The sequence below is a fragment of the Lissotriton vulgaris genome, chromosome 1_1, assembly GCF_964263255.1.
Source record: "Lissotriton vulgaris chromosome 1_1, aLisVul1.2, whole genome shotgun sequence".
NCBI classification, from domain to species: Eukaryota; Metazoa; Chordata; class Amphibia; order Caudata; family Salamandridae; genus Lissotriton; species Lissotriton vulgaris.
The window spans coordinates 889,418,999-890,572,431 of NC_141685.1; the positions used below are offsets into that span (position 1 = coordinate 889,418,999).

At 47.6% G+C, this 1,153,433-nt stretch overlaps 3 protein-coding genes and 1 pseudogene across 12 annotated transcripts; all 4 read right to left on the minus strand.

Moving 5' to 3' along the window:
- Positions 1–199,370: 199,370 nt before the first annotated feature.
- ATF7IP (activating transcription factor 7 interacting protein) lies at positions 199,371–873,261 on the minus strand. 10 transcript variants are annotated; one of them, XM_086958874.1, is made up of 18 exons: positions 873,069–873,261; positions 837,027–837,076; positions 674,697–676,633; positions 624,479–624,562; positions 570,580–570,725; positions 570,188–570,322; positions 569,788–569,853; positions 568,892–568,968; positions 568,464–568,549; positions 567,799–567,951; positions 491,170–491,796; positions 490,963–491,033; positions 434,475–435,086; positions 363,285–363,351; positions 321,194–321,349; positions 320,080–320,271; positions 293,702–293,814; positions 199,371–203,415 (listed from the first exon to the last, which is right to left on the minus strand). In XM_086958874.1, the coding sequence occupies exons 3-18, from the start codon at positions 676,624–676,626 to the stop codon at positions 202,999–203,001; spliced, it is 4,932 nt and encodes a 1,643-aa protein (XP_086815000.1). In that variant the 5' UTR covers positions 676,627–676,633; positions 837,027–837,076; positions 873,069–873,261; the 3' UTR covers positions 199,371–202,998. The 10 variants fall into 10 exon arrangements, with proteins under 10 accessions (XP_086815000.1, XP_086815030.1, XP_086815024.1 ...); XM_086958904.1 differs by lacking the exon at positions 434,475–435,086 and having other exon boundaries at positions 293,711–293,814; XM_086958898.1 differs by lacking the exon at positions 434,475–435,086.
- Positions 737,016–737,679, minus strand: LOC147748120 (MARVEL domain-containing protein 1-like). The gene has a single exon (XM_086936383.1). The coding sequence runs from the start codon at positions 737,677–737,679 to the stop codon at positions 737,134–737,136; it is 546 nt and encodes a 181-aa protein (XP_086792509.1). The 3' UTR covers positions 737,016–737,133.
- Positions 873,262–875,232: 1,971 nt separating the features above from the next.
- LOC147748121 (small ribosomal subunit protein uS13 pseudogene) lies at positions 875,233–875,758 on the minus strand (annotated as a pseudogene).
- A 617-nt stretch (positions 875,759–876,375) lies between these two features.
- Positions 876,376–945,344, minus strand: LOC147748122 (uncharacterized). Its single transcript, XM_086927173.1, has 8 exons — positions 945,077–945,344; positions 910,783–910,975; positions 910,231–910,372; positions 910,053–910,145; positions 908,169–908,415; positions 907,974–908,071; positions 898,848–898,924; positions 876,376–876,403 (listed from the first exon to the last, which is right to left on the minus strand). Exons 1-8 carry the CDS (start codon positions 945,342–945,344, stop codon positions 876,376–876,378), a joined length of 1,146 nt encoding a protein of 381 aa, XP_086783299.1.
- Between the last annotated feature and the right edge of the window lie 208,089 nt (positions 945,345–1,153,433).

A 1,153,433-nucleotide genomic window follows, 5' to 3' on the forward strand; every position in this document is an offset into this window, starting at 1 on the left:
ATTTACCATCATTCTGGATCACTTTGCACTAAATTATATCGCAAACCATCTGAGAGAAATTCTCTATTGGCTTACAACAGTCATCATCCCCGAGCTCTCCGCGATAACCTGCCCTTCGGGCAGTTTCTAAGGATACAAAGGAACTGTTCAAGTAAAGACCATTATTTCTCTGAATCAGAGGATCTTTCAAATCGCTTGTTAAGCCGGGGATTACCAAGACGCCTTAATAAAAAAAGCACGCAAGCGTGCTTGGTTCTATCCCCGCGAAGAACTACTATCACCACAAGATAGAACCAACCGTGAAGAGAGCCGTATTGTTTGCGTCACCACATTCAATACCAAAAGCAATAGCATCAAACGGATTATCAACCAGCACTGGCATTTGGTATCTGATGATATCAAACAACCTGAGACACCACTTCATGCGTTTAAGAAGGCTAAGAGCATTAAGGACTATGTGGTTTGCTCCTTCTTATCCACAGACAGTCAACCTACGATTACCTCCATGTGGAACTTACCACCAGTTATTGGTCATTTCAAATGTGGCCATTGTAAGGCATGCGATTCTGCTATTCAAACCAAAGAATTTCTGCATCTCCACCTTACAGTCAAACTCAAATCCTTCAGCAACTGCAACTCAAATAACATCATCTACGCCATTGTTTGCCCATGCCAAAAAATCTACATTGGCCAGACTCAACAAAAAGTAAAAGCCCGGATTTTACAACATATGAGCCGAATCCGATGTGATGTCCCTGGCACACCACTAGTGGAACATGTCAAGTTGAATTCCCATCCCCCTGAAAGTCTACGATGGCTGGTCATTGAAAAGGCAACACTGGGACCACGAGGTGGAAATATCTCTGACATTCTAAACACCCGAGAATTGAAATGGATCTACTATTTTAATTCAATTGAAACCGGCCTCAATGAACTTGATAGTTCATTTTCCCAATTGGCTACACTTCCATGATGGGGTTCTCTCTGCTCATTTATGCTTCAAGTTTCTCCTCATTGAATATACTTGAACCTCCCTCTTTTTGCCCATCCTGAGTAGGGTTCTATCTATAACATGTCCCTTTCCCAGTAAATCTCTTCCAACTATTTCTTAGTCTCAGCAAGGTGGCCCTACCCTCATGTTCGAGAGGTACGCTACTATTCCATTGGTGATTACCACACAGTTTGTGAATATATGTGTTGATTGACTGCGCTACGGGCCTTACCCTCATGTTCGAGAGGTACGCCCTATATATACTAATTGGTTGATTTGAGATGATACTTATATCACATTTGTTCTTCGTTTGACTTAATGCTCCGAATGCTGTCTCGCATTTGCTTATTCTCTGACGGCAATGTCTTGGACTCATGACATGTTAAGCGTGTTCTGTAACACTTCTCAACTGCCTGGCCCCTTCAGTTCCACTAACCACATTGACGGGACTGATAGTCTTTCTTCTCGTTCCATGGCTCTGCCGATCACCACGTGATACATTGCCATGACTATTTCACTAAACCAGGAAACGCAGCACACATCGGCTGCCCTCGTACGGAGCTCCCTGATTAAATCTAAACTAGTGAATATGACTCCCCTCCTGTTCCGCCTCCCGTCTTCAATCCTTTAATATTGATTTGCTCTCTCATGGTCCCATTGTTTTGACTCATCTGACGAACTTTGGATCAATTCTCCCACGATGCCTTAATGTATCTAGCACCGACTGAGTGCTTGACGCCGCTATCGGTAAGCATTACTAGTTTGTATCCAAATGGATAATGCTGTGACTTTCTTCGACTGTCCTCCTCTATACAGACCTGTAATCACTGTATGCTCATTATTTTAGGTGCAGCTCTACTACTGACGTTGCCCTAATTAATCATAGACCCCACGGAGGACACCTTACCCTGTGGTATGTCTTTCTCCTTAGTTTTTAACTCATTGTGTTGTCATTATGTATTAGAGTAACTTGTGATAGTCTCATTCACTATACTTCAGGCTCTCCTATGATCCTTTGGGACCGAACCTTAGTCTTTGTTCCTTTTTCAGGTAATTCGATTAATACATAGCTTAACCCTGTGAGTGGTTTGCTGCCTAGAATCGTGCCGGATTTCCAACCCGGGCGCTCGGGCCCTCGCCCTTAATTGTGTTTAGACCTTGTTCCATGCTTTGGACACGTTTATACCACGTTAATTTTTATCTTTGATGTGTACTGACTCACAATCCCCCTTTTTAATCATCCAGCTAAATACCTTTAACTAGGATGTTGACCAACGCTTAAACTACCGCTGTGATAATAATGAGAGGCTGGAATAGCACCCCTCTAACTTTAGTTTATTATACCCATCCCCCTGGTCCTGATGAAGACCCCGCAGCAAGGATAACTTTTCCTGCACTAATCAGAGGGTCGAAACGTCGACTGTTTTTCTAATTGCGGCAACCTCACGCCAATACTGTGTATATACATTGTAGCTTGTGTTGTATGCCTTTCTAAAATTATCGTCGCCATTTTTTATGGCAGTTGTTGCTATACCAATTATAGCATGAAAAGTTCATTTAAATGATTGATTTTACTGTCACACAATCCCACCACTACCCCTACCTCTCCACTATCACTTCCCTCCTCTTTCCTGGGGCACTGTATGACCTTCAACACAGTTGATTGTTTGCTACGTGTATTCATTACACTGGATCCCACAGTGAATAAAACTTTGCGGATCAAAATAATTGTTTTTGATTAATTCATTGAATTGTACTATATGTTCCTTGTTCACACTGGGACCCCTTCATTTTAGGTAGTTGGCGCCGACTGCGAAGGGGAGAGCAAGTGTTTCCCGGCGCTCCGGAATAAAGAAAAGTTAACTAGTATATCGATCTCCGTGTGGTGATTTTACATTTCTACAGCTAGCAGAAGTGAACCAGGCAAGGATTTCTAGTCTGAAATCAGTAAGAATAGACTGTACAGGGAGGATTAGGGGGGAGGGGGGTTCAGCCCATGTGCACACTATCCACAAGGACAATTAACTCACAAAATCAACCCCCTCAACAAAGCTGTAGTCGTCAGGCCAGTGGCCTATGCCAAATATGTCTGAGGAGCGTGTGCACACTCCAATGGCAGGTTTATGCAGCCAACAAGGCCATCAATAACTTTTTAGGAAGCCCAATTGCGCGCGAGTTGGGCGCGCACACCGGCCGCGAGCCACTCGGCAAGGACGGCGTTTGCGGGCTACGAGGGAGGCCCAGACGCCCGGGCTGAAGCTCTCGAGGGAACCAAGCAGAGGAATGAAGGCAGAAGGGTTGTGTACGCTACGGAGCATCCGGGGTCAGTGATGTTAAGATATCTTTCTGCTTGATGTTGTCTAATGACAATTCGGCGTTTGTTCTGTAAGGACTAACTCCCTGATTAATCTTTGAATAACAAAAGTTTGTCATGAATCAAACGCAGTCTTAAGAGTCAGAAGACGAAGAAGACAGTTATGCAGTGGCTCAAAGGGAGCGCACATCAGATACGTTAGAACAAAATTCAAGTCCCACTGAGGCATCACGAAAAGAACAGGAGGGAACATGTGCGTGATGCCTTTCAAGAATTTATTTACAACAGGGGACTTGAATAGAGAAGGCTGATCAGGAAGCCTTAAGAAGGATGAAAAAGGCCCGAGAGGTAGCTCTTGAGAGTGCCCAGAGCAGAGCCCTGCTGGTGTTGTAAATGAATCTAGGACCTTAGTGTAATTTTCCCGATTCACGCCCTTATATAGGTATAAAGAACAAGTTACTTACCTTCGGTAACAATAGATCTGTAAGAAACAGTAGTTCGCATTAGATTCCTTACCTTAGAATATCCCCAGGCATCAGACTGGATCTGGAAACTTTTGCGTAGCAATACCCCTGCGCGTCAGTAGGCGTCGTCCGCGGCTCCGCATCCGTCGTCGGCGTCGTTAGCGTCAGAATGACGTCGCCGTAGTACTTAGACGACGCCCTCGCGCACTGACGTCAGTTCTTATACACAGCTTTTCCACGCCAGATACGCAGAGCCATGATAGAACCAACACTGGTGCCATGAAACTAGGGCCCTGAAAGGGGATGACCTTAACCCTAGATATCGGTTCGCAGGATGGGTGGGTAGGTAAGGAATCTAATACTAACTACTGTTTCTTACTGATATATCGTTACCGAAGGTAAGTAACTTGTTCATCTGAAAGAAACAGGTTAGTATTAGATTCCTTACCTTAGAATAGATACCCCAACAATACCAACCCCGGTGGTGGGTCTTCGAACCAATAATCACACCAGAAAGTCCTGGAAGACGGAACGGTAACAGAAGCCATCCCTCTGGACTTAGCTGTCCAGGCAGTAGTGTCTTGCGAATGTGTGCAGCGAGGCCCACGTAGCCGCCTGACAGATGTCCTGCAAGGGGACTCCCTGGCCCAGGGCAGTAGTAGCCGCTGTGGCCCGAGTGGAATGGGCCCTCACCCCAACAGGAGGTTCCTTTTTAGCCAAGGAGTAGCATGCCTTGATGCACAAAACGACCCACCGAAAGATGGTCTGTTTCTGCAACGCCCGTCCCTTCTTAGCTCCCACGTAACCAACAAAGAGTTGGTCATCCACCCGGAACTGGCGTGTGCGATCCAGATAGAAGGAAAGCGCACGTTTTGGGTCCAGACGGTGGAGCCGCTCTTCCTCTTTAGAGGGATGCAGAGGCGGAAAGAAGGTGGACAAGGTGATGGACTGCCCGATATGGAAGGCTGTGACTACCTTGGGCAGGGAAGAGGGTCTTGTCCACAACACAACCTTGTCTGGATGGACAGAGAGGAAAGGAGGTTTGGAAGAAAGAGCCTGGAGCTCACTCACTCTCCTGGCAGAGGTAATGGCAACGAGGAAAGCAGTCTTAAGGGTAAGAAGACGGAGAGGACAGTTGTGGAGTGGCTGGAAGGGAGCGCACATCAGATAAGTTGGTACAAGGTTCAAGTCCCACTGAGGCATCACGAAAGGAACAGGGGGGGGGAACATATGTGTGATGCCCTTCAAGAACCTATTTACAGTTGGAGACTTGAACAACGATCGGCTTAAGAAGGCGGAAAGGGCAGAAAGGTAGCCCTTGATAGTGCCCAGAGCAGAGCCCTGCTGGGCAAGAGAAAGAAGGAAGAGGAGAACCTCAGAAAGACGGGAATTGAGAGGATCCACAGCCTTTGCTGTGCACCATGCCACAAATCTGTTCCACCTGCAGGCGTATACCGACTTTGCGGAGGGACGCCTGGCTGCCAGAATCACAGTACTGGCTTCAGCAGGCAAGTCAAATGGCCTCAACTGTCGCCGCTCAATCTCCAAGCATGGCGGTGGTGACTGGACTGGTTCGGGTGGAGGAACGTCCCCTGCTGCTGCGATAGAAGGTTCTCCTGAAGAGGCAGACGAATCGGAGGATCGACTGACATACTGAGTAGCTCGGGATACCAGTACCTTTGCGCCCATTCCGGAGCCACAAGGATGACTTGGGCCCGGTCGTGCTTGATTTTCTTCAGCCCTCTGGGCAGAAGTGGTATAGGCAGAAAGGCGCACAACAGACCGCAACTCCACTCGCGACGAAAAGCGTCCCCGAGCGAGTGCCGCCTTGGAAATTCCAACGCGCAGAACTGATGACATTGCGCGTTCTCTTCGGTGGCGAATAGATCTACCCAAGGCTCTCCCCACTGCAGGAAGAGGCCTTGCGCCACGTCCGAGTTCAGACGCCATTCGTGATCCATCATGCACCTTCAGCTGAGCTCGTCTGCCTTGGCGTTCAGAGAACCTGCCAGGTGTTGAACTACCAGGGTCACTCCCTGATGTTCCATCCACTGTCAGAGGCGCAGAGCCTCCTGGCAGAGGGTCCACGACCCCACCCCGCCCTGTTTGTTGCAGTACCACATGGCGGTGGTGTTGTCTGTGAACACCTGCACTACACTACCCAGGACAGAGGAGAGGAATGCCTTCAGTGCTAGACGAATCGCCCGCAGCTCCAGAAGGTTGATATGGAGCCAGGACTCCTCCGGAGACCAGAGGCCTCTGATCTAAGTGGCCTCCCCAGCCCTGGAGGACGCGTCCATCACAACTACGTGCTTGGGGAAGGGAGAGGGATCTGCCGATGACCCAATCGCGGTCCGTGAGCCACCACTGCAGCTGTCTCGCAGATCAGGACATGGTCGGGCAGGTTGCCCTGATGCTGGGCCCACTGAAACTTCAGGTCCCACTGCGTCTATCACAACTACGTGCTTGGGGAAGGGAGAGGGATCTGCCGCTGACCCAATCGCGGTCCGTGAGCCACCACTGCAGCTGTCTCGCAGATCAGGACATGGTCGGGCAGGTTGCCCTGATGCTGGGCCCACTGAAACTTCAGGTCCCACTGCAGAGCCCGCATCCGCCACCGGGCGTGATGCACCAGAAGGATGCAGGAGGCCATCAGCCCCAGAAGCCGCAGCGTCAACCTGACCGAGACCCGGGATAAAGGCCGAAAGATTGGGATCAGAGCCTGAATATCTCGGACCCGCTGTTCGGGAGGATAAACCCGAAACTATGCCGAGTCGAGGACCGCTCCGATGAAGAGGAGCTTCTAAGAGGGGCACAGGTGTGACTTCGGCACATTGATGGAAAACCCCAGCTGGTGCAGGAGGTCCGCTGCCGTCTGGAGGCGGCTGAAGACTGTCTGGGGTGAGCCCGCCTTCAACAACCAGTCGTCGAGGTAGGGGAAGACTGAAACCCCTAACCTGCGCAGATGAGCTGCGACAACCGCCATCACTTTCGTGAACACCCGTGGGGCGCTGGTAAGGCTGAAGGGGAGCACGGTAACTGAAAGTGCTTGTGGCCTACCGTGAACTGCAAGTAGCGCCGGTGGGCCGGCAGGACGGGGATGTGGAAATAAGCATCCTGCAAGTCCAACGCTACCATCCAGTCTCCTGGGTCTAGGGCAGCCAAGACCTGAGCCAATGTCGGCATTATGAACTTCTCCTTCCGGAGGAAGCCGTTGACGTTTCGTAGGTCCAAGATAGGGCGCAGGCCCCCTTTGCCCTTCTTGGGTACCAGAAAGTAGTGGGAGTAACAACCACACCCTACTTCCGAACCTGGAACGCACTCGATGGCCCCCTTGGCCAAGAGGGCCGTATCTTCCTCTTGCAAAAGTTGCAAGTGATCCCCCGACACATGGTGGTATAGCGGAGGCATGGCTGGAGGGGTCGCCTCAAAGGGGAGGGAGTAGCCCCTTCGGACGATTTGTAGCACCCACATGTCCGACGTGACAGTGCACCAGTGGAAATGGTGATGGCAAACCCTGCCCCCCACTGGCGTCATATGGGCTTGAAAGCACGGACTAGGAGGGTTTTGAGGGGGATGCTGCAGGGGAAGGTGTGGACTGGCCTCGCCGTTGTCCCCGACCGCCGCCACAGCGGTTTCCACGGCCGCCACCGCGCTGTGTGTTAGTCTGCGGTGCGTGGCTGGCAGCACGTGTGGGAGCGCCCCTTCCTTGGCCACGAAAGGAGCGAAAGGCACCCGTTTGCTGGCGTGGGGCAGACAGGCCCAAGGACTTGGCCGTAGCCCTGGAGTCCTTAAAACGCTCAAGCCCATGGTCTGTCTTGATGCCAAAGATGCGACAGCCATCAAACGGCATGTCTAGAAGGACATCAGCCGAAAAGTTGGCGGTCCTCAACCAGGCGTGGCGTTGAACCGCCACCATCGTTGCCATCCCTCTGCCCAGTGAGTCTGTGGTATCCAGCCCACATCGGATGGAATACCGTGCCGCATCTCGACCCTCCGCAAGGGCTTGGGCGAGTTTAGTCCGAACCCCATCTGGACATTGTGGCAGCACGTCCGCGACCGTGTCCCACAGAGTGTGGGTGTAGCGGCCCAAGAGGCATGCGGTGTTGACTGACCGGTATCCCAAACTTAGGGACGAGAACACCTTCTTACCGAAGATGCTCGTACCTCTTGGATTCCCGATCAGGCGGAGCCGTCGGGAATGCGGTCTGTGAAGTAGAGGCCTGGATAACCAGGCTCTCGGGGGTGGGGTGGGTGGACAGGAAGCAAGGGTCGCCTTGAGCCAGGCAGTAGCGTCTGGCCACGTTCCTATCTACAGGCGGACCTGTAGCGGGCTTGGACCAAGTGCCCAAAAGAACATCACACAAGGTCTCATCAAACGGCAACAGAGGCTCAGCCGAGCTTGCCTGCGGTTTAAGGACCTCAGTGAAGAGGTTAGTCCTCACGGCCGCGACAGGCGCTCTAGGCTCAATGCCTTGGCCGCCCGCATCAACACTATACTGTAGGTAGCCCCCTCCTCCGTAGCCACGGTTGGAGGAGAGACAAATCCAGTGTCTGGCGAAGTGTCCAGCCCACTGGCATCCCCAAGCTCACATGTCCAGTCCTGTTCAGACTGGCACTCCTGTGCCACAGGGTCCACAGACCCCTCCCAATCCCCTTCGCCACCCATCTCCTGAAATTCAGGTTCAAAGGACAGGGCCGGTTCATTGAAGTAAAAATCTCCAAATGGCATTGAGAGCGGCGCCCAGCGGGGCCGGAACCGAATCGAGGGTAGGATCGGGGACAGCGCCGCCCGGAGGCGGTGCCAGGGGTGACACCCTAGGGGCCGGCACCGGCGAGGTCGTGAGGTCGACTGGCGACAATCCGGATCCGGAACCGGATCCAGCGGGGGCCTGCGGCGCCGGGACCGAAGTCGCCGGCTGCGCCGGGGCTGAAGCGCCCGGCGGCATCGGGCCAAAGCACCCGACCCGCGAGGCCCCCCAGTCGGGCCGCTGTGCCCGAAGGCGCCGCGAAACCAGACGGAGGAGGGAGCGACCTCATGGCCATGAGGTAGTACTCGATCTCCTCCGGCGTCGCGTCATGCCCAGGGACCGGGAGGTATGGGGCATGCCGCGACGCCAGCGACTCCGGCGGAGCCACCCGAACCCCCGGCCGCATCACACGAGCATCGGAGGGGGAGGTCCAAAGAGTGATGACGCCTTCCCGACCTCTCATTCCTCTTACCTGAGGATCTTGAGCCCGAAGACCGATGCCGACTCTCGGAGCTACGACGACTCCGAACCCGCGACCGGTCCCTCGACCTCCTCCTGGACCGGGACCTTGAACGGCACGGGCCGACTGCCGGAGCACAAGTCGCTTGCGGGGCCGCTCCCATCTAGCCTTGGACGTCAGAGCCCGGCAATCAGAGCAGGCTAGGTCGTCGTGGTCGGGGCCCAGACAATGAAGACACCGGCGATGGGGGTCAGTAACCGCCATCAGTCGGCTGCAATCGACGCAGGGTTTGAACCCGTGCATCCCTACCGGCACCATAGGAGTCGAACGACTCGAGAAAAAAACAGATCAAAAGATCAAAAAAGTTTAGTCAAAAATTTACTACGGGGTAGAGCTTCTCCGAATCTGCGCTAGCTGGCGCGGAAAAAAGAAGAACTGACGTCAGTGCGCGAGGGCGGCGTCTGAGTACTCTGGCGACGTCATTCCGGTGCTAACGACGCGGACAACGGACGTGGAGCTGCGGACCACGCCTACCGACGTGCAGGGGTATACCTACGCAAAAGTTTCCGGACCCAGTCTGACGCCTGGGGATATTCTAAGGTAAGGAATCTAATACTAACCTGTTTCTTTCAGATTTACCCTATCCTTATATAGGCATAGAAATCATTACCATATTTAGACTGAGCCTATACAGCCCAAATACGGCATGGTTACTTCCACTAAGTTCCGAGAATCAACAACGATTTCTTAGAAAAACCCGCCTTTAGCAGCTAGGGACGTCCCCTCGCCTGAATACTAATTTATCTAAGAAATCATGGAGTTTTCACAGAACTGGGTCTTTGAGTGACGTTATTAAGTCCAATCATACGTAGAACTCGGCACCTTCAAAGTATAAATATGCCTACATTTGCCCAGACAAACACACGGTGGTTTGGAACAGATCAACTAACTACTTGCCCGACGCCCTGCAGCAGCAAGTGCCGGAGGAAGCCGACCCTCCAGCTGACGCACTGAGAGACACTGTATTTTCTCTTGTCGCGAAATCCAGCTCCAGTGTTTCCAGGCTACCCTTGCGGTTGCTGGGAAATCGAGTCCTGAGAGAGAGATACAAGACCTCCTTCATTCTAAAACCAAGATACGGAGCGGATTAGACCCTTAGAGAATTCTTGGATAGATCCTTGGCAGAGAACTACTAAACTTAAGCTACTCCTCACTTACTTCTTCCCTTGTATTAGACTTAGGTTAGGTACACCGGGGTAGGCATATTTTAGAAGCACCAGTTGAGTACTTTGTCATTATTTTATTACTGTATGCATTTTATACGTTTTAAGCAACTTATGGCTTAGAAACCATATCATGCTTTTACAGTACTACTTTATAATACTTTTTGTATTATATGCCCTGTACTTTATAACCAGTATTACGATTGTAGCAGTACATTCCTTATGCTTGAGAAAGAAGACTGTTCAATAAATACTTTTCATTGAAAATGCCCGTCTCTCTATTTTCTCAGCACCTCTAGTGAAACGAAGCATGCACGATTGACTGAGTAAAATAGTTATCTATTGTTTCCGCGACTCTAGAGATCGGTTTCTTATTCTTGGGAAACAAAGTTGTTATGTTTATGTGGTTGTCAGAAACTAATCCCTTCTTGTTTAGTCGAGAAAGTTTCAAGTGACCTCTGAGCTAGCTGGCACTCACAATTAAATTTAATATATACGATAGAGACCTAGTCGACCTCAGTCCTACGTCTAAACTATAGGATATGTTATTCCAATGCGCAGAGCCTATTGGGAATATAGGAACTACACTACATGGCGCCCAACGTTTGGTAAGGCGATAATTTAACGCTAGATACTAGAGTAACTCACTTGTGCTTTTGACACAGACCCCTTTTTCCCGTAAAATACTCCAATAGACGTCCGGAGTGGGTAAAAGGTTAATATCCGCCAGAACAGAGTAGGACGAAAATCCTATGTATTTGTTTATGGTTTGCTCAATGTTTTGTGGTTTTTTTTTAAAAACCTTTATTGCAACACTCTGAAAGTACAAGTATGGGCCTACAACCGCAGGGGCCGGCCGCTAGTCATAAGTGTAACCAATCATAGCACGGTGTAACACAGCTCATCAGCCGACAGCCCTGAGGTCCGGCAGCGATTCAGGATGAAGTTTGTCTTGGAACGCATGAATAGGTCACAGGATATAATAAAGGTTTCATTTTATATTATAGAAATAGACGGATCAGGTGCCATACAATCAAGCTAAAGGAGACGGGGGACAGGCCAGGAAACAGGATATACGTTAGAGACAACAATATGAGGAACCCTGGCGCCAATGCTTATGAATCGAAGTGAACAACAATACAGGATACAGTTTCGTAAGCGCCGGTTCCCAGATCCTGCCCACCCGGACTTTCGATTAACCTAGGAAGCGTGAGCACAAAATTCCAGAACACAGTGTAATCAGAATAGAACACAGACGATACTGACCCGAAAGGAAAGAAAGGGAAGGGAGAAAAAGGCCATAGAAAATAAGAAAGGCAAAATAAAAAAAAAAACCATCCAACCCCCCACCCTGCACCCCTGCCGATGGCTATAGCCTAACCCCACTAGCAGCGTGCCTGTCGCCCTAAAGAACTAAAACCCTAAAAGAAGGGAAAGAAAGAGGAAAAGTGGAGGAGGGCCTAGTAGTACATGCCCCCAGCCCCTTAGTCCCCCCGCCAGAAACAGGCACCCCCTATCGCAAAGAGACGGATGTGGAGCGACCCTTATGAGAGAAATTAGGGGGCACCGTGACACACCGCCCAGCCTCTTAAATCAAATCATCGCAAATCGAACAGTCATAATACCATTTCAAACCGCCCCGAGTTGAGTAATCTCACCCCTGACCCTTCCGGACCAGCACACGAGCCCTCCCCAGCGAGACCCAAAGGCTTACAAGCAAGTCATAGAGGAGAGGGAAGTTATCAAGAGTCAATCAGTTACCACTTGCAGCAAGTAAGTCCACGGGAGCTTCAGGTGTAGGAAGCCTCCATCTCCCAACAAGACAGTCCCGATGTTTCTTGCCCCGGGGTCGCAACAGTTCCAAAAAAGGGGAGAGACGATCACCAGATGAAAAAGAGTCTACAACACAAGTCTCCGGGGTAGGAAGCCAGTCAATACCTCAAAAGTCAATAACGGTGGAAGGTGCAGTGGCACTCTCACGACCTCTAGGACACCATCTTCCAGGGCTTCATCCGGTGGTCCCAATACTCGCATCCCCACGGGGTCCTCGCAGTGAGTCAAAATGGCCGCTGCTTGAATGGCTACAGATGGTAGTTTCAATAGTGGGGCAGGGTCCTGTACAATAAGTAGCATCCCAGATAGGCTTGCATCCATTTTATTCATGGAGACAGTCATTTGTGATTGAAGCGCCCAGAGTTCTGCCAGCAATGACCTCAGCGATGGCTCAGACACATTTCGGTCCATGGTCTCACGCCCGAGACCGATCACAATCCCCTCCCGAGTGAATTGGTGTCTCCGGGGGGGACAGATAGGGATCATAAGAGGGCAAGCGTGGACGGTAACCCGTCGTTCTCCACAGCCACGATCACCCAGCTTAACGCCGCAGGCCGGGGCCCCGATCCGCCGAACCCCGGAGGGAGCCGGCACCGGGTCCGCGGGACGGGGACCCCCACCTGCCGTCAGTAAATGTAAATGTAAATGTGTGTGTCTTGTAAAGCGCACTGCTACCCGGAGGCGTCCTGGTGCTATAGACCGCTGGGGAACCCGTCCTGGCTTTCCCTGTGAGATGTTCCCTCCTGGCTATCTCCAAGGTGAAACCAGGCATCCCCGGCGTTTGTGGGGGGCCGTTGTGGAGATGAGACAAAGCTAATGCCCAGAGTTGCCGAGTGTGATCCCTGGTTAGAGTAGGCACCGAGGCGAGAATTATCGAGTCCGCTGGCCCTGGTTCATCACCCTGCCGCGTCGGGGATTGAACCCTGGTCTCGGGCTGTCCTCTGCTTCCGTGTCTGCCACCTCTAACCAGTGAGCCACACCACTCCAGTAGCAAGCAAGGTCACCTCTCCATCAGTGCTGAGCAAAGAGAACAATCACTGCCAATTCCGGGCGCAAAAGAAGCCTCCACTACGATCCACCGGACCCTGCCTGGGTCTCTCAGCCGTTGTTGTTGCACTACCACCCGGCCATGCAGATACTCGAGGCCCCGGCTTCACCGCTGGAGTAGGCCACAATCTTCAACTCGGTGTAACTCCGTGAAACCGGCCGATAAAAATTCCCGGATTTCACCCTTCGAGTGAGGAACTGTTCATGTACGCAGGGGCTGGGCGTAAAATCAGGATATTGTGCAGGATCTTGCGGCGGGATACGGAGGCCGACGGAGCCGGGAGCCTAAGCAGCCATCTTGTTTGCCGTCGTAGCTCCTCCCTTGGTTTGCTCAATGTTGAAGGTTACAGTAATACAAAATATTGTGCACCTAATCTTTGTTTCCTTGAAACTATTCTGCAAAATCTTCAGTCGGTTAAATAATGCTTTCTGATGAAGAATTAACTGCAGCTGCGGCTCAAGCACTTTTAGATGACAGAAATAGGCCGGATAATGATCCGGTTGTTACAATCATCCCGGTAAATGTAGGAAAAACTATAACTTACAAACTCATAAATAATGGAGTATCATCGAGAGGTGGTAAAGTAATCTTTGTTATAGAGGCACATGAATATCGGCAAACAGAGGTATTCTATTCATGGATTCACTTTCCTCCAGCAGATGGAGGAACACACGAGTTCCACTACTACAAAGTAGAGGAACCTCCAGAGGAATATGTTCCTTACGAGGACATTGAAATTCTATTAACTTACCAAGAGCATCAGCTCTGGTTTAAAGGCGCCCTACAACATCAAAATCACATTACCAGGCTCGGTCCACTAGGTAGACCAGGAGCTACATGGCCAGTACTAGCCAGCTATACACCACATCCTGACATAGAAAATATGACAGGTCGAGAACTGTTAGCCCAGCTGAAACAGTTAATTAAAATGCATAGACAATTGGTTCAATATGTCATGCGGACCTTAACAGTCCAACCTACTGTAAGGGTTCCACAACACACCCCTCACCAGGGGAACACAAATAAAATCACACCACATACTATACAATCAGTCATTGGAAAATTGCCTGCCAAAAGGGAACAAATTCCGTTTTGGTTAGCACAAAAAATTACTCAAATTGAGGCAGTATTCCCTGATGGTACACCTCATGAGAAACACAGAATTCTGACAATCTGTTTACCAATGGGGATAGCACCACATGTGGAGGACTGTGACACTTGAAGCACAGTCTTTACTTCAATCTACACAAAAACACATGGTGTACCATCCATGGCGGTAATACCAGACGTTCTGAGACAGATTCAAAATGAATACGGTCCAGAACCGGCCTTAAATCTGGGTATGAAATTACTGAAAGCTATATTATTAGCTAACATTAAAGGTGAAGCAGCATCCGTGGCAATCCGCCAAAAGTTAAAAGAAACAGATATAACAGACCAACCATATGAGCTTGCAAGAATTATTGAAAAATCATATGAAGAACTAGGAAGATATAGTTTGGGTGGGAAACCAGTAAAACCCGAATTAACAGAAAATCCTGAAAAGGTGTTTATTAAAAATAATCTCACTACTCCTAAGAAGAAGTGGGGAAATACTTAACAAACACTTCCCAAAGAGAAACGTTCTCAATCCAGAGGAAGATCTCATCAACGTGGAGGTAGGTCTCCTCAACGGGAGCTCTCCGAAAAAAGGTATAATCTTAGAAATAGGGAAACTTTAAAAAAACCTGAAAGATATCAAGATACTGATACACGTTCCTCTCGTACCTTTCAGACTTCCTCGCAGAAATCCGAGAGGAGAGGCAGAAAGAGGAACGCGTGAAGTCCAAAGAAGAACAGCACATTCCAAAAAATAAGAAAACTCAATTCACCAAAAAGAAGGTAGCAAGCATAAAAATCAGACATGCCGAGGATCTTGAGGACACAACTCAAGAACGGGGAGTGGGCCCAGACAGTGCTAGACAGCGCAGCAGAAGTTACCATAGTTCGTAAGATCCTGAAGGATCATCTGGAGACAGTGGACTTGAATGAATGCATTCAAGTTAAAACTGCCGACACCAGGGTTAGTGTACCCCACAAATTATATGAAATAACACTCCGGATGGAGGGGGACATAACTAGAAAAATAAGAGCACTCTTTTGGGAGAAGCTCTCTAAGGGCTATGACATTCTTGTGGCTAAACAAGACTGGCCACCTGAATTTGTCAGGGAGTGCCCACATGGCGAAGAGAGAATTATGCCAGCCTTCTCAAATCGCATTCCAGTTCATAAAAAATACACATATGGCAGAAAATGGGCAGTAGCTCAGGCTCCAGCATTATATACAAATCATGCAGGATGGGATGAGGACTCTTCTCACCATAAAATACAGTTAAAAAATCAACCTACTGCACAAAGGCAGTATCCAGTTAAGCAAGAAGCTAAAAAACAAGTCAGGGAGATTTTAAACCAACTTGAATACCAAGGGGTGATTGAAACATGCACCTCGTCAATGAACAATCCTTTGTTTCCTGTCTCCAAACCAGACAATTCATATCGTCTAGTGTTGGATTACAGACATTTAAACTCCTGTTGCAAAACGTTCGCAGTACAAAATGCACATAGTGCAGCATTGATGAATAACATTGTGCGGAAAAAATATAAAACCACATTAGATATTTCTAATGGGTTTTTGTGTCAAAACATTGCACCTGAAAGTAGGCATTTGACTGCTTTCTCAATTATGGGGACACAGAGACAATTTTGCAGTCTCCCCCAAGGATTCAAGAATAATCCAGGGTTATTTTCAGCCAGAGTAACAGAGTTACTACAAATGTATGATGATGAGACATTATCTTATGTCGATGACATCTATCTTACAGACGATGATTTGGACGTACACTTGAAAAGAGTGAACACCTTAATACTTGGGTTCGCATCTGACGGGTATAAATTAAATTTTAAGAAATCATGAATTGCCTACCTCAACGTCCTATTTCTAGGCTATGAGTTATCAAGTGAAGGCAAAAGCCTGGCAGCTAACTTTCTAGAGAAGTGTGCGCTGTCCAACCTCCAAAGTCGCTGAAGAACTTACAGTCATTTCTAGGTTTCCTGAATTTTGGAAGAACTTATGTTGTGAAGTACGCAGAAAGGGTAAACCTCTCTACAAATTAATTAAACCTGATTTCAAACTAACTAATTGGACTCAAAAACACACAAAAATTTTGCGTTCAATGCAAACAGACATGTTAGCTAAAACAAAGTTAGAGACACGCGACAATATGCGCAACCTTGTGATACGAATCATCCCTGGAAGATGCAGATTCACATACTTGACCTTTAATGAAGGTGAAAAGGTACTAATAGCATACAAATCACACTTGTACACACAAGCTGAAATAAAATTCACTTCAACAGAAAAAATTCTGACAGCGGTTCAAACTGCCGTAGCAAAAGAGAGAGCTCTCGCACAGGGAAATCGAATAATGATCGTACACCTGTACCTGCCTTAGAGGCAGTGACGAAAGCAAGCATTCCAAATGCAAAAGCTTTACATCCGAGATGGATACAATGGGTTAACTCTCTTGCGGCAACAGACATTGAATAAGTCTTTGACCCCTATTTGAAAACTCAAGAATTTTTACAATACGAACACAAATGTCCTCTGCCGACCGAGATTCTGCCTCTAGAACATTACAGATGTATAATCTATACAGACGGATCAGCACAGCCCGCAATTGGGGGTAAACACGCCTATAGTGCTGCGTGCGCAAATGTAAAGGTCGCTGGCGCGAAGGTAAATTTAGGCCCATGGTCACAAAAACCCAATCACTCGGACACTGTACAGCTCAGCGAGCTGAACTACAAGCTTTACAGATGGAGCTTGAAAATACCGATCACGAATTCCCCACACTAATAGTGTGCGATTCGTATTTCTGCGTTGACTCTTACAACGAACACTTGCAGAGCTGGGTTAAAAACGGGTTCAAAAATTCAAAAGGTGGCACAATTAAGCATAAAATGCTTTTGGAACAAATAGTTCTTTTAAAGAAAGATCTACAAAAGACTCATGTGATTCATAAACTGAGTCATCAGCGTGATGGCGTTCACGTTGCAGGGAATTCATTGACTGATGAAGCTGCACAGGCAGCTGTGTAAACGGTTTCTGTAGCTACAATCGCTCGCTCAAAAAGAGTAATAGACGGTGAAACATTATTAGCAGTAAAAGCCTCAATGGAAGGCAATCATGCAGCGTTACCTCCAAACTATCCACTCACGTATACATACATAATTGATGCAAACTCCGTTCCTTTTTCTCGAATCTCTGGAGTGGGGGACAGAGTAATTCCAAACAGGAAGCGGAGAGCCTACTTGGTTCAAGAAGCACATATGGGAGAGGGTCTGACACATCGAGGGATCTTGACATCTCAATAAGAATTAGAAGAGATGTAATGGTGGCCAGGAATGAGCATCCAAGTTTACGAATTTGGAATCAACTGTGAAACCTGTTACATATATCATAGCTTTGACAACTACCAGATACCGGACTACAGTGTAGCCAGCCCAGTTTCAGATGCCTTTGTTAGACAGCATTAGACTATCTACACGCAGACGTCATCATGGACAGATGCGGTCCCACAACTACTAGGACAAGATTTATTTGGATGTGGCCCCAGCGCTCGGCTGACGCCAGAACTGTTATAAAGGATTTGTGAGTCTTTATCGGCACATACGCAATCGGCACGCTACATTCTGACCAGGGTCTTGCGTTTAGCTCTCGAGCTTACAAAGAGGCCATGGCTAGCTTGGGCGTTGCTTTGCGGTATTCTAGTCCCTTCCATCCTGAGGGTAATGCGGTAATGGAAAGAAAAAACCGTGACATAAAGCAATCCATAACAGCTAAGATATAAGGTTCGGGTGATGGGTGTGTCAAACATCTAATAAGTGTCCAACGTAGTCTTACCAATCTGCCAAGAAATTCTCTGGGTGGAATCACTCCATATGAATTACTATTTGTTACTAGAATGATAATTGAAGACCTCGATTGTCAAACTTCAGTGGTGGAACAAAAACCCTTTGATGTCAAAGATCGTTTGGCTGTTTTACAGGACTTAAATGAAACAAGAAGAAGTCTGAGTAACACAACACCGAAGCCAACAACCACTGAAGAAAAACCATCTGTCCCAGCAAGGCCTGTCTGGATTCCAAAGATTGGGGATCTAGTCAGGGAAAGAAATCGCAGTAAAGAAGGAATTTGGGCCTTCTTACAGAAATGCAGTACCTGTTTTGGCAATCCAAGGAACAAGATCAGTAGTGCTACCGCCCCTTGCTGGTAAAAGGGAGAACAGAGTTGTGTCCATCGACTTGGTCAAACCTCAATATGTGGCCAATATTAAGTAGTAGGCCCAGTGGACTCCCAAGATGTAGCAGAAGACCAAATCTCGCTACTATCCAAGAGGTTCAAACTGAAAGACTTATCACCTTTGATAAACCTGCAGTAAGAAAAGAAGGACTATGTAACAAAGCCATGGAACTTGTGCCTCTTGAGACCCAAATAACAGTTCGTCAAGAAACACCTGTCTACAATGATGTAGCCTCTGAATATACCAATATAACAAAGGGAGAAGCAACTCCAAAGATTAATAACAATCCTGATGCAATTCCAACAATTGACAGAACTGCCTCTGGATATTGTATCAACTTTGATACATTTTCTGAGGATCCCAGTAAACCTGAAGATAAGCCAGCAAATAAAGCTTTCAAAGAAAAAATAACTGAACTCTTTCATCAACTTGAAAAAACATATCTGGTTTCACCATGGATTGAATTTTGGATTGTGTTCGGTGTACTTTTCCTCCTGCTCTGGCTCATTCTGGTTTTAAGCTTGGGAAAAATGATAGATGGAAAATACAGTACAATGGACACCGCAAGTCAGAAAATCAACTTGGTCCTGAAACCTCATAAATCATCTCATCGTGAACGAAGAGACCTCTCATCAGTGAACATCACAGCCATTCCTATACCTGGTGGTATAGCATGGGACAGAACTGATTATGACATCTATGGCCCAGTGGAGCTGCTGAAGATTCCACACCAGTTCAAGGTTTATTTGAGTGACTTTGTATCACCCAGCACATTTTCTGATGATTTGGTCTTTGAGACTATTAATAATATGATGTCAGATTTAGAAATGTCTGCAAAATTTACAGAACATGATTACTTAGAAGGTTCATCAGATTATGAACAAATGTATTGTTTTAATCACTATGGTCACCATTATTTGCATAAATCTGCAAGCCCTAGGAATGTTTTTACTTATAATCATTGAGAACACAAGGGCAGCTCAAAAACATACAAACAAAGTTTCTGTACTTCTCAGGGTTTAATGTTACAAATCCAGAAACGTTTTATTTAAGAAATGTGAATAAGACCGGAATGAAAACAATGTTGACCAATACTAAACAAATTTATTCTGCAATACTTTTATGCTCAGATGTCTACATTAGGTTTTGACTTTTGGAAAGGCAACATTGAGACAAAAACTGTCTGGGGCACGAAAGACTGGCAGGTGCAAGGTTTAGAAGCCCTGTTCAGAACCTGCATTATACCAGAACAATTAATGTTTTTAAATGACACTGTTCAACAAACTTCTTGTTTGGCCTGGCTAAGATAAAAGATTTAAATAAACCGTCTATACCTAAACCAACATCTGAGAGTAATAATACTACAGAAAAGTAGGTAGACGTACAATATATTTTAAAACATAACATAACTAATCCTGATTGGAGAAAGTGGTTAATCTGGCCCACAGACACTAATAACTGTCATGATAGATTCCTGAACAAAACACAGGGGTTCAAAATGAACAGGCCAGATCAAAGATATTCCCAGAGACAACATCTAGGGATAGTAACAACATACAGTGTAGGAAAATCATGCCTTGAGTGGCTACAGACATCCATACTTCCAGAAATCAAACAACACTAATCTTTACTTAAAGAAGGCAATGATTTGTGAGATTTCTTAATGGGGCCTCGCAAACCACGTCAAAAACGTTTCATATACGCCGGTATATGCGCTGTGTACAACGAAATGGAAACTGCAGAAAGAATACGAGAAATTGATCGTATTAATTTGGAGAAAGCTCACTCTGTAGTGGACAATGGGTTAACCTCTCTGTCCTCCAGAATATATTCGTTGGACAGCATTGTATCCTCTGCAATTGACATTATGGAGCAGGACTTGCTAATGTTACAACATGGCCAGTCTCAACTACGTTCTATAATGCAGTTAGGCTGGACGTTGCAAAATCTTCGTTCAGGCTATATGCCATGGCGTCTAATCAACACAATGTCATTGTTTGCTGTATTTAACCTTACAGATAAACAAATCTCTTTGGCACTAAGAGGAGCAGACTATATTCGGTGCTGAGCATTGAAAAACTGGAAAGATTACCATTGACAGTTTCTGAGAAGCCTGTCATTGAATAGATAATACATGGCACCATTAAGATACCAGTGACGATTTTCCAATTTCAGTATTGTCTACAGCATATACCAGCTGGCCTGTATGAAAGGTTGGGTAAAGAATACATTAAGTCAACCTGGGCTTTACCATACACACACAAATGTTGGAGGGGAGGAAATGAGGTATTCCTTAGTGGTAAAAATTGTAAGAACTCACTAAGCGGTACACTTTTGTGCCAAGGTATTTATTTACACGGAGCCTGCAAAGGTTCTGCAAATAACCTCTCTTGTACACCCTCCACAGTGATAGAACCAATTTTCAGGCAGCTATCCAATGGCAGCTACGTTATGCTCAATGATCACAGCTGTTGTGGCATGTTGCCAGGAAAAACTTATCTCGTTAGTGTGTCATCCAGGGTCACTTGTTGTATGCAAGTATTGTATCCAAAGAGCAAGACAGACAGGAAGACGGAGTTATGGCCTTCACTGAATATCTCTTCTATACGAATTGATACTTTAAGCAGAATGAAAGTCATTCTTTTGCAAAAAACTGTGCCACTGACCTCGTCTAAAGAAACATATGATCTGCAAGTTGCAAGGACTTCTGCAGAGATACATGCATTATTATCAACAAACTGCCCAGTACATTTCGCAGAAATGTTAAGTCAAATCTTAAATATGTCTGATACCAGTGGCATCGCACATGTATTTAAGACAATTTTTTCGGAACTGTTAACACCATTTGAAGCAGTCCTCAGCATTTTTCCAAATTTTGTGCATTCTGTGTTCAGCGGTCTGCCTCTCATTTTGGGACTCGTAGCAGGAATCCTATTTTTATTCCTTCTGCTCCGATATGGCAAGTCCGGTCACCAGCGATACCTAGAATACCATGGAACAATGCCTCCTTGCCATGAGGTATCGTGAGAGAATTACACAGATTCTTGGTTTGGCTCGTTTAAGAGATCTGAACACAACTTGGTTTCTATCGTTCAGACCAATCTGGCAAGATTGCATCTTACCTGTTCTACGATGCCTGCTTTGCGGAGAGGAATGCATGTTGGACATTTATCTTACACTTTCATCAGTCCTGCCATTGGATGTCGACGCCTTGCTAGGTCCGGTAATGACTCATGCATTGTGTTGTCCCCAACGGCTACCAATCCTGATGACGGCATTCATTGAGGTCTCACCAGTAAGTCTAACTGAGGGTGAGATACGAGGATCAACAGGCACACAGGTACCATCTGATATGTACATTGCTAATGCGGCGCTTGGCGCTGACGGCAATACATCTCATCTGTGCACATTTGATCTATTTAATGAAATAGTTCCACTGTTACCTACTGTGGTAGACGATTTCTTTGGCATCCTAGACGGTCTGATGTTTTCTCCTGACAGCGAGAATAACTCTTGATTCATGCACACAGCGTTCCCTGAACTTTGAAATTCGGCCTTCCCGTTTTCAAAACAAAGACTTCTAACTTTGGAACTCTATTATTCTCAAATTATTGCATTTTTTTTCTCCCCCAAAACATTGAACTTTTGGCACAGACTAATCTGCTTAAAGTAGAACAATTCTTAGAGAACAAGAAATTATTTTTGAACACTTCCTAGAGGAAATATTTGGCTTTGTCCTCAATACTATAAATATTGATATGCTATGTTATGTTATGAAATGGTCTCGCCCTTTTTTCTGTATTTAAGAGCCATTTTCATAAATGTAATTACATGTTTCATTCAGTTTGCATTTCAGATATCATACTTTAAGCTTAGAATGACATCATTTTCCTTAAATGCGTACAGTAGAAATGCTCGTTTTTCTGTGTACAAACATTTCAAGTGCATTTCATGTATTTTGGGGAGGGATTGTAAACACATGCCTTAGATATGTTCAGTGCTTATACATTTAGTTTATTGAACTTAATATTGTGGAGTGGGTGTTGTAAATGAATCTAGGACCCTAGTGTAATTTTCCCTATTCATGCCCTAATATAGGTATAAATTACCCTATCCTTATCTAGGCATAGAAATCATTACCATATTTAGACTGAGCCTATGCATCCCAAATACGGCATGACTACTATCACTAAGTTCCGAGAATCAATAACGATTTCTTAGAAAAACCCGCCTTCAGCAGCTAGGGACTTCCCCTCGCCTGAATACTAATTTATCTAGGAAATCATGTAGTTTTCACAGAACTGGGTCTTTGAGTGACGTTATTAAGTCCAATCATAAGTCAAACTTGGCACCTTCAAAGTATAAATATGCCTACATTTGCCCAGACAAACACACAGTGGTTTGGAGCAGTTCGACTAACTACTTGCCCGACGCCCTGCAGCAGCAAGTGCCGAAGGAAGCCGACCCTCCAGATGACACACTGAGAGACGCTGTCTTTTCTCTTGCCGAGGAATCCAGCTCCAGTGTTTCCAGGCTACCCTTGCGGGTTGCTGGGAAATCGAGTCCTAAGAGAGAGATACAAGACCTCCTTCATTCTAAAACCAAGGTACGGAGCTGATTAGACCCTTAGAGAATTCTTGGATAGATCCTTGGCAGAGAACTACTAAACTTAAGCTACTCATCACTTGCTTCTTCCCTTGTACTAGACTTAGGTTAGGTACACCGGGGTAGGCATATTTTAGAAGCACCAGTTGAGTACTTTTAGTCATTATTTTACTACTGTATGTATTTTATACGTTTTAGGCAACTAATGGCTTAGAAACCATATCATGCTTTTACAGTACTACTTTATAATACTATTCATATTATATATCCTGTACTTTATAACCAGTATTACGATTGTAGCAGTACATTTCTTATGCTTGAGAAAGAAGACTGTTCAATAAATACTTTTTATTGAAAACGCCCGTCTCTCTATTTTCTCAGCACCTCTGGTGAAACGAAGCATGAACAATTGACTGAGTAAAATAGTTATCTATTGTTTCCGCGACTCTAGAGATTGATGTCTTATTCTTGGGAAACAAAGTTGTCATGTTTATGCGGTTGTCAGAAACTAATCCCTTCTTGTTTATTCGAGAAAGTTTCTAGTGACCTCTGAGCTAGCTGGCACTCACAATTAAGTTTAATATATACGATAGAGTCCCAGTCGACCTCAGTCCTACGTCTAAACTATAGTATATGTTATTCCAATGGGCAGAGCCTATTGGGAATATAGGAACTACACTACACTTTGCAAGAGAAAGAAGGAAGAGGAGAACCTCTGAAAGGGGGGGCAGAGAGTGGATCCACAGCCTTTGCTGTGCACCATGCCACAAACTTGTTCCACCTGTAGGCGTATACCGTTTTTGTGGAGGGACGCCTGGCTGCCAGAATCACATCGCAAACTTCAGGAGGCAAGTCAAATGGCCTCAACTGCTGCACCTCAATCTCCACGCATGGAGGTGGAGACTGGACAGGTTCTGGTGCAGGACCGCCCCCTGCTGCTCCGACAGAAGGTTCTCCTGAAGAGGCAGACGAATCGGAGGATCGACTGACATGCTGAGTAGCTCGGGATACCAGTATCTTCGTGCCCAGTCCGGAGCCACTAGGATGACTTGGGCCCGGTCTCGCCTGATCTTCTTCAGCACTCTGAGCAGAAGTGGTATAGGCGGAAAGGCGTACAACAGACCGCAGCTCCACTCGCGCCGAAAAGCGTCGCCTTGGAAATTCCAACCCGCAGAACTGATGACCATGCACGTTCTCTTCGGTGGCAAATAGATCTAACCAAGGCTCTCCCCACTGCCGAAAGAAACCTTGCGCCACGTCAGAGTTCAGACGCCATTCGTGATCCATCATGCACCGGCGACTGCGTTCGTCCGCCCTGGCTTTCAGGGAACCTGCCAGGTGTTGAACCACCAGGGTAATGCCTTGGTGTTCCAGCCATGTCTAGAGGCGCAGAGCGTCCTGAAAGAGGGTCCACGACCCCATCCTGCCCTGTTTGTTGAAGTACCACATGGCGGTGGTGTTGTCCGTGAACACCTGCACTACACTTCCCCGGCCAGAGGGAAGGAATGCCTTCAGTGCAAGTCGGATCGCCCTACGCTCCAGAAGGTTGATGTGGAGACGGGACTCCGCCGGAGACCAGAGGCATTTGTCACCACTACGTGCTCCGGTTGGGGACGGTAGAGAGATCTGCCGCTGACCCAATCGCGGTTCCTGAGCCACCACAGCAACTGACTCGCAGTGCCCTCCGAGATCAGCACGTGGTCGGACAGGTTGCCCTAATGCTGTACCCACTGAAACTTCAGGTCCCACTGCAGAGCCCGCATCTGCCACCTGGTGTGATGCACCAGAAGGATGCAGGAGGCCATCAGCCCTAGGAGCCGCAGCGTCAACCTGACCGAGACCCGGGATAACGGCCGAAAGATTGGATTCAGAGCCTGAATATCCCGAACCCGCTGTTCTGGGAGATAAACCCGAAACTGCGCTCCAGAACCGCTCCGATGAAAAGGAGCTTCTGAGAGGGGCACAGGTGTGACTTCAGCACGTTGATGGAGAACCCCAGCAGGTGCAGGAGGTCGGCCGTAGTCTGGAGGTGGGAGACGACTGTCTGGGGCAGGTCCGCCTTCAACAACTAATCGTCATGGTAGGGGAAGACTGAAACCCCTAATCTGCGCAGGTGAGCTGCGACCACCGCTATCACTTTCTTGAACACCCTTGGGGCGCTGGTAAGGCCAAAGGGGAGCACGGTAAACTGAAAGTGCATGTGGCCTACTGTGAACCGCAGGTAATGCCGGTGGGCCGGCAAGACGGGGATGTGGAAATACACGTCCTGCAAGTCCAATGCTACCATCCAGTCTTCTGGGTCCAGTGAAGCTAGGACCTAAGCCAAAGTCAGCATCTTGAACTTCGCCTTCCGGAGGAAGTCATTGATGTTCGGTAGGTCCAAGATAGGGCATAGGCCTTCTTTGCCCTTCTTGGGTACCAGAAAGTAGTAGGAATAGCAACCACGTCCTACTTCTGGCCCAGGAACGCGTCGATGCCCCCCTTGGCCAAGAGGGCCGTAACTCCCTCCTGCAGAAGTTGCAAGTGATCCCCCGACATGCGGTGGTACAGCGGTGGCATGGCTGGAGGGGTCGCCTCGAAGGGGAGGGAGTAGCTTCTTCGGATGATTTGCAGCACCCACCTGTCCGACGTGATGGTACACCAGTGGGGGAGGTGATGGTGGATCCTGCCTCCCACTGGCGATGAATGGGCCTGAAATGCAGGACGAGGAAGGCTTAGAGGCAGATGCTGCAGGGGCGGGTGTGGACTGACCCTGCCGGTGTCCCCAGGTACCACCATGGCAGTAACCACGTCCGCCTTGAGCCTGGGTCTGTGGCCTGTGGCTGGCTGGATGTGCGGGGCGCCCCTTCCTTGGCCACAAAAGGAGCGAAAAGCGGCAGTTTGCTGGCATTGGCCCAGGCCCAAGGACTTGGCTGTAGCCCTGGAGTGATATCAAAAGAAGGGGAAAAGGAGGTAGGACAATTTTTAAGGGGGTCCAATGTACTCGTCCTAACAACAATGAACAACAAAATGGTGTACAGAGTTCCCCCGGGAGAGCTCAAGCAGTCTGGCTCAACCTGTAATTCTCTCTCGTGATATCTAGACAAGGGGTGAAGAAAGGGTCTCAAGTGTGCAGTGTAGACCCATATTCCAGAATGAAAAGGTACCTCACACAGGCTATCAACAGGACCACAACTGTAGCCCCAGTCGATAGTTGTCCAGCCTCATCCTCGGTACCTTGCTCCTTCGGCAGGCTGGCGGTGCAATGCCCGTCGGGCAGCGATGAAAGCTGCACTTTTAGTGGAGATCTTTAATTCTGGGCCAGCGGGTGTGTGCGTGTGAGGGGCCAAAGGGAGTGTAATAGTGAGCGTGGTGGTGAAGTTAAAAGAAGTCAGGGAAGTCCTGTTGGTGAACAATTTATTGGTCAGGCTTCCTGCTTCAGTAAAAAAGAAAGGGGTACTAAGGGGTGGCAAGTAATGGAACCAACCCGTATTCAACCCTTTGTGTGCAAGAAGTGGTCAACATGTTTCACGCCCTAAGGGCGATTCATCAGGACCTGGGTGCTCATAAATTACTTGGTTCCTTAAAAATTAGTCAGGACACCAGTATACGACCTGAAGTAGTGTCGTATCGTAATGGTTCCACAGAGGGGACCTTCTGGAACTGAAAAAGAAAAGAGAAACAACAGTATAAACACAGATAATGGCTCCTTGACTGTCAATTACAAGTGACTTATTTTCTGTGTTTTTTATGTGCGTGCTATCCAAAGCATGCGTGCCCAGTGAGTGGCTTTGTCTAGATAATAGAAGCAGCAGGTTTTTTTGTGCGGTGGAGAGAGAGAAAATCAGAATTTACTTAATTCTGATCAGTGCGTGGAAGGTGCTCGCACTAAATAGTGGTTGCGTGCTACTTTTGCAGTGAACCATGTCTTAAAAATGAACGCTACCGCCTGTATCAGGTGACCAGGCGTATGTACAATCAAACCCCTCGAGGAGATGCGGTGGTGAGTAACAATGGTCAACCAACCGTGGGAGGTTCGAATCTTTATGCTCAAAATGAGCGAGCCACACAGTGAAGACCGAAGACGAACGCGGTTTGACACTCTGTAAAGAAAAGTTGATCTGTACGCCAATCAGCGCGCTCACCCCTAATGTTTCTTCCTAGAAACCTCACGGGCCATCCAAGTGGGGCCAGCAGCGAGATGAGGGAGCCCTATGGGGGAAGAAGACAACAAGGCAAGTGCCCAGTGCGAAAGGGTATGAAAGCCGATTGAGGTTGTTGCGGATATGCAAAGCGGTCGGCAAACCGTCAAGGCAACCAGCCGATAACAAGCCCGCCCAGCTCCTTACCTCTAGCGTCGCTGCAGGCAAGCTGCTCTGCACCTACCCCTCCCACAGGTAACCAAGGTCTGGACAGCCGGCGTGGTTGAACAGATCGTTTCCGGGTTTAAGAGAGGGAGGTAGCGCGCGAACATTAAGGGTATGTCCGTCTCGTTGCTAAGCAACGGAAAGCCTAGTTGACAAGGCAGACGGTAAAGAAGAAGGACTACACAACTCGGGCGCGTTAGTATGAGCGCCATCTTGGACTAGAGTTAAGTGTGTAACAATCAAGGGTGCACAGCTATGGAAATAACCGTGGACAATGTGTCCAGAATCATGACTATCTGGCGAGAGTCGTCCAGGGCACCCCGTCATTTAAACCCAGCGTGTCACACTGCAAGCGATGTATCCATCTTTGTTCATGCATGAAGAGTGCTTGTTGATTAAGGTGTGGTAGGGATTCAATAACAGCCCATCGGATGCTCTCAGGGAGGTGTTCCTTCTCCTTACAGTGGTCATATAGTTTGGTGTGAGATTTATGACAGCGAATGTTACTGTTATGTTCCATTATCCTTTGCTTGACAGGGCGCATGGTCATCCCTATATAGAGGCAGTTGCAAGGGCAAATCAGGACATATATGCACTTGGAGCTGTTGCAGTTCGTATGCTTGCTGTAAGTCCATGTAAAAGTGTTGTTCAGGGTAATGGATTTGCCCTGGATGGTCTGTGGACATACAACGCACGTACCACACCGATAGTGTCCAGTCACAGGCGGGAGATCCCACAAAGTCTTGGTAGTGTGAACAGTGGTCTTCTTGGGGCGAGTGTGTACAAGAGTATCTTTGAGGTTTGCCGTCCTCTTGAAGGCGAAACGTGGACGTGGTATCTCCAGTCCTACAGAGTTCAGGATACCCCAGTGGGCATTGACAGTTTTCTTGATAAATACTGAGTTCCTGGTGAATGAGGTCACACAAGTGATCTTATCGTCTGGTATCTTTTGGGTGCACCTCAAGAAGGGCCTCTCTATTGTTATTAAGAGCTCTTTTTGTGGAATCTTTCAGGAGGCGGGTGGGGTAACCGGGGTTACCCCACCCGCCTCCTGAAAGATTCCACAAAAAGAGCTCTTAATAACAATAGAGAGGCCCTTCTCGAGGTGCACCCAAAGATACCAGACGATAAGATCACTTGTGTGACCTCATTCACCAGGAACTCAGTATTTATCAAGAAAACTGTCAATGCCCACTGGGGTATCCTGAACTCTGTAGGACTGGAGATACCACGTCCACGTTTCGCCTTCAAGAGGACGGCAAACCTCAAAGATACTCTTGTACACACTCGCCCCAAGAAGACCACTGTTCACACTACCAAGACTTTGTGGGATCTCCCGCCTGTGACTGGACACTATCGGTGTGGTACGTGCGTTGTATGTCCACAGACCATCCAGGGCAAATCCATTACCCTGAACAACACTTTTACATGGACTTACAGCAAGCATACGAACTGCAACAGCTCCAAGTGCATATATGTCCTGATTTGCCCTTGCAACTGCCTCTATATAGGGATGACCATGCGCCCTGTCAAGCAAAGGATAATGGAACATAACAGTAACATTCGCTGTCATAAATCTCACACCAAACTATATGACCACTGTAAGGAGAAGGAACACCTCCCTGAGAGCATCCGATGGGCTGTTATTGAATCCCTACCACACCTTAATCAACAAGCACTCTTCATGCATGAACAAAGATGGATACATCGCTTGCAGTGTGACACGCTGGGTTTAAATGACGGGGTGCCCTGGACGACTCTCGCCAGATAGTCATGATTCTGGACACATTGTCCACGGTTATTTCCATAGCTGTGCACCCTTGATTGTTACACACTTAACTCTAGTCCAAGATGGCGCTCATACTAACGCGCCCGAGTTGTGTAGTCCTTCTTCTTTACCGTCTGCCTTGTCAACTAGGCTTTCCGTTGCTTAGCAACGAGACGGACATACCCTTAATGTTCGCGCGCTACCTCCCTCTCTTAAACCCGGAAACGATCTGTTCAACCACGCCGGCTGTCCAGACCTTGGTTACCTGTGGGAGGGGTAGGTGCAGAGCAGCTTGCCTGCAGCGACGCTAGAGGTAAGGAGCTGGGCGGGCTTGTTATCGGCTGGTTGCCTTGACGGTTTGCCGACCGCTTTGCATATCCGCAACAACCTCAATCGGCTTTCATACCCTTTCGCACTGGGCACTTGCCTTGTTGTCTTCTTCCCCCATAGGGCTCCCTCATCTCGCTGCTGGCCCCACTTGGATGGCCCGTGAGGTTTCTAGGAAGAAACATTAGGGGTGAGCGCGCTGATTGGCGTACAGATCAACTTTTCTTTACAGAGTGTCAAACCGCGTTCGTCTTCGGTCTTCACTGTGTGGCTCGCTCATTTTGAGCATAAAGATTCGAACCTCCCACGGTTGGTTGACCATTGTTACTCACCACCGCATCTCCTCGAGGGGTTTGATTGTACATACGCCTGGTCACCTGATACAGGCGGTAGCGTTCATTTTTAAGACATGGTTCACTGCAAAAGTAGCACGCAACCACTATTTAGTGCGAGCACCTTCCACGCACTGATCAGAATTAAGTAAATTCTGATTTTCTCTCTCTCCACCGCACAAAAAAACCTGCTGCTTCTATTATCTAGACAAAGCCACTCACTGGGCACGCATGCTTTGGATAGCACGCACATAAAAAACACAGAAAATAAGTCACTTGTAATTGACAGTCAAGGAGCCATTATCTGTGTTTATACTGTTGTTTCTCTTTTCTTTTTCAGTTCCAGAAGGTCCCCTCTGTGGAACCATTACGATACGACACTACTTCAGGTCGTATACTGGTGTCCTGACTAATTTTTAAGGAACCAAGTAATTTATGAGCACCCAGGTCCTGATGAATCGCCCTTAGGGCGTGAAACATGTTGACCACTTCTTGCACACAAAGGGTTGAATACGGGTTGGTTCCATTACTTGCCACCCCTTAGTACCCCTTTCTTTTTTACTGAAGCAGGAAGCCTGACCAATAAATTGTTCACCAACAGGACTTCCCTGACTTCTTTTAACCTCACCACCACGCTCACTATTACACTCCCTTTGGCCCCTCACACGCACACACCCGCTGGCCCAGAATTAAAGATCTCCACTAAAAGTGCAGCTTTCATCGCTGCCCGACGGGCATTGCACCGCCAGCCTGCCGAAGGAGCAAGGTACCGAGGATGAGGCTGGACAACTATCGACTGGGGCTACAGTTGTGGTCCTGTTGATAGCCTGTGTGAGGTACCTTTTCATTCTGGAATATGGGTCTACACTGCACACTTGAGACCCTTTCTTCACCCCTTGTCTAGATATCACGAGAGAGAATTACAGGTTGAGCCAGACTGCTTGAGCTCTCCCGGGGGAACTCTGTACACCATTTTGTTGTTCATTGTAGCCCTGGAGTCCTTGTAACGTTCCAGCGCACTGTCCGCCTTGTGTCCAAAGAGGCGACGGCCATCAAAGGGCATGTCCATGAGGGTGGCCTGGACATCCCCCGAAAAGTTGGCAGACCTCAGCCAGGTGTGTCGTTGCAATCGCCCTACCCAGCGAGTCCGTGGTGTTGAGTCCACACCGTATTGAGTAGCGTGCTGCATCCCGCCCTACCGCCAGGGCTTGGGTGAGCTTTGCCCAGGCCTCCTCGGGGCACTGTGGCAGCACCTCCACAACCGTATCCCACAAAGAGTGGGTGTAACGGCCCAAAAGGCAGGCGGTGTTGACAGACCGCAGCCCCAAACTCAAGGAGGAGAACAGTTTCTTCTTAAACTGATCGTACCTTTTGGATTCCCGATCGGGAAGAGCGGTCAGGAATGCGGTTTGGGACGTAGAGGCCTGGATCAGCAGGCTCTCGTGGTGGGGTGAAATGGACAGGAAGCTAGGGTCGCCTGGAGCCGGGCGGTGGTGTCGGGCCACGTTCCGATCCAAAGGAAGGCCTGTAGAGGGCTTGGACCAGATGCCCAGCAGAACGTCAGTGAGGGCCTCGTTAAACGGCAGTAGAGGCTCAGAGGAGCTTGCCTACGGTTTGAGCACCTCAGTGAGGAGGTTAGTCCTCACGGCCGCAGCAGGGAGCTCAAGAGCCAAGGTCTTGGCCGCCCTAGTCAATACCATGCTGTAAGCAGCCCCCTCCTCCGTAGCCACGGAGGGAGGGAAGAGGAATCCAGAGTCGGGCGAAGTGTCCAGACCACTGGCCTCCCCTAGCTCATCTGCCCAGTCCTGGCTCAACTGGCCCCTCCCAGTCGTCCTCGTCATCCATCTCCTGATAGTCAGGAAAAAATGATGGAGCCGGGTCGTAGGTGAATTGCCCACATATCGACGCCAGAGACGGTGGTCCGACGCTGGACCCGTAACGGGGCTGAGACTGGGGACGACATCGTCCAAAGACGGTGCCGGAAGCGACACCCTCGGGGTTGGCACCAGTGGAAGAGTCGTCAGGTCGAATGGCGACGACCCGGATCCAGGCCTGGATCATATAGGGCCCTGCGGTGTCTGGACCGGAGTCGACGACGGCGCAGGGGCCGAAGCACCCGACGGCGCCAGGGCCGAAGCAGCCGATGGCGCTGCGGCCGGAGCCGCCGGCCTGCTAGGGCTCCCAGACGGACCCGCGGGGCCTGAAGGCACCTTGACGGGGTCCGACGGAGGGAAGTGAGTCCTCATGGCCACGAGGAAGTCACGTATCTCCTCCGGCGTCGCGTGCAGCCCAGGTACAGTCAGGTGTGGAGCGGGACGCAGCGCCTGCGGCTCCAGCGGAGTCGCCCGAACCCCCGGCTGCGTTGCGCAAGCGTCAGGGGGAGTCAGAAGAGCGATGACACCTCTTCGACTTCTTTTTAAAATGCCTCGTCTTACCTGAGGACTTGGAGCCTGACGAGTGGTGTTGACTCGTCGTGCGGCGATGACCCCAGCTCCGCAACCCTCGACTTCCTCCTTGACTGGGACCCCGAACGGTGTGGAGCCGGCTGCCGGAGCTCGAGCAGCTTACGGGACCGCTCCCGTCTAGCCTTCGAGGTCAAGGCCCAGCAGTCGGGGCACAACTTGTCATCATGGTCGGCCCGAGACAGTTAAGGCACCGATGGTGGGGGTCGGTCACCGACATCAAGCGGTGACAGTCCTCGTAAGGTTTGAAACCAGGTATCCCTATCGGCACCGCGAGTCGAGGGTCAGCTCGAAAAGTGATCAAAAAAGTTAGCCAAAAAATGACTAAGGGTACTGCTCTTCCTGGATCTGCGCTTGCTGGCGTGGAAAACAGAAGAACTGACGTCAGCGGGAGAGGGGGGCGTCCAAGTACTCCGACGTTATCCCGGCGATCACGACGCCGACAACGGACGCGGAGCCGCAGACGATGCCTAGCGACTCGCATGGGTACTGCTGATGAAAACTTTCCGGATCCAGTATGACGCCTGGGGATATTCTAAGGTAAGGAATCTAACACTAACCTGTCTCTTTCAGATATAACGAATGCGGTGATTTGTATGCATACCGTGTTTTTTTTGGTTCCTTTCGCATACATTCATTTATTACAACTGCAAACTAGACTCGAAGGTAGAGGTTCCAAAATAAAAAAACACAACTCCCATGAGGCCTATGATGCTACTATTACACGTCATAGGCGCTGAAGAGGTCACGCGCATGCGTCGAGTACAACGCGCATCCCTCAACCTCTAATTTAAAAACATGGTGGCGCCCGCCTGCCGGTACCTCCCCAGATGGCTTGGATGACCGTCTGAGGTACCAACTGGAAGGGAAGCGCTGTAGCCTTTTTCTTGTATGGGGCTTGAGAGGAATGGATCTGTTGAGATCACTGTGCTGAAAGATATGCACGCGGTGGTTTGCATTTACACCGCATGTCTGTCTCTTGCTTACACTTACTACAAATGCAAGTTAGTTTGTTATGTAGAGGTCCCGCAATGATCGCAGAGTTTTTTTATTCACATCGGATGTTCCCCAGCGGTTTGTTGTTTACTAATGACAACTTCAAACAAGTTTTCAGTGTAGAGGTTCCACGATGGGGTTATGAGATAGGATATACTTTCCATTTGTACCGCTAAGGATATACTTTTAATTAGTAGCGCTAAGAACTTCCAGGCAGGAAGACTTTAATGAGAATTCTGATTGCATGTGAGAATTTAAACTTAGAAGACTAAGGTTTAGCATTGAGCACCTTTTGGCTTAAAATACAGTGGCATGCGTGGGGCTATTGAGTTGATTAATACAGTACCTGCACAGCATAGGTCCATTTGATCCTTGGGATTTTCTCTACTGTACAAATGTAAGAAGTTGGCCTGATATATGATGCTCACTAGTTCTAGTGATCACCTTGTATCAGTCCAAACAACCCTTATGGTGATTGGTTGTAAAGTCAACCTTATAGACCAGCTATCCTAATGGTAGCATGGACAAAGCAGTCATAGGCTAAACTCTTTTGGCATGTGAAGCCAGCTGTTTTACCACATATAACCCCTTGAATACCAGATGAAAGGACACCACACAGGTTGTTATGAAAATAAACAATATATTTATTACTAACAAACACCTCTGAACTCTTTATGAGGTCAGAGGGCTAAGCACATAACAATACTCTTCAGAAAAATACAATAAGTCGCACAAATTACAATGGTGCCCTAGGGGCACGGCAAACCATATACTAAGTAAATGGTATAAGTAGAATGATAGAGGAATAGAAGATGCCCAGAGGCTGTAGAATCGCTGGGGCTACACTACCCTAATCTTAGGTAAGGAGCAGGAGGCCAACGGGACGCGTGTGCAGTGTTAGAACACACACGCGGGTTCCAATGCAAAGTCAATGGGCACAAACAAATTACGAAATAGGTAAGTAAAGACAGTTCCGACTGGTTGAGACTGAAACTACAGGATACCTGGACACTAGGAGAGTCAATCTACCTATGAGCACCAAAATGCTCTTGTTACCTCACCCATGGGCTGCGGGTGCCTAGGGGTGAAAGTGTGTCGGGTTTCCGCGTTGAAGTCAATGGAGCATTGAAGAAAGATGCTGCAGGCGACCAGGAGGAAGATGTCCTGAGTGATCCAAGGGTGGATCAAGGAAGATGGAGACCTGAAAGCAGAGTGGACAATGTTCACAGTCACTAGCCAGTGACCGGAGTGGAACCAGGAAGGAACCAGAGGCCAGATGTAGGACGGCAAATACCGGTCGGTAATGGACGATTTCGGCCGTTACCGACCGGTATTTGGGTTTTGACATGTAGGTGGCCTTAATTTTACCAATTCGGTTAATATACCGATTCGGCAAAATACCGAATCGGTAAATTTACTGACTCTGTAAATCCAGATGTAGGTGGCACTTTAAACAGTGCCACAGGCCATTACCGATTTGTTATTTACCACCAAATACTATTTGGTGGTAAATAATGAATACCTGTGTACATGCACATCTGTGCATGTACACCTGTGCCATGTGACACACATACATGCCCTTAGGGCAGGTATGTGTGCCACATGGCACACAAGCCAAAATCAGGGGTGCAACAGGGTGTCAAAGTGACACCCTGTTCCCCTTGACAATTCTGTATTTTTACCGAATCGGTATTTACCGATTCGATAATTGCCATTGATTCCTATGGGCCCAAGGCCCATAGGAATCAATGGCAATTACCGAATCTGTAAATACCGATTCGGTAATTACCAAATCCTACCGATTCGGTAAAAAATACAGAATTTTTAGCTACATCTCATTTACCGAATCTAGAATACCGAATCGGTAAAATTCGGTATTTTAGAGTCGGTAAATGAGGATTACCTACATCGGGCCCCAGATGATGTCGTCGCCATCAGGTGAAGAGTGGACACTTGACTCTGCAGCCACATGAACCAGGAGGTGTTTTCGACGACCAGGATGGAGGCACGAGCTGTCCCACGCAGGCTCTCGCTGTCGGCGGTGTCGGTTCCAGGATCGAATTAGAAAAGGGGGTGGTGATGAACAGAGTGTCTGAGTTAAACAGACCACTCTTACCCAGTCCAAAGATCAGGGCTTGATCCATCACCGTTATTTATCTCACTGCCCCATCTCAGCTCAGAACCTTTCCAGGATCGAAGTCAACAGGCCTTGGCAAAGGCAACCCACACGGTGAGTGAAGATGGCGTCTGGTGCGGACCAGGAGGGTCCGGGGGTGCTTCTCTTTTGGAAGGAAGCAAGGGCCAGTCTGGAGCAACCAGACCAGCAATGTAGATTTCAAGGATCGTCGTCTAGGAGGCCACTAGCCAGCCGGCAAGTGACCAGACAACGCGTCGAGCAGCAATCAAGCAAAAGGGCCCCACGCAGATCTCGTGGATGCTGGAGGGCTGGTCTTTGGTGCAGGAGCTGCCCAGGGCTGAGGCTTCTCAATCCCCAAAGCACTTTCTCGAGGGTGCCTCAGAAGTCGTGCTGGAAGCGAAGTGCAGTTTCTTCAAGATGGCCGGTCCCACGTGTCTCGTCACACCCACGGATCTCAGCTGTGCTGCAGATGTGAGTTGAGGTCGGAGAGGTCTGAAAGTCTCAGTCTCGTTGGGCTCTGAAGTCTGGTTCCACCAGGAAGGACGACAAAGTGAACCGCTAGGACGCTTGATGGTGCCTGCAGATGCAGGGTGGTCACTCTTGGCCACAAGGGAGATTTCTTCAGTCTTCTGTGGAGTAGAACGTCGAAGTCCAGAATTTCTTCTTTGTAGTTTCAATTCAGGATAATTTAATTTGGAATGGGACCAGCACCTACCTTTATTCTGCTAAAGGGGGCTGTACTGTGACAAGGTCCCTCCCATGGGTGGAACCAGGAAGGGGGTGGTTACACCCCCTATCCTTTGTCCGGTTTCGCACCAGAGCTGGGGCTGGAGTGCCCCAGCAACTGGTTTGAACCGGGGTATGCACAGAGACACCTTGTGTGCCCCAGGCATGTCTCATTCCTTTCAGCCCTGCCTATCTGGATACACAAAGTCCTGTCTGGGGTGGTGCTAGCACCTCCCCAGGCAGGAAATCCTTTGTCCAGGCCTCCGTTGCTGGAAGGACTCCCAGCAGCAGCAGGTCAGACTTGTGTCTGTGGCAGCAGCATCCATTTTGTGACGCTGAGGCTCGGGTTAACTTTAACCGGGGTTCGAGTTACATACATGTCGTGTCCCTCTAAAAGGGTGGAATGCTACCCCCGTCGCCAGAGCTGGCGAGGGGTAGTATTCCAATTCGTATGACACCTTACTCAACATGTTTTGATAATGCTATGCCAAAGTTACCAATAACCGCGAGGATTATAATGCACTTAAGAGTATATGGTATAGCGTTATCATGGAAACAGCTATAAGGACATGGTTCCGAAAGCTGCAGACAGGCTCAGCTCATGCTAGAGCACCATCTCACATAATTCCAAGCACTCTGCCTTCAGGATTGATAAGGCCGCCATAGGAGTGGCTTATAGGAGATTCAGTGACTACTACTCCTCTGAGGATGAAGCCGGAGGACGAGACAGCCATTATTTTAATTTGTAAAAATTGTTGTTTGCACTTTTAATCTTGTGAATTGTGCTTTTTGAAATACTTCACTCACCCTGACCGCCGCACTCTCCGCTCGCTCCTCGCGCAGAGGATTAAGGATCTGACACTTTGGAGGCAGGGCTTGCCGCCATTGGGGGTTGAATCATTCAGCGCACCTGTGCTGGGATGAGCCCCGCCCTCTCTCAACCCTATATATGTCATACCACTTCCCGCCCGCGCCTAAGGCGCGCCAAAGGCAAGCCCGTCTGCGCCCATCCGCGCCGGGACCGGGCCCAGGGCCACGCCCCCTGGTCCACCCGTCCCTCAGACCCCCATAGCCCCTGCCCTGATCAAATATACCTCCTCTCAACTTCAACAACTTAATCCTTCACCCAACCTACCACATTCTATACCTCAATTTTTACATACTGACCCTTCGGTAGGTCCTTTCAAATGCTTTGCTTGCATTAACCATACTTCCTCTGCTACCACCCCTAAACAGGTTCTAGCAGCACTCGTTAATGTACGCTCCCTCCCAAAACACAAACTCGACATCCTAGAGTTCATTGTGTCACACAATCTCGATTTATTGTTTATCACCGAGACTTGGAGTGACAACTCCTCTGGCCCTGACTTCAAAGCAGCCCTCCCTGAAAACTACTGCGTCCACAGATTGGATAGAACTATAAAAAAGGGTGGCGGTATAGCTATCATATATAGAAACCGCTACAAACTCAAAACCACAGCTCTTAACTACAGAGATTGCGAAGCTTTTTCCTTCTCTATTAACCTCTCCGGCAACCAATCATTCACAGGCACTTTGCTCTACCGCCCTCCTGGCCCTAGATCTAATTTTCTTGTTAGTCTTAACAACTTAGTCGAAATAACAGCTGGAGCTCCTCAATACACCATATTAGGGGACTTCAATTTTCATTTAGAATCCCTTACCGACAACGATACCATTGCCCTCATCAGTGATCTTTCAGCTGTAGGACTTCATCAAATTGTCACCCAGCCTAGTCATAAAGCAGGACACACCCTCGATGGGATATTCACTAATAACCCTGACATTCTGATCTCCCCTCCAACTCCCCTTATTTGGACAGATCACTCGGCAGTCTGCTTTTCTATTAAAACTATGTCCCCTCCATCTCAAATCGGACCATCTTCTCCTATTTCAACACGAGACTAGAAAAACATCGATGTCTCTCACCTTGCCTCTATGCTGACCGCTGGCATCAATGCGATGGAACCGGATCCGTCACTAGCTTCTAGCAACTATCTTAACATCCTGGACATGGCATGTTCCAAACTGGCACCTCCCAAAACCTCTCATCGCAATAGAAAATCACCCTCAGCCCCGTGGTTCTCTGAATCCCTACGTCTACAAAGACAACACTGCAGAAATCTGGAAAGACACTGGCGCAGGCACTACAACCATATTGACAAAATTATGTATAAAAGCGCCTAGTCTAAATACAAAGACCTCATTGCCTCAGAAAAAACGATTTACTATACTTCCCAAATCAATCAGGCTCATAACTCCGCAAGAAAGTTGTTTCAGGTGGTTAATCATCTCTCAGACCCCCCCCCCACTCCCCCTTCCGACATGTCCCAACCCCTCTGCAACTCCCTTGCAGATTTCTTCATGGACAAAGTCACTTCTATTTTTTCAGCTTTTCTTCCCGAACCTTCTTCAACCATCACAGTTAACCAATCTCCAGCCACCACCGCTCCCTCTTTCTGTAAGTTCAATTCAGTCTCTGAGGAACAAGTCTCTAGTCTAATCTCCAGCACCAAATCAGGATCACCCCTGGATCCATGTCCTCCTTCCATCCTCAACTTCAACCCTGATGCCATCTCCCCTGCTTTGACCAATATCTGCAATACCATGTTCACTACTGGCTCATATCCCTCAGTTTGGAAAAAGGCCATCATCAAGCCACTTTTGAAAAAACCCACCCTTGATCCCTTTTCCCCATCCAGCTACAGACCCATTGCCTGTCTTCCTTTCCCTGCAAAATTATTTGAAAAATTAATGAATATACAGCTTTCCAAATTCATTGATGAAAATAACTTGCTAGACGACACTCAATTTGGATTTAGGCAGGGACACGGAACCGAGACAGCCTTAATAAAAGCAGCTGACGAAATAAGAATGATGTTAGACAAAGGCGGTGCGGCAGTATTAATACTGCTTAATCTATCCGCGGCCTTCGACACGGTCGATCATGCCACTCTGATCGACCGTGTCTCATCAATCGGCATCCATAACAAAGCCAAAGAACTTCTCGCTTCCTTTCTGACCAACCGCTCACAAGCTGTAAAACTAGGCCCTTTCTTCTCCCACACGTTCTCCCTTCCTTGTGGAGTACCGCAGGGCTCCTCGCTAAGTCCGACCCTGTTTAATATCTATGTTTCGGACTTAGCGAGGGTGATCAAGTCCTACGGCATTAGTCTTACAACCTATGCTGACGACACCCAGCTGGTTCTATCTGTACATCATGATGGACTTGCAGTTGCAGCAAACTTTCAAGAGGGAATGCTTGCCATCAGCTCCTGGATGTCGTCAAACCGTCTAAAACTAAACTCTGAAAAGACAGAGGTAATGACATTTGGGAAACTGGAACCTGCCTGGTCCCCCCTCTGGTGGCCCAAGGAGATGGGACCTCCACCAGAACCCGTCACTAAGGTTCGCAACTTCGGAGTCATGTTCGACGACAGACTGCTGTTCCACCACCACGTCAACTCAGTAGTCTCCACCTCCTTCTTCACTCTAAAGAAGATCAAGAAGCGTCTCCCCTACCTTCCCACTTCAGCTGGTAAAACTCTGATCAGCACCCTAGTTTTTGCCAGAACGGACTACTGTAATGCCCTCCTTCTCTATGCACAGGAAAAAGTTCTCAATAGGCTTCAACTAGTGCAAAACGCCTCAGCCAGAGTCTTACTGGGCATACCCAAGTTCACCTCCATCACTCCTTACATTCGACAGATTCATTGGCTTCCTGTCAGGAGCCGTACAAAATTTAAGGTACTGTGCATTGCCTACAAAGCCATCAACAACTCTGGCCCGCAGTTTCTCAAAGAGGCCCTTCGTCCTCATGAAAACCCCAGGACCCTTCGCTCATCTTCAGCTCACCTGCTCAATGTCCAACGCACACGGAAAGCTAACTGGGGTGACAGATGCTTTGTGATCTCCACAGCCAGACTATGGAATTCACTTCCTCTTACCATCAAAACTGCCCCCACTCTCCTTAGCTTTAGGAAGAAATTAAAAACCTGGCTGTTCCCACATTAAGATCTGTTATAGTTTTCATCTGATCAGTTAAGCACCGAGACACCCCCGGGTATTTGTGCGCTATAAAAAATCACCAAAACATAAACATAAACATGTGTGTCCATTTTAGGGTTAGATATAGGTATACTATATCTACAGCAAAGGGTGATTACACCATCTTGCCCCAGCTGTGTTACCAGCCAGTTGTGTCTGTTTAGATGGCCAGCCAGGGGTGGCACAATACATGCTGCAGCCCCTGGTAGGCCTTGGATACACTTATGCCCTGGGTACCTATGGTACACTGTACAAGGACTTACAAGAGTAACCCAATACCAATTGGTAAATGCACCTAAAGTACATGTATGTCAATTTAGAGAGAGAACAGCTAGGCTGTGGGTCTGATTAGCAGGCCCACAGCCAGGGAAAGTCGTAAACCAGTGAAGCAAAAAGCAAACATTTGGGGTGACCATAGGATTGCAGACCCTACTCTCCTACATAACCCCCCCCCCCAACTTAGGGACATTAAACTAACCTTGACCAGGTGAGTCTTCCTGTTCTAAGTGGAAATACCTGGAGAGCCCATCTGCATTGCCATGGTCAGTACCAGGTCTGTGTTCCACTGTAAAGTCCATCCCCTGTAGGGAACTGGACCACCTAAGAGGTTTGGGGTTTTCACCCTTCATTTGATTTAGCCACAAGAGGGGCTTATGGTCTGTCTGAATCTTGAAGTGAGTTCCAAACAAGTATGTCCTCAACTTCTTCAGGGCCCAAACCACAGGGATGTATGATGTTACAACGCGTACTTTTAGCACGCATACCATTACCACGGATTTTTTACAACGCAGGTCATTTTACAACGGATCCCTTTACAACCCAATACACTACAACGCAGATACTATTACAACGCATACCATTACATCGTAAGTATAATTATAAGTAAGTATATAATATTAATATATAATGTAAATAATTATTTTTGAATTATTAAATTTAAATATTTATTATTTCATTAATAAAAAAATATTAATACAATTAATTAAAAAAAAATTATTTGTAAATATATATTAAAAATAACCCTGTACCCCAAAACCCAAACACAGCCCTAAAACCTAAAAATACCCCTGTACCCCAAAACCCAAACCCAGACCTAAAACCTAAAAATACCCCTGTACCCCAAAACCCAAACCCAGCCCTAAAACCTAAAAATACCCCTGTACCTCAAAACCCAAACCCAGCCCTAAAACCTAAAAATACCCCTGTACCCCAAAACCCAAACCCAGCCCTAAAACCTAAAAATACCCCTGTACCCCAAAACCCAACCCCAGCCCTAAAACCTAAAAATACCCCTGTACCCCAAAACCCAAACCCAGCCCTAAAACCTAAAAATACCCCTGTACCTCAAAACCCAAACCCAGCCCTAAAACCTAAAAATACCCCTGTACCCCAAAACACAAACCCAGCCCTAAAACCTAAAAATACCCCTGTACCCCAAAACCCAAACCCAGCCCTAAAACCTAAAAATACCCCTGTACCCCAAAACACAAACCCAGCCCTAAAACCTAAAAATACCCCTGTACCCCAAAACACAAACCCAGCCCTAAAACCTAAAAATACCCCTGTACCTCAAAACCCAAACCCAGCCCTAAAACATAAAAATACCCCTGCACCCCAAAACCCAAACCCAGCCCTAAAACCTAAAAATACCCCTGCACCCCAAAACCCAAACCCAGCCCTAAAACCTAAAAATACCCCTGTACCCCAAAACCCAAACCCAGCCCTAAAACCTAAAAATACCCCTGTACCCCAAAACCCAAACCCAGCCCTAAAACCTAAAAATACCCCTGTATCCCAAAACCCAAACCCAGCCCTAAAAAGATAAACTTACCTATAAATATACTTACGATGTAATGGTATGCGTTGTAATAGTATCTGCGTTGTAGTGTATTGCGTTGTAAAGGGATCCGTAGTAAAATGACCTGCATTGTAAAAAATCCTTGGTAATGGAATCCGTTGTAAAAAATCTGTGGTAACAGTTACATACCAAACCACAGCAAAGGCCTCCCTCTCAATAGCTGACCAACGTTTCTCTCTAGTGGTCAGCCTTCTACTTATAAAAGCAATGGGCTGGTCATGACCATCATTATTCAGCTGAGATAGAACAGCTCCCACACCCAACTCAGAAGCATCTGTTTGGACAATGAAGGTTTTGGAGTAGTCTGAACTCTTGAGAATAGGTGCAGTACACATGGCTTGCTTCAGGTCATCAAATGCCTTTTGACAGCTAACTGTCCACTGAACTTTCTTTGGCATTTTCTTGCTTGTCAGGTAATTCAGTGGGGTCACAATGGTCCCATAATTTCTGACAAATTTCCTATAGTAACCAGACAGGCCCAAGAAAACTCTGACCTGTGTCTGGGTGGTTGGAGGAGCCCAGTCCTTTATGTCCTGTATCTTGCTCTCCTATGGTTGAACCTGGCCTCCACCCACAAGGTGGCCCAGGTACAAAACCTTACTCTGCCCTATCTGGCACTTGGTGGCCTTGATAGTGAGGCCTGCCTTCTGCAGGGCCTCCAAAACTTTCCTCAGGTGGATCATGTGATCTTCCCAGGTGGAGCTGAAGACAGCAATATCATCTAGATATGCTGCACAAAAGTCATCCAACCCAGTGAGAACTTGGTTCACCAACCTTTGAAAAGTGGCAGGTGCATTTTTCAAACCAAAGGGCATCACAACAAATTGGTAATGACCTCCTGCGGTAGAAAATGCTGTTTTGGCCTTGGCATCCTCAGCTAACCTGATTTGCCAATAACCAGCTGTCAGGTCAAATGTACTCAAGAATTTGGCAGAAGCCAATTTATCTATGAGCTCATCAGCATTGAGACCCCTGTAGTCTACGCAAAACCTCATCTCTCTCTTATCATCCTGGGTGTGAGGCTTTGGCACTAGAAGTACAGGACTAGCCCAAAGGCTTTCTGAGGGTTCAATGACTCCCAATTCCAACATCTTCTGTACTTCTTTCTTTATGCAGTCCCTGACATGGTCAGGTTGCCTGTAGATTTTACTCTTTATAGGCAGACTGTCACCAGTGTCCACCTCATGGGTGCACCAGTTTGTCTGACTGGGGGTCAGAGAAAACATATGTCTGAAGGATTGAAGAACCTGTTTGCAATCCTTCTGTTGATATTCAGAGAGGCTGTCAGAAAAGACCACACCATCTACTGACCCATCATCAGGGTTCTGAGTGAGCAGGTCTGGGAGAGGGTCACTCTCTTCCTCCTTGTCCCTCATCTGTGGCCAGGAGCAAGCCCATGTCCTCCCTGTCAACATATTCCTTGAGCCTGTTAACATGGAACACCCTGTAGGGGCTCCCGGGAGTTCCAAGGTCCAGCAGGTAGGTGACCTCTCCCTTTTGCTCAATGATGGTGTGGGGTCCAGACCATTTGTCTTGGAGAGCAGCTGGGGCCACTGGCTTCAACACCCACACCTTCTGTCCTAGCTGGTAAACAGGTTGGGCAGCCTTTTGGTCATTCCAAGCTTTTTGAAGTTCTTGGCTGGCCTCAAGGTTTTTGGTTGCCTTCTCCATGTACTCTGCCATCCTGGAGCATAGTCCACTATGTCAAGCTTAGGCTTTTTGAGAGGTAACTCCCATCCTTCCTTCACAAGATATAGGGGTCCTCATACAGGATGCCCAAACAGAAGCTCAAAAGGGCTGTAGCCAACCCCCTTCTGTGGGACCTCTCTGTAAGCAAACAGAAGGCAGGGTAAAAGGATGTCCCATCTTCGCCTAAGCTTTTCAGGTAACCCTTTTATCATCCCTTTTAGGGTCTTGTTGAATCTCTCCACAAGCCCATTGCACTGTGGGTGATAGGGTGTGGTAAATTTGTAATTTACACCACACTCCTTCCACATTGCAGTCAAGAATCCTGACAAAGTTTGCACCTCTGTCAGAGACAACCTCCTTAGGAAACCTCACTCTGGAGAAAACTGCAAGTAGGGCCCCGGCCACAACAGGAGCTGTAGTGGTCCTAAGGGGAATAGCTTCTGGATACCTGGTGGCATGACCCACTACCACCAGTATAAATCTGTGCCCAGATGCTGTTGGGGGGTCCATTGGTCCAACAATGTCAATCCCCACTATTTCAAAGTGTACCCCCATCACAGGTAGTGGTATAAGGGGGGCCTTTGTTGTGCCACCTGATTTGCCACTGGCTTGACAGGTGACACATGAGCGACAAAACTCTTTTGTGTCCTCAGACATGTGTGGCCAGTGAAAGTGAGGGACAAGCCTGTCCCAAGTCTTGTTCTGGCCTAAGTGTCCTGCAAAGGGAATCTCATGGGCTAAGGTAAGAAGGAAACCTCTAAGAGACAAGGGCATGACCAGCCTCCTGGTAGCACCAGGCTTGGGGTCTCTTGCCTCAGAGTATAGGAGTCCTTTGTGAGAAGTTGGCCTGATATATGATGCTCACTAGTTCTAGTGATCACCTTGTATCAGTCCAAACAACCCTTATGGTGATTGGTTGCAAGTCAACCTTATAGACCAGCTATCCTAATGGTTGCATGGACAAAGCAGTATTAGGCTAAACTCTTTTGGCATGTGAAGCCAGCTGTTTTACCACATATAACCCCTTGAATACCAAATGAGAAGACACCACACAGGTTGTTATGAAAATAAACAAGATATTTATTACTAACAAAACACCTCTGAACTCTTTATGAGATCAGAGGGCTAAGCACATGACAAGACTCTTAACCCCTTCCATGCTCATGACGAGCTCAGCTCGTCATGAGGCACAGTTGAGCTGTGCTGATGACGAGCTGAGCTCGTCATGAATAAAGGGAAATACCAGTTTCCAGCACAGGGTAAAAATAACCACAGCAGCGATGTGGTTAAGAAAAATACGTTAAGTTGCACAAATTACAATGGTGCCCTAGGGGCACGACAAACCATATACTAAGTAAATGGTATAAGGAAATCGATAGAAGGAATGGAGCTGTCCAGAGGCTGTAGGATCGCTGGGACTACACTACCCTAACTTTAGGTAAGTAGCAGGAGGCCCACGGGACGCGTGCGCAGAGTATGAACTCACACGCGAGATGCCGGACAAAGTTAATGGACAGTACAAATTACGAAAAGGTAAGTAAAAGACGGTTCCGACTAGCTAGGACTAAAACGACTGGATACCTGGACACTAGGAGAGTCAATCTAACCTTGAGCACCAAAATGCTCTTGTTACCTCACCCACGGGCTGCGGGTGCATAGGTGTGAAAGTGTGTCGGGTTTCCGCGTCGAAGTCTATGGAGCCTTGAAGAAAGATGCTGCAGGCGACCAGGAGGAAGCTGTCCGGAGCGATCCAAGGGTGGATCGAGGAAGATGAAGACCTGAAAGCAGAGGGGACAATGTTCAAAGTCACTAGTCAGTGACCGGAGTGGAACCAGGAAGGAGCCAGATGCTGTCGTCGCGATCAGGTGAAGAGTGGACGCTTGACTCTGGAGCCACGTGGACCAGGTGGTGTCTTTGATGACCAGGATGGAGATACGAGCTGTCCCACGCAGGCTCTCGCTCTCGGCGGTGTCTGATCCAAGTTTGGAGTCAACAGGCCTTGGCAAAGGCAACCCACGCCGTGAGTGGAGATGGCGTCTGGTGCGGACCAGGAGGGTCCGGGGTGCTTCTCCTTTGCAGGGAAGCAAGGGCCAGTCTAGAGCAACCAGACCAGCGGTGTGGATTTTAAGGATCGTCATCTAGGAGGCCACTAGCCAGCCGGCAAGTGACCAGACAACGCATCGAGCAGCAATTAAGCAAAAGGGCCCCACGCAGATCTCGTGGATGCTGGAGGACTGGTCTTCTGTGCAGGAGCTGCTCGGGGCTGGGGCTTCTCGAATCCCCAAAGCACTTTCTCGAGGATGCCTCTGAAGTCATGCTGGAAGCCAAGTGCAGTTTCTTCAAGATGGCCGGTCCCACGTGTCTTGTCACACCCACGGATCTCAGCTGTGCTGCAGATGTAGGTAGAGGTCGGAGAGGTCTGGAAGTCCGGATCTCGTCGGGCTCTGAAGTCTGGTTCCACCAGGAAGGACGACAAAGTGAACCGCTAGAACGCTTGGTGGTGCCTGCTTGTGCAGGGTGGTCACTCCTTGGCCACAAGGGAGATTTCTTCAGTCTTCTGTGGAGCAGAACATCGAAGTCCAGAGTTTCTTCTTGTAAAGTTTCAAATCAGGATTAATCTAATATGGAATGGGACCAGCTCCTACCTTTATTTTCCTAAAGGGGGCTGTACTGTGACTAGGTCCCTCCTATGGGTCGGACCAGGAAGGGGGGTGGTTACACCCCCTAACCTTTGTCCGGATTCGCGCCAGAGCTGGGGCTGGAGTGCCCCAGAAACTGGTTTGAACCGGGGTATGCACAGGGACACCTTGTGTGCCCCAGGCATGTCTCATTCCTTTCAGCCTGTCCTACCTCAATACACAAAATCCTGTCTGGGGTGGTGCTAGCACCTCCCAAGGCAGGAAACCCTTTGTCCAAGCCTCCCTCGCTGAAAGGACTCCCAGCAGCAGGATGTCAGACTTGTGTCTGTGGTGGCAGCATCCATTTTGTGATGCTGAGACTCGAGTTAACTTTAACCGGGGTTCGTAGTTATATACATGTCGTGTCTCTCTAAAAGGGTGGAATGCTACCCCCGTTGCCAGAACTGGCGAGGGGGTAGTATTCCAATTTGTATGACACCTTACTCGACATGTTTTGATAATGCTATGACAAAGGTAGCAATAACCGCGAGGATTATAATGCACTTAAGAGTATACGGTATAGCGTTATCATGGAAACAGCTAAAGGACTTGGTTCCGAAAGCTGCAGACAGGCTCAGCTCTTGCTAGAGCACCATCTCACATAATTCCAAGCACTCTGCCTCCAGGATTGTTAAGGCCGGCCATAGGAGTGACTTATAGGAGTATATGTGTCCATTTTAGGGTTAGATATAGGTATACTATATCTAAAGCAAAAGGTGAATACACCACCTTGCCCCAGCTGTGTTACCAGCCAGTTGTGTCTGTTTAGATGGCCAGCCAGGGGTGGCATAATACATGCTGCAGCCCCTGGTAGGCCTTGGGTGCACTTATGCCCTGAGTACCTATGGTACACTGTACAATGACTTACAAGAGTGACCCAATACCAATTGGTAAATGCACCTAAGGTACATGGATGTCAATTTAGAGAGAGAACAGCTAGGCTGTGGGTCAGATTAGCAGGCCCACAGCCAGGGAAAGTCGTAAACCAGTGAAGCAAAAAGCAAAAATCTGGGGTGACCATAGGATTGCAGACCCTACTCTCCTACATAACCCCCCCCCCCAAACTTAGGGACATTAAACTAACCTTGACCAGGTGAGTCTTCTTGTGCTAAGTGGAAATACCTGGAGAGACCATCTGCATTGCCATGGTCAGTCCCTGGTCTGTGGTCCATTGTAAAGTCCATCCCCTGTAGGGAAATGGACCGCCTAAGAAGTTTGGGGTTTTCACCCTTCATTTGATTTAGCCACAAGAGGGGCTTATGGTCTGTCTGAATCTTGAAGTGAGTTCCAAACAAGTATGGCCTCAACTTCTTCAGGGCCCAAACCACAGCAAAGGCCTCCCTCTCAATAGCTGACCAACGTTTCTCTCTAGGGGTCAGCCTTCTACTTATAAAAGCAATGGGCTGGTCATGACCATCAATATTCAGCTGAGATAAAACAGCTCCCACACCCAACTCAGAAGCATCTGTTTGGACAATGAAAGGTTTGGTTTGTAAATACCGATTCGGTAATTACCAAATCCTACCGATTCGGTAAAAAATACAGAATTTTTAGCTACATCTCATTTACCGAATCTAGAATACCGAATCGGTAAAATTCGGTATTTTAGAGTCGGTAAATGAGGATTACCTACATCGGGCCCCAGATGATGTCGTCGCCATCAGGTGAAGAGTGGACACTTGACTCTGCAGCCACATGAACCAGGAGGTGTTTTCGACGACCAGGATGGAGGCACGAGCTGTCCCACGCAGGCTCTCGCTGTCGGCGGTGTCGGTTCCAGGATCGAATTAGAAAAGGGGGTGGTGATGAACAGAGTGTCTGAGTTAAACAGACCACTCTTACCCAGTCCAAAGATCAGGGCTTGATCCATCACCGTTATTTATCTCACTGCCCCATCCCAGCTCAGAACCTTTCCAGGATCGAAGTCAACAGGCCTTGGCAAAGGCAACCCACACGGTGAGTGAAGATGGCGTCTGGTGCGGACCAGGAGGGTCCGGGGGTGCTTCTCTTTTGGAAGGAAGCAAGGGCCAGTCTGGAGCAACCAGACCAGCAATGTAGATTTCAAGGATCGTCGTCTAGGAGGCCACTAGCCAGCCGGCAAGTGACCAGACAACGCGTCGAGCAGCAATCAAGCAAAAGGGCCCCACGCAGATCTCGTGGATGCTGGAGGGCTGGTCTTTGGTGCAGGAGCTGCCCAGGGCTGAGGCTTCTCAATCCCCAAAGCACTTTCTCGAGGGTGCCTCAGAAGTCGTGCTGGAAGCGAAGTGCAGTTTCTTCAAGATGGCCGGTCCCACGTGTCTCGTCACACCCACGGATCTCAGCTGTGCTGCAGATGTGAGTTGAGGTCGGAGAGGTCTGAAAGTCTCAGTCTCGTTGGGCTCTGAAGTCTGGTTCCACCAGGAAGGACGACAAAGTGAACCGCTAGGACGCTTGATGGTGCCTGCAGATGCAGGGTGGTCACTCTTGGCCACAAGGGAGATTTCTTCAGTCTTCTGTGGAGTAGAACGTCGAAGTCCAGAATTTCTTCTTTGTAGTTTCAATTCAGGATAATTTAATTTGGAATGGGACCAGCACCTACCTTTATTCTGCTAAAGGGGGCTGTACTGTGACAAGGTCCCTCCCATGGGTGGAACCAGGAAGGGGGTGGTTACACCCCCTATCCTTTGTCCGGTTTCGCACCAGAGCTGGGGCTGGAGTGCCCCAGCAACTGGTTTGAACCGGGGTATGCACAGAGACACCTTGTGTGTCCCAGGCATGTCTCATTCCTTTCAGCCCTGCCTATCTGGATACACAGCACCTCCCCAGGCAGGAAATCCTTTGTCCAGGCCTCCGTTGCTGGAAGGACTCCCAGCAGCAGCAGGTCAGACTTGTGTCTGTGGCAGCAGCATCCATTTTGTGACGCTGAGGCTCGGGTTAACTTTAACCGGGGTTCGAGTTACATACATGTCGTGTCCCTCTAAAAGGGTGGAATGGTACCCCCGTCGCCAGAGCTGGCGAGGGGTAGTATTTCAATTCGTATGACACCTTACTCGACATGTTTTGATAATGCTATGCCAAAGTTACCAATAACCGCGAGGATTATAATGCACTTAAGAGTATATGGTATAGCGTTATCATGGAAACAGCTATAAGGACATGGTTCCGAAAGCTGCAGACAGGCTCAGCTCATGCTAGAGCACCATCTCACATAATTCCAAGCACTCTGCCTTCAGGATTGATAAGGCCGCCATAGGAGTGGCTTATAGGAGATTCAGTGACTACTACTCCTCTGAGGATGAAGCCGGAGGACGAGACAGCCATTATTTTAATTTGTAAAAATTGTTGTTTGCACTTTTAATCTTGTGAATTGTGCTTTTTGAAATACTTCACTCACCCTGACCGCCGCACTCTCCGCTCGCTCCTCGCGCAGACGATTAAGGATCTGACACGTTGGAGGCAGGGCTTGCCGCCATTGGGGGTTGAATCATTCAGCGCACCTGTGCTGGGATGAGCCCCGCCCTCTCTCAACCCTATATATGTCATACCACTTCCCGCCCGCGCCGAAGGCGCGCCAAAGGCAAGCCCGTCTGTGCCCATCCGCGCCGGGACCGGGCCCAGGGCCACGCCCCCTGGTCCACCCGTCCCTCAGACCCCCATAGCCCCTGCCCTGATCAAATATACCTCCTCTCAACTTCAACAACTTAATCCTTCACCCAACCTACCACATTCTATACCTCAATTTTTACATACTGACCCTTCGGTAGGTCCTTTCAAATGCTTTGCTTGCATTAACCATACTTCCTCTGCTACCACCCCTAAACAGGTTCTAGCAGCACTCGTTAATGTACGCTCCCTCCCAAAACACAAACTCGACATCCTAGAGTTCATTGTGTCACACAATCTCGATTTATTGTTTATCACCGAGACTTGGAGTGACAACTCCTCTGGCCCTGACTTCAAAGCAGCCCTCCCTGAAAACTACTGCGTCCACAGATTGGATAGAAGTATAAAAAAGGGTGGCGGTATAGCTATCATATATAGAAACCGCTACAAACTCAAAACCACAGCTCTTAACTACAGAGATTGCGAAGCTTTTTCCTTCTCTATTAACCTCTCCGGCAACCAATCATTCACAGGCACTTTGCTCTACCGCCCTCCTGGCCCTAGATCTAATTTTCTTGTTAGTCTTAACAACTTAGTCGAAATAACAGCTGGAGCTCCTCAATACACCATATTAGGGGACTTCAATTTTCATTTAGAATCCCTTACCGACAACGATACCATTGCCCTCATCAGTGATCTTTCAGCTGTAGGACTTCATCAAATTGTCACCCAGCCTAGTCATAAAGCAGGACACACCCTCGATGGGATATTCACTAATAACCCTGACATTCTGATCTCCCCTCCAACTCCCCTTATTTGGACAGATCACTCGGCAGTCTGCTTTTCTATTAAAACTATGTCCCCTCCATCTCAAATCGGACCATCTTCTCCTATTTCAACACGAGACTAGAAAAACATCGATGTCTCTCACCTTGCCTCTATGCTGACCGCTGGCATCAATGCGATGGAACCGGATCCGTCACTAGCTTCTAGCAACTATCTTAACATCCTGGACATGGCATGTTCCAAACTGGCACCTCCCAAAACCTCTCATCGCAATAGAAAATCACCCTCAGCCCCATGGTTCTCTGAATCCCTACGTCTACAAAGACAACACTGCAGAAATCTGGAAAGACACTGGCGCAGGCACTACAACCATATTGACAAAATTATGTATAAAAGCGCCTAGTCTAAATACAAAGACCTCATTGCCTCAGAAAAAACGATTTACTATACTTCCCAAATCAATCAGGCTCATAACTCCGCAAGAAAGTTGTTTCAGGTGGTTAATCATCTCTCAGACCCCCCCCCACTCCCCCTTCCGACATGTCCCAACCCCTCTGCAACTCCCTTGCAGATTTCTTCATGGACAAAGTCACTTCTATTTTTTCAGCTTTTCTTCCCGAACCTTCTTCAACCATCACAGTTAACCAATCTCCAGCCACCACCGCTCCCTCTTTCTGTAAATTCAATTCAGTCTCTGAGGAACAAGTCTCTAGTCTAATCTCCAGCACCAAATCAGGATCACCCCTGGATCCATGTCCTCCTTCCATCCTCAACTTCAACCCTGATGCCATCTCCCCTGCTTTGACCAATATCTGCAATACCATGTTCACTACTGGCTCATATCCCTCAGTTTGGAAAAAGGCCATCATCAAGCCACTTTTGAAAAAACCCACCCTTGATCCCTTTTCCCCATCCAGCTACAGACCCATTGCCTGTCTTCCTTTCCCTGCAAAATTATTTGAAAAATTAATGAATATACAGCTTTCCAAATTCATTGATGAAAATAACTTGCTAGACGACACTCAATTTGGATTTAGGCAGGGACACGGAACCGAGACAGCCTTAATAAAAGCAGCTGACGAAATAAGAATGATGTTAGACAAAGGCGGTGCGGCAGTATTAATACTGCTTAATCTATCCGCGGCCTTCGACACGGTCGATCATGCCACTCTGATCGACCGTGTCTCATCAATCGGCATCCATAACAAAGCCAAAGAACTTCTCGCTTCCTTTCTGACCAACCGCTCACAAGCTGTAAAACTAGGCCCTTTCTTCTCCCACACGTTCTCCCTTCCTTGTGGAGTACCGCAGGGCTCCTCGCTAAGTCCGACCCTGTTTAATATCTATGTTTCGGACTTAGCGAGGGTGATCAAGTCCTACGGCATTAGTCTTACAACCTATGCTGACGACACCCAGCTGGTTCTATCTGTACATCATGATGGACTTGCAGTTGCAGCAAACTTTCAAGAGGGAATGCTTGCCATCAGCTCCTGGATGTCGTCAAACCGTCTAAAACTAAACTCTAAAAAAACAGAGGTAATGACATTTGGGAAACTGGAACCTGCCTGGTCCCCCCTCTGGTGGCCCAAGGAGATGGGACCTCCACCAGAACCCGTCACTAAGGTTCGCAACTTCGGAGTCATGTTCGACGACAGACTGCTGTTCCACCACCACGTCAACTCAGTAGTCTCCACCTCCTTCTTCACTCTAAAGAAGATCAAGAAGCGTCTCCCCTACCTTCCCACTTCAGCTGGTAAAACTCTGATCAGCACCCTAGTTTTTGCCAGAACGGACTACTGTAATGCCCTCCTTCTCTATGCACAGGAAAAAGTTCTCAATAGGCTTCAACTAGTGCAAAACGCCTCAGCCAGAGTCTTACTGGGCATACCCAAGTTCACCTCCATCACTCCTTACATTCGACAGATTCATTGGCTTCCTGTCAGGAGCCGTACAAAATTTAAGGTACTGTGCATTGCCTACAAAGCCATCAACAACTCTGGCCCGCAGTTTCTCAAAGAGGCCCTTCGTCCTCATGAAAACCCCAGGACCCTTCGCTCATCTTCAGCTCACCTGCTCAATGTCCAACGCACACGGAAATCTAACTGGGGTGACAGATGCTTTGTGATCTCCACAGCCAGACTATGGAATTCACTTCCTCTTACCATCAAAACTGCCCCCACTCTCCTTAGCTTTAGGAAGAAATTAAAAACCTGGCTGTTCCCACATTAAGATCTGTTATAGTTTTCATCTGATCAGTTAAGCACCGAGACACCCCCGGGTATTTGTGCGCTATAAAAAATCACCAAAACATAAACATAAACATGTGTGTCCATTTTAGGGTTAGATATAGGTATACTATATCTACAGCAAAGGGTGATTACACCATCTTGCCCCAGCTGTGTTACCAGCCAGTTGTGTCTGTTTAGATGGCCAGCCAGGGGTGGCACAATACATGCTGCAGCCCCTGGTAGGCCTTGGATACACTTATGCCCTGGGTACCTATGGTACACTGTACAAGGACTTACAAGAGTAACCCAATACCAATTGGTAAATGCACCTAAAGTACATGTATGTCAATTTAGAGAGAGAACAGCTAGGCTGTGGGTCTGATTAGCAGGCCCACAGCCAGGGAAAGTCGTAAACCAGTGAAGCAAAAAGCAAACATTTGGGGTGACCATAGGATTGCAGACCCTACTCTCCTACATAACCCCCCCCCCCCAACTTAGGGACATTAAACTAACCTTGACCAGGTGAGTCTTCCTGTTCTAAGTGGAAATACCTGGAGAGCCCATCTGCATTGCCATGGTCAGTACCAGGTCTGTGTTCCACTGTAAAGTCCATCCCCTGTAGGGAACTGGACCACCTAAGAGGTTTGGGGTTTTCACCCTTCATTTGATTTAGCCACAAGAGGGGCTTATGGTCTGTCTGAATCTTGAAGTGAGTTCCAAACAAGTATGTCCTCAACTTCTTCAGGGCCCAAACCACAGGGATGTATGATGTTACAACGCGTACTTTTAGCACGCATACCATTACCACGGATTTTTTACAACGCAGGTCATTTTACAACGGATCCCTTTACAACCCAATACACTACAACGCAGATACTATTACAACGCATACCATTACATCGTAAGTATAATTATAAGTAAGTATATAATATTAATATATAATGTAAATAATTATTTTTGAATTATTAAATTTAAATATTTATTATTTCATTAATAAAAAAATATTAATACAATTAATTAAAAAAAAATTATTTGTAAATATATATTAAAAATAACCCTGTACCCCAAAACCCAAACCCAGCCCTAAAACCTAAAAATACCCCTGTACCCCAAAACCCAAACCCAGACCTAAAACCTAAAAATACCCCTGTACCCCAAAACCCAAACCCAGCCCTAAAACCTAAAAATACCCCTGTACCTCAAAACCCAAACCCAGCCCTAAAACCTAAAAATACCCCTGTACCCCAAAACCCAAACCCAGCCCTAAAACCTAAAAATACCCCTGTACCCCAAAACCCAAACCCAGCCCTAAAACCTAAAAATACCCCTGTACCCCAAAACCCAAACCCAGCCCTAAAACCTAAAAATACCCCTGTACCTCAAAACCCAAACCCAGCCCTAAAACCTAAAAATACCCCTGTACCCCAAAACACAAACCCAGCCCTAAAACCTAAAAATACCCCTGTACCCCAAAACCCAAACCCAGCCCTAAAACCTAAAAATACCCCTGTACCCCAAAACACAAACCCAGCCCTAAAACCTAAAAATACCCCTGTACCCCAAAACACAAACCCAGCCCTAAAACCTAAAAATACCCCTGTACCTCAAAACCCAAACCCAGCCCTAAAACATAAAAATACCCCTGCACCCCAAAACCCAAACCCAGCCCTAAAACCTAAAAATACCCCTGCACCCCAAAACCCAAACCCAGCCCTAAAACCTAAAAATACCCCTGTACCCCAAAACCCAAACCCAGCCCTAAAACCTAAAAATACCCCTGTACCCCAAAACCCAAACCCAGCCCTAAAACCTAAAAATACCCCTGTATCCCAAAACCCAAACCCAGCCCTAAAAAGATAAACTTACCTATAAATATACTTACGATGTAATGGTATGCGTTGTAATAGTATCTGCGTTGTAGTGTATTGCGTTGTAAAGGGATCCGTAGTAAAATGACCTGCGTTGTAAAAAATCCTTGGTAATGGAATCCGTTGTAAAAAATCTGTGGTAACAGTTACATACCAAACCACAGCAAAGGCCTCCCTCTCAATAGCTGACCAACGTTTCTCTCTAGTGGTCAGCCTTCTACTTATAAAAGCAATGGGCTGGTCATGACCATCATTATTCAGCTGAGATAGAACAGCTCCCACACCCAACTCAGAAGCATCTGTTTGGACAATGAAGGTTTTGGAGTAGTCTGGACTCCTGATAATAGGTGCAGTGCACATGGCCTGCTTTAGGTCATCGAATGCCTTTTGACAGCTAACTGTCCACTGAACTTTCTTTGGCATTTTCATACTTGGCAGGTCATTAAGTGGGGTCACAATGGTCCAATAATTTCTGACAAATTTCCTATAGTAACCAGACAGGCCCAAGAAAGCTCTGACCTGTGTCTGGGTGGTTGGAGGAGCCCAGTCCTTTATGTCCTGTATCTTGCTCTCCTATGGTTGAACCTGGCCTCCACCCACAAGGTGGCCCAGGTACAAAACCTTACTCTGCCCTATCTGGCACTTGGTGGCCTTGATAGTGAGGCCTGCCTTCTGCAGGGCCTCCAAAACTTTCCTCAGGTGGATCATGTGATCTTCCCAGGTGGAGCTGAAGACAGCAATATCATCTAGATATGCTGCACAAAAGTCATCCAACCCAGTGAGAACTTGGTTCACCAACCTTTGAAAAGTGGCAGGTGCATTTTTCAAACCAAAGGGCATCACTACAAACTGGTAATGACCTCCTGGGGTAGAAAATGCTGTTTTGGCCTTGGGATCCTCCGCTAACCTGATTTGCCAATAACCAGCTGTCAGGTCAAATGTACTCAAGAATTTGGCAGAAGCCAATTTATCTATGAGTTCATCAGCATTGAGACCCCTGTAGTCTACGCAAAACCTCATCTCTCTCTTATCATCCTGGGTGTGAGGCTTTGGCACTAGAACTACAGGACTAGCCCAAAGGCTTTCTGAGGGTTCAATGACTCCCAATTCCAACATCTTCTGTACTTCTTTCTTTATGCAGTCCCTGACATGGTCAGGTTGCCTGTAGATTTTACTCTTTATAGGCAGACTGTCACCAGTGTCCACCTCATGGGTGCACCAGTTTGTCTGACTGGGGGTCAGAGAAAACATATGTCTGAAGGATTGAAGAACCTGTTTGCAATCCTTCTGTTGATATTCAGAGAGGCTGTCAGAAAAGACCACACCATCTACTGACCCATCATCAGGGTTCTGAGTGAGCAGGTCTGGGAGAGGGTCACTCTCTTCCTCCTTGTCCCTCATCTGTGGCCAGGAGCAAGCCCATGTCCGCCCTGTCAACATATTCCTTGAGCCTGTTAACATGGAACACCCTGTAGGGGCTCCCGGGAGTTCCAAGGTCCAGCAGGTAGGTGACCTCTCCCTTTTGCTCAATGATGGTGTGGGGTCCAGACCATTTGTCTTGGAGAGCAGCTGGGGCCACTGGCTTCAACACCCACACCTTCTGTCCTAGCTGGTAAACAGGTTGGGCAGCCTTTTGGTCATGCCAAGCTTTTTGAAGTTCTTGGCTGGCCTCAAGGTTTTTGGTTGCCTTCTCCATGTACTCTGCCATCCTGGAGCATAGTCCACTATGTCAAGCTTAGGCTTTTTGAGAGGTAACTCCCATCCTTCCTTCACAAGATATAGGGGTCCTCATACAGGATGCCCAAACAGAAGCTCAAAAGGGCTGTAGCCAACCCCCTTCTGTGGGACCTCTCTGTAAGCAAACAGAAGGCAGGGTAAAAGGATGTCCCATCTTCGCCTAAGCTTTTCAGGTAACCCTTTTATCATCCCTTTTAGGGTCTTGTTGAATCTCTCCACAAGCCCATTGCACTGTGGGTGATAGGGTGTGGTAAATTTGTAATTTACACCACACTCCTTCCACATTGCAGTCAAGAATCCTGACAAAGTTTGCACCTCTGTCAGAGACAACCTCCTTAGGAAACCTCACTCTGGAGAAAACTGCAAGTAGGGCCCCGGCCACAACAGGAGCTGTAGTGGTCCTAAGGGGAATAGCTTCTGGATACCTGGTGGCATGACCCACTACCACCAGTATAAATCTGTGCCCAGATGCTGTTGGGGGGTCCATTGGTCCAACAATGTCAATCCCCACTATTTCAAAGTGTACCCCCATCACAGGTAGTGGTATAAGGGGGGCCTTTGTTGTGCCACCTGATTTGCCACTGGCTTGACAGGTGACACATGAGCGACAAAACTCTTTTGTGTCCTCAGACATGTGTGGCCAGTGAAAGTGAGGGACAAGCCTGTCCCAAGTCTTGTTCTGGCCTAAGTGTCCTGCAAAGGGAATCTCATGGGCTAAGGTAAGAAGGAAACCTCTAAGAGACAAGGGCATGACCAGCCTCCTGGTAGCACCAGGCTTGGGGTCTCTTGCCTCAGAGTATAGGAGTCCTTTGTGAGAAGTTGGCCTGATATATGATGCTCACTAGTTCTAGTGATCACCTTGTATCAGTCCAAACAACCCTTATGGTGATTGGTTGCAAGTCAACCTTATAGACCAGCTATCCTAATGGTTGCATGGACAAAGCAGTATTAGGCTAAACTCTTTTGGCATGTGAAGCCAGCTGTTTTACCACATATAACCCCTTGAATACCAAATGAGAAGACACCACACAGGTTGTTATGAAAATAAACAAGATATTTATTACTAACAAAACACCTCTGAACTCTTTATGAGATCAGAGGGCTAAGCACATGACAAGACTCTTAACCCCTTCCATGCTCATGACGAGCTCAGCTCGTCATGAGGCACAGTTGAGCTGTGCTGATGACGAGCTGAGCTCGTCATGAATAAAGGGAAATACCAGTTTCCAGCACAGGGTAAAAATAACCACAGCAGCGATGTGGTTAAGAAAAATACGTTAAGTTGCACAAATTACAATGGTGCCCTAGGGGCACGACAAACCATATACTAAGTAAATGGTATAAGGAAATCGATAGAAGGAATGGAGCTGTCCAGAGGCTGTAGGATCGCTGGGACTACACTACCCTAACTTTAGGTAAGTAGCAGGAGGCCCACGGGACGCGTGCGCAGAGTATGAACTCACACGCGAGATGCCGGACAAAGTTAATGGACAGTACAAATTACGAAAAGGTAAGTAAAAGACGGTTCCGACTAGCTAGGACTAAAACGACTGGATACCTGGACACTAGGAGAGTCAATCTAACCTTGAGCACCAAAATGCTCTTGTTACCTCACCCACGGGCTGCGGGTGCATAGGTGTGAAAGTGTGTCGGGTTTCCGCGTCGAAGTCTATGGAGCCTTGAAGAAAGATGCTGCAGGCGACCAGGAGGAAGCTGTCCGGAGCGATCCAAGGGTGGATCGAGGAAGATGAAGACCTGAAAGCAGAGGGGACAATGTTCAAAGTCACTAGTCAGTGACCGGAGTGGAACCAGGAAGGAGCCAGATGCTGTCGTCGCGATCAGGTGAAGAGTGGACGCTTGACTCTGGAGCCACGTGGACCAGGTGGTGTCTTTGACGACCAGGATGGAGATACGAGCTGTCCCACGCAGGCTCTCGCTCTCGGCGGTGTCTGATCCAGATTCGGAGTCAACAGGCCTTGGCAAAGGCAACCCACGCCGTGAGTGGAGATGGCGTCTGGTGCGGACCAGGAGGGTCCGGGGTGCTTCTCCTTTGCAGGGAAGCAAGGGCCAGTCTGGAGCAACCAGACCAGCGGTGTGGATTTTAAGGATCGTCATCTAGGAGGCCACTAGCCAGCCGGCAAGTGACCAGACAACGCATCGAGCAGCAATTAAGCAAAAGGGCCCCACGCAGATCTCGTGGATGCTGGAGGACTGGTCTTCTGTGCAGGAGCTGCTCGGGGCTGGGGCTTCTCGAATCCCCAAAGCACTTTCTCGAGGATGCCTCTGAAGTCATGCTGGAAGCCAAGTGCAGTTTCTTCAAGATGGCCGGTCCCACGTGTCTTGTCACACCCACGGATCTCAGCTGTGCTGCAGATGTAGGTAGAGGTCGGAGAGGTCTGGAAGTCCGGATCTCGTCGGGCTCTGAAGTCTGGTTCCACCAGGAAGGACGACAAAGTGAACCGCTAGAACGCTTGGTGGTGCCTGCTTGTGCAGGGTGGTCACTCCTTGGCCACAAGGGAGATTTCTTCAGTCTTCTGTGGAGCAGAACATCGAAGTCCAGAGTTTCTTCTTGTAAAGTTTCAAATCAGGATTAATCTAATATGGAATGGGACCAGCTCCTACCTTTATTTTCCTAAAGGGGGCTGTACTGTGACTAGGTCCCTCCTATGGGTCGGACCAGGAAGGGGGGTGGTTACACCCCCTAACCTTTGTCCGGATTCGCGCCAGAGCTGGGGCTGGAGTGCCCCAGAAACTGGTTTGAACCGGGGTATGCACAGGGACACCTTGTGTGCCCCAGGCATGTCTCATTCCTTTCAGCCTGTCCTACCTCAATACACAAAATCCTGTCTGGGGTGGTGCTAGCACCTCCCAAGGCAGGAAACCCTTTGTCCAAGCCTCCCTCGCTGAAAGGACTCCCAGCAGCAGGATGTCAGACTTGTGTCTGTGGTGGCAGCATCCATTTTGTGATGCTGAGACTCGAGTTAACTTTAACCGGGGTTCGTAGTTATATACATGTCGTGTCTCTCTAAAAGGGTGGAATGCTACCCCCGTTGCCAGAACTGGCGAGGGGGTAGTATTCCAATTTGTATGACACCTTACTCGACATGTTTTGATAATGCTATGACAAAGGTAGCAATAACCGCGAGGATTATAATGCATTTAAGAGTATACGGTATAGCGTTATCATGGAAACAGCTAAAGGACTTGGTTCCGAAAGCTGCAGACAGGCTCAGCTCTTGCTAGAGCACCATCTCACATAATTCCAAGCACTCTGCCTCCAGGATTGTTAAGGCCGGCCATAGGAGTGACTTATAGGAGTATATGTGTCCATTTTAGGGTTAGATATAGGTATACTATATCTAAAGCAAAAGGTGAATACACCACCTTGCCCCAGCTGTGTTACCAGCCAGTTGTGTCTGTTTAGATGGCCAGCCAGGGGTGGCATAATACATGCTGCAGCCCCTGGTAGGCATTGGGTGCACTTATGCCCTGAGTACCTATGGTACACTGTACAATGACTTACAAGAGTGACCCAATACCAATTGGTAAATGCACCTAAGGTACATGGATGTCAATTTAGAGAGAGAACAGCTAGGCTGTGGGTCAGATTAGCAGGCCCACAGCCAGGGAAAGTCGTAAACCAGTGAAGCAAAAAGCAAAACTCTGGGGTGACCATAGGATTGCAGACCCTACTCTCCTACATAACCCCCCCCCCCAAACTTAGGGACATTAAACTAACCTTGACCAGGTGAGTCTTCTTGTGCTAAGTGGAAATACCTGGAGAGACCATCTGCATTGCCATGGTCAGTCCCTGGTCTGTGGTCCATTGTAAAGTCCATCCCCTGTAGGGAAATGGACCGCCTAAGAAGTTTGGGGTTTTCACCCTTCATTTGATTTAGCCACAAGAGGGGCTTATGGTCTGTCTGAATCTTGAAGTGAGTTCCAAACAAGTATGGCCTCAACTTCTTCAGGGCCCAAACCACAGCAAAGGCCTCCCTCTCAATAGCTGACCAACGTTTCTCTCTAGGGGTCAGCCTTCTACTTATAAAAGCAATGGGCTGGTCATGACCATCAATATTCAGCTGAGATAAAACAGCTCCCACACCCAACTCAGAAGCATCTGTTTGGACAATGAAAGGTTTGGAATAGTCTGGACTCCTGATAATAGGTGCAGTGCACATGGCCTGCTTTAGGTCATCGAATGCCTTTTGACAGCTAACTGTCCACTGAACTTTCTTTGGCATTTTCATACTTGGCAGGTCATTAAGTGGGGTCACAATGGTCCAATAATTTCTGACAAATTTCCTATAGTAACCAGACAGGCCCAAGAAAGCTCTGACCTGTGTCTGGGTGGTTGGAGGAGCCCAGTCATTTATGGCCTGCATCTTGCTCTCCAATGGTTGAACCTGGCCTCCACCTGCAAGGTGGCCCAGGTACACAACCTGACTCTGCCCTATCTGGCACTTGGTAGCCTTGATAGTGAGGTCTGCCTTTTGTAGGGCCTCCAAAACTTTCCTCAGGTGGATCAGGTGATCCTCCCAGTTGGAGCTGAAGACAGCAATTTCATCTAGATATGCTGCACAAAAGTCATCCAACCCAGAGAGAGCTTGGTTCACCAACCTTTGAAAAGTGGCAGGTGTATTTTCCAAACCAAAGGGCATCACTACAAACTGGTAATGACCTCCTGGGGTAGAAAATGCTGTTTTGGCCTTGGCATCCTCCGCTAACCTGATTTGCCAATAACCAGCTGTCAGGTCAAATGTACTCAAGAATTTGGCAGAAGCCAATTTATCTATGAGTTCATCTGCCCTAGGTATTGGATGGGCATCGGTCTTAGTTACAGCATTGAGACCCCTGTAGTCTACACAACACCTCATCTCTCTCTTACCATCCTGGGTGTGAGGTTTTGGCACTAGAACTACAGGACTAGCCCAAGGGCTCTCTGAGGGTTCAATGACTCCCAATTCCAACATCTTTTGTACTTCTTTCTTTATGCAGTCCCTGATGTGGTCAGGTTGCCTGTAGATTTTACTCTTTATAGGCAGACTGTCACCAGTGTATACCTCATGGGTGCAGAAATATAGAATGTCCCACATTCGTGGATCTATAGGTCCTATTAGTCCAATGGGACTAATTTGCGTGTGGGAGGGTTTTGGGCTGACTTGGTATGGATTTAACAATGATATACAATTGCTGTTTTAATGTGCTTGTATGTAAATAGGCTATCTTGAACCATTTATAAGCATATTCAAAACCTCAATTGAAAAGACATAGAAAACTTGTACTACAAGGTGATTCTAATCAAAATTAATATGAAAACAGATTGCATTCTGGTAGAAAACGTACAAATTTATTTCTTCAATACAAATTAAAACATGTCGTGGTATTAAAAACAATGATAAAAACATGAATATTAATGCACACAATGTTATACACATAAATAAAAATAGAAATAAAAACAAATTGGGTACATAACAACAAGAATCGAAGGTTTGGGTCGACGCGGCGTTTCGGTTTTCTTTATATAACACCTTCTTCAGGACCGATTCTTAGAATTTAATATTATCATCCACTCTTGTAAATGTAAGTGGGAGGTAGTGCCTCAGTCTTATACGATCTGATTGGCCAAGGATCAATGGAAAAAGTTTTATCTTTGTTCTTTAGGATGACAGGCCTTATACACTGTGCGAGGAAGCCACCGTTCTGTACTTAGGTGTGGAATTCACCAATAATTATGGTTGCAAACCGCTGCAGTAGGTTGCACCTATCACTGGACATTCACAGGAAGTTTTCTTGAAAATTTTCTCCTGTTCGAAATCTCTCTTGCCACCGTGTTCTCTGTTAGAGTTAATCCGGCCTCCCTGCTCCTCGTCACAGCGTCGCCTGGTTACCTTCGTCTTGCAAAACCGAAACGCCGCGTCGACCCAAACCTTCGATTCTTGTTGTTATGTACCCAATTTGTTTTTATTTCTATTTTTATTTATATGTATAACATTGTGTGCATTAATATTCATGTTTTTATCATTGTTTTTAATACCACGACATGTTTTAATTTGTATTGAAGAAATACATTTGTACGTTTTCTACCAGAATGCAATCTGTTTTCATATTAATTTTGATTAGAATCACCTTGTAGTACAAGTTTTCTATGTCTTTTCAATTGAGGTTTTGAATATGCTTATAAATGGTTCAAGATAGCCTATTTACATACAAGCACATTAAAACAGCAATTGTATATCATTGTTAAATCCATACCAAGTCCGCCCAAAACCCTCCCACACGCAAATTAGTCCCATTGGACTAATAGGACCTATAGATCCACGAATGTGGGACATTCTATATTTCTATACCTATTTCCCCTAGTCCCAGACAAACTACCTAAGGGGGCCTCCTCATTATTTTCTCTTACCTCATGGGTGCACCAGTTTGTCTGACTGGGTGTCAGAGAGAACATTTGTCTAAAGGATTGAAGAACCTGTTTGCAATCCTTTTGCTGATGCTCAGAGAGGCTGTCAGAAAAGACCACACCATCTACTGACCCATCATCAGGGTTCTGAGTGAGCAGGTCTGGGAGAGGGTCACTCTCTTCCTCCTGTCCCTCATCTGTGGCCATGAGCAAGCCCATGTCCTCCCTGTCAACAAATGCCTTGAGTCTGTTCACATGAAGTACTCTGTGAGGGCTCCTGGGAGTTCCAAGGTCCACCAGGTAGGTGACTTCTCCCTTCTGTTCAATGATGGTATGGGGTCCAGACCATTTGTCTTGGAGAGCTGCTGGGGCCACTGGCTCCAACACCCACACCTTCTGTCCTGGCTTGTAAACAGTAAGGACAGCCTTTTGGTCATGCCAAGCTTTTTGACGTTCTTGGCAGGCCTCAAGGTTTTTGGATGCCTTCTCCATGTACCCTGCCATCCTGGAGCAGAGACCAAGTACATAGTCCACTATGTCAAGCATCGGCTTTTTGAGAGGTAACTCCCATCCTTCCTTCACAAGATATAGGGGTCCTCGTACAGGATGCCCAAACAGAAGCTCAAAAGGGCTGTAGCCAACCCCCTTCTGTGGGACCTCTCTGTACGCAAACAGAAGGCAGGGTGAAAGGATGTCCCATCTTCGCCTAAGCTTTTCATGTAACCCTTTTATCATTCCTTTTAGGGTCTTCTCGAATCTCTCCACACGCCCATTGCACTGTGGATGGTAGGGGATGGTGAATTTGTAATTTAAACCACACTCCTTCCACATTGCAGTCAAGCATCCTGACATAAAGTTTGCCCCTCTGTCAGAGACAACCTCCTTAGGAAACCCCACTCTGGAGAAAACTGCAAGTAGGGCCCTGGCCACAGCAGGAGCTGTAGTGGTCCTAAGGGGAATAGCTTCTGGATACCTGGTGGCATGATCCACTACCACCAGTATAAATCTGTGCCCAGATGCTGTTGGGGGGTCCATTGGTCCAACAATGTCAATCCCCACTCTTTGACTGACTGACTGACTGACTGACTGAAATTCTTGTAGAGCGCACGAATGCCGCGGCGTCTTGGCGCTGAGAATCACTTAAAGCACAGTGGGAGAGGCCTAGGACTGAGTGAAGAGCCAGGTTTTTAAGGCCTTTCTAAAGCATATTTTGGACTTTTGCGCACGCAGCGGGGGGCAGGGAGTTCCACAACTTGGAGGCTTGGTGGGAAAAGGATTTGCCTCCCCACCGAGCTCTGTTTATTCTTGGCTGGCACACCAGATCCTGATTGGCTGACCTCAAAGTTCTGGAGGGTGCATAGCGAGGTAGTAATGTGATGAATTCGTCAGGTCCTCTTCCATACAGTGATCTGTGTACCAAACAGAGTGCCTTGAATTGAACACGGCGCCTAACCGGGAGCCAGTGAAGCTCCCGAATGGATTTGGATGTAGGGTGCCGCTTGGGAAGATTTAGCAGCACTCTTGCCGCAGCATTTTGGATGGCTTGCAGCTTTGTGAGTTGTTTCTCTCCTGCTCCCAGGTAGAGTGAGTTGCAATAATCTACCCGGGACAGGACCAGGGCTCCCATCACCACCTTTCTTAGTGTAATTGGGATGTAGGGCAGAATCTTTCTAAGCACCTTAAGTTTAAAGAAACAGGTCGAAGTCACTTGGTTGATCTGTGCCCTGCCTGAAAGGTCCTTGTCAAATACAAACCCAAGGTTCCTGACCTTGTCAACTGGGACCGGACAGGACCCTGCCTCTGGAGGCCACCATAGGTCACTCCAAACGGACGGTTTTTGACCAAACTCGATGATTTCCGTTTTGTCCGTATTTAGTCTTAGAAAATTGTGGCTCATCCACTCTCTCACTCCAGTGAGACAATTTCTAAAACGCTCCGCTATGGTTTCAATAGATTGTGAGATTGACACTACAATTTGAGTGTCATCAGCGTAGGACACCAACTGTAGGCCATAGGATCTGATCAGTGCTGCCAGAGGGGTAACATATAAATTAAAAAGTGTGGGCGATAGGGCCGAACCCTGTGGGACTCCGCCAGGAAGGGAAAATTCAGCTGACTGTAGCCCATTCCAGTGTACCTGCTGAATTTGTGAGTCCAAAAAGGAGGTAATCAGGGTTAGAGCATTGCCTGTAAAACCCAAGGTGGCTAATCTCTTTAGCAGGACGGAGTGGTTAACAGTGTCGAAGGCCGCCGTTAAGTCCAATAAAATCAGGGCTGTTCGGCCACCTTCGTCCATAGCCTTGCGAATGTTTTCTGTGGCCACAATGAGAGCAGATTCCGTGGAATGGTATGGTCTGAAGCCGTGTTGTGAGGGGTCTAACAGTTTCTTTTCGTCTATATATTTCATGATCTCTTGGTTCATAGCCTTTTCCAGTATTTTTGCGGGCAGGGGTAAGCAAGAGATAGGACGGTGGTTCTTGGGCACGGAAGGGTCTAGATTCTCCTTTTTAATAATGGGTCTGATACAGGCCTTTTTCCAACTGCACGGAAATTTGCCGGTGTCAATAATTTTGTTGAGTAAAGGTGTTAGCACCTTGATAATGCTTTCTGGGACCAGATGCAGAGCATAGGGGGGGGCAAGGGTCAAGGGGCGAGCCAGATTTCATCTGAATGAACAGATTATGTACTTGTTCTTCGTCAAGTACAGGAAAGTTGGGGAAGGTGGATGAGGTAATATTAGAAGGTTCAGTGTTATTATCAGCAGTGTCTATGGCCATAGTATTCAGTTCATCATACACTGTTTGTACCTTGGCTTGAAAGAACGTGGCAATACCATTGACGAAGTTTTGGTCCGGAGTGAAAATAACATCACGGGGAGTTTTTGCTAGACAGGCTACCGTCTTAAAAAGTTCTCTAGCGGAGTTAGAGGAGTTTTGGATTTTGTTCGTAAAGTGAACTGTTTTTGCCTGGGCGATTATAAGTTTGTACTCCTGGAGGCTTTTAACATAATTAAGCTTGCTTGCCTGACCATAATCCAAGCGCCAGGTGCGCTCCAGTCTGCGACACTTTATTTTGACTGCTTTTACCTCCGCGGTGTACCATAAAGCGGTAGCAGAACGGTTTCTGGATTTCTTGGTTTGAATTGGAACCAGCTCATCCATAGCCTCATTTATCCAATTATTGAAGTCGATGGCATCCTTGTCGTTATTACTGCCAATAAAATCCGGAGGATTCCTGGCCAGTATTTTAGCTAGGGGCTCAGACTCAAGTTTTTTCCAAGGACGAGTTTTTTCGGGGAGAGTGAAAGTTCCATGCCTCATTACGGGGTTTTTGAGTTGTAGATTAAAAGAGACGGCGCTGTGGTCGGACCAAGGTACAGGGAGAATAGAGATCAGCTTGATGTGGTCATTGTTGGTAAAAATCCCATCAAGGGTGTGCCCTGCTATATGAGTGGGCCTATCAACTATTTGCCTCATTCCGAAACTGAGGAAATTGTCCAATAGCGCAACTGAGTCCAGATCCTTATTGCTCTCTAAATGAAAATGAATGTCACCCAAGATGGTGTAGGTGACTGAGTCCGAGGTTGTTTCCAAAAAGGTGTGGAGTGCTTTTATAAAGCGACCTCTGGGACCAGGGGGGGCGATATACAAGCAGTCCTTCAAAGATCAGACAATTATTGTCTTTAACCTTAAAGGTCATGGCCTCCGCCTCCAGATCCTGTTGGGAGCATGCATAGAGTTTCAGATGTGATTTATAAATTATTGCAATTCCCCCGCCCACATTTTTTGTTCTGTTTACAAATTCCACAGAGTAGCCTTCTGGACTGACCATGTTCCAATCAGGTCCAAAGGCCTCGTGTGCCCATGTCTCTGTAAGGAACATGAGGTCGGCCTGATGGTCGATAATCAGGGCTGCGACCTCATGCTTATGTTTATGAATGGATCTGGCATTCAGCAGAATGCAGGTCAAATTTCTGTTCCTGCCGATCATACTCCTTAGACGGTTGCTCTGAGTAGCGGGTAGGTGACTGGAATTTTTTACAATATTTGCCTTTGTAACAGAAAGAGGCATCGGGGTGAGGGGCAGAGTGTTAAGGAGAAAAGTGGAGAAGCGAAAACCACAGGCGGGACAGGAGGGGGTAATATGATTACTCCCAAGATTAACTATTGCTGGCTGCTCACATTGATGAAGGTTGAGATTGGGCAGCTCGGAAATGGAGTAATGGGGCCCCTGAAAACGGCCAGTGTTTCCAGCGCTGAGCGCGGGTCCGGTGCGGACGGGCGCAGACGGGCTTGCCTTAGGCGCGCTTTGGCGCGCCCGCTGCGCTCGTCCGCTGTGCTTCCGGTAGAACATGGGGCTTTGTATCCTCATGTCCCTATCAGAACTAGAGCGCGTCCTGCACTTCTACCACACCTAAGATGAAGTCGAAATTCTAGGTGGTGGGGTGTCAAGTAGGAAACCGAGCAGATAGTATTTCTGAGGATGTAAAGTGCTATGTGCAAACAATTCGAAAATCAATTGTGAAATACACAGTTTAAAAAAGGGGGACTTCACGCTAGGAGAGCAATTCTAAAATCAGCTGTCTCCCACCCGTGACAAAGGGGGGCATAGCGTAATTAAAAGTACAATATTTAAATCAGTAAGGAAAGTGCAATTTTTAAATCAATTGAACACAGAGTTTAAAATAGCGCTAGCCGCTCCACTCGCTTTCAAAGGGTACCCCCACCACAGGTAGTGGTATAAGGGGGGCCTTTGTTGTGCCACCTGATTTGCAACTGGCTTGACAGGTGACACATGAGCGACAAAACTCTTTGGTGTCTTCAGACATATAAGGCCAGTGAAAGTGAGGGACAAGCCTGTCCCAAGTCTTGTTCTGGCCTAGGTGACCTGCAAGGGGAATCTCATGGGCTAAGGTAAGAAGGAAACCTCTCAGAGACAAGGGGATGACCAGCCTCCTGGTAGCACCAGGCTTGGGGTCTCTTGCCTCAGAGTATAGGAGTACATCATCCCAGTACACCTTGTGGGTACCTGTAGCATTCCCTGCAGCCTCAGCAGCAGCCAGCTGTCTGAGGGGTTCAAGAGAGGAACAGTCTAACTGTGCCTGCCTCAAGTCTGCTCTGGAAGGTCCCCCTGTCCCAAGAAACTCAACCTGTTCAGGTTCAAGCTCTTCTAGGACAGTTCCTTCTGGGGTCTTTGGGTCAGCCTCCTGAGAGGGCTGATCCTCACCTTGAGGTAGGGGGAAGGCACTGCCTTAACCCTACTGCTCTTTCTCTTGGGTAGTGTCTGGTCCATTGTTCCAGGATCCAGCACTTGTTCAGCTGGGCATTTCTTGGCCTGTGACCTGGTCACAGCAACGACATGTGCTGACAAACCTAACATTTCCACATGAGTCCTATACTCTACGTCTGACCACAAGGAGGATTCCAAATCATTGCCCAAAATACAGTCCACTGGGAGGTCTGAACTAACTACAACCCTTTTTAGGCCAGTTACCCCTCCCCAGGAGAAGTTAACAACTGCCATATTGTGATTGGTAGAGACATTGCTAGCATTGGTCACTAGGTAGCCTGAACCTAGTATTACCTGATCAGGGTCCACAAAGTTTGGTGTCACCATAGTGACACTGGCACAAGTGTCCCTGTAGGCCTGAGCGATTTTTCCATTGATTGAAGGCGTTTGCCTGTATTTGCCCAGAGTACTGGGACTTACAGTAGGGGTCATATCCATGTCCCCAGTACAAACAAGAACAGCCTGAGTAGGTATCCTGACTAAGTCGGAACCCACCTCAGTTCCCAGGGTTAACCCAACTATAGGCTTGGGGGGTGCACTACCACTACTAACTGTACTAGGGGGTTCAGGTGCCTTAGGGGCAGTAGTGGTAGGGGCTGTGCCTTTCTCGGTGCACTCCCTAAACCAGTGAGTCTTACCTTTACAGTATTGGCACCATGGTTTTCTTGGAACATCAGTCTTCTTCTTTTGGGAATTCTGGGACCCACCCTCCTTAGATTGTTGGGGCCCTGTTGAAGACTTCTGGTCATTTTGCTGATTCTTATTACCCTTTTGGTCTGCTTTCTTCTGGCCACCACCCTGGTTCTGGTTCTGCTGCTTGACCCTTGTCCTGACCCATCTGTCTGCCTTCTTTCCCAATTCTTGGGGAGAGGTCAGATCTGAGTCAATCAAGTGCTGATGCAACAACTGGTTCTGACAATTATTTAAGATTTGCTCTCTCATAATTAGATTATACAATCCTGTGCAATCAGTAACTTTACTTCCCGGTAACCAGCCTTCCAAAGCCTTAGTGGCACAATCAACAAAGTGAGTACAATCCCGAGACTGAGTTTTCTGGGTGTCTCTGAACATCAACCTGTACTGTTCAGTTGTTAAGCCAAACCCATCAATCAGTGCATTTTTCAGGACTTGGTAATCATTAGCATCCTCAGCTCTAACAGTGAGGAGCTTATCTCTACCTTTACCTTCAAAGGAGAGCCACAAGATATCTGCCCACTGACTCTGGGGTACCTGCTGTACTGTGCAGGCCCTCTCCAGAGCAGTCATCCGTTTGTGGATGTCATCTCCTACCTTATAGGAGGGCACTATTTTACTCAGGTGTCTAGTATCAAACCTCCTGTCTTTATCACTAGGGATAATGCTGCCACCAGTGGGTTCTAACTCACTCAATTTCTAAAGCAAAGGGTGATTACACCACCTTGCCCCAGCTGTGTTACCAGCAAGTTGTGTCTGTTTAGATGGCAAGCCAGGAGTGGCATAATACATGCTGCAGACCCTGGTAGGCCTTGGGTGCACTTATGCCCTGGGTACCTATGGTACACTGTACAAGGACTTACAAGAGTGACCCAATACCAATTGGTAAATGCACCTAAGGTACATGGATGTCAATTTAGAGAGAGAACAGCTAGGCTGTGGGTCTGATTAGCAGGCCCACAGCCAGGGAAAGTCGTAAACCAGTGAAGCAAAAAGCAAAACTCTGGGGTGAGCATAGGATTGCAGACCCTACTCTCCTACATCCTTCATCCCTGTACACCTTGTTGGTACCTGTAGCATTCCCTGCAGCCTCAGCAGCAGCTTGCTGTCTGAGGGGTTCAAGGGAGGAACAGTCTAACTGTGCCTGCCTAAAGTCTGCTCTGGAAGGTCCCCCTGTCCCAAGAAACTCAACCTGTTCAGGTTCAAGCTCTTCTAGGACTGTTCCCTCTGGGGTCTTTGGGTCAGCTTCCTGAGAGGGCTGATCCTCAACCTGAGGCAGGGGGGAAGGCACTGCCTTAACCCTACTGCTCTTCCTCTTGGGTAGTGTCTGGTTCATTGTTCTAGGATCCAGCACTTGTTCAGCTGGGCACAGCAAGGACATGTGCTGACAAACCTAACATTTCCACATGAGTCCTATACTCCACTTCTGACCATAAGGAGGATTCCAAATCATTGCCCAAAAGACATTCCACTGGGAGGTCTGAACAAACTACAACCTTTTTGAGGCCAGTTACCCCTCCCCAGGAGAAGTTAACAACTGCCATACTGTGATTGGTAGTGACATTGCTAGCATTGGTCACTAGGTAGTCTGAACCTAGTATGATCTGATCAGGGTCCACAAAGGCTGGTGTCACCATAGTGACACTGGCACATGTGTCCCTGTAGGCCTGAGCCATTTTTCCATTGATTAAAGGCGTTTGCCTGTACTTGCCCAGAGTACTGGTACTTACAGTAGGGGTCATATCCATGTCCCCACTACAAACAAGAAAAGAAAAGCCTGAGTAGGTATTCTGACTAAGTCAGAACCCACCTCAGTTCCCAGGGTTAACCCAACTATAGCCTTGGGGGGTACACTACCACTACTAACTGTACTAGGGGTGCAGGTGCCTTAGGGGCAGTTGTGGTAGGAGCTGAGCCTTTCTTGGTGCACTCACTAAACCAGTGAGTCTTACTTTTACAGTATTGGCACCATGGTTTCTTCTGACCATCATTCTTCTTCTTTTGGGAATTCTGGGACCCACCCTCCTTAGATTGTTGGGGCCCTGCTGAAGACTTCTGGTCATTTTGGTTACTACCCTTTTGGTCTGCTTTCTTCTGACCACCACCCTGGTTCTGGATCTGCTGCTTAACCCTGGTTCTGACCCATCTGTCTGCCTTCTTTCCTAATTCTTGGGGAGAGGTCAGATCTGAGTCAATCAGGTCTGATTCAACAACTGGTTCTGACAATTAGTTAAGATTTGTTCTCTCATAATACGATTGTACAATCCTGTGTAATCAGACACTTTACTTCCCAGTAACCAGCCTTCCAAAGCCTTAGTGGCACAATCAATAAAGTCAGTCCAATCCTGAGCCTGAGTTTTCTGGGTGTCTCTGAACATCAACCTGTACTGTTCAGTTGTTAGGCCAAACCCATCAATCAGTGCATTTTTCAGGACTTGGTAGTCAATAGCATCCTCATCTCTAACAGTGAGGAGCTTATCTCTGCCTTTACCTTCAAAGGAGAGCTACAATATAGTTGCCCACTGACCCTGGGGTACCTGCTGTACTTTGCAGGCCCTCTCCAGAGCAGTCATCCATTTGTGGACGTCATCCCCTGCTTTATAGGGGGGCACTATTTTACTCAGGTATCTATTATCAAACCTCCTGTCTTTATCCCTAGGGATACTGCTGCCACCAGTGGGTTCTATCCCACTCAATATCTGCTCTCTGGCAAAAGCAAGTTTCTCCTTGGCAAGGACAAGTTCTTCCCTTTGGATCCTCATATTAACTTCCTTCATTTTTGCCTCGTGTTCTCTCCTCTGAGGGGAAGTCATCCCCCTCTGAGAAGATGTATGAGAGGGAGTGAATAGATTTGTTAGAGTCTCTGGACTGAGACCTACCTCTTCTATTCCCAAGGTTAGGCCTGCTTGTGCCTGGGTACAAATATGAAAGATATTGTTTCGCAATTGTCTGTCATAGTTCACTAAACTGACAATTGGAATGAGGGTAGTCCCAGCCTTCATATTTACATTCATATATCAGACTATTTGAGAAGCATCAGATCTATTTGGATCATATAGTCGTGATGAGACAATAATAAATACCTAACAGTCTTAGTTCTGTGTTTTGTGTGTGTTTACATGTTACTTCTGCTACGTAAAGGTAGCTCAAAGGATGTTGGGATTAGTGGTAAACCATAATGAATGTGGTATTTTCCCACTTTGTCCCATAGAGCGGTGCCTCCTTTTTTCCTGAGCCGCAAGCCAGGTGCGGTGAGGTATCCTCCTCATGCATTTCGGGTAAGAACGAATTGGCAATGTACTCATATTTGGGTGTATGTAGATGATAATGAGAGTATCACTACATTCTATGATGTTTTGTTTTGAACGTGAGATCTCTGTGCATATCAAAATGGTTACTCCTATTCCCTTCACTGTGTTACAGAAACCGTCAGCTGTACGGAATTTGCAGAGGAAGGATTGTACATTCCTGATAGCAGGTGATTCGGTTGTATCTGCTCCAACGGTTTCTAGTGTACTTGTATTGACAAATATCCTTTTATATTCTTTGTATATAATTTTTCTTCACACTTGTAGTAGCAACAGAGTTGTGGTCCCGAAGAAGGCATTGGATAAAAAGTTTTCCATATGTGCTGAAACATTTTGACCCCTTTTTTGAACAACAGACAATTATTTGCTACAGACTGTCGTTGGCGCTGTATTTAGTTTGATCTGTGAGAGACATTAATAAAGGCAGGGTTTCTCATAGATCAATTTTAAATTCACACATTGCCGTATCATTGTGCACTGCATTCTTTTCCCACATAACTCAATCGCTCTTATCTGGTAGTTTAGACAGGAGTTCAGTTTCTCTCTGGCTACTCTCATAAAACATCCTCATGATGACGAATCCTGCCACCCACTGGCCTCAGGTTGCCCTGAAAATTCCGACTAGGAAGGTTTGGAGGCTGCTGCAGGGGGGTATGGGTGAACTGGCATGCCCACTGGCACCCAGACCCGCATCCCTGGGTCCCATGTCCGCGTAGAGTAGACTCGATAGCTTGCGTGGTCCTGTAGCTCGGTTGGGTGGAACATGGTAGGGCAACCCTTCAGTAGCCACAAAAGGAGTGAAAGGCAGACAGAGTGGGGCTAAAAGTCGCTGCAAGGCCCAAGGATCTGGCCGTAGCTCTAGAATCCTCGAAACGCTGAGTCTGCCTTGTCACTAAATAGGTGACAGTCATCAAAGGGCATGTCCAAAATGGTGGATTGGACATCCCCCCAAAAAATCAGACGTCCTCAACCAGGCGTAGAGCCTCAGAGCTACCGACGTGGAAACCGTTCTGCCCAGAGAGTCGGCGGTATCCAGCCCACACCTAATGGTGAATTTAGCAGCGTCATGACCCTCAGCAACTGCACGGTGTGCACAGCCTGGACCTCCTCCGGGCACTGTGGCAGCACTTGTGGAACCGTATCCCACACTGTATGGGTATAACGGCCCAAGAGACATGCAGTGTCCACCAACCACAGCCCTAAGCTGGCGGCAGAAAACCGCTTAACAAGGTGGTCCAGCTTCTTTGATTCCCTATCTGGTGGGGCAGTAGGGAATGCGCCTTTAGAGCACGAGGCTTAGACCACCAAGCTCTCAGTGGTTGGGTGTTGGGAGAGGAAAAGTAGGTTGGCCGGGCGGTGGCATCAGGCAATCATCCTGTCCAGAGGAGCCCCTGTGCTGGGCTTGGACCAAGTACCCAGAAGGATGTGTGTGAGGGCTTCAATAAAATGCAGCAAGGGCTCCGAAGAGGCCGCTGCCGGCTTAGGTACCTCTGTCAGGAGGATAGTCCCGACTGCCAACGTAGGAAGCTAGAGGCCCAAGGCCTCAGTCGTGCTACGCAACACCACTGCATAGGAATCTCCCTCCTCCGTAGCTATAGTGGGGGGGGGGGAGCATGCCAAGGTCTGGGGAGGTATCCAAACTACTGGCATCACCGAACACCTCTCGCCACCCTTCCAGCTGGTCAGCTAAAGTCAAGTTAAGTCAAGTCAAAAGGCTTTATTTTGATAAAAACATATCATAAAAGCTTCACATTAAAAACACAATTTTAAAATAAAAACATGAGAATCCTTTAGGTCAGCTAAAGGGTCACTAGACTCCTCCCAGACTTCCTCAACCTTATCTGACTGCCATTCAGGACGATATGGAATGCCAGGGTTGAACAGGGGTACAAAAGCACCGTCTGGGTTGGTACCGAGGTCGGATGACGTCAGTGCGGCACCGGGTCCAAGTCGGGGGGAGGCAAGGGGGGGACGCCAGATGGGGGCACTACTGGCGTCAGTAGTTCCCCCATCAAGCTTAAGTGGTCATTACGGGGAGGATTGATTGTTTCTCAATCCATTTATTTATCCACTGGTGTGTGTATGTATAAAAATCATTTTTTCACCTGCAGTACATATTTGTTGATATTAAAGGAGGACGATTACTTGCTACTGGTGAGTTACAATACTTAGAGACCTCCAGGTGTTGCTGATTAAGTATGTTGGAACTCAAATAGAAGAAATGTGACGTGTGCAAAATTGGCTGCAAGAATGAAATTTGAATGTAGTGTGTAACTTGGTGCTCTAAGTCCTGAGTGTAGGGAGATACAAATTATTTATATTTAACATATAAATATTGCAATAAAAAAAGAATTTCCATTTGTGTGGTGGTAATATTTATGATCCTTGCATATCAAACGTCGAAATCAGACTCCTGATTGATGTTTTACAATGTTTTTTTTTGTATTTATATATTTATTTGTTTTTATGTAGGACTGTTACATAATTGACATTCGTATGAAGGAAATATCTTTTTTGTCTTGAAGAAGGTCATCACAAATTGCACGATCCACTAAACTCATCGACGCACACATTGTGCTAAGTTTGTGGAACAGATGAGCACATTAAAAAAGAAGTTGTTTGCCATCATGATTAATTCCTACACACTAGCTCAAATTAACAGATGTAATTGTCTTGTATGCTTTCTCACTTTTTGAAAATGTTGATTCAATGTATTTGCAACGTGCTTTTAAACAAAATAATGATGCTCCTATGGCTTCTACCAATGAGTCAGGGGTATCTTGGCCAAAAGGAGAAAACGTTTACAGCAGCTTGACAATCTCCAATCAGCTGTGCAAAATGGGGCTAGAGGTCATCCTAGAGTGAGAATGACTGCTTGTGAGTCCAGTAAGGCATGAACATATCTACCACGAAGGAAAGAGGTGCTTGAAAGCTCCGTTCCCTTTTGAGAACATCTTTTTGGAGTACTAATGGTCCTTCATGCTTGTGGAAAGGATACCCATCCACCAACGTATCGAGAGTGTTGGGGTAAGGTTGAACTACTGCTGCTTCCCTGTAAGTGGCAGGGGAAGAGGAGGAGGAGGTAAGAGTAGGGTACACTTTTCTCCTTTGTCATGTCCTCTGTAGCTCTTGTAGAAGGGGTTTGATTGCTGTTGCTGAGTATATTGCTGTAGTCCTTGAAAGGAAAAGCCTCTGTTAAATTCCAGAATATGTTTTAATTGTCTGTAATCTCTGGATTGCGTTTGCAGACCAAAATACTTTGTTGATGCTTTGGTATCTTTACATCTTTTTAAAGCTGAATCTGCTTTACCATCAAAGACTTAGTCCATGAGTGTTGTTTGAACACCCTGTTAACACCCTGAGTTTCTTAACCAGGCATGTCTATGAAAGGAAACCAAAGTGGTCATGGCTTTTGCTACAGAATCTGCAGTATTAAGGCCTGATTGGATAATTTGCTTTACAGCGACCTACCCATTGCCTATCTACTTAGTAAAATGTGACCGGAGGTCTGAAGGTAAGTTGAGGGATGTTTGCATGAGCAGAGTCTAGAACGGCATACATGTATCTGCCCAATAGGCAAGTGGCATTTTTGGATTTAAGAGCCTTAGTCCCAGTTGAAAAGCTCTTTTATTGCTTATTGTTACATTTTATTTGACTCCTGGTCTGATGGGGTGAAAGGGAAGGATCCAGAGTTCAATTTTAACGAACATGATGCTTGCATATGTTGATAAACAGCTCAGGTCTCCAGCAGCTGGTTTGTAGCGACAGTACTTTTTTGAAAAGACATGCCTGTCTTTGCTAAAGACAGTCCCAAAAAGAGCTGATCGTCCACCCAATGGTCTTTAGTGTGATTGAAGTAAAAGCGAAAGGCTATGTTGTGGTCCAGCTGATAACCTCTTCTCTTTCGAGGGGTGAGGCAAAGCAAAGAACGTTGGGAGTGTGATGGACTGCCTAAAGTGGAAAGCAGTCATAACTTTTGGTAAAAAGGCCGCCCTGGTCCCCTACGTAACTTTGCCTGAAAAAAGGCTGGTGTAAGGCGGCTGCACCAAGAGAGTTTGGAGTTCACTCACACTAGGAGCCGATTTAACTGTAGCCAAAAACACTGTCTTCAGAGTCAGGAGATGTATAGGACAGATTTGCACTGGTTCGAAAGAGCACGCACATGGGGAAAGGGGGGAACAAATTACGATCTACTGTGATATCACAAAGGGTTTTGGAGGAAACTAAGCCTTTTAGAGACCTTATCACAATAGGTAATTTGAACAAGGAATGTTGCTCTGGCACACATCCAAAGGCAAAAAGGGCTAACAGATAACTTACCTGTAGCCAATGCAAGCCTTTGCTGGGCCAGAGATAAAATGAATAGCATATCCAACAGTTTCACCTGCAACAAATCAGTATTGCAGGTGCCACACCAGGCTACCTACTTGCCCCAGTGTTCAGAATAGACAGACGCAGTAGAAAGATGCTTGCTATACAGGATAACATCAACAACTTAATATTGAATGCAATCAGCTGCCACCACTCTATCTCCAAATACAGAGAAGCAGATTGTGCAGGTTCGGGGACAGGACCTGCCCCAATGCTCCGCCAGGAAGTACTCCTGAAGACAGATGATTATTGTGAGAAGTTGGCCTGATATGTGATGCTCACTAGTTCTAGTGATCACCTTGTATCAGTCCAAACAACTCTTATGGTGATTGGTTGTAAGTCAACCTTATAGACCAGCTATCCTAGTAGCGTGGACAAAAGCAGTATTTAGGCTAAACTCTGAATGGCATGTGAAGCCGGCTGTTTTACCACATATAACCCCTTGAATACCACATGAAAGGACACCACACAGGTTGTTATGAAAATAAACAGATATTTATTAACTAACATACACCTCTGAACTCTTTATGAGGTCAGAGGGCTAAGCACATGACAATACTCAAAAGGAAATACGAGTTCGCACAATATTTACAAGTGCGCCCTAGGGGCACGGCAAACCATATACTCAAAACAATGAATTGCGAGGAAGGAAAGTACTGTAAGGAGATCCAGAGGCTGGAGGATCGCTGGGACTACGCTACAAACTAGGTAAGTAAGGAGTAGGAGGCCCACGGGACTCGCGTGCAGAGTGGAAACTCTCACGCGGGATGCGTACCATCGTCTATGGATCGTACGGTTTAGAAAGTTACGGATTCCGGACAAACCCGGCTGGATGGAGGGAAAACAACAGTGGACCTGAACACTAGGATAGTGTACACAGACTTCAGCACCTAGAAGCTTTAGTTACCTAACCCACAGGCTGCGGGTGCATAGGGCTGAAGTTGCGTCGGGTTTGCTGCGTTGATCCCGGTGATGCCTGAAACAAGGAGTTGCTGGCAGGCAGCCAGATGGAGGAGTCCGGTGGTTCCAAGGATGGAACTTAGAAGAAGGAGTCCTGAAAGGGAAGGGGGCAGAGTCTCGGTCACTAGCCAGTGACGGTGCTGGAACCAGGAGGGAACCAGATGCTGTCGCCGCAGTCAGGTGAAGGAAGGGTCGCTTCTCTATGTAGCTGCGCGGACCAGGAGCTGCTCTTCATGACCAGGCTGGAGGCACAAGCTGTCCCACGTAGTCTGCTGCTGTTGGCTGTGTCGGATCGTCGATCTGGACAACAGGCCTTGGCTAATGCAAGCCACGCGGTGGAACAAAGATGGCGTCTGGTGCGGACCAGGAGGGTCCGGGGTGCTTCTCGTTCACAGGAAAGCAAGGGCTAGTCTGGGGGACCAGACCAGCAGTGTTAGATTCTTCGGGTCGTCGTCTCAGGGGTCACGAGCCAGCCGGGAAGTGACCAGACAACAGGACCAGCAGCAACCAGGCAAAAGGGCCCCACACAGATCTCGTGGATGCTGGGGGGCTGGTCTTTGGTGCAGGAGCTGCGTCGGTGTGGGGCTTCTCAGTCCCCAATGCACTCACTCGAGGATCCCTAGGCGGTCGTGCTGGAAGCGCTGTGCAGGTTTTCACAAGATGGCCGTCTCCACGTTGCTCGTCGCACCCACAGGTCCCAGCTGTGCTGTGGATGTGGGTAGAGGTCAAAGAGGTCTGGAGGTCCCGGTCTTGTCGAGCTGGGTCGTCGGATTCCGGGATGGAAGGACTCTGCAGCAAACCGCACAGGAGCTTGATGGTGCCTGCGAAGCAGGATAGGCACTCCCAGACCATAGGGGAGATTCTTCAGTCTTCTGGAATCAGGAGGTCGAAGGTCAAGAGTTCTTCGTGGAAGTTGTCAAGATTAATCTGATTTGGAATGGGTTCATCTCCTACCTTTATTCAGCTAAAGGGGGCTGCACTACGACTAGGTCCCTCCTATGGGTGGGACCGGGAAAGGGGGGTGGTTACACCCCCTTTCCTTTGTCCGGCCCTGCACCAGCTCTGGGGCTGGGGTGCCCCAGGAACTGGTTTGGACCGGCATATGCACAGGGACACCTTGTGTGCCCCAGGCATGTCTCATTCCTTTCAGCCCTGTCCTACCTAATACACAAAATCATGTCTGGGGTGGTGCTAGCACCTCCCAAGGCAGGAAACCCTTTGTCCCAGCCTCCCTCACTGGAAGGACTCCCAGCAGCAGGAGGTCAGACTTGTGTCTGTGGTGGCAGCATCCATTTTGTGATGCTGAGGCTCGAGTTAACTTTAACCGGGGTTCACAGTTACATACATGTCGTGTCCCTCTAGAAGGGCGGAATGCTAACCCCGTCGCCAGAATTGGCGAGGGGGTAGTATTCCAATTCGTATGACACCTTACTCGACATGTTTTGATAATGCGATACCAAAGTTAGCAAATACCCGCGAGGATTATAATGCCCTTAAGAGTATATGGTACGCGTTATCATGGAACAGCTATTAGGACTTGGTTCCGCAAGCTGCAAACGGGCTCAGCTCATGCCAGAGCACCATCTCACATAATTCCAAGCACTCTGCCTTCAGGATTGATAAGGCCTGCCATAGGAGTGACTGATAGAAATATATGTGTCCATTTTAGGGTTAGATATAGAAATACTATATCTAAAGCAAAGGGTGATTACACCACCTTGCCCCAGCTGTCGTGCAGCCAGTTGTGTCAGATTTGGATGGCCAGCCAGGGGTGGCATAATACATGCTGCAGCCCCTGGTAGGCCCTGGGTGCACCTATGCCCTGGGTACCTAAGGTACACTGTACAGGGACTGATAAGGTGACTCAGTATCCAATTAGATATGCACCTAAGGTACATGGAATCCATTTTACAGAGAGAGCAGTAGGCCTGGGGCCCTGAATAGCAGGGTCCCAGGTCAACTAAGTCGAAAAACCAGCAAAACGCCAGGCAAAAAGTTGGGGGCAACCATAGTCAGATATCCACCTTCCTACAATTATAATGAGAAGCTCAGATATCACACTACTGGCCCAATCCAGAGCCACCAGGATAACTTGGGTCTAGTGGTTTCTGACCTTCAGAATTTGGAAAAGGAGAGGCAGCAGGGCAAACGACATACAGGAGTCCTGTGCTCCACTATTATAAATGATTATCCTAGAGAGACTCTTCTTTGGAACTCCAGCATGCAAAGGTTTTAACATTGTGCGGTCTCAGCATTGGAGAGGTGGTCTAGCCAGGGTTCTCCTAATTGCTGGAAGATGCCCTGGCCACCTCAGGGTGTAATCAACATTTGTGATCTGCCAGGCACTGCTAGCTAAGATCGCGCAGCCTGCTGTTTAGAGATCCAACCAGGTGGTTCACAACCACAGAAATGCCCTAGTGACCAGAGACAAAGGGGCATATGTATCAAAAAAGACTTTTGCGATTCTCAAATTGCGATTTTTAGAGAATCACAATTAGAGAATCACAAAATGCAGTGTATGTAGGATTTGCTAAATATTTTGCGAATCCTACATATTCCTTATTTGCGAATCGCAAATAAGGAATACCTTCCCATTCAATCTTATGGGCTAGGAGGCACATAGGAATGAATGGGAAAACATTCTCAATTTGCGATTGCATTCTCAATTTGCGATTCTCTAATTGGTAATTTCAAGGTTGCAAGGGTGCCAAAAGGACACCCCGTTGCTCCCCTGAAATATGTATGTGTGCACAGCACAGATGTGGAGAAGCGTGGCTCAATGGTTAGAGCGGCAGACCCTGATGCAGAGGTCTGGCCCGGGACCAGGGTTCAATCCCCGCCTCGGCGGCTCTTGGACTCAAACTCCCCAGACCTGATAATGCTCACCTCGGTGCCTAGTCTAATCATGGGTCCCACTCTGTGACTCTTGGCAATAGCTTGCTTAATCTCCACAACGGCCCCAGCAGCGCTTGGATGCCTGGCTTCACCTTGGGGGTGCCCAGGAGTGGACATTTCACAGGAAAAAATGAGACCCTGTGGTTTGTATTTGCAAGAGAGGTCAGAGATACTGACTGTACAAAGACGTGTGGGGAGATTAATGTCTGAGGAGAGTCCATAGTTTCAATTGAAGTATAGTTGCAAAGGCATATAGAACACTTATCATACTGTATACCAAAACATTAAACAATAAGCAAATCCACCAAAGACATAAAAACAATTAGCACAATTTATTATGGTACCTCCCTATTAGGGTTACAATCTAAGTTATTAAAAAAACATTATTCAAATGATTATCATCATAACATTTTTTTTGTTAAAAAACAGTCAAAAGACAGAGTCGACGCGGCGTTTCGGTGTCTGTTTACAATAGTCACACCTTCATCAGGACATTTGACAATTGACTTGTTATCTAAAAATTAAAAAACAATATTTTAGATGTCTTTTTTTATGTACAAAAATATATATATACAGTAGTACACAATCATAAAATAGAGGATTTAAAATGGTGCGGAATAGAAGTAATGCAACAGAGCATAAGAGGAGGGAACATCCAAATTAAGAGAAAAAAGAGAGAGCAATTTTTTATGTCCCTCTTTAATACCTTTAGGATTGGCCTAAACAACAAAGAGGAATGGGAAAGACTGATTCTGTAATATGGGTAACAATTTTTGCAACCAACAACATATGATTATCATAATGAGGTCTAGTATGATGAAGCTTTAGATCCTACAAGAATGTATCAAACAATATATGTTTACACAGTATTCATTGCAACAGATGTATTGTGTTAATTTACTTTTATAAGTGTTAAACAATCAACAATACGCCATGTCACTTGTTTACATTTGTCTACAGTGGAAAGCTGAGACTGATTACACAATAGAATCGAGTGTAAGTCTGGGAAGTGATGTTATTTACTAATAATCTTGCAATGTGATCATTGTTCTCCATGTAATTGTATTAAGTGAACCACTGTTTATAGTTGTTCAATATAGATAAACTGAACCATTTATAAATGTAAAGTATTCTCTCTTACGGTATTAAGAACTATTAACCAATATTACCTAACCGGATATGGCTGCCAAAAAGTCGGGAGTGAATGTATATAAGAAATCGTGTAATGTCATCACTGATTTGTTTATAACTGAAATAATGTGAAGCCCCGGTTATGATTGTTTAATGTTAGATCAAATTATCAGTTTATAAAGGTTAAACATCCCTTACCCCGGTACCAAGAACCATCGACTAAATTTTCCCAATCCAATATGGCTGCTAAAGTCGGGTTAATAGCCGTAAACAAATGCATAACCTACTTTTGGGTCTACGTAAAGAATTGTTAATTAGTTTTGATGAGCAATAGACAAATAGAAAGATAAATCGCCTTTATTTTATTTATTTATTTTTTGGCCATAAATTAGGAGTAGACAAGAACGGCGACATCCGGGTCACGCCAAGAACTACATACACGAGGCTTGAGCCCACTTGACTCTTGTTGTTAATACCCTCACAAAAAAACAGGTTTTAATATAAGTGAAGATAGTGATAAAATACTAAATGTTTGTCAATCGAGTTTTATTCAAAAACAATAATAATGATAATTGTTTACTTCCGGGTAACGAACGCATAAAAACTAGTACTAAATCCGGGTTAATATTTTCCCGGATGACCTGAACACAGAGGAGCAGGGAGGCCGAATCCATTGATTGAGGTATGTGATATATCGCCCGACTCGAGCCCTTTTTCCGCTGTCGAACAGTGATGTATATATCTCTTGCATTAAATTAGAGATATCTCGTTTTGCCCGCAATATGGACTATCAATTATACTTTATAGAATATCTGTCCGCCTGCAGTTACCCAATAATGATATTTTCGTGCTAGATACGTCCCGCTCGTAGTTACCTAATAATGATGTTTTCGTGCTAGATACGTCCCGCTCGCATTGAACTCCATACATAGTGAGAGATATCATTTGATATTGATTTTCAAGGACCTTAGATGCTCCGATTACTAAAGCACATGAAAAGAGACTTATAAGTAAGATTAATGTCTCTGGGCTTATATTGAAGCGGGCCCCCCTAAATGAACCCCATAGATCTTTGAAAATATAAGTGAAGAGCCAATAGGATCAGTAGATTTATTGTATATATTATTTGCTTCTACAGACTAATGAAAGACAGGAAGCGAATCAAGCCGTCTTGCATCGGATAAGCCAAGTTTTTAAATCTCAGTTGCCGAGTAAAAACGAGCATTCAACTCGGTGAGTAAGCTGGTAGAAATACGAAATACAGCTTAAAATGATGATAAACTCGCCAAATCAGGGAGAAGACCTCTATATAATGTGTCTTGTTTTATATCCAGTGATTCCGAATTGAAGAAGGGATCAGAGACTTTTATTGAAAATGTCAACATAGCAAATTACGGTGGCTCCTCCGTGCTGAATTATAGGCACAGATGCTTTAAAGCACGTAATAATATTAGAAAATCTACAACACAAGCCTAGGAATTTTTCTTGCAAAAAAAAGATAGGTAACTGTGAATATTCTGTTCTTCTCCTTATACAAAAGGTCCCACACTACTAGAAGAAACAGATTGATACAAATCTCCGGTCGATCTAGAAGTCTTTTAATTGATAAAAACTTCTACGAAAGGTATTTGTTTATAAATTCTGGGCAACTTGGAAGGCACTATCAATTACTCAGTTAACCCCCCCCCTTTTTTTCATTAAAAAAGAGTGTGCATGGGAGGGATTAAAAGGTTTTCCCTACATAGTAAGAGGTCAAGGAGGTTACTGGCCATTAAGAAAACAAGAAACCAAATTCTATGTATGTACTACTGTATATATATATTTTTTACATAAAAAAAGACATCTAAAATATTGTTTTTTAATTTTTAGATAACAAGTCAATTGTCAAATGTCCTGATGAAGGTGTGACTATTGTAAACAGACACCGAAACGCCGCGTCGACTCTGTCTTTTGACTGTTTTTTAACAAAAAAAATGTTATGATGATAATCATTTGAATAATGTTTTTTTAATAACTTAGATTGTAACCCTAATAGGGAGGTACCATAATAAATTGTGCTAATTGTTTTTATATCTTTGGTGGATTTGCTTATTGTTCAATGTTTTGGTATACAGTATGATAAGTGTTCTATATGCCTTTGCAACTATACTTCAATTGAAACTAGGGACTCTCCTCAGACCATAATCTCCCCACACGTCTTTGTACAGTCAGTATCTCTGACCTCTCTTGCAAATACAAACCACAGGGTCTCATTTTTTGCACTGTTCACTCCCCTCCCTGTGTATATTACTGGGGGAACCTTCCAATATATTTGTTGCATTTCACGGGAAAGCCAGGAAGGGTTCCACAGCAGTATGAATACAGCGCAACGAGACCTCAGGGTAGAAGTGCACTATATAAACACAAACACATTTACATTTACATGTGGCGCACATACATACCCTAAGGGCATGTATGCGCGCCTCATGGCACTTTCAAAAATGCACAAAAGTGCATTTTTCAAAGAAATCGCTAATTACCACTAACTTGAAGTTGGTGGTAATTTGCGATTCCTTAAGGCCAAATCGCAATTTTTCTGTGCTTCCTACATTGCATTTAAGGAATCGCAATTCGGCCCGTTCGCAAACGGGCCGATTATAAGAATCGGCCCATTTGCGAACGGGAAAAGGGCTTGCTACATATGCCCCAAAGTGCCTACTGGCAGAGGACCTAGGACCACACTTTCATAATTTCTGCAGTACCCCATGTCAGTGGTATTGTCTGAGCACCTCAACTTGCCTCCCTTTGATGAATGGGAGGAAGGTTTTCAGCGCCTGATGAATGGTCCGCAACTACAACACGTTGATGTGGAGGTTGTCTCCCCCGCATACCAGAGTTCTCTAATCTGTCCTCTCCCAGAAGACTTCTGGGTTAGGAATTTCGGTTTGTCAGCAGTCCAACTGCAGTTGAGCTTTCACTGCACGTCTTTTGCAGGGTCTTCCGAAATCTGGATGTAATTCAAGAGGCTCCCCTGAAACTTCAGGTTCAACTGCATAGCCCGCATAAACGACCTGACAGTCAATGACCAGCATGCAGGATGTCAAAAGACCCAGTAGTCTCAAAGCTACCCTCATCAAGACCCAGGACTGGGGCTGAAACATCGGTACAATAGTCTGAATGACATCGACTCGTGGTGGTGAGAAGGCCCGAACCTGTCCCATATCCAAGATGGCTCCAATGTCTTTGTGATCGAGGCAGGTGTGACTCTGGTATGTTGATAGAGAACCCCAATGATGTTAGTAGGTTTGCTGTTGTCTGGAGGTGATCCCTGAATGACTGTGGCGAGCCTGCCTCAAAAAGCAACTTGCAGAGGTATGGGAAAACTAGAATACCCAAACTCCGAAGCTGTGCATTGACCACTGCCATAACTTTTGTGAACACCCAAGAAGCACTGGTGGGGCCGAAAAGGTGCACGCAAATTGAAAATGCCCCTGGCCCATCTTAAACAGCAAGTAGCATCTGTGGACTGAAGGGCAGGTACATGAAAGTAGGTGTCCTAATAATCAAAAGACACCATTCAGCCACCTTGTTCCTGGGCAGACAGAATCTGAGCCAGTGTGAACAGCCACACTGTGGTCATCCACAAGAAGGGGTTTAAGAGCAGAGATTTAAAAATCAGACAAAGAACTCTGTTTTTCCTCTGCACGAAGAAATAACTAGAGTAACAACCAGTCCCCATTTCTCTGGCACGGACCCTCTTTCTGGTTCCTTTCACCAAAAAAGCCTTTATTTCATGGAGCGTTATAAAGAGGTATGCCTCTGAAAGATGCTCTGATGTGGGCGGGAGTTGTTGTGACTCTCAAAGGAATGATAGGGTCTAGCCCTACTGAACGATCTGCAGGACCTACCTGTCGGGATGTTATCGGTTATCACCCATGGAGGAAAGGTCTGACTGGCCTCTCACAGGATGGTCGAGTGCTGCTAAGACAGACTAATGTGGCCTGGAAGGTTGTTGCCTGAGGGGTAAAGGACTAGGAATTGTATTGCCCTAGATGGCCTGGGAGTTCTCCCCTTGCCCCCTGCATGGACTGGGATTCCCGCCTGTTGCAGAAGCGGTCGGCCTTGCCGTTGCCAATACGCCAACCTTTTGGAGTAGCCGTAAAAGGGGCAAAACAACTTGTATGGTAGAGAGGCCTAGGGAAAATGTGCTGTGTTCTGGGCTGTCTTCAAAGCATTCTAATGCTGAGTTGGCAAAACCCATCAAATCACATTAAAGAGGCGTGCACGTCACCCACACAGCCTGTGAATCTCATCCAAGCGTGCAGCTGTAGCACGATACTCGTACCAACAGCCCTGCCGAAGCAGAAGGTGGTGTCCAACCCAGACCGTATAATATACTTAGTGGAATCCTGCATGGTTTTGGCTAGATTGGCGAGATCTTATCAGCAGTCCCTGAAGAATTTTGGACCAATCATATCCCATAGATAATGGGAATATTTTCCCAGCAAACTGCTGCCATCTACTGAATGGTAGGCAGACCAGAATGTGTGTGTCCCGAATGCTTTGATACATTTTGACTCCTTACCTAGGGGAGTCAGAGGGAAAGAGTTGGGGTTCACTCTATTGGTGGAAGCCTGAACCACCAAACTTTCTAGTGTAGGGTGTTGTGTGAAAATATCACAGTCGCCCAATGTCAATTTATGATGCCTAGCCGTTCTGTTCACAGGAAGATAGGAACAAGGCTTAACCCATGTGCCCATAAAAGCGTCAGTCAGGCTTCATTAAATGGAAGAAATTAAGAGGATGTTTGCCTAGGCTACAAGCATCAGTCAATGCGCTAATTTTGATTTCCACTGTTGTTTGTAAATCTAATACCACCGCAGCTGCTCGTCTCATTACAATAGAAAAATAGGCACTCTTTTGCGTTGATGGTCCATAACCCTATGTAAACAACTGTGAACCACTCTGCCTGCGCACTGGGGATCCGGAGGTCTGGCAACCGGTGAGAGGCCCCGGAATAGAGTGGGGATCAGACAGCGCTGACGCACATTGGAGAGCCCCGGAATTGTGCAAGTAGGACGCCCTGACACCCGTGAGGAAGCGGTGGCTTCTTTTGCAGCACGGCTGACTATTAAATCGGCCGAGTAAGCCTCAGATGTGTGAGAGATGTGGCGGTAAAGGAAATCCGGACTGACATTGAGGCCTGGAACACGGAATGCAGAGGGAGCAGGTGAGGTGCACCACCCGGCGCTGAGTGGAGAGTACTGGGGCAGCGCAGGGAGGCTTTGACATTGCAGGCAGGGAGGCAGGGGCCTCACTAAAGCACTGCCTATACTAGGAGCAGGCCCTGAGTAGCTCCTACAAAAAAAACTGCAGTGGTAAAAGCATATGGGCAGGCATTGGGGCCTGCGGTAGTGATAGTGAAGGGCTAACATCGGGGTCTGGAGTGCGGAACACAGGAGGGCATGGAGAGCACGCCCCCGTGCTGACTAGAGCGAGCCCGGACTCACTGGAAAGAGAAGGGCAATACTAGTATGAGGACCTGGTCCCTGCCCCAAGGTGCTGCCTACCTGCACCCAATCTAGGGAGGCCTGAGCCTAGCTGCCTGGAGGAATACAAGGAGGAGAGCAGCAGAGCCTGAGGTCAGTTAAAGGAACAACGCTGACCCAGCACCCTACTGCTAAGGGCAGAGCCCACAGATAGCAGCAAGGTTGGAAGGGGTGCTGAGAGAGCACAACACGCCTGGGTGAGGATTAAAACCATGGAGATGCCGGTGCTGTGAGGCCCTGCCGAAAGAGATCTGAAGTCAGAGGGGGAGTGCAGAGGCCTATGGCCCAGGGGAACACTGGAGTAGAAGGACTGTGACATAGGGCCCTGTCACTAAGCCATGGGCGTTCATGTGAGGTGGTAGTAATGAACCTCGGACTCAGGCGGCGGACTACTAGTGTGAATCCCAAACTAGCATGCAGAGGAACACCGATTTGGACCTCGCCGAATTGCGCAGAAGCAGGGCTGAATGACCACAAGTATTCTGTAACAGAGTGGACCCCGAGCGGGTTTAAATTAGGAGCTACATGGCTGGGATCTTCCGGGTGGGACCCGGACCAGACCCGCTGACCCGGCAACGAATGGGAAGACAATAGGTGCAGTCCAGGGGTGGGGCCTGGAGGGACGAGCACCCTGCAGAGCAGCAGTCACCGGCTGGGGAGCTGGGGGCGAATACTGGGGCCACCACTCCTGGTGTACAGTAAGAAGGTGGGACACATTACTAACTACAGAATAGGTGTTATCCTAAATTAAGAGGAGGTTGACATAGGGCTGAAGTTAATTGCGCCAGACCTATCTGGTAAGTGGTGTCTAAGTGGAGACTGAGGCCGCCATGGGAAAACTGAAAGCTAAACAAGGGGCCATGCAGACAGAGGCAGGAGAACCTCACTGGTCGCTGGGTCCAGGACAGAGGAGAATGGAATAGCTGACCTTTCGATACATACCCACCTGGATTAGGAGCTGGCTGCCATCATGGACACAAAGGCCAGCCTACAACACGATATAGAAGCGGTGTCTGTCAGGCTGGGCCTGCTCCAAGCATAACACCACAAACTGGTGGACAGGGTGAAGGATGTGGAACTTGCTATTGAGGATTTGCAATCGGAACAGGCTACCACTTCCCGTAAAATCGATGAACCGATGACCAGCGTGGCAACACTTCAACAGAGAGCTGAGGACGCAGAGGGACAGAACCGCTGCAACAATATCAGAGTGGTGGGGTAGCCGGAACGAATCAAAGGTACAGACATGGTGGCCTACCTTGAGGAATCGATTCGTACCACAGTGGCTCTGGAGTTCCTTACACAGTTCTTAGCTCTAGACAGGGCACACAGAGTGCCAGCACACACCTGGACTCCGGGGCGACCTTCAAGCCTGGTGGTGGCGAGGCTCCTACATTATAGGGACTGATGCACAAGTTACTTACCTTCGGTAACAATATATCTGCAAGAAACAGTAGTTAGTATTAGATTCCTTACCTTAGAATATCCCCAGGCGTCAGGCTGGATCCGGAAACTTTTGCGTAGCAGTACTCTTGCGTGTCGGTAGGCGTCGTCTGCGGCTCCGCGTCGGGATGACGTCGCCGGAGTACTTAAACGCCGCCCTCGCGCGCTGACGTCAGTTCTTATACACAGCTTTTCCGCGCCAGAAACGCAGAGCCATGACAAAAACCAACACTGGTGCCATAAAAGTAGGGCCCTGAAAGGGTATGACCTTAACCCTAGATATCGGTTCGCAGACGGGGAGGATGGACGGGACGGTAAGGAATCTAATAGTAACTACTGTTTCTTACAGATATATCGTTACCGAAGGTAAGTAACTTGTGCCTCTGAAAGAAACAGGTTAGTATTAGATTCCTTACCTTAGAATAGATACCCCAGCAATACCAACCCCGGTTGTGGGTCTGCGAACCAATAATCACACCAGAAAGTCCTGGAGGACGGAACGGCCAAAAAAGCCATCCCTCCGGACTTGGCTGTCCAGGCAGTAGTGTCTTGCGAATGTGTGCAGCGAGGCCCACGTAGCTGCCTGACAGATGTCCTGCAAGGGGACTCCCCAGCCCAGGGCAGTAGTAGCCGCCATGGCCCGAGTGGAATGGGCCAAAGAGTAGCATGCCTTGATGCACAGCACGACCCACCGAGAGATGGTCCGTTTGTGCACCGCCCGTCCCTTCTTAGCGCCCACGTAACCAACAAAGAGTTGGTCATCCACTGCGATCCAAATAGCATGAGAGCGCACATTTTGGGTCCAGACGGTGGAGCCGCTCTTCCTCTTTAGAAGGATGTGGAGGCGGAAAGAAGGTGGGCAAGGTGATGGACTGCCCGATGTGGAAGGCTGTGACTACCTTGGGCAGGAAAGAGGGTCTTGTCCGCACCCCAACTTTGTCCGGTTGGACAGAAAGGAAAGGAGGCTTGGAGGAAAGAGCCTGGAGCTCACTCACTCTCCAGGCAGAGGTAATGGCAACCAGGAAAGCAGTCTTAAGTGTAAGAAGACGGAGAGGACAGTTATGAAGGGGCTCAAAAGGAGCGCACATCAGGTAAGTCGGAACCAGGTTCAAATCCCACTGGGGCATCACGAAAGGAACAGGGGGGAACATATGAGTGATGCCCTTCAAGAATCTATTAGCAATCGGGAACTTGAACAAAGAAGGCTGTTCAGGTAGCCTTAAGAAGGCAGAGAGGGCAGAAAGGTAGCCCTTGATAGTGCCCAGAGCAGAGCCCTGCTGGGCAAGAGAAAGAAGGAAGAGGAGAACCTCAGAAAGGGGGGCAGAGAGTGGATCCACAGCCTTTGCTGTGCACCATGCCACAAATCTGTTCCACCTGCAGGCGTATAGCGACTTTGTGAAGGGACGCCTGGCTGCCAGAATCACATTACAAACTTCAGGAGGCAAGTCAAATGGCCTCAACTGTTGCCACTCAATCTCCAAGCATGGAGGTGGAGACTGGACAGGTTCGGGTGGAGGACCGTCCCCTGCTGCTGCGACAGAAGGTCCTCCTGAAGAGGCAGACGAATCGGGGGATCAACAGACATGCTGAGTAGCTTGGGATACCAATATCTTCGTGCCCAGTCCAGAGCCACAAGGATAACTTGGGCCCGGTCGCGTTTGATCTTCTTCAGCACTCTGGGCAGAACTGATATAGGCGGAAAGGCGTACAACCCGCAGCTCCACTCGCGATGAAAAAGCGTATCCGAGCGAGTGCGGCCTTGGAAATTCCAACGCGCAGAACTGATGACATTGCGCGTTCTCTTCTGTGGCGAATAGATCTAACTAAGGCTCTCCAAACTGCTGAAAGAGGCCTTGAGCCACGTCCGTGTTCAGACGCCATTCGTGATCCATCATGCACCGACGGCTGAGTTTGTCCGCCCTGGCGTTCAGGGAACCTGCCAGGTGTTGAACCACCAGAGTCACGCCCCGATGTTCCAGCCACTGCCAGAGGCGCAGAGCCTCCTGGCATAGGGTCCATGACCCCACCCCGCCCTGTTTGTTGCAGTACCACATGGCGGTGGTGTTGTCCGTGAACACCTGCACTACACTCCCCCGGACAGAGGGGAGGGATGCCTTCAGTGCAAGCCGGATCGCCCGCAGCTCCAGAAGGTTGATGTATAGCCGGGACTCCGCCGGAGACCAGAGGCCTCTGATCTCTGCCTTTCCCATGTGGCTCCCCAGCCCTGGAGGGACGCGTCCGTCACAACTACGTGCTCCGGTTGGGGTAGGGAGAGGTATCTGCCGCTGACCCAATCGTGGTCCATGAGCCACCACTGCAACTGTCTTGCAGTGCCCTCCGAGATGAAGACATGGTCGGAGAAGTTGCTCTGATGCTGGGCCCACTGAAACTTCAGGTCCCACTGCAGAGCTCCCATCCGCCACCTGGCGTGATGCACCAGAAGGATGCAGGAGGCCATCAGACCCAGAAGCCGCAGCGCCAACCTGACCAAGACTCGGGATAACGGCTGAAAGATCGGAATCAGAGCCTGAATATCCTGAACCCGCTGTTCGAGAGGATAAACCCGAAACTGCGCTGAGTCTAGAACCACTCCGATGAAGAGGAGCTTCTGAGAGGGACACAGGTGTGACTTCGACACATTGATGGAGAACCCCAGCAGGTGCAGGAGGTCGGCCGTACTCTGGAGGTGGCTGACGACTGTTTGGGGCAAGCCCGCCTTCAACAACCAGTCGTCGAGGTAGGGGAAGACTGAAACCCCTAACCTGCACAGATGAGCTGCGATCACCGCCATCACTTTCGTGAACATCCGTGGGGCGCTGGTAAGGCCAAAGGGGAGCACAGTAAACTGAAAATTCTCGTGGCCTAATGTGAACCGCAGGTAACGCCGGTGGGCCGGCAGGACGGGGATATGAAAATAAGCGTCCTGCAAGTCCAACGCTGCCATCCAGTCTCCGGGGTCCAGGGCAGCTAGGACCTGAGCCAGTGTCAGCATCTTGAACTTCTCCTTTCGGAGGAAGCCGTTGACGTTCCGCAGGTCCAAGATAGGGCGTAGGCCCCCTTTGCCCTTCTTGGGTACCAGAAAGTAGTGGGAGTAACAACCACACCCTACTTCTGGCCCAGAAACGCGCTCGATGGCCCCCTTGGCCAAGAGGGCCGTAACCTCCTCTTGTAGAAGTTTCAAGTGATCCCCCGACACGCGGTGGTACTACGGTGGCATGGCTGGAGGGGATGCCTCGAAGGGGAGGGAGTAGCCCCTTCGGACGATTTGCAGCACCCACCTGTCCGATGCGACAGTGCGCCAGTGGAGGTGGTGATGGCGAACCCTGCCCCCCACTGGCGTCACATGTACCTGAAAGCTCGAACTAGGAGGGTTTGAGGCGGATGCTGCAGGGGTAGGTGTGGACTGGCCTCGCCGTTGTCCCTGACTGCCGCCACTGCAGTTTCCATGTCTGCCACCGCGCTGGATGGTAGTCTGCGGCCCGTGGCTGGCAGGACGTGTGGGGCGCCCCTTCCTTGGCCCCGAAAAGAGCGAAAGGCAGCAGTTTGCTGGCACGGGGCCGAGAGGCCCAAGGACTTGGCTGGAGCCCTGGAGTCCTTAAAGCGCTCAAGTGCATGGTCTGCCTTGTTGCCAAAGAGGCGACGGCCATCAAACGGCATGTCCATAAGGGTGTTTTGGACATCAGCTGAAAAGTTGGCTGACCTCAACCAGGCGTGGCGAGGAATCGCCACCGTCGTTGCCATCGCTCTGCCCAGTGAGTCCGTGGTATCCAGCCCACACCGGATGGAATACTGTGCCGTATGTCGACCCTCTGCAAGGGCTTGGGCGAGTTTAGTCCGGGCCTCCTCCGGACATTGTGGCAGCACGTCCACGACCATGTCCCACAGAGAGTGGGTGTAACGGCCTAAGAGGCACGCAGTATTGACAGACCGCAACCCCAAAGTCAGGGAGGAGAATACCTTTTTCTCGTACTGCTCATACCTCTTGGATTCCCGATCGGGGGGAGCTGTCAGGAATGCTGTCTGGGAGTTAGAGGCCTGGATGACCAGGTTCTCGGGGATGGGGTGAGTGGACAGGAAGCAAGGGTCGCCCGGAGCCGGGCGTTTGCGCCTGGCCACGTTCCTATCTACAGGCGGACCTGTAGCGGGCTTGGACCAAATGCCCAGAAGAACGTCTGATGAGGCCTCATTAAAAGGCAGCAGAGGCTCGGCCGAGCTCGCCTGCGGTTTAAGGACCTCAGTGAGGAGGTTAGGCCACACGGCCGCGACGGGGAGCTCAAGGGCCCAAGGCCTTGACAGCCCACGTCAGCACCACACTATAGGCAACACCCTCCTCCGTAGCCACGGTAGGAGGGGAGACAAAACCAGTGTCGGGCGAAGTGTCCAGACGACTGGCTTCCCCAAGCTCACCTGTCCAGTCCTGAGAAGACTGGCACTCACGTGCCAGAGGGTCCTCGGACCCCTCCCAATCCTCCTCGCCACCCATCACCTGGTAATCCGGTTCAAAGGATGGTCTTAGAAGTAGAAATCTCCAAACGGCGTCGAATACGGTGCCGAGCGGCGCTGCTCAGACACCAGACCCGAACCGAGGGTAGGACCCGGGACGGCGTCGTCCTGGGACGGCGTTGGGGGCAGATCCCTGGGGGCCGGCACCGGCGAGGTCGTGAGGTCGACCGGCGAAGACCCGGATCCGGCAGGGCCCTGCGGTGTCAGGACATAAGTCGCCGACGGCGCCAGGGTCGAAGCACCCGGCCCGCGTGGGGATCCAGTCAGGGCCGCTTGGCCCGAAGGCGCCGCGGAACCCGACGGAGGAGTGAGCGACCTCATGGCCATGAGGAATGCCTCGATCTCCTCAGGCGTCGCGTTCTGCTCAGAAACTGACGGGTATGGAGCAGGCCGCAACGCCAGCAGCTCCGGCTGAGCCGTGGCCGCCTGAACCCCCGGCCGCGTCGCACGGAGTCAGAAGAGCGATGTCGCCTCTTCGACTTCTTGTGCCTCTTACCTGAGGACTTCGAGCACGAAGACTGATGACGACTCCCGGAACTGTGGTGACTCCGGCTCCGCAACCGGTCCCTCGACCTCCTTCCGGACCGGGCCCTCGAGTGACGCGGGGCTGACTGTCGGAGCTCGAGTCGCTTGCGGGACCGCTCCCGTCTAGCTTTGGACGTCAGGGCCCGGCAGTCGGAGCAGGACTTGTCATCGTGGTCGGGCCCAGACAGTGAAGGCACCGGCGATGGGGGTCGGTTACCGACATCAGTCGGCAACAATCGGCGCAGGGTTTCAACCCGGGCATTTCTGCCGGCGCCGTCGGAGTCGAGAGACTTCGAAAGACGATCAAAAAGGATCGAAAAAGTTAGTAAAAAATTGACTAGGGTCCAACTTTTTCCGGAAGAATTGACGTCAGCGCGCGAGGGCGGCGTCTAAGTACTTAGGCGACGTCATCCCGGCGCCAACGACGCCGACGACGGACGCGGAGATGCAGACGACGCCTACCGACGCGCAAGGGTACTGCTACGCGAAAGTTTCCAGATCCAGTCTGACACCTGGGGATATTCTAAGGTAAGGACTCTAATAATAACCTGTTTCTTTCAGATATATAATTCTTCAAATTGCCCCAACCTATGGCCCTTATGTGCTTGTGAAAAAAAAAAGTATACATTTTCACAGACTTCACGACTAAGGTCCAAGCACACAGAGCATCACTCCTGGAAGGGAAGAAATCCCTGCGGAATGAGGGCATCCAGTACTCCCTAATGTTATGGCCAAACTTAGAATAATTCTGGACAGTAACACTCGTTTCTACTACACCATGGAATTTGTGTGAGCCTGTTTGGAAGTGTATGAGGCTGGAACACCATCCCAGAGGCCGCTGACTTGTACGGGGCACTGAACCAACTGGCCCAGAAAAAGGTACAGGCGATTGAGCAGGAGGGCATTGCTGAAAAAACCCACCTCTTCTCAGACGGAACGTTAGAGAATGGCAGCGCTACAGGCTGTGGCAGAGATCATGTCAACACAGACAGCAGAAAGGGGCACGGATGGGACCATAATCAGGACAATCAGACTATAGGGATTCAGACCTGAGCAACGCAGCACTGCTTGTCATAACCCCAAAATTAGTGAATGAATTTAGTAAAGGAATCGTGATAATACTGCAAGACTTTGCCTGCTTGTGGAGAAGGGGACTGGCGGGTACAAGAGGGGTTATATTGAGAACATATTGGCAAATGCGGAGACTAGACACTGGGGAGGGGGACAAGCAATAGACTGGGGTTGGGGTACACACAACGGCAGGCGACACAAATGCATAACGGGCTGGAGAACATATGCCTAACCGCTCCATAGCCTACCTCGACCAGATTGTCCCTACTAGGAGACCAGATGTGGCTGTCTACTCAATGCTTTCCTTTAAGAGGTTTGGGCAGTCAGCAGTTGCGAAGCTGCCCTTGGGAAGGGGAGTAATGTATTTGGGGATTTTTTGCGGTTGTTCGGAGGCCACGAAGGGTCTTGTTACAGGCAGGTATTGGGATGGGAGGAGGGTTGGGGGCTGCGGGGACCGGTACCTGCCCTTACGACACATGCAAGACATTTACACTAGGAGGTGACATTTTTGTACTGGAATGTGAGAGGGATGGGACAGCAGCCAAACACCACAAAATACTTTTTTATTTTTTAACACACTTTATTGATGACCGCCAAGGAGCATGTGTTTCCAAAATATAAGCATTCAAGTACAGTCTTTTGTTTTTTCTCCCATCTTACCGCATTCGTACATAGTAGTTTGGTTTTTCATATCCTGCATTATACGAGAGGCTTACAAAGGGTATTTCCAGGCTGATCGTGTTTCCGAATCATTAATGAACATGCAGTGGCACATCCGCATTACAAAGTAGTGCATATTTTATGTTCAACTAGTGAAAAGAAATCCCCACCTATCCCACCTCCTGCCCTCCCATCCCACCCTATCCCCCTCCTGGTTAGTCGTACTGCAGCTTTAATAATAAGAACAGGAAGTCAGTGTATGAGTGTCTTCCATAACGGTACGGCGTACAGGGCAGGATCATAACGTCTCTGTTCTACGGGCCGAGCAAACAGGAAAGATCCTACACTCTGCGCTTTACTGAGGCATGGTATCTTGTGTAGGGGCCAGGTCCAGTGTTTCCAATTCAAGCAACATTGCCTCCCAGTCCAGAGAGATGCGTTCCTTCCTTAGCCCCCTCTCCTCCTCCCTCCGGAAAACCGCCCCCTCCGCCCTTCCCCACTGAAGCACGTCAGCCTGCCAAACCGTAACCACCGGGCACCTGGGGGACTTCCATCTCTTAGTGAGCACCCAGATCGCCAAAATTAGGGCAAGATCCACAAACTTCAGCCGCACGTTCTGAACCTTGGAGCGCCTGCGAAGGCCCACTAGCAGGTAAGGACTTCGTCCGCGACCGGTAGTTGTGTCACTGTGGCTAGGGAGTGGCGCACCCCATCCCAGTAACCCTGCAGTCAAGGACAAGACCACAGCATGTGGATAAAGTCCACCTCATCTCCCTTACATCTGGGGCAGCAATGGGGGGAGTCCGGGAACATACGGTGTAGCCGTTTCGGCGTAAGGTACGATCTATGCAGCACCATCGCCTGTATGAATTTGAGCCGTGCATTACGTGATACTTTTTTGGGATGCTCCAGTATGCATTTCCACGCATGGTCCGTAATCTCCACACCGGAGTCAGTCGCCCAGTGTTCCCTGAGGCCGGCAAGCGAGTTCGCTGCATGCTCTCGTACTCCGGTATATAACCGGCGCACTAGATGTCCTCTAGGTCCCATGTAGTATAGGAGGTGTATTAGAGTGTGCTGTGGGGGTTCAGTTCTCTGCGGAGCCCAAGTGGCTCTAATGTAGTGTGTGATAGTGGCATCTAATAGATAGAGATGTGGCGGTGCCCAAGTAGCCTGCAAAAAGGAATCATGATCCATCAGAGTGCCATCTCCGAAAAAAGCTCCCACCTCTTCTATCCCGCTGTCCGTCCAAGGCTGAAGTCTTTTCCGAGTGAGTCTCCCCTGTGGTGTAGGTATGCCCACTAAGGATATATTCCCAGCGTATGGAGTTGCCGCAGATGTGTAAGCCAAGGCCTTCCTCCAGCATATCAGGGTGGTCCGCAATAGGGGGGGGGGCGCAGTCGGGAGGGATCCAGGCCTTCAGCAACAGCAGGGTGTGTAGTTCCCCTCTATCCAGCCTCTGTGATGTGAACCCAATCTCGCACAAGTTCCTCCCCACAGTCCAGTATGACAACCATTGGAGTTGGCTAGCATAGTAGTAACTGGGGAAGTCTGGAACCCCAGGCCGCCACTCTGCGTCTCCAACTAAAGCTTCCGGAGACTTCTCCGTCTCCAACCCGCGCTCCTAATGAGGGTAGTTAGTATGGTGTTGAGTGTATTAAAAATGGGTTGTGGGAGAACCACAGGCAGATTGACGAAGTAATGTAGCAGACGTGGCAGCATTACCATCTTTGATATGGCAACCCGTCCCATTACTGATAGGGGCAGAATCCCACACTGGCACAGAGCCCCGTTATTGCCCGCTGGATATTGCCTTCTAGCTGGTCCTCTTGTGTTCTATATACATAGATACCGAGGTATTTAAAGGTGGTGGGGGCCACAGAGAAAGAGTAAGTGCCAAATTGTAAATGAGGAATGTGTGGTGTTTCTTGGACAAAGTAACCAGTCGATTTTTCGGGATTTATGGGCAGTCCCTGTAGGAGAGTAGGGTCTGCAATCCTATGGTCACCCCAGATTTTTGCTTTTTGCTTCACTGGTTTACGACTTTCCCTGGCTGTGGGCCTGCTAATCAGACCCACAGCCTAGCTGTTCTCTCTCTAAATTGACATCCATGTACCTTAGGTACATTTACCAATTGGTATTGGGTCACTCTTGTAAGTCCTTGTACAGTGTACCATAGGTACCCAGGGCATAGGTGCACTCAGGGCCTACCAGGGGCTGCAGCATGTATTATGCCACCCCTGGCTGGCCATCCAAATCTGACACAACTGGCTGATCAATCAGCTGGGGCAAGGTGGTGTAATCACCCTTTACTTTAGATATAGTATACCTATATCTAAACCTAAAATGGACACATATACTCCTATAAGTCACTCCCATGGCAGGCCTTAACAATCCTGGAGGCAGAGTGCTTGGAATTATGTGAGATAGTGCTCTGGCATGAGCTGAGCCTGTCTACAGCTTTCGGAACCAAGTCCTTTAGCTGTTTCCATGATAACGCTATACCATATACTCGCGGTTATTGCTAACTTTGGCATAGCATTATCAAAACATTTCGAGTAAGGTGTCATACGAATTGGAATACTACCCCCTTGCCAATTCTGGTGACGGGGGTAGCATTCCACCCTTCTAGAGGGACACGACATGTACCTAACTGTGAACCCCGGTTAAAGGTAACTCGAGCCTCAGCATCACAAAATGGATGCTGCCACCACAGACACAAGTCTGACCTCCTGCTGCTGGGAGTCCTTCCAGCGAGGGAGGCTTGGACAAAGGGTTTCCTGCCTTGGGAGGTGCTAGCACCACCCCAGACAGGATTTTGTGTATTAGGGAGGACATGGCTGAAAGGAATGAGACATGCCTGGGGCACACAAGGTACCCTGTACATACACCGGTTCAAACCAGTTGCTGGGGCACTCCAGCCCCAGCTCTGGCACGACACCGGACAAAGGATAGGGGGTGTAACCTCCCCCCTTCCTGGTCCCACCCATAGGAGGGACCTAGTGATAGTACGGCCCCCTTTAGGATAATAAAGGTAGGAGCTGGTCCCATTCCAAATTAGATTAATCCTGAACTGAAATTCTGCAAGAAGAAACTCTGGACTTCGACTTTCTACAAAGAAGACTAAAGAAATCTCCCTTGTGGGCAAGGAGTGTCCACCCTGCACAAGCAGGCACCATCAAGCGTCCAGCGGCTTCACTTTGTCGTCTTCCCCCGAGGATCCAGACTTCAGAGCCCGACGAGACCCGGATTTCCAGACCTCTTCGACCTCAACTCACATCTGCAGCACAGCTGAGATCCGTGGGTGCGACGAGACACGTGGGACCGGCCATCTTGGAGAAACTGCACTTCGCTTCCAGTACGACTTCTGAGGTAACCTCGACGAAGTGCTTTGGGGATTGAGAAGCCCCAGCCCCAGCCGCGAGCAGCTCCTGCACCGAGGACCAGCCCTCCAGCATCCACGAGATCTGCATGGGGCCCTTCTGCCTGTTTGCTGCTTGATGCGTTGTCTGGTCACTTGCCGGGTGGCTAGTGACCTCCTAGACTACGATCCACAACATCAACGCTGCTGGTCTGGTTGCTCCAGACTGGCCCTTGCTTCCCTGCAAAGGAGAAGCCACCCGGACCCTCCTGGTCCGCACCAGACGTCTTTTCCCCTCACCGCGTGGGTTGCCTTTGCCAAGGCCTGTTGACGCCGAATCCGAAACCAACACCGCCGACAGCGAGAGCCTGCGTGGGACAGCTCGTGCCTCCATCCTGGTCGTTAAAGACACCATCTGGTCCACATGGCTGCAGAGTCAAGCGTCCACTCTTCACCTGATCGCGACAACAGCATCTGGTTCCACTCCTGGTTCCACTCCAGTCACTAGCTAGTGACTTTGAACATTGTCCCCTCTGCTTTCAGGTCTTCAGCATCTCTGATCCACCCTTGGATCACACCGGACATCTTCCTCCTGGTCGCCTGCAGCATCTTTTCTTTCAGGCTCCATAGACTTCAACGCAGAAACCGACACGACTTCGCACCTATGCACCCGCAGCCCGTGGGTGAGGTAACGAGAGCATTTCGGTGCTCAAGGGTAGATTGAGTCTCCTAGTGTCCAGTTCCACAGTCGTTTTAGTCCTACCTAGTCAGGATTGTCCGTACTCACCTTTTTCTTGAACTGTACTGTCCATAGACGTTGTTACGCATCTCGCGTGTGAATTCACACTCTGCACACGCGTTCCGTGGGCCTCCTATTACTTACCTAAAGTTAGGGTAGTGTAGTCCCAGCGATCCTACAGCCTCTGGACAGCTCCATTCCTTCTATCGACTTCCTTATACCATTTACTTCGTATATGGTTTGTTGCGCCCCTAGGGCAATATTGTAACTTGTGCAACTTAACGTATTTTTCTTAAGAGTCTTGTCATGTGCTTAGCCCTCTGATCTCATAAAGAGTTCAGAGGTGTTTGTTAGTTAATAAATATCTTGTTTATTTTCATAACTACCTGTGTGGTGTCCTTTCATTTGGTATTCAAGGGGTTATATGTGGTAAAACAGCTGGCTTCACATAGACTGCTTTGTCCATGCTACCATTAGGATAGCTGGTCTATACGGTTGACTTACAACCAATCACCATAAGGGTTGTTTGGACTGATACAAGGTGATCACTAGAATTAGTGAGCATCATATATCAGGCCAACTTCTCACAGTCCCGATAAACATTCAAAGGTAATAAATATATCTGGCAGGGGTCCGTGTCAGCCGTTAGGTCTCGCAAGTATAATAGTATGTCATCTGCATAGATAGATAGTAAGTGATTCACACCATCGACGCAGATACCAAGCTGGTCCGCCGATCTTCGAAGAACCAGGGCCAGTGGTTCTAGTGCCAGCACGAACAGCAAAGGGGACAGAGTGCACCCCTGCCGTGTGCCACAATGAATGTTATATGTGTCAGAGATATAGCAGCTCGTACGGGCCATAGCCGTCGGGGACGTGTACAATAGACGGACCCATTTCAAGTATGTGTCCGGAAACCCAAATCGCCGCAATGTCGCAAACATAAGATCCCATGATAGGGAATCAAAGGCCTGTGTGAGGTCTAGCGCAATGCAGCAAGCATGGCGGTTGACTCTTGGGGTGGCCGCCATGACTGTGTGTAGCCGTCTGGTGTTAAGTGAAGTGCTGCGGTTTGAAAGGAAATTGCACTGGTCACTGTGGATGAGTGCGGAGAGGGGCGGTTGTATGCGGTTGGTGAGGGCCTTGCTGAGTATTTTGTATTCAGTGGCTAACAGAGAGTTCTATAATTTGACATTTCTAATCCGTACTGTCCCGGCTTGGGTATAGACCTGACCAACACCTGCATCGTGGAATCCGGTAATCGGCCCGTCTCCAGAGCCGCCTTGTAGACGGTGTCCAGGGTAGGCACCAAGGACTCCGCATATGTAAGATAGAACTCAACGGGGAGCCCGTCTATTCCCGGTGTCTTATTACGATTTAGTCCTTTAATCGCAGTATGGATCTTCTGTTGAGTAATAGGACCGTCTATGCGCAGGAATTCGACGGAGGTGGACGTCTCTCTTCCCTTTTCTCATCGAGCCACGGACGAACCAGGGGATGCGACAGCTTATTTGACTAAGATTTTCCTGAGAATAAAACTACTATTTACTCTTCGACTAAAAAGAGGAATCAGTAGAAAAAGTTCTAGAAGACGACAGACGGAGCTTCTCTTACTCGTCTACCCTGGTTCAATATTTTTGGGATAATTATCCTCATTTGGATGTGGCTTGAAAGTATTATATTGAAACTTATCATACTACCGGTGTAACGTTCAATTTTGAATAGACCTACACTGTTCAACAGAGATATTGATCCTCTGGAAAAGAATCAAAAATAAATAGATGCCCAACGTACTATAGTGCAACATCGCGGACAAAGATATATACCCCTGGATAACGGGAGAAGATCCAGTGATGTCACCATCAATTACAACTTTGCCCTGAAGAAGTCCCTTGAGGACGAAACGCGTCGGCTGTAGACCCTGTGTATAGTTTCTCAACTGAATTGAATAAAGAAAACTCAACAATATAAGAAATAGTTGCTGTGATCATTACTGTTTTACCTGAATAGAGATAACAGTTTTCAAAGAACGTTTAAGTGGTGCACCTTGACCTTTTCTCTAATAGGACCGTCTATGTTTTTCTGTACGTCCTCCAATAGGGTCGAGAAGGGAAGGTCTCGAAAGAAGTCTGCAATTAGAGTACTGTCTACTAAAGGAGGGGGTGCATAGAGCTGTTCTAGGTAATCATGGAAGGCAGTATTAATCTCAGCCTGTGTGTGGGCAACGTGTCCCGCCAAAAAGCGAATACTAGATATAATTGGCGGGTCGGGTCTGTCTCTATTCATGCGGGCAAGTAGTGTACCGGATCTGTCCGCCTCCGCACGTTTACGCTGAAGGAATGCTCTGTAGTCTATTGTCTGCAACGTCTCCAGAGTCTCAGCATGGTCTATGTGAGTGGATTGTAACATCTCTCTTTTGGCAGGGTCCACCACTGCCTCCCTCTCCAGCACGTGTAACCTGATCTCAATGTCCCGCAGCCGTTGGTGTATTTCTTGTCTAGCCCCCACCATCTGTCCTATCGTCGCCCCTCTGACCACTACCTTCAGTGTATCCCATTCGATCAAGGGAGATGTCGTAGTGTTCCAATTTTCGGCCAGGTAATTGCTAATAGTGTTGGAGAGTGTTGTGTGAAAGGGGGCGTCCTCGAGTAAGTGTGGGTGTAACTTCCAGGTAGGCACTGGAGTGGGTACCCTGCCCCATTGAAGCGTGAGCTCTAGGGGACTATGGTCGGAAAAGGTCTTGGCTAGGTATGTAGAGCTGTGGACCTTCGCAAGAAGTGAACTTGAACAGAGGAACCGATAGATTCTGGTATGAAGGCTATGCACCGGGGAGTAAAAGGAGTATTCCATATGTACCGGGTATAGACAGCGCCACGCGTCTGAGTGTCCACCCACTTGGCCATGCAGCGAATAGGTCTGCGATCTTACCGGCGGCTGTACCGTGTAGAGGGGGATGTGATCTGTTACAGGTCGATGTCCATCACTGCATTCCAATCCCCCACCAGCACACAGGGAATTCCGACCCAATCAGCCAAAACCCCACTCAGCGTACTCAAAAATCGGTCAAAGTTGGGTGCATAAATACTCCTGAGGACCACCAGGGAACCATCAAGTGTGCCCTTCACCACTATGTACCGTCCCTGATCATCTACTCGGCCTTCAAGTGCAGTAAAGGGAACCCCATGACGCACCCAGATAGTTGCCCCCCTAGCGAAGCAGGAATAATCAGTGGAGTATAGTACCTCTCCATTTTTCCTAATTTTCTGAGTCAGTCAGGTGAGACTCTTAAAGAAATGCCACTTGTGTCCTACGTCTGAGGAGGAATGCATGTATACAATGTCTTTTCTGTATTGCGCCCAGGCCCCTCACGTTCCATGTGAGCAAGTTGTATGACACTAGTGTGGTGGCAGTCCCCATCATGGTCCCATGCAGAAGCAGAGCTCAGCTCCGCGTAACACTAGCAATGCAGTACTGACCAGGAGTCCCTTTTTCCCAACAGCTTGAACTAAACTTGGCACAACGTCTAAACCGCGCTGGGCCCAACAATGGTGTACAAGTGGTACATAACAAATAACGGTGCATACGCCATAAGGGAGGTAGCCAAACTTGTGTCCACCCAATGGCTCAATGGTACCCTGTCTCCCAGGGGGAAAGGGTGTACTTCAGGGTGGAAGGAACGCCAGCAACAACCTAGCAAGTGTAACATTAAACATCACAGAGTCCCCCAGTAAGTAGCGTATTCTCCAGATGTCACATAATACTTTGAATATGGTGGCATAACTTACAGCTAGTATCTCTCCTAGCAAAAGCTGTACCTATTATTACACCAGTTCACACATGAATCTATCATAGTAAAAAGATACAATAGTCTTTCGGTTGCTAGGCTCATGCTCGCTGTGCTGCAAAGTCAGTAATAGGAGTCCCAAGTGCTGGTGTTCCAGCTGTCCTCCTCACTCATCAATCAGGTCATCTGCTGCTCTGGGTGTGATGGTAGGGAAAAGCACAACACTATGGTCAGAGTCCAAATGTACAGTACTGTCCTCTGAATCCATGGCAATCTTGTTCCGAGTCTTCGTAGAAGGAGCCGGCCACCGCCCCCTCCTGGTCCTTTCACTGCTGTTCTCGCAAGGGTCCCGCTCCGCCTTTTCCTCAGTTGGTGCCCTGTGATCTTCTAGAGGTCCGCTTCGGGAGCGCCGCCGAATCCTGCGAGGACATCTTCGGGCGACTAGCTTGGCTAGATCCGTGCACATGACCTCCATCCATTCCTCCACGTCCGCCGGGCTTTCGAAGAAGTGAGTCTTGTTGTGCATTACCTTCAATCGGGGGGGGGGGATATAGAAGGGCGTACTTGAGTTGCGCGGCCTGTAGCTTTTTCTTTACTGCCTGGTAGGAAGACGTCTGTCTCTGCACCATCACAGTGTAGTCCGGGTACGGAGAGACACTGTGATTTTCGTACTGAATTAGCGTTTTGTCTCTAGCCTTCTGCAATAGGAGGTCGCAGTTCCTATAGTTGAGGATTTTTACAATCAAGGGTCGGGGCGGCGGTCCGGGTTGTCCCGTCGGTATTCCGTGTGCCTTTTAAACGCAAAAGTAGGGAAAAAGTCCCTCCTGAGCCACATGTTCCCCGGAACCAGGTCTCCATAAAGTCAGCCACTCTGCTCCCCTCACAGCGTTCCGACAGTCCAATAACGTAGATGTTATTGCGTCGGTTTCTGCCTCTGCATCCTCCACCCGGTCCATGAGGGTGCTTACTTGTTGTTGTAGTTGCTGCAAGGAGGAGGAATTGTCCGTCACCGTAGGGGTGAGGTCCGCGAGGGATTGGCCCTGATCTTTAACCGTGTCTGCCAGTTTGGCGTGGTCCACCTTTAGCAGTCAGTCCCGTAGCGAACGTGCCCATCTGCAGCTCCATTGCGGCCCTGGAGTCCCGTATCTCCTTTAGGATGAGATCCAGTTTATCCGGCGTCCCTCCTGCGTGGTCAGTCAAGGTTGTCCTCGGCGAGGGGGGTCGGCTAGTCTGGCCTGACACGATGGGAGGGGTGTCGGTACCCTGTTGTCCCTCCGTTGTCTTAGCCCGAGTCCTACCCATTGCCCGATGTCTCCCGGCAGGGCATCCCCGCTGGTGGTCTTGTAAAGGAAACTATCCCACTCCCAGGATTACTGACGTGCAACTACGTCCTTCAGGTATGCTCTAATGGGGGGGCGGTTTCCTCCCTCCTGTGAATTTTGGGTCCCAGCGAGGCAGTGGGGTGCAGCGCCAGTGGAGTGCAACTCCCTTAGAGACGTGTCAAGGTGCAATGGCTCTTGGGGTTAGCTGAATCGCCCTCCGCACGCGTCTCTCTCTTCACAGGTCTCCTCCCGACACACCTGCACCTCCACCCATGATCACCAGTCGGGTCTCTGGGGCCTCTCAAGTATCCCACACTCCTCCTCACCACGTGAATGGGGCCACCGGTGTTTACGGCACTCGGGGGGTCCTCCTCCTCCTTGGGCACGGGAGGGGGGGGAGCCGATCAGTCAGTGCGGGGCCCTCAAGGCACAGATGGGTCCAGGGCAACTTTTGCAATGCCGGGCAGCCAGGTAGCCCTGCCCTCCACACCGCTCACCTCGTTTCCAGCCCGTCTCCATTGCAGAGCCAGTGACAATTGGAGGCCTCTGGGGCTTAAAGAGTTCCCGGTCGCCTCAGGCGCGGCCCTGGCAGCCTGCACAATGCACGTACCGGGGGGTTCACACATGGGACGGAGCACGGCCAGGCGGCCTTCCAGCTGCCGCGTCAGACCCCAGCGCGTTCGCCCAGCGCCTCACCTCTACTCACGCTCTGCCTGCAGGCCGCTCACCAGCAGGCCGCTCCTCCTCCACGGAGCCCGCCGTCGCCCAGCAGATCCACCGGGTCCTCAGCAGCAGCTCCGCGCCTCTTAGGGGGGTTCACAGTCGGAGCGAGGACCCAGCAAAGAGAGCAGACGCTCCCCTGGTCACAGAGAGGCCCGACCCAGCAGCACTCCTCACTGGCGCACTTCTCCAATGCAGCGCCCGGCCTCCGTCAGGGGACAGGTAGGCCCCAGATCACGTCGGCCCCCTGGGCACTCCTCAGCACCAATCGAGCCGCAACGCCACCACCGGAGTCTAAGGTTGTCTGTACCAGCAATCGCCCATTAAATGCGGCCGTGTGGATGGCGTATAAATGTAGTTTCCCCCGGGAGGAACCGTAGCTCTATTGAGCCACGACCGCCATCGCCGTCGGCTAGCCACACCCCCCCACAAAATACTTAACTACTTTAGACCCACCTCACAGCGGAGGAGAGTACCCACTCGTGACAAAGATGGAGAGGCCCGTTGTGTGCAAGCTCTTATTCCGCATTTTCGAGAGGCGCACTATTGTGGATCAGATCTGGAAAACCCTTTGAGGTAAAGCACTGCAGTATTGACCCAGAGATCCGCTATGTGATAGTGAACGGCAGGCTACTGGGAAGGAAGATTACACTGGGAAGCATTAATGCCCCGAACGAGGACCAAGTTCAATATCCACGGTGTCTGTTCACGCCCCTTTCGTCTATGGGTACAAACAACCTCCTCCAAGGGGGCGATTTTAACTGCATAGCAGATGTAGATCTGAATAGGTCGACTCCAGCTGCTGCATAGCACGTTGGCCTTGAAAACAACAATGGGGTAACAAGACTGGAGAGAACAATGAGACCTAAAAGATATTTGGAGGGTACAATATGGTCTATTGAGAGATTACTCCTATTACTCTTATCTTTATAGCCTGCACATTAGACTATATATGTTTGTGTTCTCTGCCTGAGCGCCTTTGTGACACACTGAATACCTAGGGTGCACTGTCAGACCACAACCTGCTCCTCCTATGCCTCCGCCCTGTTGTGGAGGAAACGGTGACCCCGCATAGCAACTTAATTCTGCTTTCCTGGAGGATCCATGCTTTAGGGATTCTCTACAGATGACCATCTAAGAATATTTCCAGCTTAACCAGGGCACAGCGAATTCCCCAATGATAAAGTAGGAAGCCTTTATGGTGATAAGGGGACACTGTATGGGGCAAACAGTAGGTGAGGAAAGAAATACTTGGGGAACTCAATACTCAAAGAAAAGCCTATACGACCAAGCCACCAAATTGAAGGCCAGGACGTTTTTTCACAAACAACTTGAAGACATGGCGGGCAAATATAATAGTGCCCTAGAACGATTGAGATGCATAGACCTGAGCAAACACCAAGCAAGAGTGCACAAAGAGGAAGGCATATCGGGTAGACTCCTTGCATGGTTGGTGCGCCCTTAGAGCAGGAGCTCCCCATCACCCAAATCACTACCAATGAGAGGACAGTGATGCATTCACCTAGGGCTATTAACATGGCCTTCAGTGAGTATTATGAGACCTTATACTGGGAACCGAAGCCACAACAGCCAGAAAAGCTGACTGAGTTCTTGACAACTCTGAGGCGAAAGACACTAGACCCCGCAGTGCAGGAGGAATTGGGGTGCGGTAACTGTGCATGAGGTGAGAGCGGCTATTAAAGAGATGGCGACAGGTAAGACACCGAGACTGGATGGCCTACCAACGGAATTTTACTCTGCCTTTGCGCAGATCATAGCCCCTAAGTTGGAGGCACTTTATGCTGAGGTGCTGAGTAGGGGATTGCAGCTGGATTCTACTAGAGATGCACTGGTTGTCCCCCTTCCGAAGACTAGGTCTTCAGCAGTGTGCACTTTGGAGTTCCACCCTCTCTCCATGATGAACATGGACTTTAAGGTTTTGAACAAAATATTGGCAATACTGCTCTTATCTCATATTCCACAACTCATACACGAGGACCAAAACTAGGTCCACATCCGGCATCCTTCACAGACTTTTCCATGTAATGCATCATCCTGATGCCGGCCTTTACCCAGAAGCCCTAATAATGTTGGTTAATTAAGAGATGGCATTCAACTCTGTGAGGTGGGACTTTTTATATGCAGTGATGAACCAGATGGGATTGGGGCACAGATGGATCAGATGGGTACTGGAGAACCGCAGCCTTAAGGCCCGGCGGCGCAGGGTACGCCGGAAATCCCCGGGATTCACCTGCCTTGTCAAAACAGAGACACTGACTCTTCGTCTGGCTTAGAAGATGGTATTTATTAGCTGCAGCTAGTACAGTGGTCTTAGAAGTCGTCGGTACAACGAGGTTCAAAAGAGACTGCCACTTAACTCCGTGGCGCACAGGTTTATATACGATACAATACAATGCAAAAATGCAATCACACAAGAGCATGAGCTATAGGCAAACATTATAGACAATGTTTTAAGACTAAGGGAACTCAAGTTCCCGGTTCAGTTTGTCACTCGACCCCTTAAGTAAATTACAAATGAATCCACACAATTCGATTTACAAGTAGAGAAAACACAGCTGCGTGTTGTAGAAGGAGAGTCATGAAATAGGAGAATGCATGAGACATGTAGCGAAGGACAGCAGATAAGATAACTTAAAGGAAACAATGCTGTGAACCAACATGTAGTCCGGACGGGGATTAATCAGCTCAGACAGGAATTAGTGTACTCGGCCAGACCCTGAAACTTGTTAGTAAACATAAGCAAAGAAGCCACCTGACACGCAAAGGCAGAAACGACAAAAACATTGCGTTCGCCGAGCTGCCTGAGTGAGGGCAACATAAAAATGGCGGCGATCACAAAATGGAGGCTGAGCACGAACGAATTCGTAATTTACAGAACCTCAGACCCTCCTTTTGCCATTACTCAGAACAAACCAACTCATGCTAATCTGAGTCAGAATCAACACTGTTCATAAAATCCTCAAGCTGTTGCTGCACCATCCTTCTAATATTCTCTGTCTTCTGAGTAGCAGATTGTGGAACACATAAAGTAGCCAACAGGCCACAAACTGCAGGACCACATTGGGCGCACAGGCAACAAGAGAATATGATGGCCCAACTTGCTCCAAGGAACGTTAAGATCTTCCATCCCCAAGCTGACAATATTCCCCAAAACCATCCCATAAAAAAACAATCTCCTTCGTCGTGATGAATCGACTCGGAGACCGTGTGCAATTTGGAAATGGCTTGGTATACTGCCGGGGCATCATCTGGAATATAAATGCAGAAACTAGATCCGATCAATCTACAGACACCTCCTCGGTCTGCTAAGATCACATCTAGCTCAATTCGATTTTGCAACGTCATAAGACGGTCAGCCTGAAGCTCTGCTGTAATGTTGCCTATCGCACCTGCAGTAACAATAATAGTGGTCTCAACCACTCGAACCAGTTGCCTGATGTGTCTGCTGTTGACCATCGGGCCCCAAAAGGGAAGGAATCCTTTAGGAAATCTCTTCCCTCTTGTTCTGCCCTGTCTTTGGCATCAAATACACCTCTGCTATGTCTAACTCTGTGGTGGTCTGACGGAGCCGTATATGTAGGGGGAGGAGAAAAAAGCTATGTAACAAGGTCTAGAAAAGTTGGAAGGGAGCCAAGTATAAGCTCGGTCGTTACAAACAAAATATGTTCCTTGAGACGGAACTAACGGAGGAAAATTAGGGGACGAAAAAATGTACATATATAAACATTTCTGCTTGAGGTCAGCTTTCTTGCTGTTGACTTGGAGACAAAAATTACCTTGATGGGGTACAGTCCATACTGGAGAAGACTCACCCTTCTTAGTTTTGTCACCAAGGATAGAAACATAGTGGGTAACATTCCATCTGTCATAAGCTCTCTTCTCATCTAATGGAATCTTATTCTTCTCTATAATATTAGCCATTACCACTATACCTTTAATCAAGGAGCTGTGACTGAAATCTAATCCATTCCCAGAAGTTCTTACAGGGCTTCTAAGTCTGTTGTGGTATGCGGCTGAAAACATTGTCAGATAGTCCCAAGCTGAACCTTCGTATGAGAAAGGAAGAACTAGATATGCCATTCCCTTTTGTGTATTGTGTGGCATAAGTCCGCACACCCAACAATCAGTCGTATTGATAGCCAACTGATGTTGGTGCAACAACTGAATAAAGGTATTATTCATATATTCGGCTCTCCTTATCTGTTCATGAGGGGGTAGAGTATGCATTTTGTGTGAAAAGACAGAAAGACGAGAAGGCAAAGAAGTTGTAGAATTAGCAACATTTCTTGATTGCAAGACATGTATGATCCAACCTGTGCAGGCTAATAAAATACACAAAAACATAAGAACACACAAAGTTACGCCAAATCGACTACGCAATAATTTACAATACTTTGATCTCATTTCCTGCTTCCTATTTTCCCTACCTACAAATGTTGTACCATCCATCTTTATCTAAAAATGTCGCTCACGGCAATCTTCCTTAATCACTCAGCTACTCACTTCTGTATATCCTGAGGCACTAGCCACTTACTAAAAGAACAAAAATCAGGTAACAGTCCGAGTCTCCTACCGTGACCCTGCGACGGAGACAGATGGCACATCTAATACTAATATCATACCAAAAAGGAAGCAAAAAGGACTTAAAAAGGAATGTCTCTAAGTAATATAAAAGTGTTCAAAATGTTAATTCCTCTTTATTAGCTCTCGGTCTTAAGTTGTAACGTGTTTTGCTCGGCACGGTCTGATCCTTGAATAAAATTTCTGGATTGGTAGTGTCTATTCGACGATGTACAGGCACAGCGGCTTGAAGAATATCATCATCTGCTTTTTCAGACTGATTCCCATAGATTTGAGCATCGCTGAAAGGAACAAAGCAAGGAACCGCTGCAGTGTCCGAATCTCTTACACCACTGCGAATCCACTGGTCGAAGGGTAATGGCAACCACTTTCACGGCCGTGCGGGTAACGAGCAAAACTTGCGTAGGCGCAGACCAGCGAGGCTCCAAGTTCTTAGTCCGTTGAAAGTTCTTTATACAGACCCAGTCACCAGGCAAGATGGTGTGACCTGGGTCTGTGGAGGCCTCTGGCAAAACACTTTGTACCTGTTGGCGAATAACACTTAATTTAGTAGTCAAATCATGCAAATAGTCAATTAACAAAGGATATGGTATGTCTGAATATCTTTTGGGGCGGGGGACGCTCCAAACATTAGCTGGGTGTCCAAATACCACTTCATATGGGCTAAGTCCCATACGAGAGTGCACAGTAGTTCTGGTTGACAACAGAGCTAGGGGCAAGGCATCAGGCCAAGCAAGACCCGTACTGGCTTGCATCTTGGCCAGCTTAAGCTTGAGTGTACCATTGTAACACTCAACCAAACCCGCTGACTGTGGATGGTTTGCTGCATGAAATTTCTGTCTAATACCAAGACCAAAACATACTTTCTGCATAATCTGGCCCACAAATTCACTTCCATTGTCACTCCAGACAATGCGCGGCAAACCGAATCTGGGGAAGAATTCTTTAATCAATACTTTAGCAGTTGACAGAGCAGTGTTATCCTTCAAGGGGTAGGCCTCTATCCAGCGGGAAAAGGCACATACCACCACCAGAACGTACTTGAGGTTGTTGCAGCGATCCATATGAATGGAATCGATCTGTAACACTTCAAAAGGGTATGACGGGGGAGCAAAATGACCTGCCGGAGTTGGGGTACCCTTTCCTGGGTTATGCATTAGACAAACAATACAATGCTCAACCACATTCTCTGCACATTTCGGGATTCCTTCAATCTGCCATACAGGAGCCAAGAGCTTACATATGCCTTTCACACTAATGTGAGCTGGACCATGAGCCATAGTCACAACCGGTAACACATAAGCGTCCGGTAACAGCCATCGCTGATGTTCCGACAACTCCGTCCAACAACCCATCAAATCTAACATTCCCGTACTTTCTTTCACGTACTCAATTCCTTCTCAGTAGCCTCTCCCTGAATCGTTTTCACACTCTCAACCGTGTCTTCCCACATTCCAATTTCCCTAACCCAGTTTGCAGGATCTGCCACATACATTCTACTAGTGGTGATTCTAGCTGTAGTTTTCGCTACCTCGTCTGCAAACGCATTTCCACGACCCACATCATCTGTAACTTTCTTATGTGCGCTGCACTTTATGATCGCTATCTGTGCAGGTAAGGTAAGTGACTCAAGAAGATCAGTCACTAACTGACCATGCTGAATCTTTGTCCCTTGGGAGGTAAAGAATCCTCTTTCCCTCCACAACTTACCAAAACTATGTGCAACACCGAAAGCGTACTGACTATCTGTATACACATTCACTCTCTTTCCCTTCGACAACATACACGCTCTAGTCAAGGCTATCAATTCAGCTGCTTGGGCTGAATTATGTCCAATACGTGCCGTCTCAACAATTGTGCATAAGGTTGTGACAGCATAGGTAGAAGTAGTTTCTCTATTTGGAAGCTTAAAACAAGAACCGTCCTTGAGTGGAGTGTCCTTTAGATCAATCCTACCCTTTGTTTCTCCTTCTGTTCGAAGAAAACAATCATGCTTTTCCTGATCGTCTTTCTCATCTGGGAGTGGCAACAGTGTAGCTGGATTTAACGTGTTACATCTTTTGATATGTGCATGGCTCGCTAGAAGTGTCAGCTCGTAACCAGACAAACAAGCACTCGCGAGATGCTGCGTCTTGGTTCTAATCAGCAAGGTATCCACTGCAGCATGTGGAACCATAACAATAAGTGTGTTATCCAACACTAATCCGGCAGACTGTCTAATAGAAATTGCGGCAGCTGCCGTAGCTCTGAGACAACTGGGTAAAGCTTTAGCTACTGGGTCTAATGTAGCGGAGAAATAGGCCATGGCCTCTGCTTATCTCCAAATTGCTGTGTCAAAACTGACAACGCACAACCTTCTCTCTCGTGAACGTACAATGTAAAAGACTTATTATAATCTGGGGTACCCAACACTGGAGCAGAACACAGGGCAGTACGTAAGTCAACAAAACTTTTCTGACATTCATCCATCCAAGGGAGCGGATGGGGCGTATCTTTCAAAGTTAGTGCCACCAATGGTTTCGCCAAAAGTGAAAAATTGGGAATCCATTGTCTACAGTAGGAAGTGATACACAAAAAGGCACGCACTTCTCTCTGTGTCGTAGGTACAGACATCTGTGAAATGGCATGAATACGTTCTGGAGTCAATCTCCTTCCTTTCTTCGACAAGAGATGACCTAAATAGGTCACTTCTTGGCGGGCATATTGCAGCTTTGAGGGTGACACCTTATGATTCAAAGCAGACAAATGATGCAACAACGCAACAGTCACACTCTTACACACATCTTCCGTATCAGCAGCCACCAGTAAATCCTCCACATACTGAAAAAAACGTAGCACCTGGAGGCAAAGAAAAAGCATCAAGTTGAGACTTAACTGCTTTACTATAGATGGAGGGACTCTCACAGTAGCCTTGAGGAGCTCTTTTAAATCGGAAACTTCGGCCACCTAGAGAGAAACCAAAAATGTCCCTACTTTCATCAGCAACAGGAATACTAAAGAAAGCTTTTTTCAAATCAATCACTGAAAACTAAACTGCCGAAGCAGAAATCATTGTTAACAAAGCTGTATTGTCCGGAATAACAGGGAACTGTGGTACTACTATTTTATTGACTTCTCTTAGGTCAATAACAAATCGATAGACAGGAGGCTGTGAAGGATCCGTTCTCTTAAGGATCGGAAGAACAGGACTGTTACAAACATTGCCTCTCGTTTCTTCGACCACACCTTTCTGAATAAAATCATCAACAATAGTCAATAGTGTTCATTCTCCATCACTAGAAATGCGATATTGAGGAATGCGTGGCATTCTAACATTATCTTTAACTGTGACAACATACGGTGGGATCGCAAGACGACCCTCGTCATTCGGGCCCGAGGCCCAAAGACTGTCAGGGAGAGAAAGCAACTCGGGTGGAAACTGGTCTCGGGACAAATGCATGGAAGACATCAATTTCTTCCCCAAACTGAGATGCACACCAGAAGGGGAACAATACAATGTTGCATGCAGTCTTTTCAACAAATCCAGACCCAGCAAATTCTCACCACAACCAGTTGTCAGGATAAGTGAAGCATCCAAATCATAAGGACCAATCGAGACAGTCAAGGGGCAAGAAACCGGATTACGGACTGGGGCGCCAGAAAATCCCACAGAGGTATTCATTAAGCCAGACAAAGGTGCCCCAGGGAGTTTAGAATGAATAATAGAACTTCTCATCGCACCAGCATCCAAAAGAAACTGTTCTGAAACACCCATAGTATTGACAGTGACATACGGCCCATTTTGATCTACTGGAATCAACACAACTCCCTTACTTCGTCCATGGCTGTCCTATTCAATCTGAAAATCGTCAGCCCTATCTTCAACATGATAATCATCATTGTAATATTGTGTGGACGGAACTGTCTGTTGGTGAAAGTAATTCGAGGTAGATGGAGGAAAAGAACGCTGCTCCTGGGAGGGCGCACCTCGTCCTCTACCTCTAGATCCTGTCTGAAAATTACCACGACCTCGGGGAGCAGACATCCCATTATTACGCTGTAATAAAACCGGGCAACTATTCTTGAAATGTCCTTCTTCCCTACAATATGCACATTGATTAGGAACTAACGAAGGTCGCAGCGTAAAATACTCGGGCTTCTGCAACAATCTCTGAAACTGTGGAGGCTGCTGAAACTGAGAAGGTTGCTGATTCGAGCGAGGCGGATACGCCTGCTGTAAAAGAACCTTTGTTTTTCTTCTCTTGTTTCTCCTTCTCCTCCTTATCCCTATTCTCGTAATACTGTGCAGTAGCCAATATTTTAGCAGGGGAAGAGACAGCCCATGCGCTTTCAGAACTCTTTAATTTATTCGATAACTCGGGAAGCAAGTTAGATACAAACTTGTCCACAAACAATCGCTGACCACCCTCTACACTCAAATCCTGACCACTGTGGTCAATAAACGTTTCTTCAAAGCGAGTGAAGAAATCCGAGACGCTTTCATCTTTCTTTTGCTTGCATGTGGCCAGCTTATCCCAATTTACTCGCACCGCAGGCATCATTGTCTTCATCAAGTCAATTATTCTACCTGGAAGAGCCGTAATCAAATACTCGGGTTTCGCATCACCCACCTGATTCGCATCCGCAGCTCTGATAGCAGCCCAATCACCACCTAATTCAGCCACATGATTTTCCTTACGAATCCGTGCCCATATGCTTTGCGGAACAACATTTCCAAATAACATATCAAATATCAACATTTCCAAATAACATACCAAATTCATAATACAGGCATCAATTGTTTGGGACAATTCTTTGTAATATCCAGCAGGATTTTTACGGGGGTCTGGAAGAGTTTGCTTAAGCGTCAATACTTCAGACCTTTTACAGGGTTCGTGGACCCATATACGCTGGAAATGAGCAGCGACAGGAGGTGGACCATTCACCGCTTCTCTCCATACGCATCGGATAATTCTTACTGCCTTGTTTATTGGCGGGATTAATCTCAGAAAAGGACAAGGACAAAAACATTTTTCGAAACACAATGAGTCTTTTCACTGCCTCTTCAACTTGATGTCCTACAATAAAACCTTTATCAAAATCAGCTTGTAATTTCAGTAGTTCCGAAGGAACTGTATCTGACTCCATCTTCCCAATCTCTAATAAGAGTTTGACACATAACGTTGAAAACATATCTCTGCGTGGGCTCTACCCATTGATAGAAGCAACTCAGGATATCTTCGGTACTATATTCTAGTCCATGCTCAATCCATTTACGAGCGAGAGAACCCAAAACTACTTTCTTGTCCGTAAGAGGAAGTTGACAACGAGATTGTCGTTTAGAGAAAGCTGGAGACAGATTTAAAGACCCAAGAAGAGGAGAAAATAAACTTGAAACAGCATCTGCTACCCTCCTCTGTGAAGTAGGAGAATCCCTCAAGAGGATAGGAGGCATTAAAGATGTAGAAGGAGACGGAAACGTAGCAGACTGAAGAGGAAGAGCAGGAGAAGGTGGGGGCTGAATTACAGACTGTAAGGACGGAGCAGAAGCAGGCAAAGGAGCATTAATAGGCTGAGCCGGTTGCTGGACAATCGGCAGCTGAGCAACCACTTGTTGAGCAACAGGATGGGGTAATGGAGGCGCGTTAGCATTTTGGACATAGGGCGGAGGTGAATTCAATAAACAAGACATTAGGGCATCTTCTTCTAATTCCTTATTTTTAACTGAAGAGGAAGTAGGCAGCATCGGATAGCATCTATCTATCGCCATACGATGTTGTCTCTCTAGTACCTCTTTCGCACCATCTACTTTGTTATCTTTAAATTGCTGGGCAGCCTGTAATATCGACATGTCTTGTGCTTTCTTATCCTTTTTTGCTTGTTTGATTTCTTTCTGTTTGGCTTCTTTACGCCAAAGGCGAAAGGAGTCAAACATGGCCGGTCCTGCTTTTCTTCTAAACAAAATCATTTCCTAATTATCTAGTATAGCGGGGTCAAAGCTACCATTCTGGGGCCATCTCAAAACTCCACTATTTTTCGTATATCGGTCCCATGTCTCGTTAAAGGTAATGGGACCAATACCGTGTTTCGAATAGAGCTCATAAGTGGGAGTTCCAACTGGAGGGATCGGACATGATTCCACCAACTGGGAATCCCTCGTGCAACCTAAACAACAAAATCTCTTAAACTTGCTCAGCCCAGGCATTGTCACTTCTCTAGGCTGATCACAAACAACAAGGGGTATGGATCAGTGACACAGTACAATCGTACTTACCCCTTGGCTTCAGCTATTGCAATACCTGAATAAAAACCCAAAAACAAAACAAAACAACGGTCTGTGGGAGCGACCCACCAAATACTTAACTAAGGATCGTTCTACACCAGCGAAGGTCCGTCTATCGTCTCGCTTCATCAAATATCATCAGAAGGGTCCAAGGCAGGGCGACAGTCAGGGCAGCCGTCGTCAGCAGCCATCAGAGAGGAGTTGCCGCGCTGTCAAAGACCTTCGGTCCGCTTCCGACATACAGGGGTCGATCATGTGGTGCGCTTCGTCTGGAATTTTCTTGCGGGGCTCCTCACGACCCTCGGGCTCAACCGCTGAAGTCGCCCCACGATGGGCGCCAGTTGGAGAACCGCAGCCTTAAGGCCGGCGGTGTAGGGTATGCCCGAAATCCCCGGGATTCACCTGCCTTGACAAAACAGAGACACGGACTCTTCGTCTGGCGTAGAAGATGGTATTTATTAACTGTAGCTAGTACAGTGGTCTTAGAAGTCGTCGGTGCAACGAGGTTCAAAAGAGACTGCCACTTAACTCCGTGGCGCACAGGTTTATATACGATACGATACAATGCAAAAATGCAATCACACAAGAGGATGAGCTATAGGCAAACGTTATAGACTATGTTTTAAGACTAAGGCAACTCAAGTTCCCGGTTCCGTTTGTCACTCGACCCCTTAAGTAAATTACAAATGAATCCACACAATTCGATTTACAAGTAGAGAAAACACAGCTGCGTGTTGTAGAAGGACAGTCAGGAGAATGCATGAGACATGTAGTGAAGGACAGCAGATAAGATAACTTAAAGGAAACAATGGTGTGAACCAACATGCAGTCCGGACGGGGATTAATCAGCTCAGACAGGAATTAGTGTACTCGGCCAGACCCTGACACGCAAAGGCAGAAACGACAAAAACATCGCGTTCGCCGAGCTGCCTGAGTGAGGGCAACATAAAAACGGCGGCGATCACAAAATGGAGGCTGAGCACGAACGAATTCGTAATTTACAGAACCTCAGAACCCTTATTGTACACACAACCTACAACACAAATCCGGGCAGGTGGAGTGATCTCAGACTCCTATAACATTCATAGCGGTGCCCTTTGTCTCTACTTCTGTTTGCTTTGGCCATCGAGCATCTGGCAGAACTCTTTAGACAACAGGGAAGACGCCATGGCTTGCGCTTAAAGGTGAAAGACCACATTATTTCTCTTTACGCCAATGACTGACTGCTGTATTTGGGTGACTGATGCCAAGGTGTGACCCAAGCCCTGGCATACTTGGAGGACTTGTCTGTTTTGGCAGGCCTTAAACTGAATAAATCAAAAACGAAGGTTACTTACCCAGTAAGTATCTGTTTTTGGCAAGTAAAGCTGTAGGTTCAGATGCTTTGCATATTCCGGCCATCTAGTGTTGGGTCCGGATGTTTGCAAGTTGTTTTTCTTTGAAGATGATTTTGCAGTCACGAGGTGAGGCGACTCCTCCTTTCGGAGATATGCATCGACTTAATTGTTTTGTTTTCCCGCAGAGGGTGAGAATGGAGTTAGTAAATGTAGAAGAGATGTCCATGCGTATGTATGTAAAGTAAGAACTGCAACAACTACACCGGGGAGGCACACCTGAATCTACAGCTCTACATGCCAAGAACAGATGCTTACTGGGTAAGTGACATTATCCGTTAGAGGCGTGTGAGCTGTAGATCACATGCTTTGCATAGACTATAAAGCAGCATACTTCCACAACTGTGGCTAGCCTGTAGTTTTTTGAAACAGTGTTTTAAGTACTGCCTGGCCTACATTAGCTTGTTGCCTCGCTACCACATCTACACAATAGTGTTTTGTGAATGTGTGCGGTGTAGACCATGTTGCTGCCTCACAGATGTCAGCTAGGGGAATATTCCCCAAGAAGGCCATAGCAGCCCCAATTTTGCGTGTGGAATGCACTCTAGGGGGTATTAGCAAAGTACTTTTTGTTTCACTTAACATGTCTGGATACATTTCACGATCCATCTTGCAATGCCTGATTTAGATATAGGATTGCCTATGTGTGGCGGAGAAAAAGCAACAAAGACTTCTTTGTTTTGCGATTTTTTTTGTTCTTTCCACGTCATATAGTAGAGCTCTTCTAACATCAAGTGTGTGTAGAGCTCATTCTGCTACAGAATCAAGTTGAGCAAAAAACACAGGTAGCTCAACCAATTGATATGAAATGCAGAAACTACTTTAGGAAGAAATTTAGGATTGGTTCGAAGAACCACTCTGTCTTTATGAAGCTGAAAGAAGGGATCTTGTATAATTAATGCCTGGAGTTGGCTACCTCTCCTTAGTGAAGTATTGCTATGAGTAAAGCAACCTTTCATGAGGAATTGTTACTGACATTTGTGCATTGGTTCCAATGGTGTACCTATTAGCCTTGTAAGGACTATGATTAAGTTCCACGCAGGGGAGGTGGGACTCTTGGCGGTATTACGAATTTTAATCCTTCCATACAGGCTTTAATTACTGGTACTCTTAATAGAGATAAGTGCGTTCTGTTTTGTAGGTATGCAGCTACTGCTGCTAGATGTAAGTAAATGGATGTGTAGGCTATGAGAAGTTGGCCTGGAATATGCTGACCACTAATTATAGAGAGGCACCTTGTACCAGTCCAAACAACCCTTATTGATGATTAGGTTAAAGACAACCTTTATTGAAAGCTATCCTAGTGGAAGCTATGGAGAGCAGCCTTCAGGCTAAGTCTCGAAGGAATGTAAAGCAACTTGTTTTACCAGATCAAAACCTCCTGAATGACCAAATGAAAGGAGAACCACACAAGGAATATATAACATATATGTATTTATTATTAATCACTCTCTACTAACCTCTTTATGAGATTAGAGAACAAAGCACACAATATTCAATCACTAGAACAGTAAATAGCACAATACATAGCGGGCTCCAGGGGGAGATCGAACCATATTCTAAGAAAGTGGTATAACAACCAGGACTTGACTAGACGCAGTGCCTACAGCACGTAGAATCACCCAAGGTAGTGACACAGGGGACCGATGGAGGACGGGTGCAGTGTGAGAACAAAGGCGCGAGCTCGGTACAACTCTAATGGAAAGTCGCAGTTGGAATTTTAAAGATTAAGGACCCTCCGTAGAGGACTTTGAGCGAACCCTTTCAAACCTAGATGGTTTAAGGACAGCACCCTTGTGAGTACCGGAGTCCCCGTTTTACCTAACCCAGGGAAGCCAGGTGTAAAGTGATGTCGGGAATCTTTGTCGTTTTCCATGGCGTGATGAAAAGTGCTGCTGCTGTGAAGAGGAAAAGTCTCCGGTGGAATTCAAGCTTGGATTCGAGGTGAGAAGAACCTGAAAGCAGAGGGGACAGAGTCTGGGTCACTTCAGGGTAATCAGGGGCTCGGTAGACGAATGCCCGCCGATGTTGGGTACTTCAGGTGAGTTGAGACAATGCTCGACTCTGCAGCCACGGGGACCAGGAGACGTCGACGACGACCAAAGCCAGGAGGTAAGCTGTCCCACGAAGGATGTTGAATGCTGGGGGTGGGGGGGTGTTTGGGTGGAGGAGACAGTGTACGGATGGAACACCAACAAGCCTTGGCAACTGCACCCCACACGGTCAGAGGAAACCAGCTTCGGTGAGGACCAGCAAGGTTCTGGGGACTCTCCAAGCAATGGAGAGACATGACACATCTGGAGAAACCAGAAAAGCTCACGGAAAGTTAAAGTTACCTTCACAGGGGCCCACAAGCCAACAGAATCACGAAATACCAGCCCATGGAACACTCGTGGAGTGTAGGAAATCTTCGGTGGAAACACTGGTCGGGGTCAGGACTACATGTAGCCCAAAGCACAGCCTCCGGGATTGCCGAAAAGCATATACTGCTGCAAAAGTACATGGTGCACAAGGGTTCGGGTTGCACGATCCCCAAGAGAGATATAGGCCTCAGAATTGCTGAGAGCGCAGATCAACCTCGGGAATCCACCTCCTGTGTTGCCGAAATCTTCAGAGTCTTTAGGCGCTCGGGAGATGTAAACGGGTCAGATGCGTTTAGGTGCCTGCCTTGCAGGGGAGTAACTCCTTTACTCCAAGGGACATTCTTCAGTCATCCAGCGTAGTGGAAATCTTCAAAGTACTTGGTTTCTGTAGCAGAGTTTAGTCCAGGTAAAATCTAAAGTCCTGTAGTCAGGGGTTCCTACTTTATACCCAAGGAAGGGGTGGGACAAACTCTGGAGACCCACCTATGGGAGGATCTGGACAGAGGGGTGGCTACACGCATGTCTTTTGTCCAGTTTCGCGCCTGAGCAAATGGCTCCTGCAACCGGTTTGAGCTGGACTATGCACAGGGACACCAAATGTGCCCCCAGTGCAGACATCAAAGCACTCTCGGAGTGCACCCACCCAGCCCCAATACACTAAACCCGGTCTGGGAGGTGGTTACACCTCCCTGTGACAGGAAACCTATTGTCAAGCCTTCCCCTGCTCGAGCTTGGCTTAGCAGCAGGAGGGCAGACTCGTGTCTGTGGCTGGCAGCATCCATTTTGTGATGCACAGGTCGAGAAAGCTGGTACCGGGTCTACCGGTGTGTGGCATGTGTCCCTTTAGGAGGGTCGAATCATACCTCCCCCACCAATTACTTGCAGGGAGGTAGGATTCCAAGGTGTTTGACACCAAACACAACATGTTTCTGAGCAGCCGTTTTAAAGTTAGCATTTACCGCAAGGTTATAATGCACTTAAAAGTATATGGTTGGCTGCATCACAAACAACCCCGGAAAATAGGTTCTGAAGGCTGCAGAGGGGCTCTGCTCATGCATGGGCACCCTCTCACATAAAACCCAGCACCCTGCCTTATTGAAAAGGCCTGCCATAAGGGTGAGTGATAGGTTTATATGTGCAGTGATATTAGGTGGATATATTGAACCTATATCTATGCAAGGGGTGCATGCACTACATTACACCGGCTGCAGTAGCAGACCTGTGGTGTCAGTTTGAGTGGTCTCTCAGGGATGGCAAAATACATGCTGCAGCCCCTGGGGTACCTATGCCCTGGGTACATAGTATACCATATACTAGGGACCTATAAGGGTGCCCCAGAATCCAATCTGGAGTGTACCTAAGGTACATGCAATCAATTTAGAGAAGAAAGCAGCTAGGCTGGGGTCCTGGATAGGAGGATCCCAGCCAATCTAAGTTGAAACAGTGGAACATCAGCAAAAAGTGGGGGTAACTATAAGAAGCAGATCCTACTCTCCTACACATCCCCCCAAACGTCAGGACATTAAGCTAACCTTGAACAGTTGATTCTTCATGTTCTAAGTGAAAATATCTGGAGAGTCCATCTGCATTGGCATGGTTACTCCCAGGTCTATGTTCCACTGAATAGTCCATCCCCTGTAGGGAAATGGACCACCTCAAAAGTTTGGGGGTTTAACCCTTCATCTGTTTTAGCCATAAGAGGGGCCTATGGTCTGTCTGAACAATGAAGTGAATGCCAAACAAGTTTGCTCAGACGTGAGTCCCTTGCTCGCTTTGCCACTGGATTCAAGCAAGCCGGGCTGAAGACGGCTGGAATGCCAGAAACCGGTCCTCAGAAGCTTGTTTCCGTTCCAGGGAAGACATGGCTTGGCAGTTCGGGCTGGACTGTTCCCATGAGGCACAGGGTCAGACTGATTTGCATATAGCCATGTCTGAACTGGGGCGGCAGAGTGGGCTAAAGAACGGTGATGGAATAAACCCAGATCTTTTGACTGGGTGTGAGTGTTTGATTGATTCAGATGCTCCGTCTATCACCACCCCCTTTTGTACCGCTTTTGGCCGCCATAAGTGTGGCAGGGTATGCTCAGACGTGAGTCCCTTGCTCACTTTGCCACTGGATTCAAGCAAGCCGGGCTGAAGACGGCTGGAATGCCAGAAACCGGTCTTCGGAAGCTTGTTTCCGGTCCAGGGAAGACATGGCTTGGCAGTTCGGGCTGGACTGTTCCCATGAGGCACAGGGTCAGACTGATTTGCATATAGCTATGACTGAACTGGCGTGGCAGAGTGGGCTACAGAACGGTGATGGATTAAACCCAGATCTTTTGACTGGGTGTGAGTGTTTGATTGATTCAGATGCTCCGTTCATCACCACCCCCTTTTGGCCGCCATAAGTGTGGCAGGGTATGCTCAGACGTGAGTCCCTTGCTCACTTTGCCACTGGATTCAAGCAAGCCGGGCTGAAGATGGCTGGAATGCCAGAAACCGGTCCTCAGAAGCTTGTTTCCGGTCCAGGGAAGACATGGCTTGGCAGTTCGGGCTGGACTGTTCCCATGAGGCACAGGGTCAGACTGATTTGCATACAGCCATGTCTGAACTGGGGTGGCAGAGTGGGCTAAAGAACGGTGATGGATTAAACCCAGATCTTTTGACTGGGTGTGAGTGTTTGATTGATTCAGATGCTCCGTCCATCACCACCCCCGTTTGTACTGCCAAACAAGTATGGCCTCAGCTTCTGCAGAGCCAAAACCACAGCAAAGGCTTCCCTCTCAATAGCTGACCAACGTTTCTCTTTGGGGGTCAGCCTTCTGCTAGTAAAAGCTAGTGGCTGATCCTGACCCTCATCATTCAGTTGCGATAACAAAGCCCCTGCCCCCAACTCAGATGCATCTGTTCGAACAATCAATTGTTTGGAATAGTCAGGACTTTGCAAAAAGGGAGCAATGCACATGGCCTGCTTCAGGTCATCAAATGCCTTTTGACAGCTAACTGTCCACTGAACTTTTTTTGGCATTTTCTTGGAGTTTAAGTCATTCAAAGGGGTCACTATGGATCCATATCCTTTGACAAACCTCCTATAGTACCCAGTCAGGTCCAAAAAAGCTCCAACCTGAGTCTGGGTGGTTGGAGCAACCCAGTCTATGATGGTCTGGATTTTGCTCTGCAATGGTTGAACCTGACCCCCATCAACAAGGTGGCCCAGGTATACAAATTGACTCTGCCTTATCTTGCACTTGGCGGCCTTGATAATGATGCCTGCTTTCTGAAGGGCCTCCAAAACATTTCTCAGGTGAACCAGTTGATCCTCCCAGCTGGAGCTAAATACAGCAATATCATCTAGATAAGCTGCACTATAGGCTTCCAGGCCTGTAAGGACTTTATTCACCAACCTTTGAAAAGTGGCAGGTGCATTCTTCACACCATAGGGCATCACCACAAATTGCCTTGATAATGAGGCCTGCTTTCTGAAGGGCCTCCAAAACATTTCTCAGGTGAACCAGTTGATCCTCCCAGCTGCAGCTAATTACAGCAATATGATCTAGATAAGCTGCACTATAGGCTTCCAGGCCTGTAAGGACTTTATTCACCAAAATTGCGCTGCATTGAATTTAATGGTGTATGGCATTTGCGCTGCATTTATTTAAGTTTATTTGCCCCCTTGAGTGTGTTTTGCCCAGTTTCAGTTTCCCTTCCTCCATTTGTTGTGCTCGTGGCCCGTGGCTCCTCCCCGCCTCCCAGCTGCCCCTCCCACCCACTAGCCGAGTTAGAGCACTCCTCCCCTGGCTCTCTGTGACCAGCTGGACTCGCTCCTCGACGGTCGCTCCCTGCCTCACTTCCCTACCTGCCAGCACCCCTCCTGCTGATTTCAGACAGTGCTTCTTCACGCTGCGCCAGACATCGCCTGCAGTTCCAGCGCATCGACGCTGTCTTTGCGCCCATTGCCTGTCCTGTGAGAGCGCCTGGTATCGTTAGTCGAATTTGTCACTTTATGTAAATTGCGCTGCATTGAATTTAATGGTGTATGGCATTTGCGCTGCATTTATTTAAGTTTATTTGCCCCCTTGAGTGTGTTTGTGCCCAGTTTCAGTTTCCCTTCCTCCATTTGTTGTGCTCGTGGCCCGTGGCTCCTCCCCGCCTCCCAGCTGCCCTCCCACGCTCCACCCCCCTCCACTCACCATTTAGGACAGATGAATCAACGTGCAGCGTCCACGCGCTGCGGCCGCGCCGAAGGTGCGCCAAAGGTAAGCCCGTCTACGCCCGTCCGCGCCTAGCGCAAGACCCCCTGGCCCCTGTACCACCCACCCCACCCGCACTACATACGACGCCTCCACCCTCTTAGCCCTAAATCCCAGCCGACTCCCCAACTGTGCCCAAGCCGCTCCTGGACACACCCATGGACCCTTCACTTGCAACTCCTGCAAGTATGACGGCACCAAGACCAACTCCTCATCCACGAACACCAAACAGAGCTCCAACACTAACCACCTTAAATGCATCCTGCTCAACACCTGCTCGGTCCACAGACACGCCATCGACCTTTGGAATCTACTAGACACCATCTCTCCGCACGTCGCCTTCCTAACAGAAACATGGATGAACGCCTCATCAGCCCCAGACATCACCATTGCCATCCCGGACGGCTACAAGATCATCCGTAAGGACCGCACCAAACAAACAGGAGGAGGCATCGCTATCGTCCACAAGAATTCCATCCGCATCTCAACCAGCTCAGACGTCAACCTCGCTAGCGCCGAACACCTTCACTTCCAGATCCACACCGACCCCAAGACCACACTCAGAGGCACCCTCCTCTACAGGCCTCCAGGACCCCATGCACAATTCAGTGAAGACATCACTGACTTTATCACCCCACACGCCCTCCCCTCCGAGGACTACATTCTATTTGGAGACCTCAACTTTCACCTGGAAAAGAGCAACGACAGCAAAGCCACCACCCTTCTGGACAATCTCGCCAACCTCGGACTCAAACAACTTGTTAATACCCCCACTCACTACGCAGGCCACACACTCGACCCCATCTTCACCTCTAGCAAACATATCTCCTTCATTCACACCACAGTTCTCCATTGGACGGACCACAGCTGCGTTCACTTTTCCTACAAAAAGACCACAACCCACAACCATCCTCAACCTACTCTGCGAAGAAACTGGAACAAAATCACCATTGACCAGATCTCCTCATCGCTTCTTCAAAACCCCCCTGCCTACTCTTCGAACCCCAACCAAGCAGCCATTAACCTCACTCAATGGCTAACCAACAGCGCCGACAACCTAGCACCTTTGAAAAAACGTCAAATCAAACTAGGCAGCAAAACTGCTCCCTGGTTCAACGACGATCTTAAGAAATCCAAGAAACTCTGTCGCTCCCTTGAAAAGGCCTGGAAAAAAGACCCAAACACCAGCACCAGGGATGCCTTCAAAAACGCCACCCGCATACACCACCAACTGATTCGGACTGCCAAGAAAGCCGCATTCAAAGACCGACTAGACAACAATGCCCACAACAGCAAGGAACTATTCAACATTGTCAAAGAATTTACCAACCCCTCAGCCAACTCCAACGACATCACTCCCTCTCAAACCCTTTGCGACTCCCTAGCTTCGTTCTTCCACAACAAAATCGCAGACATCCACAACAGCTTCAACAACCAACCCGGAGACCAACCCACCCAACCTTCTGCCGTACCTTCACCCCCCTTGAACATCCTTTATGACTGGAACCCAATCTCCACTGAGGACACCATCCGCCTGATGAACTCCATCCACTCAGGATCCCCCACAGACCCATGCCCTCACCACATCTTCAACAAAGCAGACTCCATCATTGCACCACACCTCTGAGACGTCATCAACTGCTCCCTCAACTCCGCCACCTTCCCGGAAAGCTGGAAACACGCCGAACTCAGCACCCTTCTGAAAAAACCCACAGCTGACCCCACCAAACTCAAAAACTACCGCCCCATCTCGCTCCTTCCTTTCCCTGCCAAAGTCATCGAGAAAGCTGTCAACAACCAGCTCGCCGCCTTTCTCGAAACTAACAAATCCCTCGACTCCTCACAGTCCGGATTCAGCGCAAAACACAGCACTGAGACCGCACTCATCGCAGCTACATACGACATTCGTACTCTACTGGACAATGGAGACACAGTCGCCCTCATCCTCCTTGACCTCTCCGCAGCCTTCGACACAGTCTGTCATAGCACCCTGCTACAACGCCTCAGAAACATCGGAATCCAAGGAAAAGCACTGGAATGGATCACCTCGTTCCTTACCGGAAGAACTCAGAGAGTCCGCCTTCCACCATTCAAATCAGAGGCCACAGAAGTCATTTGCGGCGTGCCACAAGGATCTTCACTCAGCCCCACCCTCTTCAACGTATACATGAGCCCCCTCGCGACCATCGCACGCCAACACAACCTCAACATCATCTCCTACGCTGATGATACTCAACTGATCCTCTCACTCACCAAAGACCCGGACACCGCCAAAACCAACCTACATGAAGGAATGAAAGAAGTAGCCGAGTGGATGAAGCACAGCCGTCTGAAACTGAACTCAGACAAAACAGAAGTTCTTATCTTAGGTACCTCCCCCTCCGCCTGGGATAACTCTTGGTGGCCAGAGGCCCTGGGAAAAGCACCCATCCCGACGGACCACGCAAGGAACCTGGGCGTCATCCTGGACTCCTCACTCTCGATGAACAGACAAGTCAACGCCGTCACATCATCTTGCTTCAACATTCTTTGCATGCTCAAAAAAACATTTCGCTGGATTCCCACCGAAACTAGAAAAACGATCACCCACGCACTGGTCACGAGCCGCCTGGACTACGGAAACACCCTTTACGCCGGTACCACCGCAAAACTTCAGAAAAAACTCCAACGCATCGAGAACGCATCAGCCAGACTCATACTAGACATCCCGCGTAAAGACCACATTTCTAGTCACCTGAAAAACCGCCACTGGCTCCCCGTTAATAAGAGGATAACATTCCGCCTCCTAACCCACGCTCACAAAGCACTCTACGAACTTGGACCCGAATGCCTCAACACACGACTTTCCTTCTACACCCCCTCCCGCCAGCTACGCTCCTCCAACCAAGCCCTTGCTGCTTTACCTCGCATCAACAGAACCACCATGGGAGGAAGATCCTTCTCCTACCTGGCGGCTAAAACCTGGAACTCACTTCCCACTCACCTTCGCCTCACTCAGAACCACCTAGCATTCAGAAAGCAACTTAAAACTTGGATATTCGACCAGTAATTCCCCACCCTTCTCCAAGCGCCTTGAGACCCTCTGGGTATGTAGCGCACTATATAAATTATCTGACTTGACTTGACTTGAAAAGTGGCAGGTGCATTCTTCACACCATAGGGCATCACCACAAATTGGTAGTTCCCACTAGGGGTTGAAAATGCTGTTTTTGGCTTTGCATCCTCATCTAATCTGATTTTCCAGTAGTCAGCTGTCGGGTCAAATGTGCTCAGCAACTTGGCTGAGGCCAAAGTATCTGTAAGCTCATCTGCCATTGGTATTGGATGGGATGGGCATCAGTCCTAGTGACTGCATTGAGACCCCTGTAGTCAACACAGAACCCCATCTCGGTCTTACCATTCTGGGTGCGAGGTTTTGGTACCAAGACTACTGGACTAGCCCAAGGGCTATCTGAGAGCTCAATCACTCCCAGGTCGAACATCTTCTGGACTGCAGTCCTGATACAGTCCCAGACATGGTCAGTTTGCCTGTAAATCTAATTTTTAACAGGCAGACTGTCCCCTGTGCCCACATCATGAGTGCTCCATGCAGTCTGACTTGGAGTCAATGAGAACATATGTGTAAACTGATTGAGAACCTTTCTGCAATCAGTTTGCTGCTGATCAGCGAGGCTGCCTGCCAAGGCTACACCATCTACTGAACCATCATCAGGGTTTTGTGAGATCAGGTCAGGAAGTGGATCACTCTCTTCCTTTTGTCCCTCGTCAGTAGCCATGAGCAAGCCCATGTCTGCCCTGTCAACATATGGTTTGAGCCTATTCACATGGAGCATCCTATGGGGGCTCCTGGGAGTTTCAAGGTCCACCAGGTAGGTAACATCTCCCTTCTGCTCAATTATGGTATGAGGGTCACTACTGCTGGGGCCACAGGCTCCAACGCCCATACTTTCTGTCCTGGCTGATAAACAGTCAACACAGCCTTTTGGTCATGCCAGGCCTTTTGCAATTCCTGGCTAGCCTCAAGGTTTTTAGTTGCCTTCTGCATGTACTCAGCCATCCTGGAGCGGATACCAAGTACATAGTCCAAGATATCCTGTTTAGGGGGTAACTCCCATCCCATCCCTCCTCCACTAGACATAATGGACCCCTAACTGGATGTTCAAACAGAAGTTCAAATGGGCTGTAACCAACCCCCTTCTGTGGAACCTCTCAATCAGCAAAGAGAAGGCAGGGCAAAAGTATGTCCCATCGGCGCCTGAGCTTTTCAGGGAGACCTTTAATCATGCCCTTTAGGGTTTTGTTGAACCTATCAATTAACCCATTGCAATGTGGGTGATAAGGGGTGGTAAAGCACAAGTTACTTACCTTCCGTAACGATATATCTGTAAGAAACAGTAGTTAGTATTACATTCTTTACCTTAGAATATCCCCAGGCGTCAGACTGGATCTGGAAAGTTTTGCGTAGCCGTATACCTGCGCGTCGGTAGGCGTCGTCTGCGGCTCCGCGTCTGTCGTCGTGATCGCCGGGATGACGTCGGAGTACTTAGACGCCGCCCTCGTGCACTGACGTCAGTTCTTGTACATAGCTTTCCGCGCCAGGAACGCAGAGCCATGACAGAAACCGAGACTGGTGCCATGAAACTAGGGCCCTGAAAGGGATGTCCTTAACCCTAGATATCGGTTCGCAGAACGGGGAGGATGGGTGGGGCGGTAAGGAATCTAATACTAACTACAGGTTAGTGTTAGATTCCTTACCTTAGAATAGATACCCCAGCAATACCAACCATGGTGGTGGGTCTTTGAACCAATATCACACCAGAAAGTCCTGGAGAATGGAACGGCCGAAAAAACCATCTCTCCGGACTTGGCTGTCTAGGCAGTAGTGTCTAGCAAATGTGTGCAGCGAAGCCCATGTAGCTGCCTGACAGATGTCCTGCAAGGGGACTCCCCAACCAAGGGCAGTAGTAGCCGCCGTGGCCCGAGTGGAATGGGTCCTCAGCCCAACAGGGGGCTCCTTTCTAGCCAAGGAGTAACAGACCTTTGATGCACAACACGACCCACCGAGAGATGCTCCGTTTGTGCACCGCCTGTCCCTTCATCGCGCCCACGTAACCAACAAAGAGCTGGTTGTACACCCGGAACTGGCGTGTGCAATCAAGGTAGAAGGAGAGCGCACGTTTTGGGTCCAGACGGTGGAGCCTCTCTTCCTCTTTTGAAGGACGCGGAGGCGGAAAGAATGTGGGCAAGGTGATGGACTGCCCGATGTGAAAGGCCGTAACCACCTTGGGCAGGAAAAGAGGACGCGTTTTTAAAACAACTTTGTCCGGATGGACAGAAAGGAGGCTTAGAAGATAGAGCCTGGAGCTCACCCACTCTCCTGGCAGAGGTGATGGCAACCAGGAATGCAGTCTTAACCCGTTAAGCGCGCCGCAAATTCCGCCCCAGTGCGGACGATCCATTGCGCGGGCGTTCAGCGGACGTGCGCAGCACTAGCGAGGTAGTGCACGCGACGTCCGCCGAACGTTCGCAGGACTTAAAGGATTAAGAGCCAGAAGACGAAGAGGGCAATTGTGAAGCGGCTCGAAGGGAGCGCACATCAGATAGGTTAGAACAAGATTTAAGTCCCACTGAGGCATCACGAAAGGAACAGGAGGAAACATGTGCGTGATGCCCTTCAAGAATCTATTTACAACAGGGGACTTGAAAAGAGAAGGCTGATCAGGAAGCCTCAAGAAGGCAGAAATGGCAGAGGTAGCCCTTAAGAGTGCCCAGAGCAGAGCCCTGCTGGGCAAGAGAGAGAAGGAAGAGGAGAACCTCTGCAAGGGGGGCAGAAAGAGGATCCACAGCCTTTGCTGTGCACCATGCCACAAATTTATTCCACCTGCAGGCATACCGATTTTGTGGCGGGATTCCTGGCTGCCAGTATCACATCACAGACTTCAGTATGCAAGTCAAATGGCCTCAACTGCCGCCGCTCAATCTCCAAGCATGGAGGTGGAGGCTGGACAGGTTCGGGTGGAGGACCGTCCCCTGCTGCTGCGACAGAAGGTCCTCCTGAAGAGGTAGACGAATCGGGGGATCGGCTGACATGCGGAGTAGCTTGGGATACCAAAACCTTCATGCCCAGTCCGGAGCCGCAAAAATTACTTGGGCCCGGTTACGCCTGATTTTCTTCTGCACTCTGGGCAGAAGTGGTATAGGCGGAAAGGCGTACAACAGACCGCAGCTCCACTCGAAAAGCTTCTCCGTGCGAGTGCCGCCTTGAAAATTCCAACGCGCAGAACTGATGACATTGCGCCTTCTCTTCGGTGGCGAACATATCTAACCAAGGCTCTCAGTTCAGACGCCATTCGTGATCCATCATGCACCGGTGGCTGAGTTTATCCCCCCTGGCATTCAGGGAACCTGCCAGGTGGTGAACCAACAGGGTGACGCCCTGCTGTTCCAGCCATGTCCAGAGGCGCAGAGCCTCCTGACAAAGGGTCCACGACCCCACCCGCCTTGTTTGTTGCAGTACCACATGGCGGTGGTGTTGTCCGTGAACACCTGCACTACACTTCCCCGGACAGAGGGAAGGAATGACTTCAGTGCAAGCCGGATCGCCAGCAGCTCCAGAAGGTTGAGGTGGAGCCGGGACTCCGCCGGGGAGACCAGAGGCCTCTGATTTCCCTCTCTCCCATGTGGCCCCCATCCCAGGACGGACGCATCCCTCACCACTACGTGCTCCGGTTCGGGTAGGGAGAGAGATCTGCCGATGACCCAATCGCTGTTCGTGAGCCACCACTGCAACTGCCTTGCAGTGCCCTCCGAGATCCGGACATGGTCGGACAGATTGCCCTGATGCTGTGCCCACTGAAACTTTAGGTCCCACTGCAGAGCTCGCATCTGCCACCTGGCGTGATGCACCAGAAGGATGCAGAAGGCCATCAGCCCCAGGAGCCGAAGTGTCAACCTGACCGAGACTCGGTATAAAGGCTGAAAGATTGGAATCAGAGCCTGAATATCCCAAACCCGCTGTTCGGGGGGGATAGACCCGAATCTGCGCTGAGTCCAGAACCGCTCCGATGAAAAGGATCGTCTGAGAGGGGCACAGGTGTGACTTCGGCATGGATGGATGGAGAACCCCAGCAAGTGCACAAGGTCGTGCGTAGTCTGGAGGTGGGAGACGACTGTCTGGGGCGAGCCCGCCTTCAACAACCAATATTCGAGATAGGGAAGACTGAAACCCCTAATCCGCACAGATGAGCTGCGACCACCGCCATCACTTTCGGGAACACCCTTGGGGCGCTGGTAAGGCCGAAGGGGAGCACGGTAAACTGAAAGTGGTCGTGGCCTACCGTGAACCGCAGGTAACGTCGGTGGGCCGGCAGGACGGGGATGTGGAAATATGGGTCCAACGCTACCATCCAATGGGTCCAGGGCAGCAAGGACCTGAGCCAAAGTCAGCATCTTGAACTTCGCCTTCCGGAGGAAGCCGTTGATGCTCCGTAGGTCCATGATAGGGTGTAGGCCTCCTTTGCCCTTCTTGGTTACCAGAAAGTAGTGGGAATAGCAGCCACGTCCGACTTCTGGCCCAGAAAAGCGCTCAACGCCCCCCTTGGCCAAGAGTGCCATAACTTCCTCCTGGAGAAGTCGCAAATGATCCCCGACATCCGGTGGTACTGCTGAGGCATGGCTGGAGGGGTCGCCTCGAAGGGGAGGGAGTAGCCCCTTCGGACGATTTGTAGCACCCACCTGCCCGATGTGATGGAGCGCCAGTGAAGGAGGTGATGGCAAACCCTGACCCCCACTGGCGTCGAATGGGCCTGAAAACTCGGACAAGGAGGATTTTGAGGCAGATGCTGCGGGGGCGGGTGTGGACTGACCTTGTCGGTGACCCCTGACACCGCCACGGCAGTTACCACATCCATGACTGCCCTGAGGTTGGTTCTGCGGCCAGCTGGACGTGAGGGGGTGCCCTTTCCTTGGCCACGGAAGGCGGAAGTTTGCTGGCGTTGGCCGAGGCCCAAGGACTTGGCCGTGGCACTGGAGTCCTTGAAATGCTCCAGCGCACTGTCCGCCTTGTCGCCAAAGAGGCAACGGCCATCAAAGGGAATGTCCATAAGGGAAGCTTGGACATCGCCCGAAAAGTTGGCGTACCTCAGCCAGGCGTGGCGGCGAACCGCCACCGTCGTTGCAATCGCCCTGCCTAGTGAGTCCGTGATATCCAGTCCACACCAAATGGAATAGCGTGCTGCATCCCTTCCCTCTGCAAGGGCTTGGGTAAGCTTTGCCTGGACCTCCGCCGGGCATTGCGGCAGCACTTCCACAACCGTGTCCCACAGAGAGTGGGAGTAAGGGCCCAAAAGGCAGGTGGTGTTGACAGATCGCAACGCCAAACTCAGTGAGGAGAAGAGTTTCATGCCGAACTGGTCGTACCTTTTGGATTCCTGATCTGGAGGGGCGGTCGGGAATGCGGTCTGGGAGGTTAAGGCCTGGATCACCAGGCTCTTCAGGGTGGGGTGAACGGACAGGAAACTGGGGTCGCCCGGAGCCGGCGTCGGGCCACGTTCCGATCTACAGGGAGACCTGTAGAGGGCTTGGACCAGGTGCCCAACAGAACATCAGAGAGGGCTTTGTTGAACGGCAGGAGAGGCTCCGATGAGCTTGCCTGCGGTTTGGCACCTCAGTGAGGTGGTTAGTCCTCACGGCCGCGACTGGGAGCTCAAGAGCCAAGGCCTTGGCCGCCCTAGTCAACACCACGCTGTAAGCACCCCCTCCTCCGTAGCCAGTGTCGGGCGAAGTGTCCAAACCACTTGCCTCCCCCAGTTCGTCTGCCCAGTCCTGGCTTAACTGGCACTGCAGTGCCAGAGGGTCCCCAGACCCCTCCCAATCCCTCTCCTCATCCATCTCCCGAAAGTCAGGATTAAATGATGGAGCTGGATCGTCGGTGATGGGTTCACCAATCGCCGAAGACGGCACCGCCCGTCGCCGGTCCAACTCCGGACCGGGAAGACACCCTTGGTGACGGCGCCGGCAGAGGGGTCGTACGGTTGACCAGCATCGTCACGGATCCAGGCCTGTATCTTGAGGGGCCCTGCGTTGTCGGCGAAGCACCTGATGGGGCCGGGGCCGAAGTACCTGACGGCGCCAGGGCTGGAGCCGCCGGCCTGCTTGGGCCCCCAGAACGGACCCGTGGGGCCCGAAGGCGCCTCTGCGGGACCAGACGGAGGGAAGGGCGACCTCATGGCTGTGAGGAAGGCACTGATCTCCTCCGGCGTCGCTTTCAGCCTAGGGACCGGCGGGTGTGAAGCTGGACGCGGCGCTTGCGGCTCCGTATGGGCGTGTCGCCCGAACCCCCGGCAGCGTCGGGGGGAGTCAGAAGAGCGATGTTGCTTCTTCGACTTCTTGTGCCTCGACTTACCTGAGGACTTGGAGCCTGACGAGTGGTGTCGACTCGCCGAGCTGTGATGACTGTGGCTGCGCGACCGGTCCCTTGACCTCCTCCTGGACCGGGACCTAGAGCGGCACGGGCCGACTGCCAGAGCTCGAGGCGCTTACGGGACCGCTCCCGCCTAGCCTTCGACGTGAAGGCCCGGCAGTCGGGGCACAACTTGTCATCGTGGTCGGCCCGAGGCAGTAAAGGCACCGACAGTGGGGGACGGTAACCGACATCAAGTGGTTATAGTCGTCGCAGGGTTTGAACCCGGGCATCCCTATCGGGACCGGAGTCGAGGATCGACTCGAGAAGATCCAAAAGAGATCTAAAAAGTTAGTCAAAGATTGACAAGGAGTACTGCTCTTCCCAGATCTGCGCTTGCTTGGGTGGAAAAAAGAACTGACGTCAGCGCGCGAGGGCGGCGTCTAAGTACTCCGACAACGTCATCCCGGTGGCGGCGATAGACGCGGAACCGCAGACGACGCCTACCCACGTGCAGGGGTACTGCTACGCAAAACTTTCTAAGGTAAGGAATCTAACACTAACTGGTTTCTGTCAAATTTTGTAATTTACTCCACACTCCTTCCACATAGCAGTCAAGTAACTCGACATGAAGTTGGCACCTCTGTCTGATACCACCTCCTTAGGAAAACCCACCATGGAAAAGATTCCCAGGAGGGCTCAAGCCACAACAGGAGGTGTGGTAGTTCTAAGGGGAATTGCCTCTGGATACCTAGTGACATAGTCCACCACCACAAGCATGAATCTGTGCCCAGATGCAGTTAGAGGATCCATGGGACCAACAATGTCAATCCCAACTCTCTCAGAGGGAACAACCACTACATGTAGTGGTATCAGGGGGCCTTTGTAGTACCACCTGCCTTACCACTTGCATGACAGGTGATACAGGAGTGACAAAACTCCTTGGTGTCTTCTGACATGTGAGCCCAATGAAAGTGAGGGACAATACTGTCCCAAGTCTTATTTTGGCCTAAGTGACCTGCTAATGGGATGTCATACGCCAGTGTCAATAGGAAGCTCCTAAACTTCAGAGGTATAACCAACCTCCTGGTAGCACCTGGCTTAGGGTCTCTACTCCCAGAGTATAGGAGTCCATCATCCCAGTAGATCCTATGGGACCCACTGGCACTCCCAGCAGCAGTCTGACGGATTCAAGAGAGGGGCAGCTCAGCTGCTCCTGGCTCAGATTAGGCCTGTGAGGACCCCTTGTACCGAAAAACTCAACCTGATCAGGTTCAAGCTCCTCTGGAGAAGTTCCTTTTTCAGGACTAAGATCATCTCCTTCAAGAGACTGATCTGTATTCTGAGGCAGGTGGGAAAGGCACTTGGTCCATTTTTCCAGGATCCAGGGCCTGTTCAGGGGAAGACATTTTTGCCTGTGACCTAGTCATAAAATACACATCTGCAGGGATACCCAACATTTCTGCATGAGCCCTGAGTTCCACTTCAGCCCAAGCTGAAGTTTCTAAATCATTGCCCAACAAGCATTCAACAGGGAGGTCTGCACTTACCACAACCTTCTTAGGGCCAGTTACCCCTCCCCAGGTGAAATTAACAACTGCCAAGGAATGGTCTGTCCTGATATTGCCTGCATTGGTCAATTGGTACATCTCTCAAAGTGTTATTTGCTCAGGGGCCACAAGATCTTTTGTCACCATTGTGACACTGGCACCTGTGTCCCTGAATGCCAAGGCCTCTTTTTAATTGATCAAAGGCTGCTGTCTGTATTTGCCCTGATTACTGGGACTGACAAATAAGGAGGCCATATGCATGCCTCCATCACAGACCAACACAGCCTGAGTTGTAACTCATGACGAGGCCAGAGTCCATCTCTGATCCCTACTACACCCTTATTCTGTGTACCACAACTTGGAGCTGAATTAGGGGGAACAGTTGCCTTAGGGACAGTGGTGGCTAGAGTCGAGTCCTTGGACTTGGTACAATCACTTGTCCAATGGGTCTTCTGTTTACAGATATGAAACCATGGCTTCTTATTGCCCTTTCCCTTGTTGGATTGTGACTCCTCACCAGATGAAGATTTTTAGGGCCCTTTAGAAGACTTTACCCTTCTCCCCACCTGTTACATTTGGGGGTCTCTAGCTGGCACAGGTAGATACCTGTGACAAATGGTGACCTTTGCCTCTAGTCAGGGTAAGGGGGTACACTAAAATAACCCCTGCTCACCCCTTTGGTAGCTTGGCACGAGCAGACAGGCTTATCTCAGAGGCAGTGTGTAAAGCATTTGTGAACACATACAGTAATCAAGTGACAACACTACAGATGGACACCACACAAGTTATATATTAAAAAATAAGTATCATATATAAACACAAGATCATAAACATCAAAAATCCACAATACTGTACTTAAAAAGGTAGAATTAGCTTAGTTCTCTTTAGATATTAAAATGCGACACTGAGTCAATGCACCTTAAAATGCACAACGAAATACAGCTAAAGTGTTGCAGGGAAGGAGTAGTTTCTGTCCTGTAACTCCAGTTCTGTAGTAGGGGTATCTCTGTTATAGTCATAATCTAGTGAATAGTCCCGCCCATGTGCGTGGACCCCGGCAATCAAAAATAATCTCTTAAGTTGTCAAAAATAATGCAGAAACTGCAAAGACACTTAAGAGAGAATTTAAAGACAAATAATGCAGCCTATATCCACAGGCTACACTGTCCAGTACTTCAACTAGAAATTCCACCAAAAAAACACCACACACAGCACAGCCTGCTAGTTTCTACCATAGAGAAACTTGCCTCCCCCAGTCAAAGACTCAGGAATGATAGAGAGGAAGGTAGGGACAGACAAGCCCCATAGGCTGCCATTATGTGGCTTAAATAGGATACTGTGCCTTTAAGAGAACTTTCCAGAACTTCTCCCAGTATCCCAGAATGCATAGCAGGTCCCTCTACTTTCAGTTCTTTTTGAAGGTGAAGCACGCCAGACCTGTCGCATTCTTTACATGAAGAAAAATCTCCACCGGGGAGGAGGGCGGGTGCTTATGACTATAACAGAGATACCGCTACTACAGAACTGGAGTTACAGGACAGAAACTACTCCTTCTGTAGTAGGGGATCTCTGTGTATAGTCATAATCTAGTGAATAGAATGGCAAGCCCATCCCCACACCAAAGCGGCGGTGGAGAATAAATACATAACGCCACAACTGTGCGAACAAATTCCGCAGCGAAGCCTGCCCAATCTGAGCGTCTGCCCTGGCGTCAGTGTCCAGGCATTAATGCTTAGCAAAGGTATGAACCGACTTCCAAGTGGCTGCCTTGCAGATTTCAGCAATCGGCACGTTACGGAGCAGAGCCGTCGTGGCAGCTTTGCCCCTGGTGGAATGAGCCTTAGGCTTACCTCCTAAGGTCTTATTAGCCTTTTGGTAACACAATTGTATGCAGGACACAATCCACCTAGAGATGGACTGCTTCGAGGTCGCAAGACCCGTCCTGACCGACCCATAATTGATGAACAACTGGTCAGACCTACGAATATCCTTGGTTTTATCCAGATAAAATTTCAACACCCTCCTAACATCCAGGGAATGGAGAGACCTCTCCGCTGGGGATGAAGGGTTCTGAAAAAACATAGGCAAAGTTATAGTCTGGTTGACATGAAAATCAGAAATAACCTTGGGAAGAAATTTAGGGTGAGTACGCATAACAACCTTAGCAGCATGAAATACAGTATAAGGTTCATTACAACACAACGCCTGAATTTCACTCACCCTGCGGGCCGATGTAATGGCCACGAGGAACGCCGCAATCCAGGACAGGTGCTGCAACGAAGCCTTATGAATAGGTTCAAAAGGCTCCTTCATCAATCTGGACAACACCACATTCAATTCCCATGAAGGCGAGGGAAGCCTGATAGGAGGGAATACTTTCTTCAAACCTACCAGAAAATCTTTGATCACAGGGATCTGGAAAAAGGAAGTCTGTGAAGGGCATTTCCTGTAGGCAGTCAACGCAGCAAGATGTACCTTAATGGAATGGACATTAAGGCCAGACTGCGCCAAATGTAAAAGGTAAGGAAGGATGACATCTTCCTTGCAGGTCGTAGGATCATGGTTCTTAGACTGGCACCAGATACAAAACCTCTTCCACTTGTAAGCATATGAAGTCCGAGTGGAAGGTCTCTTAGACTCCTTCAGTATGTCCATGCAATCATCGGGCAGATTCAGATGGCCATATTGCACTATCTCAGGAGCCATGCCGCCAAACTCAAAGACGAGAGGTTGGGGTGTAACATCCGTCCCCCGAACTTCGTGAGAAGGTCCGGCCTGCACGGCAACCGAATGTGAGGAAGGAGAGACCGGTGAAGTAGGTCCGTGAACCACCACTGCCTGGGCCACTCCGGGGCGATGAGTATCATCCGAGCTCTGGACCGGGCCAGCTTGATGAGCACCGCCGGAATCGGGGGAATGGGAGGAAAGGCGTACAGAAAGCTGTTCGTCCAGTTGATCCATAACGCATTCCCCAGCGTCCCTTGTTGGAAGTACCTGGAGGCGAAGTCTCTGCACTTGCTGTTTTCGGCGGTGGCGAACAAATCTACGTCTGGAGTTCCCCCCCTTGCGAAGACTTCTCCTAGTACTTCGTCGTTTATGACCCATTCGCAGTTTTCCTGAACCAGTCTGCTCAGTGCGTCTGCCTGAACATTCTGCACACCTGGTAGATGGGTGGCCGTTATCGTCAGTCCTCTGGCTAGGAGCCAGTGCCAGATCGTCTGCGCCTCCTGTGACAGAGTGCGCGATCTCGAGCCCCCCTGCTTGTTGAGGTAATACATCGTGGTGGTATTGTCCGTCTGTACAAGCAGAGAATTGGTCTGGAAGGACGGGAGAAAGGCCTTCAGCGCCAAGTGAACAGCCCTGAGTTCCAGGAAATTGATGTGATACGTGGCCTCCATCGGTGACCACGTGCCTTGAATCTGTAGAGTCCCGGAGTGCGCTCCCCATCCCAGAAGAGACGCATCCGTCACGACAGTCTGCGTGGGAATGTCCTTGTGAAAGGGAACCCCTCTGAGGAGATTCTCCGCCGAACACCACCACTTCAGAGACAGAAGAGCATGCAGCGACAGGCGAATCTTGTCGTCCCAAGATCCTTTCCTCTGATCCCACTGGTCCTCCAAGCACTCCTGCAGCGGTCTCATGTGCAGCCGTGCGTGTGGCGTCAGGAAGATACAAGAGGCCATCGATCCCAGTAGAGAAGACACCGTCCTCGCTGTTGTAGATGGAGTCGTCATAAGAGCCTGAGCCTTCCGAAGGAGTGATAATCGTCGCTCCTCCGAAGGAGACACGCTTGCTGACAGCGTATTGGAGGCTCCCAAGTACTGTATGCATTGGACCGGAGTCGGGACAGACTTGGCCATGTTGATGTGCAGCCCCAACTTGTTCAAGAGAACGCACGTCTTCTGGAAGTGTGCTCGCGCTTCCGAGAAGGAGGATGCCTTGATCAACCAATCGTCCAAGTACGGGTAGACGAACACCTTGTTCTTCCTCAGGTGCGCTGCTACCACCGCCATGCACTTCGAGAACGTTCTCGGCGCAGACTTCAGTCCGAATGGGAGTACTGTGTATTGATAGTGATTGGTGCCGACTTCGAACCGCAGGAACTTCCTGTGTTTGTGTGCAATGGGCACATGGAAGTAAGCATCCTGTAGGTCTATAGCGCATAGCCAGTCTCCCTGTTGCAACTGAGGGTAAATCTGATGCAACGACAGCATGCGAAACTTTTCTCTGCGAATCCATTTGTTTGCCTGTCGCAAATCCAGAATGGGCCTGAACTCGTTCTTGTCCTTCTTGCGAACCAGAAAGAACCGGGAGTACAGACCTCTTCCTCTCTGAGACAGAGGTACGTCTTCTATCGCCCTTTTCCTCAACAGGATATCCGCTTCCGCCTGAAGCTCGCGCAGCTGAAACTGCGAGCTGACCGGGGGAATAGCTGGAGGAGGGCTGGTGAACCGAAGACTGTATCCATTGCAAACAATATTCAGCACCCACTTGTCTTGAGTAATTTTTCTCCACTCTGCCAGAAAAAATTGAATGCTTCCCCCTACCGGAGTGGGTAACAGATCCGGGGGAAGTAGGTTCCTAGGGCCTAGACCCAGCCTGGCCCTTGGGCGCCGGGGCCGACTGCTGGCCTCCCCTGCCCTTCTGGCGCTTCTGGAACGGCTTACGGAACTGGTGTTGCTGTTGCGATTGCCCCGAAGCCTGTCCCCGTCCTCCGCCTTGTCCGCCGTTGGAAAGGGCGGTACTGCTTCTTGGTCTCTTTAGGCTTCTCCAGGCCCACAGCCGTCAGCGTCTCGGCCTCCGCCTTCATGCGGGCCATCTCATCGTCCGCATGCTTCCCGAAGAGGGTCTCACCGGAGAACGGCAGATTGGCTACCCTCTGCTGAGCATCCGGCTTCAGGGACGTAAGCCGGAGCCATGCGTGGCGCCGTTGGTTGACTCCGTGGCAGAATCCCTGAGCAGCCAACAGGGAAGAGTCCGCTGCCGCGCTGATAATCTGGTTGGCCACCAGCATCCCCTCACTCAGTACTTCCACGAAGTCTTCCCGCTGCTCCCGAGGTAAGTGCTCCGCAAAGCGCTCGAGGGAGTCCCAGAGGGCGCGGTCGTATCGGCCCAACAGTGCTGTGGCACTCGCCGCTTTCATGGAGGTAGCGGAAGTACCACAGACTTTCCTCCCCGCCGAATCCATCAACCTTGACTCCTTATCCGGGGGAACCGTGGAGGACGGAGTGGTGGCATGCTGCTTGCGGGCCGCCGTCACAATGACAGAGTCAGGAGGCGGTTCCGTTCTTAAGAAGGTCGGATCCGAATCGGGGGCCCGGTATTTCTTCAGTAATCTTGATGGGGCCGCCTTCGTCACCGCAGGGGTGAGAAACAGGGCCATAGCCGGTTCTTCCAGGCCCGGCACCAGAGGCAGGAGAGGACGAGACAGGTGTTTCTGATGTAAAGTCTCAAAAATGACTGACGTTTTCGGAGTGGGCACCGTCAGGGATATGCCCAACTTCGCCGCGCCCCGTAAAAGGACGTCATGGAACGCCACCAGGTCATCTATCGGGGACACTCCCGTGTCCGGTGACCCCGATAGGGTGGGAGAATAGTCCCTGGTCCGAGAGGACCTCGTTTGTGAGCGAGACTCGCGCCTCCTACGGCGGTGTCTCGACCTCGTGGATGATCTGCGTCGCGATCTCTCCTTCCTCCCAGAGCGAGAGCGAGACCTGCCTGCACGTGGCCGCTCCTTCGGTTTTCGTGGAGGGGTCTTCCTCGGTTCCTCACGGGGTTTCGTCGGTTCCTCACGGGGCTTCGGTTTCGGGGTCCCCTTAGGAGGAACAGGTAGGGACGGCAGGGAAGTGGACCTCAGAGGAGGAACCTTCGGCTGCGGGGTGGGCCCATGCGGAGGGACCGGAGGGTCTCCTGAAAGCAGTGGCGGTTTGGGTGGAGGATCCTCCTTAGGAACAGGAGGAGGAGTCAGAGTCCTGGGCCGAGATGGTGTGTACACCTCTGAGTACACCGAGCCCGGTGACCCTTTCGGCGAAGGGTGCGGAGAGCCAGTCCCATCAGCAGGTGACCGCTTCCTCTTGCGTCCTCCACTCGAAGCAGCGTGACTTCTGGGACTAGAATCCCTCTTGCGCCGTTTTGGAGAGGCTGACCGACTCCTAGACGCTGACCGCTGTCTGCTGGACGCAGAGCGACGCTTCTCCGGCGTCGAACGACGCTTCCTCGACTCCGGCGTCGATCGCCGTCTCCTCGGCGTCGACCCTCTTCTCCTCGGCGTCCACCGTCGACTCCTCGACGTCGATCTCCTCTTCCGCGACGTCGCACGCCGCCTTCTCGACGTCGAGCGTTCTGTCTTCGACGACGAACGTCGCCGTCGTCTTGATGCTCTCGACGTCGAGGAGCCCCTCGACGTCGACCGACGGTGTCGCCTCGACGGAGACCGACGGTGTCGCCTCGACGGCGAGCGTCGGTGCCGCTTCGACGGCGAGCGCCGATGCTTGTCACTTTGCCTTCGGCGTCGGTAGGAAGACCTCGACGTCGACGAAGACGATGACGTCGACGGCGGCTTCTCCTTCGACGTCGAGCCGTCTCGACCCGGAGCCCCGGGGAGAAGGGGAGCACACCGCCGTCATCCCTCTCGACGTCGTCGTCGATGCAATCGACGTCGACGGAGACCGGGACCGTTTGCTGGACTTCCTGCCCCTGGGGAGCCCCCCAGGGGCCTCAGCAGAGGCAGAGGGAACCTTCCCAGCCTGCCCAGACCCACCTGCAGCCTGCAGACGCCTCTCCTCCAGGCCAGCCAGCCTGATCTTCAATCTGTCCCTCAGAGTCCGAGCAGAAAGCTGCTGGCAGATGACACAATCCTCAGGGACATGATCTTCTGGGAGGCACACGATGCAGACATCATGGGGGTCACTCTTGGCCTTCTTCCTCTCACATGCTGGGCACTTAACAAAAAGGCCAGGCATTCTAGAGCCCTAAAACGCCTAAAACAGCACAAAAAGGAGAAGAGAACACCAAGAAGTAAACTGCAACACTTTTAGAATTCAAAAGTGCCAAAAAATTCCAATAAACCCTTGAAAAAGGGAGAGCTCAATGCCAGGGTCTTGTAAGCAGGAGCCGGAAAAAAGAACTGAAAGTAGAGGGACCTGCTATGCATTCTGGGATACTGGGAGAAGTTCTGGAAAGTTCTCTTAAAGGCACAGTATCCTATTTAAGCCACATAATGGCAGCCTATGGGGCTTGTCTGTCCCTACCTTCCTCTCTATCATTCCTGAGTCTTTGACTGGGGGAGGCAAGTTTCTCTATGGTACAAACTAGCAGGCTGTGCTGTGTGTGGTGTTTTTTTGGTGGAATTTCTAGTTGAAGTACTGGACAGTGTAGCCTGCGGATATAGGCTGCATTATTTGTCTTTAAATTCTCTCTTAAGTGTCTTTGCAGTTTCTGCATTATTTTTGACAACTTAAGAGATTATTTTTGATTGCCGGGGTCCACGCACATGGGCGGGACTATTCACTAGATTATGACTATACACAGAGATCCCCTACTACAGAAGGTGATGTATCCGTTTCCTACTGCTGCGTAGGGAACGATGATGTGTCGGTTTCTTACTGTGCTTCCATGGCGATGCGGCGAGCATCGCCGTGATGCGATGAAGTTTTGGTACAAAGAAATAAAGATGTGGTCTTCTTCTTGAGGCGGGCCGCGACAGGCCCTGCGACACGATTCCCGGTCATGTGGCGCCGTCTGCTGCGACATCGATCCTCTTTACCGGCATTGCGCGGTGCTTTAACAAAGATGCGAGCCGCGACAGGCCCTGCCACACGCTTCCCGGGGATGCAGTAGCGTCTGCTGCAACGTCGATCCTCTTCTCCGGCGAGGCGCTTCGGGGGCTCTGCAATGACTCAGCGGTTCTTTGGGGCCACGACAGGCCCTGCGACACGCTTCCCGGTGCTGCAACGTCGATCCACTTCTCTGGCGAATAGATCTAACCAAGGCTCTCAGTTCAGACGCCATTCTTGATCCATCATGCACCGGTGGCTGAGTTTGTCCGCCCTGGCATTCAGGGAACCTGCCAGGTGGTGAACCAACAGGGTGACGCCCTGGTGTTCCAGCCATGTCCAGAGGCGCAGAGCCTCCTGACAAAGGGTCCACGACCCCACCCGCCTTGTTTGTTGCAGTACCACATGGCGGTGGTGTTGTCCGTGAACACCTGCACTACACTTCCCCGGACAGAGGGAAGGAATGCCTTCAGTGCAAGCCGGATCGCCAGCAGCTCCAGAAGGTTGAGGTGGAGCCGGGACTCCGCCGGGGAGACCAGAGGCCTCTGATTTCCCTCTCTCCCATGTGGCCCCCCATCCCAGGAGGGACGCATCCGTCACCACTACCTGTTCCGGTTCGGGTAGGGAGAGAGATCTGCCGATGACCCAATCGCCGTTCGTGAGCCACCACTGCAACTGCCTTGCAGTGCCCTCCAAGATCCGGACATGGTCGGACAGATTGCCCTGATGCTGTGCCCACTGAAACTTTAGGTCCCACTGCAGAGCTCGCATCTGCCACCTGGCGTGATGCACCAGAAGGATGCAGAAGGCCATCAGGCCCAGGAGCCGCAGTGTCAACCTGACCGAGACTCGGTATAAAGGCTGAAAGATCGGAATCAGAGCCTGAATATCCCAAACCCGCTGTTCGGGGGGGTGGGGGGGGGATAGACCCGAATCTGCGCTGAGTCCAGAACCGCTCCGATGAAAAGGATCGTCTGAGAGGGGCACAGGTGAGACTTCGGCATGGATGGATGGAGAACCCCAGCAAGTGCACGAGGTCGGCCGTAGTCTGGAGGTGGGAGACGACTGTCTGGGGCGAGCCCGCCTTCAACAACCAATCTTCGAGATAGGGAAGACTGAAACCCCTAATCCGCACAGATGAGCTGCGACCACCGCCATCACTTTCGGGAACACCCGTGGGGCGCTGGGTAAGGCCGAAGGGGAGCACGGTACACTGAAAGTGGTCGTGGCCTACCGTGAACCGCAGGTAACGCCGGTGGGCCGGCAGGACGGGGATGTGGAAATATGGGTCCAACGCTACCATCCAATGGGTCCAGGGCAGCAAGGACCTGAGCCAAAGTCAGCATCTTGAACTTCTCCTTCCGGAGGAAGCCGTTGATGCTCCGTAGGTCCATGATAGGGTGTAGGCCTCCTTTGCCCTTCTTGGTTACCAGAAAGTAGTGGGAATAGCAACCACGTCCGACTTCTGGCCCAGAAAAGCGCTCAACGCCCCCCTTGGCCAAGAGTGCCATAACTTCCTCCTGGAGAAGTCGCAAATGATCCCCGACATCCGGTGGTACTGCTGAGGCATGGCTGGAGGGGTCGCCTCGAAGGGGAGGGAGTAGCCCCTTCGGACGATTTGTAGCACCCACCTGCCCGATGTGATGGAGCGCCAGTGAAGGAGGTGATGGCGAACCCTGACCCCCACTGGCGTCGAATGGGCCTGAAAACTCGGACAAGGAGGATTTTGAGGCAGATGCTGCGGGGGCGGGTGTGGACTGACCTTGTCGGTGACCCCTGGCACCGCCACGGCAGTTACCACATCCATGACTGCCCTGAGGTTGGTTCTGCGGCCAGCTGGACGTGAGGGGGTGCCCTTTCCTTGGCCACGAAAGGCGGAAGTTTGCTGGCGTTGGCCGAGTCCCAAGGACTTGGCCGTGGCACTGGAGTCCTTGAAATGCTCCAGCGCACTGTCCGCCTTGTCGCCAAAGAGGCAACGGCCATCAAAGGGAATGTCCATAAGGGAAGCTTGGACATCGCCCGAAAAGTTGGCGTACCTCAGCCAGGCGTGGCGGCGAACCGCCACTGTCGTTGCAATCGCCCTGCCTAGTGAGTCCGTGATATCCAGTCCACACCAAATGGAATAGCGTGCTGCATCCCTTCCCTCTGCAAGGGCTTGGGTAAGCTTTGCCTGGACCTCCGCCGGGCATTGCGGCAGCACTTCCACAACCGTGTCCCACAGAGAGTGGGAGTAAGGGCCCAAAAGGCAGGTGGTGTTGACAGATCGCAACGCCAAACTCAGTGAGGAGAAGAGTTTCATGCCGAACTGGTCGTACCTTTTGGATTCCTGATCTGGAGGGGCGGTCGGGAATGCGGTCTGGGAGGTTAAGGCCTGGATCACCAGGCTCTTCAGGGTGGGGTGAACGGACAGGAAACTGGGGTCGCCCGGAGCCGGCGTCGGGCCACGTTCCGATCTACAGGGAGACCTGTAGAGGGCTTGGACCAGGTGCCCAACAGAACATCAGAGAGGGCTTTGTTGAACGGCAGGAGAGGCTCCGAGGAGCTTGCCTGCGGTTTGGCACCTCAGTGAGGTGGTTAGTCCTCACAGCCGCGACTGGGAGCTCAAGAGCCAAGGCCTTGGCCGCCCTAGTCAACACCACGCTGTAAGCAGCCCCCTCCTCCGTAGCCAGTGTCGGGCGAAGTGTCCAAACCACTGGCCTCCCCCAGTTCGTCTGCCCAGTCCTGGCTTAACTGGCACTGCAGTGCCAGAGGGTCCCCAGACCCCTCCCAATCCCTCTCCTCATCCATCTCCCGAAAGTCAGGATTAAATGATGGAGCTGGATCGTCGGTGATGGGTTCACCAATCGCCGAAGACGGCACCGCCCGTCGCCGGTCCAACTCCGGACCGGGAAGACACCCTTGGTGACGGCGCCGGCAGAGGGGTCGTACGGTTGACCAGCATCGTCACGGATCCAGGCCTGTATCTTGAGGGGCCCTGCGTTGTCGGCGAAGCACCTGATGGGGCCGGGCCGAAGTACCTGACGGCGCCAGGGCTGGAGCCGCCGGCCTGCTTGGGCCCCCAGAACGGACCCGTGGGGCCCGAAGGCGCCTCAGCGGGACCAGACGGAGGGAAGGGCGACCTCATGGCTGTGAGGAAGGCGCTGATCTCCTCCGGCGTCGCTTTCAGCCTAGGGACCGGCGGGTGTGAAGCTGGACGCGGCGCTTGCGGCTCCGTATGGGCGTGTCGCCCGAACCCCCGGCAGCGTCGGGGGGAGTCAGAAGAGCGATGTTGCTTCTTCGACTTCTTGTGCCTCGACTTACCTGAGGACTTGGAGCCTGACGAGTGGTGTCGACTCGCCGAGCTGTGATGACTGTGGCTGCGCGACCGGTCCCTTGACCTCCTCCTGGACCGGGACCTAGAGCGGCACGGGCCGACTGCCAGAGCTCGAGGCGCTTACGGGACCGCTCCCGCCTAGCCTTCGACGTCAAGGCCCGGCAGTCGGGGCACAACTTGTCATCGTGGTCGGCCCGAGGCAGTAAAGGCACCGACAGTGGGGGACGGTAACCAACATCAAGTGGTTATAGTCGTCGCAGGATTTGAACCCGGGCATCCCTATCGGGACCGGAGTCGAGGATCGACTCGAGAAGATCCAAAAGAGATCTAAAACGTTAGTCAAAGATTGACTAGGAGTACTGCTCTTCCCAGATCTGCGCTTGCTTGGGTGGAAAAAAGAACTGACGTCAGCGCGCGAGGGCGGCGTCTAAGTACTTCGACAACGTCATCCCGGTGGCGGCGATGGACGCGGAACCGCAGACGACGCCTACCCACGTGCAGGGGTACTGCTACGCAAAACTTTCTAAGGTAAGGAATCTAACACTAACTTGTTTCTGTCAAATTTTGTAATTTACTCCACACTCCTTCCACATAGCAGTCAAGTAACTCGACATGAAGTTGGCACCTCTGTCTGATACCACCTCCTTAGGAAAACCCTCCATGGAAAAGATTCCCAGGAGGGCTCAAGCCACAACAGGAGGTGTGGTAGTTCTAAGGGGAATTGCCTCTGGATACCTAGTGACATAGTCCACCACCACAAGCATGAATCTGTGCCCAGATGCAGTTAGAGGATCCATGGGACCAACAATGTCAATCCCAACTCTCTCAGAGGGAACAACCACTACATGTAGTGGTATCAGGGGGGCCTTTGTAGTACCACCTGCCTTACCACTTGCATGACAGGTGATACAGGAGCGACAAAACTCCTTGGTGTCTTCTGACATGTGAGCCCAATGAAAGTGAGGGACAATACTGTCCCAAGTCTTGTTTTGGCCTAAGTGACCTGCTAATGGGATGTCATACGCCAGTGTCAATAGGAAGCTCCTAAACTTCAGAGGTATAACCAACCTCCTGGTAGCACCTGGCTTAGGGTCTCTACTCCCCGAGTATAGGAGTCCATCATCCCAGTAGATCCTATGGGACCCACTGGCACTCCCAGCAGCAGTCTGACGGATTCAAGAGAGGGGCAGCTCAGCTGCTCCTGGCTCAGATTAGGCCTGTGAGGACCCCTTGTACCGAAGAACTCAACCTGATCAGGTTCAAGCTCCTCTGGATAAGTTCCTTCTTCAGGACTAAGATCATCTCCTTCAAGAGACTGATCTGTATTCTGAGGCAGGTGGGAAAGGCACTGCCTTACCTACTGCTCCTCCTCTTGGAAGGCGCTTGGTCCATTTTTCCAGGATCCAGGGCCTGTTCAGGGGGAAGACATTTTTGCCTGTGACCTAGTCATAAAATACACATCTGCAGGGATACCCAACATTTCTGCATGAGCCCTGAGTTCCACTTCAGCCCAAGCTGAAGTTTCTAAATCATTGCCCAACAAGCATTCAACAGGGAGGTCTGCACTTACCACAACCTTCTTAGGGCCAGTTACCCCTCCCCAGGTGAAATTAACAACTGCCAAGGAATGGTCTGTCCTGATATTGCCTGCATTGGTCACTTGGTACATCTCACAAAGTATTATTTGCTCAGGGGCCACAAGATCTTTTGTCACCATTGTGACACTGGCACCTGTGTCCCTGAATGCCAAGGCCTCTTTTCAATTGATCAAAGGCTGCTGTCTGTATTGCCCTGATTACTGGGACTGACAAATAAGGAGGCCATATGCATGCCTCCATCACAGACCAACACAGCCTGAGTTGGAACTCGTGACGAGGCCAGAGTCCATCTCTGATCCCTACTACACCCTTATTCTGTGTACCACAACTTGGAGCTGAATTAGGGGGAACAGTTGCCTTAGGGACAGTGGTGGCTAGAGTCGAGTCCTTGGACTTGGTACAATCACTTGTCCAATGGGTCTTCTGTTTACAGATATGACACCATGGCTTCTTATTGCCCTTTCCCTTGTTGGATTGTGACTCCTCACGAGATGAAGATTTTTGGGGCCCTTTAGAAGACTTTACCCTTCTCCCCACCTGTTACATTTGGGGGTCTCTAGCTGGCACAGGTAGATACCTGTGACAAATGGTGACCTTTGCCTCTAGTCAGGGTAAGGGGTACACTAAAATAACCCCTGCTCACCCCTTTGGTAGCTTGGCACGAGCAGACAGGCTTATCTCAGAGGCAGTGTGTAAAGCATTTGTGAACACATACAGTAATCAAGTGACAACACTACAGATGGACACCACACAAGTTATATATTAAAAAATAAGTATCTTATATATAAACACAAGATCATAAACATCAAAAATCCACAATACTGTACTTAAAAAGGTAGAATTAGCTTAGTTCTCTTTAGATATTAAAATGCGACACTTTGAGTCAATGCACCTTAAAATGCACAACGAAATACAGCTAAAGTGTTGCAGGGAAGGTGATGTATCCGTTTCCTACTGCTGTGTAGGGAACGATGATGCGTCGGTTTCTTACTGTGCTTCCATGGCGATGCGGCGAGCATCGCCGTGATGCGATGAAGTTTTGGTACAAAGAAATAAAGATGTGGTCTTCTTCTTGAGGCGGGCCGCGACAGGCCCTGCGACACGATTCCTGGTCATTTGGCGCCGTCTGCTGCGACATCGATCCTCTTTACCGGCGTTGCGCGGTGCTTTAACAAAGATGCGAGCCGCGACAGGCCCTGCCACACGCTTCCCAGGGATGCAGTAGCGTCTGCTGCAACGTCGATCCTCTTCTCCAGCGAGGCGCTTCGGGGGCTCTGCAATGACTCAGCGGTTCTTTGGGGCCACGACAGGCCCTGCGACACGCTTCCCGGTGCTGCAACGTCGATCCTCTTCTCTGGCAAGGCACTCTCGTGTTGTGAAGCGCGGTTTCGGCGTTACGCTTCTTCCTCGTGAGTCGCGCTTCCAGCTCCTTGCTATGCGCAGTTCCTCAAAAAGTCCCGCACAACTGCAGGCACTCTCAAAGAACTCTTGGGGAGCTGGTCGGTGACGTCTGTTGTCCCTGAGACTTCAGCAGGAGGCAAGCTCTTTTCTCAAGCTTTTGGAGATCCTTACAAGTTGATGAAAATACACAAAGTTCCTCTCTCCGGCAGTCAGGCAACCACTGCAGGCCAATCCCCCAAGCAGCACTTTAGCTTAGGGATAGTCTCTCCTCAGCAAAGGTTTCTTGTTTTTGTCCATAGTGATTAAAAGTTCTGGGGTTTGGGTCCACTCTTTTATACACAGTTTATCTTTGTTCTCTGAAGGCAGAGAGGCCTTTGCCTAGTCCAAACTAGTTCTGGTCAGTCCTAGAGCCCTCTCTTTACATGACTCCTTCTTTCCTTTCACCGTGCAGGAAAGAGACATCAGGCGCACCACAGGAGGTCGAGCCAGCATTGCAGAGGGAAGGCACAGTCCTATTCAGGTCCCAGGTGCAACTCCTCTCTCTCATCTAGATGCAGATCTCTCTATTCACCACTGGTCTGACTCACCAGTCTCCTGGAATCCCCCAGCCCCTGTCACTCAAACTCCAGACAAGGAATACACAACCTAGCAGAGGCAGGCTTGGATAGTTAGACACGATAATACCTACTTTCTAAAAGTGGTATTTTCAAACACAGAATGTTAAAACCAACTTCACTATGGGCCAGATGTAGGTCGGCAAATACCGGTCGGTAACGGCCGTTACTGACCGGTATTTGCTAATGGAGATGTAGGGGCCTTAAAACATACAAAATCGGTATATTTACCGATTCGGTAAATTTACCGATTCTGTAAAATACCGAATCGGTAAATTTACCGTATCGGTAAATACAGATGTAGGTGGCACTGGAAACAGTGCCACAGGCCATTACCAATTCGTTATTTACCATGTAATACTATTACATGGTAAATAACGAATTCTAGTGTGCATGCACATCTGTGCATGTACACCTGTGCAATGTGGCACACAGACATGCCCTAAGGGCATGTATGTGTGTCACATGGCACACAAACCAGTAACCTGGGTGCAACATGGTGTCAAAGTGACACCCTGTCCCCCTTGTAAAATCAGTAATTTTACTGATTCGGTAATTACCGAATCAGTATTTGCTATTGAGTCCTATGGGCTTCAAGGCCCATAGGAATCAATGGCAAATACCGAATCGGTAATTACCGAATCTTACTGATTCGGTATTTTTACCGAATTTTTTACGTACATAGCAATTACCGAACAGTAAATACCGAATCGGTAAAATTCGGTATTTACCATTCAGTAATTTGCTATTACCTACATCTAGGCCTCAAAGATGTATTTTATCATTCGGAATTCAGGCATACTAAACTCTAATTTCTACCTAGATAGTCAGTTAGGATTATAAGATGTAATAATCAAACTGCCCATTCTGGCCTATGGGGAATAGGTAGCCTTGAAATAGTGAATTACAGCCGTTTTCGTTTTTCACTATTAGGACATGCCATACAGATCAGGGCGTGTCCTACCTTATCCTTACAATGCACCCTGCCCTTGGGCATACCATAGGGGTGACTGATATGAAGAAAAGGGAAGGTTTAGGGACTGGCAAGTGGGTGCACTTGCCCAGTCAGTCTGACAGTACCAGACTGCACACAGGCTCTGCAATGGCAGACCGTAGACACATTTTACTAGGCTGCTTCTGTGGGTGGCACAACCAGTGCTGCAAGCCCACCAGCAGCATTTGGATTTACACACCCTGGGCACACTCAGTGCACTAGACTAGGGTCTAATAAGTAAACCAAATAGCCAAACATGGAACCACTGATTAATACATCCATTTACAATAGGGAGCACTTGCACTGTGGCACTGGACAGGAGTGGCACAGTTCCCAAAGCATCTAACACCAGCAAAAACACATTAGGCAACAGCAAAAATGGAAGGGAGGCCTACGTCAAGGTGCCAGGTCTAACACATGTCCCCTCCAGCTGAAATATGGGGAAAACTACACTACATCCTGGGAGTTCTCATCACTAAGGCGGAAAAATCTGGACAGACCATCAGCATTGGCGTGTTCTGTACCAGAACAGTGTTCCACCGTGAAATACATCCCCTGTAGGGAAATGGACCACCTCGACAGCTTTGCATTCTCACCCCTCATCTGTATCAACCATCTGTGGGGCCTTTGGTCTGTCTGAACCCGGAAGTGAGTCCCAAATAGGTATGGTTTCAGCTTCTTCAGTGCCCAGACCACAGCAAATGCCTCACGTTCAATAGCACTCCACCTCTGTTCCTGTGGAAGTAACCTCCTACTGATGAAGGTCAGGAAGAGGCTCGGTCTCCTCCTCCATTCCAGCATCTGTTGCTAGGAGCTCTCCAAATGGGGCTTCAGGCGGTTAACATGCAGGACCATCAAAGAGTTCCTGGGAGACCGCAAGTCCACCAAGTAGGTAACAGGACTTTTGCGCACTACCTCAAATGGTCTGGTCCACTTATCCTGGAGCGCGTAGGGCTCCACTTGGGCCGTGACCCACACTTTCTGACCAGGCTGAAGCTCTACCAGAGGGGCATTCTGGTCATACCACCGCTTCATCTCCTCCTGGCTGGCTTCCAGATTTGCCTCAGCGGGTTGTCTGAAACGCCTAGTCTGGTTCCTGAAGGCCAGCATGTAGCTATATACATCCTGGGGAGGTTTCCTGGGAGATTGCTCCCAGCCTTCCTTGACCAGACTCATAGGTCCTCTCACTGTGTGACCATAGAGAAGCTCAAAGGGACTGAACCCTAGAGATTTCTGTGGTACCTCACAGTACGCAAACAACAGTTTTGGTAAGAGGACTTCCCACCGCTGCCACCAATGTTAGATTTGGGGGTCTCTAGTTGGCACAGGTAGGTACTTGTGACAAATAGGGACCCTTGCCTCTAGTCAGAGTAAGGGGGTACACTTCTAAAATAACCCCTGCTAACCCCTTGACAGGCTTATCTCAGAGGCAGTGTGCAAAGCATTTGTGAACACATACAGTAATCAAGTGACAACACTACAGATGGACACCATACAAGTTGTATATTAAAAAATAGGTATCTTTTATATAGATTTAACACAAGACCACAAATGACAGAAATCCACAATACTGTACGTGCCAGTTCTAAAACCACCCTTATCTGAGGGTTTAGAATCTTCCTTCTTGGAGTCACCACCTTGGTTTTGAACCTTCTGCCTCACCCTGGTTCTGACCCATTCTTGGGGAGAGGTCAGATCAGAGTCGACCAGGTACTGATGCAACAAGTGATTTTGACAATTATTAAGGATCTGCTCCCTCATAAATAAATTGTACAATCCATTAAAATCACATACGTTACTTCCAAGTAACCAACCTTCCAGAGCCTTAGTAGCACAATCTACAAAGTCAACCCAGTCTTAAGTCTGTGCCTTCTAGGTATTTCTTAACTTCATCCTGTATTGTTCAATGGTTAAGCCAAACCCATCAATAGAGCACTCTTCAAGACTTTGTAATTATCAGCATCCTCTTCTATTACAGTGAGGAGCTTCTCTCTACCTTTGTCTGCAAAGGAGAGCCACAAGATAGCTGCCCACTGCGCGAGGGACCCTCTGTACTTTACAGGCCCTCTCTAGTACAGTTATCCATTTGTGAATGTCATCCCCACTCTGATAGGGAGGGACTATCTTGTTCAGGTTCCTATGATCACGAGTACTTTCTCTACCTCTAGGGACACTGTTGCTATCACCATGGGGCTCTAGTCCCAACCTTCTGGAAGCTCTCTGGAGCTCAAGGGATTCCCTATCTAAGGCCAATTGCCCTCTTTTGATTCTGAGCTTAGCTCTCTTAAACACAAGCAGTTGGCACTTATCATAAGAGGATTCTCTTGTGAGAAGCTGAGGTCCCTACAGAAGTACAAAAACAACAGTTGATAGAAAGAATTCAGAACTATGTCATACATTCACCCCAGTAAAAGAAATCTGGGCTTAAATCCATCGTTTTTTTGTCCACCATGCCATTCCAGTTTGAACCCGGCCATATGCAAATCAGTCTTGACCCTGTGCCTCATGGGAACAGTCCAGTCATAACTGCCAAGCCAGGTCCTCCCTGGGCTAGAAACAAGCATGCTAGGACCGGTTTCTGGGTTTCACCCTTCTTCAGCCAGGATAGTTTGATTCCAGTAGCATGGAGAGCACGAGACCCACATCTGGGCATTCCCGTCCCACCTGGGCTGACCAATGCAAAAACAACAGTTGGACAGAATGCAGAACAATGTCATACATTCACCCCAGTACAGAAATACCAGAAAGATTAGATTCCTGAAAAGGACATCTTGATCTTCTTGGTAAACTGCCAACTCTTCCTGGTGGGGTAAAGAGGGCCACTGGGGCCTTCTCCATCTGAGAGAAGAATTGGAGTATTCAGGTTAGAATCGTCAGGATCCTTCTGGTCAGCAACGGAGTCTATGTCATAGAAGTGTACACTTCCTGGTTTTTCCTCCTCTGCTGTCCCATCCAACTTGCCTGCCTCATCAGACCCTGGGATCTTTCTGAGATCATCTAAAAGCAAAGTCTCTGCGACGTTGAGTGCTTGCATTTCTCCCTGTCTTCAGTTTACTGGATGTACACATATTTCTCAATTCTTGAAATGAGAGATTGTCATACTTAGTTGGCAAGGAGCCACTGGCTTCAGGCCTAGAAGACATACTAGAGTTATGTGGTGTATGCACCTACCTAACCTAGTGGGAACTGAAACTCTTGTGTTGGAGAAAGGGTGTGCTAGACCCTTGACTACCCAAATCCAAGTTCAGTAGAACTTAATTATTATAGTCTTGATTTATATGTACCTAATACCTTTAGTGGTTTCAGTTAATCACTCAATGAGATTTCTCTGGTAAAACAATAGCAAGCTTGAATCCCAACCGCTGCACACCAATGTGAGAAGTAGGCCTGGTGTATGCTGACCACCAATTATAGAGAGGCACCTTGTACCAGTCCAAATAACCCTTATTGATGATTAGGTGAAAGACAACCTTTATTGAAAGCTATCCTAGTGGTAGCTATGGAGAGCAGCCTTCAGGCTAAGTCTCGAAGGAATGTAAAGCAGCTTGTTTTACCAGATCAGAACCTCCTGAATGACCAAATGAAAGGAGAACCACACAAGGAATATATAACATATATGTATTTATTACCAAACACTCTCTACTAACCTCTTTATGAGATTAGAGAACAAAGCACACAATATTAAATCACTAGAAAACAGTAAATAACACAATACCACAATACCTAGCGGGCTCCAGGGGGAGACCGAACCATATACTAAGAAAGTGGTATAACAACCAGGACTTGACTAGACGCAGTGCCTACAGCTTGTAGAATCGCTGGGACCTCAAGGAACCACCCAAGGTAGTGACACAGGGGACCCACGGAGGACGGGTGCAGTGTGAGAACAGAGACGCGAGCTCCGTAAAACTCTATGGGAAAGTCGAAGTTGGAATTTTAAAGATTAAGGACACTTCGGAGAGGACTTTGAGCAAACCCTTTCAAACATAGAAGGTTCTTAGGCCAGCACCCTTGTGAGTACCGGAGTACGAGTGTTACCTAACCCAGGGAAACCAGGTGCATAGATGTCAGGAATTTTTGTCGTTTTCCATGGTGTGATGCGGAAAAGTGCTGATGCTGTGAAGAGGAAAAGTGTCGGGTGGAATCCAAGCCTGGATTCGAGGTGAGAAGAACCTGAAAGCAGAGGGGACAGAGTTTGGGTCACTTCAGGGTAATCAGGGGCACGGTAGACGAATGCCCGCCGATGTTGGGTGCAGGCGAGTTGACGCGATGCTCGACTCTGCAGTCACGGGGACCGGGAGACGACAACCGAAGTCCGGAGGTGAGCTGTCCCACGAAGGATATCGAGTGCTGGCTGGGGTCAGAGTCAGGGCATGTCTGGGGCAACGAGGAAATCCCACAGAAAGTTAAAGTTACCTTCACAGGGACCCACAGGCCAACGGACCAGGGATCGCAAAGGGACCTCAAGTTGAATCACGAAATACCAGCCCAAAGAACACTCGTGGAGTGTAGGCCGGAAATCTTTGGTGGAAACACTGCTCGGGGTCAGGACGACAAGTTGCCCAAAGCACAGCCTCCGGTATCGCCGAAAAGCATATGCTGCTGCAAAACTACACAGTGCACAGGGGTTCAGGTTGCACCATCCCCACGAGAGATACAGGCCTCAGAATTGCTGAGAACGCAGAACAACCTCGGAAACCTCAGGAACCCATCTCCTGTGTTGCAGAAATCTTCAGAGTCCTAAGGAGTTCGGAAGATGCAAACCAGTCAGAAGCATTTAGGTACCTGCCTTGCAGGGGAGTAACTCCTTTACTCCAAGGGAGATTCTTCAGTCATTCAGCGTAGTGTAGATCGTCAAAGTACTTGGTTTCCGTAGCAGAGTTTTGTCCAGGTAAAATCTAAAGTCCTGTAGTCAGGGGGTTCTACTTTATACACAAGGAATGGGTGGGACAAACTCTGGGGACCCACCTATGGGAGGGTCAGGACAGAGGGGTGGCTACACCCGTGCCCTTTGTCTAGTTTCACGCCAGAGAAGGAACAAATGGCTCCTGAAACCGGTTTGAGCTGGACTATGCACAGGGACAGCAAATGTGCCATCAGTGCAGACATCAAAGCACTCAGTGTGCACCCATACAGCCCCAATACACTAAGGCCCGTCTGGGAGGTGGTTACACCACCCTGTGACAGGAAGCCTATTGTCAAGCCTTCCCCTGCTCGGCTCAGCAGCAGGAGAGCAGACTAGAGTCTGTGGCTGGCAGCATCCATTTTGTGATGCCCAGGTCGAGAAAGCTGGTACCGAGTGTACCGGTGCGTCGCACAAGTCCCTTTAGGAGGGTGGAATCATACCTCCCCCGCCAGTTACTTGCGGGGAGGTATGATTCCAAGGTGTTTGACACCAAACACTACATGTTTCTAAGCAGCTGTTTTAAAGTTAGCATTTACCGCAAGGTTATAATGCACTTAAAAGTATATGGTTGGCTCCATCACAAACAACCCCGGAAAATAGGTTTCTGAAGGCTGCAGAGGGGCTCTGCTAATGCATGGGCACCCTCTCACATAAAACCCAGCACCCTGCCTTCAGGTTTGATAAGGCCTGCCATAAGGGTGACTGATAGGTTTATATGTGCAGTGATATAAGGTAGATATAGTGAACCTATATCTACATAAGGGGTACATGCACCACCTTACACAGGTTGCAGTAGCAGATCTATGGTGCCAGTTTGAGAGGTCTCTCAGGGGTGGCACAATACATGCTGCAGCCCCTGGGATGCCTCTGGGGTACCCATACCCCAATATATACAATATACTAGAGACTTAAAAGGGTACCCCAGAATCCAATCTGGAGTGTACCTAACGTACATGCAATCAATTTAGAGGAGAAGGCAGCTAGTCTGGGGTCCTGGCTAGCAGAATCCCAGCCAGTCTAAGTCGAAAACAGAGAAACATCAGCACAAAGTGGGAGTAACTATAAGAAGCAGATCCTACTCTCCTACATAGGCTAGTCCAGATTGCTGTAAATGTAACACATAATAGATGATGTTCTTTACGGAAGCATCAAGAGGATTGATATGGTTACAAAAGATATCAAACCGTTTCCATTTTGCAGCATAACATGCCCTAGTCGTAGGCTTTCCAGCCTCTTTTAGGATATTCAAACAACCTGGTGGTATTTGTAAATAACCAAACTCTATGACCTCAGGAGCCAGATCACCAGGTTGAGTTATTTGGGATTTGGATGCTCGATTTCTCCATGGCTCTGAGTGAGGAACTGGAGGCGAGATGCAGCTTTTGGTGTGGAACTACTGACAGCTTCAGCATGGTGGTGAACCAGGGTTGATGTGGCCATGTGGGAGCTATGAGAATCAGTGAGCAGGATGTTTGCCTGTGCTTCCGATCTAACAGCGGAATGAGTGGGAGAGGCGGAAAAGCGTAAGCAAATATTCCTGACCAGTTCATCCATAAGGCATTGCGTTTGGAGAGTGGGTGTGGGAACCTGGAGGCGAAGCTTGGGCATTTTGCTTTGTAGCGAACATGTCTATGTGAGGAAATCCCCATTCCTGAAAGTATGGGAGGAGAACCTGAGGATGAGGTTGCCACTCATGTATTTGCTGCTTCGGTCTGCTGAGAAGGTCTGCAATCTGACAGTTTATTACTGGAAGACAGTCTGCCAGGAGATAAATCTTGAGTATAGCCCATTTCCAAATATCTTGAGCTAGGTGTGACAGTCAATCAATCAATAAATCAGAGTAATTGTAGAGCGCGCTACTTACCCGTGAGGGTCTCAAGGCGCTGAGGGGAGGGGGGTGGGGTGTTGCTGCTACTGCTAGTCAGGTCTTGAGAAGTCTTCTGAAGGCGAGTAGGTCTTGGGTCTGCCGTATGTGGGTAGGGTGGGTGTTCCAGGTCTTGGCGGCGAGGTAGGAGAAGGATCTGCCGCCGGAGGTCGTTCGTTGGATGCGGGGGACAGCGGCGAGGGCGACGTTGGCGGAGCGGAGCTGGCAGGTGGGGGTGTAGAAGCGGAGTCTGCTGTTAAGGTAGGCTGGTCCGGCGTTGTGGAGTGCTTTGTGTGCATGGGTGAGGAGCTTGAAGGTGATCTTCTTGTCGACGTGGAGCCAGTAAAGGTCTCTCAGGTGGGGGGGTGATGTGGCTGCGGCAGGGAACGTTGACGATCAGTCGGGCGGATGCCTTGTAGTTGTCGTAGGTGTTTGGCTGGGATTTCTGCATAGAGTGCGTTCCCGTAGTCCAGTCTGCTGCTGACGAGGGCCTGTGTCACTGTTTTTCTTGTTTTGGTCGGGATCCACTTGTAGATCCTGAGGAGCATGCGGAGGGTGTTGTAGCAGGAGGAGGAGACGGCATTGACCTGTTTAGCTATGGAGAGGGAGGAGTCGAGGATGAATCCTAGGTTGCGTGCATGGTCGGTGGGTGTTGGTGCTGTTCCCAGTGTGGTCGGCCACCAGGAGTCGTCCCAGGCTGAGGGGGTGGGTCCGAGGAGAAGTACCTCCATCTTGTCCGAGTTCAGCTTCAGACGGTTGCTCCTCATCCAGTTGGCGACCGCCTTAATTACCTCATGGAGGTTGGTTTTGGCGCTGTATGGGTCCTTGGTGAGGGAGAGGATGAGCTGGGTGTCGTCGGCGTAGGAGATGATGTTGAAATCGTGCTGGCGGGCCACTTGTGCGAAGGGGGCCATGTAGATGTTGAATAGCGTCAGCCTGAGGGATGAGCCCTGGGGGAAGCTGCAGACGATGTCGGTTGCTTCGGATCAGAAGGGTGGGAGGCAGATGCTCTGGGTTCTGCCGGAGAGGAAGGACGTGGTCCTTCCAAGGGCCTTCTCTTGGGTTCCGGCTTCTAGGAGGCGTGTCTTTAGAGTGCGATGGCAGACCGTGTCGAAGGCGGCCGACAGGTCCAGGAGGATGAGGGCTGATGTTTCGCAGTTGTCTAGTTGGCGCCTGATGTCGTCTGTGGATGCGATTAGGGCTGTCTCGGTGCAGTGGTTTCGTCTGAATCCGGACTGGGACTGGTCCAAGATGTTGTTGTCTTCCAGGTGGCGGGCCAATTGCCTGTTGACGATCTTCTCGATGACCTTTGCCGGGAACGGGAGCAGGGAGATGTGCCAGAAGTTCTTGAGGTCCGCCATGGGCTTCTTGAGGAGGGCGTTGATTTTGGCGTGCTTCCAACTTTCTGGGAATGTTGCTGTTTCGAAGGAGATGTTGATGACCTTCCATAGTTGGGGTGCGATGGCTGCGTCTGCTTTGTTGAATAAGTGGTGTGAGCACAGGTCTGACTAAGATCCTGAGTGGATTGTTAATGACCTTGCGTGTCTCTTTGTTGGACCAGGAGGTCAGGCGGATGGCGGTGTCCACAGGTGAGGTGGAGTCTGGCGTAGTCGGGCGGTTGTGGTGTTGAAGCTGTTGTGGATGTCAGCAATCTTGCAGTGGAAGAAGATGGCTAGTGAGTCGCACAGTTCTTGTGAGGGCGGGAATTCGTTGGCGCTGGGGTTGGAGAGTTCCTTTATGATGCTAAAGAGCTCTTTGCTGTTGTGTGCGTTGTTGTTCAAGCGGTCTTTGAAGGAGGATCTCTTGGCTAATCAGATGAGGTGGCGAGGTCTGCGGGTGGCGTCCTTGTGGGCTACGTGGCTGTCCGGTGTGCGTTTGTGGAGCCATATTTTCTCCAGAGTACCGCAAACGCGTTTGGAGGTCTGGAGCTCGTTGGTGAACTAGGTGGCTCTCTTGCTGGTGTGGCTGTAGGAGGGTTTCTTGAGCGGGACGAGGGTGTTGGCGCAGTCATCAATCCACTGTCTAAGGTTGCGGGCTGCTGCGTCTGGGTTGGTGGGGTCGGTGGGTGGGTTCTGGGCGAGGGCAGTGATCAGCCGGTCTTTGTGACTTTGCTCCCGCAGCGGCGAGGCAGCGGTTGTGTGCGGTGGTGCGTGGTTGGTTTCTTGAAGGTGAAATTAATGCAGCGGTGGTCGGTCCAGTGGAGTTCAGTGGTGTGGTCGAAAGCGATGTGGGTGCCAGTGGAGAAGACGGGGTCCAGCGTGTGGCCGGCGGCAGGGGTGGGTGCGGTGACGGGTTGTTTGAGGCTGATGTTGTCGATCAGGGTGGCGGAGTTGGTGTCGTTGTTGTTCTCGAAGTGGAAGTTCGGGTCCCAAAGGAGGATGTAGACCGTGGAAGCGAGTGCATGGGTGCTGGCGAGGTCGGCGATTGAGTCGCTGAACTGAGCCCTGGGTCCGGGGGGTCTGTAGATGAGTGTTCCGCTGTGGGTGGTGTTGGGGTCGATGTGGATCCGTAAGTGCAGGTGTTCAGCGGTGTTGAGGGTGTCGTCTGGGTGGGTGGCGACCTAGAGGGTGGACTTGTGGACGATGGCGATTCCTCCTCCGGTTCCGTTGGCGCGATCCCTGCGGGTATTTTTGTAGCCGTCTGGGATGGCTATGGCAATGTCCGGAGCCGAGGAGTCGTTCCACCAGGTCTCGGTCAGGAAGGCAACGTCTGGGGAGGAGGTGTCGAGCAGATCCCAGAGCTCGACGGCATGTTTGCGTGCGGAGCGGGTGTTGAGGAGTATGCAGCGGAGGTGGTTGGGTCCAGTCCTTGTAGGTTTAGTGGTTCTGTCGCAGGGGAAGCTGCAGGTGCGGCAGGAGAAGGGTCCATTTCGGGGTGGCCTGGAAGCAGGTGTGGTTTCGGCCATTGAGTGCGTGGAGGCTGATGGCGTCGTAGTAGTCTGGTGTCATGGCGTTCGCGGGGTCCAGGGGTTCTGGCGCTGGGCATGGTCCAGGAGCGGACCAGCGCAGACGCACAAGTTGCTTACCTTTGGTAATGATATATCTGTAAGAAACAGTAGTTTGTGTTAGATACCTTACCTTAGAATATCCCCAGGCGTCAGACTGGATCCAGAAAGTTTTGCGTAGCAGTACCCCTGCGCGTCGGTAGGCGTCGTCTGCAGCTCGGCGTTAGTCGTCGTGATCGCCGGGATGACGGAGTACTTAAACGCCGCCCTCGTGCGCTGAAGTCAGTTTTTGTATATAGCTTTCCGCACCAGGAACGCAGAGCCATGCCAGAGACCGACACTGGTGCCATGAAACTAGGGTCCTGAAAGGGATGTCCTTAACCCTAGATATCGGTTCGCAGAATGGGGAGGATAGGTGGGGGAGGTAAGGAATCTAACACTAACTACTGTTTCTTACAGATATATCGTTACCGAAGGTAAGTAACTTGTGCATCTGAAAGAAACAGGTTAGTGTTCGATTCCTTACCTTAAAATAGATACCCCAGCAATACCAACCCCGGTGGTGGGTCTGTGAACCAAAATCACACCAGAAAGTCCTGGAGAACGGAACGGCAGAAAAAGCCATCTCTCCGGACTTGGCTGTCCAGGCAGTAGTGTTTAGCAAACGTTTGAAGCAAGGCCCACGTGGCTGCCTGACAGATGTCCTGCAAGGGGACTCCCCAACCCACGGCAGTAGTAGCTGTCGTGGCCCGAGTGAATGGGCACGCAGCCCAACAGGAGGCTCCTTTTTCGCCAAGGAATAACAGACCTTGATGCATAACACGACTCACCGAGAGATGGTCGGTTTGTGCACCGCCCGCCCCTTCTTAGCATCCCTGTAACCAAAAAAGAGCTGGTCATTTACCCGGAACTGGCGTGTGCAGTCCAGATAGAATGAGAGCACACGTTTTGGGTCCAGACGGTGGAGCTTCTCTTCCTCCTTGGAAGGATGCGGAAACGGAAAGAAGGTGGGCAAGGTGATGGACTGCCCGATGAGAAAGGCCGTAATCACCTTGGGCAGGAAAGAAGAGCAAGTTCCCAAGACAACTTTGTCCGGATGGACAGAGAGAGAAGGAGGCTTAGAAGATAGAGCCTGGAGCTCACTCACTCTCTTGGCAGAGGTGATGGCAACCAGGACTGCAGTCTTAGGAGTCAGATGACGAAGAGGGCTTGAAGCGGCTCGAAAGAACACACATCAAATAGGTTCGAACAAGGTTCAAGTCCCAATGCCGCATCACGAAAGGAACAGGAGGAAACATGTGCATGATGCCTTTAAGAAATCTATTTACAAACGGGGACTTGAAAAGAGAAGGCTGATCAGGAAGCCTCAAGAAGGCGGAAATGGCAAAGAGGTAGCCTTTATAAGAATAAGAATGAAAACCGCTGCACTCCAAGTTTAAACGTAATAAAGTAGTCAAATTTGAAAAGATTCAAAATCACTTAGGGTGCTGAGAACGGTCCCCTCCTGGTCCTCGAGGGGCTGGAAATAATGTCAGAAAGAGCCTTACACCGTGTAAGGCTAAATTCTACAGCACTCCTCTGGCGCGAAAGTCGCCAATGGGTCATTTAACAAATAGTAATCAACGTTTAGTCAAAATATTTCTCAAAATTTTTATTCTGAGTCATCTTTATTTGGTCTTATCATAGAGAGAGAGGCAGCCTTTGACAGTGCCCAGAGCAGAGCCCTGCTGGGCCAGAGAAAGAAGAAATAGGAGAACCTCTGAAAGAGGGGCAGAGAGTGGATCCACAGCCTTTGCTGTGCACCATGCGACAAACTTGTTCCACCAGCAGGCGTATACCGATTTTATGGAGGGCCGCCTGAATCACATCACAGCCTTCAGGAGGCAAGTCAAATGGCCTCAACTGTCGCCGCTCAATCTCCACGCATGTAGGTGGAGACTGCACAGGTTCTGGTGGAGGACCGTCCCCTGCTGCTGCGACAGAAGATCCTCCTGAAGAGGCAGACAAATCGGGGGATCGACTGACATGCTGAGTAGCTCGGGATACCAGTATCTTTGTGCCAAATCCGGAGCCACAAGGATGACTTGGGCCCGGTTGCGCCGGATCTTCTTCAGCACTCGGGGCAATAGTGGTATAGGCGGAAAGGCGTACAACAGACCGCAGCCCCACTCGCGACTAAAAGCGTCTCAGAGCGAGTGCCGCCTTGGAAATTCCAAAGCGCAGAACTGATGACATTGCGCGTTCTCTTCTGTGGCGATAAGATCTAACCAAGGCTCTTCACCGTGCTGAAAGAGGCCTTGCGCCACGTCGGAGTTCAGTCGCCATTCGAGATCCATCATGCACCGGCAGCTGCGTTTGTCCGCCCTGGCGTTCAGGGAACCTGCCAGGTGTTGAACCACCAGGGTGATGCCCTGGTGTTCCAGCCATTGCCAGAGGCGCAGAGCCACCTGACAAAGGGTTCACAACCCCACCCGCCCTGTTTGTTGCAGTACCACATGGCGCTGGTATTGTCTGAACACTTGCGCTACACTTTCCCGGACAGAGGGAAGGAATGCCTTTGGTGCAAGCCAGATCGCCCGTAGCTCCAGAAGGTTGATGTGGAGCCGGGACTCCGCCGGAGACCAGAGGCCTCTGATCTCCCTCTCTCCCATGTGGCCTCCCCATCCCAGGAGGAACGCATCTGTCACCACTACATGCTCCAGTTCGGGTAGGGAGAGGGATCTGCCGCTGACCCAATCGCGGTCCGTGAGCCACCACTGCAACTGCCTTGCAGTGCCGTCCGAGATCCGGACGTGGTCGGACAGGTTACCCTGATGCTGTGCCCACTGAAACTTCAGGTCCCATTGCAGAGCCCGCATCCTCCACCTGGCGTGATGCACCAGAAGGATGCAGGAGGCCATCAGCCTCAGGAGCCGCAGCCTCAACCTGACCGAAACTTGAGATAAAGGCTGAAAGATCGGAATCAGAGCCTGAATATCCTGAACCCGCTGTTCGGGGGGATAAACCCGAAACTGCGCTGAGTCCAGAACTGCTCCGATGAAAGTGAGCTTCTGAGAGGGGCACAGGTGTGACTTCGGGCACGTTGATGGAGAACCCCAGTGAGTGCAGGTGGTCGGCCGTAGTCTGGAGGTGACTATCTGGGGCGAGCCCACCTTTAACAACCAATCGTCGAGATAGGGGATGACTGAAACCCCTAATATGCGCAGATGAGCTGGCGACCAACGCCAACACCTTCGAGAACACCCGTGGGGCGCTGGTAAGGCCGAAGAGGAGCACGGTAAGCTGAAAGTGCTTGTGGCCTACCGTGAACCGCAGGTAACGCCGGTGGGCCGGCAGGACGGGGATGTGGAAATACACGTCCTGCAAGCCCAACGCTACTATCCAGTCTTCCAGGTCCAGGGCAGCTAGGACCTGAGCCAAAGTCAGCATCTTGAACTTCTCCTTCCGGAGGAAGCAGTTGACGCTCAGTAGGTCCAAGACAGAGCTTAGGCCTCCTTTGCCCTTCTTGGGTACCAGAAAGTAGTGGGAATAGCAACCACGTCCTACTTCTAGCCCAGGAACGTGCTCGATGGCCCCCTTGGCCAAGAGGGCGGTAAAGTCCTCCTGCAGAAGTTGCAAGTGATCCCCCGACATGCGGTGGTACTGCAGTGGCATAGCTGGAGGGGTCGCCTCGAAGGGGAGGGAGTAGCCTCTTCGGACAATTTGCAGAACCCACCTGTCCGATGTGATGGAGCGCCAGTGGAGGAGGTGATGGCGGACCCTGCCCCCCACTGACGTTGAATGGGCCTGAAAGCTCGGACTAGGAGGATTTTGAGGCAGATGCTGCGGGCGGATGTGGACTGACCTGGTCATTGTCCTCCGGCACCGCCATGGCGGTTACCACGTCCGCGTGGAGGTTGGTTCGGCGGCCTGTGGGGGCGCCCCTTTCTTGGCCACGAAAGGCGGAAGTTTGCTGGAGTTGGCCGAGGCCCAAGGACTTGGACGTAGCCCTGGAGTCCTTGAAACGCTCCAGCGCCTTGTTGCCAAAGAGGCGACGGCCATCAAAAGGCATGTCCATAAGGGTAGCTTGGGCATCCCCCCGAAAAGTTGGCGGACCACAGCCAGGCATGGCGGCGAACCGCCACCGTCGTTGCAATCGCCCTACCCAGCAAGTCCGTGGTATCCAGTCCACACCGAATCGAATCGCGTGCTGCATTCCGTCCCTCCGCTAGGACTTGGTAAGCTTTGCCTGGACCTCCACGGGGCACTGCGACAGCACTTCCGCAACCGTATCCCACGGAGTGGGTGTAACGGCCCAAAAGGCAGGCGGTGTTGACAGACCGCAACCCCAAATTCAGTGAGGAGAACAGTTTCTTCCCAAACCGATCGTACCTTTTGGATTCCCGATCCGGAGGAGCGGATGGGAATGCGGTCTGGGATGTAGAGGCCTGGATCACCAGGCTCTCGGGGTGGGGTGAACGGACAGGAGGCTGGGGTCGCCCAGAAACGGGCAGTGGCATTGGGCCATGTTCCGATCTACGGGAAGGAACGCAGAGGGCTTGGACCAGGTGCTCACCAGAACGTCAGTGAGGGCTTCGTTAATCGGCAGGAGAGGCTCAGAGGAGCTTGCCTGCGGTTTGAGCACCTCAGTGAGGAGGTTAGTCCTCACGGCCGCGACAGGGAGCTCAAGAGCCAAGGCCTTGACTGCCCTAGTCAATACCACGCTGATAGCAGCCCCCTCCTCCGTAACCACGGTAGGAGGGGAGACTAATCCAGTCTCAGGCGAAGTGTCCAGACCACTGGCCTCCTCCAGCTCGTCTGCCCAGTCCTGGCTCAACTGGCACTGTAGTGCCAGAGGGTCCTCAGACCCCTCCCAGTCCTCCTCATCATCCATCTCCTGATAGTCAGGAATAAATGATGGAGCCGGGTCGTCTGTGAAGGGCTCACCGACCGGCATCGAAGACGGCGCTGGGCGGTGCCAGTCTGACGCCTTACCCGGAGCGGGGCTGGGACCGGAGACGACGACGTCCGGGGACGGCGTCGGGGGCGACACGCTTGGTGACGGCGCCAGCGGAGTGGTCGAAAGGTCGAATGGCGACGCCTCGGATGAGGAGCACTGCGGCGTCGGGACCGGACTTGTCGACGGCGCCGAAGCACCCGACTGCGCCGGGGCCTGCTTGGGCTGCCAGACGGACCCGCGGGGACCGAAGGCGCCTTGGCGTGTTCCAACGGAGGGTATCGCGACCTCATGGCCGTGAGGAAAGCACTAATCTCCTCCGGTGTCACGTGCAGCTCAGGGACCAGCGGGTATGGAGCTGGACGCAGCGCTTGCGGCTCGGGGTGGGCGGTGTCGCCCGAACCCTCCCGGCCGCGTCGCGCGAGGGTCGGGGTGAGTCGGAAGAGCGATGTCGCTTCTTCGACTTCTTTTTAGAGTGCCTAGACTTACCTGAGGACTTGGAGCCCGACGGGTGGTGTTGACTCGTCGAGCGGCGATGACTGCGGCCCTACGACCTCCCCCTGGACCGGGACTTCGAGCGGCGCGGGTCCGACTCCGGTAGCTTGAGACGCTTACAGGACTTGTCATTGTGGTCGGCCCGAGACAGTAAAGGCACCGACGGTGGGGGTCGGTCACCGACAACAAGCGGTGACAATCGTCGCAGGGTTTGAACCCAGGCATCCCTACCGGCACCGTGAGTCGAGGTATGGACTCGATAAATGATGCAAAAGAGATCAAAAAGTTAGTCAAACATTGACTAGGAGTACTGCTCTTCCCGGATCTGCGCTTGTTGGTGCAGAAAAAAGAGAAACTGACGTCAGCGCGCGAGGGCAGCGTCTAAGTACTCAGACGACGTCATCCCGGCGATCACGACGCCGACGACGGACGCAGATCCGCAGACGACGCCTACCGACGAGCAGGGGTACTGCTGCGCAAAACTTTCCGGATCCAGTCCGACGCCTGGGGATATTCTAAGGTAAGGAATATAACACTAACCTGTTTCTTTCAGATATGCTTGCCTTAGCCGCGCCCACAGCTGCTGCCATTTAAAGGGGGAGCTGTGAGGGAGGAGCAACTGGGAGGCGGGAAGCAGGGGATCAAATAGGCGTGGGGGCGGGCCACAGGGGCAGCAGCGGCGGAAAGAGAGCAGTGGGCACGGGGGGATTGGGGGGAGGAAAAAACAGCGCCCAGGAATGGGCAGCAAAACCAGGATGCAGGGCACAGGAGGTGGTGGAGCTGCAGCAGGGGGAGCGACCTACCTGGCAAGGTCAAGGGTCGCACAGTTGAAGTGTGAGTTCCCCCTGTTTTTCAATGTAGTACATAGCTGTCATGTTGTCCATGTTTACTAGGACAGCTTTGCCTATGAGGTGAATTTGAAAGGCTGTGAGCGCTAGAAACACTTGTAGAAGTTCTAGGTGATTTATATGAAGATTTTTGTGTTTTAGACTGCACAATCTCTGTATTGTATGATTGAGTAAGAGAGCACCCAAACCAGTGAGCGATGCGTCTGCTGTTAGCACTGTCTGTGGAACAGGGTAGATGAAGGGCAGCCCTTTGGATACATTGTGTGGGTTCCACCACTGCAGAGAGCGAAGGGTGTGGCCATCTACCAACACTAGTTCGGTCAATTGACCATGTGATTGGTTCCACTAACTTGCTAAGCATTCTTGTAGGGACGCATGTGAAGTCTTGCAGGGGAACAATCAAGATGCAAGACACCAGCATTTCTAGCAGTTGCATGAAAATTATTGCTGGTAATGATTGGTTGGGCTGAAACTGATTGAGAAGAGACTGAATACTTAGAATCCTGACTGCATTGGGAGAGGCTAGAGCTCTTTCAGTGTCTATGGTGGCTCCCACGTAAGTCTGTGTGTTGGAAGGCTGCAAATGGGACTTCAACCAATTCACTGTAAACCCTAGTTGGTGTAGGAAGCGGATTGTGGCTTGAGTGTGTTGGAGACACTTCTGGTAAGTGTTGGTTTAGATGAGCCAGTCATCCAGGTATGGGAAGACATGGATGTGCTGTCTTCTCAGATGAAATGAGACTACTGCCAGGCATTTGGTAAATACTCTGGGAGCAGTGGTGACTTCAAACAATAGAACTTTGAATTGGTAATGTTGATCCGCTATCACAAATCTGATATATTTGCAATGGGCAGGGTGAATTGGAATGTGGAAATATGCGATTTTCAAGTCTAGAGTAGACATGAAGTCGTCCTGCTGTAGGAGTGGGAGCACTTGTTGAAGTGTCACCACGAGGAAATGTTCCGATAGTATGTAGAGGTTTAGTTCTCTGAGGCCTAGAATAGGTTTTAATGAGGAGTCCTTTTTGGGAATTAGAAAATACAAGTAGTATAGGCCTGGAATTAGAAAATACAAGTAGTATAGGCCTGATCCTGGATATTGTAACAGTACAGGCTCTATGGCTCCTTTTACCTAAAGAGACCGGGCTTCTTGCTTGAGCAGATATAAATGTTCTGGTGACATTCTGTGAGAACGATGTGGAATGTTCGGAGGATTAATGGTAAGATTCAGGCAATACCCATGTTGGATAATTCCTAAAACACATTTGTCTGTAGTTATGGACTGCTAAAAGGGGAGGAATTGTAGCAGTCTTCCCCCGACAGGTGTGGTATAGTAAGGGGGGGGAGTCACTGTTTACTAGGGGAAGGGGAATTACGGGACCTTTTCCTCTACCCCTAGAATTGTTTCCTCTGTAACCTCCTCGAAAGAAACCTATTGAAGGAGACAATTGGTTATAACCCTTATAGGTGGATGTATTTTTGTCTGAGGGTGTGGTCTTAGACCCTGCTCAGTAAAACGACTGACAAAAGGAACCTCTATTGGAAGGGAACTGGAGAGCTTCCATAGATTTGGCGACCTCTGTGCCCTTTTTCATTTTTTCCAAAGCCTGATCAAAATCAGGCCCAAAAAGAAAATGCTACTTACCAGTATGCATCTGTTCTTGGCATGTAGAGCTGCAGAGTAACACACTGTGCATAGATGGCCACCTAGTGTTGGGCCAGGATGTTTGCAGTTTGTTTTGTTGTAGAAAAGTCTTTAGAAGTCACAGGATAGGGGACTCCTCCTTTGGATGATACTGCGCATGGGCATCGGCTCCATCCCCAGATTGTTTTTCGCCATTCGGGAAGTGATGGAGCTGTACAAGAAGTAGTGATGTCCATGTGGTATGTATCTATTATTATGGTATGTGGTATTAAGATAATACTGGAACAGATAAAGGCAGCCAGGGAGGCGGGTGGGCGTGACTAACTCTGCAGCTCTACGTGCCAAGAAAAGATGCATACTGGTAAGTAGCATTTTCCATTCGAAGCATATGAGGTGCAGATTACACACTGTGCATAGATTGCATAGCAGTACCCACCTTAGCGGCAACCACCCGTATCTGTTGCAGTGGTTTGAAACAGAGTTTTTAGTACAGCCTGGCCCACAGTGGCTTGTTGCTTAGTTTACACATCTACACAATAGTGTTTTGTGAACGTGTGTGGTGTAGACCATGTACCTGCTTTACATATATCATCTAGGGGAATGTTCCCCAAGAATGCCATAGAAGCCCCTATTTTTCCTGTAGAATGGGCTCTTGGAGGAATTGTTAACATACGTTTGGCTTTATGGTAACAAATTTGTATGTATTTGACAATCCACCTAGCAATTCCAGATTTTGATATGGGGTTGCCTTTATGTGGTGGTGAAAAAGACACAAAAAGCTGTTTTGTTTGCGAAAACTTTGTGTTCTTTATATGTAATACAGTAGTGTTCTTTTGACATCTAAAGAGTGTAGAGCTCTTTCAGCGACTGTTTGTGGCTGCGAGAAGAATATGGGCAGCTCAACAGATTGATTTAGATGGAATGATGTAATGACTTTTGGAAGGAATTTAGGATTAGTACCAAGAACCACTTTGTTATGATGCATTTGGAGCAAAGGTTCTTGAATGGTAAATGCTTGCAGTTCGCTTACTCTTCTAAGAGGAGTAATGGCTACTAGGAAAGCTACTTTCCAAGTTAGGAATTGCAATTCACATTTATGTAAGGGTTCGAAGGGAGGCCCCATGAGACGTGTGAGAACAATGTTTAAGTTCCACACTAGTGAAGGTGGTGCTCTGGGAGGAATTATTCTTTTCAGCCCTTCCATGAAAGCTTTTATAGCTGATACTCTAAAAAGAGATAGATGTTATCTATTTTGTAAGTATGCTGCGATAGCAGCAAGGTGTAATCTTGTCGCGTTCTAATCTAGGACCCCGATCAATACTGTGACCTTATGCCCCTATACGGCTATAATCCATTTATTCCCCTATAATGGCATAAACGATCAAGAGTGATATTTCAGAAACTCGTCTCTGGCCTAACACGATCAGAGCCACATTTCAGAATCTCTTCCTCTGTAGCTTCCTCTGAAGCTCATTAGAGCAAATGACACAGCAGAAGCCACTATCTAAGATTCCTGGATTACACTCCGAGTTCTTCAACAAGATAAAAACTCAGCAACCTGGGAAAGCCCTGCTTGCTATGTTTTGATTAGTAATAGAACTCTAATGAGCACTGAGAGACGATCACTTCCTAGTGACATCTTTATTGACGTCTTATGTCCAAACACTTACGTCAAACAAGGCACCTTTCAGGTATAAATATTACCAACGTTGCCTTAAGCAAACGCTGCCTCAACGACATCGATGATAGCGATGGTGTGGTGAACATAGGAGCAGAACAGCTGTCCCCTGCAGAGCCCAGCAGATACAAGCTGCCCACGGACGCTGCCCCTCCCCCTCCTCCAACGCGCTGAGAGAGACTCTGTCTTTTCTCCTGCCGAGAAAATCCAGCTCCGGCGTTTCCAGCCTACTCTTGCGAGTGATTGGGATATCGAGTCCTGGAAGGAGATACAAGACCTCCAACATTCTATTCCAGAGGTATGGTGTTGACTAAACCCTTAGAGAGAATTCTTGAAGCAAACCTTGGCAAAACCAACTTAACTAAAACTGCTACTTACTTACTCCCTCCCAAGTATTAGGCTTAGGTCAGGTACACTGGGGTAGGCGTAGTTAGAAGCACCAGTTGAGTTAGTCAAATGTATATATGAATGTATATATTTTATTCATTTTAACTATTGTATGGCTAAGAAACCATATCAATGCTTTTACAGTACTATTTCGCAATCGTCATTTTACTGTACGCACTTTTTATAATAACTAGTCTTGCAATTGTGGCAATTCATTTCTCTTGCACGGGAAGAAAGACTGTTCAAAAAATGATACCTTTTTATTGAAAACGGCCGTCTCTCTATTCTCTGCATCTTGGTGAAAGTAATCTGCACAACTGACTGAGTAAAATAACTGTCTATTGTTTCACACGACTCTAGAGATTGACTCTTATTCTAAGGAGCAAAGTTGTCATGTTTATGCGGTTGTTGGAAAACTGAATCCCTACTTGTCTGTACCAGGGAAGCTGATCACTTCCTATTCAGTCAAGAAAGTTTCCAGTGACCTCTGAGCTAGTTGGTAACAAACCCAATTAAGTTTAGCATAGTCAGTGGAGACCTGGAAGATCCGCACTTCTACGTCCATACTACTGTTTATGTTATTCCAATGCGCGGGGCCTATTGGGAAAATAGGAACTACACTACAATCTGATAGACGTGTATGCTAAATTACACTTTTGAAGGTGTAAGAGTTATCCTATGATGTGTTGAATAGACACATCCAGGGGATTTATGTGGTTGTTTTGACAGAATATCACAAACCGTTTCCACTTAGCAGCATAACATGCTCTGGTGGTGGGACGTCTATCTTCTTTGATGACGTTCATACATTCTTGAGGGAGGTTAAGGTAACCAAACTCTGTGACTTCAGGAGCCAGATCGCTAGGTTGAGATGAGCTGGGTCCGGGTGTCTGATCTCTCCATGGTTCTGCGTTAATTGGCGTGGAGATAGGCTTAGTTTTTGGTTTGGTACCACAGATAGTTGCAGCAGTGTGGTGTACCACGGCTGTCTGGCCCAAGTTGGGGCAACTAGAATGAGTGTTAGGGAATGTTGCTGTAGTTTGCGTACCACTAATGGAAGTAGTGGGAGAGGAGAGGAAAAGCGTACGCAAAGTGTCCTGACCAGTTCATCCATTTCGCATTGCCTTCGGACAATGGGTGTGGGTATCTGGCGGCGAAGTTTGGGCATTTTGCATTTTATTGGGTGGCGAAGAGGTCTATCTGAGGTTGTCCCTACGTTTGAAAAAAACGGTTGAAGAACTTGCGGATGAAGTTCCCACTCGTGGATCTGCTGTGTCTGTCGACTAAGCAGATCTGCCATGGTGTTTTGTACTCCTGGGACATGTTGGGCTAAGAGGAAGATCTTTAGTGGTATAGACCATCTCCATATCTGATGTGCTAACAGAGAGCTGCAGAGTGTGTCCCTCCTTGTTTGTTTATGTAGTACATTGCTGTCATATTGTCTGTGCGGTCTAAGACAGCTTTGCCTGATATTTGTGTTTGGAATGCTTTTAGGGCTAGAAAAACGGCTAGCAGCTCTAGGTGGTTGATGTGGAGTAACTTTTGTTGCAGTGTCCACCTGCCTTGCATGTTGTGATGCAGTAGGTGAACTCCCCAGCCGGAGAGCGATGCGTCCAGTGTCATGATTATTTGGGGAACTGGCTCTTGAAACGGTCGGCCTTTTGAAAGGTTTTTTGTGCTCCACCATTGCAGAGAGCGATGAGTCCGACTGTCTACCAACACTAGGTCTGTTAATTGACCATGAGCCTGGTTCCACTGGCATGGTAGGCACTCTTGAAGGGGACGCATTTGCAGTCTTGCGTGAGGTACTATAAATATGCAAGATGCCATCATTCCTATGAGTTGCATGAACACTCGAGCTGGAAGCGAGTGTTGTGGTTTGAATTTTGTTAGGAGCGTTTGCACACTTGTTATCCTGGCTGGAGAGGGATAAGCTAGTTTTAATTGGGTGTTTATTGTAGCGCCGAGGTATTGTTGTGTGTGCGAGGGTAGCAGATGTGACTTGGTGTGATTTACTGTGAATCCCAAGTTGTGGAGTAGTAGAATTGTGGCGTGAATGTGTTGTACACACTGGTTGTATGAGCTTGCTTTTATGAGCCAATCGTTCAGATATGGGAAGATGTGAATATGCTGTCTTATTAAGTGTGCTGCTACGACTGCTAGGCATTTGGTAAACACTCTTGGTACTGTTGTGACTCCGAATGGGAGCACTTTGAACTGGTAGTGCTGCCAGTCTAGCACAAATCTGAGATATTTTCTGTGCACGGTGTGGATGGGAATGTGAAATTAGGCGTCTGAGATCTAGAGCGACAAGGAAGTCGTTTTGTAACAGGAGCGGAAGGACTTGTTGAAGTGTGACCATATGAAAATGATCCCACTATATGTAAATGTTTAGAGGTCTGAGGTCTAGAATAGGTCTCAGAGATCCGTCCTTCTTTGGAATTAAGAAATATAGGGAGTATACTCCCTTGTTCTGCGGATGCTTTGGAACTATTTCTATTGCATTTTTCTGCAGGAGAGATACCACTTCCTGTCTGAGCAGTGTCAAATGTTCTTGTGACATTGGGTGCTGTTTGGGTGTGTCAGAGTTCACGACGAGTGAAGGGGCAACAAGCGGTAGGAAGACAACAGTACCGCAACACAAGATGAACAGAACTACAAATCCCAGTACCGGACCCAAGAAGAACTACAAATCCCGTGAGGCCATGCGCGGCGCATGCGCAAACCCCAGAGGCGTATAAAACTATGGCAGCGCCAAGAACAACCGTCGGATATTTTCGAGCTGAGCAGAAGACTGGGGAGACACCGTGAGGTAAGGAACAGCGTTTCTTCTGCATTTCTGAAGTAGTGTGCCGAGATCGGGTCTCCGAGTGGTTCAAGCGGCAACTTCGCAGCGACCTGCCGAGTGCGTGAGCGCTGTGGCGTCCTTGTATGTGAGCCCTAGCCGGGGTCAATCATAGCCTTGCCGGAATCCCCGTGAAACAGGACGCGAGTCGAGCGGCAGCTCCTGCGCGTTTCATTGACACGCCAAACCTAAGGGTGTGCCTAACAGGAAAACAGTAAGGGGAACCATTGAGGATTACTGCTCACAGTGTGGGTCATTGACTAAATACCCGAACCAACCCTGTCCAAAGGACAAACTGCTCACAGTGTGGGTCATTGGTCATAAGGCCATCGTGGGTGTCATCATTGTTAGTTCTACACTAGGAGTTGGAACCAGTCTCCATTGGTGATTCTAACCAAGGCATCACTGTACCCCTCGTTGGCGAGTGCCGGGACCGGCATTCTAGCGGGGGACGGTAAAGACGGTGTACTAGTCGTTACACTGATTACAGGCTCGAGTGGCATTGTCGGCCACTACTTAGCACAGTGCCCTCCATTGGGGAGTGTCAGGAACGGCGCTCATGCGGAGGACGGTGTGAATGTACATGGGTGATCTCGGGTGGTGTTAACCCGTTTTCATTCCTGCTGGACGTTAAGCGTAGTACCTGGACCGTGGTTGGGGGTTCCATAAATCAGCATTTACATACATACGGTCTGTGGTTGCCTTATTCCTGTGTTATAGTTCTGAGGTCTTGGAGTTGCGATCATAACCCAATCCCGCATGCAGCCAGGGATTACAGGGTGGTATGTTTGGGGGGGGGGGGGGGTGGTGGATGTTAGTTCTAGACAGTAACCTGACTGGATTATTTGAAGCACCCACCTTTCTGATGTGATGTTTTCCCAGGCTGGTAGATATTGCTGTAGTCTTCCCCCGACAGGAGTGGAATGGGGCGGGGGAAGGGGAGGGGAGTAATTGGGTAGGGGTGGAGGCAGAGCGGGAATTGTTGTTCTTGCCTCTGCCCTTGTTGTTAACCCCTGTAACCACCCCTTTGGTAGCCCTTACTATATGAAGATTGTGTGGGGGCTTTATACGAGGTGGAAGGTGTGTCTGAAGCGTACCCTCTGTTGGTACCTCTATAGGATGAGCGTCGAAATGAACATCTGGGAGCCTGCGACTGCAAGACTCTCAAAGAGTTTGCTGTGTCTGTATCCTTCATTTTTTCGAGGGATACATCTACGTTGGGTCCGAATAAGTATTGCTCATCAAAGGGTTGATTGAGTATCGCACTCTGGACTTCAGGTTTACAACCTGATGTCTATGCAACAAAACACGTGTTAACTGCTCTGGACGCAGTGTCTGCTGCGTCAAGTGCACAACGAATTGAGGTGTTGGTAATATTTTTCCCTTCTTGGATAAGCTTATAAGCTCTATCTTTGAACTTATCAGGGAGGTGCTGCATCAGTGACTAATTCGTCATAGTGTGCTCTGTCGTAACGTGCCAATAATGCTTGTGTATTGTCGATACGCCACATGTTTGCTGCTTGGGAGGCAAATCTCTTTCCTGACGCATCAAGGAGTTTAGACTCTGTCTGGTGGGGGAGCCTCACCTGACGTTTGTGAGTTAGCCCTTTTGCGTGCGTTTGAAACTACAAGCGAGTCTAGTGGAACTGGGCCCTTAATATATGCTGGATCGGAAGGTGCAGCTTTATATTTCTTCTCTATTCGTGGGTTAATGACCCGAGTTCTAACTGGGTCTTTGAAAACCTCAGGAGCATGCTTAATCACTCCTTTGAGCATGGGTAAAATGGATGAGGATCTTTGTGCATTGTCAAATGTATCTAGTAGGAAGTCTTCATCTACTGTGTCTGTATGCATGTCCACCCCATGATACTGCGCAGGTCTGTGCACCAACTGATTAAAGCCCATAGTGTCTTCTGGCGGGGAAGGCCTAGGGGAGTATATGTCATCTTGAGGGATATTTGGGACGTCTGGCGTATTATAATTGTTCCATGGGTCAGGTGAGCATGGAGGAATAGATGGATCATATGCATTACCCCCTATGTCATCAGAGCTATAATCCCCATTATCATCATTTTGTATGATAGTGTGTGTAGGGGAATGTTGTGGAAGGGGAACAGGTGGTGGTGGCATAGGTGGAGGAGAAGGGGAGGGCACTCTTAGTGGGAAAAGTAGCCATGTCCTTCTTTGGGGAGGAGCTAGTGCCGGTGTTTCTAGTGGTCGTTTCTTTGAACTTAAAGTTAGTTGACCAGTGGTTGGATCTTTAACCTTTTGTGCAGGGTCTGGGTGAAATAAGTCCTCTGCAGAAGTCTGATCTTTCGGTGCGGAGGAAGGTTTTGGCACCAAAGTAGCTTATTTTGGTTTTTTGGTAAGGTCTTTTTCGGCGCGAATATTTCTTTGGCTCAGACAATTTTCTCGGTTCCGATGAAGGTTTCGGAACGGGTTGTTTTTTCGAATCCGAAGCTTTGCTTGGCTCCGACCTTGGTTTTGGTGCCGAGGGAGTAATGGAATGCTTCGGTGCCGATGGTTTTGATGTGGGCGGGGCAACCAATGGTGTCTTTTTTGGTGCCGGTAGGTGTGCGCCGGCACCGTGTGGAGGTCGACTCGAGCCAGAGTCGCCTGAAGGCTTAGTTAGCTTCTTAGCCGGGCCCGAACGCGGGGCAGTAGAAGCAGTGTCTCGGTGTGCACCCGAGCCCAAGGGCGAGGGTGTGGATCGGAGCCTTTTTTGGGTGTGTCGAGGAAGGGTCTGGGTCGACGTTCTTACTTACGACCCGCTGCACTGAAGTGACTTCCTCGACATCAGAATCTTCTGCCTCGGAGTTGCTGTCGATGCCATGCTGTTCTGGGACGTCGACGCCTTCCTCGAAGATGTTGTTTGGAATCGGAGCTGAAGATCGAGCCATTGTTCTCCGAGCTCTTCGGTCCTGGATCGTCTTCTTGGAGCGGAAGGAGGCACAAGCGGAACAGTCTCTGGCCTTGTGCTCCGGGGAGAGGCAAAGGTTACACACCTCATGAAGGTCGGTGTGGGGAAACTTCTACCCATATTGAGGACACTTTTTAAATGGCATCCTTTCCATGAGCTGGAGTCGAGGCCAAGTTGGGCCCGAAGGCCGTCTTCGACGACCAAAATCGAAGTACTCGATGTTGATAGAGTAGCGTCGACTGGAAACGTGTTCGAAACTGAATTCTGGAAGCTGGTGAGGATTGCACGCCAACGGAAATCCGTTCTAACACGGAGCACAGGAAACACATCCGAGCCCGGTGGCGGAAAAAACAATCTGGGGAAGGAGCTGATGCCCATGCGCAGTATCATCCAAAGGAGGAGTCACCTATCCCGTGACTTCCAAATACTTTTCTACAACAAAAACTGCAAACATCCGGGCCCAACACTAGGTGGCCATCTATGCACAGTGTGTAATCTGCAGCTCATATGCCTTGAACAGATGTTTTTTGTCAAAGAGTGTGTTCAGAATGAATTGTTGGACCTTGGGCTTAAATCCAGAGATCCTTAACCAAGCATGTCTTCCAAGAAGAATGCTGGTGTTGACTCAGACGACGTCATCCCAGCGATCATGGACGCGGACCCGCAGATGACGCCTACCGACGCGCAGGGGTACCTCTACGCAAAACATTCCAGATCCAGTCTGATGCCTGGGAATATTCTAAGGTAAGGAATCTAACACTAACCTGTTTCTTTCAGATGGGGTTGCCTTAGGCGCGCCTGCTGTGTGGCGGCACAGCTGGCGCCATTTAAAGGGGGAGCTGGGAGGAGGGAGGCAGAGGATCAAATAGGCATGGGGGGCCGCAGGGGTAGCAGCGGCGGGAAGAGAGCAGTGGGCAAGGGGGGCAAGGAAAAAAACAGCGCCCATTAATGGGCAGCAAAACCAGGATGCCGGGCACAGGCGGTGGTGGAGCTGCAGCGGGGGGAGCGACCTACCTGGCAAGGTCAAGGGTCGCTCTCCTCCCTGCGCAGCTGCCGCCATTTAAAGGGGGAGCTAAGAGGGAGGAGCAGCTGGGAGGGGGAGGCAGGGTATCGAAGGGCGCAGACAACAGGGGCAACAGCGGCGGGAAGAGAGCAGTGGGCCGGGGGGAGCGCCCAGGAATGGAACGGGCAGCATAACCAGGATGCAGGCGCTGGTGGAGCTGCAGCAGGGGGAGCGACCTACCTGGCAAGGTCAAGGGTCGCACAGTTGGAGTGTGTGTTTCCCCTGTTTTTGTATGTAGTACATAGCGGTCATGTTGTCCATGGGGACTAGGACAGCTTTGCCTAGGAGGTGAATTTGAAAGGCAGTGAGCGCTAGAAACACTTGTAGAAGTTCTAGGTGATTTATATGAAGATTTTTGTGTTTTAGACTCCACAATCCCTGGATCGTGTGATCGAGTAAGAGAGCACCCCAACCAGTGAGCGATAGGTCTGCTGTTAGCACTGTCTGTGGAACAGGGTAGATGAAGGGCAGCCCTTTGGATACATTTTATGGGTTCCACCACTGCAGAGAGCAATGGGTGCTGCCATCTACCAACACTAGACCGGTCAATTGACCCTGCGATTGGTTCCACTAACTTGCTAAGCATTCTTGTAGGGACGCATGTGAAGTCTTGCATGGGGAACAATCACGATGCAAGATGCCAGCATTTCTAGCAGTTGCATGAAAAGTATTGCTGGTAATTATTGGTTGGGCTGAAACTGATTGAGAAGAGACTGAATACTTGGAATCCTGGCTGCATTGGGAGAGGCTAGAGCTCTTTCAGTGTCTATGGTGGCTCACACATAAGTCTGTGTGTTGGAAGGCTGCAAATGGGACTTCAACCAATTCACTGTAAACCCTAGTTGGTGTAGGAAGCGGATTGTGGCTTGAGTGTGTTGGAGACACTTCTGGTAAGTGCTGGTTTAGATGAGCCAGTCGTCCAGGTATGGGAAGACATGGATGTGCTGTCTTCTCAGATGAAATGAGACTACTGCCAGGCATTTGGTAAATACTCTGGGAGCAGTGGTGACTTCAAACGATAGCGCATCAACATTACCAATTCAAAGTACTATCACAAATCTGATATATTTGCAATGGGCAGGGTGAATTGGAATGTGGAAATATGCGATTTTCAAGTCTAGAGTAGACATGAAGTCCTGCTGTAGGAGTGGGAGAACTTGTTGAAGTGTCACCATGAGGAAATGTTCCGATAGTATGTAGAGGTTTAGTCCTCGGAGGCCTAGAATAGGCATTCTGTGAGAACAACGTGGAATGTTCGGAGGATTGGTGGTAAGCTTCAGGCAATAACCATGTTGGATAATTCCTAAAACACATGTCTTTAGTTATGGACTGCTAAAAGGGGAGGAATTGTAGCAGTCTTCCCCCGACAGGTGTGGTATAGTAGGGGGGGGGGGGGGGAAGTCACTGTTTATTAGGGGAAGGGGAATTATGGGACCGTTTCCTCTACCCCTAGAATGGTTTCCTCTGTAACCTCCTCGAAAGAAACCTATTGAAGGAGACAATTGGTTATAACCCTTATAGGTGGATGTATTTTGATCTGAGGGTGTGGTCTTAGACCCTGCTCGGTAAAACGACTGACAAAAGGAACCTTTATTGGAAGGGCTTAAATCCAGAGATCCTTAACCAAGCATGTCTTCCAAGAAGAATGCTGGTGTTGACCTCTAGCTGCGGTATCAGCAGCATCCAACGCACACCTTATTGAAGAGTTAGAAATTAGTTTCCCTTACTTTACTAAGTCCTGGGCTCTAGTTTTATGCTCATCTGGAAGATCCTGAGCAACTGCTCCATTTCATCCCATTGAGTCCTGTTGTATCTGGCTAAAATGCCTTGCGTATTGGCAATGTGCCAGCGATTGGCAGCTGGAGCCGCTACACGCTTGCCAGAAGCATCAATTAACTAGGACTTTTTATCCGGTGAAGGAGCGTCCCCATATGTTTGGGAATTAGCCCTTTACGAGCATTAGATAAAACTAGTGACTAATGGTAATTGCTCATTGATAAACACAGGATGTCAGGGAGGACTCATTTTTTATTAACATTAGGAGTTAATATGTGAGCACGTTCAGGATCCTTAAAAATGTAATCAATGTATCTCATCATGCCCTTAAGCATGGGAAGTGTCTGCGACGACCTACGTGTAGACCCCAAGGTTTCAAACAAAAATGTTTCTCTAATGCCTCTTTGCACAGTGCCACCCCATGATATTGTGCTGCCCTGGCAATGAGTTCTTGGTAGGCTACATTGTCAAATGGGGACGATGGCTTGGCAGGGTAAAGGTCTGGGGCATTATCTGTTGGGGGAACAATAGTATAATCGGACCATGGTCTGCTGGTAAATGTGTACCCTCTTCGTCAATATCATTATCATGGTGAGATTGTGGAGAATCCGGAGGTGTCATTTGTAAAGGATCTGAAGCATGAGAGAGTGGTGGTGGAGTGGATGGCAGTGGTGTAGGAAAAGGACTGGTGGAAACAGATTTCTTCTTTAAAGGAATTTTGAAAGAAGTGTCCTCATCTGGAAGTTTGTGTTTTTAGTGTGTATAAGACCTTTGTCAGGGTAAATATAGAGTTCTTTGTGTTTCCAATCCTTTTTTGGTGAGACAATGTCTACATTCGGATCGAACGAGGCATGTTTTGTTTTCGGCGCCCGTGTATTCAATGCAGCCATGTGATGTTCTTTAGACGCAGAAGATTTCGGTTCCAACCGCTGTTTTACTTTCAGCGTTGATAGATTCAACTCCGAACTAGATTTCTGCTTGAATCCGGATGGTTTTGGCTCAAGAGAGGACTTTTGGTCAGTAGGTTCGGAGCCGGAAGGCTTGCCAGTGTGTTTCGGAGCCAATCCTGGAGGCGGGGCTTCGGCAAAGGAAGCCTGGTGCCGACCTAGGCCAGATGGTAGAGGTGGTGCTGAAGCATTGCCTTTTTTTCAGGGGAGGCTGGCAGGGCAAGAGATCTTCAGTCCTCACTTGACTCCGTCTATGTGTACAATTCCTCAACATCAAGGTATATATCAAGGTCCGAGCCGGAGTCGTGGTCTGAGAAAATTCCTTCTTACTCCGCCACTGATGCCCCCACATCTTCTTGATGGGAATTTTTACATTAGATGTCCGGTATGTCTTCGATGCTTTGATGCTGCATTTCTCAACGTCGAGCCCAACTATCGCAAAGTTTTCTTTGATCTAGACGATCTGCAAGCGTCACAGTCTTCCTACTTGTGCTCTGGAGAGAAGCACAAGTTACACACTTTGGGTGAATCAGTGCGTGGATACTTCGCGAGGCACCGAGGGCAAAATGTGAACGTGTTCATTCCATCGACAGAGAGCTGCCCAGCGCTGTTAGGCCCCAAGGCCATCTACAAAGATTTCCGTACGAAAGTAGTTTTCGGTGACCGAAACGATAAGAGGAGTAAATGGGAAACGCCTACGAGAATACCTTTGGGGTAGAGAGGGTTGTGCTTAGAGGGGATCGGAAGAATGGTTTCAAACCGGAGCGCAACACACGTCCGAATCCCTTGGCCGAAAAAAAATATCTAACAATGGAGTCAAGGTCCATGTGCACTCTTACCAAAAAAGGGAGTCACCTCACCTCTTGACTGCAAGGACTTCTTCGAAGTTAAACAATTAGCAAACATTGGGACCCAACACCAGATGGTAGGAGTATGCAAAGCATGTGATCTACAGCTCACAAGCTTCAAACCCATATATTCCTGTTCATATACATGGGCCAGCCGACCTACCTGGGGGCCTAGCCTGGTGCACCCACAGTAGTTTAAAGCTGGTGGTACGATCCCCTAAGGGCGAATGTTCAATTCTGGCACTCCCTTAAATTGCCCCTTATTGTCCGCATAGTGCTGTCCAAGATGAACATGCTCCCTAGACTGCTATACGTTTTTGTGAACCTCCCTGTGGTGGTTCCGCCCTCTTAGTTCGTGAATCTATACACACTGCTCCAAGAGTTCATATGAGACGGAGGATGGAACAGAGTATCCTTGGTGGTGTTGCTGAGGGCACCGAAGGAAGGGGGATTAGGTGTCCGTATTTCGTATTGTACTATCTGGCTGACTAACTCCAATGGTAAGAGGAGAGAAACCTGGTGTAAGAAGCTCGGTTTCTGTTGCAGTAACCCCCCCCACTTTTTGCCAGACTACTGATGCACTTGTTGTGCCCTGGGTCCCTGCCATTCAGGTTCCCAGGGCCTGTGTTCTTTCCCCAAAACTGTACTTTGTACCCCCAATTGAGACCTCTTGCCACATGTCAGTTCCTTGTAAAAGGTACCATGGGTATCAAGGGCACTGTGGCCAGGGAAGGCCCCTGAGAGCTACAGCACTTATTGAGCCACTCTTAGAGTCCCTGCACCTTTACATACACACACTGCCATTGCAGGCTGCATGTTTTGGTGCAGAATAAAGTAAAGAATCGACATGGCACACATCCCTGTGTGCCATGCCTACAACCCACTGCCCTGGCATAGGTCAGCCACCCCTCTAGATGGGTGCACTATACCAGTGGTGAGGGTACAGGTGCATGAACCCTGTGCGCCTACAGTTTCTAAGCCACTTCTTAGACATTGTAAGTGCAGTAATGCCATTAAGAGTATATGGTGCTGGGAGTTTGTCATTATGAACTCCACAGCACCATAATGGCTTTACTGAAAACTGGGAAGTTTGGTATAAAACGTCTCAGCACCTTAAACCCACACTTATGTCAGTGTGGGATTGATTGAAAAATTCATTCAGAGGGCATCTTAGAGATGCCCCCTGAAAGTGTCCAGCCTCCGTTGGGTTCCCTGACTGGTACACACAAGCCTGCCGCCACGAGACATGTTTTTGGACACCTATGGAGGGAGCCTTCGCTCCCTGAGCCCAGAAACAAAGCATTTCCTGGGCAGAGGTGTTGACACCTCCTTTGGGCCAGGAAGAGCCATCTGTGGCATGGGAGGTTTAAAGGCCTTGTAGTCATTGTAATGCGACCCCCAGCCCCTACTGCTATCAGGAGCAGGCCCCCTACCTGTCTCCCCTCATTTTCTGCAGGAAAAATTAGCCAAAGAAACCCGACGCCTGGAACCACCACTGCATCCGTCACCTCCGGTTCGAGTTCTAGAGGCCCACTGGTTCCAGCAAGGTCCCCCAGCACTCCAGAGTCTGAGACCACCGTGGGTTGACCCCTCCAGGGCTCCCTGACATCGCCTACAGTCTCTGCACAGAGACCACCCCAACCGCGAATGGCCGGTAAGGTGAAATCTGACCTCCAAAGACACCTCTGCATACAGCCGCCCTGTAGAAGAGAACCCAAGGCGCACCTACGTCCCCGAGCCCTCCAACTTACCTGCCCAGCTGTTGGTTCCTCCATGAAGTCTTCCTAGACCGAGCCTGCAGCTAAAAACCAAAACCGAAAATCCCCATTGAAAACAGGGCACCCAACGCCAAACCAGCAACCTGCACCCAGCCGACCCTGCGGGTGCTGTTTTTGTTCTAAACAGGAGCCGCTTTTCCCTGAGCTTAACACTAGGAGCTTTGCTCCCTATACCCAGTGGCCTGCTCGAATAAAATCCACCAACCGGAGGCCCCCTATCCCCCACTGGATAACATGGGGTCTGCCAGAAAGGTAGGAACCCGATTTGTGGACTTGGCCCTGTTCCTAGCACGGAGACGGATAGCCCTTACGTGGACGGTGGGGATGGCCCCACAATGGTGGAATGGAACAAAAGATGTTGATATATGGGCCAAAGCAAAAGAGAGGGCACTGGCGAGAGAGGACGCCTGAGGGGAATGTGTACGAAGATGCTGTGAGCCTTGGATAGTAGAAACGGCGTGAACTCAGATAGCAGTGTGGATGAGTGGGGCCTAACAGAGTGCTGCAGTCGCTCCCTGACGTGTTGCATCGGACATGGAGATGCAGGACGCAGGGCTGTGGACCTAGACGCAGACCCCTCCTTTCCCCCATTAGACTATAAAGATCTTAACTTAGTAATACGTAAGCTTCCACCTGAGAAGAGACCAGATCCAACAGAAGGTTATGACACATAGGCCCACTGGACAACATGCTGTTAATTTGTTTAATAAAGTCTGGGATGGAAAATGCTACTTACCAGTATGCATCTGTTCTTGGCATGTAGAGCTGCAGAATCCCACATTTAGCAATAGATCGCCACCCGGTGTTAGGCTCGGATGATTGCAGGTAGTTGTTGTCTTCTTGGAAGAAGTCTTTTGTAGTCACGAGATAGGTGACTCCGCCCTTGGACAATACTGCGCATGGTCATCGACTCCATCCTCAGATTGTTTTTCGCCACGATGGGAAATGATGGAGTTAGAAAGTAAAGAAAAAAGGATCTCCATGCGTGTGCATCTAAGTAAGATGAGTACTGGAACGGATACAAGTCCCGGGGAGGCATGTAGGATTCTGTAGCTCTACATGCCAAGTACAGATGCATACTGGTAAGTAGCATTTTCCGTTCGAGGCATATGAGCTGCAGATCCTACATTTAGCAACGATTGTGCAGCAGTGTCTCCCCTAGCGGTGGTCGCTTGTATCCATTGCAGCATACTGAAAAAGTGTTTTAAGGACAGCTTGGCCTACTGCAGCTTGTTGCTTGGCTTGCACATCAACACAATAGTGTTTAGTGAATGTGTGTATTGTAGACCATGTTGCTGCCTTGCATATATCCTCTAATGGTATGTTTCCTAAGAAAGCCATAGAGGCTCCTAGCTTGCGAGTGGAGTGTGCTCGAGGAACGGTTAGTGTACGTTTAGCCTTGTGATAGCATATTTGAATACACCTAACAATCCATCTAGCAATACCTACTTTAGAGATAGGATTGCCTTTGTGTGGGGGAGAGAAGGATACAAATAGTTGTTTCGTTTTTCTGAATGATTTAGTCCTGTCTGTGCAATATAGTAGAGCTCTTCTAACATCTAGGGTGTGTAAAGCTCTTTCTGCAACAGAGTCCGGTTTTTGAAAAAACACTGGTAACTCTACTGATTGGTTTAGGTGAAAAGGAGTAATCACTTTTGCTAGGAATTTTGGATTGGGTCTAAGAACCACTTTGTTAGGATGTATTTGAAAAAATGGTTCTTCTGTTGTGAATGCTTGGATTTCACTAACTCTTCTAAGAGAGGTAATGGCAACAAGGAAAGCAGTTTTCCATGTTAGAAATTGTAGTTCACATTTATGTAACGGTTCAAAAGGGCGTCCCATGAGTCTTGTAAGGACCACATTTAGGTTCCATACTGGAGCAGGTGGTAACCTGGGTGGGATTATTCTTTCTAATCCCTCCATGAATGCAGTTATTGCAGGTACTCTAAATAGAGATAGATGTTGTCTATTTTGTAAATACGCTGCAATAGCTGCTAGATGCAGGCGTATGAAAGAGTAAGCCAAATTGGATCTTTGTAAATGTAGAAGGTAACAATTGATATTTTGGATGGAAACGCCCAAAGGATCAATGTGATTGTTGTTACAGTATATTGCAATTCGTTTCCACTTAACAGGATAGCATGCTCTGGTAGTGGGTCTTCTAGCTTCTTTAATTATATCCATACAGTCTGGTGGTAGGTTTAAGTTACCAAACTCTAGGACTTCAGGAGCCAGATCGCCAAATTCAGTGGGCTTGGTTCTGGGTGTCTTATTTCTCCATGGTTCTGTGTTAACAGGGATGGCGTGAGCCGTAATTTCTGATGTGGAACCACTGAGAGATCTAGTAGCGTGGTGAACCACGGTTGACATGCCCATGTAGGGGCCACTAGTATCAGTTTGAGGGACTGTTGTCTGAGCTTGTGTACTACTAGTGGAATGAGTGGGAGAGGCGGAAAAGCGTACGCAAATCTGCCTGACCAATTCATCCATATTGCATCCCCCTCCGACCGTGGGTGTGGAAACCTGGCGGCGAAGGTTGGGCATTTTGAGTTCTCGTGGGTGGCAAACAGGTCTGTTTGTGAATGCCCCCACATTTGAAAGAATGGGTGCAACTCCCATTCGTGAATCTGTTGTGATTGACGACTTAACAGATCCGCTATCTGGTTGTGGATCCCTGGAAGGTGTTCTTCTGTCAGATGTATGTTTTGAGGAATGGCCAGACCCTCCAGTTTATCGCGATTCACGAAAAAAATCGCAAAATCGGCAATTACCGCGATAATTACCATATTGGCCTCGATATTTAGAAAAAAGTGTCTCTACCGGGAGACAGCAAAACAAACAATGCGTTTGATTGGCTGTGCGCCGCCACCCCTCCCCCCCACTCGTGTGTCAGCAGCTTCCCGGGACACACACAGTCAGTTTTTGAGCTCTGCCAGCCGCACCCAGTACTTCACAGGTCATTATGCCAAGCTCCCCTTGCGCCAAGGGACTGGAGTTACCATGGCAGCGCACTGTGAAAGCAGAGCGCTGTATTTATAGCAGACACCGATACAGCAGGACCCCCAGAGAGATGCAGAGCCCTCAACATTGCGAACTTTAGTCCAGGCGAGACTCGTTGAACAAAACTGCTGCTTGTACTCCAGCCGGACTCGGAGACCGGTTTATGTTAAAGGGAATTGTGTGTGTGTGGGGGGAGGAGGGAGGCAAGGAAGGATAAGTGAACTTCCTGGAGATTTATAACCAGATATCTTTACTCGCTCTTAGAAAACAAAATGTAAAGAAAGCTACAGGCGAGCTGGTAAAATATTGAACTGGTAGCATGTGAGAAAAAGAAGTGTTGCACACCTCAGCAATGGAAGTATCCCGCACACATTAACCACAAGAGCCGTCTCAATTCCAAAGACACCAGGGTGCATGGCCAGACCCCAAGAAGAGGCTCAAGCACCAGCGACCAGATTGCTTTTAGGAACGGGGGCAGGTGGTTTTGAAGCAAGGATATAATAGAGTCGATCAGTTATTTTACTTGTTCATCTTCTGTCGTCCCATCAACCCTCGCTTCACACTCATAAGACCACATAAGAACTCTTGGGAGGCAGGCAATGACATCCAGAAATGAAGTGTTTGAAAGAATTCTTTCCTCATGTACTGAAGGAAACAAAATGGCATGGGTAACGAAAAGGTGGGTGTACCTAACCCTGAGTGGGCGTGCGTTTGTAGCCTAAAGCCCAAAGATGGTGGTTCACTTTAAGGAAATACAACTTTAGTAGGCTGCAATTCCACACTATAAACGCTTGTACTCTCTTCGCCAGGGTTTGAATCAATGTTTGTGATAAACTATCTGTCTGGGGAATGCACACCACTAGTTAGCTCTGAGAAGCAGCGCACTCTCTACATCCAGGTTAAGGTCAGCCCTGCCAACTCCTGAGGAGGGCTTAGAAATATATCTAGGAAGACCAATCATATTCAGGTTCATGTCTGATAACAAGCGGCAATAAAACGTGAATTAAGCAGAAGAAGCACTTTATCTTATAAACAATATACATGGGTTAGGGGCATATTTTTCTTTTATGGCTGGAAGGGGGGGCCGCATTCTTTTTATCCTTTCCAGGCCGGGCCCCCTGGTTACGACCTGTGAAGCGCCTCGTTGTGGGTGTCGTGAGTTGCACGGGGGGCTCTGTCCGCAGTCTAGACTCGCAGCGGGGCTTCTAAGCCCTGGCACTGCCCTCCTAGGAACAGGACTCATTTCCGCATCATTTGTACTCTGCGCCTGCCCCTCGGATCCCAGGTAGGAGCCATGACTTCAGAGGCAGGAGAGCTTTGGGGGCAGAAACCAGACATGCAGGGGGGGTCAGGTGTGGGTGAGTGCCTGTCACTCAATCCCTGCATTGCATCCGCGCTGGGGTGGCCCTGATGGAGACAGGGATGTTCTCCCAGATTCTGGGTACACGGATGGAGGAGGCCTGTTGTCTTGTCTTTATTTCACTTCTTAGGAGGGCACAGGTCCTAAAAAACAGAAGTGGGGAGGGGGGGGGGGTCTAACCAAGTTAGGCAGCATAGCGCATGACATCACATTGAGTGACATCATTGAGCGCGACATGGCACATCGCATCACAGGAAGTGGCATCAAGACCAATGACCTCACAGGAATTGACATCACAAAATGTGACACAAAGTTTTAGACCTCACACTTCTGTTTAGCTCAACTGGCAGATGAAGAATTGCAATTCCAAGGGATAACAGCCTTCACCTGTGGTCTGCTTCCTCTATTCCATATTCCAGATTGCCTAATCAAAGTGGAATACTCTGCTAAAACAGTTTCCATTGATTTAAGGCTGAAAATGACTGCATATGAGTAAAATAAAGTGCCGCTAAAATGCCGCTAAATTTGCATATTTGTGCAGCTAAATTTCCATATTTGTGCCACTAAATTTGCGAATCCATGCCGCTATATCCTGGGGGGTCTGAATGGCCCATCTCCAAATGTTCTGTGCAAGTTGGGACAGTTGCAGAGAGTGTCCCCCCCCTGTTTTTGTATTTAGTACATGGCTGTCATATTGTCCGTTCGGACTAAGACAGCTTTGTTTTGGATTTGTACTTGAAAAGTTTTGAGTGCTAGAAAAATTGCTAGCAGCTCTAAGTGGTTGATGTGGAACTGTCTGTTGATTGTTCCACTGACCTTGTGTGGTATAATGCAGGAGATGGGCTCCCCTTCCTGTGAGGGATGCGTCTGTCGTAAGCACTACTTGTGGAACAGGTTCTAAGAACGGCCGTCCCCTTGTTAAATTTTTGGTGTTCCACCATTGTAGAGAGCGATATGTACGGCTGTCCACCAACACCAGGTCTGTGAGCTGACCTTAAGCCTGATTCCACTGTTGTGCTAGACATTCCTGTAGTGGACGCATTTGCAGTCTTGCGTGGGGAACTATGAAGATGCCATCATCCCTATTAGTTTCATGAACACTCTGGCTTGTAGAGAGTGCTGGCATTGAAAAAGGGAGACTAAGTTCTGAATACTTTGAATCCTGGCTTGACTGGGATAGACTTGAGCTACTGATGTGTTTATAGCAGCTCCTAGATATTGATGAACGTGCGAAGGCTCTAGGTGCGACTTGGTGTAGTTTATCGTAAACCCTAAGTTGTGCAGTGTTTGAATTGTTTGCTTTGTGTGTTGTGCACACTGGTTGTACGATCTTGCCTTTATGAGCCAGTCGTCTAGGTAGGGGAAGACATGTATTTGTTGTCTTCTGAGATGTGCTGCCACTACTGCTAAGCACTTTGTAAACACTTGTGGTGCTGTTGTAACCCCGAATGGAAGGACTTTGAACTGATAGTGTTGTCCTTGTATGACAAACCTTAAATACTTCCTGTGCGCAGGATGTATTTGAATGTGAAAATAGGCGTCCTTTAGGTCTAGTGTGGACAGAAAATGTCCCTGTTGTAGTAATGGGAGTACCTGTTGTAAAGTGATCATGTGAAAATGATCTGATTGAATGTAGTGATTGAGTGGCCTGAGATCGAGAATTGGTCTTAATGTCCCATCTTTCTTTGGAATTGGGGAGTACAGGGAGTAGACTCCTGTTCCTTGTTCTTCTAATGGAACTACTTGAATAGCATCTTTTTGTAGGAGTGCTAGAACTTCCTGTTGAAGCAGAGTTATGTGTTCTGCAGACATTGGACGCTGCCTGGGTGGTATGCTTGGGGGGGTTGCTCTGAGTTCTAGGCAGTAGCCATGTTGGATAATTTGTCTTACCCAGCTGTCTGTTGTGATGGAGTTCCAGACAGGTAGGAACTGTGAGAGTCTGCCCCCCACAGGAGTGGAGTGCTGTAGGGGAGGCAGATGGAAGTCATTGTTTAGGAGCGGAAGAGGAGCGGTTGGTGTTATTACCTCTACCTCTGCCCTTGTTGTTATTGCCTCTATATCCTCCTCTAAAGAAACCTCTATTAGAGGAGGTCTGCATGTGTGTTTTAAAAGATGATGTTGTGTCTGCGCCGGTCTGCTTGGAGCCTTCTCTATAAGAGGAGCGCCGAAAGCAACCTCTAGCTTGGGTGTATTGTAATGCCCCCATAGACTTAGCGGTGTCTGTCTTTCTTCATCTTTTCTAATGTATTATCTACTTCCGGCCCGAACAATTGGTTCTGATTAAAGGGCTGGTTTAGGATGGTAGTTTGTAACTCTGGTTGAAGATGCGTAACCATGCGTGACGCCTGAGAATAACACTAGTGTTCACTACTCTGGATGCTGTGTCAGCTACATCTAGTGCACATTTAATTGAGGCATTTGAAATTATTTGCCTTCTTGTAAAAGTTCTGCTGCCAGATCCTTGTGTTGATCTGGTAGATGTTCCATTAACTTTTGATCGTGATGAGCACTGTTGTAGCGTGAGTAAAGCCTGTGTATTTGCTATGCGCCCTATGTTTGTTGCTTGTGCAGCAATTCGTTTCCCTGACGCATCAATGATCTTGGACTCTTTGTCAGGCGGGGGTGTGTCCCCAGAAGTCTGAGAATTGGCTCTTTTGCGCGCATTAGACACTACCAAGGAGTCTAGTGGCAGATGACCCTTAATGTATACTGGATCAGCTGGTGCTGGCCTATACTTTTTCTCTATTCTAGGATTTAACACCCTACACCTTACTGGATCTTTAAAAATCTCTGGAGCATGTTTTATGACTCCCTTAATCATTGGTAATATTTGAGTAGACCTTTGTGACTGTTCGAAAGTGTCTAGCAAGAAGTCCTCCTCAATGGCATGGGAACCCTATGGTAAAGTGCAGCTCAGTTTAACAAGTGATTAAAACCAATACTATCCTCTGTAGGGGAAGGTTTTGTTGGGTAGTACTGAGGATCAGGGATGTCTGGTGCATTATTTGGTGAAAAAGTATATGCATCCTCATCATCCTCATCTAAAGGGTATGTATGTGTGTCTGGAACATCACCCCCACCCAAATCATACTCCTCATCAGTGTGGTGTGATGATGCAGGAGAGTGAATAGGAGAAGTTGTATGTTCTACATATGGAGTAACAGGAGAGGAAGAAGGTGAAAGAGAGGAACGGTGCATTGGAGAAGTTGCACAGTCCTTTTTGGCAGGGACCACAGGTGTAAGTGGTGTCTCTGCTGGTCTCTTCTTATAAGGGATTGCTTCCACATGTCCAGTTTTTGGATTAATATGGACTTTTTTCTGTCTAGGATCTGGTTTAAACAGTTCTTCCTCTTCTATAACCTTCTTCGGCGTCGATCTTTGCGGAGCCGATAGAGGTTGTTTAGTACTTTCTGCCTTATGAGGAGTAGTCGAGTCTTTTGGCAATGTTTTCGGTGCCGAATGTTGTTTAGCCTTATCTGGGGTCTTCGGTACCGTTATTAGAGTTTTTGGCGTGGAGACAGGTTTTGCTGGGCCTGTGGCGCCAGAAACAGGCTTCCCCTCCTTGTTTTTGGAACCGGAAGGTTTCGGACTCGAAGCTTTCGGTTTTGGTACAGTTTTTGCCTTTGGCGCCGATGGTACGGGTGCTGAAGTGTCTTTGGGCGACGAAGGGTTTTTTATGTTCGGTGCCGACGAATCCTTCAGTGAACGCTTTTAGAGCCATGAAGATTGCCATCAGCTCTAACAGATTGATATGCATCTTCTGCTGTTGTGTTGTCCATAGTCCCTGCACCGTGTAGTGGAGGACATGCGCTCCCCAACCCTGGAGAGATGCGTCCGTCGTTAGCACTATCTGTGGGACAGGCTCTTGGAATGGTTGTCCCCTGCAAAGGTTTTGTGGATTCCACCAGTGCAGAGAGTTGTATGCACGACCGGTCACCAACATTAGGTCTTTTAGATGCCCATGAGCCTGGTTCCACTGTCGTGCCAAGCATTCTTGAAGGGGACGCATGTGCAGCCTCGCGTGCGGGACTATGAATATGCAGGATGCCATCATACCGATGAGCTGCATGAACACCTGCGCTGGGAGCGATTGTTGAGGCCTGAACCTCCGAATGAGCAGCTGCATGCTGTTGACTCTAGCAGGATTTGGCTGCGCTGTTGCCGTCAGAGTGTTAAATGTCGCCCCTAGGTACTGTTGCACATGGGCGGGTTGCAGGTGCGATTTTGCGTAGCTGAGTGAGAACCCAAGACTGTGAAGGAGGTGAATTGTGCGTGACATGTGGCTGGCACACTGCTGGGCTGACTTGGCTTGAACAAGCCAGTTGTCTAGGGAGGGATAGACGTGAACGTGTTGTCTTCGAAGGTGCGCAGCCACCGTCGCTAAGCACTTGGTGAACACTCTGGGGGCAGCGGTGACCCCGAAAGGCAGGACCTTGAATTGGTAATGCTGATTGTTGATGGTGAACCTGAGATATTTCTTGTGACTTGGGTGAATGGGAATGTGGAAATATGCATCCTTGAGGTCCTGGGTCGCTAGGAAGTCGCCCTGACTGATCAACGGCAGGACCTGCTGTAAGGTTAACATATGAAAGTGTTCTGACAGTATGTATTGATTGAGGGGTCTGAGGTCTAGAATGGGCCGCAGGGAACCGTCCTTTTTTGGGATTAAGAAGTACAGAGAGTAAACTCCAGTACCTCGTTCTTCTGCAGGCACGAGCTCTATTGCCCCTTTTTGCAGCATGGAGAGTACTTCCTGCTGCAATAAGTGCATGTGCTCTGCGGACATAGGACGGTGCCTTGGGGGTATGTTGGGGGGGTTGGAGGTTAGTTCTAGATAAAAGCCGTATCGGATAAGTTGTCTCACCCACCTGTCTGTGGTAATGCCTTCCCAGACTGGCAGGAACTGCTGGAGTCTTCCCCCGACAGGTGTTAGATGGTCGGGGGGCAGTGACAAGGCGTCACTGTTTGTTGGGAGCGGAGGATCTGGCGTTGTTATTGCCACGTCCTCTGCCCTTGGCGCTATTCCCACGGTATCCACCCCTGGTATTCTTTGTATAGGTGGATTGCGTGTTCCCTTTGGTGTAGTGGGCTTGCTGTAAAGCCTGTCCTCTAGAGGCTCCCCTGTTACCGGAGCGAGGAAAGGAACTTCCCCGAAACTGCTGTGATTGCAGAGCCCCCATGGATTTTGCTGTCTCAGTGTCCTTTTTTATTTTTTTGAGGGTTGTGTCCACCTCGGGACCAAAAAGGAAGTCTGGGTTAACCGGCTGGTTGAGCAAAGTTGTTTGAATCTCGGGTTTGAGATGCGAAGCCATGCGTGACGTCTTAGCATTACACTAGTGTTGATGGCCCTAGCTGCCGTGTCTGCTGCATCTAGTGCGCATTTGATGGATGCATTAGAAATCAACTTCCCTTCCTGTATGATCATTTCTGCTAAACATCAGGCAGGTGTTGCAACAACTGTTCTAGTGTGTCGTAGTGGGCCCTATCGTATCTAGCCAATAGGGCCTGTGTATTTGAAATCCTCCAAATATTAGCAGCCACTCGCTTTCCTGACGCCTCCAAGATCTTTGATTCTTTGTCCGGAGGAGGAGCATCACCACTAGTTTGCGTGTTTGCCCTCTTGCGGGCATTGGCCACTACGAGGGAGTCCAATGGGAGTTGGCCTTTGATGTAGGTGGGGTCCACAGGAGCAGGCCTATATTTTTTTTCAATCCTTGGGTTGATAACCCTTGCCTTTTTGGGCTCTTTAAAGATGTCAGCAGCATGCTTGAGAACCCCTTTAAGCATAGGCATAGTCTTAGTGGATCTTTCAGAAGTGGAGAAAGTGTCAAATAAGAAATCTTCTTCCACAGGTTCTGCGTGCATTTCCACGTCATGGATGAGGGCTGCCCTTTCTATCAAAGAGTTAAACACCGCCGTGTCCTCAGTTGGCGAGGTTTTGATGTTGTAGGACTGATTAACCGGTGCAGCTTGTGGATCATCAGGATCTACAGCATCAGACCACTGTTGAGGTCCCTCCTGATCAGGGTCAGCGTGATAAGTGAAGGCCGCTTGACCATAATCATCACCCAAGTCCTCCTCGCTTTGTGCTGGAGAATATGTCATTTGTTGTGGATAGGTCTCAACGTGTTCAAAGAGAACTGGTGAGGTGGCCGAGTCTTTCTTCAGTTTAAGAGGAATTTTATAACCCGCCAAGGGATGTTCAGGTGCTATCTTCCTTTTAGGGATGGTATGCCTGCCAGATTCCGAGCCGATGAAGAGTTTCGACTGGTTGTCGTACGAGGGTTCGTGGAACACAACCCCTTCATGGGTGGGCTTCGAAGGCACAGACAGCGTTTTGGAAGGGTCGGTGCCTTTGAGGTGTTCGAGATGCTTGGCTCTAGCCGTTGGCGGAAGACCGAATTTAATCGGAGGGTGGCCGACCTTTTTGGAGCTCGACGTAGTGGTCGATCCGAGCTGCTTCGGCGACTCAGTAGGACGCATGCTTGATTGCGTCAACTCGAGCTCCCGGTGCGTAGCATGCACGGCCTTAGGCGTCGACGTCACTTACTGTTTCGGGTCGGCTTTGGTTTTCGACACTAGTTGTTTGCTCAGCAGCGGCTTGAGCGCTGAAATCTTCGGCTCGACGGCCTTCTTGGTCTGGAGTCCTTTGGCCTTGTCGCCATGTTTGTGCGTCGACGCCGACGGCGTCGAAATGACGTGTTTGACGGTCGAGCTCCGCTTCGACGCTCCAGTCTTCGAGGCAACGGCCCCTTTCGACGCCGAAGGGTCGTCGATAGTCTTTGATTTGACTGGCATCGACGTTGAACCGACGACCATCTTAAGTCGTTTCGGTTTCGATTTTGGCTCTGCTGGTTTCGATGAATCGACCGATGGCTCTTTCGAAGTATTCTTAGCCTGGCTTGGACGCGGGGCTATAGAATGTAAAGGAAGATCTTGGCTAAGGCCTTTCGGCGATGCCTCGACCTGAGCCGTAGGGAGTGTAATGTCAGTTGTAGGCCCCGCTACTGCGGTTGGGCCTGGCTCATCACTGGAGACGTCATCGACGGCTCCTTCGTCGTCCCCTACCTCGACGACGTCTTCTTCGTGGACGTACTATTCATTGTGCTCGTCCACCTCGAAGTTGGAGTCATGCTCCAACGCTGGTTCTGACTGCTCGTCAGGAGCTTCTTCTTCTTTTTGTTCGGCGCCTTCTTCGTCACCGGCCTCGAAGATGTTGACCGGCTCGGGCGCCGACTGTTGCGCTGACTGTCTTGCTGCGCGTCGAAGTTTAAGCGTCTTCTTGGAGCGGAACTTCGAGCAGGCCATACAGCTGGCCTCGTCGTGCTCGGGGGACAAACATTTATTGCACACTGGGTGCACATCAATCTGGGGGTATTTCGAATTACAGACGGGGCATCGTTTGAACGGGCTCCGATCCATCGTCGTCGTAGTCTGGGCCTTTGGTGTCGAAAGCAAGAAGCAGCCTCCGACGTCCGGTTCGAAGAACTGGAAAAGAAACAGGCACCGAACGAGACAATACCGACGCTTCGAAGGCCTTTTGGCCTTAGAAAAGAGTTAATACAAAGTTTCCGAACTAGAGTCGAGAAAGTACATCCGAACCCAATGGCGGAAAAAAACAATCTGAGGATGGAGAGGATGCCCATGCGCACTGTAGTCCAGGGGAGGAGCCACCTATCTCGTGATACTTCGAACACTCTTCCAGGACAACAATGTGCAATCATCCGGACCCAACACTAGGCAGCGATCTAAGCACAGATCTGAATTCAGCAGCCCACATGCCTCGAAAATGTAATTTACATGACTGTGTACGAACAATTAAAAGTGATCTATTATTGATTTACTACTGTTCCTGTAAATGCATATAAGTATGTGAATTAAAATGCTGATAAAAAAAGTCCAGAAGTGTTCGGACATCATTATTTTAGTGTGTGGGGAAATATTCCCCTTCATCTCCAAAGGTAGGTTGATTGATTAGAGTCCGAACCGAAAAGTTGTTGGAAAGCTGGGGTGCAGTTCTGAGGCAAAGGCAGGGTTGTGTCCGAGTCTGACTGAACTGGCACCTGGTGTGTCGTGAGGGTTTTGGGACACAACCTCATCGGGCAGAGATTCATTTGGCTCTGAGTCAGACAGAATATTGGGAATGGGGTCTTCTGGCGCAGCAGCGTTGGTGCCTGTTTTAAAGTCAACGGGACTGATGTGAATTTCAGTGCTGGGTTGGAAATGGGCTTTGGATTCGAAAGGGAACCCAAGGTGGTTTCAGGAAGCATTGACAGTGCAGAAGGCGGACCTGCCAGCCCTAACCCAACTGGAGGCCTAAGCAGAACCTTGGTGCTCGAAGGCGAAGCAGAGGGAGCCAGAAGAATGCCAAAAATTCACAATATGGTCTCACGAAATGTTTCAACCTGTTGCAACGCTCCCGATGGCCCCTTAAACTCTAGGTGTATCCGAATCAGCTGGGGGATGAGCTCCTCGGCGGGGAACAGGAGCAAGACCGCAAAGGGACTGGGAAAAATCTAGCTTGAGCTTCTTGTGTTTCCATTTCCACTTCCCAGAAGCCTTGAACAGAGACAAGGACCTGCTGTACGTGCAGATTCGCTTTGCATTCCTGGATCACCAGACGTCCAGACGTCGCCTTCCTAACGGAAACATGGATGAACGCTTCCTCCGCACCAGACATCACCATTGCCATCCCTGAAGACTATAAGATCACTCACAAAGACCGTACCAGCCACACAGGAGGAGGAATCGCCATCGTCCATAAGAAATCTATCCGCATCTCAACCAGCTCTGACACCAACCTCGCCAACTCCGAACACCTTCACTTCCAGATCCACATCGACCCCAAAACCACTCTCAGAGGCACTCTCCTCTACAGACCACCAGGACCCCGCGCAAAATTCAGTGAAGACATCACGGACTTCATCTCTCCACACGCGCTCCCCTCCAAAGACTATATTCTTCTAGGAGACTTCAACTTTCACCTTGAAAAGATAAACGACCACAACACCGCCACCCTCGTGGACAACCTCGCCAACCTTGGACTTAAACAACTAGTCACTTCCCCAACCCACATCGCAGGTCACACACTCGACCCCATCTTCACTTCCAGCAATCATGTCTCCTTCAGCCACACTACGGACCTCCTATGGACCGACCACAGCTGCGTTCACTTCACCTACAACAAGCCGAAACCCATCAACCACCCCCAACCTACCCTGCAAAGAAACTGGAAGAAAATCACCACGGACCAAATCTCCGCATCGCTCCTTCGAAACTCCCCAGCCCTCTCTTCTAACGCCAACGAAGCCGCAGCCAACCTCACCCTATGGCTATCCAACACCGCTGACACCTTAGCACCACTGAAAAAACGTCAAAGCAAACCTGGCAGCAAGAAGGCCTCATGGTTCAACGATGTTCTTAAGAAATCCAAGAAACTCTGCCGCTCCCTTGAAAAAGCCTGGAAAAAAGACCCATCCACCAGCACCAAGGACGCCTTCAAAAGCGCCACCCGCACTCACCACCAACTGATCCGAAAAGCCAAGAAAACAGCATTCAAGGATCGACTTGACAACAACGCCCACAACAGCAAGGAACTTTTCAACATCGTCAAGGAATTTTCCAACCCCTCGGCCAACTCCAACGACATCACCCCCTCTCAAACCCTCTGCGACTCCCTAGCCTCCTTCTTCCACAACAAGATTGCAGACATCCACAACAGCTTTGACAACCAACCCGGAAACCAACCCACCCCACCATCTGTTGACCATCTTCCCCCCGTAAACACCCTTAACGTCTGGAACCCAATCTCCACTGAGGAAACCATCCGCCTGATGAATTCCATCCACTCTGGATCCCCCACAGACCCATGCCCTCACCACATCTTCAACAAAGCAGACTCCGTCATAGCACCGCACCTCCGAGACGTCATCAACTGCTCCTTGATATCCGCGACCTTCCCAGAAGACTGGAAACACGCTGAACTCACCGCCCTTCTGAAAAAACCCACAGCGGACTCCACCGAACTCAAAAATTACCGCCCCATCTCGCTTCTCCCATTCCCGGCCAAAGTCATCGAGAAAGCCGTCAACAACCAGCTCGCCTCCTTCCTCGAAGCCAACAAATCACTCGACCCCTCACAATTAGGCTTCCGAGCTAAACACAGCACTGAAACCGCCCTCATCGCAGCAACAGACGACATTCGAACTCTACTGGACAATGGAGACACAGTCGCCCTCATCCTCCTCGACCTCTCTGCAGCATTCGACACAGTCTGCCACAGCACCCTTCTACAACGCCTCAATAACATCGGAATCCAAGGAAAAGCACTTGAATGGATCACCTCGTTCCTCACCGGAAGAACCCAGAGAGTCCGCCTTCCTCCATTCAAGTCCGAGGCCTCTGAAGTCATCTGCGGCGTGCCTCAAGGATCATCACTCAGCCCCACCCTCTTCAACGTATACATGAGCCCCCTCGCGGCCATCGCCCGCCAACACAACCTCAACATCATCTCTTACGCGGACGACACTCAACTGATCCTTTCTCTCACCAAGGACCCCAGCACCGCCAAAACTAACCTACACGAAGGAATGAAAGAAGTCGCTGAATGGATGAAACAAAGCCGTCTGAAACTGAACTCAGATAAAACAGAAGTCCTCATCTTAGGCACATCCCCCTCTGCTTGGGACGACTCCTGGTGGCCGGAAGCCCTCGGAAAAGCACCCATTCCGACAGACCACGCACGGAACCTTGGCGTCATCCTGGACTCTTCACTCTCAATGAACAGACAAGTCAACGCCGTATCCTCTTCCTGCTTCAACATTCTTCGCATGCTCAGAAAAACATTTCGCTGGATCCCCTCCGAAACAAGGAAAACAGTCACCCACGCTCTGGTCACGAGCCGACTGGACTACGGAAACACCCTCTACGCAGGTACCACCGCTAAACTCCAGAAGAAACTCCAACGAATCCAAAACGCCTCAGCCAGGCTCATATTAGACATCCCACGCAACGAACACATCTCCGGTCACCTTAAAGACCTCCACTGGCTACCCGTCAATAAGAGGATCACTTTCCGACTGCTTACCCACGCACACAAATCACTCTACGACATCGGACCAGATTGCCTCAACTCTCGACTGTCCTTCTACACCCCCTCCCGCCAACTACGCTCTTCCAGCCAAGCCTTCGCCACTGTACCTCGCATCAACAAGACCACCATGGGAGGCAGATCCTTTTCATACCTGGCTGCTAAAACATGGAACTCACTCCCCGCTTACCTTCGCCTCACCCAGAACCACCTAGCGTTCAGAAAGCAGCTTAAAACGTGGATATTTGACAAATAATCCTCCTCCCCTTCCTAAGCGCCTTGAAACCCTCTGGGTATGTAGTGCGCTATACAAATTTTATGACTTGACTTGACTTGACTTGTGTTCGTAGGGCACATTCCTCACAGGACTTGGTAGTTGTGCACTGAGCGTTGACACCAGAGGCACCTCGCAAAGGTCATTTGTTTGCAGCAGTCTCTATAAGATTTACATTTTGCAGGACAAAACTAATCAGGGACAAGGAAAAGATTGGGAGCAAGCTCTGGATGCACGTTCGAAGACCCACAAAGAAAGAAAATGATACTGATGGAAAGGAGTATACCTTATATGCTGCTCCATCGTCACTTCTGGGGTGGAATGAACTCAATGCGGAGCCCTGCAATGTCCCTTGCCAGTATGCAAGAACATTTTTATAAAAACCATCCTGCTTTATTCTGGGAATATTCTAAAAGTGAAGAATCTGCAGTTAGAAATATCCATCAGAAACACAATATAAATGATCATTTAATTGGCAAGAGGGCATTTTTTCCACAGTGTAGATAGTAATTAAGCATGGCATGCAGAGGAGATGTGGGTGTTTTGGACTGTTTTCTGTGACAACAGAGCACCTTAACAGTAAAACTGCAAAATCTCCCGTAACAGTGCAGGAACATGTTAGATTAAAATAAGATGAATCTTATTAATTCAACAGCAATTCTAACGGGAAATAATGTCTACAAAACAGCAGATGAGCAGAGTAGAGTGTAGAGTGACATGGATACAGGGAAGTGGAAAAAAGATGAAATGGCAGGACTCAAAGCTGTGGTCTCTGGGACAGCAGATCATACGAATGACTTCCATTTTATTTATTTCTGTAGAACAGTGCATCCAGAAGCACCATTAATGGAAAAAGCAATGAAAGGCATCTGGCAACCAATTGGGTGGCTCTAATCCTCTCAGTTTTACGTGCTAGCAAAAACCACTACCAAAGTGAGCACATGATATATTTAAAAAACCCAGTAGTTTATTTCAAAGTATAAATGTCAGGCTTATTTGACAAAATCCCACTACAGTTACACTTCTACAGATACTAATCTATGTAACGTACAAAAGAACAAGGAAAACTCACTCAACCAGTTCCAATCTGAGGCTGGGACATCACAACATTATCTCTATTTACAGAGTCAGCTTGAAAATTTGTGTTAGTCGTTTATCTCCCAAAAGGGATTGGACATAGGTTTATGTTCTGCTTTATTTGGGCTTTTATTACATGGGGATTTACAAGGGAGTTTGAAAGAAGGATAGGAAAATATAGAAAAGCAGAAGAGAACAGGACGCTAGAGCCATCGAGTTTCAGCTATTTACACTATTTAAAAGCCTGGCAGCACTTACATATAAACCTCAAAGCTTTGCAATGCAACAATCATATCTCTACATGACAATGATTCTGACAGACAAATGAAAACAATCATGTTCCTGAGGATACACAATGTTAATTTACTGACTTTCTCATCTTCCGCTTTGGGTCTTCAGGAAGATAAAAAAATACATAAATATAAGAAACCTTTAAATTTATGCAAGGGTAATTCTCGTTCCAGAAGAGGGACATTTAACCACAATATTTGCAGAGTGTTACTTCTTTTATGCTGTTAATTGCACCGTCCAAATACTGGAGCACCACTGTAATCATTCAAGAAGTTAAGAAGAGAGACTCAGCAAGCATGTATCAATGCTACGAAGCCTTTTAGCGAAGCAAACTGTCCTTTCACATCATAGTGGTAAATTATTGTAGAAAGTACAAGACTGGCAAACCCTGTATTCCTTCAGCTGAAGTAGCCTACACCGATGCAACTAGCAAGGTGACCTGGAGGTACTGATTATTCTAGTTGCACTGTAACTTTAGAGATGACTGTCCAGAATGCAATTGTGACTGAGAAATTCAGTCACATGTACCAGACCCAACACTTTCAAACTACAAACGTTTTTATATTTACTTTCGTTTTTATATTAACTTTCACACGAACCAGCATTTAGTCAGTTCTTAAACAAACTAACAAGTAGGCCATCAATAATAAATCAAAACAAAATATGAAATTATTGGAGCACATGTGTTGATTCCAGATCATTGATGAGAATGAAACCGGGCACAAAACAACTTATGGTGAATCTAGATTTAAACCATGGAACATTTCTTTTTAGGTTACATTATGAAACACAAGAACGTTACACAACAGACAATGTACCAACAGAGTTGGGTAAGGTCGGCACATACGCTGCTCAAGACCACGCCCTTACAAATATCACCTCTGCTTTCCATCACAAGGCACCAGCACCTTATCAGCCAAATAGATATGAAATATACATCAAAAGTTGCAGATATTGCAAGGAACAATATGACGACCTTGAAGGTAGGCATCAAGCCTTTGTGGAGAAACTGTGGGAACCATCTCCCCGGTTTCCTTCTAACCCCTTGCATTTTTTCGAATACAGACAAAACTTTTGCTTCAATGATAGTGAGGATTTAACCGTTTGCAAGATCAAAACAAAGCACAGGTTCAAGACTTCAAAATCAGGCAACCAACACGAGAATTACCAAAACTAGCTCTTTGAAAATCTTAGAAAAACAAAGTTGAAATATTGGGAAGAAGGAATCTGCACTGTGTATCATGCTCGCTCTACTTCTATAATGAACACTTTTGAAAATATAAAAGCTGACTTTTTAGTCAGCCCTAGCTTCCCACAGATATCTGGACGTTAAATGCAGTAACGGATTATCATTGTGCGTAATATCACTCAGCTGGATGAGTGCTCAAAGACTGATCTCATCTAATCTCACTCGGTGTGACTGGAAAGTCAGAGTAAATATGAAATGAGCATTCAGAGAAGGTATAGCAGTAAACAACTGCATGACTGTCTAGAGCAAAAAACTCACTGCAGATATCAAAGCACATCCCTTTGGTCATACAAGTCATTTTTACTGCAACTGGAAGTTGTTTAGGAATAGGGCAGCACTAAGTACATAAAACGTACAGGGAGACTGCTTTTTAATTCCACCACTCTGTGCTCTCAGTAGGATACTGGTGTTTAATAGCACAAGTGTAGTAAGGGCAACCGGCTTTCATATGAATTACTCAGACAGACATTTTTACTACTACATTTTAAAATAGATCAAACCACTGGCCTAGGCGCTGGAAATCGAGAGGTGAGCCTTTCCTCCTCAGGCTAACACGCACACAGTTGGAAGAGACTGTTACGAATTGACACAGTTTGACAATACAAAGTGTTCCTGACCGGACCCGCACCGCCATAGCTCTGATGCACTTTGTGTGTAAACTCGAACATTACAGCTCCAGGGAGATTATACATTTAAAACCTGAGGCTTTATTCGACACACAAGCCTTACGGTTAAGAGAACATTTGGAACTAATCCGATGATCACCACAGTTTAATATCCAACGGTCAGGTGTGCAAAACACTGTTACTTTCTGTTCAAAATGTACAATATATATACACACACACACACACCTTCTCGTGATAGCAAACCACTCTTTCATGTCAAACAGTACAGCAAGACTAGTGCAGAGAAAGTGTCTTTGAAATGCCTGACGCCAATAAAGCTCCTGGTCGCAAATTTGCTTCCACAAACAAAAAGTTGTTCTGCCTCAACTTGCCCCCAGGGCAAGCTAACTAGGTCCCACATATTTATAGCCAATCAGGTTTCCAGGTAGATTTACAGCATGTCAGCTTATAGAGTTGATACTTATACATGTGCTGCTTTTTCCACGAACAGATGGTAGGAAAATGATGGTGTTTAGCATTTGGATGTAATCCTGTGTTGGAACCAGCATCCTTCAGATTAGAACTTGTTGAAGCAGAAACAAATGAAAAAACGGGGCGGTGATAGGTGTAGTGAATTCAAAGTAACATGTACTCAATGTATTAAGGCACAAACAAATTTTAAACCAAAGTAAAGGTGGAAGGGGTTTAAGTCTTTGACCGAATACAGGCCTTCCACCCAAATAAAAACATGTAAATAAAAAACCCTACAACACAAGCAGCCAACTGCAAACTTGGAATGAAGAAGCAGCAATAGGCCACGTCAAGAGATGGGACTGGAAGGTGACAGCAGGTGTCACAGAACTTGCTATCTGCCCCAACAGCCCCAACACCAGACCAGTGCTGTCCACAATCCTAACTAGTCAATATAACAAAACTAGTGACCGTTTACGCATCCACTGTCCGAGGGCATACGGTTTGTGATCCATCATGAGCACAGTCGCACGCTCCTGCTAAATGTTATTTTGCCTTCTCGGAAGGTTCAACACTGCTCAAAAAGCAGCTGGTACAAATTCTTGGCAGGCGGAAAGGTGCTTCATAAGCTTGTGCCCCACCTAGCTCTGCAATGCCATCCAAGTCTGTGCAGAGATCTAGCTTGGGGACAGGAAGAAGTGGTTTTTAGAACTAAACACAACCACGCTTGAAATAGTCCAAGAAAATAGGTCTTCTCTATTCGATACTTTATTGACTTTTGGTTGGAGATGGATGTAGTGTTTACATACATCTATCATGCACAAGGTTTATTTATAGAAAAAAAGAGTCTGATACCAGGCCAATAAAAGGTGATGGAATTTTAGCTGTTCTGTGTGGCAATAACATCGGTAGACTGCGGATCGCAGAAAACTCCAAATCGACCATACACATCCTTGGCCCGAACTGCAAAGTAGTACTTGCTGCCAGAGACGAACTGGGTGAGAGTGCAGGCCATTGGGAGGGGGAGTGCCTTTACCTCACCAATCTTCTTCCACTGCGAAGGTGTTGAGGCTGTAGGGTCCTCGTGGTAGGCATACAGATGGTAGCTGTCCACGCTGGCACAACTACGGTCCACCTCCAAAACGCTCCAAGACAAAACAATGCCATTCTGGCTCTGTACACGAGCCAGTTTCAAGTGCGGTTTCTGAGGTGGGTTGGTGTTGGCTGCTTCTGGGGGAAGGCGCTGTGGCTGTGGTGCTTCAGGTAGAGGGGCAGGATGAATAGTGCGAACAGACTCCTGCATATGAAGAACAACAGAAGATTAACAATGGTATACGGTTTAAACTTGAAAAACAGTCTGTGGCATTACAGATTTGATATAACAGACCTTGCTAATACAACGCCCACCTCTAAACACTGGTGCTATTTTAATGCAGAATTCCCATTGCTGCTTTCCTATTGTATTTTTTTTATAACACATTTTATAGAATTTCCATGGTACAGTCGGGCCGCAGCCCAGCATATACATAATAAAAACTAAAATGATTCGGATGTACAAAGCATGTATATGTTATAAACGGCAAAACAAACAAGTTACTTAACTTCGGTAACAATATATCTGTAAGGAAAATAGGTTAGTTATAGATTACTTACCTTAGAATTATCCCCAGGCGTTAGACTGGATCCGGAAAGCGTTTTGTCAGCAGTACCCCTGCGCCTCAAAAGATGCCGTCGGTTGGCTCCGTGTTAGTCGTCGTGACTACTGAGATGACGTTGCGGTAGCTACATAGACTATGCCCTCGCGCGCTAACGTCAGTTCTGTACACGACAGAAGGGCAGAGCCATGCAAGACACGACCACTGGTGCACAAAATTAGGGCCCTGAAAGGAAGTCCTTAACCCTAGAAGTCAGTTCGCAGAACGGGGAGGATGGGTGGGGCGGTAAGGAATCTATAACCTATGTTTCTTACAGATATATCATTACCGAAGGTAAGTAACTTGTTCATCTGAAAGTTATAATTCCTTAACGTAGAATAGATACACCAGCAATACCAACCCCTGAGGTGGGTCTGCGAACTAAGTTCACACCAGGAAGTCCGGGAGAACAGAACAGCCAAAGAAGCCATCTCTCCGAACTTGCCGGTCTAGGCAGTAGTGTATTGTTTAAGTGTGCAGTGATGCCCACGTGGCAGCCTAACAGATGTCATTAAGGGGGACTCCACGTCCCAAAGAAGTGGTAGCTGCAATCGCCCTGGAGGGATGGGCGCGCAACCCCACTGGAGGCTCCTTCTTTGTCAAAGAACTAGCTTTGATGCACAAAACGAGCCATCTGGAAATGGACCGTTTGTGCACGGCCGGACCTTTCTTGGCGCCCACGTAGCCAACAAAGAGCTGGTCATCCCCCGGATTCGTTTTGTGCGATCCAAGTAAAAGGAAAGCGCATGTTTTGGATCCAGACTGTGGAGTCTCTCTTCTTCTTTGGAAGGATGCGGAGGCGGAAAGAACATAGGCAAAGCGATGGTCTGTCCAGCATGGAAAGGAGCAACCACTTTGGGAAGGAAGGACGGACGAGTTCGGAGGACAACCTTGTCCGGATGAACAGTCAGAAAAGGAGGCTTAGAAGAAAGTGCTTGGAGCTCACTCACCCTGCACGCAGAGGTGATGGCCACCAGAAAAGCAGTTTTTAAGGTCAGAAACCTGAGAGGACAGTTGTTGAAAGTAAATACCGCACTGGAGTCCAAGTAGTAGTTCCAAGTGAGAATGTTTATTGAGGTTGAAGTACAGAGGTGGTAAGTAGATAGGCCAATAAGTAAGATGGTAAGAAGGCCCCACCAGGAGCTGCTTCCTTCCGCTCAGCCAGGAGTCAACTGACTCACATGAGTCACATCACATTCTGTATTATCATTCAACATTCTAAATGTCCCCAGACTGAACAAAGAGGAAAGGCAGGGTGGAAAGGAGGAAGACAAGAAAAGACCTTGCAACATATCCTCTTTCTTTACAAAGGGAAAGAAAAGAAGAATAAGTAATATCAGAATAAAAGATAAAAAACAATGTAAAACGTAATAATAAGTATTACGTAGAATGCAGAAATGAAAAGATGCAATAACATTGAAATGCTAGAAAAAGCACAAGTATAGTAGCAAAACTAAGGCATGAACACCATCCCCCTTTTCACAAGGGAACAGCAAAATCAAGAGAACATGTGCCGAAAACTTGAAAGAACAGAACACATACCAAACTTGTACGCCTGACGTCAAGGCAAACACAACGTAAAGTGAAATGGAGAAAACAGCGAGCCAGCGCTGCAAACTAAAGGGACCATAACACAGAACGAGAAAGAATGTAAGTATGTGTAATGTAGAACGTAGGCAATCCGAAAAGAACAGTGTAAAAGCTGAAAATGTACGCCTACACATCGCAGAAAAATATCGAGAGAATGTAAAGAAGATAAAGAAGAAATAGAATCAAACATATCATGAATGTACACCTGACGTCTCAGGTAAAACAACAGAATACAATCAGAAAAAAAACAAAAAAACTAGGCCTAGAACAGAAGAGTGTAAACATTACACGAAGAAAGAACGTATATATGAATTCAAGTAAGTAAACCCCAAGAAAACAGAAGTCGAAGAATAATAGTGGGGTACATATATATGAAAAAGAAGTACAAGAAAAGAATAACAATGCAGGTAAAGGTGAGTAACCTCCAACTAAGAATATAAAGGAGAACAAACTCCCATAACAGATAGGGCATGCAATAATTACACCTGCAGAATGAATTTCTTACATGTAAAGAATATAATAACATTGACCGTAAGGAATGAAGATTCAAACATTAAAACTAAATAAATTATGAGAAAAGTAAAGAGTCACCAGAAAACAATAAGCCAAAATAAGACACCATGGGTCTGCATGACTTTGGTGAGGGATGTCTAATGCGAAAATAAATAATGTCCAATGAAAAAATAATAAAATAAAATAAGAAAAGTATTCACTCTAGTCAGTAGTAGCAAGAAGGCGTGCAAATGCTAGTAAGAAAAAAGTACAGTATCTTAGTTGTAGAAAAAGTTTATAATTAAGTGTCGAATAGCTACAAACACCAAAAGATAATTAAGAAGTTTGAAGGTATGACTGGAATGTCGTAATTGAAGAAAAATAACCAGGTACACAATGGCTATCGTGGCTCACAGTGAAAAAAATGAAGCTTTGAAGTATTGTGAAAAAAAAAAATGAAATAAAAGTGTACTGCTTGGCTTCCACCAGTAAAGCTGCTGATAGAGTCCGAAACACTGCAAAGACGCTGGCTGAACTTCGTAGAATCATGTTGCAATAGAAGCTTGCCGAAAATGACCAAAAACACATCAAAATAGAAAACGCGATTGGCAAAATGACAGCGTCGATAGTGCCAACCGCAAGATGGCGGCACGTATTTGACGCTATGCTGAATGGCTGTTGGCAAAAATATGCACCAAATGTTGCAGCGCAGCGTTACTGATGTGGAAGGAGAGAAGCACGTCACAGGAGAGATCGACAGAAGCACACAGAAGTCAAGATGCAGGTAGAACTGCACGCGCTCATCCCCGCACAGTATATTTGAATTGCACACTTAACTGCCAGTACGCAGCATTGTCCAAGGAACTGCGTAACTTTCAAAATGTTGAAGTGACGGTTGTTAAACTGTCACAAGGGCGAAAAAAAACGGAGTATATATTCTAGCGGTCTGAGTAAAAACAAAAAAATTGTCCTTTTCAAAGTGTTTTAATAAAATAACATGCTTGTAAAGTACTCAGACTGGCTGATATCAAAGTCACCAAGCATCACACCAGTGGTACCAGTGCTGCGTCAATAGTGACAGTTGATAAAGGAATATGAACGCTGAAAGCCTCCGATAAAAATAGCAAAATCATGTTGAGGAAATAAATATGAAGCGCCAAGGGCAGTGTGTCCAGAATGTGCAATTCAATATCCCAGAATGACAAATAGGATACCCAATATGACACAGGGCAGGGCAAACATGCAGTAAATTGTTAGAGCCATTGTAAAATAAGGCAGTTCAACTTGCGTGAATCAGGGAACAAAGTACATGTGCCTTCACTGCACTAGGAACACAGGAGCTAGAAGTAGCAAAGATGCTGGATAAATATAACACCATGAGGCACAAGTAGAGGGGAACTCACCAAGCTTGAAGTGAGGGAAAGACTGGCACGCTCAGGTTGAGGCGGACCGGTGTGATTTGGTCACTGGTGGGGCTGGGGCTGCCAGAAGGTAGTGCATAGATGATTCAAGCTTGGGTTCTTGGATGAAGTTGCAGTATAGTTGAACTCTTAGTTGCTGTATATCAGGTACTTCAAGAGTAAGTCCATAGGATAGGAGGCCACGCAGGTTTAGAAGACCAGATCGTCGCCAAAATGTTAAAGATGGTATGAAGGCCCCACCAGGAGCTGCTTCCTTCAGCTCAGCCAGGAGTCAACTCTCAGGTTGAAGTACAGAGGTGGTAAGTAGGTAGGCCAGCAAGTAAGATGGTATGAAGGCCCCACCAGGAGCTGCTTCTTTCAGCTCAGTCAGGAGTCAACTGACTCGCATGAGTCACATCACATTCTGTGACATCATTCAACACTGACTGAACAAAGAGGAAAGACAATGTGGAAAGGTGGAAGACAAGAAAAGCCCTTACAACAACAGTTATGTAGCGGCTCAAAGTGAGTGCACCTTAGATATGTAAGGACTAAGTTCAAGTCCCACTGGGGCATTATAAAGGGAACAGGAGGAAAAAGATGAGTAATGCCCTTAAGGAAGCGATTTACAACAGGGGATTTGAAAAGAGAAGACTGATCAGGAAGGCTGAAATGGCCGAGAGGTAGCCCTTTCGAGTGCCCAGAGCAGAGCCCTGCTGGGCCAATTAAAGGAGGAACAAGAGAATCTCAGAAAGAGGGTCGGAAAGGGGATCCACAGTCTTTGCTGTGCACCATGCTACAAATTTGTTCCATCTGTAGGCGTATACCGTCTTAGTGGAGGGACGTCTGGCTGCCAAGATAGCATCACAGACTTCGGGAGGCCGGTCAAACGACGTCAACTGCTGCCACTCAAAGAGGTGGAGGCTAGACAGGTTCGGGTGGAGGACCATCCCCTGCTGATGCAACAGAAGATCCTCCCGAGGAGGCGGACAGATTGAAGGATCGATTGCCATATGAAGCAGCTCTGGATACCAGACTCTTCGTGCTCAATCCGGAGCCACAAGATTGACTTGGACCCGGTTGCGCTTGATCTTCTTTAGCACTCTGAGCAGAAGTGGTATAGGCGGACAGACGTTTAGAAGACCACAACTACACTCGTGACGAAAAGCATAGCCTAGCGAGTGCCGCCTTGGAAATTCCAACATGCAGAATTGCTAACATTGTGCGTTCTCTTCTGTAGCAAATAGATCTAACCAAAGCTCTCCCCATTGCCGAAAGAGACCTTGCACCACCTCTGAGTGAAGACGCCATTCATGATCCATCATGCACCTGCGGCTGAGTTAGTCGGCCCTGGTGTTCAGGGAACCTGCCAGGTGTTTAACCACCAGGGATATGCCCTGATGTTCCAGCCATGTCCAGAAGGCGGAGGATCTCCCGACATAGGGTCCACGACCCCACCCCGCCTTCTTTGTTGCAGTACCACATGGTGGTGGTGTTGTCCATGAACACCAACACTCCTCTATCCCGGACAGAGGGAAGGAATGCTTTGAGTGCAAGACGAATCGTCCGAAGCTCCAGAAGGTTGATGTGGAGCCCGGACTCAGACGGAGACCAGAGGCATCTGATCTCTGCCTCCCCCAAGTGGCTGCCGCATCCCAGAAGTGATGCATCGGTCACCACTGTGAACTCCGGTTGGGGCAGGGAGAGGGATCTGCCGCCAACCCAATCGTGGTGCGATAGCCACCACTGCAATTGGTGTGCAGGGCCCTCCAAGATCTGGACGCAATCGGACAGGTTTCCCTGATGTTGTGCCCCCTGGAACTTCAGGTCCCACTGCAGAGCCTGCATATGCCATCTGGCATGGTCAACCCGCAGGAGGCCATAGGGCCCAGTAGCCTAAGGGTCATCCTGACCAAATCCCGGGATAGAGGCTGAAAGATCGGAATCATAGTCGGAATATCCCAGACTCACTGTTTGAGAGGATAGACCCAAAACTGTGTTGTGTCCAGAACCGCTCCGATGAAAAGGAGCTTCTGAGAGGGAGTCAGATGTGACTTCAGCACATTGATAGAGAACCTCAGCGAATGCAGGAGGCCGGCCATAGTCTGGAGGTGGGAGACGACAGCCTGGGACGAGCCCGCCTTCAACAGCCAGTCGTCAAGATAGGGGAAGACTGGAACCCCTGATCGGCGCAGATGAGCTGCGCCCACCGCCACCACTTTCACGAACACCCGAGGGGCGCTGGTAAGGACAAAGGGCAGGAGGGTAAACTGAAAAAGCTCTTGGCCTACCATGAACAGTTGGAAATGCCGGTAGGACGGGGATGTGAAAATAAGCGTACTGCAAGTCCAACACTACCATCCAGTCTTCGGGGTCGAGGGCAGACAAGACCTTAGCGAGCACCAACATTTTGAACTGCTCCTTCCGGAGGAAGCGGTTGACGTGCCTGAGATCCAAGATAGGACGCAAGCCTTTGTCCTTCTTGGGCACCAGAAAATAGTGGGAATAGCAACCACACCCTACTTCTGGGACAGGAAAGCGCTCAATGGCTCCCTTGACCAAGAGTGCCGAAACTTCTTGTTGGAGAAGGGCCAGATGATCCTCTGGCATGCGATGATACTGAGGTGGCATGGATGGAGGGGTAGTCTAGAAGGAGAGGGAGTAGCCCCTTTGACTATATGTAAAAAACGAAACTGTCCGACGTGATGGTGCGCCAGTGGGGGAGGTGATGGTGAATACTGCCACCCTCTGGCGTTTGGTGGTCTGAAAGGAGGGTTTGAAGGGTGCTGCTGGGGGTGCTGTGGTGGACTGGCCACCCTCTGGCCCCCAGAACTACAGCGGTGGTTCCCACGTCCCTGACCGTGCAGGGGCTGAACAGCTTGCACTAGCCTTTGGCTCTGGGCGGAACATGGCGGGACACCCCTTCCGTAACCACGAAAGGGGCAAAAGGCAGACTGCGCAGGGCGGGAGGTGGAGAGGCACAAGGACTTAGCCGTAGCCTGAGAGTCCTGAAAGCACTCCAGCACAATGTCTGTCTTGTCGCCGAATAGCCGACGAACATCAAAGTGCATGTCCATTAGAGTGGATTGGACATCTCCTGAAAAACCAGTCGACCTCAACCAGGAGTAGCGGTGAAGGGCTACCGGCGTGGAAATTGTCCTGCCTAGTGAGTCGGCGGTATCTAGCCCAGAGCGGATGGTAAACTTTGTTGCATCTCTCCCTTCGGCAACTGCACAGGAGAGTACGGCCTGGGCCGCCTCCGGGCACTGGGGGCAGCACCTGGGCCACTGTATCTCACACGGAGTGGGTGTAATAGCCTAACAGACATGCAGTGGTTACCGACCGCAGTCCCAGGCTGGAGGAAGAAAACATCTTCTTCCCAAGATGGTCCAGCTTTTTGGATTCCCTATCAGGTGGTGTGTTTGGGAATGAACCTTTGGAGGTGGAGGCTTGGACCACCAAGCTCTCAGGGGTGGGGCATTGGGAGAGGAAAGTGAGGTCACCCCGAGCCAGGCGGTGGCGTCGGTCAATCATCCTAGCCACAGGAGCCCCTGTGTTGGGCCTGGACCAGGTGCCCAAAAGGATGTCGGTGAGGGCTTCATTAAACAGTAGCAGGGGCTCAGAGGAGCTCGCTGCCGGTTGAAGCACCTTTGTCAGGAGGTTAGTCCTGACTGCTACTGTAGGTAGCTCGAGGTTGAGAGCCTCGGTCGCCCTACGCAACACCACGGCGTAAGACGCACCCTCCTCCTTAGCCACGGTAAGAGGAGACAACATGCCAGTCTGGTGATGTATCCCGACCACTGGCTTCCCCAAGTTCCTCTCTCCAGTCCGGTTCATAGCCCAACTGGTCATTAGAGGGTCTCCAGACCTTACCAGTGCTCCTAATCCTCCTCTGGCTGCTAATCTGGTCTCAAAGAGCAAGGGTAGAACAGGGGCACAAAAGTAACCGTCGGCACCGGATCCGGCATCGGTTGACACCATTCCAGCTCTGTATTTACCTTGAGGTGGAGGCCAGGGTCGATGCCGGCTGTGGACACAACCGGCGTCAGCTGCAGACGTGGTGCCAGTGGATTCGACCACGGGGGAGGTGTAGCGTGGTCGACCGGCGCCGGTCCGGATCCAGGCTTGTATCCAAGGGAACACTGCGGTGCCCGTGCCGTAGCAGCCGTCAAAGGCCTAGGACCCCAAGCCGAGTCTGCAGAGCCCGAAGGCGCGCCGGCGGAGTAGGGCTGCAAAAAGACAGCATGCATCGCTTCGTAAAATTTGCAAAGCTGGATAGGGGTCGCTCCGGGTCCTGGGAAGAGAGGGAAACCTTGAGTCGATCCTTTGAGCTCCACACACGAAGCCGTAGAGATGATGACTGCGCGACCGGTCCCTCAACCTCCTCCGCGACCGTGGCCGAAGCTTTCAGGACTACTCCCGCAAAGACCCTGTATCCATGGTCAGGCAGTCGGAGCATGATTTGGGGACATGGTCGCACTCCATGCAAAACAGGCACACGCGGTGCGGATCCGTCACCGACATCAGTCGGCTACAGGAACCGCAAGCCTTGAAGTCGGGCATCCCTGACGTGCACCAAGAGTCGAAGACTTGAAAACGGTGTCGAAAAAAAGTCAGTCAAAAAGTGACTGGAGGTACTGCTCTCTTCGGATCTGGGCTGGCTAGCGCGGAAAAAGAAAGAACTGACATCAGCGTGCGAGGGTGGTGTCTATTGTGAGGTCCCAGATTCTTCGCAGAGGCAGAACTGATGCTAGCTCCCAATGCCCTATCCCCGGTGACGCCGCATCACGAGCAACGGCACCAGAGACAGGGAAAGGGGAAGTGGACAGAAAAGAGAGACACTCCAACGACAACTGGCGCCCACTAGTCCTTCTATGTTCTACTGGTGGTCAGGACTACTCTTGGGTTCCTAATGCACAGAGGAAAGAGAGAAAGACAATGCAGCAACTCCAACTACACTTCCTGGGCATATAATACACAAATCCAGTTTATCCTACCAGTTGTCTTTAGAGTCTTGCCCCTCTCTGTATGTGGTTGCGAATGGTTACCATGAAGTAGTGGAGATTACTGAAAAAGGGAGAACACCCCGTTAGTGACGGAACTAGAGGAAAGGTTCCCTGACACCACCCCCCTGTACTCTCTCGCCTACCTTCTTCAATGATAACGTTGCTGTAAATGGGAGTCTGTTCACAAGGATGCTGAATCAGTCATACAGTTCATGGAGACAGTCTTGAGCTCTAGATGAAGCGCGCAAAAAGGAACTAGGAAGGAAAGAGAGGGAGGAAAGAGATAGGGTAGCGCAATGGGGTAGCTCTGGGGAACTGGATTTGTTTCCAGGCAATTGAAAAGTCTTACTTGGTCCTCCGGTGGATGCCAGCTTACTATCCTCTGATGTTTGCAGCCTTGTCCACACTGAAGAGATGGAACTGTGAGTCGAGGATAATTCTCCTCAGGAAAAGTTCTGAAAGTCTCTCTCACAAACTCCTTAGACTCTTGCTTGAACAGCTGTCAAGCGCAACCTGCTCTCGACGGACTTCTCTTCACTCAAACGTCGAATAAACGAGAACCGCTCACTGACTTGGTTCTCACCGCTTATAACCAGCTTCGACTCTGGACGAAGATATTCAGGAATGAAACTATGAATTGTTCTCTCAGGAAACACTAAAACTCGAAATTCCTGTGAGCGCCTTGAATTACGGCCACTCACGGTAAAGTCTATTTTGAAGTGCGCAGTTATCAGCGCGCTCGCTCTTAGAGATAGCAAGAGACTAGAACGTCGCCGGTTTGTCACCACGGCAATGGCGGCGACCATCTTGAATTCCCCAGCTAATTCACATTTACCCAGAAGTTCACCATCCTTGGTTTCACCACAACCCTGGATGTCTTCTTGGAGCGGGAATGTCCTGTGTTGTATAGAGAACTGACTGAATGGTTCCTGACATCTATATAGCTACTGCAACGTCATCCCGGCGACTACGAATGCGGAGCCGACCGACGCCACCTTTGACGCGCAGGGGTAATGCTGATGAAAAACGTTTCCGGATTGAGTCTGACGCCTGGGGGTAATTCTAAGGTAAGGGGTGTGAGAAGTTGGCCTGATATTCAGTGTTCACTATTCTAGTGAGTACTATGTATCAGTCCAAACAACCCTTATGGTGATTGGTTGTAAGTCAACCTTATAGACCAGCTATCCTAGTAGCATGGATACGAGCAGTCTTCGGGCTAAACTCTAGAGGGCGTGTTAAGCCAGCTGTTATACCATCACATATACTCCTTGAACACCAAGTGAAAGGACACCACACAAGTGTTATGAAAATAAACAGTGTATTTATTTAGATCACAACAGCCCTGTACTCTTTATGAGGACAGGGTACTAAGCACACAACAAAACTCTTACGAAAATACTTTAAGTTGCACAATTTACACAAATGCCATATACTATGAAAGTGGAATGCGAAATTACTAGCAGGTAAGTACTGTACTAATAGGCTTTGGAATCGCTAGGACTACGTTACTGAACCTTCAGATTACTAGTAGGAGGCCTAGGGGACTCGGGTGCAGAGTGTGCACTCTCACGCGGGATGCGGGACAAAGTCTATGGGAGCTAGTAAAAGCAAAGTTAGTGTTCTCAGGCGAACCCGATAAGGTAAGTCGAAAACGACAGTGGATCTGGACCCTTGGATAGTGAGGCTATGCTGGGACACCGAAATGCCGAAGTTACCTAGCCCAGGGGCTGCGGCTGCATAGGTCTGAAAAGACGTCGGGAATCCTCGTTGACGAACCAGGAGCCTGAAGAAAGAGTTGCTGGCAGGCGACCAGTGAAGATTGTTCGAAGTGATCCAAGCCTGGATCGAAGACGGATGACACCTGAAAGCAGAGGGGACCAAGTTCTTAATCACTAGCCAGTGATCAGATGGGCACCAGGATGGCACCGGATGGTAGTCACCTCGACCAGGTGAGTGGGCGACGCTGGGCTCTGCAGTCTCACGGACCAGGAGGCGTTGTCGGCGACCAGGATGGAGGTGCGAGCTGTCCCACGATGGTTGATGCCGTCGACGCCGCTGGACCCAGGATTGGGGCAACAAGTCTTGGCAAATTCAAGCCCACGCGGTGGACCTAAAATGGCGTCTGGAGTGGACCAGGAGGGTCCGGGGTGCTCCTCTTTTGGAAGGGAGCAAGGGCCAGTCTGGAGCAACCAGACTAGCAGTGGTGATGTCGTCGGGCGTCGTCGGGAAGGCCACAAGCCAGCGGGCTAGTAGCCAGACAACGCGGTGAGCAGCAAAAAGCAGAAGGGCCCCACGCAGATCTCGTGGATGCTGGGGGGCTGGACTTCGGTGCTGGAGCTGCTCAGGGTCGGGGCTTCTCGGACCCCAAAGCACTCACCAGAGGATCCCTCAGCGGTCGTGCTGGATAGAAGTCGTACAGTTCTGATGATGGCCAGTCCCTCGAGGTCTCGTCGCACCTACGGTTCTCAGCTTAGCTGTAGAGGTAGGTAGAGGTCAGAGGTGCCAGGGAAGCCGGGTCTCGTCGAGCTGGTCAGTCGGATTCCGGAGGAAGGACGTGCAGCAAACCGCAGAGTTCTTAGATGGTGCCTGCGGATGCAGGGTGACTACTCCTTAGCCACAAGGGAGAAATCTTGAGAAGAAGTCGAGAGTTCCTTTCATAGAAAGTAGTTTCTTGATTCAAAGATGATCTAATTTGGAAGGGTCCCGCTCCTGCCTTTATCCTAAAGAAAGGGGTGGGTACGCGACTAGGTCCTGCCCTAGGGGTGGGACCAGGAAGGGGGGTGGTTACACCCCTCTCCCATGCCGGACTTTCCCCAGGCCAGGGGCTGGTGTGCCCCTGGAACTGGTTCTAGCCGGCAGATGCGTAGTGAGCACCGGGGTGCCACTTTCAGTCACCTTCCTGTAAAGCCCTGCCTACCCAGGATACACAAAACCCTGTCTGGGATGGTGCTAGCACCGCCCCTGACAGGAAACCCTTTGTCCAAGCTCCCCTCGCTGGAAGGACTCCCAGCTGCAGGGGGTCAGACTCGGGTCTGTGGTGGCAGCATCCATTTTGTGATGCTGAGGCTCGAGTTAACTTTAACTGGGGTTCACAGTTACATACATGTCGTGTCCCTCTAGAAGGGTGGAATGCTAACCCCGTTTCCAGAATTGGCGAGGGGTTAGTATTCCAATTCGTATGACACCTTACTCGACATGTTTTGATAAAGCGATACCAAAGATAGCATTTAACCGCGAGGATTATAATGCACTTAAGAGTATATGGTATGCGTTATCATGGAACAGCTATTAGGACTTGGTTCCGCAAGCTGCAAACGGGCTCAGCTCATGCCAGAGCACCATCTCACACGATTCCAAGCACTCTGCCTTCAGGATTGTCAAGGCCTGCCATAGGAGTGACTGATTCAGGGGAGCGCGGCAAGAATCTCCCATCAGAGGGTCTAATAGGGAAGGGGAAGAAAGTCTATACCCCGATATGTTGCCCTTCGGGACCATATTTTCCTGTGTTTCTGGAGGCAGCCTCGTGCTGGGAACACCGCAATCTCTGCTCCCATGCATCTGTCTAGGTCTTTTCTCCAGCTCCCTAATGTCAGGGTAGATGCCCCCTTTCATAAATGGGCGATGTTGCACTTAACAATAGTGAGGGCCAGGCAGAGCAGGTGCGGTTTTGACTGGTTCGCCCATCCTGTCAGTGCTATGTAGTAGAAATAAATTTGGATTATAGGGGAGATCCTAGGACAATACCCTGCCCAATCAGACTGAGACTGTGCGCCGGACGGGCTGTAATGCTGTGCAGCTCCAGACCTTATGTATAAAGGTTCCCTCTTCCCTTTCACAACGTAAACACCGGGGGGATTGGATGACCCCCATCCTCCAGAGACGTGTCTAGTATACACGGTGTATGTATTAATATTGGATGAGGCAGTATTGTGAAGGCACAGCCGTTCCACAGGGGCTAGCTTTGGCTTCAACCAGTCGTCATCTGTGGAGTCTGGAATGTCGTCCTGCCACACCCTTCTAGTCTTATTTAGTGTTCTGTTGAGTGTCGTTAAGGTCTGATAGATCGGGCGGATCTTATCTGCAGCCAGGTCTACCATGAGAAGGTGGCCCCAAGCGGGTGGAACTCCGCCAGGGTGTCCAACGAGAAAATCATGGGGGTAAGTGCGTGGCACAATTGGAGGTATTTATAAAATTGCATCTTACGCAACTGAATTTCAACCTGTAACTGGTGGAAGAATTTTAGAGTAGTGCGCTGCATAACATCCCCAGTGTGGATATGCCCACCAGGTCCCATTTGCGGAATCCCGTTGGAGACCCCACCTGGCGTAGATGGGTACCATACCACAAGGTCGTGTTGCTTGGGTCAGGCGGCCACACCAACCCATCTACCCAACCGTGTACCACAAGAGCCGAACCACTGTTCTGCTGGCATGAGGTAGGAAGTCTAGGCTCTGTGCGCTGTATAATAGCCGGGTCTGTTGGGGAGCTATACCACCATTCATTTATGATTAATAAACGGGAGGCTGCATAATAGGAATATACATCCGCTGCTGCAATGCCACCGCAAAAGGTCGATTGGGCGCAGGTATGTAGTGCCACCCGAACCATCCCACCATTCCATAGGAATTTATTATGGATGGCATTTATTTGTGCAAACCAGGATCGCGGTGTGTGATATGGAAAGTTCTGCAGCCGGTATAATACTCTAGGTAAAGAGACCATTTTAAAAATCACTGAGCGCCCTTACAGTGAGGGCGGGAGAGGGGGCCATATTCTTGTCTCATCTCAGAGACTGGCAACAAGTGGATTTATATTATGCACCCATGAAATCCTTGAACAAGGTGACATGAAGATTCCAAGGTATTTAAAGCCCTCGGTCTCGTGGGTCAATTGAGCCGCTCAGGTACCTTGTCCCTGGTGTCCGCATACTGGGATCAGCACAGATTTAGAGGGGTTAGTATGGAGCCCGGTGATCTGACCAAAATACTCAAAGGATCTGCAGGATTCGTGGGCCCAAAATCCGTTGGTCGGTCATAAAGAAAAGGACATCATCCGCATATAGCGCTATGCTGTCGGGTTGCAACTGTGGCCTCTCAAAGCCTCGGAGCATAGGGTTGTTGCATACCCATGTCACCAGAGGTTCCACAGCCAGGGCGACTAGGAGTGGGGACAGGGGCAGCCCTGTCGCGTTCCTGTTGCATTTTTATTTTCAATTTATTCCCTGCCACTTTTGTAAACCGCTGATACTGAATAGCAGACTACTAACCTTGAGTTGTTCGTTGTGACACAAGAAACTAGTTATGTACCTGCAGAACAAGTTACTTACCTTCGGTAATGCCGTATCCGGTAGAGACTCTAACTAGCCCCAGATTCCTTACCTTGGAATATCCCCAGGCGTCAGATTGGATATGGAATATTTTGTAACAGTACCCCTGCTTGCCAGTAAGTGGCATTGCTTGGCTACGCGCCAGCCACACCAGATGTGACGTGCATGGTACCTATATAGACTCTAACACGGCGTGCTGATGTGAGTTACTTTAGCGACTTTCCATGCCAGAAAAGTGATGAAACAATGAACACTGATCACAAACTAAGGCCCACTAGCCACCAGGGATTATTTTTATTGTAATATGTAGGGGTGGGAGCTGTCTAAAATGGGCATGCCCCAACATCCCAAACACAAAAGGGACTGTCTTTCTGCCGGTTAGGGGGCAGTAAGCCCACTCGACACCAGAGATTCATTTTTTTTCTTAGTGTAGGGATGGGGGCTGCCCAGAATGGGCATGCCAATGCCCCCACCTTCCCCCAAAATGGACACAGTCTTTCCGCCCCCCAGAGGGGAAGATTTGGGCAATAGACTGCACAAATTTCCTACCACCCAGCATTCCACTTTGTCTCCAGAGTAAAATGATACCTCACTTGAGTGTGTGGAAAAAGTGCCTGTGACAGGGGGGTCTAGCAGCTAAGAGTTTAAAGCAGTGCACAATCCTGTGGGAGATAGTTCGTTTCTGCATGGCCTTTCCTTTCTTGGCTCCGACATGTTGATCCGCCACCCGGAATGGTCATGTGCGGTCAAGGTAGAACGACAACACTCTTTTTGGGGCCAGCCGGTGGAGTCTCTCCTCTTCCTTATCAGGATGAGGCGGAGCATAAAAGGTAGGCCAGGTGATGAACTGGCCTACGGGATACAGGCTAACTTCCTTTGGCAATAAGGATGCTCGAGTCCGAAGGACCAGTTTGTCTGGGTAAAAAGATGTATAGAAGCTGAGATGACAGCACCTGCAGTTCACTAACCCTCCAGGCAAATGTAATTGCCAGCAGAAAGGATGTCTTGATGGCGAGGAACCGCAGAGGGTAGTTATGAAGCGGCTCAAAGGAAGCACACATAAAAAAAGTAAGAACAAAATTGAAGTCCCATTGAGGCATAATGAAGGAAGCTGAAGGAACATGTGCTGTAGACCTTTAAGCAACATATTTTCAATAAGGGACTTGAAAAGGGAAGGCTATTCTGGCAGTCGCAGAAAAGCAGAGACAGCAAAGAAATAACCCTTCAACATGCCAAAGCAGAGCCCTGCTGGGGCAGGGTAAAGATAAACAAAAGAACCTGAGAAAGGGGTGCAGATAAGGGGTCAGTCAACCTGTTTGTCTGTACATCATGCCACTAAGTTGCTCCAACTGCCGGCTTATACTGTCATGGTGGAGGGACTCCAAGCTGTCAAGATAACATTACAGACTTAGGGCGCAAGGTCAAAAGCTGTCAACTGTCTCCGTTCAATCTTCATGGTGGGGAACCCTCCCCTGCGACAGAAGATCCTCCTAAAGAGGCAGCCTGATCGGAGGATATGGACATGTTCAACAGTTCAGGATACCAGGCTCTCTGAGCCTAGTCCAGAGCCACAAGGATGAATTGGGCTGGGTCGTTCATGATCTTTAATGAGAAATCTGGGTAGGAGTGGTATTGGCGGAAAGGCATAGAAGAGGTTGGAGCTTCACTTGGGACGAAAAGTGGCTTCGAGCGAGAGCCGCCATGAAAACTGCAGTGCGCAGAACAGATGACATTGCGCATTCTCTGCAGCGGCGAACAGATCTAACAAGGCTCTCCCCACTGCTGAAAGAGACCTTGCACAACCTCGGTTTGGAGACCCCACTCTCATGAACCATTAGGAGTCTTTGGCAGAGTTTCTCCGCTCTGGCTTTCAGAGCGTGCCACATGTTAAACCACCAGGGAAATGCCCTGACATTCCAGCCATGTCCAGTGACAGGGTCTCTTGACAGAGGGTCTACGACCCCACCTTATCCGGTTTGTTGCAGTACCAAATGGTCGTGGTGTTGTACGTGAAGACCTGCACTAGGCTTGCCTTGATAGATGGTAGAAAGGCTTTCAATGTGAATCGTATCACTCTGAGCTCCACTAGGTTGATGTGTAGTCAGGTTTCCGCCAGAGACCAGAGTCCTCTGATCTCCACCTCTGCTAGACCGTCACCCCAGGAGTGACGCATCTGTCAATACTGTCAGATCGGGTAGGGGAAGTGAGAGGGGACAGCCTCTAACCCAATCGTCGTTCACTGGCCATCACTGCAGGTTTTTTGCAGTGCCTTCCGAGATCTGGCCCATGTCGGAGATATTCCTCATATGCTGCGCCCAGTGGCACTTCAGATCCTACTGCAAAGCCCGCGTATGCCAGTCGGCATGCGTCACAAGCAAGATGCAGAAGGCAATGAGGTCCAGCAGCCTTAGAGTCAGTCTCACCGAAATCTAGGATAGATGCTGAAACATCAATATCATAGCCAGAATATCCTGGACTCGCCGGTCATGAGGTTAAGCCCAAAAATACACGGTGTCCAGAGCAACCCAGATGAAAGCAGATGTTTGAGAAGGGATCAGGTATCACTTTCGCACATTGATTGTGAACCCCAGTGAAGCAGGAGGTCCGCCGTGGTCAGGAGGTGGAAAATGACCGCCTGTCGTGAGCCCGACTTCAACAGCCAGCCATCGACAGACATCCCTGATCACCGCAGATTAGCAGCAACCACAGCCATCACCTTGGGGAATACCCGAGAGGCGCTGGTAAGGTCAAAGCGGAGCACGGTGAACAGAAAATGCTCATGGTCTACCATGAACCGTAAGCATGGTCTTCGGGCAGGTAGGACGGTAACGTGGAAGTATGCGTTCAGCAAGTCCAATGCTACCATCTAGTCTTCCGGGTCCAGGGCAGGCAGGACTTGAGAGCGAGCAATATGAATTTTTCTCTATCAAGAAGAAATTGGGAGGGATCAGGTCTAGGATAGGACAGCTGCCTTCGTCTTTCTTGGGAACCAGAAAGTAGCGGGAATAGCAACCATGACCTACTTCTGTCCTTGTGGGTGCCAACTAGCAAGGAAGTGGCATTTGCGGTTTTAGTTTGTTGCAAAGAGATCTAGAGCCGGTTTGCCCCAGAATGAGAAGATCATATTTAGTGCCGACTGATCAAACTCCCATTTGTGGAGGCTGTTTCCAGTTCTGCTTAGCATGTCTGCTAAGAGACTGCTAGTCCCGGGAACATTTTCGGCCCTAAGAGTTATTGTGGGTTGTAAGCACTGTTCCCTGTAAGGTGCGTGTGCATGCACCTCTGTCCCCCTGAGCGGGAAGGCCGTGTGTGAAGCGGGGCTGCGGGGGGTAATTGTGTGCATTTGTTAAAGTTTTCATGATTATTGCAGCTCAGGATGGGTGCTGCGATTAACATGAAAATGTTAAACAAAGGCACACAATCACCCCGCAGCCCAGCTCTATTAAGAAAATAAATATACCACCATAGCTGCCAAGGTTTCAAAGTGCTGTGTGAGATGTTTTCATAATATCAGGGTAATTATGAGCAGGTCTTTAAGTGGGATGACAAAACTGGGGGGGGGGTTCTCTAAAGGGGCGTGGCCAACAAAACGAAGGTTGTGTCCTAAACTCTGCTTTCTAGGCATTTTGTAGAGACTGGAAAATGCATGAAATAATAAGTCAGATTACCATTTTAGCGCTCCCCTGCTGTACACCACTGATTAAATTACAAAATTAGGGAGTTCTCTCTGTGTAGGTGCTCTTGGAGGTTCAGGGAGATGGGACAGTGATCAATCTGACTTTGCAATGAATGCCAACAGGGCAGTATAATCACAGACGGCACCAGCAGTTCCCAAGTGGTGCTACTAGCACCTTTTCAAAAGTAGGCCAGGGGTTTCTCTGCATAGACAGTATTTGTTCCTGGGCACCTGCACCCTAGGGTTTGAGGAGAAGTTAAAAACAAATTCAGATGATTTTGCCTAAAGTGCTATTCAGTATCATGTCTGACCTTTGCACCAAATTAAAATGCTACCAAGTGGTGCGTATTGGCCTCTCGTAAAGATGTGATAATTTTGGGATAATAAATAGGTTTGTTACAATTTGTGTAAAGCACTTTAAAACTAAGGAAGGAATATTGTGTGTTCTGTCATTGCAGCGACGGATACATATGACGATTAGGTTTTATCACAGGATTATTCCATCAATGACTGACTATACATTAATTTGGAATCATTTCTTGGCGAGCATTGTGTTACCACTTCATACCACTCATTCCACAAGCCTGGTCCACGGGCAGGTTGTGAAGCGTGAAATAAACAGAACCAACAGATCAGGAGTTTTACAAACCAGCTGCAAGCTTCAAGCGTTTGAATGTGTGTCTTTACCGAACCACAGCGCCACAAAGGGACTGGCAATTCATGTCATGACCTGTGTATCTAAATTGCAAACCTGCCTTAACACTCTTCACATGGCGCTGTATGTGCAAAAATGCAGCCTTTTCCCTTTATTAAGCACAAATTTGGAGTGATATTTGGCGCAGCACCCACACACGCTCCCTGGTTACTGGCAAACATAGCCTTGGCTGCAGTGCACATCGACCTTACACTGCCACACACACAGGAAAAACATTATATGAACCATTGGTTGTAAGCCAACTCCAGATTTCCTGATCTTCCTTGGACAGCGCCAGTGATTTTTTGCCGCTTTGTTTGTTAATATATTGCATGCTGGCGGTATTGTCCGTGCGAACTAACAACGAAGACCACTGCCAGGAAAGCTTGGAGACTGAGTTCGATGGCTTTAAGCTTCAGGCGACTGATATGCATGCTCTTCTGCAGCGGAGACTTTGCAGGTTCTGTAGATGATGGCACTAGCTCACCAGGAAGGCATCCGTAGTCATTTCAAAGTGAGGTATTTGAGGTAAGAACGTGAGGTCCCCTGACAGGTGGGAGGTCTGGGACTACCAGGCTAGATCTCATACCTGTGTGAAATTCACCAGGCCCTTGAACAATTCTTTTGTTTGAATCTATTGTTTTGGTAGCTGTTCCTTTAAGGCACTCACTTTCAGGTGTGCAAGAGAGATCATATTGATAGTTGATGACATGATGCCCAGAAACTAATTGTACAGATGCACTGAATATTTTTTTGTACGAGAGCAAGTTACAAGAGCCTTTGCTGCTTGTATTGGGATAGAAAATCTTTGTCTAGGATGGTATCTAGTGTTGCGGCCCAGGAACACAGTATCTTCTTGGATGGAGGATTTGATGATCTTTGATAGTTCACAAGGAGGCCTAGTTTGACAAACAACTTTAGGCAAGCCTCTGTGGCCTTGGACGCTTGAAATGTTGTTGGTGCTTTTATCAACCAGTTGTGGAGGTAGTGGAATACCTGATGACAGTCCTTCCGGAAAAAAAGCTGCCACAGGAGCACGAAGCTGACGTGAAGCCAAATGGGAGAACTTTGATGTGTGGGTGGAAAGTATGAAGTATGAATCCTATAAATTCAGAGCGGTCATGTGGTGTTGGAGAAGGATTGTTTCTGGAAATACTGGTTTAATTTCCCGAGGTCTATGATGGATCGCCAATCCTCTGTTTTCGTGTGTATGAAGATAAAACCAAGAATAGAAGCCTGTTCCTTGCTCAGAATGTAGACCTTTCTGTATGGAACCTTTGGTTAGCATAGCTAGCACTCCTTCCCAAAGCAGATGGAGATGAGGTGGGCGCCCTCGTTTTGGTAGAGTGGTGGGTGGAATCTGGGTGAACTGTACCATTTGACCATATGTTCTGAGCTCTAGGACTTATTTGTCCGATGCTATTTTACGCCATAGATAACACTTTTTTAAAAATTGTTTCTCCCACAGGATGGGGTAAGAAGCACCAGAACGTTGTTACTGTAGGTAAACTAGCCCAAGCGCTACTGAGTAGGTTGATAAGCCTGATACCTCTGGTATCATGTTTGATACAGATACGTGTCTTTTGTGGGTCCCTCAAAAGGGTGTTTCTTTCGAAATTATAATGTGCCAAAAGATCTTGCGGTGTCAGTCGGCTTTCACTGCTTGCAAGGCGCTGTCAACGTGCTAGCCAAACAGAACGCCGCCATGGTAAGGTGCGACTATTAGATACATTTTCACCTCAGGTTAAAAAGTTGTGGCCTTGAATCAACATTGTTGTCTAAGGCCCACTGTCTCTGCCAATTGTGGGAATCCTATTGAAGATATATCTATAGTGCAATCTATGTTTTCTGATGAGGATGTTTCATTCCCCCTGCAGAATCTTTTATTGTTTGCTTTTGTTTCTGCCCTTTCGGTCTTCTTGTAGAAATTCTATGTATGTGGCAATGTTAGACCACATCTGGTGGTTATACCTGTCCTGTATTGCCAGGGAATTGGCAGCCCATACAGTAGCACTGAACAAAGTTGGGAATGTCTTCTTGCTGGTTAGGTAAGGATATGAGTGACAAGGTTTTCCATACTTGCAATTCTTTCTTGACATAAAGACAATCTGTATAGGTTTCCCATCTTTTCTACTTAAAATTATAAGAAGAAAACAAACAGATTGCTTGTTTGCTGGATATGGAAACCATTAAGAATCATCTGGTGAGGAATCCACCGGTTGTGGGCCTTCTCTTTATCATCACCAGATGTGAATGTGTTGTTGCTGGGAAGCATGGCAATATTTGACACTTGGATCATTCTTTCAGTGCAGGAGCATCGGTGGAAGCGGACATATTGGACACAATGTGAGCTTGCAGGCTTGGGAAAGTGTTTGTAGTAATCCTGTAACATGCTCTGTAGGTCTAGAACTAGAGCTACATGGACCCGACCCATGCTCCGAAGTTCGAAGCAGAGTGAAGTGTTGAAATTGCTCCACATATTGCCTCTCCATATATTGTTAACCATAGTGGACATGCTCATATTAACTTGTGACATTAAGTTATTCTGGATTAAGTGTCTTTTCTTCTTGTTGACGGCTATGGTGCTTTTGTCGTCATTTATTTTGTCAGGGACAGTTGTTGACGAGGCAGAACCAGACAACTAGCCTGACATCGACAATGTTGGTCGTCGACGAGCCCTACGTCGAAGACGAGGCAGTCGTAGACTAGGCTGTTGTAGACGAGGCCATCATAGATGTGGTTATGGTAGATGAGGTTATTGTAGATGAGGCTGCTGTCATAGATGATGGTGTCGTAGACAAGGCAATTGTAGACAAGATTTTTGAAGATGACAGTCATAGACAAGGCTGTCGCAGAACACCATCGTAGATAGATGAGGCTGTCGTAGACGATCATCATAATTGAGGCGGTCGTAGACTACCATCGCCGAATAACCATCATAGATGTGGCCGCCGTAGTTGAGACTGTCGTAGATGATGCCATTTGTATACCGGGGCCATCGTAGAGGAGGTCATTGACCATTGTGGATGAGGCAGTCTGCCATTGGTGATGCTGTAATAGTAGACATGGTTGTAGTCGTCGATGTTGTAATTGTTAACAATTATTTTGCTAGCTGTTTTTCAGTGGATGCCGAATTTTCAGATTATAAGGATTTCCCTGCTATAGTGACGGGCTGACGAGGGAGTTGTAGGGTTTGCGTCTGAGGACGTTATTTACCAATTTTTGCTCTCTGTGAGAAGCGCCTTGTGAAGACTCATGGTAAGTCTTTTTATGGCTTTTCTGCCCTTGACACAGCTGCTACCGTTGACCTTTCCTGCGAGGTGAAAGAATCCTCACTGTCCTCATCAGACGTGACAGACTTCACTTTCTGTAGTCCCAATAATAGCCTCATCTTTCTGAACATGGGAGTTTTTGAGGAAAAGGTTAGACATATTTTGTAGTCTTTAACCTTGTTTTCTGCTACTCCGACATATTAGTGGCAGTGTCACAGAAATGAAACATGAAATATAATCTTGGATGATTCACAAAGAAGTATTATCTAGAGAAATTGAGCAGAGCTCAGGGAGGAGAGTCCCTTCACACGGCGTGCAGTAGAAATTCGGAGTGACTCCGCCTCTGTTGGGAATGTTTTGAGGGTGCTGTCACCTGATTGATTATAGTTCAAGTTTGGTCTTTTAGCAAAAAAAAACAAAAAAAGAACTAGGCTTTTAAACTGACTTTCTCATTGCTATTACAGCCTATGAAGTAATACTTACTGCATTATTATGGTACCGTGGGACTCAAATCTGACGGCAGGGAATGATTCAAGAGAATGTGAATCTATGAAATATCAATACTGGAGAACTGTAGGTACCCAAATACTAGCATTTCAGGAGCCAAACCGCAAGGTTAAGATGTCTGGGATTGGGATGACAGAGTTTCCTGGTGTTACTTGAGGAGGTCATATCTGATGGGGAGATTCTGGTAGGGAACTACCGAGAGTTTGAGGAGGGCAATGAACCAATATTGTCTGGCCCATGTGGGAGATACTCTAATTAATGTGTGGGAGGTTTGCCATAGATTCCTGAACACATGCAGAAGTAGCGGGAGTGGTGGAAAAGCATAGGCAAATATCCCTGACCAGTTCATCCATAGTAGCTTCTCCCTTGGGCTGTGGGAACCTGGCAGCGAAGCTTGGGCATTCTGCATTTTCGGTGGTTGTGAATAGGTCTATGTTTGGAAAAAACCCAACATTGGGAGTACAGGATTAAGACTTGATGGTGCAATTCACACTCGAAGCAGCGTTGCTGCATCCTACTGCACAAGACAGTAAGGTTGTTGTCCACTCCTGGTAGATACTCTGTTAAAAGATTAACTTTGTGGTGTATTGCCCACCGCCATATGCTTTGTGCTAATGTGGAGAGTTGGGGCGAGTGTGTGCCTGCCCTGTTTCTGAAGGAAGTACACGGTAGTCAAATTGTCTGTTTTGATCAGGACTGTTTTGCGATGAATTGCCAGCTGAATTGCTAACAGCTCGGGTCATTTATGTTAGATGTTTGCTGTAGGATTGTCCACAAATGTTGAACATGGATGTCTTGTAGGAACACTCCTCCGCCTGTGAGGGATGCATATGTAGATATGGTGCCCCGACAGGTGTTGTATGCTTGGAAGGGTAGGGAAAGGAAGTCACTGTTTGGCAGGGGTGGCACACTTAGCCGCTCCTCCTTTGCCTTTATTTCTTCTGTATGACCCTCTAAAGAACCCCCTGGCAGTTTGGTATGTAGTTGCTGTCTTTGATAAGAGGTGTCCACCTCCGTGGAGGTGATTTTGGAATCTCTACAAAACTCTGGGAGATTAAAAGTAGTGCGAGGGGTGGAGATTGTAAAGCTTCCATGGATTTGGCAGCGCCTGTAACCTTTTGTATTTTTTCAAGCATCTGATCAACTTGAGGGCCGAATAGATGCTCTCCATCAAGAAGGATACTTGAATTAACCCCGCTAGGACACAGGTAATGGATGTATTCAAGATTGTCTTCCCTTCTAATACTATTTATTGGGCCCTTTACTAGTATTGTTCTGGTAATTGCTGTATAAGCTCTTCCATCTGATCCCACTGGGCACAATCATACCTTGCTAAGAGCCCTACCGAATTGGCAATAAGCCATTGCATTGCTAATTGTGCAGCAACTCTTTCCTGCTGCATCATATTTATTGCTTTCTTTATCTGGGGGTGGGGCATCCCCAATGCCTGGGCATTAGCTCTTTTGCATGCAGCATGGAACACTAACGGGTCTGGAGGGAGCTGGTCAGTAACGTACAGGGGTCTTAAGGGTAAGGCTTGTACTTTTTGTCCACCCTTAGAGTAATAATTCTAGCTTTTACAGGGTCTTTTAAAACTTCCTGCGTGGGCTTGAGCATGCCCTATTGTGTGCGTGAGAAGGTTTCTACTAAGTCTGCATCCTCTTCCTGCTCCTGCACGAAGATGGACTTTGTGAAAGTTAGCTGCCCATTAAAATGCATGATATGAGGTATTGTTATCAGGGGAGAAGGCTTTGCCGGGTAGAAGTCTGGACCAATAGGTCCTGGAGGTACGACCTTATAATCCTCCCATGGATCATCTTGTGGATCCTGGGCGTACGGAATTTCATGCAAATGTGATGGTGGAAGGCTACTCTACTCAAAGTATGAGCTAGAAGACCCCTGTGGTGATGGGGGCTGTTGTGGAGGCTGAGGTGGTAGTGGTGGTGGTGAAGGAGGAAAATGTGGTAGAGGAGGTGGTGTGGGAGAGGGGGTAAGTAGTCATCTGAAGTAGAGGGTTTGTACCTTAATGTCTCTTTTTGTGCTCAGGATGCTGTGATGGCTCCATTGTTTTCTGTTTTCACAAAGGTAAGATACTCCTTTCTAGGAAGAGTCTGCCGGGCCAGAGTTGGAGGATTGATGATGATTCTGCCTGTGTGAGGATGAATACAGACGTTGTTGCCAAAAGTCAAGCTCTTCTGAAGGTGTTGAAGGAGGGCTGTTGCACCTCGGAGTACCCTGTTAAAGGGCACCTGGGTGGCGCCGAGTGTTTGGGCTTCAAAGTTGATTTTGAGCAAGATGCATGCCTTGGCTCCGATGCGGTCTTTCCCATTGGTGGCTGTGTCGACTCTGATGGAGGCTTATAGCGTACAGCTTACCCTAGAGCCCGAAGAGAGTTTCAACGTCGATGGCTGGTTCGGCTCCAAATCGCTTTTCGGGTAGTGAAAGCCAAAGATGCCGTTTATGTTGAGGAAGATTACTTTTGGGGTGCTGATTCAGTGCTAGAGCAGGCCCAGATGTCGACTCTGAAGCTTTTAGTCAGTGCCGGCCATGGCTGGAAAGCAGCGTCAGTTCGGTCAATTGGGAATTAGGGCTTGAAGCCCCCCCAGTGTGACAAAGAGTGCATTGTTGGTATTTACTGCGTAGATGATGTATTGTGTCAAAGCCAGCTATATAACCGGCTCCAGACTGAACGTGGCTACTTGGCAGGAGCCAAATTCCTCTACTTCCTCCTGCTAGACGTCTTCCCCGAATATGTCGGGAAGCTCCTTTCCCTTCGTGTTCCATTGCACAACGTGAGGCATTCATCACAATGATTCCTTATTTTTTTTATTTGAGCCTGAATGCAAGACAGGTGGAGCAGAAACCTCATTGTGGTCTGGGGAAAGGCACAGATTCCAGACTGCATGCTGGTCTGTCCACTAGTACTTGGAGTGGCACTGTGGACAGTATCGAAAAGGTGTTCTTTCTGTTACTCTGTTATCATTTTCGAAGGACAGCAATGTTGAAGAAGGCAGAATGCTAGACTGCGGTGTCGTTGACTTAGAACCTGATGTGGAGATTGTTCAATTAACTATCGGAAACGGAGAAAACTTGAGGCACCGATCAAGACTGGCACACTGGGTAAACTCAGAGACTTGCACAGCAAGTTCGAACCCGATGGCGGAGGAAAACAATCTAACTATGTAGTCCATGTTGATGCTCAATTTCGCCAAACGGATGGAACATATTTTTTCCCCTGGAGGAAGTTTGTTGTGGCAAATGGAAAAGATGACTTTTGTTAATTAGGAAGCAGGATGGACGGTTAGTATTAGGGCCAAAATAGGAAATATTAGCAGTGAATCAATGACATGTGTTCTGTATTTGGCAAACAAGTAGGACGATTGATATTGTGGTCACCTGGATTGAATAGCAGTATTGGTAGAGTATAAGTTAATAATATTATTGGACCAATGAGAAGGAAGATTTAACTGGTCCTATGAAAGGGACTATTATTAACTCAATCAGGAGCTTATCATTGACTTGGTGCCAACAAAGTTTGCTATTGGGCCAATTGAAAGTAAGGCTATTATTGAGTCCAGACCACTGGCATCCATCAGATCCTTAAATTAGTTGTCCTCAGTTACATCTAGGGACTGGTATTCATCAGGGTCCAGTGACCCCTCCTAATCATCCCCAAGCCCTAGTCCAATAGAATAGAGCACATGCTACTGTCTGGATGCAATGCCTCCAGTCAGCGCTGGAGTTAGATGACACCCATCTGGCTCTGTGGCGGGGAGGAGTATGAGGGCGGTGCCAGGGCCCACAACAATGGAGCCGGCTCTGGGGGAAGGGTGAGGAGGCTTGAACGGCGCAGTTCCATATCCATCCACAGATTCAAGGGGTCTGCCTGCCTGTTGCTGGAGGGGCGAGTTGGTGGAAGACCAGAAGGGAATATTCCTGAACCCACGAGGTCCAAGGGGACACCAGGTGGAATGGCCTACCCAAATATGAGGTGCATGGCCTCATAAAACTCACAGAGCTGGGTGGGGGCCAGCTCCAGGAAACTCAGGGAGGCACGGAGACAGTCCTGGTGCAGGCCCAATTCCGGATTCAAGCCTTGCATGCTGACATTTACTCGTCTCAGATGATTTTGAAGGAAGGGGCGAAGTCGAAGACCTATTTCACCTCTTGTTCTTTTAAAGTTGGTGGGACTTGCCCAAACGCCTTCCACTGCCACAACGAGCACTTGATCATAGGAACTTCTTTTATTTTATTTATTTAATGAGTTTTATATAGCGCTGGCTAGACCCGAGGGTATCAGAGCGCTTTACTTGAGATTCAACTATGTTACAGAGTTACTTCAGTTACAATTACATTAGTTACAGCAAAAACATTCAAGGAGAATAGAAGACTAGGAAATGGAGTAAAAGAAGGGTAAGGGGTAGGGTAAAAGGGGTAGGAGGGAGATACGACAGAGACTAAGGGAAAGTCTGCCCAAGGTCCGGCTGGGCAGGTGAGGGCAGAGGGGGAAGTCCACAGCGCATTTCCTCTAAAGCTATCCAGTAGCTCCACCGGGCATCGGCCAAATGGCTAGGTCTCCACTGAAAAACATTTAAAGAGCACTGAAGATGAGATGCAAGGAGCGTAGAGCGGAAGGGGGTTAGGGTAAAGAAGTGAGATGGCGGTACGACGGAGAGACGAAGTAAAGAGTGTCCAAGGTCCGGCTTGGTAGGTGAAGGTCGAGGGGGAAGTCCACAACCCATCTCCTCTATAGCTATCACGTAGGTCCACCGGGCATCGTACAGATAGCTAGGTCTCCGCGGTCGAAGGTAAGGTCAGCAACTTCTTCTCGACTGGGATCGAGACCATCACAGTGTCATTATCGGAGGGACTGCTCCCTCAAGGCCTTAGGGTGCATAGCGCAACAATTGACACAGGTCTTGTTGTCATGGTCTTGCTCGAGGCACCAGAGACAGACGCGGTGTTGGTCACTGACATATGCCAATGACAGGCGACACAGGGCTTGCAACCAGCCTTCCTTGTGGACATTCTCACCACACCAGCAGACAAAGTCTCACAAATCTTCGACGAAATGTCAGTCAAAAAGTAACTGGAGGTAGCTCTTCTCTGGATCTGCGCGGACAGGCTCGGAAAGAAAAGAACTGACATCAGTGTGCTTGGTGGCGCCTTTACAGGCAGAGCGGACAAAGCCATGTGGAGCCGAATGACGCCACCTACCATTGCACAGGGGTACTGCTCACCAAAGGTTTCCAGATGCAGTCTGATGCCTCAGGATAATTCTAAAGGTAAGGAATCCATGTCTAAAGTCTATCAGATAAGGCACTGGATCTGATCCGGGAAGCATGGATCCGATTGGCGTCGGAGTCTTGGTCTAACTACTCCCATCCAGCAGTGTCAGGAATAACCATGGGGGCAGCGGCATGACTGGAGTGGGCGCGAGGATGGTTGCAGTCCACTCTGTGGCTCCTGTTTGGATCCTGGTTATAGGGGTGGGTAACCCAATAGACCCTTGCGGGCTTGGGCAATCGTAATGTTTAGAGGGGAAATGCCAGCAAGGGATTTATTTAGAAGTTAAAGTTATGCAGTGTGACACAGTCTATATTATTAAGACTTGGCAACTGAGTGAATCAGATACTGCTTTTTTGTTTTATTGTCTGTTTCAAGACTCCATAGAAACTACCACACTAGCCCTATAGAAGTCGAACAGTTGAGACAATTGTCAACACTTAATGTGGTTTTGCTCACCAAATGAACTTTAAGGAAACGATGTAAAGCAACACGGACAAATATGTTTTTCAAAGAAAAATTATTATTTATATTTTTGCATTCAATTTGTCAAATTTGTAAGGGTACGTAGTCAAAACTAATTGCATATAAGTCTTAGGTACGTGGAAGTGACAAAACAATCCATTGGTACATAAGAAACAATCCAGTCTAAAACAAATATATATAAAATTGACTTCTTTTAGAAATAATAAATAGAAAGTCAAAAAGTAGAATGAAGACTTGGACTGGTATGTCGACGTTTCGGTCTCACAGGTAATATCCAAAGACCATCATCAGGACAGTGAATTTAATGCAATGTGGATGACCCCTATGAAAAAAGTGATAAAATTAACATACATTCTTAATAAGTGTTGCTAACATCTAATCAATTATGTACAAATATTAAAGCTATTTACATTCCAAAGGTGAAAGTAGCTTAACAAACTGGTCAGTGTGGTGACAAGGATGCTGGCTTACAAAGTTACATTTGTAGCTTTATCTAAAGAATGTTTCCAAGAAATGGGAAGAAAACACTTACTTATAGTGAAATTAAGGAAAGCTATGAATGATGGAGGCTGCAGTTCAACCTGATGGTGAATGTTCAATGCCAGAAATTCAGAGCCTATGGGAGAAAAATTTCAAAGATGACGAATTACTCTACTCTAGATTATTGACTGGGTTTTTTTCTGCAAGTACAGAGATCGCCTGTTGGGTAAAAACTAACCCAACAGGCGATCTCTCAGGTTGAACTGCAGCCTCCATCATTCATAGCTTTCCTTAATTTCACTATAAGTAAGTGTTTTCTTCCCATTTCTTGGAAACATTCTTTAGATAAAGCTACCAATGTAATTTTGTAAGCCAGCATCCTTGTCACCAAACTGACCAGTTTGTTAAGCTACTTTCACCTTTGGAATGTAAATAGCTTTAATATTTGTACATAATTGATTAGATGTTAGCAACACTTATTAAGAATGTATGTTAATTTTATCACTTTTTTTATAGGGGTCATCCACATTGCATTAAATTCACTGTCCTGATGATGGTCTTTGGATATTACCTGTGAGACCGAAACGTCGACATACCAGTCCAAGTCTTCATTCTACTTTTTGACTTTCTATTTATTATTTCTAAAAGAAGTCAATTTTATATATATTTGTTTTAGACTGGATTGTTTCTTATGTACCAATGGATTGTTTTGTCACTTCCACGTACCTAAGACTTATATGCAATTAGTTTTGACTATGTACCCTTACAAATTTGACAAATTGAATGCAAAAATATAAATAATAATTTTTCTTTGAAAAACATATTTGTCCGTGTTGCTTTACATCGTTTCCTTAAAGTTCATTTGGTGAGCAAAACCACATTAAGTGTTGACAATTGTCTCAACTGTTCGACTTCTATAGGGCTAGTGTGGTAGTTTCTATGGAGTCTTGAAACAGACAATAACACAAAAAAGCAGTATCTGATTCACTCAGTTGCCAAGTCTTAATAATATACACTGTGTCACACTGCATAACTTTAACTTCTAAATAAATCCCTTGCTGGCATTTCCCCTCTAAACATCCTGTTTGGATCCAGCAACGGATCCATGGGGCCTGAGTGGCCCAGAGGGCGAACCTGCTGGTGCCCCTTCTGTGAGAAGTTGGCCTGATATATAATGTTCACTATTCTAGTGAGCACTTTGTATCAGTCCAAACAACCCTTATGGTGATTGGTTGTAAGTCAACCTTATAGACCAGCTATCCTAGTAGCGTGGATACGAGCAGTCTTCGGGCTAAACTCTAGAGGGCGTGTTAAGCCAGCTGTTATACCATCACATATACCCCTTGAACACCAAGTGAAAGGACACCACACACGTGTTATGAAAATAAACAGTGTATTTATTTAGATCACAACAGCCCTGTACTCTTTATGAGGACAGGGTACTAAGCACACAACAAAACTCTTACGAAAATACTTTAAGTTGCACAATTTACACAAATGCCCGAGGGGCACGAAAAACCATATACTCTGAAAGTGGAATGCGAAATTACTAGCAGGTAAGTACTGTACTAATAGCCTTTGGAATCGGTAGGACTACGTTACTGAACCTTCAGATTACTGGTAGGAGGCCTAGGGGACTCGGGTGCAGAGTGTGCACTCTCACGCGGGATGCGGGACAAAGTCTATGGGAGCTAGTAAAGACAAAGTTAGTGTTCTCGGGCGAACCCGATAAGGTAGGTCGAAAACGACAGTGGATCTGGACCCTTGGATAGTGAGGCTATGCTGGGGCACCGAAATGCCGAAGTTACCTAGCCCAGGGGCTGCAGCTGCATAGGTCTGAAAAGACGTCGGGAATCCTCGTTGACGAACCAGGAGCCTGAAGAAAAAAGTTGCTGGCAGGCGACCAGTGAAGATTGTTCGAGTGATCCAAGCCTGGATCGAAGATGGATGACACCTGAAAGCAGAGGGGACCAAGTTCTTGACCACTAGCCAGTGATCAGATGGCACCAGGAGGGCACCGGATGGTAGTCACCTCGACCAGGTGAGTGGGCGACGCTGGGCTCTTCAGTCTCACGGACCAGGAGGCGTTGTCGGCGACCAGGATGGAGGTGCGAGCTGTCCCACGATGGTTGATGCTGTCGACGTCGCTGGACCCAGGATTGCGGCAACAAGTCTTGGCAAATTCAAGCCCACGCGGTGGACCTAAAATGGCGTCTGGAGTGGACCAGGAGGGTCCGGGGTGCTCCTCTTTTGGAAGGGAGCAAGGGCCAGTCTGGAGCAACCAGACCAGCAGTGTTGTCGTCGTTGATCGTCGTCGGGAAGGCCACAAGCCAGCGGGCTAGTAGCCAGACAACGCGGTGAGCAGCAAAAAGCAGAAGGGCCCCACGCAGATCGTGGAGATGCTGGGGGGCTGGACTTCGGTGCTGGAGCTGCTCAGGGTCGGGGCTTCACGGACCCCAAAGCACTCACCAGAGGATCCCTCGGCGGTCGTGCTGGATAGAAGTCGTGCAGTTCTGATGATGGCCGGTCCCTCGAGGTCTCGTCGCACCTACGGTTCTCAGCTTAGCTGTAGAGGTAGGTAGAGGTCAGAGGTGCCAGGGAAGCCGGGTCTCGTCATGCTGGTCGGTCAGATTCCTGAGGAAGGACGTGCAGCAAACCGCAGAGTTCTTAGATGGTGCCTGCGGATGCAGGGTGACTACTCCTTAGCCACAAGGGAGAAATCTTGAGAAGAAGTCGAGAGTTCCTTTCGTAGAAAGTAGTTTCTTGATTCAAAGATGATCTAATTTGGAAGGGTCCCCGCTCCTGCCTTTATCCTAAAGAAAGGGGTGGGTACGCAACTAGGTCCTGCCCTAGGGGTGGGACCAGGAAGGGGGGTGGTTACATCCCTCTCCCATGCCGGACTTTCCCCAGGCCAGGGGCTGGTGTGCCCCTGGAACTGGTTCTAGCCGGCAGATGCGTAGTGAGCACCGGGGTGCCACTTGCAGTCACCTTCCTGTAAAGCCCTGCCTACCCAGGATACACAAAACCCTGTCTGGAATGGTGCTAGCACTGCCCCTGACAGGAAACCCTTTGTCCAAGCTCTCCTCGCTGGAAGGACTCCCAGCAGCAGGAGGTCAGACTCGTGTCTGTGGTGGCAGCATCCATTTTGTGGAGCTGAGGCTTCAGTTAACTTTAACCGGGGTTCACAGTTACATACATGTCGTGTCCCTCTAGAAGGGTGGAATGCTAACCCCGTCGCCAGAATTGGCGAGGGGTTAGTATTCCAATTCGTACAATACCTTACTCAACATGTTTTGATAAAGCAATACCAAAGATAGCATTTAACCGCGAGGATTATAATGCACTTAAGAGTATATGGTATGCGTTATCATGGAACAGCTGTTAGGACTTGGTTCCGCAAGCTGCAAACGGGCTCAGCTCATGCCAGAGCACCATCTCACACGATTCCAAGCACTCTGCCTTCAGGATTGTCAAGGCCTGCCATAGGAGTGACTGATAGGAATCTGTGTGTCCATTTTTAGGGTTAGATATAGGTATACTATATCTAAAGCAAAGGGTGATTACACCACCTTGCCCCAGCTGTCGTGCAGCCAGTTGTGTCAGATTTAGATGGCCATCCAGGGGTGGCATAATACATGCTTCAGCCCCTGGTAGGCCCTGGGTACACCTATGCCCTGAGTTACAGGGTCTGATAAGGTGGCCCAGTACCAATTGGATAATGCACCTAAGGTACACATGTCAATTTAGTGACAGAACAGCTAGGCTGTGGGTCTGATTGGCAGGCCCACAGCCAGAGAAAGTCGTAAACCAGTGAAACAAAAGCAATAAAATCTGGGTGATCATAGGATTGCAGACCCTACTCTCCTACACCTTCCCACCCCTGTGTGCCCGAAGGTGCTCTAGAGGGGCCGGAAAGGACAAATACGAGGTGCATGGCTCATATAACTCATTCAGCTGTGCTGGTGTTGCTCTGGCATCTGGCAAAATTAGGAAAGTTCTGAGCTAACCAGGTTCAGGCTCGGCCGACATTTTGGGGCCTGGAGTGCAGACAGTCCTACGTCTTGTCGGAAAACTTCGACAGATGCAGCAAAGTCTAAGACCTCTTTAAATTCTGCGAGAGAGACCATTGGGAATGGCTCCTCAAACGCTACTGGGACCTTCTGCGCGATAGGGTCCTTAAATGTCATGGAGTCGACTGCGTTGGGCGGCAAGGAACTTGATGGGGCGCTCTCAGTGCATAGGGCTGCATGGCTAGGCAGTTCTCGAAGGCTTGGAGTTGTGGTCTCTCTCAAGCACCACAAACACACCAAGTGGGTGTCTGTCACCCACGAACAAGTTACTTACCTTCGGTAACGTTATGTCTGTAAGAAACATTAGTAGTAATAGATTCCTTACCTTAGAATTACTCCAGGCGTCAGACTGGATCCGTAAAGTTTTCGTCAGCAGTACCCCTGCGAGTCGGAAGGTGGCGTCATGCGGCTCCGCGTCCGTCGTTGGCGTTGTGGTTGCGAGGTGACGCAGCAGCTACTTAAGACGACGCCTTGCAGTGCTGACGTCAGTTCTTTCTTTTTATGCACCAGCAAGCGCAGGTCTGGAGAGAGTGGTACCCCCAGTCCTTCTTTACTGAGTTTTTTAAGGCTTTTTGTCTCTGCTTTTTCAATTCGATCGATTCCTGGTGTTGTGCGGATGCCCGGTTTCAAGTCTTGCGGGGACTGACATCGGATGAAGTCGGTGACGGACCCGCACCGCCTGTGTCTCTACTGCCTGGGGCGTGACCATGACTCCAAGTCGTGCCTTGACTGCCAGATCATGGCGCCGAAGACTTTGTGGGAGCGGTCCCGAAAGTCCGGCAGTCGGCTTCGCACCGCTCAAGGTCCGGGTCCCGTGGGAGGTCGAAGGACCGGTAGCGGAGCCATCATCGTTCCTCGGGATCGAAGTCTTCGCACTCGGGGTCAGGTAAGACGAAGCACAAGAAGCCGAAGAAGCGCCATCACTCAACGACTTCCCCTCGCGCGACGCGGGTGGTGCCTCACTGCAGTTCCGGCAGAGCCTACGGTGTCGCCGTCGGCCTACCTGCCCTTCCTGGGTTCGTCGGTGATTACCATCCAGCTGTAGGAATTTCCGTCAGCCATGGTCTGCCTGTTTGGGCCCTGCCGGCGTGCCTTCGGGTCCAGCGAGCCCGACTGGGGGTCCTCGCCCTTCACTGTTGGCGGCTTCGGCATCTCTGGCAGCTCCGTCCCTGGCGCCGCAGGGCCCCCAAGGATCCAGGCCTGGATCCCCATCTATGCCGGCTGACCTTGTTACACCACGGAGGAGGCGCGGACAGTGCTCTCTCAGGCTATTGCTGAGGGGAGAGATGCAGCAAAGTTCACAATACGATGTGGCCTTGACACATCCGACTCGCTGGGCAGAGCGATTTCCACGTCAGTGGCACTCCGCCTCCACGCCTGGCTGAGGACTACTGGCTTCTCGGGGGATGTCCAGAACACCCTGATGGACATGCCCTTTGATGGCATTCGCCTTTTTGGCAACAAGGCAGATAGTGTGTTGGAACGTTTTAAGGACTCGCAGGCTATAGCCAAGTTCTTGGGCGTTTCGGCCACTCGCCCTCCTCTGCCTTCTGCTTTGCGCTCTTTTCATGGCCACGGAAGGGGCGCCCCAGAACGTTCGCTTAAGAGCCACAGGTCGCAGCAGTCTCAGCGCGGCCGCAAAACGTGGGATCCACAGAGGCGGGTCAGAGGGCCAGCGGGCGGGTCAGTCCACTTACTACCCCGGCAACAACTGCCTCAAAACCTTCCTAGTCTGCTCTTTCAGGCCCACCAAACGCCAGTGGGCGACAGGATTCGCCATCACCTCGGACTGGTGGGTTTTACAAATAGTCCGAAGGAGCTACTCCCTCCTCTTCAAGACTACCCCTCCAGCCATGCAACCCCAGTACCACCGCATGTCAGGGATCATTTGGCACTTCATCAACAGGAAGTCACAGCCCTCTTGGCCAAAGGGGCCATGGACGCGTTTTTTCAACGCCAGAAGTAGGACGTAGGTATTATTCCCACTACTTCCTGGTGCCCAAAAAGGACAAGGGTCGGCGTCCTATCTTGGACCTCAGGGACGCCAATTGCTTCCTCCGGGAGAAGTTCAAGATGCTAACTCTGGCTCAGGTCTTGTCTGCTCTCGACCGAGGAAACTGGATGGTAGCGTTGAACTTGCAGGACACACATTTCCACATTCCCACCCTGTCAGCCCACCGGCGTTACCTGCGGTTCACGATAGGCCACAAGCAATTTCAGTTTACCATGCTCCCCTTTGGCCTTACCAGCGTCCCTCGGGTGTTCACGAAAGTGATGGCGGTGGTCGCAGCTCATCTGCGCAGATCAGGGGTTCCAGTCTTCCTCTATCTCGATGACTGGCTGTTGAAGGCGGGCTAGCCCCAGCTAGTCATCTCCCACCTCCAGAGTACGGCTGACCTCCTGCATTTGCTGGGGTTCTACATCAACGTTGCCGAAGTCACACCAGATTTCCTCTCAGTAGCTCCTCTTCATCGGAGCGGTTCTGGATAAAACAGTTTCTGGCCTATCCTCCCGAACGGTGAGTCCAGGATATTCAGGCTATGATTCCGATCTTTCAGCCTCTAGCCTGGGTTTCGGTCAGGATGACCCTGAGGCTGCTGGTCCTCATGGCCTGCTGCATCCTGCTGGTCACTCCTGCCAGATGGCATATGCGGGCTCTGCAGTGGGACCTAAAGTTCCAGTGGGCGCAGCATCAGGGGAACCTGTCCGATTACGTCCAGATCTTGGAGGGCACTGCACAGCAGCTGCAGTGGTGGCTCATGAACCGACATTGGGTCCAGGACATTGGGTCCTTCCCTCTGTCAAAGGGAAAGTGGTGCAGGTGTTCACAGACAATACCATCTCCATGTGGTACTGCAACAAACAGGGCGGGGTGGGGTCGTGGACCCTACGTCAGGAGGCTCTGCGCCTCTGGACGTGGCTGGCACAACGCCACCTTCCGGCGCACAGGGGTACTGCTGACAAAAACTTTCCGGATCAAGTTTGACGCATTGGGGGTAATTCTAAAGTAAGGAATCTATCACCATGTGTTTCTTTCAGATATTTTCCTTTGACATCCCCATATGGTTTGAAACCAGTCGGTTTCTTGGGTGACATGACCTCACATCAGGAGAAAAATCTCAAGGATGACAAAACGATGTACAAAGAGAGTCAAAAGAGATTGAGGGGTTGCTCTGACCAGATCAGCACTATCAGGTGCTGAAAAGAAATAATGGTTGTCATACCGAGGAGGTGCCTATATACGTACCAGGCACGTCACTTCAAGAGCAGACGCCGCCGCACTGAATTACACCACCTCCCGCTGCACAGGGGTACTAGTTGAAAATCTTCTGGATCCAGTCTAACGCCTAGGGATATTCTACGATAAGGACTCTGCGGCTAGAAGTCTATCAGATATGATAATTAGGAGCTTGAAACTCAATTAGATACACATGCTGTAGTTATTCTCACATATAGTGGTTAGGGTCTATAAGTATTGGTACAAAAAAACAAAATGTTTGCTTTGGTCGTAAATCATAGGCTCAATCAATATGACTCATGATGTCACCACTTAGCCCACAATGGCCCATGTGTCTTCCATATTAGATTTTAAAAATAATTCAATCCAATTACATTTTTCCTAAATTGCAAAAGCACAAACCCTGCTTCACTAGGGCAGTCACATCTGAATATAAGAATTTCAAGATGAAAAGGAAAACATATCTGTAAACAATCTGTTCGAAACTAGTAGTTTTGTAGGTTCACATGCTTTGCATACTCCTGCTATCTAGTATTGGGCTCAGATTGTTGCAAATTTCTTTTCACCTAAGAGGTTTTGAGGTGACTGACGATACCTTCCTCTAGGGTTAGAGCCTGAAGCTCCCTTATACAGCTGCAAGAGGTGATGGCCACTAGGTAGGCCACCTTCCAAGTAAGGAGCTGCAAAGGGCATTAGTCAAGTGGCTCAAAAGGAGCGCCCATGAGTCTTGTGAGAACAATGGTGAGGTTCCACAAGGGGGCAGGTGGTAGCCAGGGTGGAATGACCCTTTTAAGGCCGTCCATGAAGGCCTTAATGACTTTAACCCTGAAGAATGACGTGTGTTCCCTGTTCTGAAGGTAACAACTGCGACAAAATGATGTCTGATGGAAGTATAAGCAAGTCCTGAAGTGAAGCAGATAACAGACAATGTCTTGGACTGCTGCCTTGAAAAGGGGGGGAGGTGGGGTGGGGGTGGGGAGGGTTGATGTACCTGGGAAGACATGATGCATGAACCTCTTCCATTTGGCTGCATAGCAGGCTAGCATAGAGTTGGTCTACATGCCTCCTTAAGGATGGTCATGCACTTCGGAGGTAGACTGAAGCAGCCAAATTCTAGGACCTCATGAGCCAAATTGCAAAATTCAGCTGACTGGGGTGTATGATTTGCTGTGCCCTGGCTCTGCGTGAGAAGGTCTGGCCAGTAAAACAGCCTCTCGTGGGTCACTAGGGACAGGTCGAGGATGGTAATGAAGGATAAGTTACTTACCTGTAATACTAGTTCTCTTCCAGGGGTATCCTCATCAAAGCACTGAATATTCCCGCCCATGTGCGGGGACCCCGAAAATAATAAAAAATGATATATGAAAAACATATATATATATATATATACACATATATATACATATATATATCATTTTTTCTCATACCAATGCAGCCCCCATCTAGGAGGCTAAACAATGTACTTGCAAATAACCTGCTATTGCAAACACATAATATATGATAAAAACACATGAAGGCAAGTGGAACTTGAACTCTGTTTTTAATGAGTAAACCTCATGAAGAAAACTGCATAAAAGCAGACATTGTTAGCCTACATGCTGCACTGTAAACCAATAGCATAGAAAATGAAAGCACTTCCACATAAAACTGGCACCGTGCCTTTAAGGCAGCCATGACATCTAGCTTCCTACCATGCCTCAGGGGTGTCAGTTAAGTCAGTTGTACTTTGCGTAACCCTGAAGATCAGGGCACCAAGATATCTTTTAATAATGAAATAATCTCCTTTGCGTGGAGAGGCGAGTGGGTTGTTTATGACTTTGATGGGGATACACCTTGAAGAGAACTAGGATTACAGGTAAGTAACTTATCCTTCTCTTCCAGGGGATCCTCATCAATAGTCATTAGCACTGAATAGAATAGCATGCCCATCATCCACCTGCAGGCAAATGAGAAACAAAGTGACCAAATAAACAATAACCGAAAAAATAAGCGGAACAGATTCCTCAAGGAGGTTTGGCCTACTTGGGTGTCCGCTCTATTATCAGAGTCAAGACAAGCAGTCATAGCCGCTTTTCCTCTCGTGGAATGAGCTTTGGGAGCGGTACAAAAAGGCTTCTGCGCAAACTGGTAAGCCAATTTAATGCATGAGACTATCCAGCTGAAGATGGACCGCTTTGATGCTAGAAAACCGTTCCTGATCGATCGAACCATAATTAATAAATAGTCGATCAGACTTTCTCGATGACTTCTGCCTGTCAAGATAAAACTTTAAAACCCTTTTCAGGTCTAATGAGGGTAGAACCCTCTCAGCTGGAGTGGAGGGATTAGGGAAAAAGGTCAGAAAAAGGTCGGATGAGAAATGGTTTAATTCACATGAAAATCCAACACCACCTTCGGAAGGAAGGATGTTTTCTTACGACCACTCTATTGAGATGGAAGACCATGTAGGGTTCTTTTTAACAGAGAGCCTGAATCTCACTCACCCTACGAGATGAGGTGCTAGCCACCGGGAAAGCTACCTGCCACATAAGGTGTTGTAAGGTTGCTTTGTGGATAGGCTCAAAGGGTGGACCCATCAATTTTGAGAGTACCAAGTTCAGCTCATAAGGTGGTAAAGGGGGTCGGACCAGAGGGTAGACTTTCTTGAGACCCTGTAGGAACTCCTTCACTACCTGTAGCTGGAAAAATGAGGGTTGGGAAGGGGAACGCCTGTATGCAATAATGGCAGCTAGGTACACCTTAATAGAAGAGAATTCCAAACGTGCTCTGGCTAGATGAAGCAGATATGGCAAAATTACTTCCTCCTGCCCCTTGGTAGGATTACAAAGATTTTGTATGCACCATGCATAAAAACGCTTTCATTTACAAGCATATGAGTGTCTTGTGGAGGGTCTCCTAGCTTCTTTCAATATGGTCATGCAGACTTGTGGAAGGCCTAAATGACCATATTGGAGGACCTCAGGAGCCTTACTGCCAAGTTCAGTGAGGGAAGGCAGGGGTGATGAATCCTCCCGTTTATCTTGGACAGCAGATCCGGTCTGCACTGCAGCCTCTTGTGTGGGCATATTGACAGATGCAGAAGGTCCGGGTACCACCAGTGCCTCTGCCAGTCCGGAGCAATCAGGATCATCGTAGTGTCTGAGTGTGAGAGCTGGGTCACCACCTTTGGGATGAGAGGAGAGGGTGGAAAGGGGTACAAAAATGCCCCTGACCAGTCGAGCAAAAAAGCATTCCCTTTCGATCCTGGCCGGTAGTACCTTGAGGCGAAGTGTCTGCATTTTGTGTTTTCGTCGGCCGCGACCAGATCAATGCTTGCCAAGCTTGGAAAATGTCTTCGACCACCTCGTTATTGAGAACCCAGTCCTGCTGGTCCAGTGAAGTGTTTGTTGAGGGCATCCGCTTGAGTATTCTGCCCTACGGGCAGGTGAACCGCTGTGATGGATAGATTCCTCGCCAGGAGCCAGTGCCAAAGGGTCTGAGCTTCCAAAGAGTGTCCTCGAGCAAGTTCCCCCGGTTTGCTCAGGTAGTACATGATGGTGGTATTGTCAGTTTGTACTAGGATGGAACTTGTCTGATTTGAGGGAGGAAAGCCTTGAGAAAGAGATGAACGGCTCTTAACTCCAACATGTTTAAGTGGTACAAGTTCTCTTTTGAGGACCATAGGCCTTGCATCTGGAGAGACCCTATGTGAACCCCCATCCTTGTAGGGATGCCTCTATGATCAGAGTCTGAGAAGGAGGAGTTTGATGGATCGGAACCCCTAACCTCAGGTTGTCCTTCATTCCCCACGGATAGATGCTCTGGCTGCGTGTGACAGATCTATTCCGTCTTTCCAGCGAGATGTCCGCTGATCCCATTTGTTCTCCAGACCATGCTGTAGAGGACGCATTCTCAGTCTGACATTGGGGACCAGAAAAATGCAGGATGCCATCGACCCTAGCAGGGAGGCTATCTGACGCACTGAAGACAGATTGCTGTCTAAAATCGGTCTGCCTTTCTGTGTGATGGATAATTGTCTCTCCTCTGAAGGAAACACTTTTCCTAGTTTGGAGTCTATCATAGTCCCCAGGTAGTGGATTCTTTGTGTGGGCTACTGTGTCGACTTTTCGAAGTTCGCACGAAGACCCAGTTGTTGACAAAGATCTAGGCACTGTTGGAAATGGTTCCTCACAATCTGTGGAGATGGGCCTTTCAGCAGCCAATCGTCCAGATAAGGGTAGACAAAGATGCCTCTGCATCGCAGAGTGGCTGCCACTACGTCCATGTGCTTCGTGAACACCCAGGGAGCTGACTTCAGCCCGAAGGGCAGCACTTAGAATTGATAGTGGGACGATCAGACTAGGAATCGTAGGTATTGCCTGTGATGTTGACTTATCGGAAAGTGAAAGTAGGCATCTTACAGATCCAGCAAACACATCCAATCCCCTTGTCGCAGATGAGGATATATTTGATGGAGAGCCAACTTCTCCCGTTTGATGGACTTGTTGAGTTGCTCGCAGATCCAAAATGGGCCTGTATTCTGATTTTCGACCTTTCTTCTTTACCAAGAAGTATCTTGAATAGACTCCTCAACCTCTTCGTGATTTTGATACCTTCTCTATGGCTGACTTGCGTAGAAGGACTGCCACTTCCCTTTGCAGTATGTTGATCTGATGGCACGATGGTGACACCGTAGGCATCGAGGGTGGACGACGTTGAAAACCCATTCTGCAGCGTAGCTAACATTCACTGGTCCTTTGTGATAGCTCGCCTCTCTTGCAGATGATTTGCAATACTTCCCCCCCACTGGAGTGGTGGACTGTGTTGGAGGAAGCGGGCACTTATTGCCTGGCTTGAGTCTTCGTTGAGGTGGAGGCTGGCAATTTGCTCCTCTTCCTCAAGAGGATCGACAGCCCTGATACTGGGATTTTTGTTGACACTGTTGGTTTTGGTGTTTTGCCAATGAGTGGTTTGAATCCTCTGTTGGAAGGATCGATCATAAGGTCGGTAGCGGCGATGGAACTATGTTTTCTTCTCCAGACCCACCACCTTCAGGGTATCCAACTCAGACTTCATCCGGGCCATTTCCTCATCCGTTTGAGTACTGAATAAAGATGAGTCGGAGCAAGGGAGATTGAGGATCTGGGACTGCGCTTCTGGCTTCAGTGCTGTGAGGCGAAGTCAGGATGACCTTCTGGTGCAAATCCTGCTGGCGTTGGAATGGGCTGAGAGTGTAGCCCCATCCGCTGCAGCACTGACTACTTGGTTCGCCACCAAGCTGCCCTCCTGTAAGACCTCCTCCAAGTTCTTATGGTCTTCCTTGGGCAGTTTCTCTGTGAAGCGTTGGAGAGAGTCCCACAGAGATGTATCGTAGCGTCCCAAGAGCGCCGATGCACTGGAGACTTTAAGCACAGAGGCGGACGTGCCGCATACTTTTCTCCCCCATGAATCCTGCATCTTGCTCTCCTTGTCTGGTGGTACTGTAGAAGAGGAGGCTATTGTATGGGTCTTCCTAGCCGCAGCTATAATTACAGAGTCCAGTGGTGGATCGGACTTTAGAACAAAGGGTCCCCCTCTGGTGGGCGATATTTCTTTAGAATTCTAGCCGGTGCAGTTTTGAGTGTTGCCGGCATCAGGAAGATGTCCATTACCGGCTGGAGGAGCCCTGGTACCAATGGAAGTAAAGGTCTCGATGCAGCCCTATGGTGTAAAGTTTCAAAAATTACTGATGACAAGCTCTGTTGAGATGACATAGGAATGCTTAGCTTGTTAGCTTGTTAGGTCCCCTACGTCTTTGAACATGCTAACATCGTCCATTGGAGAGATCCTCGATAGTGGGCTGTCTGTAAGGGTGGGCGAATAGTCTCTTTTGAAGAGTGGGTTGAGGAGGTGGAAAGCGTTGCAGATCTTCGCCTTCTCCTTCTGCTGCGTGATCGTGATCTCCTCCTGGAGTAGGGTGCTGGAGTGTGAGAGCGAGCTCTATCTTTTGCTGGACAGAGATCCGTAGCCTGTACCAGGCGGGCCAGAGGAGACCTTTGAAGAGGATTCGAAGCACGCCGGGTGCCTGCAGACTGCGCAGGATCAGCCCAGTGGTGCAGAGGTCGCATCCATCGTGGTGAGAGATGAATAGATGGTGTCCTCTTTGCTCTTACAGGAGTGGGACATGTGGAAGGAGATTTACGTCCATTCAGATGAGACCTTTCAACTGAACGTTGATGTCCAGAGGGAGAGGCCTGATTACTTGATGACGAGAACACCACCTCTGAAGATCTAGACGTGGAGATGGAATGGCGGGAGCCTGCTCTCGACGTCTATGATGGAGACAGAGAAATGCTTATAGGAACTGACACCGAATGAGACGCCTGCCTTGACGTTGTCCGTGACGGAGATCTTTGTCTCGACGTGGACCTTCCCCTTCTCGGCGGAGACTTCTCTCTGCCTCGACTACGATCGTATTCTCTCCGACGGAGGGCTCTGCCTCGACGCCGATCGTCTTCTCTTCAACGGAGACTCCTGTCTCGACGTCAGCTGCGAAACCGGCGGAGACACATGCCTCGACGTTGAACTCCTTGCTGACGTCGACGGACCTGTGGTGGTAGGTCGTCGGAGTCTTCAGTCTCGTCGTAAGTGATAGTGTCTTACGCTTCGATGCCAAAGATCTCTCTCTCTCTACGTCGAATGTCGCTACTCTGAGGACCTGTGTCTTTATGCTGGTCGTCGCTGAAGGGCAGTCTGAAGAGGATCTTGTCTCAACGCCGGACGCTTACATCGTTGTAGACTTTGTCTCGTCTTTGACGACAACTGTTTTTCTGCCGCCGGTAACTTCAACGCTGATCCAGATGCAGATCGACATCTTGCTCCTAGACATCGATCGTGTTCTGGTCTTTCTCCCCACTGGAGACCTACCTCTTTCAGAGAGGCCATAAAGTCGGATTCTCTCCCGGTCTTTGATGGTTCTCCTAGATAACTCCCTGCAGTGTTGGCAAGAGGCAGGAGAGTGCGAATCAGAGAGGACGAGGATGCACACATCATGTGTGTCTGACCTGGCCTTCTTATTGCCAGGAGTCAAACAAAGAAGGCATTTTTGACAGAAAATCTTTCTTTCGGACAGAAAAAAATGGTTTAAACCCCACTCTAAGGTCAAAAGACGTCGAGCGAAGATAAAAAAAGAAAAAAATATTACAGTATTTTTAGCAGAAAAGCCAAAAAAGAGAGAGCTTTGTATCCAGGGTCCTGAGAGAGGAGCTGGAAAGAACAACAAACCTAACTGTTCCCCCTGAGGCATGATGGGAAGCTAGGGGTCATGGCTGCCTTAAAGGCACAGTGCTAGTTTTATGTGGAAATGCTTTCATTTTCTATGCTATTGGTTTACAATGCAACATGTAGGCTAGCAGGTTCTGTTTTTTTGTAGTTTTCTTCACGAGCTTTACTCATTAAAAACTACATAGAAGAGCCCCCGGCTCCCTTACGGTGTACAGAAAGGCTGAGGTCAACCCCAGTTGCCATCTTTCTGTGATTGGAAGTGGCGGCTAACTCCCCTTAACGATTTACCGGCTCCCTTATGGTGTGAAGATCAGTCTCCGTGGTAGGAGATGACTTCCACCTTTTTGGCTCGCCACACCCATAATGGGTGTGGGATGAGTGTGGTTATGGTATGCCCAAGTATCTCGTGGCGATCAGTCCCCTTAGTGAAGCTGATTCGCCTTTGTTATTGAAGCCAATATAATGTTGTGTTGCAAGTACATGTTGCATTGGTGTAAGAAATGCTGTGTAGCGTTTGAAGATATGAACTTGTCTTATGGGGTTTGTAGTCTTGTTGTGTGAGACTTAATTTCTTATTAGAAGCCTCCCGGTTGAGAGTAGAAATTGTGTATAGTGTTTATGTGCAGCCCAGTTTGTTATAGACATTATGCCGGTTGTAAAACAGGGATGTGCCGTCCAGTAGTGAATAGTGGAGGGAGTTGGTATGAGTTTCATGTCTAGCGTGACTGGGTTTTAAAAGACATTGTATGTGCTCCGTATAGAAACCCTGTTCCTATTTCTTGTTAACAGTTTGCACCATGTGTTGTGTGTTACTGGTAAAGGGAGCCTATATGTATGTATGTATATATATATATACACATATAAAAAAACATACATGAACCGTTTACATATCTACATATTTGTGCTGGTGACGAGGAGGCAGATGTGTAGCCGTATGTCTCAAATGGAGAGAACTCGGAGGAGTTGTGCCCAGTGAGTAAAACAGTGGTCACGGCGGTCAGCTCGAGAGGCAGGCACGCAGCTGATAGCATATTAACAGCAGGTGGGGAGGTGCGCACCCCAGGAGCCGGCCTCCACAAACAAGTTTTGAGAGGGTAAGGCGTCCTAACAGGGCATTTTATTTCAAACCCATTACAAGTGCGAGTGAAGCATGTCCGCTGCAGCGTTATGTAACAGAGAATCAGCTGCGGAGGAGATGTTTTCTGACTCTCCTTCGACAGCGCAGCCCATGAAAAGCAGAGGGGCCAGCAATGAGCCAAGTGGAGAACAAGGTTTAAAGGAAAAGTATTGCATCTTATAAAAATTAATAAGGCAAGAACAGGCAAAATGGTGGGAGAGTAAATCACTACAGGGGTATCTGGACGTGGGAAGTATACAGAGGGGGCTACGTATAATGAACCAAGCTATGACACCCCAAACCCCCAGATGATGGCAGAATGGGTGGAGACAAACCTTGATTCATCGATAAAATTAGTGCAAATCTTGGTTAAATACGCCAAAAGCGATCAGGGGAGCTGAGCTGCAAGTGAAAATAGATGCTTTGGAGGCAGAAATAAAAACAATGGGGGATTCCCAGCAAAAAGTAAAATGACATGAAGATATGGTAAGACTCAGTAAAGAGGAGGAAAAGATCAAACAACGGAAAGCGTTCACATTTCATAGGGATAAAGATGATTATGCAAGTGGTCAGATATTTACCTTCGCTCGAAAATTTGACGCATACAGATCAAATCAACAGGGACAAACATACAAAAATGCAACCGGACAACAGGCTCGTGATGAGACCCCTTCAGCATCCGATTTGAGTTCCGCTGTGGAAAGTGAGTTGGAGGCGGAAGGGAGAGCGGAACGCATGCAGAGCAATGCCATTAAACCAACTTTGGGTGAGGAGTTAGACTACATGAGAAGGAGCAGAAGAGAGACATTGCGTCCACGTAATCGACCGGCAAAAAAAAAAACGAACTGCAGCCAGAAGGGAACTGAGAAAAGCAGCAAGAGCCCGCTGGTAACAACAAATGTCCAGCCAGGGGAAAAGGTCATGGGGGTGGAGGAGCAGACAGTAAACACTATGCCAAACCCACCCACAGCATCGAGAGCCAAAACTATAATCAATTTGGCAGACATCAATCTAACACAGGCCGAAGAGCAATTATTGTCTTTAGGACTCTCTTACTGCCCCGAGTCTAACTTCGACTATCCCAAGACTCGGGCAAATGCACAAGTTACTTACCTTCGTTAACGATATATCTGTAAGAAACAGTAGTTAGTATTTGATTCCTTACCTTAGAATATCCCCAGGCGTCAGACTGGATCTGGAAATTTTTGCGTAGCAGTACCCCTGCGCGTCGGTAGGCATCGTCTCCGCGTCCGTCGTCGCGCCGGGTTGACGTCGCCGGAGTACTAAGAACGTCGCACTCGCGTGCTGACGTTGTGAGAAGTTGGCCTGATATAGCTCACTAGTTCTAGTGATCACCTTGTATCAGTCCAAACAATCCTTATGGTGATTGGTTGTAAGTCAACCTTATAGACCAGCTATCCTAATGGTAGCATGGACAAAGCAGCATGGACAAAGCAGTCTTAGGCTAAACTCTTTTGGCATGTGAAGCCAGCTGTTTTACCACATATAACCCCTTGAATACCAGTTGAACGGACACCACACAGGTTGTTATGATAATAAAAAATATATTTATTACTAACAAAACACCTCTGAACTCTTTATGAGATCAGAGGGCTAAGCACATGACAAGACTCTTAAGAAAAATACAATAAGTCGCACAAATTACAATGGTGCCCTAGGGGCACGACAAACCATATACTAAGTAAATGGTATAAGGAAATCGATAGAGGAAATGAAGATGTCCAGAGGCTGTAGGATCGCTGGGACTACCCTACCCTAACCTTCGGTAAGGAGCAGGAGGCCCACGGGACGCGTGTGCAGAGTGTGAACTCACACGCGAGATGCGGGACAAAGTCAATGGACACTACAAATTACGAAAAGGTAAGTAAAAGACAGTTCCGACTAGTTAGGACTAAAACGACTGGATACCTGGACACTAGGAGAGTCAATCTACCCTTGAGCACCGAAATGCTCTAGTTACCTCACCCACGGGCTGCGGGTGCATAGGTGTGAATGCGTGTCGGGTTTCCGCGTCGAAGTCTATGGAGCCTAGAAGAAAGATGCTGCAGGCGACCAGGAGTAAGATGTCCGGAGAGATCCAAGGGTGGTTCGAGGAAGATGGAGACCTGAAAGCAGAGGGGACAATGTTCACAGTCACTAGCCAGTGACCGGAGTGGAACCAGGAAGGAACCAGATGCTGTCGTCGCGATCAGGTGAAGAGTGGACGCTTGACTCTGCAGCCACGTGGACCAGGAGGTGTCTTCGACGACCAGGATGGAGGCACGAGCTGTCCCACACAGGCTCTTGCTGTCGGCGGTGTCGGATCCGGATTCGGAGTCAACAGGCTTTGGCAAAGGCAACCCACGCGGTGAGTGGAGATGGTGTCTGGTGCGGACCAGGAGGGTCCGGGGTGCTTCTCTTTTGGAAGGAAGCAAGGGCCAGTCTGGAAAAACCAGACCAGCGGTGTAGATTTCGTGAATCGTCTAGGAGGCCACTAGCCAGCCGGCAAGTGACCAGACAACGCGTCGAGCAGCAATCAAGCAAAAGGGCCCCACGCAGATCTCGTGGATGCTGGAGGGCTGATCTTCTGTGCTGAAGCTGCTCGGGGCAGGGGCTTCTCAATCCCCAAAGCACTTTCTCAAGGATGCCTCTGAAGTCGTGCTGGAAGCGAAGTGCAGTTTCTCCAAGATGGCCGGTCCCACGTGTCTCGTCGCACCCACGGATCTCAGCTGTGCTGCAGATGTAGTTAGAGGTCAGAGAGGTCTGGAAGTCCGGGTCTCGTCGGGCTCTGCAGTCTGGTTCCACCGGGAAGGAAGACAAAGTGAACCGCTAGGACGCTTTATGGTGCCTGCTTGTGCAGGGTGATCACTCCTTGGCCACAAGGGAGATTTCTTCCGTCTTCTGAGGAGCAGAACGTCGAAGTCCAGAGTTTCTTCTTTGTAGTTTCAAATCAGGATTAATCTAAATTTGGAATGGGACCAGCTCCTACCTTTATTCTCCTAAAGGGGGCTGTACTGTGACTAGGTCCCTCCTATGGGTGGGACCAGGAAGGGGGGGTGGTTACACCCCCTATCCTTTGTCCGGTTTCGCGCCAGAGCTGGGTTGGAGTGCCCCAGCAACTGGTTTGAACCGGGGTATGCACAGGGACACTTTGTGTGCCCCAGGGATGTCTCATTCCTTTCAGCCTGTCTTACCTCGATACACAAAATCCTGTCTGGGGTGGTGCTAGCACCTCCCAAGGCAGGAAACCCTTTGTCCAGGCCTCCCTCGCTGGAAGGACTCCCAGCAGCAGGAGGTCAGACTCGTGTCTGTGGTGGCAGCATCCATTTTGTGATGCTGAGGCTCTGTTTAACTTTAACCGGGGTTCACAGTTACATACATGTCGTGTCCCTCAAAGGGTGGAATTGCTACCCCCGTCGCCAGAACTGGCGAGGGGGGAGCAAAAATCTGGGGTGACCATAGGATTGCAGACCCTACTCTCCTACATAACACCCCCCCCCCAAACTTAGGGACATTAAACTAACCTTGACCAGGTGAGTCTTCTTGTTCTAAGTGGAAATACCTGGAGAGACCATCTGCATTGTCATGGTCAGTCCCTGGTCTGTGCTCCACTGTAAAGTCCATCCCCTGTAGGGTAATGGACCACCTAAGAAGTTTGGGGTTTTCACCCTTCATTTGATTTAGCCACAAGAGGGGCTTATGGTCAGTCTGAATCTTGAAGTGAGTTCCAAATAAGTATGGCCTCAACTTCTTCAGGGCCCAAACCACAGCAAAGGCCTCCCTCTCAATAGCTGACCACTTTTCTCTCAGGGGTCAGCCTTCTACTTATAAAAGCAATGGGCTGGTCATGACCATCATTATTCAGTTGAGATAGAACAGCTCCCACACCCAACTCAGAAGCATCTGTTTGGACAATGAAAGTTTTGGAGTAGCCTGGACTCTTGAGAATAGGTGCAGTACACATGGCCTGCTTCAGGTCATCGAATGCCTTTTGACAGCTAACTGTCCACTGAACTTTCTTTGGCATTTTCTGGCTTGTCAGGTCATTAAGTGGGGTCCCAATGGTCCCATAATTTCTGACAAATTTCTTATAGTAACCAGGCAGGCCGAAGAAAGCTCTGACCTGTGTCTGGGTGGTTGGAGGAGCCCAGTCCTTTATGGCCTGTATCCTGCTCTCCAATGGTTGAACCTGGCCTCCACCTACAAGGTGGCCCAGGTACACAACCTGACTCTGCCCTATCTGGCACTTGGTAGCCTTGATAGTGAGGCCTGCCTTTTGCAGGGCCTCCAAAACTTTCCTCAGGTGGATCAGGTGATCCTCCCAGGTGGAGCTGAAGACAGCAATATCATCTAGATATGCTGCACAAAAGTCATCAACCCAGTGAGAACTTGGTTCACCAACCTTTGAAAAGTGGCAGGTGCATTTTTCACACCAAAGGGCATCACCACAAATTGGTAATGACCTCCTGGGGTAGAAAGGAATATGCTACTTACCAGTATGCATCTGTTCTTGGCATGTAGGGCTGCTGACATTCATATCTGTGCATAGATCGCCGCCTAGTGTTGGGTCCGGATGATTGCACATTGTTGTCCTGGAAGAATCTTCGAAGTATCACGAGATAGGTGGCTCCTCCCCTGGACTATAGTGCGCATGGGCATCCTCTTCATCCTCAGATTGTTTTTCGCCATTGTGGCAGAGATGGAGTGTAATACAGTAAGAGATGACCATGCCTGAGAATTATGTTGAGTGCTACAGCTGCGACCGGCACCGGGGAGGAGGGTGGGCGATATGAATGTCAGCAGCCCTACATGCCAAGAACAGATGCATACTGGTAAGTAGCATATTCAGTTCGAGGCATGTGGGCTGCTGAATTCATATCTGTGCATAGAATAAATAGCAGTTACCTCCTTATCGGCGGTTGCCCGTGCCAGCTGCAGCAGTCTGAAAGAGTTCTGAGAACAGCCTGTCCTACAGCAGCATGCTGCTTGGAGTGCACATCTACGCAGTAGTGTTTGGTAAATGTGTGTATGGAGGTCCATGTGGCTGCTCTACATATATCCTCTAGAGGAATGTTACCTAGGAAAGCCATGGATGCCCCTAGCTTGCGTGTGGAATGCGCTCTTGGGGGAACTGTTAAAGTGCGTTTAGCCTTTTGATAACAGATTTGAATGCATTTAACTATCCACCTGGCTATACCTGATTTGGAAATAGGGTTGCCTTTATGTTGTGGAGAGAAGGCAACAAACAGTTGTTTAGTCTTTCGAAAGTCTTTTGTCCTGTCGATGTAATACAGGAGAGCTCTTTTGACATCTAAGGTGTGCAGTGCTCTGTCTGCCACTGAGTCAGGGTTTGGAAAGAAAACTGGCAGTTCTATGTTTTGATTAATGTGGAACTGCGAGATTACCTTTGGCATGAACTTGGGGTTGGTGCGCAGCACCACCCTATTAGCATGAATTTGTAGGTAGGGCTCTTGAATTGTGAGGGCTTGAAGCTCGCTGACTCTTCGCAGCGATGTGATGGCTATTAGAAAGGCCACTTTCCAAGTAAGAAACTGTATCTCACAAGAATGGAGAGGCTCAAAGGGGCCCCATGAGCCTGGTGAGAACGATATTTAGATTCCAGACAGGCGAAGGAGGGTGTCTGGGAGGGATCACTCTTTTAAGGCCCTCCAAAAAGGCTTTGATGGCAGGCACTCTGAAAAGTGAAAGGTGCTGCCGGTTCTGAAGATAAGCGGCTATAGCAGCCAAATGTATCCTGATGGAACTATACGCTAGGTTGCATTGGTACAGATGCAGTAGGTAACATATGATGTTTTGCGTGGATGCATCTAGCGGATTATTGGCATTGTTGGAACAGTAAATGACAAATCGTTTCCATTTGGCTGCATAGCACGTCCTGGTTGTAGGCCGCCTTGCCTCTTTGATGATGTTCATACACTCAGGGGGCAAGTTGAGGTAGCCAAACTCTATGACCTCAGGAGCCAAATCGCTAGGCTCAACTGTTGAGGATGTGGGTGCTGAATGTCTCCATGGCTCTGAGTGAGGAGGCTGGGAGTGAGGCACCACTGAAAGTTCCAGGAACGTGGTGTACCAAGCCTGCCGTGCCCACGTTGGAGCAACCAGGATGAGCGTCATGGAGTGCTGCCGCAGTTTGCGCGCCACCAGCGGTATGAGTGGGGCTGGGGGAAAAGCGTACGCAAATCTGCCTGACCAGTTAATCCATATCGCATTGCCCTGAGACTGCGGGTGTGGGAACCTGGCGGAGAAGCTTCGGCATTTTGCGTTCTCTTTTGTGGCGAAGAGGTCAATCTCTTGATGACCCCACTGCTGGAAGTATGGCTGGAGTACTGAGGGGTGGATTTCCCACTCGTGCATCTGATGACTGTGCCTGCTGAGCAGGTCCGCCATCTGGTTGTTTACTCCCGGGAGATGCTCCGCCATGAAGGAAGATGTTCCTCTGAATGGCCCACTTCCACATGCTCTGGGCTAGGTGAGATAGCTGCGGGGAGTGTGTGCCTCCCTGTTTCTGGATGTAATACATGGCAGTCATGTTGTCCGTCCGGATCAACACGACCTTGTTGCACAGGTGCAACTTGAACGCTTTTAGTGCCATGAAGATTGCCATCAGCTCTAGCAGGTTGATATGCATCTTCTGCTGTTGTGTTGTCCATAGTCCCTGCACCGTGTAATGGAGGACATGCGCTCCCCAACCCTGGAGAGATGCGTCCGTCGTTAGCACTATCTGTGGGACAGGCTCTTGGAACAGTCGTCCCCTGCAAAGGTTTAGTGGATTCCACCAATGCAGAGAGTTGTAAGCACTACCGGTCACCAACACTAGGTCTTTTAGCTGCCCATGAGCCTGGTTCCACTGTCGTGCCAAGCATTCTTGAAGGGGACGCATGTGCAGTCTCGCGTGCGGGACTATGAATATGCAGGATGCCATCATACCGATCAGTTGCATGAACACCTGCGCTGGGAGTGATTGTTGAGGCCTGAACCTACGAATGAGCAGCTGCATGCTGTTGACCCTGGCAGAGTTTGGTTGCGCTGTTGCCGTCAGAGTGTTCAATGTTGCCCCTAGGTACTGTTGCACATGGGCTGGCTGCAGGTGTGACTTTGTGTAGTTAAGTGAGAACCCCAGACTGTGAAGGAGGTGAATTGTGCGCGATTTGTGGCTGGCACACTGCTGGGCTGACTTGGCCTGAACGAGCCAGTCGTCCAGGTAGGGATAGACGTGAACATGTTGTCTGCGAAGGTGCGCAGCCACGGTCGCTAAGCACTTGGTGAAGACTCTGGGGGCAGTGGTGACCCCGAAAGGCAGAACCTTAAATTGGTAATGCTGATTGTTGATGGTGATCCTGAGATATTTTTTGTGACAGGTGAATGGGAATGTGGAAATATGCATCCTTGAGGTCCAGGGTCACTAGGAAGTCCCCCTGACTGAGCAACGGCAGGACCTGCTGTAAGGTTAACATATGAAAGTGTTCTGAAAGGATGTATTGGTTGAGGGGTCTGAGGTCTAGAATGGGCCGCAGGGATCCGTCCTTTTTTGGGATTAAGAAGTACAGAGAGTACACCCCTGTACCTCGTTCTTCCGCAGGCACGAGCTCTATTGCCCCTTTTTGCAGCATGGAGAGTACTTCTTGCTGCAATAAGTGCATGTGCTCTGCGGACATAGGACGGTGCCTTGGGGGTATGTGGTGGTGGGGTGGGGTGGGGGGGGGGGGGGGGGTGGAAGTTAGTTCTAGACAATAGCCGTATCGGATAAGTTGTCTCACCCACCTGTCCGTGGTAATGCCTTCCCAGACTAGCAGGAACTGCTGGAGTTTTCCCCGAACAGGTGCTAGATGGTCGGGGGGCAGTGACAAGGAGTCACTGTTTGTTGGGAGCGGAGGATCTGGTGTTGTTATTGCCACGTCCTCTGCCTTTGGCGCTGTTCCCACGGTATCCACCCCTGGTATTCTTTGTGTAGGTGGATTGCGTGTTCCCTTTGGTGTACTGGGCCTGCTGTAAAGCCTGTCCTCTAGAGGCTCCCCTATTACCGGAGCGACGAAAGGAACTGCCCCGAAACTGCTGAGATTGCAGAGCCCCCATGGATTTGGCTGTCTGTGTCCTTTTTTATTTTTTCGAGTGTTGTGTCTACCTCGGGACCAAAAAGGAAGTCCGGGTTAACCGGCTGGTTGAGCAGAGTTGTTTGAGATGTGGAGCCATGCGTGAGGAAAGAGTCAATACAAAGTTTCCGAACTAGAGTCGAGAAAGTACATCCGAACCCAATGGCGGAAAAAAACAATCTGAGGATGGAGAGGATGCCCATGCGCACTGTAGTCCAGGGGAGGAGCCACCTATCTCGTGATACTTCGAAGACTCTTCCAGGACAACAATGTGCAATCATCCGGACCCAACACTAGGCGGCGATCTATGCACAGATATGAATTCAGCAGCCCACATGCCTCGAACATGCTGTTTTGGCCTTGGCATCCTCAGCTAACCTGATTTGCCAATAACCAGCTGTCATGTCAAATGTACTCAAGAATTTTGCAGAAGACAATTGATCTATGAGTTCATCTGCCCTAGGTATTGGATGGGCATCTGTCTTAGTGACAGCATTGAGACCCCTGTAGTCTACACAAAACCTCATCCCTCTCTTACCATCCTGGGTGTGAGGTTTTGGCACTAGAACTACAGGACTAGCCCAAGGGCTCTCTGAGGGTTCAATGACTCCCAATTCCAACATCTTTTGTACTTCTTTCTTTATGCAGTCTCTGACGTGATCAGGTTGCCTGTAGATTTTACTATTTATAGGCAGACTGTCACCAATGTCCACCTCATGGGTGCACCAGTTTGTCTGACTGGGGGTCAGAGAGAACATTTGTCTAAAGTATTGAAGAACCTGTTTGCAATCCTTTTGCTGATGCTTAGAGAGGCTGTCAGAAAAGACCACACAATCTACTGACCCATCATCAGGGTTCTGAGTGAGCCGGTCTGGGAGAGGGTCACTCTCTTCCTCCTGTCCCTCATCTGTGGCCATCAGCAAGCCCATGTCCGCCCTTTTAACAAATGCCTTGAACCTGTTCACATGAAGTACTCTGATGGGGCTCCTGGGAGTTCCAAGGTCTACCAGGTAGGTGACCTCTCCCTTCTGCTCAATGATGGTGTGGGGTCCAGACCATTTGTCTTGGAGAGCTGTTAGGGCCACTGGCTCCAACACCCACACCTTCTGTCCTGGCTGGTAAACAGTTAGGACAGCCTTTTGGTCATGCCAAGCTTTTTGAAGTTCTTGGCTGGCCTCAAGGTTTTTGGATGCCTTCTCCATGTACTCTGCCATCCTGGAGCGGAGACCAAGTACATAGTCCACTGTCAAGCTTAGGCTTTTTGAGAGGTAACTCCCATCCTTCCTTCACAAGATATAGGGGTCCTCGTACAGGATGCCCAAACAGAAGCTCAAAAGGGCTGTAGCCAACCCCTTTCTGTGGGACCTCTCTGTAAGCAAACAGAAGGCAGGGTAAAAGGATGTCCCATCTTCGCCTAAGCTTTTCAGGTATCCCTTTTATCATCCCTTTTAGGGTCTTGTTGAATCTCTCCACAAGCCCATTGCACTGTGGGTGATAGGGGGAGGTGAATTTGTAATTTACACCACACTCCTTCCACATTGCAGTCAAGTATCCTGACAAAGTTGGCATCTCTGTCAGAGACAACCTCTTTAGGAAACCCCACTCTGGAGAAAACTGCAAGTAGGGCCCCGGCCACAACAGGAGCTGTAGTGGTCCTAAGGGGAATAGCTACTGGATACCTGGTGGCATGACCCACTACCACCAGTATAAATCTGTGCCCAGATGCTGTTGGTGGGAGGGGGTCATTGGTCCAACAATGTCAATCCCTACTATTTCAAAGTGTACCCCCACCACAGGTAGTGATATAAGGGGGCCCTTTGTTGTGCCACCTGATTTGCCACTGGCTTGACAGGTGACACATGAGCGACAAAACTCTTTAGTGTCTTCAGACATATGAGGGCAGTGAAATTGTGGGACTAGTCTTTCCCAAGTCTTGTTCTGGCCTAGGTGACCCGCAAGGGGAAAATCATGGGCTAAGGTAAGAAGGAAACCTCTCAGAGACAAGGGGATGACCAGCCTCCTGGTAGCACCAAGGTTGGGGTCACTTGCCTCAGAGTATAGGAGCCCATCATCCCAGTACACCTTGTGGGTACCTATAGCATTCCCTGCAGCCTCAGCAGCAGCCTTCTGTCTGAGGGGTTCAAGGGAGGAACAGTCTAACTGTGCCTGCCTCAAGTCTGCCCTGGAAGGCCCCCCTGTCCCAAGAAACTCAACCTGTTCAGGTTCAAGCTCTTCTAGGACAGTTCCTTCTGGGGTCTTTGGGTCAGCCTCCTGAAAGGGCTGATCCTCACCTTGAGGCAGGGGGGAAGGCACTGCCTTAACCCTGCTGATCTTCCTCTTGGGTAGTGTCTGGTCGGTTGTTCCAGGATCCAGCACTTGTTCAGCTGGGCATTTCTTGGCCTGTGACCTGGTCACAGCAAGGACATGTGCTGACAAACCTAACATTTCCACATGAGTCCTATACTCCACTTCGGACCATAAGGAGGATTCCAAATCATTGCCCAATAGACAGTCCACTGGGAGGTCTGAACTAACTACAGCCCTTTTGAGGCCAGTTACCCCTCCCCATGAGAAGTTAACAACTGCCATACTGTGATTGGTAGTGATGTTGCTAGCATTGGTCACTAGGTAGTCTGAACCTAGTATGATCTGATCAGGGTCCACAAAGTTTGGTGTCACCATAGTGATACTGGCACATGCGTCCCTGTAGGCCTGAGCCATTTTTCCATTGATTAAAGCCGTTTGCCTGTATTTGCCTAGAGTACTGGGACTTACAGTAGGGGTCATATCCATGCCCCCACTACAAACAAGAACAGCCTGAGTAGGTATTCTGACTAAGTCAGAACCCACCTCAGTTCCCAGGGTTAACCCAACTATAGCCTTGGGGGGTGCACTATCACTACTAACTGTACTAGGGGTTGCAGGTGCCTTAGGGGCAGTAGTGGTAGGAGCTGTGCCTTTCTTGGTGCACTCACTAAACCAGTGAGTCTTACTTTTACAGTATTGGCACCATGGTTTTCTTGGAACATAAGTCTTCTTCTTTTGGGAATTCTGGGACCCACCCTCCTTAGATTGTTGGGATCCTGTTGAAGACTTCTGGTCATTTTGCTGATTTTGATTACTACCCTTTTGGTCTGCGTTCTTCTGGCCACCACCCTGGTTCTGGTTCTGCTGCCTGACCCATCTGTCTACCTTCTTTCCCAATTCTTGGGGAGAGGTCAGATCTGAGTCAATCAGGTGCTGATGCAACAACTGGTTCTGACAATTATTTAAGATTTGTTCTCTCATAATTAGATTATACAATCCGTTGTAATCAGTAACTTTACTTCCCAGTATCCAGTCTTCCAAAGCCTTAGTGGCACAATCTGGGTGTCTCTGAACATCAACCTGTACTGTTCAGTTGTTAAGCCATACCCATCAATCAGTGCATTTTTCAGGACTTGGTAATCATTAGCATTCTCATCTCTAACAGTGAGGAGCTTATCTCTACCTTTACCTTCAAAGGAGAGCCACAAGATAGCTGCCCACTGACTCTGGGGTACCTGCTGTACTTTGCAGGCCCTCTCCAAAGCAGTCATCCATTTGTGGATGTCATCTCCTACCTTATAGGAGGGCACTATTTTACTCAGGTGTCTATTGTCAAAACTCCTGTCTTTATTTCTAGGGATAATGTTGCCACCAGTGGGTTCTAACCCACTCAATTTCTGCTCTCTGGCAAAGGCAAGTTTCTCCTTGGCAAGGGCAAGTTCTTCCCTTTGGATCCTTAGATTAACTTCCTTCATCTTTGCCTCATGTTCATTTCTCTGAGAAGATGTGTGAGAGACATGGGAGTGAATAGATTTGTTAGAGTCTCTGGAGTGAGATCTACCTCTTCTATTCCCAAGGTTAGGCTTGCTTGTGGATAGGTCTGGGGCTCGCCCAGCTCCATCCCCATGTAGGCTTAAGTTGGCCCTTGTACGTCTGTTGACTAAAACCTGGCCATTGTCTACCTCTTCCTCAGATGAGTTCCCATCTTCCCTACCATCTACATCTTCTGTTTCAGGGAGGTTAGACTCAGAGTCACCTTCTAAGGGGGGCATGCTTCCATTTGCTACATCTTAGGGGCCTGGATTAGAAGCCCTTCTAGAATCATATGTCTCTAAGAGACCTAACAGAAAAGGAAGGGTAGGGTTAGAACCCTGTTTCAGTTTCCTGGAGGTACACAATTGTCTCATCTCCTGGAAGCTGAGTGCTGCAATCTGGAAAGGACCTGTGGAGGGTCACTAATCACAGGGGGAGCCACTGCGTTCTCTCCTGTGATAGACATGCTTTCTAGTGAGGTGTAAGTGGTGCACTTACCTACACTATGGGTTTTCCTACTGATCCCTTGCTAAGAGTTGTAGTCAGGGTGTGCTACTCCCTTTCTACTACAACAGCTGGTTCAGTAGAACTCAGAGTATTTCTAAGCTTTGTTATATGTACCTATGGTACCTTATGTGATCTTTCAAATGATATCTCGAGATTATATTTGGTAAAAACAACAGCAAGCTCAAATCCTAACCGCTGCACACCAATGTGAGAAGTTGGCCTGATACAAGGTGATCACTAGAACTAGTGAGCATCATATATCAGTCCAAACAACCCTTATGGTGATTGGTTGTAAGTCAACCTTATAGACCAGCTATCCTAATGGTAGCATGGACAAAGCAGTCTTAGTCTAAACTCTTTTGGCATGTGAAGCCAGCTGTTTTACCACATATAACCCCTTGAATACCAGATGGAAGGACACCACACAGGTTGTTATGAAAATAAACAATATATTTATTACTAACAAAACACCTCTGAACTCTTTATGAGATCAGAGGGCTAAGCACATGACAAGACTCTTAATAAAAATACAATAAGTTGCACAAATTACAATGGTGCCCTAGGGGCACGACAAACCATATACTAAGTAAATGGTATAAGGAAATTGATAGAGGAAATGAAGAGGTCTAGAGGCTGTAGGATCGCAGGGACTACACTACCCTAACCTTAGGTAAGGAGCAGAAGGCCCACGGGACGCGTGTGCAGAGTGTGAACTCACACGCGAGATGCGGGACAAAGTCAATGGACACTACAAATTACGAAAAGGTAAGTAAAAGACAGTTCCAACTAGTTAGGACTAAAAGGATTGGATACCTGGACACTAGGAGAGTCAATCTACCCTTGAGCACCGAAATACTCTCGTTACCTCACCCACGGGCTGCGGGTGCATAGGTGTGAAAGTGTGTCGGGTTTTCGCATCGAGGTCTATGGAGCCTTGAAGACAAATGCTGGAGGCGACCAGGAGGAAGATGTCTGGAGCGATCCAAGCGTGGATCGAGGAAGATGGAGACCTGAAAGCAGAGGGGACAATGTTCACAGTCACTAGCCAGTGACCGGAGTGGAACCAGGAAGGGACCAGATGCTGTTGCGATCAGGTGAAGCTGGACGCTTGACTCTGCAGCCACGTGGACCAGGAGGTGTCTTCGATGACAAGGATGGAGGCACGAGCTGTCCCACGCAGGCTCTCGCTGTCGGCGGTGTCGGATCCGGATTCGGAGTCAACAGGCCTTGGCAAAGGCAACCCACGCGGTGAGTGGAGATTGCGTCTGGTGCGGACCAGGAGGGTCCGGGGAGCTTCTCTTTTGGAAGGAAGCAAGGGCCAGTCTGGAGCAACCAGACCAGCGGTGTAGATTTCGTGGATCGTCGTCTAGGAGGCCACTAGCCAGCCGGCAATTGACCAGACAACGCGTCGAGCAGCAATCAAGCAAAAGGGCCCCATGCAGATCTCGTGGATGCTGGAGGGCTGATCTTCTGTGCAGGAGCTGCTCAGGGCTGGGGCTTCTCAATCCCCAAAGCACTTTCTTGATGATGCCTCTGAATTCATGCTGGAAGCGAAGTGCAGTTTCTCCAAGATGGCCGGTCCTATGTGTCTCGTCGCACCTACGGATCTCAGCTGTGCTGCAGATGTAGGTAGAGGTCTGAGAGGTCTGGAAGTCCGGGTCTCGTCGGGCTCTGCAGTCTGGTTCCACCGGGAAGGACGACAAAGTGAACCGCTGGGACGCTTGATGGTGCCTGCTTGTGCAGGGTGGTTACTCCTTGGCCACAAGGGAGATTTCTTCAGTCTTCTGAGGAGCAGAACGTCGAAGTCCAGAGTTTCTTCTTTGTAGTTTCAAATCAGGATTAATCTAATTTGCAATGGGACCATCTCCTACCTTTATTCTCCTAAAGGGGGCTGTACTGTGACAAGTCCCTCCTATGGGTGGGACCAGGAAGGGGGGTGGTTACACCCCCTATCCTTTGTCCGGTTTCGCGCCAGAGCTGGGGCTGGAGTGCCCCAGCAAACGGTTTGAACCGGGGTATGTACAGGGACACCTTGTGTGCCCCAGGGATGTCTCATTCCTTTCAGCGTGTCCTACCTCAATACACAAAAGCCTGTCTGGGGTGGTGCTAGCAACTCCCAAGGCAGGAAACCCTTTGTCCAGGCATCCCTCGCTGGAAGGACTCCCAGCGGCAGAAGGTCAGACTCGTGTCTGTGGTGGCAGCATCCATTTTGTGATGCTGAGGCTCTGTTTAACTTTAACCGGGGTTCACAGTTACATACATGTCGTGTCCCTCTAAAAGGGTGGAATGCTACCCCAGTCACCAGAACTGGCGAGGGGGTAGTATTCCAATTCGTATGACACCTTACTCGACATGTTTTGATAATACTATGCAAAAAAGTTAGCAATATCCGAGAGGATTATAATGCACTTAAGAGTATATGGTATAGCGTTATCATGGAAACAGCTAAAGGACTTTGTTCCGAAAGCTGCAGACAGGCTCAGCTCATGCTAGAGCACCATCCCACATAATTCCAAGCACTCTGCCTCCAGGATTGTTAAGGCCTGCCATAGGAGTGACTTATAGGAGTATATGTGTCCATTTTAGGGTTAGATATAGGTATACTATATCTAAAGCAAAGGGTGATTACACCACCTTGCCCCAGCTGTGTTACCAGCCAGTTGTGTCAGTTTTGGATGGCCAGCCAGGGGTGGCATAATACATGCTGCAGCCCCTGGTAGGCTTGGGTGCACTTATGCCCTGGGTACCTATGGTACACTGTACAAGGACTTACAAGAGTGACCCAATACCAATTGGTAAATGCACCTAAAGTACATGGATGTCAATTTAGAGAGAGAACAGCTAGGCTGTGGGTCTGATTAGCAGGCCCACAGCCAGGGAAAGTCGTAAACCAATGAAGCAAAAAGCAAAAATCTGGGGTGACCATAGGATTGCAGACCCTACTCTCCTACAGACGTTAGTTCCTATACACAGCTTTTCCGAGCCAGAAACGCAGAGCCACGATAAAAACCAACACTGGTGCATTGAAACTAGGGCCCTCAAAGGGATGATCTTAACCCTAGATATCGGTTCGCAGAACGGGGAGGATGGGTGGGGCGGTAAGGAATCTAATACTAACTACTGTTTCTTACAGATATATCGTTACCAAAGTTAAGTAACTTGTGCATCTGAAATAAACAGGTTAGTATTAGATTCCTTACCTTAGAATAGATACCCCAGCAATACCAACCCCAGTGGTGGGTCTGCGAACCAATGATCACACCAGAAAGCCCTGGAGAACGGAACGGCCGAAAAAGCCATCTCTCAGGACTTTGCTGTCCAGGCAGTAGTGTCTTGCGAACGTGTACAGCGAGGCCCACGTAGATGCCTGACAGATGTCCTGCAAGGGGACTCCCCGACCCAGGGCAGTAGTGGCCGCCGTGGCCAGCGTGGAATGGGCACGTAGCCCCACAGGAGGCTCCTTTTTAGCCAGGGAATAACAAGCCTTGATGTACAAGACGACCCATCGGGAAATGGTCCGTTTGTGCACCGCCCTTCCCTTCTTAGCGCCCACGTAACCAACAAAGAGTTGGTCATCCACCCGGAACTGGCGTGTGCGATCCAGATGTATGAGAGCGCACGTTTTGGGTCCAGACGGTGGAGCCTCTCTTCCTCTTTCGAGGGATGCGGAGGCGGAAAGAAGGTGGGCAAGGTGATAGACTGCCTGATGTGGAAGGCTGTGACTACCTTGGGCAGGAAAGAGGGTCGCGTCCGCAACACAACTTTGTCCGGATGGACAGAAAGGAAAGGAGGTTGTGAAGAAAGGGCCTGGAGCTCACTCACTCTCCTGGCAGAGGTGATGGCAACCAGGAATGCAGTCTTAAGGGTAAGACGACGAAGAGGACAGTTATGAAGGGGCTCGAAGGGAGCGCACATTAGATAAGTCAGAACAAGGTTCAAGTCCCCCTGAGGCATCACGAAAGGAACAGGAGGGAACATATGAGTGATGCCCTTCAAGAACCTATTTACAACTGGGGACTTGAACAAAGAGGGCTGATCAGGGTGCCTTAAGAAGGCGGAAATGGCAGAGAGGTGGCCCTTGATAGTGCCCAGAGCAGAGCCCTGCTGGGCAAGAGAAAGAAGAAAGAGGAGAACCTCAGAAAGAGGGGCAGAGAGGGGATCCACAGCCTTTGCTGTGCACCATGCCACAAATTTGTTCCACCTGCAGGCGTATACCGATTTTGTGGAGGGATGCCTGGCTAACAGAATAACATCACAGACTTCAGGAGGCAAGTCAAATGGCCTCAACTGTCGCCGCACAACCTCCACGCATGGAGGTGGAGGCTGGACAGGTTCGGGTAGAGGACCGTCCCCTGCTGATGCGACAGAAGGTCCTCCTGAAGAGGCAGACGAATCGGGGGATGGACTGACATGCTGAGTAGCTCGGGATACCAGTATATTCGTGCCCAGTCCGGAGCCACAAGGATGACTTGGGCCCGGTCGCGCCTGATCTTCTTCAGCACTCTGGGCAGAAGTGGTATGGGCGGAAAGGCCTACAACAGACCTTAACTCCACTCACGACGAAAAGCGTCTCAGAGCGAGTGCCGCCTTGGAAATTCAAAGGCGCAGAACTGATGACATTGCGCGTTCACTTCTGTGGTGAATAGATCTAACCAAGGTTCTCCCCACTGCTGAAAGAGACCTTGCACCACGTCCGAGTTCAGACGCCATTCGTGATCCATCATGCTGCGACGGCGGAGTTCGTCCGTCCTGGCGTTCAGGGAACCTGCCAGGTGTTGAACCACCAGCGTCACGCCCTGATGTTCCAGCCACTGCCAGAGGCGCAGAGCCTCCTGGCATAGGGTCCACAACCCCACCCCGCCTTGTTTGTTGCAGTACCACATGGCGGTGGAGTGGTCCATGTACACATGCACTACGCTTCCTCGGACAGAGGGAAGGAAGGCCGTCAGTGCAAGCTGGATTGCCTGCAGCTCCAGAAGGTTGATGTGGAGCCAGGACTCCGCCGGAGACCAGAGGCCTCTGATCTCCCTCTCTCCCATGTGGCTCCCTATCTCAGGAGGGACGCATGTTATGTTATGTTGTTAAACATTTATATTGCGCACTGATACACCCGGCGCGGTTGGTGAACCATAACAGCGGGCAGCGTATTTAGATGGGCTGGTTAAAAAGGGAGGTCTTCAGCTGTTTCTTAAATAGCATGGTGTCCTGGATGTTGCGCAGCTCCAGAGGAAGAGAATTCCAAGCCTCCGCAGCCTTAACAGAGAGGGAGCTACCCCCTAGCCGAACCCTGCGGAAGCGGGGAACGGCAGTCAGGTGCTGGGTGTTAGAGTGGAGATTTCTGCGAGGAGCGTAGAAGGAAAAACGCCTCTGGTGATAAACCGGGCCTAGACCATGTAAGGCTCTATGAGCCAGCGTAAGGGCCTTAAACTGGATTCGGTGGACCACAGGCAGCCAATGCAAGTCTCGTAAAGGCTGTTTTACTAGCGCGCCCAGGGATTTGCAGCAGAACCCTTGCAGCCGCATTCTGAATTACTTGCAGTTTCTTTGACTGATACCCAGGGAGTCCAATATATAAACCATTGGCATAGTCAATACGGGACAAGATGAGTGCCCGAGTGACTATTTCCCTGGCAGATCTCGGTAGCAAGGGGAAGAACTTCCTGAGAGATTTTAGGATGCCGAAGCACACCCCTGCCAGTCGCTTTATCTGAGCAGTAATTTTAAGATCTTCCCCAAACCAGATCCCCAAATTTTTTGCAGGATTGCCAGATGACAGAGGCTGGGGGTACTCTGGGGGCCACAGAGTCTCTCTAAAGAGCAGAGGGAAGGAGCCATAGAGAAGAACCTCCGACTTACCCTCATTACACTTCAGCTCTGTCCGGGCCAGCCAACCAAAGACCGCCGCAAGGCAACGCTGGGCTGCTGTATGGGACAATTCACCTTCCTTCCAGGTAAAGAGGAGACGAGTGTCATCCGCATATGCTATGACTTTTGCACCCAGCTCCTCTGCAAGGAAGATCAGGGGTGTGACATAAATGTTAAAGAGTAGGGGGCTCAAAGTCGAGCCCTGCGGAACACCAGTAGCCATTTTCCGGGGGGTAGAGGAAAAAGGAGGCATCCAGACCTGCTGTGTGCGATCTTCTAGGAAGGATTCAAGCCACTTCCAGGCCTGCCCAGACACAGCAATGTGAGAAAGCTTAGAGAGAAGTTGTTGGTGAGGAACCGTATTGAAGGCGGCAGAGAGGTCCAATAAGATCAGGGCCGCTCTGCCGCCCCCATCCAAACACTCCGTTATAGCTTCTGATATTTCCACAAGGGCAGTCTCAGTGCTATAGGAGGCCCTAAATCCGGATTGAGCCGGATGGAGAACACCTGACGATTCAACAAAAGTGGATAGTGTGAGAAGTTGGCCTGATATATGATGCTCAGTAGTTCTAGTGATCACCTTGTATCAGTCCAAACAACCCTTATGGTGATTGGTTGTAAGTTAACCTTATAGACCAGCTATCCTAGTGGTAGCATGGACAAAGCAGTCTTAGGCTAAACTCTTTTGGCATGTGAAGCCAGCTGTTTTACCACATATAACCCCTTGAATATCAAGTGAAAGGACACCACACAGGTTGTTATGAAAATAAACAAGTATTTATTAACTAACATACACCTCTGAACTCTTTATGAGGTCAGAGGGCTAAGCACATGACAATCTCTTAGGAAAAATACGTTTAAGTTGCACGATTTATAATGGTGCCCTAGGGGCACGACAAAACACATACTAAGTAAGTGGAATGTGAAAGTCAATAATAGGAATGGAGCTGTCCAGAGGCTGTAGGTTCGCTGGGACCACGCTATACTAACTTGAGGTAGGTAATAGGAGGCCCACGGAGCGCATGTGCAGAGTGTGAACTCACACGCGAGATGCGTACAACCGTCTATGGACAGTACAGTTTTAAGAAAAAGGTGAGTACGGATGTCCCTGACTAGATAGGACTAAAACGACTGTGGAACTGGACACTAGGAGAGTCAAGCTACCCTTGAGCACCAAAATGCTCGTGTTACCTCACCCACAGGCTGCGGGTGCATAGGTGCCAAGTCGTGTCGGGTTCCAGCGTTGAAGTCTATGGAGCATGGAGGAAAAGATGCTGCAGGTGGTCAGGAGGAAGATGTCCAGTGTGATCCAAGGGTGGATCAGTGAAGAGAAGAACCTGAAAGCAGAGGGGACAATGTTCAAAGTCACTAGCCAGTGACTGGAGTGGAACCAGGAGTTGAACCAGATGTCGTCGTCGCGATCAGGTGAAGGTGGACGCTTGTCTCTACAGCCACGTGGACCAGGTGGTGTCTTCGACGACCAAGATGGAGACACGAGCTGTCCCACGCAGGCTCTCGCTGTCGGCGGTGTCGGCTTCAGATTCGGAGTCAACAGGCCTTGGCAAAGGCAACCCATGCGGTGAGTGGAAACGGCGTCTGGGGTGGAACAGGAGAGTCTGGGTTGCTCCTCTTTTGGAAGGGAGCAAGGGCCAGTCTGGAGCAACCAGACCAGCAGTGAAGATTTCGGGTTTTGTCGTCTAGGAGGTCACTAGCCAGCCGGCAAGTGACCAGACAACGCGTATAGCAGCAACAGGCAGAAGGGCCCCATGCAGATCTCGTGGATGCTGGAGGGCTGGTCTTCTGTGCAGGAGCTGCTCGGGGTCGGGGCTCCTCAGTCCCCAAAGCCCTTGGACGAGGATGCCTCTGAAGTCGTGCTGGAGCGAAGTGCTGCTTGTTTCAAGATGGCCGGTCCCACGTGTCTCGTCGCACCCACGGATCTCAGCTGTGCTGCAGATGTAGGTAGAGGTCGGAGAGGTCTGGGAATCCGGGTCTCGTCGGGCTCTGAAGTCTGGATCCGGGAAGGAAGACGACAAAGGGAAGCCGCTGGACGCTGATGGTGCCTGCTTGTGCAGGGTGGACACTCCTTGCCCACAAGGGAGATTTCTTCAGTCTTCTGTGGAGCAGAACGTCGAAGTCCAGAGTTTCTTCTTGTAAAGTTGTTCAGGATAATCTAATTTGGAATGGGACCAGCTCCTACCTTTATCCGGCTAAAGGGGGCTGTACTACGACTAGGTCCCTCCTCTGGGTGGGACCAGGAAGGGGGTGGTTACACCCCCTATCCGTTGTCCGGTCTTGCGCCAGCTCTGGGGCTGGAGTGCTCCAGGAACTGGTTTAGACCGGAGTATGCACAGGGACACCTTGTGTGCCCCCAGGCATGTCTCATTCCTTTCAGCCCTGTCCTACCTAATACACAAAATCCTGTCTAGGGTGGTGCTAGCACCTCCCAAGGCAGGAAACCCTTTGTCCAAGCCTCCCTCGCTGGAAGGACTCCCAGCAGCAGGAGGTCAGACTTGTGTCTGTGGTGGCGGCATCCATTTTGTGATGCTGAGGCTCGAGTTAACTTTAACCGGGGTTCACAGTTACATACATGTCGTGTCCCTCTAGAAGGGTGGAATGCTACCCCCGTCGCCAGAATTGGCGAGGGGGTAGTATTCCAATTCGTATGACACCTTACTCGACATGTTTTGATAATGTTATACCAAAGTTGGCAATAACCGCGAGGATTGTAATGCACTTAAGAATATATGGTATAGCGTTATCATGGAAACAGCTAAAGGACTTGGTTCCGAAAGCTGCAGACAGGCTCAGCTCATGCTAGAGCACCATCTCACATAATTCCAAGCACTCTGCCTTCAGGATTGATAAGGCCTGCCATAGGAGTGACTGATAGGAGGATATGTGTCCATTTTAGGGTTAGATATAGGGATACTATATCTAAAGCAAAGGGTGATTACACCACCTTGCCCCAGCTGATTGATCAGCCAGTTGCGTCAGATTTGGATGGCCAGCCAGGGGTGGCATAAAACATGCTGCAGCCCCTGGTAGGCCCTGGGTGCACCTATGCCCTGGGTACCTAAGGTACACTGTACAGGGGCTGATACGGTGACTCAGTATCCAATTTGTTATGCAACTGAGGTACATGGAATCCATTTTACAGAGAGAGCAGTGGGCCTGGGGTCCTGAATAGCAGGGCCCCAGGTCAACTAAGTCGAAAAACCAGCAAAATACCAGGCAAAAAGTTGGGGGCAACCATAGTCAGATATACACCTTCCTACATAACCCCCCCCAAACGAAAGGAGAGAAGGCTATCCTTGACCAGGTAAGCCTATATTGCCTGAGTGGCCATATGAGGTGGTATATGCACCGGCATGGTTAACCCCTATCTCATGGTCCACTAAGCAATCCCTGACCCTAAGGGTATCTGAGGGTCTCCACCATAGGGAATCTCTACCTGTGGTGTCTTTTGGCAAAGTAAAAGGCTGGTGCTGGGATGGAGTACTGAAGTGAGACTCCACAATTGTTGGGCTCAACTTCCTCCAATCACTATCCACCATATATGCCTTTCTTTCCAGGACTGAGTTGCTGTATGCTCTCAGGGTCAACCTCAGGCTACCTAAAGCTGGAGGCCGGGTCCCTCTGTTTGGCTTACTGGAGGGACAGGTCAGGTTTGGGGCACTCAGGTCCCAGGTTTGGCTGTGCCCAGCAGTGTCCATTTGTGGGAGGTCCCTAACTAAGTTTAAGGGGGATCCCTCAGGAGTCTGTTTTATTTTCACTTGGCTAGGATTACTAGCTTCAGTGCCCTTAATCTGCTGATTGGGGAGTTCTTTTGGAAAGGGGGCCCTTTGGGGTCCACCACTGGCCTCCCTGACCTCTACAGCCCTGGGCTGACTGAGGCAGGGTAGAGAGGGGCAGGTTACCTGCTCCAGACTGGGTCCCACCTTGGAAGGGTCCACTGACATCAGGGGCTCTGCCAGGCTAGGCCTGACTACCTCTGGGGCAGTTTCTTCACAAGGGGTCAGATCAGTTCCCTGAGGAGGCTGATCCTTTCCTAAAGTCTGGTGGGAGGGAGATTTATTTTCCTCCTCAGTGCTCTCTGTCTGAGTGGAGTGATCCATAGTTTCAGGCTTCACAACACTATTATCTGTCTGAGTTTGAGCTGTGGCCATCACAACTCCACCAACCTTTTCAGGAAGGGACTCAGTTTGGGTATGGGCTGTAACCATCACGGCCTTGCCAACCTATTCAGGGAAGGAATCGGTCTGAGATTGGGCTGTGACAGGCACAGCCCTCCTGACCTGTTCAGGGAGGACATCTTGGACTGGGGCTGTGGATATCACTGCCCCCCTAACCTTACCATGGAGGTTTACCATTTTAAGATGGGTTTCTTGCTCTACCTCAGCCCAGGCTGAGATCTCTAAATCATTCCCCAGTAGGCAATCTACAGGCAAGTTTGATGACACTGCCACTCTCTTGGGACCAGTGACACTTCCCCAGCTGAGATTTACCACTGCTATGGGATGATCTCTCTGTACTCCATCAATGTTGGTCACCTGGTATGTGGCTCCAGGTATAAGTTGCCTTGAGGGGACTAGGCTCTCAGTCACCATGGTGATGCTAGCCCCTGTATCTCTATAGGGCTCAACTTTTTGATCATTGATGAGGGGCTCCTGTCTGTACTTGTCCAAAGTGTTGGGACAAGCTGTGAAGTTGGCAAACCCCATGCCAGTCTCACAGACAAGAGTATCTAAGTCAGGGGACCTGGTTAGGCCAGAGTCCCCAGGAACTCCCAAAGTAAATCCACCCAAATTCTTGGGGGCACTCCCACCACCTGGGGGATTACTACTAGTAGTAACAGGAGGCTTGGAAGTGTTACTTGGGGGTATGTTCTCCTTATTGTTGTTGGCCCATGGGCAACTGCTGTCAGTTTTCAAATGGCCTATTTGCAGGTATGGCAATAAGGTTTCTTTTGGGTATTGGAAGGATTCTGGGACCCACCCTTTTCAGAGGATTTTTGGGGCCCTGATGTGGTTTGATCTGAAGATTTATTCCCACCCTTCTCTTGAGGCTTGGTTGATTCTTTCTTTTGGTCACCGCCCTGGTTCTTAGGCCTAATCCTGGTTCTGACCCATTTGTCTGCCCTCTTACCCAATTCTTGTGGAGAGGTCAGATCAGAGTCTACCAGGTGCTGGTGTAATAACTGGTTCTGACAATTATTTAAGACTTGCTCTCTCATAATTAGATTATAGAATCCTGTGTAATCAGTAACCTTACTTCCCAGTAGCAAGCCTTCCAAAGCCTTAGTGGTACAATCAACAAAGTCAGTCCAATCCTGAGACTGAGTTTTCTGGGTGTCCCTGAACAGCAACCTGTACTGCTCGGTTGTTAAGCCAAACCCATCAATCAGTGTATTCTTCAGGACTTGGTAATTGTTAGCATCCTCAGCTCTAGTAGTGAGGAGCTTATCTCTATCTTTACCTTCAAAGGAGAGCCACAATACAGCTGCCCACTGACTCTGGGGGATGCACTGGACAGTGCAGGCCCTCCCCAAAGCAGTCATCCATTTGTGGATGTCATCCCCTTGTTTAAAGGGGGGCAGTATTTTACTCAGGTGTCTAGTATCAAAACTCCTGTCTTTATCTCTAGGGATAATGCTGCCACCAGTGGGGTCTGCCCCACTCAATTTCTGCTCTCTGGCAAAGGCAAGTCTTTCTTTGGCAAGGGCAAGTTCTTCCCTTTCAATCCTCAGATTGACTTCCCTCATCTTAGCTTCATGCTCCCTTCTCTGAGGGGATGTCATCCCTCTCTGAGAAGATGCCTGAGAGACATGGGTGTGAATAGATCTGTTAGAGCCTCTGGAGAGAGACATAACTCGTCTATTCCCAAGGTTAAGCCTGCTTGAGGATAGGCCTGGGGCTCCCCCAGTTCCATTCTCATGTATGCTTAAGTTGGCCCGGGTAAGTCTGCTGACTCCTCCCTGACCATGGGTTACCTCACCATCAGATGAGTCTCCATCTTCCTCTACTTCATCAGTTTCAGGGAGATTGGAGTCCTCCTCTAGTGGGGGTATGTTTCCCTCTGTAGGGTCAGATGGGCCTAGATTAGAAGCCCTTCTGGCATCAAATGTCTCTAAGAGACCTATCAGACAGTTAGTTGTAGGGTTAGAACCCTGTTTTAGTTTCCTGGCGGTACACAATTGTCTCATCTCCTGGAAGCTAAGGGCTGCATATCTTGACATGACCTGTGGAGGGTCAACTACCACCAGGGGAGCCACTGTGGTCTCTCCTGTGGTAGACATGCTTTTCTAGAGAGGTGTAAGTGGTGCACTTACCTACACTATGGGTTTACCTACTGATCCCTTGCTAAGAGTTGTAGTCAGGGTGTGCTACTTCCTTTCTACTACAACAGCTGGTTCAGTAGAACTCAGAGTATTTCTAAGCTTGTTATATGTACCTATGGTACCTTATGTGATCTCTCAAATGAGATCTCAAGATTATATTTGGTAAAAACAACAGCAAGCTCAAATCCCAACCGCTGCACACCAATGTGAGAAGTTGGCCTGATATTTGATGCTCACTAGTTCTAGTGATCACCTTGTATCAGTCCAAACAACCCTTATGGTGATTGGTTGTAAGTCAACCTTATAGACCAGCTATCCTAGTGGTAGCATGGACAAAGCAGTCTTAGGCTAAACTCTTTTGGCATGTGAAGCCAGCTGTTTTACCACATATAACCCCTTGAATACCAAGTGAAAGGACACCACACAGGTTGTTATGAAAATAAACAAGTATTTATTAACTAACATACACCTCTGAACTCTTTATGAGGTCAGAGGGCTAAGCACATGACAATCTCTTAGGAAGAATATGTTTAAGTTGCACAATTTACAATGGTGCCCTAGGGGCACGACAAACCATATACTAAGTAAGTGGAATGTGAAAGCCAATAATAGTAATGGAGCTGTCCAGAGGCTAAAGGATCGCTGGGACCATGCTATACTAACTTGAGGTAGGTAATAGGAGGCCCACGGAGCTCGTGTACAGAGTGTGAACTTACACGCGAGATGCGTACAACCGTCTATGGACAGTACAGTTTTAAGAAAAAGGTGAGTACGGATGTCCCTGACTAGATAGGACTAAAACGACTGTGGAACTGGACACTAGGAGAGTCAAGCTTCCCTTGAGCACCGAAATGCTCGTGTTACCTCACCCACAGCCTGCGGGTGCATAGGTGCCAGGTCGTGTCGGGTTCCGGCGTTGAAGTCTATGGAGCCTGGAGGAAAAGATGCTGCAGGCGGTCAGGAGGAAGATGTCCGGTGTGATCCAAGGGTGGATCAGTGAAGAGAAGAACCTGAAAGCAGAGGGGACAGTGTTCAAAGTCACTAGCCAGTGACTGAAGTAGAACCAGGAGTGGAACCAGATGTCGTCGTCGCGATCAGGTGAAGGTGGACGCTTGTCTCTGCAGCCACGTGGACCAGGTGGTGTCTTCGACGACCAGGATGGAGGCACGAGCTGTCCCACCCAGGCTCTCGCTGTCGGCGGTGTCGGCTTCGGAGTCAACAGGCCTTGGCAAAGGCAAACCACGCGGTGAGTGGAAACGACGTCTGGAGTGGTCCAGGAGGGTCAGGGGTACTCCTCTTTTGGAAGGGAGCAAGGGCCAGTCTGGAGCAACCAGACCAGCAGTGAAGATTTCGGGTTTCATTGTCTAGGAGGTCACTAGCCAGCCGGCAAGTGACCAGACAACGCGTCGAGCAGCAACAGGCAGAAGGGCCCCACGCAGATCTCGTGGATGCTGGAGGGCTGGTCTTCGGTGCAGGAGCTGCTCGGGGCTTCTCAGTCCCCAAAGCACTTGGACGAGGATGCCTCTGAAGTCGTGCTGGAGCGAAGTGCTGCTTCTTTCAAGATGGCCGGTCCCACGTGTCTCGTCGCACCCACGGATCTCAGCTGTGCTGCAGACGTAGGTAGAGGTCGGAGAGGTCTGGGAATCCGGGTCTCGTTGGGCTCTGAAGTCTGGATCCTGGAAGGAAGACGACAAAGGGAAGCCGCTGGACGCTGATGGTGCCTGCTTGCGCAGGGTGGACACTCCTTGCCCACAAGGGAGATTTCTTCAGTCTTCTGTGGAGCAGAACGTCGAAGTCCAGAGTTTCTTCTTGTAAAGTTGTTCAGGATAATCTAATTTGGAATGGGACCAGCTCCTAACTTTATCCGGCTGAAGGGGGCTGTACTACGACTAGGTCCCTCCTCTGGGTGGGACCAGGAAGGGGGGTGGTTACACCCCCTATCCTTTGTCCGGTCTTGCACCAGCTCTGGGGCTGGAGTGCCCCAGGAACTGGTTTAGACCGGAGTATGCACAGGGACACCTTGTGTGCCCCAGGCAGGTCTCATTCCTTTCAGCCCTGTCCTACCTAATACACAAAATCCTGTCTGGGGTGTTGCTAGCACCTCCCAAGGCAGGAAACCCTTTGTCCAAGCCTCCCTCGCTAGAAGGACTCCCAGCAGCAGGAGGTCAGACTTGTGTCTGTGGTGGCAGCATCCATTTTGTGAGGCTGAGGCTCGAGTTAACTTTAACCGGGGTTCACAGTTACATACATGTCGTGTGTCTCTAGAAGGGTGGAATGGTACCCCCGTCGCCAGAATTGGCGAGGGGGTAGTATTCCAATTCGTATGACACCTTACTCGACATGTTTTGATAATGTTATACCAAAGTTGGCAATAACCGCGAGGATTATAATGCACTTAAGAGTATATGGTATAGTGTTATCATGGAAACAGCTAAAGGACTTGGTTCCGAAAGCTGCAGACAGGCTCAGCTCATGCTAGAGCACCATCTCACATAATTCCAAGCACTCTGCCTTCAGGATTGATAAGGCCTGCCATAGGAGTGACTGATAGGAGGATATGTGTCCATTTTAGGGTTAGATATAGGGATACTATATCTAAAGCAAAGGGTGATTACACCACCTTGCCCCAGCTGATTGATCAGCCAGTTGTGTCAGATTTGGATGGCCAGCCAGGGGTGGCATAATACATGCTGCAGCCCCTGGTAGGCCCTAGGTGCACCTATGCCCTGGGTACCTAAGGTACACTGTACAGGGGCTGATAAGGTGACTCAGTATCCAATTGGTTATGCACCTAAGGTACATGGAATCCATTTTGCAGAGAGAGCAGTGAGCCTCGGGTCCTGAATAGCAGGGCCCCAGGTCAACTAAGTCGAAAAACCAGCAAAACACCAGGCAAAAAGTTGGGGGCAACCATAGTCAGATATCCACCTTCCTACAGATAGCTGCCTAAAGACTGCTTTCTCACATATCTTGGCCACCGCTGGGAGAAGAGAAATAGGGCGATAGCTGGCAAGTGTGTCTGGATCTAAGGATGGCTTCTTCAGAAGAGGTATAAGTTTAGCCTCCTTCCATACCTTGGGTACAATGCCGGTCTGAAGTGATATATTTATAATCGCATTCACCACCGGATTAACTACCTCAGCAAACAGCCTAGCAGGACACGGATCAGAGGGAGATCCAGATTTGAGGGATAAAAGGATAGATAGAGAATCCTTCAAGGTGATCGGCAAAAAAGCAATCAGTGGAGAAGCGGGCAGAGAGCGAACTGGCGGGCTCGAGGTGTGGACATCGGCCGGCCCTGTGCATCCCGATCCTAAAGAATCCTGTATTGCCTGCATTTTATCAGCATCCGTCACCACTACGTGCTCCGGTTGGGGTAGGGAGAGAGATCTGCAGCTGACCCAATCGCGGTTCGTGAGCCACCACTGCAACTGCCTTGCAGTGCCCTCCGAGACCTGGACGTGTTCGGACAGATTGCCCTGATGTTGTGCCCACTGAAACTTCAGGTCCTACTGCAGAGCCTGCATCCGCCACCTGGCGTGATGCACCAGAAGGATGCAGGAGGCCATAAGCCCCAGGAGCCGCAGCGTCAACCTGACCGAGATATAAAGGCTGAAAGATCGGAATCAGAGCCTGAATATCCCGAACCCGGTGTTCGGGGGGATAAACCCAAAACTGCGCTGAGTCCAGAACCGCTCCGATGAAAAGAAGCTTCTGAGAGGGGCACAGGTGTGACTTCGGCACATTGATGGAAAACCCCAGCGAGTGCAGGAGGTCGGCCGTAGTCTGGAGGTGGGAGACGACTGTGTGGGGCGAGCCTGCCTTCAAAGACCAATCGTCGAGATAGAGGAGGAATGAACCCCCTAATCTGCGCAAATGAGCTGTGACCACCGCCATCACTTTCGTGAACACCCGTGGAGGGCTGGTAAGGCCGAAGGGGAGCATGGTAAACAAAGTGCTTGTGGCCTACCGTGAACCGCAGGTAACGCCGGTGGGCCGGCAGGACGGGGATGTGGAAATATGCGTCATGCAAGTCCAACAATACCATCCAGTCTTCTGGGTCCAGGGCAGCTAGGACCTGAGCCAAAGTCAGCATCTTGAACTTCTCTTTCCGGAGGAAGCTGTTGACGCTCCGTAAGTCCAAGATAGGGCGTAGGCCTCCTTTGCCTAACTTGGGTACCAAACAGTAGTGGGAATAGCAACCATGTCCTACTTCTGGCCCAGGAACGCGCTAGACGGCCACCTTGGCCAAGAGGGCCGTAACTTCCTCCTGGAGAAGTCGTAAATGATCCCCCGTTATGTGGTGGTACTGCGGTGGCATGGCTGGGGGGGGGGGGGGTGTCGCCTTGAAGGAGAGGGAGTAGCCCCTTCGGACGATTTGCAGCACCCACCTGTCCAATGTGATGGAGCACCAGTGAAGGAGGTGATGGCGAACCCTGCCCCCACTGGCGTCGAATGGGCCTGAAAACTCAGAGGATTTTGAGGCAGATGCTGCAGGGGTGGGTGTGGACTGACCTTGCCGGTGATCCCTGGCACCGCCATGGCGGTTACCACGTCCGCGTTGAGGTGAGTTCTGCGGCTTGTGGCTAGCTGGACGTGAGGGGGCGCCCATTCCTTGGCCTCGAAAGGGACGAAAGGCGGAAGTTAGCTGGCGTTGGCCGAGGCCCAAGGACTTGCCCGTAGCCCTGGAGTCCTTGAAATGCTCCAGCGCACTGTCCGCCTTGTCGCCAAAGAGGCGACGGCCATCAAAGGGCATGTCCATAAGGGAAGCTTGGACATCGCCCGAAAAGGTGGCGAACCTCAGCCAGGCTTGGCGGAGAACCGCCAACGTTATTGCAATCGCCCTGCCTAGCGAGTCAGTGGTATCCAGTCCACACCGAATGGAATAGCGTGCTGCATCCCGTCTCTCTGCAAGGGCTTGGGTAAGCTTTACCTGGACCTCCGCCGGGCATTGCGGCAGCACTTCCACAACCGTATCCCACAGAGAGTGGGAGTAACGGCCCAAAAGTCAGGCGATGTTGACAGACCGCAACCCCAAACTCAGTGAGGAGAACAGTTTCTTGCCGAACTGGTCGTGTCTTTTGGATTCCAGATCCGGAGGGGCGGTCGGGAATGCGGCCTGGGAGGTTGAGGCCTGGATCACAAGGCTCTCCGGGGTGGGGTGAACGGACAGGAAACTGGGGCCGCCAGGGCCCGGGCGATGGCTTTGGGCCATGATCCGATCTACAGGGAGGCCTGTAGAGGGCTTGGACCAGGTGCCCAACAGAACGTCAGAGAGGGCTTTGTTGAATGGCAGGAGAGGCTCTGAGGAGCTTGCCTGCTGTTTGAGCACCTCAGTGAGCAGGTTAGTCCTCACGGCCACTGGGAGATCAAGAGCCAAGGCCTTGGCCGCCCTAGTCAACACCATGCTGTAAGCAGCCCCCTCCTCCGTAACCACGGTAGAAGGGGAGACAAATCCAGTGTTGGGCAAAGTGTCCAAACTACTGGCCTCCCCCAGTTTGTCTGCCCAGTCCAGGCTTAACTGGCACTGCAGTGCCAGAGGGTCTTCAGACCCCTCCGAATCCCCCTCCTCATCCATCTCCTGAAAGTCAGGAATAAATGATGGAGCCGGATTGTCGGTGAAGGGTTCACCAATCGGCGGCAAAGATGGCACGGTCCGACTCCGGATCTGGACCCGGGTGGGGATCGGGGACGAAGCCGGCGGAATGGTCGTAAGGTCAACCGGCGCCATCACGGATCCAGGCCTGGATCCCAAGGAACCCTGCGGCGTCGGGACCGGATTAGTCGACTGCGCCGAAGCACCTGACAGCACCGGGGCCGGAGCCGCCAGTCCGCTTGGGCCCCCCAGACGGACCCGCGGGGCCCGAAGGCGCCTCGGCGGGACCCGACGGAGGGAAGCGCGACCTCATGGCCGTGAGGAAGGCACGGATATTCTCCGGCGTTGCGTTCAGCTCAGGGACCGGCAGGTATGGAGCTGGACGCGGCGCTTGCGGAGCCGCATTGGCCGTGTCGCCCGAACCACCGGCCACGTCGCGCGAGCGTTGGGGGGAGTCAGAAGAGCGATGCCGCTTCTTTGACTTCTTGTGCCTCGACTTACCTGAAGACATGGAGCCCAACGAGTGGTGTTGACTCGCCGAGCTGTGATGACTGTGGCCCGCGACCGGTCCCTCGACCTCCTCCTGGACTGGGACCTAGAGCGGCGCGGGGCCGACTGCCGGAGCTCGAGGCAGTTACAGGACCGCTCCCGCCTAGCCTTCGACGTCAAGGCCTGGCATTCGGGGCACGACTTTTCATCGTGGTCGGCACAGAGGCAGTAAAGGCACCGACAGTGGGGGTCGGTAACCGACATCAAGCGGTTACAGTCGTCGCAGGGTTTGAAATTCGGACATCCCTAACTGCACCGGAGTCGAGGATCGACTCGAGAAGATCCAAAAGAGATCGAAAAAGTTAGTAAAATATGGACTAGGAGTACTGCTCTTCCCGGATCTGCACTTGCTGCCGGTAAAAAGAAGAACTGACATCAGTGCGCGAGGGCGGCGTCTAAGTACTCCAACGACATCATCCCGGCGACCAGGACACCAAAGACGGACGCGGAGACGCAGACGAAGTATTGCTGGAAGTTTTCTACTTTCTGAGTCAATATGCAACTGTTTTTGCTTCGGATCAAAAGATTCTTGTGGAGGAAGGTCTTTGGATGGAGTCTGTTTATGTTTGGAAGGTTTAAGAGGGATTTCATGCTTTTTAGGTTCGGTGCGGGATGTTTTGGCTCCGAAGACTTGACTTTTCCCTGTTTCGGATCCAAAGGCTTTTCTTTAAGAGGTTTCGGTTCCGATGCTTTCCGTTTAGCCGGTGTCGGTTTTGCAGCTTTTGTTTTCTGTGGTATTGGCTCAGAAGTCTTCGGTTTATGGGAATCTTCCGGTACTGAAGGCAGAGCGTCAGGCTAAGCCTTGTGTTTCGGTGCCGAAGATGTGGGTTCGGCACCTGCATGGGGTGGGCACGATCCAGAAGACTTGTCTTTATGTTTCATAGCCGGGCTCGAAGGCGGGGTGTCTGAAATGGTATCACAGTGTCGACCTGAGCCCAAAGGCGAAGGTGTAACCGGAGTTTTGGGTGTTTTTGTGGGCAGTTGGGGCTCGTTACTCACAGTTCGTTGAGCCGGAGTGACATTCGAGCTCTCTTTAAAGTCGGAGTCGTTGGCTCCAGAAACAGAAATGTGTTCTTTTTCGGCGCAGGGATGAAATTCTGTCTCTTCTCCTAAGATATCTGGCACCGGACTAGTGCCGCGTCTCATCTTGTGACGTCGAGCAAAATGGTCAAAAATTAATTTCTTCGATCAGAATGATCGACAGGCCTCGCAGTTGGTTTTTTCATGCTCCAGGGAGGGGCAGAGGTTACAGATCTCATACAGGTCCGTGTGTGGGAACTTAGCACCACACCTGGGGCATTTCTTAAATGGAGACCGTCGATCGAAGTAGTTGGATTTTACAATGCATGTCGAAAGGGAGCCCGCGATCGAAATCAATACCGTTGAGAGGTAAGGATTGTGTGTCGAAAAGGTTAGAAGACGATCCCGAACCACAGCGGTGTAATACACATTCAAACCCTATGGCGGAAAAATACAATCTGGGGATGGAGATGATGCCCATGCGCACTATCATCGTAAGGAGGAGTCACCAATCTCGTGACTAAGAAGACTTCTTTGAAGAAAAGCAAAGTGCAAACATCCGAGCCCAACACCAGATGGCGATCTATGCTAACGCATATGATCTCAGCTCATATGCCTCACACGTCAAAGCATTGGATGTCAAAGGTGAGAATTGTGCTACTGTTGCGCTCTGCTTTGATGGACGCCTGAACGTCGATGGCAAATCAACGCTTTTCGATGTCCTCATCGACTGCAAGACCTCCCTCGATGTCTGAAACGGGTGCAGCACCACTGTCATGTTCCTTATCAGTGTCGGCATCTACGGCAAGACCTCAATCAAAGTCAAGAGCTCTATGATCGATGTCATTTTCTCTTCATTCGCTTTCACTGTCATTTCATTTGACGTCTATCACGCCACTCTTCGACATCGAATCACTACTTGGAAAAGACATGCCTGTCCTCCAAGATCTCCATTGCCATCTAAAAAAGCATTGTATGACATCGAACACTCCTCTCTCGACGTCGAAAATTATTCAGATAGAGATCTCTTCATCCTCTTCTTGCTGATCTTGTTCACTCCAGCATATGGACCCTTTATCACCAGAGCAGGATCTTTTCCCAATACGTCCTGTTATTCCTCCTTCTGATTCTCCCCAGGCTCCTTTAAAACCGCTTATTATTTCTCCTGTACAACGGCACTCAAGAGCTACGTCAGTGTCACCTATCTGCAAATGGAAAGCTCCTTCACCTATAAAATCTCTCACAAGACCTAGAGCTAAGTCGCCCACAATCACCATCAACCTCTTCTTCATATTCGCCAATGTCTCCACCATGCTCTCCTTCTGGATATTTTCCTATTGATGATATTGTCAGGATGCCCTAGCCAGAGGAGCTTCTAAGCTCAACATACAAATTGATACACTAACAATTAGTATTGGTTATACTAGAACCTCTGCACCCTAAAGCTACACCAAGGCCTCTTTTACCTCTTCTTCCAGTCCTCAGACATCCTGTAGGAAAAGTTTCTGACTATCTACAGTGAAATCTGCAACTTCGAGGCTACTAAGAAATACAAGTCCCCTCCTCAGGATTCAGACTTCCTCAAAGCTGATCCTAAACTGCATTCCGTGATTATCAAAGCAGTTCTCAGGAAACATGCCTCTGTTTCGGGGAAAGCGCAGCTCTACCTGATGGAGAAAGCAAACAAATTGATACAATTGGAAAGATGTGTGGTACAGCATCTATACATTCACGTAATGCCAATTCAGCAGCTCTATTGGGCAGATATGATCCGGAGATTTGGGAGGGAATTAAGTTGTTCATATCTGATCTACCAGATCATAGACAACAGGATAATATGCAGTGCTACCCTTCGGACTGAAAATCAGCACTACCATCTGTTTCCAAATGTATGGTAGTGGTTGCAGTCAACCAAGGAAACAAGGTATTTTCATAAATCTATACCTGGATGACTGGCTCAGAGCACTCTTTTTATAAAGCAAAAGAGGACTACGCTGCTACACCGTCTCTCCGAATCAATCCACAGAAGTCCATTGCAACACCGGTGCAGTGCTTCACATTTCTAGGAGCTACTCTGGACATTCCAAAAGAAAGCGTGTATCCTTCGGAGAGAGTGTTTTTAATTTGAACAAAATGCTAACAAATTCGACAACAGACCAGGCCCACAGTTCGCATGGTAGCTTTTCTACTAGGATCGATGGCGTCCTGCATAAATATTGTACCAAACGCACGCCTGTACATGAGACCTCTACAGGCATGTCTGGAAGATCAATGGTCACAAAGAACAGGCCTTTAGGAAGATTGGATTCTCCTGACATAAAATGCAGGCCAGTCACTTGTATGGTGGACCAACTCGAACAATCTGTTGACGGGAGTTCCATTTAAAAAAAACAACCCCATCTCAGACGATCATCACAGATCCATCTTTAACAGGATGGGGTGCTCAAATGAACGATCTGACCAGTCGGGGTATATGGTCTCAAAGAGAAATGAAATACCAAGTAAATCTTTTAGCACTGAAAGCTGTCTTACTGGCCCTCAAAGCATTTCTTCCATCCCTGTAATCGAAGGACCTCATGATTCAATCAGATAACACCATCACAATGTTTTACATCAACAAACAGGGTGAAACAAGATCCAGACAGACGATTCTCCCTTACACCCTTTCACATCCCAGGAGTCTTTTTCGGCTCTGAAGATTTTTTCGGCTCCGGTATATTTCTTGGATGGGATTGTTTTTTCGGTTCCGGTGGTCTTCTTGAATCCGAAGCGGGTTTGAATTCATATCTGTGCATAGATCGCCGCCTAGTGTTGGGCCCGGATGATTGCACATTGTTGTCCTGCAAGAGTCTTCGAAGTATCACGAGATAGGTGTCTCCTCCCCTGGACTACAGTGCGCATGGGCATCGACTCCATCCTCAGATTGTTTCTCGCCATTGTGGCAAAGATGGAGTGTGAGTAAGTGATGACCATGCTAAGAGTAATTCTAAGTGCTGCAGCCGCTACAGGCGCCGGGGAGGAGGGCGGGCGATATGAATGTCAGCAGCCCTACATGCCAAGAACAGATGCATACTGGTAAGTAGCATATTCGGTTCGAGGCATGTGGGCTGCTGAATTCGTATCTGTGCATATAATACATAGCAGTCCCTCCATTAGCGGCGGCCGCCTGTGCCAGCTGCAGCAGTTTGAAAAAGTGTTTTAAAACAGCCTGCCCTACAGCTGCTTGCTGTTTGGAGTGCACATCTACGCAGTAGTGTTTTGTAAATGTGTGTGTGGTAGACCATGTGGCTGCTCTACATATGTCTTCTAAAGGAATATTTCCAAGGAAAGCCATGGAGGCCCCCAACTTTCGCGTGGAGTGGGCCCTTGGGGGAACCGTTAATGTGCGCTTGGCCTTTTGATAGCAAATCTGAATGCACTTAACGATCCACCTGGCTATACCTGCCTTGGAAATGGGGTTGCCTTTGTGTTGTGGCGAAAAGGCAACAAACAGTTGTTTTGTTTTCCGAAAATCTTTGGTCCTATCTATGTAGTACATTAGAGCTCTTTTGACGTCTAGTGTGTGGAGCATTCCCTCCGCCACTGACTCAGGATTTTGGAAGAACACTGGCAGTTCTATAGTCTGATTGATATGGAACTGTGAAACCACTTTAGGCAGAAACTTAGGTTTAGTGCGGAGTACAACCCTGTTGGAGTGAATCTGTATAAATGGCTCCTGGATAGTTAGTGCCTGAAGTTCCCTAACTCGTCGTAGCGATGTGATTGCTATTAGGAAAGCCACTTTCCACGTCAAAAATTGAATCTCGCATGAGTGTAGAGGCTCAAAAGGTGGACCCATCAGTCTGGTGAGGACAACATTTAGGTTCTATTCAGGAGCTGGTGGGTGTCGGGATGAATAACGCGTTTGAGTCCCTCCAGAAAGGCTTTAATGGCTGGCACTCTGAAAAGCGAGAGATGCTGCCTGTTTTGGAGATAAGCTGCTATTGCGGACAAATGTATACGAATGGAAGCATAGGCCAAATTGCATTTGTATAGATGTAACAGATAACAAATGATGTTGTGAGTAGATGCATCTAGCGGGTTGATGTTGTGGTCGGCACAATAAATGACAAACCGCTTCCATTTCGCCGCATAACGTGCTCTGGTGGTGGGTTTTCTTGCCTCTCTTATGATATCCATACAGTCAGGAGGCAAGTTGAGGTAGCCAAATTGTAAGACCTCAGGAGCCAGATCGCCAGGTTGAGCTGTTGCGGATCTGGATGCTGAACGTCGCCATGGCTCTGCGTCAAAAGCCTGGGTGTGAGGTGCAGCCTTTGATGCGGTACCACGGATAGTTCTAGAAACCTGGTGTACCATGGTTGGCGTGCCCACGTCGGAGCAACCAGGATGAGTGTCATCGAGTGTTGCTTCAGCTTGCGTGCCACCAGCGGTATTAGAGGTGCCGGGGGAAAAGCGTACGCAAATATGCCTGACCAGTTCATCCATATCGAATTGCCCTGCAACTGTGGGTGTGGGAACCTGGCGGCAAAGCTTTGGCATTTGGCGTTTTCCTTTGTGGCGAACAGGTCTATCTCTGGACGACCCCACTGCTGGAAGTACGGCTGGAGTACTGATGGATGTATCTCCCACTGCATTTGGTGGCTGTACCTGCTGAGCAGGTCCGCCATCTGATTGTCCTTGCCCGGGAGGTGATCCGCCATGAGTAAGATATTCCTCTGAATGGCCCACTTCCACATGCTCTGAGCCAGATGAGACAACTGTGGAGAGTGTGTACCTCCCTGCATCTGTATGTAGTACATGGCCGTCATGTTGTCCGTCCGGATCAACACAACCTTGTTGCACAGATTTACTTTGAATGCTTTCATCGCCATGAAGATAGCCATCAGTTCTAGAAGGTTGATGTGCATCTTCCTTTGCTGCGCTGTCCATAGTCCCTGCACTGTGTAGTGGAGTCGAATATGCTACTTACCAGTATGCATCTGTTCTTGGCATGTAGGGCTGCTGACATTCATATCTGTGCATAGATCGCCGCCTAGTGTTGGGTCCGGATGATTGCACATTTTTTTCCTGGAAGAGTCTTCGAAGTATCACGAGATAGGTGGCTCCTCCCCTGGACTACAATGCGCATGGGCATCGACTCCATCCTCAGATTGTTTTTAGCCATTGTGGCCAAGATAGAGTGAAACTCAGTGAATGATGACCTTGCTAGAAGTATATGTGAATTCTGCAGCTGCTACAGGCGCTAGGGAGGAGGGCGGGCGATATGAATGTCAGCAGCCCTACTTGCCAAGAACAGATGCATACTGGTAAGTAGCATATTCGTTTCGAGGCATGTGGGCTGCTGAATTCATATCTGTGCATAGAATACATAGTAGTCCCTCCATTACCTCCGTGCCAGCTGCAGCAGTGTGGAAAAGTGTTTTGAGAACAGCCTGCCCTACAGCTGCTTGCTGTTTGGAGTGCACATGAACACAATAATGCTTTGTAAATGTGTGTGTGGTAGACCGAGTGGCTGCTCTACATATGTCTTCCAAAGGAATGTTTCCAAGGAATGCCATAGAGGCCCCCAACTTCCTAGTGGAGTGGGCCCTTGGTGGAATGGTGAGAGTACGTTTTGCTTTCAGATAGCAGATCTGGATACATTTAACGATCCACCTAGCAATACCAGCCTTGGAAATAGCGTTACCTTTGTGGTGCGGTGCAAAGGCGACAAAGAGTTGCTTAGTCTTCCTAAAATCCTCGGTCCTATCGATGTAATACATCAGGGCCCTTTTGACGTCAAGGGTGTGGAGCATTCTCTCCACCAATGATTTTGGAAGAAGACAGGCAATTCAATAGTCTGATTGATATGGAATTGAGACACAACTTTGGGTAGAAACTTAGGGTTAGTGCGAAGCACCACCCTGTTAGAATGAATTTGAATAAATGGCTCTTGGATAGTCAGGGCTTGTAATTCACTAACTCTCCGTAGCGATGTAATTGCTATGAGGAAAGCCACTTTCCATGTTAAGAACTGAATCTCACAGGAGTGCAGTGGCTCAAAGGGAGGACCCATCAGCCGGGTGAGGACCACATTGAGGTTCCACTCTGGAGCTGGTGGAGTCCGCGGAGGAATGACTCGTTTGAGCCCTTCCAGAAAAGCTTTAATGGCAGGCACCCTGAAGAGGGAGAGGTGCTGCCTATTCTGGAGATAAGCGGCCATCGCAGATAGATGTATGCGAATGGAAGCATATGCCAGATTACATTTGTACAGATGGAAAAGGTAACAGATGATTTTCTGAATAGACGCATCTAGCGGGTTAATGTTGTGGTCTGCACAATAAATGACAAACCGCTTCCATTTTGCCGCATAGCATGCTCTGGTGGTGGGCTTCCTCGCCTCCCGAATGATGTCCATACAGTCGGAAGGCAAGTGCAGGTAGCCAAATTCTAGGACTTCAGGAGCCAGATCGCCAGGTTGAGCTGTTGCGGATCTGGATGCTGAATGTCGCCATGGCTCTGCGTCAGAAGGCTGGGTGTGAGACGTAGCCTCTGATGCGGTACCACGGATAGTTCCAGAAACGTGGTGTACCATTGTTGGCGAGCCCACGTTGGAGCAACCAGGATGAGAGTCATCGAGAGCTGCCTGAGCTTGCGTGCCACCAGCGGTATCAAGGGTGCTGGGGGAAAAGCGTACGCAAATCTGCCTGACCAGTTTATCCATATCGCATTGCCCTGCGACTCTGGGTGTGGGAACCTGGCGGCGAAGCTTTGGCATTTTGCGTTCTCCCTTGTGGCGAAGAGGTCGATCTCTGGATGACCCCACCTTTGGTAGTACGGTTGGAGTACTGATGGATGTATCTCCCACTCGTGCATTTGGTGGCTGTGCCTGCTGAGCAGGTCCACCATCTGATTGTCCTTGCCCGGGAGGTGTTCTGCCATGAGGAAGATGTTCCTCTGAATGGCCCACTTCCACATGCTCTGAGCCAGATGAGACAGCTGCGGAGAGCGTGTTCCTCCCTGCTTCTGAATGTAGTACATTGCCGTCATGTTGTCCGTCCGGATCAACACGACCTTGTTGCACAGATGTACTTTGAAGGCTTTTAGTGCCATGAAGATCGCCATCAGTTCCAGAACATTGATGTGCATCTTCCTCTGCTGTTGCGTCCATAGTCTCTGCACAGTGTAATGGAGTACATGAGCTCCCCATCCCTGGAGAGAGGCGTCCGTCGTCAGGATGATCTGTGGCACAGGCTCTTGGAACGGTCGGCCCTTGCAAAGGTTTCGTGGATTCCACCAATGGAGAGAGTTGTATGCCCGACCGCTCACCAACACTAGGTCTTTCAACTGCCCGTGAGCCTGAGTCCACTGACGTGCTAAGCACTCCTGAAGCGGACGCATATGTAGTCTCGCGTGCGGGACAATGGAGATGCAGGAGGCCATCATGCCCATCAACTGCATGAACACTCTTGCTGGAAGCGAGTGTTGAGGTCCGAATTTTTGTATCAGCGATTGAATGCTGCTGACCCTCACTGAATTCGGCTGTGCTGTGGCCGCCAGAGTGTTTATGGTCGCACCCAGATACTGCCGTACGTGGGCGGGCTGGAGGTGGGATTTTGGGTAATTCAGTGAGAATCCCAGATCGTGCAGGAGGTGAATGGTGTGGGACATGTGGGCGGCACACTGCTGGGCTGACTTCGCTTGGATGAGCCAGTCGTCCAGATAGGGGTAGACGTGGATGTTCCGTCTCCTGAGATGCGCCGCCACTGTTGCCAGGCACTTTGTGAACACCCTGGGTGCCGTGGTGACACCTAAAGGCAAAACCTTGAACTGGTAGTGCTGGTTTTGGATGGTGAACCTGAGGTATTTCCTGTGTGAAGGGTGCCATGGAATGTGAAAGTACGCATCCTTGAGGTCTAAAGTTGCGAGAAAATCCCCCTGCCTGAGCAACGGGAGCACTTGCTGCAGGGTCAGCATATGGAAGTGCTCCGACAGGATGTAGTAGTTGAGTGGCCTGAGGTTCAGGATGGGCCTGAGAGACCCGTCCTTCTTTGGAATCAAGAAGTACAGGGAGTATACCCCTGTGCCTCTTTCTGGCATAGGCACAAGCTCTATTGCCCCTTTTTGCAGCATGACGGTGACCTCCTGCTGCAATAAGTGCAAGTGCTCGTCCGACATAGGACGGTGCCTTGGGGGCATGTTGGGTGGAGTGGATGTTCACTCCAGACAATAACCGTATTGGATAAGTTTTCTGACCCACCTGTCCGTGGTGATGGACTTCCAGACAGGCAGGAACTGCGGAGTCTCCCCCCGACCGGTGTTGTGTGGTCGGGGGGCAGTGACAAGGCGTCACTGTTTGCTGGTGGCAGAGGACCTGGAGCTGTTGTTGCCACGTCCTCTGCCCTTGGCGCTGTTGCCACGATATCCACCTCGACTCTTGTTGGCGTAAGTAGTCTGGGTGTTGCCTTTGTAGTATTGCGTGGACTGTGAAAGCTGACCCCTGGAGACGCCTCTAGTGGTGGAGCGACGAAAGGACCCACCCCGAAACTGCTGGGACTGTAAGGCACCCATGGATTTAGCAGTGTCAGTGTCCTTTCTCATTTTTTCTAGGGTGGTGTCAACCTCTGGGCCAAACAGGTGATCTGGGTTAACCGTTTGGTTCAGGATGGTGGTTTGGATGTCTGGCTTAAATCCAGAGATTCTCAGCCAGGCATGTCTCGAAGCATAACACTGGTGTTTGTAGCTCTGGCCGCGGTATCAGCTGCGTCCAGAGCGCACTTAATGGAAGCGTTAGAGATTAGCTTCCCTTCTTGAATCAGCATCTCAGCCCCTTCCTTGTATTGATCAGGCAGGTGTTGCAACAGGGTCTCTAGTGTATCATAGTGCGCCCTGTCATAGCGCGCTAGAAGCGCCTGTGTGTTAGAGATGCGCCATATGTTGGCTGCCTGTGCTGCTACCCTCTTCCCCGAAGCCTCAAAGACCTTGGATTCTTTGTCTGGGGGAGGAGCATCACCAGTAGTCTAAGAATTGGCCCTCTTCCGGGCATTCGAGACGACAAGGGAGTCCAGAGGCAACTGTCCTTTAATGTAGGTAGGATCAGTAGGCGCCGACTTGCATTTTTTGTCAATCCTAGGGTTTATCACCCTCGCCCTGGTTGGTTCTTTAAAGATCTCAGCAGCATGCTTTAAAACACCTTTTAGCATAGGCAGAGTTTTTACAGCCTTTTCTGACACTGAAAAAGTCTCAAAGAGGAAATCCACATCCACAGGGTCAGCATGCAGCTGGACATTGTGATTGTTTGCGGCCCGTTCAATGAGGGCATTGAAAGCAGCAGAGTCTTCTGTAGGTGAAGTCTTTGCAGAAAAGAGTTGAGGGTCTTGTCCTGAATGAGGATCCCCAGGGTCACCACCAGCTGCCCAGGGCTCATTTGTATCCTCGGGGTCTGTATAGACTGGATAACTGTATTCATCTCCTTCATCTCCCTCACCAGCGTCCACATCGGAGTAAGTGGGCGACACATCATGAGTCTGTGGTGAAAGGGGTTCCACCAAGACCGGAGAGCAAGCAGAGTCCTTCTTCTTGAGAGGGATCTTGTAAGGCTCCAGGTGGGGTTCTGGGGTGATTTTCCGCTTCAGGAGGGAAAGCCTGCCCGTTTCGGTGTCGAAGTGTTCCTGACGCTTATCCCCCGAAGGTCGTCAAGGTCGCGGGCCGTGGACCACTGACGACGCCGAGGAGACCTTTTCGGGCACGCCGGCCACCGCCTTAGGAGCGAAAGCCTTCGGCGCCGTCTTAGGTGGCAATGTAAAGAGGATCGGCGTGGACGCCTTAACTGGTTTCTCCACAGGCTACGCAGGCGGAGGGTTCTTCGGTTCGACCGCCGCGGTGCCGTCCTTGATGCGCTGCAGGGAGTCCATCACCTTTTTGGTGAACGCGGCGGATGGACGCGCTGGTTCAACGGAGTCCTTCGAGGCCACTTTCGGAGTAGGATCCTTCGAGGCCACTTTCGCAGTCGACTCACGAGGCGCAGCGCCCTTGGCCTTGGCCTTGTCGTCCGGACGCGGGGCAGAGAGGACCTTCGGGTCATCGAGTCGCTTCTTCGGGTCACCAAGAGTTTTCTTTGGTTCCGCGACAGCCTTCTTCGGGTCGACAAAGCCCTTGCCGGCGTCGACCGTCCTTGGCGCCGACGTGCCAGTATCGACCACCTTTACTTTAGTCTTCGGCGCGGCAGACTTCGTCTCGACGCCCTTGAGTTGGCCTTTCGGCTCGACAGCCATCTTCGGCTTCTTCGGCACCGAAGCCTCCTAAGTTATCGATCCGACCAAAGCGATGCGCACTTTTGGTTTCGATGCTTGCACCTGCGCAGTATCTGGCGTCGAGACCGTAGGTTTTACTTTCGCTTTCGTTTTGCCAGGGAGTGGCTCGGTAACAATGTCCATGGCCGGGCCCGAAGGCGGGGCCGTGGAACCCATATCGAGGTCTTGGGTAAGGCCCGAAGGCGATCCCTCGACCTGGGCCTTATGAATAGGCACGGCCCCAGAGTCAGTTTGAGGAAGCTCCTCGTCCGAGCTATCCTCCATGGCTCGAGGGCACCATCGTCGTCTCCTACCTCCTCGACGACTTCTTCGCTTTCGAACACCTCAGCATCAGCGTCGTAGTTTTCTTCGACGTCCGACGCGGGGTTTGATTCCGAAACGTCCTGGATATAGTCTTCCTCGACATCCCCAGCATCGAAAATGTCCGTAGGCGCCGAAGCAGATTGCTGGGCCTCCAGGCGCGCAGCTCGTCCAAGCTTAAGTGTCTTCTTGGACCTGAAGCGTGAACAGGCCATACACTTGGCCTCATCATGGTCCGGCTACAGACACTTGTTGCACACCGGATGGACGTCGATGTGGGGGTACTTCGAGTTACAGACCGGACATCTCTTGAATGGACTTCGGTCCATGATGTTTGGTCGATAAGTCAGGAGCGTCGACTAGGCCTTCCGCGCCGAGAGCACGCGGAAGTACAAAACCGGCTCGGAGCCGAGCTAGAAGAAGTAAAGCCGAACGCAAGACAATACCGACGTATAGCCTAAAGACCTTTTGGTCTCAAGAAAGTTTTTCTATCGATTCCGACAAGAGGGAATTAAAGACATCCGAACCGAATGGCGGAAAAAACCAATCTGAGGATGGAGTCGATGCCCATGCGCACTGTAGTCCAGGGGAGGAGCCACCTATCTCGTGATACTTCGAAGACTCTTCCAGGACAACAATGTGCAATCATCCGGACCCAACACTAGGCGGCAACCCAACCTAGTCATTTGAGGACTATAATGGTGGAGAGGAAAGTGATCTACAATAACGAAAAATAGCTGCTAAGTTAACTTTTATCTGACTATGCGCCAAGCCTAATTGCGCCAGCTGTAAAAGGTATGGTGGGACTTGCTCTAGGGAGGAAGAAAGCAGATCTATTACTGATTGATGGCATCAGATGCTGAAACGTTTTAGATTTTGTGATCTATCACCCACTCCCAGATCTTCTGTGCTTCCCTGGAAAGTGGACGAGATCTTGTGCCGCCCTGCTTCTTCATATAGTGCATCTTTGCAGTATTGTCCGTACGGACCAGCACTGTTGAATTTCGTATTAAGGGAAGAAAAGGTTGGAGGGCCAGATGCACAGCTTTCAGTTCCAGCAAATTTATGTGTGATAACACATGCCACTCACTTGGAGCTCTTGGAGGTAAGCTCCCTTTCCTTCCAGGGACTCAGCTGTAGTAATTTCCAATGGTACAGTTATTTGTTGTAGGAACAGCCCTGCTGACAGGTGACTTGTTTGTCCACCACTCCAAGGCTTTCAGCATGCGTGGAGTTACTTTGATGTGAAGGAGACAACAGAATGCACCTACTGCTTGTCCAGCTCCTCCTGAATGGGACGCATTTTGTACCAACACAGCAAGGTTTCATGGGTATGCATGATGATATCAGTCCCAAGAGAAATTTGCAAAGTCGGACTGAAAGAGATTTTTTGATAGAATTAGAGTGAGAAGCAGCAGTTGTCAGTCTGTTGCAGGATACACTTTTAAGCATACCAGGTCTAACTTGGCTCCTAGAAAGACAATTGTTTGCGATGGGTTCTGTCTGGATTTCTGTAGTTTGAGAGTAAGACCCAAAACACCGGAAGAGTTGTGCAGGCTTTCGTGGATGCTATCGCTGTCTTGGAAGGTGCTTGATCACGCATTGGTGTGGGGGTTACAAGTAGGGTAGTACCCATGGCAAGGATAGCCTGGACCTCTTTCTCTGACAGCAAAAGGTGATATAGGTAGAGGACATATGGCGGCAGGGTGGCATGTTATGTTGGTTGCTATGCAGCAGACCTCGAGACAGTACTTTTCATGTACAACAGAAAAAGCTTTTCGGGTGGACAAGGCAAAACCTTGCTTAGAGAAAGATTTCGACTCCAACGCTAACATTTTCGTCTTGTTAGAAGGACCCATAGGTTGACTTTGATGTCTTGCATTGTGGCTCTGAGAGTTGAGCTCTTTGAGGAACTGCAGGATCCACGAATCTTGACAGCTTCTTAATATTATTATTTAGTATAGACTCAGAAATATCAACTCTAAGAGATAATTTCTCCAATATCAGAGCCAACGTCTTGCTTCTGCTGAGCCTCTTCTGCAGTAGAAATTTCACGATGGCCGAACTCTTTTCGATCTTTAAGTACCAAAGCACTCAGCCATTTCCTTTGCCCAATATGCTAGGATTAAATTCTCTTTGAATATAAGAGACTTCCTTTGTACGAAGAATAAGCGATAAGAGACCTGTGATTGATGATCCTTATGAAAATATGGCATGCACAACGTGTGGCAATTAGGACAAACCTCAATTAAGCTGCTCTGCATTCTTTTTGTAGGTGTCTGAGAGACAAAAGGAAAATCTCCAAAACACTCTCGAACCTTGTCCAAGACCCATGAAAAAACATAGTACTACTCTTTGATGGCTGTCAAAAGTTGATAGCCTGTGACCCTCCCAGACTCCTGCATCAGGAAGCATAGTCCCTACGAAGTTGTGGGCCTGAAATTCTTCGCAGCGCTCCAATACATATCCGAACTCATCAGAATCTAAAATTTAGATTACGTTTTGGAGGGCTTACGGTCGATGTCATGCCGATTGACAATGACTCTGGCTACCATGCACAACCAGGAAAAAACCTTTTTGTACAAATATTACTGAATCCTTACCCCTAGATGGCAGAATATGCACAGTATGTTAATCTAGAATAAACAAGGTGCAAAATCGCATTATTCTCACTTTCTTTTCTCCAATTAAACATGTAATTTCTCTTGCTGAATACTTAATCTGACCTTGCCTCACAAGATCATCTACTGAATTTCATCTCCAACAAGGATATTCCTATGACTCTGCCTTGACTGTGCAAGTCTAGCAATCCTTCTGCAGCCTTGCAACAGTGTCACAGTCCCTTCATGTCCCCAGTTTTATACCAGCATTGTGGGTTAGGACAAATATGCTACTGTTGTTAAAAGAGGCTTACACTAGAATCTTGTTTGTGAAGCATTGAATATTTACACAGGCTTTCTGAAAGGATGTGCAAGAGCTGAAAACCATTTGTTTAGAGGTGCAGCATGCAAACCTCAAATTGGGCACGGTCAGCTTAGGCTTTCTTCATTTTGAGGTTGAGAAATGGAGCACAATTAAACGTAGCAATATTAAAATCTGTGATTGACAGCGTTAAGAAAAGACAACATCTGTAGTAGATATAAGAAAAACACTAGCTATTAAATACATTTAAAGGGCACTATGGCGGTTCATACACCGGATTAATAGCTTTAGAGGTAGATGCTACCAGTCACAGAATGTTCTTTGCAGTCCATTTTCCCATCATGCTGACTTTATGGGTGCAGGCTTGCAAAATTAGAAGTTGCTGCACTGGGGGTTAGTGCTGCAGCACTAACAGGTGCTTTAGCTCATGTGTGCCACACCAGTGCCTGGGATGCACCAAATTATACTGAGATTACGACTGGGTAATTTCAGGATGCTATGGAACCCTTTAGCCTCAACTTTAAAGCCATTACAATTTTTATTGATTGTGCCAGTGGAGAGAAAGTCCCACATATACACTGTGTGCTTCATAGATAAACATTGGGCTGCACCCCACAGCTACAATATCATGAGGTTTATTGGTGTATGATAGATAGCATTAAACTTACAGAGCGTACCTGTGGAGGCCGATGATGCACAGTCAGTTGTGGTCCTGATGCTCCAATAGTCATTCCATTATTCACCACATATGCAGTTGTCTGAGGCATTCGGACAGCCACTCCTAAAGCCCCAAAAGACAAACAAGGATTTAGTTCCAGAATATTTCTTCTTAGCATAAAACAAAAGCAAGGCACGGTCCTACTTGTGTCAAGCAGTTGGTATCCAGCGAGTTAAACTTCACTGCATAAATGTTCCTAAAAATAAGCGGACAGCTGCATGTGGTAAAGCCCACATAATGGCCCCTCATTTAAGGAACACCCAAAGGCTCAACCAGAACACACTTTCAGGCCTCTGCAACATTTCAAAACAAGCTAACACATTCCTTTGAATATGGATTTGTATAGGCCCCTGTTATGTGCACGGTTCATAAAAATAGCTAGAAATTGGCTACACCACCATTTTTCCAGTAGCCTGAATCACTCGGGTTCATTAAATATGGAATAATTCCAAAGGGACTCTTTATTAAAGTCTTAAGCACTTAACAGTACTGTCATCATGCGGGATCCAGAAGGAACACTTTACCCCCCCCCCCAAAAATATATAAATAAAAAATGCCTACAATAAAAACCATAAATACATCCGACAAACTATCTTCAAGCTAAATTAGCACATTTTAACCTTTTCTTAACAACAACAAAAAAAACAACTGCATTAAAAAGACAATTTTTTGGTGAACTGATCAGAATCAAGCCTTTAACAAAGAGAACATCGGGACAATGTAGCCGGATAAGCTGCAAACATAACCTCTACAAAGATGAAAGTGCTCTGTTGAGGAAGATCATCCCACCAGTAATCCACTACCCCATTAGTGTCAGTTTAAAAAAGTTACTGCCCTTTAGTAACAATCTTTGTGGTAGATACTCTATCTACCTGTAGATTCCTCTCCTGTTGAGCATCCCCAGGTGTCAAACCAGATCCAGAAACTTTCATAGCTCTCGAGCACTGGTATGGGGTGCTCAACTTCATCTCCACGCTGGAAGAGACGCCATGGTTATGTATCAGGAGCCATGAAGCACTATAATCAGTGTAGTAACGTCAGTTTCCCGTCGATTTCTTTGTACCATTTAAGGAAGAGGTGAGGAACAACATAAAATGAGGTAGTGCAGTGCAGCAATCTAATAGGAACCTTTTTATTGGGCCTTATGACCTTAAGGAACTCGGATGAGGGTAGAATTGTTGAGGAATCTGCATGTAAATAGAGTATCCACCTGAAAGATGGTTTCCAAAGTTCAGTAAATTTTCCTACTGATTGACACTTCTACCTGCAGATTCCACACCTTTAGAATAGATTCCACAGAAATACCTCCCAGGAGGTGGTTCTAAAGGATTGGTCACAAGAAGAAATCCTGGTGAACAGAGTATGTGATATGACCATCCCTGCTCACCTCCAAACCCAGACAGTAATGCTTGGAGAAGATATAAAGGGAAGTTCATGTTGCCCGACAGATCTTAGCCACAGGAACACGCCTAGCCAATGCTGAGGTGAAAGGCTTGGCCCTGGTGGAAATTATCTCTGGCAATTCCTTATTTGCAACACCGCAGCACACCATGATGCACAGGATCATACCAAGCGCTTCTGGACTCCCTTAATCTTATTGCTACCTATGTACCCCACAAAAAGCTGATCGGATCTCTTTGGTATGGGCAATGTAAAAAATGACCACCCTCTGGGGTCCAGACTGTATAGTCTCTCCTCCTCCTTTGTGAGCTGAGGTGGAGGGTAGAAAGAGGAAGGGTGATAGATTGACACAGATGGAAAGGGGTCACCACTTCCGGAAGTAAGGATTACATTACTTTCCCTGTAAGCATAAGTTCTTGGCATGTAGAGCTGTGGATTCACATGATTTGCATATTCCTGCCATCTGGTTTTGGGTCTGGATGTTTGCAATTGTTTTTCTTTGAAGAAGCATTTTCCAGTCACGAGGTAAGGGGACTCCTCCTTTCCGTGATACTGCGCATGGGCATTGACTCCATTGTTAGATTTTTTTTCCGCAAGAGGGTGAAAATGGAGTAAGTAAGTGTAGTTCACTGCACATGTAGTATGAATAATAAGAACTGCAACAACCACAGGTTTGCGGTGAGGAGGGAAAGCGCATGTGTATCTACAGCTCTACATGCCAAGAACAGCTGCTTACAGGGTAACATAATCCGTTCGAGTCATGTGTGCTGTAGATATACATGCTTTGCATGGATTTTATAGCAGTATCCTCCGAAAGCGGTGGCAAACCAGTGGGCGTTGCAATGGTTTGAAAAAGTGTTTTTAGCACTGCTTGGGCTACATTAGCTTGTTGACGTGCTAATACATCTACACAATAATGTTTGATAAATGTGTGAGGTGAGGACCATGTATATAGCTGCCTTACATATGTCAGCTAAGGGAATGTTACCTAAAAAAGGCCATAGATACTACTAATTTTGCATACAGAATGTGTTCTACGAGTTATAGATAAAGTTCTTTTAGCTTTAACCTCTTGGCTGCTAATGACAAGGGTAACTCGTCATGGATTTTCCATTGATTTCAATGGAAATGATATGAGAAGAATATTAATGCCTTAGCACTAAAGGGGTTAATATAACAAGTTTGAATACATTTATCAATCCATCTAGAAAAACCAGATTTAGAAATAGGTATTCCTTGAGGACGTTGAGCAAATGCAAAAAAACGTTGATTTGTTTTAAAGAAATGTTTTATTCTTTAAACACAGTACAATTATGCTTTTTCAACATCGATTGTGTAGAGTTCTCTTTGCTACTGAATCAGGTAGAAGGAAGAACACAGGTAACTCAACTGATTGGTTGATATGAAAAGCAGAACCTACTTTTGGAAGGAATTTTGGGTTTGTACGAAGAACCACTCTATCTTTGTGAATTTGAAAGAAAGGTTCTTCTAAGGTTAATGCCTGTAGCTCACAACACGTCTCAATGAAGTGATAGCAATTAATAAGGCAATTTTCCAATAAAGAAATTGTAATGCACAATTGTGGAAAGGCTCAAAAAGTGGACCCATAAGCCTTGTAAGAACAATATTAAGGTTCCAGACTGGTGCAGGTGGTTTTCTGGGTGGTAATATTCTTTTAAGTTCTTCCATAAAAGCTTTAATAACTAGAACTATGAATACAGCTAAATGTCTAGTTAGTAGGTATGCAGCTACTGCCGCAAGGTGTAGTCGAATGGATGTGTAAGCTAGGCCTACTCTCTGTAGATGCAAAAGATAACAATGTTTTGCATAGATGCCCCAATTGTAGATGTTAGAGTGACTAGATGCAAGAAATGCGTTACTTACCTGTAACAGCAGTTATCCAGTATTGGTATCTTTCATAGATTCACATGCCTGAATCATTCCCCGTCGTCGGGGTAGGAGTCCCCGGTAAATAACAATAGTAATGTCACATAGACATATACTTAGTACTAGGCCAGAGGCCTCACATTAGTAGCCTATCTAGGTCCTTATGTAAAAAGGACCAAACTTTGGCCAGGAGCCAATCAGCTACCATCACCCTTCTCACCTTCCTGGAAGGAGCCCTAGTCCCTCAGATTTTCGTAAGCACAGTGCTAAGTAGTACCTACTGAGAGGGAGAAGGTGAGCCCTTCCAGGGGAGGCGGGTGGGTTGCATGTGAATCTATGAAAGATACCAATACTGGATAACTGCTGTTACAGGTAAGTAACGCATTTCTTATCCAGTATTATGGGTATCTTTCATAGATTCACATGCCTGAATCAGAATAGCAAGCAATAATGAGCACATTTCGCATAATACATTCGTAAAGACATAGTAATCTTATCATAAGTTGTTACACAGTTTACATGATACTCACAACCTGATAAGAAATGTGCGATAAATTACCTGGAAGGTGGGATGATAGGAAGAAGGCTCACCACTAATGAAATAGATGACGTAGGACAGCCTGCCCCACTGCTGCATCCTTCATAAGTTCAGAGTCCAAGCAGTAGTGCTTCGTGAACGTATGTGGTGTCTTCCATGTCGCCGCCCTGCAAATGTCGACAATGGATACCCCAGCAAAGAGCGCCATGGAGGTGGAAACCGCTCTAGTGGAGTGTGCTCGTACTTTTGAAGGCAGAGGGTGGCCCGCCTGTTGGTGACAGAAGGCGATGGCCGCTGAAATCCATCTGGAAATGCTCTGTTTTGTTAAGGCTAAGCCTTTCCTGGGTCTGCTAAATGCAACAAACAATTGGTTGGACTTTCGAAATTGCTCCGTCCTGTGAAGGTAAAATTTGAGACATCGTTTGAGGTCCAATGAGTGAAGAGATCTTTCAGCCGCAGATGATGGATTCGGGAAGAAAGATCGTAGGACAATAGGTTCGTTGAGATGGAAAGAGGACGGAACCTTCGGTATAAACTTAGGGTTAGTCCGTAGAATGACCCTGTCGTTCTTGAACTGGATGAAGGGGTCTTGCACAGAAAAGGCCTGCAGTTCACTCACTCTCCTTGCTGACGTGAGCGCCAGCAAAAGAGCTGTTTTCCATGACAAAAATTTTAGATCTGCTCTGTGGATTGGCTCAAACGGGTGTTTCATTAGTTGAGCTAGTACCACATTTAGTTGCCATGTAGGTGGAGGCGCTCTAATTGGAGGGAAAGATCTGAATAATCCCTTCAGAAACTGTTTGATTAGTCTGTTGGTCCATAATGAAGCTCCACACGAAGATCGTCTGAACCTGGATATGGCCGCCAGGTGGACCTTTATTGAAGCGTGTGCCAGTCCAGAATTGGCTAAGTGGAGCAAGTAGGGCAGAATTTGTGCTGGAGTAGAAGTGAACGGATGCAAATTCTGAGCTCTACACCACAAACAGAACCTTTTCCACTTGAGGGAATACGCCTTATTAGTACTTTCAGCCCGAGCCCGGGCTAAGACGGCCCTGCATTCCTGTGGAATATCTAAATCCTGGAACTCTCTGAACTCAGGAGCCAAGCTGATAATTTTAGAGATGTTGGATCCGGATGCTGGACTTGTCCCTGGTTCATTGTGAGGAGATGAGGGCATGTCCTGAATAGAATTGGAGGTTCCAGCGATAGAAGGTGTAGCTCCGTATACCAGTGTTGGCGCGGCCACGCTGGGGCTATCAGGATCATGGTACAACTCTCTGCTTTCAGTTTCCGGAGAACCCTGGGGATCAGGGGAAACGGTGGAAAAGCGTAAGCAAAGACGTTGCACCATGTCATCGAAAAGGCATTCCCTAGGGACCTTTTCTGGGGAAGCCAGCTTGCGTAATATTGGCATTTCGCGTTCCGTCCTCACAAGCACTGGGGAGTTCCTGATTCGGGGCAGAAATGCTCGAAGTGCCAGGCGCACTGCTCTCAACTCTAGCAGATTGATGTGGAGTTGTTTTTCTGCCACTGACCATTGACCGTGCACTTGCAGTTCCTGCAGGAACGCCCCCCATCCTTCCAGTGAAGCGTCTGTGGTTATCACATGAGGAGAGACTGGGAGAAGAAAAGGGAGACCCTTGTTTAAGTTGTCGCCCAGAAGCCACCATCTCAAAGCTTTCTTCATGACCTGAGTGATCTTGATCCAGTCGTCGAAAGACCCTGTAGATTGGATCCACTGATTTGTTAAGGCTTCCTGTAGAGGCCGCATGTGTAGGCGACAGTGAGGAATGAGAAAAATGTTGGAAGACATCATTCCTAGCAATGATTTGAATAGTCGAACTTTGACTCTCTGTTTGGCCTGAATGTGGACAGCCAGGGTCTTCAGCTTGACCTGACGTTCTCTGGAAGGAAAGGCTTTCTCTTGTTGTGTATCCAACGTTGCTCCCAGGAAATTGAGACGTTGTGACGGTTGGAGAGTTGACTTTTCCTGGTTGAGCGTTAGGCCCAGATTTTTGAATAGATGAAGGCAGGCCGAAGAGGACTTGGCTACACCTGAGCGAGTCGGAGCTTTGATGAGCCAGTCGTCTAGGTAGGGAAAGACTTGGTGATGATGCTGGCGAAGGTATGCTGCTACTGGCGACAGACACTTCGTGAAGATGCGTGGAGCTGACTTCAGGCCGAATGGTAAAACTCTGAACTGGTAGTGCCTGCCTGCCACTGCAAACCTCAGAAATTGTCGATGACTCTTGTGAATGAGGACATGAAAATAGGCATCCTGGAGGTCTAAGGATACCATATAGTTTTTTGGATTGAGTAGATGTAGTACCTCCTGGAGGGTAACCATACGGAAGGACTGCTTCTTGAGGTATACATTTAGGTTTCTGAGATCCAGTATTGGTCTCCATTGCTTCTTCTCCTTTTTTCTGACCAGGAAGAATCGGGAATAGAATCCTCTCCCCTTCTGACCTCGAGGAACTCTCTCCACTGCTCTTTTCTGGAGCATTAGAGAGAGCTCATGTTGAAGTAGGCGTAGATTCTTGTGCTGCATAGGACATGGTGGGTTCGGAGGAGGATGTTCCACAAACTCCAAAGTGTGTCCGAAGCGAACTAACTGCAGCACCCAACGATCTGTTGTAATTTGCTTCCAATTGTGAAGGAAGTTGGTAATTTTTCCTCCAACTGCGAATTGTGGAGAAGAGGTGGAGGCATGCTGGAGAAAGCAGTCATTGGCGTCTGTAATTATCCTTCTTTCCTCCTTTCCCTCGAAAGGACGACTTGTTGTAGGAAGCTCGTCCTTGTTGCTGTCGCTGCTGATATTGAGGCTTGTACTGCTGAGAAGAGTTATAAGCGGACTTGTAACCTTGATAGCTGCCTCGATTCTGCTGCCCTCTACCTCTGGATCCTCGAAAGGAATTAGTTTTGTATTGTAGGGTGCCTAAGGCTTTCGCCGTGTCGGTATCCTTCTTAATACCTTGCAGCATATCATCGATATGTTCACCGAAGAGCAGTTCCCCATCAAATGGCATGTCTAGAACTTTGGCTTGCACATCAGGCCGGAATGCTGTGGCTTTTAGCCAGCCCTGGCGTCTCAAAACCGCTGCTCCTGCCAGTTGACGAAAACCTGTGGAAGCGATATCCAAGGCCACATCGATCATTTCTGAGGCAGAGCGTTCGCCCTCCAGCAAAATTTTCTTAACCTCTTCTTTCTGGTCTTCTGGGATTTCCTCTAGATATGGGGCTATATCTGCCCATATCTGTCGATTGTAGCGACCTAGTAATGCTAGAGAATTTGCAGCCCTGACTGATAGGGCGGACATAGAAGAAAATCTTTTGCCGATGGCATCAAGTTTTCTCCCCTCTTTATCAGGAGGCGCTGTTATTGCCGCTGACGGGTTGCTAGACTTCTGCTGAGCGGCCTGTGATATGACTGAGTCCGGTTTAGTCCGGCCAGTTAAACATGCGGGAGCAGTGTCTGGGGCTTTGTACTTCCTTTCAAGTCTAGCCGGCACTGGAATGAGAGAGGAAGGATTTTTCATAATTTTAAGTCCTTGCTCCCATATATAATCGATTACTGGGATGGATCGAACAGATCTTTTGAAGGATTCCTTAAAGTCATGGAGGAAACAGTCCTGCGTTTCCGAAGCTATTTGGATGTTGAATCTTGCAGCCGCTCTCCCTACTATATTATGGAATCCCCCTAAATCTTCAGGGGGTGAATCATCCTGTACTTGCTCTGGGGATGCCGGATCCTGGTTGGCGTTATCAGAATCCTCATCATGTATTTCACCTTCCTCATCATGTCTCATTTCTTCCTCATATTCATCCTCATCAGAAGAAATTTGAGGAGGCAATTTCTCTTGCTCCTGATGCACAACCAGCGGAGGTGGTCGCTGGCGACGTTGAGGGGTTGGAGCTTCCTGCTGTGCTGGCACTCCTGAAGCAGGAGCAGAAGACGGAAATCTTTGCTTATAGTCTGAAATCAGAAACTGTAGGTCAGAGACAATTGACGCCGGAAGGCATACCATAGGCTGAACAGTGGTATGCTGTCGAACTTCTTCTTGAATTGCCACCTCTTCAAGATCTTCACAGTCTGAACTCTCATGAACCTTGATGTTAAGATGAGAGGGACTGGATGCTATGGGAAACATGTTCTCCACGTCAGGGTCTTCTGCTTCTAGAAACTGCGTTGGCAGCAGTTGCTGGACTTTGCTAGGTGAAGTCATCTCTGGTGTCACCATGCATGATGACATCTTAAAATGGGTATAGGAATACTTCAGTGATGGAGAGCCCTTTGATTGTAGATCCATTGAAGCGTCTGATGGAGCGTCTACAATAGTTGACATTTTATCATACATTTTCATCGTCGACTGCATCGACGTCGATGATGTCCTCGTCGACGCCGACGACAATGCCCTCGTCGACGGCGGCGTCGACACTGCAGAAGTCGACGACGATGGTTTCGTCGACGGTGTCGTCGTCGACGGGCTCGTCGACGATGGGGTCGTCGTCGACGGTGCCCTCGTCGACGGTGCCGTCGTCGACGGTGTCCTCGTCGACGGTGCCGTCGTCGACGGTGTCCTCGTCGACGGTGCCGTCGTCGACGGTGTCCTCGTCGACGGTGCCGTCGTCGACGGTGTCCTCGTCGACGGTGCCGTCGTCGACGGTGTAGTCTTCGTCGACGAGGAAGTCTTCGTCGACGGTCTCGACGTCGACGGTGTCCTCGTCGACGGTGGCTTCGACGACGATGAAGTCTTCGCCGACGATGAACTCTACGTCGACGATGGGTTTTTCGTCGACGCTGGAAGCCTAGCCTTCGTCGACGATGAAGCAGACGTCGACGGGAGCGTCGTCGACGGTTTTGTGAGAGGAATAACAGAAGGTATTGACCTACCCATCGTCGACGACGTTGTGGCAGTGGAAGCCATGGAGAAAGTAGATGCCGTGGATGTCGAAATGGATACTGTCGACATCGTCACAGGCAGGCCAGAAGATACCACAGCAGGCTTTTTGAAGGCTGTCATCTGAAGAGAAGGCTTGACCTTAGGATGACCCTCCATAGATTTTGGCTTCTTGTGAGGAGGCACAGCAGACTGACCTGGAGATGTCTGTCGAGGCCTTTTAGGAGAGGAGTGGAAACTTCTGAAGGAACACTCACTCTCACCTGAGGAGACTTGGTCCTTGTCCTTCAGTCTCTGGAGCCACAGAAGCAGTCGCCCTTCCCTGTCTTTCAATGTCTTGACCGGGAGAGTGCGACAAATCTTACATTCCTTGGCAGAATGCTGAGGATAGAGGCAGTACAAACATTCTTCATGCTTGTCCTCTATGTGTAGCCTCATTTTACTACATGAGGCACATGGCCTAAAAAGTCCTTTTTTAGGAGTAGCAGACATAATAAATACTAATACTCCTTTTCCAACTGAACCTGAAGAAATAGTAGGCAAAAAACCAAAGATATAGGAAAAAACCTGAGCAGAGCTCAGTGGAGACTCCTCTGCACGACGTGCGGTAGAAACTCTGAGGGACTAGGGCTCCTTCCAGGAAGGTGAGAAGGGTGATGGTAGCTGATTGGCTCCTGGCCAAAGTTTGGTCCTTTTTACATAAGGACCTAGATAGGCTACTAATGTGAGGCCTCTGGCCTAGTACTAAGTATATGTCTATGTGACATTACTATTGTTATTTACCGGGGACTCCTACCCCGACGACGGGGAATGATTCAGGCATGTGAATCTATGAAAGATACCCATAATACTGGATAAAAGTTACTTATCTTTTGTAATGATAGATCTGCAAGAAACATTAGTAGTGACAGGTTCCTTACCTTAGAATTACCCCCAGGCGTCAGACTGGATCCGGAAAGTTTTCATCAGCAGTACCCCTGCGCGTCGGTAGTGGTCGTCGTGCAGCACCGCATGCGTCGCGATGACGTTGCTGGAGCAACTTAGACGCGTACTGACGTCAGTTCTGTACACGACTTTCCGCGCCAGGAACGCAGAGCCATGCAAGAAACTGACTACCGGTGCCATGAAATTAGGGCACTGAAAGGGATGACCTTAACCCTAGAAATCAGTTCACAGAACGGAGAGGAAGGGTGAAGCGGTAAGGAATCTATCACTACTAAGGTTTCTTTAAAAAGTAAGGTTGTATCTAACTTTACCCTCTGCCATACCTCTAGAGACTAGGGACTCTTTACACACTGTACCTTACTTTGGTCCAGTATATATAGAGACACTTTCTTACATCTGCACAATGTGAAACGTAGTAACAATCTTTGGCAGAAAAGATAGACGAGTCCTTAGAACAACTTTGTCCAGATGGACTGAAAGAAAAGGAGGTTTAGAAGAAAGAGCCTGGTGCTCAGTCACTCTTCTGGCAGAGGTGATGGCAACCAGGAAAGCAATCTTTAAAGTGAGAAGACGAAGAGGATAGTTGTGAAGTGGCTCAAAGGGAGCACACATCAGATAGGTCAGAACCAGGTTAAAGTCCCACTGAGGCATTATGAATGGGACAGGAGGGAAAAGAGGAGTAAAGTCTTAAAAATCTATTTACAACAGGGGACCTGAAAAAGGAAGGCTTATCTGGAAGCCTTAAACAGGCTGAAATGCCCGAGAGATAGCCCTTGGCAGTGCCCAGAGCATAGCCCTGCTGGGCCAAAGAAAGGAGAAAAAAAGGACCTCTGAAAGAGGGGCAGAAAGGGGATCCACAGCATTTGCTGTGCACCATGCCACAAATTTATTCCACCTGCAGGAGTATACCGTTTTAGTGGAGGGACGCCTGGCTACCAAGATAACATCAAAAACTTCGGAGGAAGGTCAAGAGAAGTCAGCTACCGCCGCTCAATCTCCACGCAAGGAGGTGGAGGCTGGACAGATTCGGGTGGTGTACCCTCCCCTGCTGCTACGACAGAAGATCCTCCCGAAGAGGCAGTAGGAGCGGGGGATCGATCGCCATGCTGAGTAGCTCGGGACACCATACTCTTCCAGCCCAGTCCGGAGCCACAATAATGACTTGGGCACGGCCGTGCTTGATCTTCTTCAGCACTCTCGGTAGTAGTGGGATAGGCAGAAAGTTGTACAGTAGACTGCAACTCCAATCGCGATGAAAAAAGCGTCGCCTAGAGGATGACACCGTGGAAATTCCAAAGCGCAGAAAGGACGACATTGCGCATTCTCTTCGGTGGAGAATAGATATATCCAAGGCTCTCCCCACTGCTGAAAGAGACCTTGTGCCACGTCAGAGTTCAGCCAGTTGTCCTCAGCCCGTTGCAGGTCTATCACCGGCATCATGCGGTGACAGTCCCCGCAGTTCTTGAAGCCGGTTATCCCTACGACACCAGGAGTCGATCGACTCAAAAGAACAGACAAAAAGGCCTCGAAAATCTCAGCTAAAAAGTGACTGGGGCTACTTGCTCTTCCCAGATCTGGGCTTGCTGGCGCGGAAAAAGAAAGAACTGACGTCAGCAAGCGTGAGCGCGTCTAAGTAGGTAGGTTGGCGAGTCCACGTTGGAGTCATCGAGTGCTGCTTCAGCTTGCATACCACCAGCGGTATTAGAGGTGCTGGAGGAAAAGCGTACGCAAATTTGCCTGACCAGTTCATCCATATCGCATTGCCTTGCGACTGTGGGTGTGGAAACCTGGCGGCAAAGCTTCGGCATTTTGCGTTCTCCTTTGTGGCGAACAGGCCTATCTCTGGATGACCCCACCTTTGAAAGTACAGGTGGAGTACTGATGGATGTATCTCCCGCTCGTGCATTTGGTGGCTGTACCTGCTGAGCAGGTCCGCCATCTGATTGTCCTGGCCTGGGAGGTGTTCTGCCATGAGGAAGATGTTTCTCTGAATGGCCCACTTCCACATGCTCGGAGCCAGATGAGACAGCTGTGGAGAGTGTGTTCCTCCCTGCTTCTGAATGTAGTACATGGCCGTCATGTTGTCCGTCCGGATCAACACGACCTTGTTGGACAGATGTACTTTGAAGGCTATTAGTGCCATGAAGATCGCCATCAGTTCTAGAACATTGATGTGCATCTTCCGTTGCTGCGGTGTCCATAGTCCCTGTAGGAAGGTACATCCTGACTATGGTTGCCCCCAACTTTTTGCCCTGTGTTTTAGCTGGTTTTTGACATAGTCGACCTGGGGCCCTGCCAATCAGGACCCCAGGCCTACTGCTCTCTCTGTAAAATGGATTCCATGTACCCTAGGTGCATTTCCAATTGGTACTGGGCCACCCTGTCAGACCCTGTAACTCAGGGCATAGGTGTACCCCGGGCTGCCAGGGGCTGCAGCATGTATTATGCCACCCCTGGCTGGCCTCCTAAATTTGACACAACTGGCTGCATGACAGCTGGGGCAAAGTCGTGTAATCACCCTTTGCTGTAGATATAGTATACCTATATCTAACCCTAAAATGGACACACAGATTCCTATCAGTCACTCCTATGGCAGGCCTTAACAATCCTGAAGGCAGAGTGCTTGGAATCGTGTGAGATGGTGCTCTGGCATGAGCTGAGCCTGTCCGCAGCTTGCGGAACCAAGTCCTAATAGCTGTTCCATGATATCGCATACCATATACTCTTAAATGCATTATAATCCTCGCGGTTAAATGCTATCTTTGGTATTGCTTTATCAAAACATGTCGAGTAAGGTGTCATACGAATTGGAATACTAACCCCTCGCCAATTCTGGCGACGGGGTTAGCATTCCACCCTTCTAGAGGGACACGACATGTATGTAACTGTGAACCCCGGTTAAAGGTAACTGAAGCCTCAGCTCCACAAAATGGATGCTGCCACCACAGACACGAGTCTGACCCCCTACAGCTGGGAGTCCTTCCAGCGAGGGGAGCCTGGACAAAGGGTTTCCTGTCAGGGGTGGTGCTAGCACCGTCCCAGACATGGTTTTGTGTATCCTGGGTAGGCAGGGCTTTTCAGGAAGGTGACTGCTGAGTGGCACCCCGGTGCTCACTACGCATAGGCCAGTCTGAACCAGTTCCAGGGGCACACCAGCCCCTGGCCTGGGGAAGTCCGGCATGGCAGAGGGGTGTAACCACCCCCCTCCTAGTCCCACCCATAGGCAGGACCTAGTCACCGGGTCAGCCCCCTTTTTTAGTATAAAGATAGGAGCGGCCCCCTGTTCAAATTAGATCATCTTTGGAATCAAGACACGACTTTCTTCGAAAGGACTTCACGATTTCTTCATCAAGATTCTCCCTTGTGGCTAAGGAGTAGTCACCCTGCATCAAGCGGGCACCATCTTAAGAAACACTGCGGTCTGCTGCAAGTCCTTCTTCACGAATCCGACGACCCAGCTCGACGAGACCCGGCTTCCCTGGCACCTCTGACCTCTACAGCAAAGCTGAGAACCGTGAGTGCGACGAGCCCTCGAGGGACCGACGATCGCCAAGACTGCACGACATCTTTACTGCAAGCCCACCGTGTCCTCCACTGGTGAGTGCTTTCGGGTCCGAGAAGCCCCGACCCTGCGCAGCTCCAGCACCCAAGATCAGCCTCCCTGCATCTCCACGATCTGTGTGGGGCCCTTCTGCTGTTTGCTGTGCACCGCCTTGTTTGGCTACTAGCCGGCTGGCTTGTGGCCTTCTGAACGACGCCCGACGACATCTCTGCTGCTGGTCTGGTTGCTCCAGGCTGGCCCTTGCTTCCTTCTTCAAGAGAGGCACCCCAGACCCTCCTGGTCCACTCCAGACGCCATTTTAGGTCCACCGCGTGGGCTTGAATTTGCCAAGGCTTTGTTGCCCAATCCTGGGTCCAGCGACGCCGACAGCTTCTATCTTCGTGGGACAGCTCGATCCTCCATCCTGGTCGCCGACAACGCCTCCTGGTCCGTGAGATCTCCGAGCACAGCGTCACCCACTCACCTTGTCGAGGTGGCTACCATCCGGTGCCCTCCTGGTGCCCACTGACTACTGGCTAGTAGTCTCGAACTTGGTCCCCTCTGCTTTCAGGTGTCATCTATCTTCAAGATCCAGGCTTGGATCCAACTGAACTTTCTTCACTGGTCACCGGCCAGCATCTTTTCTTCCGGCTCCTGGTCCGTCTACGAGGATTCCCGACGTCTTTTCAGACCTATGCAGCTGCAGCCCCTGGGCTAGGTAACTTCGGCATTTCGGTGCCCCAGCATAGCCTCACTATCTAAGGGTCAGGATCCACTGTCGTTTTCTCCCTACCAGGTCGGGTTCGCCCGAGAACACTAACTTTTCAATTTCTAGCTACCATAGACTTTTGTCCGCATCTCGCGTGAGAGTGCACACACTGCACCCGAGTCCCCTAGGCCTCCTAGAAGTAATCTAACGATTCCCTAGTCAAGTCCTAGCGATTCCAAAAGCTATTAGTACTGTACTTACCTGCTAGTAATTTCGCATTCCACTTTCAGAGTATATGGTTTTCCGTGCCCCTCGGGCATTTGTATATACTGTGCTAACTTAAGTATTTTTGTAAGAGTTTTGGTTTGTGCTTAGTACCCTGTCCTCATAAAGAGTACAGGGCTGTTGTGATCTTTAATAAATAACTGTTTATTTTCATAACACTTGTGTGGTGTCCTTTCACTTGGTGTTCAAGGGGTATATGTGGTATAACAGCTGGCTTAACACGCCCTCTCGAGTCTTTAGCCTTAGACTGCTCGTATCCACGCTACTAGGATAGCTGGTCTATAAGGTTGACTTACAACCAATCATCAATAAGGGTTGCTGGACTGATACATAGTGTTCACTAGAATAGTGACCACTGCATATCAGGCCACCTTCTCACAGTCCCTGCACAGTGTAGTGGAGTACATGAGCTCCACATCCCTGGAGAGAAGCGTCCGTCGTCAGGATGATCTGTGGCACAGGCTCTTGGAACGGTCGTCCCTTGCAAAGGTTTTGTGGATTCCACCAATGTAGAGAGTTGTACGCCCGACCGCTCACCAACACTAGGTCTTTCAACTGTCCGTGAGCCTGAGTCCACTGACGTGCTAAGCACTCCTGAAGTGGACGCATATGTAGTCTCGCGTGCGGGACTATGGAGATGCAGGAGGCCATCATGCCTATCAACTGCATGAACACTCGTGCTGGAAGCGAGTTTTGAGGTTTGAATTTTTCTATCAGCGATTGAATGCTGCTGACCCTGACTGAATTTGGCTGTGCTGTGGCTGCCAGAGTATTTATTGTCGCACCCAGATACTGCCTTATGTGGGCGGGTTGCAGGTGGGACTTTGGGTAATTCAGTGAGAATCCCAGATCGTGAAGAAGATGAATGGTGTGGGACATGTGGGCAGCACACTGCTGGGCCGACTTTGCCTGGATGAGCCAGTCGTCTAGGTAAGGTTAGACGTGAATGTTTTGTCTCCTTAGATGTGCTGCCACCGTCGCTAGGCACTTTGTAAACACCCTGGGTGCCGTGGTGATCCCAAAGGGCAGAACCATGAAATGGTAATGTTGGTTGTGGATGGTGAACCGTAGGTATTTTTTGTGTGACGGGTGTAGCGGAATATGAAAATACGCATCCTTCAGATCCAAGGTTGCGAGAAAATCCCCTTGATTGAGCAATGGTAGGACTTGCTGCAGGGTCAGCATGTGAAAGTGCTCCGACAGGATGTACTGATTGAGGGGTCTGAGGTCTAGGATGGGTCGTAGGGACCCGTCCTTCTTTGGTATTAAGAAGTACAGGGAGTAAACCCCTGTGCCTCTTTCGTGCACAGGCACGAGCTCGATTGCCCCTTTTTGTAGCATGACGAGGACGTCCTGCTGCAATAAGTGCAAGTGCTCGGCGGACATAGGACGGTGTCTTGGGGGTATGTTGGGTGGAGTGGATGTGAACTCCAGACAATAACCGTACTGTATAAGATGTGTGACCCATCGGTCTGTGGTGATGGATTTCCAGACTGGCAGGAACTGTTGAAGTCTCCCCCCGACCGGTGTTGCGTGGTCGGGGGGGGGCAGTGACAAGGCGTCACTGTTTGTTAGTGGCAGAGGATCTGGAGTTGTTGTTTCCACGACCTCTGCCTTTGGCGCTGTTTCCACGATATCCACCTCGACTTTGTTTGGTGTATGTGGTCTGCGTGTTGCCTTTATAGTACGGTGTGGTTTGGGAGAGCTGGCCTCTGGAAACCCCTCTAGTGCTTGAGCGACGAAAAGAACCACCCCTGAATTGCTGGGACTGCAGGGCCCCCATGGACTTAGCAGTTTCAGTGTCCCTTTTGATCTTCTCCAAGGTGGTGTCCACCTCTGGGCCAAATAGATGATCAGGGTTTACTGTCTGGTTAAGAATGGTGGTCTGTATCTCTGGCTTAAATCCTGAGATTCTGAGCCAGGCATGTCGTCTCAGCATGACACTAGTGTTGATAGGTCTGGCCGCGGTGTCAGCCGCGTCCAGTGCACATTTAATAGAAGCATTGGATATCAGCTTCCCCTCTTGGATGATCATCTCAGCTCTTTGTATTCATCTGGCAGGTGCTGCAACAGGGACTCCAGTGTGTCATAGTGTGCCCTGTCATACCTTGCTAGAAGTGCTTGTGCATTTGAAATGCGCCAGATATTGTCCGCTTGAGCTGCCACCCTTTTCCCCGATGCCTCAAACACCTTAGATTCCTTATCTGGGGGAGGAGCATCACCCGTTGTTTGTGAAGTAGCCCTCTTCCGGGCATTAGAAACAACAAGAGAGTCCAAAGGCAACTGTCCCTTGATGTAAGTAGGGTCAGTAGGTGCTGGTTTATACTTCTTCTCAATTCTAGGGTTTATCACACTGGCTCTGGTAGGCTCCTTAAAGATCTCCCCAGCATGTTTTAAGACACCCTTCAACATAGGCAGAGTCTTGACAGTTCTCTCCGAGACGGAAAAGGTGTCAAAAAGAAAGTCCACTTCAACCGGGTCAGCATGGAGCTGGACGTCATGATTTTTAGCCGCCCTTTCAACGAGGGCATTAAACGCTGCCGAATCCTCTGTAGGCGAAGTTTTTACAGCATACATTTGAGTGTCTGGGGTAGAGTGAGGATCACCTGGGTCAGCACCAGCTGCCCAGGGTTCATTGGTATCATCTGGGTCAGTGTAGACAGGATAGCTGTACTCATCATCATAATCATCTTCCCCAGCGTCCACGTCCGAATAAGTGGGTGAGACATCATGGCCATGTGGAGAAAGTGGTTCCACAAGAACAGGAGTTGAAGTGGAATCCTTCTTTTCCTTCAAAGGAATTTTATAAGACTCCATTGGCTGTTCCAGGGCAATTTTCGACTTATGAAGGGAAAGTCTGTCTGTTTCGGCATCAATAAAATGTTCTTGCTGTTCTTCCAGCGAAGATTGTCGATGCTTAAAGGCCGGGACCACCGTCGTCGACTTCGGCACCGAGGGCACCTTCTCGGGCACGCTGGCGACCATCCTAGGGGTGAAAGCCTTTGGCGCCACTTTCGGCAGCAACGTGAAGTGAATGGGCGTCGATGCTTTTTGAGGTTTATCGACAGGCTTTGAAGGTGGAGGATCTTTTGGCCCGACACTCGAGGCCTTCTTGATGCGCTTTAGGGAGTCCGCCACTTGCTTGGAGAAAGCGGAGGACGGCCGAGTCGACGGAATCCTTCGAGGAACCACTAGGCGTGGGTTGTGCCGCTCTTGGCCTTGTCTTGTTGACGCAGAGTCTCGAGAACCTTTAGATCACCTAGCCCTTTATTGGTGTCGACTGTCTTCGGCGCCGATTTACTCGGCTCGACTGCCTTGACCCTTGTCTTCGGCGTGGCAGACTTCGTCTCGACGCCCTTTACCTGTTTCTTGGGATCGACAACACCCTTTTGCTTCGTCGGTGCCGACAGGTCCGAGGCCTTCGATCCGACCAAAGCAATACACACTTTTGGTTTCGAGGGGGGCACCAGTGCTTTCACTTGCGTCGAGACCGTTGTCTTCACTTTCGGTTTCGATTTTGCAGGGTGCGGCTCAATAGCAATGTCCGTAGACGAGCCCGAAGGCGGGGCCGTAGAACCCATTGGAAGATCTTGGGTAAGGCCTAGTGGCGATCCCTCGACCTGAGCCTTTTGAAGCGTTTTGGCCCCAATGTCAGTCTGAGTTAGCTCTTCGCTCGAGCTATCTTCCATGGCCCCAAAGGCCCCATCGTCGTCTCCTACCTCGTCGACGACTTCTTCCGCTTCGAGCATTTCAACGTCCGCGTCGTAGTTGTAGTCGACCTCTGACGCGGGATTCGACAGGTTCTCACTAACTTCCCGGTCAGCTCCCTTATCATCCCCTGCATCGAATATGTTAACAGGCGCCGGTGCAGACTGCTGGGCCTCCTGGCGCGCAGCGCGACTATGCATAGTTTATATCGATTCCGACTAGAGTGAACCAATGTACATCCGAACCCAATGGCGGAAAAAAACAATCTGAGGATGGAGTCGATGCCCATGCGCACTGTAGTCCAGGGGAGGAGCCACCTATCTTGTGTTACTTCGAAGACTCTTCCAGGACAACAATGTGCGATCATCCGGACCCAACACTAGGTGGCGATCTATGCACAGATATGAATTCAGCAGCCCACATGCCTCGAACACATAGTTCCTCAGAGTCCGCACACCCCCACCTTCACGAGCACGTGTCGCACTGTCTCTGTAAAGCATAGACACCAGAGCACTCGGTTTCCTTCACTCCCGGCCCCTTTCGATACTTTAAAAACCAGGACCACCGTCCTAATACCTGTGTTTGTTCCCTTTTGTTTTTCTCTTCTCTGGGTCCTGATACCATCTGATGTGTGAGAGTCCTGCTTCCCCGGAGAACTTATATTTGGGGGCTTAAAGTGTCCAAAACGATTACAGACTGGATCCCTTAAAGAACGTCAAAACGGACCCAGCGGCATTCGCCAGAGAGAGACTTACCAGCCGACAGAGAAGAGTTTTTCTGAAAATAAAACTGTCACTTAAAAGCACCCTTAAAGGCTCGGTGTCAGTTCCTCTTGCCCCTCCCCGTACCCCGCCACAGTCTGCGAACAGGATTACACCAGAAAGTCGCTGAGCACAGAAGGGCCAAAGAAGCCGTCTCTCCGGACCCGACTGTCAAGGCAGTAGTGCTTGGTAAACTTGTGCAGCGAGGCCCACGTTGCTGCTTGACAAATATCCTGCAGGGGGACACTGCGTCCCAAGGCAGTAGTGGCTGCTGTTGCCCTGGTCGAATGGGCAAGCAGCTCCATAGGAGGCTCTTTCTTGGCCAAGGAGTAACATGCTTTGATGCACAGAACAACCCACCGGGAGATGGTCCGTTTGTGCACTGCCCAACTTTATTTGGCGCCCACATAGCCAACAAAGAGTTGATCATCCACCCTGGAACTGCTGTGTAAGCTGCAGATAGAACGGTGGAGCCTCTCCTCTTCGAATTGAAGGATGCAGAGGCGAAAAGAAGGTGAGCAAAGTGATGGTCTGCCTGATGTGGAAGGGCGTGACAACCGTTGGCAAGAAAGAAGGACGGGTCCTGAGAATCACCTGGTCCGGGTGAACAGAAAGGAAAGGAGGTTTGGAAGAAAGAGCCTGGGGCTCACTCACTCTCCTGGCAGAGGTGATAGCTACCAGCAAAGCCGTCTTGAGAGTAAGAAGACATAAGAGACATGAAGGGGCTCAAAGGGAGCGCACATCAGAAAAGCCAAGACAAGATTCAAATCCACTGAGGCATTATGAAGGACACTGGTGGAAACATATGCGTAATGTCTTCAAGAAAACGGTTAATAACCGGGGACTTAAAAAGAAAAGGCTGATCTGGAAGCCGTAGAAAGGCAGAGATGGCCGAAAGATAACTTTTGATAGCGCCCAGAGCAGAGCCCTGCTGGGCCAAAGAGAGAAGGAACAGAAGAACCTCAGAAAGCGGGGCAGAAAGGGGATACACAGTCTTAGGTGTGCACCATGCCACAAATCTGTTCCGCCTACATGCGTACTCTGTTTTGGTGCAGGGACGCTTGGCTGCCAGAATGACATCACAGACTTTCGGAGGCAGATCAAAAGGTGTCAACTGTCGCTGCTCAATCTCCCATGGAGGTGGAGGCTGGACAGGTTCGGGTGGAAGGCCGTCCCCTGCTGCTGTGACAGAAGAGGCAGACGGATCGGGGGGGGGGGGGGGGGGGGTGGTATTGTGGGGTGTCAATGCTCATACTGAGTAGCTCGGGATACCAGTATCTTCGTGCCCAGTCCGGAGCCACAAGGATGATTTGGACCCGGTCACGCCTGATCTTCAGCACTCTGGGCAGAAGTGGTATAGGTGGAAAGGCATACAACAGACCGCAGCTCCACTCGCAATGAAAAGCGTCTCCGAGCGAGTGTTGCCTTGGAAATTCCAACGTGCAGAACCGATGACATTGCGCTTTCTCTTCGGTAGCGAATAGATCCAACCAAGGCTCTCCCCACTGAAGTAAGAGACCTTGCACCAAGCCATTCGTGATCCACCATGCACCGGCGGCTGAGCTCATTCATCCTGGTGTTCAAAGAACCTGCCAGGTGTTAAACCACCAAGGTAATGCCTTGATGTTCCAGCCATGTCCATAGGCGCAGAGCCTCCTGACACAGGGTCCAGGGCCCCACCCCGCTTGTTGCAATACCACGTGGCGGTGGTGTTGTCTGTGAACATCTGCACTACACTTCCCCGGACAGAGGGGAGGAATGCCTTCAGTGCAAGCCGGATAGCCCGCAGCTCGAGAAGGTTGATATGGAGCTGGGACTTCGCCGGAGCCCAGAGGCCTCTGATCTCCACCTCTCCCATGTGGCCTCCTCATCCCAGGATGGACGCATCTGTCACCACTGTGTTCTCCGGTTGGGAAAGAAGAAGGATCTGCCACTGACCCAATTGCGATTCGTGAGCCACCACTGCAACTGTTGTGCAGCACCCTCCAAGATCTGGATGTGATCTGACAGGTTTCCCTGATGGTGTGCCCACTAGAACTTTAGGTCCCACTGCAGAGCCTGCATATGCCATTTGGCATGCGTCAACAGCAGGATGCAGGAGGCCATCAGGCCCAGAAGCTGGAGGGTCATCCTGACTGAAACCCGGGATAGAGGCCGAAAAAGCGGAATCATAGCCTGAATATCCCGGACTCGCTGCTTGAGAGGATAAACCTGAAACTGTTTTGAATCCAGAACCGCTCCGATGAAGGGGAGCTTCTGAGAGGGACTCAGGTGCGACTTCTGCACATTGATGGAGAACCCCAGCAAGTGCAGGAGGTCGGCCGTAGTCTGGAGGTGGGTGACCACTGCCTGGTGCGAGACCGCCTTCAACAGCCAGTCGTCAAGGTAGGGTAAGACGTAAGACTGACACCCCTGACCTGCGCAGATGAGCTGCGACCACCGCCATCAACTTTGTAAACACTGGAAAGGCCGAAGGGAAGTACAGCAAACTGAAATGCTCATGGCCTTCTGTGAACCGCCGGTGGGCCGGCAGGACGGGGATGTGAAAATAGGCGTCCTGCAAGTCGAACGCCACCATCCAGTCTCCAGGATCCAGGGCAGCCAGGACCTGAGCCAGAGTTCGCTTTTGAACATCTCCTTCTGGAGTAAGTGATTGACGTCCCGGAGGTCCAAGATTGGGCGTAGGAACCCCTTGTACTTCTTGGGGACCAGGAAGTAGTGGGAACAACAACCACTCCCTATTCCTGATCAGGAACGCACTCTATGGCCCCCTTGGCCAAGAGGGCCGTGACTCCCTGGCGGAGAAGAGCCAAATGATACCCCGACATGAGGTGGTATCGAGTGGCATGGCCGGAGGGGAGGACAAAAAGGGGAGCGAGTAACTGTGACAGATTATCTGCAGCACCCACTTGTCCGAGGTAATTTTGTGGGGTGCTCCCTGAAGCTCGGATTAGGAAGGTTTAGAGGTGGAAGCAGCGGGGTGGAGGTTGACTGACCCGCTCGCTGGTTACCAGACCCGCCCCTGCTGAAGCCACGGCCATGCTGGGGCTGGTTCTGCACAGGCTTAGTGGAGGAGCGTGCTTGGATGCTCTTACACTGGCCACGAAAGGAACGAAATGCAGGGGGCCTTTGTGTAAAGACCCAAAGACTTGGCCGTGGCGCACGAGTCTTTAAGGAGCTCCAGGGCATTGTCCGCCTTGTCGCCAAAGAGACGGGAGCCATCAAAGGGTATGTCCATGAGCGAGCTCTGGACATCGGGTGAAAACCCAGTTGAACACAACCAGGCACGGCGCCGCAACGCCACAGTCGTGGAAATCGCCCTGCCCAATGAATCAGCTGTGTCCAAACCACACCTGATGGCAAACTTCGCCACATCCTTGCCCTCGGCAATAGCTTGGGAAAGGACAGCCTGGACCTCCTCAAAACAATGAGGCAGAACCTCTTCCACCGAATCTCACACTGCGTGGGAGTAACGGCCCAATAAGCAGGCAGTATTAACCAACCTCAACGCCAAACTGGCTGAGGAGAACAACCTCTTGCCATATTGGTCCAGCCTCTTAGAGTCCTTATCCGGCAGAGCCGAGGGAAAGGCACTCTTCGTTGTCTAGGCCTGAATGACCAGGCTCTCAGGCGTGGGGTGAGTGGTCAAGAAGGCGAGATCGCCGGGCGATGACGCCTAGCGACGTTCTTATCCACCGGTGCCCCCGAGGCCAGCGCAACCAAGTACCCAAGAGGACTTCAGTAAGGCCTCATTAAAAGGGAGCAGCGGCTCTGACGACGTAGACGCCGTCTGGAGCACCTCCGTAAGGAAGTTGGTCTTAAGAGCCACAGTAGGGAGGTCGAGATGGAGACCATCCGCGGCTCGACGGAGCAACATAGTATACGAAGTGCCTTCCTCCATAGTAGGCGGAGGTGAGGCAAACCCCGGGTCAGAAGACACATCAAGTTCACCCGCATCCTGAAGGTCATCCACCCAATCCTACTCAGAGTCACAACGCTGCGCAAGGGGGTCCTCAGGACCGTCCCAGTCCTCATCTGGCTCAGGGGTAGAAGGAGCCGGCCGCGGCAGCAGGGCCGGAGAGGGGGTCAGCAGCGCTGGAAACGGCGCCAGCAGCAGCCGCATCCCAACTTGGATCCCAGGTCTGAACAAAATGGTCCGGGAACCGGGGCAGGATAAACGACACCCAGTGCGGCGCCTGTGGCGGAGCCAGGGGCGACGCTGGGGCCGGAGCCAGCGGTGCTGCACCTTGTGACGCTAGGGCCAGAGCCGAGGGCGATGGATCCAGTGGCTTCGGGGCTGGTGGCAGAAGCGGTGCCGCCGGGCCAACAGGATCTGGACACGAGACCATGGGGCCCGCAGGCGATGCGGCGGGAGCCCGAGGCCTAAACAGGAGGTCCATGGCAGCAAGAAACTCTTGCACCTGTTCAGGAGTCGCTGTTGGACCCGTGTATAGCGGGTAGGCCGCAGGACTCCCAGGCCCTGGAGGAGCCACAGGGGCAGAGCCCCTGCCCCCCACGTCAGCCTCCTTCAACTGCTTTTTTGGCGTCGCTTACCGGAATCTGAAGGCGAAGACTTAAGAGTCCGAGGACGACGGCGCCGGTCCTGCGAGCGGTCCCTAGACCCAGAGCGGCCGGAAGAGGAGTGCCGGACCTCCAGCAACTTCCAGCGCCGCTCCCGTAATGCCTTCAGGGCCATGGCACGGCAGTCCCGACAATCCCGGGGGTCATGTTCCAGGCAGTAGAGGCAGACATATTACGGTGGCACGACCCACTAGACTTAAAGCCGGGCATCCCTACGTACACCAGGAGACAAGAAAAGGAGACAAAAAAGTCTAAAAAAAGTGGCCAAAAAATGAGAGGTACGTACTCAATCCGGATCTGCGCGGAAAAAGAAAGAACTGACATCAGCGCGCATGGGTGGTGCCTAAGTACTCTCCTTGATGTCATCTTGGTGCTTACGATGCCAGTGACGGACGAGGAGCCGCAGGACGCCACCTACTAGCGTGCAGAGCCACTGCTAAGCAGAAAAACTTTCCAGATCCAGCATGATGCCTGGGGATATTTTAAGGTAAGGAATCTATCACTAACGTGTCTCTTTCAGATTAACTTGTTACCACTAACTTGTTAAACGGGCAATACAATGAAGGATAATGCAGAGACAACAGCAACCTCATTCAGAAAGATGCAATCCGATAAAAAAGACAAGCAGCCATTGAGAGCCAGAGTACTCTTTAGTCCTGAACACATTTCAAAGGTTCTCTTTGAACACCGGAGCTTGGGGTGAATGTTTTCGTGGGTAGCAGACCTCAGCAGTAACATCCGTCGTCTTAACAGACGAAGGGACGCGTTTGTGTCTGCGTGATTACAGGCTGGAATGTGGCGGCTTACAAATCCTGGAGTCAGGCTGGCCCTGCGCAGAGGCGTGCTGTCTGCTCGAAGCCACACTCCTGCTGTGTCTGGGGCGGTCTGTCACGTAGCGAACAGTCTCTCGTGCAGCACTGCGATTACCGGTACCATCACAATACAGGTCGTGAACACGCATCCGAGAACAAAAAATAAAGAAAGAAAGAAATGGCGCTACACTTATTTTATGTTGAGATTCACTCTGGTATTTTCTTAGAACAGACGCTACATTATGCATAACATGACTAAGACAAGCGCGGAAGCGCTGACCTGTGAACGCGACCGCCATCTGTTTCCAATTAACGCGACCGCGATAATTGAAAATAGATGGTGCAGCTGCTCGCTCCCGTAAGGTGTATGCCATACATGCACCAGCGCTCATTGGAAACAGTGCAGTACATGCACAAGTTTCCCAAAAAGTACAGACCGATTCAAAGAGGACACACCTAAGCAGCGTTTGTGTGCTGATTAGGCTCGACCTAAAAAGTGGGGGCAACCATACAGAGAGGGGACTTTCTCACACAATCTTTCCAATTGACTCCTGTCTTTTGTAAATGGTGACTTTTGATTAGTGAAAAGGCTTAATAGTCCCTCCTTCGTACCTCCCGCTCTTCTGTTACCTACCATGAGGACAGCTCCCCATACATTGGTCCTTACAGACTAGGTTTCATTAACAGTTACTGAGCACTATTTAGTTAATTAATGTCTTGCTGAAGCAGACACGATGTGCCACGTGCTTTCCGGCTTTTGCAACCTGTCCTGGTTTGTAGCTGCTGTATGAGACGTGGCTACTGCATTTCTTTTCCATTTACGTTTGTAGCAATTGCGGCATGCTTTAGGTTTAAATATCTGAAGCTAAAGCACAGAGTGACGCGATTGATGTAAAAGCAAATAAACAGAAAAAAAAGGCGGGCAGCCACAGCATTTCTTCGGTGTTCCGCAAATGCCAATAAAGCAAATAAATACATAAAAGTTGGGAGGCCGCCTCTAAATTCTTGTTACTTATACCTTTGAAAATGGTGGCCGCCAGTCCTTATTTTCTATTTATTTACTTTTCAGACATTGACAGCACAGCAGGCTTTCGCTTTAAACATATCAAATTAAAGCGCGCCACAATGCAAATGCTACAAAACACACACAAAAATGCTTCCAGTTAATGCTCACTTTAAATGTATTCACTTTGAACATGGCAGCCACACGCCATTCATGTCTATTGATTTTTTCCTTTAATAGCATTAGGGGTACGGCATGTAATTCAATTCCCTTATTAGGTCTCAAGAAAAGGGTGCAGTTCCACAGGCTGTTACTGGGTGTCCCTGTGGAGTTCAATAAAACCAAATGAAAACCTATACTCAGCAGCCATCTTTCTATTTATCGTTCCAATAAGATTGCAGTACCTTATGTGGCTAATAGAGGTCCATTTACAACTACACAGTGACACCTAGTAACAGCCTCCGGAAATGCAAACTTACCTTCATTCATGAATTTTCCTTTATTATTACTTATGCTACTGTTGGAATATATATATATTTGTTTTACAAAGGACAAAAATTAGCATTTGCAATGCCAATAGCTCAAAGTTTCAGTAATGCGAGACCTATTGCACTGCATATGCTTGTTCTTCAGAAGCCTTGGGAGACTGAGATCTTACTCTAGCACACAAACCGCATCAAGATATACGATTGTTGCTGTCATGAGCAAGAAACAGCTAGGCTGTGCACTTCTTGATGGCCTAAGGATTCAAAATGTGACAAAGGTCACTGGACCACCACTCCTGCTTCAAGCCTAAACACCACAAGCAAACTTCGTGCTCATCAGAACCTCTGACACGTTTTGAAGTCAGACTTTTCAGGCGGTGACATTCACAAGTACTACACTGAAATTAGTAAGTAATTCTGTGAGGACAATGTTGAAAGAGGAGCTCAGGATCCCCGAAGTGTGTGAAAAAAAGTGAACCAACATTGATGATTCAGGGTGGGCGCTTCATGGTTTCAGCAACATTAACAAGGCAGCGCTTCTGGCAAAGAGAGAGAGAGTCAGACGTCCTCTACTGGTGCAGATAAGCTATGAAAACATTTGGATCCAAACTTGTACATCAGGATATTCAAGCTGTGAGGAATCAACAGGTGTGGAATCTACAGGTAGAAGAGTCCACCAGAAGTGCACAGGACTTTTTCCACATGCAAGTTTACTGAAAGTAGGACTATTCTTATCTGGTTTAGAGACGTTTAAGAATAGAGAAGGCTTACCGCCGGTTTGCGGACTGATCTGCCTTAAGCCCTGAGCAGGGCCCTGCATGACTGCACTTCGCACAGGAGTTTGAATTGGGGTACTTGGAAGAGTAGTGTAGACCACTTGATGACTGGTTGGGGTCCGGGGTCCAGAGAGCCGTGGTATGGCTTGCGTCATTGGGCGATGGTTTACATTTACAGTAGTTTGAGCTGAAAAACAAGTAAATGCCATGAGATACATTCAGCAGTGGAGTTTAGGAAATTGCATATATTAAGAAGTGTAGGATACTGAGAAGAAAACAAACAGAATGTTTTTTACTTTATTGATTCAGTCAGCTACCAAAGACATGAGAGCCAAATTTTGATGACTATCCTTAACTGACAAGACACTACTCAAAAGTCGACCAAGCACAACAATCTACTCATTGGTGACTTTTCTATAAGTGGAAAACAAAGTCATAATAGCTTAATTTTTATTGTGGTCCACTAGTAAAAAAAATATTAAATGTATACTAAACATTTCATATACTTCCTGCATTTAAGGTTTGAATTCCAAGTTTTTAATGTTCTCTTCATCACATTCTTCCTTTGTATAATGAAGTGATGAGCGCTGTAGTAATGTAAAACCTCTGTAAGAACAGATTTAATCACACCTGACAATGTATGCACAACACAATTGCACAGAAAGAGGTATGAAAGCTGACAAATACATGTAAATATAAGCTATCCTCTGACCCCACCCCTTATTTTTTAAAATAGAGTCAACGATTCCTATGCCCTTGATAAATGAAGCCTGGGGCAATTGGAAGCTGATTTGCCAATTTAAACCAAACTGATCGACAATTTTAGGCTTCTTTTGCAGAGTTTATAACATCAATAATATATCAAAGTCACCAGAAGCAATACAGATGACACTCAGGAAACCGACAATGCACACAAATGAAGCAGGAATGCCCTCAATCTTAATCTGCTTTGAAAGCATTTCGATGATGGTACATTTGTTCACCTTTCCTGGACCACAGACTTGCTCCAATAAAGCCAAATAAGAACTTTAATATAATTCAATGTCAGCGAACACAGGAACATAGAAGTATCTCCTTTGGACACATACACCCACCCTACTGAACCTTACCTGTAGGGAGCACATGAATTGTGGTCTGTGTAGGCATGCCTGCTGCCATTGAATTCTGTTGCACAAGGTTTGTCTGCTGTGGCTGGGATGGACGTGGGAGGATCTGAGCAGGTTGATTAATTCCAGATGTGATGATTGGAATTTGTTTGCGGGTATCTGCAAGAATAGCTCAACGGTCATTCATAAGCACAATAGGAAACAAAATTTGAGAAGAAAAAATTACTATTTGAGATCTTGATTGTCCATCATAGGAATCTTTGCTAAATTCATGTACTGTGAACAGACCTGATTCCATGAGGGGAAACAGTCTTTACTCCGCGGCTCAAACCTTGCTGTGCCTTTACAATGTGGTTTGAACAACGAACAAGTCTTTATAACACGTTAATTTACCCTTCAATTTGTGACAGTGACTTGCCTTAAGGGAAGCTTTGTTGGGTTGATGTTGGACTTTAAGTCTGACACTTTCCCTACTACTGCACAGACTGGAGTTGGAATAGTAAACTGAACTGTTCAAACTCCAACGCCTCCCTAAGTCAAGTCAAGTCAAGGAATTTATATAGCTCGCTACATACCCAGATGGTCTCAAGGCGCTTGAAGAAGGGTGGGGAATTACTTGTCGAATATCCAGGTTTTAAGTTGCTTTCTGAATGCTAGGCGGTTCTGAGTGAGGCGAAGGTGAATGGGAAGTGTGTTCCAGGTTTTAGCCGCCAGGTAGGAGAAGGATCTTCCTCCCATGGTGGTTTTGTTGATGCGAGGTACAGCAGCAAGGGCTTGATTGGAAGAGTGTAGCTAGCTGGGGGGGGGGATGTAGAAGGAAAGTCGTGTGTTGAGGCATTCGGGTCCAAGTTCGTAAAGTGCTTTGTGTGCATGGGTTAGGAGGCGGAATGTAATCCTCTTATTGACGGGGAGCCAGTGGAGGTCTTTCAGGTGTCCAGAGATGTGGTCTTTACGTGGGATGTCTAGTATGAGTCTGGCTGATGCGTTCTGGATGCGTTGGGAGTTTTTTCTGAAGTTTTGCGGTTGTACCGGCATATAGGGTGTTTCCGTAGTCCAGACGGCTTGTAACCAGTGCGTGGGTGACCGTTTTTCTAGTTTCGGTGGGGATCCAGCAAAATGTTTTATTGAGCATGCAAAGAATGTTGAAGCAAGACGAAGAAACGGCGTTGACTTGTCTGGTCATCGAGAGTGAGGAGTCCAGGATGACGCCCAGGTTCCGTGCATGGTTCGTCGGGATGGGTGCCTTTCCAAGGGCCTCTGGCCACCAAGAGTCGTCCCAGGCGGAGGGGGAGGTACCTAAGATAAGGACTTCTGTTTTGTCTGAATCCAGCTTCAGACGGCTGTGCTTCATCCATTCGGCTACTTCTTTCATTCCTTCATGTAGGTTGGTTTTGGCGGTGTTAGGGTCTTTGGTGAGTGAGAGGATCAGTTGAGTGTCATCAGCGTAGGAGATGATGTTGAGGTTGTGTTGGCGTGCGATGGCCGCGAGGGGGCTCATGTATACGTTGAAGAGGGTGGGGCTGAGTGAGGATCCTTGTGGCACGCCGCAGATGACTTCAGTGGCTTCTGACTTGAATGGTGGGAGGCGGACTCTCTGAGTTCTTCCGGCAAGGAACGAGGTGATCCATTCCAGTGCTTTTCCTTGGATTCCGATGTTACTGAGGCGTTGTAACAGGGTGCTATGGCAGACTGTGTCGAAGGCTGCGGAGAGGTCGAGGAGGATGAGGGCGACTGTGTCTCCATTGTCCAGTAGAGTTCGAATGTCGTCTGTTGCAGTGATGAGTGCGGTCTCAGTGCTGTGTTTGGCTCGGAAGCCGGACTGTGAGGGGTCGAGGGATTTGTTGGTTTCGAGGAAGGCGGCGAGCTGGTTGTTGACAGCTTTCTCGATGACTTTGGCCGGGAATGGAAGGAGTGAGATAGGGCGGTAGTTTTTGAGTTCGGTGGGGTCAGCTGTAGGTTTTTTCAGAAGGGCGCTGAGTTCGGCGTGTTTCCAGCTTTCTGGGAAGGTGGCGGAGTTGAGGGAGCAGTTGATGACGTCTCGGAGGTGTGGTGCTATGATGAAGTCAGCTTTGTTGAAGATGTGGTGAGGGCATGGGTCTGTGGGGGATCCTGAGTGGATGGAGTTCATCAGGCGGATGGTGTCCTCAGTGGAGATTGTGTTCCAGTCATTAAGGATGTTCAAGGGGGGTGAAGGTACAGCAGAAGGTTGTGTGGGTTGGTCTCCGGGTTGGTTGTCAAAGCTGTTGTGGATGTCTGCGATTTTGTCGTGGAAGAACGAAGCTAGGGAGTCGCAAAGGGTTTGAGAGGGAGTGATGTCGTTGGAGTTGGCAGTGGGGTTGGTGAACTCTTTGACGATGTTGAATAACTCCTTGCTGTTGTGGGCGTTGTTGTCTAGTCGATCATTGAATGCGGCTTTCTTTGCAGTCCGGATCAGTTGGTGGTGTATGCGGGTGGCGTTTTTGAAGGCGTCCCTGGTGCAGGTGTTTGGGTCTTTTTTCCAGGCCTTCTCAAGGGAGCGACAGAGTTTCTTGGATTTCTTAAGATCATCGTTGAACCAGGAGGCGTTTTTGCTGCCTAGTTTGATTTGACGTTTTTTCAACAGTGCTAGGTTGTCGGCGCTGTTGGTTAGCCATTGAGTGAGGTTAATGGCTGCTTGGTTGGGGTTCGAGGAGTGGGCGGGGGGGTTTTGAAGAAGCGATGAGGAGATCTGGTCGATGGTGATTTTGTTCCAGTTTCTTCGCAGAGTAGGTTGAGGATGGTTGTGGGTTGTGGTCTTTTTGTAGACAAAGTGAACGCAGCTGTGGTCCGTCCAATGGAGAACTGTGGTGTGACTGAAGGAGATATGTTTGCTGGAGGTGAAGATGGGGTCGAGAGTGTGACCTGCGTAGTGAGTGGGGGTATTGACAAGTTGTTTGAGTCCGAGGTTGGAGAGATTGTCCAGAAGGGTGGTGGCGTTGCTGTCGTTGCTCTTTTCCAGGTGAAAATTGAGGTCTCCCAATAGAATGTAGTCCTTGGAGGGGAGGGCGTGTGGGGTGATAAAGTCAGTGATGTCTTCACTGAATTGTGCCCGGGGTCCTGGTGGCCTGTAGAGGAGGGTGCCTCCGAGTGTGGTATTGGGGTCGGTGTGGATCTGGAAGTGAAGGTGCTCGGCGCTAGCAAGGTTGACGTCTGAGCTGGTTGAGATGCGGATGGAATTCTTGTGGACAATAGCGATGCCTCCTCCTGTATGGTAGGTGCGGTCTTTACGGATGATCTTGTAGCCTTCCGGGATGGCAATGGTGATGTCTGGGGCTGAGGAGGCGTTCATCCATGTTTCTGTTAGGAAGGCGACGTCCGGGGAGATGGTGTCTAGAAGATTCAAAAGGTCGATGGCATGTCTGTGTAACCGAGCGGGTGTTGAGCAGGATGCATTTTAGGTAGTTGGTGTCAGAAATCTGCTTGGTGTTCGTAGATGAAGAGTTGGTCTTAGTGCCGTCATACTTGCAGGAGTTACATGTGAAGGGTCCATGGGTGTGTCCAGGGGCAGCTTGGATGCAGTTGGGGAGTCGGCCGGGGTTTAGGGCTAAGAGGGTGGAGGCGTTGTATGTAATGCGGGTGGGGTGGGTGGTGCGGGGGCCAGGGGGTCTGGCGCTGGGCGCGGTCCGGGCGCGGTCCAGGCGCGGACGGGCGTAGACGGGCTTACCTTTGCCGCACCTTCGGCGCGGCCGTAGCGCGTGGACGCTGCACGTTGGGACATCTGCCTTAAATGGAGAGTGGATGGGGGCGGAGCGTGGGAGGGTCAGCTGGGAGGCGGGATCTAGGTGCAGGGAGGGTCTGCAAGGGGTCACAACAAAATGGCTGAACAATAAGCAGTAAACAAATACTCAGACACCAAGAGCTTAATTTACGCACACAATGTAAATTTTAAAGCAATTGCAGTGGCACTAAAGCGCACAGGTCACGAGCGCTGCGCAAGGTCAGTTTCAATACTAGTGCCAGTAGTACGACACAAGCGCTGCCCACAAACAATTTCAATTCTAGCGCTGCACAGAAAGCTTTCCAGGAGAGAAGCAGTAACGCATACGATACCACCAGGAGGGGGAGGTGAGGGGAGCGACCGTTTCTGCGAGGAGCAGGACAGACACAGCTCTTCACGAGGGTGAGCACAGGCCCTAAGGCAAGTCATTGTAACTTCTTGTGGGGTAATGGAACGCATTGTAAAGACGCATTCAGGGTTTGGACCAATTTGTAAAGGAAAATGGAAAAAATGCCTGTGTGGTTCCAACATACATCACTCCATGAGGGATCCCTTTTTACAAGACAAATCTGTTTAAAACCTTGTTTTAAAGTAATTATGCTTACATTAACAAATACATTTTACCTTTTTATTTGAACTGAGGCTGTTTTCTTAAGCAATTTTTTTTATTTAATGACTTTACATGCATAAAAACCTAAAATATTTTAAATAATCAACTTTCCTTTTTTAAAGAATAAAGGTGGAAAACAATTAAAGCTAAAGAGCAGATAAGTACAACGCTCTTTGGTCCTGAAATTATAAAAAATGCACTGTGCCTGTAAGGCTGTGCAGGCAGACTGAGCTATCCGAGAAGGCCTACCTGGCAATTTGGAAATGGGGTGTGCGTGAGAGAATTGTTTCCGTGTAAAGGTATTATTTGTTGCTTTATACGTTTATAATATACAGTAACTGTCAATAAAACAATCCACTAAAATCTAGATTAAAAAAATTAAATATTTCAAACTAATAAGAGATACAGAGTTAGCGAGGCTCTATCTAAAAACCGAAATGCTCGTTAATCACAGCAACTCAAAATCTCAAATGATCATGTTTCCCTTATTGGTTCAAACGTTGGCCCACACTTAAGTCTTTTTCTGTTACTTTCAGTGTGCTTGCTAATGCTATTTTAGAAAAGTATTTTTAAACACTTAGCTACTTACTATTAACACTAAATAGATCATCTATTTTATATACCATGCCTTAAAAACATATAAACTTTTACCTGCGGGACATATAAGATTGGACCGATGCAGATTATGTGTTAAATATTTTCCATCCCACTGGAACAAAATCTACAACATCTGGAGGTTCCATTAAGTTTCAAAATGAGCAGCCTGGTAACATGGCAGGCAATATACGGTGTAACTAAATATTATTTATCAGTCATGACTGTTAGATTGGACTCCATGTACCATTGCCTACACGCAGAGAAGGAATGTATGGTACAAATTATATTTCAAGTGTTCCTGCCCATCTCCACATCATGTAATAGTAACATTTCCTTTTCTAATTTCTTCAGAAATTATTTACAAGAGGGCAGCAATGTATCTACCTCCAACGTTTAACCTTTGGAGTGTTCATTTCATCTTTATATATTGACAATTAGTTGTATATATATATCTGAACGTATTCTAATTTCACATTCCATACCTGCCTAGGGTCCCTAGTTCTGATTTGACATGCTGCATAAGATCATTCCACATTTGCCTAATTAAAGGTGTTACGTTATATCAAAATGTAAACAGCACATGGCTGCCCCCAACAGAGCTTTAAGACGCTCATGAGTTTGGCTACAGTACATACATGATTAAAAAAGCACCGTCTTGATATGCTTATGAAAGATCTTCATTTTTTCTTTGGGGTAGATACAGTGACAAAGTGTTTCATAGTTTAAGCACCGGTATTTGAAGGAGCAAAGCCCCCTGATTTACTTGATTGATTCTGGGGACTTGGGCTAACTTTAGACTGGCTGATCTTAAAGTCCTGGACGAAATGTAGGTAATAAGGTGCCTCAGATAATGGTGCCCTAAATTAGCAAAAGCACAATAAGGCAAAGCAAAAAGCCTTAAACGCTTGCCCAACAGCAGCCAATGTAGATTCGGAACATAGGGTGGTATAGAACGATGATGGGAAAGTGACAAAGCAAGGGTGAGGGTGCTTTTTGGATTATATAAAATCTCTTCGACGTTGCCTGTTTAAAACCCAGATATCAAACCTTTCCATAGTCCAGGTGCGATGTTATAAGGGCGTTGACTACAGTTTTCTGCAACTGAGCCAGGTGTGCCCAGGGTATCTTCTTTAGACATCTGTAGGAAGCTGACTCTGTATATACTATACCAACATAAGGCATAGTGTGCACAGATTCCTGCAGAACCCCAAAAGGTAGGCAGACATAAAAGTAGATAATACCTTACGCAATGTGAGCGAGCAGTAAGGATTTATCAGCGGCTAGTGTTAAGCATTTATTGTACACACTCAGGCAAGAAATTACTTCACACACTCAAAGACTGAACTCAGGCCAACTTGTTTGAATACAAATATTATTTAGTTGTATTTTATTTTCTAGAACTAAGCCAGGCCTGGTACAGGTAAGTATAATAACACTTTGCAAGAATTACGCAGTTTAAATACAGTTCAAATGCAGTTGGATGCAATTAGATTGGTTAAAGTCATTTGTTTGTAAAGCAGTTTGAATTTCTTTTCAAGTTACCTTCCAGATTACTTTTTAAGTAACTTTTTCTACTTAGTGTAATACGCTTAGATATCACACTGGGACATTTCCTATAGAAAAGGTAAGCAAATCAGTTTTTGTATATTTGCAGTTTCTTAGAGTCTCATACAAACCAACTCCAAACTTACAACAATTTTCAGAAGCAAGCAGTTAAATGTAGTCCTATGGGAGAAAACAATGTTATTGACTTAACGGCAAGTACTTACGTTTGGGAGTTGGTTTTCTGGGGTTAGAACCGGATTCTCCAAGGGTCGAGGATGCACTCTCAGCAGCATTAGGGAGGCCGGGTGCTAAGGCCCAAAGTATTCACAAGCAGGGCTCAAGGTTGTGGAAGCAAAGCTCCTGGATTTTGGCTCAGGGCACAGAGGGAATCTGAGTTAGCACACAAGGTGCACCCACAGCGGTGCAATGGGGGCCGGGTGCAGGGTGCTGTTATGGCATTTGGTGCCCTGTTGTTTTCAATGGAGATTGCCAGTTTTGTTTTTTAGCTGCAGACTCGATCCATGAGGTCTTCCAGGAGGAACCAACATCTGGGCAGGTAAGTTGTAGGTCTCGGGGACGTAGGTGTACCTCAGGTCCTCTTCTTCAGGGTGCAGGGCGGCTGGATACAGGGGTGTCTTTTGAGGTTGGATTTCCCCTTACTGGGCAACTCGTGGTTGGGGGTGCCCTGGGGTCTCTGTGCAGAGGCTGCAGGCGACGTTGGGAGTCCTGGAGGAGTCATCCCACGCTGGACTCTGAAGTGCTGGGGGACCTCGCTGGGACTGGTGGACCACTCGGACTCAGGCCGTAGGCGTCGGGTGCAGTGGTAGTACCAGGTGTCAGGTTTATTTGTCCTCAGCAGGCTCGGAGTCTTTCTTGGGAGTTTCTTTTGACCAGAGCTGCTGTTCAGAGGAGATTGGTCTTTGATGAAGGCAGTCAGTCCTCCCAGGGGTGCTGGAGGTCGCTGGCTGCAGGACAAGGCGACTTTTGGTGCAGGATCTCTAGAAACTACAGACAGCTGGTAGGGCTGGGGCCAAGTCAGTTCTTCTCTACAGTTTCCTTTGCTGGGCGTCTTCTTTCGTCCTTCTTTGAAAGTTGCGGGAATCTGTCTTCTTGATTCAGGGCTGCCCCCTAAATATTGTATTTAGGAGGCGTTTTAGGGGTCTTGAGGTCAGTAGCCAATGGGCTACTAACCCTAATGCGACTACACCCTTAGTGTGTTCACCTCATGTGGGGGAGTGGGCACAGTCCCTAATCATAACAGATACTGAAGAGTGGGCTTCACCTCACCTCCCCCACCTGAGGGGTGGGGTTAGCAGAGGTGGGCACACCTTCTAGGCTGTTTCTAATTTTTACCGCCTGTCTTCCCACAGAAAAGAAGGGGAGACAGGAAGGGAGCCTGCTCTTGATAGCAGGAGAGGCTGGGGGTTGCGTTACAAAGGCAGCTAGGCCATTGAAGCTTCCCTGCCAGAGGGCTCTTCCTGACCTGGGGCTGGGGGAGAGGTGTGAATACCTCTGCCCAGGAAAGGCTTTGTTTCTGGGCTCAGGGAGCGAAGGCACCCACCCTAGGAATCTAGAAACATGTCTTGTGGTGGCAATCTGGTGTTTACCAGTCAGGGAACCCACAAGCCTGGTCGTTTTTCAGGGGGCATCTCTAAGACTCCCTCTGAGTGCACGGTATAATAAATCTCACACTAGCATTAGTGTGGGATTATTATGCTAAGACGTTTGCTACTAAACTTCCCAGAATGTAAAGCCATTATGTTGCTGTGGAGCTCGTAATGACAAACTCCCAGACCATATACTCTTTATGGCTTTACTGCCCATACAATGTCTAATGCAACTGTACCCTCACCAGTGGTACAGTGCACACAGCTAGAGAGGTGTCTTACCTACACCATAGGCAGTGGGTTGCAGGTATGCACACAGAAATTTGTGCCATGTCTACTCTTCACTAGTATCACTAGCACCAAAACACACAGCTTGCAGTAGCAGTGAGTGAGTGTTCAGGTACAGGACCTCTAAGGGTGGCACAATATGTGCTGCAATCCTTAAAGGCCTTTCCTAGTCACAGTTCCCTTGGCACCCATGGTACCTTTTAAACGAGACTTACATGTGGCCAGAGATGCCAATTAGGGGTACAGAGGTACCGTTCTGGGAAAGAACACAGGCACTAGGAACCGGACTGGCAGGAACCCAGGGCACAAAGTCTAAGTGCATCAGAAATCTGGCAAAAAGTGTGAGTGTGTGTGTGGGGGGGGAACAGGTAGACATAGCTCTTATCTGACAATCCAAAGTTAGCTTACAATCATGATTTCATGAGGTGGCCAATAAAGCCTACTCATAATCCTATTTCACTTTGTGGTGGATCTACATGTAGCTGCAAACATTTCTGGGTCGACTGAACATCTATTCAGTCCACCCAAGTACTACTGGATCCAAAACATGCAGGTGCACCATACAGAAAAATGGGTTAAACCCAGTGCTTGTGCCTGGGCTCTGACCAGGAGGCCACTTCAGCTTGCACCACCTATCGCCCTCGTCATCGCTACCAAAACAACTACTAACCAGCTCTCTTGCATGTAAATGCGATAGTTCCGATTAATCCAGGTCCCGAAAGCTAAATGTAAGAAAGTGGCTCTAAATATACTGGACCAAAGTAAGGTACAGTGTGTATAGAGTCCCCAGTCTCCAAAGGTATGGCAGAGGTTAAAGTTAGATATAACCTTACTCTCTAAAGTGGTAGCTTGGTCAAGCAGTAAGGCTGTATCAGAGGACAGTGTAAAGCATTTGTTGTACACACTCAGTCAGCAAATTGATTCGCACTCAAGAACTGAACTGTAGGCCAATTGTTTTATATCAAAAGATATAGTTGCTTTATTTTAGAACCAACAAGGTATCAAAATGTACTTTTCTCAATTAGAGTGACTTTAGGTAATTACTTTGCAAATAGGCAATAGACTTTGTAAGTACAATAGCTACAGTGTTTGCAATAGGCAACACAATTTCAAACACAATTTAACATTGAGCTCAATGGGGTTTTCTAGGTAAAGGCAATTGATTACTTTATGGATTACTTTTCTAACCACAGGACTGTGGAGAAGTGTGGCTCAAGGGTTAGAGGCGGCAGACCCGGAAGCTGAGATCGGCCCTGGACCAGGGTTCAATTCCCCGCCCCGACGGGGGTTGGGCTCAATAATTCCACGGACTCGATAATTCTCGCTCCGGTGCCTACTCGACTCACGGGTTCACACTCTGCGACTCTGGGCAATAGCTTGCTTAATCTCCACAACGGCCCCTCGCGGCGGGATGCCTGGCTTTCACCTTGTGGATACCCTGCCGGGGTATCTCACAGGGGAATGAATACCAGGACGGGTTCCCTAAGCAAGCGCATAGATGCCTGCGATGTGGGCGATTTGCGCTATATAAATACATGTACATTTACATTTACTGGATCCTGGATTCAGTCCTGGGACATAAGCTGTAAACAGTTAAGTAAAAGCGTTTTGGTTACAGTTGTGATTTTTAAGAAATATAATTGTATTTTCAAAGTTGACACTTAGAAACTTTTCAGTGAAAACCAAGCAAGGTTATACTATGGGATGAAATTCAAGTTACTGGTAAGTACACTTATAATTATTTTTACGGTTCAGTGCTGGGCTAAAAGGTGCAGCACTGGCTTCTCTCCTGATCACAGGTGAGTAAATCGGAATTCATTATTCAGCGGATTTTAGATGAATATTTTAAAGTTTCAAAACTCCACACCTGGAAGAATTTCCAAGTGAAACCAGTCAATGTTAAACTATGGAAGGAAAATTAGTTATCAGCTTTTAGGTAAGTACTCGACTGGTAGAGTTAATGTTCTGGGCATAGACTCGGGGGTCTCCCAGGGTCGGAAAGGTACAGTTGTTGCAGCCTCTTTGGCACAGGGGCAACCGGGTTAAGAGAGTAGGTCCAATGCAATCCTATGGAGGGTAGGGGTCCTTCGGTTGGTGGCAGCAAGAAAGCAGGCCACACGGCTGTGGGAGCTGAGCTCCTGGTCACTTATTAAGGGCAAGTGGGGAAGTAGGGTAGGGTAGTAGTTGCACTTCCAGCAGCGCTCGGGCGGCTGGGTGCAGGGTGCTTTTGAGCCTTCAGGCGCTCAATGTTATGCAATGGGAAAGTTAAAAAGTGAACAAAGGCTGGAGGCTCGGGGACGGAGATTCTTCAGGTGTGACCACCACTTCGAGAGGTAAGTTGGGATCTTGGAGAAGAGGTAGGTACCCCAAATGAAGGCACAGGGGGCCGTGGGGCGCCGGGTGCAGGGGTGTCTTTTGGCGTCAGGAAATCTTACCCTCAGCTGGTTGCGGTTGGAGGGGTCCCTGGTTCTGAGGCTGCAGGCGTCGTCTGGGTCGTCGAGGAGGGTCTTTGGGCACTGAAGTCCGGGTCACAGTCGCCGGGGGGACGTCCTCGTGGTCTTGGGTCACTCAGGCACAGGCCGGGCTTGGCGGGTGCAGAGTGTGCTGGATTTGAGGTTCCTGGCTGGCACCAGGGGTATTGCTGTTTGAGCCAGGCAGGTTCTCCGGGGTTTTCGAGGTTGCTGTCCGCAGGAGACGCCGGAGATTCGCAGGAGCAGGTTCAAGGATCAACAGGCCTGTAGGGGTCTGGGGCCAAGTCAGTTGGTGTTGTCCTCTTGTTAGCAGCTGCACGGCAGGTCTTGTTCTTCTTGTTACAATCGGGATCTGAGGAATGAAGGTTCAGGGTGCCCCTAAATACTAAATTTAGGGGCGTTACAGGTAGGGCAAGGGCAGGGACAAATGGGTCCCTGTCCTGGGGTGAGTGCACCCCCTAGCCTGCTGCTCTCCTGTGGGTGGGGGGCAGGAGCCTAGCTGTGATTAGGCAGGGCTCCTCATCCTCGAGATTGCCTGAGCCCGGAGTTGTGCTTCACCTCGCCTCTCCCAGCTGAGGGGTGGAGTTGGCATAGGCTGGCACACCCCCTTTCCTTACTTAGGGGTTCCTGCCGTTCTTCCCGCCAGAGTGGGGGTCAGAACCGGTGAGTACAGCAAGTGGACTGGAGAAGCTCACAAAGGCGGCATGCCTTTGAAGCTTCCCCTGCCCATCCTGGGGGAGGAGGCTTGGCACCTCGTCCCAGGATGAGCATTGTTTCAGGCCCCCGAGAGCGGCAGGCTCTCGACCCAGGGGTCCAGAAACATGTCTGGTGGTGGCAGCCTTGGTAGCCACGCAGCCAGGACACTGGGAGTTGGGTTAGGTTTCAGGGGGCATCTCTAAGATATCCTCTGTCGTGCATTTTACATTAAAACCCACACTGGCATCAGAGCAGGCTTAAAGTCCTGAGAAGTTTGATATCAACCTTCTCATCTTCAGTGTATCCCTCGTGGTGCTGTGGAGTTCGGAATGACGGCCTCCCAGCACCATATACTCTTAATGGCAGCACTGCACTGACAGTGCCCAGGAATGGCCCTGGGCACTGTAGGGGCACAGGGCTCATGCACCTGTGCCCACACCACTGGCATAGGGCACCAAGCTAGAGGGGTGACTGACAGACGCAGGGCAGTGAGCTTGTGGGCATGGCACACAGGGATGTGTGCCATGTCGACTCTGTTTGGTTCTGTACTTAGACACTCAGCCTGAAAAGGCAGTGTGTGGGTGTCAGGGTACAGGGTCCCTAAGGGGGGCACAATAAGTGCTGCAGCCCTTAGGGGTCTTTTCTGGTCACCATGCCCTGGGTACCATTTACTAGGGGCTGACAGGTGGCCAGACATGCCAATTGGGTTTCAGTTTCAACACAGTTTTAGGGAAGGAACACAGGCCCTGGGCACCTGGTTGGCAGGAGACCAGGGCACACTCATTCAAAGCACATCAGCAAATCAGCAAAAAGTGGGGGCATACAATGCAGAAAAAGATGGCACTTTTTCACACTAAAGAAATTGCTGTGGAGGCAGGAATTAGCAATTTTAATGTATTCCTAAACTACTATTGTTCTGCTCATCTCTAAATTAGATGAGTAGCAATACCACGTGGTGGACTGTCCTAAGTATGGTGATGACAATTAGGTGCCAGTGCCAAGCACCGGAAAATAATTAAGTGCTGGTGCTTAGCACAGGAAAGCCCCGCTCAGATTAAGCACTGGTTAAACCTTACATTTAAAAGCGGTCAATCACTCACCATTAGAACCAACCCATACAGCAGGTTTAATTTCCACAGCTCTGTGACAACAGTTATATCGCTTAATTTAAAATATTTTAGATGGAATTTCCAGGTTTGAGAGCAATCCATGTGCACATCCGGACTTAATCCCCAATCCCCAATCCCCCCCCCCCCTCCTCCCGAGCCCCATGCAGCAGGAGGAGGGGAAATAATTTACAGTGCCGCTAAAAAAGCGGAGTGACCCCGTGGGGCTGGAAGCACCCAGGCACATACCCGGACCAAAACCTGGCCCCCTGCAGAAATTTTTTATTAAACATACCAGCATTGATACCATGCTTGAACATGTAGTAGCAGTGGTGTCTAATAAAATTGCCCTGTCTTTAGTTGAGGACTGCGTAGGTAGCATAATAAAAGGACCCGGAGTAGCACCCCTAATGCTACTAGCAGCTCTGTGGAGGAAGTCATTGTTAGTGACCGAGAATATTGTCTCTCAATTGCCCGTGGTCCCACATGGTGATAATACTGCCTAAAAAAATACTGACTCTCCTATAGTCGCCTCGAGGCAGAATAGTCCTATCTCTCCGTCTGAGCCTGCAACCAAACTGAAAAACCAAGCACATGGGCCCCACTGGTGAAAACCAAAAGGACGGAATTACCAGTAAAAGGGTAGCAAATTACTTTGATCCTGGACAATATTACTATTGAGGAGATTTACAAGAACATTCCCAAAATTTTGAAGATTCATTTGCAACCAGTAAGACAGCACCTTGAAACAACGGAGTCCCATCTAGCTCATATGCAGAGATAGTATGCTGAACAACATTGATCTATAATGACTGCTGGCGCTACCTGACTGCAAATCTACCTGAAACTACACCTAGTGTCAGGCTATTGGAGCATGCAAGTGGTGCAACCTCTCAGGGTGGCAATACTTAGCAGACCCACTTGTGGGACACCCCCGCGCCGCACGGCCACCAGCTGCTGCGTGTGCCCCTTGCCTGCCCTCTGCCTCGCTGCTGCCTCGTTTGCCGGTTGCCGGCTGCCTCCGCTGCGGTTGTTTTCGCCCTTGTTTTGTCGAGAATTTGTGCCTGTTTTGTATAACTTTCATTTTTCCCTTGTTTTGTCGAGAATTTGTGCCTGTTCTGTTCAATTTTTATTTTCCCCGTGTTGTGGTTTCCTTCCTTGTTGTCCGCCTACCTCGCCGCCCTCCGCCCTCCCTTCCCGCCACCGCCGCTTTTCCCCGCCCCTTTTTCTATTCTGTACCCTCCCCGCTCCCGCCTCCCAGCTGCTCCGCCCACCCGCGCACTTCGCCTTAAATGGCGACCGTGCGAACGCGCAGCGGTCACGCGCAGCGGGCGTGCCGATTGTGCGCCGAAGGCGCGCCAAAGGTAAGCCCGTCTACGCCCGTCCGCGCCCAGTGCCAGGACCCCTGGCCCACGAGGACCCCGACCGACCCGCCTGACGTACTCCGCCGCCACCCTCACCGCTCTCAACACCGGCCGACTCCCAGAATGCCATCAAGCCACTCCACGACGTACCCACGGACCGTTCAGCTGCCACGCCTGCAAGTTCACCTGCATCCGGACCAGCCTCGCACCAGCACCCACCAAGCCGAACACCAGCAGCACCCACCTCAAGTGCATCCTGCTCAACACCCGCTCCGTCCACAGACACGCCATCGAACTCTGGAACCTCCTCGACACCACAGCTCCAGACGTTGCCTTCCTCACGGAGACCTGGATGAACGCCTCTTCAGCTCCCGACATCGCCATCGCCATCCCAGAGGGCTACAAGATCGTCCGGAGGGACCGAAACGCCAACCAGATGGGAGGAGGCATAGCCATCATCCACAGGAGCACCATCCGTCTCACGACCAGCACCGACAACACCCTGACCACCGCCGAACACCTGCATCTCCAGATCCACACCAACCCGAACACCACCCTCAGAGGCACCCTGATCTACCGACCCCCTGGAACACGCACACAATTCAGCGAGGACATCGCCGACTTCGTCAGCCCGCATGCCCTCCCCTCCGCTGACTACATCCTCCTGGGAGACCTCAACTTCCATCTGGAGAACAACAACGACCGCAACACCAGCACCCTGCTCGACAACCTCGCCAACCTGGGACTCAAGCAACTGGTGTCCACCCCCACCCACCTCGCCGGACACACACTCGACGCGGTCTTCTCATCCAGCAAGGACATCGACTTCAGCCACGCCACAGAGCTTCAATGGACGGACCACAGCTGCGTCCACTTCACCTTCAAGAAAACGACCCACCAACACCAGCAGATCCCGCCCGCAGCAGAGAACGCCCGCAGAAGCTGGAACAAGATCACAGCAGACCAGTTCGCCACCTCCCTGAGCCAGCACCCTCCTGCCAGCTCAGCGAACCCCAGCCAGGCCGCCGACAACCTCACGAAGTGGATCAGCAACTGCGCGGACGAACTCGCCCCACTGAGGACCCCGCCCAGCAGACCCGGCAGCAAGAAAGCCCCATGGTTCACCGACGAACTCAAGAGCTCCAAGAAGAACTGCCGAGCCCTCGAGAAAGTCTGGAGAAGGGAACCGACACCGGACAACAGGACCTCCTTCAAACTTGCCACCCGGAAACACCACCAGCTGATCCGCGCCGCCAAGAAAACAGCATTCAAGGACCGGTTGGACAACAACGCACACAACTGCAAGGAACTCTTCAACATCGTGAAAGAGCTTTCCAACCCCAGCGCAGGAAACAACGACATCACCCCATCGCAAGACCTCTGCAACTCCCTCGCTTCATACTTCCACAACAAGATCGCGGACATACACAACAGCTTCAACAACCAACCAACGCACACCATGACCGAGCAACCACCCCCCACCACCACCCTCCACGCCTGGACCCCGATCAGCACCGAAGACACCATCCGCACGATGAACTCCATCCACTCCGGATCACCGACCGACCCCTGCCCTCACCACGTCTTCAACAAGGCCGACGCTGTCATCGCACCCCACCTGCGAGACATCATCAACACATCCTTCGACACCACCATCTTCCCTGAGAGCTGGAAACACGCCGAACTCAGCGCTCTACTCAAGAAACCAACAGCGGACCCCACCGACCTCAAGAATTACCGCCCCATCTCACTCCTCCCGTTTCCAGCCAAAGTCATCGAGAAGACCGTCAACAAGCAGATGGCCGCTTTCCTCGAGACGAACGGATCCCTCGACCCCTCACAGTCCGGCTTCCGAGCCAACCACAGCACCGAGACCGCCCTCATCTCCGCCACCGATGACATCCGAGCCCTGATGGACAATGGAGAAACAGCGGCCCTCATCCTCCTAGACCTCTCCGCGGCATTCGACACGGTCTGCCACCGCACCCTAGTACGGCGCCTCAGCAACATCGGAATCCAGGACAAGGCGCTGGAATGGATCATCTCCTTCCTCGACGGAAGAACACAGAGAGTCCGCCTACCACCGTACAAGTCAGAGGCCTCCGAAGTCATCTGCGGCGTCCCCCAAGGATCATCTCTGAGCCCCACCCTCTTCAACGTCTACATGAGCCCCCTCGCGGCCATCGTACGCAAACACAACCTCAGCATAATCTCCTACGCCGACGACACCCAGCTGATCCTCTCCCTGACCAACGACCCCGCAGCCGCCAGAGCCAACCTGCACGAAGGGATGAAAGAGGTAGCCGAGTGGATGACGACCAGCCGCCTGAAACTGAACTCGGACAAGACGGAGGTCCTCATCCTGGGCTCCTCTCCCTCCGCCTGGGACGACTCCTGGTGGCCTCCCGCCCTGGGCACCGCACCCAAACCGACAGACCATGCACGCAACCTGGGCTTCATCCTGGACTCCTCCCTCTCCATGACCAGGCAAGTCAACAACGTCTCCTCGGCATGCTTCAACATCCTACGCATGCTACGGAAGATCTTCTGGTGGATCCCCACCGAGACCAGGAAGACCGTCACCCAGGCCCTCGTCACCAGCCGACTGGACTACGGCAACGCCCTCTACGCCGGTACCACCGCCAAGCTCCAGAAGAGACTCCAGCGGATCCAGAACGCCTCAGCCAGACTCATCCTCGACATCCCACGAACCAGCCACATCTCCGGACATCTGAGAGACCTTCACTGGCTCCCCGTCAACAAAAGAATCACCTTCCGCCTCCTCACCCACGCACACAAAGCCCTACACGACCAAGGCCCGAGCTACCTCAACAGCCGAGTCAACTTCTACGCGCCCAAACGCCACCTCCGATCAGCCAACCACGCCCTCGCCGCCGTCCCCCGCATCCGAAGAGCGACTACAGGAGGAAGGTCCTTCTCCTACCTGGCCGCCAAGACCTGGAGCTCCCTCCCTCCCGACCTGCGCCTGACCCAAGACCACCTCTCCTTCAGGAAGAAGCTGAAGACCTGGCTGTTCGAGCAGTAGCGGCTCCCCCCCCCCCCAGCGCCTTGAGACCCTACGGGTATGTAGCGCGCTCTATAAGTGTCACTGATTGATTGATTGACCCATGTACATTTACCTCCTCCCCCCCCCCCCCCCACTTGCAGTATCAAGGACCAGGAATGGTGGTCCTCTGGTATTTCTCATGGGACAAGAGAAACTATTAGTAATATTGCACCTTTACAAGAACACCAGGTGGAGCCATGGGACAAGCTTTGAAACAAGACAAGACATATGCTCAGACACACAAGTACATCAATCCTGCAGAAAGTCGTGAAATTATAATGGAAAATACAGTTGGTTGGATCAGGCCATCCAGGAAAAATATAGTCTGGGATTGTAATGTAGTGAATTTTAGGGCCCCAGACAGTGAGAGGAAATTGTGCCGTCACTCATTGGAGGCAACCATAAGCTCTATGAATGTTACATTACCCCTGGGGTGTTTCTATAAACCGATAACACAAGTACTTCATCCTGTTGGTAGCTATACCCATCAGCCAGGGTGGAGCATGACATGTCAAAACAGATTTACAGCCATATCGGACTGCAATGAGGTGGATAGACTCGCCTGTAGGCTGACTGGAGAAGGCTTGTTTGCACCAGGAAAAAGAACTACTACTCATAGACCTTAGAACCTGGCCCCCACAGCTACAGTCGAGGCAATCTTACCCATTATTAGTGACTACTCCGATGGCACTGATATTAGTAATTAGTAGATTGTGTAAATTTGGGCGACATTTGCCCTTCTGTGCGAAATATTTGTAGTATTGGCGACACTCGCATATGCTCTGCAATTTCATGCAGACTCCTTAGTCAGTGGGTTATAGGCATGGCACACAGGGATGTGTGCCATGTCAACGCTTCACCTTTATCTGCACCAAAACACACTGGCAGTGTGTGTTAAGGTGCAGGACCTCTAAGTGTGGCACAATAAGTGCTGCAGCCCTTTGAGGGCCTTCTCTGTCACAGGGCTTCTGGTACCTAAGGTACCTTTTACAAGGGACTTACATATGGCCTGAGAAGTGCCAATTTGGGGGTACAGAGTACAGTTTTAGGGAATAAGCATAGGCCTTGGGTACCTGGTTGGCAGGAGCCCAGGGCACACTCAGTCAAAGAACAACAAAAAGTGGTGGGCAACCATGGAAAAAGGGTCACTTTCTTCAGTGGCACATTTAAAAAGGAAAATGCTACTTACCAGTATGCACCTGTTCTTGGCATGTAGAGCTGCAGATCACTACACTATGCATTAGATCGCCACCTGGTGTTGGGCTCGGGTGATTGCATGTTGTTGTCGTCTTGGAAGAAGTCTTTTGTAGTCACGAGATAGGTGACTCCTCCATTGGACGATAGTGCACATGGGCATCAGCTCCATCCTTAGATTGTTTTTCGCCATGATGGGAAATAATGGAGTTAGTAGAAGTAAAGAAAAAGATGTCCATGCATGTGCATCTAAGTAAGATAAAAGTGGAACAGATACAAGTCCCGGGGAGGCTGGAGGACGAGTAGTGATCTGCAGCTCTACATGCCAAGAACAGATGCATACTGGTAAGTAGCATTTTCCTTTTGAGGCATATGAGCTGCAGATACTACACTTTGCATTGATTGTGCAGCAGTGTCTCCCCTAGCGGTAGTCACCTGTATCTGTTGCAGTTGTTTGAAAGAGAGTTTTAAGGACAGCTTGGCCTACTGCAGCTTGCTGCTTGGCTTGCACATCAACACAGTAGTGTTTAGTGAAGGTGTGTGTCGTAGACCATATTGCTGCCTTGCATATGTCTTCTAGGGGGATGTTCCCTAAGAAAGCCATTGAGGCTCCTAACTTGCGTGTGGTGTGTGCTCTAGGAGGAACTGTTAACATACGTTTTGCTTTTTGATAGCATACTTGTATACATTTTACAATCCACCTTGCAATTTCACCCTTAGAGATGGGGTTGCCTTTATGAGGTGGAGTGAAAGATACAAAAAATTGTTTTGTTTTTCGAAAACATTTAATCCTATCTATATTGTAGAGAAGAGCTCTTTTAACATCTAGAGTGTGTAGAGCTCTTTCTGCTACAGAGTCAGGGTTTTGGAAAAACACTGGTAACTCTACAGATTGGTTTAAATGAAAAGGAGTAATGACTTTTGGAAGGAATTTAGGATTAGTTCTTAGAACCACTTTCTTACGATGTAGTTGTAAAAATGGTTTTTGTATTGTGAAAGCTTGTATCTCACTTACTCTTCTAAGAGAGGTAATAGCAATAAGGAATAGGTAGTAGTAGGTCTCCTGGCCTCTTTAATGATGTTCATACAGTATGGTAGTAGGTAAGATAAGAAAACAAGTTACTTACCTGTAACTACGGTTATCCAGTATTGGTATCTTTCATAGATTCACATGCCTGAATCATTCCCCGTCGTCGAGGCGGGAGTCCCACGGTATAAATATTTCTTGTAGTAGGCTGGAAAAGCCCAAAGGCCTAACTAGGCCTCAAAACTTAGCAGCCTATCTACATCATTATGTAAAAAGACCTGAAATAGTAGTCTCAGCCAATTAGCTGTCTTCACCCTCTAGAACCTTCCCAGCTCAGGCAGCTCTCCTCAGATTTTCCCAGCACAAGTGAGAATGAGTATCCATAAAACAGAACTGCCGTGCCGGGGAGGAGGATGGGTGCATGTGAATCTATGAAAGATACCAATACTGGATAACCGTAGTTACAGGTAAGTAACTTGTTTTCTTATCCAGTATTGAGGTATCTTTCATAGATTCACATGCCTGAATCAGAGTAGCAAGCAGTAACATCATGTCTGTCGTTAGAGGAAGGTGGGAGACAAATAAACCATATATACCCCCACACAACCAGGAAGGTAATAGAGCACAAACTTGTTAACATAACATATGCATCAAAACCTTCATAAATACATCATAGATAGGACAGCGTTATAAAATGCTCAAACCTTTTAATGAAAACATATGTTTAAACAGTCAAAGAAGAATAAAAGGCTATAGAAATCTAACCTTAGTGAAGAAGATTCTGCAGTACCGCATTCCCAACTGCTGTATCATCATGATCCGCCGACTGCAGACAGTAATGTTTGGTAAAAGTATGCACACTTTTCCAAGTAGCAGCTCGACAAATGTTCTCCAGAGTCACTCCAGCGAAAAGGGCTGTTGACGCTGACATTGTTAAAGGTTTGTTGGCCTTGTCATGACAGAAAGTAATCGTAGAAGACAACGACCTAACTATAGTTGCCTTCGTGACAGCTTGACCCAAGGTGGCTTTGCCATAAGCAACAATAAGTTGATTAGATTTGCGGATGTCCTTTGTTTTTTGAAGATAAAACTTCAGGCACCGTTCACATCCAGAGAATGTAACACATTCTCCGCTGGAGTTTTAGGATCCGGGAAAAAGGTTTTGAGCTTGACCGGTTGATTGATGTGGAATTGAGTTGGTACTTTAGGAATGAATCTTGGGATGGTTCTAAGCGTAACAAAGTCTTTAGAGAATTGCAAGAAAGGCTGTGCAAAAGTGAAGGCCTGTATTTCACTAACTCTGCGAGCTGAAGTGAGAGCCAGCAAGATAGCCACTTTCCAAGTTAGAAACTTTAGCTCCGCCTTATGAATAGGTTCAAAAGGCCTTTTTAGAAGTTGAGAGAACAATATGAAGATCCCACTCAGGAGGAGGACGACGAACTGGTGGGAAAGCTCGGAGTAGCCCCTTAAGGAATTGTTTGATCAAAGAGGATGAAAATAAGGATGGTTTGTTGGAACTCTTCCTGAACCTGGATATCGCTGCCAGATGCACCTTAATGGATGAAAAGGCTAGACCAGCCTTAGCCAAAGACAGCAGGTATGGAAGGATGGCTTCAGGAGGAGCCTGAAGTGGATGAACATTATTTTCTCCACACCATGAGCAGAATCATTTCCACTAAAAAAACGATATGTCTTGATGGTACTTTGCGCACGTGCCTGTGACAAGATCGCCCTGCAGTCCGAGGAGATGTTAAGATCCTTGAACTCTAGGAAGTCAGGAGCTAGGCGTGCAAGTGCAGCGATTGAGGATCCGGATGATGGATTTGGCCTCCCTCTCTTGTCAACATCGACACTGTCGGTTTGAGACGAAACGGAGGTTGTTGAGAGAGCAGAAGGAGCTCCAGAAACCAAAATTGCCTTGGCCAACGGGGGGCAATGAGGATGAGAGTGCAGTGTTCCCTCCTCATCTTTTGCAGTACCTTCGGAATGAGCGGAATCGGAGGATAGGCGTACGCAAATATTCCGGACCATCTCATCAAAAGGGCATTTCCCCTTGACCCCTGTTGTGGAAACCTGCTGGCATAAAACAGGCATTTGCTGTTCTGCTGCGTGGCAAACAAATCCAGCGTTGGTGTTCCCCAAGTTTGAAAGATCATCTCTACTTGATGTTGTTCGAGCTCCCATTCGTGACAGCCCGTGAACGTTCTGCTGAGGTTGTCTGATAGAGAGTTCCGAACGCCTTGCACATGCTCTGCTCTGAGGGATATGCCGTGGCGCAGGGCCCATTCCCACATCTCCTGAGCCTCCAGCGACAGAGTGAGAGATTTCGTTCTTCTCTGTTTGTTTATGTAGTACATGCTGGTGGTATTGTCCGTTCGCACCAGCACTGACGAATTCGCAATCCTTGGAAGGAAGGCTTGTAGGGACAGAAATATGGCCCTCAGCTCTAGGCTGTTGATGTGCTTCTGCCGGTACTGACGAGACCATCGTCCCTGGATCTGAAGGTCCTGAAGGTGACCTCCCCAACCTTCCATGGATGCGTCCGTAGTCAGGGTGAACTCTGGAATGTCTTGGAGAAAGGTGAGGCCTGGTGACAAATTGTGCGCCTTCGACCACCAAAGAAGAGCTTGTTTCATTTTGGTAGTCACTTTGATGCGGTCGTCGAATGATCAATCGACTTGCCTCCACTGGCGAAGTAATTCTTCCTGTAACGGTCTCATTCTGAGCCTCGCCATAGGAATGAGGCTGATTGCAGATGAGCACATCCCTAGAAGGGAAGCGAATATTCGAACTGAAAGTGACCTTCTTGCAAATATTTGTTTTACTAGTTTTAACAGCTTGTGCTGCCGCTCTTGTGTCAAGTACGCCTTGCACTGGCATGTGTTCAAGACTGCTCCCAGAAAGGTCAACTCTTGACGAGGTTGAAGCTGAGATTTTTTCGAATTGAGGGTCAGTCCTAGATTCGAGAAGAGAGAGAGAGCACTCCTGACCGCTTCCATTGTTGAGTTTCTGGATGGACCTTTTAACAGCCAGTCGTCGAGGTATGGGAAAACTTGTATTCTCTGGGACCTCAGCATTGCTGCCACCGGGGTCAGACATTTGGTGAAGATTCTGGGGGCCGATTTTAGGCCGAATGGGAGCACTTTGAACTGAAAATGGACGCCAGCCACTTGAAACCTTAGGTATTTGCGGTGTTTTGGGTGAATAGGGATGTGGAAGTAGGCGTCTTGCAGATCCAGAGAAGCCATAAAGTCCCCTTCGTTGAGACAATTCAGAATGTCCTTCAACGTTACCATGCGAAAACTCTGTTTCTTTAGATACTTGTTGAGTTTGCGCAAATCCAGTATTGGACACCACTCTTCTGAATTTTTCTCTACGAGGAAGAATCGAGAATAAAATCCTTTCCCTTTCTGAGAAGGAGGAACTCGTTCTATCGCATTCTTGTGTTTCATCTTGAAGGCTTCTTTGAAGAGTAAGTGAAGACGAGGGGGAGGGGGGACTCCTGGGCGGCGTTGTTGGTGGCTTCTGTAAAAACTCCAGAGTGTGTCCATTCCTGACAAGATCCAGGACCCACTGATCCGAAGTTATCGTCCGCCATTGGTGGTAAAAGGCGGAGATTTTGGCGCCCACGGGATGGGAAAGGTGAATGGCTGACATCCGGCAAAGCTCATTGGCGCTTGTTGGAATCACGCCCTTGATTGCTTGAGCGTCGTTTCCCTCCTTGCCGAGAGAAAGAACCAGAGGCAGGCTGTCTGTAAGAGGATTGATAGTAAGGTTGTTTGTAGTGAGATTGGTATTGACGATTCTGTTGGTTGGAATAGTTTCCCCTGGAGGAGTAACCACGGCCTCTTGCTCCTCTAAAGGATCCCCTCTTGTATTGCAGGGTACCAAGTGATTTAGCTGTGTCTGTATCTGTTTTTATAGCCAGCAAAGCGTCATCGATGTGCATCCCAAAAAGTGAATCCCCATCGTACGCCATGTCCAAGATTTTTGTTTGGACCTCAGGTCTGAAGGTGGTAGCCCTGAGTCAACCTTGACGCCTAAGTACAGCTGCTCCAGCCAATTGTCTGAAATTGGTGTTTGAAATATCCAGGGCGCAATCAATGATTTCTGAAGCTGCCCTTTCTCCCTCCTGTACAATCCTGGGCACCTCCTGCTGATGATCCTCAAGGATCAAGTCAAGATATTCCGTCAGATCGGACCACATCTGCCTATCATAACGGGCCAGGATAGCCAACGAATTAGCTGCTTTAATGGAGGCTGCTGCATTTGCAGAGAACTTTTTCCCAATGGCATCCAGTCTCCTGCCCTCCTTATCAGGTGGTGTTGAAATAGGAGCAGAAGGATTCTTGGATTTCTGCTGTGCAGCCTGGGATATGACAGTCTGGTCGAGGGTGACCTATTAAACAAGATGGAGTATCCGATGGTGCTCAATACTTTTTCTCTATTCTTGGAAGGACTGCAGGAATGGAAGCGGGCGTTTTCATGATGGTGAGGCCCTCCTTCCAAATATAGTCAATAATGGGGATAGTCCTGGTAACTCTGCGATATCCCTCTTTAAAGTCATGCAAAAAGCAGTCAGACTGCTCAACTGTGACGGTCAAATCAAATCTATTAGCAGCTCGCTGCATAATATTGTGAAAACCGCCAATATCCTCAGGTGGAGAATCTGAAGGACGGGGCGCAGGCGGTGAAGGCATAGGAATGACATAATCCTCCCAAGGATCTATAGGTGTATTATCCGGCAACTCGCCTTCTTCCCTGCTTTCTTCGTCATCATGAGAAGAAGTATCTGTGTCATCTTGAGGTGCTGGACCAGTATCCTGTGAGCGACAATGAAGCTTGCGGCGACGGAGGCCTTGGCACGTCAACTGGAATAGGCGACACAGCGGGTGCAACTGGAGTTGGTGGAAATCTCTGGCGATAATCCGCCAACATAGCCTGCAAATCCTGGATTAAGGTAGATGGCAAATGACCAGTGTCCTCAGACCGAGCAGGTCTGGCATGGGGCGATTGATATAGTGTCGAAAAAACGTCATGCGTATAATGACCATGGACATCATCCTCATCGTCCTCCTGATATTTAATATTCAATTGAGAAGGGTGACGGGCAATCCCAAAAGGACCGTCATCCTCTTCACCTTCATCCGAATCTTCCTCCACATATGTCTCCAAAATGTGTGATGGTAAGAGTGGAGAATAATCTTGTCTTTGATACGTTTTCATTTGAAAATGCTTATATTGAATCTTTGTCGGAGGTGAACTGTGCAACAGATGAGCAGATGCCACTGCTGAAGCCATTGTTATTGGGATCTCCGTCGACGGAACTGTCGATAGCTTGTCCGCTAATGGAACCGTCGTCAGTGACAAAGATTTTGCCATCGACGGGGTCGTCAATGGTGTCTTGGTCGACGAACCTGTCGTCAACTGGGCCGTCGATGGTGTCTTTGTCGACGAGTCCCTCGACGATGAAGCAGTCGATGATGTCTTCGTCGACGAGTCCTTCGTCGGCGAGCCCCTCGTCGACGAGGCCGTTGGTGGTGTCTTCGTCGACGAGTCCTTCGCCGACGAGGCCGTCGATGGTGTCTTCGTCGACGAGGCCGTCGATGGTGTCTTCGTCGACGAGGCCGTCACTGGTGTCCTGGTCGACGAGTCCTTCATCGACGATATCGTCATAAGTGTCTTCGTCGACAACGATGTCGGCTTCGTCGAGAGAATTGTCGTCGATGGACCGGAAGATTTAGTAGACGGGGCCGTCGTCGACGGAGACGTCGACGACGGGACAGCCGGCAACTTGTTTTTAGTCAGCGATGGCTTGACAGGCGATGGCAAAAGTTGAACAGACATCAGAGGTGAGGTAATAGCCGAAGTGGTAACCGTAGAAGCAGTTGAAGAAGCAGAAGTCAAGGTAGTAGTAGGAACAGACACCAGAGAAACAGTCTTAGCCTGGGCTGTACTCACAGTTGTCATTCGTGAAGAAGCCGATGCACTCTTTGAGGGTTCTGAAGCTCTCTGAGAGAGTTTACGTTTTTCTTTCTCTCAGGAGAAGAACTTTCCTTGGATCTGGCTCTCTTGCTGGAGGTAGAGGCCTTGTCCTCATCATCAGTGGAAGAAGATTTCAACCACAACAGAACCCTTGCCTCCCTATCCCTGATTGTTTTTTGAGGGAAGGTACGGCAAATCCTACAGTCCTTCATAACATGTGAAGGGTGTAGACAATAAATGCAGTCAGAGTGCTGGTCATCCACATAGACCCTCTTCTTATAGCAGGTTCCACAAGCTTTGAAAAGAGCCTTCTTTTCAGACATTTTTGAGGAAAAAGTAAAAAAACTGAGTAGGCACTCAGGGAGACTCCCTTACACACGAAGTGCGGTGAAAATCTGAGGAGAGCTGCCTGAGCTGGGAAGGTTCTAGAGGTTGAGGACAGCGGATTGGCTGAGGCTACTATTTCAGGTCTTTTTACATAATGATGTAGATAGGCTGCTAAGTTTTGAGGCCTAGTTAGGCCTTTGGGCTTTTCCAGCCTACTACAAGAAATTTTCTAGGCACTCCTTTTGTATATATTTATACTGTGGGACTCCCGCCTCGATGGCGGGGAATGATTCAGGCATGTGAATCTATGAAAGATACCCCAATACTGGATAACCAAACTCTAAGACTTCAGGAGCCAGATCGCCAGATTCAGTTGATTTAGGTCTGGATGTTTGTTGTCTCCATGGTTCTGCGTTAGCAGGGATGGAGCCACTCATAACTTTTGGTGTGGAACTAGAGAGAGTTCTAGCAGTGTTGTGAACCACAGTTGGCGTGCCCATGTGGGAGCTACCAGGATTAATTTGAGAGACTGCTGTTTGAGCTTGCGTACTGCTAATAGTATTAGTGGTATTGGCGGAAAAGCGTACGCAAATCTGCCTGACCAGTTCATCCATATCGCATTGTCCTTGGACAGCGGGTGTGGAAACCTGGCGGCGAAAGTTGGGCATTTTGCGTTTGTGTGTGGCGAACAGATCTATGTCTGGATGACCCCACTTGTGGAAAAATGGTTGAAGAACTTGCTGATGTAGTTTCCATTCGTGAATTAGTTGTGTCTGCCGACTCAACAGATCTGCTATCAGATTGTGTACTCCTAGAAGGTGCTCTGCAGCAGATATAGATTTTGTGGAATGGCCCATCTCCAAATGTTCTGTGCAAGCTGGGACAGTTGTAAAGAGTGTGACCCCCCTGTTTTTGTATATAATATATAGCTGTCATGTTGTCCGTCCGGATTAAGACAGCTTTGTTTTGTACTTGTAGTTGGAATGTTTTGAGTGCTAAGAATATTGCTAGCAGCTCTAGATTGTTGATATGGAACAATTTTTGTTGAGTGTTCCATTGTCCTTGAGTCTTATGATGTAGGAGATGGGCTCCCCATTCTGTGAGAGATGCGTCTGCTGTGAGCACTATTTGTGCAATAGGTTCGAGGAACGGCCGCCCCATTGTCAAGTTTTTGGTGTTCCACCACTGCAGAGAGCGATGTGTGTGGCTGTCTACCAACACCAGGTCTGTTAGTTGACCTTGAGCCTGGTTCCACTGTTGTGCTAGACATTCCTGTAAAGGACGCATCTGCAGTCTTGCATATGGTACTATGAAAATGCAAGATTCCATCATGCCTATTAGTCTCATGAACACTCTGTCTTGCAGAGATTGTTGGTGTTGAAAGACTGTGACTAAGGCTTGAATGCTCTGTATCCTTGCTGGACTGGGATACGCTAGAGCTGTAGACATGTTTATTGTAGCCCCTAGATACTGATGTATATGAGAGGGTTGCAGGTGCGACTTGGTGTCGTTAATTGTGAACCCTAAGTCATGCAATGTTTGAATTGTTTTGTGTGTGTGTTGGACACACTGATTGAATGACTTGGCTTTTATGAGCCAATCGCCTAGATAAGGGAAGACATGTATTTGTTGTCCCCTGAGATGTGCTGCTACTACTGCTAGGGACTTTGTGAATACTCTTGGTGCCGTTGTTACTCCGAATGGAAGGACTTTGAACTAATAATTTTGTCCTTCCAGTACAAACCTTAGATACTTTCTGTGAGCAAGATGTATAGGAATGTGAAAGTAGGCTTCCTTATAACACTAGATCTAAAGGATATCGCCTTGTTGCAGCAGAGGGAGCACTTGTTGTAGAGTGATCATATGAAAATGATCTGATTGTATGTAACGATTGAGGGGCCTGAGGTCGAGAATTGGTCTTAGTGTCCCGTCCTTCTTGGGAATTAGAAAATACAGCGAGTAAACCCATGTTCCTTGCTCTTGTAAAGGAACTATTTCTATTGCGTTCTTTTGTAGATGTGACAGAACTTCTTGATTGAGCAGAGTAAGGTGTTCTGCAGACATTGGATGCTGCCTGGGTGGTATGTGTGGAGGGGTTGCTGTAAGTTCCAGGCAGTAGCCTTACTGGATCATTTGTCTTACCCACTTGTCTGTTGTGACGGAATTCCAGACAGGAATTGTGTTATTCTGCCCCCCAAAGGAGTGGAATGCTGTCACTGTTTTGTGGTGGAAGAGGTTTGATTATTGTTGTTACCCCAACCTCTTCCTTTGTTGTTGTTGCCTCTATATCCTCCTCTAAAAGATCCCTTGTTAGAGGATGTTGGTGTGTTAGATTTGAAGGATGTTGTATTGTCTGCTCCAGTTTGTTTGGAGCCTCCTCTGTAGAAGGAGCGACAAAAGGAACTTTTAGCTTGCGTGGACTGTAGCACAAGTTACTACTTGTGTAACGATATATCTGTAAGAGACATTAGTTAGTGATAGATTCCTTACCTTAGAATAGATACCCTAGCAATACCAACCCCGGTGGTGGGTCTGCAAACCAATATTCACACCAGAAAGTCCTCGAGGACGGAACGGCCAAAGAAGCCATCCCTCCAGACTTGGCTGTCCAGGCAGTAGTGTCTTACAAACGTAGCTGCCTGACATATGTCCTGCAAGGGGGCTCCTCGACCCAGGGCAGTAGTAGTCGCGTGCCCGAGTGGAATGGGCCCTCAGCCCAGCTGGAGGTTCCTTTTTAGCCAAGGAGTAGCATGCTTGGATGCACAACACGATCCACCAAGAGATGGTCCGTTTGTGCACCGCCCGTCCCTTCTTAGCGCCCACGTAACCAACAAAGAGTTGGTCATCCACCCGGAACTGGCGTGTGCGATCCAAATAGAATGAAAGCGCACGTTTTGGGTCCAGACGGTGGAGCCGCTCTTCCTCCTTTGAGGGATGCAGAGGCGGAAAGAAGGTGGGCAAGGTGATGGACTGCCCGATGCGGAAGGCTTTGACTACCTTGGGCAGGTAAGAGGGTTTTGTTCGCAACACAACCTTGTCCAGATGGACAGAAAGGAAAGGAGGTTTAGAAGATAGAGCCTGGCGCTCACTCACTCTCCTGGCAGAGGTGATGGCAACCAGGAAAGCAGTCTTCAGAGTAAGAAGGCGGAAAGGACAGTTGTGAAGTGGCTCAAAGGGAGCGCACATCAGAAAAGTAAGAACTAGGTTCAAGTCCCACTGAGGCATCACGAAGGGAACAGGTGGAAAAGTATGTGTGATGCCCTTCAGGAATCGATTAACAACAGGGGACTTGAACAAAGATGGTTGGTCAGGCAGCCTCAGAAAGGCTGAAAGGGCATCTTTGAAGATACAGCAGGTAACATATAATGTTTTGTATGGAAGCATCTAATGGGTTGATTTGGTTATTGCTGCAGTAAATAACAAATCTTTTCCATTTAGCTGCATAGCATGCTCTAGTAGTTGGCCGTCTTGCCTCCTTGATAATGTTCATGCAATCAGGAGGCAAGTTAAGGTATCCGAATTCTAAGACTTCTGGAGCCAGATCGCTAGGTTCATCGGATTGGCATCTGGGTGCCTGATTTCTCCATGGTTCTGAGTTAGAAGATGGGGTGCGAGGCACAGCCTTTGATGAGGAACTACTGAAAGCTCCAGGAACGTTGTGTACCATGGTTGTCTCGCCCATGTGGAAGCTACCAGGATTAGCGTGAGTGACTGTTGCCGCAGTTTGCGTGCCACCAGCGGAATCAGCGGTGCTGGGGGAAAAGCGTACGCAAATCTGCCCGACCAGTTCATCCATATCGCATTGCCCTGTGACAATGGATGCGGGAACCTGGCGGCAAAGTTCTGGCATTTCGAGTTTACTTTTGTGCCAAACAGGTCTATTTGTGGGCGACCCCACTCTTTGAAGAATGGCTGGAGAACTTGGGGGTGAATCTCCCATTCGTGTAGTTGTTGGCTGTGCCTGCTGAGCAGGTCTGCTATCTGATTGTCTTTCCCTGGAAGGTGTTCTGCTAGGAGAAAGATGTCTTTTGGAATTGCCCACTTCCACATGCTCTGTGCCAAGTGGGACAGCTGTGGAGAGTGTGTTCCTCCCTGTTTCTGGATATAGTACATTGCGGTCATGTTGTCCGTCCGGATCAACACGGTCTTGCTGTACAAGTATTTCTGGAATGCTTTCAGGGCTAGGAATATCGCTAGCAACTCTAGTTGGTTGATATGCAGTTTCTTTTGTTTGGTTGTCCAGAGCCCTTGTACTGTGTAGTGAAGGAGGTGGGCTCCCCAGCCTGTCAGTGATGCGTCCGCTGTTAGTACTAGTTGTGGAACCGGCTCTTGGAACAGTCGCCCCTTGGAAAGGTTTTGTGGGTTCCACCACTGCAGAGAGTTGTGAGCGCCACTGTCTACCAACACTAGGTCTTTTAGTTGTCCTTGAGCCTGGTTCCATTGCCGTGCTAGGCATTCTTGCAATGGACGCATTTGAAGTCTGGTATGGGGGGACAATGAATATGCAGGAGGCCATCATGCCTATGAGCTGCACGAAGACTCGAGCTGGCAGAGAGTGTTGTGGTAGAAACTTGCAAATGAGCATCTGCATGCTGGCTATCCTCGCTGAGTTTGGGTATGCCTTTGCAACTGAGGTATCTATAGTGGCTCCCAGATATTGTTGTATGTGGGACGGTTGCAGATGCGATTTTGGGTAGTTTATTGAGAAGCCTAGGCTGTGTAGCAGCTGAAGTGTTTGGGACGTGTCTTCTGCACATTGTTGGTATGATTTTGCTTGTATTAGCCAATCGTCCAGATACGGGAACACATGAATGTGTTGCCTCCTGAGATGTGCCGCTACTGTCGCTAAGTATTTTGTAAACACTCTTGGAGCTGTGGTTACCCCGAAGGACAGGGCCTTGAATTGGTAGTGCTGACCTTCTATTATGAACCTGAGATATTTTCTGTGAGCTGGATGCACAAGTTACTACTTGTGTAACGATATATCTGTAAGAGACATTAGTTAGTGATAGATTCCTTACCTTAGAATATCCCCAGGCGTCAGACTGGATCCGGAAATTTTTGCGTAGCAATACCCCTGCGCGCTGGTAGGCGTCGTCTGCGGCTCCGCGTCCGTCGTCGGCGTCGTGAGCGCCGGGGATGACGTCGTCGGAGTATTTAGACGGCGCCCATGCGCGCTGACGTCAGTTCTGATAACACAGCTTTTCCGCGCCAGATACGCAGAGCCATGATAGAACTAACACTGGTGCCATGAAACTAGGGCCCTGAAAGGGGATGACCTTAACCCTAAATATCGGTTCGCAGAACGGGGAGGATGGGTGGGCGGTAAGGAATCTATCACTAACTAATGTCTCTTACAGATATATCGTTACACAAGTAGTAACTTGTGCATCTGAAAGAGACACGTTAGTGATAGATTCCTTACCTTAGAATAGATACCCCAGCAATACCAACCCCGGTGGTGGGTCTGCGAACCAATATCACACCAGAAAGTCCTGGAGGACGGAACGGCCAAAGAAGCCATCCCTCCGGACTTGACTGTCCAAGCAGTAGTGTCTTGCGAACGTGTGCAGCGAGGCCCACGTGGCTGCCTGACAGATGTCCTGCAGGGGGACACCGCGGCCCAGGGCAGTTGTCGTTGCCGTGGCCCGAGTGGAGTGAGCCCGCAATCCAGCCGGGGGCTCCTTCCTCGCCATGGAGTAACATGCTTGGATACACAAGATGATCCACCTGGAGATGGTCATCTTGTGTACAGCCTTCCCCTTCTTCGCGCCCACGTAACCAACGAAGAGTTGGTCATCCACCCGGAATTGGCGTGTGCGATCTAGGTAGTAGGAGAGCGCACGTTTTGGATCCAGACGGTGGAGCCTCTCCTCCTCTTTCGAGGGATGCGGAGGCGGAAAGAAGGTGGGCAAAGTGATGGACTGCCCGATGTGGAAGGCCGTGACCACCTTGGGCAGAAAGGAAGGTCGTGTACGCAACACCACCTTATCAGGATGAACAGACAGGAAAGGTGGAGAAGACGAAAGAGCCTGGAGCTCACTCACCCTCCTGGCAGAGGTGATGGCAACCAGGAAGGCCGTCTTCAGAGTAAGGAGACGAAGAGGGCAGTTATGAAGTGGCTCAAAGGGAGCACACATCAGATAGGTGAGAACCAGATTCAAGTCCCACTGGGGCATCACGAAGGGAACAGGAGGAAACATGTGCGTGATGCCCTTCAGAAATCTACTCACAATAGGGGACTTGAATAAAGAAGGCTGATCAGGTAGCCTCAAGAAGGCTGATAGAGCAGAAAGGTACCCTTTAAGAGTGCCCAGAGCAGAGCCCTGCTGGGCAAGGGAAAGAAGAAAGAGCAGCACTTCCGAAAGGGGTGCAGAGAGGGGATCCACAGCCTTTGCTGCGCACCATGCCACAAATCTGTTCCACCGGCAGGCGTATACCGACCTAGTGGAGGGACGCCTGGCTGCCAGAATGATGTCACAGACTTCGGGAGGCAAGTCAAATGGCCTCAACTGCCGCCGCTCAATCTCCAAGCTTGTAGGTGGAGACTGGACAGGTTCGGGTGCAGGACCGTCCCCTGCTGCTGCGACAGAAGGTCCTCCCGAAGAGGCAGACGAATCGGGGGATCGACTGACATGCTGAGTAGCTCGGGATACCAGTACCTTCGTGCCCAGTCCGGAGCCACAAGGACGACCTGGGCCCGGTCGCGCCTGATCTTCTTCAGCACTCTGGGCAGAAGTGGTATAGGCGGAAAGGCGTACAATAGACCGCAGCTCCACTCGCGACGAAAAGCGTCTCCGAGCGAGTGCCGCCTTGGAAACTCCAACGCGCAGAACTGCTGACATTGCGCGTTCTCTTCTGTGGCGAATAGATCTAACCAAGGCTCTCCCCACTGTCGAAAGAGACCTTGCGCCACGTCCGAGTTCAGACGCCATTCGTGATCCATCATGCACCGGCGGCTGAGTTCGTCCGCCCTGGCATTCAGAGAGCCTGCCAGGTGTTGAACCACCAGGGTCACGCCCTGATGTTCCATCCACTGCCAGAGGCGCAGAGCCTCCTGGCAAAGGGTCCACGACCCCACACCGCCCTGTTTGTTGCAGTACCACATGGCGGTGGTGTTGTCGGTGAACACTTGCACCACGCTCCCCCTGACAGAGGGGAGGAATGCCTTCAGCGCAAGACGAATCGCCCGCAGCTCCAGAAGGTTGATGTGGAGCCGGGACTCCGCCGGAGACCAGAGGCCTCTGATCTCCGCCTCTCCCATGTGGCCCCCCCAGCCCTGGAGGGACGCGTCCGTCACAACTACGTGCTCCGGCTGGGGTAGGGAGAGGGGTCTGCCACTGACCCATTCGCGGTCCGTGAGCCACCACTGCAGTTGTTTCGCAGTGCCCTCCGAGATCAGGACATGATCGGACAGGTTGCCCTGATGCTGGGCCCACTGAAACTTCAGGTCCCACTGCAGAGCCCGCATCCGCCACCTGGCGTGACGCACCAGAAGGATGCAGGAGGCCATCAGTCCCAGAAGCCGCAGCGTCAACCTGACCGAGACCCGGGATAACGGTCCGAAGACAGGAATCAGAGCCTGAATATCCCGGACCCGCTGCTCGGGTGGGTAAACCCGAAACTGCGCCGAGTCGAGAACCGCTCCGATGAAAAGGAGCTTCTGAGAGGGACACAGGTGTGACTTCGGCACATTGATGGAGAACCCCAGCAAGTGCAGGAGGTCGGCCGTAGTCTGGAGGTGGCTGACGACTGTTTGGGGCGAGCCCGCCTTCAACAACCAGTCGTCGAGGTAGGGGAAGACTGATACCCCCTGCCTGCGCAGATGGGCTGCGACCACCGCCATCACCTTCGTGAACACCCGTGGGGCGCTGGTAAGGCCGAAGGGGAGCACGGTAAACTGAAAGTGCTCTAGGCCTACCGTGAACCGTAGGTAACGCCGGTGGGCCGGCAGGACGGGGATGTGGAAATAGGCGTCCTGCAAGTCCAACGCTACCATCCAGTCTCCTGGGTCCAGGGCAGCCAGGACCTGAGCCAAAGTGAGCATCTTGAACTTCTCCGTCCGGAGGAAGCCGTTGACGTTCCGCAGATCCAAGATAGGGCGTAGGCCCCCTTTGCCCTTCTTGGGCACCAGAAAGTAGTGGGAGTAGCAACCACGTCCTACTTCTGGCCCAGGAACGCGCTCGATGGCCCTCTTGGCCAAGAGGGCCAAAACCTCCTCTTGCAGAAGTTGCAAGTGATCCCCCGACACACGGTGGTATTGAGGTGGCATGGATGGAGGGGAAGACTCGAAGGGGAGGGAGAAACCCCTTCGGACAATTTGCAGCACCCACCTGTCCGAAGTGACTGTATGCCAGTGGGAGAGGTGATGGCGAACCCTGCCTCCCACAGGCGTCACATGGGCCTGAAAACTCGGACTAGGAAGGTTTTGAGGCGGGGGCTGCTGAGGGTGGTGTGGACTGGCCTCGCCGTTGGCCCCTACCACCGCCACGGCGGTTCCCACGGCCGCCACCGCGTTGGGTATTCTGCGGTGCGTGGCTGACGGTCCGCGGTGGGGCGCCCCTTCCGTGGCCACGAAAGGAGCGAAAGGCACCCGATTGCTGGCGTGGGGCCGTAAGGCCCAAGGACTTGGCCGTGGCCCTGGAGTCCTTGAAACGTTCCAGCGCATGGTCTGCCTTGTCGCCGAAGAGGCGACGGCCATCAAACGGCATGTCCAGGAGGGTGGCCTGGACATCGGCCGAGAAGTTGGCGGACCTCAACCAGGCGTGGCGTCGAACCGCCACCGTCGTTGCCATCGCCCTGCCCAGTGAGTCCGTGGTATCCAGCCCACACCGGATAGAGAAACGTGCCGCATCTCGGCCGTCCGCAAGGGTTTGGCTGAGTTTAGCCCTGACCTCCTCAGGGCATTGTGGCAGCACCTCCGCAACCGTGTCCCACAGGGTGTGGGTGTAGCGGCCCAAGAGACAGTTGGTGTTCACAGACCGTAGCCCTAGGCTCACAGACGAGAAGACCTTCTTCCCGAACTGCTCATATCTCTTGGATTCCCTGTCGGGCGGGGCCGACGGGAATGCGGATTGGGAGTTAGAGGCCTGGATGACCAGGCTCTCGGGGGTGGGATGGGTGGACAAAAAGCATGGGTCGCCCGGTGCCGGGTGGTAGCGTCTGGCCACGTTCCTGTCCACAGGGGGGCCTGTGGCGGGCTTGGACCAAGTGCCCAGCAGAACGTCACACAAGGCCTCATTGAACGGCAGAAGGGGCTCCGTGGAACCGGACTGCTGTTTGAGGACCTCAGTGAGGAGATTAGTCCTCACGGCCGCGACGGGGAGCTGAAGGTTTAGGGCCTTAGCTGCCTTCGTCAACACTACGCTGTAAGCAGAACCCGCCTCCGAAGCCACAGTCGGAGGCGACGTAAATCCAGTGTCTGGCGAGGTGTCAATACCACTGGCCTCCCCAAGCTCATATGTCCAGTCCTGATACGACTGGCAATCACGTGCCAGAGGGTCCTCGGACCCCTCCCATTGCTCCTCGCCACCTGGCTCCTGGAGACCAGGATTAACAGCCAGGGCCTCCTCGTGGAGATAGAACTCTCCGAAGGCCGACGGAATCGGCGCCCAGCGGCGCCCCTCCGACACCTGAGTAGGACCGTAGGAAGCATTGGGGTCGGCAACCACATCGGCTGCCGGGGACGACACCTGAAGGGACGGCGCCGGTGAGGTCGTAAGGTCGACCGGCGAGGTCCCGGATCCGGAGCCGGATCCAGCGAGGTCGCGCGGCGCCGGGACCGAAGTCGCCAGCGGCGCCGGGCCCGAAGTACCCGACGTCGTCGGGGCCAAAGCGCCCGACCCGGAAGGACCTCCAGACGGAACCGATCGGCCCGAAGGCGCCACGGGAACCGACTGAGGAGGGAGGGCCCTCATGGCCATGAGGTACCTCTCGACCTCCTCCTGCGACGCGCCGTGCCCAGGGACCCGAAGGTGTGGGGCAGGCGGCGACGCTTGCGACTCCCGCGGAGCCGCGTGGGCGGTGTCGCCCGAGTCCCCGGCCGCATCGAGCGAGCGTCGGGGCGGGTCGGAGGATCGATGGTGTCGCTCCGACCTCTCATGCCTCTTACCTGAGGACTTGGAACCAGACGATCGGTGTCCACTCCCGGAACGTCGATGACTCCGACCTCGCGACCTGTCCCTCGACCTCCCGTGGGACCGGGACCGGGACCTGGAGCGGCGCAGGGCCGAGTGCCTCAACTCGAGACGCTTGCGGGACCGCTCCCGCCTAGCCTTCGACGTCAGAGCCCGGCAGTCGACGCAGGTCCGATCGTCGTGGTCGAGGCCTAAGCACTTCAGGCACCGGCGATGGGGGTCCGTGACCGACATGAGTCGGCCGCACTTCGAGCAAGGCTTGAACCCGGGCATCCCTGGCACCGATAGTCGAGAATCGACTAAAGAGAGGATCAAAAAGATCAAAAAGTGTTCAGTCAAAAAGTGACTGGGGGTAGAGCTTCTTCCGGATCTGCGCTAGCTGGCGCGGAAAAAAGAAGAACTGACGTCAGCGCGCATGGGCGCCGTCTAAATACTCCGACGACGTCATCCCGGCGCTCACGACGCCGACGACGGACGCGGAGCCGCAGACGACGCCTACCAGCGCGCAGGGGTATTGCTACGCAAAAATTTCCGGATCCAGTCTGACGCCTGGGGATATTCTAAGGTAAGGAATCTATCACTAACGTGTCTCTTTCAGATGGATGGGTATGTGAAAATACGCGTCCTTGAGGTCCAATGTTGCTAGGAAGTCTCCTTGCTGTAGTAGTGTGAGTGCTTGCTGTAGTGTGATCATATGGAAGTGCTCCGACAGAATGTATTGATTTAGGGGTTTGAGGTCCAATATTGGTCTGAGGGAACCGTCCTGGGAATAAGGAAGTATAGGGAGTATAATCCTGTCCCTTGATGTTGGAAAGGGACTGGCTCTATGGCCCCCTTTTCCAGCATGCTTTTCACCTCTTGTTGTAGCAGGGAGCAGGGTGATATGTTATTTGGACATAGGACGGTGTCTGGGTGGTATGTTGGGGGGTTTAGAAGTGAGTTCCAGGCAATAACCATACTGGATAATTTGTCTCACCCACCTGTCCGTGGTAATTGCGTTCCAGACAGGTAGGAATTGTAGGAGTCTGCCTCCGACCGTTGTTAGGTGGTCTGGAGGTAGCATGATGATGTCACTGTTTTGTGGCAGTGGAGGCTCTGGTGTTATTGCCTCCACGTCCTCTTCCCTTATTACTGTTACCCCTATAACCTCGTCTGTTGGAGTTTTTGGTAAAGGAACTTTGTGTTTTGCCTTTGTATGATGATGACGTTTGGGAAGTATTGCCTCGTGTAGCTGCCCTGTATGAGGAGCGTCGAAAGGAACTTCTGTGTTACTGAAACTGCAATGCTCCCATTGACTTTGCGGTTTCGGTGTCCTTCTTCATTTTATCTAAAATGGTGTCGACAGCAGGGCCAAAAAGGAAGTCTTGATTGACTAGCTGATTAAGAATGGCGGACTGCACCTCGTTCTTAAAGCCCGAAATACGCAGCTCTGCATGTCGCCTTAGTTAAACACTAGTGTTAATAGACCTGGCTGCGGTGTCTGCTGCATTAAGGGCACATTTGATGGAGGCGTTTGTAATGAACTTTCCCTCCTGTCTGAGGTCATCAGCTTGGGCTTTAAAAGGCTCAGGTAGGTGTTGCATTAAGCTTTCAAGCTGGTCATATTGTGCCCTGTCGTAACGAGCTAGCAGAGCTTGTGTGTTGGCAATTCTCCATGAATTGGAGGCCTGTGCTGCTACCCTTTTACCTGAGGCTTCTAGTATTTTTGATTCTTTATCGGGGGAGGGGCTTCCCCCGTTGTTTGTGAGTTAGCCCTTTTGCGTGCATTAGCCACCACTAGTGAGTCTAATGGTAACTGTCCTCTGATGTAGGTAGGGTCTGTAGGGGCTGCTCTATACTTTTTCTCAATCCTGGGATTGATTACCCGTGCCCTGGCTGTATATTTAAATATGTCAGGTGCGTGTTTTAACACTCCCTTTAGCATAGGGAGTGTGCTGACCCTTTTTTCTGAAGTAGGGAAGGTGTCAAATAAGAAGTCTTCCTCTACATGGTCATTATGCATATCTACATTGTGGTACTGCGCTGCCCTGTCTATTAATTGGTTGAAGTCAATGGTGTTGTCAGTAGGTGAAGGCTTACTTGGATAAAAGGAGACATCAGGGATAGGATGGGTGTTATAAGGGTCAGTTGGCTCCTCCCATGGTTCATTTTGTGGCTCAGGATCCTGTGGATAATCATAATCAGGCTGAGGATTTTCCCCTGTGTTCCCCTCATTGTCCCCATAGTGAGAAGGAGAGTAAGGGGCAAAAGGAGTAGTAGGCATAATGGGATAGAAGGGAGTGAAGGGTCTAGATGGAGAAGTCCCAAAGTCCTTCTTTTTTAGTGGAATAGGGGAATGAGAGTCAGTGTCCAGTGGCCTCTTCTTCCTGTGCAGGATTGTAACTTTACCAGTCTCAGGATTAATATATATTTTTGCCTGGTCGTCTGCTGGATCAGGATGGAAGAGTTCTTCCTCCACTGTTCTTGGTTGTGACTTTTTTGGGTTGATAACACCTTCTGCTTAGACTACTTTTGGTGCCTTAGTGCTTTTCTTCGGCTCTGGCCCTTTTTTCGGGCCGGCGAGTGTTTTTGGGTCGACCGGGTCTTTTGGTTAGACACGTTTCTTGTGCTCGACAGGCTTTTTTGGTTGACTGCCCTTTGCTGAGTTGGTCTTTTTAGGATCGACTAGTGATTTCGGAGCACTTGTTTTCGTGTCGATCGCCTTCTCTGGCCGGATTATAGGCTTCGATATGGCACCCTTCCCGTCGGCGACCTTCTTTGGTTCGGTGACTTTTGGCAGAGCCGGCTTTTTTGGCTCGACGTCCTTTGTGTCGGTGCACTTTTTGGGCTTAGCGGCCTGTTTGGGGTCGGTGCCCCGCGGCTCGACTGCCTTTTTCGGGTCGACCGTTTTCTTCGGGTCGACGCCTTTAGGCTGCACGGTTTTCTTTGGCTCGACGGCCTTCGGGTCGATGACCTTTTTAGTTTCGGAACCTTCTTTGGGATTGTGGTACTTGGCCCTGGGGTCTCTGAAGGTTTCGGAGCCGAGACGGATGGCGGGACTGGCGAATGTTTCTTTGGATCTTGGCTAAGGCCTTTTGGCGATGCCTCGACCAGAGCCTTCGGTAATGGGGTAATCGGTGTCAGGGGCAGTGTACTCACGATTTGCCCCGGTGGGATCTCATCATCGCAGTACGAGTAGTCCTTGACGGTGACGATCTCTAGGTCCGAATCTGGAGCTTCTGGAAGTTCTTGGTCCGTTGCCTGTCGCTGCATCTATTGCCTAGCGGCCCGTCGATTCTGTATGGTTTTCTTCGACCGAAACTGGGCGCAGGCTGGGCAGGTTTCTTCCTTATGGTCTGGAGATGCAACACTTGTTGCATACTGAATGCTTGTCAGTATGCGGGAACTTGGAGTGGCATTGTGGGCATCTTTTGAACGGGCTCCTTTCCATCGACAGCAGGTCCACGTGGCGCCGAAAAGGCCCAACGGCCCGCGTCGACGACCGGTTCGAGATGGAAAGCTTTATCAAGTCAAGAGGTACCGAGCGAGAACAATACCGTCGAAGGCCTTTTGGCCTTTATAAAAGTTTTGTTTCGGATCCGAAGTTGGAGTGTAGGAATAACATCCGAACCCAATGGCGGAAAAAAACAATCTGAGGATGGAGAAGATGCCCATGCGCACTGTAGTCCAGGGGAGGAGTCACCTATCTCGTGATACTTCAAAGACTCTTCCAAGACAACAAAGTGCAATCATCCGGACCCAACACTAGGCGGCGATCTATGCACAGATAAGAATTCAGTAGCCCACATGCCTCGAACATGATGTTTCTTAGCAACTGCAGACACAATGACAGTGTCTGGCTTCGGGTTAATTCGGAGGAACGTTGAACCTTACTGTGGAGGCTTTTGTCATACCAGTGGAAGAATTCTTTCTTCCACCATTTCAGCCAGACCTGGCATTAAAGGGAGACGAGATATGGGAGTTTCTCTGGGGTGAAGCATCTAACTGCTAATCAAGGGGCTTTTAACTGGATACTAAGCTTGGATGCTACTACTGCGAAGGCCTCCTGAAAACCGATAATGTTATCCACTTGACACTCTAGATGGAGCCAGTAATGGATGTGGGAGTGTAAGATAAACTAGAATCTCAACAATCTGAGGATCTATCAGGTGACAGAGAGATTTCTCTTATGGCAGCGTTTACAAAGTGGAAGATCTCATTCGGAAGCCTGCAGTGAATGTGGAGGAGATTGGAGTACCTCCACTGGTCTGTACTCTCTCATGGATGGAGGCATTTTTCTTATGAAAGACACTGACCTCTCCAGAAGCAAAACCATAACCTTTGGAATTGGTAGGAATATTCTGGTGCTATGACAAAGTTGAAGGGCCACAATGGAGAGGGAGAACCATTAGGAGAAAATAGGCTACATGATATTCCCTTGATATGCTTTCTACCATCATAAGTGTCCAGATGTTGAATGACTGACATCAAAGGCCTCGACACAAGATGTCTTGCGTCAGATCCCTTAACAGTGAAAAGTGCTTCAACAATAAGTGATAGGACAGCGAATGGCAAAGTCTGTCATCAAGAAAACTTCAACACCATTTACTTTCCCAAGTGGCAATGTTTAGCCAACAATTCTTCCTTGACAACGAGCCAGTCAGTGCAGCCCCCATGTCAAGAGTGCTGCGACTGGTAGGGCCTCTGCTTCTCCCCCTTTCTGGACTGCTCTGCTTTGATCTCCCTCGATGGGAGCCTTTGGAGGGACAGGCATTGTCAAAGTGGATGCAGATGTTACCCTGGAAACCCTGTGCTTTTTGTTCCTAGTAAGCAAGTCCTCTCATATCCCTCTCAGCCTAATGCCCTACCAATCTTTGAAAGACATTTTGGAACAAAGCTCCTATTTCTTAGTGTATTGGGAGGCTGGAAGGCAACTCTCAGAGACCTGATGAAGGACTTAAGTTGCTTTCTTTCTGCCACTAGAAGGGTACTCAACAAATAAGGACGGGATGCAGACTGGAAAATGTGGCTGAAAAGTCAAATGAAGCTAGAGTCTTCTTCACAAAAACAGAAGTTGAATAAAGAAATTGACAGAAAAACTGCCAAAAACAAGATGAAAAACGTCTAGTTTTTCAGGGTCCTACTCTTTACAACCAAAAAAAATAACTGAACCTGGGAGACAAAGGCCAGTACAAGGTATCATGGGATTAGAAGCATTGACTAAAAGGCAATTTGTTTTTGTATTTTTTTTTTTAGCTCTGCTAGCTTGAAGCCTAGCAGACCTTTTACCCCTTAATTGTTCATAACCTGGGCATCCATGTTTATGTTCAGATACTGCAGTATAGTTTTGTGAAGGGTTGAAATTTGAATGGTGTTAATGCTAAGGAAAATATGGCTGATGAAAGGCTTCAGAAGGTGCTTCATAGCATTAATTAGGCTGATTTTGCACCTCAATTGTAATTTACATAGGGGGTATGAGTATACTGGTGTCTCTACACACAGCTAGGAATGAATAGTTGTAATTTATAGGACTATCAGTGAAGGTTTTTTTTAATGCAGAACTAAACATTTTGCGACAGTTTATTGGATAACTGTGGCATTCTGAAAATCATGCAAGTACAAAGCATCTCATGCTGACAAAACTGCCCTGTTTTAACTAACTTAAGTTAATATTTTACTAAGAAATAGATAATAAATGAGATCTGGAGGTAGTACATAGAAACATTCTGAATAACAAGAAGGAAACATTGAGAAAAACAGAGTGACTATCTGCTGGTTTCTTCAAATCTTAAGACAAACATAAAAGGCATCTCAGTTCTGTAAACTGTGGGGCAGGAGAGTGGGTGAATGAGGGTTTTGTGGGGGTTGAGGGGGCATGGCATCAGTTCACTCCTTCCTTGTTCATCTTCATTTATGCAGCTAATCAGAGGCTCATCTTTGACACACACTTGACCATTCATGCAAACTAAATGTATAGCCTTTCAAACTACAGGTATCTAAATGGAAAAAGCAGAGTAGCACCAGTTAAGCACTTCATGAACATTAAAGGTCCTGACATCCTGGCCCCGACTAAGCCTCAATCAAAAATGAAAAAAATAAGTCTAAGGGCAACAGTCACCTATGTAAAACCTAAAAATGGGTTGTCCTGGCCAGAGAAGGGGCCCATAGATACTTTTCAACTATTGCTGCCGATTATGCATTGAAAGGAAACCGTAATATCATTTTTGAAGGGTTAAATGAAATATGCATGATTTATATATACACCCACTTGACTGTATAAAATACACACATTCAGGTAAGGGTACAGCCATGTGAGGGTGTAGATTCAGTAGATTACTCTTTACCAGAATCCCACATACCTTGGGAAGAGTTTGCTTCCTCGTCGTCCAATGTAAGGTCAATGACCCCACCTCCAGGTTTTCCACCCTGAAAGAGAAACTTAAATATTAGCAAATGTGTCCACACAGACCTAATTGCACAGGATGTATACTCTGAAAATTCAGTTACATATATTACATCAATGGGCTAGGAAAATAGCCTACAAATTTGGGTGGGTCACAAAAATTTAATTTTGAAGTGCCAACTGGAATCCTTTCAAGCGTAAAAAGATTCACCTGCATTCTTTAAGGGTTACTTCCTGTATTGGGTCTTAGACATGTATACTTGCAGATTTGATACTTTACTCACTAGTCTGAACTTCCTTCCATCGGTCTCCCAAGGGGTGGAGTGCAGCTTTGTTTCATTCGAAGAGCCAGGTCTTGAGGTTCTTGCTGAAGGTGTGCAGGGTTGGGCGGGGAGTGTCTGATGTTAACAGGGAGCTTGTTCCAGGCTTTGGCTGCGATATAGGAAACGGTTCTTCCGCCAGCTCTGTTTCTACAGATGTGGGGGGTCTCTGCTAGGGTGAGCCTATGTGAGTTCTAACCCTGCCCTAGGCTTTCAGCTTCAGATTTTTCAACTTGTAGCAGTGAAATGTGCATATCTTGGAGCCTCTTGAAAAAGGGAGTAAATCTATCAAATATATCAGTGCTGGAGAACTGTTGCTATAGGGAAGGAACTTTTGCTTCTCCAGCACTGGATAGTTTAGAGATTAACATGCTCGAATTAGGATTAACAAAGCAGTCCCAATATTTGGTGGTAGGTGGGAAAGTCACATTATGGGTAAAGGGTGAGGCGCACCTCTGGTTGCACGACCAATCCTTTTTGGTTCTCACATCAATGCAGTAATACTGTTGGAAAATGTGAGTCATTGTTCACGTTACACAAGTTACTTACCTTCGGCAATGCCTTGTCTGGTAGAGACTATATCTAGATGCAGATTCCTCATCTTTAAGTTTCCCTGACGTCACAATGGATCCGTAAGTCTTTTTGTGAGCCGTACTCCTGCACGCCAGTAGGTGGCGCCATTCGGCTCTACATTCATAACCTGCGCCAGAAGTGACTGCTGCGGCACCGATATAAGAGCTACCTAGGTGCACTGATGCCAGTTTCTTTTTTTGACTGTCCACGCCACTGATGTGGAAAATTAGGGACCTGAAAGAAGTCAGTCCTGTCCCTAGAAATCCGTTTGCAGAGCGTGGAAGATGGGTGGGTCAAGTAAGGAATCTACAGGTAGATATAGTCTCTACCAGACAAGGCGTTACAAAAGATAAGTAACTTGCTCATCCTTTAGAGACTTCTAACTGCAGATTCCTTAACTTTGAATAGATACCCAAGCAAAACCATCCCTGGTGGTGGGTGTGCAGACCAGTATCAAACAAGGAAGTCCTGCAGCACTGTAGATGCTAAGTGCCCATCCCTACAGACCTGACTGTCCAGACAGTAATGCCTGGTGAACATGTGCAGGGAAGCCCACGTTGCTGCTTGGCAGAAGTCCAGGACCGGGACTCCGCAAGCTAAGAAAGTGGTTGTAGCTTTAGTCAAATGAGCACGCAAACCATCTGGAGGTTGCTTCTTGGCCAATGCATAGCAGATTTTAAGGCAAAGCACGACCCATCTGGTGATGGCTCGCTTCTGCACAGCCCGGCTGTTCTGTGCATCAAAATAACCCCTGAAGAGTTGGTACTCAGCCTAGAACTCTCGGGTGCAATCAAGATAGAACGACAAACACTTTTTGGGGCCAGATGATGGAGTCACTCTTCTTTAGAGAGATGTGGAGGAGAGTGAAAGGTAGGCAGTGTAATGGATTGGGCGATGTAAAATGGGCTAACCATGTTCAGTATAAAGGAGGCCCTTGCGCAAAGCACCAGTTTGCCAGGATAGACTGATAACTACGGTGGTGTGGATGACAAGGCTTGCAGCTCACTTACTCTACGGGCAGATAAAGCCACAAGGAAAGCTGTTTTAATCCTCAGACACCTGACAGGAAAATTATGAAGAGGCTCGAAAGGCACACACATCAAGAAAGTCAACACCAGATTAAGATCCCACTGAGGCATGATAAATGGTGAAGGAGGGAAGAGATTAACCAGAACTTTTAGAAACCCATTTCCAATAGGGAATTTGAAAAGAGGATTAGTCAGCTGCAAAAAGGCTGAAAGAGCAGACACGAATCCCTCAAGAGTGCCCAGAAGAGATCCCTGCTGGGCAAGGGAAAGAATGAAGAGTACAACTACAGAAAGGGGATCAATAGCTTTTTCTGCACACCATGCCACAAATGGTTTCCAACGGCAGGAGTATACCATCTTGGTGGAGGGATGCCAGGCTGTCAAGATGATGTTACAGATTTCAGGAGGAAGGTCAAACCTTCTTAACTGGCACAGCTCAATCTCCAGGTAAGAAGACGGAAACTGGGCAGGTTTGGGTCAAGGTCCCTCCGCTGGTGCTGCAACAGAAGATTCTCCTGAAGGAACAGCCTGATCGGAGGATCGATAGCCATGCTCAATAGCTTGGGATACTAGACTCTCCGTGCCCACTTCAGAGCCAAAAGGATGACTTGGGCCTGTTGTTCTTGAGCACTCTGGGCAGGAGTGGTACGGGCAGAAAGGCGTACTGGAGGCCTGTGCTCCACTCAAGACAAAAAGTGTCACCAAGTGAAAGCTGGTTTGAAATCTCCAAAGGGTGAAACTGCTTCACTGTGCGTTCTTGGCAGATTGAAACAGATCTAGCCAAGGCTCTCCCCACTGTTGAAAGAGACCATGTGCCACCTCTGGTTGGAGACACTTGTGATCCGCTAGGCATCAACGGCTCAGTTAGTCCACTCTGGCATTCAAAGAGCCCGCCAGGTGTTGTAACCACCTGTGATATGCCCTGATGTTCCAGCCTGCCCAGAGATGCAGGGCCTCTTGACAAAAGGTCCAGGGTGGTGTTGTCCATGAAAACCTGGACTAGCCTTCCCTTGATGGAGGGTAGAAAGGCTGTCAATGCCAGTTGGATTGCACAGAGTTCCAGCAGCTTGATGAGGGATCAAGGTATCGCCGGGGACCAGAGACCTCTGATCTCCACCACTTCCAGATACCTGCCCCATCCCAGGAGTGGTATATCTGTCACTACTGTGAGATCTAGTTGCGGGAGAGAGAGGGGTCAGCCTCTGACCCAATCGCAGTTTGTGAGTCACTACTGTATCTCTTACACACTTCCCTCCGAGATCTGGACCATGTCGGAAAGGTTCCCCTAAAGTTGTGCCCATTGAAACTCAGGTCCCGCTACAGAGCCTGCATATGCCATCGTCATGAGTTAACAGCAGGATGCAGGAGGCCATGTGACCCACTGTCTCAGAGTCTGCGTCACCGAAATCCAGGATAGAGGCTGAAACATGGGAATCATACCCTGAATGTCCTGGACTTGCCACTCAGGAGAATAACCGAGAAACTCCACTGCGTCCAGAATAGCTCCAATGAAAGGGAGTGTCTGAGTGGGAGTCCGGTATGGCTTCGGCATGTTGATAGTGAACCCTAGTGAGTCCAAATGGCTCGCCAAAGTGTGGAGGTGGGAGGCGGCAGCCGGAGGCAGGCTGCCCTTCAACACTAGTAGTCGAGATAGGGAAAGACTGGCAACCCTTATCTCCGTAGGTTAGCTGCAACCACCAGCATCACCTTGGTGAACACCCGAGGGGCGCTGGCAAGGTCAAAAGGTAGCACATGAACTGCAAGTGTTTGTGGCACACTGTGAACCGCAGAGAACATTAATGGGCAGGCAGGACAGGAATGTGGAAATAAGCATCCTGCAAGTCCAACGCTACCATCCAGTCTCCTGGGCCCATTACAGACAGGACCTGAGCTAACATGAGCATTTTGAATTTTCTACTGCTTAAGGAAGTAGTTGGGGGCCTGCCGGTCTACGATAGGACTAAGGCCTAAGTCCTTTTTGGGGACCAGAAAGAAGTGAGAATATCAACCGCGTGACTTTCCTGTGGAAAAGGGATAGAAGATTCTCGGTCAGCCGGTCATGAGATTGTGGCATGTAGGGAGGAGTTGGCACAAAGTTATACAGTTGGAGACTTAAAGAGAGAGGGCTGTTATGACAGCCGCAAAAAAGACAGACAGAGCAGAAAGGTAACCCTTCCGAGTTCCCACAGCAGAGCCCTGTAGGTTAAGGGTCAGAATAAATAAAAAGAAAGTAGAAAGAGAAGCAGAAAAAGGGTCAATATACCTTTCTGTACAGTATAATACGAATTTCTGCCAACAGCAGGCGTATACTGACTTACTGGAGGGCCGCCTTACCGCCAAAATAATGTTGCATACTTTTGGAGGAAGGTCAAAAGCCATCAACTGCCACTGCTCAATCTCCACGAATGGAGGCGCAGAGTTGACATGTTCGGGTGGAGGACCCTTCACTGCTGCTGCGACAGAAGATGCTCCCGAAGGGGCAGCCTGATTGGGGGACCGTTGCTAATTTTCAGAAGCTCTGGATACCAGACTCTCCTCGCACAGTCCGGAGCCACAAGAATGACTTGGGACCGATCGCTCCTGATTTTCTTCGGAACCCTGGGCAGGAGTGGAATGGACGGAAAGGCATAAAGTAGGCCTGAGCTCCACTCACAACAAAAGGCATCGCCGAGTGATAGCTGACTTGGACACTTCAGCGCACAGTACTGCTGACACTGCGTGTTCTCTACGGAGGCGAACAAATCTAACTAAGGTTCTCCCCACTGCTGAAAGAGACCTTAGCGCCACCTCCGACTGGAGATGCCATTCGTGAACCACCAGACATCGACGGCTGAGTTCAGCTGCTCTGGCGTTCAAGAACCTGCCAGGTGTTGAATCGCCAGGGTTATACCCTGCTGTTCCAGCCATGTCCAGAGACGCAGGGCCTCTCAACAAAGGGTCCACGGCCCCACTCCGTCCTGCTTGTTGCAGTACTAAATGGTGGAGGTGTTATCTATGAACACCTGCACTAACTTTCCTTTGACAGAGAGAAGAAATGCCTTCAATTCCAACCGTATCGCTCGGAGGTCCAAGAAATGTATGCGGAGCCCAGACTCCACCGGAGACCAGTGTCCCATGATCTCCATCTCTCCCAGATGGATGCCCCATCCCAGAAGTGACGCATCTTTTACTACTGAGAGATCTGGTTGGGGAAGGGAGAGGGGTCCGTCATTGACACAATCGCAGTTCATCAACCACCACTGCAGATCTTTTGCAGTCCCTTCTGAGATCTGAACCACCTCAGTTAGATTTCCCGGATGCTGTGCCCACTGGAACTTCCGGTCCCACTGCAGAGTCCGCAAACGCCACCTGGCATGCCTTACTAACAGGATGCAGGAGGCCATGAGGCCCAACAGCCTCAGAGTCAGTCTCACCGAAATCCAGAACAGAGGCAGAAATATCGGTATTATAGCCTAATGCACAAGTTACTTCTTGTGTAACGATATATCTGTAAGAGACATTAGTTAGCGATAGATTCCTTACCTTAGAATATCCCCAGGCGTCAGACTGGATCTGGAACCTTTGCGTAGCAGTACCCTTGGCGTCGGTAGGCGTCGTCTGCGGCTCCGCGTCCGTCGTCGGCGCCGCCGTGATGACGTCGTCGGAGTACTTAGACGCCGCCTCCGCGTGCTGACGTCAGTTCTTAGCCACAGCTTTTCCGCGCCAGAAGCGCAGAGCCATGACAAAAACCAACACTGGTGCCATGAAACTAGGGCCCTGAAAGGGGATGACCTTAACCCTAGATATCGGTTCGCAGAACCGGGAGGATGGGTGGGTCGGTAAGGAATCTATCACTAACTAATGTCTCTTACAGATATATCGTTACACAAGTAGTAACTTGTGCATCTGAAAGAGACACGTTAGTGATAGATTCCTTACCTTAGAATAGATACCCCAGCAATATCATCCCCGTGGTGGTGGGTCTGCGAACCAATAATCTAACCAGAAAGTCCTGGAGGACGGAACGGCCAAAGTTGCCGTCCCTCCGGACTTGACTGTCCAGGCAATAGTGTCTGGCAAACGTGTGCAGCAATGCCCACGTAGCTGCCTGGCAAATGTCCTGCAAGGGCACACCTCGGCCCAAGGCAGTTGTAGTGGCCGTGGCTCGAGTGGAATGAGCCCTCAGCCCAACAGGGGGTTCCTTCTTAGCCAAGGAGTAACACGCCTGGATGCACAAGATAATCCACCAGGAGATGGTCCGCTTGTGCACCGCTTTCCCATTCTTAGCGCCCGCGTACCCAACAAAGAGTTGATCATCCACCCGGAACTGTCGTGTGCGATTCAGATAAAATGAGAGCGCACGTTTTGGGTCCAGACGGTGGAGCCTCTCCTCCTCTCTCGAGGGGTGCGGAGGGGGAAAGAAGGTGGGCAAGGTGATGGATTGCCCAATGTGGAAGGCCGTGACTACCTTGGGCAGGAAGGAGGGCCTTGTCCGTAACACAACCTTGTCCGGATGGACTGAAAGGAAAGGAGGTTTACAAGATAGAGCCTGGAGCTCACTCACTCTCCTGGCAGAGGTGATGGCTACCAGGAAGGCAGTCTTCAAAGAAAGAAGCCGAAGAGGACAGTTGTGAAGTGGCTCAAAGGTAGCGCACATCAGGAACGTAAGAACCAGGTTCAAGTCCCACTGAGGCATCACGAAGGGAACAGGAGAAAACCTATGAGTGATGCCCTTCAGGAATCGATTAACGATAGGGGACTTGAACAAAGAAGGTTGGTCAGGCAGCCTCAGAAAGGTTGAAAGAGCGGAAAGATAGCCCTTGACAGTGCCCAGAGCAGAGCCCTGCTGGGCAAGAGAGAGAAGAAAGAGGAGAACCTCAGAAAGAGGGGCATTGAGGGGATCCACAGCCTTTGCTGTGCACCATGCCACAAATCTCTTCCACCTGCAGGCGTATACTGACTTGTGTGGAGGGATGCCTGGCTGCCAGAATGATGTTGGAAACTTCAGGAGGCAAGTCAAAGGGCCTCAACTGTCGCCGCTCAATCTCCAAGCATGGAGGTGGAGACTGGACAGGTTCGGGTGGAGGACCGTCCCCTGCTGCCGCGACAGAAGGTCCTCCTGAAGAGGCAGACAAACCGGGGGATCGACTGACATACTGAGTAGCTCTGGATACCAGTACCTTCATGCCCAGTCCGGAGCCACAAGGATGACTTGTGCCCGGTCGCGCTTGATCTTCTTCAGCACTCTGGGCAGAAGTGGTATAGGTGGAAAGGCGTACAACAGACCGCAGCTCCACTTGCGACGAAAAGCGTCTCCGAGCGAGCGCCGCCTTGGAAATCCCAACGCGCAGAACTGATGACATTGCGTGTTCTCTTCGGTGGCGAATAGATCTAATCAAGGCTCTCCCCATCGCAGAAAGAGGCCTTGCGCCACGTCCGAGTTCAGACGCCATTCGTGATCCATCGAGCACCGACGGCTGAGTTCGTCCGCCCTGGCGTTCAGAGAACCTGCCAGGTGTTGAACCAACAGAGTCACGCCCTGATGTTCCAGCCATTGCCAGAGGCGCAGAGCCTCCTGGCAGAGGGTCCACGACCCCACTCCGCCCTGTTTGTTGCAGTACCACATGGCGGTGGTGTTGTCCGTGAACACTTGTACTACACTCCCTCGGACAGACGGGAGGAATGCCTTCAGTGCCAGACGAATCGCCCGCAGCTCCAACAGGTTGATATCGAGCCGGGACTCCGCCGGAGACCAGAGTCCTCTGATCTCCGCCTCTCCCAAGTGGCCTCCCCAGCCCTGGAGGGACGCGTCCGTCACAACTTCGTGCCCCGGTTGGGGAAGGGAGAGGGATCTGCCGTTGACCCAATCGCGGTCCGCGAGCCACCACTGCAGCTGTCTCGCAGTGCCCTCCGAGATCAGGACATGGTCGGACAGGTTGCCCTGATGCTGGGCCCACAAACTTCAGGTCCCACTGCAGAGCCCGCATCCGCCACCGTGCGTGATGCACCAGAAGGATGCAGGAGGCCATCAGCCCCAGAAACCATAGCGTCAACCTGACCGAAACTCGGGATAAAGGCCGGAAGATCGGAATCAGAGCCTGTATATCCCGAACCCGCTGTTCGGGTGGGTAAACCCGAAACTGCCCCGAGTTGAGAACCGCTCCGATGAAAAGGAGCTTCTGAGAGGGGCACAGGTGTGACTTCGGCACATTGATGGAAAATCCCAGCTGGTGCAGGAGATCCGCCGTAGTCTGGAGGTGGCTGATGACTGTTTGGGGCAAGCCCGCCTTCAACAACCAGTCGTCGAGGTAGGGGAAGACTGAGACCCCCCAACCTGTGCAGATGAGCTGCGACCACCGCCATCACCTTCGTGAACACCCGTGGGGCGCTGGTAAGGCCGAAGGGGAGCACGGTAAACAAAGTGCTTGTGGCCTACCGTGAACCGCAGGTAACGCCGGTGGGCCGGCAGGACGGGGATGTGGAAATACGCGTCCTGCAAGTCCAACGCTACCATCCAGTCTCCTGGGTCTAGGACAGCTAAGACCTGAGCCAGAGTCAGCATTTTGAACTTCTCCTTCCGGAGGAAGCCGTTGACGTTCCTCAGATCCAAGATAGGGCCGTAGGCCCCCTTTGCCCTTCTTGGGTACCAGGAAGTAGTGGGAGTAGCAACCACGTCCTACTTCTGGCCCAGGAACGCGCTTGATGGCCCCCTTGGCCAAGAGGGCCGAAACTTCCTCCTGCAGGAGCCGCAAGTGATCCACCGATACGCGGTGGTGTTGCAGTGGCATGGCTTGAGGAGTCGTCTCGATCTGCAGCACCCACCTGTCCGAAGTGACAGTGCGCCAGTGAGAGTGGTGATGGCGAACCCTGCCTCCCACTGGCGTCACATGGGCCGAAAAACACGGACTAGGAGGGTTTAAAGGTGGATGCCGCGGGGGTGTGGACTGACTTCACCTGTTTCCCCGACCGCCTCCGCGGCGGTTTCCACGGCCGCGACGCGCTGGACGATAGTTCGCGGCGAGTGGCTGGCGGCGCGTGTGGGGACGCCCCTTCCTTGGCCACGAAAGGCACCCGTTTGCTGGCGCGGGGCTGAGAGGCCCAAGGACTTGGCCATAGCCATAGCCCTGGAGTCCTTAAAGCGCTCAAGCGTGTGGTCTGCCTTGTCGCCAAAGAGGCGACGGCCATCGAACGGCATGCCCATCAGAGTGTTCTGAACGTCTGCCAAAAAATTATCGGATCTCAGCCAGGCGTGGCGTCTGACCGCCACAGTCGTAGCCATCGCTCTGCCCAGCGAGTCAGTAGTATCCAGTCCACACCCGATGGAATACTTGGCTGCGTCCCGGCCCTCCACAAGGGCTTGGCCGAGTTTGGCCCGTACCTCCAACGGACACTCTGGCAGCACTTCCGCCACCGTCTCCCACAGAGAGTGGGTGTAGCGGCCCAAGAGGCATGCAGTGTTGGAAGACCGCAGTCCCAAACTAAGGGACAAGAATATCTTCTTGCCATAATTCTCGTACCTCTTGTATTCCCTGTCCGGCGGGGCCGACGGGAATGCGGACTGGGAATTAGAGGCCTGGATGACCAGACTCTCGGGGGTGGGGTGGGAGGACAGGAAACATGGGTCGCCCGGAGCCGGGCAGTGGCGTCTGGCCACGTTCCTATCTACAGGTGCACCCGTAGCGGGCCTGGACCAGGTGCCCACAAGAACGTCGGTCAAGGCCTCATTAAACGGCAAGGACCTCTGTGAGGAGGTTAGTCCTCACGGCCGCAACGGGGAGCTTAAGGCCCAAGGCCTTGGCAGCCCCCGTCAACACCACACCATAGGTAACCCCCTCCTCCGAAGCCACGGTAGGAGGAGAGACAAACCCAGTGTCTGGAGAGGTGTCCAGGCCACTGGCCTCCCCAAGGTCTCCTGCCCAGTCCATATCAGACTGACACTCTTTGGTCAGAGGGTCCTCAGACCCCTCCCAATCCTCCTCATCACCCATCTCCTGAGACTCAGGGTCGTAATTGCATGAGGTCGGTTCATAGAAGTAAAAATCTCTAAACAAAGGAGGCATCGGGGACGGCGCCGCCAGAGGACGGCGCCGGAGGTGACACCACACGGACCGACGCCGAGGGGGTTGTAAGGTCCACCGGTGACGGTCCAGAGCCTGAGGAAGACCCATCAGCGTCCCATGGCGCCGGGCCCGAAGGCGCCGGCGGCACCGGAGCCGCTGAGCCCTGCGGCGCCGGGCCCGAGGGCACCGGCGGTGTCAAGATCGTGGGGCCCTGCGGCGCCGGGCCCGAAGGTGCTGGCGGCGTCGGGGCCGAAGCACCCAACGGCGTCGGGGTCGGAGCCCCCGACCCACTAGGGCCCCCAGACGGGTTCGCTGGGCCCGCAGGCGCCGCGGAACCCGTCGGAGGAGAAAGGGACCTCATGGCCATGAGGAAACGCTCAATCTCCTCTAGCGTCGCGTTCAGCCCAGGGACCGGAGGGTATGGGGCTGGACGCGACGCCCACGACTCCCGAGGAGCCGCGTGGGCAGTGTCACCCGAACCCCCGGCCGCGTCGCGCGAGCGTCGGGGGGGAGTCAGAAGAGCGATGATGCCTCTTCGACTTCTTGTGTTTCTTACCTGACGACTTGGACCCGGAGGAGTGGTGCCGACTCCCGGAGCTGTGACGGCTCCGTCCCCGCGACCGGTCCCTCGACCTCCTGTGGGACCGGGATCTCACGCGGCGCGTGGCCGACTGCCGGAGTTCAAGCCGCCTGCGGGACCGCTCCCGCCTGGCCTTCCTTGAAAGGGCCCGACCGTCGGGGCAGGCCTCGTCGCCGTGGTCGACGCCCAAACACGTCAGGCACTGGCGGTGAGGATCCGTAACCGACATGGTGCGGTCGCAATCCACACAATGCTTGAAGCCGGGCATCCCTACGGCACCGTCGGAGTCGATAAAGACTTCGAAATGGATCAAAAAGATCACCAAAACCTAGTCAAAAAGTGACTAGGGAACTGCTCTTTCCAGATCTGCGCTGGCTGGCGCGGAAAAAAGAAGAACTGACGTCAGCACGCGGAGGCGGCGTCTAAGTACTCCGACGACATCATCACGGCGCCCACAACGCCGACGACGGAGGCGGAGCTGCAGACGACGCCTACCGACGCGCAAGGGTACTGCTTTGCAAAAGTTTCCTGATCCAGTCTGACGCCTGGGGATATTCTAAGGTAAGGAATCTATCACTAACGTGTCTCTTTCAGATATCCTGGACTCGCTGCTTAGGAGGACATGGCGAAACTGCACTGTGTCCAGTACAGCTCGGATGAAAAAGTGTCTGAGAAGGAGTCAGGTGTAGCTTCGGCAGATTTATAGAGAAACACACCGAAAGCAGGAGGTTCGCCATAGTCAGAAGGTGGGCGACGACTGCCTGGTGCGAGGACGCCTTCAATAGCCCGTCTTCAAGGTAGGGGAAGACTGATACCACTAATCTGCACAGATGACTGCAACCACCGCCATCACCATGGTGAAAACCAGAGGGGCGCGCTGGTGAGGCTGAAGAGGAACCCGGTAAACTGAAAGTATTCACGGCCTACCTTGAACAGCAGGTAACGCCTGTGGCCCAGCAGAATGGGGATGTTAAAATATGCATCCTGCACGTCCAACGCTACCATCCAGTCTCCTTGGTCTAGGGCAGACTAGACCTGAGCCAGAGAGGATTTTGAAATTCTCCTTCTTGAGGAAGAGATTTACGGTCCAAAGATCTAAAATGGGCCACAGTCCTTTGTTCTTCCGAATCAAAAAGTAGGAGGAATAACAGCCACGGACTACTTCTAAAACGGGGACCCTTTCTATAGCTCCCTTGGCCAAGAGAACTGTACCTTCCTCCTGGAGCAATTTTAAATGATCCTCCGTAAACCGTTCCGGATTCGGCAGAATGGGAGAAGGAAAAGAAAAGAAAGGTAGAGCTTAGCCCTCCTGAATGATCTGCAAGACACACTTGTCCAATTTTATGGACCTTCAGTGTGGGAGGGGGAGTGAAGATGAATTCTCCCATCAACTGGAAAGGTGCGGTCTTGCAGTGGCAGTCTAGGAGTGCTTGTAGGCTACTGGGCCGAGGGCAGGGTAGCTGACGAATTTGGACTTCCATTCCTAGGTCGGAATGAACCGCAACCACGTCCCCGCACAGCTTGGGAAGCCTGTGCGGGAAGTTGGCTGGGATAGGGCTGATGTGGCTGGAATACTCTTCTGTTGCCACTAAAGGATTGAAAGTTAGACTGGCCATGAGGAGAAGTAGAGCGGCCCAAGGATCTGGCTGTAGCTCGATTCTCCTTGACCCTCACTAGGGACGAAACAGCATTTTCCCCAACAAGGCGGGTCCCATCAAAGGCATGCCCAGCAGATTTGCCTAGACACCCATTTGTCCTAAGCCTGGCGTGGCGCCTCAAGGCTACTGTTGTGAAAATGAATTTGCCCAGCGAATCCGTTGCATCAAGGCCACACCTATTGGTGAATTTTGTTGCATCTCTCCTGTCTTTAACAGCTTGAGAGAGCACAGGCGGGGACTCCTCCGGATCTTGTGGCAACACTTGCGCAACCGTCTCCCAAAGGGAGTGGGAGAAACAGCTGAATAAGCACACAGTATTCACTGACCGCAATGCCAGGATGGAAGAAGAAACTTTTTTCTTCCCAAATGAATCCAGCCTCTTGGATTCCCTATCCGTAGGGGCGGAAGGAAACGCGCCCTGGGACGTAGAGGCCTGCACCACCAAACTCTGGGGTGGGGTGTTCGCTACTACTGCCGTGCATTTCGAGAATGTGTGAGGCTCTGACTTCAGCCTGAAAGGCAGGACCGTGAACTGGAAGTGGTCTGATTGAATCTGGAACCTTAGAAACTTCCGATGCTTTGACGAGACTGAGACGTGGAAATGGGCATCTTGAAGATCTATAGAGCACATCCAGTCCCTCTGATGTAAGTGCGGGTTTATTTGATGTAACAACAGCATTCTGAACCTCTCCCTCAGAACGAACTTGTTGAGAAGCCTTAGATCTAGTATAGGCCTGAACTCCTTGTTTGGACCTTTCGTTGAGACCAAGAAGTATCGGGAGTAGATTCCTTGACAACGTTAATGCCTTGGGACCACTTCGATGGCCTCCTTTAGGAGCAGAGCAGAAATTTCTTCTCTTATAAAACTTATGTGATGGATGACAGTTTGTCGAGGAGGAATAGCAGGTGATGGGGACTTGAACCTGATGGAGTAACTATTCCTCAGAACATTGATCACACACTTGATGATTGTGATTTGCCACATAAAAACAGATTTTTTCCCCCACCGGAGTGGGTAACGGAGCAAGGGGAAGCAAGCCTACTGCTTCTGTTGTTGATTAGCAGCAGGTGTGGATTGTCTGGAGATTCCGCCTCATCCTCTACCAGGACAACGCTGGTCTGATTGGGATCTTCCTTGATGCTGTTGGGAAGACCACAGAGGGGTTTGAGCCCTCAGATGATAGCGATGTCTGAAGTCCTTCCTCTTCTCCAGACCAACCGCCTTCACATCGCCTTCTAGTTCGTTCTTCATTCTAGACATTTCGTCATCAGCATGAGAGCCGAAGAGCGATGTACCATTGAAGGGAAGATTTAGAATCCAATGTTGAGCCTCTGGCTTCAAACTCGTCAGCCTCAGCCAGGAAGAGCGGCAGGCACAGATCCCATGTGAATATCCATGCGCAGCAAGATCAGAGGCATCTGCTGCAGCACTTATGACCTGATGGGCCACCAGACCCCCCCACCTGGAGGATCTCCTGGAAGTCCTGTCTGTCTTCCTTTGGTAGCTTCTCTGTGAATCGTGCGAGAGAGTCCCACATAGTGCGGTCGTACGGACCCAGTAAGGCCGAGGCGCTGGCTACCTTAATATAGGATGCTAATGTGTTGCACACCCTCTTGCCGATGGAATCCATGGCCTTACTGTCTTTATCCGGGGTACCACAGATGATGCTTCCCCCGTTAGGTTCTTCCGTACCGCTGACACAATAACAGAGTCCGGAGGAGGGTCAGCTCTCAGAAAAAGTGGGTTCTGCTCAGGAGCCTTGTACTTCTTAGTGATCCGCAACGGGCCGCCCCACCGACGCTGGAGTCAGAAATTTCTGAAGAGCTGGCTCTATTAGGCCAGGCACCAGGGAAGCAAAGGTCTAGATGAAGACCTGTGATGAAGTGTTTCGAAGATGACTGACGTTGCAGGAGCAGAAACAGGCATCTCAATATGAAGCTACGCAGCCCCCCTGCACAAGACCTCATTGAAGGTTACAATACCATCAATGGGCGATACTCTACTCGGAGGAAAGGAAGAAAGAGTAGGAGAGTAGTCTGCCTTTGATGGTCTGGAGTCTGAGGACCACGAAGAAGATCTATGGCTTCGTCTTAAAGGAGAGCGGTGGTGACATCTGGACGCCCGACTCCTAGGAGAACATGATGTGCGCCTTCTCAAAGCTGGTGAGCTCTGTGGAGCGGTATGCCGCTCACGTCTCTCAGGGAAGTGAACTGGTTGTATTATAGGAGATCTCGATCTGCTCTGAGTATGTGAAAGTCTTGTTATTTTCGGATCTTCCATTCCCTTATGTTCCCCAGCCATCTCAGGGAGATGTTAGTTTTAGGGGCTGGAGCCGGAACTGGTGAGGTTTCAGGAGTGACTTGCACTATCCGGAGACCCGGGGAGGAAGAGACACTCCTGGAGGGCACGGCCTGGACATCCTTCGGCGTTGAGTGGTCTTTCAGCGTCACCCTAGGTCTCTTGGCAGTGTTCTCGACGTTGATGTGTTGACGTCGAGTGCCGGCTGGCTGCCTGCCGCCTATGCGGTGGTGTCGACTTCTGCCTGTGATGGGACTTCTCACCTGAAGTCGTTTGCTTCGACGGAGAAGGAGGCCTAGACTTCGACGCGAACTCTGAGCACAAAGGTATTTTGGATGTCGATCTGTCCCTCGACGGCGTGCGAGACCGGTGTTTTCTTTTCTCACCTTTTTCTTTGCGCTCCAGCCTTTTTTGAGAGGAAGGCTTCTTCGAGGAATGTTCTTCTCAGCCACTTGCTGAGTCCTTTCCCCTCTCCTGCATGGAATGCAGCTTAATCTTCTCCCTTTCTGTAAGGGTTCTTTTTGAAAACTTGCTGCAGTAGTAGCAGTGGTCTGGCTTATGAGATGAAGGTAGACAAGCAACACAGACCGAGTGCGGGTCTGATTTAGCGATCCTTTTTTCCACAGGCCGGGCACTTCTAAAAATAAGGCTGGCATTATGATATGAAAAAATAGACAAAAGTCAGAAAAACAACAGGATTTAGATCCCAAAGTACTAAAGACGTTGAGTGAAACAAAAATAATCCACTTTAGACCAACAATTAGTGATAAAAACCCACTAACTAGCGAGCTCAATGCTCCAGGATCCTCACAGAAGGAGCAGGAAAAAAGAACTGATCTAACGGTCACCTGTGGTGCATGATGGGTGCCAGGGGGTTCCGGGAGGTATTAACCCCTTCACTGCGGGGCTGTTCCCCCCCCCCCGCTGTGCTGGGGGGCGCGCACAGCCCCCCGATGCTCATGACGAGCTCAGCTCGTCATGAGCCACAGCGCTTCGGTGCTCATGACTAACTGAGCTCGTCATGACCGCGCCCGTTTAATGGAACGCTCAGCACAGCACGGAAATTAGCCCAGCGTGCGAGCGTTCCATTTAACGGGCGCGGTCATGGCGAGCTTAGCTCGTCATGAGCACCGGAGCGCAGTGGCTCATGACGAGCTGAGCTCATCATGAGCACTCAAGGTGGTAAAGGCACGGCGCCAGTTTTTTTCGAACTGTTCTATATGCAGCCTCTCTACGCTAATCTGCCTCTATGATCTTGACTTTGGCCTTTGAAAATAAAGGCTGTGTTTTCAAAGCCAACTGGAAACAGTTTTCTTTTTCTGTATCATGGAAATATCATGATTTATTCTTTCTTTATTATTTCAAAAGTAAAAGACTTACAATGCAAGTTGGACATATTGGAGCCTAGTATTATGTTTTTAGGCTGCATATGTATATATGTATATATATATACATACATATATATACATATACACACACTTTTGTTGGATGTCTTAAAATTTGGTAGATGGATTACTTTTGTACACTGATATGCATTGAATGGATTCCCACTGAATCTTTACCTCATAATAATCGATAGGGGGAGAGCAGGAGGTAGTTAACATTTTTCCACAATCAGCCCTGCAGGAAAATATTTATTCAGATTTTTATATGGATTTTATCATGTTTATATGGTTATCATATTTATCTGTTACTTATTTAAACTTATTTATCTATTTAAGATTGTAAAGTACATGTATTTATTTTTGCACAGGTTGATTGATTGTGGACTTAACACATGCCATCCAACAATTAATGTAAGACAGAGGAGCACCATAGCATCTATGCTTGGACGACCGCGGCCCCATGGATTATTATGTTTTTACTATGTTAAAGAATTACGCTTTTAAGACTGTTAAAGGAATATGCTACTTACCAGTATGCATCTGTTCTTGGCATGTAGGGCTGCTGACATTCATATCTGTGCATAGATCGCCACCTAGTGTTGGGTCCGGATGATTGCACATTGTTGTCCTGGAAGAGTCTTCGAAGTATCACGAGATAGGTGGCTCCTCCCTTGGACTACAGTGCGCATGGGCATCCTCTCCATCCTCAGATTGTTTTTTGCCATTGTGGCAGAGACGGAGTATAGTACAGTAAGAGATGTCCATGCAAAGAGTGAATGCTACAGCTGCGACAGGCACAGGGGAGGTGGGTGTGCGATATGAATGTCAGCAGCCCTACATGCCAAGAACAGATGCATACTGGTAAGTAGCATATTCCGTTCGAGGCATATGGGCTGCTGAATTCATATCTGTGGATAGAATGTATAGCAGTATCTCCCTTAGCGGTGGCTACCTGTGTCAGCTGCAGCAGTCTGAAAAAGAGTTTTGAGAACAGCCTGTCCTACAGCAGCTTGCTGTTTTGAATGTACATCTACACAATAGTGTTTTGTAAATGTATGTGTTGTTGTCCATGTGGCTGCTCTACAAATTTCGTGTAAAGGAATATTACCCAGGAAAGCCATGGATGCCCCTAGCTTGCGTGTGGAATGCGCCCTCGGGGGAACAGTTAAGGTGTGTTTTGCCTTTAAATAACGTATCTGGATGCACTTAACGATCCATCTGGCTATACCTGATTTTGAAATAGGGTTACCTTTGTGTTGCGGTGAGAAAGCAACAAACAACTGTTATGTCTTTCGAAAAGCCTTGGTTGTATCTATATAGTATAGCAGAGCTCTCTTGACATCTAGAGTATGCAAGGCCCTTTCAGATACTGTTTGTGGGTTTTGAAAGAACACTGGCAGTTCTATTGTTTGATTTATATGGAAATGGGATACCACCTTTGGCATTAATTTAGGGTTTGTTCTGAGAACTACTCTATTTGCATGTACTTGAATGAATGGTTCTTGAATAGTTGGGGCTTGCAGCTCGCTAACTCTTCGAAGTGAAGTGATGGCAATAAGGAAAGCCACCTTCCAAGTAAGAAATTGTAGTTCGCATGAGTGTAGTGGTTGAAAAGGTGGTCCCATAAGTCTGGTTAAAACAATGTTTAGATTCCAGACTGGTGAAGGTGGGTGACTTGGAGGAATTACACGTTTAAGTCCTTCCATGAACGCTTTAATTGCTGGCACCCTAAATAGTGAAAGGTGTTGCCTGTTTTGGAGATATGCTGCTAACGCTGCTAAATGTATTCTGATGGATGAGTAGGCTAAATTGCAACGTTGTAGGTGCAATAGATAGCAAATGATGTTTTGAGTAGAAGCATCAAGTGGGTTTATATCATTGTTACTGCAGTAAACAACGAAACGTTTCCACTTAGCTGCTTAACATGCTCTGGTAGTGGGTTTTCTTGCCTCTTTGATAATATTCATACAGTCTGGGGGCAAGTTCAGGTATCCAAACTCTAGGATTTCAGGAGCCAGATCGCCAGGTTCAGCTGTTGCGGATCTGGGTGTTGGATTTCTCCATGGCCCTGAGTTAGAAGATTGGGTGTGAGTCTCAGTCTTTGATGAGGCACCACTGACAGTTCAAGGAACGTTGTGTACCATGGTTGCCTCGCCCATGTCGGAGCAACTAGGATTAGCGTCAGTGAATGTTGGCGCATTTTGCATGCCACTAGCGGTATTAATGGAGCTGGGGGAAAAGCGTATGCAAATTTGCCTGACCAGTTCATCCATATCGCATTGCCTTGCGCCTTTGGATGTGGGAACCTGGCGGCAAAGTACTGGCATTTTGCGTTTTCGCTTGTGGCAAATAGATCTATCTCCGGGTGTCCCCACTTCCGGAAGAATGGTTGGAGCACTTTGGGGTGAATTTACCATTCGTGCATCTGTTGGCTGTGCCTGCTGAGCAGGTCGGCTACTTTATTGTCCTTGCCGGGGAGATGCTCTGCCATGAGAAACATGTTCCTCTGAATGGCCCATTTCCACATTGCTTGAGCTAGGTGCGACAGCTGTGGTGAATGTGTTCCTCCCTGTTTTTGAATATAATACATAGCTGTCATGTTGTCCGTCCGGATCAACACAGCTTTGTTGCATAAGTGTGTCTTGAACGCTTTTAGGGCTAGAAAGATTGCCATCAAATCCAAAAGGTTGATGTGCATTTTCTTTTGTTGTACAGTCCAGAGTCCTTGGACTGTGTAATTTAGGACATGGGCTACCCACCCTAATAGGGATGCATCCGCGGTTAACACTATATGTGGGACAGGCTCTTGGAACAGTCGCCCTTTGCAAAGGTTTTGTGGATTTCACCAATGCAGAGAGTTGTATGCCCGACTGGTCACCAACACTAGGTCCTGTAATCGCCCTTGAGCCTCATTCCACTGCCTTGCTAGGCACTCTTGGAGCGGACGCATATGTAGCCTGGCAAGAGGGACTATGAATATGCACGAGGCCATCATGCCTATTAGTTGCATAAACACTCGAGCTGGTAATGAGCGTTGTGGTCTGAACTTTTGGATCAATGTTTGCATTCCGTTGATCCATGCTGCGTTGGGATATGCTTTTGCTGCCAGTGTATCTATTGTTGCCCCCAGGTACTGTTGGACGTGGGAGGGTTGCAGATGCGATTTTGGGTAGTTTAGCGAGAAGCCTAAACTGCAGGAGATGGATGGTCTTTGACATGTGGTCGGCACATTGCTGGGCTGATGGCGCGTGTATTAGCCAATCGTCCAGATATGGGTACACATGTATGTGTTGCCTCCTCAGATGTGCTGCCCCTGTAGCTAGGCATTTGGTGAACACTCGTGGAGCTGTTGTGACACCAAATGGTAGGACTTTGAACTGGTAGTGCTGTCCTTGAATGGTGAACCTTAAATACTTTCTGTGAGCAGGGTGTATTGGTATAAAAGTATGCGTCCTTGAGGTCTAGAGTTGCCAGGAAGTCTCCCTGGCGAAGCAATGGTAAGACTTGTTGGAGAGTGAGCATATGGAAATGCTCTGACAAAATGTACAGGTTGAGGGGCCTGAGGTCCAATATTGGTCTTAGAGACGCGTCCTTCTTTGGAATAAGGAAGTATAGGGAGTATACTCCTGTTCCTTGATGTTGTAGTGGGACAGGTTCTATGACCCCCTTTTGCAGCATACTGATGACCTCTTGCTGTAGTAGTGTTATATGTTCCTGTGACATTGGACGGTTCACGGGTGGTATGTTGGGTGGTGTTGAGGTGAGTTTGAGGCAATAGCCATGTTGGATAATTTGCCTGACCCACTTGTCTGTAGTGATATTTAACCAGACTGGCAGAAATTGCTGTAGTCTTCCCCCGACCGGTGTTATATGGTCTGGGGGTAGTTCCAAGAAGTCACTGTTTGGTGTTAGTGGAGGATCTATTTGCATTGCCTCCACGACCTCTTCCCTTGGTATTGTTACCTCTGTATCCACCCCTGTTTGTGTTCTTGTTGTATGTGGATTGCGTGTTACTTTTGTAGGTGGAGGATTGCTGTGATGTATTACTTCGCGCTCCTCCTCTATAATTGGAGCGACGAAAGGAGCCTCGGTGTTGTTGGGACTGAAGGGCTTCCATGGATTTTGCTGTTTCAGCATCCTTTTTCATTTTGTTCAGAATTGAGTCAACTGCTGGACCAAACAAAAAATCTGTGTATATGGGCTGATTAAGAATAGTGGATTGGACTTCATTCTTAAAGCCTGATATGCGAAGCCATGCGTGTCTGCTAAGCAGCACGCTTGTGTTGATGGATATGGCAGCTGTGTCTGCCACGTCTAGGGCACATTTAATTGAGGCATTTGTGAGGAGCTTTCCCTCTTGTATGAGTTCATCTGCCTGATTTTTGTACGGTTCAGGTAAGTGTTGGAGAATTTCCTCTAAACTGTCGTAGTGCACCCTGCCATACCTGGCCAGCAAGGCCTGTGTATTGGCTATTCTCCATGAGTTTGCTGCCTGGGCTGCTACTCGTTTGCCTGATGCCTCTAAGATCTTTGACTCCTTGTCTGGAGGGCCAGCCTCTCCAGTAGTTTGTGAATTTGCACGTTTTCGTGCGTTAGATACCACTAGGGAGTCTAGAGGTAGTTGTCCCTTGATGTATGTAGGGTCTATAGGTGCAGCCCTATATTTTTTCTCAATTCTAGGGTTTATGACACGTGCCCTAGCAGTGTCCTTAAAAATGTCGTTTGCGTGCTTTAAGACGCCCTTCAACATGGGGAGTGTTTTTACATGTCTTTCCGATGTTGTTAATGTATCAAAGAGAAAGCGTTCTTCAAGAGTCCAATAGTGGAGTGGTGTGGCTCACTGGTTAGAGGCGGCAGACCCGGGAGCAGAGGACGTCCCGGGACCAGGGTTCAATTCCCGACGCGGCAGGGTCGTGTACCAGGGTCAGCAGACTCGATAATTCTCACCTCGGTGCCTTCTCTAAACAGGGATCACACTCGGCAACTCTGGGAATTAGCTTGCCTCATCTCCACAATGGCACAAACGCCGGGGATGCCTGGTTTCACCATGGAGATACCCAGTAGGGACCATCTCACAGGGAAAGCCAGGACGGGTTCCCCAGCGGTCTATGGCTCAGAGATACTCCTTCGGAGTCGATTCTAGGGCGTTAGAAACCCGCAAATAAATAAAAAGCATCAGAATGCATTTCTACATTATGGTAGGTTGCTGCTCTATCTAGTAGAGAGTTAAAAGCCACTGTATCTTCTGTGGGTGATGGCTTTGTTGGGTATACTGTAGGGTCTGTAATGGGCAGAGTCCCCATCAGTGTCTGGTTCACCTCCCCCGCCACATGGTTGTGAGTTGGGGTCTACATATGGGTTTTGTGGATAACCAAACCCCACATCTGCATCCTGATCTTCATCTGGGTTGTAGTCAGAGCGTGCAGGTGTGTTTGAGGCATATGGAGTAGGCATAGCTGGAGTGATAGGCTCAAAATGTATTGGAGAGGTAGCACAGTCTCGTTTTCTTTAGTGGAATTTTTGGAAAGTCTTCAGTTGGCAGAGGTCTTTTCTTTTTTGTATAAACAGCCACCTTCCCAGAATTTGGGTCAATATATAGTTTTGACTGGTCTTCTGTGGAAGGGTCTGGATGTATAATCTCTTCTTCCACAGTTTTTGGCCTTGGTGCCGTAGCTTTTGGTTTGACCTGTTTCGGCTCGATGCCTTTAATGGATTCGACCGATCTTGGTGTTTGGATCGGTTTTTGAGGTTTTTCGACCGGTTTTGTAGGTCGTACGTCTTTGGCAGGCTTCACCACTGTTTTCGGACCGAGCGGTTTTGTCGGTTCGGAAGTGTTTTTAGGTGTTAGAGGTGTCTTCGGAGCCTGCGGTTTTGGCTCGATGGCCATTTTCGGATCGACGGGCTTCGGCTCAACCGATTTACTGTGGTCCACTTTTGGTTTCACTTTCGGTTCGACGTTAGTTTTGGGCGTAGGCCTTTTGCTTTCGTCGACCTGTTTTTTCCCCTTGTCGATAGTTGAGCCTGATTTGCTTGATTCAACGTGCTTTTGTTTGGGGGTTGATTCGATGTGTTTTGGTCTTGAGGTGGACTCGACTGTTTTTGACTTCGGGGTCGACTCGACAGCTTTTGTTTTCGAGGTCGACTCGACGTTCCTTGGCCTCGAAGGTTGTATTGGAACTGTGGCCTTCGGGTCGAAGTCCCTTGGCTTAGTCACCTTCGGCACGACGGCGTTCGGTCCGAAGACAGTATTGCCGGCTAGTTTCGGTTTCGATTGAACCGGTGTCGTATGTTGTGTCTCAGAAGGCTCTTTTTGTATGTTCATAGCCGGGCGGTATGGCGGTGCTGTAGAACCAGAATTTTGTTCTTGGCTAAATCCTGTTGGCGATGCCTCGACCTGAGTCTCTGATATGGGTGTAGTGTCTATATGGGGCGGTGTACTCAAGGTTCGCCCGTCGTCGTCATCGGAGTCGTCTTCAACAGCTACGATGTCTTGATCGTATTCCTCGAGATCGACAATTTGTTCTTGCTCTTCGAAGTAATAATCGGAGTCGTGCTCCTAGTATTGTTCTTCGTCTTGATCAGAGTCTTCGAGTTAACTAGGTCTTCCTCATCGTCGAAGATATTATCGGGCTCTGGTGCCGACCTCTGCATTTTTTACCTCGCCGCCCGTCGATTCCGGATCGTGTTTTTTGACCAGAACTGGGCACAAGCTAGGCAACTATCTTCAATGTGATCTGGAGATAGGCATTTGTTGCACACTGGATGCTTATCTGTTTGCGGGAACTTGGAGTTGCCCTGCGGGCAGTATTTGAATGGACTTCGTTCCATCGATGGTCGGTCCATGTGGCGTCGAGAAGGCCTAACGGCCCGATTCGACGACCGGAGTGCAACTGATGTTCAAGAAGTGTATTGGTGCAGAACGCTTAACAATACCGATGGGCCGAAGTCCTTAGAAAAGTTTTTGCTGATTCCGAACTTGGAGTGCTGGAAAGTACATCCGAACCCAATGGCGGAAAAAAACAATCTGAGGTTGGAGAGGATACCCATGCGCACTGTAGTCCAAGGGAGGAGCCACCTGTCAGTGAAATTGCTCTCCCACCCTCGCAGCTCCACCATTAAGTGAGGTGCCCCTGCCCCTGCACTCTTCAGTGTTGGTGATCGAGGCCCTCCTCCACCCGCAGGTTTCCCTGCGCCTCATCCCTGGTGGTCCAGTGGACCTCTGTCTCCTTTCTTTCTGCTCCTTCACTCGTTTTTCGCCCCTTTCTATCTTTTACCTTTCTGCACCTCGGCTCTTTTGCGCCTTATTTCTGCCCATTCTCCCTTTCTCTCCCTCTGCTCCTTCACTCGTTTTCACTCGTTTTTTTTCACCCTTTCTATCTTTCACCTTTCTGCTCTTTTCTGCATCTCTGCTCTTTTGTGCCTTATTTCTGCTTATTTTCCCTTTTTTCTTTATCCCTTCTTTCCTCCCTTTACCTTTCCCCGCCGCTGCTGCCCCCGCGGCCCCTCCTCCCCCAGCACGACCGGTCCAATCCAGCTCCCCTCTCAGCCTCCCAGCTGTCCAGCCCTCCCCGACCCCTACTTAATGGCGGCGCGGCCGCGGGCTGCTGGCGCGCCGCTGGTGCACCGAAGGCGCGTCAAAGGCAAGCACGTCTGCGCCCGTCTGCGACCCGTCCGCAACCAGCACCAGGAACCCTGGACCTCCGCCCCGCCAACGCTACGACCCAGCAGCACTCCACGCACTCAACCCAGGCTGCAACAACAACTGCAAGCTAGCATCACCAGCCGACACCCATGGACCCTTCAGCTGTCACCGCTGCCGGCACACCTGCAGCACCGCCAAGAACACGGATCCAGCACAACCCGCCCACAAGAACACAACCGAACCGAAGACCCTGCAATGCATCCTCCTCAACGTCCGATCCCTCCACAAACACGCAACAGAAATCTGGGACCTCCTCGACAGCACCACCCCAGACGTAGCATTCTTCACCGAAACCTGGACCAACACCACCTCGGGACCGGACATCGCCATCGCCATCCCCCAAAGATACAAGATCTCCAGGAAGGACCGCCCCATCCACCCAGGAGGAGGAATCGCCATCGTCCACAAATCCAGCCTCCGCCTGAGCACACTCCCTGATGAGTCCACAGAACTGATGGAACACCTTCACTTCAAGATACTGGCCAGCCCCACCGCCGCCCTCCGAGGAACCCTCATCTACCAAACCTCTGGACCCCGCGGACCCTTCGCCAACTCCATCACGGACATTATCTCCCCGCAGGCCATCGCATCCACCAACTACACCCTGCTGGGAGACCTCAACTTCCACCTCGACAATCAACTGGACCCCAACACCACATCCCTCCTGGACAACCTCCACAACATTGGACTCCGCCAGATCGTGACCGAGCCCACGCACTCAGCAGGACACACCCTCGACCCCCTCTTCACTACAGGAAACTCCATCACCTTCAGCCACACCACCAAACTCCCATGGACCGACCATCGTTGCGTCCACTTCACCTTCAGAACACCCACCATCCACAGACACCAGCACCTGCTTCCACAAAGAAACTGGACCAAAATCACCGATGACCAGCTCACCTCCTCACTCAACAACTCCACCCCAACCATCGCGGAAAACGACGACCCCAACACCGCAGCCCGAACCCTGCATAGATGGATCTCGGACAGCACCAACAGCATAGCCCCCCTCAATAAAAACAATACCCGTGCCAAGAAAGCCAGATGGTTTACCACCGAACTTCGAGAGTCCAGGCGCACATGCTGCCGCCTTGAAAAGGCCTGGAGAAACACCAAATCCACAGAAGCCCACAACAACTTCAGAGCCGCCACCAACGCCCACCATCAACTCATCAGAGAAACGAGGAAAAAAGCGATTGAAGACAGAATCTCCACCCACGCACACAACAGCAAGGAACTCTTCAGCATCATCAAGGAGTTCGCCCAACCCAGCAGCGAGTCTACCGACATCCCTCCCTCACAAGACCTCTGTGACAAACTCAGCATCTTTTTCCACCACAAAATCAAGAGCATCTACGAAAACTTCGACGAAGACAACCAACACACTGAACCCTCACCAACCACCCCCGACACCCGGAAACCAGCGATTGATGACTGGACAGCCCTCACCACCGAAGACACACTGAAGACAATGAAGTCAATCCACTCAGGGGCCCCCAAGGACCTCTGCCCCCACCACATCTTCAACAGAGCCGCCAACACCATCGCACCCATGCTCTGCCAAACCATCAACCGCTCCCTGGCGACCGCCTCGTTCCCCGACGACTGGAAACACGCCGAGGTCAACCCCCTCCTAAAGAAACCCTCAGCGGACCCCACCGACCTCAAAAACTACAGACCCATCTCCCTGCTCCCGTTCCCAGCGAAAGTCATCGAGAAAGCCATCAACAGCCAACTCGCCACATTCATTGAAGAACACAACATCCTCGACTCCTCCCAATCCGGCTTCAGAAAAAACCACAGTAAGGAAACCGCCCTCCTCGCCGCAACAGACGACATCTGCACCTTACTGGACAAAGGAGAAACAGTAGCCCTCATCCTCCTCGACCTATCAGCGGCGTTCGACACAGTCTCCCACCGCACTCTAATACGCAGACTCTACGATGCAGGAATCCAGGACAAGGCCCTCGACTGGATCTGCTCCTTCCTCTCCGGCAGGACGCAGCGGGTCAGACTTCCCCCTTTCCTCTCGGACCCCACACCAAACACCTGCGGAGTCCCCCAGGGCTCCTCCCTCAGCCCGACGCTCTTCAACGTCTACATGGCTCCACTTGCCCCCATCGTCAGAACCTAGGGACTTAACATCGTGTCATATGCAGACGACACCCAGCTCATCCTCTCCCTATCCAACGAGCCCAACACCGCCAGACGCAACTTTCGAGAAGGCATGCAAGCCGTCGCCAAATGGATGAAAAACAGCTGCCTTCAACTAAACACCAACAAAACAGAAGTACTCATCATGGGCCCAAACCCCGATGCCTGGAGCGACACCTGGTGGCCCACCGCCCTCGGAAACCCGCCAACCCCCACAGACCACGCACGCAACCTGGGAATCATCCTGGACTCCGAGCTCAAAATGGACTGCCAGATCAACTCTGTCTCATCTCCCTGCTTCATCACTCTCCGCCTCCTTCGTAAGACCTTCAAATGGATCCCCCTCGAACACCGAAAGACAGTCACTCACGCCCTGGTCACCAGCAGACTCGACTACGGCAACGCACTCTACGCCGGAATAAACAAAAACCTCATCCGCAAGCTACAGAACATCCAGAACGCCGCCGCAAGACTGGTCCTCAACCTGCCAAAACACTGCCACATCTCCCAGCACCTGCGCACACTCCACTGGCTCCCCGTCGAGACGAGAATCACCTTTAAGATGCTCACCCACGCACACAAGGCCCTCCACGGCACCGGACCAGCATACCTGAACTGCCAACTCAAATTCCACGCACCCCAAAGGACCCTACGATCAGCCCAGCTTTCCTACGCCGTGGTCCCCCGCACCATAAAGACCAGATCAGGAGGCCGCTCCTTCTCCTTTCTCGCGGCCAAAGCATGGAACGCCCTTCCGCTCCACCTCAGACAGACAACATCGCTCCCCATCTTCGCAAGAAACCTCAAAACCTGGCTCTTCGACAGACCCCCTCCTTGATGGAATGGAACCTGTACCCTCCCCCCCCCCACCCCATGCGCCTTGAGACCCTTACGGGTGAGTAGTCGCGCTTTAACAAACTCCTGATTGACCGATCTCGTGATACTTCGAAGCCTCTTCCAGGACAACAATATGCAATCATCCGGACCCAACACTAGGTGGCGATCTATGCACAGACATGAATTCAGCAGCCCACATGCCTCGAACACATGTTTCAAAAAGGATGATTTTGATCCAACCAGTAGGGAATCCAATGCACTGTTGTTGTCACTTTAACCCTTTCGATGCTGATGACGAGCTCAGCTCGTCATCACCCACGGGTGTCGTGTGCTGATGACGAGCTGAGCTCGTCATGGTGCCACTAAAATGGCATTTTCCAGCACAGGGGGGGGGGGGAAACGCCCAGCAGCCATGTGGTTAAGAGGTATGGGTCTTAAACGCGAGGAAAAAAAAATGTAAAATACCAAAAAAAAGTGCTGTCAGTATTTAAGTGACTATGATTCGTGGTTGGCGTAATGTGATCAAGTCCCACGCTTGGGATGAAACGCGTTATGGCTGCCCCATCCAGTTGTACTATGGATTACATTTTAAACAAATAAAATTGAAGGAATTGCCCTTTCGTGGTCCGTGCTCTTCGTTTGTGCTATATATATATATATATATATATATTTTTTTTTTTTTTGCCACAATGTGATCCTGCAGTCCACGAGTGCGCTCAGCAGTGTGTGCTCAGCCCAGGGGTCGGTTCCTGACCCAAAACGTAATTTTGTAACACAAAAGAGGCGGCACAACCGGATTTTTACTGAAGCCTTTTAATCAGCGCTTCACCCCACCGACGCGTTTCAGCCACACAAGGCTTTGGTCACGGTCAGTAAGTCCTTCTACTATTTCGATTTAAATACTAGCCCATGTTAGCCCTAGGTGGCATTATGGGATACGTAGTTTGGAACATCTCAGAAGGAAAAAATGGAATCCACTCTGTTTAGCAAAAAAACATCTACTAACAGTGTGCTACATTGGACAAGTTTTCACCCTAAAGCCCTACTCAAAAGTATACAGTATGGAGAATTTATAAGACTCAAAAGAAACTGCTCAAAAGTTGAAGATGCAGAAATCAAAATAGAAGAAAGTAAGGCCAGATTCGCCTCAAGAGGATATGAAGACCGTGTTCTAAAAAAATGCAAAAAGAATGTAGATAAAAAGACAAGAGCAGAAATCCTAATGGAAAAACCTAAAACAACAACAAAAAATGATCCGCCAAGATTTGTTACTACATACAACAAAGAAAGTGGAATTATCTCCAACAAAATGAAAAAATACTGGCACCTCATATCAGGGGACCCTAATATAGGAGAACTTGTAGGCAAACAACCGTCTATAACATACAAAAAGAACATTTCTCTCCAAGATCTCCTTGTGAAAAGTCACTTTCAAATGAAATCACAAAAAAACTGGCAATCAGACCAACGAAAAGGATTCCAACCTTGCTCAACTTGTAAAGCGTGCAAGATTGGAACGAGCAAGAAAAATATTGTAGAACCGGATGGCAAAATAATGCAGATTGAACAACAAATCACCTGCGGTTCCAAGAATGTGGTATATGTCATCGAATGCAGATGCAGTGTCAAATACATAGGCAGCACCACATGTATGTTGAAAAAAAGAATCCTGGAGCATATCAGGGCAGTGAAAAACAAAAACATGCTGTATGCAACTGCAAAACACAAGTGCCTGTCAGAATGGAGACTGGAGAGCAATGACATTCTATGGTTTGAAAATGCTAACAAAAATGGAAAGAGGAGGTGACACTGTTCGCAAACTGAGACAAATTGAGTCCCGCCTCATCATCCGACTTCGCACAAAAATTCCGAACTTTGGGGAGGACCTCCATATACATCTAGAGTGACTGTAACAACACCAGTGAGAACTCCAATCACTAGGGTACTATACCTGAAACAACAATCCAAGGCAATATGGAACTATTCCAGTACAAACCAGTACTAAAAACCGTGCCCATGTGAATATAACATGTGTAATAATGTACAAAGACATTGTCAATGTTTGAATCACACCAGTTTTTCTTTTCTTTTTATTTTAATTGATAATTTGTTCCAAACTACGTATCCCATAATGCCACCTAGGGCTAACATGGGCTAGTATTTAAATGGAAATAGTAGAAGGATTTACTGACCGTGACCAAAGCCTTGTGTGGCTAAAACGCATCGGTGGGGTGAAGCGATGATTAAAAGGCTTCAGTAAAAATCCGGTTGTGCCGCCTCTTTTGTGTTACAATATATATATATCTATATATATCTATATATATATATTCACTGAAAAAACCATAGGTTATAGACCATATATAGTTAGGAATTAGCATTTACAAAACCTTGAAAATTCACTGAAAAAAACATTGAAATTTCATATATAGTTAGTTGCACTAACTATATATCGCGCACCCGCAATCCACTGCTGATCATGTCACATATTACATCATTCATGACATGATCAGTGACATCACTGATGACATCTCAAATGACATCACTGATGACATCACTGATGACATCTCATTTGCCATTACTGATCACATCACTGATGACATCATTCATGTGATAATACGGTGAACCTCTTCAGACTCTAATATAATCTTAGATATACTCAGAGTAAATAGACGCTCACAGACTGTCACTCATCCATGGAGTTACTCACACACCTAGTCAGTCATGCAAAGAATCAATCACACTTCCATTTCCTCAACTACACAGTTATACACACCTTACTTATTCAAACATATACTAACACATATTTACTCTGTTATACAATCCCTGATACAAGTTCACAATGATCCATACAGCCACTCACACATTCACTGGCTCTTATGCACAGTTATTTATATATGTCAACTCTCACATGTACTGTGTTTTACATATGTACTTACTTTGACATGTAGCACTGAGATATCCATTCACTCACCAATACACTAATGCAGACAGTCAACCGCCCATACAGCTGTTTCCACATGCACTTTTGAACCCATACATCTAGTGAATCAACTGCTCACACATCTATGCACATAGTCACACACCTCACAGCCACCCACACACACACTCACTCTCCCATACAAATACTTGGGCAACCAATCAATAACCCATATACTTAATCATAAAGCTACTGATCAACACATGCAGCAGTTTACAGAACAACAGACATAATGATGCACAAATTAAGACAGTTTAGTCACTAACCCATGCACTCAGTGAGACACATTTAATCACTCACTCATACAGTCAGTCATGCACCTACTAAATCCTTCATCCAGACACTTATACATCCACTCATTCTTCAATATGTAAGACATATTTTGACTTTTCAGAAACATACAGTCACTGGATGTTGTCATCAGTGATGTCATCAGTGATGTCATTTGAGATGTCATCAGTGATGTCATCAGTGATGTCACTGATCATGTCATGAATGATGTAATATGTGACATGATCAGCAGTGGATTGCGGGTGCGCGATATATAGTTAGTGCAACTAACTATATATGAAATTTCAATGGTTTTGTGTGAGTAAAATAAGGTTTTGTAAATGCTAATTCCTAACTATATATGGTCTATAACCTATGTTTTTTTAAGTGAATTTTCAAGGTTTTGTAAATGCTAATTCCTAACTATATATGGTCTATAACCTATGGTTTTTTCAGTGAATTTCATTGGTTTTTTAAAAGCTAATATCTGTAGCTGTAAAATGTATTTTTCTTTAAATCCAAAAATATATTTTATATGTTTATTAATAATTTTTTTAAAATATTTTTTTTGTTCGCTCCCGGTTCGCGAACCGGGAAGCTTACCGTTAGCTCAATTTGATGCCGCGACCCGGTCCGCTAACCGGTAAACGTTCCGTTTGCGCAACTGCCGTGTTAGAAATCAACATTGTGACGCGTCGCGGAAGCGCGACATATCACGTTGTCGCGTAATGCGTCTTATGACGCGCCGCGTTAGCGCTCCCGGATGTGCTCCGGTACACGAACAGAGGCGCGAAGCGCAGCTCCCCGGAAGCGATCCGGGGCGCGTCGCGAAAGCGCGACGTATCGCGTTGCCGCGTAATGCGTCTTCTGACGCGCCGCGTTAGCGCACCCGGAAGTGCTCCGGACCGCGAACAGAGGCGCGAAGCGCAGCTTCCCGGAAGAGATACGGGGCGCGGCGCGCAGCGCGTAATATAAGCGTAACAGGTCATGTGACTTGTTAATAAAACTTTTCATTGGTTCATTTCACTTTTGGTTTCCTAATGATGTAAGGCTAGGTCGGGTGACCTAAAAATAACACTTTTCATTGGTTTAGAACTATTTTTTTTCCCAAATGATGAAAGCCCCCACCTTTTTTCTCACTCTGACTTTCAACTTTGTGAAAGGAAGACCTATTTTGCTCAGTGGAAAATGGCTTCACTAGTAGCTTCAGCTGGTGGACCCCCACCACCACCTCCTCATAGGAAGAGAGGACCACCTCCCCAGTTCCTTGCCAACACAGAGGAGGAAGAGGATCAAGAAGAGGAAGAGGAAGAACAGGCACCACAGTTTTTACAAGAGGAGCCCCGGGTATCTCATCATAAAAATAGTTTCATTTGGCAGATTTTTTCATTTCCTGAAGGACAGAAAAAAGTTAATGCTCGTTATGTGACGTGCCTAATATGCAAAGAGGACTTATCTAGAGGCACAAATAAGAAGTATAGTTACGGCAACTATACTATGCACCGTCACATGCAGAGGTGGCATCCTCTAAATTACAGCCGGGCAGAGATGCGTGACCTGCAGGACAACCCACCAACTCCTGTGGCCAGGACATCAACACAGATATCTCTGTCGGGGCCAGAGGCACGGGAAACAGTGCCAAACATACAGGAAAACTTTGTCCACATGAAGATTGTCTGTATATATTGCGGTACCTTACTTTCATGTGCCAATATGAGCATTAACTTAGTAAACAGAGCATTTGAAAATCACAAGTGCTCTAAACGCCCCAAAAAATAATTTTTTTTTTGCTCCTGTTGAGCCCTTTCCAATGCCTGTTTTTTGTTCTTTCCCCTCCAAAAAAACAAAAAAAACCATAAAATTGTTCAAAAAATACAAAAAAACCCAAGAAATGTTCAGAAAATTAAAAAAAAAAAAAACAACAACAAAAACATAAAAAAAAGTTCTTTTCAGAACTACCTCCCCTTTATAAAAAAATTGCTAGAATGTTTAGCACTCTGGCAAGCTCTATTTCTTTTGGTTCGCTTTCCGGTTCGCTCGCCGGTACGCGAACCGGGAGCTAACCCCAAATTTTTTTTTTTTTAAAAAAGAAGAGTAAAGTTAAAATTGTTTGAGACATTATTCTTTTTTATTTGAAAATGCTGAAAAAGTACCCAAAAGATATAATATAAAATGAGACTTAAAATATACTGTGCAACTTTTTTGTGTTAGATAGTAAATAAAAAAAAATCAACAAAACAAACAATCAATTAACATACAATATTTCAAAAGTCTATCATTCTTTTTTCCCTCATAGTACGCTCCCCGGGCCGCTTCCCGGTTCGCGAACCGGGAGCTTCCCACGCAAAAAAACCTCCACATCAAACCTAGGGGGTCAGGGAGGATCTACTATGCCCCCTTATGGTCATTTCCCCCTTTGTTTTGGCCTCGTCTTGTCTCTCGATCCTACCGAGAGACAAGATGGCGGCCGCTCCGGACTGTTTAGAATGTTGACAGACACCGGAGAGCCAATCAGCTTCGCTTCGCGAAGTTCCGTTACGAGTCAAGTACGCGAACCGGAACGCTGCCCGGAGCGCTGTTACAGATATATATCTTTTTTTCAACGTTAATTTATCAAAATCCACTGGAGCACATATATTGAGACCTAGCAAAGGCACATCGGGCTAACAGTCCCTACAATTTTGCCAAGTTTCGTGCAAATCCATTCAGCCGTTAGGGCTAAAAGTGAGGCCAACCGCCCTATGGAAATTAACATGGGAAAAACGCGTTTTGGGACCCCCCTTTTTTCTCGGCCCCCCCCCCCCCTTGACGAACCCCCCCTCCCAAATTTTCAGGGGCTGCTCAGAAACAAAATGTTCCATTTTCCTGAAAATTTCAGCCAATTCCGTCCACAAACGCCAAAGTTATTAGACATAGAATTTTCAAAAATCCCATAGAGAAAAAATCCTAACTATATATACCTACTGGCGACCGCCAGTAGGTAATATATATAAAATTTGTTATTGCTCCAGGGTCCCTGTACGTGGACAGGACTTTACGGTGCTTATGACTATTGATGAGTATCCCCTGGAAGACAACAAATGACTTCTAGTACAGGAGGGTTAAGCGGGTCTATAGTTTTAGGACTGCAGTAGTGGACAAACCTTTTCCACTCAGAAGCACTGCAAGCCCAGGTAGTGGGTCTGTGTGCTTCTTTGAGAATGGACATGCACTCGAGAGAGGTTTAGGAAACCAAACTCTAGCATTTCAGGACCAGATCGCTAGATGGAGCTGCCTGGGATTGGGCGGTGTGATCTTGTCTTGGTCTTGCATGAGAAGGTCCGGCCTGTTCAGCTTTTTGTGAGGGAACCACTGATATTTCCAGGCAGGGCGAAGAACCACAATTGCCTTGCCCAAATGAGGGCAATCAGGACGAGAGTGAGAAGTTTGCCACAGCTTTCGAGCCATACATATATGCCTCAGCAACAAAGCTCAGCATCCTGTGATTCTGGGCAAATCACGTAATCTCCCCGTGCCTAACAAAAATAATTTTTGTGTCCTTCTGTAACGAAACTGGCTCTCATGTGATGCGCTCAGAAACCGAATATTCTCGGGTTTAGTTTATGCTATATAAAACTCTGTAAAAAATATATTTATTTGGAAGGAGTGGGAAAGGTGGATAAGTGTACGGAAATATCCCTGACCACTTCATCCACAGTGCACTGTCCATCAACTGTGGGTATGGGAATCTGGAGGTGGAGATTTGTGACTTGGTGGTGACTGATAGGCCCCCATTAGTGGAAGCACGGAAGTAGAACTTGTGGTTGTAATTCCCACTTGTGGACTGGTTTCCCCATTCTGCTGAGTAGGTTGTTGTCCACTACCGGAACATACTTTACCAGGAGATGTATTCGATGGTGACTGCCAAGTGGCAAATGCTCTACACTAATGCTGATAACTGGGGTGAGGGAGTGGTGCTTTTTTGGGAGGAGATACATGGGGGTCATGTTTGTTTTTACAAGGACTCAACACAATATAAATGTCACAATTGCCAATTCAATCTGCACCCCCACTGGACTTGCCCTCAGGCCTGCCAACCAGACATCCCTCTCCCATCAAAAACCACTCGATGGGATTGGTGAATTGCCGTTCCTTACCCGGTCACACCAGTGACATCTGGCTACTACTTTCTTCCACCTCCTGGGATGCTCTATTTCTAACGGAGACCTGGATTAAAGACTCCTCCAACCCTGATATATCTCTCGCCGTACCCCCCGACTACCACTTCACTGGCATATGCCGCGAAGGCCCCAAAACAGGTGGGGGAATAGCAGTAATCCTAAAGAACCATCTGAACATTACGTCCAGGAAAATCCTGAATATTAAGCCCATAGAGGCACTTTACTTCTCTATTACAGACTCTACAACAGCTATTATCTCTGGGATTTTGGTATACAATCCCCCGGATACCCCCCAAACAGCCATCTTTGACCTGCTGGCAATCACCGCTGATCTCTCTATCAAACACCCCCACTTTGTGGTACTGGGAGATTTCAACCTCCACGTTGATATAAGCAGCTGCAGCCGCGCCAGCCACTTCCTACAATCAATGGAAAACCTAAACCTGACACAAAAAGTTAAGGGCCCCACTCATACAGCAGGTCATACCCTTGACCTCATCTTTTCTAACCACGAAAAATTGACAATCCTTCAAAGTCTGCCTCTGACATGGTCAGACCATTTCTTAATCCCATTTGTGATTCACTCAACCCAAATTGCCAATAAAGAGGCTGCCATTAGAACTCAAGGAAGGAAATGGCACAAAATATCATGTTCTACCTTAGAACAACACTACCATAACATAAACCCGTGCCCTGACGACCTCAATGTAGCGGTTCACACATTTAACAAAGATCTTACTGCGGCCATTGAGATACTAGCCCCGCTACAAGCCCTCACCTCCCGCAGACAAAAACCGTCAGCTCCATGGTTTACTCAGGAACTTAGAGAACATAGAAGCAAATGTAAAAAAATGGAACGAATATGGCGACAGGCCTATGACTCAGAAGCCAAAGCGCTCTACAAATCAACTCAAAGAATTTTGGATACTTAAACGTAACTCAATGAGAACCCATTTCGCAGAATCTATTACAAAGGCAAAAAACTCTTCCAAATCCCTTTTTAACATTGTGAAAGATTTTTCCAAGCCCAATACCATGTCCACCTCTGTCCCCCCTTCCCAAGAACTGAGTGAAAACCTATCAGACTTCTTCGAAAAAATTTTTTCTAACATTGCAGAAAATATTCTTCAGAAAGCCACCACTATTACCGAGGAACCTAACATCTTCAGTAAGCATGCATTCTCTGCGTTCAATCCTCTCACGAAGGAACATGGCCTGAATCTGCTAGTGAAATGTAAATCTGGCTCTCCTTTAGACCCAGCCCCGGCATCTATCATGAACGAAATTGCCCCTCTTATTATTGACCCCCTTCTCGAAATTTGGAACTCTTCCCTCCGTTTAGGTATAGTCCCTTCCGCCTGGAAACATGCCATGCTCATACCAATTAAAAAAAAGCTGGCATTGACCCTGCCTGCCTTAGCAACTACAGGCCAATTTCACTCCTACCCAAGCCCGCTACGGTTCTTGAAAAAGTAGTCCAGGAGCAACTATCCCATTACCTCGAATCCATCCTCTTGTTTCATGATAGTCAATCTGGATTCAGACCTGACTTTAGCACAGAGTCAGCTCTTCTTGAGGTCTCGGAGTCAATTCGAGAATGCACGGACAGGGCAGAGGAGGCCATGCTGGTTCTCCTCGACCTATCCGCTGCATTCGATACCATCTCCCACGACACTCTCCTATCCCGCTTACAAGAGGTCGGAATAAGCGGAATTCCCCTCACCTGGATTAAATCCTTCCTTACCAACAGATTCCAACAGGTGATGCTGGGCTCCTTCCTCTCCGCCAAGAAACCTCTGATCTGGGGCGTGCCGCAAGGTTCTGCTCTCAGCCCACTCTTATTCAACGTCTACTTAAAACCCCTGGCCAAAGTAATCGAACTTTGGGGCGTCAAAGCAACCTTCTATGCAGACGACACCCAATTGGTGTTCTCCTTCAATGACCACTCCGAAAAATCTTTCCATAAATTTCGCCAATGCATGATGAACATTGCCTCCTGGATGTCAGCAAACAACTTAAAACTGAATACGGACAAGACCGAGGTCCTATTCTTTAATCAAAAATCATCAATCCCCTCCACCCTTTGGTGGCCAACTGAATTGGACCCTCCCCCTGAACCTGTTCATACAACCCGTAACCTTGGCATCCAATTCGACACTGCTCTCTCCAATAAGACGCAAATTAATAAAGTTACTTCAGCGTGCTTTGGCAAATTACGCATGATAAAAAAAATTATTCCTTACTTACCATCCGACTCCCGAAAAACAGTTGTCCACTCTCTCATCACATCTCACTTGGATTACGCAAATAGCCTATATGCAGGTGCCCCGGCTTATCTCATTAACCAACTTCAGAGAGTACTGAACGCAGCGGCCAGGTTGATTTGCAACATTCCATTTCGTCACTCTATCACCCCACATCTGATCAAGCTTCACTGGCTTCCAGTAAGACGCCGCATTCAATTCAAAGCCCTCATCCTGGCTTTCAGAGCGATGAATGATCGAGGTCCTCTTTACCTGCGCCACAGAATCAAACACTCACAAGCCTCCCGGAACCTCAGATCCAACCACCTCCGCCTTATGACCTGCCCCCGCTTTCGCCTGGCCCGTACGGGTGAAAGAGGCTTTGCAGTGACCACCTCCAAACTATGGAATCAACTGCCCATTGAATTAGGATTCTTAACATCGGAACCTCTATTCCGAAAAAAACTTAAGACTTGGCTCTTCTCCCTTATCTAAATTTATTTTTCCAATCGCAACATTCTCACTCTCCCCCTTGTAGAGGGTACATCTTCAGCGTCGGGACACCTCCGTTGGAGGTAGCTGTGCGCTCTACAAACTACTAAATAAATAAATAAATAAGGACTCCATTGGGCTGAATTTCCTGATTTCCTGGAAGAATGCTTTGAGGGCTAGCTGGATAGTTAGAAGCTAAGAGGTAATTGATGTGTAGGTCCCGCTGCTGCAACAACCACATGGCCTGGACTGTCAGGTGCTGAAGATGCGCTCCCCACCCCAAGAGAGATGCGTTCGTGGTGACAGTCACTTGTAGAATAGGGTGCTATTCCACACCACTACGAAGTGTTGTGAAGTGTTGGCCAGTATCAACAATTGATCTTGCCAATGACGTCCGCTTTTGACCATTGCGAAGGGAGGCAACTGAGTGGATGCATGTGCAAGCGGATGTGGGGAACAATGGCTGTGCATGAGACCCAAACTAAAAGGGAGGTCCCCAATCTAATCCAATCTGGGACAAGGGGGATACAATGCAAAACTAAGTGGCACTAGCATCTCTTTCTAATCTTTTCATGCATTTGTGTTGGGCTTGATTTAAGAGCCTCTTCCTTTTGGATTGGGACTCTTTCTATTCTTGTGCATGAGACCATCATATCTAAAATAAGCATGACTGTCCTGCCAGTTAGTTGATGATTTGGCTGAAAAAGAGGTAGTAGTTGCTGGAAGGCCTGCACACTTGCTTGATTGGGGTAAGCTTTGCCAGTAGCTCTGTTTAGTACGGATTCTAGGAAGAGTTGAACTGGCAGATGTTGCAGATATTTATTGTGAACCCCAGTTTGTGAAGGAGGGAAATCGTTGTTTCAGTTTCTGCAAGGCAACCCTACTTGCTTGTAATCTTGATAAGCCAACAGTCGGAGCATGGGAATATGTAAATGCCTTTTTGCCAGGTGTTTTAAAGGAACAGTGGTCCCTTTCAACACAGGGAAGTAGAACAAATCAATACAGCGATATAATAAAGACCGACATATGATACTCATGGGAGAATTATCATTTTAATTTTCATAAGGAACATGGAAAAAAAACAAAGAAAAGTGGCGTAGTGTCGAGAAAATAGGGTTAGAAGTACTCCGGTATAAACAAGCAAACTTGCCTAAAATGCATTCAATAACTAGGCCAATAAACATAGTAAAAGCACCATTGCACACATATACAGTTAATATATTGAACAATTTCCGTGTCCAGGTGATAGTGTCAATGGTATTTCGATTCCATAGAGAATGGTCGGATCATCGGTACAAAGGGAATGTTCAGTCTGAGGTGGGCAGCTACAACCGTGATGCACTGGTTGAAAACTTTGGGGGCAGTGGTGACCCCAAACCGTAGCACTTTGAACAGGCAATGCTGCCCACTTACCACAAATCATAAGCAGCGGCGAGGTGGATAGGTATATGAAAGTAGGCATCCTTTAGGTTGAGAGCAGTCAAAGTCGCCTTGCTGTAGAAGAGGAATGACATCCTGCAGGCAGACTATATGAAAGTGCTCTGAGAGGATGTACTTGCTGAGGGGCATGAGATAGAGCCTTAAAGAGACGTTCTTAATGGGAATGAGAAAGTTGATTGAGCAGACTTTTCCCTTCCTTGGTGTGGCAATGGCACTGGCTCTAATACACCCTTGAGGATGAGCGCCAAGACATTCTCTTACAGAGAGACTGGTGATCTGCAGGGATGACGTGTGTGCATGATGGAATATTTGGTGGCATTGCAGTGAGTTCCAGGCAATACCCCTGTTATATGATGGAAAGCACCTACTGGTCAGACATTATCTCTTTACAAAAGGGAAGAAACACCTGCAGCCTTCCTCCGACAAGTGTACTGTGATTGGTGGAAAGGAAAGGGAGTCACTGCTTGGTAGAGGCGGCCCCTTTGGCTGCATCCTTTGGTTCTGCTTCTAGTTTTATTGCCTCTGTAACTACCCCTTGAGTACCCGCTTGTGAAGTGTGGGTGGTATTGCTGCTGCCTTTGGTAGGATTCCTGATTAGCCTTCCTGAGCCTGCAACATTCATCCCGCTTATGCTCACCCGCATCCTTGCTGGACAAATTATTAGAAGAACATCTGACCTGAGCAGAGCGGTCACACCGCATTGCCCGCCTAGTGGTGCAATCTGCTTGATTTTCAAGCGTTTTTAAATCTTCCTCGTTTTATATTTGTTTTCTATTTTATTTACCTTTCCCCTGTTTTTAAGGGCTGCTCCTCACACTTACATTATAATCGTCAATTCACCGCGTTTTGCGGGTCCCGGGTCCTTTTGTCTCTGCCTCTCGGCACTTGTGCAGTTTGGCGGCCATATTAGGTGAGGAAAGGACGCCAGGCGTGTAGTGCACGCTCTAGCGCCCAAGGACGCTCGACCTCCTCTTAAGTAAGTCATGTTGACGCGCAGCGGTCACGCGCAGCAGGAACGCCGGATCACAGCCGGAGTCACGCCAGAGTCCAGCCCATCTGCGCCCGTCAGCGTCCCAGAGGCGAGCGGAGCAGCGGGCAGGGCTCTATCACCGGGATTACCTTTTCCTACTGCCACTAGGGTTTGCTACACGTTGCATGAGCTTTGGTCTCTGCAAAAGGTACCCTGTGGCTGTCAAAGTTTTTCGGGTCGATACAGGGGTAAGAGACAATGCCCTGGTTGTGGTTGGGTACCAGACAATGCCCCGGCCACTTTACCAAACAGGGAGCTGGACAGTGTGAAGCATCTTTGTCTGCTTTTAAATACTAGATCAGCACGCAGGCATGCGCAGGATATCTATGATCTCCTGGCCGCTGAAAAGCCGTTATGTCTGATGTTAACAGAGACATGGTTTGAGGATTCGTCTAATCCCAATACAGCTATAGCAATCCCCCCAGAATATAATATCTTCAGGCAAGATAGACTGGTCGGGAGGGGCGGGGGTGTGGCACTTCTGGTGAAGAACAAGTTACTTACCTTCGGTAACGATATATCTGTAAGAAACATTAGTTAGTGTTAGATTCCTTACCTTAGAATATCCCCAGGCGTCAGTCTGGATCCGGAAACTTTTGCGTAGCAGTACCCCTGCGCGTCGGTAGGCGTCGTCTGCAGGCGTCCCCTGCGGCTCCGCGTCCGTCGTCGGCGTCGTGCGCCGTGATGACGTCGCTGGAGTATATAGACGCTGCCTCCGCGCGCTGACGTCAGTTCTTTGCACACAGCATTTCCGCGCCAGGAGACGCAGAGCCATGAGAGAACCAACACTGGTGCCATGTAAAACTAGGGCCCTGAAAGGGATGTCCTTAACCCTAGGTATCAGTTCGCAGAACGGGGAGGATGGGTGGGATCGGTAAGGAATCTAACACTAACTAATGTTTCTTACAGATATATCGTTACCGAAGGTAAGTTATGTTATGTTATGTTATGTTATGTGGTTTTTATTAGGCGCGCAAATGCTCCAGCTAAGGAGCGTCTTGGCGCCAGACAAGGCAGCTACACAACACAACTAAATAAAACAACACAGAACACACAAACTAAGGAAATAAAAATGTTTTTAAGGCGCGACGAAAAGAGAGCACATCGCTCATGGCGCGAATTGCCGGGGGCAAGGAGTTCCACAGAGCAGCGGCCCGCACTCGGAATGAGCGACCACCGGCCCTGCTTCGCTTAAAGCGCGGGACCACAGCCAAATCGAGATCTGACGATCTTAAGGGTCGTGCCGGAATGTAATTGGCCATGAGTGTCGTGAGGATCATTGCAGGGGACCCCTTCAAGATCTTATGGGCGACGCAGAGGACCTTAAACTGAATCCGCTGCGCCACAGGGAGCCAGTGCAATGCTCGAATGGTGCTGGAGGTGGGACAGAATCTAGGAAGACCCACCACCGCTCTCGCAGCAGCATTCTGGATCCGCTGCAGGCGCCCTATCTCAGCTACATTCAGTCCGGCCAACAAAGAGCTAGCATAATCCAATCTAGATATGACGGTAGCTTGGATCATGAGTTGCCGGGTGGGGGCATCAAAGAACTTTAGCACCGGACGGAGCCCACGCAAGATGCCGAAGCAGCAAGCAGCCGTGCGTTTAGTGTGGCATGCAAACGTAAGGGAAGGGTCCAACCAGACCCCGAGGTTTTTAAGCTCGGCGACTGGGATGGGAGCGGAACCCAACTCCTCCGGCCACCATCTCTCTCCCCACAGTTCCGGTCGCCTACCAAATACCATCACCTCGGTCTTACTAGCGTTTAGCTGGAGACAATTAAGCGTCATCCACCTAGCGACCGCCCTCAGTCCTTGTTGAAACCTAGGAGCGTCGACCTCCGCATCCCCGCTGATCGTGACCGCTAGCTGGGTGTCATCGGCATATGATACCATGGTCATACCCCATAGTTTGACAACCTCAGCTAGCGGCCTTACGTACAGGTTGAACAGCGTAGGACTCAGCGAGGAGCCTTGGGGGACGCCCAGGTTCAACGGGTGGAATTTAGACTGAAAGGGTGGGACGGTCACGCTAAAGGCCCGGTTTGATAAGAACGACCGGAACCAGTCGAGTGCTATGCCGGAAACACCAGCATCCTCTAAACGCTGCAGAAGGATAGGGTGCGAGACGGTGTCAAAGGCAGCGCTTAGATCTAATAGCACCAGCGCTGCCGTTTGTCCCGCGTCAAGCACGGAGCGGAGGTGCTCCACCATATACAGCAGAGCCGTCTCCGTGCTGTGACCTGCCCTAAACCCATTCTGCGTAGCGTCGAGTATGTCAGCTCGACAGAGATGTTCTGAGAGCGCGGCATTTACGTGTGCCTCCATCACCTTGGCCGGCCACGGCAAGAGTGAAATAGGCCGATAGCTCTCCGGCTTGCTTCCATCCAGGCTAGGTTTCTTCAGGATCGGTCGAACCATGGCTCGCTTCCACTTAAGTGGAACGACGCCAGAAGTCAAAGACGCATTGACCAAGGAACAAAGCGGAGAGATGTCATGTACCGCCAGGTCCTTGAACACTTCGGGGCAAAGTGGATCCTCAGGGGACCCAGATTTCACTTTGCAAGCCAAAGTGCCTAGGCTATCAGGATTTACCAAAGGTAAAGAACACAGCCCCTCAGATGGTGGAGGCTTAGATGATGTCATCACCGAGGGAACGACCACAGGGAAGCCCCGGTAAATAGCATTCACCTTTTCTAGAAAAAACTCTGCCAACTTTTCACAGTGCTCCAGAGAGCTCTGATGTGATGCTACAACCTTTTTGGCAGTGAGGTCTTTCATTACCTTAAAGATAGCCTTTGCTGGGTTCGAACTGTTCCTGAATTGTGTCGCATAAAAAGCGGCACGGGTTCTACACACCGCCCGATGGTACACCTTCACTGTAGCCTGATATACGACTTTCTTAGAGCTGGAGTAGGCTTTGCGCCAAGCCCGCTCTGCGCGCCTGCAAGACACCTTCAGGGCTCGCAGAGAGTCATCGTACCAAGGGCTGGCCTTACCTAAACCAGTTCTGCGGGTCACCAAGGGGATGAGGGTGTCCAAGGCCCTGGAGACCCAGTCGGTGAACCTGTCGTACATCTGATCCGGAGGACCTGAGACGTCAAGCGGGTCAGCTGATAAGAGATGGAAGAACTCATCTAGCTTAAGTTTGTTCCAGCGTCTTTTTGGAACAGAACACACCATTGGCTTAGATGGACTAGCCACGATAGGGCAGTGGAACTGTATCAAATAATGATCAGTCCACGCCAGAGGTGTGTAGCTGGTGACACATACTTCCGTCAGATTGGTAAAAAACGGGTCAAGGGTGTGACCCCCTGAATGTGTGGGCTGCGTCACCAACTGAGTAAGCTGTAACGCTTCAAGGTCGGCCAGGAAGCTGGCAACTGAGGGACTGCTGGAGTTGTTAAAGTGCAGATTTAGGTCTCCAATGATGGTGAAATTGGAGCACCCCGTAGCCAGATTGCTAACAGCCTCGGGTAACGCTGCTCTGAATGTTACTTCACTCCCTGGGGGCCGATAAACTACCAGTCCCGACAGGGTGAAGTTAGATGAGATGGCAACCTTAAACAGAGCGCTTTCGCACCCCGAGATCTTTTGCCCATGCCATGTGGTAGGGTAACAGGACTTGACAGCAAGAGCAATACCCCCGCCTCTTGAGGTCCTGTTCAAGGTGAATACCGAGTATTCCGGCGGGAAGGCCAGATTGACAATGGCCGTATCAGCATCTTGCAGCCAGGTCTCTGTTACACAAAATAGGTCAGGCAACTCCCTGCCTAGCAGATCATTGATGTCGAGATGGTGCTTGACAAGCGACCTAGCATTAAGATTCCAGATGCTAATACCTGGCACCGGGCTTATAGGCACTCGAAGTGTTTCCCTGCAGCTCCTGCTTACAGGGGCAGACAGCGCAAAGCATCCGCAGCCACACGATAAGGGGCCGCTTAAGGGATCCACCCTAGGTGTAAGGCAGGGTGGTCGCGACCTCTCAATGGCAACCAGACTATCTCTGGTGTAGCACCGCATGGTGCAGAATAGACCGACCAGGAAGGGGGCCAGGGTCCAGCCACGTCCAGCGCGTCCTGTCGCGGACGGGCGCAGACGGGCAGGACTCTGGCACGACTCCGGCATGCGACGGCGTCCCAGCTGCGCGTTCCCGCTGCGCGGGAGAGAGCGACTTTAAGTAGGCGCCGAAAATGGAGGGAGGAGCACGTGGACGCTCCAAGATGGCGCCCGCCGAAAAACAGCCTAGTCCCAAACAAAGATGGCGCTGGTCGCCGATCAGGATCCAACCCACCCACAGGACCCGGACCCACCGAAAACGGTGGTGGAGATTCCAAAATTAAGTGCAAGTAAGAGGGGGGGGAGAGCCCAAGCAGCGCACAATTAAAAATGCCACCACAAACAAATTAAACAAAAACGAAGCAAAGACGCGCTAAATGCGTCTGCAAATAGCAGTTAAAATTTCAAGCGCTCACAAACCGCAGCGCGGTGAAGTGCCACCTTGTCAAGTAACTTGTTCATCTGAAAGAAACACGTTAGTGTTAGATTCCTTACCTTAGAATACATACCCCAGCAATACCAACCCCGGTGGTGGGTCTGCGAACCAATACAAACTACACCAGAAAGTCCTGGAGGACAGAACGGCCAAAGAAGCCATCCCTCCGGACTTGACTGTCCAGGCAGTAGTGCCTCGCAAAGGTGTGCAGCGAGGCCCACGTAGCCGCTTGGCAAATGTCCCGCAAGGGGACTCCCCGGCCCAGGGCAGTGGTAGCCGCCGTGGCCCGAGTGGAATGGGCCCTCAGCCCAACAGGAGGCTCCTTCCGAGCCAAAGAGTAGCACGCTTTGATGCAGAGGACGACCCATCGAGAGATGGTTCGCTTACAGACCGCCCGTCCCTTCTTCGCACCCACGTAGCCAACAAACAGTTGGTCATCCACCCGGAACTGGCGTGTGCGATCCATGTAAAATGAAAGCGCACGTTTTGGGTCCAGACGATGGAGCCGCTCTTCATCCTTTGAAGGATGCGGAGGCGGGAAGAAGGAAGGGAGGGTGATGGACTGCCCGATGTGAAAGGCCGAAACAACCTTGTGCAGGAAAGAAGGCCTAGTCCTCAGAACCACCTTGTCAGGATGAATGGACAGGAAAGGAGGTTGGACAGAAAGAGCCTGGAGCTCACTCACTCTCCTGGCAGAGGTGATGGCAACCAGGAAAGCCGTCTTTAAAGTCAGGAGACGGAGAGGGCAAGAATGAAGGGGCTCAAAGGGAGCACACATCAGAAAAGTTAGAACCAGGTTCAAATCCCACTGAGGCATCACAAACGGAACAGGTGGAAACATGTGAGTGATGCCTTTCAAGAATCGAGTTACAATCGGGGATTTGAACAAAGAAGGCTGATCAGGAAGCCTTAAAAAGGCTGAAAGGGCAGAAAGGTAGCCCTTGATAGTGCCCAGAGCAGAGCCCTGCTGGGCAAGAGAAAGAAGAAACAGAAGAACCTCCGAAAGAGGGGCAGAAAGAGGATCCACAGCCTTTGCTGTGCACCATGCCACAAATCTGTTCCACCGACAGGCGTATACCGACTTAGTGGAGGGACGCCTGGCTGCCAGAATAACATCACAGACTTCAGGAGGCAAGTCAAATGGCCTCAACTGCCGCCGCTCAATCTCCAAGCATGGAGGTGGAGACTGGACAGGTTCGGGTGGAGGACCGTCCCCTGCTGCTGCGACAGAAGGTCCTCCTGAAGGGGCAGGCGGATCGGGGGACCGACTGACATGCTGAGTAGCTCGGGATACCAGTATCTTCGAGCCCAGTCCGGAGCCACAAGGATAACTTGGGCCCGGTCGCGCCTGATCTTCTTCAGCACTCTGGGCAGAAGTGGTATAGGCGGAAAGGCGTATAACAGACCGCAACTCCACTCGCGCCGAAAGGCGTCGCCGTGCGAGTGCCGTCTTGGAAACTCCAAAGCGCAGAACTGATGACATTGCGCGTTCTCTTCGGTGGCGAATAGATCTAACCAAGGCTCTCCCCATTGCAGAAATATGCCTTGCGCCACGTCCGAGTTCAGACGCCATTCGTGATCCATCGAGCACCGACGGCTGAGTTCGTCCGCCCTGGCGTTCAGAGAACCTGCCAGGTGTTGAACCGTCAGAGTCACGCCCTGACGTTCCAGCCATTGCCAGAGGCGCAGAGCCTCCTGGCAAAGGGTCCACGACCCCACACCGCCCTGTTTGTTGCAGTACCACATGGCGGTGGTGTTGTCGGTGAACACTTGCACTACACTCCCGTTGACAAAGGGGAGGAATGCCTTCAGTGCCAGACGAATCGCCCGCAGCTCCAACAGATTGATATGGAGCCGGGACTCCGCCGGAGACCAGATGCCTCTGATCTCTGCCTCTCCCAAGTGGCCACCCCAGCCCTGGAGGGACGCGTCCGTCACGACAACGTGCTCCGGTTGGGGAAGGGAGAGGGACTTGCCCCTGACCCAATCGCGGTCCGTAAGCCACCACTGCAGTTGTCTCGCAGTGCCCTCCGAGATCAAGACGTGGTCGGACAAGTTGCCCTGATGCTGGGCCCACTGAAACTTCAGGTCCCACTGCAGAGCCCGCATCCGCCACCGAGCGTGATGCACCAGAAGGATGCAGGAAGCCATCAGTCCCAGCAGCCGCAGCGTCAACCTGACCGAAACCCGGGATAGCGGCTGAAAGATGGGAATCAAAGCCTGAATATCCCGAACCCGCCGTTCCGGAGGATAAACCCGAAACTGCGCCGAGTCCAGAACCGCTCCGATGAAAAGGAGCTTTTGAGAGGGACACAGGTGTGATTTCGGCACATTGATGGAGAACCCCAGGTCGTGCAAGAGGTCTGCCGTCATCTGAAGGTGGTGGACGACTGTCTGGGGCGAGCCCGCCTTCAACAACCAGTCGTCTAGGTAGGGGAAGACTGAAACCCCCAACCTGCGCAGATGGGCTGCGACCACCGCCATCACCTTTGTGAACACCCGTGGGGCGCTGGTAAGGCCGAAGGGAAGCACGATAAACTGAAAATGCTCCTGGCCTACCGTGAACCGCAGGTAACGCCGGTGGGCCGGCAGGACGGGGATGTGAAAATAGGCGTCCTGCAAGTCCAACGCTACCATCCAGTCTTGTGGGTCTAGAGCAGCCAAGACCTGAGCTAACGTCAACATCTTGAACTTCTCCTTCCGGAGGAAGCCGTTGACGTTCCTTAGATCCAAGATAGGACGTAGGTCCCCCTTGTCCTTCTTGGGCACCAGAAAGTAGTGGGAATAACAACCACGCCCTACTTCTGGCCCAGGAACGCGCTCGATGGCCCCCTTGGCCAAGAGGGCCGTAACTTCCTCCTGCAGAAGTGTCAAGTGGTCCCCCGACACACGGTGGCTCTGCGGTGGCATGGCTGGAGGAGAGGTCTCGAAGGGGAGGGAGTAGCCCCTTCGGACGATTTGCAGCACCCACCTGTCCGAAGTGATCGTGCGCCAGTGAGCGTGGTGATGGCGAACCCTGCCACCCACTGGCGTCACATGGGGCCGAAAGCACGGACTAGGAGGATTTTGGGGTAGATGCTGCGGGGGAAGGTGTGGTCTGACCCCGCCGTTGTCCCCGACCGCCGCCACGGCGGTTTCCACGGCCGCCACCGCGTTGAAAGGATTGTTGCGGCGCGTGGCTGGCAGCACGTGTGGGGGCGCCCCTTCCTTGGCCACGAAAGGGACGAAACGAACCCGTTTGCTGACGCTGGGTCGAGAGACCCAAGGACTTGGCCGTGACCCTGGAGTCCTTGAAGCGTGGTCCGCCTTGTCACCGAAGAGGTGACAGCCATCGAACGGCATGTCCATCAATGTATTTTGGACGTCTGCCGAAAAATTGGCGGATCTCAGCCAGGCGTGGCGACGAATCGCCACTGTCGTTGACATAGCTCTGCCCAGCGAGTCGGTCGTATCAAGACCACACCGTATCGAATATTTCGCTGCATCTCGGCCCTCAGCCACAGCCTGACCGAGTTTTGCCCGCACCTCCATGGGGCATTCTGGCAGCAGTTCCGCAACCGTATCCCACACAGAGTGGGTGTAGCGGCCCAAGAGGCAAGCGGTGTTGCAAGACCGCAGGCCCAAACTAATGGACGAGAAGACCTTCTTGCCAAATTGGTCATACCTCTTGGATTCCCGGTCGGGCGGGGCCGACGGGAATGCGGACTGGGAGGTCGAGGCCTGGATCACCAGACTCTCAGGAGTGGGGTGGGTAGACAGGAACTTGGGGTCGTCCGGACAAGGACGGTGGCGCCTGGCCACGTTCCGATCAACAGGCGGACCTGAAGCGGGCCTGGACCAAGTGCCCAACAGAACGTCTGACAAGGCTTCATTAAACGGCAGCAGTGGCTCCTGTGGGCATGACTGCGGTTTGAAGACCTCGGTGAGGATGTTAGGCCTCACGGCCGCGACGGGGAGCTCAAGGTGTAAGGCCTTGGCAGCCCTCATCAGCACCACAGAATATGCAGCCCCCTCCACCGATGCCACGGAAGGAGGAGAGATCAAACCAGGGTTAGGAGAGTCGTCCAGACCACTGGCATCCCCCAAGTCACCTGTGCAGTCCGGGTCATACTGGCACTCGTGTGACAGAGGGTCCTCGGACCCCTCCCAACCTTCACCGAACTCTTCATCTTCTCCGTATTCGGAGTCAACGATGTAGACCGGCTCCTCGGGGTTCATGGGCCCCATCGGCGCCGGGACCGGCGTCGAGCGACGCCCGTCCGGCGGCGCGTCCGGCGTCGGGGAAGGTAAGGGGACGGCGCCGCCCGGAGCCGCCGCCGGAACCCCGGCGCCGGCCGGAGCCGGCACCGGAGAACCGGCGCCGCGCGGGGGCGGCGTCGGGGGTAACCCCGATGGCAACGGCGCCGGGGAGGCCGGAAGACCAGCCGGCGCCGATCCCGAAGGCCCTTGCGGCGCCGGGGTCGGAGCCGTCGGCGGCGCCGGGGCCGGAGCACCCGACGGCGCCGAGGCAGGGACACCCGAACCGCCAGGGCCCCAGACGGTAGCACTGGGCCCGAAGGCACCGTAGGCCCCGTCGGAGAACCGAGCGCCCTCATGGCCATGAGGAACGCCTCGATCTCCTCAGGCGTCGCACCGTGCCCAGGGACCGGAGGGTATGAGGCAGGCCGCGCCGGCGACTCGCGCAGAGCCGCGGGGTTGGGGTCACCCGAGCCCCCGGCCGCATCGCGCGAGCGTCGGGGGGAGTCGGGGGTACGATGACGACGCCCCGACTTCTTGTGCTTCCTACCTGACGAGTGGTGTCGACTTCCGGAACGCTCGGCGCGGCTCCGCGATCGCTCCCTCGAACGCTCTCTCGACCTCCGGCAGGACCAGGACCGCTCCCAGTCCCGACGTGGGGCCGACACCCGGAGCTCCAGTAGCTTGCGGGACCGCTCCCGCCTAGCCTTGTTGGTAAGGGCCCGGCAGTCGACGCAGGAGTCCACGTCGTGGTCGGGGCCCAGACACCGGAGACAGAGGCGGTGATGGTCTGTGACCGACATCGTGCGCTCACAGTCATCACAGTGCTTGAACCCAGGCATCCTATCAGGCACAAAGTGAGAAATAACTTCGAAAAAACTTGGTCAAAGACCGGAGTACTGCTCTTCAGATCTGCGTCCACTGGCGCGGAAAAAAGAAGAACTGACGTCAGCGCGCGGAGGCGGCGTCTATATACTCCAGCGACGTCATCACGGCGCACGACGCCGACGACGGACGCGGAGCCGCAGGGGACGCCTGCAGACGACGCCTACCGACGCGCAGGGGTACTGCTACGCAAAAGTTTCCGGATCCAGACTGACGCCTGGGGATATTCTAAGGTAAGGAATCTAACACTAACGTGTTTCTTTCAGATTAAACTTGCCGCTTGCTCCATTATTCCCATGGATGCTATTACGGGATCTGAAGCCCTTGCTTTCTTTATAGCTTTGGCGCCGCATCAGTCTCTTAAAGGGCTTTTAGTTTATAGGCCCCCTGGACCGGCTGGTTCCTTCTTCGACGAGCTCCAGTCGGCAATTTCGGGGCTGGCTCTGAGAGCGGAGCACTGCATCCTGGCCGGGGATTTTAATTTCCATATGGATGAGGGATCGGACCCTGACACGATCAAACTGATTGAGATCACAGCTCCACTAGGCCTTGCTCCTTACCTTTCTGGACCAACGCATGAAAAGGGCCATACCTTGGATCAGGTTTTTTCCACGTCCCCCATTGAGGTCATGTCACTTCTGCCGGTGCTCTAGTCAGACCATAGGATGGCCAAATTTCATGTACTAGGCACAAAGAAACCATCTAGCACCGCTGCTAGGCAGCTGGGGCGAGCCCCTAGGGCGTTTCATCGGGTGACTCCAGAGATGCTAGCTCAGGCATCTCTCAATCATCCCTGCCCTTTCACGGGAGACCTGGAGAGGGATTTAGAGTCCCTGCAGGCGTGGCTAACGGATAGGCTGAATGATCTAGCCCCTGTGACGGCCCACCGATTAACATCGAAACGGGTTTCTGCCCCCTGGTTCACTGAAGCACTGTCGGCTTCTCGAAGGCAGTGCAAGGTGGCTGAAAGGGCTTGGCGCTCTCAGTACGATCCAGCAGCCAGGCTTGTCTATAGGACAGCGGTTAAGGCCTACCATCGGGACATCCTCCTAGAGAAAAAAGGTTATTTTGCGAGGAGGATAGAGGTTGCCTCTAATTCCTGTAAGGAGATTTTTACGATCGTCAGGGAATTCACGGCCCCTCAAACTAATTCGACCCAGGCAGGCTCCCTCTGACTCGTGGGTTTCCGCCCTCGCCAACTTTTTTACCACCAAGATCAATTTGATCCAGGATTCTTTTCCCTTGAGGGTAGTTGAAGTACCTCCGAGCCCCGAAGATGGGTCAGGTCCGTGGGCCCTTTCGGGTTCAGTCTTGGCAGATTTTCCGCCTTTTTCAGTTCCTTCGTTATTGGCATTTATGGCCAATCTTAAATCTGGGTCGCCTCTTGACCCATGTCAGGCCAAATTCCTGGCGAAAATGGCCGACGTTGTAAACCCGTTGGCGAATCCACTCTTGAATCTCTCCTTGAGTCGGGGGGTGGTCCCGCAGGCTTGGAAGCAGGCGATGGTCATTCCCCTTCTCAAGAAGCCTGGTCTAGACCCGTAGGCCTTGGTCAACTATAGGCCAATCTCTCTCCTCCCTGCGCTGGCTAAGATCTTGGAGAAGCATGTTCATATCGTGCTTTCCAATTTTCTGGAATCTCACAATCTGCTGCACTCCACTCAATCTGGCTTCCGCCCCAATCTAAGCACCGAGACGGCGCTTTTGGAGGTGTCTGAGGCCATTAAAGAGGCGCTGGGTTCGGGGGGCAAAGCTATGCTCGTAATGCTGGACTTGTCGGCGGCCTTTGATACCGTCCCCCACGAGGGCCTCCTCACCAGACTTCATGAGATCGGTCTGAGGGGGACGGTGCTTAGCTGGTTTAGATCATTCCTGGCCGGCCGTCGACAAACGGTCTGGGCCTCACCCAGCTCTGCCGTGATGCCGCCTTTGGGAGTCGGAGTTCCGCAGGGCTCTGTGTCGAGCCCGACTCTTTTTAACATCTTTATGACCCCTCTGGCGGCATTGGCGAAGTCTTATGGGGCCCAGATCGTATCCTATGCCGACGATACCCAGCTCCTCTTTACGTGCAGGAAAGGAGAAGATTTTGATGGGGAGAGTATCCGTGAGTGCCTTGAGGCTGTTTTTAAATGGTTCCAGCTCAACAGCCTCAAGTGCAACTCAGATAAGTCTGAGGTACTCTTCTTCGGCTGCCCTTATGACCCAGACTGGCAGGAATGGTGGCCTGTTAATATGTTTCCTCCAGCGCACTGGTCCCAGCTAGCTAAGAATCTGGGGATCAAGATGGACAATGGCCTGACGTTAAGATCTCAGATCCTTGGTCTTACGGGAACATGTTTTGGCCTCCTTAGGATGCTCCGTAAGTTTCTTCCTTTGCTCTCAGAAGATCATAGGAAGATGACGGTGCAGGCCTTAATTGGCTCAAGATTGGACTACTCCAACGTCCTGTATCTTGGCCTGCCGGAATATCTTCTGCAACGTCTGCAGGTGGTCCAGAACTCGCCCGCGAGGGCCATTTTTGGCCTGTATAGGCGAGCCAGAGTTTCAGGCCTTTTGCAATTGCTCCCCGCCGAGGGCCATTTTTGGCCTGTATAGGCGAGCCAGAGTCTCAGGCCTTTTGCAATCGCTCCACTGGCTGCCTATCCGGAAGCGGATAGTTTTTAACGCCTTGACCTTGGCCCACAAGGCTCTCCATGCCTCGGGAGCCAAACATCTCCAAAGGAGGCTTGCCTTCTACCATCCGACCCAATCTTTGAGATCTGAATCATTGTTCCTTGCGGTGGTCCCTCGAGTAAAAAGGGCCCGCATTGGGGGTCGCTCTTTCAGGCTGTTGGCGCCACAGCTTTGGAACACGTTGCCTTTGGCACTACGCAGCACCTCTAATTTGCTGACTTTTAGGAAGGGCCTCAAAACTTGGCTTTTCGCCCAGTAGTTCGCTCCTCTTGATTCTTGTTGGTCCACTTTGCTTTACTGTGTTGTGTTACTCTGCTACTGGCTTTCAATAAAAGCGCCGGGACACTATGGAGTAGCCGCGTGCTATAAAAGACAAAACTAACATAACATAAACTCTAGACTCACCAGACAATACACCCCAACCCCTCTCCAGCACAAGGGTCTCCCCTTACCCCCTTGCAGTAACCAAAGTAACCGATCCAGTAGCCAAAGTAACCGACCCACTGCCAACGGTCCTGAATGCCCTGCCCAGTCTAAACCCAGTAAGCCCACCGATACTAGTGATTACCCCCATAAACCACAATAAGATCACTGACAGAGAGAGGAACTCCCTCACTGATTTGCTTTCTCCACCTACCATAACAAATCTCCCTCCAACAACTAAGGATCGGACGCAGGACACACAAAGCCCCAACCCCCCCACCCCTCCTTCCTCGAGCATAACCCAAAGATTGGCTCGACTAGAACTCCAGCTAGGAATAGTGACCACAAATTTCAACAAAATCTTATCTAAACTTAACATCCCCTCTATTCAAGACCTACCCCCTCCACTCCCTGGCCCCCTCAACAAACTTAGACTCCACCACATAAATTCACGACTGAGTTGGAAGACAACCCCCCTCAGTAACCATCCACACAGACCCAAGAGAACGAGCGCTGTAATGTCCATGCAAGAGGCGAGGGACCTTGCAGAATCCTATAGAGCAAAGCCAACCCCCCTCACAAGTGCTATGATCCCAGTCACTATCGGTCTTGGGAGAGAAACCACAACCTCAAAATTAATGAGACTTCCAGCGTACCTCATTAACATTCCTAGGGCCCCCCAAGCTTAGAGCTAAACAACAAGAAAATGGCCAACTGCATGCTCGTCAACTGCAGATCTGCGAATAAACACGCAACTGAATTGGCAGAAACCATCTTAACACATGACTTAGACATCCTGTTCATCACTGAAACCTGGCTGAATGAAACCTCCCCACCTATCTTCGACATGCTTGTACCCCCAGGATTCTCTATCCTCAACAAGGACAGGAACAACCAAAGACGTGGAGGGACGGCAATCATATTTAAAAAGAACATCTCTATAAAAGAAATTGACTCCCTCAAATATCATAATCTGGATTACCTGTCAGTCAACATCAAAATGTCTGACAACAAGAGACTTCACGGTCACCTTATCTATAGTCCACCAGGAAACAATAGTATTTTTGGTGAACAGCTGGCCGACCTGATCTCGCACTGCTCACTCTCAAACGAGAACAACCTGATACTAGGAGACCTAAACCTTCACTGGAATGAGACAAAAAACCCTCTAATGCAAACTTTAAACGATCTCCTTCACAACAACTTGATTCAACACTGCACTGAACAAACCCACGACAAAGAATCAATCCTAGATGCCATCATTGCCCATGAGGATGCAATCACCATCATTCGCACCCTCCCAGTGGACTGGTCAGATCATCATCTCATCCTCTTCCACATCAATCAAAAACTGCATCAAACTCCTAAAAGTAATGACCACTTCAACTGGACAAGAAACCTGAGACAGATCCCCTTGGAAGAACTAGAAGAAAGTCTGAACCCACTCTTCCCCCCCGATGAAGATGAAAGGTCCACTGTAGAACTTACCACCCAATATAACGAGGCCCTAACCAACATGTTGGACAAATTAGCACCCTTGAAACAAAAAAAGAGCAAGACCCTCCCATCGAGATCGTGGTTCAACTCTGAACTAAACGTGGAAAGAAGACCGCTAAGAGCAACTGAAAGACTCTGGCACAATAACCCCTCGTCAACTCACCTCGAACTACTCAAAACAAAACGTAGGATGTATAACAAGCACATCGCGCACGAGAAATCCTCCTTCTTCTGCGACACACTGAACAATGCAAAAAAACGCCCCAAAGAACTCTTCAACATTATCAGACAACAAACATCTAAACCTACTCCGGCTGCTATTCCGGCCTCCAAAGAGCTATGCAACAAATTTGCTAACTTCTTCAGCGATAAAATTCTAAAGATTGAACTCTCACTGATGACCCATCCACCTCCATCAAAGACCGGCCCGCTACTCAGTAAAGATGATGCAAACCCACTCAGTCAACCTACCTACAATTGGCTAACCTTCACTCCCACCACTGTAACTGAAATTACTGAACTAACCACCGGATCCAAACCCTCATCGCACCTCGAAGACCCCATCCCTGCGCAACTGGCAAAACAACTCAAACACTCCTTAGCCCCCACCTGGACTAGGATCATCAACAGCTCCCTAGAAACAGGAAGCATACCTGACTGCCTCAAAATAGGCCAGGTAACTCCACTAATAAAAAAGACCGCTGCTGACCCCAACGATCTTAGCAACTACAGACCTGTATCCAATCTTCCTTTCCTAGCAAAATTACTAGAAAAATGTGTTCTCCGTCAACTCACCCACCACATGGACATCAACAACCTCCTCGACCCACACCAATCAGGCTTCAGGAAAGGATGTAGCACAGAGACTGCCATCCAAAATGTCATAGATGACATGCACAAATCACTAGACAAAAACCGCTGCTGCCTACTCATACTCCTGGACCTTTCGGCGGCCTTTGACACGGTTGACCACAAACTACTCATCAACACTCTCACAGATAGGGTAGGTGCCAATGGAGTGGTTGCACAGTGGTTCACCTCCTTCCTACAAAACCGATCTCAAAGAATAAAAATAGGAAACTTCACGTCCGACCTACACCCTATAACTAGAGGTGTCCCCAAGGGTCAGTGCTATCACCCGCACTATTCAACATCTACATGGAGCCACTCACCATCATCCTTAAACAAGCCAACATTCCCTTCCATCTCTATGCCGACGACACCAGATATACCTAGAAACCTCCTCCCTAGCAGACATGCAAAGACTAAACATCACCCTAAGAGAAGTACAAGAGTGGCTATCCCGCAACCATCTGAAACTAAATCAAAACATGGAAATTCCTCTCCTAGCCAGCAAGGAAAAGACCCCGCAGATCACGGAATGGTTAAAGGCTATTGATGCTCTAGACTGCACTCTCATCCAAGCAGACTCAGTGAAGTCATTGGGTATCACTCTGGACCCTAACTTGGATATGATTAAACACATCAAGAGCACCGCTAAAGGTGCATTCTTCAACCTAAAGCTACTAAGTAAAATCAAACCCTTCATCCGACCAACAGACCTCAAACAAGCCACGCAGTCCCTTGTCCTATCCAGATTAGACTACATAATCGCCACCCTCACAGGCACGGCTAAACTACACCTGGCTCCACTTAGAACAACACTAAATGCAGCAGCCAGAATGGTGTCGGGAGTGAAGAAATATGAACACATCACTCCCGCGCTAACCGAAATGCGAGCTAATTTCAGAACCGCCTGCCTCACACACAAAGCTCTACATACCGGCAAACCCACCTATCTAGCTGCCAAACTCAAGAAAGTGGGACAGACAAGAAACCTGAGAAGCACTAACTCTCTGCTTCTCATCCCTCCGAAAACCTGCAAACAAAAGGCTCTATCTAGGTCCTTCACAGGAAATGCGCCCAAAATCGGGAATGCCATTCCCATACACATTAGGACGAACTCTTCCTACAGAGCCTTCAAGAGCCAGCTCAAAACGCTCTTCCTCAATCAAATCCTCACGAAGTAAAAACGGATCCTCTTTAACTCCCGGCCACAGAACAAAAGACCAGAAACTACGTCAAAGCGGATTACCGAACCTCCTTAGACTCACTATTTACCTGAGCACTCCTGATGTAAAAATCTGTTTTTAACAATGTAATCTGTTCACATAAATGTTGTAAAGCGCTCCGATACCTCTGGGTCTGGCTAGCGCTATAGAAAACTAAAAAAAAAATAGGATGCAGGAGATTCGGGGGATGTAGTTTAGCTACCGCCCATACATTGGGACCTGCGAAAGAATCACTGTGGTGCTAGTCCCTGTAGAGCCCCCATCACCTTGTCTGTATCCGTGTCTTTCTTTAGATTCTACAACATCTAATCCACCTGTGGCCTGAACAGATGTTTGATGTCGATTTGCAGGTTCAGCAGATGTTGCCCGACTTATGGCTTGAAGCCAGAGACTTGGAGCCAAGGATGACAGCGAACAGGAGGCTGGTGTTTATACCCCTGGCTGCAGTGTCAGCTGCATCTAGATGCAGTAGACTGTGGTGTTAGACATTGTTTTCCATTCAGCCAGGAGTTCCTGGCCACATTGTTTATATTGGTCAGGAAGGTGTTGGGGGAATTCCTCCATTTCGTCCCAGTGTGCTCTATTGCACGTTGCTAGTAAGCCCACAGAGTTAGGAATTTGTCAGTGTGTGGCTGATTGCACCAACGCTCCACCGCTCTTTTGCTGGTCACGTTAATCATTTTGCTCAGCTTGTATGGGGATAGAGTCCCCTGTGCCTTTGGCATTAGAACTTGTTTGCTGTGTGGACTACTAGGGAGACAGTTGGAACATGCCAATGGATATAAGGGGGTTTGGCGAGACTTTATATTTTGTTATCTACTCTTAGCGTGAAAACCCAGACCTGATTGATTCCTGAAATGTCCTGTTCACAGTCCTAAGCATTTATTTGAGCATACAGAGAAACTGGAAGAAACGCTGTGTCTTTGAGAGGTGTTTGGACCAGGAAGTCACTGTCATCCTAGACCACATGGATAACTACTGTGTGGTTATTTGCTGCTCTGTGAATGACCTCGTAATGGGAGGTAGTTTCATCCAGCAAGAGGCCAGGATATGTCACTCAGACCATCCATGTTGTAGTCACCCCACGGGTTGTTCCTTGGTTTCTGGTCATAGGCAGCATTATAAGGCTCATCTATGTCTTGGCACTAAGGGCTAAGTTCTCCCTACTCATCGGGAGAGTTCTGTGATCTTTGTGGTGAGGCTAGCAGAGGTGGAACATGTGGTGGTGGCAATGAGGGTGGAGGAAGAAGAGCAAGGCAAGCAGGGACCGGGCTAGTGCCTCTATCATTGCGTTTCTTATGTTATGGGGATGATATAGGCTACAAGCCAATCTGCTCCTCGAAAGACTGCTTTTGCTTCTTTGGTAAAGTATCCTGAAGCTTTGCCGGGGTGTTGGTAATTTTCTTGACTGTGGGTGTATGAAGAGCCTCTTTTGGAGAGTGTCAAGCTCCTCTTGGAGATGCTTGAGAATGCATTGTTCGGATTCCTCTGAACTCATTACGTATAGGCGTCTCCAGCGTAGAGTGGATTTTTGGCACAGAGTGAGGCTTTGGCATCAAAGCTGTTTTCGGCTTCAACAATTTTGATGCTGTGGATAGCTTTGGCACCAGTGTTTTTTCTGGTGTTAGAGTGTAAGTGCACAAGGCCTCAGAAAAAGTCAGCTTTTTATGTGGGGTCTTTGTGACCAGAGAATAAAGTGGTGTCAGCTCAGAGGCATGCTCTCGCTGTCAGCAACCAGGGCCGGAGAAGTGAAGTGGCATGATGAAAGGCTATTAGGTGCTAAACACAACGTATGATCTATACAAACCAAACTAGATGGAGGAAAAAAAACTATTTAACTATACCTTGTGACTCGAAAGACTTCTTCAAACAAAAACAACTACCAATTGTTCGGTCCAAGTGGTTTAGATGGCAGGAAAATGTAGAGCATTGTATGTACAGCCAATAATATAGATCAATTGTCCATGTTTCGCTAGAACGCAATAGAAGAGTCCTATATGTGGTTTTTCGCGCATTTAGTACTCTTCTCATACATATTTGTTTTTGATTGTAGCCATAGCCAACGCATTTCGTCCCCCCGGGAATTCTTCAGGGCTCCTTTCTATCACATTCTGTGATGTCAACTGCTACATTAGGTCTTGCACTGGAGTAAGTTGTTAATCATGTGTGCACCCCCTAAATAAGCTATCTCAGTATGGCATCTTGTGCAGAATAGCGTACACCTTAACGTCACCTTAGTTGTCCTCAGCAATATATTTTATAAAGTCTAGTGAAAGAAATATTTTCCAAAGTCCGGCTGAGCAGGCGGTTTGTCTCTTAATCTTGCACTTCCTGCAGGCCTGTTAATCAACAGGTGTTGGATCTCATTTACAGTGATGAACAGACATTAGGTGGATGCCAGGCCAAATGACTAACAGTCAAGTATGTCAATTATGTCTTCAACTCCTATTAACATTCAGAGTTTTATCACAGCATATCTATATTTACATATGAGATTAATATTTTTCCCAAAATCACTATTCACACATGTTCTTTCGGTGGCGGTATGTGCTCGGGTGAGAGACCTAATACGATCAGCCAACACTCTTCTCTGCTATCTACACTATACAGTGGTACTAAACCAAAATCTAATTCCGATCACCACCGGAGCTACCATCACAACTGACAAAAATTAGGTAACAAAACAAGCTCAAAAAAGGCCAACTATCAAGATTGCTGGGCCTAAATGGAATTTCTCTTAATATATTGCATATTAACTCAAACTTAAACAAAGAAAATAAACTGGAGTTAGAACATAATGGAAAGAGTACCAAAGCTGTTAAAAGCTACCCCTATTTCAATATAACATTGGAAGATTCTTTAACCTGGTAATAACATCTAAAATATGTTAAATGTTGTGATGCAAATATTGTAACAGGGTAGCAAAAGTTCAATATGGTGCTAAGTCTAAAGGTAAAGCCTTGACTTCTTTTAAAACAAAGGTTTAATCTGTTCTACGTGGTGCGCCTGTGTGTTTCGGATCCGTTCATACTTAAATGGCCTGGATATTCAGTGTGTTCGGAAACATTTGAAATTTAGGTTCACCAACAAATTAAATAAGATTGTAGGTAGGCATAATTGTCAATCCTTTATGTTAGTCAGATGTTGTATGATCATGCAAAGTGAGTTAAGGCAGAGCTGGGGGCCCTAAGGCAGTGCTGGGAAGTGAAATGAGAATAAGTTAAAAACAACCAATGATCCAACATCTTGGTCAGGGATAGAAAATTAGTCATTCTTCTAATAATGAGTTTTTTAAAGAAACTAACAAGGGAAATCTCTCTTTAATAGAATATGGAAATGAGTAGGAAACCTCAACACAAACTGTGCCATATATTTCTACTCTCCATTTAAGCAGAGGTACTTAGATTCCACTCGAACAGTCAAGACTGAGGAAGAATTAAAACATTACTTACCTTCAGAAACACTCTTGGTGGTGCATATTCAAACTGGAGATTACTCATCTTGTGACTATTCCCTCAGGCGTCAAACTGGATGCGGATACTCAAAAGCAGTGGTGGTGGCTCGCACACTGAAGAGGTTTTATGGTTGTGTTTGCCGGAGGGTTAGGGGGCTGAGCTGCTTGTTGTACCTGATGCCCTGAACATTGTCTCAGAGAGCCGCGGCACAGTCAGTAGTGCCGGCGCCAGGGTTTGGCACTGAGATATTGAAAACATCTGGAGTATCATCAAACGGAGTGGAACTGTTGTTGAAAGTGACGGGCAAGGCCAGACAAACCCAAGGAACACCCTGGACACAACTTTCTATAAATTGATCCAGGACAGAGTCCACTTTTCTCAGCAAGGAATGGTATGTCATCCAAGGATGCCTGGATATCCACTGAAGCTCATTGACCTCACCCAGGCATAGCACCAGAGCATCACAATCGTGCTTACTGCCCGCCATAAGAAATCAGTCATGAGCAGGCCAGACTGAATAACAAATTTCGATGAATCCCAGCCATCTTGGAAAGGAGTACATCTCCAGGTCTGAATATGAAGGTGCGTAAAGAAAGGAACAGAGGACAGTGAAACAATATGGGAAGAATGAGCCTTTGAGGTTTTGGGGTGCTATGATTAACAAGCATTTTTTTTTGTATTAGCTAGAGACAGGCTTACTCACGACCACTTAGTACTTCAATTATGTTCATTTTTAATCTTAATTTTATTGCATTGTTTATTGCATATGATAAATGTATCAAATAATAAGCTGCTGATAACTTACACCAAAAGTATTCTCTCACACAGAATGAGTTTCCAAATGGTCAGGCTAAGTAGTCTGGTGTAGCGGCTTCAACTAACAACACTGAAGGCACATTGTACTGTTTTTAGAATTCAAGACCAAAGGCTGTTTGTTTTACTTATCTACATATTTCACTTCTTTTTTTTTTTTTTTAAAGAAAGTAATGTTACCTATTCAAAACTTTAGTTGCTGTTTTTGCAATGTCATTAAGTAATTTGTTTAAAATAGCAAACACAAAGAATGTGTCATTGTTAGGAAAAACATCTTCGATTTTAAAACAAGATTCTAAAAAGATTTCTTTTGTAAAAACTGCTCCCTCATGGAAGCATGAATATTCATGGTAAATGAATTTAAAAGTTTCCTGTGTATGACAACCAGGATTGCAAATAAGTACTTTTTTCATCTCATGTTTTGTGTGGAGATGCTAGCATTGATCCCAAGAATGACCTATTTTGCTATACTTGCAAATGCTAGAAAACAAATACCAGCCATCACATTTCGGATTAGTCAAATCCCTCGAATCCAGCAGTGCACATATCAGCTACCGCAGATTTCAATGGCAGTAGGCATGTCTACACAAATCACAATTCACTTGCTTCCTACAGGTAAGATTCAGCTAGGTGGGTTTATGTGTGTTCAAGAGAGGTACTTCTAGATCCACTTGTATGCAGACTTTGGATGGGGCAAGTGTTACTCCCTTCTGTAAAATGAGGGAACTGCCCAAACTCTAGGCTATTTTGGCTAAGGGGCGGGGTGGAATTACGGGGTTAGGCGGTTGGACAATACAGCCAAGACCTGCTTTATTAAGGAAGTAATGCTCTTCTTTGGCTGAGTGGTAATACGCTAAACTCCAGTAAAGATCAACAACAATCCCTACAAATCTGATTAAGTACTAGTTTTAGGTTGATGCAGACTTTTTCAAACCTGTAAATATTTTAAGTTAACACGCGAGTCCTGCTTCCGTTTTGTGCAAGGTATGCTTACAGTGAAGCAAGGGTTTATCTCATGGATGCCACCTGTACTGCATGGCATAAACCCTGCCAAGTAATAAAATGTTAATTGAGAAGGAGAAACACATGTACCTTACAAATGCAGACAGAAAGAAAGTTCTATACCATCAAGGTGTGAAATAACTGAAATTGCCAATAAAAAGTTGCTTAAAAAACTGGATTTGATGGCAACTTCTAGTATGACAGATTCAACATATTAACATTTTACTCTCTGCAAAGACTAAAACTGTGAACCAATTTAGTTTTGGAAAATGTTAACGTTTTTAAATTGGCAAAGCCTTTTGTAACTATCGCAGACCTCATTCTACAAATGCATAAGAATGCCTTGCTCCCTTCTAAACAAGCACTGGCAAAGACAATAGGTTCTTCCTTCACTACCAGCCTTTTGGCATTGTCAATGCTTGTTATGGGGTCTGCAAAACCTTATTGTTGGGGAAGCCTTTGGGCCTGGTCAATCAAGCACCCATTGGCAAAGTAGTCCAAGGCACTGAGGTAACCACTTTGTGTGTGGATGTGTCCCTTGTAAAAGGTAAGAATGCTGTCACTCACAGTAAAATTAGCCAATGTAGTACATGGATAACACAATAAAAGACCAGTGGATAAGGCGGGCAGCTGAAAGCCCCCATAAAAGTAAGTATATTACATATACTTTTAGTAAAAACCAAAAATTGTCTTGGCTAACACCAGACCTAAAAATAAGTAGTGCAAGGGAAGCTTACTTTTAAATTCCTATTTGTCAGCTGTATGCCTTCTTCCATACAATTTAATTGTTCAACTCCATTTGCAACACAATCAGTTCTTACAGTGCTTTTTAGTAGAACAGTGGTCATCCCTTCGGGTCTTGGTACTTCATTTAAACAATTCAAATGACTGCGATGAAGATAATATTAAATACTTGCAATTCAAACCTTAAAAGAAGGAAGGATATGTAATGTTTATTTGTAAGGTCTTACTAGTGAAGCACAATAACTACAAAGCTCAAACGTCTCAATATTAACAGAAAAGTCACTTTGAGTTGGCTCTGTGTTTGACCATTCTGTAGTATTTTATGAGTTCTGAATATTTGCCCAAATGTGAAACACATGTAGCTTTTTGCAGCCTGAATATATCAGACAACAACATTCTGTTGGTCCCCATCTCGGTATGGTGACCTACTTAATATATGAAGCATTCCAAAGTCTACTGCAGAATGGACTTCATGGCATGGCGCCCTTTTTCAGCTTAAACTGCTTTCTCAATGATGAAGGCCATATCTCAGCTCAAACTGCTCCTTCAATGACTAAGGCCATACCTCAGCTCTCTGGTTTGCGAACCCCCACAAGTCATCATGTGGTCTACATCACTCTTCTGAGCACACCAACTTTATCTCCAATAAGAAGTGTGGTCATATGGGGCCCGGCTAAGGACCTGCTGCAGATCAGAAGTAAGCTGTCTTGCTTCCTAAACGGCTCTAAACCAGAACAGAGGTGTCCTCCTTTCAGTAACCTTGTAGGTGAGAAACACTTGTGCATTTAAATCATGAAATTCTGATGGATAGTTCTATCTGTAGATTCCTCACCCACTGAATATCCCTGGGCCCAAGGCTTGATCCAGAAATGTTCATAGCTCTCCTGCGCCAGCAGGGGTAATCCGTTTCCATTTCCATGCTTGAAGCGCCACGCTGGGGATGTCACTGGAGGTATAAAGTGCACCCCCACGCATAAGCATTGGTTTCCATTTATTTACCATGCCCTTCCATGTGAAGCAGGAGCTCTTCTCCTAACCGTTCAATGTTCTCCACAGAGAATCTCTTCCAAATGTCTGCACAGTGCTTAAGATGAACCCCACCCCCCCCAAATAAAAGTCCAGAGGTCAAGACATCCTGTAATTGTGATGGGAAAATGTTGATCATTGACCCACACAATGTTTGCTAGTGGTACTTGTGCTCAAAGAATAAGTTACTTACCTTTGGTAGGGATATATGTGTAAAAGACATAGGCTAGTTATAGATTCTTTACCTTCGAATTCTCATACTATTCTGTCACCTTGTTCAAATAATTATATGTATATCGACAATTGAAGCCCATGACCATTGAAGGAACAACCTCTCTAGAACAATCTTTTTCTTTCCCCTCTGTTCCTTGGTCATAATTTATTCTCTGAGGGGGTCCCATCATTCATGCTGTTTACCTTCGAATTACCCACAGGCGTCAGACTGGATCCGGAGAATTTTTCCTTAGCAGTACTCCTGCGCATTGATAGGTGGCGTTGGTCGACTCAAAGTCTGTCGTCGTGTTGGGGTCACCAGAATGACATCGTGGTGACTACTTAGAAGCTGCTCCTGCATGCTGATGTTAGTTCTCACACGACTTCCAACGCTAGAAGCGCAGAGCCATGCAAGACACTAACCACTGGTGTGCCACAACTAGGGCCTTGTAAGGGAGTCCCTATCCCTAGAAGTCAGTTCGCAGAGCAGGGGGGATGGGTGGGTTAGTAAGGAATCTATACCCAACCTAGGTCTCATACAGATACATTGCTACAGAAGGTAAGTAACTTATTCATCTGAAAGAGACAGTTGTAGATTTCGTATCTTAAAATAGACATCCCAGCAATACCAAGCCTGGAGGAGGGTCTGCAAACCAAGTTCACACCATAAAAATCCTGGAGGGCAGAATGGGCAAAACAGCGGTCCCTCCGGACTTGGCCGGCCAGGCAGTAATGTCTGGTGAACGTGTGCATAGATGCCCACTTTGCTGCCTGGCAGATGTCAAAAAGTGGCACTCCATGTGCCAATGCAGTAGTTGCTGCCGTAGCCATAGTGGAATAAGCACGCAGCCCCACTTGAGGTTCCTTTTTCGCTAAAGTTTAACAGATTTTAATAAAAATGACAACTCATCTGGAGAGGGTATACTTTTGGACAGCCAAACCTTTCTTGGCATCCACATAACCAATGAAGAGTTGGCCATCCACTTGCAACTCTTGTGTGGTCAAGGTAGAAGGACAGCGCACGTTTTGGGTCCAGGCGGTGGCACAGAGGAATGCCCTCGAGGACGATCTGGAGCGGGCGACGCCGGAATCGGCGTCGACGACTTCGGCGGGGCCGGAAATTGCCAATGCGGCGTCGGAGCCGGCATGTAAGGCATGAATGGAGCAGGAGGATAAGAGTGAGGAACTCCCAGGCTGAAAGCCAAAGGACCCATGGGACCCGAAGGTGCACCAGAGGGGTACCACGCCCTTGAGAAGACGCCATACATAGCGTTAAGAAACGCTGAAGGGTCCTGGCCTGGGGCAGGAAAGGGCTGTTGAAAACCATCAAGCCGGTCCTGAGGAGGGATCGGATTCGGCTCTTCAACAGGCGCAGAATCCACATCCTCCCGAGCCTCTTCCTCTTCACGGGCCAGGGACGGCGCCGGAGACGGATTCGGAGAAGGAACCGGAGCCGGAGTGGGAGACCGCCCATGCGACTCCGAAGGTGTGGCCTTACCTTCAGGCTCAGAGACTTCGAGAGTAACCACCTTCAAACGTACCTTCTTCGGTGACCTCGACCTCGACTCCTTACCAGACCGACGCCGGGACTCATGTCTCCTCTTCTTATGTTTCTTCTTCGACTTCGAAACATGATCCGATGCCGACTTCGAAGACGACCTCTCTCGAGAACCAGATCTCGACCTCGCCCTCGACTTCAACCTCGCCCTTCGAGAACGAGACCTCGACGATTTCTCTTTCCCAGCCTTCATTTTCGCAACCAGGAGTTTGGCTTCTCTCTCCCTCAGGGCCTTCGGGTTCATCTTCCGACATGAAGAACAATCTTCCACATCATGGTCGGAACTCAAGCACCAGATGCAGTCATCATGGGGGTCGGTAATAGACATCATTTTACCGCACTCCCTGCAGGGCTTGAAGCCGGTCTTCTTGGATGACATCGTCGAAGAGACAGGATACAGAGAAGCAGAAATTTGCAACAAAATGGCAACAAAGTACCAGTTGGCTACAGAGAAAAAAGGGAACTGATGTCATCACGCCGGCGTGGGCCTATTATAGGCGTCGGTGACGTCAGCGGAGTCGCGAGCGGAGCCGTGTCTCTGTGACGTCCTATCCACGTCGGCGCGAGGCTACGAAAAGAATTTACGAATGTTGCTGACGCAAGGGGGATATTCACAAGGTGAGGAATCCACACGGCAGATGTATCTATCAGAAGAGGTTTTTGCCCCTTTTTATGAAAAACTGTAGTGGTCATCATTGTAACGACCAAAGGGAAGACCCATAAGTCTAGTTAACAGCACATTAAGATTCCAAATTATAGCATGCATTGTTTTTGGAGGGATTACTCTTTTTAAACCTTGAATAAACGCTTTAACAATTGAGATTTTGAAAAGTGATTGCTATTCCCCGTTTTGTAGAAATGCAGCAATGGCTGCGAGATACAGGCGTACAGATGTGCAAGCTAAGCCTGCAAATGTATTAGATAACACACCAAGTTTTGTACTGTATGTTTGATAGTGTCAATGTGCTGCACACTTCCATAGTGTAAAAATCATTTTTATTTTGTCGCATAGCAAGCTTTAGTGGTTGATCGTCTTGCTTCTCTAAGGATGTCCATACATTCAGAGGGCAAGTTCAGATACCCACATTTTACAATTTCAGGGGCCAGATTGATGGATTCAGTTGTTTGGGACCTGACTGTCTGGTGATTCTGTGAGAAACTGTCCTGTTTGTTGGGGAGCCTCATGGGGAACTACTGATAAATGTAGCAGGGTGGTGTACAAAGCCTAACTTGCCCATGTGGGAACTATTAGAATTGGTGCAAGAGGGGTTTGTTGGAGCTTTCTCACCACATAGGGAAGTAGTGGAGGAGGCGGAAAAGCGTAAGCAAATATTCCTGATCAATTCATCCATAGTGCATTGCCTTGTGACTGTGGGTGATGAAATCTGGAGGCAAAGATTTGACATTTTGCGTTCGCTGTTGTGGCAAAGAGATCTGTCTAGTGTTCCTCATGCATGAAAGTATGGCATCAGGACTTGCGGATGGAGTTCCCACAAGTGGACTTGTTGCGGCATCCTGCTTAAGGGGTCCGCTAAATTATTATTTAAGCTGAGAGATTTTCTGTCAGTTGTATGGGATGTTGTATCACCCATTTTCATATGCTCTATGCTAGTTGCAACAGCTGAAGAGAATAAGTGCCTCCTTGTTTCTGAATGTAATGCACTGAGGTCATATTGTCTGTTTTTATGAAGACTACCATATATCAAATGTGTGTGCAGACTGGTCTGGGTGCCAGTTTTATCGCTAGGTGTTCCAAGATATTGATGTGATGAGATCTCTGTTGAAGAGTCCAGATTTCTTTGACTGTTATTTCCAACACATGTGCACCGAACTTGTGAGTGATGCACCTTTAATTCTTAAGCTGGCTTTGTGACATCTTGCACTTGATAAATAACTGGATACAGGAAGTCATCTTTCATAATAAATTCCCCACAATCTTTACAGAGTCTGTGAGAATGCCGAAGATATCTGACAAACCTTTAATTATTGCTACTGCAAATGCGGTCAACATATTTATCTCTGCTCACACAAAAACCTTTGTTTAGCTGTATCAGGGAAATATTGTTTTTATATTCTCAGAGAAGCCGAAATGATGAAGTAGGCTAACACTTTCTGTACAGCCAGTTGCAATTTTTTCAACATGTTACTCTTTACCAATCAGTCCTCTAGGTATGGATAAACAATAGCTTGAGATCGCATATTCACCGATACCACACGAAAACACTTAATGAATATCTCTTGTGTAGACCTTATACGAAGGGTAATAATCCGAAAAGGTAATGTACATCCTGTATTACAAACCTTAAAATCTTAGAGTGCTAGATACACTGGCATGTGCAAGTACACATGCTTCTAAAACTGCTGATAGAAATCGTTTTTTTCTGCAAGAAGGCAAAGTCATCATATAGGATAGTCATGGTAAACATCTGCATTTTCACAAATTGGGTCAGAATACTCAGATCGAGTATTTGCCTTAATGTAAGATTTTTTAACAGAATGAGGAAATAAAAGAGTTAATCCTTTTTTTCTCCTTTTTTGTGGGTGCTCTTCCCTAGCACCTTTCTGCATAGATTAGAACGCTTCTTCCACTTTTGATATGCTACATGAAACTATGGAGAAACACATTTAAGGTAATCTGGTCTGGGAAACTTTCTTCATGAACCAGTTTACTCTTATTTTTTTGTTTCGACTAATGGCATTTCCCTGGATGTCATATCCATCTTTTGTGCATGCACTTCAGGTTGAAAAAATCATTCCGGTAATCTTTGTGACATAGATCCCTAATTTGTCTTGTACCTTAATGGCTAATCAACTACTATTGTCCTAGTCCATCTCCTTTTCTTTCTGTCTATCACTTTTCCTGTGACAAGGCCTGTTCCCTCACCTTCTCCTGCAATCTATATCTGTCCTCTACGTTTGCCTGCAAACCAATATCCTCGTTCTCTATTCTCTAGAACTTGAATTACCTACATACCTTATGAGATATCTAGTTTCTCTACATGCCTTTACATTACTACCTCTATCACCTACCTACACAATAGTGTCTTTGCCATTGCATACGTCCAAGTACTCTTACCAAGGCCCTAGAACCTCTACCCTACCTATAGATTAACATATACCATTATACCGCCCCACCTTACTTATACCCTGGTACCTCTACCCATAAATGTCCCCAATATATCTTCCCCTACCTACGCCCTAGTACCCGTACCACTGCCTATTATCTTGGATATCTCCCATCACCCATAGAATACTACTTCATATTCTATCTTTAACCCAATTCCAATTTCCATTAAGCTTGCACTTTTTTCTCCTTAATTCTTTTCTTCTGCATTCTCTGGACGCTTTTTGTTACTATTATCTGGTGTTCTTTAGAAGGATTTAATTATTTTGAGAAAAGGAAATATGTTCCTCATTTTGGAAATTCACCAAAATGAAGTTTAAATAGCCTGGGGTAGTCAAGCTGATGGTAATTTTTGTAAACTCTCTAAAACTAGATATAGTTGCCCAATTAAGACCGTTGGTCTGTAATGCGTCATGTTCGCAATAAAGACTGGTACTTGAGGTCTAAAGAAGGTGCTTTGGGGCCACTGTTGGGGTAGAGGATTTGACTTTTGTTACTGCTACAGTGTTTATTTTCTTAAGTAATGTGTTTATCAATAGGCCATTCTAATTTTAATTCCATAAAATTTACATCCCTCTCCAGCACACACAAAACAACAAAATCATGGAAGGTTCAACACAATATAGAAAAAAAAGCAGGCACTGCCAGTTGGAACACTGCTACATCGCATGGGCATATTCACAACTTCACCAGGTTCTTCAATGCAAAATAGTTTTCTTTGTCATGTAATCATATATTGGGAACTAGCCAGTGATGCGCCAAAATGCTACTAACAAGATCGAAAAACAAAATGACTATTACATCAACAGCACATGGTGCCACATCTGTGCTGCTGAAAACCTTACAGTGGAAATCTGGTTAGGGACATGTAGCAATTTTGGAAGAGGAAAGAGAATTCCAATGGACTTAGATTTTTAATAAAATAAAAACAAAAGAATTATTTTTAGAAAAGTCACCAGCCTGAAAAACCTTCACAGTTAATGCTGGAAAAGAGCAAATTGTGGGAATACATGTTCTTGTATACAAGAGTGCTGTAGTCTCCTCTGGGAAAGGTATGCAAACAGATTTATTGGCCTAGCTGGCACAGCACATGGAGGAGTTAAGATGGTACTGTATGATCGTTATCTGCCACACTATTCACATTTGGAGTTCCCGCTGCACCCTTTCCTACAGCAGTTCCCAGCAGAATAAAACTAGAGTATCAAGCCACAACAACATCTTTTCTTTGACAGGTTCGTTCTAACTTACTGTAGGCTGATTTCCTTTAACTGCATGAAGGGACAGATTCCCAGTACCTAGAGGATGCAAAGGCTGACCATAATGTGCAATCACACAAGTGGCTGGCTATTGAGGCTCACAGACAAAGGTTATTCAATCATTCTAATTTTAAGGATACTGAAATAACTACCAGGCATTTGAGGAACAAAGAGTATGGTCTCTGGTGCTGCAGAGTGCAGCTAAGTTTTAAGACCCCATGGGCATTCGTGACAAAGCACCTACTAAATCCCTCACAGAGTGTTCAATAAGAGATTTTTGATATTTAAAGGTAGTGAAGGAAGTGCAACAGAAAAGGAGGCTCCCATATCCAGTACAAAAAATAAAGACTAAATAATCTGTACTAGGACCCTCAGTATCACTATAGCGATTATGTTTTGTCCACTGCTAGGAGCCCCATAATGGCTCTTAATGACCCATGCCATTCCACATCCAGTTCTTCAACCAGAGAGGCCTTTTGGTACAAGTAATGTAACCAGATGGTAATAAATAATTTGATTTGTCAGATGGAGAGGACACATCCCTACAATGACAATATTTCTTCAATAAAAAGACAAGGAAAAACTTACCTAGAGCCCAAGGTAAGCACATTGAATGTATGACTGAATTCCACATGCGTTTTTCACACATGCCTTAGGAACTCCATTATTTGAACAAAAGAGTCTTTTGCATGCATTTGTTCTGCACACAAGTCGTTTTAACGACTTGCCTCAGGAGGGTGCAGGACATTTGAATAGTTTCATTTACTATCCCAACTCCAGTCTGCGCAACAGTAGGTAAGGTGTTGGACTTTAATTTCAACACCACTTCACCACCACGACCCTTAAAGCAAGTCGTTGTAACGACTTGCATGCAGAATGATCGCGTGCTAAAAACGCATTTATTCTGTTGCAGGCGCTGTGAAGGCATCGTCCTAAAGGACGTTTTCCAAGCACAATGTCAGGAGTGGAGTGTTTTGCAGCGTAGAACACATACAAATCGATCTGAAAGCATTTGGGAGAAACTTCTGCCGCAGCTACAGAGAGGTAGCAGGTGGGGAGCATGAGTTGAGAAATCCAGTCAGAAGAGCACGCTTCAGCAACAATGCTTACTTTTGCAGCTCCGGCAAGAACAGAGCAGAGAAAAACTCAAGCCTTTCTAACGCAGGCCAAGATGCAGCTATTTCACTAAATTTCGATAGTGTTTTTAGCATGGGCATGTGGGCCGGACCCTGAACTGGGGGGGAAACAAAAATGGAAGCTTGGATAACGCCATCTAGCCAACAATATGCATCTAACACTTTAAACCTAAATATTATAATTCTGTACATATTCCTTACAGCTTTGATGGAAATCATAGGAAACCATTCAACAGGCAGAGAGGACCTGTTAGAATGGACCCTCTTTATGCCGCTTGGCTGGCCACGTGCAGCAAAACCGCAGCAATGTACAAAACGAACTGAGCATGATGTATAACAGGCTAAACTGCTACCAAGAGGCCATGATACAGAATGGAACAGCTGCATGGCAAGTTCAACCGCTAACCAACAAATAAGAGTCTAACTGCTGGTAAACTGCTGCTCACTTTATTAAAAATAGAGCACTAGAACTTCAAGACAGTATAAATAATAGCAAAACAAAAGCCTAAAAGTATCAGTAACTATTTAGCTGGTGTTAGAGTTAAGCCAAAAATAGGTACCTTATTCATGCTGAATCTAATCAAAAAGGTTGTGTTGCACCTTACCTATCTCCAACCACATTCCCACAATACACATGCATAGACCAGCAAAAGAAATCTTGCTCACGGCACACATCCCTGTGGCTCTTTGGAAAATGTGCCTTGTTGATGAAGAGAAAGGGGCCCTAGCAACAGGCATCATACGTGTGAAGTGACACAATGGCAGGACAAGACCACATGCACCTACACTGCCCTTAGGATAAACAAAAATTGGAAAAGCACAATGGGACTTGGAAATGTCGGTCTACTAGATCTTACCCAGGGCCTCTATCCTCCCATCAGGGACAAAGTGAGCAGGTTGATACTAGCACTTCATTTTAATAACAGTACAGCGAGTGGGTGCTTAAGGATTCCCCAGCCCAATAGCCTGAATACAAGAGTATTTATTCCTAGTGTTTTGCCTCAAGCCGAACTGTTAGGGCAGCATTTTGGTTAGTGCAAACTTAACACTTTTTAACTCTTCCTTAAAATAATTGTTGAATTTCACGTACAAGCAAATTCATATTCATCCCTATATGTAATTCCAAGGATGAAGCTATTTTCGATGCCATCCTAAATACACCTCAGCTTTAGGTCACAGTAGATTGTACATTTTACAGAGTAAGTGAACAATGTGCCTTTCTTGCCCTACCATAACTCTAACATGTTATAGTGGTAAACAATCTAACCAAAAAAATAACCCTTTGTGAGCAGCATCCCATGCGATGCTTTGTCTGTTTTGGCAAAGAGCAACTGTAAATCGAACCACACCTTTTTCGCCATGGTTAGTGGAGCCAGTGCTTCAGACAACTTCATCCGCTGTAGGTCCTCTGCAGTGATCGAATGCTGGACACGGATGTCATCTTCCAGGCGCAATATCCTAAGTACATTCACAAAGACCAGATTTGCACTGGCAAATTCCTTATCGCCTATCAGGCAGAGCGGCCGGCTGTAAGGTGGACCCTTCAGATGCCTGTTCAAGCCAGCCCGGATGGACCTGTAGCTAGCCACACTGTAGGGGTTCCCCTCTTGGTTGCGCATTGTGGAATAAAACTCTCTTAAAACATCGTTGAGCTTATCGACAGGCAACAGTTCAAAGTCAGGGCTCTTATTGTGTTTAGAAAGCCAGTGTCTCAGAAGGTTGGCAGACCAGACAGTCTGCTTATATGTGTTCTTGACGCTTTTTGGATCCACCTCTTCCTCTAACCCAAAGAGGCCAACATTGCAGGAGGTAAAGCGCTGCTGTTCTGCCTCAAGCAGATCTTCATCTTCGGACATTGGCGGCTCCTGTTTCAACCGCTTTTCAAAACAGTTGACCAAGGCTGCTTTGTCAAACTTACCGCCGGTATACGATGCATTGCAGTCTATTTTGCACCCCGAAAGCTGTGAAGTGTGGAGCAATAGATGGTATTATAGCCTTTACGGAACATTTCAAAAAAGCAAGAGGCACTGCATGCTCAGTAATCTACCAAAGCTGCCAATCTCACTGCATCACACTGCTACAGTATGGAAACTGGCAAAAGAAAATGCTGAAGCCTGGCAAAAAACCATTGCATTAATGAAAATCTTAGGCAGCTGTAGTCCTGGTTCTGTATCGTAGGAACCTTCAGTGAAGTCATAAATGCTAGAATAATTCCTCACTGTCTGCGTGGACCCCAGAACACTTCTTTTAGTCCATGGAAATAACAGCACTAAGAGCCTTTATTTAGATGTTCATGTATGTATCATTCAATGGCAATATTTTTCTTGAATGGAGATTGTAAGCCTTCAAAATGCCAGTGCATTACTGCATTGCAGGATCTGAAATGCAACAATGTTTAAAACCTCTCTACATGAAGGTAAAAATGCAGACTGTTAGGCTTATATTAAGAATAGTGAAAATAAAAGATCCCGTCTCTTAGAGTATGGGTGGTTCCCCCACTCATATTGCACTGTTCTGATTGCAGCCTTTAAGGGCAGGTTTTTTCACTGAAGATTATTACGAATTTATACTGCAGAGGTTATCTCAGCAGCCGGGGAGAGAGAGTTATTTATGGCTTCAATGAAGATTCCAACGATTTAAAAAATAGGACACCAGGTACGTTACCTATTCTTCTGCATTGTTAAATCTTACTGGTAGTCATACGATTTAGAATAGAGTAGCAAGCTAGAGACTACGGTCTAAAGCTGCTGTTGGGCAGTGGTAAAAGCCAACAACCACTATAATTATCAAGAAATTCTCACAAGAAGAGTGCATTCTATTTAAAGGGATTCCCAAGTGTCTCCTGTCCCTTCCAGTCTCTGCTTTAATGTCTGAATCCAGACAGTAATGTTTTGTGAATGTATAAACAGATTTCCATGTTGCAGCCTTGCAAATGTCCACTATGGAAACATTGTAGTGGCAGTTTTACCTCTGATACAGTGAGCTTTAGGTCTACCTGGAAGAGGTCTATTTGCTAAATGGTAGCATAAGAAGACACCCACCGCTATCCACCAGGCACAGGACTGTTTGGAAGTGGCCAATATGACCACATTTTTTTTTTAAAATCAAAACAGTCTTAGCTTGTTTGCCTTATCTAAAGAGTGAAGTGAGCTTTTTGCTGGTTTTATTGGATGAGGAAAAAGGTAGGACATACAATTGTCATATTAAAATGGAAATCAGAGACCAATGTATCCTCATGATTACTCTATTCAAGTGGAAAAGAGTAAATGGCCTAATTGCTGACAATGCTTGTATCACATCATCTTTTCTTGCTCCTGTAACAGCAACTAAGAATATTTTCTGTGAGAGACGCTGCAATGTAGCATAATGTACATAATCAAATAGAGGGACCATCACTTTAAAGAACTCTAGGTTTAGCTCCCTTTGGGAACGATTGCCATTTGACCCCGGAAAGAATAACTTGCTCTAAAAAATGTTAGCACTGGGGATCTTGATGAATGATATCTGATGAGATGTTCTATAGGATGCAAAAGTTGCCAGATGAGTTCTTATAGATGATATTCAAGCTTAGACTGATCTAAGTGTATTAAGTATGGCAGTAAAACATCTTGACAAAAATTGGGCTGTAACCTCTTTTCTTTGTTTTGAAACATTTTAAAGATCTACGCAGTAGGTGTCCTAAAATCTTAATGTGTGTTCTACGACTTTGTCTTCCAGGACCCATTTATGATGTCAATTGAGGTAATCTGTCTGCTGATTCTGAGTGCCAGGGAGAGGCACTGTTACAAGTGTTATGATTATATCTCTGGCTAGAGATCAATGCAAGATTGCTTGTGCTCATAGTGACCGGCCTCATTATCGTGTCTTGCTGTTTGTTGATGCAATGCGTGGTGGTGGTTTTGTCCGTCTACATCAGAAAGGCTCTCACCTTCAGTAAATGGAAGAACGTCTCCACATCCAAATGGACATAGTTCCAGGGAGTTTATGTGATATGCAGTTTCTTTGTTGGACCAGCGTTCAATAACTCAGATAGAATAGAGTGTTTTGTAGGAGACAGATCTAGTTTAACCTCTTAATTGTCCCATTTTGTGAGCACTGATCTTGTCACATTGCTGCAGTTTCATATGCAGCCTTACATTCAGGACTATGGAGATGCAGAACATCACTGACCCGACCTGACAGAGATTTGCCAAGCGGTCAGATTTGTAGTATTTTTTAGTGTCTGGCATTTATTTCAGCTAGGTAATACTCACTCCACCAAAGGATACACACTTCCTTCTAAGATGTATATCTTCACTCCTAGATATGACACTGATTTTTCAAGGATTTTTATAAGACCTAGCTTTTTCAGTAGTTAGCTGCTGTTCTGAACTTTTGGGCTATTTAAAATTGCTGGTTTGCTTTGCTGTTTGCTTCTGTGAGCCAGTAGTCTAGATAAGCATAGACAAATATTCCTTTTCTTCCTAGCTACTTCTGCCATGCATTTTGAAAATGTGCATGGAGATGTCTTTATTTCAAATGGCAGTACTGCATATTTATAGGGACTGCTCCCCACCATAAATCTGAGGTACTGTCTGTTGGGAATTGCTACAGGAATATAAAAGTAACTGCCTTTTAGATCTATCGCATATATCCAACCGTTCTTTACCTGAGGATAAGCCAGGTCGAAGGCCAGCATTCTGAGCTTTTCTTTTTTAATGAATTTGTTTGGAACTAAAGACCTAAAAATCAGTTTATATTCTTTGTGTTTGGACATTTCTTTTGTATTAAATGTCTGTTTTCTTCACTGAACCAGCACTAGCAAAACCTTGACTTGTATACTAGTACTGCTGATTTATGTTTAACATCCATTTGTTTGTTATCTGATCCCACTGGTGAAATTACAGTCACTCCCGACTGGATTGGATAATAGAATCAGGAATGTATGTCTGTCATCGTATATTGTCTCATTCCTCTGAAATGTGACTTCTTTGAAGGGATAGTTTTTGATTTGGAGCACTCCTTTGGCATAGTTGTTCGAACCAATCACTTATGTTGTGCCTGATAAGGACATTGAGTGGTATGAACTCTGGTTGAAGTACTTTTTTGTCATTCAGTTTGTACTATTGTCTGAAAAAAAAATTCTGTACTTCCAACCCCACTACCTTTCATGTTTCTGCTTCGCTTTTCACTCGTAGCATTACATTCTGCGTAGGCTGCCCAAAATAATGCAAACCCTGCAAAAGACCGGTTAACAATGTAAAGTTGTGCTTCTGGCTTCCAGATGACCAATCGAAGCAAAGAGGTTTGCTTTCAGAACACTCTTTGGTCGTAACACATTGAGGCAAGCTCTGCTGAATAAACAGCTGCACTTATTAACTAGTTGGACACCAGGGCACCATCACTGTCCATCTCTAGGCATTCTGGTTGCAGATGTTTGGGAAAATCATTGATCCTCCCAAATGTCTGTATGATAGCTAAATAGGAGGGTGATGGTACTGGCCTTTAGATGGGTGGAACAGGTGTAGCACACCTTTCTGCCAGTAGCATCAAGTTTATTAGATTCCCTCTATGGAGGGGTTGCCAACTCTAGAGCATGGAGGGGACCCATGCCAGCACCAAACAGATGTTACAATAACAAAGTCTGGTTTTGAGTCATGTTGTGCTGGCTTAAATTGTTTCATAAGGGGAGGTTAGGTTTTGCCGCTTTTACTGTCGCAGGTGTCATTTACTCCTTTTCAGCAATATCGAGCAGCCATCTGACTAAAGCTAGCCGTAATTTTGGTGCTGGCCAAAACTGTTTTTCATTTCAGGTTCTGCAATACAGTCAGAAAATAGGCATACTCCACGTTCAGGAAAAGTATTGACATTGATAACATCCATGTAATGATATATTATATGTACATATGTGTAAAGGCACTTAGTGCTCTTAATTTCCAAAAATAAGAACGTTTTCTGGGGTCCATGCATGCAGTGAGTAATTATTCTAACATTTATGACTATCAATGAAGATCCTACGATACAGAATGTAATTCTTGAATTGATGTGGTTGTTGAAAGAATCTAAAGAGCTGGCCAGTTCCAGAGGAATCATTTGCAAGGTTTCAGCATTTGCACAACTGTTGAACACGAATATAGTCAAAGGGGAAGCTCATGCTGCTCAGATATTCACAAGATTACATCAACACTAGTCAAGTCAATGCAGCTTTTATTAGTGCGCAGCCACGCCATCAATACACTACACACACAAAAAAACAACCAATACGTTACAAAAAATAATAATATAACCTGAAATACAATAAATTAGAATACAGAATCACACAATTAATTTAAGTTGAAGCAACTGATCCCTTACATCGCTTGGGGTATGGCTAGGCTCTAAGAGTCAAAGTTCAAGTCAAGCCACTGAAAACTATGGCACATAAATCATTTGATAAAAAGCTCTTTCCAATTTAAAAAAAATTTCCCTTTTGTGTTTTAAGCTAGTATATTACGTAATATCCCTGTAGTGATTAACATTTAGTAAAAGTAAAAGTGGCAGCTGAAAAGTGGTTAACAACTTCAAGTTAAGTGCTTTAGGTAGGGAAAAGTGTCAATGTCTGCAATGATTGGCTCTAGTCTGGATTGGTGGTTCCACTGGACCAAATGTAAAGCCAAAGCTGGACATTCGTCCACAGCGAGGTTTGCTCCATGACTGGCTTGTCCACCCCTCTCTATAACAAGCCAATTACTAGTTGTGATTGAACCCATGAGAAAACCAGGAGTTGAGGAGGGCATGATCAATGTCAGTCATAGCTGTTCAGTGTGGTTCTCAACCCAGTCTCATTTGATACTGCAGCAAACCTCATCCATTTCAACTTCTCTTCAACTTTCAACTTACTGCAGAGGAGGCGAAGCAGAGCTAGGTTACAGGTTACAAAGGCAACCATGGTGTAGGTGCATACAAGATGCCCACCACTGGAGACAAGTTAACATGGGCCGAACTGCTCCAAGAAGCCAATCTAAGCACCTATTCTGGGTAGACTAAGGACTAGTTACACTTTAATTAAATGACTTAATACTCACTGAGGCACATCGGGGTGCTCCTATCGACATTCTCAAGCACCCAAAAATATTTAAAGACAGTACAAAGTCACAGCAACTCTTGGGATACTTCCAAATAACGCTCTGACCTATTTAACTGTGTACTCAAACCTGGAAGAACAAGCAGTGCTATTGTAGGATATCCTATATAAAGCAGGAGTAAACTTTCCACAGAACCTTCCATGGAGCATAGTGCAGTAGGAACGGCAGGACCTTCATCTCACCAATGCAGCACAGCTAGGTGTGAAGGACTATCTTAGCTTCACAAAGTTATCAGAAAAAGGTTCAATTCAACCATTCACCTGGTCAAGAGAACAGTTCACATATGAGATCTTTACCTTACTTATACTATTATAGCAAATTGTACCACCATTGCTGCTTAGAAAGAAAAACAGTTACCTACCTGCAAACAATGGGTTTGCAGCTTTGAACACTTCTAGATTCACATTCTTTACATTACTCCAGTACGTAGTATTTGGTTCCGTAAGTGTATTTAATAGTAATGCATTTCCTTCTTTTTAACTAGCCATCAACCAGGGCTGAGGCAGCGTGATTCACTATGACACTGGCCATAAGCCCAAAATTGCCCATTACATAACCTCTATTTAAGAATATTTATTCTTTGAATTTGCATACATGGCCAAACAGCTCTCTTTTTTCTCCTCCTACCCCATGGAGGTGGAGGGGGTACTTGTGAACATAGAAGGTTCACGCTGTAAAACAACTTTTACAAGTAGCAAGTTTAATTTGCAGTCAGGAAGTTTCATGTGGACTCTAGAGTTTTTTCTCCTGAGACTCCTCTATACTTGTCCTGGTAGGCCTTCTCCCGCTGGATAATGACCCTCAAAGTCTTCAGAGCTGAAGACCAGTGTCGACTCAGATTGATCCTGTTGCAGCATCTTATGTTGTTATCTTAAGTCTCTTATGGTCTTTGTTTTAGTAGATCTATCAGGCGGAGCAGTTCAATTTGTCATATAGTCTTGTCATAGACAAAGACTACACATTTGATGATCCGACCACAGGAAGAAATTACTTGCCTGTAACTCCAGCGCTAGCATCTTTCATAGTACCATACTTCAATCATTCTACAATATCAGTTTGAAAGTCCCCAGTAAACTTAAATATCAACAAACAGCATTAAAATGGCCAAAGATTTCAACAATGTTTTTTTAGTAGCACATCAGGCAATGAAGTGGAACTGTTAAGCTCACTTACTCTCCCCTATAAGTGTGAATTATACAATGGCAGTCGCCACAGTGTATTTATAGTTAGGACTAGGTTTACATAAGAAATGAATATATTTGTTCACTAATAACTTTGGTGCAGTTTCAGAAATCTATCTAGGTTAAGGCAACTCGGCTACTTCCATGGAAAGTTTCAGGGTGATCAGTCAAGCAAGTGCAGAGAAAAAAGGTGCAGTAGGGGAATGCATTTTCCCCAAGTAATTTTGCGTAAGAAAATTGAAAAGCGATACAGCAAAACAGTTGAAAGGAATTAAACCAAGTTTGACAGAAAGCTAGATCTTTACCCAGAAAACGTACATTTTGTGATTTGGTGTAAACCTGTTCTGTAGTTTTTGGGAAATGAAGGTTCAAATTGTATGTATATAGAGATGCATTTGTACCACAGAAGTGGCAGATCAAAAGATAAGAACTGATTGGCTGCCTCACATCAACAAAACGTATGGCACAATTTTAGGACTTGGGTCTGTCTCCATGTACAGAGCAAAAAATCAAATATTAAGAAACAAAAAATAATTCCTATAACCCCTCTAGGACTGGTGGACAAAATTTGTTTTTGTTTTTTTGTTAACAGTACCGCGGTGCCATAAACTTTTTTTTAAAAGTCATCCAGTCAGGCAACAATAAAAGAACGCATTCGGTTCCTGCCAGCACCCACAGTGGGTGCTGGAAGGGGCCAAGACCTCACCCACTCCCCAGTGGCCACAAAAGGTGGCATATGTTATGGGTACCGCAGGTGGGACCAGGGCGTCCATAAAAAAAATTAAATAAAAAGGCAGCAGGGAAAATAGGCCCTGCTGCCGCCATTTGTTAAAAGAAAAGTAAAAACATCGGCTGTCGGAATGGAGCACCAGAGAGAGAAAAGGAAATAAACATAAAAAACAGCAAGAGTGTATGTGTGAGTGTGTGTAAAAGTAGCATCACTGCTTCAATACAGACGTACCAAGGCTGCTAATAGAAGATTCATGGCACTCAATGCCTTGCATGAGATTTTTTTCTTAACAAAAAATACATGTACAAAATGTGGGCGTCATGGTGCTCCAGTAAGGGGCGCTACTGACAATTTTCAAAAAAGTTGCGGGCTGCAAAGAACACAGAAGGCTCTACCCCCCCCCCCGCCCAAAGTTTTTATTAAAAAAAATTGTAAGTCTCCAGGGTCATTGAATGCATCACCTCAGGAGAGCTAACCATTATTTTTAAAGCACTCCTAGTTGGAGCTGTATGATTCTTCTGTTGGAGCGCAGGGAACCCTTGCACTTGATTCGAAGGCTGCACTGAAGACAGTTTAACTCCTTCGCTGCTGATGACGAGCTCAGCTCGTCATCAGCCACGGTGGTCGTGTGCGGATGACGAGCTGAGTTCGTCATGTAACGCGGCTTTTGGAAAAAAGCCGCACGGGCGCAAAAATTACCCCCGCACGCATGTGGTTAAGGAAGACTGACACATACGTTCATAGTTGTTTGAAATAAAATATTTTTGTAACAATTATTATCCATTGTCTACTTTGCAATATGGTTATTGATAAATTGTGATTACTTTTTGACTAAGTCAATAGGTCTGCTTTATATAAGCTGATGTGTTGACCTCCTGATAGAGTCAATAGGCCAGCCTTATACATTTGGGTGTTCTGACTCTGACAAGACCAATAGGTTTGTTTTACTTTAAATGAAATCTCTACATGTTGTTACTTTTCGTTAAAAAAAAACCTTCAGATATTCACTGAAAACCCCATCCTGGTTATGCTAGCTTATGTTTATTTGTATAGCGAACTAATCATTTGACAGAGTACCAGGCGCTTGGACAGGTGTATGGTTCACAAGGTGTTTATAGGAACAGGTTTACAGATGTCAACTATGGGGATGATTTATAAGAAAGCCATAATAACCCCTAGCTTGTGAGTGGAATGCACCTTAGGGGGATTGGTAAAGTCCTCTTTGCTTTCGCATAGCATGTTTGAATACATTTAACTATCCACCGAGCAATACCAGATTTAGAAATAGGATTGCCTATGTGTGTTGGAACAAAAGCCACAAAGATAAGTTTAGTTTTACGAAGTCGTTTTGTTCTTTATATGTAATAAAATAATGCTTGTTTAACATCTAATGTGTGTAGAGCTCGTTCTGCCACTGAATCTGGTTGAGGAAAGAACACAGGCAACTCAACAGATTGATTGATTGACGTGAAACTGCTTGGTAGGTTGTTCTATAGGGTATTGGCGCTCCTGGGCAATACACAGGCAAATATACTCTAGAACTGAGTGAGGATTGCGATGCATAATGGTAGGGAGAACCACCCTCCTCCCCAATGTGTGGCTATCCACTGGTAAAAAAGAAAAGTCCCTGCACACGCTAACAGTCTATCAATTATATCATTAAGAGGGTGACAAAAGCTTGAGTCTTTGCTGGAACATGCGCTTCAGTTTATTCACAACAGCCTTAGCCAACACGTGTTTCGTCGTGCTTACGGTTGTGCGCAGCAACTTCTTCAGGACTATACTCAATGCGTGAAGATCCTTAAATGAGGTTGCATTTCCATCCAAAATGGGATTCAATAGGGTCCAATGTTAGACATACAGACTGCACATATCTTGTGTATAGAAAGAATCCCTTCTATTCACAGTATATCTATCCAGGATGTGCTTCCCAATGAGTAGTTCCTTAAACAAGGATTTAGTAATAGTGCAAGTTTATTCAGGCATGAATGAATAAAATCAGTGGTGCATTGCACCCACTCGATGCAGGTTGTGTTAAAGAAAATAACCGGCAGTCATAGCCATGCCAGTATTAATACAGGCAAGGATATGCATGTACGCCGGAAGGAGCTCTGTTCATCACAGAGGCAAAGGTCCCGTATTAATACCGGCAAGAATATGGCTTCAGGTTACTTTTTTTTTTTTAACACAACTGGATGTCTTTTTTCTCCATAACTCTGAGTGAGGAGACTGGGTGTGAGCTGTAGTTTTTGATGAGGAACTACTGAGAGCTCCAACAGGCTAGTAAAACAAGGTTGCGTGTATCAAGAGAGAGAGAGAGGACTAGAAAGCTACTCCGAGTCCTCGCAGTTTATATGTGTTATCGAAAGAGACTAGCTTAATATGACCAATATTGTTAAGACTCTGATTAAATTTGTCAAGGGCACCTTGTTGGTGGGTTCATGAAGCCCTCATGCTTCATCATCGGGCCCACCCAGTGACACCTAATGTGTCCCGGGTGTGCTGCGACGCCTGATTACAGCGGAGCTGGTATATTTCCAAGAGTGCAGTGTGAGATGTTAAGTGAAATGTGAGTTAAACGGCTTGGCGAGGGTCCCAGTACCCGAGGGTAAATTAAATTTTAATAACTGGGCCCCCGTCAGCGGTTAAAATAAGGCTTGGGGATGTTAAGGGAGGCGAGTTACTACCCACTACATCCATCAGTTGGTCGACATGTATCAGCCAGTGCCTTAAATTAAATCTGGCTTTCCTCAGGACCTTTAAGAATAGTGTGTGCCAAGTTAAAAGGGGGGAGTGTAATCAAGGCTATGTGCTACACTCACTAAGGTGTTTCTCTAAGTGTGAGAGGGGATTCCCTTCTCATATATGCCTGTACAGACAACATTGAAGACATAGACAAAACACGTAAGGAGAGGAGAGTCAAATTGGCGTCTTCGCCCCATAGTCATATACATAAAAAGGCCGAATCTACAGTGCACAGTGGGTAGACTATAGTCGGCTAAAGTGTAATGGCACTGGTGGTACCATTATGGTGAGAATCGCAAATAATTAGGAGTGGTGTCTCTAAAACACGAGTATCACACATATGCATGAGGTACAAAGTGTGATGAGGCGTAAGTAAACGTTCTTACGCTTAGATTTTGCAGCCAATTCTTCCAGGAGTGAAGCGGTAAGGGGTTGACCCTGTAGGGAAATAATGTTAGCCACTGGGAGTTAGAGACCTGTAAGGAGGGAAAAGCGCTTACTCAAGGATGGTTGCTTGGAGGTTGTCATACTTACAACTTTTATGGTCAGAGCCTGCCTTGTACCTGTTGCGCCATCCTCGTACTCCGGTAGAAAGAGCTGGAGTCTCTTGCTCATTTTTATATGCCTGCTAATTGGGTTAACGATCGGCACCTGTAGCGGGGAGTAAGGGTAGAAAGACTTCCCCGGGTGTGTCCCTAGCTGTCTGTTCATGTGCGGTGGTAAGACACTGGTTTTTAGCGCATGCGCAGGTCTATATGTGTCTGTTGCGCATGTGCGGAGGTGAGACACTGGTTATTAGCGCATGTGCAGGTCTATAATGCATGTGTGGGTCTAGAATGGCATGTGCCATGCTCAACGGACGGAACACTTGTAGCAGAATGCAATATAACACTGTCAATAGTGCGGGCTTGAAAATCAAGGAGATAGTGATCAGCAAATAATTGGAGGATGCCATTTGATTTGACCGGGACATAACAGGCCATATGTGTCTTGCTCTGGCGTGGTACAACTGATCATCACAGAGTGCCGTAGGAGCGGGGATCAAAGTGAGTTGCTATGGCTGGGTATGACAAGGTGTCACAACCCGGTTAGAGTTGGGCACGATTTGGAGAGGTGGCCTCAGATAGATAGAAGTCCTTATGTCAACAGGGTTGACTAGAAGTAGAAGGAATGGGCATTAGTAAAGGCCTGTGTATAGAGGTTTACGTCAGCATGTGACCGAGTTCCAAGGGATCGCATCATTTAGGCCATTAGTATGTGAGGAGAGGCAGTAGATCCAATGCTGTTCTTTGATCGGCAGTCTTCTCTCATTGTCTAATGCCTGCTCAGGGAGTTGTTCTGCAAAAGGGAGCTATTGAGCCCGTACCTTTACAATATCAAGGATTCGGAGTGTACTACCCAAAAAGGAAGGCCAAGGATTCGGTGTGTACTCCCTATACTTTTTAATACCCAAAAAGGAAGGCTCTCTCAAATCAATACATTCGCTCAGATGAATTTTCAAATGGTGACACTCCAACAAGGGCTCCCACTCCTACAGCAAGGCGACTTTGTCTACTCTAGAATTAAAGGACGCATAGTTCTATATTCCAATACTTCCGGCTCATCGCAAATATCTCAGGTTTGTGGTAGTGGGACAACACTACCAGTTCTAAGTGCTTCCATTCGGAGTCACAACTGCTTCCAAAGTATTCACTAAATGCTTGGCAGTAGTCGCTGCTCACCTGCAAAGACAACATATTCACGTCTTCCCATATCTGAAAGAAACACGTAGTGATCGATTCTTTACCTTAGAATTACCCCCAGGCTTCAAACTGGATCTGGAAAGTTTTCGTCAGCAGTGCCCCTGCATGTCGGTAGGCGTCAGCGTGTGGCTCCGCGTGTATAGTCATCGCTGAGATGACGTCGCTGGAGCTTCTTAGATGCGCCCATGCCGCACTGACGTCAGTTCTTTCTTTTTTCGCGCCAACAGGCGCAGATCCAGGAAGAGCAAGTACCCCCAGTCACTATTTGACTGAGTTTTTCTATGACTTTTTGTCTCAATTCTTTTGAGTCGCTCAACTCATGGTGTCGTAGGGATGCCCGGCTTCAAGAACTGCGGGGACTGTCATCGCATGAGGTCGGTTTCGAATCCTAACCTGGGGCGCAACCACAACTCCAAGTCGTTTCCCGCCTGCCGGGCTATGGTGCTGAATACTTTGAGGGAGCGGTCCCGAAAGTTGCTCCAAGCTGCTCAATGTCCTGGTCCCGAGGGAGGGCGAGGGACCGGTCGCGGAAAAGTCACCATTGTTCGTCTGGATCTAAGTCTTCTCACTCGGGTCAGGTAAGTCGAAGCAATCCAAAAAGAAGTTGAAGCAATCCAAAAAGAAGTCGAAGCGTCGCACTTCGCGTGGGTGTGGGTGGTGCCACCCCCGCAGCTCCGGCAGAACATGCGATGCCGCCGCCCTGCCTGTCCTTCCCGGGTCTGTCGGCGGTCTCCTGCTCAGGTGCAAGAATTTCTTGCTGCCATGGCCCGACAATTTGGGCCGTCTGACCCGCCGGTGCGGCTCCAGGCCCGACTGGGGGTCCTGTTCTTCCATCGCTGCCGGCTTCGGCCCCCGCGCCGCCACCGGCTTCAACCCGGCGCCGCAGGAACCCCTTGGATCCGGGCTCGGAGCCCGGGCGATACGGTTGACCTCATAACACCTCCACTGGTGTCGACCCCTCCTTCGGTACCACCTCTGACGTTGTCTGATGGTGGCCGACGTTGACCCCGGTTGCAGCCCTGATCCAGACACGGCGCCGATGGAGCCTTTTTATCCCCAAGTCCATCCTCCTTATTTTCAGCCTGTTTCACAGACTTCAGCGGTAGCAGAGAACTGGGAGGGGTCTGAGGGCCCTCCCACACAACAGTGTGGTTATGGTCCAGACTGGGCAGAGGATTTGGAGGATGCCAGTGGTCTTGACACCTCACCTAACCCTGGCATGCTGTCTCCTCTTTCCGTGGCTACGGAGGAAGGAGCAAGTTATGCAGTGGTGTTGCACAGGGCAGCAGAGGCCCTCCACCTCGAACTCCCTACAGTGGCTGTCGGGACTAACCTCCTGACAGAAGTGCTTCAGCTGGCGGCAACCTCTTCAGAGCTCTTGCTGCCTTTTATTGATTCACTTTCAGACGTTCTTTTGGGCACTTGGTCCAGGCCCAACACAGGGGCTCCTGTGGACAGGAACGTGGCCCGACACCATCGCCCGGCTCCGGGCGATCCCCTGTTTCTCTCCCAACACCCCACTCCTGAGAGCTTGGTTGTCCAAGCCTCTGCTTCCCAGAGCACGTTCCCTTCCGGTACTCCGCACAGGGAATCCAAGAAGCTGGAGCAGCTTGGCAAGAAGCTTTTTTCATCTGCCAGCTTAGGGCTGCGGTCGGTGAACATCGCATGCCTCGTGGGCTGTTATTCCCACTCTGTGTGGGACACGGTTGCGCATGTGCTGCCTAACTGTCCTGAGGAGGCCCAGACAGTACTTTCCAAAGCTATTGCAGCTGAGAGAGACTCAGATAAGTTCACCATCCGTTGTAGGCTTGATACCGCCTACTCGCTGGACAGGGCGATTTCCAAAACAGTGGGGCTTTGGTGCCACGCCTGAATGAGGACAACTGGCTTCTCAGGGGATGTCCAGAACACTCTGATGGCATTCGTCTCTTTGGCAATAAGGCAGATAGTGCAATGGAGCGCTTTAAGGACTCCCAGGCTACGGCCAAGTCCATGGGCCTGTCGGCCACTCTGCCTCCTCCACCTTCTGCTTTTCGCTCGTTTCGTGGCTGCGGAAGGGGTGCCCCAACGCATTCGTTCCAGAGCCACAGACCTGCGCAGCAACAACCTCAGCGCGGCCGCTGACGTGGAAACAGCCAAGGCGGTTCTGGGGGCCAGCGGGTCGGTCAGTCCACCTCCACCACCGCAGCGTCCACTGCAAAGCCTTCCTAGTCCGATCTTTCAGGCCCATCAAACGCCAGTGGGCGGCAGAATTCGCCATCATCTCCTCACTGGCGCAACATCACATCGGACAAGTCGGTGCTGCATATTGTCCGTAGGGGCTACTCCCTCCCCTTCGAGACTACCCCTCCTGCATGCCACCTCAGTACCACCGCATGTCGGGGGACCATTTTGCGCTTCTTCAGCAGGAAGTCACGTTCCTCTTGGCCAAGGGGGCCTCGAGGGCGTTCCTGGGCCAGAAGTAGGTTGTGGTTGTTATTCTCACTACTTTCTGATCCTCAATAAGGACAAGTGCCTGGGTCTTATCTTGGACCTCAGGAACGTCAACTGCTTCCTCCGGAAGGAGAAGTTCAAGATGTTGACGCTAGCTCAGGTCTTGTCTGCCCTCGACCCTGAAGACGGGATAGTAGCGTTGGACTTGTAGGATACATATTTCCCCATCCCCGTCCTGCCAGCCCACCGGCGTTACCTGCAGCTCATGGTAGGTCATGAGCACTTTCCGTATACTGTGCTCCCCTTCGGCCTTACCAGCGTCCCTCGGGTGTTCAAGAAAGTGATTTCGGTGGTCGCAGCTCATCTGCGCAGATCAGGGTTTCCAGTCTTCTCCTATCTCGACGACTGGCTGTTGAAGGCGGGCTCCTTTTGCCGTTCTGTTCTCCAGGACTTTCTGGTGTGATCTTGGCCTACCTTGAACCGCAAATAGCGTCTGTGGGCAGGCAGGAGATAGATGTGGAAATATGCGTCCTGCAAGTCCAACAATACCATCCAGTCTCCCAGATCCCGGAAGAGAAAACTTGAGGGAGCGAAAGTATTTTGAACCTTACCTTCTTCAAGGAGAGATTGAGAAGGCACAGATCCAGGTTAGGATTAGGTCCTCTGTTCTTCTTTTGGCACCATAAAGTAGTGGGAAGAACAACCACAACTTACTTCTGATGCAGGCATCCTCTCTATGGATGAATGGGATGTGTGGGATGTGTGGGTTTGATTGAAAGTGACTGTCCATGGGGTATGAGTGCTCATATTGTTGCAGTATTGAAATTATGTATTTAATATCATGGTCTATGATCCAAATGGAAACAATTAGAATGGTCTAACATTGTGATATCTGCTTATGCGTGGAAGTAAAGTTTATTTCTAATAAATAGACATGGCTATCCGACATTATATTATTTGAGGCTTATTTTTATCACAAAGCTGAATTGGGACTCTTCAGCACTCTACTCAACTTTTGAGGTATTCCCTTATTGTTCATCCTTGTAGGCAAGCAATTAGTTTTTTTGTGTTTTGCATTTCCCCAGTTCCCTGCCTCATTCCGACTCCAGGGGCCCTCTTTTTCTCTGTTGGACCCTCTCTATGGCTCCCTTGGTCAAGAGAGCCTGTACTTCTTAACGGAGCAGGGAGAGATGGTTCTCTGTCAGCCAATCATAAGTGGGCGGCATGGGAAGGAGTGGAGTCACAAAGGGAAAGGGGTGCCCCTTTGGACATCAGTGGGGAAGGTGAGAGTCAAAGGGCATGTCCATAAGGGTAGCCTGGACATCCCCTGAAAAAACAGATGTTCTCAGCCAGGCGTAGTCCCGCAAGACTATAGCAATGAATTTTTCTACCCAGCAAGTCAGTTGTTTCAAGTCCACATCTGATGGAGAAATTTGCTGCATCCCTCCCATCGGCAACAGCCTGAAAGAGCATGGCCGGGGACTCTTCTTGGAACATAGGAAGCACTTGCGCAACCAAATCCCATAGTAAATGGGAATAACAGCCCAATAGGCATGCACTGCTCAACAAAAGCAGTGCCAGGCTGGTGAAAGAGAGCATTCTCTTATCGAAGGTGTCCAGCCTGTTGGATTCACTATATGGTGGGATGGAAGGGATGGCACCAGGCTGAGGAACCTTGGGCCATCCAACTTCTCTGGACTGTCAAAACGTTAGTCTTGACTGTCACTGAGGGTGGGTTAAGGTCCAGAAGCTCAGCTGCCCTGCGCCCCACCATTGCAAAAGAGGCAGCCTCCTCTGTAGCTACAGAAGGAGAGTAATCCAGGCCAGTGTCGGGTGAGGATTCCAATCCATTGGCCTCACCTAGTTTCTCATACTAGTTGTCCTCCTCAAGTGGGTTTTCTCCATAAGGGTACATGGACCCCCCCCCCCCCCCCCCAAACATCTTCCTCACCAGGACTATCCATCTAATAAGGCACTCTCCGCTCTGGGAAGGAATGCCCTCGGGTGGTACCGGATGAAGCCCATCTTGCTCCGCGTCGGAGTCGGGAATAACAATGGAGATGCCACCTTCTAGGGAAGCTAGCACTGAAGTGGTCAATGAGGAAGGTCTTGCTGGAGGCTCTGCAATGGATCTAGCGAAGAATCCTTGGGCCTAGACTGGCGCAGAGGGCGTACCTGCCGGCATGATTCCAGTAGGGGCCCCTCCCGCACCCAAAGTACTATAGAATGACTGCGCTGCCAAAGATTAGGTGCATGGCCCCATAAAATGGCTTCAGCTGGGCAGAGGGGCCTTCTGGCAAAATCGGGGAAGCGCAGAGTGGACACGAGGTCAGGCCCTGCGAGTGCAGCTGCTCCTTCATCTCGTCGGATGACTTCAATGGATGCAGGAAGTCTAAGAGGGTTTGAGCTTGAGCGACTTACCAGACTTCACCAATAACTTTGTGTGCAACGACAAATGCTGGGAGCGGCTTCACGAACAGTCTTGGGAACTCCCACGCAAACGAGACCTCGAGCGTCACAGAGTCGCCTTAGGCAGCAAGGAGCTTGAGGGATAGCTCCCTCAGCGCCTTCAGGTGCATGGCACTGCAGTCCTCAGACGCCTTTGGAGTCGTGTCCTGGTTCCAGGCAGCACAAATCAAGTGGGCGGTCTGTCCCCGATATTTGCCTATGACAGGCCCCACATGGTTTGAAATCAGCTGGTTACTTGTGTGACATCATACCAGGGTATTAAATCTAAAAAAAAAAAAAAAAAGACCATTACAAAGGGACTAAGGGGTAGCTTAATCCAAATCAGCACTATTTGGCACGGAGAGGAAAGAACTGACAAATGCACGCCAAGGTAGCACCTATGTAGGTACCCCACAGATCACTTCAGACGCCAATGAGGAGCCGAACACCACCACCTAAGGATGCGCTAGCGTACTGCTTGAAGATCTCCCGGATCGAGTCCGGTGCCCGAGGATATTCAAAGGTAAGGAATCTGCGGCTAGGAGGAGTCTCTACCAGGTAAGGCACTGCCTAAGGTAATTAACTTGTTCTTCTTACCAAACATTGTGACAGCATTCGACGTCCGACGGAACCATCACCCTACCAACGTTCTACTCTCCAATACACCCCTCTAAGGAGGAGAGGCTCTATGGCTTGGGCCCAAAGGTCGCTGAGCTTATATATTGATCGTACCAATATCAATAAGATTTTGAAGAGGTAGACATATTGAGCTCAATTACTGTATTCGTTCAAGACTGACTGCAGGGGATTGATTAATTCTTCAATGGAAAAGCTGCCTAAGAGTCATAGATGGAAAAGGCCTCCTCCTACTCTGCCGCAGAGGCCTCATGGAGCTCTTCCTGTTCAACATCTTGACCAAAGAGGTCTGGTGTCTCATCGATCTCTTTGAGATGAATTTCTCTGCGACTCACCTGACGGTCCTGCAAGGTCTTTTTTAATCGAAAAGATTGACACGCTTCACAGTCAACCTCACGATGGTCAAGAGACAGATAGATTGCAAACCTGATGAAGGTCCGTTCTCGGGTACTTTGTGGGGCAGTTAGGGCAGAATCGAAATGGAGTTTTTTTCCATTGGCATTTAACGGTTTGTCAAAGCTGTCCGAAAGAAAGAGTAGGCCCGAACAGCTAAGGCCAAAGAGTCGCAATTGGAGGCCGTCGAAACGACGGGCTAAAGTTCTCACATTTGACTGATGCAAGAATGGAAAACTTGACCAAAACATTACAGACAAGGGTCAAAATGAATAGGTAACCGAAAGGAACCGAAAATGGTCTCAACCGGAGTGCCACAAAACACGTTGGAACCCAGCGGTGGAAAGAAAACAATCTAACAATGGAACTGATGCCCATGTACACTTTTCAAAAGAAGAAATTACTGTCTTGTAACTTAAAATAATTAAAAGAAAAACAACTTGCACACATCCAGACCTACACTAGATGGTGGAAGTATGCAGAGCATGTGTAACAAATAGTTTCTTACCTGTCGGTGTAGTTTTGCAGCTTGATGATCTTTCTGGATTCACTATGCTGTGCTTTGCATATTCCGCGGTCTTGTGGTTGGGTCCGGATTCGTAGTCTTTTTTGTCGCCCAGGTGGGCGTCGGCGTCACCCCTCCTTGGGTGTATTTCCGGTGACGTCGGCATGCTTCCTGCGGAAGCTCCCACCCTTGGGCGCCATCTTCGGATTCTTTTTTTCTGTGTTTCTTTCGTCTCCGAAGTGATGGCAATGTTCTATGTAGGTGAAACTTCTTTTAACCGCTTTGTATATAAAGTCATTTCTGCTTTTTTTTTTTTTTTTTTTTGACCACCTCTTTCCTCTCCAGCCTCATCTTTCTGGCGGAGGTGGGTGGGTTCGCTAGTGAATCCAGAAAGATCATCAAGCTGCAAAACTACACCGACAGGTAAGAAACTATTCGTTTTGCAGCGTGAATCTTTCTGGATTCACTATGCTGTGCATAGATTTTGTAGCGGTTTCTCATTTCTGTGGCGGCTGGGTGGAAGATGAGCTTTGGTTCTTGAATATGTGCTGGAGCACCCTTTGTCCGACTTGTGCTTCTCTGTTCATCTGAACATCAACGCAGTAGTGCTTTGTGAATGTGTGCACTGAAGCCCATGTTGCCGCCAGGCATATGTCTTGTATGGGTGTATTAGCCAGGAAGGCTATTGTCGCACCTTTTTTCCTAGTGGAGTGGGTACGTGGCCCCTCTGCTAGTTCTTGCCCTGCCCGTTTGTGGCAGAGTTGGATTGTTTGCGCGATCCATCGTGCAATAGTGTTCTTGGTTACAGCCTTTCCCATGAAACTGTTGGCGAATGACACAAAGAACTGCTTTGTCTTCCTGTGTCCTTTTGTCCTCTCGATATAGTGCATGACCGCCCTTCTGGCGTCTAGGGTGTGAAGGGCTCGCTCTGCGCTATTTGTTGGTTTTTGGAAAAAACTCGGTATCTGTATGGACTGGTTCATATGGAATTTGGATACCACCTTTGGCAAGAAGTGTGGGTCAGTCCTCATCACAACCCTGTCATTGTGTATTTGTATGTATGGTTCCTGCAGTGTTAGCGCTTGAAGCTCGCTCACTCGGCGTAGGGACGTTATTGCAACCAAGAAAGCTGTCTTCATGGTCAGCATTTCTAGTGAGGCCTTGTGGAGTGGTTCAAAGGGCTCCTTCATGAGTTCCGTCAGGACTATGTTCAAGTTCCATGCCGGTGGTGGCACCTGCTTGGGTGGTGCGAATCTCTTCGCTCCTTCCAGGAATCTCTTCACAACCTGTGACGTGAAGAAACTCCTGTCCATCTCACCCCTTGTATAGGCGACTATCGCTGCCAAGTGTACTCTTAAGGAGGACGAGCTGAGTTTTTTCTCCAGTAAGTGCGTGAGGTATTTTAGCACTGTGGAGTCCTTCTTCATTTTATTGTGAAGTCTTTCCTTCCTGCAGCATATTGTGAATCTCTTCCACTTTGCCACGTAGCACTTCCATGTGCTGGGCCTTCGTGCCTCCCGAAGGACCCTGAGGGTGCTCTCAGGCAGCCTCAAGTGTGCGAATTCTATGTCCTCAGGAGCCACGCAACTAGGCGCAGGCTCTCTGGCTCTGGGTGCAGTACCTCTCAGTTGTGCATGGAGAGCAGGTCTTTTCTTCTGCCGAATCTGTGGGGTGCACTCTGTGCCATCTCCATGATCTGCGAGTACCATGTCTGTCTGGCCCACTGTGGTGCGACCAGTATCAGGGTCATGTTGCTCGCTCTGCACTAGCTCAGTACTCTGTGTATCAGTGGTATCGGGGGAAAAGCGTAAGCAAATGTCCCGCACCAATCTAGCCATAGGGCATTCCCAAGGGACCCTTCTTCAGGTTGTCTGGATGCGAAGCTTTGGCATTTGGCATTCTGGCGTGTTGCAAACAGGTCCACTGATGGCGTTCCCCACTTGTTGAACAACCACTTCGTCTCCTGAGCATTGAGCTCCCACTCGTGGGATGCCGATGTCTGTCTGCTCAGCCAGTCTGCCTGAATGTTCTCCTTCCCCGGTAGGTGTATGGCCAGTAGGTCTATCCTGAGGGGGATGGCCCATCTCCATATCTCCTGCGCCAGTGTCGAAAGCATTGTTGACTGTGTTCCACCCTGCTTGTTGATGTAGAACATCGCTGTGGTGTTGTCTGTCTGCAGCAACACCCTCTGCTTGTACAGTCTTGTTTGGAAGGCTTTCAATGCAAGGAAGATGGTTTTCAATTCTAGATAATTGATGTGCTTTGTCGCATCTGCTGGTGTCCACAGACCCCTCACTTTGAGCTCTTCCATGTGAGCGCCCCATCCTATCAGGGATGCGTCTGTGGTGATGGTCACTGTTGGTGTTGGGGGTGTAAGAGGTCTTCCCTTTGCTATGTTCTCCATGGTCCACCATGCCATTTCCTTCTGCACTGCGAGCGTCACAACCACTAGATCCTCCCAACTTCCTGAAGCTTGTGACCATTGTTCCTGGAGCCATTCTTGGATGGGTCTCATGTGAAGTCGTACGTTTGGTACCAGGTGGATGCATGATGCCATCATCCCCAAGATCTTGCTCGCAGTCCTCACTGTCCGAGCTTGTCCCTTCCGGTAGAGGCGAGTTTCCCTCACCAGGGCCCCTGCTCTCTTGTCGCTGGGGAACACTCTGCCCTGTACGGTGTTGATCTGTGCCCCAAGGAAGATCTTTACTTGTTCCGTCTCCATTGATGATTTTTTCCAATGGATGGAGAAGCCCAGGTTTATCAGCGTGCTCGTCACTGTAGGTGCGTCTTTCTTGCATTTCTGGTACGAGTTTGCTTTCACTAGCCAGTCGTCCAGGTAAGGATATACGTGTATTCCCTGCCTTCGTAGGTGCGCTGCGACTGCCGCGAGGCACTTTGTGAAGACCCTATGTGCTGATTTTAGACCGAAGGCTAGTGTTGTGAACTGGTAGTGGCTGTCTCCGACCATGAACCTGAGCATATGTTTGTGCGTTACGTTCATTGGTATGTGCAGGTAGGCGTCCTTGAGGTCTATCGTGACCATGAAGTCCCCAATCTGCAATTGCGGTAGCACCTCCTGCAGGGAGGTCATTTTGAATTTTTGTGTTCTTATGAATGTGTTCAGGAACCTGAGGTCCAGAATGGGTCTCATTGTCTCGTCGACCTTTGGCACGAGGAAATACGTTGAGTATATTCCCTTGTTTCTTTCTTTGAAGGGAACCCGTTCTATGGCCTCCTTCTGTAGGAGCTCTCTTGCTTCTTCCTGAAGCCGCTGTAGCTGCTCGTTTGCTAGTGGCTTTCGCTTTGGTCTCCTGCTTGTTGGCCTCCCTTCCAATTCTAAGCAGTACCCGAATTGGATGATGTTTAGAATCCATTTGTCTGATGTGATCTCTCTCCATTCCTGGAGGTAGAATCTTAATCTTCAACCCACTGGTGTTACGTGGTGGTAGTTGTCCATTGTGTCCTGACCCCTTTGTACGTGCTGCCCCCTGGGATCCTTTCTGTGGGCGGGCACACGGGTGTCTCTGAAGTCATTTAGAGGCGGGCTGCTGGCCCCCTCTTTTATGCTGTCCTCGTCCATTTCCTCTCCCTCGAAAGGACTGGCCCCTTGACTGGTACTGCCAGGACTGCTTCTGTTGACTCGGTTGCGCCTGCGAGTCAGCCTGGTGCGTCTGTTGGAAAGCCTGGTGTGAAGAACCTGGCTGGTTTCCACCTCTTCCGCCGGGCCTCCGTGACTGGGTGCCCCTTTTGTTGCCTCTGAACTGCAAAGCTCCCATGGATCGTGCAGTTTCATTGTCTTTCTTTAGTTGACTGAGTTTGTCGTCAACTGTTTTCCCGAACAGCGTCTCGCCGTTGAACGGAGTGTTCAGGATGCTGTGTTGCACTTTAGGCTTGAAGCCCGAGATTCTGAGCCATGCGTGTCTTCTTTCCGTGACACCCATCATCATGAGCCTGCTGGAGGTGTCTGCTCCATCCAGGGCCGTCTTGAGGCAACAATTTGCCGCATTCTTTCCGTCTTCCACCAGTTTCTCGGCCTTCTGCCTGGCCTCCTGGGGTAGGTCTTTCACCAGTTTTCCTAGCTCCTCCATGATCTGGTACATGTGCCTGTTTATGAGGGCATTGGAATTAGCCATGCGCCATTGGGTCGCGGCATTCCGTTCGATCCTTCTGCCCACTAAGTCCATCCTTTTGCTCTCCTTATTAGGAGGAGGTCCAGAAGTAGTGGCCACGTTAGCCCTCTTCCTTGCTGTGGCCGTGATGATGGAGTCAGCGGAGACCACGCCTCGAATGTAGGCTGGGTCCTTCGATGAATGTTTGTACTTCTTTTCGGTTCTGGGAGTGACTGCCTTGCATGTTGCGGACTCCCTGAATGCTTCCATCCCCTGCTCCAAGACGCTGTCGAGCATAGGTAGATACTGGCTCCTTGTTTGCGTGGGGAGTAATGTCTCGAGGAGAAAGTCAGCTTTCTGCTTCTCCTCGTCAAGCTTGAGCTTGAAAGCTGCTGCCACAGACCTTATCACCGAGTTGTAAGCCCCGATGTCGTCCGGCGGCGATGGCCTCGAGGGGTATGTGTCGACCGCCTCTTCCGGGCTCTCGGTGTCGACATCCAGGTAATCCTCCTCCTGCGGGTCAGAGGTGGCCGACTCGGCGTCCAACCTGCTGTCCTCTTCCTCCTCATAGCTGTAAGCCTCGTAGGGATTCTCGTCCTCTTCCTGGTCGTCGACCATTTCGGCGCCAGGCTTATGTTCTTCGACGTGTTCGTCTTCCTCCTCGACCAGTTCCTGCATGGGTGGCTTGGTCTTGTGGGGAATCGTGAAGGCTCTCATCTTGGCGTCGAAATCCTTTTTCCGCTGCAAGATGTTTTCCATTTCGGCCTCTAGTCGCCATTTTTTCTTTTCCATCTCGGCCGCGTTGTCCCCGCCGGATTGTTCGGCCACTCTCTTCGGCGCCTGGCTCGGCTGTGAGAGTTTCGGCGTCGAGGACTTGGACGTCGAACTGGGTTTCGGGTCCCTGTACGGCGTCGAGGCTTTAGGGTCTTTCTCCCTCGACGGCTTCTGCTGCTCAACAGCTCTCGGCGCCAGGGACTCCTTCTCAGAGGATCCGCTGGGCCTGTGGGTAGCATTGGACGCCAGGTGTCACTGCGTCGGCGCTTTCGGGGTCTTGCCCTCGTTTTTTCGAGACTCGGAGTCTCTCGTGCTCTTGGGGAACGACGAGTCTCCTACCTTATCAGATGTCTTCGTGCAATCGGTCTCTACGACCGTGTAGCTGTCGTCTTCGGCGGCAGCGTTGTCCTCTTCCTCCGAGGACATCCCCAGCTCGTACAGCGATGGCGTCGGGGCTTTTCCTTGGAGGGTGGCGTGCGCTACCCTCTGGCTCTTCCTCACACGAAGGGTCTTCGGGGCGAAGACGGAGCAGGCGTTGCAGTCCTCGCTTCTGTGTTCTACCAGTAAGCAAAGGTTGCAAACCGGGTGTTGGTCTTTCTGCGCGAACTTGTGGTGGCAGTTAGGGCAGAACTTGAACGGCGTGTTGTCCATCATCGAGTGTTTAGGCCTCCCTGGCCGCACGAACGTCGACGATCGTCAAAGTCCTCGATGATTTCTCCTTCCTTTCGCCAGGCAGTGTTCGGCGAAGTCTTTCGTAGTCTTCTTTCGATATCTTCTCCAATTTCAATCTTTTCCTAGTACTTTCTCCAAAAATGTTTGGAGCCCAATGGGAACGATCCAGACCCGACCGCGGAAAAAAGAATCTGAAGATGGCGCCCAAGGGTGGGAGCTTCTGCAGGAAGCATGCCGACGTCACCGGAAATACACCCAAGGAGGGGTGACGCCGACGCCCACCTGGGCAACAAAAAAAACAACAAAAAAAAACAAAGAAAAGACTACGAATCCGGACCCAACCACAAGACCGCGGAATATGCAAAGCACAGCATAGTGAATCCAGAAAGATTCACCCTGCAAAACTACAGCTACACATGCCATCGAGTATGCAGTTCTTGCTTAAGACTAATTTGTTTTAGGTGCCAGGCCAAAATGGTCTTGGTTTGCAACCAAAATGCGATGGAAGGATCCTTACACTTGGAACAGCTGGGAGTCAAATTCCTTTTGTAGAAACATTAACAACCTCCAATAAGGGGTGTGTGGGGAAATGATCTGTATGTAGGAGGACATCTTCTCACTAAGATTTTGAAGAGGTAGACATATTGAGCTCAATTACTGTATTCGTTCAAGGCGACTGCAGGGGATTGATTAACTCATCTAATGGAAAAGCTGCCTAAGATGGCACCCAGGGATTCAACAGAGTTCTTCGGCTACAGATGGGATAGGCCCATGTTGAGTTAGGCCCAATCGGTTGAGCAGCTCTGTCTTTTTATTAATGGATGTATTTGCCATGCAAAACATCTTCCTGTTGACTAGTCAGTTGTCCAAAAACAGGAAGAAATGGTGCCCATGTCAACGTTACTTGGGTCATGCACTGGATCTTAAATTAGCAGTGGCGCACAAGTTACTTACCTTCGGTAACTATATATCTGTAAGAAACAGTAGTTCGTATTAGATTCCTTACCTTAGCATATCCCCAGGCGTCAGTCTGGATCTGGAAACTTTTGCGTAGAAGTACCCCTGCATGTCGCTAGGCGTCGTCTGCGGCTCCGCGTCCGTCATCGGCGTCGTTGGTGCCGGGATGACGTCGCCGGAGTACTTAGACGCCGCCCTCCCGCACTGACGTCAGTTCTTATACACAGCTTTTCCGCGCCAGAAACGCAGAGCCATGATAAAAACCAACACTGGTGCCATGAAATTAGGGCACTGAAAAGGGATGACCTTAACCCTAGATATCGGTTCGCAGAACGGGGAGGATGGGTGGGGCGGTAAGGAATCTAATACTAACTACTGTTTCTTACAGATATATCGTTACCAAAGTTAAGTAACTTGTGCATCTGAAAGAAACGAGTTAGCATTAGATTCCTTACCTTAGAATAGATACCCCAGCAATACCAATCCCGGTGGTGGGTCTGCGAACCAATAATCACACCAGAAAGTCCTGGAGAACGGAATGGCCGAAAAAGCCATCTCTCCGGACTTGGCTGTCCAGGCAGTAGTGTCTTGCGAACGTGTGCAGCGAGGCCCACGTAGCTGCCCGACAGATGTCCTGCAAGGGGACTCCCTGACCCAGGGCAGTAGTAGCAGCCGTGGCCCGAGTGGAATGGGCACCCAGCCCCACAGGAGGCTCCTTTTTAGCCAGTGAATAACAAGCCTTGATGCACAAAACGACCCATTGAGAAATGGTTCGTTTGTGCACCGCCCGTCCCTTCTTAGCGCCCACGTAACCAACAAAGAGTTGGGTATCCACCCAGAACTGGCGTGTGCGATCCAGATAATATGAGAGCGCACGTTTTGGGTCAAGACGGTCAAGACTCTCTTCCTCTTTTGAGGGATGCGGAGGCGGAAAGAAGGTGGGCAAGGTGATGGACTGCCCGATGTGGAAGGCTGTGACTACCTTGGGCAGGAAAGAGGGTCGAGTCCGCAACACAACTTTGTCCGGATGGACAGAAAGGAAAGGAGGTTGTGAAGAAAGAGCCTGGAGCTCACTCACTCTCCTGGCAGAGGGGATGTCAACCAGGAATGCAATCTTAAGAGTCATGGAGTGGGTCATCCACGATCAGTCTCCTCTTCCCACAAGAGCCACAAGCTCTAAACAAAGCTTTCCCTGGTCAATCAATTATCTCCTAAAGAGAAAAGATTTCCTAGCTGCTACAGATCACTTTCATGAGGCACCGTAGTACTGAATGCGCAGAAACAGAAATTCAGGGTATTCGAAAAAAAAATGGTATGTAGAAAAATCTCTGAGCAGATACTAGAGAGCAACTCACTTCCACACGATGTCTAGGAGAAATGCAAACTATGGTGGCCTCTTGGAGAGCTGGAGTTCAGGGTGCGGTCACTGCACTGTCTCAAGTTTTAAAGTGAGTGTCTGTTCTGGGTCTATGATAATTTATATATACTGCCATTAAAATACCTCAGTGGCCACACCCTGCTCATGGACTGGGAGTGATTTAAATATGTGCATCTATGAAAGATGAAATTCTGGGGAAACAGTTATCCTATTCCTTCTTTCTGCACACATTTAACACATTTTTCCCCTGTGCAGCAGGAATAAACTATACATGTAAATCTACAAACTGCAATATACTATTATCAATGTCGAGGAAGGGGAGAGGCATCATGACCCAATCGAGGCATGACCTCTCGTCCGGCATAGACCCTCTCCACATTGTCCATCTGCATTTATGAGCAATGTCATGCAATTTTACAGGTGTATTTCAAATTGAGTACAATTACAGTTAATAGTTATTTTGAATAGGAGAGCTGCTATCCTCTATAAAGTTTTTTTAACACAATCTACGTAGGAATAAAGGATGTTCAAGTAATTTTCGCTGGGAACTGGCAATAACATGTTATCACTGTAGTAATAAGTGTGCTTATTATTACAGTTTTTCTGAATAATGTGGTAATGAATCACATTTACTTTTACTGCCATGGCACTAATAACAGACTATACATGAAGGCTAAAGGCGCACCATGCAAAAGCCAATATGCTTAAGATCCTAACAACACCATGTACAGCTACTGAAAAACAAATCAGACACTATTTTCTTTTTATTTGAGATGATGGAGAGGGGGCAATGGAATTAAAAAATATAAAAACCTGTAATCTTTCCTCCTACTTTTAAAGAACATCCACTTTTGGCTCACTAAGAACACACTAGAACTCCTATACATACCAGCACAGCAATCGTAGCTCCACAATCACAGAACTTTCCTTAGCACTCTAGAAGTCTGGATAAAGCACCGAAAAGCACCAAGGTGAAGGAAAATTAAAATAAAGAACATAAATGTGGCCACACTTTTAGTGAACATGGTACTAAATTTCTCATACACAGAGGAAGATGTTTGCTTTTGTCCATTGATTAATTTTTTGTTATGGGGCAAGCAGATCAATGAAAGTTTACTGAGCCACGTACAAACGTATTTGTGCTATGCACCTCCCTGAATTAAGCTGCTTCAGTGTGCTCAATTTTGGCTGTCAGGGACTGTGAAACACACCGGGTGATACATTAAGGATCATGCAAGTTGCATGACTAGCCAACTCTCAATTTGAGCTTGGGCTTTCTGGTTGTATGTTCTGCAGTTTATTCAGTGGACGGATATCTCACTGCAGTTTTTGACCAAGCAAAGTGCTTTGTGATTTGATGTATGCAAAAAGAACAATTGATGGACAGAATGCAGAACAATGTCATTCATTCACCCCAGTACAGAGATCTGGGTCTAAATCCATCGTTTTTTTGCTCATCATGCCATTCCAGTTGGACCCAACCATATGCAAATCAGTCTTGACCCTGCGCCTAATGGGAAGAGTCCAGCCCGAACTGCCAGGCCAGGTCCTCCCTGGACTGGAAACAAGCATCTTAGGACCGGTTTAGAGCTTTCAGCCTTCATCAGCCAGGATAGCTCAACTTCAGTGGCATGGAGACCACGGGAGCCACGTCAGGGCATACCCGTCCTACTCGGGGTGACAAATGCAAAAAGAACAATTGATGGTCAGAATGCAGAACAAAGTCATAGATTCACCCCAGTACAGAGATCTGGGCCTAAATCCATCGTTTGTTTGCTCACCATGCCATTCCAGTTTGGACCCAGCCATAAACAAATCAGTCTTGACCCTGAGCCAAAAGGGAACTTTCCAGCCCGAACTGCCAGGCGTCACGTATGAATGGACTTTGACCCAACTAATCAATTTCAATAGTTTTCACATAATTGTAGTCTTAGTTACACACTCAGGTCCAACAAGAGCTGGAAACCTAATCAAAAAGAAGTTTCTCCACTTGAAGATACATTCTCTACAGTACCCAGGGATTTTTTTTAAACCAATTTTATTGATACCAAGGTTTCTTTTTAATTGCTCGGGTCTGCATCTGTAAATGTGTTTGCCCATGAAGTTCAATTCAGTTTTCTTCTCTTCCCTAGTTAATGCAGGATGCCCCTCTTCACTGTTTATCATGATTAAGATGATGCTTTTCTGGTAAATGTGCTTTTGCAGCAGATTTACCATTTCAGCTTTAAGTATTTTCTAGTACGAGAGGATTGTAGCTCCACCACTCACAGGTGTAAATAGAAACCCATTCAGGAAGGTGACTTCAGTCAGCCAAAAAGTCTTATAGGTAGCTTATAATTCCATAGAGATTCGGGCAACTGGCCATTGTGCATGAAACCCAAACAAACTGATATTCTACACCAACAGGTGAGCTTGGAAAATCGACCCAATTCAAGAAAATATTACTACGAAGTAAATATTCTAATGCAGCAAGCTTGCTCGTTCAAGCAGATCTCATGCTTCTAAGCTCAGCTTGTACGAATAATACAGTACACAGAAGCTTTCTGTGATAGTGCGTGAGTAGAAAGACTCCGGTAATGCTGCTCTTGCCAAATGGTGTAATATTCAAGAAGATGTCTTAACGATTAATAGTGACTTTGAAGTTATAATACTAATAACATGTTTCTAATTCAGTAATTACAGTCTCAGCATACGTGCTGTAAACGTGTAGATTAGGTGGAAAGTAGCTTCCATCTGGCGAGTAGTCTTCTATCACTGTGTGACAAACATCACTCAAACCAAGATGCACCACTCTATCAACACACACTTGATAAAGACTTATCACACACACCCAGCACTTCATCTGACAACCAAAAAAAAAACCAACCACACAGTATCTTACAAATTACACTTTTAAAAGCCTTTCCAGATAGAGTGGCTAAACGGCAGGCCCAAGATATTTCTCAAATGTCCACTACATCTTCAACCGCCCACTGTCCCTGCCAGCGCTGCGGAATGCCAGTATGGATGCTACTTGCAAACCATCACGCTCCTACAAAATTGACAACCTGGTGTAGGGGGCAAAGAGTCCTTCCATCTTCTGCATATCTCCCTACTGGCAAGCAAGATAGAATAAAAAACTAGTTTCTTCTCCGAGCTATGGAGACCCTCCAAAACACCAAAGATAATCAATGGGAGATCGAGGACTATGTTCAAGTTCAAAGATAAAAAAGTTCTTTTTATGTCCTCCCAAAACGTTAGCAAAACGGGACATTCAAAAAACATGTGACAGTCCGAAGCAGCTACCTCACCACATTTAGGGCATGCTACCTGGCTCCCCTGCATAAATTTCGATAACCTTAATGGAGAGTAGTAGGCCCTGTGGATAGTAAAAATGTGATTTCTGCGGAGCCAAGATGGTTTCACTACATCCCACAACATTCCACAGGATAGGCTCCAGAGAACTAGTAGGTTACACCCTATTATGGTTGATGACCATAGGTCCTCTGGTAAGGAGAAAGTTCCATCCCTTTCCTCCATAATGATATTGTACCATGCGGAAATTTCCTTTTTAGCGGGAGGTTTATCGACCAAGGATGATATTAATTGGCTGTAACCTCCTATGGGGAATTTAGTTCCACGCATTGTACGAGAAGCATATGCGTGGGACCAGCTAGCTATTTGCATGTACTTAAATCTAGCGAAGTTGATGCCAATGGTGTTTCTAAGACACTCCCACGGGAGCAACTCTCCTTCGGTGAACAAATCACCCAAACAGCCAACCCAGCCTCCTTAATCGATATCGCTAGACTGTCTCTCAACCAAGCGGGACTCTCAGGGAGATCCCAAAGCGGAGTCCTGCTGTTGTAATACCCTACCTTAATGGTTTTAGTTATCTGTGCCCACATTTTGGCCATTCCTTGCAAAATCTTCAACTTAATTTTTTTTAAAAGCTTGGGATCTCCAAACTTAAACAAAACCCCGGATTGGCTAACACCTTCTCCTGCGAGAAGAGTGGAATACAAAAAACCGACCCCATACCCTGATGGATTTTTAAGGAGCATTCCGAAATGTGATAATTGAAATGCCCATGCATATATTTGGAGGTCTGGGGCCGCGATTCCACCTTTTTCTCTGCGCCTCCTCAGCTTTTTCCACGAGATCCTCGAAAGGCGATTACTCCAGATAAAGGAGTTAATGTCAGATTGTAATTTATTTATTATTGAGGGATCAAAATATAACGGAATTGTGTTGAAAAGAAAAGAAACTTTAGGTAAAATAGACATTTTAATTAAATTAACCCTTCCTAAAAATGATAAAGGAAGTTGTGCCCATGGCATTAATAGTTTACGGCATTCCTTAGCTACAGCTGCAAAGTTTATCTTGGCGATCTGATTGATATCTTTAACGATGTTGATACCCAGGTATCTCATCATATTCCCAGGGCGTGTTATGATATCTGCTGGAATCTGATCTACGTTCCATATCAACATCTCCATTTTGTCAAGGTTGATCTCGTACCCAGAGATTTCTCCAAACTCAGAGGCCAGCTTTAAGACTGCTGGAAGCGCCGTGTGAACCTCTGAAGTATATACCAGAATATCATCGGCCTATAGGGCCACCTTTCTCTCCCACCCCTTATACATGAACGGTCTGATGTTAACATTCTCTCTTAAACACTGGGCAAATGGTTCAATGTATAGATCAAACAGGAGTGGGGAGGGAGGGCAGCCCTGCCTAGTAGCTCTCGAGATGTTCAAGGGCTCAGATAGAATACCATTTACCAAAATACAGGCACTAGGATTCTGATATAGAAGATCAATTGCCCTCCGCATTTTTCCACCCACGTTTAACTTAGCCAAGGCCTCCGACAGGTAAACCCTGTTCACCCTGTCAAAGGCCTTGGTTGCGTCCAGCGTGAGGACGGCCAAGGGAAGGGACTCCAGAGAGGCCATATCTATTGCCCCTATTAGATCGCATGTTAACTCGAATAATTATCGTCCCTTCACGAACCCCTTCTGATCTGAGTGAAGGATTTCAGGAGCCACCATTGCAAGTCTCTTAGCGAGTATTGTGGGAAAAATTTTATAATCCACATTTAGAATTGATATGGGTCTATACGACCCACATGCAGAAGGTGACTTTCCAGGCTTTAGGATTTGCCCCCTACAATAGAAGATTGGTACTCCTCGTTTCTAACTGTTTCCAGATTAGACCTGGGTAGGTCTAGTAATTCAAACAAAAAGGCGTTTTGGTATCAACTAAATTGGGCACATTGAATGTTGTATATTGTAAGAGTAGATTTGAGAAGGGGGACTTGAAACTCCACCCCTCATTTCCATTGGCTGGCGTCATCGTTTATGCTATACTGTGGGCTGCCATTGGAAATTGGGTCTTTTTGTTGCGGCCCTTTCTCCTTTTTGTCTGGCCCATCCGGACTCTCTCGTCTGCTTTGTGGCTGTCGCAAAGCATTTTCTTATCTTTATGGGGGCCATCTGCTTTCACTCAGCCATGTGTTTATTTTTGTATGGCGCTTTCACTTAAAGTGAAAGCGCAATGCAAATATAAACAAGCAGCCAAGTGAAATTTGTGCAGCTTAGAAAGACCTGAAATAATATTTCCACTTGTACAATCGCAGTTTTCCAGTGAGGCCCACTACGCATTTGAAACCTGCACTACCATAAGGAATTTACGCATGTTTTATCCACACAACCGGATGCTCTTGCTGAATTGGTACTGTTTAGGGGGCCACGTGCAGCTTTGTGGGCCCAGCTTTTCAGGAAATAATTGGAAATGACCAAATATGAATTTGTCAGACACCAGTCTGGAGATGTATTCGATTTATTTATGTCTGACGGGGCTCCTCCTTTCATAAATAACTGCTGGTCCTCCTTAGAAGCTATGCTCCTCCTTTCAGCAGTGCACCGGAGGCGGAAAAACTTCATATTGGAGGAGTGAGGTTGGATACTGCTCTGCTGCCTGGGTAAGTGCTTCCTTCTGTTCGTGTAGAGGCCCCTCCTCCTTTCATCAGTGCCTAGCCCCTGCCTGCGGCTCGTTAACTCTCCTCTCGGAGGGGTCTCCCCCTTGGTCTTGTAATTAAGCCTCCTTCCTTTGCATTTCAGCGTGTATCCCCTTTTCTTGTGTTTCATCCTGTCTCTAATATTGTCCTTGTGCTTCAGCCTGTGTCTCTTTCCCTTCTGCTTCAACCTGCGTCTCTTTCCCTTGTGTTTCATCCAGTCTCTAATATAGTCCTTATGCTTCAGCCTGTGTCTTTCTTTCCCTTGTGCTTCAGCCCGTGTCTTTCCCTTGTGCTTCAGCCTGTGTCTCTTTCCCTTGTGCTTCAGCCCGTGTCTTTCCCTTGTGCTTCAGCCTGTGTCTTCATCTTGTGCTTCAGCGTGTGTCTCTTTCCCTTGTGCTTAAGCCCGTTCCGCTTTGCCTTGTGCTTCAGCCCGTGTCTCTTTCCCTTGTGCTTCAGCCTGTGTCTCGCTTTCCCTTGTGCTTCAGCCTGTGTCTCTCTATCCCTTGCGCTTCAGCCTGTCTCTCTTTTTCCCTTGCGCTTCAGCCTGTGTCTCTCTTTCCCTTGCGCTTCAGCCTGTGTCTCTCTTTCCCTTGCTCTTCAGCCTGTGTGTCCCTTTCCCTTGCGCTTCAGCCTGTGTAATTTCTTTCCTTTAATAAGCGTGGCGCCATCTTCACAGACACCGCGCTATGCAATGCAATAGGTGCTGCTTTTGGTATTGTAAATAACAATGCCTTTTAATTTTTTTTAAAGGCATTGCCATTTTCAATGTCAATAGCTCAAAATAATGTTATTGTGAGACCTATTGCATTGTAAATTTCAAATGCAAGCTTGCTTCACTACACGCTCTCACAACACATTCCTTGGGTCTTCGTTTCTAACAAAAACAAGATGGTTTTTGTTTTATACAATTGACCCCACCACGACCAACATCACGGGGCGCGTTTATGCGGGAGCACCGCAATACACGCATTCAAGAAACAATAGCCTTTTCCACACAGTCAGTAAGAAAACTACACATGGACATGGTTAAGTCCTTTCTCTATGGTGCTTTCAAAAGCAACTCCCTTCAACGCACAAGTTACTACTTGTGTAACGATATATCTGTAAGAGACATTAGTTAGTGATAGATTCCTTACCTTAGAATATCCCCAGGCGTCAGACTGGATCCGGAAACTTTTGCGTAGCAATACCCCTGCGCGCCGGTAGGCGTCGTCTGCGGCTCCGCGTCTGTCGTCGGCGTCGTGAGCGCCGGGATGACGTCGGAGTACTTAGACGGCGCCCATGCGCGCGGACGTCAGTTCTGACACACAGCTTTTCCGCGCCAGATACGCAGAGCCATGCTAGAACTAACACTGGTGCCATGAAACTAGGGCCCTGAAAGGGGATGACCTTAACCCTAGATATCGGTTCGCAGAACGGGGAGGATGGGTGGGTCGGTAAGGAATCTATCACTAACTAATGTCTCTTACAGATATATCGTTACACAAGTAGTAACTTGTGCATCTGAAAGAGACACGTTAGTGATAGATTCCTTACCTTAGAATAGATACCCCAGCAATACCAACCCCGGTGGTGGGTCTGCGAACCAATATCACACCAGAAATTCCTGGAGGACGGAACGGCCAAAGAAGCCATCCCTCCGGACTAGACTGTCCAGGCAGTAGTGTCTTGCAAACGTGTGCAGCGAGGCCCACGTAGCTGCCTGGCAAATGTCCTGTAGGGGGACTCCTCGGCCCAGGGCAGTTGTCGTCGCCGTGGCCCGAGTGGAGTGAGCCCGCAACCCAGCCGGGGGCTCCTTCCTCGCCATGGAGTAACATGCTTGAATACACAAGATGATCCACCTAGAGATGGTCCTCTTGTGTACAGCCTTTCCCTTCTTCGCGCCCACGTAACCAACGAAGAGTTGGTCATCCACCCGGAATTGGCGTGTACGATCTAGGTAGTAGGAGAGCGCCCAGTTTCGGATCCAGACGGTGGAGCCTCTCTTCCTCTTTCGAGGGATGCGGAGGCGGAAAGAAGGTGGGCAAAGTGATGGACTGCCCGGTGTGGAAGGCCGTGACAACCTTGGGCAGAAAGGAAGGTCGTGTACGTACCACCACCTTGTCAGGATGAACATACAGGAAAGGTGGAGAACAAGAAAGAGCCTGGAGCTCACTCACTCTCCTGGCAGAGGTGATGGCAACCAGGAATGCAGTCTTCAGAGTAAGGAGACGAAGAGGACAGTTATGAAGTGGCTCAAAGGGAGCACACATCAGATAAGTGAGAACAAGATTCAAGTCCCACTGGGGCATCACAAAGGGAACAGGAGGGAACATGTGGGTGATGCCCTTCAGGAATCTACTTACAATGGGGGACTTGAATAAAGAAGGCTGATCTGGTAGCCTCAAGAAGGCGGATAGAGCAGAAAGGTACCCTTTAAGAGTGCCCAGAGCAGAGCCCTGCTGGGCAAGGGAAAGAAGAAAGAGCAGCACTTCTGAAAGGGGTGCAGAGAGAGGATCCACAGCCTTTGCTGTGCACCATGCCACAAATCTGTTCCACCGGCAGGCGTATACCGACTTTGTGGAGGGACGCCTGGCTGCCAGAATGATATCACAGACTTCAGGAGGCAAGTCAAATGGCCTCAACTGCCGCCGCTCAATCTCCAAGCTTGTAGGTGGAGACTGGACAGGTTCGGGTGCAGGACCGTCCCCTGCTGCTGCGACAGAAGGTCCTCCCGAAGAGGCAGACGAATCGGGGGATCGACTGACATGCTGAGTAGCTCGGGATACCAGTATCTTCGTGCCCAGTCCGGAGCCACAAGGATAACCTGGGCCCGGTCGCGCCTGATCTTCTTCAGCACTCTGGGCAGAAGATGTATAGGCGGAAAGGCGTACAACAGACCGCAGCTCCACTCGCGACGAAAAGCATCTCCGAGCGAGTGCCGCCTTGGAAATTCCAACGCGCAGAACTGATGACATTGCGCGTTCTCTTCTGTGGCGAATAGATCTAACCAAGGCTCTCCCCACTGCTGAAAGAGACCTTGCGCCACGTCCGAGTTCAGACGCCATTCGTGATCCATCATGCACCGACGGCTGAGTTCGTCCGCCCTGGCATTCAGAGAGCCTGCCAGGTGTTGAACCACCATGGTCACGCCCTGATGTTCCAGCCATTGCCATAGGCGCAGAGCCTCCTGGCAAAGGGTCCATGACCCCACCCCGCCCTGTTTGTTGCAGTACCACATGGCGGTGGCGTTGTCGGTGAACACTTGCACTACACGACCCCGGACAGAGGGGAGGAATGCTTTCAGTGCTAGACGAATCGCCCGAAGCTGCAGCAAGTTGATATGGAGCCGGGACTCCGCCGGAGACCAGAGGCCTCTGATCTCCGCCTCTCCCATGTGGCCCCCCCAGCCCTGGAGGGACGCGTCCGTCACAACTACGTGCTCCGGGTGGGGTAGGGAGAGGGATCTGCCACTGACCCAGTCGCGGTCCTTGAGCCACCACTGCAGTTGTCTCGCAGTGCCCTCCGAGATCAGGACATGATCGGACAGGTTGCCCTGATGCTGGGCCAACTGAAACTTCAGGTCCCACTGCAGAGCCCGCATCCGCCACCTGGCGTGACGCACCAGAAGGATGCAGGAGACCATCAGTCCCAGAAGCCGTAGCGTCAACCTGACCGAGACTCGGGATAACGGCTGGAAGATGGGAACCAGAGCCTGAATATCCCAAACCCGCTGCTCGGGTGGATAAACCCGAAACTGCGCCGAGTCGAGAACCGCTCCGATGAAGAGGAGCTTCTGAGAGGGACACAGGTGTGACTTCGGCACATTGATGGAGAACCCCAGCAGGTGCAGGAGGTCGGCTGTAGTCTGGAGGTGGCTGACGACTGTCTGGGGCGAGCCCGCCTTCAACAACCAGTCGTCGAGGTAGGGTAAGACTGATACCCCCTGCCTGCGCAGATGAGCTGCGACCACCGCCATCACCTCCGTGAACACCCGTGGGGCGCTGGTAAGGCCGAAGGGGAGCACGGTAAACTGAAAGTGCTCTTGGCCTACAGTGAACCGCAGGTAACGCCGGTGGGCCGGCAGGACGGGGATGTGGAAATAGGCGTCCTGCAGGTCCAACGCTACCATCCAGTCTCCCGGGTCCAGGGCAGCCAGGACCTGAGCCAAAGTGAGCATCTTGAACTTCTCCGTCCGGAGGAAGCCGTTGACGTTCCGCAAGTCCAAGATAGGGCGTAGGCCCCCTTTGCCCTTCTTGGGCACCAGAAAGTAGTGGGAGTAACAGCCACACCCTACTTCTGGCCCAGGAACGCGCTCAATGGCCCTCTTGGCCAAGAGGGCCGCGACCTCCTCTTGCAGAAGTTGCAAGTGATCCCCCGACACACGGTGGTATTGTGGTGGCATGGATGGAGGGGGTGCCTCGAAGGGGAGGGAGTAGCCCCTTCGGACAATCTGCAGCACCCACCTGTCCGAAGTGACTGTATGCCAGTGGGATAGGTGATGGCGAACCCTGCCCCCCACAGGCGTCACATGGGCCTGAAAACTCGGACTAGGAAGGTTTTGAGGCAGGTGCTGCTGAGAGAGGTGTGGACTGGCCTCACCGCTGGCCCCGACCGCCTCCACGACGGTTCCCACGCCCGCCACCGCGCTGCTGGACATTTTGCGGTGTGTGGCTGACGGTACGTGGTGGGGCGCCCCTTCCGTGGCCACGAAAGGAGCGAAAGGCACCCGTTTCCTGGCGTGAGGCCGTGAGGCCCAAGGACTTGGCCGTAGCCCTGGAGTCCTTGAAACGTTCCAGCGCATGGTCTGCCTTGTTACCGAAGAGGCGACAGCCATCAAACGGCATGTCCAGGAGGGTGGCCTGGACATCGGCCGAGAAGTTGGCGGACCTCAACCAGGCGTGGCGTCGAACCGCCACCGTCGTTGCCATCGCCCTGCCCAGTGAGTCCGTGGTATCCAGCCCACACCGGATGGAATATCGCGCTGCATCTCGACCGTCCGCAAGGGCTTGGCCGAGTTTAGCCTGGACCTCCTCCGGGCATCTAGGCAGCACCTCCGCAACCGTGTCCCACAGAGTGTGGGTGTAGCGGCCCAAGAGACAGGCGGTATTCACAGACCGCAGCCCTAAGCTAACAGACGAGAAAACCTTCTTCCCGAACTGTTCATATCTCTTGGATTCCCTGTCGGGCGGGGCCGACGGGAATGCGGATTGAGAGTTTGAGGCCTGGATGACCAGACTCTCGGGGGTGGGATGGGTGGACAAAAAGCATGGGTCGCCCGGGGCCGGGCGGTAGCGTCTGGCCACGTTCCTATCCACAGGGGGGCCTGTGGCGGGCTTGGACCAAGTGCCCAGAAGAACGTCACATAAGGCCTCATTGAACGGCAGCAGGGGCTCCGCGGAGCCTGACTGCGGTTTGAGGACCTCAGTGAGGAGATTAGTCCTCACGGCCGCGACGGGGAGCTGAAGGTTTAAGGCCTTAGCTGCCTTCGTCAACACTACGCTGTAAGCAGAACCCGCCTCCGAAGCCACAGTCGGAGGCGATATAAATCCAGTGTCTGGCGATGTGTCAATACCACTGGCCTCCCCAAGCTCATATGTCCAGTCCTGCTGTGACTGGCAATCATGTGCCAGAGGGTCCTCGGACCCCTCCCAATGCTCCTCGTCACTTGTGTCCTGGAAACCAGAATTAGCAGACAGGGCCTCCTCGTGGAGATGAAAATCACCAAAGGCCGGCGGAATCGGCGCCCAGCGGCGCCCTCCCGACGCCTGAGTAGGACCGCAGGAGACATTGGGGCCGGCAACCACATTGGCTGCCGGGGACGACACCTTCAGGGACGGCGCCGGCGAGGTCGTAAGGTCGACCGGCGAGGTCCCGGATCCGGAACCGGATCCAGCGAGGTCCTGCGGCGCCGAGACCGAAGTCGCCAGCGGCGTCGGGGCCGAAGCACCCGACGGCGTCGGGGCCGAAGCGCCCGACCCGGAAGGACCCCCAGACGGAACCGATCGGCCCGAAGGCGCCACGGGAACCGACTGAGGAGGGAGGGCCCTCATGGCCATGAGGTACCTCTCGACCTCCTCCGGCGTCGCGCCGTGCCCAGGGACCCGAAGGTGTGGGGCAGGCGGCGATGCTTGCGACTCCCGCGGAGCCGCGTGGGCGGTGTCGCCCGAGCCCCCGGCCGCATCGTGCGAGCGTCGGGGCGGGTCGGAGGATCGATGACGTCGCTCCGACCTCTCATGCCTCTTACCTGAGGACTTGGAACCAGACGATCGGTGTCCACTTCCGGAGCTCCGATGACTCCGACCTCGCGACCTGTCCCTCGACCTCCCGTGGGACCGGGACCGGGACCTGGAGCGGCGCGGGGCCGACTGCCTCAGCTCGAGACGCTTGCGGGACCGCTCCCGCCTAGCCTTCGACGTCAGGGCCCGGCAGTCGGAGCAGGATCGATCGTCGTGGTCGAGGCCTAAGCACTTCAGGCACCGGCGATGGGGGTCCGTGACCGACATGAGTCGACCGTACTTCGAGCAAGGCTTGAACCCGGCCATCCCTGGCACCGATAGTCGAGAATTCGACAAAAAGAGAGATCAAAAGGATCAAAAATTTCAGTCAAAAATTTACTGGGGGTAGAGCTTCTTCCGGATCTGCGCTAGCTGGCGCGGAAAAAAGAAGAACTGACGTCAGCGCGCATGGGCGCCGTCTAAGTACTCCGACGACGTCATCCCGGCGCTCACGACGCCGACGACGGACGCGGAGCCGCAGACGACGCCTACCGGCGCGCAGGGGTATTGCTACGCAAAAGTTTCCGGATCCAGTCTGACGCCTGGGGATATTCTAAGGTAAGGAATCTATCACTAACGTGTCTCTTTCAGATACACAGCGTTTTGACGTGCAGAAGCAGCACGCTCTTCCTTCAAAATATGCCTCAACACCCACCCCGATAGCGGCAGGATCGAGTCACATGGAGACGTGGCCGATGAATCGCGACAACAACAAAGGTAAGCATTTGGGCACTAAGCAAGTACTTACTTCACTGAAGACATGCTGTGAGACTACGCACTATAATATAGCGTAGAGAACAAATGGAGGGCAAAACGCCTCCCGGCAAATGACTAATCCTGTTAAAACCACCATTTTTCCATGCCAACATTTGGGTTTTAAGCGGATGTTGAAATGCTCGTTTTTCTACTTTCTTTCTTATAGTAAGGAAATCCATGAGGCTTCAACCACTCCACCGAAAATCTTGCACCCGCAATTAAAGAAACAGCGACATCCAAAAAGGTATGGAGGCACCACACCACCTCGTTTTTTTTAAGAAGTTTTTTTTCAAAGAACAGCGGTAAGTGACAGACCACTCATGACTTCATGTTTTTGTTTCTTCAAGTAAAAAAACAGCGTCTCCTTCGACACTTCATGAAAGACACCCTCCACACTTTTCTGAGCGAACTCGAAGTGTCCCACGCATCTCCACAATCACTCCCCTCCACAAGCACCATTCACAAGACTGACGTGGTTTCTTCTTGTCTCTCTTTCTTCCTTCTCCGCAGTTTTTAAGCAAAAAGCCACACAAACTGTTTGACTAGAGATTGGTTAATCTCTAAGATGGTAAATCAGAGATAGGATTTTGTTTTGTAACTTTATTTTTTAGGGCAGGTGTGCTTTGTAGAATTGGTGTTGTAAGTGACAACACAAGCACTATTTTCTCATTTTCTTTCCCCAGCTCTTTGTTGTTCCAGGTCCTGAAGAGAAACCCGCCAAAGTCACCTAGGGGTTTGAAAAGCGTTGATCTAGATTCGGACCAAACAAGTGAACATGGATTCACTATCAGGCTAACCTTCCCTACCCCACTTTTGTGTTTACTTGTAACCAACTTCTTTAAAACATTACGGAAGAAATTGCCTTGGTTACCTGGATTATACATGGTTTGGCCAGTGCCCTCATTGGGGTTGTGAAATTCTGTTATTCTCAAAAAAAAAAGTAGCACTGTAAGTCTAAAATAAAGCTTTCAACCCCTCTCTGGACTTTTTCTTTTCATCTTTTTCTTTAGTTACTTTTATGTTTTGCAAAGTTTGGAACCTGAGCTTGCTCATTCATCACTATTGCATGAATCTTCTGCTGACGTTATGTCTAGTGTTGTTGAAATATATGTGACAAATATTGTATGTTATACATGTTATGTATGTTTTGGAATTTGTGTGGTCTATGCAAAATTGATTAAGAGTATTGTGAGAACCGATAAAGTGTGTTTGACAAATTCAAATTTCAAAACCTTTAAACAAATCAAAGAATAAAAAAAACCTGTTCTTTTCAGTCACTATGAGTGTCACGTGTGATTTAATGAAGTAATTTGTTGATCAAGTATTAGTACGGGCATGCGTGTTGTTGCTAGCTATAAAGACTGTAAAGCACTGCTCTCCAACAAAAACTATAAGCTATTGAACAAACAATCCAGATGTGTTTTCCATAAAGTCTTTACTGCCACTTGACCAATCAAAGCCTCCTGACGGGCTTGAACATTCACACAATAATGCTTAGTGAAGGTGTGCGATGTTGACTATTTAGGAGCCGTACAAATTTCTGCTATTGGTATATTTCTTTGGAGGGCCATTGTACATTCCCTTCTAGAGGAGTGTGCCATCGGCACAAAATAGATTGTGCATTTTGCTTTGGCATAACATTTCCACATGAGGACAGAGGGAGTGGATGTGGCATAGCGTCCAGAGCTGCTGATTTAGGCGCAGGAAATCAGGCTCAAATCTCAATGTTGGCTCAACAACCTGTGCTTCTGGGCAGAAATCACTTAATCTCACTGTGCCTATATAGACAGTGCTTGGATACCCTCACGGGTGATTAGCCATGCTCAACAAATATTTATTTATACTGCCAGTCCTAACTTTGAAATAGGATTTCCCAAATGGCCTTTAGGAAAAGCAACAAACAGTTGCCTTGATGTGCAGATCGATCTTGTTTGATCAGTGTAATAATACATTAGAGCTCTCTTAACATTTAAAGTGTGTAACCCCCCTATCTGACACAGTGTCATGGTGCAGGAAGAACACAGTCAACTCGGTAATCTAACTCATATGGAAAGGGGCAACCACCTGTGGATTTGTTTTCAAACCCACCCTATCCTGTGAACTTAAATGAAAGTTTCCTCTATTTTTAAAGCTTGTAGTTCACGGCCTCTTCCAGTGAAGTGGTTGCAACAATGAATGCTACCTTCTAGGATAGATATTATACATTGCTAGAAGGTAGTGACTGAAACGGTGGCCCCATGAGTCTAGTAAATATGACATTTAGGTCACATGAAGGCAAGGTGGTGTTGTATTAGAAATTCTCTTAAGCCCTTCATGAAAGCTTTAACAGGGATGATTTATGTTGTCAGTTTTGCATGCAAGCGGCTACTACTGCTACATGTAACTGAATAGAAGTGTATGCTAACTGGCTTTTGGAGGTGTCTCAAGTAACAAAATGGTTTCTTACTGGTAGGAGTACTTTTGGAGCATGAAGAATTTTCTCCATCTGCCAGAGTAAGGAGATTTGGTGGAGGGGTGACGTGCTAATGAGATGATCTGATGTTAGCTAAAAGGAACTCTGATGTCTCTGCTCAATCGCCAAGCATTTATGCGGAGATCCTGGAGAATGGAGTGGAGCATTTTCTGAGGAGCGAACAAGTCCACCTGAGGCACAACCCACTGGGCTGAAATGTCATGAACTACCTTAGGTAGAAGGCGCCACAAGTGGTCGGTAAGATAACACCTGCACAAGCTATTGGTTCCGACATTAAGGCCCTGCTAGGTGATTGGCTGTGAGCCAGATTTGGAGATGGTGTGCCCAAGACCACAGTCTCAAAGCTTACAGGCAATGCAGGTGGGACACTATTCCCTCTCATTTGTTCACCTGCAACATTGCTGTCGTGTTGTCCATCAAAATCTGGACAAACTAACCTTGAATGGAATGGAGGTAGGCTGCAGCACCAGCTGGATCACCGGAGAGTTTCAACAGGTTGATGTGAAGAACCTGTTCTTCCAGAAACTAGAGACTTCTAATCCCGAACCCTCTAGGTAGGCTCCTTTAACATGTATGCATCCTTCACTTTCTTTGCCATGGTAGGAGGGGGAGCGAAAGCCAACCGGTAGCTCCAGTTCTTCTTGTTCCCCCACCAAGCCACTTTGGCCATAGTGCTGGGGGAGATTACGATGGAGTCTGCTAAGTTTCCTCCGTAATGTAGCCACTACCTGCAGCGGCACCACTGTAGAGCCCTCATGCGCCAACGTTCATGTGCGACTAGGATAATTCAGGAAGCCAGCAGATCAAGGAATCCGAGGAACTTTAGGACTAAGACTCACACTTGCTGGAAAGATGAAACAAATTCCTGGATGTCCGAAATCCTTTGGGGCAGAGGAAAGGTGCAGAGCAGAGTACTGTCCAGGCTTGGCCCTATAAACTGGAGTCGCTGGAGGGCCACAGGTGGGATTTGGACTTTTTGAAAGAAAAGCCCAGATTGAACAGCTGGGATGCTGTCGACTGAAGATGGCACACAACCACCTCTGGCGATCCAGCTTTCATTAGCCAGTCATCCATGTATGGGAAGATGGGAATGCCTGACCTTCTGAGATGGTCTGCTACTACTGCCCTCACCTTCGTGAAGACTTGAGGCAATGATTTTAAGCCAAAAAGTAGTACTGCAAATTGGTAGTGCATACAACCCACCACTAACCTAAGTACTTCCAGTGCTACCACAAATAAGGAGGTGAAAGTACGCATCCTGCAGATCGAATGATACCATCCAGTCTCCAACACTAGCAACACTTGAGCTAGGGTCAGCATGTTGAATATTTCCTTTTTGAGGAAACGGTTTAAATTCCTGGGATCAATGATCAGACGCAGACAGCCGTCTTTTTTGGGAACCAGGAAGCACCATGCTTAACATCCTTGGCCCGTTGTCCTGTTCGGGAACTAATTCTAATGCTACATTCTGTAAAAGTGGCACGCCTCCTGCTCTAATATGGCTAGGTAGTCTGGCAAGGAAAAAAAGGTCAGCGCCTGAAGGCAGGGAAGCAAAACCCATTTCTACTTTTTGGAGGAGCTATAGGTCCAGAGAGATATCCTTCCAGATCCACCCTCCCAAAGGCTCCGAGTGCTACTGGTGAAGCACACTAGGTCTGCTTTGTTGGTGGCACATGGGATGGAAGAGGAATATGGCTGTTGGATGGATCCACGACCCTTCCCTCTGGCTCTTCGATGGAATTGTCATACCAGCTGGTTCAACTGTTGCTGCTGCAGAGGCTGTTGGGGAAATGAGAATCACCCTGAGGAGCCATAAAAACACAAACTTGTGATAATGTTGGGGAGGGGGTTGTGAGCTGTAGTCAGTTCCAAGTAACGGGCTGTAGCTACACAATTTCTGAATCGCTCTACAGTCGAATCAGCCTCGAGACCAAACAACCACACCCCAACAAAGGGGAAATCCAATTGGCCTGAACATCTGGAGAAAGGTTAGATGTTTGAAGACGGCACATCTTCAAAAGTAAAAATGGAAGTACATATTGCTTGGGCCACAAAATCCATCATGTCTAGACCAGATTTTATAATGTGACGAGAAGCTTTCTGCCGGTCTACAGCAACTACCTGAAATTGAGCCATGTCCTCCAGGTCATGAGGCATCACCATTTGTGCCATATCCAACAAAGCATGATTGTATCATGTGAGTAGGCAGTTGGTGTTGACAGATTTCAGAGCCATACTCCTAGCTGAAAAGGCCTCCTTCTCTCAAATCTCCACGCATTGGTGATATTAGACGGAGCGACACCAAGGGGTCTTGGAGCTGTGTGGAGCCGAGGTACCCAAAGAAACCCTAGATGGAATTGAAGCTCTTGCAAATCTGGAGTACATAGTATTCACACTACTGGATCCTAGCCTGGAGTCAGAAACTTTGGGAGTGACAGTCCTGGTGCTGAGGGGTCCAGACAAGGGGGTAGAATCGCTGAGGTGGATCAAGGTTGCTTCGGGCTGGGTCTAAAGAAGTTTGCTGAGCTGGGATGCACTGAGGAGAAGGAAACCAGCTCCATGTCAACCAGCTGAAGCTCAGAGGATGAAGGAACTGTGGAAGGGGAGGGATGACAAAGTGACTTATGTTTGGTGTAGTATCGGGTTACCTGTGTTTCTTCCTTTTGCCCCAGAAGAATGCGAGGAAGGTGAAGCGGAGCAAGATCTTGAATGTCGTTTCGGTCTGGGCATAAAAAGCTTAGCTTGGAACTCTATTATGGCCTTCGGGTGCACACTGCAACAGGATTCCAAGGTCTGGAAGCCATGGTCCGAACTGAAGCACCAGAGGCAGATAAGAGAGTGGATCTTTAATGGACATCTGAGCTTAGCAATCCCTACATGGTTAAACCTTGACTGCACAGATATAAATTGAGCGAGGAAACTCCTCAGGGAGCATAGCGTTGGATCTGTGTCAAAGGCATGGGAAAAAAAACTGATGTTGCGCCAGGGACAATGCTAGATGGCTCAGTTGAGGTCATCTGACGTAATTTACAGAATTGTTACAAAGTCACCGCCCCTTATGGTCGACGAGATATCTTGGTTTTCTGGATCCAGTTTGATTCCTCAGAAAGTTCACAGCTGAGGAATCTGCAGGTAGAAGTACCCAACAAAGTTCTAGTATGGAAACACATTAATCGCCCTGCATCATAGATGGGCTGCCAACAATGCTGGACATTTGGTAAACAACCATGGGACTGTTATAACACTAAAAGGTATGACTTTGAACTGAGATTCTAGTCAGCTTACCACAACTCGGAGGTAGAAGTCATGTGCCGAATGAATGGGGATGTGGATGAAAGTGACCTCATGGTCTCTATGTGACTACATTTGCAAAGCAGGGGGGTGATGTCCTGCACGTGCTGTCATTGTGAAATGCTCTGACAGAAGGCACAAGTTACTTACCTTCGGTAACGATATATCTGTAAGAAACAGTAGTTAGTATTAGATTCCTTACCTTAGAATATCCCCAGGCGTCAGACTGGATCCGTAAAACGTTTGCGTAGCAGTACCCCTGCGCGTCGGTAGGTGTCTGCGGCTACGCATCCGCGTTGTTGGTGCCGGGATGACGTCGCCGGAGTACTTAGACACCGCCCTCGCGCGCTGACGTCAGTTCTTATACACAGCTTTTCTGCGCCAGAAACGCAGAGCCATGATAAAAACCAACACTGGTGCCATGAAACTAGGGCCCTGAAAGGGGATGACCGTAACCCTAGATATCGGTTCGCAGAACGGGGAGGATAGGTGGGGCGGTAAGGAATCTAATACTAACTACTGTTTCTTACAGATATATCGTTACCGAAGGTAAGTATTTATTTATTTTATTTATTTATTTTTATATAGCGCGAACAAGATCTTTGCAGGTATCAGAGCGCTTTACATAGAATGGGTACATGAGGTAGCATAGTCAGACAGATAAATCAATAGATCAAACAGTACAAATAAGTGGCTGCAAAGCCAGTCATGTGAGTAATAAAAACAGTAATCCAAATAATCAGAGGGGTCAGACATGTAGTATAGGTCGATTCAGAGTATTAACAGAGTTCGAGATAATAGTTCAAGTGTATTTAGCCATGAGGATAGCTTTTACTTCATTTTTAAAGAGAGTAGTGGAAGAGATGAGCCTGGTTTCGGGAGGGAGTGAATTCCATATCCTAGGCGCCATTCCTGAGAAGGAGCGCTTATATGTTTTTTCCTTCTGGAATCTTCGAGGTTTCAGCAGAAGATTGTTTGTGCCTCTAGTGTTTCTAGCTCCGCCAGAGATTGTCAGCTTCTGAGCGAGGTAGCCGGGTGAGTTTAGGTGAACCGCCTTGTGTGTCATGCAGGCGATTTTCAGATGTATTCTGGCTTCAAAGGGCAGCCAGTTCAGGGATTTCAAGTCAGGGGTAATATGGGAGTGCGTTTTTGACCCAGTGATGAGTCTGGCTGCAGCGTTTAGAGAAGCTCTTAGGGGTGCGGTTGTAGTTAGGGGAAGTCCGGAAAGGGCGGTGCTGCCGTATTCTATTCGAGGGATGACTAGTGCTTGTACTGCGGTTTGGAAGTCTTTGGCTGGGAGGGTGGGTTTAAGTTTCCTCAGAGTATTGATTTGGAAGTTCGCTCCCTTTGTTGCCTTGCTGATATGTTGCTGCATGTTGAGATTGGTGTCGAGTGTTATGCCTAAAGATTTTGCTGATTCCACGATGGTGGGTTGGACATTGAGTGCGGTTAGGTGTTTAAGCCAAATTTGAGTGGTGGAGATCTTCGCTGGAGGTGAGATCAGAAGGAACTCGGTTTTAAGGGCATTGAGTTTGAGATGATTATCGGCGAGCCAGGATTGGGTGCCTCTGATCGTTGAGTTCAGGAGCAGGATGTCTTTGGGGGACTGTAATTTGAGATAAAGTTGAGTGTCATCGGCGTACATGTGAAAGTGTACATTGGATGCTTGTATTAAGGTGGTCAGAGGCTCCATAACTAGGTTGAACAGTGTTGGGGATAGAGAGGATCCTTGGGGGACTCCTAGCGTTACAGGTATTGGCGAGGACATCAGGTTGTTGCTCTTGAATTTCTGCGACCTGTTGTGAAGAAAGGAAGTAAACCACTTGAGAACAGTTCCAGATAAACCCATTCTTGTGTTTAGTAGTTCTAGTAAATTCTCATGTTTAACGGTGTCGAATGCTGAAGAGAGATCAAGAAGGATGAGGAGGCATGTGTCGTTTTGGTCTAGCATTTGAAGTGCGTCGTCAATTATGTGAGTCATAGCAGTTTCTGTACTGTGTCCTGCTCGGAAGCCTGACTGGTGAGGGTTGAGGAGATCAAAATGTTCAATGTGTTTAGTCAATTGTAGTTGTGCGCATTTTTCCAGCAGTTTGGCGAGAGTGGGAATATTGGTAATGGGACGGTAATTGTTGGGATCAGAGGGGTCAGCTGTGGGTTTCTTTAGCAGAGGTGTGACTTGTCCAACTTTGAGGGAGTCGGGTATGATTCCTTGTTGGAGAGAGCTGTTGATAATTTTAGTCCAGAGAGGGAGAATCAAAGGGGTAAAGTCTTTTACTGCGGTAGCAGGAAGGGGTCCGTGAGGTGATTGGATGGTTTCAGGGTGCTGAGCAGTTTGCCAATTTCTTCTTCCGAGTATGTGCCAAAGGTTGACCATGTAGCATTGTTTTTTGGTTCAATGGGTGCTAAGCACTGGGGTTTGGAGTAGAGGCTCGCGTCAATGAGGAGATCGCTCTTTATGTTGTCAGTTTTTTGGATAAAGAAAGCAGCGAAGTCTTCACAGGAGGGTGCTTCACGAATAGTGTTGAGTGGTTGAGGTTGGTCCTTGGATTGTGATCTGATTAGCTCAAACAGTTTTCTCGGGCGGTTTTTTGCTTGGTCGAGCTGGAGGCTGAAGAAATCGGATTTGGAACGTTTTATTTTCCTGAAATAGGCGTTTCTCTTTTCCTTCAGAGCTTTTAGGTACAATGCAGAGGGAGCTGATCTCCAGGTGCGCTCTGCCATTCGCATGTCTCGTCTATCGTCATTGAGACTCCCGTCGTACCATGGATTGGAGATTTTAGTAGAGACTCTTTTTAGCTGCAAAGGCGCTATTGAAGTCATAGCGTTGAAGTCATAGCGTTGAGATAGTGGTCAGTCAGGGTTTGAACGTCCGTAGCGCCTGTCGGTGGGAGCAGGAGATTGCGACTGTTAGGGGGCAAAGTAACTTGTGCATCTGAAAGAAAAAGGTTAGTATTAGATTCCTTACCTTAGAATAGATACCCCAGCAATACCAACCCCGGTGGTGGGTCTGATAACCAATATTCACACCAGAAAGTCCTGGAGGACGGAACGGCAAAAGAAGCCATCCCTCCGGACATGGCTGGCCAGGCAGTAGTGTCTTGCGAACGTGTGCAGCGAGGCCCACGTAGCTGCCTGACAGATGTCCTGCAAGGGGACTCCCCGGCCCAGGGCAGTAGTAGCCGCTGTGGCCCGAGTGGAATGGGCCCTCAGCACAACAGGAGGCTCCTTCTTAGCTAAAGAGTAGCATGCCTTGATACACAAGACGACCCACTGAGAGATGGTCCGTTTGTGCACCGCGCGTCCCTTCTTAGCGCCCACGTAACCAACAAAGAGTTGGTCATCCACCCGGAACTGGTGTGTGCGATCCAAATAGAAAGAGAGTGCATGTTTTGGGTCCAGACGGTGGAGCCGCTCTTCCTCTTTAGAGGGATGCGGAGGCGGAAAGATGGTGGGCAAGGTGATGGACTGCCCGATGTGGAAGGCCGTGACTACCTTGGGCAGGAAAGAGGGTCTTGTCCGCAACACACCCTTGTCCGGATGGACAGAAAGGAAGGGAGGCTTGGATGAAGGAGCCTGGAGCTCACTCACTCTCCTGGCAGAGGTGATGGCAACCAGGAAAGCAGTCTTAAGCGTAAGACGACAGAGAGGACAGTTATAAAGTGGCTCGAAAGGAGTGCACATCAGAAAAGTAAGTACAAGGTTCAAGTCCCACTGAGGCATCACGAAAGGAACAGGGGGGAACATATGAGGGATGCCCTTTAAGAACCTATTAACAACCGGGGACTTGAACAAAGAAGGCTGATCAAGTAGCCTTAAGAAAGCGGAAAGGGCATAAAGGTAGCCCTTGATAGTGCCCAGATAGCCCTTGATAGTGCCCAGAGCAGAGCCCTGCTGAGCAAGAGAAAGAAGGAAGAGGAGAACCTCAGAAAGAGGGGCAGAAAGGGGATCCACAGCCTTTGCTGTGCCCCATGCCACAAATTTGTTCCACCTGCAGGCGTATACCGACTTTGTGGAGGGACGCCTGGCTGCCAGAATCTCATCACAAACTTCAGGAGGCAAGTCAAATGGCCTCAACTGCGCCGCTCAATCTCCAAGCATGGAGGTGGAGACTGGACAGGTTCGGGTGGAAGATCGTCCCCTGCTGCTGCGACAGAAGATCCTCCTGAAGAGGCAGGCGAATCGGGGGGATCGACAGACATGCGGAGTAGCTCGGAATACCAGTATCTTCGTGCCTAGTCCGGAGCCACAAGGATAACTTGGGCCCGGTCTCGTCTGATCTTCTTCAGCACTCGGGGCAGAAGTGGAATAGGCGGAAAGGCGTAGAACAGACCGCAGCTCCACTTGCGACGAAAAGCGTCTCCGAGCGAGTGCCGCCTTGGAAATTCCAACGTGCAGGACTGATGACATTGCGTGTTCTCTTCTGTGGCGAATAGATCTAACAAAGGCTCTCCCCACTGCTGAAAGACACCATTCGTGATCCATCATGCACCGACGGCTGAGTTCGTCCGCCCTGGCGTTCAGGGAACCTGCCAGGTGTTGAACCACCAGGGCCACGCCCTGATGTTCCAGCCACTGCGAGAGGCCCAGAGCCTCCTGGCATAGGGTCCATGACCCCACCCCGCCCTGTTTGTTGCAGTACCACATGGCGGTGGTGTTGTCAGTGAACACCTGCACTACACTCCCCCGGACAGAGGGGAGGAATGCCTTCAGTGCAAGCCGGATCGCCCGCAGCTCCAGAAGGTTGATGTGGAGCCGGGACTCCGCCGGAAACCAGAGGCCTCTGATCTCCGCCTCTCCCATGTGGCCCCCCATGTCCTGGAGGGATGCGTCTATCACAACTACGTGCTCCGGTTGGGGTAGGAAGAGGGATCTGCCGCTGACCCAATCGCGGTCCGTGAGCCACCACTGCAACTGTCTTACAGTGCCCTCCGAGATCAAGACATGGTCGGACAAGTTGCCCTGATGCTGGGCCAACTGAAACTTCAGGGCCCACTGCAGAGCCCGCATCCGTCACCTGCCGTGATGCACCAGAAGGATGCAGGAGGCCATCAGCCCCAAAAGCCACAGCGTCAACCGGACAGAGACTCAGGATAACGGCTGAAAGATCGGAATCAGAGCATGAATATCCCGAACCCGATGCTCGGGAGGATAAATCCGAAACTGCGCTGAGTCCAGAACCGTTTCGATGAAGAGGAGCTTCTGAGAGGGACACAGGTGTGACTTCGGCACATTGATGGAGAACCCCAACAGGTGCAGGAGGTCAGCCGTAGTCTTGAGGTGGCTGACTACTTGTCTGGGACGAGCCCGCCTTTAAACAACCAGTCGTTGAGGTAGGGGAAAACTGAAACCCCTAACCTGCGCAGAAGAGCTGCGACCACCGCCATTACTTTCGTGAACACCCGAGGGGCGCTGGTAAGGCTGAAGGGGAGCACGGTAAACTGAAAGTGCTCGTGGCCTACCGTGAACCGCAGGTAACGCCGGTGGGCCGGCAGGTCGGGGATATGAAAATAAGCGTCCTGCAAGTCCAGAGCTACCATCCAGTCTCCTGGGTCCAGGGCAGTTAAGACCTGAGCTAGTGTCAGCATCTTGAACTTCTCCTGCCGGAAGCCGTTGACGTTCCGCAGGTCAATGATAGGGCGTAGGCCCCCTTTGCCCTTCTTGGGTACCATAAAGTAGTGGGAGTAACAACCACACCCTACTTCTGTCCCAGGAACGCGCTTGATGGCCCTCTTGGCCAAGACGGCCGTAACTTCCTCTCGTAGAAGTTTCAAGTGATCCCCCGACATGCAGTGGTACTGCGGTGGCATGGCTGGAGGGGTCGCCTCGAAGGGGAGGGAGTAGCCCCTTCAGACGATTTGCAGCACCCACTTGTCCGATGTGACAGTGCGCCAGTGGAGGTGGTGATGGCGACCCCTGCCCCCCACTGGCGCCACATGGGTCTGAAAACTCGGACTAGGAGGGTTTTGAGGCGGATACTGCAGGGGTAGGTGTGGACTGGCCTCGCTGTTGTCCCCGACCGCCGCCACGACGGTTTCCACGTCTGCCACCGCGCTGGATGGTAGTCTGCGGCCCGTGGCTGGCTGGACGTGTGGGGGCGCCCCTTCCTTGGCCACGAAAGGAGCGAAAGGCAGCCGTTTGCTGGCGCAGGGCCGAGAGGCCCAAGGACTTGGCCGTAGCCCTGGAGTCCTTAAAGCGCTCAAGCGCATGGTCTCAACCGCCAACTTTTCGGCTTATGTCCAAAACACCCTTATGGACATGCCGTTTGATGGCCGCCGCCTCTTTGGCTTGTCGCCAAAGAGGCGGCGGCCATCAAACGGCATGTCCATAAGGGTGTTTTGGACATCACCCGAAAAGTTGGCAGACCTCAATCAGGCGTGGCGATGAATCGCCACCGTCGTTGCCATCGCTCTGCCCAGTGAGTCAGTGGTATCCAGCCCACACTGCATGGAGTACCGTGCCGCGTCTCGACCCTCCGCAAGGGCTTGGGCGAGTTTAGTCCGGATCTCCTCCTAACATTGTGGCAGCACGTCCGTGACCGCGTCCCACAGAGAGTGGGTGTAACGGCCCAAGAGGCACGCGGTGTTGACTGACCGCAACCCTAAACTCAGGGAGGAGAATATCTTTTTTACGTATTGCTCATACCTCTTGGATTCCCGATCGGGGGGAGCCGTCGAGAATGCAGTCCGGGAATGCGGTCTGGGAGTTAGAGACCTGGATGACAAGGCTCTCGGGAGTGGGGTGGGTGGAGAGGAAGGGTCGCCCGGAGCCGGGCGGTGGCGTCTGGCCACGTTCCTATCTACAGGCTGACCGGTGGCGGGCTTGGACCAAGTGCCCAGAATAAAATCAGACAAGGCCTCATTAAACGGTAGCAGAGGCTCGTCGAGCTTGCCTGCGGTTTAAGGACCTCAGTGAGGAGGTTAGTCCTCACGGCCGCAACGGGGAGCTCCAGGCCCAAGGCCTTGGCCGCCCGCGTCAGCACCACACTATAAGCAGCCCCCTCCTCCATTGCCACGGTAGGAGGGGAGACAAAACCAGTGTCTAGCGAGCTGTCCAGACCACTGGCCTCCCCTAGCTCACCTGTCCAGTCCTGATAAGACTGGCACTCCTGTGCCAGAGAGTCCTCAGACCCATCCCCTGAGACTCAGGACCAAAGGATGGGGCCGGGTCATAGAAGTAGAAACCTCCCATCGGCGTCGAGAGCGGCGCCGTTCCGGCGTCGGACCCGAATCGGGGGAGGGATTGGGACGGTGCCGCCCCGAGCAGACACCCTGGGGGCCGGCGTCGGCGAGGTAGTAAGGTCGACCGGCGGCTACCCGGATCCGGATCCTGTGGGGGCCTGCGGCGCCGAAGTCCCCGGCGGCGTCGGGACCGAAGCACCTGACTGCGTCGGGGCCGAAGCACCCGACCCGCTGGGGCCCCCAGTCGGAGCCGCTGGGCCCGAAGGCGCCGCGGAGCCCGACGGAGGAGTGAGCGACCTCATGGCCGCGAGGAAGGCCTCAATCTCCTCCGGCGTCGCGTTCTGCCCAGGGACCGATGGGTATGAAGCAGGCCGCGACGCCTGCGGCGGAGCCGCCCGAACCCCCGGCCACGCCACGCGAGCGTCGGGGGGAGTCGGAAGAGCGATGACTTCTCGTCGACTTCTTGTGCTTACCTGAGGACTTCGAGCGCGAAGACGACTCCTGGAGCTATGGTGGCTCCGACCCGCAACCGGTCCCTCGACCTCCTCGCGGACTGGGACCTCGAGCGGCGCGGGGCCGTCTGCCGGAGCTCGAGACACTTGCAGGACTGCTCCCGTCAAGCTTTAGATGTCAGGGCCCGGCAGTCTGAGCAGGCCTTGTCGTGCTCAAGGCCCTGGCAATGAAGACAACGGCGATGGGGGTCGGTAACTGACATCAGTCAGTCGCAGTCGGCGCAGGGTTTGAACCCGGGCATCCCTACCGGCACCGTCGGAGTCATTAGACTTCTAAAAAGGATCAAAAATGATCGAAAAAGTTGTCAAAAATTGACTAAGGGTACCACTTTTTCCGGATCGGCGCATGCTGGCGCGGAAAAAAGAAGAACTGACATCAGCGCGCGAGTGCGGCATCTAAGTACTACGACGACGTCATCCTGGGGCCATCGACGCCGACGACGGACGCGGAGCCGCAGACGACGCCTACCGACGTGCAGGGGTACTGCTACGCAAAAGTTTCCGGATCCACTCTGACGCCTGGGGATATTCTAAGGTAAGGACTCTAATACTAACCTGTTTCTTTCAGATATACTGATTCAGTGACCTGAGGTTGAGAATAGGTCGCAGCGTAATGTTTTTTTCGGGAATGAGAAAGTACTGTGAGCACACCTCTTGACTCAGTCTATCTGTAGCTTGATATCACATGGGCGACAGATACATACGCAATCATGCATGTCATCATAAAATGATGCTCTTTTTGACTTCATTGAAGGCTGTATCAGCTGCATCTAGGGCGCACATAATATTGACATTTGATATTTGCCACCACTCCAGGATACACAGCTGGCAGAGGTGCAGTCAGCGGTCTATCTTCTTCTAATGATCATTATATCTTGAAAAAAAGCCTACCGTGTTGGCAATACGCCACTGCGTTGCTGCCCCAACTGCAACATGTTGAATCCTGTGTCTATCCTGTTTACTCTCCTTATCAGAAGGCAGTGCATCCCTGTTACCGTGGGCACATGCTCTTCCCTTAGCATCATGGACGATCAGGAGGGCAAGGCTCCTTATATATAGTGGGTCATCTGGAGCCAGCTTATATTTCTTTTTGACACTTGGTGTCATAACCCAGGCCTTTACTGGCCCGTTAAAATAGTTACCTGTGTATTTCATCACTTTTATTTTTACATAGGTAGAAATTGCAGAGATATTTCAGTCTTTGACAATGTTCCTACTAGTAAACCACGACCTCTTCCACCACATGCAGTCTGACTCTGTAGAGTTCAGCTGCACTTTGTATTACATCAGGTTAGGCTGTATCTTCAAGAAGCAAGGTCTTGCATGGGTATGGTACGATGGTATTGTCATACCCAGGCTCTGCATTATAGTCCCTCCCATGGGTCATCTAACTCCCTAGGAGGTGGTGTGTCAAGATAGGGGTCTAGAACATCATACTGACTCATGACTGAATCAGTGTGGTAGAAATTTACTAGATTCAGTGGTAAAAATGGTCTTTGAGATGATTGTGCTGGCAATGCATGATGTTTTAGTGGGGATTGTGGAGCAGGTAAAGGGTACGGTATGGGTACAGTGGCTTGATCACTACTCCTGATGGGTATAGAGAAGCTTTCCGAGTACTCTAGTATGTGAGCTTGCCATTATTTGACGATTCTGGCAATATTGGCTGTGATTTCAGAGGAGAATGACATGCAAGTATTTCCCAGATGAAGGGTGTGTGTGTATATATAGCTTTAGCTGCCCGACATCAGACACCTGTGGTAGCGCGATAATTGGAGTGGAGTCATGTCACTGGGCTAAAGGTGGTGCTGAGATCTTCTTCAGAGTTTGCTTCTAAGCTGTTTTTGGTTCGGACTGTGCATGTTCTATGGCTCGGGTTGAGTCGGTGTGGGTTGGTGCCAAAGCTTGGGAGCACTTGGCTACAGGCATTTAAAGCAGAGGTGGCCTCTTGGCGCCGAGCGGGCTTGGTGCCGGAGGTTGAACTCCAATTTTGATACCTCTTGGTGGAGTCCCTGAGTTTGAACCACAGAGGGTCACTCTTCGGCTGACAGTCAAAGTATTGGACTTTCTTGCAACCCAACATGATCTTCTGCGACCTATCCAGCGGCAGATTTCAGGGCTCAAGTCTGCTCTGATGGTAAAAAAAAAAAACACAATCTGAGGGGGAAGACTTTTTTTTTGGGTGCACCGTGGGCTCCAGGGAGAAGTCACAAGGTATATCAAGAACAAAGACTTTTTCAAAGTAAAACAATCTGCAAATGTCTGTGCCCAACACTTATGGCAGGAATATGCAGAGCATGTGGTCAACAGCAGCACATGCAACAAACATAATTTTCACTATTGGCATATTCATACTTCATCAAATCTGTTTTTGAGAAATTAGGATTTAAATGAAGATATTGAACTTAATATAGGAAAGAGTAATTGCCCATATGAGAGTTCATTCCAGTGGACTTTTTGGTCTACTCCTTAACCGCATCGCTGCGGCGGTTATTTTTCCCCTGTGCGGCTTTTTTCTAAAAGCTGCGTTACATGACTAGCTCAGCTCGTCATCCGCACACGACCACCGTGGCTGATGACGAGCTGAGCTCGTCATCAGCAGCGAAAGTCTTAATCTAGCCTTTCCTAGATAGTTGAGTAAGGTATGTATGATTAGAAGCTTTTTCTATCTTTGTGATACACGAGTGAAAAACGGAAAATATTAATTTCTCATAAATCATCTTCTGGTCCCTTCCACTCAAGGAGCAATCATGGTTGATCAACAAACTAACTGAAGGTGACCAAAACAACGCTTACTGAGTTTTAAGGTCAAGGCACTGTTGAAAAATACCGGATCTCTCCCAAAACGATTCCACCATTTCACACTGAAAGTCTTTTCTCTTTTAATTACTGTCTCCCTTGTTAACTGCTACAGATTTCACTTTGTTTCTGCACATTTACTTTCTTAAACACCACAAAAAAATCTGATATCAAAAGAAAGACTTTAAATAAGAAGAAAAAGGCTTTGATAAGGCCCTGATAGTGCTTGTAACAAAAAAAGTCAAAAACGTTTCATGGCTAGTCCAAATATGGTTACATTTAAAACCGATGGGACTAGAGATCAAACAAACCATAGAAAACAAAACAAAGACAATCTCTTCTCATTAAGGGGATCAAACATATGTTTTTTTAACTTCCCAATTTTTTTTTTTTTTAGAGTACAAACTAAAACCATGATAAGATGGTCAGTGGCTGCAATAATACGTTTTGATTTGAGTTTCTCTTCTATGATGGATCTGTTCCTAGATCCAGCATGTGGGGGAACTATTCAGCGTGTGGGAATGTTAATGAAGATTAATTGATAGACCGAAGACTTGATAGAGAGAGAAGATTCATCGCTTGAGAAACAATACAGCCAGTTTCCATGAACCTGACTCATCCCCAAGTACTTCTGGTACAGGAATCAAGAACAATACTATCATATCAGCCGAAACCCCACCAACTAAAGTAACAGAATGGCTGCCACCATTAACTAATACAAAGCTAAGTGAACTGCAACATCTTCAAAAGGAAGTATAAGAGCCTACCTGTGTGGTGCTTTCGGCTGCTCTTTTTGCCACTATGGAGTCAGAGGTTGGCGTTCGGTTATGTTGAAGATCTAAATGACAAAGGACAGTATTTATTATTTCAATACGCTTGGATAGTGGCACACATTTAGCAACAACACCGTCCACAACGAACCAGTAGGATGTGGAGGCATGCAATATGCTGTGAATTTACTGGTCACTACATACCTGCCCTTGGTGGAGCAGGGGGTTCCACAGATGTAGGGCTGCTAAATGAAGAGACTGGAACTTTCATTTGTGCCTGAGTTCTGTTGACCGCAGCAGTATACTGTCCAGATGTGCTTATAGCAGGCAAAGAAGTCCTTACTGCTTGAGCAACAGAATGTGCAGTTGAAACTGAGTGGACAGAGAGCGTGGGGCCCGAGGAGGCAGCACTGGCAGGAGAGTTCCGCTGCAGGGTAGGACTTGGCAAAGACGGGCTGTTATTTGGTTTGGATGTGATGGCGGGTGTCAAGGACACTGGAGTTTTGCTCAGGGTTCCAACATTACCCTGGGATTGAGAGGGAATAAACTCCATATTACCTGACTGCTGGTTGGTGACCAGTGTTCCTGTAGTACTTTGCATGACAGTGGCATTTTGCATGGTGCTCTGCATGACTGGAACATGCAATATCACAGGCAGAGACTGAAGAGACTGAAGGGAGACAGACATAGGAGTGCCACTACTTCCCTGCACCTGGTTGGTTCCTACAACAGTAGCTGTAGTAGGAGAGGAAAGAACAGGTGCCATCACTTGCGTAGAAGTCACAGGAGTTTGAGACTTGGACTGCGGCGATGCAAGGTGAGTAGCATTTACTGAAATCAAAAAAATGTTACGTTGTTACTAGAATGAGAGTGAAAATGGCAAATATTAAGTATTTTTAAATGCTTCCAGAAAAATACACATTCAGAGTAAATACATTACACAAAGTCAATCTATTGGCTCCAAGTTAAACTGCCTTAAACTGTCTTTTGTAAAGTCGAACCTCAAAATATAAACTGTCAAAATGTCAACTGTGTAGAAGGGAAAGTTACTTGCCTTTAAATACTAGTTTACCTTCAGGGCAATCTTCATTGAAATCATAAGCATGTAATAGTTCTATCCACAACGCTGGATCCCGGAGGAGTTTTTCCAAAATATATACATAGAAAGCTTTTCTTTATATCAGGCATTTTTTAATACATGCATATTGAAAGCCTATCTGAAAGCGAGACTGTTAAGAACACTTTCTTCCAAAAGAGAACAGGCAATGTTCCTTGATAGGCTGTAGCCTTTAAAGACTGGAAAATTGACACTGCTTTTTTAGGGAAGCACACTCCACTAGTATTAAATCCTGCCCTGTAAACATTAGTCGCTCTAATTGTTTTGGGGGAAGATTTGGATCCTTCTCCGTATGCAAATTATTGTTTTTTCCACCAGGAAAGGAGGGACATTTGTTTATGATTTAAATCAAGATTACCCTGAAGCAACTCAGATTAAAGACAATTCTTTCTAATCCTCCCGGGATAGTCATTAATATACATAAGCACCTTTAAGAGTAGTTAGCACATGCTTAATGCGGTAGAAAGAAAACAAGTTACTTACCTGTAACTACGGTTATCCAGTATTGGTATCTTTCATAGATTCACAAGCCTGGGTCATTGTCTTTCGTCGAGATGGGAGTCCCACAGTAAAATACACAAGCAGTGCCATAAATAAATCATAGAATAAAAAGGCCCAAGGCCATCTATTAGTAGCCTACCTATGTCCTTTTTTTCTCAAACAGGACCAAATGTTGGCTGTAGCCAATCAGCTGCTAACACCATCTAGAACACTCCCAGCAGAGGCAAGTTCTCTTCAGGTTTTCTAAGCACACGTGGCAAGTAAGTATCCCCAAAATCAATGAGAACTGACTCCACGGGGAGGAGGTGGGTTGCATGTGAATCTATGAAAGATACCAATGCTGGATAACCGTAGTTACAGGTAAGTAACATGTATTCTTATCCAGTATTGAGGTGTCTTTCATAGATCCACATGCCTGAATCAGAATAGCAAGCAGTACCCTAATTGTGCTGTCGTTAGCGCAAGGTGGAAGACATGTAATTTCAAACTCCCAATAGTTACCCACTATTTTTTACACAATGCACGTGCTAAGCATTACCGTATATTGAAATATTAAATCAGTGAATGTTGAAGTAACCATTCAAAGATACATCACAAACCATATTAAGGTACAAATTGTCAAATACAGTTACTTGATCACTTATCTTAATGAAAAATAAAGAAAGAAAGTAGAGAATAACTATTTTATGAAAAATAAAGAGTTTGACCTTAGTTAAAAAGATGACAATAGCACAGCCTGGCCAACTGCTGCATCCTCACGTGCTGCAGATTGCAGGCAGTAGTGTTTCGTGAACGTGTGGACTTTCTTCCATGTCGCATAACGGCATATCTTGTCTAATATCACTCACGCAAACAAGGCTGCAGATGCAGAGACTGTTCTCGTGGAGTGTGCTTTAGCCTCACTGTCAGAGGTTTGTTAGCTTTTTCGTGGCAGAATTATATCGCAGATGCGACTCATCTGGTGATTGTGGCTTTCGTTACTGCTGTTCCTGGTTTTCCTTGACCGTAAGCTACTAGGAGATGATCTGTTTTTCTTATTTGCTTTGTTTTGTGAAGATAAAAATGTTAGGCATCTTTTGATATCCAATGTATGAAAAGCCAGTTCTGCTGGACTAGATAGGTTTGGGGAGGTAATATCACTGGCTCCTTGAGGTGAAATTGTGTTGGTACTTTCGGAATGGCTACGTAATTCTCAGTTAAGTGTAGGAAAGGTTCTTTGACTGTAAAGGCTTGTATATTGCTTACTCTTCTTGCAGAAGTAAGAGCTAGCAAGAGGGATACCTTCCATGTGAGAAATTGAAGTTCTGCTTTATGAATAGGTTCAAACTGTTGTCTCATCAACTGTTCTTGGACCATTGAGTTTCCACTCCGGAGGAGCTGCGCGCACTGGGGGAAAAGCGCGAAAAAGACCTGTCATGAATTGCTTTATGAGATTAGATGTGCAGAGAGAAGGGATCTGAGGAGATTTCCTGTACCGGGAAATTGCAGACAGGGGGAACTTTTACTGAAGAAAAGGTGAGACCTGATTTAGCCAGAAAGAGAGAAGGTAAGGTCAAATCTGCTCAGCAGGGGCTTGCAACCAGCAACAGAATCGTTTCCATTTCAGATTATATGTTTGTATAGTGCTTTCAGCATGGGATTTTGCAAGAATGTCTCTACGGTCTTGCGGAATATTGAGATCTTTAAATTCTGGGAATTCAGGAGCCATACGTGCAAGCGAAGAGAATGTGGCTCCGGATAAATCACTTAACCCGTGTTCCTCAATAACACTGTTGCTGACGGTTGTAGACGAACGGGTCTCGATTGCGACAACAGGAGCAGCACCGGGAACCAATATTGTCTGGGCCAACGTGGTGCTATTAGGATTAGGCGTCAACCTTCCGATTTCATTTTGATTAGTACCCTGGAAATTAATGGGATGGGGAAAAGCGTAGGCATATATCCCTGACCATCGCATTAAAAGGGCATTCCCCCTTGACCCTGTTAGTGGGAACCTGCTGGCATAATACTGGCATTTGGCGTTCTCCTTCGTTGCAAAGAGGTCCAAAACTGGTTTCCCCCATCTTTGGAAGACCGTGTCCAACTGTGATTTCTCTAGTTCCCACTTGTGGCAGCTGGACTGAGACCTGATTAACGTGTATTGTGTAGACCCCCGAGATGTTCAGCCTTCAACAAGAATCCATGGAGCGTTGTCCGTTCCCGTAATTCCTGCGCTACTTGAGATAGCGTCACGGATTTCGTTCCTCCTTGTTTGTTTATATAGTACATGCTGGTCGTATTTTCCATAAGGACCAACACTGAGGAACCTGCCATTCTTGGCAGGAAAGATTAGAGAGATCGGAATATGGCTATGAGCTCCAATCTGTTGATGTGCTGTCTTTTCTGTACCGAAGACCATTTGCCCGATGACCTCCCATCCCTTCATGGAGGGATCTGTTAGAATAAAATCAGGGGTACTTTGCAGAAAGGTTAGACCTTGAACAAGATTTGTCGCTTGAGACCACCATTGTAGTGCTTCCACCATCTGTGTCATGATTCGAATGACATCTTTGAAAGATCCCAAAGCTCATTGCCACTGTTTCTGCAGCGCTTCCTGAAAAGGCCTCATATTTAGTCTGGCTAGAGGTACTAGGTTTACTGCTGAAGAGCACATCCCCAGGAGCGATTTGAACATCCGTACAGAAACTGATACTTTTCTTGAAACTGTTTTTGCCAACCTCTGGAGACGCATCTGTCTCATGAGACAAGAATGCCTTGCATTGAACGGTGTCCAAGGATGCTCTCAGAAACGATATTACTTGAGTTGGACGTAAAATAGATTTTTTCCTGTTTAGAGTGAGTCCAGATGTATTGAGTAGACAGAGGCATGCTCTCGTTGTTTGATCGGCTTCCTGCGCTGTTGCCGCTTTGAGCAGCCAATCGTCGAGGTATGGAAAGATTTGAAGCCTCTGAGATCGCAAGGCCGCCACTACTGGTGCTAGGCGCTTGGTGAAAATCTGTGATGCTGAATTTAGGGCAAACTGGAGCACTTTGAATTGGTAGTGGGTACTAGCCACTGTGAACCGTATATATTTCCGGTGGTTTAGGTGGGTAGGAATATGAAAATGTGTGTCTTCAATGTGGAGCATAGTCATGAAATCTCCTTTGTTTAAGTATCCCAGAATATCGGAGAGTGTTACCATCCTGAATGTCGGTCTTTAAAAAACTTGTTGAGTTTCCTTAGGTTCAAAATCGGTCTCCATTCACCTGACTTCTTATTAGGAAGAGACGAGAATAGAAACCTCTTCCTCTCTGAGTGAATGGTACTTCTTCTATTGCTTCCTTGAGGAGCATGGTCAAGACTTCTTTTCGCAATAAGGGAAGATGAGGGGAACCCCTGGGAGGAGTAATAGGTGGCCGTTTAATACATTTTAAAGTGTGACCCTTGATGACTAAGCCCAACACCCAGCGGTCTGATGTTATTTCGGGCCACCGCTGTACATAAGCAGAAATGTTCGCACCCACGGGCAGGGAGGGAAGTTGGGCTGGTACCCTGACGTACTCATTGTTTTCTGCCGAGTCACTGCCCTATTGGGGTGTTAGCTTGCGGCCTCCCTGGTGAGAGAAACCAGCCATCAATGATTGGCGATACGTTGGAGGGTTTTAAGATTGGCAATACTGAGATTGGTATGGTTGATATTGCTGAGCCCTCTTATATCCTCCTTTGCAAGTGGCAAATCCTCAACCTCTGGCACCTCAGAAAGGAACTCTTCTATATTGCAGAGCTCCCAAAGAATTTGCGGTGTCCGTATCATTCTGTATCGCCAATAGAGCTTCGTCAATGTGTTTTCCAAAAAGCGACTCTCCATTTAAAGCCATATCAATGACCTTTGTTTGTACCTCATGTCTGAAGGTATTTGTTTTCAGCCACCCCTGGCGTCGAAGTACAGCCGCTCCAGCCAACTGTCTAAAACTTGTATTTGCTAGGTCTAGGGCACAATCAATTGTCTCTGAAGCAGCACGCTCACCCGCCAGTAGGATTATTTGGGCGTCCGGTCTGTTTTCCTACGGGATGAGAACTATCAGTTCTGCCATATCAGGTCCTGTCATATCAGACTACATCTGACTGGCATAGCTGCCAATAATAGCTAAAACATTTGTTGCTCGGATTGTAACAACTGCCATAGATGAGAATGCAAATGCTACTTACCAGTATGCATCTGTTCTTGGCATGTAGGGCTGCTGACATTCATATCTGTGCATAGATCGCCGCCTAGTGTTGGGTCCGGATGATTGCACATTGTTGTCCTGGAAGAGTCTTCGAAGTATCACGAGATAGGTGGCTCCTCCCCTGGACTACAGTGCGCATGGGCATCGCCTCCATCCCCAGATTGTTTTTAGCCATTGGCAGAGATGGAGTGAAATATGTGAGTGATGCCCTATGCTAAGAGTATGAAAATATGTGTAAAGAAATACTGCAGCTGCTACAGGCGCCGGGGAGGAGGGCGGGCAATGTGAATGTCTACAACAAGGGGTGGTGAGGGACAGAGTCCCCGGTAGCTTGTCTCCTTTCTGGTAAAGAATTGGCTTGGTAGTTTAGTCTGCCCTGTTCCCATGATGCACTGGGCCAGGGACAGACTGATTTGCATATAGCCAGGTTCTGAGCTGGGATGGGGCAGTGAGATAAATAACGGTGATGGATCAAGCCCTGATCTTTGGACTGGGTAAGAGTGGTCTGCTCAATTCAGACACTCTGTTCATCACCACCCCCTTTTGTAAATCGATTTTGGCCACTATAGGTGTGGCAGGGTATACTCAGACATGAGTCCCTTTCTCACTGCTCCATCAGGATTCAAGCAAGCCGGGCCGAAGAGGCTGAAATGCCAGAAACCGGTCCCCGGTAGCTTGTCTCCTTTCTGGTAAAGAATTGGCTTGGTAGTTTAGTCTGCCCTGTTCCCATGATGCACTGGGCCAGGGACAGACTGATTTGCATTTAGCCAGGTTCTGAGCTGGGATGGGGCAGTGAGATAAATAACGGTGATGGATCAAGCCCTGATCTTTGGACTGGGTAAGAGTGGTCTGCTCAATTCAGACACTCTGTTCATCACCACCCCCTTTTGTAAATCGATTTTGGCCGCTATAGGTGTGGCAGGGTATACTCAGACATGAGTCCCTTTCTCACTGCTCCATCAGGATTCAAGCAAGCCGGGCCGAAGAGGCTGAAATGCCAGAAACCGGTCCCCGGTAGCTTGTCTCCTTTCTGGTAAAGAATTGGCTTGGTAGTTTAGTCTGCCCTGTTCCCATGATGCACTGGGCCAGGGACAGACTGATTTGCATATAGCCAGGTTCTGAGCTGGGATGGGGCAGTGAGATAAATAACGGTGATGGATCAAGCCCTGATCTTTGGACTGGGTAAGAGTGGTCTGCTCAATTCAGACACTCTGTTCATCACCACCCCCTTTTGTAAATCGATTTTGGCCACTATAGGTGTGGCAGGGTATACTCAGACATGAGTCCCTTTCTCACTGCTCCATCAGGATTCAAGCAAGCCGGGCCGAAGAGGCTGAAATGCCAGAAACCGGTCCCCGGTAGCTTGTCTCCTTTCTGGTAAAGAATTGGCTTGGTAGTTTAGTCTGCCCTGTTCCCATGATGCACTGGGCCAGGGACAGACTGATTTGCATATAGCCAGGTTCTGAGCTGGGATGGGGCAGTGAGATAAATAACGGTGATGGATCAAGCCCTGATCTTTGGACTGGGTAAGAGTGGTCTGCTCAATTCAGACACTCTGTTCATCACCACCCCCTTTTGTAAATCAATGTGAATGTCAGCAGCCCTACATGCCAAGAACAGATGCATACTGGTAAGTAGCATTTGCAGTTCGAGGCATGTGGGCTGCTGAATTCATATCTGTGCATAGAATATATAGCAGTCCCTCCATTAGCGGCGGCCGCCCGTGCCAGCTGCAGCAGTTTGAAAAAGCGTTTTGAGAACAGCCTGGCCAACAGCTGCCTGCTGTTTAGAGTGCACATCTACACAGTAATGTTTAGTGAAAGTATGTGTGGGAGACCATGTGGCTGCCCTACAAATATCTTCTAAGGGAATGTTACCTAGGAAAGCCATAGAGGCCCCCATCTTTCTGGTGGAGTTGGCTCTCGGTGGAATTGTGAGAGTGCGTTTAGCTTTAGCGTAACAGATCTGAATGCATTTCACTATCCACCTAGCGATCCCAGCTTTGGAGATAGCATTTCCCTTGTGGCGTGAGGCAAAAGCAACAAAGAGTTGCTTGGTCTTACGAAAATCTTTAGTCCTGTCAACGTAGTACATCAAGGCTCTTTTAACATCAAGGGTGTGGAGCATCCGCTCCGCCAGTGACTCTGGGTTTTGAAAAAACACTGGTAACTCAATTGTTTGGTTCATGTGGAATTGAGATACAACCTTGGGTAAGAATTTAGGGTTAGTGCGGAGCACCACCCTGTTAGCGTGTACTTGGAAGAAAGGTTCCTGATGGTGAGCGCCTGCAACTCGCTAACCCTCCGTAGCGACGTAATTGCTACTAAGAAAGCAACCTTCCAAGTCAGAAACTGAAGCTCACAAGAGTGCAGTGGCTCAAAGGGAGGACCCATCAGCCTTGTAAGAACCACATTGAGGTTCCATTCTGGAGCTGGTGGTGTCCGCGGTGGAATGACTCTTTTGAGTCCTTCCAGAAAAGCCTTGATAGCAGGGACCTTAAAAAGGGATAGGTGTTGCCTATTCTGAAGGTATGCTGCCATCGCAGACAAATGAATGCGGATGGAAGAGTACGCCAAATTGCATTGGTACAGGTGGAACAGGTAGCAAATAATGTTCTGAATGGAAGCGTTCAGTGGGTCAATATCGTGGTTTACACAGTACATGACAAAACGCTTCCACTTGGCCGCATAACAAGCTCGAGTAGTGGGCTTCCTTGCCTCCCGAATGATGTCCATACAATCGGGGGGAAGATTGAGGTAGCCAAACTCTAGGACTTCAGGAGCCAGATCGCCAGGTTGAGCTGTTGCGGATCTGGGTGCTGAATGTCGCCATGGCTCTGCGTCAGAAGGCTGGGGGTGAGATGAAGCGTTTGATGCGGTACCACGGAGAGTTCCAGAAACGTGGTGTACCATGGTTGGCGAGCCCACGTTGGAGCAACCAGGATGAGAGTCATCGAGTGCTGCCTGAGTTTGCGTGCCACCAGCGGTATCAGAGGTGCTGGGGGAAAAGCGTACGCAAATCTGCCTGACCAGTTCATCCACATCGCATTGCCCTGCGATAGGGGGTGTGGGAACCTGGCGGCGAAGCTTTGGCATTTTGCGTTCTCCTTTGTGGCGAACAGGTCTATCTCTGGATGACCCCACCTTTGGAAGTACGGTTGGAATACTGATGGATGCATCTCCCACTCGTGCATTTGGTGGCTGTGCCTGCTGAGCAGGTCCGCCATCTGGTTGTCTTTGCCCGGGAGATGCTCCGCCATGAGGAAGATGTTCCTCTGAATGGCCCACTTCCACATGCTCTGAGCCAGATGAGACAGCTGCGGAGAGTGTGTTCCTCCCTGCTTCTGAATGTAGTACATGGCCGTCATGTTGTCCGTCCGGATCAACACGACCTTGTTGCACAGATGTACTTTGAATGCCTTTAAAGCCATGAAGATTGCCATCAGTTCCAGAACGTTGATGTGCATCTTCCTCTGCTGTAGTGTCCATAGTCCCTGCATCGTGTAATGGAGTACATGCGCTCCCCATCCCTGGAGAGAAGCGTCCGTTGTCAGGATAATCTGCGGCACAGGCTCCTGGAACGGTCGGCCCTTGCAAAGGTTTTGTGGATTCCACCAATGCAGAGAGTTGTACGCCCGACCGCTCACCAACACTAGGTCTGTCAGTTGCCCATGAGTCCACTGACGTGCCAAGCACTCCTGAAGCGGACGCATATGTAGTCTCGCGTGCGGGACGATGGAGATGCAGGAGGCCATCATGCCTATCAACTGCATGAACACCTTCGCTGGAAGCGAGTGCTGAGGTCTGAATCGTTGGATCAGCGTTTGGATGCTGGCGATTCTCACTGAGTTTGGCTGCGCAGTGGCTGCCAGTGTGTTTATCGTTGCGCCCAGATACTGCCGTACATGGGCGGGCTGGAGATGGGATTTTGGATAGTTCCGCGAGAATCCCAGATCGTGCAGGAGATGAATAGTGCGTGACACATGGTCTGCGCACTGCTGTTCTGTTCTTGCCTGAATGAGCCAGTCGTCCAGATAAGGATAGACGTGGACGTTTTGGCGTCGCAGATGCGCCGCCACAGTCGCCAGGCACTTAGTAAAGACTCTTGGCGCTGTGGTGACCCCGAACGGCAGAACCCTGAACTGGTAATGCTGGTCTTGGATTGTGATTCTGAGATACTTCCTGTGGGAAGGATGCAGGGGGATATGAAAGTATGCATCCTTTAGGTCCAGCGTAGCCAGGAAGTCCCCCTGTTGAAGCAGAGGGAGCACCTGCTGTAACGTGAGCATATGGAAGTGCTCCGAGAGAATATACCAGTTGAGGGGCCTGAGGTCCAGGATGGGCCTGAGGGATCCGTCCTTTTTGGGGATTAGAAAATACAGGGAGTAAACCCCTGTTCCCCTTTCTTGCAGTGGAACGAGCTCTATTGCCCCTTTTTGCAGCATGACTGTGACCTCCTGCTGCAACAAGTGCAAGTGCTCGCCGGACATAGGACGGCTTCTTGGAGGTATGTTTGGTGGAGTGGAAGTAAGTTCCAGACAGTAACCGTACTGGATAAGAGATCTCACCCACCTGTCCGTGGTGATGGATTTCCACGCGGGCAGGAACTGCTGGAGTCTCCCCCCCGACCGGTGTTGTGTGGTCGGGGGGCAGTGACAAGACGTCACTGCTTGTTGGCGGTGGTGGACCTGGAGCTATTGTTTCCACGTCCCCTGCCCTTGACGTTGTTGCCTCTGTAGCCACCTCTACCCTTGTTGGTGTATGAGGTCTGGGTATTGCCCTTATAGTACTGTGTGGATTGCGATGCTTGACCCCTTGAGGTGCCTCTGGAATTGGAGCGGCGAAAGGAACCACCCCGAAACTGCTGAGATTGGAGGGCCCCCATAGACTTAGCAGTGTCTGTGTCTTTTTTCATTTTTTCCAGTGTCGCATCCACCTTGGGGCCAAACAGGTGGTCAGGATTAACTGTTTGGTTGAGTATGGTTGTTTGTATATCTGGTTTAAAGCCTGATATTCGAAGCCATGCATGTCTTCTCAGCAACACACTAGTGTTGATTGCCCTGGAGGCAGTGTCAGCCACATCTAGCGCACATTTGATGGAAGCGTTAGTGATTAGCTTGCCCTCCTGAATTAACATCTCCCCAGCCTCCTTGTACTGGTCAGGTAAGTGCTGCAACAGTGTCTCTAGGGTGTCATAGTGAGCCCTATCATAGCGTGCAAGTAGGGCCTGCGTGTTTGAAAATACGCCAGATGTTAGCTGCCTGCGCAGCAATCCTTTTCCCTGAGGCCTCGAATATTTTCGACTCTTTGTCTGGGGGAGGAGCGTCACCAGTTGTCTGTGAATTCGCCCTCTTCCGAGCGTTGGATACAACCAAAGAGTCCAGTGGCAAGTGTCCCTTGATGTATGTTGGATCCGAGGGCGCTGCCTTATACTTTTTATCAATTCGAGGATTGATGACACGCGCCCGAGTGGGCTCCTTGAAGACCTCCGGCGCGTGCTTTAGCACTCCTTTTAGCATTGGCAATGTCTTGACTGACTTCTCGGCCACTGAGAAAGTGTCAAACAAAACGTCCACATCCACAGGATCTGAGTGGAGCTCGACATCATGGTTAGCTGCGGCCCTCTCAATCAAGGCGTTGAAGGCTGCAGAGTCCTCCGTCGGTGAGGTCTTTGCCGCAAAGAGCTGCGGTTCCTGACCCGATTGCGGGTCGTCTGGGTCGGCTCTGGCCGACCAAGGTTCATGTTCCTCCTCCGGATCCGAGTACGCCGGATAGTTGTACTCGACCTCCTCTTCATCGTCACCTTCCCCCGCGTTAGAACGCGTTGGAGAACGTTCCACATGTTTGGGAGACGAAGGCTCCATAGGGGCCGAAGCGCCCGTCGAGTCCTTCTTGTTCTTAGGAGGAATCCGAAAATGTTCTAGCACCGGCTCCGTGGTGATTTTCCTTTTGAGGAGGGACAATTTCCCAGTATTGGCGTCGATGATGACCTCTCGGCGCTCTTCCTCCGCGAGTGGCTGGAGCCGAAGCTTCGACACCACCAACGACGCTTTGGACGTCGACATCTCCTTCGAGGGCACGTCCGTCCCCTGCTTCGGAGCGAAGGCTTTCGGCGTCGACTTTGGCAGCAGGGTGTAGCGAATAGGCGTTTGCACCTTTGCCGGCTTCGATGCGGTCTTTGGCTTCACGCCCTCCGGATCGGGAACCACAGCGTCCTTCCGAATCCGTTGCAGGGACTCAGCGTCCTTCTTCGTCAAGGTTGAAGAGGGCTTGACCGTCTCGAGCGATTTCCCCGAGTCGGGAGTCGAGTCGGCCGGGGACAGCGTCTTCGGAGCCGACACCTTGCCATCCTTGGCCCCGACGGCCGGAGCCGGCGCAGCCGGAGCTTTGGCATCGCCTTGACGCTTCTTTGGAGCCTTTTTCGGGTCGTCGACCTCGACCATCTTCGGCGCCGACGCAGCTGCGTCGGCCGCCTTTGCCTTCGGCGTCGACCCCGAGGCCTTGGGGTCGGCCATCTTGGCGTGGCTCTTCAAGTCGGCCATTTTGACTTTCTTAGGTGTTGACGCCTCTAGAGCCTTCTGTCCCACCAGTGGAGCTTTCACTTTCGGTTTCGAAACCGATGGTGTGGATCCCGATGGCTTCACTTTCGTTTTCTTCAACGGGAGTGGCGCATCAGAAATGTCCGTGGCCGGGCCGAGAGGCGGGGCAGTTGGACTATTAGCAAGGTCTTGGGTAAGGCCCGAAGGCGATCCCTCGACCTGGGCCGTATGTCGGGGATTGACCCCCGAGTCAGTTTGGGGGTGCTCCTCCTCCGAGCTATCCCCCACGGTGGCAATGGCCCCATCGTCGTCCCCTACCTCGTTGCCGGCTTCATCAAACTCCTCATCTCCTGCGTCGTAGTCACCTCCCTCCGACGCAGGGCTAGAGTCCGAAACCTGAAAGACATTTTCGTCTTCTTCAAATTCTTCAAAGATGTTGTCCGGCGGGGGCGCAGGGGGTGCCGACAACTGGGCCTGGAGTCGAGCGGCCCGACGATGCTTTAGGGTCTTCTTGCACCGGAACTTTGAGCAGGCCATACATCTGGCCTCGTCATGGTCCGGTGATAAACGCTTGTTGCACACAGGGTGCACGTCGAGGTGTGAATACTTGGAGGTGCACACCGGGCACCTCTTGAACGGAGTCCGTTCCATGTTCAGTAACTTGGAGCGTCGAGTAGGCCCGTCCGCGCCGACAGCACGCGGAGGGGCAGGAAGCGTTCGGAGCTGAGAAGGAAGACAAACCCGAACGAAAACAATACCGACGCCCAGCCTAAAGACCTTTTGGTCTCCAGTAGAAACGTAAACAACTATCGGTCCCGACAGAGGGAACCGAAACACATCCGAACCCAATGGCGGAAAAAAACAATCTGGGGATGGAGGCGATGCCCATGCGCACTGTAGTCCAGGGGAGGAGCCACCTATCTCGTGATACTTCGAAGACTCTTCCAGGACACAATGTGCAATCATCCGGACCCAACACTAGGCGGCGATCTATGCACAGATATGAATTCAGCAGCCCACATGCCTCGAACCTTCTTTGCCAGAATGTCCATGAGACGCCCTTCTTTGACTGGGGGGGGGGGGGGGTAGTAATCGGAGTGGCAGTGTTCTTCGAGCGTCTCTGTGCTGCCTGGGAGATGACAGAATCTGGCTTCGGATGTACAATAAGGCAAGATGGAGATTCATCCGGAGCCCTATATTTCTTTTCTACACGAGGCAGTACTGGTGGTATGTATGTCGGGGTCTTCATAATCTTCACACCCACCTGCCATATATGTTGAATACTAGGAATTGAAGGAACCACCTTCTTTGCGTCCTCTTTAAAATCGTACAGAAAACATTATGTTTGCTTTACAGTAATGGGTAAGTGGAACCTGTTGGTTGCGCTTGACAACAAATTGTGAAATCCCCTGATATCTTCTGGAGGAGAGTCCGAAGTCAAGTGTGGAGGAGGGGATGGTGTTGGGATCACAATCATCCCAAGGATCAGGAACGAATGCTGGGTCTGGTAATTCATACTCTTCTACCTATTCTTCCGAAGAGGAAGTGTTCTGATCTCCAGGGTCAGCTGGCACCAAACCTATTCCATTCACCGTTGTACTAGGTACTTGAGGATCTGGTGCGTCCATTGGTTCTTCCACATGAGGAACCTGGTCTTCTGGTGGACGTTTGAGGAGGGAATCTTGGTCTATAATCCGCTAACATGGCTGGCAGTTCTTGTATCAATGATGGTGGTAGACGAGCCATTTCTCTGTGGTGTGGTTCCTGTCGGAGATTAAATTTATAGCTATGACGTGGAACAATATACTGTTCTTGGTAATGTGCCTCTTGATCGTCTTCCTCTTCTTCATCATCATCATCCTGACATTTTACTTGGAGCTCAGATGGATTGTGAGCTACCCCATATAGGCCACCACCATCATCATCCTCCTCTTCCTGGATATAACCTTCCAAAAGGTGCAATGGGAGCGAAGGTGATACCTTACTATAGTCTTGCAAAGACGGGTGCAAAAATTTCTTTGTAAAGGTAGTGACTTGAGTTAGCCTCTGTAGGAAGGTAGATACCCGACTATGGTTACCCCCAACTTTTTTCCTGGTGTTTTGCTGGTTTTCTGACTTAGTTGACCTGCTATTCAGGACCCCAGCCCCACTGCTCTCTCACTAAATTGACATGTGTACCTTAGGTGGATTATCCAATTGGGACTGGGCCACCTTATCAGACCCTGTAACTCAGGGCATAGGTGTACCCAGGGCCTACCGGGGGCTGCAGCATGTATTATGCCACCCCTGGACGGCCATCTAAATCTGACACAACTGGCTGCATAACAGCTGGGGCAAGGTGGTGTAATCACCCTTTGCTTGAGATATAGTATACCTATATCTAACCCTAAAAATGGACACACCGATTCCTATCAGTCACTCCTATGGCAGGCCTTGACAATCCTGAAGGCAGAGTGCTTGGAATCGTGTGAGATGGTGCTCTGGCATGAGCTGAGCCCGTCTACAGCTTGCGGAACCAAGTCCTAATAGCTGTTCCATGATAACGCATACCATATACTCTTAAGTGCATTATAATCCTCGCGGTTAAATGCTATCTCTGGTATTACTTTATCAAAACATGTCGAGTAAGGTGTCATACGAATTGGAATACTAACCCCTCGCCAATTCTGGCGACGGGGTTAGCATTCCACCCTTCTAGAGGGACACGACATGGTAGTAACTGTGAACCCCGGTTAAAGTTAACTCAAGCCTCAGCTCCACAAAATGGATGCTGCCACCACAGACACGAGTCTGACCTCCTGCTGCTGGGAGTCCTTCCAGCGAGGAGAGCTTGGACAAAGGGTTTCCTGTCAGGGGCGGTGCTAGCACCATCCCAGACAGGGTTTTGTGTATCCTGGGTAGGCAGGGCTTTACAGGAAGGTGACTGCAAGTGGCACCCCGGTGCTCACTATGCATAGGCCGGCTAGAACCAGTTCCAGGGGCACACCAGCCCCTGGCCTGGGGAAAGTCCGGCACGGGAGAGGGGTGTAACCACCCCCCTTCCTGGTCCCACCCCTAGCGCAGGACCTAGTCGCGCACCCACCCCTTTCTTTAGGATAAAGGCAGGAGCGGGGACCCTTCCAAATTAGATCATCTTTGAATCAAGAAACTACTTTCTACGAAAGGAACTCTCGACTTCTTCTCAAGATTTCTCCCTTGTGGCTAAGGAGTAGTCACCCTGCATCCGCAGGCACCATCTAAGAACTCTGCGGTTTGCTGCACGTCCTTCCTCAGGAATCCGACCGACCAGCACGACGAGACCCGGCTTCCCTGGCACCTCTGACCTCTACCTACCTCTACAGCTAAGCTGAGAACCGTAGGTGCGACGAGACCTCGAGGGACCGGCCATCATCAGAACTGCACGACTTCTATCCAGCAAGACCGCCGAGGGATCCTCTGGTGAGGGCTTTGGGGTCCGAGAAGCCCCGACCCTGAGCAGCTCCAGCACCGAAGTCAAGCCTCACAGCATCTCCACGATCTGCGTGGGGCCCTTCTGCTTTTTGCTGCTCACCGCGTTGTTTGGCTACTAGCTCGCTGGCTTGTGGTCTTCTTAACGACGCCCGACGACATCACTGCTCCTGGTCTGGTTGCTCCAGACTGGCCCTTGCTCCCTTCCAAAAGAGGAGCACCCCGGACCCTCCTGGTCCACACAAGACGCCATTTTAGGTCCACCGCGTGGGCTTGAATTTGCCAAGACCTGTTGCCCCAATCCTGGGTCCAGCGACGTCGACAGCATCAACCATCGTGGGACAGCTCGCACCTCCATCCTGGTCGCCGACAACGCCTCCTGGTCCGTGAGATCTGCAGAGCACAGCGTCGCCCACTCACCTAGTCGAGGTGACTACCATCCGGTGCCCTCCTGGTGCCACCTGACTACTGGCTAGTAGTCACGAACTTGGTCCCCTCTGCTTTCAGGTGTCATCCATCTTCGATCCAGGCTTGGATCAACTCGAACTATCTTCACTGGTCGCCTACCAGCAACTTCTTTCTTCAGGCTCCTGGTTCGTCTACGAGGATTCCTGACGTCTTTTGAGACATATGCAGCTGCAGCCCCTGGGCTAGGTAAACTCGGCATTTCGGTGCCCCAGCATAGCCTCACTATCCAAGGGTCAGGATCCACTGTCGTTTTCGATCTACCTTATCGGGTTCGCCCGAGAACACTAACTTTGTCTTTACTAGCTCCCATAGACTTTGTCCCGCATCCCACGTGAGAGTGCACACTCTGTACCCGAGTCCCCTAGGCCTCCTACTAGTAATCTGAAGGTTCAGTAACGTAGTCCTAGCGATTCCAAAGCCTATTAGTACAGTACTTACCTGCTAGTAATTTCGCATTCCACTTTCATAGTATATGGTTTTTCGTGCCCCTCGGGCATTTGTGTAAATTGTGCAACTTAAAGTATTTTCCTAAGAGTTTTGTTGTGTGCTTAGTACCCTGTCCTCTTAAAGAGTACAGGGCTGTTGTGATCTAAATAAATACACTGTTTATTTTCATAACACTTGTGTGGTGTCCTTTCACTTGGTGTTCAAGGGGTATATGTGATGGTATAACAGCTGGCTTAACACGCCCTCTAGAGTTTAGCCCAAAGACTGCTCGTATCCACGCTACTAGGATAGCTGGTCTAGAAGGTTGACTTACAACCAATCACCATGAGGGGTGTTTGGACTGATACAAAGTGCTCACTAGAATAGTGAACATTATATATCAGGCCAACTTCTCACAGCCTCGTCAACGGGGGCGTTGATGGAGCAGAAATTATAATTGGGGAAAATTCCTTCATCGACTGTGTTGTCGACGGTGCGGACGTCAACTGTAGTGCCGTTGTCAACGGTGTTCCCTTCATCGATGATGGTGTCGTCGTAGATGGTGTTACCTGCGTCAGCGTCTTTGTCAACGGTGTTTTCGTCGATGGTGTCTCTGCTTAAAATAGAAGTCTTAGTAGTTAGAATAGGGGACTGGATTGCCGTCGACGTAACGGTTGCCGTCGATGATGTTACACATATCGTCGACGACGACGACGAGAGCGAGAAATTGTCGTTGACGCTGACTATCTGTTTTTTACTCACAGTATCAGAAGAGGAAGATCTCGGACGCTCTTTTCCTTCTCATGAGAAGAACAAGATCGTTGTCTTGTGGTTTGGAGCCACAAAAGTAATCTCCCCTCTCTGTCCTTGAGGGTTTTGTTAGAGAAGGCGCGACAGATCTTACAGTCCTTCACCTCATGCCTGGGATAAAGGCAATAAATACATTCTTTATGTGGATCATCCACATGGACCCTCTTCTTCCCACAGGTTTTGCAAGGGCAGATGATGTCTTTCTTCTCTCACATGTCAGTTAGCTGGATAGCAGGAAAAAACTGAGTAGCACTCAGGGAGACTCCCTTACACGCTACGTGCGGTGAAAATCTGAAGAGAACTTGCCTCTGCTGGGAGTGTTCTAGAGGGTGCTAGTAGCTGATTGGCCAAAGCCAACATTTGGTCCTATTTTAAAAAGGACAAAGATAGGCAACTAATAGATGGCATTGGGCCTTTTTAGTCTATGTATTTTTTATGGCACTGCTTGTGTATGTTACCGGTGGACTCCCATCTCGACGACAGAGAATGATTCAGGCTTGTGAATCTATGAAAAATACCCCAACACTGGATAAAATACAACTTACTCAGCAGGCCTGGCCCAACTCGCCATCATCCCTAAAGCCTGACCCACACAATCTCGCCTGAAGGTTTGGACTGAACGGCTTTGTAAAATTTTTAAATTACAATGTTCCTTAATAAAGCAGTAATTGCAGCTTTATTTCTTCTAGAACTAGCATTGGTTGTATGTAATGATGACTTACTGGCTTTCAGAAAACACAGTAAGATGAACAAGTTACTTACATTCAGTAAGAACAAAAGTTACTTACCTGTAAACTGTGGTTCTCCAGTATTGGTGTCTTTCATAGATTCACATGCTTGAATATTCCCCGTCGTCGAAGTGGGAGTCCCACGGTACATAAATAGCAGTAATATATACGCATGTATACATGAGAAATATCATAAATAAAATATAAATACATATAATGCAATAAAAATGTAAACTTGAAAAAGTACCATAGAACAGAATAGGCCCATTGAAAAGCCCAAGGGAGAATTCACTTTAGTAACATATTAGAGTCATTATGTGTTGGTCCACATTCCAGCCAATCAGGCTGCAGCCTCATCTAGAACCTTCTCCTCAGAAGCCCAAGTCCTCAGATTTTCGAAGCACAAGTATAAATGCTTGAGGAGAAGAGAGCCTCTGAGGGCAGGATGGGAGGGTCGCATGTGAATCTATGAAAGACACCAATACTGGAGAACCACAGTTTACAGGTAAGTAACTTTTGTTCTTCTCCAGTATTAGGGGTGTCTTTCATAGATTCACATGCTTGAATAAGAATAGAAAGCAGTAAATCATACATTAGTCATAAAGGAATATACAAATTAAGTCTTGGCAAAACATATCACTTAATAAGCAATAAAACCAAAATCATGAGAAAAACCTTTATGACTGGAGGCGGGTAGCAAACAGAGGCTCACCTTTATGGGAAAAGATTCCGCAGCACCGCTTGACCTACTGCCGTATCCGCGGCATCTGTTGATTGCAGGCAGTAGTGCTTCGTAAAAGTATGGCTGCTAGACCAAAGAGCAGCTCTGCAGATGTGTCTCAGAGGTACCCCCGCAAAGAGGGCAGCACAAGTCGACACAGCTCTCGTGGAATGAGCTCGAGCCGGAGCAGGAAGTGGCTTGCCAGCCCGTTGATGACAGTATGATATGGCAGACGATATCCATCTGGTGATAGTCTGTTTGGTTACAGATTGTCCTTTGCACACTGGGCCATATGCTACAAATAATTGATCAGTTTTTCTAAATGTAGCTGTGCGTTGAATGTAAAATTTGAGGCAGCGCTTCACATCCAGAGTGTGCAAAGAGCGTTCCGCTGCAGATTGAGGTGCAGGGAAGAAAGTCTTAAGGACAATAGGTTCGTTGAGATGGAAGTCACTGGGAACCTTAGGAATAAAACTGGGATTTGTTCTCAAAGTAACAGCCTCGTTGGAGAACTGTAGAAACGGTGGCTGTATAGTAAAGGCTTGGATGTCGCTGACGCGCCTGGATGAGGTCAGCGCAAGCAAAAGAGCCACTTTCCAGGTGAGGAATTTTAGAGTGGAAGAATGGATGGGCTCGAATGGAGGCAAAAGTAGTTGAGACAAAACTAAGTTCAGTCGCCAAGAAGGTGGGGGCCGACGGATTGGTGGGAACATCCGAAAAAGGCCCTTGAAGAATTGTCTGATTATTCTGGAAGAGTACAAAGATGTTACGCCATCATGGCGAAAACGAGAAATTGCAGCTAGAAAAACCTTTAGAGTGGAGTGTGACAGTCCTGATCTTGTTAGTGACAAAAAGAAAGGCAAGATTTGTTCTGGCTGAGCACACATGGGATCCAGGGCTTTAGTGGAACACCAAGCACAGAAACGCTTCCACTTCAACTGGTAAGTCTTGATGGTAGATGGAGCGCGAGCACTTGCTAGCACTGCCCTACAGTCCTTGTCGATATTCATGTGTGCAAATTCATTGTACTCAGGTTCCAAGCATAAAGTTGGAGATATGCTGGGTCCGGATGGCATATTTGACCTTGCTGCATCGTGAGAAGATGTGGCAGAGGATGCAATTGTATCGGATTTGTCAGAGAGAACAGAAGAAGATCTGAAAACCAAGGACGTCTTGGCCATTTGGATGCGATCAGGATTATTCGACACGGTTGGAACCTCATTCTGTTTAACAGACGAGGAATGAGCGGCAGTGGAGGGAATGCATAGATGAAGTCGTTCGACCAGTCTATTGAAAAAGCATTCCCGCTCGACTCCTTGTGTGGATGCCGGCTCGCAAACCGTTGACACTTCCTGTTGAGAACAGTTGCAAAGAGATCCAACTGTGGTCGGCCCCACTGTCGGAAGATGAAATCCAACGTTGGTTGGTTGATTTCCCATTCGTGGTTGTCCGAGAGGGCTCTGCTGAGCGAGTCCGCCAGAACATTGGCCACGCCTGGTACATGGACAGCTGTGAGATGTATTTGTTGTAGGATTGCCCAATCCCATATTTCCTGTGCCAGTTGTGACAGCACAAGAGACCTTGTGCCGCCCTGTTTGTTGATGTAGTGCATGCTGGTGGTGTTGTCCGTCTTCACCAGCAATGTTTGCTCCTGCACTACTCTCCAAAAGGACTTCAAGGCCAAGAAAATCGCCAGTAGTTCTAAGCGATTTATGTGCCAAGTGCGCTGAGACGCCGTCCATTTTCCCCTCACAGACATGCCGTCGAGATGTGCCCCCCAACCTTCCAGGGAAGCGTCTGTTGTCAGTGTAAGTGTTGGTGGTTCGTCTTTGAATGAACGACCTGTCGCTATGTTTGGAGGATGAGCCCACCACTCCAAAGCTTTGTGAATGCGGGGCGTTAGACGGATCTTGTCTTCGAACGACCCCGATACCTGCTTCCACTGGCCGTCCAGTTCTTCTTGTAGAACTCTCATGTGCAATCTGCAGTTGGGAATCAGTTGGATGCACGAAGAAGCCATGCCGAGGAATGATTTGTACATCCGGACAGAAACGTACTGTCTTGACTGCAGGAACTGTACTTTCTGTAACATTCGGCCTTGCCTCTCCTGTGAAACGAACACTTGTCCCAGCCGAGAATCGAGCGAGGCTCCTAGAAAATCTCGCTGTTGAGATGGTTGAAAGTGTGACTTTAGGCAATTGATGGAGAAGCCCAACGTTTCGAACAGGGATATGCAGACTTGAGTGTGCTGTTCCGTTAATCGAAAAGTCCTGGCCTTTATCAGGCAGTCGTCCAGATACGGATAGAACTGGATGCCCTGGAAACGCAGGTAGGCAGCCACCGGGGCTAGAATCTTGGTAAATACCCTCGGTGCTGATCGAAGGCCGAATGGCAGGACCTTGAATTGATAATGAAATTGGCCGACTGTAAAACGGAGATATTTCCTGTGCCTGGGATGAATAGGTACATGGAAATATGCATCTTGAAGGTCTATCGTTGAAAAGTACTCTCCTGGAATGAGGAAATTCAAGATTTGAAGTAGGGTTAGCATCTGAAAAGTCTTTGATGCGATGAACTTGTTTAGAGCTCTCAAATCTAAGATGGGGCGCCACTCTCCTGATTTTTTCCTTACTAGAAAGAAACGGGAGTAAAACCCCCTGCCGCGTTGACCTTGCGGTACCAATTCTATGGCTCCTTTCCTGATCATAAGCTGCACCTGGGCCAACAGTTCCTTGAAATGGGGAGAAGGTGGACCCGAGGGTGGACGAGTGGGGGGAAATTTCGTAAATTCCAGGGTATGTCCTTTTAAAACAACGTCCAAGACCCATTTGTCGTTGGTAATGTGCAACCAATTGCAGAAGAACTTCGAGATTCGACCTCCAAGATGCACAGTCGTCTCACTGTTTTTTGTTGGTGTTCGCGCCACCTCTGTAATTGGACTTACGCTGGTAAGGTCTGGAGGTGGATGAACGAATTTGGGATTGATAGGAGCCCCTTTGTCTGTTATCGTTGTAATTGTATGCTCGATATTGGCCTGTTCCACGAAAAGTAGAGGTTCCTCCTCCTCTACCGCGTGCCCCACGAAATGGCCTTTTCCGATATTGTAGAGTTGTCAAGGACTTTGCTGTATCTGTGTCCTTCTTTATCAGTTCCAAAGCATCATCAACATGCTTACCGAATAAAGATTCACCGTCGTAAGGTAAATCTAACACTCTGGACTGGACCTCTGGACGGAAGGTGGTTGATTTCAGCCAGCCTTGACGGCGCAAGACTGCAGCACCCGCTAGTTGTCAGAAACCAGTGGAGGATATATCGACGGCACAGTCGATTATTTCTGCTGAAATCTTTTCTCCTTCGAGAATGATGGCCTGCGCTTCATCTCGGATGGAGTCGGGCATTTGAGTGATCAGACCAGCGATCTCAGACCATATTTGACGGTCGTAGCGACCTAGAATGGCTAAGGCGTTGGATGCTCTCACAGTTGTCGCTGCCATAGTGGTAAATTTTTTGCCAATTGAGTCTAGTTTACGGCCATCTTGATCAGGCGGAGATGTCAGGGGTATGGCCGGATTTCGAGATCTTTTTTGCGCCGCCTGAGTGATAACAGAATCTGCCTTAGGTTGTGAAACCAAACAGGCCGGAGAAGTAGGTGGCGCTCTATATTTTTTGTCCAATCTGGGCAGAACGGCTGGTATGGAATTAGGACGTTCCATCAACTTTAGACCTTCTTCCCATATATGGTCTATGATAGGGATGGTTTGCGTTTGCCGTTGAGGTAAGTCCTTAAAATCATACAAAAAACATTCCGTTTGTTGCGCCTCGATTGTTAAGTGGAACCTTTTTGCAACACGAACCATAAGGTTATGGAAACTTGCAATATCCACTGGTGGCGAAGCTCTTGGTGATGCCGGTGGAGTAGAGGGTGTCTGTGCCCTATAATTGTCCCATTCCTGCATGTCATCATCAGTGTCGTTATCCCCAGTGTTATGAGGAGTTTGATTCTCATTATCCGTATCAGGACAAGCACCCGAAGGAGACGTAGGCGCGACAGGCGCCGGAGTTTGAGGCCTAGGTGCTGGAGACTGAGGTCGAGGTGCTGGAGACGGAGGTCGAGGAGCTGGAGACGGAGGTCGTGGCGCTGGAGACGGAGGTCGTGGCGCTGGAGACGGAGGTCGTGGCGCTGGAGACTGAGACCGGTGTACTTGAGGTGCCGGAGAAGGAGGCAACGACGGTGGAAACCTACGATTGTAGTCGTCCAGCATATGTTGCAGGTTTTGCACCAATGACAGAGGAATTTGCGTAACCTGTTCGTAAGCAGTTGGTTGTGCCCTATCGATTGGAAAAAGTACATTCCCATCTTCGACGTTATTATCCACATCCTCATCCTCGTCACTGTACTCTTGACACTTAATGTGTAATTCAGAAGGACTGGATGCTGGTTCATAGGTTTGATCCATTTCAGAATCATTTCCGGACTCCTCTTCTCCAGACTGAAACAATTTTTCTGGAGGCTGAGATCCACTCCTTACTGGACTTAACTGAATGTGTGGTACAGTCTTGAGAGCAGAGGCAGTAACCACTTTGAAGGTGGTAGTAGTCTGTAGGGGTTGGTGCGTCGTCAACGAGCCCGTCGACGAGATTTCCGAAGTCTTAGCACCCCCTGGATGTTTTTGCGTCGCCGCCGCAGAAACCGGCGTATGAATTAGCAGCTTACTCTTGGTCGACGAAGATTTTTTGGTCGTCGACGAGGTTGCATTCTTTGCCGTCGACGATGAAGCTTTCGACGATGAGATAGTAGCCGTCGACGGAGCAGTCGTCGACGGGGTGGCCACCGTCGACGGAGATGTTATCGTCGACAGGGCAGTTGTCGACGAGGAAGATCCGGTCGTCGGAGCAGGCGTCGACGACGATGGCTTGATCTTCGTCGACGGAGTAACCGCCGACGGAAGGTGCGTCGACGATGATTTCTTAGTTGACGGTTTGATCGACGAGATCATAATAATAGACGAGATAGGTCTAACCTCTTGGCTGCTCGTCGACGAGATGGTCGTCGTCGTTGCAGAGCTTGTTGACAGGGAAGAAGTGGTCGTCGACGTTGAAACTGCCAAAACTGACTTTGTAGTCGCTGAAGACGTCGACGGACGCGTCGACGAGCCCGTCGACGAGCCAGTGCCCGTTTTTGAAGAGGAGGGCATAGTCTTGGGTCTAGACGCCAGAGAGCCAGGTCCCGTAGGCGCGCCCTGAAGCAAGTCTTGTGGGGAGACATCCTTGAGAGAACCCAACATTTTACTCTTTTTAAGAAAAGGAGAGGGAACTTCAGTCTCAGACCCACGCTTCTGAGAGGATTTAGAAAATCCAGATGACATACTCTCAGCATCAGAAACCACATTCTCAGATGTTTTCAACTTCTGTAGCCACAGAAGGAGACGGGCCTCTCTATCCCTCAATGTTTTAGGGGGAAAAGTGCAACAGAACTTGCAGGTAGAGGCAATGTGGTCCGGGTAAAGACAGTAAATACACTTACTGTGTGGGTCCTCATGAAAAAGGCGCAATTTACCACAGGATGGACAAGCCTTGAACAAAGTTTTCTTAGTAGAAGACATTTTTGAAGAAAAACAGCTAGAAACTGGAAAAAACTGAGCAGAGCTCAGGGAGACTCCCTTCACATCGGTAGAAAATCTGAGGACTTGGGCTTCTGAGGAGAAGGTTCTAGAGGAGGCTACAGCCTGATTGGCTGGAATGTGGACCAACACAATGACTCTAATATGTTACTAAAGTGAATTCTCCCTTGGGCTTTTCAATGGGCCTATTCTGTTCTATGGTACTTTTTCAAGTTTACATTTTTATTGCATTATATGTATCTATATTTTATTTATGATATTTCTCATGTATACATGCATATATATTACTGCTATTTATGTACCGTGGGACTCCCACTTCGACGACGGGGAATATTCAAGCATGTGAATCTATGAAAGACACCCCTAATACTGGAGAACGCTCATTCTGGTGTATTCTCAATCTTATTTTGTGGAGAAGTGTGGCTCAATGGTTAGAGCGGCAGACCCTGATGCAGAGGTCTGGCCCGGGACCAGGGTTCAATTCCCGCCTCGGCGGGTCTTGGGCTCAATTTCCTCGGACCTGATAATTCTCGCCTCGGTGCCCATTCTAATCACGGGTCCCACTCTGCAACTCTGGGCAATAGCTTGCTTAATCTCCAACAGTGCTGGGATGCCTGGCTTCACCTTGGGGGTGACCAGGAGTGGGCATTTCACAGGGAAAAGCCAGGAAGGGTTCCACAGCGGTATGCGTACAGCGCCAAGACACCTCAGGGTATAAGTGCGCTATACAAGTACAAATTCATTTCATTCACCTCAGATTCCTCAACCTTTAGAATACTCCACATGCACCATACATACAATTCATAGCAGTGCTCCTTCGTGCTGGTAGATGGCACTGTGAGTTAGCTTTGTCCCGCCCTGATAATACCAGATTGGAGTAGTATATAACGGCCACCCCTTTTTCTGCACCCTCAGACATGTAGTGCAAATCAAATGATGGTATTAAGAACTGTACTCTGGGACCTTTTTAGATGGCAAAAAGAAACCACTCCACATTGGTGGGAGTTGGAGGGCAGTAAGAAATTGGCATTCAGACAGAGTATCCAACAGAAAGAGTGAAAGATTGTAAGTAACTTGTTCCTCTAATTAATAAGTCCATCTGCATATTTCTCACCTCTAAAAATGTAAATGTAAATGTATAGGCATTTATATAGCGCACTACTTACCCGGAGGGTCCCAAGGCGCTTCGACCGCTGCGAAACCCTTCCTGGCTTCCCTGAGAGATGGTCCCTTAATGGGTATCTCCAGGGTGAGACCAGGCATCCCCGGCGGTCTGGTGGGGCCGTTAGTGAAGATGAGGCAAGCTAATGCCCAGAGTTGCCGAGTGTGATCGCTGATCAGAGTGGGCACCGAGGCGAGAGAATTATCGAGTCCGCTGACCCTGGTCCAGAAACCTGCCGCGCCGGGAATCGAACCCTGGTCCCGGGCCGTCCTCTGCTCTCGGGTCTGCCGCCTCTAACCAGTGAGCCACACTACACAGGTACAAAACAGTACCTCCCAAGGTGGAGGGTCTGTGCAACGGCACAGACCAAAACGTCCTACAGGACTGAATGGTGAAATGCCCCTTCCAACCGACCTGGCTGTGAAGGTAGTAGGTCTTTGTAAGAAAGTGCCCTCTTTTTGCATGGTTGCCCCCACTTTTTGCTAAACTGCAGAAGTACTTTGACTGAGTGTGACCTGGGTTCCTGCCAGACAGGTACCCAGTACACATGTTCTTTCCCTAAAACGGTATTAAAACAAAACCCAATTGGCACTCTTTGGCCACATGTCAGTCCTTTGTAAACAATACCCTAGGTACCAAGGGCACTGTGGCCATGGAAGACCTCTAAGGGCTGCAGCACATATTGTGCCACCCTTAGAGGCCCTGTACCTTTAAACACACACACTGCCAGTGCAGGCTGCATGTTTTGTTACAGAACAAACTGAAGAGTCAATATGGCACACATTCCGGTATGCCATGCCTAAAACTCACTGCCCTGGCATAGGACAGCCACCCCTCTAGTTGGGTGCACTATACCAGTGGTGAGGGTACAGGTGCATCAGCCCTACACCCCTACAGTGTCTAAGCCAATTCTTAAACACTGTAAGTGCAGTACTGCCATTAAGAGTATATGGTGCTGGGAGTTTGTCATTACAAACTCCACAGCAACATGAAAACTGGGACATTTGGTATCAAACTTCTCAGCACATTAAACCCAAACTGATGACAGTGTGGTATTTAAGGAAAAATGCACTCAGAGGGCATCTTAGACATGCCCACGACAAACAACTTGACACTAGTGTCCAGGCTGAGTGGCTGCTCGCCAGCTGCCACCACCAGACATGATTCCTGGACCCATGGGTTGACAACCTGCTTCTTTCGGGGGTCTGAAACAATGCATACCATGGGACGAGGTGCCAAGCCTCCTCCCCCAGGATGGGCAGGGTCCACGGAGGGGAAGCTTCAAAGGCTTGCCGCATTTCTGAGCTACCCTAGCCCTTTGCTGCTTTCAGCAAATGGACCCACCGGTTCTGACCCCACTTTGGGCGGGAGAATCGGCGGGAAAAACAAGTGAGGAATGGAAGCGTGCCCATCTTTGCCAACCCCACCCGCTCAGGTAAAATCTAGCATTTAGGGGCAAACCTTAACCTTGACTCCTCAGACAAGAATCAACAAGAAAAGAAGAAGGACTGAAGAAGCTGTGCTGAAACTAAGAGGACACCCACTGACTTGGCCCCAGCTCTACTGGTCTTTTCCCAACTCGAACCTGCTCCTGGATAATCCCGGTGTGTCCTGCAGCCAGAAGCCTCAAGAACCTAATGGACCTGCCCTGCCTTCCAAGGCCAAGACTTTGTCTCCTGTGAGCACCGGATTTGCTCACCCACAGACTCCGGATCCGATCAACTCCACGAGTCTGCACCACTCTGCACCGAAAGCCCATTGCCCAAGTTTGAGTGGCCCAACACCACGAGGACTTCTCCTGTGCAATTGTGACCCGAGATCTAGTGATCTCTGACCTGCCTCAAATCTCCTATCAATGCCTGCAGCCTCTTTCTGGAGGATCCCCCAACCACGACCGGAGATGGTAAGAAAACCAGACGCCTAAAGACACCCTTCATGCGACGGCCCGCAGCCTTAGGTTGCCCAACTGACAGTGTCCCAGCATTTCCAGGCATCCCAACTTACCTCTCCAACCGGTGGTCACCTCCAGAAGATTTACGTGCATCGAGCCTGCAGTCTTTGTTGCAATCAGAGAATCCCCATTGAAAACAACAGGGCACCCAATGTCAAAAGAGCACCCTGCACCCAGCAGCCCCTGCGCCGATGTACTTGGTGTAGCTCAATGGTTAGAGCGGCAGACCCTGATGCAGAGGTCTGGCCCGGGACGAGGGTTCAATTCCCCGCCTCGGACGGTCTTGGGCTCAAAATTCCACTGACCTGATCATTCTCGCCTCGGTGCCTATTCGAATCATGGAGTCCCACTCTGCAACTCTGGGCAATAGCTTGCTTAATCTACACAACGGCCCCCACAACGTTAAGGATGCCTGGCCTCCACCTTGGGGGTGCCCAGGAGTGGACGCCTCACAGGGAAAGCCAGGATGGGTTCCACAGCGGTTTTCGAACAAGCGCCTTGAGACCCTTGCGGGTGAGTAGTGCGCTATACAAGTATCAATTTACAATTACAATTTACAGTAACTCAGATCTCCCTTTGCCCTGAGTCTAACACCGGGAACTTTGCTACCGCAACCTTGTAGACTGCTCGTGAGCAGCCAACAACCGGAGGCTCCCTATCCCCTATTGGATAACATGGGGCCACAGCACTCTGCACCTGGCCGCCCTAGTGCCGCTTATGGTGTTTCAAGAGTGCATTCTTGACCCTGGGGGAACCCTGGTTCTAACCCCAGAATACCAACTCCCACAAAAAACTACTTAACTGTAAACAGATAACTATTTCATCCCATAGGATTGCATTGACTGCTTTTCTTGAAAATTATTCCAAGTGAGGAGTTGGTTTGCATGGAATAGTGAAAACTGCATAGGTACTAAAAGTGATTTACTTACCTTTTGTCTAGGAGATGTCTCCGTACGATATCTAGACATATCACACTGATTAGCAAATGTAATCTTAAAAGTAACAACATAGTAATTTGGGGTTCCACTGGACTGTGCACACGACACCTCATTTTGGTCTAGTATATACAGAGCCAGCTTCCTACAACATGCAACTCTGACGGGCTATAAGCCTCCCCTTGCCTGCTGCGCGCTCGCTTGCCTTGCTGTGATTTAATTATTTTAAAAATACTCTGCACTATTGCGCAGCTCGATTCTAGGACGCAGGCGCTTATCACTATTTTGGACATCCTTGGGGGCGATAAATAGATCTTACCTGCACTATAATTGTTATTCATCCACACTTTGCGGGACTCAGGCCGTTCCAGGGCTCGTTGGGACCGTATCGCGGCGATTTGGCCGCCATCTTGGATGTGGGTAGCCAGGAGGTGCCAATTCACAGGCGCCATCTTGGGTGAGGGGCCAGAGGTTTGCCTTGCAGGACTCCCGCGATTAACGGTATTTAAGATGCATACCGGTCAAGCGCGCAGCGGGCGCGCCGACGGTGCGCCAGAGGTAAACCCGTTTGCGCTCAGGTCGCGACCAGCGCCAGTCATGCTGCTTCTCCTGCTCCTTCCCGCCAGGTGTACTCTAGGGAGGAGCTTGTTCAGCTTGACCAGCACCACAAGGTGAGTAGCCTGCCGGATACTATCACTAGTGGCCCCGGGGTACTATCTTGCGGTCTGCTTAATGTTCGGTCCCCTCTGTAAACACCATGTTGAAATTTCACTCTTAATTGAATCCTATGGGTTGGATGTGCTTTTTCTCACAGAGACATGGACTCAAGCTGACAGTGCTGTAGAACTTGGATTGGCCTGCCCTTTGGGCTATAAAATCAGGCATAATCCTCGTGTGGGGAGCAGAGGTGGAGGCGTGGGGTTTATTTTTAGAGACACTTTGGCTATATCTCAGTTTGAGATTAAGGAGGTCCAAGGTTTTGAACTCATGGGCTTTTCTCTCAAAGGGCAAAAAGGAGTTCTGTATTCGGGGCTGTTATGTTATAGACCACCTGGTAATACACTATCTACTCTACCTAAGCTGACTGATCTTATTTATGATCTCTCTAATACACATGCAAGGCTAATAGTCTTGGGAGATTTTAATGGGCCATTTGATACAGCTTATAGAGACCTTTGCCAGGCTTGCAGCAATATACAGCTGCAACAGCTGGTACTCTCCCAGACTCATTTGAAGGGCCATGCTTTAGATTTAGTTTTTGCGGATGTCACTTAAGCCATGATTAGGGACATAACTATCCAATGTTGGACAGACCATGCTCTTGTCCATTTCTCCCTATACCTCCCTGCTGACTCATTGAGAGATAATAGCTCAGGTTCTACCAAACTCAGTCGGCAAGGGTCTAGACTCCTCAAAAATTCTAGTCCACTATCTTTGTTAGCCAGTAGCTTCTCCTTGGGGGAAAATGTGGAAGAGAGCTACTTAAGGCTGTGCCAGCAAATTACAAATTCCTTGGATAAGGTGGTTCCCTTGCGGAGAGCTTGCCATGCCTTGGTATTCTAATGATCTTCAGCTGAAACTGCGGTGTAAACAGGCGGAAAGAGCTTGGAGGAAGCATTATTTAGAGACAGATAGAGCCTTTTTCAAACAGCCCCTTTTGGATTATAAAGCACAGATCAAGTGTGCTAAAGCCAAGTATCTCGAGGACATTCTGTTGCAGGCAACAAACAAGTCGCAGACTTTGTTTAAAATTGTTAACGACCTCTCCCGTCCAGCTTGTGCCACGAATAATATCCCATTTACAAAAAGGGGGTGGTGATGAACAGAGTGTCTGAGTTAAACAGACCACTCTTACCCAGTCCAAAGATCAGGGCTTGATCCATCACCGTTATTTATCTCACTGCCCGATCCCAGCTCAGAACCTGGCTATATGCAAATTAGTCTGTCCCTGGCCCAGTGCATCATGGGAACAGGGCAGACCAAACTACCAAGCCAATTCTTCACCAGAAAGGAGACAAGCTACCGGGGACCGGTTTCTGGCATTTCAGCCTTCTTCGGCCCGGCTTGCTTGAATCCTGATGGAGCAGTGAGAAAGGGACTCATGTCTGAGTATACCCTGCCACACCTATAGTGGCCAAAAACGATTTACAAAAAGGGGGTGGTGATGAACAGAGTGTCTGAGTTAAACAGACCACTCTTACCCAGTCCAAAGATCAGGGCTTGATCCATCACCGTTATTTATCTCACTGCCCGATCCCAGCTCAGAACCTGGCTATATGCAAATTAGTCTGTCCCTGGCCCAGTGCATCATGGGAACAGGGCAGACCAAACTACCAAGCCAATTCTTCACCAGAAAGGAGACAAGCTACCGGGGACCGGTTTCTGGCATTTCAGCCTTCTTCGGCCCGGCTTGCTTGAATCCTGATGGAGCAGTGAGAAAGGGACTCATGTCTGAGTATACCCTGCCACACCTATAGTGGCCAAAAACGATTTACAAAAAGGGGGTGGTGATGAACAGAGTGTCTGAGTTAAACAGACCACTCTTACCCAGTCCAAAGATCAGGGCTTGATCCATCACCGTTATTTATCTCACTGCCCGATCCCAGCTCAGAACCTGGCTATATGCAAATTAGTCTGTCCCTGGCCCAGTGCATCATGGGAACAGGGCAGACCAAACTACCAAGCCAATTCTTCACCAGAAAGGAGACAAGCTACCGGGGACCGGTTTCTGGCATTTCAGCCTTCTTCGGCCCGGCTTGCTTGAATCCTGATGGAGCAGTGAGAAAGGGACTCATGTCTGAGTATACCCTGCCACACCTATAGTGGCCAAAAACGATTTACAAAAAGGGGGTGGTGATGAACAGAGTGTCTGAGTTAAACAGACCACTCTTACCCAGTCCAAAGATCAGGGCTTGATCCATCACCGTTATTTATCTCACTGCCCGATCCCAGCTCAGAACCTGGCTATATGCAAATTAGTCTGTCCCTGGCCCAGTGCATCATGGGAACAGGGCAGACCAAACTACCAAGCCAATTCTTCACCAGAAAGGAGACAAGCTACCGGGGACCGGTTTCTGGCATTTCAGCCTTCTTCGGCCCGGCTTGCTTGAATGAGCAGTGAGCTAAAAAACGGTGTTGGATCTAGCCCTGATCTCTTGACTGGGTGAGAGTATTCTGTTTAATTCAGAGACTCTGTCCCTCACCACCCCTTGTTGTAAATATTTTTGTCCACCCTAAGCGTGGAAGGGTATACTCAGATGTGAGTCCCTTGCTCATTGCACCATCAGGATTCAAGCAAGCCGGGCCGAAGAGGCTGAAATGCCAGAAACCGGTCCCCGGTAGCTTGTTTCCTTCCCAGTGTAAGAATTGGCTTTTGTAGTTTGGTTTGCCCTGTTCCCATCATGCACTGGGACAGGAACAGACTAATTTGCATACAGTCAGGTTCTGAAACTGGGATGGTGCAGTGAGCTAAAAAACGGTGTTGGATCTAGCCCTGATCTCTTGACTGGGTGAGAGTATTCTGTTTAATTCAGAGACTCTGTCCCTCACCACCCCTTGTTGTAAATATTTTTGTCCACCCTAAGCGTGGAAGGGTATACTCAGATGCGAGTCCCTTGCTCATTGCACCATCAGGATTCAAGCAAGCCGGGCCGAAGAGGCTGAAATGCCAGAAACCGGTCCCCGGTAGCTTGTTTCCTTCCCAGTGTAAGAATTGGCTTTTGTAGTTTGGTTTGCCCTGTTCCCATCATGCACTGGGACAGGAACAGACTAATTTGCATACAGTCAGGTTCTGAAACTGGGATGGTGCAGTGAGCTAAAAAACGGTGTTGGATCTAGCCCTGATCTCTTGACTGGGTGAGAGTATTCTGTTTAATTCAGAGACTCTGTCCCTCACCACCCCTTGTTGTAAATATTTTTGTCCACCCTAAGCGTGGAAGGGTATACTCAGATGTGAGTCCCTTGCTCATTGCACCATCAGGATTCAAGCAAGCCGGGCCGAAGAGGCTGAAATGCCAGAAACCGGTCCCCGGTAGCTTGTTTCCTTCCCAGTGTAAGAATTGGCTTTTGTAGTTTGGTTTGCCCTGTTCCCATCATGCACTGGGACAGGAACAGACTAATTTGCATACAGTCAGGTTCTGAAACTGGGATGGTGCAGTGAGCTAAAAAACGGTGTTGGATCTAGCCCTGATCTCTTGACTGGGTGAGAGTATTCTGTTTAATTCAGAGACTCTGTCCCTCACCACCCCTTGTTGTAAATATTTTTGTCCACCCTAAGCGTGGAAGGGTATACTCAGATGTGAGTCCCTTGCTCATTGCACCATCAGGATTCAAGCAAGCCGGGCCGAAGAGGCTGAAATGCCAGAAACCGGTCCCCGGTAGCTTGTTTCCTTCCCAGTGTAAGAATTGGCTTTTGTAGTTTGGTTTGCCCTGTTCCCATCATGCACTGGGACAGGAACAGACTAATTTGCATACAGTCAGGTTCTGAAACTGGGATGGTGCAGTGAGCTAAAAAACGGTGTTGGATCTAGCCCTGATCTCTTGACTGGGTGAGAGTATTCTGTTTAATTCAGAGACTCTGTCCCTCACCACCCCTTGTTGTAAATACGAATAATATCCCGGCCTCTCAGTCCCTTTGTGACTCCTTGGCAACCGCATTTGAGGTCAAAATCGCCACCATTTTGAGTGGACTTTCCAGCCCAGACACTCCTTGCCTCCAGCCCTCGGTGGTTTCAGCACCCCTATCTATTCCAGGTGATCCAGAGGAAGTAGCAGGCCAACCTCGGCTGGATAGTTTCACTCTCCCTTCTCTCGAGGATTTCTGTGCTCTGGCGAATGGTGTTTCATCGGGCTCTCCGATGGACCCGCTGCTTCATACATTTTGGAATTTTGGATATTCTATCGGTCACCAGTCCTTCAGTACCGCCACAATGCCTGAATGTTGGAAACCAGCAGTGGTCTCTCCTCTTTTGAAGACGCCCACACTGGACCCTATCTGCCCGGTGAACTATCGGCCAATCTCGCTGCTCCCTTTTCCTGTTAAGATCATGGACAAACTTGTCACTTAGTCTCTGTCCAGCTTCTTGGAAACCAACATCTGTCTAGACGTGGCGCAGTTTGGCTTCCAGCCAGCCCATGGCACGGAATCTGCGCTGGTAGTCGTTCTGGACGATCTTCGTTCGCAGGTCGACACTGGTCAGCCACGCTATACTTATCAGTAGACAGGAAGAGATGGGCGTAGCTGGGTTGGCGCGGGATTGGCTAGTTTCCTACCTTCATAGCAGACATCAGGTGGTGGCTCTGCCGCCTTTTCGATCTGGCATCAAAAGAGTAGGGCAAGGAGTGCCCCAGGGGTCGGCAATCAGCCCCATCTTATTCAATCTGTATCTCCGGCCTCTGATTACATTGATCAAATCTTTTGGTATCTCGGTAATCAATTATGCCGATGATACGCAGCTCATCTTTTCCTTTGAAGGCAAAGATGCTGTGTCTAAAGAGACTTTCCATCATTGTATGACAGTTAATGCGGACTGGTTGTGACATAATTCCCTCCAGTTCAATGGATCCAAGACGGAGGTGCTGTATTGCTCTACAGACCGTACCCCGCGTCCTTTGCCGGCGGATTTCTGGCCAACATCTCCCTTAGGCACGGTGGCGGACTCCACCCACAACCTGGGGGTCATGTTTGGCCCTAATCTACAACTAGATGCTTTTGTCAATAAGACAATCGCCACCTGCATGCTGTTGCTCCGTACTCTGCATAAGATCCTTCCCATGCTTCCGGCGCAGGCTAGACCGGAGGTAGTGCGTGGCATCATTCTCAGTAGGTTAGACTACTGCAACGCACTCCTTCTGGGCGCACCTAGCACCTTGATCAGTAAGCTGCAGCGCATACAGAATATGGCAGCTAAGCTTGCCCTTTCTCGGTTGCGCTCTGCCTCCTCCTCTTTGGCGCTCAAAGATCTTCATTGGCTGCCTGTCCAGCAGCGTATTTGTTTTAAAGCATCTTGCTTAGTCTTTAAGGCCCTTCATGGTCAGGGGCCGGTTTTGCTGCAAGAGCTTTTATCATGGTACTCCACCGCCAGACCTCTACATTCTTCCTCAGCATGTTTGGTGGTAGTTCCTAGAATCCAGAGGTTACGGATGGGTGGCCGTTCTTTTGGCTACACGGGCGCTAAACTTTGGAACTCACTCCCTCTGTCTCCGAGGAGCCTGGGAGAACTTTCACCCTTTAAAAAAGGTTTGAAGACTTATCTTTTCCCCAGGGCAGTGTAACTTTGTGATTGCGTAATTGGTCAGGTAGAGTCAAAGCGCCAGGATACCCTTTGGGTGACAGTTTTTGCGCTATAGAAGTATGCAATACATACATACATACACTCCATCATCCTCATCCTCCATCTCTTGCAAGTCCAACAGGTACGAAGGCGGCAACGGGGAAATCTTAGTAAAAGAAGATCCATCCGGGTGCAGAAAGTTAATCACCCTGGCAATATTCACCATCGTCGACGGTACCACTACCACTAAAAAAAGGAATGTCCGTCGTCACTGATGATGCCTTCGGCGAGATTCTTGACAGGGTGGCAGTCGACGGAATGCTCGTCGGCGGTGCCTTCATCGACGGAGTCTTCGTTGACGGGATGGTCGTAGATGGGAGAGACGTTGACGATTCGATTCTCGGCAACTGTATGTGGCCCGAGATGGCCACTGTCATAGTTGTTCCTACAGTCGACAGAGTGGACGACGTGACTTTAGTACTTGTCATTGACGATCCAGGAGGCGTCGTCAATAATGATTTTCTGTCTCTGTGCCTCACAGAATCTGTAAAAGAGGATCTATGATTCTTTTTCCTTTCTCATGAGAGTGGTGGAAACAGATGACATAGACTCTGAGGAGACTTAATGCCGCATCTTTTTAGAGCTCTTGCTCTCCTGTGAGGGTTTGAGGTGTTTTCTGTCCTCTCCAGGGTTGTCGTCCTGGGATCTGGCTCTCTTGTGAGGCCTAGATGAGCCATCACAGTCCTCATAAGAAGACTTTGTTGCTTAGTGTATTGGAAGGATTAGTTACTTACCTGTAATCCTTTCTTTGGTGCTACACTGTTTGGGAAACATGCGGACGAGGAGATGGCCCGCACGAAGGCAGAGGCTGAAACCCTGACGGCTGTCAGGTTGGAGAAGCCGAAAGAACAAAAAGTAGAATTTCTGTCCTTTCCAAAGGCGATTCGGTGCCCAGGGCAGGGGGGTCAGACTAGGCAGAAGCAACATCAGCAGTACCAGCGGCGCCCGTTCCAGAAGAGGCAGAGGGGTAGAGGCGGCCAGAAGCCGGGTCTAGGCCCAGAGGTGCTACTTCCCCCTCGTCTGTTACCCGCTCCGATGGGGGAAGCATACAAAATCACTTGGCAGAGTGGAGAAAAATTACTGAGGACAAGTGGGTGCTGAATATTGTTTGCAATGGATACAGTCTTAGTTTCCTCAGCCCGCCTCCAGCGATTCCACCTGTTTGCTCGCAGTACCAGCTGCGCGAGCTCCAAGCGGAGGCCGAAACCCTGTTAAGACAAGCATTTGCAATGCAATAGGTCTCGCATTAGGAAAGTTTGAGCTATTGGTCTTGTAAATGACACATTTTATATGAAATGCGTTACTTACCTGTAACTGCAGTTATCCAGTATTGGTGTCTTTCATAGATTCACATGCCTGAATCATTCCCCGTTGTCGAGACTGGAGCCTCTGGTATATAAAAAAGTAATGTCCTACAGACATACATAAAGAAAAATAGGCCTATGGATCCCACCTTAGTGGCCTATCCACGTCCTTTTGTAAAAAGGACCAAACTAGAGTAGGCCCAAGGGTCCCACCTTAGTGGCCTATGTCCTTTTGTAAAAAGGACCAAAGTAAAGAAACCAACCAATCAGCTACCACCTCCTTCTAGAACCTTCCTGTCAGGAGCCTAGGTCTCTCAGATTTTCGTACGCACCAAGCTAGGTAGGCGTAAACTTGTTAGAGAGATAGGCGAGTCCTTCCAGGGGAGGCGGGAGGGTGCATGTGAATCTATGAAAGACACCAATACTGGATAACTGCAGTTACAGGTAAGTAACGCATTTCTTATCCAGTATTTGGGTGTCTTTCATAGAGTCACATGCCTGAATCAGAGTAGCAAGCAATATATTATGCACATTTTTGATGGAACATCATATATGAGTCTGTAGATAGTACATATCACGCGACTGCAAACCACCAAAATGCATTGTCATATAAATATTAGTAAAAGAATGTGCATACCAGTAAAGGATGAAAGGATGTCGGAAGGCTCACCGCACTGGAATAGATGGCGAAGCACTGCTTGGACCACTGCTGCATCCTTCATCAGCTCAGTATCGAGGCAGTAGTGCCTGGTGAAGGTATGCGGTGACTTCCAGGTCGCCGCTCTGCAGATGTCCAATACCGGCACTCCAGCAAACAGTGCCGCAGACGTGGACATGGCTCTTGTCGAATGAGCTTTGACTCTTGCGTCCAAAGGTCGTCCGGCCTTGTCATGGCAAAAGGTGATCGCCGAGGAAATCCACCTAGAAATGTTTTGTCTTGTCAATGTAGAATTTAAGACATCTCTTCAGATCCAATGAATGTAGAGTTCTCTCTGCCACAGTGGTAGGATTTGGAAAGAATGACCTGAGGACCACTGATTCGTTGAGGTGGAAGTCTGAAGGGACTTTCGGAATAAACCGAGGATTAGTTCTTAAGATCACTCTGTCCTCTCTGAACTGAATAAATGGATCTTGAATTGAGAGCCTGCAACTCGCTGACCCTTCTAGCAGAAGTCAGAGCCAGGAGGAGGGCCGTTTTCCATGAGATAAATTTGATGTCTGCCCTATGGATGGGTTCAAAGGGGTGCTTCATTAATTGGTGAAGGACCACATTGAGGTGCCACGACGGGGGGTGGGGGGGGGGGGGGGGGGCGGATCAGCCTTGGTTGTGGGAAGGATCTGTATAGACCTTTAAGGAATTGCTTTATAAGTCTGTCTGCCCACAGGGATGAACCCTTAGGAGTCCTGGTGAATCTTGAGATCGCCGCCAGATGCACTTTAATGGATGCGTGTGCAAGGCCCGATAGTGCCAGATGTAGTAAGTATGGTAGCAGCTGTTGTGGAGTGATGTGGAAAGGGTGCAGGCCTTCGGCCACACACCAGGAGCAAAACCGTTTCCATTTTAATGAGTAAGTTTTATTAGTGCTGTCCGCTCTAGCCTTTGCAAGGATGTCTCTGCACTCCTGCGGGATGTTTATGTGGCTGAATTCCCGGTACTCAGGAGCCAAGTTGACAATTGTAGAGAGCTCCGATTCGGGTGGTGTACCTGTCCTTGGGACATTGTGAGTAGAGCTGGGTGTTGACGCAGGCGAATAGGTGGCTGGACAGAGTGGCGGTGAAGGTCCGTGAACCGGTGCTGCCTCGGCCAGAATGGGGCGATCAGGATCAGAGTGCAGGGCTCCAACTTCATCTTCCTGAGAACCCTGGGTATCAGTGGGAATGGCGGAAAGGCGTACGCAAAGATGTTGTACCATGCGATGGAAAAAGCATTTCCGAGGGTTCCTGGTTGGTGATGCCTGCTTGCAAAGCTTGGGCATTTGGCGTTGGTTCTCTTGGCAAAGAGGTCTATTCCCGGAGTTCCCCATTCCGCAAAGAGGTGTTCCAGCACTTCCATGTCTAGTTCCCATTCGTGGGATGGAGATCCCTGTCTGCTCAGAGCATCCGCCAAGACGTTGTCCTTGCCCGGGACGTACTCCGCTTTTAGCGTTATCCCGTGTTCCACAAGCCAGTTCCAGACCCTTTGCGATTCTCGAGATAGTGAGAGCGATCGCGTCCCCCCCTGCTTGTTTAGGTAGTGCATCGTCGTGGTGTTGTCTGTTTTGACGAGCACTGGGGAGTTTTGAATGCGTGGCAGGAAGGCTTGAGGAGCTAGGAAGACCGCTCTAAACTCCAATAGGTTGATGTGGAGCCGGGTTTCCTGTTCTGTCCACTTGCCATTGATCTGGAGTTCTTGGAGGACCGCTCCCCAGCCTTCTAGGGATGCGTCCGTTGTTATCACATGTGGCTCCGCGGGAAGCAGGAACGGCAGTCCCTGTGACAGGTGTTTGAACGATCTCCACCACTGTAAGTGGTTGACCATGTTTCGAGTGAGTCTTATGCGGTCCTCAAATGATCCTGTACTTTGTGTCCATTGGTTCGTCAGCTCCTCCTGGAGTGGGCGCATCTTGAGGCGGCAGTGGGGTATGAGCATGATACATGAGGACATCATGCAGAGGAGGGACATGAAGGTTCGGGACGGTAAAGTCTTCCTTGATGCCACTGACGTGGCCAGGGAGATGAGTTTGGCCTTCCTTTCCTGGGAAGGAAAAGCCTTGGCACTTTCCGTGTCCAGTGTCGCCCCAAGAAATGTAATGACCTTGTTTGGCTCCAGTGCAGACTTCTCGCGGTTGAGGGTCAACCTAAACGCTGGAAAATATCCAGACAGGCGCTGGAGGATTTGGCTGCGCCCGTCGCGGATGGTGCCTTCACCAGCCAGTCGTCCAGGTATGAGAAGACCTGGTGTCCTTGTTGACGAAGAAAAGTCGCCACGGGTAAGAGACATTTGGTAAATATCCGTGGGGCAGATTTGAGGCCAAACGGGAGGACACAAAATTGGTAGAGCTGCCCTGCTACACCAAATCTGAGGTATTTCCTGTGCCCTTTGAGGATGGGAACGTGGCAGTAAGCGTCCTGCAGGTCTAAGGACGTCATATAGTCCCCTTCCTCCAATAGTCCCAGGATCTCCTGGAGCGTCACCATACGGAACGATTGTTTCCTTAGGAACACATTGAGTGCCCTGAGGTCCATGATTGGTCTCCACTTTTTTCCTTTCTTGTGGATCAGGAAGAAGTGGGAGTAAAAACCTTTTCCTTTGTAGGTTGGTGGAACTCTCTTTATCGCTCCCTTCTGTAGCATGGAAGAGATTTCCTGCAGAAGCAATCGTAGGTGCCTGTGGGACCGTTTGCGAGGTGGTGTTGTCGGGGGAATCGTGACAAATTCTAGGGAATGTCCAAATTGAATGAGCTGGAGCACCCACCGGTCTGTTATCAATTTCCAATTTTCGAGGAAGTGTGTGAGCTTTCCTCCAATTTTGAATAAATTCGATGGTGGATGGACTGGCCATTGACACAAGTCATTGGCGGTTGCCAGCAGGTCTTTTCTGGTTCTTCCCTCTATAATTAGACTTGCCGTAGGAAGTCTGCCGCCCTTGCTGCTGTTGTCTCGGTTGGTATTGCGTTTTATTTTAGCTGTATGAATAGGAGGACCTGTTCTGGTAAGTGCCTCTATAAGAAGATTGTCCTCTAGTTTTGTTTCCACGAAAGGACTGGTTCCGGAATTGCAGTGTTCCAAGGGCTTTGGCAGTGTCTGTGTCTTTCTTGACAGTAGTTAAGGCCTCATCAATCTTTTCCCCGAAGAGATGTTGGCCGTCATAGGGCATATCAATAATCTTCGTCTGCACCTCCTGGCGGAAAGAGGTGGCTTTGAGCCAGCCTTGTCTTCTGAGCACAGCAGCACCTGCCAGTTGCCTGAAACCGGTCATGGCAACGTCCATTGCGCAGTCAATGAGCTCAGAGGCAGATGTCTGGCCTTCTAAGAGGAGCGATTGAGCTTCCTCCTTAACATCCTCTGGCAGGTGAGATAGGTAAGGTGCAATATATGCCCAGAGTTGCCGATTGTAGCGGCCCAGGAGTGCAATGGAATTTGCCACCTTTACTGTCATGGCCGACGTGGTAGAAAAACGCTTGCCAATAGCATCCAGTTTTCTGCCTTCCTTGTCAGGTGGTGTTGACAGAGGCGATGCTGGGTTACGAGAATTTTTCTGTGCCGCCTGGGTTACCACAGAATCTGCCTTGGGGTGACCTGTGAGGCATTCTGGCGCTGATGAAGTTGCCTTGTATTTCTTTTAGAGCCTGGGTACCACTACTTGGATTGAAGCTGGTGTTTGCATCAGTAATTTAATTTCCCTTGCTTCCATATAAAGTCAATGATGGGAATTGACTTAGTTGTCTTTTTAGCTTGTTCCTTGAAGTCGTATAGGAAGCACTCGGTTTCCTGAGATTCCATAGTCATGTGGAATCGTTTGGCTGCGCGCTCTACAAGGTTATGGAATCCACCAATATCAGCGGGGGTGATTCTGAGGACTGTGGTTCTGGGGAGGCCGGAGAGGGAGCAATATAGTCTTGATCTACGTCTGGGTCAGACTCGTCGTCACGGACCTCGCCCTCTTCCTGATCCACTTCTTCGTCATCAGACGATTAAATAACTTGCATTGGCTCTTGTTCCCCACTGATCGCCAGCGGTGGCGGTTTGTGTCGGGCCAATGGAGTGGGTGCGTGTACAGATGTAGGTACAGGCGTAGTGGGTTTTTCCGGAAACCGCTGTTTATAGTCCTGTATTAAGAATTGCAGGTCTGATACAATGGCCGCTGGTAGGCACACCATCGGTGTAACTTGTGTGTGGACTTGAGTGTGGACCGTATGTTCCACATGTTCCACCTCCTCCATTTCCTCATCTGTGCTTTGGCACTTGACCACAAGGTCTGATGGGCTTGTGGCTTGTGTGTACAACTCTTCCTCCGACTCTTCGCCTTGAAAAGGGCAGGTTGGAGGTAGCTCTTGCACCTTACTGGGTGACGTCAGGTCTGGTGTAATTGGTTTCCTCAAGCTTTTGGAACCAATATGGGCTGTCTGTGGTGGCAAGGTATCCATGGCTTGAGATAGCAGCCCAGACTCTTTCCATTTCCCTGTTGGCGTTGTCAGATGTGGTGCCGATGACGACGGTGCATTCCAGGGGTTGTCGACGGCGCCTTCGTCGACGGTATTTTCTCCGTCGTCGACGGTGTCCCCGTCGACGGCCTCCTCGTCAACGGTGTCCCCGTCGACGACTTTGACTTAGTCGTCGACGATAAGGTCTTCGTCGTCGATAATGAAAATGGAATGGTCGACGACACTGGCCTACTCGCCGTCAATGAAGGCATCGTCTTCCTCGATGAGGAGGCTGTCGTCGTCGACACGGTCGTCGTCGACGTTGAAGCAGTTTTGTGCGCTGAAGAGATACTCGACGCTGTCGTCGTCAAGGTCAGCGGTGGCTTCCTGGGGACAGGAAGGTCCTTGCCAGACACTGAGGTTTTGCTCTCTGAGGACTTCGAGAGTCTTCTTAGGAGGGGTGTCTGAGGGGCTAGGGGAAGTAACCCATGGCCTCTTCAAGGAAAATTGCGAGGTTCCAGAGATACTCTCACCTTCTTCTGACTCCAAGTCGTATGTCCTCTTCTTAAGCCTGTCCAGCCAGAGCAGCAGGCGTCCTTCACGGTCTTTAAGGGTCTTATTTGAGAAGGTCCTACATATTTTACAGTCCTTGGCTTGATGGTGAGGGTAGAGGCAATACAAGCAGGTTTCATGCTTGTCCTCTACATGGAACAGCGGATTTGTGCTGCCATCGAAGAGGGAGAAGACCATTGTGTTTCTTCCTCCCACCCACCGCCACTTCCATTGAGAAGTTAGCATCGAGCTTGCGGACCAAATCAAAGGAGCCAACCCACTCCGCTAACCAAAAAGGAGAAGACCCTCGTGTTCCTGCCTCCCACCCACCGCTGCTTCCAATTTGAAGCAAGCTGCTCCCAGAGCCCCAACAGAAATGGAGTAAACAGAATCTCCCCCCCCACTAGGAACAATCGTGCCCTCACGACCCTGATACAGGACCCGTGAAGGCATTCGTATTGTAAACAGGCAGTGATTTAAAACAGTCCTGATGATGATCCCGTTTCATTAGGAGCAATAGGGATCGAAACGTTGACGCTTTAAAAACAGTGTGACATGTAACTCATTGTACATATTAATTTGTATACACTGTTGATTGAGATTTGCGGAATTGTTCATTTATTTCGCAAGTCACTCTCTGGCTCCAAAGAAACTTCTTCTTGCCTGTAAAACCTTTTCCTTTCCACTTACCCCTTCTCTTAATCTATGGTTTTTCTATGTTCCTGGGATAGGTACAGGATTGTGCACTCCTAGCCCGGCTGGGTTTGGAGGAAAATATAGTACTTATTTGTGTCTATATTGCCATTTCCTTTTATATTGCAACTCCTTAGGACCCTTGTTCCTTTTACTAAGTACATAACCCATGGTCCGAAGGCCCCTTCAGGGTTTCCTTGTTTTCTTAAAATGATGTCCTCTACATGGAGCCTTTTCTTTCCACACGAGGAACAGGCCCTGAAGAGACCCTTTTTCTGGGCATCAGCCATAATGTAGTAAGATAAGATAAGTAAATTCATTTTTTGAAGAAAAAGAATAAAATCCCGAGGAGAACTCAGGTGGAGACTACCTAGCACAACATGCGGTAGAAAATCTGAGAGACCTAGGCTCCTGACAGAAAGGTTTTAGAAGGAGGTGGTAGCTGATTGGTTGGTTTCTTTACTTTGGTCCTTTTTAGGTTTCGCCTATTATCAATCGCTTGCGAATGTAATAGGCGAAAATTCAAGTGCTCCACCGACTCGTCTAACCACTGCGGTTTTTCCACAGTGCAGGTGAGTCACGTGACCACAAAAGCGGGTCACGTGACCACACAAGCATGCGCATCTCCCTAATCGGCCTGCCACACTTGTCCTCCCCTCGCTCGCATTCCCGCCCCCCCCACCAGGCTCTCCCGCCCCCATCCGGCTTCCCTCCGGCCATTTGCCAGCATATCAACACTGTTTTCGCTTTGCGAAGTTACTGAAAACGAACTTGGAGAGAGAGCCAGTGTGTGTGCAATTGATTTACAGTGCATGTATGTATCCTGCTATTTTAAGCTGTATATATTGTTATGGCTCACTCCCGCCCGCACAGAATAACTGAAAATGTGAAGGAAAAAACACGTATAATTACGTCAAATGAGTTTATTTCATTTTATGACGTGCATCTTGTAAAAACTACGTTGGTATTATTTCTTTCCATAAAAGACGTCGCGCGGCAGTGGGGGTGGCTGCCGCCTCTCGCTCCCGCTAGGTGTCTTCGGCTTGTTTTCGGTTCTGTGCCTTTGCCGGTCACTGCTCCCCAGCACCTCGCCCGTGTTTGTCACGAGTTGGCGCTTTAAATGCATCCATTGGACGCTGAACAGTTTGTGAACGGACAGCGCCGGGTGCACACCACAGAAGACGCCGGAGGTACAGATTTCATACAGGGTTTCTGTTTCTGCGTACATTTATTTGTCCCGGGGGGAGATGGTGGTGGGGGCTATATTACCGAACTAACCTCAGGTGACTGGAGGTCCGTGTGTCTGAGCGTGTAGCTCCGCTGGTTGTGTTGCGTGTGTTAAACTTAATTTACACACCAGGCTCACGATATGCTTTTCTTTTTTATTACATATTATCTTACCCTGGAGTCAGACCTTCAACAGCAAAGTTTAACTTGCATTCACGTTTGATTCTGATGCAATTTAAGTACACACAGAGACAAACATTCTTCATGTCCTCCTCACACACCCCGTATATTCGGTTTAATTTCAGAGAACCCCAGTCAGATGGTAAAGTGCCCCATATCGCGCCAGGTCGCGCTGATGGATAGTAGCAATAGCAGTACGGGACAGACGATCAGCGGCATAAAGTGACACTTTCCGTCGCTGCCCCTGCAGTACACATGGCCTCTCGCCGTCCTCGCGCTGCCGGCTACAGGGGGTTATGGGCTGCGGGATTCACTGCTTCCATCACGCTGTATTTATAATTCCGCTCCGTACTGACACCTTTACACCTTTAAATTTAAGGATATATAATCGTAAACACACTTCGAGAAACGCTACACAAACGCCGACAGGGTCTGCATTGGCGTATTTCTAAACACGTGAAGGCAAGTCTTGTGAATGGGAGAGTGGACGAATGGTTTGTTTAGTTTATGTCTAAATGTGCAACTACAAGTAGCACTCACGGTTGTCTGAGTTAGTTTGTTTATCTGGCATGAAGCACCTCTACGATTCAAAAAAGGGGGTGGTGATGAACAGAGTGTCTGAATTAAGCAGACCAGTCTTACCCAGTCCAAAGATCAGGGCTTGATCCATCATCGTTATTTATCTCACTGCACCATCCCAGCTCAGAACCTGGCTATATGCAAATCAGTCTGTCCCTGGCCCAGTGCATCATGGGAACAGGGCAGACTAAACTACCAAGCCAATTCTTCACCAGAAAGGAGACAAGCTACCGGGGACCGGTTTCTGGGATTTCAGCCGTCTTCGGCCCGGCTTGCTTGAATCCTGATGGTGCAGTGAGAAAGGGACTCATGTCTGAGTATACCCTGCCACACCTATAGTGGCCAATAACGATTCAAAAAAGGGGGTGGTGATGAACAGAGTGTCTGAATTAAGCAGACCACTCTAGGTCCGCAGGAGAGGATTTAACTACTTTTGATTTAAGGCTAAGTTAATATGGTCTCTGTAGTTGCATGAAAAAAATCCCGAAATGTAAACAGAAACATTAACTATGTATTTGTACCCTCAAGCAGTCACTCAGACATGAGTGGTGTTCCTTACCGAGAAGACACAAAAATGCCCAGTGGTAGAGACATTGAAAACAAGCACTGGCTTTGCCAATGGGTTTCGCATTTGGAAAGTTGGAGCTATTGGTTTTGCAAATGACATTTTATATTTATATATTGTTATTGACAATGCCAATAACGATATATAAATATAAAATGTCATTTACAAAACCAATAGCTCCAACTTTCCAAATGCGAAACCTATTGGCAACGCCAGTGCTTGTTACAAAAGGACATAGATAGGCCACTAAGGTGGGACCCTTGGGCCTACTCTAGTTTGGTCCTTTTTACAAAAGGACGTGGATAGGCCACTAAGGTGGGTTCCTTAGGCCTATTTGTCTCTATGTAGGTCTATAGGACATTGCTTTTTTATATACCGGAGGCTCCCGTCTCGACGACGGGGAATGATTCAGGCATGTGAATCTATGAAAGACACCCAAATACTGGATAATTATGTGTTGTTTTTGAAAATAGCGAAATTAATAGCTTTGTCATTCACAATGCCAATACGTTTAACTTTTGCAAATGTGACACATAGCATTTGTAATGCAACATGTTTTGTATTTACGTGACTTAGATGTATTGATATTACAAATAACAATGGCTTTTAATATTGTTAAATAATTATTACTTAAATAACATTTATTGTAATTTAAAATGGCAATAGATTAAACTTTTGTAAATACCTTTTGTGAAGATTATGTTCAGTATATTTTATTGTGACGAAAATCCAAGAATAGAAGTGAAATATTAACGTCTTTTTGTGACATTTGTAATAAAGCTTTAAACATTGAGAGAACATATTTGAACTAGTTGTTGTTGAATGGTTGCACTGATTGATGCTGTGGTGGCGTGGAGGGATGTTGTGGTGGCGACAAGGGATGTATGACGTTAAAACGCATACTTTTACCACGCATACCATTACAACGCAATATTTACAACACAGGATCTTTTACAACAAATACCTTTACAACGCATGACATTACATCGCAGATACTATTACAACGCATGCCATTACAACTTAAGTATAGGTAAGTATATTATTTTTTTATATTATATTATTTTTATAAAAAATGTAATTAATAAATATTTAATTGATTTTATTTATTAAATACATTTTTTATTAATGTCATTGTAATTTTAAAATTATATATATATATATATATATATATATATATATATATATATATATATATATATATATATATATATATATATATATACACTTTTTTAAATAAATATTAAAATTACTAAAATAAATTTATTTATTTAAGTATTTTTATAAAACTGAACCCTTAAAATACCCCTGTACCCCATAACCCAAACCTAGCCCTGAACCCTAAAAATAGCCCTGTACCCCAAAACCCAAACCCAGCCCTGAACCCTAAAAATACCCCTGTACCCCAAAACCCAAACCCAGCCCTGAACCCTTAAAATACCCCTGTACCCCAAAACCCAAACCTAACCCTAAAAATACCCCCGTATAATTTATTTTTAATATTTTGGTAATTTAAAAAAAAGGTTAAATAAAATGATATACTTACCTATACTTACGTTGTCATGGCATGCGTTGTAATAGTATCTGCGATGTAATGTCATGCGCTGTAAAGGTATGCATTGTAAAGGATCCTGCGTTGTAATGGTGTGCGTTTTAACAGTATGCGTGGTAAAAGTTGCGTGGTAACGGTTGCATACCGGCGACAAGTGATGCTGTGGCGTTCAGTGATGTTGTGGTGCCCCTGAGTGATGTGGTGCCCCTGAGTGATGCTGTGGTGCCCCTGAGTGATGCTGTGGTGCCCCTGAGTGATGCTGTGGTGCCCCTGAGTGATGCTGTGGTGCCCCTGAGTGATGCTGTGGTGGTGCGATAGATAGATAGAGGGTGATAGATAAATAGACAGAGTGAGGGTGATAGATAGATAGACAGAGTGAGGGTGATAGATAGAGGGCAATAGATAGATAGATTGATAGATAGAGAGTGAGGGCGATAGAGAGATAGAGTGAGGGCGATAGAGAGATAGAGTGAGGGCGATAGAGAGATAGAGTGAGGGCGATAGAGAGATAGAGTGAGGGCAATAGAGAGATAGAGTGAGGGCAATAGACAGATAGAGTGAGGGCAATAGACAGATAGAGTGAGGGCAATAGACAGATAGAGTGAGGGCAATAGAGTGAGGGCGATCTATAGAGTGAGGTCGATCTATAGAGTGAGGTCGATCGATAGAGTGAGGTCGATCGATAGAGTGAGGGCGATAGATAGATTGATAGATAGAGAGTGAGGGCGATAGAGAGATAGAGAGTGAGGGCAATAGATAGATAGAGTGAGTGCGATAGACTGAGGGCGATAGATAGAGTGAGGGCAATAGATAGATAGAGTGAGTGCGATAGACTGAGGGCGATAGATAGAGTGAGGGCAATAGATAGATAGAGTGAGGGCAATAGATAGATAGAGTGAGGGCGATAGAGTGAGGGCAATAGATAGATAGAGTGAGGGCGATAGATAGAGTGAGGGCGATAGAGAGATAGATTGATAGATAGAGAGTGAGGGCGATAGAGAGATAGATTGATAGATAGAGAGTGAGGGCGATAGAGAGATAGATTGATAGATAGAGAGTGAGGGCGATAGAGATAGAGAGTGAGGGCGATAGAGAGATAGATTGATAGATAGAGAGTGAGGGCGATAGAGAGATTGATTGATTGATAGAGAGTGAGGGCGATAGAGAGATAGATTGATAGAGAGTGAGGGCGATAGAGAGATAGAGTGAGGGCGATAGAGAGATAGAGTGAGGGCGATAGAGAGATAGAGTGAGGGCGATAGAGAGATAGAGTGAGGGCGATAGATAGAGTGAGGGCGATAGATAGAGTGAGGGCGATAGATAGAGTGAGGGCGATAGATAGAGTGAGGGCGATAGAGTGAGGGCGATAGATAGAGAGAGTGCGATAGAGAGATAGATTGATAGATAGAGTGAGGGCGATAGATAGAGTGAGGGCGATAGATAGAGTGAGGGCGATAGATAGAGTGAGGGCAATAGAGTGAGGGCAATAGATAGAGTGAGGGCAATAGATAGAGTGAGGGCAATAGATAGAGTGAGGGCAATAGATAGAGTGAGGGCAATAGATAGAGTGAGGGCAATAGATAGAGTGAGGGCAATAGATAGAGTGAGGGCAATAGAGAGAGTGACGGCAATAGAGAGAGTGAGGGCAATAGATAGAGAGTGAGGGCAATAGATAGAGAGAGTGCGATAGCGAGATAGATTGATAGATAGAGTGAGGGCGATAGATAGAGTGAGGGCGATAGATAGAGTGAGGGCGATAGATAGAGTGAGGGCGATAGATAGAGTGAGGGCGATAGATAGAGTGAGGGCGATAGATAGAGTGAGGGCGATAGATAGAGTGAGGGCAATAGATAGAGTGAGGGCGATAGATAGATAGATTGATAGAGAGTGAGGGCGATAGAGAGATACAGTGAGGGCAATAGATAGAGTGAGGGGAATAGATAGAGTGAGGGCGACAGATGTGTGTGGTTGTGTGTGTAGTTGTGTGAGTGGTTGTATGTGTGAGTGGCTGTATGTGTGAGTGGCTGTATGCGTGTATGGTGGTGGGGTTGTGTGTGTAGTTGTGTGTGTGTAGTTGTGTGTGTGTGTAGTTGTGTGTGGTTGTGTGTGGTTGGGTGTGTGGTTGTGTGAGATTGTGTGTGTGTGGTGTGGTTGTGTGTGTGTGGTTGGGTGTGTGGTGTGGTTGGGTGTGTGGTGTGGTTGGGTGTGTGTGTCTGGTTGTGTGTGAGATTGTGTGTGTGTGGTTGTGTGTGTGGTGTGGTTGTGTGTGGTTGGGTGTGTGGTTTTATGTGTGGGAGAGTGGTTGGGTGTGTGGTTGTGTGTGTGGTTGTGTGTGTGGTTGTGTGTGTGGTTGGGTGTGTGGTTGGGTGTGTGGTTGGGTGTAGGGTTGTGTGTGGTTGGGTGTGAGATTGTGTGTGTGGTGTGATTGTGTTTGTTTGGGTGTGTGAGCGGTTAGAGAAGGATGTATGTGGAAGAGAGCAGCAGATCAGCACAGCAGAAGAGAACAGAGATTTAAAGAAGGAGGCGGTGGAAGAGAGCAGCAGATCAGCACAGGAGAAGAGAACAGGGAGTTCGAGAAGGAGGCGGTGGAAGGGAAAAGCAGATCAGCACGGGAGAAGAGAACAGGGAGTTCGAGAAGGGGGCGGGTGGAAGAGAGCTGCAGATCAGCATGGGAGAACAGACCAGGGAGTTAAAGAAGGAGGCGGGTGGAAGAGAGCAGCAGATCAGCACAGGAGAAGAGAAGAGAACAAGGAGTTAGAGAAGGAGGCGGTGGAGTTGTAGGGTGGAGTTGGAAGGTGGATTCGGATTGTGGATTTGGAGGGTGTATTTGGATTTGGAGGGTGGAGTTGTAGTTGGAGGGCGGGGTTGTAGTTGGAGGGCGGAGTTGTAGTTGGAGGGCGGAGTTGGATTTGGAGGGTGGAGTTTGATTTGGAGGGTGGAGTTTGATTTGGAGGGTGGAGTTGGATTTGGAGGGTGGATTTGGAGGGTGGAGTTGGATGGTGGAGTTGGCAGGTGGATGAAGGGCCAGAAATATTGGGGCAGATTCATTAACTTGGTAAACAGTGTGCTTCTGAAGGGCCGATCGGGCGGGGACAGAGTTGGTCAATCGTGAGACAGCTTGATTCTTTAAATGGGCCGGTAATATTGGGGCAGAGTCAGTAACTTGGGCGAGAGGGTGTTTCTAAAGGGCTGGTATGGCTGGGACAGAGTCGGTAACTCGTGAGACAATTTGGTGCTCCTGAAGGGCTGGTAATATTCGGGCAGAGTGAGTGACATGGGCAGAATAAGGCTGGGACACAGTCAGTCACTTGTGAGACAGTCTGATACTTCTGGGGAACCCAACGGGGTGAAGCAGCCAGCCTCAGAGGCCGTATGCTGACATCTTTGCTAGCACAGTTAAAGGCAGAGGAAACTGACGACATAGCATGGGGAGCAGCAGCCTTTGATGTGCCGGCCGGCCATGCAGTAAATAATCAGGGGAGGAGAAATGCCGGCCTGAGGCCGAGCGCAAAGCAACAGATGGCATTTCTCCTCCCCTAATTATTCACTGCATGGCCGGCCGGCACATCAAAGGCTGCTACTCCCCATGCGGCTCGGGCGTGTCCACGCTGGAAAATAGTCAGAAGGAAATAGGAGATGACGATATGAGCTATCGGCATTATAAAGGGTTATCTTTTGTTTTGAGTTATTTATACATTTTTAAAGAAATGTAGTATTTCTGGATTGGTTCTTAATGCGGCGAGGCTCATTTATAAACCCCACGTGATAAGGCAACACCGACCCTTGAAGAAATAAGCTTGTCAAGGGCGGGGAGAGGATAATGGGGGCTCGGCACAGTTAATTTGCTGATGAGGGACACTGGCCGAAAGATTGGAATCCTAATGGAGGCCAGACACAGGTTGACTGCTGTTACGGGATAACGGCTGAATGAGTAAAGTTTGGGTGAATTACTCTCGTAACTGGGGAGTAAGGCATGACTAGTATGAATGAAGCCACAATTCAGTGCACATAGATGAACAAGCACATTGAGATGAAGTGATTTGCACGGCCTGGCGGCCGTGAAGCCTTTGAAGTTCTCGAGAAAAGCCAGAAACACCAGGGGGGCGGAGATTGCCTTCAAGAATGCGAGTCATGGTGTGGTGTCTACATGGGCTGAGGAGAGTAGACATGCAAGTCACGGCCTGCGGCCGTGAAAGGTGATGTGATGAGCAAGTCTGTGTATTAAATAAAAGAGTAGCCCACAAGTAATGTGAATGACAAAGAGGGCGAGTGGGTAGTTTGGACCCAGAGTACTTTAAGGCAAAAAATCTCAAGGAGCTGAAATTTAAACAAGTTGCGATGCGAGGGCAGAGAGAAGGCAGGCGCTGGAGAGGGAGGGGGTAGGCAACTCGAGCGACCATATGGAGAGGGAGGGTGGTGGGCTGCCTGCTGGGAGAAGCTTGTGTGAGGGAGGCTGGGATGGCTGGGCTGCCTTTGATGATGGAATGCGAGCCTGTGCACGAGGAGCTTGTGGTCACGTGATTCTAGTGAACTGTTGAAAATCCGCTTTTGGAGAGCCTTTTGAGAGCCTTGGGTTTAAGTAGTGGTTTAGCTGCATTAGACTTGCACGTTCATTCCTTGCGGAATGTAATAGGCGAGACCTAAAAAAGGGCGATAGAAGACGTTCCTTTGTCTCAAAGGGGAAAGGGTCTTTACTCACGGTTCTTTCTGGTAGGCAAGAAAGAAAACAACGAGTTCAGGCCCATTCTGGCCCATTGCGGCGCCGGGACCAAAGTCGCTGACGGCGCCAGGGCCGAAGCACCCGACGGCGCCAGGGCCGAAGCACCCGGCCCGCTTGCGCTCCCAGTCGGGCGGCTTAGCCCGAAGGCGCCGCGGAACCAGACGGAGGAGAGAGCGACCTCATGGCCATGAGGAAGGCCTCGATCTCCTCCGGCATCGCTTTCTGCCCAGGGACCGGCGGGTATGAGGCAGGCCGCGACGCCTGCGGCTCCGGCGGAGCTGCATGGGCGGTGTCACCCGAACCCCCGGCCGCGTCGAGCGGAGTCAGAAGAGCAATGTCGCCTCTTACCTGAGGACTTGGAGCCCGACGAGTGGTGTCGACTCGCTGAGCTATGATGACTCCAGCCCAGTGACTGGTCCCACCACCCCCTTCCGGACCGGGACCTCGAGCGGCACGGTCCGACTGCCGGGACTCGAGGCGCTTGCGGGACCGCTCCCGCCTAGCCTTCGACGTCAAGGCCCGGCAGTCGGGGCACGACTTGTCATCGTGGTCGGGCCCCAGGCAATGTAGGCACCGGCGATGGGGGTCGGTAACGGACATCAGTCGTAGACTCGAAACGGATCCAAAAAGGATCCAAAAATTTTAGTCAAAAAGTGACTAAAGGGTACCACTTTCTCTGGACCTGCGCTAGCTGGTGCGGAAAAAAGAAGAAGAACTGATGTCAGCACGCGAGGGCAGCGTCTAAGTACTCCGATGACGTCATCCCAGCGCCAATGACACGGACGCGGAGCCGCAGACGACGCCTACCGACGCGCAGGGGTACTGCTATGCAAAATTTTCCAGATCCAGTCTGACGCTTGGGGATATTCAAAGTTAAGGAATCTAATACTAACCTGTTTCTTTCAGATTCTCAGGTTATCTTCACTGATAATCATAGGAACAGATTTGATTTTCAAGCTTATCACCAATAATTTCGCGAGGGAAAACATAAAAGGGAATAGTATGATTAAGTAAACAAGTTTCTCAGACAGGCTTGCCCGTCTTGGACATCTGGCCTCACATCTGAATAAAGACAATAGTGTCTTGTAAAAGTGGGAACCGAACTTCAAGTTGCAGCATTTCAAATCTCAGCAACTGGAATGTTTCTAAGTAAAGCAACAGTAACTGTTTTCCCTCTACTGCAATGGGCTCCAGGACTTCTAGGCAGGATTTTGTTGGCAAGCCGATAAATGATTATGCAGCAGACAATTCACCTAGACAAGGATTATTTCGAAGAGGCAAACCCATACGTAAAGGACATTGTTCACAAAAAGTTGCTTTGACTTCCTTAAGGATTTTGTCTGACCTAGGTAGAAGTTATCCTCCTAATATCAAGAGCATGGAGAGATCAATCTGCAGGAGAAGAGGAGTTCTGAAAAAATGTAGGTAATTAAATACTCTGACATGAAAATCTGAAACTACTTCAGGAAGGGATTTAGGAAGGATCTTCATCACCACCCTGTTACAATGAAAAATTGTGTAAAGCTCATGGGAACATAGGGCCTGTATCTCACTAACACGATGAGCGAATGGGTTACAACAGAGGACTCGTAAGCTAGAAACAACAATATTTAACTCCTGTGGATGAAAAGGTCTCCTGAGGAGGACAAACCTTTGTAATGCCCTCTAGCTGGTAGGAGCACTTTAATAGAGGAGAAATAATATTCCGAATTAGACAAATGGAGGAGGTATGGAAGAACCACCTCTTCTTGATAAGTGAGAAGATTGAAGCAGTTCTGAGAGCACCGGATGCAAAATCTCTTCAGTTTGAACAAACATTCCGGAGGAAGGTTCAGGTGTATAAGTTTAGGAGCCAAACAGCCAAGTTCAAAGAGTGAAGGTTGGCTGTGTAGTCAAGTCAAGTCAAAAACCACTTTATTCGATTATTTAAAATCATAAAAGTATGCTATACATATAGAGAAACATTAAAAAATCTGATAAAAATATATTATACAAGATAAAATGCAATTCATAATCAATTAAAATACGTGATCAGTCATGCCCATGTTTAAGCAATTGATAGGGATACATTGTCTGTATATTGGGAGGATTCAATTTCTTGTACAGCTTTCAGTCTGTCCCTCTTGTTTCTAACAGACGCGGCAAGAAAGCTGGCAAAACAAAATATAGTTACCGGGGATTCTAACAGTTGTAAAAACAATAAAGCAGGTTTACACTGAATACAATTCATTTTTTTCAATAATGGGAGAATAAACCTTTTCCTGGCATCTTGGTACAATGGGCAAAAGATCATAAAGTGCATAGTGTCTTGCTGTGAAAAATCATCGCATTTGCACGGAGCAGCATCTTCAGGTCTACTTCAACCCTCCAAATCCCAAAGAACTGTGTATATTTGGTTAAACCGAAGTTTAGTCAATAGCCATCTATGGAAAGAATTTGTCACTATGGTCAAATACGGTGACATTGCTAATGACGGGGTAACCAAAACATGGCCCCTAACCGATGGTTTACATAGTTCTGCTCCTTCCCGCTCTGCCTCCCTTAACTTGATGAAATTCGTTTTTACCCACTCAAGGTCAGCCTTACAGAGAGATTCTGGATTGAAAAAGATCTCTGGTCTCCCCATATACATAGCTAACATTTTTATGTTAGACAACCACTGGATTTTATTCATATTGTCTAGCCCAATACAGTCCTTTAAGATCTTATGATTAAGGGAGAGGTTCGGATTTAACGAAATTTTAATCCATAGCAGCATTGGGGCTAATTTAATTATATCTGCTATGTAACCAATCCCCAATTCAAGATGGACGGAGTGGGTAGCAGTAGATTGCGGAAGGCCTAGGAGGGAGCGTAGGAATTTGTTTTCTTCCGTTTGAATAGCGTCGGGTTTGATGAATCCCCATATTGCGGCCCCGTACCTTATGATAGAAATGGTCTTGGCTTGTAGATTGTTAAAATCGCCTCAAAGGGTTTCCCCCCCAACCTTTTTGCAAAGCCTAGCACTGCGGCTGAAGAATTTCTCACCGAGTTTACCTTTAATGAAAGCTGAGGGGACCATAAACTCTTATCATCAAAGACTACTCCCAAGTAGGTAAATACCTTCACTCACAGAAGAAGGTCTTGACTTTATTTTTGAGGGCCCCATTGACATAACATGCGATTTGCCGTTATTTACTACCAGATCCAGGCTTTTCATAAAATCCCCAAACAAATCCAGCAATCTTTGCAGGCTCAAGGGGGTCCTTGCCAACAGGACAGCGTCATCCGCGTATAGGAGCACCGGTACCGTGTACCTCCCATACGCGGAATGTCCAGAGTCGCTGCTAGCAGGTTTACCTCCAGTGAATTTATATATAGCGTAAACAGCATAGGGGCCAAGATGCATCCCTGGCGCACCCCTCTACTGGACTTAAAACTGGACGTGCATTTCCCCTCATTTGTCATCCTGATTGAGGCATTCAAGTCTTTGTGCAACTCAGCCACAAAACACACAAGGGGCGATTGAGTCCCAGCTCCAGGAGCATTGTCCACAGCTTTGACCTATTGACTAGATCAAAAGTTGTGGACAAGTCCATAAAGCCCAAATAAATGGAGCCCCTAACGGCCTTAGTGTATTTAGCCATTATTAAGTGTAGGTTCAGACATTGGTCCTCCGTACTCCTCCCCGCTCTAAAACCATATTGGGCATCTGACAGTAGGTTGGCTGTGTATAATCTGGCTTCCGTACTTCTGAAGGTCCGGTCTGCACGTTAGCCTCTCGTGTAGACACAGAAAGAAAGAGCTGTGTGAACCACTATTGTCAGAGCCACTCCGTAGCAATGAGAATCATTCTGGCCTTCCCTTATGACAGCTTGATGATCACTGTTGGCCGTAGAGAAATTTCAGCAAAGGTGGAAAGAAATTTCCCTGACCAATTAATCTATAGGGCATAACCCAGTGCACTTGGTTGGCAAAACCTCAAAGTGAAGCTTAGGCATTTTTGTATTTTTCACCTGCATAAAGATCTATTTGGGGAAAACCGGAGTCTGAAAAGAGGTCCTGAACTATGGAGCTGTTTAATATCCATTCTTGATTTTCTTGCATGATTCTGCTGAAAGTTTCTGCTTAAGGATTGTAGATTCCCTTTAGATGGATTGCTGTAATCACCAGATTGCAAATGCTACTTACCAGTATGCATCTGTTCTTGGCATGTAGGGCTGCTGATATTCATATCTGTGCATAGTCCGCCACCTAGTGTTGGGTCCGGATGATTGCACATTGTTGTCCTGGAAGAGTCTTCGAAGTATCACGAGATAGGTGGCTCCTCCCCTGGACTACAGTGCGCATGGGCATCGCCTCCATCCCCAGATTGTTTTTAGCCATTGGCAGAGATGGAGTGAAGAAAGTGAGTGATGACCATGCTATGAGCATATGTGTATATGAATGAATACTGCAGCTGCTACAGGCGCCGGGGAGGAGGGTGGGCGATATGAATATCAGCAGCCCTACATGCCAAGAACAGATGCATACTGGTAAGTAGCATTTGCAGTTCGAGGCATGTGGGCTGCTGAATTCATATCTGTGCATAGAATACATAGCAGTCCCTCCATTAACAGCGGCCGCCCGTGCCAGCTGCAGCAGTTTGAAAAAGCGTTTTTAGAACAGCCTGACCAACAGCTGCCTGCTGTCTGGAATGCACGTCTACACAGTAGTGCTTAGTGAAGGTATGTGTGGTAGACCATGTGGCTGCTCTACAGATGTCTTCCAAGGGAATGTTACCTAGGAAGGCCATAGAGGCCCCCAACTTCCTAGTGGAGTGGGCCCTTGGTGGGATAGTAAGAGTGCGCTTAGCTTTAGCATAACAGATCTGAATGCACTTTACTATCCATCTAGCAATCCCCGCTTTGGAGATTGCATTTCCCTTGTGTTGTGTGGCAAAAGCAACAAAGAGTTGTTTGGTTTTGCGGAAATCTTTTGTCCTGTCCACATAGTACATCAAGGCCCTTTTCACATCAAGAGTGTGGAGCATGCGCTCCGCCAGCGTCTCTGGGTTTTGGAAAAACACTGGCAATTCAATTGTCTGGTTCATGTGGAACTGTGAGACTACTTTGGGTAAGAATTTAGGGTTAGTGCGGAGCACCACCCTGTTAGCATGTATTTGGAAGAAAGGTTCTTGGATGGTGAGCGCCTGCAGCTCGCTCACCCTCCGCAGCGATGTAATTGCTACTAGGAACGCAACCTTCCAAGTCAAGAACTGGAGCTCACAAGAGTGCAGTGGCTCAAAGGGAGGACCCATCAGCCTTGTAAGAACCACATTGAGGTTCCATTCTGGAGCTGGTGGGGTCCTTGGTGGAATGACCCTTTTGAGTCCTTCCAGAAAGGCCTTGATAGCAGGGACCTTAAAGAGTGACAGGTGCTGCCTATTCTGGAGGTATGCTGCCATGGCAGACAGGTGAATGCGGATGGAAGAGTACGCTAGATTACATCGATACAGGTGAAAGAGGTAACATATGATGTTCTGAATGGAAGCATCTAGCGGGTCAATGCTGTGGTTCGCACAGTAGATGACAAACCTCTTCCATTTAGCCGCATAACAAGCTCTCGTAGTGGGCTTCCTTGCCTCCCGAATGATGTCCATACAATCGGGGGGAAGATTGAGGTAGCCAAACTCTAGGACTTCAGGAGCCAGATCGCCAGGTTGAGCTGTTGCGGATCTGGGTGCTGAATGTCGCCATGGCTCTGCGTCAGAAGGCTGGGAGTGAGATGAAGCCTCTGATGCGGTACCACGGAGAGTTCCAGAAACGTGGTGTACCATGGTTGGCGAGCCCACGTCGGAGCAACCAGGATGAGCGTCATCGAGTGTTGCCTGAGCTTGCGTGCCACCAGCGGTATCAGAGGCGCTGGTGGAAAAGCGTACGCAAATCTGCCTGACCAGTTCATCCACATCGCATTGCCCTGTGATTGGGGGTGTGGGAACCTGGCGGCGAAGCTTTGGCATTTTGCGTTCTCCTTTGTGGCGAACAGGTCTATCTCTGGATGACCCCACCTTTGGAAGTACGGTTGGAGTACTGATGGATGTATCTCCCACTCGTGCATCTGATGGCTGTGCCTGCTGAGCAGATCTGCCATTTGATTGTCCTTGCCCGGGAGAGGCTCTGCCATGAGGAAGATGTTCCTCTGAATGGCCCACTTCCACATGCTCTGAGCCAGGTGAGACAGCTGTGGAGAGTGTGTACCTCCCTGCTTCTGGATGTAGTACATGGCCGTCATGTTGTCCGTCCGGATCAACACGACCTTGTTGCACAGATGTACCTTGAACGCCTTTAGGGCCATGAAGATTGCCATCAGTTCCAACACATTGATGTGCATCTTCCTTTGCTGAAGTGTCCACAGTCCCTGCACAGTGTAGTGGAGTACATGCGCTCCCCATCCCTGGAGAGAGGCGTCCGTCGTCAGGATGATCTGTGGGACAGGCTCCTGGAATGGTCGGCCCTTGCAAAGGTTTTGTGGATTCCACCAATGCAGAGAGTTGTATGCCCGACCGCTCACCAACACTAGGTCTGTCAGTCGCCCATGAGCCTGAGTCCACTGACGTGCAAGGCACTCCTGAAGCGGACGCATATGTAGTCTCGCGTGCGGGACAATGGAGATGCAGGAGGCCATCATGCCTATCAACTGCATGAACACCCTCGCTGGAAGCGAGTGTTGGGGTCTGAATCGTTGGATCAGCGCCTGGATACTGGCGATTCTCACTGAATTTGGCTGCGCAGTGGCTGCCAGAGTGTTGATAGTCGCGCCCAGATACTGTCGCACGTGGGCGGGCTGGAGATGGGACTTTGGGTAGTTCAGAGAGAATCCCAGATCGTGCAGGAGGTGAATGGTGCGTGACACGTGGTCTACGCACTGCTGTTCCGTCTTTGCCTGAATAAGCCAATCGTCCAGGTATGGAAAGACATGGACGTGCTGGCGACGGAGATGCGCCGCCACCGTCGCTAGGCATTTTGTAAACACTCTTGGTGCCGTGGTGACCCCGAACGGCAGGACCCTGAACTGGTAGTGCTGGTCTAAAATCTTGAATCTGAGAAACCTTCTGTGGGAAGGATGCAGGGGAATATGAAAATAGGCATCCTTCAGATCCAGCGTTGCTAGGAAGTCCCCCTGTTGAAGCAGGGGAAGCACCTGCTGCAATGTGAGCATATGGAAGTGCTCCGAGTTGATGTACCAGTTCAGTGGCCTGAGGTCCAGGATCGGCCTGAGTGATCCGTCCTTTTTGGGGATTAGGAAATACAGGGAGTAAACCCCCGTTCCCCGTTCTTGCAATGGAACGAGCTCTATTGCCCCTTTTTGCAGCATGACCAGAACTTCTTGCTGCAACAAGGTCAAGTGCTCGTCGGACATAGCACGGCTTCTTGGCGGTATGTCTGGTGGAATAGACGTAAGTTCTAGACAGTACCCGTACTGGATAAGAGACCTCACCCACCTGTCCGTGGTGATGGATCTCCACGCCGGCAGGAACTGTTGGAGTCTCCCCCCGACAGGTGTCGTGTGATCGGGGGGAAGTGACAAGACGTCACTGCTTGTTGGTGGTGGTGGACCTGGATGCATTGTTTCCACGTCCCCTGCCTTTGATATTGTTGCCTCTGTAGCCACCCCTGCCCTTGTTGTTGTTATACGAGGACTGGGAGCCACCCTTGTAGTATTGCGTGGATTGGGATGCCTGGCCCCTTGAGGTGCCTCTTGAGTTGGAGCGGCGAAAAGAACCACCCCGAAACTGCTGGCTTTGTAAAGCTCCCATAGATTTGGCAGTTTCAGTATCCTTTTTCATTTTTTCTAGGGAGGCATCCACCTCTGGGCCGAACAGATGGTCAGGATTCACTGTCTGCCCCAATATTGTGGTCTGTATGTCGGGTTTGAACCCTGAAATACGAAGCCAGGCATGACGTCTAAGTAAAACACTTGTATTGATGGCCCTTGAGGCAGTGTCAGCCACATCTAGGGCACACTTGATGGACGCATTCGTAATGAGTTTACCCTCCTGAATGAGCATCTCCCCCGCCTCCTTATACTGGTCAGGCAAGTGTTGAAGGATGGCCTCTAATGTGTCATAATGGGCCCTATCATAACGTGCGAGCAGGGCTTGAGTGTTAGAGATCCTCCAGATGTTTGCTGCCTGTGCAGCAATGCGTTTGCCTGATGCCTCAAAGATTTTGGACTCTTTGTCAGGGGGAGGAGCGTCACCAGTCGTTTGCGAATTTGCCCTTTTTCGAGCGTTGGAAACCACCAGGGAGTCCAATGGCAAGTGTCCCTTAATATAAGTGGGATCCGTGGGCGCCGCTTTATACTTCCTGTCGATGCGAGGATTGACCACCCGCGCCCGGGTGGGCTCCTTGAACACCTCCTGTGCATGCTTCAGCACTCCTTTAAGCATTGGAAGCGTCTTGACTTGCTTTTCGGCGACTGAGAAGGTGTCGACCAAAAAGTCCGCATCCACTGGATCCGAGTGGAGCTCGACGTCATGGTTCGCCGCAGCTCTCTCTATCAGTGCATTGAATGCCGCCGAGTCCTCCGTCGGGGACGTCTTTGCGGCGAAAAGTTGAGTGTCTTGCCCCGACTGCGGGTCGTTTGCGTCGTCGCCTGCTGTCCAGGGCACCTGCTCCTCGTCCGGATCCGAGTACGCAGGATAGGTGTACTCGGCCTCTTCCTCGTCGACGTCAGGCACGGGGGAATGGGCCGGCGAGTGTTCCAGGGCTTGTGGAGACAGTGGTTCCATCAGAGCCGAAGAGTCCGCAGAGTACTTTTTGCTCTTGAGTGGAATCTTAAAAGGTTCCAAGGTCGGCTCCGATGTAATCTTCCTCTTGAGGAGCGACAATTTTCCCGTGTTGGCGTCGATGTGCACCTCACGACGTTCTTCCGCCGCGAGCGGCTGGAGCCGAAGCTTCGACACCACCAAGGCAGCCTTCGGCGACAAGATGTCCTGAGAGTGTCCGCTCTGCTTAGGCGCGAAGGCCTTCGGCGCCGACTTGGGAGGAAGGGTAAAACGAATGGGCGTTTGCCCCTTGGCAGGCTTCGTCGTGGGCCTAGGCCCCGCAGGGTCCTGGCTGGGAACCACAGACTGCTGGATCCGCCGTAAGGATTCTCCCACCTTCTTGGTAAGGGACGCCGAGGGCTCAAACGACTCGAGCGACTCTTCGTCTTCGAGAGCGTGTTCGACGGTAAGCCTCTTCTTCGGCGCCGACGCCCCATGGCCTGGCGCACTGTCGGCGTGACGCTTTTTAGAAGCCGTCTTCGGGTCCGCGACCCCTTTCGGTGCCGACGCCGCCGCGTCGGATGCCTTCACCTTCGGCGCCGACCCAGATGGCTTTGGGTCGGCCACTTTGGCGCGGCTCTTCTGGTCAGCCATTTTGGCGTGGCTCTTCAAGTCGGCCATTTTGGGTTTCGTGGAAGTTGACGCCTCCAGAACCTTTTTCACCAGCGCCACTTTTGGTTTCGGTTTCGCATCCGAGGGTGCGAGACCAGTTGGCTTCACTTTCGGTTTCTTGTGAGAAATGTCCGTGACCGGGCCCGGAGGCGGGGACGTAGGACTGGTCGTTAGATCTTGGGTAAGGCCCGAAGGCGATCCCTCGACCTGGGCCTTATAACGGGGATTAACCCCGGAGTCTTGTTGGGGATGCTCCTCGTCCGAGCTATCACCCATTGCGGGACAAGCCCGGTCGTCGTCCCCTACCTCGTCGGAGACTTCGTCATAGGCCTCATCACCCGCGTCGCCGGTCTCTTCTTCGGACGCGGGGCCGGAGTCCGATTCTTGTACGTCGTCTTCTCCCTCAACCGATTCCTGGAAGATATCATCAGGTGGGGGTGCCGAAGCCGACAATTGAGCCTGGAGCCGATTAGCCCGGCGAATCTTCAAAGTTTTCTTGCTCCTAAATTTGGAACACGCCATGCAAGTGTCCTCACGATGATCCGGTGACAAGCATGTATTGCACACGGGGTGCACGTCAAGGTGAGAATACTTTGAGTGACACAGCGGACACTTTTTGAATGGCGTCCGCTCCATAGCAAGAGTGTAGTGTAGGCCCGTCCGCGTCGAAGCACGTGGAGGGGCAGTAGGAGATCGGAGCTGAGAGTCAGTAAGAAAACCCGAACGCAACAATACCGACGCCCAGCCTAAAGACCTTTTGGTCTCGAGAGAAAGTAGAACAAACTATCGGTCCCGAGAGAGGGAACCGAAACACATCCGAACCCGATGGCGGAAAAAAACAATCTGGGGATGGAGGCGATGCCCATGCGCACTGTAGTCCAGGGGAGGAGCCACCTATCTCGTGATACTTCGAAGACTCTTCCAGGACAACAATGTGCAATCATCCGGACCCAACACTAGGTGGCGGACTATGCACAGATATGAATTCAGCAGCCCACATGCCTCGAACTCCTGGTTATTCGCCATTTCCAGACTATTTGTGCTGCCAGGGACAGAGGTCTGGATCTTGGTCCTTCCTGCTGGTTCGATAATGCATGGTTGTTGTATTGTCCATCTAAGCAAGGAGAGAATTTGTCCTGAAAGATGGAAGAGAAAAGCCTCTCTAGATGTACTGCCCTTAGCTCTAGAAGGTTGATGTGGAAAGATTGTCCCTGTGAGACCTTGACGAAGTGTCTCAAAATTTAATTACATGGATGCAGTAGTAGCCAGTACATCAATATTCAATTTGTTAGCGCCGCTAATAAGTACCTTCCTGGAAGAAGTTGATATCATCCAAAGGAGATATTCATGCTAGAGGAGAATATGTAAAGGTTTACGAATATAGTCCTGAAGTTGTGGTATGATGAGACCATGAGGATCTTGATCTGGATGTAGAATAGCTTCTCCCTCTTGAGTGTGAAAGTCCATGGGATTTTGGGACAATGACAGCAGTGGGATTACAATCTTGCCCTAGACCTCCGGCTGCGAGGTCTGGTGTGACCGGAGCAAAATCTAGGGTGCTTTAGTGTAGGTGCCACTGGACAGGAGATTGTGGTGGGCACAAAAAGAGTGGCTGGTGGCATTGGCAACAGGAGTATAACTGGAATCACTTAATGAGGAAGAGGAGGATGGGTAGGAGGAGAAGATGAATGTAAAGGAGGAGTATATTTCACTGGAGCCTAAGGAGGAGTTAGCAAACCAGGAATGGTCACTGGAGAAGTCAGCCTGTATGACAAATAGGTTCAGGAGTACTGAGTCAGACTCTCATGGTGGTTTGCATGCTTCATCTGTGAACGCCACTCCACTGTCTTGCTTAGAAATGCAAATGCTACTTACCAGTATGCATCTGTTCTTGGCATGTAGGGCTGCTGACATTCATATCTGTGCATAGATTGCCACCTAGTGTTGGGTCCGGATGATTGCACATTGTTGTCCTGGAAGAGTCTTCGAAGTATCACGAGATAGGTGGCTCCTCCCCTGGACTACAGTGCGCATGGGCATCGCCTCCATCCCCAGATTGTTTTTAGCCATTGGCAGAGATGGAGTGAAGAATGTGAGTGATGACCATGCTATGAGCATATGTATGTATATGATAAAAATCTGCAGCTGCTACAGGCGCCGGGGAGGAGGGTGGGCGATATGAATGTCAGCAGCCCTACATGCCAAGAACAGATGCATACTGGTAAGTAGCATTTGCAGTTCGAGGCATGTGGGCTGCTGAATTCATATCTGTGCATAGAATACATAGCAGTCCCTCCATTAACGGCGGCCGCCCGTGCCAGCTGCAGCAGTCTGAAAAAGCGTTTTTAGAACAGCCTGACCAACAGCTGCCTGCTGTTTGGAATGTACGTCTACACAGTAGTGTTTAGTGAAAGTATGTGTGGTAGACCATGTGGCTGCTCTACAGATATCTTCTAAGGGAATGTTACCTAGGAAAGCCATAGAGGCCCCCAACTTCCTGGTGGAGTGGGCCCTCGGTGGGATAGTGAGAGTGCGTTTAGCTTTAGCGTAACAGATCTGGATGCACTTTACTATCCACCTAGCAATCCCCGCTTTGGAGATTGCGTTTCCCTTGTGGTGAGTAGCAAAAGCAACAAAAAGTTGTTTGGTTTTGCGGAAATCTTTCGTCCTGTCTACATAATACATCAAGGCCCTCTTAACATCAAGGGTGTGGAGCATGCGCTCCGCCAGCGTCTCTGGGTTTTGGGAAAAAACCGGCAATTCGATCGTCTGGTTAATGTGGAATTGTGATACCACCTTGGGTAGGAATTTAGGGTTAGTGCGGAGCACCACCCTGTTAGCATGTACCTGGAAGAAAGGTTCTTGGATGGTGAGCGCCTGCAGCTCGCTAACCCTCCTAAGCGATGTAATCGCTACTAAGAACGCAACCTTCCAAGTCAGAAACTGAAGCTCACAAGAGTGCAGTGGCTCAAAGGGAGGACCCATCAGCCGTGTAAGAACCACATTGAGGTTCCATTCTGGAGCTGGTGGGGTCCTTGGTGGAATGACCCTTTTGAGTCCTTCCAGAAAGGCCTTGATAGCAGGGACCTTAAAGAGTGACAAGTGCTGCCTATTCTGGAGGTAAGCTGCCATAGCAGACAGGTGAATACGGATGGAAGAGTACGCTAGATTGCATTGATACAGGTGGAAAAGGTAACAGATGATATTCTGAATGGAAGCATCTAGCGGGTCAATATTGTGGTTAGCACAGTATATGACAAACCTCTTCCATTTAGCCGCATAACAAGCTCTAGTAGTGGGCTTCCTTGCCTCCCGAATGATGTCCATACAATCGGGGGGAAGATTGAGGTAGCCAAACTCTAGGACTTCAGGAGCCAGATCGCCAGGTTGAGCTGTTGCGGATCTGGGTGCTGAATGTCGCCATGGCTCTGCGTCAGAAGGCTGGGAGTGAGATGAAGCCTCTGATGCGGTACCACGGAGAGTTCCAGAAACGTGGTGTACCATGGTTGGCGAGCCCACGTTGGAGCAACCAGGATGAGCGTCATCGAGTGCTGCCTGAGCTTGCGTGCCACCAGCGGTATCAGAGGTGCTGGGGGAAAAGCGTACGCAAATCTGCCTGACCAGTTCATCCACATCGCATTGCCCTGTGATTGCGGTTGTGGGAACCTGGCGGCGAAGCTTTGGCATTTTGCGTTCTCCTTTGTGGCAAATAGGTCTATCTCTGGATGACCCCACCTTTGGAAGTACGGTTGGAGTACTGATGGATGTATCTCCCACTCGTGCATCTGATGGCTGTGCCTGCTGAGCAGATCCGCCATTTGATTGTCCTTGCCCGGGAGATGCTCTGCCATGAGGAAGATGTTCCTCTGAATGGCCCACTTCCACATGCTCTGAGCCAGATGAGACAGCTGTGGAGAGTGTGTGCCTCCCTGCTTCTGGATGTAGTACATGGCCGTCATGTTGTCCGTCCGGATCAACACGACCTTGTTGCACAGATGTACTTTAAACGCCTTTAAGGCCATGAAGATTGCCATCAGTTCCAACACATTGATGTGCATCTTCCTTTGCTGTAGTGTCCATAGTCCCTGCACCGTGTAGTGGAGTACATGCGCTCCCCAACCCTGGAGAGAAGCGTCCGTTGTCAGGACAATCTGTGTGACAGGCTCATGGAATGGTCGGCCTTTGCAAAGGTTTTGTGGATTCCACCAATGCAGAGAGTTGTATGCCCGACCGCTCACCAACACTAGGTCTGTCAGTTGCCCATGAGCCTGAGTCCACTGACGTGCTAGGCACTCCTGAAGCGGACGCATGTGTAGTCTCGCGTGCGGGACAATGGAGAAGCAGGAGGCCATCATGCCTATCAACTGCATGAACACCTTCGCTGGAAGCGAGTGCTGGGGTCTGAATCGTTGGATCAGCGCCTGGATACTGGCGATTCTCACTGAATTTGGCTGCGCAGTGGCTGCCAGAGTGTTGATTGTCGCGCCCAGATACTGTCGCACGTGGGCGGGCTGGAGATGGGACTTGGGGTAGTTCAGAAAGAAACCCAGATCGTGCAGGAGATGAATGGTGCGTGACACATGGTCTACGCACTGTCGTTCCGTCCTTGCCTGAATGAGCCAGTCGTCCAGGTAAGGAAAGACGTGGACGTGTTGGCGACGGAGATGCGCCGCCACAGTCGCTAGGCACTTCGTAAATACCCTTGGTGCCGTGGTGACCCCGAACGGCAGGACCTTGAACTGGTAATGCTGGTCTAAGATCGTGAATCTGAGATACTTTCTGTGGGAAGGATGCAGGGGGATATGAAAAAAGGCATCTTTCAGATCCAGCGTAGCCAGAAAATCCCCTTGCTGAAGCAGGGGAAGCACTTGCTGCAACGTGAGCATATGGAAGTGCTCCGAGAGTATGTACCAGTTTAGGGGCCTGAGGTCCAGGATGGGCCTGAGGGATCCGTCCTTCTTGGGAATCAGGAAATACAGGGAGTAAACCCCTGTTCCCCGCTCTTGCAAAGGAACGAGCACTATTGCCCCTTTTTGCAGCATGACTAGAACTTCCTGCTGCAACAAGGTCAAATGCTCGCCTGACATAGGATGGCTTCTTGGGGGTATGTCCGGCGGAATGGAAGTAAGCTCTAGACAGTACCCGTACTGGATAAGGGACCTCACCCACCTGTCCGTGGTGATGTTCTTCCACGCCGGCAGGAACTGCTGGAGTCTCCCCCCAACCGGTGTTGTATGGTCGGGGGGTAGTGACAAGACGTCACTGCTTGTTGGTGGCGGTGGACCTGGAGCTATTGTTTCCACGTCCCCTGCCCATGACATTATTGCCTCTGTAACCACCTCTACCCTTGTTGTTGTACGGGGTCTGGGTGTTACTTTTGTAATACTGCGTGGATTGGGATGCCTGCCCCCTTGTGGTGCCTCTGGAGTTTGAGCGGCGAAAGGAACCACTCCGAAACTGCTGACTTTGTAAAGCCCCCATTGATTTGGCAGTTTCCGTATCTTTTTTCATTTTTTCCAGGGTGGCATCCACCTCAGGTCCAAACAGGTGGTCAGGATTAACTGTTTGATTCAGTATCGTAGTTTGGATGTCGGGTTTGAACCCCGAAATTCGAAGCCAGGCATGGCGTCTAAGCAACACACTGGTGTTGATAGCCCTGGAGGCTGTGTCTGCCACGTCTAATGCACATTTGATGGATGCATTCGTAATGAGTTTGCCTTCCTGAATCAGCATCTCCCCTGCCTCCTTGTATTGGTCAGGTAAGTGTTGCAGTATGGCCTCTAAGGTGTCATAATGGGCCCTATCATAACGTGCAAGCAGGGCTTGGGTGTTAGAGATTCTCCAGATATTAGCTGCCTGTGCAGCAATCTGCTTGCCAGAGGCCTCGAAGACCTTGGACTCTTTGTCTGGGGGAGGAGCGTCACCAGTAGTCTGAGAGTTCGCCCTCTTCCGAGCGTTGGAAACAACCAAGGAGTCTAATGGCAAGTGTCCCTTGATATAGGTAGGATCGTCGGCGCCGCCTTATATTTCCTGTCGATTCGAGGGTTGACCACACGCGCCCGTGTGGGCTCCCTGAAGACTTCCGTTGCATGTTTAAGCACACCTTTGAGCATCGGCAGCGTTTTGACTGTCTTCTCAGCCACAGAGAAGGTGTCGAATAAGAAGTCCACATCCACGGGGTCCGAGTGCAGCTCGACGTCGTGGTTAGCCGCAGCTCGCTCGATCAGAGCATTAAAGGCTGCCGAGTCCTCCGTCGGGGACGTCTTGGCCGCAAAGAGTTGCGTGTCCTGACCCGATTGCGGGTCCTCCGTGTCGCCTCCGGCGGACCAAGGGGCACGCTCCTCCTCCGGATCCGAGTACGCCGGATAGGTGTACTCGGCATCGTCTTCGTCCACATCGCCTGCGGGGGAATGCGTTGGCGAGAGTCCCAGGGCTTGTGGGGACACGGGTTCCACCAGATTCGAAGAGTCCCTTTTGTTTTTGAGAGGGATCTTGAAATGTTCCAACGCCGGCTCCGTCGTGATCTTCCTCTTGAGGAGAGACAGTTTTCCGGTGTTGGCGTCGATGAGTACCTCACGACGTTCTTCCTCAGCAAGCGGCTGGAGCCGAAGCTTCGACGCCACCAAGGTAGCTTTCGGCGTCAGTACCTCCTTCGAGTGTCCGCCCTGTGTCGACGCGAAGACCTTCGGCGCCGTCTTGGGTGGTAGGGTGAAACGAATAGGCGTTTGCCCCTTCGCAGGCTTAGGCGGGAGCTTAGGCGCCACAGCGTCCTGAGCGGGAACCACACTGTCCTTTCGGATCCGCTGCAGGGATTCCGCTACCTTCATCGTTAAGGCCGGAGAGGGCTTGACCGGTCCGAGCGACCCCCCGTCGTCGAGAGCCTGATCGCCGGCAGCCACCTTCTTCGGAGCCGACGCCCCATGGCCATGAGCGTCGTCGCCCTGCCGCTTCCTCGGAGCCTTTTTCGGGTCCGCGACCCCTTTCGAAGCCGACGCAGACGCGTCGGACGATTTCGCCTTCGGCACCGACCCCGAGGGCTTCGGGTCGGCCATTTTGGCGTGGCTCTTAGAGTCGGCCATTTTGACTTTCTTGGAAGTTGACACCTCCAGAACCTTCTTGACCATCTCAACTTTCGCTTTCGGTTTCGCATCCGAGGGTGCGGGACCAGTCGGCTTCACTTTCGTTTTCTTCGAAGTAAGCGATGGTTCACAAATGTCCGTGACCGGGCCCAAAGGCGGGGACGTAGGACTCATAGTCAGATCTTGGGTAAGGCCCGAAGGCGATCCCTCGACCTGGGCCGTATGAAGGGGACTAACCCCTGAGTCTGTTTGGGGATGCTCCTCCTCCGAGCTATCTCCCATCGTGGTAAAAGTCTGATCGTCGTCCCCTACCTCGTCGGTGACTTCGGCAAAGCTCTCCTCACCCGCGTCGTAGGTCTCCCCTTCGGATGCGGGATTAGAGTCCGAACCTTGCACGTCGTCTTCGTCCTCGACAGATTCTTGAAAAATGTCATCTGGTGGGGGCGCCGCAGCTGATAACTTAGCCTGGAGCCTATGGGCTCGACGAATCTTTAAAGTCTTCTTGCTCCGGAACTTCGAGCACGCCATGCAGGCGTCTTCGCGGTGATCCGGTGACAAGCAGGTATTGCACACCGGGTGCACATCGAGGTGTGAGTATTTAGAGTTACACACCGGGCACTTCTTAAACGGAGTCCGCTCCATAGCAAGAGTGTAGTGTAGGCCCGTCCGATCCGAAAGCACGTGGAAGGGCAGCAAGAGATCGGGGCTGAGAGTCAGAAAGAAACCCGAACGCAACTATACCGACGCCCAGCCTAAAGACCTTTTGGTCTCGAGTAGAAGTTGAACAACTATCGGTTCCGACAGAGGGAACCGAAACACATCCGAACCCAATGGCGGAAAAAAACAATCTGGGGATGGAGGCGATGCCCATGCGCACTGTAGTCCAGGGGAGGAGCCACCTATCTCGTGATACTTCGAAGACTCTTCCAGGACAACAATGTGCAATCATCCGGACCCAACACTAGGTGGCGATCTATGCACAGATATGAATTCAGCAGCCCACATGCCTCGAACAGTTGTATGATGTCTCAACGTGTAAGTTATTGATGTTGCATGGTGTCTCGACATCAACTTACCTCAACGGTGGCTCCTCCTCAATGTCATATGTGTTATCAACGTCCAACAGGCTCCTGATGGCAAGAAAATAGGTGCTGTATCTGATCTTGACGTTGTTGTCCTCAATGTCAAATGGGTACATCATTTATTTTTCACCAAATTTATCCTTTAAGTAGAGGGAACATTTTCTCCTCGCCCTTCAGAAATCTCACAAGCCACGGATCTTTGCCTTCTGCGGTGCACCATTTGACCATGGCAACTTAGTCTCTCTCCCTCAGACTGCACCTAGAAAAGGTCATGCAGTGGGGACATGTCTTGAGGTCATGAGAGTCAGGCGAAAATTAGAATCAGGTCCTGTGAGGGGCTGTTTTGCCATTTTTCTGCCACATTCTGGGCAGTTCGCAAAAAGAAATCGCATTCTGCAAATAATCAGATTCATTTCTCGTCAGAAAAAAATCTAAAAATACACTACACCTTAAAGGACGTAGAGGGAATCACTTTAGAAAACAACAGTTGAAAACATTTTAGAGAAAGAAAGCCTTAAAAGGCAGAGCTCTGCTCCAGGATCCTGTCAGCAGGAGCTAGATAAAAGAACTGAGTAAACAACCACCTGCGGGGCATGATGGACAGTCAAGCTCAAGGTGCCCTGAACGCGTTGTCTCCTGTTCTCATTGTTTTCAATGCTGCAGCCTGTACAGCTACATGCCATATATTTCCATTGACTTACTTTAAAAAGAAGTTAAGAGTTTGTGAAGGAGGTTTTTAAAAGGTCACTTTTTAATTTTTTCTAGTGGCTTAAATCTTTTTTCTCAAAATATTAAAATTATTAGAATTGGCAATGTAGCCTGCACAATTTAACACTTATGTCACATGTGCCTCCTGGGCGTTCCGAAGTAAGGCAAAGTAAATGTGACTTTGAAAGAAGAACAGGGGGGTCCTCACACGTGGGTGGTACTATTCAGTGCTTATAATAATCAATGCACATCCCCTGAGAGATAAGAGGATGTTGCCTAGGAAGTGGCAGCCTTTTTGCTTATGAAGTGGGCTATAGGGGTTATGATCTGAGAAAGTGCCCTCTTTCTGCATGGTATGCCCCCACTTTTTGCTCATGTTCTTTGACTGAGTGTGCCCTGGGCTCCTGCTAATCAGGTCCCAGGGCCTATGCGCCTTCCCTAAAATTGCTTGAAGCCTAAACCCAATTGGAATCTCTAGCCACATGTCAGCCCCTGGTAAATGGTACCACAGGTACCCAGGGTACTGTGACCAGAGAAGGCCTCTAAGGGCTGCAGCTCTTATTGTGCCGCCCTTAAAGGTCCTGTACCCTGACACTCACACACTGCCTTTGCAGGCTGCGTGTCTTGTTGCAGAACAAAGTGAAGAGTCGACATGGCACACATCCCTGTGTGAAAAAACAAAGAGTAACTGTGGGTCTAAGCCAACTACCGGTCAATCAGTGTCTAACATACAACTCAATACTAATTATAACTATAAATCAAAAAGTGTGATTCAAGCACGACAAGGTACTTCCAAGCTGTGAAAGTACCCATCAGTTATCGTCCGGTACCGCCCTTATCTGGGCCTCCTCACACCAAGGAGAGTATTCCTGCAGCCACTTGGTATCTTTAAAGTGGATGCCCCAGTGTGTTGAGGGTATGTAGAAGGTGACCGCGTTCTGATAACTGAAAAGCTGTGCGTAAAAGAAGTGAGTGAATGTGTAAGCGAAGTGAGATGTATAAAATTGGAGAGCAGGGAGGAAAATAAATTTATTAGGTACCTCTCATGCTTCCAATAGTTAAAACCAGTGCGGGAACATACTAGGTTAAACAAACAGCTACTATTTAGATAATGTAGGTCATCGGTTTTTACACATCCCTGTGTGCCATGCCCACAAACCACTGCACTGGCATACATCAGTCACCCCTCTAGCTGTGTGCCCTATGCCAGTGGTGAGGGTACAGGTGCATGAGCCCTGTACCCCTACAGTGCCCAAGTCCATTCCTCGGCACTGTAAGTGCAGTGCTGCCATTAAGCGTATGGTGCTGGGAGTTTGACATTACAAACACCATAATAGCTACACTGAAAACTGGGAAGTTTGTTATCAAACTTCTCAGCACATTAAACCCACACTGATGTTAGAGTGGGATTTATTGTAAAATGCACCACAGAGGGCATCTTATAGATGACCCCCGGAAACTCGACCAACTTCTAGTGACCTGACTGTGTGGCTGCTTAGGCTGCCACCAACAGACATGTTTCTGGATCCCTAGGTCTAGAGCCTGCTGCTCTCGGGGTCCTGAAACAATGCACATCCTGGGACTAGGTAACAAGCCTCCTCCCTCAGGATGGGCAGGGTTTACGAAGGGGAAGCTTTAAAGGCATGTCGCCTTCAAGAGCCTCCAGGAACATTTGCTGCTTTCAGCAACTGGTCCACGCTGGTTCTAGCCCCCACTTCGGGCAGGAGACCCAGCGGAAAAACAAGTGAGGGAAAGAGGTGTACCCACCTCTGCCAACTCCAACCCTCAGGTGGGGGAGGCGAGGTGAAGCACAACTCTGAGTCCTCACCACCTTGAGGATGGGGTGACCCAACCAACCAGGGACAAGCTCCTACCCCCTCCCATGGAAGGGTAGCACGAAAGGGGGGTACCCACCCCAGGGAAGGGACCCATTGGTCCATGCCTTTTACCTACCTGTAACACTCCTTAATATAGTATTTAGGGGGCACCCTCAACCTTGCTTCCTCATATCCAGAAACGACAAGAAGAAAAAAAGAAGGACCGAACAGCCGTGCAGTCAGCTAACAAGAGGAAGACGCCCACTGACTTGGCCCCTGCCCTACAGGCCTGTCTCCAGGCCAGCCAGCTACCTCAAAAACCCTGGAGGACCTGCCTGCCTTCACTTCCAAAGAATGCTTCTCCTGTGAACACCGGATTTGTTAAACTGCAACCTCTGGCAGCAGCCAGAGACCGCAAATCTAGCCCACTCTGCACCCGCTGAACCTGGCCCGAGCTCGAGTGGAAAAACACCACAAGGAGGTCACCCCGGCGATCCTGACCCGAATCTGGCGACACCTGACCTGCCTCAAGCCTCCAGCCGAAGCTTGCAGTCTAAGTCCAGAAGGCCCCCCTCATCGCGACCAGGAGCTGGTAAGAAGATTCGACCTCAAAAGGCACCTCTGCACCCGACGCCCCGTGGTCTTGTGTGCCCAAACCGACGGTGCCTAACCAACCCTTCCTTAACTTCCCAACTTACCTCTCCAAGTGGTTGCCGCACCCAGAAGTCCTTCGTCTCCCAGCCTACAGTGCTTTTGCTAACGGGAGGTTCTCCTTTGAAAACAGCAGGGAGCCCGTAGTCAAAACAGCACTCTGCACCAGGCCGCCCCAGTGCCGCTAAGGGTGCACCTTTTGTACTACTTTGTTTCCCCATTTGCCCTGACCTTAACCCTAGGAGCTTTGCTCCCACAACCCAGAGGCCTGCTTGCCAGCAGTCACCAACCGGAGGCCCCCTATCCCCCCCATTGGATAACATTGGGCCTCAACACTGCAACCGGCCGCCCTAGAGCTGCTGAGGGTGTAACAAGAGTGCATCACTGACCCCAGAGTCTAACTCCAGAACCTTAACTCCCACAGGTAATTACTTAACTGTAAACCGATAACCTGTTTTTCCCTCCATAGGATAACATTGACAATTTTCTTCCAAAAGTTTTCAAGTGTGGAGTTTTGAAATCTAAATATATTCTTTAAAAATAGCACAAATAACCAAAACGTATTTACTTACCTGTTTGCAGGAAATGTCCCAGTGCTGAATCTAGGTATCCAGCACGGAGTTAGAAAAGTAACGTAAAAAGTAACTTACCTTTAATTTAATGAAAAAGCCTATTTGTTTCAATGTACTGTATTTGCTAAGTGTTGCAACCTACTGCATCCCCGGTAAGTCAAACAAAGTACAAGTTCTATTGCATTTTCAAACTGTTCTAAAATCAGCTACTTCTTACTGTAAAGTATTTAATGCTTACCTGTGCCAGGCCCGATTGGTTTTAAAAATAAACAACAGTATATTTTGTATACAAAATCAGGAGTTCAGTTCCTGAGTGTGTACATCAAATGCTTAACACTGTCCTCTGATACTGCCCAACTGCTCGACCACTTAACCACAAATAGAGAGTAGGGGCACGAACAACCATATACTCTGAAAGTGGAATGCGAAATACTAGCAGGTAAGTAACAAGATCCAGAGGCTTCAGGATCGCTAGGACTACACTACTAAACTCTAAGGTTAGGAGCAGGAGGCCTAGGGAGATCGGGTGCAGAGTGTGCACTCACGTGGGATGCAGGATAAAGTCTATGGAGGCTAGTATTTCTAAAGTTACTGTTTTCGGACGAATCCGACTAGGTAGACTTAAAACGAAAAAGGATCTGGACACTTGGATAGTGAACCTGCGTTGGAGCACCGAAATGTTCGGGTTACCTAGCCCAGGGGCCGCGGCTGCATAGAGTTCAAAAGACGTCGGGAATCCTCGTTGTAGTCTATGGAGCCTGAAAGAAGAAGTTGCTGGCAGGCGACCAGTGAGGATTTTCGGTGTGATCCAAGCCTTGATCGGTGATGGAGACGACCTGAAAGCAGAGGGGACTCAGTTCTTAATCACTAGCCTGCGATTGTGTGGGCACCAGGATGGCACCGGATGAAGTCACCTCGACCAGGTGAGTGGGCGACGCTGGACTCTGCATTCACACAGGCTAGGAGGCGTTGTCGGCGACCAGGCTGGAGGTGCGAGCTGTCCCACGAAGGTGTCTGCTGTCAGCGATGCTGGACCCAAGCTGGGGCCAACAAACCTTGGCAAAGGCAAGCCCACGCGGTGGAGTCAAGATGGCGTCTGGAGTGGACCAGGAGGGTCCGGGGTGCTTCTCTTTTGGAAGGGAGCAAGGGCCAGTCTGGAGCAACCAGACCAGCGATGTAATCGTCGTGGTACGTCGTCAGGAGGGCCACTAGCCAGCAGGCAAGTGACCGGACAACGCGGTGAGCAGCAAAGAGCAGAAGGGCCCCACGCAGATCTCGTGGATGCTGGGGGGCTGGACTTCGGTGCTGGAGCTGCTCAGGGTTGGGGCTTCTCAAACCCCAGTGCACTCACTCGAGGATCCCTCGGCGGTCGTGCTGGTTAAGCGTCGTGCAGGTTTAGAAGATGGCTGGTCCCTCAGGTCTCGTCACACCCACGAATCTCAGCTGGGCTGATGATGCAGGTAGAGGTCAGAGATGCCAGGGAATCCGGGTCTCGTCGAGCTGGTCAATCTTGATCCGGAGGATGGACGTGCAGCAAACCGCGATGCTTAGGTGGTGCCTGTGGGTGCAGGGTGGCTACTCCTTAGCCACAAGGGAGAGTCCTCAAAGAAAGTCAAGAGTTCCTTTCGTAGAAAGTCGTTCAAGATTCAGGATGATCTAATTTGGGAAGGGGGCCCGCTCCTACCTTTATCCTAAGAAAAGGGGCTGGCACGCGACTAGGTCCTGCCCATGGGTGGGACCAGGAAGGGGGTGGTTACACCCCTCTCCCTTGTCCGGACTTTCCCCAGCTCAGGGGCTGATGTGCCCCTGGAACTGGTTTGAGCTGGCATATGCACAGTGAGCACCGGGGTGCCACTTGCAGTCACCTTCCTCTCAGCCCTGCCTACCTGGGATACACAAAACCCTGTCTGGGATGGTGCTAGCACCGCCCCTGACAGGAAACCCTTTGTCCAATCTCTCCTCGCTGGAAGGACTCCCAGCAGCAGGAGGTCAGACTTGTGTCTGTGGTGGCAGCATCCATTTTGTGATGCTGAGGCTCGAGTTAACTTTAACCGGGGTTCACAGTTACATACATGTCGTGTCCCTCTAGAAGGGTGGTATGCTAACCCCGTCGCCAGAATTGGCGAGGGGTTAGTATACCAATTCGTATGACACCTTACTCGACATGTTTTGATAAAGCGATACCAAAGTTGGCAAATAACCGCGAGGATTATAATGCACTTAAGAGTATATGGTACGCGTTATCATGGAACAGCTATTAGGACTTGGTTCCGCAAGCTGCAGACGGGCTCAGCTCATGCCAGAGCACTATCTCACATAATTCCAAGCACTCTGCCTTCAGGATTGCTAAGGCCTGCCATAGGAGTGACTGATAGGAATACATGTGTCCATTTTAGGGTTAGATATAGGGATACTATATCTAAAGCAAAGGGTGTTTACACCACCTTGCCCCAGCTGTCGTGCAGCCAGTTGTGTCAGATTTGAATGGCCAGCCAGGGGTGGCATAATACATGCTGCAGCCCCTGGTAGGCCCTGGGTACACCTATGCCCTGGATACCTAAGGTATGCTGTACAGGGACTGATAAGGTGGCCCAGTACCAATTGGTAAATGCACCTAAGGTACATGTGTGTCAATTTAGGGAGAGAACAGCTAGGCTGTGGGTCTGATTAGCAGGCCCACAGCCAGGGAAAGTCGTAAACCAGTGAAGCAAAAAGCAAAAATCGGGGGTGACCATAGGATTGCAGACCCCACTCTCCTACAATGGTCATATCCAACTTTAGCCTCTGCCTACCTCTGGGTTCACCTGGACTCTATACACACTATAACTCATTTTGGTGTAGTATATATAGAGGCATTTTCCTACATATGGAGAGTGTACACTTGGCTTTAGAATAGCAAGTCTGGATGTCCTTGACAATCCATCTCACAATGCCTGGTTTACAGGTGGGGCGGCCTCTATGGGGTTTGGCAAAGGGCATAAAAAGTTGATTGGACTTATGTACATGCTTAGTTCTATCAATATGGTACATGATCTCCCTCTTTGTATCTAGGGTGGAAAGGGCCCTTTCCGCTACAGTCTCTAGGTGCAGGAAGAAGACAGCCAGCTAACTGGTCTGGTTCATGTGAAAGGGTGACAAAACCTTTGGCAGGAACATGGGGTTGATCTGAAGGACTATCCTATCATTGTGAACCTGGATGAATGTTTCTGGTATTGTAAAATAATGGAGCTCACCAGTGCGCCAGAGGGAGGCAATTGTCACTAAGAAAGCCACGTTCCAAGACAAGAACAGTAGGTAGCATGACTGTACGGGCGTAATGTCGAGCCACTTATGTTCTGCATGGGGCGAGGGGGCTCTACAGGAGGTGTTATCCTTTTAAGGAACTTCCTTAAGGTTTTACGGATTGGGACCATGAAAAGTTCAGAATTTTATTTGCTCTGTAAAAAAGCTGTAACTGCAGTAAGTTATAGCGTACACAAGTGTAGGCAGGGCCTCAATTGTATAAGTGTAGGAAGTAGCACACACTCCAGTGCACAGAGACCTTAAAGGGATCAGACCGTTTGGAGATCTAGTGCACAAATCCTTCATTTAACTATACAACAGGCATGCCTTTCACAGGATAATCCTGCATTCCTCTGGACTTTTGAGGAAGCCAAACTCCAAGAACTCAGCTGCCAGATCACAAGTTCAGCTCCCTCAGACCTGGGTGTCTGAGTGGGCCCTGATGCTGAATGAGAAGGTCCAGCCTTAGAAGTAGACTCTCATGGGGACTGTCTGACATCTCCAAGAGCAGTGAATAACAGGGCTATCTTGACCAGGTGGACTAGAAGGATGGTCATGGGCACCTGCCTCATCTTCCCTGCCTCATCTTCCTTACTGCTCCTCTGTGGATCCCAAACACATATTGTGCTGGGGTGTGAAAGTTTTTGACAGCCAATAAAAGTAATGCTACCATATTCATCATATACATCCTCACTAAGAGCTTTACAGAGTAGTGGTGGTAATATATAAGACCACCTTGACAACTAATATACAATTAGAACATTCTGCTGTCTCCTGTGCTTACTCCTCTGTTGAATTAGCTTCCAATCTGGCATCGACCTTGCTGGGGTAGCAACAGTGAGGGCCTGAGAGGATGGCGTTGGTGCAATGCGCTGAAGGGCTTGGCTGGGAGCAGCTTGCAGTGGAGGTGGTTGGGTTAGTAGTGGTGGTGGCGGTGCTGCAAAAGTAAAAGCTTTACATTAAAACAGTGAGCTGAATACGAAGTGAAACCACACCAATCAAACAGAAAATAAATGCAAAAGATTCTTACAGGACTACTACATTGTTATTTTGCCAAGTCTAGGGTATAACAAGATTGCCTGAAACTGCCCCTTTCACTGGCATTCTCTCAAGCAAACCTCCAATCATAAGCCAGGTATAACTTGTTTCCATTACAGCAGAAGTAAGGTGTAGCAAACAAGACTGCTTGGTAAGGTAGTACCAAAGACTAAAACTAATGTCAACAGATAAAACAAGTCCAATCTCTTCACCTCTTTTTCTGATGCCCTACATTGTCCCAGGTCCCACAACAAGGGTGTAAATACAAACTTCATTGATTGACAATGTAACTCAGGGCAATCTAGAGAAATCATGAGAACTAGGAACAGGAAAATCCCATCAAAGAGGTCATTGCACACAGTACATTGTACAAAAAAAAAAAAAGAAAGGGACTAGTTGAAGTTCACATACCTGCGGTTGTGGGGGTATGAAAAGCTGGTACAGATGTATCCCCAGTTCGCCTTGTGTCCAGCATCTGCCGAACAGTCCCAACATTTCTGTGGAATAAATGTTCCAGGTTAGCTTCACGTGGACACCAAGCCAGTGTTATAGCTGCTGTCAGGGGGGGGAATAAGGTGAATAAAGCCAGCCTCTGGGACAAATGTATTCAGCATCACTTCCAACAGTAAAGATTGACTTGCTATGAGCCAACAACTACATATACTTTCATTTGAAAGAAAACATCTTGTGGGAAAACTCTTCCAGCTAGCAATAGTTACCATTTTACCTCAGGGTAGTCTGCAGTCTAAAAGAAAAATGGATGGTCTTACCAAGAGGTAACCAGTTAAGAAAGTGTGATAATTTGAGCCCCGCCCCCCCAAACCAAATCGCTCTCTCACCGTTGTACAAGGGTGATTGCTCCATCACCTATGCCTTTGCTCGGAGACCCAGGCGGTGCTGGCTGCACTGCTTGCATCTGAAAAACAGCAAGTTATAATTGGTAAGTCTACCATTACTAGATTGACAACATCTTCAGGTTACTCTCAACCTCTCTGCACCTGGTTCTAACTCCAAGATTACCTTTAAAGTTCCCAAACCTTCCATTGTTTTTGAGACACTCCAACTATACACAGACCTGTACTGCACCAAATTCTGCCTACCACATGCACATCCAATTTTACCCCCTCCCCTCTGTGGCCTATTGACACCTCTTACACACCCACAAATACTCTGATACTCCCAAGCCCAGAAACATTCTCAGAGTAACTGTTTCACTACCACCTCGCTAAAAAAAACACAAGCCAATACGACCTTAAAACATCCACTGCGTTTTTCCCAGTGCTTTGAATGAAGAGCAGTTTGTACTCAGTTAAGCCTTATATAGTGTCAAGCACACCAGATGAAGCCATCAGGCAGCGGACTAACTTCAAGCACAGGAAACACAATGGGTAATAGGTGTAATATGTACAGGAGAACATTTCTCCTTCATTCAATACATTCCCAACTGCAGATGACCATCGTGTAAAATTAATATAGTGACAGGTCAGCCCTATGGCAAAGGCAATACTGTATCATGTGATTGGTTATCAGTCCCTTTGTACGGTGAAGAAATGAGACAACTAATTTGTCAGATACTATGATATAACCAAGTTTGTTTCAGTCGCAGAAAGTCATCTTTGCTAAAAAAACGAACAACAAAATATAAGCCGTAGTTGCCAGCTACACCTCAAGCTCAATACCCATAAGCTCTTAACAGTAGGAGTATCTTTGTATTGCATTGACCACTTCCCCCTACCTCCTGGCGCTTTTTCAAGTCTTCTCTGGCTGCTCCAAATCGCCTCGATAACCTGGCAATTTTTGCCTGAAACAAAAGTGCAAAATCAAACAGAATAACTAAGAAACTAATATAACAGGTACGGCACATCAGCTGTTTAAGAGCTCAATCCAAGGTATGGATATTTCCTGTAATTATGCTGCAAGAAGCAGGTATCAACTTTTGTTTAAGCCTTTAAATATTGGCATAGAGCCTACAACAACTTTATACATTCAATAGCTGAAACTGAGACAATGGTGGAATACTGTTCAAGATAATCTTTGTATTTAAGAAGAAATACATTGATTACACTATTGGGTGGTCCATGATTAAGTGAATAAGAAGCACATCTGGGGTCCTTAGTGTAGCAAGGTTACCTCACCTGCATGCCATTTAGAACGCTCTCATGCTTCTTGCACTCTATCTTCTCCACCCTAGATTTAAGATCTGCGAGTGCCTTGTCAAATACTGCACACTGAAGTGCACAGAGCTTCTCTTCCAGAACCCTCTGGATGACCTGCAAGAAAATGCAAATTACCAGCCATGAAGGTTAGATAACAGTCAGAAAAAGTGCAATGAAATATAAAAGGCAAGCTGAGCATAATGGCATGAATAAATGGTGACAACTTTATATGGTATTTTAATAGTAACACAGTTACAAAAAACACTAATTTAGGAAACAATGTGACCCTCAGCACCTCCAATACCTGAACGCATATGTTGAAAACAAGTAGAACAGAGACAGGCTTGCCAAGTGTCCAATTTTAAAGTTACCTTCTGAAGTTTCTGGTCAATGTCAGAACGTGCTGTAATCTTCACCTGGAGTTCTGCTTCATATTCTTCACCCTCATAACGACGACGTTTGGATTGTGTGGTATCTATATCATCAGACTTTGAGCGTTTTCTGCGGGCCGCCTCACCTGGAAGAACAAGATACATTGAGAGCTCTGGAGGGGACAACTTAACAGGCTTCTTGTTCAGGTCCATCTTATTCACAATAACACCCTCATATTAGTATACAGCTTACATTACATGGGCAGACAGGAAAAGATAGATTAGTCTCACATCAAACAGCAAAATAAATATATTGAGGAGCACCTTCTTTGTGTGGCACAACACTGCTGATCCCACATGACACTCACATGTCTAGGGAGGTGCACGCAAACTGTTTGCATAGGCTCTGACGATTCAACGAGCCAAAATGTTTTTTGAGGGGTTCTTTGCATGCTCAAAACAAATACAAGAGACAATAACATCGTTTACAGGATGGACTGAGAAAAGCCTGCAAATAGTAGTAAAAAAAATATTTCTGCCTGAAGCTTCCTACCCAAATTAGCACAGGGCATTCTTGCAAGTCAGTTTACAAACCAAAACCTCCTACTCTTTAGAGGCTTAAAGCCAATATAATTTTGATTAATAGAAAGTTATCAAGCCGAAGAATCTGCACCATGCACCACTGAGTCAAACTCATTACGTGCAAAGACTCAAAGCCAAGCAAACACATGGACGGGACGCCCTCCTGTTCCCATTTTAATAGTTGCTTCAGTGTGGCCATGCTGCTCAAATAAAGCTATGCCTAGTTGAACTCACTTGGGGAGGTCATGAAGAAGAGAGGTCTGCTTGCTTTTATTCAGAGCTCTGCTTCAAGAGAATCTTAAATGAAGTCACAACCACTGAATAGTCCCAATCCCACAGGGAATCCCAGGAAACTTTTACAAAGAAAAAATATATTTCGCATTTTGCCTTTCCTAGAAAGCCCAAAACTTCCAATTGAAAAAGAAATAATTTAACATCCTAAAAAAAGTGGCTATGTTCGCCAATTCCATTTACTTACGTTAAAAAAATAAACTGGTTAAAACATCAATAGTTATCACTAGAGGAGTAAGTCCCAAAGAAAAAGCCCCTTTCACACAGCTTTTTAAGGGAAGTGAAGGAAGGAAAATGTAGGCATGGAGGCTCCAGTAATATAGAGAGAAACACTGACACTGCCGCTTTAAGAGCTTCTAGCCCTCCAGGTTCAAGTCCTCAAATTGGCAGTTGCTATAGTTTTTTTTAATGAGTTAAAGAGTACTAACATATACAGAACCATTGATGTTCTTTTTCACTTCCGAAGAAGAAAGTGGGCTGCTTATGATTTCAACATAGATTTCTGTTAAGACGGATGCTTCAAATAATGACCAGTAGACAGCGAGTAAGAAATAGAACTTTACTCGAGCACAACCTGGCATCCGACCAACTCAACGACCCAGCTACAACTGTCGATCGCAGAGTGCCGTCAGCTTCACATTCAAAGCACAAGCAAAGTACAGGGAGAAAGAACGTAGAGAGCATGGAAGCTCCAACAAAGGTAATATTAATAATATAATATTAAGTGGCATCACAACACAAGAATGATAATATAACACATCCTCTTTGTAGGAGAGTAGGGTCTGCTATCCTATGGTAACCCCAAATTTTTGCTTTTTGCTTCACTGGTTTCTGACTTAATGTGGCTGTGGGCCTGCTAATCAGACCCACAGCCTGCTGTTCTCTCTCTAAATTGATGCCAATGCACTTTAGGTGTATTACGAATTGGAACTGGTTCACCTTATGAGCCCCTGTAATAGTGCACCCTAGGTGCCCAGGGCATAGGTGTATCCAAGGCCTACCAGGGGCTGCAGCACGTATTGTGCCACCCCTGGCCTGGCCTCCATCTTTGACACAACTGGCTGATCACTCAGCTGGGGTAAGTCGGTGTAACCACCTCTTACTTAGGTACAGTATGTCTGTGCCTAACCCTAAACTGGACACATATGTTCCTATCAGCCACTCCTATGGAAGGCCTCATCAATCCTGGAGGCAGAGTGCTTGGAAATATGTGAGATGGTGCTCTGGCATGAGCTGAGCCTGTCTGCAGCTGTCGGGAACAACTCCCTAAGCTGTTCCGGGATATTGCCATACCATATACTCTTAAGTGCATTATAATCCTCGCGGTTAAATGCTAACTTTGGTTTGGCTTTATCAAAACATGTCGAGTAAGGTGTCATACGAATTGGAATACTATCCCCTCGCCAATTCTGGCGACGGGGATAGCATTCCACCCTTCTAGAGGGACACGACATGTGCGTAGCCTTAACCCCGGTTAAAGTTAAACAGAGCCTCAGCTTCACAAAATGGACGCTGCCACCACAGACACAAGTCTGGCCTCCTGCTGCTGACCGAAACTCGGCAGATGGTGGCCTGGACAAAGGGTTTCCTGCCTTGGGAGGTGCGAGCACCACCCCAGACAGGATTTTGTGTATTAGGTAGGACAGGGCTGAAAAGAATCAGACATGCCCGGGGCACACAAGGTGTCCCCGTGCATAGGCCAGTCCAAACCGGTTCTGGGGCCTTCCAGCCCCAGTCCTGGCGCGGAGCTGGACAAAGGAAAGGGGGTGTAACCGCCCCCCTTCCTGGTTCCTCCCAGAGGAGGGACCTAGTAGGTGATCCACCCCCAGTTTGGGAATAAGAGGGGGAGCAGTGCCATTGCACGGCAGATCATCCCGAAATCAACTTAAAACTAAGAAGAAGACTGGACTTCGACATTCTGCTGCACAGAAGACTGAAGAAGAATCTCCCTTGTGGCCAAGGAGTGACCACCCTGTGAACACAGGTACCAACCAGCGACTCGACGTCTGCTTTGCCGCCGCCTCCCGCCGGAGACCGAGCCCAGAGCCCGACAAGAACCAGACTCCCAGACCTCTCAGAGCCCGATCCACAGTCCCTGCGAAGAAGGGACCCGTGGAGGCACCGAGCGACGTGGGACCGGACCTCTTGAAAGACACCCGACAAGCTGACTGCGCAGCTTCTGAGGCATCCTCGACGTTGTGCTTTGGGGATTGAGAACCCCCACCACCGAGCAGCCCTTGCACCGAAGATCAGCCCTCCAGCATCTCCACGATCTGCGTGGGGCCCTTTTGCATTGTGCCACTCGACGCGCCATCCCGGCCACTAGCCAAGCGGCCAGCGGCCATCTTGGCGACGAACCCGAAGATTTAAACAGCAGGTCTGGTTGCTCCAGACCTACCCAAGCTCCTGTGAAAAGGAGTACTCGCTCTGACCTTGCTGGTCCGAGTGAACAGCATCTTTCAACTCCTGCGTGGCTTGCATTTGCCAAGGCCTGTTTGCTCCGATCAGGTCGCCGACACCGCCAACAGCGAGAAGCCTACGTGGGACAGCTCGTGACCGACTCCTGGACGTCCTCGACCCCGGGTATCCACGTGGCTGCAGAAAGAAGCTACCCGACAACGCCTGTTTGCACCCGACATCGCCTGGTTCCACTCTGGTTCCACGGTAGTCACTGGCTAGTGACTTTGAACACTGTCCCCTCTGCTTTCAGGTCTTCAACTCTTCAGATCCACCCTTGGATCCACCGGAACTCTTCTCATCGAGCCGCCTGCAGCATCTTTAGCTCCAAGCACCATCGACCAGCGTGACGAAACCCGACACATCTTCGACCCTGTGCACCCGCTTCCTGTGGGTGAGGTAACTCAGCTCCGCCGGTGCTCCTGCACTGGTACACATCCCAAGGGCCTGTGTTTTAAGTTTCAGCTCCGTAGGTCACTCGGAAGGTTCCTAACTTTCTAACTTTGTGCTTTTTACGCACCATAGACTTTGTATTGAGAAGTGCGTGCACTTTGAACACTGCACCCGAGTCCCGTGGGCCTTTCCCGACTTAGTTAACTCCAGTCTCGAATAGCTCCAGCGATTCCCAAGGCCCTAGGCCTCTTCACTTTCCTTTAGGTATCTCTTATACCACTTATTTAGTATATGGTTTAGGTGGCCCCTAGGGCTCATCCATATTGTGCAACTTTTGTGTATTTTAAACTGTCTTGTGATTTTACGCTTGTGCTTCTGTGCTCATAAAGAGTCCAGGGGATTTTAAGAGTTAATAAATCAATATATATTTTCAATATATATCTGTGTGGTGTCCCTTTCATTTGGTATTCAAGGGGGTTGTGTATGGTATAACAGCTGGCTTCACATGCCTTTCAGAGTTTAGCCTAAGACTGCTTTGTCCACGTTACCACTAGGATAACTGGTCTACAAGGTTGAATTACAACCATCATCATAAGGGTTGCTTGGCATGGTACAAAGTGATCACTAGAATTAGTGAGCATTATATACCAGGCCAACTTCTCACATTGGTGAGCAGCGGATTGGGATCTGAGCTTGCTGTTGTTTTACCATTACAATCTTTGAGATTATCATTTGAAAGATCATACAGGTACCTGCTAGGTACATATAAAACAAGACTAGTATACTTAAGTTCTACTGAACTTAGTTGTTGTAGAGCAAAGGGAGTAGCACACCCTAGCTACAACTACTAGATAGGTTTAGTAGGTAAACACCAGTGTAGGTAGATTGCAACACATCCACCCACACTAGAGCAATGTCTGGAACAGAGGGGTCCAGTGGACTTACTCCTGTTGAGAGTGACCCTCCAAGGGCACCATCCCAGTTTGCTATTTTTCCCTTTAAGGAATTAAGACAGCTTTGTGTCTTAAGGGGTCTGAAGACAGGGCCTTCCCCTACTACAGACCACCTAAGAGAGCTCTTGGATCAGTCTGAGGCTCTAAAGACCTCTAAAGCAAACCCCACAGGGGATGCTGAAGGAGGCCATCCTTCAGAGGATGACACTGTAGACACCCCTACCCCTATCATCCTAGTAGATGAGGAAGCCTCCACCACTGGAGCTCCTCAGGTAGATGAAGAGGAAGAAGAAGAAGAGGAGGAGGAGGTGGAAAGCAGTGAGTCAGATGATGACAGAGATAGTCAGGTGCTGGTCAGTAGACTGAACCAGGCTAACTTAAGTCAACTTGGGAATGAATCAGGTAACAACCCATTCAGACCCCCAGGTGGACTTAACCAGGGCCATAGGAGGAGAAGGCATCACTCAGGTGAATCCAATACCTCCCATGTCTCTAGAGGCTCTCATGGTCACTCCAGAAAGGAGATGACTAGCCCTCAGAGAAGGGAACATGAGGCCAAGATGAGAGAGGCTGAGCTTAGGATCCAGAGGCAAGAGTTAGAGGTTGCCCTGGCTAAGGAGAAACTTGCTAGAGCAAGACAGCCTAGAGAGAGTGGGGTAATAGAACCCACTGGTGGCAGCAATATCCACAAGGATAAAGACAGGTCTTTTGATAATAGAAACCTGAGTAAGATTGTGCCCCCCTACAAAGCTGGGGATGACATCCATAAATGGATTACTGCAATGGAGAGAGCCTGCAGAGTACAGCAGATCCCTCAGGAGCAGTGGGCAGCAATCTTGTGGCTCTCCTTTGAAGGTAGAGGCCGAGACAGACTCCTCACAGTTAGTGATGGGGATTCTAGAAACTACCTGGTCCTGAAGAGTGCTCTGATTGATGGGTTAGGCTTAACCACTGAACAGTACAGGTTAATGTTCAGAGATACCCAGAAGACACAGACTCAGGACTGGTCTGAATTTGTTGAGTGTGCCACTAAGGCTCTGGAGGGATGGTTGCTGGGAAGTAAGGTTACAGACTATGAAGGATTGTACAATTTGCTGATGAGAGAACAAATTTTAAATAATTGTCAGAACCAGCAGTTGCATCAACATTTGGTTGACTCAGATTTGACCTCTCCCCAAGAATTGGGAAAGAGGGCAGATAAATGGGTAAGAACCAGAGTTAAGCAAAAGAACCAGAACCAGAACCAGGGTGGTGACCAGAAGAAAACAGACCAGAAGGGTGGGGAGCAGAAAGCTAAAGACCAGAAGTCTTCAACAGGGCCCCAAACTGAGACAGAGGGTGGGTCCCAAACTTCCAAGAAGAAGAAGAAAGAAGGTCAGAAGAAACCCTGGTGTAAAACTTGTAAGAACACCTCTCACTGGACAAGTGAGTGTAAAAAGGGTGGAGCCCCCAGCACTGCAGCCCCTAAGGCACCTGCACCCACTAGTACAGTTAGCAGTGTTGGTCCTCAAGCCAAGGGTTTAGTGGGAATCACTTTGGGAACTGAAGGAGATTCTGACCTAGTCAGAACCCTTACACAGGCTGTTCTGGTTTGTGAAGGGGACATAGATTTGACCCCTGACATAAGTCCCAGTAACCTGGGCAAATACAGACAGACACCTTTGATTAACAACAAAGTGGCTCAAGCTTACAGGGACACATGTGCCAGTGTCACTATGGTGACACCTAACTTTGTGGACCCTGGACAATACATGCCAGGCGATGATTACCTGGTGACCAATGCCAGCAATGTCACTACTACACATAGTGTGGCACTTGTTAACTTTTCCTGGGGAGGGGTAACTGGCCTAAAGAAAGTTGTGGTTAGTGCTGATCTCCCAGTAGAATGTTTGTTGGGCAATGACCTGGAGAACTCTCTATGGTCAGAAGTTGAGTACAGGACTCATGCAGAGATGTTAGGGATATCATCACATGTCCTTGCTGTGACCAGGTCACAGGCCAAAAAGTGCCTCTCTGAACCTCAGGTCTTGGATCCTGGAACAATGGACCAAGTACCTCCCAAGAAGAAGAACAGGAGGGTTAAGGCTGCGCCTTCCCAACTGCCTACAAGTGAGGATCAGGCTTCACAGGAAACTGATCTTGAGACCTCTGAAGGAACTGTCCCTGAAGAACTTGAACCTGATCAGGTTGAGTTTCTGGGGACAGGGGGACCTTCTAGGGCAGACTTGGGGCAGGCTCAGTTAACCTGTCCTTCTCTTGAACCCCTCAGACAGCAGGCTGCTGCTGAGGCTGCTGGGAATGCTCAAGGTGCCCATAAAGTATATTGGGACGATGGACTCCTTTATTCAGAGGCTAGAGACCCCAAGCCTGGTGCTACCAGGAGGTTGGTTATACCTCTGCAATTTAGGGGCTTCCTACTCACCTTGGCCCATGATATTCCTTTAGCAGGACACCTAGGCCAGAACAAGACTTGGGACAGGCTTGTCCCTCACTTTCACTGGCCTCACATGTCTGAAGACACCAAGGAGTTTTGTCGCTCCTGTGAAACCTGCCAAGCCAGTGGTAAAGCAGGTGGAACAACCAAGGCCCCCCTGATCCCACTACCTGTGGTGGGGGTTCCCTTTGAGAGAGTGGGGATTGATATGGTTGGTCCAATGGATCCCCCTACAGCATCTGGGCACAGATTCATACTGGTGGTAGTGGATCATGCCACCAGGTACCCAGAGGCAATTCCCCTTAGGACCACAACAGCTCCTGTTGTGGCCAGGGCCTTACTTGGAGTTTTCTCCAGAGTGGGGTTTCCTAAGGAGGTAATATCCGATAGAGGTACTAACTTCATGTCTGGATATTTGACAGCTATGTGGAAGGAATGTGGTGTAAACTACAAGTTCACCACTCCTTATCACCCACAATGCAATGGGCTTGTTGAGAGATTTAACAAGACCCTAAAGGGCATGATTAAAGGATTACCTGAAAAGCTCAGGCGAAGATGGGACATCCTTCTGCCCTGCCTTTTGTTCGCTTACAGAGAGGTCCCTCAAAAGGGGGTTGGCTTCAGCCCCTTTGAATTGTTGTTTGGGCACCCTGTAAGAGGACCCCTGTGTCTTGTGAAGGAAGGATGGGAGTTACCTCTCAAAAAGCCTAAACAGGACATAGTGGACTATGTACTTGGTCTCCGCTCCAGGATGGCAGAGTACATGGAAAAGGCATCCAAAAACCTTGAGGCTAGCCAAGAATTACAAAAAGCTTGGCATGACCAAAAGGCTGTCCTTGTTGAGTTTCAGCCTGGACAGAAGGTATGGGTGTTGGAGCCAGTGGCCCCAGCAGCACTCCAAGACAAATGGTCTGGACCCCATACAATTCTGGAAAAGAAGGGAGAGGTTACCTACTTGGTGGACCTAGGAACTCCCAGGAGCCCCCACAGGGTGCTCCATGTGAACAGATTGAAGGCATATGTCAGCAGGGCAGACATGGGCTTGCTCATGGCTACAGATGAGGGACAGGAGGAAGAGAGTGACCCTCTCCCAGACCTGCTCACTCAGAACCCTGAGGATGGCTCAGTTGATGGTGTGACCTTAGGTGGCAGCCTCACTGAACATCAGCAACATGACTGCAGACAAGTTCTACAGGCATACAGGCATATGTTCTCATTGACACCCAGTCAGACTAACTGGTGTACACATGTGGTGGACACTGGTGACAGTCTTCCTGTAAAGAGCAAAATTTACAGGCAACCTGACCACGTCAGGGACTGTATAAAGACTGAGGTGCAAAAGATGCTGGAATTAGGTGTCATTGAGCCTTCAGAGAGCCCCTGGGCTAGCCCAGTGGTTCTGGTCCCCAAACCTCACACCAAAGATGGCAAGAGAGAGATGAGGTTCTGTGTGGATTACAGAGGACTCAATGCTGTCACCAGGACAGATGCACACCCTATTCCAAGGGCAGATGAGCTCATTGACAAGTTGGCTTCTGCCAAATATTTGAGCACATTTGACTTGACAGCTGGCTACTGGCAAATCAGGTTAGCTGAGGAGTCTAAAGCCAAGACAGCATTTTCTACCCCTAGTGGGCATTATCAGTTTGTGGTGATGCCCTTTGGTTTGAAAAATGCACCTGCCACCTTCCAAAGGTTGGTGAACCAAGTCCTCACTGGGTTGGATGACTTTTGTGCAGCTTATCTGGACGATATTGCTGTCTTTAGCTCCACCTGGGAGGATCACCTGATCCACCTGAAGGAAGTGCTTGAGGCTCTGCAGAAGGCAGGCCTCACTATCAAGGCAACAAAGTGCCAGATAGGGCAGAGCAAGGTTGTATACCTGGGCCACCTTGTAGGTGGAGGCCAAGTTCAACCACTGGAGAGTAAGATCCAGACCATCAAGGACTGGTCCCCTCCAACTACCCAGACTCAGGTCAGAGCTTTCTTGGGCCTGACTGGGTACTACAGGAAGTTTGTTAAGAACTATGGGTCCATTGTGACTCCTCTTAATGATCTGACATCCAAGAAGATGCCCAAAAAGGTTCAGTGGACAGAAATCTGTCAAAAGGCATTTGATGACCTGAAGAAGGCCATGTGCTCTGCACCTATCCTGAAGAGTCCTGACTACTCAAGAGAGTTCATTGTCCAAACAGATGCTTCTGAGTTGGGAGTGGGAGCAGTGCTTTCACAGCTTAATGTAGATGGCCAGGACCAGCCCATTGCTTTCATTAGCAGAAGGCTGACCCCCAGAGAGAAACGTTGGTCAGCTATAGAGAGGGAGGCCTTTGCTGTGGTGTGGGCCCTGAAGAAGTTGAGACCATACTTATTTGGCACTCACTTCAAGATTCAGACCGACCATAAGCCCCTCCTATGGCTTAATCAGATGAAGGGTGAAAACCCCAAACTACTCAGGTGGTCCATTTCCCTACAGGGGATGGACTTCACAGTGGAGCACCGCCCAGGGACTGACCATGGCAACGCAGATGGTCTCTCCAGGTACTTCCACTTAGAACATGAAGACACAACTGGTCAAGGTTAGTCTAATGTCCCTGCGTTTGGGGGGGGGTTATGTAGGAGAGTAGGGTCTGCTATCCTATGGTAACCCCAAATTTTTGCTTTTTGCTTCACTGGTTTCTGACTTAATGTGGCTGTGGGCCTGCTAATCAGACCCACAGCCTGCTGTTCTCTCTCTAAATTGATGCCAATGCACTTTAGGTGTATTACGAATTGGAACTGGTTCACCTTATGAGCCCCTGTAATAGTGCACCCTAGGTGCCCAGGGCATAGGTGTATCCAAGGCCTACCAGGGGCTGCAGCACGTATTGTGCCACCCCTGGCCTGGCCTCCATCTTTGACACAACTGGCTGATCACTCAGCTGGGGTAAGTCGGTGTAACCACCTCTTACTTAGGTACAGTATGTCTGTGCCTAACCCTAAACTGGACACATATGTTCCTATCAGCCACTCCTATGGAAGGCCTCATCAATCCTGGAGGCAGAGTGCTTGGAAATATGTGAGATGGTGCTCTGGCATGAGCTGAGCCTGTCTGCAGCTGTCGGGAACAACTCCCTAAGCTGTTCCGGGATATTGCCATACCATATACTCTTAAGTGCATTATAATCCTCGCGGTTAAATGCTAACTTTGGTTTGGCTTTATCAAAACATGTCGAGTAAGGTGTCATACGAATTGGAATACTATCCCCTCGCCAATTCTGGCGACGGGGATAGCATTCCACCCTTCTAGAGGGACACGACATGTGCGTAGCCTTAACCCCGGTTAAAGTTAAACAGAGCCTCAGCTTCACAAAATGGACGCTGCCACCACAGACACAAGTCTGGCCTCCTGCTGCTGACCGAAACTCGGCAGATGGTGGCCTGGACAAAGGGTTTCCTGCCTTGGGAGGTGCGAGCACCACCCCAGACAGGATTTTGTGTATTAGGTAGGACAGGGCTGAAAAGAATCAGACATGCCCGGGGCACACAAGGTGTCCCCGTGCATAGGCCAGTCCAAACCGGTTCTGGGGCCTTCCAGCCCCAGTCCTGGCGCGGAGCTGGACAAAGGAAAGGGGGTGTAACCGCCCCCCTTCCTGGTTCCTCCCAGAGGAGGGACCTAGTAGGTGATCCACCCCCAGTTTGGGAATAAGAGGGGGAGCAGTGCCATTGCACGGCAGATCATCCCGAAATCAACTTAAAACTAAGAAGAAGACTGGACTTCGACATTCTGCTGCACAGAAGACTGAAGAAGAATCTCCCTTGTGGCCAAGGAGTGACCACCCTGTGAACACAGGTACCAACCAGCGACTCGACGTCTGCTTTGCCGCCGCCTCCCGCCGGAGACCGAGCCCAGAGCCCGACAAGAACCAGACTCCCAGACCTCTCAGAGCCCGATCCACAGTCCCTGCGAAGAAGGGACCCGTGGAGGCACCGAGCGACGTGGGACCGGACCTCTTGAAAGACACCCGACAAGCTGACTGCGCAGCTTCTGAGGCATCCTCGACGTTGTGCTTTGGGGATTGAGAACCCCCACCACCGAGCAGCCCTTGCACCGAAGATCAGCCCTCCAGCATCTCCACGATCTGCGTGGGGCCCTTTTGCATTGTGCCACTCGACGCGCCATCCCGGCCACTAGCCAAGCGGCCAGCGGCCATCTTGGCGACGAACCCGAAGATTTAAACAGCAGGTCTGGTTGCTCCAGACCTACCCAAGCTCCTGTGAAAAGGAGTACTCGCTCTGACCTTGCTGGTCCGAGTGAACAGCATCTTTCAACTCCTGCGTGGCTTGCATTTGCCAAGGCCTGTTTGCTCCGATCAGGTCGCCGACACCGCCAACAGCGAGAAGCCTACGTGGGACAGCTCGTGACCGACTCCTGGACGTCCTCGACCCCGGGTATCCACGTGGCTGCAGAAAGAAGCTACCCGACAACGCCTGTTTGCACCCGACATCGCCTGGTTCCACTCTGGTTCCACGGTAGTCACTGGCTAGTGACTTTGAACACTGTCCCCTCTGCTTTCAGGTCTTCAACTCTTCAGATCCACCCTTGGATCCACCGGAACTCTTCTCATCGAGCCGCCTGCAGCATCTTTAGCTCCAAGCACCATCGACCAGCGTGACGAAACCCGACACATCTTCGACCCTGTGCACCCGCTTCCTGTGGGTGAGGTAACTCAGCTCCGCCGGTGCTCCTGCACTGGTACACATCCCAAGGGCCTGTGTTTTAAGTTTCAGCTCCGTAGGTCACTCGGAAGGTTCCTAACTTTCTAACTTTGTGCTTTTTACGCACCATAGACTTTGTATTGAGAAGTGCGTGCACTTTGAACACTGCACCCGAGTCCCGTGGGCCTTTCCCGACTTAGTTAACTCCAGTCTCGAATAGCTCCAGCGATTCCCAAGGCCCTAGGCCTCTTCACTTTCCTTTAGGTATCTCTTATACCACTTATTTAGTATATGGTTTAGGTGGCCCCTAGGGCTCATCCATATTGTGCAACTTTTGTGTATTTTAAACTGTCTTGTGATTTTACGCTTGTGCTTCTGTGCTCATAAAGAGTCCAGGGGATTTTAAGAGTTAATAAATCAATATATATTTTCAATATATATCTGTGTGGTGTCCCTTTCATTTGGTATTCAAGGGGGTTGTGTATGGTATAACAGCTGGCTTCACATGCCTTTCAGAGTTTAGCCTAAGACTGCTTTGTCCACGTTACCACTAGGATAACTGGTCTACAAGGTTGAATTACAACCATCATCATAAGGGTTGCTTGGCATGGTACAAAGTGATCACTAGAATTAGTGAGCATTATATACCAGGCCAACTTCTCACACTCTTCCTTTAACCCGTTAACCGCAGCGGTAATTTCGCCTCGGTGCGGGCATTTCCTTGCGCTGGCGGGGCCGCGTCGGCCGGGCGCAGCACTACGAAGGTAGTACTCGCGACGGACATACAAGAAAAAAAACAAGGAAGAAAGAAAACAACAACGAAGAAGAAGAAATAATGTTAATGTTAATGTTATGGAAATTTATATCGCGCACGGCTGCCCCAGCCAAGGGGCGTCCCGGCGCTGCGAGTAGACAAAATGCAGAGAGAAGGTAGCACAGATAAGTGAAAGATTATTGAAAAAGATGAGTTTTGACGGCCTTTCTAAAGGCTAAGAGGTCTTGAATCCCCCGGATGGCTTCGGGTAGACTGTTCCATAGCTTGGCAGCCAAGAAACTGAAGGATCGGCCGCCTACTCTGGCCAGTCTAGTGCGAGGAATGGTTGCAAGATGTTGCCCCTCTGAGCGGAGCGATCTTCTAGGTGTGTACTCAGACAGGAGGGGACTCAGCATGGGGGGAGAGGCGGTTTTAAGGATTTTGAAGGCTAAACATAAAGCCTTGAACTGGATCCTTTTGCCCACCGGGAGCCAATGCAGTTTTTTCAAGGCTCCAGATACAGAAGAATGGCGAGGGAGACCAACCCGAGCCCTGGCTGCCGCATTCTGGACTCTCTGCAATCTGGTGGTTTCAACCAGATTCGCTCCCAGTAGGAGAGAGCTGGCGTAGTCCAGTCTAGAAAGGATTGTCGCCTGAACAATGAGCTGGCGGGTGCGGCAGTCAAAGAACTTCAGAATGGGCCTGATGTTACGTAAAATGCCAAAGTACGTGGCAGCCACTTTCTAAGTGTGGATGGTGAACTTTAAAGCCGAGTCCACCCATACTCCCAGATTTTTGACGCAGTCCTTTGGCTTGGGGGGTGGGCCTAAAATGTCAGGCCACCAGTTGTCTCCCCAGGACGAGGTGTTTTTCCCCAGGAGCAGGATCTCGGTTTTTCCGGCGTTTAATTGGAGAAAATTCGCTGTCATCCAGTTGGTGATGTCAGTGAGTGTCTGTTTAAAGTGATGGGCTTCCAGACCACTGTTGTTATTCAGAGCCACCACCAACTGGGTATCGTCTGCAATAGGATACCAGTGCCAGTCCATTCCTTCTAGCCACCTCCGCCAAAGGGCGAACATAGACATTGAACAGGGTAGGGCTAAGGGAAGAGCCCTGCGGCACTCCCTGTCCAATGCTATGCTCCTTCGAGATGTAAGGAGGGGTGGAAACTCTAAAGGACCTATTAGACAGGAAGTCTCTGAACCATCCCAAGGCTGCCCCTGTAACTCCAATTTCCTCCAGTCTCGTCAAGAGGACCTCGTGAGACACCGTATCGAAGGCAGCACTGAGGTCCAACAGGACCAGTGCTGCTGTACCGCCGGTGTCAAGAATGGAGCGGAGGCCCTCAGAGACACTGAGCAAGGCTGTCTCGGTGCTGTGACCAGCTCTAAACCCGTGTTGAGTCATCCAGGATGTTATTGGTAAGGAGGAAATCGGACAGGATGTTGTTGACGTGTGCCTCGATGATTTTGGCAGGCCAGGGGAGCAAGGAGATGGGCCTAAAGTTCTCCGGGAGTGAAGGGTCTAAGGTGGGTTTTTTTAAGATGGGGGAAACCCAGGCCTGCTTCCATTTGGAAGGAACGCTGGCGGTGGAGAGTGACATATTAATGATGTCTCGGATGTGTTCTGTGATAAGTTCGTGGGCTTCACAGAAGGCGTCCGGTTTTAAAGGGTCTGCCGGAGAACCAGATTTAATCTTTCTACAGATTTTTACAAAACTCTCTCGCTCAAGTATAGGAAGAAAGGTGAGAGAGGGCCTGGTGGGATCAATGATGACCGATGACTGTGGGCATTTTGGAAAGGTGTCATATATTTTCTTGACCTTATCAATGAAGAAATTAGCCATGTTATTGCAAAGGTCGGGCGAAGTGATAGTAGTATTAACGTTTTTTTTGCAGTAAGGTCTTTCAGAATTTTAAATACTGATTTTGAAGTATTGGAGCTATTGCTGATTTCACTGGCATAGTATGCCGCTCTAGTTCTGCAGACTTTACGATGATAAGCTTTTTGGAGCCGGACATAGTCCTGTTTAAGATTAGCGTCATAGTTTTTCCTCCAACACCTTTCTGCCTTTTTACATTCCTTTTTTAGAGAAAAGAGGAGAAGAAGAAAAAAATCCAAATAAAGAATTCATGATCTAACATAATCCTGAAAATACACTGGTGGTCTGTGATTTCTAACAGACAACTCAACATCAGGAGAGTTAGACCAACCAACATGACCCTCCCCCCCGATTCATTGGGAAGGAGAAAACAAATCATTAGACCATGAAACATTTTCAAAAACATTTGCACGTGAATCATTTCCAATAACTTTATCAGGAATAAACATCACTCCCAAAATGCCTTCGTCATCTGTGGAACACTTGGAAATAGATCCACCTTTTTGGTACAAAGCCACTCTGCGTAAATGCCAATGCTGTCCTCCAATGACAACAAAATATCTTTCCACACTGACAACACCAGAAATGTTTTATTTATTTTTTATTTTAAAGGTTTTATATAGCGCTGGCTAGACCCGGAGGTATCAGAGCGCTTTACATGAGCATCAGATCATAGTTACAGGTTACATCGTTACAAAGGTTACGCAGTTATTAGAGCATGGCAACATAGTTACTTGTAAGGTCGAGATAAAACAAGCACAAATACGTAAGGGGAAAAGCAGGCAAGGGGAAAGATTCAGGAGAGGGGGGTAGGAGCTGGGGAAGTAGACAGGTAATTAGGGCGGGAAGGGGAGGGTGAAGGACACAGCATGGGAAAAGGAGGATAAGGGCGATGGGGACACAAACCGGTAGACGAGTCAAAGCAACGTCCAAAGTCCAGTAAGCTGTGATCCCAGGGGAAGTGGTATCGCTTCTCTATCTCTGTTGCAGGAGGCTCCCTTTGCGCAGTGGACTCTCTCAGAGGGGTCTCTGAGACTCCAAGGCCTACATACTGGATCCTTCCCCAAAAAGGGGAGAGGGAGTGCTTTGGCAAGGGGTGCCGTGCCATACCATACCTTAGCTGTGAGTGGCTCCCTTGGCGCTGTAGACTCCCGCAGCGGGTTTCCTAAGACTCCAGCGTATAAATATTGGATCTTTCCCCAACAAGGGGAGAAGGTGTGCTTAGTCAAAATGGCACAAACGACAGGGGGCTAGGCAAGTTGAGAGATTCAAGGGGGAGAGTGGATAGGAGCTAGGGAAGTAGATAAAGAGAGTAAGAGTACTAAATGGGAACATATTTAATTAATGAGTTATTATATAGCGCTGGCTAGCCCAAAGGAAACAGAGTGCTTTACATGAGGAACAATAATATTGCAATTTACATCAGTTAAAAGTTACATAAGTATCAAGAAAAGTATTTAAAGAACATAGGAGACAAGTTGAATGGCGAAAGGAAGGGTAAGGGGATAGGGTAAAGGGGTAGGAGGAAACTAGGAAGTAGAGACAAGGGGGAAACCTGCCCAATGTCCGGCTGGGTAGGTGATGGCAGTGGGGGTGGGGGAGGGGCAGGGGGATGGGGGTGGGGGGAAGTCCACAGCCTATCTCCTCTTTAGCTATATGGTAGCTCCACCGGGCATCAGCCAAATCGCTTGGTCTCAGTCTGGGGTAAGTTCTGCAGGTTCCAAGTCCTGATGTGTAAGCAGGTGAGGGGATAGGCTCAAGGTCTGGTCAATGTCCAATTGTTGTCCCAGGGAAGTAAAACAACGTGGAGGGGACCACTATGGAAGCCATCTTGGGGTCAGGCATGGGCCTGTGCTGTACACTGGTGGCCATCTTAGGGTCAGGTACCTGGCAGTTAGCGTCAATATCCAGGACAGTGGCTGCCAGAGAATAACAAATCCAGCGTACACACACCATCACACGCACAGGCATGCACAAGCACATACAAATGGGCCCTTTGAACTTAGTGAGACCACCTTTAACCCTGCCAGACTTCAGTTTGACCCAGCACCAACAGGGATCTTAGATGGAAGAATATTCAAAACACGCTCATCACCAGAAGATACCCAATTTTTGAGCCAAGATGGAACAAGATATGAGCCAGAAAGATGACCTCTCATAATGAAAAATGGAGACTTCAAGGTAACACAATGAGGAGTCGTGCAATAAGCCCACAACATGTCTTGAACAAGATGTTTGGGAGCCAACCCATTGGCTAAGGCAAGTTGTAAGGTACCTTTGACAAGTCTATTCCCCTTTCCACAATCCCATTACCCATAGGATTGTAAAGAGAAGTACACAAATGCCTCACCCCACACTTCAAGAAAGCAACGCATCTCCCCAGAAGTGAGTTGAGTCCCATTGTCATTAAGTAAAACTTGTGGAATATCCTCACGCAAAAACAAAGTCTCCAACACACCAACCGCAGAATTTGTAGTAACATCCTTTAAAAATTCAAGATGCAACCATCTCAAGTGCACAACCACTGCAGCAGACCGCATGTCTAGGGAAAACTCAGAAAGAGGACCAATGAAATCAAGACAAATAGTGTGCCACAGCTCACCAGGATCCTCAATGTGACCCATTAAACCCTGAGAACCAATTTTCAGTCTCTTCTCGCTCTCCTTACAGAGAGTGCAATCAGCCACCCAGTACCTAATCTGATCATCCATGGCAGGCCACCAGAATTCTTGCTTAATTCGCCTGATAGTCATGCCTTGGACCAAATGGCCCTCATAGATAGAAGGTAGATAAGGTAACAGACCCGAATGGAAAGGAGTAACCACTTTAGGCAGGAAAGCAGCCCTGGTCCTGAAAACCATCTTTTCTGCAAGAATGGTTAAAAACTGAGGTTTTGAATTAAGAGCCTGAAGCTCACGTGCCCTCCTGGCGATTAAAAAGACTGTCTTGAAAGAAAAAGCCTCAAAGGGCAACTATGAAGAGACTCAAAAAGGAGAACCCATCAGAAATGTAAGAACACGATTCAAATCCCACTGAGGCATAATTAAGGGCGTGGGAGGAAACTTATTGGTTTCCTATGATGAGTACTTCCGTTTTGTTGGTGTTTAATTGTGGGCAGCTGCTTTTCATCCATTTGGCAACAGTTTCAATGCCTTCTCAAAAGTTGTGTCAGGCGGTGTTGGGTTTGTTGGATAGGGAGAGGAGGAGTTGGGTGTCATCAGCGTATGACACAATGTTGAGTCCGTAGGTTCTGACAATGGGGCGAGCAGAGCCATGTAGACGTTGAAGAGCGTAGGGCTGAGGGAGGTCCACTGGGGGATTCCGCAGGTGGTAGGTGTAGGGTCCGAGAAGAAAGGGAAGAATCTGACCCCCTGCGTTCTGCCGGAGAGGAAGGAGCGGATCCAGCCGAGGGCCTTGTCTTGGATCCCTGCGTTGTAGAGTCTGCGTATTAGGGAGCTGTGAGAAACTATGTCGAACGCCACCGAGAGGTTGAGGAGGGCTGCTGTTCCTCCTTTGTCCAGTAAGGTACGGAGGTCGTCTGCTGCGACCAAGAGGGTGGTTTCTGTACTGTTTTTTCTGAAGCTGGACTGGGAGGAGTTGAGGATTTTGTGCTCTTCGATGAATGTGGCGAGTTGGCTGTGGATGTCTTTCTCAATGACTTTCCCTGGTCCTGTCTAGATTAGACTTTTCCAACAGCCTCTATCTCGGGCTCCAAGCTGGAGAGTTAAAACGCCTCCAGCTGGTTCAGAATCAGGCAGCCAGACTTATTCTGAATCTATCCAAAAGGCAGTCTGTTAGATCAGGGTTAAAACAGCTACACTGGCTGCCTGTTGAGCAGCGAGTAGCTTTCAAAACCGGGTGCATTTTATTCAAATCTTTACATGATTCTGGCCCTTCATTTATCAGAGATCTATTCAATAGATATAACCCTTCCCGCAATCTTCGGTCCATTCACAAATCCCTTTTGATCGTCCCTTCTTACAAGAGGAAGCGCCTCGGAGGTTGCTGCTTTGACCATCTTGCAGCTACCTTCTGGAACTCTCTTCCCCTTCAATTAAAACTGAGTGACAACATCCTCAGTTTCAGACACTCCCTTAAAACCTGGCTTTTCTCCCAGGCGTACTGCTGAGCTGCCTCATCTCTACTTTTAATTGGTGCGTTGTGTTCCTTTCTATAGCGCCATGAAGCCCCCGGGCGTACGAGCGCTTAATAAATTCATATTAACATTAACTTTCGCTGGTAACGGGAGCAGGGAGATGAGTCTGTAGTTTTTGAGGTCGGTGTGGTCCGCCAAGGCTTTCTTCAGCAGGGAGGTGATCTCAGCGTGTTTCCAGTCGTCAGGGAACAAGGCGGTTCCTAGGGAGCGGTTGATGGTGTGGCAGAGCATGGGTGCGATGGGGTCGGTGGCTCTGTTGAAAAGGTGTTGGGGGCAGGGGTCCGAAGGGGCCCCGAAGTGGGTTGACTTCATTGTCTTTAGTGTGTCTTCGGTGGTGAGAGCTGTCCAGTTGTCGATCGCTGGCTTCAGGGTGTAGGGGTGGTTGGTGAGGGTTCAGTGTGTTGGTGGTCTTCGTTAAAGTTCTCATAGACATACAAGTGGAAAACTGTGAAACTATGGCTTTTTCAGTGTCCTTAAACACTAATGTGTTATTTGGAGGAGTACTAATCTACAATCCTCCTGGCTGCACATTAAATTTCAGTACACAATTACTGGAGCAAATTATGCCAGTCTGTTTGAAGAATAAAAATATCCTCCTCCTCGGAGATTTTAACATACATTTTGATAAATGCAATAACCCCCTAACAAAACAATTAGTGGAGGATATGGAAATCTTGCAGATATCCCAAAGAGTTAATCATCCTACACACACGGCAGGTCACATATTGGACTTGGTATTTTCTAACATGGAATCGATTGACATTGACTCTGTAACACCTCTGCTATGGACAGATCACTATATGATCACTTTCCGTATCAATCTACCTACTATACACACGAGAACACTGGGTCTAAGTGTAGCAAGCACGAGGAGTTGGAAAAATTTCTCAATAGACAAATTCAAACAACATTTTTCACACCCGAGTTTAGCATCTACTGACATTCATGAAGAAATAGATTTACTTCACACAAGTATTAAGACTGCACTTGAGTTCTGCTCCACCCTCCGAGTTCATCACAAACCCAGAACTACAAAATCGGAAAGGTGGTACGGACCAGAATTGAAATCTCTAAAGAGAAAATGTACATCTCTGGAACATAAATGGAGAATAGGCAAGTCAGACGAGACCAGAAACACTTATAAACAAGCACTCGTACTCTACAATAAAGCAATCAAGAAGGCTAAAAAGGAGTATTTTACACGTAGAATCACTGAGAATAAAAATTCCTCAAAGGAACTTTTTAAAATTGTCGGGGAATTATGCAACCCAACAAATCTTTCAGTAAAACTTACTCCATCACAAGAGAACTGCAATAAACTAAATGATTTTTTCTGTGAGAAAATTGATATCATTTATGCCTCTTTTCCTAATTGTAGACCAGAAACTATTGAGCGCAGTATGCCAACCACAACTCAAGTTACCTGTTCAAGTTTTGGCCATTTTTCAGAAGCAGAGGTAGGCAAAGTCATGCTCGAAGTTTAGTCAGGATCCTCACTAGATCCATGTCCGCACCACATTTTTTCTCAGCTAACCCCTGTAATTTGCCCTGCCGTAACGAAAGCACTCAATCTTTCCTTAGGCTCTGCTAAATTTCCAAGATCTTGGAAGCAGGCCCTAGTCACCCCATTAGTAAAAAAAGCAGGATTAGATGTAAACAACCCTGCCAACTATCGACCAATATCCCAGTTACCTTACCTCTCAAAAGTGCTGGAGAAACTGGTCAATAGACGGCTATCCACTTATTTGGAAGCCAATGAACTGTTGGATGTCTCTCAGACAGGTTTCAGGGCGAACAACAGTACTGAAACAACACTTTTGGCGGTGACGGATAATATCAGGGCCCAGGTGGATCAGGGTAAGACAGTCGTCCTGATACTCTTGGATTTATCGGCGGCTTTTGATACCGTACCACACGACCAACTACTGAAAGCCCTGGAAGGGAAAGGTATTCGAGACAAGGCATTGGGATGGCTACAATCCTTTTTGGCGGATCGAACACAATCAGTGTGTCTGGGTGATTTCATTTCTCCCCAGCGAAACATTAAATATGGGGTTCCTCAGGGGGCTTCATTAAGCCCAACCCTGTTTAATGTATTTGTTTCCTCATTGGCAGCCATTGGAAGAAAGTGGGGTGTTGAAATGTGTTCTTATGCTGACGACACCCAGCTGATGGTCACCATTGATGAGAAAGATGATCCTAAAACTCGACTACTAAAATGCCTGACTGAGCTGGCCAATTGGATGCAAGAGCACTGTCTGAGATTAAATGCAGACAAGTCAGAAATCCTCCTGTTTGGCAAAAATCCCCAGCTCTGGGACAACAGCTGGTGGCCAAGTAACCTGGGCTTGCCCCCAAATCCTACCATAAAAGCGAAAAACTTGGGTGTGGTACTGGACAGTGCTCTGTCCATGAAATCACATGTCTCCACTGTCTGTGGCAGAGGCTTTGCATTATTGAAAATGCTCAGACGAGTCTTCCCCTGGATTCCGACTGAGTGTAGGAAGACCCTTGTCCAGTCGCTGCTGATGAGCAGACTGGACTACGGCAACTCTCTGTTTGTTGGAATGGCAGACTATCTTTTCTCTAAACTGCAGATAGTGCAAAATGCCGCGGCAAAGGCTGTATGCAATAAGAAGAGATATGATTCGGCCAAAAGTTGCATGCGAGAACTACATTGGCTCCCAATGCGACAAAGAGCCAACTTCAAATTACTGTGTATCACACACAAGGTACTTTACAATACAGGCCCTACCATTCTACACAATAAAGTCAAATTCCATAGACCATCGAGGAACCTTCGATCCAGAACTTCAGGAAGAGCAAACACCACCCACGTGAAGACTGTCAGGATGGGAGAGCGGGCTTTCTCTCATCTAGCTGCAACCAAGTGGAATGATCTACCTCCCAATCTCAGACTGACAGAATGTCTCTTATCATTTAGGAAACAATTAAAGACACTACTCTTCCCTAAACCAGAATAATCAGTAATCAATGCGGTCACCGTACCCCTCAGCACCAAACCTCAGCGCCGTGATATCCTACCTAGGATGATTGTTAGCGCTTTATAAATAAATTAAATACAAATAAATACAAAATACAAATAGATGCTCTTGATTTTGTGGTGGAAAAAGGTGCAGAGTTTGTCGCAGAGGTCTTGACGAGAGAGGGATGTCGGTGGACTCGCTGGTGGGTTGGGGGAACTCCTTGATGATGTTGAAGAGTTCTTTGCTGTTGTTTGCATGAGTGGCGATTCGGTCTTCAATCGCTTTATTCCTCATTTTTCTGGTGAGTTGGTTGTGAGCATCGGTGGCAGCTCTGAAGTTGTTGTGGGCTTCTGTGGATTTGGTGTGCCTCCAGGCTTCTGTTCCGAACTCAAAACTTTAGATTGTGAGAGTTTTGCTTTGCGGATATTAAATAATGATGTAAAACATGTTCAGATATCAGGCATTCTTGTCGTCTCCATGATCTGTGGAGCATCAGAAAATGTGTCATTAAGTCCAAAATCTAAATCTTTCAGGACGTTTCTTAAAATGGTTCCTGCCGATTTTACTGCATCCTCGGATCTTATTTTGGCAGGAAAAACTTCAGGAGTCAAATCAGCTGAGAACACCATAGGTGGCTCATTCTGTTTGTTAGACTGACAAAAACTAATTTGGTCATTGTACATTCTCACCAGAAAAATCTTAATTCCCTTATTATGGATCAATACAGTTTCATCAATGTTGACCATTAGTTCTCTGATCGGAGTGTGAATCCGTAGCCAGCACTCAAGAGTGTCTTTAAATTGTAATTTTCTCTTTCAAGGAGTGCCAACTTAACTGACAGCTGATGGTTAGTTACATTGCTGCTGGGAGCTCATTGTACATTTGTATTTTCTAATGTTTACACGCATGCATTTTGGGTGAAAATACAAATCCACTGCAAATACATTCACCTCGCTGCTTATATCAACTACTCGGCTGAAAACTATCTTGAAAGACACAAATGCAGATAAAACATGTTTGCGCTTTGAGACTCACATACTGTTCTTTTGTCAATACCTCTGGCCCTTATTCTGGCTAAACCACAGATGATACATTGAAGATACTCTGCTTTCTGATCGGTTGTTGGATGTGGATGAGGGGTAGCCATTGATGATCTAAATGGATGGGTATTGGGTTTGGTTGTCACTTTCTCAAAAGGCTCAGATTCTTGTTTTTCCCATTGTATAAGATATGTAAAACTTCTCAAAATTATTTGATTTTCTTCACCATCAGTTTCAATCTTTTCACCGTGACATATTTCACCTTGACATATTTCAGCAGTATCTTGAACTATTATATCTAGCCGCAGTTGATGCTAGCTTTTCTTTCAGATTAGTTGTGCATATAGCACATTTCTCTTCGTGAAGGAGTTCTCAGATTTTGTAGTTAGCAACACTCTGTCAGGAGGTTAAGAGCCTCATCTACCACATGCTTCGCTCAGGTTTATGAATTTGAATCAACGGGAAACCTGGAAAAAAAACAATATTAAAATAAATTACCAATATGATGGCTAAAACTCATTATACAGGTGTCTTTTGAGAAAATGATGGAACGGTTGCTCTGAGGAGTTATTTTCTGTCTCCATAAGACTACTTGACCCGCAAAACCTAAGTTTTGGCACCAAAATGTATTATATAGGTCTCATGGTTCATGAAATATTAAATCGTCACTGTAGGAAAGTGGGTTACTGTTGCAGTACACAAACCCCCTTGCCTGGCTTTTGGAGCAACTTTCACTGTAGAGTACTGGGTCCCTGCTAATCAGGTTCCCAGTACTAGTGTTTTTTACATAAACCCATATCACAATTGGCACAACTTCTGACCCCCCTGTCAGTCCCTAGTAAATGGTACCCCTGTGTGGAGTGGTGGAGAAGCAGACCAGGAAGCGCTAGTTCTATTCAAGGTATTGATTGTCAACAAGCTATTACAGACACAAAGTCTTTAAGGTGATAGAGTCTTTGGGCGCCAGATATTGTGAAACAGAAGGTTAAACACACTCTGGTGCAAGGGATTCTGCATGTTGTAGTATAGCTCCGGCCAATCTCTTGTACTTCTAGCGACATCGGGGTCCAGTGGGTTAGGCTTGGAGGTCGTGGCCCGTTGTTACCAAAAAGGAAAGAAACAAAAAGAACCCTGTAAGGGCGTTGTTTGCAATCTACAACATTTGGCGCAGGGAATCAGGGAAAGTGTAGGGAACTGCCACCTCTACCGTCACCAGTGTTTCATGCCATGCAATGCGCTGTGCTTAATACGCTGAAGACGGGCGTGGCTCCTTGTCTCCCCTATTTACTCCCCCTCTAGGTCCCGCTAATGCGCGACCCCACACCGAGGAAATTTGTCCCCATACCTTGTGGAGCCACGTCCCTCCAGGGCCGTGGCTCGAGTTGTCGCGTTGCCAGGTAGGGTCTGGCTGCCAGTCTGTTCCGTCGTCAGGCTCTGTTCCGCTCCGGTTCCTCTCCTCGGCTGGCGAGACTTCGTGCTCCCCCTGAAGGCTTTCTGCTTTGTCCCACGGAAACACCGAGTATGTCCGAGCAAGCGTCTTCTCCTGGCGTTCTTCGTCCGTTGGTCCCAGTGAACACCCACTGTCTCTCACGGCTTCCACTATGAAGCCCTCTGCACCACACGACCCCGACAGCTGACCTTGGAAGCCTGTCGTCTTAAAGGACCAGCACTCCTCGGGCGAGTTCTGTAAATACAGGAGAGGAGACGGGGAAAGTGTCCCACTTCGGGAGTTCCTGACTGCTCTTCCTCACACCCTGGTACCTAGGTCATTGGGACTGAAGATTGTCTCAGAGGGACCCTTCACAAAGGCTATGCACACTGTCACTGCAGCCTGCAGGCCGTGGTGAACAGAAAAATGACAAAGTCGGCATGGCACACTGCCAGTGTGCTATGTCTTGCAGCACTGGCTAAGGTATAGGCAAGTCAACCCTCTAGCAGGCCTTATAAGCCTGAAGGCAGGGAGCACTTAGTCTCAGATATGGGAATATCTGCATGAGCAGATATGCCTCTAAAATATTTAAGTCTATTCTTAATATTTTAAGTGTCAGGGAAGTCAGAAAGTACATGAGCTGAAAACTTGACAACTCAAGTCGAAGATGGTGGGACTCCAATCAGGGCAGGAGTATGCCCTTCTCCCACAGGAGGCTGGCAGAATAGAAGCTGTTGACACCCAAGGTAAGGGACCCATTGGTCCCCACCTGTCATTCCCCTGTAACACCCCTAAAGCTACTATTTGGGTGGCAACCTCAGACCCTGAAAAAAGGTTCCTGTCTGCCTAAGAATAGCCGGACACAAAGACTGCGGAAACCAACTGACATGGCTCCAGCCTGCCCAGCCTGTCTGCAGCCCTTGACGATCCTGTGCCAAAATATGAACAGCCTTGCAGTCCAACAACCTCCAAAGCCTAGGGAGGAGTGCCTCCTTTTGCCAAAGATCAAGATCTCCAGAGAACAGCAGACCTATTTAAGAAGAAACCAACTTTAAAAGAAAACAAATTCTGCCCTGGGGAACCTCCAAACTGCTTCCTGATCCCACCTCTGCACCTAACACCTATGGGCCGAGTCCAAGTGGCCCACCAGTCCTGCGAAGGTTCTCCAGCGATTCTGAGCCATATTCCACTGTGGGCTGACCCCTGCAGGAGTACCTCGACGCCTGTAGCTTCAATTCAAAGTTTCTCCCTGACTGAGACCTGCCTGGTAAGCTGTTCCCAATGCCAAAGGACACCCTGCACCTGAAGCCCCAGGGCCTTGGGGAGCTTGACTAATGGTGTCCCTACGTTCTGTAGCAGCACTACTTACCGGGGGAGCTGTGGGTTTTCTTCATCCAGCTCCTAGCCTGAACCTGCAGCCTTTTTTCAAAACCGATCTCCCATATTGATTTGCACTGAGCACCCGACGCTGTGTTGCCATTCTGCACACGGGGGTCTCAGTGCCACTGAGGGTGAAAGTTATACTTTGCCTTATATCCCCCCATACTTACCTTACCCCCAGGAGATATACCCCTGACACCACTTTACTCACTTGTGAGCAGCGCATCTTCAATACCCCCAGTCTCTATAGGTTAACATAGGGCACCCAACTCCAAATTTGACCTCCCCACCCATCCACCCTTTTGCCGGTGGGGAAGCACTCTTGGTACTATTTTAACCTTACCTGGTGTTGACCACAGACCCAGAGGACTGAATTTTCAAGTCATCTACTTAACTTCAAAACTGAATTATTGTTTCTCTCATCGGTTAATATTGCTGAACTAAAAAATTGCACTAAGCGTCCACTTTCTAAATGACAAGTATTTTCATTCACAAACGTACTTGCCTTTTAACGTAGATCTTGGTTTTCAAATACATCTAGAAAGAAGATTATTTTTATTAAATTGGTGTAGATCTAACTTTTGAGTTGTGTGTTATCTATTAATCATTGTGTGCATAACAAATCTCTTCCACTCCTCTGTGTTAGGCCCAAGGCTGCTTGATCACACTACCACAATTAGAGGACTTTGGGTTTACATTGAGCCCTGTACACTTCTGGTGGAATGTCTGCAGTACGAATGTGGTATTGAATGTTGCACAGGAATGTGAGAGCCTGTTAAACTAAACACAGATTATGGGGATCTGTTTTTGCAGTTTTCCCTCCCCAAACAGCACTTCACAAGGAGATGGCATTTTCTGGAGGTGGGTAAAATATTTTCTGACAGAAAATGACAGGAAAGTAGTCACAATCCTAAAGGAGGTCAAGGTAAGTTATTAAAATAAGGTTTGGAAAGGTTTCCAAAGGAAAACGCCTAAAAAGCAAAGCTCAGGGCTTCAGCACCCGGTTACAAGAAGCCACAAAAAAAAAAAGAAAAAAAAAAAAAAAGAACTGGAGCAAACTGCCACTGCGAGAGCATGATGGAATACTGGAAGGCTGCGACCTCTTAACACTGGATTGTCAGTTTTTCACTTTATATTACTGCAACCTACACAACCACAGTCATTCACTCTTCCCTCCATTTTGTTTAATAAAAACAATGGTTTGTAAAAAGGTTTTTTTCTTTGCTACTTCTCTGGTAATGATTACTTTTTAATGGTTAAAAAAAATTTTAAGAAAATAAATGAAATTGGCACAGGCTGCTAAATTATTTATTTTTAAACCACTAGATTAAGACCTTTTAGACAGGCAACTTTCTTTGAAAAAGTACTTTAGGATCCACCTGTGGACTGTGCTTATGATTATCTATATCTATATTGAATATCTTTATTCGGCAACTTGATCACCATAAAAGAATACATATAAAATACATTTCTAATACACAATAAAATATTAAAATACAGTAAAAGAATAAGGTGCAACACAATCACCAATTTGCTACCAGCAGATTTGCATCAGACCGTTGGGCCCCCCGACTGCAGTTTCAGTAAGCGGGATCGCGTCATCCATGCACTTCACAAGAACTTTGCTACCCCACAAATCATAAAGGAAGATGATGAGTCCGTGGAGAGTACACGAAGAGCATGTCTATGGCACCTCAACCCCAGTTCCCTGCAGACAGGTTTCAGCCAAAATTTCCACGCCCCTTTATAAGCTGGGCAGGCAAAAAATAGATGGGCCACAGACTCTGTTGGTGCTACACAGCCAGGGCATGAACGCAGGGGGGCACCAGAGTTTGACCACCTCACCATAAAGTCATGCACCGGAAGCGTCCCATATCGCAGTTTTAGGTATAGTGCGCAATCAAAGGGTTTAGTTATCAGGTCGAGGAAGGGCTCCAATTTCCTCACACATTTAAATAACAAAAATTGGTCCGTGAGTGAGCCCCCATCCGTGGCCCTCAACACATTACTCTGAACCCAGTCCCAGTATAACTTTTTGATCACATCCTTTGGTGGCGGCGATTGTGACTCCCAAGCATCTCTTAGCCCTAACTTAAGAACCAAGTCTTTCAATTTATTCAACCATCCAATTTTTTTCCCGTGTCCAGTAAAAGAAGATCGTCCAGCCCCTCAGCATATTTTGCAAGCTCTTCCGTTCTTCTTAAACGGGTCCAAAAGAGCAACGGGCGTAGCCTTACCAAGTCCTTAAATGCTCTTCTGCCCAGATCTAATCTCAGGGGAATTAGTGGGGTGGAAGCAGGAAGAGCCACCACCTTCCTTAGAAAATTATTTTCCGCTGTCGATAGATCGGATACATTTTCGAACCCCCAAAGTTCAGAGCCATATAATGCAGCTGGGAGAATCTGACCCTCGTATATGGCCATGGCCGGGGAGACAGGTTTACTACATGATTCACGGACTTCCCTCAGAATCACCCCCGATACTCTTTGATGACTGAGTAACATTTTGGCCAAGTGATCCTTCCAGGTCATTCGGCTGTTTATCCGGACACCAAGGTAGTCAAAAGACTCAACCAGCTCCAAAGGGACACCATTAAGCAGGAAATTATTTTTGAATCTTTTAGAGGGGTGAGTGCCATCAATTTAGTTTTTGAGGTATTGATGGTTAAGCCTCGGGCGGTACAGAAAGAGCTAAACCGGTTCAAGAGTTTTTGTAGACCCACTGGGGATTTGGAGATTAATATGGTGTCATCGGCGAAGAGTAAAGTGGGGATTCTTTCCCCCGCCAGGGATGGGGCATCCGTCTCCTCCCCCTTCAGATGGTCCACCACTCCATTCACGAATAGGGAGAAGAGGGTCGGAGCCATAACACATCCCTGACGTACTCCTCTCCGCACAGGGATCCTCTCTGTCAATTGTCCCTGGGGTCCCCATCTAACCTTCGCGTAATTCCCCTCGTGGAGCTTTACGATAAGGTTCAGGAGACCACTTGGGAAACCCATCTCTCCTAGAATCTCCCATAATTTTGCCCGGGGGACCAGGTCAAAAGCCGTCTTGAGATCTATGAAGGCCATATATAAACTGCCTTTCTTGATGGTAACTGCCTTCCAATAGATAACAAAAAAACGAAAGACCTGGTCCATCGTGCCCACCTTTCTTCTGAACCCCGCCTGTAGGTGAGAGAGAATACTGGCCTCCTCCATCCAATCTCCTACTCTTGAGATGATGACCCTGCCGACCACTTTCTGAATTATGTCTATCAGACTAATAGGTCTGTAGTTCGCAGGGTCGTCTCTTACCCCCTTCTTGAACACGGTTACTACCTCTGCCCCTTTCCAGGAGTCTGGCACCTGGTGACCCCTGGTGATCAAATTCATTATAGTAGCGATTAATTTAGCCCAAGCCTGCGGCTCCGCTATCAACAGGTCTCCGGGAATCCCGTCCTGTCCAGCTGCTTTCTTTGGGGTTAGGTGCCTGATCGCCATCACTACTTCCATGGTCGTAAATGGAGGATCGTCCACCCCAGAGAAAACTCCATCTCTCAAACTATCTGCCCCAGGGCTAGTTGTTTCCTCATTACCTCCATAAAGGGATGAGAAATGATCAAACCATTGCTGGCTGGTTATATGTGCATATATGGAAATTGGCACAGGCTGCTAAATTATTCATTTTTAAACCACTAGATTAAGACCTTTTAGACAGGCAACTTTCTTTGAAAAAGTACTTTAGGATCCACCTGTGGACTGTGCTTATGATTATCAATAGAGAACAAACACAAGGAGATGACGGATGGAGTCAGACACTCACCTCCAGTCACAGATCCGGGTTGAATCCATCATCATTCTTTAGCCCACTTCAACACTCCAGTTCAGTTCAGACTCAGTCTTATGTAAATCAGTCTTGATCCTATTACTCATGGGAATAGTCCAGTCTGAACTGCCAAGCCAGGTCTTACCTGGACCGGAAACAAGCATCCTGGGGCCAGTTTCGGGTTAACACCCCTTATCAGCCAGGCTAGCTTGACTCCAGTGGCAAAGTGAGCAAGGGACCCATGCCTGGGCAAACCCTGCCAACTTAGAGCGAAGAAAGCAAACACAAGGAGATGATGGACGGAGCGCTGAAACTTTTCAGACACTCACCCTCAGTCACAGACCTGGGTTGAATATATCATCGTTATTTAGCTCCCTTTGCTACCCCAGTTCAGACCCAGTCATTTGTAAATCAGTCTTGACCCTGTCCAAATAGGCCGTATATCAGAGATTCCCCTTTAGAGTGAAGGAGTATCTTGTGTGGCTAAAGGAAAACCTTAGATGTGACTGGAGACATGGCATGATTTCCCAGATGGTGTAGTAGATGTCTTAGCTGATAAGAGAAGTGTAGATAAAGTAGTATATGAAGGTTCAGTCTTGACAGGGTAGGAGGGAAATAGTTACTTAGCCATGGAATGGCCAGGAGTGACAGGCTGAGTTGTCAGCGCCAGAAAGGCTCCCACAGTGTAATAAGCAGTCGTCCTCATCAGAGCACATTTCAACAACAATATCAATGATGATTTAGGTTTTACTTTTAGTAAAAGAGTTGCCTCGAAAGATGCTTAACCTGGCCTGCGCGGCTGTCTTTCTGCTGTAAGTGGCCTTTGAGGGAGGCTTACCTGAAGTTAAGGGCAATTTATTTTGTAATAACGCACCACCTTCCGTGATGGTCTACTTCCCACCAACTGACTCTTAAAAGGCTTATTTCATCTAAGGAGAAGGTTCCTTGTCACATGATGGTTGTTCAGTTCCTTTCTTTTTTTGAAACCACCTTTAATGTCAATGATGGTCTTTGTAGAGAATGAGGTGAACTGTATTAGCCTTTAGGTTTAAACGTCAGACAGAAAATTCAGTGCAAATGAGGCTAGTCCTCTTAATAATCTCCTATTGCCACAAAGCGCAAGATCTCATTAAGCCTTTTTTTGGTAGCCACTGCCATGATATGAAAGCTTGATATCCACTGGACCCAACTTTAGAAGCATGAACTCTAAGAGAGTCAGATTCCTCCAAATTTGGGGAAAAAACCCAGTGGAAGCTATAAACATAATTTGAAATGTGGAGATAAATTCTGAACACAGATCTCCAAGGGACTGTGAGAAAGTGGATTATTAGTTGGTATGGTTGTGAGACCTCGCCAAGTAATAAAGTCACTATTCTGTTCTAGGTAGCAGTGGCAGGCTTAGCTCAAAGTTTAACGTATTTCAGTACCAACACAGTTAATAAGTCGGAAACAAAAACAATAAAACTCCAACTCAAATTAACAAAAATAGAACACAATTTAATTTTTCAAATAATAGAAAACAAAAACGACAAAAATCAGATGACATGAGATATGATTTTACACACTATATGTAAAACGACAGTCAATTACATACATAATTGGGGACCTATTGAAATAGGTCACCAATTATGTATGTAATTGACTGTTGCCAATTATGTATGTAATTGACTGTAGTGTTACATATAGTGTGCGTGTGTTATGTCACTGAGTGCTTTGTTTCACGGTTCTTAAACCATAGACACCTGTTTTTAAATACACGCCAGTTGGCTTTTTCCCCAGCATGGACAACGGCGCAGACAACCTCACATTCTGTGTCTTGTGTGTGTAGAAACATTGTAAACACTATGGGGGCCATGTAACCCCTTAACCATATTGCGTGTGTTTTTTTTTCCTACAGATACTACGTGACTATCAATTTACGAATGTACTAATGCATGCCTTATTATTGCAGCATATAACTAATTTTTAAACCTCACTTGAGCACAACTAGGAGTGGAGAACACAGGGCTGGTCCCTGTGTAGTCCTGACTAAGAGCTTGGTGAATGCTCGAAACATGTTGACTCGATTACTAGGTACACCTAACTAATTGCAACTAGGACCCCTAGTATTCTACCCCGTTTTTAATTTACCTCCTAGGAGCAAGAATACATTATTGTAGCCCACTAGGTAGGTAGTTTTAACCCACCTAAAATATTCCACTCCACGACACTGATTGCACTAAACATAGTCCATCACTTAAGTGCTCCTACGTCGTTCGCAAGTCACAGCACGCCTCAGTCCGTAGAGGACTGGGATGGCCCAATGATGAAGCATGTCACCGTGGGGAAACCCTGGTGAGTGAGGGGACTCAAGAAAGAAAAAAAATATATTTCTACAAAATATACTATTTCAACCCCAGTGAGCGTTGTGAATACTGGTTACTTAACAGCTAGGTTCCTGATCCCTGGTTCCAGGGGTTTAATATTAACTTTCTAAAAGAGGCATTCTCAAAATAGTAATTTCAAATCAGACTTTACTCAGTTTGGATTTTAAATTACTATTAATTTGAGTGGTTGAACCATGGTTTTAGCTATTCCCAAACTGGGGTTATGCTTTATAAAGTGTTCTCATGTATCCCAATGCTTTTTTATTAGAGAGCCAGCCTTGCCATCGTGAAAAAGGTCTTTGGATATTTTTCGTTGCTACGGCATATAAACCTTAAGAATGCACACCCAAGTTTACAAATACCACACACCCTTTTTTATGGGCACTTAGGGCCTAGCTTAGGGTGACTTACCAGCATTAAAAAGGGAAGCTTTAGGCCTGGAAAAGGGGGCAATTTGAGTGGTCAAATTTGCAGTTTAGACACTGCAAGGCTAGGCTGCTGTGGCAAACCCAGTCGTTGCTTTCACTTGTCACATTAGCAGTGGCACAACAGGTGCTGCACTCCAGGAGTCCCTGGTGACAACTGAGTACCATATACTAGGGATTTACAGGGAAGTTAAATATGCTAATTAAAAATGAACCAAATGTACACATTTTTAGGGGTCAGAACACATTTAGTGAGCATTGGTGAGCAGGGTGTCCATGTTCAGAACCATTCAACAGCACTAAATTCAGCTGAAAGTTGATCCTGCAAAAGGGCATTTTCCTCAAAGCCACGCCTTTAACACATGTGGCAGGAAGTCAGAGGTTTGGACTTAAAAACCTTTTCAAATCAGGGGCCTGGTCTACTGAAGAGCAGATGTTTTCTGTGTGTTTCTATGGAAATCGGAGTGTACTGCCAATATAAAATTACAATGTGACTCCCATCTCAACTGGGAAATATTCACACATGTGTAAGTATGAAATATCCCAGCAAAACAAATCTTTACTTGGCAGTCAATTAAAACCAACCTAGATTAAATGCCAAACAAATGTGAACAATCATAAATTTTAAATGTATTTATTATTATATCACTGTAGTAAAATGTTTATCAATATATCATAAGTCATGGTTATCATTAGCGCAACTGTTCCTTAAGATGGCTCAATTAAATGTATGCCGCTGTTGAAAAAAAGGATATAATGTATGATGAAGTACAATAGTATCATCAGTCCATCTGTCTTGGATTGACTGTGTGTTGGTCTTGTGATTGATGTCATACAGTTTGTTCGTTGTGTCAATGACTTTGGCCATAAAGAACAAGATACTTACTATCGATAACAATGTATATGGCAGAAACACAGCCCGGCTGCAGATTCCCTATCTTCAGAATGTTCCCAGGCGCCAGTCTGGATCCGGAGAATTTTCTACAGTACCTCTGCACGGCTCCGTCCCGACGTAACCCACGGATATGACGTCAATGAAGCTATATAGGACAGTTCCAGTGCGCGGATGTCAGTTTTCTTCTTTTCCGTGTCAGACAAGCGACGTCTGTGTCCTGTCCCGAACAGGACCTTTAGCTCGAGATGGAGACAGGCAGAGTGATAACTCCGAACGAATAGTTTCTTACCCTGTCGGTGTAGTTTTGCAGCTTGAAGATCTTTCTGGATTCACTATGCTGTGCATTATTCCGCGGTCTAGTGGCTGGGTCCGGAATCTTAGTCTTTTCTTTTTTAGCCCAGCTGGGCGTCGATGTCCCACCTTTTGGTGTCCTTCTCTTGATGCCGGCAAGCTTCCAGAGGAAGCTCCCACCCTTGGGCGCCATCTTCGGATTCTTTTTTTTTTTCTTTCTCGTTTTGTGTTCTGTTTGCAAATTCTTGGCAATGTTCAAGTAAGTGTTTTACCCGCTTAGTCCTTCAAGGTGTCTGTTTTCAGTATTGTCCTTGTTTTTTCATCTGCTTCTCCAGCCTCATCTTACTGGCGGGAAGTGGGTGGGTTCGCTAGTAAATCCAGAAAGATCTTTAAACTGCAAAACTACACCGACAGGTAAGAAACTATTCGTTTTGCAGCGTGAATATTTCTGGATTCACTATGCTGTGCATAGACTTTGTAGCAGTTTGTTATGTTTGTGGCGGCTGGGTGGAAGATGAGCGTTGGTTGTTGAATAGATGTTGAAGAACTTTCTGTCCTACTTGTGCTTCCTTGTTCATTTGTATATCCACACAGTAGTGCTAAGTGAACATGTGCACTGAAGCCCATGTTGCCGCCAGGCATATTTCTTGAATGGGAGTGTTAGCCAGGAAGGCTATTGTTGCTCCCTTTTTCCTAGTAGAGTGGGCCTGTGCCCCCTCTGCTAGTTCTTGGTCTGCTTGTTTGTGGCAGAATTTTATTGTTTGTGCGATCCATCGTGCGATGGTTCCCTTTGTTACTGGTGTACCCAGAAAACTGCTTGCGAAAGACACAAGGAACTGCTTTGTTTTCCTGTGTTCCTTTGTTCTTTCTACGTAGTGCATTACTGCCCTTCTAGCGTCTAGAGTGTGCAGCGCCCTGCCCTCTCTGCACTTGTGGCCGGTTTCTGAAAGAAGCTTGGTATTTGCACTGTCTGCAACCTCGACACCACCTTTGGCATAAAGTGTGGGTCCGTTCTCCTCACCATTCTATCATTGTGTATCTGGATGTAGGGTTCTTGTAGCGTGAGTGCCTGTAGTTCGCTCACCCTGCGCAGTGAGGTGATTGCCACCAAGAAGGCCGTTTTCATTGTTAGCATTTGTAGGGAGGCCTTATGGATGGGTTCAAAAGGAGCTTTCATGAGCTTCCATGAATCTGCTTACTATCTGTGATGTAAAGAAACTCTTCCCCGTTTCTCCTCCTCTTGTGTAGGCTACTATTGCTGCCAGGTGTACTCTCAGTTAGGATGAGCTTAGCTTTTCCTTCAGCAGGTGCGTGAAATACCTTAGCACCGTTGATTCTCTTGTCATCTTCTTGGTTAGCTTCTTCTTGCTGCACCATTGTGTGAACCTTTTCCATTTCGCCACATAGCACCTTCGTGTACTAGGTCTCCTTGCCTCTCGTAGTACCCGCAGGGTGCTCTCAGGTAACCTCAGGTGCGCGAACTCTATGTCTTCAGGAGCCATGCTGCCAGGCTGAGGCCCTCCGGTTCTGGGTGTAGCACTTCTACGTTTTGCATGCAGAGTAAGTCTTTCCTTTTCCCGAATTTGTGGGCAGAACCTTGTGCCATTTCCATTATCTGTGAGTACCAGGTCTGTCTGGCCCACTGTGGTGACACCAGGATCAGTCTCATGTTGCTGGTTCTGCCCTTGTTGAGTATTCTGTGTATCAGTGGTATCGGGGGAAAAGCGTAGGACAAATGTTTTCGACAAGCTTATCTATAGGGCATTCCCCAGGGATCCTTCCCCTGGTTGCCTGGATGCGAAGCTTTGTTATTTTGCATTCAGGTGTGTTGCAAATAGGTCTATTGACGGTGTTCCCCACCTTCTGACTAGCCTTAGTGTTTCCTGCGTATTGAGCTCCCACTCGTGGGATGCCGATGTCTGTCTGCTGAGCCAGTGTGCTTCCACATTTTCTTCCCTGGTAGGTGTATGGCTAGCAGGTCTATTTTCAGTGGGATGGCCCATCTCCATTTCCCCTGTGCTAGGTTCGATAGCAGGGCTGATTGTGTTCCTCCCGGTTTGTTGATGTAGAACATCGTTGTTGTGTTGTCTGTTAGGATCAACACTCTCTGGCTGTACAGTTTCGTCTGGAAGGCTTTCAGGGTGAGTATCACGGTCTTTAGTTCCAGGTAGTTGATGTGCTAGACCGTATCCGCTGGAGCCCACAGATCCCTCACCCTGAGCTTGTTCATGTGTGCTCCCCATCCCTTCTGGGATGAGTCTGTGGTGATAGTCACCGTCAGGGTTGGTGGTGTTAGAGGCTTCCCTTCCGTTATGTTCTCCTTGCTCCACCACAACATCCACTCCTGCACTGCGTGCGTTACAACCACTAGATCTTCCCAGCTTCCTGTAGCTTGTGAACATTGATCTTGCAGCCATTCTTGGAATGGTCTCATGTGTAGGCGTACGTTTGGTACTAAATGTATGCAGGAGGCCACCATGCCCATGACCTTGCTCGCTTTCCTCACTGTCAGAGCTTGCCCCTTCTGGTAGAGGCGCGTCTCCTTCAGCGGTGCCAGGGTCCTCTTGTCGCTGGGGAACACATTGCTCTGTATGGTGTTGATCCGTGCTCCTAGAAGATTTGTACTTGCTCTGGTTCCATAGAGGATTTTCCCCAGTGAATGGAGAATCCCAGGTCCATCAGTGTATTTGTCACGCGTTGTGCGCGCTCCTTGCATGTTCTGTGTGACCTTGCCTTTATTAGCCAGTCGTCCAGGTAAGGGTATACATGGATTCCTTCCCTTCTTAGGTGCGCTGCCATTGCTGCGAGGCACTTGGTGTAGACCCTTGGTGTGGATTTTAGTCCGAACGCTAGGGCTGTGAACTGGTAGTGATCTTTGTTGATTGTAAATCTCAGTAGGTGATTATGCTGCCTGTTCATTGGAATGTGCAGGTAGGCATCTTTGAGGTCTATGGTGGCCATGAAATCTCCGTCTTTTATCTAAGGAATGACCTCCTGTGAGGACGTCATCTTGAATTTCTGTGTCTTTATGAACCTGTTCAGGAACCTCATGTAGGAGAGTAGGGTCTGCAATCCTATAATCACCCCAGATTTTTGCTTCACTGGTTTACGACTTTACCTGGCTGTGGGCCTGCTAATCAGACCCACAGCCTAGCTGTTCTCTCTCTAAATTGACATGTGTACCTTAGGTGCATTTACCAATTGGTACTGGGCCACCTTATCAGACCCTGTAACTCAGGGCATAGGTGTACCCAGGGCCTACCAGGGGCTGCAGCATGTATTATGCCACCCCTGGCTGGCCATCTAAATCTGACACAACTGGCTGCACGACAGCTGGGGCAAAGTGGTGTAATCACCCTTTGCTTTAGATATAGTATCTCTATATCTAACCCTAAAAATGGACACATATATTCCTATCAGTCACTCCTATGGCAGGCCTTAACAATCCTGAAGGCAGAGTGCTTGGAATTATGTGAGATGGTGCTCTGGCATGAGCTGAGCCCGTCTGCAGCTTGCGGAACCAAGTCATAATAGCTGTTCTATGATAACGCGTACCATATACTCTTAAGTGCATTATAATCCTCGCGGTTATTTGCTAGCTTTGGTATCGCTTTATCAAAACATGTCGAGTAAGGTGTCATACGAATTGGAATACTAACCCCTCTCCAATTCTGGCGACGGAGTTAGCATTCCACCCTTCTAGAGGGACACGACATGTATGTAACTGTGAACCCCGGTTAAAGTAAAATCAAGCCTCAGCATCACAAAATGGATGCTGCCACCACAGACACAAGTCTGACCTCCTGCTGCTGGGAGTCCTTCCAGCGAGGAGAGCTTGGAAAAAGGGTTTCCTGTCAGGGGCGGTGCTAGCACCATCCCAGACAGGGTTTTGTGTATCCTAGGTAGGCAGGGCTGAATAGGAAGGTGACTGCAAGTGGCACCCCGGTGCTCACTATGCATCTGCCGGTTTGAACCAGTTCCAGGGGCACACCAGCCCCTGAGCTGGGGAAGACTGGACAAAGGAGAAGGGTGTAACCACCCCCCTTTCCTGGTCCCACCCATGGGCAGGACCTAGTCGCGTACCTGCCCCTTTCTTTAGAATAAAGGTGGGAGCGGGGACCCTTCCAAATTAGATCATCTTTGAATCCTGAAAATACTTTCTGCGAAAGGAACTCAAGACTTCTTCTCAAGATTTCTCCCTTGTGACTAAGGAGTAGTCACCCTGCATCAGCAGGCACCAACTAAGTATCTTGCGGTTTGCTGCCAGTCCTTCCTCCGGAACCAGACCGACCAGCACGACGAGACCCGGACTCCCTGCCCTCTCTGACCTCTACCTGCCTCTACAGCACAGCTGAGAACCGTGGGTGCGACGAGACCAGTGGACCTGGCGACCATCAGAACCAGCACGACACTGACCCAGCACGACCGCCGAGGGACCCTCGAGTGGGTGCATTGGGGTAAGAGAAGCCCCAACCCCAAGCAGCACGAGCACCGAAGACCAGCCCCCCAGCATCCACCAGATCTGCGTGGGGCCCTTTTGCTTCTGTGTCGCTTGCCACGTTGTCCGGTCACTTGCCCGTTGGCTAGTGACCCTCCAGACGACGTCCTACTTTTGTTTCCACGCTGGTCTAGCTCCTCTAGACTAGCCCTCGCTTCCCTCCAACAGAGGAGCACCCCGGACACTCCTGGTCCACTCCAGACGCCATTTTGAGTCCACCGCGTGGGCTTGCATTTGCCAAGAGTTGTTGCCCCAATCCTGGGTCCAGCATCGCCGACAGCAGATCCCTTCGTGGGACAGCTCGCACCTGCATCCTGGTCGCCGACAACGCCTCCTGGTCCGAGAGACTGCAGAGCCCAGCGTCGCCCACTCACCTGGTCGAGGTGACCTTGTCCGGTGCCATCCTGGTGCCCACCTAATCACTGGCTAGTGATTCAGAACTCGGTCCCCTCTGCTTACAGGTACTCTTCTTCACTGATCCAGTCCTTGGATCAGCCTGGAACATCTTCACTGGTCGCCTGCCAGCAACTTCTACTTCAGGCTCCTGGTTCGTCAATGAGGATTCCCGACGACACTTGAACCCTATGCAGCCCCAGCCCCTGGGCTAGGTAAACCGAGTACCACGGTGCTCCAGCGTAGAACAACTCTCTAAGTGTCTAGATCCACTTTCGTTTTTGACCTACCTAGTCGGGTTCACCCGAGAACACTAACTTTGCATTTACTAGTATCCATAGACTTTGTCCCACATTACGCGTGAGAGTTCCCACTCTGCACACGGCGCCCCTAGGCCTCCTGCTTCTAATCTAAGGGTTCAGCATTGTAGGCCTAGCGATTCCAAAGCCTCTGAGAGTAGTACTTACCTACCAGTAATTTCGCATTCCACTTCCATAGTATATGGTTTTCCGTGCCCCTCGGGCATTTGTGTAAATTGTGTGACTTTCAGTATTTCTTTAAGAGTTTTGTATTGTGCTTAGCACCCTGTCCTCATAAAGAGTCCAGGGTTGTGTTATAAATAAATATCCTTTTATTTTCATAACAACTTGTGTGGTGTCCTTTCACTTGGTGTTCAAGGGGTATATGCGATGGTATAACAGCTGGCTTAACACGCCCTCTAGAGTTTAGCCTAAAGACTGCTCTTGTCCATGCTACTAGGATAGCTGGTCTATAAGGTTGACTTACAACCAATCATCAATAAGGGTCGTTTGGAATGATACACAGTGATCACTAGAATAGTGAACACTACAGATCAGGCCAACTTCTCACACCTCAGATCTAGGATGGGTCTCAGTGTTTCGTCCACCTTTGGCACGAGGAAGTAAGTGGAGTACACTCCCTTGTTCCTTTCTCTGTATGGTACTGGCTCGATGGCCTCCTTTTCGAGGAGGTCCGTCGCTTCCTTTTGAAGTAGCTCTAGCTCCTTTCCTGACTGCGCCCTCCTTTTTGGTTTTCTGTTTGGCGGTGTCTTTTACAGTTCTATGCAGTATCCGAACTGTATGATGTTGAGTATCCATTTGTCTGTGGTTATATTTTTCCACTCCTGGAAGAAATGACTGAGCCTGCCTCCTACTGGTGTTACAGGGTCATTCATGTTTGGTCCGTGTAACCCTGAGTTGGTCTTTTTGTGCTCCAGCCTGGGAGGCTTTGCGCGGGTGGGCACGGGATGTGTGACGGAAACACTTAGAGGCGGGTTGCTGGCCCCCTCTTATTTTGTCCACGTCCGTTCCCTCTCCCGCGAAAGGACTGGTCTCTCTGTTGTTGGTGCCAGTTTTGTCTCTGGTGCCCTTGCTGTGTTTGGCTGTTGCCATGCTTTGACTGTTGGGATGTCTGGTGAGACGTTCCTGGTTGGTTACCCCCCCTTCCGTTCGGTCTCCATGACGGGGTACCCCTCTTTGTTCCTCTGAATTGCAAGGCCCCCATGGACCTTGCAGTTTAGTTTTCCTTTTTCAGCTGGGCAAACTTTTCATCCACTGGCGCCCCAAATAGTGTACCCCCATTGAAAGGGGTGCTAAGAATGTTGTGCTCTACCTCTGGCTTAAAGCCCGAGATCCTGAGCTAAGCCTGCCTTCTCCCAGTGATTCACAACATCATCAGCCTGCTGGACGTGTCTGCTCCATCCAAGGCAGTTTTGAGGAAAGAATTTGCCACATTCTTTCCTTCCTCCACAAGGCGTGCAGCTCTTTGTTGGTACTCGTCTGGTAGGTGCTGCAGCAGCTGTCCGATCTCATCCAGGATTTGGTACGGATGCCTGTTCAGCAGGGCGTTTGAGTTTGCCTTGCGCCAGTACATTGCAGCGTTTCTTTCTATCTTTTTCCCAGTTAGGTCCATACTCTTGCTTTCCTTGTCTGGAGGTGGTCCTAATGTTGTTGGCACATTAGCCCTCTTCCTGGCGGTCGATGCAATAATGAAGTTCGCCGTAACAGATCCTCGGATGTAAGGAGGATCCTTGGCGGAGTGTTTTTATTTCTTCTGCGTCCTAGGCGGGACGGACCTGCATGTCGCTGGTTCCTTGAACGCCTCCTTCCCCTGGGCCATGACACTCTCAAGCCTATGGAGGTACTGGCTCCTAATCTGCGTGGGGAGCAGGAAGTCTGCTTTCAGTTTCTCCTCATCTAGCTTGACTCCAAAAGCTGCTGCCGCGTTCTTGAGGACTATATTGTAGACCACAATGTCATCTGGCGGCGAAGGTCTCGCAGGGTACTCATGTCGAGATCCTGCCACTCCAGGTCCTGTGTCCCCGTGGATGCTGATCCGAGGGTCGTCTGCTGATAGTCTTCCCCCTCCTCCTCGTAATATGAGGCATCTTCCTCCAGGTGTTTCTGGGTCTCTGGACTTTTCGGCGGCTCTTCGGCCTCTAAGTCCTCCTCCTCTTCCATTTCAACGACCACCGTGCTTGGCTTGACGGGATGTTGAACCTCTTCATCCTTTCGTCGAACTCCTTCTTTCTTTGAAGGATGTTATCCATCTTAGCCTCGAGCAGTCTTTTCTTCCTCTCCATTTCGGCGGCCTGTTCGGCGTCTAACGGTTCGGCTGCTCTCTTCAATGTAAATTTCGACGTCGAGATGGGCTTCGGGTCCTTTGTCGGCGCCGAAGCGATCTTTGGGGCCCCCTCTTTCGAAGTCGAACGTTCCGTCTCGGGACGTGCTTCGACGACCTTGGCTTGTGGCCGGTCTTTGCTGTCTGAGAGTCCTTTTCGAAGGATCCGCTGGGCTGTTTTTCCTTGGATGCAGCTGTGGCCGTCGAGATTTTCGGCGCCAGTGCTCCCTTCGAGGACTTCGACTCTGTTTTTCGAGAGTCTGCCTCAGACTTTCGAGGCTCTGTCGGGGTTTTAGGGGTCGTCGACTCTCCTACCTCTTTAGAAGTCTTCTTATCAGTCTCTACGACCGTGTAGCTTTCGTCTTCTCCGGCAACATTGTCCTCCTAGTCGCTCGAGAACGCCATGTCTTGCAGGGACGGCAATTGACTTTTGCCCTGCATGTTGTAGCTGTCTCGTCTGTCGCTCTCTAACCCGGAGAGTCTTCGGTGTGAAGGCGGAGATGGCGTTGCAGTCCTTGTTCTCGTGGTCGACCGGTAGGCAGAGGTTGCAAACCGGGTGCTGATCCTTCTGTGTGTATTTGTGGTGGCAGTTACGGCAGAATTTTAAAAAGTGTGTTGTCCATGCCGTGCGTGCAGGGGTCCCCCTGTGCGCATCCTCCGTTGGACGTCGAAGTTTTTCGAAGTTCTCCTTCTTAGTCGTCAGGGCTCGATGTTGTTATCCCTCGTCGTCTTCTCAGGCTTTTTATTACAAAAGCGGCTTTTCAGTGTCTGCTTTCCCTCCAAAACTCTGGACCCACTCGGGAACGATCCAGACCCAACGGCGGAAAAAAGAATCCGAAGATGGCACCCAAGGGTGGGAGCTTCCGCAGGAAGCGTGCCGACGTCACGAGAAGGACACCAAAAGGTGGGACGTCGACGCCCACCTGAGCTACAAAAAACCCCCAAAAAAACAAAGAAAAGACTACAATTCCGGGCCCAACCACTAGACCGCGGAATAATGCACAGCATAGTGAATCCAGAAAGGTTCAAGCTGCAAAACTGGACATTGGGGCGTCGAAAAGTTCCTGAAACAAAAACAGGCTGGAGGAACCACTTCTCCTGGATCCACGTTGACGCAGAAAAAAAGAAACCAGACATCCGTGCACTGGAAGGGACTTGAAAGACTCCATTGACGTCATATCCGTGAGCGACGTCAGGCATGATGAAAATATTTCGGATCCAGACTGACGTCTGAGAACATTGTAAAGTTAAGGAATCTGCTGCTAGATGTCTCTATGAGATAAATAATCTTTTCCTTGAAAGCACTGCAATATAGTAACTGAGCAAGTACTTCTGTTCAGTTCGCAAAAGGATAGTCTAAGGATTTTCTTTCACGCAAGAAGAAAAGCTGGAAACACACAAATACCACCCGCTAAGGACTCATTGAGATATGGCCAAATGCAGCAGGCCTGCATTAACTCTTTTGTACTTCCATTTTTGGGATAGAACATCGAAGAGAAAGAGATGCAGTCTTAAAATAAACTAAGTCTGGTTTTCCAAGATACGGGCAACTTTAAATACTTCATTGTTGAGTATGTTTTATTTCTTTCTTTATTTATTTATTATGAAGTTTTATATAGCGCTAGCCAGACCCAGGGGTATCTGAGCGCTTCACAACCGTTCGAATGCATAGACGAAACAAACAATTCAAAGCAAGTACAGTGCAGATATCTGCACAAGTGTCAAGAGTCTCGAGACAATATCGGGTATACACTTTGCGTATTAGAGGGATGTCACCAGTGTCAATACGTACTCGTAGTACCTTATCAGGATGACCGTAATCTAGGTATCCCGCCCACATCGGTGGGTTCTGGCAATAGTTCTTCTGCGCCTCATGCCCCTTTGCTACTGACCGATCCAGGAAAAGATTTTTAAGTTGCTCTTTGAATTTTGCGAAGGAGAAGATAGTTCTTATATGAGGAGGGATAGCGTTCCAGATTTTGGGCGCGTTTCCCACGAAGGATCGAGCTGCGGTTTTTTGTTTGCGTGCTTTCATTGGGATGAGTAGTAGCGTGTTTGAGCTCTGGAGGGACCTGGTTTGTCCTGCTTTTTTTAATTTAGAGGCCAAGTATTAGGGTTTGCCTGTGTGAAGGGCTTTGTGGGTGTGCGGGTGAGATATGGTCAAATTTCTTCACTCCTGTGGCCCTTCTAGCTGCTGCGGTAAGTGTTGTTTTAAGGGGGGCCAGGTGCACCTTTGCTGAGCCTGACAGTGTTGCGATCCCATGTTCTAATCTGGATAACACCAGTGATTGGGTAACTTGTTTAAGGTGTTTAAGATGAAAGGTTTTATTTTGTTCAATAGCTTTAAGTTCAGGAAGGCACTCTTCGCAGAGATCTTAATGTGTTTGGTCATATTTAGTTTCGGGTCTAAAGAGATGACTAATGATTTTACAGAATCCGCCAGGGTGATGTTTCCGTTGAGTGTATCGATCACAGGTAGCCATTATGTAATTTGAGGGTTCTTTTCTTTGTTTGAGATGAGGAGTATTTCAGTCTTGTCCTGATTGAGTTTTAGGTGGTTCCTTGATAGCCAGTGTTGGACTTCTCTGAGCGTGTCATTGAGTCTCTGAATGTCGTCAATGGATGTGGTTTCCAGATAGATCTGTGCGTCATCGGCATAGAGGTGGAAGGGGATGTTAGCTTTTCTGAGTAAGGTTGTGAGTGGCTCCATGTAAATGTTAAAACATTTTGGGGAGAGCACTGATCCTTGGGGGACTCCCTTGCTAACTTGATGTAGGTCAGATGAGCAGTTTTTGATTTTTATTATTTTAGTGCGGTTGTGGAGGAAGGAGAACCATTGTAAGACGAGCTCATCTAGACCTGCCCTTTCTTGAAGAGCCTTAATGAGGAGGATGTGATCAACCGTGTCAAAAGCTGCCGATAGGTCAAAGAGGATGAGAAGGCAGCATTTGTCCGCATACACTGATTTGTGCATGTCATTGAGGACGTTGAGGATCGCAGTTTCCGTACTACATCCCTTTCTAAAGCCAGATTGGTTGGTGTTGATTAGGTTGATGCTATCCAAGTGTTGGGTAAGTTGCAAGAGCACGCATCTTTCAAGGGTTTTGGCTAGAAGAGGTAGGTTTGAGACTGGTCTGTAGTTGTTCAGATCTTTTTTGTCTAGGTCTGTTTTTTTAGCAGTGGCGTGACTAGCCCCTGTTTGAGGCATTCCGGGATGATGCCGGATCGCAGTGAACTGTTAATGATCTTGCACCACAGCGGGGCAAGGGAGAGTTTAAGCATTTTGGTCAACTGAGGCGGCAGAGGATCTAGAGCGTGTGAGCTAGGCTTAGATGTGGAGATCAGGTTGACTATCTCATCTTCATGTATAGGGCTGAAAGATTTCCACGATTTTGAAGGAGGTTTGTATGGGGCGTCCTTGATCTCGGGCGGAGGGATCTTGCTGAGGGTATTGATGTTGATGTCTAGTGAGAGTTCGATCTTGTTGATCTTTTCCTCAAAGAAGATTGCAAAATGATCACATAGTTCTTTGGAGGCTTGCATTGCGGAGGTAGCAGGCTTGGAGGCTTGTCTAATGATGCTAAAGAGCTCTCTAGGCCTGTTTGTTTGCGTTATCTAGAGCAGTGCAAAAAAAAAAAAGAGGATTTTTCGTTTTTAATATGTTTTTTGTACGTCCCACAAGCTTCTTTGAGTTGTTCGCGGTGTGTGACTGAGGGGTTGTCTCTCCATTGTCTCTCTGTAGCTCTTAGTTGTCTCCTTTCTGAGTTAATGTCGGAGTTAAACCAAGATCTGGATGGAGTACTCCTGCTTTTTTTTTTAGTTGACTGGTAAGTGATATCCAATGCTAGAAAAAGTATTCTGCCTTTACATATATTTAGCTCATAAAGGTTAAGGAGGCTACATATAATTGGCAAGTTCTCACTATTACAAAGGTGAAAAAAGGAGAACTAATATCAACATTCCGCCATCACACATTTACTCCACTTACAGCTGCACTGAACTAGCCCATGGACAGTGAAGCGCTACACAAATCTCCAACATTACAACAGCTTCAATGACGCATGGAAAAATGGTAGAGAAGAACAATAGTTACTTACCTGTAATCTGTGGTTCTCCAGTATTGGTGTCTTTCATAGATTCACATGCCTGAATCGTTCCCCGTCGTCTGAGTGGGAGTCCCACGGTACATAAAAAAGCAATAATATGCAAATAATTACCAAAAAACCTTAGTAATTAACAACCAGGAAGTAAAGTAGCCCTAAGCTACAAGAGTAAAAACTTCCACACTCATGACCATCATAGTCATTTTGTATAGTCTAAACTGCATCCAATCAGGCAACAGCATCCACTAGAATGTTCTCCCCAAAGGCTCAGGCTCCCAGATATTCTCGCACAGGAATGGAGCCGTCAAGATGGTTCTAACTCTCTCTACTCTACTAGAGTTATTCAACAATTTGGCTGTTTCCTATGTTTCCCCCTATTCGGCGTCCACCTCCATTTTGGCATTTGAATGTGGTGCTCGCTCAACTCATGCAACACCCCTTTGAGCCTATTCACAAAGTTCGACCTTTGTTGTAAATCTTGGGGTTGCTCTCATTCCTACTTTATCCTTGTGAACTAGAAGGTATTATTTCTGTATGGTAAGGGTTTAGATTTCAAGAACTCTTCTAGTTAGGTGACAGCAATTATGAAAGGCTGTCTTTAGGGTTATTCATTTTATCTGTGCGTTATGCACTGGTTCAAATGGGTATTTCATTAGCTATGTTAGTAACACATTGAGATTCCATATATGCATAGGTGTGTTTCTTGGAGGAGAAGGAAAATGCTACTTACCAGTATGCATCTGTTCTTGGCATGTAGAGCTGCAGAATCCTACATTTAGCAATAGATTGCCACCTGGTGTTGGGCTCGGATGATTGCAGGTTGTTGTCTTCTTGGAAGAAGTCTTTGTAGTCACGAGATAGGTGACTCCTCCCTTGGACAATACTGCGCATGGTCATCAACTCCATCCTCAGATTGTTTTTCGCCATGGTGGGAAATGATGGAGTTAGTAGAAAAAAGAGAAAGGATGTCCATGCGTGTGCATCTAAGTAAATGAGTACTGGAACGGATACAAGTCCCGGGGAGGCGTGAGAACATGTAGGATTCTGCAGCTCTACATGCCAAGAACAGATGCATACTGGTAAGTAGCATTTTCCGTTCGAGGCATATGAGCTGCAGATCCTACATTTAGCAACGATTGTGCAGCAGTGTCTCCCCTAGCGGTGGTCACTTGTATCCGTTGCAGCATATTGAAATAGTGTTTTAAGAACAGCTTGGCCTACTGCAGCTTGCTGCTTGGCTTGCACATCAACACAATAGTGTTTAGTGAAGGTGTGTATTGTAGACCATGTTGCTGCCTTGCATATGTCCTCTAGTGGTATATTTCCTAAGAAAGCCATAGAGGCTCCTAGTTTGCGAGTGGAGTGTGCTCTAGGAGGAACTGTTAGTGTACGTTTAGCTTTGTGGTAGCATATTTGAATACACTTTAGAATCCATCCAGCAATTCCTTCTTTGGAGATGGGATTGCCTTTGTGTGGGGGAGAGAAAGATACAAATAGTTGTTTTGTCTTCCTAAAGGATTTAGTTTTGTCTGTGTAATATAGTAGAGCTCTTCTAACATCTAAAGTGTGTAAAGCTCTTTCCGCAACAGAGTCCGGTTTTATGAAAAAACACTACTGATTGGTTTAGGTGAAAAGGAGTAATCACTTTTGGTAGGAATTTAGGATTGGGTCTAAGAACCACTTTGTTAGGATGTATTTGAAAAAATTGTTCTTCTATTGTGAATGCTTGTATTTCTCTAACTCTTCTGAGAGAGGTGATGGCAACAAGGAAAGCAGTTTTCCATGTTAAAAATTGCAGTTCACATTTATGCAACGGCTCAAAAGGGGGTCCCATGAGTCTTGTAAGGACCACATTTAGCTTCCATACTGGAGCAGATGGTAATCTAGGTGGGATTATTCTTTTTAATCCTTCCATAAATGCTTTTATTGCAGGTACTCTAAAGAGAGATAGATGTGGTCTATTTTGTAAATACGCTGCAATTGCTGCTAGATGCAGGCATTTGGAAGAATAAGCCACATTGGACCTTTGTAAATGTAGAAGGTAGCAAATGATATTTTGGATGGAAACATCCAAAGGTTCAATGTGATTGTTGTTACAGTATATTGCAAATCGTTTCCACTTAGCAGCATAGCATGCTCTGGTAGTGGGTCTTCTAGCTTCTTTAATTATATTCATACAGTCCGGTGGTAAGTTTAAGTAACCAAACTCTAGGACTTCAGGAGCCAGATCGCCAAATTCAGTTGGCTTGGTTCTGGGTGCCTTATTTCTCCATGGTTCTGTGTTAAGAGGGATGGTGTGAGCCGTAATTTCTGATATGGAACCAATGAGAGATCTAGTAGCGTGGTGAACCACGGCTGGCGTGCCCTTGTGGGGGACACTAGTATTAGTTTGAGAGACTGTTGTCTGAGCTTGCGTACTACTAGTGGAATGAGTGGAGAGGCGGAAAAGCGTACGCAAATCTGCCTGACCAATTCATCAATATTACATTCCCCTCCGACCGTGAGTGTGGAAACCTGGCGGCGAAGGTTGGCATTTTGAGTTCTCGTGGGTGGCAAACAGGGCTATCTGTGGATGCCCCCACATTTGAAAGAATGTTTGAAGAACTTGTGGATGCAACTCCCATTCGTGAATCTGTTGGGACTGGCGACTCAACAGATCTGCTATCTGGTTGTGGATCCCTGGAAGGTGTTCTACTGTCAGATGTATGTTTTGAGGGATGGCCCATCTCCGAATGATCTGTGCAAGTTGGGACAGTTGCAGGGACAGTAGCAGAGAGTGTGTCCCCTCCTGTTTTTGTACATAATACATGGCTGTCATATTGTCAGTCCGGACTAGGACAGCTTTGTTTTGGATTTGTACTTGAAAAGTCTTGAGAGCTAGGAAAATTGCTAGCAGCTCTAAATGGTTGATGTGGAACTGTTCCTGTTGATTGTTCCACTGACCTTGTGTGGTAAAATGCAAGAGATGGGCTCCCCATCCTGTGAGGGATGCATCTGTCGTGAGCACTATATGTGGAACTGGATCTAGGAACGGCTGTCCCTTTGTCAAGTTTTTGGTGTTCCACCATTGCAGAGAGCGATATGTACGGCTGTCTACCAACGCCAGGTCTGTGAGCTGACCTTGAGCCTGATTCCACTGTTGTGCTACACATTCTTGTAGTGGGCGCATTTGCAGTCTTGCGTGAGGAACTATAAAGATGCAAGACGCCATCATGCCTATTAGTTTCATGAACCCTCTGGGTTGTAGAGAGTGCTGGCATTGAAAAAGGGAGACTAAGTTTTGAATACTTTGAATCCTGGCTTGACTGGGATACGATAGAGCTACTGATGTGTTTATAGTAGCTCCTAGATATTGATGAACGTGCGAAGGCTCTAGGTGTGACTTGATGTAGTTTATCGTAAACCCTAAGTTGTGCAGTGTCTGAATTATTTCTTTTGTGTGTTGTGCACACTGGCCGTATGATCTTGCTTTTATAAGCCAATCGTCGAGGTAGAGGAAGACATGTATTTGTTGTCTTCTGAGATGTGCTGCTACTACTGCTAAGCACTTTGTAAACACTTGTGGTGCTGTTGTGACTCCGAATGGAAGGACTTTGAACTGATAGTGTTGTCCTTGTATGACAAACCTTAAGTACTTCCTGTGCGCAGGATGTATTGGAATGTGAAAGTAAGCGTCCTTTAGGTCTAGTGTGGACAGAAAATCTCCCTGTTGAAGTAATGGGAGTACCTCTTGTAAAGTGATCATGTGAAAATGATCTGATTGTATGTAGTGGTTAAGGGGCCTGAGGTCGAGAATTGGTCTTAATGTCCCGTCCTTTTTTGGAATTAGGAAATACAGGGAGTAAACTCCTGTTCCCCGTTCCTCTAAAGGAACTAGTTGAATAGCATCTTTCTGTAGTAGTGCTAGAACTTCCTGTTGAAGCAGAGTTATGTGTTCTGCAGACATTGAACGCTGCCTGGGTGGTATGTTTGAGGGGGTTGCTGTGAGTTCTAGGCAGTAGCCATGTTGGATAATTTGTCTTACCCATCTGTCTGTTGTGATGGAGTTCCAGACAGGTAGGAACTGTAAAAGTCTGCCCCCCACAGGAGTGGAATGCTGTACGGGAGGCAGAGGGAAGTCACTGTTTAGGAGTGGAAGAGGAGCGGTTGTTGTTACTGCCTCTACCTCTTCCCTTGTTGTTATTGCCTCTGTATCCTCCTCTAAAATAGCCTTTATTAGAGGAGGTCTGTGTGTGTGTTTTAAAAGATGATGTGTCTGCACTGGTCTGATTGGAGCCTCCTCTATAAGAGGAGCGGCGAAAACAACCTCTAGTTTGGGTGGATTGTAATGCCCCCATAGATTTAGCGGTGTCTGTCTTTCTTCATCTTTTCTAACGTATTATCTACTCCCGGCCCGAACAATTGGTTCTGATTATAGGGCTGGTTTAGAATGGTAGTTTGTACCTCTGGCTTAAAACCAGAGATGCGTAACCATGCGTGTCGCATGAGAATAACACTAGTGTTCACTGCTCTGGATGCTGTGTCAGCTACATCTAGTGCGCATTTAATTGAGGCATTAGATATTAATTTGCCTTCTTGTAAAAGTTCTGCAGCCAGATCCTTGTGTTGATCTGGTAGGTGCTCCATTAACTTTTCTAGTTGATCGTAATGAGCCCTGTTGTAGCGTGATAGTAAAGCCTGTGTGTTTGCTATGCGCCATATGTTTGCTGCTTGTGTAGCAATTCGCTTCCCTGACGCATCAATTATTTTGGTCTTTTTGTCAGGCGGGGGTGTATCCCCAGAAGTTTGAGAATTGGCCTTTTTCCGTGCATTTGGCACTACCAAGGAGTCTAATGGCAGATGAACCTTAATGTATAATGGATCACCTGGTGCTGGCCTATACTTTCTCTATTCTAGGGTTTAGCACCCTACACTGTACTGGATCTTTAGAAATCTCTGGAGCATGTTTAATGACCCCCTTGATCATTGGTAACATTTGGGTAGACCTTTGTGACTGTTCGAAAGTGTCTAGCAAAAAATCCTCTTCAATGGCATCAGAGTGCATAGCAACTCCATGGTTAAGTGCAGCTGTTTAATAAATGGTTAAACCCAATACTATCCTCTGTAGGGGAAGGTTTTGTTGGGTAGTACTGAGGATCAGGGATGTCTGATGTATTATTTGGTGCAAAATAACATGAATCATCATCCTTGGGATATTCGGTGTTGCTATCCTCATTTAAAGGGTATGTATGTGGCTCAGGAACATTATGCCCCCCACCAAAATCATACTCCTCGTCAGTGTGGTGTGATGATGCAGGAGGTTGAATAGGAGAGGTTATAGGGTCTACATATGGAGTAATAGGAGAGGAAGAATGTGAAGGAGAGGAAGGGTGCATAGGAGAAGTTGCACAGTCCTTTTTTGCAGTAACCACAGGTGTAAGTGGTGTGTCTGCTGGTCTCTTTTTATAAGGAATTGCTTCCACATGTCCAGTCTTTGGATTAATATGGATCTTTTTCTGTCTAGGGTCTGGTCTCAACAGTTCTTCCTCTTCTATAATCGTCTTTGGCGTCTATTTTTTCTGAGCTGATAGAGGTTGTTTAGTGTTTTTTGCCTTAGAAGGAGTAACTGAGTCTTTTGGCAATGTTTTCGGTGCCGAAGGTTTTTTAGTCTTGTCTGGGGTCTTTGGTACCGATATTAGAGGTTTCGGCGTGGAGACAGGTTTTGCTGGTCCTGTGGCGCCGGAAACTGGCTTCCCCTCTTTGTTTTTTTAACCGGAAGGTTTCGGAGTCGAAGCTTTCAGGTCTGGTACAGGTTTTGGCTTCGGCACCGATGGTACGGGTGCTGAAGTGTCCTTGTCTTTGGGCACCGAAGGTTGTTTTTTTTTCAGTGCCGTAGAGTCCTTCGTTGTCGAAGGATGTTTCGGTGCCAATGGAGGGGGTGTAACTGGCACAAGGTGTTTCTTCGGTGCCGAGGCACCGGAAGGCGTATTCTCTTTCCTCGGAGCCGGGCCCGAAGGCGGGGCGTTAGAGGGTAAATTTCGGTTTCGACTGGACCCCATGGGCGGAGTGCTGCCCGTCGCCTTTTGTTTGGGTAATGTCTGTCGTGCAGGGGCTGATGTACTCACGGGTTGTCGAGATGGAATCGAATCGTCCGAATCTGGAGATCAGGCGAGTCCTCCTCTGCGCCGAGTGGAGCCTCGTTCTCGGAGATATCTTTGATTGGATATTCATCCTCAGAGACGTCTTCTTCAACAATCTCCTCTTTAAAGATGGCCTCCGGTGCTGGTGCTGATCTCCTTATTTCGTGTCAACGGGCCCTCCGATCCCGGATGGTCTTCTTCGATCGGAAGGAGGCACAGGCTGTGCAGGTCGACTCGTCGTGTTCTGGCGAGAGACAGAGGTTGCAGACCTCGCGATGGTTGCTATGAGGGAATTTTGCTCAACATACCGGACATCTCTTGAATGGAGTTCTGTCCACGAGGCGTAGGCCGCACGGCGCCGATGGGCCCAACAGCCCGCGTCGACGCACCGGAATGTAGCTGGTGATGTTGAAAGTCTATTCGATATCGAAAGTACCTAAAGAAGTTTGTTTGAAGTTTCTCTCTTAGAAAAAAAGCAGAAAAAAGTCTTTTCTAGCCAGAGTGGAAAACTTTCATACGAACCCAGTGGCGGAAAAAAACAACCGGAGGATGGAATTGATGACCATGCGCAGTATTGAGTAATCAACTTGGGGGGAGGAGGAATTGTTGTCCATTCAGTTCCCCGTTTCAATACTAAAGTAATCAAGTGGTGGAATGGACACTTGTAGCTACTCAACCGTTGGTTGGCATGGATCACCCTCATAAACGCTATGTTTTTCGAGGAGGGGTTGTTTAAAAACAGAACTTAACCAAAATGAAAAAGAGCTAGTTACTGGATCTTACTATACCACTTAATTAATAGCTATTCATTAAGTGGTATCGTAAGATCCAGTAACTAGCTCTTTAATCTATACCCACCAATATTTTTATCGGCAGACCTAACCTCTTCCTAATAAAGTTTCATTTTGGTTAAGTTCTGTTTTTGAACAACCCCTCCTTTCACATCCTTCACCTCCTTTTTCTCTGGACACTGCTGCCAGAACCTGAGGTTGCCTCTGGGTGAGGCCGGCATACAGCACGATATTGGACATCCAATGATAATGCCGTAACGCTAATGTGGGGCGGAGTACAGAAATATATCGCATTGAAAAACATAGCGTTTATGAGGGTGATCCATGCCAACCAACGGTTGAGTAGCTACAAGTGTCCATTCCACCACTTGATTACTTTAGCATGCGCAGTATTATCCAAGGGAGGAGTCACCTATCTCGTGACTACAAAGACTTCTTCCAAGAAGACAACAACCTGCAATCATCCGAGCCCAACACCAGGTGGCGATCTATTGCTAAATGTAGGATCTGCAGCTCATATGCCTCGAACACCTTTTTTGCTTCTTCTATGAATTATTTTACCAATGGAGTGGTTAATAAACTGTTTCTTATTGCACCTCTTGTGTACACTAGGTGGACACGTAGTGTAGTGCAAAAGAGGTGTTTATCCAATAGGTATGCGAGGTACCTGATCACAGTATTTATATAGCACATACAGCTACTTCCTCGGAAGTGTCCATGCGCTTGAGGCAAGTTTAAAGAAACAATGCTTCAGCTAACTATGATTCTGGACAAAAGTGAGACTCCAAATCTTGACCAGTTTCCCGAAGTTCATCATGTTGAATGGTCAGCAGGAGAATGCTCCATATTTTTGCTGTCAACACCCAAACCACAGCCTCAATGACTAACTTTCTAGAAGACACAATGAGTCCAAAATTGAAGAACCTTGGTGCTCTAAGAAGGGTACACAATGAAAAAATGTAATTTATATATGCATCATGATTATTGAGATAAATGGGTTTGTGTCAGAGGCATATCACTGTACATAAACATTGTTAGTATAAACCGGCGTAGCTTATTCAGATGTGAAGAGATGGATAAGGTTCTTTTTCATCCCATTGTTGGTGGGCGAGCCAGTTGAGCAAAATGTTCGAATTCACTAAGCGCCACTGCACTGCTGCGGACCACTCAATTTTCTTGACCACCATTGCTAACCTCTAGCTCACTTTATTTAGTAGTTGACCTGTTGAGGTGGAGGCATTGCCTTTCTTTCGAGCTGTTGCTACGATGTCAGAGTCATCTGGGATATTTCCCTTGATGAAAGGAGGAAGGGGTGTCTCTGGTGGATAAACCATATTTATTTTCCACCCTTGCGTTGGGTGATGGCCTTTGCAGCCGCAGTTTTTAAAAGTTCCCGTCACCCTGTTCCAGGACACTGAGCAGTATCGGGAGGATTTGGTTCCTCTTCTGCTTGGGCAGTAACGTCTCTAGCAGGAAAAATGATTCAGGTTGTTCCTCCCAAGCTGTACAGCATAGCTGTTGCTGCTCTTTTTATAACCACACTGCACAGAACTCCAACCAATGGTAATTTGGGAGACAGAAGTAGCGGACCCCGTGTTTGTCTCCACAGCCCTTTTACATTTTCCGACTCATGTGATCATAGAGGTATCAGCCTTCTCACCTCTTCAATGTCTTCCTGTTTTTTTCCTATGCCACAAAACCTCCTGTCTGTTCTTTTCTTTTTTCAGTGGAAAAGTATCCTCTTGGCGCAACTGTTTTTTCCTTAACTCCAATGCTCTCTTGTGCTTTGATATCCAAGCATCGGAAAAAAATATGAAGAACGAGACTAAGTCGAAGGGTTTCCTGGGTGTGCGTCTGATAGGACGAACAGAGAACAAAATAGTTGACTACTTCACCCAACCACCAGATGGAGGAATAATCCACAGCATGTGAATCCAGAATAGATTCATGTGATAAAAACGTATAGTTAACTGCGATCCATTGTAGTCCTCAAAAAATAAAGGCACATAAAGAAGCTAGGATGTCAGATCGAAAAATTTAGATCTGCACTTTTGTTGCTTGAAAAGAATGCAGATTAAACACACTGCAACAATTCGAGAATGGCAGCCTGTTAATTCCCCCTTACTTTGTACTCACTTTTTTCTGGTGAGCTTTCTTTTTTACTCTGCTCGTCCTGCTTGGTGTCAAGCTCTTCTGCCACTGCCGTAGGTTCTTCTTTCTCTGCATGCAAAAATGGAAGCTATCAGTTTATGCATATGCACTACAAAATAATTTAGACTGTGACCCAAGTTCTTGCAGAGAGAGCCTAAAAGAATTACAATTGTAGAAGGGCATCCCAACGTTAAAGAGCAACTCACCCTCTGACGTTCAGCCTCCATCAGGACATCAGTGTCACCATACAGAAAACTTATTCTGGCACCTGATAAGTGTCCAGAAACCAATTGTGCACGTGCTGAAGGAGATTTGAAGGGACAACAGATGTAGTGTCAGGACAGCAATAAGGTAGCCAGAAAAAGTATCCCATATGCAGAAGAAGCAGGGGGCCTTGCCTTATTAATGAAGGCATAATACTCAATCAGATTATGCACAGCTAGAATGAAATACCTAGCATCACCAGAATGGTAAGCACTTCCAGTCAAGTCAAGTCAAAGTTCTTTATTCGACTGTCTGAAATGCAGTAATAAAAGTACAGAAAAATACATATATATACATATCATGGTTAAAAATGTTAAAACAACAGAAGCAGATAATCACAGAGAGAATAATTCATATCACGGTCAAATGTAGGTATGCTTTCTTTTCCAAAGACTTATTTACTGGGGTAATAAAGTTCAGTTGGGGGTTAGCCTTCCATGCTTTTTCTGAATTTCAGGGCTGTTTTTAAAAAGTTGCAAGTAAAGAAAGTACTATCAGTGCAGCATTTGGAGATATAGTAATGCTGGCTTTATTTGCACAAAGTTCAATTTCTTAAGCAAAGGGTTTAAAAATATTTTCTGTGGTCTTGAATAACATGAGCATAGGAATAAAAAGTGTGCCAAATCTTGCGGAGACTTATTGTCGCAGCCGCAAGGTGGCAACACTTGCCCTCTGTGGGCGCCACTCGGTACGGCTAGCATCAGGTGATATAGACCAAAACGAAATCTGCTCAACAAGAAGCGCTCATATCTGGAGATGGGCCAGGATAGGTATGGTTCAATTCGCATACAAGTTTTGGTTAATATGTGTCTCGTTACACTACCCTTCTTCAATTCAGTTTCTTCCCTAGCAAGCTGTCGGTTCAATAGAAAAGTATCCTTTACGTATGTTACATCTTTCTTGGATATATGCAGAGGTGTTAGGAAGAGATCCAACCTGCCCAGATCTTGGAGGCAGTTTCTGATGTATTTTTGCCAGGGTATCTTAAATTGCCCTTCCCAGGTGAGTGCTTCAAGAAGGATATTATGGGTTAATGGTATTGCATCGTTCAACCAGCAATTTAGCCAGCAGAGCAGAGGGTTTACAGCAAGCTTATCTCCTAAGTGCGGTATGCCCAGTTCCTCGAGAGTGGAAAAATTAGCAATAGTTTTTGGTAGACACAGGACCTGTTTCAGGAAGTTATTTTCAATGGCTGTGAGGGCGTCCACTGGAGCAAAGCCCCAGAGTTCACTTCCATAACAGGCGACCGCAATGCTTTTTGCTTGATATAATTTCATCAGGGCGATCACTGGTGTATTGCCCATTAAAGTCCATTATTCCAGCATTGGTCCTTATTATTTCACCTTTCTTTTTGTTAATAGCGGGACCCCATGTAAGTTTATGATCAAACAATACTCCAAGGTATGAGAAGGTTTTTGTTGTTGGTATTTTTTCCCCGTTAACTGAGAAGGGGTAAAACTTTTTTGATCCTGAGCCTATCTTCATGACAAATGATTTGGAGTTGTTGATGCTCAGGCCACGCAAATTCATAAATTGATGAAAGGAATCTAATAGTTTCTGGAGTCCAAGTGCAGTTCTGGATATAAGGACGGCGTCATCTGCGTAGAGCAGAACGGGAACGCCCCTTTTCCCTATGCGAGGGTAGTCCGTGTCAGTTTTTAAAAGATGCTCCTCGAGACCATTTACGTATAAGTTAAAAAGAAAAGGTGCTAAAATACAGCCCTGCCTAACCCCCCTATTGATTTTAAAATCTCTAGTTACTTTCAAGTCTGTGGTGTAACGAACATTTGCACGTGTATCATTATGAAGGTCTGCCAGAAAATTAATCAAATTATTTTCAACACCCATATTCAGCAAGACGTCCCAGAGTTTGCTTCTATCAACACAATCAAAGGCCGATGAAAGGTCCATAAAGGCCATATATAATGTTCCATTTCTGGCCAGGGTATACTTGCTACTAATTAAGTATAAGTTCAGGCATTGGGTTGTTGTTGAATGCCCCGGTCTGAAGCCATATTGAACTGAAGCCATTATGTTGTTGTTTTTGGCCCACGTAGTCAGTCTGTTTAAGAGAATCCCTCCCACTACTTTTGCGACTGAATTTATCAGGGAAATTGGTCTGTAACATGCTGCTTTAGTTCTGTCGCCCTTCTTGTATACGGGAACGATGGTGGAGGCTCCCCAGGAATTTGGAGTCCCTATTGAGGCCCCAGCGTTAATGACCGCTGTGAGGATAGGGGCCCAAAAAGGAATGTTTGATTTAAATAAGTCCGGGGGAAGGCCATCTGGGCCCGGGGCTTTATTGCTAGTTAGACCACGGATCCCCAATTCAACTTCTTTGACAGTAAAGTGCAAAGGTGTGCCTTCAGGAAGTTTAAGAGCTTGTGTTGTCTGTGGGGCATCGCTCTTAAAAATTAAACTGAAGTGGGAGATCCAATCGTTCTCGGGTATAACAGTTTCGAGACTGACAGCATTGGGATCGTCGAAAAGTGGCTTGTTGATTGTGCTCCAGAATTTCGAGCTGTTACCCAAGACTGAAGGATCAAGGCAAAGACTCCCAGATGTTTGTTTTTATGGTCTTTTTGCGAGATGCCAGAGCAGTTTTGTATTCTGATCGCAAGGCCTTGATAAGTAAGGGGTCTCTTGGTTTATTCTTGAGGGCAGTTTTCAGTTTTTGATTGGCTGATGAGCAAGTGTGGTCAAACCATCGTGGTTGTTGAGCGATTGTTCCTTTTGTGGATACAGAAAGCAGTTGATCAATCCTTTTTGTAACCACGCAAAGGCTGATAAGATGGACTCTGGGGGTGTGGTGTGCGAGCCGCAGATGTTAAGTTCTTGTTCACAGCACTTTGTGGCAGACTCGTGCAAAGTGTCGCTATTTATCGTGGACCATTTCAGACGGCGGTTGTTATTTACTGGTTTTAGCACTCCCGGGTCCTTGATGTTTTTCTGGAGAACAAAAGGGCCACGTTGTAGCTCAAGGTAGTGCGGGTTATGGTCACTATAAGTGCTTTCAAGTATGTCAACGTTTAATGCCTGGTTTACCACACCAACTGATAGAAGTATGTGATCTATAAAAGAGCCTGACTCTGATCCTTTAAAGGTTGGAATTTTAAAAGTAAAAGAGTCATCTTTCAGCGACAGTGCCATACTCAAGATCAGGACATCTGTTAAAGTGTTCATACTTGTTCCTCGGGGGGCAATGTGCAAAGTGAGGGCCTGTTCTGTTTCCACAGCCGAGAGAGCCCAGGGATGTCGTAGATGGATTTCCACAAGTGTGCGTGTTAAAGTCGCCAACAATTATTTTATCACGGGGCAATTTTGTCAGTTTTTCACGTAGGATATTTTGAAGTATGACGATATTACATTCTCCTGGTGATGTAACAGAGTTGTAGAAGTTGACCAGGGTTAATCCTTTTTTCTCCTTCCTGAGATCCAGTAACTGAATATTCCTACTGTCCAGCTGTGTGTTATTTATCTGGGATATCAGAGACAGACTGATAAATGTTGCTAAGCCCCCCTTTGCCCTACCACTAGGTGAAGGAGATGCGTGGACAAAGAAGCTTTGGTAACCCTCAATAAAAACGTTATTGTCTACAAGCCAAGTCTCCTGGAAACACAGTATGGTGTAGTTTTTGACAAAGGATAACCACAACGGGTCGTTTGCTTTCGCAGCCAGTCCTGCGATGTTCCATGACAGAATTTTGATAGAATTGAAGTCATTTTGATCTGTTGGTGGCTCTGTGATCATACTTTATGGGGGATGCAGTTTTGGATTAACGTTGCTTTCTGAATCTATCAATTGACTTCTGGTAATGAGTGAGGGGTGAAGAGCTATAGGTGTAGGTGAGCTACTTGCTTCAGGTAGGGAAGGGGTAAGGGCCTGATCTAGGGGAGGGCTTTCTGGGCAAAGGGTTATCGTTGTTGTTACTGTATTGGCTGAATTAACGCCTAAGAGGTCGACAGTTATTGTTGGGCTAATCTTACATGGTGTATTGGAATGGCCTTGGGTATCCACCCAGTCAGGGGAAAAACCAGGGAGTAAAGCGGATGGCAGTCAATCCACCTCGTCCAGGTAATCAAAGGTGTATAAGGCGTCATATCTATTTGATGTTGGGATCCCGAAATGATTATAATGTGAGTTCGAGTGTTTATAATCTCGGTGTTGTGTGGGCCCTACTCTCTCAAATGTTGCTGGAAGTGGATAGTTATACGCTCTGCCTTCCCAGGAATGATCATATGAATGTGGTTCTAAGTCCACTGGCATTCCTTGAGTAAAGTCAAATGGGGGGGCCCAAGGTTGAAGGTAAGATTGCGGTGCAAAGGGTCCTTCTTGGACGTAATGGTGTTTGTAATTTTTCCTTCGGTTATCCGAGTGAAAGGGATAAAAGTAACTTAGGCCCATTGTTCGAATCAGACTGTTTGTCACAGAGCTCCTCCAGTTAGCAATGAATTTCGCCGCTCCTCTGTTTTTAAAAGTGACCACGATACAATCGCCCTCTGTAGATTTAAATTGTGTGCCCACCCAATCTACTCTCTTCACATGGGAGATGGTTCCTAATATATTGGAGGGGAGTGGCCTGTGTGTAGTTAGCCATTGCATCACTTTGTTCTTTAATTCTACGTAAGATTCCCCCCTATTATCATCTATTTTAGGAACCCCGATCATGACTATTGTGTAGGCATTAGACTCTGGTGGCAAATTTACGTGGGAGGATGTTCGTGTCATGGTGGACCTAGGTTGCTGTACTCCAATTACTTTAGTAGGTAAGTTTGCGGTTGGTAAAATTGGATGTCTTAATGCCTCAGCAGGAGCTGTGTTTGAGTTTGAAGGATAACCCTCTGCTGCCCATTCACTGTCATCGTCAACCTCACGTATGCGAGTAGTTTGCGTGTTATTAATGGGTGTAGCTGCGGTCTGCTCTGAGAGATGTGCTATTTGTGGGGTTAAAGGCAAGTCATTAGTAACAGGGGGACCCTGTTGCTGTGTCTTTTTCTGTTTACCTGTACCCTGTTGCTGTGTCTTTTTCTGTTTACCTGTACTCACAAGTGGATCACTTGAGTTTGTTACAGTTTTTGGATTTTTAACGTTAAGGGTTGTACTAGCTGGGACAAAGGTGGGACCTATATTGGGCATTTTTAGCAATTTGAGAATGCTAGACGATATTTCATTTTGTGCCCTCTCGAATTTACTTAGAGCCTTTTCAATATTAGCAATCTGTTGGCTGATAGGTTGTAAGAGGGATTTAATCAGAATTTCAATCTCGCTCATAGATGGTATTTTCACGGAGGGTGTCTTAACTATGTGTCCTGTCTGCTCGTTGACCTGGATATTTTCTGCATTATTCTTGTTGTTTCGGTGTGCGTCTAGAGCCTGAGGGGGATTCGATGAGGGCCCGCACAGATAATTTCATTAGATTTCCCCTGAGTTGTTGTTTTCTGCCACATGTCTTTAATTGAGCGTTTCGGTTTGCCTAATAGGCAATGGTTTTTTTTCTTGAGATGTTTTGTTTTTCGTTTTTTCCGGGTACAATTAGGAATGATGGTTTGTTTAGAAATTTGAATTTCTGACAAGTGGGTAACCGTTGTGTGGTTCTCTATTAGTTGAACATCAACGTCTGGAGACGAAGTGTGCTCACGGTTTATGTTGTTTCCACCGCTGGTTAGAATTCACCGTGGGGTCAGTAAACAACGTTTTTGGTGTATTGTCTTTGACATGCGACCTTGGTAGGTCTGTGAAAGATTGCATCAGTAAGGATTCCTGCGATGTGGCGGTATCATCCATGTTTTGGGTATTATTTGTAGTATGTAAGGACAAGTTTGGGAAGCGCAAGTCTGTAGTCAAAGAAAGTCGCCTCTCTGTGTCCTGGATAGCATCCGCCACTACACTAATAGTTTTTTGCAGCATAATGTCTATGGCAGTAATAGTGGGTAGTGGTGTACTCACAGTTTTTAATCTGGTAGTAGATCTAGTGGCCATCGGGGTTTTCTGTGTTTTGGTCATCCTTGAGCAGTATTTTAGTTATCCACACGCCGTATGTACTTGACGTTAACTTGGTTAAGGGATCCCCACTGACGATCTTAGGGGGGTGGCCCGACCCGACCACTTCAGGCCCCTGAGGCCTCCCGCGCGCACCCGCGATGCGGATGTGGAGCCTTGATTTTAAACGCCGCCTGGCGCGCTGGATGACCTCCTCCCTTCCGGTCCCGGTGCAAAGGCAGCTGGGGATTGTAGTCAGGCTCCCTCACGCTCTCCCTCACTCATCAGCTGCTGTTGGTCTGCAGCGCCGGGGGGAGAGCGGAAAGCACACACAGGTCCGGGGATGCAGGTCGGGCTGATGAACGCAGTTATCAAGTATGCCGGTAAGATTCAATTGGGCAATTACTGTCCCTCGCTCCACCGATGTGGAGCCTTGACTTTAAACGCCGCCTGGCGCGCTGGATGACCTCCTCCCTTCCGGTCCCGGTGCAAAGGCAGCTGGGGATTGTAGTCAGGCTCCCTCTCGCTCATCAGCTGCTGTTGGTCTGCAGCGCCGGGGGGAGAGCGGAAAGCACACACAGGTCCGGGGATGCAGGTCGGGCTGATGAACGCAGTTATCAAGTATGCCGGTAAGATTCAATTGGGCAATTGCTGGTAAGCACTTGTATTCCAAACGTTCAACACAATATAGGCAATTAATGTGAAACCTACATGAAGCATAAGGAGTCCCCCATGCAGCTAGCCAACCAAAAACAGCCTTGGAAACATTCCAATGATTAATAAATGACAAACTTCCTGTGAGATAGACCACTTCCCTTTAAAGAAGCTCGAAACATTCCAGGATTTGATAGATGTATTCTATGGACGCTAAAAGAAGGGTCTGTGTAATAAGCTCCAAAAGTGATTTTTGAGACTTGCCTGCCATCAACTCTGTCTCCCTTCGACCAGAGCAGCCCTGTGCAGACTTCCTCCCAGCCAACGCTCCCCTGCCGAGTCCTCCTGCCGCCGCACAGCAATTACACCAGCGCCCGCAGTTGAGAAGAACTCGCCTTCACAGGGGGCATTGCCAGCGCGCATTGGAGGGCGTCATCAGCGAGCGCCTGGCGGCGCTACAAAGCGGGGGCACGCCCGGCCATCCGTGTATTCTATGGACGCTAAAAGAAGGGTCTGTGTAATAAGCCCCAAAAGTGATTTTTGAGACTTGCCTGTCATCAACTCTGTCTCCCTTCGACCAGAGCAGCCCTGTGCAGACTTCCTCCCAGCCAACGCTCCCCTGCCGAGTCCTCCTGCCGCCGCACCGCAATTACACCAGCGGCCGCAGTTGAGAAGAACTCGCCTTCCCAGGGGGCATTGCCAGCGCGCATTGGAGGGCGTCATCCGCGAGCGCCTGGCGGCGCTACAAAGCGGGGGCACGCCCGGCCATCCGTGTATTCTATGGACGCTAAAAGAAGGGTCTGTGTAATAAGCCCCAAAAGTGATTTTTGAGACTTGCCTGCCATCAACTGTTTCCCTTCGACCAGAGCAGCCCTGTGCAGACTTCCTCCCAGCCAACGCTACCCTGCCGAGTCCTCCTGCCGCCGCACCGCAATTACACCAGCGGCCGCAGTTGAGAAGAACTCGCCTTCCCAGGGGGCATTGCCAGCGCGCATTGGAGGGAGTCATCAGCGAGCGCCTGGCGGCGCTACAAAGCGGGGGCACGCCTGAACAAAGGGCGGGCCGTCTGTGGCCGTCCGAGGACGAAGAGGTCGGGTTGGGTCCACTGCCCTAACATCTCAGCTACATCACCAAGAAGGATATCGTTTAGTAACTGCTATGTACTACTGTGTACCTTGGGTGTAGTTATAGACATCTATAGTGGGTCATACAACTAGTACCAACTAACTGCTTTACCGTTATAAACCGCAATATGACCACGAGAGGCAGTAGAAGTAAGACTGCTGCGGGAGCAGCTTCAGTTCTAGGCCCAATAGACAGTTTTATAACTAGAACAAACGATGCTATCGATCTTAGCATTTCATTACTGCAGCGAAGAGTATCACGCGATTTGAGCATTGCTAAACGCTCCTCCTTAGGAAGCATTAAATTTGCCACAACCCCAGGTAATTCTAGTACAACACAATCAGCTACCGTTCACCCAAAACGACCCCTGTATACTAACAAATGAGGTCGATTTATCAGTGTCAGATTCCAGCACCAACTGTGATTTAAGTACTGATTTAGAAAGATCTCCAGCCCTCAATGTGGGCTCAACACCCGAAATTGTAGACGATACCCAAGAAAATGAACCTGTCAATATACAAGGGGGCGCAATCCCAAAACAAACTAAGCAACTGACTCTAGCGGCGACCCGGGCCTCTAAGAAACGCCAACGTGTGAGAGAACAGAAAAGCAAATAGACACCCAATGAAACACACCAACCCTTGGGGAACTCAGAAACAAACACAGGGGAGGAATATAAAGACAAATATGAGACTACTACAGATAGCGACCACCTGATTGAACGAATGGGGGATCTCCTAAGTATCTATCTATCACCAGTCGAAACCAGGCTTGCCCGACTGGAAAAACAAATTGAAGAACTAGTAGCCCTGAATAGGAAAACCGCATCCATTGCTCCCCAAAATAGTGCTGTGGTGTCAAACACTAGCAAAACACCTACTCTTCAACCAAAAACTATTTCTACCCCAGCACCTAAGCCGAAACAGAAGACTTCCAGCAATAATCCAACTGCTGTAAATAAACCTTTATCATCTAACAGTTCATCTCCCACTGGCAACACGAACACTCAATCTGCCACTAATCAATCAGGGAAGCCCCATATAGCATCCCAACAGGGATCACAGGTACTTACCCAATCCAATTACATGGCTGCAAGGACCCAGCAATCTAAGACACCGTATAAACAACCATACAGGTTAAGACAGATCCCTTCACGCATCACCCTCCCCCCTGAATGCGGAGCCTATGTACTTGTATTGGTAAATGTACCGACACTCAAACAAGAGCAGAGTGAAACCACTTCGTCTCTGAAAAATAAGATTCTACATTGCCTAAGTTTGAATTTTAATTTTCCAATGGAATGTGCCGGGGAAATTTCCCATACCCAAAGAGTAGGCTGGATAGGCCCTTTACGGAAAAAATAATATTGTGTAGCGATTACTTTTAAGAACCCTCAGTGGGCCGAAAAGACATTAGCTAAGGCCCTTCACCCTCTACATGGGAATTTAACACAACCCTTCTCCCATTAGGTTACTTTTACAGGCATTTGTTAAATACAAATAATAATATTCCACCTAATTTTACAAATGCATTTCCAGAAAGGTCCTTCCCCTCTGATACGTACCCCTCCATTTTTCATCAGAACCCCAAGTTTCTTTATCCAACAGGCTCGGTACAATGGCATCAGAGCCAAACACACATACTCCTTGCTATTCATCCTTATCTTTCTGAAACCTCTTACCAAGAGAATGGAGATAACCGATGGAGACAAGCGGCCCTGCCACTAGCTACTCCCTACAATATTCCGCCCTACAACCGATTTAATGCTCCTTCTGGGCTGGACTTTAATGACTGACTTCCCAGCCTCCACTCTAACTGGGAACCTCCACAACCCTCTAAAATAGGGAGGATTTTAACACCCTTAACATCCACAACATCTAGTACCTCGAAAAAAAGGTAAACCAGCTCACTCTAACCCCTGATACATCTAATCATCTGACAATAAAACACCATGAGACAGATGTTTTGATGTCCGTAGTATCGGCTCCCACTAACTTAGAATTAGTAGATCTTACAGTTGACACAAGTACTGCCGTTGATTCTACTTTATACATCGCAGGTCTCTCTGTAAAAAAGACAAATCCCAGTTTCCTAAGTCAGATCAACATGAGCGGTTGTATCTGCCTTCAGGAGACCTGGGCTATTAGGCCAATACACATAGCGGGCTTTAAAACATTCTGGTCACCTGCAAAGAAATCAACCTTTGGCAGAAATAGTGGTGGGTTAGCTACATATATTACAAACACTCTTTCTGTGGATGATGTACTTCCTCTAAGATTAGAGGATAATTTCCAGATCATAGTCCTAAAGATTACCAAACAAAAACTATATTTAATAGTAAACTTCTATAACAATCTCTCCCACACTGATTTGATTACCCTTCTCTCAGAGATCTCTGCAATATTACAAGATCAACGCACGAAATATATCAAAAAGTCATGTACGATAATCTGGGGGGGAGATTTTAACCTCCACCTATGCAGGAACAGCAATAATAATGATAACTGTGGCATTAGTGACGAGGCTGACAAAAATGCAACACATTTTATACACTCCAATGTGGGAGAAAAAATGACCGAAGTCATGACCGAATTAGAGCTAAGCTTTGCCAATGAAATAAAGATTGCATCAGTCCCTTTCCGCCCCACATTCAATGGTAGAGGTTTAATAAGTCTAATTGACTACATATTAATTACAGCATCTATGGGTTCTACCATAGAAGAATTTGAGGTTGTCAAAAATCCTCTGAGTGACCATTTTCCAAATACTATGGTTCTTTCTGAAATAAAAACAATTAAACCATACGATATTATGACTGTCTTAAACCAACATGAGCTAGCACTAGGCTCCCTGAACGGCTATACATTGAAATGGGGCAGTATCGATAAGGAAACAACAACTAGAAAAATAGTCACACATAATCAAGCTGACATCATAAATTGTCTGGATCCCATAACACAACCGAAGGAAGTCAAAGAGTTTTCTGGCGATTACAAAAAACATGCAAAAAGAACTAACTAGGACGCACAAAGAAAATCACCACAAAAAGAAAGGTTGGTTTAACTCAGCATGCACAAAGGTATGCACATGTTTAACCCCTTGCGTGTGGCGGGAATTCCCCGCCCATGCTGACTCCGCCTTGCGCGGGCGGAGTCATGACGGAACGGTTCCGTCATCAGCACAGCTCACTCGTAGCTGATGACGGAACCGCTCCGTCATCAGCATGCAAGGGGTTAAAGGAAGCTCTAAACAGAGATCACAGAGACCGAGCAGAAGTTAGCAGACTCAGAAAAGAGTACGCGGCTGCCCTAAATAATAGGAAAAAAGAAATGAAAGCTGAACTGTGGGTACGTCTCAGCCAAAGCTCGGAACTACAAGACAGCACTATGTTCTGGCAGGTAGTCCGCTCTCCCTTTCTAACAGATAAAGAAGACTCTCCATCAATTGATGTCGCCATAAGTGAACGGGAGTGGGTGAGACACTTCACAACAGTTTTCTGCAAAGACGCCACAACAGATACAGACCAATCTGATTTGACCCAGGTCATCTATCCAATAAACCTCAAGCTTTCCCACGAAGAGGTCCAAAAAGCTTTAAAATCCTCAAAAACAGCCAAAGCTCCGGGCCCGGACAGCTTTCCTGTTGGCATCTTTAAATACCTCCCGGATCTATGGACTCCCCTGTTGACCAACGTCTTGAATGCCACCATTGAAGTGGGCCTAATAGATTCCTGGAGAACATTGACACTGGTCCCCATATTTAAAAAAGGAGATCGAAACAGTCCATCGTGCTATAGGCCGATCTCCCTCCTGGACTCGCTCGGGAAGATGGCAGGGCGAATACTTCTCGATCGACTCCAGGAGTGGGCCACTGACCATAGCATCATCTCAGACATACAATATGGTTTCCGGGAGGGGCTAGGAACAGTCGATCAGGCCTTAAATTTGTCCCTACTCGCCGGTAAATACGTAGAAGCTAAGGGGTCCTCCCTTCATATGATATATGTTGACCTCTCCGCAGCGTTTGATTGCGTGGCACACTCAACGCTGTGGAGTATCATTTTGAAAATGGGAGTTCCTCCCCCAATAGTGGACTTTCTTCGAGAATTGTATACAGGTACTACAGGCGGGGTTAGAGGTGAGCTCACGGACACTTTCAGGGTGGAAAAGGGGGTCAGACAGGGATGTGTACTGGCCCCCTTTTTATTCACCCTTTATACTAATGGCTTAGAGGCTGCCATGCTCCAAGGCAGCAAAGATCTTCCTTCAATAGCACGTCGGCAGATACCAGCGCTCCTATATGCCGACGACGCTGTCATTTTAGCAAGAACACCAATCGAATTACAGCTGGCCTTAAATAGGTACTGTGCCTTCATGGCGAGTCTAAATTTGAAACTAAATGCAAAGAAAACTTACACCATGCATGCGGGGGGAAAAGAAATGGCAAAAATCGGACATTGTTTGTACAGGGTGAACGTCTGTACAGGTCTACAACCGATCCCTACTTCGGGATTGTTATTGACGAGAAATTCAAATGGAACCCAGCTATCAACGCAAGGAAGCTTTCATTCCTGCGAGAGACAACTTCGTTAAAAATGTTTTCGCAAAGACTGGGGCAGCGACCACCTAAAGAACTGTTACAAAATATATAACGCAAAATGTGTAAGCACGGCAAAATACGGGGCAGGCATATGGGGCTTTGCAAACGTGGATTTAATACAAAAAGTCGAGAACACCCTTTTGAGATACTTGTTGGCGGTTCCTAAAAGCTGTTCCACCTATGCCTGCCACACAGAACTGGGCATTGATTATATCACAGACATCATAAAATTACAACCAGTGATGTTGTGGCGTCAAATATGGGTCACTGAGCAATGCCAACTAACTAGGGCAATCATCCAAGATATCTTGACACTTGATCACTGCAAGAAAATTAAATGGTTATCCTATGTTAAAGCGCTATTAACAGATTTAGGTTACAGGAAGTTTTTTGATCAACCGTTATTGATAAATGAAATCTCAAAAAAGGATCTAAAAAGAGAGTGCCTTGTACACCTACGCCAGTTACGATTACTATCTGAGATTCATAAACCATCTGTTCAACATTCCTTACTAGCGCAGACTGTTTTTACCATTGAACCCTATTTGAACTCCAGTTTAACACAATATGAAAAAATGCTGCTTACCCGTTTTAGATTTGATATGTTCCATTTACTGGTTGCTTTTCCAAAGCAAAATGTCTGGTCATCTACACTCCCCATGTGTCCGTGTGACTTAGTGTCTTTACAAACAACAATACATACAACGTTATTCTGTACATTTTTTACTGAACCACGCAAACGCTGGATACTGCCCATTTTGAAAATCTGGGGACTTCGACAGTGCCGCACTGCATATCTGGCACTCCAGTATCTTGAAAATGAAAACTATGCTAAAGCGATTGTATGTTTTCTCAAATTTTGTATTCGTCATCGTACAAACCTTTGAGTACGAATCATATATTAGCTCTGCATAAATGAAAGTATGCTAGGAATAGGAAATCTGTACGTTATGATAAGGTCGAAAATATATAAACTAAGACGTCTTTTTTAATTGCTTTTTTAACAATTGTATTTTTATATCGGCTTTCAACCTTTGTAAACTTTGCAATTCGCTTATTGTGAACTTTTATGGTGTTTCTTTTTAAACTACCGAATAAAGTTATTATTGAATTGAATTGAATTGATAGATGTACATTTGTAACCCTTTTACTGCCAAGTTGTTTGCGTACCTTTGCGTCAAAATATTTTTTTTCTAAATTGGCATTAAACTGTTTCAAAAAATGTGCCAAGGGCGTGGTGATAGATGACTGTGAGACACTTTTCGGTCTCTCCATCCCCCACCGATGAGACGACCTGTTTTACCACTGACACTGGGGTAATGTCAACTTCCCACAGCACCCATCAGCAGGGGGTAGTAACTGTGCCCTACCCAGCCTAGTGCTGAGGCATGCAGCTCCGGGTCACTGCCGCTCAGAGCGGAGATCAGTTGAGGGTCCCTGGGCAAGGACCCTGATAGCGTAAAAGCGATTGCATGCATGTAGGAGGAGCTTTTACCGGTCCCTGCACCATATGTGTACTCTCCACTGGGAGGAGCGTGGTAGAGTCATACCCCGCCATCCTAGCGCTTGGACTCCAGGGGTGACTGAGCCTGCTTGGCCCTACAGCCAGCCTACTGTCATGACGTGGTGCCTGCGAACAGCCTGGGCCCAGCACCATGAGGTAGGTGACTTCACGACCAGCTACCTGCTCTGCCAAGGTGGTGGGCTGAAGGCTGCATGTTGACGGGGCTTGTTCAAAAGAGAACCACAGGGGATCCGAGCCTTCAGGGAGAGACCCATTCCTATCTCACCCCACGATCTGGGTTGCTGTGGCCGGTACGCAGCATGGACAGCCCTTGCTTCCTAAGCACTGCGAGTGCTGCTGGGCCACGCGCAGCACCCAATTGCCTTACCACCTTGACACCTCCACGGCCTGGTAGTACAGCAGTGTCAGTCAGGTGTGCCGTCCCTAGGAGATATAAGAGCAGGGTCCTACCCCGGGGCACTTGGGACTGCTTGACGGAGATTGAAACAGGGTGGGCCCAGACTAATGTGACTTGGATCAGTGACTTGGGTCTTGCCCGTCAATGCCCATCTCCTGTGTTTGCTTTGGCTGGCTGGTGGGCCCGGAGGGTCGGAGGCCCCCCGCCTGGCTAGAGCACGGCTGACCCGGGGCCCCTCCTGGCCTGATAGAGTTCCTTTTGGGGCGTGGAACTCCTGGGCCTTACGGGCTCTGACCAGCAGAGAGTGGATCTGAGGCTTGGGCCTCGTTCACCTACCACCAGCTCAAGCGGCACATGCAAACCCTGATACCACAGGGTAAAATCACTGGTCAATGTCCATGCTGGGGAGAGCAGGCGCCACCGATCCTCTACTTCAGCTTTCTAGCCCAGTGGGCCTGCTGCACATCAGTGAACCCTTGCAACTCTGGACATGACAGCAGCGCTCTCACAGCGACACCTGTCTACCGCTTAGGGGGCCCCAGAGACTTCAGGATCGAATATCCTGATCTGGACAACACTCCATCTCGGGCAACGAGAGGGCTCCAACAAAGACTATTACAATGTAGAAACCAAGCTTCATCTGGATGCTGAGCTCTCCCCGACTCATTCTCCCCCTATACAAATCATGATGAATAAAAATAGTATCATTCATTGCCTCACCGCGTCCCCCGCTCACAGTGGCCGTGGCTAATTCTCTGCTTCTGGACTCAGAATTATGACCGCACTAGCCTTTCTGATACGGACTGGTCCCCAGCCAGAGGTAATGGCTACAGGAAGGGGGACAAAGGAATGCTGGCTATAAGAAATACTCACTAAACCCGGAGTGACAAAGGGGGGAGACTCCACAACGCCCTCAATGACTGAATCCACATCAAACATAGAAGACCCAGGCGCCCCATTAACCACTTACTATTTGGAGGCTCTTTTCACCTCTCAGAAAGTACCTCCAAACCCTCCAAAAAGATCTTCCTAGTGCTATCAGAGAGGTCCGCAGAGACCTGGAGAGCCTTGGGGACAGAGTCTCCACCCTGGAGGACCACAAGGCAGGCAGTGATGAAGAGATTGAGCAGCTCCAAGAGGAAGTCATTCACCTAAAAGATCAACAGATCGACTTGCAACGTCATGCTGAGGACTAGGTCCAGATGCAATAATATATGCATCAGAGCTATCCCGAGCGGGGATGAAGGAACCAACACCAATTAGTTTGTTACCAACCTATTCAGATGGATTCTGGCTGCTTCATCGGAGCATGAAATCAAAGTGGCTAGGGCAAACAGAGGGGGCCCCAAACGACTTGCCTCGGCGCCACCAGTGAATATTTTAGTTTGTCTCCAACATTTCCAACTATCTGACCATTCTCCTGTGCCCCTCACACTGACACTTTCATCATTACCTTCTACACCTCAAACCTGGTGTATGCAGGAAACCCTCCTCCATAGGCCTGTGGATGTCCAGCAACTTAAAGCATTCAAAAATGTCTTAACTATAAACAACACTCCAGATGTTTCCATCTCTACAATCTGGGAAACTCAGAAGGTAGTAGTTAGGGGAAAACCGAAAGCTTCATCATCAGCGGACAACAAGCTTCGCTGAGGCAAGAAAGCAACTGACGGGACAAGTACAGGAACTCAAACGAATACACAAACGCACTGGCGCCCTCAGAGTCGGGCTTCAACTGGAAGCAGCCCAGACCCAGCTAGCAGGCATTGACCTCGACAGGGCAGAAGATGGAGCTCTTAGACTTTGCCATTCCTATTATATCAGGGGATACAGAGGTGGGCAACTTCTAGCTAATAGGTTGAGAGGGCAAAGACAAACACTGGTTGTCCACACTATTATTAAGGAGGACGGCTCTGAACTAACTACTACTATCGCTTCTGCCTTCTATGAGGATCTCTATGCAGAGCAAACCCTTCCAGCTCTCGGTCTTCAAAATGCCCACACTCCAAGACTAACCACGGAACAAGCCAAAGAACTAGACCGCCCGGATTCCGGTGGCAAGCTCATCTCAAACATCGCTCGAGGTCTTTGGTCAAGCGGCGTGATTTCAGGTAAATGTTCAAAAATCTCTGGCTATTTAACTTTCACTCTCACTGACTTCTGAAGCAAAACTTTTGGGTACACATCATATACAATGGACGGCCACTTCCATCCCCCACCTAGGTATTTAGTTGCCCCGTACGGCTAAGGTGACTGCCTCCCTCAATTATAAGGCACCCATCAACAGAGATTTCTAGGTAAAAATGAAAATGTTGCCCGAGATCCGGTTTCTTTTTCAGGCGCTGCCAGTTGAACATCCAGCTGGGACTATAAAGTCCTTGCAACAAGACATACACTGCTTCGTGTGGGCTGAAGTCCACTCCTGTATTCAGAGCGATGAGAGCAATGGGCCCCCAGGGGAGGGTGGGCTGGTCATCCCAAACCGAATGCAGCATTACGTACATATGTAAGTCCCGTTCCTATTTGAATGGTCACGGGAGGAATCTAAAAAGCATTGGCTTTTCAAGGACAGAGCCATTGTGGGTCATTATTGGTGGAAAATTCCTTTCCTTCCCAAACCAGCCCGACCGGGAAGCCTCTATTCCTCACCGATTACTAAATCAACCCTAGAGGTCTGATCAAATAAGCATAGTGAGAGGCTGGGCGTAATTTCCATCCCCACTGAAGCCGATCGTGGGTAAATTGGAGTTTGCCCCTGGGCTAAACCCAATAGAGTTCCACCATTGGCATGAAAAGGCTTCTGTTCTATAGGCTGTTTGTTCAATAAAGAAGACCCCATGCCGTACAACCAACTTCGTATGGACTTGATAATCCCCTAATCCGAAACATTACACTACACTACTTTCAAATCTGCCATTGGATAATGGTGCCTACACTGCATCCTGGTGCCCAGCGCCCCCTTCCCACATTTGAAAATTGGCTTCTGTCCAAAGAGTTGAACAGGCATCTGATCATACATTTACATAGCCTCCTACGGCCTCTGCTTCCTTAGACTAAATCTACTCGTCAGAGGCACTGGGGAGAAGTGTTGGGTCGCTCCATGACCCGAAAGGACTGGGACAATATATATTCTCTAGCACGACAGCACCTGCAACACAGCAAGCATAAAAATGATAATAAATAGTTGCACACTGGTATCTCACACCAGTGTGCCGCCACAAGGGCAATGCCAGACACATAGCAAATTGCGGGTGTGGCTGTGACTCACCAGGGACTTTGCTTCATTTACGTTGGGAATGTCCGACACTTACAGGCTACTGGGCACAACTACTAGATGACGTAAACAAACACCTCGACACCCAGATGTAGGAAAGTGCCCCTTTTTTGCAGGATTGCTTCCCACTTCTGGCCTGATGTTGGTGCTCTTTGACTAATGGTACCCTGGGTTCCTTCTAACTGGGTACCAAGGGCTTATGATCTTTTACTAAAACTGTACTGTTGAAAACCCAGCTGGCAACTCTGGGCACATGTAAGTCCCTTGGAAAAGGTACCATGGGTACAAAGGGCACTGTGACCAGGGAAGGCTTCTAAGGACTGCAGCACATATTGTGCCACCCTTAGAGGTCCTGTACTTAAACACATAAACACACACACAGCCCTTGCAGGCTGCGTGTTTTGGTGCAGAGAAAAGTGAAGAGTTGACATTTCACACATCCCTGTGTGCCATGCCTACAACCCACTGCCTATATAGGTAAGCCACTCCTCTAGCAGGATTCACTATACCACTGGTGAGGGTACACATGCATGAGCCCTGTAGCCCTACAGTGTCTAAAACTATTCTTATGTAAAATCAAAAGGAGTGGAAGAGTTGTTTGGGGTGGGCAAAACCAAAACTGTAGTGAAACCCTCAGTGTTGTTCCGCCAAAGGTATGTCTCCCATTGGTGTACTTAGCCACTCATCATTACATCATTGGGTCTTTTCCTCGACCAGGAGGGATTGTCTCTTGAATGAGACCATACTGGAACCACCATGTGAGAAAAAAAAGTTTAAAAATACCTCCTACCTTTAGAAAGGACGTACTTCACTAAGATCATCAAAGTTAGTGGTATGATTTAAAAAATCCGGGATGTGAAAAGAGGTATCAGGAGCCTCTCACATCAATCTCTGGAAGAACCAGGTCAATATGTTCCAGACAACTTTACGCCCTATGGGTCGATGGCTTTCATCAGGACCAAAAGGTTGTTTTATAGGATCCCTTGTTTGAAATCAAATTAAATCAAATGGGACACTTTCCCGCCAACCTTTGAAGTTTTTTTCTTCTTTTTTTGGTCATATGGAACTCTTGGTCGAGTCATACAGAGAGGTAAAAAGACATGGAGAACAATGTCTTATGTATTAGAATCTAGTACTGATGTCCCCTATTTCTAATGTTGCGTGCACCCAATGATTTCTATCAGTGTTTATTTTTCCTCCATTATATGCGAACATCTTCAACCGTTTGGGGGTTGTTTGTCTATGTGAGCAAATGCAATAATTGCTCATGTATTACATACTAGGATGAATCTTGATTTGGGGGGCTATATTATCAAAGCCTCCTCTATGCAGATTTTGGACAACTTATGCTGTGTAGATGCAACTTAACTCTTAAAAAGCAATGTTTTTAGCTGTTTCTTAAAAGATAGTCGGATCAGTGGATGCTCTCAAGAGTCGCTGGAAATTTGTTCTATGCTTGAGCACCCAGAAGGCTGAAAGATTTACCACCCCTGCACGCCAAGCGTACTTTAGGGGTGCAGGCAAAGTTAGCAGAGGATGATTTTAGGGCTCTAGTAGATGCGTAGCGACAAGCACGCCTTCTGAGGTATCTGGCACCCTTACCATGGAGGGCTTTGAAGAAAATTGCCATGGCCTTGAATTTTATCCGCTCCTTCGCTGGAAGCCAGTGTAGGGCCTTGAGATGAGACCATATGAGACCTAGGTTTCAACCTGAGAATCACCCTAGCCGCTGCATTTTGAACCACCTGGAGGCACTGAAGGAGGTAGTCCGGTAGGCCCAAGTAAGGGACATTGGCATAGTCTAATCTAGACTTAACCAGCACCTGAACTACTGTCTTCCTGGAGTCCCGTGAGAGGAGCGGGAGGAATTTTTTCAGCATACAGAATAAGACAAAACAGGTTCCCACCAGGGCCTGAAATTGAGAGCTCACGGGAGGGCGTTATCAGTGTAGATGCCCAAATATTTAACTGTGGATTGGGCAATACTGGGGAGGGGGGGGTGGGGGGGATATTTTCTCCGGCTAACATTGGCGCCAATTGCTCACAGAAGGCTGGCCAAAGAAAACAATCTCTGATTTATCAGGGTTGAGCATGAACTGGTTATCCTTCAGCCATGTGAGGCAGGTTCTGATTGCGTCCCCATCTTAGTCTGTGCCTTTGTCGAATGAAAAAAACAGCCGAGTGCTGTCAGCATATGAAATTATCTTGGCGCCATTTGCCTCCGCCAGGGGTGCTAGATGCAAAAATAACAGTTGATGGACAGAATGCAGAACAATGTCATACATTCACCCCCGTACAGAGATCTGGGCCTAAATCCATCGTTTTTTTTGCACTCCACACCGCCCCAGTTCAGACATGGCCATATGCAAATCAGCCTTGACCCTGTGCCTCATGGGAACAGTCCAGCCCGAACTGCCAAGCCATGTCTTTCCTGGACCGGAATCAAGCATCCTAGGACCGGTTTCTGGCTATCAGCCGTCTTCAGCCAGGATAGCTTGACTCCAGTGGTGTGGAGAGCATGGGACTCACGTCTGAGCATACCCGTCCCACTCGGGGTGACAAATGCAAAAATAACAGTTGATGGACAGAATGCATAACAATGTCATACATTCACCCCAGTACAGAGATCTGGGCCTAAATCCATCGGTTTTTTTGCACTCCACACCACCCCAGTTCAGACATGGCCATATGCAAATCAGCCTTGACCCTGTGCCTCATGGGAACAGTCCAGCCCGAACTGCGTGTTGAGTGCAAAAACATTGGATTTAGGCCCAGATCTCTGTACTGGGGTGAATGTATGACATTGTTCTGCAGTCTGTCCATCAACTGTGGTTTTTGCATTTGTCACCCCGAGTGGGATGGGTATGCTCAGACGTGAGTCCCATGCTCTCCACACCACTGGATTTAAGCAATCCGGGCTGAAGACGGCTGGAATGCCAGAAACCGGTCCTCGGAAGCTTGTTTCCGGTCCAGGGAAGGCATGGCTTGGCAGTTCGGGCTGGACTGTTCCCATGAGGCACAGGGTCAGACTGATTTGCATATGGCCATGTCTGAACTGGGGTGGTGTGGAGAGCAAAAAAAAGATGGATTTAGGCCAGGATCTCTGTACTGGGGTGAATGTATGACATTGTTCTGCATTCTGTCCATCAACTGTGGTTTTTGCAGGGGTGCTAGAGGCAACATACATAAATTAAAAAGAGTTAGACTCAAGGTAGAGCCCTGTGGGACTCCTACCTGCATACTGGGCAAGGGGTTGTAAGGGGGGCCTGCCCCTGATCAAGATCATCTTTGAGATGTTACGTCATCTCCAGCAGAGCGGTTTCAGAACTAGATTTGGCCCTAAAGCCAGATTGAGTGGGGTGCAACAGATTGTGACTTTCCGCGTAATCCATGATCACTTTATTAACATGTTTCTCCAACACTTTGGAGAAGGCCTGGAGGAGGGAGACAGGCCTATAATTTGTGGGAACATTCGAATCCGCATTAGTTTTTTGTTGTTGTTTTTTTTCTTATTTTTTGAGGAGTGGCAGAATTTTTGCCTGCTTTGAAAGTGGTGGCACAATGCCCGTTGAAAGAGTGGAGTTCAGCACCTTATTGGTTGGTTATGGTGGCTGCTAGGGCGGGTACTAATTTAGCTGGGCATGCATCTGCTGGCAAGCATACATGAGGCCCATGAGGTATGCAAGTGAGTCCCCAGATTCAATAGCGGGAAGTGTAACAATGATGGCCTTTCTGAGAGTGCCGGGGGAGAATGGGGCCCGATTATTTCATCATAGATGCGGGGTGAAGGCATGTCACCCCCAGTCTCCACAAAAACGGACTGATGGATCATCATTATTTTGGCTCGTCCATTCTGCCAATAGCAGGGCTTCCTTACTGACTGACTTCGTTGCCATAAAGGACTTTACGATACTAATAATGTCCTTGCCCTTATTATTAATGGTCACAATCATAGTCTGCAAATAGCTTATCTTGGCCATTTTCACCAATAATGAGATTTTAAAGCTGCCTTATAGATGATCTTTCCGTCCGAAAGATAATGATTGTGCCACTTTCTTTCGAGGCCTTTGCATTTCCAGACTCTCAAGGACTGATTGAACCAAGGAGCAGAGTGACAGATCCTCCTTGAAGTGTGTAAGGTCAGAGGGGCGACTGCATCAATGTTAATCCTGAGCCATGATTCTAAAGCACAGGCGTGCAATTCAGGATTGTCCGAGAGAGAAGTGGCAGATGAATCAGTCACCCCCTGAAGAGATGGCAGAGATATATTTTATTGAGGGCTCTATAGTTATAGTCATTTGCTTTCATCCCAAGTGGGACATGCTTCCCTGTGTCTGATATCTTAAAATTAACAAGGAAGTGATCTGACCAGGTCAAGGGGATTGGAGGGTACGTTTCCAGTTCCGTATTACAGAAAATGTTATCCAAAAGGTGTTACAGCTTACGTGTAGGAACAGAGATGAGAGGGATTAGATTACAAGCTGCCATTATTTCCGACAAGGCAGTAACATGAGGTTCCAAAGGCTTATCCATCTGTAAGTTCAGGTCCCTGAAGATGAGAACGTGTTTATATCTGAGGGCAAGCGGTGTAATACATTCCTAATGAAATTGCTAGATGCGCCAAATGGTCTACAGATGAAAAACCCGGCAATGCATTGGTGCGGTGAAAGAGTACAGCAGAAACCCAGGCATTCAGCGCCTTCCACTGTGTCTAATAGGATAGAGGTACACTCCAACTCCTGCTTGAAAAACAATAGCAACACCACGCCTTTCCTTACTGAGTGGTCTCTCCTCGTGATTTTATAACCTGAAGGAATGGCAGATGCAATGGTGGGGTTAGGGAGTCATAGCCATTTTTCGGTGAGGAACAGGAGGCTGGGGCTCGCATCTAGTAAAACGTTGTGTATTTGTGCCTCATGTTTTTGCAAAGATCGTGTATTAAGCAGTATTGCTTTACAATGCTTCCCCCGACTCCCTGAATTAGCTTCCTTCTTACTCTGGGCTGGCCCCATGTGTGGACCTTCCCAGATACTACCGGAGTCCAATGGCAACGGGGGCAATGAGAAGTGACTCCATTGTCAGTACTAGCCGCTGTACCCAAACTCGTATCAAAGGTGCCTAAGCCGAGCCGTACATTACGTCCGGGCAACATGGCCGGTGCAGGCCGCCTCTGGGATGCTGACGGACACAGACTGGCTTGCCTTTGCGCTCAGCATCTCTGCTTTTATGCATCTGAGACTAGAGCACACACCTCCCAAAAGCCCGCCCCCAACTTCCCGTAGCTAGCAGCGTTCTTAAGAAAGTGCAAGATGCGCATGCAAATTCACATACAGATTCAGAGCAGGACTTTAGTATACAAATTAATTACGAATTGCAAGGCTTCTGCAGTATACCTTAGTTCTGTTATAGAAGGTCTTCATAGGTCTGGGCAGAGGCATAGTATTACTATTCCTTTCATTAAAAAGAAGCCATAAATTCGAGATTGTGGAGACGTTAAGAGAGCCACCCTACAGTCGTGGCTTCCCCTTTATGTTAGTCCTTCAGTGTGCACTCCACGACTAGTCCTCTCCAGACTGCATCTTAAAGCAAGTGGGGAAAGCTGCCAGCTTTTATAGCACTGTTCCTTGCCAGGTGTTCCCAGTAGGTAAAACAGGAAGACGGGTGTGTGTTTTTCAATTTATCATGACCAAGGGGACGAGTGGTTTTGTCATGCCCTAGGAGGACTTCGAATGAGGTTATCTGACCTTGAAACAGAGGTTTATGTTTGCTGGTGCCCTTGGGGTATCTACAATAGAGACCACCTTATGTAGTACTGTTCGAAAGTCATTGACAATGTACTTTTGTCTAAACATTCGGTTCTACAGGTGTAATGGAATTTTTTTATCTTATAGAATGATCATGAATTCTATGGTGGTTGAATGCAGGTATCATTTATCGAGATCAAAAACAAATGAGCAGAAAGATAGGAGCATTTTTCAATCATGACCCCGGGGGACTTAGAATGATGTTATTCGATCTAATAACTAAGGTTGATATTCACTTGTACCCCTAGGGTATCAGAATTCGCAACAAACTCATGTACTATTTTAAAGTCACATGTAATCATTTGGTTCTAAAAGTGTAAAGGAACCTTTTGATCTAAAAGAGTGATCACAAATTAAATGGTGGTTGAATGTAGGTGTCACTAATCGTATGCAATGTACTCTAAATGTTGTTAAAGTGTTTTCTTAGGAGAGAGATACGTTTTTCGAGTCTCTTGTTGTCTTGTTGTCTATTCACTTAGAAATTCCCGGGGAAGTATGTAATCTTGATGGGCGCCCATTTCAAAAGACTAATGCCCAAAGAATATGGTCGATGAGTCCTTTGTGGGCTGTTCCTAAATGGTAGACCCAACGCTGTTTTTTGTAGTTCTTTCAGCATGTATGTACATAACTTGGGGTTTCATAAATCATCCACCTCAAATCCTCAGTTGAGTGTTTTGCGGTGATGAAATGGTTGCTCGTTTTTGTTGTTGCTCTGTCACACCTTATTTTGCTTCTGCTCTCACAAATGCGTATCTTGACTTTTGTACAGGTCATGAATATATATCTTAAGCTGAAAGGGTAGTTGATCATGTAGATAGCGTGTGATGTATTACTATTTGTGTCTCTCTTCAAAGTCCATATCAAATTTGGTGTGAGCTGTAGTACTTTTGTTGTTGTTAGAGGGCAAACTGAGCAGTTGCCACATGGATAGTGTCCTGTAATGAAAGGAAGTCCTAGAATTGTTGAAATTGTTTCCTGACTTACAACTTTCTTCTTTAGTCGGGTGTGAATTAGATGATCCCTATTGTTCTTTTATAGGCAAAGAGTAGTATAGGCCAATTCAAACTGCCCAAATTTACTATTCACCAGTCCTTACATACTAGGTTTTTAAAGAGATTAGATGCTGCATTAAATGTTGTTACACGTCAGTGTTTCCTGTTCTTGAGGTTTTTCTTTATTTTGCACGAGTACCTCTCTATGTTGGTTCTTTGCCCTTTTAAAACTTTTTGTTAAGATAGGTTTAGGATAGTTTCTAGATTTTAGTTATGGCCTCCGCTTGGCTTTGAAAATCTGTCTTCTTAGTACAGTTACGTCTCAGGCGGAAGTATTGGCTGTAAGGCAGGTTTTCTTTTAGAGACAGAGGGTGGAAACTCTTGTACAGTAACAGGGTGTTCTTAGCTGTTGGTTTGTAATATGTCCTGGTGCTGATCCGGTGATTCTCGGCAAAGAGGGTGATGTCTAGGAAGGGAAGAGTGGTGTTGCCTATCTGGCTGGTGAACTTCAAAAACCATTTGCATATATTCAGCAATGATACAAAATGATGCGCAGATGTTGTATCTCATTCCCAGATAATTAAAAAGTCATCAATAGAACGTTTCCATAGTTTTATCCCATGTTGGTATGGGTTGGTGTTTGTTAGGACATTCTTTTCCTCAAAATCACTGACTTAGAGTCTCCCCCAGGCTTGGGGCAAAGGTACTGCCCATCGAAGTCCCGTGGACTTGAAGGTACAGTGTGTTTTTGTACTTAAAGTAGTTTTCAGTTAATGCCAGTCTAAAGCATTCCAAGACAAAATCTCTTGGAGTTTTGTATTGCCATTCTGTTTTGTAGAGTATTTGCTCTATGGTCTTTACTGTGGTACTCTGTGGCAAGCTGGTGTACAAGCTTTCACTGTCAAGTCCAATGAGTAACCTCTGGGTCAAAAGGAAATCTTGTAGTATCCTCAAGACATCTGAAGTATCTTTTAGATATGTGGGTGTCTTTTGGACTATTGGTTTGAGAAAATGGTCAGTGAACAATGGAAGTGCCTACAAAATGGGGCTAATATCAGAGATGATTAGATGACCTTGAAAGGGGGAGGGGCCTCTGTTTTTGTGCATTTTCAGGAGGGAGTAAATGTATGGTTTGCATGGTTCTCCTGCCTCTTTTTCAGATATACAGCTCATTAGTTCAGCTTCTGCTACAATGATGCTGATGGTTCTCCTACTTCGGTCTGTCTGTCTTCTGTGATGACTCAGTGTCTTGCGTCACTGAGAAGGTCCCTGCATTGTTTGTCATAATCTGTTTTCTTCAATAAGGCTATTCCCCTGCCTTTGTCTGCTTGTTTTATTATAACATTCTCATCTTGGGTCAGAACTGTTAGGGCCCGTCTTTCTGCTGTAGTCAAGTTGTTAAATTTGTTAAATGGTCTCATTGAGGAGTTGTCTATGTTTTAGATTTCCTTAAAGATGCCTTGCTCAAAACGGCCCCAAAACAGGCCCGAGCAAAGACTGGCTCCGGGTTGCATGCGGAAAAGGAAAAAATTGACGAAGACGCGCCGGGGTGGGGCTTATGTGACCTCGCTGACGTCAAATATGCGGACGACGCCTGGGCGGAATTGCGTGGTGTCACGCTGCCCTCGGCGTGCAGGGATGCTGTGCCAAAAAGTTTCTGGATCCAGTCTCACGCCTGGGGATAATTCTATGTGAAAGAATCTGCGGCTAGTAGTCTCCATAAGATTCAGTCCTACTACACAGATCTATATTTAACACTGCGGTTTGTGGGGTTGGTGGGGGGCTGGGGGATGGTTTAGGGATTATTGTGTGTATTCATAGTTGCAAAGAGATTGATCAATGCTGCACTCAACCAATCTGTTTGTTTAATGTGTCATCACTGTCTTGAAATCTAATAAAGAGATTTGGACCATAAAAAAATGTGCCTCTTCGTACAGCCATACAAAATAACTTTAGGGGTAAATTCCAGGCTTTGCACTGGTGCACGGCGTGAACATCTTTTTTGCGGTTTTAAGATACAATGAAAAAAATGGAGAGTTAATTCTATCCTCAAAAAATTGGCTCAATGTTCTCTTGAATTTTTCAAATGGGCACACAGCAGTGCCAAAATGCTAAGAGGAATGTTGCCCTGAATGTCTGAACGTTGTTCATGCAAAATATATCTGGATTTTCAAAGGAATCTAATCTGCAAAATCACTTATGTAATACTAGTGCAGATCCCTATCATGGCAGAACCTCTGTTTGACATACAAAACTCATAACTATACCGAAAAGATAATAGGAAATGTACTTACTTCCATTCAAGGTCTGCATTGTAGGAATCGTATTTGACATCATAAGTTAGAGTAACTGCCCAACACATTTGCAGAGGAACTCAGGAACACTTTCCATTTTTCATAGTTTAAACTTATAAAAGTACATCTCACAGAATTTGGAATACACATAACGTATAGTTTCTTACTTGTTGGTGTAGTTTTGCAGCTTGAAGACCTTCTGGATTCACTATGCTGTGCATTATTCCACCATCTAGTGGTTGGGTCCGGAATTGTAGTCTTTTTTCGTGGCCCAAGTGGGCGTCGAAATACCACCATTTGGTGTCCTTCGTGACGTCGACATGGTTCCTCCGGAAGCTCCCACCTTTGATCGCCATCTTCGGATTATTTTTTCTTTTGTGTTACTCTTGATCTTCCTCTTATTTTCTGAATCTTGTTCATCTTTAATTCCTTTCCGCCTGTCTCATCTTTCTGGTAGAGGAGGGTGGGCTCGCTAGTGAATCCAGAAAGTCTTCAAGCTGCAAAACTACACCACCAGAAACTATACGTTTTGCAGCGTGAATCTTTCTGGATTAACTATGCTGTGCATAGACTTTGTAGCAGTTTGTACTTACTGTGGTGGCTGGGTAGAAGATGAGCACTGGTTACTGAATAAGTGTTGTAAGACCTTCTTTCCCACTTTCGCTTCCTTGTTCATTTGGATATCCACAAAGTAGTGCTTAGTGAACGTGTGCACTGAAGACCATGTTGCAGCTTTGCAAATGTCTTGAATCTGTGTGTTAGCTAGAAACGCAATTGTAGCTCCTTTCTTCCTTCTTTAGTGAGCATGAGATGCTCCTTGTAACTGTTGCCCAGCTTGTTTGTGGCCTAGTTGAATGGTTTGTGCAATCAATCGTTCAATGGTATTTTTGGTAACTGGTCGTCCCAAAAAAACGGCTTGCGAAGGAAACAAAGTTGCTTTGTCTTTCTGCACTCCTTTGTCCTTTCTATGTAGTGCATCACCGCCCTCCTGGCTTTCAGTGTGTGCAGCGCTCTCTCCGTTCTTGTGGTCGGTTTTTGGAAATAACTAGGTATTTGGATTGTTTGGTTGATGTGGAACCGAGACACCACCTTTGGCATGAAGTGTGGGTCTGTTCTCATTACAATCATATCGCTGTGTATCTGCAGGTAGGGCTCTTGAAGTGTTAGCGCCTGCAACTCACTTACTCTCCATAGTGATATGCTAGCTACTAAGAAGGCTGTTATTAGTGTGAGCATGTGCAGTGTAACCTTGTGCATGGGTTCGACTGGTGTCTTCATAAATTGGGTCAGCACTACGTTGAGGTTCCATGCTGGTGCTGGCATTCTGCTTGGCGGCACAATCCTTTTCACCCCTTCTAGAAATCTCTTTACGACTTGGGAGGTGAAGAAACCTTTACCCGTTTCTCCTCTAGTGTAAGCCACAATTCCCGCTAAGTGTACCGTTAGGGACGTGTAGCTTAGTTTGCTTAGCAATAGATGTGTTAAGTATTTTAGCACGGTTGACTCCCTTGTGATTTTCCTTTGCAATTTTTCCCTAATGCTCCATTCTGAGAATCTCTTCCACTTTGCTACGTAGCATTTCCTGTGGTAGGCCTTCTTGCCTCCCTCAGCACTGCCATTGTGCTCGCCGGTAGTTTGAGGTGTGCAAACTCTAGGTCTTCATGGGCCATGCCACCAGGCTAGGGTTCTCTGGCTCTGAGTGTAGCACCCTTCCGTTCTCCATTGTTAGCAGGTCCCTTCTTTTTGGGAATTTGTGTGCTGGTGCCTGCGCCATCTCCACAATTTGCGAGAACCATGACTGTCTGGCCCACCGAGGTACTATTAGTGTCAGTGACATGTTGCTGATGCTGCATTTGTTGAGTCCCCTGTGTATCAGTGGGATCGGGGGAAAAGCGTATGTAAATGTCTTTGACCAACTTAACCATAGTGCATTCCCCTGTGACCGATGGTCTGGTTGCGAAGTGTTGGTTTTTTTGCATTTTGGTGTGTTGCGGTGTGCCCCTCTTCCGGAATACTCTCTGTAAATCCTGTTGGTTGCTCTCCCATTCGTAGGAAGTTCATTAGTAGGATGCCGACGTCTGCCTGCTGAATCGGTAGCCTCTACGCTGTCCTTCCCTGGTAGATAGATTTCTAATAGGTCTATCCTTAGTGGGGTGGCCCATTACCAAATCTCCTGTGCTAGCCTCGATAGCGCTAATGTGTTCCTCCCTGCTTGTTGACGTAGAACATGGTTGCGGTGTTGTCTGTTTGGATCAACACCCTGTTTCCGTACAGCTGCTTCTGAAATGCTTTCGGGGCTAGGAACACTGTTTTTAGTTCGTTAATTGATGTGCTTGACCGCATCCTGTTGCGACCATAGCCCTCTCACCTTAAGCTTGTGCATATGAGCGCCCCACCCGAGCTAGGAGGCGTCTGTTGTAATGGTCACTGTTGGAGTTGGTTGTGTGAATGGTTTCCTCTGTGATATGTTTTGTTTGTTCCACCACGCTATTTCCTGATGCACTGCGTGTGTGACAACAGCTAGATCTTCCCAACTCCTGGTTGCCTGTGACCATTGCTGCTTTATCCATTTCTGGAATGGCCTAATGTGTAGTCGAAAATATTCTGGACTAGGTGAATACATGACGTCATCATTACCATTAGCCTGCTCACCGTCCTCACGCTCAGAACTTTCCCCTTGCGGTAATTACGTGTTTCCTTCAGTATCGCCAATGTCCCCTTCCTGCTGGGGAACACTTTGGCCTGTATGGTGTTGATCTCTGCCCCTAAGAATATCTTGATTTGCTCTGGCTCTGCTGATGATGATTTCTCCCAATGAATCAAGAAGCCCAGTGCGGTCACTGTTAGTATGAACTGCTGGATGTGTAGTTTTCATTAATCGTATGAACTTGCCTTTACGAGCCTGTCGTCAAGATAGGGGTGTACTTGTATCCCCTGCCTTCGTAGGTGTGCTGCGACAGCTGCCAGGCATTTTGTAAACACCCTTGGTGCGGATTTTAGGCCGAATGCTAGTACTGTGAAATGGTAGTGGCTTTGGTTGATTACAAACATTAGTATGCGCTTGTGTTTGATGGGGATGTGCAAGTATGCGTCCTTTAAATCTATAGTAGCCATGGAGTCTACTTGCTTTATTTGTGGTATTACCTCTTGTAGGGAGGTGATCTTGAATCTTTGCGTCCTTAATAATTTGTTCAGGAACCTTAGCTCTAGGATAGGTCTTAGTGTTTCATCTACCTTTGGCACCAGGAAGTAGGTTGAGTAAACCCACTTGTTCCTTTGGTTCTGCGGTACCATCTCTATTGCCCCCTTGCTGAGCAATTCTGGTGGCTCTAGCTGCAAGAGCGAGAGCTCCTTTGCTGAGTGTGCCTTTCTTCTTGGTTTTCTGTTTGGAGGTTGTCTTTCTAACTCTATACAGTATTCGTATTGAATGATGTTTAATATCCATTTCTCCGATGTGACCGTCCTCCATTTCTGGATGAAGTCTCTAATTCTTCCCCTTACCGGTGTTTGGTGTTCAAGGTACTGTTTGTCGCTGAACGTTCGATTGCATTATTTCCTTTTGTCATTCTGCCACCCAGAGGTGTTGCTAGGGTGGGGGCCTGATGCATGGCGGAGTCACTTGGTTGAGGGCTGTTGTCCTCCCCTTCGTATCTGTCCTTGTCCGTTTCCGCACCCTCGAAAGGACTGCCGGGGTTGATACTGCCAGTTTTGCTGCTGTTGGCCTTGGTTGTTCCCTTGGTAGCCTTGCTGGAACATTTGATGCGATGAGGTAGGCAAGTTGCCTCCACCACCACCACCTGGCCTCCTCGTGGGTGTGCCTCTTCTCATTCCGCTGAACTGCAACGCTTCCATGGACCTTGCTATTTCGCTGTCCTTCTTGAGCTGTGTCAACTTGTTGTCCACTGGTGTGCTGAACAGTTGCTCTACATTAAAGGGTGTATTTAAGATGTTACTTTGCACCTCTGGCTTGAATCCCGAAATTCTGATCATCATTAGCCTGCTCGATGTTTCCGCAGCATCCAATGCCGATTTCAGGCATGTGTTCGCCATGTTTTTGCCTTCTTCTACCAGGTAAGCTGCCCTTTGTTGGTACTGGTCTGGTAGATTCTTTAGGAGCTGCCCCACTTCATCTAAGTGTTGGTATGTGCGCCTATTGATCAGGGCGTTGGAATTTGCGATGCGCCAATGTATTGACGCATTTCTCTCTAGCTTTCTCCCTGTGAGATCTATCCTCCTATTCTCCTTGTCTGGAGGTGGTCCGGCATTCGTGGGAACATTAGCTCTTCCTAGCCGCTGCTGCAATTATGGAGTCGGCTGGCACTGACCCTTGGATGTATGCAGGGTCCTTTAAAGAATGTTTTCTACTTCTACGTGCTAGGTGTCACAGCTTTTCATACTGCTGGCTCCTTAAAAGCCTCTCTTCCCTGGTCCAGCACACTTGGGAGCATGGGCAGGAATTGGCTCCTAGTCGTTTGAGGCAGTAGAGTTTCCAGGAGGAAACATGCCTTGGGATTCTCCTCCTCCATTTTCTCTCCAAAAGTCTGCGCAGCCTTATGTACGACCATGTGGTAGATCCCTATGTCGTCTGGCGGCGAAGGCCTCGAAGGGTTAAGTGTCCACGCCTTCTTCCGGCGATTTGACGTCGAGATCTTGCCATTCCACGTCTTGTGCCTCCGAGGACGTAGAGTCCCTCGAAATATTAGTTTTATTCTCCCAGTTCCTCGACTGGTTCGGGCGTTTTCGGAGGTTCGCGTCTTTGTCGTCCCTTTTGACTTCGACAGCGGGTTTCGGCGGGGTGGTGTATTGACTCATCTTCTGATCGTAGTCTTTTTTCCGCTGTACGATGCTCACCATTTTGGCCTCGAGCCTCCTCTTCTTCCTCTCCATCTCGGCGGCATGTTCGGCGTCGAGGGTAGGAGCGCTTCTCTTCGAGGACGTCGACCTTTCTGTCCTCAGCGCCAAGGTGTCCTTCTCTATGGCAACCTTCGACATTTTCTCAAGGGTTTTCGCCGATTGGGAGTCCTTTTCAAAGGATCCGCTCGGTTGACTGTCCCTGGAGGCTATTGCTTTCGTCGAGTGTTTCGGCGGCAGAGCTCCCTTCGAGGACTTAGCTTCACTTCTATGAGTGTTGCTCGGGGCTTTTGCTTCACTCTTTCGAGTGTTGCTTGGATGTTTAGGAGTCGACGACTCCCTTACCTCCTTTGACGTCTTCTTTTGTACCTAGACGACCGTGCAATCAGCCGGTCCTTCGGCGATGTTGTCCTCTTCTCCACTGGAGAGGCCCAAGTCTCGTAGCGATGGAGGTGGTTCGCCTTTCTCTGCCTCTCCCTGAGATTCTTGGGTGTAACTGCCGAGCAGGCGTTGCAGTCTTCGCTTCTGTGGTCGAGCATAGGCAGAGGTTGCAGACTGGATGCTGATCCTTCTGGGCATACTCATGGTAGCAATTGGTGCAAAACTTGAACACTGTTTTGTCCATCCCTGCACTCAGGGAGCCCCCTGCGAGTGTATTCTCCGTCGAACGTCGAAGTTTTGTTCTGTAAAACTCCCTCGACGCTCCGGGTACCTGACCTGTAGTCTGGTAAAGTTGAAAAATGTGATACTTCGTCAAGTATCTTCAATTTTGCTTGATTTCTCTTCCAAAACTCTGGAACTCTTCGGCAACGATCCAGACCAAACGGCGGAAAAAAGAATCTATAGATGGCGACCAAAGGTGGCACGTCGGCGTCACGAAGGACATCAAATGGTGGTATGTTGACGCCCACCTGGGCAAAAAAAAAAAAAAAGACTAGGATTCCGGACCCAACTAATAGATAGGGGAATAATGCACAGCATAGTGAATCCAGAAAGATTCACGCTGCAAAACTATTTGTTAAGCATTGTAGGAATATCACTGATCGTCATAAATATTAAAATAGATTAGCAAACCCTTACCCACTCGATTGCGTAATCTATGAAACAAAGGGATTATCTCAAAGCTAACAATTGCACCTTTTTTTTTGGTGGAGGAGCTTCGCGCGTATCCAAGATGGACGCGTGAGCACAGGGCTCCCGAGACCCTTTCCGCCTCCCGCACCTATCCTGCAAAGTATCCTGATTTGGACGACGGGTACTTTTTGCTGATGCCCTGCTGGTATAGAAACCTTTTTTTCAAAAATCGATTTGGCCGCCGGGAACCTGACTTACTGCACTTTGAAATTTGCGGCCTATACCGTAGACCATCCAGGTGCTTGAGTCCCCGAGGTACCCAGGTGGCAATTGAACAACAACGGCTGGTGGGACACGTCCACTGCCCCTGTGGTACTTTCGGTTTCGCTCTTGGTCACGGTTGATGGCGATTTGCTGCCGATCTGCACGGCTGACCTGATTCTGCTGCCAGTCCTACGCTGCTTTTGATCCTCACCCTCTTGCCTCTACAGGCTTGCCGCGAAGGTGATCATTCTGACTAGATCCCAACGGTTCCATCAGAGCACGTCGCCCATCATGGCGGGCAAGGCGGACGCCGAGAAGCGGGCACCAGGGGCTCATTCCGAGGAGGGGTTACCCAATCCCAGACCATAGATTGCTTTACTCGCCTGAAAGGATCCCCAGGCGGAGCGAGCAAGGTCCTTGAGGAGACTGACGATGGTCCTCCTGCAACTGAAGAGCCGACTTTAAAGGACGTTATGAGCGCCATCACAAGTGTTCGAACAACTATGGGCCAGCAGTATGAAACCCTGGCAGCCAAGATAGACACGGTGGCAATCAAAGTCAATCTTATTAGGATGGACTTGGGGAAAACCAATGAGCGGGTCAAGACCACGAGCCTGACCACGGATGTCTCGGATCTCCAGGCCCAAGTTCGCAATCTCCGGACTTCCAATGACCTGTTTGCCCGCCGGCTGGATGATTTCGAGAGCCGGGCCAGGCACAACAATGTCCGCATCGTAGGTGTTCCGGAGAACTCCGCAGACTTGTCTACAGACCTTCTGGTGGAAGACCTTGTTTTAACTCACTTGGCACCAAAGGGCCTCAGTAACTTTTTCACTGTGGAGCGTGCTCATAGAGTCCCCGGTGGAAAGCCCAAGCTGGGGGCCGCTCCGAGGCCTATAATAGCCAGGATTTTTAATTTCCGAGACAGGGACGCTATCCTGCAAGCCTCACGTACCAGTGGTCCCACCAAATTTGAAAATGCGTCGATCAGTTTTTATCCGGACTTCACACAGGCGGTACAGAAACAACGTATGGGTTTTGCGGGGGTGAAAAGGCGACTCAGAGACATGGGACTGAAGTACGCCATGCTTTTTCCGGCCCGCCTGTGGATCGAATATGAAGAACGGGCGCTCTTTTTTGACCGCCCCGAGGTGGCCAGTGACTGGTTGGACACATTGCCGACACACCGTACCAACCCAGAGAGTTCGAGAGGTGCCTAAGGCGGCTTAGAAGAGCAGGAGTAGTGAGTCTGCGCCGGCGAGCCAATTTTATGGACTTATGGCAGTGGCTCTGTGACTGTTATGTCTATACAGTGTGGATACCCGGGGGTGGGGTGGAATCAGGACTCTTCCTCTGGGGACTTTTTTCTCTTTTCTTGTAGGTTAGTTTAATGGGGCGACAGGCACACTGCAAGTTGGGGTGGCTTTTTGGTCTACCGCAGGGGTGCAGGGTGGGGGGGGATTGTTTTGAGGGTTCTATTGGGGGTGGTGGTGGGGTCTTTTCTTTCTTGTTTGTATCGAGGCTGCGCTTTGTTTCAGATTTTATCCTATGTGCCTGTTTCGTGGCGGGGGAGGCAGAGTGTTCATTTCTGGGATGGGGGTAGGGGGCTGAGGGTGCTGAGCTGGAACGTCAACGGTCTTGGTGATAGGATAAAACGGGGGATAGTTCTGCAATATTTGAAGCGATGTTCCCCAGATATAGTTTTACTCCAGGAGACACATTTAGTAGGAAATACGTGCCATGCACTGAATAGACGGGGCTACCGTTTGGTGGCCCATTCTGGATTTACCACTGGGTCGAGGGGGGCGGATGTCCTGGTCAGGAACTCCCTCCCCCTGGAGATAGACGACACGGTGCTGGACGACAGAGGCCGCTATGCGGCTATTACGGGTCGGTGGGAGGGGAAGACGATCTCCATTTTGTCTGTGTATGTTCTGCCCGGTCTACAGTCCACCACATTTACTGATTTGGGCAGGGTGATCCTGGAGTTTCCTGATGGTATGTTGGTTGTGGGTGGTGATTTTAATCCAGTCGTCAGTGGGGATGAACACCGTAGCCCCCCCCCAGACTCCTGCCCACGTCGCAGCTATGGCTGGGGAGTTTCTTGGACACGATGGGTCTAGCGGATTGTTGGAGGCAACTGCACCCTGGGCAGCTCCAGTATACTTTCTACTCGGGAGCTCATGGGAGTCTCTTGAGACTTGATTATATCCTCGTACCAGCGGTGTATATGGTCTCTGTAAAGGAAATCAGGCATTTGGCTAGGGGGATTTCAGACCACTCTCCACTTTGGCTTACTATTGATGTACAACAGCGGGCCGGATCGCCCCGATCAACCCCTGGCACCTTCGTAACCCCAAAATTAGAACGGAGGCGGTTAAGTGTATGGATTACTACTTTGCTGAGAATGAGGATCGGTGTCCTCCCGTGTCTCCTTGTGGGAGGCTTATAAAACTGTGATCCATGGTAAGACCCTATCCCTGATTGCTAGCGAGAGGAAGCGCAAATATGCGGAAGTGGTGAGCCTGGAAAATGAAATCACTGAGTTGGAGGAACAGATGGAGTCTGGGGCCTCACCTGAAGGACTGCACTCTTTGGCCCTCAAACAGTCTGAATATAGGGCTCTGGTGACTGACGCGGCCAAGGCAATGAATCGTGAGCAACAGGGGCGTTTGTTTGATGTTGGTGATAAAGCGGGAAAGTTGATTGCTTGGCTAGACAAAAGGGATAGATTGAGTAGGGTGGTGCCAGTTGCTGAAAAAGTGCATGGTACGCGAGTGGTGGACCCGGTTGAGATAGTTGAGGTCTTTGCCCAGCATTTTCAGACGGTTTATGCGCCGGTTTCGGATAGGCCGGAGGAAGACTCGCACTTGTTTCTTCGGGATATCGCGTTGCCTAGCTTGTCGGAATCGGACAAGGAGCTTATGGAGGCGGAATTTTCCACCAATGATGTAGCGCTCGCTATCAGCTCACTTCGTTCTGGGAAGGCCTCAGGTCCGAATGGTATACCAGTTGAACTGTACAAGCTGTGCCTTGACAAAATGGAGCCGCATCTTGGTCGGATGTTTTCGGCATCGCGAGATCTCGGGTCTCTTCCCCTGGATCAGAGACTGGCGTCCAGTGTGGTCATCCACAAAGATGGCAAGCCCCTTGAACACTGTTCATCGTATCGGCCGATTTCGCTTTTGAATGTGGAACCTAAAACCGCGCTCAATCTCCACCGTCTTCATGGCGTCTTAGCAAGGGCGGGGTCTCTTGAGGAGCCGGCCATCTTGGTTTCACTTGATGCCTCGATGGCCTTCGATACGGTGGAGTGGCCATATCTGTGGGCAGCCCTTGCTAAGTTTGGTTTTGGCTCTAAGTTCATCAGGTGGATCAGACTTCTGTATGAGCAACCGCTGGCTCAGGTTGTGATTAATTGCAGGGCCTCGGAACCCTTTGTTCTCGGACGTGGCACAAGACAGGGGTGCCCTTTGTCGCCACTCCTTTTCGCGCTTGCCCTTGAACCCCTTGCCGCGTGGCTCCGCTGGGAACCTTCGCTCAAGGGCATTCGATGGTCCCCCGACTTCGAGGATCGTATATCGCTATACGCCGACGACATATTGTTGTACCTTACCTCTCCCCGCAAGTCACTGGGAGTCCTATTCGACTTCTTGAGTTCCTTTGGGAAGAACTCCGGTTTAGTTATCAATTGGGCCAAGTCTTGTATCTACCCACTCACAGGAGACTTACCCTCTCTACCCCGCATTTGCCAGATACCAGTTTCTAGAGTCGGCTTTAAGTACTTGGGCATCTACATTTCATTGGAACCCACAGTCCGCTATGAGCGGAATTTTTTACCTCAGCTTGCCCGGCTTAGGTCGGATGTTGCGGCGTGGTGTGGCTTGCTTTGATCCCCCTTGGGAAGAGCGGCCCTGTTCAAGATGATGTCCCTCCCCCGATTCTTGTATGCCATCCAAAACACACTTGATTTGGTGCCGGCTAGCTATTTCCGTGAAATTGAGGGCCTCCAGAGGAAGCTGGTGTGGGGCGGGCGGCCGCGCATAGCATTGGCAAAATTGACTTTGCCCTGGCACGACGGTGGTATTGCGTTGCCTGATATTAAACGCTATTTCTGGGCGTCCCAATTGAGTGCTGTTAACCATGCTATGTACGGTCCTGTTCCGAATCCCGCATTCGAGATGGATAGGTGGCAGCTGCCTGGGGGCGACTATAATAGAGCGCTCTATTCTAGAGCCGCCAGGAAGAACCGGACGGGCCCCACTGGGGTGGCGGTGCGAATATAGGGTAGTGCAACTACTGCTACGGGGTGGACGGACAGGCTGACTAGAGCGGCCCCCCTGTATGCTGCGGAGAAACTGGGTGGTCTATGGATGTCGAAGGGATCTGATAGATGGGACCTTATTGGCATCAGTAAGGTGGGCGACCTCTTGGCCAAGAACAGAGTTAAGACCTTTGATGAACTCAAGCAGGAATATAAATTGAGAGACAGGGAATATTTCCGATATCTCCAAGTCCGACACGCACTCGAGTCGGTTTTCCCAGCTGGAACTGCGATCCCGGAGTCTTCCCCCCTGGAAGATAGAGTGCTTGACGGGTACGTTCCTGACAGCACTATCTCCCTCATCTATAAGAAACGTATCAATGACCGTTCGGACCTTCTTGTACAGCTTCGGGGTGCTTGGACTGGCGATGGGCTGGAGTTGGACGATGAAGACTGGCAGGCTGCGATATCCTCCCCTAAAGAGGTCGCGATTCCGGCACGTCTCAGACTGGTGCAACTGAAGATTCTGCACTGTGTCTATGTCACGGGTCCACGTTTGATACATATGGGTTATTCTGTGGATGGGCTGTGTAGGCGTGGTTGTGGTATGCTGGCTACCATCCTTCACATTATATGGGAATGTCCGGGGGTAGTGGTTTTCTGGAATCGAGTGCATGCGGTGATGGGTGAGGTGACGGGTGTTGAGTTATTGCCTGAGGCCAGACGCTGTCTGTTGAATATTTGGGAGCCGAATGACTGCACTGTTGCTCAGACTCAATGGGTCACACTGGGCAACATGATTGCGAAACGGGACATAGCTCAATTGTGGGGATCTCGGAGGGCACCATCAGTCTCGACTTGGAAAGAAAACATGGACTGGTCCATGTTTAGAGAAAAAATTGTGAATATGTCTCCCGTGGTAGGCCCAAGAAATGGGGAAGGATATGGGGTCAGCGGAATTCATAACGTGGAGAGATCTGCGCTCCCCCCTTCATTGAAGCTCCTGATATTCCTCAATTCCCTTGACTCTACGTTTCGGATTCTTAGCTTCCCATTGTATGTGATGTATTGTTTTGCTCTAGGCCCCCCCCCTCTCCAGGATCTCTCCTCCTTCATAGCACTGCTTATTACTCCTTTGTCTCCCTCGGCCGTATGAGGCAGTCATTACATTGCATGGTACCGCCTCGACTCTTTTTTGTGTTCAGTTTTTGTTATTTAAAAAATATATAAAATGTAAAACCTTTCACTTATCCTCTTATTGCCACAAGCTTTCCATTATAACGTGACTTTTCGCTGCCGGGCCCTTGGGCCGATGAGCTGTGTATTATTGTGCTACTGGTATTGCGTACAACTGACCAGCCTCCGTGGTTGTAGGTCTGTAACTGTATTCTCTCTTTACAAAATAAAGGTTTAAAAAAAAAAATAACAATTGCACTTTTAAGCCAAAAGTTTTTTCAAAGTAGCATGTCCAACTGCTGTATCTCCCCTGAAATACTACCATATACTGAGCAAACGCTGAGCAAATGTAGAGACAATTGTCCAAGTGCCACTTTTTCAAATCTCATTAAGCAGCACATTTCTCACCCATGCAAAGGATGTACATAAAGGACTGCAGTTAACAAGTTTATAAGATGGTCTAATTACTTTTGTTCTGTCAAAATAGAGACATAAAACTCTACACATCTAGAGACCGGAGATATCTTTCTGCTTGAGTTCAATGACTTCGGAATAATACTGGTAATGAGAAAGACTGGTTAATGTGGAACTGGATACTTCTTTGGGCAAATATAACACATGACTCCTCATCACTTCTCTACTGAAATGCAAAAAGCCCAAGATTCGAAAGCTGACAATGTTTACAGTTTCCTAATTTAGACCTCAGGTAATAGCTACAAGGAAGGCCGCTTTCCATAACATGCTCCAAGACTATTTAAAAAGAAATGTGTTACTTACCTGTAACTCCAGTTATCCAGTATTGGCATCTTTCATAGATTGACATGCCTGAATCATTCCCCGTCGTCGGGATGTGAGTCCCCGCTACATAAGTAAAGTAATGTCCCATTAGACATAGAGAGTAATAGGCCTAAGGCCAGACATTAGTAACATATCCAGGTCCTTTTGTGAAAAGGACCAAACTCTTAGAGAACAGCTAATCAGCTATCACCACCCTCTAAGAACCTTCCTGGAAGGAGCTCTAGTCCCTCAGATTTTCATAAGCACAATGCTAAATAGAGGTGCCACTGAGAGTACTAGGTGAGCTCTTCCAGGGGAGGCAGGTGGGTTGCATGTGAATTCATTAAAGATACCAATACTGGATTAACTGCAGTTGCAGGCAAGTAACACATTTCTTATCCAGTATTAGGCTATCTTTCATAGATTCACATGCCTGAATCAGAATAGAAAGCAACAATAAGCACATTTCTGCTCATACTTAATGCATAAATTCACCAGATAATAGACCTATCAATGTGAAAATAGAAAGCAATAAACTGCAAGCATAGCGAAAATCATAGAAATAATAGAGAAATGTGTGTCTAAAAGCATAAGAAAGGTTGGTGGGAAGGAAGGAAAACTCACCTCTATCGAGATAGATGATGTAACACCCCATGTCCCAGTGCAGGATAGTTTGTTAGTTCCGTATCCAGGCAGTAATGCTTGGTAAATGTATGCGGTGTCTTCCATGTTGCCGCTCTGCAAATGTCTGCAATAGGCACACCAGCAAAAAGTGCCATAGAAGTAGAAACTGCCCTCGTGGAATGATTGTAAAGGTTGTCCAGCTTGTTGGTGACATAAGACAATAGCACCAGAGATCGTTCTAGAGATACTCTGTTTGGTAAGTGAAAACCCCTTTCTAGGTAAACTGTAGGCCACAAAGAGTTGATTGGACTTGCCGAACGCTTTTGTCCTGTCAAGGTAGAATTGAAGGCAGCGTTTGAGATCTAATGAATGTAGAGTTCTTTTGGCTGCTGTTTGCGGATTTGGAAAGAAGGTCTTTAAGACGAAAGGTTCATTAAGGTGAAAGTCCATCGGGACTTTGGGTACAAATTTTGGATTAGTCCGAAGAATTACCCTATCGTTTTTGAATTGAAGAAATGGCTCTTGTATTGTGAATGCGTGAAGCCTACTTACTCATCTTGCGGATGCAAAGGCTAGAAGAAGAGCAGTCATCCAGGAGAGGAACTTGAGATCAGCTCTATGTATCGGCTCAAAAGGATGTCTCATAAGTTGAGCAAGGACTGTATTGAGCTGCCAAGTTGGAGTTGGGGACTTTACGGGAGGGAAAGTCCTGAATAGGCCTTTGAGAAATTGTTTTATTAGACTATGTGACCAAAGAAAAAGGTCCTGTAGAAGATCTCCTGAAACGGGATGTTGCTGCCAGGTGAACTTTAATGGAGGCGTGAGCGAGGCCTGGCGTTGCTAGATGGAGATGGTACAGTAATATCTCTTCTGGTGAGAAGTGAGGGGATACACTTTAGTAGATCTACACCAGATGCAGGTTCTCTTCCATTTGAAGGAATAGGTTCTATTTGTATTGTCAGCTCGAGCCCGAGCTAGAACTTCTCTGCAATCTGGAGGAATGTTTAGAGCATGAAATTCTTGGAACTCAGGAGCCAGGCCGATAATTTGAGAGATGCTGGATCCGGGTGTTGGACTTGTTTCTGATCCATTGTGAGGAGTGATGGAAACAGCATCAATGGAATAGGAGGTTGCAGGGAGAGAAGATGGAACTCCGTGAACCAATGTTGGCGAGGCCATGCTGGAGCTATTAGAATTATCGTGTAGGGCTCTGCCTTAATTTTCCTGAGGACCCTGGAAAACAGGGCAATCGGTGGAAAGGTGTAGGCAAATACGTCGTACCATGCTATTGAAAATGTATTCCCCAGCGTTCCCCATTGGGGATACCAGCTTGTGAAGTTTTGGCATTTGGCGTTGTGCTCGGTGGCAAACAGATCCAACAATGGTTTGCCCCACTGAGAGAAGATGCTGTTGAGAGTATGCTGGTTCAATTCCCACTCGTGGCTGGTTGTCTACAGCCTGCTTAGCGAATCTGCCAGTGTATTGTCTATTCCTGGAACATACTCCGCTCTCAGGGAAATTTTGTGTTGAAGCGACCAGTTCCAGATCTTTTAAGATTCTTGAGAGAGTGATACTGAACGAGTTCCTCCCTGTTTGTTCCGGTAGAGCATCGACGTAGTATTGTCTGCTCTGACAAGCACTAGAGAACCTTTGATCCTGGGAAGGAACGCTAGGAGGGCTAGATAACTGCTCTTAGCTCCAGGAGGTTTATGTGCAGCTTTCGTTCTGTAGAGGACCACTTCCCGCTGATCTTTACCTCTTGAAGGAAGGCTCCCCAAACTTCTAGAGATGCGTCCGTGGTTATCACTTGGGGAGAGGCTTGAGTTAGGAAGGGTAGGCCTCGAGAGAGATTTTGTGGACCAGTCAACCAGTGTAGAGCAACGACCATCTGAGGAATCACTTGTATGATGCCGTCAAAGGAGGAAAGACTCCCGGAGAGGGCGCATACGGAGGAGACAGTAGGGACCTAGAAGAATGCAGGATGACATAATTCCGAGGAGGGATTTGAATCGGCGCACTGAAAGAAATTTTCTTTTCCTTAAGCGCTCTGCCAATTGTGGAAGTTTTTGTTGTTGTTCCTGTGATGGGAAAGCTTTTTCCAGGACCGTATCCAGGACAGCTCCTAGAAATGCTATTCGTTGAGAAGGCTGTAGGACTAATTTGTCTGGGTTGAAAGTGAGATCAGATTGTTTGAAAAGCAGTAGACAGGCTCTGGAAGATCTAGTTGCGTTGTCAAGAGAGGGTGTCTTGATGAGCTAGTTGTCAAGATAGGGAAAGACTTGATGATGTTGTTGTCTGAGGTATGCAGCCACTGGAGAGAGACAGTTTGCGAATATGCGAGGGCTGACTTGAATCCGAAGGGCAGGACCCGGAAATGGTAATATCTTCCGGCCACAGCGAGCCTCAGAAACCTTTTTGCCTTCTGTGGATAGGAATATGACAATAGGCATCTTGGAGATCCAAGGATACCATTTAGTCGTTTGCATTGAGAAGTTGCAAGACTTCCTGACTGTGACCATGCAAAACGATTGTTTCTTTAGGAATGTGTTTGGACTTATCAAATCTAGTACCAGTCTCCATTTCTTTTCCTTTTTGCGTACCAAGAAGAATCGGGAGTAAAAACCTTGCCCTCTTTGACGAACAGGAACCTTTTCTATTGCTCCCTTCTGCAGCATTGATGACATTTCCAGGAATAAAAGGGGTAAATGCTTGTGAACCATAGGTTCAGGAGGTGTTTGAGGAGGAGTTCGCACAAATTCCAGCGAATGTCCAAATTGTACTAGTTGGAGAACCCAACGGTCTGTTATTTGTTTCCAATTGTGTAGATAGTGGGATATTTTTCCTCCTACTTTGGAAGGCGGAGAGGAAATGGAGATTGGCGGTAGAGAGAAGTCATTAGCGTCGGGCGGAATCTTTCTGTCGTCCAGCCCTTCCGCGAAAGACTTGCTGTATGATGTCTGTGCCTGTTGTCTCCGCGGAAATTGTTTTCTGTATTGCTGGTTTGAGGAGGAGTAGGAAGATTTATACTGTTGGTAGCCTCCTCTGTTGGAATATTGCCCTCTACCTCTTGAGCCTCGAAACGGGCTACTTTTATATTGAAGGGTACCCAAAGCTTTGGCTGTGTCTGTATCCTTCTTTATTCCTTGAAGGACTTCATCAATATGAGTGCCAAATAAGAGTTGACCATCATAGGACATGTCCAGAATTATTGTCTGGATCTCAAGCCGGAATGTTGCCTTAAGCCAACCCTGGCATCGTAGGACCGCCACCCCAGTCAGTTGGCGGAAACCAGTAGATGCGATGTCCATCGCACAATCGATCATTACTGAAGCTGATCTCTAATAGTACTTTTCATGCCTCCTCTTTAAATTCTTGCGGCAGAGTCTCTGAGTAGGGTGCAATGTCTGACGACATCTTCCTGTTGTAGCGCCCCAATAACACCAGCGAGTTGGACGCCCGCACCATTAAAGATGACATGGAAGAAAAACGTTTTCCAATATTGTCTAGGCGTCTGCCCTCTTTATCTGGAGGAGCTGAAAGTGGGGCAGAAGGGTTTTTTGACCTCAGTTGAGCCGCATGAGTAATGACTGAATCAGGCTTGGGGTGGGCTATAAGGCAGTCTGGAGCATTGTCCGGGGCTCTATATTTTTTGTCCAGTCTTGGTAAGACTGGAGGAACCGTGGAAGGATTTTGCACTATTTTTATGCCTTGAACCCAGATATAATCTATGATGGGCATAGATCTTACTGATTTTTTGAAAGGTTCCTTGAAGTCATAAAGAAAACAGTCCTGCTGGTGTGAAGGCATAGGAAGTTGAAAGCGTTGTTCTGCTCTTTCCAGGAGATTATGGAAGCCTCCGATGTCTTCACGGCGAGTCCACTTGAGGAGGCAACGGTGATGTTGGAAGAGGGATAAAGTAGTCGTCCCATTCGTCATGATGTGACTGATTATCCTGAATTTCCCCTTCCTCTTTTTTTTCCTCCTCATCATCCGTAGAGGGGGGAGGTGGCACATGTAGGTCAATGGTAAGAGGAGGTGGCGGTGGAACTTGCGCCCTCGGAGGTGGAGAGAGAACGAGTAGGAGACTGGGCAGAGGTAGGGAACCGCTTCTTATAGTCTGAAATCATAAATTGTAGGTCAGAGAGCAGGGTTGAAGGAAGACAAACCATCTGTGGCTGTTGATGATGGCTTTCATCCTGATAATATTGATGTTCTTCAACATCTTCGTCATATTCAGAATCCTCCTGATATTTGACATTAAGTTCAGAGGGACTTCTCGCAGCCCTGAACATGCTGTCCTCGCCTGAGTCTTAATCCTCCGTCAGCCTTTGCTTAGCAAATTTCAGCTGAAAATATGTACTTTCAACCTTTGATTTAGGCGTTGTCGAAGGTATATTCGTCGTCGATGATGAATCGTGACGGTGATAATGGGGACTGGCGTCGATGAGGAACCTTTCGTCGATGATGTGGTCAACGAAGTTGTCGTTGGCGATGACGGAAGAGTCGTCAACAGTGCACTCTTCGAAGATGTGAGAACTATCGACGACAAACCACTTGCCGCTGTGCTAGTCGTCCAGCGGGACGTCAACGCTATCTTCGACGTCGATTTCTTGATCGTCGACGACAATGGGGTACGTGCTGATGACGTAGTCGTCGACGAGATGGATGCCGACGAGACCGAGATTGTAGAAACAGCTGTCGTCGACGAGGTCATGGTAGAAGGTGGTCTTGTCGTCGTCGAGGCCACCGCCGACTAGATGGTAGTTGACGGGGCTGAAGAAGTCTTTTTTAAAGTGTGTACAACCCTCGGTGGAGGAATTAGAGGGCTAGATGGTAAATCCTTAGGTTTTGAAGCCTCTGAAGACTTTTTCTGCATCTTCTTTTGAGGGTGCTGCGAAGACGGACCTGGAGAGGTATCTCTGGGCCTTTTTAGAGGAGTATTTTGATGAGGACTCACTTTCCTCAGAAGACAAGTGGTCTTCTTTATCCTTAAGCCTCTGCAGCCAAGTTAAAAGCCTTTCCTCATGGTCCTTAAGTGTTTTGGTAGAAAAGGTACAACATATCTTGCAGTCTTTTGGTGAATGGTCTGAATAAAAACAGTAGAGGCAGTCCTTGTGCTGGTCATCGACATGTAACCTTCTTTTAGAAGGTACCACAGGGCCTACCAAAATAGGCCTTTTTTCGGAGTGTCTGACATGAAGACAAATAGGAATTCACTTAGAAAAAGATAAACCTGAAGAAAAATCACTTGAATCAAAGAAACAAGGAAAACCTGACCACAGCTCAGTGGAGACTCACTTAGCACGATGTGCGGTTGAAAATCTGAGGGACTAGAGCTCCTTCCAGGAAGGTTCCAGAGAGTGGTGATAGCTGACTGGCTGTTCTCTAAGAGTTTGGTCCTTTTCACAAAAGGACCTGGATATGTTACTAATGTGAGGCCTTAGGCCTATTACTCTTTAAGTCTAATGGGCAATTACTTAACTTATGTACCGGGGACTCCCATCCCGACGACGGGGAATGATTCAGGCATGTGAATCTATGAAAGATACCCTAATACTGGATAAGTAGAAGCGATCACTTTTTAAAGGACCAGACTGAGTTCCCATAAAGGGATAGGCTAGTGGCAGGAAATAATGTTTGCAAACTCTCCAAAAGACCACTGATATGGTAAAGAAAGACCTCTGAGAAGGGCCTTTCCTATATACAGTTGTAGCTGCCATGTATACTGTTATGTCCTATGTAGAAAGATACCAGGATGTACATTTAGGTCTTATTTATTAATCTTCAGTTCAGGTTACATCTGTCTTGACTCCAGCCAGCCTAGTGTGGTACCAGCCCCACCAGGAGCAGCCTGCCTAGCTGCTCAGCCCATCTCTAACTGTCCACTTTCATTCCACTCAGACACCCAGGCATTCCAAGCATCACAGGCACACCAACATTCTAAGACCAACTCACACTCTGGTTGAGCAGCTAGAGGCAGCAGGACTAAAGTACATGTTATATAAGTAAGTAGAATATAACATTATCCTTTTTTCTTTAAACAAAAGTAAAAAGGAAACAAGAGAACTTATCACAAGTAGAATGATATAACAAATCTCAAAGATGCAGCTAAAACATCAAAAGAAAATAGAACCATAAAAACAAGATCAATAATGGTACAAATCTCTAGGATGCAGCCATGACAACAAAACATCACAGGAGAAAAAAACATTAAGTAAAGAAAGGATGATTAAGATACATACATTAGAATAGCAATATCCCCCATCCCCCTTAAAAAGAGAATGTTAAAACATATTTCACTACATAGTATTAAGTAGTATCTTATACTGTAACGTAAAGTATTATAACACAAAGGGTAAAAGACTTCACAACTCAAATGCCAAAAGCATAACATAGAATAGAATACCCTGCGACTTCAATCCCAAGGGAAACAAGAACAAATGGGTTGTCACCCATAGAACCAACTGTAAAGATATGTACTATTGTACTGCACACAACTGTAAAATGGATTTAAAACCCACATCCAACCCCGTGTAGGAGCTTACCTAGGCACATACGTATGGGAACTAACCCATGTCCCAAACCCCTTGTACAGGTTACATACCGCCTAGTAGGAGTAACTGACAGTATTAATTAATGTGGAAAATAAACCCACAACAATCCCTCAAGTAAGGGAACTGTGTGATGACTACACACAAGAACTCATGAAAGACCTTCCTAAGCAAAACTTCAGCCTGTGGCAACTCGACACATGAATGTGCAGCAGAATTTAAAATCATTCGTTTATACTAAACATGCATAAGATTTTGTCATTACAACAACAAAACCTAAAATTCCAATTTGAATGGAACACTGCTGAACTGTGCCCACGCCATGAACTATGTTTCACCCGAGTTGTGGTATAAAAACACTTTCCCTGTACAAGAAAGAGAAAACAAAACAGCCCAAACCAAATAGCTAGATGTGTTAAAAATGCAATACCACAAAGAAATGCTGTAGAGTGCATACAGTTACATTTTCAAATTCACCAAAGTAACGTTATACTGAATCACAGCCTTGTGAGAATTAACCTATGCCCCAAAGTAATGCCTAATAGTGCGACCTGTAAGAAGCCTAGTGTGGTACCAGCCCCACCAGGAGCAGCCTGCCTAGCTGCTCAGCCCATCTCCACTTGTGACTTCAGGACTGGAGTGATGCGAGTGCACCACAGAGTGATTATCACCATCCGAGCTGCAGTGTTCTGTACCAGGCAGCTGTAAATAAACATAATTGGTGTAGTTCAACTTGGACGGTTAAAAAGCATTTATTGTTCAAATCTTTTTATTAAAGTTTTATGGTGAACAGTACCCTCACCTACATCCAACTGGCTAGTAACAGGGAGGAATTATGAGGAACTAAGGGGTGGGGAGGGGGCCATACTTGGGGAGTAAGAGGGTGAGAGGGGTGTCCAGGAGGGGTTCAGCCCAATAACATCTCTGGGAAGTCAACAGATGAAGGTGGGAGATAACTGCCCACATAAGGCGTAGCGTTCAGCCCTAGTCGACAGGTTGGGGGTGGGGTGGGGGGGGTTTAGCTATGGTGAGTCAGAGGACCTATAAATATTGGGGACAAGAGTTATCTGAATTACTGCACCAGATATTGTACACAGGGTACCAATTTTTATCGAACTACCTGCTTAACTGATCAAAGGACAAGAATCATGTATTTCATCGCGCGGGCTGCATGGGCTAAGTCAATACATTGGATAAGCATAATAAAATGTAGCTTGGGAAGCGAAGAAACTCCATGTTGAAGATTCTGTCAATTTTGTGTAGTACTTCTTCCCAGTATTGATGTAGGTTGGGGCAGTTCCAAAGAAGGTAGGCGAGGGTGCTAGACTCTCAGCAAGAGAAACACCATTTATCAGAAGTTATCGGCCTCCACTCAGCAATTCTAGCTGGGTGCAATACAAGTAATTTGTGATCTCCGTTTCCAGTCCTGCCATGGTCAATTGGAGAAACGGTTTCTGTTAAGAAGGTCTGCTCATTCTTTAGGTGTGAAGGTGTGTTCTAGCTCCGCTTTCCACCTGTTTTGTGCTGGAAATCTGGTTAGCTGATGGGTTTATTCAGAGAGATGTACAAATCCGATAGCAGATGCTTGTGCTGGGGATTATGCATTTCTCAAACGGCGTCAATCTGCGGTTAGCATGTGGATGGATGTGGGGCCGGGTGACTCAGTGTTGGACCATAGAAGGTCTCTATTTTTTTGGGTGTGTGAGAGTAGGAATCTTGCAGTTCAGAAGGCCATTTTGGTCAAACAGGTCTCCTAATCGCCTGCACCCAGCATCATATTTTCTTCTGGGCCTGAGGCCACTGCAAGGCAACACATTTGATGAGCTGGAGATCAATCTCTCCCACCCAATAAGTCCTGAATGGCGTACGGTCTCAAGAAAGCATACATAAAGAGTCCTGAAAGAGGAGGAAATCCTGGAGGGCACTAGTCCTCCGTTCTTCCAGGGACAGAGGTGGCAGAGTCAGCACAAGGAGTGAATGGAGAGCCAGAGCGTGCCTCCCTGACCCACCCTGATACCGAAGAGGCTTAATATAGCCAAGAACGGAGGTACATTTTGACCTCCTATGGAGCAACATAACGTTATGTTACATTATTTAAATCTTTTTTCTTACCACTAATAGAGGCGTGAGAGGTCTCTATTTCACACCACGGTCCTGAAGAAAGCCCACTTGACCTACCAGGCATAAGAAAGGGCTGAAACATGTCGACCTTCTTTCACTTGGTGTGAACGAGTCATAATAACTCACGTTCACCGACTTAATTTTTAAATCCATTGCCTCTGAATACAGAACTAGTAAATAATTTTTCTGATCAAGAGAGACAATTTTATTCCATCACTTTTTCACCTCACCATCACTTATCACTACTGTTTTTAACAATGGGTAATGCCTCCTGGATGGAGGTTGCATGAAAAAACAACCCGATGATTATGCACACACGTGCGAGGGACGGCGGAGAACAAGATATACCGCTCAATACCACATCTTTTACCAGCACGTGCATGAGGGTTAACATTGGGACTACTCGGAACCGTTACGGCATACCCAAAGTTATGCAGGACAAGTGATCCTTTCCCCCCCCTGATCAGAATATATAACTCGAGGAAATTGGTTGGATCACTAATTCCTCTTTCCCTCCACATTGATTCTGCTAGTATGGAACCAGTCAGAAGGCCAGAGAAGAAGGCCCTGGAGGGGTAGACCCCATGTGGGGACTGAGATCGATCCAAGGATCGCCCGGGCACAGATGGAGTGGTCAACCCAGTACAGAAGGGAAAAGGGATACACGTTAGAAACAATACCAATAGTTAGGAGTTACTGTGGGACCGAAAAGACAGACAGACAATGGTCTCTAACAGCAGCACATGTCCAAACCTGACAGGAAAAAGAAAGCGACCTAACAATCGAGACGATGCCCATCACCAGCAAGAGGAGTGAACCCCCTTCATGACTCTAAAGACTTTATCGAAGAAAACCATCTTGCACACAACCGGGCCCAACAATAGATGGCAGGAGCATGCACAGCATGTGTATCTACAGCCACACATGCCATAAACTTGTTTTTGTTGAAATAAGATGTTCTCCTTTAGAAAAATAATTTTGTGATCCCACATGGACGGAAGAGCTATTTAATGTTCATGAAGAGCAATAGCGATCCCATGTCAGGGTCTTTAAAGCCTGAGAGCAGTTTGAGGCTTGCAGAATCCTAAAGATAAGCTAGGTTGGCAGCATAGAACTGCAGTCAGGCTACAAAAGCGGCTGTTATTCATTTAGTAATCTTTGGGCTGCCTGAATGGAGGTTCAGTAGAGCTATCAGGTGTCAAATGTTTCTATAGTAAGGTTTAGGTACAGAATAATAACATGGGACACATTCTAAAATACCACACAGCACAGATCAAAAGCAGGCAGCTGTGTTTTAGGATGGTTTATTTATTGTAAATACATTTACTTCTCAGTTAGCCTTATACATTCTTAACTCCAAAACTGAAACCACTTCGGACAAAACCCTTCATTAAAGCAGTTTTCAAAATGCAAGAAACATGTTCACCAGCAAAGCCACTAATAGGGACCCCACACTAATTGCTATCAGTTTCAAACAAATTATTGTTAAAAGTTACGGGAGAGTCTCTGCACAAGTCACAGAGACACTATTCACCAAAATGAATAACGTATGTTTTCATCAGTTAAAGTAATAAAAGTAGTTGCTCATCCTACCTGGTAGACTCGACTGCGTCATCTGAACAGCACTGGCTACCACATCTTCAATGCAGGGATCGTCTTCATCCGATAGCACCAGGAAGGCTTCTGTAGGCAGGTTTTCAGTATGCTCCTGCTTGGATTGAGATCCTTGACTCAGCTCTACCTTGTCCTCAAGTACAGGACCAGGCTTTACCTCAAGCAGTACAGGTGGTTTGGAAAAAGAATTAAACCCATCTTCAACTGGGGCTAGTTTTTCCAAAATGGGAATAATATCATCAGTCTCCATGGAATCGGAGTTCTCCATATTACCGTTATTATTCTGCAGATCCTCTATGGGTGTCAGAAGAGTGTTCTCTGGCAGGTCAGTTTTTTCAACCCTGGAGTCAGTGTCCATCTCTATACTGCTGGTTATTGCTGCTTCCCCTGCATCATCAACACAATTATCTTCCTGCACGATCTTGTTTTGTTCTATATCCTCTGCCATTTCAGCCACATCAGAGCAACACTCCATTACTGCAGCATTCCCCACTAGTTCCTGATCTCCCACAGTTTTTTGCCCTAGTTCATCCTTCACTTGTGGGAGCTGGAGCACCTGTTCTTGACTTTCTAGAATGACAACATTTTTTACCTCAACATCCTTCTTTTCTTCAGTCAGCACCGATTCCTCTTCTGCCACCAGTGGCCTGGAATCAGCTTTCTCCAGTCTATCCAATTTCTCTTTAATAACCTCTGCAGCATCTACCTTTTCTTCCTCTGCCAAAGGCTCATGCACCACAACTGAACTTGCCCCCTCACATTTATCTAAGTCTTTCACTGGTGGCTGCTCTTCTGTGAGCTCATCAAGAAGATTATCCTCTGCAAGCTCTTCTCCAAATTGCTTCTCCTCTGCCAATTCTTCAAGAAGCTGATCTTCCGTTGGTTCCTCCTCACCTCGCTCTATCGTCCGAGACAACATCTGTGGATCTGAGGCTAGCCTGTCCTTCACTTCACTCAATTCGATTGGTCTTGCCTTGGTCTGTTCAACTAGCTCATGCTGTCCACTCTCATCATCTGCCCAGGCCTCATCTATTTCAGCCTGCTCTAGCTGGCAGTCTTCTGCAACAGCTATCCCATCATCTTCTGTGGCTGAAGCCTGCAATGGTTCTGCAAGTAGCTCTGCATCGCTATGTGGCTCTTCAGAAAACACTCCCTCTGGCACCTCCTCTAAAAGTTCCTGCTGAAATGACTCTACCAACATCTGTACGTGTTGAGCTTCTCCCATCACCCCATGTTCAGGTAGTTCTTCCAAAGGCTGCTCATCCGCAGACAACTGCTCTTTCAGGCACCTGCCTGTCTGTACTTCTACCATCATGTGATCTTCCTCCACCAGCTCCTCCGCTGGTCGTTCTTCGGACAGTGCTGTACCCACTGGTTCAATTTCTACCAGCTGGTCAGAAATAATATTAGTATTTTTAACAGACCCAGCATTGTCCTGGTCATCCTGTTCTTCAATAAACTCTTTGCTTCCTAGCAAGTCCAACACTTGATCTGTTGTACCACACACTTTAATAACAGCGTCTTTACTATCATTGAGAAAAAACTTTTTGGTAGCTGCAGCGGCAAAAGTGGAGGGATTCTCCTCAAACATTTCATCTGTGGGCAGAAGTTCAGACTCTTGATTACATTTTCCACTTTCCATACTGCCAGACACCGTGGCTTCCTTGGGTACAACGTTCCTGCTGCTAGGTTCAAGGCAGATATCTAGCATACCGCTTGACTCCTTATCCTCCATACACTCTGGGTCATTTAAAGAAGAGACATCAGAATCACCATTCTCGTGCCTACCATTCAGGAATTTAAAGTCCTCTTTCACTTTGTAAACCACTTCCAATTGCTGCCGATCACTCACTTTCATGGTCTTGCGGGCCTTGAAGATTTTCTTCTGAGGCTCATCTGTACTGTCCATGTTATACCTGTAAACAAATTAGAAAATAAAATGTCAAAAGTGAGAAATGCATAAAATGTCAAAAATGTATTAATTTAGGACTTCAAGTAGAAAAAGGTAAATTAAACAATGTCTAAAGCAACATTAAAATTCCAAGTGAATTTGGTGAACAACTTTTAAAAATAATTGTACTGACACTAGTTCATGCCTAGGCAGTTTCGAATTCTCTGCTCACTCCCTATCCACCTGCATCACCCTCCCAAAAAATGCCTGTTTTCCGTAAAGCAGATTGATCATCTGTACTAAACTCCACAGAAGGCGCAAAGGTCCAGATGTAAGTAATATCCGCAAGTCCCAGTCAAAGAGGTCCTCCCCTTGAAGTTCTAAAGTAGTGTCCATTGTGGGGTATTGTATTGGGTGCTGGGCTTCTGTTTCCACACCTTTGTTGTGCTAGTGATGATAAAGTCTCTGTCCTATGTTTCAGTTCATTCTTGTGACTCCCTAGAATTTTATCATGGAAAGCGCAGCACTGAGAAGTAGTGAGAGAATTGTGATGTGATTAACATAGTCCTAAAATAGTCAAGTCAGAGTGCCTGGATCCTAATAGATTAGATGGAAATAGGTTGCATGGCTTATTTTCAAAACTGTAATAATTGGGGGGCGTGGCTACGAGCCGACCGAGATGGTGGCGTAGTGAAAGAGCTCTGAGACCGAAGCGGCTCTAGATACATAAATCCGTCTGCTAATCCGGCTTAAGTGAGCCTCCTGAAGCTGATCTGGAGTGTAGAGGCGGAGGGGCGCTGTCCGATACTACTCCGGACAAAATCGGAAGAGGAATACCGAGGGAGGACCGTGGAGACGAGGTGGGTCCTTCCGCACACCTGGGACGCCGTCCTAGCGCTGGGCCGCGGGCCAACCGGAAGTGCACTGTGGACGGAGAAGGTCGCCGGAAGTTACCGCGGAAGGTCGCCGGAAGTTACCGCGGAACGACAGTGGATCGCTTCGGCGGTCAGCACGGAGGAAGAGGCAGTGAGGTAGTGGCGGATGACCAGACGCCCAGCGGCGCTGCCACCCACGAGACGGCGGAAAATAAATACAGAGCCCCAGCGACGGAGCGTTCTTGGCGCGTTCCGGGAGCCGGGGGCTTGCTTGGCTGACGGGACTCCGGGGCGGCGCCTGATCCAGTCTCTCTCTGGAGACGATTGAAATTTTAAAAAAAGGCAGTTCTGCAAGAAACGTGCAGAGGGGAACCTAGGCATTGTCCATAGAGACCGACATTGCCACACTCAGTCCTGTAGTGAAGGCGCCGGAGACATCCCACGCACTGGAGGCACACAACACAACTTGGTGGGGAATTCATCGCTCCACTGGGTAGCCGGGACTAAGTAAAGACACCTGGACTCCAGGAGTGTCCATAGCTGGGACTTGGGGTGAGCGGTGCGGCTGAGAAGGGTATACCGCCATAAAGAAGACAGGTGGTGCTGACTGGCGATTGAAGGCATGAGGGCCTATGGACGTATCAGGGGAGTTGTAGTGGAGCCATTCATATAGTGCTCATTGCCTACATACGCCAACATACTGACACACCTTGTGGCGGAGAGGGGACCCTGGAAAGAGACGCCATTTTGATACCGCTGCCCTGCAACACGAAAAAAACGTCTAATCGGCATACTGTGGGACAGTAGCCCAAATCCAGTAGCGAGACAGCAGCCAGAAACAATTGCAGGAAGGGGACCCAGGAGCAACGCGGCGCAATCAAAACTGGAAAAATACGTCTTCGATAAAACAGCCGCACAACATCCGGAAGGACGCCCATCCACGGGCAAAAGCCCTGAGGGAGATGGCACTAAAAATGTAACATTGGAAGATCTAATGAAAATGCTCTCCAGCGTTCAGGCGACGGTGGGTTCTATCTCTACAGACGTTGGCTTACTAAGGGCGGATCTCCACAAGATGACGGAGTGTGTGGCGCAGGTGGAAGTAGTCACAAAATCTTTAGTAGAGGACACCTCGGAACTACAGCGGGCTGCAGAGCGCATGGAAGCGGTCACCAGGAAGCTACAGGAAAGGCTGGATGATAAGGAAGGACGCTCGCGGAGAAACAACGTCCGAATCCTAGGCATACCAGAGTCGGAAGGCAAGCAAATGATGGATCTCAATGTGAAAGACCTAAATAAAACAAAATTACAACCAAAGGGCCTCTCCCACTTCTTCTCTGTTGAAAGAGCGCATAGAGTCCCTGGTGGAGTGCTGAAACCGGGGGCACCGCCGCGGCCAGTGCTGGCTAGACTCTTTAATTTTCGTGATAGAGATGCCATACTTCAAACAGCCAGGATCTCTGCACCTATTAAAACAAAGAATTCCACCATCGCCTTCTTCCCAGACTACACAGCTGAGGTGGCCCGGCGGCGAAAGACTTTTACGGACATCAAAAAAGCCTTAAGGGCCAAAGAGTTACCTTACTCCATGCTCTACCCGGCGAGACTAAGAATAGTTGATAATCACAAAGCGTGGTTCTTCGACACCACAGAAGCGGCAAGAGAATGGCTGGATGGCTGGAGGCGTGTGGAGGCTCCTCGGCGAACGGGCAGGAGTCAACGCGACCAAAGGACAGAGAACCAGACGAGTCACCAGGCATCACAGGGACATAGCCAGGACCTGTTTGCGGAATCAGGTCTGGAGGAAGGAGAACAACCGGAGAAATAAACGCAGGAATGCACGACCAATGGTCACAAACTCTTCAGCAAACTGAACAAGAAACCCTTGGAATCCACTCTGTGAGAGGCGAAAGAGGACACATGGGGCTGCTATCGAAGTCACAGAGCTGCTTACCCCCCACAAGCCAGTACAATGGGTTGGGATGGGACTACGCGCTCTGCTAAGTTGGGGAAGCGGGCGGTTTTAGGTCCGTGTAGCAGGGAGGCAGGGAGGGGGGGGGGATGTTTGGCTGTTTTAGTTATTGTATTGTGCGACAGAACACGACATGACTGAAACAACACACGATTTACCCACGGAGATGTGAGACACATGGTACGAATAAGGATGCGTGGAAGATTAAAATCAAACACTCCACACCATGTCACAACGCTCGCAGGAGACCGCCTCTAGTGGCAAATCGCGGCTGGGGGATACCCCACCACTGAAAATAATGACCTGGAATGTGCGGGGCTTGGGCGACAAAATAAAGAGGGGACTGGTAATGCAGGCTCTTAATCGTCAGAACCCACATTTAGTGTTACTGCAGGAGACACACCTCACAGGAAAGGCTTGTAAAGCATTAGACAGAAGGGGATATAACATGGTGGCACACGCAGAACTCACTTCTGGTTCTAGAGGAACAGGTATTCTCTTAAAGAAGACCTCTCCGTTTGTATTTATAAACCACGTAGTGGACGACCAGGGCTGCTTTGCTGCAGTACATGGGCAATGGGAGGGTCGTCTCCTCAACATTGTATCGATCTATATCCCGCCAGCGCTCCTTGCAGTAGCTCTGCCGGCACTGGGAGAGTTCCTACTCAAACTCCTGTTAGGAGAGACATTCCTCGGGGGGATTTCAACGCAGTCTTAGACCCCAAATTAGATAAATTCCCAGTTAGGACACATACACCTAGTCCCACTAACCTGCATGGATTCACGGGGGCAATGGGCCTGATAGATCTCTGGCGCCAACGACACCCTACTGCTAGACAATACACTTTCCACTCGGCGGTCCACAACAGTCTGTTCCGGATTGACTACTACTTCGGGGTAGGAGATGAGATGCGGGACATAGATACTGTAGAGATCCTGCCCAGGGGGATCTCAGATCACTCCACGATAATGTTACCAATGCGCTGTCATGAACAGACTCGTAGGAGACTTTACCCCATATATTCAAACCATTTGAAAATCCTAAACATCAGGAAAGATTTAAAAAAGATGACGACGAACTATTTTGCCAAGAATAGAGGTACGGTATCATCCCCCTCGATTTTATCGGAAGCATATAAAACAGTTTTCCGTTGACAAGCAATTGCCTTTATTACAGGACATAGAAAAACACGTAGGAAGGAACTTAAAGAATTAGAACACTCCTTACAGGTGGCCACTGCGGCACAAGCAGCGGACCCCACGCCAGAAACATCACACACACTACAGCTATGGCAGCAGCGACACAGGGAACATCTTAGACTGCAGGTGGTGAATAATATTTCAGCTACAGCCCACAGAGACTATGAGGTAGGGGACAAGGCAGGGAAGATGTTAGCGTGGTTGGAAAAAAAGGACAGGAAAGGAAGGGGTATCCAGCAATTATACACTAACACGGGGCTCATACATACACATCCGGAAGAGATAGTGAATACGTTAGCGGACCACTTTGAGTCAGTGTACACCCAAACTCAAGACATCACAGAATCTGATGCCCTGCGTAGTATGCAACAGGTAGAAATCCCAACAATTACACCAGAAACAGCACAAGAATTAGAAGCAGATCTCACGGTCGAAGAAATTCAGTCAGCAATCCACGCGTTAGAATCTGGGAAAGCAGCAGGCCCAAATGGTATTCCCATTGAGTGGTACAAACTAATGGCAGATACGATTGGAACGCATCTACTAGATATGTACAACGAGAGCAGAGACGGGGCAGTACTCCCTGTAGACCAACGGACAGCCACCATAGTAGCAAACTTGAAACCTGGTAAACCACCCACAGCATGTACGTCATACCGCCCAATATCCCTAATCAACGCTGAAGCTAAGATCTGTGCGAAAATACTGGCCAAGAGACTGATGCCATGCCTCGCACAACTAATACACCCTGACCAGTCGAGCTTCATGCCAAACAGAAGCACTGCGCTCAATCTCAGGCGGGTGCATGGAGTGATAGCAAGGGCTCCCTCATTATCGGAGCCAGCGGTGATTCTCTCGTTAGACGCAAAGATGGCATTCGATATGGTTGAGTGGGGGCACCTCTTCGCAGTTCTGACACGTATGGGCTTCGGGCCCAAATACATAGCCTGGATACGCCTCCTTTACTCTAAACCAGTCGCGCATGTCACGGCCAATGGTCACATCTCCCGCACAATCCGTCTGGCGAGGGGGACTCAACAGGGCTGTCCCCTCTCCCCGCTGCTGTTTGCCCTGGTCCTGGAGCCACTGGCGATAACTATCAGAGGTACACCGCTATTAAGGGGTATCCACTGGCAGGATGGATGGGAGGACCGTTTGTCTTTATACGCGGACGATATGTTGGTGTATGTTACAGACCCTGAAACTAGTGTGCCGGCCTTGCTGACCATATGCGATGACTACGGGACATACTCGGGATACACAATATTTGGTCAAAGTCCATCCTCTATGTACTAAAGGGGCCAGATCCACAGCTTACTGCACGGTGTCCGCTGCAGCTTACCACATCCCCTTTTAAATACTTGGGTATTTATATAACTAACAATCAAGCAGACTTCATTAATAAAAATTTGATCCCACCCAAGGCTCGACTAGGCGTGGATGTTAAACACTGGGCCTCACTGCCGCTGACACTTCTGGGAAGAGCAGCGCTGTATAAAATTATGGCACTCCCCAGATTCCTATACGCACTGGAAAATTCACCATTCCCTGTCGCGGAGAGCTACTTCCGACAGGTGCAGGCTCTGGTGTCCGCCCTGCTCTGGGATAATAGACCGGCACGTATTGCCCAGGTTAAGTTAACCAAGGGCTGGTACAAAGGAGGGATCGCTCTGCCTAACCTGCAACTAATTATTGGGTTGCCCAACTTAAAATTATTAACAAATGGATACATGCACCCCGAGACGACCCTGCCTACAGGGCGGATAGGGCGCAGCTAGGAGCAGAAAGTATGCTCGCATCACTATATGACAGAAGTCAAATGAACCGACTGGTGGGACCCACGAAGCACACGGTCATGCTGTGGCATGAAGCACAGGCAAAGCTGGGGTGGAGGGACATCATCACTAAACTTACACCGCTGTGGGACACTAAAACATTAGGGCACTTGGGGAAAAGTAAGGGATTCGTTTAATGAGATGCCATTGGCATATCCACAGTGGGAGATCTGTGGGACAAGGGCGAGGTGGTCCCGTTTTCCCTTCTGCAGCAGCAGTACGTCCTAGGCCCAAACGAAACCTACAGATACATGCAGATAAGGCATGCGTTGCAGCAGGCGATACCACCAGATGGTGAGGTCCCAGAATATTCCCCACTAGAGGATAGACTCCTTACGGACTATATGCTGCACAGCGCCACTTCTCTCACCTACAAGAAGCTAATAAATAACCAACCAGACCGACACTGAAACTGCGCAACAAGTGGGTAGAGGAACTGGGGGACATGGATGAGACAGAATGGAATGAGGAGCTAGCATCCCCGAGAGAGGTAGGGATCTCATCTAGGCTCAAACTAGTCCAGTTAAAAATTCTACATTGAGTGTACTATACAAGGGTCACGCTGCATAAACTACACATAGCTCCACGCCCCTATTGCCTTCGGAGATGCGGAGAGGAGGGTACTTTACTTCACACCCTTTGGGATTGCCCACTAATAGCCGCCTACTGGCGCCAAGTACTGCGCACAATGTCACAAGCATTGAATTTATCACTGACCCCGGAGCCACGAAAATGTCTTTTGAATATTTGGGAGACAAACGATCTATCCCGGCATGGGTTGTTGTGGAGCACTTTGGCCTTGATGGTGGCGAAGCGGGACATAGCGCAAAAATGGGGGTCCCCAGAACTTCCTACTATGGCGCATTGGTGTAGGAATATGGATCTACTTTGAACTGCTCGATTAGCAGAAAGGGATGGCAAGACTGGTTGTTTTTTTGTTAGTTTTTAAAGATTTTTTTAATCCAGTTTCTAAGCGAGCTGAAAGTAGTCCCATTGAACACTGCCTACTCCGCCAGAAGAAAATATAAAGGAGGACACCCTTACCTTTTGAAAATGAGTTACCACCCCAACGTGGAAGTCAATAACTTATCAACTGTTATTGAACCGAATTACGGTCCAAACAACTGGTAAATCTGACATGAATTTGGCTTTTGGAAGAGATGCCCTAAACATGTCCCCTCTAAATACCGAATCAAGCACATCCCCATTTTAGGAGACGGTAAAACTTTGTGTGAATTCTAAAATGAGTTTGGTACATGGCTATACACTTTTTTTGCAGTTTCAAACTGAAAATTGGAATAGCAAAACATGTCATACATCAGGTCCTAAAGTCAGAGTAATCCTGTCAGACCATCACCACTTTCATTACACTAAGGTGTGAGATTTCACAGCTACAAAGACAATGCTATACCACAAACTGGATCCCATGGTCATCTGCTATTAGACAAAGGTGTTACATTTTGTGAACCTGTATACAGCCTTGCAATAAAGTAATTGAAATACAAATTCGTATGTATAAAAAAGCATGTTTAAAATTAACAGCGCAATAGTTAAATCAATCCTATTTATTTAAATATAGGAGTGGAATATACAGGGCTGGACCCTGTATGGTCCTGATGAAAAGCTTGGGGAGCTTGAAACATGTCGACCACAAGACACTGATCTAGCCCAATTTAAGGTTAGATAACAGTGTTACCCCATTTTACATATACCAAACTAGGAGCAGAATAAATTGTTGAGGCCCACTAGCACAGTATTTTTTATCACACAACCACTCCACCACCACAACACTTTACACCACACATAGCATTTCACAAATACAGTGCTCCTGCGTAGTTCGCTAGTCGCAGCACGCCCCTTTTCGTAGAGAACTGGGATAGCCCCAATGATGAAGCATGTCACCGTGGGGAAACCCCGGTGAGTGAGGGGATTCTAGAGAGAAATTTTTCTTTCTCATGGTAGATACTGACAGAATTACGCAGTAACCATACACACAAACTAGGTCTCTGGACCCATTACTGTGGGTTCCTGACTTTTTTTTATATGAACTGGAGGCTGACCTAGTTTTGTTTTATCCTCCTTCCCCCCCCCTTTTTACTCTTTACAGCCTTGCAATCTCATTTCAGCACAATACACATTGGTGAGATTGTGGCTTTACTGCAAGTAACAGCATAATGGCTTTTCACAACAATTAATAAGATTGGACATATCTGATTCGGGTGGTTTACGTTTCAAGACATTGAAGAGTATGGAGTAGAAAATACAGTACAAAAGATTAATAGCAATTTCTGCTCTTCAACTAGATGCATGTCTTAATAGTTGTTGAAATATCCAAGAAAACAAATTTAAGGTAGACATGAGATAGTTTACAACCAAACATGCAAAATAGTTCTTGTGAGAGCACCAGAAACTAAACATTCTATCATTCATATATGCAAGACAGCGAGATGGGTTAAAGCTTTGAGGGCACAGTTGGAAGTCTTGATGACCCAAATCAGTCTGTCAACCTCCTTAGAGGCACAGGATTCCTGATGACTCAAATCAGTCTTCTAACTTCCTCCGGGACACTGTACATATATGTATTTGTAATCCCCCCTCTGAATGAGGGTTTGAAGATGAAGTTATACTAAATACTTTTTAATTAATTAACCTAATATACTTTAAACTTGTGCCTGAAGGTCTATACAATGGTTTGGTAAAAATGTGTGTTGCAACCATGATGCCACATTGCAGATGTCTTGTAATAATACATTGCCAAGAAAACCTAATGTCTCACCTTTCTATCTTGTGGCTTTACTCTTGGCTTAACCTCTAGTTTTTTGCTGCCCATTGGATTTGACGGATTACTGCAAAGGTGATATCTTGCAAAGGTGATATCTCCTTTTCATTTTAAAGGCTGGCTTTGTCCTCGTATATACTTGGTGTACTCTTAAGTATGGTATTCAATAGTTAGCAAACAATTTACTAATCCTTCTTAGCGAAGCAATCGCTATCGAAAATCGGTTGTAAAAGCAAGATACTTTAAAGTAGCTCTCCACATAGATTCAAACAACGCTTTCATTAGCCTAGTTAACACAAAATTTTAAACAAGAACCAAGGAGATGATTAACTGGGTAAACACAGTTACATATGGCAGCACAAAAGACACTAGACCGAAGCAAATACAGTGTAACTTACTCTGCATGTTTTATTCTTGAAATACATTTTATATAAATCTGTAAAGATTGCTATAATTTCATGCCAACATGAACATCAGATACAGGCGGAAAACATTGGTACCTTTATGTAATGCCCATTTACATAATGGGAGGGGGGGGGCAATGACGCACACCTTTAAAGCTCAAATTAAGTGGTGAACTCTGGAAGTGCTGTCTTTATGTGCTGTTGAAATCATTCAACTGATACCACCTGGGAAAACCTAGGACCAATCCACTGCAGATCACTTGCTCTATTATCTTTTGAATATGTTATGTTGATATGAAGGAAGAGAACAGAAGCAGGTAGAGCCTACTCTGAGACTATCAATGAACAATTTTTAACATCAGATAAACTTTGTACTTTCTAGTCTCCATGCTTACCTGGTTTTTACACACAATGTAAAAATGGTGTATACACCTCAATTTAAAACATTTTGGTTTACAGTGTGCAATATCTTAGGCAAAATGCATTTTATTCTGTTTGATTCACAAGTCATCTTTGAGGTAGGCCATAGAAAACCAACTGAGAACGTGGACACCTTTTCATGCACGCCACCTATTTGGCCATTAGCTATGCACTGAGATGGGCCTTCTTAACCTTTCCACTTTACAATTCACTAATTTTTAATTATGTGTGCAGATGTATTGCAGGTATTTCAAAAGCAGAACACAAACCACCCTAAGGTTCAAGGCACCGTCAAAACATTTGAGTTATACTGCTTTAACCCCTCCCATGCTTGTGACGGAACCGTTCCGTCACAAGCCTCGGGTGGGCTGTGCTGGTGCCGGAATGGTTCAGTCACGGCCCGCTCGCCGCACCTGCGCGGCGCGAATTCCGCCTGCGCTGATGTTCTAAAGAGCAGATGGGCCATGACGGAACCGTTCCGTCACAAGCACAGCTCACCCTCGGGCCGTGATGGAGCGGTTCAGTCACGGGAGCGCCGCGCGGCCCCGCCTCCCGTTTAGCGCTGCGGCAGAATAGCCGCCGCAGCGAAGGGGTTAAGAGAAAGATATGCAAGTAATGTATGTAATAACCAGATTTTTAAATCTATACAGAAATTTAAAATATGAACCTCACTATTATTAGAAACAGCAAAGGTATTCCAGAGGGGGGTTGCTGCTACTGGGAATGCTCTGCGACAAAGCAAGTCCGCTTAAAAGTGGGAATCTGCAGAAAAGAAATTGGGCAAAATGTTTACACCCCATCTCATGCAATTACTTGATGGTGTTCCTATGTTAGAGTGCATAGCTTTTTTGGACTAGGAAAAGTGCATTAAATATCATTTGCTCACCGATAAAAAAGTAACAACTTCAATGCAGGAGTAATAAGAGTAAGGCACAGTACGTTTCTGGCAGTCTCACTTTTTAGAGGTGTTTATTATGGACATGACATCAGGCTGGAGATGTTACCTTGTTGTTGCATAAGATAACCTATGCAAAAACCTCTTTTTTATATCCGTTCCCTCATGTGCGCATGTTGAATTCTCACTTTTAAAGCACAACGCTTTCAAACGTCATTATACCTCTAATTTCCTTTTCCACAGATGATGTTGTAACTGATTGGTGTATCAGGTGACTGTTTATCAAAAAATACCGGGATAAATAAAGACAAATTGTTTTATTTCTAAAAATGTATTCTATGATGCGCTTCAAAGAAACCGTGGCATACTTGTTTCTTCAATAAGTAGCTTCATTTATTATTCATCATAAAATAGAACCATTTTGAGCATTACAAATGAAGAGGGGAATTTTTTTTTTTTTAAACTTCAGGCTGCCAAATTTGGTCTTTCACTTGTGCCAATATAATTGGGGTTATTGTGCACATCACTTCTTTTGGCTAACTACAAATAACATGCACTTGAAAAACATGTGTAGAAGACTTACTCCCCTAATGCTATGTGAAACACATGCACTACTGGGGGTTTTAGGAAGTGCAACTAAGACATTAGAAATGGCTGAAAACTAACTGCAAATTTAGCAGTCTCGATAACAGTCCACACCAGCACTGCCTGTAGTCTTCAAATAAAAAAGAAAAAAAAAATCTTATAAATATAAAGAGATTAAAAATTAAGTTGAGGAATGTAACACATCTTTCACATTCAGAAATTAACATCTTAGGGTAGGCCAATGGTTCAAATGTGAATTATTAAAATCAAACATCAAAAAGAACCAATGAGAAGAGCCATGATGGAAGTACACCCTTCTGTCACTCACCATGCATGTCTCCACCCCCCAATGCAGTCACTGGTGACAACATGAAGCATTCAGTTTCCATGTTATCAGATTGAACAGCACAAAGCAGTGATAAGAATCAAAGCAAACACTTGAACAGAGGGCAAAGCAGACAATGTACAGACAAGCACAGCATAAAAACATACGCAAGCTACAAACCTGTGAGAGCACAGGGGCAGCTGGCACAGGATGGGAGTGACACTCATTGCCTGAGCTCAGTCCAGTCACCAGTACCAGCCATCCCTGCAAGAGAGCAGAACAAGCTCAGAGCCAGGCCGCTGCAGAGTGAGAGAAGAGCTCAGAAGGAGGAGGGAGGCAGCTCAGGAAACTGGTTCAAACCAGTCTGAGCATCTGTGCAAGCCAATAGACAGGCAACCCCCCCAGAGGGAGGAGGCGGAGGCGGCGCTGATAAACTAAGCTTCCACCCACACCCCTCCTTCCTTGTATATCCAGAGAACACAGGAGGAGGGGAGGAGGTGTGGGAGGAAATAGGTGGAGACTGAGGTTATTAGAGCTCATAAACAGGAGGGGGAGGGGTGGGAGCTGCAATAACCACAGTTCAGTGCCAGCTCACCCTGGGGGAGGAGCATGAAATAGCTAGCAGCACTGGTGCAGGTCACAAACCCACAGCCTGCAATCATTAATTACTGCATAAGGGCCTTGGTAAACAAAGCAGTTTAAAACTGCATTTGAGCAATGTGAAGTTGGTGCTTTACAGCCTAGCACTGCTCAAACACAGTTATTCTTTCCTTGAAGTCTAGGGTTTAGCTTTTTCACTCCAATTTTTCTAACATCTCAGTGTATATGTTCACTTTAGAGGCAATGACACTGGATGCTTTAAAACGTTAGTTAAAATAAATTTATAGGTGCAATTCTTTCGAGCCGGACTTTTATACTATGCACGTCAATGGTCGTGACTAGTGACTATCACATGCAGATTGCAGGCAAATCTTTTGAGTGCTATGCCAAGAACCAAATGAATAGTTCTAATTAGGAAAACAATGGTTAATATTTAAATTTAAGCCGCAAAATCAATAAAGGGAATGGTCCTTTGCCAATTAAATTTGAGCTTACCTAAATAAATAACTCAATAAAAGTTAAGACGTGTTGGATCGTTTACGGTTTTGAAATGTAGTTCATCTATCATAGATCTACGCAACCAGAGCTCAACCAAACAACACTATCAGCCAAAAGCAGCTAGCACCAATATCAACTGTTTACTGTCTATCGACCCAATACAGGAAAATAATACTACAACAGTCCAACATAAAACACAACCAAAATCTCCAGCCTTTATTTGTTTTATTTACACGATGACCAGTTCCAGTTTAGACATCTCACCCAGACAATGGATGTAAAGCTAGAATAAGTCCCTGTTTTCGCGCCACGGTGCGGCGGTTTAATTAGGTGGGTGGGCCTGCATCGGCCATCGGACGTGTGCAGCACTACGGAGGTAGTGCTCGCTATGGCAGTTGGCCGATAGAAGCAGCGAAGAGGTTAAGAGAGGGTTAAGAAAAGGAAACCACTATATTTAACAAACACTGGCAAAGCCAAATGTTCGCCTTTTAATGGCGTTATCCAACCTTTTTTCTTTGACAATGTTTTTGCTGATGCTGTTCCATATATTTAAAAACAAAGGCTTCTCTAACAATGCAGTACAGCATTAGGCAAAATAGTAAAAATAAAAACAAGACTTAATGACGGATGTACGTTTTGCAGCACATTTGCACGAATGCATCATGGCATGGCAACCACTTTTTCCTCCAACTTTTAATTCACTGTACAGCGCGCTGATATGGTGAAGGGGATCCCCAAGTAAAACTTTATCCAATCTCCTGCGGCAGCTTCACGCCGCCGATTATATTACTGCGCTCCCGGATGGGGGTCCACAGCGAACCACGTCTCCTGCTGAGGTGGCGCCCAGGTTCACCACCTTTTATTCTCATCTCTACACCACTGGGTTTGCTCCTTCTCATGATATCCTGGATCAATATTTTGACACTCTTGCGTTTCTCTGGCTTGGTAACAGCCATCGGGAGTACCTCCACGAACACTTTTCCAAGGAGGAGATCTTGGTGGCCATTAATAGTCTACCTGGCGATAAGGCTCCGGGCTCTGATGATGTACCGGCTTCGTTCTACAAACCCTATGCGCCTCTCCTTGTTCTGCACTTTGCTGCTATGTATATTGACTCCTTGAATGCGGCCACTTCCCTCCATCACTTCACGAGGCCCTGCTGACACTTCTCTTGAAACTGGAAAAGTCCCCCGAACTTCTTGATTCTTAACGCCCATTATCGATCATCAACACCGACAATAAAATATTCAGCAAGTTATTGGTTTCCGCCTCCTTCCTCTTATGCCCACAATTGCCCGCCAGTACCAGTCCGGTTTCATCCCTGGTCGTGCCACGTCGCATAACCGTCGGATTATATTTGCACTTCTCCACCAGATTAACCCTGCTCTCCCGGATATGGCTGCCCTTTTAACCGCTAATAGAGCCTTGGACACTCTCGAGTTGCCTTTCCTCTTTTATCTTCTCCCCCGCTTAGGCTTCAGCCTGGTATTTCTGCTCAAAGTCCACCTCCTTTTTTTCCTCCCCATGGCTCGCCTCCGTATTAAAGGTCAACTCTTGGAACCCATTCCAGTTTCTAGAGGAACCAGGCAGGGGTGCCCACTCTCGACTATGCTTTTTTGCTGTGTCTATGGAACCCCTTCCCGCCCGGCTTCGCCAACATTATACTCAGAGGGGCCTAGGATTCATGGCTCGTGCACCTGTCATCTTCATGTATGCGGACGACGTCTCACTATGTCCGCAACCCCTAAGAAAATCTCGGTCCCATGGTCCACGAGGTGATGAGCTTCAGGGGTTTGTCTGGGGTGCAGGTCAACTGGGGTAAATCTATTCTCGATCCTCTAACAGATACCACTGTTCCCTTTACCTCGGACTACCCGTTTGTGTGGGCCTCGGAACCTACTAGATACTAGGGCATCTGGCTCAGCAGAGACGTGGACAAACTTTAGAGGGCAAACTTCGGCCGGGGGGTCGACTGGCTGTTGACAAAGATCCCCTCTGGCGGTGCCTGCCTTTGTCCTTGGCGGGGCGCATAGCCATCTGTAAGATGGTGGGGCTCCCAAAGTTTTTATACCTAGTTCTTAATATCCAAGTTCCAGACGGCTGTCTTTGTCCACGGATGCAGATTGATACGGTTGAGAGTTTGCGCTGGGCTTAGGATGGTATTCGAAAATTCTACGGCTCTAGCTCACTCTCCACCAATTACATGCCCATTGCATATATTTCTACCCTGCCAACGACTTCTTTATTCCATGCCCATTGTATATATTTCTACCCTGCCGGCGACTTCTTTTCTCTTCCAGCCGAATCCGGCCCCTTGGACACCCTGCTCTACTATCAACTTAGAGCGGCCTGTTGGGAGCTGCAACCCACTTTTCCAAAGCCTCTTCCTTCGATGGCTGCCCTCGACCTTGCATACTCTTCCGCTACCCCCGTAAGCTGGACTCCCGTCTTTAGGCCCTTACACTGCCGGCATCCTCGATCTCCGCTGACCGGCACGCATTGCGTGGAGTGAGGACCTGGGCACCGATCTCTTTCTGGAGACTTGGCAGTACTGTTGCAGGCAGACTAAATGACTGTCTCCTAACTACCGCCTGCGCCTCTTACATTTTAAATATTTGCAGATTGTACCGCTCTCCTGCCCAGCTGCATAGAATAGGCCTCGTTCCCAGTGATAGATGTCTTCGTTGATTTGCCCCAGCCGCCGACTTTTCGCATGATATCTGGGGACCTCTTGTTTCATTCCTCCAACGCTAGAGCGCCTCACCCTCTGGGTCCTCTACTGCGCTTCCTGCCGGCTCCTCGCCCGTGGGGCCGCCAGTGCTGGCTCATAGAGGTCACCCACCCTCCCCACTCTGTGGCCTCTCCTACACATACTTTGCCTCTTTTTGGCACTCCGCCTGACCCCCCCGCTCCATTCCCCGCTGTTTCCCCTCGTGCACTGAAGTAGACTACCATTATGCAAATGTTTTTATGATGAATGTATCAGCTGTGCCTTGTCTTCCTAATCTGCGAAATCCCCGCCTGTATACCTTGTAACTGGATGTAAAAGTTTTTCAATAAAGTTCTTTTAAGAAAGAAAATGTTTTAAATACTTTTAATTCACTGCTCCAAGAGGGAGGATTTCAATCTTGGAACTGTAAATATATATATACATACATATACATACATATACATACACAAACACACACACACACACACATCTATATACACATACATGTACACATACACATGTGTATTCTTCCTGCAGTATACACACACAAAAGCGCTTCAAAGTAAAGGAGTGGCACATTAGTAAAATGCAGCTGCTAGAACCTAAAAAAAAATGTACAGAAAATATTTTATTTTTTTAAAAACACAGTCGGGGTGGCGGGAGAGCAATAGAGGAGGGGGATAGAAGGTGCAAGCCAATGTAAATGTGAGACCAATGTGGAGTAGGTCAGGTGGGGGTGTGGTGGGATTTAACGCAATGAAAAGAGATGGGAGGCTCGTTTGGAAAAAATTTGTATATATCAGGCAGGGAAGAAACAGATTAGCTAAAAGGGGGAGAGTTCAACACTGAAATTGTGGGGTGGGGAGGGCTAATGGGATGTGAAGGGAAAGCTGTGCACGAACAAGAGCAAGAAAGCACAAGCCCTTCCATAGAATGAAAAAAAACTAAAGAAAAATGCAATTCCCTATTGTGGAGCTGTAAAAGTAGACAAGTCATGCAATATGAAGGATTGTACGAAAGCTATGTTTCGGGGAGAGGCAAACTGAAATAAGGAAAGCCATAGAAGAATATGCAAGGAAGATTATAAGAGATCCCATCAATCGAAAACAATCGACTTACCAAATCCCACACTAGATATTGCTAATGACGACAATAGATCTCCAACAGACAGCAAAAAGCTGTCCTTAGGCGGGATCTATATAGTGCTCTTCCACCTTCCCCTCTCAAATAACCAAGGAAGATAGAAATGTCTTACCAAGCAAGCTGTACTATCTCACATCTCAAATCAAATTTACATTTAATTTTTCCCTGTTATTACCATAAAGGTATCGATTTGGGAATCTTAATATCTTCTTCTAGTTTATTTTCTATTATATGTGTGTGACTAATGCTTTTAAGCCTTACTATGCAACATGGTTCATCACAAATTTTAGTTTTATCTTCCATTTATTCCATGTTCCAATTTTTTGGAACATGCCATAGCATTTACATTAGATAGATACAACACGATTTGAGGAAAAAAAAGCAATTTTTTGGGGGGGAAATTAACATGCAGTGTTTAAGTGGGAAAATTGAAGCTTATTCCTTGAGAAGAGCTGTGAGCCCATGAGGGACAGAAGTGGAAATAATCAGACCCCGGCACATAAAACCATGCGCAAAATTCCTGCACTGAAAACAAATGCTTTTTTACAGCCTACCATCCCCCACAGCCCAGCAAAATTAGTCTACCGCCCTTGTTTACAACAGATCAGGCTGAGCAGCCAGAGGGAAAGGTTACAAAGTGGCTAGGATTGGCTGCCTACAGTCAGCTCATATGAGCAGCCAATCCCTCTGCAGGCTTCCTGAGCTCACCCAGCAACAGTCGAACAAAGAACAATGTGTTTTATAGGAGGGAGCCTCGGCTGAGCTCAGAGCTAGAAACCACAGGAGAGACAAAGTGAGATATATGTGCTGAGATCACAGGTCAGAACCACGACTAGCAGGGGTTGGGTTCTTGGTTATTCTCCCCAAAATGTGAAAAGAAGCCCCCACAGGAGCTAAGGGAAAAACATTCTAAATAGCTTATGTAAAGTAACCCTCAAATGAGATCCAGAGTGCTGTGTTTGAGAAAGAGGGCAGATAGAAGTTAAATATAATCACAGTAACACCAAAGATCGTGATCTAAGAAAGCAACAATATAAAATTAAATGCACTGATCTGCATTTTTTTTTAAAGTAACCCATTTCAACCACAAGCACTACTGAATAAAAACCACAAAGATGATCTTTAAGACAATCATACCAAAATCCATTTCAATATCTGCATTGAAACAGGGCTACAGCAACCCATATTTAACTTTACAAATGTTCATCTAAAAATTAAATTTAGAAAACAACCAATAAAATCTCTCTTAAATTAAGAATCCTAACACTAAACTATATCAAAGTGAATGCACAAATCATCTTTCTTTATCAGGACCCATACAGAAACATACCAGCAAGCAAATTGATATTTATATAGCAACTCTACTAATCATACATCTAACAGCAAAAGAAAAACAATGACTTTCTAGGTCACAAATCAATAACGAAATCCTCATTGTACTAAACCAACCATCACACCAGCATCCACAAAGTGACTTCAAGTTATAAGTATCACAATACACTGATTGGCATAATCATCTTTGAATCTACTTATTCAAATGAACAATAAAATTGGCCTTTAGCAAACTGGCAGTTAGGGTGTGACATTAAACTCAACTCATATCTCGATCTGAACATTTAAGGAGCATGAGTTAAGTAATGGGGAAGGAGCATTGTCTAATAGTAAATACATATCTCAATTCAAACATACTAACAACACAAACATGACAATTCTATAATGAACTTCAATTCAAAGATGCAAATAAATTACTTATGTATAGCAACTATAATAAAGTAAGCAAACACAACAGCAAATGTAAACTCATCTTGCATCTTTTGGAAAGGAGACAACTTTACACAGTTTGGGTAATGAAAAACTACATTTTAAAGGGAGCAGTTACCCTTCTATCAAATATACTCTTCAACTCGGTCCTTACTTTTTAAGACTGAGTGCAAGTGCCTAAAACATTTGTCACCCCAAGTGGAACGGGTATGCTCAGACATGGGTCCTGTGCTCTCCATGCCACTGGAGTCAATCTAGCCTGGCTGATGAGGGGTGATTCCCTGAAACCGGTCCCAGGATGCTTGTTTCCAGTCTAGGGAGGACCTGGCCTGGCAGTTCAGGCTGGACTGTTCCCATGAGGAACAGGGTAAAGACTGATTTGCATATGGCTGGGTATGAACTGGAAAGGCATGGGGAGCAAAAGAAACTATGGATTTTGGCCCAGATCTCTGTACAGGGGTGAATGACATTGTGCAGCATTCTGCCCATCAATTGTTCTTTTTGCATAGTTCTATTGCAGAAATGCTATTAAAAATCGTTGTACCAAACGCCAAAGTTTCATACTGTTGAATTCACCTCAAGCCTCTTTAATTTGCAACCAAACACTGCTGCCCCTTTATCTCACTCTTGCCGGTCCCTACTTTCTTCGTTTGTGTCAGATTTCCCTTCGTTCTCTTTCTTTCCCATTTATAGGAGTTTATTTATCTCTTGCCCACTGTAAATATCTGATGAGGAAAAATAAGTGCCAGTACCCAAAAAGGAGAGCCACTTGGCCAAACCTGCTCAAAATATGCACAGTTTAACTCTTGTGAGGAGCATACAGAACAACGTACAACCAACTAAGCAAATTCAGAAACAAAGAATGTACAGCCACTTCAAAAAACTGTATTTAAGGCACAATACACTCAACTCTACAAAACCGGATCTAATGCAATGTTGCAGGTGGTTCTGCAAAACCGTGATCTACAGTAATGCTTTATCACTTGTTAAAAAAAACAGGATCTAAAATAATGAGCAACCAAATCTACAAAACTGGGAACTAAAGTAGTATACAAGAAACTCTACGAAATTGGAGCCTAATTCACCATACATCTCTACAAATCTCTAAAATAAAGCTACATATCATGAAGCAAAATAAGAACATCTTGTCACTGACAAGATCTTGCAGAGTTTATCTAGTGGTAAATTGTAATCACTTACTGATGATACACATGGTTTATGCTCACAATTATGGAGAATGAGGGAACTGGGCAAAATGTGCTCCTGTGGAGAAAGCTAGACTGTGAACAGACTAGTTTATCCTCAATTGGCTAAAGTTAGCACTGGACCACAACTATATTCTGGGTTGAATTACAGTAAAATGATGTGGAATCGAGTAAATGCTAAAAAAGTAAATTTGCCAAAAAGCCTTTCTTCAACAACTAAAATAAGAAAATGAGCTGTGGTACAGTTAGAACAATGTTATATCTTTATCTCTGCTAGAACTATAATCAGTCCTCCGGCATAACTAAATTGCTGGCATATTCTTAAAACTGTGATCATTACATTGCAAAAAACAGTGAGTGAATATTTAATTTTTTTCACAGAAATAGAATTCTCGCATGTTCAGTGTCCGATCTAATCAGAAATGCAGCATAGTCTGAAACTTGACTTCAATCAAAACCCTGCTGTAACATTAGCCCTGGCAACCCCAAAAAGATAATCATCAAAGCTCTGATGTATGGGAGCACTCACCTTCTGAACTATATCCATCTACGCAGATATTAAAGTCGGTAAACTATTCTAAAGCAAGTTTTGTACTATCCCTGACCAATTAAATGAATTTTTAAGGCACCAGGTATAAATTACTCCGTTTAAAATCCTAGGAATCCTAGGAATTACATCTATAAAACAATCTATATGCAACCAAAAAGTTGTGATTTTTAAAAACCACTTATAACCCTCAACAACAAATCTAGATTGGATAACAGCTTAAATGAAAATGTACAAATATAATCAACCAAACATGAACAAAGGCTAAAAAATCAAAATCTAAAACGCTTTAGATTACATCGAAAAGAAAGCTTGTAGAGAAACACTGTAATTGTGTATGCGTTATACTGCATATAAACCCATAAACGTTAATACTTTTAGAAATCTATATCTGCAGAGCATCATGTTAAACGAAGCACAGAAGGCAGTCTACATACCAAACTCCCCATAGCCAACAAATCGAGGTTCGCAAGAGTGATGATCTAAAATGCACGTTGTAAACCAAATATAGCTTATTAATACACCTTAGTATGCAAATTAAATCTTGCTTTGCTACATAAACGTGCATTTGTATTGCAATCCAAATGACAAACGAAAAAAAAATGAGCATGTCCATATTATCCCTACACTGCTGCAGGCAAGAAAAACAAGCATTTGCAATGCAATAGGTCTCGCATTAGGAAAGTTTGAGCTATTGGTATTGTAAATGACAATTTTTTTAATTTATGTGTTGGTTTTGAAAGTAGCGAAATTAATAGCTTTGTCACGTACAATGCCAATAGTTTTAACTTTCTCAAATGTGACACCTATAGCATTAGTAATGCAATAGGTGTTGTATTTACGTGACTTAGATGTATTGATATTACAAATAACAATGGATTTTTTTTATAATTAATACTTAAATAAAAGTTATTGTAATTTATGATGGATATATATATATATATATATATATATATATATATATATATGTGTGTGTGTGTTTGTGTTTGCATGTATGTACTCATATTGGCTTATAACATGTATGTATATATGTGTGTATGATATCATGTATGTCTGCTAGAGAACAGCGGCGCACCGAACAGTACACGTGGTCCCAAGTCATTGCTCCAGTTCATTGACGAGGCGCTTCTTCTGCTTAAAAGGTGCTGATGGGGAGGGTGGTGGGACGGGAACTGGTGCAGCGCCGGGGATTCTGTGCAGCACTGGGGATGGCGTGCAGCGCCAGGGATGGCGTGCAGCGCTGGGGATGGCGTGCAGCGCCGGGGATGGCATGTAGCGCCGGAGGCTGTGCAGCGCCGGAGGCTGTGCAGCGCCGGAAATGTTCTCAGTGGGTGCTGTGCCCAAGTGTGCACCGCTGGGGACGGTGCACAGCGCTGTTAGCGGAGCAGGTATGTCCCTTCAGCTTCCAGAGGGCAGCTCTGGGTACAGCGCCGAGGCTGGTGTGCTGGACAAGGCATTGTCTGACTCGCTCTCAGGGGGTGCTCTGCCTCAGCCCAGGTGTGCAACGCAGAAGCTTGCCTGTCCCTTTTGCGTCAAGGGGGCCGCTCTGCCCAATTGCAGTGCTGAGGCTGGTGTGCTGGGAAGGTTACCTCTGACCTTTCCACCTTGTAGATGCCTGCTCTGCCCACACCCTAGAGCACGCGTGCAGAGCGATACCCCTCCGTGGTGCTTTCACCTGCCAGAGGCCTGCGGTGCCCTGTTTATACCCACCTCCGGGGGCGGCTGGATCCGCCCGGTCCACCCTATCCCAAGAAGAGGCTTTTGATTGCATTTGTGAGGCACAGGTTTGATTTTAGCGAGGTGTTCACAGAACAAGCTTTGTGACAGTGTTATCAGTGCAACAACACTACCAGTTCCGAGCAGATGCGAGGAGAGGGGGCCCGAAAAAAGGCAGGAGAGAGAAAGGGGAGGGGGCAGGAGGAGAAAGAAAGGGGGCGATAAGGAGAGAAAGAGGAAATGATAGGGGAAGCGACGGGGGCATCAGGGGGGAAGATGAAGGGAATGATGAGCGAGTGGGCGGCTCCAGGACAGCTTCAAAGGGGGAAAGATTGCGCGCTTCAGTGAGACAGCTTAGTGGGTTCCATTTGTGTTGCTGATATGTGGACGTGGACTGCAAGCCGCAGGTTACAGTCCAACATAGTGCTGCAGGCAGTGGCGCTCCTTAGGTTAAACTCTTTACGCTGCTCGACCAGCTCTCATCTAAGAGCTAGCCACAGCACGACTATTTTCCACCTAGAAAAGTTGCATAGAAGCACAAGATTTCATCTGGGTCTACCGAAAAAAGGCACGGCGTGGATACCAATAAAAACAACTTTCCTAGATAATTGAGTTAGGCTTTTTTCCCGTTAGAATCACTACTTTAAATGTCATGTACTTGCAGCCCAGGCTTGGCAGATTGTGTTCAAGTAAAAAACAGCTGGATACTTTATTATGAATAATTACGTATTTATTTTATCACCGCTGTTCGGCCTATTTTCAGTTTACATCTCATCGAGGCGTGGATGTCCAGTCTCTGACAGCGTTTGAAAGAAACAAGTTATGCTTTGACACTAATCGTCCCCGCACTCACCTCTCAGCGCCGCCTCTTCTCCCCAGTGATGTATTGCTGAAAGGGACGCCTCGCTGCCCAAGAAGGTAGATGGAGGTGGCCCCTGATCATTCCTGCACTTCCGGTTTGCAATTAAAATCGATGTAAGGTTGCCATGGCACAGGGCACAAAGGGGGCATGCCGCAACAAGGTGATTAAAAGCGTTTAAAGCTCCCCGGGCATAAACTTGCCTTCTGCTGGGGCGGGACTACGTCCCTCAGCATTCCTACACTTCCTGTTTACCTTCAGTGGAGGGGAAGAGGGGCCACGTCGCAAAAACGTGCTTGAAAGCTCTTTAAGCTTTCCGTGGCAGGGACGCTCCTGGGACAAAGGCGGGTCGGTCTTTCGCTTGACTAAGAGATGGCTATAAAAATAAACCAGGAGTCTGGGAAGAGAAGCGGAGGGGGCTCGAGGCACATTGCCGGTGCCTGCCCCCGCCGCCTACCAATCCGTGCAGCCACCACCACCGCGGGACGAGAGGAGCCCAAGGGACCCGGTGAGTGGGGTCGGGGGGGCTGTGTGTGTGTGAGCCCGTGACTGGGGTGGGAGTGGGGTGGGAGGGGGTGCGTGTGTATGTGTGTGTGCGTGTGTATGCTGTGTCTGTGTGCTGACTTGCTGGGAATCTGAGGCAGGGGATGTGCACGGCACCGGCCTGGACGTGCACGTCCCCATACAGCATTTCATTTCTAATTGAGCGCGTTAACCGAAAGTGAAAGCGCGCCCACACAGCAAGCAGCCAGCAGCGAAAGTGCGCTCACAAGGACAAATCTGAGACAGAAAAAGCGCGCGTCCGACTCGTGTCCACATTTCCAGAAACGGGCAACATTACTTGTCGAGCTTCGCATTGCTTTCTCTAGCTCGACCTAAAAACTGACGGTCAGTGTCTCGCCTTTTCCTACAAATAATCAAAGTTACCCCACTCAACAACTCTCTCCCTTGGTAAATTCTTAGTGCCCTCCCCTTTAATGAGTTCATAAAATACCGCTCTTATTTTACTCTACGCTGAAAATTAGTTTTGAAATCTGAACCTAACACAAACACCATTGCAAGTATTTAAAAATGTACTCCAGACTACCAAATATAAACCCCCGCTACAACGTTTTTTACAACCTTCCTCTGGCTCCTCGTGCATGCAACTCATCTTCCTCCCAGCTCTAAGGCCAAAACAAGTTACTGAATCTACCCAGAAAACTTCCATTAAAAACATGGTTGAAAGGGAAACGTGGTAACTGCCTATTCCTTTTCTTTCCACGTGATTTCCTACAGGTTACTCAGACATACTAGAAAGAACGTGCAGTCCAAAACCAGTGCATTAGGGTAGAAAACCAGCAAAGTTAGGTTTAAGATGAATGTCCTAGTCCAGATCCCGACTCACTCCACATGCATAGTGTGATCTTGGACAACTATGTAAACAAATTATTTTTTAAAAATGGTGTTCCAAATTACTATGGCCTCCACTGCGATGATGCAAACATGGATGCTAATGTCTCATAACAAATACAAACACCAGAGTTCACGGTACAGATATTTATTTGCTTTCCATGCATGAAGAAATTGCAACAGTCACAATCCATATGAAGGGCTAACTGTTACTGCGGATTCCGAAGTGTACCTAATTCACCATCTAATGCAACCAGGAGGCAATCCAAGTACTGACCGCTAATCCATTTTTTTCCCATGCAGAGCAGAAGCGGTCTATAGCCTGTCTCACTCTAGCACTGCACCCCCTCCCCAATACTGCTAGTAGTAGCTTCAAACTCCAAGTTTGTAATGTTTTTTTGTGAAGGCATGGGATATATCCGAAACTTATGAAAATGTTCGCAGCATTAAGCTGAGCATAGAAAAAAAGACCTAGGACTTAATAAGACATACAATCTAAGAAATACACTAGGGAAGCGGGAGGCTCCCCAATCAATGCCGCCTGCCTCTCAATGCCACCTGCTTCACCGTTGGTTCCATACTACCCTTCTAGAATAGGAGAGCGTCACTGCGCAGACAGCAAGTGCCAACAGACTTCAGCTAAGATTATGGTCGTAAACCTCTTCGCCAAACCAGTGCAGGCAGAACCAAAATTATTACCATCATTAAAGAAGACTGTAGGCCAAACCTCAACGCTTAATTATCCGCTTATGTGTGTATGAATTAACCCCTTGGCGGAAAATCGCTCTTCGCAAACAAATTCAGACTTGTATTGTGCTTCAACCAAAACGTAGTGAGGGGCACGTAATGCGTAACGACTTTACCTGGTGTCACAGTACGGGTTTTAAGAGTATCTTCCGCTAACTATGCTACTAGGGCATGGTCATCCATTGAGTTCCCAAAATGACCCGTTCAGCTTCATCATGCACTGTATTTACTAAAAAGTTGCAAACACGTAAGTAGACCACACAACAAAAAACATAACGAACGGCACGCGGAAGCGGAGGCCTTCAGCGACCATTAGTCTAATTCACCTGTGTAAGTACTGAGTTAAACCGACACGAGCGTCCCTGTGCAGATTTGTTTTATTCAGTTACTATCTGCACACTCCGTTTACCCAGGATCGTGCTGATTATCACCAGCAGATGGCTTTGCACAGGTTTGAAAGACCAAAAGATACCGTCAATAATGTAAGTAAAGTGCCACACGAGCTAAAATGAAGCGGATGCAGCACAGTCATGGAAAAGTACCAAGAGGAAAATAACTAGAGCTGCAGCAAGTGCTGACACATCGGAGTCAGTTTTTTCAGGATGCCAGCGCACAGAATAACAATCGGCACCTTAAACTCACCACCCTACTGTTTTCCCCACCAACTCATCTCACCTTAAATAGCAAATAATCGCCTCTTTCCCGATGTAACCCATGTGTAGCAGGACACAGTTTTGCTGTGGCATTACATAGGAGAAGTGTTGTGTCCACAAACGCATTACCTTTTCAGAGGAACTTAGACTTCTCAAGGGATTAACAGGACACTAAATGTTTAGAGTTAAGGTAGAAAACACCCATACGATAGAGATAGTAATATACTTTCTGAGCCTTCCTAAGGCTATTAGTATTGAAATCTTCAAGAGGAAAGCGGGCGGCTGTGATACGCTCACTACTTCCACCACCCTATTTAGAAGCGCAGAGCAATTGAATTTTATGGATTACGAAGTCAGTGTCTGGCAGTTATTTTACTCCACTCGCTGAATTATCAGGTGTAAGAGTCCTCTTGTGATTTATTACCATGAAGAGCTCCTGGGTGCAGATATGTCGTTTTTCTGAAAATAGTGGAGGCAGCGGACTCTTCCACTTCAACCGAGTTATACCCACTGCTGTACTGTAGAACTTCATTATTTGGCTACCAGTATCCAAAATTAGTGCATTCTTTTTGGTCCCTTCTTTTATGATTGATATATAGTTCCAGATTGTAAAAACCAAAAACGTTCATTTGGCAAAACATGACTGGCACTCACCAATAGCTTTCAGCTGTGGATGTCAAGTAAAACCTGACACATTAGCACTTGGCGTGCATTCTGGTTAATGTAGTACATCTTTGCAGTTCTTCCAGTGAAGCAAACCTTGACAAATTAATTCAAATTCTCTCTTTTTATTTGCTGTAGAAGCATGCGTTTTACTCTTTAAGAGCTCTACGGAGGAGCACTGTAAGTACCGAGTACCAAACTTGTTTGCAGGATAACATCTAAAGAACAGTGCCTTCATAAAAACTGTTCAAACAGCATGTTCCTGCAAGGGTGCATTGCCGTTGGCCCTGGGAACCATTTTATGCCAAATACAAACACTTCTAGATTGTGTTAAAGGTAACAAAATGGTTAATTACCAGTAGGAGTAGTTTTACAGCTTGAATAATATTCTGGATTCATATGCTGTGCATTATTCCGCCATCTACTGGTTGGGTCTGAAATGTTCCTTTTTTTTCTTTTTCCTGTTGGTGTGGGTGTCGTCAACCTCCGTTTGATAGTAAGCCTCTTCTTTGTATGATGTCAGAAGGACGCCCCAGAAGTTCCTGTGCATGGTCGCCATCTTCAGATTTTTTTTCCCGATCTTTTTCCCACCTGTGTGCTTCATTTCCCATTTCTGGAGAGGCGGGTCGCATGCGGATCCAGAAAACTATTCAAGCTGCAAAACTACTACTACTGGTAAGTAACCATTTCATTTGGCAGCATGAATCCCTTCCTGGATTCACTTGCTATGAATTAGATAATGGAGCGGTATCCTGTTCCCTTTGTTGGTGGGACTAAAATGTGGTTGTGTTGGCAAACCGGTGTAGTACCTTCTGCTCAACCGTGCCTCCCTGTTCATTTGGATGTCCACTGAGTAGTGTTTTGTGAAAGTGTGTGGGGATGACCAGGTTGCTCACACCCCCTCAACCTCACACCCCCTCAAACTCACACCCCCTCACTCCCTCAACATCACTCACCCCTCACCCTCACACACCCTCAAACCCCCTAACGACCCTCTCACTCTCACACCCCCTCACTCACCCTCACACCCTCATAAACCTCACACACCCTCACTCACGGTTACACACCCTCTCATCCTCACTCACCCTCACACCCCCTCACCCTCCCACCCTCATAAACCTCACATACCCTCACACAACCTCTCATCCTCACTCACCCTCACACACCCTCTCATCCTCACTCACCCACACCCCCACACACCTTCACCCTCACACCCCCTCTCCCCCTCACCCTCACAACCCCTCTCCCCCTCACCCTCACACCCAGTCACCCTCACCCTCTCAAGCCCCTCACCCTCACACCCCCTCACCCCCTCACCCTCACACTCACACTCTCTCACCCTCACAACCCCTCACCCTCACACCTCCTCACCCTCACACCTCCTCACCCTCACACCACAGTGCACCTTCCAGGAGAGCAAAATATCAAGGCAGACGCACTCAGCTGGCACTTCGAAGATCAGCCAGACTGGGTGCTAAACAACGAGGTGGTGGCAGATCTTTTCCATCGATGGGGTCGTCCATCAATAGATTTGTTCCCAGACGACGAGAACAAAAAATGCCACGCCTTCGCGTCCAAATTCCATCGTCCAGGGACAAGGGGGAATGCGCTTTTGATGGATTGGTCAGGGACATTTGCCTACACCTTTCCTCCCCTGCCTCTGATCCTGAAGGTGGCGTCCAAGCTCATCAGATCCAACATGAAGAGGATTCTGATAGCTCCAGACTGGCCACGGCAGTGGTGGTACCCGGACCTTCTTCATCTGTCGGTACTTCCACACAGGAGACTACCTTGCAGGCCGGACCTACTGACCAAGATGGGTGGGAGGATTCTTCATCCCAACCTTCCCTCACTGAACATAACAGCATAGCTCCTGAGGTCCTGCAATACGGACATTTGAAACTGCCTCCAGATTGCATGCACATTTTAAAAGAGGCTAAGAGACCCTCCACAAGAGCGTCAGTGGCTTTCTTGCATGATGTTCCAATGTCAGAAATTTGCAAGGCTGCAACCTGGAGATCGGTTCATACCTTTACGAGGTATTACTGCCAAGAATCCCATTCCAGGGCTGATACTCAAGTGGGCCAAGCCTCCTTGAGGAATCTGTTTGGATAGCCAACTATCTGTCCAAGCTTAGTTCTTCTAAGCTTATTGTTTAGATTACGGTTATTCCCCTTTGCCCGCAGGGAGATGAGGTGATGCTCGCTATTCTATTTTAATGCTTATGACTGTAGATGAGGATCCCCTGGAAGAGAAGGATTAGTTACTTACCTGTAATCCTAGTGCTCTTCCAGGGGTATCCTCATCAAAGTCATAAGCAACCCTCCCGCCTCCCCGGGCAAAGGATATTCTTTAATAAGGAGCTATTGTTAACCTATTTTGTTAGTTAGTTTGGAAATATTGTTCATTCTTCATGCCATGGTTTTTTTCAGTCTCCGCAAAGAACTGACCTAACTGTCACCCCTGAGGCATGATGGGAAGCTGGGGGTCGGGAGTGCCTTAAAGGCACGGTGTCAGTTTATCTCTATGTTGCTATGAGTTAGCTTTTCAGTCTTTTTAGACTGTCGTTTGCAATGCAGCCTGGAAGCTGTCTATGCTTTCAGTCCTTTATGAGATTTTCTATTGTCTGTTGAGCATTAAAACAGTTTCAAAACATGTTTTATTGTTTTTTTTCCCTATTTCTAATGCATGTTTTTCATATTATGATAGGAAGTCCTTACAGCATGATTCAGCTCTGATGTGTATGAGGCTGCAGTTGCATATATATATATATATATATATATATATATATATATATATATATATATATATATATACACATATATATATATATATATATATATATATATATATTTTTTTTTTTTTTATTATTATTTATTTATATATAATTATATATATGTGGGGCACATATTTTGTAGTGTTTCTGATGTGTATGAGGCTGCAGTTGCATATATATATATATATATATATATATATATATATATATATATATATATATATTTTTTTTTTTTTAATTATTATTTATTTATATATAATTATATATATGTGGGGCACATATTTTGTAGTGTTTCCGGGGTCCCACGCATGGGTGGGAATATTGTAATGCTTATGACTATTGATCAGGATCCCCTGGAAGAGAATAGGGTTTGACAAATAAACTAAAAGGCATGTAAATAGGTTTCAGAGAAGGATTTATATTTACATGTGTACACCACATGCCAGAATGTCTTGGTGTTTAAATGTTTTTTAGATCAAATTTTTGAAACTAATTATAAATATGAGCTGGCATGGGTGGGATTCCAGGATGTGACCTGCCTACTTTATATAAATCTTGACAGTAACTGCTAAACCCACCCAGAGTATTAACCAAAAAGGACTCGGTAGCAAAATCAACTGCAAACTGTCCACCAAACTAAAGCATGAAAAATTAATATTACAAAAACTGGCCAGAAAACAAACTCTCCACCCTGGATTAGTGCCACTTGGTAATGACTGTGGAATGTGTACACTTAGCAGAGTCTTAACTGCTTTGTCAACGTAAGATTTAAAAAGAACTGAATGGGAGTAAAACTACATCAGGCAGAATTAACAGGATCATTGAAGTTCAGAGTTCTGACAACAATCCCAGTGATGTAGAATCACCAAAAACAGATTTTCAGCATAACAAAAAGTAATCAATTTTGATTTAAAAAAATGCATGAACTAATAACATAGTAGTTAAAGCGGATGATAAAACAGGTGGATAGCAATTTCATTTTGCAACTTGCTTAGTTTGCAGCAGATAAAAGCAGATCCCTGCATAAAAGGTCATTTGCACACTACCTTCCCTCAAGGCAAAGGACCTTTTATACCTTTCGATCCTCCATGGCTCAGACAGACTACTCTGCCATCCTAGTTTACAACACTTAGGCTCTGCTGCCAGAGGGAGAGGCAACAAAGCAGCTAGGATTGGATTGGCTGGCTATAGTCGGCTCAGATGAGCAGCCAATCACCACTCAGGCTGCCAAAACTCACCCAGCAACAGTGGACAAAAAAAAAGAAAAAAAAGAGCAGAGTGCTTACAGAAGGGAGTCTATGCTGAGCCGGAAAGTACCAGAGAGCCAAAAGGAGCCTCAGCTAGGTCCAGCGAAAGCTGGGATCTTAGGTTTCCTCCCTGAGATGTAAAAAGTAAGCATGAGATCAGCTCAAGAAAAGCCAACAGATGCAGGAATGAAAACCCCTAAAAACAAAATAAAGGGTATGGCAAAATACAACAATCAACAATGACAAACAAATCGACATTTGCCAAATTACCCACATTTTAAATTATCAATAAACAAATCAAAATGAAAAGCAAAGCCAGACCAATCAATGTGCATTACTATAAAAAGGGATACCACACAAACCGCACCATCCTATACAAATGCAAATCTATAAAGCAAATTGCAGCGTCTAACTCTACAAACAAAAATAATCCATACCAAACAAAACCAAAGTTTTGATTATGCTTCTGGATAAAGCAACACTTTATAGCAGACATATATAATAGAACTTGCACCTACGTAAAGAAGAACACATACACCCATGAGGTTCAATTGAACTAATGCATCAATAGAGAAATCCAAAGAAATTCAAGAAGCAATTTTTATCAGACTAAATGAACAGCATTTCCCTATTTCCCCAAAAATTGCACAATTTTGAATTTTCTTAAGAGATCGCACACAATCAGGAAAACTGCAAAAAGCATATAGCTCAGCGCTTATTTTGAATCTACTGTAAAGATAAACCAATATAATTTTAGGTACCCATCAATGACACCATCATCGTCATGTCACACAAACTGGTTTCCTTCAACAGCTTCCAACAATAATACCATCAGTCAATGTTATAGTTACTTTTACTCATCTTAATATTGTCAGACTGTTGTACAAACTGTCAGAACATAGGAGTTGTTTAAAAAGAGATTTAGTGAACACAAATTACTGATTTCTGCTAAATGTAAATGTTGTGAGGTAAGATACTTTTTATTGCCAGCTTTATGTCAGAAAATGTTCTATTAGAGGCTCTTGAGGATATGGAAATGTAATAACTGAAATTAGTAGTTTTAAACTTTTATCCACTGCAAAATCAAGTGCATTGAATAGTGCGACTATGAGGTGCTGCTATCTGTTAAATGTCTTTATTTTGGGTTGTGCAATAAGAACAAGTTACTTACCTTCGGTTACGATGTATCTGTAAGAGACATACATTAGTTTTAGATTCCTTACCTTATAACTACCCCAGGCACCAGACTAGATCAGGAGAATTTTTCTCTTAGTAGTCCTCCTGTGTGTCTGTCGTTGGCATCGTTGTTGCCAGGATGACGACGCAAACTCTACTTAGATGCCGCCCCTGTGCGCTGACATCAGTTCTGACATGACTTTCCATGCCAGAAGTGCAGAGCCATGCAAGACACTGACCAGTGGTGCACCAAACTAGGGCCCTAAAAGGGAGTCCCTTAAACTAAAGTCAGTTAGCAGAACGGGGAGGTAAGGAATCTATAACTAATGTAAGTCTCTTACTGATACATAGTTACTGAGCGTAAGTAACTTGTTTATCTGAAAGGGACCATTAGTTATAGATTCCTTACCTTAGAATAGATACTCCAGCAATGCGAACTGCGGAGGTGGGTCTACGAACTAACTTCACACCAGAAAATGTCCTGGAGAACAGAACGTCCAAAAAAGCTGTCTCTCCGGACTGGTCTATCCACTCAATAATGCTTGGTGAATGTGTGCAAGGATGCCCATGTAGCTGCCTGGTGAATGTCAATGAGTGGAACTCCATGTCCCAAAGCCGTAGAGGCTGCAGTCACCCGGGTACATTGGGTGCGCAGTCCCAATGGAGGTTCCGTTTTCGCCAATGAATAGCAGATTTTAATGCATAGAACAACCCATCGAGAGATGGTGCGTTTGTGTACGGCCCGCCCTTTCTTGGCACAACCATAACCAACGAAGAGTTGATGGTTCACCCGGAAATCTTTATAGTGTGGTCCAGATAGAAGGACAGCGCCCGTTTGGGGTTTAGATAGTGGAGTCTCACCTCCTCTTCGGAAGGGTGCGGAGGCGGGAAGAAGATGTGCAAAGTGATGGTCTGACCTATGTGGAAAGAGGCAACCACTATGGGCAGAAAAGAGGGTCTAGTGCGAAGGACCACCTTGTCCGGATAGACTGCTAGAAAAGGAGGCTGTGAGGATAGAGCCTGAAGCTCACATACCCTGTGAGCAGAGATAACGGCAAACAAGAAGGCAATCTTTAAAGTTAGAATTCGAAGAGGACAGTTGTGTAGTGGCTCGAAGGGAGCACACAAAGTAAGTAAGGACAAGATTCAAGACACATTGGGGCATTATGAAATGAGAAGAAGGAAAGAGATGAGTAATGCCCTGTAGAAATCTATTTACAATAGGGGACCTGAAAAGAGAAGGCAGATCAGGAAAGCTGACAAAGGCAGATATGGCAAAAAGGTAGCCTTTGAGAGTGCCTAGAGCAGAGCCCTGCTGGGCCAAAGATAGAATGAAGGAGAGGACCTCTGAAAGAGGGGCAGAAAGGGGATACAAAGCCTTGGCTGTGCGCCATGCCACAAATTTGTTCCGTCTACAGGTGTACGCCGTTTTAGTGGAGGGACGCCTGGCTGCCAAGATGAAATTACAGACTTCGGGAGGAAAATCGAAAGCTGGCAACTGCTGCAGCTCAATCTCCATGAAAGGAGGTGGAGGCTGGACAGATTACGGTGGAGGATCGTCCCCTGCTGCTGCGACAGAAGATCCTCACAAAGAGGCGGTCTGATCAGAGGATCAACGGCTATGCTCAAGAACTCTGAGTACCAGACTCTTCATGCCCAGTCTGGAGCCACAAGAATGACTCGGGCCCAGTCATGCTTGATCTTCTTCAGCACTCTGGGTAGAAGTGGCACAGGCGGAAAGGCGTACAATAGGCTGCAGCTCCACTTGCAATGAAAAGCGTCGTTGAGTGAGAGCCCTCTTGGAAACTCCAACGTGCAAAACTGCTGACATTGCGCGTTCTCTTCTGTGTCAAACAGATCTAACCAAGGTTCTCCCACTGCTGAAAAAGACCTTGCACCACCTCAGAGTGAGGACGCAATTTGTCATTAATCATGCACCGACGGCTGAGCTCGCCTTGCCTGACGTTCAGAGAACCCGCCAGGTGTTGAATCATCAGGGATATGCCCTGATGTTACAGCAATATCCAAAGGTGAAGAGCCTCTTGACATAGGGTCCTCAACCCAAACCCTGTTTGCTGAAGTACCATATGGCTGTAGTTTTGTCTGAACACCTGCCCTGTCTTCCCCCTGAGGAAAGGAAGGAATGCCTTCAGTGCCAAGCGAATCGCCCGGAGCTCCAACCGGTTGATATGGAGACCAGATTCAGCCTCAGGGTCATTCTCACCGAAATCCGGTATAGAGGCCGAACCATCGGTTTCATAGCCTGAATATCCCAGACTCACTACTCGGGAGCATAGGCCTGAAATCGCAATCCGTCTAGAACCGCTCAGATGAAAGGGAGCGACTGAGAGGGAGTCAGGTGTGACTTCGGCACATTAATAGTAAACCCCAGCGAATGCAGGAAGTCTGCCGTAGTCTGGAGGGGGAAAACGACAGCCTAGTGTGAGCCCGCCTTCAACAGCCAGTCGTCGAGATAGGGGAAGACTGTGACCCCTGATCTGCGAAGATTAGCTGAGACCACTGCCATCACTTTCGTGAACAACCGAGGCGAACTAGAAAGGCCAAAGGAGAAAACAGTGTACCGAAAATGCTTGTGGCCTACCGTAAACTTGAAGTAACGCCTGTGGGCTGGCAGGAGGGGGATGTGAAAATCGGCGTCCTGCAAGTCCAATGCCACCATCCAGTCTCCAGGGTCGAGGCAGACATGACCTGAGCCAAGGTTAGCATTTTGAACTTCTCCTTCTGGAGGAAGCGGTTGAGAGCCCTGAGATCTAGAATAGGATGCAGGACTATCAAACATGACCTACTTCTGGCACAGGGACCATGTCAATAGCTCCCTTGGCCAAGAGAGCTGAGACTTCATGGAGGTGCGATCGAAAGACAGTGGAGGCAGGGGTAGTCTCGCAGGGGAGGGAGTAGCCCCTTCGGACTATCTGCAAAACCCACCTGTCTGCCGTGATGGATTGCAAGTGGGAGAGGTGATGGCGAATCCTGCCACCACTGGCCGCTGATGGCCCTTAAGGTCAGACTAGGAGGCTTTGGAGGCTGCTGCAGGGGTGGGAAAGGGTGGACTGGCCTGCCCGCCGGTTCCCAGACCGGTGTCACTGGGTCCCACGTCCGCGGTCAGGCTGAGGCTGGGCAGCTTGCGTGGGCCGGGGGCTGGGCTGGGTCGGACGTGGTAGGGTGCTCCTCCATAACCACGAAAAGCAGGATGTGGCTGACGGGAGGACACAGCGAGGCCCGAGAATACTTAAAGCGCTCAAGCACGGAGTCTGCCTCCTCACCAAAAAGACGACGGCCATCGAAGGGCATGTCCAGCAAGGTTGAATGCACAGCCCCCGAAAAACCAGACGTCCTCAACCAGGGCGAAGGGCTACCGACATGGCAATCCTTCTGCCCAGAGACTTGGTGGTATCAAGTCCACAGGGGATTGTGATTTTTTGCTGTGTCTCTCCCATCAACCACTGCCTGGGAGAGAATGGCCCCGGCCTTCTCCAAGCACTGAAGCAGCACTTGCACATACATATCCCAGAAGGTATGGGTATAGCGGCCCAAGAGGCATGCAGTTTTCACGGACCGCAGCGCCAAGCTGTAGGAATAGAACATGCCCTTCCCAAGATAATCCCGCTTTTTGGATTCCCTATCCGGGTGTGGGGAAGAGAATGCTCCCTTGGAAGAAGAGGCTTGGACCACTAAGCTCTTGGGGGAAGGGTGTTGGGAGAGGAAAATAGCATCGCCCAGAGCCAGGATTGGCGGGGGCAATTGTCCGTTTCACAGGAGCCTCTGTGCTGGGCTTGGACCAAGTGCCCAGAAGGACGTCCGTGAGGGCTTCGTTGAAGGACAAGAGGGGCTCAGAGGAAGTTGCCGCCGGTTGAAGCACCTCTTTCAGGATGTTAGTCCTGACTGCCAATGTAGGGACCTCCAGGCCCAAAGCCTCGGCTGTCCTATGTACCACCACTGCAAAGGACGCTCCCTCCTTCATAGCCAAGGTAGGGGGAGAAGGCATGCAAGGTCTGGGGAGGTATCCAGACCAGTGGCGTCACCCAATTCCTCTCTACAGTCACGTTCTTCCAGCTGGTCTGTTAAAGGGTCCAGCGACCCCTCCCAGTCCTCTTCACCACCCTCAGGGCGATACAGAACACCTTGGATGAACAAGGGAACAAAAGTACCCTCCGACGTCGATCTGGCTCCGGGTCCATCTCGGGGATGAGGAAGGGGACGCCGGCAGAATGTGGCGTTGTCTCCGGCATCGAAGGCCCAGGGCCCCAAGCTGGCTCTGCGAGGCCCGAAGGCGCGCCAGCAGTCGGGCTGCCAAAACAGACGATGTAGGGCTTCATAGAACGTACTAAGCTGGGCAAGGGACGCTCTGGCTCCCAGAAACGTGGAAAAGCATGGAGTCGTCTTAGAATCAGGCACCAGAGACGGAGCCTTAGAGCGGCGACACTCCAGGTCCCGCATTGCGTCAGCCAACCATGGGGAGAAGGTGAAGAGTGACGGTGCTTCTTCGCCTTCTTCTTGTGCTTCGACTTACTCTAGTAGTGCGAAGATTTGGATGAGGTGCAGTGGCTCTGCGACCGGTCAAGACCTATCCCTCAAGCGAGGCCCGGAGCGATGCAGAGCCTACTGCTAGGCCTCTAAAATCTTTCAGGACCACTCCCTCAAAAACTTCGGATTCATGTCCTAACATTTGGAGCACGACTTTGTGTTGTGGTCATGCTCCAGGCACCAGGGGCACACGAGGTGCTGATCCATCACGGACATCAGTTTGTGACAGGAGTCATCCGGTCCAACAATGGAACATCTTTCCTGCATCAGGAGACACGAAAAAAGACATTAACAAAAGACAAAAGCTGTGTCAAAAAATGAGTAAGGGGCAAGCTCTCACCGGATCTGAGCAAGGCTGGTGCGGAAAAAGAAAGAACTGAAGTCAGCGCGTAGGGGCGGCATCTAAGTAGGTACTGCAACATCATCCCGGCGACCACTACGCCGAACGCGGAGTTGAACGACACTATCTACCATCGCGCAGGGGTATTGCTGAAGAAAAATTCTCCTGATCCAGTCTGATGCCTGGGGGTAATTCTAAGGTAAGGAATCTATAACTAATAGTCTCTTTCAGCTTCATCTTACATCCAACAGAAGAAACACCACTCTATGGCTAAAGAGGAACAAATAATGAAAAAACAAAACACAAAGAACTACACACTTATAAAGCAACTTAAGCACTGCAGGGGGGCGTGGCTTGAATGCATGGCGGGCTAGTCGCTGATCAGTGCAGCTCCTGCCCGGTAAGGCATAATACTATCTGTATACTGGCGGAATCGTGCTCATTCTACAACAAACGGGGGACCAGATTGACCTGTGACAGTTTTCTGAGCCTGAGGTGGCAAAGTGGAGGTCCCCGAGACAGCCTTGGCAGGCCCGCACTGGAAATGGGTAAAGATAGGCCTGTTAGAGGAGCACAAGCAATGCAGTATGCAGTATACAGTATACAGTGCCAGGCCCAACGTCGGCGGAGTACAACAGACCGAACCCTGAGCAGGGACCACCACAGGGATCAGTGGCCCAAGATAAGGCTGACATCCTAGAGGCCTTTAGAGACTCCCGAGCGGCCTTGGAATCAAAGATGGATGGTATGGCCATGGGCATAAATCATCTGCGCCTGGACCTATGGAAGGGGCCGGATCGAGTCACTACCACAGAGGGGGACCTGACCTCCTTGAGTACGCAGGTCCAACATTTGCAAGCGAGGGTATCTATACTCAAGGAGCACACCTCTCATCGAGAGGACAGGGCGGAAGACGCGGAGGGGCGCTCAAGGAGGAACAACCTCAGTTTTTTGGGCTTTCCGGAGAAGGCGGAGGGACCGGCGGCGGACCTATTTCTGGAGGAATGGATCGTTTCCGCCCTCCCGGGTCTCAGACTGTTCAAGATGTTTGCAGTAGAACGGGCCCACCGCTCTCTTGGTCCCCCCTGAAACCAGGGTCGCCCCCTAGAACTCTGATCGCTCACTTGTTTAATTTTAGGGACCAGGACATGATCCTTCAGTTCATCCGCAAGAACGGTCCCCCCCAGATTCGAAAACCAAGAGCTCCATATCTACCTGGACTACACGAAAAAGGTACAAGACCTGCGGAACAACTTCCTGAGGGTCAAGCGGAGGCTGAGAGATCTCAATATAAAATACAGCCTAATGTTTCAGGCCCGGCTCAGAGTACAATATGCAGACAGGGTCCACTTCTTCAAAGTCCTGCAAGAGGCCACAGACTGAATGGAATAGATTGGGCCTGGAGGGGCAAGATCAACAGCACGAATGGCAATAACAGACGAGACGGAGCAGTCGACAACGCAACCAGCATCGCCGCACTGAAGGACAACGATCCGGGCCACAGGGGGAACCAAAACGAGGTTGCATCATGGTGGGGCCGGATGGCACCCTGACAGAAGAGTTAGGGGGCATACAGACACAAAACCAGTTTTCCCCATTGTGCCTTGTCCAAGAAACTCAATTGGAAGCGGAAGGCACTTCCAGCCCAATCACTGGCGGCTCGTGATCCACCTGTTTACAAAGAGACTGCCATTTGGGGGAATGTTGGTTGGCAGGGCTGCACAAGACACTGTACGTAAGCTTCAAGATCTAGGGTATCCCTTTTGGCAATAATGTCTCAATTGGGTCTCAGCGATATCTGGAGAGAAAGGTCTGGGCAACAGCTGGGGGTAACATAGAAATTTTAAGTATAAACACAAGTCACAAATTGACTATATTTGATCAGCTTCAATCTCAGAGATAGAGTAAAAGATATAACATACCTGCCATCACATATTTCGGACCATTCTAGTATTGTACGGACTCTTCGATGCCTACAGACTCAACAGGTCAGAACTTGGTCTTTTGACCGTACCTTGCTACTTGAAGAGGATGAGACAAGTTTTCTCTCCAGGGAGACAAACCAATTCTTAGCGACCAATTTGGGAACTTCTGATATCACTACAGTATGGGATACTCTTAAAGCTTTCTTGAGGGGTATAATAACCAATAGGTCAAGTTATAGACATAGGAAATACAGAGAAGAGATCATATTTTTAGAGGATGAAACGAGGAAAGTGGAGGTCAAATTAAACACTCAAGAGGGAATCGGTCGGATAGAAGATCTGGAGAAAAGTCGAAATTTGAAGGAGCAAATGGAGTGTTCTCCAGGCGCGACTTGTGTGCAGATGGGAGGTGAGCAAGATGGCCCATTTTGAGTATGGGGAAGGAGCTGGAAAATTATTCGCTTGGAAAATCAAGGCAGATCATCTCCGGAACCACATAAAGGAGATCTCTGTAGGTAATGGGGAACTCCCCATTTCCTCAGACAAAGGTATTGGAGAGGTTTTCCTGGATTACTTTCAGGAGACCTATAAAGAGAACTCCACAGAAGATAAACGCAAGGCAAGATAATAGCTGGAGAATATCATCTCAACGCCCATTAGCCCCCACCAACAATTAGATTGTGGTCTGCCCATCACACAGGAGGAAGTGAGGAAGGTATTGGCGAGTGGAAAAAGAGGGAAAGCGGCTCGTCCAATGGACTCCCAATTGAATTATATAGATCATTGGGGGAGAGTATAATTCCAACATTAACTCACCTTTTTAATAAAATCTTCAGGGAAGGGGCCAGCCCACCGGTAATATGGAATGATGCCACAGTAGTTCTCATCTTGAAACCAGGCAAAAATTCCTCTGGGTGTGGATCTTAACAGGCCATTTCGCTTTTAAATGCGGATTACAAAGTCTTCACAACCATCCTGGCAACTAGATGGGGGGTGGTGGCCAAGGACATTCTCCACCCCGACCACAGGGGGTTTGTGAAGGCAGTTGGCAAATCTCACTTATGATTTGGTCGGTGCGATAGATATCGCCTCCACTCATTCACTCCCTCTTGCAGCCTTGACCCTGGATGCCACCAAGGCTTTCGACAGAGTGAACTGGATTTACCTGTCAGAAGTTATGGAGAAATTTGATTTAGGTGTTACATTTAGCCGTGCCATACAGCTGCTATACAAATCCCCATCAGCTAAGCTTTTGGTTAATGGTAGCCTTACAAAACCATTTGTTATAACCAGAGGAACTTGACAGGGCTGCCCCCTCTCCCCCCTATTGTTGGATATGTATATTGAAACGTTTACACAGAAACTTAGAGACAACCCAGACATCAAGTCCTTTAAACACAGGGATTGGGAGAAAATGGTAGCGCTGTATGCGGACAATATTTTGATACTGTCAGCAGACCTGCAAAACTCTTCAGGTAGTAATTAAACTGGTGGAGGAATTCGGACAGGTCTCCAGCTATGAAGTAAACGCTGGTAAAACAGAAATTATGACCTGGAATATTCCACATACTGTCCATCAGATAAACTGCAGTATGCGCTACCTCAGGGTTACAATTACTCAAGACATCGACAAATTGGCAGATACCAACTTAGCTCAAGTTTTTTGTGATTGTCATAAACAAATTAAGTTCTAGGGGCACCTCCCTTTATCCATTCTGGAGAGGGTCAATCTTGTTAAAATGTCTATTTTACCTAAAGCTACTGTCCTCTTCAACACAATCCCTCTCAAATTCGACAAAAGTACTATAGAAAAATTCCAAGGAGAAATCAACTCCATTATCTGGGCATTTAGATCTACCAGAATAGCAGTGAAGAAACTAAGGCGTAGGAGAAAGAAAGGAGGGCTTACGTTACCTGAACTAAAATACTACGCTTGGGCATTCCAACTCACACACTCTCTGATGCTATTAAAGATGCCGAACGATATAGGGAGAAGAGTCATGTTTTGGCCACGTTGAAAGGGGCGGGCTATCGGAAGAAGGTTTTACGTTTAAATTTGGAGACCAAAAATTAAAAAAAAAAAAAAAAAAAAATCAATCTTAAGGTCCTGCAGGGGGCTTCCAGATTATGGGAAAGGCTAAGAAATTTGACAGGATTTAGCTATTTCTCCAAAATGCCACTTTGGGACTCCCCGGGCTCGCCAGAATGCATCCGGGACAGGCTGGCGACTCCACTTGGAGATGCTGGATTGAAAGTATGGGGTGATTTAGTCAGCAATTAAATATTTATTTCATGGGAGGATTTAAATAAGAGAGTGGCAAATAGCCTCTCAAGATTTAAATATATTGTTACAGAGCTGGGTACAGTTCCAGGTAAGAAATAAAAAAGGTATTGGTGAGGGTAATCGCCTAGAGCAACAGCTAGTAGAAAGACCAGTTGGCAAGAAGGAGGTTTCATACTGGTACTGGGCCATAGAAGAGGAGGTGGATGGGGAATTTAAGCTAGCCGATGAGCTTCGGAGTGAGCAGTTGCCTAATGAACAATGTGATTATTTATGGCAGGAGTCTTTCAAATTCCTCTTCAGCACAGTTAAACCAGCATGGCTGAGGAGGAACCACTTATTTATGGTCCATCGAGCATACCTATTCCCCCTCAGGTTATCAAGAATTCTTAGAGGCTCTCAAATCTATTGTAAAAAATGCGGGCTGGTAGAAGCCTCGGACCTACATATGTTCAGAGACTGTCCCGCCATAGGTCCCGCCATAGGTGCATTCTGGGAAGATATACGGAAAACACTGAGAGTATCCTGGGAGTACCAATTCGATTGGACTTAGTTAATATTTTCAGTCTAAATAGCCAGATATCAGGACCTGCTACATCTCTTCTATTTCACTCAATCTTACTGGCAAGAAGACAAATCTGTAAACAATGGGTAGACCCTACCCCTCCCGAACATTCGGACAGGCTGACTTCTCCATATGAAACATCTAAGATGGATTTGGCCAGAGTATGCAGTGGGAAAAAGATCTCATACTGGGACTTGTTGCTGCAGTGGCGGTGAATTTTTGTAAAAAAGTTTTGGGAGCCTATGGTTAAGCCAGCTGTATACTCCCTGGACCAAGTTGAAACCTCCATGTTGTCCTATATCAAGGGGAAGTGGCTTTCTGGTCTGAAAACATATCCCTTTGGGCTGATGGTACCGAGAGAATCCGCTGAAAGAGCCCATGTCATCCTAGGTCATTGAGAAGGGATACATACAGACGGTCTGCTTATTATGGGTTAAGGCGAATGAGGATTAAAAAAACTAAAGATAAAAAAATTAAAAAAGTTCAATTGAGAGTAAGAAGTGAGATCTGCGCTCCAGAGCTGATTTTTTTTTTTTTACCACAACCTAAGATTCAGACTTTGACCAAGAGAAAAGCAGACAAGTGATACTGAAGAAGGAAGAGAAAGACAAGAAAACAGTGACAAAGCAAGAAACCAGAAAAACACCTGAAAGACTGAAATAGGCAGGAAGATAAGGAGTGGAAGAAAGTTAGGAAATTACCCAGACTAGACTGTGTTGGTATTCAACAACCTTGGTTTTGGGCACTTTTTTTCTTTTTTAACAAATTATACATTGTATCCAACTATAAACAGAACATTAAAATCTGATATATCAGGATGTGTCATTTATGTATTACACAAACAAAATGGTGCCTTGCAATTCTAGCATCTAAAAAGATTTAAAGATAATAAAGCAAATTCTCCCCTGTAAATACAATTGTAGGAAAACCGATATCTTTACTTCATAAATTGTAATTTTTATAATAATTGCAGTTAAGATTATACTGAGGTTTTGAGTTACGAGAATGATAAGTTACAGAGACTTTAAACTGCCAAACTCACAGAAAAAGGTTTGATTCAGTCACCAGCAGCGAGTACAATCCTAAGCGGAACAAAAGAATCCTAATGTATTACTGTGTTGTTATCAAAAACATTTTTAAAAGGCAGAATAGCTTGGCCTCTGACTAATTCACACTGCGGCCAATTCCTGTAACGGATTCCATAAGCTTAAGTGAAAAGGACTGAAAGGTCAGAGGATGCTCCTACAAACCTTCTAAACTGACCGGAAATAAAAACATAGGGCAAACTTTCAAAATTTTAATGTAATTTTCTCTTTCTGAAGGCGAGAACCTCAATTTTTGAGCAGGTATGCAGATAGTGAATTTTTTTGACTCATTTCTAAGTTTATATGGATTTTGGTGTATTTCTCAGGCACCTAATTTAAAATATAAAAAATTTAAAGAGAATACTGCCTATGGACAAGCATTATTGCTGCAATATTTTGTGGTCACACAAACAGGCTGGAATATTGTTCATGAATATTAATGAAGATCTCTTGATGGAAAATCAGCGGTTCTATTATCCATGGGTACATGACACTGAGCTTTAATTTCCACCCCAAACAAGTATTCCACTAACACAAAAATAGAGGGAATCCAGTAGGAGGCAACTACAGACCAGTAAGGAATATATTTTTGGAACACTTTATTCTCAGTGCCATAAGATCATTTAGTGGATTTCAGCTGGTTTTGGAGAGGATTTGCATGATATTCCCCCAGATTTTGGACTTCCTATGCTAAACCCATTTTTGCTGGCACTAAGACTCTGTGCTCTTTAACCTAAACATAGGTACACTGATAAACACCTAAATTGCATTGTTAATGTACTTGCAAGTCCCTAGTATCCAGTACTACATGTACCTAGGGCCTGTAAATCAAATGCTACATGAGGACTGCAGCACTCATTGTGCCACCCACTACAGTAGCACTACACAACGTATCTGCAGGCTTGGTCCTTCACCCTATGTATGCAGTATTAAACTGGTATTTCGACCTGACAAAATACATCTTTTACCAGGCCTAAACCTTCTATTTTCATTCCTATACTAACACTGGTTTACATTATAAGAAAGTATAATCCTTAACTGTGCCTTGGGAGAAGCTGGAAAAATAATCTAAGTAATTATTTTAATAATCTTTTAAAGTTCACCTTTATATTAAAATCAGATTTTATATTACTATTTTGAAAATTACACTTTTAGACAATTGTCATTTTCCTGCCTCAGCCAAATGTGCCTTTCTTCCGGTGTCATCTGACAGTTCTTCTGTGCTGTTAGCTCTATTCCTCACAGAGAGTGGGCAAAAGTCTTGGGTTTGGAAAGCTGTGGAAGGATTGCCTAAGAGGCTGTGCCAGCTGCTGCCTGGGATTCAAAGTGCTTACCCGGTCATTGGGCGGTGTAGCTCAAACCTAGACCTGCTGCCACCCATTGTCTTCCTAGTCAGCTTGGCTCCAAATCAAGTTGGTGGAGTGTGGACACAGGGAAAACTGAGCAGACGAAGAAACGTTCCTCCATGTTGGATTTAGGTAGAGAAGAGCACTATGCAATAGTTTACAGTATAACACACGGGAAGTCCTACAAAAGAGTGAAGGGTTACCCCTGGCAACTTTAATTCCATTAGTTAGCAAGTGACCAGGAGTTTCTTCCACCCACAGGCTGCTACTAGGCATAAATGTGCCAACCCAGGTACCCTCCTAAGATCACATCTTGTCCAGAGTAAGAATAAAAGAGGGCTGGACCTACTGTCCTGAGAAAGGCCTCTACTGACCCTATTGTAACCAAGACCAGGTTGTGGATGCCAAGGGTCATAAGGCTGACCTCCTTTAAGGGCTACATGGACACTACAAGTTCCAAGAGGTCTTTTCCTGAATCCCCAGGTGACCAGTTGCAACAGGGCTTTCGTAGGACCATGCAACTGGTCTCTAATGACTTGAGTCTAGACCTTCAAGTGCTGCCCCAAATGGTCCTGGACCCTAGGCTGGTGTTGAAGTGTAGTGCTGATGAAGTTTCCTGAAACATGCAACTTAGAAACTTTTGTCATCTTTTTAATCTGAGAACCGATGGCGGAGCGGGACTAAACTGCCAATCGTTCCCATGAAGGTGCATTGCAGCTAGGACAAAGATCCAGATTACTCCTGCTACATTCTTCTCTGCAGTAGCACATCAGATTCAGTGGAAACTCGTGGAGAAGGTATCCAGTCTTGTGGAGCCCTCTTTGGCTCGGGCCTGTAGCCTTGCCCTGCTGGAAGAACCTGAGCTCCAGAAAAAGGGACTCAGTCCGAAGAGAGAAACCTTCACTGAGCGAGGGAAGGAACAGTAACCGGCCGGCGAGGGACCTTCCCTGGGTGCACAATTCAATTTTCTTCAACCTGTGAGCTTACCCGCCAATTGTCAACAGTCAACAGTTTCACCAAGACCTCATCCAGCAGTTATCCGAAGACATAGGGCCAGATGTATCAAGATTCAGTTTTGCGAATCCTAAATAGCGAATTTTTTGCGAATCGCTATTTAGAATTCGCAAAACGGAATGTATATACAAAATCGCTATTTTTTAGCAATTCCTTATTATTCTTTATTTGCAAATTCGCATTTTACGAATTCGCAAATAAAGAATAATTTCCAATGCATGCCTATGGGTCAGGAGGACCATAGGAATGAGAGTGCAGTAATTCTCAAATTGCGAATTCGCAATTTGCTAATCGCAATTTGAGAATTATTTCAAGGGTTCAGGGGTGTCTCAAAGACACCCTGCTGCACCCTTGAAATCTACATGTGTGTGCATGTGGCAAACATACATGCCCTATGGGCATGTATGTGTGTCACATGCCACCCTCACAAATGCCAAATAGGGCATTTTTAAAAGAAATCGCAAATTACCACCAACTACAGGTTGGTGGTAATTTGCGATTTCTTAACACAAAATCGCAATTTTAAAATGTTTCATACATATCATTTAAGGAATCGCAAAATTTGCGATTCCTTAAATGCTATGGCAAAATAAGGAATCGCAATTTTTTGTGATTCCTTAAATTGCGATTATTTCATACATACCAGAAAATGCTAAAAGGCCGTTTGCGAGTCGCAAAAGCCTTGATACATATGGCCCATAGAGCCTGCTTCAGCCACAGCCTGTTGCCTTGGCCTGCTGAAAATCTTTGACTTCCATTTTAGAAACCAAGTTCAAAGATAAAACTTTTCACCGGAACTAACCTGTCCTTTGTTCCCAACCTGCACTCCATCCAAGACAGCCTTAAATTGGAGTACTGTAGAAGTGCGCATTGCTATTATGTTTGGCATGACAGCTTTGTGCCACGGTACCAGACGGTTAAGCACATGTTTATTTAGTGACTTCTTCCATTCACCCAGACAAGGACTGTGATAATTACTTGAGGTAAGTTCTGACACACCCCTGAACCCCAAACCAATACCCAAATCTCCTCCAGTGAGATTTCAGATTGATTTGGGTAAGGGATTTGGATAACCTTTGTAAGGCGTTTACATGATATCCCCGCTGCAACGACTCAGAATATAATCCTTTTTATCACATGACTCAGCTCTGCTAACAATGGCCACAAGCAAAACCGAATTCTCCAGAAAAAGGTTAGCTTATCTCTAGACAAGACAGGTGAATCCAATTAAACATCCAACTTTGTTAGTGGAGTACTGTGGTCAGTTTTCTACATTCTTCACCAAGGCCTAAAATTAGGAAGATTGCATTAAGTTGTTGACTTCGGCACGGAGGACACCTTCTCGGACACGTCGGTGGCCACTTAAGCGAAAGCCTTCGGCACCACTTTCGGCTGCAGCGTGAAATGGATGGGCGTCGACGTCTTCTGAGGTTTTTCGGCAGGCTTCGAAGGTGGAGGATCTTTAGGCCCGACACTTGAGGCCTTGTCCTTGATGCGCTTTAGGGAGTCTGCCACCTGCTTTGAGAATGAGGCAGACGGCTGCGTCGACGCGACGGAATCCTTCGAGGCACCACCAGACGTGGACTCGTGGGTCGGTCCGCTCTTGGCCTTGTCTTGTCGATGCGGAGGCTCGAGAACCTTCGGATCACCGAGCCTTTTGTCGGTGTCGACTGTCTTCGGCGCCGATTTGTTCGGGTCGACTGCCCTGACCTTTGCCTTCAGCGCGCTAGACTTAGTCTCAACGCCCTTGAGCTGTTTCTTCGGGTCGATAACGCCCTTCTGCTTAGTCGGTGCCGACAGGTCCGAGGACTTAGAGCCGACCAAAGCAATATGCACTTTTGGTTTCGATGTAGACAGTAGTGCTTTTACTTGCGTCGAGACCGGAGCTTTTACTTTCGGTTTCGAAGGTTGCGGCTCCTTAGTAATGTCCGAAGCCGAGCCGGAAGGCGGGGCCGTAGAACTTATTGGAAGACCTTGGGTAAGGCCTAGTGGCGATCCCTCGACCTGAGCCTTATGAAGCGTTTCGGCCCCAATGTCAGTTTGAGTTAGCTCCTCGCTCGAGCTATCTTCCATGGCCCCAAAGGCCCCGTCGTCGTCTTCTACCTCGTCGACGACTTCTTCCGCTTCGAGCATTTCAACATCCGCGTCGTAGTTGGAGTCTACCTCCGACGCGGGATTCGACAGGTTCTCACGAACCTCCCGGTCAACTCCCTCATCATCCCCGGCATCGAATATGTCCACAGGCGCCGGTGCAGCCTACTGGGCTTCCTGGCGTGCAGCGCGTCGATGCAGAAGAGTCTTCTTGGATCGAAAACGGGAACAAGCCATGCAGCTGGCTTCATCACAATCCGGCGACAGACACTTGTTGCACACCGGGTGGACGTCGATGTGGGGATACTTGGACTTGCACACGGGACATCTCTTGAACGGGCTCCGTTCCATGATGGTTCGTCGATAAGGCCTCTGGCGTCGACCGGGCCTTCAGCATCGAAAAGCACGCGGCTCTCCTGGAAATTCGGCTCAGAACTGAGCTGTAAAGAATCGGGCATCGAACGCAAGACTACACCGACGAAAACCTAAAGGCCTTTTGGCCTAAGAAACTTTTATATCGATTCCGACTAGAGTGAACCAATATACATCCGAACCCAATGGTGGAAAAAAACAATCTGAGGATGGAGTCGATGCCCATGCGCACTGTAGTCCAGGGGAAGAGCCACCTATCTCGTGATACTTCGAAGACTCTTCCAGGGCAACAATGTGCGATCATCCGGACCCAACACTAGGCGGCGATCTATGCACAGATATGAATTCAGCAGCCCACATGCCTCGAACCAGCGTGTCCCACTGCTGTATCCTCCTTCCACGCAGTGTCCAGACAGTAGTGCCTGGTAAATTAATGCACACTCCTCCACGTTGCCGCTCTGCAGATATCCGGCAGAGACAATCCTGCAAACAATGCCATAGATGTCGCCATCTTTCTTGTGGAGTGAGCATTCACCCTGGAACGTAGCGGCTTTCCAGCTTTTTCGTGACACTTAATGATTGCCGACGATATCCATCTGGCAATACTCAGTCTTGACAGAGGCAGTCCTTTCCTCGGACCCTCAAATGCAACAAGTAATTGTTTCGATTTCCGATATGTCCTTGTTCGCTCAATGTAGAATTTCAAACATCTGGATATATCTAAGGAATGCAGAGCCCTTTCTGCATCGGAAGAAGGATTGCTGAAAAAAGTAGGCAAAATAATTGGTTCCATAAGATGGAACGAAGTAGGAACCCTGGGTATAAATTTCGGGTTTGTCCTTAGTATCACTCTGTCTTTTCTAAATTGGAGAAAAGGCTCTTCCACTGAGAAGGCCTGAATCTCGCTAACTCTCCTTGCCGAGGTGAGTGCTAGAAGCAGAGCTTTCTTCCATGAGATAAATTGCAAGTCTACCTTGTGTATGGGCTCGATTGGCGGTCTCATAAGTTGTGCCAAGACTGTGTTGAGTTGCCATGGTATTGGCGGCCGTTGAATGGGTGGAAAAGCTCTAAAGAGCCCCTTGACAAATTCCTTGATCAGTCTATGAGACCAAAGAGACGGCTGACCCGGCGTCCTCCTGAATCATGATATTGCCGCCAAATGCACCTTTACTGAGACATGAGAGAGACCTGCTTTTGATAATGACAGCAAGTAAGGAAGAATACTTTCAGGTGGGACTGTAAGCGGGTGAAGATCCTTACCAGCGCACCAGTGACAGAAACGTGTCCATTTTGCTGTGTACGCCCTGTTCGTAGACGTAGCCCTAGACTGCGATAATATGTCCCTGCAATCTTGCGGTATGATCATGGCCTGGAATTCTCGCTCATGAGGTTCCATGCAGGCAATTTTAGCAATGTCAGGTCTGGATGTAGAATCTGACCGCTGTTCATTGATATGAGGTTCTGGCACGTCGGGAACTGCAACCTGTTGCCCTTTGAAAGTTGTAGCAGGTCTGAAAACCATGCTTGCCTCGGCCAAGCTGGTGCCACCAGAATTATCTGACATGGTTCCGATCTCATCTTGCGAAGCATTCTTGGAATTAAAGGAAATGGTGGGAATGCGTAAACGAACATTCCCGTCCAGTTCAGATGGAACGCATTTCCCTTTGAATCTTTTTGAGGGTACCTGGGCGCAAACTGTTCGCACTTTGAGTTGTTCAGAGTCGCGAACAAGTCTAACGTTGGTGTGCCCCATTTTTGAAACACTCTGTGAAGCTGGGTGTTGTTCAGCTCCCACTCGTGCGACACGTTCTTCGTGCGACTTAGTACATCTGCTCTTGTATTGAGAGTGCCCTGAATATGTTGTACTTGGATGGAGATATCGTGTCTTATCAGCCACTTCCAAATCCTTTGCGCTAGTATGGAAAGCTGTTTGGACCGTGTTCCCCCTTGTTTGAGGAGATAAAACATTGTTGTGGTGCTATCTGTCTGCACAAGCACCGACGATCCCTGAATCCTGGGGAGAAAAGCTTGCAGCCCCAGAAACACCGCTTTGAGTTCCAACATATTTATGTGAAGTTGCGCTTCCCATTCCGACATAGACCCTGAATTTCCAGCTCCTGAAGATGCGCACCCCATCCATGCAACGAAGCATCTGACGTCATTATGTGTTTGTGGCTCTGGAGTTTGAAAGACAGACCCTGATTCAATTTCTCCCAAACCTTCCACCATGACATAGCCACTTTCATTCGATGAGATATGATGATCCGATCTTCGAATGTTCCTTTTGACTGAACCCACTGCTCGTCTAACTGTTCCTGTAAAGGTCTCATCCATAGGAGTCAGTTTTTGGAACCAATGGGATGCACGATAATGTTATTCCCAACAAGGATTTGTATATCCTCACTGAAGTGGACCTTTTTGCTTGCAGAGAGGTTGCTAGGCCTAAAATTTTCCTGATCCTTTCCTCCGAAGGATATGCTGTCGCTTCCTTTGTGCATATCCATGCTCCTAGGAATTGAATGCCTTGTGCTGGGACCAGAGATGACTTTTCTAAGTTGGTCCGCAAGCCGAACCGTCGAAACAGGCTGATGCAGCAATGCAGGGATGTCTTGGCCTTCTGGAAGGATGGACCTGTCACAAGCCAATCGTCGAGATATGGGTAAATGCAGTGACCCTTCAACCTTAAGTAGGCCGCCACCGGGGCCATGCATTTCGTAAATACTCTCAGGGCCGATTTGAGGCCGAATGGCAACATCTTGAACTGAAAATGGCGACTCTCCACAACAAATCTCAGATACTTTCTGTGCTTTCAGTGAATTGGCGCATGGAAGTAAGCATCCATGAGATCCAACGAAGCAATGAAGTCCTTTTTCTTCAGCATAAGAAGGATCTCCTGCAGCGAGAGCATCCGAAAGGGAATTTTCTTTATATCTAGATTTAGATCCCTCAAATCCAATACCTGTCTCCATTTTGTTGTTTGTTTCTTTTTGATGAGGAAGAAATGTGAATAAAAGCCTTTCCCTCTTTGATGTCGAGGCACTTCCTCTATAGCCCCCTTTTGTAGGAGTGAAAGGACCTCCTTTTGCAACTTCTGCGCATGTTGATGGTGCTTGAACACCGGGGGGTAATCTGGTGGTATTTGCACAAACTCTGGGGTATGGCCCTTGTTTATCACGTCCAAAACCCACTTGGCCGATGTTATGGATAGCCAATTTCTGAAGAATAGAGACAAATAGTGGTCGTTTTAGGGAACTTGCTGAGTGGAGAGCGCCATCATGTGGTCATTGTCGTCTATTAGACTGCTGATTCTTTCCTCTGCTGGATGACTTGCCTTTGGGCTGCTGCTGAAAGGAAGAGTTTGAAGATTGATATTGTTGACCTGTGTTGTATTGCCTATAGCTCTGCTGGCTATAGGGTTGATATCTGTTGGATTGGTAAATAGATCGCTGATGGAATTGGCCTCTCGTACCTAGTCTACAAAAGGACTGAAACCTTCCTTTTTGAAGGGACCTCAATGCTCTGGCGGTATCTGCATCCGACTTGATGCCCTGCAGGGCCTCATCCACATGTTTGCCAAATAGATTTTCGCCATCAAAGGCCATGTCGATAATCTTCGCCTGCACCTCCGGCCGGAACGAGGTTGCCTTCAACCAACCCTGTCTTCTTAGGGAAACCGCTCCCCCATCTGCCTAAAAGCCATAGAGGAGACATCCATTGCAACGTCAATAGATTCCGAGGCTGATTTCGCTCCATCACGAAGGATAGCGACTGCTTCTTCCATCTGGTCTTCCGGGAGTGCAGCTAAAATGGGCGCCAAATCCGACCACATTTGTCTGTTAAATCGGCTGAGTAGGGCCATAGCGTTGGCTGCTTTGATAGTAGAGGCTGCCATCACTGCAAACCTCTTTCCAGCTCCGTCCATTCTCCTTCCCTCCTTGTCTGGCGGCACCATAGAAGTAGAAACTGGGTTTTTTTAGTTCCCTTGCGCCACTTGTTTAACTACAGACTCTGGTTTAGGGTGTCCCATCAGGCAGGCCGGAGAATACTCTGGAGCTCTGTACTTCTTTTCGATTCTAGGAAGGGAAACCGCAATGAAAGCCGGCGTCTTCAAAATGTTTAGACCCTCATCCCAAATATGTTGGATAATAGGGATTGATCGTGAGATCTTCCTAGCATCGTCTTTGAAGTCGTATAAGAAACATTCTATTTCTTGAACCTCCATCTCTAGATCGAATCTTTTAGCTGCTTTCTCTATAATGTCGTGGAATCCTCCAATATCTTGAGGAGAAGTGGATGGCGCCGGGGTAGGCGAGGGAGCTGACGGCAAAACATACTCATGCCATTCCTGGCCTCCCGAAGTATCCTGTGTGAGCTCACCTTCTTCAGGTTGATCGTCATCATCTGTATCCGTCGGGTCGTCTCTGATTGTCACCACTGGTGGTGAACGTAGCGACTTTGTTGGCTGTGTATTTTGAGCTCCCCGGAGTTTGGGGTGCAGGTGCTGGTGTAGATGACAGAGGCGCATTTGCCTTTGGAAAACGACGATAATAGTCATCAATCATAAGCCTCAGGTCAGACACCAGCGATGCAGGCATAGAGACTGGCTCTTCTCATGCTTCTTCCTGCTGTTCTTCATCCTCACCGCAGTCACCAGTGTCCTGGAAAGATTCATATCTTGAGGACTTTGACTGGGCCTGTTCCTTAAAAGAAAAAACGTCCTCCTCATCAGTGTCCTGGCTCTTTGTTTTACGTTGTGATGGACTATAGGCCACTCCAGACGATCCCTCGTCATCAGAGTTTTGTTCCAGCAGGCTTGACGGAGGCAGAGGAGAAATTGCGTCCACGACGTGAATTCCGCTGACTTACTTATCGTCGACGATCCCCTCGACGATTGAAAAGAACGGATCGAGATCAAAGTCTTTGACTTAGGAGATTTAAAGGCCTTCGCCGTCGAAATCACACTCAACGTCGACGGAGCCATCGTCGACGGAGCCGTCGTCGGAGCCATAGTCGACGGGGCCGTCGTCGTCGGAGCCATAGTCGACGGGGCCGTCGTCGTTAGAGTCTTCGTCGACGGAACCTTAGTCGACGGAAACTCCGTCGTCGAGATAGTCGACGCCGTCGTCTTCGACGGTTTCTTTGTCGACGGGGTAGTCACACTCGTCGACGTAGTCGTCGTCGACACGGTCTTAGTTCCTGTCATCGACGCCGCTGTCGTCGTTGAAATAGACGTCGTCGCTGAAGTAGTCAACGGGGCTGATGTTTTTACCTCAGATTTTGAAGCAGCAGCCCTGGAACTTGACGCCGGAGCAGAAGATGCCCCTTTCTGACTGGATGACTTCTTTAGAGGAGTATGGGGTAGAGAAGACGCCTCTTTCTCCTTAGATTTAGAATTTTTAGGCTCCACCATTTCTTCAGAATGGGAGGCCTTCCTCTTCTTTGGTGTTTGAGCAGCAGACTCCTCACCAGAATATGAATCTGATGCGGCCTTCCTTTTCTGAAGCCACAGCAGCAAACGAGCCTCTCTGTCCCTCAAAGTTTTAGCAGAGAAGGTTCTACAATATTTACAATCCTTAGGAATATGCTTTGAATGAAGACAGTATAAGCAGTCCTTGTGAGGGTCTTCAGAGTAAAGCCTAGCCGTTCCACAGGATCTGCAAGGTCTGAAAAGCCTCTTTTCAGAGCGCTCAGCCATTATAAGGCAAAATAAATGTCCAACAATACCTTATTCAGAAGAAAATTCAGTTGAAAAAGGCCTAAAGTTCACACTAGAAATTCCAAACTGAGCAGAGCTCAGGGAGACTCCTTTCACACGAAGGCGGTTGGAAATCTGAGGCAGGAAGGTTCTGCTGGGGAGTGTGAGGTCAGGGCAGTAATGCTGATTGGCTGAATTTTGGACCAAACAATACAGTCCCTATGGGCTTTTCTATGCAGTTTTTCTTCTCTATGATACTGCTTTGGTCATTCTGTTACAGTGAGACTCCCACCATGACGACAGGGAAGATACAAGCATGTGAATCTATGAAAGATGTAATACTGGAGAATGGATGAGCAGCTTATTGGGGGGGTGGGGTGAAGGAACAGGGGATAAGCAACATGGCAGCAGGGATAAGAAGCAACACCACAGCCATGGGAGTAGCAACAAGCGGGAGAGAAGAAAGGAAAGAAAACAATGTTGAGTGCTAGGTGTGGTTGGGGAGGGCAGAAGCAATTAGGAAGTGATAGCAACAAGATTCCTTGGGGAGGGCAATGGGGAGAAAAGCACAAAAACATTTCCCTAAAAGCAAGCAGAGGAATCACAGAAGCCAGACAATCATAAAAATGGGTGGGGCAAACATAAGTTGGATAAGCTTGATCAAGGAAAGTCACCCAATAGAAAGCAAGCAAATAAAAGTGACACTAAAGCCAACAAAAGGGCACCTTGTCAGAAGTGTCTGTTTGTAAAGGATCAGCAGGGTCTAGAACAATCATGAAAATCTATACCTGTGAAAATAAGCTATATTTTATAAATAAGAAAGTAATTCCCCTGCCCCAATTACGACACAATATGCAACAGAACATCCAAAACATACAGGTTGCAGGCTTGCTCAAAGCGATGAAGTACTTTCTTCCAGAGCTTGTGGTAATATATGTTCTTTGGATTCTGCTGCTCTCCCCTTTCTAACAACGCATCTGCAGTAATACATGGAGGTACATCCACCATCTACTCATGGAAGTACATAACCAAAAGATAGCTTTGTAAAGTTCTCCCATCAAGAGGAGACATGTGATGTGCTCTCCAACCAATAGTGCCCATCTGTGGATCTGAACATCTTGGACGCTTAAGAAATAAATGTCACAAACATGAGAATTCACTTTCACGCGATAAAGATGAGACTTCACAAATGTTCCGATGATTAACTGAGTCTTAGCGAGCAGTCGCAATAGCTGGTAGGGCAACACAAATAGTTGACCATCACTGGAAAGAATACATGTCACAGACTATGTTGCGCAATACAAATTCACTCCTAGGTAGGGTGATATGGCAAATGATATTAAATATCCCAATGCAAACAATGTGTCTAATTGCCTAAAACATGAGGTACAAACACTTAAATAAGCATAAGCATATCAGTAGTGAAAAGGTAGGGGGAAATCCTTGACAAATCCAATAGGTCTAGTGCTGGTGAGCCCACATTTGTGTTTAGTTACCTCTCTTTTGAAAAGATATGCACATAAAATCAACAAATGTACCAAAGTATAAAAAATAAATACGCTTCCCAGCAGCCAGGGCAATGAAGTACACTTCTTTTTAGGCAACTGCACAAATGCACAAAGGCTAAATGCTGCTACTCTTACCTCAATACAGCCAATCGATTAAATGTGGTGGCCTACTGCCTACATCATGCATGCCGTAGAAGGCTGAAGCAACATTCAATAACACTTGAACAGACCAACTCGATGAAGAGGTGATGGCCAAATGTACCTATATATCTATCATAAAAATAAGAGGCTGATGACAAAGCCAAACCTATAAAGTGTGGGCACAGGCCTTTCAGCAGAAAATTCTTTGTAGTTTCAGTAAGGTATGTGTTATCACTGAAAAACAAAAGTCTTGTGTAAGTTTACACGAGGAGTCAAACGTTGTGACAAGCATCTCTGGTCAGTATCTTTTTTATTACACACCAGCTCACACTTTTCACCGGCTGATAAATAAAGGGAGCACAGTACAGTAATGGAAAAGTAGAGTAGAAAGTCATTAGAGCTGCAGCAAGTGCAGACCTCTCTAAACCATAGCTTTCAGACTGGCTTATATCGTCTTTGTATGCACCACCAAATGAAATATAATAAACCCACTCTTTACATTTACCTCATTACCTAGCTCCAAGACCCACAGATTTCAAGTCCAGCACTCCGTCAATCTCTCAAGAATGCTTCCCACGTCGTGATCCTCCTTTTCAAATACTTAAACCATGTGTGGAATAAAGTGTCACCAAACTCAAAAAGTAAGCAGAGATGTGCATTGGTTGGTGCATGCAGATCACACATTTTTAAAACGTAGGCCTACCGGACACCTATTGGCTAAATGTTTTTCGTCATTTTGCGACTCTGAAAGGCTAGGCCAGGCCTATGCAACCAGTACCAAAATAGCTCCGGTGTATTGCGATTAGATGATATGACCTTGACCAGGAAAGACAGTGTTCGCTACATGTTACCAGCCAAGTGTTCAATTATTGTAGCAAAGATGCACACTTCTATACTGGCAAGGTCAATTTAAGAGCCACATGGCTGCAGTGTTTCTGCTGTGATAAACTGTGTGGCCTGGTGTGCGTTTCATCAAATTGTACATACATGACATTAAAAATGCATAGGCTCAACGCATACAAGCTTCTCTACTTAGTGCTCTGTCTTAAACAGGACCAAAGACAATGCAGAACCACGCCCAATTCAAGTTATGCTTTTATCTCTGGAGGCTGCCCCCAAACTTTGTAGCATCCAATAAGAACTACTAAGTAAGCAACCATGTTAGCAGGAATCCTGCAAATGAAAACTGGGTACAGGGTTAATTATCTTAAGCCAGCAATGCTGTTAAGTTTAGCATAACAAAATAATGCAGTCCTGCTTTTATAGAAAAACATACCCCAAATGGAGGCGGGTACTGCCATGGTGCCTCTGAGCAGCTCTTCCTGCAGAAGCTCTGCTACACAGATGGCAGGCAGTGAGGGAGATTTGCATAGCTGATCCGATTGGGGGAGAGGGAGCAGCCTGTGGCAGAGCAGCTAACACAAAGTATGGGAGATTTGCCCAGCAACAGCTGGTATAAATAGAACAGTACAAAAGCAGCGTGTGGGCGTGGGAGCAGACTGAATCCCGATAGAAAGCTCATTAAAAGACTCAGGCAAGCATTTCGAACTGGCACCACCACTGGCCGGGCCGCAGCACTGACAAGCTGAGCCTAACTGCCTTCTCTTAAGGCACAGCTAAATACAGAAATATTTATCTTCCATATAGGGCTCGGTTACAGCTTCTGTTTACTAAATGCTTTGTTTTTGCAGGCAGAGCCACACACTGAAAGCCTCTTCACTTAGCCATAGCCACTCATGATCAGTAGGCTTGCGACTGGTGCTGAGTGGGCTAGTCGGAAATTAATTTGTGTGAGCTGGGCAGAGAAAGTTTAATCAAAGCCTTACCCTCATCTTGCCATCCAATACTTCAACAATGTGTTAGGCAAGTGTGAAAAAGGAAGCCATTCATTGTGGTTTTGTTGGTGCTCCATCTTAGGTTAGGCTGCAACAGTCCTGTGTTCCACACACCTTGCACGTACAAGCCTCAGCAAGCATTGGTACACACAAGAAACCGGTCTCAAGTCCCTTTAACATCAACCCCTGTAAAAGTACACTCTTCACCGACTAAGATTTCACCTCGTTATAACGGTACACAAAAAGTCTATAAAAGTAATATAGGGAGTATTTGGTTACCTAGAATGTACAAAAACATTCTAACGTAACTAAGCCATTTCCAAAATAAAACTTGATCTTGGTGCCTTGGGGCTGAACGGAACAAGAAATAACTAGCCTTGGCTTTTAACCAGAAAGGTAAACTCAAAGGATCTTCACCCTGTGCAATATTTAAACAAGATACATTCTGACCTACACTACAAGATACACTGTACATCAGACTCGCCAAGTAATAGTCAGCCATGATAGCCTAACATGGCAGAGAACTGGATTACAAAATGTAGACTGTTTGGATCATTGCTCACCGTCCAACTGAAATGGGTGTTACAGCACAATGATCTGCGCCTTCCACTTATTGTATTATGTAACAATGAATCAACTTTTACAAACTCCAACTGAAAATGGGAACCAATAAATAAAATAGTAATGAATAAATCACCTGTGTTTATAATGTCATTACTAAATTAAGTATGCACTCAATAGATCATTGTATAACATCTAACCTATAGTATCCAGGAATCTTTATCCATTATTGGTTACTGTGTAGGTGGGATTTAGGGTCTGGGACATAAAGGAGTCTATCATCATGCCCGTCCCTCTCATTTTCACATGCCCTCCTCTCCTTTGTAAAAGATGAACTAAACGAAGGGAAGCATTCCCTTTCAGATAGAAGAACGAGCAAATAACAGAACCCAATAACTGTATGAAAAAGCTGAGGGGAATCCAGCAACGAAAACCAAGCAGCCAAGAACTCAATCCCTCATGTAGACCTAAACAGGACTTCTTTTTGATACTGCTGTTACAAAACAATAATGAAAACGCTTTAATCTTGGGGTGCAGCAAACACACTGTGAATGCCCAACTCAAGCTTAAAAAGCACTTCATTCCACAAATGAGGGATTGTCATAAGCACCAAATGATCTGTAGATCTTTCCCAAGTTCAGTCCAGTCTCTGAAAGGTTTACCTAGTGCCATTTTTACCTGCTCGTACAGAATACAGTTTGGAACTACTATATTAAGGGATGACCTAAAAGACTCCCAGACTCTTCAGCAGAGCAGAGAGCAGAGAACAGAAATACCGATAATACAGATTGATGGATTAGTCAAAGTAGTTGTCACTCAAGACTCCTGAAAATTCCCTTCTGCCGAAGATAATATTTAAATTGTATTTTTATAAATATGGGAAGGAGGGGGAATGCAATTTTATTTTGAAATCTAACCTTATTTTTGAAGTAGGAAGATTATATAGATTTTAATTTGGGAAATCTTTCAGGTAAAAACAAATATCTATGTCGCCAGTAAAGACTAGAAAAAGCGTCCAGGTTGCCAATTTTGTAGTGCAGATGGCAAAGATTTAAAGTTTTATTTGTCTGACCTGGTCTAATAATTTATCAAAATCGGTTTCTAAGATTATATCTTTGTGAGTATGGTATCTAGGCTTTATCAGAAGCCTTATTTATGGTGCTTTTTCTAAGATCAGGGGATATGTGTATAGTCTGTATGTTTTTACATTATTTTATTAATTTATAAATTTTAATTGTATTTATCGTATTACAAGTCAGTAATATTTCTGTGGAAAGGTAACAAAAAAAAATTCTTCTCTCTAATGCTGAAGGCTCAACGTTGTCCACCTGGGCCCCTGGTTAGTAGACAACAGTGTTTCATAAAGTAGATTTTAGTCAACGCTGAAGTCACGTAACACCAAAGAGAAGTGGGATGGTTTTAATCATAAAACTTGCAAGAAACTACCCCACTTTGGTTATACATATCACAATCCAGCTCAGGGTTCTGCTGCATTATTTTGAAGGCGGACATGCTGCAACATGAGGGAGCTTGAAACTTAGCCAAGTATTGATACAAACGGTAAACTAAAACCACAATAGGTAGACTGGGGATAGGGTCTTCAAAGGGTCACACAGGATTCGTTTGACAGATAGTAAAGGAAAACAAAAATGGAAGACACAAAACAGTAAGACCTTCACACTGATTATGAAGAGTTCTACTCTACAAGTAGCCCCAACCCACCTACATTTCCACGCTTTTGTTTTAATGAAACCATCTTTTTTGTTTTTACAATTAGTTTATATAACACAAAAGCGGTCCAAGCTCATTCGGTTTTCTTTGGCACAGGGAGACAATGTGATTTGCCCAGATTCACAATGTTGTTGAGCAGATGTCAGGACTCTACGCAGGTTCCACCTGTTACAAGGTGGGCAGCTCCGGCCATTAGGCCACATCCTCTCCCCACTGAATGCAACATAATCAATCGTTGGGTACTTCACTTCAAAAGTGAGCCATATTCGGCACACTTAATTCCTGAGAAAAACACAACTCCTTGCTTTCTGTGCTACGTGATTCGAGGTTGTTTGGTATTCTACTATTTGCCCCTACACAGGGCTAGAGGGAAAGACATGAAGTGGAGGTCAATCATGAAATAGATAAAAACAATGCCAATGTGCTGAATTATAGGGACTCATGGAACAAAGCAAGGATAGAGATAAATATGTTTCTTTATTACTGTAAATAGTTGACCATAAAGATATAGAACACACCAGAAAAACAGATATAATAGTCATAAAATCTTAATTTAATATATTAAGAATCATAAAAATGTTTAAGTGGCATTTTACAATAGATGATGAATAAAAAGTCAAACGCTTCTTTATTTAACCATATAAAACAAGGACACAATTCTTGAACAAGCATTTACAATGCAACGGTTTCGCCTTTGGAAAAGTTAGAGCTATTGGCATTCTAAATGACAACATTTGTATTTATGTGTTGGTTTTGAAAACAGATAAATAAATGGCATTGTCATTTACATTGCCAGTAGCTTAATCTCTCGCAAATGTGAGACCTATTGTACCCTACGGACGAGCTCAGCAGACAGCAACTACTACCACGCACACCCACCCAGAGCCAGCCACATGCACACACACCCAGAGCCACACACACACACACCCACCCACCCAGAGCCACACACACACACACACCCACCCAGAGCAACACACACACACACACACCCACACACCCAGAGCCACACACGCACACACCCAGAGCGCCACACACCCAGAGCCACGCACGCACACACCCAGAGCCACACACACACACACACACACCCAGAGCGCCACACACACACACACACACACCCAGAGCGCCACACACACACACACACACACACACACACACACACACACACACACACACACACACACCCCCCCGCGCGCTCCATATGCAAAGAACGGGACGTAAAAGCACAGCCTAGCTTACTTGCCACCAAGCACCGCCCCGGCCCCTACTTCCGGAGATGTGGTATAGTACAAACCTACCCAATGTCGTTTCCCGAGGGCGGGATAGATATTGAATGGAATCCATTCTAAGATCAGGCATGAAGAACGCTGCTAAAAAGCCGATTCAGTTAAATAATTATCGTGTTATAGTCAAGGTATGAATAAAAACGCGTGGTTTGCAATTAAACAAAAGCGTATTTGGTTATGAATTCTTAATTCATAACTATATTAATGAATATTATAGAATAATACGCTTAAGAATGGGAAACGTTAAAGCATACCACTTCTTCTGATTGCAACGAAAAGTGTGTATTGGAAAACGTGGCTAGTTTGACTCCAGTGCTCACAATCTGTCGGCTGATTCACGCTTATTGAGAACCTATACATCCTCTGGATCATTCCAGGAGCCGCTTAAACAGACAAAACGTGGGCAATAGTTATTCTATTAATAGCTGCTATGCGCTCATTCTTAGGAAGAGTTGGGTAAGAAAACCTGTCCACCTTGGGCTTGGCAACAGCGTCAGCCAATGCAAAAATTAAAACGTCGCCTTGGCAATGCACAAACAAATGTGCTCCGCCAATCCACAGGAAGGAAGGGGCGGAGAACGCGTGGTGAGATCAGGGCAAAGATAGTGTGAGAAGCAGTGACGTTGAAATAAAACCCTACGTTGCAGACAACTCGACCCTTCAGTGCTAGTTTGATGAGCCGATAGTTAGTGCAAGAAATCAAACCAGAGCCGGAATATATCCCATCCCCCGAATGTACCCAGTAATCAATTTAAGTTGGTTTGAAACCACGCGAGAAGAGAACTGAAAGGTCAGTTCCGATCATCACACAGTAGTATATGGGAATCATCATTCTTCGCAAAAATATCCATATTATTCCAATGTGGTACCTCAACGTTATGATGTTCTCTCTTTTTGTCTTAAATATAAAGAATTGTTGTTCCTGTAATGCACCTCAGTAAGCGGTTTGGTGTAACGGCTGAGAAACTAATTCTAATCTCGGCATAAAGATGTCACCTCAAACGTTTGATCCTGGGCAAACCGCTTTGCACCCGTGATGTTTTTGTTTCCTTAGTTCCGTAAACGTGGAAGTGCTTGGAAACAGACAGACCATCAGCATTGGGCGCTATAGTGTAATGTACCGGGAAGACCATTGTGTTCAGATTGGAAGCGCCTGGAGGTGGTTAGGTCTGCCGTGGCGCTGCATCCAAGCCCTCGCACTCACTCTCCACCCCCGGACGGGGCTCAGATGAGGCCCTGCTGGCCCCGGCACTTCTTGCAGGCGCAGGCCACGGCGGACAGCAGGTAGAGCAGGCAGCAGAGGCAGGCGAAGGAGGCGGCCAGGTAGATGTGGTAGAGGCAGTCGTGCTTGTAGGCCGACACGCTGCAGTACTCGTGCCGCAGGGTCTTGTGGATCCTGATGCCGGCGGCAGCGGCCTGCAGGCCGGCGGCCAGGGCGTCGTGGGCGGCGTTGGTGGTCAGCCAGCGCTCGTCGCCCAGAAGAGACACCAGGTCCTGCTTCTCCAGAAGGGTCAGCAGGTAGAGGGCGATGGTCAGCAGCCAGAAGAGCACGGCCACGAAGAGGGCGAAGTGGATGGCGCCCTCGTACTTCTTGCAGGAGATGGTGATCCAGAGGGCGGCCCCGGCCAGCGGCTGCAGCACCCGCAGCACCCCCAGGAAGCTGCGCAGGAAGGCCCGGTTCGCCTGCAGGGAGGCCTGCGCCGCCTGCGGGGGCGGGTGTGCGGGCGGGGGCGGGTGCGCTGAAGGGTGTGGGTAGGGTGGAGGGGGCATAGCAGGCAGGGAGAGGTCAGGATCCTGGCAGGGAACGTCTAAAGAGACAGCCCGGCGAAGATCTCCTGAGTAAAGAGTTCTGTCCGAGATCAAAGTTTCAGAGAAGAAAGCACCGCGCCAACAGCACCAAATCTGGACAAGTTGTCTCTGCAAACAGCCACACTGACAGCGGGAAGAGATGGGGGGGGGGGCACATGGACAGCGGGAGGGGAGGGAAGCACTCGCCTGGACTTCTTCCGGCAGCGGTCGGCTTGGAGGAATGACAACGAAAAAACTCTGAAGAAAAAAAAATAATAAACCGCCCACCGCCGCATGACGTACGAAAAGAGGCGGAGAGCGAAAGAAATCGCTGGAACGCCCACGAATCTGCTCCCACAATGACTGACGCATCTCTGTTCCAATGGCTAGCCTCCATTTACGGAGCTAGCCAAAGGAAGAGAGAGGCTGGACAAAGCCCCAGACTGCTTCTCAAAATATTTCGCCTGCGCGAACGCTGCTGCGCAGCGGACGCCAGGCGAAACCTAAAAAGGGGCCTTTATCACCGTCATGCATCTCTTATCTTTACTACACAACTTAAAAAGTGTCCCAAACAAACACATGTATAAACATCTCTCAACAGGGTCAGAAAAAGCATAGCCGGCCTCACTTGGCAGAATTTAGCCTCCTTTACATCAGGAGGCAAATATATTTTGCTTAGTAGAATGTAATGACCACAAAACATGACAATAGGCAACATAGTCAGCTCAGAAGGGACATAACACCCACACACGTCCCTAAACGGCCGTCTGCAGCCCATCCATAAGTGAGGCTAACCATTGTCAAAAATACATACATTCCCAGTCTGGAGCGAAGATGACGATGATAGGTGTCATTCACCCAGGTTAAATAGGAGGCCATGGAGCCGACTGACAAAAAATTATTCCCACACTGATGGTTTAAAAGATTCTCGTTCCTCTTGATTGACAGACAGCTGAATTATAAAGTGATATTTAACAAATTGATAATCTTGTTTGGTGATACCTTCTGGGTGCGTGAACAGACTTTATATAGTACAACCAAGGGACTGTTTTATAATTATTGAGGGAAAGACCATCCTTGATAATCAGCCTATTTAAACTAAGCTCACTCGCAAGTTAGATAAACAGCCAACACAGTAAGGGTAAGAGCCTAAGTTTAAGCAGATCTGGTATGTAACAAATGCCCAGCTCTCAAACGAGTCTAGGGAGGGGCGGGCCATGCTCTGCATCAGCAACGGCCAGCCCTAGGGAGGAGGAGTAAGTGTGAATGACTGGACGGGCGTCTTACGAGGACCAATCCAACATTTACACTTTAATTTCTCAAACCCAGCTGTCTTGCACACTCCGGTGGGATAAAAGGCACAAGCTCCCTGTCCCCAACTGAGCAGCATTTCAGCCCACTCAGATCAATCCTGGCACTTTTTTCATGCTGGGTAATAGCATAAGAGCAGCAAACAGATTGCGTGAGAAGGAGAGCAGAGGAGTACCAAGGCGGTTGGGGCAGAGGAGCACCGAAGCGGTGTCCGTGAGTAGCAGGCAAGTTCTAGTGGCAGCAGCTGATACGAGAACATTAATGTTGTTCCTATGTTTGTATCAGCTAATGCTCATGCAAGGGTCTGCATGAGGAAGGTTGGAATTTTCTGTAGAGAGAAACATTTTAGTAAAAATAGAAGTAAAGCAAACCAGTTTAAAAGAGGAAGTGGTTTTGTGCATAGAAGCTGTTTGGTGCGCAGAAGTAGTTTTGTATGCATGTTTCCGGCAAGCCTGATCTCTATATTGCATGACTGCAGTCACTGCCAAATCTGGATTACAATGAGCCAATGTAACCAAAACGCACAGTCACCGGCTTTGTACCTCAAATAGATAATTTGTGTGTCACAAGATGACTAACAGTGATTACAGGATGGTCTTAATTGTACGAGAGTTTTAGAGACTGGAAAATTGGTGAAGCCTATGGAGAGCATTTGAAGGGGAACCTGCATAGAGCACGTTACCATAGTCAAGCCTTGATGTAATTAAGGCACTGACTACATTTTTTCTTGTCGCTTCTGGTAGCATCCAACAGATTTTCCTCAACCATTTAATAATGGTGAAGCAAGGGGCTGCGACTTTGACTGAACGGGGATGCATACTAAGGGCCTCTTCTATTGTGATACCTAAGTTACGGACTTGTGGTGAGGGAGATGGAAGAACACCCATTTTGCTTGTCCAATGTTGCTGGCTCCATAGGTCTTTCTGTTTTCCTAACACCAATACCTCTGTTTTCTCTCCATTTAATTTCAAAAAGTTATTTTGCATCCATGATGCTATGTTATTTAGGCCTGTCTTTAGAGTAGAGGAAGTGGCTGTGTTATGAACAGACAGGGAAAAAATTATTTGAGAATCAACGGCATAGGAAAACATGGATAAACTGGATTTCCCAGCCGTGATTTGTCATGGATTTGTCCTCATGACTACTCTATCCATGTGCATTTCGGCTCATGTATGGTGAGTGCTTGCAGCTCGCTTAATGTACGGAGTGATGTCACTGCAATTAGAAAGGCCATTAAAGTTTGACAAATTTTAGGGTGGCCTTGTGGAGTGGTTCAAATGGTTCTTTCATCAGTTGGGTCAACACCACACTTAGGTTTCATGTATATGGCTGTGCACTCCTTGATGGGGCTATTCTTTTGGTGCCTTCCAGAGATCTTTTGATCACTGTTGCAGTGAAGTAACTTTGGGCTATATATCCTCTTGGGTTAGCCACAATCTCCTCCAGATGCCTTTTTAGTGAAGCATAGGTTAGCTTGCTATCTAGTAGGTATGTGAGGCATCTGATAACTTTAATGTCTTCTGTCCTGAAAAATGCCAGATCTTTGGCACCTTCTTGTGGTGCACCAATGTTGTCTGGCCCAAGTTGGAGCAACTAGAATGAGCGTCAGGGAATGTTGTTGTAGTTTGCGTACCACTAACGGAAGTAGTGGGAGAGGACGAAAAGCGTACGCAAATAGTTTTGACCAGTTTATCCATATTGCCTTTGGACAATGGGTGTGGGTATCTGGCGGCAAAGTTTGGGCATTTAGCGTTTTCGTGGGTGGCAAAGAGGTCCATCTGAGGTTGTCCCCACATTTGAAAAATTGATGAAGAACTTGCGGATGAAGTTCCCACTCAAGGGTCTGCTGTGTTTGTCGACTTAGCAGATCTGCCATAGTGTTTTGTACTCCTGGGACGTGTTGGGCTAAGAGGAAGATCTTTAGTGGATAGCCCATCTCCATATCTGCTGTGCTAACAGAGAGCTGCAGAGAGTGTGTTCCCCCTTGTTTGTTTATGTAGTACATAGCTGTCATATTGTCTGTGCGGACTAAGACAGGTTGCCGGACTCTTGAATTTGAAATGCTTTGAGGCTAGAAACACAGCTAGCAACTCCAAATGGTTGATGTGGAGTAACATTTGTTGTGGTGTCCACCTGCCTTGCATGGTCTGATGCAGTAGGTGAGCTCCCCAGCCGGAGAGCGATGCGTCCGCTGTCATGACTATTTAAGGAACTGGCTCTAGAAACGGTCGCCCATTGGAAAGGTTTTTGGTGTTCCACCATTGCAGAGAACGAGGAGTCCGACTGTCTACCAACCCTAGGTCTGTTAGTTGACCTTGAGCCTGGTTCCATTGGCGTGCTAGGCACTCTTGAAGTGGACGCATTTGTAGTCTTGCGTGAGGTACTACAAATATGCAAGATGCCATCATTCCTATAAGCTGCACGAACACTCGAGCTGGTAGCGAGTGTTGCAGTTTGAATTGTGTTAGGAAAGTTTGCACACTTGTTATCCTGGCTGGAGAGAGATAGGCTAGTGTTAGTTGTGTGTTTATTGTAGCGCAGAGATACTGTTGTATGTGCGAGGGTTGCAGATGCGATTTGATGTGAATTGCTGTGAATCCAAATTTGTGAAGCAGTTGAATAGTAGCGTGAGTGTGTTGTACACACTGGCTGTATGAGCTGGCTTTTATGAGCCAGTCGTCTAGATATGGGAAGACATGAATATGTTGTCTTCTTAAGTGTGCTGCTACTACTGCTAGGCATTTTGCAAAACACCCTTGGCTCTGTTGTGACTCCGAATGGGAGCGCTTTGAACTGGTAGTGCTGCCCGTCTACCACGAATCTGAGATATTTTCTGTGCGCTGTGTGGATGGGAATATGGAAGTAGGCGTCCTTGAGATCTAGAGTGACAAGGAAATCGTTTAGTATCAGAAGTGGAAGGATTTGTTGGAGTGTGACCATATGAAAATGATCCGACTGTATGTAAATGTTTAGAGGTCTGAGGTCTAGGATGAGTCTTAGAGATCCATCCTTCTTTGGTATTAGGAAATATAGGGAGTATACTCTTTGTTTTTCTGATGCTCTGGAACTATTTCTATTGCATTTTTCTGCAGGAGGGATATTACCTCCTGTCTGAGCAGTGTTAAATGTTCTTGTGACATTGGACGCAGCTTGGGTGGTATGTTTGGTGGGTGGGTGTTAGTTCTAGACCATAACCTGATTGAATTATTTGGAGCACCCACCTGTCTGATGTGATGTTTTCCCAGGCTGGCAGGCATTGTTGAAGTCTTCCCCCGACAGGAGAGGAATGGGATGGGGGAAAGGGGAGGGAGTCATTTGGCAGGGGTAGAGGCAGAGTGGGAGTTGTTATTTTTACCTTTGCCTTTGTTATTGTTACCCCTGTAACCATCCCTTTGGTAGCCCTTGCTGTAAGTGGACTGTGTAGGGGCTTTGTATGAGGTAGAAGGTGTGTCTGAAGAGTATCACCTGGTGGTACCTCGATAGGATGAGGGTCGAAATGAACGTCTGGGAGCCTGCGACTGCAGTGCTCCCATAGATTTGGCGGTATCTGTATCCTTTTTCATTTTTTTAAGTGATACATCTACGTTAGGTCCGAATAGGTGTTGCTAATCAAAGGGTTGATTAAGAATGGCACTTTGTACTTCAGGTTTGAACCCGGATATGCGTAGCCAGGCATGTCTACGTAATAAAACGCTGGTGTTAACTGCCCTAGAGGCAGTATCTGCTGCATCAAGTGCACATCGAATAGAGGGGTTTGTAATATTTTTCCCTTCTTGGATAAGCTCATTTGCTCTATCCTTGTACTTATCAAGGAGGTGCCTCATTTAGGATTCTAATTTGTCATAATGTGCCCTATCGTATCTGGCTAATAATGCCTGTGTATTGGCGATACGCCACATGTTTGCTGCTTGAGACGCAGTTCTTTTCCCTGATGCGTCAAGTAGCTTAGACTCTTTATCTGGGGGTGGAGCTTCACCTGATGTTTGTGAGTTTGCTCTCTTGCGTGCATTGGAAACTACAAGTGAGTCTAGTGGTACTGGGCCTTTAATGTATGCTGGGTCTGAGGGGGCAGCTTTATATTTTTTCTCTATACGAGGGTTAATGACCTGAGTTCTGACTGGGTCCTTGAAGACTTCAGGAGCATGCTTATTCACTCCTTTAAGCATTGGTAAAATGGAGGAGGACCTTTGTGCATTATCAAAGGTATCCTTTAGGAAGTCTTCATCTACAGGGTATGTATGCATGTCTACCACATGATATTGCGCAGCTCTGTGAATTAATTGATTGAAACTAATAGTGTATTCTGGTGGGGAAGGCCTTGAGGGGTATATGTCATCCTGAGGGACATTTGGGACATCTAGGGTGTTATAATCATCCCACAGGTCAGGTGATCCTGTAGGAGTTGCTGGAACAGGTATGTTACCCCCCCCATATCGTCAGAGCTATCATCCCTGTTGTCATCGTCTGGTATGATAGAGGATGCTGGGGAATGTTGTGGTATGGGAGGATGTGGTGATGGTACAGGTGAAAGAAGGGGACGGCAGTCTTAAGGGAGAGGAAGCCATCTTTGAATGCGGAGCTGGAGCTGGTGTGTCCAGTGGTCGCTTTTTTGAAGCCAAAATTAGCTGTTCAGTGACTGGATCTTCAGCTAGAGTCTTCTGAGCAGGGTCTGGATAAAGTAAGTCCTCTGCAGGAGGCCGATCTTTTGGTGTGGAGGAAGGTTTCGGCACCAAAGCGGTTTGTTTTGGTTTTTTGGCAATGTCTTTAACCTTAGAAGCAGGAGTCTTTTTCGGCCCCGAAGCTTTTTTCGGTTCAGAGGATTTTTTCGGCTCTGGTATATTTTTTTGATCCGATGTTTTTTTTCGGTTCCGGTGGGTTTTTCGAATCTGAAGCGGGTTTGCTTGGTTCCGATCTGGGTTTTGGTGCAGAAGGAGTAGTGGTATGTTTTGGCGCTGATGGTTTGGATGTCGGCGTATCCGGTGAAGTTGTCTTTTTCGGTGCCGGTAAGTGTGCGACGACACCGTGCGAAGGCCGACTCGAGCCCGAGTCACCTGAAGGCTTAATTAGCTTCTTTTTTTTATGTAACGGTTGTGTAGTATGTCTTTTCACAAATTTGTCATGCATTATGTCAATATGAATTTTGTATGACATTGCGCAATATGTGTTTTGTTTAACAATGTGGTTTTCAAATATGTGATTTCCTTCTCAAAACATGTATAAATACGTTTATTTGTTTTGTGTATCTAAATAACATAAATTAAGCATAACCCTTCGGTGCTCATGTGCTCATGACGAGCTGAGCTTGTCATAACCACACCCATTTCTATTAGGGTACAGCACAGGAGAGGAATATCTAAAGCAGCCAAGGTGTTAATAAAGCTAACGAACTTTAGAAATGTTTTGTCTAAGGTTCATGTCAATTGTATAGGAAATAGTCCTAGTCCTCCTGGACACTCTCACTGTTCTCAATTATACAGTGGTCCAGGTGGTTTAGGACCCAAGCCTTGCCTTTTTAGACAACTTTTTATTTAAAGCATCACGACTAAGCCCCTAGCGTACACAAACTAAGCCTGTGAAATTCTATTTTGGCCCCTAGATGCAGCAGCATACTGTGTTCACAAGGGCCCCATTACTCTTGTCCTTCACTGAACTATTCAATGCAAAGCGGCCAAAAATTAAAAAAAAACCTGGTCTTGAACTCTCCCATTTCTTCCGAAGTACCTCCCTCACACCATCTCAGGTCACTTCTCGCATCCAGCTCACTCTTAGTTTAGCCCTTACACTCTTACAAGTTTAAGCAGCATTAAAATACCAAACAGCCAAAGTAAGCTACCCTGAAATAGTCTTACCATTTTGCATGCTCACACTGAAGTAAGAATGTTCTCTAGAGTACCAGCTTTTACAAGAAATAACTTCCCATCTCTGGTCTGCGCTATGCGTTGTTGAGACATTTGTCCCCAAAACATTTTTGCTGATGTGTTTTTGGGTGGGCTGGTTTATCCCCATTTTCAATTGGCATATTTTCTCTTGTGAGAGGGTCTTCTTGCTACCCTGGCTAATCAATTATACAACTTGATCTCTCAGAGTTTGTACCAGTGTTTAGAGTAACTTCAACTTCAGCTGCCTTCTAAGTTAGGCTAAGTCCTTAAGTTCCTGGTGTCTCTTGTGACTTATCGGCCCTAGTGTTCTACCACAGACTTTCACTATACATCAAACAGAATAGAGCTATTTGTGCTTAAATGGTGAAGTAGACACCGCAATGGAAGCAGGCAAATATTACTACCCTAAGCCCGACAATCCACATACCCCAAATGTGACACAAAATTGTAGACGGACATGCTAATCGGGACAGCCTATCAGGCTCATCCCTGGGCACCTAGACCTCTCATGCCAGTGTGGCAAGCCTACTATGGAATGGCATCCTTCAAGCATACCTTGTCAACAGATTACAAAGACAAGATGTAAGCCTAGTGGTAGGTGCCCATGCACAACTTGAAGCAGTGAGAACACAAACTGACAGCACAAAGATGGTTTTCTTTATTTAGCATCCAGAGCAAAAAAAATAGATGGCGGAAGGAAGACATCCACCAGGAAGAAAGGACAGAGTTGTTCAGATTGTCAAATCGAAAAGACAGGTCCAGTAAAAACAAAATCATTGATAAAGCAGGCACCCCCTGCTCTTTTATCTCACCCTTGCAGGTTCCTGCTTTATCCTTTTGAGATGTATTTTTTCGTCTCTCTTCCTCATTCTTTCCCCTTTTGTGTTTTCCCTCGGTTTCTGTTGGCAAATGACCAATGAGGAAAAATAAGGGCTGGTCTCAAAAATAAGTGCCTGTGGCCCACATCGGCCCAAATTAAATGTATGTTCAGCCCACTGCTTATCTATGAGAAAAAGAAAGCCATTTAATCACAGTTGTGTATGTTCATTGAAGTGAACAGATTTTATTACACCCTCTGAGTACTATTGTGTATGTGCTACACCCACCCTGGTCCCCTGTTCCCTCCCTGCTGATCTCCCCAGGATCTGGGTCCCGCCACTCCTACAACGACCACAACCTCTATGGGTAATCAGAAGTAGAGTGAATCAGGCTCAGGTGCACTTTTGGTTATACACCGTTCAAAAAAAGCACTCAGTGTTTCTTACCCATTTCTTGGGCTAGGTTATTTTTCACAAGTCCTTTCAGGCACTGCCATGCAGCCAGGAAGGCCTATCTTACCCATTTCTTGGGCTAGGTTATTTTTCACAAGTCTTTTCAGGCACCGCCATGCACCCAGAATGGCTCTCAAGCACGCTCAAAAGATCCATGCATAATCCGGTCAGAGTTCACTGGAAACAGGGGCAGGCCCTAATCAGAAGCTTGGTCGCCGGGCCTCTCCTCCACAGGAACAGGGCTGGATCCTAGGGGATGAGTTTGAGGATCCAACCACAACACTCGACGGTGCGGCTCCTCCGTAGTAGATGCAGCCCAAAGATTGGTTGACTGGCAGTGCTGACAGTCAGCAGCTCTGATTGGACCCAAGTATTTGCAGCTTTAAAGGGCCCTCAATAATCAGCATTTGAATTCCCCATATGGGCCTACTGTACCTAGCAGATGCAGCCCAGAATGGGCAATCTATAGTCAAGCAATGGCAACAGGACTGGGTCATCAGCAATTGTGCATTCCCAGTGGTTCGATTACCAGCAGAAACCATGGTGAGACTTTGGAGGTTTTACAGGCACCAGGGTCAGTACAAATCACTCGTGTGCCGTCTTAATTCTTCCTGGATGACTCACGGGGACATGCTAGACTGTGCTCTTTTGTGGACAGTCTCTGCACTTACAAGGCCAGACTGGGTCCTTCCTCTCATCCAGCGGGCAGGCTTCTAGGCACTTAAGGGCATGTACATATCTTCTCTAGAATGAAATGTAGACTGCAGGTGAAGTCCCCCTGTCCTTTCTTCCTGGTGGATGACTTCCTTCCACTGTCTGCATGACTGGCTGTCAGGCAGACACAGGACCTGGTTTAACAGCAGTCCGCTGAATACCCTTGAGCAGTGCATTTTTTTTATTCATAAGCAACCTGGAACTTTAACAAAATGGAGTGGTGTTGGCCACATTTTTATAGTCTAGTTCCATAAAGTGGATGCGGACCCACTATCTCGAGCTGAAGAACCAGCTTTGGGTGGTTCTTCTTTGAACTATCCCTTCCAGGCTGATCACCTGACAGCCTTAATGCAAGAAGCCATACTCTACCACAGATAGCACAGAGGATGTCCCCATCCTGTGGCACCCACAATAGTGGCACAGGGTTTCTTCATCTTTTTGTCATACGCCCAACCGAAGGAGTAATCTGAGAAAGACAAAAGGACAGGTCTCACCTAGAGACTTTCTCACCTTCGAAAAGTATGCAGCCCCACCCCTCAACCCTACCATCCACCATCTGGTAGTGTTCATGAAGACTTCTCTTAAGCTCCTTTTTAACCAAAGCCACACAGAATTTGCAAAGGCAGTCCTGCTTCTATTACCTGCCTGGGTCTTTTCCCTCCAGGTATAGGCATGTAAGTCATACAATTACATTGTCTGGGAGTGCAATCCTAACACTCCATTTCGAGCTAGGCTAGGACAGGTGTATCCAAATTGAACCCCACTGCCCTCCATTACGCGGACTCACTCCGACAATGCTAGGGTTACATACAATCACTTTGTAACAAATACTTTGAAAGTAAGGATCTGAGCAGGCACGTAGAAGTCAAACTTTTCCACAGATGGGCCAGTAGGTAGAACCGCAACCCTAATGACTCAGATAAAAAGTCTGGTTTTACAGGTCTCATGGACTCTTTCTAGCTTATAGACAACGTACACTTTCCTTATTAATAGCATGCCCTACATCAAACAGGACGATTGACTGCACTGCAATTAATATTTTTTATAGAAAAAATGTATTAGCTGTGGAGTAGCTTTTTGACCACTCCTACATAATATATATATATATATATATTCTATTGAAAGAAATAAACATTTATAGAAAACGGATCCACTAAGGTGCTAGCTACAACACAATTAGTTTCTAATTTTACCTATACTATGTAGCTCATCTAACTAGGAAGACTCAAATTCCAATGCAGTCACTTTTTGTAGATGAATTTGAGAGGTTAAACACACGTTTGCTATGAGAAGACCAACAGTACATCAGATGTTGTAACAGTTAAATCCAGGAAAAGAAGTGGCCTTCCTGGACATGGCTTGACATTCTAGAAAAAGTGTGGTTGAATGACTGCCGACTTCCCAGCTGGCTGTAACTTTCCACTGGCTTGCTCTCAGGCACGCCTGCTGCTCACATCAGACATTCATCAGGGGGTTGCTATGCAACGCTCATTCTTGAGCTTCAGGCTATGTCATTCCTGGCATCAAGCCAGCAGGGAACGGAGTACTGGGCTGGCACCATCCAAGAGGCGGAGCGCTGCCCAAAAAAAATCTAATATCATCAGCTTAACTGAACAGAAAAATAACTCTTCAAATGGCAGCATTTGCAGAACATTCTAGTAAGAGAACAAGATAATTCAACTCAGTCACACCTCCATTAATGCCTTCTTGAAACAGTTTTTTCATTTTTTTTTTCAACTAATACGCACACCCTCTGTGCCCTGCCGCTGAAGATATCCATGTAACCTCAAATTAGGAATTGGATTAAAAAAAATATTAATATATATTAACATTGATAAAGGCTCTTGTGAAGCCGAAACACGTCTCTCTAGCCATGGGAATGTGTGAGACCTGATTTATTAAAGAAAGCCTTCGAGTACGTGCCTTCTTCTTTGCTCGAGTGAGTGAGTATCTATGTATGTCTATCGCTCGCTTTTATCCTGTACTAATGGAATGATCCTGAGAGTGAGAGAGAGTGAGAGAGAGTGTGTGTGTGTATATATATATATATATATATATATATTTTTTTTTTTCTTTTCACACTTTCAAAATGTTTTTAGTTGTTTTTAAACACAAAAAGCATACAAAACATGTTTTTTTCAAAATCATAACAGACACACAAAAGCCAGACTGACAAAAAAACTGAATTTCAAGTAAAGTTTTTTGGTGAAAATGCAGAGGCCTCAGGCGAAAAGTAAACGACTAAAAACCCAGATGACTCCCTCACACCTAGTCACCAGTTTAAGACACAGGTAGAACGGATCAAGTCTGAGCGGAAACACCTATTAACAAGCACTGGCAAAGCAAAAGGTAAGAGATTTGTCAAGATGACTGACAAAAGCAAAAAAAATAAGGGTTTAATATGCCAATTCATGTATCGTTAGCACATTATAGCAAGACACAATGGAGGGAGCTAGCTGGAGTAAACAGAGGGCTACATTTTTGAATAAGTACCTTATGCCGTTAAATACAAGCGCTCGATTGGAAGCAGAAGAATATACCCAAAACATCCAACAGCATTAGGCAGCAGAGAAATGCTCCACTGGGCTGAGCCAAGACATAACTGACAGAGTATCAAGCCAATAGTGGCTGGTTAAAGAAAGCAAATTGTTGAAAGGGGCGACCCACACAGAGGGCCGGATTAAGAGTACGGCAGTCCTGGGACCGCTCGATCACAAGTTTTGCAGTAGGACCACCGCAATACCGTTTCCAGACGGAGCTCCTGAGGTGGATAGAGGCGGTGCATGCATTTGTATCGCCATGCCCATTAGTACCTGCGTTTTTGCAGACACCGCAGAGAAGGGGTACCAAACAGGGCCTCAGGGAGTTTTAGCCCATTGGGACATGCAAGTGGCAAGGTGCTTCAGGCTCTCTTTATGGCAGAAGCATGCTGCTGCAGTGCCACCGACACCACCAGTTCAGCAGTAATGTCCTAATACGGCAGTTGGGATGCCACTGGCTTTGCAGCGTTCTCCCTTCCTACAGCAGCGGTCCACCCGCTGCATTCATAATCCGGGCCAGTATCTAATTCTATGGCATGACAGAAGGATTTGGATTATGATTCTCTTCTTTACTCTGAAACATACAACTTCCAATTAAAACAGTTAAAGCTTTAAGAATTACATGTGCCATGAGTCCATGTCACTACCAATCAAAGGGCATAACTCGCCCTATATAAACCCCTGAACACGTGTCCTCTTTCTTTGCTGCTGCAGCAGCTACAGATAAGTGCCCCTTTTTCCCTTGAATTACAGCAATATTGACTCTTAATTTACATCTGCTTTTGTGCTATATATTGTCTATCGCAGAATTCGCGCCGACCTTGTGAGGCGCTCCGTTTCTCCTGTAGGTTGTTGTCAGCTGTGGAGCTAGGTTGGTCACAGTGCGAGACGGCTACGCGATGATGACATAGGGCCAGATTTACGGAGCTATTTAGCAATTGTTTAATTGCTGAAATGCTATTTCATCCCCTTAAGAAATGTTAAATGCCCTTTTCCTATGTACAAAGGCCATATCGCGGTCGCAATTTGAGATATCCATCTGGTGCAAATCCAAAATTGTGACTATGATCAGGGGACTATAAATAGAGATTACCTAATGTGATTTTGAATGCACAAAGCATTTCCTAAATGTAAAGTCGATAGTAACCATGTGCAAATTAAAAAAATGAAGTGAAGCACACATATGCCCCTAGCACTTATGTGCACTTACATGTGCACTAGAAAATTTGGTGTGCCTCCAGGGGGGCCTTAACCCCAGAGGCACCCTTGGCTTTTCATTATTTAAATTGTGATTCCCTATTAGGAAATCGCAATGCAAACCATTTTCTATTTTGCCCATAGGCGGGAAAGCAACAGCATTTTCAATTTGGAATTACGAATCGCTATTAGGGAATCGCAAATTGTGTACATATAATTTTGCATTTCCTAAATTTCGATTCCTACGGAGTCGCTATTTAGGAAATGCAAAATTAAAATTTCGCACATCTGGCCCACAGTCTTCTTTCGATCATGAAACTGCGTAAACGCGCACGAGTGTGAGACCTCTGGTAGAAGGCATTTGCAAAGCCCCCATGGACTTTGCAGTTTCCGTACCTTTTTCATCTTTTTTAGGGACGTGTCGACAGCTGGCCCGAAAAGACGTGGTTTATCGAAAGGTTGATTAAGTATGGCAGACTGTACCTCCAGCTTGGATCCGGAGATTCTAAGCCAAGCGCGCATGGGTAATAGTACACTAGTGTTAATGGCACAAGATGCTGTGTCTGCCGCATCTAGTGTGCAATTAATGGAAGTATTGGTGTTGAGCTTATCTTCCTGAATGAGGTGGTTGGCTTGGGTTTTGTACTCATCTGGCAAGTGTTGCATGAGTTTTTGTAACTCATCATAGTGAGCCCTATCGTAAGGTGCTAATGGAGCCTGAGCGTTGGCAATACGCCAGTGATTTGCAGCCTGAGAAGCCACTCCTTTTGCCTGAGGCAACAATAAGTTTGGAGTCCTTGTCAGGAGGAGGGGCATCCCCCGTAGTTTGGGAGTTAGCCCTTTCCTGAGCGTTGGACTCAACCAGAGAGTCTAAGGGCAAATGACCTTTAATGTATGCTGGGTCTGTAGGGGCGGCCTTGTATTTTTGTCTACTCTAGGTGTGAGTATTCTTGCTCCGACTGGGTCTTTGAATACCTCATCTGCATGCTTTAACAAGCCTGTGAGCATGGGTAGAGTATGAGTAGACCTTTGTGAGTGCGATAGTGTGTCAATCAAGAAATCTTTGTCTAGAGAGTCTGTATGAAACTCCACCCTGTGGTATTGGGCAGCCCTGTTAATAAGTTGGACATAGCCGATGTTATCAGGTGGGGAGGGCCTGGAGGGATACAGGTCAGGGTTGTTATCCTGGGCTGGATCTAGAGGTGTCCAGTATCAGGGTAAATGCTTAGCCTTCTTTGCTTGGGATCCAAAGGTGGCTCTTCAAGGTGAGGATCTTTGGATGGGGTTGATTTCGGCATCGAAGAATTATGCTGAGAGTCTTTAGGCGCGGAGTGTTTTGAGTCCTAGTACTTTTTAGCAGGTTTAGGCTCTGAACTCTTTGGAGTAGTAGGTTTCGGCTCCGAAATTATCGTTGTGGGGGTTACAGCTCCGAGCCTTTATGTGTGCATTTCGGTTCCGAAGCCTTAAGTTTGGAGGTTTTGGGTTCCGGGTCTTTGTGCTTGGAGGGCTTTGGCTCCGAGGACTTTGGTGTCAAAGGCGTCTTCGGTGTGGGTGTTGTGGAGACCGGCAAAGCCTTCTATTTGTGTTTCCGTGCCGAAGGAGTTGGTCCGGCACCGGTATGGAGCTGGCCCGAACCCGAGCCTGAAGGTTTGCGTTTGTGTTTCGAAGCAGAGTCGATGGCGGGGCGCCTGACACTTTCTCTCAGTGCCGACCTGAGCCCGAGGGCGAAGGTGATCCCGGAGCCTATTTAGGGTGACTGGGTACATGGGGATCTGTACTCACGGTACGTTGAACCAGAGTGATGGTTCCTTCTTCCATGTCGAATCGGCTTCGGAGACCAATACTTTCTTCCTCGGCTTCTGGTTCTGGATGGTGGGAATCGGAATCTTCGCCGAAGATGTCTGGAGCGGAGCCACGAATGGTCATCTTCGACCGGAATGATCGACACGCTTCACAGTCCTTTTCTTTGTGTTCCAGGGAGAAGCAGAGGTTGCAAACCTTGTGTGAGTCGGTGTGAGGAAAGTTAGCACGACACCCGGGACATTGTTTGAATGGAGTCCTTTCCATCGACTGCTGGTGTGGTTGGTACGGGTAGGCCCGATGGCCTACCTCGAAGTTTCCGATCGAAGGTTTTCAGATTTCACAAGATGCGCGTCGAATGGGAAACCGTGATCAATAGACAATACAGTAGAGGATAGCACATTGAAGGGGTTAGAAAACAATACTGAACTGGAGCGTAGCAATACACATCTGAACCCGATGGCGGAAAAAAACAATCTGGGGTGGAGTTGGTGCCCATGCACACTATCACCAAAGGAGGCATCACCTAACTCGTGACTACAAAGACTTCTTCGAAGAGAAACAAAGTGCAAACATCCGGGCCGACAACCAGAAGGCGATCTATGCAAACTGATATGATCTACAGCTCATATACCTCAAACACATTTCTATCTAGCTAGTCAAAAAACTTCAATTATATCAAGAACACGCAGGTGAAGATTATGCCACCCAACGTTTTGTTTGATACTATGTATAATAAACCATGTTACCGATGGTTCTCCCTACAATATCATGTTGTCTAACTCACCCTTTGGTTTTGGCTTTCTCTGTGGAGAGGCAGGAGATTACTTTTTTCGTCTTCCCAGCAGGAGCACATAGCAAATCAGTGTAAGCACAATTGGGATCAGTGTTGCTGGAGATAAATCTGATGTGGTATTGTTCAGGTAAGCACCTCAGAGGGGTTGTGTCTGGATATACCCTCTGGTGTGAAGTTGCAGTTCCTTTCCGTTACCTACGTTGGAGACAGGTTGTTTCAGCACGGCTGGAGTTGGTTGACTGTTCGCAAAGAAAGAGGACAGATAGTGGATTATGGGGTTTATTTACGGCGAGTGATGGCCTCAGATTGGTAGTGACGTGGAATCATGGGACATGCAGCTTAAAGCTTTAACTGTTTTAATTGGCTGCTGTATGTTTCAGAGTAAAGAAAGAGTAACTTCTAGAAGGCAGCACAACAGAAGATGGAGAAACTGTAGTAGGTGTTGTGGTTGTTGAAACCACATTTGGTGACATGTTGGAATTGCTTTTTGTCAATTGCCGAACCTTTTTTTAGTAGACTGTACTTTAGAGAATACTGCTGGTGGTGGTGGAGGAAGAGGAGTGTGGATTTTTAAAAGTCTTATGCTCCTCTTTCTCATCCTCTTTTGCGGTCTCCTGCAAAAGTAATGCAGAGATAGATTTAAATGTATTATAGAACAGTTACTAATTTGTTCATACAGGTCTTTTCTCAAATATAATTAATAGGGAATTTTGGGTGGAAAAATTACCAAGTTACTTACATTCAATAACGTGCTATCTGTTAGAGACAATATCTAGTAGTAGATTCCTTACCTTAGAATTTCCCAGGCACCAGACTTGATCCAGAAGCTTTTACACAAGCGATACCCCTTGCACGCGTTATCGGGCGACTCTGTTCGGCTACGCTTGATGGCGGCATTAGAGTCGTTTACGACATCACGGTCACCATTATAGGCACCACCCAGACATCAGTACTTTTCACTTTTCCACGCCAGAAGCGCAGAGCTATGAAGTGACTGACTTAAGTGTGTGCCAAAACTAGTGCCCTGAAAAAGGGAGTTGTACAAAAGGGGGTGGTGATGGACAGAGCATCTGAACCAATCAAACACTCACAACCAGTCAACAGATCTGGGTTTAATCCATCACCGTTCTTCAGCCCACTCTGCCACCCCAGTTCAGACATGGCCATATGCAAATCAGTCTGACCCTGTGCCTCATGTGAACAGTCCAGCCCGAACTGCCAAGCCATGCCTTCCCTGGACCGGAAACAAGCTTCTGAGGACCGGTTTCTGGCATTTCAGCAGTCTTCAGCCTGAAAAAAGGAGTAACCCAAGCCCTAACAAATTAGTCCGCAGGGCGGGGAGGCATGGATGGGTTTGTAATGAATATACAGCTATATATTGGCTCTACCAGATAATGCACTACCGAAGGTAAGTAACTTGTTCATCTGATCGAGACTTCTAGCTGCAGATTCCTTACCTCAGAATAAATACCAGAGTCATACCCTCCTGGGGGTGGGCTGCGGTCAAATTCCTCACACTAGAAGGTCCTGCAGGACCGAACGGGCAAAATGCCCATCCCTGCAGACCAGACGGTCCAGGCAGTAGTGCATGGTAAATGTATGGAAAGGCGCCCACGTTGCTGCCTGACGGATGTCCAGACTGGGACACCACGAGCCAAGGCCATAGTCGCAGTCTTTCACCTGGTGGAATGGGCTCTTGATCCCTCAGGGGGCTGCTTCTTATCCAAAGTGTAGCAGATCTTTACTAGAAAACGACCCAGCGAGAAATGGGCCTTTTCTGCACTGCACGACCTTTCTTAGCTCACACGTACCCCACAAAGAGATGGTCAACCACCCGGAACTCTTTTGTGCTGTCAAAGTAGAACGTCAAAGCTCTTTTTGGGTCCAGGCGGTGGAGTAGCTCCCCCTCTTTAAAGAGATGCAGAGGAGCAAAAAAAGATGGCCAGCTTGATAGATTGACCAAGATGGAATGGGGGTCACAACCTTTAGAAGAAAGGAAGCACAGGTGATAAGCACCACTTAATCTACAAAAGTAACAATCTAGAGAGAGTTACATGATAGTGCCTGCAACTCGCTCACCCTCCGGGCAGTTATCAGCACCAGAAAGGCTGTCTTGATGGTAACCAGCCAGAGAGGACAGCTATGCATAGGCTTGAAGGGAGCACACAAGAAAGAGGAGGACCAAATTACGGTTCCACTGTGGCATTACAAAGGGCATGGGTAGAAACAAGTGACTCTGCCCTTTCAAGAAACTATTTCCAATTGGAGACTTAGAGAGGATTGATCTGACAGAGAAGCAGGAAGGAGGGTCAATAGACCTTCCTGTACAATATGATAACTTTTTCCAACAGTAGGCGTATACAGTCTTGGTGGAGGGCGGCCTGACCACCAAAATAACATTGCATACTTTGGGAGGAAGGTTAAAGGCAATCAACTGCCACTGCTCAATCTCCACGAATAAAGGTGAAGAGTTGACAGGTTCGAGTGGAGGGTCCTCCCCTGCAGCTGAAACAGAAGATCATCTTGACGGGGAAGCCTAATCTAAGGATTGATGCTCATTCTCAGCTCTTGATACCAGACTATACCAGACTCTACTTGCCCAGTCCGGAGCCACAAGAATGACCTGGGACCCGTCGTTCATGATCTTCTCCAGAACTCTGGGCAGAAGTTGCATAGGCGGAAAGGCGTATAACAGGCCTGAGCTCCACTTGCAACGAAAAGCAACACCGAGCAACAGCCGCCTTGGAAACTCCAGCGCACAAAACTGCTGACATTGCAAGTGCTCTTCAGCGACAAATAGATCTAACCAAGGCTCTCCCCACTGTTGAAAAAGACTGCGCCCCACCTCAGACTGGAGACACCATTAGTGATCCGCTAGGCATCAACGGGTGAGTTTGCACGCTCTGACGTTAGTAGAACCTGTCCGGTGTGGGTTATGCCCTGCTGTTCCAACCATGTCCAGAGACGCAGGGCTTATTCACAAAGGGCCCATGACCCTATCCTGCCCCGTTTGTTGCAGTATAACAAGGCAGTGGTTTTGTCTGTGAAGACCTGCACCAACTTCCCCTTGACAGAGTGAAGAAATGCTTTCAATGTCAACCGAATTGCTCGAAGCTCCAACAAATTGATGTGGAGCCCCCAACTCCGCTGGAGACTAGCAACCCCTGATCTGCACCTCTCCCAGATGGCCTCCCCATCCCAGGAGTGACGCATCTGTCACCACTGTGTGATTTGGTTGGGGAATGGAGAGGGGTCTGCCTTCAACCCAAACATAGTTCATCAACCATCACTGCAGATCTCTTGCAGTTCCTTCAGAGATCTGAACCATGCCAGTGAGATTTCCTCAATGCTGTGCCCACTGGAACTTCAGGTACCACTGCAGAGCCTGCATATGCCACCTGGCATGCTTTTCCAACAGGATGCAGGAGGTTATGACGCCCAACTGTCTCAAAGTCAGTCTCATTAAAATCCAAACATCATAACCGGAGTATCCTTGACCCACTGCTCGAGAAGATCGGCCCGAAACTGCACTGTGTCCAGAATAGCTCCTATGAAAAGGAGCATCTGAGAATGAGTCAGGTGTGTCTTCGGGACGTTCATAGAGAGCTCCAGCGAATGCAGGAGGTGAGCCGTGGTCTAAAGGTTGGGGACAACAGCCTGGGGCGAGGACGCCTTCAATAGCCAGTCATCGAGGTAGGGAAAGACTGAAACATACTGAGGAGCTGCAACCTCTGCCATCACCTTGGTAAACACCAGATGGGCAATAGTAAGGCTGAAAGGCAGCACAGTAAACTGAAAGGGCTTGTGGTCTACCTTGAGCCCCAGTAAACGCCTGTGGACTGGCAGGATAGGGACATGAAAATACACATCCTGCAGACTCAACAATACCATCCAGTCTTCATGGTCTAGGGCAGACAAGACCAGAGCTAAAGTAAGCATCTTTAACTACTCCTTCTTGAGGAAGAGATTGACGGTCCAAAGATCTAAGATGGGCTGTAACCCTTTGTTCTTCTTTAGAGTCAGACAATAACAGGAATAACAGCCTTCATCTCAAACCGAGACCATCTCTATAGTACCCCTAGGCCAGGACATCTGTACATTCCTCTTGGAGCTATTTTAAATGATCCTCTGCCAACCGTTCTTAACTTGGCAGAATAGGAAGAGGAAATGAAAGGAAAGGCAGAGAATAGCCCTCCTGAATGATCTGCAAGATCCACTTGTTTGATGTTATGGCTCTCCAGTGGGGTAGATGATAGATTCTCCCTTCCACTGGTACGGTGTGGTTTTGCAGAGTCAGAAAAGGAGTGCTTGGAGACTGCGGCAGCCGAGGGAAGGGTGGCTGACGACTTCTGACTTCCATTCCTTGGTCCGAATGAACTGTGTCCACGTTCCCTCACAACCTGGGAAGTCTGCGCGGGACAGTGACTGGAATAGGGCTGGTGGAACTGGAACCCACTCCCGTGGCCACGAAAGGAGCGAAAGCTAGACTGGCGGGGAGGTGTTGTAGAAACCCCAAGAATATGGCCATAGCACGAGAATCCTTGAACCTTTCCAGTGTGTCTGCCTTCTCACCAAACAGACGGGACCATCAAAGCCAGGCATGGAGCTGCAAGGCCGCAATCAATGAAATCGATCTGCCCAGCGAATCAGTCATGTCAAGTCCACACCGGATGGTGAATTTTGCTGCATCTCTCCAGTCCTTCACAGAATGGGAGAACATAGCCCGGGCCTCTTCCAGGACTTGTTGCAGCACTTGTACAACAGTTTCCCAAAGGGACTGGGATAAACAGACGCATGCTGAATTCACTGAACCCAGTGCCAGGATGGAAGAAGAAAAAATCTTCCAAACAGACCTTGAAAAATCTACGCACTAACTCGCAATGTTGAGTCAGATTTTAACAGGTCTAGCTATTTTTAGAACCCACTAGTCAGTTCTGGTAAGTGAGCTTAAGCTTGAAAGAAACATGTGTTCTGTTCTTTCAGAAAGTGAACCAATAAAGAGGCCATTATTTTGACACATTGGCAGTCTTTTCAAGGAAAGAGGTCAAATGTCAGTTTCTCTTTTTATGATTGCTACTGGGAAAATGGGAGTTTATCTTTCTCTTACAACAGTTAGGAGTTTTTGTCAAGTGAGTGGTCTGTAGATGTCCGTTTTTTCAAACACATAACATTTAAAGTAAGCCTGTAAGTGGATAGTACACATTTCAAAATAAATCAGGAATTATGTAAGCACATTGTTTTGTAAATAATAAGTGTGATGCAAACAAAGATTTAAATAGAAGCAAATCAATTCAGAAAACTTTACTTGGTGATGTGCAAAATGACACATTTGCAGATTTTTTTTCCCAAACATTGTCTGTACACTATATAATTTTATCAGTAATACCACGTCAGAAGGAAATTGTGGCCACCTCAATGTAAAACCTGCTGATTGCAAATGACAGTGTGATACCATTTCATGCGTTTGTTATGCATTCATTAAAAGTGATAGTTTTTAAACACGATTCGAGGAACATTCCTGCCCCCGCCCTGGTGACAATGCTGTTTAAGAACTAAGAGGGTCATGTGTATGTGTATTGTAACTCCCATATTTGAAGATACTCTAATATGTGATAATAAAGAAAATGGTGGTTTAGTGAATTAAAATATTTGCCCACATTCACATCATTTGAAACCAGTATATGCGTCAAGAGCACTCCAACTAGGTCAATTAGATTATTTAAGTCACTTGACCTGCAGGTCTCGTAACAATTTTATGATTTTTTGAGGTCTGCCAAGATGATTCCAATTGTTTGGATTTCCTATCCAGAGGGGTGGAAGGGAACGCGCTCTGAGAGGTAGAAGCCTGCACCACCAAGCTTTCACAGTGGGGTGCTGGTGAGGAACTTTGGGTTGCTCGGAGTCGGACGATGAAGACGTCAATTGTCTTATCCACAGCAGCCCCTGTGCTAGGCTTGGTCCACGTGCCTAGTAGCATATCAATATGTGCCTCAATGAAGGGCACTAGGGGTTCAGAGGTGGAACGCTCAGGCAAAGCACTTAAGTCAGGAGATTAGTCTTGACCTGCACAGAGGGCAACTCCAGTCCAAGGACCTCAGTTGCCCTTCTTACCACCATGGCATAAGAATCCCCTTCCTCTGTAGCCATAGTTGGTGGAGAGCGCATGCTATCATCTGGGGATTTGTCCATCCAGTATACTGGCCTCCCCGAATTACTTATACCAGTCCATCTGCTCTGCTATGTACCGTTGTTCTGAAGGACCCATAAACCACTCCCAGTCCTCTCCCACGCATGAAACGTCAAGCAAATGCTCAGCCAACAACATACAACCCCTGGGCTATACCGACACTGGAATAACCATCAAGCAATGCTGATTCGACTCCGTGACCCCAGGGATAACGATGGGGCTGAAGACGCTGGTGGGCACCGGCTGCTCCGTAGGCACGGAGTCAGACGGCAAGAAGGTGCATTGACACGACCAGTGCTGTCCCGGTCCAGATCGGCGAGGCCCAACCGGTGCTGTGGCCAGAGCAGACGACAAATGGGCCTCCTCCTGACCCCACAGGGCCCGGAGGCTAGCCAGAGGGGTCGGCTCGCTCAAATACACGGCGAGTGGCCTCGTACAATTCTTTAATCTGAGCGTGGGTCACTCAGGCTCCCGGCAAAGGTGGGAGGCTCGAAGTCAATCCTTGCTCCGGTTCCGCAGAACCGTGCCTAGATTGTCGGTGCTCCTTATCTAGTTTTTCGACAGTCGAGGAGACGATTAAGTCCGCTTCGATCTTTTTCTTGTTCCTCTTCCAAGAGTGTCCCAAGGACCTCAGATAGGAGGAAGAGGACTTGGGGCTCCAGGAGCGGTCCCACAACCGTATCTTCTTTGATTGGGAGCCCAGTGGAGACTTGCTGGATGGTGTCGACTTCTGGGCCACAAAAACCATCATAGCCCGCTCGCGCTAGGCCTTCGGAGACATGGCCAGACAGTCTGAGCACAACTTCGAGTCATGGTCGGGCTGAAGACACCAAAGGCAGATGAGGAGCTGGGGATTGGATATCGACATGGCGCGTTGACAAGCACCACATGGTTTAAAACCTGCCTTTCTCAAAGACACCCCTCAACACACAATAAAAAAAGTCTTGAAGCGGATAGAAAATTAAAAAACCTGTTAAACGGCGACATAGGGGTAGCTCTTCATGGATTCATGCTAAACTAGTGCGAAAAGAAAATAACTGACGTCCGCATGTCTGGATGGTGTGAACATAGGTGACCGCAAGTCATAACAGATACTAACAACGATGCGGACGTCACGCAGAGCCGAATAGATCAATCCGAGGGAGGCCGCAAGGGTTATTGCTTGAGCAGACGTTTCCGGATCCAGCCGGACGCCTGGGAAATTCTTCGGTAAGGAATCTGCAACTAGAAGTCTGTATTAGATATTTGGTTATTATTTTTTCCAAATCTTTTAATAACATCACTAAATCAAGGCAATCTCAACTATTACTAACTCAATACAATACCTAAGTGTAGGTTACATTAACTTTACACTTACCAGGCTCCTCTGCTCCACTTTCAATGTTGGTGATGCTTATTATGAACCAGACTTATTCCTCTAAAGGTGTTATTTTGAGTTATTGGGCAGTCCTCCTTGGATGCCAGGCTTTCCCTTCGGCATTTGGCAAGTAAGTCCCGAACCAGATGCTTTAAATCTCACAACAGTTTTTTATAGTTATCGAGTCAGAAGGAATTCACTTTATCTGTTTACATTTTTCCAAAGTTTCCCTTTTGCATTAGCACTTGTTTTGTTTATTACATGTTGTATTAGACAGGCCTTTTCTTTATAGCCTCCTCTGCCAGACTTGAAGTTATAATGTCTTATTTCTTTTTGGAGCCAGATTATGAATTGCAGAAAGCTGCAGAGATAGATAGCAAGTGGTTCTCACAGATGATATTAAATGGACAACTTTCAAAATGGCTGACAGACTCAAATGTAACACCAGTAAGATGAAATTTCCTATTATAGCCCGAACCAATAATGCTCAATTTCATTTTTACACTTTCATATAAAAAGAATTCTAAATGGTGTTGTCCTTTCCTATTGATGTTGTCCCCCCCCCCCGCAGTATTTCACAGGCCGGGAAGATGGGGGGAGAAAAAAAAAAATAAGACGCAGTAAAATCACTACTGCTGGACAGTGAAAAATGAAATACACGTAACCAAGCTATTTTTCTTGGGATTTAGGTGATTTTACCAGTTGGCAACAGTACAATTTGGTGTTATTTTAGCATGCTAATCAAAAACAGGTCTGAAGGCCAGAATAATAGTGTTAACTGACTTTTGCTATTTACATGAGTCAAGGCAGAAAGTTAGCAAAATGTGAAGTAAAAAGTGCTTTCTAAAGAATATCAATGTGCTTCGCCTTAGTTTCTGATATGTCCTAAGGAACTGAGTGATATATCAGCAGAAAATAAAGAATGCTAGAGGGGGTGTGCCAATAAAACATTTGGACTGATGGCTCTAAAACTTTTGATGGGTACTTCAGGCAAATCAAATTGCCATTATTGAGCAGCTCTTTATAGCCAGAAGTACTAACTATACTGGCGAGGGGCACATAGGCATAAACCTAAAATTTTAACCTACAAGAAGTACCAGAAACTGTTCACAAGGACAATGAGCCACCGTCCTAAATCGGTCATTTTGCAAAATTGTAAGAAATGTTTCGATTGGTTTATACATCGACTAAAGGTCCTTTATTCCCTTTTTAGTCTTTGATGATCATGCTAGGTCTTGTATTCAATCCGGATGACGCAATAAAATCTGTGCTTAAGTTAGTAAACACTTGCCACATATATAGCCTTCTCAAATTGTGGGCAGGGTACCTTGACACTACATAAATCCACTACATCCCAAGTGTAATAGGAGAGGCAATGGCAAAAGCAAAAGAACATAAAACAATGGCAAGATCGGCAAAAATTCTAATGGACGATTTTTCATTTAGTTCCAACAAATTTTATAAGATGTGAACAGAATATTCTGGACGATTCTCTGTATGAATCTACATCAGAGATGCATTCATATAAACATCATTTATCACAAGTGAAAAGACACGTCTGGTCTTTCATCTGGAAGGCAGTAAGAAGGCTCTCACCCCATCATTAGTGGCAACTTAGCCTAAGTGTGCATACTGCACCTTACAAATTCAGGCATAGGATCAAGGAATATTACATTTGTCAGAAAGTAAAGAAAATCTAACAGAAATAAAAGCAAGGAAATACTGAAAGAAAAAAATGCAGAAAAAATGTAATTAAAAGATAAACCAAACAAGTTATGAAAAAGAGCAAAAAATGAGGTTTGAATAAATACAGCTACGTAGAACGTTTGAATAGTTAAAAATAAAAACTTACTTGAATTGAAGTTCATTCAAAATAAAAAGCCATTATCAAATAGACATAGTCCGTAAAAAAAACTATAAACTGTGTCATTTTCATGGCAAGAATCAGCAGCCACTGAGAAGCTGCCAGCAGCCATTTTGAGATTAGGAGCTGCCTCAAGTTTCTGAATCTAAAATGGTTGCAATCTGCAGCAAACAAACTACAGCAGGAGCCCAGGCAGTAACAAGGACTCCTCCCTCTACACCAACATGTAGTAAAATATTCAGAAGTGATAATTACACAAAACAGTCTACACCGTGCATAGATCAAGATAGGCGTGTAACTGCTTTGAATAAAAAATACTCACTACACCCATATTAATAACTGTAGCTAGCTTGAGTCATGCTCACACAATATGGAACTAAACCCTGCTTAAGGTTATACTGAAAACAAGTCCCTGCCATGAACACTCTTACTGTCAGAATGGCAAGGAGTTATAAATAGCCAGATACAGTGTGCTGTAAACCAAAGTGTAGCTTAGCAGAAAAAACTGAATAAGAAAAACCGCTCTTAAAGAGCATGTTCCAAAATACTCAAGCCTTATGTACCCTCTAGCAATTCATACTATGGTTGGAAAGACTCATGTGTAAATACTTGAGGACACCAATCATATGATCAAGAACTACCATTGTGTTTATGCTGCAGCTAAATGAGTACTAAGCCGTTACCTTTGATGTGGAACATCAGTTAGTGTAATAAATACAGCACGAAAACCAAGGCAGTTAACACCTTAAATGTGCAGAACTGCAGCAAAACAATATTGTTTGTACAACAAGTCTGACGGAAACACTCCCGTTTATTAGGTGAAGCCTAGCAGCAGTGCGCATGCACTACTCGCTCTGTGAGGCATGCTGTACTGGAGTATGCACTGGAAGCCCCACCCACTCTCTGCTCATATTAAAATTGACTCACGAATTTCCATCGCGCTAGCGCTTGGCAGCAAGGAAGGCTGCTACAAGCGTGTCCCTGCATTTCTACACGCAAAATTGTTTTTAGATCGTTTTAAAATACTTTAATTAAATGTAGCATAGTGTAAGATTTACTTGCTGTGTGCTGTGTGCTGTGCTCGCTTACTCCCCGGTCCACCGCAGCTTTTAGCGCTGTTTGATGTGGAGGGAGGCAAGCAGCACTACTTCCTGGTTGCTCCATTGGAGGCGGCCATACTTGGTGGGTTGACGCGCTAGTCTCCCACTCCGCCCTGATTACTAAAGGGCTGGCTTGAAGCGCGCGTGTAATTGACTCACGAATTTCCATCGCGCTAGCGCTTGGCAGCAAGGAAGGCTGCTACAAGCGTGTCCCTGCATTTCTACACGCAAAATTGTTTTTAGATCGTTTTAAAATACTTTAATTAAATGTAGCATAGTGTAAGATTTACTTGCTGTGTGCTGTGTGCTGTGCTCGCTTACTCCCCGGTCCACCGCAGCTTTTAGCGCTGTTTGATGTGGAGGGAGGCAAGCAGCACTACTTCCTGGTTGCTCCATTGGAGGCGGCCATACTTGGTGGGTTGACGCGCTAGTCTCCCACTCCGCCCTGATTACTAAAGGGCTGGCTTGAAGCGCGCGTGTAATTGACTCACGAATTTCCATCGCGCTAGCGCTTGGCAGCAAGGAAGGCTGCTACAAGCGTGTCCCTGCATTTCTACACGCAAAATTGTTTTTAGATCGTTTTAAAATACTTTAATTAAATGTAGCATAGTGTAAGATTTACTTGCTGTGTGCTGTGTGCTGTGCTCGCTTACTCCCCGGTCCACCGCAGCTTTTAGCGCTGTTTGATGTGGAGGGAGGCAAGCAGCACTACTTCCTGGTTGCTCCATTGGAGGCGGCCATACTTGGTGGGTTGACGCGCTAGTCTCCCACTCCGCCTAACCTACTTAGTCCCTCGCCCAATCGCGCAGCGGTGACGCGCAGCGGGAGCGCCGTAGACGCGCCGGAGAGGCGCCAGAGAGAAGCCAGTCTGCGCCAGTCCGCGTCCAGACGCTTCCTGCTACCTGCGGTAAGACCTGCCCACCATGGCTGGGGCTGTACCTTTGGTGGTGTATGACAGTTCCACACTCCATGCCCTACGTAATGCCACTAGCCCGGCCTGTGATCACCTGGCTCTGCCTGCTCTTTCAGAGTTTATTTGCAAACACTGTAACTGGACGCCCTCAATTCGCGTCAACCGACGCCCATTTTCCGTTCAGGAGTGGAGAATGTTCCTACTAAACTGTAGGTCTTTCAATAAACACCAAATTGAATTACGTTTACTGATTGAGGAGCTTAATCCCCACGCCCTTTTCCTAACAGAAACCTGGCTTCAGGCAGACAGCGATCCGACCGTTGTTGGAGCCATCCCTCCAGGATTCACTCTTAAGAGACTGGATCGCCAAACTGGGAGAGGTGGTGGATTGGCTATTGTCTATCGGGACAATTACAAGTGCCGTACCACCCCTTTCATGTCATCGACTTGCGAAAGCCTTCAATTTTCGCTAGAACTCTCCCCTACTACCACCTTCTCTGGTATTCTCATCTATCGCCCTCCCGGCGCCCTCACTGACTTTATTACTAAGATCACCGAGTTGGCGGCCAGTGTCATCTTATCTTCACCTAATCTGACCCTGCTGGGGGACCTTAACCTGCACTTTGATGACCCTCTTGACAATGCCGCTAACTCACTCCGTGCCAATTTCCAAGCTTTGGACCTCTACCAAAAGGGTTTCCTTGCCACGCACAATAGAGGCCATCTTCTCGACACGGTCTTTAGTAATATCAATGACATCACAGTGGAGACCCCTATCCCTTTACCTTGGACGGACCATTTTGTGATACCTTTTATCTGGCGCACTAACACGCTTCCCTCTGCCTATTGTCCTGCCAAACGCCAAGCTAGGAAATGGTCCTCTCTCCCCATCCCTGCATGGGAGGCTGCCTTGGCTAGAGACCCTCCGGGGAAGGTGACGCATGCCAACGCAGCAACCAACAATTTTGACGGCTGGATCACCTCTACACTTGATTTGGTCCTTCCCGCTCAAAATAATAATCTCATAAAAAAACCAAAACCAGCCCCATGGTATACCCCCGCACTTAGGAGTATGAAATTAGTCTGCCGCAAGCTGGAAAGAGCCTGGAGACAGGACTATTCCCAAACTAAGAAGGACGAATATAGAACCAATATCAGGCTATACAAACAGGAGCTAAAAGTAGCTCAAACCTCCTTCTACGATAGCAGAATTCAAGCAGCAGCTAATGCCCCTAGGGAAATTTTTAAAATTGTGAAATCTCTTGTCTCCCCCCCAGTTGAATGCCCCGAAATTGAGGGCGCTCAAAACCGCTGCAATGATCTGGCTAACTTCTTTTCTCAGAAGATTCTCACAATCTACTCCTCATTTGAGGACTCTAATAATGAGATGGAACTCCCTACTCCTCCAACCTTTGATGCCTTGGCCTCTTGTAGGCTAGACACTATTCCTCCCTTGGACGCCCCAGCACTGGATAAATTGACTGTGAAAGTCACCTCTGGCTCTCCCAATGATCCAGCACCCCCAAACACCCTCAAATTGGCGATGGATACGATCCGCCCTATTATACTGGATGTCCTTAACACCTCCATCTCCTCCAACTCTGTTCCCCCGACATGGAAGTGCGCAATGGTTAGAGCGCTGCTAAAAAAGCCCAATCTCGACCAAACCAATTTAGCTAACTACCGTCCCATCTCCTTGCTCCCCTGGTTGAGCAAACTGCTTGAGAGGCACGTAAACAACATCTTAACGAACTATCTGGAGTCAAACAGTCTCCTGCGTGCCTCTCAGACAGGGTTCCGTCCGCGACATGGGACGGAAACTGCACTTCTAGCGGTCACGGAAGAAGCAAGAGCTGTGTTGGACCGGGGTGGGAAAGTCGCCATTATTTTACTGGACCTGAGTGCCGCGTTCGACACGGTGAACCATGTCACGTTGTTGCAGCGACTAGCGGACATGGGCGTGTCGGGCGCGGCCCTGGAATGGCTGACGTCTTTCTTGACCGACCGGTTCTTCCAGGTCTTCGAGGGTGAGGCAGTATCATCTAAACATTCTCTCAGGTGTGGGGTTCCTCAGGGCTCCTCCCTGAGCCCCACCCTGTTTAATGTTTACATGGAGCCTCTAGACAGAATAGTCCAACCCTTCGGTGTGCGTATCGTCACCTACGCGGACGATACCCAACTGGTGGTCTCTTTAGACCACGCGGAGGGTTCGTCCCACACCTTAGGTCCCTGTCTAGAGGCGGTCGCCAGATGGATGCATTCCTCCTGTTTAAAGCTCAATGGAGAGAAAACAGATGTCATGCTGCTGGGTAATTCTTCCCCCTCTGTCTTTACATCTATCTGGCCACCATGTCTGGGTGAGCCTCCGACTCCCAAGCCCCAGATAAAGAGCCTGGGGATCTGGCTTGACCCAGCCCTGAATTTTTCAGTACAAGCCACTAAGATTGCAGCCACCTGTTTTGGGTTGATGAGGATGCTGCGGAAGGTGCTCCCTCTGCTCCCTTTTCAGGCCAGGAGGATTCTTGTCCAGGCACTGATATTGTCGCGCCTGGACTATGGGAACTCTCTTTTTTTGGGAGCCCCCTCCTTTGTCACCCAAAAGCTCCAAGTCACCCAAAACAGTGCGGCCCGCCTCCTCTACAATCTTCCTCGCCGACAGTCAGCCAGGGATGCCTTAAGAGAGCTCCATTGGCTCCCTATTGCGGCGAGAGTGCAATTTAAATCTATGTGTATTTTACACAAGGCCTTCCATCACACTGGTCCCGCAATCTTGCAGACTTTGGCCACCCCCTACCTGCCTGGACGTTCTCTCCGCTCTGGCTCCCTTCAGCTGGCCACCTCCGTCAGAGTCAAGAAGGCTCGATGGGGTGGTCGCTCTTTTTCACATAACGCGGCCAGGCTCTGGAACGCCCTCCCCCCATCTCTTCGGGAAATCACCAATCATCTTGTTTTTAGGAAAACCCTCAAAACACACCTGTACGCAAAAGCACACTGATCTGCCCTGCGCATGCAATAATAAAGAGTAAGTCATGAGCGCTACGAGGCCTCCGGGTAGATAGCGCTTTACAAGTGTAATTTAATAATAATAATAATAATAATAATTGGTCATTGGCTCATGTCATTGTCCTTTGTAAACGCTGCTTCTGATTCGTAACTAGGCTGGTTAGGCTCTCCTTGGTAGCGTCTAGTCTGCATTTGTTACCATTCCGTAAAAACTTGACCTTTTACTTGTCTCGTTACAAGGTCTGCATTATAAGCCAGCGAGTACTATTTTGTTTATTGAGACTGATGGGGACAATGGCAGGTGCTTTTTGTATTTGCGGGGCGCCCACACAGGACAATGGCGGACACTTTTTTTTTTTAGAGCGATTACGCCGCTCTAACTTGCATGCTGAGCACGGCGCCCGATTTAGGGACACCGCGCTCAGTTTCAATTTTTGTTTTTTTAAACTTTAACAGTGAGCGCAGAGCCTGCTTCACAGACACCGCACTCAATACAATAGGTATCGATTTTGTCAAAATTTTAACTGTTGGTATTGTAAATGACAAAGCCGTTTAATATTATAAAAGGCATTACCATTTACAATGCAACAATGCAAATAGCTCAAAATCTCGCAATTGCAAGACCTATTGCACTGTAAATGCTTGTTGTATTAGTCTTTAGAACGACCTACACAACTGTCTACCATGGAAAGGAGTACAGTAGAACGAAGGACATTGTAATAGGGCCATTATCTGAGAGCATGATCAGAGATGGAACCTTCTTTCCCAAAGAGAAGCACACATCTGAACCTGGTTAAAGATCATTCTATAAAGCCATAATCACAATCCCCGAGAATTGGGACTCTAGGCCCTGTTGGTTACAGACACGTTGGCCAAAATTAACTGTTAAGTGTCAAAACCTGTGAACCTAAACATTAAGAGTATTCTAATCTCAGTACTTGACATTTTACCACACTGTCCTAAGCACTTGCTAGACATTCCTCTAAGAATCACCCAAATCTGTGAGATATTCCTTCCCTTCCTTAAGTAAGAATTGTTTTCAGGCAATAAGAGTAAGAAAAGAGAACAAAAACCTTTTTTTAAAGTTCTATCGAACTGAACGGCAGTTGCAAGATTAATCATTACTAGAGGATGGTCGGATTTTACATTGACTCCTTCAGATCAGTGGATAAAGGAGAGGAGAGTCCTTCATAACAAAGCATGGCTCTTCAAGGCTATCAGAGATCTGACCAATTAGCCATAAAATAGACCACTTTGTTTCTTATTCTCAGGTCTATTGTTTCTGAATTCAGTTGTTTTAACAGCCACACTTGTACTACCAATTTCTTTCAAATGTATACACAAAAGCTGGATCCGCAGAAAATGTTTAAACAATCAGTATTATCTAAGAATAACACTGACTTTGGATCCAGATAGGCAACATTAAAAACACTTTTACATGCAGAATTCAGAATTTTGATTGACTGCCATTAAGTAAACATTTGATTAAACACAGTACATTTGAAAAAAACCCACCAGAATTCATGCACATATGGAAAGATTTTCACAGAGAGCAACACGAATGCAAACGGACTGAAAATTAGAGCTGAAATGTTCATCTCAATAAGTAATGCAAATTGTGATCTCAATCCAACGTCATGAGGATACGTATTTTGAAGATTTAAAAAAGAAAATCAGCCTAAAAAATTCAAGCAGAACTATGACATTTCATCTTATTATCGAAGATATTCATGAAGGTTACAGTATGCCTGAAGCAAATAAGCTAATTCCCATGCAGTAAGTGTTTAAAAAAAAATAGCAGTGCCCAATCAGGCACAATCAGCCTTCAGCCACAAATCCCGACATGTGCTGTTAAATAACTGGCTAACTTGACCAGAGAAGAGAATCATCCACTTTGAGACTAAATGTGCCTCTGGCTTAAGTGCCTAAAATGGCTTCAGGGAATGCAAGAAATTAACTGCTCAAACAGGCGTGAGGACATCGCTGTCTTCAAGAGACAGACAATACTCAAGCCAAAGTATTGTCCGAACCTAAATTACTTAATCTGCAGAGATTGTTTTTCCAATCCATACTCCAGAGCCAGGAAATCAAATAAAACCATACCACTTAAAAACCGATGATGGGAGGAATACATTATATATATTTTTTTAAACACTGGGAGCAATGGGTGAGCGGAGGAGCTTGTTAAAAGAAGACAAAGCTTTACTTTGTATTCAGTTTAAAAGTAAAGAAGATTGAGCAGTAATAACATGTTTCACTCTCAGAGGACATTTATAACATAGTAATTATTTGTGTAGAAATGTTTCTGCCAACTTATTTCTAAACCTATACCCACTCTGACAAATATGCCATTCACACAAACAGCCAGACTGTGGACACAACCATTGGAAAAGACTATGAGAAATGTAACCAATGTTACTGCAATACCAAGCATAGAGACAGACATTACATAAAGATAGGAGAGGGGCTCCAATTCAATAAGTCTAACTATTCGCAAAAAAGTGTATGGATTTGAAATTCATCCCTGATCAATAACAATAATGTAGGTACTATGTAAAAAATACAAGGGAGTTTGCCAATAACTGCTGTAACATCAGCATCAGTAAGACACGCGGCACACTTTTGAAGATCAAGGGTGTGAATAATTAAGCAAACACTTCAGTGACTGAACAGGAAAGAGAACCAAGAGACTAGGCCAGGGAAAAATATTTGGTGATATGAATGTAGTTTTACATTGTTTAAATGAAAATATATTGATATTACATGTCTTGGAAGCATTTTACACTTCAGGTGTCTGTTCACGATGGACTTATGACTATGTAAAAGAAAACATTTATAAACGCCACCCTATATTACTAGTTTAATATCTAAGAATTTACATTTGTAATATACATAGCATATTGTGGAGCTTCAAACTGCTGACAAAGAAAGTAGTGCTTCGGAATGTATGCTGCCTACCAAGGGAACACAAAAATGATATGCTTTGGGAGGAGTAGAAAGATGGGCAAAGGGATGTTTCCTTCTACTTGGAACTGGAGTTCCTTCTACTTGGAACTTGAGTAAACACATGAGAGAACTAAGTCTGCATTGCATAATTAGGGAACAGCAGACAAAAAATGTCAATAACATGTATTCCACATGCATTTGAACAATGTAACTTTTTTCTACTTCAAATTAAAGTAATCGTTAATGCTAAACCAAATATTACTCATTTTGGGGATTCTGGTTTGAGGTATGTCCCAGTAATCCTACTTTCAGCAAACAATCGATGGAACAATAAAATATTCAAAGTAAAAGAGAATAATAGACACAAAACTAGAGTGTAAAGTAAAAAGCATCCAACTGGAGGTAATGCACTTCATTAAATGTTGCACAATGAAAAGGAAATATTTCAGGAGTGAGGGGTAAGTGAACTTTGTGGGAATTGCTATGCAAGGACATATGTATTAAGCAAGTGTTTTCGCAGTATCTTTGGTTGATAATGAACTAAGACTGTTACACTTTTGCCACAAGTGTGCTAGATGCACCATTAATTATTTTCTTGCACTTGAGAATATTAAGATTTGAACTCACAGCTATTAATTTTCCAAGATTGCAACACCTGCAATACAACCATAGTTTTCACACTTGAAAGCAGTCATATTAACTCAAAATGATTTAATTAAAGCCGACATGAGGACTTAGGGGGGCTGCATTCCAATTTGCTTATAATCTTGCGGTTATTGGTGTAGCAACGGGCGCTTAATCATTTTATTTTTGTGTATATTTTAAGATCCCAATTAAAAACTGCTTGTTACATCATTTTGTATTGGTTGCAACTAAATGAACAAATAAATAAATTCGACTTAACTTTCTACAGGTGAAATTTAAAAAACAATCATGTTTAATAGGTAGTTCCAATGAAACGTTCTCAAGTTTATCAAATTTCCAAAAGTTTGCCATGGAATCACTGAACAAATTGTGAATGGTGTATGGTTAGTGCTGGCTATCTTGGTAACCATCCTGTAATATACTAAAACACATTTAATAGGATCAATGGGTTGATGTTCTTAAACTCTACCAACCAAGGCCAGATCAGTCTAATTTTCAGTTTAAACCCTTTGCTGCGGCAGCTATCCCGCCACAGCGCTAAGGGGGAGGCGGGGCCGCGCGGTGCTCCCGTGCTCGTGACGGAACCGCCCTGTCATGGCCCGCGGGTGAGCTGTGCTTGTGACGGAACGGTTCCGTCACGCCCCCGCCCGCTCTTTAGAACGTCAGCGCAGACGCGGAATTCCCGCCGCGCAGACGCGGCGAGCGGGCCGTGACGGAACCGTTTCATCACCAGCACAGCCCACCCGGTTCCGTCACGAGCTTAGGAGGGGTTAAAATGCCTTTGGAACATCGCTTTTTCATTAAAGTTGTAAACATAATTTCCAATTGGCTGCTAAAAACTACTTAAAGAAATGATAGTAATGAAGGCATTTAAAGAAACCAAGCTCTCCATCACTTGAACGCGAACATCCTCTCATCCAGCAAAATTGTGGAGTCTTTTTGAAAATGCATGGTAATATGCATGTTAGTAAATGCGAAAAAAATCAAAACCCACAAGGACATCTGAAAATAAAGATTTTGTAAAAGTAACAATTTTAATGCTACTAAACAACAAACACGATTAATGGTGAGGTCTTTATGGAAAAAGTGAGAAGGTGGCAGTACATTTTTATAAAATTACCAAAATAAAAATCTGCCTTTATGGGAAAAGACTTTCTGCAGAAAAGATTAAGAAAGGCAATATAGTATAAAAATACATCCATTAGTTATTCCTAAATGAAGATCAAACTCTGAAAAGCAAGTCTCAACTTCTATTTACTTTAATTAAATGTAAAGTGATTGTGAGAAAGTGGCTCTATATATACTGGACCCAAGTAAGGTACAAGGAGTATAGAGTCCACCAACCGCAGAGGTATAACAGAGGTTAAAGTCAGGGCTGACCTTACTCTCAAAAGTGATAGCTTGGTCGAGCAGTAAGGCAGTACCAGAGGACAGTGTAAAGCATTTGTTGTACACACTCAGTCAGCAAAAGGTTTCACACACTGAACTCCAGGCCAATTGTTTTTATATCAAAAGATATAGTTGTTTTATTTTTAGAACCAGCAGGCATAAAAAATATACTTTTCTCAGTGATGAGTCATTTCAGGTTATTGCTTTGCAGAAAGGCAATGGCTTTGTAAACACAATAGGCAAAGGGGTTGCAATAGGCAACCGTATTCTAAAAACAATTTAGCATTGAGCTCAATGGGTTTTTCTACACAATTACAGTTGATTTCTTTGTAGATTACTTTTGAAGGTCCAGGACAGGATCCTAGATTCCGTCTTGGGGTCTAAGCTGGAACCAGTTTAGTAAAAACGTGTTGGTTATTGCAATGATTTTTAAGGAATTAAAGGTATTTTAGTAGGTCACACTTGGAAACTTTTCAGTGAAAATCTGGAAATGTTATCCAATGGGAGAAAATTCAGGTTACAGGTGAAGTATGTTCTAGTTACTTTTGTAATCCAGTACTAGGCTCCTAGGTCCAGCACTGGTAACTCTACTTAAGACAGGTAAGTGATCACGTTTCAGTAGTAGGTACGATTTTTAACGAATATTTCACGTTTTCAAAAGTAGACAGAAGAAATTTAATGGAAAAGCAGTCAATGGATTCCTAAGGAGAAAATTCAGCTTACTTGTAATCCCGGTTAGGATTACTTTTGCGGTTCAGTACTGGGCTACAAGGTCCAGTACTGTCTTCTCTCCTGATCACAGGTGAGTACTTCGGAACTCTGTAATCGGCTGATTTCATAGGAATATTTTAGAGTTTCAACACTTCACACTTAGAAGATTTTTCGAGTCAAACCAGCCAATGGCAGGTAAGTGAGTTATCGGTTTCCAGGTGAGTACTCGACCAGTGAAGTTTATGTTCTGTGCATAGACTCAGGGGTCCCGCAGGGTCATGTAGGTACAGTTGGTACACCCCCAGCGGCACAGGGGCAGCCGGGTGCAGAGGTAGTTAGGCCCAATATTATCCAATGAGAGGCAGGGGGCCCTCGGTTGGTGGCTGCTGGCTAGCAGGCCACGCGGCTGTGGGAGCTGGGCTCCTGGCCACTTGCTCAGGGCAAATGGGGAAGTAGGTTAGGACACAGGGCGCACGGCCACGGGCGCTCGGGCGGCTGGGTGCAGGGTGCTTTTGAGGCGTCGGGCACTCAATGTTATTCAATGGGAAAGGTGAAAAGGGAACAAAGGCTGCAGACTCGGGGACAGTGATTCTTCAGGTGCGACCACCACTTTGAGAGGTAAATTGGGATCTTGGAAACGAGGTAGGTACCCCAAAGAAAGGCACAAGGGACTGCAGGACGCCGGGTGCAGGAGTGTCTTTGGGCGTCGGGAAATCTTACTCTCGGCTGGTCGCGGTTGGAGGGGTCCCTGGTTCTGAGGCTGCAGGCGTCGTCTGGTTAGTTAAGGAGGGTTTTTGAGCACTGGACTTCGGGTCCCAGTGGCCGGGGGGACGTCCTCATGGTCTTGGATCACTCGGGCAAGGGCCGGGCTCAGCGGGTGCAGAGTGGGTTGGTCTGGGGACTCTTGGCTGGCACCAGGGGTATGGTTGTTGAAGCAAAGTCTCTACTTATGGGAGTCCCAGTCTTCAAGAGGGTCAAGGCAGGCAGGTCCTCTGGGGGTCCCAAAGTTGCTGTCCGCAGGGGTAGCAGGGATTAAGTAGGAGCAGGTTTCAGGATCAACAGGCCAGTTGGGCTGGGGCCATGTCAGTGGGCATCGTCCTGTTAGCAGCTTCATGGCGGGTCTTCTTCTTCTTGATCTTCTTTCTTCTTTTCTTATCGGGATCTGAGGAAGGAAGGTTCAGGAAGCCCCTAAATACTGAATTTAGGGGCGTTACAGGTAGGGCAGGGCCAGGGACCAATAGGTCACTGTCCTGGGGTGGGTACACCCCCTAGTCTGCTCCTCTCCTGTGGGAGGGGGGCAGGAGCCTAGCTGTGATTGGGCTCCCCATCTTCAAGATGGCCGGAGCCCGGGGCCGTGCTTCACCTCGCCTCTCCCACCTGAGGGGTGGGGTTGGCACAGGCGGGCACACCCCCCTTCCTGAGGTAGGGTTTCCAGCCAGTCTTCCCGCCGGCAGGGGGGGGGCAGAACCAGTGGGGGCCCAGGAGAGCGAGGGGCTCTCCACCCAGGGGTCCAGCAACATGTCTGCTGTGTGGCAGCCTGGGCAGCAACTCAGTCCAGACGTGGATTGTAGGTTAGGTTTCATGGGGCATCTCTAAGATGCCCTTTGGGTGCATTTTACATTAAATCCCACACTGGCATCAGTGTGGGTTTAATGGGCTGAGAAGTTTGATACCAAACTTCTCAGTCTTCAGTGTAGCTATTATGGTACTGTGGAGTTCGTAATGACGACCTCCCAACACCATATACTCTTGATGGCATCACTGCACTTACAGTGCCCAGGAATGGCCCTAGGTACTGTAGGGGCACAGGGCGCATGCACATGTGCCCACACCACTGGCATAGGGCACCAAGCTAGAGGGGTGACTGTTGTATGCCAGGGCAGTGGGTTTGTGGGCATGGCACAGAGGGATTTGTGCCATGTCAACTCTTTGTTTAGTTCTGTACCTAGACACTCAGCCTGCAAAGGCAGTGTGTGGGTGTAAGGGACAGGGCCTCTAAGGGTGGCACAAAAAGTGCTGCAGCCCTTAGGTGTCTGCTCTGGTCACCATGCCCTAGGGTCTGACAGGTGGCAAGAGATGCCAATTGGATTTTAGCTTCAACACAGTTTTAGGGAAGGCACACAGGCCCTGGGTACCTGGTTGCAGGAGCCCAGGGCACACTCAGTCAAAGTACATCAGCAGTTCAGAAAAAAGTGGGGGCATACCAATGCAAGAAAGATGGCACTTTCTCACAGTGATATTTTCACAACCACAGTTTAATAGGGCTTTACCAATGCACTGTTTGCAGTTTCATTGCCTTTGATGTTACCATATTTTGTATGTAAAAGGACAAATGTGTTCCTCTTCGTGTTATCATTTGATTATAGAGATCCTCTTTGAAAGCCTCTTGCACGGTCTCATTTTCAGCATAGGGCTGTGGTCCTATTTGGATGGCCTTACTACCATGAGATCTCAGGTTCAGTATTTCCTGCAATCTGAGAAGGAGGTGGTAAAAATGAAAATTAAAGTAAAAAAAAGAGTTATTTTGAATACACAAACACACAAAATGATTTTCTTTTTCAAGGGCAACCCAACCGGTCATAACATTATGTACCATCAACCACAGGAGCCTTTAATCCAACAAAGTAAATGCTTACTTCAAGATTGGAAGTGCCAGGGAACACATTTACTCTCTCATCTCTTATCTATTTTTCCAACAAGAGCAAAGGTCAGCAAAATAATTAACTATATATGCATTTCACTCAAACCAAACCTAGCACAAGCTATCAAGTGTAAATGGGAAGTTTAACAGAGAATCACTTATAGATTTTGTTTGGCCAACAAATCGACCCCATGGAATACTAATGACTTCTTTGAACAGTTCGACAACGTTCTCGTTTAACTTCTGCTGTAGTTATTTCTCTAGAGTCTAGACAGTAAAACGTGCTCAGAGCAAAGTTAGTTTATGCACATCAACCAGGGTGTATTTATTTATTTGAGGAGCACTGAAATTTATTTGGATTGGTTCTTAGAGTATGTAAAAACTTGAGTTTTTGGGAATGATTGAATGAGATAGAGAGAATGTATCTTCATGCATAAGAGCACATACGGCTCTCACGAACATAAATAGAAGCAGCACCCACATTCTGAGCAGGTATAGTATAAAAGCTTCAAATGCATTCAATGTTGAACCAGCATTCTACAGGTGGCTGCTGAGAAAGACTATTTTGAGAATAGGGGGAAGGAGAGGGATCCCGTCGTACATCTGTTCAAAACAGGCTTTCCACCTTGAATTCTACATGTAAGCGCAGTGGCACCTTTTGAAGTATTTGAATATTTAATGGGCACCACCACCCCTCTATAAAACTTCTATAAACCTACAGACCTTTACCGAGTATATTTAGAGTAATGATATTTAAAATGTACATTTTACCCCATTTCTTTTCAAAAGGAAATAGAAATGTTGCCTTTTGATTACTCTGGGGCATTGCCCTCACACATAGTGAATTATATTACGACTCCTTTGCAAAACAACTCAACAGTGTATGCACAAACCATAAAATGCTGCATACTAAGAAGAAAAAAAAAGTGGGTCTTTAAAAGCCCACACTTTTTAACGTTGACACCAGAAGCTGCACCAAACTTTCCACAGAAAGTTCAAGGGAAATCAAGAGGCAAATATTTCCCCAAAAATATAACTTTGTGCTTGGGTACGATTAAACGTACCAAGCCTGAACTGAAGCGAACAGTCTTCATCTTTAGAAGATAATGAAATAACCAATCTGACTAACATAAAACTTTGAGCAACTTCAGTAAGAAACAAATATACAACCCTGAATAGAACACCATTCCTGGAAAACAGTCAGATGAGGTTAAAAGGAAATCACCTGTAAATCCTAAACTTTATGACTAACAAAATAGCACTCTTCCAAGATAAAGAACTGTAAAGGACATGGCTAAAGAGGCTCAAAAGGAGGGTCCAAGAAAAAAGCAACATTTACATTCAAATCCAATGTCCGAATAGGAGGGAGCAGAAATCTGTTTTGCAAACCCTTCACAAACGTAGTCACTATAGGTAATTTAAATAAATACAGAGCCCTTATCTGGTGCCACATAACCCTTAACAGTCTCCATATTAAGACTGGTTTCTGGGTTAAGCATGGCAAACTGTACCGATAGAGGTTCAATCTTGAATTATATGAATGAAAAAACATAGTGGATGTACGCTTAGCAAATACGTCTTCCAAGACCTTCTCTAGAAGTTCACAGGATATGCCAAATCTCTCAAGATTCATGCTCTCAAATTGAATGTACAAACTGTGGTGTAACAATCTGCCCACCCCTTGCAAGATGAAATCCTCTCTCAATCAAAGCTGATGTAAAGGCAACTAATAGATCTGCAACAGGTCCCGGTTAACATAGGCTCCTGGACTAATCTAGTGCTACCAGAAGAAAATGAGCCTCGCATTGAAGAATCCGGATGAGGACTTTCAAATGAGAACTGCATAACTCAGTGGGAACGGCCTTGACAACAAGTGTCACTGATAGAACTTCTTCTAGGAAACTCCATTGGGCAAAAGGGATCGCATTTTTGTTCCAGCTCATGTCAAAAATATGCACCAACCAGAAATGCCAACTAAAATATCCCTGCAACACCAACAGAATAAGTTTCCATCCATGATTGGAAAAACACATCCTGCTGAGGACTTCCACTGTCAGTTTCCCACTGGATAAGATGCTGACGGCCCAATGGTCCTGTGTACTGTCCAGTCCCAAATTTCCACTGTTTCTCTGCACAACTTCAAGTAATGCAGAATGTCCTGCTTGGACAGCTTCAAACACTGCATTTGAGTTGTCTGTTAAAAGGACTTATTTAGTCAAGTGCACAATGTGCAAGTAAATATCCCAACAAGCCCCATGGCCGTAAAACACAATCCATGGACTCCTTCTTGGACCAATGATAGTACACAGACATACCATTCAGAGGAGCATCTCAACATTACAGGGACACATCGGTGATTTTCATTTGAAGTAGGAGTGATTTGAAAATGCAATTTACTGCTGTTATCACCAGATCTGACCAGGAAAGCAAGGGATGAAGCAGCAAAGTAATCAAAATAATGTCTTTCATGCTGCTGTAGAACATATTTCACTGCCTTCTCAGACACATCATCAAAAGCATTGTAAAGAGAATCTGCAAAATTGAATATGCCAGGAGGCCTAGCAAAAGCAGACCTGACCTTGCATGAGGCAAAAGTATGAAACTCAAATACATCCAAGATATATGAACCAATCTGCTTGGAGAGAAAAGGCCCCGAGCTTAATGATATCTAAAAGCATAACAATATAATTAAAATAATGTAAATGAACAAGATGCACCTTCCTCATATTAACCATAAAGCCCAGCTTGCAAACCTGGTTGTACTAGAGCAGCTTCTAGGCAGACGACACTGAGATAAATACTTCAACAACTCGTATTGGCTCTCTTTCAGGTAGAATAGTTTTGTAGGCTCCAGGTCTCCTTTAGAAGCTAAAACTTCCAATATCAAGCTTTCATGAATTGAATGACTGTACAAAAATGGCAGATGAGTGGGCCTACACTATTAAGAGATTGCTCAGTCACTGGAGCAGATCGTGGTTTCTCCCAAGCATCCAGAATGTGATAAAAAAAAAATAGAACTGCATCACAGCCAAAATTATGGGGCTGGGGGTGAGCAGGTTCTACGTTGTTTGAAATGCAATTAAATGTTCTGTTCCTCTGGTGTCATTCTAATCACTGTTGTAAAATGAGCACAATCAGCCAATGGTTGTACACCAGAAATCTGAAATTCAGAGCCTGAAGAAGTGCCCAGGCCACTAGTGTTATGAAAGTGATTTCACATATAAACAGCATCCCGTTTGATGAGTTTTTACGTGTCAGACGTAATTGCAATAATATCAAGGACTTTGATAGTAAAGCTGAAGTCATGAAGGATAAGTTCCTGGCTAGGGGCTATCCGAGAAAGATCGTAAGGGACACTTATAAAAGAGCACAATTTTATGATCGGCAACATTTATTAACTAAGACCAAAGAGATGGGGGACGCTCCATTGGTCGTCGTGACAAGACCTTCAATGCTAAATGAAAGAGTAAGGCAGGCAGTCTATTCTAGCTGGCACATTTTCAATGTAGATAGATCTAAGGAGACAGATCCTATTCCTAAACCACTATTTGCCTACAGGCGCAACAAGAATCTAAAGGAGCATGTGGTCCACTCATGCATGAGAACAAAAGGCTTATACCATCTAAAAAGCATAGACTGAAACATACCAGTGGTGGGCATCTTCAGTTGTACCACTTGTAAATCATGTGGTACGGCTATTGAGTCACCTACTTTATACTTTAATGGCCAAGTTATATCGCCAACGAGTCTGAGTAATTGTAAAATGTCTAATGTAATTTACCTAATATGCCCCTGCAGACTGGGATACATGGGAGAGACTGGCAGATCATTAAATACCAGATATATAGAACATAGATCAGCCATTAGAACCCAAATAATGTCAGCACCCTTGGTGCAACATTATATCGACAACAATCATGCCCCTGACGACATGCAATGGTACATCTTTGAGAAGATTCTCCATAAATCAGGGACAAGCACAGAAAAAGAAAAACTTGGAGAAGTGTACTGGATTTTCATTTTGAGAGCGGCAGTTAGGGGACTGAACCAAGAGATATCTTGGAATCAAGCTATCAAATACAATAACAAATTTAGTTCATCGCGGTCTGCGTGTCAATTGTGAGGTTAGTGCAATTACAAAAGCAAAACTATATTGTATTTAGGTAAGTATATTTTAATAACGATGTAATCTTGTGGATAATAGATAGTGGTTATATAAGGATTAGACAAGTCTTATTATTTGCATTGCTGCTCATGTTTACTTGTCTTTAAATTATTCATTGCTATTAATGGCTACCTTATTATCCATTCAATATCTCTACTAACACCTTACGTTTTAAGGCTGGACAGATCTATAGTTAGTATTACATCTAGAGGAGATTGAGGAGTACACGTTACTATCTGCTAACACATGGTGTCCGACAATTCAGCTCAGTGTCTATGTGGCTGCATTATTGTCATGCAAACATTTGTTGGCAGCTGAGGCAATTATATTTACCAGCACGTAATTCAATCCAGGAGCACCACTACCTTAGCATACCATCCAGATTAGTTTTATATAATATTGTAATATGCTGCAGCTTTAAATACGTATAATTCTTTCAGATAACTATCTTGAATGTATTTAATAAAATATTTAGTTTAAAAAGTATGGCAATTAACATGTTGCAGTGAAACATAGAATTCAATCAAGTTGGTGCAGACATATTAATCCTAATGCCATGACGTTAGTCTATTCATATAGTCATTCCGATCTGGTGACCTTATCCCCCTCGACTATCGACCGCTAAGTTTTGATCCTATGCAATGACATAGTTACAGCCGCGATGGTATGCGCGTAGTGCACCTATATTAAATCGAGCCAGTCAGCGCTCGCATTTGGTGCAGATAGGATGCATGTGTGTCTTCATCCGAAACCGGTAAGTGGGGCTCTTTATCTTGAATGTTTTAACCGCCACTGGGGTGTAGATAGCGATTTTTCGAATTTCGGACATCAAATGCAGGTTCCTCTTTGGACCATCGCTTGATAAACTATGGAGCCTTTAGTTGCGCACATTCGGTTTTTGACAAGCTTCACGTGTCGGTACACATACCATGTGTATTAGTCTTTTGTACATTGCTTACTATGTACCGTCATCATTTAGTGAGGATGCCAGTAGTAGCGCATGAGTTACTAGCGTATAGGCGTGAGGGAACAACTCTTGCCCTGGGTACACACAATTCGGATTTATGCATTTTTAAGGGATATACTGGCCAACACTTACCACAACTATTGATGTTCTATCAATATACTCGCTCATATTGCTCTCTCTAGTTGAATGTGACCGCAATATGACAATTAGAAAGAACATAGTCGCACGAGCAGGAGTCTTTTCATTCTGCATTATTGTAGCAAGTGGCCTAAAGATATAGGATATCATTGTGGATTCCGTCCTTATCTCTAAAACATAGGTACTAGTTACCAGTTCCCCTTCTTTTGTTTGAGTGAGGAGCAGTAACACGGCTACAAAACTGCATACGATGGGCATGCAGAGAGATAATTGTATCTTGTGGATTTTTTAGTATAGAGATATACACCCTTTGTTCCCTTTTTTACTTTGTGTGGAGACATGACAGAGTTATTACCCGCTGAAAACAGGTCCTATTATTTTTGCTCATGCAAGAAAACAGTGTATGTTAAAAATTCCTGCTTATGGTCAGAGCTACAGGGTCAGTTTAATATTATAAGCTACAGGAATTATAGGAGATCATAGTTTTGAGAATGCAGGTTTAAAAGAACATATTTCTTGTTATATATGTAGGTCCTTTATGCAAAGATCTATTCTATCCACGCTATAGACAAGAGTTAAAGTTGGACTTTGAGGTCTAAAAATAGTGTGGTACTTCAAGCAAAGAGCACGGTTACAATAGTAGAGGTATGGTTTAATATCAGCACCCAGTCTAAGTAAAAGCGGTTGCCGTGAGATCCTTTGGATAGACATATTACTAATCCTGTATAACATGTCATTTTACAGGTCACTATCCCCCAAACTGACTCGACTATCCAGCAAACATATAGAGGCCCACGTGCAAATTTCTTTGATTTAAGGTATACATTACCTCATAGGATATGGGCGGTTTGGTATTGATCTTAAGATCCTTAAGGGACACCTTTATATGACATATGTGTTGATTGTTCTTTTCTATACAGTTCCCTACCTTGAAAGGGCTTGTCTTTTTATCCTTGTGCATGATTATGTACCAACCATATCCGTGACAAATAAGATAGAAGCAGAGGTAAATACTGAAAATACTTAATCTAGAGACAGACTAATACAACTAACTAGATATACAAGGGTACATGTATAAGAATAAGGACCCTTAGGCTATTTTGTCTTACTAATCATACTGGACATAACCATGGCTTGAGAACATTCCTTGTGAACAAATATCGCTGTTCTCTGCATGATTTGAGAATCTATTTTTGTTATCTAATGTTGTTATTTTTTGGTTTTAGTAACTACACACGTTTTCCTGCATGAGTATTATTGTTAATCACATTGGAGCTTCTCTTTGTTCTCATTATTGGCTCTACTGTTGAAATTCTAGACTAGCTATATGCTTACTGTACAGGCTCTCTTTTGTACATGTGTATATTGTAAATAATTGTAAAGGCTATGTTATACTCTGGATTGAAAATTGCTTTTATATATTCCTGTTTAGTAACCAGTGTGACGGAGTCCTGATGGAGACCTAGCCGAAACCCGTTGGATTTCAACAACAGTCACCAATCTCCACACATTGTATTCCAGTCAAAAGACTATGCAAGCTAATTATTAAGTCATTGGCAACAGATTTATTATGAACTTTTGAGTATCAAACTGTGCCAGAAAAATTGTTTCAGGAGACTCAGTGAAATGATTGTCTAATGTTACATCATACCATTAGATTATTTCATAATTTTGGTTCTAATTATACTATTGGGAATGTGTACTCATCAACTTTTTATATGTAATTTCCTGATGGGAAAGTTTTCTCTATCGAACATAAAATATTTTTTTTTTAAAGAAAATAAAAATGTAATGATCAAAAGGTTTCTCTTGATGACATTTATAATGAGTTATAGCATATAGATATCCAGAGTTCATATGCCCTCTCTATAGTTAAACAGTACTGTGCCCCGTGCTTTTCTTTTCCAAATCTATTTTAGGCACACAAACTTTGAAGGTTGAAACGATTGTCCGCCAAGACTAGAAAACACTGCTTGGAGAAAACATTAGGATCCGTAAGTGTGCAGGATTACCCCTTACAATAATTTCATGCTATTAAGTTATACAGGCACCCACAACTGTTTAGATTATATTACCAATGGGGATCTAGGCAACTAAGAACAACTTTTATACCAAGCCTATCAGTTTTATGGCTAATTCATTCAAACGTTTGGAATGTGCCTTGCCAATGTTAGATGTAAAGACTTGCCACAGAAATGACATTGGAGGATACTTCCTCCTCATTAGTCACACACTTAATCATCAACTGTGAAATCTATCACTATCGTGGCCTTCATGATTAAGAGTATATATCTGTTAAAATTAACAACCTGAAAGGGTTTTTGTATTCCAACTATAAGTGGTGCTGATGTGCACAGGTTTTTCACTTCTATCATTTACATAATTTTGCAGGTTGAATTTTAACCAGTCTTGGCAATTTGATCCAACGCACATTTGCCATTATGTTTGGTCAACCACCTACTAAAGCTTGAAGGACCTAATTATTTTTTTTTAGTTTTATTTTCTTTTTTCTTTGAAGTCCTCATATAACCTCCATGATATTGTAGTAGCATCCTCTCGATGTTAGCAACCTAAATGCTTATAACTTAAAGGGTCTGATCTAAGCTGATGTTCCATGGGGGAAAACCCATTGTGCACATCGTAGACTGACCGAGAGGTGTTATCAATGGACTGTTCGTTGGTCAATTCAGCCCACCCACCTTCCTCCTAGTCTAGTAATCTCCAAAAGGAACCATGCTCACTTCTATTTCTAACACAGTTAACCTTCCGATTTAATTCTTTAAAATATCTAACTGAATTCCACCATTCCCTCCAAGATGGGGCGGTCTGCCCTAAGCCACCTTTTGCAAATTTCTCTCCATGCCAGGAGAATCACCCAATTGTGACAGTTAAGTTAAAAGCGCACTAAAGTACTGACAACTTGAGTACAGTTACTTTCTGGTTGCCATCCCGAAATGTTTGGTCAACCCCTGGCTAAAGCACTAAGGGCCAAATTATTTCCAATGATGAATAGTTAACTGGTGTACCACAGTGTGGGTATGGATACTTATAGTTTGCCATCCTGGAGAAAACCAACCAGTCCGGTAAAGATGTTGTATACTTCTGATACTGCGTACAAGTACATCTTAGTAGCAGTTGATTCATGCACACGCTTTGTGTGGGTATGGCCACATCGGAGCGCTGATTCACGAACGGTCATCAAGGATTTGCGAGTCTTTATAGGGATTTTTGCCTGTGGTACCTTCCATTCGGATCAGGGTCAGGCTTTCGCCTCTAAGGCGTATAAGGATGCTATGGTTTCGTTGGGGGTCCAAGTCAAATTTTCGAGTCCGTACAGACCCGAGGGTAACAGTGTAGTGGAACGAATGAACCGTGACTTAAAGCAATCTTTGACAGCTCGAGTTATAGGCACTGGCAGAAACTGGTTAGCCCACCTCAATGGCGTGCAGCGTGCGCTTAATAATCTCCCTAGAAGGTCTCTGGGTGGGCGGACCCCGTACGAAATGCTCTTTGGTATCAAGATGTACGTTCCTGACCTCGACGGTCTAGACTGCAAGGCCCAGGCCACGGCCTTTGACGTAGATGAACATTGCAATGTTTTACAGGATCTACAAAAGACCAGAGAGTCTAGCGAAGGAACATTTGCCCTCCACATCGGATGATGCGTTGCAGATCCCGGTAGTTGGCTGGCTACCCCAAGTTGGAGAACTGGTTCGAGAGAAGATCGATAACAAGAAAGAGTTTGGTCCCTCATATCGTGCACCGGTTCGAGTTCTTGGAGTGAAGGGCACAAGAACAGTCATTTTACCACCACTTCCGGGTCGTAAGGAAAACAGATTTATTTCTATTGGCAATGTCAAGACACACAGGGTGGCCGATTCTTCATAGCATGACACCGGCTGTATCCTGTCCTACCATGGTGAGGCATTCTGTGCTGGCAATAACTTCTGGTGCAGAACAGGAGGTGTCCCTCGAGATGCCTGCCATATCCAGTCCTTTATTAAATACTATTCCTGTTACTAACATTGATGAGCTGAACTACACCTATCCTGCTGATTTATCGATACCTGATTTGCAGACTCGTTTGGCCGACCAGTCCAGATTCTCTTTTGACTGTTTCGGAACTTTCAAAGAAACCCTCAACTATTGCAAAATGTGCCACGTTGTTTAAAAAAGTGTATGAAAGGGTCCCAGACCAGAAAACACAGTGAATAGTTAATCTTCACACAGTTACACAAGATCAAAACCAAAAAGGTACTTATGGTTAACAGTGTTTTTATTTTCACTGAACCTAGAAAAAAACGTATAATGTTTTTACATTCGCTGATAATATACACAAAGATCAAGTGTGCCCACAAGGGGGAAGGGGAGGAAAGTGGAAGGAAGGGTGAGGGGAGGGGGGGTAAGTTTCAAGTGTCACAATTAGTTAACATCACTAATCATAAGCACAAATCCACAGGTGAAACCATCATTATCATTGATCCATGAGTGAGAGATCAAGAAAGAACACATATCAAATAAACCATTATACATGAAACAGAGACTCCTATAATGATTATTACTATCAAAATTGGGGTAAGGAGTTCGTGTAGGTAGAAGACGGTCTACGTTTCGACCCAGAGGTGTAGGACATTGGATCCTTACTGGAGGGTCTTCATCAGGACGTGAGGGGGTGAAGGGAACGACGGGGCAAAGTCCTGAAGTATAATACGGAGAAAGGTACGTGTTATTTTAAACGGTCTCAAAAGAGTCCCGACATACATAATTTAAAAAGCCCGAAGGCCAAATCACATTAGATTACATAAACGTGAGAGAGAGATTGTAGGAGTTAAAAAGGAGGGTAGATAGACTACAGCAATACCTGACAGCGCAGGTCGACACAGTCACACGCCAAATGGGCGTGTTGCGTCTCCAGGCAAAGGCCGATGCGAGTAAATATTACAATAGTCTGAAAAGACATGAAAAACGTTCGGTACATTAGCGCCAGAAAACCAAATGATACCCTGTAGGGGGATACGGCCGTCAAAAAACGCCTACCTGTTAGTAAATCGGTAAACCGTTCTGGATGGCAAGGCAAATGGGGTCCCTCAAGTGCGATTATGTAAAACTCCCAGGTGCTCGTCTGTGAAGAGCGGGCGGAGTATCAGATATCAAACATTGTAAACAGTATGGCACGCATTCGTAGACAAATGTAAAAAACGAGCTATGACTCACCCAATGGGGAATGAAAAAATATATCAACAAGGAGCCGGCTCAGCGTGTCTCCTTGACAGGGGCGGGGAGCCTCCGAAGCCTGAGCGTCCCAGAAAGTGGATCAGGCCGCCATCTGAAAGGCGATAGGCAGGAACAAAGTAAGGAGACCGGTTTGGTTCTAAAATACAGTGAGGGACGGTAGCAGACACAGCTGCTTACAGGGAGCTTACCCGTGGCAGGTCAGAACGGAGCAAGCGTTCGCGCGTGTATGCCTGGAACCAGGAGGTGTTGCCATGGCTACCTGGATCAATTATATAAACTACCAAAAGAAAGACTCAGACGCGTTGCTGAGTAACAGGGAGGCGTCCCATTTGGAGAAAAAAGACTGGATCACGGGGAACATGGGATGATATTGGAGTTGGTACCAACTACAGTAATTTACAATAAAAAGCAGATTCAAACCGAAACTGCCCGTACAAAGGGCGGTGTCTCAAAACAGGGGAGGAAAACCTTTTAAAAAACGCATTCAAGGGGAGAAGCTTGATTGTCATACATATGTGTGCTGACTGTACAACATACGCGCGGACCAACCCAGTATGGTAGTCAAGGAGCATATGGGTCCGCGCGTATGTTGTACAGTCAGCACACATGGAATTTTTGTAACATACTCCTTCGACCATATGCGCCTTGACCACCATGTTGGGTTGGTCCGCGCACATGATGGAAAATCGACACATAAGTAATCTTTGTATAAACCCCTTTGTTTGACCATGACACGTGCATATGTATGACAATCAAGCTTCTCCCCTTGAATGCGTTTTTTAAAAGGTTTTCCTCCCCTGTTTTGAGACACCGCCCTTTGTACGGGCAGTTTCGGTTTGAATCTGCTTTTTATTGTAAATTACTGTAGTTGGTACCAACTCCAATATCATCCCATGTTCCCCGTGATCCAGTCTTTTTTCTCCAAATGGGACGCCTCCCTGTTACTCAGCAACGCGTCTGAGTCTTTCTTTTGGTAGTTTATATAATTGATCCAGGTAGCCATGGCAACACCTCCTGGTTCCAGGCATACACGCGCGAACGCTTGCTCCGTTCTGACCTGCCACGGGTAAGCTCCCTGTAAGCAGCTGTGTCTGCTACCGTCCCTCACTGTATTTTAGAACCAAACCGGTCTCCTTACTTTGTTCCTGCCTATCGCCTTTCAGATGGCGGCCTGATCCACTTTCTGGGACGCTCAGGCTTCGGAGGCTCCCCGCCCCTGTCAAGGAGACACGCTGAGCCGGCTCCTTGTTGATATATTTTTTCATTCCCCATTGGGTGAGTCATAGCTCGTTTTTTACATTTGTCTACGAATGCGTGCCATACTGTTTACAATGTTTGATATCTGATACTCCGCCCGCTCTTCACAGACGAGCACCTGGGAGTTTTACATAATCGCACTTGAGGGACCCCATTTGCCTTGCCATCCAGAACGGTTTACCGATTTACTAACAGGTAGGCGTTTTTTGACGGCCGTATCCCCCTACAGGGTATCATTTGGTTTTCTGGCGCTAATGTACCGAACGTTTTTCATGTCTTTTCAGACTATTGTAATATTTACTCGCATCGGCCTTTGCCTGGAGACGCAACACGCCCATTTGGCGTGTGACTGTGTCGACCTGCGCTGTCAGGTATTGCTGTAGTCTATCTACCCTCCTTTTTAACTCCTACAATCTCTCTCTCACGTTTATGTAATCTAATGTGATTTGGCCTTCGGGCTTTTTAAATTATGTATGTCGGGACTCTTTTGAGACCGTTTAAAATAACACGTACCTTTCTCCGTATTATACTTCAGGACTTTGCCCCGTCGTTCCCTTCACCCCCTCACGTCCTGATGAAGACCCTCCAGTAAGGATCCAATGTCCTACACCTCTGGGTCGAAACGTAGACCGTCTTCTACCTACACGAACTCCTTACCCCAATTTTGATAGTAATAATCATTATAGGAGTCTCTGTTTCATGTATAATGGTTTATTTGATATGTGTTCTTTCTTGATCTCTCACTCATGGATCAATGATAATGATGGTTTCACCTGTGGATTTGTGCTTATGATTAGTGATGTTAACTAATTGTGACACTTGAAACTTACCCCCCCTCCCCTCACCCTTCCTTCCACTTTCCTCCCCTTCCCCCTTGTGGGCACACTTGATCTTTGTGTATATTATCAGCGAATGTAAAAACATTATACGTTTTTTTCTAGGTTCAGTGAAAATAAAAACACTGTTAACCATAAGTACCTTTTTGGTTTTGATCTTGTGTAACTGTGTGAAGATTAACTATTCACTGTGTTTTCTGGTCTGGGACCCTTTCATACACTTTAATCTATTACCCAGGTCCCACTGACCACATGGGTCGAACCCTTCTGTCTACAACACGTTGTTTAAAAAACATTTTTTGATTCCCCCTTGGACATACATTTGGTTGATCCTATTTTCATTTTACCTTTTTATGTCAATTGGTTTTGTGTTTTATTTTTTCCGCCTGATCGATGGTCACTACGTTAAAGAAAGAACAGGAATTCGGTACCTTAATGGAACATTGGCCCCTCTTTCCTCTTCACATTCAGCACACAGACTGAAACGAAACTTGAATACAGTCAACATTACAGCTTGGCCTGTCCTTGATGGGATTGTGTGGGATGCGGTTAGATTTCAAATACATGGGCCCACTGAAGTGATTAATGTTCCGAATGTGCTTAGAGTAAACATGGGAGATGTGATTAAACAAAATAAACGTTCTGATGATTGGGATATTCAGGCCGTAGAAGCATTATTTTCTAATTTAAAATACTATGCGGCTTTTGATGCTGAAGACTTGTATTTAGATTCTATTAATTATGGTGATTTGTTTTGCTTCCAACATTATGGTAATCATTTTCTCCATAAGACGAATTCCAGGAGGGTTGCTGTGAATTACACGCAGTGGGAGCACTGCCCAGCTCCTTTAATTGGAAGCTCCAGTAAATTTCTGAAAAAATATAGTTATTTTACAGATTTCAATCAATCAAATCCTGAGTCATTTTATTTCAGAATGACAGAAAAGTCCATGTCCAAAGTTAACTTACCGATACAAAGTTGCTGTATTCGAAGTCCTTTCTAGACAAATTGGCTTTAGATGGCTACGAGTTCTGGAAGGGAATAATTGACCGTAAATCGGTTTGGGGTACCAAAGATTGGAAGGTACAAGGCACTGAGGCTTTGCACCGTGCATGTCTCATCCCAAATCACATGTTGTTTCTAAATTCTACTATTTCCCAAACAACATGCTTTGGATTGGCTACTTCTAAAAAATTAAATGCACCAATTATTCCCGAATTAGAAGAATATTCAGGTTGGGGTAATTTTTCTGAATTGTCCATTCGTGAGATACAGTCTCTAATACACAATTCGTCCTTTAATGTATCCAGCTTGGATCCAAAAGGTTGGCTGTTGTGGCAAAAGAGTTCTGATTCTTGCCAACGTCGATTTCTAGGGTTGGCTGAAGGGTTCACACAAGTGCCACCAGATCCCCGTTTTGAAACCGATTATACTGTCACCACTTACTCTGTAGGGAAACTGTGTCAGAATTGGTTACAACATTCCACGTTAGCTGCAGTTAAACTACATCTGTCTCAGTTAACTGAAAATGTGGATTTAAATGATTTTATAAAAAGGCCCAGCTAAGGGTAGATCTAAACGGTGGATTTATGCTGTTTACAATGAAATTTGGAAAGTGTCTCAAATTGAGGCTGCTAAGCGCCTAAGGGCAATTGACCAAGCAAATTTGGAAAAAGTACTTGCAGTGGTCGATAACAGTATTAACACACTTTCTTCCCGAATTTACACATTAAACAATATTGTTTCTTCTGTTGTTGACATTGTGCATGATGAAGTGTCCGCATTATATCATGGTCAAAATCAATTGCGTTCTGTTATGCAGTTTGCATGGACACTACAGACTCTGAAGGCTGGTCGAGTGCCTTGGAGTTATATGAACGTCTCATCACTATTTGCCCCATTTAATTTGACTGACAAGCAGCGCATGCTTTCCATGCGAGATGCGTCATTTTCTATGTTACACATTGAAAAGTTAGAATCTTTGCCCTTCTCTGTGGCTGAGGCGGCTGCTGCTACATGGCTTATCCATGGTATTATTACTTTACCATTTTCTCTGTATAAATTTACAAATTGTATGAGATATATTGCTATAGGGCGATATGAACCACTAGGCAGTGCTTTCCGACATGGTCTTTACCATATACATACAGATGTCTGAAAGAAGGAAAGGAAGTGAATCTGAATGGTGAAGAATGCACACAGTCGCCTGACCGTTCACCGATATGCAGGCACATCCAATTGCATGGTTCTTGTAATCAGGACAGGCCAAATTTAGCCTGTGTTTTAAAAGGCACACCGGTTCCTGCAATAGTTCCCACATTCACTTTGTCTAACGGTAGTTATTTACTTTTGAACAACGAAATGTGTTGTGGGTTAATGGTCGGTATCGCCTATGTGGTTACTGTATCGGAACGTGTGGTGTGTTGCAAGAACGTGTTATATCCACCCACGCATGGGAATTCAGATGTTTCCATTTGGCCGCGAATCCCAACCTTGAGAGCGGAGTTCAATGGTTTGAGCCGAATAAGAGCCCTTTTGTCTCAAAAAGAAGTGGCCCTGAGCTCGGCCCGTGAAACTTATGTCCTTCACATAGCTAACACACGCACAGAGGTGCAGGCGCTTTTAAATACTGATTTGCCGTTTCATTTCTGCGAGCTGGTTCATCAAACCTTTAATGCCTCCTCCACGTCTGGTCTCGCACATTTTTTTAAATTGGTTAGCAGTGGTCTCGTGACTACGTTTGAAAAAGTATTTGGTATTATCCCTGCGTTTTTTCATTCTATATTCGCAAGTTTGTTTGGCGGATTCCCTGTTTTGCTGGCTTTGGCTGCAGGCGTTCTGGTGATATTTTGCTTTATAAAACAGGATGCCCATCCTGCGCAACAAAACGCTCAGCCCCTACTGACGCTGTTTCGCAACCGGATGCTTGATTACTATGGTACCTTACCGCTTGCGACTTTAAGCACGGCTTCTGGATTATCGTTTCGATTTTCCTATTTCACATGTGTCCAGCCTGTGATTCATTGCCTGAGCTGTGATTTCGACTGGGCCATTGATTTGTGTCTCTGCTTACCGACTTCTCCTGACGTCGATTTTGATCAGCTGATGAGCCCCGTAGTTGCTCACGACTTGGTTTGTTCTGGCGAAAGGGTTATGGCCGTGGCAGCGATGCATGGACTAATGGGTCAGTGGGACATATCCGCAGCGGCGCATGACTTTCTGGCACATAGCGTTCTCGAGAACCCACTGAGTTGTCCTCTGATGTTGCTAGAGGATTCGGTGCTGGAGGAGCACGTATGTTCTTTCCCATTACTTAATTGGATGGCTGAACTGTTTTCGGATGATGACAGTGATTTGATGTTGGAAGCTGTGGCTACCTATTTTGCATATTCTATCCACCCATGAGTGGCTTTGGAGACTTTCACTGTTATGGCACGTGACTTTTTAGTAATTCTGAATGGTGCCTTTTCTATTACAAACATTGGACTTTTATATGTTCAGGGCCTATGGTTTTATAAATGGCCTCAAGTTCAAGTTTTTTTATATATTTTTGTGTGGCCACTATAGGCATTCATACATATTTTGTATTATTGATATTTACATACATTTAGCTTGGCTCAATATTGTTGAACTCTGCTTTCATGTTTTGCCTTTCTTATAGTATTGGCTTAATTTTTTCCTTTTTTGACCGTCCTCGGATCATTGGGGGGGTGTCATATGGTTACTGCGTTTCTATATATTGTGTTAAGTTAGCATGAGTTTATTAAATGTTTAAACACCATATTTTCCTTCGGCTTTAGTTTGCACACGACACCTAATTGTTATTGTAGCTTTCAACCTAGAAGAAAGATGTGATTTATTTGAGAATAATAGGTTATTGCTCTGATATCAGTCGTGCTTGGTACACTTGGCACAACTGTCTGCACACCGAGAACTGCACCCTCTAAGAATAACCTAACAAGGTTGCTGAAGGCCTGATCCTCGCACCACATTAGACATAACACAAATAATGTTGCTGCCAACATTGGGCTCTACGCGGGTTTAAGATAGAGTTACAGGGAATGAATCAACACACTTGATGTTTCGCATGCAGAGAGCTGGTACCTGTTGATGTGATCTGCTCCTACTGACCATTAGAGGTATGGACCCGCCCTGCTAAAAACCCAAATGAGACCTTCTTAGATATATTATAGTATGCTAAATAGGGTGCGCGAAATATAGGTGATACAGAATTTCTATAGATTTTGCATTATATTATGCTATCACCGTTCGCTTATTATGGACTAGTGACTATGCAAATAACTGATTTTTATAATATGTATGTTGATATTATATAGGATACTGCGTTTGAGAACCTTGCATTGAAAAATAAACATTTCAAACTTGCACGTGTGTTCTTTGACTCCCCGTTTTGGTTTGCACTGATTATATAACGAAAGATTGTTCATGTGTTCCACGATACCTGAGGTACCCTAAGTTCATGTGCTGGATTGTCTAAGTCATTGGGAAGTTATTACTACCAATGAGACACTGTAGCTAGCTTGGCAAGGGGATTTCTGAAACTAAGGTGAGTTTTGGGTCACCCTAACTCACCCAGGTTCTAGATCTCTGTGCACAGTTCTGTGGGAGAACGGAAACCCTGCTACAAGCCAAGAGCGCACAATAGAACGCTTGTCTAAGAAAACAATTTCCGGTGAACTCTAGGGATGGGTTCAAAAAGGGGCAGGATTTTTGCCTCAACGCGGTGTTAACTCCCATGGGATTATAGAATGCCTCACTGGAAGAAAAGCCCAGTAGAGTTGTTTCATAAATTGTTTTATACTTTTCTGTGGGAATAAACAGGATGGGGAATCTTCCATCTGCGGCTAAGTGAAGCCTGAGAGATAAATACTTGAGACCACTCTTCAGTAAGTACAGTAGCATCTGATGGGCCATATAGGAGGACAATACAAGGTATCTTTGCACCAGGTACAGAATCTTTTCAACTTAGCATTGCTGTCTTTTCAGAGAGAGCTAGTGCACGCACGTATACCATGCACAATAATCTGAAGCAATATTCAGACGGTCATCCTCCAAGTGAACAGAAACCATAACCATACAGTCAGGCTGAGTGAACGGAGGTTGGGTTGGAGACCTCTCTGGTGAAATCTCCCTGGAGAGGAGCTTGGTAGGATTCTTCAACTGGATAGGTAGGTTTTCAGAAAGCCTCAGTCATGTTGAACGAAGACATGACACCAATATAAGGGAACAGTGATAAGCTCATAAGCTCAGTACTCTTGGAATACATGAAAGTGGAGGTTAAGGGTAAGCAAAAACATTCAACTTTTATTGAAAGGATATTGCCCCTGGACCATAGTTGATTGAACCTACTATGGTAGTACCAGATTTCTCCAGAGTGGTGAACAGGTCTATGGTTAGAGGATTCCGCTTTTAACAATGTATTCTCCGTGCTCCAGGTGGAGTTCCCACTCATGGCACTCTGCCAATGTACGACATGCGCACCTGCATACTCGTTTTGGCATTCCAGTAGATGTCCCACTGCAATGCCCAACTTATTGAAGCATCAGCGCATCTTGTGACAGTGATCAAGATCTAGTTACTCCTTGTTTGCCAATGTAGAGCATAGAGGTTGTGCCTGTCTGAGTCAACCCAACTTGTTTTGATAACCCCAGAACATAGATGGGCACCTAACCTGATGAGCCGTAACTCCAGCATGTTTGTGGGGCATTTCTTCTCCGCCTCTGACAAGAGGACTTTCGTGATCAGTTCTGGTTTTTGTGTGCCCTAACCTACCAGCGATGAAAAAAGTTGGAGCTGAAGACCTGCTTTGAGGTTTGATGAGAACATCAGCCACAGCAAAGATTGTTGGAGCCATCTGGAGAGTTTCACTGTGTTACACTCTGATCCTCTTGGGGAAAAGTTAAGCTGTCTTCTGTTTATCCCAGGAGAGTGGATGAAAAGCTACCCTCTGCTTGCTGATGTTCTGCTGTATCCGTGGCACCAACTTCTAAATGAGCGCTAGCCTTGATGGTAGCCTATCTTGGAGTATACTAATGTCTAACTTGACCTCTGTATTGGGAGACGCCCTCTGTAGGTCTGAGACCTCAGAAAACCACAAAAAGGAGTAGAAACTATTGTGCCTGAAAAGTAAAGCACCCAGAGAGCATAATATGTCCCTCTTAATGTTCTGCAGGGTGTCGTCTCCATGCTTTCCAATCAAGTTTTGGCATACAAAAGACTGGGTCACATTTTTTGTCTGGACTTCTGGATGGAAGAAGTGGAACAAAGCCATCCTCGCCACTCTAGGAATGCTGCCCCTGCTGGTTGTTGGAAATATCAGTTAAAGAGTCAATTATGGTGTTTAATGCATTTGCATCCACCTTGATAATGGTTAAGCGCTAACCAACGGAATTCAAAGAAATTATGAGAAAAAGGTGTCTGAGAAGGTAAAGTGCAGAGGGCAAGGCTGCAGGAGGTGTCCGAGGAGGGAGCATTGTCATAGGATGGCCTTGGGTCAAAGCAATGGTGAAGATTTCCAAGTTCTGACTTATTCGCCGAAACAGTAGTCGAAAATCTCCAGCTTGCTGTGGCCTGTAGCTGAAGACAGTTCCACGAGGTCGGATACCCCTTTATGAAGGACAGCTAAAAATGATTTGCTTCTGCCAAGAAGACTGTTGCAGGAGAAGCCATTAAGTCAATCAAACCGGCAATGCAACTCGGGAGGATAGGCGGGTAGGTTGATCCCAGTCTCCTTGTTCTTGGAGGCGTTTTCGGCAGAAATGATTTTGAAGTCCTCAGTTTTGGGATTTTGCCATCTGAGCACCTTTAGCACCACATTCAACGGTCCAGGACTGGTAGGACATCTCTTGAGTGTTCTGTAATCACTGATGCTGGGTTCAGGCGAGGGTTCAAGATGGTGGGAGCCTTTTGTGTCCCTTTGGCTCTGAATGGGAGGCTAGCAAAATAGCCCTTGGAGTCACTCTGGTATTTCTAGGTTCAGATAGCGGGGGCTCAACAGCAGTCTTGCAGAGTGCAAAGCAGGTCACAGCAACAGTCAATCCTCTGGGACACCTTGAGCAGGTACAGGAGAGAACGCAAGAGTGGGACTGAAGGTCTTATTTTTATGTCCTGGTGCCCTTCTTCTGGAAGGTGGGAGAACCTTCCAACTTTCCTGCCCTGCTAGCTGTAGGGAAAATGTGAGGTCTTTTTGTGAATGTAGAGCACACCCCATTCAGTATGCTCAGCTACGATACACACCCCCCCCCCTTCCCCCCCCCCCATCCTGCCAGCAAAATGCTCATAGAGACTCTATTGAGTGACTGGTAGGAAATCACGAAGTCGAACTGTCAGTTACACCCAGTCAAGCGACCCAAGGTAGGCTGCAGGCCCAAAGGGCTAAGGGCAGAAAAATGCCAACTTTCTGAAAGTAAACTCTAAAACAATGCCAATACTGATTATCATTCATTCAGTAATTCACAACATGATCACAGAAACAATTGACATGATCAATTGAATTTATTTCAAGAATCAGTTCTCAATTAAAAATATTTTCTTTGTTCAGAAGTGTTTTGATTTATTTTATAAGTTCATTAGAAATCTGCAATTGCAAGTTCACTTTGCCTCCAACCACTTTGTTCCCAACTCTGGAAGAAGAACAATTGTTACTTACCTGTAAACAGATGGTTCTCCAGTATTGGTGTCTTTCATAGATTCACATGCTTGAATATTCCCCGTCGTCGAAGTGGGAGTCCCACGGTAAATAAAATAGCAATAATGCTAAACATATATAATATATATGTACACATAATACATGATAAAGAAGAGGAAACATAATAGAAACCTCAAAAAACGATTCCTACATAGGAATGCATGGTAAAGAGAAAAAACTACTTGTAACACATTAGTGTCATTATGTTAGTCCAAATTCCAGCCAATCAGGCGTCAGCACCTTCTAGAACCTTCTCCTCAGAAGCTCAAGCCCTCAGATTTTCATAGCACAAGTAACAAAGAGTGCATGAGGAGAAGAGAGCCTCTGAGGGGAGGAGGGTGGGTCGCATGTGAATCTATTAAAGACACCAATACTGGAGAACCACCTGTTTACAGGTAAGTAACAATTGTTCTTCTCCAGTATTAGGGGTGTCTTTCATAGATTCACATGCTTGAATAGAATAGAAAGCAGTAACCTCCGAGAACTGAGATTGCTAGGCAAATATATGGAAGAAAACCAAGACAGTACCAGAATAATACAGTCATGTTACACACATCATCAGGTGGCGTGGCTAGCAAGCCACCATGGCGGATGGAGTTTGTTAGAGCTCCGGTGCCGCCGGGAGGAGAAATATCCTGTTGGCCGCGACGAGGGGCCGATTGGACACACTGATGACTGCAACCTGCTTCGGGGGCTCCCCGCTCGCCTCGCTGCAAGTTTGGAGGGTCTAGGAGCAAGGAGCCCTAAGATACATCGAGGGGGATCCTGCGGCCTGGCGCCGCGCTGTAAGCCGGGGCCTCAAGTGCGGAGTGAGCCCGGGACGCCGGGCAGGACGGACTGCGGCAAAGACGGGCGCCCTGCGCCGGGGGTCGACTCCTGCTGCGGACACCCTGCCTGTCTTGATGTAGGCGGTAGAAACTGTGGAGGCTGCGGTGCAGAGATCCTGGGAGCCTACGGAGGAGAGGGAGGAACCCGAGGCCTGACCCCTGGTTGCAGACCGGGGCCTCGAGTACAGGCTGAACCCGGAACGCTGAGGGCGGCCTGACGCTGTGGGGAGAGCTCACCTGCAGCACAACTCTGGGCGCCCCACCGCCTAACAGCGGGATGAGCAATACCACGGCCCGGAAAGCCCAATAATCCGGACCTCGGATCCTGGACGCCTGGAGGGGGCCGCCGGAGGTGTGGAGCTGACACCCGGAGGTGAGCGCTACTGAGGAGAGGCCCCACACCGGTTCCACGCGCTACGGACGATGCCCAAGGAGGGACCCAGAGTGCCGCAGAGTCCACTGCGGAGCACCGCCGACCCTCTCCCCCCTTCTCCTCCTTCTGTGCCGTCCCCCCCCCCCCACCCTCCCCACTGACATTGCCGGGGCTGGGGTGCAGGGAAGACTACGTGGACCCTGATTGAGGCTGGGAGCATGGTGCAGACAACTGCAATTACCCTGAACTAACAGAGGGAGTCCGCTGCAGGGGCGCTGATATCCTAGGAGCAACCACGTCCAAGACATAGGGAACACAGGGGCTCAGAAGGGCGGAAACCCAGGAGACAAGCACACGGCAGGTGGTGAGTGAGCACTCTGCGACGTGCTCCCGGCGACACACACACGGACCATTTGACGCTGATCATGGTGCAGAAGGGCCTGAAAGCTACGGATGGCAGGGATGGGGCGTTTGCGGGACCCAGTTTGGATGCAGACCCGAAGGGCTCCACTCCACTGACACTAACCTCCAACCCCTCGGATACCCAGAGGGACGACAAACTGGATCTAATACTCAAAGAGATAAGGGACTCTAGAGCTGCGATGGAGACGCAAATGGGCACCCTTGCCACTGGTCTCTCCTTGCTCAAGGATGATCACGGGAAGCTGGCGGATAAAGTCAAAGACCAGGGGCTGACGCTGGCGGACCTTGCCCCGACGGTGGCGGACCACACGGACTCCATTCAGCAAATCCAGCACCAGGTGAAATCCCTGATGGAACGCGTGGAGGATGCCGAAGGGTGCAATCGACGCAACAACATCCGCGTCATTGGCCTTCCGGAACGCAGCGAGGGACCCCACGCGACGGAGTTTATGGAGAAGTGGTTCCGTGAGAATGTCGCCGACGAGGGGCTGTCGCCGTTCTTCTGTGTAGAAAGAGCTCATAGGATCCCTACTGGCCGACCGAGACCGGGACAGCCACAGCGTCCATTGATAGTCAAGATTCTGAATTACCGCGACAGGGACATGCTACTTAATCAGGCCCGAATAAAATCCGTCACAGAGTACGAGAACAAACGTATCTCACTGTATCCGGACTATACCAACCAGGTGCAGAAACAGCGATCCTCTTACTACGAGGTAAAGAAGAGGCTCCAGAGAGCCAAGCTTCGCTACGCCCTGCTCTTCCCTGCGCACCTAAAGGTGATACATGACAACAAAAACCACTTTTTTGAAAGCCCCACGGATGTGGAAGAGTGGATGGAAGTGATGGATATCTAAGATCATCTGGACTCAGCGCAAGGATCACCGGACAATGGATCTAAAGACGGCTCAGCCCACGGGAAGGCCGGCCCCGACACCAATAGTGACGACCAGGGACGGCGCAAACCTACTGCCCGCCAACAAAAGCAAGGACAGGTAGAGGCCGTAGCAGCGGTGGGCTCTTTCAGAGAGGGACGAGAGACAGTCAATACAGAAACTGAAGATAGCACTGTACATTCGGACTCAGACAATAGCGTGGTGCTGTTCCCGACTGTGACGCCAAGGTCGGCAGAGGATCTTCTGGACAATCCCCAAGACTAACTCCTCCAACGGACCGGACCTGGAACCCCAGGTCACGCTGATATCCTTTTATGTGTAAACTGTTGGCTCAGCTGTGAGGTGTGGGGGGAGCTCCCAAGTGAGACACATATGTATCTTCTTATTGTCGATATATAGATCAAGATACCATGTTGGGGAGGGCAGGGGACTTTCTTACATATTGTTCCTGGGACGGGACCTGTATACTTCCTGAACTCCCCCCCCCCCCTGTGAAAAGCAGCTGCCAGCACTAGTTGGCTCTAAAAGGTAACTCCCAGCTGCACCGTTGAGCCGACGGCGAAAACAAGTATGGCTCTTTGGACACGGCCTATGCTACACCGACCCTCCACTAGCGTATGCACCGTAATTTGTTTTACTATGTTTCAATGTTCACAGCAAAGTTCAGAGGCTGCGCCTCCAGAGTTGGGGTTTGGGATAGGGAGGGAACCGTCTCCTGGTTGACACTGAGAATATACATACTGCAACACAGAAAGACACTCGTTATGACACCTACATTGGGTTATGGCTGACAAGGGAGGGAAATACAGACTGGTTACCTGGAATGTGCGAGGGCTAGGCGCAGTCCAGAAAAGACACAGAGTGCACGCCTTCTTGCTCCGCCAACAAGCACACATAGTATTCCTGCAGGAATCACATCTAACACAATCAGATACACTCCTACTAAGGAAGAAATGGAGGGGAACTATATTTTCTACAACATACGAACAATTGTTACTTACCTGTAAACAGGTGGTTCTCCAGTGTCTTTCATAGATTCACATGCTTGAATATTCCCCGTCGTCGAAGTGGGAGTCCCACGGTAAACAAAATAGCAATAATGCTAATATATATATACATATAGTATCATAATAAGTAGTAAAAACAGATAAAATATATACTGAAAACCTTTACAAAGGTTGCTACATAGGAATGCATTAGAGAGAAAAAACTCATTTGCAACATATCAGTGTCATTATGTTAGTCCAAACTGCAGCCAATCAGGCTCAAGCACCCTCTAGAACCTTCTCCTCAGAAGCTCAAGCCCTCAGATTTTCGTAGCACTAGTAACAATAGCGCATGAGGAGAAGAAGAGCCTCTGAGGGGAGGATGGGTGGGTCGCATGTGAATCTATGAAAGACACCAATACTGGAGAACCACCTGTTCACAGGTAAGTAACAATTGTTCTCCTCCAGTATTAGGGGTGTCTTTCATAGATTCACATGCTTGAATAGAATAGATAGCAGTAACCTCCTAGAGCTGAGATTGCAATATTTCCATACAATTGAAGAACAACATATAGCATAAAAGCAAGGCAATCTCAAGAATGGAGGAGGGAACAGAGGCTCACCTTATTTAAAAAGATGACGAAGCACTGCTTGCCCCACTGCGGTATCCGCTTCGTTGACAGCTTCCAAACAATAATGTCTGGTAAAGGTGTGTCTGCTGGACCATGTCGCTGCTCGACAAATCTGGTGTAGAGGCACTCCGGCAAATAACGCGGTGGACGATGCCATCGCTCTTGTAGAATGTGCCCTCACTGGAGTAGGTAAAGGCCTGCCAGCCTGCTGATGGCAAAATGATATGGCTGAAGAGAGCCATCGTGCTACTGTTTGTTTAGTCACTGAATGCCCTTTGCGCAGTAGTCCATATGCTATAAATAGCTGATCGGATTTACGGAAAGGGGCTGTCCTTGAAATGTAGAATTTTAGACAACGTTTTATGTCTAAAGAATGTAGTCGCTGTTCTGCAGGAGATTTAGGATCCGGGAAAAAAGTCTTTAAGAAGACAGGCTCGTTCAAATGGAAGTCAGAAGGTACTTTTGGTAGAAAAGAAGGATTGGTACGAAGTGACACTCCATCGGGCTTGAACTGTAAATACGGAGGTTTGATGGTAAAAGCGTGCAAGTCACTTACACGACGAGACGATGTCAAAGCCAAAAGCAAAGCAACTTTCCAGGTAAGAAACTTGAGGTGTGATCGATGAATTGGCTCAAATGGAGGTTTCATAAGTTGTGATAATACCACGTTGAGGTGCCACGCTGGAGGAGGGCGCCTTAACGGAGGGAACTTCCTGAAAAGTCCTTTAAAGAACTGCTGGATGATTCTGGATGAACAGAGAGACGTAGAGCCATCATGGCGGTAGCGTGAAATGGCCGCCAAAAAGACTCTCAATGTGGCATGTGAAAGACCAGCCTGAGCAAGACTTAAAAAGAACGGTAAAAGTTGGTCTGGAGTGGAATGGATTGGGTGTACGTTGGATGCTGCGCACCAAAGACAGAAACGTTTCCACTTTAACCCATATGTTTTGATGGTTGATGGAGCTCTAGCAGACGCTAGGATGTCCCTACAGTCTTGGGGTATACTTAAAGAGGCAAATTCAACGTATTCAGGTTCCATGCCGACAATTGAAGCGTCAACGGGTCTGGATGGCAAATTTTTCCGCCGTCCATTGTCAGGAGGTCCGGACGTGGATGTAGACGAATGGGCTTGCATTGTGACATTAGAAGGAGTTCTGAAAACCAAGCCTGCCTGGGCCAACGTGGGGCGATTAGAATCAAGCGGCAGGGTTGCCTGCGCATCTTCCACAACGTTCTTGGCACCAATGGGATCGGTGGAAACGCATAAGCAAACAGGCCGCTCCAATCCATGAGTAGGGCATTGCCGCTGGATTCTGGATGTGGATGCCAACTGGCGAAAGTCTGGCACGTCCGATTCACTGGAGTCGCAAAGAGGTCTATCTTGGGATGACCCCATTGATGGAACACTAGGTCCAGAGTCGGCTGGTGTAACTCCCATTCGTGAGTGGATGACGCAGACCTGCTCAGGGAATCTGCCAGTATGTTTGATGCTCCCGGCAGATGGACTGCTGTCAAAGAAATGTGGTGACGAAGTGCCCATTCCCAAATTCTTTGAGCAAGACGAGACAGGGGCTGAGATTTTGTGCCGCCCTGTTTGTTCATGTAGTGCATGCTGGTGGTGTTGTCTGTTTGAACCAGCACCGATTCTCCGTGCACCACAGGTAAGAAAGCCTTGAGCGCTAGGAAGATTGCCAGCAATTCTAGCCTGTTGATATGCCATGTTCTCTGACTCGCCGTCCATTTTCCCTTGATGGAAAGGTCCAGGAGATGGGCTCCCCATCCGTCCATGGACGCATCCGGGGTCAATGTCAGATCTGGAGGCTGGGCAAGGAAGGAGACCCCTTCGATCAGATTGGTTCGTCGCTCCCACCAGAGCAGACTGGTCTTCATGCAGGATGTGACTGTCACCTGGTCGTTGAACGACCCCGATACCGGTCGCCATTGTAGGTCTAATTCCTCCTGTATAGGACGGGTACGTAACCTGCAATTCGGGATCAGTGCGATACAAGATGATGCCATTCCCAGAAATGATTTTAACATTCGCACTGAAACTGACTTTTTTGATCTGATGGTGGAGACCAGATGAACTATCTTTTGTCTCCGCTCGGCGGAGATGAACGCTTTTGACACGTCCGTGTCTATGACAGCTCCGAGGAATGTCCTGTTTCGCAGAGGTGTGAAATGTGACTTCTCCACATTGATGGTTAACCCTAGAGACTTGAACAGGGTTTGGCACAAACGTGTGTCCTGATCTAGCTGGATTGCGGATTGGGATTTTAGAAGACAATCGTCCAGGTAAGGAAATATCTGGACTCCCTGAAGATGCAGATAAGCCATGACCGGGGCCAGAACCTTCGTGAACACACGAGGAGCTGATCTGAGGCCAAAAGGTAGGACCTTGAACTGATAGTGATTGTGTCCCACTTTGAATCTCAAGTACTTCCGATGTTGAGGGATAATTGGTACATGATAATAGGCGTCTTGCAGGTCTATTGTCGTTAAAAAATCGCCGCTGCAGAGAAGCCGCAAGACTTCCGACAACGCCAACATGCGGAAGGATTGTCGTTTCAGGAATAGATTGAGGGACCTCAAATCCATAATGGGACGCCACTCCCCCGTCTTCTTTAGAATGAGGAAAAACCTCGAATAAAAGCCTTTGCCTCGCTGAGATACAGGAACCACTTCGACTGCACCCTTCGTTAACAAAAGTAGAACTTGATGTTGTAGTTCTTCTAGATGGGGAGGTGGCGCACCGAAGGCGGAGAAGGAGGAGGAAACTCTGTGAACTCCAAGGCGTGACCCTTGCGCACAATAACCAAAAACCATTGGTCTGATGTTATTTGAGACCACTGAGAGTAAAACTGCGAGATTCGACCTCCAACATCCTGCTGAACTGGGAAGTCATTGTCGTTTGTTGGCGTTGTTGGCACCTCTATAATTGGACTTTCCTCTATAGGACCTGGAGTATTTTTGACTGGACCTCTTGCCTGAATGACGTAGATTTTAACCATCCCTGGCGTCGGAGCGCCGCAGCACTGGCAAGGATACGGAATGCAGTATTCGCCACATCCACAGCACAGTCTATTATTTCCTCTGAAGCTCTTTGTCCATCCTGAAGGACCTGGAGCGCTTCCGCTTTGGATGACTCCGGAAGCTGTGCAAGCAAGACGGAAATGTCTGACCACATTTGTCGGTCAAAACGACCCAAAATAGCGAGAGCATTTGCGGCACGGGCTGAAGTTGATGCCATGGACGAAAATTTCTTTCCAATTGCATCCAATCGTCGACCCTCTCTATCGGGAGGGGAAGTGACAGGCGCTGCAGGATTGCGCGCACGACGTTGTGCTGCTTGAGTCACCACGGAGTCTGGCTTCGGATGAGAGAGCAGACATGCAGGCGAGCCCGTTGGGGCCTTATACTTTTTCTCCAACCTAGGTATTTGGGCAGGCAAGGAATTAGGAGCCTGCATAATCTTTTGCCCTTCTTACCAAATAAACTCTATTATTGGTATGGTATGCACCTGCTTATAAGGCTGACTCTTAAAATCATAAAGGAAACAGTCGTCATCTCGCTGGACCCTTGTCAACTTAAAGCGGTCCGCCGCTTTGTCCATTAGTTTATGAAAACTAGCGATGTCCACCGGAGGTGAATCACTTGAAGCGCCCTGTTGTGGCGAGGGTGTTTGAACCGGATAGTCATCGAATTCCGCCATATAAGGATCCTGTTCATCCTCCGTATCTTGATTAACCTCTCCTTCCTCTCTCTCTGGCTCTGAGTCATCGTCCATATGTGATTGTGGATTAGAGGAGAGAGGTGCACTGAAATGTTCTGAAGGAGCAGACTGCCTAGGAGGTGTTTGCTGAAGCTGAAATGAAACTGCTACGTCAGAGGAGCCATGTACCGGAGTACCCTGGGGGGTAGGCGGAAATCTTCTATTGTAATCGTCCAACATATGTTGGAGGTTGGAAAATAGTGTCATTGGAGTAGACGTCATGGGAACCTGCACGCATTGGTCTTCGTGCTGGTCTACCTGCTCATCTTCATCTTCTTCAGAAGTAGTGTCCTGGCATTTAATTATTAAATCCGAAGGACTCTGGGCGTCACCATAAACAGTTTCATCCGGAACTGACTCAGTCTCATGGTCTGACACGAACAACTGAGATGGTGGTTGTAGAGCAGGTGATTGTAGGTGGAAAGTGGAATCCTCCACATTGCTGAATGAAGACTTCACTGCCGAAACTGAAGTGTTCAAGGGCACTAAAGGCATGTTGGCGAAGGATAGAGAACTGGAAGTTGTTAATGCAGATCCCTGCGTAGACTATGAAGACTTGGAAACAGTCGCCGTAGACGGTGATGCTGTGGGCGTCTCCGTAGACCTAGAAGGTTTCAACACTATCGTCGCTGATGTGCTCGTCGACGAGCTGGTCGACGTGGTTCTTGACGTCGACGGTGTATTCGACGTCGACTGGGTCGTCGACTGTGTCGTTGACGTCGACTGTGTTGTAGGCGGCATCTTGGACGTCGACGGTGCCTTCGTCGACGGCGCCTTCGTCGACGGTGCCTTCGTCGACGGCGCCTTCGTTGACGGAATCTTCGCCGTCGTTGACGGAATCTTCGCCGTCGTCGACGGGAGCTTTGTCGTCGACGGGAGCTTTGTCGTCGACGGGAGCTTTGTCGTCGACGGGAGCTTAGCCGTCGACGAGATCTTCGACGTCGACGGAATTGAAGACGATGGCTTCTTCGTCGACGGTGGCTTCTTAGCCGACGATAGGATAGGGATCGTCGACGGGACTGGAGAAATAGAGGCATTCGTAGACGTGAAAACCGTCGACGAGAATCTCGCAGACGACGACGCCGACGTCGTCGTGACTGTAGTCGTAGACGAAGCCACAGTAGCCAATCTCGTCGTCGGAATGGTCGTCTACGAGCCCGTCGACGACCGCGCTGTCATAAGTGTAACCACACTTATAGAAGCTGGAAAAGACGCCTGAGAGCCAGGTCTCGTGGGCGTAGTCATAGCAGGCACAGTAGCAGTAGGTGGCACTGCAGCCACAGTCAAAGCCAGCTTTTTTTTCTTCAGAAAAGGAGATGGTAACTCCTGAACACTGCCACGCTTTGAAGCCACAGAAGAAGGAGCTGACTGAAGGCTTTCTGCGTCAGAAAGAGCTGGGTCTTTTTCTTGAAGGCGCTTAAGCCATAAAAGAAGACGACCCTCCCTGTCCTTGAGGGTTTTAGGATTGAAAGTTCTACAGAACCTACAATCAACTGCCTTGTGTTCAGGATACAGGCAGTAAATACACTTGTCATGAGGGTCCTTCTCAAATAAACGCAATTTCCCACAGGAGGAACAAGGTCTAAATAAAGACTTCTTACTTGACATCTTAGAAAACTGAGAAGAGTAGATATGAAGAAAAAACTGAGCAGAGCTCAGGGAGACTCCCTTCACACGACGTGCGGTAGAAAATCTGAGGGCTTGAGCTTCTGAGGAGAAGGTTCTAGAGGGTGCTTGTGCCTGATTGGCTGCAGTTTGGACTAACATAATGACACTGATATGTTGCAAATGAGTTATTTCTCTCTAATGCATTCCTATGTAGCAACCTTTGTAAAGGTTTTCAGTATATATTTTATCTGTTTTTACTACTTATTATGATACTATATGTATATATATATATATTAGCATTATTGCTATTTTATTTACCGTGTGACTCCCACTTCGACGACGGGGAATATTCAAGCATGTGAATCTATGAAAGACACCCCTAATACTGGAGAATCTGCATTCTCTAGGGGGGGCCACGATATGGGTACGACACGGCACCCCGTTCGTAGAATTAGAACGACGAACGGATGAACAAGGGTGATATATACTAGTGACGGGTACTCTGGATTGGACAATGGTAGTCTTGGGTAGCATTTATGCCCCGAACTTCGATCAAGACAGATTTCTCACTACTGTGGGCCGGGCACTGGCAGACTGGGTGGACATCCCCTGGTTACTGGGAGGGGATTGGAACAGGATATTAGATGTGGACCTGGACAGATCGCACCCCCCTCTCCTGGCGACAGGGATACACAGGCTGGCTAAGTCATTCGGGGCGTGGCTCCAGGGATGGGGAATGACTGATATCTGGCGTACCTTATATCCTACACACAAGGAATACTCATATTACTCTCCAGTGCACAACATACATACCCGTTTGGACAGATTTATTTGCTCTAACTCAGTAGTGACCAAATGTATCTCCTCGGGCTACCTCGCAAAAAAATTCTCGGACCATTTGCCGCCGACACTGGACGTACACTGGGGAAAGGTGCCCTCGCCAGTGCCTACCTGGAGGCTCCACCCCCCCTACTTGAGGATAGCCCGTTCCGCACACATCTCTCCGACACATTGACTGATTACTTTAATGAGAACTGGGACTCTACGTCCTCAAACTTGATAGTGTGGGATGCAATGAAGGCTGTGGTGCGGGGGCCGCTATTGGCCGATTGGTAGGAGCTAGACAGGAACTCCATGGTAAACTTTGTGATGTGGAGAATAGACTGAAAGCACTTGAGACCGCAGTGGGCCTGGACCTTGACCGTAAGGCCGACCTGCAATTATGTAACATAGAACATGCGGAACTCCTGGAAACCTTAAGGGTGATGGACTACGGGAGCTATCTGAGACGCCAGCAGGCGGAAGCGGACAGATCTGGCTCCTTGTTAGCTCGTCTGATCAGAGACACCCCTGAGAGCCCTATGCTAACGAGCATCCGAGATGTAACAGGCGACTTGGTGCATACACAACTTGAAATTAACAGTGTGTTTAAGACCCACTTAGAAAAACTCTATGCCCCCCCCCTACAGGTGACAAGGAGGACATGATGGCCTTCCTGGAAGAACTAACAATCCCGGGCCTAACCCAGGAAGTCAAGGCGACACTAGCCGGACCCATAACGCAGCAAGAAATCAAAATGGCCATCCACACACTTAACAAGGGTAAGACCCAGGGTATGGATGGACTGCCTGGGGAGTTTTACCAAACTTACTCGGACGTTTTGGCGCCTGTGCTAGAGAAAATATATAAACTTGCTTACGAGGCTGGTCACTTACCCACCACGACTATGCAGGCCCTGGTGATATCTATCCCGAAACCCGGCAGGGACACTTTGGAGGTGGGTAATTATAGGCCCCTCTCTATGCTCTCCACGGAGTACAAAATCCTCAGTAAAGCTATCGCCCTACGTATACAAAACCATCTCCCTGGCCTGATTCACACTGACCAGTGTGGCTTCCTCCCAGAATGTAGCACCTCACAAAATACGAGACGACTCCATGCCCTAATGACGACCACCCCCCAGGGGCTGCCACATGCGGGCTGCATAGCCCTGGACCTCCGTCAGGCCTTTGATTCCCTGACGTGGTATTTTATGTTCGAAGTCCTAAGCCGCTTTGGCTTACCAGATGCACTCCTTAAGTGGATTTGCCTGCTATACGCGAACCCGACAGCTCGGGCACGCACTGGGTGATATACCTCGGGCAGTTATGGCATATACAGGGGCACCCGACAGGGCTGCCCGCTGTCACCGCTGCTGTTCGTGCTAACGCTAGAACCCCTGGCAATTGCGCTCCGAACTAGAGCTGCGGAGATGGGCATACCAGTTGGAGACACTAATAACCTAGTCTCTATATATGCGGACGACATCTTGTTGTTCCTCCGGAACCTAGGAGGGGACCACTCGCACCTAGCGACTATCTTCGAACGCTTTGCGGTTATGTCTGGCTTGGCCATAAACCCGGGGAAATCTGTGGGCTTCTATTTTCGAGAAGGGCAGCGGCCTTCGCATATACAATTTGGGGCCTATGACATCCAAGTGGCACCGACCACGTTTAAGTACCTTGGGATAAATGTATACCGGACCCCAGAAGACCAGATTGAGGGTAACGTTCGAAGAGCGATCAATGGCCTCCGAGGAAGTGTACATTTCTGGACATCCCTACCCCTATCTGTAATGGGACGGGTGGCGGTCTCGAAGATGGTCCTGCTTCCCCGGATACTGTACTATTTTGTAAACCTACCAGTGTTGCTTCCACAACAAATTTTTACTACACTACATACAATATTGATCAACCTCGTCTGGGGTTCGGGGAGGAGGAGAGTAAGCCTTAAGAAACTGCAACTGAGCACCAGACAGGGAGGCCTGGGTGTACCGGACCTACGTAGCTATTACTATGCAAGCCAACTCCAGTGGTTGACACGATGGGTGGCGGGTAGAAACCTACATGAGATCGCTTTCACAGCAGACAAATTGGCGCATGGGGATCTCCACTCCCTCCTCCTACCCACTTCCAGAATCCCCAGGGAGAGCCACCCCTCCTGCATGTGGCTCTGCACTGCTGGAGAAAAGCACTTAGGTACACGGCAGGGACCACTCCCTATGCGGACAACATTCCTCTCCTGGGACTCCCAACACCACAAGGAAACCTGACACAACACAGACTACGTTCCTGGACGGACGCCGGAGTAGATAGAGTGGGGGACCTGTTCGGAGGCGACACTTTACTAGACCACGCCTCATTTGCACAATCCACAGGAGCCCCACAGCGATTGCACCTTTTACATGCCTCAATATCACACTACATAAGACGCGCATGGGCCCCGCAACGCACCAAACCGGACCAACATGAACTAGTACACCTCCTGTATTACATGGGAACGGGAGGACACCTGGTGAAATGGCTCTATGTGGGTATTAGGGAACATGTAGCGTCGCCCCTTACCACGCTCAAAGAGATCTGGACTGTGGACACAGGGGAGCCCATAACGGACGGAGAGTGGAAGGTCATCCTGGGCCATCACATGAGAGTGTCTAGGAATGTTAAGTTCCAGTTCATACAGGCCATGATATTCCATAGAGCTTATCTTACACCCCAGAGGCTCCATAGGATGTTCCCTGCCACTCCCCACTGCTGCCCGAGATGTCAAGAAGATGAGGCACACATCCTCCACATGCTAGGGCATGCCCGAGAATACGCCATTACTGGGTGACGGTCAGAGACACATTACACACTGTTACAACACTACAGATCCCTGACGGGGCACTACCCTGCCTGATAGGACACAGGAAGAGATCCAAAACATGTAAAGCGCAGCTGAAATTTATAGATTTGGCTCTATTATTGGCACTCAGAGTACTTACTATGAGATGGAAATCACCTAGATCCCCAGATGCAGGACTATGGCGGACTGACTTACTGAAATGGGGCAAGGCAGAAGCTGCAGCGCTGCGTGGGGAGGAGGAGAGGGGTCTCCGAAAGTACCCTATAGCGCAAGAATGGGACCAAATGCTGACAGAAGTAGAAGAGCTAGAACTGGAAGGGCCGCATTACCCAACGACTTGATTACACACACACACCGGCGGACTGCCAGAATGGTCGGGCGAGGTCAGAGATGTTAGGATAGCCGAGCCTACGACATACATCGCCCCCTGGGAAGGTAGAAACCTACGGGACCGAAATGTAGAGTGTATATAAGAGACTGACCAGGAGACAGAGGGTGGGTGGATGGGGGGGGATGGGTGGTTGGGGTTTAGCAGAGATTATATGAGTCACGTATATGACTAACGAATGATGTACTTAAGAGATACCCGGAGAAATATAACACGCACTAGAAGTCTAATTTTGAAAGACATGCTACCAAAGTTAATGTTAAAGAAAAAGGAAAAGACTGCTATGATGTGAAATGATTGAATGTAATGCGAACCAACTGTTACAGTCACGAATAAAGAGTTTAAAAAAAAAAATGTTACACACATTATAGCAATCACAGTAAAACATCAAGGAGGGCGGAACAGAGCCTCACCTTATTGAAACAGATGGCAAGCACTGCCTGTCCCACTGCGGTATCCGCTTCATTGATGGCATCCAAACAGTAATGCTTGGTGAAAGTGTGCCTGCTGGACCATGTCACATAATAATAATAATATAGGGTTTTGTAGAGCGCTCAGTAACGCCATCACGGCGTGTCCCCGCGCTAATGGAGAAGTGGCAGACAAAAAACCTCACTAGGAAACCCCCTCACCAGAGCCTCACAGTGTGTACAAGTGGGTCTTCAGCAGAGACCGAAATATTGCCCCTCTGCTCTCCAACCTTAGAGCAAGCGGGAGTTTGTTCCAGTTTTGGGCAGCCAGTAATGTGAACGACCGCCCTCCCATTCTGGATCTCTTTATCCGCGGAACCATCAGCAGCCCCGTACCTCTCGAGCGCAGGGCCCTGGGCGGCTCGTATCTGCAGACTAGGTCCCGAAGATCGGCCGGAGCCCTCAACCAGACAATCCGGTGGCACATAAGCAGGCATTTAAACAGCCGCGTTCTGGATGACCTGCAGGCGGCCCATACTCCTCTTGGTGGTACCAAGGAACAAAAACGTTCCCAGAGTCCAACCGAGAGGCGACCAAAGCCTGCGTCATCGTCTTTCTGGCAGTCAAGGGTAGCAGATCCAGAGTCTTATTTAGAACCTTCAGGACCCCAAAGCACTTCCCCACAAGGCGTCTAATATGACCCTCATAGGACAGTGTGGGATTAACCCACACTCCTAGGTTTTTTGCTTCCTCACATGGTACAGGAGTGGCGCCCAGACAGGATGGCCACCAATCAGCTGACCAGCTACTGCTCTTACCACCCACCAACAAAACCTCGGTTTTGGAGCCATTGAGCTTTAAACAATGGGCATTCATCCAGTCAGCCAAGGCCTGCATGCAGGCCTTGAAATTGGAGGATGCTCCTGTGGGGTTTTGAGACAGCGAGATAAGCAGTTGAGTGTCGTCGGCGTAAGACACCAACTCCACCCCAAATGCTTGGACAACCTTGGCCAGGGAGGCCATGTAAAGATTGAAGAGTGTAGGGCTCAAAGCTGAGCCCTGTGGCACTCCCTGGTCTAGTGGCACCTCGGAGGAACGGCAGGACCCCTGTTGAACTTGAAAGCAGCGCCCCGTCAGGAACGACTGCAGCCAGTTCAGGGTGGCTCCTACGACCCCAGCTTCGTTTAGACACTGTAGCAAGATGGAATGGGCTACAGTGTCAAACGCTGCGCTGAGGTCGAGCATTATCAAGGCCATAGTATGCCCCGCATCCGCTCCAGCTCTAAGGGTCTCAGTTGCACGCAGAAGGGCCGTCTCCGTCGAGAAGCCCGCTCGAAAGCCTGATTGGGAGGGGTGAAGAATATTGGCTCTCTCAAGGTGTTCAACTAATTGAGAGTTCACCACCTTTTCTGCGACTTTGGCCAGATAGGGAAGCAGCGAGATGGGCCTAAGGTTCTCCAACACGTCAAGACCGACGTTGGGCTTTTTCCTAATAGGCAACACAACCGCCTTCTTCCAGTCCTCCGAGATCTGTTGAGTGGAGAAAGACGTCTGCAGTACATGCCTGATGTAAGGTTCCAGCACTGACAGACCACCCGACACCACTCTAGGAGGCGCAGGATCAATGGGAGATCCGGACCTGACGCTGCGGCAGATCCTGTTTAAGCTCTCAGTAGGGGGAACCGTAAACAGTTGTAGTGTAGTGCACGGATCCATAAGTGTCCTTGCAGCCCAGAATTCTGTGCCACTCACGGGTTGTTTAGAAAAAGAGGCATAAATGTTCTTAACCTTCCCCGAAAAGAAGTCAGCTACCCTATTGCATTCTGCAACCGAGTCTACTTTCGGGGCATTAGAACTGGATACCAGGGATATTTCCTTAAAAATTTTGAAGAGCTCTCTCGACGAGCTCTCAGCTTCCTCTATGCGTGCCTGATAGTGTTTGGCTTTCGCCCTGCGCAATGCGCATTGATATCTTTTATGCGCTAAGCTATAGCTACTCTTGCCCTGTGCGCATGGATTCCTCCTCCAGCTCCGTTCAAGTTTTTTGCATTCCGATTTAATTTGCTGTAGCTCCTGGGTAAACCAAGGGGCAGTGCGCTGTCTACCCCCTTTCAACTTATAGCTGCTCCGAGAAGCAAGCGAGTCCAAGGCAGTTAAAATTAGTTCATTAAATTCGGTATTTGCAGTGTCACTATCCCTGGCCATAGGTGGACCCACCCTTTGTATGGGTTCAGTGGCAGGGCGCCCATTGTGCAGCCTGGACCTGGCCACCCTATCCCATCAGCGGCCTCAGCCCCCCTCAAAGGCCAGAGCCTTGCAGACAGAATGTGCAATCGGCCAGAGATCTGTGACAAATTGGAAGCAGTCAGGTGCGAACTGTTGATTCCCAAGGCCTCCCGGAGCCGGAGTGCTTACTGTAAACAGGGCCTGTCGTGGGGGCTTTACTGACCATGGCAAACAGGCGCGAGAGCCCTCCTCCCTTCCCACCTCCGGCCATTCCCAGTTAGTGGCGATGGGCTTGATGCCGTTTGTGCCCCTCGCTGGAACTTTGAATATTCACATTATAAAATTCAACCGACTGCAATAGAAAAGGCTTTGATATTATACACTGCATCGTTTTTATTGCACACAGTGGTATGTAATAATGGCAGGTTTTACAATTGCGGTAAAAGAACTGGTTTTGATAAGGGCAGTGCAAATGACTCCGTTATCTTGAAAAGAGCTCTGAGGCGCCAAGGATATCGCACGGTAAGCATCCTTTTCTTGGCAACCATGGACTGGCACAAGTATTTCGGAGGACAAACTCCTGTTCCCGAATCACGGTATACGAACGCCCTAGTGAGAAAGAAGTAAACCATTTAAGTGTGAAAGGAAAAAAATATACCCAAAATTAACAAGTTTGCAGATGAATAGGTTTCTAAACAGGACAATCGCTCGCCGTGCCTTTTGTCTCCAAGCCCCGTCCTTTTCAGACTGGGGGCGTGTTTTTGACTGAGGATGTCACTGAGAGAAAGAAAGTAAAAAAAACACGCCCCCTGAATCCGAAAAAGACGGGGCATAGAGGCAGGGATGGGGAATTCCTATAGCCCGACGCCCGGGACATATTGTTTGGGGTCAAGGGCACAAACCCTTTTGCTGCCAGTTTACAGTATCACATCGTGGCTCAGGGAAGGGCATTCTCTACAATTAAGGTAAAGTGTGTGTTTATATGTAATATGTGGGTTAATGCTGTTCAAACTTGTATATATGGTTCATTAACGCAAAGCCTTTATTATTAGGGTGAGCACTAAAGGTAAATGTTTTAAGCTCAGCCTGCAATACTGACGGTGGTTCCAGTATAAAAGTGTACACACATTTTCAAAGTTTAATAATATGAGGCTCTGTTTAATGCACCCAGAATGCTCTCTGATTATATGCAAATATTTGCAGAATCTGGAAAGCAAGAGTGATGATTCTTTGTTTTCAAAATAAAACGTTCACAAAAAAATGCATGTAAGAAGAGGAAACATTTATCTAAACTATGTAAGATTTTAGGTACCGTATCTTTGCAGCATCATTTAGTAACATGTTGATGTATGTTAGTATTTCCCCAAAATATTCAGAATGGAATATCAGTGTAACCAGTTTAACCCCTTCGATGCTGATGACAAGCTCAGCTCGTCATCAGCCACGGGTGACGTGTGCGGATGACGAGCTGAGCTCGTCATGTATTGCGGTTATTTGAAAACAGCCGCACAGCGCAAAAATAACCGCAGCAGCGATGTGGTTAAATACGAATATGGAAAACAAGAACAAACAAGCTTTGGCAAAGCTAGTGGGTCTGAAATTGGTGGTCAGCCTTTTGGTTTTGTCAAAGGCGTGACTTGTTTAGGCATGGTTTTTGTAAAACCTTAACAGTGTGGGAGCTGCTGGGTCCTCACCATTCTAACAAGCATTGGCAAAAGCAAAACAAAAAATGTTGGTCTCGGCACACTTTGCCGCAGTGGTTCTGGGCACTGAACAAAACTACTTTGTGTGCCAATATGCTTCTTCTAAAAGAGAAAAATACTGTCACTTACAGGGACGCCAGCTGATAGACAGACGGAGATAGACAGAATAAAAACCAAAACAAAAGGTCATGGCTAAAGCCAGGCCTAATTAGAGGCCCAATTATTAAAGAAAGTATCAAAAGTGCATCCATGGTATATATCCTTGCAGTAAGTGCATATGTACAGTTTCCATGAATTCACAAGAATTTACAGTAGTAGGCCAAGAAATAGTACTCCCAGAAAATGTTTGTGAACTGCATTTTAGCATGAGCAAATATGCAGGTGTAGATTTGCTTATGTGAAAATCTGAATGTTTTCAAGTTCTCTTTTCCTCCAACCACTTTTTTCCCAATCCTGGAAGAAGTTAAGTCTGCCACTGTCAGTAGTAAATTTCCAACCGTTCTCAGTATGGGAAATGATTAGAGAAGAATTGGTGAAAACCCTTAAAACATGCACGCTAGTAGGTTTGCACAGACTAAAAAGTGCATTCCAACCCTGGAACTATTGCTTACCACTACCTTCAGCCCCAGTATGTAGACCAGCAGAAACATAGCAGCCTGGGGGAATTGTTAGTATTCAAACACTACTATAGTACGAACCCTGGCATAATCAGAGAGGCTATATCAGAACTCTTATATAATGAGATTGCGGCGTAATTTATTGCCGCATTACATGGCACAAAGGGGACAAGTGGATTTTGTTACAGGACAAGTAGATTTATTAAGCAGCCTGCCCCATGGACAAGTAGATATTTTATTAAATTCCACACCCCTGATAGAGGCAAAGAAGAACGTCACTTGGACCTCTTCTCCAATGGCTGGCCGCCGTTTAGGAGGCCAGCCAATGGAGAAGAGGGGCAAGGTTTACTCTCACTACTGAGAGACATTAAGTCTCGCTGGCGAGACTGCGCATGTACCCCTGTTTCACCTGGTGGGGGATCTGCACCTAGTTAAATTGGGACAAGTGTTTCTGGAACTGGGATTATCTGGTCCGAGATTTGTGGGCCTGGTAATCTGAGGTCAGGGAATGCAGTCAGATCCAATTTGGGAGTAGCGCTCCTGTTCACTCACAATGGCGTCCTTCGTGCTTAGGCACTGCGACAACATAGCACCACATTTAGAACACATCTCCCCCCTCACACACTTTACCCACCACGTTCCATATAGGTCATCCTAAAACCAACACTCTGCTCAACCAAACACTCCCAAAGGACGTCCAGGAAGTAGGTACTTAATGTCCTAGTCTTGACTGGGAAGTGCTACATAAATTCTGCAGTGTATTTGTGATTGTGCCTGCTCACTTCACACATCTTTTACGGTGAAATTGCTGCACACTTTGAGTCATCTGCACATGTTTTACGTGTGCAAGGCCATGCATTAAATAAATAGTAGGCAATGTGGTGACTTACGATTTAGTCACCGAAATCGGTGCAATAAATGAGCACGTTAAAATATCCGTAATCTGCCTTTCTGAGAATAGAAATTAGCAAAAGATAAGAGCGTGTTGACAATGATGAATCCAGGGCTCGTGAACCCCTTAATAGAAGTATAAGACCAGTAGAATCTGCGACAGTCACGAGTAAGAGGTCACGCACCCAACAACCAGACACCAACAGCACAGCAAGTGCTGCAGCCGGAGCGTAGGCGGGCGGCTGGTGGGGCGTCTTGGCACAGACCGACAACAGGTTCAGCCGTCAGTCACTGCTTAAAATAACGGCCCTTCTGGACCCCACACAAAGAGAAAAAAAAAACGCCTGGACACAGACTGTCTAACTTTCCAGTGGGACCCTGCAGCTCCCGGGCTGGTGCCCTGCGGCGACGACCATAAACCGCGGTACTTTGCGCGCTGCGGAGTTCAGTTATCACTCTGAGGAAGACGCGGGGTCTGCGCCCCCAAGGCAACGCCGGTGCAGAACCTGTCCGATGAGAACGGGAGAGAGAATTTTGAATGTGTGGATGTTAACCTTGAAAACTATGGCGCAAAGAAAGACTCTTCCAAGAAAACAGTACCAAAGCGCAAGATTCTGCTTAAGCGCAGAGAGAACAAGATGGCGGTCGCAAGTTGGAAAAAAACACAGCACTCAGCAGTTGCGCCATGCAAAATTATTTTAATAATTGTGACGTATGTGCTAGCCTTTGTCCACAGCATGCATACGGATTGATTGATTCCCCGCTGCAACGCCCCTGTCGCCATCTTTACGTTGCTTGAAGGGAATTAGGCACTCCCATTTTGAGGAAACTCTAAAGAGGAAAGAGTCCGTTTTTCCTATTGGCTGTCTTTTCGTCAGATGTTCGTCATTCGTATGGCTAATGTACGACAGACCCCCGTGTCTGTAGGCGCGTCCCATTTTGTAGTGGGGAAAGATTGTCGGATTGACGTGTAAGCAGCAACGGTACAAGTTGCACAAATAATTAGAGTATAAACAGTAATATTACACATCCTACCAAAAAAAAGAAAGTTTGAGTCAACACAATATACAGCACAAGCCGCATGAAAGCTCAGCTGATTTTGCACACAAGTGTCCAAGAGAACATTGAGCAGACACTCAGAGAGACCCAAGAACAGCGCAAGGGGGAAAAGGACCACCATCTTTTTCAGAAGTCATGCGGAAATGCCTCGGAGAAAGGCGCGTCATTTTCGGATTCGGGGGCGTGGTTTTCTTTCTCTCCTCTTCCCATTGGCTAGAATGTAAAATTCCAGCCAATGGGAAGAGGAGAGAAAGAAAACAGAAAGAAAGTAAAAAACACACACGAATCCCGTCTTCAACGGAGTGACGCTCCTCTCATCCAATGGCTGGCCTCTGTTTAGGAAGCCAGCCAATGGAGAAGAGGGGCGAGTTCATGCCCCCATACTGTAGACAAAGTCTTGGAGCGAGACTGCACAAACGCAGCCTTCGCTAGTCCGAGACCTAAAAAGGACACTCATAGAGGGTATGTTTTATTGACTATTTAACCCCATACATCATAACATAACAAGCACAACACTTCCTGGGAATAGCAGGTTATTGCAGTCAATGGATCCCCAACGATCCCTTCTTTCCAAACCTCACACAACCTTTGCCATGCTTGACTGAACACAATAGTTTTCTGCAAATCAAACAGACACTTTGTGGCAATCCTGCTTTTGGAATGCCAGACAATACTAAATAACTTAATCTTTTTGTATGTGAACAAGATGGGTGCAACAGGAAAAGACTGTGCTTACTTTTCCACCACCTTGGACATGGTTGCTAAAACCTTACCAAAATGACTGGTTGCAACTAATAAAAAGAAGAAGTACCTATTCTAGGACACAAAGTACAACGAATAGTTTCTTACCTGTCAGTGTAGTTTTGCAGCTTGAAGATCTTTCTGGATTCACTATGCTGTGCATTATTCCTCGGTCTAGTGGTTGGGTCCGGAATCGTAGTCTTTTCTTTGTTTTTTTTTGTTTTTTCATAGCCCAGGTAGGCGTCGACATCCCACCTTTTGATGGCATTCCTGGGACGTTGGCATGCTTCCTGCGGAAGCTCCCACCCTTGGGCAGCATCTTCAGATTCTTTTTTTCCCCGTTTGTGTTTTGTTTCCGAATACTATGGCAATGTTTGAATATTTGTTTCACCGCTTTTTCCTTCCAGTATGTTTAAGTCTTTTCCCCGTTTTTACCACCTCTTATTCCAGTCTTAACTTTCTGGCGGAGGTGGGTAAGTTCGCTAGTAAATCCAGAAAGATCTTCAAGCTGCAAAACTACACCGACAGGTAAGAAACTATTTGTTTTGCAGTGTGAATCTTTCTAGATTCACTATGCTGTGCATCGACTTTGTAGCGGTTTGTCATCATTGTAGCAGTTTGTCATCATGGTGGAAGATGAGCTTTGGTTCTTGAATATGTGCTGCAGCACCTTCTGTCCTACTTGTGCTTCTTTGTTCATTTGTATGTCCACACAGTAGTGTTTTGTGAACGTGTGTACTGAAGCCCATGTTGCCGCCAGGCATATGTCCTGAATGGGAGTGTTAGCCAGAAAGGCTATTGTTGCTCCCTTTTTCCTGTTCGAATGGGCCCGAGGCCCCTCTGCTAGTTCTTGGCCTGCTTGTGGCAGAAGTGTATTGCTTGCACGATCCATCGTGCAATTGTCCCCTTAGTAACTGCTTTTCCCATGCAACTGTCTGCGAATGACACACAAAGTTGTTTTGTTTTTCTGTGATCTTTAGTTCTCTCTATGTAGTACATGACAGCTCGTCTGACGTCCAGAGTGTGCAGTACCCTTTCTGCCTTTGTCGTTGGTTTTTGGAAGAAACTAGGTATTTGAATAGTTTGGTTGATGTGGAACTTAGACACCACCTTTGGCATAAAATGTGGGTCCGTTCTCATCGCCACCCTATCGTTGTGAATTTGAATGTAGGGTTCTTGTAGCGTTAACGCCTGTAGCTCGCTCACCCTGCGCAGCGAGGTGATTGCCACCAGCGGTCTCCAAGGTTAGCATTTGTAGGGAGGCCTTATGGATCGGTTCAAAAGGCGCTTTCATGAGTTCCGTCAGTACTAGGTTGAGGTTCCACGCTGGTGCTGGTAACCTCTTTGGCGGTGCGATCCTTTTTGCCCCTTCCAAGAATCTTTTTACAATTTGTGAAGTAAAAAAGCTTTCTCCGTCTCTCCTCTAGTGCAAGCGAAAATAGCTGCCAGGTGTACCCTTAGCGAGGATGAGCTCAGATTAGCCTCTAGCAGGTGTGGGAGTTATTTAAGCACTGTTGAGTCTCGTCATCTTGTGGTGCAGCTTTTTCTTTCTGCACCATAGTGTGAAACTCTTCCATTTGGCCACATAGCACTTCCGCGTGCTAGGTCTTCTTGCCTCTCGAAGTACCCTAAGGGTGCTCTCAGGTAATTTAAGGTGGGCGAACTCTATGTCCTCAGGAGCCAGGCTGACAGGCTGAGGCTTTCTGGTTCTGGATGCAACACCTCTCCGTTCTGCATGGAGAGTAGGTCTTTTTTTCTCCCAAATCTGTGTGGTGCACTCTGTGTCATCTCCGTAATCTGCAAGTACCAGGTCTGCCTTGCCCACTGTGGTGCTACCAGTATCAAGGTCATGTTGCTCGCTCTGCACTTGCTGAGTACCTTGTGTATCAGGGGGATCAGCGGAAAAGCATAAGCAAATGTCTTTGACCAGCTTATCCATAGGGCATTCCCCAGCGACCCTTCCCCTGGTTGCCTGGATACTAAGTGCTGGCACTTTGCATTCTGGCGTGTTGCAAACAGGTCTATTGATGGAGTTCCCCACCTGTTGAACAGTCTCCTTATCTCTTGGGCATTGAGTTCTCATTCTTGTGAAGCGGATGTCTGTCTGCTGAGCCAGTCCGCCTCTACGTTGTCCTTCCCTGGCAGGCGGATCGCCAGTAGATCTATTATTAGTGGGATGGCCCATTTCCATATTTCCTGCGCTAGTTCTGACAGCGGGGGGGGGGGGGATTGTGTCCCTCCCTGCTTGTTTATGTAGAACATCGCTTTTGTGTTGTCTGTCTGGACCCGCACTGTTTGGTTGTACAGCTTCGTCTGGAATGCCTTTAGTGCGAGGGACACGGTCTTCAGTTCCAGGTAATTGATGTGTTTGACCGCATCCGCTGGTGTCCACAGATCCCTCACCCTGAGTTTTATCATGTGCGCTCCCCATCCCTTCTGGGATGTGCCTGTGGTGATGGTCACAGTTGGTATTGGTGGTATTAGAGGCTTCCCTTTTGTTATATTTTCTTTGTTCCACCATGATATCTCCTCTTGCACGGAGTGCGTTACAACCACTAGATCTTCCCAACAACCTGTAGCTTGTGACCATTGGTCCTGTAGCTCCACTTGAGACACTCCTGGAGTGGTCTCAAGTGGAGTGGTACATTCGGCACTATGTGTATGCATGAGGCCATCATGCCCATCATCTTGCTCGCCGTCCTCACTGTCAGAGGACGCCCCTTCTGGTAGAGGTGCGCCTCCGTCACCAGTGCCAGCGTTCTCTTCTCGCTGTGGAACACCTTCTCCTGTACGGTGTTGATCTGTGCACCTAGGAACATTTTCACTTGTTCTGGGTTCATTGAGGATTTCCTCCAGTGGATGGAGAAACCCAGGGCCATGAGTGTATCGGTCACTCGCTGTGCCTGCAGTTTGCATGTCTCGTATGATCTTGCCTTTACTAGCCAGTCGTCCAGGTAAGGGTATACGTGGATCCCTTCCCTCCTTAAGTGTGCTGCGACTGCTGGAAGGCACTTTGTAAATACCCTTGGTGCTGATATTAGTCCGAATGCCAGTGCCGTGAATTGATAGTGATTTGTGTTGATGACAAATCTTAGCAGATGTTTGTGCCGCCTGTTCATTGGGATGTGCAGGTAGACATCTTTGAGGTCTATGGTGACCATGAAGTCCCCGCCTTGTATTTGTGGAAGGACCTCTTGCAGGGACGTCATTTTGAATTTTTTGGTTTTTATGTATTTGTTGAGGAACCTTAGGTCCAGGATGGGTCTCTGTTTCGTCTACCTTTGGAACCAGGAAGTACATGGAGTACACCCCCTTGTTTCTCTCTACGGGAAGTACAGGCTCGATAGCCTCCTTCAACAGGAGTTCTTGTGCTTCCCTTTGAAGTAGCTCTAGTTCCTTCTTTGCTAGTGCTCTTCTTTTTGGTTTTCTGTTTGGTGGTGTTTTTTCCAACTCTATGCAGTATCCGTACTGTATGGTGTTGAGAATCCATCTGTCTGTAGTTATTTTCTTTCACTCCTGGAAGAAACGGTTCAATCTTCCACCCACCGGTGTTACGTGCTCTTGGATGTTTAGTCTGAGCCACTCCTCTTTGTTGTATTTGTGCTCCACCCCTGGAGTTTTTGAAAGGGTGTGCACTGGTAATGCGGCAGAGTCACTTGGAGGTGGGTTGTTGTCCACCTCTTCTGTTGTTTCCACGTCCATTTCCTCTCCCAAGAAAGGACTGGCCCCTCTGTTGGTATTGCCAGTATTGTTTTTGCTGGCCTTGTTTCGTCTGGGTGTTGCCTTGGTGGGACTGGTGGAAAGTCTGGTGTGACGTTCCCGGCTGGTTACCCCCTCTCCCGCCTGGTCTCCGTGACGGGGTTCCTCTCTGGGTGCCTCGGAATTGCAAGGCCCCCATGGATCTTGCGGTGTCGTTGTCCTTTTTCAGCTGGGGGAGCTTTTCGTCCACTGGTGCTCCGAACAGTGTTTCCCCGTTGAACGGGGGGGTGTTCAGGATATTGTGTTGCACCTCCGGTTTAAAGCCTGAAATTCCGAGCCAGGCTTGTCTCCTTTCCGTGATGCCCATCATCATAAGTCAGCTGGCTGGGTCTGCACCGCCCAGTGCTGTTTTCAGGCAAGAATTTGCCACGTTCTTACCTGCCTCTACCAGGTGCGTCGCTCTTTGCTGGTATTCTTGTGGGAGGTGTTTGACCAACTGGCCCAGGTCTTCCAGGATCTGGTGTAGGTGTCTGTTCAGCAGGGCGTTGGAATTGGCCATGCGCCAGTGCGTTGCGGCATTTCTCTTGATCTTTCTCCCAGTCCGGTCTAACCTCCTGCTCTCCTTGTCTGGGGGTGGTCGGGACGTTGTCGGGACATTGGCTCGTTTCCTTGCTGTTGCCGTAATTATAGAGTCTGCAGTGACCGTTCCCTAGATGTAGGGTGGGTCCTTGGGGAGTGCATGTATTTTTTTCTGTCCTAGGTTTCACGGGTGTACAACTCTCAGGCTCTTTGAAGGCCTCTCTCCCTTGTCCTTTAATGCTTTCTAGCATTGGCAGGTACTGGCTCCTAATTTGTATTGGGAGCAGTGTTTCCACGAGGAAATCCGCCTTCGGCTGTTCCTCCTCTAGTTTTACTTTGAACGCTGCTGCTGCGTTCTTGACAACTTCATTGTAAAGCCCAATGTCGTCGGGCGGCGAGGGCCTCGACGGATATGTGTCCAGTCCCTCTTCTGGACTCTCAGCTTCGATGTCCTTCCACTCCTGGTCCTGTGTGTCCTAGTATGACGAGCCCTGAAAAGTCCTCTGGTCGTCCTCTTCTTCCTCCTCGTAGTAGGGGGTCTCTTCTCGATAATCCAGATCTTCCTGGCTTTCCGACTGTCCTCCGACCTCGATCTCCTCTTCTTCCTCGACGAACTCTACCACTGGTGGCTTTGGCTTCGACGGGATTCTATACGCTTTCATCCTGTCGTCGAAATCTTTTTCGCTGCAAGATGTTCTCCATCTCTGCCTCGAGTCTTCTCTTCTTTCTTTCCATCTCTGCCACCTGTTCGGCGTCGATTGTTTGTGCCGGTCTCTTCGTCTGGCTTGATGGCGTCGAGACGGGTTTCGGCATCGAGACGGGTTTCGGCATCGAGACTGGTCTTGCGTCCTTCGTCGACGTCGAAGAGGTCTTCGGCGTTGAGCGTTCCTTTTCGTGGATGCTTTTCGACGACTTTTGCTGGTCTCTGCCCTTCGGCGCCTGGGAGTCCTTCTGTGAGGATCCGCGTAGCAGTCTTCTTCGGCGACGTAATCCTCCTCGTCGGTCGATAGTCCATGTCTCGAAAGGACGGAGATTGGCCCTTGCCCTGCATGGCGAAGTTAGCTCTTCTTTGCCTCTACCTCACTCGAATGGTCTTCGGCGTGAAGGCGGAGCAGGCGTTGCAGTCCCTGCTTTCGTGGTCGACCGGCAGGCAGAGGTTTCAAACTTGTTGCTGTTCTTTCTGCGCGTATTTGTGGTGGCAGTTCCGGCAGAATTTGAATGGTGTGTTGTCCATCTCTTGCGATCAGGGGGCCCCCTGATTGCGCATTCTCTTCTGGACGTCGAAGATCTCCTTCCTTCGTCGTCCCCTTCAATGTTGTAGTCTCACTTAGTCTTCTTAAGCCTTTTCTTCCCAAAACCTTGGTTCTTGGCTTCTCAAGTCTCCAAATCTCTGGAGCCCTCTCGGGAACGATCCAGACCCAACGGCAGAAAAAAGATTCTGAAGATGGTGCCCAAGGGTGGGAGCTTCCGCAGGAAGCATGCCAACGTCACAGGAAGGCCACCAAAAGATAGGACGTCGGCGTCCAAGGGTGGGAGCTTCCGCAGGAAGCATGCCAACGTCACAGGAAGGCCACCAAAAGATGGGACGTCGGCGTCCACCTGGGCTACGAAAAAAAATAAAAAACAAAGAAAAGACTACGATTTTGGACCCAACTACTAGACCGCGGATTAATGCACAGCATAGTGAATCCAGAAAGATTCACGCTGCAAAACTGTATGTACCTCACTCTGCCAATAGAGTGCTAAATAAAACGCAAACTCAACATTTGACAAATGCCAGACTAACACATTATGAGTTAGGTTTGTTCAGTCCTCATGTTACCATACATCGATGTAAAACAGGTTATTCGAGCGCCCCTCTTGCCCCTTCCCCAGAATGATAAGGACATGCCCCATGAGTGTGTACTGATCTCAGAGGAACAGACCAAAGGGAGAATAGATTTACAGGACACACTAATCAAATAAAGAGATGGTGACTTAAGGGTTGATGGCTCTTGGTTTAAGCTCAAGGCTGGAACAATTACTGCAGCCTCTGCTGTTACCACCTTGCACAATGTCATTGAAACCTGTAGACTATTAGAATTATCGGCACAAGCAGCATTATATAAAAAACACAGGCCTTAAATAGATAAGAGTTGTTGTTCGGAACATCAAGTAGTGAGAGAAGTTCCACAGCACCAAGTAAAAAGAAATCGGAGGCAGAACAAGGTACAAGGCTGATCCTTACATACAACAGACAAAAGAGTAACCTACGTAACAATTAGGAATAAGTGGTGTTATAGGGAGCCTATTACCAAAAAGCCCAGCTCAGGTGCGTCATGAAGCGGCGGACATGGAGCAGCGGGGAAGTGAGGAGCGCAGGAAGGAGCGGCAGCTCAGGTGAGTTAAAGGCACATTGGAGTCACGGCGGGAGGGAGTCGGGCGGGAGGGGGCGGGAGCGGGTGTGCACAGAGGGACGGGCGGGAGGAGTCGGGCGGAAGGGGGTCGGAGCGGGAGCGGGTGTGCACAGAGGGACGGGCGGGAGCCAGGTGAGTTAAAGGCACATTGGAGTCACGGCGGGAGGGAGTCTGGCGGGAGGGGGATAGGAGCGTGTGTGCAGAAAGGGACGGGCGGGAGGAGTCGGGCGGGAGGAGTCGGGCGGGAGGGGGTCAGAGCGGGACCGGGTGTGCACAGAGGGACGGGTAGGAGCCCTTAGAGCACGCAAGCATCAAATGCTGCCCCCAGCCCCTTTCTGCCCCAGGCAACGCTGGGGCGGGCTGCTAGTACAATATAAATGGAGTATTACCTAAAAATGGGTGTGACCAAATAGAACATACATATGTCCCTGCAATATGCGAAGTACTGAATTTTAACCCAAACACACTTAGGATTGTTTTGCACTATAGCACTTAAAACAAAATATACAGTAACAGAAGTACGAAAATTGGCTACTTGGGCTATAAGACATAGCTAATAGTTACACAAAAAAACAACCATAACTGAAGCCGAGAGTAGTAGCAGTTACAGTAGAGGGTAAAACATTTAGTTGCCCAGGTACTACCATCATCTGCAGCCGCATCATGTGATCAAGGCCTGTTCAGGCCGAAACGAGTCATGGCGGAACGACAAGTAAATGAACGAATATGGACCAGCAAATTCGGAGTCCGTACTGGTTCTTCCATGAAGAAGGAAATTCATAGAACAAGGATTAAAGTGATATATACACACACACATACACACATACTGATAGTCAATAGGAGTTTGGCGTTGCGCATAATTTTGGCAGGCTTTGATAGGACTTCAGTAATGGGGGCATAGCAGATTTGCAAAAACAACCAACTGAAGTAGAAATCCAAAAATGGCAACAATATGGTATTCTGGTGAATGGCTGTTGGAAGGATCTACATGGTTAACAATTCATGCTACCTGACACACTGTTAAATCCTATGACACAGACGATGAACGTCCCTTCCTATTTGGTAAAAGATGACATTGAAAATAGCATTAAACTTTTCGGAAAACGCTAATATACAGAAAATTGAAGAAAACAAATATGGAAAAACTACATGGTATGCACGCAGTAGAATACTGGTAATTGGGCTGATCTGCAAGGCAATAGGAGTACAACAGAAGTTTCACTGTGTCCATCACCCTGAAGCAGCTCTTGCCATCGATAGGATAAATGGCATACTGAAGGCCAACATAGCTAAAATATGGACAGAACCCACATTGACTTGGGTGGATGGCTTGCCACCTGCCCTACGAATATGCAACTAGCCCAGTGTTAGACCTGTCTGACTTTTTGCGTAGTCCCTCCAATTTATTATTTATTTTGTCCCCTTTTTGCCCCTCATGCCTTTATTTATTTTTGTGTCTACTAGCTTTTCAAGGTGTTGGTCTAGGGGATAGGTGCTCTTTCACCCTCATAGTTTTTCACCTCAGGCCTAGAGGCCTTTTCTGACAGGAAAATAGTTGGAGTTACAAAATGGTGGCTACCAACTGTCATACCCAGAACCTGTCCCATAGGATAGAATAGGGCATTCCAGAACCTTCTGGTCCCTTCTGGACCTCTGAGGGTCAGCCTATAAAAGGCGGAAGGCTGGTCAGCCATTTTGTCTTACCAGAGAGGGTCAGCTGGAGGACAGCCTGTAGCAGAAGGTGGGGGTAGGATAGTCAAAGGGTTGACCTATTGATTCACCACCCTTCCTCCCTTGGGTTACTTGACTTGTCCCCACTGTATGGGATTACTGGAGACCCTGGGCGCCTGACAAACCCCTAGTCTGGAAGTAAGGGGTGTGAGTAGGAGAAGGAGACTGCAGTGCTGTGGAGCGCAGTCCTCTGGCCAGTTGGAGACTTTGAAAGAGTGCCCCTTTATCACCAACCCCTGCCCAGCACTGAGGGTTAAAAAGTCCCTGAAAAGGATAGAGAATAGGAGCTGACACGTGAAGAGATCTAGCTCTATTCCCCATCGCCTTGGGTGAAAAGCAGGCTATTGCCCTTGTGACCCTGAGGGTCTTTACCTGACACGCAGTCGGCAGAACTCTCTCTGTCTGCGTCCCGACTTTACCAGGACCTGGCTGCTCTCACACTGCAGAAACGGAGAGCGTTTTGCACCGTCACCACACACCTCCGAAAACAGAAGACATCCTACTCATGGGGCCACACATTTTGCCTCCTTTTCCATTGGGAAGTGTTAGAAATCGGATTTCTGGTTGGCTAGGACAAGCGTCTAAGCCAGGCAGAAACCACCACTCTAGTCAGGGCATGGGAGTTACACGCTGAAGATAACCCCTGCTCACCCCCTTGGTAGCAAGGCAAGAGCAGTCAGGCTTATCCCAAATGCAAAGTGTAAAGCGTTTGCGCAATACACACAGCAGCAACACACTAGGCACACCACAAAAGAAACTCCACAAAAGTTATATAAAAAAAGCCTTTGTATTATCACAAACACATTAGAATCGTAATCACAAATGTACACTGTGCCACCTGGCACTAAGCAATATTTCACAGGGGATTATATACATGACAGGGCCAATCGGGCCACTGTCAGAACCATTAGAACAGGTAATAACACAACCAGTAACTACCGGCAAAATAATGTACTCTGCAATTTGCTTCCTGCTCTGTCAGATCTTATTGTGGACAAGTACAAGAGTGAGAGCGAAAGTGTGAGTCTTGTTACCACGATTAATGAGAGATCTGGCGTGTTGTGTTCTGTGGGGTCTAATAGTTGTTTCTCTGCAAGTGAGTAGGAGAGCAGGTGAGACTCTATAGATTGTAGGTCCTGTGCTCACTGGTACTAAGGTGGTAGGAAGACCCAGTCTCTATACACCAAGGTCCCATAATCCTGCACTCTATTCTGTGTTTGTGCAGAACCCCTGCAACACTACGAGCCCGGCGGCAAGAGCAAAGGGGTCCACTCGGTCCACAAGCTCGGGGCACGCTGGTGACAGATAAGGCCATGGCAAATACCTTCAAGGACTTTTACTTACGCCTGTACACAGGCCAATCCCTGGATGCCTCAGATGGTAAATGGTATCTTGAATAAGCACAAACTATACCCCTCACACCAGAATAAGCTGAAATGCTTGATGGAGAGATCCACATTAAGGAAGTTTTATCAGCCATTTCTAGGCTAAAACCAGCAAAGTCCGAAGGCCCTGACCTGTACTCCCCGGCTTTTTACAAAATCTTCTGACGTACACTAGCGTCCCTCTTGACTCGTCTGTTTAGCACTTCCGCTGAACTCCAGGTGATCCCGACATCAATGCTGGCCACCTCCTTAGCGTAATCCACAAGCCAGGTAAAGAGAAGTTGCAATGCAACTCATATCGACCTACATCCCTCCTAAATGTAGATTTGAAGCTCTTCACAGGAATTTTAGCAAGCAGGCGTAATCCATATATGCCCTCCATAATTGGCCCAGACCAAGCTGGCTTTATCCCGTGACAACACTAAACGCGTCCTTCATGTCATCGAGAAGGTCTTGCGTGCCCCAGGCGAATACATACTCTTAGTGATCGATTCAGAGAAGGCTTTCGACAGGGTCCACTGGCCGTATTTGGAGAAGGCCCATTTTGGCTTGGGGGAGAAACTCAAGACTCGGAATTTAAATTGCTACCTCGCACCCACAGTAACAGTCCGGATCAACGGTTATACTTCCACACCCTTCCTGACTGGCAGAAGCACACGTCAGGGGTGTCCTTTGCTCTATACATGGAGCCAATGGGCCAGAGAATTAGAGACCACCCCGAAATCACAGGGATGACCTTTGAAGCGCCCAACACACCAGGAGTCTATATGCGAAAAACGTGCTGCTGACGTTAGATAAGCCGGCTACCGCTTTGGCACCCTTACGAAGGGAACTTGAGACCTTCCAAAACGCCTCAGGCTTTCGGGTCAATGTCGAGAAATCGCAGTCCCTCAGCCTCTCCCTGCCAAAACTACTGGTGGAGCAATTGATGAGACTATACCTCATTCAATGGGTGCCTGGGGCAATCCCATACTTGGGGATCAACCTGGCTGCCACCACACAGGTCACAGCCTCTAATAATCATCACTTACAATTCAGGCAAATCCGCAGTGACCTGGGAGGTGGAAGCATCTCCAGATATCCTGGCTGAAAACGGTGGTGGCAATTAAAATGACATTTCTCCCAAAGATATTACACCTCTTCGAGACTCTTCCCTTACCACTCCACACGGGTATGGTCTCCAAACAGAGATATTACATTTGTTCTAGAAGGGTAAGAGACCTCGCATGAAGAAAGTCCTTGGCTTTCTTCCCCCCAGTGCCGGAGGCCTGGGCATCCCAGACCTTCAACTTTATTACCAGGTGGCACAGTTGCGCTATTCAGTGGAGTGGAGTGGCGCCGAATCGGAGAAAAACTGGCTGTTTCAGGATAGAACGGTGGCCGGAACATCTCTGTGAAAGGTACCCTTCCTGAAGAGAACACATAGGCCGTAGAATATATGTCACTAATTACACGTCGACAATGGAGGCTTGGGACCAGACTAGCGTCCAGAAACAGATTGAAATCCTTCCCTTTTCCCATGACACCATTACTGGGCAATCCAGACTTTACCCCGGGGGTGGGGGTGACAATAAGTCTGTCGCTCCATGAGCAGCCTGTTTGATGTTGAGGGAGTGTTCTCCTTCCCCCAGTTACGCGAAGAGTACGGACTCCCCGAGATAGAACAACTCCATTACCTGCAACTACATTAGACAGTATATCCACTAAACAAACCTAACGCACATCGGCACCTCACCCAGTATGAAAGATGACTCTTCACTAAAACCTCAAATATAAGGTTGATCTCTGAGCTGTATGCACTTCTGAACCAACGCAATAGATATATGCACAATGCCGGCCAGGCCACTTGGGAGTGGGATCTGGGGAGACCAATGAGGGCCAAAGAATGGGAGGAGATATACTACAGTCAGACACACAACCAGTAACGTAGCCCTCACTGAAACACTCCCAAAAAATGGCTACAAACTGGTATTACACCCCAGGCTTACGCCACAGGGTCAACCCAACAAAGAGCGTGGATTGCCGGCGCGGCTGTGAGACTCTGGGAGCACTGGTGCACATCTCATAGGACTCCCTGCAGCTTCTTCAATACTGGTCCCTGGAACTTGATAACAGATATCCACCTTGATACCAAACTCTGGCGATTCCCTGTATATGTACTCCTGGGTCTGCCAAATCCGCCAACGTACCCCTTGCAGTCCAGAAGAGGATGGCAGATCGGCATGGCATTGGGAGCGACCATACAGAACACCCTCATACATTGGGGCACCCCACGGACTCCCACCCACACAGGCTGGCTCCACAGGTTGTGGCATATACTGGGTATGGAAAAGTTCACGCTTACACTGGCCGGACAGGAGCCTCATTCAAAGACTCATTGCACCCCCATCTGTCCCTACTGTCACAAGACTATTGGGAACGGATGTGCCCCAGATTTCTGCTGTACTTGCCCGAGACTGATCTGCAGCCACAAACAGACAAATCCTAAACTAGTCCAATGCGGTTATGTGGTGTGCACCATAGTGTGGAAGTGAGGGGAGGGTGAGAGATAGGGAGGGGTGGGGTAGGGACTGTTCGCCGATTTAACTTTAGCATAAACATATTCACGTTGCTTAATGGTCTTTTGAAGCACTAGAGATCAGAAAAGCTGATGTCGGTACGGTTTGTTTCTTTTAAAATGATAATAAATAATAATTGAACTATAAAATGTCCTTCTGTAACAGCACAGGATGCTTTTGTAGCCTCCGAATTTCTCGCTTAGTGATTGTTATATTCTTTTTACAGATATGATTGCATAGTTTTTCTGTCCTGAAGGGTACTGATATCAGATGCAAATACAGGGATGAAATAGTGGTACCATTGGGTTGTTCCGTCAGCAGCAAAGGTTCGCCTTACAAGGACGCCACCAAGGATAGTGTCATGGGTTAAAGATATGAACAATTCATCCTAAGGATGAATAATTCGATTCTCAACACCTCTGTCTTATTTAACAATCTTCCGGCTTTAGGAGTAACAAGAAGACACACCCAGGTACGTCTTGGATCAAATGGATCGTGAGTGATGGGATAGAGTAAATGCACCCATATATTAAGTCTGGCTAATGCTTCCTGGCCCTCGTTATCAGCAGCAGCAGAAAGGGGCATTTATTTAGCCTATGGACAGATAGTATATCCTTGTCTGCCCAAGGGTTAGGGCAAGTCATGTGAACTGGGCCAAGTGCTCCCCTTATTTTGACACACTGCTAATGATCATGTTAGTAAACATCTGCAAACAGTAGAGCTAGAAAAAGAAGAAAGGTGGAGCATATGGATACCTCTGCTCAGGAGTTCAATAATGTGGAGCTAGGAATACTATTTCTTCAATACTGGAGCCTGGGGTTGAACTAGATTAAAGGTAATATAAGTTATAGTTAATTCAATATTAGCCGTTTATGTGCAAATAGGCTCCTTGTTTGCTGTCAGGCATGTATCAAATTGTGCATTCACCCAACAAGTAATGTTCATGTTTCAAACATCATTATACAATGGGAAGAAGTGGCCGCACTAATGCAAATAAATAATGATTAGCAATCATAGACTTGCACTTAGTCCGAAGAGGGTAAAAGTCCACAAACTATTTACTCTTTTTAGCTTCCCCTTGGTTTTCAAGAACTGTAGGATCAATACATTTGTAGAGCGTGCTACTCACCCGTGAGGGTCTCAAGGCGCTGAAGGGAGGGGAGGGTGGGGGGGGGGTTGGTGGTGCCGCTACTGCTCGAATAACCAGGTCTTGAGGTGTCTCCTGAAGGTGAGATGGTCCTGGGTCGGTCGTAGGTGTGCGGGGAGAGAGTTCCATGTCTTGGCTGCCAGGTAGGAAAACGATCTTCCTCCGATGGCGGCTCTGCGAATCCGAGGGACGAGGGCGAGGCTGGTGGAGCGGAGCTGGCGGGTGGGGGTGTAGAACGAGAGGCGGTTGTGGAGGTATTCGGGGCCTGTGTTGTGGAGCGCTTTGTGTGCGTGGGTGAGCAGCCTGAACGTGATCCTCTTGCTGACGGGGAGCCAGTGCAGGTTTCTCAGGTGGGCGGATATGTGGTTGTGGCAGGGGATGTCGAGGATGAGTCGTGCGGAGGCGTTCTGAATGCGCTGGAGCCGTTTCTGAAGTTTGCCTGTAGTTCCTGCGTATAGGGCGTTCCCGTAGTCCAGTCGGCTGGTGACGAGGGCCTGGGTGACAGTCTTTCTGGTTTCGGTGGGGATCCACCGGAAGATCTTTCGGAGCATGCGTAGGGTGTTGAAGCATGAGGACGAGACTGCGTTTACTTGCTTGGTCATCGTGAGGGAGGAGTCCAGGATGAATCCCAGGTTGCATGCGTGGTCCGTGGGTGTCTGTGCGGTGCCCAGCGTCGTGGGCCACCAGGAGTCATCCCAGGCGGAAGGGGATAGTCCGAGCATGAGGACCTTAGTCTTGTCTGAGTTGAACTTCAGACGACTGTGCTTCATCCATTCTGCGACACCTTTCATTCCGTCCTGGAAGTTGGCTTTGGCAGTGAGAGGGTTTTTGGTGAGGGAAAGTATCAGTTGGGTGTCTTCGACGTAGGAGATGATGTTGATGTTGTCTTTGCATGCGATGGTGGCGAGGGGGCTCATGTAGATATTGAAGAGGGTTGGGCTGAGTGAAGAGCCCTGGGGAACGTCGCAGATGATCTTGGTGGCCTCGGAGCGGAAGAGAGGGAGGTGAACTCTCTAGGTTTTGTTGGAGAGGAACGATATGGTCCAGTCTGGGGCCTTTCCTTGGATCCCAGTGTTGTAGAGGCAGGTTATTAGGGTGCGGTGGCAGACAGTAACAAAGGCTGACGAGAGATCCAGGAGGATGAGAGCGGCTGTCTCTCCGTTGTCCATCAGGGTCCTGATGTCATCGGTGGCTGCGATGAGGGCGGTCTCTGTGCTGTGGTTAACTCGGAATCCGGACTGGGATGGGTCGAGCGAGTTGTTTGCTTCGAGGAATGCAGTCAGCTGTTTATTGACGGTCCTCGAGGACTTTAGCCGGGAAGGGGAGAAGGGAGATGGGGCGAAAGTTCTTGAGGTCTTTGGGGTACGCTGTTGGTTTCTTCAGAAGGGCGTTGATTTCTGTGTGTTTCCAGCTTTCAGGGAAGGTGGCTGACGTGAAGGAGCTGTTAATGATGTTCCGGAGGTGGGGTGCGATGATGGTGTCGGCTTTGTTGAAGATATGATTAGGGCATGGGTCGGAGGGGGAGCCGGAGTGGATGGTGTTCATGACACGGGTGGTGTCTTCCGTGCTGATGGGCGTCCATGCGCTGAGGCTGGTGGTGGAGGTCGTTGGTTTGGTGGCTGGAGGCGGAGTCTGGGGTCCGAAGCGGTCGTGTATGTCTGCGATCTTGCGGCGGAAGAATGCGGCGAGGGAGTTGCAGAGGTCTTGCGACGATGTGATGTCGTTGTTGCTGGCACTAGGGTTGGAAAGCTCTTTGACAATGCATAAGAGTTCCTTGCTGTTGTGGAAGTTGTTGTCCAGCCGCTCTTTGAACAATGTCCTTTTGGTGGTGCGGATCATCTGGTGTTATTCGCAGGTGGCGCTCGAGGGCCGTCATGTTTTCTGATGTCCATTTGTGGAGCCAGGCCTTTGAGGGTTCGGCATGTTTTCTTTGCGATTTCGAGGGAGTCTGTGAATCATGAGGTTTTTCTGTTGCTAGTTTTGCCTGGGGGTTTCTTCAATGGGGCGAGGTCGTCAGCGCAGTTGCTGATCCACTGTGTAAGATTGTCTGCTGCGTCGTTGGTGTCAGGTGTGTCGACAGGTGGGTTCTAGCTCAGCGATGTGGTCAGCTGGTCTGTAGTGACTTTGCTCCAGCATCTGCGGGGGATCTGTAGCGTGTGGTGGTGGGATGTGGTCTTCTTGAAGGTGAAGTGGATCCAGCTGTGGTCGGTCCAGTGTAGTCCGGTGGTGTGGCTGAAGGCAACGTGGCTGCTGGCAGAGAAGATGGGGTAGAGCGTGTGGCCGGCGTAGTGGGTGGGGGTGTTCACCAGTTGCTTGAGTCCAAGGTTGGTGAGGTTGTCGAGCAGGGTGGTGGTGGTGGTGCTGTTGTTTTTCTCCAGGTGGAAGTTTAGGTCCCCACGGAGGATGTACTCTGGTGAGGCTAGGGCGTGCGGACCGATGAAGTCGGCGATGGTTTCGCTGAATTGTGCCGGTGGGCCCGGGGGTCTGTAGATGAGCGTTCCTCTGAGTGTGGTCTGGGGGTCGGTGTGGATCTGGAAGTGGAGGTGTTCGGTGGCAGTGGGTGTGTCTTCAGCGTTGGTCGTGACGCTGATGGTGTTCCTGTAGATGATGGCGATTCCTCCTCCAGTTTTGTTGACGCGGTCCTTCCGGGTGATTTTGTAGCCGTCTGGGATGGCTATGGCGAAGTCGGGGGCCGAGGAGGCGTTCATCCAGGTTTCCATGAGGAAGGCGACGTCTGGTGCCGTTGTATCAAGGAGTTCCCAGAGTTCAACGGCGTGTTTGTGGACGGAGCGGGTGTTGAGGAGGATGCACTTGAGGTGGTGGTTGTTGTCATTGCTGTGTTCGGTGGGCGGGGTGCAGGTTCGGAGGCAGGTGAATTTGCATGCTTGGCAGGTGAAGGGTCCGTGGGTGCGCTTCAGGGTGGCTCGGTGGCAGGCGGCAGGTCGTCCTGTGTTGAGTGCGGTGAGGGTGGCGCAGTCGTACCTCAGTCGGGTGCCCTGACGACGGCTAGGGCCAGGTTCTGGCGCTGGGCGCGGTCCAGGCGCAGACAGGCTTGCCTTTGGCGCGGCCGCTGTGCGGCTTCCATATGACGGGCTTCGGGAGGGAGGAGCAGCTGGGAGGCGGGAGCGGGCGGCGAATGGGACAGCAGGGGGCGGGGCCACAGGGGCGGGAAAGCGGAACAGCGGGCAGAACGGGGTGGAAAGGATACCAAAGGAAAAACGAGGGAAGGGGGCACAAAGGGCACAACAGTGGCAAAAACAGTACAACGGTCAAGCAATCCAAACAGGGATACGGTAACCAGAGGAGACAAAAGGGCTTACACAGTCACAGACGCAGGCAGCGGCAAGAACGAGGCGAGTCAATGTTGTTCAAACGGTATAAAAAGACTGCACCAACTACATCTGGTAGAGCATACTTGGAAGCGGACGGCTTTGTATCTCTGAGGCTCAAGTTTAAATGAATATCCCTCCACAACAATGTTTGATACCTGTCTCTCATTAACAGACATGGGTAGGCGATTTGTGCGTTCATACCAGTTCTCCGTGAAAAGATAAAAAGGGAAGCTCTTCTTGCAAAACATCTTTCAACAAACAGAAAGGTTTCATTTTGTTTGTATTCAGTTTTCATAGCCATCTAAATAGCCAGTGCATTAAAAAAAATGACAAATATGGCCTTGTACTGTAAAGGCAAAAATCCCACCTGCCATACACAACTTTTAATTAACAGGAGAGGAGTACTGCAGATACATTGTAGCATCAGATCCCTTTAGCACTTCAGCAGGCTTGCAGCCTTGCTTGTGACACTTGGGCAACTGTTTCTTTTGCAACTCCGTATTTGAATCAAATGTTCACTTTTTCTGGCTATGCCCCATACAATAGTTATAGAACTTTTTCTGGCTATGCCCTATACAATAGTTATAGAACTATCTATTTAAGACCTTTGCTAAGGAACACTGCGATCAAGAGGAACAGACTGTCCTAAGGTTAGGTAAAACAGTTGTCTCTCGAGTTTGTAAGTACTTGCATTTTGCCTGGAATGTTTGTAAAAACGCACTGGTGTCTACTAACTGAATACGAGGAGATAATATACGAAGTATTTGTAAAAAGGTTCCTTTTTCAAGTACAAATCTATTTTACTATGCTGTGGTGTTTTTAAATATTGTACATTTTGATAGGCATTGCAATTACGTACATTTTGTTTTGATGGAACGTGATGTTCAGGAATAAACTAGAGCTTGCAACAAAGACATCCTTAGTCTGAGTGCTCCTATGTTAGATGGAGGTCATAGAGTGAGGTTTGTGCAAAGTAAACACGGGAGAGCAAAGGGAAGCACGATGGTGACCATTCAGGCATTTGAACATACAGAAAAGAAGCACAAAGCCTATATTATGCACTACAAATTAAAATATATAATTTATGAACAATGAAAAGCAAAATGTTAATCCAACTATACCCCAGGTATAGAGCTACAAGAATAGCTTGAAGTTCGACTTTATCGGGACAAACAGGCTCAATTGGAAAGCAACTTAGACCCAAAACATGTAGCACAACACTTCACCTAGTTTGAGCAGCATAAAATCATTAAAAAAAATACTTAACCAAAAGTCAGATGCCTTTACAATAATCTATGTGTTATAACAGGTTATTTGCAAAAATTTTAGACAGCAAACCAGGGGGAGGGTTTAGCAAGGGCTTAATATGGGCAAGTATCTTAAAGTTTGGCTGTTGCCCTCTCGACGACCAGACTGCACAGGAGACAACAGAACAAACAAAAGTTCCACATGAGGTACTGGAAGCATTTTAGGTCTAGTGTGCCACTACTTAACTTGGGTTCTGGCAGAGTCAAAGTGGTGCTGCTGGTACAGAAGTGATTACAAACAGAGAAAGCATACTCCTATACAAGATGTGGCAAGCCCCCCTGAATAGCCAGGTACTTCTGTTTTTTCTCGTACTCTGATGAGCACCAGATCCTCCCACTTGATTGGGGATCCTCTATGGAGCATAATTCCAGGTGCAGGTAAAACAGACCCCCTTTATCAGATTGTGCATTCTCAAGGCATCTTAGATGGCATCTGATTTTTTTGATGCCATGTGTACTGTTATGTACAAGTGGAAGAAATGCAGAGATGATGGTGTCCTACCACATGGAGGGGTTACAGCAAGACAACTTGTGAACCCACTGAAGAAGCAGGGCAAAAACATTGAAAGAAAAAAAAATATTTCGTAATGGTGGCACAGTAGGAATATATTTTATTCGGAAATTCTGTATTCAAGACTATTGTATTGTTTCAATCTATGAATATATTTAGTGCCAAACAGTTACCCTAAACAAAAAAGTTTGCATAAGATGTGGCATGGCACTTTCTGTGCAGCAGAGAGATGTCTTGCCACTGGGGACACTCTTCGTTTTCCTACCATTGGTCTTTTAGATTCAGTTTTTTGTTTTCATTTGTTCACAGACTATTATGAGAAAATGGGAATCGACATTCCCAAGATACAGAAATTTTTCCAGTACCACAAGTGTCAACAACATTGCCACCGCAAAAAACAAAAAGTCTAAATTGCAGGGAGGAATACAGTACAATTTAACAAATGCAGTCCTTCAAGGTGTTAAGGCAGGGGTGAGGAGTATGTCACTGTAAAAACCAAACTGATTTTCATCCAAATCCGCTAAAAATAAAATACACTAAGTAAGATGGCATGGTTAGCCTATCAGATCAGCTCTGACAAAACTGATGGCAAATATTGAAAATGAAACAAACAAAAGCCCTCTTGGGTCTCTGTGGGCAGGAACAGTTGGATACCACACATCTCTTTTAGCAACATAATCATATAGATATAGTGCAAAAAGACCAGCCTCCTGTTTGAGTCATGCACAAAAAAGAAAAAACTGTCTCATAGGAGCCAGTTCTAAACGTCTACAACACTAAGAATACAATACAAACTAAATGTTAGCCTTCTGCAACAGAACTAAACAGCACATTGATACAGGGGGTGGCTTATTGTCCACTCAGGTCATTAGCAAAAGGAGATTGTAAGTTTTCATACCCTCATGGAGGTAGACTGCAATGCCATCGGCGGAAGACACATCATGGGACCTGCAACAGAAAGATATTCTATGAAAAATGATATTAGTTTCATTGAGCAGTCATCACAGAGGAAGACTAATATCACGCATAGGATACAAAGCATCCCTGTAAACTTTTACAGACTAGACCAGTTATCCCAAAATCCACACCCTCACAGAACCCATGGTTAGCAAAAAATATACAAACCAAGATATATAGATAAAACCAGAAGAACAAACATAAAAACAAATCAAATAAAATAGCTGCTTCTAACTAACCAATATTTTATAATTAAACAGCATGCAAGCATTTAAAAACACGTACAAATGACAGAAAACATGACACCACTAGCACTGGACTTTATGGACTTGTCTGTAGTTGCCAGTTATCCTAATGGTTCCATATTTTAAAGGAATTAGGCCTTGCCTTAGCAATGTTTTGGAAAAGGAAAACAGCAGTTTGGGAAGAAGCAACATCAGTGGGCCTGTATCTTCTAAAGTGATGTCTAGAATGGTCAAACGGTGAGGCCAAACGGTCTTTCATTTATGAAATTTCGTTTATGGGCATCATTTATCAATTTTTTTTTCTCCTAGCTATATCTAAACTTAAGTCATCACTTTATTACTATGCGCCAAAAGGCCTTGAGTTGCAGTGGTGGCATGAATCATGTTCCACTAGAACAGCCCAATGCTTTCATATATTATATATAAAAAAAACTATGAAAAACAAGCATTTACAATGCAATGGTCTCAGCATTTTTAAAAGGTAGAGCTATTGGCATTGCTCATGACATTATTTTTATTTATGTTTTTTTAAAAAAAACAAATAAATGGCATTGTCATTTACAATGCCAATAGCAGGGCAGGAGAGCAAGCACAAGCAACGAGGGGGGCAGGACAGCAAGCACAAGCAACGAGGGGGCAGGACAGCAAGCCCAATCAACGAGGGGGCAGGACAGCAAGCACAAGCAACGGGGGGCCGGGGAGCAAGCAACGAGGTGGGGGGGGGGGACAGCAAGCACGAGCAACTAGGGGGGGCAGGACAGCAAGCACGAGCAACTGGGGCAGGGGAGCAAGCACAAGCAACAAGGGGGGAGGACAGCAAGCATGAGTAACGAGGGGGTAAGGGAGCAAGCACAAGCAACGAGGGGGCAGGACAGCAAGCACAAGCAACGAGGGGGGGAGGAGAGCAAGCACAAGCAACGAGGTGGGGGCAGGAGAGCAAGCACAAGCAACGAGGTGGGGCAGGAGAGCAAGCACAAGCATCGAGGGGGGCAGGAGAGCAAGCACAAGCATCGAGGGGGCAGGAGAGCAAGCACAAGCAACGAGGGGGCAGAACAGCAAGCACAAGCAACGGGGGCAGGGGAGCAAGCACAAGCAACGAGGGGGGAGGACAGCAAGCACGAGCAACAAGGGGGGGGAGGACAGCAAGCACGAGCAACAAGGGGGGGGGAGGACAGCAAGCACGAGCAACGAGGGGGGTAGGGGAGCAAGCACAAGCAACGAGGGGGGTAGGGGAGCAAGCACAAGCAACGAGGGGCAGGACAGCAAGCACATGCAACGAGGGGGGGAAGGAGAGCAAGCACAAGCAACGAGGGGGTGGGAGGGGGAGGACAGCAAGTACAAGCAACGGGGGGGGAAGGACAGCAAGCACTAGCAACGGGGGCAGGGGAGCAAGCACAAGCAACGAGGGGGAGGGGGACAGCAAGCACGAGCAACGAGGGGGCAGGAAAGCAAGCACAACGAGTTACATAGCAAGGGCAAACAAAGTGAGATACTGCATCTAAACATTGCATTTATCGAAAAGATGCATGCTTGGTAGGTGCTGAAAGTTACATAAGAGAACTTAACTTGTTCAAGTGTTAAATCGGGGTTGGATTCTGAAGGCAACGGACACGTCCATGTTTATAATAGTCCTTTTAAGTAGCTAGTTCGGGATTCACCACTGTACCTATTGGCAACCTTGTACTACGATGATGCAGTCACATGCGGTCATGGCTGCCATCGGCAATAAAGCTGCGAAGCGGGTGGCGATGGCGGAAACGCAGTTTTTGGAGCCCTCGTTAGAGAGCAGTTCAGCTCAAGGGGAGAGTGAGCCGGCCACTTCGCCCCACCTACGCTGCTGATCCCCGTCTCCAGCGAGCACTATAAGTCACACGTGGGGTGCAAAGTTTCAAGCCCATAGCTTTAAGTGCGAGGGACGCACATCACACACAACACAGACCTCCGGTGCTTTCACTCTGACGTGCGCTCCAGGGGAGCATAAGTCATACAGGTGGGAACTAGCCTTAAAATCAAGTGTGTGAAAGCAGGGGTGTGCAGCGGCTCCGTCTCACTGAATTCCTCGAATGGAGCGGGAAATGTAGTGGACATTTTGGGGAAAGCGCGGCCAAGGCCGCTTTCCGCAAACCAAGTCACAGCAGCGTTTGGGCACACAGTGGTGGTCACAGCTGTACACCCTGCGCACATCACTCCTGTCCAATTAGAATATAAGAAAGTTAAAACACAGGTGCATGCAATGTCACTTACTGTTGAAAAACGTTTATCTAGGCATAGAACCTACTCCTGGGTGCTCGATTTCCTAGTTTTGTTTTCACTTTCGGGAGCTTGGCTTTCTGTGCATTCTGGTCTGAAACAAACCGGCGTCACTGCACACACAAGATCAGCGGCCTCTGCCGAGCTGCATATTTAGTGAGTTTCTGCCTGTGGCCCACAGGCTGCATTTCACGGCAGTGTTAACTTGCCCTTCGCCTGCACGCGGAGTTCACGGCTGCGCAACAGATACCGTATGATTACAGGGGGTCCCAATTGGATTTCGAGGGGTCGCCACACTCCAAGGGCAGTCAGTAGATGACGCCTCGGGTGCCTATAACGAAGTGTACAGTATTATGGATACGGAGGTCCTCCTGGCACTAAAAACTTGTGTGTGCCTGGGTTTTCCTCGCCAGGAGCATGCCACCCCTGTGGTAACTGAGGCGCTACGGACGTTCCAGGTCGCTGGGGGAGTCCGGGCATAGGCGTCCTGGTCAGTTGTCAGATCTCACCCTCCCCCCTCCCCCTCCCCCCCCGAGGCGGCAATGCGGCACGGAGGCCGCCTGAACACAGCGTACAGCGCGGCTCCGCTTTGTGCGGCGCGGCCTTGGGGGCAAGGGGCGGTGCAGTTCAGTAAGCTTCTATCGTATTCAGCGTACTTCGAGGCACTTGGCAGGCGTTGTGCGAGTCGTACTGGGCTGATAGCAACAAGCCGGTACGACGCGCATGGTCACAGAAGGTGGAACCGTTTGGTTCGCTTCTAGCATATTCAGCGTACTTCGAAGCACTTGGCAGGCGTTGTGAGAGTCGTACGAGAGAGCAGAGGGCAAGAAAAATGAGTGAACAGAGGGCGAGAAAACCGAGTGAACAGAGGGCGAGAAAACCGAGTGAACAGAGGGCGAGAAAACCGAGTGAACAGAGGGCGAGAAAAACGAGTGAACAGAGGGCGAGAAAAACGAGTGAACAGAGGGCGAGAAAAACGAGTGAACAGAGGGCGAGAAAAACGAGTGAACAGAGGGCGAGAAAAACGAGTGAACAGAGGGCGAGAAAAACGAGTGAACAGAGGGCGAGAAAAACGAGTGAACAGAGGGCGAGAAAAACGAGTGAACGAGAAAAGCGAGTGAACAGAGGGCGAGAAAAACGAGTGAGCAGAGGGCGAGAAAAACAAGAGCGCAGAGGGCAAGAAAAATTAGTGAACAGAGGGCAAGAAAAACGAGAGCGCAGAGGGCAAGAAAAATTAGTGAACAGAGGGCAAGAAAAACGAGAGCGCAGAGGGCAAGAAAAATTAGTGAACAGAGGGCACGAAAAACGAGTGAACAGAGGGCGAGAAAAACGAGTGAACAGAGGGCGAGAAAAATGAGTGAACAGAGGGCGAGAAAAACGAGTGAACAGAGGGCGAGAAAAACGAGTGAACAGAGGGCGAGAAAAACGAGTGAACAGAGGGCGAGAAAAACGAGTGAACAGAGGGCAAGAAAAACGAGTGAACAGAGGGCAGAAATTACTTCGAGAGAGGAGCGCTCCACACGACCACGTTTCTCCGAGGCGAGGCAGAAATGCCTCAGAGGATTGCAGCGTCATTTTGGGATTCGGGGCGTGTTTTTCTTTCTCTCCTCTTCCCATTGGCTCGAATTTTACCTTCCAGCCAATGGAAAGAGGAGAGAAAGAAAGTAAACCCCCCCCCCCGAATAGCAAAAAGACGGGGCTTGAACGGAGTGACGCCCCTCTCCTCCAATGGCTGGCCTCCGTTTAGGAAGCCAGCCAATGGAGAAGAGGGGCGGGTTCAAGCCCCACTGTAGAAAAAGTCTCGGAAACATTAAATCTCTGACCGACACTGCGCAAGCGCAGCCTACAGTCCTAGACCTAAAAAGGACTACAAAAAGGTACACGTTGTAAAAATTAACCTACAATGTTATCACTGAAGGTGAATCAGACTACAGTATAAATAAGGCTTCAACTCAAACAAAGCACGAATTGCCCACGAGTCCGAGCCAATAACGGTCAAATGCATACTGAAACATTCCAGCCACTTTCTTGTCTTACAATAAGGATTCAGTCACCCAACTACGTTCTCCAACCAGGGAGTGCTAGGGAAAAGAAAATTGAGCTTCACTGACGTCACGTGGTTTAATGATGGAACAACACCTACATTTTTTAGGGGAAATTAATGACGAATACAACGGGAGGAAATTAAAACGAAATGCTTTAATATACGCATTCCGAAATTGATAAGTATCTATTTGGTTTAAAAACTTGTGAATGTTGGAGCTCTTGATTTCCAAAATATATTTAAAACTGTTATATAAATGATAAACTATGCTGTACTGGGGGACTTATTACTAGCATTATTACCTTGGTGCTACGGTGCATTGGAGCTGTAGCTGCATTACTCTTGTAGGGCATTCCAAATGGACTAAGCCTTTTCTATGTTACTGCTGGCAATCCTGCAATGAGATGATCAAGGCTGGTAATTTTGCATAAGGTGACCACTAATGTATTCTTGTCTGAGGTGTACAACACCAATATTAGTAGCCCTTAATGATTTTCATCGAACATAAGTAGCTGTTGTTAGTGAAAAGGTTTAAGACACCTGCTCAACTGCAACTGTCAGATAAAAGCCAATGAGGCAAAGAGGGAAAAATACTGGTCAGCCTTCGGTAGAATACCGCGCAGTTGATTTTATTGGGGACTTCTTACTTTAACAGACAAACTGTGTTAAATCAGTGAGTGTACCTTGTTGCTATTGTGCTGCAAATTCCTCTTTTGCTAGCAAAAAAGTATTAACAGTGCATTAAGATTTCAGAAATACACGTAGGGTTGGAGCAGAGTCACCAAAGGCATGTTAAACAAAGCAAGACGTGAATGTTTCTGTCAACCACATCTGCACTTCAGACCCATAACATTGCTGCAAAAGTTGAAGATTTCTTTACAAGCCAATCCAGCGCAGTTATTTTGCAATTACATTCCAAAGTATATTAGGATTTTTAAAAGTCCCTTGCAATATCTTACACTGGGTAGCACAGAGCATAATATATATGCCATAAAACATGATAAAATGTAATAACGACAGTGCCTAACATAAGGAAGGGTAGGTTATTGGTTCTACAAATCAATCCATAGTCACACGGGTATCTCACTGGGCCCCCTCTGCACCAAAGCGGTCAGGTTCCTGGTTCACCGCGCCTACCTAACTGCTAAAAAACTACGACTCCCATGAACCTTTGTTGTGGGAAGTATATGGGTGGTGGTGACAGGAAGGAAGTTGCACGTAATTTTGAGTCTGTTGTTTGTTTGGATTCATGCTGGAGAAGACCGGGCTGCTGTGGTGTCGTGCTGCTGCTTGCGGTTTGGAAATACCTGGATTTAAGCTCGCCCGTTTATATTTGAGGTACTGTGTACTCTGTAAAGCCGCTGGGAGCGTTCGTGCTCGCGCGCTTTCTTGTTGGTTTAATTTAGTGCTCGGATTGGAGCATACGCATCGGCTGATGCATGCCATTTCGGGAACAGCTGAGCTGGTTTTCTGTTCCGCGGAACTACGTGGCGGCTGCTGCTAGTTGCCGTGAAGGCTTTTGTCAACACAGAATTCTTTCTCTGAAAGATTCTGAAGAATTGAAGTGTTGTGGGGATTACGAAACATCCCCGGGTGTTCTGCCTGATTACTGTTTCGACCGGAGTTGTGTGGTGGTCTCACCTACCAACTGCCGGTTAAAGGGAATAGTTTATTCATATATCAAAGTAGCGGAGCGTGGTGGTGGTCGCAACCACACGTTACCGTTCCTTATTCTTGCAAGATAAAGAGTTAACACCAACGTTTTGTCCTCCGTCTTGAGTGGATATTTATTCCTCTTCCTTACAGTGAAAGGAACTGTGCCTAATCGAGTGTCAAAAGAGTTATTTCTCTAAAACTCTTTTACGGTTATTAACTACTGAAAAGTGAAAATACAAGGTTGAAAACAGAGAAGTCTGTCGTTTAACATGGGGTCATTATAAAGTCCATCTCCACATTATATGGTGTGTATCAGTATGGGATTTTCTGAGTTCATAGACTGTTTAGTGATTGATGTGATAACTAGTGTGTTTCATTGCAGGAAGCTGGACTGATTCTATCTTATGCAAGTTGGAGGAATGTGTACAGCCTCATAAGGTATTCTTAGTTCTAGCGAGAATTATTGAGAGTAGAAGTAAGTTGATTGGTGTTATAATTCTTATGCTCTGTCTTTTCAGATCCCTTGTCCCTGCTGACCCCTACCCTTCCTCGGTCTATTTTAATTATTTATCCCTCGCCTGATGGTTCGAACCCCCTGTGTTCTCATTCAGGGTGTTGGTAACATCAGGAGGTGGACCCCTTTATTCATCGATCGGATCCTGTGGAGCGGGCCCTGACAAAAGTCTCAAAAAACACAAGATTTAAAAACAAACAGTTGAACATACAACACAGCATTTACCTCAACACAACTAAACAATTAGTGGCACCACAGAGGGAAAGCCAGCACTAGCCTCACACGGGGAAAATGAGAAGTGGCAGTACACGAGGGAAAGCAACAACGTGGAGACACAGGGAGAAAACGGACAATGGCACCACGAGGTAAGTAACTTTTACACTGTGGCGTTTAACACGATTAAGATTACAACACAAGTCTTACATAGATAGATGGTGGCGCGCCTAACTGCCAGTGCAGAAGTGGGAAGAGGACCTATTCCCCAATATTTCTTCTAAATAAAAAATAAAAATAAAAAAAAATAAAACAACATCGCTGCACTCCACGAACTTAGATTTGGCAATGCTATTCCAACAGAACAGTCAACCAAAAAAGCGTTTCGACGAAACGGTGTTGCTCACGGTAGGGAAGTCCCTTTTCCACGTCAATTTAAATAGAAAAAGCCCATCTCGATGATATAGCTTTAAAATACTCACTACAATTACCAGAGCGGTTGGCGGGAAAAAAAAATATATAATAAATAATCACCCAGACAGCTACACGCAGCACTAGGAATCGAATATGCTACTTACCAGTATGCATCTGTTCTTGGCATGTAGGGCTGCTGACATTCATATCTGTGCATAGATTGCCGCCTAGTGTTGGGTCCGGATGATCGCACATTGTTGTCCTGGAAGAGTCGAAGTATCACAAGATAGGTGGCTCCTCCCCTGGACTACAGTGCGCATGGGCATCGACTCCATCCTCAGATTGTTTTTAGCCATTGTGGCCAAGATGGAGTGAAACTAAGTGAATGATGACCATGCTAGAAGTATATGTGAATTCTGCAGCTGCTACAGGCACCGGGGACGAGGGCGGGCGATATGAATGTCAGCAGCCCTACATGCCAAGAACAGATGCATACTGGTAAGTAGCATATTCGGTTCGAGGCATGTGGGCTGCTGAATTCATATCTGTGCATAAAATACATAGCAGTCCCTCCATTAACGGCAGCCGCCCGTGCCAGCTGCAGCAGTTTGGAAAAGTGGTTGTAGAACAGCCTGCCCTACAGCTGCCTGCTGTTTAGAGTGCACATCAACACACTAATGTTTTGTAAATGTGTGTGTGGTAGACCATGTGGCTGCTCTACATATGTCTTCCAAAGGAATATTTCCAAGGAAAGCCATGGAGGCCCCCAACTTTCTGGTGGAGTGGGCCCGCGGAGGAATGGTGAGAGTGCGCTTGGCTTTCAGCTAGCAGATCTGAATACATTTAACGATCCACCTGGCTATACCAGCTTTGGAAATGGGGTTACCCTTGTGTTGTGGCGCAAAGGCAACAAAGAGTTGTTTAGTTTTTCTAAAATCCTTGGTCCTATCAATGTAATACATCAGGGCCCTTTTGACGTCAAGGGTGTGGAGCATTCTCTCCGCCAATGACTCAGGATTTTGGAAGAACACAGGTAATTCAATAGACTGGTTAATATGGAATTGAGACACTACCTTAGGAAGGAATTTAGGGTTAGTGCGAAGCACCACCCAGTTAGAATGAATTTGAATAAATGGCTCTTGGATAGTTAGTGGCTGGAGCTCACTAACTCGTCGCAGCGATGTAATCGCTATAAGGAAAGCCACTTTCCATGTCAAGAATTGAATCTCGCAGGAATGCAGTGGTTCAAAGGGGGGACCCATCAGCCGGGTGAGGACCACATTGAGGTTCCACTCAGGAGCTGGTGGAGTCCGCGGAGGAATGACTCGTTTGAGTCCTTCCAGAAAGGCTTTAATGGCAGGCACCCTGAAGAGTGAGAGGTGCTGCCTGTTTTGGAGATAAGCAGCCATTGTGGATAAATGTATGCGAATGGAAGCATAGGCCAGATTACATTTGTACAGATGTAAAAGATAACAAATGATGTTCTGAATAGATGCATCAGCGGGTTAATGTTGTGGTCTGCACAATAAACGACTAACCGCTTCCACTTTGCCGCATAGCATGCTCTTGTGGTGGGCTTCCTTGCCTCCCGGATGATGTCCATACAGTCAGGAGGTAAGTTGAGGTAGCCAAACTCTAAGACCTCAGGAGCCAGATCGCCAGGTTGAGCTGTTGCGGATCTGGATGCTGAATGTCGCCATGGCTCTGCGTCAGAAGGCTGGGTGTGAGGCGCAGCCTCTGATGCGGTACCACGGACAGTTCGAGAAACGTGGTGCACCATGGTTGGCGAGCCCACGTTGGAGCAACCAGGATGAGAGTCATCGAGTGCTGCTTGAGCTTGCGTGCCACCAGCGGTATCAGAGGTGCTGGGGGAAAAGCGTACGCAAATTTGCCTGACCAGTTCATCCATATCGCATTGCCTTGCGACTGTGGGTGTGGAAACCTGGCGGCGAAGCTTTGGCATTTTGCGTTCTCCCTTGTGGCGAGCAGGTCTATCTCTGGATGACCCCACTTTTGGAAGTACGGGTGGAGTACTGCTGGATGTATTTCCCACTCGTGCATTTGGTGGCTGTACCTGCTGAGCAGGTCCGCCATCTGATTGTCCTTTACTGGGATGTGTTCTGCCATGAGGAAGATGTTTCTCTGAATGGCCCACTTCCACATGCTCGGAGCCAGATGAGACAGCTGTGGAGAGTGTGTTCCTCCCTGCTTCTGAATGTAGTACATGGCCGTCATGTTGTCCGTCCGGATCAACACGACCTTGTTGCACAAATGTACTTTGAAGGCCTTTAGTGCCATGAAGATTGCCATCAGTTCCAGAACATAGATGTGCATCTTCCATTGCTGTTGTGTTCATAGCCCCTGCACAGTGTAATGGAGTACATGAGCTCCCCATCCCTGGAGAGAAGCGTCCATTGTCAGGATGATCTGTGGCACAGGCTCTTGGATTGGTCGTCCCTTGCAAAGGTTTCGTGGAGTCCACCAATGCAGAGAGATGTATGCCCGACCGCTCACCAACACTAGGTCTTTCAACTGTCCATGAGCCTGAGTCCACTGACGTGCTAAGCACTCCTGAAGCGGACGCATATGTAGTCTCGCGTGCGGGACTATGGAGATGCAGGAGGCCATTATGCCTATCAACTGCAAGAACACTCGCCCTGGAAGCGAGTGTTGGGATTTGAATCGTTGTTTCAGCGATTGAATGCTGTTGACCCTCACTGAATTCGGCTGTGCTGTGGCTGCCAGTGTTTATCGTCGCACCCAGATACTGCCGTATGTGGGCGGGTTGGAGGTGGGACTTTGGGTAATTAAGTGAGAAACCCAGACCGTGAAGAAGATGAATGGTGTGGGACACGTGAGCGGCGCACTGCTGGGCCGACTTTGCCTGGATAAGCCAGTCGTCCAGATAAGGGTAGGTGTGAATGTTCTGTCTCCTTAGGTGCGCCGCCACTGTCGCCAGGCACTTTGTAAACACCCTGGGTGCCGTGGTGACTCCGAAAGGCAAAACCTTGAACTGGTAATGTTGGTTTTGGATGGTGAACCGGAGGTATTTTCTGTGTGACGGGTGCAGCGGAATGTGAAAATACGCATCCTTTAGGTCTAAAGTCGCGAGGAAATCCCCTTGACTGAGCAACGGGAGTACTTGCGGCAGGGTCAACATATGAAAGTGTTCCGATAGAATGTACTGATTGAGGGGTCTGAGGTCCAGTATGGGTCTGAGGGGCCCGTCCTTCTTTGGTATCAGGAAGTACAGTGAGTAAACTCCTGTACCCCTTTCTGCCACAGGCACAAGCTCGATTGCCCCTTTTTGTAGCATGACGATGACTTCCTGCTGCAATAAGTGCAAGTGCTCGGTGGACATAGGACGGTGTCTTGGGGGCAAGTTGGGTGGAGTGGATGTTAACTCCAGACAATAGCCGTACTGTATGAGCTGTGTGACCCACCTGTCTGTGGTGATGGTGTTCCAGACCAGCAGGAACTGCTGCAGTGTCCCCCCGACCGGTGTTGTGTGGTCGGGGGGCAGTGACAAGGCGTCACTGTTTGCTGGTGGCAGAGGATCTGGAGTTGTTGTTTCCACGACCCCTGCCCTTGGCGCGGTTACCACGATATCCACCTCGACTTTGTTTGGTGTATGTGGACTGCGTTTTGCCTTTGTAGTGCTGCGTGGTTTGGGAGAGCTGGCCTCTGGAAACGCCTCTAGTGCTTGAGCGACGAAAAGACCCACCCCTTAATTGCTGGGACTGTAAGGCACCCATGGACTTAGCAGTTTCAGTGTCCTTCTTAATCTTTTCCAAGGTGGTGTCAACCTCTGGGCCAAACAGGTGAAAAGGTATCAAAAAGAAAATCCACGTCAATGGGGTCAGCATGGAGCTGAACATCGTGGTTTTTAGCCGCCGTTCAATGAGGGCACTGAACGCTGCTGAATCCTCTGTAGGTGATGTCTTTACAGAATAAAGTTGAGTGTCTTGGCCAGAATGAGGATCACCTGGGTCAGCACCAGCAGCCCAGGGTTCATTGGTATCATCAGGGTCTGTGTAGACAGGATAGCTGTACTCATCCTCATCCTCATCCTCATCCTCATCCTCGCCCTCCCCAGCGTCCACGTCAGAGTAAGTGGGCGAGACATCATGGGCCTGTGGAGAAAGTGGTTCCACAAGGACAGGAGTCGAAGCAGAGTCCTTCTTTTTCTTTAAAGGAATCTTGTAGGACTCCATCGGTTGTTCCAGGGCAATTTTTCGATTGTGGAGGGAAAGTCTGCCCGTTTCGGCATCAATAAAATGTTCTTGTTGTTCTTCTACTGAAGATTGCCGATGCTTCAAGGTGGGAACCACCGTCGACGACTTCGGCACCGAGGACACCTTCTCGGGCACGCTGGCGACCACTCTAGGGGTGAAAGCCTTCGGCACCACCTTCGGAGGCAACGTGAAGTGAATGGGCGTCGACGGTTTGTGAGGTTTCTCGACCGGCTTCGAAGGTCGAGGATCTCGTGGTCCGACAGCCGAGGCCTTCTCCTTGATGCGCTGTAGGGAGTCCGTCACTTGCTTGGTGAAAGCAGCGGACGGCCGTGCCGAGTCGACGGGATCCTTCGAGGCACCACTAGGTGTGGACTCTTGGGGTGCGCCGCTCTTGGCCTTGTCTTGTTGACGCGGAGTCTCGAGAACCTTCGGATCACCGAGTCCTTTGTTGGTGTCGACCGCCTTTGGCGCCGATTTACTCTGCTCGACCACCTTGACCTTTGTCTTCGGCGCGGCAGACTTCGTCTCAACGCCCTTGACTTGAGCCTTCGGATCGACAACACCCTTCTGCTTCTTCGGCGCCGAGGGCTCCGAGGCCTTGGATCCGACCAAAGTAATGCGCACTTTCGGTTTCGAGGTGGGCACCAGTGCTGTTGCTTGTGTCGAGACCGTTGGTTTCACTTTCGGTTTCTATTTTGCAGGGTGCGGCTCAATAGTAATGTCCGTGGCCGGGCCCGAAGGCGGGGCCGTAGAACCCATTGCAAGATCTTGGGTAAGGCCTAGTGGCGATCCCTCGACCTGAGCCTTATGAAGCGGTACGGCCCCAGTGTCAGTGCGAGGTAGCTCATCGTCCGAGCTATCCTCCATGGCCCCAAAGGCCCGGCCCCGTCGTCGTCCCCTACCTCGTCGACTTCTTCAGCTTCTAACATTTAGGCTTCCGCGTCGTAGTTGTAGTCGACCTCCGACGCGGGATTTGACAGGCTGTCACCGATGTCACGATTAGCTTCCTCTTCGACATCCCCGGCATTGAAAATGTCCGCAGGCGCCGGTGCAGTGTGCTGGCCTCCTGGAGCGCAGCGCGTCGATGCTTAAGCGTCTTCTTGGACCTGAAGCGGGAACAAGCCATGCAACTGGCTTCATCAAGGTCCGGCGACAGACACTTGTTGCACACCGGGTGGACGTCGATGTGGGCATACTTGGAGTTGCAGACGGGACATCTCTTGAACGGACTTCGGTCCATAATGAACAGTCGATAGGGTCTGAAGCGTTGACGGGGCCCTCCGCGCCGAAAGCACGGGGGTGTATGGAATCCGGCTCGGAACCGAGCTGGAAGAGTTAGGCACCGAACGCAAGACTATACCGACGAAGAAAACTAAAGACCTTTTGGCCTTAAGAAAGTTTTTTATCGATTCCGACTAGAGGGAACCAATATACATCCGAACTCAATGGCGGAAAAAAACAATCTGAGGATGGAGTAGATGCCCATGCGCACTGTAGTCCAGGGGAGGAGCCACCTATCTCGTGATACTTCTAAGACTCTTCCAGGACAACAATGTGCGATCATCCAGACCCAACACTAGGCGGCGATCTATGCACAGATATGAATTCAGCAGCCCACATGCCTCGAACCTAGAGGTATAACTGACAGTAGATCTGGATGGAAAGGAAAGCCACTACCTTGCGCCACAGGTCGTCGCCCAATGAGACCAGAAGAGCTCAAACGGAGTCCACATAGGAAACAAAGCACTAGCTGAACCCATACAGGGCGAACTAGGAGAGATGGACTGGAGCCAGCAATCCCCATAGGACAGAGCGGAAACCAGGAGCAGGAATTCAGCAGTGCAATAACTATCCAATTCTGAAAGGCCCAAGGTTACTACAGGTTGCTTTAATACCACATTCAAAACAAGCATGGGCAGAACCAAAAGGCCTGGTGCCTGCTGCTATATTTTGGGCTTTGCAAATACGTATTGAGTCAAAGTGTTTGCAAAACGTAATTGCTTGGGGAGCTAATGGGCCTATAAATAGCAACAATGTCATTTAACAGTGATGTAATATGTGAGGTGTGTACTCTCCCACTGTGAAGTCCGTTTTAAAATAATTGTATGTACAGATATACCAAAGGCAGAAGAAAATGCGATGGGGGACTGAAAAGAGAAGAAAAAAGAGACGAGGGCATCAAGAAGGGAGTGGATGTAAAATTGACAAACAGCAGAAGGTGGTAAATCGAGAGGAAAGAGGAGGGGCAAAGAAGCAGAAGGCATGCCAGGTGTCACACATGGCATGGGCTAGCTTCACTCTCAAACACAACGTGCTACACCACAGAGGCTTTCTCCCCTTCATGCCTGTGTGCTCGAGTGTTAAAGAAACCCACACCAACGTTCCCCAGAGATTCCTTCACATAGGTAGCGCTCTATCAAAACACCACATGATACCAATCCCTCTGTCGCCTTTCCGTGAACCTGACATTCAGACAGCTCCTAATTAGATTAAAAGCATGAGTTATCTGGAAAACCCGCCAGAATGCAGCCAAAGCCCTGCGTGAATTAGGCACCGTTAAAAAACAAGCAGCACTATGTCACACATGGCATGGGCTAGCTTCACTCTCAAACACAACGTGCTACACCACAGAGGCTTTCTCCCCTTCATGCCTGTGTGCTCGAGTGTTAAAGAAACCCACACCAACGTTCCCCAGAGATTCCTATACATAGGTAGCGCTCTATCAAAACACCACATGATACCAATCCCTCTGTCGCCTTTCCGTGAACCTGACATTCAGACAGCTCCTAATTAGATTACAAGCATGAGTTATCTGGAAAACCCGCCAGAATGCAGCCAAAGCCCTGCGTGAATTAGGCACCGTTAAAAAACAAGCAGCACTACAGTAAAAAAAAAAAAAAAAGCGAGTTATGCGCACGCGCACGCCACTGCGAGGCATATGTCTTCAATCATCGCGTCCGTGTCTGGCCACGATGATTGAAGACATATGGGCTTTGGTGCGCATAACAGACACCAATAGGCCATGGGCAGAATTACGCGACTGCCTATTGCGTGTTCTGTTAAAAAACAACACGCACGCAAAGCCCAATCAAAATGGACCATAGAAAATGAACACGCACGAGCGCTGTCATTTTCTAGGTCCATTTTCAAAACCCAGAGAAAAGGACTCTGGCTGCGCGAACACTGCTGCGCAGTGTGCGCTAGGCCGGGACCTAAAAAGGAGGAACATGTTATAATGCTTCATTGAATGTTCTGAGGATCGGTGCCAAACTAGAAAATTCTAATTTCAAAATTGCATAACACATGCAGCGTATCGAAAAATGGCAAATAAAGTTTTTATTTTTAAAAAGAAGCACGGTTGTGGGACACGAAGACAAAAATTAAAGGTGAGGCAGGTGTGCGGGTGTCAGAGTGGAAAGGGTAAGAGGACGAAGAAGTGAGAATATATGGGATGAGTGAGGACTGCTAGGGATAGGGTGACAATGTCAATGTATGGTGATAGGAAATTGGAGTTAGCATGTGAATACAGTATGAATGCAGTGAAAGTGTGCCTTGGGAGGCACACACAATAAAGATGGAATACGATTAATAAGAGGTGAGAGTGGATACAGATTGAGCATGCTAACAATGCAAAATATGGGCGGGGTGAGGCAAGCAGGGGAAAGCTAACAAGAGATGAGAAAGAGCAGACAGGGAAATAGTGTATATGGAAAGGATGGAAGGGAGAGGAGGGTGTTGAGGCGAGACTGGATGCTTTTAAGTAGATGAAAGTTTCTTTATCAGAGAGGAAGTAGATTGAGGTGATAATAGGAAAGGCAAAGCATCTTCCAAATGAATACAACAAAAGGGAGTGTGGAATTTTATGTCTTATGAGACAAATTGTTTCTGCATTTTAATTGTACTGCTAATGTTTTATTTTTCATTTATCGGAAATAGGTGACCCACAAAACTGAATTGGAACCTACAATTTTAGGCTTCCGAAACACTGGCTACTTTGAAAAAAAATCTGAAGCATCAAGATAATGTAGATAAGAAACTACTTACTGTATCATTCTACCTGCCCCTAGAATGCAATAATGTACTCCACACTCTTTCCTAGCCAACATTACCTACTGGCTCTCAGCTAGAGTCCGTACCCAACTGCAGAAATGAGCCAAAAACAACTTACTAGATAACCATCTTCCCCATCATTGTTAAGAACTGCAAAATTGCACCTTCCTTTTGTTGGATGGCTCATCTACGGCAAAAATGGTTTAGTCACCTCTGTTAACTCACACAGAATCATGAGACCCATCTTACAAAGACAGTTGTGAACACTGCTAAAACGTTTTGCTTGAGGAATTTACAATACATAAATCCAACTACATTTCTTCATGAAATTACTGAACAATGGGACCGAATGCTTTAAGATCCAAGCATCCGGGAAGGGGGGTGGGGGTGGAGAAAGCCACGCCTGAAGATGGCCGCTTTCTAAGTGAGCTCTTTCGGTCGCTCCAAAATCCTGCATTTACCCTAAGCTTCAATCCTGTTAACGAACTGAATAAGCAGGGATGACGAATCGGAACATTCCACTGACCCATTAAGCTGACGCTTGGAGGTGCCTCACGGTCAAAGAAATCACTCATGAAAACCCTCTACTAAAATACGGCCTACACAACGTATGTACGCGTAACCCGACTTACGGCAGTGGTGAGCGTGAATCAATGTAGACACGCTGGCGGAAGAAACTGGGACCAAGGGCAACGAACTGCCGACTGCTGGCGGAGTGCTGCGGCTGCCTCCCTCTGTGTGTGTTGGGACAACTGAGGGTGATCGCTGGGTCCACTACCTCGCTACGGGGGCTGCAGGCGAGATCCGCGCGCAGGGTGGCCTGCACTCCTGGGGATGCAGCCGGGCACAAAGACTGTCTACCCCATGCCACCTATACCCGGACGATAAATCCCCGTCCGATGGTATGTGATAAGCGGTGCTCCACTATTGCCATATTGCGGCCCACAGCGAAGGGGCACAAACGATCACGCTGCCGCCCGTGACCACACAGTGCTTACTGCAGACCCTCCTGCCATACGGCGAAGCCGGCTGGGATAAGATGACCGCGACCCTATGCTACTTGCCCATTTACCTCTGATCAGCTGAGCGGTTGCTGACCTCAGTATGGGGATCAATCCACGGTACCTGCATGTTCCAATGTGTGTGGCCTGAGGTGGGCAGTGCAAGCTGGGCATGAGGACGTAAAGGACGGGCGCTCTCCGTGCTCGCGCCGTGAGAAGAAGGATCCGGCCCTCTCGGAATTCACTAGTGGGTGCCTGCTACTCCATAGGAGCCTGCTGGGAGGAACCCTGCAGGGACCCCACCACTGACCTCGAAGAACCACGTAGTACCAGCGCCATTGCTGCAGTGTACACACTGCGGGTGTGACTACTCTCCGAGTGCCTATACGTGACCAGCAAAATCAATTCGACCGACCTCCTTTTCCCGCGGTGCCTAAATCTACTATGCTCATACCCACCTACTTATCTGGTTACCAACAGCATTACAAAATTTACAGCAACTGGTTTGGTATACCGTACTGAACCATGGGTAAACCGGAGAAGAATCAACCCAAACTAAACTTTGAATAGCACAAAAAATACAGAAAGTGAACCGGACGGGCAAAATAATGCACAGCAGACTTTGTCAAGCACAGGTGGACCCGATACTGGTGATATTCAGACCCTGTTCACAACGATACAAGCCTCCCTCACTAATATAGACGGAAAAATCGACGCCTTAACATAACGTGTAGACCACATGTCTGAGCGGCTGGACAGACATACTGAAAGAATCAATATGGCGGAACAGCGCATATCGGACTCGGAAAATGCCCAAAGACAACTAGAAACTAAACAAGGCAAAATGGATACACACCTGAAGGCACTCATGGCAAAGACTGAAGACCTTGAAGCAAGATCACATTGCAGTAACCTACGCCTTATGGGAGTGGCAGCAACGACCAATACGGGTCCCATGGAACTATATATTGAACAATTACTTATCACTCTCATGGGCAGACACATTTTTTCTGAAGTCTTCATAGAAGAATGGGCCCATAAATAACTAGAGTCATCTCCACCACCTGGATCTAGACCGCGTCCGATAATTGCTAAAGTCCTATATTACAGAGACTGTGAGGCAGCCCTTCGCAAAGCCAGTGAGATGGGTAAGCTAAGAACAAGAGGCCCAGAAGAAATTTGTTGCAGTTAAAAAAATGCTCAGGGATCACAATATATCATATGCAATGCTCTACCCAGGTAAGCTGAAAGTAACGGAGGGTGGAAAGGCTGTGATCTACACTGAACCAAAAGACATGCTCAAATACCTAGAGCACAAATGACTTCAACCTCCACGCCGGAAATCGCCTAGAGGCAGTCCAGAAGAACACACAAATACCTCAGATATTGAGTAATGGACCATACTGCACTGATTTGCATATACCGCTGCATGTCACGAACTGTATCCATGTGTCTACGCACTGTCACAGATAAGTATATATTGTAATTCTCTGAGTGGGAGCTGGCAGGGACACAGTTATTACAAACTGGCATGATGCCCATATCTTTCCTTAACTGTGTTCAAGTTATCAAGTTAATTTTGATAACTATCCAATTACATTATACTACATTGGTTCTGATGTTTAGAATGTCGCCACATGTTCAAGAGTGAGCCCATGGTTGAGATTTGTCACACGGGTATCTGGCTGGCAGCTTTTGCCCCAGTTTGTATACCACACCAATCTTCCTCTCTGTCCCATTAGATTGGGTGCTTTGTTTATGGGGATTGTCTTTGTCATAATTGGGATGATGAAGTGGGAGGGGTGAATGGGGGGGTAAAGGCAGGACCAATATTGAATTACATACTCTTCTTTATCAAGGTACGATACAGTTGCTAGTGTCCACTGGCATTGTGTAGGCACACACTAAGTACCTTGATGGGTTCTGGATGACATTGCCTGTAAGCATTACGAGTAAAACAAGCACTGGCGTTGCCAATAGGTCTCGCATTAGGAAAGTTTGAGCTATTGGTACTGTAAATGACAATTTTTTTATTTATGTGTTGGTTTTGAAAATAGCGAAATTAATAGCTTTGTCATTTACAATGCCAATAGTTTTAACTTTCGCAAATGTGCCACCTATAGCATTTGTAATGCAATATGTGTTGTATTTACGTGACTTAGATGTATTGATAATACAAATAACAATGGCTTTTAATGTTTTTAAATAATTAATACTTAAATAAAAGTTATTGTAATTTATGATGACAATAGCTTAAACTTTTGTAAATAACTTTTGTGAAGATTATGTTCAGTGTATTTACGCTGTAATGTTTCGATTCGTGCAAAATCAGGGACATACAAAGTGAAAAAGAATCCTCATTTGACTAGACTTGGGGCCACTTGGATAGTCAAATGAATAAAATGGCTGGTGTTACACACGCAAAGGGGGCAGAGTGCCTGTGTTCCTTCTGTGAGGCCAACGGATCATAGATTGATGTTTTCCCTGCACGTGAAATATGTCAATAGTTCACTTGTGCCAGTCATGAATAGCACAAGTGCACTCCTGCATGTGTGACATTTCCGACTATTTTAGGACCCTAAAGCTAAACGAATGGCTTGGGCAGCAGTTATTGGTCTTTTTTTAAATGTTTTTCGAATTATTAGACGGGGTGCATGGGGAGTGGGAAAATGGGCACGGAAAGGGAATAAGGAGGGGGAACACACACAGGTGAGGAGGAACACGCACATGGGAGGGGTAGAAGGGGTGCATGTGAGCGCGACACGTGCATGGGAGGGGAACACACACTTGGGTGGGGAGCATGTCTCGGGAGGGGTAGACGAGGTGCACACAAGGGTCATATATGCAGATAGCACAAGTACATCCGGAACATCAGCAGTGCAAGCTTGTCCGTGAAATATACTTGGGCAGAGCAGAGGCAACAGGAAGGGTAGTGCACATTTGATTTCCCATAGAAAACTACAGCAGAGCGCGATGCCGCAGTGTATCTATCCATATAACATATAACGTTACGTTCTTGCTTATAAAAGTTTGGAATAATGACAGCCTAGCTTTAAACATCCACACAGGGCAGTCTCCTACGAATGCGTCTTTGTAAAAGGAGAAACACAGAAAGGGAATGCGGAGAATGAAGGGAGGTGGGTGAGAGCATTGTGAACATGAACAGCGGGTGGGGGGTGGGAGGAAAGCAACAGAAATGTAAACAAGCGCAGCATGTGAAAGTGAAAGCGACTGCGTTTGTAGCAACAATACACACAATTTAATCAAATATGTATTGCTATCTGTGAAAGGCTGGTTGGGCTGGGTGCACTCTATTACATGTTACGATGCTGTTTATAAAAGTATGCCTCAATGGGGGACTGCGGGAAACAAAGTACGGCCGGCCAACGGCCAGCCATGAATAATTAGGGGAGGAGAAGCCGCAGAGCACACGCTGGGAGAAGCCCTTTTATGTGGTGGCGGCCGTGAAAAAATGCTATTAGGAGGGAGGCTGATGCTCGTGCGGTCACGTGATTCACGTGAACTCGAAGAAAACCGCACCAAAAAACCTGTGGTTTCACGAGTATTTTGAGCACTTGAATTCTCGCTCCGCTCAAGGCGCATGCGCATTGATAGGTCGCGAGACCTAAAAACTATTTGTTAGATGCTATATCTAGAAACACATTGACACACAATAGCAGTTACCCTATCCCACTGAAATTAGCCACCTGGAATGTACGGGGACCAAATAATCCCTAGAAAAATCAGACAGGTATTAGCGTACCTGGACAGGCATGCTATAGACATAGCTATGCTCCAAGAGGCGCATTTGCTACCAGGCAAAGCCGATACACTAGGGAAGCGCTGGGCAGAGCTGGTAGTTTCGTCATCATACTCTACTTATGCAGAGTCATTACCCTGATAAGGAAAGGAACACAGTTTATATTGGAGCGGGCAATCACAGACACGCAGAGGAGATATGTTATCCGAACTGGAATATAACGAGGCACAAGAGTAGGCCTAATCAAAACATGCGGTCCTAACATAGATGACCCTGACTTCTACATGCAACTATGTACAGAGATACGGGGACTAACAATAATGGAACTAGTATGGGGCGGAGTTCTAAATGTGGCGCTAAATAGCACATATAACAGATCACAAGAAACGACTGAGACACAATAGTGTGAAAACGGCCACTACAACGCGGCTGTTTCCACTAAAACCTTAACCACGCAGGCATTACAACGCACGCGTGGTTACAACAAAAGACTTTACCACGCATACGTTTACTACGAGGTACGTAGTAAAGACATCTGTGGTAAAGGGTACAATTAAAGAAAGGGGGGGTCTTCCCCCCCCACCCCCAATGTGCAGGCAATCAGCGCCGTATAAGAGGAAACGGAAAGAAACTTCCGCTTCCTCTTTACGAAGTATGACGTCACCACAGAAGAATTCGTGGAGCAGGATAAGCGTGGAAATACCATTCCGTTGTAACGCATGCGTGGTAAAAGCATGCGTTACAACGGAGTTCGTTGTAAGAACATACAACCACCATAGTGCAGTCGCGGGTGTTTTAAATGGGATGACAGAATTCAAAATGCATGATATATGGAGTATGCATAATCCACATACATATGAAAGCACCCACTCCTCGATGGTCCATATTAGCTGGTTCAGACTTGATTAATGGATACTCGCGGATCAGATGTGTCAAGGACCCAAAATGTCTGACACCTTCCAAAAACACTATCAGACCATAAGCCTGTTCTGCTAACCCTGCAAATACCAACGTATACCCCACCACCATTTGTGTGGCGCTTTAACGCGAACCATCTCCTAGATCCACTATATGCTGAGACGACTCAGTCGGAAATAGAGGACTATTTACCAACAATAAACTATCGGTTGATAGGGCGGGCACCCTCTGGGAGGCCTTCAAGGCGACCTTACGGGGCATTTGCATAAGCACCACAGCAGGGATCCTTAAAAATCTCTGCACACAACTGCAGCAATGTGAAACTATCATTAAACAACTGGAAACAAAGTATGATGCCACTCCCAATGTGAATATATTAGGTACCATACACGAAGAAATCAATAATTATAATGCCCTGGCACGAAATCAAGTACATCGCAAAACGCCACACGGCAAGAAGGATGTGTGAGGGGGACAGGCCAGGCCGAGCACTTGCGACCAAAATTTGCATAAGCAACACACTATTCTCCGATATCAATGAGGTACATTATGACACAGCCGGTATCTTACACACCTTCATGGACACATATGGCACGTTATATAAACCACGAGACACTGAACACACGCCAGAAAAACTAGCCTACTTAGATGACATTGCACTGGCATGCCTTTCCAACACACAACGTGAATTCCTAGCGCAGTCGATTACAAAAGAAGAGCTGCAGGAATCAACAAAAACATTGTCAAATAACAAAACACCTGGCCCAGATGGTTACACGGGTGAATACTATAAAACATACTCAGTATTACTGTGCCTATACCTATTGGAAATGTATGACAAAGCATATCACAATCAAACTCTTCCCCCTACATTACGTGAATCCTTGATAGTAGCACTTCTAAAGCCAGATAAAAACCCAGAGATAGCAGAATCTTATAGACAGTGGTCTTTAATAAATACAGACACTAAGATCCTGGCTAAAATGATCGCAAACCACTTATGGCGAATATTGTGCTGCCTGTCCAATCTAGTTTTATACCGGCTAGATCTACGACACATAATCTTCGTACCATATTTGGCCTACTTCACCAATTGAATCCCGACCTAGAGGCCGTGGCAGTACATCTCGACGCGGCCAAAGCATTTGATTTGATTGAATGGGTCTCCCTATTCACTATTCTACAACAAATTGGTCTTCCCCATCATGATAAATTGGATAAAATTATCATACACGAGGCCATCTGCAAGCATTAAAGTATATAGACACATATCAGATGTCATTCAGATACAAAGGGGGACGCAACAGGGATGCCCGCTATCCCCCTTGCTATTTGCAATTGCCCTTGAACCCCTAACTTGCAAAGTCCGCCAACAGTATGCACATACGGCCCTGAGATTTAACCCCTTCGCTGCGGCCGCGATTTTACCGCTGTGCGGTAAACAAAAGAACAGGGCGGGGCCGTGACGAACCCCAGCCGTCATCAGCACACGCCCACCGTGGGGCGTGACGGCTGGGGTTCGTCACCAGCATGGGAGGGGTTAAACTCTGCCCCATTGGCATATCGTTATACGCCGACGATATGGTGCTATATATTAGAGACCCAAATCTAAATTTATCGCCACTAATCAGGGAATACATACAATTCGGTCGACAATTAGGCCTTCAGATCAACTGTGCCAAGTCAGCAGTAATACCGCTGACTGCATAAACGATTTCACCGCAGATGGAATTCCCACTAATCAGGCAGGAGGAACCTATAAGTATCTAGGCATTGGATACACAGGGATTCTGAACTCCTACTGCAAAGGAACTATGACACTGCGATTGACAAAATAGAAACACAGATTGACCGGTGGATAACATTGCCATATCTCTAGTGGACAGAATCTCACTATTTAAAATGGTAATCCTGCCCAAATTGGCTTATATCTTTACTAACATTCCTATACCCCCACTAACACCTATATTTAATCGCCCGCGCGCGCCAACGTGACTAAACTCATATGGGCTGGAAAGCAAGCTACAATAAGTCTCCGCAAATTGACACTACCTTACGCAGCCGGGGTATTCACAGTCCCCAACTTCTACCTGTACTATCTATATGCGCAAGCACAATATGCACACTACCGGTTTCACCCTGTACGTTACATGCCACATCACGCGGTGGAGGACGGGGTTGCTCACCCCAATAAATTTGCAAATATCCTACCACATCAGAGACCCCACCTGTCCAAATGCGAAATTAACACTGTTAATCCTTAGCGTGGAAGCGCATTGCTAACCTCGCGGACAAAGATCCACTATATGCTCCGAGTCTACCACTGGGACAACACCCAGCCGTGTCGGTTACACAAGAGAAAGGAATATGGAATTACTGATCCAGGTTGGCATCACAGTGATGGGCGTCATGTAACCTAATTGGAAATTCATAACACCGAATGATTTGTCATTTGTTAGTAATCAAACACTTCGGTTCAAGTTTGCTTATCATAGATTGCATGCAGCTGTGCAGGAACACTACACCTCATACCCAAATGAACCCCCTACGCTAGATACACTACAACTATTGATAACTGCTCCAGCCAATACACATATCCTAACAAAACTGTATAGAGCCCTACAGAGGGAAATTGGCGCAGACACACGGAAAGCACAGGACAGAAGGAATACAATTCTTGACAAACCCCTAGAGTTAGACAAGTGGAAATCATGCTCTGCACTCACTGAACCACTCATTTCAAATGGCAATTTGTGCATCATCCACTATAAATATCTACACCAGACGTACCACACGCCAGTTAAATTGCACAAACACGGATTGCGAACAGATGCGAAATGTAAAAGATGTACATTAGACCAAGTAGATTTTGGACATTTGGCATGGTATTGCAGCAAAGTTCAACTTTATTGGGAACAGGTGATCCAGTTGTTAAACGACATCCTGCAATGTCAACGAGAGTGTACACCACAGGTATGCCTCTTGGGACATGTGACATGCTTGAAAGCTGTGAGAAAGAAGCTGGTGACCATAATGTTGCTACTAGCGAAATAGAGAGTAGCCATGCACTGGGACAGCTCGAAAACACCAACTGTTAAACGCTGGATATTGGACTCTATATATTGCAAGGATAATATTTTGCTCTTTGCAGAAGAGCTACCCACAGCCGCTAAGCCTACTAATTTCTGGGAACCTCTTTCAGACTATCTACCTACGTGCACACCCTGGCCTGTTCCAAAATAATGAATGATTCCTGTCTTCGTTCTCATTTTGGGGAAACAATATGGTGGATAATTGATAGCTTAATTATTGCATGGTGTTGTACAATTACTAACTTTATATTGTGAAAAGTACGACTCGATGTATATAAACATGCTTAATTATGGCAACTGGAAAATGTATAAATAAAAATATTTTTTTTTTTTAATCCGAGCATCCGACATACAGTAACAGATGCAGTGTGTAGATGAGGCTAGATGGAGCCTGTCACTCCTTCAAATTCCAAGACCTAGCATTACAATGATTTATTTTATTACGAATACAGAAGCAATCCTGGCAAGAGTAGTAGCAGTGGAGAAAGGAGGTAAGATTAGCATAGTCATTTTCTTAAAGATATAGAAAAAGCAGCGACTGTAGGTTTTACAGGTAAAAGGCGATTTCAGGCTAGGCACATTCTGAGAACAGCTGAAAACAAAATGGCAGCTGTCCGATCTTGCAGATGAGTCAATTAAAACGGATAGCGACTTGGCAGAAGATACCAAACTGCAAGTAGGATGTTCAGAACGAGGATTCTAAATTTAATACAAACATGAAATTATCCTGAAAATTACAAAAGTGGTCCAGGCTCTACAATGCAAGCTGCAGTCACATACTGGAAGGAAAAGCAAGGGGTTGAGCTATTGGCATTGTAAATGCAAGTGCATTTTAATTGTGTTAAAAAAACCTGCAATAATAAAAGGCATTGTCATTTACAATACCAATAGGTCAAAGTTACTAAATTGCGAGACCTATTGGATTACAAATGCTGGTTTACAAGCGCCCTATACTGAACTTTCATAGTAATAGAAGCTACGCCCCATTCTTCAGACGAGCCGCTCCTAAAGAAAGGTCTGTGGCAGCCATTACAGTGAAAGTGCGTATGGGGTGCTTTAATCCAAAAATGCATTCTTTTTACAAGTTGACAAACAAATGCTTTTTTTAATACAGCACCCAGGGAAAGCGCACGTGTCAAGCTGAATGTTGCAGGAAAGCATGTAATGTCTGCAGTAAAGAAACCATTAAATAAAATGGTGCTTACAGAGTAAATAAGACGTACCGTGTAACAACAGAAGTAAAGGGCCAGTCATCATGGGAGGCTGCAAATGAAAACAATGCGGTACTAAGGAGGGTCTAACAAGCCTATTGGCCGACAAGGACACAAGCCAATGACAAATATGGGCAGAGAGTGAGCAGGGCTTCAAGTCCATACTCCAATAGAGCATGGCGGGCAGCACATGCGCTGCCCAGGCTCAACCTAAAAAGTAGATTAGGTTTTAAAAAATTGAGTCTGAAAAGTGCTGTATCCTCCATTTAACATTTTGAAAGACCTATACATAATACAATTAGAAATCCCAAATGACCAAAATGACCGCATTGACTTAACTGGCTCAAAGCCTAAGTCTTAAGAACATTAGCATTTCAGTAACAGCCAGCATTATTTTGCTAGGAGAGAAACTTTAAATGAAAGGCAGAGCATTTCCAGGACACACACAGCTAGCCAGGCTCCTGTCAAACGCACGTATTATTGTGATTGAATGATTACGAGCACCTTCAGTACCACAGGAAGCTGAAACGGAGTTCCTCCTTCTATGCTACGATCCTATGGAAACTCGTGATATCTGAAAAGCTGACCTCCAGATTTGCTCTCTTATTTTCAGAGGTGGTCCTGGCCTTGGGTTCATTTTAACTGGCATGACTGAGGGTGGTCTCACCCAGCAGGTCGGTACATTTTAGCATTCATTATCTAGGGAAAGGTACTCTCATGCCTTGTTGGACTTAGACAAAGCTTTTGGCGATATCTGCGTGGTAGCCATGTTGTTACCAAAAGGAGAGTCTGAATACCATCAGTATACACTAAAAAAGGCATCTGGTTCTGCCCCACCATCAATGGTAAAAGAAAGTGAAGTACCATGTAGCATTACACAAATTTATATCGGGAGGGTTACAGCATTTATCTAAACTGCACTTTGTTTAAGTAGACGCAGGATGTCTGGATCCATTTTAAGGTAGGGTCATCTAGCCAATATTACAAGGTAAAACAAGCAGGCATAAAATGTAATACGTTTAAGGTTTGTTCAAATTACTAACATGTGTAACACTTTTGAACAGGCGAAAAAAGAACTTGGTGGTAACTAATGAAAGGGAAACAGAAACGTGAGGAAAAAATTGAATACCAGACTGAAAAGTATAGAAAAGTATAGAAGATACGTAAGGGGTGAGAGGGACTTGTATTATAGGTGAGATTTAAGGCACATTAAAGGCTATAGGTCAACTTGATGTACACTGGACGCTTATTTCCTTTTAAGATTTTATGAAAATTGTCAGTCAGTCATAAGCTTTTATTATCGGTTAAAAACCATATAAAAAGACATGAATATCACGACATATGCAACAGTACTATATACAAATAAAATAATTGTAAAAATGGTTCATAAGAGAACCTTGAAAGGCAACGTACTTTAGTTTGAAACCAGAAGGGAAAGAGAGTAAAAACGTTGTTGTCCCTCAATCATATACATGTTACAGTCTAGGGGGCCACCCATGTTAAAACTTTTTAGGACCCTTTAGGATTGCACACCTAATGAACCACATTGACAGAAGGAATTTTGAGGTGGCAAAAACAATCATAAAGGACGTATCTGATTTGAAGAGTCTAAAGGCCTCTCTGTAGTCCCTTATGCCCCTAGACCGACAGCACTGAATTAACCATTTGGATCTTGCCCTGGAGTAAGAGGGGTAGAAGAGCAGAACGTGGAGATCTGTCTCTCTGCTAGCCGCACATCCTGGGCAGGTACTGGCAGGGGATGGGGTTTTTGACCACTTGTCGGTGGTATCCCTTAGGGGGAATGTGCCATACCTAAACTGGAGATAAAAGTTTCTTAGCCAAAGGTGGCTGAATTTGGTCTAGGAATCTCTCAAAGGCAGGGAGGGCCTTAATCTCGAGGAAGGTGTTGGTGAGCCTGCCCAAGGGAGTGTTTGATAATAGGAGAGCCCTACCATGTTCCTTCAGCGCGATACTCCAGGCTTTTCTAGAGAGCGAGGTGCAAGCCTCCTCTGGGGAGGACCACAAGTCCCCCCTGCCCAAGTTCTGTGCGAGGCATGCGATGTGCTTCAACCAAGGGATCCTGCCCACACCGCCTCTAGTAAGCAAATCCCGTAGGTCCTCCCTATAGCTCTCAAGTTCCGGGGTAGCCCAAAGCCGTCTCCAATATAGTAAGGGACGATTTGAAACGACCTCGTAAATTGGCACCAGGCCCAAGTCCAACCTCAGGGGAGCAAGGCGAGAACTCTGTGGAAGGCGCAAAAGGCGTCTTATAAAACTATTCTCAGTAAGAGAAAGGGGGGCCACACTTACATGCCCCCAGAGTTCTGCTCCATATAAAGCACCACCTCTAGCCTGTGCCTTAAAGATTTCTACAGGCTGTCCCATAAGTTTGAGGGAGGATTCACTATGGACTTTTAAGATGCCGCCCGATGACTGGGCGAGTCTCAGGTTAGCTTTAGCGATCTGCGAGCCCCAGTCCATTTTATCATTAAGGGTGACCCCCAGATACGAAGGTAGGGACTCGGTCGAGGGCCGTTCCATCCAAGTGCGGGTGGGGACAGTTCGGATGGGTTGAGTTGTACACCATGTATTTCGTTTTCGCGAAATTGATTTCCAGGCTCCTCAATTTGCAGAAGCTGGAAAATGCTTCTAATGTGCGCTGGATACCCCCCAGTGTTTTGGTCAGTAGGAGGGTATCATCGGCGAACATTAGCGCCAGGATTTTCATGCCAGCTAATGTAGGAGAGTCCAAATTGTTCACTCCCAGTAGGTGGGCTATGAGGCCATTGAGGAATAGGGAGAAGAGCGTGGGATCTAATACACAACCTTGCCTGACTCCCCTTTCCACAGGGAAAGGGGAAGTCAGTACCCCCCCCCTTCCCAAACCTCACCCTTGCGTATGTACCCGTGTGTAACCATTTAAAAAGCTCACACAGGTAAGCCGGGGCACCCATTTCAGTTAAAATGACCCAAAGCTTGTCCCTCTGGACCAGGTCAAAAGCCGACCGAAGGTCCACAATTATCAAATACAGACTGCCGCCCCCCAGAGTAACAGTCTTCCAATAGACCAGCTGGAGTCTAAAGAGCTGGTCTATCGTCGACACCCCAGCCCTGAATCCAGCCTACAGAGATGATAGGACGTTGTTATCGTCCATCCAGCTCTGCAACCTGGTCAGGAGGACTCTGGAAAAGAGCTTCTGGAGGATGTCGATCAGATAGAAATTGTATTCTTAATAAATAGTTTGTACAAATGATTGTGCTGGAAAATTGTAAAGTATTTGTGAGCTCTGCTGCAGCAGTTTTTCAACAAAAGAAATCTACAATACCACCACTTTGTGGTGATGCAATTTTCCCCCAACTGATCTCTGCAATAAAGGAAATTGGAGTGTGTTTCAAAGGCTGTATATGAACTCCATATAGAGTGGACCTCAAGCTACACAAAGTACAGGCCAAATCCAAAAACAATATTGGTGTGTGGCAACTGTGAGCACTTGATTTAAAGGCATAAAGGGTGAAATGTCCCCCACAGAATGCAAACATTGTAGTATTATATTGGAAATAAGGTGAGAGAACTTCAAAAATAATTAAGTGTAGCAGGAAGAAAATAGGGTGGTTATGCCCAAGAATCTAGACACAAGTGGAAAAAAAGGGCCGATATTCCCTTTAGGACTGTGAAAGACCTGAATTTTAGCCATTACATTATTAGGAAAAATATCAACTGACAGCAACACTACTTCAGTTAGATGTTGGCATACAGGCAGGTTTCCAGAATGCTTGCCTATCAGAGGAGCTTTATCGTGTTTAAAAGTTATGTAATCAGCACAGTTTCAAGCCCGGACAATCTCAACGTAAAAAGGGATAACATTTTAAAAGACTCTCAATGGGTTGATACACAGGGACGATATTTGTTTGTCAAGGGTATGGTTGGGGGGGGGGGGGGGAGCCTCTTTTGCTGGGATGTGTGTATGCCCCGCCCCCTCTGCGATGGTCGCTGGTTGAGAAGCGGTTTGCTGTGTTGGCCGATATTCCGGGCGCGTTAGCAGTAGTGGGAGGGGATTGGAATGATATTAAGTATGGACTCAGAGATAGGCATAGGCCCGGGGGTGGCCAGGTAGTGGGCCATTCCAGCAAATTAAAAAAGATATGGTTAGGGGCTTGGACTGGGTGGACGCATGGCGTCACTTGCATGGTAGCGAGCGGGAGTACACATTTCTTTCAGCTGTCCATAAATCCTTCTCCAGATTAGATTATATCTTTGTTCCCAGAGCAGTGGTGGTAGGGTAGTCAGCGGACATACTGTCGCGTGGGCTCTCTGACCACTCCCCCATTTCTGTTGACATTCGTTTGGACAGGGGGGCGGCAGCTGTTTTGATGGCGCCTATCCGTGTGGCACTTGCAGCAAGAGGACTACCAGAAACACATGGGCGAGGCCATAGCGGACTTCTTAGTTGAAAACGTGGGGTCCGTCGCCAGTGCCGGGTCTGTGTGGGAGGCTCTGAAGCCCACGCTACGGGGTGGATATAGCCTGGTGTGTGGCTGCCCGGAAAAGGCGTGGGGCGGAATTGGTGGAGGCTGAGATTGAGACGTTGGAGCGTCGAGGCAGTGCCGAGGGTGAGGGTCAAGCGGTGGGGCAATTACTTCTGGCGCAGCAGTCATATGCCTCCCTGCTGATAGACGAGGCACGGCAGATATGGCTTGCGACGCGTAGCAGGATATACCAGTGGGGGGACAAATCGGGAACGATGTTGCACCGGCTATGTCAGGGCGCCTTCCAGAAGCAGACTTTGCCAGGGATACTTGACGGAGCAGGTGCCTTGGCTACAGATCCAAAAGAGCTAGCGGAGTGCTTCGCTGCATATTATGCAGATTTGTATGCCCTGAACTAATGCCTTCATGAAGAAGATGTAGTGGACAAGTTTATTGCTGACCTACCGCCCCGTGCGGTGTCGGATGAGGTACGTTAGTGCCTGGAGCTCCCGCTGAGGGAGGAGGAGCTGGGCACAGCCCTGGGCAAACTTAACACAGGAAAGGCTCCCGGACCCACTGTGGTTCCCTAGTGAGTTTTTAAAGAAATATCACTTACACCTGGGTGCGCATTATAGGGCAGCCCTGGAAGAGGCCAGGGAACGAGGTAGCCTACCGCCCGATTGGAGACACGCTGAAGTGGTGGTGTTCCATAAGCCGGGCCGGCCCCCGGAGCACCATGCATCCTACCGCCCAATCTCTCTGCTAAATGTGGAGGCAACAATCTTAGCCAAAGCATTGGCAAACCTGCTTCTGCCTCATTTCACAGCGCTTGTCCATTTGGACCAAGCTGGCTTTATGCCCCCAGAGGGCGACCAGACAATATCCGGCGAGCGCATGTGGCGGTGGCTCGGAGTACGGGGAAACAGGCTGCACTTCTCCTAGCGGATATGGACAGGGCATTTGATTCGCTGAGCTGGGTCTATCTGTTTGCGCTCCTGCCTTGGCTTAACCTAGGGCCCCACTTTCTTTCGTATTTGCGACTTCTATATACAGATTTGACAACTTTGGTTTGTGTAGCCAGGGCCATATCCTCCAGATTTACCATCGGGTGTGGCACCCGGCAGGGCTGTCCTCTTTCGCCGTAGCTTTTTGCTTGGCTATGGAGCCGCTGGGGGCGTGGGTGCGCATAGATGCACAACTGCGAGGGTTCGAGTGGGCACAGGGACCGTCTGATAGGATTGCGCTGTATGCGGACGATGTCCTGTTTCTCCTTACAGACCTCAATCGGTCGGGCCGCGTCTCCTGCAAATCTTTGGAGAAACATCAGGGCTATATATGAACCCTAGCAAGTCTACCCTATGGGTGTTGGGGGAGAGATCAGGGGTGGGGGACTGGGCATCGACACTTCAAGTAACTCAATATGATCATGAAGGTGGTTTTTATTAAGCCTGGGCGAAATTTCCCGTGTGCAGATGTAATGTTGTTTAATTCTGCGTTACGCTTGTTGCATGAAATTCCAGCACATTATGCAATTAGCTGCAAAAACATTTTTGCGGGGCAGGACTAACGCGAATTACCACATCACAAGAACGTGCTAGGTGCAGTGTTTTTATTTTGCCCTACAATTTAGTATGAAATTCAGGTTTTCACTCAATGTATCAATTTGGAATATTTTCTTACATTTTTATTATGCAAAAGCAAAGTATGTGAATGTCGCACACCCCTAGTTCTACTACAAGTCCCTGAAGTAAATAATTCCTGCAAAGGCCTTCCTTTTAATGTCACAGCATTATATAAAAAGTGTTACCAGTCTGTGAAAAATGTTCAGTCCTTTTCTCTGTATTCTAAAAACCCTGACTCAATTCTGAATTACAATATTACCATCAAACATGCTTTAATTACACTTGAATGTAATACATTTTTCAATTATACAGAACAACATCTTTTTGAAAAATAAATTTAACAAATTTTATAAATTCCTTATACTTAACTCAAAAAATTATTTGGAAGATAAGTGTGGATAAGCAATTACTCACAAATGGGAAGTAGGACAAGTAAAAGGAAACATTTTTTAAACAATAACTCTATTGAAGGTCTACCTGTAATTAGGAGGACATATCTATTCATTTCATATATTAGCTGCATGTAAATAGCTTCCAGCACCTCCAAAAATCTACTCTCACATATTTAAATGGAAGATTTAAAAAAAATCTAGGCCTACCAAAATGTTACTTTTTTAAAACTAAAGCAGCATTGAGCGACAGAAATAGAGGATAATCAAATAAAACAAATGTGGAAAGGAGATGCTGGACTTATGTAGAGACCTCGCTCAGTTGACAAGCAGTATGATGTTTCTAATTTATAGAAAATGTGTTTTCACTTTAGTTTCTATAACACTGGCCACAAGATCTATGAGAAAATCATAAGAAGAAACTATTTACTCTAAAGAGGATGTACCAAATCATATGGTGAAATCATCTTAGAACTCGACACAATCTTGAAAATCACCACACTACCAACAATAAATGGTTTATATTGTAACTAAAATCTGTTAACACCTTTTTTATGCATCCCGTTGTGACCTTCAAAACTTGGACTTCATTACATTAGAACAGAAATGGGGGAAACCCATCACATAGAAAATAAATACACAGGTCTGCTTCTTGTTACTTTTTGCCTAAACAGTAGCATGAAAAACACCATTGAACAATTTTCTAAATTTCACCACCAAATATTACAATCTTAGGAGCCTGATTTAAAATAACAATTTTATCCTAGGCAGAGGAGACTACCAAGTAGTTACTGACTAGAATGCATCGCCTCAGGCCCTATAATACCACCCCATCAATAACTACCGCAATGGCCACTTCTCCCACTTGGATAAAACTGCAAATGATAAGAGAACCGTAAGACACCGTTCTGTTATCTTTGGTCTAGACGCAACATATCAAGGTTACACAAATATTTTAAACTATAGCTACACACGTAAACAGGTTGGTTTCCAGCCTTTTTATATTAATGTAATGCCTAAGTCCCAGACTTGAGGTCAATCTATGTCAGCTGTGGGTACTATTCTCATTCGAGAAGGTTTCCCTCATTCGATTTCAGTCAATGCAGTAATGAGAGAGCAAAATCATTTAGTACCAGAATGAAGAGACAGAAGGAGTGGATGAACCATTCACGCCTTAAATGGTCAACTTGAGATTCGAAAGCAGCAGAATAAATAACCAGTAGCCTAATATTGTAGTACTGTAACCAAAAGTTATCAATCCTCGTGTGATCCTTTATAGAATCTGCCTTTTATTCCATTAGTGTGAGTTCTCAGGCCCATCAGCATTACTTCCCACAAAAAAATATATATATCTATATATCTATATATCTATATATATATATACATACATACATACATACATATATATATACACACACACACATACATATATTCCACCAGAAGCGCTCCTTCCGGACTGCTGGAACCCTAGGAGAGTGGGGCACCCTCCGGCGGAGCACACCGACAATTCAATTCTCAAAGTTTAGCGTAAATCAGCGCGCTCTCAGTAACACACAAAATCTGTCAAAGTACCAATCCACTGTTTATTCCACAATGCGTTTCGATTCCGAACAACCTTCAACCTGTTCTTCTCACATATAGCAACTTGGCTCAGCCGCGAGACTGCACTGCTGCGAGGAAATGCAGATTTGTGGCTACTTTGTAATAAGGTAGCCGACAGAGCGGTGAGATTCCCTGATTGTTGGATGACATGGGCAGTATACTCTGAACTCTCAGCTAAGGGTTTACTCATTGCTGTGGATTATTAATAACTTTGGATGTCAGCGACATGCACTTGGGTTCTATTTGTCATTGCAGAACTTCAACGACCAGAAGGCACTTAGGTACACGCCCATTGTTGTGTGATGTTGGTTAAATTAAATAACTACCCTGCAACGTTGTGGCTGCTCCGTTTGCGATTTGCCTATGAATAAGAACGAGATGTTCGAAACGAGTCAGGCTCCCCAGGGAGTATTCCTGCTGAGAGTCTGTGTAACCTGCTTGCCTTCAATAAAGTGGTGAACTTACTGTGTGTGCGGTCTCATGCAGGGCAACCTTTAGATAGATATATATATATATATATATACATACATACATACACACACAAGTGTATATATTTATTTTGTATTTATTTCTGGTATTTGTAAAGCGCGACACTCATCCCATGGGATATCACGGCGCTGTAAAACAAAGGAGACTGCTGAGGACTGTGCTGGGGGATTAGTATATCAATTGTAAGCAGATGCGTTGCGATATGCTATAACAATTGCTGTGTATAGAGAGGGGCCATAACTCAAGACTGCATATGTAGTTTATGCTATGGTGTTCTGTTACATTACAGGGAAGTTACAGCACTAAAAGGGCTTGGTAACCTTTAGGAATATCAAATTATTTTTATAAAGTTATAATACCTTGGAATTTGACCTAGCACATTAGTAACAAATGGGTGAATGTCCATTTATTAATACTGTTGATCTAAATAATGTGTTACTGAGGCACTTTTATTTTTTACTGGCATGGCAAATCTATATATAAATACGCACTTAGGAAGGACATCATGCCATTTTATTTACTGCAGTCGTTTAGAGTATCCAATTTCAACCAAGTGGAAGTGAAACTCATAGATTAATAACCTGCAAATAAAAATAATACAGTATTAATGTGGATTTTGGTTCAGTTACACACGCCCAAGGATCCTTATGTGGTTTTGATATATTGGGGTATTCATTAAAACTAGACCAGGCACCCCACAGGCCAGATGATGGCTTTACAAAGAACAAGAAAATAGTTTTTGGCTTGTGGTTTATCAATGTCAATAGAGGGAGGGGAAGAGGGGGGGGGGAAGAGAGGCTAACGCTACAAAGTCTGGCCTAGTTGGTAACAAACCTTCATATGAATCAACATACACACAAGTGACAAAACAGTACATTACAGATGTACTGGATGACATATTCTATTTAGTAGTATGCATAAAGAAGGTAGAGGGGACATGATTTGTGCAACTCTTCAAAATAAAAATGAATAGAATATTATACACACTAAGATGTACATTATGCCATGCATTTTCAATATGTATAGAAGCCCCAAAAATATATACGCATTTTAAATTTCTCATTAGGAGACCCTATCATGTATGGGAGAAACGGTTCACATCTGTAAAGTAACTAGTACCTTGAATACATTAAACACTATTATTTTATATACGCAAGTATCTTCACTCAAGGAATGAAGATAAGTGCCACATGTATTTTCACTAATAGCCATTACATAGATAGATATACACACAGACACTTTATTTGAGGAATTGTGTACCGCCCCACTTTCACTAAAATTGCTCCATTCCCACACTCCACACACGTTTTTAGTCCCAGGGTCTATCATTTGCAAAAGTGGAAAGTCAAGCCCCTTATCAAATCTAACAATAAGAATATGCTGCATTAACACAACCCCTAAATAAAACAGGTACGGGATGTTTCCATAAGACAACCCTAAATAAATATACAGGTGCTATTTGCAAGCCTCCCAAGTTTCCACAAGACGTGCAATATTCGCCCAAGTATTGCACTCTTATTCCCGCCATAGACCTAAAGATACATCAAGCGTCAATAAAAAGGCCCCGCCTTCATTTTATTTCCCACTTCACTTCCATTTATAGTGGCCGCCTCTTCAGTGCAGTCGCAAAATGGCGCCCCTTGCGGGCGAAGCACGCGCAGGAGGTTCTGCTAAGCGCAAGGGTCACAAGCTTCAGGGTGACTAGGACGCACAGCGCATGTGCGCGCGCTCCGGCGGCCATCTTTTACAAAAGCGGGTGAAAGGAGGGGGTGGATTTTCTGTAAAGGAAAGGATGAGATAGGGTGAGATACCTGCTCGGGGGGCCTCCCGCCGAGCTTGTCTCCTGCTGCCACCGTTACTCTGCCCAGCTCTGCCAGCTTCCGGTCATTTCCCCTTGCGTCAGCGATAACGGGGGTTGGCGCGTGCTCCTTTGCTCGCTCTCTCCTTCTCCGCCAGCCTCACGAGCTTCGACTGTCTACACTGCGCGCGCTTAGGCCGTTATGCAAATCAAGGAGGAGGAGACTATGCGCCACGATCTGCGAGCAGCAGGGGAGACGCCACCGTCCCGCCCAGTCCGTTCTCCGACCAATCGCAGCAACGCTCGAAATTCGTTATTCAGATACAAGGGGGTAAAGACGGGGAAAGAGGGCTGACGGAGTATGGGTGAGCGTTTGCCCGGTGTATGGCGTGCGCGAGGGGGCGTCGGAGAGCTGATGGAACCTCTAAGGGCATTTGTAAAGTAACAGTCGCTGGGAGGTAATTCCCACGACATTTTTTTTGTGAATGGCTTTACTCTTTTTTTATTTTAATTGTAATCAACTCCGAAGAGTTCGCAGAAAAAACTTATTACTGACCCAGAATGTCAGGTGCACGCTGCATATGTACAGTTTTTTTTTCTTTGCGATTTTTTTTTATGTAGAGCTGGAAAATAATCTGTTATACTCTTAATTAATTTTAAAATGTTTGTGTTATCATGGTTTTAAACGTGCCATTATAGAGAAATAAACAGTTTCAGGTTAAAATGAGTTTAACACAAGGTTTGTTAATAGAAATATGCTTATATCATTGCCTATTGAAATATTTTGCACACATAGGGATGCCATTTAACAGTAATTGAATATCATAGGTTAAAAAAAATAGAAACTTAGTAGAGGCTCATATTTTTTACATTGCACATATAAACATAAAACAAAAAAATAAGAACAGTTTAGGAGAGTATATTAGAGTTTTTAAACTATTCCTAAACTGTTATTCAAACAAATACATCTTGAAAAAATATACCTATTTTACTCAAAAATCATATTGGGTTGGAATGTTGAGAGCTCTATTGAAGACAGTGGGGTGTCTTATGGCCAGTAATGCCCGGTATAGACTTACATCTGCAACAGTTTGTGTTACTACTGTTGTTTTTCCATTTCTCAATCTTTAATTTGTAACATTCTACCCTTGGTGGTTGGAATGTTCCACCATTATAATATCCCACCTGACTCAAGCTTTAGCAGGTATTAAAGAGCATGTTTCACATTGTAACCTATAGCTTGTGGAAATAACTCAGTTTCAGTGCCTTTAACATCTGAGATAACTCCTAACAATGGGCTGCAGTGCTATTTTCACGTATTTTATCTCCATGCCCGTTGAGAACAACAGAACATGGTCTATGCGTACATTAACAACAGTTTGGTTTTATTTTCTCTTTGCGTTCTTCAGAAAGATTGGTTGCAATAATGTATTTTTGTAAAACAGGTCCAAAATGCCAGTTTTCATTTTTAGAAAGTCTAAATTGAAGAAATTGTAGGCTAAAGAACGTAATTACCTTTGCTTTTATCATTGATCACATCCGGTTAATCTAAATTCATTTTTTTTCCAAATTCTATTCTAATATTTGAGTGAAAAGAAAAACATGCATGTACATCAGAGGTGGAAGACAAAAGTAATTAATAAAGATGTTCCATGCTGAGGGGATTACTTCAACATCAATTTTATGAATACAATGAAATTTGGCACCTGGGGAGGGGTGGTGTTGTGAGAGAGCCAATCAAATGGACTTGCTTATTTTTCCTTCATCTGTGGTACCTGTTCCCTAGTAATTTTGCTTTTACACTTCTTGATTTAAAAAAAAAATGCTGTTTCCCTTTTTATCTTGCTCCTAGCGCATTTTTAAAATGGAAGTCAGACATTTCCTCCATTTATGTATTGGAAAAACCCACTACTTATATTAAAAAGAAAGATGGAAAAAAGTTTGTTTTCGTTAGGGCTTTCTAAATGACGTTTTCAATTACTTATGATTGTTTCACAGCAGGATTATTTGCATGTTGCATGGTTTCATAATTTTGTGCTTAAAATTTTTTTTTTTTAAAAACAAACAAAAAAAAAATATATATATATATATATACATATTATTAAGCACCTATAAAGCATGTTCAGTTTAAAATAAACTGCAATCCTCTGCCATTTTGAAACTAAGAAAAGACATTAGTTTATTGAAAAGCAAGGTGGATTTATTTCTTCTTGGACACATCCACGGTTCGGCCTCTTCGTCCGGTGGTCTTTGTGTGCTGGCCTCGCACACGCAGGCCCCAGAAGTGGCGCAGTCCCCTGTGAGCACGGATCTTCTTCAGACGCTCCAGATCTTCACGGAGTTTGTTATCAAGGCCGTTGGCAAGAACCTGGCTGTACTTTCCATCCTTAATGTCCTTCTGCCTGTTGAGGAACCAATCAGGAATTTTGTACTGGCGGGGATTCTGCATTATGGTGATAACACGCTCCACCTCATCCTCTGTGAGCTCTCCGGCCCTCTTGCTCAAGTCGATATCAGCCTTCCTCAGCACTACATGTGCATAGCGCCTTCCAACACCCTTGATGGCTGTGATGGCGAACGCAATCTTCCTCCGCCCATCAATGTTGGTGTTAAGAACACGCAAAATGTGCTGGAACTTTTCGGGAATTACCAGAGACATGGCTGCAGGGGCTGTCTGGTTCCCTCTGTAAGAGAAAGCGGAAGTGACGCGCGAGCCACTTTATAGTACCGGAGACGCTTCCGGTGTGGCTGGACGCGGCTTTTTACATCCGAAAAGACATTAGTTTACTGCAGAGATTGTAGAAAAGGGGCTTACATGTAGTTTATACGATTATTGTTTTCAATAGTATGTCGTTTTTCTCCTCTTCAGCTCCTTTAGACAGTATTTTAATCAAATTTTCTTGAACATGATCTTAGACCGGGAGGAATTCACATTTATTGTATTTTTTTTTTTTTTACTCTGGTTATTGTGTTGTTGTCGAGGTATTGAAATGTTTGGTTGTCAATCGGATTATTAGATTATGCCTTGTGTCCACTTTTAATAAACAGATGTAGTAAAATAAGTGTAAATCTATGCTTCCTGGCCACAGATCAATTGGCAAAAGAAAATACTGAAAAAATATTCTTATTGAATAGCTGGCAACAGAGTTTATTGAGTTAAACACTTCCTACTGATGTTTGCGGCAGGGGGGCTATGAGTTTGAATTTCATTAGTGTCAATTCAGGCTTTAATCAGTCTGAGGCTGGACAGTAGTAACAGCTTTAATTCCATTCAGGGCCACCTCAGGCTTTCATCTCTGGGTTGGCAGTGGCAACAACTGTTATTTGAAGTTCTCTGAATTGTCAAAACTGCCAAAATAAGTGATATGGAACAATTTAATTTTATTACTAGTATTAGTAGTAGCAGTAGTATTATTGAAGGGACCATGCAGCAGGCTTTATATAGAGATCAGTTTAATTGCTCAGTCGTCCTATTCTCCGAGCACAATGTATCCACTTTATTTGAAGTAGAGATTAACGTTTTTGAGGCTTCATTGAGGATCCTGAGAAATATCTTTTTTAATCTGTGGAAGTGCCACCTCAGCCATTGCGGATTTAGTATTCGTAGAAATGCAAATATTTTTTTCCAAATGACAGAATTCTAGTTTGTAAATGCACCTATTATACAGTCCCTGCACACCCCCTCCAGTTACCATTACTTGGGAAGCATCACTTCAGTGAGCCTGCACTCTTGCTAAACCTGATAAAGCACAGTATTTGCTGACCTGCTGGGAAGAATCCCCTATGAACCTGAATACAAGCATCTGCTGATGGATTTCAGCCTAATGGATGGTTTATGAATCAGTGCAAAATCGCACATAAAACTTTAACACACAATTGTAAAGGAAATTAAAAAAATGAAAACGTTTTAAATTGCAAAGCTTTAGGAAAATTATGGGTGAGGCTTCATGTTAGAGTAAACATCTTTTTAGTTGGTAGAACATAATTGTCCTGTTGTGCAAAACCATTGTAATGGCATGGAAGTGTGTGTGTATGTGTACATCACCGTGCATAAGGTGGAATGCACTTTGTCAGTAGGAAATATAATTGTACTACTTTTGGAATATTTTTGTGTTATGGTGAAATATTGTTATTCTGGTTTGGAAAATACTGATGTGCAGGGTCTAGAATAATATTATACAGTCAATGACAGTTTATTGTTTAGGATCCACGATTGTTAGGCTGATTGTGTGAAATGCAAATAGTGTAATGCTTTCAAATCGGATTATGGTTCATAGTGCAATTAATCTAGAAAAACGTGGCCTGAGACGAAGAAGAGACTTGTTATTGAATTGATTAATTTTCTGGATAGCAAAGGTAGTTAATTATTGCATTTGGTGAGCTATGTAGATTAGTATGGGCATAATTTAGTTTTCTGTAAATACATTTTTACAAATTTATATTAGGACATATTGTCACGTAGTGTGAAATAGTGTTTTAGTGATGGAGTATCATCAGGTCACGTGGGGTTTCACTGCCAGTGTGAAGGTTGAATGTCATTAATCTGGAGAAAGCCTTTACTCAACAACTGCTTTAGGAGTATGTGTTGACACATGCCTGAGAGCTGTTCCAGACTTGCATGCACTTACCTGTACCCGAGACCCTTTGTAGGCCTGTACAGTCAACTGTGTGTCAGTACAGCTACAGAATAGATTGACAGGCCTAACCTTTACACAGAACAGGAACCTGGGTAAACTATGACTTAAACGAAAAACAGGATCATTCAATTTATTAATTTAACATCTATGCAATTCACTTTTGAATTGCAGCAGTACTGTTGCTACATAAACCCAGCTAATAATAAAAACACCATGTAGTCACTCAGTTTAGTCTGTTATTTTAACCGTGTTCCCATTTCACAGAGCACTATACCGTTTGGACGTTAAAGTGTTTTAAAATTATAGTTGTGTTAAAAAAACTATATTAATACATTTGTTGGATGATATATATATTTTCACTGAAAAAAAACATAGGTTTTACCGACGTTACAGTTAGGAATTAGCATTTAAAAAACCTTAGAAATTCACTGAAAAAACCATAGGTTTCAGGGACGTTATAGTTAGTTGGACATTTCACTCCTACAAAACGATAGAAATTTCTGTTATAGTTAGTTGAGCTAACTATAACTCGCGCCCCCGCAATGCACTGCTGATGACGTCGCATATTACATCATTAATGACATGGTCAGTGACATCACCGATGACATCACTGATGACATCATCCAGTGACTGTGTTTGTATAAAATGAAAATATGTTTTATATATGTATGTGCCAAGGTGTATTGAACAATGAATGTGTGTCTAACAGTCAGGATGCATGATTAAGTAGGTGTACGACTGACTGTATAAGTGACGGATTAATTATGTCTTCCTTGATACACGTGTTACCAACTGATACAGACATTCACACACTTTAGGTTCTCAGTCGGTGTGTAAGCGGTTGCATGGTTTCGTTAGCAGCTAAATGAGGATCTATATCAGCTATTCATTGCTTGTCTGAGTAGCTCTATGGGTAACTCAGTGTCTCTATGGGTGGGTGAGGGGTATGACTCTGTGCATAGATATGTGAGTGGATAATTCACTGGATATACGTGTGTATAAGTCTGTATCTGTGAAGGGCTCTATGGCTGGGTGAGTTTGTGTATGAGTGTCTTGGTGACTGAATGGATTCCTCAGCGGTACATGTGTGAGTAACTGCATATGTAAAAGGCAGTATATATTGGTGTTGGAGTATATAAATGAGTATACGTAAGGCTGAGTTATTGTGAGAGTGCCTGTATGGATCAGTGGGTACTTGTATTAATTATTGTATTAGAGTGTAAGTGTGTGTTAGTATATATTTAAATGTCTATAACTGTACAGGTGAGTGAATGAAAGTGTGATTGATTATTTCCATGACTGACAAGGTCCGTGATTAACTCTAACAATGAGAGGCGGTGTGTGAGTGTCTTTATCCTCATCAGAGCGTCGAACGTTCAGCGTCCAGTGCTGAACGTTCGGATAACGAATGCTGGCCCGTCGGCCAACGGTCGTGCGCAGCACTGGGGAGGTAGTGCTCGTGACGACCGTTGGCCGACGGCAGCAGTTAAGGGGTTAAAGATATGTGACTGGATATGATAATGCTGTATTGATGGCTGACTGTATTTAGGAGTGTATGGGTGAATGAGTGGATGTGTCTTTAGACCTACAAATTAGTGAGTGGATATGTACTAACTGGTATTGGTGTGTTAACCCCATGCATGCTCATAACGGAGACGCTCCGTCATGAGCCGCGGTTGCGCTGTGCTCATGACGGAGCGGTTCCGTCACGGCCCTGCCGCCGCGCCTGCGCGGCGCTGATTTCGCGCCTGCGCGGCGCGTTCTATTGAGTGGGCGGGGCCATGACGGAACCGCTCCGTCATGAGCACAGCGCAACCGCGGCTCGTGACGGAGCGGTTCTGTCACGAGCATGCGATCGCCGCTCGGCCCCCCCCTAGCGCTGCTCGAGATACCCTTAAAAGTTTAATAAGCAATACGTTTATAAAAAATATGTTTTTCTAATATTTCTAAATAATATCTAAACACGAGGATCTATGATTAAGGAACGCTCAAAATAATAACAACTAGTAACGGAGGTTAGCACCACCTCACAAGTCCTGTCTCTATTTCCACAAGCACTAACAACTAGTAACAGAGGTTAGCACTACCTCGCAAGTCTTGTCTCTATTTCCACAACTTGGACCTTGAAAATACAGCGGGAAGTCTGGATTCCTCGTCCAGGGGGCAGAGCCAGCACTAGACGCGGAATCCGCCTTCCTCGCGGGTAATAATGGCGTCCAATGCAGAGAAATCGGTGGCGTTTCTACCAAGTAACGGCAAGTCATCTTTCACCCTTCTTCTTTTCACAGCCTGGTACCAAGTAGTCCTTTTCCCCCTGATGACGATTGTCGATAAACATATTAAGGTAAAAACTTTTAACCGGACCCGAACAACCAGTGGTCTGTAACTATCAGTCGACAACTTTTAACGTTAACTCTGGGCTTGTGTTGTGTTTTTTGCCTTTCCTTTTTTCAATAACCGCGTATTCAAGGAGAGGTCACCGGAATAAAAAGGTAATAAAATCGATGTTTTTAACTACCAAATACAACAACCTTTGAGTATTGCTAGCGAGCCACAATACTAGTCCTAATGTTATATAGCTACAAACCAAAACTGGAATAACACGGACATACTTGAGGTATGGTGAATGTGGTAACAAGTAGATACAATGACGCTAAAAAACGCATTCTCTCTTCCTTGCCCTTAACACTTTTGCAGAACGAACATATGTGTAGTTATTTTGTACTCTTGATTCGGACATGAACATAGTACCCCCCAATCTCTTTTGCCTTTAAGACAGAGTGTGATTTGAGGGTTTGATGAGATACATCAGGTATTTACCTCCTACAGAAAGAAATTTCCAGCATAAAACTAATGCGTAAGAATCAATATGTTGCTCCCTACCGTAATTCGCCACATTTACCTCCTAGGGTAAAAATACCGTGAAACATAAGTAACATGTTTATATGAGCGAAATCACGTTTCTTTGTTTGCCACCATATACCCTCTTATATCATGTCATTAATCTTGATTCTACTTTTCAGGTGAACAATACTCCTGAATACACTTGGGTAAGAAAAAATAAAAATAAAAAAAACAGATATACTACACTAATTGTGTAAGTATTTTTAAACTTGTCTTTTTGTCCTGACGAAAGCTCCACAGACCCGGCTGGGCCATAAGGAGCTGAAACATGTCGACGTTTTGGTATATGTCTAAGTGATATGCAAGAGACCTAGTGACGCGGTCTGTTTAGCATACCTAGTATTTTTTAAGTAGTTATCCAAACAACAAAATAAAAGTCTAAGGTTGATTGGAGACTAAAGTTTTTTAACTCATAACCTTCATGTGGGGGTAAAACACAGAGATTCTCTGGATACTGCCACGCAACACTAGAGAACGCCTCTGGTTGAGGCTGGCATGAAGCACGTTGGTTTACCCGATGATAATGCCACAACGCGAGTGTGGGGCGGAGAAAAGATATAAACAGCACGATTAATACACAGCGTTTATGAGGGTTAACTAACATTCCTCCGTGTAACGTGGTTACAAGTATCCTATCCACCATTTGATTAATTGTATAAACCTTGGGGAATCGATAGGATCTTCAATCCTCCTCCCTAATTCTGATTAATTTGTCATCAATGATGTCAACAGTGATGTCACTGATTATGTAATTAATGATGTAATGATATGACGTCATCAGCAGTGCATTGCGGGGGCGCGAGTTACAGTTAGCTCAACTAACTATAACAGGGAAATTTCTATCGTTTTGTATGAGTGAAATGTCCAACTAACTATAAAGTCCCTGAAACCAATAGTTTTTTTCAGTGAATTTCTAAGGTTTTTTTAAATGCTAATTCCCAACTTTAATGTCTGTAAAACCTATGGTTTTTTCAGTGAATCTCAGGTTTTTTAAAATACTAATTTCTAATTATAATATAGCCTCATAGCCCGCCGTAGAGGGCTATACCGGCTATTAAAGGCCCTCTCCAGCGTTAAAGGCCCGAGCCGAAGGTGAGGGCCTTTAACAAGGGAGAGAGACTTTAATATCCGGTATAGACCAGCTACAAAGGGCTATAAGGCTATTAGAACATTCTGCCTCTAGAGGGCAGAATGTTCTAATAAAAAAACAAAGCCCTATGGGAACGTGAGGGCATTGGAATCCCCTCAGGCTCCCTGAAGCCTTTGTTTACAGCCAGAGCTGTGAACAAAGAAACATTGGAATGGTGGAGATCCAGGCTTATACCAGCCATTATAAACCCAGAGCACTCCATTGTTTTCAATGGAGCTCCCAACATTCCAGTGTTCTAATATTCATTAAACATATCTTTTTTTTCTGTGTTTTTTAATTATCCCATTCTCAACCTGGTGAAAACTGCAAATCTCCACACTCTTCCATCGATACCTTCCGCCAACAAAATCGCCACAAACCAGAGCCACAACTAACGCTAATGTTATGCAAACTAGGCGTTCCTGTGCAAAAAAAACCACGAAAACACCACTTACCCATATTTTCAACAACCAGACAAATCTGCAATGCGATCTAAAAACAGACGATAGGCCGACTTACCAGTAACAAATTAACATCAATCTTTAACTGATGTAAATACTTCAACGATCTACTGCGTGAATTACACCCAACTTACAGCCACATCTAAAGACCCATACGTGATAGAGGTACTAATCATGCAGCTCCAACACCCAACAAGGCCACAACAGCCAGCACCACACCACCAGAACCTCCCCGCCCCGGCCCCCCGGGATCACTCCCGCACTACTACGACCAAAGCAGCGCAAAACAGGACAATGGACCTTCCCAAAATACCATATCCCCTCAACCGCACAATAGCTTAATGTTGGGACATGTGGCAACCAAGTATGTGTGAAGGAAGCTTGCCCATCAATAATAATTCACAGAATGCCAAGTGTACCAGTGATGTGCTGCACAGACCTCACCATGCGAAGCACAAACCTCTACATGTGGAAATATACTATTGATACTTGTGAAATTGCCAGTGGATGCAACATGTTACCTCAGGCAGTTGGGAAGATCTCGGTCAAGTCAAGTCAAGTTAAGTCAGTATATTTATATAGCGCACTACATACCCAGAGGGTCTCAAGGCGCTTGAAGAAGGGTGGGGAATTACTTGTCAAATATCCACGTTTTAAGTTGCTTTCTGAATGCTAGGTGGTTCTGAGTAAGGCGAAGGTGAGTGGGAAGTGAGTTCCAGGTTTTAGCTGCCAGGTAGGAGAAGGATCTACCTCCCATGGTGGTTTTGTTGATGCGAGGTACAGTGGCAAGGGCTTAGTTGGAGGATTGTAGCTGGCGGGAGGGGGTGTAGAAGGACAGTCGTGTGTTGAGGCATTCGGGTCCGATTTCGTAGAGTGCTTTGTGTGCGTGGGTTAGGAGCCGGAAAGTAATCCTCTTATTGACGGGGAGCCAGTGGAGGTTTTTCAGGTGACCAGAGATGTGTTCTTTACGCGGGATGTCTAATATGAGCCTGGCTGAAGCGTTCTGGATGCGTTGGAGTTTTTTCTGGAGTTTTGCGGTGGTACCGGCGTAGAGGGTGTTTCCGTAGTCCAGTCGGCTGGTGACCAGAGCGTGGGTGACTGTTTTTCTAGTTTCGGTGGGGATCCAGCGAAATGTTTTTTTGAGCATGCGAAGAATGTTGAAGCAAGATGACGAAACGGCGTTGACTTGTCTGTTCATCGAGAGTGAGGAATCCAGGATGACGCCCAGGTTCCGTGCGTGGTCCGTCGGGATGGGTGCTTTTCCAAGGGCCTCTGGCCACCAAGAGTCATCCCAGGCGGAGGGGGAGGTGCCTAGGATGAGGACTTCTGTTTTGTCTGAGTTCAGTTTCAGACGGCTGTGCTTCATCCATTCGGCTACTTCTTTCATTCCTTCATGCAGGTTAGTTTTGGCAGTGTTAGGGTCTCTGGTGAGTGATAGGATCAGTTGAGTGTCGTCGGCGTAGGAGATGATGTTGAGGTTGTGTTGGCGTGCGATGGCCGCGAGGGGGCTCATGTATACGTTGAAGAGGGTGGGGCTGAGTGAGGATCCTTGTGGTACGCCGCAGATGACTTCAGTGGCCTCTGACTTGAATGGTGGGAGGTGGACTCTCTGGGTTCTTCCGGTGAGGAACGAGGTGATCCATTCCAGTGCTTTTCCTTGGATTCCGACGTTTCTGAGGCGTTGTAAAAGGGTGCTATGACAGACCGTGTCGAAGGCTGCGGAGAGGTCGAGGAGGATGAGGGCGACTGTGTCTCCATTGTCCAGTAGAGTTCGAATGTCGTCTGTTGCTGCGATGAGGGCGGTTTCAGTGCGGTGCTTGGCTCGGAAGCCGGATTGTGAGGAGTCGAGGGATTTGTTGGTTTCGAGGAATGCAGCGAGCTGGTTGTTGACCGCTTTCTCGATGACTTTGGCCGGGAATGGAAGGAGTGAGATAGGGCGGTAGTTTTTGAGTTCGGTGGGGTCAGCTGTGGGTTTCTTCAGGAGGGCGTTGAGTTCGGCATGTTTCCAGCTTTCCGGGAAGGTTGCGGAGTTGAGGGAGCAGTTGATGACGTCTCGGAGGTGCGGTGCTATAATGGAGTCTGCTTTGTTAAAGATGTGGTGAGGGCATGGGTCTGTGGGGGATCCTGAGTGGATAGAGTTCATCAGACGGATGGTGTCCTCCGTGGAGATTGGCTTCCAGTCATTGAGGATGTTCAGGGGGAGGGGGGGTCCTGCAGGAGGTTGGGTGGGTTGGTCTTCAGGGTCGGTTGTCGAAGCTGTTGTGGATGTCTGCAATTTTGTTGTGGAAGAATGAGGCTAGGGAGTCGCAAAGGGCTTGAGAGGGGGTGATGTCGTTGGAGTTGGCCGAGGGGTTGGTAAATTCCTTGACGATGTTGAATAATTCCTTGCTGTTGTTGGCGTTGTTATCTAGTCGGTCCTTGAAAGCGGCTTTCTTGGCATTCCGGATCAGTTGGTGGTGTAATCGGGTGGCGTTTTTGAAGGCGTCCTTGGTGCTGGTAGTTGGGTCTTTTTTCCAGGCCTTCTCAAGGGAGCGACAGAGTTTCTTGGATTTCTTAAGATCATCGTTGAACCAGGAGGCCTTCTTGCTGCCTAGTTTGATTTGTCGTTTTTTCAGTGGTGCTAGGATGTCGGCGCTGTTGGATAACCATTGGGTGAGGTTGGTGGCTGCTTGGTCTGGGTTTGAGGAGTGGGCTGGGGTGTTTTGAAGAAGCGATGAGGAGATCTGGTCGATGGTGATTTTGTTCCAGTTTCTTTGCAGAGTGGGTTGGGGGTGGTTGTTGGATGTGGGCCTGTTGTAGGTAAAGTGAACGCAGCTGTGGTCAGTCCAAAGGAGAGCTGTGGTGTGGCTGAAGAAGACATGTTTGCTGGAGGTGAAGATAGGGTCAAGTGTGTGACCTGCGATGTGGGTGGGGGTAGTGACAAGTTGTTTAAGTCCGAGGTTGGCGAGGTTGTCCAAAAGAGTGGTGGTGTTGCGGTCGTTGTTCTTTTCAAGGTGAAAGTTGAGGTCTCCCAAAAGGATGTAATCCTCGGAGGGGAGCGCGTGTGGAGTGATGAAGTCCGTGATGTCTTCGCTAAATTGTGCGCGGGGTCCTGGTGGCCTGTAAAGGAGGGTGCCTCTGAGTATGGTCTTGGGGTCGATGTGGATCTGGAAGTGAAGGTGTTCAGAGTTGGCGAGATTGACGTCTGAGCTGGTTGAGATGCGGATGGATTTCTTATGGACGATAGCGATGCCTCCTCCTGTGTGGCCGGTACGGTCCTTGCGAATGATCTTATAGCCTTCCGGGATGGCAATGGTGATGTCTGGGGCTGATGTGGCGTTCATCCATGTTTCTGTTAGGAAGGCGACGTCCGGAGAGATGGTGTCTAGTAGATTCCAGAGGTCAATGGCATGCCTGTGGACCGAGCGGGTGTTGAGCAGGATGCATTGTAGGTGGTTGGGGTCGGATAACTGGTGTGTGTTCGTAGATGAGGAGTTGTTCTTGGTGCCGTCGAACATGCAGGAGTTGCAAGAGAAGGGTCCATGGGTGTGTCCAGGAGCGGCTTGGACGCAGTTGGGGGAACGGCCGGGGTTAAGGGCTAGGAGGGTGGTGGCATCGTAAGTAATGCGAGAGGGGAGGACCTTACGAGGACCAGGGGCTCTGGCGCTGGGCGCGGTCCAGGCGCGGACGGGCATAGACGAGCTTACCTTTGGCGCACCTTCGGCGTGGCCGTAGCGCGTGGACGCTGCGCGTGGGCACATCTGTCATTAATGCACTTTGAGGGGGGGAGGGGCATGGGAGGGGCAGCAGGGAGGCGGGAGCGGTGCGAGGAGGAAGGGCTCAGGGAGACAACAACAAACAAGATGGAGGAAGTAAAAAGTCGAGTGAGGCTGGGGCACTGATCAAGATTTCACAAGCGCTTTTAAACAGGCAGCTTCAAAGTTAATACATAGAGCGCAGCTCCGTTTCCGTCGCGCTGATTAAATGGCATAAACGATGCTAAGCTGCAGAATACCTGAAACGCTGTAGCGTTATGAGTCATGTAGCGGTCATGTAGCTGTGTTGTCCCCCCTCTAGAAGCGAAGTGGGCTGGTCCAAAGTATTGCGCTCCAGAGTAGGAGTATGAATAAATAGGCCAGGCCCTGGGCGTGGTTCACTTGTGGGAAGACCCAACAAGTCTGCCAGAGTGGGGGCGGCCCTCACCCTGGCACGTGCCTGCCACCTTGACCTCGGCCTCCTCCACACAAGCCCCCTGCGAACCCAGTACCACAGCACTGCAGACTTATGTCTGTACCGACTACTGCCTTTGATCTACACTGCGGACAGCAGGGTTCACAACTTGAATTCAGCCTTGATTTATTAATTGCACACAGAACTGTACTCTATGTCCCCGGATTTTGTCAAGAACAAGTGACAAAAAGCATTCCTCGATGTCTATGCAAACTACTGCTTTTGATCTACACTGCGAACAGCAGGGCTCACAATTCAGATGCAGTGGCGATTGCAGATTACGCAGTCCAGTTTGCAAGACACGTTGCTCCCAGTGCGGCCCGCCGGGACCACTCCTCATCACAGAATGCGCACACGCTGTGTACTTCAGGTGCTACTAACTCACTGAACCATATATCATCGCCACGTGGTCTTATCAAGGAAAGACATTGCCTCCATTGCAGGCTGCCGGGACCACGTATCATCGCAGGGTGCGCACATGCTGAGTACTCCAGGTGCCACGAACTGTGCAACTCAACTCAATGCCGCGTAGCTGTGCGCTCATCCTGACCGCTGTCTGCGCCCTACACTGGGCTTACACAGTTCACAATTCAATATTAGTAGCGACGCAAATTGTGTAGGAGACTATAATGGGTTAAGAACCAAATGCTCCCAATCTGCAGCTCAAGTCAACGTTCCATACCTGTGGACCTTTGCTGACTTCTGCCTCCGGCCTGCACTGTGGAAGACCGTCGACACATGGAGCCACTAACCGTCTTCAACGCAAGCGTACATGTTTAACTGTGTCCTAACTCCCAAATATCAGTGACCCCCAGTCCACGAGTCAACCACAGCACCAGACTCCCTTCGATCAGTGAGACATATTGCCATATTGAAGGCTGGCGACCCGTGCTGCCACTAACTCTGTTTAACACAAGCCGATTCCCTCATGTGTAACTATGTCCCGAGTCCTGAATGGCAGCGACCCCCAACTTCTTTGCAGCGACCAAAACACCATACTCCATTTGATCACTGAAGCATATTTCCATAGGCAAGACCAGCGATACGTTGTCCCACTAACCCTCTTAATACCAGCCGATTCCACATGTGTAACTGAGTCCTGAATGGCAGCGACCCCAACTTCGTGGCAGCGACCACAGCACCTCACTCCCTTTGATTAGTGAAGAGTATTTACAGATTGAAGTCTACCGACAAGTGGTGCCACTGAACCTGCACTACGCAGGCCGGTGGGGCCACCAACGTATACACAAGGCTGTAGGCCCTACCTCTGACCTACACTACGGTCAGCAGGCTTCACAATTTAGATACAGTCCCGATTCCATATGATGAATTCCAGTGGGCGAGACATATTTCTCCCAGTGCGACCCATTCACATCAAACATTATCACAGGCTCCTACACTCTCAATGCCTCTGGTACCACTAACCCTATTTAACACAAACAAATCCCACATGTGTAACTGAGTCCTGAATAGCAGGGACCCCAAATTCGTGGCAGCGACCACAGCACCATACTCCCTTCAGTCTTATTTGCTCTTTTCTTTAAATACATTTTTTTATATGTAAATCTATACATGACTAAGATTCTTCTTTGAACAACTGCACAGGGATACTTCTGGGCCCAAGAAGGTTGTTGGGGGTATGTTGGTAATGTGGAAAGAGGGTACGTTACCTGCTAATGTGGGGAGAGTGAGCGTCCAAAGGGTTATCACTCACAGAAAGAACTCCAATATGTTTTCAAAAATGCCTCGGACAGATGCCAGCTGATGGACTGAATCACAAAATGGTTTTTCAATACTTATGTAATGTGAGCTACGAACAGTTCGGACCCAGTCTCGCAGAGGGAAAGCTGCTGCCAGTCCGCCCGACTCCCAGACTCAGTACTACGAACTGTCCGCGTCATTGTGTCTATCCCTGCCCTGTTCCGTCGTACTCCACGCCACTCCGATTACGTTCCAACGTTGGCCCCACATAGCTACCTGCCGCAGGTGTACTCGCTGTTGGTGTCCAGGTCAGTGGTCTAGTTCTCAACATCTCACGGTCACTCCTTGAGGGCAAGTTTGTACACACCACACTTCTTTCTTTGTATTTAGATTTAGCTTCCTTCAACATTTTCTTGTAGTTCTTCTGTAGCTCCTTCAATTTATTCTTGTCTTCTTTCTTACCTGTTTTAACCGCCATGGTTTGAATTCGAGCCTCTTTTGCCATCTTTCTCTTTTCGTCTCTCTTAAAGCGAGGTTAAACTATGGATTCTTTCTACTGTCTGTTTTTATGTTTCTTTTAGTAGCCAGGAAACTTCGGGTAAGGAAGAGACATAGATCTTCCCAGGATGTTATGCGGTTTTTTTCTGTCTGCAGCCATTTTTGGGTCAGATGTTCTTTAAGTGAATCCATTATGTTTACTAGGTTGTTTCCTTGCCATTTTAGTTTCCTTAAGGTAAAATTTACTGGGTGTTGTCCTAGTGTGGTTATTTTTTCTTCTTTGGCTAGCTTTACTTTTAGCTTTGTAATTTGCGGGTGATGATCACTTTCTATGCGCGTTAGGATTTTGAATGATTCTATTCTTGGGACTAAATTAGAGCTAGTGATTGTGAAATCAATTGTCGATCTTCTTTTTCCATTCGAGTACGTTATAGCTACTGGTCTATACCCTGCGGTGTTGCCATTCAGGATTGCTAGTCCATTTCTTTCTAACCCTTGCGTAATGATTTTATTTCCCCAGTTCACTTGCCTCTTTATTTCATTTTGTTTTAGCAGGTTACTATTGAAATCTCCTGAAATGATCAAACTGCAGAATTTGTGTAGGTAAATTACCTGCAATACGTGAACAAATTCCATTTTGGATAGCTCACAAAATTACTCGAATCGAAGCAGTATTTCCTAATACTAGCCCACATGAAAAACACAGGATCTTAACAATCAATGGGGATCACACCACATCTGGAGGACTGCACCACTTGGGGTACAGTCTTAGTTGCAATCTATACGAAAACGCATGGTGTTCTGTCTATGGCGGTAATACCAGACGTCCTGAAACAAATTCAAAACGAATACGGGGCAGAGCCTGCTTTAAATTTGGATATGAAACTACTGAAAGATTTCAAACAGGTCTCAGCAATAATATTAGCTAATATTGAAGGTGAAGCAGCATCAGTGGCAATCCGCCAAAAATTAAGGGAATTTGATGTAACTGAGCAACCTCAAGAATTAGCCAGAATAATTGAAAAATCCTATGAAGAATTAGGCAGAGACCTTCTGGGTGGGAAACCAGTGAAAACCCAAATGTCTGAAAATCCTAAAAACACTCCCACGCCATCTAAAAAGAAGTGTGAAAATGGCAAACAAACTTCTAAAGAGAAGCTTTCTCATTCTAGAGGTAGGTCTTCTCAAAAGGAGCCCTTTGAAAGGAGGTACAACCTCAGGAATAGGAATAATTTGAGAAAACCTGATAGATATCAAGACTGATACACGTTCCTCTCGTACTTTTCAGACTTCGTGACAGAAATCTGAAAGAAGAGGATGGTCAGAAAACAAGGAAGAACGCGTGAAGTCCAAAGATGATCAACACGTTCAGAAAAACAAATCTCAATTCACTAAAAAGAAGATAGCAGGTCAAAAATCAGGCATGCCGAGGATTTTGAGGACACAACTCAAGAACGGAGAATGGGCTAAGACAATGTTGAACAGCGCAGCAGAAGTCACAATAGCTCGCCAGAACCTGAAGGGTCTTCTGGAGACAGTGGCCTTGAATTAATTTGTTCACGTTGAAACTGCAGATACCAGGGTTAGTTCTCCACATAGGTTATATGAAATAGCACTCCGGATGAAGGGAGACATACCAAGAAAAGTGAGAGCACTCTTTTGAGAGTGACGTTCTAAGGGTTATGACATTATTCTAGCTGAACAAGACTGGCCACCAGAATTTGTCACGGAGTGCCCACATGGCGAAGCCATCATTATGCCAGCCTTCTCCAACCAAATTCCAATTCATTTAAAATACACCCATGCCAGGAAATAGGCAGTCGCTCAAGCTCCTGCATTATACAAAATCTTGTAGGATGGGATGAGGACTCACCTCACCATAAAATCCAGTTAAAAATAAATCAACCAACTGCACAAAGGCAGTAAGTACCCAGTTAAACAAGAAGCTAAAAAACAGGTCAGGGAGATATTAGATCAATTTGAATACCAAGGGGTGATTGAAACATGCACCTCGTCAATGAACAATCCTTTGTTACCTTTCTCCAAACCAGACAATACATATCGTGTAGTATTGGATTACAGACTTCTAAATTCTTGTAGCAAAATATTTGCAGTGCAGAATGCACACAGTACAGCATTAATGAATAACAGTGTGCGTAAAAAATATAAAACCACATTAGATATTTCTAACGGTTTCTTCTGTCAAAATATTGCACCGGAAAGCAGGTATTTGACCGCTTTCTCAATTATGGGGCCACAGCGTCACTTCTGTCGTCTCCCTCAAGGATTCAAGTCCTGGGTTATTCTCAGCAAGAGTAACAGAGTTACTACAAACATATGATGATGAAGCATTGTCATGTGTCGATGACCTCTATCAGACAGATGATGACTTGGATAGGCACTTGAATAGGGTGAATACCATTATACTTGGATTCGCTTCTGAGGGTTATAAATTCAATTAAAATAAATCTAGAATTGCCCATTTAAACGTCCTATTTTTAGGATATGTATTCTCAAGTGAAGGCAAAAGCCTGGCAGCCAACTTTTTAGAAAAGTGTGCGCTGCTCCAATGTCCAAAAACGCGGAAGAACTTAGTCAATTTTAGGATTCCTGAATTTTGGAAGAACTTGCATTCTAAACTACGCAGAAAGGGTTAAACCTCTCTACGAATTAATCAAACCTGATTTTAAAACCGTAAATTGGACACAAAAACACACAGAAATTTTGCGTTCATTGCAAACAGACACGTTAGAAACGAAACATTTGCAAACACGCGTAAACGTACGCAACTTAGTGATCCGAATCATTCCAGGACAATGCGGATTCATACTTAACTTTTAACGAAGGTGAAAAAGTACCAATAGCTTACAAATCACACTTGTACACACAAGCTGAAATGAAATTCAATTCCAATGGAAAAAATTCTGACAGCTGTTCAAACTGCTGTAGCAAAAGAAAAGCCCTCGCACTGGGGAAACGCATTATGGTCGTAACTCCTGTACCTGCCTTAGAAGCAGTGACAAAAGCGAGCATTCCTTATGCTAAAGCTGTACATTCAAGATGGATGCAATGGATTCATTCTCTTACTGCAACATATGTTGATTTCGTTTTTAATCCATATTTGAAAGCACAAGCATTTCTACAATACGAACAAGAATGTCCTCTGCCTACTGAAATTCTGCCTCTGTCTCTCTCGCGCGTGGTCTCGGTCTCTCTCTCGCGCGTGGTCTCGGTCTCTCTCTCGCGCGTGGTCTCGGTCTCTCTCTCTCTCGCGCGTGGTCTCGGTCTCTCTCTCGCGCGTGGTCTCGGTCTCTCTCTCGCGCGTGGTCTCGGTCTCTCTCTCGCGCGTGGTCTCGGTCTCTCTCTCTCGCGCGTGGTCTCGGTCTCTCTCTCTCGCGCGTGGTCTCGGTCTCTCTCTCGCGCGCGTGGTCTCGGTCTCTCTCTCGCGCGTGGTCTCGGTCTCTCTCGCGCGTGGTCTCGGTCTCTCTCTCGCGCGTGGTCTCGGTCTCTCTCTCTCGCGCGTGGTCTCGGTCTCTCTCTCTCGCGCGTGGTCTCGGTCTCTCTCTCTCGCGCGTGGTCTCGGTCTCTCTCTCTCGCGCGTGGTCTCGGTCTCTCTCTCGCGCGCGTGGTCTCGGTCTCTCTCTCGCGCGCGTGGTCTCGGTCTCTCTCTCGCGCGCGTGGTCTCGGTCTCTCTCTCGCGCGCGTGGTCTCGGTCTCTCTCGCGCGCGTGGTCTCGGTCTCTCTCTCTCTCGCGCGTGGTCTCGGTCTCTCTCTCGCGCGTGGTCTCGGTCTCTCTCTCTCGCGCGTGGTCTCGGTCTCTCTCTCTCGCGCGTGGTCTCGGTCTCTCTCTCGCACGTGGTCTCGGTCTCTCTCTCGCGCGTGGTCTCGGTCTCTCTCTCTCTCTCTCTCTCTCTCTCTCTCTCTCTCTCTCTCTCTCTCTCTCTCTCTCTCTCTCTCGTGGTCGCGCGTGGTCTCGGTCTCTCTCGCGCGTGGTCTCGGTCTCTCTCGCGCGTGGTCTCGGTCTCTCTCGCGCGTGGTCTCGGTCTCTCTCGCGCGCGTGGTCTCGGTCTCTCTCGCGCGTGGTCTCGGTCTCTCTCTCGCGCGTGGTCTCGGTCTCTCTCTCTCTCGCGCGTGGTCTCGGTCTCTCTCGCGCGCGTGGTCTCGGTCTCTCTCTCTCTCGCGCGTGGTCTCGGTCTCTCTCTCGGGCGCGGTCTCTCTCGCGCGTGGTCTCGGTCTCTCTCTCTCGCGCGTGGTCTCGGTCTCTCTCTCTCTCTCTCTCTCTCTCTCTCTCTCTCTCTCTCTCTCTCTCTCTCTCTCTCTCGTGGTCTCGGTCTCTCTCGCGCGTGGTCTCGGTCTCTCTCGCGCGTGGTCTCGGTCTCTCGCGCGTGGTCTCGGTCTCTCGCGCGTGGTCTCGGTCTCTCGCGCGTGGTCTCGGTCTCTCTCTCGCGCGTGGTCTCGGTCTCTCTCTCTCTCTCGCGCGTGGTCTCGGTCTCTCTCTCTCGCGCGTGGTCTCGGTCTCTCTCTCGGGCGCGGTCTCGGTCTCGCGCGCGGTCTCGGTCTCTCTCGCGCGTGGTCTCGGTCTCTCTCTCTCGCGCGTGGTCTCGGTCTCTCTCTCTCTCTCTCGCGCGTGGTCTCTGTCTCTCTCTCGCGCGTGGTCTCGGTCTCTCTCTCTCTCGCGCGTGGTCTCGGTCTCTCTCGCGCGTGGTCTCGGTCTCTCTCTCGCGCGTGGTCTCGGTCTCTCTCTCTCTCGCGCGTGGTCTCGGTCTCTCTCTCTCGCGCGTGGTCTCGGTCTCTCTCTCGCGCGTGGTCTCGGTCTCGCGCGTGGTCTCGGTCTCTCTCTCTCGCGCGTGGTCTCGGTCTCTCTCTCGCGCGTGGTCTCGGTCTCTCTCTCTCGCGCGTGGTCTCGGTCTCTCTCTCTCGCGCGTGGTCTCGGTCTCTCTCTCTCGCGCGTGGTCTCGGTCTCTCTCTCGCGCGTGGTCTCGGTCTCTCTCTCGCGCGTGGTCTCGGTCTCTCTCTCGCGCGTGGTCTCGGTCTCTCTCTCTCGCGCGTGGTCTCGGTCTCTCTCTCTCGCGCGTGGTCTCGGTCTCTCTCTCGCGCGTGGTCTCGGTCTCTCTCTCGCGCGTGGTCTCGGTCTCTCTCTCGCGCGTGGTCTCGGTCTCTCTCTCGCGCGTGGTCTCGGTCTCTCTCTCGCGCGTGGTCTCGGTCTCTCTCTCGCGCGTGGTCTCGGTCTCTCTCTCGCGCGCGTGGTCTCGGTCTCTCTCTCGCGCGCGTGGTCTCGGTCTCTCTCTCGCGCGTGGTCTCGGTCTCTCTCTCTCGCGCGTGGTCTCGGTCTCTCTCTCTCTCTCGTGCGTGGTCTCGGTCTCTCTCTCTCTCGTGCGTGGTCTCGGTCTCTCTCTCTCGCGTGGTCTCGGTCTCTCTCTCGCGCGTGGTCTCGGTCTCTCTCTCGCGCGTGGTCTCGGTCTCTCTCGCGCGTGGTCTCGGTCTCTCTCTCTCGCGCGTGGTCTCGGTCTCTCTCTCTCGCGCGTGGTCTCGGTCTCTCTCTCGCGCGTGGTCTCGGTCTCTCTCTCGCGCGTGGTCTCGGTCTCTCTCTCGCGCGTGGTCTCGGTCGCTCTCTCTCGCGCGTGGTCTCGGTCGCTCTCTCTCGCGCGTGGTCTCGGTCGCTCTCTCTCGCGCGTGGTCTCGGTCGCTCTCTCTCGCGCGTGGTCTCGGTCGCTCTCTCTCGCGCGTGGTCTCGGTCGCTCTCTCTCGCGCGTGGTCTCGGTCGCTCTCTCTCGCGCGTGGTCTCGGTCTCTCTCTCTCTCGCGCGTGGTGTCGGTCTCTCTCTCGCGCGTGGTGTCGGTCTCTCTCTCGCGCGTGGTGTCGGTCTCTCTCTCGCGCGTGGTGTCGGTCTCTCTCTCGCGCGTGGTGTCGGTCTCTCTCTCGCGCGTGGTGTCGGTCTCTCTCTCGCGCGTGGTGTCGGTCTCTCTCGCGCGTGGTGTCGGTCTCTCTCGCGCGCGTGGTCTCGGTCTCTCTCTCTCGCGCGCGTGGTCTCGGTCTCGGTCTCTCTCTCGCGTGGTCTCGGTCTCTCTCGCGCGTGGTGTCGGTCTCTCTCTCTCGCGTGGTCTCGGTCTCTCTCTCTCTCGCGCGTGGTGTCGGTCTCTCTCTCGCGCGTGGTGTCGGTCTCTCTCTCGCGCGTGGTGTCGGTCTCTCTCTCGCGCGTGGTCTCGGTCTCTCTCGCGCGTGGTCTCGGTCTCTCTCGCGCGTGGTCTCGGTCTCTCTCGCGCGTGGTCTCGGTCTCTCTCGCGCGTGGTCTCGGTCTCTCTCTCGCGCGTGGTCTCGGTCTCTCTCTCGCGCGTGGTCTCGGTCTCTCTCTCGCGCGTGGTCTCGGTCTCTCTCTCGCGCGTGGTCTCGGTCTCTCTCTCGCGCGTGGTCTCGGTCTCTCTCTCGCGCGTGGTCTCGGTCTCTCTCTCTCGCGTGGTCTCGGTCTCTCTCTCTCGCGGTCTCTCTCTCTCTCGCGGTCTCGGTCTCTCTCTCTCGCGCGCGTGGTCTCGGTCTCTCTCTCTCGCGCGCGTGGTCTCGGTCTCTCTCTCGTGGTCTCGGTCTCTCTCTCGCGTGGTCTCGGTCTCTCTCTCTCGCGTGGTCTCGGTCTCTCTCTCGCGTGGTCTCGGTCTCTCTCTCGCGTGGTCTCGGTCTCTCTCTCGCGTGGTCTCGGTCTCTCTCTCGCGTGGTCTCGGTCTCTCTCTCGCGCGCGTGGTCTCGGTCTCTCTCGCGCGTGGTCTCGGTCTCTCTCTCGCGTGGTCTCGGTCTCTCTCTCGCGTGGTCTCGGTCTCTCTCTCGCGTGGTCTCGGTCTCTCTCTCGCGTGGTCTCGGTCTCTCTCTCTCGCGTGGTCTCGGTCTCTCTCTCTCGCGCGTGGTGTCGGTCTCTCTCTCGCGCGTGGTGTCGGTCTCTCTCTCGCGCGTGGTGTCGGTCTCTCTCTCGCGCGTGGTGTCGGTCTCTCTCTCGCGCGTGGTGTCGGTCTCTCTCTCGCGCGTGGTGTCGGTCTCTCTCTCGCGCGCGTGGTGTCGGTCTCTCTCTCGCGCGTGGTGTCGGTCTCTCTCTCGCGCGTGGTGTCGGTCTCTCTCTCGCGCGTGGTGTCGGTCTCTCTCTCGCGCGTGGTGTCGGTCTCTCTCTCGCGCGTGGTGTCGGTCTCTCTCTCGCGCGTGGTGTCGGTCTCTCTCTCGCGCGTGGTGTCGGTCTCTCTCTCGCGCGTGGTCTCGGTCTCTCTCTCGTGGTCTCGGTCTCTCTCTCGTGGTCTCGGTCTCTCTCTCGCGTGGTCTCGGTCTCTCTCTCGCGTGGTCTCGGTCTCTCTCTCGCGTGGTCTCGGTCTCTCGCGTGGTCTCGGTCTCTCTCTCTCGCGCGTGGTCTCGGTCTCTCTCTCGCGCGCGCGTGGTCTCGGTCTCTCTCTCTCTCGCGCGTGGTCTCGGTCTCTCTCTCTCTCGTGGTCTCGGTCTCTCTCTCTCTCGCGCGTGGTCTCGGTCTCTCTCTCTCTCGTGGTCTCGGTCTCTCTCTCTCTCGCGCGTGGTCTCGGTCTCTCTCTCTCGCGCGTGGTCTCGGTCTCTCTCTCTCGCGCGTGGTCTCGGTCTCTCTCTCGCGCGTGGTCTCGGTCTCTCTCTCGTGGTCTCGGTCTCTCTCTCTCTCGCGCGTGGTCTCGGTCTCTCTCTCTCTCGCGCGTGGTCTCGGTCTCTCTCTCTCTCGTGGTCTCGGTCTCTCTCTCTCGTGGTCTCGGTCTCTCTCGCGCGTGGTCTCGGTCTCTCTCTCGCGCGTGGTCTCGGTCTCTCTCTCTCGCGCGTGGTCTCGGTCTCTCTCTCTCTCGCGCGTGGTCTCGGTCTCTCTCGCGCGTGGTCTCGGTCTCTCTCGCGCGTGGTCTCGGTCTCTCTCGCGCGTGGTCTCGGTCTCTCTCGCGCGTGGTCTCGGTCTCTCTCGCGCGTGGTCTCGGTCTCTCTCGCGCGTGGTCTCGGTCTCTCTCGCGCGTGGTCTCGGTCTCTCTCGCGCGTGGTCTCGGTCTCTCTCTCGCGCGTGGTCTCGGTCTCTCTCTCTCTCTCGCGCGCGTGGTCTCGGTCTCTCTCTCTCGCGCGCGTGGTCTCGGTCTCTCTCTCGCGTGGTCTCGGTCTCTCTCTCGCGTGGTCTCGGTCTCTCTCTCGCGTGGTCTCGGTCTCTCTCTCGCGTGGTCTCGGTCTCTCTCTCGCGCGTGGTCTCGGTCTCTCTCTCGCGGTCTCTCTCGCGTGTGGTCTCGGTCTCTCTCTCGCGCGCGTGGTCTCGGTCTCTCTCTCTCTCTCGCGTGGTCTCGGTCTCTCTCTCGCGTGGTCTCGGTCTCTCTCTCGCGTGGTCTCGGTCTCTCTCTCGCGTGGTCTCGGTCTCTCTCTCGCGTGGTCTCGGTCTCTCTCTCGCGTGGTCTCGGTCTCTCTCTCGCGTGGTCTCGGTCTCTCTCGCGCGTGGTCTCGGTCTCTCTCGCACGTGGTCTCGGTCTCTCTCTCTCTCGCGCGTGGTCTCTCTCTCTCTCTCGCGCGTGGTCTCGGTCTCTCTCGCGCGTGGTGTCGGTCTCTCTCGCGCGTGGTGTCGGTCTCTCTCGCGCGTGGTCTCGGTCTCTCTCTCGCGTGGTCTCGGTCTCTCGCGCGTGGTCTCGGTCTCTCTCTCGCGGTCTCTCTCGCGTGTGGTCTCGGTCTCTCTCTCGCGCGCGTGGTCTCGGTCTCTCTCGCGCGTGGTCTCGGTCTCTCTCTCGCGTGGTCTCGGTCTCTCTCTCGCGTGGTCTCGGTCTCTCTCTCGCGTGGTCTCGGTCTCTCTCTCGCGTGGTCTCGGTCTCTCTCTCGCGTGGTCTCGGTCTCTCTCTCGCGTGGTCTCGGTCTCTCTCTCGCGTGGTCTCGGTCTCTCTCTCTCGCGCGCGTGGTCTCGGTCTCTCTCTCTCGCGCGCGTGGTCTCGGTCTCGGTCTCTCTCTCGCGTGGTCTCGGTCTCTCTCTCGCGTGGTCTCGGTCTCTCTCTCGCGTGGTCTCGGTCTCTCTCTCGCGTGGTCTCGGTCTCTCGCGTGGTCTCGGTCTCTCTCTCGCGTGGTCTCGGTCTCTCTCTCGCGCGTGGTCTCGGTCTCTCTCGCGCGTGGTCTCGGTCTCTCTCTCGCGCGTGGTCTCGGTCTCTCTCTCGCGCGTGGTCTCGGTCTCTCTCTCGCGCGTGGTGTCGGTCTCTCTCTCGCGCGTGGTGTCGGTCTCTCTCGCGCGTGGTGTCGGTCTCTCTCGCGCGTGGTGTCGGTCTCTCTCGCGCGCGTGGTGTCGGTCTCTCTCTCGCGCGTGGTGTCGGTCTCTCTCTCGCGCGTGGTGTCGGTCTCTCTCTCTCTCGCGCGTGGTGTCGGTCTCTCTCTCTCGCGCGTGGTGTCGGTCTCTCGCGCGCGTGGTGTCGGTCTCTCTCGCGCGTGGTGTCGGTCTCTCTCTCGCGCGGTGTCGGTCTCTCTCTCGCGCGGTGTCGGTCTCTCTCTCGCGCGCGGTGTCGGTCTCTCTCTCGCGCGCGGTGTCGGTCTCTCTCTCGCGCGTGGTGTCGGTCTCTCTCTCGCGCGTGGTGTCGGTCTCTCTCTCGCGCGTGGTGTCGGTCTCTCTCTCGCGCGTGGTGTCGGTCTCTCTCGCGCGTGGTGTCGGTCTCTCTCGCGCGTGGTGTCGGTCTCTCTCGCGCGTGGTGTCGGTCTCTCTCGCGCGTGGTGTCGGTCTCTCTCGCGCGTGGTGTCGGTCTCTCTCGCGCGTGGTGTCGGTCTCTCTCGCGCGTGGTGTCGGTCTCTCTCGCGCGTGGTGTCGGTCTCTCTCGCGCGTGGTGTCGGTCTCTCTCGCGCGTGGTGTCGGTCTCTCTCGCGCGTGGTGTCGGTCTCTCTCTCGCGCGTGGTGTCGGTCTCTCTCTCGCGCGTGGTGTCGGTCTCTCTCTCGCGCGTGGTGTCGGTCTCTCTCTCGCGCGTGGTGTCGGTCTCTCTCGCGCGTGGTGTCGGTCTCTCTCTCGCGCGTGGTGTCGGTCTCTCTCTCGCGCGTGGTGTCGGTCTCTCTCGCGCGTGGTGTCGGTCTCTCTCGCGCGTGGTGTCGGTCTCTCTCGCGCGTGGTCTCGGTCTCTCTCGCGCGTGGTCTCGGTCTCTCTCGCGCGTGGTCTCGGTCTCTCTCGCGCGTGGTCTCGGTCTCTCTCGCGCGTGGTCTCGGTCTCTCTCGCGCGTGGTCTCGGTCTCTCTCGCGCGTGGTCTCGGTCTCTCTCGCGCGTGGTCTCGGTCTCTCTCGCGCGTGGTCTCGGTCTCTCTCTCGCGCGTGGTCTCGGTCTCTCTCTCGCGGTCTCTCTCGCGTGTGGTCTCGGTCTCTCTCTCGCGCGCGTGGTCTCGGTCTCTCTCTCTCGCGCGCGTGGTCTCGGTCTCTCTCTCTCGCGCGCGTGGTCTCGGTCTCTCTCTCTCGCGTGTGGTCTCGGTCTCTCTCTCTCGCGTGTGGTCTCGGTCTCTCTCTCTCGCGCGCGTGGTCTCGGTCTCTCTCTCGCGTGGTCTCGGTCTCTCTCTCGCGTGGTCTCGGTCTCTCTCTCGCGTGGTCTCGGTCTCTCTCTCGCGTGGTCTCGGTCTCTCTCTCGCGTGGTCTCGGTCTCTCTCTCGCGTGGTCTCGGTCTCTCTCTCGCGCGTGGTCTCGGTCTCTCTCGCGCGCGTGGTCTCGGTCTCTCTCTCGCGTGGTCTCGGTCTCTCTCTCGCGTGGTCTCGGTCTCTCTCTCGCGTGGTCTCGGTCTCTCTCTCGCGTGGTCTCGGTCTCTCTCTCGCGCGTGGTCTCGGTCTCTCTCTCTCGCGCGTGGTCTCGGTCTCTCTCTCGCGCGTGGTCTCGGTCTCTCTCTCTCGCGCGTGGTGTCGGTCTCTCTCTCTCGCGCGTGGTGTCGGTCTCTCTCGCGCGTGGTGTCGGTCTCTCTCTCGCGCGTGGTGTCGGTCTCTCTCTCGCGCGTGGTGTCGGTCTCTCTCTCGCGCGTGGTGTCGGTCTCTCTCTCGCGCGTGGTGTCGGTCTCTCTCTCGCGCGTGGTGTCGGTCTCTCTCTCGCGCGTGGTGTCGGTCTCTCTCGCGCGTGGTGTCGGTCTCTCTCGCGCGTGGTGTCGGTCTCTCTCTCGCGCGTGGTGTCGGTCTCTCTCGCGCGTGGTGTCGGTCTCTCTCTCGCGCGTGGTGTCGGTCTCTCTCTCGCGCGTGGTGTCGGTCTCTCTCTCGCGCGTGGTGTCGGTCTCTCTCTCTCGCGCGTGGTGTCGGTCTCTCTCTCTCGCGCGTGGTGTCGGTCTCTCTCTCTCGCGCGTGGTGTCGGTCTCTCTCGCGCGTGGTGTCGGTCTCTCTCTCGCGCGTGGTGTCGGTCTCTCTCTCGCGCGTGGTGTCGGTCTCTCTCTCGCGCGTGGTGTCGGTCTCTCTCTCGCGCGTGGTGTCGGTCTCTCTCTCGCGCGTGGTGTCGGTCTCTCTCGCGCGTGGTGTCGGTCTCTCTCTCTCGCGCGTGGTGTCGGTCTCTCTCTCGCGCGTGGTCTCGGTCTCTCTCTCTCGCGCGTGGTCTCGGTCTCTCTCTCGCGCGTGGTCTCGGTCTCTCTCTCGCGCGTGGTCTCGGTCTCTCTCTCGCGCGTGGTCTCGGTCTCTCTCTCTCGCGCGTGGTCTCGGTCTCTCTCTCTCTCTCGCGCGTGGTCTCGGTCTCTCTCTCGCGCGTGGTCTCTCTCTCTCTCTCGCGCGTGGTCTCGGTCTCTCTCTCTCTCTCGCGCGTGGTCTCGGTCTCTCTCTCTCGCGCGTGGTCTCGGTCTCTCTCTCTCGCGCGTGGTCTCGGTCTCTCTCTCTCGCGCGTGGTCTCGGTCTCTCTCTCTCTCGCGCGTGGTCTCGGTCTCTCTCGCGCGTGGTCTCGGTCTCTCTCGCGCGTGGTCTCGGTCTCTCTCGCGCGTGGTCTCGGTCTCTCTCTCTCTCTCGCGTGGTCTCCGTCTCTCTCTCTCTCTCGCGCGTGGTCTCGGTCTCTCTCTCGCGCGGTCTCGGTCTCTCTCTCGCGCGTGGTCTCGGTCTCTCTCTCTCTCTCACTCTCTCGCGCGTGGTCTCGGTCTCTCTCTCGCGCGTGGTCTCGGTCTCTCTCTCGCGCGTGGTCTCTCTCTCTCTCTCTCTCTCTCTCTCTCGTGGTCTCGGTCTCTCTCGCGCGTGGTCTCGGTCTCTCTCGCGCGTGGTCTCGTCTCTCGCGCGTGGTCTCGGTCTCTCTCGCGCGTGGTCTCGGTCTCTCTCGCGCGTGGTCTCGGTCTCTCTCGCGCGTGGTCTCGGTCTCTCTCGCGCGTGGTCTCGGTCTCTCTCGCGCGTGGTCTCGGTCTCTCTCGCGCGTGGTCTCGGTCTCTCTCGCGCGTGGTCTCGGTCTCTCTCGCGCGTGGTCTCGGTCTCTCTCTCTCGCGCGTGGTCTCGGTCTCTCTCTCTCGCGCGTGGTCTCGGTCTCTCTCTCGGGCGCGGTCTCTCTCGCGCGCGTGGTCTCTCTCGCGCGCGGTCTCGGTCTCTCTCTCGCGCGTGGTGTCGTTCTCTCTCTCGCGCGTGGTGTCGTTCTCTCTCTCGCGCGTGGTCTCGGTCTCTCTCGCGCGTGGTCTCGGTCTCTCTCTCTCGCGCGTGGTCTCGGTCTCTCTCTCTCGCGCGTGGTCTCGGTCTCTCTCTCTCGCGGTCTCGGTCTCTCTCTCGCGTGTGGTCTCGGTCTCTCTCTCGCGCGCGTGGTCTCGGTCTCTCTCTCGCGCGCGTGGTCTCGGTCTCTCTCTCGCGCGCGTGGTCTCGGTCTCTCTCTCGCGCGCGTGGTCTCGGTCTCTCTCTCGCGCGCGTGGTCTCGGTCTCTCTCTCTCGCGCGCGTGGTCTCGGTCTCTCTCTCGCGCGCGGTCTCAGGCTCTCTCTCTCGCGCGCGGTCTCAGGCTCTCTCTCGCGCGTGGTCTCAGGGTCTCTCTCGCGTGGTCTCAGGGTCTCTCTCGCGCGTGGTCTCGGTCTCTCTCGCGCGTGGTCTCGGTCTCTCTCGCGCGTGGTCTCGGTCTCTCTCGCGCGTGGTCTCGGTCTCTCTCGCGCGTGGTCTCGGTCTCTCTCGCGCGTGGTCTCGGTCTCTCTCTCGCGCGTGGTCTCGGTCTCTCTCTCGCGCGTGGTCTCGGTCTCTCTCTCTCTCGCGCGTGGTCTCGGTCTCTCTCTCTCTCGCGCGTGGTCTCGGTCTCTCTCTCTCGCGCGTGGTCTCGGTCTCTCTCTCGGGCGCGGTCTCTCTCGCGCGCGTGGTCTCTCTCGCGCGCGGTCTCGGTCTCGCGCGCGGTCTCGGTCTCTCTCTCGCGCGTGGTGTCGTTCTCTCTCTCGCGCGTGGTCTCGGTCTCTCTCGCGCGTGGTCTCGGTCTCTCTCGCGCGTGGTCTCGGTCTCTCTCGCGCGTGGTCTCGGTCTCTCTCTCTCGCGCGTGGTCTCGGTCTCTCTCGCGCGTGGTCTCGGTCTCTCTCTCGCGTGGTCTCGGTCTCTCTCGCGGTCTCGGTCTCTCTCTCGCGTGTGGTCTCGGTCTCTCTCTCGCGCGCGTGGTCTCGGTCTCTCTCTCGCGCGCGTGGTCTCGGTCTCTCTCTCTCGCGCGCGTGGTCTCGGTCTCTCTCTCTCGCGTGGTCTCGGTCTCTCTCTCGCGCGCGTGGTCTCGGTCTCTCTCTCGCGCGCGGTCTCAGGCTCTCTCTCTCGCGCGCGGTCTCAGGCTCTCTCTCTCTCGCGCGTGGTCTCAGGCTCTCTCTCTCTCGCGCGTGGTCTCGGTCTCTCTCTCTCTCTCGCGTGGTCTCGGTCTCTCTCTCTCTCGCGTGGTCTCGGTCTCTCTCGCGCGTGGTCTCGGTCTCTCTCTCGCGCGTGGTCTCGGTCTCTCTCTCTCTCGCGCGCGTGGTCTCTCTCTCTCGCGCGCGTGGTCTCGGTCTCTCTCTCGCGCGTGGTCTCGGTCTCTCTCTCTCTCGCGCGCGTGGTCTCTCTCTCTCGCGCGCGTGGTCTCGGTCTCTCTCGCGCGCGTGGTCTCGGTCTCTCTCTCGCGCGCGTGGTCTCGGTCTCTCTCTCGCGCGTGGTCTCGGTCTCTCTCTCGCGCGTGGTCTCGGTCTCTCTCTCGCGCGTGGTCTCGGTCTCTCTCTCGCGCGTGGTCTCGGTCTCTCTCGCGCGTGGTCTCGGTCTCTCTCGCGCGTGGTCTCGGTCTCTCTCGCGCGTGGTCTCGGTCTCTCTCGCGCGTGGTCTCGGTCTCTCTCGCGCGTGGTCTCGGTCTCTCTCGCGCGTGGTCTCGGTCTCTCTCGCGCGTGGTCTCGGTCTCTCTCGCGCGTGGTCTCGGTCTCTCTCGCGCGTGGTCTCGGTCTCTCTCGCGCGTGGTCTCGGTCTCTCTCTCGCGGTCTCGGTCTCTCTCGCGTGGTCTCGGTCTCTCTCGCGTGGTCTCGGTCTCTCTCTCGCGCGTGGTCTCGGTCTCTCTCTCTCGCGCGCGTGGTCTCGGTCTCTCTCTCTCGCGCGCGTGGTCTCGGTCTCTCTCTCGCGCGTGGTCTCGGTCTCTCTCGCGCGCGTGGTCTCGGTCTCTCTCGCGCGCGTGGTCTCGGTCTCTCTCTCGCGCGCGTGGTCTCGGTCTCTCTCTCGCGCGCGTGGTCTCGGTCTCTCTCTCTCGCGCAGTCTCGGTCTCTCTCTCTCTCTCGCGCGCGGTCTCGGTCTCTCTCTCGCGCGTGGTCTCGGTCTCTCTCTCGCGCGTGGTCTCGGTCTCTCTCTCGCGCGTGGTCTCGGTCTCTCTCTCGCGCGTGGTCTCGGTCTCTCTCTCGCGCGTGGTCTCGGTCTCTCTCTCGCGCGTGGTCTCGGTCTCTCTCTCGCGCGTGGTCTCGGTCTCTCTCTCTCGCGCGTGGTCTCGGTCTCTCTCTCTCGCGCGTGGTCTCGGTCTCTCTCTCGCGCGTGGTCTCGGTCTCTCTCTCGCGCGTGGTCTCGGTCTCTCTCGCGCGTGGTCTCGGTCTCTCTCGCGCGTGGTCTCGGTCTCTCTCGCGCGTGGTCTCGGTCTCTCTCGCGCGTGGTCTCGGTCTCTCTCGCGCGTGGTCTCGGTCTCTCTCGCGCGTGGTCTCGGTCTCTCTCGCGCGTGGTCTCGGTCTCTCTCGCGCGTGGTCTCGGTCTCTCTCGCGCGTGGTCTCGGTCTCTCTCTCGCGGTCTCGGTCTCTCTCTCTCTCGCGCGGTCTCGGTCTCTCTCTCTCTCTCGCGTGGTCTCGGTCTCTCTCGCGTGGTCTCGGTCTCTCTCTCTCGCGCGTGGTCTCGGTCTCTCTCTCTCGCGCGCGTGGTCTCGGTCTCTCTCTCGCGCGTGGTCTCGGTCTCTCTCGCGCGCGTGGTCTCGGTCTCTCTCGCGCGCGTGGTCTCGGTCTCTCTCGCGCGCGTGGTCTCGGTCTCTCTCTCGCGCGCGTGGTCTCGGTCTCTCTCTCTCGCGCAGTCTCGGTCTCTCTCTCGCGCGCGGTCTCGGTCTCTCTCTCTCTCGCGCGTGGTCTCGGTCTCTCTCTCGCGCGTGGTCTCGGTCTCTCTCTCTCGCGCGTGGTCTCGGTCTCTCTCTCGCGCGTGGTCTCGGTCTCTCTCTCGCGCGTGGTCTCGGTCTCTCTCTCTCGCGCGTGGTCTCGGTCTCTCTCTCTCGCGCGTGGTCTCTCTCTCTCTCTCTCGCGTGGTCTCGGTCTCTCTCTCTCTCTCGCGTGGTCTCGGTCTCTCTCTCTCTCTCGCGTGGTCTCGGTCTCTCTCTCTCTCTCTCGCGTGGTCTCGGTCTCTCTCTCTCTCGCGCGTGGTCTCGGTCTCTCTCTCGCGCGTGGTCTCGGTCTCTCTCTCTCGCGCGTGGTCTCGGTCTCTCTCTCTCTCTCTCTCGCGCGTGGTCTCGGTCTCTCTCGCGCGTGGTCTCGGTCTCTCTCGCGCGTGGTCTCGGTCTCTCTCGCGCGTGGTCTCGGTCTCTCTCGCGCGTGGTCTCGGTCTCTCTCGCGCGTGGTCTCGGTCTCTCTCGCGCGGTCTCGGTCTCTCTCTCGCGGTCTCGGTCTCTCTCTCGCGGTCTCGGTCTCTCTCTCGCGGTCTCGGTCTCTCTCTCGCGGTCTCGGTCTCTCTCTCGCGGTCTCGGTCTCTCTCTCGCGGTCTCGGTCTCTCTCTCGCGGTCTCGGTCTCTCTCTCGCGGTCTCGGTCTCTCTCTCGCGGTCTCGGTCTCTCTCTCTCTCTCGCGTGGTCTCGGTCTCTCTCTCTCTCGCGTGGTCTCGGTCTCTCTCTCTCTCTCGCGTGGTCTCGGTCTCTCTCGCGCGTGGTCTCGGTCTCTCTCTCGTGGTCTCGGTCTCTCTCGCGCGTGGTCTCGGTCTCTCTCGCGCGTGGTCTCGGTCTCTCTCGCGCGTGGTCTCGGTCTCTCTCGCGCGTGGTCTCGGTCTCTCTCGCGCGTGGTCTCGGTCTCTCTCTCGCGGTCTCGGTCTCTCTCGCGGTCTCGGTCTCTCTCTCTCTCTCGCGTGGTCTCGGTCTCTCTCTCTCTCTCGCGTGGTCTCGGTCTCTCTCTCTCGCGCGTGGTCTCGGTCTCTCTCTCTCGCGCGCGTGGTCTCGGTCTCTCTCTCGCGCGTGGTCTCGGTCTCTCTCTCGCGCGCGTGGTCTCGGTCTCTCTCGCGCGCGTGGTCTCGGTCTCTCTCTCTCGCGCGTGGTCTCGGTCTCTCTCTCTCGTGGTCTCGGTCTCTCTCTCTCGCGCGTGGTCTCGGTCTCTCTCGCGCGTGGTCTCGGTCTCTCTCGCGCGTGGTCTCGGTCTCTCTCGCGCGTGGTCTCGGTCTCTCTCGCGCGTGGTCTCGGTCTCTCTCGCGCGTGGTCTCGGTCTCTCTCGCGCGTGGTCTCGGTCTCTCTCTCGCGTGGTCTCGGTCTCTCTCTCGCGGTCTCGGTCTCTCTCTCTCTCTCGCGGTCTCGGTCTCTCTCTCTCTCTCGCGTGGTCTCGGTCTCTCTCTCGCGTGGTCTCGGTCTCTCTCTCTCGCGCGTGGTCTCGGTCTCTCTCGCGCGCGTGGTCTCGGTCTCTCTCTCTCGCGCGTGGTCTCGGTCTCTCTCTCTCTCGCGCGTGGTCTCGGTCTCTCTCTCGCGCGTGGTCTCGGTCTCTCTCTCGCGGTCTCGGTCTCTCTCTCGCGGTCTCGGTCTCTCTCTCGCGGTCTCGGTCTCTCTCTCTCGCGTGTGGTCTCGGTCTCTCTCTCGCGCGCGTGGTCTCGGTCTCTCTCTCTCTCGCGCGGTCTCGGTCTCTCTCTCTCGCGCGTGGTCTCGGTCTCTCTCGCGCGCGTGGTCTCGGTCGCGCGCGTGGTCTCGGTCTCTCTCGCGCGCGTGGTCTCGGTCTCTCTCTCTCGCGCGTGGTCTCGGTCTCTCTCTCTCGCGCGTGGTCTCGGTCTCTCTCTCTCGCGCGTGGTCTCGGTCTCTCTCTCTCGCGCGTGGTCTCGGTCTCTCTCTCGCGCGTGGTCTCGGTCTCTCTCTCGCGCGTGGTCTCGGTCTCTCTCTCTCGCGCTTGGTCTCGGTCTCTCTCTCGCGCGTGGTCTCGGTCTCTCTCTCGCGCGTGGTCTCGGTCTCTCTCTCGCGCGTGGTCTCGGTCTCTCTCTCGCGCGTGGTCTCGGTCTCTCTCTCGCGCGTGGTCTCGGTCTCTCTCTCGCGCGTGGTCTCGGTCTCTCTCGCGCGCGTGGTCTCGGTCTCTCTCGCGCGCGTGGTCTCGGTCTCTCTCTCTCTCGCGCGCGTGGTCTCGGTCTCTCTCTCGCGCGTGGTCTCGGTCTCTCTCTCTCGCGCGTGGTCTCGGTCTCTCTCTCGCGCGTGGTCTCGGTCTCTCTCTCTCGCGCGTGGTCTCGGTCTCTCTCTCGCGCGTGGTCTCGGTCTCTCTCTCGCGGTCTCGGTCTCTCTCTCTCGCGGTCTCGGTCTCTCTCTCTCGCGTGTGGTCTCGGTCTCTCTCTCTCGCGCGCGTGGTCTCGGTCTCTCTCTCTCTCTCGCGCGGTCTCGGTCTCTCTCGCGCGCGTGGTCTCGGTCTCTCTCGCGCGCGTGGTCTCGGTCTCTCTCGCGCGTGGTCTCGGTCTCTCTCTCGCGCGTGGTCTCGGTCTCTCTCTCGCGCGTGGTCTCGGTCTCTCTCTCGCGCGTGGTCTCGGTCTCTCTCTCGCGCGTGGTCTCGGTCTCTCTCTCGCGCGTGGTCTCGGTCTCTCTCTCGCGCGTGGTCTCGGTCTCTCTCTCGCGCGTGGTCTCGGTCTCTCTCTCGCGCGTGGTCTCGGTCTCTCTCTCTCTCTCGCGCGTGGTCTCGGTCTCTCTCTCGCGCGCGTGGTCTCGGTCTCTCTCTCGCGCGTGGTCTCGGTCTCTCTCTCGCGCGTGGTCTCGGTCTCCCTCTCGTGCGTGGTCTCTCTCGCGCGCGTGGTCTCTCTCGCGCGCGTGGTCTCTCTCGCGCGCATGGTCTCTCGCGCGCGTGCTCTCTCTCGCGCGCGTGCTCTCTCGCGGGCGTTTGCTCTCGCGCGCGTGCTCGCTCTCTCGCGTGCTTGCTCTCTCTTTCTCTCTCGAGCGTGCTCGCTCTCTCTCTCTCGCGCGTGGTCTCTCTCTCGCGCGTGGTCTCTCTCTCGCGCGTGGTCTCTCTCTCTCGCGTGGTCTCTCTCTCTCTCTCTCGCGTGGTCTCTCTCTCTCTCGCGTGGTCTCTCTCTCTCTCGCGTGGTCTCTCTCTCTCTCTCGCGTGGTCTCTCTCTCTCGCGCGTGGTCTCTCTCTCTCTCTCTCGCGCGTGGTCTCTCTCTCTCGCGCGTGGTCTCTCTCTCGCGCGTGGTCTCTCTCTCGCGCGTGGTCTCTCTCTCGCGCGTGGTCTCTCTCTCGCGCGTGGTCTCGGTCTCTCTCTCGCGCGTGGTCTCGGTCTCTCTCTCGCGCGTGGTCTCGGTCTCTCTCTCTCGCGCGTGGTCTCGGTCTCTCTCTCGCGCGTGGTCTCGGTCTCTCTCTCGCGCGTGGTCTCGGTCTCTCTCTCGCGCGTGGTCTCGGTCTCTCTCTCTCGCGCGTGGTCTCGGTCTCTCTCTCGCGCGTGGTCTCGGTCTCTCTCTCTCTCTCTCTCGCGCGTGGTCTCGGTCTCTCTCTCTCTCGCGCGTGGTCTCGGTCTCTCTCTCTCTCTCGCGCGTGGTCTCGGTCTCTCTCTCGCGCGCGTGGTCTCTCTCGCGCGCGTGGTCTCTCTCTCGCGCGCGTGGTCTCTCTCGCGCGCGTGGTCTCTCTCTCGCGCGTGGTCTCTCTCTCGCTCGTGGTCTCTCTCTCTCGCGCGTGGTCTCTCTCTCTCGCGCGTGGTCTCTCTCTCGCGCGTGGTCTCTCTCTCGCGCGTGGTCTCTCTCGCGCTCTCTCTCTCTCTCTCGCGCTCTCTCTCTCGCGCTCTCTCTCTCTCTCGCGCTCTCTCTCTCTCTCTCGCGCTCTCTCTCTCTCTCTCGCGCTCTCTCTCTCTCTCTCGCGCTCTCTCTCTCTCTCGCGCTCTCTCTCTCTCTCTCGCGCTCTCTCTCTCTCTCTCTCGCGCTCTCTCTCTCTCGCGCTCTCTCTCTCGCGCTCTCTCTCTCGCGCTCTCTCTCTCTCTCTCTCGCGCTCTCTCTCTCTCTCTCGCGCTCTCTCTCTCGCGCTCTCTCGCGCTCTCTCGCGCGTGCTCTCTCTCTCTCGCGCTCTCTCTCTCTCTCTCGCGCTCTCTCTCTCTCGCGCTCTCTCTCTCTCTCTCGCGCTCTCTCTCTCTCTCGCGCTCTCTCTCTCTCTTGCGCTCTCTCTCTTTCTCGCGCTCTCTCTCTCGCGCTCTCTCTCTCTCTCGCGCTCTCTCTCGAGCGCTCTCTCTCTCTCTCTCTCTCTCTCTCTCTCTCTCTCTCTCGTGCTCTCTCTCTCGCGCGTGCTCTCTCTCTCTCTCTCGCGCTCTCTCTCTCGCGCTCTCTCTCTCTCGCGCGCGTGCTCTCTCTCTCGCGCTCTCTCTCTCTCTCTCTCTCGCGCTCTCTCTCTCTCTCTCTCGCGCTCTCTCTCTCTCTCGCGCTCTCTCTCTTTCTCGCGCTCTCTCTCTTTCTCGCGCTCTCTCTTTCTCGCGCTCTCTCTCTCGCGCTCTCTCTCTCTCGCGCTCTCTCTCTCGCTCTCTCTCTCTCTGGCGTGCTCTCTCTCTCTCTGGCGTGCTCTCTCTCTTGCGTGCTCTCTCTCTCTCTTGCGTGCTCTCTCTCTCTCGCGTGCTCTCTCTCGCGTGCTCTCTCTCACGTGCTCTCTCTCACTCGCGTGCTCTCTCTCTCGTGCTCTCTCTCTCGTGCGTGCTCTGCTCTCTCTCTCGTGCGCTCTCTCTCTCGTGCGCTCTCTCTCTCATGCTCTCTCTCTCGCGTGCTCTCTCTCGCGTGCTCTCTCGCGTGCTCTCTCGCGTGCTCTCTCTCGCGCGCGTGCTCTATCTTGCGTGCTCTCTCTTGCGTGCTCTCTCTTGCGTGCTCTCTCTTGCGTGCTCTCTCATGCGCGTGGTCTCTCTCTCGCGTGCTCGTGCTCTCGCGTGCTCTCTCTCTCGCTTGCTCGTGCTCTCGCGTGCTCTCTCTCGTGCTCGTGCTCTCTCTCTTGCTTGCTCTCTCTCGCGTGTGCTCTCTCTCTCGCGTGTGCTCTCTCGTGCGTGCTCTCTCTCCCGCGCGTGCTCTCTCTCCCGCGCGTGCTCTCTCTCCCGCGCGTGCTCTCTCTCTCGCGTGCTCTCTCTCTCGCGTGCTCTCTCTCGCGTGCTCTCGCTCTCTCTTGCGTGCTCTCTCTCTCTAGCGTGCTCTCTCTCTCTAGCGTGCTCTCTCTCTCTCGCATGCTCTCTCTCTCACGCTTGCTCTCTCTCTCGCGCTTGCTCTCTCTCTCGCGTGCTCTCTCTCTCTCGCGTGCTCTCTCTCTCGCGTGCTCTCTCTCTCGCGTGCTCTCTCTCTCTCTCTCGCATGCTCTCGCTCGCTCTCTCTCGCTCTCTCTCGCTCTCTCGCTCCCTCTCTCTTGCTCTCTCGCTCTCTCTCTTGCTCTCTCGCTCTCGCTCTCTCTCTCGCGCTCTCTCTCTCCATTCCTTTCCTTCTATCTCCCTCTCTCCCCATTCCTTTCCTTCTATCTCTCTCTCTCCCCCGTGGTCTCTCTCTCGCGCGTGGTCTCTCTCTCGCGCGTGGTCTCTCTCTCGCGCGTGGTCTCGGTCTCTCGCGCGTGGTCTCGGTCTCGGTCGCCTCTCTCTCGCGCGCGGTCTCTCTCTCGCGCGGTCTCTCTCTCTCGCGCGGTCTCTCTCTCGCGTGGTCTCTCTCTCGCGTGGTCTCTCTCTCTCTCTCGGTCTCTCTCTCGTGTGGTCTCTCTCTCTCTCTCGGTCTCTCTCTCTCTCTCTCTCTCGGTCTCTCTCTCTCGCGTGGTCTCTCTCTCGCGTGCTTGCTCTCTCGCGCGTGCTTGCTCTCTCGCGCGTGCTCTCTCTCCCGCGTGGTCTCTCTCGCGCGCATGGTCTCTCTCGCGCGCATGGTCTCTCTCGCGCGCGCGCGTGGTCTCTCTCTCGCGCGCGCGTGGTCTCTCTCGCGCGCGCGTGGTCTCTCTTTCTCTCGCGCGCGTGGTCTCTCTCTTGCGTGTGTAGTCTCTCTCGCGTGCGTGGTCTCTCTCTCTCGCGCGCGTGGTCTCTCTCGCCCGCGTGGTCTCTCTCTCGCGCGCGCGTGGTCTCTCTCTCGCGCGTGTGCTCTCGTGCGCGTGCTCTCTCGCGCGTGCTTGCTCTCTCGCGCGTGCTTGCTCTCTCGCGCGCTTGCTCTCTCTCGCGTGCTTGCTCTCTTGCGCGTGCTCGCTCGCGTGTGCTCTTTCTCTCGCGCGTGGTCTCGCTCTCGCGCGTGGTCTCGCTCTCGCGCGTGGTCTCGCTCTCGCGCGTGGTCTTGCTCTCTCTCGCGCGTGCTCTCTCTCGCGCTCTCTCTCTCTCTCTCTCGCGCTCTCTCTCGCGCTCTCTCTCGCGCTCTCTCTCGCGCTCTCTCTCTTTCTCGCGCTCTCTCTCTTTCTCGCGCTCTCTCTCTTTCTCGCGCTCTCTCTTTCTCGCGCTCTCTCTCTCTCTCGCGCTCTCTCGCGCTCTCTCTCTCGCTCTCTCTCTCTCTCGCGCTCTCTCTCTCTCGCGCGTGCTCTCTCTCTCGCGCGCGCTCTCTCTCTCGCGCGCGCTCTCTCTCTCGCGCTCTCTCTCTCGCGCTCTCTCTCTCGCGCTCTCTCTCTCGCGCTCTCTCTCTCCTGCTCTCTCTCTCGCGCTCTCTCTCTCTCGTGCTCTCTCTCTCGCGCTCTCTCTCTCTCGTGCTCTCTCTCTCGCGTGCTCTCTTGCGCGTGCTCTCTCTTGCGCGTGCTCTCTCTCTCGCGCTCTCTCTCGTGCTCTCGCTCTCTCTCGCGTGTGCTCTCTCTCTCGCGTGTGCTCTCTCTCTCGCACGTGCTCTCTCTCTCGCACGTGCTCTCTCTCTCGCACGTGCTCTCTCTCTCGCACGTGCTCTCTCGCACGTGCGGTCTCTCTGGCGCGTGTGGTCTCTCTCTCTCTCACGCGTGGTCTCTCTCTCGCGCGTGGTCTCTCTCTCTCGCGCGTGGTCTCTCTCTCTCGCGCGTGGTCTCTCTCTCTCTCTCGCGCGTGGTCTCTCTCTCGCGCGTGGTCTCTCTCTCTCTCGCGTGGTCTCTCTCTCGCGTGTGGTCTCTCTCTCGCGCGGTCTCTCTCTCGCTCGCGCGGTCTCTCTCTCGCTCGCGCGGTCTCTCTCTCGCTCGCGCGGTCTCTCTCTCGCGCGGTCTCTCTCGCTCGCGCGGTCTCTCTCTCGCTCGCGCGGTCTCTCTTTTGCTCGCGCGGTCTCTCTCTCGCTCGCGCGGTCTCTCTCTCGCTCGTGCGGTCTCTCTCGCGCGCGCGGTCTCTCTCTCGTGCGTGCGCACTACCGTGCGTGCGCTCTCTCGTGCGTGCTCTTTCTCTCGCGCGCGCTCTTTCTCTCTCGTGCTCTTTCTCTCTCACGCTCTTTCTCTCGCGCGCGCTCTTTCTCTCGCGTGCTCTCTTTCTCTCGCGTGCTCTCTCACGCGTGCTCTCTTCTCTCGCGCGTGCTCTCTTCTCTCGCGTGCTCTCTCGCGCGTGCTCTCTTCTCTCGCGCGTGCTCTCTTTCTCTCGCGTGCTCTCTCGCGCGCTCTCTCGCGCGTGCTCTCTTCTCTCGCGCGTGCTCTCTTCTCTCGAGCGTGCTCTCTTCTCTCGCGCGTGCTCTCTTCTCTCGCGCGTGCTCTCTTCTCTCGCGCGTGCTCTCTTCTCTCGCGCCTGCTCTCTTCTCTCGCGCGTGCTCTCTTCTCTCGCTCTCTCTCGCTCTCTCTCTCTCGCGCTCTCTCTCTCTCGCGCTCTCTCTCTCGCGCTCTCTCTCTCCTGCTCTCTCTCTCGCGCTCTCTCTCTCGTGCTCTCTCTCGCGTGCTCTCTCTCTCGCGTGCTCTATCTCGCGTGCTCTCTCTCTCGCGCGTGCTCTCTCTCTCGCGCGTGCTCTCTCTCGCGCGTGCTCTCTCTCGCGCGTGCTCACTCTCTCGCGCGCGTGCTCACTCTCTCTCGCGCGCGTGCTCACTCTCTCTCGCGCGCGCGTGCTCACTCTCTCTCGCGCTCTCTCTCTCGTGCTCTCTCTCGCGTGCTCTCTCTCTCGCGTGCTCTCTCTCGCGCTCTCTCTCGCGCGTGCTCTCTCTCGCGCATGCTCTCTCTCGCGCATGCTCTCTCTCGCGCATGCTCTCTCTCTCTGGCGTGCTCTCTCTGGCGTGCTCTCTCTCTCTCTGGCGTTCTCTCTCTCTGGCGTGCTCTCTCTCTCTCTTGCGTGCTCTCTCTCTCGCGTGCTCTCTCTCACGTGCTCTCTCGACACGTGCTCTCTCTCACTCGCGTGCTCTCTCTCTCGTGCTCTCTCTCTCGTGCGTGCTCTGCTCTCTCTCTCGTGCGCTCTCTCTCTCGTGCGCTCTCTCTCTCGTGCGCTCTCTCTCTCATGCTCTCTCTCTCGCGTGCTCTCTCTCGCGTGCTCTCTCTCGCGCGCGTGCTCTCTCTTGCGTGCTCTCTCATGCGCGTGGTCTCTCTCTCGCGTGCTCGTGCTCTCGCGTGCTCTCTCTCTCGCTTGCTCGTGCTCTCGCGTGCTCTCTCTCGTGCTCGTGCTCTCTCTCTTGCTCTCTCTCGCGTGTGCTCTCTCGTGCGTGCTCTCTCTCGCGCGTGCTCTCTCTCCCGCGCGTGCTCTCTCTCTCGCGCGTGCTCTCTCTCTCGCGCGTGCTCTCTCTCTCGCGTGCTCTCTCTCTCGCGTGCTCTCTCTCTCGCGTGCTCTCTCTCTCGCGTGCTCTCTCTCTCGCGTGCTCTCTCTCGCGTGCTCTCGCTCTCTCTTGCGTGCTCTCTCTCTAGCGTGCTCTCTCTCTCTAGCGTGCTCTCTCTCGCGTGCTCTCTCTCTCGCGCGTGCTCTCTCTCGCGCGTGCTCTCTCTCTCGCGCGTGCTCTCTCTCTCGCGTGCTCTCTCTCGCGTGCTCTCTCTCTCGCGTGCTCTCTCTCTCTCGCATGCTCTCGCTCGCTCTCTCTCGCTCTCTCGCTCCCTCTCTCTTGCTCTCTCGCTCTCTCTCTCTTGCTCTCTCGCTCACTCTCTCTCGCTCTCTCTCTCTCGCGCTCTCTCTCTCCATTCCTTTCCTTCTATCTCCCTCTCTCCCCATTCCTTTCCTTCTATCTCTCTCTCTCCCCATGCCTTTCTTTCCTTCCCTCTCTTTTTTTCTCTGCCTTGTTTTTCCTACTCTGTTTCTCTCTCTCAGTCCTTTGATGGGCACATTACACGCGTCCTGTTTTTGTGCTTTATTTTCCAAGCTCTATCGTCGACATCCATGATCCCCACTGGAATCTGCCACCTGGTTGTTTTCTATTATATTTGTTAAATTTTATTTATTGGTTTATTTTTTATATATATATTAATAAAAAAATCAAATTTGAAAAAAGTTTATGGTTGATCTATGTTTATAAAGAAATAAAGTCTGGGGCGTGTCTAAGATGGCGGCGTGAGCGGACGCTCTGCTCTGGATCTCCCGACGACGGCATACTTTCGCTCATGCATTTTGGCCGTAATAGCAGCAGTCGGCCCCAATTGTTGGAGTGGACCGGCCCCGGTTCTGACAGAGGTGGTTTTGGCGCGGTGGCTGGAGCTCGGAGGGTTGTTTCTGCCCCTGGGCGAACAGCGGACTGGAGTGGGCGCCGGGGACGGCTGGCAGGGCAAGAGTACTGAGACGGGGGACTGCGTCGGTCCCTGCCCTCCCGGACGAGTGACTTCGGGGGCCGGAAAGCGGCGCAGAGCGCCGTGCAGCTACAGCCGCTGAGAGGCAGCGTGGAGGTGTTTCCTTCCCCCTTGACCACACCGAGCTTGCAGCCTTGCGACGGTCCCGGACCATCCGCCATCTTGGACCAGGTCCGTAACGCTGGACTGCGCCACTGCAGGGGAGGGCCTCTGCGGGGAGCCGAGGTGCGGCAGGGTCTAGAATCGTAGACCCGACAGCTCGGCTGGCCATCCGGACGAGGAAGCCACAGTGTTGTCCCGACGGCGAGACTTGGTGGAGGTGCCCGGGGTCAGTGATGGCCATTTTGAGAGAGGCCGCCTGCGCCTGGATCGAGCTGGCATAGATGCGGATCCGGGAGGCGCCACCATTGTGGTAGAAGCCTGGGGTCGGCGAGGTCTGCACAGACTGGGGTGCGAGGGGACCTGAGACCGCTGTGGAGCTCGAGTGCGGGGGGCCCTGCCCAGGCTGGTAAGAAGAGCCGTGATTGACTGAGTGGTGCAGGACGAAGGCAGCGCTTGGGAGACCATTGAGGGCTGGATTGAGCATTTACCCCTGTTAGCAGTGGATGTGGCACAAGGAGTCTGGCTGCGAAGTGGAGGTGTTGCATCGTGAGAGGCCCATACTGCTTGAGATCGTGCTCTGGGGCCCCCGCCTTGACTGCAAGTGAAGGGCACCGGTGCTGGAAGTGGAGTTTGGCCCCACGTGATTTTTTTTTTACCTCTTGGGGGCCACGACGGTGAGTGCACTTGACCCTGTGTGAGCTGGCGGCGGCTGCAGGAGGCCGGTGGGGGTCGATACCGGCAAGTGCGGGGTGGAGTGCGCTGCCCTCCAGCTTAAGACGAGAAGTTGGGAGACTGCCTGTAGAGAAGAGGCAGGCAATGCTTCGTGGGAGTCGCGTGCTAGGGGCACGGCCTTGAAAGTGAGTGGGGACAGTCGAGGCCTGGGAGAAGAGGCGGTGCTGGCGGCTTCTGGGGGTCAGTTGGGCCTGAAGATCCCCCTGGGACCATAGAAGACAACACCTGTAACCCTCAGAGTGTTGGCAGCGACGATAAGGCATCCGATGGAGACTGCCTGGCCTAGATTTTGAGAGGCGAGACCGGCAGACACGAGAGGGTAGCGCGCCTAGGGGCGACAGAGCTGGGCAGCTTTGAGGTGCTGACTAGGACCCCCGGAGTAGCGAGTGACGGCTGGCGAGCCAGTGATGAGTTCCAGAGTACCCAGTGGGGTTGCCCAGCAGGCCAATTGGGGACCCAGGTGGAGTTGGCCCACCAGAAGAAGCGGAGGGCGACAGGTGGCGAATTGGCAGTTTGTAGTAACGGCCAACGTTTCTTGATAATTTTCTTAAATTAAAAGCTGACCGTGGAATATTTACTGAAGCATGTGATTCTAGGTTTCTTCTGAATATTTCAATGCATTGAAACACCATCTACCGTATTCACAACTCTTACGAGTTAAAAGAATCGTCTCAAACCCCGAGGAGTACATAAACCAATCTAACAAAATGATACAACGTTTTTGAGAAAGAGGCTATCCAGAAATCGTTTTAAGCAAAGCAGTTGAACCCGCCAACACCAAAGATCGCAAATTGCTTTTAACCACCACAAATATTCAGAAGAAACCTAGAATCACATGCGTCAGTAAATATTCCACGGTCAGCTTTCAATTTAAGAAAATTATCAAGAAACATTGGCTGTTACTACAAACTGAACCTGATTTTCATGACATTTTCAATGATACTCCAATGTTCGCCTTTAGTAGAGCCAAAAACATTGGTGAAATGAATAAACAATCTACACCCAAGGCCAGTGTTAAAAAATATAGAGGCACAGTTCCGTGCTGGAACTGCAACAATTGCAATAATATACTGCAGGGCAACAGCATGACTCATCCCATGAAAGGGCATATACCACTAAATGTGAACGCTACTTGTGACACCAGCAACATAGTCTACATGTTGAAATGTCCTTGCGGAATGGGATATATTGGTCAAACAGAGCGGAAACTAAAAATAAGATTCAACAAACACAAAAGTAATATCAGAACCAAATCCGCAAAATCTGTTGTTGCGGCACACTTCATTGAAGCTAATCACCAAGTGAGCCAGATGAAAGCATGTATTTTAGAAATGATTGAAAGATCAGAGGAGAAAGACAATAAGAAATCGCTTCTGAAACGCGAGAACTACTGGATTTACTTTCTCCAAACCTTGAAACCAAATGGCATGAATGAAGAATTGAGTTTTCATGTTATCTATCATACTCGTTTATATATTCACATATCCATATATACATTTTCGCACATGAGAGATGCTGTTTTTTTCCATAAGTAATTTTTTTCATAAGTAATTTGTTCTTATTAGATTTTCAGTAGTCGCCATTCCTCCTAACCACCCGGTTTATTATTTCCAATCACTCGGTTTAAGCTCACATTCTTCGCATTCCCAGGCCACCTTTGCCCTCAATTGGTTGCCGGAACTTTATCAGTTTTGTTTTGTATACACACTCTACACTTCGAGTGTACGCCTTTAATTCACAGTCAGTAGCACTCATTCTTAACCACTCCCTTTCACGTCACATATCACACGCCCCAATTTTGGTTTGAAGAAGGAATGCCGCACGGAAGTACGGCGTTTGAGTTCTTACTTCATTGAAGCTCGACAGTCCTTGTAACCGGTAACCGCCCATCGCGTAGCCCTGTTACTTTGTATAATTTGTTTATCTTTGGTTTATAAGGTGGAGGAGAACACTTCTATTTAACCCGTTCTTACACGGAAACGGTCACGTCGAACCCAGTTGTTTGTGATTCCACACTCCAACGCCCTTAGTTTCACTCCTTAGCATGTACTTAATGCACGCGCTCACAACTCGTAACTCGTTGTTACACGGAAACCGTCACGTCGAACCCAGTTGTTTGTGATTCCTCACCCCAACGCCTTCAGTTTCACTCCTTAGCATGTATTTAATGCACGCGCTCACAATTCTTGTCCTGAAGATCACCGCTTTCACCCTTTCACCTTTCGGAAGTTCACGCTACATTTTTTAAATGTCTTATCCTTTCGTGTAAGTCTAGATATACCTTTAATCATGTACACGTTCGTTTTTGAATATCAGCACTTACTTGATAGTACACATTATGTGTTTTGATAATATTCAGTGACATATTCATTTATAGTGATGTGCACTATATGTTTCTTACCAGATATTCCCCAGATAAAGGCAGTAGCCGAAATGCATTGGGAATGAAAGATTATATGCAATATGGATACCCAGGAGTGATAAATACATATATTTGCTTACCTACCTAGATGCAGTAAATGATTAATAAAATCACTTACGGCTGACAAAAAAGAAAAAAGAATATTGATTGTTTCATTACAAGTTTAGCTGTAGCATACAGCGCCCATATCTGTGCGCAAGGAGACACCAATACATTTGTGTTGATGCTACTTTAGCTATATATTCTCTCTTGAGCGGGGAGTTATTCTTTGGAGCACGAGACACTTCCAGAATATGGTCTGATATTTAGGCAGTGCATGGTCAAAACCATTGGTCTTAACATTCTAGATAGGTCATGTCAGCGTGCCTCGCAGACCGGCGCACTGTTGGCAGCGGGTCTAGCCCGCCTTTGTGACCTAGGTTTTAGTGACCTATGGCGTAGCTTCCACCCCCAGGGACGCTCCTACTTCTATTACTCCAATGCCCAAAGCACATACGCCCGATTGGATTATTTGCTAGCGTCGACTCACTTACAGGCATTGGCCACGTAGGTCTAGATTGGGGTTGCCTCCCTCCTCGATCACGCCCCGATGACCGAAGTGTTGGCCTTCCCCCCCAATTAAGCGCGCACAGCGAACATGGCGACTTAGAGAGACTCTACTACACCGAGCAGATGTAGTCCCGAGAATACAGCGCGTCATAGTAGACTACCTTTCTCACAACAGCACTGCTGACACCACACTCGCCACACAATGGGCAGCATTGAAAGCGGTTCTATGAGGGGAACTTATTGCAATTTCAGCGACAGATAATGTTGAGCGTAGTCGCAAGCGGGAGGAACTCAGCCAGCGCACGAGGGAGCTGGAGCAAATGCACCAGCGCACGGGGGCCCTGCGCATCTGGAGGCAACTTAAGGCAGTGAGGCAGCAGTTGGCAGCTATTGATCAAGATAGGGCGGAATTTGCAGCACTGAGACTCCGACATGCCTTTTATACGGGTGGGGATAGGTGTGGGAGACTGTTGGCTCACAAACTGTGTGAGACTCGCCAGCACCAAATGGTTCGGGAAATACTCCGACCGGATGGCAGTTGCGTGTCTGATGACCCTGGCATTGCGGCAGCTTTTAGCGACTTCTAAACTGATCTATATGCCAGCTCCCCTTTGAGAGACTCAGATACAGAGGTTTTTCTTGCCTCTGTTCCGTTACCTGCCCTCGCGGCAGAGCAGGCTGAGTATCTTGAGCGTGACATCCGACTGGAAGAGGTTATTGCTGCCATATCGCGCCTTAAAGTGGCCTAAGCACCGAGCCCGGACAGGTTTCCGGCAATATTCTATAAGACCTTCTGTGCCCAGGTCGCCCCTCTCCTCGCGTTCATTTTTAACACCTTCTCAGAACCTGGAGCGATACCGGGAGACCTACTGCAGGCATCCATAGCTGTAATCCCCAAGCCGGGGAAGGATAAGTCACAATGTGGCTCCTATCGCCCCATCCCGCTCCTTAATGTGGATCTCAAATTGTACACAGGGCTACTGGCAGCCCGACTGGTGCCCCATATGGGTGGCTTGGTTGACCCAGATCAGGCAGGATTTAGCCCGGACGACAAACTTCTGACAACACTAAGCGGGCTCTGCACCTTATTGAGAAAGCGGCTCGTACGAGTGGAGAATTTTTAATGCTGGCTATTGACGCTGAAAAAGTGTTCGAAAGGGTGCATTGGCCCTACCTGGAGAGAGTCTTGGAGAAGGCGGGTTTAGGTGCAAAGTTCCGCACGTATGTGCTGAACTGCTACAGGTTTCGGACGGCAGTGGTTTGAGTTAATGGGCACACGTCCCCTAGATTCCCCCTCGAGAGGGGCACTCGGCAGGGGTGCCCTTTGTCACCCCTCCTTTTCGCCCTGTATATGGAGCCCTCAGCGCAGAAATTGGGGCTTAACCCGCAGGTGGCGGGGATTAAATTTGGGGCTATGTTCACACAATCGGTCTTTACGCTGATGATGTCTTGATCTCACTGTCTAACCCACGAGACTCCCTGCCTGCCTGCCTTGCGGACCTGGATCTTTTTGCGCACTGCTCTGGCTTCAAAATCAATATGAGCAAGTTGGAGGCTCTAGATCTATCTTTGGGCGGATCCACCCGAGAACATCTGCAATGCTCCTACCCCATCCACTGGGCAACAGGGGCTATCCCGTATCTGGGGATTCAACTGACCCCCCCTCACTTTCTGATATATTCACAATTAACTATACTATGCTGCAACAGAAGATACGGCGGGAACTGGGGCAGTGGAAACACAATCAGCTGTCGTGGTTGGGCAAAATAGCTGCGATCAAAATTACCGTTGTTCCCCAGATTTTGTACTTATTCCGCACTATTCCTCTCCTACCACCGCCAGGTTGGATAAAGCGGACACAAGCGGAATTTGCCCAATTCATTTGGAATTGGCGTAAACCGCGACTCAAACTGAGGCTGGCAAAGCTGACGCCGGAGGGCAGGGGATTTTGAGTACTGGACCTTCTGCTTTACTTTCAGGCAGCCCAATTGCGTCTCCTGGTGGAGTGGAGTAGGTGGGAGTCCGAGAAACACTGGTTGTTTCAGGACCAAGCTGTGGCCGGCCGCCCCCTACAGGAAATCCCATTTCTCAGGAAGCAACATCGTCCTCCCAACCTTTACGCGTCCCATATTACGCGGGTCCCCCTGGAAGTTTGGGACCAAACTAATGTTAAACACGATTTTACTACTTTCCCATCCCCACTCACTCCCTTGATGGACAACCCTGACTTTACGCCAGGTACCAATTCCGTGGACTATGCGAGGTGGCGACCGGCTGGTTGTCGATGCCTCTTTCATATGTACTCACCGGAAGGAGTGATTTCTTTCAAGCAGTTTCGGCAAACGCACAGGATGCCAGAGACGGAGAGGCTGCGTTACCTCCAGGTGAGAAACGGGGCACTTAGTGAGCAGGTGTGCCCAGTGGGCGATAGACACCTCTTGCCCTATGAGCGCTGGTTGATCACCCGCACGACGGACAAAAAATTAATCTCCGACTTATACAAAATGCTACTGGTTAGGTATGCACACACATATAGTGCTGGTAAGGCGCGTTGGGAAAGAGAGTTAGGTAGGGCACTTAGCCATAAGGAGTGGGAAGGGATATTTTACAGAGCGCGACATTCCGCATACCACATGGGGCTTACTGACACTCTCAATAAAATTGCAACTTACTGGTATTACACTCTGGAGCGTCTCCACGCAATGGATGGTACCAAAGAGGCGACTTGCTGGCGAGGCTGCGGGGAGGTGGGTACTCTTGTCCACATCTTATGGGATTGTGTGCACCTTCAAGCTTACTGGAAGCAGGTGTTGGATGGGGTAAATGCGCATTTTGAGACCGAAATCCTGCGCCTCCCCTCATATGTTCTTCTGGGACTCCCGAATCCCTTAACATATCCTCTACGCTCTCGTAGAGGCCGGCTAATTGCTCTAGCACTGGGCTCTGCCATGCAAAACATCTTAGCACACTGGCGCACCACACATATTCCTGCATTTAATGGCTGGCGTCACCGACTGTGGCATGTACTTGGGATGGAAAAGCTCTCCTTAACCTTAGCCGGGGAGGGATCCAAATACGTAGAGTTATGGCAGCCTTTCTTGTCCCTACTGGCCTCTGAATTCCATGAAGTCACGTGTCCTCTGTACCTCCGGCTACTTCGCCTCTCTGACACTGAGCATCCGAAAGCTTGATGCAGATCAGGCCGCATCGGCACAGTTAACCCTCTTGACTCCATTTGCCACCCTTTTCTTGTCATATTAGAGCCGATGTGAGGACTGCGATTGATGATACTGTTTTTCTATGTGCTGCAATTTTTCAATAAAAAGATTTAATACTAAAAAAATAAAGTGTCAAAAAAATTATAAAACTTTTCGATTGTTTTCTTAACTGCTGTGTGACTCTTGTTCTTATTACTGTTATTTGCTGGTATCCACCATGGTGTTAAATTTTGGAGCACTTATCACGGGAATACTATTGATCTCTCCAGTTTGCACCAACTTCTGAATACTGTATTAGATTTATCTCCACTTCAGTTGCATTAAAGTGCGAATAATGAAATGCAGAGTAGCCGTTCCCGTGCAAAAAGACCCAAGATGTACCTTTGCGATGTATCCTAAATACTATTGTATTTAAACGAGGTGGTCATCTGTGATATCTGTGCATTACTTCTCTTGTGACCCACAGCATCTTGGCTAGGCAATCATACAATGTTGATACAGCCAGGACCTTGCTATGTTGATCTAGGATTTCCTTTTTGAAGCACAGTTACTTCCTCTGGAGTTGTTAAAAGAACTTTGAAAAAACAAAGAATGAATCTGAAAATATAGTTGTTTGGAAACAAGCTTGAACTATGTAATATTGAATACAAACTTGTTTTTTAAGACTGTAAGATTGGCATATTTCAATTGAGATATATCCTGTGACAAATCAGGCAAGATTTGTCAGTAAGAACTATGTTGCTTATGCGGCATATCTATATCTCGTAGAGACTTCTAGCTGCAGATTCCTTACCTTTGAATTTCCCAGACTGAATCTGGAAAGTTTTGCATGAGCAGTATCCCCTGTAGGCTGGGTGGCTCCGTTCAGCTCTTCGTTCGCTTCGGTTATGACATCGCAGTCACCTAGAGGCGCCACTCAGGTGCGCGGACGCCCATTCTTTTCTTTCCACACCACTTAAGCGCTGATCCGGATTAGTATCTCTTTTTTAACATTTTTTTTCAAGTAAGATTTTTTGTGTTGAGGTCATGTCACTTGGACGTACAGGAAACTGTCTGGTGCTTGTCACAGCGCCATTAGTAGCCGACCTCCACCTCGTATGCCTATTGTGCCTTGAGCGGAACCAATATATGTAGTGGTGCTCAAACTGACTGCCAATGGCCGCGAAGGCCTTGCGGGAGTGATTTGTGAAGCATCTTGTGGCCCAGCAGTCCACATCGGCTGGCAAGAATCTGCGGAGATCCCGATCGAAGAAGAGGAGGTCGTGTGGATTACTCCAGGAGCTCCAAGTTCTCTTCCTCCCACTCAAGGTCTTATGACACTCGGGGAAGAGGCACAAGAAGAAGTCCAAGCGGACTTAGTCTTCGCTCGTCTACCAACTAAAGAGGTAGGAAACACCAACACTCTAGGCACGGTTTTGAAGAGCCGGAGCCAGGTTCGACTTTGCGCCTCCCCCCATTTCCAGAAGCCGGAGAAACCTCCACTCAAATAAAATAATTTTACGAGGCCATGTGCCACATTTGACTGTGCCAACACTTCTGGTTTGCCTTTGGGCCTCGCAGGGTTGGAAGGGGCCCCCATTGGATTTGATGCCATTGGCACCGGTGAGGCCTCATAGATCTGATTCTGGGTGAATGCCGGTTGTGCCAACATGACCTTCCCTGGAGTCTGACCCAAAGTCGTTGCCCCATCCTTACACCCAACTACTCGGGGTTGCTCGGCTCCGGCACTGCCGGAGCCTAGGGGTTCTATCTCATTTCCTGAGCATTTTGAGGAAGTTTCAGGCATGGGTGGGGATTGGGAGGGGTCTATGAATCCTCTAGAACATCAACAGGATGCTCCTGTTGAGCAGATAGACTAGTGTGAGGATCTTGGGAAATCCAGTGGACTGGATACATCCCCAGATACTGGTATGCTCTCTGTACCTAGTGTGACTACGGAGGAGGGAGCTTTTTCTGCAATGGTGGTAAAAAGGGTGGCAGAGTTCCTCGGACTGAAGGTGCCCTCTGTTCAGGTCAGGACTAATCTCATGACCGAGGTGCTTCAGCTTGGGGCTTCCACATCCGAACCCCTATTGCCCTTCAATGAAGCACTAACATGACCTTCGAGGCACATGGTCCAAGCCTAGCACAGGGACTCATGTTAATAGGACAATTTCACAGTGCCGTGTGACCCATGTTTCCTCATCCAACACCCTGCCCCTGAGGGCTTGGTGGTACAGGCTTTGACCTCACGGGGTGTGTCCCCTTCCACGCTTCCTGATTGGGAATCCAAGAGGCTGAATTCAAGTGGTAAGAAAATGTTTTTTCACCTTTATAGAAAGCTATCCTAGTGGTAGTGGTGGAGAGCAGCTTTCTGGCTATGTCTTGAAGGAATGTAAAGCAGCTTGTTTTACCAGTCTATAATCTCGTGAATGATCAGATGAAAGGAGAACCACACCACGTATATATATATATATATAAAATATATGTATTTATTCTAAACACATCCCTCTAGTCTCTTTATGAGGTTAGAGGAAAAAGTACATTCAGTAAACTTACTTAGCAGTAGCACACAGTAAATTAGCACAATATACGTTGAGCCCGAGGGGCGTACCAAACCATATATTAAGAAAGTGGTATAAGAACCACGACTCATGGAGACAAGGCCTAGAGCCTGTAGGATCGCTGGGGCCCCCAGGAACCACCCAAGGTAGTGACACAGAGGGCCCACAGGGATGCCTGCAGTGTCTAAACAAAGCTATGGGGAAAGTTGTGGTTGGAATTTTAAAGATTAAGGACACTTAGACGAGGACTTGGAGCAAACTCCTTTAGAACTAGGAGGTTCTAGAGTCAACATCCATGGGAGCACCGGAGTACTCGAGTTACCTCACCCAGGGAAGCCGAGTGCATAGGTGTCTTTTCGTGTTGGATTTCATCGTCGTTTTCAATTGCGATCTGCTGCAAAGTTTTGCTGGCATCCATTTGGAAAGTGTCCGGGTGGATCCAAGCTTGGACCAAGGATGAGAAGAACCTGAAAGCAGAGGGGACAGAGTCTGAGTCACTTGCCAGTGACCAAGAAGGCGATGAGCGATGCCACCGATGTCGGTTGAAGAAGGTGCAACTTGACTCTTCGGCCGCGAGGACCAGGAGGCGTAGACGATGACCAGGTGCTGGATTCAAGCTGTCTCACGAAGGATGTCGAGTGCTGCGATGTTGGTCTCCGGATTGGACCCAACAAGCCTTGGCAACAGCACCCCACACAGGAAGTAGAAATCGGCTACAGTGCAGACCAGCAAGGTCTGAGGGACTCACCATGCGGTGGAGAGTCAGGGCACGTCTGGAGCAACCAGGGAAGCCAAAGGAAAAGTTGTTACCTTAGAGGGGACCCACCATTCGAAGGACCTGGGATCGGGAAGGGGCCTTGAGCAGAAATGCCAGAAGCGAGCTCACGGGCCATTGATGGAGTGTAGGCCCACAATCATTGGTTCTGATGGTGCTCGGAGCTTGGACTACAAGTAGCCCAATGCACAACTTCCGGAAAGCCCGGGAAGTCGATGCACTAGCAGATGTGCACGGTGTCCAGGAGTTCCAGTCTAAAGTCACTCGTGAGGGCTGTGAGTCTCAGCTTTGCTGGGATCTCGTGTCTGCCTCTAAGAAGTCTGGAAGTCCATGTCCTGAGTTTCAAATACTTTGAAGTCCGGTGGGAGTTCCGGAAATGCAGACGGACAAGATGCCTCTTGGGTGCCTGCTTGAGCAGGGGATTCACTCCTTGACCCCAAAGGAGATTCTTCAGTCCTCTAGTAGTCCTCTAGTAGTCCTTAGTAGTGTGTCGAACTTCCAGGATTCAGCTTCAGAGTTTCGTCCAGGTATAATCTAAAGTCCTGTTGCCAGGGGTCCCTTACTTAATACGGAAGAAAGGGGTTGGACATACTCTGGGGACCCACCTATGGGAGGGTCTGGGACGAGGGGTGGTTACACCCCTTTCCCTTTGTCCAGTTTCATGCCAGAGCAGGGCCTGAGCGCCCCTGCAACCGGTTTGAACTGGGGTATGCACAGGGACACCAAGTGTGCCCCAGCACGGTCTAAAAAGCACTCTCCGAGTGCCCCCTCCCAGCCGCAATACACTAAAGCCTGTCTGGGAAGTGGTTACACCTCCCTGTGACATCTGGGAGGTGGTTACACCTCCCTGTGACAGGATACCTATTGTCCAGGCCTCCCCTGCCGGAGTTTCATCCTGCAACAGGAGGTCAAACCCGTGTCTGTGGCATCCATTTTATGATGCCAGGGCTCGTTTGAACTATTACCGGGCAGACCAGTGTGTACATGTCTTCTCCTTCTAGAAGGGTGGAATTCTACCCCCGCCGCCAGGACTGGCGGCGTGTAAGATACCAAAGTGTTTGACACCAAACACATATTTTCATGCAGCCATTCCAAAGTTAGCATTTACCGTGAGGTTATAATGCACTTAAGAGTATATGGTCTGGCTGCATCACAGAACAGCTTCAGAGAATAGATTCCGAATGCTGCAGAGGGGTCCTGCTCATGCATGGGCACCCTCTCACACAAAACCAAGCACTCTGGCAGGCCTGGTCAATCCTAAAGGCATAGGAGTGACTGATAGGTTTATATGTGTCAGTGATTAAAGGTAGATATAGGTAACCTATATCTTAGTAAGGGGTGCATGCACCGCCTTACCCAGGCTGCAGTAGCAGTCCTGTGGTGTCATTTTGGAAGGCTTCCCAGTGGTGGCATAATACATGCTGCAGCCCCTGGTAGGCCTTTGTGGTACCTAAGGTACCATATACTAGGAACTCACAAGGGTATCCCAGTAACCAATCTGGAGTGTACCTAAAGTACATGCAATCATTTTAGAGAGGAAGCAGCTAGGCTGGGGTCCAGGAAAACAGGGCCCCAGCCATATTAAAGTTGAGGAACAGTGAAACACCAGCAAAAATTTAGGGTAACCATAGTAAGCAGATCCTACACAACCCTCTCCCCCCCCCCATCCCCCCAACGCAGGGACATTACACTAACCTTGACCAGTTGAGGCTTCATGTTCACCCTTCATCTGTTTTAGCCATAAGAGGCGCTTATGGTTATTCTGAACGGTGAAGTGAGTGCCAAACAAGTATGGCCCCAGCTTCTTCAGAGCCCAAACCACAGCAAAGGCCTCCCTCACAATAGCTGACCAACGTTTCTCTCTAGTGGTCAGCCTTCCGCTAATAAAAGCTACTGGCTGGTCCTGACCATCATTCAATTGTGACAGCACAGCCCCTACCCCCAACTCAGATGCATCTGTTTACACACTGAATTCTTTGGAGTAGTTAGGACTTTGCAGAATTGGTGCAGTGCACATGACCTGCTTCAGGTCATCAAATGCCAAATCAGAAGATTTGTCAAGGGGTATGGTTCCATTGTGACACCCATGAATGACTTAACTTCTAAAAGAATGCCAAAGAAAGTTCAGTGGACAGTTAGCTGTCCACTGAACTTTCTTTGGCATTCTTTTAGAAGTTAAGTCATTCATGGGTGTCACAATGGAACCATACCCCTTGACAAATCTTCCGAGTACCCAGTCAGGCCCAAGAAAGCTCTGACCTGAGTCTGGGTAGTTAGAGCAACCCATTCCTTGATGGTCTGGATTTAGCTCTGCAATGGTTGAACCTCGCCTCCACCTACAAGGTGGCCCAGGTACACAACCTGACTGCCCTATCTGGCACTTAGTAGCCTTGATAGTTAGGCCTGTCTTTTGCAGGGCCTCCAAACCATTTCTCAGGTGGACCAGGTGATCCTCCCAGGTGGAGCTAAAGACCGCAATATCATCAAGATATGCTGCACTATAGTCTTCCAGGCCTATTAGGACTTTGTTCACCAACCTTTGAAAAGTGGCAGGTGCATTCTTCAGACCAAAGGGCATTACCACAAATTGATAGTGCCCACTAGGGGTTGAGAATGCTGTCTTGGGCTTTGCATCATCAGCTAATCTGATCTGCCAGTAGCCAGCTGTAAGATCAAAGGTGCTCAGAAATTTGACCGAGGCCAACATATCAGCTCATCTGCTCTTGGGATTGGATGGGCATCAGTCCTAGTGACTGCATTGAGACCCCTGTAGTCAACACAAAACCTCTTCTGATGGATACATCTGCCAGTGTATTCCTCACCTTGTGAATATCCCCCTGCATCAGCAACGTTCAGAAAATTCTTTTGTAGCACGCCGGCGTGGACGACGTCACAGGAGCCCGGCATCGCGCGCGACTCCGACTGACGTCACTGACTCCTTATTAGGCCTACGTTGGCGTGATGACATCAGTTCCCTTTTTTCCGCGTTGTCGACGCTAACGGTTTCTTGGAATCTTCTCTTGTACGGATAGTAACTTTGTTACTTATGTGGACTTCTGAATCTGTTTGGTGTTGCTGTCTTCCGTCGAGATGTCATCGAAGAAGACAGATTTAAACCATGTGATTCATGTGGGAGGATGATGTCCATTACCGATCCTCATGGTGACTGTCTATGGTATCTGGGTTCGGGTCACAACATCAAGTGTTGTTGATCCTGTTTAAAAATGAATCCAAAGGCTCTTTGGGAACGGGACGCGAAGCTTCTTGTTGCCAAAATAAAGGGTAAGGAAACGAAGAGGAGTTCGAGGTCAAGATCGAGACGCTCCAGGTCGAGATCCCGATCTAGGTCGGCTTCCGGTCATGCTTCTGGTTCATCTAAAAAGAAGCATAAGAGGAAGAAGCACAGCTCGAGACACCATTCCAGCAGGGAGTCGGACTCGAAAAAGAAGTCATCTACTCGGAGACATCGTAAGGCCATGATTTCTCCCTCTCCAGTTTGTAATCCTGAAGGTGAGGCCACGCCTTTACAGTCTCGGGAAGCTACTCCGATTCCGGTATCGAATCCGTATCAGTCTTCGGTGCATGATGAAGGAGAAGAGGAAGTTCCTCAGGGCTCCACGACTCCCGTACATCATCCCAAGGAACAGGAGCAGTCGAATCCGGTGCAGCCTCCTCAGGAGCAGCCGGTAGGTTTTTACCCTCAATTTCCTGGTCCTGGTCAGGATCCATCACATTTTCTGAACGCCATGTATGGCGTATATGCAAGAGCAATGTTCCCCTCTGGTGCACCTGCTGGTCCTATGGGTCCATTGGCTTATAATCTGGGTGTGCCACAAGCATATGCTCCTGCTCCTTTCCTGCCGTTTATGCCGACGCCGACTCCACCATGGCATCTCTCGGCGCCGCTGAGGTCATCGACTCCGTTCACGGCTTAACCGGCTCCGGAGCGGCCTCGAGATCCGAATCGAAGTTCAACGCCGGCTCCAGCTTCTCATTCAGAGGTGGCTCTGGCTCCTCATTCGAGGCTGGTTCCGGCGCCATCGGAGTCGTTACCGGATCCGACGACGTCTGTTCGAATAGAGTGGTCGAGACGTAGAGCACAGCGCCTTTTGGAGGAAAGAAGTTATGAAGAGGCTGAGATCGAAGAAGGCGAGCTTCGGGATCAGGAGGATTATTTTGAAGAGTTGCATGATGCAAGTGGTCTGGAACTTTCACCAGAATGAGAGTTGCCCACGATATCTGATGCACCTTCTAAGGATGTGGCGCTTTACCATGTGGTAATTAAGAAGGCTGCGGAGCTCTTGAATTTGACTTTGCCATCTGTGGAGTACAAGTCGAACATCCTTACTGAAGTTTTCCATTCTTCGTCCTCGGTGGTTGAGCCAACTCTTCCATTTACTGAGGCTCTTACTGATCCCATATTGGAGGTATGGAATAGACCACTTACTGCTCCTGCAGTGTCAAAGACAGTTGCAAGGTGCTATAGAGTGGCACCTGGAGATCCTGTATTCTTGTCCACTCATCCTTTGTCAGAGAGTTTGGTGGTACAGGCTGCTTGCTCGAAAAGATCTGCAGGTGCTTAAACCCAGGTTCCTGGAGATAAAGACTCTAAGAAGCAAGATCAGAATGCGAAGAAGGTGTTTTCGTCAGGCAGTATGGCCCTAAAGTCGTCTAATGCTACTTGTTTGCTAGGCAGATATGTCCATGCTTTGATGGATACAGTGAAACAGCTATCTCCTAAGCTTCCTGAGGAGGATAGAAAGATCTTTAGTTAAGTGATATCTGACACGCAGACTGCAGCTCGGCAGGTCATACAAACTGGTATCGACACAGCAGATTCAGTGGCTAGGATCATGGGGTCTTCGATCGCCACCAGAAGAGCTGCTTGGCTTAAGACTTCCGAGTTTTCTGCTGATGTTCAGGCTGCTCTGATGGATTTGCCTTTTGATGCCACAGGCCTTTTCGGAAAGTAAGCTGATGCTGCTTTAGAAAGGTTTAAAGATAGCAGAGCAACTGCAAGATCTTTGGGTCTGCAGACTAGAGGCTCTGTCTCCAAAAGGTACAAGGGTTTTAGTAGGTCTAATTTTCGTACCTTTAAGCAGACCCAGCAGCAACAGCAGAACAGATTACCTGGTACAGGTCCTACAGATGCAGACAAAGGGGTCGTTCTCGTGGACGTCAAGCCTCCTCCTCCTCCACTTCCTCCTCTTCTACCCACCCCCACCTACAACAGCAAAGCAGCCCTAGATCCGCCATTCCGGATCATGCGGGTCCTGTGGGGGGTCGGCTTACTTATTTTCTACAGGATTGGGAATCAGTTACATCACATCTTTGGGGTCTCAATCTCGTAGAGAATGGGTATGTTCTTCCCTTTCAGGAATTTCCCCCAAATTACCCTCCTTGCCAAGGTTTTTGCTCGGAGGACCACCTGTTGCTCCTTCAGGAAGAACTGAAAGCACTGTTCAAAAAGGGTGCAATAGAGGTGGTTCCGGAGCAGGAAAGGGGTCAGGGGTGCTACTCCCGGTATTTCCTGATTCCCAAGAAGGATGGCAGACTTAGTCCAATCCTGGATCTCAGGATCTTGAACTTTTACCTGAAGCAGGAGAAGTTCAAGATGCTCACCCTTGCGCAGGTTCTTCAAGCGCTGATGGAAGAAGACTGGATGGTGTCGATCGACTTACAGGATGCTTATTTCCATATACCCATTCTGAAGTCGCACAGGAAGTATCTCCGCTTCACGGTGGGATCGCAGCACTACCAGTTTGCGGTTCTACCGTTTGGTCTTACTACTGCGCCTCGAGTCTTCACCAAGGTGATGGCTGTGGTGGCTGCACATCTCAGAAGGTCAGGGATTCCAGTATTCCCTTATCTGGACGATTGGCTGATCAAAGCACAATCTCCGAGGTAGTGCTCCATCATCTGCAAGAGAAAACTCAGTTGTTGCACAGGTTGGGTTTTTCGATAAATGTACCCAAATCTCAGCTGGTGGCCTCCCAGCGCAACCTGTTCATAGCTGCGGTACTGGACACAACTGTGTGTTGTGCATTCCCTCCACCTCAAAGGATTCACGACATACAGGAAATGATCCTTTATTTTACAATGGAGCGGTTGTTCCAGTCCTGAAGGTCCTTCGTCTGATGGCTTCTTGCATTCTGTTGGTCAAGCATGCATGCTGGCACATGAGGGCACTCCAGTGGTGCCTCCACAGGCAGTGGTATCAGCACCAAGGGGATCTCAGGGAGTCAGTGAGGATCTCCAGAGAAGCTGCGGCGGATCTGTCTTGGTGTGGAGTGGAAGGCAATCTGTCTCAAGGAAAGCCTTTTCAAACTCCTCCTTCGGTGGCCACAGTGATAACGGATGCATCTACTCTAGGGTGGGGTGCTCATCTGGGGAATCTGGAGGTCAGGGGTCTTTGGTCTCCAGAGGAAAGGTTTCTTCACATCAACCTTTTGGAATTGCGGGAAATACGTCTGGCACTCAAGGCCTTCCTCCCTTCCCTTCGCGGTCGGTCGGTTCAAGTCCTGACGAACAACACCAACTCGATGTGGTATGTCAACAAACAGGGAGGAGTGGGGTCGCAGTGTCTCTGCAGAGAGGCTCTGCGCCTCTAGCCCTGGGTTCAGGAACATCAGATTTGTCTAGTGGCAAATCATCTGGCCGGAGTACTGAACGTTCGTGCAAACAATCTCAGTCTGCAGTTTTCAGCCGATCACGAGTGGAGACTTCATCCAGAGGTAGTTCGTCATGTCTTTCGGACATGGGAAACTCCTCAGGTGGACCTGTTTAATACTCAGGAGAACGCTCACTGCCCGTCATTCTGCAGTCTCCAGTTTCCGATGCAAGGAGCGTTGGGGGATGCGTTTCAGTTGAGTTGGGGCTCACGACTCCTTTACGCATTTCCTCCCATACCCTTGACTCCTCGGGTTCTGAGAAAGATACGTCAAGACCGGGCCCAAGTCATATTGATTGCCCCGGATTGGACAAGAAGGGTGTGGTACACAGATCTTCTCCACCTCTCCTCCTGCCCGCCGCTCCGTCCCCCTCTCAGGGCAGACCTCCTCTCTCAGATGGAGGGGCAGGTTCTACACCCCCACCTCCAGACCTTACACCTTCATGCCTGGAGATTGAACTGGGCAACCTGAATTCCTTTTCTCTCCCACCTGATGTGGTGGATGTCATTTTATCGGCCAGGCGTGACTCCACCAAGTCCATCTATTCTTATAGGTGGTCTAAATTTGTATCCTGGTGTGGAGAGAATTCTTTTGATCCTTTGAGAGCTCGGTTGTCAGAAATACTTCAATTTGCTCTTTCATTGGCGCAGCAGGGTTTTGGTGTAGCTACGGTAAAAGGTTATTTATCAGCTTTATCAGCTTTTATCTGTTTATCGGATCAACCATCTTTGTTTAAATCTCCTGTTGTATAGAGATTTTTAAAGGGTTTAACAAATACGTTTCCTCCTACTCCCTTTATTGTGCCTCAAAGGGACTTGAACCTAGTTCTTACATATTTTATGGGTTCTCCATTTGAACCTTTACACAGGTGTCCTTTGAGACTTTTGTCTTTTAAGACTGTTTTTCTTGTCGCAATTACCTCGGCAAGGAGGGTAAGTGAGCTTCAAGCTCTAAGCTCAAAGCCCCCATTCTTGACCATTCATGCTGAACGAATGGTTCTTAGGACCAGGGCTGCTTTTCTGCCTAAGGTGGTTACTCCATTCCATTTAGGACAGTCCATTACCCTTCCTACCTTCTATCCTCCTCCTCACCCTTCCAAGGAGGAGGAACGTCTTCACCATCTGGACCCTAAGAGGGCGGTGAGCTTTTACCTTGATAGAACAAAAGACTATCTAGTTGATGACCAGCTCTTTGTGGGATTTTCTGGCTGCAAGAAAGGAAGAGCTGTGCACAAGCGCACACTCTCAAGCTGGATCATACTATGCATCAAGATCTGCTACGCCCTGGCTGGTAAGGAACCTCCAGAGGGTATAAGGGCTCATTCTACTAGAGCAAAGTCATCAACATCTGCTTTGTCTAGGGGTGTTCCTGTAGAGGACATTTGTAGAGCAGCAACATCGGCCTCCCTCCACACTTTTGCAAAGCATTACTGCTTAGATAGTGAGATGAGGAGGGGCGGCCATTTTGCGCACTCTGTCTTTCAAGATTTTCTGGTATAGAGGAGTGGACACCCTCCTCCGGGAGTGGGGACTGCTGTGGGAATCTATTCACAAGGTGAGGAATCCACTGGAAGATGTATCCATCAGAAGAACAAGTTACTTACCTTCGGTAACGCTTTTTCAGGTGGATACAGTATCTGCCTGTGGATTCCTCACATGCCCACCTGCCTCCCCGTTGTCCACTCTTCTATATCTGAGTTTATGGCAATGTTTAAATGCATTTATGCGTTTTATATTGATACATTTGTTATAAATGATGTTTTTCATGCATTGTCTACCCACTATGTGTGTATTTTTGGATATTATGTACTGGGTACGTTGTATATGTATATGTCTACTGTCATTGGTCCGTCCGGGTGCCTCAAAGGCACGGAAAAAAGGGCGGAACTGATGTCATCACGCCGACAAAGGCCTAATAAGGAGTCAGTGATGTCAGTCGGAGTCGCGCGCGATGCCGTGCTCCTGTGACGTCGTCTACGCCGGTGTGCTACAAAAGAATTTTCCGAACGTTGCTGACGCAGGGGGATATTCACAAGGTGAGGAATCCACAGGCAGATACTGTATCCACCAGAAAAAGCGTTACAGAAGGTAAGTAACTTGTTCATCTCTCTCTTACCATCCTGGGTGTGAGGTTTAGGTACCAAGACCACTGAACTAGCTCAAGGGCTATCTGAGGGCTCAATAACTCCCAAATCCAACATTTCCTGGACTTCTGTCCTGATACAGTCCCTGACATGATCAGGTTGCCTGTAAATCTTATTTTTAACAGGCAGACTGTCCCCAGTGTCCACTTCATGAATGCACCAACATAGTCTGACTTGGAGTCAGAGAGTACATATGTCTGAACTGATTGAGCACCTGTCTGTAATCAGTTTGCTGCTGATCAGCGAGGCTGCCTGCCAAGGCTACACCATCTACTGACCCATCATCGGGGTTCTGTGAGAGCAGGTCAGGGAGTGGATCACTCTCTTCCTCCTGTCCCTCATCAGCAAGCCCATGTCTGCCCTGTCAACATATGCTTTGAGCCTATTCACATGGAGCACCCTATGAGGCTCCTGGGAGTTCCAAGGTCTACCAAATAGGTAACCTCTCACTTCTGTTCAACAATTGAATGGGGGCCACTTCCCTTGTCTTGGAGGGATGCTGGGGCCACAGGCTCCAACACCCACACTTTCTGTTCTGGCTGGTAAAGTCAGTACAGCCTTTTGGTCATGCCAGGCTTTCTGTAATTCCTGGAATGCCTCAAGGTTTTTAGTTGCCTTTTTCATGTATTCAGCCATCCTGGAGCGGAGACTAAGTACATAGAGCACTATGTCCTTTTTAGGGGGTTTGAGAGGTAACTCCCATCCCTCCTTTACCAGACACAATGGGCCTCTTACAGGATGCCTAAACAGAAGTTCAAAAGGGCTGTAGCCAACCCCCTTCTGAGGAACCTCCCTGCATGCAAATAAAAGGCAGGCTAGTAGGATGTCCCTTCTCCACCTAAGCTTTTCGGGGAGACCCTTGATCATACCCTTTAAGGTTTTGTTGAACCTTTCAACTAAACCATTGGATTGTGAGTGATAGAGTGGGGTGAATTTATAATGCACTCCATACTCCTTCCACATTGCAGTCAAGCAGCTAGATATAAAGTTTGCATCTCTGTCAGATACTACCTCCTTAGGAAAAACCCACTCTTGAGAACACTCCCAAGAGGGCTCTTACCACCACAGGTGCTGCAGTGATCCTAAGGGAAATTGCCTCTGGGTACGTTGTGGCATGGTCCACCACCACTAGGATAAACCTGTGCCCAGATGCTGTTTGAGGATCGATGGGACCCACAATGTCAATCCCTACCCTCTCAAAGGGAACCCCCAACACAGGTAGTAGTATCAGGGGGGCCTTCGTTGTACTACCCGCCTTACCACTGGCTTGACAGGTGACACAGGAGCGACAAAACTCCTTTGTGTCTTCAGACATGTGGGGCCATATGAAAGTGAGGGAAAATTCTGTCCCAAGTCTTGTTTTGGCCCAGGTGTCCTGCATAAGGAATCTAATGGGCTAGTGTCAATAGGAAGCCCCTGAATTTCAAAGGTATAACCAACCTCCTGGCTGCACCAGGCTTGGGGTCTCTACTCTCTGAATACAGGAGTCCATCATCCCAATAAATCTTGTGGGTGTCACTAGCATTCGCAGCTGCCTCAGCAGCAGCCTGCTGTCTGAGGGGTTCAAGAGAAGGGCAGCTCAGCTGTTCCTGACTCGGATCTGCCCTGGAAGGGCCCCCTGTACCCCAGAACTCAACATGATCAGGCTCAAGCTCATCTCCCTTAACCCTACTGCTCCTTTTCTTGGAAGGCACCTGGTCCATTATTCCAGAATCCAGGGCCTGTTCAGTTTTAGCTATTTTGGCCTGTGACCTAGCCACAGCAAACACATGTGCAGAGATACCCAACAGTTTTGCATGGGTCCTTAACTCTACTTCAGACCAGGCTGAAGTCTCTAAATCATTGCCAAGCAATTATTCAACCGGGAGGTCTGCAACTTACCACGACTTTCTTGAGGCCAGTTACCCCTCCCCAGTAGAAATTAACAACTGCCAGGGCATGGGTGGTCCTGACATTGCTACCATTGGTCACATGGTAAAGTTCACCAAGTATGATCTGTCCAGGGTCCACAAGGTCTTGTGTCACCATTGTGACACTTGCTCCTGTATCGCTGTAGGCCATAGTCTCTTTTCCATTTATCAAAGGCTGCTGTCTGTATTTGCTCAAGTTACTGCGATTCACAAAGGAGGACATATCCGTGCCTCCATCACAGACCAGTACAGCCTGAGTTGGAACTTTGACTAGGTCAGAGTCCATCTCAGAACCCAGGGTTAACCCTACTACACCCTTCTGCTGAGTACCACAACCTGGAGCTGAACTAGGGTGAACAGTTGCCTTAGGGGCAATGGTGGCTGGAGTTGAGTCTTTACTTCTAGTGCAATCACTAGTCCAATGGCTGTTCTGTGTAGACTTTACACCATGGTTTCTTTTGGCCTTTCTTTTTGGAAGATTGGGAATCCCCACCATTAGAAGATTTTTTGGGGCCTTGTAAAGACTTCGGGTCTTTACCCTTCTCCCCACCCTCATTAGGATCTTGCTTCTTCTGGTCACCACCATGGTTCTGTACCTTCTGCTTTACCCTGGTTCTGACCCATTTTTTCCGCATTTATTCCCAATTCTATGGACTCACACGGGTACCCTAGTAACCAATCTGGAGTGCACCTAAAGTACATGCAATCATTTTAGAGAGGAAGCAGCTATGCTGGGGTCCTGGATAGCAGGGCCCCAGCCAGACTAAAATCGAGAAACAGTGAAACACCAGCAAAAAGTGGGGGTAACCATAGTAAGCAGATCCTACTCCCCTACAACTATTATCAAACTGTATGTGTTTTGATTAATTCTGTAAATCAAAGGGAAGTTCCTTACATTGTTGAGGTGCCATACCACCCATCCTGAAAGTCTTGAACCTGGGTGTATGGAAAAAAGCCTAGAGGACAACCGTGGATCTCTAATATATTCATATTTTTAAAATTCTTTTGTGATCCAATTTTTATCTATGTTCTAATAGCTTTCTGGGAGCTAGTGAAACTTCTTCCCGGCTTCGGCGATAGGGTGAAATGTCCTGAGCTTAGTGGCCATTCTTATGGACATGCTTTGCATTATTTGGAATCTGATATTTGCCCCCTCCAGGAGGCATAGAAAAGAGTCATCACAGTAGTCCAGATGAGTTAAAACACATGCAAAAACCGTTTGAGCATGCACAAACTTTGGAAGAAAGGAAGCTATGTAAGTATGTAAAACATTTAGATGAGACTAGGTAAAACAGCAATGATTCTCTCATTTGGGGACAGGTTCTCGTCAATCCAGACCCCATGGATTTAACCTTTCTGACTCGTGTAGATGGTGTAGCTAAGGAGTATGACCAGATGGAGTCATGCCTTCATTGTTTGGTATTTCCAACGAGGAGAAGCTCAGGTTTGCTGCCATTGAACTTTTAGAAGTTATATCTCATCAATGCTTGGATATTGGTCAAGCAGATTTTCAAATTGTAACGGGAGTGGGAGCAACTTTATCTAGGTGTTTAATTAGTTGGGTGTCATCCTCATACATTACATCCTTGTAGTTTTTATGTTTAATAAGTTTGATCCTGGACTATGTGGATGTTAAAGAGTGGGGCAGAGAGACGCCTGCTGTTTAATCTACAAAGGTGTAGGAGCAGACTTTCAACGTGGTTTGTCAAAAAAGATGGACATCAATTTAATACTTCCTCCTCCGTTCCCAGTTTTTTAAGTCTATGCAGAGGATGGTGGTGTCCACAGTGGAAAGGTGGCAGCGAAATTTAATAGGAACACTCTTCATAACCCTCTGTCGCCAAGGTTTTCCCAGATTGTCATTGTGTGTGAGGGGGGAAACCTTGTTGGCAGGGGCAGTCATCTTCTCTCTTCCATAAAGCAAAAAAAGGTTTTCAGTTTTCAGGATTTTCCCAAAGGCACGTCGGTGTGTGATGGGATTTGGTTATCCAACCCACAACAGTAGATGTGAGGTCTTGTAATTTTCCTGATTCATCAAGAGATCCTGATGTAAGGTTGATAATCTTAAGAAGAATGACTTGGGTGATTTTGATGGAGAAAGTCCTGTAATTATTGTTGTGTTGGAGCAGCCTGAATTGAGGTACGAACAGAGTAGCCTGAATAGCCAAATTCTTCAATATGATTTACAAATCATACTTTCTGGGGCATAACACTTTATTGAGGTTTTGGGATACAAAGCGAAACTGGCATATACACTCTGCGACCCCTGAGAGAGGAAAAAAATAGGACATCCGCATATTCAACATTGTTCAAATATACTTTTTAATCTGTTACCCCAATCCCACTATTTCCCTCATACTTTAGCTTGTTTCTTGGTGCATCTGTGCGCTCCTTAGATTGGTTCCTCCAGTTCATTCTTGCCCTCCATTCCACAAGAGGGGGGGGGGGTGTTCTGAATGCTTCTAGTGGTTGCCAATTTCTCGTTTTCCAATCAATGTCTCAAGCCCTAGAAGAGTATGATCGCCTCATTGGCTCCCAAGATCATCTGATACATTTGGATGTCCCAGTACTTTCAATGTCTCGAGTATTGGGGTCTTGTATCGAAACATGATCACACTTTCACATACCATGTGGTAAACATCACCTCCCCATTCTGGGCATCATAAACAAGTGGAATTGAACAACCTCATGGGCTTTCCACAGTCACTGGGATGTGAGGTGTGATATAAATCTTCTGGATGAGGTATAGGCATACCGAGATTGCCCCAGTGTGAGGTGCCAAAAATGCCTCTCTCCAGTCATCATTATCATTCGGAGAGCCCAGCTGCCCTTCCCAGCATGCTCTCAAACTTCACATCAGATCCAGAGAGCGGGTTATGCGAGCCCTATAAATCTGGGATATCTTTCCTTTTCCTAAGGGACCCCTAAGTAGTTATATTTCCAGTGGGTCGTCCCCATAGTCTGACAAGGCATATCTTGGCTGGAGATATTAGTAAAACTGGGATCTGTGTATGGAAAATTCCGTCTAAAGAGTCTGGAAAGAATTCATGTGGCCAGTCGCCCGCCTACACAACCCCCACTCACTAAAGGTCTATCCACTCACATCCCTAGAAGCCCTCCAGCTGTGCCATCTGGTCCATCCATTGGCCCGTCCAGTGGAGAGTCTCAAGTGTCACCCATCGGTCCCACCCAGTTCACTGCAGCACTGCCTAACATGCCTGAGACACCACTCTGGTGATCCCCGGGAGTACCCTGGGGACAGATGTTATATATAGGATACCCATTATGTTATTAGTACAACCTCCACCCTAAAAGCAGCATCCTCTAATCCCCTGGCAGCCAATCATTCACCACTAAGGTTTGTCTCCCCAGTAATAGAGGCGTATGTATGCAATAGCGAGCCCACCATCATACGTGGACAAACCAAATTCAATTCTGGCAGGCTTATTAGCACATACAAAAATTATGTGCTTTGCCCCTGATTGCATGGAAACAGGTTTGTGGGATAGAAAAAAATGTATTCTGAAGTTTATATAGCATATGTGGGAGAATGATCATCTTGAACAATGCCACCCTACCTAAAAGTTTGAGGGGCAGTTTGGTCAATCTGTCCAAATCTTGGACTCTCTGAGTGGTTGGAGGTTCAGGCTCCAGTGCTGGCTCCCGTGCTGGCTCCCATGTCAAATGCACTCCTAGGTACAGAAAGCTAAGACGATGAATAGGAAGTTTGGGTTGCCAGGCCTCCCCCTCCCCACCCCTGGTCCCCTTCAGGGGAACGAGGAAGTACTTAGATCAATTTACAAGCAGCCAGATGCTGCTGACCCAAAGTCTCCAGAATATGAATTTGGTCAGGCCATAAGCAGGTGGGAGTCTGTGCCGTAAAGGGCTACTCTGTCCACCAGTGGTTCTATTGCCATGGCAAATGCCAGGGCAAAGATCGGGAGGAACAGTGGGCACTCCTACCTGGTTTTGTGCTGAATCAAGAATCTGGAGGATAGTGCACCATTCACCTACATAAGGACCTGTGGTGGTATGTAAATAACACACACGTATGGTCTAAACGTGCAGTTTGAGCAACACCTTATCTAGGGAAGCCCAGCCCAGAGAGTCCAAAGCTTTTTCGAAATCGATAACCAAGTGCTATAAAACATAGCAGGAACCAAAACCAGGCCAACTGCAAGTGAAGCGTCCGAATACAATGGCTCATGCTGTGGTTGAGAATGAAGCTGCACTGGTCTGGATGGAACTGGCAGTTCAGTAGGAGAAAGCGGCGTTTCTCCAAAACCGCGAGCTCTGTATTTAAGAGGTAACTCAGATGATAAGAGGCACACCGGTTAGGAGGCTTGCGTGGCTTTGGCAGTACTGCTATTGTGGGCTGGCTCACTTCTGGGGGAAGAGTTCCATGGCGATAACCTCTAAGTACATGTTCATAATAGGTGGTAGGATAACCGGGTGGAGTTTACGCCAATATTCGCTCTGGAACCTGTCTGGTCCTGGGGTCTTACCAGGGTTAAGGTCAGTAAGCTATTCCACCCATCTCTTCCAGTGTCAAGAGTTGCACACGTTCCTCATGTTTGGAGGCAGTCAGCTTAGGCATAGGTATGTCTATTATTAATAAAAGTCAAGTCAAAAGTCAAAAACCACTTTATTCGATTTAGTTAAAAATCATAAAAGCATACTACAGTCAATTTAAAAAGGGCAGTTCAATTTCATAAACAATTACATACACCAATAACAATTACATATATATTTTAAAAACAGCTAAAAGAGTAATTATCAGCTAAAAATTATACAAGTATAAAATACACATTTCATCCTCCAGTACAGACCCCCCTATTACATTTGTAATCGCCTCCTCCTGATCCTGACAGCAGCAACAAGATAGTTAGCCACGCTAAACATAACCAAAGGTGAATCTAACATTTGTAGATACAGGAGAGCTGGTTTTGCCTGAAAAAAAGCTTTGTCCTTCAATATAGGCACCAAATACTTCTGTCTAGGCATATTGTAGAAATGGCAGAACAGCATTAGGTGCATATTGTCTTGCAGTGAGAAATTGTCACAATTACACACCGGTGCATCCTCCTGCTTGAACCAGACATGGCTGTCACATAGAACCGTATGAATCTGATTAAACCGAAATTTGACCAGAAGCCACCTGTGGAAAGGAATGTTAACTATGGCAAGATACGGTTGAATAGATAGGCAAGTAATGGTCAAAAAATGGGCTCTAACTGTGGGCTTTGTAAGTTGATGTTCCTCTCTCTCCAAGGTCTTCAGTTTAGAGAAGTTAAGCTTAACCCAATCTAAATCCGATTTTTTCAAACCCAGAGGGGCGGAAAATATCTCAGGACGACCAAGTTATTAATAGATATTTCCCCCCTCTGAATATATTTGCCCAAAGACAAATCTATTTCAGAAGCAACTGATTATGCGGGGCACCACTCTGGATTCCATTTCTTTAGTGGTCAGCCAGTGGAGGAGCTTAGTCGAATTGTCATCCAATTTATATACCTTTCTGGCTGAGGCTTCCCAACACAGCCAGGCACAGTTGGTACAAGGAGGCCCTATCCACAGCTAGGTGGCAGCTCACTTGTTCCATTTGGATACCTTATGTATGCCTTTCTAGTTTTAAAATGGCTGTCTTCAGGTCAGTGATCAAGGCATTTGCCTCAGGTGACAAACCCCTAATGTAGGATCCAGCTACTCCCCTTATGGTGGCTTTACAAGCCTCCCACAGCATCCCAGGCAAGTGCACTGTCCCCTGGTTAGTCTCCAAGAATGCCTTGAATTGAGTGGACAGGAAGAGGGTAACTGGGCATAAGACAGGAACCAGGTGTTAAAGTGCCACATTGGTTTCTTGCCTGGCCTCCTATCCCCAGTGTGAACCATGACAGGAGCATGGTCATAAATGACTTGCAGTAGGATATGAGAAGCTTGTTTATGTAGGAGGTTGGAAGCAGGAAATAGTCCATGTGGGGGAGCAATCCATGGGCAGCCAATGCATGCATGTACCTTTTGGACCCTGGGATTTTAGACCCTCCAAGTGCTGCACACGCCCTGACCCAATTGGATAACCCTCTCCTAGTCCTTTGTGTGGTCTCTGGTGGCCTAAGTGAGTCAAGTAGGTCCAGGATGTTGTTAAAGATTCCCCTGATGATTGCCCTACCCGAAGCTAGAAGGTGAACGAGGTCCCTGAGAGTTGTGAATATGACCAGCAATGTTTGGTATATGAGTACACTCAGCAGGTTGTAGTGAGTCCCCGTTATCGATATATCTAGTATCACCTATCTCCCTAAGGTGGTGTGCGTGGCCAGGCCTTGTGCATAACACTGGTTGGACAGGGTCGTGGTGGCAGGTGCGGGCCCCGTACAAGATTGAAAGGCCCAAGCCGGCAGAGAGTATTGCCCATTCAATATAGACCTAGTGTGGCGGGTCTGGGACACCAGGAGGCATGTATGCCAGGTGGGAAAGCTGGCGAGCAAGGGCAAAATGTTCCACCAACGGGAGACCCAGGCCTCCACAGGAACAACACGCCATTAGCTTGGTTGTGGCTAGTCTGGGTTTTGAAGCTTCCCAGACAGAAGACAGAATTTGGGAATCAATGAGACGTAATGTTGAGAGGCACCTGGACTGGTAGCCTTCCAAATGTGTACATGAAGCTTGGAATTGTTACCATCCATACCACCTGCACTCGGCCCCACATGAAGAAACCAAATATAGACCACTTCTCGAAAACTTGTTTCATCTGGGCTAGTAGTAGGTCTATGTTGTCTGGGACCATTCCCTCCGTGTCCCTGTTCACCAGTATGCCCAGGTACTTAGGGCTAGAAGGTTGCCAGTGAAAGGGGTAGCCATGTATGGTCGCTTTAGTGGTACCTGCGGAGATTGGAAGGGCTTCACTTTTGTCCCAGTTTACTTCGATGACGCCCAGCAAGGCCGGGAAGGGTCGCTGCAGATCAGTCAGAGTGAGTAGGACGTCGTCTGCATAGAGATATATCTTGGAGTGACCGGTAGGGAGTGGGATATTCACTATGCTGGCAGAGTTCCGGATGGTAGAGGCCAGGGGTTCCATGGCCACGAGGAAGAGGAGTGGTGAAAGGGGGAATCCCTGATGAGTACCTCTTCGTATCGAAAAGGGTCAGACAGGAAGCCCCCACAGTTAAGCTGCCCGATGGGGCTGTCATACAGCATCATGGAAACAAAGAGAGAGAGAGGGAAAATATCTAAGGAGCACTCTTAGTCCCTCAGGTATTATATAATCAAAACAACGAAAGAGAGCTTTTAAAAAAAGGAAGAAGAGCATGCATGTAGAATCCGACTAGGTTCTTTTAGAAAGCCCTCGCTCACCAACCTAGTTAGTGACATGCTTCATCATTGGGCCCCACCAGGAGAGGCTGAATGCCACCCTGGTGTGCTTCAATGCCAGAATTACTGTGGATCTGGTTTTGTGTGGATTGTGATCAGTGAAAGTGAGTTAAAAATGTCTAGATTGTGTCTAAAAATAATTTGTATTAATTAGCCAATCAAACATAAATAAAAACAAAGTATGGGATGTGTGAACTAAATAGATTGTTCAGCTAAATCCCTTGGTGTATGGTCCACATGTTTCTTCATGTGAGTGATGATTAATCAGGCATGCTTCAGGACCAGAAGAGGTGAACCTCGGCGGTATGGGTGAGCTAAGGCCCACCCTAATCAGAGGTTATAAGTGTGAAAAAAATCTTTTTAAACACTTGATAATCAAGTATTCCTTGTGTTGAGAGGAACATAGTTTATTCTGAAACAATGTTAATGTTATGTAATAGACAATGACAAACCTAAACAAAAGAGAAAAACATACAAAGGTTTATTTAGATACGGTTCTCGTGCGTTTGTCATAGCGAAATATACATACATATGTGCTCTTCGAAGTGCACTTGAACAGTAACACAGATCGGGTGTGCTATTGTGAATCATCATGTGCACTTAGTTGAAGTGAAGTCGACTTATTTTGTAGGACTACCGTATTTCAAGATTTTTGCCATGTATTCCCATTGTTGCGTTTAGCAGTAACTGGTAATCTGTGAAATGAAACACTATCGGTATCTAAATGACATTCCTGTGCTGCTAGGCACATGTGGTTCGTAAAAAGGAGAAATATCTTACATAAGGTGTAATCATTCATCACATCATGGGTCCTAGGAGGGGGTGGTTGCAAAATGGTGCACCCTACAAATAAAGAAAACCAGGGAAAAGAAATTAAGTTAACTAGCCCGCACACGAAGGGGTTACTTATCTCTTCTCTTCGTGTCGACTCATGCCTTCGATGCCAGGCACCCGCTTGGTACCTACAGCAATCCTCATGGACCGGACTCCACTGGTAAGTGATCCTAGCTTACCAACATGGTTATAATCTGCAGGGAAAACCTCTGATTGAGCCAGGGGGGCTGGGCATGTCTGTCAACGTCACCGCGTTCGCATGTTTGACGCTGCGTTATTGTTGGCCAATCACATAGCTTGTGTCAGAAGCTCAAGTGAAATTGACCAACCTGGTTGTTGGAGATAAAACTGTTCCACGTAAGGTTCTGCATTAGACAGGCTTTGGCAGCTCTTGCCTGGTTCTTTTGGAATATGGAAAACTATTGACAACACTCACAATAACGGGCCCGATTATATCCCTGTTAAGCAAAAATGGGGGGTATGGGGCTTATGCCAGGGAAACACAAACGGGACGCTGGGTAAACTACAAAATGAAAAGTTCACAAAAGTTCACAATAGGGAGAGCAGAAAAAAGTGAGAGGGGACATTTTAACACGTGTCAATATAGTAAGGGATGTATGACCGCTCATGTCTCAATTTACACGAGTACCTACATTTAAAAATTAGATATAGGTAAATGGGGTATTGATCCTTCACATAGTAGTATTGGAGGAAAAAAGAGTCAAACAGGAACAGAGGAGACACCTGAGGATCAGTGTCGTAACACTGTGCCCCAGGGGATATGGTCATTAAGTCCTTGTAAGTGAGTGCCCAAACGGTACACCCACCTCTGTTCTTTTTCATACAAAATTTGTGTTACTTTATTTTTTAGCCTGTTCAATGATAGTCCACCTTAGGTCGTTTGTAGTGTGGTTCTGCTGCAAAAAAGTGCTCACTCAGTTTTGTGGTGGCCCGACTACATCTAATGTTGCTTCGATGTTCACACACATGTAATTTAACCTTACGTGTGGTCATGCCCACCTAACGCAACCCACATGGACAACTTATCAGGTAGACCACATTCATGGAGTTGCAGTTAGTGTGGGCACGCTGGATCCACGTTTTTCCTGGTTCAAGGTTCATGCCCTTGGTATGTGTAGTTAGGTTGCAAATACTGCAGTTGGCACACGAAAAGTGACCCACTACTTTTGGCAGGCCCCATGCTTCAGTTATAGATGGAAGGTCCCTGGGGTGCCTCTCTCTAGGGTGTGTGTGGACTAAGGTGTCTCTAAAGCTACAGCCTTTTTTGAATGAGAAGAGGTTTCTCCCATTGTCTGTTATTACTGGTGAGTATCCTCCAGTGTCTATTTATTGCTTTCTTGACAGTATTCGATGCGCTACTGAAAGTAGTGACACATGTCATTTGGATTTCCTCTACCTCCCTAAGGTTCTGTTCCAATAGGGCCTCTCTTGGTTGGTTACATGCCCTTTTGTACCCTTTGTTCAGGACTCGTGTCTGGATAACCCCGATTTTTTAGTCTGGTGGTCAGGTCCGATGACTGTCTACGAAAGTCATCCTAGCTGCTACAGTTTCTTCTCACCCGTAAGTATTGTTCATATGGTAGATTTTCCTGTAGGGGTCCAGGGTGGAAGCTTGAAAATTCCAGTAGGTTGTTTTTTGCCATCGGTTTATAGTGGGTCTTAGTTGTCAGGTGCCTATTTGTTTTAGAAATTACTACGCCCAGAAAAACGACCTCTTGTTTGTTTGCAAGTGTGGGTAAAGTTCAGATTTAGATCAAGAGTGTTAAGTCACAGTAGAAAGTCTTTGAGGAAATATTCAGATTCATTCCATATCAAAATAACATTGTCTATATACCTCTTCCAAAAACCTATGGAGGAGGCATATGGATTGTCAGCACTTTGGATGAATTTGCACTCAAAATCATGGACATAAAGGCCAGCCACGCTCGGGGCAAAGGTGCTGCCCATCAAAGTCCCCGTTGATTGAAGGAACAGGTCACCTTTATATTCGAAGAAATGGTGCTTGAGTGCCAGAATGGCACACTCCAAGATAAACGCCGTAGGCGTTTGGTATTCCCAGTTGATTTCATCCAAAGCCTTACCCAGGACTCTGATGGTATCGTCCTGGGGGATACTTGTGTATAGACTCTCGATGTCGAGGGTCACAAGTATGGTTGAGTCTACATCAATGGTTATTTCCTGTAACAGGTTGAGGAGGCTCTTGGTATCCTTGAGATACGTAGGGGTCTGTTGAATCAAGGGTTTTAGAAAGTGGTTGCAGAAACCTTCTTCTTCCTCCTCGCCCGAACTATCTACCTCTGATTCTGGCAATGGGTCACATATGTCCCCTCGGTAAGTATTCCACGTCATCCAGATCTTATTCCACTTTCGTGGGCATTACCTGTTTGCATATACTGTGCGCTCAGTAATCATCGTCAAGTCCATATTCCTGCACCATGCTGACAATGTCGGAACCTCCGCTGCTCTCCATTTCTGCGCAATGTCTCGTTTGGCAATTAAGAAACCCAGTGTAACCCAGATTTGCATGTGACGCGAGAGGTCGTTAGGCTCCCATACATTTAATAAACACCTTCTCGGGTTTGGTAGGAGCGACACTTTGGTCGTCTGCGATATGGTGCGTAATACCTGACGCCAGTAGCTTACCAATATTGGACAATCCCATAAGGTGTGTAAAAAGGTGCCTTCCACCCCACATCCCCTGAGGCAGAATGGGTGTGTTGCTCTCTGCATTTTGTGTAGGGTGGTTCTAGTATAGTATATGCTGTGCAATATTTTTAGCTGCACTAGTCTGAGCCTGCTAGATATTCCCACCTCTTTAGGTGACGCTAGGGCTTCCTGCCACTCCTGATCTTCTAATTCTCCCACTTCTGTCGGCCTTTTGAGCCTCAGTGTGTTTGTGGGGTCTGGTAGGTTATTTAGTAGTTTCCAATATGTGAATGAGGTGGCCCTTGTTTCCATATAGTCTGTGAGCAGCCGGTCTTCCAGCTGTGTCGTATTTTCATGTATATAAATTTCTCCTGCGAGCCCAGTTCATATTGTTGTTGCAATTGCTCAAAGGGTATCACCGTTCCTTTATCCCACATGTCTCCCACTGTGGAAATGCCTATGTTGTCCCATTGTGTGAACCCTTTACTTCGTCGTAGGTGTCCTAACACCTTAGTGTCCCATAGTAGGGTCAGTTTGGTTATCACCCCTTTCCATCCCAACCGAGTCTGTGCTGCATGCCAAATCTGGGCAGTGTGTTTAGTAGGGCCTATCAGTTTCGAGACTGATTCTTTGTTATACAGCACTGCTAGCATATTATTTGTTCCCAGCTGTGCCCTGTCCGCCCTGTATGCGGGGTCGTCTTGGGGTATGTGAATCCATTGGTTTATTACTTTAAGTTGCGCCGCCCAATAGTACAGTTGGAGGTTCGATAGTGCAATCCCCCCATCATACCAGCTTTGGCATAGTTTCGCTTGCGCAATACGAGCTGGGCGGTTACCCCAGAGAAGGATCGACACTTGTGCCGCTACTTGTTGAAAATAGCGGGGCGATATCAGGTCGGGCGTGTTTTCTAGGATGTAGAGGAATCTAGGGAGTGCTTTCATTTTATACAATGCTGCACTGTAAGGGGCAATGACGCCCAATGCGTCATGTCACGTCTCAGCCTGTCCAGCGGCGGTGTCAAATTTTTGGCAAAGAAGTCGGCTGAGGTACTAGTGACGTGTATTCCTAAGTATTTAAAGGAGTCTTCTGCAATCAATAATGGGCAGTCCGAGGGAAGTGCCGGCAGGGGGCCCTTTAGAACGAAAATGACCGATTACGTCCAGTTTAGTGTGTATCCCGAGAGCCTCCCATGGGTATTACAAATATTAAGAAGTTCAGGTATGCCGCTCTCCAGCTCTGTCAAATACACTAGCATGTCATCCGCGTAGAGTGAAAGGCGGTCTTCCCATCCCTCCCTCCAGCTGATTTCCTTCAGCAGCGGTGTCGCTCTAATCAGTGTTGCTAGGGGCTCCATTACTAGTGCAAATAATAGTGGTGACAAGGGGCATCCCTGGCGCTTTCCTCGTGCTAGCGGTATTTCATCTGATAAATGGCCATTAGCAGTTACCCGGGCTACTGGATTGGTGTACAGGAGTTTTATCCAGGCACAGAATTTAGGGCCAAAACCCACACGCTGTAATACTCCGAATAAATATTTCCATTCTACCATGTCGAATTCCATTCTCGCATCCAGTGATGATATCACTGTCGGGCCCGTTAGGAATGGGGCACTCGCCAGCGCCCCCTGCATGTGCCTTAAATTGAGTGCTGTGTTCCTGTGGTGTAAAAAAACGGATTGGTCCAGGTGTATTAACTGTGGCAAATGGGTCATCAATCTGTTCGCCAATAGTTTAAGATTTTGGCTTCTGCGTTTAATAGAGATATCGGGCGGTACGACGTACACTCCGCCGGCGGTTTCCCGGGTTTTAGGATTGCCACTATTGTCACGATACGCTGGTCCAACGGGAGTTCAGCCCTCTCTAGACTTTCATTGTACATCGCTAATAAGGGTGGGCCTAGTGTTTCTGGCATTTACTTAAACCATTCTACGGGTATCCCGTTAGGTCCTTGCGCCTTTCCCGATTTCACCGCATTAATTGCAGTTTGTAATTCTGCAAGAGTCAGTTCCCCTTCCAGTTCTAATGCCGTCTCCTGTGTCAGCATCGGCATCTCGATCTGCTCCAGGGATTCCTGTATCTCTGTTTCCGTCAGTATTGTGGTTGGAGTGTATACCTCTCTGAAGTGGTCGGCTAGTAAGCGCACTATTTCCTCTGGGTGTGAGTGAATAGAATCCTCTTGCGATCGTAATTGTTGTATGCCTTTAATGCCTTCTCCTTTCTTATCTAGCCATGCCAGCATTTTACCAGCCTTGTCTCCTATATCATAAATTTTATGGTTAGTCATTGTAATATTGGCCATGGTTCGCTTTTCTAGATAATCCTTGAACTGCCGTTGGCGGAGTTTTAGGGTATGTGCTGCGTCTTGTGTTGGATCTAGTGTGTGCGTATTATCCGCCTCTGAAAGGGCCAGTTCTAACTGTGAGTTCTCTCTGTTGTGATCGCTTAAGTCCAGTGATGAATGCAATGTCCTGTCCCCTAAATACCGTTTTGTAAGCTTCCCATACTGTTATGGCGGAGTCTACTGACGTCGTGTTTTCCTCAAAATAGTGTTTGGTTGCTGTAGGGAGTTCCTTCTTGATGGTTGGTACCTTAAGGTAACCTGGATAAATGGGGTATGAGTGCCGGCACGCTTTTTCTTGACATGAGTGTCAGCATGATTGGGGAGTGATCTGAAATGCCTCTTGGTCGTATGTCTACCTCTTCGACATTTTGAAGGCTGGTGCCTAATAGCAGAAAATAATCTATCCGGAAAAGACTGTTATGTATCGTGGAGTGGTATGTGTATTGACAAGCAGTAGGATGTGTGTGTCTCCAGATATCTATGAGACCCATCGTTTCTATGAATCCTTGGAATCGTGACAGCCCAGGCGTTTGCAATCGAGCGGGGTATCTGTCTAAGGTTGCATCTAGTGTGGTGTTAAAATCTCCTCCTAAGATGAGGTCCCCCTCCGGAAGTGTTAGCAGGAATTCTCTGAGTGCCGGTAGCGCCACAGAGTGAAGTGTTTGCGGTATGTACACCGACACTACGTTCAGGAGTCTGCCCTCCCATTGGCCTTGGACTGCTGCGAACTGACCTTGATCGTCAACTTTAGTCTGCAGGACCAGAAATGGTGACGTCTTCCTAATCAGTATGCCGGTTCCCCTGGATCCCGAGGAAAATTCGGAATGTGCGACCATTTTGTACCCCCATCTATCTAGTGCTTTGCATGCTGTTCCTGCGAGGTGCGTCCCCTGGAGGAGAACCAGTGTTGGCCCCTGACGCTTCGGCGTGTGTAGTATCAGTCCCCTCTTTATTTTGTCCCCCAACCCTCTTACGTTCCATGTTACAACTTTAAGAGGGTGTATCAATGTTTTCTGTGTCATGTCACCCGGGCCATTAGGTATTGAGTTTGACACCATACATACTGTTTGACTGCAAGGAGTATCCCATTCTCTGGTTTACAGCTGTTGGTGCTACTGAGCAGGTGAAATTGGAGCACGTGGATGTATGGAAATTACGCTCCCTTTGTGTGCGATAAAGCCAGATCTCTAGTGTGTGCCGCGTCTCCTGAGCTAAAAACCTATCTAGCAATCGCTGCGCTTCCCTACGGTCATTGCCACTAACCATTGCTAACCAATTACAAAAAGTAATAACTGTTCCCTCCTCCACTCTTCCCCGCCCTCCCTGCCTCCCTGCTTAGCGGTATTGTAACTACCCGCCACCCCAACTCAGCAGAGTGCTCCTTCCGTCCCAAAAACATAGTACTTGCTTGTCCGGGGTAAGAGGTCCAGTAGAGGCCCCAGCCCTCCATACCCTCCGGGGCCCACCTCAGTCCGCAATCTCGGCCGGCCCAGCCCTGATTGTGTTACATGTTATTTATCTCTGCTGATCAGTCCGCCGGCAGATTATCGAGTGGTGCTTGCAGCGTCCATTCATCTATTCTTTCTCTTGGCTCGGTCTCTGTTCCGATTCCGAGTGTCTTGATCCTTGCGATCCCTGGTCGTCCTCTTCTTCTCGTCGGTGATGTCTGCTTCCGCGATTTGGGTTCCCCACCGTTCGCCATCCCTCAATTCAGTCCGGTGCCGCTTCTGGCGTTTCAAAGAACCATGTCCGTCCATCTGCAACTACTCAAAGCTTTGCAGGGAAGATCATAGAGTAGGGCAGTTCTTGGGCTCTCAGTATTTGTTTCACCTCCTGGAAGCTCCTTCTCCTTCTGCGTCTAGACACTGCTGCAGTGTAGTCTGGGAAAAAGGTTATTGTAGAGTTTTGCACTCGTATGGGTGGAGAGACCCTTGCTGCCTGGAGAATGGCGTCCCTATCACTGAAATTAAACAGCTTTGCGAGTACTGGTCTTGGGGGGGGCTCCTGGTTTCGGCCTACCGCCTGGCACCCGGTGTGCTCGTTCTATTGAGTAGAAGTTTGAGAGTCCCTTGGGTTGGAGCCTGGTTTTCACCAGTTCCTCCACATAGAGATCCATTGCTTGTTTGCCCTCTGTCTCTGGAATGCCAATTATAAGTATGTTGTTCCGTCTTGCTTCCTGATCATCAAGCTTCTCCACTAGTCGTTTGTTTTCTTTTTGAAGTTGAGAGACAGCTGATTGTAATTCAGACGCGTCCGTTACCAGCGATTTCGTTACTATCTCTACTTCCTTTACCCTGTCCGTCATTTTGTGTAGGTCCGCTCGAAGTAGTGAGACGTCGGTTGAGATAGTGCCCACCGTAGTTTGTACGCCAGACAGTGCCTTCATGATATCTTCCAGAGTGATTTTTTTCCCGGTCCCATCTCCTTCCGGGCTTTTCCCTGTAGGTGTGCGTCCTTCTGAGTGGGTTGCCGATTTATTTTCGATGGCAAATTTGTCCAGCTTAGCTTGTGTGGCGCTGCTTTTGGGGCCCCTTCCTGCCATGGTGTTCTCCGTGTGGGGTCGGTGATTTCCTGCTGTGTGCGAGTTTGCTGTTTGGTCGTGTATGATGAGAAGGTCGTGGTGGGTCTTGCTACGTCGTCCCTCGCTTATTTGTATGCTCCAAAGGTCCTGTGCCACAACTGTCCTTTTTTCTATGGCGGGTGTTAATGTGACCAGTCCCTGCCCCGGCCCCTTCTTGTCGTTGCACCTTGAACTGTGTCACCACTCCGTCTTCATACCCCTCACTGCGGTGTAGAGTCATGCACGACTTTTCCAGGAAGTAGAGTAGTGGTGGGCAAACCACTACCGTGTTCCCGGGTGCCAGGGGTTTTTGCTGTGGCCCTCTGGTCTATTTAGGTCCGCGTGTACTGCACCCGTGATGTATAATTGGGCAGATTGATGCGCGATTTATGAGGCAGTCGTGACCCAGTGGCTGTCGGTGCGTCGTGGTTTCTCAGGGCCCAGTCTTGTAATTGTCGTGACTGCAGTATGTAGGAGAAGTTAGTAATGGCGCAGTTTTTTAGACTGTGAGGGGGGCTGCATCCGCGTCAGGGCTAGTGCCGCTCTCCCAGCTACCACCGATGCTGGGAGTGTCAAACCATCGCCGTTGCGGTATTCTTTGTTGTCCGGGGCCCGCTTTACCGTCTTCGGTGCTCCGAGGTCGCCCTTCAGGGTGCTGTGAGCTAGTCTTCGCCGCCCTCGACCTCTCAAGAAACCGTCTCTGTTGGATGCGTCATGCCCCTCTAGTGCGAGTTTCGCTGTTGAGTCGCTGTTTTTTTTATTAATTACCAGGCGGTTACTGTGTCCTCTGTTGCTGTGTGTGTGGGGGGGCTAGACTTCTTTTCTCGCTGCTTATCACTGTGTATTCCGCCTCGGATCCCGCCTCATGCGCCCCTCCTCACCTGCACTCCGCAGCTCTGTCTCCAGCGCACTGGAGTCTGGAGCCAGCTCTCCTGTTGTACTTTAGTCCCCGGCTGTCGTCTTACTTGTAGGCCGCTCCCGCTCACTCGATCGGATCTTCACTGCCCGGCCTCCGATCAACACCGGGTTTTTTGCCAGCTGCTGTCGCGCGGTCGCGGACCTCAGTCCCAGCCCCTGGAGGTCGATAAATTAACAGATTTGTGTTCGGATTGCTTGGAGGGCCGCGGTTTCACCGGAGCTCCTCAACTAGGCCGCCATCGTGCTCGGCTGCTAGCCACGCCCCCCCACTGTGGCATCTCTTGTTGATCTCTGATGGTGGGCTTCGCGGCAGCTCAAAGTACTCTTTGGGAAGCCCTGAGTTATTATCATCTAAGAGATCCGTGGAAAGGTGAGCTTTCAGTTGAGATTTGCCTTGAGGAGTGCAGTGCTACTGTATGTTAATTCGTCATGGCTTACGTCCCGGAGAGGTCAACCCCACCTCTAGGGATAGTGTAACTGGAGAATGATCGGAGAGTACCACCTCTAGTATTTGAGATTCCTGAACGAGCGCGATTGTTCTCTGAGAGATGAGGAAATAGTCCAGCCCGGAGATTGTACCCTGGACCGGGGAGGTGAAGGTATACTCTGTGTCTGTTGGATGACTAAGGCGCCGATGGTCTACTAATCTATTGTCTAATATCAATTCATTCATTAGGGCCCTATCTGCAGCGTTACCTCTATTCAAAGGTCCCGTTCTGTCCAGGACTGGATCTCGTGCAAGGTTCCAATCCCCACCAATAATGTATTGCAAGGCACCTAACTCTACTAATAAGCTATTCAAGTGAAGGATCAAAGACCGTTTTACCACAGTCAGGGCATAGACAGATCGCACACATTAAGAGTTATCTACTAGGGGTAGTCTTGTCGCAGTTTGTCAGACTCCAGAACATCTAAATGGTTTTTCTGAAACCTGCCAGAACTACCCTTTTGTACTGAAGATAAGAAAATACTTTTTTCCTTTTTGATATAATGTGTGAGGCCATTAACGTTCCATGAAAGAGCACGCAGTGGGTGGGAGGAACACATATTGGAGACAGAAATAGTTGGCTGGATCTCAGCCCTTGCCTAGTGCTACCAGGTGTAACTTAAGGCAAACAGGTATAGTAAAGGGCAGTTCAAGGAGCTTTGCTAAAGTATGGTATGGTTAGTGGGGAGATGGTGTCAGTGTGTACAGGCAGGAGCAATATATCAGTAGCAGAGAAGAGTTAAGTTCTATTGGAGATGCGTGGTGTAGGAGAGTAGGGTCTGCAATCCTATGATCACCCGGACTTTTTGCTTTTGTTTCACTGGTTTACGACTTTCTCGGGCTGTGGGCCTGCCAATCAGACCCACAGCCTAGCTGTTCTCTCGCTAAATTGATATGTGTACCTTAGGTGCATTACCCAATTGGAACTGGGCCACCCTGTCAGACCCTGTAACTCAGGGCATCGGTGTACCCAGGGCCTACCAGGAGCTGAAGCATGTATTATGCCACCCCTGGATGGCCATCTAAATCTGACACAACTGGCTGCGCGACAGCTGGGGCAACGTGGCGTACTCGCCCGTTGCTGTAGGTATAGTATCCCTATGCCTAACCTTAAAATGGACACCCGAGTCCCTATCAGTCACTCCTATGGCAGGCCTTGACAATCCTGAAGGCAGAGTGCATGGAACTGTGTGAATTGGACTCCGGCACGAGCCGAGCCCGGTTGCAGCTTGCGGAACCAAGACCCAATGGCTGTTCCATGATAACGCGACCCATATCGGTAACTTCGGTCTCGCGTTATCAAGACATGTCGAGTAAGGTGTCATACGAATCAGGGTGCTGCCCTCTCACCATTCCTGGCGACGAGGTTGGCATTCCGCCCTTCTAGAGGGACACGACATGTACGTAACTGTGAACCCGGTTAAAGTTAACTGAAGCCTCAGCTCCACAAAATGGACGCTGCCACCACAGACACAAGTCTGACCTCCTGCTGCTGGGAGTCCTTCCAGCGAGGAGAGCTTGGACAAAGGGTTTCCTGTCAAGGGCGGTGTTCGCACCGTCCCAGACAGGGTTTGTGTATTCTGGGTAAGTAGGGCTTTGCAAGAAGGTGACTGCGGAGTGGCACCCCGGTGCTCACTACGCATCTGCTGGCTAGAACCAGTTCCAGGGGCGCGCAGCCCCTGACCTGGGGAAAGTCCAGCAGGGGGAGAGGGGTGTAACTACCCCCCTTCCTGGTCCCACCCTTAGGGCAGGACCTAGTCATGTACCGCCCCTTTCTTTAGGATAAAGGCCAGAGCGGGGACCCTTCCAAATCAGATCATCTTTGAATCAAGAATACTTTCTACGAAAGGACTTCGAGACTCTTCTCAAGATTTCTCCCTTGTGACTAAGGAGTAGTCACCCTGCATCCGCAGGCACCATCTAAGAACTCTGGGGTTTGCTACAAGTCCTTCCTCTAGGATCCGACGGCCCAGCTCGACGAGAACCGGCTTCCCTGGCACCTCTGACCTCTACCCACGTCGTCAGCTCAGCTGAGATCTGTGGGTGCGACGAGACCTCGAGGGACCGGCCATCATCAAAACCTGCACGCTTTCTTAACCAGCACGACCATCGAAGCAATTCTCTGGTGAGTGCTCTGGGGTCCGAGAAGCCCCGACCCTGAGCAGCTCCAGCACCGAAGTGCAGTCTCCCAGCATCTCCACGATCTGCGTGGGGCCCTTCTGCTCGCTGCTCAACACGTTGTCTGGTCACTAGCCGCTGGCTTGTGTCCTTCTTTGACGACATCCGACAACCAACGCCGCTGGTCTGGTTGCTCCAGACCGGCCCTTGCTCCCTTTTTCGAGAGGAGCACCCCGGACCCTCCTGGTCCACTCCAGACGCCATCTTAGGCCCACCACGTGGCCCTGAGATCTGCCAAGGCTTGTTGCCCCAATCCTGGGCCCAGCGACGCCGACAGCATCAATCTTTGTGTGACAGCTCGCACCTCCATCCGGGTCGCCGACAACGCCTCCTGGTCCGTGAGACTGCAGAGCCTAGCGTCACCCACTCACCTAGTCGAGGTGACGGCCATCCGGTGCCTTCCTGGTACCCTCTGACTACTGGCTAGTAGTACGAACTTGGTCCCCTCTGCTTTCAGGTATCATCGATCTCTGATCCAGGCTTGGATCTCTACGAACTATTCATCACTGGTCGCCGGCCAGCAACTCCTTTTCTTCCGGCTCCTGGCTCGTCAGTGAAGACCCCCGACGCCTGTAAGACTTGTGCAGCCGCAGCCCTCGTGGCTAGGTAACTTCGGCATTTCGGTGCCTGCATAGCCTCCTTACTCTAGGGTCCTGAGTCCCTCGCTTCCGACTTGCCTTATCGGGTCCGCCCGAGACCACTAAACTTTCCGTGCCCTCGGGCACTTGTTTTTAATTGTGCACTTGAAGTATTTTCTAAGAGCTTTGGTTCTGTGCTTAGTACCCTGTCCTCATAAAGAGTACAGGGCTGTTGTGATTCTTAATAAATATACTGTTTATTTTCATAACACTTGTGTGGTGTCCTTTCACTTGGTGTTCAAGGGGTATGTGATGGTATTACAGCTGGCTTAACACGCCCTCTAGAGTTTAGCCCGAAGACTGCTCGTATCCACGCTACTAGGATAGCTGGTCTAAGGTTGACTTACAACCAATCACCATAAGGGTCGTTGGAACGATACATAGTGGTCGCTAGAATAGCGAACGCTGCATATCGGGCCACCTTCTCACGGTTGGGATTTGAGCTTGCTGTTGTTTTACCACGCGTATCCTAAGAATATCTTGTGAAAGATCGCATAAGTACTCCAGGTACATATAACTTAGCTTAGAATACTCTGAGTTCTACTGAACCAGCTGTTGTAGCTCCTCAAGGCTTAGCACACCTTGGCTACAACTCCTAGCAAGGGATCAGTAGGTAAACCCATAGTGTAGGTAGGTGCATCACTTACACCACACTAGAAGCAGCATGTCGGACAAAGGAGGAAACTCTGAGTCTCCCCTTGTGTCAGTCGACCTTCCACAGGTCACCTCCAGATATGTCAAGTCAAGTCAAGTCAAAGGATTTATATAGCGCACTACATACCCGTAGGGTTTCAAGGCGCTTAGGAAGGGGAGGAGAATTACTTGTCAAAAATCCACGTTTTAAGTTGCTTTCTGAATGCTAGGTGGTTCTGGGTAAGGCGAAGGTAAGCGGGGAGAGAGTTCCAGGTTTTAGCAGCCACGAGATGCGACAGATCTGTACATCTCGGAAGTTAAAACAGGGTGCAAACCCTACCATTCCGTTTCTGATTGGTCTCTTGGAGACTTATGATGCTAGGAGGGCGGGTAACACCGACCCTTCTCATCCAGAAATGGAGATGCCTCCCCTCGAGGGAACCCGAGGTGACCCTGACCTTATCCATCTCTCCGCCGAGGGTGAAGAGGAGGACGAGGAGCCAGAGACATCTGGGGACGAGGCAGACCAAGGTCCAGTCGTAGTTAGTCAGCTAACTCAGGACAACTTAAGCCGGCACGAGATTGGTACTAGGGGACCCCTGGGCCCTCTCTCGGGCCAGCTTAACATTGGGAACGGACGAGTTAGGTCTCTGTCGAGAGGCTCTAACAGATCCGCTCGAACCAATGGCTCTCGAGGTTCTGCTCGAAGAGGGATGACATCACCTCAGAGGAGAATGTACGAAGCAAAGGAGAGGGAAGTCAATCTGCGGATCGAGAGGGAAGAACTTGCCCTAGCCAAAGAGAGACTCGCCTTTGCTCGAGAGCAAGAGTTGAGTGGGACAATTCCCTCTGGTGGCAGCATTCCCCCACGGGAACCCAGGAGTTTAGACACTAAGCACCTGAATAAGATAGTGCCCCCCTTTAACCAAGGGGACGACATCCACAAATGGATTACTGCTTTGGAGCGGGCCTGCACTGTACAGTGCATCCCCCAGAGTCAGTGGGCAGCTATCTTGTGGCTCTCCTTTGACGGTAAAGGTAGAGATAAGCTCCTCACTACTAGAGTCGAGGACGCTAACAATTACCAGGTCCTGAAGAACACACTGATTGATGGGTTCGGCCTAACCACTGAGCAGTACAGGTTGCTGTTCAGGGATACCCAGAAAACTCAGTCTCAGGACTGGTCTGATTTAGTTGATTGTGCCACTAAGGCTTTGGAGGGCTGGTTGCTGGGCAGTAAGGTTACTGATTACACAGGATTGTATAATTTGATCATGCGAGAACAGATTTTAAACAATTGTCAGAACCAGTTGTTGCATCAGCACCTTGTCGACTCGGATCTGACCTCTCCCCAAGAATTGGGAAAGAAGGCAGACAGATGGGTCAGAACAAGGGTTAAGCAAAACCAGGGCCAGAACCAGGGTGGTCAGAAGAAAGCAGACCAGAAGGGTAAAGATTCGAAAGGGGAACAAACTGACCAGAAGTCTTCGACAGGTCCCCAACAACCCAAAGAGGGGGGGGGTCGGGCTTCCCAGAAAAAGAAGAATCAAGAAGGCCAATCGAAAAGGTGGTGCCAATACTGTAAAAGTAAAACTCACTGGTTTAGTGAGTGCACCAAGAAAGGAGGGCAGACTCCTGCTACTGCAGCCCCTAAGGCACCAGTGCCCCCTAGTACAGCCAGCAGTAGTAGTGCGCCTCCCAAGGGACTAGTTGGGTTAACCTTGGGTTCTGAGGGGTATGACAACTTAGTTGGCACACTCACTCAGGCTGTCCTTGTCTGTACAGGGGATGTGGATATATCCCCTGATGTCAGTCCCAATACTTTGGGCAAATACCGACAGACGCCTTTAATAAATGGAAGAATGGCTCAGGCCTATAGGGACACTTGTGCCAGCGTCACCATGGTGACGCCTAACTTTGTGGACCCTGGACAGATCATGCCAGGTACAGACTTCCTGGTGACCAATGCCAGCAACGGCACTACCAGTCATAGTATGGCGATTGTTGCTTTCTCCTGGGGAGGGTTAATGGCCAGAAAAAGGTTGTTGTTAGTTCAGACCTCCCAGTGGATTGTTTGTTGGGCAATGATTTGGAGTCATCACAATGGTCAGAAGTGGAGCAACGGACTCACATGGAGATGTTAGGCTTGCCAGCACACGTGTTTGCTGTGACCAGGTCACAGGTCAGACGATGCCCCACTGAACAGGTGCTGGATCCTGGAACAACGGACCAGACACCTCCCAAGAAGAAGAAAAGTCGGGTTAAGGCTCCGCCTTCCCCCTTGCCCCAGGTCGAGGATCAAGTCTCAGAGAAAGGTTGACCTCCAGGAATTGCGGGAAACTGAACCTAAAGAACTCGAACTTGATCAAGTTGAGTTTCTGGGCTCAGGGGGACCCACACGAAAGGACCTGGGGAAGGACCAGTTAGACTGCCCTTCCCTTGAACCCCTCAGACAGCAGGGTGCTGCTGAGGCTGCTGGGAACGCCACAGGTACCCACAAGGTATACTGGGAAGATGGACTCCTGTACACTGAGGCAAGAGACCCCAAGCCTGGCATGACCAGGAGGCTGGCCGTCCCCTTGTCTCAGCGTGGTTTCCTCCTTACCTTGGCCCACAAGATTCCCTTAGCAGGACACTTAGGCCAGACGAAGACGTGGGACAGGCTTGTCTCGCACTTTCACTGGCCTCACATGAACGAAGATACCAAGGAGTTTTGCCGCTCCTGTGTCACTTGTCAAGCCAGTGGTAAGTCAGGTGGCACGACAAAGGCCCCCCTTATACCAATGCCTGTGGTGGGGGTGCCCTTTGAACGGGTGGGGATTGACATCGTCGGTCCCATGGAACCACCAACAGCATCAGGGCACAAGTTTATACTGGTGGTAGTGGATCATGCCACCAGGTATCCTGAAGCTATTCCCCTTAGGACCACTACAGCGCCTGTTGTGGCAAGAGCCATAGTTGGAGTATTCTCCAGAGTGGGCTTCCCTAAGGAGGTCGTCTCCGACAGAGGTGCAAACTTTATGTCGAGCTACTTAACTGCTATGTGGAAGGAATGTGGTGTCAACTACAAGTTCACTACACCCTATCATCCACAATGCAATGGGCTTGTTGAGAGATTCAACAGGACCCTAAAAGGGATGATTCATGGACTACCTGAAAAGCTTCGGCGTAGATGGGACGTCCTGATCCCCTGCCTTTTATTCGCTTACCGAGAAGTCCCACAGAAGGGGGTTGGCTACAGCCCTTTTGAACTTTTGTACGGGCATCCTGTAAGAGGACCCCTATGTTTGGTGAAGGAAGGATGGGAGAGACCTCTCAAAAAGCCTGCAACCAACATAGTGGACTATGTGCTTGGTCTCCGCTCGCGGATGGCTGAATACATGGAGAAGGCATCCGAAAACCTTAAGGCCAGCCAAGAACTCCAAAAAGCTTGGCATGACCAAAAGGCTGTCTTGACTGTTTACCAGCCGGACAGAAGGTGTGGGTCTTGGAGCCAGTGGCCCCAGCAGCACTCAAGGACAAATGGTCCGGGCCCTACACCATCCTGGAGAAAAAGGGAGAGGTCACCTACCTGGTAGACCTGGGAACTCCCCGGAGCCCCCATAGGGTGCTTCATGTCAACAGGCTCAAAGCATATGTCGACAGGAAGGACATGAGTTTGCTCATGGCCATAGATGAGGGACAGGAAGAGGAGAGTGACCCTCTCCCCGACCTGCTCACTCAGAATCCTGACGATGGATCGGTAGATGGTGTTGTCTTTTGTGGCAGCCTCTCCGAACATCAACAGGAGGATTGTAAACAGGTTCTTCAATCCTTCCGGCATATGTTCTCTCTAACACCCAGTCAGACCAATTGGTGCACCCATGAGGTTGACACTGGTGACAGCTTGCCCGTCAAGAGTAAAATCTACCGGCAGCCTGATCACGTTAGAGACTGCATCAAGAGTGAAGTGCAGAAAATGTTGGAGCTGGGAGTCATTGAACCCTCGGATAGCCCTTGGGCTAGTCCCGTAGTTCTAGTGCCGAAACCTCACACCCCGGGCGGTAAGAAAGAGATGAGGTTCTGCGTAGACTACAGGGGTCTCAATGCAGTCACTAAGACTGACGCCCACCCAATACCAAGGGCAGACGAGCTTATCGATAGAGTGGCTTCGGCCAACTACTTAAGTACGTTTGACCTGACAGCTGGGTATTGGCAAATCAGGTTAGCTGAGGACGCCAAGCCTAAGACCGCATTTTCTACCCCTGGTGGGCATTATCAGTTCGTGGTGATGCCCTTTGGTTTGAAAAATGCACCTGCCACCTTCCAACGGTTGGTGAATCACGTTCTCACCGGGCTGGATGACTTCTGTGCGGCGTATCTTGACGATATTGCTGTCTTTAGCTCCACCTGGGAGGATCACCTGGTCCACCTGCGGAAAGTGTTAGAGGCTCTGCAAGCAGCAGGTCTCACTATCAAGGCTACCAAGTGCCAGATAGGGCAGACACAGGTTGTATACTTGGGCCACCTTGTCGGTGGAGGCCAAGTTCAACCACTGGAGAGCAAGATACAGTCAATCAGGGACTGGGCTCCTCCAACCACCCAGACTCAGGTTCGAGCTTTCTTGGGCCTGACTGGTTACTACCGGACGTTCGTCAGAAATTACGGATCGATTGTGACTCCGCTCAATGAACTGAAGAGTAAGAAAATGCCAAAAAAGGTTCAGTGGACAGCGAGCTGTCAAAAAGCATTCGATGACCTAAAACAGGCCATGTGCACGGCACCTATCCTCAAGAGTCCAGACTACTCCAAACCATTCATTGTCCAAACAGATGCTTCTGAGTTGGGTGTGGGAGCTGTTCTATCTCAACTGAATTTTGATGGTAATGACCAGCCCATTGCTTTTATAAGCAGACGGCTGACCCCCAGAGAGAAAAATTGGTCAGCTATAGAGAGGGAGGCCTTCGCTGTGGTGTGGGCCCTGAAGAAACTGAGGCCATACTTGTTTGGCACTCATTTCAAGATTCAGACCGACCATAAGCCCCTCCTATGGCTAAATCAGATGAAGGGTGAAAACCCCAAACTGCTTAGGTGGTCCATTTCCCTACAGGGGATGGACTTCACAGTGGAGCATAGACCTGGCACTGATCATGGCAATGCAGATGGGCTCTCCAGGTATTTCCACTTAGAACAAGAAGACTCACCTGGTCAAGGTTAGCTTATTGTCCCAACGTTTGGGGGGGGTCATGTAGGAGAGTAGGGTCTGCAATCCTATGATCACCCGGACTTTTTGCTTTTGTTTCACTGGTTTACGACTTTCTCGGGCTGTGGGCCTGCCAATCAGACCCACAGCCTAGCTGTTCTCTCGCTAAATTGATATGTGTACCTTAGGTGCATTACCCAATTGGAACTGGGCCACCCTGTCAGACCCTGTAACTCAGGGCATCGGTGTACCCAGGGCCTACCAGGAGCTGAAGCATGTATTATGCCACCCCTGGATGGCCATCTAAATCTGACACAACTGGCTGCGCGACAGCTGGGGCAACGTGGCGTACTCGCCCGTTGCTGTAGGTATAGTATCCCTATGCCTAACCTTAAAATGGACACCTGAGTCCCTATCAGTCACTCCTATGGCAGGCCTTGACAATCCTGAAGGCAGAGTGCATGGAACTGTGTGAATTGGACTCCGGCACGAGCCGAGCCCGGTTACAGCTTGCGGAACCAAGACCCAATGGCTGTTCCATGATAACGCGACCCATATCGGTAACTTCGGTCTCGCGTTATCAAGACATGTCGAGTAAGGTGTCATACGAATCGGGGTGCTGCCCTCTCACCATTCCTGGCGACGAGGTTGGCATTCCGCCCTTCTAGAGGGACACGACATGTACGTAACTGTGAACCCCGGTTAAAGTTAACTGAAGCCTCAGCTCCACAAAATGGACGCTGCCACCACAGACACAAATCTGACCTCCTGCTGCTGGGAGTCCTTCCAGCTAGGAGAGCTTGGACAAAGGGTTTCCTGTCAAGGGCGGTGTTCGCACCGTCCCAGACAGGGTTTGTGTATTCTGGGTAGGTAGGGCTTTGCAAGAAGGTGACTGCGGAGTGGCACCCCGGTGCTCACTACGCATCTGCCGGCTAGAACCAGTTCCAGGGGTGCGCAGCCCCTGACCTGGGGAAAGTCCAGCAGGGGGAGAGGGGTGTAACTACCCCCCTTCCTGGTCCCACCCTTAGGGCAGGACCTAGTCATGTACCCGCCCCTTTCTTTAGGATAAAGGCCGGAGCGGGGACCCTTCCAAATCAGATCATCTTTGAATCAAGAATACTTTCTACGAAAGGACTTCGAGACTCTTCTCAAGATTTCTCCCTTGTGACTAAGGAGTAGTCACCCTGCATCCGCAGGCACCATCTAAGAACTCTGCGGTTTGCTACAAGTCCTTCCTCTAGGATCCGACGGCCCAGCTCGACGAGAACCGGCTTCCCTGGCACCTCTGACCTCTACCCACGTCGTCAGCTCAGCTGAGATCTGTGGGTGCGACGAGACCTCGAGGGACCGGCCATCATCAAAACCTGCACGCTTTCTTAACCAGCACGACCATCGAAGCAATTCTCTGGTGAGTGCTCTGGGGTCCGAGAAGCCCCGACCCTGAGCAGCTCCAGCACCGAAGTGCAGTCTCCCAGCATCTCCACGATCTGCGTGGGGCCCTTCTGCTCGCTGCTCAACACGTTGTCTGGTCACTAGCCGCTGGCTTGTGTCCTTCTTTGACGACATCCGACAACCAACGCCGCTGGTCTGGTTGCTCCAGACCGGCCCTTGCTCCCTTTTTCGAGAGGAGCACCCCGGACCCTCCTGGTCCACTCCAGACGCCATCTTAGGCCCACCACGTGGCCCTGAGATCTGCCAAGGCTTGTTGCCCCAATCCTGGGCCCAGCGACGCCGACAGCATCAATCTTCGTGGGACAGCTCGCACCTCCATCCGGGTCGCCGACAACGCCTCCTGGTCCGTGAGACTGCAGAGCCTAGCGTCGCCCACTCACCTAGTCGAGGTGACGGCCATCCGGTGCCTTCCTGGTACCCTCTGACTACTGGCTAGTAGTACGAACTTGGTCCCCTCTGCTTTCAGGTATCATCGATCTCTGATCCAGGCTTGGATCTCTACGAACTATTCATCACTGGTCGCCGGCCAGCAACTCCTTTTCTTCCGGCTCCTGGCTCGTCAGCGAAGACCCCCGACGCCTGTAAGACTTGTGCAGCCGCAGCCCTCGTGGCTAGGTAACTTCGGCATTTCGGTGCCTGCATAGCCTCCTTACTCTAGGGTCCCGAGTCCCTCGCTTCCGACTTGCCTTATCGGGTCCGCCCGAGACCACTAAACTTTCCGTGCCCTCGGGCACTTGTTTTTAATTGTGCACTTGAAGTATTTTCTAAGAGCTTTGGTTCTGTGCTTAGTACCCTGTCCTCATAAAGAGTACAGGGCTGTTGTGATTCTTAATAAATATACTGTTTATTTTCATAACACTTGTGTGGTGTCCTTTCACTTGGTGTTCAAGGGGTATGTGATGGTATTACAGCTGGCTTAACACGCCCTCTAGAGTTTAGCCCGAAGACTGCTCGTATCCACGCTACTAGGATAGCTGGTCTAAGGTTGACTTACAACCAATCACCATAAGGGTCGTTGGAACGATACATAGCGGTCGCTAGAATAGCGAACGCTGCATATCGGGCCACCTTCTCACACGTGGGAGAGGTAGGATTCTCCAGTATTGGGGTGTCTTTCATAGATTCACATGCTTGAATATTCTCCGTTGTCGAAGTGGGAGCCCCAAGGTAAATACATTAGCAATAAAACCCAACAATATATGTATATAGAAAAATAATTACATACATTCTAAAACGATAAATACTTATAAGTACCAAGGATAGCAGTAATACATAGGAATACATTAGAAGAAAAAAGCACTTTCCTAACATATTCAAGTCATTATGTTAGTCCAAACTACAGCCAATCAGGCGCAAGCAACCCTCTAGAACCTTCTCCTCAGAGGCTCAGGCCCTCAAGTTTTCTACCGCACGTCGTGTGAAGGGAGTCTTCCTGAGCTCTGCTCAGTTTTCAACTTCCTTGTGGATTTCTTCTGTTTTCTGAGATGTCTTCAAGTAAGTAGTCTTTGTTTCGTCCTTGTGCTTCTTGTGGGAAGTTGCGGCTCTTCTCTGAGGACCCTCACAAGAAGTGTATTTATTGCCTCTATCCAGAGCATGAGGTAGGCAAATGTAAAATTTGCAGGACTTTCTCCACCAAGACCCTTAAGGACAGGGAGGGGCGTCTCCTCCTTTGGTTGCAGGGGTTGAAGGAGAAGGATTCACCTCTTTCTAATGCAGAAAGCCTTGGGTCAGTTGGGTCTAGAGCCACCTCAAAACGTAGCAGTGTGCAGGATATGCCATCTCCATTCCTGAAGAAGAAGAAACTTGAATTCCAAAAGGCTCCTGATGTGTCTTTTCCTCATCCTCCTAGGCCTGCGCCCTCGAGATCTGACTCTCAGGCGTCCACAGCTCCTTCTACGCATGTTTCCCTTAAAAAAAACGTGCAAAATCGAAGACGGGGCCGTCAACGGTCGTTCCGACGACAAAATCAGCCGTCTCTACCTCTCTGTAGACGACAGTGATGACGACTTGTGCCAGCGGGTCGTTGACGGCGGCTGCGTCGACGTCATCAGTGTCGACGATGGTGTGTGTAGGCTTTAAGTCTTTCTTGTTGACGATTCCAATCTAGTCGACGTCGAAGAAGGGAGTCTCGTCGACGTTAAACACCTTCTGTGAAGAGAGCCTCTTCGACGGCGGTTCCTTCAACGCCGGCTTCGTCAACAACGGCTTCGCCTACGACGGCTTCGTCGACGGCTGTGGTTTTGCCGTTGTCGGCTTCATCAGTATCTTCAGCGGTACTGTGCTATCGTCGTCGACATCTTCTTTTGCATAACTACCTCTGGTGCTATTTTCATCATCATGTTCAGGGACTCCTGCTGTTGACCATCTTCACCACCGTCTGCATGTACCTTTGGATCAGCTTCCCATTCCACGTCACTCTCAACCTCAATCACCATTTTTTGCCACTGCTTCGGAGCATGACTTTGATTCTGAAGAGTAGGTAGATGATAGATTCTGGGCAGCTCGAAGCCCTTCGGAACTGGTTATAAAATGTCAGGACTATTAAGACGATCAGGAAGATCCTTACTACCATGAGGAGGAACCTTCTGCTCAGGTTCCCACAGTGCAAATACCACTCTCCCTCATTTCTAATCTCCAATATGTGCTGGAGGGTTACAATAGGCGATTTCCACCTTCTCACCGGGGGTCTCCACATCCTACAGTGCCTGCAACAGCAGCGGCCCCTCCCTCTACTGCAATGCCAGAGATGTCTGCGTCTTCTGCACCACCTACTACCTCTATTCAGGTTCATGCAACTGTTTACGAGGATGATGCCGTTCGCCCAGATCGGGAAGGCGGCAAAGTTGATGATGATGATGGGAACATGGCTTATTGGGACGATGATCAAATCCAGACGCTATTGCCTCCACCTTCGGGCCCAGGGGATTCCCCGCCTGTGGAAATAGCGGGTTTTCATCAACTTATGGAACGAGCGGCACTGCGCTTCAAGCTCCCTATGCTTCTGAAGATGAGGACTGTTTTCTCTATGATTTCGAGAGTCAACCTTTCAAACAGGTCTGGGCAGTGCCTATAATTGACTTCATCTGGAATAAGGGCGTCAAACTGATGCAGACGCCAAATTCTATCCCGACGCTTCTTTCTCGTTTGGAGAAGAAATATAGGGTGCCCCAGGGTTCTCCAGCCTGCCTGGTAGAGCAACCGTAACCTGATTCCGTCATTACCCAGGCCGCACAACTTCATTCCAGGAATCCGTCTTCTCCCATTACCGCTCCTCCTGACCACGAGGGACGTCGTCTTGATGCCATTGGACGAAAATTCTCTACTATGGCTTCTACCACTGTGAGGGCTGCAAATTCTCTAGCCATTCTGGAGCGCTATGACCGCCAAATGTGGTCGGATATGTCTTCTTTTATCGACCTCATTCCTGAGCCCTCCAGAGCAGCCCTCCAGAGCAGCCCTCCAGAGCAGAGGCTCTCAAGATTCTTCAGGAGGGAGAGAGAGCGTCCTCTGAAATCATCGACTGCTCTGTGGACATTGTATGCACTAGTTTTCGTCAGCTTGTGGGGGCGCCCGTTTTGCGTCATCAGGGCTGGCTTCGTTCCACCTCTTTTCGCCAGAAGGTTCACGCGAAGATCCTCGACATGCCCTATGATGGCGAATCGCTCTTTTGCCAGCATGAGGACGACGCACCAGACCATAAAAAAGGACACTGAGCCGGCTCGAGCTCTCGGCACTTTGCAGTTCCGCAAACAGCCTTTTCGTGGCGGACGCGGCACCTCTCCTTCTTTACCGCTCTACAGCCAAGGAAATCAGAGGTATTCCTCCAAGTCGCAGCAGTCCTATTGACAGCAGTCTTCAAAATCCTACAGAGGCTCCGCTTCTAAGAAGCAATGACTTGCCTTCCCCGCTCAAAGTTGGAGGTCGAATCTCCCTCTTCTTTTCCAATTGGTCTTCAATCACCTCAGACCGTTGGGTGCTGGACATTATATCGAAGGGCCATGCTTTGGAGTTTGTCAAATTCCCTCCAAACACTCCTCCATCTGGTCCACCTCCGGCACGCCTCAAGGAGCTTTTCCAACAGATTTGACTCATGATTCAGAAAGGTGAATTGAAGCGGTTCCCAAGTCTCAGAAGGGGATGGGATTCTATTCCCGTTTTGTCCTCGTTCTCAAGGAGTCCGGCGGATGGCGTCCGATCCTCGACTTACGAGCCTTAAACAAGTACCTGAAGTGCCAATCCTTCCGCATGCTCACACTTGTAGAAATTCGCCGCTTCTCGAGAAGGACGAGTTCATGACCACCATCGATCTCCAGAATGCTTATTTTCACGTGCCGATACTTCCAAGACACCAGAAGTACTTAGACTTTCAATTCAAGGTTCTGCCTTTCGGTCTTTGCTCCGCCCCTCGCGTCTTCACAAAAGTCCTGGTTCCAGTGGTGGCATATCTACGTTTGAAGAGCGTTCAAATCTTTCCCTACCTGGACGACTGTCTCATCAAGTCGCAATCTCCTCACCAGGCGTCTCTGGACACTCCATTCTGTCTGACTCTCTTCCACTCTCTCGGTCTATCCATCAACACCGAGAAGTCTCAGGTTGATCCAGCTCCCTGCAGGACTTTTCTATGCGCCACTCTGAATACTTCGCAAAGGCATTTGTGTCTCACGAGCGTCAGCTGCGGATTTTACGCCTAGTGGCTCTTATCCATTCAAAAGAGTCCGTTTCAGTTCGTGTATTGAAATCCTTTCTCGCGATGGCGTCCTCCTGCATCCCACTGATCCCAAACTGCAGGCTCAAAAGTCTCCCAATTCAGGAGGAATTGGACAAGCAGTGGCGTCAGGTCACCGGTTCTATCAACGATCTGGTTCTGGTGACTGCTCAGATGAGGTCCGCTCTCTTATGGTGGGCCCAACCGTCAAACATCGCTGCCGGTACTTCTTTCCTAACCGTCGCTCCGGAGCTCATCCTTACCACGGATGCCTCCCTGGAAGGCTGGGGCGCACATCTTCAGGGGCTATCCATAAAGGGCAAGTGGACCCTGTCTCAACTTTCCTGGCACATCAACAGACGGAAATTCATGGCCATTTTCCTGGCACTCAAGTCTTTCCATCTTCTGCTCCAGGGATAATCTGTGCTCATTTAAACAGACAATACCACCAGTATGCACTATGAGAACAAACAGGACGGCACCAGATCACCGCTCCTTTCTCAGCTGGTACAGAGCATCTGGGACTGGGTGCTCCGTCACCACATAATCCTGACAGCCGTTCACCTACCAGGCATCTCCAACATCCTAGCGTACTCCCTGTCCACGTCCTTGACCCACGAGTGGGAGTTGCATCAGCCAACTCTGGATTTCATCTTTCGGTTGTGGGGTCGCCCGAACCTGGATCTGTTTGCGAGCCCTGTGAACTGAAAATGCCTGTCATATGCAAGTTGGCTTCCCAATCAAGGGTCATGCGGGAATGCCCTTTTGATGGACTCGTGGAATCTATTCGCCTATGCTTTTCCGCCGATTCCGCTGGTTCTTCGGGTGCTGTGCCACATTCTCCTGATCGCTCCCAGATGGCCTTGACAAGCGTGTTTCTCGGAACTGTTTCTTCTCTCACAGTGCCAACCCATCCTCCTTCGTCCTCGAGCGGATCTCCTCACAATGGACAAGAGTGAGATCTGTCATCCGGACCCCTCCTCTCTCAAATTATCGGCCTGGAACCTGAGCACCTTGAATTTGCCCCCTTGAATATTTCGCCAGCATGTAGAGATGTTCTTGCCAATGCGAGAGCTCCATTCACAGTAAAGACTTACAAGCTAAAGTGGAAAAGGTTCTGTCACTGGTGTGCATCTGCCAACATCCATCCCGTGCACTCCTCTCCTGCTCAGCTTCTGCTGTTCTTTCTGCAGTTGGCTCAATCAGGATTTTCCCACTCCACTTTGAAGGTCTTCCTAGCAGCAATCTCTTGTTTCCGGCAGGATGGGTCTTCTTCTCTCTACTCTTCCAGAGTCCTTCGACAGTTCTTCAAAGGACTATTCAGGATGTTCCTACCCATTTGGCGTCCTCCTCCTACGTGGCATCTTAATGTTGTTTTGGCGCAATTGATGAAGGCACCTTTTGAGCCCATTTACAAAGCGGATTTGAAATTTTTGACCTGGAAGGTGGCCCTTCTACTTGCCTTGACCTCCTCACGTTGCGTGAGTGATATCCATGCCTTTACCATTCAGCCTCCTTTTCTTCAATTCAAATCTGACTATGTCGTACTTCGCACCAACCCGGCATTCATGCCAAAGGTGCTGACTGATTTTCACCTCAATGAACCAGTGTTCTTAAAGACTTTCTTCGCTAATTTTCAATCTCCAGCGGAGCAACGTTTGCATTCATTGGACGTTAAAAGATGCCTTAATTTCTACATCGACAGGACAGCGCCTTTTCGGAAGTCTGATCAATTGTTCGTTGCTTACGGATGCATGCGCAAGGAGTGTTCTGTTACCAAGCCAACTATTGCACGTTGCATTTCGTCAGCAATTTCATTTTGTCATCAGAAGGCCGGCAAGCCTCTTCAATCTACAGTTCGGGCTCATTCCACCAGGGCAATGTCTTCCGCTACTGCCCTGTTTGCGGGTGTGCCGATTCACCAAATATGCCGAGCAGCCACGTGGTCCAGCAGGCATACTTTTACAAAGCACTACTGCCTCGAGACAATCAACAAAAATGATTCAGCAGTGGGCCAAGCGGTGCTTCGTAATCTTTTTAAATAAGATGAGCCTCTTTCATTCCCTCCGCCTATATGAGTAATGTATCTGTCTGGCAGCATTATGTGATTTCATTGCTTTGTATGCTTATGCACTGCTCTTTTGCCTTGCGGCCACCTGTTACTGATCACTATTCTATTCAAGAATGTGAATCTATGAAAGACACCCCAATACTGGAGAAGAACAATTGTTACTTACCTGTAAACAGTGGTTCTCCAGTATTGGTGTCTTTCATAGATTCACATGCGACCCACCCACCTCCCCTCAGAGGCTCGCTTCTCCTCTTAGACTCTTTTGTCGCTCTGGTGCTAGGAAATTCTGAGGGCCTGAGCCTTTTGTGGAGAAGGTTCTAGAGGGGTGCTTGCGCCCGATTGGCTGTAGTTTGGTCTAACATAATGATTTGGATATGTTAGCAAAGTGCTTTTTTCTTCTAATATATTCCTATGTATTACTGCTATCCTTGGTACTTATAAGTATTTATGGTTTTAGAATGTATAATTATGTTTCTATATACATATATTGTTGGGTTTGATTGCTAATTTATTTACCATGGGGCTCCCACTTCGACGACGGGGAGTATTCAAGCATGTGAATCTATGAAAGACACCAATACTGGAGAACCACCGTTTACAGGTAAGTAACAATTGTTCATAGGTGGGAGCAACAGGTATCTGGATAAGATGGGGGCAGGAGGTAGGAGGGTGAGGGTACACGATTAGGGGCAAGAAAAAGGAGGGATTAGGTGTGTCCCCAGGCACACACAGGGGCGCTCAGGGGCAACAGCCGGTGTCAAAAGAGAGTGAGTACTGATAGTTAGAATGCAAGTGTCAGAGAGGTGGGTGTACTCATAAAATAGAAATGTAGGTAGGGGTTGGGGAAGGAGTAGGAAGGGTGGAAAGTAGAGGTAACTGCTGCCTAGAGTGCAGCCCTCGGAACATTGATCAGTGTGCCGAGGCTCTAAGCTTGTGCAAGGTAGCACTTCGAGAGGGCCCCATCTGGACAGCAGGGTACTGATGGAGATGGAGCTATAAGCTGGCGAGGGTGGGCAGGGCATGCTCATAAAGACTGTGTGGTGTCCATGGGTGGGGGGGGGCACGTCTGATAAAGTCACAGCCAATATTTTTTTTTGGGGGGGAAGGGTGGCCATGTTTCTGCTGGTGTAATAGTGTGGGTGGCAGGTGGGTTCCTAACCTTCCATTGTTGTAGGCTGTCTGACGGGCGTCGTTCCCTTCAGTCTTCCATCGGCTTGTTTGGTCCAATCCAGAATGGGACACCAGCGCAAGTCTCTTATCCATCATTCCGTTGCAGAATTGGGCTTCAAAGGGGGGCGGGATTTGTCCCTGTACTGGTCTTGGGTGAAGGCAGCCACTGACTGGAGGGCCTGTGCTTTGTCTCCATGGACCCGGGCCGTCCTGTCATGCTCTCTGCCTCAGTACCGGGATATGCTGTTGGCTCGCCAGCTTCCGCAGGAGGAAAGGGGGGGGCTCTGAGATGTGGGCCAACCCGGCTGAGGTGCAGTAGGTATCCATGTCCTATGTTTGAGAACTGTCTAAAAAGAGGCACAGACCCTCCGGTTGTAAAAGTCTTTGGATATGTCATCCTTGGTGATCGAAATCAAGCAGGCTCAAAAAGACCATGCTTAATGTCCATTTGGCAAAGGTGTAGTAGGAAAGAAAAGCCAGGCCTTGCGACGGTCATTGGTTTCCCTAGAAAATTCCTCTGCCATGCAGATTTTGTGCCCCTTGTATGTGAGCAGGCCTTGAGAGCATGCCACAGAAAGTAATTGCAGAGCTTGCTCATTGCGCAGGAAACAAGCAATGAGGGGTCAGGGACAGGACTCAGACTATTTGTGTGAAAGGCCAAGGCGGTGGGCACATTGCATCTCTAACTAGGGCTAAAAGGTGATGCCTGTGATCTTTGGGAGGGGGTCTCTGAGAAAGATTTTGACATTGGATCCCCCTATCTACTTCATAAATCCGAAAAAACAGACAGTGTCCCTTCTGCTGCGATCTTGCAGATTGATCAGCGTACTATGGAGGAAGTGAAGCTCTCTGTATTTATCCAGCACGTTGTCTAGGTGGTCCCCCCATCATGTTACCCTCTGATCCAGCCCCTCCACCCATGTGTGGAATTCTACGATGTCTAATCTGATCGATTTTGTTTCCTCCGTCAAGGTAGATATGTTAGCATCCATACCTTCCAGGTGTCGGCCTACTCAAAAAATGTTTGCAGGATGCTGTGCATGGTGTTGTCCTGGGCGGTGGCCTTGGAAGGCTGGGGTAGAAAGCTTGTGAGGGGTAGGCCCCTTTGTAGACATGGTGCGCAGTTGTTTGAGAGCTTCTGTGAAGACGAGCTGCTGTGTGGATTTGCCCATGGGTTTTCAGTTGACGTTCATCCTTATATGTTGTCGAGCACTTCACTCTTTTGCGTTGCTGGATCTGTCCCCAGTAGGGAATGGTAGTCGCAGTGGTGGTGTCTAATAAACAGTACCTCCCAGTCCTAGACTGTAGATCGGTGGTACTGGTATGCCCTCTGGTGGCTATAGGAAGTGTATAATGAGGAAAGAGCGCCCATTAGTGTTCTGCGGGGCATGGCGAGCAAAGTGGCAGTATGGCCCAGACAACAGCAAGGGCTTGGGCTTCTATTTAGGGAGGAGCAAAGGCTATTCCAGGATTCTTAGGGGTTGTGTTGAGCAGGCCTCCTTTCCTGCACGTCCCTCTACAAGTGGTGTGACTGCAATAGACCTAGTCGCCTGTTAGATGCCTTTTTTTGGGTTCCTGGTGTCGAGAGATCAGGCAAACTGTGAATAGTCAGGCAGAGTTCTTGGTTGTCCCATATATTCCCAGGTCTGGAGGCGTTGGATGCCCTGGAAGACAGATGGCGAAGCCCTTATGTAGTGGGCAAAGGAGCAGAATGACTCGGAGGTAGTCCCAATCTGGGTTTCCCACGCAGCTAAGACATGGTAGGGCACTCCAACCCCATGGCGTCCCGTACGTATGGGTCCAGTTTTCTCTTGTTCACGCAGGTTATAGGGCCATGGTCAGTGGGGTATTCGTCAACTCTGAATCAACAGCATACATTGTTATTTAACCTTGAACACTGCGTACAGACTTGTGGTCACGGTGTAAGTCAAGAGATGTGAAAAACAGACCTTTCTCATGTGAAGGAAAGCAAGCAGTTTGTCTTCGTAAGAACAGAGGCATGTAGTGTTGTGTGCAAAAGCGGAAAAATGGTGTTTGATCAACTAACTCACCTATGCCAACATAGCAATGTGTGCACGCAGAAGCGTAGCTTCACTAAAACGGTTCCCAGAAATAGGGGTGGGCGAAGCTGATGCACGAGAGCCGAGGCTTTGTTTCCGCCTCAATGTCCTGCAGTCGCGCCCAGCCCCAGAAGGTGTAAGGCAGACTAGCAGCAGCAGCCGTCATCAGAGCTCCCTGGTCCGGCATCGGGAGGTGGATACGGAAAGGGAAAATGAGTTGTGGCCTCCTGCCACACCGGGCAGGCCGCTGCCTCCATCTGGGGTCCAGCTCTCAGCGGAGCTCCAAAATCAAACGTCCATCCTCGATCGTGGCCAGACCACGCCTTGCAGAGTTACCCCAGTATTGGAACTTTCATAGATTCCCATGCTTTGTATCATTCCCCGTCGTCGGAATGGGAGCCTCGGTAAATAAAAAATCATCATAACCATAGAAACAAAAGAGAAACCAGGCCTAGGCCTCATCTCATTTTGTAGCATATCACCCTCTTTGTGTAAAAGAGCCCAAACTTCTCTCAACAACCAATCAGAACACCCTCACCACATAGAACCTTCCTGAGAGAGCCTCAGATTTTTCTACCGCACGTTGTGCTAGGGAGTCTCCACTGAGCTCTGCTCAGTTTTTCATTCTATTCGGCACAGAGCAAATCCAAAAGCCCATTGACGCCTCTGACTACACCTCCTGACAAGGAAGGGTGGCGTTTGGATAACGTGGGTAAAAGATTTTCCTCCATGGCCAGTCTTCTTGTCCGGGCAGCGAATGCTCTGGCCATTCTGGGCATCCCTGTTCTTCCCCGGCTGGAGCTCAAGTTCAAGTTCAGGGATTTATATAGCGCACTACTCACCCAGAGGGTCTCAAGGCGCTTGGGGAGGGATGGGATAATTTTTTGTCGAATAGCCAGGTTTTGAGTTCTTTTCTGAAGGAGATGTGGTTCTTTGTAAGGCGGAGGTGAGTGGGGAGTGAGTTCCAGGTCTTGGCCACGAAGTAGGAGAAGGATCTACCTCCCATGGTGGATCTTCGGATACGCGGGACTGCGGCGAGGGCTTGATTGGAGGATCTTAGTTGGCGGGTGGGTGTGTAGAAGGACAGTCGAGTGTTGAGGCATTCGGGTCCTAGTTTGTAAAGGGCCTTGTGTGCGTGGGTGAGGAGACGGAACGTTATTCTCTTGTTGACGGGAAGCCCGTGGAGGTCTTTCAGGTGTCCGGTAATGTGATCTTGGCGAGGGATGTCCAAAATGAGTCTCGCTGATGCGTTTTGGATGCGTTGGAGTTTTTTCTGTAATTTGGCTGTGATTCCGGCGTATAGAGTGTTTCCGTAGTCCAGCCGACTCGTGACCAGTGCGTGGGTGACAGTCTTTCTTGTCTCGGGGGGGATCCAACGGAAGATTTTTTTGAGCATACGAAGTATGTTGAAGCAGGAGGATGAGACTGCGTTGACTTGTCTGGACATCGAGAGTGAGGAGTCTAGGATGAAGCCAAGATTACGTGCGTGGTCTGTGGGTGTGGGTGCTGTGCCCAGAGCCGAAGGCCACCATGAGTCGTCCCATGCAGAGGGGGGGGATCCTAGGATGAGCACCACCGTTTTGTCTGAGTTAAGTTTTAGGCGGCTGTGTTTCATCCATTCGGCTACTTCTTTCATGCCTTCGTGAAGGTTGGTTTTGGCGGTGTTAGGGTCTTTGGTGAGGGAAAGGAATAACTGGGTGTCGTCAGCGTAGGAGATGATGTTAAGGTTGTGTTGGCGCGCGATGGATGCGAGTGGGCTCATGTAAACGTTGAAGAGGGTGGGACTGAGTGATGATCCTTGTGGTACGCCGCAGATGACTTCAGTGTCCTCTGAATTGAATGGGGGAAGTCGGACTCTTTGAGTTCTCCCAGCGAGGAACGAGATGATCCAGTCCAAGGCTTTTCCTTGTATGCCGATGTTGCTGAGGCGTTGTATAAGGGTGCTGTGACAGACTGTGCCGAAAGCGGCGTAGAGGTCGAGCAGAATGATGGCCACTGTTTCTCCGCTGTCCAGTAGTGTTCGGATGTCGTCTGTCGCTGCAATGAGGGCGGTTTCGGTGCTGTGTTTGGCTCGAAATCCTGACTGAGAGGGATCGAGGGAGTTGTTGGATTCAAGGAAGGCGGCGAGCTGGCTGTTGACGGCTTTCTCAATGACTTTGGCAGGGAATGGGAGGAGGGATATGGGGCGATAGTTTTTAAGTTCAGAGGGGTCTGCTGTGGGTTTCTTCAGGAGGGCGCTGACTTCGACGTGTTTCCAGCTTTCTGGGAAGGTAGCAGAGTTGAATGAGCAGTTGATGACATCGCGGAGATGGGGTGCGATGATGGAGTCTGCTTTGTTGAAGATGTGGTGGGGACAGGGGTCGGTTGGCGATCCAGAGTGGATTGAGTTCATTAGGCGGATGGTGTCTTCAGTGGTGATTGGGTTCCAGGTGCTGAGGTTGTTGGATGGCGGTGAAGCTTCTGAGGGTGGTGGGGAGGATTGTTCGTGGGGAATGTTCTCGAAGCTGTTGTGAATGTCGGCAGTTTTGTTGTAGAAGAAGGAGGATAACGAGTCGCAGAGGTTTTGGGAGGGAGTAATGTCGTTTGAGGCTGCGGTGGGGTTGGTGAATTCTTTGACGATGTTGAAAAGTTCCTTGCTGTTATGGGCGTTGTTGTCGAGTCGATCCCTGAATGCTGATTTCTTGGTGGAACGAATCAGTTGGTGGTGTTTGCGGTGTGGCTGCCTTGAAGGTGGTCATGTTGTCGGTGGTTGGGTTTTTTCTCCATGTTTTCTCTAGGGTGCGGCATAGCTTCTTGGATTTCTTAAGGTCATCATTGAACCAGGGAGCCTTTTTGTTACCTGATTTGATCTGGTGGTTTTTCAGGGGTGTTAATTCGTCAGCGCTGTGAGTGATCCATTGCTTGAGTTTGGTGGCAGCTTGGTTTGGGTCCAATGAGAGGGTGGTAGGGTTTTGGTTGAGTGATGTGAGGAGTTGGTCGGTGGTGATTTTGTTCCAGTTTCTTCGAGGAATAGGTTGTGGGTGGTTGTGGGTCGAGGGGGTTTTGTAGCTGAAGTGAACACAACTGTGGTCCGTCCAATGGAGAGCTGTGGTGTGATCGAAGGAAATGTGTTTGCAGGAGGTGAAGATAGGGTCGAGCGTATGTCCGGCTACATGGGTGGGGGAGTCAACCAGTTGTTTGAGTCCGAGATTGGCCAGGTTGTCCAGAAGGGTGGTGGTGTTGCTGTCGTTTTTGTTTTCCAGGTGGAAGTTGAGGTCTCCTAGTAGAATGTAGTTCTCTGAGGCGTGGGCATGTGAGCTGATGAAGTCAGTGATGTCATCGCTGAATTGTTTACGGGTTCCTGGAGGCCTGTAGATGAGGGTGCCTCTAAGTGTGGTCCTGGGGTCGGTGTGGATCTGGAAGTGGAGGTGTTCGGCAGTTGCAAGGATATCCTCGGAGCTGGTCGTGATTTTGATGGTGTTCTTATGGACGATGGCGATGCCTCCTCCTGTTTGATTGGTGTGGTCTTTTCGGATGATCTTGTAAGCGTCCGGGATGGCTATGGCGATGTCGGGTGCTGATGATGCGTTCATCCAGGTTTCTCTAAGGAAGGCGATGTCCGCTGACGCAGTGTCGAGTAGGTCCCAGAGTTCAGTGGCGTGTCTGTGGATCGAGCGGGTGTTCAGCAGGATGCACTTCAGGTGGTTAGAGTCGGAGCTGTGTTTGGAGGAAGTGGGTTTGGTGTGGGTTTTGATGCAGGCGTACTTGCAGGAGTGGCAGGCGAATGGACCGTGGGTACGTCCTGGGGCAGCCTCGTAGCATTGTGGTGTGCGTCCGGGGTTAAGGGCTAAGAGGGTGGCGGCGGCATACGATATGCGGGAGGGGTACGATTTGCGGGGGCCAGGGGGTCTGGCGCTGGGCGCGGTCCAGGCGCGGACGGGCGTAGACAGGCTTACCTTTGGCGCACCTTCGGCGCGCATAGGGCGCGACCGCTGCGCGCGGAAGTATCTGTCATATGTGGATGGAGGAGCGAGGGCGGGGCAGCTGGGAGGCGGGAGCGGGGTCGAGGGCCGGTCTGGGAGGCACAACAAACAAACAAACAACAAGATGGCTGCAAGCCACGAGAGGGATCAGGACGAGATTGGGCACGATCTAACAGGCAATAGACTGGGCAGCACAATCAGGCAACAAATTGCAAAGCGAGTGTCACAGCAAAATAATAAGGCACAATACAAAGTAAATGACGGTCTGTTCAACAAGCGCTGCGGCGATTCAGTGCGCTCAGTTCTAGTAATAAGCGTTGCGATGGCAGTGCAAGGAAAGCGCTACGATACCACGTGTGGGGGGGGAGCAGGGAGCAGCGAGGGAGCGACCGCTTCAGAGAGCCTCCGGACGGTCACAGCGCTGAAGCTGCGGAGGTAGAGCCTACACTCGAAAGACGGCAGGTACTTGGCGCCCCATTTTAGATCTACGAGAGCTCAACACTTATCTCATCAAACTGTCTTTCAGGATGGTCACTCTCCAGGATATTCTTCGTCTACTGAACTCGGAGGACTATATTGCGTCCCTGTATTTGGAAGATGCGTACTTCCACGTACCGATCCACCCAGCTCACAGGCAATATCTACGCTTCACAGTAGGCAAGAGCCATTTCCAATTCAAAGTTCTTCCGTTTGGCCTTCGATCGGCGCCACGGATTTTCACAAAGGTGCTGGCACCGGTGGCGGCTTTCCTCAAAAAGAATTCCCTAGAAGTTTTCCCCTACTTGGACGACTGGCTAGTCAAGGCTCCATCCTTCCAAGAAACTTCCAAGGCCATTTCAACTTGCATTCAATTGTGTTCATCCACCTGGGCCTTCAGCTCAACAAGAAGAAGTCAGTTCTTCGACCTTCCAGGTCCGCAAGATTCCTAGGGGCCATTTTAGACACGGAACAGTGCAAAGCTCGTCCTTCAGACGAACTCAGCACAAACTGATTCTCTCAGCTCGCCAAGTGCAGGAAAAGAAATCCCTTTCGGTTCGTTGCTACAAGTCCCTGCTCGGATCGATTTCATCTTGCATACCATTAGTACCGCATTGCAGACTGCGGATGCGTCCTCTGCAAGAGGAGCTAGACAAACAATGGTGCCAGGCAGAGGGCTCGTTCAACGACAAAATGTTGGTTACACCGCCGATGAAAAAGGCATGCAAGTGGTGGTTGGTGAAAGAGAACATCGCCGAGGGACTAACATTCAGGATTCCACCATCTCCTATGATCCTAACAACGGATGCCTCATTAGAAAGCTGGGGAGCAGTTCTCCAAGAACTTCAAATCAGTGGCCACTGGGGTACAGAACCGCGCCAGTGCCACATCAATTTGTTGGAACTGACAGCCGTTCGGTTAGCTTTGCAAGCTTTCCTCCTGAGAGTTCGAAATCGCACAGTGCTAGTCCAGACGGACAATACGACGGCCATGCACTATATCAACAAGCAGGGGGGGACGAGATCACAAACTCTGTCCAAGGAAGCCCAGGGACTTTGGGATTGGGCTATTCTTCACAAAGTCACTCTGCAAGCGGAACACCTGCCAGGCTGTCTCAATATTCAGCAGATGCACTAAGTCGCCAAAGACAGGCGAATCACGAATGGGAATTGAATCAGTCAGTTCTGGAGAAAGTGTTCTCAGTCTGGGGAAGACCGACCATAGATTTCCTTGCGTCTCCGGAGAACGCCAAATGCCGGTTCTACGCAAGCAAGGAACACCATCAGGGATCCTTGGGGAATGCGCTTTCCATGGCTTGGTTCGGCGCATTCTTTTACGCTTTTTCACCAATTCCACGAGTGCTCCGGAAAATCAAGACGGACCCATGCAAGATGATTCTCATTGCTCCAGCGTGGCCCAGGCAGTTCTGGTACACAGAACTTCTTCTACTTTCTCAGGATCGTCCAATTCGCCTGCAACTAGATCCATCTCTGTTATCAAGGGATCAAGGTCAGGTGCTCCACCCAGATCCGGGGTCGCTGCATTTAACAGCATGGCTCCTGAATACAGAGAATTCCGTCATCTGAATCTAACTAAGGAGTGCAAAGAGGTTTTGTCCCAGGCTCGAGCACCAAGTACTAATAAGACGTACAAAGCAAAATGGAAGAGATTCTGCCTGTGGTGTCAGAAAAAAAGGTCTCCATCCTTACAAGTCTCTTCCTCATCAAATTCTGCCATATATACTATCATTGGCTAAGTCTGGTTTGGCTCACTCTACAGTCAAGGTGCATCTGGCAGCCATCTCAAGGTTCAGGCGAACTTTATCAGGTCCTTCTCCATGGTCTTCTAGAATTATTAAACAGTTCTTGAAAGGCCTGTTTCGGATGTATCCTCCAGTTCGTCCACCTCCTCCAATTTGGCAGCTCAACCTAGTGTTGGCTCAACTGATGATGGCTCCGTTTGAGCCTATTCACAAGGCGGACTTGAAATTCCTTTCGTGGAAGCTAGCCCTTCTCTTAGCCCTAACATCGACTAGAAGGGTTAGTGAGCTTCAGTCGCTGTCCATAGTGGAACCTTTCCTTCAATTCAAAAGAGATGTTCTTATCCTTAGAACGAATCCAAAGTTCATCCCGAAGGTTCTGTCCGAGTTCCATTTGAATGAACCCTTGATTCTGAAATCCTTTTTTTCGCGGCCTTCGACTCCGGCGGAACGAACATTGCATTCTTTGGATGTTCAAAGATGCTTGAAATTCTATTTGTAGCGCACTAAGTCCTTTAGAAGGTCATCACAGTTGTCTGTCGCCTATAGCGCGCCACGGAAGGGATGTGCTTAACAAAGACAACATTTCCCGCTGGATCTCCAGTGCCATTCAATTCTGCCATCAGGAAGCAGGCAAACCTCTGGGCAGAAAAGTTTGTGCGCATTCCACAAGAGCGTTGTCATCTTCGGTGGCTCTTTTTTCAGGAGTCAAGATCAAAGACATATGCAGGGCAGCAATGTGGAGCAGTACTCATACCTTCACGAAGCATTACTGCCTAGAGTCTTAAGGACAGGACGACGCGGCTGTTGGTAAAGCAGTCCTCAGGAATCTGTTTCAGTGAGAGGTGAGCTTTCCCTACAATCCCTCCTTCCTGTATTGCACATTTTGTTTCAGTGATGCTTTTTCTTTTCTTATGGTAACAATTGATCAATGTTCACTGTAATCATCGCTAGTAGGCATGTGATTCTCTATATATTTATATATATGACAAAATGTGCTTTGGTGATTTACTGCTAGCTATTCTGATACAAAGCATGGGAATCTATGAAAGTTCCAATACTGGCGTAAGAAAACAAGTTACTTACCTGTAACTTTGGTTCCCCGGTATTGGTAACTTTCATAGATTCCCATGCGCCCAACCGCTCCCCTGGGAAAACTCAGCCTATTTTTACAGAGATAGTGGCAGTTGCACAACGGCTACGAAAATCTGAGGCTCTGAGACTCTCTCAGGAAGGTTCTATGTGGTGAGGCTGTTCTGATTGGTTGTTGAGAGAAGTTTGGGCTCTTTTACACAAAGTGGGTGATATGCTACAAAATGAGATGAGGCCTAGGCCTGGTTTCTCTTTTGTTTCTATGGTTATGATGATTTTTTATTTACAGAGGCTCCCTTTCCGACGACGGGGAATGATACAAAGCATGGGAATCTATGAAAGTTACCAATACTGGGGAACCAAAGTTACAGGTAAGTAACTTGTTTTCTTTCTGCAGCTCAGCCATTTATTTTTAAACAACATTTATTGACGTTTACAGGCCAGCATAATCACATAATGTGTAAAGTTTCGTAGTAGGATACATACAAATGGGGTGAGCAATGGTGCCATCATGAAAGAAACAGTCACATTAAGTATTCTCTACATGGTAATAACCCTCCCTCTCACCCTCCAAATCAAGAAGAAAAATGTAAAAGGAACAAATTCCACATTGTGTTGCAATCACACCTCTGCAGCTCAGCCATTCTGAGGCTGTCAAGAAATCATCAACTTGGAGCTTGGGATGAGATGTTCTGCGCTGAGATACCTAGAGTAGTGATGTCTAAGACCATTGATGGGAGCTTGCGATGCGAGGTCCTGCTTCGTCATTTAGGAAGCTGTTGGAGCTTGTGAAGACTTGTGTGGCGATGCGTTGACGCTGGTCAAGGTGCGTAGCACTGGGCTGGTTCTGCATCAAGCTGGTTAATAGGTAAAAATCTATAGCAAGCGTCTGGTATATATGCCAACTAATTTTTGGTGAAAAACAATCAAACAACAGTAGTAACCATAAGGACATTGTGCAGTTACTAGAAATAAACCAAGGCTATTATTTGATTATAAAAATAAATTCATATTTTTTAATGTTATTTATGACTTATTTTTCTTGCAGATAAATATTTATACATTGGTTTAATTTGTTTTCCTTTAGAGTAAAAATATACAGTAAACTGTGCAATATCAATCAATAGCATCAGTGCATCGAAATATTAAATCATATATTTAATCGGGCATCATAACACAAACATATACAAATCAATTAACATAAAAAGGAGAGGGGGAAAATAAAAAGCAAAATTATTGAAAATACGGGTGACATGTATCGTTGATGTTGTCTGCATCAAGCTGGGCCAGTTGTTGGCGTCAAGATGAGTCGGGCTGGATCACACTTGCAGAGCCATTGAGGCGATGCATGTCCTGCGTCAATGATGTGTGGTGCAGAGAAGCCTGTTTTGTTCCTGTGACTTTGAGAACAGGAGGTCAGTCAGCTGATCCTTGGAGATCTTGGAATCCTGGGACGCACAGGAAGGCTGATTTCAGCAGGGCAGCTAACAGCAGTAGAGTATTGGTACAGCAACAGCAGTCTGTGGGCACCAAAGCAGGTCAGCAGGGCAGGTTTCACATCTGAGCTGCCCTTCCTGGCCAAATCCACAGGTCCAGAAGTGATCTGAAGAGGTTGGGGTCTGAGGTCTAATATTTATTACCAGTACCTACTTTTAAGTAAGAAAGTTTTCTAGAGGCTTTCACCTTCCTGGGGTGTCAGGCATCCCCTCCCTCCCTCCCTGTCCTGGCGTTAGCTTGCCGTGGAAAATAAATGACTAGTGACAAACCCATTGTGAGTGTGCACAGGGAGAGCCTTTGTGATATGCAAGTGTGGTAGGTGACAGCTCCTCCTCCTCCTCCTCCTCATTAAATCAGTGTTACCCACCCTGCCAACAATTCATTTTTCTTTGCCTCACTGTCTGGGAGCAATACACAAAGACCACTGCCAGCTACACCTAGTAATGTCATCCAGGACCAGTCTGCAGGACCAAATGGTTAGGAAAAGAAAATGCCAACTTGATAAAAATGCCATCTCTATAATTGTGACTTGAAACCAGACTTTACCATCAAAGAGGGCTTTAAATTACAATTAAGTAAACCCCAGACTTGACATTCTGAGCTGCTCTCAATTGAAATGTATTGCTTATTAAATTTAATAAGGTAGCTTAATGTTAACCTATGGAGAGGCTGACCTTGAAATAGTGAAAAACGAATGTAAGAGTTTTCCACTACCAGGACATGTAAAACATAAAAGTACATGCCCAACTTTTTTAAATACACAGCACCCTGCCCTCTCAGCTGCTGTTCATGGCCTATCTTAGGGGTGACTTATTTGTATTAAAAAGGAACATTCAGGCCTAAGAAAAGGTTTCTTTTTGCAGGTTGAAATGGCAGTTTAAAACTGCACCCAAAGCCTGCAATGGTAGGCCTAAGATCTGTTTAAAAGGCTACCGAAGAGTGTGGCACTAGACTGCTGCAGACCCAATAGTAGCATTTAGGTAACAGGTCCTAGGTACCGGTAGGATTACTTAACCAGGGGCTTACAAGTAGATTAAATATGTCAAGTGGGTGTATGTCATTGCAATCATGTAGAGGGGTTAGGACATAAGCAGTGGATAGCAGTGGTAAAGTGCACAGAGTACTAAGAACAAGAAAAACATCAAGAATACAATGGAGGAAGACAAACATTTTTAGGGTGACCCAGTAGAGAGGCCGAAGCCCAAAACCCTATCTTGGGCTCCAAGCCTGATGGTGAAGCTTGTGTAGCTGAAGAATCATCTCCCTGTGATCGATTGCCCTGGGGTTTGATCCCAGTGACCCCTTCAGGCCACCGGCAGGGGCCGTGAACTTGTCCATCTTTGTCTGCGCCTTTGATGTTGGGGCCTTATTGCGCCTCATATTTAGCATCAGAAGCCCTGGTAGTGTGCCCCCGAGAGCCTTAGGACCTTAACCTGACTATGTCGGCCCTAGGACCGCCTTATTCAAAGTTGCAGTCCGACCACCACCACTACTGCGGGTCCACACGCCGTATATAGAGTGTGGTGGTTGGACTGCGACAAGACCTCTACCAGGATTCCGGATCCTGCTGCAGTGGTGCAGCGGAAAGGGCAGGAATATTCAGGCTGTGCCACTCTGGCAAGTCCGAGCATATTGTGAGTTGCATTGCCGCTTCCCATTTCATGACGGTGAGCCCGCCATGAAATGGGTGGTGGAAATGCAACAGCGGAAACGCAACAAAGGGGGGCCTAGCTGGGCCCCCTGCTGCTCCTGGGCCTGGGGATGAAGGCGGAGGGGCCTCCTGGAATTGCCACCAATTCCTACATGGTGTGGCGTGCACAACATGGTGAATGCTGCACCATGCAGGAATGTGCTGCAGGCGCTGTCACGGTGGCGGTCTGCTGTTAAGGCTCTCCTATAATCCTAACTAAGCCGCTGCTGTGAGAGTGCCTCAGCACCGCCCATCCAGCCTGGATTTAACTCGAAATCCGGTGGGCAGGTGCACCACGGGCTTGGCAGTCCTCCTGCCAGTACAGCAGTGACGGTGCTACAGGAGGACCACCAAACTCATAATAAAGGCCTTATACTGTGCTCGTGACTCCCTCCGTACCTCCTCATTACAGATAGCCCAACCTGCTTTTACCACATGGATCCATAGATTGTGGACAGCACGTGCAGTCAGACCCCAGATGTGCCTGAGCACGCATCGGGATGCTCTTGGGGTCCTGCAGGAGGATCAACCACACTGCACAGTTCATTGTAATAGCTGCACCCCCTTCCTTCTGAAGTGTGGGATCCAGTTCACTTGTGAGCTCAGGTGTCAGTGAGACGGGAGTGGGAAGAAGCCCCTTCTACTCCAGTTACTTGTGTGATGGTCCCGCTTCCCTTTCCAGATGTAATCAGGGAGGGAGAAAACAAAGTTTGCACACAGCTGAAGGGAGAATGATCTTGGGGTCCTATAATTGTCCCTCTGCTCCGGCACTTGGAGTGGGCTTAATTTCTCTCTGCCTCAGGCCACACTTGCCTCTCGCAGATGCTGCTACTTCTCCTCTGCCGCTGCCAGGCCTTCACTGGCTGTGCAAGTAGGCCATTGCTGTTCCGATGGCAGAGACCAGGGAAAGGCTCAAGCCCACTTGAACATGGTACTTACCACTACAGTGGGCCCTGCATAGGGTGACCAGGCATCCCGGATTTGCCCGGACGGTCCCTGTTTTCACCAGCTGTCCGGGCAGATTTTGAGAAATTTAGCTTATGTCCCCGTTTTTGGAGAGGATCGGCTAAAAACGGGGGGAGGTGTTTTTTATGTTTTACAAAGCAGGAATAGTTAGCAGTTGTTCCAAGAAAGCAATTTAATTCACAGGCAAGGTACTGGGTTTGAAAATTGCATCTTATGTATGTGCTTACTGCTGTTTTGTAATTTTCTATTGAGGAGCACTGTCATTCTGTGCGCTCGGTTGATGTAACATTATAGTCCTTCTATTTTTATGAAATGTCCCGTTTTTTTGCTTTAAAATTCTGGTCACCCTAGAACTGCAGCAGTGGAAGAAAGCCCAACTGTACTTACTCAGCGCTGCTCCCGGTCGCCATCTTGGTTCGGGCGCAGCTCTCCCAGACTACTCCTTTTGCTGCTGAGCCACCAAGAATAAGACAAGCATTTACAATGCAATGGTTTTGCCTTTGTTAAAGTTTGAGCTATTGGCAATGCTCTTGACATTATTTTTATTTATGTTTTTTTTTAACATAAATAAATGGCATTGTCATTTGCAATGCCACTAGCTTTATCTTTCGCAAATGACACCCACAAACACCTACAGAGAGCCCCCCAACACACACCCACACAGAGCCCCCCACACACACTGCGAGCCCCCCCACACACTGCGCGCCCCCCACACACTGCGAGCTCCCTCCACACACTGCAAGCCTTCTCCACACACTGCGAGCCTCCCCCACACACTGAGAGCTCCCCACACACTGAGAGCCCGCTTATCGTAACGGACCTTCATGCTCTCACTAAATCTAGAGTTGACACGAACAAATGCTTGTGCTCAGCTGACTCTCAGCCCCACGATTAAAGCATGATAAAAAATATCTGGCATCGCACAGAAACAGGGCATCCTAAATGTACATATTGACGAATTACAATAAATAACAGAAAGGCCTTAACAAAGCTTACATGCGCAAACATTTACATCTTAAATGCACAGTTTGCCGATGTATAACTTTGCACTGAAAGTCGTCGGATCTGACCTTATCCTAATGGTCCTTCATGCTCTCACTAAATGTAGAGTTGACACGAACACATGCTTGTGCTCAGCTGACTCTCAGCCCCACAATTTCAGCATGATAAATAAAATCTGGCATCGCACAGAAACAGGGCATCCAAAATGTACATATTGACGAATTACAATAAATAACAGAAAGGCCTTAAAATGTAAGCATTTGTTAGAATTTGCAAAGTCCAGGAATAAAGTTGACATGCGCAAACATTTATATCGTAAATATACCTATTGACGATGTACAAAAAAGAACTCAAAGGCATTAAAAAAAACATGGTTAAATTGGCCAAATGTATATGCAACACAATTTAAATGTAAAGTGATACGTATTCTTACTGCTTTGTATGTGCGTATAAAACAGAAAAATGTGCTCGTAAATTACCTGAATAAGTCACGGCAGGATCAAAATTCCTCCAATAGCAGCGCGTCCCGAGCAGGAAGGCAGGTGCCGGCAATGCCGGACCAGATTCAGGGGCGTTCCCGAGAATTGGCTTTCGGCTGATGTAGCGTGACGTAGGCAAAAGCCAAAAATTCTCGGGAACGCCCCCGAATCTGGTCCTGCATTGACGGACAAATGAGTCTTCCAATGGCTAGCCTCCATTTATGGAGCTAGCCAATGGAAGACGGGGCGGATTCCAAGCCCCATACTATAGTCATTAGGTTTTCGCCTGCTCGAAAAAGCTGCGCAGTGCGCAGCTTTCGCCAGGCAAAACCTAAAAAAGCATTTTAACAGTCGCAAACGCCGAATCGGAGACTGCATATGCCATAGCAGGTATTATGTGCATAGTTACTGGAATTCAGATTGAGACTGAACACCCAAGAGGATAATGTGGAACTGAGATATAGCTTGATACTTGAAATGATAATTGCTAGAAACATATGTCTTGTTGTAAACATATGCACACATGATATAGATTTAAAAGATTTTTCGTGGAAAGTGCTAGTTGTAGCAAGGCCATTTACCGACGTCCTGATGGTGTGGGGAGGGAGAGATGACCTACATATTAGACAATCAGCTGGATAGGCAACCCTCCAGGCTTCATACCAAAACAATGATCACTGTCTCCATGCGTGAGATCATGTAACTGGCGGTGAATTACATTTTGAAATGGAGAACCTCTTTAACCACTCACAATACGTATAGTAGATTAGATGGATCACTAGTGTTACATGAAGGCCTACATAGGAACGCAGTAGTCTGCTATCTGATATGATTCCTGTTGGACTACTCCCTTTTATTGTTCATACATTCAGGAGGAATTACGCCTGTATCCCTGTATCCCTACATGGAAATTTGGAATGTTGCATTTCTGAGGATTGTAAGATACGCTCTAAACAATTAGCTGGAACTGAACTGGGAACCACAGAGCGCAGGACAGCAGAATGGGAGGTGTTGAATGTAGTCCTGAGAAGTGCATGTGTTATTAAAATTTGTGATATCTGACTACAATTATAAAGAGACTTAGCAACCGAAGTAAACACGTTTATTGATTAGAGAAGTACAAAGGTGGATTAGTAGGAAAAAAGGACAGTTAGTCAAAGCCAAGAGGAAGCTAGGTCAAATGTGAGGTGTGTTAGATAAGTCACACGTAAATGTCATAGACATAATCTCTACAGACAACTAGTTCAGGAAAGCTCTTTGCATGGATCCTCAGCATGGAGACACATCACCCGTCATACTGTGATTACATGGCCCAGGGGGATGTATGATTATGACAAAGTCAGGAATCAGCAAAACCCTAAGGAGCACCTGAAAAAGGTCTGTGCAGAGCCAAGTAAGACAACAGGGGAACATGCTTTTCTGAAGGAGGTATACTTACTTATATTGGCTGCAGAGTAGCGCAATTTCCTTGAATCTCTGATGATGAAAGAGAAGTTAATTAAAGCCATAAAAGGAATCCGCCTCTGCAGAACGCAAGGTAGTGACAGTTTACTGGCAGACCTATATCACGGGCTTCCTGGACAACTTTCTGAGAAATTTGAAAAGCTTTATTTGGTGGTCCAGACCATGAGGGTGTTACCAGGTATGACAAAGGAAGCTGATATTAAATGCAGACCGTGAACGGCATGAGTGCACTTCATGTAGTTCATTATCTATGATTAACAGATGTTAAAATACTAACCAAAGTCCTAGCCAACTGACTAGTGGGGTTGGCTGCTGCCCAAGACCATGAAGATCAATGCAGCTTTATACTGGGTGCAGTACCCCCAGAATCTTCAAGACTAACATATCTCACATGCTGTAAGTTGAACAGGACAGTGCTATGGGCTTAGACACAGAGAAGGCCTTTGAAACCCCAAGGTGGAAGTACATACTAAGCGTGATGGAGAGTGTTGTTTAGCCCCTGCTTTCTCACCGTATTAGACTCTTGAACACTAACCCCATGGCCAGGATTCAATTTGGAGGGCTGCTGTTCAACAGCTGGGTTATTGAGAAAGACATGTGGCACGGATGCCCTCTCTCCCCACTCCTGTTTGCCCTTTTGGTTCAACCTGTAGGAATTAGACCACAAATAACCCTTTGGGATTAGAAGATCGTCATTGGTTCCATTACACTTGTGGTGTGAACGTATGCCGATGCAACTTTAGTTTATTTAAGACAGCAGCTTTTACAGCCAGCAGTTGGAGCATATAAGGGATAATGTTCTGTCTTCACATGAACCCGGAGAAAACCCAACTCTTTCCTCTGAGAGACCTCATTAAAAATGACTAGCAAATTATACCCAGGAGTGGGTGTACATTGGGAGACAGCATGCTGTACATACCTATACATTGAGGTGACATATACTGAGGACAAACAGACGGCTTAAAACATGGGCCGAGTGGTGGGGGGAATTAAGGACTCAGTCACATCTAGAGTATGTTGCCACTTTAGACCATGGCTAGAATTGCAATAGTCAAGATACTACTATCAAGGTGCTTATATGTCAAGCAACACTCTCGATCCCCAATAAAGCAAGATACATTCAGGGAACTAAATAAACTGATGATGGCACTTTTCTGGACATGAAAGAGAGGTAGTGTATGACTTGATGCTAAAGAACACCCAGGTGTTTGGGAGTAAGACTTTCAGAGTTCAAAATGGATTACGTATCTACGCAGCTCCATCATTCAGCGCAATGGGTGATGGAAGGTGACTATTGGCACTTTCTGTACATAGTTCAACAGATGAGGACCATTTGGGAAAGAGCAGTTTAAGTAACTAAAATACCTATGTAAGTGGCTGTTTGGATATGTGTTCCCTACATCCATATATGCGTATCAGTAGGTATATGTCAGTAGCTAGATGGAGAGAAAAGGATTTTAACACCCAGGGTGAGCTATTCCGAGGAGACTCATTCATTACATTTGAAAAGGCTTGAGAGTGGTTAAAGATTAAACTTTAAAAATTCTCCTATACACCTGTCAGGATGTCCAGGGTTGATTGGCTTATACGGGAGCAAAACATAGAGGTTTCCCAGTGCCCCTAAAACCTCAAATGATTTTACTAGTTAAAGGTATTCCAAGGGGGAAAGGGGATGGGGCGTGAGAAGAGACAGCCTCAGCAATGGTTTCTTCGTATGAAGATTCTTCCTTAATGCCCCAGCAGATGTTACAGCATTACCTTCTTATGTGAAGAAACTGCAAGAAAATTACAACAATGATGTAATCCTGCCCTAATCTATGTCATTGTCAAATGCTTTTATATAGCGCACTTATCACCAGAAAGGTCTCAAGGCACTTTGCAGGAAAAGGCATTGACCCCCTGGAGAAACACAAGTGTGGGGGGACTTTAATTGGGAAAGAGCCACGTTTTTAGAGCCCTTCGAAACTCCAAATGATTAGCAAGGGACAGGATATGAGTGGGTAATTTATTCCATAGTTGGGGAGCCACATATGAAAAGGAGTGGCACCCATTCCTAGCTAATTGAACTCTAGGCTGGGCCAACAAGAACCTAGAACTAGAACGCAGAGCTCTAGATGGAATATACCAGGCCAATTTCTTTATTAGATAAGACGGTCCGATCCCATGTAAAAGTTTGTGAGTTAAGCTTGGGATTTTGAAATGGCATCTTTGGCGCACAGGGAGCCAGTGCAGCTGTTTAAGGGAGAATTTAGAAGCAGACCTAGGAGGCAGGCCAAGCATCAGCCTTGCCGCCGCATTCTGTATAGTTTGTAATTCAGTCAGCGAGCTCGCATTGATGGAAGCAAATAAGTCATTACCATAATCGAGCCTACTGACAATCAATCCCTGGACCAGAGGCTTTCTGGCCTCAACTGGGAGCCATTTGAAAATTTTACACAATAATCGGAGAAGGCCGAAACAAGTCCCAGCCACATGGTTGACGTGAGTCTTCATAGTGAGATCCTCGTCAAGCAAAATCCCTAAATCTCTTACAACTTCTTTAGGCTCAGGGCAAGGCCCTAAATCAGAGCGCCACCAGTCCTGCGACCAGAAGGTCTTGGCCTTGCCAAATAGTAATATTTCGGTCTTACTGCAGTTGAGTTGAAGTTTGTTTTCACTCATCCAGTTTTTTATGTGAGTCATACATTGTTTAAAACTGGTGCAGGTCTCCTGAAGATTAGATTTACAGGTGATAAGTGTGAGAAGTTGGCCTGATATACAGTGCTCACTATTCTAGTGATCACTGTGTATCATACCAAACGACCCTTATTGATGATTGGTTGTAAGTCAACCTTATAGACCAGCTATCCTAGTAGCATGGACAAGAGCAGTCTTTAGGCTAAACTCTAGAGGGCGTGTTAAGCCAGCTGTTATACCATCACATATACCCCTTGAACACCAAGTGAAAGGACACCACACAAGTTGTTATGAAAATAAAGGATATTTATTTATAACAAGTCTACCCTGAACTCTTTATGAGTCAGGGAGCTAAGCACAATACAAAACTCTTACGAAAATACTTCAAGTTGCACAATTTACACAAATGCCCGAGGGGCACGAAAAACCATATACACTAAAAGTGGAATGCCAAATACTAGCAGGTAAGTAACAAGATCCAGAGGCTTCAGGATTGCTAGGACTACACTACTAAACTCTAAGGTTAGGAGCAGGAGGCCTAGGGAGATCGGGTGCAGAGTGTGCACTCTCACGCGGGATGCGTGACAAAGTCTATGGAGGCTAGTATTTCTAAAGTTACTGTTTTCAGACGAATCCGACTAGGTAGACTTAAAACGAAAAAGGATCTGGACACTTGGATAGTGAACCTGCGTTGGAGCACCGAAATGCTCGGGTTACCTAGCCCAGGGGCTGCGGCTGCATAGGGTTCAAAAGACGTGGGAATCCTTGTTGTAGTCTATGGAGCTTGAAAGAAGAAGTTGCTGGCAGGCGACCAGTGAAGATGTTCGATGTGATCCAAGCCTGGATCAGTGATGGAGACGACCTGAAAGCAGAGGGGACTCAGTTCTTAATCACTAGCCAGTGATTGTGTGGGCACCAGGATGGCACCGGATGAAGTCACCTCGACCAGGTGGGTGGGCGACGCTGGACTCTGCTGTCACACGGACCAGGAGGCGTTGTCGGCGACCAGGCTGGAGGTGCGAGCTGTCCCACGAAGGTGTCTGCTGTCAGCGATGCTGGTCCCAGGATTGGGGCAACAAACCTTGGCAAAGGCAAGCCCACGCGGTGGAGTTAAGATGGCGTCTGGAGTGGACCAGGAGGGTCCGGGGTGCTCCTCTTTTGGAAGGGAGCAGGGGCCAGTCTGGAGCAACCAAACCAGCGGTGAAATCGTCGTGGTACGTCGTCAGGAGGGCCACTAGCCAACGGGCAAGTGACCGGACAGCGCGGTGAGCAGCAAAGAGCAGAAGGGCCCCACGCAGATCTCGTGGATGCTGGGGGGCTGGACTTCGGTGCTGGAGCTGCTCAGGGTTGGGGCTTCTCAAACCCCAGTGCACTCACTCGAGGATCCCTCGGCGGTCATGCTGGTTAAGCGTCGTGCAGGTTTAGAAGATGGCCGGTCCCTCAGGTCTCGTCACACCCACGAATCTCAGCTGGGCTGATGATGCAGGTAGAGGTCAGAGATGCCAGGGAATCCGGGTCTCGTCGAACTGGTCAGTCTTGATCCGGAAGATGGACGTGCAGCAAACCGCGATGCTTAGGTGGTGCCTGCGGGTGCAGGGTGGCTACTCCTTAGCCACAAGGGAGAGTCCTCAAAGAAAGTCAAGAGTTCCTTTCGTAGAAAGTCGTTCAAGATTCAGGATGATCTAATTTGGGAAGGGGGCCCGCTCCGACCTTTATTCTAAGAAAAGGGGCTGGCACGCAACTAGGTCCTGCCCATGGGTGGGTCCAGGAGGGGGGTGGTTACACCTCTCTCCCTTGTCCGGACTTTCCCCAGCTCAGGGGCTGGTGTGCCCCTGGAACTGGTTTGAGCCGGCATATGCACAGTGAGCACCGGGGTGCCACTTGCAGTCACCTTCCTCTCAGCCCTGCCTACCTGGGATACACAAAACCCTGTCTGGGATGGTGCTAGCACCACCTCCGACAGGAAACCCTTTGTCCAAGCTCTCCTCGCTGGAAGGACTCCCAGCAGCAGGAGGTCAGACTTGTGTCTGTGGTGGCAGCATCCATTTTGTGATGCTGAGGCTCGAGTTAACTTTAACCGGGGTTCACAGTTACATACATGTCGTGTCCCTCTAGAAGGGTGGAATGCTAACCCCGTCGCCAGAATTGGCGAGGGGTTAGTATTCCAATTCGTTTGACACCTTACTCGACATGTTTTGATAAAGCGATACCAAAGTTGGCAAATAACCACGAGGATTAGAATGCACTTAAGAGTATATGGTACGCGTTATCATGGAACAGCTATTAAGACTTGGTTCCGCAAGCTGCAGACGGACTCAGCTCATGCCAGAGCACCATCTCACATAATTCCAAGCACTCTGCCTTCAGGATTGTTAAGGCCTGCCATAGGAGTGACTGATAGGAATACATGTGTCCATTTTAGGGTTAGATATAGGGATACTATATCTAAAGCAAAGGGTGTTTACACCACCTTGCCCCAGCTGTCATGCAGCCAGTTGTGTCAGATTTGGATGGCCAGCCAGGGGTGGCATAATACATGCTGCAGCCCCTGGTAGGCCATGGGTACACCTATGCCCTGGATACCTAAGGTATGCTGTACAGGGACTGATAAGGTGGCCCAGTACCAATTGGTAAATGCACCTAAGGTACATATGTGTCAATTTAGAGAGAGAACAGCTAGGCTGTGGGTCTGATTAGCAGGCCCACAGCCAGGGAAAGTCGTAAACCAGTGAAGCAAAAAGCAAAAATCGGGGGTGACCATAGGATTGCAGACCCCACTCTCCTACACCGCGCATGGGCGGGAATATTCTAATGCTTATGACTTAGATGAGGATACCCCTGGAAGAGAACTAGGATTACAGGTAAGTAACTAATCCTGCTTTCTCTCATGTTTCACATCATTGTTAGTTTTAACAGCTGGAATCAAACTTGCATTTCAGTACACATTTTTAGGCCTTGGGGCGTGACTATGCTAATTTGCAATTGCTCCTTGAGGTCATCCCTTTGAGTAAGCTGTGGTTCTCATGTGTAGCCAAACTTACCCTTTAAGTAAGCTGTGGTTCTCATGTGTATCCCTATGTCCAATATTTTCAGTTATCTTTATAACCTTATATGGCTTATTTTCACAGGATGTTTAGACCTTTTGGGTCATTGCAAAATACACACACATTTTGAGGACCTTTCTCAGAAAAAACTTCTCATCCCTCTTTTGCATGACAAACATTTTCAACACTCCTTAAACACTGTCTACGAGGCCTTACAAACAGTTTGCAAATGTCTGTCCAGTGAACATACATGAGCTGTGTGCTAGTCCATGACAAATGGTGCATTGTCTGTACCCTTCAAGGTTGCTAAATATTTTGAATGTTGCCAGCATTTCCGTTAGTCATGTAGCAGAGGTGTTTCTGCTGACATAGTTATATTTTTTTCATTCTGACAGTGTGCTTATCAAGTTCATGGTTTCTACATGAGGGATGTAGAAGCATTGTTAATGTTTTCGCACACCAGGTAATATGCAGGTTAAATCTGTGATGATTCACTTTGCATTACATGTGAACATGTTGTTTCAGGATTTAAAAAATATAGATATTGGTTAATCTACCACCATTTTCTACAAAACCATGAATGTTTGTGAAGTATTTTGAGTTTGGTTGAACTGTTTTCTGTGGACGACTATTTGTGAGCATGTCTAAACTTAGACCTGTGTGAGCCTACTGATCATACGTGCACATGGACTATTTAAAATGTTAATGATATTTATTAAAAGAAAACAAGTCCCTCTGTATAGACCTAGTAACTTTTCATTAACATGAATGCCCACGAGTTGCTGTACGAAATGCTTATGCATCTATTTACATGATCCCTGTGTGAATACATGCGAAAATATTAGTTTTGACAAATGTCTAAAGTACACCCTGTTTACGGTTTGGTGAACTTACAATGGTTCTGCGAGTTGGCTAGTGAATGGTTAGACATATCCTGCATGTGGGCATTGTATCAGTGTTGCACCATCATCTAAATGTATGTGGCTGCCTACCACATAGATCCTACAGGTAGATGTCAATGATAGGTCTAATCTCAGAGACTATGGTATGTATGTGTCCTGTAATTGTCAGTTGAGGCTCAAGTGAGGCTTGTAAGCAGACATTATGCAGATGCTGACCAGATATGTTGTCTTAAGCATATGTCTATGGAGCTAATGATTCTGCAAAGGCTCCCTGATAGTGCCACACCTATTTGATCTCACATATGTCATGGCCCAGAAATGTACATAGGCCTTTGTAGTCATGTAAATGTGTTGGTAAATGTAGATTGAGTGTATGCTGGCTGCCTTGAACGAGTATGGATGCAGAATAATGGCCACCATTGTAAATAGCATCGGCTGAAAGGCACAGTCACTTTGGACCGTCAATATGTTTGTATCTTTTTGCTCCCTGTAGTCAACAATATTGTAGCAAGTTCTCAAAGAGAGACCCTTCCACCACTACTCTTTCAATAGTGAATTTAATGTTGAATAAAGTGCAGTCCCACTCGGTGATTGTATATGATACCATAAGTTCTGGCAATTACTTCAAATACTGTCATCACTGTTCATGTTGTTAACAGATTTTAGACCATGTGATCCAAATAACATGTGTATGTACTGCAAATGTTATACGTTTATTCAGTACTTCTTCATTGGATCTTCAGCTTGTTAACGTTAACCCTGTACAAATTGAAATAACATTTTCGATGCGTGACCTTCATGTATGAGTACCTTATATGGCTGTGTGTATGTTATCTCTTTCAATAGCCAACATTGGAAAATCATGTAGGAATGGTATGTCAGTGTGAGCTATGCAAATGTTTTCATTGTGCCTTTGATGGTAGTTGCAAAAACCACAGTTGATGGACAGAATGCAGAACAATGTCATGCATTCACCCCAGTACAGAGATCTGAGCCTCTCAGAGTGGGCTAAAGAACGGTGATGGATCAAACCCAGATCTTTTGACGGGGTTTCAAGAGTTTGATTGATTCAGATGCTCCGTCCATCACCACCCCCTTTTGTACCACTTTTGGCCGCCATAAGTGTGGCAGGGTATGCTCAGACGTGAGTCCCTTGCTCACTTTGCAACTGGATTCAAGCAAGCCGGGCTGAATACAGCTGGAATGCCAGAAACCGGTCCTCGGAAGCTTGTTTCCGGTCCAGGGAAGACATGGCTTGGCAGTTCGGGCTGGACTGTTCCCATGAGGCACAGGGATGGTAGTTGTCAGTCTGCACCCTAGTGTTAGCCTATATGTAGAATATGTATGTTGTTAAAGTGGCAGGTAGGTACAGGATGTATACTAACATGTTCTACTCTCCCCTGCATGAGGTCTACATGTTTTGGTGTGTGCCCATGTAGGTCACAGCAGAGTTCAATAAAAATGGCCCATACCTACATGGTTTTGGTGGACTGTGTTTGTCAGTGCGGTCCACAACAAGGGTTAAGTGTAGTCCAAAGAGGTTTTACAGATTGTGTCTACAATAAGAGATGGTGTTTAGATTGTGTAGAGTACCAATGCTGTGTAGTGAGATGTCACATGCATTTGCAAATAGTTTAATCCATTTATATGATGCTAAGATTAATCTATGTATTTGTTGTTCCAATCTCTTGCTTCAAGTCTTGTGTGTATACAGGTCAACGCCCATCAGTAGAAGACATTGGGGAGAGCCATCGCCCATAAAGTGCTGTCCCTGGGGATTTATCGCCAGCCCAGTACCCACTGCAAGTAAAGGAGGAAGGACCTAAGATGCTGAAACTATAACATTGCCCAAGTCCAGGTGGGGAATTCCTCTCCAGGTCGCAGGGGCGCACACCAGAAGCAGACTCCACTCATGGGCCACATCCTGACAGTGGCCTACCCAGAACTAGATGGGTTTTGACGGCCCAACAGTAGCAACAAGGGGGTGCTTTGCAGAGTCTAACAGTGTGCCTTATCATTTTCCTCGTGTCACAAGCAGCAGTTTCCTCGTCAACAATGTAGGTGATTCTAGGTGTAAGGGTTATAGCGATTCTTGCATGTTTTGGTAGGGGCGCTGAATGCATGCTTTTCATGCAGACATATAGAGCTGATCCAATGATGAGTGCAGCCACATGAATAGCAATTTGTAGTGACACATGATTGAGTGATGTAACATGCTACCTACACATGTTTGATGTAATGTGTGTGTGTGTGTGTGTGTGTGAGAGCTCCCATACAGACCATGTGTCATCTTTGTCTTTGGAGTGCTGGTCCCACAATACTCTATATTGTCTTGGAAATGTCTTACATGTATATGACATGAAGTGCACAAAGGAGGCAACGATAGAGATGTAATTAGCCTTGGTAAATGGGGAGAATGAGACATAGTGAAATCTAGTTAACATGGGTATCATCTGAAACCCTGCATACATGTATTCATGTATAGATTGTCAAAATCATTTCTGTAATAGAGAAGTGCAAATTTGCACATATGCCAATATGATTAGGGTGCTACGCACCCTCTTATGACCACAGGTGACCCTTCATGTTGAATACATAGAGCTAAGCTGTCCAACTTAGGCCTTCCAATGTGAACTTTGGTTTTAGACATGCAATGTGAGGTTGGTGTTGCCACCAAGACCATTGTACACTGGGTATGTCCATAGCAGTGGGAGTTTGGACTATATTAAAATGTGCAGCTATTCGCCAGTAATGATTCGGCCATCTTTTTTAAATACAAGTTGTAGTTCACTGTGTCCGTTTGAGGATGCTAATGTTGAGTCTTGTACATGAAAAGAGTTTATTCAGGTGCTTTACACCCATTTGCACTTTCAGTATCAGCAGGGAAAATGTTTCTGGTGACGGTAAATAGACCTAATATCGAATTTTAAATATCGAATTTCACTAATATTGAATGTTTCATATCAATATTACCACTTTATAGAAGTAATTAATATTGATGTAAAAAAAATATATATATTTTTTAAAATATCGAAGTATAAAATATTGAGTCACAAATATTGTTAGTAGAAATGGTCATTTTTTAGTGTTGTAAAAAATATCAGGGAAAAATATAGAATGCGTAAAATATTGTTTTTTGTAAATATTGAAATAGTATTTATTGATATTAATTTATTATTAGTTTTATTGTATTAATATTTGTATAAAATTGCATTAAAATAATTATTGTAAGATATATTTTAGGAGCTAGATATTGGGTTATTAGGGGATAAGGGTGGGGAGTGTTTTAAAAATATTAGTATAAAATTACATATTTAATAAAAAATTTGAAAATTGCAATTATTTTAAAATTAGAAATTTAAATTAGAAATTATATTTTTGTTTTAGGAGCGGGATGTTGGGTTATTAGGGGATAAGGGTAGGGAGTGTTTTAAAAATATTACCATAAAATGACACATTTAAATAAAAATTTGAAAATTGAAATTAATTTAAAATTAGAAATTTAAAGTTGAACTTGAAATTTTTATTTATTTTGGTTTAGTAGAGGGATGTTGGGTTTTCAGGGGATAAGAGTGGAGGGGGTTACAAATAATATAAATTAAGAGAATTAATTAAATTCAGAAAATATTTTATAATTAAAAATTTTATTTTAAATTTGAAAATAAAAATGTTCTTTTAGGATTGGGTTGTTGGGTCATTAGGGTATAAGGGTGGTGATTTTATTAGAAAAATTTATTTACATTTATAACTTAAAAATTTAAAATAATACGTTTTTTTAGGAGTGGGGTGTTGTGTTATTCGGGGGAAAACAGTGAGGTAGTTAAAATAGTAAATTATAAACCTTTAGTGTCCAGCACTTTCCCTGACTCAATGATTACTGGAGTTTGAATATTAATTTATATATGTTTAGTGTCCAGCACCTTCCTGGACTTAATATTGGGTGCAGTGGGAACAGTAAATCATATATCTTTAGTGTCCAGCACCTTCTGTGACTTAATACTGACTGGAGTAGGAATAGTAATGTATATATCTTTAGTGTCCAGCACCTTTCCTGACTTCCTATTGATTGGATTGGAAATAATAATTTATATATTTTTACTGAGAAACACCTTCCCTGACTTAATATTATTTAGAGTGGGAGTAGTAAATTAAATATGTTTACTCTACAGCATTTTAAATATTGAATAGTAAGTACATTCAAGCTATACATATATATATATATATTGAAATTGTAGTTTTTAGATAAATAAAATATAGACATTGCATTAAAATATATATTTATGAACATAAATAATGAAAAATATTTAATAGAGAAAGAATAACACTTTATTTGTTAAGATAATTTTATTATTTATTAATACCAATGTTAGGGAAAAATATATTTTATTGAGGTGCTATTATACAATTGATGAAACAGAGAAAGTAAATATATATTTTTAATACATGAAAATTGAATATTTAGTATACATATGTTTATTCACATACAATATTTTTTAACATACATGTTTTTTCATTTTTTACATTTCAAAACATAGGTATAATATTTTTCTATTAGGAAATATTTTTATATATTTTTGTTTATAACATTTGTGCAAGAAAATAAGTTTTTACAGCATGTTTTTACAGTATTATTTTTGTATTTGTAACATTTACAAAATATTGATGAATGATTTTGTATGTTTAATACATCACATCATTTACAAAATATTGATGAATGCTTTTGTATGTTTAATACATCACATCATACATATTTTCACATAAAACAACAAAAACATAATATAATATATTTATAACAGTGTATATATTTTTAATTAATAATCATTTTTGATAAATTAATATAATTAATTACTACATTTGAGAATTTTATACAAGTATGATTTTGAAAAGGTTAAATTATATTTCTAACATTTTACACATTGTAATAATTTTTAGATATACATTGTAAATTATACAATTTAATAAGTAATTATAATAATTAATATTTTTTATTTTAATTATTACTATAATTTAAAAATACATGATTTTTAAAAAATTTTTTTTTTAAATAAGTACATTGTTGTAATATTTTTAGAAAATATAAAATGGTTTATTTATCTGTTTCCTTTGTTTTATATTTATTTAGCATGTTTTTAATCATTTAAGCAGGCCTTTTTGTTTAACAGGGACTATTTTTTAACAACTGTCATGGAACCCTGGAACATGCTGACCCATTTTTTCTGAGTGGGAGGAGGAGTGGAAGCACTGACTAGTCCCCCCATATCCCACAAGAACACACCTGTCACTATGCTGTCCCTGAGAGTGAATGCAAATGCCCTGTCAAGATGACTACATAGGACCATCCTGTACGAAATTTGGAAAAATTAACTGCCACTCCTTGACCTACTTACACAACTACAGACCATAACCGTAACTGTACATTCTACACACTGACAGGTAAAGATCAGTCACATGTGCCTTCGATATGCATGCTACAAATGTGTGGACAAACTCTAATTAGCACACCACATAACACCAAACACACACAGATAAACACACATCAGGGATAATGACTACGTACAGTAGATGTGAGGTGTAATCCAAGATGGCTGACACTCTTGCGTTGTGTCAAGTGCTCAAGGCATTGTTGTGTTTGCATTGTAACTCAACATCAGTCAGCGGTGTCAGCATCCTTGAAAACTACCACCCTCACTGTCATTGATCCTCTGACAATGATGAGTAAGCTGGTCTGTTTGACATTGGAAGTGGGGTAGAAGTCAACATAACCTAACTCAAGCACTAAACCCACTGTACCTCACAGCTATGACCATGAAGTCAAAAGGCAAATGACCATCCTTGAGAAACTTCTCTGTCCATGGAGAACAAGTAGAATGTACATGAAGAGATCATGTGCAAAAGTATGCAGCAACAAAATGTACTCCAGCAAGATTTTCACATGTGTGCAAAGTGATGAGAAATATCAACACAGTTATATGTCTTCTCACAATGCATACGTTCACAATCTGAAAGAAACACGTTAGTATTAGATTCCTTACCTTAGAATATCCCCAGGCGTCAGTCTGGATCCGGAAACTTTTGCGTAGCAGTACTCCTGCGCGTCGGTAGGCGTCGTCTGCAGGCGTCCCCTGCGGCTCCGCGTCCGTCGTTGGCGTCGTGCGCCGTGATGACGTCGCTGGAGTATATAGACGCCGCCTCAGCGCGCTGACGTCAGTTCTTCTTTTTTCCGCGCCAGTTAGCGCAGATCCGAAGAGCAGTACTCCGGTCTTTGACCACGTTTTTTGATCTTTTTTGATCTCAGAATCCTCTACGGTGCCGGTAGGATGCCCGGTTTTAAGAACTGTGACGACTGTGACCGGACGATGTCGGTCACGGATCATCACCGACTCTGCCTCCGGTGCCTGGGCCCCGACCACGACGTGGACGCCTGCGTCGACTGCCGGGCCTTGACTAATAAAGCTAGGCGGGAGCGGTCCCGCAAGCTGCTCGAGCTCTGGGTGTCAGCCCCGCGTCGAGAGTGGTCCCGGTCCGGCCGGAGGTCTTGGGAGCGATCGAGGGAGCAATCGAGGGAGCGGTCGCGGAGCCGTCACGGGCGCTCCGGGAGTCGTCACCATTCTTCTGGTTCCTCAGGTAGGAAGCACAAAAAGTCAGGGCGTCGTCATCGTACCCCCGACTCCCCCCGACGCTCGCACGAGACGCCCAGGGGTTCGGGTGGCCCCACCCCCACGGCTCCGCGTGAGTTGCCGACGCGGCCTGCTCCATACCCTGCGGTCCCTGGGCAAGGCGCGTCCCCCGAGGAGATAGAGGCGTTCCTCGTGGCCATGAGGGCTCTTTCTCCTCCGGCGGGTTCCGCGGCGCCTTCGGGCCCTGTGAACCCGTCTGGGGGCCCTACCGTCGGGTGCTCCGGCCCGGCGCCGCCGACTGCTCCGATCCTGGCGCCGCAGGGGCCCTCGGGGTCGACGCCGGCTGGTCAACCGGCCTCTCCGGTGCCGATTCCATCGGGGCAACCCCTGGTGCCGCCCCCGCGCGGTGCCGGTTCCCCGGCGCCGGCTCCGGCCAACGCCGGTGCTCCGGCGCCGGATCCGGGCGGCGCCATCCCCATTCCCTCTCCGAATCCGGACGTGGAGTCGGACCGGCGTCGATAGACGCCGGGCTCGACGCTGATGGGGCCTGTGAACCCCGAGGAGCCGGTCTACATTATTGACTCCGAGTATGGTGAGGATGTAGAATACGGAGAGGGGTGGGAGGGGTCCGAGGACCCTCTGACACGCGAGTGTCAGTATGACATGGACTGGACAGGTGACTTGGGTAATGCCAGTGGTCTGGATGACTCCCCCAACCCTGGTTTTGTCTCGCCTCCTACCGTGGCTACGGAGGAGGGGGCTGCCTATTCAGTGGTGTTGATGAGGGCTGCCAAGGCCTTACACCTTGAGCTCCCCGTCGCGGCCGTGAGGACTAACATCCTCACCGAGGTCCTCAAACCGCGGTCATGCCCACAGGAGCCACTGCTGCCGTTTAACGAGGCCTTAACGGACGTTCTTTTGGGCACGTGGTCCAGGCCCGCTTCAGGTTCGCCTGTCGATAGGAACGTGGCCAGACGCCACCGTCCGTGTGCGGACGACCCTAAGTTTCTGTCCACCCACCCCACCCCTGAGAGTCTGGTGATCCAGGCCTCCACCTCCCAGACCGCATTCCTGTCAGCCCCGCCCGACAGGGAATCAAAGAGGTTCGACCAGTATGGCAAGAAGGTCTTTTCGTCCCTGAGTCTGGGACTGCGGTCTTGCAACACTGCGTGCCTCTTGGGCCGTTACACCCACTCTCTGTGGGACACGGTTGCGGACCTGCTGCCTGAATGCCCCGCGGAGGTACGGGCTAAGCTCGGCAAGGCTATGATTGAAGGCCGAGACGCAGCAAGATATTCCATCAGGTGTGGTCTTGATACGACCGACTCGCTGGGCAGAGCGATGTCCACGACGGTGGCGATTCGTCGCCACGCCTGGCTGAGATCCGCCAACTTCTCGGCTGATGTCCAGAATGCTTTGATAGACATGCCGTTTGATGGCAGTCGCCTGTTTGGCGACAAAGCGGACCACGCGCTGGAGCGCTTTAAGGACTCCAGGGTCACGGCCAAGTCCTTAGGTCTCTCGACCCAGCGCCAGCAAACGGGTTTGTTTCGCTCCTTTCGTGGCCAAGGAAGGGGCGGTCCCACACGTGCTGCCAGCCACGCGCCGTAACAGAATTATCAACGCGGTGGCGGCCGTGGAAACCGCCGTGGTGGCGGTCTGGGACAGCGGCGAGGTCAGGCCACACCTCCCCCCGCAGCATCTGCCACTAAATCCTCCTAGTCCGAGTTTTCAGGCCCATGTGACACCGGTGGGAGGCAGGGTTCGCCATCACCTATCCCTGGCGCACAATAACGTCGGACAGGTTGGTGCTGCAGCTCGTCCGAAGGGGCTACTCCCTCCCCTTCGAGACAACCCCTCAAGCCATGACACCACAGAACCACCGTGTGTCGGGGGACCACTTGGCACTTCTGAAAGAGGAAGTTACGGCCCTCTTGGCCAAGGGGGCCATTGAGCGCGTTCCTGGGCCAGATGTAGGACGTGGTTGCTATTCCCACTACTTTCTGGTACCCAAGAAGGACAAAGGGGGCCTACGTCCTATCTTGGATCTAAGGAACGTCAACGGCTTCCTCCGGAAGGAGAAGTTCAAGATGTTGACTTTAGCTCAGGTCTTGGCTGCTCTAGACCCACAAGACTGGATGGTAGCGTTGGACTTGCAGGATGCGTACTTTCACATCCACGTCCTGCCGGCCCACTGGCGTTACCTGCGGTTCACAGTAGGCCTCGAGCATTTTCAGTTTATCGTGCTCCCCTTCGGCCTTACAAGCGCCCCATGGGTGTTCACCAAAGTGATGGCGGTGGTCGCAGCTCATCTGCGCAGATTGGGGGTCTCGGTCTTCCCCTATCTAGACGACTGGTTGTTGAAGGCGGGCTCGCCCCAGACAGTCGTCAACCACCTTCAGATGATGGCAGATCTCCTCCACCAGCTGGGGTTCTCCATCAATGTGCCGAAATCACACCTGTGCCCCTCTCAAAAGCTCCTTTTCATCGGAGTGGTTCTCGACTCGGCGCAGGTTCGGGTCTATCCTCCGGAACGGCGAATCCAGGATATACAGGCTTTGATTCCCATCTTCCAGCCGTTATCCCGGGTTTCGGTCAGGTTGACGCTGCGGCTGCTGGGGCTGATGGCTTCCTGCATCCTTCTGGTGCATCATGCCAGGTGGCGGATGCGGGCTCTGCAGTGGGACCTGAAGTTTCAGTGGGCCCAGCATCAGGGCAACCTGTCTGACCATGTCTTGATCTCGGAGGGCACTGCGAGACAACTGCAGTGGTGGCTTACGGACCGCAATTGGGTCAGAGGCAGATCCCTCTCCCTTCCCCAACCGGAGCACGTTGTTGTGACGGACGCGTCCCTCCAGGGCTGGGGAGGCCACTTGGGAGAGGCAGAGATCAGAGGCATCTGGTCTCCGGCGGAGTCACGGCTCCATATAAACCTGCTGGAGCTGCGGGCGATTCGTTTGGCACTGAAAGCGTTCCTCCCCTTTGTCAACGGGAGTGTAGTGCAGGTGTTCACGGACAACACCACCGCCATGTGGTACTGCAACAAACAGGGCGGGGTGGGGTCGTGGACCCTTTGCCAGGAGGCTCTGCGCCTCTGGCAATGGCTGGAACGTCAGGGCGTGACTCTGACGGTTCAACACCTGGCAGGTTCTCTGAACGCCAGGGCGGACGACCTCAGCCGTCGGTGCTCGATGGATCACGAATGGCGTCTGAACTCGGACGTGGCGCAAGGCCTCTTTCGGCAATGGGGAGAGCCTTGGTTAGATCTATTCGCCACAGAAGAGAACGCGCAATGTCATCAGTTCTGCGCGTTGGAGTTTCCAAGACGGCACTCGCACGGCGACGCCTTTCGGCGCGAGTGGAGTTGCGGTCTGTTATACGCCTTTCCGGCTATACCACTTCTGCCCAGAGTGCTGAAGAAGATCAGGCGCGACCGGGCCCAAGTCATCCTTGTGGCTCCGGACTGGGCTCGAAGGTACTGGTATCCCGAGCTACTCAGCATGTCAGTTGGTCCCCCGATCCGCCTGCCCCTTCAGGAGGACCTTCTGTTGCAGCAACAGGGGACGGTCCTCCACCCGAACCTGTCCAGCCTCCACCTCCATGCGTGGAGATTGAGCGGCGGCAGTTGAGGCCATTTGACTTGCCTCCTGAAGTTTGTGATGTGATTCTGGCAGCCAGGCGTTCCTCCACGAAATCGGTATACGCCTGTCGGTGGAACAAATTTGTGGCATGGTGCACAGCAAAGGCTGTGGATCCTCTCTCTGCCCCTCTTTCTGAGGTTCTTCTCTTCCTTCTTTCTCTTGCCCAGCAGGGCTCTGCTCTGGGCACTATCAAGGGCTACCTTTCTGCCCTTTCGGCCTTTCTGAGGCTGCCTGATCAACCTTCTTTGTTCAAGTCCCCTATTGTAAGGAGATTCTTGAAGGGCATCACACACATGTATCCTCCTGTTCCGTTTGTGATGCCTCAGTGGGACTTGAACCTGGTTCTCACCTTCTTGATGTGTGCTCCCTTTGAGCCACTTCATTCCTGTCCTCTCCATCTCCTGACTTTAAAGACGGCCTTCCTGGTTGCCATCACCTCTGCCAGGAGAGTGAGTGAGCTCCAGGCTCTTTCTGTCAAACCTCCTTTCTTGTCCATTCATCCAGACAAGGTGGTTCTGAGGACTAGACCTTCTTTCCTGCCCAAAGTTGTTTCTGCTTTTCACATCGGGCAGTCCATCACCCTCCCCTCCTTCTTCCCGCCTCCGCATCCTTCAAAGGATGAAGAGCGGCCCCATCATCTGGACCCAAAACGTGCGCTTTCATTTTATATGGATCGCACACGCCAGTTCCGGGTGGATGACCAACTGTTTGTTGGCTACGTGGGTGCGAAGAAGGGACGGGCGGTACATAAACGGACCATCTCTCGGTGGGTCGTTCTGTGCATCAAAGCGTGCTACTCTTTGGCTCGGAAGGAGCCTCCGGTTGGGCTGAGGGCCCATTCCACTCGGGCCACGGCGGCTACTACTGCCTTGGGCCGGGGAGTCCCTTTGCAGGACATTTGCCAGGCGGCTACGTGGGCCTCGCTGCACACTTTTGCGAGGCACTACTTCCTGGATAGTCAAGTCCGGAGGGATGGCTTCTTTGGCCGTTCTGTCCTCCAGGACTTTCTGGTGTAGGAATGTATTGGTTTGCAGACCCACCACCGGGGTTGGTATTGCTGGGGTATCTATTCTAAGGTAAGGAATCTAATACTAACGTGTTTCTTTCAGATGAACAAGTTACTTACCTTTGGTAACGATATATCTGTAAGAAACATTAGTTAGTATTAGATTCCTTACCGACCCACCCATCCTCCCCGTTCTGCGAACTGATACCTAGGGTTAAGGACATCCCTTTCAGGGCCCTAGTTTCAAATGGCACCAGTGTTGGTTCTCACATGGCTCTGCGTGTTCTGGCGCGGAAAAGCTGTGTGCAAAGAACTGACGTCAGCGCGCGGAGGCGGCGTCTATATACTCCAGCGACATCATCACGGCGCACGGCGCCAACGACGGACGCGGAGCCGCAGGGGACGCCTGCAGACGACGCCTACCGACGCGCAGGGCTACTGCTACGCAAAAGTTTCCGGATCCAGACTGACGCCTGGGGATATTCTAAGGTAAGGAATCTAATACTAACTAATGTTTCTTACAGATATATCGTTACCGAAGGTAAGTAACTTGTTCAACAATGCTAAAACAACAATGGCATAACAACAACCATGTTGTGACATAGCAGAACATCACAATCCAAAACATCACACAAATTTGCTGTAGGCTCTGCGCAGGAGTACAAACTTATACTATTTACCATTACAAGTCCAGTGTGGCAACTTGAGGGAATGTCAGATCATACTTTTATCACATAATACAACTCCTGTTAGTGACCCCCCTACAGCATGTCAATGTAATTACCTGTGTTTCAATGGACTGCCATGTAACAATGCATTTGTCAGAAGAAATGCGTTGCTATTGCATTTGAGGTTACACATGTGGTGTCATTGATTGTTCACATTAACACATTTATCCAAGCAAAATCATCAAATGCTGACACATTTTCAGGAGAGTGAGTTTGCATGTCACCTCTGCAATGTAACAGTGACACTGATTCACAAAGACAAGCACAGATGCACAATTCCTGCTAAACATCAGACCTGTTACAGTATGTATGTCATAGTAAAAACACTGATGTGTCAAATAACAACACAACTGGCTCATGCACAGTGTGACAAACAATTACTACGAACATTCAAGGATAACAATACATGCACATTGATGCACAGAGCTGGACATGCTCAGTAAAGCACATGTTTGAAAAATAACAATGTTCAATTAATAAATATCTCAGTGTCTGTGACGACAGATGAGTAGAAATAAGTACATTATCCACAACATCTACACATTTGTCAGTGTATGACACCATAATATCTAAAAATACACAACTAACATTGTGTCTCTCTACTACCCACAGGCACTGCAGAACAGAGGGCATCATCTGAAGAGAATTCTGAGTCCGCCAGCAGCTCCAGCACAACGTCGGACACTGAGATCTCCAGTGGGGATGGCTCTCACACCTTCTCGGGCGATGGAACCAACCTGACACCTCCGGTGTGGGTCATCATGGGGCACCACTACGATCAGCAGCCCCAACAACCAATCCCGTAACATCGAGGTGCCCAGGATCCCCACGGCCCCAGCCAGACAACAAAACCCTGGGAGCACAGCAAGACAGCCCAATCAGGATTTGGCAGGATATACCAGCCCTGCCAACAATGAAGGAGGACCGGAGCTGTCAGTGCGTGCAATGCCAGGCAACGTCCGTGCGGGTAGAGTAAGGAGTGGTGTGAGGATGCATGTTGAGAGGACACGTCCCACAGCTGGTGTCTGAGATCAAGCTGACCCAGAGTTAGAACGCATTTTCGATGTATATCGTGAATGCACCGGAGACTTTGGCCAGGTTGTCTGGATCAGAAACATAAAACATCAGCAGGCTGCACATTTCGACCGGATGGATAACGATATGGACAGTGTGGACCAACACATGGACCGTATGGACCAACACATGTACCGTTTGGAGTACAACTGGTCGAAAATGAACAATCTCACTGCGGTGCATAGGGATATACATACATACATACCTATGCCAGATAATCACCAACATTACCCCACCTCTACGAGTGCACTCCACACCTGTTGCCTCAACATCCGCTACTGCCACAGGGAGGGATGAGGAGTCTGGTGTAGAGTCCCCTCCACCGCAGCCACCTGATACTGAGGGTCCCACTCCACCAAAGAAAAGGAGGGGCCGTCCAGGGAACGATGGCAAGTGAGAGACTGATGGACATGCATCCCTCCCAGGAACAAAAGAAATGCTCTGGATATCCTCCATTGTGTTCAAATCATTCACCTTGTTGACAGTCCCTGGACTCTCCCACATGGGGTGGAGCGTTTAAGTTGGACTAAATGCCAAATTGACTGGACTTTGCTCTGAAGATTTTTCATCTAACAACACTTTCAACTCCTCTAGGAACTGTGGTTCTCCAGTATTAGGGGTGTCTTTCATAGATTCACATGCTTGAATATTCCCCGTCGTTGAAGTGGGAGTCCCACGGTACATAAATAGCAGTAATATATATCCATGTATACATGAGAAATATCATAAATAAAAAATACATACATATAATGCAATAGAAATGTAAACCTGAAAAAGTACCATAGAACAGAATAGGCCCATTGAAAAGCCCAAGGGAGAATTCACTTTAGTAACACATTAGAGTCATTATGTGTTGGTCCACATTCCAGCCAATCAGGCTGTAGCCTCCTCTAGAACCTTCTCCTCAGAAGCCCCAGTCCTCAGATTTTCTACCGCACGTCGTGTGAAGGGAGTTTTTCTTCAGAAATGTCTTCTACTAAGAAAACTTTGTTCAAGGCTTGTCCATCCTGTGGTAAATTGCGCCTTTTTCATGAGGACCCACACAGTAAGTGTATTTACTGTCTTTACCCGGACCACATTGCCTCTACCTGCAAGTTCTGTCGCACTTTTCCCCCTAAAACATTGAGGGATAGAGAGGCCCGTCTCCTTCTGTGGCTACAGAAGTTGAAAACATCTGAGAATGTGGTTTCCGATGCTGAGAGTATGTCATCTGGATTTTCAAAATCCTCTCAGAAGCGTGGGTCTGAGACTGAAGTTCCCTCTCCTTTTCTTAAAAAGAGTAAAATGTTGGGTTCTTTCAAGGATGTCTCCCCACAAGACTTGCTTCAGGGCACGCCTACGGGACCTGGCTCTCTGGCGTCTAGACCCAAGACTATGCCCTCCTCTTCAAAAACGGGCATTGGCTCGTCGACGGGCTCGTCGACGCGTCCGTCGACGTCTTCAGCGACTACAAAGTCCGTTTTGGCAGTTTCTACGTCACGACTACTTCTTCCCTGGCGACCAGCTCTGCAACGATGACGACCATCTCGTCGACGAGCAGCCAAGAGGTGAGACCCATCTCGTCTATTATTATGATCTCGTCGATCAAACCGTCGACGAAGAAATCATCGTCGACGCGCCTTCCGTCGACGGTTCCTCCGTCGACGAAGAGCAAGCCATCGTCGTCGACACCTGTTCCGACGACCGGATCTTCCTCGTCGACGACTGTCCCGTCGACGATAACATCTCCGTCGACGGTGACCACCCCGTCGACGACTGTTCCGTCGACGGCTACTATCTCGTCGTCGAAAGCCTCATCGTCGACGGCGAAGAATGCAACCTCGTCGACGACCAAAAAATCTTCGTCGACCAAGAGTAAGCTGTTAATTCCTACGCCGGCTTCTGCGGCGACGACGCAAAAACAACCAGGGGGTGCTAAGACTTTGGAAATTTCGTCGACGGGCTCGTTGACGACGCACCAACCCCTACAGACTACTACCACCTTCAAAGTGGTTACTGCCTCATCTCTCACGACTGTACCACTCATACAGTTAAGTCCAGTAAGGAGTGGATCTCAGCCTCCGGAAAAATTGTTTCAGTCTGGAGAAGAGGAGTCCGGAAATGATTCTGAAATGGATCAAACTTATGAACCAGCATCCAGTCCTTCTGAATTACACATTAAATGTCAAGACTACAGTGACGAGGATGAGGATGGGGATAATAACGTCGAAGATGGGAATGTACTTTTTCCAATCGATAGATCACAACCAACAACTTACGAACAGGTTAACCAAATTCCTCTGTCATTGGTGCAAAACCTGCAACATATGCTGGATGACTACAATCGTAGGTTTCCACCGTCGTTGCCTCCTTCCCCGGCACCTCAAGTACACCGGTCTCAGTCTCCAGCTCCTCGACCTCCGTCTCCAGCACCTCGACCACAGTCTCCAGCACCTATGCCTCAAGCTCCGGCGCCTGTCGCGCCTACGTCTCCTTTGGGTGCTTGTCCTGATACTGATAATTAGAATCAAACTCCTCATATCACTGGGGATAATGACACTGATGATGACATGCAGGAATGGGACAATTATAGGGCACAGACAGCCTCTACTCCACCGGCATCACCAAGAGCTTCGCCACCAGTGGATATCGCGAGTTTCCATAACCTTATGGTTCGTGCAGCGAAAAGGTTCCACTTAACAATCGAGGCGCAACAAACGGAATGCTTTTTGTATGATTTTAAGGACTTACCTCAACGGCAAACGCATACCATCCCTATCATAGACCACATATGGGAAGAAGGTCTAAAGCTGATGGAACGTCCTAATTCCATACCAGCCGTTCTACCTAGATTGGACAAAAAATATAAAGCGCCACCTACTTCTCCGGCCTGTTTGGTTTCACAACCTAAGGCAGATTCTGTTATCACTCAGGCGGCACAAAAAAGATCTCGGAATCCAGCCATACCCCTGACATCTCCGCCTGATCAGGATGGGCGTAAATTAGACTCAATTGGAAAGAAATGTACCACTATGGCAGCGACAACGGTGAGAGCATCCAACGCCTTAGCCATTCTAGGTCGCTACGACCGTCAAATGTGGTCTGAGATCGCTGGTCTGATCCCTCAAATGCCCGACTCCATCCGGGATGAAGCGCAGGCCATCATTCTCGAAGGAGAAAAAATTTCAGCAGAAATAATCGACTGTGGACAACTAGCGGGTGCTGCAGTCTTGCGCCGTCAAGGCTGGCTGAAATCAACCACCTTCCGTCCAGAAGTCCAGTCCAGAGTGTTAGATTTACCTTACGACGGTGAATCTTTATTCGGTAAGCATGTTGATGATGCTTTGGAACTCATAAAGAAGGACACAGATACAGCAAAGTCCTTGACAACCCTTCAATATCGGAAAAGGCCATTTCGTGGAGCACGCGGTAGAGGAGGAGGAACCTCTACTTTTCGTGGAACAGGCCAATATCGAGCATACAATTACAATGATAACAGACAAAGGGGATCCTATCAGTCCCAAGGTCGTTCATCCACCTCCAGACCTTACCAGCGTAAGTCCAATTACAGAGGTGGTGCGAACACCAACAAAAAACAGTGAGACGACTGTGCATCTTGGAGGTCGAATCTCGAAGTTCTTCTGCAATTGGTCGCACATTACCAACGACCAATGGGTCTTGGACGTTGTTTTAAAAGGACATACCCTGGAATTTACCAAATTTCCCCCCGCTCGTCCGCCTTCGGGTCCACCTTCTCCCCATTTCAAGGAACTGTTGGCCCAGGTGCAGCTTATGATCAGGAAAGGAGCCATAGAAATGGTACCGCAAGATCAACGCGGCAGGGGGTTTTACTCCAGTTTCTTTCTAGTGAAGAAAAAATCAGGAGAGTGGCGCCCCATCTTAGATTTGAGAGCTCTAAACAAGTTCATCGCATCAAAGACTTTTCAGATGCTAACCCTACTTCAAATCTTGAATTTCCTCATTCCAGGAGAGTACTTTTCAACAATAGACCTTCAAGATGCATATTTCCATGTGCCTATTCATCCCAGGCACAGGAAATACCTCCGTTTTACAGTCGGCCAATTTCATTATCAATTCAAGGTCCTACCATTCGGCCTTCAATCGGCACCAAGGGTATTTACCAAGATTCTAGCCCCGGTGGCTGCCTACCTGCGTTTACAGGGCATCCAGTTCTATCCGTATCTGGACGACTGCCTGATAAAGGCCAGGACTTTTCAATTAACGGAACAGCACACACAAGTCTGCATATCCCTGTTCGAAACGTTGGGCTTCTCCATCAATTGCCTAAAGTCACACTTTCAACCATCTCAACAGCAAGATTTTCTAGGAGCCTCGCTCGATTCTCGGCTAGGGCAATTGTTCGTTTCGCAGGAGAGACAGGGCCGAATGTTACAGAAAGTACAGTTCCTGCAGTCAAGGCAGTACGTTTCTGTCCGGATGTACAAATCATTCCTCGGCATGGCTTCTTCGTGCATTCAACTGATTCCCAACTGCAGATTGCACATGAGAGTCCTACAAGAAGAACTAGACAGCCAGTGGAAGCAGGTATCGGGGTCGTTCGAAGACAAGATCCATCTAACGCCCGCTTCAAAAAGCTTTGGAGTGGTGGGCTCATCCTCCAAACATAGCGACAGGTCGTTCATTCAAGGACGAACCACCAACACTTACACTAACGACAGACGCTTCCCTAGAAGGTTGGGGGGCACATTTCGACGGGATGTCCGTGAAGGGAAAATGGACGGCGTCTCAGCGCACTTGGCACATAAATCGCTTAGAACTACTGGTGATTTTTTTGGCCTTGAAATCCTTTCAGAGAGTAGTGCAGGGACAAACATTGCTGGTGAGGACGGACAATACCACCAGCATGCACTACATCAACAAACATGGCGGCACAAGGTCTCTCATGCTGTCACAACTGGCACATGAAATATGGGATTGGGCTATCCAACAGCAAATACATCTCCAAGCTGTCCATGTACCAGGCGTGGCCAATGTGCTGGCGGACTTGCTCAGCAGAGCCCTCTCGGACAACCACGAATGGGAACTCAACCAACCAACGTTGGATTTCATCTTCCGACAGTGGGGCCGACCACAGTTGGATCTCTTTGCAACTGTTCTCAACAGGAAGTGTCAACGGTTTGCGAGCCGGCATCCACACAAGGAGTCGAGCGGGAATGCCTTTTCAATAGACTGGTCGAACGACTTCATCTATGCATTCCCTCCACTGCCGCTCATTCCTCGTCTGTTACACAGAATGAGATTCCAACCGTGTCGAATAATCCTGATCGCACCCAAATGGCAGAGACGTCCTTGGTTCTCAGATCTTCTTCTGTTCTCTCTGACACATCCGATACAATTGCATCCTCTGCCACATCTTCTCACGATGCAGCAATGTCAAATATGCCATCCGGACCCAGCATATCTCCAACTACATGCTTGGAACCTGAGTACAATGAATTTGCACACATGAATATCGACAAAGATTGTAGGGCAGTGCTAGCAAGTGCTCGCGCTCCATATACCATCAAAACTTACCAGTTGAAGTGGAAGCATTTCTGTGCTTGGTGTTCCACTAAAACACTGGATCCCATGTGTGCTCAGCCAGAACAAATCTTGCCGTTCTTTTTGTCACTAGCAAGATCAGGACTATCACACTCCACTCTAAAGGTTTTTCTAGCTGCAATCTCTCGTTTTCGCCATGATGGCGTAACATCTTTGTACTCTTCCAGGATAATCAGACAATTCTTCAAGGGCCTTTTTCGGATGTTCCCACCAATCCGTCGGCCCCCACCTTCTTGGCGACTGAACTTAGTTTTGTCTCAACTACTTTTGCCTCCATTCGAGCCCATCCATTCTTCCAATCTAAAATTCCTCACTTGGAAAGTGGCTCTTTTGCTTGCTCTGACCTCATCCAGGCGCGTCAGCGACATCCAAGCCTTTACTATACAGCCACCGTTTCTACAGTTCTCCAACGAGGCTGTTACTTTGAGAACAAATCCCAGTTTTATTCCTAAGGTTCCCAGTGACTTCCATCTCAATGAACCAATTGTCCTTAAGACTTTCTTTCCTGCACCTCAATCTGCAGCGGAACTCTCTTTGCACACTCTGCATGTGAAGCGCTGCCTCAAATTTTACATTCAACGCACAGCTATTGCGTTGCTGATCAATTGTTTGTAGCATATGGCCCAGTGTGCAAAGGACAACCTGTAACCAAACAGACTATCACCAGATGGATATCGTCTGCCATATCCTACTGTCATCAACGGGCTGGCAAGCCCCTTCCTGCTCCGGCTCGAGCTCATTCCACGAGAGCTGTGTCGACTTCTGCTGCCCTCTTTGCGGGGGTACCTCTGAGACACATCTGCAGAGCTGCTACTTGGTCTAGCAGCCATACTTTTACGAAGCACTACTGCCTGCAATCAACAGATGCCGCGGATGCGGCAGTAGGTCAAGCGGTGCTGCAGAATCTTTTCCGATAAAGGTGAGCCTCTGTTGCTACCCGCCTCCAGTCATAATGGTTTTGTCATGTTTTGGTTTTAAAATTGCTTATTAAGTGATATGATTTACCATGACTTAATTGTTATATTCCTTTATGACTAATGTATGATTTACTGCTTTCTATTCTTATTCAAGCATGTGAATCTATGAAAGACACCCCTAATACTGGAGAAGAACAAAAGTTACTTACCTGTAAACTGTGGTTCTCCAGTATTGGTGTCTTTCATAGATTCACATGCGACCCTCCCATTCTCCCCTCAGAGGCTCTCTCTCCTCCTCAAGCATTTGTACTTACTTGTGCTACGAAAATCTGAGGACTGGGGCTTCTGAGGAGAAGGTTCTAGAGGAGGCTACAGCCTGATTGGCTGGAATGTGGACCAACACATAATGACTCTAATATGTTACTAAAGTTAATTCTCCCTTGGGCTTTTCAATGGGCCTATTCTGTTCTATGGTACTTTTTCAGGTTTACATTTCTATTGCATTATATGTATGTATTTTTTATTTATGATATTTCTCATGTATACATGCATATATATTACTGCTATTTATGTACCGTGGGACTCCCACTTCGACGACGGGGAATATTCAAGCATGTGAATCTATGAAAGACACCAATACTGGAGAACCACAGTTTACAGGTAAGTAACTTTTGTTCATTTCAAAATTAGGAATGCAATCACCTTTACCTGTTAGATTTTTTCACATGCACATTAATAAATTCATATTCACACAATCCCTCTGTTATATGTGAATTATACACTGTACCCACTTTGTAAATCAGGATCAGTATCACCTGGCACTGTCTCCCAATGAAGTGCATGAGTTCTGTGGTAGGGATACTTCTAATACAGAAGTATGCACAACAAAATAGGCCGTTGGTGAAGGATGGTTGAACATTTGTTGCACATCAGAACACACAATCCAAAGACCCACTACCTCTAGTGTTTCATTAGCTCAACAAAACATACAGAACATGCATGATGATACCACCACCCAGTACCCAGTACTATCAACAACTGGAAATCTGCCATCTAATGCAAGTATTCCACTTATCTATCTCTTTTACATTTGGTGCATGGTTATTTTCTTTAACAGATGTAACAGCTTAATAGCCCTACCATAGCATTTATTAGAATAATATTTACTGCATTTCCAAAATACTTTTAAACCACTCTGTTTTTCTTGTGTGTATACATAACCCATAGAACACAATAACATTTTGCCTTTTTGTGACATAACAAATTCTGATCCTTCAGTCATGGTGGTTTGTTTAGGTCTAAGAAAAATATTTAAACATATTAATTGATATCATATAGTACATATCAAAGGGAAATACATATACATTTCAGTTTATATTCTACAGTTGTTGCTGTTGAGGTTGCTGAAGATGGTGTTACTTATTTTCAAACTTCTGTTTACTTTTATTCAAAAATATTTCTGTTGGTTAGAAGAAATATAATGTTATAAGGTTCGTTTTATTAATATATAGGTGATGGGGAACTTGGGAATAAGTGGGTTTTTTAATGGGTATTTTAGGGAATGGGAGATATAAAATAGAAATGTGCTTACTTTGTAAATTACTTTTTGGTTGATGTAGTAGAAGTATTTTTGTGATGCCTTTTAGGAGGTATCTGTAGAGGAGATATAAGTGCAAGATAGATATATTAGTTAATGACATTTTGATATATTTTATATGAAAAGTATAAATGTTTGCTAGTTTAAATTGCATTTTACTCACTTGGTGCTGTTGATTTACTTCTTTCAGAGTAGTAAATCTGCTTTCTGTGAGTAATCTGGCAGAATGTCCTCTTCTTTTTTGTGTAGAGTGGTAGTTTATATTATGTGTTAAAATGTCTTGTTTATATAGTGTTTGTTTAATTTGATGTTTTTTTTGCATTGGTCTATTTTATTAGTTTGTGGTTTTTATTAGTTGTTTTGTATTTTTTTAAATGTTCTGGCATTTACTTTCCATATATGGAAAACACTAATTAAGAAGTTGTTAATGCTAATTATGTTTTTAAAGGTATTTCTTTGGTTTTGTATGTTTAATATAGTTTAAAATTTATAGCATTGTATGTTTTAATTTTAATAATATTTTATATGAAGTTTAATAGTCTGATTATTAAAGTTTTGATGTTTTTATGTTTATATGTTGTAATATAGATACAGATTTATAATAATTATAATGTGTGTAGTTTAATTTTATATAGTGAAAAGACGTTTTGGAGTTAAGTTATGTTCATTTTAGTTATTTTTGTAAATGTTGATATTTCAAGAAAGAAAACCGATATAAGTGTAGTCTATATTTTACTCTTTATTAAATGAACATCAATATTTTTGTTAACGATATTTCTGTTTTCGATAATGTGTTATTCTAAATTTTTGATGTGCAATATTTTTTGTTCGATATTTGTGTATTTTCTTTGATAAGTATTGGTATTCGATATTATTGTCATCAATATTTTTGCTTCCGATGTTTTGGCAACTCGATATATTGATCATTGATATCATGCCAGTGATTCTCTGGTGACATTGGGGATACAGATGGCCACAGTGGCTCTGGTTAGGATACTGATAGCGACAGAGTCATTGGCACAGAGGGTGAGGAGCATGTCCAGGAGGAGCAACTATCAACAATTTATTTGGATTCTCCCTCCAGTGTCTACTCTGTGGGGGTGGTGTACACCCCAGGACCTAGGACCACACCAACCTTGTCCACTACCTTCCCTCCCTTATCCACCCTCCCTGCTGGTTCCCACACATTAGTCCGGCACAGCTCCAGTAAGGTGCGGAACGTCTCATTTGGTGTAGGCACCTAATCTCCTGTCCCTGTGACCCCAGCTGCTCTGGGTAAGGAGGCTGTTGACCTCCTGAGACACATCTCTGTTGGGTAGGATGCACTGCAGAGTGCCCTCCAGGGGCAGTGCATCATAAAGGTGCACAGACTGTAGATCCTGGAGGGCATTCTCAGTATGCACTACAGAGGTCATTTCAGGCTATGCCGTCCTCACTAACGACAGCCTTCCCCTCAGACCAGTCTTCCAGCCCACCTCCAGCCTTGTCCCAAAACCAAATACCTGTTCCCATACCTGTATCATACAGACACAAACATGAGCAGACACATAGTACAACATCCATATGCAACATATCCCCAAACATAGTAAAGAAAACATACATGCACCCACCGAACCAACACTCACCATCCTCACCGATTCCAGGCCACACATACCATCTGAGCATGCACCAACAGGCACAGCCCAGACACAAATATCAAACCCCGAGACACTAGCAACAACCACAGGCAAACCCACAACAGAAACATACAGTCCCTCAACCTCCCAAAGCCCACACCTTACCATCCCACCTGCCCAGGATCCCATGGAAGGACCTCATGACTTTCTCTCTTTCCGAACCACTGACCCACCTTCCATTGACAACCCAATCTCTCCCAGTCCTGGTCTGCTTTTAAGTGCCAGGCCTGCCCACTAGATACTGATTCCTGAGGAGGTTTCCCTTGCAGTGTCATGTTTGGCAAGTACTGTGATATAACAATATGTCCAGCCAGATTTGGACATTGGACTGGCCATTGGCCTTAATTCTTTATGATAATAAATACATTTTGTTAAAAAGTTGAAAGCACATTAGCCCATCCTGTCCTTTACATACTATTTGCTTATTGGGTACCTGGACTACATGCTAGTACAATGGTATTAGCTTGATGGTGATTGGTTTTCCCTTTGAAAGTGGTAGATGTAATGTAACCTTTATACCGGTTGTGGAGTTCTATTGAATCATAGAACATGCTCATGGATTAGGCCTGTGGCATGTGTACCACATGATTGTGATCTAGGAGTGTGAGGATTTTAATGAGGTAAGTATTTCTTGTTTGCGACTTTCAGGAACAATTTACTTGCCCTGCTCCCAATGAGATATGTTATATATGTTAAATTTGTTCCTCAACACATGGAGTGCATCAGCATTCCTTAAGTCTGTGTAGTTCGACATGTAAATATGTGCATGGGACAGTGTGTCCTTTTTTGCTCTTTCCATTTGATGTCTGACAGATGCTTTGTTGCAGTTTGATGTGCTGAGTTTCACTTACCCAATGCCTGCACATGTTTTTTTTCTACTGTAAGACATCTTTTAATCCAGAGACCCATTATTTACCAGGGCCAGTTCTTCTGGGATTTCTAATGCATGTGGTAGATGTGCTGGGGCCCACTAGCTAAAACTGTATTTCTTAGCCTGATGGTGACATTGGTATCCTGCAGGTAATGTTTGCAGAGTGCCGTTAAGTTATGTTTCTCACTGCTTCATGGCTATAGCATTGGTGACATTGGCTTTTGATGTGATCTATGTGTGTGAGTCGACTACAACTCTCAGAGGAGTTGTTTTTTACTTTGATGACCCTTCACTACTGATGTGTGCTTAAGTTAATGAAGGGAGCATGGATGTGTGCCTTCTGATGGTGTCATATTGACTGTCATATTGACTGAGGCATCTTGGTCTGAGTTAGATTGACTAGGCCTCATGGTAGTTGTAGTATTTTTACAGTGAATTTCAAGGAAGTTGCAAAATGTTGCGCTGCACTACACGTGAGGAACAGTGGTGTACAGGCTGAGAAGAGATTTAGTTTTACACTTGTGGGTATATGACATTGATCGGTGTGATGTAGTGGATCAGGAGGTGTTGTGTATCACTGAAAACTGCAGACGTTACTATCAATTTAAATAAAATACTGAGACGTTGCATCCTGTGTTGTAGTAATGTTTGTGGTAGCAAGTGGGTGATATCGATTTAAATAGGGAATATTGTTTATGTGCACTAACAATTGATGGCCCTGTAAAACAGTGAAATACAGGTAAAGGCCAACTCCATTGGTTGTTCGATAGCGACATGTTGGTTTGCATTGTAAACAATGGGTACATGAAGTGGCGTCACTTACCGGCAAAGTCCTCCTCGACGGGGTCTTCTTTGGAGATGGTCAATGAGGTAGAGCAGCGGGATAATGGGTAGGATGGCCTCCATGGCAGCACAATCAATCAATCAATCACTCAATCAATCAAAAGCATTTGTATAGCGCGCTACTCACCCAGAGGGTCTCAAGGCGCTTGGGGAGGGGGGGTCTGCTACTGCTCGAACAGCCAGGTCTTGAGTTGCTTCCTGAAGGTGCGGTGGTCTTGGGTCAGGCGGAGGTGGGTGGGGAGGGAGTTCCACGTCTTGGTGGCCAGGTAGGAGAAGGATCTTCCTCCCGTTGTGGCTCTTCAGATGCGGGGGACGGCGGCGAGGGCGTGGCTGGTCGATCGAAGCTGGCGGGTGGGAGTGTAGAAGTTGAGGCGGTCGTTGAGGTATCTTGGGCCTTGGTTGTGGAGAGCTTTGTGTGCGTGGGTGAGGAGTCGGAACGTGATTCTCTTGTTGACGGGAAGCCAGTGCAGGTTTCTTAGGCGTGCGGAGATGTGGCTGTGTCGGGGGATGTCCAGGATGAGTCGTGCTGAGGCGTTCTGAATCCGCTGGAGTCTTTTCTGGAGTTTTGCAGTGGTTCCGGCGTAGAGGGAGTTGCCGTAGCCCAGACGGCTGGTGACGAGGGCCTGGGTGACCGTCTTCCTGGTTTCGGTGGGGATCCACCGGAAGATCTTCCGTAGCATGCGTAGGATGTTGAAGCATGACGAGGAGACGGCGTTGACTTGTCCGGTCATGGAGAGGGAGGAGTCCAGGATGAAGCCCAGGTTGCGTGCGTGGTCCGTTGTTTTGGGAGCGCTGCCCAGGGCAGGGGGCCACCAGGAGTCGTCCCAGGCAGATGTTGACGATCCCAGGATGAGGACTTCCGTCTTATCTGAGTTCAGTTTCAGGCGGCTGTTCATCATCCACTCGGCTACGTCTTTCATCCCTTCATGTAGGTTGGTTCTGGCGGTGGTGGGGTAGTTGGTGAGGGAGAGGATCAGCTGGGTGTCGTCGGCGTAGGAGATGATGTTGAGGTTGTGTTGGCGTGCGATGGCCGCAAGGGGGCTCATGTAGATATTGAACAGCGTGGGGCTGAGTGATGATCCTTGTGGTACGCCGCAGATGACTTCGGTGGCTTCTGATCTGAACGGGGGGAGGCAGACTCTCTGTGTCCTTCCGGCGAGGAAGGAGATGATCCATTCCAGAGCCTTCTCTTGGATTCCAACGTTGCTGAGGCGCTGCATTAGGGTGCGGTGGCAGACAGTGTCGAACGCCGCGGAGAGGTCCAGGAGGATGAGGGCCGCTGTTTCACCGTTGTCGAACAGGGCTCGGATGTCGTCAGTGGCTGCGATGAGGGCGGTCTCGGTGCTGTGGTTGGCCCGGAAGCCGGACTGCGAGGGGTCGAGGGATCCATTCGTCTCGAGGAAGGCGGCCAGCTGTCTGTTGACGGTCTTCTCGATGACTGGCAGAAAACGGGAGGAGCGAGATGGGGCGGTAGTTTTTGAGGTCGGTGGGGTCGGCTGATGGTTTCTTCAGGAGGGCGCTGAGTTCGGCATGCTTCCAGCTCTCCGAGAAGGTTGCGGTGTCGAAGGAGGTATTGATGATGTCCCGGAGATGAGGTGCGATGACGGCGTCGGCCTTGTTGAAGACGTGATGAGGGCAGGGGTCGGTTAGAGATCCGGAGTGGATGGAGTTCATCGTGCGTATGGTCTCCTCGGTGTTGATCGGGGTCCAGGCGCGGAGGGTGGTGGTGGGGGGCGCTGTTGCGGTTGTAGGGTACGTCGGCTGTGTGCTGAAGCTGTTGTGTATGTCTGTGATCTTGCTGTGACAACTCATAATAGGGTGTTTGGGGCAGCCAGCCACACCGCTGTTGCCCCACCCCTGCCGGCATGGATGTCCATGGACCCAAACTCATAATCGCCCCTTTAGTGTTCAATACCTTCCCCCAATATAGTTTGATTGAGGTTGGAACAGTAAATTTCACCCTTTGAGGGCTCGATTACGAGTCTGACTCGCAGGGGCGCCGCAGTGGCGGTCTTCGGACTGCCACTCCTGATGCCAAGGAATCGATGTCCTCGGGCATGTTGCGGCGGTGTAGAGGCAGCAATATGCTTGGCGGGACCGCAGCTGTCCCGCCAAGCATATTACAAGTTTCCTATCCACCTTGGGTTTCATGGTGGTTCTCCTCTGTGAAAACTGTGCCAGAGATGAAACAAAGGGCACTCTACATGGCCCCTTGTGCCTCTTGGCCATGGGTTACATGCAGGGGACACATTTGCCCCCCCCTGTGTGCATGCACCTCAGTTCCTGCGAAGCATAGACTTTATAGTCCATGCCACGCAAGAACTGCTTTTGGCGTTGCGGTGCGCATTTTCAGAGGCGCTGCCATGGGAATGTAAAAAAAAAACCACCAGACATGATAAACACTCATAATCTGTCTGGCGGCCCGTCCACGTGTTTGGTAATGGGGCATGTGATTATTTAATCTTATAATTTTAGTCGGAAATCCTTTATTTTAGATATATTTCTATGTAGTAGAAATAGTTTGTGTTATTTTATTAATATTATTGGTGTTTAGCAATATTATCAATAATTATTTTTTTATAGCATAACGGCATGTAAATTTTTTTACATTGTATTTGTTTTCAACGTTTTATTGTATAATTTTACATTTTAAACATATATATATGCGCTTAAAATACATTTATATGAAGTTAAGTAAATACAAAGTTTTAATTATTTTACATTATATTTAATTACTATTGCTTGTTGCATATTTTCGACTTTTGTTTTCCATTTTGTACCAGTTGTTTTAAATATTTATAACCTTGTCGTATATGCATGTTTTATGCAATATTTTAACATAAATTTTCAGTATGTATTACAAATTTGTATACATTGGATGTATGATGGTACGACGCGTACCGTCACAACGCGTGCTTTAACAACGCGTCCCTTACAACGCAAGTCGTTACCACGACTTGCGTTGGGGGCGCGGATTGAGAATAGTATAATTTACTATTCTAACACCAGTCCCCGTGGACACTAGGGAAGGTGTTGGAATAGTAAATATACTATTCTTAATCCTCTAGCGCCCTCCAGCGCAAGTCGTGGTTACGACTTGCGTTGTAATTGACGCGTTGTTAAAGCCTTGCGGAGTAAATTCCGCGTGGTAAAAGATGTTTCCCGTATACATTTAATACTATTATTTAATTTATACTTTTACAATTTTGCAACATTTCTGTTATAACATTTTCTGACATGTTTTATATTTTTAATAATTGTTAACATTTTTTAATACATTTATTTAACATTTTTACATAATTTTCTATTAATTTCTGTGGGGAGATAGTCTTTCTTTAGTTTAATTTAGCGGCCATTTATTTGGCCTCTAGATTCTAAGTTGAAATCTGTTTGTGCTATTTTTAGTCTATTTTCCCAGAACCAGGTTGTGGTATAGTGCTGCTCTTCAGAACGGGTGAGTCTTTTTTAAGGGTTTTGAGGGTAGGGGGTTTAGAGAAGAAGTCTACACTATAGTTATAGTGATGTTTGTGACTTTCTGATAGATACATCTGCCGTGTGGATTCCTCACCTTGTGAATATCCCCCCTTTGCATCAGCAACATTCGGAAATTCTTTTCGTAGCCTCGCGCCGACGTGGATTGGACATCATAGAGACACGGCTCCGCTCGCGACTCCGCTGACGTCACCGACGCCTACAATAGGCCCACGCCGGCGTGATGACATCAGTTCCCTTTTTTCCGCGTCGTCGACGCTAACGGTTATCGGGAATCTCTGTAGCCAACTGGTACTTTGTTGCCTCTTTGTTGCAAATTTCTGCTTCTTTGTATCCTGTCTCTTCGACAATGTCATCCAAGAAGACCGGCTTCAAGCCCTGCAGGGAGTGCGGTAAAATGATGTTTATTACCGACCCGCATGATGACTGCATCTGGTGTTTGAGTTCCGACCATGATGTGGAAGATTGTTCTTCATGTCGGAAGATGAACCCGAAGGCCCTGAGGGAAAGAGAGGCCAAACTCCTGGTTGCGAAGATGAAGGCTGGGAAAGAGAAATCGTCGAGGTCTCGTTCTCGAAGGGCGAGGTCGAAGTCGAGAGCGAGGTTGAGGTCTGGTTCTCGAGAGGGGTCGTCTTCGAGGTCGGCATCGGATCATGTTTCGAAGTCGAAGAAGAAACATAAGAAGAGGATACATGAGTCCCGACGTCGTTCTGGTAAGGAGTTGGGCTCGAGGTCGAGGTCACCGAAGAAGGTACGTTCAAAGGTGGTTACTCTGGAAGTCTCTGAGCCTGAAGGTGAGGCTTCACCTTCGGAGTCGCCATGGGCAGTCTCCCACTCCGGCTCCGAATCCTTCTCCGGCTCCGAATCCTTCTCCGGCTCCGTCTCCGGCGCCGTCCCCGACCCGAGAAGAGGAAGAGGCTCGGGAGGATGTGGATTCTGCGCCTGTTGAAGTGCCGAATCCGATCCCTCCTCAGGACCGGCCTGAGGGTATTCAACCGCCCTTTCCTGCCCCAGGCCAGGACCCTTCAGCATTTCTTAACGCTATGTATGGCGTCTTCTCAAGGGCGTGGTACCCCTCTGGTGCACCTTTGGGTCCCATGGGTCCTTTGGCTTATAGCCTGGGAGTTCCTCACTCCTATCCTCCGGCTCCGTTTATGCCTTACATGCCCGCTCCGACGCCGCATTGGCAATTCCCGGCTCCACCGAAGTCGTCGATGCCGATTCCGGCGTCTCCCGCTCCTGATCCTCCTCAAGGGCATTCCTCTGTGCCATCGGATTCGATACCGGCGTCGGCCCCGAATCCGACGGAGCCGCTGGTGGATCCGGCTGTGAGGCGTGTGAAGGAGAGGTCCAGAAGGGAAGCTCAACGCCTTTTGGAAGAGCAAAGGTATTTGGATTCACATTCTGATGTGGAGGAAGGTGAATTGGAGGAGAGCTGTTTTGAGGAATTGGCTGATTCAGGAAGTCTTGATTTCTCTCCAGAGTGGGAGTTGCCCTCAGGCTCTGGTGCTCTTTCTAAGGATATCCAACCTTACCATCTGGTTATGAGGAAGGCTGCTGAACTTCTTCAATTGACTTTGCCTACGGTGGAGTTTAAATCCAATATCCTCACTGAGGTCTTGCATTCTCCAAGTTCCGTGGTGGAGCCTTTGCTTCCATTTAATGATGCCTTGACGGATCCCATTATGGAGGTGTGGAAGAAACCATTGTCGGCTCCTGCGGTTTCTAAGAGTGTTGCGAGAAGGTACAGGGTTGCACCTGAGGACCCTGCTTTTCTGTCTTCTCATCCTTCGCCAGAGTGCCTGGTCATTCAAGCTGCCTGTTCTAAGAAGAGTGTTAGTGCTTTTCCCCAGGTTCCTTGTGAAAAGGAGGCGAAGAAACAAGACCAGGTTGCGAAAAATACCTTTTCATCGGCAAGCATGACGTTGAAGTCAACTAATGCCACTTGTCTGATGGGGAGATATGTGGATGCCCTGATGGATTCTTTGCGTGTCCTTGTCCCTAAAGATCCTGATGCCAGCAGGAAGGATTTTGAGTAAGTGATCTCTGATACTCAGGCGGCGGCTCGCCAGGTTATTCAAAGTGGTCTGGACACTGCCGACTCTGTGGCTCGTATCATGGGCACTGCTGTCGCCACTAGGAGGTCAGCCTGGCTGAAGTCCTCAGACTTTTCGGCTGATGTTCAGGTGACTTTGCTGGATCTTCCTTTTGATGGTTCTGGTCTCTTTGGGAAGAAAGCTGATGCAGCCCTTGAGAGATTTAAGGATAGCAGAGCGACAGCTAAGTCTTTAGGTCTCCAGATCAGAGGCTCTTCGACCAACAGGAGGCTCAGGGGCTTTGGTCGCTCCTTTCGGAATTTCCGGCAAGGCCAACAGCAGCAGCAGCAACAGCAGCAGCAGCAAAATTCTATGTACAGATCGTACAGGGGAAAGCAAAGAGCGCGTCCTCGTGGACGTCAGGCCTCTTCCTCCTCAACCTCTTCCAACCCCCCTGCCTCAGAAAAGCAGCCCTAGATCCGCTGTTCAGGAACATGTGGGTCCGGTTGGGGGTCGGCTTACCCATTTTCTACAGGATTGGGAATCGGTTATATCAGATCTTTGGGTTCTCAATCTTGTAGAAAATGGGTATGCCCTTCCCTTTCAGGAATTCCCTCCCAATTACCCTCCTTGTCAAGGCTTTTGCACCGAGGAACATCTGTCTCTTCTGCAGGAGGAGGTGCTAACTGTGTTACGAAAGGGTGCGATAGAGGTGGTCCCAGAGCAGGAAAGGGGTCGGGATGCTACTCCTGGTATTTCCTGATTCCCAAGAAGGATGGCAGACTACGTCCAATCCTGGATCTCAGGATCTTGAATCTTTATCTGAAGCAGGAGAAATTCAAGATGCTCACCCTTGTTCAGGTTCTTCAAGCGCTGCTGGAAGGAGACTGGATGGTGTCGCTCGACTTGCAGGATGCGTATTTCCACATCCCAATCCTGAAGTCGCACAGGAAGTATCTCCGTTTTACGGTGGGATCGCAACACTACCAGTTTGCGGTCCTTTCGTTTGGTCTTACTACTGCGCCGCGAGTCTTCACCAAGGTGATGGCAGTGGTGGCAGCTCATCTCAGGAGGTCGGGGATACCTGTGTTCCCTTATTTGGACGACTAGCTGATCAAAGCGGAGTCGTCAGAGAAGGTGCTCCATCATCTGCAAGAGACAACTCAGTTGTTGTTCAGGTTGGGTTTTTCGATAAATGTACCCAAGTCTCACCTGGTGCCCTCCCAGCGCAACCTGTTCATAGGTGCTGTACTGGACACTACTGTTTGTCGTGCATTCCTTCCTCCTCAAAGGATTCGCGACATTCAGGAAATGATTCCTTTATTTTTCAATGGAGCGGTCGTTCCAGTCCTGAAGGTCCTTCGCCTGCTCGGTCTGATGGCTTCTTGCATTCTGTTGGTCAACCATGCACGCTGGCACATGAGGGCACTCCAGTGGTGTCTCCGCAGGCAGTGGTATCAGCACAACGGAGATCTCGGGGAGTCAGTGAGGATCTCCAGAGAAACTGCAGCGGATCTGTCTTGGTGGAGCGTGGAAGGCAACCTGTCACAAGGAAAGCCTTTTCATCTACCTCCATCGGTGGCCACGGTGATAACGGATGCATCCACTCTAGGGTGGGGTGCTCATCTGGGGGATCTGGAGGTCAAGGGTCTTTGGTCTCCAGAGGAAAGGTTGCTTCACATCAACCTTCTAGAGTTGCGGGCGATACGTCTGGCGCTCAAGGCCTTCCTCCCTTCCCTTCGCGGTCGGTCGATCCAAGTCCTGACGGTCAACACGACCGCGATGTGGTACATCAACAAGCAGGGAGGAGTGGGGTCGCAGTGTCTCTGCAGAGAGGCTCTGCGTCTCTGGTCCTGGGGTCAGGACTACCAGATTTGTCTGATGGCAAATCATCTGGCCGGAGTTCTGAACGTGAGTGCAGACAGTCTCAGTCCGCAGTTCTCTGCCGACCACGAGCGGAGGCTTCACCCGGAGGTGGTTCGTCACGTCTTTCGGACGTGAGGGATTCCTTGGGTGGACCTGTTTGTCACTCACGAGAATGCTCACTGCCCGTCATTCTGCAGTCTCCAGTATCCGATGCAAGGAGCCTTGGGGGACGCGTTTCAGTTGAGTTGGGGAAATCAACTCCTTTACGCGTTTCCTCCCATACCCTTGTTTCCTCGGGTTCTGAGGAAGATTCGCCAAGACCGGGCCCAAGTTATATTGGTTGCCCCGAGTTATATTGGTCGCCCCGGACTGGCCAAGAAGGGTGTGGTATACAGATCTACTCCACCTCTCACCCGCCGCTCCGTCTCCCTCTCAGGGCAGACCTCCTCTCTCAGATGGAGGGGCAGGTTCTACACCCCCACCTCCAGACATTGCACCTTCATGCCTGGAGATTGAGCGGGGCAACCTGATTTCCTTTTCTCTCACGCCTGACGTGGTGGATGTCATCTTGTCAGCCAGGCGTGACTCCACTAAGACTGTCTATTCATATAGATGGTCAAGATTTGTCACTTGGTGTGGTGAGAATGATATTGACCCTTTGAGAGCCCGTTTGTCTGATGTTCGCCGGTTTGCTCTTTCTTTGGCGCAGCAAGGGCTTGGTGTTGCCACGGTTTTGGTGTTGCCACGGTTAAGGGCTATCTTTCGGCGCTGTCGGCTTTTCTTTGTTTGCCTGACCAGCCCTCTCTTTTTAAGTCTCCTGTAGTTTTAAGGTTTTTGAAGGGCCCCATGAATAAGTTCCCTCCTACTCCTTTCATTGTGCCTCAGTGGGACTTGAATCTTGTCTTGACCTTTCTGATGGGTGCTCCCTTTGAGCCTCTTCATAAATGTCCTATGAGGCTTTTAAACCTTAAGGCAGTTTTCCTCGTTGCAATAACCTCGGCAAGGAGGGTGAGTGAGCTTCAAGCTCTTAGTTCCAAGCCCCCTTTCCTGACCATTCATGCTGATCGAATGGTGCTAAGGACCAGGGCTGCTTTTCTTCCTAAGGTGGTGACTCGTTTCCACCTTGGTCAAACCATTATCCTCCCTACCTTTTATCCTCCCCTGCACCCTTCCAAGGAGGAGGAGAGGTTGCACCGTCTGGACCCCAAAAGGGCGGTGCCTTTTTATTTGGACAGAACTAAAGACTGTCGTTTGGATGACCAGCTCTTCGTTGGATTTGCTGGCTGCAAGAGAGGAAGAGCGGTCCATAAGAGAACCTTGTCAAGATGGATCGTTCTGTGTATAAAGATCTGCTACTCTTTGGCCGGTAAGGAACCTCCAGAGGGTATTAGGGCTCATTCCACTAGAGCTAAGTCGTCAACCTCTGCATTGGCTAGAGGTGTTCCTGTTGAGGACATTTGTAGGGCGGCAACTTGGTCTTCCCTCCACACTTTCGCGAAGCATTACTGCTTGGATACCGAAGTAAGGAGGGAGGGTCACTTTGCGCGCTCTGTCCTTCGGGATTTCCTGGTTTAGAAGAGTGGACACCCTCCTCCGGGAGTGGGGACTGCTGTGGGACTCTGTTCACAAGGTGCGGAATGCACACAGCAGATGTATCTATCAGAAGAACAAGTTACTTACCTTCGGTAACGCTTTTTCTGGTAGATACTATATCTGCCTGTGGATTTCTCACTGACCCACCCGCCTCCCCGTTGTCCACTCTTCTTTACCAGAGATACTGTATTGTATTGTTTATATATTGTAATGTTAAGGAGTTGTTTCATTTGCTATCTTGCACTTGCTTCACACTATGTGTGTTTCTCCTTGGCTGTTGTGTATTGTGTATACTATGTATATTTCTACTGTCATTGGTCCGTCGGTGTGCCTCGATGGCACGGAAAAAAGGGTAGAACTGATGTCATCACGCCGGCGTGGGCCTATTGTAGGCGTCGGTGACGTCAGCGGAGTCGCGAGCGGAGCCGTGCCTCTATGACGTCCAATCCACGTCGGCGCGAGGCTACGAAAAGAATTTCCGAATGTTGCTGACGCAAGGGGGATATTCACAAGGTGAGGAATCCGCAGGCAGATATAGTATCTACCAGAAAAAGCGTTACCGAAGGTAAGTAACTTGTTCTTTTGGTATGTTTAAATGCATTAATAGTAGTGGTTTTCATTAGTTAGTAGTTTGGGGTTTTCAGACACTATTTTAGTAATGTATCATTATGTTAAATTGTGTTATGTTATTTATATTTTGATGGTGTTTAGTATGCATTTTGGAAAATGTAATTTGCTTTGCGGGTGTGTACTTTAATGGTTTTTGTCTACAAATTTGTACTAATGACATCTTTGTTTATAACAAACCAATGGTTTTTATTTTGATTTCCTTTTTTGGGATTTCCTGGAGCTTTTATTTTTTAAAACATTTTTTAAAGTTTATTTTTATTGTTTCTAGATACTTTGCATTGCTTCAAAGGATTTCTATGGGATTTGTTTTATTTTTGCATTTTTGGGGGGCTTTTTGTACAAGATTTTTCCCGTTTTTGAGGGATTATTAATTTTTACTATATGGGTATGTAGGAAGATCTGCAGCTACAGAACAGTACATTTTATTTATTTCATTTGGGTGGGAAATGTGATATTATATTGTTTGTGTAAATATTATGAGATGGTTATTTAGAATTGTATGGTTTTTGTATGTATTGTAATTCATTTCTGTGATTGCTCAAACAGTTTTTAGGACTCGCTGAAGCAATGCGTAAGCATTGTTTGGCGAGATTCTAGTAAGGCTTACGAAAAGTCTCCCTAAACTGCGGATTAGACACAGTTCATGGGAGCCAGGCGCGTGCACATCACCAGCCACATCGCACTCCATACACCATTTGTCTGCGACTTCAAAGCAAGCCGCTCCCCTGCCCCCTATCAGACTTCAAAGGAATGTGCTCCACCTCCCCCTCCACGCAATACCAGAGCTTGTTTTGTAAAGCTCTCCAGTGTTACTCCCAGGCCCCGGCTCCCACCTCCATCCAGGCATCTTATCTGAATACCCTCTCTACTGTCTGTTCTGCAGCTAAATCACCTTCTCTGCAGGTCGCATCACTGTCGCAGTGCACTGTCAAATTTTCTCCTGAAAATCATAACATTCAACGTTAAAGCATTACTGTTTCTTGTTCCTGAAGAGAGTCTTGTAACCTTTCCTCAGCCCTGAGAGAGTCCAGCAGGCTGTCCTTTGCTCTGAGAAATCTTGCATCATTTGTGCTGTTTTAACAGAAATGCACGTTAAGCCCAGTATGGGAGAGGCTGCTGCATTTCCCTCATGCTGGGAGAAACCTAGATCCTTCCTTCTGGTTTGAGAACCCTGCAATCTTTGCTCTGGGTGTGGTATGCTTTGTGGTGGTCTTGTTTTTGCTGTGCTTCGTTTGGGTTGCTACTGTCGTGCTGTGTTAAATCTGTTTAATTTCTTTTGCTTTGGCTGACCAACTTACCCCTGGCATCATTCCCTGAATTCCTAACTTCGCACAGGCCTGGCTCGAAGGGTTTCAATCTATCTTGTTATTAGGAACGGGGAGATTTGCACAGAATCCCAGGATGTTGAGTTGAGCCTCCCTGCAAAGACTCAAACCCGTTTCCCGAGCTCGACCGCTCTAGCCGTTCGGCCGCATCCTTACCCAAATGTTTGTTTTATTTATTATTTATGTATTCATGTATTTAGATATTTTCTAAACCATCCTCTTTCATTTACATAAAGGCAGTGTTTGAGGCACGCCTAAGATCGCAGAGTTTGTATGCACATTTTTAGGTCTCGCTGAAGCAATGCGTAAGCATTGTTCGTCGAGATTACAGAGGCTTTCAAAAGTCTACCCACTGCGGATTAGGTGCAGTTCATGTGAGCCAGGCGCGTGCATATCACCACCCACATCGAACACATCACCAGCCACATCGCACACCATACACCATTTGTCTGAGCCTCGGCATCAGTCTTCGAAGGAAGCCGCTCCCAAGCTGCTCCCCCACCCCCCATCAGACTTCAAAGGAATGCGCTCCCCCGCCACAGCAATGTCGAGAGCTTGTTTTCTTTGTAATTTAATTACATACTTGAGAGCATTTCAGCGAGGCGCATCTGGTAGAAATTTTCCCGATCGCAACTGTATAATGTTCTGTATTGGGGTGCTTCCTCTCTTTACAGTACCTCTCTTGTCTCGTATCTCGGAAGCAGGTGTCTACCTAAAGTTACGATTTCCTCTGAGTCATAATTGTTACTTGTGAACCATCTCCAGCTTGTGCTTCTTTTTCCATTTTATTTTTTAGTCACTCATTAGCCTCTTCCAGGTTTTATTTGCGCTTTCTTGCGCTTATCTTTAAAGGAGAACTGGGAGCTCGCAAGATTTGTACTCTTCTTTTAGCTGTCTGTCTTTTATTTTTAGGTACCTCTGAACAGCCATCGCAGCCCATACCGCTTGTGAATACATATTAAGTCTTTATAGTATTATGTCACCCTCATCTGCTACCCACTAGGATCATTTGTGCAAGGCTCGTATTTTCAGTGAGCGTTATTCTGCTTGTATTTACATCTTCTATACACCCAATATGGCATCGGACCTGTTCCAGGTATAATAGGAAGAAAGATCTTTCTATGCTCACAAGTCAGAAACCCCTACAGGAGTTCTCTATTCTGCTCCTTATTTATTCCCGGGTTTTGGTTGGCATTCTGTGGACCCCTCTGGACATGGATAGACCCCTTGATGCATATTCTCCATAAGGACTTAACAGGCATGCTTTCTGTTTTCGAGAATTCGACCCTTGAATCTACAGGTTTTTCTGTCTATACTTAACTTTGGTCTCTCTTCTTTTTTAGGTCTCGTGTAAGCCATCCAATAGGGATGGTGGGTGAGATTATAGTAAGGCTTCCGAAAAGTCTCCCCAAACTGCGGATCGGTTACAGTTCATGTGAGCCAGGCGCATGCACAACGCCAGCCACATTCCACACCATGCTTCGGCAACAGACTTCAAAGGGAGCTACTCCCCCGCCCCCCCCATCAGACTTCAAAGAAAGCTGCTCCCCCGCCCCCTCCGCGCAATGCCAGAGCTTTAATCTCCCCATACCGTTCCCACACAACATCTCCCCCCCTTGCAGCTTATTTGGAGTGTCATTGTTCTGTTATTTGCCATCTCCAAACCTTGTCCTCTCTCTTCCTGTCCCTTTTCCCCACTGCATCGCCCCAACTCCTGCATTCCATACCCTACTCACTTCTGTCCCTCATGCTGAATTTTCCTTTCTATCCAGCTCTGCTAACTTGCTGCTATGCTTCCTTTTCTCTAACCACGCTTCTGTCTGTTCAGCCTCACCCTGTCTCTCTTAGTCCTCGCCTCTCGGCACCCCCCCATCCGCTCCCTCCCTTTCTTTCACTCTTTGCCCCTCTTCTCTCTCAAATACGCCCCCTCTTCATGTCATATCTTCTTGCTTTGCGTTCTCTCTCACACCATGTCTTCTTTCTCTCTCGCTCTCACACACTCTTCTGTCTCTCGCTCTGTCTCACACACTCTCTTATATCTCTTTTGTCTCTCGCTCTGTCTCACACTCGTCTGTCTCTCGCTCTCTCACACACTCTCGTCTTTTAGAAGGGATTTTATTAATTTGTATACACCTAAGTTATATTTTTCTCACGGGTTTTAGATCAGAAAGTCAGTCATGTTGTAATAAATGTATGCATAAGTACTGTAGACTGCACTAGCACTTTGCATACTCATTTGCAAAAAGGTTATAACATATTTGACAGGGTATTTAAACATGGGCGCAACAAAAACGAATAATTGGTAAACAGACATAATATCGAATCCAAAATATCGTTTGGACAAAATATCGAGTAAAAAATATAGACTAGCCAAAATATCGACCAGACATAATATAGACTACAAAAATATCGAGTAATATCGATAATAATAGCCAAAATATAAAATCAAAAATATAGACTAGACATAATATTGACTAGATAGAATATAGACAAAAAAAATCGAAAATAAGGTAGTTTTTAATAATTTTTAATAATTGTGTAATATAAATCTGTAGCGGGTTGTGGGTTTATAGGGGAATAGGGTGGGAAGTAATTTAATAATAATGAATTAATTATGTAAAATAATAATAATTGTTAATTAATTATTAATTGGTAAATAATTAAATTATAATTGGAAAAAAAAATAATTGATTAATAATTAATTTTTAGTAAATTATTTTCTGTAGCGGGTTGTGGATTAATAGGGGAATAGGGTGGGAAGTAATTTTATTATAATTAATTAATTATGTAAATTAATAATAATTGTTAATTAATTGATAATTGGTAATTAATTAAAATATAATTGGTAATTAATTAAAAATATTTAATTGATAAATAATTAAAATTTAGTAAATTATTTTCTGTAGCGGGTTGTGGGTTTATAGGGGGATAGGGTGGGAAGTATTTTAATAATAAATAATTAATTATGTAAATTAATAATAATTGTTAATTAATTATTAATTGGTAATTAATTAAAATATAATTGGTAATTAATTATAAATATTTAATTGATAAATAATTAATATTTAGTAAAATATTTTCAGTAGTGGGTTGTGAGTTTATAGGGGGATAGGGTGGGAAGTAATTTAATAATAATTAAATAATTATGTAAATTAATTAAAATTGTTAATTGTTAATTAATTAATAGTCATTTTAACCCCTACGCTATCCAACGCTTTCCCTATTGTAGCACCCACTGGAGTGGGAATAGTAATTTTAACCCCTACGCTATCCAACGCTTTCCCTACTGTTGCACCCACTGGAGTGGGAATAGTAATTTTTACCCCTACGCTATCCAGCGCTTTCCCTACTGTAGCACCCACTGGAGTGGGAATAGTAAATTTTACCCCTACGCTATCCAACGCTTTCCCTACTGTTGCACCCACTGGAGTGGGAATAGTAATTTTAACACCTACGCTATCCAATGCTTTCCCTACTGTAGCACCCACTGTAGTGGGAATAGTAATTTTAACACCTACGCTATCCAACGCTTTCCCTACTGTAGCACCAACTGGAGTGGGAATAGTAATTTTAACACCTACGCTATCCAACGCTTTCCCTACTGTAGCACCCACTGGAGTGGGAATAGTAATTTTTACCCCTACGCTATCCAACGCTTTCCCTACTGTTGCACCCACTGGAGTGGGAATAGTAATTCTTACCCCTACGCTATCCAGCGCTTTCCCTACTGTAGCACCCACTGGAGTGGGAATAGAAAATTTTACCCCTACGCTATCCAACGCTTTCCCTACTGTTGCACCCACTGGAGTGGGAATAGTAAATTTTACCCCTACGCTATCCAACGCTTTAGCTATTGTAGAATTCACTACAGTTGTTACAATAAAATTTAACTATTTTGCTATGCTACGGTAAAATTAATATATATGTTTATTTAATTTAAAAAAATTATATAAATATATATGTTTTTTTTAATATATTTCTTTTAATTTACAATAAATATTTATTAATATAACATTAATTTATTAATTTTAAGTAAGTTTATAATAAATATATTTATTACTACATTAGTTTTAACTTAATTTAAAGACAAAAAAACCCGATATTTTTACAGTCTATATTTTAGTAACTCGATATTTTAGAGTCGATATTTTAGTACTTACCTGTTTAAAGATAGCCAGTCTATATTTTGTCCATCGATATTTTATCAACGATATTATGGCAACTCGATATTTTTGAGGTTGATATAATTTCAGTGATCCCTAATAATTATATCAAGACAGCAATATTTCCTGATTTTAAGGTATTTAAACCTGAATTGTTAAATTATGGAAAACATATGTATTTGAAATTTAAACAGAAATTTTAATAGTATTTAGTTCATGTCTATGCCAAACTATGCACTTTAGGCACCTGTCACTTTAAGGACAAACTTGAAAAGAAGTGGGTAACTAAAATTAGTTTGAAAAAAATGGATGTATAAAAACAGGATGTGACCGTTAATGCTCAGCATGTGATCAAAGCACTTTGGGTGCCGAAACTCGTAATGCTGCTAGTGCTGATGGTGAATTCAATAAACTGAAAATCTGCACCTTACCAGAGGTCCGTGCTCCATTGCATTTTTCCAGGAAGAGTTGGCGTTATCTGGATATGGATATGATATATATACATATATGTATATGTATATATATATATATATATATCTTCATCCAAAGTGATCCTTCAGCCATGCGAGCGCACTCAGCAGTGTGTGCTCTGCCCAGGGGTCGGATCCTGACCCAGGTAATTTTTTAAACAAAGGAGGCGGCACAATCAGGATATTTTGTTAAGCCTTATTTATTCAGACTTCACCCCACCAACGCGTTTCGGCCACACTTGGCCTTGCTCACGGTTGGTTAGTCCCTCTACTGTGTTTGTATTTATACTAGCCCATTGTTAGCCTATTATGAGGCATTATGGGATATGTAGTTTTGTTACATTTCAGTGAAAAATTAAAATAAAATAAATGAAAGAAAGACTTTGCATGCTTTTAAGTTACAGCACTTTGGTAACTGATTATTGACTATAAATTGTTATCAATTCTGGGTGTAGTACCCCAATCTCTCATTGATGTCTCTTATTTGTCCATTAATGTTAGTTAAGGGTATAGTACCCAATATCATTCTGAGATCATTATTCCAGATGAATATGCAGATCCTCTCCAAAGTTCATCCCTTTCGGGTGTTTCGTTCTGAGTCTAATTATCATGCGTGACTCCATTTGTCGTAGTCTTCGGACCACATCACCACCCCTCTCCATTTTATCCAGTATTTTTGCCCCATAGAAATGCATTTGCCTCCAATCTCCATTCTGGCATGTGCTCATATGTTTGGCAGTGGCATATTGCATGTTAGAGTTTTTTACTGCTCGGATATGTTCCAAGATTCTTTTTTTCAACATGCAGGTCGTGCACCCCACATACTTCATTCCACATTTGCATTCGATGATGTATACAACGTTTTTTGAGGTGCATGAGATTTGTTGTTCTATTCTCATTAATTTTCCATCCGGTTCCTCAATCACTTTCATACTTTTTCCAATCTTACATGCTTTGCATGAGTTACAGGGTTGAAATCCTTTCCGTTGTATTTCTAACCAGTTTTGTTTTGGTATCTCTTGAAAATGGCTTTTAACCAGTAAGTCTTTAACCCCTTCCATGCTGGTCCGTTTCCGCCGCTGTGCGGTAAACAAAAGAACAGGGCGGGACCGTGACGAACCCCAGCCGTCATCAGCACAGGAGCACCGCAGAGCGTGACGGCTGGGGTTCGTCACCAGCATGGAAGGGGTTAAGTGAAGTGTTTTTCTTGTATGTTATCAGTGGAGCGTTGCCAATGGTGGTGCCAATGTCAGGGTCCTTTGACAATAAATGCCAATATTTTTTCATTATGCGGGCAATGTTTGTGCTTTCTTTACTGTAGGTCATTATAAGTCTTGGAGGTGTGTGGGTTTCACTTTTTTTTGGTTGTTCCATTAGTGTTTGAATTCGTGTTTTCAAGTCAATTTTTCTTTTACAATTGGTTAACACTCTTTCTTCATAGCCTCTCGCTCTGAATCTGCATTTGCTTTCTTCTATGACTTTCTCTGCCTCTTCTGGCACAGAGCAATTTCTCTTGAGGCGTGTGAATCCACCAGGCGGTATGCTTCGTAGTAGGGGTGTGGGATGGAAACTTGTTCCATGGAGCACACTGTTTGTAGCCGTTTTTTTCGGAATAAGGTAGACTCCAGCTTATCCTTGTGCACATATATTTTGGTGTCCAAGAAGTCTATTTCCTGTGTGCTCGTGTTGCATGTGAATTGTAGTCCAACTTCATTCTCATTTAGTTTGTTAAAGTAAGTTCGAAATTGATCATCCGTGCCATGCCAAATAATGAAAAGATCGTCAATGTAACGAACCCATAACATTATCCGTTCCAGATCTTGTTGGTTTTCCTCATTCCACGCTATAGTCTTTTCCCACCACCCCATTGTGATGTTAGCGTAGTTCGGTGATAGAGAAATGCCCATGGCGGTGCCACAGATTTGTTTGAATAATTGTTTGTTAAAAAGAAAGACGTTATTCTTTAGGCAAAGATCAATCATTTTCATTAGCATTTTCGAGTGGTCCAAGTATATGATGTTTCGTTGTCTGAGATAATACTCACAAGCTTGCATTCCGATCTCATGACGGATTGAAGTGTAGAGTGAACCTACATCAATAGTTACTAGTAGAAATTCTGAGTTCCAGGTCACATTCATGAGTGTTCTCAAAAAGTCACCAGTGTCTTTAATATACGATGGAAGTCTTTGGGCAATGGGGGCCAAAAATTTGTCGACATAATTGGAAATGTTCTCGTATAATGATCCACATGAGGAGACGATGGGTCTTCCTGGAGGATGATTTAAGGTCTTCTGAATTTTTGGGAGAAAATATATACAAGGTATTATTGGGTGGTCAATAGTTAGGTATTTTCTCTCTTCTTCATCTATTAAACCTTTTGTGTACCATATTTCCAAATATTCTTGCAGTTCTCTCTTCAGGTTCGCATATGGGTTCGTTTCCAGTTTTTGATAATTGTTTTCCTGATTTAATTGTCTCATTGCCTCCCATGTATACTCAGATGTTTTCATGAGAACAATATTGCCCCCCTTGTCTGCGGGTTTTATGGTAACTTTGTCGTTGTTCATCAGTGTCTTGACAGCTGCACGTTCAGTTTTTGAAAGATTTTCACGTGTTTTGTTTCTCACTTTGGCCAGATTATCTAGTTCTTTTATTATTGCTTCTGAGAAGAGATCTATTTTGTTCCCTGGTGATAGTATCGGATAATACCTTGACTTTCTTTTTAGTCCGGTGGCTGGTCTTGCATCTGTTGGGATATTTAGTTCCTCTAACAGTTCAGCATCCGATATCGAAGCCCCGTCCAGGTCAAATAGTGATTCAAAGCTATTTCTCTCTCTATATATATATATATATATATATATATATATATATATATATATATATATATATATATATATATATATATATATATATATATATATATATATATATATATATATATATATATATATATATATATATATCTTATCCAAACAAAGATGCTCCTTCTGACCTCCTGCTTCCCTGAGGGAATTGCCGTACACCGCCGGCAGAGCACGCCGGTAATTAATCCGTAAATTTGCAACAATCCAGTACGCTCTCAATGAAAAATTTACAGACCAGCTCAAATTCCAAGGGTTTTTAATCCACAAAACAACATGTTTCGGCTTCCCAGAAGCCTTGATCACGTTAAATGGAAAAGTGCCCACAATTGTGTTAATAAAGAATTCGGCAGTCAACAGTTCACGTGTAAAGTATAAACATTGACGAAGGACTGCATAGGCGTCGTGCCTTGCACTGAAAATGAGCCGCCATGATTGAATGGGACAATTTGCACATAGTCAACGTTCTAGTACCGCGAAATTCATTAGGTACATGAAATACATCAAGTATTGATATAATATCTTGTGCACAATTAAATGAAAGTTCAAATAAACTTATACTACATGCATTTAAACTTGATATCAAGTCTGTTCATGTCTGTCATGTGTCTACTGGGCAAACAGACACTCTAAATTCATTCATGTAAATTAAACAATGACGTAGGATTGCCTAGGCATCGTGCCTTGCACTCAAAATGAGCCGCCATGATTGAATGGGACAGTTTGCACACAGTCAACGTTCTAGTAACGCGAATTGTATAAAGTACATGAAATACGTCAAGTATTGATATAGTATCTTGTGCACAGTTAAATGAAAGTTCAAATAAACTTATATTACATGCATTCAACTTAATATCAAGTCTGTTCATGTCTGTCATGTGCCTACTGGGCAAACAGACACTCGAAATTCATTCATGTAAATTAAATAAACGAGTAGGAAACATAATATTCATGTTAAATACATTGCGTCCTATTCTCATATAGTGTGTGTGGTGTTCCACATAATGTCTGTCTGGCCAACATGTGTAAAAATTATAACACTGTGTACGGAAATCTGTGCAAACTAAAACTGTACCCATGTGAAATACATGTGTAAATTGATCACTGTCCAAGTGCAGCATTAGTTCAACATCCTGTCAGGTATACTTGCGCTTGGCTGGCCTGAATGCTGATCAGACAACAAAGTGCTCATGTGGTGAGGAAAAAGTGGATGGTGTAACCCGTGCTCAAAAGATGCATTGCTCAATCAAACAATTTCCTGTTGAGAAAAAAGGAATACAATGATAATAATAAATACGTTCCCATGAGTGCCAATAAATAAAATCAAACATTTTCTCTCGTATGCACTGCACAATGAGGATACATTTGATGTTCTTAGAAAGAAGGCGGAATATGTCTTATGTTAACATGGATACATAAATCATAGGTACAAAATTGTATTGTCAACTCATCATGCTTGTTGTGAGAGATTCTAGTAGATGTACCTATGTGTAGGTCCCTGATGTAACCCTGAGTATTGCACTGCACCTGCATGTTAAGAATTATTCTCTCAGGTGTATTGCCAGTTCTTATCATGGTTGAGCCCACCAGGTTCTTTGGTCTGAAAATCAATTATATACTTAGATTCTCTTTGCCTTAGCTTCAACATTTTGTTACCCCCTCTAGGATTTTGTTGGATCTGCTCTAGAATGAAGAATCTCACTTTTGAGGTGTCTGAGAAATGTTTGTCCATCATGTAGTCACATGGTGGATCATGTAGTCACATGATGTACCTCCATCATGTAGTCACATGGTGGAGGTACATTGATGATCTTTTTGTCATCTGGGATGGCAACAAACAAGATGCTGTTGCTTTCATTGACACTCTCAACAGGAATGACAAAAACATAGAACTGACCAGCCATATTAGCAATAAAACAGCTGAGTATTTAGATGTCAAAATCAACATTGTACGGAATACACTACAGACAACCCTTTTCAGAAAAAGTACTGCCGGGAACAGTATTCTTCATGCCCTCAGCAGCCACCCCGATACTCTCAAGTGGAGCATCCCTTATGGGGAGCTACTGAGGGCCAAAAGAAACTGTAACACTGAAGAAACATACCAAGAGGAGTGACAGAACATGTTAGCCAGGTTCTCTGCTAGAGGTTACCCTAAATGGGTGCTTCGTAAAGCCAAAGAAAGGGCAGACACAATAGCCAGACCTGATACCCTTAGTGACAAGGCCAAAGAAAAAGATGAGCAAGTGGCCAACGAGACAAGATTGATTCTCACTTACAATGCTGAATCACATAACATACAGAGGATTGTGGCCAAAAATTGGAACATCCTCAAGAGTGACGGCGTTATAGGTGATGAATTGCCCAATAGACCTAGTGTCACCTACAGAAAGGGCAAAAGTTTAAGAGACCTTCTTGTCCACAGTGACGTAACTACCTATGCGGTAGGCTCTGAGCATGGCCACAAGGGATTTTTTCCTTGCGGCCATTGAAAGGCCTGTAAAAATAGTGTTTTTACAAAGGAGATTCATTACAACGGGACCCACATGGAGATCCAACAATTTCTGACATGTGGCACCACACACGTTGGTTATGTCATAGTATGCTCGTGTGAACGATGGTACATAGGCAGTACAACCTGCGCTGCTAAAAAACGTGTCTTAGAACATCTACGGGCAATCAAAAATAATGATGAAAAATATCCAGTTGCCCGTCACTACAGAGACAAACATATCTCTGACACCTCAAAAGTGAGATTCTTCATTCTAGAGCAGATCCAACAAAATCCTAGAGGGGGTAACAGAATGTTGAAGCTAAGGCAAAGAGAATCTTAGTATATAATTGATTTTCAGACCAAAGAACCTGGTGGGCTCAACCAGGATGAAGAACTGGCAATACACCTGAGAGAATAATTCTTAACATGCAGGTGCAGTGCAATACTCAGGGTTACACCAGGAACCTACACATAGGTACATCTATTAGAATCTCTCACAACAAGCATGATGAGTTGACAATACAATTCTGTACCTGTTATGTTATGTTATGTTATGTTATATTATACATTTATTTGTATAGCGCACGGCTACTCAGAAAGAGTGTCCCGGCGCTTTATCTAGGCAGCTCAGCAATTAAAAAACATAACAACATAGGACGGAGAAATAAGAGAGGAAAAACACTCTAAAGGTTAAAAAGCCAGGTCTTAAGGCTCTTCCTAAACAGGAACAAATTGGGAGTACTACGTAGAGCCAGAGGTATGGAATTCCACAACTGGGGGGCCCTGAGACTAAAGGAGCGACCCCCAGTGCGAGCCTTCCTCACTCGAGGGATCACGGCCGTGAACAAAGATTCCGACCGAAGTGACCGGGCCGGGCGATAGAAGGCAAGCCTTCGCTGCAGGTACCTTGCTCCCGAGCCGTAAAGTGCTTTATGCACCAGAGTCAGAGTATTAAACATAATCCGCTTCCAGATGGGCAGCCAGTGAAGCGACTGCACCAGCCCGGATGCTCTCGCTCGCCTATGAAGGCCAAAAATGGCACGAGCCGCGGAGTTCTGCACCACTTGCAGCCTCTGAACAAGATAGTCCGGGAGTCCTAAATATAGGGCATTGGCATAGTTCAATCTGGAGCCTATTAAGGCTTGAACAGTGATCTTTCTATGCTCTTCTGCAAGCAGAGGTAAGAACTTCCGGAGCATCTTCAAAATGCCAAAACAGGTGCCCGTCAGACCGAGAATGTGTGATCTTAGCGTGAGGTTGTTATCAAACTTGACTCCCAAGTTTTTGGCCACCAAAGATGACTGAGCAGGGGGACACATGTCCGTTGGCCACCACTCCCGCCATTCAGGGTCCGAGGCGCAGCCGAAAAGCAGAACCTCCGATTTGCTGGAGTTGGCCTTGAGGCTGTTCCGCTGGAACCAGTCAAAAACCATCCCAAGGCACCCCCGGATGCTCTCTCCATTAAATGCCTGATCTTTCCTGCATGTGAAGAGTAGTTGAGTGTCATCCGCTTAAGACACGATCTGGGCCCCAAAAGACTCCACCAGTGCCGCCAGTGGGGTCATAAAGATGTTAAAAAGAGTCGGGCTCAACACAGAGCCCTGTGGAACTCCGACTCCCAAAGGCGGCATCTCAGCGGAGCTTGGGGAGGCCCAGACCGTTTGTCGGCGACCCTCAAGAAAGGATGTAAACCATTTGAGCACCGTCCCCCTTAGGCCGATGTCATAAAGTCTGGCGAGAAGCGCCTCATGGGGGACGGTGTCGAAGGCCGCCGACAGGTCTAGCATGACAAGCATGGCCTTGCCGCCTGCGTCCAGTGTCTCCCGAATAACCTCTGACACCTCGAGGAGTGCTGTCTCCGTGCTTAAATTAGGCCGGAAACCGGATTGCGAGGGGTGCAGTAGGTCATTTGATTCTAGGAAGCTAGAAAGAACGCCATGCACATGCTTCTCCGTGATCTTGGCCAGGGCCGGGAGGAGAGAGATTGGCCTGTAGTTGGCCAAAACCTCAGCATCCAATCCAGGCTTCTTGAGGAGAGGGATCACCATAGCCCTTTTCCAGGACCGCGGGACCCTCCCCTCCCTCAAAGACGAGTTCAAGAGAGGATTGACCAAAGGGTTCACCACCGACGCCATCCTGGCCAGAAATTTGGCCGGACAGGGGTCTAGTGGCGAGCCTGATTTAAGACTGGCCAGAAGCGTAAGGGAAGCATCGGGGGAAACAGAGGGGAACTCCGCCAAAACAACAGCTGGCATGGACGATGGAGCGGGTCCCGCCCCAATGCTAAGAAACCCTTCATCGGACCTCTCAGAAAAGGAGGCCTGGATCGATTTGATCTTATCCGTAAAAAACCTGGCAAGATCACAGACCCATGACTCAGATGACACTATTTGAGGCAAGTTGGATCTAGGGGCCGTAAACTCCCTCACCACAGTGAAAATCTCCTTGCATGAGTTGGAGGCCGCCTCTATCCTTCTGGCAAGATATTCTTTTTTTGCACAGAGAATATTGCGGTGGTAGGCTTTAACCGCCATCCTATAGGCAAGTCTGGCCTCCCCATCATACTGAACGCGCCACGCCCTCTCGGCCACCTTACACTGGCTCCGGTTGATACGCAGCGCCTCCGTGTACCACGGCACAGACAGCCGCTTGGCCATGGGCCGAGGGGCCATAACAGGGGCTAGATCATTCAGCCTCTCTGCCAGCCACATCTGCATGGCCTCTGTGTCCAACTCCAGGTCACCCGAGAGGGGGCACGGATGGTCAGCAAATGCCTGGGCTAACAAATCTCGCGTCACTCTGTGTAAAGCCCTCGAGGCTGATCCAAGCTAGGTGGGGGCGCCTCTGGGTAGATGCTCACTCCCCAATATGGAGAATCTGACCAACCTATGATCGGACCAAAGCACCGGGAGAAGTTCAATATCAGCTAAGGGGATTGACGAAAACACTTGATCCAGGGTGTGTCCCTTATCATGTGTGGGGCCCGTCAAAGAAGGAACAAGGCCCAGAGGGGCAGTGATGTCAAGCAATTTATTTGAGTTCGAATCCTCAGCCACATCCAAGTGAAAATTAAAATCACCCGCTGGCAGACAATGCTGCGCAGACAGAGCCAATCCGGCGATGGCCACCTGGAGGTCCTCAAAGAAAGATCCCACAGGTCCTGGAGGTCTATAAATCAGCAGCCCTTTCAAGGCTTGATGCGAGGACAGCCTAATAGTGAAAGCGAGAGACTCAGAGCCAGCAATAGTGTCCAAGGGGAGAATAGAGCATGAAACACTCTTCTTAACAACCACCGCCACCCCACCACCCCTTCCCTTGGCTCTGTCCTGCCGAAAGATGTTATAGTCCGGTGGAATAGCAGCTAAGATGTCCGGATTGGACATCTCCCCCAGCCAAGTTTCGGTCAGCAGAAGGCATAAAGGTTTTTCCCTGACAAGAAGATCAAAAATGTCGAGGGCATGCCTACCGACTGATCTCGTGTTAAGCAGTAAGCATAGATGTTTCACACGGTCCTCGCCTAGCCGAAGATCGGCGGTGGGGGCATAAACAGGCAACCAACCACACCCAGGGCAGAGCCGTTTTCCCCTAAAACGACCCGGAAAGACGGATCGACACGCGCAGGAAGGAATTTGCAAGGCCCGAAGAGTCGTCGAAGAATAGCAGATCATCCTCCCAACGAAAAAAAGCCTTGGCTAGCCAGAGTCCAACGATGTATCCATGTTAATATAAGACATATTCCACCTTCTTTCTAAGAACATCAAATGTATCCTCATTGTTCAGTGCATACGAGAGAAATTGAATTGAAATTGAAATTAAAATATTTATAAAGCGCACATTCACCAAGCGGTTTCTTGGCGCTAGGGACACAGACCATAGGACAGTGGGAAGGACAAACTACTAGGGTGGGAGGCTTGGGCAAAAAGAAATGTTTTCAGAGCTTTCCGAAACTCTGGATAATGGGGGGAGAACCTGAGGAACGGGGAAGAGTATTCCAGAAGGTAGGCGCGAGCGTGGAAAATTTAACGCCTCCTGACCTCTTCTTCTTGAAACGAGGGACAAACAAAAAAGATTGTGAGGAGGAATGCAACTCTCTAGTGGGACAGTAGGCCTTGATCTCAGAGGAAATAAAGCCAGGAGCTGTCACCGCCCTGGCCTGGAAGGTGATGCAACCCAACTTAAACAGGGCATGTTCCCGAATGGGCAACCAGTGCAGAGCTTTGAGCAGGGGGTAACGTGATGGGACTTGGGCAGGTTATAGGCAAGTCGGGCTGCCTGGTTCTGCACCAGTTGGAGTCTCCGAAGATTGTATGCGGGGACCCCGGTATACAGGACGTTTCCGTAATCTAAGCGGGAGATCACCATCGCAGACAAAATGAGTTTAAGGGCACAAAAAGAGAAAAAACTTGACACCTTTCGAATAGTGCGGAGGGTGACAAAACATGAGGAAACAACTGAACTAATCTGAGAGTGCAAGGTAAGGTGAGCGTTGAGTTTAATCCCTAAGGTTTTGACCGAAAAGGAAGGGGTAGGAGGAGAACCCAGGGAGCGAGGCCAAAACAAAGAGTTCCAGGGACTGGAGGAGCCACCCGTCAAAACCAACTCGGTTTTGTTGGGGTTAAGTTTCAGATGGTTGAAGCTCATCCAGTCCCTGATAAAGAGCATAACAGAATGGAAAAGTATGAATGGATTGTGGAGAGGGAGATAAATTAAAGACCAGTTGAAGATCGTCAGCATAGTTGTAGATAGTGACATCCATCTGCTGAAGTGCAAAAATAAGAGGGGAGATGTACAAATTAAACAGCAGGGGAGACAAGGAGGATCCCTGTGGGACTCCGCAGTGAACCATTTGAGAGGGAGCAGAGAAATTGGCCAGATGGACGGCCTGAGTGCGATCCCTCAAAAAGGATGCCAGCCAGACCAAAGCGGTCCCCCTGATGCCATCCGCCTCGACACGCGAAAGGAGGATGGAATGGTCCACCCTGTCGAAGGCGGCGGACAAATCAAGAAAATGTTTGATGGGAACGTATTTATTATTATCATTGTATTCCTTTCTTCTCTAAATTATTTGATTGAGCAATGTATCTTTTGAGCACGGGTTACACCATCCTCTTTTTCCTCACCACATGAGCACTTTGTTGTCTGATCAGCATTCAGGCCAGCCAAGCGCAAGTATACCTGACAGGATGTTGAACTAATGCCGCACTTGGACAGTGATCAATTTACACATGTGTTTCACATGGGTACAGTTTTCGTTTGCACAGATTTCCGTACACAGTGTTATAATTTTTGCACATGTTGGCCGGACAGACAGTATGTGGAAGACCACACACACTATATGAGAATAGGACGTAATGTATTTAACATGTATATTATGTTTCCTACTCGTTTATTTAATTTACATGAATGAATTTCGAGTGTCTATTTGTCCAGTAGGCACATGACAGACATGAACAGACTTGATATTAAGTTGAAATGCATGTAATATAAGTTTATTTGAACTTTCAATTGTTCACAAGATACTATATCAATACTTGACGTATTTCATGTACTTTATACAATTCGCGTTCGTAGAACGTTGACTATGTGCAAACTGTCCCATTCCATCATGGCGGCTCATTTTCAGTGCAAGGCACGATGCCTAGGCAATCCTTCGTTATTGTTTAATGTACATGAATGAATTTTGAGTGTCTGTTTGCCCAGTAGACACTTGACAGACATGAACAGACTTGATATCAAGTTTAAATGCATGTAGTATAAGTTTATTTGAACTTTCATTTAACTGTGCACAAGATATTATATCAATACTTGATGTATTTCATGTACCTAATGAATTTCGCGGTACTAGAACGTTGACTATGTGCAAATTGTCCCATTCAATCATGGCGGCTCATTTTCAGTGCAAGGCACGACGCCTATGCAGTCCTTAATCAATGTTTATACTTTACACGTGAACTGTTGACTGCCGAATTCTTTATTGACACAATTGTGGGCACTTTTCCATTTAACGTGATCAAGGCTTCTGGGAAGCCGAAACATGTTGTTTTGTGGATTAAAAACCCTTGGAATTTGAGCTGGTCTGTGGATTTTTCACTGAGAGCGTACTAGATTGTTGCAAATTTACGGATATATGTATATATGTACATATATATATATATATATATATATAGTTTTTATCCAAACTGGGACCCGCGAAGAGTGGTGCGCAGAGCACACCGGCTGTATTATTCCTTTCAACAATTTCAATTGTGAGCCCGCTCTCGGGGGCGGAGCTTGCTCAGGTCCAAGATGGACGTGTAACTCCCGAGCTCCGCCAAGCCGACTAATTATCATCCATAATCCTGGGTCCTACATTTGCTGGAGTCACTGAATATCCGAGCCGGTGCCACTGTCCGACACCCGTTGTACTGAGAGACATAGCCGAATCTGCCCGATCCCGGAAGTTTGCGGGGTTCTGCCCAGAGGGAATATCAGGCCCAGAATCACTGGCCTCAATTACCAGTGCCCCGCCGACGTAACCTTGCGTGCGGCGCGCTGCATGCGTGGCGCGCCGCCGGACCTACGAACCCGGGCGCCGCTGCGGCCCTGGGCCTGGAGAAACCAGTTGCCGCACCTGGCCGGCGAGTTGCGACCCTGTGGCTGCCGCTGCCATTCGGACGCGGAGCCGGTCAGGGAGACATCGTACGACCATTGCGGCGGGGACCGATCCTGGAGCCGAAGCTGCGGGAGCAGAGTGGGGGCCCCTGGTAATTGTGAAGAGGAGCCGTGGGGGCGTTGCCCGTGGATGAGGCCAAGCTCGGAGGGTGACGACGCGGCCTAAGCTGGAGTGGCTGGGGGCATTGGTGCACACGGTGGGGCAGCGGACTCACTAGCCACCCCTCCCCCCGCTGATCTAAATGATCGGGCGCTGCTGGAACGGTTCCCCGCACCGGTGTCACAACAAGCGGAAGACTGCGTGAGACAGGGGCGCCGTGTTTGCAGCGAGGTGCCACGTATTATAAGATGCCTGCGACTGGGCGATGGTGCGAGGGGCAAACTAGTGGCCCTTGACACGGAACACGAGCATCCTGGGAGTTGCCCAGCTCCTTGTTAGAGTGCGGGGTGCAGTGGCTTGCCCGCAGGTGAACCTGGGACTGTGAAGATTGTGGGGGTGTTGACATGTGAAGAACGACACCACAGGGAATCCTGGCCTGAAGTCTGGATAGTGGAACGCTTGGGGGCTGTTTGCGCTCTTGGATTGTGGCGTGGCGGTGGCCCCCGTTCTGACACTGCTGTGTGTCCCCATCCACTGGCAGCGGCGGGGAGAGGTGTGGTGGCTGCCCCTCAGGCCCCTGGTCCCAGCGCTGAACACAGCACATTCAACATCAGCGGTGAGGGTGCGGGGAAAGGGGAAACCAGACCGGATTCAATCTAAGTTGCCCTTCTCCCAAACGCGTGCCAAGACACGGGACAGCAATGTGGGAGGCGATAGTGCACCTGCCACGCCACTGGAACAGGAGCAAGATATACGTTGTATTCTGAAGTCCATGGAGAAGGAGCTGCAGGAGGGCATCTCAACGCTGGGGGCCAAGATGGACGCGCTTACGTACAGGATGGATAGAATGGGAGAAAGGCTGGACAAGCATGCAGAGAGATTTGACATGTCAGAGAGGAGGCTAACGGAGGTGGAGGAGGCGCAAACCACTCTGGACACAGAGCACAAGCAACTGGGCAGAGTCTTACAGGTGCTGCAGGACAAGACGGAGGACTTGGAGGCCGGCTCACGTCACTGCAACATGCGAATCCTTGGCCTTCCCGAAACGACCTCAACGGGCAGGATGGAACCCTTCATTGAACACCTGCTGATCAATCTACTGGGTGAGGGTTTTTTCTCAACTACATTTATCGTGGAACGTGCGCACAGCACATTGGCTCCACGCCCAAAGCCCAGTGCTCCCCCCGAGGCCAATAATTGCGAAACTGCTAAATTACAGAGACAGGGACGCCACCTTACGTGTCGCTACAGAGAAACAGACACTAACGTATGAGGGCTCCACCATCTCTCTGTATCCCGATTTCACGGCCAAAGTCCAGGAGGCAAGGAAGCACTTCTTCCCCATGAAAAGACGACTATGCGATCTGGGGTTGGACTATGCTATGCTGTATCCAGCTAAGCTGAAAGTCAACAGGAATGGGCAGTCACATATCTTCACGGAGCCGAAAGCCCTGCAAAAAGCACTAAAAACCTGGTCTAAAGAGCGGAGGAAATACCCGGACCGAGATTTGATGGATGAAGCATCGGGTGGCGGACTGGACGATCAGGACTGAAAGGAGTTAGAGGTCGGGGACCTTATTGATATTCCAGGCTACGAGGAGCAGCTAGCTGTCGGTTGTCATGGCCGGGACGAGCTCTATGAACGGTGACATTATTGGACTTCCACAATGATTCGAAGCAACCTTCGCCCACACGTGGTAACACCTTGTTTGGGTCTATTGTTTGGGGAGGGGTAGGGCAGAGGGAGGCAGGTTTTGGGGTCATATTTTCGTGACCTAGTTGGGGGTGGTCTGCTGTGGGTGGGGTGGGGGCAGTGGAGGGGGGGAGTTTGGGATGTACTGACATGTGCTTTTGTTGTGGGAGATTTGCTGGGGTTGGGGTGGGTGGGCTGTGGGGGGAGAGGTACACAGGAGTTTTCGTTTATGTTTAGACGTGACAACCAGCACATGCCTACATCTAACTCTTCCAACAATGCTAATGGGTGCGTGATAATGTTGACTTCCGGTGACTGTGCAGGACACATCACATGACACAGGAGTGGGCACAGGCGAAGGCGGTCTGAGAGCACTGACGTGGAATGTACGCGGGCTGAATGCCATCGCAAACTGCGTAGGGTGCTGAATTATTTGACTAGACACCACATTGATTTGGCCTTAATCCAAGAGACACACTTACCCGAGGGGAGCCCTAGGCTGCATGACAGGGGGTTGAGAGGACAGATTAATGCCGCTGACTCTGCTTAAAGCGGATCCGGAAGGCCGCTATGTAATTTAAAAGGTGGCAGGCAGGGGGTTGCAGGCACTAGTCGTCAATCTGTATGGCTCAAACTATGACTGCCCCGAGTTTTATGCTAAGCTAGCTGAAATCATCCGGGGTTTACCAGGCTTGGCCTCCCTGTGGGGAGGGGATTTTAATGTGGTTCAAAGCCCTGATGTGGACCGGCTTTCCACAACATCTCTACACACGTTGATTACTGTCTGGCCACATCGGGCCTAGGACAGTAATCATGTATGTAATCATGACAGTAATCAATTCCTATGGCGATTCCCACCGTACTGACTACTAGACTCAGTATTCACAGAAGAGCTGCATGTTGCGATAGAAACGTTTTTTGAAACGAACATTGGATCAGTTGACAGCTTCCAAACGGTGTGGGAGGCGTTTAAGGTGTATATTAGGGGGATAGCCATGAGCAAGCATTCTGGGGTTCTCCCCTCAATCCGGCAAAGGCTGACCAGTCTGGAGCATCAATTGGTGGAATGTGAAGCACGCCAAGTGAGTGGAGGCTCTGATGCAGACGGAGAGGAAATGAAAAAGCTAATAGCGGACTATCAGACTGAGGCGGATGCGGAAATCAAGCATCTAGGTAAATATGCCACAGCTAGGATATATGGAGAAAGGGACAGACCGGGAACGATCCTGGCCAACATGGTGAAGCAGCAGCGTAGGAAAATCACGGTCACTGAAATTCGAACTAAGGAGGGAGCTGTACTCACTGGAGAGGTAGAGATTGCACAGTGGTTCAGGGAATACTACGCTGATTTACACAGCTCCGGGGGGTCGGGAGGAGAAGTGGAAATCTTAGACTATCTAGAACACATAGAGCTCCCGTTTTTATCTAACGTACAGGGGGAATTTTTAATGCACCCAATTGAACATGATGAGATCAGAGAAGCCCTGGGTGGGGTGAGGGCGGGAAGCGCCCCCGGGGCAGACGGACTGACGGTTAGCTTATATAAGACGTATTTGGACCTGTTGCTCCCGCATCGCTCAGCTTTGTTCGCGGATATGGGTGAGAAGGGGCAAATGCCGGAGACGATGAGGGAAGCGCTAATTGTTGCAATACCATAGCCAGACAAACCCCCAGAGGACTGTAGCTCATACAGGCCTCTGTCGCTACTGAACGTTGATACCAAAATATACGCTATGGTCCTAGCAACTAGGCTGGCTCCATTGTCTCAGGAGCAGGTGGCGCCAGAGCAGGCGGGGTTTATGATAGGTCGGAACATCACCTACAACTTACGTACAGTCTTTGGTGCTATCCAGCACATACAGCCGGAAACGAGGGCATTAGCTGTATTTCTGGACATGGAGAAGGCCTTTGACTCCATGGAATGGCCTTTTATGAGAGCGGTCCTCACTAGACTTGGGCTTGGCCCGGTGTTCCTGCAGAGGGTGGCGGCTCTCTATAATGACCCGGTGGCACACATTAAGATAGGGAATTTCATTACAGATCCTATCCAAATTCAAAGAGGAACCCGTTAGGGCTGCCCATTGTTGCCCACGCTTTATGCGCTGGTTGCGGAGCCGCTGGCGAGGGCGTTGCAAGAATATCACTCCCATAGGGGGCTGCAATTCCCCTCTTACCAGCTAGTCATATCAACATACACAGACGACACCCTGCTTTATGTCGTGGAGCCGGAGAGGAATTTGGCTCCTCTCCTGTGGGAAGTGGTGAGATTTGGCGCACTGTCCGGGCTAACAGTAAACTGGACCTAGCCTATAGCATTCCCCATCACTGCTACTTGGGGATACAGCTCCACACTGACTCGGAGACGGTATTCCGCAAAAACTATGGCAGGGCCATTGCTCGCCTAGAAGACAATGTAGATATTTGGGTTGGACTACCCCTCTCCCTGCTGGGCCGAATATCGATAATGAAGATGGTGGTTTTGCCCCGCCTGTTGTATTTATTCATGAACATACCTATGGTCTTGCCTAAATGTTTTTTCTCTCGCTTACAGTCACTGATGATTAGGCTAGCTTGGGCTGGTAAGCAGGCGAGGGTACCATGGAAAACTCTTACCCTATCATGCCACATGGGTGGCTTGGGTGCCCCTGATTTCGAATTATACTACCGGGTGGCACAAGGGGCACTACCACGAAGCTGGATACATGATGCAGGGACGGCGCCGTTCATAAAGATGGAAGCCCTTTTTGCCACGCTATTGCCATTACCAGCAATCGTATTTGAAACGGCAGATCGCCGCAAGGGACTGCTGGATTCCCTAAATTCACCAAGACATGCCTGGAACGCCCTGCTGCTGTTCCACGCGGGGGCGCTACTATACTCACCGCTGATACCCACATCGTGGGCTGTATGGCTTGCCCCATGCAGGGACAAAGGGGTGATTGCTGCACTGGAAGACGTCGGCATTAGCACAATGGGTAACATGTTCCTAGATGGTACCCTAAAGACTCTGGCGGAGGTGACGGCCCAGAGGACACAGCCCACATTGCTGCAGAGCTTTCAGTACCACAGGGTCCGGGATGCCTGGCGGGAGCAACTGAGGGAAGATTTGTAGGAACCCCCTAATTTCTTAGCACTTACTCACGTAATTAAGGCAAAAGCTCAGAGGAAGCTGGTCTCTAATATGTACAGGATCGCCATGGCGGAAAGAGAGGCAGGGCACAATAAGGCGCGCTCTGACTGGCAACGTGACTTAGACACGATTATAGATGACGATATGTGGCGCTACTGCTGTAGTAGCACGAGGTCCGTCTCCCTGAACGGTAGGCATAGACTGGTGCATTTCAAGTTTCTCAACTGAGTATACCACACACCCGAAAGGGCTGCGTGAGAGCGCGACATGCGAGAGGTGTAAAACGCAAAATGCAGGGTTCCTACAGCTGGCATTTGATTGTCCGGGGGTGCAGAATTTCTGGAGTAAAGTATTCAGAGAACTGAGCAACACGCTGGAGACAGACATCACATCTTCCCGGCGCTAGCACTATTAGGCTTTTCAAGGCCACTGCCGAAGGCACAATGCAGGATTGGGGAAATGGGTCTGCTGATGGCAAAAAGACGGCTAGCCATGTGCTGGATGAGAGGGCCCCTTCCCAAGATAGAGCAATGGACGAGGGACTTGACTTATTTTTGCACGCAGTCCGAGAACTACAGTGAGTTATTGCCGCTTAAGAGCCTACCAAAACATTTTTGGGGACTGTTTTTGGAATACAGAAGGCAGCTAGATATGGCGGCCACTGTGCAGGATGATGATGGCGGGCTGTTGTCCCCCCCCTTTCCCCTCCCCCTCCCCCCTCCTCCCTTCCCTGAGGCTGGTCAGTAACGTGCTATTTAGGTTTTAGATAGTGGCGATAGGCGGGGACGCAGGCTATGTCCGCCTTGAGCCAGGGCCTACTCGTACAACTAATTAGTCAACGGGTCACTACAGGGAATGGCAATTGGTAGGGAATGCTGGTTCTACCGGGCACAATATGGTAGGCAGTTACCTCTTTTTTGGGATTGTTTATATCAAAAGGTGGTGTATATGTAACTGTTCGCTGATACCACAATTTTTTCAATTGTAAAGTTCTGAGTAGTCCTGTTGTCTAACGCCGCCCGGCCTCCGGGATGTGGGCTTAACAGCTGTATGATGCACAAGGTAATTTGGGACTCTTGTCCAGATATGTATAGCAGGATAAACTGAATTTGTATGCTCAGATAACACCACAATAAAAACATGTAAAAAAAGAAAAATAAATTGTGAGCCCGCTCTCAGTCAAAGAAAAGAATACTCCGTGCTGATCCAAGGAGCTGCTGTTTAATCACAATCGATCAAGCACGAAGTCTTCTTTGACTGAGAGCGCTCTCACAATTGAAATTGTCGAAAGGAGATCTATATATATATATATATATATATATATATAATTATTTATGTTGTTGTTTAAATGTTTGTAGTTAATTGTAATTTTTTGGGATTGTTTTAGGCATATAAATTATTGATGAGAGTTTAACAATATATAAATGTTTTAGATGTATTTCTAATTGATTTATATATAAAGTGATTCTGTTTTATATTTAATAATGATTATTTATTTGGGCAATAACATTGTAGCTGATATTGTGTGAATCTATATTTTTTACGTATTATGGGGCTTATTATGAGTTTGGCAGTCTCGAGACCGCCGAACCCATGGTGATGGTCCCAACCGCCATACCCTAGGCGGTCTGACGGCCTGTTTACGAGTCTGGTGGCGAGTTACGAGTAAGCCACCAGCCTGCCCCAACATTGCTGGCACCTCCAGTATCCTGGATCCTGAGAGGATGTAGCCTTACAGCTAGAGCGGTCGACTTTGAAACTGGGGAATCAGGTTCTAGTCTTGGCAACAACGCTTAACATCCTGTGACTTTGGGCAAATCACTTAATTGCCTCATGCCTAAAAAAAAAAATGACTGTGTCCTTCCTTAACGAAACTGGTGCTCATGTAAAGTGCTCTAATACCTGATGTTTCTGTTCTAGCTTGCGCTATATAAAAGTCTGAAAAAAAATTATTTATTTATTTTATTTAAAAGGTTTTATATAGCTTTACTGGACCCAAGGGTATCAGAGCGCTTTACAAGGTTGGTAGACATATAAGAGAAAGTCAGTTGTATGCATTAATCATGGAGGATAAAAAATATACGTATATTATTTGATAAATCAAAAAAAGAAAAATTGAAATCCATATTTAAAATCCTAGATTGAAAAAGATAATAATTATAACATTGTAAAGTCAGTTGTGTGCATTAATCATGGAGGATAAAAAACAACACATTCAAATGAGTAGACAGTAGATATATAAGACAACATTAACGGTGTGCATTAATCGTGGATGATAAAAACAAAAACAAAAAACATAGCATATAAAAGAGTGAATGGGGAGGAGAGGCAAGGAGATCAAGAAGGGGACGGGGAATGTCGAGATTCAGAGAGAGGGGTTGTAGAACAGGGGGAGAGGAGGTGTGAGAGTTGAGAAAGGGGGTGTGATGCGGGGATAACAGGGGAGAAGGAGTGAACAGTGTCAGAATCAGCGACATTAGGTGCCCCAATATTTGTTGAGAAGAAGTGCTTTGAGAGGGTAGGAGGGGTTGCAGCGAAGATCCTTGGGAGAGAGTTCCAAATCATAGGGGCACAACCAGAGAATGCACGAGATTGGGCTTTTTTGCATTTGAGTCTAGGAGTGATTAGGACAAGGGAGTTAGTACTCCTCAGGGACCTGGAGCACCCAGCTTTTTGTAATTTGTCAGCTAGGTAAGAGGGGGTGTTAAGGTGGAGGGCTTTGTGCGTGATACAGGCAATCTTGTAGGTGGATCTTCCTTCAATTGAGAGCCAGTTGAGGTTTTTAAGGACAGGGGAGATGTGGTCGAATTTTTTACAATCAGAAATAAGTCTGGCGGCAAGGTTGAGAACACATTTAATCGGTGCCAGGTGGATTTTAGGGGTACCAGCGAGTGTTGCGTTACCATAATCAATTCTGGAAAGGACAAGCAATTGGACAACGATTTTAAAGTCTTCAGCTGGTATAAAAGGTTTCAGTTTTTTAAGGTGATGAAGGGTGAAAAGAGCACTTTTGGCAGCATTTTTAATGTGTGGGATGTGATTGGGTTTAGATCAATGCTGATGCCTAGGGATTTGACAGAGTTCAAGGCAGAGAGGGAGCAATTGAGAGCTGTGATATCATTGATCCAGAGTTGAATAGGGAGACAGTTGTTTTTGGGACTAAATAGGATGATTTGAGTTTTTTTAGGGTTCAGTTTGAGATAATTAAGATGGAACCAGGCTTGTACTTTATTCAGGGTGTCGTTGAGGTGAAGGATGTCATTGTGGGATTTGATCTTGTAATATAGTTGGGTGTCGTCGGCATAGAGGTGGTAACATATTTTGGCTTGTTTGAGAATGAGGGTGAGTGGTTCCATGAATAGGGTAGGGGAGAGGATAGAGCCTTGAGGAACACCCATTGAGACAGGTTGGGGTTTGGAGAGGCATTGACTGAGTTTAGTTTGTTGGGATCTGTTTTGAAGGAATGAAGAGAACCATTTGAGGACGGTGCCTTCAAGACCAAAGCGAGCTTTAAGGGTGTTAAGAAGGGTGGGATGGTGGACAGTATTGAATGCAGCTGAGAGGTCAAGGAGGATTAGTAGAGAGGATTCACCTCTGTCTAGGGAGCGGTGAATGTCATCTGAAATGTTGAGCATGCCTACAGTGCAGGCGGTGTGCAGCGTGGAAAAGAATGGAGGTGGTGCCCGGCACCGTCATCCATATTACAACTTGCCTTTGCAACAGCCTTTTCATGGCGGTGAAACCACTATGAAAAAGCTGGGGGAAAGGCCAGGAGGTGGCCCCAAACAGGGACCCAGGACATTTTTTGTCTGGGTAGGTGTTGTGCACGCGGGCACATATTGTGCCCCTCTTGCCATTGTACCTTAGCTCGTGCACTGTGTGCCATGCATGACATGAGACATGACACACACTTCATGGGAGTACAGATGGGGCTGCCCTGCGGCTGCATCTGCTGAGGCTTCACTTAAGGGATGCAGTGGGACCTCGGACCTCCGGCCTGGTGGTCCACTCGTCTAATGACCACCAGCATTGCGGTGTTGTGGCTTATGCTGCTTCGGCAGCCTAGCGATCGGTTCAACAAAGTCATAATAAGGCCCTATATGTTTCTTTAAAGGTAATGATATTTTAGTTTCCGATATTTCTGTTTTCGATATACGTTAAAATCTAACAATGGTATTTGTTTTCTCTATATTTGTGGTTTTACTAGTTCAGTATAGAAAGTCTATATTTTTGTTAACTATCTTTAATTTCTGATATTATTGTGTTTAGGTATTGTATGCATCAATATTTTGGCAGTGATCTGTGACAGATAACATAGTGGCCTGATTCTCAAAAAGTGTTTGCAGGCTAGTAAGCCATCAATGTGATTAATGTTGGTATGCAATGAAGCCACATTAAAATTCATTAGGAGCTAATTACTCACCCAGCCTTTTCCCTCTGTCATCATCAGAAAATCTTTGTATCGTTTTATAAAAGGGTAAGGATGTGACAAAAGATATCAGAAAATTATAAACATATCTTGAAGTGTTCTCTAGGAGACTTCCCTTGTAGGAAACAATTGATCTCCCTAGTGGAATGGTGATGTTTTGTTTATTTTCATCAATAAGTATAATACTGGAATGAGCAGAAATTCACTTTAGAGGTAGTCAAATTCCTCTTGCGTTTCTATGCCTTGGGTTTTGTGCATTTCTGTGAATTGAAACTCCCCCTGCCTGCAGTCATGTCATGCTCGTGCCCACCCACACGCCTCGTCGGGAGTCAGAAGTGAACATACGGAGAGCCGAGAGTGGAGAGTGGGAGAGGTCGCTCACCAGTGGTTGGTGGGTCAACTGCGGAAGCTATCTGCTATAATCTAGCCCAATTTGGATATGGATCTTGTTGCACCCCTCTATAATACGGCCCCAGCACACTCTGATGCATTTTTCCCTTGCTGTTTTGAGAGCAGCAAGGCCACTCCCAGCACCTTTGCTGGCTGCTCATTACCTGCTGACTGCCTAACCCTTATCACTGTTCCTGATTTGCTTGCAAAGGTGGGCAGATATGGGTATATGGCAGGGCGTTGGTGTTTGTGGTAGGACAGTGGTGTAAGGAGCAGCACAGTGGCACAGAGTGCACCACACCATAAAATCCAAAACTCTAAATCTTTGTGATAGTCCTACCTGATCAACTACTTGATTTACTGCTTGTACCAAACTTGCTGTGTCATTCCAGCATCACTGGCTCCAGCTGTGTGGGTGGAAGTGGTGGTTCTGGTAAAACCAGGAGTAGGTATGTCAGCTTTCATTATTGTTTCTGGCCATTGGTTGTGTCTTCATCACTACTTTGGCTGGTTGGTTTCTGGTTGTGCTGTCACTTTCACTGTTAATCCCACCCCAGCTGCATGCTCCACTCTGGTAGAAACAACAGGACCAGCGCTGTGGTTCTCGGACAGCTCTACATCATAAGTTATCATCTCCCAGGCAGAATTGAGGGCATAAAATCCTATTAAAAAAATATATATATATATTCTCAAAAAAAGAACCCAGCAAGGCTCCTTTCAGCAGCCCAGATTCTCCACAGCACAGACGGAATCTAGACGATTTTTTCAATTTTTAGGTATTTTTATTTTATTTTCAACACCATTAGTGCAACATAAGAGGACGGTCAACGCGTTTCGGCAGATGCCTTCAACTGGACCATAGAGTCCTGAGGTCTAAACTGCCCATTTAAAGTGTACTAGTGCATAAGTCCCTTCTTAGTTTCTAAAAAAATAGACTAGACTGTTAAACCCATTTTTTCTATCAATTCACAATGGCCTTCAATGTTAACCATTTTTACTAATACAACAAAGAAACATTATTGGTAAAGTACCATAAAAAAGAGAAGGATTTGTTCTAACATTGCCTCAGCCTGATTAAAAACATGTTTCTAAAACTATAAAACAATTGGAAGATAGGGGGATTACACAATTCATAGAGTACGACATAGAGTATTCAGTTTTATATAAAAAAGAGAGAGAAAGAGGGAGAGAGAGAAAAATATATGTTAAGTGCAAGAGTAAAATCCAATTATTACAATATTATATTAGTGATCCCGAAAGGGAGATACAGTAATGGTTAAGTATTATAATTTATCGGTCTCTAGGTAGAGGAAAAGGAGAAAAGTGACGTGCATTGTGCAAAATATTCTGTGCAAATATTTCATGTGCAAAATCGCTTTACAATTGTCTCTCTCCATGATTTATAATTCTTCTAAAGTAGTAGTTTTTTGACATCGGGAGATAAAGTGACAAGTGCTTAGTGCAGTTCTTCCATATTCCTCTCCACGAGTCAGAGATTGCATCTAAAAAATAACACGGAATCACTCTGTATATTTCTTTTTCACTTTTCTTTGTCTCAAGATTTTTACATGATGTTTTAATTACGCTCGATTATTTTCTTATTTTTTCTTTAACTTTTTCTCTCTCCTCTACATAGGTTTGTTTATTAGTTCTTCTCTCATCATACTGTACTCTAATACGCTCTTACTTGTTCTCTCCCCCAAAAGGATTCATATACTTATCTCCTGCTGTCCAGTTGGTAAATCCCCAGGTAGCTATCGATGACATTTGGGTTTTTCTATTCTCACAAATGAACATGTAATTCAGCATCCAAATGGTGCCCAAAGGGGTTTTCCGTCCCAAGTGCTAAAATGAACCTTGATTCGGCTCTTCTTAGGTCCAAAATTCTGTCCCCTCTTCTTTCATTGGATTTTACCAAGTTAGCACTGAAGAACTTCAATTCTTGGTTATTACTTGAATGTTTCTGCAAAAAGTGTTTTGCCACTGGGTAAGTGAGATATTGGTTCTTAATTGCTCTTAGATGCTGTAAAATACGAAGTTTCAATTTGTTGATTGTACTAACAACGTAACATTTTTGACATGGGCATTATAGAACGTATACTACGAATTTGGATTCACAGGTTATATGATCAGCGATATTTTCCCTTCTTCCATTTTGTAGTTGGTAAGATTGAGTATTGCAACCATGTTCACAGGCTTTGCATTTTGAACATTTCCAAAAGCCAGGTGTTGTAAGCCATGATGTTTTACCTTTCTCATTTTTTGGATTGCCAGTTGCTAGATGACTGTGTGTAAGGATATCACCCAGCGAGGCTGTCTTCCTATATGTTATTTTAGGAGTTGTTGGTAATGTTCTCTTTAATGACTCATCAAGCATCAGGATGTTCCAATTTTTCTTTATGATGTTTCTTAGACTTTTATTTTCCGAATTGAAATTCATGATAATGCGAGTCTTCCCCGGTGTGTATATATATATATATATATATATATATAGATATAGATATTGTGCTCCAATTCTTCCGTATTACCAAAGAATTACCCACACTCACGGTGTTGATATTTCCAAGGTTGCTTTATTTCACAGACAAGGCAGACGCCCTCGCGTTTCGGCACACAGTCTTTCTCGATGTCAGTGGCCACTAGACATCGGCATGTTTTTAAACAATATCCTTACAGTAAAGGAAGGACTACTGGCTTGCTGACATTCACCAGCGCCATCTTAGAGTGGTATGTTATTTACAAAGATGTAATCAACTTCTATACATGTTATAATTTAAACATACATTTTAACCACTCATTATACAAATAAATCCGAACTGTGAAATGTACATGATTTATAACCATTTCCACTCATACAATTTTTAGTATTTAAGTCGAATTACATTACTTGATTTACAAACAAAATTGAGCTGTGTATCGGCCATTATCCTCCCTTAGATGTTATTCAGGTCTGTTTTTCAAATCAAATCAACCATTAACGTTTCCTTTTCTATATACATTTTTATACTATTTTATCCTGTATCAATTTCATACTTCATTTTTTCATTTCTTAATTCATTTAGTCAAATACATGTTTTGAGGTCACCGGACCCACCAAGGCACATCTCATAACTTTGTATCAAATTTCAAAGTCATAAATCAATCATAAACCCAAAAGAAAGAGTTAATTCATCCAATAGAATCTTGAACCACTTATTCCTATATACATATATACATACATATACATATATACAAGTAGAGGTATCATAAACACATCCTTGCAATTCCATCATATGTTGTTACCAATCATTTATGTACCAATATGAACCATCAGGTCTTCGCCACTATTCATACCCCAAGGTGTTTTGGTATAGAGGTCAATGATATACCTCGATTCAAGCCTTCGAAGTTTCTTAAGTCTATCCCCTCCTCTGATATTGTCTGGAACCGAATCTAATCCGTAGCACAACTGGTTCCGATCACTTTGATGTTTTTCCACAAAGTGTCTTGCGACCGGATAGGCTTGGTCCACTTTGTTTATCGCCCTCATGTGCTCTAATATCCGGATTTTAAATGGATACACAGTGCTGCCTATATACTGCAGCCCGCATGGCATAAGACAAGACAGATAAGACAGTACACCACATACGGTGTGCTGCAAGTAATAAACTTGCTGATTTTCTTGACCATACCAGTGTCTTGAATGGTATATGTAAGCGCTCAGTCTCCTCTCTACCAGGTCTATTTCTGTTGCAGCTACCCCAATTGCCCTCTGCAGCATCATGTCAGCTGATGCCGGGTTGTGGTGGGGGGGGGGGGAGTTGGCTGTGGTCTACCATCACATTTCCCATGAATGACTGTTCACGAGCGAGTCTTCCCCGGTATATATATATATATACTGGGGAAGACTAGCTCGTGAACAGTCATTCATGGGAAATGTGATGGTGGACCACAGCCAACTCCCCCCCCAAACACAACCCGACATTAGCTGACATGATGCTGCAGAGGGCAATTGGGGTAGCTGCAACAGAAATAGACCTGGTAGAGAGGAGACTTTTTTGGGGTGCAGAAATGCCAATACCACCTAGTTCACACTCATTTGACTCTGAGGATGTTTCCACAGCCCATGAGCCTGGCACGAGTGGGCCAGTGGAGGTCATGGACTCTCAATTCCACCCCCCATGTGATTTACCTAATTATGAGGATTGTGGAAAAACAGAGGGTTCTTCGCAGCAGGCATCCAAAGACAGCGAAGCCGGGATCAGGGTCCAAAACTGCTACATTGTCCGAAGCCACCATTTATGGCAAGATCAATTATAGATCTAAAAGGAGGTGGCTCAGATGCCTGTCCTAACTGGGTGGCTCAAATAGTTGATAAGATAGCGGAAACTTAAAAAGAATCTTGAGTGCTGAGCTGTCTCCTATATTGGCACGCTTATCAGCCATTGACTAAGCTAAAAAAAGACCTGTGAAAATCTGACACCACAAGCCCAAGAGGCGGATGGAGGGGTAAATTATACTGTAAGAGACTCGGCCAGGTCCTCTGGTTCTGTTTCGAGAAGAAATTGTGAGACCTTTGCCTTGTCACTAGGACACCACCAAATATAATACCAAAAACAACATCAATTCTTCCTGACCAACGACCAGTTGAGAACCAGAGGGAAGCCAGTATTGATCAACCAAGAACGGACAAACACGGGAACATCCAAAAACCTTTGGTCAATGACCCACCCCTGAATTTTGCCCCTATGTAATATTCATGTCCGGCATTTCAGAATTGCACGAAGGCCAGCTCGAGTCACAAGAGGTGTTATTGAACAAGTGCCTGAACTGGCTTAGTGAGAATAGTACATTTCCCCTATCACTAGCACATAATATTCTATTGGTACTCAGGGTTGGGTCAATCGGGACGGGACGGGGGACCGAACAAAAGATTTCATTATTGTAAACTTTAGAAACCCTGACATTGTCCAAGGTTTCGTGTTTGGTAATATGCACAGGATGGAAGGGAACACAAACATTGTGCTTTTACCACTTGGTCACTTTTACAGACCTAGGTGTGTTGCCAATAGGGGCCACCACAAATCTTACCCCACATGCCCTACAAATAACCCACAAGCCCATTGCATCCTACTCAAGTACAATAGGAATTTCACTATCCCTGCCTTAAGCAGGTTTGACCCATCGGAAATGGTTGATTGACTTTCTTAGACATCATTCAATCTAGCATCCATCTCGGGGGAAGAGATATAGGATCAGACGGAGAAGGGGCAATGACCATTATTGGGGGTGGGGACTCAGTAGTACCTTCTCTCCAGTTGTCCACAGACCCAGCCTATGAGCCCCCATCTGGTGTACTACCTAATACACATACAGACCAATATAATACATAAAAAAATAGCAAACTAGAACTCCTTGTGTAAGCATGAATAAGACCATGTCAGGGGCAACATATCAGTAGTAAATGATGTGGTGGCCTGAAATTCAGGGTCAAAATAGAACAAGCAGTGACCATCGTGTCTGCAGACATGAGGGCAGGATCCCCTGGAAGGCTATCTCGAAACAAAGAGAGCCATCAGGGGACTGGGGGGGGGGGAAGGGGGGCAAGAAAACAGAATTATGGAAAAGAATTATAACTAAAATGCCTAGTCATGGTACTCTCTTGGAATGTTGCTCAGTTAGCCTTAAAACTTGATTTGTTGAAATGGGGCCAATTTATAGGACGCTATGATGTATACCGATTACAAGAAACCTAGCTCACTAAGGGAATTCAAAAGGCTGGGTCTGCCTACTATAGTACAGAGGCAATACCTAGTGGGTAAGAAAGGGGCAGAGCTTCAGGGGGCCTATTCACGTAGGTAGGAGTTCATCTTGGGTGCTCGGCATAACAGGTGGATAGAGCCCCTGACAACATCCTCTGTGTCCACCTCAAATTCCCACAAAAATTGTATGTCTTCCTCTACAACATCTATTCTAGATCCATGGCCAAGAATCACCCATATTGGAGCTCCTAGTTGCTCACAGGGCAACCTTCCCCGAGGGGGTCCTTAAATTTGGTTGGGGGGGTAATTTTAATTGCCAGCTTGAGCCATTAGGTGCCAACTCTAACAACATCACCTTGAAGGAAGAACAAGTATGGGGAGTCCCTGAGCTGGCACTACCACCCATTAAAAAATTGGTCCCCACTGACACTCCAAATTAATGCTCTAACTTTAAATTATTGCATCTGTTCTTGCAACTGTAGAACCCCATCCAACAGGGTGGAAGGGAACAGAAACATTGTGCTTTTACCACTTGGTCACTTTTACAAACCTAGGTGTGTTTCCAACAGTGGTCACCACAATTCTTTCCCCATATGCCCTACAAATAACCCACAAGCCCATCACAGCCTACACAAGTACAATAGGAATTTCACTGTCCCTGTCTATAACGGGTTCGGCCCATTAGAAATGGTTGATTGACTTTCTAACAAAGACCTCATTCAACCTAGGATTCGTCATGTGGGAAGAGATTAAGGATCAGACAGAGATGGGGTAAAGACTATTATTGGGGGTGGGGATTCAGTAGGAGCCTCTCTCCAGTCGACCGCAGACCCTGCTTATGATCCCCCATCTGGTGCACGACCTAATACACATACACAGCAATCTAATACATTCACACAAATAAAATTGATCTCCTAGTATGAGCATGAACAAGACCGTGTCAGGTGCAACATATCGGTGGTGATGATGTGGTGGCGGAAATTTAGGGTCCAAATAGAACAAGCAGCGACCCTGTGGTCGGGACACATGAGGGCAGAATAACTCTAAACAAGGAGAGTCATCTGGTGGGGGGGCAAGAAAACAAAATTATTGAAAAGAATTCTAACTAAAACGCCTAGTGACAGTACTCGAAACTTGATTGGTTGGAATGGGGCCAATTTATAGGGCAATATGGTTTATGCCTATTACAAGAAACCTGGCTCACTATGGGAATTCAAAAGGTTGGGTATGCCTCCTATGGTACAAAGGCAATACCTAGTGGTAGGAAGGGGCAGAGCCTCAGGGGGCCTATTCACCATTTTGGGTGCCCGACAAAACAGGTGAATAGAGGCCCTGACAACATCCTTTGTGTCCACCTCACATTCCCACAAAAATTGTATGTCTTCATCTATAACATCTATTCTAGATCCATAGGCAATGGGCGAGAATCACCCATAGTGGAGCTCCTAGTTGCTCACATAGCAACCTTCCCCGGGTGGGGGGGTCCTTAAAGTTGGTGGGGAGTGATTGCTAGCTTGAACAACAAAAAGTCAGAAACACACTAATGATTAACTTAGGTAGTAGAGCATAGTGTAGAAGTGTTGTTGTAAACTGCAGCCAATATTGATGATACTTCCATCTTGTTGCCTCGCAGGTCGACAACAGGAACACAATAGCATCCAGTATCCCGCCATCCTCCCTAACTTTTTTTTTATTTTTTTTAATATTTTTATTGACGATTTTTACAGCAATTTTTTACCCCCCCCCCCCCCGCACCAGTCAATTTCTTTCAACAGCAGGTACATTTCTGAATAATCACATAAAACAATTCCATTGCGTACTTGCATACTTCCATAATATATACTTCCTATAGCGAAACAAAACGAATTGGGGAAGAAAAAGAAGAACACAGTAGATAAGAAAACATTAATAAAACGCAGTTACAGGGAAATATAAAGGGGACAAAAGATACCCCAAAGAGGCATATGTAAGGCGTATATATATTTTATCACATCCAGCTCTATACCCCCCTAGACACTTGCCATCCTACTTTTCCATTCTAAAATGGGCTTCCACAGCTGTAGTCCCAGGGCTCTACCCTTTTTCCCCCTTCTGGCATAGATAGCTTTCTCCAGATTATACATATGCAGTAACCTAGCCAACCAGTGCTGGAACGGGGGTGGTATCTTATCTTTCCAAGCAGCTGCTATACATAGGCGCAAAACAGCCATGGCCACAAACTGTTTGAATCACATGCACAAACAAAAACCCGCCATTTTGATTTTGCTGTGAGTTACTCCCCTCAAGTCCTAGTAGTATTACTTCTGGTGTCAGCTTCAATTTATATGCCAAGGAGTTATCAAAAAATGTTTCAATACTTTTTATTAGCGGAGAAAGGTTTGGGCACCCCGCAAACATATGCACTATATCTGCCTCCGTACTGTCGCACCTAGGGCACCTAACCCCCTGTGTTCCTCCCCACTGGGCAATTCTAGCTGGTGTGTAGTAGAGTTTGTATAGCGTCTTGTAGTGTTGTGCCTGCAGTGCCGCTGAACACAGGGTTTCCCGTCCTAATCTTAGTGACCTTAAAAATACGCCCTCTGTTACTCCTATTGCTTCCCTCCATTTAGTCTCATATTTTTCAAGGTCATCCCCTCGATGTTCTATTAGTTCAGCATACAGCCTTTTGATTGAGCAAGATTGTCCCCACTCAACCATCTGTATTATCGGATTTGCTTTAAAACCCATCGGTCCACCTCGTTTATTACCTAGAAAGCTTCTTAGTTGTAAATATTTAAAAAAGGTCCTATTGCTGACACCAAATTCCTGCAGGATTTCTGTGAATTGCCTTACCCCTGCCTCCCCTATTAGATCCCCCAAGTTCCTAATTCCCAAACGAACCCATTCCTTAAAGATAGCATCCGCAAATATTTCTGTAGGGCAGCATTGGATCCTCCATTAATCTAGTGTGTACATGAAGTCTTCCCAAGCCAAAACTTTTCTTGAATGCTTTCCATATTTTACCAGCAGCTTCTAGCGTCTTGAACCTGGTCCGCTTAAAATAGCTTGGCTCCGAGTATCTAAGGAAAGCATTGTTTGTCTCCCCGCCAAGTATTATCCCGTACACCTCTGTTGATCCCGTAGGAATCTCAATTCCCCCCTCAGCACCTCCCAATAAACCCGTCATCTGCTGTAATGCTGCCGCCCAGTAATACATTTTGAAATCTGGCAACGCCCATCCCCCCCTGTCTCGTGGTAATGACATGTACTTCAATGCTCTTCTCGTCTTCCCCTGGGACCAAACAAATCGATTTACCATATTCTCCAACTTATTGAACCAACTCATACTAAAAAACAGCGGAATTGTTCTAAATAAATACAGAAATTTCGGCAACAAGTTCATTTTTACGTAGTTTACTCTACCTACTATGGACATATGTAAATTATTTACCCTATCCAGATCTTTCTTTGCTTTTGTAATAATGGGATTAATGTTAATTTCCACCAATTTTTCCAGTTCAGCCGTGATCGTAACACCTAAATACATCCCCTCCTCAACCACCCTTGCATCTGTACATATTGTGTAGACATTCTTTATAATTTGTGACTTGCTTTTGTTCAGAGAATACCCTGCTATTCTTCCGAACCGATCTGCCTCTAATTCTATTTCCCTTATTGCATCTATTGGGCTAGGTGTAATGACCGCGATGTCATCTGCATATGCTAGGACCTTAATATCTCCCCTGCTAGTGTTTATTGGATTAATTCGATCGTTCTGCTCTAACCTCAATATCAAGGGGTCGATGTACATAGCAAATAATAGGGGCGAGCAAGGGCATCCTTGCCGAGTGCCCCTTGTAATATCCAGGGGTCTAGTGCGGCCAGAGTTCACCCTAACACAGGCAGTAGGGTTCGTATAGAGTGATTGAATGACTTTGACAAAAACCTCACCTACCCCTCCCCTTCTTAAAACCGCCCACAAATACTCCCATGCCACCCTGTCAAAGGCTTTTTCTGCGTCCAATAACATGGCCGCTATAGGTTTCCCTTCTACTTCCTGAACATCAAAGAGTGTTATCATTTTCCTGATATGAAGTGTAGTGCCCCTTTGTGGTATAAAGCCATGTTGATTAGTGCTGACTAATTGGGTTATTATCTTAGCGAATCTATCTGCCTGTATTTTCGAGAATATTTTGGTGTCTGCGTTAATTAATGTTATGGGGCGGTACGACCCTGGTTCTGTTGCATCCTTTCCTTTTTTCAATATTATTACGATGTCCGCCCCGGCCCAACTTACCGGTATTGCCTGGCCATGTTGCACCCCCCTGAATGTTCTTGCTAAATCTTTAAATATTGAGTGCAGGAATACCTTATAAAACTCTCCTGGTATCAAGTCTGGATCTGCTGCTTTCCCCTGTGGCAAACCCAATATAGCCTCATTAATCTCCTCATCTCTCAGGTCAGCATCAAGAAACTCTTTATCCTCCCTATTTAAAACCTTGCACAACTGTAGATCGCAGGTAGGATAACGAACAGTCAGAAAAACACTAATGATATACTTAGGTAGTAGAGCTTAGAGTAGAAGTGTTGTTGTGAACAGCAGCCAATATTGATGATACTTTCAACTTGTTGCCTCGCAGGTCGACAACAGAAACACAATAGCGTCCAGTATCCAGCCCTCCTCCCTAACTTTTATCGCATAGCCTTTGTGGGTATTTAAACACACGGGTTGTACAGTAGGGGATTGGGAAGTTTGGCACATATCGTCCCTGCGAACTTCAACAAGCACTCAACAGGTAAGAGTGCTTGGTGATCCGTCTGACAAAAGCCTAAGCCCACAGATACTAGTTCGCCCAGACGCTATGGATTCAACTTATCAGGTATTGTCGAATGACATAGCTGCCATCTTGGCTGATATTAGGTCAGAAAATGCTGAATTACGTAAGGATATGTCTGAGCTACAAGCAAACATACAAGCATCTGCACGTCAAGTTCCGCCACCTGGGGAATTTCCCCTAAAGAAAAAACAATAATGAAACCTCCCGTTTTTCAGCCTGCTATGCAAACATTGCATAGTAGTATTCCTTCGTCAGCAACACAAATACATGTGGTGACTCTGATTACTGTCCCCGTTAGCAACCCCAGAACGATTTCATGGAGACAGTGCTAAATTCACTGTTTTTATGAATCAATGCAGTTTGCACTTTATAGCTGAACAAACTGCATTCCCAGATGATTCCTCTAAGATTGCCTTTATTCTGTCCTATCTAGGAGGGGACACAGCTCTATGGTCAGTTCCATTTGTGAAGCGTGATGATCCCATTCTCTATGACCTCAGATGATTCAAAAACATCATGAAAAAATTGCTTGCCAAACTCGTGTTTGTGCAAAGCGCAGATCACGATCTATTGAATCTAAACAAGGTTCTTCGGATTTATTACATTGTATTTCACTCTTCAATAGACTAGTGATTGAAGCCAATTGGCCAGAAGAAAAAAGAGTGTCTCTATTTTACAGGGGTTTAAGGGACGAATTAAAGGACATGGTAACCCAGATCTTAGATCCCCCAGAGGATTGATTTAGTGGTAAAATTAAATCATCGTTTGGCAGAACGAAAAGGTGAGAAAGGGCAAGCAGACCACATTGGATGAACAGATCACAAACTGTTCACATTCAAGGAAAAGACAACCCCGAAAAGTGAGCCAGTAACCAAGATAGATATGGGTGAACCGATCGATCAATCATATCATTTGTAAAGCGCACTACTCACCCGTGAGGCTCTCAAGGCGCTGGAGATACAGATAGGAACCATTAGAGGGCCCCTTACTAAAGAATTAAAAGAGAAAAGGAGAAAGTTAAATCAATGTCTATATTGCGGTAAATCCGGACATTTTGCTAAAGAATGCCCCAATCGTCCCAATAAAATTAAACCTAAAACAAGTGAAGTCACAGTCACTCAACAGTTGGAAAAGTAGAGAGCTCGATGAAAGACGAGGTCCGTATGTTGAGTGAACATACCAGCTTGGCCTCCACGACCCTCGAACTCTCTGCTCATCACCTTAGTATTAGAGTCCTTTTACGGTCATTGAATTACAACAATCGGTCCTTGTCTGTGGACACTCTAATTGATTCAGGAACTACAGGCAACTTTATAGATACCCAGTTCCTACAAGACTTAGGATTTAAAACTTTATAAAAGGATAGGCCAGAAATAGTCAGAGCAGTGGATGGAAAAGAACTAACATCTTAGTATGACATGTGCTGCGAAACATACTGAACAAATCACATTAGATGTTATCGACGCGCCACAGTTCCGCCTCATATTTGGCATACCATGGTTAGTCCAACACAACCCGAAAATAGACTGGGTACAAAAAACCATAGTATAGCATTCAGATTACTGTCAACATACATGCCTTCCACATCAGGTAGTTGAACATCAAATACAAGGATACGACTTCCCCAGAAATTCCAAAGGCGTATTACTTTTGGAAGGTGTACCTACTAAATATTCTGACTTACTGGATGTTTTGATAAAAAGAAAGTGAACACTCTACCCCCGCATAGGGATTTCAACTGCTGCATTGACTTAGTGCCTGGGGCAACTCTACCATGCAGCCGCATTTACGCCCTCACAGAGAAAGAATGAACACTTGCTAGAATACCTGGATGAATATCTAGCCAATGGATTTATCCGACATTCTAAGTCAACAGTCTCTTTCCCTCTGTTTTTTATACCAAAGAAAGGGGGAGAGTTACACCCCGCATCGATTATCATGCATTGAACAATGTAACCATAAAAAATCTGTACCCTCTTCCATTAATACCGACCAAATCACTGATGCTACCATCTATACAAAACTGGATTTGTGCACAGCCTACCACCTTGTTAGAGTCCGAGAGGGTGATTAATGGAAAACAGCATTCCGGACCAAATTTGGTCTCTAGGAGTTCCAAGTGATGCACTTCGGATTGTGCAATGCTACGGCAGCGTTCCAGTTTTTTATAAATGAGGTCTTGCAAGATTTCTTAGATATATGCTGTGTGGTATACATAGACGACATCCTTTTATATTCAAAAACTGTTGCTGAACATGTACAACAAGAGTGCGCCATTTTTCGACAGCTTTTAAAATATTCATTATACCTACAGTTAGAAAAAAACTTGTTTCATACTACCGAGTTGGAATTTTTAGGTAACGTAATTAGTCCCACAGAAATTGAAATGGATCCAAAGAAAATTCAAGCAGTACTAAACTGGCCCAGTCCTTCATCCGTGAAACCAGTTCAGAGTTTTTTGGGGTTTGCTAATTTTCATTGGCAATTTATACACAACTTCTCTCAAACTATAACCGCAATTACTAAATTGTTGCTCAAGAATACCAAATTTGAATGGAACAAGTTGGCTGAACAAGCTTTTCAAGATTTTAAAAGTCAATTTACTACGGCGCAAATTTTGATGCACCCTGATCCTTCCCTTCCCTTTATCGTAGAAGCTGATGCCTCTCAATTGGCGATAGGAGGCATCTTGTCGCAAAGACACAAAAACACAGGGCAAATGCATCTCATAGCATCTTATTCAAGGAAATTGTCAGCCACAGAAGAAAACTACTCTATAGCTGACAGAGAATTATTGGCTAAAAAAGCAGTATTCGAAGAATGGCGACATTACTTGTTGGGTGCTCGCCACCCTATTACAATTTATAACGATCACCGTAATTTACAAACCTTACGTTCAGTTAAAGCACTTTCTGCTCGCCACATGCGATGGACTCTGATTTTTAATGATTACAATTTCATTATCACTTATTGTCCTGGGAAAGAGAACACACAAGCGGATGCTTTATCTCGAGTGGGAATTAATGATGATATGTGCTCAACATAAGAAACTGTGCAACCAATGTTGTTGACACATTGTTTTCAGGTGGGCTTCACAACTAAAGACATACTCTTGGACATTCAGAAAGAAATATGTAAAAAAAAAAAAACCTGAATGGCAGGAACTATATCCTCTAGTTCAGTGGAGTGAGGACGTATTACTCATGAATGAACAACTCTTTGTACCATCTACTAGTTTTCAAAATCAGTTTATACAACAACATCATGACACATTATCCCCTTCCCTGCTGGGTACATTCCCCCGCTGTGTTTGGGGGAGGGGGGACGCGCGCAGCACCCGCATGCTCATGACGAGCTTAGCTCGTCATGAGCGACAGTGCTCCTGTGCTCATGACGAGCTGAGCTCGTCACGGCAACACCCGTTTCTTTAGAACGTTCAGCACAGCAGGGGAATTATCCTAGCGTGTGAGCGTTCTAAAGGCCATGACGAGCTCAGCTCGTCATGAGCACCGGAGCACTGAAGCTCATGACGAGCTGAGCTCGTCATGAGCATGCAAGGGGTTAATGTCTGCACATCCCGGAGGTACAAAAACATATCAATCTATAAAAAGACAATACTGGTGGGCTTCCATGTTTAACGACATACAGACTTATGTGGACACTTGTGCTATATGTATAGAAAATAAACCAGTTCATCACGCCCCCAGTGGGTTATTAAAACCCTTGCCGTTGTCCCCACAACCATGGCACACTGTGTCCCTCGATTTTATAGTGGAGCTTCCCCAGACGAAACAAGGGTTCACTACCATCTTAACAGTAGTTGACCATTTCACTCGCATGGCACATTTTATACAACTGAAAAAACTCCCTTCAGCATTAGAATTAACTCATGTCTTTTTAAAAGAAATAGTATGATTACTTGGAATTACATCTGAAGTTATTTCAGATAGGGGTTCTCAATTTATCTCCCATTTTTGGCAACATCTAGGAAAGTCGTTAAACATGGATGTTTGCACCTCTTCTAGTTACCATCTGCAAACTGATGGTTTAACGGAACGTACAAACCAAACCATAGAACAGTTTCTACATTGCATGTTAACTGTAATCAAGACTGGGCAGATATTATTTGGGCTTTAGAATTTGCATATAATAATGCAGATCATTATTCAAACAGGTTTGTCTCCATTCTTTTGAGAACATGGTTATAATCCAAAGCATGTTCCTAGTCAAAACGTTACCCCTTTGAGTATAGCATCTGTATGTGATTATGTCAAAAACCTGGTTTCCATCCAACAGCAAGCCCAATTCCAACTGACAAAAGTAAAAGAGAGTCAAAAACAAATAGCTGATGCACACCGCATCACACAACCCGCCGATGCTATTGGGGACAAAGTATGGTTATCCACCAAACATTTAAACATAAAAAATAACAAGAAATTCTGTCCTCGTTTTATTGGACCATTCCCGATAGAAAAAAATTAGAAATCCTGTCAGCATAAGATTAACACTTTTATTGAAATTCTTTTTTCACCCTATATTCCATGTCTCATTAGTAAAACCATTCAATCCCAGGACTCAAGTCACACAACCTCCACCCGCTGTAGAGATTGATGGGGCTCCTGAATTTGAGGTAAAATCCGTATTAGACTCCAAAAGGATATGTGGAAAACTGCATTACTTAGTAGACTGGAATGGATATGGTCCCGAAGAAAGAACGTTGGACCCTCTTACTAACTTTCAGAATGCTCCACGCTTAGTAAAAAGGCTTCATTCCTGTTATCCAGACAAGCCGAAATCCATACCCCTGGTATTAGGTGGGATTTTGTGAGGGGAGTGCTGTCATGATTTCACCAGCATGCACTCACTCTCATCGTGAGGCAAGCCTTACCATGCATGCTTGTTCACACGCTTTAAGAGCTATATTCCCTTCAGGAAACCCACCACTGTCCTGTGCAACCAGCACGCCATTGTATGCCTATGGTTGTATTACCTATCATGATCTGTGTTTATGTATAGGTATTGCGTTTCGTGTTACATGTATTACATATGTTAGTATATTGCACTTATTGGTTAAAGCAATGCGAGCTGCCATGCATACGTGATTGTAACAATGCTTGTTTGAAGGAGATATGAACAATGTGGGTATAGTACGATATCCTATCCTAAATCGTGATTGCATGCATGGGCACCATCTGCGAGTGCTTAGCAGTTGGCATTGCAAGGTAACACTGTCTCCCGTTATGCTGGTGTAGGCACAAACAGTTAAAACATCATACGCACATCACGCACGACGTACGGTGGCCATCTTGGGTGTGGCAGTGCTATAAATAGCCACACCCAAGTTCCAGAAGGTGCATAGCCTTCTGCTTGTTGTCAAGGAGAGAGCATGTTCCGGTTCCGCAGCGCTTACCTGACCAGTTGCCTCAACAGCTTCTAGAGTCTTCGTGGTTCGGTCTTTTCTCTCGCTGAATCATCGCAGTGAGACTTCCAGAACGCCTGCAAAACAGAAAACAGAAAGCTAAGCACAATTGTTTGTATTTCATGACCCCTACGCAAGAATGATTTTTAATTCCAAGTGAGAGGAGTGGCGATGGGCTGTCCTTTTTCCCCAGAGCTAGCGATTTTGTACATGGCTAAATTTGAGGAGAAATTTATTTATAAAAACAACCCATTTCTGGAATTTATTTCTAATTATGTCTGATACATCGATGAGCTTTTTTTAGTTTGTGTCGGTACTGAACAACAACTGCTTCTATTCCATATATGGCTGAACACCAGATCAGCAGACATAAAATTCAGCCTCAATCATGCAAAAGAAAAGATGGCTTTTCTGGATGTAGAAGTCTTTACTTCACAAAACAGACTAGTTACTACGCTTTACAAAAAGCCCACAGATAGAAACAAAGCTTTACACTTTACAAGCAACCATCCGAGAAACCTAAGAGAAAACTTGCCCTTTGGACAGTTTTTAAGGATCAAGCTAAACTGTTTCTACAAAGATGAATATATGGAACATGCTGAAAAACTAGTCGAAAGATTGATGGATCGGGGATACCCCCAAAAAATTGCTAACAAAAAGCTTTAAAGAGAGCATGGTGGACACTACGAGAATGCTTGTTACAGAAAAAAGAAACATCACAAACGGATAAAATTGTATGTGTCACCACTTTCTGCCCAAACTAAAATCTATTGAAATAAACTATAAAACAAAACTGGCATTTAATTTAAAATTTAGATCCATCCTTCAAATATCATCCACTGTTTGCTATGAGAAAAGAGAGAAGCATCTCGAACCAAATTATAAAAGCAGCTCTACCGAAAATCGCTCCAAAAAATACTATTCGTGAACAATTGAAACTACCTCCTATTCTGGGCCACCATAAGTGTGGGACTTGCACTTGTGACAAAACCATTGAAGGTGCACTCTCTTCCCATAATAATGTCAATTGGAAGCATGAGACGTACACTAACTGTAAGACGAAAAATGTTGTGTATGGCATCTTATGCCCTTGTCCAAAATTATACATCGGGAAAACAACACAAGAAGCCCGCCAAAGGATTACTCAACACAGATCCAGGATTAAGAAAAATGTACAGACAGCTCCGCTCATCAACCACTGGCATAATCATAACGACCAAGAAAAGGATCTTACCTGGATTATTATATCCAAAGTTGAACAGGACCCTCGGGGAGGCGATTTAGAACAAAAGTTGAGCCGCTGTGAAGCTTTATTGATTGTCAAATTTAACATGGCAATAGATGGCCTCAAGAAATCTATAAATTGTACTTTTCAACTCTGGATATATATACTTATTGTATTGTATTGTAATTGCATTTGTATAGCGCTGACTATCCCTGATGAGGCGTTGAAGCGCTACTCCGGGACCCATAGAGGATTAGTGTTGAATTAGTATAGTGAAACATGCAAGTAAATTTTAAGTGGTGGATATGTTAGTCAGTAATTTGGATTCGGAAGGATAGCAGAGGGATAGAAGAGGAAAGAAGGTTTGTTTTTTATATAGCGCTTCTAACCCCTGATGGGGTGTTGAAGTGCTTTTTTTGGTGAGTAGCACGCTACTCCGGAAACCCATAAAGGATTAGTGGTGAATTAGTATGGTGAAATATGAAATTTGAGTGGTGGATATTAGTCAGTTATTTGAAATGAGCAGGATCGCGGAGGGATAGAGAGGAAAGAAAGTTTTGCATTCATAAAGTGCCTGTTACCCCTGATCGGGTGTTAAAGCGCTTTTCTGGCGAGTAGCAGGCTACTCCGAAAGCCATAAAGGATTAGTGTTGAAAATTACTATAGTGAAATATGAAGTAATTTGAGTGGTGGATATGTTAGTCGATTATTTGGATTGAGAAGGGTTGGGGAAGGGTAAAAAAGGACAAAAGGTTTGTATTTATATATTGCTTGTAACTCTGATGAGGTGTTGAAACGCTTTGTTAGTGAGTAGCACTCTACTCTGGAACCCATAAAGAATTAGTGGTGAACTAGTATAGTGGAATATGGAATTAGAGAAGTGAACATGCTAGTCTGTTATTTTGATTGAAAAGGATAGTGGAGGGATAGAAGAGTGAAGGATTTCGTTTTTTAGGTCATAGCAGTAGGAGGAGGCTTTTGGATGAGTAAAAATGTTTTTTTGGAGGGGAAGAGTCAGAGGGAAGAGTTTAGAAAGGTTTGTTTTGGGGGATCGGTATAGTAAAAGAGTAGGAGAGAGTCAAGAAAGGGTTATTTTGGGAAACATAGTAGTGGTATGGGGTTTGGGATAAATGAGAGAGTGGGTGTAGATGATATATTGATAGATGTCTAGGGTGAGAGATAGGGTAGTGAATTGGAAAGAGCAGTAGAAAGAAGTTTGAGATGAGTCAGAAAGTTGGGCTAGAAGAAATATATAGAAAGTATAGGATGAGAAATAGGGTAGTGCATTGGAAATAAAATGCCAAATTAGAAAAAAGTGATAAATATATAGATTCATAAGTACATTGAAAGTATATAGATGCATAAAGGAGGTAAGTACAATCATATTACATATATTGATAGAGGTAGCAGATGAGAAATAGGGTAGTACATTGGATATGCTTTTTTCAGGAGAAAAGTAAAAGACACACAGATCCAAGTACATGGAGGTACATAGATGCACAACGGAAGCAAGTACATGTAGACCAAAGATTATTTTTTTCTTTGGTTTTTATAACAACATAATTAGTTTAAATGTTTATACAAAGCAATACACAAAGATAGGCACATATCTATAATGAAAGCAAAAGCTTTTATATTGAGGGACAAATACATTGGGTGGGCATTAATGAATGGGCAAATAAGCACCATTCCTGGCCCTGACCAGTCTCGAACAGGCTCAAACAGGCACTCACCCTTGTCCTCTCCACCCGTAAACAGGCTCAAACAGGCACTCACCCTTGTCCTCTCCACCCTTATCTTCAACACCCGGGCTGAGACGCCCTACGCCTTGGCTGTTTATAGCCCGAGTAGTCAGTTGACCCCTTCTGCCAATGGTAACCCTAGCCCTTACACTATCCAATCACAGCACTAACATCTAGACCCAATAGGAGATGAGGACCTTACAGCGAATATTAGCCCTAGTCCAAGCACCTAATCAGTTAAAAAACCTTGATCTCTACGCTCTATCAGTAGTCTCAACCCTAGTCCAAGCAACCAATGGCACAGGAAGCCCTAGTCCCTTCTTCCAATAGAAAGCCTAACCCTACTCTTAGTCCCACACCTAGTCCCCACAACCAATAACACAGGAAGCCCTAGTCCTTACTTCCAATAGAAATCCTAACCCTAACCCTAGTCCCAACCCTACATTGATTAAATCACAGACCCAGAAACCAATCAGAACCCTCAAATACCCAACCAATGAGGATACTAATCCAATAGAAACATCAGATACAACCACCAATCAGTGTACACATGTACCAAACAATATCAGACTATATAAGGTCCCAGCTACCTCAGACAAGGTTTGCTGGCCAGGGAGTTGGAAGGTGCTCCTCTATTCAGAAGTCTCCTAGGAGACAGACAGGCTCAATCCACACTTTAGACTTCTGCAGGTAAGGCCCCAACAAACTTGGCATTACAACCTGATTTTCTGAAACCCATGGTACCAATAACCTTGCTCCGGTCTTTTAGCCTCTTCAATGTTATAATCATGCCTCCACAATGTGGACCCATTCTACAAAATCCCTTATTTGAAGCAAATTGCATGGGTGCTCCATGTTCTGATCACACTTTGAGACATCAGTGACATAAGTTGAAACATTTTACGATCCAATTAAATTGCTTCAGTTACTCTGACACAAAGCTAATGGGAGGACAATTAATGTTGTATACTTCAGTCACGTTTTTATCAGCTTTCACCATGTCTTCGGGTCTGTATTTTTTCAAAACTCTCCAAATGATTAATTTGGCAGCAGGGATTTCTCTGCAAAAAGAGGCTTCCAAGCAACAACATTGAAACAAGTTTTTTGTCAGTCTCAATGAAGTTCCTAGCTTCTTGAATAAGCCGTAGCTTGGACACAATCGTTTTTGATTCCAATGAGTTGCATGAATTTATACATCTGCGCTAACATATCACCACTAGATCTCTGAATTAAAAAGTATTTTTTCTCTTAAAAAAAAAAAAAAACTTGCTTGCCACTATTTTATTAACAAAATATCCCCCAGCTGCCACAAGGCATTGCAGCCGGGGGTTGTCTCTCTGTAATAGTGATTCATAAGGAATCGCTATTACAGACTCGCAAAACGGGATTCATGTAGGAATCGCAAAATAAATTGCGATTCCTACACAGTCCTTATTTGCGATTAGCAAATTGCTAATCGCAAATAAGGAATAACTCCCCATTCATTCCTTTGGGCCGGCCTAAAGGCCCAAAGGAATGAATGGGGAGTTATTCCTTATTTGCGATTAGCAATTTGCTAATCGCAAATAAGGATGCGATTTCAAGGGTGCTAGGGGTGTCCAAAGGACACCCTGTAGCACCCCAGAAAGGTAATCTACATTGGTGTTGCGCACACACATGTCCAAAGGACATGTGTGTGTGCAACATGCAACTTAGAAAAATGCTTTTAAAAGCATTTTTCTAAGTTTTCGCTAGGTTTCGAGGTTTGACCTCGCGGTAAATAGCGGCCCGAAATTGCGATTGCGCAATTTAAAAATGGATGATGAATTGCATTTAAGGAATCTCAAGTAGAGATTCCTTAAATGTAATTCCTCGCAAATTAGCGAATTCGCTATTACCGATTCTTGCATTTGGGATGATGAATCCCAAATGCAATAATTGCGCTCGCAAAGGGCCAGATTCTGAGAATCTGGCCCTTTGCGAGCGCAATTCAGCTTCATGAATCTGGCCGATATTGCGGAGCTGCATCTAAAAGAAATAGGTTCACTAATGGACGCTGCTGCTGACAAGATCTTTTCTCGAGTTGCTATATCTGTTTTCGAGTTGCCATTATTTTTACTTACGAGAGAAACTTTTTTTTGTAGGTTATGATTTAACCACGAGATTGACCACATCCCCTAGTGTGAGCTACTAGAAGAGTAAGGCATGTGTATATGTACAACAGCCATACTACTGCTCTATTAAAAAATGTTTGAGACTGCCTTTCGAGGCTCACTAGGTGTTTACTTGTTTCTTCCAGGCCTGGTAGCGCTCCTAACAACATCTTTAAACCTCAATGAGGCCTTGTCCTCACTAAGTAAGTAGTAAACCCAGTCCTTCCCTGCCATGATATTGTCTGATGATATTGTCTGACGATTTTTTCATTATTAATACCTTATTTTTCTTTTTAGACACTGTGTGAGTCCCTAATTGTTTGAGTCTAAAACCGTGAATTTGGGTGATTTCGCCAAAATAGGTAAGCCTGGCTCCTTTTAGAACAAAGCGAAATTAAAAAACAGACCAGTATTGAATTCCTACATGGAAAAACTGGCCTCTTAATATCTTCTATTTATTATTGTCTTTTATAGATTGGTCCTGAGGAGAACCCCCATTCTTCAAACTAGGAGGTTCAAAACGCATTGACCTTTTGTATATATTGTTGGTCTTGTATCTGGCAGTTAGGCAAGTGGGTTTAAGATAGAGATTGTCTCTGTATTGTCTTAAATTATTTGTGAAGTAATGTCCTTTGATTAGCGCGACACAGAGAATCTCTTGGTTTAAAACCCAACACTGTTACCTGTGATTTTTCCTTTATTGATCAATCACTGCCCTTATACTTTCAAACAGATAAGACCTTTGATGTTATATGTTCTGTGATCTATGTTGTATATGTAAGTGGTTTGTCCTTAACGGCTGTACATTTTCTATGTATTTATCTAGAGTCATTCATTGTTTATAGTCCATATAGTTTCTTCTTGGGTATGTGATGTAATATGTTAAGATGTTTAAAATGTTGTATATGAAAATTTATGGGTTTTGCGTGAAAATAGAAGTAAATATTTCTCGATTAAAATTCGAACAGGCAGCCAGTATTTTGTTTATTGATGCCTCGACTTGTTTAGTTACAAACAAGTATCAGCATAGGCATATTTGTTGTTGTTTTTCGTCTTGAGGCTTCGCCTGACTGATTAGAGCGACACCCTGTGATGTTAGATATATAACCCTACGCAAGAAAGCATCAGCATCGTACCTGCTGAACAACAAAACAGAAATATTTGGGAACATTGTTTCTTGATGCAAGGAAGCAATTTGAAGAAGTTACAAAGTTGTTGAGGAATAGAACTTACAATTGTAAAGGCTCCAGAATGAAAGGAGGCCCTTATATTTAATTGTAGTGTGTGTTATTTACTTTGTTTGTTACAGTAATCATGATGGTGAGATTCGCTGGAATATGTGCAAATAAGTGCAGCGCATCATTGTACACCTTTTAAAGCCCATTGTATGTACCTTCTGTTAGTAACTTGCACCTCTTATTTATCACTATAGAAAAAACCTTCACCCATTGTTGCTATGCCATCCCTTCTTGAACAAACGCATCGCAACAGCAACTATTCACCAGACAGCGGTATCACGACCAATGTTCCCTCTAATTTCTTTCCTCTGTGTGCGGCAGTATAAGGTCTCTATGCGCTGTAACGATGGCTATGTGCGCCGGGAACCAGACCACTTTTGTGGTGCAGCGCCAAATATCACTCAAAACCTTTGCTTAAAAAAGTGAAAAGAGAGTACATTTCCACACATGTAGCACCACATGAAGTGTCAGGTTTTCAATTTAGATATACACGCAATGACATGAATTGGTTACACAGGCAAGTACACTTTGAGTTTAGAGAAGCACAGGACTCCAATGGTGGTATCATAATAAGGTTTTACTGAAGATCCTCAACTCGAGCACTGTTCATAGGGTGGGGAAAGTTGGGAACCAATACAAGTTTACATATATGCACAATTACGTAACATATTTACAATTAGACGTGCAAGCTACAGAGTAATGTCTGGATATCCCGTCAGAGATAGTTTGTCACCCGTCCAAAAACGAGTCCCCTACAGCAAGTCGTCGTAACAACTTTTGGGTTAAAGTAACTTGTGGTAAAGTCACAGTTGGGGTAGTGAATGCTTTGCAAAGGCTGGTTGTTGTTGAGACTGCGAGGTAAAGGAGGTTTCCCGTGATTAATATTTCTTATTAGAAGTTTCCATCAGAGCACCTGGAAACCTTCATAAATGGCTATTCACCATCATCATCCTCCTCCTTTTGTCTAGTACGTTTCTTCCTAGGCAAAATCATGCAAGGAGCTAAGTAAACATGGCGACCTTTCACTCATGGTGTGGCATCTCTCTCACATTTAACAACACAATCCACCTAAAAATGCAATGTGCATGTGTCACCACCCGCCTTCCCTATCAGAAGGGGCTATGCTAGACACTTCTCTATTTCCACCAGTCATCTCCATTTATCAATAACATTGACTAGGCAGCCAGAAAACACACTTGCCAAACCATAATGATAACTGCTTTTGTACTGTACTACTTTTGAAATGTTATACCGCCTATTTATAGCTCTACTTTATTTCATCATTTGTATTATTGCGTGGCAAAGATGTGAAGCCCATCTGCTGAGACAGCATTTATCAGAATGCCCAGTCACAGATGTGTTCATTAAGTTTCATATGTGGGACTTGACTGCGAGCTCCATAAGTGTCTATGAGCGGCATCAAGAGACAAGGTAGGTGGCCACGCATGTGGGCAGGCTGAAGGGAGCTGTGGTCGGGATACACCATCACTGAATGTTGTCTAGTGGCTGTGTTTTAGCCATGAAACCAGGAGACTTCACATCTAATACTGGGTTAACCATGTTAATGCTGGTTCTAAATATTGTTTTAAAAATATCTCGCCACGCAGTGGTGTTTCCCTATGATGAATATTTTCTTGGCATTGCCATCAAAATCCTCCCAACCCAGGGCTGGCCAAGATGGAAACTGTGGCTCCAGGAGATAGTTTTTATTTCTGACTTCTTCATTTGGCTAAATACTGTGTACTTGGGTATTATTATTCTTTTAACCTTATTTTTCTTCTCCCATTTTTTGCTGAATTTAGACTTAAAGGTTCTAGTAAGTGATAGATTAAAACACTGGACTGGAACCAAACACACTCTAGCCTAGACAATACTCACTGTCTCACGGTCTCCAACAAAATGTCCTACAATGAAAGTTGTAAAGCCTTTGGGGCAAACAGCACAGCATTGCAGTCTCGGATCTCCTACTTTACAAAATGTTTTGACCTTGTCCTAATTATACTCGTCCTGCGCCTCTGGCCCCTTATCTGTCAATATACAAGATCTTTTGAGCAAGCCTAGTATCAAGATCTGTTCTTAACACTTAAATTACAATAAAGATGTGAAGATTTGAAATTTCTAACACTTCTCAGTGTTTGAAATGTATCCCAATTACTACTGAAGTCATAAAGTTGTCGCACACTGTAGAATTAATCCACCACATTCCTAGGCACTGTCTTGTCTGTCTAGTGTCTACAGAGGCTGGCTAGTAAGTCATTCAGGTTAATTCACGGCCTTGGGCTGCATTTAAACCTCGGAGGAGGGGCCCCCACCCTAGACAGTGGTTTAGGGCTACTTTATTATAGTAACTTGCATTCCTCTTTATTAAAACAAATTATTTTTGTCTGCTGGGAGGCAATTATTCACAGCCCATTATAGCCACAGCAAATGTGGCTAAAAGACAACACAGGGACCTGCAGCGAGGTGGCCCGAGGGGACCAGCCTGGTTGCTCATGACTCCATATCCTCCTGCTCGCTACCTCTTCTTTGCTGTGCCATTCGTGACTGGCATGCAGCAGCTGGCTCTGGGGCAAGGGGCAGACAGGCACAAAACGGGGCAATGCCACAGTTAGGATGGTTGGCCAACCGAATAGTAACTCTGCCTCTCAAGACCAACCTACAACACATAAAAGCTTTTTACTGCAAAAAACACAATTATGGAGCGGATGCGCCCTCTGAGAGGCCCGTGGCACTTGTAAATGGCACCCAGTGTTCATAAGACTGCAGAACTTGCCCGTATTACTTGAGCAAACACAAACATGGTATCAAACATGCACACGGAGAGCGGCTGCCAGGCGCTTGAGGGTGTTTCAATTTTTCCAGCAGTAGGAAGTGAGGAGATGCAGGGGCGAAAAAACTACAAAGCTCATTAACATTCAAATGGTTTTTCAAAGACCCGTGAAGTACTCGGAGGCTGTTGTGTGCCCGGGAAGCTGTCTCAGCTGGCTGACACACGACAGGTGTGTGGGGGGCTGAAGCTGAAGCCCTTTAAGCACAATGGGCTTTGCGAGCCTGCAAGCACTATGTCTCTTCCTCTTCCTCTGCCTCCCGCCTAGATTTTGCGCCGCTCGCGTTTAAAAAGCGGCAGAGCGAACTGTCTTGTAGGGATGTCTCTGACAGTGTGCGCGCTAAATCCAGGACACGTTTATGGGAACAGTGATCACGCCCATCATACCAAAACTCGGACGCGACGCAGCACAACTGTAGATCGCAGGTAGGACAACGAACAGTCAGAAAAACACTAATGATATACTTAGGTAGTAGAGCATAGAGTAGAAGTGTTGTTGTAAACAGCAGCCAATATTGAGGATACTTTCAACTTGTTGCCTCGCAGGTCGACAACAGAAACACAATAGCGTCCAGTATCCAGCCCTCCTCCCTAACTTTTATCGCATAGCCTTAGTGGGTATTTAAACACGCAGGTTGCACGGTAGGGGATTGGGAAGTTTGGCACATAGCGTCTCTGCAAATTTCAACAAGCACTCAACAGGTAAGAGTGCTTGGTGATCAGTCTGACAAAAACTCACCCGCATCTGTCGCCATAACAACTTGCCGCCTATGGCTGTGTCAGAATCGGCTCAGATGTGGCTACCGCGTCCTTTGAAAACTCAGCCACATCTGTCACCATAACAACTTCCAGTCTATAGCTGTGTAAGAATTGGCTTGGATGTAGCTACTATGTCCTTTCAGTAATTGGTCAACAGTGCAGATACTTCTGTTTCTCCAGTATTAGGGGTGTCTTTCATAGATTCACATGCTTGAATATTCATTGTCGTCGAAGAGGGAGTCCCACGGTACATAAAATAGCAATAATGCTAAATATATATATATATATATGTGAAAACATAATACATAATAAAAGAAGAGGTAAATACAACTGAAAACCTAGAAAACAATTGCTACATAGGAATGCATGGTAAAGAGAAAAAACAATTTTTAACACACCAGTGTCATTATGTTAGTCCAAACTACAGCCAATCAGGCGCAAGCACCCTCTAGAACCTTCTCCTCAGAAGCTCCAGTCCTCAGATTTTCTATCGCACGTCGTGTGAAGGGAGTCTCCCTGAGCTCTGCTCAGTTCTTTGTCTCAAATCTTCTAGTTCCAGTCTTCTCAACATGTCAAGTAAGAAGTCTTTATTCAGACCTTGCTCTTCTTGTGGGAAGCTGCGTCTTTTTGATTAAGACCCCCACCAGAAGTGTATTTATGGTCTCTACCCTGAGCATAAAGTTGGCAGCTGCAAGTTCTATAAAACTTTTTCTACAAAGACTCTGCAGGACAGAGAAGACCGACTTCTCCTTTGGCTCCAACGTCTAAAAGACAAGGATTCTGCTGTGTCAGATGCAGAAAGTTTTCAATCTGGTCCTTCTACTGCAGCCTTTAAGCATGGTAGTGTGCAGGATATTCCTTCTCCTTTCCTCAAAAAGAAGAAACTAGCCCTGCCTCTGGCCTTTGTGGTGTCTCCTACCACTCCTACCACCGCTATGCCCACAAGACCTGGCTCTCAGGCATCTTCTGCTGTCTCTAGAGTGTTTCCACGCCTCTTAATGCTCCGTCGTCGACGGGAGCGTCTACGAGCGTTCCGACGACGAGATCCGCAGTGTCTTCATCGTTGACGACGACGCTGACGACGACATCAGCTTTTGCTTCCTCGACGACGGTCTCGTCGTCAGCCTACACGTCGACGAGAGTTTCTTTGCCTTCGCAGCCTGTCTCGTCGACGATTCCCATCACCTCGTCGACGAAGAAAATTTCCTCGTTGACGAAAGCCACTAAGAAATCTTCGTCGTCGACTAAGATTCCATCGACCAAGACCTCATCGACCAAGACTCCGTCGACCAAAGCCCCGTCGACGAGGGTTCCGTCTACGGAGGTTCTGCCTACGTCGACGACTATACCGTCAACGACTACGTCCACGATAGCTCGCCCGTCGACGGTAACTCCGACGGCGACTCCGTCGACGGTGTGACCGGCTTCATTCGCCTCGTTGCCTTTAGTGTCTTTGACGACTTCAGGATCCTCTGGCACTGCTGATCTTTCCCAACGTCGCAGTAAGGCTCTGTGCCACCAGTTATCTGCTCCAGAGCTGCAACCACCTTCTCCAATGTTTGCCACTACCTCTGAGCATGACACAGATTCTGAGAATGAATGTGACACTTTTGGGGCAGCCCATAGTCCCTCTGATTTGATCATCAAATGTCAGGAGTTTGGCACTGATGAAGATGGCGGAGACCAAGAGTCTCAACCTGAGGAACAGTTTGTCCAAGTCCCTATGGCTATGTTACCATTGTCCTTGATCTCCAATCTCCAGCATATGCTGGATGACTACAACCGTTGTTTCCCAGTAACGCCGCAAGGTACTCCTGTGCAATCTCCTGCTGCCGTTGCACTGCCTCCACCATCTCTTCCACCGACTTTGCCGCCCACAACTTCACCCCAGGTTCAGACGTCCATCAGAATTCATACAACTGTGTATCCGCAGGATGCGGATGATGAGGCGGTTCCAGAACGAGAGGACGGAGAGGTCCCTGAGGATTCGGACGTGGATGCAGGCGAACCCGGTATGGCGGAGTAGGATGAATACCAAATGCAGACGCCCTCTGCTCAGCCAGGAGACTCTGGTGATTCACCTCCAGTAGATATCGCCAGTTTTCATCTATTAATGGATAAAGCGGCTCAGCGTTTTAAATTACCTAGAACGCAACGTGAGGAGGACTGTTTCCTCTTCGATTTTAAAAATCAGCCTTACAAACAGGTCCACACGATTCCAATAATCAAATTTATTTGGAAGGAAGGAATTAAACTCATGCAGGCTCCAAACACGTTACCTGCTCAAGTACCGCGCCTTGAGAAGAAATACAAGGCACCAACTTGTTCTCCGGCATGCTTGATCTCTCACCACCCTAAGCCGGACTCAGTGGTAACTCAAGCTGCACAGCGTAGGGCCCGGAACCCAGCGTCTCCAATCACCGCACCTCCCGATTGAGAGGGTCAGCGCCTAGACGCTATTGACCGCAAGTTTTCTACCATGGCTTCCACTTCTGTTCGAGCAGCCAATGCCTTAGCCATTTTGGGACGCTATGACCGGCAGATGTGGTCGGACATATCTGCATTAGTGGATCTAATCCCTGACGCTTCCAAGGTGTACGCTCAGCAAATTCTTCGGGATGGGAAAAGAGCATCGGAAGAAATGATCGACTGCGCAGTCGATATTGCTGGTACAGGTTTCCGTCTGCTTGCAAGTGCAGCTGCCCTCCGACGCCAGGGTTGGTTAAAATCCACCTCCTTCCGGCAGGAAGTCCAATCCAAGATCCTTGATATGCCGTATGATGGTGACTCGCTATTCGGGTCTCACATAGATGAAGCTCTGAAGTCCATTAAGAAGGACATCGATACGGCAAAGTCATTGGGCACGTTGCAATTCCGGAAGCAGCCCTTTTGAGGTGCACGCGGACGCAGCACTTCTTCCACTTTTCGAGGAGGACAACAGTACCTCTCCTACAATCAGGCCAACCAGCGTTACGCATCCAATCAGCAGCAGTCCAATCGACAGCAGTCCTCCAAACCCTATAGGGGAAAGTCCTCCTATCGCAGACCCAATCCTAAGCGCCAATGACTTTTGTCATCCCCAAAGTGTTGGAGGTCGAATCTCTCTGTTTTATTCTCAGTGGCCCTCCATCAACTCGGACCGCTGGGATTTAGACATTGTACAAAAGGGTCATACCATAGAGTTCTTCAAGATTCCTCCTCGTACTCCACCATCTGGCCCGCCTCCTCCCCACCTCAAGGAGCTTTACCATCAAGTCTGTCTTCTTGTTTAAAAAGGTGCAGTCGAAGTGGTCCCGGTGCCTGAAAGAGGAGAGGGGTTTTACTCTCGATCCTTCCTCATACTCAAGAAGACGGGAGATTGAAGACCCATTCTGGATTTGAGGGCTCTCAACCAATTCCTCAAGAGCCAATCTTTCCGCATGCTGACACTACTGGAAATCCTGCATCTTCTATTTAGCGGGGATTTCATGACCACCATAGACCTTCAAGACACGTACTTTCATGTCCCAATTCTCCAAGAGCATCGCCAGTACCTGCGTTTCAAGGTGGGGCAAACTCATTATCAGTTCAAGGTTTTGCCCTTTGGACTTCGATCAGCTTCTCGTGTGTTCACGAAGGTACTGGCTCCTGTGGTGGCTCACCTGCGTCTCCAAGGTGTTCAAATCTTTCCATACTTGGACAATTGCCTTCTCAAATCTTAATCCCACCATCAACTATGTCAGAACACTCGTCTTTGTCAGCAGGTGTTTCAGTCCCTGGGGTTGGCCATCAACGTCGAAAAGTCACAGTTTGCGCCACTGCAAACCAGAAACTTCTTGGGAGCTATCTTAGACACAAGACTATCAAAAGCGTTCGTCTCGCACGAGCGACAACAGAAGATCCTCCGTCTGGTCTCCGTCATTCGAATAAGACAGTCCGTTTCTGTTCAGACGTTAAAGTCATTTTTGGGGATGGCATCTTCTTATATCGCGATGATCCCAAATTGCAGATTGTGGACCCGTCCCATTCAAGAGGAACTGGACGTACAGTGGCGTCAGGACTCCGGGTCCTTCAACGACCTAGTTGCTGTCACAGCCCGCATGAGAAAGAGTTTACAATAGTGGGCGCAGCCAACCAACCTGGCTACGGGGACGTCGTTCCTTGTTCACTCACCAGATCTCACGCTCATGACAGACACCTCTCTGGAGGGCTGGGGCGCTCATCTCCAAGGCCTATCCATCAAAGGCAAGTGGACTCCGCCCCAACGCATGTGGCATATCAACAGGCTAGAGTTGATGGCGATCTTCCTAGCACTCAAGTCGTTCCTACCTGTAGTTCACGGGGAGTCAGTGCTCATCCAAACGGACAATACCACCAGCATGCACTACGTGAACAAACAGGGAGGAACCAAGTCTCAACACCTGTCTCGCTTGGCCCAGTCAATCTGGGATTGGGCTCTCCGTCATCAGATCACCTTGACGGCTGTCCATCTGCCGGGCGTGTCCAACATCCTGGCAGACTCTCTAAGCAGGTCCACATCATCGACACACGAATGGGAACTGCACCAGACGACTCTGGATCTTGTGTTCCACCGATGGGGTCGCCCAGCTCTAGACCTCTTTGCAACGTCAGAGAATCAGAAATGCCCGTCCTACGCAAGTTGGCATCCCCACCCCGGTTCGTGCGGGAATGCCCTTTTGATCGGAGAAGTGTGGCTCAAGTGGTTGGAGCGGCAGACCCTGATGCAGAGGTTTGGCCCGGACCAGGGTTCAATTCCCCGCCTCGGCGGGTCTTGGGCTCAAATTTCCCCGGACCTGACAATTCTCGCCTCGGTGCCTATTCCAATCATGGAGTCCCACTCTGTAACTCTGGGCAATAGCTTGCTTAATCTCCACAACGGCCCCTCGCAGCGGGATGCCTGGCTTTCACCTTGGGGATGCCCAGTAATGGGTTATCTCGCAGGGGAATACCAGGACGGGTTCCCCAAGCAAGCGCTGGGACACTTTCGGGCAGCCATGCGCTCTACAAATCAAATTTCATTTAATTTCATTTCATCGATTGGTGCGATCTATTCGCTTACGGTTTTCCGCGATTCCATAGGGTGCTGTGGAAGATGCGAAGACAGCCCTGCCACATCCTATTGATCGCCCCTCGTTGGCCCAGACAGGCATGGTTTTCGGAATTGCTTCTGCTGTCCCAGTGCGAGCCCATTCCTCTGCGTCCTCGTCCAGACCTCCTGAAGATGGACAGGGGCCAGGTGTGCCATACGGATCCCTCCACACTACAATTGTCGGCATGGAACCTGAGCACCTTGAATTCGCAGACTTGAACATATATCAGGAATGCAGGGACATCCTCGCTCATGCCAGGGCTCCGTCTACCATCAAAACTTACAAACTCACGTGGAAGAGATTCTGTCATTGGTGCTTGGCAGCAAATGTCCATCCAATCCATTCTACTCCGGAGCAACTTCTTCCGTTCTTCTTAAGTCTCGCTCAGTCTAGACTTTCACATGCTACCTTGAGAGTTTTCCTAGCTGCAATCTCTCGCTTTCGACACGATGGCTCTTCCTCCCTCTGCTCGTCCAGAATCATACGCCAGTTCTTCAAAGGGCTCTTCCGAAAGTTCCCACCTGTTCGGCGCCCTCCTCCACCATGGCACCTCAATGTTGTCCTATCTCAACTTATGAAGTCACCATTTGAAGCTATCCATAGGGCGGATATCAAGTTCCTCACCTGGAAGGTGGCGCTGCTTTTGGCTTTGACTTCATCTTGTCGTGTGAGCGACCTTCACGCTTTCACTATCAAGCCACCTTATCTACAGTTCAAACCTGACGGCATGGCGCTTCGCACCAACCCCTCTTTCCTACCTAAGGTGCCTACGGATTTTCATCTGAATGAGCCTGTGTTCCTAAAAACTTTCTTTCCGGACCCAAGATCTCCGGCGGAGCAGCGCTTGCATTCTTTGGGCATCAAACAATGCCTTAAATTTTACATTGCCTTAACTGCCCCCTTCCGCAAGTCCGATCAACTGTTCATTGCTTATGGATGACTGCGTAAGGGGCATCCAGTCTCCAATACAAACAATTGCCCGTTGGCTTTCTTCAGCCATTACCTTCTCCCATCAACAAGCTGGCCAACCATTGCAGTCTTCAGTGAGGGCTCATTCTATGAGGGCGATGTCTTCATCCACCGCCTTGTTTGCCGGTGTGCCACTTCATCAGATTTGCCGTGCAGCGACATGGTCCAGCAGGCACACCTTCACCAAGCATTACTGCTTGGATGCCATCAATGAGGCGGATACCGCAGTGGGACAGGCAGTGCTTTGTCATCTTTTCAAATAAGGTTAGCCTCTGTTCCCTCCTCCTTTGTGTTTTCCTGTGATTGCTATAAATGCTTACATGACTGTATTATTACTGTCTTTGGCTTTTTCCATATGTGCCTAGCAATCTCAGCTCTACGGAGGTTACTGCTCTGTACTCTATTCAAGCATGTGAATCTATGAAAGACACCCCTAATACTGGAGAAGAACAATTGTTACTTACCTGTAAACAGGTGGTTCTCCAGTATTGGTGTCTTTCATAGATTCACATGCGACCCACCCTTCCTCCCCTCAGAGGCTCTCTTCTCCTCATGCACTCTAGGTCTCTTTGGTGCTCAAAAATCTGAGGACTGGAGCTTCTGAGGAGAAGGTTCTAGAGTGTGCTTGCGCCTGATTGGCTGCAGTTTGGACTAACATAATGAAGCTAGTGTGTTACAAATGTTTTTTTCTCTTTACTATGCATTCCTATGTAGGAATTGTTTTGGAGGTTTTCAGTTGTATTTACTTCTTCTTCTACTATGTATTATGTTTTCACATATATATATATATTTAGCATTATTGCTATTTTGTGTACCATGGGACTCCCACTTCGACGACGGGAATATTCAAGCATGTGAATCTATGAAAGACACCAATACTGGAGAACCACCTGTTTACAGGTAATAACAATTGTTCAATTGCTGTATTTTGAACATTGCATGTGTGGAGGCAGTTTGTTCAAGATAAAATGGATATTTATATGAATAGCTCACACTCCCATGAGGAACTAACCTTGGGGGGCACATGACACCCAGAATTTGAGGCTAATACCATCATGATTCATAGGTACTCCATTTACCCTCTTAGGCTTGGTCACAGTCCCAATGACTTTTTGAGGTTGTACAAGTCAATTCTTTACATATTCACTGCATATGGGGACTGTGTGACCCAGTGTGCAATCAGTGTGATTTTTGACTCATGACATTATGCAGCCACAACAGCTTGTGTCTTTTGTGTAAAATACATGTGTATCTTTGTGCCACAGACTGAAGTGGATGATGGCGTTAGCTGTGCAACTCCTACATAGTTAATGGTTTCTGTTTGTGATTGTATGTGTGATGCAGACATGACAACATGGCAGTGTCCACCTTGTGACAGTAGTGTGAATATTTTACATTGTGAGACACTGTATGTATATGGTGTCCCACATATCTTGCATTATTTGATCCTTATGTGATTATTTGATAACATTATTCTGATTTTTCTTTTTAATCATTGATCGTAAGTGGTTGTTCTGGATTTATTGAGATGTACGTTGTGAAATTGTGCTTTTATGGTTTTGTGACCCAAAAACGAAAACCGAATAAAGCTAAATTTGATTGATGATCCTTATGTGGGTACATTTTAAGCATGTAATTGTCCTCACAAACCTATATCTCAGCTTATTTGGTGGTGAGTTGTTTAGTATGTGATGCTTGAATAATATGAACAGTGACAGACACTAGTGATTTTGTCACTATGGCACTCAAATTGCGGTGTAACCATACCTTGGTACCAGATCTGGAAAGGGTCATAATGCTGTGATATATATCTAAGATCAACCGTATTCATTTAAACATGCATTTCAAATGTTCTATAGTATAGTTTGTACTCATATTTCATGTTCTGTTTCTAGAAATGCATGTTAGTTAGATCTGGAACTAACACCATCTGTGTTACACTCTACACATAGGTATCGCAGACGACCACCAGTCTACAGACCCTTTCCTGACCTGCTGACCATGGAAGAACATGATGCAATCAGGAAATACAGCTTTACAAGGCCAATAATTGAAAAGTTGGCTGAGAAGTTGACACCACATTTGATGCCTGGTCTCACATATTCAACTGCACTGACATCCAAGGTAAAGGTTATGCCTGCCTTACATTTCTTTGCCATTGGTTCTTCCAGTATACTGTGGCAACATCTGGTGGAATGTCCCAAGCAAAGTTCAGCCATGTCCTGCGTGATCTGTTGGAGGCATTGCTCGATCACCTGGAACAGTATTTCAAGGTCCAACATGAGGTGACTTTTCAGATCCTTTCTACGACTTGGGAGATATACCCTATGACTTTGGAGTAATTGATGGAACCCATGTTGTGTTGGTACCACCACAGGCCAATGAACATGTCTACCGCAACAGCAAGGTCTTATACTCCATCAATGTCCAGGTGGTGTGTTTGGCAGACATGTCTGTCTCACACATCAGTGCATGTTTTCCTGGCTCAGCACATGGGGCCAGATGTACGACCATTTCTGCATGCGCAAACGGGTGTGTGAATCCGTTTGCACATGCAAAAAAAGCATGGTGAATGTACAAACCCTATTTTGCTAGTCGCAATTATTTGCGACTCGCAAAATAGGGTTTTGCGACTTGCTATTAGGAAGGGGCGTTCCCTTCCTAATAGCGAGCACAACCCCATGTAAGAATGTTTTGCGTCCGCAATTGCGTGCGCAAAACACTTGCAAATGACCACCCTCTTCAAGAGGGTGGCAATGCACTCGCAAAAGGGAAGGGGTCCCCAGGAAATGAAACAAAAACGTTGCAATTTTTTAAAAAATGCATCCATTTTCCTCTAAGGAAAACGGGCTGCATTTAAAAACAGCTTTTTTTTAAAAGCAGTCCCAGACATGGTGGTCTATTGAGCCCAGCAGACCACAATACCTAGGAGGGCCTGCCACAATGGGATCGCAAATTGGGAGAGGCTCATTAAAATTCATGAGCTGCCCAATTTGCGACCCCACTGGGAAACGCTAACAGTGTGAAATACACTGTTGTACATTGGAAATAGCGCCTCGCAAATTGCTAGTCGCAAAAAACTATGGATTCTATCAAATATTTACAACCACAGAATATTTGTTATCTGCGGGTGATGTTTCTTAGTTTTCTTCATTTAATACATTTGAATTGGCAGTACCAAATATTAGACTTCATCTCTTTGCAAACACCAAGACTCACAGTGTGCATTTAGCAATGTCGTTATTTTACTTGTTAGTGCTTTTGTTTTCGTTTTTCAGTTGTAACAAAGTTATGCAGATAGTGTTTTTTTTACACAACACACAAAAAAGTATACATCTATATACAGTACTACAGGAGCAAAACATATAAAACATTAAATTCGATCATCTTATTCATAATCAATTGAACAGTCCTACAATGATCGTGAGGTATTGGGTCTCTAGAATTGCTAAAACCTCTATACAAATGGATTTAAGGGTCCAAAAGTGAAGAGGTCAGGGAGAGCCTGTGGAAGATCCATAATATCTAAGCTGTCTCAATCCAGCTTATATGTCAGTCATTCTGATGTCTTCAACACTTCAACAAGGGGGATCCCTTGGCCTCTGTGTGGGGGGTGCCGAAGCATGTCGACCTTTGTGTGGGGACCGAGAGGATTTTCAGAAGGTCTTCCTCAGGGATGGGTGTTTCTATGTAGGGAACACGCTCCAGATGCATGCTTGAACACGATCTCCCATGCTTAACGGACACACTCAGTGCTAACCAATACTCTGAAATGAAGTAGACCCCAACAGGGGAGAGACCCTATAAATCACATTTAAGATAAATCCACCAACCTCACAAAGTATGCCAACAACCACCAATAGCACTCGCTCCTTTTAGAAAAATTCTCCCCGCATGTACCTTATACCAATGTGTAGACTGACCACCTCACTGTAATGAAAATATACGACACAATGAACAACTTAAAATTCCTACATATCTGACCTCCCTCCCTTAATACCGTTAGAAGAACTCCAACAACGCAAAAGAAGAGAAGCCCATTGATCTACAAAGAGGTCTCACACGCCCAAGAACAAGAATCCAGTTCCAAACTTATGACAGACACAGATGTATGGGTAACCCTGTTCACTAACTCAACAACTTGTGATTTAACGATCTCATTTTTAACGTTCCCCATTCACTGCCAAATGAAATCGCCCTTTTCCTCCTCCAACACAGAGTCCTACACAGAAACACCCAGCCCTGAGGAAGACCTTCTAAAAATCCTCTTGGTCCCCACATGAAGGTCAAAATGCATTGTCACCACCCACCCAGAGGCCAAGGGATCCCATTTGTTGAAGTGTCGAAGACATCAGAATGACTGACACATAAACTGGATTGAGGCAGCTTAGATATTATGGATCTTCTACAGGCTCTCCCTGACCTCTTCACTTTTGGACCCTTAAATCCGTTTGTATAGAGGTCTTAGTAATTCTAGAGACCCAATACCTCACAATCTTAGTAGGTCTGTTCAATTGATTATGAATAAGATGATTGAATTTAATGTTTGATATGTTTTGGTCTCGTAGTACTGTATATAGATTTGTACGCTGTTTTGTGTAAAAAAAGCACTATCTGTAAAACTTTGTTGCAACTGAAAAAACAAAAACAAAAGCACTAACAAGTAAAATAACAACATTGCCATATGCACACTGTGAGTCTTGGTGTTTGCAAAGAGATGAGCTCTAATATGTGGTAATGTCAATTCAAATGTATTGCATGAAGAAAATTGAGAAACTTCACCCGCATATAAAAAGTATTCTGTGGCTGTAAATATTCGATAGAATCCATGGTCCAAGAGGTATCCGTTCCTCGTATAGCTTAACTGATTCCAGCCTCTTGGTCCTTAACTGAATCAATCCCATTCACACAACTTATTTTAATTTGTGGTCATTTTGTTCCTGTGTCATATGACCTGAGTTTGTGTTAATGTGCCAGGTTGTATCTGGAGAATAAATCAGTATTCCACATTGAGGTGTGCCTTGTCTGTTATCACACATCCAAACATTTTTATTCACAAAAATGTACCATGATGATTTGGTTTGCTAACAATGTGTGTTGATTGTGCTGGCAAATGGAGATAGTTTTGTATACAGTAGACTTCCATGGAATCTTTACCATTTACTATGGGTTGTGTGATAACTTTGTTGTGTTTATCTATAAAGCTGTGCCAAGGTAAATTTACCCACAAGCCCTACGTTTACTTTTGAAAGTGATTTGCGTGCCATTAGAATATGTACATTTTGGATTCTAATTCACGACATGAGCAAGTACTTTTGTGAAAAGTAATATATTTTAGTGCATTAAGGTAGAAGATATTTCCACAAATGGTGGTGTGCTCACATCACAAAAATATATGAAGGTGCAGATATGAGTTGAAAGTGTTTCTAGATGAAGTCTTCAAAAGTGAGTCCACAGTTATTTGAGTCCAAAGTCTAACTCAGACCCTCCATCCAATGTGGGATAGTTCAATGGCAGTCAACAGAGTGAACGCTTGGCACACAATGGAGGCTATCAGGGGCAGATTGTCAGTTCCTGGGGTTGATGCATAGCGATCTGTCTCTCTTCCTCGGACGACACTTTCCACGTTTTGCAGGAGGACCCTCAGGTGCTCCCTTCAGCGGTGCTGGGGACTCTCCACCAGAGTCCACATCCCTCCCTGTGGCTTGCGCTGATGTTGATGCACTGGATGTTGTGGGTACACATGGAGGTGTGGGCATGTTGTTAGCCATCTGGCAGAGGCAGGTGACAATGTCCCACTGCACCACAGTCCGTTATCCAGTATTGGGGTATCTTTCATAGATTCACATGCCTGAAACATTCCCCGTCGCCGAGGCGGGAGTCCCACAGAAAATAAAAAAGCAGTGCCAAAGGAAAATGATAGTAGTAGGCCCTAAGAAAAAAGGCCTGAGGCCTAAATCCTTGTAGACTATCTATATCATTATGCTAAAAAGACCAAAGTCTTTGTCCCAACCAATCAGCTATCAGCACCCTCGAGAACACTCTCTGCAGAGCCAGTTCTCCTCAGATTTTCCCTGCACATCGTGTGGAAGGGAGTCACTTTGAGGGCTACTCAGTTTATCCTTCAAGATGTCTTACAAGAAGGCCTTGTTCAAACCTTGCAGAACATGCGACAACAAGAGAGTCCATGTTGATGATCAACATAAGGCCTGTATCTATTGCCTCTACCCTAAGCATGAGGCAAAATATTGTAAGATCTGCCGAACCTTCCCTTCAAAAACTCTAAAGGATAGGGAGGCTAGATTCCTGTTGTGGCTCAAATCTTCTTCAACTGAAGATGATGATAGAGCTTCAACCTCCAGCAAGAGAGCAAGATCTCAGGACAGTTCATCAAGTGAGGGGAGAAAACATCTCAAATCCTCCCACTCCACTTCTGCTCCTTCTCAAAGGTCTCCTTCTACTTTCTCTGGGCCTATTCAGTCTCCAGAAGCTTCAGCTCTCAAGGACTCTAAAGGGCAATTTATCAAAACCGTAAGTAAAAGCTGTTCTGTCTCTTCAGCTTTACCTATATCGACTATCTCTGTCACATCTTCAGCCCCTTCGTCGACGACGACAATTTCTACTACATCTATGACTTCTCCTATCCTGTCAAAGAGGATTTCCATAGTGTCTAAGAAAACCATTGTCATTGATCCGACGAAAGCCTCATCGACGAAGCCGTCAAAACACTCGTTAATGAAGGCACCGTAGATAAAACTTATGTCGTCGACGAAGACATCTACTGTGCCATCTACAAGTGCCCTGTCGACGGAGAAATCGAGCCCGTTGATGTCGAGTCCATCAACGATGGTCCCATCGACGTTGAGTTTGAGTCCGTCGACGATGCTTCCGTCGACGTCTATCTCATTGACGACGATCCAGTCGACGGCGACTAAAATGAAGAGTCCATCGACGGTAACTCTATCTCCAATGCCCCCGTCAATGACCATACCAACTACAGGAGTGGAACCTGCTTCTACTAAGTCTTTACTGGCGGTACAAAGTTTTTAAATGCCTATTTCCTCGAAAGGTTTCCAGCTTAAATCTTTCCAGAGACAAGAGTGTTCGTACATCTCACCACTTACTCCATCTCACCTCCTCTACACATATGCCCAAGAGGAGGATGATGACAATGAAGGAGCATTTGGAATAGCTAGTCATCCTTCTGAACTGAACGTTAAATGTCAAGATGACAAGGAAGATGAAGGCTACACGTAACACTACTACCAGGAGGACATTGTTGCTCCTCACCACACAGGATACGAGAGGCATTCTCGGATTTCAGAGTCCAGCCATCTGACTCCTAACCTTATTCAGGACTTGCAGGCTATGTTAGCTGATTATAGACAGAGTTTTCCACTGCAGCAGGTCATTCCACCTCCTCAGCCTGTGGTAGTTCCAGATCCTATACCTCAGCCGGAGGTTCCGGCACCACTGTCTCCAATTATAGAACCTCCTCAACCGCACCAGCCTGCTCAGCGTACTCGAACTCCTGACACTTCTTCTGATGAAGAAGTAGAAGAAGGTGAGCTACCATAGAATCCTCACTTGGATCCGTGGGATTCATATATTATTCCCATGCTGTTTCAACCAACTCCACAACAGAAGATACAGGTGGATTCCATACCCTCATGCAGCACGCTGCTACTAGATTTCAGCTTCCAGTGACGGTGGAACAAACTGATTGTTTCCTACACGATTTCAAAGAAGAGGCTAGGAAAGTTACCAGAGCAATTCCTATAATAGATTACATCTGGAATGAGGGCATCAAGATTATGAAAAATCCTGCATCCGTGCCTGCAATGCTTCCACGGATTGATAAAAGATATTGTGCTCCGATCAACAGTCCATCCTGCCTCATTGGTCACCCCAGGCCGGATTCAGTCATTTCACAGGCCACCCAACAAAGGTCTAAATATCCGGCCACACCCATTACTATACCACCAGACAAAGAGGGATGTCGTCTTGATCTCATTGGTAGAAAGTTCTCAACCATGGCTGCCACCTCCATCAGGGCAGCAAATTCCTTAGCGATCATAGGGCGTTATGATCGCCAAATGTGGTCGGACATGGCTGGTCTGATTGACCTTATTCCAGAGGACAAACGAAAGGAGGCTCGAAAGATCTTGTTGGAGGGAGAGCGCGCAACAACAGAAACGATCGACTGCGCTCTGGATATTGTCAACACAAATTTCAGGCAACTGGCTGGAGCTGCAGTTCTCAGGCGCCAGGGTTGGTTAAAGGCTACCACCTTCCGACCAGAAGTCCAAACAAAAATATTAGATATAGCCTACGACAGCGAATCTTTGTTTGGCAAACATATTGACAAAGCTCTCCAAGCAATCATACCCGCAAGATCTTTGGGTTTCCTACAATACAAGCGGGGAACATTCAGAGGTGCTACAGGGCTTGGCTACTCCTCTAGAGGAGGTTACCATCAACAGAGCAGACCATATCAGCCTCAATATCGACAAACTTACCAATCATCGTACCGCCAATCCAATACGGCTGGTTTGTCTCGCGAAGGAGGCAGAAAATGCTCCAACAATCAAGGGTGAGACTCTCATAGAAAACAGTGAGTTCAGCCGGGCGCCAATCACATTTCCTCCCCTCCCTGTGGGCGCAAACATTTCTTTTTTCCTAGACCAGTGGCAAAGAATTACCTCCGACTGCTGGGTGCTTGGGTGCTAGATCTCGTGAAAAATGTGCACACTCTAGAATTTGTCACCAAGCCACCAACTACTCCTCCCAAGGGACCCCCTCCCCCTCGTCTTCACTTATTGTTCAAGGAAGCTTATTCAATGTTCCTCGAACGCTATAGAAAAGGTCCCAATTCATCAGAAACTGACAGGTTTGTACTCCCATTTTTTCCTCATCAGAAAGAAATCAGGGGAATGGCAACCAATTCTGGACCTTAGCAACCTCAACAGGTTCCTCAAAAAACAGGGTTTTCGCATGGTCACCCTGTCAGAGATTCTAAGCTGCCTGAACGAGGGAGATTTCATGACTTCCTTAGACATGGAAGACGCGAACTTCCACATCCCGATCCATCCAAAACATCAAAAGTATCTCCGATTCACTGTGCATCCTCTTTCCATGCTGTGTCTAGACAAAAATTTCTAGTGAATGTGTGCACATTTTTCCACGTCGCTGCCCTGCAAATGTCTGACAGAGATACTCCTACAAACAGGGCCGTTGTGAAAAGGCCTGCATCCAATTCCAGTAATCCTTTTTCTTCTTTAAGGCACGTGTTGTCTATCTGAATAAACTCCAACCATTGCTAAAAAAGCACTTCGCACAAAAGTTTAAAAACAAATATTGCATTTATTTCAAATAAGTTTAAAAAGTATTCTACTGCTTTTTAAGAATACTTTTTAAAATGCATCTTTTCATAAAAGCAATCAACCCTACATGGACGTATAACACCTACCTGCATAGGATGAAAAGTGGCTTAAATCATACATAACAATGGCTTTTATACTAATTTCCTTCCAACTATCTCTCTCCTCTCCTCTTATAAACAGTTGGCCAACGAGAACTTTAAATTCAAAAAATTAAAAATTCTTACCTGACCACACCTCTCCTTTGCATCCGATCTTGAGCACGATGCTCCTCCGACTGTAGAAACAGATGCACAACTGCGTACATCAAGGCAAAAAGTTAAAATGGAAAAAGGACAATTTTTACCATTGCATATAATAGGAAAGTGTGGGGAAAATGTTTTATAAATGTATTAAAAACAATTTGTACAGGTCAAAATCTATCAAACATTTTTTAAATGGATATATATTTTGTATTTTATAAAAAAATGTTTTTTTAACCACTTGGACGCTAAGGGAATCAGGTCCATTTAATGAGATTTCCATTGAAATGAATGGGCAGTGCATGACGAGTTACCCTTGTCATTAGCATTGAAGAGGCTAAAGGGCTTTTAATATTTATTCAGTCACTTGTTAATATTTAACTATGAATAAAATATATTTAAACTTTAAATAAACTTTTAGCAGTTGTGTTTTGCTTCCTGTATTAACTTTTAATTATCAGATTTTAATCTAATACATAACCATGTTTCTCTTTTCAAAATAGTTTTTTCTGTTTTCCAAATTGAAATATTAATCTGTATATATTTATACTCCGGTATTAAAATGAATAAATGAATACCTGAGTATTAATACACTTCCCCACCCATAACCCCTAAATCCCTCATATCCTGTGCCTAAAGTGTTGTGTCACAACCCATTTAGTAAACTATTAATTTTTTTTAAACTATTTTTTTTTAAATTCATTCTTCAAAAATTAACTGTGCAACAAATCACTGGCACCCTCACCCACTGCACCAGGGGGACTCCAGCCCCCAGACAGCCCCGCTATAGCGCCAGGAGACGCTGACATCATTCTTCGTGCCCGGAGGCACATAAAGAAACTCGCAGCTCCTGCTTAGCGGGACATGCGCGGGCACGCCGAGGCGGGCCCGTCTGTACCCGTCGGTGTCAGGACGATGGTGTCAGGACGAGGCTGGGCCCTTTCAATTGGTTTTTCCATCTGGACCTCCCTAGGTGCTTGCGCTTGAAATATGTTGAGGACAAAACCTTTGACCTCAACAGTTGGCAAATAATTTGGGCATATTATATTCAAAACTGCAGATATTCTAGTACGATGTTGGCTGGAATATAGTCACCTATAATAAATGGGGGAAGTATGTCAAGATGGGGGGCTCGCAATCTGTTTTACTAGTTAAATCTGATTAGCGCACGTTACAGGCCACGGGGCCTGCTGCAAAGATGAATAAAAATATAGGGGCCATAATTAACATCTGACTAGTGCTCTAACAAGCAAAATACTGTTAGTCTGTGTAGAAAGTGAATATCTAAAAACGTATTGCCCTAATTGTGTCATATATTATGTTATTGTAGATGCAGTTGCCGACATTGGCCAAACAAAACTGAAAAAAAAGTGACCAGGATAATACTCCACTTTACAATATTTGGACCCAATAGAATTTTCCATTCTTTGATTCAGGTATGCCTACTAACAACCATATTGAATGAAAACTATATAAAATATTAAGAAAGGAGCTTATTAAAATCATACTAATATACTTATGACTGGCTATTTCAACCATTTTAGAGGAAGACTTCTTGCCTTACAAAAAAATTCTGGAGCTTATATTCCGGTGCATATGAAAGACACCTGTTTGAGGTAACCATTGTTTAAGATGCATTTGCAATTCTTGGACTACGAACTAACATCATGGTCTCTTCTTGTATACTTTATTTTATTTGTTGTTTCTCCTTGTTTTTTTTCCTTACTCTTTCTCCGACATATAACTGTGTCTGATAGTAGAAAATGGGAAATTTTATTATTCTGTTGGTCAATTATTAATGAGGCTGAAATGTTAATTATGCAATACAAACGTAAATGGCATGGCTCAATGACATGAACTTGTTGCTGTCTCAAACAATATGGACGCTGTTGTAAATATGTAAATATAAAATGAATTAAAATGTATATATATATAGATTGTTTTTAGTGTAACTGTATAATATTGCACTATTTTTAAATTATGTGTATGTTATCTATGTCTTGTAGCCCTGAAGAAGTCCTGTATAAGGACGAAACGTGTTGGCTACCCTGTGAAGATTAAAAGAATAAAGAATTTTTTTAAACAGATTCCATTGTAGCTGTTGAATACATTTTTTCTTGAGATTTTTTGACTTCATGAGTTAGTGAGTGATGATCAAATCTTGAGTTCTATGAGTTCTTGTTTCTTTTGATGCTTGCACCAACAAAAACAGTTTCCCACTACAATAATAGGTACAGTATTGTTTCCAAGACCTCTCCTGTAAATTGATTACCAACAATGACCTTAGCTAAAGCACAGCTGTACAATTTCGAGAGTTACACCAGAGTGACTGCACCAAAGCCAAGATCTTTGCCTAAATCTGTGCTCAAACCAGCCTAGAGGAGACAATGGAGTAATGGCCCTACGTAGGCTTGAATCAGGATTTATTCTGCAAACTGGTTGTTTTTTCCCCGGATGCGATGAATAATGATGAGGAATTACATTCACGCTTATGAGCTTATGTTAATGTTTTTATTGTCCCACCTGTTTATTACTTTTTCTTCCCCCCACATATATTTAGCTGAATGACTGTATTAATTTACCTTTTCTAAATTGCACTGCAGATGTAGATTGAAATGTTGGATTGTTACATGCATTGGATGGTTACAATAAATTACAGAAAATGTCTTTTTTTTAAAATGATTTTTGCCTTCGCCTTATGATCCTGAATGATGCTAACTCTGTACAAATGAACTTTTCGCTCAAGCCACCCCCACCGGCCTTAGGCCAAACGGATTTAGGATTTGGGTCCTTATAGCACTACGAGTACATGGAGCAATGATTAAAGGTTTACTAGATATTGTATGGTTACTTAACATCAACCATGTATATATTTTCTTCTGTTTTTAGATTGGCAATTTTGCACTGATGAGGACAACGGATTCAGGGATAATCTGCACGAAGAAGTAACACCATTGTGAAACCTCTTTTTTGGAGAAAGTGGCTACTACAGCCAAATTGATTACGGTCTGTCTTCTGATTTATCCTAATTAGTTCTCACTGACCCACCTTATTGACCCAACATACATTTTTCACTCCCACTCCTGGGAGAAAATAAACAATGTGCCTGGGTTCAACCCTAGAGTAGACACAAATGATTACTACATTCAATATGAATTCACAACAAGTATATAAGATCCTTACTAACCATTGGGCAAAACTTACCAATGACACCATCATTGGCAAAACCATCCACATACGTCCCAGAATTACCTATAGAAAAGACCATAGTTGCAGAGATATCTTGGTACACAGCAACATTAGCTTCTTTCCTTGCAGTCATTGTAAGGCATGCCACAGTAGCCGTATGGTCAAAAAATTTACGATGCCAGGGAGAGCCCAAAAGAAACAGATCACTCAATTTCTCACTTGCAGTACAACATTTGTCATATATGCCCTAGACTGCCCTTGTGGACTACGTTATATTGGCAGTACCATTCTGATGGCAGAAAAGAGGGTATCAGAGCATATGAGTGCAATTAACAACAGGAACGCACAATACCCGGTTGCAAGACTCTTTGAGGAGTACCATCTCTCCAACAGCTCGCTGTTGAGTTACTTTATCATATAACAGATACATACCGGCCCCAGTGGTGCCAACAGAGTCCATATGCTCTGCAAACGCGCATCAAAATGGATTCTAGAACTCAAAACCAAAAATTTTGGGGCATAATTTGGATGAGGAATTGAACATACACCTTACTGAAAGCTGAAGGTTTGCAGTTCAAGTTATTTCCCTTCCTATACATTACATCAGTATTGGTTCTAGATGTGGTATGTTTATGTACACCATACTAAGCAATATGTAGAGCAAATGTGAGCATAATGTGTATAGTTTTGTATATATTGTATATTTAGTTTTAATTCAAATTTTCTTCTTTCTCTCTTTCCTTTTATTTTCCCAAGAAGAAAGGAAGGGACCCTCCGCCATGGGAGGGACACTTCTTACACAGGTTCCCTACCCTTTTCTTCCCAGTACACGGGTACCTGCTATTCAGATAAGCCTTTCTTCACTTATCACTTGCTTCCACTTTGAGTATACGTTGGATGTTCCTTTTGTTCATAACTGATATGTCTCATGTAGAGACTCAGCCATACACTCTAACTATTGGAGTATACATTATTGTATTTGATAATCTGCTTAATGAATTTGGCAGATATGCTCGGATTCTGGTATTTTACTTTTTCATTTCATTTCTTGTCTAGGGGACATCAAAGACGGCAGATTTGAGCTACTATGGCGCAATGTATTAGTATTGACATTAGCATTATCATAGTCTGTTTTGCCATAATATTGCCCATCATTTTGAACATTAAGCCTAATTACTCATGTTTCCGATAGGGTTAAGAAATGTCAAGTTCACATTCTGATGGATTTCATCGTTTTGAGGTTTTGGCACTATGTCTTTTGAGTTTATGGCACTAGGTCTCATGTAAAATTTTTGAGCCTCATATCCTGTGTCCCTATCATCTTTGAATATCGAGGTGTATAACATCATGATTACATACACACACAGGCTACTACTTGAATTGTACACAACTCTGCATGCACGTGTATCGAAGTGTCATTTTTACACTTCGTGGAGTAAATCTGCTATTTCGAACACAAGATATTAGTGGTCTGGAGTCGATTGGCAAATCATGTTATTTACCCTGAAATTGTGTGTCATAATACAATGTAAAATATTTTTGTAATACATGCTTTCTAGTGTATACAGTGTACCTAATGTATTTCATGACCATAGGTTTTGATGATATGATTAATTTGTTAAAATGGTCCCCATAGTACTTCTACGTTCTAACACTCAATGGAATTTATGTCCTTTCTTTATTTTTGATCCAAGACTATGTAATGGAACTTCTCTGGTTACCCTATGTGAGATCAAGACAGCTAGTCTGTCGAAATGCGTAACCATGTGCAATAAAATTCACTTTTGCACCTCCTGAGAGTGCGGACAATACTTTATTTCCATGTGTGTGAGATGTATGTATATATATATATATATCGTGAGCAAGGGAGGTGAGCTCCTGAAACGCGTAGAGTTTACTGCCAGAAACCTGCAATAAAGCGTTTCTCGAAGATAAAAGGTGTTCGTGTGTTTTTTGACGTGGAAAGTGTCAAAAAGTTCGACTTTATGTATATATATATATATATATATATATAAACGTGTGTGTGTATATATATATTTAAATATATATATATATATATATATATAAACGTGTGTGTGTATATATATATTTAAATATATATATATATATATATATTTAAAGCTCCGCAACTCTGCGACCGGCAGCAGAAAGCAACAAGACGGCACTCGCAGCAGATATAAACCAAGTCCGGTTTATTAGCGCAAAAAAATGGTATCAGACGCGTTTCAGCACTTGCCTTCGTCAGTGTCAGCTGGCGTCGGCAGTGCAGCAATTGATAAGGCAAAATTCATTGAAACAAAAGAAGGTTCAAAGGTACAAATGAAAGCGCCATCTTGTAACGATGAAATAACGCTATTTACAATTCGCATTCCACATTTGTGAGCAATGAAAATAAACTGTACATTATTAGACATTCTATTATCGTGTTATTAGCTTATTGAGCCCTGGATGGGCTAATTAAACACAAATTCCTACTACAGTGAAAAAATTCATTGCTCAACTAATCTTATACTCGTATTGGTATACAGTTGAAATAACACAATCCCCGTGATTTCTAATCTATGGTAACAATTGAGGCCTGGATGGCCATAAACACAGATACCAGTGTTAACAAAACCACACAACATAAACCCTAACTAAAGGAAAGGGGTGTGAGGGGGGGGGGTGTTTATTCTTCTGTAGGCCAAGTGATAACTACGCCTTATGTAAAGTAAAAGAGAGATTTCACTACAGACAGTAGCGTGGTTCAGAAACAAGGAAAAGTGTTCATAGGTGTGATAGTAACTCCTCCCCTGCGTTAAGTCCTCCTGGTGACTTCGTTTGGAGGTCGATAATATATCGAGACTCCAAACGTCTGAGTCGCCTCTTTAAGTCTCCATCCCTAATGTCTTGAGGGATGCAGTCTAGGCTGAAAAAGCTGAGTTTTGTCCTGTCGCTATTGTGGTGGCTTGCAAAATGCCGGGCCATTGGATAATTTTCATCTTTATTCGCAATGGCTCGTTGGTGCTCCAAGATTCTCAACTTTACTGCTTTCGTAGTGCTTCCTACGTACATCCGTCCGCAGGGGCACTTCAGACAGTATACCACAAATGTGGTCGAACAAGTGATAAACTTGTTGATTTTAATTTTTGAGTCCCTGTGTGGCACCTGGTAGCTCAATACCCTCTGAATATTACTGCAGGCTTTGCATTTCCCGCATGGGTACGAGCCATGCATCGACTGCAGTTCTCCTTTGGATTTGCCCTTCAGTAGGTGGCTAGTGACTAGTCTGTCTTTTAAAGATCTTAATCTCCTAAAGGTAATCATGGGGTGTTGTTGTAGATCCTTTCCGATTACATTATCGGATTTCAGGATCCCCCAATTCTTGGCCATGATGGCTCTAACCTTGTTAGCTGCCACTGAGTAGTTAGTGATAAGTCTAATGATACCACTTCCTCCTTTTGGGCTGCCTACCTTCTTGTCCTGTAAGAGGGTATCTCTGTTGACTTTCTCTGCCTTTTTCTCAGCTTGATGGAGGGTAGGTACAGAGTAGCCGCGAGATTTAAAGCGTTTAACGCTTTGTTGGGCGGCCTCTGTGTAATCTCTCTCCAGAGAACTGTTGCGCTTGATCCTCAACAATTCCCCGTAGGGGATACTTTTAACCAGGGAGGTCGGGTGGCTGCTGCGTCCGTGGAGGACAGAGTTGCCCGCCGTCTCTTTTCTAAAGAGGGCGGTCTGGATTTTGCCTGCATCAACAAAAACTCTGAGATCTAAGTAGTTTACCTCGCTCTTGCTTGATGTACAGGTGAAATGCAGGTTAAGGTCATTCTGGTTTAGAATCTTGATATACTCCAGAGCTGACTGTTCCGACCCCCTCCAAATAAGGAAGAGGTCGTCGATATACCTTCTCCAGCATATCACCTTCTCCACCCAAGGGGTTTTGTCGTCTGCCCAGGCCACCTGCTTCTCCCACCAGCCCACGAAAAGATTCGCGTAACTGGGGGCGAAGCAGGTGCCCATCGCAGTCCCCCTTACTTGCCTGTATCGTTGATTCTGGAAAATAAAGATATTGTTGTTCAAACAAAACGATATGAAGTCCAAAATCATCTGACTGTGTTGCAGGTAACGGGCGGGTCGCAGATTCAAAAATGTCTTAACTGCTGCAATACCATCATGATGACTGATGCTCGTGTAGAGGCTCGAGATATCCATAGTAATCATCAGGAGATCCTCCTCCCACTCCACGTCTTGTATCTGCCTCAAAAAATCCTTAGAGTCCTTGGTATAGGAGCTCAGTTCGGTAACCCAAGGTGCCAAAAATGAGTCGATGAACTTCGACATATTCTCAGTTAGCCCACCTATGGATGACACAATGGGCCTCCCTGGTGGTTGCGTGGAGTGTTTATGAATCTTGGGGAGGTGATAAAAACTCGGTAGTCTCGGTTGTTTATTCTGTAGGAATGAGTATTCCTCCCTGTTTAGTATGCCCTTTCCGTACCATTGATCAACTAGGGAGTGGTAATTCCGGATACTCTCCTGATACTCTCGTTCCGTTGCAGGCATGTAGTTGTTGCAGTCTTGTAATTGACAGAGGGCTTCCTTGCAATACTGTTCACGACTTAGAATAACAACGTTCCCGCCCTTATCTGAGGGCTTTATTACTATAGAGTCATCTTGTTGTAGACTAGTAATTGCTTTACGTTGTTGAAATGACAGGTTCCAGTGTATGTTCTTCTTCCGTGCTTCTTCAGTTTGCGAAAGCTTTTGTAGGTCCTGGTTAACAGCGTCTGAAAAGATATCCAAAGCATCCATTGGTGTCTGCGGGAGAAAGCGGGAGGTTGGCTTGAAGTGGCTTGGTTCTCCAATCTGAGTTATGCCCATGGACGTGCCTCTCCCAACGGTGTCAGTTGGAGGAGCAGTTTGACTTAGTCCTTCTTCCAAAAGGTCTTCAAGCACCGCTAGGCCCTCCAAGTCATTGATACTCATTTCCGTGGGATCAATGTGAGTTGTAGCAGACCCCCTTGGTGGACCTTGTGCCTTCTCCTTGAGTGCTTTCTGTTTGAAATACTTCCAAAGTTTAAGTTTGCGGATGAACAGGAATAGGTCTATTCGTGTCTGTACATATTCGTAACGGCCAGTAGGGCAGAAAGAGAGTCCTAACTTGAGGACATTTTCTTCGTCCTTAGTGAGCACTCTATCTGAGAGGTTGATGATGTTAAGATCTTCCATCAGTTCCTCTTGGGCCTGTTCTGCCGGGACCTCTGTTTCCTGATTTCTCCTTCTCCGCTTCCTCCCACCGCGTCTCGTGATGCGTCTCCGCTTTTGTCTTTGGTGATTTCCGGGGGGCGCTTCTTCCCTCCCTATATGTATATATATCCACACAAAGTTCAGAAATGATGGCACTCCACTCGGGGAACTTTTCAACAGCGCCCAACGCCATGTCCGCAGCATAGAAAACAAACGAACTATTGATTCAGCCAAGCGACGTGAAAGTGCGGTAAAGCGCATCCAAACATATCGTGAGGAGGCGAAAGCACGGAATCAGAGGCTGCGAGACGGAAAGACGAAAAAATATCCATCCACCTGACTGGTTGAGCGCCGACGTGCTGGGTTGGAGGACACTGACACGGCCGGGAGTCTCCCGGGTAAGACTCACTTGGGTGAAGGGGATACGTTGCTCCGAAGAGGCGTTGTAGCGAGGTGGAAATCAGTACGGAGGTCACTAATAACCCCAAATGCATGTTTGAAACCCAGCAGAATCAAACTGAGTAAACCCACCTGACTCGGGGACAGATACAGGCTGCGATTGTAAGAGGATTGCAAAAGAACTAACTATATTCCTCTGAGTTTTGGACAAACGGTCCCTGACACCGTAACAAACAATACAAAAGCGAAGTGAGACTTTTGTTGCTGTTGACGTTTGTTGCATAACGATCAAAAATAGAGAAAATAAGCACAAAGAATCGAATAAATAAGCATCAATATGGAGGAAAGAAATGCAAAGCAGGCATCTAAAGCGGAAAGTATGTTTAAAAAACCCCCTCCCGGCAATAAACGTGGAGAGACAGCAAATAAAACCGCAACAGTGACACCTTCAAATGCGAAGCAACTATTTACAAAATTAGAAAAACTACAGCGCAAGGAAATATCGCGCTCGTGGGAGATTATTACACTAGAAAAATATGTTGAATGTGCAATGGTCCCAAGAGGACTACGGATCTTCACGCTACCTAACCATCCAGACACACGACCAGAAATGCTGGAAGAATGGGGCAAGAACAATATGGCATGTTCCAAAAACATGCTATTGATAATAATAAAATATGCTCGCATTAAAGTAAGCGAACTACATACAGCCATCGCTGACATTGAAAAAGCAATATTAGATCTGCAAGAAGACCCTGATATTGTCAAAAAGCTGAGAGCGGACATGGAAAAGAATTTGGACAAACATGAGGATGAAGTTCAAATGAGAAAACAACGAAAGTTTAGAAGGGATGAAGATGATTATGAGTTTGGGACAATTTTAACATTTGCCAAAAAATATGATGTTTACAAGAAACAGTGGACACAACCCTCAACAGGAACAAATGATAACTCTGCTACTGAAGAGGAATCAGACTGGAGTGAAGGGGAACAACGTCAGCGGCAACCAGGAGATCGCAGGTTTAATTTTTTAGACGAGCTCCAAATGCTCCATATGGAGCAACTGGCACCAAAAGCAACATCACAAAGAGGAAGATTCAATCGGACCCGAGGAAGAGGGAGAGGATACTCTCAGTCAAAAAAACCGGGCGCAAAACCAGGAGAAGCCAAAAACCAAAGCGGAGGATACAATCTGAGGAACAGAACAATAGTGAAAAAATGAGATCAAGCAATAAGAACCCCAACAAAAACCAGAAACCTCCAGATCTGGTAATAAACATATCCAGATACACCCTAACAAAATTTGAAAATGATCTACTCAACAAGGGTTTAACCTTCTGCCCGGAAATACATCAGGAAATTACAGACACCAAAATCGACCTGTACAAATACATAAGAAAGCTGAAGTTGAAAAAACATTTCAAAAGATATCCCAAACCTCCAGACAACCTGCAAGGAGACAAAGATATAGACAACCAAGAGCAATTCCGTATACAGGAAATTCCACAATTACGCACGGCATATGAATTGGCGAATGAAACCACCAGTACTCAAATTGGAAACACCCAAATCCTAGAAGAAATGGCAATAACCACTAACAAATCTGCTAAAACAACTTTGAAACCTTCATCTAAATTTTGTCCAACTCTGTACCCGGGAAACAAGATAGACATCTATCATGATCTAGTATTGGGGGAGATTGACAAGATGACGAATGTAAGCCACAATGGCATGGAAAATCTCAACAAAAAAGAACGATCGGCCATACAATCTCTCAAATCAAACAACAGCATCGAGATCAAACACGCCGATAAAGGGGGAAACATTGTCATCCAAGAAAAAACAGACTATATCAACGAGGCAATGAGACAACTAGAAGACACTTCCAAATACACTGTGCTTGAAAGGAACCCGACAAAAGAATTAACATCTGATCTAAGAAACAAACTAGAAATTTGGAAAAAGGCTGGCCTAATCACAGAACAAGAAAGAAAATACCTGATGGTGTTAAATCCAACTGTACCAACCATATACTTTCTTCAGAAAGTACATAAAACACTCAACAAACCACCAGGGAGGCCAATAATTTCTAGCTGCGGAAGTCTATATGAGAACGTGTCAGTGTATGTGGACAACTTCATTGCCCCCATAATCCCACATTAACATCTTTCATCAAAGACACAGGGGACTTCTTGCGAATCTTATCAAACACCGAATGGCAACCAAACTACTTTCTAGTAACGATCGACGTCGTATCATTATATACCTCCATAGACCATGAAATCGGTCTTAAGGCAATCCAATATTTCCTCCAACAAAGACCAGTCAACCTTTATGAACATTCTAAGATGCTCATACAGACGATAACACTCTGTCTGTATAATAACATTTTCGTCTTCAACAAAAAAACATATGCACAGCGCTGTGGAACTGCCATGGGAGTTTCCTTCTCCCCAAGCTACGCTAATCTCATGATGGGGTGGTGGGAGAGGTGTGTAGCTTGGGGAGAAGAAAACGACCAACATATGGCTAACGTAGCGTTATGGCTCCGTTTCATAGACGACCTCTTTCTGCTCTGGAAGGGCACTGAACAAGAATTTAAAACCTTCTTTGAAATTCTAAACACTAATACAGTGGGATTGAAATTCACCTATCCCTTACAGTGAAATGCTAAGGATGAAGAGGAACTGTTCTGAAAAAAGTGAAATGGAACGTAAGTTTGAAGACACAAAAATTCATTTTCAGCAGAGAGGATACAAAAGAATTGACATCAAAAGAGGGGAAATAGCAGCCAGGAATAAAAACAGACATGAAATGCTAACGTCATGTAACAAAACCTTACTTGGAAAAAGAAAAAACCCAAACCATGATATGACACCAAATATATGTGAAACAGAAATAACATCAACAGTAGACCAACCAAGAATGATAATCAAGTATACAAAGGAGAACTTCAAAATAAGAAAAATCATGACAAAGTACTGGCACATACTAAAAAAAGATATTGACATTGGAAATGACATAGGAGATGGACCAGCGGTCACATACAAAAGAGCACCAAACTTGTCAGACCATTTGGTACACAGCCATTTTGAATTGCGAAAAGACAAAAACTGGCTAGGATCCAAACAAACAGGATTTACAAAATGCCTATTATGTAAGGCCTGCAGAATTGGAAAAAATCTAAAAAATCTGCTGGAGCCCTCGGGGAGAAAATTCGAAATAAAACAACAAATTACGTGTGAAACCTCTTTTGTTGTATATTTACTCCAATTTCAGTGCGGCAAAAGATATATTGGAAGCACGACATTCCCGTTGAAAAAACGCATTCTGGAACACACAAGGGCAATACAGAAAAAGGATCCTGCCTATGCAATGGCTAAGCATATGACCAACCATCCTGGATATACATGGACAAACATGACATATTCAGGCTTGGCTGCAATACCTCCCAATGAACGTGGGGGGGGATAGGAAATTGCAATTAAGAAGACTAGAGTCAAAACTAATTATGAAATTCAAAACCACACAACCGATGGGACTCAACACAGATGCCAAACTTCATGTACATCTATAATGGGACTGATGCTTATGAAATTTGATGAACTAAAATTGCTTTTTCATTAACTTTGATTTAAACTTCACACAGCAACACAATTCCAGCCACTAGTGGTATCCAGTAGCGGTGGCCAGGGCACTCAGCCCTAGAAACATAGAACAACATCCAACTTGCATAATCACAGTAGTTGTCTTATTAAAAGTGAACTTATTCACTACAGAACACTGTAGATAAAAAAGAGCACATAGGATGCAATTCTCACCGCTATACCACACTAAGCTGGAATTAAGACTCTCACTGATACACTATATAGCAACATCAACACTACATGCAGGGCATGTCAAAGGCACTTAGTCCGACAAATGATGACACAAACCACACTCATGACACAATAATGTCAAGACAACCTATACACTATCAAATAAAAATTAGTAGGAGGTTGTGAAATTTATTTGAGTTAAATGATGTTAATTTAACTACAATGCCCACAATGCATTGCGTGTGAAATGTGTATATAATGTGAAAGTGAAAAGGGACTCACTGTTTGAAACATTACCGTGATCAAGAACGAAACGTTCGAAACGCGTAGGTCATCGCAGCTAAGTAATAAACGCTGTTGAAAAGTTCCCCGAGGGGAGTGCCATCATTTCTGAACTTTGTGTGGATATAGAGACGGGATACTGCCTTGATCCCGTTGGTGGCACCAGCTCTTGTGTGCTACCCCTGCGACGAGGCAAGTTGCGAATTCATTTATATATATATATATATATATATATATATATATATATATATATATATATATATACTAGCATACCCAACGCGCGTTGCTGCGATCTCAGAAGAAAGGACATTTAAGGAAACTTGTTATGATAACATTCAATTTACATTGTGTCATTTTTATCGAAACGTAATCATTTTAATATGGAAAACATTTTAAAGTGTTGTTTAAATTCTGTTTATTTATTCGAGTGCTTGTGGATACACGTTATTTTTTGTTTTTTCGTCTGGTGCGTACACGAATAAATTAGAAGGTTTTCTGACGCGTAAGCTGGCCACATACAGTTGTCCATGTGAGAAGCACGGATTCTCCAAATCTAGTCCACACACTTGCAGCGATTGTCCTTGTGCTTTGTTGAGGGTCATTGCAAAAGCGAGTCACGCTGGAAACTGGAAACGGTTAGTTTTGGAAAGATTATGGGGGCCTTGGGGGGCCGGGGGGCCGATATTGAACATTTTTTTTTGCCAGAAACCTTCGCGGGAATGTACTCAACAACTTTTAACAATTCTTTTTTTTTTTTTCTGCCAGAAACCCTCGCGGGAGTGTACTCCATGCCGATCGGATGAATGGTGTAGTAATGCATAAGGGACAAACAGACAGACATACATTCGTTTTTATATATATATAAACAATATCCTGTCTATTCAGCCCTTAACGGATGCAATTACCACAGGTACAGATCAAAATACAAATGGGAGTGCTTAAATACTGTGATAATTAAGATTGACATCAAACACATGGTTGACTGACATGGAACAAATATGATGCTATTTCACAAAATATTGAGAGGGAAAAAGCGACACGAATAAACTGATGCAACAAAACCCATTTAAAAAAGGCATTGTAAAATGATCTAACATCATAATGATGGGTACCAACATTCAAATTGTCAACTGTAAATCGTAGCTGTAATCAACGCTAAATTTAATAAGAGTGCTCATGTATAAAATCATAGTGATGAAATAGTATTTTCTATTACAAATGAGCGCATCTAAAACATAGTCGGACATGTAAACCTCGTACCCTCTCTCTGGTGATGACATAAATGTCAACATTATCTCCATTCTGAGTCAGTTTATTAAAAGGGAATACTAAAACCCGTGCTTGATGCCAAATTGAAGTGCAAGTGCATAAAACAATTAAAGTGCATAGTGATTGCGCAATATTTACACATTTTCAATAAAAAGTAAATATAAAAACCATCACAAGATGATATATAATGGTAACATTTGCGCGAGAATTTCATATATGTACACAGGTGTAAACACTGAAACACAAAAGCTGATTATGGGAACCTTACTATATATATATATATATTCAATAACAAAAAGTCCAGTGCAGTACGCTCTCAGGAATCAAAAGCTCAGCCAGAAGTATATTGCAACCTTGGTTTATTCACACAACGCGTTTCGGCGACCTGCCTTGATCACGTGTGACAACACAGTGAAAAAAAAAATATATATATATTCACTGAAAAAAACATAGGTTTCAGGGATGTTATAGTTAGTTGGACATTTCACTCGTACAAAACCATAGAAATTCCCCTGTTAGTTGAGCTAACTATATCTCGCGCCCCCGCAATGCACTGCTGATGACGTCACATGTTACATCATTCATGACATGGTCAGTGACATAACTGATGACATCTCAAATGACATCACTGATGACATCATCCATGTGAAAATGTGATGCACCTTCTCACACCTTTGATACACCGTCTCCAAAATACAAAATACCATTTTTGAAACCATAGACACACCAATACCAATAACCACATATGCAGTCACTGATGTTTAGGAAACCCATGTTTTTTTCAGTGAATTACAAAGGTTTTTTAAATGCTAATTTTTAACTATAAAATCCCTGAAACCTTTGGTTTTTTAGTGAATTTCAAAGGTTTTTAAAAGGCTAATTTGTAACTATAACTTCCCTGAAACCTATGGTTTTTTCCAGTGAATTTCAAAGGTGTTTTAAATACTAATTTCTAATTATTTTCTTCTTTAAACCCATAGTTTTATTATTTAAAATTATCACTTTATTGTCAACCTAGTGAAAACAGCCAATGTCTCCAATTTTCCAGCAATAGCTTCCACAACATTTTTTTTGTCACAAATGAGAACAATAACTAACAGTAATAATATACAGAGTAGACGTCCCTATACAAAAATTAACACAAAAGCACAAGTTCCAGATATTTTCAACGAACAGCCAAATCTGGGGTGCGATCCAAAAACAGGGAATAAGCCACGTTTGCTCAATTATGCTAAAGCACGGATTGATATTTATAAAGCAATAAGAAAGCTCAAACTGAAAAAATATCACAAACAGAGAAAAACAGGTGACACTATCAACCAAGAGGAACAACACGGAACACTCTCTCAAGAGTTAGCTGAGCTATGGGAAACAGAGGGTGAGGAACCGAGGCCTCCTGTGCCTAGTGTGACAAGTTTACAAAGTAAAACACAAGGTGGAACAGGACTTACTACACTGAAACCGCCATCTACATTTTGCCCCATTATGCCACGTGATGGTATTGACATTTTTCACGAAAATGTAACGAATGATCTGAAGGAATTACATAAACGTATAAGTAAAGGACACTACAAGAACAATCAACAAACAATGGACTATGAGAACTTGGTAACAAAATTAAATAAGGATAAAAACATCATAGTACGACCAAGTGATAAGGGAGGCAGTGTGGTTTTACTCACAAAGGAAATGTATGAAAAGGAAGCATATGCGCAGTTGAATAATCGCGAACATTATGAAAGAGTCAATGCGACAACAGTAAAAGAATGGCAAACTGAATATCATACTTGGTTAATTAAATGGAAGGGCAAAAAACTGATATCTGAATCGGAATATCAATATTTGAAGGTTGACCATCCAATAATGCCCAGCATATACTTTATTCCAAAAGTACATAAAGATAAAAAAAAAACCCGGGTAGACCCATTATTAATGCAATAGGGGGGCTTCTGGAAAATACATCAGTATATATTGATCAATTTCTACAGACTTTTGTGCAGTCCCTGGACTCATATGTTCGTGATTCAAGTGACTTTCTTTGCAAAATGAGCAACATTGAGTGGCAACCGGGAGATTGGTTGCTAGCATTGGATGTAAGTGCCCTCTATACGAGTATAAGACATCTGGACTGTATAGAAGTGGTCAAATACTACTTATCAAGGAGAACTGATGAGTTTAATGAGCATAATGAAATGTTGATAAAAATGTTAACCTACTGTTTGGAACACAATGTGTTCATATTTAATAATCTCATATATCGTCAACGTCAACGTCAGAGAGTGGCGATGGGGGCCAGTTTTTCACCAAGCGTAGCGTGTTTACACATGGGGGCTTGGGAAGAACTGGTCCTCAGAACCAAATTTGAAAAAGAGATAAAGGAAAATATTGTAGTGTGGTACCGCTTTATCAACGATTTGTTTGTTGTGTGGAGGGGTACACGGGTGGAGGCGGAAAAGTTCATAGAGAACATAAACAAAAACAATCTTAACATCACTTTCACGTTCTCAATGAGTCAGGCACAGGTCCCCTTCCTAGATATCGAGATATACACCCACAACAACAAATTAGCAAGTAGATTATACCGAAAATCTACTGCAGGAAACACAATCCTACATGCAAGCAGCACTCACCCAGCCCATCTGATACGGAGTATTCCGTATGGTGAGATGCTAAGACTCCGAAGACTATGTAGTGAGCTAGATGAACTGAAAAAAGCTCAGGATTCCTGCACCAGTAGATTTTTGGAACGAGGGTACCATGAAACTACAATAAAACAAGCAATCCAGAAATCAATGGCCAAAGACCAAATGGAATTACTGGGCGGCAAAGATATCTCGGCTGAGATATCAAATACTCAAATAAACACGGATAATGTAGGTAAAACATCAGCAGAACCATTTCGGATAATAATGGGTTACTGCAATCAGCATAGAGATGTGCGTAAAATAATAAACAAAAACTGGCCAATAGTTAGCAATGATCCCATTATAGGCCAGAACCTCCCCAAAAAGGCATCTATAACATTCAGCAAGGCTCCCAACATGAGGGACAGAGTGGTAGTGACATGCCCTGAAATACTTGACATGGATTTGGGCCCAGATCTTTGGACTGGGGTGAGTGTGTGACATTGATCCACATTCGGTCCATCACCTGTTGTGTTTGCATATTCCGCCCTAAGTGCGCTGGGGATGCCCAGATGTGGGTCCCAGGCACTCCACACCACTGGAGTCAAGCTAGCCGGGCTGATGAGAGGTGTTACCTCGAAACCGGTCCGGTCCTCGGATGCTCGATTCCGTTCTGGGAAGGACATGGCTTTTGTAGTTCGGACTGGACTGTTCCCATGGGGCACAGGGTCAGAGCTGATTTGCATATCGCCATTGTCTAACCCAGGGTGGTGTGGAGTGCAAAAAACAATGGATTTGGGCCCAGATCTTTGGACTGGGGTCAGTGTGTGACATTGATCCACATTCGGTCCATCACCTGTTGTGTTTGCATATTCCGCCCTAAGTGCGCTGGGGATGCCCAGACGTGGGTCCCAGGCACTCCACACCACTGGAGTCAAGCTAGCCGGGCTGATGAGAGGTGTTACCTCGAAACCGGTCCGGTCCTCGGATGCTTGATTCCGTTCTGGGAAGGACATGGCTTTTGTAGTTCGGACTGGACTGTTCCCATGGGGCACAGGGTCAGAGCTGATTTGCATATCGCCATTGTCTAACCCAGGGTGGTGTGGAGTGCAAAAAACGATGGATTTGGGCCCAGATCTTTGGACTGGGGTGAGTGTGTGACATTGATCCACATTCGGTCCATCACCTGTTGTGTTTGCTGAAATACTTGACAGCACTTCATGGTACAAAAATAATCAAGGCTTTTTCAAGTGCAAGACCTGTAAGGCCTGTGCACATGCTGTCAACAAGAAGGTATATAAAGATGGATTTAGTGAACGGGAACATTGTATCACTAAGGTACTAACATGTAAGACGGATTACGCCGTATACATCTTAGAGTGCCCATGCAAGTTAAAATATGTGGGGAGCACGAAGCTCCCTGTACACAGAAGAATTTTGCAACATTTGAGGGCCATAACTACACAAGACAATACCTACCCAGTGGCACGTCATTTTAAAACACACCACCAAAGTAACAACAAAGAACTGATATACTATGTAGTAGACGCCATTACAGCTAGCAGAAGGGGAGGAAACAGAGAAACTAAATTACGCAAAATGGAAACCAACTACATATTAAAATTTAACAGTAAACAGCCGAGAGGTTTGAACGTAACAGAAGACCTTTATACATGTTTACATAAATAAACAAACACAAGAGGGAATGAACTGAGGTAATACATTGTCATGAAAAACTGACAAAATATAACAGCATGTATATAGTGTATATAGATGAAATTGAAGGATATTTATTTATATTTATATATATATATTTTTGTATATAAGGAATCAAATAGGATTTTTAATTGACAATGGATGGAAATATCTCGACTCTTAAGTATAATGGTCAAACCCTAAGTGGACAGGGGGAGACAACATGAGGAAATATCTGCAATATGTTTAAATGGCTGATTAGATAATTATAGTATGTGGAATTGGACTGTTAATGCTCGCAAAATGACAACAGGATGTGTCAGACAAAGTAGTGAAATATGCCTGTAAGAAATGAATAGTGAAGGGTAGCTGGAAAAGGCAATCAAGGATGAGAAATGCTCAATCTGAGAGGATTAGAACCCAAGAACAGCTTACAATTTGAAATGATGTAAGAATGGGATGTGAAGAAGCTCAGTCCTACTTAGATAAAATGAAAACCTTTTTAATATATGCACATAAAAGCACTTTTACACGGGTTGGGGGAAAAGGTCAAATTTATGGGGCAGGACTTATGACCTGAAAGGGAGTATCATTGTTTACAACTAAGGGATTTATCCTACAATTGTGAAAAACAAAGAAAGAAAAACATAAATATAATTATCGTGAACTTTGAAAATATATATGCACGATAAGCCTGTGATTTAAAGTCTGTCTACCATGCCAATGTGGGTGTTTTTAAATGGACCAATCACGTAATAGCACTGTGCACTTTAAATACTCAAGCAAAATGTGGTTACGCTGTCATGTGATCAATATATATATATATTCACTGAAAAAAACATAGGTTTCAGGGACGTTATAGTTAGTTGGACATTTCACTCGTACAAAACCATAGAAATTCCCCTGTTAGTTAAGCTAACTATATCTCGCGCCCCCGCAATGCACTGCTGATGACGTCACATGTTACATCATTCATGACATGGTCAGTGACATAACTGATGACATCTCAAATGACATCACTGATGACGTCATCCATGTGAAAATGTGATGCACCTTCTCACACCTTTGATACACCGTCTCCAAAATACAAAATACCATTTTTGAAACCATGGACACACCAATACCAATTACCACATATGCAGTCACTGATGTTTAGGAAACCCATGTTTTTTTCAGTGAATTTCAAAGGTTTTTTAAATGCTAATTTTTAACTATAACATCCCTGAAACCTTTGGTTTTTTAGTGAATTTCAAAGGTTTTTAAAAGGCTAATTTGTAACTATAACTTCCCTGAAACCTATGGTTTTTTCCAGTGAATTTCAAAGGTGTTTTAAATACTAATTTCTAATTATTTTCTTCTTTAAACCCATAGTTTTATTATTTAAAATTATCACTTTATTGTCAACCTAGTGAAAACAGCCAATGTCTCCAATTTTCCAGCAATAGCTTCCACAACATTTTTTTTGTCACAAATGAGAACAATAACTAACAGTAATAATATACAGAGTAGACGTCCCTATACAAAAATTAACACAAAAGCACAAGTTCCAGATATTTTCAACGAACAGCCAAATCTGGGAATAAGCCATGTTTGCAGTAGGAATCTAACATCTGCATTTTACTGGTGTAAACCAGGACGACTACCTACAATGTGAAAGGGATCGTAGCCCAGAATCACATCTGAAGCGCAACATATGTCATAGAGTTACTGATCACACAGCTCAAACACCCATGAAGGCCACAACACACACTGCCACCAGCCTCAGGACGTCCTGCCGGACCACCCCCCTCCCTACTACCACTGAGGCTGCGCAAAATAGGACAGCAGACCTTCCAAAAACGGCAATGGTCCCTTATCCACACAATACTTGAATGTTGCCAGATATGGCAAGCAAATATGTGTGAAGGACGCAACTTATCCATCAATAATAATAATGCACACAATACTAACTGTAGCTGTGATGTGCTGGACAAACATCACTACATAGATCATAAACCTATCCATCTGTATATATACTGATGGTGCTTGTAGTGTGTGCACAATAGATGCAACCATGCTACCTCAGGCAGTGGGGAAGATCTCGGACATGTAGCTGTGTTGTCCTCCCCTGGAAGCCGAAGTGCAGTGGGCTTGTCCAACGTACGCCACTCCAGCGTAGGAGTATGAATATATAAGCTGGACGTGGTTCACTTGTGAACTGTGAAGGCCAATGAGTCTGCCAGAGCGGCGGGCTTCACCCTGCCACGTGGCTGCCGCCTTGACCGCAGGTCCCCTTAAAACAGGCCCCCTGCGAACCCAGTGGCACAGCACCATAGACTTATGTCTGTACAGACTACTGGGTTCGATCTACACTGCGGACAGCAGGCCTCACAATTCAGATGGTGTAGCGATTGCAGATGACGCAGTGCAGTATGCAAGACACATTGCCACATTGCTCCCAGTGTGACCCTCTCGGACCACGCATCATCGCAAGTTGCGCACACGCTGAGTACTTCAGGTGCCACTAACTCAGTGCACCACAAGTCATCGCCACGTGGCCTTATTAAAGCAGAATTCAAAAGACATTGGTCCGAGTGCGGCCCCAAGACCACGTATCATCGCAGGATACGTACACGCTCAGTGCCAAAGGTACTACTAACTCAGTGCACCATAACTCATCGCCACGTGGCCTTATTAAGGCAGAATTCAATAGACAAAAGACATTGCTCTGAGTGTGGCCCCCCGGACCATGCATCATTGCACGTTACCTACCTGCTCAGTGCCAAAGGTACTACTAACTCAGTGCACGATAAGTCATCACCAAGTGGTCGTATTCAGGCAGAATTCAATAGACAAAAGACATTGGTCCCAGTGCGCCCCCCCCCCCGGACAATGCATCATCGCAGGGTACGTACACGCTCAGTGCCAAAGGTACTACTAACTCAGTGCACCATAAGTCATCGCAAGAAAGAGTGAACAGTTTTTTCTTAGCAGTGAGGCATACTATCAATCGAAAATCGAATTGAGGCAGAATTCAATAGACAAAAGACATTGTTCCGAGTTCGTCCCCCTCGGACCACACATCATCGCAGGGTACGTACACGCTGAGTGCCAAAGGTACTACTAACTCAGTGCACCATAAGTCATCGCAAGGAACAGGGAACAGTTTTATGTCAGCAGTAAGGCATACTATCACTCGAAAATCACCCAAAAATACTTATAATATAAAAAGAACAGAACAATCAAAGTACATTCATGATTACAATGCGGTGATTTGGAATGCAAATATGGACATACAATATGTTACATATAACTAAATTGCTGTTTCTCGCTTTGTCAAATCACATATTACCAAGTCTGAGAGGACAGAATTGAAAGAAATGTGGGGAAAAAATTCACAGGAGAAAACACTTTGCAAACAATTGCACAGCTTCAGCTTAAAGATGCTTTCACATTGAGAAATTAGATCCTACGACAGCGACCTTGTTTCTAATTGGCTGCCCTCCATGTGCCAAAAACTGAAACTTTCCATAGCCCTGTATTTCTACAGCTGCAACACTCCAATGAATGTGCAATAAGCATTCATATCTACACAGATATCTCATGTCCACCATCTTTCTTATGTGGAACTATGGATGAATGTAGGGTCAGTAATTCCCCGTACCTTCCATGTTGGCCATATTGTGGGACTTGGCTCACAGAGTGACACTTTGGCTTATGCAACCCCGGTGACTGTAGCACTCCAACATGGTTACCCGCATCCGGTGTCAGATTTTTTCAGCTTTCTATAGCCCAAAACCAACTAAAAAGTAGTCCAAACTAGCTCAATATTGCTACTTTAGGGAAGGAGGTGCAGGGAAAGCGTCAAGCAGGCGATGAACGCATTGGGATTGATGTTGCAGCAGTATGTCAAGTAAATATTTGTCTAATAAAGCGCTTTAACATACTACTTTGCCTGAGCGTTATATATATATTTATAAACTGGCAACTAGCACAAAACAAAATTTTACCACACAACTGGAAAAATATAGCCCAATTGTGCGTGATCTAGCCCAATCTGGCAACACTGATGCCACAGCCATTCCCTCACGGCTGGTATTCACCCACACCACACTCATCCAGCACAGGTGTCACAGGACACGTGACCCTACAAATATAAAAAATCAGGCACACGTGCTCTAAACCATTTTAAAGTTTAGAGTTCGTGGCCTCACTTCTCACGGAGTTAGTAACACCGCAAGAACTGAGCGGGAGTGCAACCTGCGATGATGATAAGTGCACTAGTATGTCGTCTGCCATGGCGATAGCAAGACTCCGTTCCAAATGTGAAACATGTTACCTTGCAGAACGGAGCTGCATGATGTGGAGGGTGCTGTGACCACAAAAAGGTGAGCAGTGAGGCCTGGGTTTCACAGCGGCGGGCAGATACCTCTGGGCCGCAGGAGTGGATGGGGTGCAGCAGCCTGGATGCAGAAAGACCGCAGAGCGATTTAGATGTACGCACTCGTATATACTCTGCCACACTGTTGGATTAGTAACTGAGCACGGGAGCAATCCCCAAGGGGCCGGTGCTGAGTTCCAACTGGGGGCTGCTTTTTGGAACAGTCTGAGGGGCAGATTTGGGCAATGTCGCTGTTGTTTGGGTACAGCCGGCGGCCCAGTGGGTGTCTGAATGGCATTTCTGGAGGCATACAGGCATCATTACCTCACGTGTAACAACAGGCTGAAGTATCACTTTCTTTCTCTCACAGGGCAGTCCATTAATGTATGCATACCTAGCAGAGCAGGGGGCCTAAGCAGAAGTGTCCTCACTTGTTTTTAAGTCACCCGTGTACACAAATCCGTGCATTTTTTTGTATCTCCCCACCCCGCTTTTCTAAATAGAATTTCGCCGAAGCACTGTTTTGAAGAAAGGCAATATCCAAATGTGGGCCACTTTCTTTTTAGTGTGTCCGGGCCAATTTTGAATCCTAATCCAACCCTACTCTGCCATTACTAATTCTGTACTATCTTTCAGATATGGGCGCTTAAGAGTTCCACTAGGTCGCAGCACGTGGTTGGAGACGGAGCGGTGGCATAAAGGTATGCTGTGACAGTTGTGTACACAGTGTGGGCACTCAGTGTCCCTCCTCATCTCTTTCTTTCTCTCCCTCACACTCTATCTTCTTCTTCCTCTTACACTGTCTCTTTCTCTCTCGCTCTCTTCCTCTCTCTCTGTTTCTCTCTCTCTCTCTTCCTCTGTTTCTACGTTCCTCTTTGTCACAATTTTTCTCTCTTCCTCTCTCACTTTTTCTCTCTCTCTCTCTCTTCGTCTGGCTCACGGTTTCTCTGTCTTCTTCTCATTTTCTTTTTCTCTCTGTCTTTCTCTCGCTCTCACTGTTTCTCTCTGACTTCTGCTCACTCTTCTTCCTTTCTCTCTCTCTACCTCTATCCTTTGATGGACGCATGACGCGCAATCTTATCTTGCTTTTTATCTAACAGGCTGTGAATCACAAATCGACGTTCACCCCCCCAACACCACCAAAGCTGAACGCGTGAAAAATTTGCGTGGCCATCCTGAAAGCACAACAAAGTTGCTTTGGCATACGGTGGACCCTCATTACAGACACGCCGATGGCACAAGGTGAGCAGAGAGACTTCTTTCCACAGCAGCAGGTAGTCACCTTTGGGCGGTGGGAGTGGATAGTGTGCAGCAGTCTGGGCGCACAAGAGCACACAGACACCTCCGACTAGTGGGAGTGGATTGGGTGCACCAGCCTCATTGAGCATTAGCGAAACAAAGAATTACGTGTGTGTGTTGTATTTACACTGCAATTACTAATTCTATATTATCTTTCAGGTCACTTAACTTGAGCGTTGCACTATCTCTTGGCACATGGTTGGAGCCACACCGGTGTCAAAAAGGTGAGCTGCGAAGATTGTCTCCAGTGTCAACACTCCCTCTCCATCTCTTCTTTTCTCTTTCTCACACTTTCTCTTTTTCTCTGTCTCATTATTTTTTTCTCTCCCTTTCTCTCACTCTTTATCTCTCTTCCTCTCTCTCACACTGGGCCTCTCTTTATCTCTCTCTCTTCCTATCTCTCACACTGTTTCTCTCATTGTCTTCCTCTCTGTCTCACTCTTTACCTCTTTGGCTGGCTTCTTCTCTCACTCTTTCTCTCTTCCTCTCTCACTCTTTATTTTTCTCTCTTCCTCTCTCTCACTCTTTCTCTCTGTCTTCCTCTCTCTCACTCTTTCTCTCTCTCTCTTCCTCTCTCTCACCCTTTCTCTCTGTCTTCTTCTCTCTCACACTGATTCTCTCTTTCTCTCTTCTTCGTATCTCACTCTTGATCTCTTTCTCTTTCTTCCTCTCTCTCACACTGTTTCTCTCTTCTTTGTAGCTCACTCTTTCCTCTCTCAATCTTTCTTTGTCTTCCTCTCTCTCACACTATTTCTCTTTCTGGTATCTTACTATTTCTCCCTTTCTCTCTCTCACTCTTTCTCTCTTTCTCTATCGTCATCTCTCTCACTCTTTTTCTTACTCTCCCTCTCTCTCCCTCTCTCTCTATCTCCTCTGCTAGATGCATGACGCACCATCTTATCTTTCTTTTTGTCTTGTAGGCTGTGAATCACAATAGGACCAGCGATGACAAGCCACGGCTGTACATAGTTTTATTTGTTGTTGTTTGTTTAAATAAATGAATGAATGAATGAAAATGTATTTCTATAGCGCCTAACTACCTGGAGGCCTCGTAGCGCTGAGGAAAAGAAGAACAGAGTAGGGCCGGTCCACAGAACTATATGGGTTTTTAAGAGTTTACGGAAGACCAAAAGATTATTGTTCCCCCGCATGGCCTGGGGAAGGGAATTCCACATCTTTGCAGCAGTGAATGAGAAAGAGCGTCCGCCCCATCTCACCTTCCTTATTTTCTTAATGGTGGCCAGATGTAGAGAGCTAGAACGTAGAGTTCCATGCGGGAGATATGGGGTTATTAGTGAGTGCAAGATCGGTGGACCGGTTTTCCATATGATCTTGTGTGCCAGACACATAGCTTTAAACTGTATCCTAGCTGAGATCGGAAGCCAGTGTAGCTGTCTCAACTCTGGTCTTTCCGATTGCCATCGTGGGATCTGAAGAAGCATCCGTGCAGCACAATTCTGGGTCACTTGCAGTTTGTTTATTGTGGCTTGGGGAGCTCCAAGGTACAAAGCATTCCCGTAATCCAGGCGAGATAGTATAAGTGCTTGAACCATTATCCTTCTCGCCTGGAAGGGAAGGAGGGGAATCATTTTGCGAAGCATTCTCACCAATCCGTAGCAGATTTCTGAAAGTGTGGTTGCCCGGTACGTGAAATTAAGGGAGCTGTCAAGCCACATACCAAGGCTCTTTATCTGTGGCTTCAGGGGGGGGGGGTGCTGGGCCCAAGCATGGCGGCCACAGGGGGACAGAGATAGTGGGTGATGAATTACCCAGCAGCATGATATCTGTTTTGTCTCCGTTGAGTTGAATGTAAGAGAGCTCCATCCACCCAGCCACTGCCTCTAGGCAAGGGCCCACAGCCACTGCCTCTAGGCAAGGGCCCAGGAAGCTAGATGACCCCTCAACGTGGTGTAAAGACACCAATAGCTGGGTGTCGTCTGCATAGCTGACGATCTTAATACCAAAAGGATGGATGACACCTGCCAGAGGCCTCATGTAGATATTAAAGAGCATCAGGCTCAGAGCAGAACCCTGCGGAACCCCACGACTCAGAGGTAGTCTAGAGGACACAACATCCCCCTCAAAAACCTGAAAACAACGGTCGCTGAGGAAGGATGAAAACCATGCCAGTGCAGCACCCGACACTCCGACTTAAATAAAATGTTTTATATGTAAATCTATACATGACTAAGATTCTTATTTGTCCAACTGCACAGGGACACTTCCGGGTCCAAGAAGGTTGTTGGGAGGTATGCTGGTGATATGGGAAGAGGATGTGTTACCTGCTAATGTGGGGAGATGTAGTGTTAAAGGGGTATCTCTCAGGGAAAGAACTGTTTTCAGATATGCCTCGGACAGATGCCAGCTGACGGACTGAATCACAAAATGGCTTTTCAATACTCATGTAGTGTGACTTATGAACAGTTCGCACCCAGGCTCACAGAGGGACAACTGCGGCCCGTGGGCTCGACTCGCAGAGGGAGAACTACGGGCTGTCTGCTCCCAAAGGAACTGCAGCGTAGTAGCTCGCAGAAGTAGAGAGCTGCGAGCCAACGCACTAGCTTCTAAAGGCTTAGCTGCAAAGTGGTGATGTTGGGCAGAGGAAGCGTGAAGGGGGTATCTCACAGAGAGAGACCTGTGGTATATTTCCAGTCTTGACTTCACAGATACAACTGCAGCCCTGAGAAGTCCCACTGGAACAGCTGCAAGCCCACTACTAGTTCGTAGAGGCAGACTTGCGGGCCCAATAAGGTTGTTGAGGGTATGATGGTGATATAGGAACAGGGTGCGCTACCTACTGATGTGGAGAGAAGCAGCGTGAAAGGTGTATCTGTCACAGACAGAGCTCCGGTATGTTTTCAGAGTTGCCTCAGACAGATGTGAGCCGATGGACTCAATCACAAAATGGCTTTTCAATGCTCATATAGTGTGATTTATCAACAGTTCGCTCTCAGTCTCAAAAATATGCCGTAATTCCATTCAGCAGTTTCACCTGTAGTCTTCTGTAAAGTTTCGTACCGAAACTGCATTGAGAAAACACGTTTTGGGACCCCCTTTTTTCTCAGCCCCTTCTACACTATTCACCCCCAAACTTTCAATATAGGACCTAATCAAAAAAAGAGAAACTTTTTGGATAGTTTCATAAACATTCGCCAAACGACGCCAAAGTTATAAGCACATACAGGCACCAGGAGTGGGGCCCGTAACCCCTTTCCAACATGAGTGAAACCCCGGGGCTGCGCAGATCGCAGAGAGCCACCGCAACCCCTTCGAGCCCCTGCTATTATTTTTTAAGAAATGCCCACACAACCTAGCCAACCCGAGGGCCTCATTAACTTAAAACGTGTGACTCCAGTGCAAATTACCAGGCAGACTTCAAACACAAAAGCTGGCTAAATGGTAAAGATAAAAACATAAATGTGTACCAGATAAAAAGTAATGCAATGGACTGAAATGATATCAAAAATAATTGAAATTTAATAGATGAATACACTTTTCACATAAAATACATAAAAAGACATGTGGCTATTATTTAAGTATATATTAGAAGCACATCATGATGCATAAAAAAAGGATCTTTTGTTTTCCTTTTTATGAAGAATAGGGCTGTGTGTCAACGCGTTTCGACAAAGTCTTTTGTCTTCATCAGGACTAGTAGATAGTCAGCCACTCTTTCTAAAAAAATCTTTTTGATCAAAGAAGTTCAGTGTAGATGGAGTAAGGCACCTTCCTTTTATTTACTTGTTTCAGTCTGTGATATAACTGTTTTAGAAAGATATATAATGCGCTGTTGAGACAGTATTTAATGCGGCCTTCTTATTTCACCTTCACCTACTACTTGATATTTCTTTAAATGGGGAGAAGGGATCCCAGGAAGCGTTTACTAATTTGGCAGCAAGGTATATCGGGCGATATGATACGCTATTGGTCCGTTTAGGTGCTTGTATATTCTTTTCAAAGGATGCAGTGATGCAGTTCGTAAAAAAGCTCTTTCTAGCTTGGTAGCGAATCAAGGGATGCGGTATACGTTGGCTCAAATGCACGCGGTAAACGTGATGTATACACGTTTGGATAGGTGTGCTGCTGCTCGAAATGTAACTTCCTCCTTCAGCGGTTCGGGGTAGTCGAATGGCGACTACCCCGAACCGCTGAAGGAGGAAGTTACATTTCGAGCAGCAGCACACCTATCCAAACGTGTATACATCACGTTTACCGCGTGCATTTGAGCCAACGTATACCGCATCCCTTGATTCGCTACCAAGCTAGAAAGAGCTTTTTTACGAACTGCATCACTGCATCCTTTGAAAAGAATATACAAGCACCTAAACGGACCAATAGCGTATCATATCGCCCGATATACCTTGCTGCCAAATTAGTAAACGCTTCCTGGGATCCCTTCTCCCCATTTAAAGAAATATCAAGTAGTAGGTGAAGGTGAAATAAGAAGGCCGCATTAAATACTGTCTCAACAGCGCATTATATATCTTTCTAAAACAGTTATATCACAGACTGAAACAAGTAAATAAAAGGAAGGTGCCTTACTCCATCTACACTGAACTTCTTTGATCAAAAAGATTTTTTTAGAAAGAGTGGCTGACTATCTACTAGTCCTGATGAAGACAAAAGACTTTGTCGAAACGCGTTGACACACAGCCCTATTCTTCATAAAAAGGAAAACAAAAGATCCTTTTTTTATGCATCATGATGTGCTTCTAATATATACTTAAATAATAGCCACATGTCTTTTTATGTATTTTATGTGAAAAGTGTATTCATCTATTAAATTTCAATTATTTTTGATATCATTTCAGTCCATTGCATTACTTTTTATCTGGTACACATTTATGTTTTTATCTTTACCATTTAGCCAGCTTTTGTGTTTGAAGTCTGCCTGGGTATTTGCCATTACAAAAAATTGTTGTCCCTGACCCAGGAGTCACATCCATATCAGGGGGTCCTTGTTACCTACAAGAATCCAGTGCAAATTACGCCAGTTGTTATTATTTAAAAAAAAATACTTTTTTGGGCCCTGGGGGTCTTTCTGGAATCCCCTGAGCAGGCCTAGGGGGTCCGGGTGTTTCTACCCTGCCCCCTTCCCTTGTTTTATACCTTTGTTTCTCAGTTTTCGGGTGACTCACTTCTACTGAGCCACAAGAAGGCTGCCAACACTTCCTGGTTTGGACTACTAGCAGCCAATCACAGTGAAGCTCGTGCACGCGACTTAGACTCCGCCCAGATATCAAAACTTTTATTTTTCTAATTTCTCAGCAACCACTGAACGGATTAACACCATTTCTAAAAGAAAAATGTCACTTTCTAGCCCACACACTACCTTTGGGCCAAATTTAGGGTAATTCCGTTCAGTAGTTTCGGCTGTAGCCTTGCACAAAGTTTCCTATGGGAAAATGATTTGTTGACTCTTATTTTTTGAATTTCTCAAAAACTACTGAACGGATTTACACCATTTAAAAAAAAGGTCACTTTCTGAACCAAGCTCTGCCTTTTTGCCAAATTTGGGGTAAATCCGTTGAGCAGTTCGGGCTGTAGCTCGTCGCAAAATTTCCTATGAAAATGAACATAGGAAAAACACGTTTTGGGACCCCCCTTTTTTCTCAGTCCCCGCTTTACGAATCACCCCCAAACTTTCAGGATAGGTGCAGACCTTGATAGGCTTTATTTTTGGAGAATGATTGGTCAAAGACGCCAAAGTTATTAGCAAATCAAAACTACCTACTGGTGACCGCCAGTAGGTAAATATATATTTTATATATATATGTATATATATATAGCGGTGCTACTATGGATTAAAAGCACTGAACTACATGACCTAGAGTGCACTGAAGCACACGCTCAATGGGGGCGGGACTATTTAAACTACCTCAAGTGCGAGAAAGCATACCGGGCTGTACTTACACCATGAAGCCAAGCCAGTGAACAAGAGGAAACTCGAAACGTGTATGGCGAATGGCATATCACACGTGGAGAAGCCATACCTGTTCATGTTGCAGCCTGCCAAGCAATAAATGGTAAAGAAAAACATCGCGAGTGGTGTCTTCTATTGTGGGAGCAATTTAAGATGGAATATATATATATATATGTATATGTATATGTATATGTATACTACCAAAGAAAACAGTGTCCCTGTTGTTTTAATGTCAGAAGAGGAATTATCTCACCACGGACCAAGTGTCTATATCAATATTCTATTTATTTTAAACCGTGTCATAGCCTTAGACCTTTTAGATCTAAATTGGTTGTTCGTGGATTTTATCCGTTAGAACCACCGTGCGATCTCAATATATGAGGTAATCGTAAGATTTGGTTTTAAAATGCAGCCAAAATTACATTTTCTAAAAGAAAGAAAAACACAGATTAGATTATAATCCTAAAGAGGAGGAATGCTATGATGTTCATTAAAGCTAGAAATAGCTTAGATTGTATGTTTTTAATATATGCTTATTGTTAATAAATTGTCTTGAGTTACTTTTATAATTATTTGTTATTGCTTACTTTGTCCTCACCTAAAGACCAGGCTATGACCCTGTTTAGACTAAATATCCTATTGATATAGACACTTGGTCCAAGGTGAGATAATTCCTCTTCTGGCGTTAAAACAACAGGGACACTGTTTTCTTTGGTAGTGTTGTTTTTAGCCCGTCCCTTTGCTTTGCATTGGGATAACTCCCTTTTCTTTGAAATATATACATTTATATACATAAAAATGTGTGTGTGTGTGTATTTAAGCATAATTCATAATTAAGATAGACATTGGTAAGAAGATCTTAAGAACATCTATATATTTTAAAAACCATACTAACTATACATATTTGGACAAAGAAATACACATACACAGACATCTAGATGCATATATGTTCACTTTGTGGGTGATACAAAACAGCTTGAAGGTGCGTGTTCTGACAACTGGTAACCAATGTAGGGCCCTCAAGACAGGGGAGACGTGGGCCTGTGGTTTTACATGCAGGAGTATTCTGGCAGCAGATTTTTTAATCTGTTGTAGTCTTTTCATAGTTGATAAAGATGATCCATGGTAGAGGCTGTTGGGATAATGAAGTTTAGACAGTACAAGAGAGATAGTAGTCAGGTCTTTGTTTGGAAATCCCAGGTGGAGGAAGGTGCGTTGCAGGGTTTTCATGGTGATGAGGCTTGATCTTGCTAATTTGTCCACTTGGGCATTTATTGATCTCTTGGAGTTCATGGTAATTCCAAGGTTTTTTTACTTCCTTAGATACTTTACGAAGTGGTCCCAGAACATCAGGTAAGGCACAAAGTGGGCAATCATTCTTCCAATCACCACATATGAGCATTTAAATTTTGGAGGCATTCAATTTGAGATGGTCTGATCTCACCCACTGATCAGCGTCTCTGAGGCAACTGAAGACTTTTGAGTTTCCAAGGTTTTAGGGACTTTCCAGTTTAAGGAGTGTCACCTGCATTTGAGCTGAAATTCATTGATCATTGCCAGTAATAACTTCATGTAGATGTTGAAAAGCATGGGTGAGATGATAGAGCCTTGTGGGACCCCTGCTTTTGTGAAGTACGCTTTAGATGAGAAAGGGGGAGTATGAATGACATTTGTTCTGTTCTGTGATCCAGTCGAGAGCAGTCCCCTCTATGCGGGTTTAATAGAGTCTTTGTATTAGGGTGTCGTGGTCAAATGTGTCAAAGGCAGCTGAAAGGTCCAGGATAAGTAGTGCAGCAACCATTTTCTGGTCTACTGGGTTTTTAAGGTCATCCCAGATGGCGATGAGGGGAGATTCTGTGCCTCTTCTTGGGTGGAATTCAGTTTGGTAGTCTAAAAGTATGGATTTAGCTTCACTGCATCGTGACATCTAGGCGAATGCTTCTCTTTCTATCAGTTTACTCAAGAATGGTCCATTAGTAATTGGTCTGTAGTTGTTGGAGCCATGCGTGTCCAGGTTTGTTCTTTAATATTGATACATTGGTTATGTATGCATTCTTTGGTCTTCTGGAAAGATTACCATAATTTTTTTTAACTGTATTTTATTGATTTCATAGATTGGAAACAAAAGAACTATACAGTGCCAAATTACCGTCACAAGCATGAATTCACTTCATGTACATAGGGAAAGAGTTATCATTGCGCTCTGTACACACTTGTCACCAAATAAAAAGAGACAGGATATTGTACAGACAGGATCAATATGGTATTGAAAGATGAACCAAGGAAACTGGCTAAGTCTTCTTAGATGAGTACAATGATACCACACTCGATCATCAGAAAATAAACAAGAGTAACCTAACCATGCTATCCACCCTCATCCCTCTCCCTCGTATAAGTCTTCAGAATTTTTGTCTGTTTCATCTTAGAATTGGTCCACAAGTTGTGCCCACAGCAGTATCTCATCAATATATGACAATCTCATATATTGCTCCTCCACCACCCCCCACTCCAGTAGATCCCTCTGCCAGTGATCCATTAAGGGTGCCCTAGTGCCCATCCATCTAATTGCCACCTGGCATTTTTCCAAAAGGAGAGCCAGCTGCAGAGGTTTATGAGGTATCTTCCAGTGATTAGGCCACACCACCACTCCCAGTAAGCAAGCTAGCAGTGTTAAAGGGATTTGTATGCTGCAAATCTCTTCAATACTTTACACCACTTGTTCCCAATAAATCTGAATGAATCTGAAACTCGGCACACTCACAGGACAAATGTAAAAAGCAGGCTCCAACTTTACAACAGCGTGCACACTTGGCACCTCCAGTGGGTCTATTTTATATAGATGACATGGGGTGATATATGTGTGATGTAAGAAGTGAAAAGGAAGTAGCTTGATTCTCTGATTGCAGGACACTGTACGTACTCGGGAGGTTGTGCTCTCCCAATCAGAATCTGAGATCGGTAGCCCCAGCTCCCTCACCCAAGCCCTCCGTGCCGCATACTGCCCATAGTGCATGTCCCCCCTGAGGATTTTATAGAATAGAATAATGAGATATTACCCATCCCCCCAACCGATCAGGCCATCCAGAACACTGGAAGGGAGGGGTGCCACCAGAAATTAATTCCAGATTCACTTGCCACGCTGTCTAACTGGGAATAGTGCAAGAAGTGGGCTGGTCCTATCCCAAACATTTCCTGGGCCTCCTGGAAGATATCTCCTGTGATTATGCACCCTTCTGTTCTTCACTACTCCATTAACCTATCATCTTCTATGCCCTAAAGGGAGCTAGATCCCACAAATATAGTTCCCTGCTAAAGGGGCTGTTTGCAGGACTTTCCGAACTACCTTCTCCCAAACCTGCAACGTTTGTTTGGCTAAGTATGGGACGGCCCAGTCCGATCAGCCCCCAAGCATCAGTAATCTAGCCAAGATGTCTCCTCCCGTCAGTGTCCCCAGCAGTTGTTTCTCCCAGTTATCAGAGTCCGTTAACCACTTAGATGAGTGTTCCAGGGACAGCAGCCCACCTTCCTCCAGATCCCTCTTGAGCACTGCCAATGCCACCCTGCTGCGCTTGCCCGCACAAAAAAGAGAGGTTAAAGGTCCGTCCAGTATGTGATCCCCAATCAGAATAGGAAATTCTGGACCAGCTACAAACAACATGGCAGAAACACCATTTTTGCTGCATAGCCATGCTACCTATTACAGAAAGGGGGATCCTATTCCAGAAGTTGATGGAATGTTGAGTCACAATAGGACCTTATCCACAGTCCTGCTCTGGTGTTGAGCTTCTGCATGTGTGACCAAGATCCCTAGGTATTTGAATCCGTCCAGCTCTTAGCGGAGACCCACACTTGGCAAATGGTTCACCTGCCATGAAAATCAGGGCACCCAGAGAAAACAATAGTGACTTGCAGGTATTTACCTTAGGGCCAGAAACCTCACCCTAGGTGCTCATCAACTTTAGCATGAGGGGGACAGAGTCCCCAGGAATGTATATAAGCATGGGCGAATTTTGCGTATCTCGCGTTCGCGAATTTTGCGGATTTGCGAACTCGCAATTCGCAAAATCCGCGAATTCTCGCGAATTTGCGGATTTTTTTTTGTGTGTTCGCGCGGGTTTCTGCCAGTTCGCGAGGGTTTTGTACAATTTCGCAAACGCGAACTTACCTGTCGGGTCGCAAGTTTCGCGAACTTGTTGTTTCTACGTGTCCAGCCTGTTTGGGACACTCTTCTTCATCACTGCCACTCTCTGTCACCACTGCCACTCTCTGACTACTCATGCCACCCTCTGGCCCACCCATGCCACCCTCTGTTTCATCACAGCACCCTCTGGTTGTCCAGTCAGTGTACATTATTGTGGCAAAGCAAGCACACCTTCCCTGCCTCAAGTGACCTGAATTAATTTGGGGCTGATTAATGTGTCACAGAATATTTTTTTAGCTGGCACCTGCTTCCTTAGTGCTTCCTGATTAGTGATCTTTTGCACTTGCTAAGTGCTTTCATTGTTGCAAAATTAGTTACAACACCTGCCCTGCCCCAACTGACAATAATGAATTAGGGGCTGATTAATGGATTTGAACTTCCAGCCTGGCTCCTGCTTGTCTCCCTTAGCTGTAATTCAGGACCTTTGTGGCATAGGTGTAACTATTCTGAGGTTCAGAGCAGGGTCACATAATAGTTGCAACTGGCAACTGAACTCTGGAGGGGCCCCTCAGGAAGCACTACAGGAAATGGCTACTAATGATGAGCCTGAACTTTTGAACCTGGTAAGTAGTTTCAGTTTTGCTAAGATCGTATTTCTGCAATTTTGCGCTTATTCGCGGGCGCGAAGTTGTACTGGGAAGCCGCGAACTCACGCAAACAGTGCGAGCAAGCCATAAAATCCGCTGCTCGCGGATTTGCGGATTTTGCGGGAGATTCGCGAATCTCGCGGATTGCGAATTTACCGAAAATCCGCAAAATCCGCGAGCGAAACGGATTTTCCGCCCATGCTTAAATGTATATACACTCACACATCATCCGTGTACAATGAAATCATGTGTGTGTTCTCTCCCACCTAAATTTCCCTGGGGGCCGTCTCCTTTAGTTGTAACAGTGCTAAAGCTTGCTTGCCAACACAAAGAGCTAGTGTAAATGGGGGCACCCTTGACGTGTCCCCCTCACTGTCCAGCATTCAGAGAGCTTGCTACCCACCCTAATACATATGTTGGGTTAAGTATATAGGAGCTGAATCCAGGCACTGAAAATGAGACCGAATCCCATGTCATGCAATACTGCCCTCAGAGATTAAGAGTGATACTTCGAGCTGGCATGAAGCTGCATCAGTGTTCATTTACCAATTCCAGTATCACCATCTGCAGTCTAGATGCTAGCATATTGCAAAACACTTTAAGATCTGTGTTGAGCATAGTAAGGTGTATAAAGAGGTGAGCAACCCAATATACCCTTGCGGGCTTGGGCAGGAAAGTCAATAATAGAATGGGCCAGCAAGGGATTTTATTTCTGTGATAGAGAACCAGTTAGTGCGGAACTTAATTTAATTACGTACTCACACTGTTCATGAATTATAACTGGAAAAAGTAAATTATAACTATAGATCAATAATGTTACCACACTAACATTATACAAAATGAAGCAAAAATAATACAATAACCAGGTTGTTATAATCAAAAATATTTTTTGTAGTTTTATTTTCAGAGGAGAGTTAATCTCTTGTGCATAGTGGGGGGTACAGAAAATGCAAAAAAGATATACTAAAACAGTGTTATTCACATGGTATATCAAAACAAGTCTAAGCTGCTAAAAAATGATAATGACTATGACTTCAGCCAAGAAATGACAAGAAAATCAATGGTACTGAGTAAATAAACAGCAGGATTTAGACAATGTTGTCGACGTTTCGGTCTTTTTTGTGAGTTCATAAGACCATCTTCAGGACAAAGGTTAAAAGCATTAAATTGGAGACCCTTTGTAGCCGACTTTGTGTAGGCTGCCTTGTGGGGCGGGAAATGTGATGTCACAGGCTGTTTGAGGTCGATAATTCTGGGCGACAATGCTTTGGGAAAACGGTTGATCCTTTACGTGAACTGTGCTATGGGCTTGTTAGGAATCCCACATTTGCTTACATAGAGAGTTGGGCACACTCCCTAAACACTAGAGCAGCACGCAAAAATTTACAAAGGTGCAAAAAAAGATTATTTTCAACTAGTACACACAGGTGTGCAGATCCACTCTTTTCAAGTATACGTTTAGTACCCACAGTGCCCCACTGTGGATCAGCACCCACACAACAAATATGTCTTGGCAAGACATTTCAAACCTAACTACCAATCAGGCAGAAACGAAAGTCTATACATCGGAAGAGGCTGAAACAATTTATGCATTAGTCAAAGAAGTTAGAGAATATGGCACATCCACGGGCACTACAACGCAGCAACTAAAACAACTTGAATACCTAATGAAAAAGGAGGTAAACCAATGATTACATGCCACAACTCTGATTGAATATCATAAAGTTCGACGTATACCCCGCGGCCTAAGGATTGCTCTTCGCCCTATGCTGTTCAAATTTAATAAATCATTCATGGCACGCTGGAATGCAATCCTCAACAAATGTTCTCTAGATCTTATTTTACTCATTATTGAAGAAATATTGTCTCAACTAGGAGAATTGATGTTTGACATCAACAAATTGAAGGATGAAATCAGTCAACGGATGGAACAGGAAGATTGGAACCAAGTATTAGAAAAGATCAACAAAACCTTGGACACCTACGCAAAGGAGGTGCATGAAAGAAAGACACGCAAGTTCCGGCGGGACACGATTGATTATAAATTAGACGAGGTGTACACGTGGGCCGAAAAGTACGCACAGAGGAGGGTTTTCAAAAAACCCGGTGCTACGTCCTCTGAAGAGAGTATTGTTCCAGATGAAGACCTATCATTACAGAGGCCTCCTGCCTCTTCAGTACACGTTACCACGGTACCTACAGACAATACAGTTACCGCCTCTACAAGCAATGTACCATTTTAATGGGAGGTCCCACATCCAAAATTCCTCCAGACAAAACTACAGTAAGCCCGGACGAAATGTCAGGCGTGGAAAAACCAAAGGCCCCAAAGGAGCAAGGAAGGCCAAAGAGGGATGTGAAGAAGTAAACTCTCTGGTTATTAACATTTCGTCTAAACATCTTACGGAAGAAGAGACACGAGTACTTAATAAAGGAACATCCTTCGTTCCGTCCTACTCCTCTAATGCATTAGAGACGGAAGTGGCTCTTTTTAAATTTATGCGCAAGTTGAGACTCAGGTGGTTTTTCACCACCAATCCCAGCATTGATGAGCTGACAGAAGAACAGAAAAAATTCAGACCCAAGAGTAAATTTCTTTCACCAATTTCACACAAGACTCTTGATACTTTCGAAACTTTGGTGAAAAAAGATTTGGAAAGCAAAAAATATGGAGCCTCACACCACCAGAACCTCAGTTCAAAAGAGCGAAGGATTCTAAATAAATTGAGACAGGATTCGACAATCACATTTCATCCGGCTGACAAGGGGGGAGCTCTAGTGATATTAGACACAGATTTCTACAATCATAGCATGAGTGATCATGTACAAGATACAGACACGTGTCTCCTCATGGAGCAAGATCCTACTAATGAACTACTGAAAACACTGGGTGACTTCTTGCAAAGTGCCTTTGAACTTGGCACCATCGATGAAAACACGAAAAAGTTTCTTTTGAATCCTTCACCAAAGGTTCCCGCACTATATATGCTACCTAAGGTGCATAAACACCGAACTCATCCACCATTTCGACCCATAGTAGCGGGATGCGGATCCATCCATGAGCCGTTGGGATACTATTTGGACTTTCATTTACAACCCCTAGTACAATCCTGGGTCACTTATGTAAAAGATACAACAGACTGTTTGAACAAGTTGGAGAAATGCAAACACCTTTTCTCTCAAGACATCTGGCTGTGTACCATCGACGTAGTCGCATTATATACATCTATTGCACACGAGGAAGGTTTGGAGGCAGTGGAATGGCGACTATTACACTCAGAAATTGATCACTCGAAGGCTACCTTCCTTTTGGAACTATTACATTTCGCTCTCTACAACAGCTATTTTAGCTGGCAGAACAAAATTTACCTCCAACGCACTGGTACAGCGATGGGTTTTCCAGGAGCCCCATCATACGCGAATACCTATATGGCTTATTTTGAGGACCAATTCATCACATCCAATCCAGTTTGGCAACAGAATGCAGCAGTTTTTCTACGATATATAGATGACATTTTGGTCATCTGGACAGGCACAAAGGAATCATTGGAAGATAGCATCCACACACTGAATGAGCTGAACCCGAGAATCAAGTTCACTCACGACATTGACCATCATAAAATCCATTTCTTGGATATAGAAATAAGGACAACAGAGAATGGCTTAGAAAGAATGGTATAGAGGAAACCCACAGACGTCAACAATGCCCTCTTCTTCACGAGCGCTCATCCATATAGTTTGAAGAAACACCTTCCTATATCACAGATGATGCGTATTATGAGGATTACGTCAGATGAAGAGCAATGTCAACGAGACATCCAAAGACAAACACAGGAGTACAAAGAACGTGGATATCCGGATAAAATACTTCACGAAGCTGTACAAACCTTATCACAAAAACTCTAGAAGAATTGCTAATACCCAAGGTCAAAAGTCCGACGAAACGAGAAGTATTTGTCATTAAGAACTCAGTGCAAACTTCCCAAATTAAGTCTATCATCAGAAAGCGGTGGGAACTCATAGACAATGAACCCGATTTTTCCACAGTATTTCACGGTTTTCCATTGTTTGCACATACCAGAACAAAAAATTTGAGAGAATTTTTGAAACCCTCGAAGAGGAGTGGTAAAACAAAAGTAAAAGGGATGATGAAATGTTATAACTGTGGACAATGTGGCAATGTTATCACTGGTGATCAATTCATGCATCCACACACAGGCCAAAAGATACAACTAAGACACAATGCAGATTGTACTACAGAAGGAGTGGTATATGCGATAAAATGCCCATGCGGGTTGGTTTACGTGGGACAGACCAGCAGGAAGATTAAGATAAGAATTGTGTAACATAAAAGTCGCATTAGAAATCAAAACACCACTTCTCCATTAGCAAGACATTGGGTAGAATTGAAACACACTATTCCCCAACTTAGGTACACAGTTTTGGAACATATTGAGCGTATCCCAGGTATAGAATTCCTAGCAAGGAGAGAGACACATTGGATAAAATTGTTGGGAACTGTTTTCCGGCTGGTCTCAATGACCATTATGAATTGTTATGTTTTCTCTAAAAGCACAATGTTTCTTTAGATTGTAAGGGAGTACACTGAGATCCTTCCCACATTAGCTGATTCAAACACGCATTTCTGTTGCATGGTTTTGCATGAGCTAATACTCTCAGTTTAGATCATACACTAACTATTCTTGAATTTTATACATTCCTTCTTTCTGTCACATCAGAGAGAAGGTATTGATTTATTTATCTACATTTTTCTTGGGGTGAGTTAGAACACTGGCATTTTTGTGTTACCTCGGGGTTTCTTTAGCATTTTTTTAGCACATTGGATAGATTCGATCGGCACCTTGTATTTAGGGTTCTTTAATACAGCTTCGACATTTTTTCTCGCATGATAAACATGCCCCAGATTTCTTTTATTTTTCACACACAGGTTCGGTTTTCTTTAGAAACACTTTTCCATCATTGCGGACTCAGTCTAGGTCTGTTCACTTCAATACACAGTCCCTTTTTTGTTTTCTATTTTCCCTTAAAACACGGGCGAGTTCCGCACCACGTGACTAGATGGGCGGACTCGGGTCTATCGGGAATACTAAGCGCGGGCGTTTACTGTTTCAGGTGGGTGTACGGACTTGTGTCCGATTGTTTAGATCTATAAGACGTTTATATTGTTTGGGTGTAATATGTTTGGTACACGTATTGTTACAGAAAGCTGCGCACAGCGGTCCGGTTTTCTGCCGACTCAGGCGGTAAGCAAGATACTTCTCTCACGAGTAGGGTGTTTGTTGTTCTTTTCAAACCTCCGGGCCACTCATTCTTAGTTATTCTCTCGACAGGCTCTGACCGACACACAAGTCCATATTATATATGTGGCTCAAGACGACCCTGATTATTAACAAGTGACAGTACAAGTATGTTGCTTTTATAGAACAGTTGCACTCTATGGGCTATATGTCTGAGGCTATTTTTCAACATTGGGTTCCTTTCACTATCACTACCCTGTACCACAGTTAGGAGCTCTTATTCCTTTTTATTTAATTTTTAATTTTTTTAATTCTCACACTGAACTCTTAGAGAGCACCTCGGGTCTTTTTTAAAGCTGCACTATCGGTTTGTGTTTTGAAGGGTGCACACGTCACTAGTCAATGATAAGTTTTTCTCTCCATGGGATGTTTTCTCAGTGGCACTCCTAAGTTCTGTGTGTTTTGAACATGGTATTACAAAAGTTAGAACTGGATACAGTTTCCTCTTGTTTGCTGTCTTTTAGATCCCGCAGGATCTGCACAACAGGACGCCGACACTTTTCAAGACAACTTGCATTACAATTTACACATTATTAACCCCCTGACGAAGGGTTGATATTGCAAGCCGAAATGCATTGGGACTTTGTTTAGTAATTTTGTGTATAGAAATGCTTGGAATTTATTTTCAATATGGTGCTATAAAGACTTGACTTGGAAATATGAAACAAGAATATTTTCAATCACACATGCACTCGCAATGTTTAATTGTTCAATGATACATTTTTGGGTATAAGATTATGATGATGATTTAAAAGCTGATAATAAATGTCATTTGTTAATACAGCATTAAGACTAGAATACATGCTCTTAATTTTCATAAGGCCTCTGGCCCATGAGCTGTGCCTCTAGTAGACCCAGGTTTTCCTCGGTCTCTGAATCACACATTTGCTTACATAGAGAGTTGGGCACACTCCCTAAACACTAGAGCAGCACGCAAAAATTTACAAAGGTGCAAAAAAAGATTATTTTCAACTAGTACACACAGGTGTGCAGATCCACTCTTTTCAAGTATAAGGAAGAGTTATTGGCAGTTTCTATATAAAAGTCAAGAGCATGATAATTTGCACAAAACCCTACACTCGATAACTCAGTCATACTCAATCTCACTATGGAATCATTTCTCTAACCAGTATGACTCTGAAGGCCTGCTTCTCTGTAGAAGTCAAAGTCAAAAAGTCAAAGTCAAAAAGTCAAAGTCAAAAAAGTTTTATTTGTGCTGGTACTCGACAGAGGACCACAAAATATATTCTACATGTTACATATTTAAAAGAGATTCAATTTTATCAATACAAAGATAAAAAAGATTTCAAGAATTTATACAAATTATAACAGACGAATTCATTCGGAGGTTGTTTGCACAGACTTATAAGTTCTCTCACCGTTGTGATTCTGCAGGAACGATATATAGGTTCTAGGAATCTAGTACGGGCTAATATTACATTCTGGCTCGGACATACGAATAAGACATGCTCCAAAGTTTGGTCACCCCCTGCGCACAGTGTACATAAAGGAGATCCTCCCGGAAGCCATCTAGAGGTAAATGATAGTACGGGAAGGATGCCCAAACGAAGCATAGCAATTGTTCTCCTTGCTCCATGTGTCAAGGTAAGCCCGATGTATGACCTGCTTTGTTTGTATTCTAGTAGGTCAACAAAGGGTTTATAGGTAGGTAAGTTATTGCAGTGTCGAGAGTCCACTTCGTAGCTTAGTTTTGGGGTGAAGCATTTTAAAAACAGTTTTAGTTGTGCTGGTGACCAAGTAAGTAACAGTTCAGTGCTGATATTTGCTATGCAAAATGCTTCAGTCATATTCTCTAGGAAGACTTGCTTTTTAGCATCAAACCCAAAAGTTTCTTTTTTCAGCAATGACCTTAATGTGTTTTCTTTTGCATGCAATAAATTATAGGCCCACCTAATTACATTTGCAATTGCTACGGCATAGGAGCTTGTGACTGATAGTTCCAATCTCAGTGCTTGGACCGGTACTGCATCTGACAGGTTCATAATTTTTCTTAAGATCTTTCCCTCTTTGCGATCCATAAAAGCCCATTGTTTTATGGGTATGTACTCCGTCGCATAGGATAGTACTGGTGGTATTTTTACCCTGTAGATGTTTATCAGTGAGGAAAAATGTCTGTTCCCTGTTGCGCTATAGAGTCTCTGGAGGGCCGCGGCATGTATATCCGATTTCCTTAGTAAATTATTCAACTGCGTTGTGTTGGTTAAATTTTTAGAAAGGATTCTGCCGAGGTAGGGATAGTCCTTGACTTCTTCTATCTTTTCTCCTCCTAGACTCCAGGTATATTTTGCGCTTTGTTTCCTCCCAGAGAAGGCTAACACTTTTGTTTTCTTGATGTTTGGGACTAAATAGTTTTCTTTGGAGTAGTTGTGCAGAATATCCAGTGACATTTGTAGTCCGAAAGGGGTAAGATCCAACAACACTATGTCGTCAGCATATAGCAGAGCATTAATTTTTTGATTAGCAATTTTTGGAGGTAGGTTGGAGCCCAATTGCAGGTGGTGACACAGGTCACTTAAGTAGAGGGAGAATAGGATTGGGGCTAAAAGACACCCTTGCTTTAACCCGTTTTCGGTTTTAATTCTTTTCGTATAACCTTTTTCTCCCCCCATTTGGACTTGACACCAAGTGTTGGTATGTAAGCTTACTATTGATTGTAGCAGTTGTTCATGTATACCAAGTTTCCGAAGTTTTTTCCATAGTGTTGGTCGGTCTACCCGATCAAACGCTGTAGAGTAATCTATAAAAGCAGCGTAAACGACCTGGCTTTTTTGGGTTACATATTTGTCGAGGATGACCTGGATAACTGCGATATTGTCCGTTACCGAATGTTTAGGTCTGAAGCCTGCTTGGAACATCGGAATCTGACCAGTCGTGAATGCCCATTCTTTCAGACGGTGTAAAATTTCTGCTGCGAATACTTTGCCCACGGCATCAATTAGTGCAATTTGGCAGTAATTGCTTGCTTGGGTTTTGCTTCCCTTTTTGTGGATGGGAATGATAATGCTTCCCTGCCAGGATTTTGGAACTTGGCCAGTATCTAAAATATAATTGAAGGGGGTATAGCAGCTGACTCCATTCCTTCGGGGCAATTTGTAATGCTTTGATCGGAATCTGATCAGGGCCAGAAGCACCCGTTGTTCTTGCTTTACGTATGTTTAATTCAACCGATATTGCTGTCGTTTTATTTATTGGACATTTGTCTTTTCCTTTAAAATTAGCCTCACTACTTTCTGATGGGACTATTGAGTTTGGTTTATAAAGATCAGTCAGGAAAGTTTCCCAGGCGTTCGGAGGGACCGGTATTGATTGTAATTTGTTTTTTGATCCAGTAAGTTTTGCTATTAGATACCAATATTTGCGCTGGTTGTTCTTATTCGCTGCTATCTGGATGTCGACCCAGTTACGATCTTGTAAAGTTTTTTTATTTCTTTGTTTCTCACGTCTCAGTTGATTTTTCATTTTGTTTATTTCCTTTTTTAGATATGGTGTAGGATTCATATATTGGGCGCGTATGTATTTATTTAACTTTTTCTTTACTTCAGAGTTCTTAAAAGTGCGCATATTTTTGTCTTTCTTCTTACTGGTTCCTACTGCGTCCTTTGCTGTCATATTTAAGATGAGAGTTCTGAAATCTTTTATAATAAATTCGAAATTTTCAACGGGGTTTTCCGAGAATATTTTCGTTAAAAATTGAGAATGATCAATCAGTGAAGTGATTTTGTCAATGGTCGAAGAGTTCCAGAAGATACGTCTCTTTTCGCTGTTTATCACTATATTGCTTTTATGATAGATGATGTGACAGGCTGCAGGAGATTTAGGTAACCAGTCTGTTGTCAAATGCATGAGAGCGTGGTCACTTTCTTGACAAAACTGGTTAAGGAGATATGTCACTGTATCTAGCAGATCCGTACTACTGATTATGTAATCTATTATAGATGGAGACCCATTGCCCCGCCTGGTGTAGTTAGCTGGAATGTCCCCTTCCATGTTACCATTCACTATTACTCCATTAAGATTAGTCAATGTTGATAATAACAGTTTCCCTCTTTTGTCAGTTAGTATGCCCTCAGGGAATTGCTGGGTTATGATATCCTTACCTTCTTCTGAGTGTTGTTTTGCCCCCTTATTAATTTCTACGTTAGAGATTTTACTATTGAAGTCGCCGACGATTAAAAAGGATGAATGAAAATGGTTTTCTGTTATAGTCTCGATCTTTTCCATGATTTTTAAGAATGTTGTATCATGCTTCTCTGTAGAAATATTATTGTAAAACCCTTTGCTCCTATGAATGAATAGGATATATTTGTTTCTTTTCACTCTGGTTAACATAGAACAATTATTTTCCTGAAGAAAATGCACTAGTCTCTGTAAAGGCTGAAAAAGTCTTAAAGGAGTTGAACGCTAGTCTCTGAAATATTATTTCTGACCAAAAACTATTTGGTAATCCATTAAATACAAATTCTTATTGTCCTTTTCAATGACACTGTGGAGAAAAAATTGAACTCTTCTCAGAAAGGGTGCTTACGCTGAATTTCCTCAGAGCGCTAAACTTGTGAGATACTACTTCTCAAAATGGGGAATACCCTGGGTGTGCACACAGCTCTCAAATAGGTGGAGCTAAAGAAATGCAAAAACAAATCTGGAAGGAATCTCTGAGCAAGTGCTCTGACAGAATACTGTGTTATGGTCAAGATGACAGTTGAAGTGTGCAGCTCTAGAATTGTGCATGCTGTATGAGGAACACAGCATGAAGCAAACATTAGAAATAGAGTTAAGCTTGTACTGCCCTGGCGGCCACCATCTTGAGGGGTCAAGAAGGTGGAAGGTGCCAGTTCCAGGAGTAACCTTTTAAAAGAAACTTAGAGACTTAGGCCCCCATTAGGATGGCGGGCGGATCGCCCTCGCCAGGCCGGCGTTAGCCACCGCCCGCCATCCTAGCCGGAATGACCCCCCGCCAAGACCGTCCGCCGCTTTTCCGCCCCGGTCGCCTTGCGACCGGGGCAGAAAAGGGTTTATATGGTGGCGATGTCTATCAGACACCGCCAGCCATATTACAATGGGCTTTTTCAGATGCCTTTCTGTGGCGGCAATGCCGCCACGGAAAGGCATGCGGAGTCTGCTTTGGGGACCCAATGCGGGCCCCTATGGACTCTGGGGGGTGGAACATGGGGGGTAGCTATGGCCTGGAAATGCACAGCATGCCTTCCTGCCATTGTGGCGGGCGGTGCTGAGTGCACCGCCCGCCACAATGGTAGGAATGCAGGATGCGCCAGCCACTGTGGCGGGCACATCCTAATGCTAGCCATGAGACCCCTGCCCTTATGGCGGGCGGTCCCTTTCACTGGTAGGATGACGGGCGGACAAAGTCCTAATGACCCCCTTAAACTTGTGCTGTGCTAGCGGCCGCCATCTTGAGGGCCCAGGAAGTTAGAAGGTGCCAGAAATAACCTCCTTGAAAGATACTTCCAATTGTAGTGTAGTTGCTATATTCCCAATAGGCTCTGCGCATTGGAATAATATATCCTATAGATAGGGCGTAGGACTTATGTCTACTAGGTCTCTATCGAATATATTAGACTTAATTGTGAGTGTCAGCTAGCTCAGACGTCACTAGAATCTTTCTCGAATAAACAAGAAGGGATTAGTTTCTGACAACCGCATAAACATGACAACTTTGTTTCCCCAAGATAAAACTGATCTTCAGAGTTGTGGAAACAAGAGATAGATATTTTACTCAGTCATTCGTGCATGCTTTGTTTCACCAGAGGTGCAGAGAAATAGAGAGACTGGCATTTTCAATAAAAGTATTTATTGAACAGTCTTCTTTCTCATGCAGAAAAAATGAACTGCTACAATCGTAAGACTGGCTGTAAAGTATGATGCGTACAGCAGGAAGAGTATTATAAAATAATACTATAAAAGCATGGTATGGTTTCTAAGCCATAAAATACATAAATAAATAAATAAAGACTACAATTACTCAACTGGTGCTTCTAAAAGACTCCTACCCCAATGTACCTACCCTAAGTCTAGTATGAGGGAAGAAGTACGTATGGTGTAGCATAAGTTTAGTATTCTTTTGCCAAGAATCTATCCAAGATTTCTCTTAGGGTCTAATCAGCTCCGTACCTTGGTTTAGAATGAAGGAGGTCTGGTATCTCTCTGTCTCTGGACTCGGTTTCCCAACACCCCGCAAGGGGAGCTTGGAGACACTGGAGCTGGATTTCTCAGCAAGAGAAAAGACAGCGTCTCTCTCAGTGCGTCTGCTGGAGGGTCCGCTTCCTTCGACACTTGCTGTAGCGAGATGCGTCAGGCAAGTAAATAGTTGAACTGCTCCAAACCACTGTGTGTTTGCTATGGCAAGTGTGGGCATATTTATACCTTGAAGGTGCCGAGTTTGACAGTTGGACATAATAACGTCATCAAAGAGTCGTAGTTCTTTGAAAACTCCATGAGTTCTTGGACAAATCAATATTCAGGCAATGGGAAGTCCCTAACTGCTGAAGCCGAGTTTTCCAAGAAATCGTTGTGCCTTTTCGGAACTAGTGGAAGTAGTCATGCCGTATTTGGACTGGATCAGTCATGTCTAAATATGGTTATGATTTCTGTGCCTATATAAGGACAAGGTGATTTATACCTATATAAGGGCATGAATCGGGAAAATTACACTAGGGTCCTAAAATACTATACAGCACCCACTCCACTTTATTATGTTCAACATTACTAAATACAAGCACTAAAACATATTTAAAGCATGTGTTTACAATCCCACCCAAAAATACAAAAAAATGCATAAAAAATGGTTGCAAACGAAAAATGAGCATTTGTACTGTACGCATTTGAAAGCAATGATTTCATTTTAAGCATTTAGTATGATATTGGCAATGCTGGCCGAACGAATCATGAAAATTACATTTATGAAATGGCTCTTAAATACAAAAAAAAGGTCGAGACCATCCCATAGAGAATATATAAACTATTTATGTTTCTGGATAAGGTCAATATTGTTTCTAGGAAGTATTCAAAGAATTCTAGTTCTCTAAGAATAGTTCTACTTTAAGCAGATTACTTTGTGCCAAAGTTCAATTTTGGAAAAAGTCAAATTAAACCGTAGGGAAAAAAAAGTAGAGTTCCAAAGTTAGAAGTTTTTGTTTTTGAAAAACGAAGGTCGAATTCAAAGTTGATAGAACGCTGTGTGCTAGTTTAAAAATGTATTCTCGGTGTCAGGAGAAAACATTAAATCGTCTAAGCTGGCAAAGAAATCGTCTACCACCGTAGGTGAAAGTTAAACCACTTCATTAAGTAGATCAATCGTACACAGATGAGAAGCATCGCTGTCAGCGGAGTCGCATTAGCAATGTTCGCAGTAGATGGTACCTGTGAGCCTGTCAGTCCACGTATCTCACCCTCAGCTGGAATTGCTGGTGAGACCTCAGTGAATGCCGTCATCAGGATGGTAGCCATTGGGGGCAACACAATGCATGAGCCGTTTCCTAACCAAGCAATGCATCAACATCCGTTGGCAGTGCTGATGGAAGTGTCAGACAAATATCCAACACGCATTCCTCTCCACAAAGCAGGCATCATAGAACAGGTAAGATGCAATCTTGCCAGATTGGTCTGAATGACAGGAACCATGTGGTATTCAGATCTCTCAAACGAACCAAGCCAAGAATCTTTGTTATGTGCTCATACTGCATTGCCAGAAGAGTGTTCTCCATGGTAATCTAGGTATCGCTGGTGACTGGACTTGCCATATCGGAGCAGAAGGAACAAAAATAGTATCCCTGCTATGAGTCCCAAATTGAGAGACAGGCCACCGAACACAGAGTGCATGAAGTTTGGAAAAATGCCTAGGTCTGCTTCAAAGGGTGCTAACAGTCCTGAAAAAATCGTCTTAAATACATGTACAATACCACTGGTGTCAGACATTTTTAAGATACGACCTAACATTTCTGAGAAATGTATGGGGGAGTTTGTTGATAATAAGGCGTGTATCTCCGCAGAGGACCTTGAAACTTGCAGATCATACGTCTCTCTGGACGAGGTCAGTGGCACAGTTTTTTGTAAAAGAATGGCTTTCATTCTGCTTAAAGTATCAATTCGTATAGAAGAGATATTCAGTGAAGGCCATAGCGGCGACTCCCCGTCTGTCTTAGTTTTCGGAAACAATACTTGCATACAGCAAGTGACCCTTGCTTACACACTAACGAGATAGGCTATTTCTGGCATCATTCCACAACAGCTAGGATCAGGCGCGCAACACCCATTGGGCTCACCGGGCTTCAGCCCCCCCCGTAGTCTTCTCCAGCCCGGGCTAATTTGACACGCACTAAAATGATGAAAGAAGGCTGCGCATCGGAGTCGAGAAAGTCATTTTTATGATGCTTTCTGAGAGGCCCAGCAGCCCGAGCCAGCCAGCCTCTGAACAGTTTCAGTGAACCACCTGCCCCCACCTCATGTTTTCCTTTACTGGCCCGAGGTGATATCCTTGCCTGAAGGCAGGGATTTCACCTAAGCACTTGATGTATTCAGCATGGGGTGGGAGTGGGAAGATGCACACAGCAGGGGAAAAGGGACGGCCAGTGCAGTTGATGCTTTTCCTTTGTAAAGGAATTTCTGCTGGCGTCATAGCCCAGGGTTTGCTGTCTGTGCACTTGTATGGATGTGTATTCCATTCAAGTGCACAGACAGCAAACCCTGGGCTATGACGCCAGCAGGAATTAATTTACAAAGGAAAAGCTTCACCTGCACTGGCCATCCCTTTCCCCCTGCTGTCTGTGCACTTGTAGGAAATTCACATTCAGGGCGCTGCTCACCAGATAAATGGTGAACAGGGCCATGGATCTTTCTCTTTTTGCATCCAAGGGCACCAACGACGCAGAAGCAGAGAAGGCCCTGGCAAGGAGAAACCAGGAAACATTTGATCCACCCCTATCTACACTGTGAGATCTTAGAGAGGGGCTGGATGCCAGGACGCAGTGCTGCTGACCAGCCCAACTCAACTGAATAGTATCAGAAGAGCAGGCAGCCGTTTTTTTATGTAAGTTTCTGTAACTTTAATGCATTCTTCAGCACAGCATTACCTACTGCCTGCATATCTAGGTTACTCTAAATCAGAGGTCTTCAAACTTGTTGATGCCGAGACCCCCTTGTAAAATCTTTATAGGCGTAAGGACCCCCTTTCGAAAAAAATTCTAGAAACTGGTACTCCTCATCATCAACTTTTGACAACCATAAATGCACCTGTTAGACCCCATCACATCCATCCATCATCATTCATCCACCCACACTTTCACACATCCATCCATCTACCCTTTCATCCTTCCATCCATACTTCATCCATCCACCCTTTCATCCATACATCCATAGTTCATCCACCCACCCTTTCATCTATCCATCCACCCATCATTCATCCCCCACCTTTCCACACATCCATCCATCATTCATCCATGCAACCTTTTATCCATCCATACATCCATTCACCCTTTCATCCATCCATCCTTCATTTATCCGCCCTTTCATCCTTCCATCCATACATCCAGCCTTCATCCGTCCACCCTTTCATCCTTCCATCCATATATCCATCCACCCTTTCATCCATACATCCATCCTTCATCAACCCACCCTTTCATCCATCCATCCACCTATAATTCATCTCCCCACCTTTTCACACATCCATCCATGCATCATTCATGCAACCTTTTATCCATCCATACATTCATTCTTCATCCACCCCCCTTTCATCCATCCATCCACCCATCATTCATCCCCCACCATTCCACACATCCATCCATCATTCATCCATGCAACCTTTTATCCATACATCTATACTTCACCCATCCACCCTTTCATCCATCCATCCTTCATCCATTAACCCTTTCATCCTTCCATCCATACATCCATCATTCATCCATCCAACCTTTTATCCATCCACCCATCATTCATCCCCCACCTTTCCACACATCCATCCATGCATCATTCATCCATGCAACCGTTTATACATCCATCCATACATCCATACTTCATCCATCCACCCTTTCATCCTTCTATCCATCCATCCTTAATCCGTCCACCCTTTCATCCTTCCATCCATACATCCATCCGCCCTTCCATCTATCTACTCATCATTCATCCACCCACCTTTTCACACATCCATCCGCCCTTCATCCATCCACCCTTTCATCCTTCCATCCATACATCCATCCTTCATCCATCCACCCTTTCATCCTTCCATCCATACATCCATCCACCCTTTCATCCATACATCCATCCTTCATCCACCCACCCTTTCATCCATCCACCCACCTATCATTCATCTCCCCACCTTTTCACACATCCATCCATGCATCATTCATGCAACCTTTTATCCATCCATACATCCATCCGCCCTTTCATCCTTCCTTCCATCCATCCTTCATCCGTCCACTCTTTAATCCATACATCCATCCTTCATCCATCCACCCTTTCATCCTTCCATCCATACATCCATCCACCCTTTCATCCATACATCCATCCTTCATCCACCCCACCCTTTCATCCATCCACCCACCTATCATTCATCTCCCCACCTTTTCACACATCCATCCATGCATCATTCATGCAACCTTTTATCCATCCATACATCCATCCACCCTTTCATCCACCCTTTCATCCTTCCTTCCATCCATCCTTCATCCGTCCACTCTTTCATCCATACATCCATCCTTCATCCATCCACCCTTCATCCATCCACTCCTTTCATATTTAATACAATTCAGATGGTCATCTGTACCAAAAAACAGCTGTCTTATGTCAGTGTCAGCCTGTATATACCTTTTTGCTCTGTAAATTAGAAATGGATTTTGTTGTAAAAAAAATGTTACAAAAGTTTGGTATTTCAGTTTTGCAATGAATATGCATTACCTAAATTAATGAAAGGAGTTTTTCGATCTCTGAAAAACTTAGCTGGGATCTGCCAGCTGCACATTTATCACTCCTCCCTACCAAATTGTTGCTGCTGGCTGGTAACATCCTGTCGCAGGGTTGGGTTGTCTCCCGTGTTCAACAGTACACGTCACAAGAAGCGTTCTGCTTACCGTAAAAAGCCCAGGATCGGTAGAATGGACATTGTGCCCCTGTTCCTGAAACTTATGGGATCGGAGGGCAAGAGCTGCGAAGCGTTTTTTTTTTTACAGCAATCGGAGGTAGGTAATCTGTGGGGGTTTAGGAAGGCATACCAACACCCTCGACCATGACCCCCCCTCCCCCTTCAACACTCTAAGGGCACAGAAAGTCTGCATATGGCAGTGCTGAAAAGAAAAACAAAGATGCCGCCCTGCGTCATTCTGTCTATCTGGGGCCAATATGCGAATTGTGTGACTCCCCCAGCCACCCCACCTCGCCCCCCCTTGTGTATGTGAGGCTGGCTGAAACAGCTTCAGAGACACAACAAAGCCCAAGCCTGAGTACTTCACATTACTTGTTAATGAGGCTTGGATGTTTTTTCACACCTCGGTGTGAATTAGGCCTCCACCGTGAGCACCCTCAATTAGCCCGACGCCACTAAGGCAAAGGAACTGCACGCTCTAACAGAATGTGGGACCCCCTTCCCAGGACTCCACGACCCCCCTGGGGGTCGCGCCCCACAGATTGAAGACCTCTGCTCTAAATGAATGTTGTTTTTGACTTACATACATGGAAACGTCAAAGAGGAGAGTCCCCTCCGAATATGCAAGTGTAGTGTTAGTTTGTAGTGTTCATTTTTTGGGGTGCTAGTGGGTAACTTTAGGGTTCAGGGTGGGTGTGGGTTTTAGGGTGCCAGGGAGTAATTTTAGGGTTCAGGGTGGGTTACGGATTGGGGTCCCAGGGGGTAATTTTAGGGTTTTGAGTGGGTATGGGTTTTAGGGTGCCAGGGGTAATTTTAGGGTTCAGGGTAGTAATGGGTTTTGGTGTGCCAGGGGGTAATTTTAGGGTTCAGGACGGGTATGGGTTTTGGGGGCCAGGAGGGTAATTTAGGGGTTCAGGGTGGGTGTGGGTTTTGGTGTGCCAGGGGTAATTTTAGGGTTTAGGGTGGTTAAGGGTTTCGGGGTGCTATGGGGTTTATTTTAAGGATTCAGGGTGGGTATGGGTTTTAGGATGTGAGGGGGGAATTTTAGGGTTCAGGGTGGGTGTGGTTTTCGGGTGCCAGGGGTTAATTGTAGGGTTTAGGGTGGTAATGGGTGTTGGGGTGCCATGGGGTTAATTTTAGGGTTCAGTGCGGGTATGGGTTTTAGGGTGTGAGGGGGGCATTTTAGGTTTCAGGGTGGGTGTGGGTTGTCGGGGGTCAGGGGGGCAATTTTAGGGTTCAGGGTGGGTATGGGTTTTGGGTGCCAGGGGGTAATTTTAGGGTTCAGCGTAGGTATGTGTTTTGGTGTGCCAGGGGTCATTTTAGGGTTCAGGGTGGGTATGGGTTTTGGGGTGCCAAGGGGGAATTAAATGTTTAGCAGGGGTAATTTTAAGGTTCAGGGCGGGTATGGATTTTGGGGGGCAAGGGTGTAATTTTAGAGATCTACGGGGGTATGAGTTTTGGGGCTCCAGGGGTTGATTTTAGGGTTCAGGGTGGTAATGGGTTTTGGGGTGCCAGGGGTTAATTTTAGGGTTCAGGGTGGGCATGGGTTTTGGGGTGCCAGGTGGGTACTTTTGTGGTTCAGGGTGGTAATGGATTTGAGGGGGCAAGGGTGTAATTTTAGGGATCAGCGCGGGTATGAGTTTTGGGGCTCCAGGGGGTGATTTTAGGGCTCAGGGTGGTAATGGGTTTTGGGGTGCCAGGGGTTCATTTTAGGGTTCAGGGTGGGCATGGGTTTTGGGGTTCTAGTGGGGTACTTTTGTGGTTCAGGGTGGTAATGGATTTGAGGGGGCAAGGGTGTAATTTTAGGGATCAGTGTGGGTATGGGTTTTGGGGTGCCAGAGGTAATTTTAGGGTTCAGGGTGGGTTGGGTTTTGGGGGGCAAGGGTGGTATTTTAGGGATCAGCGCGGGTATGGGGTTTTGGGGTTCTAGGGGGATGATTTCAGGGATCAGGGTGGTAATGGGTTTTGGGGTGCGAGTGATCATTTTAGGGTTCCGGGTGGGTATGGGTTTTGGGGTGCCAGGGGTGTAATTTGGGGGTTCAGGGTGGTAATGGATTTTGGGGGGCAAGGGTGTAATTTTAGGGATCAGTGTGGGTATGTGTTTTGGGGTTCTAGGGTGGGTTATCCTAGAGATCGGGATAGGATTTGGGGTGCCAGAGATAATTTTAGGATTCAGGGCGGGTATGGGTTTTGGGGTGCCAGGGGTAATATTAGGGTTCAGCGTGGGTATGGGTTTTGGGGTACCAGGGGTAATTTTAGAGTTCAGTGTGGATATGGGCTTTGGGGGCAAGGGTGCAATTTCAGAGGTAATTTTGGGGGTCAGAGTGGTAATGGGTTTTGGGGTGCCAGGGGTAATTTTAGGGTTCAGGGAGGGCATGGGTTTTGGGGTGCCAGGGGTGCAATTTCAGAGTTCAGGGTGGCAATGGCTTTTAGGGTGTTGGGGGTAATTTTAGGGTTCAGTGTGGATATGGGTTTTGGGTTAATTTTAGTGTTCAGGGTGGGGATGGGCTTTGGGGTGCTAGGGGGGCAATTTTACGGTTGGTATGGGCTGAACAGTTGTAGGGTTTCAAGGAAATGACATATATGAGGATGATTACCTGGTACAAGGGAGGATCTCAAAAAAGAATATGACATATGGGTAATGACATGGCTGAAGGTACCTATTGAAGAAAGGCCAGGGAATATAATGGATACCTTAACTCATGCTCACATTGACTTCTATCCCAACATATACTGCCTGCTTAAATTATTTGTCACTTTGCCAGTGACAACCGCATCCCCAGAAAGGTGCTTCAGTTGTCTTCGCAGACTGAAAACCTATCTTCGGTCAACAATGGGGCAAGAACGACTCTCTGGACTTGCAGTGATAAACATTTCATGAGCACATTGTCCTCCTATAGAAGCAATTGGTGACGAACTGGCGAAAAAGGGTGGTCGCCTTGAAATGGCATTGTAAAAGTTGGTTATATTGTGTTCCTAAAGTGCTTTGTAGTAAAATATATTAAATTGGCCTTTTAATCCAGTACATTTTGTTACTTTTTCATAAGACAATAGCATATAAATGCATCAAATTAACAAAAATGTGTGCTCTAATTGTTGTCCAGTTTCAAATGCAGAATTCATCACATGTTTTCTCCGCTTGACCTGAGCATTAATCGTTCCTGATTATCTGCCATTTTAGCCCCGCCCCATTGATTAACATTAGCCACGACCCTTCATTTGCCATGTTAGCCCCCCCCCCAAAATTAAGACCTAGTTGCGCCCCTGGCTGGGATCATTCAACATTATGTAGCTCCCATTGGAAAGCTGCCTAAAAATTGGATCTATCACTGCTGCCAGGGAACCCTGCAAGTGGCAGGATAAGTTGGTCGAAGAACCATCGCAGGCTCCATGTAAATTAATACTCTGACATAGAAGTGTACCGCTCAGTGATGTTTTGCAATTTTTACCACTAAAAAATATCTCCTTTTCCCCACTCCAACATTTGTGTGTGTATGGTAAATCCCAGGTCGACTTTATGTAGTCTTTACCCAACCTTTCATACAGGCCTGCTGATATGTGTTTTAAGCAATACTGAAACTGGATAATCATCACTGGTATCGTGATGGTGCCATGTATTATCCATTCCACGGCTAGTTTCTCAGAAACGGTTAATGGTAATCTTTCCAGTTTTTCTATGCTCAGCACTGTATAGTCTGCTCCCCTCTGTGCCAAAGAGATTTGTTTATCTGTAAGGTTAAATCCAGTAAACAATGACGTGGTGTTGATTAGACGCCAAGGCACATAGCCTGAATGAACGTTTTGTAACGTCCAGCCCAGGTGCATTATAGAATGCAATTGAGATTGTCCATATTGTAACATGAGCAAGTCTTGTTCCATTATGTCTATGGCAGAGGATACAATGCTGTCCAAAGAATAAAGTCTGGACGACAGAGTCGGTAACCCATGATCAACTACAGAGTGAGCTTTCTCTAAATTAATACGATCAATTTCTCGTATTCGTTCTGCAGTTTCCATTTTCGGGACTTTCCATGCTTAAATATAAGCAGCATAAATACCGGCGTATATGAAATGTTTATGGCGTGGTTTACGAGGTCCTTGTAAGAAATCTCTCAAATCAACGCCATCTTTAAGTAAAGTTAAGTGTTGTTTTATATCTGGGAGGGTGGATTTCTGTAGCCACTCAAGGCACAGTTTTCCTACACTGTAAGTGGTTACTATCCCTGGATGTTGTCTCTGGACATATCTTGTATCTGGCCTAGTTACTGTAAACTCTTGTGTCTTATTCAGGAATCTATCTTGACAGTTATTTTTGCCTGTGGGCCAGATGAACCATGTTTCCAATCAGGATTAATTCTGTTTAGTTGTAAAATATATTTTACGTCTACCTCCACATCTGTAGTTCCATTACTATCAGGTGTGGGTTTAGGTATGGACGGTTTGTTTAAGTCTTTTATCCTGGCCAGGCCAAGACGAGATGTCTGTTGAACAGTTTCATTTAAGAACATTATTTGTTCTGGGATGATGCAGGCTCTGAGTAAGGCTTCTAAACCTTGCACCTGCCAGTCTTTCGTGCCCCAGACAGTTTTTGTCTCAATGTTGTCTTTCCAAAAGTCAGAACCTAATGTGGACAATTGAGCATAAAAGGCCGCAGAATAAATGTGCTTAATAGTAGTCAACTTACTTTTCATTCCTGTCTTATTAACATTTTTAAAGTAAAATGTTTCTGGATTTGTGACATTAAAACCTGAGAAGTATGGACATTTTTCATAAAATGTTTTTGAGCTACCCTTTGGTGGCGTCGGACTATCGGGCACATGCATCATTGTCAATTGCATTTGCAAACGATGCAAATCGCAATTTTCGGTGGTTTGCGAATGCAATTGACAAAATTGGGATGCATCATGTTTTTCACAATTTTAGAAATTGCAATCATGTTGCGATTTCTAAAATTGCGAATGCATTTAAGAAATTTCCCAACAACTCGCAAGGGGAGCTTGGAAACACTGGAGCTGGATTTCGTGGCAAGAGAAAAGACAGTGTCTCTCTCAGTGTGTCTGTTCAAGGGTCGGCTCCCTTCGGCACTTGCTGTAGCGAGATGCGTCGGGCAGGTAGATAGTCAAACTGCTCCAAACCACTGTGTGTTTGCTATGGCAAGTGTGGGCATATTTATACCTTGAAGGTGCCGAGTTTGATGTACAGTTGGACATAATAACTTCATCAAATAGTCGTAGTTCTTTGAAAACTCCATGAGTTTTTGGACAAATCAATATTCAGGCAAGGGGAAGTTCCTAACTGCTGAAGCCGAGTTTTCCAAGAAATCGTTGTGGCTTTTCGGAACTATTGGAAGTAGCCATGCCATATTTGGACAGGATCGGTCATGTCTAAATATGGTTATGATTTCTATGCCTATATAAGGACAAGGTGATTTATACTTATATAAGGGCATGAATCTGGAAAATTACACTAGGGTCCTAAAATGCTATACAACACAATGAGGGTGACATGATATCCGATGGGGATATGAAGTAAAATTCAATAACTGCTAAGACTGGCTATTGTTTTCCTGACAGTACTTCCCTCCAAAGGATAGCTCTCCAAAAAAGGCTTGTTGGGAAAAGTAAGGCGAAATCTATTAACTAGAGTCAG

Bases quoted from the DNA above. Each gene is read 5' to 3' on its own strand.
- ATF7IP (XM_086958865.1), bottom strand. From the start codon at position 688,125: ATGAGTGTCACTCCCATCCTGTGCCAGCTGCCCCTGTGCTCTCACAG. The intron at 570,323-570,579 runs GTAACTTTAAAA...ATTTTCTTGCAG, and splicing joins TTGACCAGAAACTTCAGAAG to GTCATCCAGAGGGTTCTGGA. The intron at 363,352-434,474 runs GTGTGGTTCGAT...TTTCTCTTTCAG, and splicing joins CACTAACCATGGCGAAAAAG to GGTGGAAAACCTGGAGGTGG.
- LOC147748120 (XM_086936383.1), bottom strand. From the start codon at position 737,679: ATGCCCCCTCCACCCTACCCACACCCTTCAGCGCACCCGCCCCCGCCC.
- LOC147748122 (XM_086927173.1), bottom strand. From the start codon at position 945,344: ATGACGTGGAATACTTACCGAGGGGACATATGTGACCCATTGCCAGAA. The intron at 910,146-910,230 runs GCAAGCACGCGC...CGCGCGCGCGAG, and splicing joins GAGAGCAAGCGCGCGAGAGA to AGAGAGACCACGCGGGCGAG. The intron at 876,404-898,847 runs GCGAGAGAGACC...TTATTTTGGCAG, and splicing joins GAGAGAGACCGAGACCACGC to TTTTGACAATTCAGAGAACT.